The sequence below is a fragment of the Camelus dromedarius genome, chromosome 11, assembly GCF_036321535.1.
Source record: "Camelus dromedarius isolate mCamDro1 chromosome 11, mCamDro1.pat, whole genome shotgun sequence".
NCBI classification, from domain to species: domain Eukaryota; kingdom Metazoa; phylum Chordata; class Mammalia; order Artiodactyla; family Camelidae; genus Camelus; species Camelus dromedarius.
This window is the reverse complement of record NC_087446.1, coordinates 42,498,945-43,530,789: the sequence shown is the minus strand read 5'-3', so window position 1 is coordinate 43,530,789 and position 1,031,845 is coordinate 42,498,945. Positions and strand designations below refer to the sequence as shown.

General features: G+C 39.7%; 5 protein-coding genes, 1 long non-coding RNA gene, 5 other non-coding genes and 2 pseudogenes across 28 annotated transcripts; 6 read left to right on the top strand and 7 right to left on the bottom strand.

Annotated features, from left to right (window-relative positions):
• Positions 1-14,256: 14,256 nt before the first annotated feature.
• LOC105101115 (large ribosomal subunit protein uL30-like) lies at positions 14,257-15,069 on the top strand (annotated as a pseudogene).
• Positions 15,070-27,708: 12,639 nt separating this feature from the next.
• Positions 27,709-27,814, top strand: LOC116156626 (U6 spliceosomal RNA). The gene has a single exon (XR_004140471.1). It is a non-coding gene; the product is annotated as a U6 spliceosomal RNA (small nuclear RNA).
• Positions 27,815-120,262: 92,448 nt separating this feature from the next.
• On the bottom strand, positions 120,263-124,749 carry LLPH (LLP homolog, long-term synaptic facilitation factor). Its single transcript, XM_010994207.3, has 3 exons — positions 124,626-124,749; positions 122,583-122,794; positions 120,263-120,630 (listed from the first exon to the last, which is right to left on the bottom strand). Exons 2-3 carry the CDS (start codon positions 122,785-122,787, stop codon positions 120,452-120,454), a joined length of 384 nt encoding a protein of 127 aa, XP_010992509.1. The 5' UTR covers positions 122,788-122,794; positions 124,626-124,749; the 3' UTR covers positions 120,263-120,451.
• A 4,539-nt stretch (positions 124,750-129,288) lies between these two features.
• TMBIM4 (transmembrane BAX inhibitor motif containing 4) lies at positions 129,289-149,235 on the bottom strand. Its single transcript, XM_031462793.2, has 7 exons — positions 149,047-149,235; positions 140,164-140,272; positions 138,985-139,090; positions 137,865-137,898; positions 135,914-136,031; positions 130,083-130,128; positions 129,289-129,548 (listed from the first exon to the last, which is right to left on the bottom strand). The coding sequence occupies exons 1-7, from the start codon at positions 149,141-149,143 to the stop codon at positions 129,342-129,344; spliced, it is 717 nt and encodes a 238-aa protein (XP_031318653.1). The 5' UTR covers positions 149,144-149,235; the 3' UTR covers positions 129,289-129,341.
• A 9,429-nt stretch (positions 149,236-158,664) lies between these two features.
• IRAK3 (interleukin 1 receptor associated kinase 3) lies at positions 158,665-206,090 on the top strand. 4 transcript variants are annotated; one of them, XR_010383206.1, is made up of 13 exons: positions 158,665-159,104; positions 171,426-171,608; positions 175,980-176,044; positions 176,670-176,724; positions 178,136-178,287; positions 181,921-181,985; positions 185,331-185,445; positions 186,280-186,398; positions 198,504-198,702; positions 199,024-199,086; positions 199,181-199,345; positions 200,081-200,909; positions 205,765-206,090. XR_010383206.1 is itself a non-coding variant. In XM_064491730.1 (12 exons), exons 1-12 carry the CDS (start codon positions 158,960-158,962, stop codon positions 200,594-200,596), a joined length of 1,842 nt encoding a protein of 613 aa, XP_064347800.1. In that variant the 5' UTR covers positions 158,665-158,959; the 3' UTR covers positions 200,597-206,090. The 4 variants fall into 4 exon arrangements, 2 of the variants coding, with proteins under 2 accessions (XP_064347800.1, XP_064347801.1); XR_010383205.1 differs by having other exon boundaries at positions 200,081-200,937; XM_064491730.1 differs by having other exon boundaries at positions 200,081-206,090.
• A 4,969-nt stretch (positions 206,091-211,059) lies between these two features.
• HELB (DNA helicase B) lies at positions 211,060-290,929 on the top strand. 7 transcript variants are annotated; one of them, XM_064491726.1, is made up of 18 exons: positions 211,060-215,696; positions 240,724-241,044; positions 242,478-242,888; positions 243,780-243,949; positions 245,908-246,786; positions 249,528-249,702; positions 250,851-250,992; positions 253,482-253,636; positions 256,895-256,976; positions 257,345-257,404; positions 258,578-258,806; positions 259,606-259,749; positions 264,737-265,231; positions 270,247-278,526; positions 281,103-281,243; positions 283,571-283,631; positions 285,062-285,140; positions 285,725-290,929. In XM_064491726.1, exons 2-14 carry the CDS (start codon positions 240,858-240,860, stop codon positions 270,349-270,351), a joined length of 3,234 nt encoding a protein of 1,077 aa, XP_064347796.1. In that variant the 5' UTR covers positions 211,060-215,696; positions 240,724-240,857; the 3' UTR covers positions 270,352-278,526; positions 281,103-281,243; positions 283,571-283,631; positions 285,062-285,140; positions 285,725-290,929. The 7 variants fall into 7 exon arrangements, with proteins under 7 accessions (XP_064347796.1, XP_064347798.1, XP_064347797.1 ...); XM_064491728.1 differs by lacking the exon at positions 211,060-215,696 and having other exon boundaries at positions 240,536-241,044; positions 270,247-276,518; positions 278,387-278,526; XM_064491727.1 differs by lacking the exon at positions 211,060-215,696 and having other exon boundaries at positions 240,536-241,044; positions 285,725-285,835; positions 289,879-290,929.
• On the bottom strand, positions 278,292-891,054 carry GRIP1 (glutamate receptor interacting protein 1). Of its 8 annotated transcripts, none has more exons than XM_031462799.2 (25): positions 890,827-891,054; positions 459,076-459,156; positions 430,404-430,539; positions 428,174-428,319; positions 421,611-421,694; positions 416,231-416,306; positions 413,895-414,040; positions 386,133-386,280; positions 384,294-384,463; positions 378,379-378,534; positions 377,543-377,698; positions 367,901-368,087; positions 367,074-367,219; positions 355,356-355,436; positions 347,563-347,632; positions 345,626-345,771; positions 336,259-336,403; positions 334,020-334,159; positions 333,653-333,847; positions 323,080-323,236; positions 322,008-322,119; positions 321,832-321,876; positions 317,088-317,321; positions 291,315-291,461; positions 278,292-278,519 (listed from the first exon to the last, which is right to left on the bottom strand). In XM_031462799.2, the coding sequence occupies exons 1-25, from the start codon at positions 890,882-890,884 to the stop codon at positions 278,292-278,294; spliced, it is 3,390 nt and encodes a 1,129-aa protein (XP_031318659.1). In that variant the 5' UTR covers positions 890,885-891,054. The 8 variants fall into 8 exon arrangements, with proteins under 8 accessions (XP_031318659.1, XP_064347787.1, XP_064347791.1 ...); XM_064491717.1 differs by lacking the exon at positions 890,827-891,054 and adding an exon at positions 654,120-654,646; XM_064491721.1 differs by lacking the exon at positions 459,076-459,156.
• Positions 385,145-385,218, bottom strand: TRNAA-GGC (transfer RNA alanine (anticodon GGC)). The gene has a single exon. It is a non-coding gene; the product is annotated as a tRNA-Ala (tRNA).
• On the bottom strand, positions 481,736-481,893 carry LOC116156600 (U1 spliceosomal RNA). Its single transcript, XR_004140449.1, has one exon. It is a non-coding gene; the product is annotated as a U1 spliceosomal RNA (small nuclear RNA).
• Positions 664,497-664,603, bottom strand: LOC116156606 (U6 spliceosomal RNA). The gene has a single exon (XR_004140452.1). It is a non-coding gene; the product is annotated as a U6 spliceosomal RNA (small nuclear RNA).
• TRNAA-UGC (transfer RNA alanine (anticodon UGC)) lies at positions 775,836-775,908 on the top strand. The gene has a single exon. It is a non-coding gene; the product is annotated as a tRNA-Ala (tRNA).
• Positions 891,055-937,439: 46,385 nt separating the features above from the next.
• On the top strand, positions 937,440-938,412 carry LOC105101112 (DNA repair nuclease/redox regulator APEX1-like; annotated as a pseudogene).
• A 53,338-nt stretch (positions 938,413-991,750) lies between these two features.
• Positions 991,751-1,029,021, bottom strand: LOC116156286 (uncharacterized). 2 transcript variants are annotated; one of them, XR_010383052.1, is made up of 4 exons: positions 1,028,906-1,029,021; positions 1,000,103-1,000,192; positions 999,041-999,139; positions 991,751-991,883 (listed from the first exon to the last, which is right to left on the bottom strand). It is a non-coding gene; the product is annotated as an uncharacterized LOC116156286 (long non-coding RNA). The 2 variants fall into 2 exon arrangements; XR_004140034.2 differs by lacking the exon at positions 1,028,906-1,029,021 and having other exon boundaries at positions 1,000,103-1,000,283.
• Between the last annotated feature and the right edge of the window lie 2,824 nt (positions 1,029,022-1,031,845).

Genomic DNA, 1,031,845 nt, shown 5'->3' with positions numbered 1-1,031,845 from the left:
AGATTCAGCATACGTTCCTGGAAACCCGCAGTAACAACATTTGGGGTAGGGAGATAAATTGGGAGTTCAGAATTTGCAGATACTAACTACTATGTATAAAATAAACAACAAGGTCCTACTGTAGAGCACAGAGAACTATATTCAATACCTTGTAATAGCCAATAATGAAAAAGAATATGAAAAGGAATACATATATGTATAACCGAATCACTATGCTGTACACCAGAAATTAACAGAACATTGTAAACCAACTATTCTTCAACAAAAAAAGAGAAAATGCTTCAGTACCAGAACCTAGATGGGGTGGGGCGGGTACCTACCCAGGAAGAAACTTGCTACTGGAGGAAAATGGTAGATGCCCTTCTGGCCCTAATGGTCTGCTTCCTCTGAGAACCCAGAGAGGTGGGAGGAAAGAGGGGTCCCGTAACAGACGGCCACAACTTCTCCCTGAACACTCAAGATCCCAGAAGCTCCAGTGTCCTCGCAAGCCATGTCACTGATCATTGTCTGCTGTTCTTCTGGCCATGTCAGCCAAGTCATAGAGGAACCTAAGGAAGAGAGTTGTCATTTAAGCAGCATCACCGCAGGGAGGTAGCTCAACCTCCCTTCAAAGGCAATGATGACTAGGGACACAGGACAAGATATTCCATTGCCCTCATATGATGCAAAAGGTGTAGACTCTGTAACTAGCCTGCCTGGGTTTGAATCCCTGCTCTGTCACCTACTGGCAAGTCACATAACCGTTCTGGGATTTTTTTTTTTTCATTTCTAAATAGAAATAACAGCATTTACCTTAAAGGTTGTTGTGAGGATTAAATAAGCCAATATATGTGAAATGCTGAAAAGCACTTGGCATATAGAAGGTGCTGTACAGGGTTAGCTGTTACTTCTGTTACCTGGTCTCCAGCTGCTGAGTGGGAGAAAAGCTACCACAGTTTCCTTTAGTTTCTACCATTATTTGATCTTTGCATGGAGGGGTATCCACAGATCATGGTCAGAAAGCTATCAAGGTTTTCAAACACCATTTTGGTTGTACATTCCATGCGTGGGAATCATTCACATGTGTACAGACTCCTTTTTCCCCTTGTGGTTTGCATTCTGTTTGATCTCAACGGATTTGTTTACTAAAAGGAATCACTCCTGAAAAATCGGAAAAATGCAGATTGCCTCGATTACAGTGATGGTCTTAGGGGTCCCCGATGCCCTGCAGCTTCATTCGCTTGTGGGGACGCTCAGTGGCTGCCCCTCAGTCCAGCCCTCAGCCCTGGCTGCTCCAGGCTCCTGACTTTGTTCTTGGTTGGAAGTATCACCGCGTTGGAGTAGCGTGCTTCTTGGTGGTCTTCCTCCCCCTGGACCACAGCACCCGACCCTGGTTCTTCCTCCAGATTCCAGCCTCCAGCCGTAATGAAGCTAAACTAAATGCACTCCCGCAGCCAGTCTTTGTCCCCTTCCTTCTCAGTAGCACACTTCAGGCTGCCTAATTGTGCCCTCCGGCCCAGTCCTCTTCCACTGAACTCTGTATCCCCTTAGATGTCCCTTTGGTCACCTAAAGACACCAGTCTCCTTGGACCAGTCAGGAATAACTGACTACTTAGTGGAATTCTAGAAGAGAAAAAGAGTAAACAAGGAGACTGTTTGCGATTTTCCCTGCTGACTGAGCTGGTGATGTGGAGAAGAGCCAGTCCTGTGGGAAACATGAAATGGGTGTTGGCCCAAGGAAAAATCCTCATGCACTTCTGGAAGGGAAATCGGACGCAGGAGGGGGGAGAGGCAGCAGCCGCCTGTTACCGTGGCACAGCCAGCAGCGCTCACTGAACAACCGGAAAGCGAAAGGGGGGCAATGTGAGCAGGGATCCGTCAAGTCGCACACTTCATCATCAGCATGAATCCAAGAGCAATACGCTAAGAGTTGCCCATCAGGCAGTAGGCTTCGCCAGAAGGGGCAAGAAAGAGACCTTGTTTCAAGGCACTGAATTGTTGCTATTTGTCACCACGGCACAATTCAGCCTCTCTTGACTGAAGCAACTAATGACAATTCTTTTAGCATCCTCATTTTTCACTTACAAAGCTCTTTCACAGATTTCATTTTTTTTCGTCTTCAGCATCCTGCTGGGCGATGAAACAGGTATTATTATTATTATTATTATTATTATTATTATTATTATTATTATTATTATTATTATTATTATTATTATTATTATTATTATATTTACTTTACAAATGGGTTAACTGAGGCTCCGAGGGCATAAGTGACTGGCTTGGGAGACAGAGGTAATAAATGGCAGCACCATAAGCCCCCGACTCGAGTTCCACGCTCCCTTCTCTAGACTCTCCTACATCCTTAGGCCATCCTATCAATCGATGCTCAGTATAAACCTTCTGTTGGATGCACATCCCTGACATATTTAATTCCAGCTTCCCAGGCTCAAATTCAATTTTGCAAGGCTGGTTCTCCAGGAGACCACCTTCATTACAACACACTCGGTCCAGAGTCTTCGCCCCCACATCAGTTGGAATTCTTCCGCTGCATTGCAGAGCGTCTAAACCTGGCTATTCATCCCATTCATCAATCCAAGAATGTAGTTCCGGAGTCCACTTGTATAAACTCTAACAGATTTAAGGGATTATCTAAATTGTAGCGAGCAAGCCGGCTGGGGGACCCAGAACATTCTGAAGGGCCACTAGAGTTTAAAGTCCCATTCCTTTATCTTTAGTTTAGTCACCAAATCTGTAGGCTCAAAAAAGTTCCCTGTGGCCTTCCGCTCTTAAATCAGGCACTTGGCAGACTGATACGTGGTCATTATTTATTACAATGGGATACATGTAGCCATAAAACAATTATATTCAGCCTAATCCCCAGCCAATTTAATACTGTCATGGAAAACCTACAATTCAACCAGCTAATGAAAATGTGAAACTCTCACAAATCCACAGGTGTACTGTACTGCCCGTCCAACTATTGACAAAGTCATCTTTCCAAACCTAAGAAGTTCATATTCCTCTTGAACGTGGCTGCTTTCTCTCCATCTCTGTTGCTACTTCTACAGTCCAGGCCATGGTTACCTCTCTACACTCTGGCTGTGTAGTCTCACCCCACCTCAATTCCTTCCATACCCACAGGAAGTGAGATCTTTCTAAAAACACAAATCACATCACAAATCTAACGCTCTCTGATGAAATTCAGCATCTCTCCAATGGCCTGAATCGTGTGGCCTGGCCCGGCCCCAGCCTCGTCCTCCAGCCTAAGCTCTCACCAGCCTTCCCCACATGCTGCCCCCCGCCCCCACCTCACTGGCCTTCCTGGGAAGGCTTGGAATGCACCGTTCTCTTTTCTATAACTTTGAGCACCTTCTCCCAGACTCTAGTACCCTCTGCCTGGGGTTCTTTCTTTTCTCCTGGCTCCTCTTCCATCCTAGCAAATCTCCTCCTCGCATTGCAAGTCTCAGTTTAAATGTCACTCTAGGCACCTTCTCTGCCTTTCTCGTGGCCCACATCCTCCACACAGTCAGGTCCTCTGCGGACACTCTGCACTGCTCCCTGGGAGCAATTCCTGCAGCTGTCACTCACCTTTGTGTCACGAGCCTGCAGTGGATGATAAGGGCAGATCTGTCTTAACACCTCTGCATCCCTAGCACTGGGCACAGCAGCTGGCCACAGCAGCCCCTCCCAAAAATGTGTGAATGAATGAGCCAACCATGCCGGGTCTCCACCAGGCTGAGCAGCTAGCCCAGTGGAGACCGGCAGCTTCTCTTATGGACTTTGCCTAGATCTCTCCCCCACTGAAACTTTGTTCAGGCCTCATTTTCCTCCCCTGCACAGGGTTCTGCCCCCTAAACCTCTCCCTGTTGCCTTCCATCACTCCCTCAACACATCCGATATAATCTCTCCTTGACCCATTTCTGTCAGTTCAACTTTTGGCCAACATGTTTGTTTTGAAAAAAAAACAACTGGTAAGCCAATGAATTAACAATAGATGCTACCCAGGCAAACATCTAGCACGGTGTCTCAGACATAGTACGCACCTGAAGCAGACAGTGTGGCTTAAAACGACTCGGTATCTGTCTTACCTTCCTTGGGCAACAGTGCTTGTTCTTTTTTTTTTTTTTTTTTTTTAATTTAATTTTTTTGGGGGGAAGGTAATTCGGTTTATTTATTATTCATTTTAATGGAGGTACTGGGGATTGAACCCAGGACCTCGGGCATGCTAAGCACCCACTCTGCCACTGAGCTAGAATCTCCCCCTATTTTTCAATTTTTTTTTTTTTTTTTTTTTTTTTTGAGTGAATTCCTCTCCCTCACTCTCAGCCTACGGGATTCAGCAGGGGCAGCAGACATCCACTCCAGGGGCAGGGGAGAGCACACGACTTAGGGGAGGCCCTGTATTTTGACCCTCTGATTGGGGTTCAGGCCCAGGCACTTGACCCAAGGCAAACCCATGAGGCTTAAAGCCAGCAGTTTTCTGGGACTAACTAGGAAAGCGCACTTTTCTCACGCTGGTGAAATTAAAGCTAGTAGGATGCATGCCTGTAAGTTCTGAGGGAAGGATGGTGACGAGGAAGGCATGTGGCCACAGCACTGGACGAGCCCACCCGAGAAGGAAGCCAGCACAGAGGACACCAAGACAAGATGTGGAGACAGTGCAAGAGTGGAAGACATTATTTGAGCTCCTGGATCCTCCTGTGCCCAAAAGCGAATAAAATTTCTTCTTTTCTCGAAATATGTCAGAATTGGGCTTTTCTCACTCTCACCCAGAAGAATCCCAACTATGCCATAAAAAGTGAATAAATGAACGAACGCAGTGAGAGTCAGAAGTGACCTTCAGAAGGTCTAGATTCCCCGGGTCTACAAATCTCAGAGTGTGAACCCTTGAACAGCGTCTGAGTTCCAGTTTCCTTATCTGTAGACGGAGTATGGTGGTTGGGACAGATCTTTACTATTCCTAGGTTTAAAATGCTAGGATTCTGTGATCCTAAGATGTCCACAAGCCTAAACACAAAGGAATTCATTCCAACCATGGAGAATTTAGAATAAGAGCCTGTGAAGGAAGTCGTGCTGGATGAGGGGAAACGTCCCCGCTCTCCCAGATCTCACGTGTGCACCATCACATATTTCCAGGTCAGAGAGACAAGGAAGTTCCTGGACTGATAACAGAACCTACTGGAGTTTGAAACCAACAGGTAGTAAAATAGCAACCTCATAGTCAAAAATAATTGTGCTAAGCCAAGACACGGAAGCAACCTAAATGTCCACTGCCAGATGACTGGATAAAGAAGTTGTAGTAAATATCTGTACAATGGAATACTACACAGTCACTGCAGATGTATGTGTGTGTATATATATAATCATATACGCATGTATATATGTATAACATGTATATGTGTAACTTTCAGTTAAACATGTCCTTCCTTAAATTTAGAGACAGTCATTCATAATTAAGTGTAAATAATAATAACAACAACATGCAATTCCAACTAGGGTCTAGTAAACAAAGTAGAGCTAGTGAAGACAGCAAATGAATATATCACATATTATCACACACGGATAAATGAAAGATAATGTGGCTGCTACTCTGGTAATAGATTTGTGACCAACACTGCTTCACCTGGTAACTAAATATGTCTAGGGAACACCACTCAAGTCAAAGATACATTCTGCTTAACAGAAGTACTTATTTTTTACAAAAGAAACAACTGCCATGTGAAAACAGACATTGAGCCAGAGCCCAATCTTGTATAAATCAATGAAAATTCTCCCACAATTATTATCAATAGCATCCTGATTTATCCATTTTCCCTCAGACTAACATAAACTGAAAATCTAGCATCACACATAAAACACAGAAGCCATCAAAGTAGAGTAATTTTTTCTCTTTTCTCTTTGATTTGCTGTTCTTTTGCCTGAGGTAAAACATGTCATCTTGCCCAATTTCCCAATAATCACAGAACGGCCTTAAACAATCATCTTTCAACTAGCCTTAGATTAAAATTTTAAAACCACATTTAAAGTTGTCTTTCAGCTTTTTCATACCATTTTTGAGGGCATTCTGTGCATATTAGCTCAGGTCCAACGAAGAGCAGTAGAAAAAGCATGAAATAATAACTAGGATTCTTCCTGAGCATCTCATGCCCCAGCTGAGGAGGGGAGGGAGGAGGGGGCGGTATTGAAAACATTTTTGCCTCACATAATTCAGAACCCGATCTCATGAGTGATAAGGTAAGTTAAATTTTCAATGTGGTCTTTGTTAACTGTTATTCAAAGGCTCTGAAGAAATAGGAAGACATAAGAACGTTCCCTCACCTATTTGTCAAGCCATAAATAAGAGGCTGGCTTATAGCATGTGGCACAAACCATTTTGAAAGCATTTTACTTTCTTCTTTCATGAGGCTATAAAATTATATGGTGCATTCTCAATTTCGGAAATTGCTGGAGGAAGAGAGCTTGGGAGAGATTCATTTCCTACAGAGCACAGGAAATATGCACAGCCCTCTCCCTATCTCTAGTTCCCTTCACTTCTGGATGGAGGCCAACAGTATTTAACTCCTTAGCCTTTGATTCAGTGATTGTTAAGCACAGCTGTGCAGTTGTTTTGGTCGTTATTTTTCACACATACTCAGTAGGTACAAACTAATGGAACTGTATACAGTGACGGTGGCTTTCATTCATTCATTCATTCATTCATCCACCAAATGGTTATTGAGTGCCTACTGTGTACCAGGACATGATGCTATGTGCTGGAGCTAGCAAGACAAACGGTTCAGTCCCTGTGCCACTGGAGCATAAGGTCCAGCACAGGAGACCAGAAATAAATGGCAGCAACAACGCAGTCTATGGAGTACGTGTCAGAGGGACCCTCTGGGAGCAGCAGGAGGGGTGGGATCCCCATTCAAGGGGTGTCACTGTGAAGAAAGGCTTCTCCAGGGAACAGCTAAACTGAAGAGCAGAGAGATAGAAAGGAGTTTAGCCAAGCTAAAAGGAAAAGGGAAGGAGGCGTTGCTCCCATCAGATCCAGAGCACAGTCTAAACACAAGGAGCATCCAAACAAAAAAAAACTGTGCTAAGCCAAGACACGGAAACAACCTAAATGTCCACTGACAGATGACTGGATAAAGAAGTTGTAGTAAATATCTGTACAATAGAATACTACTCAGTCATAAAAAAAAAATAATGTCATTTGCAGCAACATGGATGGACCTAGAGATCGTCATTCTAAGTGAAGTAAGCCAGAAAGAGAAAGAAAAATACCATGTGATATCACTCATATGTGGAATCTAAAAAAATGACATGAATGAACTTATTTACAAAACAGAAACAGACTCACTGACATAAAAAACAAACTTATGGTTACCAGGAGGGAAAGGGGGAGGAGTGCAGGGATAAATTGGGAGTTCGGGATTTGCAGATACTAACTACTGTATATAAAATAGATAAGCAACAAGGTTGTACTGTACAGCACAGAGAACTATACTGAACATCCTGTAATAAACCATAATGGAAAAGAATCTGAAAAGGAATACAGACATACGTACAACTGCATCACTATGTTGTACACAGAAACTAAGACAACATTGTAAACTGACTATACATCAATAAAAAAAATTGTGCTAAAAGGATTTTTTTTTAACAACTATCAATGTTTCGATTTCACCTCTGCAATTATGGAAGAATGATTTGCAGTGGCAATGGCTCCGTGTGTTCCTGAACAAGTGATGGATGACGTCCCAACAGAATATCTGGGCACAGACAGGAGGAAGCAGATCAGAGCTGAGGGCCAAAAATGACTCTGTCAGAGGCCACTTCATGTTGTGAAAATCCCATAAATTTCCTGAAACAAAGAGCACTTACGCTTCAGATGAACAGACTGAAAGAGAAATATGGAATGGAAGAAGGGTGGCGGGAGAGCCAGCAGATGACACTGACAGATGTTTCCAAAAGAACTTGTGCACATTTTCCCTTCACTTTCTACAGTTCCTGTTGACAAGCACTTCTGCAGTTCCACGAGGATTTCCTAATAAATAAAAACTTTAAACAATTATTGCATGATGCTTTTCTTCTTGCATTTTAAGGACATGAGGAGGCATATCACATTCATGTCTTTGTTACGAGCATTGAGAAGCAGAATGTATTCAGTTGAGCTTGCGTGACTAAATATACCTAGGGATCGAGGGGTTTTTTTTCTCTTTTTAGGTTAAATCCAGATGTTTTCAATCCATATAAAAAGATAACAGATATGTAATACTTTGTTCAATAATCAATATAAAGCTTAGCACAATGCCTAGCATGTAATAAGTGCTCAATAAATGTTAGCTATTATTATTGTTGATATGATATATTTACAGTAAATACAAAATGTTTTCTAAGACATATACACTCTTTAAAAAATAAATAAATAGTGCAGGCGCATATGAAAAAAGCAGAGTCTGCAAAAACTTATAATGAAAGTCAACAGGGACTTGCCTCTTCCCTCCCCTGCTCTCCCATCTGATTTCTCAGATGAAATTAAGTGCCTGTAACTTGTAGCCGCTGCTTCAGGTGACTGACTTACATTTCCAAATTATAGGCTTATATATCATTTTTTTGAGAATCCAGTTGGAGGCATTATCAACTGACTTCTTTCCACAGCAGATGAGGATTTAGAACTCTAGAATCATTTACTTCTTCATTCACTCAACAAATAATTATTGAACACTGATGGTGCCAAGCAGTGAGCAGGCGATGAGGATGCCACATCAGGTGACACAACAGACAACATTCCTTGCCGGCAGGGAGCTTACATTCCAACCGGAAGAGAGACATTAAACAAACAAGCAAAATACATTGGATGTGGTTGTAGTTCAATGGAGAACTGTTAAGGAAGGAGGGGCTGGGTGGAGGGGCTCCAGTTCACATGGGTTGGTCCGGGAATATTTCACTGAGAAGTTGATTATTTGACTGTCATCTTGGGAAATTTTCTTATATTGTTTCTTTGATAATTTCTTCACCTTTGGTTTCTCTAGTCTATCTTTTTGGACACCCTATTGATCAGATGTTGATTCTGCTGGTTTAATCTTCTACACTGCCTGGATATTTTAAATATGTTTTTTAAATTCATCTTTTTGTTTTGTTCTCTGGGAGACTTTCTTGGTTTTACTGTTATAACTCCTCATACACAGGTATGTGGAGCTCCTTTTTTTCTGAGTCTTTAGGTCTCCTGGGACGTCACCTCTGACTTCTAGGCTCGGAATAGAAACCCAAAGGCTAATAACATTTTATACCCTAGGAAATGAATGGCAGACCCATTTAGTCACCCTGTTTTCAGCCCTAAACCTACATACCACCCACTACTCTATTTGGCATCCCCGAATCCTAAGCCTTTCTGGGATTCCTCTGGGCAAATCTGATTTGTCTCTATCTCCCTGTGTGTGCAGTAGAAGAGGCAGCTTCTGCTCTGCTAAATTTGTTAAATCTGTATCCCAGAAATATGTGGAAATCTCTTATTTTCTATTGACTCCAGTCACATCATTTTTTCCCTTGTGGACCTATAGCTTTTACATGCCTTTACTATGATTCTGATGGGATCTAGGGAAGAAGAGGAAATCAATGCATTGGCTAATCTGCTGTCTATGGTTGGATATCCATGTACAATTTTTTAAAGCATATATTGTTGTAATTTCCACCATATGTATGTATACATTTCTGTACAGTTCCCATACATTTTTCTCCAGTATATTTATCTGTGTGTGTGTACCCACAAACATACGTATGTATGTGTGGGTGCGGGTGCGTATCTATATGTATTTGCGTTTGCATGGGTATACTCTTTTTCCCATCATTCCACTCTTTTGGAATTAAGAAACGTAAACTCAAGAACTATCATCAATCTCAAAGATGTAAAGTCCTATACATTAGGTGTCAAGGTGAAAAGAGCACGGCATGTTTAAGGCTTGCAAGAATGGCTGGAGTGTGGGTTTGTTTTGGGAAGAGGGCAATGGTCACAGAAGGCACTGGAGGAATATTTTTTAAAACAGCGCCAGATCCTGAAGGGCCCCGTAAGCAAAGTTAAGAAGTTTGAAGTTTACCCTATGATCTATAAAGAACCACTGAATACGTTGAGCAGAGGATGATGTAATCAGATTGATATTTTAGAAAAACCACTGACTACAGCAGAAAGAATTGAGTAGGGGGCAAAACGGAGATAAGGATCAGCCCTCTGGTGGTTGCAATGATGTAAGCGAGAGATAAAGGTGGCCTGAACAGAGGCAGCGGCAGCAGAGAGGGAGAGAACTGGAGCCATCTGAGAACTATTTAGGAAGTAGAGTTGATGACTCTTGGTGTTTGTAGACTTGAACAGACGTAAAAGTATTACATATAAGAACGTATGGGGTATAGCTAAAGTGGGTCTTAAATATAAATTTATAGCCTCAAATATTTCTTTAAAAGAGAATTGAAGTGAATAAGCATTTACTTCAAGAAAGTGCATTAAGTCACTCAAAAAAAGACACCAAAGTAAGATCTCATCTTTTTTTTTTTATACAAAACATTATTGGGTGTATTTTACCATAATAAAAAATGGGGGGAAGAAGAACATTATTGGTTATATAAACAAACACCCATTTGCCCAAGTAAAATTTCTATCAGCCAAGTAGTAAAAATGCTGATTTCATTCAGTCTGCCCTCTTTGCTTTTTTATATCTGTATTGATCAAAAACTTCAATGGGTTAGTAGAAATTCGGCTTTCTCGTGGATATTATGTATATAAACATCTATATGTATATGCAATATGATTCTCTGTATGTATATATCATAGTCCAAAGTGGACATTTTGCCTCTAAATAGAAAACAGCTCTGAGAGAAGCAATATATCAGGAATAAATAAGGTCATGCGCCCGGGGTCAGACAGCCCTCAATTCGTCTCCACTTTTCCTCGGATTACCTGGGTGACTTTGGCACATCTACATCACCTCTGAAGACTTCAGTCTCCTTCTCTGCAGATGACAGTTGTGGTGACATTGATGCCAGCCACTGATGACTGTGGTGAAGATTACCAGTTCCTGTGTCCTCAGTGCTGACCCTGCTGCCCAGCAAAGCCAGCGACCCTTAAACAGGAAGCCACCGGAATTATAAAAGGGACAACCATACTTTAATGATGGAGGGGAACTTTCCATTTTGACGAGCACTGCAATGTACACTTTTCGTTGGGCTTTTGATGTTTGTAATACTCCATGAGATAGGTCTGTTCAGGCCTTATTCCCATTTTATAGACAGAGCAGCTAAGCCCTAAAAAGCTGAAGTGTTTTGTCTAAAGCTGCAGAACTATTTAGTATCAGAACCCTGATTTCATGACTCCCCAGTTCCCTGATCTTCCTATGATTTATCACAACAGGGAAGCTACTTAGACAGCTCCTGTGGGAAAAAAACGAACAAAAAAAAACCCTTTATTTTATTAGTTTAAGTGGGACACGGGTTCTCTTAAGACAGTAGGATTAATACTCTATAAAAATATAGACCTAGGATGGGACCTTTGGAACAAAAAGACCTGTAGAATCTGTGCACATTCTTTTTTTAAATTAATATATGATCTACATAGAGTAAAAATTTACCCTTTCCAGCTCAGCTTCGTGGGTTTTGACAAACACCTGCAGCTGTGTAACCATCACTGCAATCAAGATACAGAACAGTTCCAAGAGCCCCAAAATGCCCCGTGTCACTATGTAGTCAACTCATTCCCCCATCCCCGGTCCTTGGCAACCACAGATCTGCTTTCTCTCCCCATAATTTTGTCTTGTTCAGAATGTCACAAAATGAATACAGTCTGAAGCCTTTTGAGTTTGGCTTCCTTCTCTTAGCATAGTGCATTAGAAACTCATCCATATTGGTACTTATAGCGGTCCATTCCTTTTTTGTTCCATTTTGTGAGTGTCCCAGTTGAGGAATATTTGGGTGGTTTGCAGTCTTGGTGATTACAAACAAAGCCGCCATAACCATTCACGTACAGGTTTTCATGAGAACATCAGTTTTCCTTTCTCTTGGGTAAATACCTGGAGGCAGGATTGCTCTACGTTAACCTTCCGAGGACCGTCAGCCTGTTTTGCAGAGTGGCTGCACCATTTGCATTCTGACCAGCAATGCGTGAGAATTCCAGTTGCTCTAATTCTTACAAGCACTTGGTATTATGGGGGGTGGGGAGGAAGGAGAGGAAGGGTTGTGTTTTCTTGTTTGTTTGGTTTTTTTTAACCATTCTAATAGGTGTTAAGTGACATTATGTTATACTAAGAGACGGCTACAAACTGAAGCTTTGTGTCCTCCAAAATTCATATGTTGAAAATACTAGCCCACAGCATGATGATATTTAGAGTTGGGGCCCTTGGGGGTGACTAGGTCACAAAGGTGTAGCCCTCATGAATGGATCAGTGCCTTTGTAAACAGACCTCAGAGAGATCCGTCGGCCCTTCCTCCACTGTGAGTTCATAGTGAGAAGATGAACGTCTCTGAACCAGGAAGCGAATTCTCTCTCATCAGATACTGAGAATCTGCCAGCACCTTAATCCTGGATTTCCCAACCTCCATAATTGTGAGAAACAAAGTTCTGTTGTTTATAGGCTACCCAGTTGATGGCATCATGGTATACAGCCCGAACGGACCAAGACAGAGACAGTAGTAATGACAACAACCCAAGGATCCCTGTTCAAACAAATAGCTCTTCTAGCTGACGAGACCCTAGGCAATAACCTCGCTAGTTGTTTTTCCTTCTTATCCAACTAGGTGTATCGCTTAAGCGTACATGTGGGCGCACAAACATACACAGACACGTGAGCAAGTCTCACCGCTTTTGTCAAGTGCACCCTTTTGGACTATCACAGGAGATTTTCTTCTAGTGCCTGAAGAACAGTGTGTACCCTTCTACACTTTTCCAAAGAGGAATAAGCAAGACTTGTAAGGTTTGGTGGGCAGAAATATGACTCCCAAAGATGCCCACGTCCTAATCTACTGAACCTGCGAGTGTGTTACAATATGTTACGTTTCGTGGCAAGGGGGACTTAACGTTGCAGATGGAATTACGGTTGCCGATCTGCAGGTCTTGAAATGAGGACAATTTCCTCAGTCATCCAAGTGAGCCCAATGTAATCACAAGGGATCTGTAGAAGTTAAAGCAGGAGAGAGGAGACTCCATGTCAGAGTGACACAGCCTGAGAAGAACTCAACTTGTCATTTGCTGGTTTTGAAGATGGAGGAAGGTCACACACAAAGAAATGTGGGCAGCCTTTAAAAGCCAGAAAAATGCAAGGAAATAGATTCTCCCCTAAGCCTTCAGAAGGCTTACCAATGCCTTAATTTTAACCTAATGAGACCAATTTTGGATTTCTGACCTCCAGAAACTCAAAAGAATAAATTTGTGTTGTTTCAGGCCCCTGAGTTCGTGCTAACGTGTTACAGTGGTAGGAGGAAACTAATACATAAGAGTCTTTTCCATGAAGAAAGACTGGGTGCCACGAACTGGATACATTTCTGAAAGGACTTTCTTCCCATTACTCCACAAAATCCTGACTATTAAATGTTTGTGATCCTTGCCTTTGTTACAGTTTCTCAGGATTCGGTCCGGCACATCTTCTCGCCCCTCTGTGTCCTCCCTGTCTCTCTAACTTCATCCACACTCATGGAATCAGATACTGTTTTTATATGGGGCTGAGTCACAGGTTTGTGTCTCTCACTTATCCCTCCTTTCAGAGCTCCATTCCAGAATATCCCCCCTTGAGTATCTCACAAGGATCTCAAACTTAATGGGTCCAACACGGAACTCTTCATTTTCTGCCCCCCCACTCCCCATCCTCACATCCCCAGCCTGCCTTTCCCTAGACTCCCCCAATTGCTCATGATAGAAACTAGTCAAAAAACATTTTGCACCTTTTCTCAACCTTTGATTACCAAGTTTTGTCAAGTCTGTCCTTAAATCTGCCTCTGATTTATCCAATTTTCTCTACCTTTTGTCACCACCCGAGACCAAACTATCATCATCTCTTCCCTGATGCACTGTAACAGCCTCCTAATGCCACTGCTTCCCCCAGCGCCCCTCTGGTTCAGTCTCCACACTGTAGTCAGAGCGATCTTTTCAAATATGAATAAGTGAGGAGGGTACAGCTCAGTGGTAGAGTGAGTGCTTAGTATGCACAGGGTCCTGGGTTCAATCCCCAGTACCTCTATTAAAATAAATAAATAAATAAACCAAATTACCGCCCCCTCAACCAAAAAAAACATTTAAAAAAAAAAAATGAATGAGATGATCCATGCTTCTGCTTAAGAGCCTTTAACGGCTTCCTGTTGCTTGTACAAGGATTCCACATCCGCTCTTCTCGGCTGGAGTCATGGAGGGTGCAGAAGAGAGGAAAACGGAGGTTCCTGCTGTACCAGAAACCCTTAAGAAAAAGAGAAGGAATTTTGCAGACTGAAGATCAAGCACCTGAGAAAGAAGTTTGCCCAAAAGATGGTTTGAAAGGCAAAGAGGAAGCTTATCAATGAAAGACCTAAGCACCATTACAAGGAGTACAGGCAGACGTACAGACGTGAGATTTGAATGGCTAGGAGGGCAAGAAAAACCGGCAACTTCTGTGTGCCTGTAACCCAAATTGGCATTTGCCATCAGGACCAAAGGTATCAATGGTGTAAGCCCAAAGGTCCAAGAGGTGTTGCAGCTTCTTTGCCTCCTCCAGGTCTTCAGTGGCACCGTTATGAAGCTCAACAAGGCTTCAGTTGACATGCTGACAACTGTGGAACCATGTATTGCATGGGGTACCCAAACCTAAAGTCAGTAAATGAACTGATCTCCAAGCGTGGTTATGGCAAAATCAACAAGAAGTGAATTGCACTGACAGATAACACATGGATTGCCCCATCTCTTGGTCATTATGGTACCATCTGCACAGAAGGTCTGATTCATGACATCTATTCTGTTGGAAAACATTTCAGAGAAGCAAACAAATTCCCGTGGCACTTTGAATTGTCTTCTCAACAAGATGGAATGAAGAAAAAGACCACCCATTTTGTAGAAGGTGAAGATGCTGGCACCAGATCAACAGGCTTATTAGAAGGAGGAACTAAGAAGGTATCTACTGTGATTATTTTTGTAACCTGGTCAGTTAATGAACAGTGACTGCTTTCAAATTGGAAAAAAGAAAAGAAGAAGAAAAGCAAAATCCAAATCCTTGAGCATGGCTTAAAAGGCCTGCCTGATCCTCTCCTATCTCTCTAAATCTATCTCACGCCACTACCCCTGTGCAGCCACACTGACCTTCTTTGAATTCCTTGAACATTCCAACCTCCTTCCAATGTCAGGGATTTCATACAAACTGTTCCTTCTGCCTGGCACACCTTTCTCCCAACTTCCCACACGACTCTTCATTCTCCAGATTTCATCTTATCAGAGAGATCGCCCCCGATTTAAAGTAGTTCTCATAACAACCTGCTGCAGTCTTGCATAGTTCTTATCAAAATCTTTAATTATATGCGCACTTGTCATTGAATTCCTGTAACCCTTACTAGTCTGCACGTTCCCTAGACCACATCTATTGTGTCCATCTCTGCATTGCTCATTCCAGGCGCAGCGTCTGACACATAGTACATTCTCAGTGATGTTTGATAAAGGAATAAATTAATAAATGAATTATGATTTGGGGGCAAACAGTTTTAAAAACTTCCCATCCTTTCACCTTCTAGAAATTATTTCTCCCTCTGTTCTCCCACCAAACTATCTTTGCCACTTCCTCCTCCCTTCCCTAGCCAGTGCCATATACTAGAAAACCTTTCTGCAATATCAAAATACATCTATCCTGTCACATTCCCACAGGGATTCTGCCCTCTTCTGGCCAATATGGGAACCAATTCCATTTTAACGGAGCTTGAGGACTATTTTTTTTCTTCTCAGATATTATTTTATCAGCAACTTCTGGAAAACTGAAAGCTTGCCCCCAGATAAAGACACCAAATCCATTCCTGTTTAGTAAAGTAGATAAATTAAGTCCATTACTAAACTCATGAGCAATGAATCCTAAATATAACCCTGGCAGATATCTTTTGTTAATTCAACACCTATTAACTATCTACTCTGGCTGTGAAGCTTGGGACTTTTTTCAAGGAGCTCCAGAACTAGTGGGAAGAAATGATATTATAAAAAAGATATTACTAAAGGAATGAAGCTGTCCCCGGTGTAGACAATGTCCATCTCACCTCTCCCAGACCAAGACACCAGGGAGGCGGATGATCCCTCGCTAAAAATGTAATCAGCTCCTATACATTATGCAGGTATAAGACCTTCTCATATTTCCATCATACTTGAGAGAATGTCATTTCTAACAAAGGGTAGAGGTAGGATCAAGGAAAAGAGCTAATATACTCTGCAAGACTCCAGGGGGATGCTTGGAAAATCATTTCTTTCTTACAGGCCTAGACGACATTGTCTCCAGAACTGTTAGTACTTATATGTGTGTAATCCAACAGTTCATTGTGGGACAAGAGGAAACGCTTGCTGGACAGGGTGTCTGCCACTCACCCCAGCAGGGTGATCTGAAAAGTGGTCTGGACTTGAAATACCCACATCTACCTCGGGCTGCTCTGAGGCGCTCGGAACATCAGCGGCCACCTCGGACTGCCCTGCTGGTGCCACCCCTTCTCACCCCTCACTCCACCCCAACCCCTGAGTAACTCATACTTGGGGAAATGCAATGCTAGGGAAGTGGACCCAGGAATAAAACCAAATCCTGTGTGTAAGGGTAGGATTTCCCCAAAGGTGGATAGAGTTTCTCCCATAGGAGTTTAGAAAAAAGAGGCATATTTTTTAAGAGAGGCACAGAGGCATAAGGTTGGATGTGGAACATCAATGAGGAGCACCCTGTGAATTGCTCAACTTCTTGGACTGTTTTCTCTTAGACTGTGGGAAATGTATTTAGTGTACAGTTTTAGAGTATTTACTATTAAATTATTATTATATTATATAATTGTCATGTTACATTAGCATAAGAATACTAAAGGGGTCAGGGTATAGCTCGGTGGTAGAGTGTGTGCTTAGCATGCACAGGGTCCTGAGTTCAATCCCCAGTACTGTAATTAATAATAATAAAGTAAAATAAATTTTAAAAAATAATATTAATACATGATATCAGATTATTACCATTACCCTCCATGTGGCAATTCTTTTTAGATATACCAAATCTTCAGTAGAAGTTGATTGACTCGTAAATCTTTGTATGAGAATGTTGGGTAAATATAGATGGTAATGCAGAATAATTCTGTTCATAAGAATCTTTTGATGGCTACAAATCAAATTGGCTTTACGGGAAAAGTGAATTCATTTGCTCGTTGGACTGAAAATCCAGGTGCTCAAATAAAATATTCAAGAATCTCTCTTTCCTTCTCTTAAGTGCAGTTTCCTCTGTGTTGTCTTTATTTCAAGCAGTTTCTCCTACAAACGGGTGGAATGGCTACTGATAGCTCCAGTTTAGCAACTCCAACAAAATCAGAGCTTCTATCTCCAAAATGACTCTGAAATGGCACTAGGTAGATATTTGTTCGCTCCACTTGTCTAATCTCAAACCACGCACTGTGGACAGCACCCATCAAACCTGGGTAAGATGTCCATCTCCAGAAACAGGGGGTTAAGTCTGACTTAGGCCCCTGAACTACATAGACCAAATCTAAAAAAACAGCTCTGGATGACAGGCACAAAGCATTAAAAGATAGATTTGTTAGATCAGGATTGCCAAGTCTTCTAAATTAAAAAAAAAATACTGTCTACAGCCATACCATCCTGAACACATCCAATCTCATCTAAATTTTTTTAAAAATTACTTATTTTCTAAATAAAAATATAACGAAGTAAAGGAATAGAGGAGGACAAAGTTTTCTTTTTAGAAAAGGTCAGTAGAGAATGAGGTTGGGACTAGTGGTCAACTCTCTGACACAGAATGTTCCAGGTTGGAAGAAGGAGAAGGGCAAATGCTCTGAGGGCAGCTGGAACACAGCAAGCAAGGAGTAAATGGCAGATGAAGGAAGAGAGGCAGAGAGGAGGCAAGTGAGGGACAGACTTCGAGACCATGGCAAAGACCGTAGAATTTATTCTCAATGTAACAGGAAGGCATTGAAGTAAGTTGAGCATAGGAGTGACATACAGTTACTTGTATTTTAAGAGGATGGCTGCCTACTGTTATAGACTTTAGGAGGCATCAGGGAGGGGAGAGAGGAAGCAGATGAGCGAGGAGGCTCAGAGCACCAACAAAAGATGAAAGGTAACAGTGGCTTGCGTTACAAAGGTGGTGTAGGCGCTGGATGCACAGTCAGATTCAAGAATTATCTTTGAAGTTAATGCCAATAGGATTACGGGATGGACTTGACATAGGATGTGAGAGAAAGAAAGGAGTCCAGAATGATTTCAAGGTTGCATGCCCAGGGAAGCGAGGGTTCTATGGCGGTAACAATACGTAAGGAACACTGGCAGCATCTCACAACACCACACACACACGTTTGCTTGAAGAGCTCATGAACTCTGTTACCTACGATCTGATCCTTGATGCCTGCATGTGCCTGGCAATCCTAAACACTGCTCTCGAGACTGTCATCCTTCAGGCCCACAGGGAAACACCTCTTCGTATCTCTTGCCTCATATCCTTGAGCCATAAGCATATGACTGTCCTGAAGATGTCTAGGTTGTGCTCTTGCCAGTGCCGGAGATGAAACACTGCTTTGAGTGAGAAGAGGATTTGAGCAGTGGAAGTTCTCAGGTAAGAGAGAAGGACAAATGACCTTGTCAAACCTCCCCTCTTATGTAGAAATAGCATCATTTCCCAGCAGTACTGAGCATCACTTTTCCTGCTTCTCTTGATGTTCCAATTTGTGGCCTGGGAAATACCCACCAATTATCTCGTTATTCAAAACTTTTGCATATGGTTTCTGAAAAAAACAATTTGCAACATTTAAAAAATTGACATTACTTTTAAATTTATTTATGTAGACTGAGAGCTAACTAACGCATGAACTATAATACTGATTTACATTGGTAATTCAATTGAACATTGAACACTAGATTTGCAAGTCGTTTTACTTTTATAAAAATATCTAATAAGCTTTCATTAACTTTTCCAAAAAAATTAAATTTAAATATATGCAAACTAGGCACAGAGCCCTGCAGAGGTAAGCTTTGAACTTTAGTTCTGTACAGTGATCAGCTGCATTTCTTTATCCATGCTCAATCCGATAAGGGCACCCCAGCACCAGTCCACTGGGTATGAACATTTTTTAGAGATGGACCTGTTTTCGTTTAATAATTTTGATTTTAAATGTTGATATGCATTAATACCATATATATTTTTCCCTTTTGATTTTATAGACAATTTTAACTATTTAGAAGAAATAACTTTTTTAAAAATACAAAAATAACTTTAATTTTTAAATTTACACTAATTTTAATATGCACTCATGAGATATATCTAATTTTGTACCCATTGAATACAGCCATATTTTATTGTTTAATCCTTTAGAGTCTAACTGCCAATATAACACAAATGAAATGAAACTCTTTATTACAGCATGATAAATGATTTTGCTAAGCCAAGAAAACTCTATTTTATGGAATAACTGTGTAAAAATGTACACAATAATATGTAATAACGGGTGAATTACGTACATCTTTTTTACTACTCATCTAAATATTTCCAGCCTTTACATTAAATGGTGTTAGTAATGACAAATTGAATTCAGGCATCTTCAATGTTTTGCCAAATTTCAGTCTTACAAAAGTAATGTTTTATTCTGTTATTACTATAGAACATTTGACAAGGAAAGAAGATAGAACATATTTTATTCAACCAGATTGGTTCAATTTATAACTTAAGCATTTGGACATTTGGACATGTGGTATGTGGGTGTCCATCTGGGCTCTTGCCTGGGTCCTGTAAATGATAGGGCAGCTTTGTTTAAAACACCAGGAGAGCACCAAGAAGAGTGTGATTAACTCTGGAAGGTCAAGAAAGGTTCCACTGAGGAACTGGCACTTGACTGGACCATCAAGGATGGTTAGGAGCTCATTAGGCAAAGGAGGAAGGAAAGGCATTCAGACAGTAGGACCCACACATGCAAAGCTGAGTGATCCTGTGCTGTGACATGCAGTAAGCTTGACAGGTTTGGGCACAGTTTCATGGAGATAAGGGAATGGTTAGGCATGGAGCTAGGTCTAAGACTTGGAGAAGGACTTCTAGAACTGATATCTTTTGTTGGCACTCATCATCCACTGCTTTTATTCATTCAGAAATATGTGTCAGGCACTAGGCTGGATGCTGGAGGTACAACTACAAAACAGGCACCAATTTTGCTCTCCAGGAGTTCATGGAGAGAGTCTAGTGGAGGAAGATGTTCTGTAACAGTCACTACGCATGTCTTAGGGAGCACCTTAAGTAACGGATCCTGGTACAAATATCTTTGCAATTCTACCCAGCCCAGGATCTTGTATCAAGTACTCTACAAATAATTGCTGAATTGAAGTGAAAAGATTACTGCTGGCATATTTGAATTTATTCTTAAGGCTACATTGGAGGAAGCACACTTGTGAACTAGTCTCAAAGGTCTCAAGTCTGAGTGATGCAGGGACTCCACAGCTCACTATTAGAAATGCTTTGAGGGAGTTGAAGTCTTGCAAACAATAAAATATTAATACAATTTAAAATAATAACAAATCATGATTACCAATCAATAGTTGCCATTCATCAGTCATTTAGTATGTGCTGATCACTATTTTAAGTGCTCTGCCTGAATGAGCTCTACCATCTCTTGATGCTCACACCAACCCTATGACATAGATGGAGACACTGAAGGGCAACAGAATGAATTAACCTGCCCTGATACAGCTAATAAGCAACAGATCAGAAGTTCAAATCCAGGTCTGCCTGGATCTAGAGAGACCTGGAAGGTGTCCTTTACACACACACACACACACACACACACACACACACACACACACACATACACAGAACAGATAGAGCTTTTAAAATAGTCCAAAGAACTGTGATCACCCTCAAAATGCACCGCCTTGTGGTTTTTTTCTCTCCTGGCAATTTTACAAGATTTGGACAATGGCCACATCTATATAATAAACAGATGGAACCTGGACCTTTTCCATCTGGCCCATCTCTAAAACATGCTCATCTCAGTGGATTGGTGCTGGGGTTTCTGTGGTGGGTTAAGGGACCCTCCAGCCAATAAGGAAACACAGTTACTCAACTGACAGAGCTAAGTGATAAGGGTTTCCTTCTGCAGAGTTCTTAAGTCCTGTTAGTGTGAGTCTACTTGTCCTACCAAGAAATAGTTGAGAGACACATTTTTCCCCCAAATTGGAAGCATTTGCTTCTGCTAGAAATGTTTAGAAGAATGTAAATATTCAGAGAAGGGAAAGAACTACTTCTCAGGATCCAAAAGCTTAATGAAGAAATTTCCCTACAGATGAATCTTAATCACTAAGAGCCAGAAGATGACGGGAGAGTTTGCTGAAGGAAGTAAAGCTGAGGGAGCTAGGCTGCCATGTACGGCTGTGCAGGTTGTTCACAGGTTCTTATAATAAGCTTTAATGGAAAAGAATCTGAAAATATATGTATATATGTATGTATATGTATAACTGAATCACTTTGCTGTACACCACCTGAAACTAACATTATAAATTAACTATACTTCAATAAAAAATAAAATTAAAAAAACCAAAAACAGCACCAAAAAAAGGTGTAGTATATATATATACACAATGGAATACTATTCAGCCATTACAAAAAATGAAATAATGCCATTTGCAGCAACATGGATAGACCCAGAGATTATCATATTAAGTGAAGTAAGTCAGAGAAAACAAATATCATATGATATCACTTATATGTGGAATCTAAAAAAAGATACAAATTTTATTTACAAACCAGAAATAGACTCATGGACGTAGAAAGCAAACCTGTGGTTACCAAAGGGGGCGGGGTGGGAAAGAGGATGGAGAGAAATAAATTGAAAGTTCAGGATTAGCAGATACAAACTATAAAATAGATAAACAAAAGGTCCTACTTGATAACACAGAGAACTATATTCAATATCCTGGAATAGCCTATAATGAAAAAGAATGTGAAAAGGAATATTTATATATATATAAAACAAATCACTATGCTGTACACCAGAATCTAGCACAAAATTGTGGATTGTCTACACTTCAATTAAAAAAAAAGAGGGAGAGAGAAATCTAGACTCAGTTGACCACCCTAATCCATGCGAGTTCTGGAATTACCTAACACAGAGCCTAGCACACCGTACTTGGTCAAAAGGCTTCTTCCTTGTTCCTCTTTCTCTCTCTCCCTTCATCACCCCAATCTGTTTCCAGGATTCTTCTGGCTAAAAAATATTTTATTTTCGTGTTCTGATAAAACAGGGAGGCATGGTCTTAAGCCATAGGTTGTTCTTCCCTGAGAAAAAGTTTAATGAATGTTTAATAAGTCCAGGACATTGTCCAGAAATCAAAGGAGATACAAAGACAGATGAGCCTTGAGTGTGCCTTCGACGAGTTTCAGTCTAGAGGAAGACCTCAGACGGGTGTTCAATCATTGAACAAGTATTTATTAAATGCCTACTATATTCTAAACATCGGGGAAGCCACAGGGAACAAAGTAAAGACATTGCTATCATGCTCAAATTCTGGAGAAGGGAGATTGACAAGAAAGAAATAATTATTTAATGTGTCTGCTATCATAGTGCCAACGTAGTGCTGTTCCCCAAATAGCGCTGGTTGTCTGCCTGCTGTGCACATGGTGACAGCACTCTTCCCTTCCCCTTCTGGATTTAGATGTGGTCATGTGACCTGGTAGTGCCAAAAACACAGGAGCAGAAATTACTTGTGTCACTTGCCAACAGAAGCTTTAGGAGTCTGGACACAGACTACCACATTCCCTTACCACTGCTACCGTAATTGTGGAAGCAACATGTTAAACGAAGCCTCATCACCCTGAGACCCTGAGTGCCTGCCACAAGTGGAGCCCCCTGCTGGTCTGCAGTGACACGCTGCATGAGTAAGACACATTTTTGCTATGTTTAGCCACTAAACGTTTGGGGATTATCATTACCACAGAATAATCAGAACTTTTCTGAAAAGAGGGAATGGCTCAGTATTCTGCAGAAAAATCAAGCAGAATTAAGGGTATTTTTAAAATGAGACAAGAAGAAGCGGTTTTTATTTCAGATAGAGTAGTTATAGGAGTCCCCTCTGATAAATTGATTTTTGGTCAGAAACACTGAAAGAAATCAGAGTGTCAGCCATGAGGATATCTGGGTGGAGAGCATTACAGGCAGATGGAACAGGTAAGTGCAAAGGGCCTGAGACAGGAGCGTGCTTGGCGTGTCTGATGTGATCAGTATGGCCAAAGCACGAGGAGCAAGGGGAGAGTGGTAGGACATGAATTTGGAAAGGTTGGTTGGTTGGGGGGGGGGTGCAGACAAGGAGGGCTTTGTGGTCCACATGGATTATATGTAGGGGTCAGGGGCAATGGAAAGTTAGAGACGTGAGAGACGATAGCAGGTGGATGAATGGTACTTGAGCTGGTCATCTTTGACTCTTACCTCTACCTCACCTCTCATATCTAACTCATGATCAAGTCTTAATTATATCTTGGATCTCTTCATGCCCTGCCCCAACCCCAATGCCACTACTTTGGTTCCAGCCTTCTTAGCCTTGACGTGAACCACCACCGCAGTAATTTTCTAACTGGCCAAGTCCTTTCATTCTCATAGTCAAAATGAATAGTCTATGTTACAGACACTCCCTCCAGGAACTTAGCCTTCAAAAACTCCAACATGATGAAGTCACACAGCTTGGTTATAACACATCAGTGGGAGCTCCTTAGCATGAAATCTGAGGCCCTCCAACATACGTCAGCCCATAGGTCCTCCTTTCCGTTCCTGACTCTCACCTTCGCCCTCTCCACCTCTCTTCCAGAATGACCTCACTCCTTATGGCTCCCTAAGCGCCATGTTGTTTCACATCTCCGTGTCTTCGCACGGCCATTCTCTTGCCTTTCCCACATCCTTATCTGCCAGCATCACTCTAAACCCTGCTTAATCATGACTTCCTCTTCAAAACTTTTCACGACACTGCCCCCACAGTGGGTGCAATGAGGTGAGGTTCCTCTCTCTTCTACCTTAGCATTTTGGAGATTACATCCACAACTGTAGCTAAGATGTAGTATATATTTATCTCTTTATGTGACTGTCTTTTCTTCTGGTGTAGTTCATTCTTTGAGGATGAAACCTTGTGATTCACCTCTCTGATCAGGGCTGGGCCATGTACAGCTCTCCCCGCATCGCAGGGTCATTGCGAGATCTCCTTCAAAGGCATTCTCTGAAGGCTTTTGCCAGGACTCGCCTCCTAAACCTGTTCTGGGCCCAGTTGCTCACTCTTCTTCCAACTCTTAGTTTTAGTCTTCGTTATCTGCTTTGGGCTTCATAGTTTATTGCTGTCCATGTTTCCAGCCCCAGACTTTGCTTTGAACACAAAAAACTTACCGTCTTATGCCTGCTTGGATCAATCCTGGTAAATGGACAGCCACCAAAGCCAGGGTCCTGTCCCCTAATTCAGCCAGTAGGTGGGCACTGCTCACCTCTGTACACAACAGCTGTTCCATGCAGGGTGGCAGCGTGAGCTGACCTCCCCCTGCAGAAGGGGCTACACCTTCCTTTTTCTTTGCTGTGTACCCCTCACCCCTGCCAAACTCTACCTCAATAGGAGCAAAGTTTCAAAAGGTTTGTAAGGCACGAGGCGGCAGCTGCCCTCAGGAGCTTGGGTGGCCTCTCTGGAGCCCACCAGGCTTATCTAACCCCCTCCCCACTACCTCCCCATCTCTTTTCTCCCTCAAGTAGCTGGAAATGCCTCTGGAGCCATCACTTAGCAATAGAATTAGTAGAATTTGTCCAAGCCTGCCTGAAATAGGGGTACAAAAACCACAAGAATGAAGTTGTGTGCTTTTTTTATTTAATACTTGGCAATTCTTCTCAAACAGGCATCCTGATATGGGTGAGGGGTCGGAATGAGCTGTACTCCTTGTCAGACTTTGTTATGTTAGCACGAATCTCCTCCTGGGGCCATTTTGCCTCAAAGAGTGTGTTTTGAATCTTCTCTGTCTTAGAAAAACCCACAGGAGCTGTGAGTAAGGATGGTGGCATGCAGGGCCTGGGTGTGGGCTGGGATGGCTTTTGCCTGCCAGCTCCAGAGTTTCTGGGAAAGCATAATTGTGGTAGGAAGAATTTCTAGGCAATACTGATTTCAGAGAATAAAGGTAGAACTGAAGAGAGAATAAAGCTCAGAAATGAAAATTACAAAAAAAAAAAAAGGAAGAAGAAAGAAAAGAAAAGAAGTGAAAATGAAGGATCAAGGGACCCATCCTCTTCAATGGCCTGTTAAGGTCATTACTTCCTGTTTGATGCAAAGAGGATCCAGTGTAGGGGTTTTGAGCTTGTGCTGTCCATGGTGGCTTCATATCTAGACGGTAAAAAAAAAAGTTGTCAGGTCCCCAGTTGGAAGAAAGGGCACTTAAGCCGATCAGGGATCTCACAGTTAGATCCAGATCTCACAGAAGGAAGAGAAGGCCTGGCCGTGTCCACGCAGGCCTCTTCTATTAATAGCCTTACCATGGCCTAAAAACATATACGAGGAGACTTCAAATGGCAGATGACCGGGCACTTGACATCTTCTCTGCTGTCTTATCCTGGCATGGATTAAGGGCTCGTGATACTATTTGACAGTGCTTTATTAAAACCAGAACTAACTTCCCTTGAGTTCTGGCTATGGGTGAGGTTTGTTCAGGGACCACTGAGAATGGGAAGATTCAATTGGAAAGGTGTACAAGCTTGTTTTCACACAGGGCCTCGTGCTCTCAATATTTGAAATAAGGTCCTAACCCCAGAGTAAAGTGATTTCCAGGTCACCCCAGGGAGCACGGGAGAGACAGGAGAAGCTAAGGAGAGAGCTCCTCTGAGACTCGGTCAGGAGGCTGGGCCTGTGTTTCATAACACATTGAGATCACTTGGAAGTGTTTAAGTTCCCAGAGAAGAAAGATCAGCTCAAGAGGTTCCTAAATGGAAAACTGGAGCAATTACTAGGGTAGCTGCGATACAGCTGCTGCCTCAACTGGAAGGTGAAAGGGAGATATGCAATATCAAAATTTTAATTTATATTCACTTAATATAAGAAATACAGTAAATTAATAATTTATATATTAATATATCATTAATATTGATTTAATTCTACAAAATCACATTTTTATATTAATATAGCATATTAATATTAATTATATTAATTTAATATTTAACATCGACTTTATTAGATATATGTTTAATCTAGTGTGTGTATGCGTGTGTCTGTGTGTGTGTATATATATGTGTGTGTGTGTGTGTGTGTATATATATATATATATATATATATATAGTACTGGATCAGATGTCACCAAACCTTCAAAGACCATATAACACCAGTTCTGAAGACTAAAAATAAGGAGAAGCTCCCCAATTCCTTTTATGAAACTAAAAATGCTGATATTAAAACTCCACATGGGCAGTATATCATGAGAGGCATTATATGCTAAGCATAGCTATGAACATAATCGCACAAACTTCTGGTAAAATGTAACATTTATTCATTAATTTTTTACAAAAGAAAGTAGAGAAGAGAAAGAGGGAAGGAAGAGAGAAAAGGGAGGAGGAGAACAAAAAGGAAGAAAGAAAAAAAAAACTGTAAATGCAGAATAAAATGTTCTTAATCTGATATAGGTACCCGCCAACAATCTAAAACAAACATCATACTAAACGTGAAACATTAGAAGCATGCCCTTTTTTTAATTGAGATGTAATTGACGTATAACATTATATTAGTTTCAGGTGTACAACATCACAGGCTCATTACCTCTAAAGTCAGGGACAGAGGAAGGATGCTCACTATTACCACTTCTATTCAGGACAGAAATCCAGAACAGGGAGAGAGAGAGAGAAGACTGGAAAAGTCAATATTGGCCAATGATATGGTTCTCTACAGAGAAAGCTGAAGATAATTCATAATTGGTTTAATAAAATTAACGACAGCTCATCAAAGTTGCTGGATATAGAAGTAATATTTTAAAATAGTAGCTTCATTATACCTAATAAACAGCCATTTAGAAAATGTAACCAAAGGTAAGACCCCATTCACAGTGGCAGCAAAAAGATATAAGGCAGATAATAAGCTTAACCAAAGACGTAAAATATCTTAAGGAAAATATAAAAATGTGTTCAAGGACATAAAACCAATCAATGGGGACGTATAAAACGTTAATAAATGGAAAGAATATTGTAAGAATATTAATTTTTCCTAAATTAATCTATAAATTTATTGTCATTCCCTATTTTAACAGGTTTTTGACTAAATTTGACAAGCTAATCCTAAAATTCATATGGAAGGATAAAGGACCAAGAGCAATCAAGACAATTTTGAAAAATAAAAATACAGAGGGGGACATCTTGTCCTCCCAAATATCAAGATGTATTATGAAGCTTTGGTCCTAAAACAGAGTGATATTAGCTGGAGGACAAATAGATGGACTAGCGGAACAGGATAGAAAACCCCAAAATAGACATTCACATACTGGGTACTCAGTATATGTACTTCTGGTGCCAAGGGGCCCATGAAAGTAACATAGTAAACAGTGGGGGAAAGTATTCGCTGCTGCAGCACATATACTAAGATTGGAACAATACAGAGCAGATAGCATGGCCCCTGCACAACAACGACATGCAAATTTATGAAGCACTCCATATTAACAAAAAAATTGTGGGGAAAGAATGGGCTGTCTAATGACGCAAGAAAACTGATTACCTTTATTTTTAAAAATGAATTCCACATATAAAAATGAACTCCAGGTTAATAAAAAGCCTAACTATGAAATGCAAAAGTTTAAAATTATGAGAAGACAATGTGGAGAGTATCAAGAAATATAAGAATGTCTTTATGACCCTGTAGTAAAAGAATTTCTTAAATAAAACACAAAATTTAACTCATGAAAGCAATTGAATTCTTCTATATGACAAAGATCAGCTAAATAAAATGCAAAGACACACTACTGGAAGATGTTGATGACATAGTTAAGAAAACATTAGTACAAAGAATGCACATTTTAAAAATCTATAAATTAATAAGAAAAAGACCATAAAATAGAAAGATGGGCAAACAATCTGAACAAGCCATTCACAAAGAAAGGAAACCAAATGGCAAGTAACCACATAGACTGTTCCACTTCCCTGGTAATTAGGATTAAACAAAAGTGAGATAGCATTTTATGCTAAGTAATTTGGCAAAGATTAAGAAATCTGACAACACAGGTGTTATATAAGCCCCAATCAGGCATGAGTTACAGTGCCGTTGCTGTGAGTTCAATGTTAGTGAATCAACAACATACATTAAATAAGATGTCTTTAAACAGAAACACATAAGACAGGTGATGCACTGATTGGCTGATAAAAATGTAACCAGAGGATCACAGGAACGTTACCCTATATTTCACCTAAGAGCAATGGTTTGATACTCATTAACTTAGTGTTTCCAGGAACATTATAGAGCATAACTACTGTGGACAATGAGAACTAACTGTTTATTTTAAATCTAAGGAATGGGTATGTGAACATATTTTTAAATTTTATGTGTGTAAAAAGCATAAGACTTTTTTGTGTATAAGAAATATTTCATAATTGTAAAACACACAAAAAATAATAAATAAAAGACCAGTGGGGCCAAAGCTAGTGAATGAGGAGACTGAGGAAGCAGGAAGGGGCATGGTCATGAAGGAGCAGCAGGCAAAAATATTAAGTCTGAATTTTATTGAGAACTAGAATAAGTAACTAATACTAGCAAAAGATTGTGCAAGATAATTTGTTCTTTTCTTCTCTAGTCTCTCTTCCTCTCTCTTCCTACAACTTTCCCACCCAGCTCTCAAGAGGTCCAAATAGCTGGAAAATCATCTTCAGTGTGACTTCCCAAGGATATACTACTTTAATAAGGATTCTGACTTTGTTTTTTGGCCAGCCTGCTGACAGCTTGTAAGCCTCGCCTCTCTCTCTTTCCCTTTGCCCCACGTCTGGGCAAGCTGATAAGAAAGCCTGGGTGTCCTCTCCTTTGGCACTGGTGGGAGTACAAACTACACAAGTCCCCACTCAGGCACAGAAACCCTGGACCTGCCCCTAAACACCCAACCCAGTCTTCTTTCTTTGCTCTCTCGAGACATTTTCAGACCTGCTTGGTGTCTCTACCCTGCTCTCCCCAGAAAAGCCTCTGTTGGGTAAATAATAAACCTTTTCATATCCTCTTGGTGTTCCTCTATATTGGAACCAAATTATGGGAGGGGGTCATTCTTCTTTTTACAAATGGCTAAACACTTTTAATTCAGAAAAATTATTCCAGGATTAAGAAGGAATTAATATGCTTGAGGGCCTTGGGGAAATAAATATGTCGAGAGACTAATAAGACTAAGCACAAATTTTAGAATAACCAAAGCAAAACAACTTCTTTGGTGAGTGATGTATAAATAAATAAATAAATAAATAAATAAATAAATAAATAAATAACAGACATTTGTTATTTGGTCTTATTTTAAACGCATTGCATTTTAACCTGGATAGCATCTTATTCTTGTGTTACAGTTAAAGATAAATAGGAGTTTAAACTATTTATTACTTGTCTGGTGTTATTATTTTTCTTACTCATTATAGAGTCCCGTATCTGTGGACAGAAAGACAAACACCATTAAGCACAGGCGTAAAAGGAAGACTTAAAGCTGAGAATGAAATAGACATTGAGAAAAACATTCCGGCAAACCGCTCCCCATCCTAAACACAAGGTAATGCTACCAGCTGACGCTCGTGGTACAATGAGGGCAACCATAGCAAGAAGATAACCCAAATCCAGCCCTACTGTCTAGGTTGACAATCTCACACTGGCAAAAATAGGAGGCATGCCTATTACAAGGCACACTGTTTACTTCAGTCTACATTCCTCTACATAAAATATCCAACTTTCAACCAAAAACTGCAAGACACACAGAGCAGCAAATAAAACCTGTACACTATTAAGAGACAAAACAATCAAGAGAATCACATTCAAATAATAAAGAGATGTTAGAACTATCAGACAGCGACTTTAAGCTCCCTTAAGAAGCTCCCTCAGGAAGAAATAGGTAACTAGTCCTGTATCGTTTAAAGAAATTGAATTTCTAATTAAAAGCCTTCCAAAAAGGAAAATTCCAGGCCCAGATGACTTCATGGCAAGTTTTATCAAATGTTTAAGAAAGAAATAATAACAGCTTTGTACAAACTCTTCCAGAATATAGAAGGGATGGGAAAAATTTCCAACTCATTTAATGAAGCAGGCATTTTTTTCTATACCAAAACCAGATGAAGATGTTGTAAGAAAAGTACAGACCAATATTTCTCTTGAACAAAGATGAAAAAGATCCTCAACAAAAACTGAGAAAACTAGGAATAACAGGCAACATCTATAACCTAACACAGGGCATCTACCAAAAACTTATAGCTTATATCACAATTAATGGTAAGAAATTGGATGTTTTCCTCCTAAGACTGGAAACAAGGCAAGGATGTCCCCTTCTATCACTCCTATTTAACATCATATTAGACATCCTAGCCAATGCAATAAGGCAAAAAAATAAAAGAAAAAGAAATAAAATGCATATGGATGGGAAAGGAAGAAATAAACTGGTCAAGAGCCATAAAAAGGGTCTGAAATTTGACCCTACTTGCAAATTAACAAGTTAGCCTGCTCCAGTTTATGGATACTGGCAGAGGGGACAAGATTCCTGGGTCAGAGAAAAGAACTTTATTACTTACAGCAATATGAGCATTTTCTTGTGCTAGTAATTCTAATCCCACAGGGCAGCCTGAAGAGGGCCAGATGATATCTGCAAATGGTTAGGGAGCCCAGATATTTTATACTGGTTGTCACTGATTTCCAGAAACTGAGGTTGAAGGGAGAATTTGACCACAAAGAGGCACATAAAAATTTTCTGGTGTGATGGAACTGTTCTATATTTTTAATATGCTGGAGTTACATGACTGTATTCACTTGACACAACTCATACAACTTCACACTAAAAATGGTAAATTTTGCTGTACCTAAACTACACTATTTTTAAAGAAAAAAATTATGGAGGGGGATACAGATAAAAGTGTTATCTAAAATAATACGGACCCCCATTCCAGAAGTTGTTTAATTATTTCACATTAATGGTCATCATTTTCTATACTTGCTTCAGTTTTGACTCTTTGTTCTGGGTTTCATAACTATTTGATTTTTGTATGTGAAGGCTGGATTTTTTGTGTGATATACCTAAGTAATTATTTTTAGATATAACTTAACAAAAATTTAGTAAAAATTATTTTTGTTGTACTAACTTGACTTCATGAGCATTTTTCTAACGACTTTACAAGCACCATTACGGCTGTCCCCACAACTCCATGAAGAAGGGAGGAAAATGCAACCTGAGACACAAAAGTTAAATAATTTTCCCAGCCTCATGCTAAGTTGACCAGTTCAAATCAGTTCAACTGTAAGTCGAGGGTCTTGAGTCTCATGTGCTGTACTCTTATGGTTGGATTAACAGGATCCAGCTACTATTCAAGGTCAAAAATACACAACTCCAAACTGCCAGGCCAGGAGAGAAAGTCGGAGTTGGAGTATGATTACCAGGCCAGTGCTAGACAAAGATGAAAATCTGAGATAAGGCAGACACAGCCAACGGGAAGCGAGGAAGGCCAAAAGCTTTGGGAATTTAACCAGGCCTTCGAGCCATGGTGGGACAAGCCAGTGGTCAAAGGGGACACTTGGAGAAAATGCAACCCTTTAGACTTTCTAGCTGAAAAAGGACAGGGTCAGGGAGTCCAACTGCCAGGTGAGAGGAGAGAGCCTGAGGCTGAAAACCCACTTCAGCTTGGGGTATCTTATGCCCTTTCCAGTCCAGGTTCACAGATTAACTCTTGCATGCTCGCTTCACCCACCTTGTCCCGCTGCAAGATCCAGAATTTATCAGTCAACTCAGCCAGCTGATTTTCCAGAGTGAAAAAGCCAAACCAGTTGATTGAATTGATAATGCCAGCAATTTATCAGGTGTTCTGGTGCCTTTGGGGCAAGGCTATACACCAGTAACATTGTTGATATTTCAGAGTAATCTTACGCTACAGGAGTCACAGACCCAAAGGCCAACGGAGGTCCATGAGTAAATGAGACAAGTAGCCCAGTGTCATGGTTAAAGAGTGGGGAAAATTATCAAAATTTAAACTGTCTCTATAAAATGTGCAACCACCACCATTTCCAGCTGATGTTGCTGGAGGACGTGTCAATGTGAACAGATCTGATTTTTCAAGAGAAGCTGAAATCTGAATTTTGACATGAAATCAAGTGATTTTCCAGATAAAATGATGCCAATTCTGCCTAGGAAACTTCATTGTGCATGTCCTGGAGGGTTTTAGAAGATTCCATTTTTAAAAAACAGTAGCAGAAACAACCCTTAATCCTTTTTCACTTTCTAACTTGAAGATATTTTAAGAATTGCAAAATGCCAAATGGCAAAGATTTCTAACTTTTTTTTTTTGTAACTACAATTGTTATCCCACATCAAAGAATTTAGAGCTCAGCTGGTAGATCCTGTAATTTGTGGAGAAGCTACAATACGGCTGGAGTAAGGATGGCTTAGAGGGAATCGGGTGCACTCACCCTTACGGCTTCCAGCCTATCTCACCAAAGCACTGCCACAGTTTGCTGGGGCAGATTTTGCATTCTCTCTTGACGCAGCTGAATGAGACAGCACATCTGTGAAGTGTTTGCCAGCATGTCCAGAGTAACAGGACTCCTGAAGCCATTTCAAACGTCATGCCAATCCTTGTGCATAACATCTTTGAAAAGATTGTTGCTCAAGAGATCTTAATATTTAAAAAAAAAATGAAATGCAATACTTTCAGCCACTTAAATGTGGAGTTATTTTTCATGAAGCCAAGTTGAACTTTTCAAACTTCTTTTTACCAAATAAGCTTTATTTTTATTTTATTTTATTTTTTTGCTAGGGAGCAAATACGTTAGCATGAGGGTTCTAAGTGCTCTTAAAATCATTTTGCTATAGATCTGTGCACTGTTTATAATTCTTGAATAAAGCTAAAAGTAAAGAAAGCCTTTCTCTGAAGGTTTATGAGCATTTTTCCATGAAGCAGAAGTCAAACAGATCAAAGAGACCTAACAAAATGTTTTAAACTTGGGATAGGGTGGGCTGAAGGCCCATGAATAGAAACCAACCTCTCCAGATAGCTGGGGAGATATCTCCTGTTATTTCAAAATAAAAACAAAACTAAAACATGATAGTCTGAATGTATCGAACTGACGTTTCTGAACAATGTTGTTTAAAGCATCAGTCTTTGATATTTTACCTACAGCATCAAAGACATTTTAAAAGAGGCTAGACAAATGTTTTACCAAGTGGCAAATATGAATAAAATCAAGTAAATTCCTGATCCTCTGCTCCTAATAGCCATTCTTTCTGGGCTTCTCTGAGTCTTTCTGCAAAAAGGTAGACATTACCTGGTTCACAAAGAATTCATGTACAGTCTTGAATTGTCTCAAGCAGTAAAATGTATTCTATATATTTTGAATACTTATTAATTGAGGCTTTAGCTTTTGATCTACTACCAATTTAAATGCCTACTAACCATTTACTTTAAAATAGAAAAATAAACAAAAAAAAAATAAAATGAATATATTTGCTGGAAAGGCATGAATCTGTCCAGCCATAATTAAACCCTCAATAAATCTGCTTCTAATCATCCATTGGTATTTAAATACAGAGTAACTACTCTATGAAATTTAATTATCTCTATTTAATGACAGTTATTCTAAATTTAATGACAGTTATTTGAAATATATACCCACAGATTATTAACAACATTTTAACAAGATTTTTAAACCAAGGAACGCAAGTATGAATCCATCAAATGTCAATAAATCAATTATTACTTAATGTAGACTGTCTGAATTGTTAAATCGAAGCATACCCAAGTGAGAATGCTTTGAAAATATTTCAATGAAAAATAATTTGCCAGGGGGGGAGAAAATCCATCTGTGAACTCCTAGGACTATTTCAGCATAAAATTAAGGATATATAACTTTAAAACATATTTATTTTGTATGAAAATATGCATTTGGTGAGGTGCATTAAATTTTCTTGATTAGGAGTTGATTTTAACCAGAGTACCATTTTAACAATATAAGTCAAGTGGTTTTAATTTTTCTGTTGCCAATTAAATATGTGCTAAAAATATTACATACTATTTTATTCCGGGGATTCACAACCAGGTTTTTACAAAACATTCCTTTATATTGAATGTAAGAAAAACCTTTCTCAAGTAATGGTGCCCACCAAGTCACCATCCCTCAAACAAAACATGGTTCTTAATCCAAATAATTCTGTTTCTGCCTGTTGGCTGGGTGTGCTTCCCGTCAGAAGGACCGGCTACCATACATTTCTGGTGAGTATGAACGGCCCAGGCCATTCTTGCATGGCCTTGCCCTTCCAGTCATCCTCTTCCACATCACTGGGGCATTTATTGGGATCAGAAACACAGACTGGCAAGTTTGTGTGACGTAAGAATCCCAACCTATAAAGCACATCAGTAGACACTTTGTAGCATGTGCCGTTTATTAGGGTTTCCATTAAAAGTATTACGTTTCCATACTTTACAACCATAAAAGAGTAAATAATTTCAAAGGATTGCTTGATAGGAGACTTCTGTTTTAAATGGAACTTGGAAATATCTGGGAAATCACTGGAATAAATGTACTTAATAGATCCAATGCTGTGAAGTTCTTTTTAACTGTTTTCTTAAGCACATAAAAAGATACACCATTTCCTCCAACATTTTTTGAAATAGGTTTTGGTTTGGGGTTTTTCTCTGTAACATCTGACTTATAAATATTTCTTACAATGCTTCCATTGTTCTATTTCTTGCTTTCTTTTTCTTCTAGTGCTGACGCTGACTTCTTAACACCAACAGATTCTGCCTCCCTCCACTACTCTAACCTGTAGGATAAGTTAGAACTTAAAACCAGAAAACCTGCCACACCACTTGATAAGTTGGAAAATGTATAACAAATGCCCCTATTGAGATATTTCCCTTTTTAGAGGAAACAAATTCCATCCATGGGACAAAGCAAATATTTCATCAATCTGGGCTGTGTGAGAAGTCAATACACCATTCACTGTGTGGAAAGATTAGATCAGGTCAGTTTCAGACTAAGATCATTTTTTAAAAATATTGCTATTATCAAACATTTTAAGAAAAGTTCAGTTGTCTATAAAATATTAACATGTTATAATCCAATTAAAATCGTCCAGCTTGGCTGTCTCTACAATCTTATTCCCCAGGACACTACATGAACTTCTCTTGATTTTGTCTATGTAGATATGGCATTAGATAGAACACTGTGTTTTTTCAGGATTGTTGTTTAAAGGATGAAGTGAAACATTTCTGAGCACTAACAACACCACCCATCAGAGGTGAGCTGATGAGCAGATAATGTTGAAGGTAAAATCATTTGATTATCTAACTGTACAAATGAGAGGTCTCAAAAAGGTGGAGATCAACTTTTTTAAGCCCAAAAATGTAAGCCTCCAGTAACAACCCTGGGAACTGTGAGTGAGCACAGTATTCTCAGGTAGGTTCCCTAGACTTGGTGAAGAGGACACCAGCCCTTGAGAATAGTGACTCCCAGAATCACATGCCGGGCTCTATACTGAATTCTTGGCCCACCTCATATCACTTAATTCTTACCACCCCTCCTCATCTTCATTTGACAGAAGAGAAAACTGAGGCTCAGAGAGGTTAAGTCACTTGCCCAAGCTCACAGAGTTGGGTAGCACGGTTGGGAATGTTAACCCAAGTCTGGATGAGTCCAAAGTATATGCCCTTTACTGTAATGCCCAATATTTATCCTGCTTGTGAGTTAGACAGGGCCAGGGGACAGAAGGCAGAGCCATATGTAGAGAGAAGCTTGATTCTTAGGAGGTGATAATGCCCTGAAGTCAAGAAGGAGGTCACTCATTGGCTGTTCACAGAACCAAAGCCTCCTACTGCAGAGCAGGTCTGGCTGGCAGGAAAGAATAAATGGATGATGGATGCATGGACAGCCTCTTGCATCTGGGCTCAAGACTTTAATTTCTAAATATATGCAAATGATGCAACTGACAAGGGCTTAATTTCCAGAATATGCAAAACAGCTCATACAACTCAAAAACAAAGAAAAAAAAAAACCACCCAATCCCAAAACGGGCAGAAGACTGAAACAAACATTTCCCCAATGAAAACATACGAATGGCCAATAGGCATATGAAAAAATGCTCAGTATCACTATCATTTTCTTTCTCAGAGAAATGCAAATCAGAACTACAACGAGGTATCACCTCACACCAGTCAGAATGGCCATCATTCAAAAGTCCACAAACGACTTTTCTCCATGTGGAGAAAAGGGAACCCTCCTATACTGTTGGTGGGAGTGTAATTTGGTGCAGCCATTATGGAAAAGAGTATGGAGTTCCCTTAAAAAACTGAAAATAGACTTACTCTATGATCCAGCAATCCCACTCCTGAGCATACACCTAGAGGGAACTCTAATTTGAAAAGATACATGCACCCCAATGTTCATAGCAGCACTATTTACAACAGCCAAGATAATGGAAGGAATCTAAATGTCCATCAACAGATAAAGAAGCTGTGGTGTATATATATACACACAATGAAATACTACCCAGCCACAAAAAAAAGAGTAAAATAATGCCATTTGCAGCAACATGGATGGATCTAGAGATTGCCATACTAAGTGAAGAAAGCCAGAAAGGGAAAGAAAAATACCATATGATATCACTTATATGTGGAATCTAAAAAAATGACAGAATGAACCTATTTACAAAACAGAAACAGACTCACATAGAAAGCAAACCTGTGGCTTCCAAGGGGAAAGGGGAGAGTGGAGGGATAAATTGGGAGTTTGGGACTTGCAGATACTAACTACTATATATAAAATAGATAAACAGCAAAGTTCTACTGTATAGCACAGGGAACTATATTCTATGCCTTGTCGTAGCCTATAATGAAAAAGAATATGAAAAGGAATATGTATAACTGAATCACTATGCTGCACACTAGAAATTAACACAACATTGTAAACCGACTAAACTTCAATTTAAAAAAAAAGACTTAATTTCTGTACTCAATTACATGGGAGATGAGTCAAAGTTACCAGCCTCCCTATGGTACTGAGCTTGGGTGGTGGAGAGCTGGTGGATCTATCCAGCCGAGGGAGGCAAATAAAGAGGAATAAAGTCTGGAAATGACAACCCATGGCACATCTTAAGGTGACCTGGTCCTTGCCCTTCCCATCCAAGTCATGCAGCCTCACTAAATGAGGACACTATTTGGAAGAGGCTGGGAAAGGGAGCCGAAGAGGAATCCAGGGCAATTAATCACCTTGCCTGCCGAGGAGGTGGAACTGAGAAGCAAAGGGGAAAACAGGGCTTGCTTCCACAAAGCACTTCAACCTCCTGAAAGAGCATAAATAGAGTCATGTTTGCCAATGAAGGTTTCTAAATGTTTAAACTAGCCAGTAACGCCGCACAGATGGAGAAACTAACGCTTGCGGAAGTTCATGATTTGTACCGAAGTCACTCAGCGAGTTGGAGATAGAGCAGATGTGAACCCCCAATCTCTTGACTCCCAGATCTGCACATAAACCATCAAAAATACAAACCTTCTAGCCCTGAAATCTGCCCAGCCCTTTGTCTACTGTGTGGTCCCCTGTCAGCCTTCAACACTGCACTACACAGAAGGGATTTCTTTCCCCGTACACAGTCTGTAAGTCTTAGTGAGCTACATAACTGTGTCTTCATGTTTTTCTTTTATCCTTTCATTCATTTAACAAATATTTATTGAGTGCTTACTACGCGTCAGGCAGTGTTCTAGATGCGGGGATACAGTGATGGATAAGACAAAGACTTTGTTTCCTGGAGTGCAGCTCTTAGGAGGGGCAGGCAGACTGTGAAGAACTAACAAACAAGAAAATATCAGAGCATGCCATGCAGAAAATAAAGCAGCAGGACGGGATGGAAAGTGACAGCAGGAAATACCTTAGACTCAGTACACTGGGAAGGCCTCTCAGAGGAGAAGAATCTTGAGCTGAGACCTTAATGATAAAAAAAAAAAAAAAAAAAGGCAGCCATGTGAAAACCAGAGGAAAGCAGATTTTTCAGCCAAAACACACTCTTATAGGCTTCCCCCAGTTACGCTATTTTTTTAAACCTGTTTGTTCCTTCTACCCAACATAACTTATTAGATCGCAAATAGGTGAAAGTGTCATCCTACTAAGAATAAAGCAAAATGTTTTATTCTGAATTTTAAAGTTTCATTAGTTAGCTTTGATACTCTGACTAATGTTAATATTTATTTTGATTAATATGAAATTCCCGAAATGCTTCACAACAGATTAAGACACAGCGGTGTCCTGTATCAGAGACGCTGATGTACAAAGGAATCCAGAGGTACATGGAAGAGCTCAACGGAATGACAAAGGCCACATCCAGAGTATTCTCAAATTCACCTGCACAGTAGTTCACCACCATCACCATCTCTCCCCATTTTATGTGGCAGCCTTCTAACTGGGTTCCCAGCTTCTCAGCAACCAAAGTGATCCTTTCGAAAAGAAAGTCTGATCACATCTCTCCACTGCCCACCTCACTCTGACAAATACCCGAGATTGTGGATTGTCATGGGTAGAACTGTGTCCCACCGAAATGTATATATTGACGCCCAGACTCCCAATGTAAATTTATTTGGAGATAGGTCCTTTAAGGAGGTAATTAAGGCTACAAGACGTTAGTAGGGTGAGCCCTAATCTGATAGACTGGTGTCCTCATAAGCAGAGGAAGAGACACCAGAGATCTCTCTCACCCCAGGGCGCACAGAGGAAAGGCTATGAGGAGTCACAGCAAGAAGGTCGTCACCGGCAAACCAGGAAGAGAGGTCTCACCAGAAATCACCCCAGGCAGCACCGTGATTGTGGACTTCCAGCCTCCAGAACTGGGAGGAAGTCAGTTTCTGTTGCTTAAGGCTCCCAGCCGCTGGCACTGTGTCACGGCGCCCAGGCGGACAGGTCCACGGATGCTCCCCGGCGGCCCACCTCACTTTCCCCTCTGACTCAGCCCCTGCTGGGCTCCCTCTCCCACTTTGGACAGCCACCCAGCTGTCCCCCTTGGTCCTCGTGCTCCAGACGCTCCTCCGCAGGGATCCGCATGCCTCTCTCCCTTCCTCCTTCAGGGCTTTGCTCAAACGTCCCTTCCCAGTGAGACCCTTTCTGACCACCTCTATTTAAAATCATAAAACGCCCTCTCCCCCGTGGCTCATTGCATTTCCTTGCTTTATTTTCCCTCATAGCACTTACCACCCGCCAACGTAATAGTTAACTGACAGGCTCGTTTTGGTGTGTTATCTGTCTCTCCCCACTATTATGCAAACTCTGAGAAGGCAGGGATGGTTCACTGTTTTATACTCTGCCAGATGGGGACAGGATGGGGAGTGTGGAGTGTGCGGGTGTGTAAGTGTGAAAAAGTGTTGGGGCAGAGAGAGAGAGAAGAGCATCAGTCTGATCTTGCGCCCACTAGGGGAGTTCTGTTGTGTTCTTTGACCAAGTTCCCTAGACTTTGAGTTGTAAATGCTAACAAAATTAAATAATAAAAATAGTGTCAAGAGTTAAAAATGCCGTGCAGAGGTACTACTCACTGCGTAGCACCCGGCAGAGGGCCTCTTGCAAACAGATATTCAGTAATTATTTTTTGAACCGAATAGTCACTGTTACTATGACCATTACCTCCACAATCTAGTAACCCTCCCAACTACTGTCTTCTGATTATGGAAAACATTTTTTTTTAATCATCTGAAAATGTATGTGCTGACAGTGCCTAGAACAATGTCTGACTTGTAGTGGGTGCTCAGTAAATATTTGGAATTAATTGAATGAATTCTAAAATGATAGAAAAATCTAAAACTCCTTTTAGAAATGAGCTTTCTTCATTCTGCTTGGCTCCAAGCATAATGTTTAAATCAATCTATGTACAAAAAGACACTAGACTTTGACCTTTAGAACTAAGAAAACGCAGTTTCTTATGTAATGGGATAGGAAAAATGTCACCACAAAACGTAGGAATAGCAGTTCACAAGTTGCAGAAGACACACGAAGTACATCTACCAAAACTCTGTTCTAAAATTTAACTTTTTAAGTGAAATTTTTTTGAGATTTTAATCTGTTTTATTTTTTGCTTTTTTTTTCTCCAGTTTTATTGAGTGAACTACTTTTTAATGCAATAGAAAAGATTATTGACTTAAACAGCAACAACAAAGAAAAAAAGATTAAGAAGGAACTTGGGTAAAACAAAAACTATCTGCAAATAACCATCCTTTAATTAGTCCTCAGGACTGAGGAAGATTTCGTTTGTTTGTTGATTTATTTTGTTGCTGTTTTTGTTTTATGTTAAGTGATTTTTAAATTGTGATATACATACAGCATTATATAAGTTTTAGGTGTATAACATAATGATTTGACATACATATAAACTGCAAAATGATCACCACAGTAAGTTTAAAGGCTATACCGTACAGTTATAAATTTGTGTGTGTGTGTGAAATGAGAACTTCTAAGATCTACTTTCTTAGTGACTTTCAAATATAAAATACAGTATTGCTACCTGAAACTAACAAAACATTATAAATCAACTATATTTCAATTTAAAATAAAACTACCATAAGCATAAAGAAGAAAATTAAAAATCAGCATAGTGTAAAAAATAACAATAATAAAAATAAAATATAGTATTGTTAACTAGAGTCGTCAAGCTGTATATCATACTTATAACTGGAAGTTTGTACCTTTTGACAACCTTCATTCACTTTGCCCACCCCTCCCTGATCCTCTGCCTCTGACAATCACCAAACTGTTCTCTGTTATCTATGAGTCAGTTTGGTTCTTTTTAGATTCCACATATAATTTTTCTTAGATTCCACACAGTATTTGTCTTTTTCTGTCTGTTTGACTTATTTCACTAAGCATACTGCCCTCAAGGTCCATCCATGTTGTCATAAATGTCAGGATGTCTTTCTTTTTTATGGCTGAGTAATATTCCACTGTATATATATGTGTGTGTGTGTGTGTGTATCACATTTTCTTTATCCGTTCATCCAGTGACAGATAGTTAGGTTGTTTCTGTGTCTTGGTTTTTGTAAATAATGCTACAATGAATACAGGAGTGTAGATAGCTTTTTTCCTAATAAGAATTTAAATTGTTTTCTTTAAAAATCTTCAAGATATACAATATAGTATTTATTTTCTTCTTAAATGTCATTTTTAACCTTTAGCTATTCTTAAAATTTTATTTCAGTATATTGTTGTTTCTAATCATATCTCCAATCTACAATTATTAAAATTCAAATTAAAAAATACTAGGAAAATGTTTCTCTGGATTCCAGTGGAGTTTTCTAAAGTTCACCACTAGCAACAATATGCTGAATATTATTTCAGAGTTTTCCCCTGCATATTTTAAATTTATCTTTTTTGAAAAAGTTTTATGTAATACAAATCTTTAAGCAGTCTTACAGAGAATACAAATTTGTGGGTCCCAGAGGGGAGTGGGGTGGGAAGGGACAGACTGGGAGTCTGAAATTTGTAGATACTGACAGGTATATATAGAAGAGATAAACAAGTTTATACTTGCTATACAAGTATAGCACAGGGAAATATACACAAGACCTTGCAGTAGCTCACGGTGAGAAAGAATGTGACGATGAATATATGTATGTTCACGTATGACTGAAAAATTGTGCTCTATGCTGGAAATTGACACAACATTGTAAACTGACTATAACTCAATAAATTAAAAAAATTTTTTTAAGTCTTATAGAAGGAATAAAATTTTAAAAAAAAGTGACTCTTTCATTACCTCATTTCTTCATTTGTGTGTCCTTCTAGACATTATCTTGTATTATTCAGGGACGTGTGTGTATGTATGCTCTGTGTCTTTATTTTCTGCAAGAATGGTATCAAACTGTTTGGAGGACTCACAAAGGGACATATCTTGGGTGGCTATTCAGGTCTTCTGTAATTAAAAACAAGTTTGCAGAGAAATATGTATTATACTTCCACACATGTGTAAGTTAATTTGTAGAGTAAATTCCAAGAAATTGCTGGATCAACAGGTAAACATTTTAAATGTGGGGAATCACTGCCAGTTAACAAAACACAAAAACATGGACATGTTTCCTCAACCCTTGTATACACCATGTGGTTCTGGGACTTTTTTTTTTCCTGCCAATTTGTTAAACACACATCTGCTTTTAGGGTTAGTAATTTCTTTTTCTTCACATAAATACCCAGGAGTGGAGTTGCTGGATCATATTGTAGTTCTATTTTGAATTTTTTGAGGAACATCCACACTGGTCTCCATAGTGGCTGCTCCAATTTACATTCCCCTCAACAGTGTACAAGATTTTTCTCTTCTCCACATCCTTACCTACACTTGTCTCTCGTCTCTTTGATAATAGCCATTCTAATAGGTATGCAATGATCTCTCAAGCGATTTCTCTTAGATAAGTTTAACATTGGAATCAGCTTCATTGCCTACATCACGGTCAATTATCAGATAATTGCCTGCCTGTTAGATTAGGGGCTTTTATTCTCTCCACACCTCTCTGCAAACCCCACCCACTGCCAGTGCCTGAATATGTTCCTGAGCATCTCCACCAGAGAGCAATGCAACCAGTGAACACAAATCCAAGGGAGTGAAAAGCATAGGGGTCAGCAGTCAAAAACTGCTGACCAGAAATGAAATGCTCTGATATTTCTCTGTGGATTCCCATGAACCTGGGGATCTAACCCATTGAGCAGGAAAACTGAGTTATACTGGTATACACATCTTTGCAGAGGGTAGAGTGGTTTCTCAGTAAATCTAGTAGAATTATATTACTAAATCTGCAACATGATAAATATAACAATTTTATATTTTCTACTTTGAGAGACTGCAGGTTTAGATATTAATGTGTTTCCTGTTTTGTGTGTTGTTTAAGCAAAATCAATAAACTGATTTTATTGACATAGTATTTGTTGGAATTTTATCTGTCTTGGGAACATTTATCCAGTGGTGTTAGTATTAAAACACCAGAAAAAGCAAAATAAAAATATATAAACACTCATCCTTGAGACATTGGTTTTAAGTAACAGAAAAAGCCAACTTCTGCACCTAAAAGCAGAGAAATGAAGAAAAGAAGTAACAGAAAAGTGAGTGTGGGCTGAGACCACTTGCGGGCACATACACATTTTAGCTGGGGAAGTGGCGTAGGTAAAAAGTTGGCCTGTCTTTGAAGACCAGAAAACCACATGAATCGAGGAGGCACCTTTCACACCTGTCAGAGTTTATTTTGGAATTTTTTTCACATCCTTCTGATAACAGTTTAGAAAGAGATCAAAGTTGAAACTATTAGGTAAATAATCAAAATAAGTCAGGAAGTTATTAAATATCACATCCAAGTTATTAAAAATTGAAACACCACGTGAAAAAAAGAAAGGAAACGCAATACACAATGGGATTATATGAATCTCCAGACTCCCATGTTTGCAAATAGCTCTCCACATATTCTTAAATCTAAGTAACCTCCTAGCAAGACATCTCCCAAACAAAGTGAGACCGAAAACAGAAAGCTGAAATACATAAAAAAAAAAAAAAAAAAAAAAAAGGCTTTGGGTATTTGCTTTGTCTGGAATTTATTAAGAAGCAGAAATGCCACCAAAATGGAAACTGCACACGGAAAAAAAAAATCCCACCATCCTTTTATCCAGATAGGTTGGAAGTGATGTAATAAAGGCACCATAATTTATGTACATAAATGTGTGGGTAACTCATTCAGGGAGTGACAAATGCAGAATTCTAGTGGAAAAAAAGCAATGGACATCAAAGAAATTTGACCAGCTGCCAACAACCATGAATCTCTTCATGACCCTTTTAATATAGAGATGCCAAATAGAGCTTGTCATTTTATTCCAACCTCAAAGCAATACATTCTTATTACGAAGTTCTGAGAGTATAACATTATATTTCATTTGATACATCCAGAAAGTGTACGACAACCTTGAGAAGATTTCATTCTTAAAAATGAAGACATTGATAAATCAACAGCCATACACCTCAGCGATAATGGTTTAAGTCTGACTATAGTCCCCGACTTAATGTGACTGTGATCTTCATTCATCTTGCCGTGATCAGCAAACCACATCACAGAAGCCACTGTATGTGATACGTCACCAAGAGCCAGCTCGCTAAGCAGGAGAGACTTCAAATAAAGATAGCATTGAATTGTTTCAGATGCGGAGGCATGAGAAAAATCTTCAGAATTATGACAGAGTATATTAAATACCACACTAAAAGAAAACATTTGTGTAGTTGTATAGAAAACCTAGGAGTTGTTGGCTGTAGTTACCACAGAATTATAGCATTCCACGTGCTAACACTTTTAAGTGATAAACCTTTCCAGTGATGTGGCTTCACCAGAAGCCGCTAAGCACTCTTCTTATTCACAGCTTGATAGGTTTCCATGGAGAGCTTCCCTTCAAGACATTTCCTTCTCTGGACTTCTACAATTCTATATCTTACACACCTCAGCAATAAAACACAATGTGTTACTTAATACTTCTTCTGAAATGAGTAACCAATATTTTCCACCTTGAAATGCTACTTCAACAAAGTCTAGGTCAAATTATTTCTGCTTCTTTGGACATGAATGGAAGAGGCCTCACAAATAATAGTTCAAAATTCACTCAAATCATGGTCTAGCTGTGTTATTGTCCCTCCCACTGCAACCTCAATAAATATTTAGAAGGAGAAGTGTGTGTGGGTAGGTGGGTGTGAGAGAGAAAACAGAAAGAGACAGACAGAGACCGTAAATCATGAGATCAAGATTTTGCCCACTGGAGGAAATTCTATTGAGTTCTTTGATCAAGTTCCCTAGACACCAACTTATAAATCCTAATAAAATAAAATAACAAAAACTACTTTAAAGGTTTCACAATGCAATGAAAATATACTACTCCTCAGTACCTGGCAGAAAGCCTTTCACAAAGTGGAGTTTCAATAAAAATTTTATGAACCAATCAGTCATTGTTAGCATAACCATCTTCCTAATCTAGTAACCCATCTCCCCTCAACCGCTATCCTCTGATCATGGAAAAGTTTTTCATCATCTGGAAACTTCACTGGCCGAGCAGAGCAGGGTCTGATGTGTTAACATTGGCCTGCTCTTAGTAACCAGCCTTGCTGGCCTTGAAAAAATGAATTTCCCTGTCTTCTTCAAAATGATCCCAAAATGATATCACTTAAAACCTTGTAAGAAAGTTAGGAACATAAACAATGAGCCATATTCTCCCCTTGTTTCCATTAGGAGAACAGAGCAGAGTCAGAGAATAGAATCTGATTCCAAGCCTCCTAAAACACTCTAATCTTGGATCTGCAGAGAGCAGACAAGGTGACGAAACTTGCTGTCACCCTTCCAGGTTCGACTCTGCTGGAGCATCAACCAATTCTCAGTGGTCACCCTGTAGAGCTGTATCTTCCAGGAGGCAAGAGGAAAAATGAGGCCAACAAAACCAGTATCACCTACCAGTTCCTCAGAACTAGTCCCTGCTCTCTTTCTCTTCGTTAGTGACTATTTCTGACAGTTCCTAAAACCAACACAGCCGATGTCATCACTGTGGAAATCTGGCACTCAAAAAGCATCCAGCTGGGGGCTATATATTAGCAAGCACCAGGGACAGAAGACAGAGACCCAGAATGGGCCAAAGATGGCAAATCATGCCCTGGAGTCAAAAATGGATCTAACAAGGGACTGAGAGAATGATGGCCTTCTCCTGGGAGCATCCTCTCTCAGAACACAGGGCCCCTCAGATTTATGCATCTGTTTTGACAAAACTGGTTGGTTCCTGCCATCCAGGGCACTGAAAGGGTCCCCCATGGGAGGCAAACAATTTAGATAGGGCAAATTTTAAGAGGTTTCAGCAGCCTGAGATGTTCAAAGTGCAGAGTCAACAGTCATACCTCAAGCCCTAGTGCACCTGGACCCACAAAGACTCCCATCCAAGCTCTGACACTCTGCCATGGCCTCTAATTCAGCGTTAGGAGAGTCAGCTCCTCTACTGGCCACAACAAAGCCAGTTGGTGTCAATTTGCTGCTGCTCACTGGATTTTAATTCTGTTTTTAAATTATACATTTATGTGAACTCTTTTCATGCTCACAGCCCAAAATTTACTTACTCAGTAATTTCTTAATATCCCAGACTTAGAGAGCAGTGAATTCACATGGTTCAATTACCGAGTAATTCTTAAAATCTCATTACTAGAGTGCGACATTTATCTAAACTTAAATCTACAAAGAAAAAAAAAAAGATGTGATGGTAATAAACTACTACTGAAACAGAATCGTAAAGTCGAACGTCAAACAATAGGGTATTGTAAATGATACCCTCCCAAAAAGGTTCTCTCTGATATCCACAGCTAAGGAAAACATATGATAACAATAAATACGATTTCCACAACGCCACAGTCCTTTCACCACTTGGTCCGTGTGGGGATGATATGCGATAGTTCTGCTCTGCATTTTTGGTTAAAAAAGAAATTCTTTCTTGCAAATAATAAATTTATAGCAAGAGAATGTCTTTGTGACTCAGGCTTCTATTTCCTTAACTCACTGGTTTTATGGACATAAATTCTATTAGCCTACGTGTGGAAAGTTCGTTAGGGCAACTTGGGATCTTTGGGAATTGGTAAATGTCTTATTGTTTAAGAGAAAAACATACCATTCACTTCAGAATCTTTTCAGCTCTCCACAATATTCCTGGCTATTTCAACCTAATATGTGTATTAAGACTACTTCAGTCCACTCTGGATTAGGCAATAGTCCACATGAATTCATGATATTTGGGTAAAGAAAGAGCAGTTAAAAAAAAAAAACACAGCATACATGAATGTGTGCATCATATCAGTTGCATATGGATTTCAGAATCCCATGCCTTTATTTAGATTTTAGAAACTGTTTCATTCTCAAAATGATTTCAGTGCAAAACAGATTCATTCTTCCAGGGTCTGAGTACAAACAGGACCCATATGATACCAGAGATACTCCATGTCTACAGTTTATTTTACTTAAGCAAACACTTCAGTGATTTTTGTAAATCAGCAGTACACAGCCAATTAAATATATTCTTTCAAAAGAAAAGAACACATTAATTATACAATGAGACCAAATTATTTAAAAAATACCAGAATTGATCTCCCTGTCTGTATTTCAAGAGTACATTAATGGCTCTGAATGTAAACAACTGAAACTATTTTCCTTTTCCTTTTGTTCCTCAGCACACAGACCATCTAAACTGGTGCTGCCTGATGGACAGTGCTGGTCCCTGAGCTGCCTGTCACCACACTACAATGAGTTAAGCACAGAAACCGACAGCAAGCACTCAGATACTTTTAGAGCAGTTCGATGGGTCATTTTTTGCATATTAAATCTAATATTAAATATTAGAGGCTTGCATTTTGCATGATTCGGGGTGTTTTTTAATTCAATTTTTCTTGTAATTCATTTTTGTTATATTTCACAAAAACATCAGTCATGACTGGTTGGAAATTTTCAAACTGGTCCTTTGCCACAGGTGGTTTGAGAAGCATTGTTTTAAACTACAAAATGATCTGGATAGTCAGGTAACTGCCTTGTGAATTAAATGTACAACTTTCATGCATATATATATTTAAATTATATATATACACACATATATATATACATATATACACACACACACACACACACACACACACAGGCCTTATCTATACGACAGAACAATCAATTCAGCAAAAACAAAGCTCAGAGCTCTGTGAACTCATTTCCTCAGTCTTTCCAGATGTGCCACAGCTGAGGAGATTGTTCAGAAAGAGAATGATTTGATTAGATGATTGAAACAACTGAATTTGTTATCCCTTAATTCTTTTTCTCCCTTCCTTCCTTCCTTCCTTCCTTCCTTCCTTCCTTCCTTCCTTCCTCCCTTTCTCCCTCCCTCCCCTTTCTTTTTTATATAGAGACAATGTCATCTTCTTCTCTCTCTTTAGAGAGTAAAACCAAGAGCCTGTGTTCACACACATCAATAAAATACATCAATAAAACTCACTGAGGTGGAAGAAGGAGAAAAAGCCCGCAGGGACACATGGAGAAGCAAAACCAAGGATGGGAAGCTCAGGTATGTCAGGATCTAGAGAAAAGCGTCCACAACAAACAAAAGGAGCATTCCTCCATGAATCCCAAGACATTTTTTTCTGAATTAAGTCACCTTTTACTAATATGTTTTAATTGTCTAAAAAAGGGATTTTCGATCTGAATTTTTGAAGAACTCTTCATTGTTCACCCGTGAAAATCCAAAGAAATTTCTTCTGAGTCATTAATAGACATTCCTTTAGACTCTTTTGGAAAGAGAACTGGTGAAGCCATTCCCCCTGCGGCTCCCCCCTCACCCCAGCTGAACTGCTGCAGACCACAGAACTTTCATTGGACCAAAGTCATTTCTCCTAGTCTCTGAAATATTGATGGTTAAAAACAGGACGCCAAAACAACCGTATTTCCTTCCACCATGCTGCCCTTTTATGTACTCAAGACAATGCAGATTTGTTCTGCCTCACCTGTGTCTAATGTTAGACACTTGCCCAAGAATCTCTGACAACTTCTGCGTTTCATTTCACAATCAAGGAAATGTACTGCCCAGGCTCACGAGAAAACACAGAGAAATGAATGTAGATCCCTTAAGCTTTGCAATTCATTTTTCTTCTTTGTCTGTTCTGAAAACTGAATTCCCTGGGTCAGAGTTTTATACTACAATTTTGTCTTCTGCCCTTTTCTCTACTCCCCCTTCCCCCCATGGGGTCTTTGGCTCCAAATCAAAACAGCTTTCAAGTGGCCAGGACAAAGTTCCAAAGCTACTACGTTTCCTAGAGATTTTCCTTCTTTCCCAGATTTTCCTAAGCCCCAATCTTTGTAGGAGGGCATAACTCCAGGTAGGGCTCTGACTGTAAGTATTGTGCCTGGGCCCCCATCCTGCCTGCAGAAGTTTATTTGAAGTATGTTACTCTTTGCCTGCTTCTTAACTTGAGGCCCGATAGTCTTACAATGTCATTTTTTCCCCCATACTGTAATTCAAGAGACAGCTGTCTTTGGAATAAATTCCAAATAGTTGGTCTGGAAATGAACTTCGCAGTGGGTCCCTCCTCCATTCTGGCTGACATTCCCCCATTAATTTCTTTTTCTCTTTCATCCATTCATTGGCTGATGAGTCTATAAATACACCTCATCTGCTTTTACTTTGCTTTTTAAGAATAAACTGATACCAAACACACTGTCTTAATTACATCCACAGGCAAAAGCATAACAAGTTTAAATGTTGTCACAATATAGTTTAAAAACTTGACATTGTTAATTATGCCAGTGGTGATTAAGCTGGCAAATGAAAATCCTAATTTGAATGTGTAAATGAGTAATTCATCTGAAAAGGCCTTTTTAACATTAATAAACGAAAATACCCAGAAATCTACTAAGCAAAAGGAGAGAGCTGGGCAGGAAACTGCTAAGTGGATTGGTAAGGAAGCAGGAAGACATGGCCCCCATGTCCCTGGGTCACCACACTTCTGAAATTAAGCCAATCAGTCCTCCCAAATTCAAATCAGACCAGGGGAAACATGGTCCCTGTTCCCCTGAGTGTCCACATTATGAGATGGCTCCTCATTCGCGAGGGTCTGAATCCTAGGGGTACAACAGGAAGGAAGGCCTGGGACAGATTCTGATTCACTCTCAGAAGATAGTAAGTTTTGAGATGCAGACAAAATTGAAGAAAAGCATTAGGTGAAAATTTTGACAAGGTATTCCCAGAGAATCTGCCCTATACGCAAGCCAGTGTCCCAAGCCACCTTCTTTCTGTGGTTGTATTTCTTTTCTATCCTTTTTTGTTTGTTCAAGTGCCGTCTATAAATTTATCCACAAAAATCATTATCTCTTCCTTTTCCTCTTCCACTGGATGCAGAAAGGGGAGATCTCACTACCAGTCTAGAAGAAATGCTTTTAATCTTCAATCAGGTTAAATAATTATGATTTATTGTATGTCCTATTTTTCATTCAAGTTAAAAACCTTTCAAGTTATTGACCTCAATAGTATTTATTTCTTTTTCTGATACAAGAGAAATGCAAATCAAAATTATAATGAGATATCACTTGACACTGGTCAGAATGGCCATCATTAAAAAGTCTACAAACAAATGCTGGAGAGGATGAGGAGAAAAGGGAACCCTCCGACACTGTTACTGGGAATGTAGTTTGGTGCAACCACTATGGGAAACAGTATGGAGGTTCCTTAAAAAACTAAAAATAGTTACTATATAATGCAGCAATCCCATGCCTGGGCATATATCCGGAGAAAACTCTAATTTGAAAAGAGACACACACCCCCAATGTTCACAGCAGCACTATTTACAGTAGCCAAGACACAGAAGCAACTTAAATGTCCATCAACAGATGATTGGCCAAAGAAGCTATGATATATATCACACAATGGACTACTACTCAGCAATAAAAAAGAATGAAATAATGCCATTTGCAGCAACATGGATGGACCTAGAGATTATCATACTAAGTGAAATAAGTCAGACAGAGAAAGACAAATATCATATGTTATCACTTACATGTGGAATCTTAAAAAAATGAGACAAATGAACTCATTTACAAAACAGAAAGAGACTCACAGACATAGAAAACAAACCATGGTTACCAAAGGGGAAAGGGTGAGAGGGATAAATTAGGAGTTTGGGATTAGCAGATACAAACTACTATTTTTTAAATAGGTAAACAACAAGGTCTTACTGTGTAGCACAAGGAACTACATTCAATATCTTGTAATAACCTAGAATGGAAAAGAATATACATATGTATGTATAATTGAATCATGATGTTGTACACCAGAAACTAACACAACATTGTAGATCAACTATACTTCAATTAAAAAATTAATAGATAAAATGTTCTAATATAAATAATGATCATAAAAGCAAGTATCACTCATACGTTCTTGATAGAAAATATTGGTTATGATGGTATAGCTGATAATTTTCAGATAACAGTTGGCCATTGTGATAAATTAATATTCTGAATGTTGTAAACAAATCTTTGTTTTCCTGACATATTATCACATAATACACATTCTTATTTGAGAGAGAGTACTTTGAAGAAATGAACATCCATTTTTGAATGGGAAATAAAAGTCAATGGAAGCTTTCTCAAGAACGAGATTATTATAATGCTCAATTTTCACACACAAAAATCCACAAGAAAATAGCAGTTAATACACTTAGAGTCATATGTGAAAACCGCTACACATACCATAAAAGTTTTAAGTGAGCTTAAAGAAGAAAAGACTTACAGATGGTCAAATGGTCTTGACATTGATGGAGAAGTATAGGAAGAGAGACAATCAGATGTTTCACTCTCTCTACAAGGAAAATTCAAAATGAGTATGATGAAACTGTAAAAAAATCAAATCTGGCAACCTATAGGAAATTTCAGAGTAGCTGAAACCCATTCATCACTAGAAAAGTTTACTAAAGGAGACTGTGAAAGAATCTTTTTCTTTGAAAAGAATATTGCTTTTCTCGAGAAAAAAGAAAAGAAAAGAAAACCAGTGTCTGTGCTGCCAGTTCTCAAACTTCATTGCATCAGAATCACCTGGAAGGATTTGTTAAAACACAAATTGCTGGCCCCATCCCCAGAGTTTCTGATTCAGTAGGTCTGGGGTGAAACCCAATCATTTATCTCTGCCAAGTTCCAAGATGATGCCAACGACGCTGGTCTGGTTGTTGCACTGTGTGAACCACCAGACAGTGAAAACTCAGTTCTAGGCATTGTAACTTAACTTTTCCCTGGCTCTTTGCAACAACTCAGGCGTAGATGTAACTTTGAGAGATGGATATACAGATAGTTCACAGTTTTCATTCAGCTCTCATATATCATGCGTGGATGGCAATAAACTGCTTACTATACACCCAAACCACCCTTTCGTACATCAGTTGACGAACAAACTTTTTGAGAGACCCCCTGGTGGCTACCTACTGGCTACAATTCAGTTTGGTCAGCAATGCTGTCAGGCAGGGACAATGTGATGGGTTCACCAAACCATTCTGTTTCTCTCCTGGACAGAAAGGAAAATGATATCTCTTATTCTTCTCACATCTAGATGAGATCTTGTGACAATTTATGGACAATGGAATATGAGCAGATGTGATGTACAGACTTACAAGCCTGGCCCTGAAAAGGCCCAGGAGATTCTCCTCATTCTTTGTCTTTGTGGATCAGCTAGCTAAATAGGAACAGATCCAGCAGAGGACCCCCAAGGGGGCCCAAATGGGTGACAGAGCCACCCAGGGAAGATGCCAGGACCCCCGAGTCCCATCTCGGAGAAGAACTGCTCAAGCATTGGACTCTAGGTGAGCAAAACAATAAACCAAGCCACTGAGGTTGGGGGCTTCTGTGTAGCAACGGCTAACAGTAACTAACTACCCCAATAAGTAACTTCTGTGGATAGAGCAATCCAAACAAAGTTCAGTATTTGTGCAGTTATTTATAAATTTGAATATTTTATTGCTATATATCATTATTTTCTTTTAAGTGGTGAAAAATAGAAAAAGTATAAATACCAGTAAGTAATAGGAGTATCACAAACTTAATATGACCCAGAAAAGGATGAAAAATTGCTCAGCCTGTTGAAAATGATACATCTCTAACCTCAACCAGATTCTCACTTGAACAGGCTACTTGTTCAGTTGCAAAGAAAAACAAAATTAAAGAACACAGGCGAGAGGCTAGAATTTAAATCATTAAATATTGTGTCTAAAAAGCAAAACTTACATGGAAACAGGATCCCTCACCTGTTAAATCCATTGTTTCACTATCATACAATCGACTTACGGCTATGTTTTAAGGATCAAAAGTGCAAAAGCACCTATTTCCTCATTTTTGAATATGAGAAAATTAGGAATCAGGGAGCTTGAACAAGTCTCTCCAAGTCATGTTAATAAATAATAGAACCAAAACTCATTCCAAGATTTGCGTCGGCCTACAATACAGCCTTGCTTTTCTTCATTGTATCTCACTGCCTCTCAGCTCTGTAAAAATTTGGATGTCTGCCTATCTTTGAAGAAGAAAAGACATAAAATGATCTTAAAGTGCCCCCTTTGAGCACTTTGATTCTAAAGATATTCCCATAACTTCCTAATCCTGTGAACGCAGGAACCCTGTGAAAAATGTCCCTTTGCTACCCAGGTGGATAAGGCCCAGAGATAAGGCCCTGGTTGGCTATGCCATGCTGTCTCTTCAAAAAAACATTTCTAGAAAGTGTTTCTGTTCATTTCACATGGAAAACAAAGTTACAACAACGTCGACGAGCACCCTACGGTCTCATACTCTGACAGTGTGAAACTCGGCCTCTGTTCCTGCATTCTGCCTCAAACACATCTCAGGAGGAAGGAATTCTTCCCATCACTCCACAGCAGCCCCTTCTGCTTAACTCAGACTCCTACAGATGGCTGATGAGGAGGACAAAAGGCTTCCAAAGACAGAACTGGCAAACAAAAAGCCTGGAGACACCCCAGCTCCTGAGGAGAAGAAAATTAATTATTTATTTATTAACATAATAATGATGCTTAGAAGAAGGTCATAGAAAGCATCCGTTGTCACCAGTGCCATATCAAAGCAAATGTGTATGCGATACCGTAATTGGAAAAAACACTTTTCATTGACCATCCAACAACTTTGACGTCATACAGTATTTTGAGAGCCCACTTTTACAGTAAATCAGTGCCATAGTCTTTTGGACCCAATAAAATGCATATGCAGTGTAGTGGTTAGACTTCTGCTTGTGAGTGGTACTGATGTAAAAATAAGCTTTAATAAAGTTACTAACATCCATGTACCTCTGCACCCACAACATGGAAACAGGATCTTCCATGCCTCCAGTCCTGCCAAGATTCTTGCTTCAGGAGGGTTTCCTGTGAAGGTTCCCCTGTCCTCCCACCCATGACACTTGCCTATGACCTGCACAGGAAGAGAAGCAGCCACTAGGAGAAATTATTAGTCAAGTGGCCCTCCAGAGTCAATCAGAAGTTGGAGCTTAGGGGAAAAAAAAGTTATGGGTGGGAATATGAAAAAGAATATATACATGTAAAACGAAATCACTATGCTGTACACCAGAAACTAATCAACATTGGAAATCAACTATTCTTCAATTAAAAAAAAAAGAAGTCGGGGCTTTTGTTTATGGTATCAGTGCCATGCGAAAGCCCAGTGGCCCATCCACTTCTCCGCAAACCAGCTGGCCCTCCTTGCTCACGTCTTTGAGCTGGGTCCAAAATGGGAAAATGAAACATGATGATGGATGGGAGGAAAGGAGAGTTCTTGGGGTGAATATTCATATCAACACAATGGAATTCTACAAGTGAAAATCTTGCTGCTTAAATCACTCCTGAAGAGAAAGTTGGGCACACCAGGAAGTGTGTTAGAGATCATGGACACTAGCAGGAAGTGTGTACCCAACAGGAAGTGGTGTCATGTAAACCAGTGTTTCCCAAACTTTAATGTGCATGAGTCACCTGGGATCATACTAAAATGCAGGTGCTGACTCAGTAGGTTTGGAGTGAGATCTAAGATGCCACCTTTCTAACAGACATGAAGGTGATGGATGATGCTTTGAAGAGCAAGGGTATAGTAGGTAAGACCACAAAGTCCGATTTCAGAACATATGAGCCATGAGACCTTAGGCTTCAGTCTTCTTCTCTGTGAAATGGAGATTATTATGAGCACTGAATGGGATGATAGCATCTACCTGGCACATTAACAAGGACTCAACGCATTGACTACCATCAATATTTTATTTTTACGGCTCTGAGCATTAGGGCAGCTTGCAAAAAAAAAAAATGATGCCCATTGTCAACTTGGTTTTTTAATGGTGAGACCAAGGTGTGCAGGGTGAGGTGAAATGTTTCTGAGTAAGGATGTGGTGTGGGTGGGTGGAGAAGGTGGGCTAAACAGAAAACCCAGGGAGGAATAAAATGAGGGTCCCCACCCATACCTCCATTCATGCTTAGATAGAAACTAGCCCAGTAACAAAAGCATCTTCGTGAAATTACACTAGGATAGTTATTTCCTGGAGAAGGTGAAGGACAAGCTTTGGGTTTTTTAATTCCAAAACCAAAGACACTGAAGTAAGACTGCAGCTACCAAAACGCCACATGGCTTTAATCCTTTTACTTGTGATTCTCACAGGACATTTCCACCAAAGGGAGAGCCTAGACTTATCAACTGAATAAAAGAAAGTTAACCAAATTATACTAATGCCTGCCCAGAGTACACCACCAAAATTTTAGTCAGGTGCTTAATGCTTAAACCTTTCCTCAGTTCTCAGAGAGGCAGAGAGTAGGAGCTCATTTGTGAAAATAAGGCATCAAAACGAGCTCCAATTTAATAAGCATTTGTGAAGTGCTTCCTATGTCAGGCTATGTACTAATCACTCAGATATAAGACATGGTTCTTTCCCATGAACAGTTTTAATCTAGTTGGGAAGACATATATACCAACAAAAAATCATAATACATTTTAGTAAGTGTAACAAAGATACCCACTGAGTATTATGAGAGCACAAATGAAGAATACCTAAAATACTATTTGTATCCTGGTGGCCCAAAGGCCATGGGTATAATACACACAGGACTTTTTGGTTCAGTTTGATGAGTCGATTACATCAAAATAAAGGAAGAGTTGTGCTCAATTTCCTCCCCCTAAAAAAATCAGCCAAAGCTGAGTGATGGATGTTCCTTTTAAATGAGACATACATTCTTGAGTTTATCACTGTCCCCACTATTTCTCATAATCATACACAGGCTTCACTCACTTACCTAATCAATCTGGCTCATAGAGGGTGTTGAGTTTGACCTAAGGAGACCTGGTAAAGAAGTACAGAGTTTCTTCTTAGAAGGATGGATAGGTGTGAAAGAGATGAAAAATGAGAAGAAAAAAAAATGTCTTTTTATATTTACCCACATATTTATCATCTGGATTGCTCTTTACTTCCTTCTGTAGATCTAAATTCCCATCTGGTATCATTTTCCTTCTGCTGAAAGAGCTTATTTTAACAGTTCTTACAGTGAAAGGCTCTTACCTTTTACTGACCTGAAAAGGTTTTCATTTTACCTTCATTTTTGAAAAATACCTTCACTGGGTATAGAATTCAAAGTTGGCAGTTTCTTCTTTCAGCACTTAATGATACCATTGTACTGCTTTTAGGCACGTATGGTTTATGACAGAAGTCAATTATGATTATTATCTTTGTTCCTCTTTGTTCCTACTTGTACATAATATATCTTTTTTTTCCTGCTAGTTGCTATTTAGATTTTCTCTTGGGCATTGGTTTCAGAAATTTAATTATGATGTACCTTGAGGTGGCTTTCTTTATGTTCCTTCCGTATGGAGTTTGTTGAGGGTCTTGGATCTATGGGTTTATATTTTTCATGAAATTTGGATAATTTTCAGCCTTTACTCCTTCAAAGACTGTTTCCATTTCTCCAACACCACATTTCTAGGACTCCAGTCACACATACACAGCATAGCTTAATACGGTCCCAGAGCTCACTGAAGCTCTGTTTCTGTGTATGCTTGTTTTCAGTTTTGTTTTTAGTCTTTTTTTACGGGTGCTTCATTTTGGGTGTTTTCTGTTACTATGTCTTCAGGTTGGGTGATCTTCTCTTGTGCATCGTATAATATGCTGCTAATCCTAGCCAGTGTTTAAAAATTTCATATATTTTCATCTCTATAGATTACATTTGGGCCTTCTTTATATCTTTTAGCCTCTTTTTATCATGTTTATGTTTTCTTTTACATCCTTAAGCATAAGAATAACCTTTGTAACAGTACTGTGAAAGTCCTTATCCACTAATTCCATGATCGCTGCCTTTCTCAGCCTGTTTCTATTGACTAATTTTTCTTGTTATAAATACTATTTTCACACTTCTTGGCATGTCTAGTAATTCCTTTCTGAATTTACATATTATGAATTTTATTTTGTTGAATGCTGGATTTTACTCTTTTCCTTTAAAAAATGTTGGATTCTATAGCAGATTAGAGATGTTGGCTTTCAAGATTTTTATGGTGGGTCGGCAGCAGCTTTTCTTCAAGGACTAATACAGCCCGCCTACTAAGGCTTGCCCCTTCTGAGGATTCCACCCAATGCCCTATGGATTTTGAAGTTTCTTCACACAGGCTGGTGGAAACAGAAATTCTTCCCAATTCTCTGTGAGCTCCAGGGATTGTTCAGCTCAGTGCACTCTTTCCCCCATGTTGGTGGTTTCTTCACATGCACGTGCAGATGATATTCAGCCAAACACTTCGGGTAAACTCTGCAGATCTCCAGAGTCCCCTTTCCATTTAGCTCCCTCCTTTCTGGAAGTGTGCCTTGCAAATACTGGCTCCTTGGTCTTCCCAGACTTTGATCTCTGCCTGCTCAACTCAATGAGACCACTGGGCTCTGTTTTGGTTCCCCCACCCTGGGGAAGTGGCTTGGAAGCTGCCTCCAAGCAGTAAGCTCTGGCAGTAACAGGGCTCACCTTATTTGCTTCCTTATTCATGGGGATAAAATCTTGTTGTCCAATAGCTGACATTGTGTCTGATTCCTAAATGTTTACAGTGGGATGGCAATTGCTAGTAGCTAATCTGTAGCAGAAGCAGGAGTTAGCGTAGTTGCAGAAAGCATGTCAGGCAGGAATGGTCACAGAAGCCAAGGAAAACAGGTGAGAAACAACAATCATGAGTTCGGGGGAGTAACAATTTGGTGTTGCTGTACCATAAACTAAATGCAGGAAGGGACAAGGCTGATGCTGGGATCCAGGGCCTGAATCTGGGGCCTCAGAGGTCTTGTTACTGAGAAGTGTGGGACAGGAAGGAAAACCATGGACAAAGAGTTAGGAGACCTGGGTTCGAGTGCTAGCCTATTATTAGCTGTGTAACCTGATGCAATTTTTGGGGGTTTTAGTTTTCTCATTCATAAAATAAGAGGCCTTCACCAATTCTTATCCATTTTCAAGGCTGAAAATAATTGAGCTTAGTGGAGGTCAAGGACACTTCAGGCTGAGATCTTTAGAGAAAATAGGTTATTGATAAATAGTATTCTTGATCACCCACCACATGCCAAGATTTATGCTTAGAGTTTTAAATACAGTGTCTTTAATCCTGACAACAACCCCATCTCACAGATGAGAAAAGAAAGAGGTTAACAGCTTGTCAAATGGTATATATCTAAAAATGGTGCAGACGAGTCTGGATGACTACATTTTGCTGGGCCCAATGTCTTTAAAGCCTTGTCTTTAAAGTTCTTCTGGGTGATTCTAGTGTGCATCTACGGTCACGAGACACCTATTACAAAGGTTAAAAGTAGGTTTGAGATATCCACCTTAATAACAAGTAACGCCTTCCACAGTGTTTCCCCTCTCCTGTTACACCAGTCTAGACACACTGTAATCAGACCTATACTACATCTCAACCCTCTAAGGAGCTGGGAGGTGGGTGGATGAATAAAGCTTTAATTTTCTGGAAGAGGATGCATTCAAGAGGTGATCTCTTCTTGGACCTTCTGGTCAGTTTTACCATCTAGTCTTCTAGTGCTCTTTGCAACAGCACAGATTGACTGAAAATATATTATTTATTAACATTGGAGTAAACTGACCCCATATTTTATGCAATTTAATTTTTGCAGCATATTGATGGCATTAAGGCGAGATTGTACTGTACTCAGAGCAAACAAATGAAATTTTCCTAGGGTCTACGTACCAGGTTGAGCACTCTATGTGTGTTATCTTGGTTAATTCTCACAACAATCTCATGAGGTCCGTACAGTGACTATTCCTGTTTTACAGGAAACTAAGGCCCAAAGTTAAACAGCGGATCATCCAGAAATGAGGCCAAGCAGTCTGGCTCCAGAGCCACAGGTCTCAGCCCTGCATCGTGTTACTCCTCTCCTCGCAATGGTTCCTGTTGGGAGCGAGATGTTCTTTATTTCTTTTTCAGTTGTAAATAATGAAACTAGGACAGTCAAAAGGCTTAAAAAACGTTGTTGTATTGTCCTTTTAAAAAGTAGACTAGAACGGAAAAGGAAACTTTTGATACCCTGAGCCCAGACTCTTACATTCTTCTGGTCTATCATAGGTGAAACCTCATTTTTGGCACACGGGTCATTGCTCAAAAGCAATGTGTGCCTTTATCTTTTTGATCTGTGTGTGGTCTCAGTCATGTACACGTGTTATGGGCCGTGCCACAAACCTGGCTCTCCCTCCGCTGGCAAGGATTTTACTATGCAGACCACGTTAAAGTAGGAAACCTGGAACAAAGAGGAACTTTGACTAGCAGCACTGTGTTCACGGCTAAATGGGCAACGTGATGTATCATCCATTGATAAGAAAAACAATTTTAAAACGTTTTCTTTCAGGATGGGAATCACCAACATCTACTCAGAGTTGAGTGCTTAAAAGATCTGAGGAGGTGGGAAGCCGGTGAGCACGAGTGTGTGGCCATGTGTAGCTCTTTAATATAAAGCAAAATGTTCTCTAGAAAGCAAGTCTACCTGAGATAAGTCTAGACTATCCGCCAGAGAACAGGCTTCTGCAAACTTCAGGGGACAAGTAGGCATTTTTCCACCAGCATGTGAAGTGACTTTTCATACTCCTAAAAGAAAGAGATTGGGAAAGAAGCTGCTTTCTGAGGACCCACCAATCATAGATTTTTACCCCTCAGTAAGATTGGCAGTGAAAACAGCATGTATAAGAAAAATGCATAAATGACACTATTGTTTAATTTAGGTATTAGTCTCAACTTCCCTCAGACAAACAAAACTCTTTGAACAAGCTTATAACAAAATATGAAAATTAACATATCATTCCACACATACCCCAGCTCTAAGCTGGAAGAGCTAACAAAACCAACAGAAACAGAAGCCAGATCCAGCATAATATCAGATAAGATAACGGCCCAGAATAATAGCTGGTCAACCTTACATTTCTATCATTTTCTGTTTAAGAAGCCTTTGATCCAGTGTACAGATTATTTATTCTATCAAACCCTGAAAGCCGTGCCTGCTCTGTCCCAGGGCATACTCAGTGTCAGGATTGTAGAAGGAATTTCCCCATCGGGCAGGAGTTTGGACTAAATGATTCTGGGTTTTGGATTTCACATGCTGACTTTGCTGATGAACAGATCCATCCAGGGGCAGAGGAAAGCCTGCACCTGAGCAAGAGCTGTTGAAATACTTCTGATACAGTTTCCCTGCAGCCACTGGAGAGAAGCTAGTTCCTTCTGAAGTGAAAACAGGCATCTCAACAAAATATTAGCAAACCAAATCCAACAACACATAAAAACGATCATACACCACGATCAAGCTGGATTCATCCCAAGGACACAACAACGGTTCCACAAACGCAAATCCATCAGCGTGATACACCACATGGACAAAAGAAAGGACAGAAAATCACACGACCATCTCAATAGATGCAGAAAGGAGCATCTGATAAAATTCAACATCCATTCATGATAAAAACTCTTACCAAAGTGGGGATAGAGGGAATATATCTCAACATAATAAAAGCAACTTACGAGAAACCCACAGCCAACAGTGAAAAGTTGAAAGCTTTCCTGCTAAAATCTGGAACAAGACAAGGATGTTCACTCTCATGACTTCTATTCAACATAGTACTGGAAGTCCTAGCCATAGCAATCAGAGAATAAAAATAAATAAAAGGGATCCAAATTGGAAGAGCAGAGATAAAACTGTCACTATAGGCAGATGACATGATGCTATGTATAGAAAACCCTAAGGACCCCACATAAAAACTACTAGAGCTGATAAACAAACTCAGCAAGGCAGCAGGACACAAGGTTAATGTACAAAAATCTGCTGCATTTCTTTATACAAATAATGAAATATCAGAAAAGGAAAGAGAAAAATAATCCCTTTTAAAATCACATCCAAAACAAAAAAACAGGAAACAAACAGGAATAAAGCTGACCGAGGAGGTGAAAATCACCATGCACCCCCTGAGTGTGTCCCAGTGAACACCGGGGACACGGGGGGTCATGGGGCGTAAACAGCCCCAGAGACCGTGCTGAGGCTTATTCTGCTGCTCTCTGTGGTCTGCTGGCAAAGGCCAAGGTCCTGGGCTGCACTGAGGCAATAGCCCCTTCAGTAACTCAAACCCTCATATCCTCGTTTCCTATCCAACAAGTGGGAGGTCTTTTCTGGGTCTCTAATCTATGGAATCTGAAGCAAAGCAATGTCCACCTCCAGCAGAACACTGTGATGCTGTAGGCTGCAGAGAAGATGTCCCCAGGCCCTACCTGTCTGCGTAGTTTTAACAGCTGGGATTCCTATGGTGCTGTTTCCCACTTCCCATTGGAGATCAGAGAAGCCTGCCAGCAGGACCAAATCAGTTCAGATTTCCCAGATTAAAACCTGAAAACCCTCTGAATACAGTCCTGTGAATATTTTCTTTTGGTCTTAAGTTTTAAAACATTTTAAATCATTATTAAACTTAAAAAAAAACCTAATAATGGCTTTATTCATCTAAACTGGTAGCTTGAGTTTTACAATTCCCTCTGTTACAGATGCAGGAGCTCCAAATCCTACTTGAAATCTAACTACGACCTGCAGAGAGCCCAGGACTTTGCTGCCATCGGAGGCCGGCTGGCAGCTGCACACATCAGAGGACACACTTCTCCTCCTTTCCCTGTGCAGACAGCGTGCAGGGCTGCGAGGGAAGCAGTATGTGTCCAAGCCGATGATGAGAGCTTTCCTGTGCGTTTCATCAAAACTGAAGCCAAGTCCAAAGGGTCATGTCAAGGAAATCACATTAGACAGTGCCCTTTCAACATCTAAACGCCTGCGCCTTTAAAACACTGAATAGAATTGATGATCCCCCCCCCCCCCGAAGCTATTTGTTCTAAGTTCACAAGGAACGCAAGAAAAACCATCTCTTTTCTCTTGTTTGCAAGCAGCACTGGATGCAAAAGAAAGGCAAGAATCAGTAGGGGGTGCTCTGCTAGCAGACAACACTGAGACAGCACAAAAGGAAATATGTTGTGCTATTCTTATTTCCGGCTGTCAGTGGTAGCAATTGGAAATAATAAAAGTAAAATAAATGCAGTTGGTGGTGGTGAGAGTGAATGGGGGCCCAGTGTGGAAGGAATTCTCTTTCTGATGCTTTGCTATTGCTAAACAGCTAGAAACTGCTCCAGAACATTGCTTCTGCCTTTCCTGGCCACACCCTCTCTCCTTTTATAGGCAGCAGAGTGAGATGGTTAATGGAAAAGTCACTTCAGGCTTCAGAGAGACCTAAGTTCTAGGCTCAGCTCTGCCACCACACTGTTTATACTTGTGCTTATGACCTTGGGCAGTAATAAAAATAAGTAACATTTACAGAGTACCTACTAGGTGCTGCGGACTCTTCCCATGGCTTTGTGTCTATTAATTTAATCATCTCAATGGCAGTAAGTATTATTTTCACACCATTTTATAGATGAGACAGCAATTAAGTCATTTACCCAATGTCAGGCAGCTCAGAAGTGGGGGATCACAAGCTCTTAACATTGACACTATCTCATCTATCTAAGCCCCTGTGTTCTCATCCATAAAAATGTAGACCATGAACCTCAGAGATGTATTGTATTAGTTAAATGAGATGCTGTATGCATTCATAGCAGATACCCCCGGGGCGGGCTATAAGCAACAAAAATTGCCAGCTGTTATTTTTTTGCTTATCTTTCCTTCTCCTTTCAGCCCAGAACCAAAGAGGTGGGACCAGCAGGGAAGACTTGAAGAAACCATGCCTGTTTCTAGAAAAGAAACTCCCTGTCCAGAGAGTCCTGCGTCCATATCCTATCGCGCTATACTCCTAATACTCACAGGAATGATAATGAGGTCACCGGGGGCCACGAACATGCTAGGCATTCTGCAAAACCTGTCACTCTACAGGACCTGTTTGCTTTCCAAGCCTGCCCAGTCTCTGCTGAGCGGGTTTAAGATTACTAGCAATATATCCATTGCAAACCCTTTTAGTCAAGAGGGTCTGCTGCTTTGTCTTTAAGGCTTTGTCTCTGCAAGAATACAAGACTCTTTTATTTCAGCTGCAAGGGTGTTTGGGTAGCAGCCAGAGTCTGTAACATTTGGGGTCCTTAAGCCTTTATGCATCTGTTGTTTGGCCATCACAACTGACTGTATTGACTTGGTTGGAATTACAACTCAATTTACACCCTATAATTTCCCTTTACTCATTCTGCATCATACAGGTCTTGAGATTTAACAGCATTTCTTTGACTTTCTGGCCTCCTCTCAAGACTTTATTTGATTTCTACAAGCCATATAACAGTGTTCTCCACAGCCAATAATAAGTCTTCAATTGGACATTCTAGCCAGGCTCTTTCCCTTGGCAAGAAGCTCTAGCAGCCTCCTCTTCTGTCCCGCAGGCAAAGACAGACAATTCCATTTTTAGAGCGAGGCAAAAGCTAGCTCAACAGGTGAAAGAAAGCTGACTTTCATCAAAGAGGGAAGGGCGGTTCCTCTGAGAGAAAACCCTACCCCTGTAGGTACTTGATTCCTTAGGAAGTGATAAGGCCAAATAACTGGGTGTAACCCAGGCATCGAGTGTAGTTCCTGCTGCTCACTGTCACGTGACTTGAGGCAAACCTGTTTGCTTCTCTAGGACTCAGTTTTCACATCTGTAGAATAACATTCTCTGGCATCCTTACCACAGAGCTTAAAGCATTTCGCCATATGTTACCCCTTTACTTCTCACAGTTCCGTAGTCAGGCACAGATTACTCTGCTTTAGGAAACAGAGGACAAAGAAATGCGTGGACTTGCCTACAGTTGCAATACAGCTGGGATAGGAATTCACACTGCTTGTCTTAGTGCTAAGAGCTGTCGTTCCTAGAAATGTCTTTGCCACAAAATGGAATTCTTGACATAGAAATAAATCACCTTGCTGGCAAGTCACTTGAATTGGGTATTTAAATAAACTTTGGGGATTTGAAAACTCAACCTAACAGAAAACATTATGCTTAACTGGGGGAAAAAAATAGGTCCAACAGAGTTTCACATTATAGAAATATTTTAATACTCGGGGTCTACCACCTTGAAACACTGACTACTTAATCCGCACAGTTACCTTGTGAAATACATTATTAGTCATTATTAGTTCCATTTTACAGCTGGAGGAACTAAGGAAGAGTGTTCAAATGGCTTCTCTGGGGCCTCAGAGGAAGTCAGTCCTGCACGGGAGAAATTCTTGGAGTTGCTCTCTCTCTCTTCCTCACGCAAATAGAGAAAACAGGTTGTCTGGAGAAATTCTCACAGCTGAAATCATTCCTGCAACTAGAGGCACACACACATCACGCCAGCTTTGGGGTACAGTAGCAGCTATAGGGTTTCTAAAATACACAATGAAAACAAATGTAAGTTCCATATTGGGAAAACACCCTTGAGGCTGTGTTTCTTTAATGGGAGTCACTGGGCTGCCAGGAATTCGGGAGGACCCTCAAGCATTCACAGACTCTGACATATGTTCTCTTATTCATGAATTAACAATATATTTGTTAATTCAATTAAAAGATGATGTCTTCTTATGCATATCTTAATCAAAAATAGTGCCAGACTTCCCACTGCTTTTCAAGATTTGGGGTATTTGTGTGTGGTGGTGAAGACAGTGTGTGTGTGTATATAATGTCAAAAATTAGGCATTTACTGAGCATTAACTACCTATCAAGCACAGAGCCTACCTGTTGGGAAACAGAAATAAAAGTATTCTCTCTCCCTAAGGAACTTGAAATTTAGGTAAGGAAACAAAACACAATAAACTAGGCTCTGATAAAACCTGGAGTTTAAATATATGTTATTTTTAATTTTGCTGAACTCCATATTTCTTTAACTTTTTGAATCCCGAAAAAGTTTTTTTTTCCAAAAAGCACCTAATAATGCCACTCTAATTCATTCCTTTACATTTGAAAATTATTTTTTTAATCTCCTAATCAATGTTCAAAGTTCAGGTTTAGAACTTCCTAAAAGGTAATTTATTGTACTTGAGCTCTCTTATAAAGCCATTACATCAAAAAATGCAAAAAAAAACCTGCTTGATTTACATTTATAGTCCATTATTTTAGATTAAATGGGGGCCTCCTATCCGCAAGGCACTATGCTAAACCCCTGATCGCAGCACAGTGAGGTGGACGCTGGATGACAATATACAATATATGACCAGCGCCTGGAGATCAGCCACACTACCACGTGGGGTGCATGGGGTTGGACGGAGGGAAGGGAGGCTTTATGGAGGAAGTGATGTTTGAGCGGTTCTGAAAGAACAGAAGGTCCCCAAGAGGAGGATGAGGACTTTTCCAGGCAAAAGGAGAAGCATGTGCAAAGGCAAAATGGCATGATTTGGGAGTCTCCCGGGGGTCTACCAATCAAGAGAAAACCTCCTGAGAAGGTTGGGAAGTAGGGCAGTGTCTGTAGGGGGCTTTGCACGGCGAGCTGAGTCAGACACCAGACCGCTTCAGCTAATGAAATCTGCGGCCAGCATCTTCTCCCCTACCCTCGCCCACAGTCTCCGGGACACCCCTAACCGCTCTTCTGTCTCTCCTTCTTTTTCTTGCAAATAATGGTAGTGTCTGCTTCTAAATTCTCCAGCATGTGATAAAAGACCTGAGCAGCACCAGTGGGAAGACCAGATAAACAGCAATAAGTCATAGGTGCTGGTGTCTTTATTAGCCTCACGAAAGAGCTTCGTCAATCATTTATAGTCCAAATTCCAGAGCCTGGTTCCTTAATGTGTGTATCAGCCAAGTTTTCAATATTTCTTCCTTATGCTATTTACCATTTGTCTATTTTCACTGTCTCTTGACATTTATGACCACAATTGGTCGTGGGATGCCACTCTGTCAGCTAATGGTACTTCTCAGGGTGATAGCAGTTAAAATGGAAGTGTGCAGTAAAATCTGAGAATAATCTGTGGACTTTCTGTTTTCAGTTTATTTCACAGGAAATCAAGATACTTGTTTTATTTTATGAAAAATTAATGTTACTGTCAAAATGTTCTTTTACAGTGTTTTTTGGTGGAAAATATTTTTAGCTGGTCTCCAGAGTTGTTGGATGGCTATAATTCTGGCAAAGACAAAAATCATAATATTATATCACTATGTATTGAGCAATTACTAAGTGCCAGGCACTATACTAAGTGTTCAACGTAAATATTATTTCATTTAATCCTCTTGGTAACCCCTTAGGGTAAGTTTATCATCCCCCTTTTTTATAGGAGAGAGTCAGAGAGATAAAGAAAATTTGTCAGAGTTTATTAGAACTAACAATACATGGAGCCAAGTTTTGAACTCAGGAATGTCTAATTCCAAAGACTTGTCTCTTAGGTAATAAACACACTAATAGAAGAGCCACTTATAGCAGATACTCAGCCCTGGTTGATAATATGGTAACACATCATCTTACAGTTTACAAAATGTTTTTATATATATTAGAACTTGTAATCTCTGACAACAACCCTTAAGGTAGGTCCTATTAATTCTTTTTTAGAGCTAAGTACACTGAGGCTCAAAGAAATTAAGGCAATTACCTAAAGTTATCCAACCAGTATGAAGCAGAATGAAGGCTGGAAGTCAGGTCTTTCTTCGGGTTTTAAATTCTCTACTATTATGGCAAAGCCACTCTTACTCCAAACAGGTAGAAAGAGAAGTGATGGAAAGTTTACTCTACACAACATATATGCACATACACTCAACAAATGAGGTATGTGTCTTTGTGCTGCTAAAATGATCATTTGAATTAAAACACGTCAATTTTTTTTTTTTAACAAAAATTTTGTCACAATTGAAAAGTTAAGCCTAACAACGAAGGCCAAAAGGATCAAATATTGATCAATTCTCATCAAATGTTAAGACTTTACTAATTGTAAGATATATTTTTCTTAGTTTGTCTACCTAATCAATTTTCAAAGACTGGAGACTTCTTTAAATTATAGAAAAGGACTTTAAATCATTTTCATTGTAGGTGAAAACCAAAACAAACCCCCTAAAAAGGAGTAATTCATTATCTACCTGTTCTAATCTGAAAAAGGGGAAATTTTTCTAAAATGAACTGTTAATGAAAAGTCCGAAAAGATAATGAACCAGCAGACCTTTGGATCTTGTCAGTTCTTGAAGTTGAAATTTTTACATTTAAAATGGAGAGGAAAGAGTAAAAATGTAGCCCTCTGAAGGATGCTTAGAGGATAATATCATTCAAAAAGTCAGTGCCAACAACAATTTATACACAGCATGAAGAGCAACAAATTCCGCTTCTGTGGTTTGTATCTGGAGAGGAAAACAAGTCAAAAGGAAAAATTCCAATTTATTCTCCAACCTCAGAGTCTAGTTCAGGTTTGCCTGTGTGGTTTTATTGCTTAGTTCACACACACAAATTAGCACTGCAGAGCCTTAAAGCCAGCTTAAAAAAAAAAAAAGAAAGAAAGAAAGAAAGAAAATCTTTTGCTCCTGGTGTTGATGAAAGAAAACACTCTTTCTCAAAAATGTGATTATTTGGTTCCTCACAAATTCAAGATGTGTGAAAAGAGAGAGGGGCGTTTCTTTAAAAAGAACTTCCTTCTACCACGTTTTAAAATGTTGCTCTTTGCCAATGATGGGCAATCAGGGGCTTCTAAAAGCAAAGAAACATAATGGTATCTTTCAAAATAGTCAACAGGGAACCTGGTGTCAAATTATGGATAGAACCAGAATACCTCGGAGTTGCTTTCCGTAGTTACTCCTTTAGAGGGGAAAAAAATACAATAATTTACATTTTTTTCGTTGGAATTTAACAGTGACTTTTACTACAGTAAAATCCCATTGAAAAAAAGATCGTGCTACAACATTCCCTCAAGAATAACTTTTTATAGTTACAGCCAGATAAAATATGATTTGCCTGTAAGATGAAAGCTACTACTATGCCCTAACATCTGCATTATATATTACTATGAGCTTATACTGAAGTTATATTGAAATAAGTATTAGAATAAGACCAATTGTCTAACCAAAGAAAACATTCACAAATCTAACAGTTTAAAAAAGGATATGAGAAATGTAAGTTACAAAATGTGTATTTTGCTTAAGTCATATAACACACTGATCAGGGAGAAGTGTGCAAATTGCCTAAAAGTCCAGGAGTTTAATTTCCCATGTTAAGCTCCAGGATGGGTAGAGTCAGTCTCTCTGTCCTAGTAGAAGCGTGTGAGTTACTTGTGTACACACCATGTGCATTAGTGCTTGAACTTTATCTAATACCTTTCAACACTTCAGAGGCCACTGCCAATCAAACTAGTTTTTAAAAGTACCTATTGACTCTTTTTTTCTTGATCAACTTAGTAAAGTATTTTTGTTTTTGTTTCTGGTAATTTTGCACATGGTGACATTCACAGTGTTGCATGGGTTTGAGATAAGGAAAAATCTTAGAACTCATTTGTTTCCTCCTTAAAAGAGTTGTTCATTTCCTCTGATTTTATCTTAGACCTTTTTCACATTTTGTAGCTGAAAATTCTCTTCGTGATTTAACATTGTCAAAAGATAGAACTTCTGTTATATACGAGGATTTTGAAGCTGCCCTCTAAATTAAAAAGTATGATTTACATTCCCAAGAATGTTCTAAATGTTTTTTAAAAATTAAAAAGTTAAAAAAATTCCAAGATGTACCAATATGCCCACTTTAAAGTATTTTAAATAAATCTAAGTTTTAAATGATTAAAATACCTAACCAAGTCCCTTTGGCTGAACCTCATGTGACCACCTACTCTGGGTAGATGTAATGAAGTTGAGGTATTGGGGTACGACATCTGGCAAGGACTTGCGAATTACAATTTTCTTTTACAACTGAAAACCATATCCTGGTCAGGTCTCAGTGGGGTTTAATGCTGTCAGAGCACACAAGGTTTGTTTTGATCTGTTATGGAGTAACACACATAGCTTTCAGTTCACACTAATAACATCCCTGTGTCTGGTATACACCAATCCAGAGGCTACTAATTAAAGGTTGGAATTAACCAAACACAGTTTCACTACAAAACATGTGAAACTTATTAAAACTTAAAAGTAACTGCTGATTCTCAATACAGGCAGAACTAAAGAATGTGGGAGTCTTGTGAGGTTACTTAAGCAAAAATTTTAAAGCACATTCAAGATGCTTTGGGTCTGCCTATTCAGTACACAATGTGTTAACATAAGAGAAAAATGTGCTAAACTTTTGAGATTACTGAAAACTAGACATGAAAAGGATTCAACAAGGAAACAGACCATCTCCCTCACCAGGGTTAAATCCTACTGTATCCTTGGTCTAACAAATAATTCTATATGCAGTTGTTGGAATAATTACCTTACCATTTCCTCACCAGAAAACTGTTTGTTGATTTGGAAATGAAAGGGGGCGCAGGGACCAGAGGAAGATGGCAGAGAGGAGGTAAGTTTCAGCAGCTAAGTTATGTAATTCAATATAAGACTACAGCTTTTTTTTTTTTAACTATGTGTAACATACATACAGAAAAATTTCAGGAGTATACAGTTTGCTGAATTTTCACAAACTGGATTTATCCACATAGCAAGTACCCAGATCAAGAAACAGAATATTCTCAACACTCTTACAGACTTCTTTAAACTTAGCAATGTGTCTTCATCCACAGCAGACATTTAGATCTTTCTCTATATTGTGATTTGAAAGAATAGCGAATCCCTGAAGCTGGAAAGCAATTGCTGGAAACTGACAATAGCCAGCACTGAGTTCCTTCTGCTTGTGGTTTTGACAAGGCTTCTGGGTCCCACCATGGGATGTGTGGCACCAACTGCTCAAGCTGGAGCCAAGCAAGGCACGGAAGACAGGAAAAACACTTCAATTAAGGCTCTTTTCCTCAAAACTGAGGTTTATAAAAGTTGTAAAAGCACTGTGGTTTGGGGACTAAGATCCCAGATTCTGAAATCAGAGACACCATCTCAACACACTAGAAGGAAGACCTAGTCCAAGTTATTTTATCTCTCTGAGCCTCAGGGGCTCCATCAATAAAATAAAGGTGAGCCCATCTCACTGAGTTATTGAGAGGATCAAATGAGATCTCCTACAGCTGCATGTGGCAAGTGCTGAACACAAAGAAGTAATCACAAGATGGCATTTATCATTATTATTGTTATTACAATGCCCCAAAAATTGATTCATCCATTGGGGAAGAGACCTCCTGATTTTCTCCTCTGTTGAATATCAGTTTACCCTTGGCATGTGGATTTTGTTTTCTCTTAGCCTGTTAGAACCAAATTTAAGACTAAAGAGTGAGCGACCCCTATTGGTGAAAGAACCAGTGTATTCCATTCTATCCCTTCATGTCTGGACTTGTCTAAATTTTTAAACAAATACCTCCAAATAATATTTACTGTACACAAGGTTTTCGAACTCTGGTATGCTTAAACGTCACCTGGATTTAGGGGGGCCCATACCTAAATATTCTCTTTCAGTAGATCTGGGGTTGGGCCCAGGAATCTGCATGTTAATCAGTGCCTACATAATTCTTACATAGGTGGTCTCTGGACCACCCTTTCAGAAACACAGAACCTCTGAGTCTCAGGACCTCAGAGATTATAAAGAGCATCTGTTGAAGCAGAGGAACACTCACTGATTCTATTTTCCATGCTGAGTAGACAGTATCCACAGTTGACACTTCCAAACATTAAAGGAATTTTCCAAGGGAAAAAAAAAAATCTCCAAATATGTGGGTTTCTGGCCTTCACTTCAGATAGATGATTTGCATATCATTAAAAGTTCTAAGAAGAAATAGGATGTTAATGAAATTTGTTGAGTCAAATCAATGCAACATTAAAATTCATGGAAGCAAAAATAAGATTCATGCTAATGTATAAATGTAACATTTTTCTCATTATGGTTTTTTATTTCTTGAGCATATTTCTTGGCATCTGACATTCCCTATTTTTTGGCATTTTCAGTTCCTCCTATTTTTTTCTAAAAATAAGTCCATCAGCCCAAGACATTTTTGTGAAAAATTTCATTTGCACATAGACACTCAAAGACATGTATTTATATGTAGACTAATATATATATTCATTGAGATAAGCATAATGCTTTGTTAAATGAATAATTCTTCCTGGTCTTCACATTTTGCTACTTTCGTGTTGTCATCATCATCACTATCTCCTCATCCAGTACATATTAAATCATGTCCACATTCACTTAAAAAATATACCCCTTAACTAAATTCAATTATAATTCTTCCAGGATAACCATTTGATATTCTTAAATGAGATTTCAGTCCAGATTATAAATTTGGTTTTCTTTAGTTGCACTCAATAAGCATTTATATAGGACCTACCATGTGCCCAATTCTATTAGGCGAGGTTGGTTATTTTCACAAGTTGATAGGGGAATGGAAACCACATTGTGGTGGAACACAAGTTGGAATAAAGACAAGGTACCACTTCTCTCCACCAAAGAAGCCCTGGAGCAAATCTGAGCTACAGATAGATAGATCATTTGGCCCCTGATATATCTGAATTTGCTTTTATGGAACAGATCATTTTCATTTCCCTTCTGAGACAACCCCGCCCACAAATTCCTGCCCAGAGAGCAGAGTTGTTGGAAATTCTTCCCTTATACAGTTCTAGTCTACTCAACCCTGTCAAATGCGCTTGCCTTTCTAAGAGGACGTGAGCCAACCCATTTCTAAGAAAGCACCTGCTGATGTGAGAAAGGAAAGATTTGGGGCCAGATGAAAATACCAGCAACAGTGCTTGTCTTCAGAGGCAGGGGTCATTAAGAGTGATTTTTTTTCATGTTCTCAAAATTTTCCATTATTGAGGTGTTACTTTCATAACTGGATAAAGTAACTTAGAAAAAGAATAAGGAAAGGGTCTCTTAAACTGGGCTGCCCTACCATTACAAAACAAAGCCATTGTTACTGGTGCTATTATCAGATATTCTCATTTATATTTTAAATTCAAGTGCAGATTCAGTTCAAAAATGTAGTCGCTTTGAAAAAGGACCCTCAACAGAATACACAATTGCTTTTTTCTCGGATGTCAAGATGTCAGGCATGAATAAGACTGAAGATGGTTTTGCTTTCTTTTTTTCCCTTCAAGTTTTCTAAAATAAGCACAAATAATGTTTATAATTAGAAACATACCAATAAATGTTATTATTTGAAAAGAAGATTTTAGACTTGAAGTCCACAGATATTCAGGCTTTGCCCAAATTTATTTCTACCCTACAGGAATCCACTTAACTGCTTCCAGTGTGGTGGACAATTTCTTAGAATAACATTCAATAAATTCATTTGCTTTAATGATTTTATAATTAGATATCTTGCAAATATTCTTAATTTTTCAGTTTGTCTGGTGTGGTTATGAACTGAATCCAGGAAATGGTACAATCAACAAAATTCAATCTCCTTTCGATAGGGTCTTTTAAATAAACAAGCATCAGATTTATAATGTGGGACTTGTGAAAATGTCTCATTACCTGGGATTATCATAATCCTGGAAATTACAAATTTTTAAATTTGTAGATTCATTTTAAGACCACAGAGAAGGCTGAAAGAAGGAGCCTATATTTATTGTGACCAGGTGTTCCTGGCCCACTATCTTTAATAGCCGAGACCACATTGCTCTATCCCCAGAGCTCTGTTCAGGAAGGCATAAAAGATATGAACGTTTAAGAGGGCCTGGTAAACTCTTCACCCTAACTGCTCAAAGTGTACCTCATTCTTGGGGTAGAATTTAGAGGCTTCCAACTAAAGGTGAGAAGTGCTAAGATTTCTAAAAACAGATGTTACAGTCAGTAAACTCAGTCTATGTCCAACACACCATCTCCCCAGACCAAACAGGAGTATAAGAAATTGAATTCACTCAAACAAACAAACATGAGAAGGCAAACAGACATGAAAAGACAAATAACAGAACTGGCTAATTCTAGCCTCAGCCTGGGTAGATTCATCATAGAAATCATTTTTATTCTTATGTTTCCTCTTAGAGGCCCATATTTAATATTGAAAATAAATTTAAGACATCTCATACTTTAAAATAATACCAATCAGAAAAAGGAGGAAGAGGCATACATCTGTCTGGATTCATTTACAGGGTCCATATTTGAAAGCTGAAAAAGAGATTATGGGTTTTAAATACAACTAAAAATGGTTTTCTTCAATGGAACCATCACTGAAAAGAAAGCTTTCTTATTGTTTTATCCTGGAAACAACTTTTTTCCCCATCAAGATTGAATGGAGCTCTGAAGGTTATTACTTTAAGCAGCAAAGCGTCTAGTGAAGGGCACATGGGCAGACTGTTCTCTAACACTGAGATCCAGAGGCCACCACCGGCTGCCTTGCAAGGTTCTCCAATAATGTGCACATTCCTTGGCTTTGAGCTGTACAGGTCCTCTCTGTAGTTCACTCTGCACAGACTAGGGCTTGATGCGCAGTGGAGCATAGCAGTCAAGGGCTAGCACTACTTGGGGGCCAGAATGCTGGGGTTCAAATCCCAGCTCCCTTGTTTACCTGCTTGTGCCCTTAGATGATTTATTTTAGTTCCTTCTGCCTGTTTCCTTTAACGATGATACTACTACTCTATCATAAGGTTATTGTAAGGTGTCAATAAACTCAACCCATGTAAAGTTCTTAGAGCAACGCAAGGAACATAGTAAATTGTAAGTATTAACTGTATTCATAAATCCAGTCAGCATGAAGATGGAAGTAAGAGAAAATTCAAGAAGGAAGAAAGAACAATTACCAAATGCTATTGTGAACATTGTTTTTGAAAAATTAGAAATTATGTGCAAAGCTTTCATCGTTCTGTGTTACAGTTTTGGAGTTTAGTTTTTTCTTATACCTGGATGATAGTCTCTTGGAAGTGTGAGGGGAAACTTCTATATTATCATCCAAACTTTGCCATAAGCAAAAATCAATCTCCCCCAAGGTTGAGATTGTGTTTTTAAAGAAAGAGCAGTCACTTGTGAAACATTTTCACCTATAAAAGTAACGGCCAAAACTTGTTCTCAATTTTACTTAGAACCCATTGTGTTAAGAAGTGAATCTCTTGGGGAGCAAACATCAATTGCCTGCCTGTGGAAAAAGTGTTTTTTAATCGCAGGTGGCCAGTGGAAAATGGTAGAGAAGAACGAGGAGGTTATCTAATGAATGGGAAGCACAATGATGAGTCCAATTCAACAGATTTCTCAAAAGGTCTTTCCAACAGCTAGTACAGCAGCCAAATGAAGGGGGAGGTAACAGTGGATTATTACCTTTCACTCAACACTTCTCCCGCTGCCAAGAATTTTTTTAAATGTCACAGGAATATAATTCACATGCTTCACAGGTTGTGAACAATTTTCTCTAAATCTTCCACCAGGTATGCATTGGCAGCACCTAAGCTCCACATCATTTGAGCACAACAGCAAATGGCCAACACACCATCTGCTCCACCACTCCAGCGCCCCCCGGGGTATGGAGGAGAGGACACCGGGCGGCTTTTGCTTGCAGGGGAGGAAAAACCAGTGCTGCTGGGGAGGAGGCACGGTGAACAAACGGCAACTCTGCCAAAACACTGGAAAAGCTGGGAGCCATCACACAGCGTGAGCGCAACGAGAAACTCCCGCTGACGGGCATTTTATCAACTTGGTGGGCTGCAGGAGGGGTGAGGTACTCTGGCGCATTGCAGTGCCCATCATTCACAAGCCACGGACTCGCCAGAGTGAGCACCACCTCTTTTTCATCTTTGGATGGCCAGAGTTTGACACGGTTCCTGACACGTCAAAATAAAGATAATCACTAACATGGCTGAAGGCTTACCGTATGCCAGGCACTGTGCCAAAAGCTTTACTCCAAGTATTACCTCATTTAATCCTTAGAACCCTATTTTACATTTATGGAAAGTGAGGCACATGGAGGTTAAGTGTTTTATCCAGTGTCATCCAAGGGCAATTGTGTCTTACATAATCAATACTCAACATGTATTTAAATGAATAAGTCAACTGAATGCATTTCAAGGTAGGAGTCTAGCTTCCTAACACACAAATTCAGTAGGTATGCACATGTTACTCGAACTGAAGGAAAGGACACCAAAAAAAAGGGGGGGGGGGGTGGGATGAGGAATCTTTGAAAATTACTAGGATTGCTTAACATAATCAGGAAGAAGCATTATTGCATCCTGCAGAGAAATACAGTTATCATCACACACTTTTCCTAGTTATCTTTTTTTTTTTAAATGTCCCATGAATGTGCTTAAGGTGGCTTTTAACTGTTCTGAATAACCATGATCATTACTGCTGTTTTGTTGGAGCTAACAGTTTACTGGTCTCCAATACAAGGTAGCAACCCCCGCCCTCCTCTAGCAGTACCCATCTAGTGGTCATCCAAGCACTCATTTGTTCATTCATTCATTCTGCAAATATTCATGGAGCATCTATAGTGTGTCAGGCTCTGGGGATACGGTGGTGAATGAGACACAGTCCTGCTCTAAGGATCTTGCAGTCCAGTAAGGAAAGCCTAATGGTAAATGAGGAATTGCCCAAACAGTGCAAATTATAATCAGGATGCATGCTCTCAAGGAGAGATACATCATACATGAGAACCTTTGCGGTGGTACTTGCCCAGCCTGGAGGAATCAAGGAAGACTTCACTGACAGGATGTTTATGCTGAGACCTGAATAGAAAATATGAAAAATGTATGGAAGTTTGCCCTGGGAAGGGGGCTGGGAAGATAACAGGTAAAAAATTTTCCAAGTGGGGCAAACAGTATGTGACAGCACGCATAAAGGCCCTGAGGAGGGAAAGAGCTAGAAGAAGTATGGGTATTTGTTTTAACTATTAAATAATTAACACTTCATGAGTTGGTAATAGAGGAGTACCTTCTAGAAACTGCGACATAAGCTGAGCACTAGAAAGTAGGATACTACAAGGCAGACCAAGAAAAGTATTCAAACCCTCAACAATCACACCATTGGCCATTCTTTGGAAACTATTTGGAACTAGGAAATTCTTTGGAACTATATGGTCCAGGAGCAACCTCTGCAGTGTTCATGAGTCTACCCTAGAGATCCTATTGTGTCTCTCAGGCCCTGCCTGCCCCATCTCCCACCATACAGAATGAGAGAGAGAGAGTCCTACAGAAGAGCCTCTTCCAAAACCTTCATCTGATGCCTATTCAGATCTCCCAGCAAAGCAAAACAGGGTGGCAGCCGGCCCCACCGCATTTCCATTTTCTTTCCCCACACACTTCCTTCCCTGAATGCCTCCACCCACCTTTCACTTAGACTTATGCATCTGCCAAAGCAAACAGAGATGCCTTAGAAAGAGGGAAAAAAGAAAAAGAAGTAGAAGAGGGAAAAAAGGAGGAGGAAAATAAATCCCTTCAGGACTTTCTGCACTTTGGGATTCACACAGCAAAACTATCTGAATGCCACCCTGATTCCCATAGCTTTTCAAAGCACACAACAACCCGGTCACCCAGCTTAAGTGGCATAAAAAGCAGACCCACCAACTGATTGCATTCACAGTGTGTGGTCCAGAAAATCAATCTGTTTGGAGGACAAAGCCCACACCTCTACTTTGCAAGTTCATTTGGTTTCCTCACTTATTGTTTTCTCCAGGTAATGCCTGCAACCTAAGTAGGATCAGTAAAGTAAGTAGCCCTGATAAAGTACAGGAAACACGGGTGGGAGGGAAAGGGTGGAGGGGAGTACAGAGGGGGAGCAGGAGAGCCTCCATTATCCTGGGACCCAAGGGAAAGTCTGAACAGAGCCTTCAGGTGCCTGAGTGTCCTCTCAAGGTATGGGTAGCGTAGCACAGAGCTAAAAGTTACTCCATCTTTACTTATAAATTAATATAAAGCTCAATCACAGATTACTCGGCATTCTCCTAATTTTGAATCCATAGAGACCTCTCTGGCTAAAACACTCCCTCTCTGGTGTGGAAATGGGGTAAGTGCCTCCCAGAACACGTGGGCTTTGTGACAATCTCAAGCCTTTTCAAGAGGCTGAGCAGGGATTTCATTTTGCCCATCTCTCTACACAGAACCAATCACCGTTTATGATTGGTTTTTAAAGGGGAATTCTGAACAAACTGCACACTGTTTAAGCTTATCCTTAGTTCTATTTTGAGTTTTCGAGCATCTCACTGTTTTAACGAAACAAAAAAGTTTTGATTTGAGCAAAATAACTAAGTGCCACTTGAAAAATAGATGTAAGCTGTAGATCGGATTTGCTCTTCTTCAGATTTCCTCTCTGTCCATAGCTCCTAAAGCAGGAAAAGGCAGAGCCTGCTGGGTAATAGTCTCATTTGCATTTTGCCCTCCCCTCAGTCTCCGCAGGCGATAGAGCCAAGCTGCTAGGTGGCACCGACTTTTTGGAAACCATAGTGTGGACGGTGCAAGGTAGAAGAACTGTCCCAAAGGTCTACCAAGGTAAGGGGCTGCAGAACATTCAAGAACATTAGCCTGATGTGCATCCACTTCTGCGTTTACCCAGTGCATCTTCTAACCACTCTCCAAAATGATTCTTTGGTCACAAACGTCCCATGGTGGGAGGGGAAGCAGGGCCAAGCGAGAAACGAGTTTATTAGAAACACACATTCAGCTATCCTGCTGAGCCACCATGGCCTTGAAGAAGCCTAAAAGCCACTCCTCCTTTGCATCTTCTTAAAATGAAGTACTTCTCACTGAGTGCCATTTCAGCCACCCTCCTTGTGAGCATCACGCAAAGATTCACAGGACTCTCCGTTAGTCTTAAACAGTTGAGACCTTGGGTTTCTTGCATCTCTTAGTTTCTTATTTCCCCTAAGCTTTTGCTGTTCAGAGAGGGACACCTCTTGGGCAGCAGCACAACTTCTACTGATAAAGTTAAATTGACCCTAGTGATACAGGGCAATCTGAACTTAACAAAGAACTCAAACTAAGCAGGATAAGGTAAGGTGCTTGGAAGCTTAATGGCTTGGCTTTTGAACGCTCAGTTCCCAGGCTGTACTCCCGGGAGTATCAGACTTCCAGGACACTTAATATGCTAGCAAAGGTCCACTGCGTCAGCAATGGGCTGTTTACTATACAGGGAACCAGAGAAAAACAACTTTCCCCGGAAGTGTGGGGGAATGCAAAGATACATTTAATAATAATATTCAATGGGGGTGGAGAAAGAGCCTTTTTTTTTTTTTTCTAGGAGAACTTTCCTCGGCACCAGAAAATTAAAGGATTTTCTAACCCTGTCTTCTTTTCGTCTTTCCCAGAGGAGGAAATTGTAAAGGCCGACCCTTGAAAAATAATATAGTAAAATCTAACTTTATTCCCCTAATCTCTTAATAATGCTGCAGCTGGCCATGATCTATTTAGCATAACACAAAAATAATGTATTTGTACCAAGCAGATTTGAAATGCTTTCAAATAGTGAAAGCTATTTACTTGATTGATTAAGTTAAAGTGTTTACATAAAAGTGTCGTATTTTGACATCAGTCATACAACACCACATCTGGTACTTCTAATTAAATTGTGTGAAAAAGACGACATTTTTTTATTCAGTCACAACAATATGGCTAACGGAAAGTACAACCGTATTCGTCATGCCCAGAGCCTGGGATCCGCAGTATGGCATGTGGCTGCGAAAATCCCCAGATTTGGATTTTGCAAAGCTTTCATAGCCTCCAACACATGTTTTGCCTGAACAAAGACTAAGAAACTGGGCCCCACCTCTGTGAGTCAACGGTTATTATTTTTCCTATTTTGATTTAAACCTCTCCAAGCGCCATCAGTGAACTAAAATGTAATGAGAATTAGAATAAAGTTATCTTAAGGAATTGGTGCTCCGAGCCCAGGTAAGGCGCTTTGTTTTGTTAAGCTTTATTCCTGCAGACTAGGAAATAAACTCGAGAAACTTTAATGGGGGACCAGGGGAGCACAGCCCTATTATTCATTCAGAGCAGAAGCTCATTTGTATCTTCGCTGAAGTGTGGAACTCAGACCTACCTTAGAAATGGCCTGCTCCTGACTGAAAGCACTTGATTTAAACCACTGATCTTTTTTTTCCTTCCAAAATTAAGATGAAATATTTTTAAATATAACAAATAAAGGACAAAATGGCTTGGCTTGTTAAAGCATGCTTACTTCACTTTTAATATACAAATAATACTTCAAAATCCTCATTTTATTTTTTTAAGTTAAATTATGTCCACCCCATGTGCAGATTCAATTTACTGACTAAGTACACAACCAAATCTAGCCTCCCTGGGAACCATCCATTTGCTTAAGAAGGTGGAGGAGACACTGCTGTATTTTCTTAAAGAGATTCCTGGCATTTTTTTCCTTCTTCGTTTCGCCTTAAAGACTACCTTGAGAAATGTTGCCCAGCAGTAAAAGGAAAATGAGTTCAAGCTTCAAAATCAGGAAATTTGGGTAGTAAAAATGTAAGTTACAAAGTCAATGTTGATCGGAAAATAAATCGAGCTCTTTTAAATGGGTTAAGTGTCAGCCCTGAGAAGTAAAGGCCATCCGACCTCCTATAGAATTATTCATCCTTCCTCAGGCGAACGCCGCCTCCAAAAGGCTCTTAAGCTGCAAAAGGAAACGTTAGACCAAGATGGTAAAGTATTTGAACACGCATATGGGGTATGCCACTTATTTACCATGTACTATGTTCAATTTAAAGAAAATAAACGTGAAGGCAGGAACCATGAACAAATCGAAGGCCCGGTTTCCTATAATTGCAAGGAGGCTTAGGTAATGCTTTATGCGGTGTTTGATTTAAAATGTTAAAATATTAACAGAAGTTTTCTATAGCAGAGTGTTCCTATCACAGTGAAATGACTCATAAGAATGCTAAATTCAAACCAGATGGGCACAAACATTAACTTAAAAAAAAATCAGATTTTTATTTTAAGGGTCAGCGTGGGTCTTCATAAAAATGAAGACCTTGTCTGAGTTAGTGAAAAATGAACTTTCAGTGATAAAAAAGAAAACAAGAGAAAATATTAGTGACTTTATTTTAATTATGCAAGCCACTGTCAATTAGATGAACTAACATTTACAAAACTTTACATTGCCATTTTAATTTGAAAAAGATGACTATGGTAATCTTGAGACTTAGGATAAACAGGGACTTTTGTGTCTCCTGTACAGCCCTAGTCAGGGACACATGAGTTCAGCTGTGTGCCACACTAATATTCTGCAAGGATCTCCTTGCTTCCACCAAGAAGTAACCCTCACTGAAGATTTGTGTGGTATAGAAACCTCCAACCTTCGGCCCACGGCATGCTGCCAGCCTCTGTTCTTCTTTCAACAGACCACAGAGGAAAATTCTCATTGCCGGGTCAGACACCCCACCAAACCTCTGCTCTCTTGTTAAAAAATACGTTCCCTTGCATTTCTTCCTTTTTGTTTCTTTCCTCCAGAGCTCTTTACCATTTGCAGATTGTCTGCAACATGTGCTGTGTTTAAATGTGTACATACCCTACAAGAAGAAAAATATGTGGGCTCAGAATTAATATTGTTTTTGACTTATAGGGAAATTCCAGTTGTGTTTAACTTGGACTGTGGGATCCAGGAACTTTACTGAGAGGAGAAACGAATGTGTTTTGAGCAAAAAAATGTGTATGGGGAGTTCCCTACTGTTTTGTTGCTGGAATCTTGGACAACACAGGGAAAAATGACAAGCACATAATTTAGTCTGGCAGCCACACCACTTGGTGCTGTGAGCCTGTCAGTTCTGACTAGCTAAGTAAGGACTGGCCTGCTTTGGTGCAAGGCTGAGAGACCTCCCAGGAACAAGTAGGTACTTCAGGAAGTGGTGTTTCTCATTCAGTAGGTGGCCTCTCCTCTCCGGGTCTGTGTGAATCGATGCCCCGCGTGGTGTTGGGGCACTGTGCTACACTGAGATGTTTACCTTCTGGATGAAACCTAAAACCACAGACCTAACCATTTGTGGTCACCAGAGATCCGATGGCAGACTTTCTAAGAGCAGTTGTGTTAACTCCGGAATCCTGGCCCCGGTCCAACTAAAGTAATTACATTCTGCCTCCCGAAAATTCCCCCTGCAGTTTCAATTGAACATGATAGTCTCAACCCTCCACCTCGCAGCGTTGCTGGGCACGGGGGTTAGCATTCCACGCAGGCGCGGCCTGGAACTCCGCGCCGGAAGATGTGATCCCCGGTCCCCACCAAGGTGCGGTGACGCTTAATTAATTAGAGTTCATAAAAGCAAGTGGAGAACCTCAGTTTAAAAGTGCTCCTGGTATGCAAAGGGACAGGAATGTTCATTTGTCCTTTTGTCCATTATAGCCAGCGGTCAATATGCTATCAGACTGTTTTAATGGAAGTACAAACTCAGGACAGAAGAAGTAGAGTTAGGGTCCCACTGCCCTCCGACCTGGTAATATCACACCTGGGGTACCGTATTTCAATTCTGGAGACGCATAGAAGACGGACACCTTATCCAAGTGCAGCATGTCTTCAGAGGCCACCAGAATGATGAAGGGTCTAGAAATGACGCTGTGACATGCCTAAAGGAATAGGGGATGTTTAACCAAAAGAGAGGAAGGGAGGGAGGGAGAGAGGGAGAGAGAAATGAAGGAGGGAAGGAAGGAAGGACTGACGTTTGAAGAGCAAACATATTTTGCAGCCCCACAGAACAGAACCAGGACCAGTGAATGGAAGTCACAAAGAGGCAGAGAAAAGCCTTTCCTCCCAGCCTGAGCCTAGAATATGTTTTCCTACTACCTCTGGGCATCACTTCAACTCCTACCCATTCACCAAGACTAAGTTCAAGCCTATCACCAGATGAAATTCATGCCACCAAAAACTTATCTAATACCAAACTCACTCAGTACTTACTGTCTGTAGCACTAATTTGGCCCTTGTCACAGGCTTTCAGTGGTTATCTCATTAATTCTAAATCTCTTTTCTTATCAATATATCTGTAAGATTTATCAGAGCAAGAACCACACATTATATCTCTCCACATCTGCAATAGTGGTAAGCAAAGTACATTCAGCCTAGTTCTTCACAACAGCTATTCATTAAGAGACTATGATGTGTAGTGGTGTACAAAGATGAATAAGACAAACCTACCATCGGTGGTGAACTCCCACTGTATGACATAAACTATTTTTTAAATAAAGGAAGAAAAAAAACCCCATTAAAATGGAAGGTTCAGGAAAGATATTCAGGTAGAGGTGGTCTTTGAGGTGGCTCTTGACAAAAGAATGTCTTTTTCATAGACCACAGTGTTATGGGAAGACATTTTACAGGGAAGGAATGTTAAAAGCAAAGGCTTGGAAATGAGGAAATGTCTTGGAACTAAAGATGTTTCTTTAAATGAGATATAAATTAGGGGGAAAGCAGGAAACAAAAGGAATGGCTAGTTGGAAATACATTTTGGAAGACCCTATGAAATTAATCAATTTGTAAATAACAGCAGGCTACTGAAGATTTTACCTTCATTTTCAATGGGAGAAATATTAAAATGAGACTTATGCTTTAAAATGTTGATAGCATAAGGCTGTGTTAGGTGAATTCCAGGGCTGAAGGCTGGAGTCTAGGTCAAGATAATTACAAATCTAACCAGGGAATGGGCTATGGTGCTAAAGATCACAGAACTTTAACAAGTTTGCCATGGGGATATGAAAGGAGATCTCTAGGTTAGAAACTAGATTAAAAAAAAAAAAAAACAGAAATAAAGTAATCAGGAGAGGGACCTGGTTTCCGTGGGGGGATGATTAATTTATTTTTTCACATATTAAGTTCAAGGACTTGTGCTAAATCCAGGTAGAGATTCCTAGCAGGTAGTTAGCAATGCAACACTGATCCCACGGAAAAAGGACAGAGTGAGATATGGATGTATATAAATACAGACTCTGTCCACGAGGGGGAGGTGCAAGGTACAGAGCCTATAGGAAAGAGGAATCCTCAAAAAGCAGAGGCAGTCAGCAACGCCATCTGGTGCATGGAGGTCAGACATGAAAACACAGCATATGACTTGATGATGAGAAAGTCACTGGTGACCTTCAAGAGTAGATTTCAGTAGACAATTGAAGGTGCAACATCTCAGGAGAAAGTAAAATGGGAATTCATATAAATATCAGGTTCTAGGAGATTTAGAAAAGCTGCCATAAAGCATATGATCAAAATAGAATCAACAAGAGATGGATTTTGAAATGCTAAGCAATAGTGAGTGACATTTGGAAGTTATCCTAAAGATACTGTACACACCAAAAACAAAACAAAAATGTAAAACGCTGGCTAATGGTTTCTGACATAAATCTCAGCAATGTTCTCCGAGGGCAGTCTACCCAGGCAGTAGAAATAAGAGCAAAAATAAACAAATGAGACCTAATTAAACTTATAAGCTTTTGCACAGCAAAGGAAGCCATAAACAAAACAAAACAACAACTTCGGAACAGGAGAAAATATTTGCAAATGATGAGACTGACAAGGGCTTAATTTCCAGAATATAAAAACAGCTCATACAACTTAATAACAAAAAGCCAAGCAACCCAATCCAAAAATGAGCAGAAGACCTAAACAAGCAATTCTCCAATGAAGACATATAAATCGCCAATAGGCACATGAAAAAATGCTCAATATCACTAATTAACAGGGAAATGCAAATCAATACTACAATGAGGTATCACCTCACACCAGTCAGAACAGCCATCATGCAAAAGTCAACAAACGATAAATGCTGGAGAGAGTGTGGAGAAAAGGGAATCCTCCTACACTGCTGGTGGGAATGTAGTTTGGTGCAGCCATTATATATATGGAATATTTCTCAGCCATAAAAAATAAAATAATGCCATTTGCAGGAACATGGATGGACCTGGAGATCATCATTCTAAGTGAAGTAAGTCAAAAAGAGAAAGAAAAATACCATATGATGTATCTCATATGTGGAATCTAAAAAAAAAAGACACAAACTTATTTATAGAAACAGACTCACAGACATAGAAAACAAACTCATGGTTACCAGGGGAGGTGGGAAGGGATAATTTGGGAGTTCAAGATTTGCAGATACTACTATATATAAAATAGATAAACAATAAGTTTAGACTGATAGTACTGTATATTCAATATCTTGCAGTAACCTATAATGAAAAAGAATATGAAAAGGCATATATATATGTATACATACGACTGAAACATTATGCTGTACACCAGAAATTGATACATTATACACTGACTATACTTCAATTTAAAAAAAGCTCTCTGCCTTCTAGGTTAGAAACTAGATTGAAAAAATTTGAAAATAATAAAAAAAAATGCTGAGTAATAGTGATTGATGTTTAGAAGTTATCCTAAAGATACTGTACACACCAATAACAAAACACAAATGTAAAACACTGGCTAATGGTTTTTCTTAGCAGTGCACTGCATCCTGTTAGTTCACTGAGAAGACAGTAAGTAAGGGTTGAGCTGGGTGCAACTTGGTTATTAGGGAACCAGGAAGTATGAGTTACTAGCAGGTGCAACATGAAATTGACTCTCTAGGATGGACTCTTACTCTGGTGGTAAGCCTGGCCACATAATCAGGTTAAGTAGAAATAAGAAGGAGGGAGTGGCAGATGCATTTGCAGAACCTATCCAGCACCCTGGGAAGTGCCAGGGGTATAGAGATGGAGATCCACGTTCAAGGAGGGAATGTTCAAAGTGGAAGAGCAGGAAACACTGGCACTGATGATGATGTACAGGAATGATGATCAAACCCAGACCGCCACTTACCAGCTATGTCACCCTAAGCAAGTAACTTAACCTCTAAGCCTCAGTTTCCTAGTCTGTAAAATGAGGGTGGCAACCTACCTCACAGGGTTGTTACAAAAATTAAATAAAATAATCCACATGCTTGGCTCAAAGTAAGCACCAAATGAATGAATTTCACCAAGTTGCCATGTTCTCTTTCACCTGCTCCAATCTTCAGCATCCTTCACCCTCTCCCCTCGTCGTAGGTGATTCCATGCTGGGTCACCAGCCTCACCCTCTGTGAAACCCACTCCCATCCCAGACAGGCTAACTGTATGGTACACCCAGGCTTATAAGCCTCAGCCCTACCGAATCTTGGTGAATTTTCCAGCCTTTTATCTCTGTCCCTCCAACCAGAAGCAGATGAATAGCTGAGGGACTGTACCTAAGTTGGGATGGGGGAAGTGGATTCTCTCTTTAGTTGCTGGGCTTGGCTCCAAGATTTCTCTTACCTCAGTGGGACACCTTAGCTATGAGTCATTGCTCAGGACCATTTCCTTAGGGAATCTGGAGAGGAAAGAACATGAGAAGAAAGCCCCTTAGAGATGGCTGTAGCCAAAGAATAGAGGAGGAGGAAGAAATCCACACATGGTGGGGGATCCCAGTCCCTCCACTTACTGCTTCTCTTGGGTCTGGAGGCTTTTCCTTCACAAACAGTGCCATCTATACATCAGGAGGGTAGGAATCTAGCTCTTCACTGCACTTTGAAGAGACCATGGTGTATTTTGCCTTAAAAAGAAGTCCCCAAATTTTACCAATCTCACAATCTTTCTATTCCACTTTCAAATGAAAATGAAAAAAAAAATGTTTTTAATTGAATGAAATCAACAAATGTTCCTACTTTTTTGGCATAAATTGAGACTTGTCCCAGTGATTTGGCAAATTACTATCTCTAAATTCTAGGAAGCTGTTTTTACAGCTCCCCTGTTTTTTTCTGGAGATTATAAATAGCCCAAAGATACAAACTGACTAAATGTCTTATCAAGAGAAGAGACAGAATAAGGGCCCTTCAAAAAGGGTTCAAGACCAGAAGGAAAAATAACCCAAAGTTGTATTCTGCCTTATACCAGCACTCAAACTTGACCAGCTGTAAGCTTCCTTTTGAAGAGCCACTGGCAGGCTGGAAGATCCCCTTATGCCAACACCTTCACTTTACAGGTGAGGAACATAAAAGTGAAAGAAATTTTCTTAAGCTTCATTATAAAAACTAGATTTGTAGGGAGGGATTAGGCACAATACGACTTGTATAGTCCTAAGGGTTAGTTCATTGAACCTATGTTTTGTTGGCCTAGTAACTATAAACACAAATGCAAGACAGCCAGTACACACTAGATCCTTGAACATGCAAAAGTATTTAATGATAATGAAAGGAGAAGAGGTCAAGATTTATCCATTACAAACTGTTAGCATTATCTCATTTTAGTCTCTTAGTATCCTTCTGAGAATGGCATGATCGCCATGTTATAAAGATGGGAAAACCTATTTGCCTAAAGTCACACAACTCATAAAACATGAAATGAAATATATCTGGCTTCCAAGCCGAGTTTTTGTTTGTTTACTCGTTTGTTTGTTTGTTTGTGTTACAACACATTTTTTTCCATGTTGATTTCCCATCAATCCTGGGTCTACATGTCAAAATTCCATTTTAGGAACAGTTCACATCTTGAACTGTGTGTGTATGGCCTTTGCAACATGGATGCTTCTGCCTCGCTTTTGATGAGGTTGAACTCAAATGGGCTCCAGTTCTTGAACTGTCTGCACAAGGCTTATTAAGCTATAGGATTTTTATAAGGATGACCTTGAATGCATTATATTACTTGATTAACCATTTGATTCAAATATAGGGCATGTTCAAAGAGAATCAAAACTATTAGCAACCTGGTAAACTTTGGTCTTAAGAGGGCTCCAAGAGAGTTCCAAGAGAGCTCTCTCAGGTTAACAGCTAGGCTAAGAATAGCTCCAGCTCACTGGTTTCCTGGAGGGTTAGTTTACAACAGACCTGACTGAAAGGCTAAGCCTTAGAAACATAGCTTTGGCCCCTTGATGCTAGATACCCTAGCCACAGCATGACCTTCAGAGCACTCTAGAATCTGACCCAACATACCTTTCCAACCTTGTGATTACATCCTAACCTCAAACTTCTGCTCCACTTTTCCTCACCTTGCACTGGCTCCTGTGCTTCCTTTTTCCCTTAAAGGAAATGTGATGAATAACAGTTCTAAATCTCTTTGGTTCAAAAGACAGAAACTGACTCAAATTAGCCTAAGAAAAAGAAAAGACATTTGATTGGCTTATAGAAGTGAAGTGTAGTCTATTATCAGGCACAGCTGAGTCCACAAACTCTGATAATAACATTAGAACTGATTCTTGCTTTTAACTCTATTTTATGTATCTATATAACTCAGTGTTATATCTCCATTCTCACAAACTCTGCCCTCATGACAACAAGACAGTTACCAGTATTCCAGGAGTACAGTCCATCTTCTCTACCACCTCAGTGGAAAGGGAGATTTCCTCTTAATGCTTTGGTAAAAGTTCTGAAATTGAGGTTTATAGATCTGATTCGGTTGTGTGTCCCCCACCAACAGCATTCACTAAGACCGAAGCAATGCAATGTTCCGACTGGTAAGTCCTGAACCACTTGCCCACCCTGGAAGCCAGGGATTGCCCATCCCACAATCCACCTGGGATAAGAAGGGAGGTAGGAAATTAGGGCACTGTAATCAGGAAAAAGGAGCCTGGATGCTGAGAGGGTGAAACAAAAACTGATGTCCACTACGAAGATAGGATATACATACAAATAGATAATGACCAATCTTGGAAGTCCTACGGTTCTTAATATTTCTCAAAAGGTACATCTGTGCAATAATTATTACCAAGAATTTATTTTATTTCACTGCTATGTTATGAATTGCTGCTATTTGAGGCAGAAAAACAAAAACTGGTTTCTTGGTGTCCAATTCAATAATAAAAAATTGTTTTAATTTGAGGGAAAAAATACACATAATTCCAACCCTGAAAACTATTTTCTTTTTTTGTAATTTTAGGTCCTTGTTTTTATGGATAAATATATTTTATAGTTGAAATCTTGGTGATAAAACATTTTGTAGTCAATCTTGTAAAAGTTATATAATTATAAGCATCATTCTGTGTTTTTACAAAAACAACTTAATGATCTGGTTCAGTGATTGCATAGTGTTCCACTGAGTAAATCTCTGATGGTTCCCTTAACCATTCTCCTATTGTAAGAAATACATAGTTTGGTTTCCAAATATTTACTATTATACATTCCATTGCAATAAACTTCTGTGTATATGTAGCTTTTTTCTAAAGAATTGCTTCCTTAGGTTACATTTCCTAAAGTAGGATTACTTGGACAAAAAGTTAAAGTATACAAAGAAGGTTAAAAACATGGTATTTGGAGTCAGATATCCTTGAGTTCAAATCCCAACTCTGTCACCTGTACGTGACCTGAGACATATCACCTAGCCTTTCTGAATTTCTGTTTCCCATATAATAGGGATGAAGATATCTATTGTCTCAGGGTTGTTTGATCATATAAAATAATTCATATAAAGTATTTAGTCTGACACACAAAAAACACCTCCCGAATTGCAGCTGATGTTGGGACTGTTGTCATATATTCTTGATAATATATTGCTACTGATGGAGAGGATGATGATGTGGTACAGTGAGAGATGAAAAGCTCATTAATACTTGGTCACAGAATAATTGATTTCTCCATCTCTTCCCTGATCCAGTGATAGAAATGAACTACAAGCACACAAGGCCATGGATGGCGCCAAACTCAAAGGGCCTCTTTTCACATAGAGTCAGTGATTAGGCCCAGGTGAAAACAAAGGAGAGGGTTCAGTAAATTAAAAGCCCAGTGGAATGAGCAAGAAGTAGGAGAAGAGCAGCTCATGGGAGGAGGGAGGCAAAGGGCTTCCAAGCAGAGTAAAACAGTGTGAATCACTGAGGGAAAAAAAATAGGTAATGTTAGTGCCTTTTTGTCCATTGCCATCCCAGAAAGAGAAATCTATATTGAGTTTCTAAGTTAATCAACTAGCCTTATAACACTGACTCCCCAACACTAATACCACCAGCCTTCATTCAGGATGGGGAATAAGCAGTTAATTTCTGTAGATTATACACAATGAAGATTAAACTGGGTAGCCCCTGAGGTGAAAGCGGAGTTGAGATCTTAGGGGACTTTGAGCTTCTCTGAGACTGGGGAATAAATGAGGGACAAAGTGGTAGGGGTAGCACTGCTCTACATAGAGGGATGGCTAATTGAGATGCTGAGTCTGTGGTCAGGGGAGGATTACTGGGAGAAGCATCTTTAAACCTGGCCAGAGCATCATGGCTGAAGAGACAGAAGGCAGAGCCTAGTCTTCTGACAATTGCATGTTACTCCTCATTTATATTTAGTTTTTGGTTTACAGATAACATTTTCTGAATTGAGCACATATCTATACCCATTTTCAGAATCAAATTTATTATAAACTAGAGCATTAGGAGACCTCCAAAGATGAGAAAACTAAGTCATTAGATCAATCTTCCCACTGAAGAAAAACTAAAAGAGCAGAAGTATCTTCTTGAAAGCATCAGAGAGCTAACAAAATAAGGGAGAATCACTGGACCAAAATCCAGGTGAAGACAAGAAGACCCCAGAGAGGTGAGCCCAGCACACAAAGCTGCTTTGCCCTGAGGACATTTGTTGATAAATAAGAAACAGTTTTGAAACTAAGCTGTGCTTTGAGTGGGCTTCAAGGATGGAGAGGATAAAAATAAAAGCCTGGGGTATGACTGAAACATTATGCTTACACCAGAAATTGACACAACATTATAAACTGACTATACTTCAATTTTAAAAAAAGAGTGCAAACAAACAAACAAACAAAGCAAAAGCCTCAGACCTCCCAAAGGCAAAGACTCTGATCAACTCTCTCTTACTTTAAGGTCAGCATAAAAATGAGCTGGAAGTAGCCCAGCCTTCACATGGATTTACAGCCAGCATCATGTGGGTTGTTTAGGAAACTTTAAGTGTTGAAAGTAGATTTTGATGTCCCCCGATGTGTAATGCCCCCAGGCTCCTGGCTGAAGCAAAATAATATGCCTCTAGAGGAAGAGAGATTTTTAGCCCTCAAAAGAGTCCTAAATGTGGTGCCTAGCACACAGACAAAAATAATCAGGCACCCGAGAAAACAAGACACTTCAAATGAAGGCTGGAAGAAATAACAGATAACAGATGCATAAACATTTGAGATATTGAAATTATCAGATGACAACTACCAAACAATTATGCTTATGTTGTACAAAGAAATAAAAGCTTAGTCTGAACATTTTATCAGGGAGCTGGAAACTATAAGAAGTGATAGAGAAGATCTGAAAAGGAACCGAGTCGATATTTTACAAATTAAGAATATACTACTAAAAACAGACTAAATCAAGGCATTAGACAAACATAAGGAACTATCTGTATCAGATGCAGGAAAGACTATGGTACTGCCCTTCCTCCAGATTAACAAATTTCTGCAGCAATAATTCTTGCAGCCAAAAGAATTCAATTAATTCTTCCAGCTATTACTGATAGTTGGTACACAGCCAAAGGCCAGCGTGAAAAAATACTGCCTATGTGCAACAGGGAATGTACTCTGTTGAACAGCAGAACTTTACCTTACTTTTGTTTGAATTCCTCTCTTTCTCTCTCTCTCTCTCTCTCTCTTTTTCCCTCAAATAATAAATTATTTCTGTTAACTAGAGTAGAAAGCCAAGTCCACACCATTGAGCTGTCCTCTGACCAGAGGCAGTGGCTGGCAAATGTAGAACCCCTAAATACACAGTCATTTTAAGGAGCAGTTCCATCATAGGATGTTGGGCCAAAGTCCCTGCTAATGACTTGTTTCTATAAGGCATTTTATTTTAGAAGGGTCCAGAAGAAATATAGAAAGAATAACAATGAAAATACACAAAAGAAATCCAACAGTATATCTCTTCCCTTCTTTCTCTTTAAGATAATAAGGATGATCTTTCACCATGTTTTTGCTGAGGGAAGAATAAGCTCTGTGTTCAGCGGACCTTGCAGATTATCTCTTGCACATTGCCTTCCTCAGTCTCTGAGGAAAACAGCTTCTCCCCCATGACACAAAGTCCTGAACCAGCACCTAGGGCATAAATAACTATGGAAAAAATTGATAAGCCATGCATAGAATATAGCAGGCTTTCAATAAATATTTTTCAGTACAAATGATAGTATTTCTACATTCATTGCTAACATACTTTCATTTGATCTTTGCAGGAGATATGATTGTCCAACAAAGGCTCAGCGAAGTTAAACAACTTGTTGACAATCACACAGTATTTTTTGGAGCATCAGCTCAAAGCCAGACCTGATACCACTAGCTAGAACTACACAAAGACACTTCTTTGTTGAATGAACTGAATAAACTCCCAGACTTCCCAACATCTCTAGCTCCCCTGTGAAGTGGAAAGAATCAGACTTAGCTTGTTTTAGCCATTTAGAAGCAATTAGGTATGTTTTCGCTCTGTGCTTTCTCCCCTTAAAAATCTTAAACATTCCTGTGGACACTAAAGCAATATTGCTCTCATGATTAACTGTTTGTTGGAACAATAGCCTGGTCCCTTTTTGTGTGTTTCAGGCAATTCCTCAACAGTCTTCATATTACTTTTTATGGTTTGCCATTTGAAATATCTTGGAAGACTGAAAATAAAACTGCTTCTCCCACAGACAAGTTTCTGTTTCCATTTGGTAAACTCTAATATTTCTTTCTCCTCATATTTTGAATTCAGCTAAAGTTAACATGGCTTCGCTCTTGGTCTCTATTTTCATCCTCGTGCGCCAAGATCAGTGAGCTCATGAAAATGTGCCTGCCTCAGGGAAGGGTGACATAAAGACCCCTAAAGCCAACTACATTTGGCTTCCAAATGCCACATGCAAAAGTGCTTCCCCCAATAGATCAGCCAGTAGGTCCTGGCAACACTCGAAACCTCTATCACTGCTAACATTAGGCCTTGGGCATGATGCCTTGGACTCGGATTTCTCTCCTTCTACAGGTCCAACCTGTCCTTCTCTTCCACTCAACTTCCTGAAGGCTTTCCCCAAACCAACCTGCAACCCAAATGACTGAAATTCCCCTAGGAACCCAACACTAGCTCACCCTCTCTGGACATCCAGGATTCCTCCTCCCCCTCTATCCAAAGTTACCTCAAAGAATAACTATTTTATTTTCTGCAAGATATAACTATGTCAAAGCTGGAAATTAAGTAGGTTCTGAAGTCAATTTTTGTGATTAAGAAGAAATCAATGTCTGTCAGACACATGTAAAAAAAAAAAGAGTCCATTTAAAAAGGGCAAAGAGGCATCCTTGAAGGCAGATCTTACATCTTCATTTACTTATTTATTTTTGGAGGTTTTCCGTTAGCGGGGAGAGGTAATTATGTTTATTTATTTATTTATTTTTAATGGCGGTACTGGGGATTGAACCCAGGACCTCGTGCATGACAAGCACATGCTCTACCCCTGACTATACCCTCCCCCTCAGATCTTGTATCTTCAAATGGAACATAACAACAGTGTTCATCCCAGAAGCTAACCTTGTACCCCTGCTCACAAATTCTAGCTGCCATGTGTGTGCACCTTTCATCTTGAGTCTTGAATGTTCCCAGTTTCTCCTTTTACATGTGCCTTTGGAACTCTGCTCTCTCATTAATACCCTTCTGATAATTGACCCCAAATTTGCTGCTGTTCCAAATACAGTTTTGGCATTTGACTTCAGTCTTAGACCCCTTAATCTGCCCTGTGGTTTTTCGCCTGTCTCTATCACATTTTGTTGGACTGTTTATCCAGCACGGAGAATATCCACGAAGAGACAGTTGAAAGTTTTGTTTAGACTTCCGTCCAAAGCAATGGCTTGTTTAGTTAAGGGATAACCACTCTTCCGAATGCTATACCTACAACTGAATTCTAAGAGTCATTTCCTACTCGGAAACCTTCAGGTTTGGGGGTGGAGCAGAGTCTGAAACGGGGGTGACATTCCTATTCTAAACCATATCCATCTATTTCTTAATCTTGATCAAGAGCTATATGTGTTTGTGTGCATATCTTTGTGTGCATTACAGATGCATTCGTTGAAATAAAAACATTTATTTATGTTGTTCTTTTAAAAAGTACACAATGTGTTACACTGCATTTCTATGAATGAGTTTCTTTCACAGGGGTATTGGATCGTGAAAAATATTCTCCTGAGTTTTACTGAGCAATGGTATGACAAATAACCACTAAACCTCACATTAAGAAAAAGTTAGCTTAAATAAGAAATAGAAAAATCTGCCTGCAAATAATACTGTAAAAGTTTACAGTCCATCCTAACCATCAAGGATACTTTCCGTAACTTTAGGGTTTGATAGTAAAATATATACACACACATATGTATGTTTCTAATAACAAAGCACTAAAGTAAAATAAACCTGCTTGTCCAAATACGGCTGCGTTTCAGTCAAAGTTTTGCTTAATATTTTGAGAAGAGCTTTGAGAAGATAAATATTCTCAGCCTTGGATCTGATATCAGATGCTCATGGTGCCATCTACCGGCCATTAGACTGAGAAACCTGGCTTTGGAAAGTTGTGTTTTCAGGATAAAGCAAACTTCATGTTGCCATATATCCACAGCTCTAATGGTGGCCCAATTTTATGACAAAATGCCCAGCTGGGTTGACTTCCTCTTTCACAAAGAGACATCCAAATTGTTGAGTGTCAGCAGAATTCTTGGGCATCTCATTTTTGCACAGCAATATTTCTAATAATACAAAGTTTAAGCTACATTCTGCACCAGAACTATAGATGGCCATCTATCTGTGGCAAAATGCTTTGCTGTGTCTAAGCTTCAGGGTGAGGGAGGGGAGCTGTCCTGGCCAAATGCGTCTTCATGGAAACAGCACAGAATGTTCCCAGCAGAGTGAAGCTGATGAGACGAGAGGGGAGGTGCTGGGTGTATGTGCTAAATGATCATCTCTCTGTAAGGAGGGAGGAGCTGACAGATGTTGTTCCTCCCTTCAGAAGTCACAAGGTTCCTGCGGGTCACAAGACGTGGCTCACCTCTACCAGTGACTTTCTGAGCAAGTTCTCTTGGGGCCCGTTCCTGGAGAGCAGGTCCAATGTCTTCTTCCTTCATCATCTCCCCACTGAGTGTGTGTTCTTTTCATGACATCTTTCCACTTCTCAGCAGCTAAGCTTGTTCTCCTCTCTAATGTTTTCTGTGTCTCAAGAGCAAAAGGCCTTTGTGGCTAATCCACACATCACTAATGAGCCCATTTATCATTCTGCCCGGCCTCTAGTGGAGCTATTCTGAGTTTGGAGCTCCCAGGGGCCTGGATGATTTCAAATGTAAGCCCACATCAGCCACAGCAGGCGGGCTTCAGAGCCACCTCTGCTGTTGTTTAAGGCCGGGACTGAGCAGCCATGATTCTTTTACACAAATCATGAAGTGTCCCATAGGTTTCTGCTTGGAGACCACATGATCAGACTTCTGAAATCTCTTTTTTATTAAAAAAAAAAAAATCTATGAAAAAAGTATTTTCCAAGAATTAAGTTAAATTCCTAACCTGATGTATATTTTGAGGCTAGAATCCAAGATTCTGGGAGGAGGGTAGGGTCCCTCTTGAACTAAATATCAACCTGGCCCCTTTCAAATGCTATGGTTATCTGAGATCTCTAAAAAAGATGGTGTGGAAAATTCGGTAGACATTAGGAATCAAAGACAATTCTTTACCCCTTCACATCAAACACAAGTCTAGCTGTATGTCCTCAAATATACTGGTATGAGTTAATGCAACAATACTGGAAGTATATTGATGATTTTAGCAATCAGCCTCTCCTGAGAATCAAAAATGGAAAACTGAAAGACTCTAAGTGTTTACAAGAGCACACAGCACTAAGTCCCAGACCACGACAAGAGTTTAAAACAACAGGTTCTACAAGCATGAGTGATTTTTAAAATAAAGGTTGTACCCAAACATTGTTTTATTTTCAAAGGCCAGTCTCACTTCAGTTGGTATAGAAAAGGTCCTAGGGGAAAAAAAATGGTTGTTTCTGAAAGAAAATCTAAAGACATTCTGCTAAAATCCAACTGATACCTGTGTACCAGTAGATAAATGGAAGATTCATTACCCAAAACACAAGTCATTTTTCTACCTGAGATATCCAGATTGTACATACAGGAAGCCTTTTTTAGGAAAGGATAAGTCCTCAATAATATAACTAAAATGAGAGGATAGAATATAGATTTGTGACACACAGAGAAAGAATACAAGATAAAATAGTGGCATCATTGACAGTGTCTGTTCAGGGCCCAAATCCAGCCGACGAAATTTGTGAATTTTCTATTTGATATACTCACAGAGGTATAAGGTTTGGTCTTGGTTTTTTGAGGATCAACTGTCTTGTTTCAAACCAATTTGTAAGTGCTATTTTTATTATAGGAAGGAACCTAGATGATTCTAGAAGGGCACCCAAAACACGGCACACCCAAGAAACACAGCATCTATTGAATCAGAGCCTCAGTCAGATCTGCACCGATAGAGATGAGATTATCTTGCATCTCAAAGAAACTGAGATAATTTAATTTCAGTGCCAAACTCCTAACTATCCCAAATGTTCGTGCCTCTTCTTTAAAAGACATATACCACTCCATTCCGAATTTCCTCTGATCAATCCTGTTATTTTTCAAGGATCTACTTGTATTCAAACAGTGCAGCACAGGGAAAATAAGAGGTGATGAGTTCAACGAAACAAAGAAAAAGGAAAGGGTGAGGGAAAGAGGGAGAGGAGAGAACATTCAGAGAAAAGATACGGAAAGCGAGAAGTGGCAGAGAAGAAAGAGTGTGACCAGAAGGGGTGGGGGTGGGGTAACAAGAGATCGAACGGACAGAGACAGGAAATGGAAGGATGGAGGAAGGGAAGTAAGGGGTGGAGGAGGCAGGAGGGACTAGAGCACAAGAAAGGTGAGAAAGGAAAAAGAAAAAGAGCAAGAGAGAAAGGCTAGAAAAAGAGAAAAGGGGATACAAAATTACAAAGGGGGAATTAAAGAGTCATAGAAGGGAGGTGGGGGACAGATTCCAGGAGAGGTCGAGGAACAAAGATAATAACCTGTCACCCAGCCACTGAGAAACTCAGCAGGTCTGAGCTGGAAGGAATATTCGAGAACAACCCGAATACAGAGTCAGAAATGGAGGGCCGGGGAGGAAGTCACACAGTAAGATATCTCTGTCGAAAAAAGTTACAGACACAAAATAAATAGTCACTTAACCGCAGCTTTTCAGTAATGAAATAAATGTTTGAGCAGCCTCTCCGCGCTGCAGGCAGAGGTTGGGCCAGTCCGAGAAACGGGACAGAGCATCCGGCAGCAGGAGGCGGTCCGCGTGCGGGGAGGATGCAGAAGCAACTGTGATCCAGCATCCTCTGAGGTCATTACTCGGCTGGAAGTGAACTCCCAGTGCAACCGGCAGCTCCACAATCAAACAGAAGTATCAAAAACATAAGAGCAGTAGTAACAAAACTCTAATCCCTCTGGTACTTAGAGGAGGATACGAGCTTGAACTCCAGGGTCAGGCTGCCTCCGTGTGAATCCTTGCTGAGCCGCTGTCCAGTGACCTTAGCAAAGTATTTTCCTTACCTCAGTTTCCTAGTCCATAAATTGAGATAATAATAGTATTTGCCACCCAATATTGCTGTAAGGATTAATTAAAACAATCCGTTTAGTGTGTTGATGACAGTACCCTACACACCAAACACAAGTCCTTTGGGATTTCTCGTTGGACTATTTCAGCTTCAACGCCACCCAGCTGTGTCTAAAGCAAGGCACTGACTATATTTCATGTTTGTAAAATACTTGATTATGAAATACCTTTGGCATTTCTTTTGAATGAAGGAGGAGGGACAGCACTAGGCTGGCATCAAGCTGCTTAAACCTCTCTCCGAGAGGACCACTTGATGAGGTCTGCCCAGCACTAGTTACCTATTTTTTAAGACTCCAATGTCCAGTGTCTTCAGTCTTAGTTATGAAGGATAAACCTAATTTGGCATTTGACTTGATTGGCTGGAGACCTGCTGAATGCTGTTTGTTTTGAAATGAAAACGCTAAACTTAAACAAAGGCGGGGCTTATTAACTTACAAACATTAATGCTGATCTGTTGCTTTCGCTATTAAAATAGCCTCAGATCGATTTCAGCAGAGGTGCTGATCCCTGTGTGACCACCCCCACAACTTTAATGTCACTTCTGAGTGCTCTTTTATTACAGGAAGTGAAGTAAATCAGTGGGGAGGCTGACTAGAATCCCTGTTAGAGGCAAGTGGATAAAAATGAGATTACAGAATGTGAATGCATCCCTCAATCACTGCACTTGACCAAACCAATTACATTTAAATATGCCTTCTCCTTCATTCCAAAGGAGTAAGCAGTGAGTGACTCAGGAAAAAAAGAGACTCAAACTCTGAGAGGTAAGCTGTAATCACTGGCTTCACACACACACACCACACAACACATACACACACACACACACACACAGAGTATGCATGATTTTCCTCACGTGAAATAGTATTTTCCCTCTGTAAAACTTCTCCAGATGTTCCTAGATCTGCTTTCCAATAACAATACTTCCTATTTATGGTGCACATTCCTGGGCACTGGGCTGGCAGTTTTACATATGTAATTTCATTTAATCTTCACAATAACTCTGTGACATGGATAGTGTTGCCCCATTAGAGATGAGGAAATGGAAGCTCAGAGAATAATAATATTAATAATAATAGTTACTTTTAAAAATATTTACACATGCTAGAGGTTTTACACATACTGCTTCATCTAATCTTTAATGATTCTATGAGAAAGATTTTTGTCCCCATTTTAAAGGTGAGGAGATTGTGGCTCATAATTATTCATAATACCTATCATTTATTACATACTAATTGTGCACCAGGCACTGAGTCACATCTCTTAAATACAGCACATTATCTTTTTAATTCTTACAACCTCGTAACATAAATCTTATCATCTCCACTTTACAAATGAGTAAATGAGGGCATGGCAAGGCAGACAACTTGCCCAAGATCATTCAACTAAGAGAGGATAAAGCCAGGAACTTAATCAAGATCTAGGTAATTTCAAAGCCTGAATACTTACCTTGCGCCATGCACTATCCCTACTAAGTTGATTTTCGAATTTTGCATTTATTTTTTCCTTATCTCTATTTAACATAATGTAAGTGGTGTAATGAAAGAAACTTCAGATCCAGAAGACATGGATTCAAAACCAACTTGAAGGGGCTCCTACTGTCCAAATCTGGGATAATCTGAGCATCAGAATAAATTATGACAGTAAAGGGTTATAATCCATTTGGCAAGTAGGAATTCGTGAATCCACATTGATATGAATGAATAAATGAAGAGAAGAGAACGCTTTTCCCTAAAGTCAAAAGCCAGCCAATAAATACAGATAGAATGATGGGGTTAGAAAACTGCCGTAGTGGCAGTCACCGCGTAAGTGGAATGAGAAACACAGTACATACAGTCTCAAAGTATCTCCCCACAAAATATTCATTAATACAAGGGGGAAAATAATTTTACAATAGAGAGACGGACACCACAATCTTAATCAACAGGTCAAAGTTAACACCACCAGTCACAGGACAGACAGACACCACATGCCTCTCAATAAGATACTATGAAAAGCACACAGCACCCATGATATCTTAGCCAAAAATGCATACTGGGGTCTTGTCATGAGAAAATGTCAGGAAAAAAAACAGAGGGCCAGTCTACAAAATGGCAGGTATATAATCTTCAAAAATGTCACGGTCACGAAAGGACTGAGGACGTGTTCCAGAGTAATGAGACTGGAAACAACTGAGTGCAACAAATGTTCTTGGATTCAATTCTTTACTGGGAAAACAGGCAACATTTACACAGGGTCTCTGGGTGAAGAATATAGATCTCTTTGTACCACTCTTGCAACTTTTCTTTAAGTTTGAAATCTGTCAAATAAAAAATATTTTTTTAAGAAACTCAACCGCTTTCTATATGACCTTGGGCAAGTCAATGAACTTTCCTGACTTTGTTTTTTGTTCTGTAAAAGTGGGGAAATAATTCATTAGTTTCATCAGGACCATGAATAAGATGGTGCATGCAAAACACTCAGCATTTATCAGGGGATCTATAAATACTTGTTTCCTTTTTCTTTTCAACCTGGTTATCTAATACGTTGAACTTGATCTGTTGGGGGTGGGGCTGGAAGGAAGAGCTTATGCTTTATGCTTTGTTTTACAAGGTGAACTAGTAACAGTGTTAGAAACATCACAGACGCTTCAAGCTCAGTGCTTTACTTTGAGTGACCTTATGAACTGCTTGGGAATTATCATTCCCAAATTGGAGTCCAGGGATGTCTTCTGGGAAGTCCAGAGAGTTTTCTGGAGCAATTTTTGTGTGTTTTAATTTAAATTAAAATTAAAAAATAAGTTAATCTTATCAGCATGATCATTTTTAACTGAGTGACTTCAGTGTCCATGTTTGCGACTGTTTTTGAAATTTCAAAGCCCACATTTACAATAGTGTTTACAGTTGCTTAGAAAACAAACAGTCCTGCTTTTATTACCATGGGCTAATGAGAAAAAGAAGAGGATTCTATAAGTAGTTTATGAATTTGCACCAAATGAAGGCTACTGCTAGCAAATACAGAGCCCTTGTGTGAAAACAAAAAAGATGTCTCTTCCCTAAGACATCTTATCTCCATCTGCCCAACAAGTTTTCCTACTGTAAACAGTAAGCATTATAAACTAGCAAATGATATACTGTTAGACGGTGACAAGTGCTGTGGAAAAAGAAAAAGTAGAGCAAGTTAAGGGGAATCAGGAGGACTGGATCAGGACTGGGAGAGGTTATCAGGATCAGTATTAAATACACTGGCCAGAGTTGGTCCACTGGGAAGGTGGCATTTGAACCAAGACTGGATAGAGGTGAGGGAGATTCCTGGGGCAGGTGTCTGAGAGGAGCAGGTATCTGGAGGAGGAGTTGAGAAGAGAAAGCCAAGTCACCAAGACAAGAGCACGCCTCATGAGTTCAAGGAACAGGGAGGCCAGAAGGGGGAGAGGAAAGTGAGAAAGAATGGCAGGAGACGACTGTCAGAGAAGGGCGGAGGGCAGATGATGTACAGTGTTGTAGGTCACTGCAAGGATTTGGGCTTTCAGTTTGGGTGAAATGGAGTTTTGAGCACAAGAGTAACTTGTGGTGAGTTACATTTCGAAAGAATTACTCTGAACAGACTGTAGGTGGCAAAAGCAGAAGCAGAGAGACCTGTTAGGAAGCTGGCTATCTTAGTGGTCCAGGAGAGAGATGACCATGGCTCAGAGATCCAGGGTAGTCTGTGACAGTGGTCAGAAGTGGCAAGATTCTGGGTCTCTTCTGAAGGTAGAACCAACTGTATTTGCTTAGAGACTGGATGAGGATGTGAGAGAAAGACAAGACTCAGTGATGACTCAGAGGTTAGCAAACGGAAAGACTGGAAGGTGGATTTTCCAATCACTGAAAGAGAGAAGGCTGTACGTAGAGCAGTGTTACAGAGGACATACTGAGTTTGAGATGTCTGCTAGGCATCTGGAGCTCAGAACCGGTTGGAGATGAAAGTGTGGGTGTCCTCGGTAGTGACAGCCCTGAGTCTGCAACATGGTGAAAAGGGAATACAAGCAAACAGAGGAAAACGCAAAGGAATGAGCGCTGGGAATCTCTGACACTCTATGCTTGGGGAGAGAAGGAGCCACCAAAGAAACTTAGAAGGAATATCTAGTGAGGCAAGCAGAAAATCATGAGTAAGATGGCTTGGAAGCAGGATGAAGATAGAGATTATTGGTCCAATTTTCACTCACCTGTAATAGGACCGTAAGTCCATACCACTTGCCATGTAACCCTGTAGTGCCCTCCCACTGTGGGCGGGGGTATTTCCCCACCTCCACTGGGCTTGGGCACATGACTTAAATTCGGTGGGTGTGACTGAAGCAGAGGCTTGAGGTGGACTTGCATGGTTTGTTCTATCCCTTGCATTCCTGGCATTTTCCATGAGAAAAACATGTTCTGCATGGCTGCTGGTTGAAGGAAAATGAAAGACTCATGGAGCACACCTGAACCCAACCTACAGCCCAAGCGGATCTACCCCAGCTAGCTTGCAGACCTGTGAGCACAGGAAATAAACTTACTATTACAAGTCACCAAGCTGGTGACACAGCATCACTGCAGCAAAGGCTGACCATCACAACCACACACAAGTCCCCAGGAACACGTATGCAACTCAAAGGGAAGGGAGTCCCCTGACCTTGGGCAGAACTTTCATGTGATTTAGATAAATGATGTGACATTTCTTGCACCTGCATGATGTGGTGTAAATTCATCCCTGCTTGTGTGCGTGTGTGTGCACGGGTGTGTATTTTAATATTTCTCAGTCAGTGTTCACGGCCCAGCTCAGGAACCTCTAGACTAAATGACCTCTAAGGTTTCTTCTGAATCTCAAACTTCATGATGCTAAACAATCCAGCTGGTGCCATTTGTTCACTGTGTCACATGTAGCCCCTCCATTCTGGCAGCTTCTGCTTTGAGTCAAGCAGAGATCACTGGGTGCGCCTATGTTTAATGTCATTACTTCTAAGGTCCTTTGCAACCAGCAAATACAAGAGGCCTCCAACTTTCCAGAGGCTTATGGCACAGCCTTTAGAGGAGGGGGAAGGAGGTGAGTACAGAGAGGGAACGGGATGAGGTGTGAGTTACTGTGCAGCCTCGGAGGAGCAGTGAAGACAGTGAGTGCTGCAGGATCCCTGGGCTCTAGATCAGTGGGCTGTTTGCAGTAGATTGGGAGGTGGGTCTGGAAACAGGGCAAAATTTGGTTAATAGCACAAATGTGGAACTGAAAGTACCATACTGGACACATTGGAGAGATATTAACACTTAACAGATACTTGGTCAATTTGTCATTTAAATAGAAAAACCTAAGATAAAGGAAAAATGAAACTATGTGGAATATTTGAAAGCCTCATCATCACAGATATTCCACTGATGTACTAGAAATTCCTAGACAGGGCCTGACCTTAAATGTGGGTGAACAGTGGGGGGAAAAAACGGCTACATTCTCTCCCTCTTTGTCTTCCTGAAACTTCTGGGGAGCGTACAAAGTTAACAGGAGGTAAATTCCATCATTTGGGGAACTCTCAAGCACTTTTAAAGTTGTAATTCATCTTAATAAGGTGTCAACATAGAAAGCAGACCAGTAATCACATCAGCCCTGAAAGAACTCTTCCTATTCAAAGAAACTGAGGTTTACTGGATTAGAAAGGAATTTCCCTCTTTATCTTTAGAGATTTTAGAATTTCTTCTTTTATTATTATTTCCTTCTCTCTCCTGGGTGGCTACTCTGTTCCTACTTTTTTCTTACTGACCCACCCATTTCATCCTACTCCAAATAAAGAGAGTTGAGGTTTAGACAGACCACAGACTACATTTCATGGCTCAACTACTGTAAAAGAAGCAAAAAGACCCTGTAAGCATTGCTAACTTTTCTTAAACATCTTTAGTAACTTTCCTAGGTAACTTTTAATTCTAGTTCAAGTGGGATGTGTGTGTGCAGGCACATGTGAGAAGTGGTAATATACTTTCAAAACAAAACAACTTTCTTCAAAAATGTACCTACTGTGATGTGACTCTGGGAGGCCACACATTTATTCCCGGTTTGAGGCATCTGTTCATCTAAAGACTGGCCATGTTGATGGGAATATAGTCATTTGACAATGTTATCTCTGTTGGATTCATCAATCTCAGTTAAATAAATACATCAGTTAAATAAATCAATTTCAGCTAAACAAAATTATGGTGCAAAACATACAATGGAAAGTATTCCCAACTCAGTAGCTGTTAAAAAGAATTATTTAGCTCACTTCCAAAATACATTATTAAGTGAAAAAAGACAGACGTAACTGTGTGTAGTGTGTTACCATTTATATAAGGGGAAAAAAGATGTATACGTTTATAAAAGCACAGAATATACATCACATCAACAAGAGAAAGGACAAAAACCACATGATCGTCTCAATAGAGGCAGAAAAAGCATTTGATAAAATTCAACACCCATTTATGATAAAAACTCTCACCAAAGTGGTTATAGAGGGAACATATCTCAACAGAATAAAAGCTATACATGACAAACCTACAGCCAGCATAGTACTCAACGGTGAAAAACTCAAAAGCTTCCCACTAAAATCTGGGACAAGACAAGGCTGCCCACTATCACCACTCCTATTCAACATAGACTTGGAAGTCCTAGCCACAGCAATCAGGCAAGAGAGAGAAATAAAAGGGATCCAAATTGGAAAAGAAGAGGTAAAAGTGTCACTATATGCCAACGCATGTTACTATATATAGAAAACCCTAAAAGGTCCCCACAAAAACTACTAGAGCTGATCAAAGAATTCAGCAAGGTAGCAGGTTACAAGATTAATGTTCGAAAATCAGTTGCATTTCTTTACACTAACGATGAATTAACAAAAAAAGAAAGTAAAGAAACAATCCCCTTTAAAACAGCACCCAAAGTAATAAAATATCTGGGAATAAATCTAACCAAGGAGGTGAAAGAATTATACACAGAAAACTATAAACCATTGATGAAGGAAATTAAAGAAGACTTTAAAAAATGGAAAGATATCCCATGCTCCTGGATTGGAAGAATCGATATTGTTTAAATGGTCACACTGCCCAAGGCAATCTACAGATTTCATGCAATCCCTATCAAATTACCCAGGACATATTTCACAGAACTAGATAGAACAAATCATAATAAAATTTATATGGAACCATCAAAGACCTAAGATTGCCAAAGCATTACTGAAGAGAAAGAAAGAGGCTGGAGGAATAACTCTCTCAGACTTCAGACAATACTACAGAGCTACAGTCATTAAGACAGCATGGTATTGGTACAAAAACAGACATAAAGACCAATGGAACAGAATACAGAGCCCAGAAATGAACCCACAACTTTTGGCCAACTAATCTTTGACAAAGTAGGCAAGAATATACAATGGAATAAAGACAGTCTCTTCAGCAAACGGTGTTGGGAAAACTGGACAGCAGCATGTAAAGCAATGAAGCTAGAACACTCCCTTACACCATACACAAAAATAAACTCAAAATGGATCAAAGACTTAAACATAAGACAAGATACAATAAACCTCCCGGAGGAAAATATAGGCAAAACATTATCTGACATACATCTCAAAAATGTTCTCCTAGGGCAGTCTACTCAAGCAATAGAAATAAAAGCAAGAATAAACAAATGGGACCTAATGAAACTTACAAGCTTCTGCACAGCAAAGGAAACCATAAGTAAAACAAAATGACAACCTACGGAATGGGAGAAAATTTTTGCAAATGAAACTGGCAAAGGCTTGATCTCCAGAATATATAAGCAGCTCATACAACTTAATAAGAAACAACCAAACAACCCAATCCAAAAATGGGCAAAAGACCTAAACAAGCAATTCTCCAAGGAAGACATACAAATGATCAATAAGCACATGAAAAAAATGCTCAGTATCACTAATTATCAGAGAAATGCAAATCAAAACTACAATGAGGTATCACCTCACACCAGTCAGAATGGCCATCATTCAAAAATCCACAAATGACAAATGCTGGAGAGGCTGTGGAGAAAGGGGAACCCTCCTACACTGCTGCTGGGAATGCAGTTTTGTGCAGCCACTGTGGAAAACAGTATGGAGATTCCTCAAAAGACTAGGAATAGACTTACCGTATGACCCAGGAATCCTGCTCCTGGTCATAAATCCAGAAGGAACCCTACTTCAGGATGACACCTGCATCCCAGTGTTCATAGCAGCACTATTTACAATAGCCAAGACATGGAAACAGCCTAAATGTCCATCAACAGATGACTGGATAAAGAAGAGGTGGTATATTTATACAATGGAATACTACTCAGCCATAAAAACCGACAACATAATGCCATTTGCAGCAACATGGATGCTCCTGGAGAATGTCATTCTAAGTGAAGTAAGCCAGAAAGAGAAAGAAAAATACCATATGAGATCGCTCATATGTGGAATCTAAAAAAAAAAACAAAACAAAAACCACACAAACAAAAAAATACAAAACAGAAACAGACTCATAGACATAGGATACAAACTTGTGGTTGCCAAGGGGGCAGAAGGTGGGAAGGGATGGACTGGGATTTCAAAATTGTAGAATAGGTAACAAGATTATACTGTATAGCACAGGGAAATATATACAAGATCTTATGGTAGCCTACAGAGAAAAAAATGTGACAATGAATATATACATGTTTATGTATAACTGAAAAATTGTGCTCTACACTAAAATTTGATACATTGTAAAATGATTATAAATCAATAAAAAAGTCATAAAAAAACCCACAATATTTCTGAAAGAAAACACAGGAAACTTTGTGGTGGGGAATGGGAGTGTGGCCGGCGGAGGAGACAGACAGAAGCCTATTTGTGACTCTTTCTTTGAATTTATCATGCATGTGTTTCACCCATTAACAACAAGGCAAAATGATAAGAAGGAAGTCTCCCTCGGTCTCCTTTCTAGTAGTCATTCGGTAGAGGGTTCTACTGACACAAGGTTGAGTTTTGGGGTCAGCCAGGTTAAGACTTGAATCCACATGCTCACTGAGAGACTTCCTGTGGGTCCTTTAACTTCCCTGAAGTTCTCTTCTCTGTGAAATGGGGGAAATAACAACTTTAAGGGTTGCCTTGGGATTAAAGAAAACATGGAATTACAAAGCACAGTAGGCCCTCAGAAGACCTAGCCCCGATATGCTCCCTGCCTGTAGGACAGGACCTGCTTTGGTTATCAAATGCTCGTAATCATTGTTAAGGAGCTGACTGCAGCCTGTTCTTGTCCATCTCTGCCACACCCACAGCTGTAACCAAACCTTTATGAGGAACGGCTCACTATGCCACAGGGAGCAGACCTCAGCGCCTCAAAATCAAGATCCTGACTGAGGCATTTCCGTGAGGGGATGGTGGGTTTGAAAAAAAAAAGAGGGGAAGGAATAGGTGCGGGGTACAGCTCAGTGATAGAGTGCATGCTTAGCACGCATGAGGTCCTGGGTTCGGCCCCCAGTACCTCCATTAACAAAAAAGAGAGAGAGAGAGAAAGGAGCTTTTATTACTCGTCTTGGTACATGAAATTACACCATTAAGTTTCTCTTTTATATCCCAGTGGCTAGTAAATCCCTAGCAGCCTTGGTGTAGATGATATTTAAGCCTCACCTGCTAGCATTTTGCAGGGAATTTGTTTAAGTAATTAAAATCTTTCCCTTCCCCAAACAACACCAACCCATAAAAGAGGGCCGGTAAAAGGCGAGGCCAAGCAGCCTCTAGTCCAGTCCAAACTGCAAGCGAATGCGACTTAAGAAGTAACTCTCTCTTCAAGACCCTTTACTGCCACCTGTTGGATGGCAGGTATCAACTGTCCAGGTTGTCCATGACTACGAAACAGCACCCCCTGGAACCGTAAGACACAAAGCCAGCACAACTGTGAGCAACACCCCCAAGCAGGCTTCACAGTTTTGCCAAGGCACTACTCCTGCAGCACAGGCACCACTGACAAGTGGCTAGCACCCTCAGGTGCGTGTCCCGCGTGAATTCTTCCCTGCAAGGACTCTTCTGGCCCACCCGTGGTACTGGACTGAATGTTGCTCCCTTTTCCCAGAACCTCTGGACTGGGAATATCTGCAGGGCCCCTTCAGATCATTCTAAAGACCCCTTCAGGGGTCCATGACCTCCACAGGTGAAAAAGTTTTTAAGGAGTGTGAATTCATCCTTCTATCATTGCTTGAGGCAGCACCATAAATTGTGACCATCAAGCAAGGTCCAATGGAGTGCAGCATTGCATGCAAGCTCTGTGAATGGGAAACAGATCTGACTAGGTGCCATCAAAACCAGGAACTGGCCATTAGTAACTCTGCTGAGGTCTCGGGTGCTGGGGAGCAGGGAGAGGAGAGAAGGGGAAAGAAGTCCTGTGGGGCTCACACAGCCGGCCAGCTCCTCATCTCAAAGACAGAAATGAGGTTTGGCTTCATTTCAGCCCACTGATTGCTTTATTTCAAATTACCCTAACTACTTAGCATGGTAAATTAAGTTGAAACCCCCAAAACTTTGCAGAGGATGTCATCTAATCTGATTAAAAGGAATATTCCCGTCACAAGCGAGGGAGGAAATGGAAATTACTCTGAGTGCACTGCTATTAAATAATTTGCATAGACTTGCATATGCTATACATAAGAAAAGCATATGCTGTTTAGATTTAATGAAATAATTTTCCCTCTCTAAAGACTGTTATAGTCTCTGTCCTTCCCTTTTTTTCTCTTCTCATCGGTCTCTTTTTGAATGTTAAAATTATTTCATGGGAAGTCATGGGAAGAGTACATGGCTATGCACAAATTACATGAAATATGCTAATAATCTTCCTGCTGGCAGGGCTGGGAGGTCCTGAAACTGCACTGCCAAACTTCCCACGTGCCCTCCCTCTCATTCCCCTCATACAATTAAAGGCTCCCTTTACAGCTCTTAAAAGGTTCAACTTGATTCATCTGGGGTTTCCACTGATGGGGGGAAAAAGGTTCAACTTGATTCATTTGGGGCTTCCACTGATGGGGGAAGGTGGTTTAAAACCAATCCTTTGGCTCTACTTTCCAAGTGATGTCTTCCTAACCCTAAGGAATAGTATCTAAATCAAAATGAAAACGAAAGGAAAAATCTCCAACCAGCTCGTATCATCCCTGTCTGTTGAGTCTATGATGCTGCCATTGTGGTTGCACGTGTACAATAATCATCCTTGAAAGATTTTTGTGCTTGCTGTGCTTCTCAAGGTCCAAAACCCTTGACGAATGTTGGCTGCTGTTAAAGCATCACCCCCGTTTTTATCAATGGAGACAAGGAAGCCCAGTTGGATGAACATGATGCCTTAGTGGCAGGGGGGTGGGAAGCGGGATGAAATCTATCTATTTTTGTAGTCTCTATGGATATTCACTAGTTTGGGGTAATATTTTAGCAGATCTCATGTTCGGTTGTAATGTAGCCAACAGTGGAATTCTAGTGAATTCCCCAACAAAATTACATTAGGATCAAATGTGATCGTTATAAACACTATCCAGATGTTGGGGATGGACTGGATATAACTCTTTAAGCCCCAAATTACAGTATAATAAATGCAAGCATGGGGATCTGCCAATACATCTGAACTTCGTGTCGGAAACCAGGTCTGACCTTAATTTAACTCTATAAGGAACTAAGAGTTTCCCCACTTGCATAGTTAGGATGCATCCAAATATCTCCAAGTGCTATATTATCACGAATTTTATCACTTACTTGAAGAATGACCATATCAGATTCTGGAGACAAGCCAATCTTAATGCAAGCATTTTATTAACACATTTAGAAAGGAAACAGAATTGCAAATAGATATTACTATCGAGGTTATGAAACAAACCTGTGAAATGAAATACAATATAATATTAAGGTCACATTTGTCCTTGGTAAATCTCAGGGAGTTAAGATGCTATAATAAGCACTCAAACATTTTACAACATAAACCAGGGATGCAAACTAGCACAGCTCACAGAGAAAGAAAATTTAGCAAGGAAAAACTTCATCCTCTGCCCCCGAAATTTTTTTTCTATCTGCAGAGCTGATATAAATGGATAACTCTGTATTATAGCTCAACATCAGTACTGAATGTATCCTAATTAAAATGTCAGTGGTTATAAGGGAAGATGGATATTTCAAACATTTTAGTGTCAATTTTTTTTCAAAAGCAGGCACTTTGGAAAGATGGAATCCATAGACTAACCAACTTGTTAAACAGTTAACTATAGCATGCCTACTAGCTGCATGATATTGTGATGGATGTTGCTGGAAGAAACAGAAAGTAAAAGGAAATGACTTAAGGAGTGCCAAGTATGCATCAAATTCTTTAAGAAATGTATGGTCTTTATCTGGATCTACAAAACCACAAAAATGGACTCCTCTCTGGAGAAACTTAAAATAGAGTGCCAAAGACATGAGATATGCAACCCCCAAATTCAGAAGTTAGATCACCAAACAAAATAACAGATGTCACAAGTCAGCCTAAGTACAACACTGAGGGGCTCTGTGTATCTCCTACCATGAAATTCCCAAACAAACAAAAAAAAGCTATATGCAGCAGCCAAAAAGTATTCAAAAACACATGAAATCAGCTACCAAAGAAAAAAGTGAAGCCTACAGCATTATTATAACTGTCAATTAAGAATATTTTTAAAAATCATACATGTGTTTGCAAAAAAGAAATAAAGATCAGGAAAAAAAAGTAGAGAAAAAATGAATTGTAGATTTATCACTATCACATTTATACGGTCTGTGAGCTCTCCCTCTGCTCCTTCCCCACCTCCTTCCCCAAGATTTTCATCACTCAGTATATGACTTTGAGGAAGACAAAGGATATAGGCAAAGGAGTTTCAAGAGGGAAGGTTGTCTGAGAATGGAGAACTTAGTTGCACAGGCACCATGGGCCTCAAGATATTCTCAGCAAAACAACCTAAATGTCCATCAATGGATGAATGAATAAACAATATGTGGTACATCCATACAACAGAATATTATTCAGCCATTAAAATGAATGATATCCTGACACATGCCACAACCTTGAAAACATCATGCTAAGTGAAAGAAGCCAGACACAGAAGGACAAATGCTGTATAACTCCACTTGTATGAGGTATACTTAGAATAGGTAAATTCAGAGAGACAGAAAGTCAAACAATGGTTACTGGAAGCTGAGGGGAGGGTGGAGTGGGGAGTTTATTGTTTAACAGGGACAGAGTTTGTTTAAGACAGTGAAAATTTTCTGGAAATGGACAGTGGTGATGGTTGCACGACACTGACTGTACTTAATGCCACTGAACTGTACACTTAAAAATGATTTAAATGGCAAATTGTATGTATTTTTTACCATAAAAAAAGATATTCCCAGGGGGCAAGCCAGTGGAAGCCAAGAAGCCTGGCGGTGATAGGCCCGGAGCACACCAGGCAAAGATGACTGAGTGTGGGTAGACCAGGTTTGCAGGAAGCAGTCAGGAAACTGTGGAAAACGATGGGTTGTAGGGATGACTGTGAGAACTCAGAAGTGCCTGACCCACCTAAAAGCAATATTCAGTTAAAAACCAAAGCAAAGTATCTGCAGAGTGAGGGTACCAATTTTTCACTCCTCATATCAAACATCGAGGTGATGTTAAACCTACAACAAATACCTATTATGAGGCTTCTACTTCTAGGCTTATCTTACCTGAAACTGGAGGTAGAACTTGGGGAGTGAAGGAGAGAGAAAAGATGTGTGTAACAACCAAAGCACCACTACCATTTAGAGCAAGCTTCCTGTGTCCCAGGTAGGCACTAGAAGTGTTCTTACATATATTTTTATTTAATCCCCACCACCACCTATGAGGTAGGAACTACAATTATCCCCGTGTTACAGATGCAAAACAGGCATAGAGAGGTTAGGTCTCTTGCAGGCTGACAAGCGGAGGAGCCAGTTGGCCGCCTGGTTCCAGTTCAGGGTCCCTGCCTTTGAGGCATAAAAAAATGGGTAACCAGTAATCCTCAAACTGGAAACCATTTTCAAACACACAGGGTTAAAAGAGACATAATATTTAAAGCTGTGAGAGAAAGCAAAGTTGGCAAAGGTAAGCAAGTAACAAAGGAGAAAATGAGGTCAGAAGCTCATTTTATATGCATACTGAGTGGAAAATGAAGAAAGAGAATGCAGTGGAGACTGAGGATTTTTAGAGATAGAGGAAAATACCAAGAGTGTGAATGGCAGCAAGTCAAAGGAAAAGAGGGTTTCAAGAATTTTAATAACATCAAAGGCTACAGAGAAAGACAGACCGAGGCTGGGCTCGTGCCACTAGGTGAGAGAGCAGTAACAAACCACCCCGCACCTTGGGCATTAGAAAAGCGAAGTCTAACTCTTGTTCACGATACACACCCATCACGGGGTGACTGGGGATTCCTCTCCACATTTTCTTTCTCTAGGACCCAGGCTCGTGGTACAACCATCCGTAGCTTTGCCCTTTGAACCTGAGAGAGAACAGGACAGTGGCTGACCAAGGCCTACCTCTTAAAGAGATTTTGCAAGTAAATGCACGGCTCTTCCACTCATAGCTCATTGGTGGAAGTCAGTCACGTGACCACATTCAAAGGCAGAGGGTGAGGAAGTGAAATTCTACCATGAGCCTAAAAGGAATCAGCACTATTTGGTGAGCAGCACTAATAACTACCACACTGCTCCAACAGGAGCCTCAATGACAGTACACTTCCTAACGTTTACCCAGTGTTCCACAGATTAAAAGCACTTCTTACCTATGTTATCTCACGAGAGCCCCACAAATCAAGGTCTGCTTTATTATTTCCATTTTAAAGCTGAGGCAACAGGCTTAAAGAAATTAAGTTACTTGCCCAAGGTCACATACTATTAAGTGGCAGGGCTGGGATTTGAACGCTAGTTTCCTGACACTTAGTCCAGTCTAGGACTGTTTCCTTGATGCCTCCAGGCAGACAGACAGTGGCAGATGCCAAATTGCAGTAGTTGAGAGATCAATTGGAAGTGAAAAAATGGAGCGTCCACATTAAGAAGCTTAGATCTGATCTTGCAGCCATGGGAAGTTTCCTAGCTGGAGAGTGACATATAGAAAGGAATGTTTTAAAAGCTTAATTTACAGCCCTTACAGTGTGCCCCAGACAGGCAGTCACATGCTCCTGGAAGGATTTTTAATTGTTTCAGCCTTTCAGTAAAGTGGGTTGGCAATATGGATCAGGAGTATTTTTAAGAAGAGTTCATTCTCTTCTAGAACTCTTCTATAAGAATATAGCGAATAAGGGGTAGTAAGGCCATTAGTATTACAGGAAAGTACTTTAATCACACACACAATAATAGCTTGGAAAAAACTTGTGAGTCCAAAGATGGCAAACAAGAAAATGCAGTTTACCCACAAGACAGAATACGAGGGAACTTTTTCAAACACTTTCAAAGATTCTTCAGTGGCTTGGATAGGGAAGAGCCTCACCATGTAAAGTTAAGAAAGCAGAATATAAAACGATACAATGTTGAGACAATTATGAAAATATAGACACATATACATATTCTCTGGGTAGTTGGATTATGAATGATTATATTTCATTTACTTTGCTGGGTTTTCTAATTTTCTACAACATACATGTGTTACTTTTATGAGAAAAAAATGACGAAATGTAAAAAGAAATTGATAACCACACAGGATGAATTAGAAGAGAGTAGAAGCAAACAAAATCCATCCTTTTATGAGGGCACAGGGCAAAATAAGTTTGTTATTGGGTTGTTTTAACTAAAAGATGTTACACTACCTGTGAGGTAAGGAGGCCGTCACCAGTGGGGAAAGCATGGCTATTAGCCACAGCAGAAACAGAGCTGCAAAAAAAGATGACTCATCACACCATCACCTTGTTAAGCAGCCACTCTTTTTATAGGAAGAATAGAATTACTCCTGACAGTCAGAATGTTACATTTGTGTGGCTGGTTGTCATCGCTTTATGATTTAGAAAACAATTGGTCTGAGAGTAAAGAGATCTGCACTCTGGATGGTGTCATGAACTCCTAATACCTTGGGAAAGCTGGGACCTCAACAGTTTCCTCATCTGTTAAAAAGCACAGGGTTAAAATAGGTGAACTCTAAAACATTTTTCAGCCTTAACTCTTCTGACTATTTTAGCCCATATTAATTTCATGCTAATGAAACCAACCTGTCAGAGTGTTTGTGTAAAATATTTTCAGCTAGGCCACCCACCAAATAAAAATAAGTTAGAATGCTTTTTCTATGTACCAGGATTCGAGGTGCCATATTAAATTAAGAGTCCTTTCTGCAAGATCTAACATTTCCAAAAATGGTTTGTAGACTTAAAGGAAAAGTTAGCTATGAGATTTTTGAAAAGTCTTATAATGAATTGTCTTTTTTTCCCCCCCAAAACTAAAGAGTCCAGTAGGAGGTAGAAGGTGGGGAACACATCTAACACACAGACATTCACACCACATACAACAACCTTTTGGTGTTTCCTACTTTGCTTTGATAGTCAGGAGGGTAAGCTTAATTGTCTTTTTTCTTTTGGATAACACTGCCTTTTAAGTAAGAAATTTGGGAGAAATTTGCAAATATAAAATGCAACTTAATTTCATTAAGTAGGGAAACAACAGATCAAACTCACCTGAATTTCCAGATAAAGAACAAAAGCCTTTGTTTAAAAAATACAGAAGATATTTTAAAGCAGGATTTAGCAAACTTTTTTCTTAAAGGCCAGATGGTAAATGTTTTGAGCTTTTCACGCCAGAGAAAGGTCTCCTTCATAAGTATGCAACTCTGCCTTTGTAGCACAAAAGCAGAGAAAATACACTAGTAAGTGGGTGTGGCTACATTCCAATAAAGCTTTATTTACAAAAACAGATGTCCAACCAATCGGCTTGCCCCTGTTGTAAAGCATATTTTCTCTTTATGCACTCAGTTAAGGTTAGAAGATGAGGGTGGAAAGGCAGAGGAAGAAAAACAGTAAGTGGAAAGACTGAGATGAACGGGGAAGAGCCAAGTGAGGAGGTAAGAGACAAAATGCAAGAAGGGCAGTGATTTAAACTAAGGAGAAAATTGAATATCCCCAGAAGCCAGTGTGGAAACTAAAAACAAAAAAACAGGAAGAGAGAAAGACAGGGATGAAGAGAAGCAGGAAATCTATTTCTAGCATTGTCACTAGACCACAAACAAAAATGCCAGGGGTCAATTATAAACAAAAGACCTTACAACTGAACTTGGTGGGATTTCTGTTCCCTAAGAAGTAAATAATGTTTGACTCAGAGCTCTATGTTTTTATTTAAAAAAATTTTTTTTACATTATATATGCAAGAAAAACAGACTGAAGGAATTCAGAGAAAAGGGAGGTGTAAAAGAGTACCAAATGGGGACAGGACAGGGTGGTGACAGCCAGGAAAAAGAAGGAAAGGGTAAACTTTCCCCGTCCTCTCAGTCTCTGCTCTCTGGAATTTAAAGAGCCAAGCCTGATCTGCAACCCTCTGGTCTTGCTGGAGATTTCCTGGAAAAAATATTTAGCTGGCACATGCCCAGCAGTGACATAGTGGCCATACCCTTCCCCCACCTCTTGAACCCATCCCAAGTGGTCTCAGCCTACCAACCACTTGCCTTTCCAGAAACTGCTCAATGTCAAATTCCTCCCTGGCACTATGAGCTCAATGTGCACACTGGGCTTTAATACCGGGTGGAAAATCAACCCTGGGTCAATTTCCTCATCCACTGGTCACACCTCAGCATTTCCTTTCAATTAAGAATTACACCAAAAGGATCTCCAGACCTAGGGGTCCTCTGGAAATTTAGTTCTCATGACTAAAGTACACTCACCAGGGCTGACCTTTTAAACCTCAAAACCTGAGACGTGAGAAAAGAGAATAAAGAGTTCATATCTGTTGGGCAGAATTACATTTAAACTACCTCAACTAAGTGGGGATCTCCCACTCTCCGCCCTCTTCCATTCCTCTCTAGCACTCTCTCTCCTCCAGAGAGACAGTTCAACAGCATCTTCTCAATCCTTATCTGGCTTTAAATAACTCACATTCAGGAAGTTCTTCTTTACATTTAACCCAAATCCCTTCTGCTACAGTTAAAACCCATTTCGTCAATGGAGATTTGGAACAGCTGGTTCCCATTCTCTTTATGGCAACTCCTCTTAAAGATTCATAGGCTTATAAAGGACGTCCATACCAACTTCACCCAAGGCATACAGCTTCCTTTGCTTAAGTGTTTTCCAAAAATATTTTACTATACAGTTATCAATAACCAACTGCCTAGTTTGTGGAGGGCTTACCCACTGAGCAAATTCTTACCGCTGAAGAAAGACAATAGCCCCTATCCAATTACTCAAGGGATTGCCTGCATTAATAAATACCTATGCTTTTGTGAAGACAGTATTAGTTTGAAGTTTGGGACAGAACAAAGACTAAACCTAGAGCAGAATGTTTATGTCTGAGTAGGGAAGCATGTAGGAATGACCAATCTTTGGCCAAATGCCTACAGCTCTGCTCAAAAATATCACCTCTTTGTGTGAGCAAGATGAGGCATTTTAGAACTTTGACAAATAGCACCCAATGTTGGTCTCCCACTGAAATTTGTAATTCTATCTTCCCCCATTACATATCTCAAACTGTTTCTTCTCTAAAGCATTAAAAGGGGGAAAAAAAAACCTGGAGCAATACAAAAGATCTTCAGCTGACTTTAGGAGCAAACAACATATGTTCCTGAACATCTGTGCTTTTCCCAAGCTATTTTTTTCCACTATTGTCAAGAGAAAAGAAGTTTAGTGGAATGTTTCTCCACAGAGGCACAAGTCTACAATACTCCTTGTTGATTACATATAAAAGACACAAAATATTAGTTTATTAAAAGCAGCTTCAACAATTGCTGTACAAAGCAGTTCTCTGATGGAACAGATTTATGAAGTAACAGCTGAAAGGTATGCAGATCACAAGATACATGACAAATGTACTTTATTACACGGATCAGAAATACCATATGTACTAGCAGTTACTGTACAGTGATCCACAACACCCAACCAAGACTATTTAAAAGGTTTTGCTGATATTGAAAACTATAAAGACACTATGCGAGAGAAAGTGTTTCATAAGATAGCATAATGCCAAGGCAAGTCATCGCTTTAGGAAATTAAATACACTCTGCATATTATAAACTTAATGTGTTATAAAACTATGCCATTCTTTAAATTAAAATGCGAAGGACTTTACCCATTCATTGTTTAAAGCAGATGTTTATAACATTTTTCCATACTTCCAAGTGGAACTTCACAGAATGAATGCCAGACTTAACAATATTAACAAATATAAGATTTCAGATCTTGTTATTTCCACCAGAAAGATACTTAAGTCTGCAATCACGGGGTGCCAAAAGACTATAAGGGCAAAATAAGCACAATACGTTTCAACATGCCAACTTCCTGCAAGGCACTTCTTAGCTGGAAAGGATTTCTGCCTGAAATTCCAAGTGTTACGTTCCAACCAAGTGGCCATCTAGCCTTAGCTTGAGAGGACAGTCCTCCCAAGGCTGTTTGTTTCATCTCCCAGCTTCTTGGTTAAAAGGGTCTTCCTTAGACTGAATCAATAGTACCTGTGTCTGAAGCTTCCCATCAGAGGCAATCATCCTACACTACACTAGTGGCCTCGCTCACTACTTAATACTTGCATAGCTTTGTGCGAGTTTACTTACCTCTTCAAAGCTGTTGCCTCCCCTGAAAATAGAGATAAGAGTATTGATCCCACAGTATTGTTTTAAGGATTAAATGAAATAATACAGGAAAAGCATTTAACTCAGTAAGCATTCTCTAAATGTTGGCTGTTATTTCTACTATTTTTAGGAAATGAGTCTTGACATCACATCCTTTTTTTCTCCTGCTCTAAAATAGGTGGAGATTCTTGGCATTCAACTATGTAAAATTAGGGGTTTTCGTCAGCAGGACAAACTTGGTCCAGGCCCACCTGGGACAGGGCCCTAGGAACAGGAGAGTGGCCTTTAACCTGGCATGAGTATTAACAGTTTCCTACTCCCCCTCAACACTTCCTTGTTAAAGTGGTATGTGTCTGCTGCAGTGGCTGGCAAATACAGGGAAAAAGCATTATATTTTGTGCCTAGCATGAATCTTAATCACTCTGCCACGTGGCATCAGAAGTTAGTCATTTAGCTAGTAAGCTTAGTCAACAACCCACCATCTGCATCTCAATTATAGTATTCATAAATTTGGAAATTTAAATCGAGTCATCTATAGCAAAATTAGCAAACTCCTAAAAATCATATCCCAGATACACTAGTCCAAATTTTGAAAATATTCGTATTTCCTCATAAGCAAATGTATTCTGCTGCATATTTATTCTAGGCAGCATGTCAACCAGTCGGGGGAGAAAATGTATCTACAATGTGACATTAGAAAAAAAAAGATGTGGTCAAAACTACTTGATTCTACCTTTAGAGCTTCAACTGCAGTTCACACTTCTTCTCCAATTAGTAGCTTGGGCACTGCTGACTGTGGGCTGAAGCTTTAGGATGGATGGGGTCAGCCCATTCGAAGGGGTGCTACCTAAGGAATTCCAGTCTGGTTTGGGCCCAGAGATTTGAGAAGGGGCCTATAAACTGAAACCTACTCTTTATCTGATCCTGAGTCCACAAAATGGACTGAACCAAAAATAGGTATTTACCCTAAAACTACCATTTTCTCTTAGCAAGAGTTTGCAGATCCTTGAGAGGCAGAGTGGCATTACAAGGGTATAGGCTCTGAAGCTTGACTGTATGAATTTGAATCCCACTTCTCCTGGTTTTAGTTATACGGCCCATGTGCCTCAGTTTCCCCTTGTGTAAACAAAGATATTAGTACCAAACTCAGGATTGCTGGGAGGATTAAATGAGTTAACACTTCAATTAAAGAGTTTAGGATTAAATAATTTAGACCAAGGCCTGATATGCAAAGCAACCGATAAATGAAAGCATTTTGATTATCCTTAGATATTTTAATTTTAAATTTAATTTCTTAAAAACAAAAATGTCATATTCAGTTCCCGATATGCCCATTCCATCTAATTCTAAAAAATAATTTGGTGTTTAGCTTGAGCTCCATCTGGTGGCTTTACAGAATTCTCGGGAAAACATCCCTCAGATAAAAAGATGACAAATTTTACACAGGCAAGCTAATCATTTAAGAGATTAAAGGGCTATGCTACACTTCCTAATTTACAATCTTTAGGAAAAAAAGCAACAAAGTGATCATATGCTGCACTCATTTTGGAACGCTAGTCTAAATTTCCCACCAAAATTTTGAGCAAAATTTGGAGATGGGAAGAATCCTGCTGGCCATGCAGGTCAGGAATTCAGTGACCTTAGAGACCTCAATCACAATCTATCCATGACAGTTTCTCTTTAATAGCCACCCTGCCAGAGGCCATAGGACACTTGAGAACATGTCTCTCAAATACATTTTTGACAGTGGTATTTTGATTTTTGACCCTGTTAACTTTTAAGTTAAATCCTGACTGTATAAACTTCATGACTAGACAAAACGTAAGTGAACTTCCTAACACTACCGACAAGCCTTGGATGGAAGCTCAAAGCTACTACCGTTGGAGTCAAATCAGAGGTTATCAGCCTCAGAAAACATATCCCTGGCATTGACCTCTGACCTCAACTTAAAGAAAATCCAGCAAAGACATACCTGACAACGCTGCCAAATTTTAAATAAGCACCAAGTGTATAAAATCACTGAGGTAGATAATTCCTATGATGGAAAAAAAAAAGTAAATAATTTAGCTGTTATGTTTAGCCTAATATTGTCATGGCTTACTTGGATAATGTTGGCAACTTTTTATTTCATTAATAAACATTTACGTTTTTGCCTTTTCCTCACAAATTCTATTTGTTGTTCAGAACTATACCAAAGGGCAAAAAAAGGCCATGAACTCTTCTGAACTTTTCAACTCACACCTTGTTAGCTTCCTTAAGTATTTAAAAATAACCCACTTTTTGGTGAACTAACCGAGCAAACTGAGAAAAGTCTATTATATAAAATGATTCTAAGATTTTACTGGCATTAAAATTCAGATTCAAATCTCCTAAAAGATTTGAGCCGTGTCCTACTTATCTCTATATTGTGTCCTGGTCTAGCAATGTGCCCAATACAAAATTTGTGTCCTGATGACTAAGTGATCTTATTCTAACAAGTCTCACTTTTAACTTGGTTTTCCTCTGAAGCTAACAGCCTCTTCTGGGTAGATACTCATGAGAGGGCAGACACTTCATCTTATTCCCTGGGTCCCTAGCACCTGGAAAAGTCCCCAGCACACAACAGGCACTCAATAAATACCTGTTGTTCTAGTGAACACATAATGATGCTTAATATGATTACAGTGAAATTTTAGAAAGAATGCTAAGTTTAAATTGCTTACCTAAAAGTAAACTTAAATAAGCATGAAATTAGTAAACTGTAGCAAGACAGATTTAACAAAAATCATTTCATTATACTAGCATTTCCAACAGTATATCCTACTCTTCAGAATACTAATTTCAAGGGGTCAAGGTTAAAAAGGTCTCTTTATTGCTAGATCTCAGTAAAACTATATACATATACCTGGTTTTATTACATTTTGCACATACTTTTTTTTTTTAATAAACTGAAGGTCTGTGGCAACCCTGTGTCAGTCTATCAGCACCATTTTTCTAACAGCATTATTTTTTAAGGTATGTATATTGTTGTTTTACATATAATGCCATTGCACACTTAATAGACTGCAGTATAATATGAACATAATTTTTATATCCACTGGGAAACCAAAAAACTCATGCGACCCGTTTTACTGCAGTGGTCTGGAACCAAACCTGCACTATCTCTGATGTATGCCTGTACTAATACTAAGCTGGTATTTTTTTTGAATCTTCAACTATGTAGCATTTCACAAATTGATGGGGCCATGGATTTCTTCACCATGCATCCAGAAAAGCTAATTCTGAGAACCATACTCTGAGAAGTGTTGCATTATTTTAGGCTGCAAATATAAAAACTGAAGAACATAAAACTAGTTTGCAGGATGTTCTATACTCCTAAAAAGATGGAGCATACTAATTTGTACATGTTAACATTTTACCTAAAAACTTTGAATCTTCCAAAAATTAACTGAAGAATCTGGTCTTCTCTAATACTAGGAAACCTTAAGGATATATGAAAGAAGAGATCTTCAGGATTTAGACAGACTCTCTTTTACTCTGAATTATATAAAATCAAAACTCCAAACAAGTACTGCTTACATATCATTTGAAAATATGTCAGTGGATCATGTAACAGTTTATTTTAAATCTGAGTTAGCTCAAATTTGTCAGTATATCATGTTTTATCTTTACTAAGACCGAACAATTACAACCACACTAATACCTGAGAGAATTCTGATGTCTGACGATCCCTGAATATTGGACGGCATTCAATTAAACTATCAGTATAGCTCTCATTCATCAAAAAAAAAAATTTTATTCAGGTTACTGAAACAAATTTTGAGGAGTTGCATTGAGTTTGAATTGAAGAAAAAGACCAAGCTAAAAAAATGGAAACCAAGTTTTCATTTGGTGGAAGCTGAAATCAAGGTATACATCCAAATTAAAGATCAGCCCCATGTGGGGTTTTCCAAGTTTTGCAGAGTCTACCAGGCCAAACCCTTCGCTGCCTTCATGGCTTTTGCTTTGCTCTTCCCCTTCTTTTTCTCTCGAGTTGCTTTCAGCCTTTTTCTTTGCCTCTGGTTCATCCATATAGGGTACTGTCCATGCTGGTCTAGAAGAGTCTTTTTGTTTCTCTTAATATCAGTCTCCATTTTCATGTCATCTAAATAAAAAAGGGAAAAACTATTGCTACTCACAAATGAAGAAACAACCCCATGAAAAAGCGTATTAATGCAACAGGACATCAGATTTAAAAGTGGCATGAAATTGCAAATGCAAAAAAAAAATCTATTTGTGTAATGTTGTTTGACTAACATTCGAAAAACTCCTTACAGCACATTCAGTGCAATCACATACATGCTGCCATGTGTTCCTACAACATGAAAGACCTAAAAAGTATCTATGAGGAACTAGAGACATCATCTATTTAGTCACTAAGAAACTTTCTAAAGAATGTTGTTATGATTGATTGTCCTCTGGAAGAGTCGAAGTTAAACTGGAAACATTTAGGAGACATGGGTTTGAATTACCACATTAGGGATAACTGTGTGGACCTGAACACATGAGAGTTAATAAAGCACTTCTCAGGTTAGGTGCTTTTTTGGGCTAAATGAAACAGCTGTGCCAATGAGAAGCACACCCGCACTTCTAATAGACAGGCCTTAGACTTAAACTATTAGGATAATGACTGGCCACTTTCAATGAAGTATACTTGGAAGAGCCACAGTAGTAAGCAACAAGCTTCTGATGACAGAGAAGACCTAGATATATCCTGGCGCCGATACACTTTTTTTATCCAGGTAACACCCAGAGATCCAGCCCTACTAACAGAAGACTCAGCAGGAAGCTCAGAGCGGTCATGCTGCGGTCCATTATCGTGGACATGTCCAGAACACCCCTCTCTGGGAACTTACCAGCGTATACAGGTCTCCCATGATCTCTGCTGCCTGACATTATATTAATTCATTTACCTGGTTTTCTTTCTGTCTCTTTCAATATGATGTAAATCCCACGAGGATGGAGGCCATTTCTGTTACTCATCACTGTTGCCTCAATACCTAGACTAGTCCCTGGTATACATTAGCCATTCAATAACTGGTCTTGAATGATTATTTTAGGTGCTGTTCTAGGTTCTGGGGATACAGTTGCCCAAATAAACTGCTTGCTCTCATGGAGTTCTCAATGTTCTCTTGAGCAGAGAATAACAAAGCAAACTTCAGCCTGTGGTCAGAGGCTTTTTAAAGAAAAGTATCAAAACCAGACTAAGTAGGACTAGGAACGCTGTGATAAGCAATGTGTTGGTTTAAGCAGAGGAATGACATCACTGATGTGTTGATTTAAGCATGGGAATGACACAACTGATTTATATTCTGAAAAGATTATACTGGGTGATATGTCAAAAATAAATCAGAAATGAGCAAGAGCTGAAGAGAGAAGTAAAATGACTACTACTGTGGCTCAGGCAAGAGTTAATGGTCACCAAAGTGAAAGCACGAAAGCAGGAGAAAAATGGGTAGATTCCTGATGTATTTTTGGAGATACTCAAGAAGACATGCTAGCGGTTTACAGGCAGGGGGATAAAGGAATGAGGAATCAAGGATAATGACTATTACACACATTACACAGCCTTCAACTTTACACTATGATTAAAACAGAGGTACCTAGAATCTGTCAAAATCAAATACAAGGAAACTGATCTTATCAGGACAATATAAGGGCAAAGGACTCTCAAAATAAAATCTGGATCTTACAAAGGGTAAAATAAAGAAAGATCTCCTTCTATCCTGCCTAGTTCCTGACTGCAGTGTAGCCTTCCAATGAGACAGTGTCTAGGTTTGCCTCCTCCTGCAGTACTATTTTCTGAGACACTTAGGCTACTGTATAAGCACCAAAGGCTCACTCTTGATAATCCAAAACATGCCTATTCACATGAACAGGCTTTGAAACGGCATAGGCACAGAATCTCTAGTAGCATCTCCAAAGAATTATGCGGGTATGACAGGAGGTTTGTAGAGAAGCATGTGTAAGAGAGAATGGAAGGCAGTCAAAAAGGAGGAAAGAGTCAAAAAGGAAGTTGACATACATATATTTTTTAAATGAAACACATGAACTCACCTGTTTCTTCTTTCACCAAACACTGCGTTTTCTCTTGACAATGTTTAGGTTCCACCACAGTTACTATCTCTTGAACGTCTTTCATTAAAACATCACTATCTACTTTAAGAATACTTTTAAGTCTGCTGAGCTCCTTTGGGGCATTCTTTTTTCTCTTTTCAGCACGCATCTTTCTTTTCCACTTACTCCGTAAACTTTTAGCCATATTTTACCTAGAAAGTTAACAAAAATACACATTCAAAAGCAACTTTATTATCCAAAAAAAAAAAAAAAAGGTGGGGGGGGAGAATCCTTGGAAAACCACATCAAGAGGTTTCTCTACAGAACATGAACAAATGAAGTAAACTCTTCACTCTGTTCATGATTTATGACGGCATAATGTGCTAATTATGTGAGGATCAACATGGCATACACAACCACTCAGTAACAATTAAGAACACCAAACCAAACTCCCTGTGGCCACTGACACACTGTAAGTCAAGCCAATTCTGAAAGCTCCTATAGTTTCCATACAAGATGAAGAAATTTAATTTCCTCCCAAATGCAAAGAGCACCATAACCTTACACTGATGCAACAACTTAAAATTACAATGTTTTATAAATCTTTTAACTGAACCTTGATTTCCCCTAAGCCTACAGGAGACCCCACCCACCTCAATCTTCTTCATTATCCACCCCCTCAAGTCAATCTAGCTATTTTAAACTTGTCTATTCCCACCCTTGCTTTCTCTCTCCCCTTTAGTCCCAGCCCTAAGTCCTCCACAAGGTGGTCAGTGTGAGCTTTTAAAAACGTAACTGGGTGGGGGGGGGGGGGCGGTTAAGACTATAGTTCAGTGGTAGAGTGCCTGCTTAGCAGGCATGAGGCCCTGGGTTCAATGCCCAGTACTTCCATTAAAAATAAACAAATAAACCTAATTACCTCCCCTCAAAAAATAATTTAAAAAAAAAAACACCTTAAAGAGCATATCACTGTCTTTCTTGGAATTAATGACTTTCCACCTCATATATTCAGACTCTACAAGGTTATTTGTGACCTGGCCCCTGCCTCCTTAAACTCTTGTCTTAGCTCCATTCCATCTGAAAAACGTCCAATCAATGACAACCTAGCGACAGTGTGAGGATGTGATGAGTGGTGGGAAGGAATTATAGGGATTATAAAGAGTTTAGAGGGAAACTTTTGGGAGTGATTTATAACATCTTGACTGTGCTGATGGATTTACGTCTGTGTGATACACACACATACATAATCTCAAAACATTTTACACGCGGTTTATTGTGTTAAATATACATCAATAAAGCAGTTAAACAAACCATTATTTAGGGGGAAATTATTTAGGACATTATTTTAGGGGGAAAACAAAGAAAAACAAAAACGTCCAAACAACGTCCCCTTCAGTACTTTTATATTCGCTGTTTCTATGTCTGGGAACTGCTCCTTCCCTTCATTACGTCAGAAAGGGCTTCTCTGACCCCTGTAAACTCCCCTCCTTTTACTCTCTGCCATATCACCTTTTTCTCCCCTTTTTAATACGTGTTACAATCTGAAATTATTTAGTTTATTTTCTGTCATCCCCCGGGGACTGTGCGCGCCAAAAAGGCAGGGGCTAAATAGGTCTTATTCACCACTGGTTTCCCCCAATGAGTAGCGCTTTGCACATCGTAAAGTTTAAACAAACACTTGCTCAACGAGAGACATTTTTTGGACGCCAGCAACCGCAAACTAACTCTGTTCCCCTGGGCACAACAACCTAAGCCCTACGAGGGTAAGCGAGAAAAAGGCCGCGGTACCCAACCTTGAGGGCCGAAGTCACCTGAGCGAGGCTGACCGACCAAGGACTCCACTTCCCATACAGCACGGGGAAGCCCGAAGGCCGCCACCAAGACCACGGGATACCCTGGCCCTTGAGGAGGCCTGCGTCTCTGCGCCGGGCTCAAGCTCCCCCAGAGAGGAACGAGGCTGAAGACGAGACTACCCTAGGGCGGCAAAATAGAGTCCCGTGTCCCAAGCCACACCCGACTTGAGCCAGGAGGTACAGAACTCACCAGACAGCGGGTTCGGGAACTCAGACGCCGCAAGCCACTCACGCCGCGAGCAACCTCCTCACTTCCGCCTTCCTGAAGCGACAGGCTCCACTGCCCCCGCCCCCTGGGCAGCGCGCTGCACGCCGGGAGCCAAAATGCCCGGATCTCCTCGAGAGGCGGGGTCATCTGAAGCCCTGCGCTGACGCACTTCCTGCCTTCGGTGAGAGGGCGGACCTAGAAGCTTGGCCCCTCCCACATAGGTTCGGAAGTCGGACTTGCAGAATGCGGAAGAGAACCTGGGTGGAGCGTCCGCTAGGCCTACTTCCCGATTGTGGGCGGGGTAGTCCCCCGACCGACCCGAGGAGTGGTCATGGCCGGGCGACCCTGTCTGGCCGGTAGGGAGCTCAGAGCCGACCTTTACATTTCAAGTAAAGTCCGGCCTTACAGTTCCTACGATATTCGTCACCCGACGTGTTCTCCTAGAAGCTGAATTAAGATTATTTACAACCATGATATTTTCCCATACTGGGTGATGGTCTCACGGTTGTATACATATGTCAAAACTTGTCAAACTGTATCTAAATATGTGCAATTCGTTTTATGTCAGTTATACCTCAAAGCTGTTAACCAAAAACAAAAAACCCCGTCCCAAAGACAGGTTCGTACTAATGTAGTTCAACCAGTGTTTACCTGGCTAATCATTTAATATACACCAGACACAATGCTAAGCCTAGGACTCTTAGATGACCGTCAGATTGATCACAAATAACACCAGTTCTTTTGATAATTATTTTACATGTGCTCCTAACAGCACGGGGTTTGGAAGCAGACAAGTCTGTGGTATTTATGATTCGAATACTTCTTGTGAGTGATATAATCTAATACTAGGTAGGGGATATAAGAGCTTAAGGAATGGTTGCTCTTATCATTTTTACATAATAATTTCAAACATGCATAGGACTATCTGTAAGCACTATTTTCTAGAAATACGTAACATATACCAAAAAACAGGAAATAAATTGTCTTTAATCATGGTCAAGAAAACTCATCTTATTACTAGTAAGAGAAGTTCTTCCAGAGACAATTTGTGGGTATCTTTTTTCTTCACATTTGTGTCCTTGAAGAAATCGTGCATCATATGGAAATTACTAAACTCAGAATACAGCAAGTTTTTTTTTTAAAGAGGCTGAAAAAAAGCTCATAACGTGGTATATTTTTTAAAAAGCATGCATGAAAAACCTGCTTTCTTTAAATTGGAGATTAAGTTCCTATAGAGCAAACGAATTTCTATTTTACACATTAACCATATATTAGATTTTAGCTAACCTCTCCCAAAAATCATGTTCACATTACATTTTAAATTAAAGAAAGCTCACTTTCAGATAGTCCAAACTGACTGCATCTTACTTAAAACACTAGGCCAAAACTTTTGAGTAGACACCTGGCACAAGAAAAGAGAAAAAAATTTATTATGAAAATGTCATAGAGTTAAATATATGCCATAATTCTGCATTACTAAGGCTTTAAAAGGCTGAATCCTAGATTGCACAGAGAAAAAACCTTTCTAACTTACATTGCTCACCAGTTTGTATAAAAGCAGTTCTAACAGAATAGTTAAATGACCTTGGTATATTTAAAAATCCTTAATTCATTCCTTCATTCATACATTTGAGTATGTATTCTGTGAGAGGTACTATGCTAGGTATACAAAAATGTTGGGAACTAACCTACTGTCTTCAAGAAACTTTAACCCTTCAAACCAAGGACAAAGCTTAAGCATCAAACTGGACATTGCTTCAGCTCCATCACAGAGCTAGAAGCCTATAGGACTGGAGGCACAGTGGGTAGCACTGAATACCTGACAGGAAGCAGAATGGTTCCCCATCACAAAACTATGCACCAGCTACCAGCGTCAGCTAATGGGGCCTCTGCAGCCAGGCCTCACCTAGGGAACTCCCTATCTGAATAATCACTTTGTAACCTGCAGGAAGACACCTGAGATTCAAATGGTGACTCCATGTTGCCCAGACACTAGGTGATGGGGACTTAAAAACAAAGATTTACAAAGATGAATAAGCAAAAAGAACCTAACTTCCCAGCTATTCCAAAAATGCCTGCAGTTGGCTGATAATACCACTAATCCCCAGAAGTGGAACAAGTGGATAAAAGCCAGGTGTGAGGTCTGCAGAAAAGAATTGAAGGCAGGTAGTCACTTCTTTCCCCAAATTACATCCAATAAAAACAGTTCTCAGATACTGCTCTTTCCATTTTCCTCCTCCCTCCCTGGCTATACTGTGTACGTTGCACATGGAATTGCCTGTTACTCTACCTAGTCTTGCTAATTCCACTTTTTAAAATATTTGTGGACTCCACATATTTTCACATTTACCTGATGCAAAAAAATTGAGGTTGCTCGGGCCCTTTTACCCAGCAATCCTGCTTCCAGGTATATTCCCTACGCAGGCAAATTCTCATATCTGTGCACCCTGGGACACACACAAGGACGTACGTGGCAGTACTGATTGTGATAGTAAAAAAGGAGCGACCATATAAAATTCATTGTAAGAAGAATGTATGAATAACTATGGTTGATTTACAAAATATAATACTCTGTACCAGTAGTTTTCAAATATCTTGGTCTTGTGATCTCTTTACACTCTTACAGTATTTGTCATATCAGAAGTAAGTTTTTAAAGTTTGCCTGTCATTTAAAAAAGATTAATTACATGTCATATATGATTTTTATTAAAGAAACTGTATTTCCCAAACCAAACAAAATTTTGCTGGAAAAAGAAATGGCACTGCTTTACATTTTTTAAATGTCAAATCTGCATTTGCTTATTTAATATCTTTAGTCACAATTTGGACTGACAACAGTAACATTAATTAATAACAACATCTGACATTAACAAAGCACTTATTTTATATGATGTATCCATCTCATTTAATCCTTGTATCAGCCCAATAAAGTAGGTGTCTTTATTCCCATTATAAAGATAAGGTAAAAGATCTAAGGATACGTAACTTGCCAAAGATCTCATAATCAGTTGGTTGCATAGTAAGGATTCCATTTATATGCTCTTACCTGTGATGCTATGTTAAACTTGAGTACATCATCATGCATTTGGTATTCAATAATCAACTGATAGTGATGGAATCAAATTTACATCTAAAACTCACCAAAGGCTAAATCTATATACCACTAATTTATTTCTAAAGTTTAATAGTTGGGAAATGATGCTTAGTGAATGTTATGGGCTGAGTTGTATCCCCTAAAAATTCATATGATAAAGTCTGTCTTAGTCTATTCAGGCAGCCATAGCAAAACACTAGAGATTGGGTTGTTTATAAACAATAGAAATACATTTCTCACAGTTCTAGAGGCTAGTAAGTCCAAGATCAAAGTGCAGGCATATTCTGTATCTAGTTAAAGGTCCTCTTTCTGATTCACAGATGGTGTCTTTTGGCTGTCACCACAAGTAGCAGAAAGAGTGAGAGATCTCTATGGAGTCTCTTTTATGAGAGCACTAATCTCATTTGTGAGAACTCTATCCTTATGATCTAAGTACATCCCAAAAGCCCTACCTCCTCACACCATCACAGTGGGCATTAGGTTTCAACAAATTGTTCTGGGGGACACAAACATTCAGACCACTGCAAAGTCCTAACCCCCAGGACCTGAGGATGTGACTGTATTTGGAAATGGTCTTTAAAGAGGTAATTAAAGTAAAATGAGGTCATTAGGGTGGGCCCTAATCCAACAGGACTGGTGTCCTTATAAGAAGAGGAAATTTGGACACAGACAGGTGCAGAGAGAAGTCCGTGTGAAGATACAGGGAGATGACCATCTACCAGCCAAAGAGAGACCTCAGATCCAACCCAGCTGACACCTTTGACCTCACACTTCTAGCCTCCAGAGCTGTAAGAAAATTAATTTCTGTTCAAGCCACACAGTCCGTGATACTTTGTTATGGCACCTTAGCAATCTAATGCAGTCAGGAATTGGCCAAAGTTTCCCTGGCCACCAGTATACTGCTATAATTTTTATATGAAACCTGTACTTAAAAAAAAAACTAATAATGTTAAATTAAATTTTATGTCAAAATATGACTGTCAAGCAGACTTCATTTTATAATGAAATGTCATTAACATTTTAATATAATTTTATTGTAATACTGAATAATTCTCTGTGGAATTTCTTTTATATTTTTTCCTTTCCAAGTAAGATCAAAATCTCCCAGTAAAAGGAGACTTACACTTTATAATGGTAAGGACACAAGTACTTTAAAATCAAAATCAAGTCTAATATTACTTAATTAAGGGAAAATTTAGATAAAATCACTAGACAAAGAAATTGACAGTCTTAATTTTATCTACTCATAACATTATTTTTGAATTGCAAATGAAAATCTATATATGGCAAGTTTAGGATTGAAAAAAATTGAAAAACAGAATTTTGGTATCTCTTCAGATTCTAAATGAAGGATTTAAAACTAAGATACCATAAAAAACAGTAAGATTTATATTACTGTCATATAATCTAGTTATTATATATTTAATATAATATATATTATAGGTAATTATAACTAGTATTATATAATACTAATACATGTATTAGTATGATATTGTAGTAATAGCTCAGAAGTACAAAGCATACAAATAAAATCATAAAAGTATTCGATGGTTAATTATATCTCAAACTTTATTAGTGAATCCATTTCTACATACTGCTTTCAATCACTTTTTATTAACTGCTTCCAAAATCCGCAACAGATGCAGGAACAGATTGATGATATCCAAGTAGAGGCTGATGGCAGCTAATACGTACTCTTCGGGTGACAGCCTGTGCATCAGTGAGTGGGTGTCATAGATGATGAATCCGCAGAAAAGAAGGGCTCCTACACCAGCCAAGAGCAACTCCACCGTCTCACTGTAAAAAAATAACTACAGGCAACAGATTAATAATTTTATATTTAAGAACAGCATTATGGATACTTAAGTTACTTGCTCTTAAGTTACATGTGCTACATATATATTTAACAATGCTGAACAATTTTTAATACAAATGTTAAAAGCCAAAAAAATAAGGCAGCTCCACCCTCACTTCTGTTGGATAAGAGAGTAAATGGGGGAATCAGTGGATATCTTCCTTTTCTATTAAATTACCCACCTGACTTTAAACAGTAGCATTCCAATCATAAATTTTTTAAAAATATATTTCTTTTCCAGAATTACATGTGCCACTTGAAGGTTAGCAATTACAAGTGAGGGCCTCTTTCTATGTAATTTAACTCATTGGTTCATTTATCTTTATTTCAATCAAAAATAGTGATTAAAATAAGACCTTGATTTTTAAAACATAGCATTTTAAATCATTCTATATACAATGTTCCTTAAGTGTCCTATCCTAAGAAGCTTCTTACAGCTTTTTGAGATTATTTATATTATATTTCAAGTTACCATTCCAAAAGAACTTACCCTCAAGATTCCTGATAAGCACAAAATCCACAAAACAGCAAATAGTCTGTAAAACAAAATATTAACAATTTAGAATATTGTTCCTAACCAAAAAACTTAGTAAGCCCATTCAACGTTTTCTAAAGAAATAAACCTATCTTGATATTTGCCAAAGAATAACTGAATAGTAAGAATTCTTAAATATACAATGAATACTGTAGAATATCCAGAAATTGAGAGAACAGCTATCTACTCAACACCTGCTTTTATGGTATACAAAACTAGTTAAGAGTATCATTTTAAAGCTTTCACAACTGGAACACAAAGAAAATACTGATGTAAGCTAAATATCATTAGAAGTATTTTAATTCAGAGCTATAAAACTCCTAGAAAATAGGTAAATGAACAAATGAAACATAATTGCATTTCTACTCCAAATAACAATAACAAATTACTCTGTGAACATGCATATTCATTATAGTTCCCAATATACTCTCTATTTTATTCTGCTATATTAAAAAACTTATTTTATGTACATAAATTTGCCACTACTATAATTTTATAAATTACCATTCATATTTATATATATATAAAGTATAATTATAAATTATTTATAAAATTTAATTATATGACAAAGTCATATAGAAGTCAATCTTTTGTTATCTGAGACTTGGGAACCTGAATATACATCTGCTGCCTCAGGCCAAAGGAAGTACATGGACAAAATTTACCCTCCCTTCTTGAATAAAAACCAGGCAAAATACATGAAACAACATTTTCCAGACAATGGACAGCAAGCAGCACAGGACAGCGACTCCTGAGAAAAAGGAAACACAGGAGGTGAGCTCTACAAGTAACCCAGCTAGAGAGTTTCCAGGCCGCAATGTAGGGACAGGAATCCATATGGAGCCTTGTGGTTTCCTTGAGTTGAAGAAACAAGAATTTAGAGATCAGAGAAGCCAAAGTGGCTAGAATTTGCAGGACAAAGATCCAGAGAGGAGAGAGCTACACTGAGAGCTAGCAAGCTCTGGTGGTATGCAGAGGGTTCCCCTCGAGACTTTTTTTTTCCTTTTTAAAAAATTTTTTTCATTTTTCAGTTTTATTAGGTAGAATTGTTTCAATTAGACTGCACGTATACAATGTATTGCATGTAAATACATATACACAACACACTGCACGTATTTTTAAAATTTACATAAATGTACTGTTCATTGTTTCTAAGAACATTTAGAGCTTTACCTTTTTAAACTTACATAGTTACCAAAGGGATAATGCAAACCACAAAATAAGAATTAATTCAAAAAGATATATACACCCCACTATTAACAGCAACATTATTTATAATTACCAAGATATAGAAGTATCATAAGTGCACATCAATAGATGAATGGATAAAGAAGATGCAGCATACATATGTCATGGAATACAACTCACCCATAAGAAAGAAGGATATTTTGCCATTTGCAGCCCTTCATTCACTTTTTTTTCCACTTCAAAAGCCAGAATTTTACAACTGGCATAAATATTTCCATTGCATCGAAAAGAACAAAATACCTAGAAATAAACTTAACCAAGGAGGTTACCTATACTCTGAAAACTGTAAAACACTGAAGAAGGAAATTGAAGATGATAAAAAGAAATGGAAAGATATCGTATGCTCTTGGATTGGAAGAATCAGTACTATCAAGATGGCCACACTACCCAAAGCAATGTACAGATCCAACACAATCCCTGTCAAAATACTCAGGACGTTCTCCACAGAACTACAACAAACCCAAATTTTACATGGAACCATAAAAGACCCTGAACTGCCAAAGTAATGTTTTGTATGTCTTTTTTTTTTTTTTTTCCTCTTTCTTCTTTTTGTTCTCTTTTCTTATGGTTTGAAGATTAGAGAAGGTCCTTTAACATTTGTTGTAAAACTGGTTTGGTGGTGCTGAATTCTTTTAGCTTTTGTTTACCTGTGAAGCTTTTGATTTCTCCATCAAGTCTGACCGAGAGCCTTGCTGGATAGAGTATTCTTGGCTGTAAGTTTCCCCCTTTCATCACTTTAAATATAGTGTGCCACTCCCTTCTGGCCTGAAGAGTTTCTACTGAAAAATCAGCTGATAACCTTATGGGAGTTCCCTTGTATGTTATTTGTTGCTTTTCTCTTGCTAATTTTAATATTTTCTCCTTATCCTTAATTGTTGTCAATTTGATGGCTGTGTGCCTTGGTGTGTTTCTCTTTGGGTTGATTCTGTGTGGCACTTTCTGTGCTTCCTGGACTTGGGTGACTATTTCCTTTCCCCAACTGGGGAAGTTTTCAGTTATTATCTCTTCAAAAATTTTCTCAGGTTCTTTCTCTCTCTTCTCTTTCTGGGACCCCTATGATGCAAATATTTATGTTCTTCATGTTGTCCCAGAGTTCTCTTAAACTATCCTCATTTCTTTTCATTCTTTTTTCTGTTCTGCATTAGTGATTTCCACTAATCTGTCTTCTAGCTCATTGATCTGTTCTTCTGCCTCATTTAGTCTATTCTTGGTTCCTTCTAGTGTGTTATTCATTTCAGTGATTTTATTCTTCAACTCTGTTTCAGTATTCTTTATATTTTCCAGTTCTTTGTTAAAAACTTCACTCTCTGCACCTATACTCATCTTGTGTTCTCTGAACATCTTCGCCATCATTACTTTAAACTCTTTCTCAGATAAATTGCCTATGTCCTCATCACTTATTTCTTCTGGGATTTCATCTTGTGCCTTGGCCTGGGAGATATTAGTCGGCTGCCTCATATTGTTTATCTTTCTATTTGTATTTTTAGGTAGGTAAGTTATGTTTCTCAACCTTGGGGAGGTGGTCCTCTGTAGGAGATGTTCTATGTGTCCCAGCAGTACACTCCTCTCTTGTCACCCAAGGGCGAGGGGCCAGCCAGTCCTAGTGTAGAGTCTGGCCTGTATATGTGGATTCCTTCCACAGGCTTTGGGATTACTGTTTTCTTATTTCTGGTATCTGCCCCTGGTGCATGAGGCTGGACTAGAGGCTTGTGCAGGTTTCCTGGCAGGAGGAGCCAGTGCCTGCCCATTGCTGGGTGAAGCTTGGTCCTTAACCTCTGGTGTCTAGAGGCGTTTGTGGCGTAGGAAGTCTGCTGATGGGTGGGCTGTGTTCCCACCCAGTATATTTTGCCTGAGGCTTCCCAGCCCTTAAGCCTACAGGCTGTTGGGTGGGGCTAGGTCTTGGAGCTATTGATCCAATCAAGATGTCAGCCTCCAGGAAAGCTCATGTAGATGAACACTCCCAGAATGTCCGCCACCAGCTTTTTTATGTCCCCTGGGTGAGCCACAGCCGTCCCCTACGTCTCCAGGAGACCCTCCAAAACCAGCAGGCAGGCCTGGCCCAGGTTCCTATGAAATCACTGCCTGGGCCCATGGACCTGGCACATGTGAGAGTCTGTGTACACTTCCCAAGAAAGTAAAGTCTCCATTTCCCCCAGTCCCGTGGGGCTCCCAGAGCCAAGACCCCCTGGCCTTCAAAACCAGATGTCCGGGGGTCTCCTCCTCCTCCCGATGCCGGGACCCCAGGCTGTGCGTGACGTGGGGCTTAGAGCGCTCACTCCTGTGGGAGGGCCTCTGCGACTTAATTACTCTTCAGCTTGTGGGTCGCCCACCCGCAGGATATGGGGCCCAGTGATACCACAAGCACGCCCCTCCTACCATCCTGTTGTGGTTCCCTCTTCATGTTTCTAGTTGAAGATGATCTTCTTTGCTAGGTTCCAGTCTTTTTTCGATGGTTGTCTAACAGTCAGTTGTGGTTTCGTTGTAGTTGCAAGGAGAGGCTTCCCTCAAGACTTTAGCTGAGTACTTAATGCATACGTGTGAGGAAGTGATAATGGCGGGAGGAAGAAGTACCATGGAGAAGTAGGCAGAACAATCCTCAGAGCTCACACAGGGCCAGGAATAGTCTGCATTCACACCAGCCAGAGTGGAAAAACCTAAGACATAGAACTCTGAGTAATCCTCAGAAGGCTACTGTCTCAACAGTGGGGCCAAATTAGCCCTAAACTAAAAGCTGTTCTGGACCCAGTTAACAGAACTTAAAAGCAAACCTCAAAAGGTTCAGAGAGTTTCCAAAGAACTTAACTGCTTCCTAGAAGAACATAGCCAAACATATTTAATATAACACTCCGATCAACAATGTAAAATTTACAATGACCAGCATCCAATCAGAAATTATAAAGGCATGCAAAAAAAAATCAAGGAAATATGACCAAGGAGAAAAATCAATCAATAGAAACAAATTCAAAAATGATACAATGATAGAATTAGTAAACAATGTCATTAAAAAATATATTTCTTAAGTTCAAGGAGGTAGAGGAATAGTAGCTGGGTGTCAAGGGAGTAAAGAAAGATAGAGAGATAGAAGGACAGGAGGTTGAAGAAAGAGAATGAGACACTGACATCTGAGATTTCAGCAACGGAACAATCCCTAGTGATGACAAGGGTCCACAGTGTGGCCATGGCAGGGAGATGAAAGTTGCTGGAGTAGAAGGGGTCCAGAGATATTGAGAAGCTAAGGTGATGGATGGGACTAACGTGGTTTGATGCTCAAATCTTTATAAAGCATGAGGAAGTTTGACCAAAAACAGAATGAGTGACATTACTGAGAAAGAGCAGGAAGTACACAGCCAGACAGCATAAACCTTAAAGCAATGAATGTTCAACATGTTGAAGGAATAATGAAAGAAGCACAAGGGACTGAAGCAGTTTTCAACACTAAGTCCCACACAAACAACACAGGGTGTGGGAGAACGAGCAGCTAGAGAACAGCATTCTCAGCAAGGAATCGAGTTTCAGCTGAGATAAGGAAGAAGAAAATCTATTCTGAAGAGGCTGAAATATAGGAGAGATTGTTTACTTGAACAGTAGTTCTAGGGACTATAGCAGAGTGGATGGGGGAAGGAATACAGCTGAAGAAGCAGCAGAGAGCAAATCCTTCATTATACATACCATACAAATATGTACAAAACATCCCTCCCCCACACATACACATACAAAACAGGAAACAAACAAATAAAAAGTTGCCTCTCCCTAAATCAAATTCCATTCTAATCCAACTATGTAAGCATCTTGCACAATTGTCAGTATTGGGTGACCAACTATATTTTATCCCAGTAGTGACTTCTGGTAATCTAGATTACCAGGGGGAAAAAAGGGGGAGGAAAGAAACTTGTGCAAGAGTAGACCATTTGTAAATTTTTAGTGTTGTAACAGCAAAAAGAACAGAAAATGTTTGGGTGATTATGTGCCAACAGGAAGCCACTGTGAGCTTATTAGGAAAGTCTATTCATTGTTTCCAAGGTGAAGACAATACAGTACCATTACTCAAACAGAAAAAGGATCGTTCCCTATGTTTATTAGTTTGAAGAAGGATACAGGTTAATTTGGATGGATCAAGAAGATTTTAAAGTTCACACAGACATCGCCAGCACCTTGGTCAATTATCGTGCTTTTGCACAAAGATGTGGATGTAACATTTGGTAACATTTACATCAAGACAAAGACCTTAATAATTTAGGTAAACTTCATACCATCTGTAAAGCACGCAAGCCTCGCTTCCCTAAAAAGCTTCCCTAAAAAGCTGATTTTTTTGGCATTCACTTCTTTTTTAAATACACAGGGGAAGCAAATGACTCAAAGCCACTTTTCATCTCCTAGTATGCTCCGGGAGAGTAGGGCCTGGCCCTAGTACTCAGAGAGATGACCTCTCATTATCCTCCAGTTTAAAAGTATCCAAAGCTAACAGTATAGCACTTCTCTCAAAACTAAGTAGTATTAAGATACCTACCTATCATAGCCATGACATATATATAACTTACCCTCCTCCAAACTTGCTGAAGTCTCTCTTAGATTGTAGAGTATATACAGTCAAACCAAGAAATACTGCAGTTGTCAGTATAAAAGCTTGCAGAACAATATTCACATCATAGAAAGTAACTGTAAAATTATAAAACACTGATTAAAGATATATATAAACATACTCAATATAAAAGTTTGTTTCTGTCATTTCATAGAAGTGCTCTATTTTTTGTCATATACTACTTGCCAATAAAAACAATTATGAAAAGATTCCTTATTTAGCCTTGAATATTGATACAGTAAAACCACACTCATAACACAATAAACAGGCTCCAAAGTATATGACATAAGGGGGTCACATTATTATGAAGTTAAAGGAATGACTGGAGCGGTATTACACAGCTAGCTGGTTAGGGGTTTGGGGGATCTGGTGAAATGATTCTCATCCTTCCCTGTCCCAGCTGCAGTTTATCATCAACTGTGGCTTAAATATCAATAGGGGTGATTCTGGGTCCTGTGGCTGGCTGGGAATTCCTGGGCCAGAAAAACACTGGGGCTGTCTGGGGTTGTCTGCCATTCACCAACCCCAAAGGGAACAGAGAGAGAGAGAGAGAGAGAGAGAGAGAGAGAGCGCGCACACGCAACCACTGATTGCTTCATACCCAAATCTGCATTTATCGTGGAGTACCTTATTGGGGGTTTACTGAATATATACCAAATTCCCTTCTGTAATTTTAGAATAATCATCTGGATTGACTATGGCTGTTGTAATACAACTGCTTAATATTTTAACAAGAATGTTAAATTATAACCTCTTAAAGGAAGTTAAGTGCTTTGAACCCAAAACCATTAAGTAATTTTTAATTTGGGGGGAATTATTATCCAAGTTTTTTCTATCCCTAAATGCTAAACAGTTGGAATTTCTCTATGCATTACAGGATTAGGAAGGTGAACACAGAAAAGATAAAACATGAAATCATTTTTGCTTCTTGTCAGAAATTTGAGTGTAAGATTAGGTGGATTCCAATTACCCTGAAATAAATCTCTCTCGTACATCCCTTACAAATGGTGAGAGCCAGGGAGGACAGAGATGGACCAGATAATAACATTAATAGTAAGTAACATTAATAGAGAATAACACTAATAATAAGTAAATATTAATAATACCTCTTCTCTGTGCTAAGAAATTTCAATGCTATTTATTTTAGTGGTTATTATTATTTATTCATATTCTTATTCTTTTGTAAAAGGAAGAGACAGACTACCAAACAACATAGATTCTATGTAACTGGCATAAAAAAGTTAAAACCAGTAATGACAAAACAGGAAGAGACAAATATATTAACCATAAGGATTAACAATTTACTGTTATTGAGAGTCATAGTTAATTCCTCTCTTTTTGGTACCCCATATTAATCATTTTGAGACAATTAGAATTTTTACTGTTAATGAATCACAAAATTTTTTATGTGAGTCATTACATAGGTACACCAAGTGATTATAACAGACATTTCCTTTCAAATACATACGTAATACAAAATACAAACCAGAAATTGCCACTGTTTCTTGTAGTGCCATGTGACAAAATATGAGGATATAATAATAAAGCAGAGTTCAATGCAGGCAATTAGAGATGCTGAGCTCATGTGATAAGTACATGGCTCAAAACATGTTATCAGTTCTTCTAAGATCCCTTTAAATTAGGGAAAAGATTAGCTACTGTTGTCTTATTTTTACAAATGGATAAACAAAATGGATACTGTTCTCCATTTCTACTGTTTTCCCAATTCTTCTCTACTTCCTCTGAACTCAGCTGAATTACATAAACATTTAATTTGTGCTTATATTTCAGGAATTCCTCATTCTATGCCACATTTTTGAATATGGCATTCCGTGATATTAAGCTTTAGCCCCAACACCTTTTTACCCAAACAATTTATCCACATTAAAAAAAGCACAATTATAGCTTACCAACAAAGGCCACAGTCAGAGCTTCCAACAGTGTCTAAGAAAAAGAAACTGAAATTACATAAATGCAAGTAAAGTTTACACTATGTCATGTACATGTTCTAATATCCAGGCGTTGAAGGTGATTCTATATGCATGATCTCATTTTAGCTTCAGGGGCAGCCTTGGGAAGTATATGACCCACCATAATGAAACGGAAACTTCAGTGTATTGAGTAAGAATATTTAGATTGAAATTGTGATCCCATCACTCCTTAAACTCAACTAGATTTTTCATATCTGTAACAGGAAGATTCTAGAAATAATATAGAAAATTCTATTTTTCTCACTCTAATAAATAAAAATGAAATTGCAAATCACATGCACATTAATAAAAACATCACTATCTCACACAAACAAATACAGGAGGAATAAAATATCTAGGTAGTATTTTGTGTGGCAGTCTTGAAACTGTCTTCCAGTATTTATCCTCTCTTTCTTCCCTAGTAACAGAATTTTTACCTGAACACATAGCTGTTCAGATTAAACAATACATTTTCCAGCCTCCCTTGCAGCTAGATCTGGTCACAAGACTGCATTCTAGTCAATAGAGTAGCAAGGCAGGTACACAATCTCAAAAAGCAAAGAAGCCTACTCTCCTCTTTCTCTTTTTGTTTTTTAAAATAAATGGATAGAATGTGGATATGGCAGTGAGCTCTCTTGTACTATGCAAACACTTAAGAAATGTCTTAACTATAGTAGATGTCTGGGTCCCTGACACTTCATTAAACCTTCAAATTTTTACCTGAAAGAGAAGTTAACCCATCCTGTTTAGGCCATTGTTATCTTGTCATTGTTTAAGCCATGTCATAAGTAACTGAACTCATATGCTAAATAAAACATTTAGGGATATCAAGCTTCATCCTCTAGGTTCTCTTTTCCTTAATTACATATCTTTGTTTTATGTGCTTACTCTAGTTAGATTTTATCCACCAACTGATAGGCCATTATAAACGTAAAGCCTTGAATTTTAAAAAAAACTCATTAATTTTGTTCTGTTACATATGTATATGCATTCAACTAAATAAAAAAGTTTAACACTCAGGAACAAATGTTAAAGGAACAGATATTGTCAAAGTACTCACAAATCCAAAAAGCAGGTACAGGTTAAGGGGATGCTTATGTCTGTTTAAAGTCAGGGCGAAAATCAAACCCAAAGATCCAAGGGCAAACACCAAAATTAAGGCAGGACTGAAAGACAAAACATTAAAACCATTCCCAAGTTTAAAAATACCATAAATAGTATTATCCAATTTAATAAAATTTATCTGTGTATTTATGAAAGTATAGGGGGAAAAAATCTGGAAGGCTCTACACCAAACTATCAAAAGAAATTATTTTTCAAAAAAAAAATTATTTTTCCTTGTAGAAAACTTGAGGAGTGTGAGATGAGGAGGAGCAGGACAAAGAATCTTCCCCACAATGAATGGGGAAGACTTGGCCTTTTTACTTCATGAACTTCTATCATATTTGAATAATGTTTGCAATTACTGCTTTTTTTAAACTAAAATACAATAAAGAATAAGTATTCAAATAATAGTTATTATTAAAGAAATAAAGAAAAACCAATAAATTAACAAATTTGATACATATTTTTTAGAGTATTTACTATCCAGCTGTGATTTAAGTTGAAGAACTTTACTTCAAGTAGCAAACAAATAGTTCATGACTTCCCTTTTGTAAAGAGACGTAGGACAGAAAGTATCTACTGCTAAGAAAATGTTCATTCTTTATTTTTCCTTTCTTTGAATACAAAAAAACCCTATATTACTTTTAGCCATGGAAATAATTATTTTGGAGGTCAGATCTTAAACAAATTAGGGATGAATCATACGGAATTCCTCTGAAAACTTTTCAGTGAAATTTTCCTCGTTTGAGTCAACCGTAAGATAAATTAAATCTTTTTTTTTTTTTTAACTATCTTTACTTTTCAAGTACTGTCTTAGGCTTTGGAGACAGGGCATAAGTCTAATATATGCAAAAAAATGAAGACTTAAAAAACTGCATGCACTGAAAATTCTTAATACTACTCCATGAGATGAGAGTTGAACCCTATGAAACTGTAAGCTAAAATGTTCAGAGGTAAATACCATGTTGTAGAACATTTTCCTTATCAAAACTTATTTAGAAGAGTTAGTAATGAACATTTTTTACATTCTAACTGCAAAGGTTAATAGAAAAAAAAAACCTAACTTTGCTCATATTATGCCCTTTCAGTCATATGCAGTGGCTGAAAATGATTCAGAATCACATCATTACCTTACCTTTCATGTACAAATGTCCGTATGGAATCAAAGTATAAAAAAAATGCAGATGTCACCGTAGTTAAGAGAACTTGCAGAGAAAGGATGCTGTAGACTTTTCTTAGAAAGGCTGAAAGAGAAAAAAATTACACATGACGATTTTCTTAAGCATTTACCAGAGAACAGCAAGATCAAATTTCTTCTTAGAAACATTAAACTGTTGTATGTGTTCCTTCTTAAATCTCAATCCCAATAATGTAGTCTGCAACTAAAACTGAAAAAACGAAACGCCTCCAAAGAAATCCAAAATTGTAAGTGGTAACTATCCTCCTCCAGGAAGCATGAGCTTAAAAAACATTAAGAGGCCAGAATATAAATGTTTTCATCAAAATAAAAAGACAGTGTTGAATGCATATTTGTACAACATAAAATAAAGCAAAAGATTAAAAACAGAACACTTTAAAGAACAAATCTATCTTGAAACTGCAAAGCTGGAATAGGAAGCATATGGTCAGATATAAATTTTTAAAAGAAATCTTCATTTCCAAGCAGTACAAATGTCTCCCCAAAATGAAGTTTATCCTTTCAAGGCAAACAATATATAAACTTACTTTCACTCACCTACTTTTATTTCTCACTTCTACAACCTCTGCTTCTAGTTTCTATGTGAGAAATGCTTACCAACATCCATAAATCAACTCCAAGGCCTAATGATTAAAAAATACTTATTACGGTCTTCTGATATGCAGATGATAAAAATAATACAGCAAACACCCAACTCACCACCAGCTTCAGAAATAAAATATTGACAACAGTTCCCACCTCCTCCATGTACACAGACTGATAATACCCTCCCCTCACCCCCTTAACAAACTGCTCATCATCTTTCAAGACTTTGCCTTTCTCAGTTCCTCAGTCTGAACTAGATGGTCCTCCTTATGTTCCCAAGGGACCCTAACATGCTTCTAATCACTTTATTTCCTAAGTGAGAAGTCTACTTGCCCTTCACTCCTATTAGACTATACAGACTAAAAAGGCTCCTAATAATAGGGAGCATGACTTATTCATTCTCAGGCTCCTAGCACCCAGCCAAGAGGATGGCACAGAATACTCATTAAATTTTATTTGCTTTTAAAAAAATTTATATTGAATTAATGAAAGGTGAATTTTGCCAGTCAGGGAAGAGAAAGAGCGTTATTCTGAAACAATAATGGAGCCACATAACTCACATGGAGTACTGTGCTTAGGTAGGCAAGAAAACTACTGCTGAATGACTTTTACCCAACAAAAGGTATGATATTGTCTCTTGCTCCTCATGACAATGTGCATATAAAAAAGGTTCTCTTTGAAAAAAATTCCTACTGAAGACCTAAATTCTCAAGAAAGGATGAAGTACATTGATAGCACGTCTGCCAAATTAATAAATATTTTATAAGAATAAGAGAATTTTCATAAATACTGAAGATTTACTCCTTAAAAGGCCCCCAATTTAAATCTTAATCAATGTTTCCTTCTGGCACCCTTTCCATAACATCCAGGGAGTTGTTCCTAATGTCCTAAACAGCTTTTACTGAACATGTAAACCAATGACTCAGTCACAGGATCAGTTCTGTTTTGGCCTAGGCAGAGGTATTTATCTTGAACCAAAAGCAGACAGTGTTCATCTCCACAGCACATCTACAACGTACTTTCTTAAAAACACCCTGATATCTGCAAGCTTTCGGAGGTCATTTCCACCTTTTTCACAAAAGTAGAAAAAAAAATATATTACTGCCATGAACAACATTTTTTGGGCTACCTTTCTGCAACTTTAATTACTAAACCAGAGGTCAAACCATTATTCCTCCAAGGGATATTTCTGGAGTTAAAAAAAAAAAATCACGTATTTTAATTTGATACCCTACTCTACACCTTATGTAACTCAAACCCATTCCACATAATATATATTCTCAATTAAGCAGTGGAAGTCAGTGTTAATACTTACCATTTTATGTTTATTCATACTTGTGTGTGTGTACAAGCGCATATGTGATAAAAGACTGAAAGAATACACACAAAGGTGTTAATAATGGTTTTTTCTGAGCAATATGACTGAGGATGATTTCCATGTTCAATTCTTTGCTAATCTGTGTTTTTTTAATATAACACCAATAAATACTTATTACTTTTGTAATAGAAAAATACTTTAAAGAAACCTACGCTAAGCCAATAAATTCATCATAAAAATAATCCTTATGCAGATACTCTAGATCACAACTTTTAAAAATAGGGACTTAAATCCCATGAAAAAACATTTGATACCCACTTTGAATAACTTATATAACAGGTGGCATAAGATATACATATGCAGCTCACAGGGAAAAATAAAAGATGGGACATGAGACGAATACAAGCCAAACAGCAATCTTTCTATTTTCTTCTCGAGCCCTTATTTCTGCCCTTCTACTTCCCCCTTTCTACTGCTATTTCTCCCCTATCTACTCAGACTTAGGCTAAAACAGGAGCTCTTCATTTCTACCTAAATGTGTCACCAGCACCAACATCCCCCAAGCCCAAAACGTAAGGAGTCATCTCCGCTTCCGCTTCCCCTCCCTTCTCCCAATCCATCAGCAACTACTGTAGCTTCCACCTTCAGAGCCCAGCATGCCCACTCTTGGGTCTCCTCTGCTACCTCCGCAGTCAGTCTGTGTGACCTCCCACCTGGCCTATGAAAGCAGACTTCTAATTGGTCGCCATGCTTTCACTGGTCCCACCTATTGTCTCAATTCACTCTCCACACAGCTGTCAGAGATCTTTCTCTAAAGTAATCCATATTGTCTGACTCCCTGCTTAAATACTTTTATTTCCCTTACACTTAGAATAAAATTTTCAAGGTTTTATGGGCCCCACAAGATACAGAGCCTTTCTAACCTCATCTCACACCACTCTTCCCTTTCCTCACTGTGTTTTACCCACACTAGCTACCCCTCGTTCCCCAAACATGCCAAATCCTTCTTTTGCCCTTGCTGTTTCCTCTGCCTGGAGTGCCCTTATCGTTCTTTACATGAACTGATGGTTTAAAATAACTCCATAACTTTTGACACTCCCTTCAAGTGACTCACCTCTAACAAAAAGAGTAACGCAGAAGTGACAGTGTGTGTTATTTCTAAGACTGTCATAAAAGGCAGTACCTGTCAATTATAGCTCAATTTAAAAAAAACTTTTAAGGCACTGTGACTACCTACTTGCTCTTTCTTAGATCACTTGCTCTAAAGCAGTATTTCTCAACCTTTTTTTCATCACTGCCCATCTAAGAAGCCTTCTGGATATTGTTTTCCTAATAGCTCTCCAATAAAATTTTAATGCCACTCATACAGTGTACATCTGTTTATGTCCCACAGACCTCTGAAAGGCTGAAACCATTGAAATATCAGATTTCTGCCCTCCACCTCAAGAACTAATTTTCACCCTCTTGGAGGCCATACTGTCCCCACTGAGAATAAATGCTCTAGGAGATGCCATGTAGTGAGAAATCTCAAGTATTCCTAAGGAAAGGTCCATGAGGTGGGAGAGTGAGGTCTTCGGCCAAGAGCCAGGGAGACTGAAGCCTTCTGCGAACAATGATGAGTGAATATCCCTCAGCACCAGGCAGGCCTTCAAATGACTGCAGGCCCAGCCAACATCTTGACCACAACCTACGACAAACCCTGAGCTAGAATCACTCAGATACCTGGCTCTTAGAAACTGATAATGAACATTTATTCAAGCCACTAAGCTTTGTGGTAAATTGTTACACAGCAATGGAAACTAACACGGATTTTGGTGCCTGGAAGTGGGGTGCTGCTGTACCAAAAACCTAAAATGTGGAAGAGGCTTTGGAATCAACGAGTGGGCAGAAGCTGGCAGGTCTTTGAGGCAGAAGTTTAAAGAGCCTTAAAGAAACTGGAGAAGGATGATGCCTTTGAGGAGGCTGCAGGTAAGGACTTAGAGTGAGGAAAATCTTACAGAAACTGGAAGAAAAAGAATTCTCATTAAGTACTGGCAAAAAATTTAGAAACACTGTCACCTGTGGGAATACATGAAGTAAAAAATGTGCCTAATCAAACGGGTGATGAAACTAAGGAGATTTCCAGACACAGCATGCACTTGTTGGCTTCTCACTGTTCATACTAAAATGCAAAAGGAGACAGAGGACGTGATTATAAAATCCTTTGTTAAAACCCCACAAATATTCAACATTGCCCCTCAGAAAAATCATCCAAACAACAGGGCTTCTGAGAGGCTTGAGGAAAGTCACCCATCAGTCTTGGCCAAAGCTCACTCTAAGACATGTGGGTGTGGCTTTTACCTATTAGAGTGAACCTCAGTAAGAATCGTAGGATACTCAACACAGTTTTCTGAATGATTTTACTGGAAAAAAACACCACCAAATTACATCCATCCTACCACTGGATGTCGTGTGTGTGGACACAGGTAATTAAAAAATTCTTTAGTTTCACAGTCTGTGAGAGAAAATGTACTCAGAGGAGCTACACTTAAGGAATCACACCCAAGGAGCCTCACCCATCCCTGAATTTGATTTAGATCACAAGATTCTGAACTTTGAGCTGATTTAAGGGAGATGTGATGATGTGTGTGATTACCATGAATAGGTCATAAAAGACACTACACTGTGGCTTCCTCGTTAGTCTCTCATGGATCACCTGCTCTTGGGGAAGCCAGCCACCATGCCATGAGAACACTCATACAGCCTATGGAGAGGGTCATGTGGCAAGGAACTAAGGCCTTCTGCCAACATCCACATGAATGAGGTTTCCAGGAAGCAGATCCTCCAGTCCAGTCAAGCCTTCAGCTGACTGCAGTCCCAGCCCACCCACATCTTGAGTGGACACTCAGGAGACAGAGTCAGAACCAGCTAGCTAAGCCTCTCCCAGATTCCTGACTCTCATTAACTATGTGAGATAAGAACTATTTCTTGTTTTAAGCTAATAAATTTGAGAGTAATTTTTAATAAAGCAGTAAGTAACTAATACACCTGGCTAGCTCCTCCTCCGACAACATAACTGACAGCTCCTTTAAGAGTTCTTTCCCTGCCTACTCCTTAACTAAAATAGCTGCTATTCTAAACCCTAGTCTTTATTCCATCACTGATTCTTTTCTTCAGAGAACGTATCACAGCTAGCAGTCTACTTATTTGCTTACTACTTTAGGGTCTGTTACCCCCCACTGCCCCACCCAAATAGCAACTCTTGAGGACTGAAATATTATCTGGTTATTGCTATATCCTTAATATCAGTAGGGAACCCAACAAAGTTTTGTTAAAAAAAAAAAAAGTTAACCATCACACACCTAGCTAAAGGAATGCAGATTAAAACAAGATAACATTTTTTTACCTACCACAAGAGTCAGCAAACTATGGCCAAGAGCCAAATCCAGCACGTTACCTGATTTTGTAAGCAAAAGTTTTACTGGGCATGGTCGCATTCTCTCCTTTATGTGTCCTCTACTGCTTTTGCACTATAATGGCAAAGGTGAGTAACTGGCATAGAGACCTTACAGCCCCACAAAGCTGAAAATATTTACTATTTGGCCCTCTGCAGAAAATGTTTGCCAACCTCTGATCTACCAGATTGCCAAATATTAAAAAGTTTGATGATCTCAGTGTTGGTGAGGGTGCAAAAAACGGTGCCCTCATATACTGTTTGCTGGAGAGTCAACAGGTGCAATCTCTTTGGAAGATAGTTGATGACATCAAATTTTAAATGCACATACTCTTTGGACCCTATAATTTCACTTCTAAAAATTTATCCTAGAGCAATACTTGGGGAAATTCACAGAAATATGTAAGAATGTTCCCTAAAGCACTATTTGAAGGAATAAAAAGAAACAAAAGTACTAATCTAAATATCCGTCAGATGATTAAACAGATTATGGTACATACGTACTATGGAAGATCACTGTAGTTTAAAATAATATGATAAAACTGTATATACTGCTGTTTTTTAAATGCAAGATATATTAAGTGAAAATACATGGTTGCAGAAAAGTATGTATAAAATAATCCCACAGATCATAATGCTGTGCTTCTGAGTCTACAAAACAGTATGTCTCAGTGTTTCAAAAAAATAAATTAGCATATTGCTAAAACAGACTAGTTTAATAGACTATTATACATTATATATACAACAATTATATATACTAGCTTAATTGGCACCATAAAAATGTTCAAGGTAGAGGCTGTACTCAGATTCCATTCTCACATAATTTTTCTGTAGCTTCATGATTTGTTGTTTTCTACCAATGAGCCCTGACATTTTAAATGTATAATATTTCAAAAGTATTTTCCAGAAAATGTACATTTTCAAAGCAACCCCTTTTTACTACATGTAAAGGCAACGAGAAAGCGGAAGTCATAACTGCTCTCCTTAAGGCATTAGGTTAGCCAGCACAATTGGCTTACAAAACGGGGGGTTGGGGGGGGCATTATTGTTTTATCTTTTAATTAGCAAAAAAAAAAAAAACAGAGACAGATGAGACATTACTTTCCTTATTTATCTATTTTATTTATTTTTTTTTACTGGAGGTACTGGGGATTGAACCCCGGATCTCATGCATGCTAAGCATGTGCTCTTACCACTGAGCCATCCCCTCCCCTAGACATTACTTTCTAATACAGGTTGGGCTTAGTTACCAGCCCAATTTTCCTGACACAGGGTTCCTGAAACCCTTGTAACTTCCTGGGTGATAGAAGTGTCTTTTGTTCTAATGAGGTAACTCTGGATGGACTCCAGGAGAGCTGCCTTTGGAAAGAAGGAGCCATGATTAGAAGCTTGGAAGTTTCAGCCCTGCACCCTACTCTCTTGAGATGGGAGAAGGGTTGAAGATGGAGTTAACGATCGATCATGCCTATGTGAAGAAGTCTCCATAAAACCCCAATAATATGGGACATGGAGAGGGTGATGCACCCCAACACCATGAGGACAGAAGCTCCTGTGCTTGGGACCCTCCCAGACCTCACCCTCTATCTCTTCATCTGGCTGTTGATCTGTATCCTTTAATAAAATGGTAAACCTAAGTGTTTCCCTGAATTATGTGAGCCACACTCAAAAGGAATCAAACCCAAGGAAGGGTCATGGGAAACTCCCATTTATAGCCAACTCTGACAGACGCTGTGAGTAACCTAGGGACCTACTACTTGCAATAGGCATGTGAAATAGCATGGGCACAGTCTTGTGGGACAGACCTTGACCCACGGGGATTTGACACTATCTCCTAGTGCTCCATAGTGTCAGAGTTGAGTTAAATTGTAGGACACCCAGCTGGTGCCCTGGAGAATTGCTTCAAGTGGGGAAAAGTCCCCACACTTTTGTTGACCAGAAGTGCCAGAAGTGGAGTACCCTGTGTGAGTAGTAAAGGAGAAATACAGGAGGGAAAAACTCAGGTTTTTCACTAAAACATACATGATCCAGCAATTCCACTTTGGGGCATATTATCAAAAAGGACAGTAGGGTCACAAAGGGATATTTGTACACCCACGTTTATGGCAACATTATTCAGAGTCAAGTGGAAGCAACCCAAGTGTCCACCAACAAATGAATGAATAAACGAAATGTGGTTTATACATACAAGGGAAATTATTCAGCCTTAAAAAGGAAAGACATTCTGACAAATGCTACAAAATGAATGCACCCTGAAAACATGCTAATTGAAATATGCCAGTCACAAAATGACAAGTACAGTATGACTCCACTTATGTGAAGTATCCCGAGTGGCCAAATTCATAAAAAAGAAAAGCATAATAGAGACTGCCTGGGGCTTAGGGGAGAGGAAAGCAGGAAGTTGATGGTACAGTTTCAGTCTTGCAAGATGAAAAAGTTCTGGCGATTAGTCGCAGAACAATGCAAATATACTTAACACTGCACACTGAACTGTACACTTAAAAATGGTTAAGAAGGTAAAATTTTAATGTTATGTGTATTTTACCAGAATTAAAATCTCTAATTAAAAAAACTAAGCTCACTTGCCAAAATAATTCCAAAATTCAATTCCAGAAATATAGATGCTGGGGGATCAAGATTCTTAGTGCATAAGTGCTATATAACTCCTCTTCCCAACAAGTTCCAGCTGTCGGATACAATGAAAATCCGGGGCAGCTTTTGCGATCAATTGGCTAAACTAGAGCGGACAATGAATTCCACTTACATGAAGCTGAGCATTTTAAATTCAAAATAATTTCTGCCCACTGCATACTGCATAACTTACAGCTAACATGGCATGTTGATTGACTTGGGAAACTTCCATTCCCAACAACCGCCTCAGTAACCCACCTACGTTGAGTCCTGCAGTGAGAAAAGAACTATGAGATAGATAATGGTCCCTGCCCTCACTGAAGTTACAATCCAGGGAAGGAAACCGACAAGGACACAGAAACTTGAAACGCGTCCACATCCCCCTAAACCGAAAACATTCAAGCAGTTAACTCCATTCAGATGTACGTCACAATGATCGTATATTAAACTGATTTTCACCGAAAAATAACCCGTGCTTTTTTTTTTCTTTTTAATTGAAAGATGCCAAATTCAGGCTGCTGAGGTTTTCAGCCGTCCCCTTCTACCCCGAAGAAGACACGGTTCGAGCAGGATGGGCTCCAGGTTAGGTTTCTGAGCGCACAGCTGGGGTACCGTTCCGCCTGTCCCTCTGAGCTCCTGCCTGGGGACGACGCCCTTCCTCCGAGCCGGAGGGCCAGCAGGAGTCGGGAAGGCTGCCCTCTGAGCCCCAGGAGACCTGCGCTCTCCCACGATCCCCGCTGGGGAGAGAGAGGTCGGCTCGGCTCGGCTCGGAAGCCGGACACCCGCCCCCAGGGGCCAGCGGCGCGGCGGGACCGACCAGCGGCGGCCGGGAGGGGCCGGACAAGGGGTGTCGTACCCATTCGGATGTGCACGCTGGCGGAGGCCACGCAGCTGCCATAGTTGAAGTCGTCCTCGATCGAGGAGCAGGGGTAGCGGGGGTCCTGGTCAGCCATGTTGGCACAGACCCCCACAAAGCCGCCCCGCGGAGCTAGGGACACGACGCCGGCACAACGGCCTCCGAGCCACTTCCGCAGGAAGCAGCCCAGCCCCGACCAGCCGAGCGGCCGCCGCCAGGAAGCCGCGGCTAATCGATGGCCCCGCCTCACAGCTTCAGTGAGGCTGCGAGGAAGGCGATCGCTTTAGGTGAGGTGGGAGAGACAACAGGAAGGTGAGGTGTAGATATACGCAAACAGCCCAGGGCCCCTTGGAATTTTTTTGACGAGTTTACTTTGATCTACCCACAATTGCCATCCCCACTTTAACCATAACATTCAAAAGACTTAAAAAGTGTAACTCAGAATAGCTGTGGAACTGCCTATTGTGAAACTAAGTCCTTAAACTTGATGTTATTGGAAGCTTTTGTCAAGAGAACTAACCTAACTTCCATAAAGACAAGCAAAAAACTTACCTTTTATGATTTTACACACATTTCAAAAACACGTGACTAATTTTAACATAAAGCCACAATAGGATTTATTATACAGAACAAACTGGAGTTGGACTGGGAACCCATCATTTTACTGACTGAAAACAGCATTAGCAAAGTTTGATCCCCTACCAATTATAAAATATGTAAACTTCAGATGGATTGTGGATCTAAACGTGAAAGATAAAACAATAAAACTCTGAGATGATGATATAGGAGAATATCTTTATGATTTGGAGGAAAGCAGCTTCTGAAAACAGACATAAACTAGCAGCTAACCCTAAAGGAAAAGACTGACAAAGTAAACTATTTTAACATTAGGAACTTCTGGTAATCAAAATATACTATAAAAGCATAAAAAGCAAGTCATTGAATGGAGGAAGTTATCTGCTACATGTTTCCAGAAGAATATAAGAACAACTGTTACAAATCAAGAAAAAGAGAAGAGAGACAGACAGGCAGCCAAGAGAAAAACAGACAAACAGGAATATCACACACATACACATACACACACCCCAGATGACTAATAAACATAAAAAGATGCTTATCCTCATTAATATTCAGAGAAATGAAAATAAATACCACAATGAAATATCACTACTTACTCACCAAATGGCTAAAATCAAGAGGTTGACAATACCAAGAGTTAAAAAGCTTGTGGATTAACTGGAACTCTTAAACCAGAACTGGCTTCATACTGTAACCTGTGCAATTGCACAAGGCCCTGCTTTCAGAAGGACATTGCACTTGATTAAATGCTCAGTTGTCACTATTTTGAAATTCTTAATAATTTTGCCTTTGAAATTGTGTTTTATAGGTGAAAGCACAGCGAAGCATAAGCAGAAGAGGTACACACAATATATGAGTGTGCACACCCTTCCTTGCCAACCATTTGCATTTAGCATTCAGGATGCCCCAGAAACACAGAATTCTATTGGACCTGCAATGCATGGAAGTTAGCTAGATTCAAAACCAGTACAAGATAAATGTGTTACATCTACAACTTAGTAAAGGGAAGGAGGAGAAAGGGTGCAGACAGCCTCAAGAGGCCAAGCTTTCCTTACTAATCAGAACACTTTGAATGCAGAAAGAAGACAATGCTGTTCTAAGAAACATGAATAACGAGAGAATCCCATCATAACTTCTTATATTTTGTGTTACTTCCCAGCATTAGCCAACCACTTACACAAAAAATGAAGGTTATAGAAGGAAAGGGAGAGCTAACACAACCATAGTTTCTTTTTTTTTCAGTCCATCCTTATCAGAAAGCTCAAGGTAGAGAGTGTCGGTAGATTGTGCACATACCAGGAAATGAAATAAAAATATCTGAGTTAGTTTCCTGTAACTTTTCCACAGTTGTAGTAAGAATAAAATACATATGTATGTATGAGTTATGGAATACAAATTGTGTAATTTTGGTGATTTCACACATGAGATTGCCTTTAGCTTTTTTTTTCTTTTGTTAATGGAGGTACTGGGGATTGAACCCAGAACCTTGTGCATGCTAAATATGAACTCGACCACTGAGCTATACCCCTCACCTGAGCTTGCACATAAACTGTCATTGCACAATGGAAAGATCAATGGTGAAATGTGTGCTAACACCTTTAAATAGTATATGTATTTTTTTTACTTAAAATTATATTAAATAGCAAGTTAAAAAATCACAGCAAGCCAACATACTGCAAAAGAAATGAAAAAGCTTTATGTTTTAGTACTTGTAGTATTTAGACTTTTCCCTGCTTTTTAAATGAGACCCCACATTTTTATTTTGCACTGGGCCCCACAAATTATGTAGCCAGCTCTGCTAGTGGGAATGTAAATGGAGTAACCCCTTTGGAAAATTGTTTGCCAGTATCTACCAAAGCGGAACATACACAACAAGGTCTACAACTCAGTCATTCCACTCCTACATAGGGTATACACCCAACAGAAATTCTTGCATATGTTTATAAAAGATACACACATAGCAGCAGTATTCATAATAGCCAAAAAAATAGAAACAACTCAACTGTCCACTATTGGCAAAATAGATAAGTACACTGTGGTATATTCATATAACTGCTTGCTTCCTACAATGAAAATGAACAAATTACCACAACACACGACTTGGATGAACCTCACAAACTTAATGCTAAGCAAAAGAAATCCAGACACAAAGAACATATACTATAAGATTCCATGTAAAGTTGAAAAGCAAGCAAAATAAATCTATGGTCTTAGATACCAGGAAATTATCTTTGGAGGGAAGAAGGGATAATAATTGGGAGGAGGCACCTAGAAGGACTTCTGGGATTCTGATAATGTTTTAGTTCCTGGCTGATTACATATGTTTATTTGTGATAATGTAGCAAGCTGTTTGTGCTGAGGGTTTGTGTACTGTTCTGTCTATTGTACAAAAATTTTAAATTGTGTTTTAAAAAGTGAAAAAAAAGTTATTTTTTGTTTCCTTTCAGTTTAGATAAGAAAGTTATGACAATAAAGCATTTACTTACACATATGGAATCCAGTAACTCAGTATCCTCTATTTATTTAAAGTTGCAGTTTCAAGGACATTGTTTTGTAAATAAACTCATTAATCTGAAGAAATTTTAGTGGTTTTAAAGACCTGTCTGCATCTTTCCTCTTCCTGCTTCTTTCCTCTTCCTTCTCACTGTCTCTTCATCATTCTCCCTCCTTTTCATCTAAAACATTTGTTCTACCCAGACTCATAGACATAGAATACAAAATTGTGGTTGCCAAGGGAGATGGGGGTGGGAAGGGACAGACTGGGATTTCAAAATGTAGAATAGATAAACAAGATTATACTGTATAGCACAGGGAAATATATACAAGATCTTGTGGTAGCCCACAGTGAAAAAAAAATGTGACAATGAATATATGTATGTTCATGTATAACTGAAAAATTGTGCTCTACACTGGAATTTGACACAACATTGTAAAATGACTATAACTCAATAAAAAATGTTTTAAAAATAAAAATAAAATGCTTTGGAAAAGAAAAATAAATAAACAAACAAATAAATAAATAAAACAATAAAACATTTGTTCTACCAACTCCAGACCAAAATCTCCCCTAGACTATTCTCAGACTATAATAATTCTATCCTTATTCCTGGATTAACTAGAAAAACTTTTTTTTTGCTTGTAGATAATCATCTGCATTCAATGTTGAAGGAAATGGAGACTTACGCTACTACTATCTTTAATCTATTTTTCATCTATAGAGCTTTATCTACAACTTATCTTTAGGTACCAGAACAGTAGTGGTTTACAAATCTCATGGATTACTTAAAAAGAGCATGTGCTTTTTAGAGCTAAATAAATGAGTCTGAATTCTAGTTCACTCATTCACTAATTTTCTTTTTTTTTTAATTCTCATTTTTTATTGAAGTGTAGTTGATTTACAATGTTAGTTTCAGGTGTACAGCAAAGTGATTCAGTTATATATATACATACATATATATTTTCTTTCAGATTCTTTTCCATTACAGCTCATTACAAGGAATTGAATATAGTTCCCTGTGCTATACAGTGGGTCCTTGTTTATCTATTTTATATATAGTAATGTGTATCTATTAATCCCAAACTCCTAATCTATCCCTTCCCCTCCCTTTCCCCCAGTAACCACAGTTTGTTTTCTATGTCCAACTTGCTAACTTTTAAGCACCCAAATTTGTACCTCCAGGCCTAGGTTTTTTTCTACTATAAACTAAGAATAAGAATACCTAAACAGTGGGGTTGTTGGAGTATGAACATACGCAAAGTTGGAGGCAACATCTGGAAAGCACTTAGATCTGTGATAGCAGGTGCTCTACTATCTCTCCCTTTAGTAAACATGCAAGGATAGGTGGGATTTGACAGCTATTGAGGAACTGGGAAAATACTAGAAGGAGGAAGGAAAAGTAGGCGACAAGAATGGCCAGAGGTAGGAATGAATGCAACCACCATGGAATGCACTTTAGAGAACCCTGAAGAGCAGAATTTTATTATGTGATAGACAGCAATAAAGATTTTGTTTGTGGATAAAGTAATGCGATGAAAACTCTATTTAATGTAGATTAATTTGGAAATAAAATGGACTGGGAGAAGGTTGGGCTAGAGAGGCAGCATAGTTCTGAGCGTAAGCCTCGGTTTCCTTATCTGTAAAATGCAGATGACACTGATACCTACTTCAAAGAGTCCTCATATGATAAAATGTGTGGTATAATACAAAATGTTGTGTCTTTGTGCCCAGTTCCAGGCACAGAGTTTCAAAAACTCTGGTAATTCCTGGAGAGATCAAAGCGTCTTTTATTATTCACAATGAGCCCCTTTCCTCTTTATTTCAATTTATTTTAATTCATGAGGTAACTTAAGGTGAGCTTTGAGATTGTTATAAGGAAGGGGCTGGCCTGCCAGAAAGACCAAGCATGTGATTGAAGGGTTGGAACTTTTCAGCCACACCCTCCTAGTGACTGAGTTCAATCAAGTGGTCAATGATTTACTCAATTATGCTTATGTAACAAAGCCCTAGATAAAAAGTCCGAAACAGTGAGGCTCTGGGAGCTTCCTGGTTGATGAAAGAATCAACTAGCTGGGAGGATGGCACCCCTGGAGGGACTAGGGAAGGTAGTCATAAGTAAAGAGCTTTCCTGAGTTCTGTAAGTCATTCGAGGGAATCATTGAATATGGGAGACCAGATCGTGGGAAGCCCTAAAGGTGTAGTCCGACAAGCATAAGTACAGGTAGCCTGGGGATACCTGAGACTTGCAGCTGTCATCTGAAGTGGGGACAGTCGTGAGGGACTGAGTCCTTACTTTAGAGGATCTGTATTAATTCTAGGTAGTTAGTGTCAGAAATGAAAGCCTTTGACCTTATTTGGCAGTGTCTATGCTAACTCCAGTAGTGAGTGTTAGAATCAGACTGAATTATAGGTCACCCAGTTGGTGTTGGCAAATTATAGTTGAAACATAGTACGTACAGTGCCCAGTACAGAGTAAGTCCTCAATAAATGGCAGCCGTAATTATTATTGGCTAGAGGCAAAGTCACTACTTTTTTTATTCACTAGACATTTGTAGAGTACTTACCTGTGCCAAGCAGTATGCTAAGTACTCAGAAATGGCTAGGACTCCCCCACACTTCAACCGTCAACACGCCTGTGGGGAACTAACAACAAGAAGATATGACAGAAATAAGTACTGAGTGCTATGGAACCAAGAAAGAATGGGTAACTTTGGGGAGATTTTAAATGGCTTCACGGCGTGTTTTAGCTTCCTAGAGCTTCTGTAACAAATTACCACACACTGGGTGGCTTAAAACAAAAGAAATTTCTTCTCTCACAGTGCTGGAGGCCACAAATCTGAAATCAAGTTGTCAGCTGGGTTGGTTCCTTCTCGAGGTTCTAAGAGAGCATCTGTTTTTTGCCTCTCTGGTGCCTTCTGGTGTCTACCAGCATCCTTGGATTTCCTTGGCCGTGGCTGCATCACTTCAGTCTCTGCCTTCATTGTTGCTAGGCCTTCTACCCTCTGTGTCTCTATGTCCAAACCTCCTTTTTCTTATAAGGACACCAGTCATTGGATAAAAAGGCCCACCCTCATACAACATGACCTCACCTTTCAAAAGTTCAGAACAATGAAAGGATAAGTCTGGCTGCAGTGTTGAGGGAAACCTGTAGGAAGCGACAGTGGAAGCCACTTTCAGTTAGGAGACAACTAGAATGACCCCGACGAGACGGGGTGATGGCTCAAACCAGGGTGACAGCAGCGGAGGTGGAGAAAAGTGTCAGATTCTAAATACGTCTGAAATAGAGTTAGCAGGATTTGCTGGTGTGTTGAGCATGGGCTGTGAAGAAACAGAAGAGCCAAGGATGACCCTCTAGTTTTTGGTTCAAGCAACTGGAAGGACGGTGTAAACTAGATGAGGAAGAATGCCAAAGAGCAAGTTCAATGGGGGCGGGTATGGTTCAGTGGCAGAGCACATGCTTAGCATGCACAAGGTCCTGAGTTCAATCCCCAGCACCTCCATTAAAATAAATAAATAAACCTAATTACCTCCCCTGCCAAAAATAATCATGATAAAAATTAAAAAAAAAAACAAACCAGAGCAGGTTCAGGAAGCACAATTAAGGGTTTGATTCTGGACATGAGTCTGAAGTTTAAGAGAGAGGTCTGGGCTAAATGTGTATATTTGGCAGTTCTGGGTAGATAGTTGGTCTTTAAAGCCTTGAGACTAGCTGAGATCACGAAGGGAGTAGGTGTGGATCGAGAGAACTGTGGACTGAGCCCCAGGGCACTCCAATAGTAAGAGATGAGAGATAAGTAGAAGGACAGCAAGGGAAGCCGAGGAGTGACCAAAGAAGCAGGTGAAAATGTAAGAGAAAGTGGGAGACAATTGAAGAAAGTATCCAAGAAGGAGGGGGTGATCAGCTGTGTCAAAAATTCATAGGCCAAGTAAGACGGGGACTGAAATTTAACTATTGTATTTGGCAATAACGTGGACATAGGTGACCCTGAAGAGAGCAGTTTCCATGGAGTAAAGTGGGACAGATGGCTCCAGTTACAGTCACTTTGAGAAAATAAAAGGAGAAAAAATAGTCAACTCTTTACTACAAAAAAAAGCAAAGAAATGGGATGACTGTGGCATAAAAGGGGAAAACGTCATCAAACAAGTTTTTGGGTTTGTTTTAGGATGGAATAAATAACAGCGTATTTGTATGCTAATAGAATTGATTCAGTGAACAGTGAGAAACTGATGATGTAACAGACCATGAGAAGAGCTACCCTTAAGGTCTCTGAGTAGGGGACAGGAAATGGGGTCTAGCGCCCAAGTGAAGGGATTAGATATAGGTGCCTAGACAACTGAGCCCTGGAAAAGTCGGGGGTTGGGCGGGGTGTGAGTGTTGGTACAGATGCTAGTAGGTAGGCTGATGTGGTAATGAGACTCTGTGGAAGATTTTCCCTGGTGCATCAGTATTCTTAAGATCATCAACTGAGCATGAAGATGGAGGGGAGAAGGTGAAGGGATTCAGGAGAAAAGAAAAGGCATAAAACGGTTGTCAAGGAGATCAGAAGAGTAAATGGACTAAAGGTCCATGGCGTGACTGCCGGCAGTGTAAAGAATCCACTTGAGAGCCAGGGCTTTGATTTTAAGTTGAGTCCAATTAACAGGGTTTTTTCCCCCACCCTGTCCAGCTACACACAGGTGCGTGGGTACAGAGTCAAAAATCGGAAAATTAGATTTCATCAAGATGATAGATTTGCTAAGAGAGTTCAACAAAGTGAGAGGGGAGCAGGGAATGGAGAGCATATGCAAGGGAGGGACTACAATAACTGAGCGTGGACTTTATGGAGAAGGAGAAAAGTGAGAATGTCAAGAGGGTGGGGCCAGAGAGTAGGTGGCAAGATTCTGGATTTGGTATCCCGGTGGGGGGTAGGGCTTGTTGGGGTCAGAGTACTAGAAGGAATGCACTAGAAGGGTATGAGATGAGGTCAGAGAGCAGATTCATGAAACAGAAATTACAGATGGGGTGCAGTTATCGATAATGACAAGTTCTACCGGACGAGTGAGCGTCTGAAATAGAGTGGGGCATAAACTCACTGGAGGGGAAGACAAGTCAAGGAACTGAGGGTCTAGGGAATTAGAAAGATCATCATCTATTCTACGTATATTTCCAATCACCAAGGATTAAGACAGAATTAGCATTGGAGAGAATTACAGTCAGCAGGAGCTATAGAATCTAAAAATGAGGAAGAGGAATTGAGGTGGGGGAGACCAGTGGATGATGATGGCAACAGTAAGGAGCAGTGACTGATACAACCTGATGACGTAAAAGTCAAAAGTCAAAGGCAGTTTAGGCAACAGGGAGGAAGCATGGTCTGACACAAGAAATTTCACATGATCTACATAGATTTCACATAATCTGGCTTTCACATAAAATTCTTGCTTCTCTGTAAATCAGAAGATCTGGCAAAGCAGGCCTTGCTGACTGCTTCACTCAGCCAACGATTTCCTGGCTCCTTTGCGTATATGAGTTTGGCTTCCCTGTTCCAGCAATTCAAGAGCTACCAAATAATTAGATTTTTGCCTCTATGCTAGGCTTATTCAGGTAGTCCCTTTGAGAAGTACAGAGCTTCTTAAACTTGTACAGATTGACAATAAAATTTAGCCATTTGAACAATATGAACACTGGAAAAATGGAACACAGAAACTCTGCCCAAATTATAACGGGCTTTATCAATTTTCAAATATATCCTGTGGACTACCTTAGTTGAAAAGGGCTTGGCAATTCAGGTAGGTACGAAACGACTGTGCATCATCACTGTTGATCCCCAGGGGGCGCCATTCCCAAAGAGTACAAATCTGAATGGTTTCAAGTAGGTGCTGATATTTTTCAGTTGATAGCCATTGGCCACTCTTCAGTCCTTAAGGTTGGGATTTGTCTCACCCCTTTCGAAGCATCTCCTCTTTTTTGTCAGTGTCATTTGTGTCATGCCTGCGGTGGGATATTACAGCATAAACAGTAGAAGATTTCAAAACAATAGTGCATTCTACTTAAACCTCTCCCGTTGACAGCAAGAGGAAGAGTCTGGAAGCACTCTGAGGAAGGAAAAAGTGGTCGAAGGATGTTTCGTCAGGGAAGCCCAGGGAGAAAAGAAGGCAGTAAAACCAAACAGCAGTATGGAGAAGGGACGGTCTCGTGAAGAAAACGACCAGTTTTATTCCACTTCATTCCTTCTTCTGTTTTTGGTATCTACGTTCGTCTTTTCGAATTATTTCAGACATGCACGTTTAACTTCAGTAAAAGTTGGGAGGAAAATGTGCCCAACGTTTAGAGCGGTTGTCCTCAGCTGAGTAGGGGCCATGAGTGATTCTTTTCTCCTTTCACCTTTTCTGGGTTTTCCAAGTGTTCCTCAAGGAACAGAATAAAATGGGGAAAAAATGTTTTTAAAGAAGTCGTAACGGAGCATCTCATATTCATCCAGGCAAGGCCGAGGGGGTGGTGGACTCTGCATCAGTTCTGCGCTTCTGGTCTTTCTCCAGCTCTCACTCTATGCTTTGCCTCTTCAGTCACGTCCCCAGACACAAAGGACTGTTGAATACTGAAAGCCAACGAGAAGGCAGAAGCCGCGGCCGGCGAGCCCGCGGCCAGGCCGGCGTCCGCGGGGCCATCTCCGGCGAGCGGCGCTGTGCGTCACGGGGGGGCCCGCCCCCTGCACGGCCCGGGCTCGGCGTGTGCGGCCGTCCTGGCCGCCGTCGTGGAAGCAGGATTTCCGCGGTTGTGTAACGGCACCGCGCGGGGGTGGAGAGGCCTGGGCGCCGCGTCCCTCCCCGGCCCGGCCCCCGGTCTCCGGCAGCCCGGCCATGGCCTGGACGGCGGCGGGGAGCGCCGAGGCCCGCGGCGCGCTCTCAGCGCACACGCTCCTGTTCGACCTGCCGCCCGTGCTGCTGGGCGAGTTCTGCGCGGTCCTGGACAGCTGCGACGGCGCGCTCGGCTGGCGCGGCCTCGGTGAGTGCGGCCCGGGCGCGGGGCGCGGGGCGCGGGGCGGCGGGCGGCGGGGCGGCGCGCACGCTCCGTCCGACGTCCTCCCCGCGCGGCCAGCGGGCTGGGCGCGGTCCAGGACGGCGCGGCCTCCGGGCTTCCGACCGCCAACCTGCCCTTTTCTCGCTCGCCCTGGGAAGGGGCGCGGATACTCCCCGAGACCCACCCGAGAGCTCCCCCTCTTTTGTCAAGGAAACTTAAGGAGTTGCTACAAGATTAAGTGAGCGGAGCCTTGGGAAAAACCAGCTACCGGCGTGAAACCGTCTAATGTTTCTCCACGATTCCTGTCTTGCTTGGTTCGAAATAATTTGAGTAAGAACGCCCATGGTGTCTTCTGGTCGTTGTAAAATGACCCCTTGAATATAAGTTTCATATGAAGACATTTTTATACCTTTAAAATGCTTATCCCGTAGTGTTTTCAATGCACTCACCTTAACTTCAGGTGAAATGCCCAAGTGCCCACATTAACTACATTTCATGTGAAATGCTAAAATAAAATATCATTTGTAGTTAACGTGGCTCCCAGTTTTCTTAGTGAAATATATCTTGATTATTTACCCAATCTAGTGGAATGAAGGTTTAGGCTAGAGTGGCTTTTTGATTTAATCTAGAAAGTTGGCTACAAAACTCCATTTTATGGAGACTTTGGAAAATTAAGCAGCTGCCTTTTGGAAGCTTTGAGTTTGATAATCAGAAATAATTCGGACAAAGTAGATAAACAACAGGGTCCTACAGTATAGCACAGGGAACTACATTGAATATCTTGTAATGGCCTATAATGAAAAAGAATATTAAAAAGAATATATATGTACAACTGAATCACTATGCTGTATACCAGAAAATTAACACATTGTAAACCGACTATATTTCAGAAGAAAAGAACTCAGACAAAAATCAATCTTAACTACACAGGTTTATGGTTAGATTTGATACTCCATGATGTCTGCTTAGTTGAAAATAAATACAAACATGTCCAAACAACTTTGCTTTAGTTCTCTGAAATAGCTATTATTCTTACCAAGAATAGCAGAAGATCAAGGAGGAAAAAAGTTTTGTTGCTGGTGAAGAATATGGCCACACTTTCTGGAATGTGGCATTGGGTTTCTAGTTACATAAAAATGGTTTATGTATTATAAGCTCTGTAATTTTAAATTATAGCCTTTAAGTAAAAATCAGAAAACTCTGATTTCTGGAAAGCATGGAGATTTCCAGTATGCATTTGACAGATAAGATCCCTCCCACACCATATCTGTTTGAAATAGATGATACATGGCAGTTTTTGCATCCATTGATTTCCTGGAATTTGTAACTCTTTCTCTCTCTCCCCTCTCTTTCCCTCCCTCCCTTCCCCACCCCTCTTACTTAGCACTGAAAATTGGATATTCGTGCTTTACATGGGTTGTCTTACAAACCTTTCCAACCCCCCTGTCAGGCAGGTGCTATTACCAGCATCAGTGTTTGGACAGGTGAAACTGTGCTGCAAGTTGGTTAGGTAAGGGGCCCAAGCTGACAAACGTGCATTGCATAGCGGTCTGGATCCAGGGCCTGTGCCCTTACCCACAGCCACTCTTCACTTCCCCCCGTGACTTCCTCAGGGTCACAAATACTATTGTGTCCTTTCAGCTACATCTCACAGCCTCCCTGAAGTACAGCCAGTTCTACCATGAAAGAACCATTCAGTGAGCCATTTCAAACATGCAGCCCTATTTTCCTAGTAGTGGAAATAAATGAGGGTCACCCAGATGAGAACAAGCAAAGGCTACTTATTCAAAGCAAGAGAGTGAGCCCCCATCACTTGCATTTGACAGAGATGCAAAGGCAAGCAGAGGATTGGAAAAGCTGTATAAAAGAAAAAGAGAAGGCTTGAAGGGGAATGCCCTGCTTGGAGGCTGTTGGCTTAGGGAAGCTGTACGCAGGCCAACTAGAAACGGGGTATTCTGTGTGATTGCTTAGGGTACATGTTTGGCTTTCTCTACTTGGCTCTAAGTTGGAATCAGGGGCAAAAATTAGGGAATCTGTTAGTTATTAATGAAGCCCTGGCCATTTTGGGTCTCAATTGCTGTAAGGGTTATTGTTTGGCTTCCTGGACTAGTTCCTACAGAGAGTAATTTGACTTTCTGGACTGGTTACTCCGCATAGTACATTGGCTTCCTGGGCTGGCTGATGCACATTGTGGGTCAGAGTTCTATTTTTATATGTAGTTTGGTCATTGTTCCTTTGTATATTTCTTCTCTCATAGGGGAGGAATCTAAACTGTTTACTCCTTCATACTCCACCTGTAATTCACCGTGCAGGGGGTTGTGTCTGCCCCTGACTCTGGACCACAGCTTTGAAAGGAGACCTGAAACGGACCAGCTGCTTCATGAATTGCTGGCCCAGCAGGAAGGAAAGGCTGGCTAGCTTCTGGGTGGCTGAGGGTGACTGCGTGTGCTACATAGGCCGAGTTCCCCTATTGGCACAGTGAAAGGAAAAAGGAGGGAAAGAGCTGCAGGGAGAGAAAACTTGACCTTAGGGGAGAGAGTGTGGAGGACTGAATCAAGGAGACAGTTTCTTTTATGCTCAGGACAGCCAAAAGCCTGAAAATACAGAGGGTATCAGAAGATATAGAAAGCAACTGTGATAGTAATAGGCAAGAGAAGAGAAAAGCAGTAGGAAAGATTAACCAAACTCAGCGTTGGTTCTCACTTGAGCTGATCATGATTCTTGATGGTGGTGAATATCAAGCTATGTTTGCAAAGGCAGCTCCGACAAAGGCATATCATATGGCAGCGAGTATGATATGATCAGTGTATACAGGATAAGGTAGACTGGTCATTAACAAATGGGAATCACCTGTGCAATCTTTTAAAGCTACAGATGCCCAGGCCCCACCCCTGGAGCTGTTGAATCAAGGGTCCAGCAGCTTTTGGTTTTTTCCCAAGCCCCGGGGGTGAATCGGATGCGCAGTCTGGTTTGGGAGCCATTTGTTTAGACCAAATTCTCTTCTTTAATAGCATGTTAATATAACAGTTACTTTAGTTTTTCACTACTCCATTTAATTCTTTTTATCTTTAAACACATTTTACATCTTTCTTTAAATCACTTTTATTGTTATTAAAAATAGAGTAATTACAAGATAATATATTCTCTGGTTGATATTGATAATTTTATGCCTTTAAAATGAAAGTTGGAACCCAAATTGGAGAATACTAATTATCTTATACTACTTTACAGACAAAATAACATATACACAAAGCCTCTGGTGACAATTCATTATGTTACCGTGAGCTAGTATTTAAATTGTTTGGAGCAGCTCGCCCTGCAAAACTTTTCAACACTTATAATGCAATGAGCAAGAAACCCTTCTGACAGATACTATGTGATAGATTGTATTCAGTTTTTTTCTCTCAAAAGAGGGAAAATTATCATAGAAATTATTATTAATCACTTTAAGACAAATTAAATGTAAAATCACATTAAATGTGTATTTGAGTATTTAATCAAGATTTAAAATAATAGTAATACTACTACTAATAATTGCCACGTCTGTTGAGTGCTGACTGTTTGCCAGAGACTCTGTGCTAAGTACTTTTCATGAATTATCTCATTATTTATCACAAAAATTCTGTAAGATAGGCACTCTTCTTATTTCCATTTTATAGATAGGAAAACTGATTCTCAGAGAATTTAAGTAACTTACTTTAAATCATAGTCTAGTAAGTCACAGACTAGGATTCTAACCAGATGATCAGACTTCAAAGTATATGTTGTTTTTTTTAAATTTTAAATAGACTTTATTGTTTAGAACAGTTTTAAATTTATAGAAAAATTTAGAAGATAGTGCAGAGAGTCCTCATATACGCTATCCTTCTTGTATACTCTGCACCCAGGTTCCCCTACTATTAACATCTTACGTTAGTGTGGTTCATTTGTTACAGTGTTGATATATTATTATTAAATACCATCATATGGTATTCAGAGGTCCTTCATTTTTACCCAATGTCCCTTCTGTTCTTCCAGGATCCCGTCCAGGGTATCACATTACATTTGGTCATCATGTAACCGTTGGCTCCTCTTGGCTATGATGGTTTCTCAGACTTTTCTAGTTTTTGATGACCTTGACAGTTTTGAGGAGTACTGGTTAGTACTGGCCTGCTGTTTTATAGAATGCCCCTCAACAGAGATCTGTCTGATGTTTTTCTCATGACTAGACTGAGAGTGTGGATTTTGGGGAATTAGCCCACAAGAAGTAGAGTACCATTTTCATTACATCATATCAGTGGTACACATTATTTACATGATTGGCACTGTTGAGGTTAGCCCTGGCTGGAGTAGTCCCTGTCAGGTTTCTACAGTTTTTTACCCCCTCTTTCCATATTGTGCTCTTTGGAAGGGAGTTGCTATGTATGGCCCATACTTAAAGAAGAGCTCCCCCTCCCTGAAGGTGGAGTAGAGCCCATGTTCCTTTGACCACCATGTTATTTCTCCCATCTTACAATGTTTTGTCTAGATCAAACTTTCACACTTAAGTTTACCACCCCTTTCTCTGTTCTACTTTTTGGTACAATTCCTCAAAAGGTCTGTTTATACTCCAGTTTCTCCATTCTCCCTTGAACCTACGCCAGACGGGCTTTCATTCTGGCTGCTCCTTTGAAATTCTTCTTGACCAAGGTCACCGTTAGCTGAATTCAGTGGTCAGTTCTCAGTCTTCATCTTATTTAACACAATTGATCACTCCTTTCTCCTGAAAGCTTTACTTCTAGAACAGTACACTCTATTTTTTGCTCTTCTTACGGGTTCCTCTTTCTCTGTTTGATCTCTTAGAGTGCCCCTCGGATTGGTCCATGAATGTCTCCTCTTCTGTTGATCTACTGTACCCACTCTCTTGTCATTCCATCTATATGCTCATAAAGCCCAGATTTCTCACCTGGGTCTCTCTCCTGAACATTAGCACCATCCACCTATTTGCCTAGTTGATAGACATATCCAATTTAACAGTCCAGAAGTGCTCTCCTCCCCTAAAGTTCTTCCCCAGCTCAGTTAATGGGAGCTCCATCCTTCATTTGTTCAGGCCAAAACTATTCGTTTTCTGTGACTTCTTGTTTTCTCTCACAAACCACATCCTGTCTCTCAGTAAATTCTGTTGACTCTGCCTTCTGGATCTATCTAGTAATCTGACCACTTCTTACCACTGCCACCACAGCCATCCTGATCCAAACCACCATCAGATCCAACCTGGATAATTTCAGCAGTCTCCTAACTGGGCTCCCTGCCCCTGCCCCTGCCCTGGTTGAGTTCTTTTTCAACACAGCAGCCAGTGAGCCTGTTAAACATGTGAACATATTTACCATTATTCAATTCAGAGCCCTCCAGCAGCTTCCCGTCTCACCAGTCCTATAGTGCTTTTCTCATTTCCTTCTACTTTGCTCAACTCTAGCTAAACTGGCCTCCTTGGACATGCAAGGAACCTTTTCCCTTCAGGTGATGTGGAGGCTTAGTTCTTCACCTCCTTCATATTTTTGATTAACTATTACCCACCCCAACTACACTTTTAAAATTGATACCCCTTTATGCTCCTTTACTGCTTCATTTTTCTCTGTATCACTTATCCCTCATATACTTACATACATATATACACTTTGTTTATTTGTTTATTGTCTATCTAGAAATAAGCTTCATGAGGGTGAGGATTTTTACTTGCCTTGTTTCTTGCTTACTCCTCTAACATCTAAACTTCAACCTGGTACAGAGAAGTTATTCAGTAAATATCTGTTGATTGGATAAATTAATGAATGAACAGATGTCTGTTAAACATCCAGAAACTTGTTGGGCAGAATCATAGGCAAAACATTGTGCTAGATACAACATCATGGTCCCTGCTTGTAAGGATTTTCCAGTGTAATGCAGGCAACAGACCGATTCAGATGCTATAAAGTTGAACAAGGGAAGGAAGTATGTGGAAATAGTTCTGAATTACCAGAGTATGGAATTATACAGCTTCTGAGTTCCAGACTGAAATGTTGGTGTTGTGAGTGAACTGTTCTTAAATTATCTCCCAGAGGTAGTTAATGTTAGGTCCTTTCCTGGGTCTCGGGTTGTGAGAGCAGGACAGATGGAAGGATCCCTGAAAAATCAAGAATAGGCCTTCCCAGTTCTGGAATATGAATCCTACTTAGGTATGGGGTAAAAACATGTAAACTCAAATATGAATGAATATTATTTCTTATAAACTGTGTTAGCTAGTGGGTGTAAATGCTATCGTCTTTTAAGAGGAGTTGAGCTAACTTAAAATTTTGAGTTTTGTTTTACTTCTTTTGGAATTAAAAATATCTTTTCAGTTGTAAAGTTTTTTTTTTTTTTTTTGATTGCCTAATTTGTTTGTGTGCTTTGTGGGAAAAAAAGAAGAAAGGCGTCTTCTCCTTTTCCCATTTTGTTATCTCAAAACAAACTTTGCAAGAACACAGAATTTCCTAGGGGTTTTGGCATGTGGTCATATGCAAATATTAAGATTCCAAATAAGGTATATTGCGTTATTCTGAAAAACCCCTTCAGAGACATATTTGCATATAGAGAGTGATTTCTGCACCTGAATTCCCCAGTGGTTAGCACTACCTAGATAGTCCTGCCTTCTGAAAACAAAGCCTCCAAGGACCTTTGAGCACTGAATAATTATTAATCTATCAATATCTCCAGATTGATTTATTTCTGAACCTCTCAGTGGACTTTTTTTGGCTTATATTATGCTGAGATGGCTTTCAAACAAAAAAACTGCGTTCCAAAAAAATGGCTTTAAACAGTGTTTAACTGTAGCATTTTTTTCCTTATTTATCTTTTCATTTAGAATGCGCTTAACTTTAGCAACACAGCAGTCACTGAGAAGTTCATTCTTTGTTTAGTACTGTTACACAAAGTTCTGTGTTCTGCAAGGAAGCAAGGAAGGATTAGAGAAAACTTTGTTGCATAATATAACAGGAATCAAGAGTTTGCTTTCCTGTCACATCAAATTGAAGCTATCCTACATGATTTGATCTAAATGAATTATACGTTTTATGGATGCTAATAATATTTGTTACTGGTGTTTCTATTCAGAATGCATCATCCTTGGAGAAAAACTATTAAGGTTGTACTGTGAATCACCAGTTAGAGAAAGAGAAAACATTTCATTTCCAGTCCTGGAAGCAACCCATGCTTTCAGGATCCATTTAAACAGAGCTGGATCAGTTTCAACACCGTCACCTATTTACTGTTCAAGAAATGCCTTTGTCTAATCTAGCTTTCCTTAGACTTGGTGCAAACACAGAAACCTTTGCCCCTGCAGACAGTGTCAGGGAACTATAAAAAGCCCAGCTGATTTGGCATTCGTTCATTCAGCCTCCAGCTAAATCTCAGAAATGTGCTCAAGAGAGAGCATCTTCTGTTAGCAGTTTCTCAGCCAAGTCACAGGATGGGAGAGCACAGAATCATGGCCTGTTACATTTTTAAAAAGGAAATTCAGGAGTTAAAAAAAAAAAAAAGAAAGAAAGAAACGGGGACTAGAATTAGGTGGGAAATCTGACATCCCCTGGAACTTGGAACATTAACTCCAGATAGCCTTAATAGTTATAAGGGTTTCTTTCCTGCTGTGAGAATTGTGAGCTATAAAATGTTTATACCTTTTCATGTGCAAATACTGTACAAGGGACTCCTGCTACTGTTACCGCCAGATTGATCTTCTAAAAACAAAAGCATCCACCTTTGCATCACCTTCTTAGAAATCTTAGATTGGTCCCTTTTACTTTGATGATAAAGTTCTAAATTCCTATGCTAAGACTCGGGGCCTGTCTGTCATTCAGGAAATACGTATTGAACATCTGCTGTGTGCTCAGCACATTCCTATGAAGGTAACATGGAAACTTCACAGAGCTCGTTCAGCTTTTCTCTAACTTAAACGCTCTGCCCTGGGCATACCGGTCTCCTCTTTGCCCCCTCATGCCCTTTTCTTCATTTCTGAAACAATTCCCCATCTGACAGGCTCTTCCCTCATCCGATTTAAATCTCACTCCAAAATCCATCCCTGTTGCAAACTTAGCTGATGTCCCACCACCCCATGCTTCTCCCTGGCTGTGGTAGCCCATGTGGCATCTTCTTTCTTCACCCCTGGTAAGTTACGTGTGTGTCTTACCCCAGAGATTCAAAGCAGAAGGGGAACTGTTTTGAAGGAAAAAAAAAAAAGAAGAAGCCTGTTGTATGTTATATAAATATTAATTGTTAATTTATATGAATGCCTAGTACTCTCTAAATGTTAGCCAGTTGATTTACTAATGGATGAAGTAGAAATCTAAACTTGGTCTTTGCTGAAATTTGATATTTAGCATTTCCTTATTAGAATGCTGCTTTGGAGACCGGGAAGTATTTCAAAGACTGGAGATGTCTTAGGCTCAGTGCTTATCTAATTAGCAGGCCAGGGAGGGGCAACCAGATTTCATGTCTGTTTTGGGAAGGACTGTTGGTCAAAGGACATTCACTTGGAAGAGAAGTCTGAAATTGCTTAGTGAGGCTGTGACTTGTCTGGAGTTGTACCAGAGGTTGGCGACAGAGCCACCACTAAACCCACATGTTCCAACACGAACCCAGGGAGGGGAGAGGCCACGATGCTCTGTCTGGACTGGTGACTTTTCTTCTTAGAAGAGAGTCTACGGGGCTCAGAGTTCATTCTTTTGTCTTGTTTTCAAACCAGAAGTTTAGTGGTTTTTTTCTCCCCAGGACGGTGTACCCTATACGGTTATTCCTTAAGAACTGTCCTCTCTTGAGAAATACTCATAGTTTTAAACTTGGCTCAGTCTCCAGAAACCACTCCTCTAGGAAGCCTTCTATGATGGCCCCGTCTTTAGTTAGGGACCCTTCTTCATGCTCTACTTATACTTTCTGTGTGCAGTTACAGTACTTCTGGCACACAGTAGATGCTGAACAAGTGTTTGAACTACACTGATCTACAGAATTTTTTTCCAGGAGCTTTTAGAAATAAAATGTTTATTAAAAAAATGTGCCTCAACCAGATAGGTAGATTACATCATCAAAAAAAAGTACATTAAAATAGAGTTACCATGTCTGGATAAACATTTTTGCTTTGAAGTTCCCCTTCAATTTTTTTTTTTAGTGATACTCTATCTAAATATATTTTGGCATCTGGATAGACCTTGCCCCTTCATAAGACATCATCTCTTCAAAGAGATGTAAAATGGAGATATTCTTGCCAAAACTTAAAATATGGAGGAAGGGTAAAGACATTCCAACTCAATGAATGTGTCGATATTTTGTAGCAACTGTTTTTCCCCCATAGCCTTAGCATGGATTCAAATTGAAGGTTTCAACTTTATTATCCCTTGTTTGATATGTGCTCACCAGAGCTGCCACTTTCCTTTCACTCTTTTTAGATACAGGATGTGACTGAAATAAGAGAAATTCAAGATAAAAAAAAACTTTGTGTGTATTGGTTAGGTTAGACTAAGATGTACTGCAAAATCTCAGTGGTTAACATAGCAGAAGCTTACTTTTTCCTTGTAGGAAAATCCCTGAGAGTCCAGGACAGCTGATCTCCATGTGGTGGTCCAGCATTCCAGGCAGCTTCCATCTTGGGGCACTCCCTCCATCTCAACATGTGCTTCTACCATTACTGTGGCAGAGATGGGAACCTGGTGAATTACACCCTGGCTGTTCTGTATTTCTGGCTGGAAGAGACACAAGGGCATAACCAACCTAAAGCAGGAAAATCTAATCCTCTCTGATGGGGTAGAGGACTGGAAATATTGGTGGGCACTAGCAATGTCTACCAAGTCATTTTTTACTCAGAAAGAGGGGCAGTCATCATATCATAATGTGATCTCTTTCAGCTTTCAGGATTTACTTATAGGCTCAGCAGGAACATAAAGTAGAAGGAAATTGAATAGTCCAGCAAACCTTTGTAGGACTGAAAATGTGGGGGGATAGGATAACATATTAAACAGAAGACATTGCCTTTCTGATGTCTTGATTCATATACTATAACTGGTGTAGTAGTTCATTAAGAAAATTTTAAAAACCAAGTATTCTGAAACAGACTGAACAAGAGATAATTCCCTAGGGCTTTTTGCTTTTCTCAGACCTGAGTGCCTGTTCACCTTTTAAAAGGACATCAACCTTTGGTGAACATCATTGGTGAATAAGTGAGTCTTTCAATGAGGTTACCTTAGTTACTACTGGAAAGCAGCTTCCAAATTTATATGTGTGAAAGAGGGAGAGGGGGATGACGCCCATAACCAGATATGGTGATGTGTTGGGGGAGTCCCCATGACCACTCTCAGGTGACAGCTGGATTTTAATCTATAGACCTGTATCTGTCTTCCCAAATTTTTTAGACTTTCTGGAGGATAAACGTATGAAGGGTGCTGCTGTCACCATCAGTGGCCCCCAAACACATTGCTAATTTCAGTGCTCAAGATGACTGGGCTAATCCAGGGACAAGAAAGCTATGCTTTTGATTTGTCATTTGCTTTCTTTCTCCCTCCTTTGCCTTAAGATACACTTCAAAATTTGGAAGTTATGTGGAAAGACCATAATTTTTTACCTGAGGAATCCTCTTATCTCAGAGTGAGATTAAAGGGTCATATACTTTCAGCACAGCTTTAAGATAGTTATACCAGACCCTAAATAAGTCATATACACTGTTTTTGAGTAATTAAAATCCTATCAGCCCAGTAGAACATTTTCCTGACCCCACCCAGATATCAACTTTTAATTGCTCAAAAATGTTCAGCAGCAAGACAGACTAGAAAACATTTAAAACAGTATTCCGTAAAAACTTGAGCAAATGAACCTGCACGCATTATCAGTGAGTAACCACACTGAAGAGAATGAAGAAGAAAAGAACGAACCTACATAACTTTGGAAAACAGGCTCTTGCCAGAATACCTAGGCTGAGGACAGAAAAAGTTGTCCCTAAGTGCTTTAATTTGGTTAGTTAATGTGTTTCTCACAGGGGTATGGGTTAGTCATTCTGAAAGGACCTTATGTAGAACTGAACAAACAAGTAAATATGTCATAGATAATGAGAGCAAAGTTTCTCACTGTCAGAGAATGAAGTTGTAAGTGAAGAAGGGCTAACCTGTGCCGTATGGTATTGACCTGGATTAGAGGTTTCAGTAGAAAGCCATGGCATTTAATACGTGTACAGACAGAAATACAGACGCATAGGTGAGAGCACATACTTATATTTCTAGCTCTGTCTGCCTGGAGGACCTAGAAACAATGGAATCCTGGCAGCAGTGAGCACATCTAGTATCTAGATCTTGTTTTCTAAACACCATTATCCAAAAAAAGGAACCAGGACTCCCTGGAAAGGTGATTAAATCAAGGGCTAGGGCAGGGGAAATACAAAATGAGTGTGGAGCATCTTGTATGGCCAGAAATAAGGAAGTGTTATCAAAAATGAAAGGGCTTGTCAAAACAATGTAGAAGCCAGCCCGAATGGACAAAGTTGGGGCAATTTTAGCAACAAAATAAGTACAGTATTGGGTTTTAACCTATAGAATAAAATAAATATCCATGAGTCCACACTGATATAGACAAATTAGTTACCTAAATAAATGAGAAAGAAGAGATGGCACTTTTTTTACAGAAGAATTATAGTTAAAGAACACAGAAGGAAAAAGGGCAAACAGAAAGACACCATTAAACAAACCCCACAGTAATAAGTATGATAAACGAGAACCATTGATAGATGCAAATATCTGTAGGCAAAATCTGAGGGGCAGGATATTTCCATAGTCTCAAAGTACCTCCCCCAACATAGTTATTAATTTGAAATAATAATAATTTTATAGTGACAAAGCCTGCAGACACCAAGTTAACCAACGGATTAAGATTAACATCACCCGTGGTAAGACATGTTGTGAACCTCTTCATATTATGCGCTGAGAAGGGCACAGTAGCATTTCACTGCCCTGAAAGATAAGGAAAGACTGAGGAACATCAGACTAGTGCAGACTGAGGAGAAGTTATAACTAATTGTAACGTGGGAAACTGGATAGGATCTTAGAAAAAAAAGACACCACTAGAAAAACTGGTGAAATTAGAATAAGTTCTGAAGTTGAGTAATCACTGGGTCTGATCATTGTATTGTGGTTATATAAGATGTTAACAGTAGGGGAAGTTGGGTGAGGCGTACATGCTAAATTAGTTCAAAATAAAACATTTTAAAATGTTTAAAATGAAATAAAACATAGAAGGTACACAAAAACAAGGATCCAATAAACGTTAACTACTTTTTGGTTCTCCCTATTTTAATTTCCACAGCAGAGCGACTTTCAAGCAGCTGGCTGGATGTTCGTCACATTGAAAAATATGTAGACCAAGGTAAAAGTGGAACAAGAGAATTACTTTGGTCCTGGGCACAGAAAAACAAGACCATCGGTGACCTTTTACAGATTCTCCAGGAGATGGGCCATCACCGGGCTATCCACTTAATTGCAAATTACGGTAAACATTGATTCTTGTGATGTGGCTCTCAGTTCATTTTATAGGATTGTAATTTGTAAATGTAAAGATTGTATTTTATTCAGGACATTAGCTGGTACTGCTATATATCAGTGATTCCTTACCTGTGGCTTTTATCTGAAGGGGGTTTAGCAGCTTCACATTTTTGTGTGTGACACTTAATTTTCTTAATGCCTAACTTATACAATACCTTCCTTTCCACTGCTTTATGGTTGGGTTTTAAAAAAATATTTATTTACAGACTACACTTTTTAAAATGTTCATTCCTAGCTAAGAGAATTAGCTCTTTGTCCAAAACTCTGAAACTCAGAATCATAAACATAATCCGAACCACAATATGAGTAAAATATAAATAATGCTATAATTTGTTTTGCCATATGATTAGAAGTTAAAAATAAATTGGATTTCCCTGTGTTTTAGTGCAAATGATACCTCCACAATAACCCTGGGATTTCTGTTATCGTCACTGCTGTTTTTAATGCCATGGTCTCTAACTCTGTCTGCCTTGTTTACTGTCCGTTTCGCAGTGGCCTGACTCTTCTCTCTGTCATGTCTCTTTCTGATGCTGTGTCATGCTTTACACTTAGAGTATCCTCATAAGTAAAGCTCATGAAGTTTTTTCCATTCATTCTTTGGCAATCCCCTAGTGTCACCCATTCTGTTTATTCCACTTTATTCACTTCAACAAGGATGATCTTGAGTGATCTTGGGTCTTATGTCATAGATGCAGGTCTTCTGATTGGAAACTTTTAAATCAGCATCTTTATTCTTTGGCTTTTTCATCCAGACATATTTGTAGTTCTGTATATTTGCACATATGCTCTTCACTCAAGCCTCTGCCTCATCACCCAGAGAAGCTTTGCTCACACAGAGAAGAAATCCTGTGAGATTTGTACCAGAAGATTAGCTTCAGATTGACTTTTAAAGATTTTCCATGTTAATGAGATATTAGACAGTTGCCAATAGGTTTCTACCATGATATTATCTGTATAACTTGGCTAATCCCTTTCATCTGTTGAACACAATTTCTTCACTTAGTTTCATACAGCAGAATGCTTCTCTAGGAAGCTGACAGATTGAGTAAAATGCGGTGAGTCTCTGGGAACTGTAAATGTGGTGCCTTTTTATTATCTGAGCCTTTTCCAGCCACTGAAAACACCCACATGACTTGTTCACAATATAAACTCACACCAATTTGATGGGACACAGGCGTATATTTAATACTTCAGTGTTCTGAAGGCTGATTTCAGGGCATTTTTTCACACCCTAAGTTGTTTATTTATGCAGCAGGGAATTACGTGGACAAAAATTCCACATTCTTGATTGACTCCTAGTCTGCTGCATATGCAAATTCACTTCCTTTTTTTTTTTAAATGAGAGATTTGTTGATTGGTTGAAAGACAGTTATTTACTGCCCTAATGCCAGGAGATAGATAAATCTGAGACAGGAGGATAGTTCCTTGTTCTGAATCCTTTGCTAAGGAAAATAGCATTATTTAATTGCAGTTTTTTGAGTTAATGCTTTGAATTATAACCTAAAAAAAACTAATCATACAGCTTATTAAAAGCAGCCACAGTGGTGGTTCATCAGAAACATTTAAGTGTAACCCGCTGCACAGGTGTCTCCTGTGATAGCTACTCCCTGAATTAGGAGTTGGAGCTCCTGATTGAAAGTGCATACAGATTTTGTCTTTCTTGTTGCTGCTGTGAATAGAGTTGTCACTTAACCAAATTATCTGTTTTTGCCTACCTTTCCTTAAAATTGTTCAGTTTGGTGGGATGTTTTTCATTTTAGAGGATATTTGCCTTTCATATTGCAGCAACCAAAGATCACTTTATAAATGTGGGTTTTCTTATGAGTGCTACTAAGAAAGACCTTGTATTTCCTCCCAGAACTATTCCTGCAATTCAGGTGGCTGCCACTAGGTTATTTCTTCACATCCATAAAACATTCCCTCAAATCTTGGGACATAACTAAGTTGTTCAAGAAACTAGAATCTTTACTTGCTGTCATTATATTTCTGGTATGCATGTCCTTACATACCACATTTTGCATATGTATCTCAGTGATTAGCAATTGGTTTCTGATTTTGACATGAAATCCACAGCATTCTGCTGGCTTCTCAGGAGAGCCATTTTGAATCTTACATTTTATACAACAATGAAGTATTGTCTCTCTTTTTATGAACAACAAAAGGACAATAACTTTCAATGCCCTTACAGTCCCCAGACTTCAAATTTTGTTCTACACAACAATACCTTATTCAGGATGTTTGTTACTTCTTTTTCTTGCCTAACTGCCCTGGCTGGAACCTCTAGAATAATGTTGAGTAAAAGTGGCAAGGCCAGACATCCTTTTCTTGTTCCTGATCTAAAGGGGAAACATTGTCTTTTACCATTATGGATGATGTTAACTATAAGTTTTTCACAGGTGCCCTTTATCAAATTGAGGAAAATTTCTTCTAGCCTGAGGGGTTTTATCATGATTGATTATTGGATTTTATGGATTTTGTTTATTTTATTAATGTGGTATATTACATTATTTTTCAGCTATTAAGCCAACCTTGGATTCCTAGGATGAATCCCACTTGATCATGATATCTAATCTTTCTTATATGTTTCTGGATTTGGTTTGCTAATATTTTGGTGAAGATTTTTGCATCTGTATTCATACAGGATATTGGTCTGTAGTTTTTTTGTGATGCTTTGTCTGGCTTTGATATTAGGCTAATATTGGCCTCAAAGAATGATTTGGAATTTGTTCCCTCCTCTTCTATTTTGGAAGAATTTGTGAAGAACTGGTGTTAAATCTTTAAATGTTTGGTAGAATTCACCTGTGAAGCCATTTGGGCCTGGGCTTTTCTTTACAGGAAGTCTTAAAATATTAATTAAATCTCTTGTTACAGATCCATTCAGATTGTTTATTTCTTCTTCAACTAGTTTTGGTAGTTCATGTCTTCCTAAGAGTCTGTCTATATCACTTAGGTTATCTAGTTTTTTGATGTATAGTTGTTGACAGTATTGCCTTATAATTCCTTTTATTTCTGTGGGGTTGGTACGTCTTCTCTTTTGTCTTAATTTTAGTAATTTGAGTCTCCGCTTTCTTTCTTGGTCAGTCTAACTAAAGGATTATCAGTTTTGTTCATATTTTCAAAGAACTAACTTCTGTTTCATTGATTTTCTCTTCTATTTTTCTTTTCTCTATTCATTCATTTCTACTCCAGTCTTAATTCTTCCTTTCTTCTGCTTCCTTTGGTTTAGTTTTCTCTTCTTTTTTAGTTCCTTAGGGCAAAGGTTTAGTTTTTTTATTTGATATCTTTCTTCTTCTTAAAGATAGACACTTATAGCAATAAATTTCCCTTTGAGCACTGCTTTTGCTGCATGCCATAAGTTTTGATATGTTGTGTGTTTTTCATTGTATAGTATTTTCTCATTTTCCTTGTGATTTCTTCTTTGACTCCTGATTACTTATGCATTTGTTGTTTAATTTCCCTGTATTTGTCAGTTTCCCTAATTTCCTTTTGTTACTGATCTACTTTAATTCCATGTAGACAAAGAATATGCTTTATATGATTCAATCCTTCCAAATTTATTGAGGCTCATTTTATTGCCTAACATATGATCTATTCTGGAGAATATTCAGTGTATACTTGTGAAGTATGTGTGTCTTTGGATAGAATGTTCTATAGATGTCTATTAAGTCTAATTGGTTTATAATGTTCAAAGAGATTTGTTATTATATTTTGTTGCTAGTCTTCTAAACAAAATAATTAAAGAACATTAGAATATAATCTAAGGAAAAATACAATTTTTCTGAAGTCTGAATCAAAATTTTGCAGAGTTTTAATTTTTTTGTAGGAAGCTGCATACTCTTGCTTAGTTCAGCCAAAACTGTAACAGACAGAAGTAATAGTCTTCAATTGGGGAGGAGTGGTGGGCATTTGTGGTTAACACACACACACACCTCTAATACCTTATGACACAAGATGGAATAAAAAATAACCCAGAGAAATCTAACCCCATAATTATAACAATTTAAAATACATGTGAAAAAACTTGACAACAGTGTTACTTTTTTCCTGTTAGTCTTCTCCTTCATACTTTAATATTTTTAGTGAAATCTAATAATAAGTGTTCATGTTTTAAGTGAACAAAAGTATGTTTGTATAATATTTGATCATTAGAAAACTATTTCACTTATGGAAGTGTATAACCATTCAATGGGAATGAAACTGAGCTTTAAAAATGAACCTTACTAGCGAGGTATTTATTGTCACAGTCTAAGGGAGAAAAAAAAAAGTTTATTAGAGACATAACATTTTTTGTATCTAGCTCCCCTTATTTCTCTTTCAGGAGCAGTCTTGAAGCCTTCAGAGCAGAGTCATCAGAGAGAAGCATTTCCAAACGTGTTATCCAAGGTAGAGTGTGTATGCACAGATGATGACCCTTGAACTCTGCTGCATATGTAATTGAGCATAAGGGATGAAGTTATCAGGCAGAAGGATGCCGTATTTGTGGTACTTTTGTAAAGCCAGGAAAGCTTTAGCTCTCATTATGCTTCCTTTATTTGGGGATTCTAGAAATTGGAGATTCGTTAATGTTTGAAGAGTCAAAAGCTTTCTCCTCTTAGTGGTCTGTCAGAGGTGAGACTTTGAACTATTAAGAGTGCTGTGGATTACACATTTATCTTAACTCAGCTTTTAATTTTCCTGTTTTAGTTGGTGTTTTGCATGTTAATGTTAGTTTTAGTTAAAGCAATTAGTGGTGATCATTTTTACAGCAATAGAATCATTTAAAATTGACCGTGAGTGATTATGACATTGATACTTGAGTTTTACTGTTAGTATGGAAGCCTTAAATATATATGACAGTGAATACTGTTGAATAAAATAAAGTAACTTTGCCTTCTACTAGCTCTCTTCTAAATTAGATTCCACCCTATTGTACTCTATAGTCCCAGGGGAGCTTCAGATTTCTGTTGAGGTTCTGTTTTTTTCTAGACTTATGAAATCGAATTACTTTAACATGTATTTCTTCTCTTAGGAAACAGCCAGTGTCACAGTGGATAATGTTCATATTCCTGAACGTAAAGAAAAAGGTAAAAAAAAAAAAGCCCAACTTTTCTTTAAATCATACTTTCCTTTAAGTGAATTTAAAGGGAGAAATAGCCAATAAAAATATTAACTATTTATTAATATGCAGATTCAGGATAAATTCATAGCTGTCAAAATATTCTCAGTTTTGACTGACACGTAGTTCTGATGGATAATACATTATTGTCATATTAAAAATTCATTGGCCAATAAAGAGCATAATTGTAGTCTCTTCATTTTGGAGTATTTCTCATTTTTCTGTCAGTCACATTTGCTATTTTTATGTGTTATACGAAGACATTTAAAAATTATGTTGGGTTTAATATAGTGTTAAAAATTTTCATAGAACTTGCAGAGAAATCTTTAGAGATGATTGTAGAGTAATGCTGAAGGTCACTATGAAAATCAGTTACTTTCCATACCAGCTTTCCTGCTCTATCAGCAGGGGGAATAATTTAGTTCTACCTGGGAATCATTCTGATCAACTTTAATGGCTATTTAAGGCTGCTTTGCCTAATCTTTGCCACTAGATCTGCTGCTTCTTTGATTCAAAAGAGAATTAGAAAAGTTAGCTAAGGTTATGGTCCTTTAAGATTTAGCAAGAAGGTCTAAATCAAACACTAAATGTGGAAATGTAGCCAACATTGGTCTCTGAAGGATCCAGCCAGGCTTTTCCCTTTGAATTTGTACTTGATTACCTTTGAAGTCTTTCCTCCCGATCTCTTCTTCAGGTGGCTTTTTTTTTTTTTTTTTAAAGCTGAAGCATCTTCTTAATTTACTCTGAGAAAGTAAGGTAGGAATTTAGAGGCTTTGGCTCATGAAAAACATTTCTACCAGTCATGCTTTGAGAATATTATTTAGTCACGTCGAGATTTCCACTTCTATAATTTCTTTCACTGGTTTTAGGCTCATAGTGGGTCAACAGCAATCCATTGATCTAATGACAAGGAAACGGAATCTTGGAAAAGTTTCCCCAACTAAGTTCTCTGGCTGATCTCTTTAGAAACTTGATAGAATCACAGTGCTGTTCTTTGAATATCTAAAAAGCCGCTCTGTGGGATGGTGGGAGCCAGGCCCAAGTAAATGCACAGGGAGCACATGATGGGCTTGGTTCCTGGGCCTTTCTTGACTGACTTTCCACTGGGCTCTGGTGTGTTTCTCTTTTGTTTGTTTGTTTAATCTTTTTTTGTTTGGTTTTGGGCGGGAAGGTAATCAGGTTTATATTTATTTATTATTTTTAATTAATGGATTGAACCCAGGACCTCGTGGGTGCTAAGCATGTGCTCTGCCACTGAGCTATACCCTGCCCCTCTGATGTGTTTTGAATGTGGAAGTCTTGTCTTAGTTCTTTATCATGGTGGTTGATTCTTAAAAAGACCAAACGTAATTTGTCTTCTCTCTACTTTCCTTCCTAAGGAGTATTGCCTAAATCCTCCATCAGCCTTCAAAACATCATAGAAGGAACCAAAAATTTCCACAAAGACTTTTTAATTGGAGAAGGGGAGATTTTTGAGGTATACAGAGTGGAAATCCAAAACCAAACATATGCCATTAAATTATTTAAACAGGTATGGAAAGAATTACTATCACAGGATATCGATTCCATTTAGTTCCTCATATTTCATATTAAAATGTGTCATTTTTCATCAGCATTGAAAGGAGGTGTACTTGAAAGTAAAATTTCATAAATGGAAATAAGATATATGACCTCAGGTGACTGGAAGAATGACTGAGAAGTGAAACCTGTCTTGCAGGCATGTGGAAGTTGAAGCCTTCCGATCCCCAGATGTATGGCCTGAGAAAGGCTTTTTCTGAAAAGCCTCACAGGACCATTGGAACTTTGCTTACGACGGTCAGATTGTGCTGGTCGGCTCTAGTGTTCCTGGCTTTTTAGGATGGGCAGTGCCCTCTCCAGGCAGCTTCACAGGCTAAGCCACAGACTGATATTCAGTGCTACTTTATGTATTGCCTTCAGTCACTGTCCAGAGTGGGAAAAACGAGGCTTCCAGTAGGAGCGGCAAGGCAACAATCAGAGTAGGGGGTTAGAATACAGCTGAGTGGCTGCAGCCAGGAAAGCAGTATTCACGTTCTTCATTGGTGGTCAACGGCCAGCAAACATTTACTGAACTCCTTCTCTGGGCTGGGCACAGGGCAGAGATGGACAAAGCGTAGTTGCATCCTCCAGGAACTCACAGTCTTGTGGGGAAAACAGGTAGAGAGAAGGTTAAACTGCAGCATGATAAATACTGTAGCAGAGATTTGCCCAAAAGGTCGTGGGAGCACATAAAAGATAGCCAGAGTGGGGCTGGTACCTCCAGCACCCAGAAGAGTGCCTGGCACAGAGTAACCACTCAGTAAACATTTATGCAGTAAACAAATGGAAAAGTGGATGAACAGAATTGTCCTCTCAGCTGAATTTTGAAGGATAAGTAGAACTTCGGCAGGCAGCAAGGGAAGTATTTTTTGGATAGAGGGGATAGCAGGTACCAAGGCCTAGAGGCGCATGCATGAAAGCACACATCTTACTCATGAATAACAGGTAGTTTGATGGAGGAAGGTTTAGTGTGGGAGGGTGGGTATGTAGTGGCAGAAGATGATACTGGCAAGATAGGTGAAGTCCATGGATGGTTTATTAATAGAATAATGAAAGACTAATGTTTTGAAATGTAACTCTGAATACAGGTTAGATGATGCGCTGGAAATTGGCAGGGGCATTGAAGGGAAGATGGCAAGGACTAGACTGGAGGTAGAAAGACCTGGTAGAGGGATATTTCAGATGTGTAAACTAAGAAATGAGTAGGGCTGGCACCAGTGTTCTCCACTCTAACATTAGAATCACCCAGGAAGTTTTTTTAAAAATGAGCCCCATAGCATCTGGCTAGGTCAGAGGAGCAGTGGTGGTGACGGGCATCGCCAGGTGGTTCAGAAGCATGGCCAGTGTTGATAACCACCGTAAGCCAGGGCAGAGGCGGTAGGGATGGCAGGGAGAAAGTACTGTGTCTAAGAGGTGAGGTGAAGTGGAGCAAATCCAGTGATCTGGTAGACGGGTCTAGGGAAATAGGGGAGAAGGAGGGATCTCAGTTGGTTCTGATTTTGCAGCTTAGATTACAGGGCCTTTTAAAATTATCATTTCCCCACGTTGCATTTACCCCACTGATTCTATGCAGACGTCTCAAGATTCCTGAGAAGATGAATGATAAGAAAACGAAACAACCTACGGGTACAGCCATTCAGCACAAAGAACGTGTTGACTCTAGAGGTGGCCTGACTGAAGCCTGCTGCTCGGGGCCAGCGTGTCCCTGGCGCCATTTGGGTGTTCTCTTATGGTCGAGCCCCAGGGCCACCACCTCAAAGACTCCATCTGTCTACTTTTCTTTCTGCAGCTGCCACCAACTCACACTCCCTCTTGGGAGTTGTCCTTCTAGGAGTCTGGCTTCAGAATGAGATGTCTTTTCCTCTATTTCTCGTTCCCTTCTTTTCCCAAAGACAGTGATCATTTCCTCAGTTGCTTCCGACCCCTCCAGGATGGTTTTGGTGGCCCTCCTCTGTGCAGCCACAGCAAAACAGCACCATCTCATAGTATTGATTTCTTCATCTACCTCTCCCTGTGGACTGGATGGTTTTCTTTAAAGAGCTCTTATTTATCTTTGTATCCCAATGCCTTATTACAGAGCCTGGCCCAGAGAAGTTGCTCAGTAAATGTTTGTTGGGTGAATTGAATGAAGTACACATGCTCTTTTCATGAATTTAGTTGCTATTTACTATTAGTAAAAAGACAGGAAGTAGCAAAGTTACCTAAGACTTAGAGATTATACAAAGTCCTACACACACACACACACACACACACACACACACACCAGGAAAAATGAGATGATTTAATGAATCCTTAGCCACAGAGCATTTTTTACAAGAAATGTGGTTCTGTAACATTGGGACCCTCATAGAGGGACTGAGGCTGGGAAATGCACTAGAGGTGTTACATTAGCATAGCCAGACCACCTGGACGCCTTCCAGCGCAGGTTCTGATTCAGCACATTTGGTTTGGGACCTGAGATTCAGCCTTTCCCACCCGCTCCCCAAGAAAGCTGAGGTTCCTTGTGCACACAACACACTTTTGAGCAGCAGGAGCGCTAGGAGAGCATGAACACAAAAACTAACCCCTTCACTTTTTCAGATTAAGAAAACTGCCACCCCAGGGAGGGTGAGTAAGAAAAAGCCACAAATAGTGAGTGTTAGAGGTGGGCCTGAGACCCAATCTACTTGGCTCCCAGGACACTTTTTTAAAATATAAACTCTCATAGTATGGTCCTTGAAAAAGATTTGTTAGCCTAGTTCATTGTTTCTGACATCTTGAGTTAACTTGGAAAATGGCTCCCAGAATTCCTGTTGGATTTTTCTCCCTATATTCCTGAGGACAGAGGGCTCTAAAAACTCTGCCCTGTCTAACAATTTGCAAATGACAGAACCTTCTAACCAGTGGGACCTAAGAGCACTCTTAATTTAACCCTTTCGTGGTAGAAGTTAGAAATTTGAGATTCAGAGATGTGCAGCGACGTAAGGTGTGTGAAGCCATCGAGAACAGTGTCTGATACAGTGGAGGTGCTCAGAACAATATCATTGAATTCACTTAATTTATTCATACGTCAGGCATTGGGCTAGCTTCTGAAGCTGCCTTGAAGTAAGGAGTTATATTTTTCACTTTCTTAGTGAGCCCATCTTTTCACAATTAATACAAAGGTAAACTTGAGCCGACATCTAAATAACCCAGGTCATAAATGCGAAATTATTGAAATCACTTCTAATCAGAATACAACCATCCCAACCTTTGAGATGGTTCTTTGAGATCAAGTGAGGAATTTCTAACTGTCATGGGATTTTCTCTGGATACATAAAACATCGTTGAATTCATGTAAATGTGTACAAAATATGGTGAGAGGGTTTGAATATAAAATATGGCAACATGATACATTTCATGAAAAACTTCTAATTCAAGAGCAGTGGTTCCAAGTCTGCTTTGCGGTTAGTGGATTTTTGAAAGTCTGATGCAAGCTAAGGGTCCTCCCCCCAGAAAAATGTTCATATGCATTTATACCAAAAAGTCTATGTAATTTCAGGGAGACTAGAAACCCTAGGTTAAGAATCTCAGAAGTAGAGAGATCCTTTCTTTACTTTTTTTTCTTGTTTTTCTCTATGATATTTAGGAGAAAAAAATGCAATGTAAGAAACAATGGAAGAGGTTTTTGTCTGAGCTTGAAGTTTTACTTCTGTGAGTATTTTGCCTTGGATTTCTCCCCTTGGCTTGCTTTTCATCTGCTCATCTTTGACTCTACAGCACAGAGCTTGGCGTAGTTGGCATTTAATGAATGTGGGTTTGGATGTTAGAACATGGGTAAATTTTTGACATCTGCTTTAGTATATTCCTTAGAGTACATTTTAAAATAGACCATTTACATAATTCACTTGAATGTATTTTAAGAAGAAACCGTCACAAAGAAGTGGGTTAAATCATGTGTGACTAACATGACTGAATGTAAAATAATTCTTAGAACATTAGACTTGTGTATGTTTCACCGTTTCCCCCCCTTTCTTAGAGACATTCCAGTCAAGAAACCATTTCATCAGTATAACCCTCTTCTGGACAAGAGTTTTAGACAAAGAAATCGGGTGCTTTTGATGTGCATGTTATTTTCTGGAAATCCATTCATGAGCCTGAAAGTCCTTGGAGACAAACTAAAATGCCTCCTTTTTCATATATATTCATATCTGCAGCTGTGCACAGCGAAGCCTGCCCTGTAGAGTTCAGTCATCACCCTTTACAAATAGAAAATGTTCTTTTCAGATGTTTTCTAAACCAATATGTGAGTTGAGGGGAGGGAGGTATTATACTAAATCCTTCTCCTTTTATACCCAGGACCAGAAATCAAAATGTTAGAGGCTAAGTATAAAAACAATTTATCATTTAGTCAACAAGAAACTAAAACCAACATTGTAATAAGAAGGTTGTTATATTCAAGCTTTATTTCTTTGCTTATGCATAAGGATTAAGTTCAAACGCTTCAAAATTCCAAAAGTGCAAAAGGGTAAACCAAGAAAAGATTTCCTTCCATTGTTCTCATCCAGCCATGCAGCTGATTTTCCCAAAGGCAGCAGAGTTTTCAGTTTCTTGTGTATCTTTTCAGAGATATTTTCTGTGTAGCCATCTATGTATTTTGTTTTCTTACTTTCCTCTTCTCGCGCAAGAGGTAGCATAAATACATTGTTCACTTTGCCTATGTTAGTATTGCGTTGTGTGCCATGCTGTAATTTAATCAACCATTTTCCTATTGATGCATTTTTAGATTTTTTCCTAACCTTTTATTTTTAAAAAATAATGCTACAACAAGAAAACCTTGTAGATATGTTATTTCATACCTATTGGAGTATATCTAATAAAACTTCATTTTTATTTTATAAATAAAACTGTGGAGTCAAATGGTTACATAATGGTATGTTATATATTACCAAATTGTCCTCCAGTAGAAGTTATACCAATTTATGCTTACACTAGTCGTATATTAGAGTGCCTTATTCCCCGTATTCCTGCCAACATAGCATTTATTCTTTTAATTTTTTCTGATCTGCTAAGTGGAAATGGTTTAAATTTCTTTTTCTATGGTGAATGAATCTTCTCATATTAAGAGATGTATTTCCTTTTCTATGAAATATCTTAATATTTCTTTGTCCAGTTTTTAAATTATGTTGTTGGATTTTTTTCTTAGTGGTTAGTAAGAGCATTTTATATATTAGAGAAAATTAGCCCTAATTTTTGTTATGAGATCAAATCGATAATTTTTTTTTTAACCAGATTTTTGTTTGCCTTTGCTTATTTTAGTTTTTGCCACGTGGAAATGGTTTTCATATAGTTGGATTTAATCTATGTTTTCTTTTATGAGTTCTAGGTTTTATATTATGGTTTAAGAGGCCTCCACCACTGAGAAATTATAATTCTGCCCTTTTTTTCAAGTACTTTCATGGTTTAACTTTTACATTTGTATATCTGATCCATTTGGACTTACTCTGCTGAGGCATTTGTGTGTTGCTTTGGAGAGAATGAACAACTCTGTGACGTTGAATGTTTCTGGTGTGCCATCATTATCATTTATGTTGCTAATATTTCTTTAGTCTTTTAGTTTTACTACAGAATTGACTTATATTAATTCTTTATTCCTTACAACAATCTTTTGAGATGAGTCCTGCTATTATCCCCATTTTGCAGATGAGGAAACTGAGACAGAGCCTGCTGTTTTTTCATAAGATCCAACTTTTTTCCTAAATCATCCTCAGCCTCTCTCTTCTCAGACATTTGCTAGTAAATAGGTCAGAGACAGCCTTCTCGTCTTAGAATGTAGTTTACAGTAGGGTTAGGAGAGAAGTACACAGCAAACAGGCAATTGCAGTAAGTTAAATAATAAGACAGAAGTACAGAGTGCTGAGGGAGGAGGAAATGGTAATTGGAGGGGGGTGGGTGGCAGAGTAGGCGTCTTGGAAAAAGTAACATCTAAGCTGAGACCTGAGTATGAGTTTTTTTTGGTTTAATATTAAGGAAACAACTTAAGGGATCGTGTAGTGTTTATGTACACACACACACACACACACACACACACACACACACACACACACACACATGCATTCTCTTTCTTGATGAAGGAGGAACAGAGGTAAGTTTTGCGACTGAAGAAATGAATAATAGGACTTTCTATTTAGCACCCTTTTTTGAAAAATATATTTATTTCAATATCCTCAAGCATGCTTAAGACATAGGAGGTGTTCAATAAATGATTGTTGAATTGAACTGAGTTCACAGTATGTGAATTTCATGTGCTTTATATTTCCTAGTTGTTACCTGGGTTCTGTTGGTTTTCACAGTAAGGACACATGCATCTAAGAAATAAGAGGTTTTCTTTAAAAAGGAGCCTGAAAAATGTATATGATACTGACATAATTCTGTGATTAAAAAATCAGTGATATGTTTTTCAGCATCAAACTTTACTAGTCACTTGGAGTTTGGGTAACAATACAAGGTTTGTGAAGACATTGAATGTCTCTTAGCTGTGTGGCTGGGGCCTACTACAGTACCTGATATAGTAACAGTCAGTAAAATGGATGAATGAAAACAGTCTTCTGTTCTCTTCTATTTTGGTGACTTTAGTTACACATGTATAGCTAAAGCAATGAAATAGATAATTTTAGTTGCATTATCGTTATTTATTTAATAAATAAGTCATACTGGGTTTCATGTTGATAAAAATAAGTTAATATCAAATATTGTTTTCTATTTATTATAAAGTTCCCAATACACCAAATCTTAAGAACTGTTTACTTTCTTAAATTTTCTGTCTTATATGTGGATATTGGCCAACATTTGTTAGAACACTTTAGACCAATGTAGAAGGCAAATCTGTGTCATGTGTCCAGTGAAAGTCCTTCTCCCTTGGCCACATTTCTATTCTGTTTTAAACCCATTCCCCAGCCCACCTTCCCACCCACAAAACAGAGTGTTTTTCGTTTCCCATTGGAAATGAAATTCATTGGAATAAACAATTTGATGGATTTAAAAATCTTTTGTTTTAAGGTTTCATCATCCAAACATACTGGAGTTGATGGCATATTTTACAGAGGGTGAGAAGTTTTGCCTGGTTTATCCGTATATGAGAAATGGATCACTCTTTGACAGATTGCAGTGTGTAGTAAGTCATATCCGTTACTCTGCCTGATACTCTGACCCTCTAAAGCCCTGGGGAGGTGGTGCTGCCGAAACCTTCCAAGAGAACCAAGAGGCCAACATGTGTTCACATGAAGGGACAGCCAAGAGTGGGTTCACAAGGAAATAGAGGACTTCTCCATGAATTAATTTCTTGCTTTTAGAAGGCTGCATAAGTACTAAGCTATTGTGTGTTGTGCAACATGGTGGCCACAAGAGTGGCTGGGTCCTCACTCCTCGCTGATAACATGTCTCATGTGAGTTCACATCAGCTACCCTTATTTCTCAGATAATTGTTACTTGCATAACCTTACACAAAGTAACCATTCAATACAAAGGATAGACGTAAAAGTGATACAGACTCTCTAAAGAGAAGGAGGGTGAATAAGTGCCCTGGTTTCTTTTGTGATTTTTTTTTTGAAAGAAAAGTTTAAAAATTGATTCCTCATTGGTTAAATTTCAGTTAAGATGAGAAAAAAACAGATTATTCTCAATCCCCTACACTGTTGTGCCACAAATAATTTAAAAATCTTATTTAGTGAACTCTGAAACATAGTTATCTTATTGGCCATATTTCAATTAAGCTAACGTTAAAAATGCTTAGATATTTTCATTGCCTCTAAAGGGACATAGAACCAGCATCGGCAGCACAGGAAAACCTGTCTGGAATTAAAAATAGATTATGGTCAACTCAAATGTTGATTCACCCACCTCTCCCCACCTCATGAGAGTTTATTCTGACAACATCTACGTGATGAATACAAACATGGATTGTTTTTCTCAGAAAATACAACCAAACCAACTACTCTTGTCTTTTTAGGGTAACACAGCCCCACTCTCTTGGCACGTTCGAATCAGTGTATTAATTGGAACATCCAGAGCCGTGCAGTACTTGCACAGCGCCGAGCCGTGCTCCGTCATCTGTGGCAGTATATCGAGGTAAATCATCCCAGGGCTTTAGGTTACACCTGGAAGCCCCTTTTGTCATCACAGGAGGGTCGGACCTCACCCCATTTTCTGTCTAGTTCCCCTGGCATGTTTCTGCGTTTGTTAAGAACTCTCATCAAAGTACTTAAAATCTTAACCTTTTTATTAATGAAAACATGTCTACCAAATTTTTAAAGCTACATTTATGTTGCCAATGGGAGAGTTTATGTTATCTTTGGGGATTATTAATGAACAATGTAGGATAGACAGTTTTGTATGTTTTATTAATTTTATCTCATAGCACACTGCGAAATGAACCTGTATTCATCTCATGTTTTAAAAAAAAAGAAAGCTGAGGTCTAAGGAAGGGCTGAGTGGCTTATACGGGGATTCCTCACAAGAGGACAGTAGTAATGGGCGATTTAAATCCTTTGTCCTTGAGTCTCCGGTGCCTTTCGAGTCCAGCGAGCCGGCTGCCTCGTAGCTTTATGTGTTCACCTGTGACAGGCCGGGCAGCAATTACTGTGCATGTTTGAGATGTGAGAAAATGAGAAGCAACGTCTTCCATCTCTCTTCTTCTTTAGCAGACATAAAGAATCCCCCAGGCGGAGAGTAGGTACCCTGTAGCAAAACCCCCCTGTGAATATTTCCCGTGTGCCCTGCGTCATGAACCTGTCCAAAAGTGCGTAAATACACCTTTGCTGAACAGCAGGGAAGACTGCATTTAAAAGGCTCTCCCTCTTCTGAACCATCACCCAGTATTTTGAAAAAAGCTTTTAGTGTGCTTTCAAGTTGAGCAGGAGAGGGACTGATTGCTTTATTTTTCTGGTGAAATGAACTCCATGTAAAAAGACTTCTAGGTTTTACTTTTTCCTGGGGGGATGGGGGTGCAGGTGCGGGGGGAGGTGGAGAGGGGAACCACCCGTGCATATCTGCTCCTGTTGCAGTGTGGTTAATTCATCAACTGCTAGTGGCCTTATAGAATCAGCATAAAATTGGTGTACCCTCATAGGACCTGGGACAAGATGGACAGTCAGAGCCTCAGGGAGCAGTGGAATCACCCATTGGGGTTGCTTCCAAAGGGCTGAGGTGCCACCATCAACCTAGAACAACCCCCCTTCCTCCTAGCTCGCAGCCAGCTCAGCACAGCGAGGTAGTGCCAAATGTGCGTTCTAACTGAGTAAATAAATCAGTAAGTATCTGGAGTTTGCTGTGCCTGTTCTTCCTTTGATTTAAACTTAAAGTGAGCATGAACTTATTTTTAATCCCAAGAAGTAATCCATTAGTCTTTAAAAATTTCCTTTTGTGTGACTGATTTATCAAGTCCTTTCCTGAAAGCAGAGCTCCAGGCAGAGGTTTGCCTGCAGGGGATTTTTCTGAGAGTGCTCTCAGGAATAACAGTAGGGAGGGAGGGTGGAGGAAGGCAGAACTGGGCAGTTGGGGAAGCTGAGCTGGGCTGTTGCAGTGGAGGCCTTGGCAGACGCCACGAGGACTGCTGCAGCTGGGGTGGCCCGTCAAAGCTGGTCCCTCGGGAGGCAGGGCGCTTGGGGTTTTGCTCCCCTGTATCCAACCAGCCCTGAGTGGGGCTGTAACGGGTGAGGCAGCTCCCTTCTGCCATGGGCAGTTCCCAGGCTGGGGCTTAGCTGTGAGCCATCAGCTGCCACCCCTCCCCAGCTGGAGGATGAATGAGTGCCCCCCTGGATCCTGAAGGGGCCACAGCACTGCCCCACCACCGCCACGAAGATTAGGAGGATGGCTCTCTGCAAAATGTGACCACATGATTTTTCTGTTTCATATACTTCCCTCCCCGCCCTCTTGCTGTCCTTTCCTTTTAGTTCAGTGTCCACAGTTGTTTAAATCAGAGAGATCAGGTTTAAGAAGCGAACTTTCCACTTAAAGTGTGATCCTGAGCAAATTGCTTAACCTCTTTAAGCCTTAGTTTTTTCCTTCTGCAAAATGCTAATAAAAGAATAGTAGCTTCTGTCTCTTGGGGTTAAATGACAGATCGTATATGGTGCTTGGCAGAGAGTGTTCACTTGTTCGATGGCCAGTCCTATTCTAATGGTCAAGAAGTGGTAGGAAGCAGAGGCAGAGGCTAAGAGAGGTGATGGCCAACCAGCCTTTTTACTTAGCCATTTGGGCTGCTGTAGCAGAAATAATTTGAGTAGCTTACAAACTACACACATTTATTTCTCACATTTCTGAAGTCTGGGAATTCTAAGATCGTGGCAGTAGCCAATTCTGTGTCCGGTGAGAGTCACTGTCTGGTTCATAGATGGTCGTCTTTTCTCTGTGTCCTCCCTTGGTGGAAGGGATGAGGGATCTCTCTGCGGTCTTTTTTATAAGGCGCTACTCTCATTCATCACAGGGAGCTCTTATGGCCTAATCACCTCCCAGGGGACCTACTTCCCAATACCATCACTTTGGGGGTTAAGATTTCAACATACAGGTTTTGGGAGAACACAAATATTCAGTCCATAGTACTTATCTCTGTCTTCAATTCATTATGTTTGAAAAGTGGACCCACAAGCTAAGCTCTATTTTAATAAAAATCGCTTCTATGTTAACATGTTTACAGAACATTCTGAAAACCACATTCATCTTAGTTCACAAATATTTATGGAACGTCTGTTGTGTGCAGAGCGTTGTCTTAGACCACAGTTGGGGGAAGACACTGACGATCATAGCCTTGACCTTGAAGCTTCAAGCTGGTGATTAGACAGATAAGGAAAGCATGGAAAATACATAGTGCAGCTCTGAATACACACAGTGTGTGAGTGGTCTGAGAAACCTACTTCTAATTAGATAGTCCTAGCCGAGTCTTGCAGGAGATGGGTCACAGCCATAGATTGGTTCAAAGAAGGGAAGAGAATATTCCTGGTGGAGGCTGTATGTTTAAAGGGGCCGAGGAAAGAATTGCCAGGTGTATAATGAAAGCAGGACAAGTTGGTTGGTTGGAGAGGAAAGGATGAGGTTGGAGAATAAGGAACAATAAGACTGGAGAAAGTAAGGAAAATGGTGGGGAGGGAGTTGGATGGAGCCCTGATTGCTTACTAGGCTGAGGACCTGAGTTTGAGAAGCTAGGCTCTTGCAAGGAACTCCGAGGCTTCTCTCTGGGTACAGAGAGAGCAGGAAGGTTCTGGAGTCTCCTAGGTGGTCTCACAGTTTAAAAGGAGGCCATTTCTTCCAGGCCATTATCCCAGGTACTTGTCTGGATGTGCAGATTGATCAAATCATTTAAATAACACTGCTAGACAGAATGGCCAAGAGGTAATATCAATACAGAGTCCCAAGAGAGAGCGGATCAGAGGAAGGGAGAATTTCATGGAAGAGGCAGGGTTGGAGCTGGAAATCCAGCCAGCAGTGTATTTTTTTTAGTGGGTGAAAAGGCTGCTGCTGATTGTTGCCTTTCTGGGTTTTCCAGAGGGTTCGAAGACTCAAACAGAACCATCCACAGATGACACCCACCCAGGCCTGTATCAGGGCGTGGAGTTCTAGGACTATGGACAATGATTCGAGAACTGTGGTTTCAGAAGTGTTCATCCGTGTTTCCCTGTCTGTTCCAAAGCAAATCAGCCCCCTCTGCAGCCACTGAATTCTTGGCCTTTCTGCTGGGCCTGCCAGGAAAAGATGTTAATTAGTGCCAACTATAGCAGTAGACTTCCCCCTATGCTTTGCATACCTGCTCTCCAGAAACTGGAATGAGACCAACTCATTTCACTCAGGGCACTGAACATCTGTCAGATATTTATGACGCTCAGTCCCCAGCAGTCTTGGCCAAACGTGAATTGGCTGACCTAGATTACCCTCCTGCATCTCCTTTAAATGAATCCTTTACTTTGCTCTAAACTTGGGCCTCCCTGATTCTTGGTCCCTTTGTGTGCAGCCTAGTGCTTTCAGGAAGGTCGGAAATCCCTACTCTTCTGCCTTTGTCATATTAATTTTATCATTCTTTGCAAGGAAAGGAAACTTGTAGGAGAGAGGTTATTTTATCATGCAGCCCTGATAATTGGCTGAAAAAAAGGATCTCAAACTGTGTTAAATGGTGACCTTTTCTATGGCTAGGTCAGGGCTCTGTTTTTGTTGAAGTGAGAAGTGGAAAATAGTATTACCTTTATTTTCATTTCTGCATTTGGGCCTCAGACTGATGACTTACAGAAGGGTTTATCATGCGTCATTTGACATTTTTAAACGTTTTTTTAATTGTATGAAGCAACATGGAACAATGTACATCAAGTGATAGTAAATGAAAAAAGCCAAACTGTAAGCACACAACAATAATTTTGTAGACCTACAAATTCCTGAATTAAAAAAAAGAGATTAAAAGTGAAATATGCCAAAATATAAATAAGGCTTTAATTAGGTGGAGAGACTGGATTTTCACATAATAGCTTTTTTTTTTTTTTACTTTATGTTTTTAAAATTCTTGCTTAAGGATTATGTCTACTCTTACAATAAAAATAAAATTTATTAGAAGAAAATAACTTGGCATCAGACCTTTCTACCTCAAACCAGGGAATCAGAAGTTCCAAGAAGGAGTCTCTGGTTACTGAATGGTATCCCAAAGTTTCATTTCAGTCATCCTCTGTAATTAATTCTGTCTACAGAGAAGCTTGATAATCTTACACCTCTGTGGTTTTTGGAATAATTTGTGAAGATTGTACAGTTATTCTTCAGCAGGCTGGTGCCCAAAGTATGAGCAGCACCTTTTGTCTCAGTGACAGGCAGTGCTGTTACTGGGGGTGACATGCAGAGAGCACAGGAAGTCTGGGGTCCAGCCCAGGTCCTGCCTCACGCTCTCAGGCCAAGTTTCTCACTTGTACATTCAGAGCCAACTAGGGTGACCTCAGGCTGGACCTCTTCTTGCTTTCAAATGCTTTGCCATTACAACTGCCTATTTTTGTACTGTGCTCTATACTTGCCGACCTGGGAGTTGTGCAGGGGAATGACGTGGCCCCACATTTTCTTAAACCTTGGCCACGCTTTACCCTGATTAGCTTTGGGGTGAGGATGAGCCCAGATATGTTTCGGGAGGCACCTCCAGACACCTGCTCACCCTTGAGCAGGTTAGCAAAGTCCTAACAGGCCTGTTTTCCAGAAACATCCCTCCCCAGTCTCTTCCCTGTCCTTCCCCTTTTCCAGCAAGCACCCCGTGATCTCATTGCTGCCCCCACCCCGCCCCCGTCTCTTGTCACTGGTTAAGGGTGTGGCCTTTGGGGTCTCTCAGATCTCAATACAAGTCCCCGCTTTACCACCTTCCAGCAGTGTGAGCTTGGGTAAATTACTTAAACCCCCTGAGGCTGAGTTTCCTTGTCTGGAACTGAAACCACTGCACTTCTTCCCAGGGTCGTGAGGGTGAAATGAGATCATCTCCGTAAAGCACAGCCCAGGGTCTGGCAATGAGTGTGGTTCCTCCCGCCTCATGGAGACTCAAGTATCTCATCCAGCCTGTGCGTGGACCCTTGCACAGCACGTATTAGAGCTCTACTTGGGTGCCCCCCGCCCCGTGTTAAGCTAAAATGCATCTTCGGGTGACTCACCCATTAGCCACCACTTTGCCACCAGAATGATCTATGTACAGCTAAAGAGAAGAAGGGAGAAAACTCATTTCATTTCTGCTTTGTAATTGGCAGTTTCTTAATCTTTTATGAGTAGCTGAATAAAAAGATGTTTCTTTCAGTTACCTGTAGTAAATTGAAAGAGCACTGAACAGGGAAATAGGAGGGCTAGGCTTTAGCACGAGCTGTTTTGCATAGAACAAGTCGCTTCAACCAGCTGGGGCTCATTTACCTCATCTGAAAAAAAGCGATTCTACTCTAGCAGCGATGACAAATCACTTTCGTCTCACATTCCATCTTTGATTGTTTGGTAACGGCTTTCCATGTGCTGTGTGGAAAGGGAATCTGGGGAGGGTATGTTCTAAGCTCAATTAGTGATGTCTGTCAAGAATGGGAGGGTGTGTTGGCAACATTTGGGCCACATATTTGCCATATGTTGGGTGCTCTAAGGCTGCCTACAGGCTTCAAATCCTCTGAATTTACCAACTGATTATATCATCAGATGTTTACTTAGTATCTTCTGTAGATTCAGCATTATGCTTGTGTAAACAGTGTAAGCTGGTCTTTGAGGAAGTGCCAAATGGTACAGTGCAGGGCGTACAGTAGGCACTTGGAAAGGAGTTCAGCGCAGTGGACTGAAAGCTTCGTGGAGGAAGTGAATCAAGCTGCATAGAGGAGTTGGGTAAAAATAAGTGGGAGGAGAGTGTTCTGCAGGTAAGGGAACAACATAAAGAAAGCCCCCAGACAGCAATAAGCAGTCTGGTAAATGTTAATACAGTCAAGGTTGCTGATAGGCTGCAGACGTATTGGGGAGCTTAGTGAAAGCCAGGGGATGTCAGGCTTGACATGACAACCCACTGAATAACTTACCAATTTCTCCCAACAACCCTGAGTTTATGCATCATTGGTCTTATTGTCGTTGTGACAGAGGGGAAAGCTGAGACTTACAGAGGTTAGCTACCTGCCTCAGTCACAGGTCTGCAGGTGGAGGAGAGCAGGTGGGGTCCATGCTCTTGTGGGTCCAACAGACATGCTCTTATTAGGAAATTAAGCGTTCCTGACCAGGACTCCTACGAGCATGTTGCCTTCATCAGCAGAGACAGGGAAATGGGGCAGGAGAGGAGGACATAATTAGTATGTGCAAATTTGGAAACACTGACATCGGACTCCTAGTGAAATGGCAGCAGGTGCCCGACTTTGAGGGGGAGGTTAGGCCTGAGGGTCTGCCTTCAGAAGCCTCACCTTGTTCAAGCAGAGAGAGCAAAAAGTCTTCTAAGGAAGACACTGTCAAGGATGCAGCTGCAGAACACCCAGGGAGGGAGCCGAGCCCACAGTTCAAAGGTATTGTTGAGAAGTCTGCTGGTTTAGTTAGGCCAAAAATGTCTTAGTAATCTGAACTCTTCAAAGAGAATATCATAAAAACAAAATTCATTTCCAGATGGTGGAATTTGAGGAGGAAAAGAATTTAAGGGAAAGACTCTTGAAGAGTTGAAGTCTCTGTTCTTGGCAAAGGACCCTTACATTTTTATTGGGGAAACGAGGATGTTTTTGAATTACAGGATCACATAAAAGCATCTGAAAGCAGTAATTTGTTATTTGCATCGTATCCCTTAGAGAGCTTAATTGTTTTCACATTTATGAATAATTTTAAGTTGAAATGCATTTTTATCCTCGACATTTTTCATCCCAGACATTCTTGTTCTTGTTAATATTGCCAAAGCGAGGAGATAATCTTGGTGAACACTTCTAACGTTTCCTATAAGATCGTGTCCTCTCATCAGTACGGCCGTCTCCTGCCAAATGAAACAGTCTTTCGTACACGGGAGGTGGTCTAAGAAAGAAAGGAAGGAAGAAGCCATTTGCTTAAAAATGAATTTTTTAAGAGTGGAAATTGATCAGAGATGTGTGGTCATAGTAAGGCAATGGAGAATTTCCTTTGTGGGGAAGAGTGGGAGAGCCACAGATTGGCTCCTTCCCATGACCCTGTCACCCTTGCGCCCGGCCCCAGGCTCCTCCTGTCTTTGCCCCCAGACCTGATGTGTGTGGCGAGGCCACCGGGCTCCAGCTCAGCGTTTAGCTGGGACGAACAGCCTGCAAGGAATGCAGATGTTTGTCTGACTGATGGTTTGATTAACCGGTCTCCTCCCTCTCCTTCTCCACCCACAAATACTACTTTTGTCTTTCAGAAACATTTTAGATATAAGCAATTCTTTTTCCTCAGATTTTCCTATTTTCCCATCAGTGCCTGCTTTCTTCTAAAATATCCAGATATGTTCATTTTTCCCCTAAGGGATACCAAAACAAATAGTACATAAATTAAAATTTCCCCTATCAATTTTACTTACCACTGCTGTCTCTAAACCCCAATATTCATTTATTTATATACACGGATAAATGCATATATGCCAAACAATATGTATTTTTTTTCTCCATGTCTTAAAACATCTGGGAATATTAGTTCGGTCAGGTTCTTCCAGAACTTCTCTGGAACTATTTTGAAACTCAATTGATGCCTTGAACCCAAGAGTCCTCAGATTTCCAGGGTTATCCTGCAACCCCCTGTACCTTTGTTACATCCAATTGGGTGTTCTTGGACTTCTTGAGACACCCAACAAAGTCCTGTGGGACTTAAAGTTGCGGTGGTGGGTGTAGGATGGATGATGGCCAGCTGCATCCTTCAGAGCACATTTCCAGGCCCTCTCTGTGCATCAGGCACTCTGATTATGTTTTCTCATTAACCCTTATAACAACCCTGTGAGGTAAGAGTCATCAAATGTTTTTATCTACAAGGAAACTGGGGCTTAGGGAAGCTGTGCTTGTTTGGTTAGCGATAAAATTTCACAATTATTGGAGAAACACTCCTTATTGACTGGGACTTCACGCAGCCTAGGACTCATAAGGCATCAGTAAAGCCAAAAACATGCTATAATACTATCTCTGAGTGCTGCGTGGGTCCAGTGGGAAAGAGAGAGAGAGCTGCGCGATCCAAGGGGGAATAAAGGGTTTCAGCATTACTGCATGCTGAAGTGGGGAGGATGTGTATGCCTTTCTCCAGCAATCTGCAGGTTCCTGGAGAAATCACGTCTTGCCTCATCTGGTGAGGGGTTAGTATTGCGACAGCATTAACACAGACAGCAAGCTGTCCTGTTGCTTCAGGCTGTCATGGAGAGCACAGTGGGTGCTCTTTATCTCTGGGGCCAATTGAGTGAAGTCTGGACTTTTCCTAAGAGTTGCCAGGCATTCGGGGGCTAGGCTACTGAGTACCAATAACTCTCCCTAAAATTAAAAAAAAAAAGTATATATATGTATATACGTATGTGTGTATGTGTGTGTATATCTTTAAAAACCAATCATGCTCTTACATGTCAAACATGATATTTGCACTTAAAGTCAGATCCTGCATTATAGTCTGGGTGTATCATCTTGCTTTAAATCCAAGGCCCTTAGGCTTCAACTGTAATGAAATTAAGAGACAAACGTGAACAAAGAAACCAATTCTCATATCCTTTGGGGGGTGTTTAGGTTCCCAAAAAGAATTGTCCTAGAGACCCCTAGCAATAGAGAGATGAAGTAACACCCCCATAATCAGAGTATAGAGTCACCACTTTGTGTAGGATTTTCCCCATTACCTTAGTGTACCACTGCTAGTCCTTCTGCTGGAAGAGTTATCTAGAGAGGTGATGGTCTCTGCTGCAGTAAGCAGCCTTGTGGGAAAGAAGAAAAGACACTGACTGGTTGTAGAAACACTAAACTGAAGGTGTAGGCCATTGGATGTTTCTCTTCTGTCTCTTTGGCTGCTGCCCTCTTGTTGCATTATATTGTTACATGATGTTAGTTATTTGATGCTGCCTTAATTTTGTTAGTCTGTTTTTATGCTCCCCCTCCAGAATAAATATATTCAGTTGACCTGCATGGTAGCTGAAGGCACTCTGTGTTTGAACATTGTATTTAAAGTTGAGGCAGAGGCAAGAATTCGGGTAGAATTCATTGTTGAAGGGCCTTTTGCAATCCCCACTTTCCTAAAACAGAACATCCTTCTTCCTCAGCTACCATTAACCTTTATTTAGGACAGAGTAAATCTCTGGTCTCAAAATTTATGTTACACACTAAAGCTTGCTAGTAAACAACTTGTCTTTTCACCAAGTATCATTAGTCAAAGTGTAAATCAGTGCCCCGGAACAATTTCGCATTCTTATTGATGGCCTCTCACTGACCCGAAGTCGTCTGTGGGTTTTATTGTGTAACGTGCTGTGGTTACTCAGCTCCCCTCTGCCCAGCTCTTACAGAAACATGAGTCACCAGTGGCTGAAAACTTCACACCAGTTGTAATCAAGGTCAGATACATGGATTACATTATGAGTGTTGCTGTTTTTTTCTGTACTCAGAAAAGACCCATTCTTCAGGGGTTCTATGTATTTCAAAAATTCAGCTTTTTTGCATTCTCAAATTTTAAGTTGTGGCTTTATGCCCTTTTTAAAGCTGGGATTGAGGAAGAAGAGGACGGGATGTTTGACATTGAAAATCTGACATTAAGATGTTTGCTATCCTCCTCTTATGCCAAAATAAAGTGGCAGAGGGCAGTGGGGTGGAAGAGAGCCAGGCTCTCAGGGTGGCAGAAGCTGGAGGGGCAGAAGCTTGGGTCCTGGTAACAAGAGTTAATGAACTTCTCTGCCCACCTCCTTTTCTGGCACACCTGGCAAAGTCCTGCATTAAATACCGCAGGACTCTGAGATGGTCAGGGCATCTCCAGAAGCCCCAGCCTTGACGTGAACAAGTGAGGTGTACACCTGTGGAAGAAGTCACCGTGAACTAAATGTCTGTTCTTATCTAGAGCTGCAGCGAAGGTAGATCTGGCTCTGGCGTGTTCCTCACCTTCAGAGGTTCAGGATAGCCAGTACTGTTCTCCAAGCGAGAACACAACAGAACGGGCAAGGAGTAACATAGACGGCTCCCTGTGAGACCCCAGCTGGCCTTAGAAGCTGCTAGGTTTAAAGTATCCGGGGAGGAAAATGAGGACTGTGCTTAGTGATACAAGCCTCAAGGGCCAGGCCCTCTCTGACTTTCTCTTCCTAAATGCAAGTGTTGCACAACAGGTAAGGGCCCTCGGGCTTAGGCACGTGGTAGGCTCTTTGGATTTTGCAATTCTCCTGCCTCTTGTAGAGCAGGGAGAATGAAATCAAGTTTAGAGCACATCTTTCTCTATCCTTAAGGGCCCTGGAGCGTCCTGTCATTTTTGTCTGTTATCAACTCAGTCTTGGACAAAGTCTGGACTAGAATTCTCAAGGCCTTAGTGTCAGGTCCTCTAAATAGAAGTAGGACTCAGAATAGTCTGAATCATAATAACACCTGTAGTTCAGACCTTAGAACTAGGATCTGCTGTGGGCCTACTAGTGTGGGGACAGCAGGAACTTCTGGGACTTCCATGAAATCGAGTACTTGTTCCAGATTAAGAATATCTTGTTCTTATCCTGCAGCTATTACCACGTTTAATAACAATGTGTGGTGCTGCAAATATCCCACGTGGCATTTTGGATGGGTAGACCTACTGTTAGAAGCTTCAGTTTCAGGGGAAAAAAAGCAAGCTCAGAACAGCCCTAAGTGGAAAAGTTGGTGACTTTCTCACGGGTCCACCCACTTCTTTTATCAGTATCCATCTGCCCTCTTACGACAAGCTGCTGGTCTTCATCTCAGCTACCAGTACTGAGCACTCCCGTGTGCCAGGCTGTCTACATGCCCCCGTATCAGTTCTGTGAGTTCTGTTGTTTTCTTCATGTCCCGGGTGAGGAAAGACGACATTGAGGTTTGCAGGATGAAGCAACTGATGGGCCAGGAAAAGGCAGAGCTGGGACTCACCCCAGGTATGCGCCCTGTGAAAAGCTTATCCCTTCCTGTCCCTGCTGAGACCACCCTTCGAAGATTAAAGGAGCCGCTGCTTACTCTCAGCAAAGATGTCAAGTGATTATGGCGGCTTCTGTGTGCCAAGGAGCAAAAACCGGACTTCGAGCACTTTGCCTTTGCCTCTGCGGGTTATTTGTATTTTAAAAAAGACTCAAAGATAAAACAGCTGTAGGGCTGGAACAATGGAATAGGGTCATCAGGAAGGCAGAGGCTACCAAAAATTCCTCAGATAATTGCAGGTTAGCGGCTCTAAGCAGAGCATTCCACAACACAGCCCTGTGCACATAACAGACAATTGTTAGCTGATTAAAACTCAGTTAATGTCCTCATTACAAGTAAGAAGAATGCAAGGAAAGCGGCGTGCGTTAACTTTCATTTCTCCTGTTGACAAAGCATCAGCTTTATCCATCACCTCCTTACACGTGCCTGTAAATTGGAAATGCCTGCTGTTCCTAGGTCAGGTTTTTGTTATAGGTTGCATACAATACTTGGATTTATATTTTAAGAAATGTGAGGAAATGTCCTGAAAAAAGTTCATGGAAAATTTAGGTAATGGCTTTGTTTGGAACTGATCAGGTATGAAAGTGAGCTTGTCCTGTTGCTTTTCACAGAGGTGCCTCTATGATGTTTGTGTCTTGTTTGTCCTTGATCACAATTTCAGTGCAAACATACTTCTGGATGATCAGTTTCAACCCAAACTAACTGATTTTGCCATGGCACACTTCCGACCCCACCTGGAACATCAGAGCTCTACCATAAGCATGACCAGCAGTAGCAGTAAACATCTGTGGTACATGCCAGAAGAGTACATCAGGCAGGGCAAACTTTCCATTAAAACCGACGTCTACAGCTTTGGAATTGTGAGTACCAACTACCAGTTAACAAAGGAGGGGGGCTGATTGCCAGGAAAGCTCTAAATTCTAAGAATGATTTTAAAGGCTTTAACTTTTAGACCTATTAATTTCTGGTTGCTCATTGTCTTACACGTTAATTTTGTGTAATCAGTCAAGTAATAAAATATAACATCATTAATTAGAGTGAACTAAATTCATTATTGAAGTTAATAGTCATAACTAATTATGTGTATGTATTTAAGATTTTAGTAATATTTGTAATAATGTAATCATTTTGTGTGTATAATATTAATGGCATTGGGCTGACTTTCTCTATGTCCTTTGTAGGTAATAATGGAAGTTCTGACGGGTTGTAAAGTGGTGTTAGATGACCCAAAGCACGTCCAGCTGGTAAGAACTGTCTCCATTTCTGCCCCTGTCTCTTAGTCACTTATCTGTTAGATTCTGAGTTCTAAATAATGAGGTGGTTTTCCTCTCTTCCTAGAGGGATCTCCTTATAGAATTGATGGAGAAGAGAGGCCTCGATTCCTGTATCTCATTTCTGGATAAGAGAGTGCATCCCTGTCCTCAGAATTTTTCCACCAAGCTGTTCTCCTTGGCAGGCCAGTGTGCTGCGACACGGGCAAAGCTAAGACCGTCGATGGATGAAGTGCGTATACAAGTGGCTTTATTAAAAACTGACTCCATGGAACCATGGAAAATCTAAATTGGATAAATTACGTATCTAAATGAAATCTTTGCCAGTGAGACAAGTCTAGCCCCTAACGGAGAATTCTCAAATAACAGCTTTTCCAGGTCAAAAAGCCACATCGTTTGGTACTCTGGTAGAGGGAATTATTGGGTGGAACCAGGGCAGCCACAGAAAATTTAATGAAAAGATGTGAGTAACTTGGAGAGAGTATTTTATTCAACATTCATTATGAGATCTGGCACGTTAAAAATGCAGCATGTATTTCCCTTATTGATTTTTTTAAAATTTTACTCATTTGTCCATCAGTTTAATTATCTATTCATTTATTTGCTTATCATAAACAAATATTTATTAGTGTACCTCCAGTCCTCCACATAATAAGGTTGAAGTAAAAAATGGTAAGAGATTCATCCAAGGTCACAAAGTAGTTGGTGGCAAATCTAGGCCTAAAGTCAGGTCTCCTGATAGTTAATTCAGTGCGGTTTCTTTTCTACTTTGCTTCAAGTCACTGAATTTGCTTATTAACATAAAGAAGTTTAGCTAATCCTTAATTCCTTCTCATTCTGAATTCTATGGTTAAATTTATTTCATGAGAATAAGAGAATATTCCTTAATGGTAGACAGGAAAAAAAAAGGTAAAAGGAAAGATGATTCAAGCTTCACTCCATGTTTATTTGCTTCTTGGTTAATTAGGTCCTAACTATTCTTGAAAGTACTCAAGCCAGCTTGTATTTTGCGGAAGATCCTCCCACGTCCCTGAAGTCCTTCAGGAGCCCTTCTCCTCTGTTCTTTGACAATGTACCGAGTATTCCAGTGGAAGATGATGAAAGCCAGAATAATCAACTGCTGCCTCATGGTAAAGATTCAAGGGAAGATGAAGAGACTCAGAAAACTCCCTTTGAATGCAGCCAGTCTGAGGTTACATTTCTGGGCTTTGACAGGAAGACAGGGAGTAGGAGAAATGAGGACGTTTGCCACATGCCCAGTTCTCCTTGTGCAGAAAGCTGGTCTCCAAAGCATGCAGCTCCAGGCCAGGACTCGGGGGCTCCTGGGGTGATTCTGGACCCTTCTGCAGAAGCTCCAGGCCAGCCCCACCAGAGCAGGCCAGTGGAGACAAGCTGTTCTTGCAGACTTTCCTGGAATGAGTGTGAACAGTACAAAAAAGAATCAGTTTCACCAAGAGATAAAGAAGAAAGCGAGGATCGCTGAGGCGCCTAAGTACAGGTCTCATCTTGGGAAGACGCTGTCTTCATAAGTCATGCCAAGAGGGTGACTGATGGTGAGTTTGGGTAATGCAGATTAACAGTCTCAACAATTCCATTCCATCCCTTCCTTTCCAACTCACAGAAAAGAGTGGCTTAAAACTTTGTTTTAGCGGGATCACTGCCTCACGATCACACGTGGGGTAAATTAGAACCATCCAAAATTACATAAGATCATGGACGCTGACTTCAGACAATCAACACAATGAAAATCTACCAGAAAGGAACTGTTTTCCAACATCTTCTCCATCAACATCCATGTAAGTCCTGGAGCCTCCAGTCTGCTAAGTACGTTCAGTTCCGTTGGGTTCCATTGCTTTGGTTTAGCTTGCTTGCAGAGGTTGTGGGAAATGTCTTATCTGTAAATGTTAATAGATGCCTTTTTAAAGAGTTGCCATTTTGCTTATTTCGATTGACTTTGAGGATATTTCTGTTCATGCCTATTAAGTCAGCCTGCCTGAACATGAGCTGGGGTCACCCTTGGCCAAGACATGCCCAAGATCTGTATTTTTGTATTTAAACTCTTAGGATAGTTTATCTCATATAATGTAGTTGTTGACTATTATTACAATTTTTTTTACATACTTAGATGCTATTATATCCTGAGTAGAATGTATGAAATACATTGGTTTTAAAACCAAGTAATTTTTGTTCCTAATGGCTGGTCATAAAGGCCTAGGTCAGCTTTTTGTTTAATTCTGTACCGTCTAATTTTGTGCCTTTATTCCTGCTGTGTACTAGATCTCCCCCTTTTGCACCCGTACTAAATCTTGCGGGGCCCACCACAACTACCATCCTCCAGGAAGCTCTCCTAATCTCTCCAGCCAACATTACTCACTTTAATCAGCATTTCCATAGCAATTTCTTTGTCTTTCTGTTTTATACTTGTCACTTTCTGAATTATATCAAAGTTGCCTATGTTATCTGTCTTACTAGATTGTCAGCTCCCTGTATTAGTTTCCTATTGTTGCTGTAACAAATTAGCACACATTTAGTGAGTTAAAACAATAAATTAACTCATGTTACCGTCCTGGAGGTCAGAAGTCCTCGGCATTCCTTCTGGAGGCTCTAGGGGAGAATTTGTTCCCTTGCCTTTTCTAGTTTCTAGAGGCTGTCTGCATTCTTTGGTTCATGGCTTCTTCCTTTACCCTTAAAGCCAACAACATAACATCTTTAAATCTAGATCTCTCTCTTTCTCTCTCTCTGAACTCTTCTTCATCACTTCTTTCTCTTCCTTTGGCTTCCAAAGAATCGTTGTAATTGCTTTGGTCCCACTCAGATAATCCAGGAAAATCTCTGCATCTTAAGATCCTTAATTTAATCACATCTGCAGTATCCCTTTTCTCCTATAAAGTCATATATTCACTAGTTTCTGGGATCAGGACATGGACATCTATGGGGAGCCATTACTCTGTCTCATTCTTTGAGTGTGTAGGGTCCATCTCTTCAGGGCCTAGCATGTTATCATATATAGAGCAGGTGTTTCCTTATAAGTTAAATTGAGTTACATTATCTCTATGAACCCACATAATCAAAAATTCAGCTATAGTAAACATTCCTGAGTAAATTAACAAAGTAGGGACAATGACTGTCTTTATGTTGATGGACAGAAGTACTCCACAAAAACCATTCCCAGAGGATTTACAGTGTCTCCCTCTCCAGGGTGTTTATAATAAAAGGGCAGACCTCTAGTTTTCTGTGCATCAAAGGAATAGGCCTATACCTTTTTTTTTTTTTTTTTCTGGTGAGTCAGTATGGTTGGGTTAATCACAATCAGATTGGGGTCCAGATTCAAAAACAATTAATCTAAGAAGGAAGTCATCAGAAATCCGGGTCAGGTTACAGACCAAAGTCAGAAACATGGAGCTACGATTCTGGGAAAAAGGATCTTATGGCAGGAAGTAAGGTTCAAAACACAATAAATAATCTGATTGACAGGCCAAATAAAAACTCCAGGCAAGCAGTTGGGAGAGGCCCAGCCTGAGGGCTGGTCTGGGGGGGGCCTGGCTGCCCATTGCTGTCTTTCCCATCTGATCATGAAGTGTGTGTTCACAATGTTCCAAAACTACTGATGTGCGAAGACTATCGGGAGAAAGGGTTGCACTGAACTTCAAGTGATTTTACTCCTTGTGACCTGTCCTAGTTTGGCAACTCTTGATTATGCATGTTAATCAAAGGAAGCAGTAAAAGTCTTCAACATTTGGCTTTATATATCGCCAACCATTCTGAGACCGATTTAGCTTATGGAATCTGAAAGTATTTCATCTGAATGGGGCAAATTAGCCTGAAATCGTGTGAAGTTCCACTAATATTGCAAACGAGGAAATCAAGGTAATCAAGAATTGACTCTGTTCAACTGTTCTTCACTTTGAATCTGGGTCGCCCAGTACCTCCAATGCAAGATCATTAAGACAGCTTTGATTGACGCCAGGCCCACACCATTATTCAGCACACGTGTAATCTGTTGGTATGATGTTGATTTGAACTTGCGTAGTTGACTTAAAGCAGTGTTTCTCAAACTCAACGTGCATCAAAATGATGTAGAAGGCTTGTTAAAAACACAGATCGCTAGCCCCCACCCTATTACTTAGGATTTTGCTTAGCATTGAGTAGAAGCCCTAGAAATATTATTCAGTGGTCTTTTTGACTAGATCACCTTGGTAGGGTGTGACTCTTCTGGACATCTTTAAGACGGAAGTCAGATTAGCTGGCAATAACCTGGTTAATGAGGTGGTAAGCAGATACCACTGTGGCTGGAAATTACCAGAATTTTCTATTGAGTGATCCAGTCCTCCTGACTACATCTAACTTCCAGTGCATTCATTACTAAATGTCATTTCAGAAGAGTTAAATCTTGTATACTGTCATGGGCAATAAGAGGATACCTCTGTGGCTTCAAGGTGTGAAGACAAAGGCACATGAAGAGACCAAGAATGAGCCCCCAGGTCCTTCCTCAGATTAGCAAACATGGATCAGTCAGCAACTTCACACATCTTCACCCTTATAACAGCGCGCCATGGGCATTCCCCCAGGCAGACCTTATTTACTTGACAGGTTTTTTTCCCCATTTTACAGTTCCCCAAAACATGGAGAAGGCGTTTTGTTGACTTGCAAATTAGGTATGGAATCAAGGAGAATGAGGGTTGGAGAAGTCGACTCTTATCCTGAGTCACACTGCTGATGCAGCAGGGCTCCTCACTGAAAACTCTTTACTTAAGCCCAGGAAATGTCTGTTCTGAAAAGGAGTAACTTAAAAAATTAAAAGTATCCCCTAGTTGAAAATGAAAACAGCTAATAAATACATGTGTGTGTTTATTATTTTTAAAATATTATTAACTTTGGCCTCCCAGATGGGCAAAGATTAAAGCCATTGGCAGGAATATAAGCAAATGGGCATTCTTATTTACTGCTGCAAATTCTTATGTACTGTTGGAGGAGTGGAAATTGGTACAGCCTTTCTAGAAGGCGATATATACCAAAACTTTAAATGGTGATACACTTTTACCCAGCAATTTGTTTAGGAATTTATCCTAATGAATAAAAATTTCACAAGTGTGTAAACATGAGGGCCAAGATGTACTTTTTAATGTTTATGATATTAAAATATTAGAAACAGCTTAAATATCCTCCAAAGAGGATGGGTTAAATAAATTATAGCCCAAATATACAATTGAGTCGTATGCAACTGTCTAATTAAAAATTGTTTAGATCTGTGTTTATTGCTATAGAAAATTTGTCCCTGGAATATTATTGAATGAAAAAGCAGACTACAGAATAGCATGTTTAATATGGGCCCATTCGTAAGATTAGGTATTTTTAAATAATATGTGTTTCATAGAGAGATCTTTGCTAAAAAGTTAATGATGGTTTCTGGGCTGTGATGTTTGCGTGATCGTTACTTTTTTTAGACTTTTATGTATTTGAAAATTTTATAATGAGCATGTATCACTGTTATTATCAAAAAACAAAGCTATTTTTATTTTGGAAAAAAAAATTCTCTACATTTCTACATTTGCCCAGCTCTTTGCTCAGCTGTGCCCATGGTAACAACTGGCAGCTGGTAATAATGCTTTTATTCCAATGCCCTTTATTATTTCTATCTCTAAGCTTAGTGACTGACGCCTTCACATAGATCTGTCTGCTGTATCCCCTGAGTAACGTATTTTGAGAGGGCTTATGAAAAAGCAGTCCAAGAGGCAAAAACCAGACAAGCTGAAATGCAAGAATGGAGATGAGATCACAGTACACAACTGAGAATATTTGTAATTAAGTATTAGTTGATTTTGGTAAAATCCTTAAAAGTTACCCTTAAGATCTGTACTTACAAACCAGTACTTCAAGAAGGAACTTATACTTAAAGATCTTTGGGGAGATGAATTTTTCACCCTAAAGTATCCATACCCCAGACTTGTCCCCCACTATCCCTTTTTAGCCTACATAAAATTTTTTAACTTGCTGAATTTAGTAGACTCCGGTTACAGTTATCAATTGAAAGTAAAACTTGCAACAGTGCAAAGAAAGTGTGACTGAATACAGGGCTTTTCTCTAACAGGTAGAGATGGAGGCTATGTAACAATGCTACTGGGATCCACAAGAATGCATTAATTATAAAGGGAAAAAGCAAAGTATACTCAGGGTAAAATTCTAATTCTAATGAGTTCTATTCGGAAGGACTGTTGCAGACATAACTAAGTTACAGAGTTTGTAAATACAAAAACACTAGGCAGATCCAGCTAAAAGATAAATGAGTGCTGGCTTCTTAAAAGCATAACACAGCCACAAAGTTGGTTCTTTTGATGCCAAATTAATGTGTTGGTGCAAACATTTTTATGTTTCCTAGAAGATAAATGCCAGGTAATACCAAAGTTACCATCATTGCAAAGATTTCAGCAAAACAGAAAGAAGGAATCCAGTCTATAAATACAGTGTAAAATGGAATCGTTCTGAACAGCATGTTGGAGTGAGGTATAAATGACTTCTGGTAGTCTTCTTAATCCTATTATTCACTAAATGATAATTTCATGTCATTTGAAAGTGTCCAGGTGAAGTATACTATACTTGTGGGACCGTGAAACACTGGATTTGTGATTTTTTTCTTTTATGTTTGTAACACAGGATTTTAAAAAAGAGCTGCAATGACTTCAGCCAAGGGCAAATATTCATCAATGACCTTTTATTGTTTTTATTTTATAAACCTGGAGGAAAATGTGTGCTTACCTTCCAGTCTGCTTACAAAGCCAAACATGCGTGTTTATATTAACTCACTGCCGGCAGCTCTAAGGCTAATGCTTGTGACAGGAGGCAGAGCAATCTCTGACATTTTCATTATGCATTTGTCTAGCAGTTTGAAGAGGGAGAAATAATTCATGTGATTACTAGTACTCTGTCTTGGGCATTCAAATGTATTTCCCTAATAAAAAAATTATCACCATATTTTAGAAGATGTAGTCTGACATGTCTTCATCTTTTCCCCCACCTCATATCCTGGCATCGTCGCCCCTGATTTCTGTAGTCATGTGAGTGAACCAAGTTGCATCACTGCATCACAGTTAAAAGATCTCATCAATTATAGTGAAACTATCCACCACTTCCCTTCACCCACTGTCCCCAAGGCCACACAAGTCTGACCCTGTCACACCTGAAACTGCTACACATCAGAAATCATAGGATGCTGTCCCTGACTTCATAAAAAATCCCATTATCTGATCTCTCCATTTCATCCTAGCCTACCTATGACCATCCTCTTCCTCTCCCATCTACTCCATTTGCTTTTTCTTTGCACACCCTGGACCATGGGTTTGCCAGTATCAGTGATTGTCCTTATGGAGAAATAGAACCCCTACTACGAGCTTTGAACAGATAGAATTTAATATGGGAACTGTCTATCAAAGGGTTGGAAAGCCTAGAACAAAAAGAGGAAAATGTGAAGTTATCCTGAGATGAATAACTCCAGGAAGCCATTCTCACTCTTATGGATGAAGGAAAACAAAGGGAACACTTGCAGTAAGTGTCCATGACCACTGTCTGCCGAGGCTGCTGAGAACTCACTGCTGATGCTTCTGGAGCAGTGTTGCCAAGGAGAAAAGCAGGAACGTGGACTGGACCGGCACCTGTGCTGCTGCCGCTGTCACTGCCAGGGGCCCAAAAAGAAGCAGAGAAAGAAAACGCTCCGTTTCTTCCACATTCCATAATGAGAAGTTAGCTGCCGAGGGCAGCTGGGAAATACAGTTTTGTCTGAACTAGAGAGGAAAGCACAGAGGGGTGAGAATGGGGCTAAGAGCCAATAGACAAATCCTATTTCTTGGCTCCCCAGCATTTATTCTCACCCTTCTGCCCTATATTTAAACTTCCAGTAACAATAACAGTATCATACAAATATCTCTAAAATAATTCAAGATGCTGTCGCTCTCCCTAAAGAGGAGACACAAGATCTCATCAGTCATCGTTTCCATCTCTAGGTGGTCGTAATTTTTCTTCCACCTGGATTTTCTAAGAATAAAGGTAATCGTCACCAACATTTTTTCTATAACAATAGGAGAAAAGAGAGGGGAAAATAAATAATTGGTTAATTAACACAAATAAATACAAGAGAAATATACGTGGTTGCTACGGTCTTTGTTTCCGTAACTTGTCACAAGGCTGCAATTTGTATTCATAATGTGCTTTTTTAAAGTCTCCTTCCGTGTTCCCTTGGCTCTCAGCCAGCGCCCTGGTTGTCTGTGTTTTCTTCCCTGATGGTGTGCACCAAACCTTCATTCCTGCAGGGCTGAGTCCTCAGTGGCCTTGCCTTTATTGGCATGTGATGACTACACATTAACTCTCACCACTGTGGAACTCTTAGCACACAGAATTCTCTGGATTCCAAATATAAACCTTCCTGCCCTCCTTATGCTCGCCAATCTGATTTCCCCTTGATGACTGTAATCAGTACCTAGAGCCAGTATAACAACCCACTTCTTTCTTCCCTGGTTCAGTGGCATGAAGCCCCCAAAATGCAGCCCCTCTGCTTCCAGTTCAGTGAAACCCTGGTTGTGTCCATATGGGATCAGTTCTCACTTGAGACCTAGGATCTTTCAATTGGCAGAGCTCAGAGTTAAAGTTTGGAAGCCAAAAACATATGTGAGTGGGTATTTTTATTTTTCACAGCATCCTGGTCATTGAAAAATAGGGGAGAATTTAAATCACCAATAACCCTCTCAAAGTGTATCATACTTTGTGTATATTTAATACTTTAAGTGTGGTAGATAAAAAAGAATGTTAGTTTTTTTCTGGCATTTAATTTGGGTATGTTACTGTTAATTTAGTCTAAGTTTGTGCCAAGAGCAGGTACATGCATGCCCATATGTGTATGTATGTGTGTGTGTATGCATCTGTGTCTGGAATTCATTTTAAAGTAGCTCTTCTTGAGCTTGTGGGTCTACCAACACCTTGAGTTTTTTGGGTTGTTTTTTTTTTTTTTTTTTCACATAAACGACTGATCGCACACCTCTCTTTCATCCTTTCTTTGTGTAATTGGTTTTTATGAAATAAAACCAGAGCGTATTACATCTGTATTGTTATAACACTATCCAGCCACTTTTAAATGACTTTGTATGCATCATGGTTCAATACCAATTTGTTTGTTTTGATTTATCAATCCCACCTTTTGGGGTAGCCTCTGGCCAACTCTCCATTTCTCTCCACCCTTGGTTCTTATCCCTCTCAACAGTCAGCCCCAGCCTTGGTAGCCTTCTTGCATGCCCAGCTCCTTCCCATCCAGGGCTTTCTTATTTGCTGTTCCCCTGCCTACAACTCTCTTCCCCCAGAACTTCTCCCTGGGCTGTTACTCTCTATCACCTTTTGCACTGCATCTGTTTCCTTCAATTCATTTGTCAGTGCGTGACATTACATCATGTATTTACTTGTTTATCATCAATCTTCTCTAGAATATAAAATCCTCAAGGCCAAGAATGTTCCCTTGTTCACTGCTGGATCCCCACTGCACTTAGAAAATTTCCTGAAACAAAACAGATGCTCTCATAAATGTTTTTAAATATATGAATCAGCTAGTGTTTAACATTTTAATTTAATCATCTGATATTTTACTTCTGTATCATTGGCCAATTTGATGAGGTTGCTTTCTCCATTCACTAAACTGTTGGTAAGAAGTGCGCTACAGAGTAAGGCCAGTTTCAGAACTATGTGACACTCCACCAAGTACTTTCTTTAAGGTTAATGTCTTTCCAATAATTTTTAGAAATTTAGGAATATATTCAACCAACTGATTTCATCTTAATTTCCAACATATATTTTTCTATCTTGAATGCAAGATAATGATCGCTCTAAAGTTATTTATTTATTTATTTATTATGTATTTATTTTTTGGTTTATTGGGGAGGTTAGGTTTATTTATTTATTTACTTATTTTTAATGGAGGTGCTGGGAATTGAACCCAGTACTATGCATGCTAGGCACACACTCTATCACTGAGCTATACCCTCCCCCCTCTAAAGTTCTTTAAATTAGTGCAAGAGGCCTTTGCAAACTGGTCCCAAATTATTTTCCCGTCATTTGTATAAACCATCATTTACCCGCTTCCTGCCTCCTTTCCACAGACTTTGTACTCTTTGTTCTAGTTCCATGAAATTTGTTATGGTTCCTGAAGCATGCCATGTCCCTTCTCATGTCCATGCCTTAGCGCGTGCCGTTCCAGCTATCTGGAATGCCCTCCTCTCCCCATGCCCACCTTCAGGTAGGCACATCCTTATACACCATCCATGACCTAGCATCAGTATCCCTCTCTCCATGAATCCTTCCCAAACTTCCCTGAGTGATTACTCACCCCTCCCCTGTTCTCCCTCAGTAATTTAGATGTCTGTCTGCTTTTGCATTTTGCCTATTGTTTGTAATCATTACTGTATTATTTATAAGTCTCTTTTCAGTGTTAAGATAGTGACTTCTTCCAGGTATGAAGTTACTCACTGATATCTACTGAATAAATGAAAAACATAATGAAATATTTAGTTCATTGCTTGTTGCAGTTCAAAGAAAGCAGGTCATGCCCAAGAGAACTGGCTTCCATCAAGGTGGCACTCACCTTGGTGAGTTTTGGGGATCCATCTTAGACTTGCCATTGGACAGACCTCAATTCCTTAGTCCCTTTGGAATGGACTTACTCTCAGTGGCAGAACTGCATTGACCAAGTTCATGGAAGTTTATAAAAATCAGCATGCTAGTTTTCTACTTTCTAATGAAAAATATACTGTCCAGAGAACTGAAATTTTCAAGTCAACCTATGAGTGCATTGTCTCCCTGGAGGCAAGTTCTACATGAAACAATATGATATGGCCTGGGGGAATTCATTGATCTTAAGTGTTTCTCAAAGGAGGAAGCTTGAGACTGTCTCATGCCCTAGATTCTCTCCAGGGGACCTTGCCTCTTAACCAAGACTCCCATCCCCTGGGCAGGGCCAGAGGAATCACTTTCAACTTGTCTGCTAACTCTCCATTTCCTTTGCAGCTGTGGTCAACCAACATCTCTTGGTCAGGACAGGGCTTAAAGAAATTTCACTAAATGTCTGGTGACCAAGTTATGTTTGTATCTGAGTTCCCATTCTTCTCATTTATATAATAATCATGGACACTCTCCTGGTTTGTTCCTGTTCATATTTATTGTGTGTACATTTAACTAATTTAACTCCAAGGACAATTGTATTTCCGCCTTATTGCCAACCCCGTTTAATGACAAGACCTCATAGGGTTGAGCGACTAATGAAGGTCTTATAACTTGCCAGTGAAAGAGGCAGAAGTTTAACCCTGGTCTTGTTGCTCTAATCTGGCATGCTTTCTCTTATTCTTCTCATGTGGAAGTCCCTAATAATCATTCAAGCAGGACTAGTTCTTAGCTTTTTCCACCTGATTAAAAATATTTTTTTCAAAAAGCTTGAAAACTTTGACACATTATTGACAATTTATGAATCTATCCTATGAAAATCATATCCTATGGAGGTACAAAAAATTATAGCTAGAAGGATATTCATTGCTACATGGTTTATAATAGTAAACAGCTGAAAAGTACCTAGATGTTCAACAACAGGAAATTTGTGAAATAAATTATACCTAAATATAGTCATTAACATAATGTTATAAAGAGTGTTCATCCTACTTTGTTAAGTGAGAAATGGCAGATGGCTAAATATTGTGTAAAATAGGATCCTACTTTTTGCAAAAAGAAAATGTATGGCTACATAACTAGAAAAAGGACTAGAAGAAAATAAACAAAAATACTAAAAGAAAGCAAGTAGGATTATATTGATGCCCCCCTCACCCCTGGAGGTTTTCTATTTTTTCTAAATTTTCTACAATGAAAATGTATTACTTAAATTTTTTTAAATGATTCCCATTATTAGAATAGTTAAAAATTAGTTTTTGTAACCTTATTTGATGGGGTTTGAATAGAAAATAAAAACCATATGCAACAATATATCAGCATTTTCATTATGTAGCTTTCTATGCAAGAAAGCTGCTTTTTTCTTTCTACTTCACATGTTATTAATTTCCTGTAGTGATATTCCACTACAGGAGCTCTTTAAACTTATTAATTGCCTGTATTTCTCTCTGTATAAATGCAGACAAGTCTTTTTCGTTGTTGTTTGTCTGTGGGAGAGAATATTAAAAGATAGTGAGGATAATGACCCCAAGCAAATATTCAAGGGACTGGGCTGAATTTGTTGCACTACTACTGTGATGTGATAACAATTATGATTTTGTTTCCAGTGTGGGAGGGTGGGCTGTATATGAAAGCTGCAGAATGCACCTCTTCCTAGTCCGTCCCCCACAAATCTTGTGTCGAGTGGAATGGAGACCACAGGAGAACATGCAGACCAGCATGAAATAGCCTCCCACTGGTCAACCAGTCATACCATGTTTGTAGGTGAAGTGCAGTAGCAGTTGCATCAAGGAATGTTAATATTTCATTGTAAGTCAATTAAAATTTAATTTAATTTCTAAGTTCAGAGGATTTAAAACCAGCATAATGAACTGGAATAAAATGTAAAGTCCTCTAGTATCTATTCTCTCTCATCTTCTCGTCCTCACACACCTGCCTTCCCTCCAGGGTTTGCTTACTCACTGCCGACCTCTCTCCCAGACAGCTCTGCTCTGTCCAGAGGAATGTTGATTTGCTTGCAAGGAAACGTCTCTTCATTCTCAGCCTGCCCTTTATCTTATGGAAACCTGGCTCTCATCTAGAACACTGCTTTGCTTCCTTTACAGTTCTGCCCAGAGCAGAGTGCTCATTCTTCCATGAACCTTCCACGAGCTCCTCTAGAGATGGGAGGAGGAGGGCTGACCTTCTTAAGCTGCATGTCGCGGCTCCTACACCAGTCACCTCCCAGCCCAGGCTGGCTTCGTGGGCATCTGTCCAGTGCAGTCACACGGGGCCCCGTGCTGCACAGAAGTGTCCCGTGCTTGGGGGTTTATGCTCTGCAGTGGTCATCTTGAAACTCTTGATTATTATGAGCTGAATTGTTATGTCCCCCCCAAAATTCATATTTTGAAGTCCTAACCCTCAATAACTCAGAATGTGACTATATTTGAAAATAGGATCCTTTAAAGACCTTTTACTTAATAAGATTAAATGACATTATTGGGGTGGGCCCTAGTCCAATAGGATTGGTAAGAAAAGGTGCCTAATCTTATAAGATTCATGATAAGAAGAGGAGATAAGAACACAGACACAGAGGAAAGTGTATGTCAAGACAAAGGGAGAAAACGGTCCCCTTTAAGCCAAGGAGAGAGGCCTCAGGAGAAACTAAACCTGCCAATATCTTGATCTCAAGCTTCTGGCTTCCAGAAATATGATGATATAAATGTCTGTTGTTCAAACCGTTCAGTCGGTAGCTCTTTGTTACAGCAGGCCTAGCAGACTAACGTAACAGTTTTACCTTTTAATTCGTATTTTCTAAGTGAGGTCCTATGGAACAGTGGCACCTGCAGCAGGGGCTTGGAGCTCGGGCTCACAGTGGGTTCCACCTCCCACCGCCTCCCACCGCCTCCCATGCTCCCCTTCCCCAACTCCCAGCACCCTGGGGCCCACCCAGCCTTCCCCTTTCTGTCCCCTTCTTGGGACAGTGATTGGGTCATGTCAGCGGAGTAAGCCTATGTGTGTCCCGCTGCTGCCCTCTGCCCCTGGCGAGGGACTGGATGCAGGCACAGGCAGGGTCAAAGTCAGGGGAACACCACCCTGTGCCGTCTTCAGGGAGGGCATGGAAGCACCATCTCCTCTCCAGGCTGGCAGTGCCACTCTGTGTGTTTGAGTCTCCTGCCCACCCTAATCCAGGCACCAAGTATGGGGGTGTTCCTTCACGGCTGCCCTTCTGCTCTGGCTTGGGGTGGTGGGCTGATTTCTTTGCCTTCGGCTGGGGTGCAGCATCTCAGGGAAGGTTGGAAGCTGGTGGGCCATGCCCTGAGTCATTGGACAGAGCCCCCCAGGTGTCTGTAAGGGTCTGCACTCTGCAGGATTTCCCTGTGTCCAAGGAATCAAGACATGAAATAGTAATAAAAACACCATGACAGGTCAAGAGAGAGCAACTGCAGGAAAAAGAGAATTTTTTTTTTTTTATATTTCAGTACCATTAACAGCACTATATTTGAACAAAGGCCTTCACATTTTCATTTTGTACAGGGCCCCACAAATTGTATAGCTAGCTCTGCCCAGCCCCCCACACAAAAAGTCAGAACTTTTAGGGCTCATACAGTCTGGCTATTTCACCCTCTCCTCAATTCTCTTGCTTCTGTATATAAAATTTACTTCCTTGGTGTATGCTCAGGCCACCCAAGATGGCTGTCCACTTGCTCTCTGTACCTCCCCTGCTCGACCAGCTCCTGCTTCACCTGCACCTACTCACAGGACTGACCTTCCTACTTACTTGCCCCAGGCCACAGCTAGTGGTTGTTCTAACCTTTCAATCAGAACATCTCCACCATGGTAGCTTATCAAAGGGGCAGTGAGGGGCAAGCCCGGCTGCTAGTTTCCCTGGTAACCAGACAACCTGAAGTCAATTCTCTCTGTAACTGGTAACCCCCACCTCCCAAACCCCTCGCCCCCAGTGAAGATTGCCACCATGTCCTGCCTGCCACCTGCTGCACATGGTGCTGTGTCGCTGCAGGATTTTGCTTCAGATGTGTAAGATCCCCACCTCCGAAGGCCACTAAACCATTGATGCCTCTGTCTTGAAGCTCGGCAAGTACAGGCCTTGCAGGCCTGCGGGGCACAGCCCAACACTCGGCTAGTATCTTTATTCCTGCTTCTAGCTATCATGGTGTGGTAATCCACTGCTAACGTGTGGCACCCATCTACACCTAGCTCTCTATTTCACTGATCTTCACATTCGGTCTAGGGGAAGGAATTCGCCCACCCTGTGCTTTGCATCACCCAGCTGCTCCACCTCTCAACATCAGCGTCATGATTTGATCCCTAAACTTCGGGGCAAATCAACTAGCTGGGTGATAACTGCTGTATCTGAGCCTCAGCTGCTTCACCTGCAAAATGAAGTAATGTTAACTTACTAGGGTTGCTATACGGTTAAGTAAAATATCCAGGATGTGCTTTGCATGGTGCCTGGAGCACAGGTGTTCTCACTAAATGGCTAGCGTTTCCCCCTCGGATCACACATGCCTATCTTGCCGGCTCTCACTGGCTTACTCCGGTCAAACTGCCTGCAACACCGAGATCTCCAGACTCTCAGTTTCTCCCTTTTCTGTCAGTTTATCATGACCACTCCTCATCCCCAGGCTTCCCTTCCCTTGAAAAAAAATATCGTGTCGGCATTCTCGTCCTTTTCTGCTATATCTAATCTGTGAAAAAAGGTCTGGCTCCTCCCCGGTGCCCCGTGATCTGCTTTCTCTGCGCCTGCAGCCAGGTGAGCCCGGTCAAGGGCCCCGCGCCACCGCGCAGACGCGGGCCTGCGCACCAGCGGTCTCCGCTTCGGCCCGCCCCTCGTGCCGCGCGCCATCTTCAGTGGGCTCGGGTCGTCCGTCCGTCACCTCCAGGCCCAGCAGCGCTTGTTGGAAGGCTTTTCTCCAAGCCACCTTTCCTGGCTTCTGATTCTAAGCCACTGTCTTTGCTTCCTGCTTGCGAGGGAAGAAACAGGCAGCGAGCTTGCCTCCGCGCTCCTGACGGGCAGCCCGGCGTATCCTGCGCTCCCCCCCCCTTCCTCCTCCTCCATCTGTCTTCTTGGCCTGTTCCTTCTATGCTCTGGACCCCCTTTCTCCCCTTTACTCGGTCAGTTATACTTTGTACTTCACCTTCAGCCTCTTGCTGTGTCGGCTTCTCTTCAGCATAGAAACTTGTTCATACATTTTCCCCCCAGTGTTTAGGGGGGAAACCCCTTAGACCATGTCTTCTCTAACTTCCTGTTCTTCTCGGCCAGGCTCTTTGATAAATCAGATTGCACTGGCTCGCTCCCTTCCTTTATTTCCTGTTTGTTCCTCAGTTCCTTGAAGAGAGGGTTTGCCCTCCTTTCCACGAAAAATTCTCTCGGACAATCAGTGGCCTTCTAACCGCCAATTCTGGTAATCAACGTTGACTTCACACACTTGATTCCTCTGTGGCGTCCGACATTGGAATTCTGCTTCCTTCTGGAAAGGTCCTCTCCCTCCCCCTCTCTCCCTCCCCCTCTCTCCCTCCTCTCCCCCTCTGTCTCCCCCCTCCCCGTCTCTCTGCCCCCTCTTCCAAGGTATGCATCTCTCCGTTATATTTCTACCATTTTATCCTCTCCCTCTCTGCTTTCCCCTTCTCCTCTCCCTTCTCCTCCCCCACCTCCCTGCTATTCCCTCAGGTGTTGCCATTCTGGGCTTCCACCTCTGCCCCTCTCACCACCTCTGCCCCTCTCACAGCCTCCCTTGATGAATTCACTTGCTCTCTTGGCTTTAACCACCCTCGATTTTCTGATGAGCCCACAGTGCTGGGCTCCAGGCCCACTGGACCAGAGTAGCATGGTGGATTCCACATTGATCAGTGACACCGCGTACCAGCTGAATGGACTGGGAGCCAACTGGTTAACCCAGGTAAGTCTCAGCTTCCTCATTTGTACCATGAGATGAACGATATATATCTTAAGGGCTTATTGTGAGGATTCAGATAACCCAGTAACAGCACAGTTCCTGGCACGAGTAAATGGCAGCGGTCCTGCTGCTGCTAACGGTGATGCTGTTTAAGGGTAACAGCTGCTCAAACCCTGCTGGCTGTCTGTAAGACTCACCCATACATGCTTCCTCCTATCAGTTCAGAGCATTAAGTGTGGACACTTTCGTAGCACACTGGCTCCTCTTCCTCTCCTTGATCACAGCTTCTGAAACTGCTCTGCGCTTTCCACTTCCTCTCATGTCTTCCCTGTCTTTACTTCCTGGCTTGAATAATCTGTCTGGCTCAGTCTTTCTAAGATCTGCAAACTAGAAGAAGCCCATTTTTTTCCCTAGTCTTTTTTGGGGGGTGGGTAGGTAATTAGGTCTATTTATTTAATTATTTAATGGCGGTATTGGGAATTGAACCCAGGACCTCATGCATGCTGAGCATGCGCTGTACCACTTGAGAGATGTCCTCCCCGACCAAAGAAGCCTTTTTTTAAACAGCTTCCGATACTGTGTAAGGCCTAGTGAATACTGACATTCTCTGCATGTTTCTGTGCAGTATTTGTTACAACTCTGTTTATCTCCGCCAGTGTGGGGGACACTATCCAACAGGATAAAGGCGGGTCCTTGCCTACTTCTTTTACCCACCTTAGCCACTGTCCTGTAAGAGCTTATGCCTCACCAAATGAAACCACTGACAATTTCCAGAAAGTAGGAGGCTGCTCCAGCTTCTCCATCTGAATAGCCCATCTCCACCTGTACCCTCCTCTGTGCAGCTGCCCCTGTCTCTCCCCAGCCAGCCCCTTGCCAAATTAGGCATTTCCACTTTGCCTGTCCCACAGCTCTGATCGATCTTTTCTATAAGTGTTTGCCTCTCAGCATTTTTCAGTCGTGTTTTTGTCCCTAGAGCCTAGCACAATGCCTGGCACACAGGTGATCTTCAGCATCTAGTCAGGGATAGAGATGAAAAAAGTTGGAGAACTGCTTCATCAAAATTCCACTAGAGGTCACTTTCTCTACATTTTAGGAAGAAACACTGTAGGCACTTAGTAAATCAATTCTTCATGAAAAATTCAGCTATGTGTTTAAATTTTTAAAGTCATTTGTTGTTTATTTAATGGAAACTGAAATTCTGCCGTGTTGTACAAGCCTTGAAGCACTGTGTGGTCGCCAGCTCTTTCTGATCCTACGGATAATGTCAATATTCATGTTTGTGTAAAAAACAAAATTGCACATGGCATTTAATTTTACACATTAAGAATTCAGATCACTGAATAAATTATGAAAGTTGATTCCATATTTTTTGGTTAATATCCTTGGATAAGGTTAACATTTATTTAGTTCATTTCAAATATGTTTTTTAAAGATTATCCCAAAGGCTTCTTCTTCTAAACCTTTATTTCTTTACCACACTTATTCTCATTCAACCTCAGTTGCAAGACTAATGATATATTCCTACTGATTATCTTGATCTACCTCATACCACAGAGATCTTAAGAAGGGAAGCTAAAGGAGGAGAAACGGATTTTACTGGCAATTAATAGCCACTTAAATACAGTGCAGATACACCTAGCATAGATATAATGCTTTAATATTTTAGTTACTCTTTCAAACATAGTATGTTTGACTGCCCTCCAAAGCAGCCATGGCTTCAAGATTCTATTCTTAAGGGAAAATACTGTTCTTAGCAACACTGAAAGCATAGAAGCACAGCTGGTGGTCAGACATTGAGTTTGTACTGGCTGTCAGCCTTCTCGGACACAGAAGCATCAACAGATAATTGAATACCAAGAGATAAGTACATGGACAGTACCTGCAGCAAGCGCATGGGAGCGCAGGGGAGGAGTTAGCTGAAGGACACGTTCTTGATCGAAAGGGTTGTGAGGAGTCTTTCCGGTCTGCTTGGGGAAAGTTTATGAAAAGTCTCCATCCCATAGCAGAAGTTTCCCTCTCTGTGACTGCATAGAGGTGTGGGCCTTTTCTCCATAGTATGTCAGGGAAACTTGACGTAAACTGAGCATGTGTGAAAGCATATTTCATAGGGTTTTGGTATCGGGAATGGTCACACCACTTTGGAAAACCCTCAGCATTCAGTGAGCTGGAGGAAGGCCTTGCTTCTTCCACGTGCCTCTTTGCTGGTCCCTGAGCTGATTCTGGAAAGAATTCCTGGACTACCCTGGCCTACGTGAGCACCTCTTACCAGCTCTACTCTGAATCATGAAAGCATGTATTTTCTTTTTCTTTTTTTAATTGAAGTGTGGTTAGTTACAATGTGTCAATTTCTGGTGTACAGCACAATGTCCCAGTCATGCATATACATACATATATTCCATATATTCATCTTCATTAAAGATTATTACAAGTTACCAGAGTTCTCAGTGCTATACAGAAGAAATTTTTTAAAAGTTATAGTGGCTAACATTTGCAAATCTCAAACTCCCAAATTGATCCATTCCCACCCCCTTTCTCTCAGTAACCATAGATTGTTTACTATGTATGCTAGTCTGTTTCTGTTTTGTAGGTGAGTTCATAGTGTCCTTTTGTTCCTTTTTTTTTTTTTTTAGATTCCACATATGAGTGATAGCATATGGTATTTTTCTTTCTCTTTCAGGCTTCACTTAGAATGATGATCTCCAGGTCTATCCATGTTGCTGCAAATGGCATTATTTTATTCCTTTTTATGGCTGAGTAGTATTCCATTGTATAAATATACCACAACTCTGGTCTTGAAGAGATTTTTTTTTAAAAGATGATGTGTTCCTGTGTAGAATGTGCACCCCTGATAATTTTGTTGTGAGGTCTGTTTTTAGTATGGATGGTTTCCACATCTTTCATGTGTGTTGGCTGTTAAACCTTTGATTGGGGGTGTTGTGACCAGAGCCTTGCCCTGGTTGTTGAGTGGGACCTTCTTTATGTTCGGTTGTCACAGCCCTGACTGGGACCAGGTCTGTTCCTCTTTTGTTGGAATGGAGGCTTCCAGACCTGTTTCTGATCTGTGGTGCATAGTACACGGTGTTGGAGTGCTTTAAATACTCTGTTTACTTTGCCCTTGTCCCTGGTTTAGCCGTGGGAATGTCAGTGCACTGCTCTGGTGTCCCCTAGGTTCTCTGCCCTCAGACCTACCAGTGCAGTTCCGCCAACTTCTGGGTCACACACCTGGATCATGGCACACCATTGGGTCAGCGCCGTCCTCAGCACCAAATGCTGCCCAGAGCATGTATTTTCTCACATGATGGGAAGCCATTTCTGTGTCCTCTGCCTGGAACGTTTTACCTGCCCACAACGGAGTGAACTCTTCTTCTTCTGGACATAAACTGAAGAGTGACTGAGATTTTGTTTCAGTCTTTTCTTCAGAGAAAACCTTGCCTGACCTCTCAGATTAGGTCCAACTTCTGTTTTTAGTCCTCTTTTAGCTCTAAATACTACTCTTTTGCAGCCCTTATCACTATTGCAATTTTGCATTGCTTTTCTGGTGTTCAAGGATGAATTGAGGCATATTAAAAATTGTAAGAGTTTATTCAAGCAAAAGTAGATGAGAAACAGGCAGCCACAAACCCTAAGTGGTTAGGAGAGCTCCACCTACAGGAGGTAGAGAAGACATTTTTACAGAAAAGGTGGAAGCAAATGAGGAAATTGATTGGTTATGGCTTAAAGCTATAAAGTTGGCTGTTTGTGATTGGTTGTCCTTATGTTTCAATTTTATAACCTTGAGGCATTTATAGGTTGGAATTTTATTGACGTATAGTTGATTTACAGTGTTTCAGATGTACAGCAAAGTGATTCAGTTATACATATATATGTAAATCTACTTTGGATTCTTTTTCCTTATAGGTTATTACAAGATATTGAATATAACTTCCCTGTACTCTACAATAGGCTCTTGTTGGTTATGTATTTTATATCTGTTAATCCAAACTCCTAATTTATGCCTCCCTTTAGACTTTGGTTTACTTATGCAGGCCACTCGACATTAGAACCCCCTCAGTCTAATGGCCTCTTGGTTTAGTTAATTTAACAGTAATTATTTGGTTAGTCACTGACTCTCAGACTCAGCTCCAGGAGAGCTCCACTACCCAGCAGTGTCTGGTGTGAAATAAGCGTTCAATAAATATTTGTTGAGTAAATAAATGCACTTCATTTTAATTTGGCTACACAGTCCCAGACTTTTATTTCTAAGACACTGTAAGCCTACACTGTTACCTGTAACTTCCTTTATTAAAGGCTGGAAGGAAATAGAGCAGAATTACTAAACAGAATAGGAAATTTAGACTCAGATATCAGATGTTCCCTTCCTCCCACTGGTCTGACTGGCCAGCCTCCTTGGCCTGGCCAACTGGTAGATATGTTCTCATGTACAGTACATCTTACCTTGCTCCTCTCGCCATGCGTTAAGACCCCAACCCTCTGTCCCCAGCCCCTTCCTCAAACCACTTATCCAGAAAAGTCCCCCAAGGACCCTGCCCTTTTCCACTTGACCTACAACAGTCTTATGTCCTTATGTTTAATATTTCTCATTCTTGCTAGTCTCTGCATTTTGTCTTTGCATAGCCAAGAATTTCCCCAAAGCTGTTCTGTCTCCCAGATGAACTCTGTTGCACTTTTCGAACAGTAATTTTTTTCCTTCCTCCTATTCATACTCTTTTTGATGAGAAAACAGAAGCCCTCCTATCCTAAGTGTTTTCAAAGTTGCATAGCCTTTCACTGATAGATTTCAGATCAGAATTTTTTTTTTCTGAGACTTACTTGAATTCAGTATACTTTTGGTATAAATCTGTCTCATCTTCTAGCCTGGGAGTTCCTTAAGGGTGTGGAATTGTTAGCTGGCTCGGCACAGTGCCTGGAACATAGTAAGATTATGTGCCATGACTGTTGAGTGAACAAGCTTTACCACAATCCCTCAACATTTTTTTTAGACTCAAGCTATCTGGCCTTTCCCTCTGGCGCCAGTGACCAACTGCGACCATTAGAGGGTAGCAGACGTGCAAAAAGCATCCTGGAGGGGGTGGTTGACATGTTGCAACCAAGTCAGTCAGAAACATCAGAAACAGAAATGTTATGGAGTGCAGGGTTGTCAGATTTAGCAAATAAGAGTACAGGACGCTTTGTGAATATTCATGTTAAACAGTATTCTTAGTTCGTGTGAAATGTGAATTATGGTGTGTCCTGTATTTCACTTGGCAACTCTAACAAGTGCCATTGCACATGAACCTGATGCTCAAGACGTGGCCTTGGTCCTTATTCGGAACCTGTTGGAAGGAACTTGATGGGGAAGGTGTTGGTGAGTTTCAGAAATTAAATGCAAGTGCTCATCATACAGGGAACTGGCTAATTCAGGGTCAGCCAATACTAAAGTTTGCCCTGGAGAAGACTCTGGAATGGAACCTGGAGTGATCAGGGTGACAGGCCCTTCCTCTGTCCCTTCTTGCCTATGATGGCAACAGATGGTGACAGTTAAAAGAGGATGTGCAACATCTCAATTTGTGGGCATAGATTGGGTAACAGTTGTTCGGCCCCACACAGTGACGGTTGTAACTTGTATCGCCCTCCCTCCTTGATTTTGTGGTCTGTCAACTTGCATCACAATCCAATTCTCTTATTCCAGAATCTGCCATTTTTCACGTATTTTTTCCTATAACATTTCTTCTCCTCTAAGGCTCATTTTCTTTTTAGAGATCTCCTGAAATTTCACTTAAGTGTACCTTTCTCTAATTAAATGGAGACATCCATTCTTTTTTATTTATTTAAGTACAGTTGGTTACAGTATGTCAACTTCTGATGTACAGCACAATGTCCCAGTCATGCATATATGTATATGTATTCATTTTCATATTCTTTTTCTTTAAAGGTTATTACAAGGTATTGAACATACTTTCCTGTGCTGTACAGAAGAAGCTTTTTAAAAAATCTATTTTTATATATAATGGCTAACATTTGTAATTCTCAAATTCCCAAATCTATCCCTTCCCACCCCCTTTCTCCTAGTAAACATAAGATTTACTATGTCTAAGAGTCTGCTTCTGTTTTGTAGGTGAGTTCATTAGTGTTCTCTTCTTTCTTTCTTCTTTTTTTTCAGATTCCACATATGAGTGATATCATATGGTATTGTTCTTTCTCTTTCTGGCTTACTTCACTTAGAATGATGATCTCCAGGTCCATCCATGTTGCTTCTAATGGCATTATTTTATTCTTTTTTTACGGCTGATTAGTATCCCATTGTATAAATATACCACAACTACTTTATCCAGTCATTTGTTAATATACATATAGGTTGCTTCCATGTCTTGGCTATTGTATATAGTGCTGCTGTGAACATTGGGGTGCATGTATCTTTTCAAATTAGCATTCCCTCTGGATATATGCCCTGAAGTGGTTTTGTTGGATCATATGGTAAGTCCATTTTTAGTTTTTTGAGGAATCTCCATACTGTTTTTCTTAATGGCTTCACCAAACTACATTTCCACCAACAGTGTAGGAGGGTTCCCCTTTCTCCACACCCTCTCCAGCATTTATCATTTGTGGACTTTTGAATGATGGCCATTCTGACTGGTGTGAGGTGATACCTCATTGTAGTTTTAATTTGCATTTCTCTGATAATTAGTGATATTGAGCATTTTTTCATGTACCTATTGGCCATTTGTATGTCTTCATTGGAGAATTGCTTGTTTAGGTCTTCTGCCCATTTTTGGATTTGTTTTTTGTTGTTATTAAGTTGTATGAGCTGTTTATATATTCTGGAAATTAAGCCTTTGTCAGTAGCATCATTTGCAAGTATTTTCTCCCATTCTGTAGGTTTATCATTTTGTTTTGCTTATGATTTCCTTCGCTGTGCAAAAGCTTATAAGTTTGATTAGGACCCATTTGTTTATTTTTGCTCTTATTTCTATTGTCTGGGTATACTGCCTTAGGAGACCATTGCTAAGATTTAGAGACATCCATTCTTAATTCAATTGATAAACATGAACATTGAATAATTTGAAACACACATTCATTTCAGTACACATTTATTGAGGGCCTACTACGTAGGAGAACAGCTTCAGCCCTAAAAATCTCATAATATAAAGGAATAAAACATTAGAAACCAGAGGGGAGAGCCTTCCTCTGAGAAGGGATTGAGCCAGGTTGCCAGAGAACAGCAACCCTTTGTAAATCACTTTTCTCATATTCCTATGAATTTACTTTTGGAAGTAACCTAAGAATAATAGAATTCATGAGTATGTTACAGTTGATCTATGAAATTGGGTAAGTTAACAGTAGGGTCTTCTTTTAAGTTCCTTTCTCAGAGAGCAGTTGTTTGCTTCTTTTGATGTAGGATGAAGTGATAAAATCTCAGTTATTCTGTATGTAGAAGTGATTGAAATACACCCCCCTCTCAGCGCACGCACACGCGCCCACACACACACCCACCCACCCCCGCTGCATGGCTTCAGGAAGAACAGGTAGTAGTGCTGACCGGCTGGAGGAGGAGGCTTTTAAGAATCCTAGGATGTTAGTACTTCAAAGCCCTTAGGGATCATTCACTTGGTCCAACCTTCTTACTTACAGATGTGGTACCTGAGGCCCAGAATTTAAAGACTTGTACAGGATCACACACTAAGGTTGTACAAGGGCTGGGATGTGAGCCCAAGATTCCTATGTATGTCTAAGATTAGGTTCAACGGACTAAATACGGTTCTCTGTGATGTTTGGCTAGTAACCATTTTTTGCCTTGGCTTCTTGGTCTTCTAGGTCCTTGGCTTCTGTGACCATTTTCCCTCTGGGCTGTCTCCTCCCTCTCTTGATGCTCCTCCTCAGCCTCCTTTGCTGGTGACTTCCTCTGCTGTAGTCTAAAAAGACATGTTTCTTAGAGTTCACTCTCACCCTCCCTCCCTGCACTGTCGCACCAACTGTCAGTGTTTTGGTTACATTAAAAATTACCACTTTGATTCACAAGTCTTTGTCTTTAGTTCTGTATCTGTATTTACAACTGTCACCTGGAAATCTTTTACCCTGGTGTTTGATAGACACCGCCAACAGTCCCAGACTGAAACCTTATCTTTTCCATCATTTCTCCACAAACTGGGTTCCATGTCTTAGATAGTGACGTCATCATCCATCCCAGCCTCCTTGTCCCTGTCCCCCCTCACTAATTGGTCACGAAGCCCTCTCAGGTCTGCCCCCTTCACACCTCTGTGAGGTCATCACGTTTTCTGCATCTGCACAACCCCAGCCTTAGTTTAGACCAGGAGTTACGGGGTCACATGCCTACAGGACATAAACAAGTGAGATAGTGCACAGGCCAGTAGTGGGGCAATGAGGGCTGTGACCAGCTGGAGACAACAGGCCTCGTTTATAGGGGACACAACATACTTAGTTTAAGTAGATTCTACCCATGAGGGAAGGCAGGTCCCATATTTACAGGGATTCTCAACTTAAAAGGGGTCCTGCATTTTTTTTTAATGTGAGATATTCTGATTTTTAATTGGAACAAGTAATTTAATTTAAAAAACCCCCAAATATTGGCAGGAAAATAAGATCACTGTTGCCCCCCCTCCCCACACCGTCCCCACCCTGTGCTTTATCCTTCCTCTAGCTCAGGGGATCAGGCAAATACTTGAGTGAAAATGGACAAGGAAATCATACTACACAATCTATTACTGAGTTGTTTGCAGGGTAAATTAAAAAAAAATTGTAATCACTGAATTGTTAGGTTTGCATTTTAGGAAACAAAACGATGGGAACATAATTCAAGAGAAGGTGAGTTCTCCTGCCATTATCCCATAGCTTTAGATAACTGATGTTCACAGCTTCGTTTGTATCCAGCTCCACTGTTCCCATGATCTTCAAGTGGTTATATGGAGTTTTGCTTCTGTTTTTCAAAAAGGTAACAATACACATTACTCGGCAGTGTGCCGCCTTGGCTTAATTATGCAACGTTGCCATCTCTCAGCTTAGTGACTGTATCTAACTTCATTCTTTTGAATAGCTGCACCAGGTTCTTTAATATGATTTACCATAATTAATTCAACCATTTTTCTGTTGATGAGCAGTCAGATTGTTTCCAGCTGCTTTTTAGCCTATGAAAAATGGTGCAATAAGCACCCTTATAAATGGATACGTACACAGTGCTGCTTCTATGCTTTCTATTTCTGTGGGAGCAATTCCCCCCACAACGGAATGGCCATATTAAAGGATGTGGCTATATATTTTAATAGGCACTATGCCATTATTTTCAAAAGGTTCCAGGAATTCATATTCCCACTAAAGGTCTTTGGCAGAGTGGACAGGGAAAGTCCCATTGAGAGGATGATATATGAACAAAGTCTCAAAAGATGGTAGAGGAGTTAGCCACACAGACCCCTGGGCAAGACGATTCCAGACAGAGGGAACAGACAGTGCAAGGTCCCTAAGGCAGAAGCATGCCTGACGTATTCAAGGCGAGATCAAGTGCATCAAGAAAGAGGCCAGTGTGGCTGAAGCAGTATTGCAGAATGTCTGTGAGATTGATGGGCAGAGCCTGGAGGAACTTACAGGCTTTTGGTTTCATCATGATGGTGATGTGGAGAAACTGTGGGGTTTTAAGCTGAGGCGTAACACAAAAAAACCCCCTGATTTTAAGAGATCACTATGGCTACTGTGTTGGTGAAAAGGCTACAGGGAGCAAGATTGGAAGCAGACCAGTTAGGAGGCATTTGCAGTTAGCATGCCCAGAAACGAGGGCAGAGATGAGAGTAGGATGAAAGCACTGGAGGTGGTGGGAAGTGCCAAGTTCTCTGTATATGTTAAAAGTAGTGTCAATGCAATTTGCTGGGGAAACGAGATATTGGAGACAGAGAGGAGTCAGGGATAAATCCGAAGAGTTTGGCTGAAGCAGCCAAAGGATGAAGTTGCCATCAGCTGAGATGGGGAAGATGGAAGTTGGAACAGATCTGAGGTTGGGAAAAAGATCAAAATTCATATTTGACCATGTTATGTTTTATTTATTTTTTATTGAAGTAGAGTCAGTCACAGTGTGTCAGTTTCTGGTGTACTAGCACAATGTCCCAGTCATGCATATACATACATATATTCATTTTCATATTCTTTTTCATTAAAGGTTATTACAAGATACTGAATATAGTTCTCTGTGCTATACAGAAGAAACTTGTTTTCTTAATCTTTTTTTTAACTTTTTTATTGATTTATAATCATTTTAAAATGTTGTGTCAAATTCCAGTGTTCACAATTTTTCAGTCATTCATGTTTTTAATCTATTTTTATATATAACAGCTAACATTTGCAAATCTCATACTCCTAAATCTATCCCTTCCCACCCCCTTTCCCCGGTAACCATAAAATTGTTTACCATGTCTGCAAATCTGTTTCTGTTTTGTAAATGGGTTCATTAGTGTCCTTTTTTCCTTTTTTTTTTTTCCAGATTCCACTTATGAGTGATACCATACAGCATTTCCCTTTCTCTTTCTGGCTTACTTCACTTAGAATGATGATCTCCAGGTCCATCCATGTTGCTGCAAATGGCATTGTTTTATTCTTTTTTATGGCTGAGTAGTATTCCACTATATAAACATATCACAGCTTCTTTATCCAGTCACATGTTGATGGACATTTAGGTTTCCAAGTGTTGGCTGTTGTAAATAGTGCTGCTATGAACATTGGGATGCATGTATCTTTTCACACTAGGGTTCCCTCTGCATATATGCCCAGAAGTGGTTTTGCTGGATCATATGGTAAGTCTATTTTTAGTTTTTTGAGGAATCTCCATACTGTTTTCCATAATGGCTGCACCAAACTACATTCCCACCAACAGTGTAGGGGGGTTCCCTTTTCTCCATAGCCTCTCCAGCATTTATCATTTGTGGACTTTTGAATGATGGCCATTCTGATTGGTGTGAGGTGATACCTCATTGTAGTTTTAATTTGCATTTCTCTGATAATTAGTGATACTGAGCATTTTTTCATGTACCTATTGGCCATTTGTATGTCTTCATTGGAGAATTGCTTGTTTAGATCTTCTGCCCATTTTTGGATTGGGTTGTTGGTTTTTTTGTTATTAAATTGTATGTGCTGTTTATATATTCTGGAGGTTAAACCTCTGTCAGTAGCATCATTTGCAAATATATTCTCCCACTCTGTGGGTTGTCATTTTGTTTTGCTTATGGGTTACTTCGTTGTGCAAAAGCTTGTAAGTTTAATTAGATCCCATTTGTTGTTTTTGCTCTTATTTCTATTGCCTGGGTAGACTGCCCTAGGAGGACATTGCTAAGATTTATGTCAGAGAATGTTTTCCCTGTTTTCTTCTAGGAGGTTTATCATGTCTTGTCTTATATTTAAATTTTTAAGCCAATTTTGAGTTTATTTTTGTGTATGGAGTGAGGGAGTGTTCTAACTCCATTGATTTACATGCTGCTATCCATTTTTCCCAGCGCCACTTGCTGAAGAGACTGTCTTTTCTCCATTGTATGTTCTTGCCTCCTCTGTTGAGGATTGACAATAGGTCTGTGGATTTATTTCTGGGCTCTGTTCTGTTCCATTGATCTATACGTCTGTTTTTATGCCAATACCGTGCTTTTTTGATGACTGTAGCTCTGCCTAGTATTGTCTGAAGTCTGGGAGGGTTATTCCTTCAGCTTTGTTCTTTTTCTTCAAAATTGTTTTGGCAATTCTTGGTCTTTTGTGATTCCGTAAAAATTTTAGGATTGTTTGTTCTAGTTCTATGAAAAGTGTCCTGGGTAATTTGATAGGGATTGCATTAAATCCATAGATTGCCTTGGGCAGTATTGCCACTTTAACAGTATTGATTTTTCCAATCCAAGAGCATAAGATGTATTTCCACTTCTTTAAGTCATCTTTAATTTCCTTAATCAATGTTTTATAGTTCTCCATGTGTAAGTCTTTCAACTCCTTGTGACCATGTTAAGTTTTAAATATCTATTGGAAACATAAATGGAGGTGCTGTGATTTAAGAATCATAGCACATAGATGACAGTGAGAGACACAGGAGTGAATGAAGGGAGTCTGGACAGAGGAGAGAAGACCAAAGACTGAGTGGTCAGGGAGAACAGGGGAGACCAGCAAGGGTGCTACTCAGAAGCAGCAGCCACAAGAGGGGGTGACCCCCAAAAGGTTGCAGTGTCCTAGAAACCGAAGGATGGAAGTTTATCAAGGCAGAAGGAGAGATCAAGTGCATCAAATAGTGCTGATAAGTCAAGTAAGAAGAGAACGTGGTAGACTGAGTAATGGCACCCCCCCCCGCCCAAAGATGTTTGTATCCTAATCCCAGAACCTTGACTGTGTTCCCTCACATGGCAAAAAAAGACTTTGTGGTTGTAATTTTAAGGATCTTGAAATGGGAAGATTATTCTGGGTTGTCCAGGTGGGCTCAGTGTAATCACAGTTGTCTTTATAAGAGGAGGTAAGAGGGACAGAGGTTGGAGTGATATGACAAGGAAGGAACTGTCCCCTCGAGTCTCCCAAAGGAAATCCATCCTGATGACTCATTTTGAACTTAAGACCTCCAGAACTGTGTGAAAAGAAATTCTTAAGCCACTCGGTTTGCAGTGATCTGTTACAGCAGCATAGGAAATGAATACGCCAACCTTTGGATTTAGCTACATGAAGGTCATTGGTGACTTTGTGTTTTGGGGTTTTTTTCCTTGAAGTATGGTCAGTTTATAATGTTGTATCAATTTCTGATGGACAGCATAATAGTTGTCATATGTATACATACATATATTCATTTTCATATTCTTTTTTTTAATAAAAAATAGCCTCTTTAATGTTAAGTGAGGAAATTGCTTTTTAGGCCAATAAATAATTGAACCCAGAGAGAAACAGAAAGAAATACAGGAAAAATAAAATAGAAACCAAACAAATCAAAACAATACTTCAGTGCTACTACTGTCACCGTTAATAGCAACAGAAAATAGATGCAAATAGCTTCACTGTATATATCTTTACATTCTCCAGTTAAAGCACAATGGCCAGTATATTTGCTTGCCAATTTTACTCTTTAATTTTTCTGAAATTTGAAAATTAAAGAATAGTTAATAGCTTTTTTTCATAGCATACAATTGTGATGAGTAATGTATAAAAGTCACCTAGAGTATATACTAAATTGATTTTTTTTTAAAGTCAATCTGCAAAGTATCCATTTTTAAGAAGTTATTTTAAAAGTTTACTGTTACTATGAATTACTTTTATCATTTGGACATTTATCTGCTAACTAGGTTTATGTCTATTATTTACCATGTTTTTTAAAGAGAAATTAGAATGGGTTTTATTAGCTTTATAATAAAATTTTAGTCTTTTTATTTTATTTTTTATATATATTTTTATTGAAGTAGTCAGTTTACAATGTTGTGTCAATTTCTGATGTACAGCACAATGCTCCAGTCATATAGGAACACACATATATTCGTTTTCATGTTCTTTTTCATTATAGGTTACTAAAAGGTATTGAATATAGTTCCTGTGCTATACAGTAGAAAATTGTTGTTTATTTATTTTATATATATAGTAGTTAGTATCTGTAAATCTTGAACTGCAAATTTATCCCTTCCCACCCCATTTCTCCCGTGGTATCCATAAGTTTGTTTTCTATGTCTGTGAGTCTGTTCCTGTTTTATAAATAAGTTCATTTTGCTTTTTTTTAGATTCCACATATGAGTGATATGATATTCTTCTTTCTCTTTCTGGCTTCACTTAGAATGACAATCTCCAGATCCATCCATGTTGCAGCAAATGGCATTATTTTATTCTTTTTTATGGCTGAGTAGTATTCCATTGTATATATGTACCACAACTTTTTTATATAGTCATCTGTCAATGGACATTTAGGTTTTTTTTCTTTAATAGACTTTATTCTTTTAGAGCAGTTTCAGGTTCACAACAGAATTGAGCAGAAAATGCAGAGTTTGCACATAGCCCTCCCACCCACACAGATATAGTCCCCTACCCTCAACACCCCTCATCAGTGCGGCATATTTGGTACAATTGATGAACCAACATGGGCACATTATTATCAACCAAAATCCATAGTTTACATTAGGGTTCACTCTTGATGTTGTACACTCTATGGGTTTTGACAAATGCATAATGACATGTAGCCACCACTATAGTATCATACAGAATAATTTCATTGCCTTAAAAATCCCTTGTGGTCCATCTATTCATTCCTCCCTCCTTCCCTCTCCCCCAAACCCTGTGCCTTTTCTGGAATGTCATTTGGTTGGAATTGTACAGTTTGTAGCCTTTTCAGTCTGGCTTCTTTCATTTAGTAATATGTCTTTTAATTAAGTTTCTTCTATATCTTTCATGGCTTGATCTTTTTTTTTTTTTACTGCATATATATTTTATAATTTACATATATGTACTGTTCATTGTTTCTGAGAACGTTTAGAGCTTTAGCTTTCTAAACTTACATAATTATCAAAGGAATAAAGCCAACCACAAAATAAGAATTAACTCAAAAAGATACATACACCCTGCTATTAACAGCAACATTATTTATCATTGCCAAGATATGGAAGCATCCTGAATGCACATCAGTAGTTGAATAGATAATGGAGATGCAATGCATGTATCTATCTATCTATCTATCTATCTATCTAGATAGGTGGATAGATAGATAGACAAACAGATAATGGAATGCAACTCACCCATAAAAAAGAAGGCTATTTTGCCATTTGTGGCCCTTCATTCATTTTTTTTGTTTCACTTCAAAAATCAGAACTTTATAACCAACAGAGACATTTCCATTACACCAAAAACAGCAAAATACCTAGAAATAAACTTAACCAAGGAGGTTACCTATACTCTGAAAACTGAAATGACTTAAAGAAATGGATTTCTTCTGCTCTTGGATTGGAAGAATCAACACTATCAAAATGGCTACACCACCCAAAGCAATCCACAGATCCAACACAACCCCTATCAAAATACTCATGACATTGCTCACAGAACTAGAAGAAACAATTCCAAAATTTATAAGGAACCACAAAAAGACCCCAAGTAGCCAAAACAATCTTTTGTGGGTCTCTTCTTCTTCTTCTTTTTCTTTTTTCTCTTTCCTCTTTTTGTCTTTTCTTACGGTTTGATGACTAGAGAAGGGCCTTTAACATTTGCTGTAAAGCTGGTTTGGTGGTGCTGAAATCTTTTAGCTTTTGTTTATCTGTGAAGCTTTTGATTTCTCCATTAAGTCTGAACGAGAGCCTTGCTGGATAGAGTATTCTTGGTTGTAAGTTTCCCCCTTGCATCACTTTAAATATATTGTGCCACTCCCTTCTGGCCTGTAGAGTTTCTACTAAAAAATCAGCTGATAACCTTGTGGGAGTTCCCTTGTATGTTATTCATTGCTTTTCTCTTGGTAGTTTTAATGTTTTCTCCTTATCCTTAATTGTTGTCAGTTTGATGACTGTGTGCCTTGGTGTGTTCCTCTTTGGACTGATTTTGTGTGGTACTTTCTGATCTTCCAGGACCTGGGTGACTGTTTCCTTTCCCAAGTTGGGTAAGTTTTCGGTTATTATCTCTCTAAAAGTTTTCTCAGGTCCTTTCTCTGTCTCTTCTCTTCCTGGGACCCCTATAATGCGAATATTAGAGCGCTTCATGTTGTCCCAGAGTTCTCTTAAACTATCCTCATTTCTTTTTATTCTTTTTTCTGTTCTGAAGTAGTGATTTCCACTAATCTGTCTTCTAGCTCACTGATCCATTCCTCTGCATTTAGTCTGTTCTTGGTTCCTTCTAGTGTGTTATTCATTTCAGTGATTTTATTCTTCAACTCTGGGATTTTATTCTTCAACTCTGTTTGGGTATTTTCCAACTCTTTGCTAAAAACTTCACTCTGTGCATCTGTACTCCTCTTGAGTTCTCTGAACATCTTGGCCATCATTACTTTAAACTCTTTCTCAGATAAATTACCTATCTTCTCACTTATTTCTTCTGGGATTTTATCTTGTACCCTGGGAGATACTCCTTTGCTGCCTCATATCGTCTATCTTTCTGTGTGTTTGTGGATTCCTTCCACAGGCTTTGGGATTGTTGTTTTCTTTTTTCTAGTATCTGCCCCGGTGGATGAGGCTGTACTAGAGGCTTATGCAGGCTTCCTGGCAGGAGAAGCTTTCCCACCCTGTACGTTGTTTGGCCTGAGGCTTCCCTATAGGCTGTTGGGTGGGGCTGGGTCTTGGTGCTAATGATCCAATCAAGATGTCAGCCTCCAGGAAAGCTCATGTAGATTAACACTCCCGGAATGTCCACCACCAGCTTTTATGTCCCCTGAGTGAGCTGCTGCCGTCCCCCACATCCCCAGGAGACCCTCCAAATCTAGCAGGCAGATCTGGCTGAGGTTCCTATGAAATCACTGCCTCTGCCCTTGGACCTGGTGCACGTGAGTTTCCGTGTATGCTTCTCAAGTGAATGGAGTCTCCATTTCCCCCAGTACCGGGAGGCTCCCAGAGCCAAGCGCCCCTGGCCTTCAAAACCAGTTGTCCTGGGGTCTCCTCCCAATGCCAGGACCCGAGCTGCAGAGCCTGACGTGGGGCTTAGAGCTCTCACTCCTGTGGGAGGGCCTCTGTGACTTAACAAATCTTTAGCTTGTGGGTTGCCTCCCCAGGGGTATGGGGCCCAGTGATACCACAAGCACGCCCCTCCTACCATCCTGCTGTGGTTCCCTCTTGATGTTTCCAGTTGCAGAAGATCTTTTTTGCTAGGTTCCAGTCTTTTTTCAATGGTTGTTTAGCATTCAGTTGTGGTTTTGTTGTAGTCGTGAGGAGGGGCGATCTCGTGGTCCTACCACTCTGCCATCTTGACCGGAACTCCACCCATTTAGGTTGTTTCCATGTCTTGGCTTTTGTATATAGTGCTGCTGTGAACATTGGGGTGCATGTATCTTTTTGAATTAAAGTTCCCTTTGGATATATGCCAGGAGTGGGATTGCTGGATCATATTGTAAGTCTGTTTTTAGTTTTTTGAGGAATCTCTATACTGTTTTCCATAATGGCTTCATCATTGGTGACTTTGGACCAGAGGAATTTCAGGGGAAATGATGAGGGTAGAAGGCTGATTGAAGTGCGTTAACAAAGGCCAGGAGAATAGGGATATCATTAGGGTACACAGGACCTTTGTGCAAATCAGGAAAAGAAGCCTTCCTCAAGCTGGTCAGTTGGAAATGATGGTGCCTCTGGGTTGATCAGTGTTCCTTCCTCAAGGATGACGAAATCTTGTGCCAAGCTTCCCACTTGGCAGGCAAAGAAGGGACTAGATTTCAGCCTTTACCCAAGCCTCCTCTACCAAATGCCTTTGTGTAGAGCACAGCGTGAATTAAAGGCCAGATCAGTCCTGGAAGAGAGGAACAGGGGATAAATAAATATAGACAAGCTTCAGGAGAGCAGAGAAATGGCATGGTTGCTTGACTGGGGACAAGTGAGAACAAAGAAAGGATTTTTAAAGATGGCACATTTGTACACTGATGGGCATAATTCAATAGAGAGAGAGAGAGAGTGAGAAATGAATGATATAGGAGGGAGGTAATGTTCCTGAGTAGATGAGGTGTGATAGGATCTAAATCTACAATGGAGAAATTCATATTTGATAACATCAATAAGAAAGAACAGGGTGCAAAGTAAGACAGTAAAATATTGATAATATTAATAGTATGTTTGTACATATGAAGACAATGGACACAAAAGGAGAGGAAGTGGAGGTTGGAGGCTAACCATAAGGAAGCTGTGATGCATTAGGTGAAAAGGTGAAATATGGTGTTGGTATGACTCAGACTTGGTCAAGCAGGGCTCCTAACAAGGGCTCCAGGCATCAAGGAGGTCTCATTCTTTGAATTGACTTCCTCAGTTCTTTTTAGACCCTCTCTGGTACTTACCTACCAGGAGTCTGGATTCCTGGTTAGAGAATTTTGGAACTAGATGTCAGCTGTTTGTGCGTACGTCTTTTGGCTTCTTTAAATCCATGTTGGTACTGCACAATGCTATCATGGTGTTGGAGCTTTCAGAGCTCCTCTGAATCAGGCCCAGAGTGCAGTTTTCCAGTCCTGTATCCTCCAAATCTACATACCTTTATGAAATTATTGAAACTTTTGGCAAGGGCCATTACTGTTTCCATAGATCTCTCACTGTAGTCACCAAACGCAGCCATCCTGTGATCGAGATTGTGTTAGGAAGGGTAGGGTAGGTTCTGATGACTTAACTCCACCCTCTTAGCCGGTTAACACAACAAAATATTCTCATTTATTCAAATAAATAAAGTGACATGTTGCTATCATTTTGTTGGCCCAAGCAAGACAGATGGCCATGACTAAATTCAAATAGGTGGAGAAGTACAGCTCTACTGTGTGCCTAGAGAGAGATGGATGCACAGTCATTCTGCCTGCCTCACACATACATATCCGTTGACTGAATGAAATTGAACACATTTTTTTAATTATAATTTCTGCTATGTGTGTAATCTTCGACCTCTTTGGTAAGCCTCCTATTTTATTCATTTCTTGTCTTAATTCTCCTGTTCCCCTTTCAATCCCAGTTTAACAAACAAAACAAAGTAGTTATTTAAACATTCACCAGGATAAATTAATTCTAAATGTTTTCCCATAACTGCTAAACCATCATTATCATGGCTACATCTTAATTGCATGCTTTACCTTATCACATTAATTAAGCGGGTCACTAAACCTTATTCCCTCCCCACTCTCCCAGTAAAATGCATAGGTTTTACTAATAACTTCACAGGGTGTTAGCTGCCTCGATACCATCTAGGCACACCAAAACGAATGTATTTCCAGTAGAACCAGAAAACACATTCTATGTAACTTTGGGGGAAAAACTTCTACATGAGGAGCAATAGGAATGAGATACTGAAATTCTTTGGTTTGTGCTTCAAGTTAATTGATTTATTTAACCAGCACTGCCTAGATTTCAAGAAGACATAGGAATGAGAGCTTGGTTTATGTGAGAGGAAGAGCCATGTTTTCAAAAGAAAACAGTTGAGCTTCTATTGACAACCTTTACTGGCTTCTCACTGGGGCTCCCAACCCACCTCTCTCTAGAATCAACTCTTTATTTTTTTTTTTTTTTAATTTTTTTTGGGGTAGGGAGGGGGAGGTAATTAGGTTTATTTATTTATTTTAATAGAGGTACTGGGGATTGAACCCAGGACCTCATGCATGCTAAGCATGTGCTCTACCACTGAGCTATACCCTCCTCTCTCTTCCTACCTTTGACTTCAGCTATTGGCCTCTGTCAATTCTGAAATCCCTCTTCTTTCCTGCCTTTTTGCCTGTGACATTGACTTTTTGGAAGATCCAGGTCAGTTGTCTTGCAAAATGTCTCATATGCCAGATCAAGTGTGTGCATATTATGGCCTGTTGCTGTACTTGGGGGAGAAGGAGCAGGAGAAGGGGGAGAGGAATTATGTGGCTTGAAAAGCCTGAAGTGTTTATTATCTGGCCCTTCACAGAAAGAGTTTTCTAACCTTTGTTCTAAATCTTTTTGTTTCCACATAGTAGTATTCAGTTTGTATCTCAGTTCCTTGGATTTTGGGAGAACTGTGCTGTCCAATATGATAGTCACCAGTCACAAGTGCCTGTTTAGCACTTGAAGTATGGCTGGTTCAGACTGAGGTGTGCTAAGGATAAAGTATGCGTCAGATTTCAAAGATTTAGGGTTAAAAAGGAGTGTAAAATATTTCATTAATAATTTTTATATTGATTACCATGTTGAAATAGTAATATTTTGGATATATTAGATTAGATACAATGCATCATTAAACTTAATGTCACCCTTTTTTTTTTTATGTGGATACTAGAAACTTAGGTGCTTCACAGTGTATTTCTATTGGTCTAGACCCTTGATTAAAATCAGATTAAATATTTTTGGCAAGAAGACTTCATAGCTGATCTTATGTACATAATATGTATCACAGCATGAAACACACATCAGTTTGTCTGATTATGAATAACACTAATTTTGATGCATTAATTAGGGGGTGACTGACAAGCATCTCCACTGTAAAGGTACATTTTCCCCTTCACAATTTGTAGTTTCTTCCAAGATCAGACAAGATCGGGCGAGTTCAGGGTAATGTGGCCGTAGACAAAATTTGTAATTTCTTGCAGCCACAGGACTATTGGTTTCCCAATGACTTTTCACATAATAGTTTTAGTATCTTTTGGTGATACTTCCTTGAATTAGTTACTAAGTTGGAGATTGCAAAATGGTGTCTTATATTTTTAGAATTTCTTCTTAAATTTCTTTTATTTTTTATTTTTTTACCAAAACAACTTTTTTATTGAAGTATAGTGATTTACTGTGTTGTGTTAGTTTCAGGTGTACAACAAAGTGATTCATTTATATATATATATATATTCTTTTTCAGTCTTTTCCACGATAGGTTATTACAAGATATTGAATATAGTTCTCTGTGCCATATAGTAGTTCCTTGCTTATGTATTTTATATATAGTAGTATGTATCTGTTAATCCCAAACTCCTACTTTATCCTTCCTCACTTTCCCTTTTGATAACTGTAAGATTGTTTTCTACGTCTGTGAGTATTTCTGGTTTGTAAACAGTTCATTTGTATCACTTTTTTTAGATTTCACATATAAGTGATATCATATGACATTTGTCTTTCTCTGACTTACTTCACCTAGTATTATAATGTCTAGGCCCATCTTTGTTGCTGCAAATGGCATTATTTCATTCTTTTTTTAATGGCTGAGTAAAATTCCATTGTGTGTGTGTGTGTGTATGTGTATACACCACATCTTCTTTATCAGTTCACCTGTGATGGGCATTCCATGTCTTGGCCATTGTAAATAGTGCTGCTGTGAACACTGGGTTGCGTGTATGTTTTCCAATTAGAGTTTTAATCTTTTTCGGTATATGCCCAAAAGTGGGATTGCTGGATCATATGGTAACTATTTTTAGTTTTTTTAAGGAACCTCATACTGCTCTCCGTACCATTTTCTTATTTACTGTCAGTTAAATTTCTCAACTGATATTTTCTTAACTACATTTTTTTCTTCCTTTTCTTAAAAAATTTTTTTTAGTGATGGACACATCAATTTTCATTTACTCAGTGTGTTACAATCAAGTGCAGTCATTATTCTTTTTGATACTCAAATCTCTCTAAATTTGTTTAGTGGGAAGGCCTTCCAGCTGGCTCCTGAACCCTTTTATCATAACCTCGTTAGTTTTTGAGTGCTTCCTTGCCTTCTGATACAGGAAGTCCCAGGTCCAGTGTACTTCCTGTCCCAGAGGTGGAATCCGCCATTTCTTAAGACTCCTCCATTTCTTATAATAAGAAATGGTATCCCTAAACCAAGATCAGGGTGGTAGATGTGATCAGAGTTACTGGGTGACATTGCTTTCAGGCTCTTTCAGTAGACAGAGCTAGAAAATACATTTTAAGAAATTATAAGCTGATATTGATATCTCTAATTCAAATTTAATATTGTTGGAGATTTTCTTCCTTTATTTTATGTTTGAATTTCTTTTCATGTACATTAAAAACCTCCACTTGATAAAACACAAAGACATCTACTTATGTTTTATCCTACAATACATATTGTTTCCAAGTTACAGTATTACAACTAACATTAACTGAGTTGTGCCATAAAGTTTATTACTTTGTATACCGTCTGTCCTCAGAAGGGTATATAGTCAGAGTAACTTAGAATATTTATTCAGAGTATTCCAAAGTAACTTGAAGTAAGTATGTTCCCTGAGAGGTTGTGTTAAACATTTGATAGACAGGTTCATTTGTTCCTGTTTGTGTTCAGTTTTAGGTTTTGCTTTTTGTTTCTTTATCTATTTTTGAATATATGGAACATTCACCTGGTTCAGAAGTCAAAACCGTTATAAAGAATTACTCACAGATCTTGTTTCCATCCCATCTTTTATCCTGCTTCCACTCTGTGTATAGGTAACTATTTTCATTAATTTCTGGTTTATGTGTCCTGTGTTTTTGTTTTTGTAAAACAAAGCACATACACACACATGAATAAAACTATTTGCATTGTTTTATGTCTTGCTTTTTTCTTATTTAACATTATATCCTGGAAAGTCTCCCTATCAGTTCATAAAGGTATTCCTCATTCTTTCTTTTTTTAAATTGCTGGAGAATTCTCCATTGTGTGGATGTACCATAGTTTATTCAGTAAGTCTGTAACTGATGCACATTTCTGCTGTTTCCCATCCTTTGCTACTACAAAAGTTAACACAGTGAATGACCTTATGCCTAAGTTGTCTTGTGTTTGTGGAAATGTAGCTTCAGGGTAGATCCAGGAATCTTATTTTTAGAAACATCCCAGGTGATTCTGATGCACAGCCAGGTTTGAGTATTGTTGCTTACTGTGTATGGTAAAAATGGTATCCAGGAACCTGGAATTGTTAACGTTTAAAAAATGAGGAATCAACAAATACAGAAGCAAAATTCTCACCATCCTGAATCCTTCCCTACACTGCCTAGAATACAATTGAGTTATATGAACAGACACTTAATATCTGGAGTCTTAATGCCCAAATCATCCTGTTGGTAAAAAAGTTATCTTATGTTAGACACATAAGTGGCCCACATTTGGGCAACAGATAGCTTTCAGTTTGAATTCGCTGAGTCAGAAGTAGCCAAGGGGCACCTAGTCCTGGCATCTTATAGGCAGTGTTTTGCACAGGTTTGGAGATAAGATTAGGAGTCATTAGCATATGGCAATGTGATAGGCAAAAGGTGATTTGGAGCAGGATTACAGAGTGAGAAGCTGCTTGGGGTGGGACCCTAGGGAATGCCAGTCCTTAAGAGGCCTGTAGAGGAGCTTAAAGAAACTATAAACAGCTAGAGAGAAAGGAGAAAAACCTGGGAAGACAAGTCATAAAAGCCAGAAAGCAGAGTGTTACAGGAAGAAAATAGTTATCACTGTCAAATACTGTTGAGAAGTGAGGCAAGATAAAGGCAAAAAGGTTATCTACTGGATTTAACTAAGAGACCAGTGGTGAGACATTTGTCAGAGCAGATTCCATATTGTGGTGGAAACAGAAGCCACTTAGAGTGTTAAGGAAGGCACTCAACCTCATATAGATGATCCTTGGAAACAGCAGTGCAACAGAGTATTTCTTTTTCTTTTTTTTAAACATTTTTTATTGCTTTGTAATCATTTTACAATGTGTCAAATTCCAGTGTAGAGCACAATTTTTCAGTTATACATGAACATATATATATTCATTGTCACATTTTTTTCTCTGTGAGCTACCATGAGATCTTGTGTATATTTCTGTGCTTTACAGTATAATCTTGTTTATCTATTCTACAATTTTGAAATCCCTTGTCTATCCCTTCCCACCCTCTGCCCCCTTGGCAACTACAAGTTTGTATTCTATGTCTATGAGTCTATTTCTGTTTTGTATTTATGCTTTGTTTTTGTGTTTTAGATTCCACATATGAGCAATCTCATGTGGTATTTTTCTTTCTCTTTCTGGCTTACTTCACTTAGAATGACATTCTCCAGGGACATCCCTGTTGCTGCAAATGGCATTATGTTGTCAGTTTTTATGGCTGAATAGTATTCCATTGTATAAATATACTACAGCTTCTTTATCCAGTCATCTGTTGATGGACATTTAGGCTGTTTCCATGTCTCGGCTATTGTAAATAGTGCTGCTATGAACATTGGGGTGCAGGTGTCACCCTGAAGTAGGGTTCCTTCTGGATATAAGCCCAGGAGTGGGATTCCTGGGTCATATGGTAAGTCTATTCCTAGTCTTTTGAGGAATCTCCCAGAGTATTTCTAAAAGCAATGAAAGTCAACATTTATTCCTAAAGGAAAAAATTAATTTTAGTATTTTCTCCTATAAGTTAAAAAAAAAAACTTTGGTGGTGGCTGTTATTTCTATGTTAGACTCTAGAATAAGATGCTTTTGGATTTAGCAAACAGCCTATGCTTAGTTATTTTAGGTTTAGTATTGAGTAATTTCATAATAAATAGTGTGAAAGTAGTAATGTAGTAATATATTTTATGGTGTTCTTCAAAAAGTACCATGACTTTCAAACAGTTTCCCCATTCAAATATGAGAACCATGGTCCAGAATAACTTTGTAAACCACTGTCCTCTCTCCTACTGGCCTTCCCCCATTCGCGTCTATACCCTGGGCTGTAAGTAGACGTGCTTTTTTGCCCTGCTTGTGAGCAGGCAGCAGCCCGGCTTAAAGAAGTTTGTGAGTACACAGAACAAATGATGAAGAGGGCTTTGAATGTCATCTAATCCAGCGCTTTCCAAGCCTGGCTGCGCATCAAAATGGACAACTTGGGACATGCGTCAGAAAGAATCCTGGGTCCCTGCCCTAGATCCCCCTACAGTGGGTATGGAATGGGGCCTAGAGAGCTGTACTTGGGATAAAGTGCCTTTGATCATATAAATTGAACTCCTGAAGAACAGAGAGGCCCAAAGCAGTCACGACTAGGTGGGTGTCCGGATTGGAGATTCGCGATTCTGTGCTTTGGGTGGTAGCCAAAGGGCATTTGGGTTGTCGTTTTGGAGGTGCCGGGGAGGGCTTGCTTTTCCCGGCACATTGGATGGGCCTTCCCCCGCGTTTCTTTCTACGCAGGAGACGCCTTGTGTTGGCGATTCTGCAGGTGCCACTTCTGCTGCCCAGTTACCTAGTTTACTCCAGGCACCTGGCGAAGCTTGGAGTAGGGCTGCGGGGCGGAGGCGGGAGGCAGTGTCCTTCTATGGCCCGCCCATTGTCCTCATCCTATCCCCGTCCTGGAGGCTTGGGGCGGGGCTTCGCCGCCGCCCCTCCTTTCCGTGCACGCTGGTTGCGGGGAGGGGAGGCGTTCCGGGAGGCATTCGGGAAGGCTGACGGTCTTTTTTTATTTAAAAACAAAACAAAACAAAACAAAAAAACGTTTTAAGTGCACAGCATTCTAGTTCAGCATCTGTGTACACAAGAGCGTGCTCACCACCACAAGTCTAGTTCCCATCCATTCCCCTACAGTTAACCCTCTTCACCGATTTCGCCCACCCTTCTGGAAGCTGAAGGTCTTAGAGTCTCGGAGCTGATTGGCTGATCCTGACCGTCTACGCCTCCCGGGTTTTCCGGAATTCGGGTTGAACTCAGGAGACTTGAGTATGGCCTCTCTTAGTCAGCCCTTGCGCGAGCTACTGGGACCTCTGCTCCCACCCAAGGACGTGGTGGAGGCGGAAGATGATTATCTGCCGGAGGATGTGGAGGAGGATGAAGACGTTGTGTTTGTGGACGCCGAGGAGCTCTGCAGTGGGGTCATAAAGGCTGGCAGCCTCCCCGGGCGGCTCCGCGGTGAGGAAGCACCCCCGCCCCGGGGTGGGGGGTGGGGTTGGAAATGTGTGGTTTCCTTTAAAGACCTCGTCCTAAGCAAGGCAGGCGCCTCGTCGCTGCAAACAGAGTTCCTCTGGGATGACCCAGAGGTTTGTTCCTGTTTAGAATAAAATAGTAACAACAATAGCAGTAATAGCAGCGACTTGAGCAGATACTGTATGTTAAACTTGTGCTCCACGTGTATCTCATTTAAAGTTCATAGCTTTTTGAGATAGTTTTATAGTCGAGGAAACAATCGATGTCCAACCAGTATTCACACCCAGAATCAGGGCTTTTAACTATTTTCTTGTCTTTCCCGGAGTCGAATATGTGATTATTTTTTGGTTACTTACACATTCACGCATGAGAAATACTTCAAGGCACTGTTGATTCATAAACTTTGTGATCCCTGTTTACCTTTTAAAGTTTCCTGTGCTATGAATTATACCTATTATGTGTACCTTGTGCCTGATATTTAAGAATGTTTGATTGTTCAAACCAGTGCTGTCCAGTAGAATTTTCTGTGACGGCCTTGTTCTGTATTTGCACTGCCCGCTACAATAGCTGCTAGCCATGTGCGGCTTTTGAAGACTGGAAATGTGGCTGGTGCATCTGAGGAGCCAAATTAAAAATTTTAATTTTAATTAATTTAAATTTAAATAGTCACATGTGAATAGCCAGCACAATTTTAAACAGAAAATTTTCAGGTGTTCGTGGAGGGTTTCATTATTTACCCTAAAAGTGTTAGTGACTGGTTACCATGTTCCAAGCAAGGTATGTGTTGCTGGGATACCCTGCAGAGATTAGATGCTGAAGTTGCTGTCTTAATGGAGCTTACGCTCTATGAATTAAACAGACATTCTGTAAGTAATTATACAAGTAACTATAATATTACTTAGTGCTGGAAGGAATAGTAAGTTGTGCTAAGAGAGGATATATTCATGAGATTCAGGGAAAGCTTTCCTGAGGAAGTGACAATTAAGCTGAGGTCTGTAGTAAATGGGGTAAACAGTAAGGAAAATATATTTAAGGCAGGCAGAACAGCTTACGCAAAGGCCCTGTGATCAGAGGGACCGTGGCACTTTTTGGAAACCCCATAAAGGTTCCCAGGTGGTTTCTATTGGCTGAGATCAGAGTAGCAGAGAGAGGGCTGCTTTCAGAAGAGGAACAGTAGACCCTAGGCATATACCATGCTCACCTCCTGGAATACAAAGACAAATGAAACACTGTCTTATTTGAGAGCGCTTACAGTGTAGTAGGAGACGACAGATCAACAGACAAGTGGAATATAGGCATCCTAATAAACATCTGTACGGGGTGCTGTCTGGGGATTTGAGAATGGTGGATTTGATAAAGCATTGGGAAAGAGGCTTTAAATTATCCTATATTAAACTTTTCTTTTTTTTTTTTTTAAGTTTCAATTTTTGATGAAAACACTAAAGAGCCATGTAAAGTATTTGGACGTTTTCCGCTAACGGGTGCTTGGTGGCGAGTGAAGGTTCAGGTGACGCCTGTAGGATCAAGGAGCTATCAGGTTCAAGGATTTCCGTCTTACTTTTTACAGTCTGACATGTCACCGCCAAATCAAATACAGATCTGTTCCCTCTTTCTTAAAGACTGTAATGTACCCGCTGATAACAGAATTAAATTTTTAGCATGGGTAAATGATGGATCAAGCCATAAAGACCTCAAGTTTGAAAATCTTAGGGAAATATTAAGAACTTTCCAGAAGGAAATTGGAATGAACGGTCAAAAACAACCTACACAGAAAACACAGGAAGTGTCACCACCAGGTTACGCGATGCCCTTTCCTCTGGAAAACACACGTAAGTGATTTTTATCATCGAATTTTGGTGTGATTGAGATACTTAATGACTAGTGTGTTTAAGATATTACTACTGTAGTACCTTGTCCTCATTTTCCATTTTTAAATCAGTTTGATAAAATGTGTTGATACTGCCTTTGGAGGATGTCATTGACATCGCAGGTTCCTCACCTGTAACTTGAAGAGGTTGGGTGAGATGATCTGTGAACACCTTTCCATTCCTTTCCAGCTCTAAAAGTGTGATTCTAGCTCACTCTCTAACTTCTGCATCCATTGGATTACCTCAAGTCACTAAGAAAAAATTCAATTGCGGGTTATTCTGTTTGAGAAGGCAAGGAAGAAAGGCGTGAATACGAGTGATTCGTTTTGGAAAGATTTCAGTTCAGAATAGTTTAAAATAACTTTTAATTATGATTTGTTATCTGGATGCTCACGTTCACATAAGTGGGATATTTCAATTTCTTAATTCTGTCAAATGAATTTGACAGTACTTCATTGACTTCAGTGACGAAAGAATCATGATTACAGTAAGAAAAGTGATAATACAGATTAATATGTAAATGACTTTTAATGTCTAGCTTTAAATTCTATCATTGAGTCAAATTTTATTCTGATTGTATTTCAAGCAAAAGAAAACAAAAGACTAAGAATTAGTTACCTAAGCATTTGAAGAACATAAATTTTTGGTGTTAAACATGATGAAAACCATCTTGGTACAAAAGCAGCTGTTATAATATGATCAATTTTCTTGTTGGTTAAAGTAAATTTATTACTTTCTATTACCCTCTTTGATTTGGATTACTTAAACTGTACTAAATGAGAAAGTCCATCAAATACTTATTCTATGAGTTCATTTTTATGTCTTGATTTGTTCTTTTCTGATATCCTGTAGTGCCATTTATAACTGTAATGAGAGCTTTGCGGTTTCCAAAAATTGTGGAATTCCTTCCAGTTCTTCTGCCTCGACACTTTAAACGACTCATAAGCTCAGATTCTGAAGAGGTGTTGGAGAAGATAGAAGAGATTTTAGGTACACAGCCATGGAAACTTGGATTTCGTAAAGTAAGACATTTGCTTAGCATTTAATAATCTTGTATAAGGCAGGAATTCTCAGTCGTGACAAATTTTTTGCATCTCTTTCCAAGGAAAAAAATTTGCATGGATTTCAATATTGATTAATTTATTTTCAGTGTTACAACTAAATATAAACTTCTTAGACCTATATGTCTTAGGAAATAAAGTTATAGAGGAAAACAGAATAACAAAATAAATGACATTCAAAAGATCAATAATTTAGTTATGTAATTTAGTTTAACATAACATTTTTTTTGTAACTAAATTGACATTTGCAACTTGAATGTAAATCCCATTGATGGCACAAGTTCTTGGTAGTTCGGCAAGTCCATTCTTCTCTGCAGCGAAATTCCTCACTTTCCTGTTTGAACTTTGGAAAACTTTCATTAGTCATGTGGTACATCATGATATCATTTACAGTTTCTTTGGCACTTCTGTGCTTATTATTAGAGACCAGGTGTAGTGAAGTGGCACTGAGAGGCTCCAGAGGTGTTGAAAACCAAATGTAGCACTTAAATCTTGGCAGTACCGGGTTGTAGGTGGTTTTCTAAATGAAAATACAATTTAAAAAATTCTGAGATAATTCCTGGATCACCAAGAATATGTATAGGTCCCACCCACCCCTGCCCCTGTTTAAGGAATACTGGAGTAATGAATTTGTTCCCTACATGAAAAGACTATGATTTCAGTGTGCTTAGAAAAAGAAGATACTGTTCAGTAGGAAAGAGAAGCAGAGCAGTGAGCATTCTGGGACTCAAGTGAGAAAAGGAGGCTTGAAGCCCCTGTTCAGCATGTGGGTCACCACCCAGAATAGACTTCTTTGCTTGTTTGCTAGGGCTGCTGTCACAAATCGCATCAACTGGGTGACTTAAACAACAGAAATTTATTTTCCCACACTTCTGGAGGCTCTAAATCCAAAGTCAGGTTGTTAACAGGGTTGATTTCTTCTCAGGCCTGGCTCCTTAGCTGGTAGATGGCTGATCTTCTTCCCATGTCTTTGCATGGCCTTCCCTTTGTGCTTGTCTGGGTCCTGATCTCTTCTAATAAGGACACTTGTCACATTGGATTAGGACCCACCCCAGCGACCTCATCTTAACTTAATGACCTCCTTAAAGACCCTGTGGTCTTTGAGGGTATGGTCACATTCTGGGGTACTGGAGGGGAGGTTAGGATTCCAACGTATGAATTTTCTGGTGACACATTTTAGCCCATAAAATATATGGAGGGATCCAGGGGTGATGTCTCTGTGGGAGAAGCAAAGAAAAAATGGAGCCAGTAGATGACCTGAGTGGATTATGGTGAAGGAAGTTCCATACCTTTACAGTAGAGTGTGGGCAGTCATTAACTTAACAACACACACGGGAGTTCAACACAAAGTTAATGTAATCACAGTATATCGTGTCACTCAGCTGTGAATCCTGTTAACACTGATTTAACCAAAATCAATTTTCAAAATGCACTGTAACTTTTTTCAAAGATGGGAGGAGGAAAACCGTGTGGGGAGGTGGTGGTATAAAAGGGCAAGAGCTTCCATGAAGAAAGACTTGCCCTAGTAAGGAGTTAATACTAAATATCTTAAAAAAAAATCAAGGAATAGTTAAAATAGTTCTTAGAAATATGGAGATAAATTCTCAAGAAGCATGCAAATGATAAGTTAGAGGATTCCTGTTTTTTTTGTGATAAGCCACATAGTGTTACTAGACTTTTAAAACTGTATATGTATTGCTTTGAGAAAATGTAATTTTAATTAGAAATTATATAGATCTCAAATCACAGTGCAGTTGATTAAAAAAATTAGTGATGTATTAGGTACCTAGTTTTATCTCCAAATTTAGTTGAAACAGATGTCATCTGGGACTTAAAAAATTATTAACAAACACTGCAGTTCTAATTATAGTCAATGTGTATAATTTTTATAAAGCAACTTGAACTTTCTTTTCTTAAAGATAACCTACAGTGAACTGAAGATTTTGCGATGTGAGGCAAGTTGGACATCATTTTGTCAGTGCAAATCTCTTCTTCAGTTGATGACTGATTTGGAGAAGAATGCTTTAGTAATATATTCTCAGCTGAAGCAGTTCTGCAGAGAACATGGGCACACGTGTGTTGAGGAAGCTGACCTAACTTTACAGTTGTCAGACTGGATGTCTTTTCATGATGCTTGGCAGTCTCTGAAGTTCTTGAAGGATATTGGGGTGGTGACGTACGAGAAGGGCTGTGTCTTTCTCTATGACCTTTACTGGGCCGAAAGAGGCATTGCGTCTTCCATATGTGACCTGATGACAAGGCCACCGTGGCATTTAAATGTCGACGTCAAGAAGGTGCTTACATCTATTCACACCACAAGATCCGAGAATTCAGGAAGTGATGATACACTGAATGAGGGTAAATCTGATGAAACAGGATTAGAAGATTTGGTGGACATTCTGGACACTCAGGACATTGGTGACCTTATTTGGGATAATGGTGAAAAGGAAGTTGGTGCAGAAATAAGTGAAGGTCAACTGGATCTGGGTCAAGTGGCTGCTCTGGAGATGATTTGCACCAATGCTGTGACAGTCATAAGTGGGAAAGGTGGTTGTGGGAAGACCACAATTGTTAGCCAGCTTTTTAAGCATATAGAGCTGTTGGAAGAAACAGAAGTGAAAAAAGCTTGTGAAGATTTTGAACAAGACCAGGATGCACCAGAAGAATGGACTACCTTCATTGAGCAAAGTCCGCCTAAGGCGGACAAGGCTATAGAAGTTTTACTTACGGCACCTACAGGGAAAGCAGCTGGCTTACTGAGACAGAAGACTGGTTTTAACGCTTATACACTATGTCAGGTAAAACTTTTTACATTTCTTCTTTAGATAAAGCATTTGCCTTAAACACAAACTTTGAGTTTGTTTTTCATTTCTCCCTGATGACAGTCAGTAGGTATTGACTGAAGGTCTTCTAGATCCTTACTTTATGTAGCTAATCATTTAGTAGATCACTGCCACTTAAAACAGCAAGTCTATAAACTGTTACTGGTTTGCAGTGAGATAGAAGCTGGTGCCAGAAAGTAAATCAGTGCATTGCTTCCTTCATTGAGAAAATCTGATTACGAAAAATAAAATTGTCAGCTAAACTAAAGTGTATGTTTAATGTTATAGTTAGTTTCCATTTTGGCATGTGCTCTGTTTCTCATTGGGACTGGTTACAAACATGTCAGAGTCCACAGACCATATTTTGAGAAGCATTGTAGTTGGAAGAAAAAGGTTGTATCTTGTGGAATGAAAGCTCCATGAAAGTGAGAACTTGGATCATCTGGTTTAGCTCCTTATCTCTTTTGCCCACAATAGCACCTGGCAAATAGTAGTTGCATAGTGAAAATTTCAAGTGAATTAAGATGCTGGAAGAAAATAGTTTCAGCTACAGTTAAGAGTCATGAAGTTTTAAACTTGTAAGGAGTTGGAGAGTTTCCTCTAGTCCTGACCTGCCCTGTTACAGATCAAGGAACTTGGTCATTAGAAGATTTCTGAAGGAAAGGATAATTGAATTGGACTCCGATGGACAAGGAAGCTCAGATGAGAAGGACATTTTATTTAAGGGAAAGGCCTTTCCAAAGGCGTTAAGGAGAATGATGAAGAGTGTGTAGAGGGTTTCGAGGTGACTGCACTGATTGGAAGGAAGTCTGTGTGTTGTAAAATAATGGAAATTACACTTGGTTTAGACCGGGGGTTTGAGCTTTAAAGTTTGAAGTATTTTGCCATTTCATTAAATCTTTGACAAACCAGTGACGTGGGTAAGTGATATTATCTGCATTTGACAGAAGAGCCAGTTGAAACCTGGGGATATTGAACAGTTGGCCCCAAACCTTAACCAGACACAGCCCCAGCACTTGGATTCGCGTCTCTGACCTCCCAGCTTGCTGCTCTTTCCCTGGTGCAGTCTTTTCCTCATTTATTACAGATCTTGCATACCTGATCCTGAAACTTGGACTTGATTACTGGGAGCCATTTAGGTTCCCAGGCAAGAAAGTGAAACGAGAAAAGCAGTTCTAAAGAAGGTTACCTAGAATCATAGAGCCACAGCCACCTCAGGAATTACTTTTGCACTACTTGTATTTGTCACACGAGTGAACAGAGACGCAGGGAAGTTTAGCGTAGCTCGGGAGTGGAAGAGTCTTCTGATCAGTTTGTGATTTTTTCCATTATACTTTCATGTCTGATTGATTAGCCTGAACTCAAATAGGAGAGGCCCCAGAAGGATCATCACTGGATTTCATCTTATGTTCCAACTCGGATCAACGAGTAGTGTCTCAATATCTGGTTGGGATGCCAGGAGAGCATTTCTGAAGCCCCGTTCGGGCTCAGAGGTGTAAGGGCTCAGGAAGAGCACTGAGGTGGCACTCATGCCACCTACCATCCTTGGCCTTGGGATACCAGGTTTACCAGATAAAAATACAAATTTTTAGTGTAAATGTACACCGAATATTGCACTGAACATACTTACACTGAAAAGACCTTGATTCGATTATCTGCAGTTCCAGTTTAGCTGGGTGTCCTGTATGTCATCTGACAACCCCATCTTGTGTTTGTATGTGGGGAACTGGCTGTAAATCTTTTGGAGCAATCTAGGTGCTCAAACATAGAGCCTGTGTAGAGTTGATGGCATTAGAAATCCAGGGGGAAAAGTGTCAGTCAGGCATTTCTAAGATAACTAATTGAATGTATAAAATAAGGAAGAATAATTAGTGATAATTAGACAAGGCCACTGAGAGAGAATGGTGGGTGCGGCGGAGGATTTGTTGAAGAGAGTTCTGAGCATTTGGTTGAGAAATATGAAGGCTTTTACTGAACAGACATGTTGGATCTAATTTTAGTAGAAAAAATAAGTAAAGATATGATACCATTAAAATCTGTATACGTATATGCTTGCTTACAGCATGGAAATATTTCTGGAATGATAAATACCCAAGATGTTTAACACTGATTATAATTTTACACATTTTTTTCTCTCATCCATATTTTTTAAATGGTAAATATTATTACCTCTGTAATAAATTGTTTTTTAGTTGTTCTGTTGGTGGTGGTGGTTGGGGAAATAACAGAGTTTAGAGTACTAGACGAAAAAGTAGTATTTTCTTAGTTAGTTTGGGAAGGCGGCCCTTTATTTCCAGAATGGAGGATTGTAGTTGGGAGGAGAGTGGGGCTTAAGTGATTGGGTGACCTCAGAAGGCTAAGAGAAGGTTTACTTGAGAATGGAAAAGAATAGTGGGCTCTCTCTGGTCAAAAGTGATAACAGTTGAGCTTTTTGCAGTTGGAATAGTGCTGTGTGCGAAGCTTGTTAAATGAAACACAGTACTCGTTAGGAAACTTTTTTTTTTTTTAATCTTTTTTTGTTTTTCGATTTACTTGCTCTGTCTTTTCTATATATTCATCCTATAACTTGGGTTCTGTTTCCCCTGTTACTGCAGCTGCATCATTCCGCACCCACTTCCTATTTAATTGTATTGTTCTAAAAGAACATGTTGTTTAAAAAAATTCCGGGCCAGTACATTTTATAACCTGAACTAAGAAATGCCCTGCTTTGCTCATAGGTCAATTATAGCTTCTATTTATGGAAGAAAAATACGACCAAGGATAAGCCATGGAAATTTTCTTTGGTTAGAGTTCTGGTTGTGGATGAAGGAAGTTTGGTGTCTGTAGGAATCTTCAAGTCGGTTTTAAATTTATTGTGTGAGCACTCCAAGCTTTCAAAGCTTATCATCCTCGGTAAGTTAAAATACTGTTGGTATCCTGATTGTTTGGTTTAAATAATTGTTGAGAGTGGGTTGTTTATATCATTTCGCTGTTTTAATATTCACATCCTGCAGGTGGGAAGCCATTTCTCAGAAGCCACACTGGGTTCAGTCTGACCACTTGCTTTATCAGCTTGGGTTCTATGTGTTGACCAGGATTATTAGCAAGCTAGGATGTGAATAAAATAGTTTGCTGTGTGGGGTTACTGCAGCCACCTAGATGATGACTGTTACAAAGTAAAAACATCACAGGCTCAGAGTAACAGGATGCAGATCATTTGGAAATAATATAAAGTCTCAACTATAGACCACTTTAGTCATTTTATGATGCTAAGCTAATAAAGCAGGTTAGACCTCACTGGCCTCTTAAGTCCTTCCAATTCTGGTGAGATTCAGTTAGATTCTGTTGGGTAGTACTGATATGTCGACTATATGAGACACTAATGGAGAAAAAATAGAATTGCTATGAGAGGCTCAAAATGTATCTGAAAAACTGTTCTGAGGGTATTTTATAAGTAGTTGATTCTGTTAATAGCTTAAGCATTCTTCTCGTTTCTACCCAGAAAATAGTTTGTCTCTAGAGTTTGCTTGTTTGTTTAAAGTAAAAAGATTTTTAATAAAGCAAAACATTATCATTACTTTACTGGAATATGTCTATTATCAAATGCACTGGGATTATTTATTTTTCATTTTATATGTTTATTTTATTTATTCAAGGCCATAGATTCCTTCATATTTGGTAAGATATTGAACAAGGTTGAATAAATGACTAAATTCTAGATATCTAAACCTGTTTTTTCTTTACATTGTTAAAAATTTTTGCCCCTACACAGTTTGCCTGTGTTTAAAGGTATGAAAAAATTCAATTCATATTTTACCTGATTGTGTTATCACTTTTTTTAATGTTGTATTGTTTAACTGGAATGGTTTTTTTGCTGTTGATTATTTTTAAAGACTTAATGTTCTTAATTAATTTTAAACAAAGACTTTTAGGGGATTTTTTCCCCCCTCAAAATAAGTCTTTATAATTATAGCATATATCAGTAGGGAGAAATAAAAATAATTTCTAAAGTTCAAGATCCCAGTTACCTAAAACTATATCTTTTTTCTCCCCCCTTTTAGGTGATATTAGACAGTTACCCAGCATTGAACCTGGTAACTTGCTGAAAGATCTTTTTGAGACACTTAAGTCAAGGAATTGTGCTATTGAACTAAAGACCAACCATAGAGCAGAATCTGAACTAATTGTGGACAATGCTACAAGGTAAAATATAACTAAAGGTTTGCATTTTCCCTCTGTTGTATTAGCAATAAAAGATTAAAAAAAAATACTAGCTTTTGAATTAGGGTGATTCAGTGCAGTGTGTTTACTACGCCCTTTTCGGAAACCTATTCTTTCCTTCATATATATCTGTATAAAGATACATACCTTTGCTTTACAGTTAAAAGAGCAAAGTTAATACCTTTCATTATTGATCCAACATAAATTATTTTTTAAAATATATTTTTATTGAAGTATAGTCATTTTACAATGTTGTGTCAGTTTCTGGTGCATAGCACAATACCTCAGTCAGATAGGAACATACATACGTTCGTTTTCATATTCTTTTTAACCATAAGTTACTACAAGATATTGAATATAGTTCCCTGTGCTATACAGTATAACCTTGTTTATCTATTTTATATATATTAGTATCTGCAAATCTCGAACTCCCCATTTATCCCATTTATCCCCCCCCCCCCCCCCCCCGGTAACCATACGTTTGTTTTCTAAGTCTGTGAGTCTATTGTTGAAATTTAAGAAAGAATGTGTTTTCCTGATTGGAAAAGTATGTATGTGAAATCAAGTTGCATCAAGCTTAAGGAGCACAATAAGCCCAAGGGGAATGGAGACTTGGAAATGAGTTCATTAAAGTTCGAGGGTGAATTGGGAAAGAAATTTCCCTTAATTTTTTTTCCCCTCAGTTTTTATAAGGGGAGCCAAAAGGGGGGGAAATACCCATCAACAGCAGTGTTTTACTCCTTAGTGAATCCTGGTGGCCCCTGTATTACTCTCCTTAAAGTAGGAAAGAATCCTCCTTTCTCCTTAATCTTTGCATAAGCCTTTAGAGTCATCCTCTGTGATGGGTATGATGGAACCACAGAATATTAAGAGACTATTTCATTCATTGGGCCAAAATTTATCTTTTTTCTTTTTTTAGTTTTTAAAAATTTTTGTGGGGGCAGAGGGGTGATTAGATTTATTTACTGTTTTTTTAAATGGAGGTACCAGTGATTGAACCCAGGACCTCATGCATGCTAAGCACACACTCTACCACTGAGCTATACCCTACCCCCTCATCTTTGTTTTTGACTCTCTTTTAAAAGATGCTGTTTTTATTGCTTAAAACATGTTCTTAGTTGGATATCAGCAGAAACTAGAATATTCAAAACCTACAATCTCTCATGCCCTGCTACCTTGGCTGGGATAGTGGGAGTAGAGTAAGAGCGGACAGGAGAAGCGTGGATGATGTAGGTCAGAACTGAGATGCTAAGAAAAATTATGCAGCTGGATGTGTAATACTCTTTACGTAACTCTTCTGCTCCTACCTAAAGGCCACCTCAGTTTTGGATGTTGGTAGGCGATTGCTCATTTTAAAGTCTGGAAAGAATCTAAAGCACATTAGATTTCTTAGAACTCAATTTTATCTGAAACTTAGGAATTCCTTTTAGTAACTCTTTCGATGTCATTTGGGCTGAGCTGTGCTGCTTTCATCATTTCTTCTTGGTCATCATCACCATATGGTGAATGACAGATGGATCCCGGTGATACCATGGAAAAGCTCCTAGAGGTAGAAATATGTTACATGATCTTGGGTCTGAAGCAAAGCAGAAAATCCATGGTGATTCTCAGTACCCCCCAAATTAAATCTGGGATATTTCCAGTAGGGGCAGCCGCCTTTCCTCTCTCGTCTCCTCTCTTTCAGCCCTGCTGGGAAGGGTTGAAGATGACACAGTAGGGTACCTTATCTGTGACAGCCAGGCTGCTGGTAGGTCTTTCTAGGGAGTCAGGTTTCTTCCGGATAACAAAGGAGGGAGTCTGTTATGACAAAGCACCTGGCCCTTACTGTGTTTGCTGATATGGTTTGCAATCTTGGAAAATACAAGAACAAAAGAAGGATGAGGAGGGAATAGAAGCAAAGAGAAGATGTGAATTCTCGGTACAGTTGGGAAGATGAGACCATGTATATGATATATACAGAAGAAGGGAGAAAAGGAAGAGTATGATGTAAATGTATGGAAAAGGCCCCAAAGAGTCTAAGTTAATTTAAATAGAAAAGAATACAGAGCCAAATGGGCCCAGATTTCCCTCCTACCTCGCCTGGTTTCTACCTCTGTGAGCTTGGAAAACCCCTCATAGTTGACTAACCCTTGTGTTGCTCACCTGTGAAGTGAGGATAATACCTGCCTTGTATGGTTCTTTTGGGGTCTGAAGAAAAGTAGGTCAAGTTCTCAGAATGGTGCTTAGTAAATTCCCTGGCAAGTTTTTCTAGTGCTTTCAGTGTGCTAGGGGTAGGGGACTGATTGATGAATGTAACATTATGGCCTTGCTAAGTCTATTTTAAAACTCATTCACTATAATGTGTATATGAGTAGCCTTTTCACCCTACTTGTGACCTATTCACAGATTTTAATTATTGTAATGACATTATCTCTGATTATATATGAAGACAGATTTTGGAATACTAATTGGTGTATTATTTTATCTTTAAGAATCTCAAGACGCCAGTTTCCAACATTTGATGCAGAGCTGAATATCTCTGATGATGCAACGTTCCCTGCCTCAATACAAGATAAATCATTTGTTTTTGTCAGACTCCCAGAAGAAGATTCCAGTTCTCAGTTCTCAAAAAGTGATCATCAATCTTGTAAGGATAAATGTTTATGTTATATAGGGTTAAGTATTTCAGTTTTGTAATATAGTTTCAAATGACTGGTAAAGATAAATATTGCTAGGAAAACATTAGGCACTGGAAATAGACTATTAATCATCAAAGCAGATTACTTTAGAATTTTGTAAAGAAGTAAGCTCTTGACATGTGCACACTAAGGGCTCGGTAAATATTGAGTGAATAAGTGGACGTAGATGATTAGTTTAAAATAAAGCAAAGCCCAAGGAATCCAAGTTCATTCAGGAGAAAACATGTCTTCATGGATGAAGCTCTTCTTTGGCAGCAGTTGGAACCGTAAATACCACATTCTTTGTTTTGCGTACATTTCTTTCTTTTTTTTTTTTTTCAATTGAATTATAGTCAGTTTACAGTATTTGTCAGTTTCTGGTATACAGCACAGTTTTTCAGTCATACATGAGTATACATATATTCGTTTTCATATTCTTTTTCACTGTGAGCTGCTATAAGATCTTGAATGTATTTCCCTGTGCTGTACAGTATAAGCTGGTTTATCTATACTGTATTTATCTGTCAGTATCTAGAAATCTGTTTTGAGTACATTTCTGACACAGAAGTAATGGCTGTCAAGCTCTTGCCAGGCTGAGTTCCTAATATCTCTGTTTCTTATAACATGGACAGACAGTGCTTCTCGTTGTGGGGGTTAGCGTGACAACAGGATGGGGCTGAGAAAGTGCACGGGATAAGGAATCTCCCTTAGGTGTATGATCCGTGTTACGTCACCCTCCCATTTGTAACAGGGGGGTCACGGTGGCAGTGCCTGTGAGGCAGCTGTGAGGGTTGAGGGCATTCCTCAGTTTTGAGGAACTATTATAAATGTTAGTTTTTTGTGAGTAATAGATAGCAGATTATCTACTGCAAATGATCTTATTTCAATAGATTATACCTTTTGATCTTTATATTATAAGCTTACTTAGCAAACTTTTTTTTTAATAGTGTAATGATTTACCCAAAATTGAATGAAGATTTAAATGATTATTACTGAGGATTTACTGTTGTTACCACAGTTCTTAAAGATACATCCTTCCTTCCCAGCAGCTGTCACTCTTCATGTGAAATTAACTGACAGCCAGCTTTACCTGTAAGCCTCTCCTCCTCTGTGTGTTCCCACCTCAGTTCCCTTGGGTTAGTGTTCATTCCTGTGATGGTATTCTTTTTTCTTTTTAAATGAGATCGTATAATAATAGAATTCTATAAGTGCCTTTTTGGTTTTTCTGATTATAGAAGTAATTTATATTCCTTAAAAAAAAAAAGTCAAATGGTACAGAAGTACTTGAAGTAAAAATGAATATTTCCTTTAATCATCCTTTCTTCTTCCCCCAAGGCAATCCCATAAGGTCACATCCATAGGAGGAGCTTGGTGTTTCTCTTTTTAAACCTTATTGTATCCACACACAAACATGTATTTATTTATTTTAGTTTTACATACATTGGGTTATAAGCTACATATTGTTTTGTGATTTGTTTTTTATTACACATTATGAATAATGTGCAGATAAGGATTCTTCTCACCCCAGCTTAGTTCAGAGTAGGTACCAGCGCAGGTGAAGAAGGTGAGACTGAGATGGTTAAGAAACTTGCTTTCTTCACCACTCCATTTAGATCTTCCTAAAATATGGTTAGTTTTATTTCTGACATACATTCTTTACATTAATGTACTTAAAAAAAAACAAAACAGTGGCTTCAGAATGGAGCAGAGCTAAGCCGATGCTGTTTGCTATCTTAATTACAAACTTCAGCTGGAAAATGAGTCTCCTTTAAGAGAATTGAATAAATACTCCTTGGAGAGGCATATAGTACTTTTTCATTAATAATTAAGTAGTATTGTTTAATGCTTAAGTAATAAATATTACTTAATAAATTACTCAATTATTCCCATTATCACAAGATACAAAGACCTAAGACAGGCTTCAGAGCTGCTCTAGAATTGCAGAGATGGTAAAAATGTGAATCTTAGAATCAGTGAAATACAGTGTACGTCTTGATCTACGAGATGCAGAACCAGACAAAGCAAGGAGCAGGCAGCACGACCTCGTGCGTGTGAGAGAAAATAATGTTCTGTGAGACCTTTGGCAAGCACGGTGCGGTGGGGGTGAGCTGAGCATTGGCTATTTTTTAGTGATAATCCTCCCTTCCTCTGAAAAATGAAGGGCTCACCAAGCAAGCAACTAATTTAGTCTTCTTAGAGCAGGGATCACAGGCCTGGGTTTTTTCATTCCCGGTGATTTATCTGCTAACAGGGGGGTGGCCCAGAAGCCTGGAATGTTCTTACCTAAATTGTTACATCTTCTCTCTTTCATGAGAAACGGTCCTTTATGTCTAACATTGCTAAGAAAGATTAGAGGAAGCCTGCTTCTCAGTTCCCAGCGCTGAGGAAGGACAGGTTATAAGTGGATTCACTGTTGGCAATGATCTGAGCTCTAAAAGAGGGAGGCTGGCCACCCTACCCCACTGAAAAATTTCGTTTACTTCCAGGAACCTGAGTTTCTCATTGGTAACTAGGATGGAATTTGTGGTGATGGTTCAGTTGTTTAATAGCTGGTAGGATCTGGTCAGTCTTAGAATGGATGCCTTTCTGGGTGTCAGGGTTAACCTTTTCTTTGCTGAGTCATGGGGTGATCTGGGAGTTCTGGGGGAAGGAAAGTCATAGTTGGGGTGGGAGGTAGGGCATAGTGGTATTAGGGGAGTGGCTATTTTCTGGTCACTAAAGAAGTACCTCCATATTTTATACTGGCAGTGTATCAGCTAAATGTCAGCCCTGGATATAATAATGTGTGCATCATACATGTCTTGTGAAGATTAAATGAAATAACATATGCAAAGCATACAGATTTTCATATTATAACTCATTACCACTAGTACCACCAGAACTTAAAAATAGCAAAGGTTCACGTTAGTTATCCTGTTACATATTTTGTCCTCTTGTTCATGTTTTAGATTCAGCATTCACAAATCGTGAGTAAATATGCAGTGATTATATTGCAGATTAGAAGCTGCCCTGGCTAGTGGCTGACCTCCCTGTTGAGGATGGGGGGTCTGGGACTCTTGCCTCTGTTCTCTTTTCTCTTGCTCTGGCTGATGCTCCCCTGGTGAATTTGAATCCCGTTTGGTGAGATGTTTTCCTGGGCCTCTTAGCAGGAATTCTGAATTCTCCGTTGAAACAGTGTTGTAATATAGTGCTGTTCCGTGCTTAACTTTTTTCTCTTGAATTATTAGGTTTATATTCTGTGGTTAAAACTTTACTCAAAGAAGAGGACCTACAAGATGCAAAAACATCACAATTTATTGCTTTTAGAAGGTAAAGCATTTACTACAGTATAATGTTTTTAATGCTGCTTGTAAAACTCATAATTTATTAATCTGTATACTGCTGGAATGGGAGACTCTTGCAGTTCATTACTGAATTCTCTTACTCTGAGGCGTTTCTTTGGTGGATGCAGAAGGCAGTTTCTAAACAGGGCTCTTTTTACCAAATATTATATTTGGCAACTCATAGGAAATCTGAATGGAACAGAGGTTTATGTTCAGATCAAACTTACAGAATCTCTTTTCCTGGCGAGCGTCCTGGAAGCTTTGTATAGAATCCAGTATCTCATTATTGTTGGTGACAGAGGTAAGCACAAAATAGACTCCATCCGGTGACTCTTGATTTCTCATGTGTTCCAGGCAGGACTGTAACGTGATCAACGCCTGCTGTTGCGAGCACTACACCGACCATCTAATCAAGTGAGCACAGAGAACCGGAACCTTGAGGAGGGCCTTCCTGGATCCGCTGTGGTTTTGTTTGATTTGACATTTAATCCCTGCAGCCGCATATTTAAAGATGATTTTTTTTCCTCCTTGGTGAAGTCAGATGATCTCTTGAATGAAATACAACGTAGATCCTTAGGAATTGACTTTTTGGTAATCAGTGTAATAAGAAAAAGAATAAAATTGTCTTTAGGGTTTCCAGGTTGGCAGCCTCTAGCTTCTCCAAGATGAGCGTGGGGAATTCAGGAGAATGTTTCAAAGTAGAGCATGTGTGGAGTGTGTCCAGGAACCTTAGCATCAGGATGCCTGCAGAGAGCACCTTAGGTGAACATCTTTCAGGGAAACAGGAGTAGAGAAGGGAAAAGCCACTCTGTTTACACACAGGACAGATGAACTCACTTCTCTTGCATCTATCAACACCTACTATTTGTTAAGCACAGAGAACCCAGAGATGTGTTAAGTTACAGGAGGAGTTCCCTGTCTATTGAGGGAAGACCCAAAAAAACATGACAGATAACAGGACAAAGGGTTAAAAAGCATGAGACTGGGGCTGTCCAGCCTGGGTCCAAGCAACAGATCTTGGGCAGGTCATTTTACCTCTCCATGTTTGTAAAAGAGGATACTTGGCCAGATTTTCCCTCATAAAGTTGTAGCAAAAATGAAATAACATTCCTAAAGCACTTATCACGGTAACTAGTCTATCACCAGCATTTATTCAGTTTGCTATTATTCTGATATGATGTCGTAATTATTATAATAGAAATATGTCCAAGTGCTAGAACACTTGAAATAGGGCCGCGATGAGGGAGATTGGAGAGGATGGATTTGAAAGGTAGAATCAATAAGATTTTGGGTAACTCTTAGGATGTAGAGGGAAAGCAAGACCATTAGCCTTTATGCCAAGATTTCTAACTTGAAACGATTCGGCTGGGAAATGTCATTGAGTTTGAGGTGCTGCAGAGCATGTCGGTAACCAGACCACAACTGTGGGAACCTGATTTCTCGTTGAACTTTGGCGAACAAAAGCAATGTGGAGAGTGTGGGAGTTACTTTGAGACCTGCCTCCGATCTGAGTGGGAGTTGCTGCTTCAAGAAAGTGAAATTGAGGTTTTCCAAACTCTGATGCTGTGCTTTCATTTTCTAACCCAGAGACCATCAGAACAGAGTTGAATTTGGAGTTGGGGATAAAATTTGTTGCACCAGGAATGCGTACCTCTCAGAGTTACTCCCTGACAGTACCTCCAACAGCCAGCAAGAGAGTGAACTAAAGGCCAGTGGCAAGGACTTTAATGGTGCTCTTTGTGGTTTTGCTAAAAATAAGCATGACTTTGAAAGTGGACTTCGGCTCTGCAATGGAGAAATATTTTTCATAACAGGGGTAAGTGGTAACAGAAAAATAGCTTTTTACCTTCCAAGGATGGATTTGGTTTTCTCTTTGTGGCCCTAGGATTGATTCAGAATCTAGTATCAGAGCTGATCTTCTTCTGTAATTTTTGGTTAAGGATTTTTGCATCCGTGTCCGTGAGGGATCTTGGCTTGTCGTTTTCTAGGGAATGTCTTATCTGGTTTTGGTGTCCAGCTAATACTGGCCTCGTAAAATGAGTTGGGAAGTGTTCTTTTCTCTTATATTTTCTGGAAGATTTTGTGGAGAAACATATTTTTAGTAAGTTTGAAGTGCTTGAGTAACAAAAAAAAACAAGGGACAAGTGACACATTATTGTATTTTACAGAGTATCATGTCCTTGGTTGCTGATTAAATAAACTATACTAGTGGTCACCTTGAATTTGTCTTCATTGTATAACCACCCTTAAATTTACAGGCTTATTCTTTAAAAGCTGTGAGGAAAAGTGAACTCTTTGCAAAAAACATGTGCAGACTTAACATAGTGCAAGAAATGAAATGTCGAGTCTTTTAAAATAATACAACACAGACTGTTCTCCAAAGAGTCAAATTAAGGTTAATTTTCAAGGATCAAAAACTTGCATTTGTGTTTATTAAAATATTTGGCTTGTATATATTCTCAAGCATAGATTTTTAAGCCTTTTGAAGTTCTTCACAGTTATACTTACAATTTTATTTACAAGGTACTTGGATTTTATATTTAACCCCCAAATAGAATATCTTTACAATGTACATAGTTGAAAACATACAAAACAGTTACTTGTTTTGGTGACAGGATAAAATTGATGTAACCTTTGGAAAGAAAAGATTTTTGACCATTAATAATATGGCTGGCTTGGAAGTAACGGTGGATTTTGGGAAACTAATGCAATATTGTCACATAAAACATGCATGGGCAAGAACTATTCACACTTTTCAGGTAAGAATGGACTTATATAAGGCCATTTAAATACCTTGCTTGCTAAGATAGAGTACTTTGCATTATTTTCTTCCTCATTTTTATTGCTTTTATTTTTTATTGATTAGACAAAATGTACAAAAATACAGAAACTAGTGTACAGACAGTAATGCTTTGCTCTTTTTGCTTCAGAGTTCTCTTTATTTTCAGGAGCTACGACGGTATAGTTAAAGCCTCATCCTGCAGGCCTTCTCCTCCCCCCAGGGAGAGGGGTCAGGGTCAGGACGACTGAATTTCCTTCTTGCTTCTGTCTCCAGTGTCACTTGGTGTGGCACTCTTACAGGTCTTTTTTTTTTCTTTAATTTTGATATTTTGTTCATCGTGGAACTTTTTTGCTCTAAATTTTTATTGTTTTGAATTTACTTAAGTTGATTGCTTTGTTTCTTGGCATCCTCTTAAATTTTGGGCCCAAAGTAAGTGCCTCACTTGCCCGCCCCTGGTCCCAGGCCTTCCCACCCTCTTCAGCGGTGATTTCTGACCTGAATGTGTCCATTCAGACAGAAACAGGATAGTCAGGTTTTACATAAATGGTATGGTAGTGATTGTATATTTTTTGCAACTTGCCTTTTGTTTATTTAACCAACTTTGTTGGAGTATGATTTACATACACATTTTAATTACAAAGCAGGATGAGTTTTGATGAATGTATCCCCTTCTTCACCCTTGTGAAGTAACTACTTTTTATTTAGGAATAATTTTATATTTACGGAAGAGTTGGGAAGTTAGTACTGAGAGTTCCCATATACGCTTCACCCTGCTTCCCCTAATCTTAGCATCTTATATAACCATGGTGTATTTGTCAAAACTAAGAAATTACTATTGGTACAATACTGTTAAGTAAGTAACACATTTTATTTGGACTTCACCAGCTTTGCCACGAATGTCCTTTTTCTATTCCAGAAGCTCATTCTGGACACCACACTGCATTTGGTGCAACTTTTTTTTTTAATTGAAATATAATCAGTTTACAGTGTATCAGTTTCTGGTGTACAGCATAATGTTTCAGCTATGCATGATCACACATATACTCGTTTTCATATTCTTTTTCATTATAAGTTACTATAAGATATTGAATATAGTTCCCTGTGCTATACAGAAGAAATTTTTAAATCTTTTTTATATGTAGTAGTTAGTATTTGCAAGTCTCGAACTCCCAGTTTATCCCTTCCCTGGTGCAGCTTGCTTTTAAACCTTAATATTCTTGAATTCTCGTAAGTTATTTGTGGCTCCGTTATTTATATTGGTGTTCTGAGCCCCTCTCTCTGATGTTATGTTGTTCTAATGACAAAGCTGCATCGACCCTCATTTTTATGACAACATGTTATGTAGCGTAGCCTGTATCGTCTAGTAGAAGATAAACATTAATTAGCAGAGGTGGGTTTTTTTTTTAAGTGAATGTGTTTTGTTTATTACCTCATCTTGGTTCCAAAAAGAATTTGAAATGGCTTACAAAAAATGCCCACTATTCAGCATGATTTTTTAAAAGATAAAGAAATGATGTCAAGTGGAAAATAAAGGTAAAGACAGTAGAAGGATTCCGGCCGGGAGTGGGTTGGAATGCCGGTGTGCACACTGTCCTGTGTGCTTGCTAATGTGGACTGCAGATTTGGCTTTTAAGTTCCCTTAAGGCCAAAGTTCCCAAAGCAAAGAGAGAAACGGTCAATTGACTGTGTCTACTGAATTCAAACAAACAGTTGTTAAGAAGTGCAGATATTCCCATCTGTGAGATCCTGGAGAAATTTCTCCCCTTTACGATGGGGACTTTGGAATCCTGGAAACTCATAGCCTTCAATTTGGAGACGTTTTCTTAAATAATTTCATTATCTCATCTTCAGCTTGCTGTTTTTTTCTTTCTAGAATTTCTGTTATATGGCTATAGGACCTCCAGAACTGGTCACTTGAATTTCTTACCAGTCTCTCCTATTTTCCATCTCATTAGCATTTTGGCCTATTTTCTGGGAGATTTCCTCATATTTATAATCCAGTCTGTCTTTGCATTTCTGATGAATAAGTAGTGAAGAGGTCTTTTATTATTACCGTATGGAGGTTGGAGTAGGTACCTTGGAATGTTATTTTCAATGCCTCTGGCTCTTATTTCGTTGAAATAGTATCACTTACCTCGGAGAACATTTGTGACTGTTCTATCAGCATGGTTTGCTCTTCCGAGTTCAGTTCAACAGATACATATTGTCAGACTCTCTTCTCTGTCTGTGAAATAGTCAGATACTTGCCAATGTGAGGCTTCCATTTGGTGAGAAAGAGGGTAGTGACAGACGCAATCTAAAAAAATAAGTAAACTGTGTATCATGTTGGAAGGTGGAAGATGCTATGGAAGAGGGGTGGGGGTGAGTTGTAATTTTAAATAGGTGGTCAGTGTAGGCCCCACTGAGAAGGTGGTATCTGAGCAGAGACTGGAAGGAGGTAGTGAAGTTAAACCATATAAATATCTGGGAGAAGAGCGTAGTAGGTAGAGAGGATAGCCAGGGCCAGAGTTCTAAGGTGGGAGGCCATCTGGCAGGTTTGAGAAGCAGGAACAGCTAGGAGGCCAGGGTGGGAGAATGACAGGAAAGGAGGTCAGAGAAGTCATATGGGCCAGGCCGCCTCCTAGGGCCTTCTAGGACCGTGTTATCCAATATGGAAGCCAAATCTGGCCCTCCACCTGTTTTGGTAAAAAAAAAAAAATTTTATTGCACCACAGTCACTCATTCATTTACAGATTGGTTAAGGCTGTGCCTGCGCTAAAAGGGCGGGTTGAGTGGTTGCCATGGAGACCATCTGGCCTGCAAAGCTGGAAGTACTGATTCTAGGTCCCTAAAATCCCGGACGGTATTAATGGTGTGTGTCTATTCATACAAGTTGTTGAATTTCAGAGCAAATTTAGGGAAGTAAATAAAACTTGCCTCCTTTAAGACGTTTGACAGTTCTTAATGATTTGAGGAAGATTTAAAGACATGAACAGATGATTTATAGCAGGTTGTTGAGGTAAAAGTAGGTGCCCGGGTCCCGCTTTCTGAGCACACCTTTGGCCGACAATTTAATTTTTAGCCTCCTTCATTCAGTGAGACACCTGATAAAGGACAGTGAGCAAGACAGTCCTGCCTTCACAGAGCTTCTAGTCCAGTCAGTGCAGCTAAGGAGGCAGATGGTGACATTCCAGTTGGCACAAATTCTGTGACACAGGAAGTACGTGGGGGGAGGGTATAGCTCAAGTGGTAGAGCGCATGCTTAGCATGCGTGAGGTCCTGGGTTCAATCCCCATTGCCTCCTCTAAGAATAAATAAATACTAAATAAACCTAATTATCTCCCCTCACCAAAAAATAAATAAATAAACTTAAAAAAATATGTGAATGTGTAGCTAATCCGGAAGTGGGTCAGATGGAGGCCACGTACTGGGGGGCACAGGCAGGACCATGAGGAAGTTCCTTGTGCTGGTGGAGCCTGGCCGTGGGAAGGGAGGCAGAAGGAGGGAGGGGAACAGGACCAAGGCTGACTCTTGAAGGACTGTGTAAGAGTTGTACTAAGGAATTAGATGGGTTTTTGTTTTGTTTTGTTTTTTGAGAGCCTGGGAGCCATTAATGGGTTATAAGCAGAGTCTCATGTGACTGGATATGCGTTTTACAAATACCCCTGTGGCTGCTGTGAGGACAGCGTCTTGCAGTAAGTGTGGGTTCAGGGAGACCAGTGGTGCGGCTGTTACATTTTTCTCAGTGGTACGTAATTGATGATTAAGAACTCAGTTATCTAAGTTTAGGTAGACACTTCCGTGTTTAGGAAAACAATATAAAGTCCAGGGTGAGGGGAAGTGGTGCTGTGTCTCTGGCAAATGTATTTAGCACTTCTATAATTATTATTTAAGTTCATTTCCAAAATTCAGGAGCTTTGGAAGGAAGTATTTATCCAGCTCTCATCGCCTGAACAGTTGGTTCAAACCCTCTGTGTCCAGGAAGGTGGACATACATGGTGTGTACAAGTTGATTATTTTCCTCGTGTGGATTTGTATTTTCTGCATGCCTCATCTTGTCATTTGTGTCCCCACAATTCTTCCTTCAGCAGGGGGACTGTAGGAGCATTGGGAGAGAGAATGATTCAAACCCCTTCTTAGTTTATATTGGCACTAAAAATATGGGGACTGAGAATAGCCCCAATTTGTTACTGTTTTCTCACAGTTACTTGGTGACACTGGGCATTTTTCTTGCCCATACAGCTCTTGGTTTGCTAAGCCCAAAAGACAAAGTTTCGTCATTCTTTTTTGTTTATCTTGATAAAGTAATAAATGGTTCAACATTGGGAAAAGATGGAACGTAGAAAAAAAAAATGATCCATAGGCTCTCCATTTGGCAACAGGCTGGTAAAGTTTTTGGTAGAATTTTCTTCTTGCTTCATGATTTGTTTTTGTGACACGTTTATGTTCATTTTGTATTTTTTGGATCAGAGTCATTTTATTTTGTGTTCCATGGTTGTGATCATTCTTTTATATATATGTATCAAGTTTTAAAAATGTTGTCATAATATTTTAAAAGCATCTTTGATGTTTGCAACACATAGAGATACTTGAGAAAGAGAAATATCTGTTTATTATTGGATATTTCATGTGTCCGTTTTTTGTTACATAGGTAACAGTGGGATAACACATTTACATGAAGCCTGCACATCCATTTCAAATTCTCTTATTAGGGAAGATTTAGCGTGCAGTCTAAAGTGTATTGCTGGGTTTGTACAAGCCAGTTGTGGATATGTGACACCACACTTAGCAGCATGATGAGACAACAGGAGTTCTGGGATAATGAATGAAACGGAACCTGTAAGATGGGTTCATACGGACACTCCGGCCAGGTAGAAGGCACTTGAGAGCCCTTGGGGGACTTGTCCTTCCTCCTTGTGTAAGCTGTCCGAAGACATGAACCCACTGTGCAATGTTAATCTCCCTCGTGCATTGTTCCCTCTCAGGGGTCCGAGGAGAAGACGGTGGTGTATGTGGTTGGGAAGGCGGGCCGCCAGCACTGGCAGCACGTGTACACGGCAGTGACCAGGGGCCGCTGCCGAGTGTACGTCATTGCAGAAGAGTCTCAGCTTCGGAGCGCAATTATGAGACACAGTGTTCCCAGAAAAACTCGTTTAAAGCATTTTTTGCAAAACGAGCTTTCCATGAGTGGTGCGTCTCCAGCAGATTTTGTATCCCCGCCAGAGAGCACTGGAGACAGCAGGAGACCCAGCACACAGCCGCCAGCACCCCCACTCCCTCCCAGCACGACTGCCGTGGTGACCAGTGACGTCCCCAGAAGCGGGGCCTCTGCGGCTGACGACAGGGTGTTGACCCCCACGGAAGGATGGAAATGCTCTTCACCCGATGAAGTGGATACAAAGGAGGATCCATCAAAACCGAGAGGGTCCAAAAGATCATGTTGCACGCATGACGCTGAGAGTCCAAACAAAATGCTTATGGTAGGACTGATGTGGGGGGTTACCGCAACGCTGCTGGCCTCAGTGTGCTTGTAAATGACTGTGTACTTTTGTTAATGACGCTCCGCAATGCTGTAGGACTTACAGTCAGATTTCCCCTCTCCTGTGCCCGGTTGATCTTATCTTGATCTTGGTTGATGCTCCTCATGCTGCTTGAGGCTGGCACCCTGGACCACCTGAGTGGGACCATTGAGGGTGGGGGGCGGTGTGCAGGAGAGACTTCTGAGTCCTTCTGCACCTTCTCTCCTCATCTTCCTCATCAGTCCCCTCTCTTTCCTAGGCCGTAGTCACGCTTTGTCCCCCCTGCTCCCCTGAAGCGGCTGGTCCCAGTCGTCATCTTGTCAACTTCAGAGGCCTTTTCTTAGGTCCTATTCTGGACTATTCCCCCTGACAGTTCATATTTTTGACTGCAGTTGTTTCACTGTTTCCTTCCCTCGGTTTCAGTGTTACCTTGCCTACCACCTCCCCTGCCTCTCTGTCTCCTGGGCGCCGGGCACTCAAAGCGAAGTGACAGTTCCCACTCTTGCACGGGTGGCCCACGAGACAGCCAGGCTCTGTAGGTAACTTGGTCTTTGACTGAATGCTCTTAACGCCGAACAGGAGGTAATGAACCACCCCCGACACCACCCCCATCTATGTATTTGTTCCTTAAAGTTGCCTTTCTGGAAACTTTCTGGAACCGCAGCCCAACATCTTACTCACTTTTTTGATTTCTCCGTTTCAAACTTCAGTCTCCCACTTAACACAGGTTTAAAATCTCGGAGTCACTTTAGATCACCTTGTTTTCACTCTTTATCTCTGGTTAGTTGCTGGGTTTATTGCAAAATGTCTCTCAGGGATTTCTTCCATCATGTTTAGTCTGTGCTGTTTTAGATACTTATCTTCTTGGATCATTGCTGACCTGGCTGCCTTCCCCTCCCTTGTTCCCATTCTGCTAATGCCCACTACACACTTATCAAATTCCCCCCCTCCCAATTGCCCAGCTCATTCCTTTGTTCAAAAGCCTTCAGTGGCTCCCTAGTGCCTACAACATAAATTCCAGACGATCCAGCTTGGCATTTGAAACCTTTCTCCATTTAATTCCGTCTTTCCCAGCATCATTTTATTTTCTACTATTCTTTTTTTGCTTTGCTCAGCCTATTCTGTTAATTCACTAAATTGAACCAAACTTATTCTCATCTCTTCCTTTTGATTTAAAGTTGCAACTTGACTAAGATGCCTTCTCTCTGCCTCCCCTCTTTCAGGATGCGAAAAGAAAATTTAGGTCCTTTGCTAGTCACTGATCTAAATATTAGAGGGAGAAAAACAGACGGGTCCTTGGCTTCATGGACATTACATTGTCCCAGTGGGTCATAGGCAGTAAATACCGGAGAAAATAGTTTGCAGATCAAGAAAAAGTGCAAAGAAAGTAAAGGTAATGAGGTAGGGATGGTGAGGAGGGGCAGGAGGTGCTGCTTGGCCACGGTGGTCAGGTCAGGCCTCAAGTGAGGAGGTGATATGTGAGCTGAGCACTAAATGCTGCAAAGCAGCCACCAGGTGAGGCCCCGAGGAAGAGCACCCCTGCAGAGGGTGTGGGAGATGAAAGCCCGCAAAGGGCGTGACCTTGGTGGCTGAGGAAGGGGGACCAGTGTGCCTAATAAACGAGGAAGAGAGTACAGCTGATGATTTTAGAGGGCTAGGTAAAGCCACAGGGGCAGCTGGGATTTTATTCTACTTGCATCAGGAATCCATTTTGGGGGCTTTAAGCCAAGGTGTGTTATCATCTAATGTATGCTTAAAAACCAGCCCTCTGACTGGTGTGGAGAGTGGCCTGTGGGAAGGGAGCTGAGAGCAGGAATCAGGGGATTGTCCCAGGGAGAGCAGTGAAAGAGCCTGGAGGGGGATGAGAGGTGGCTGGATGCTTGACATGGTTGGAGAGGGAGCCTCTACGACTTGCCGATTGGGCGTAGGGGGTAAAACAGTGTAATCCAGGGCGATTCCCGGCTTTCTGGCTGAAGCAAGTCGGTGAACTGCAGTGCCATTTCTTGAGATGGGAAAGATGTGAGGGTTTGGGGAAGCAGAGGGTTCTCTTCTGGCATGTTATGTTTACCAGTTATGTTACAAGTCAGTGGCTGGTAGAGGTGTTTAGGGTCTCAGCGTAGGTTAGGATGGGAAGTGTCCAATTAGGAGTCAGTAGCTTATGGTGGTAATTAAAGGACTAGCTGGGTTAATTTCCAGAGACACCACAGATAGAGGAAGGGGCCTTAAGACAGTTCTGGGGGTACTCCCAACTTTTAGCGGTCTGGCAGAGGAGGAGGAACTGGCAAAGGAGACTGAAAAGAAGTATGAGTGAAAGAGGAGGGAGACTGAGGTGGTGGGGAGGGGACAAAAGCCAGCTTAGAGTGGACTGGTCAGAGAATCAGAGGTGAGAGTGGAGGAAGCAGTAGAGGCAGAATTCTTGAAGAAGGTTGCTGTGAAAAAGAAGCAGAGAGAGGGGGTTGTATCAGGTTGGCGCACTTGGGGTCAAGGAAGGAATTTTCAATCGATTGATTTTGGATGGGTACATTAAAGCATCCTGGGGTATTGCTCCAATGGAGAATGATCCAATGGAAAACAAGAAATTCATGATTCAGAGAGGGGATGATTGCAGGAATGGAGTCCTGAAGTGGGTGAGTTGGAGAAAATCAAGGGCATAGGTAGAGGTTTCCCTTAGGTAGGATTGGGGACAGGGGACCCATCTTCCACTATAACCAGAAGGAAAGGGGTGCGGTATGTTGGGTTTAATGGCAGGAAGATGAAATAGTTCTCAGCTGATTGCCTCCTCCCATCCTGTGTGGGGAAGGTGATAAAAGTGGACCTAGCAGAAAACAGTTTTTCCTTTTTTTCTTTTTCAAAGTAGGAGGATCACTGCTGATGCTAAGTCTCATTCTGTGCTCCAGATCAACTCTTTGATATGGACTTCCCATCTCAGCAAAACATCTTTTTTGGAAATTAATTACGTTACCTCTTGCAAAGATCCTGGGATAGACAAGGCTTTTGACCTGGAGCAGAAAAGATAGGCGATTCCAAGGAGAGTTTTTCTAAAAGTTTCTTGCTCTCTATTTCTTAGCACCAACATGGGATGGGGGAAGGATGGTTTATATGATGGTACAAAGACAAAGTGGCAGCGCTGTTCACCTTCAGTTTTGAGCTGGCCATAGCTTTGAAGCTCTGGTGGAGACCAGCGACACAGACGGTCTGTGAACACAGAGAGATGATGGGGCTGCGCGCGCTCGCCGATACCGCTGCATAATGGCAGCGGCACAAGCAAAGTCCTCTAACTGAAGGGGATGGTTTGCCAAAAGCATGTGGCATTTACAAGAATCCCTAGAAATGAGGAAACTAGAATTCAGAGCTTTGGGACTGATAAGTTAAGAATTTCTGGGTTTCTGTAATTCTGCACATTCAGGTGCACTGAGATACGTCATTTGTAAGAGACCACAGCCAGTGGCAGGGGCTGCCCATGTGCCTGTCCTCCACATTCACATTGCTGCCCGAGAGCAAATCTGCATTTAAAGTCTACAGGCACCAGCAACCGAAATGACGGAGCGCCTCCCTTCTAGATGAGAGCTTTTGCCTTTCTATCAGTTAATAGCTTTGGGTTTTGAGAAAAAGTCCTAAAAGAAAATGCTGACCTGATTTTTTTTTTTTTCCCCTAGCCTCCCAGCACCAAGAAAAGGGGGAGGGGCGAGGGAGGGAGAATAAAAATGACCTTTAAATAAAAACGTGTGTAAAGTATTGCTAAAATTGATCATATATAAAGCAGTGATTTCCAAAAGTTTTGTAAGAAACTGACATTTTCACTTGAAAAACAAAAAAACTAGAAAGGACATAATCACATGGTCCCTGAATAAAGAGAGTCCTTATTATTACTCAGGGTTCCCTAGAGAAACAGAACCAGTAGGATGTGCCTTTGTCTATATGTCTGTCTGTCTATTTATCTATCTAGTCTGTTTAATCTATCTGATCTACCAATCTGGATTTTATTTTAACGAGTTGGTTCATGCCTTCTGAGGGCTGGTGATAGTGGAGTCCAGAGTCTGCACACAGGCTGGCAGATAGGAGACCCAGAGAAGAGTTGATGTTGCATTTCAAGTCTGGAAGGTGGTGCTGGCAGAATTCCTTCTTTCTAGGGGGGAGGCCAAACTTTTTTCTGTTAAAGCTTTCAGTTGATTGGATGAAGCCCATCTGTGTTATGGAGGGTAATCCACTCTACTCATAGTCTGATTTAAATGTTAAAATCTCATCTAAAAAATACCTTCACAGAAACATCTGGACAGTATTTGATCAAATATCGGGGTACTGTGGCTTAGCCAAGTTGACACATAAAATTAACCATCCCAGTCCTCTGTAAATGGAACAGATTTAGCATGGAGAAGGACTAATTGAATTGTGCTTATTTTTCTCTTTACCTGTGGTGGTTAATCTTCCTCGTGACTGTACTGGTCCACTGGCTTGTACTTGGCAATCACTAATGGTACCAGGAGTACATTTGTGGACTTGCGGTGTTTTGTCTTAACCACACCCGTAGTTGATGTTGTGGACATGCAGTCCAGGCAGTCGGTTATATACGGCTTTATGCTTAGAAGGAATCTACGCTTGTTTTAATGTTCTGTGGTTGCCATCTTGAAACTCAGTTTTTGAACAAGGGGCCCACATTTTAATTTTGCAGTGGGCTGCCAGATTATGTAGTGGACCCTGACCATGCCCTTAGAAATGAGCTGTATGTACTCATTCAGCAAGTAGTCACTTCTACATGCCAGTCGCAGAGCTAGGTACTGGGGTTACTACAGTGAACAAAAGCAGACATGATTCTGCAAGGATGACATATGATTGCTCTGGTCTGCTCAAGACTTCCAAGGGGTGGAGAAAATGTATGATGTCTTCTGAGAAGCAGTCAGAGGGAATAGGAGAACATGGGGTAGAATGACTACATTTTAAAAAAAAAATTAACTTTATTTTTATTGTTATTCCAACAGGTGGAAGAATCATCTCCACAAGTGTCTTCTAAATTTCAGAATTTGAGACTAAATAATTTAACCCCCAGGCAACTTTTCAAACCTACAAATAATCAAGAAAGTTAATTTTATTTCAGACTGCTCAAAATAATTGTTTTTTTCCATTCAACACAAAATGAACATCATGGCTTCAAAGGATCAAGAGAAAAGAGGATGTCTTTTAACTGGAGTTTTAAGGCATTTGTGTTAGCAGGTGTTTTCAATTAATTTCATCAAAACCGTAATTTCAGCATCTGTCATCATGAGAACTGGTAACACTGGTCATATGTATGAGGGAAAAATGTTATATATTTTTAAAACTCTGTACTTTATAAAGTGTTTTATTTTTAAAATAATGCCTTATTAACTTCCATCATTGTCGGTGATCTTTGCTAATGCGTTGAAGCAATGGTAAAGATAAAATCTAATTGTTTCTCAAATTGACACACATTCTAGGACATTGTGTCTTCTGCAAAGCGGCGTCTCACAAGGCTGCCACTTGCTCTGTCACTGCTGCCTGAGCCCACTGCACCTGGTACGTTTTCTTGGAAATTCCTTCTGAGCTGGAAGCACACTGTGTTTTGTTTTTGTTTTGTTTTCTTAATTTGAGATATTCCTGGCATTACTGTTGTGTAAGTGTACGATGTGCATCCTGTTGATGCAGTACTGCTGTACTGCAATGTAATTACCACGGTGGCCTTAGCTGGTGTCTGTCAGGTCACGTAATCATCATTTCTTCTGAGAGTGCCTTGTTTTGAAGATATTCCACTTTGGGATTTTTTTTTTTCTCTCACAGTGATTTGATTTTTGTTTTTTGAGTTTTATTTATTATTAAATGGTAAAAAGAAAACAATTAGGAAAAATTTACCTGTTATCCCAATGTTTTAAAAATAGCCTTAGCGAGATATGATTCACATACAACTCACCCACTTACACAACTGCGTGCCTTTTAGTAAGTTCAGAGTTGTGCAGCCAACACAATTGATTTTAGGACATTTTTATCATCCCCCAAAGAAATCCTTTACCTCCTCACTCTAATCCCGTTATCCCCTCCAGCCCAGAACTGCTGACCTGCTTTGTCTCTGTTGATTTGCCTCTTCCAGACATTTCATGTAAGTGGGTTCATACAATATATGATCCCTTGTTACTGACTGCTTTGACGTCACATGTTTTCAGACTTCATGCTGAAACTTACATAAAGCAGTGTTGCATGTTAACAGTGCTTCATCTTTTTTTTTCTAAGATTAAAAAAATATATATGTACAAAGAGCTAGCACTATTTCTTTTACTGGGTAGATGTCTTGGATAATCCAGTCAAGGAGGATCGCTCCGTCCAACTTGATGAAGCCATATACCTCATGTACTGATGGAAAACTGGCGGCATATGTTGAGGTTGTTTTTCCAAATCAGGCCATGATGGTTTGGGCTGATGCGATGAGATCAGGAGCCTTGGCTGAATTTTTGCAGGTGGCTCCAGTGTTGCTGCTGGTGGTCCATGTTACTTTCAGTAGCACAGTGAGGCGGAAGGCCTCCGTCTCCTTTTATTACCAGATATTCCATTGTATGGATATACTGCATTGAATTCATCCATTCATCAGTTGATGGACATTTGGGTGGTTTCCACTTTTTGGCTATCACAACTAATGCTTCTGTGAACGTGTGTGTGCAAGCTTTTGTGTGGGTGTATATTTTCACTTCTTTCAGGTATGTACCTGGGAGTGGAATTGCTGGGTCATATGGTAACTATATTTAATATTTTGAGGAACTGCCAAACTGTTTTCCAAAGCAGCTGTACCATTTTACATTTACACCTGCAAGGTGTGAGGGTTCTAGTTTCTCCTTTCTCTCCAGCATTTGTTATTGTCTGACTTTAATTGGAGCCATGCTAGTGGGTATGCAGTGACATATCGTTACGGTTTTGATTTGCATTTTCTCTCTTGGCTGATGATGTTGATCATCTTTTCATGTGTTTATTAGCCATTTGTATGTCTTCTTCAGAGAAATGTTTATTCAGATGATTTGTCCACTTAAAAATTGGACATGATATTTTTTTATTGTGGAGCATGTGTTCTTATATATTCTACAGACACACAAATCTCTTATTAGAAACATTATTTGCAAAATTTTTCCCATTTTGTAGATTTTATTTTCACTTTCTTTGTGGTGTCTTTTGAAGCACAAGTTTTTAATTGTGATAATGCCCAAAGTATGTATTTTTGTAGTTAAGGTTGCTTCTATTTTTGGTGCTGTATCTTGGAAACCATTGCTTATCCAAAGTCATGAAGACTTACTCCTATTTTTTCTTCTGAGAGTTTGATAGTTCTAGGTCTTACATTTAGCTCTTTGATTCGTTTATTTTTATTTTTTTTATTTTTTATTTATTTATTTTTTTAGAGGTGGTACTGGGGATTGAACCCAGGACCTCGTGCTAAGCACATGCTGTACCACTTGAGTTATACTCTCCCCACTCTTTGATTCATTTTGAGTTAATTTTTTTATGTGGTGAGGTAGTCGCCCAGCTCTGTTCTTTTGCATGTGGATATCCAGTTGTTCCAGTTCCATTTCTTGAAGAGACTATTCTTTCCCCCATTGAATTGTCTTAGCATCCTTTTCAAAAAATCAGTTATAAATGTGAGGGTTTATTTCTGGATTCTCCCATCTGTTCCATTGGTCCATACATCTATCCTTATGCCAGTGCCATGGGTCTTCATGAGCTTTGCAGGTTTAAAATCAAGAAATGTGAGTCCTTCAATTTATTTTTCTCTTTCAGGATTTCTTGGCTCTTCTGGGTCCCTTGCATTTCCATATAAATTTTAGGATCAGCTTGTCAATTTTGACAGGAGCCAGCTGGAATTTTGATGATGTTTGTGTTGAATCTGCGTATCTGGGGAGAGCAATATTAACTTCCATAAACATGGATGTCTTTCTGTTTATGTCTTCTCTTATTTCTTTCAACAGTGCTTTGTAGCTTCAGAATATAAGTTTCATACTTTTTAAAAGTTGTAGTACAGTTGATTTACCAATACTGTGTTAGTTTCAGGTGTACCGCAAAGTGATTCAGTTGTATGTATGTATATATGTGTGTGTATATATATTCTTTTTCAGGTTCTTTTCCATTATAAGTTATTACAAGATACTGAATATAATTCCTTGTGCTATTACAGTAGGTCCTCGTTGTTTGTCTATTTTATATATAGTCGTATGTATATGTTAATCCCCAAATCCTAATTTATTCCTCCCCCTTTCCCCTTTGGTAACCATAACTTTGTTTTCTATATCTGAGTCTTTCTGGTTTGTAAGTTCATTTGTACCATTTTTTAAGATTCCACTTATAAGTGATATATTTTTACTTCACTTAATAATCTCTAGGTCCATCCATATTGATGCAGATGGCATTATTTCATTCTTTTTTTATGGCTGAGTAATATTCTTGTGTGTGTGTGTGTGTGTGTGTGTGTGTGTGTAAATGTGTGTAAGTAAACTGCATTTTCTTTATCCAGTAATCTGATGATGGACATTTAGATTATTTCCATGTCTTGGTTATTGTAAATAGTGCTGCTATGAACATTGAGGTGCATTTTATCTTTTTGAATTAGAGTTCCCTCTGGATATGTGCCCAAGAGTGGGATTGCTGGATCATATAGTAAGTCTATTTTTCATTTTTTAAGGAACCTCCATACTGTTCTGCATAGTGACTGTACCAGTTTACATTCCCACCAACAGTATAGGAGGGTTCCCTTTTCTCCACACCCTCTCCAGCGTTTATTGTTATTTGTAGACTTTTTGATGATGGCCATTTTGACTGGTGTGAGGTGATACCTCATTGTAGTTTTGATTTGCATTTCTCTAACAATTAGCGATGTTGAGCATCTTTTCACGTGCCAATTCGTCCTCTGTAAGTCTTTGGAGAAATGTCTGTTTAGGTCTTCTGCCCATTTTTTGACTGTGTCATCTGTTTTGTTTGTTTGTTATTGAGTTGTAAGGGCTCTTTATGTATTCTAGAAATGAATCCCTTGTTGGTTGTATGGTTTACAAATATTTTCTCCCAGATTGTCTTTTTGTTTTGTTTATGGTTTCCTTTGCTTTGCAAAAGCTTTTAAATTTAATTAGGTCCCATTTGTTTTTGCTTTTGTTTCCATTACTCTAGGAGATGGATCCAAAAAAGTATTTCTGCGATTTATGTCAAAGAATGTTCTGCCTGTTTTCCTCTAGGCGTTCTATAGTACTTGGTTTTACATTTAGGTCTTTAATCCATTTTGAGTTTACTTTTGTATATGGTGTTAGAGAATGTTCTAATTTATTTCTTTTACATGCAGCTCTCATTTTCCCAGCACCACTCATTGAAGAGACTGTCTTTTCTCCACTGTATATTCTTGCCTCCGTTGTTGTAGATTAACTGACCGTAAGTGCGTGGGTTTATTTCTGGGCTCTCTATCCTGTTCCATTAATCTGTGTGTCTGTTTTTGTGCCAGTCCTGTACTGTTTTGGAAACTGTAGCTTTGTAGCATGGTTTGAAATCAGGAGGCATGATACCTCCAGCTCCATTCTTCTTTCTCAAGGTTGTTTTGGCTGTTCAGGGTCTTTTGTGTTTCCATACAAAAATCTCAAATTTTTGTTGTAGTTCTGTGAAAAATGCCATTGGTAATTTGATATGGATTGCGTTCAATCTGTAGGTTGCCTTGGGTAGTATGGTCATTTTAACAGTGTTGATTCTTTCAGTCCCAAGAACACAGTGTGTTTTTCCATAAGTTTGTGTCATCTTCAGTTTCTTTATCAGCATCTTACAGTTTTTGGTGTACGGGTCTTTTACCCCCTTAGGTAAGTTTATTTCTAGGTATTTTATTGTTTTTGATGTGATGGTAAATGGGATTGTTTCCTTAATTTCTCTGATAGTTCATTGTTAGTGTACAGAAATATAATGGATTTCTGTATATTAATTTTGTATCCTGCAACTTTAGTAAATTCAGGAGCCTACAGGTTGTTGGGTGGGGCCAGGTCTTGGCACTAATGATGCAGTATGTCAGCTGTGAGGAGTGTTCATGCAATTAAATATTCCCCCATATGTCTGCCACCAGTGCCTGTGTCCCCATTTAAGCCACAGCTACCCCCACCCGCCACCCCTCCCAGAGAGTCTCCAAGACCAGCAGGTAGGTCTGGCCCACGCTCCTATTAAATTACTGCTTTTTCTTCGGGTCCTGATGCGCATGAGTTTTTGTGTGTGCCCCTGAAGAGTGAAGTCTGTTTCCTCCAGTCCTGTGGGACTTCTGCAATAAAGCCTCACTGGCCTTCAAAGCCAGTACCTGGGGGCTCGTCTTCCTGGTTCTGGGTCCCAAGGCTGAGGGACCTGGCGTGGGGCTCAGAACTCTCACTGCTGTGGAAGAGCCTCTGCACTATAATTATTCTCCAGTTTGTGGGTTGCCCACCCGGGTGTATGGGATTTGATTATATCGTGAGTCTGCCCCTCCTACAGGTCTTGTGATTCCTTCTTTATGTCTTTAGTTGTAGAAAATCTTTTCTCATAGGTTCCAGTCTTGTTCATTGATGGCTGTGCAGATAGTTATGATTTCGGTGTGCTTATGAGAGGAGGTTAGCTCAGGGTCTTTCTACTCCACCACCTTCCAAACCTACTCGGTACTTTTATTAAATTTATTCCTAAAGATTTTATTTTTGATCCTATGAGAATATAGTTATTTTTGGTTCATTGATATAGAATAGAAATACAGTTGGTTTTGGTATATTAATCTTGTATCTTACGACCTTGCTAAACTCATTTACTAGTTTCAATAGGTTTTTTAGTGGATTCCTTAAGATTGTATGTATACAAGATTATGTCATCTGCAAATAGTTTACTTCTGCCTCTCCAGTCTAGATGCCTTTTGTTTCATTCTCTTGTCACACTGCCCTGGCTAGACCCTCTAGTACACTGTTAAACAGAAGTGGCAAGAACGGACATCCTGTCTTGTTCCTGTGAATTTGCAAGGCCATTTTAAAAATAAAAATGTTGGGACCATAGGTGTAGTTTTACAGATAGCATGATTAAAATTTCTACATGTTAACAGTTTATGATGTTACAGAGTACATATAATGTTCTGAAGGCAGATGTGATCCTTGCATTCAAATCAAGCTTTGTCACCTGAAGTAAATGTACATTAGTCTTGGAGGTGTTCCGTTTGCAGGCTGTTCTGGCACTTTGCATGTGTCACACCTGGCCTCGTGACAGTCGTGGAGTGTAGATACGACCTTCAGTACTTCAGGTGAGGAAACTGACTCACAGTAAGTACATTTCATACTGCCAGTGTGAGTACCAGCGCTGGAATTCAAATCCAGATCCAATTTCAAAACCGGTGTTCTTCCTACTTTCATGTTGCTTTTCAAGTTTATAGAGAAACTTTCAGCCTTTGAAAAATTATGTAACCATAAGTATTGTGTACGGCTCAGTCCAGAACACACACACAAAACCTGTCTTTGTCTTTTTTTTTTTTGGCTTTTTATAATCACTGTTTATTCCATTTGGTAGAGGGTTTTTTTTTCCATACAAATATTTGCAACAATTTTGAATTCCCCAAAACCATACATAGACGATAAATACCATGCTATTAAAGTATTAAATTTGTACAAAAATACTTTACAGTTTAATACTTGTTTGTTACAAATAAAAATACATATTTAAGTGACTCATGACCTTTTTTATCTTAACATGATTCTGCTTTATACTTTCTTGCCCTGGCGGTTCTGAGATATGATTGAAATAATATATTCCTTTGCACAAAAAAGAAAGGTGAACTTTTTCCTTAAACAAAGGACACAGTGTTCAAATGCTTTTACCTAAGCGGTTGTTTGAATTATTAACCAAAATAAATGTTTGGAAAATAATTGTTTCAATATGGAGATTCTACAGTCAATATACAGATCTATTTTTTATATTCACCAAATAACAGTTATTAGTGTAACTATTCAAAATATCTGAACAAATGAAAACAGTTGCTGACAAACAGTAAAAGCAACTGTCACAATTTATTGCTTTGAGGGATGGTAATAATTGGCAATGCATTTTGTGAAAAATGTATTTACAATTTCAGTAAGTGGCATGGCTCAGAACAAAAGATAGTCCAGTGTCATTACTTTTAAGTACATGTGCTGTACACCCGTCAGTGTAACCAGTTTTCCAAACATGTCAAGCAGTATGAGTTTGATTTGCCTCCCATTAAGAGAAACCTTATGTTTATAGACTCTTCATTCTCTGTCAGATTCTTAGTTTTCAATTTTAAAAATAAGATAATATAACTAATTCTGTGTTACTAAACACCCTAATTCATTATCAGATTTTTTTTTTAGCTATGAAAAGTGTGTCCTTAAAAAAGAAAAACAGGTCACAAGACATATCCTGTTTGATAATTTGTTGCATAGGGAAGTAGCATACATCTTAGTTAAAATCATTCCTATACTTGGGCAAACATTTACCACCACCTATTATGGTCTCCTACGTGCATCGTTGCTGAAACATGGTAAGATAACTCAGTGTTATGCCTGTTCCCCTCCCATAGCAGCAGCCTCAGCAGTTCACCAGCCTAGATCCCCTGGTAGAGCCAGCTTCATGAACAGCCTTGTTGGTTAAGTTCTTACATTGACTTCATAGTAAGAAACTGATTTCAAAGTGATTTAAGGAAATTACCATAGAGAATACTTTCAAAGAGACACTTCTCTTTTTAAAAAGGAACAGGAAGATGAACTTGTAAAAAAAAAAATTTCCTCCAATGTTGTGGAGAGGGGTGACCTGCCTGTTTTTCTTGTTCTCTACCCCTTGGGCTTGGCAGGGAATGGCCTGTCATAGACCATAGTGATCACCAACAGAGAAACCGCTTCAACTTGAAAAGGGACGTGAACATGAGCCATGAGAGATTTAAAAGACCCCTGTGCTTGCAGTTAATGCTGTGTGATTATCTGTGCTTCAAACGTCACAGAAATCTTAAAGGGATTTTTTTTTAGCACCATGTAGATAGTCTTGTCCCGCTTTATAAAAAGCGTTGCTATAATGTATTAGTGGGCTCTCGTATCTCCAAATTACCACCATGACTAGGCTGTTGGAAGAAAGCACTGTTCTGTTCCCCCCATTCTCCTCCAGGCAGAGTCTGCTCTATGGACTTCTGTGGAGCCAGTGGGTTCCTGCTGATTACCAGGTCCAGCTTGTTACCGGATTCTGCTATGAGCGGCACAACGAGGCAGCAGTCGAAGTCTCTCGTTCGGACATGATTCACCTTAAAGGTAAAGAAGCGCCGTTTTGAATGATTGTTACAGACATAAGGTAATTCCCCAAACCCAGAGTAACATCTCAGACATGACGGGTTGCTTAGAGTCTTGAAAGTATGTAAACGAGCAGCCTGTAAAGAGAGGCCTGTCCTTGCCGTGGCCACATTAGAACGTGGGTGTCAGCTGGCTGACTCTGCTACTAAACCGTGAGGCCCTTGAAAGCAGGGAACAGGGACACATCCCAACATCCCCACGCCGAGCAGACCGCCTCGCTCGCGGCAGGTGCTCCAAGTGCCGAGCAGTCCCTCCAGCTTACAGATGAGGAAAGGGAGGCACAGAGGCTCGCCTTGGATCAGCTGCAGGAAAGCGGGCCAGCCAGGATGTGACCTCAGGCGGTCTGGCTGACCCCACAGCCCGTGCTCTTGACCACGATCCTCAACTGCTGCTCACTCGTCGGCCCACCCCCTCCTTCAGCTTGCACCTGCGCCCTTCTTTTACTTCTCCTTATTCTTCACCAACAAGTTTTTAAAAACCATCTACATGCTGCTTCCAGTCCTTGACTTTCTGCTGTCTCCTGCATCTTCTCATGTCTGGGACCTGACCCTTAGGCTATGCAAATGGCCCCAAGTGTCCAAGACAGGAAGGGTGTCTCAAGTTCTCTCCCCTTTGGCCTTCGGCCACTCTTGACGCCTCCTCACCCTTAAACCTTCCTTGGCTCTTATGACGCCACTTTGTTTGACCCTCTGACCATTTTAGCTGCTCGCTTTCAGTCCTTTCCCGCCTTGACCTCTTCGTATCCTTTCAATTTTGTTTATCTTAGAATTCTATTTTTACTTCTCTTCTTTTTATATTTTTAAACTATAAATCCACCATAGGCAACTTTATCCAAACCCATGCCTGCAGGATCCCAAGTCTTTAGCTCTGGCTCTAACCTCTCTCCTGAGCGACAGATGCAAACTGCCTCGCAGACTGCTCCAGCAGGATGCGCCGAAGGCATTAAAGACTCTGCTCTGGTGCAGGTGTCTTACCTTCCCTCTCTGTTCTCCTTCCTGTGAGCTTCCCCTTCTTCACCCTTCCCTAGTCACCTATGAGATTATTGTATTACCATTCTGCATTACAAAGTGTGTCATCCTGCTTAAGAAATTAATATACCTCCAGAAAAAAGGTCGAAGAGCTTTATCTTTGCCCTCAAGACCCTTCACAATCTAGGTCCAGTCTACTTTTTTAAGCCTCATCTTCCAGGAAAGTAGGTATAGCTCCAATTTATAGAAAAAGAGGACACTTAGGTCAACTTTTGCATAGTTACTTATTAAGCAAAAATTAGAGTATCTCTGGAAAATAAAAGTGTCCCATACTCTTAGGACAAGATTAACTGTTCAACTGCCATGATAAAAAGGATCGCCAGAATTGGTTTTAAAACTAACGGATCAATGACAGCTTGCTTTGGTGAACACATGTCTAAAAGCCAACCAATCAGTGTGGCCTCCTGCTTTGAAAGTTAGTTGTTTGGGGACAGAGTCATTCTGGTTGAACACACTTTTCCAGACTTGATGTCAACCCTCTTCTCTTCCTGCTAAATGCTCCTAAAACTGCACAGGAGAGAGGAATTTGCTTTGCCCAATGAAACTATACCTGACCACAATGGGACTCCATGAAGTAAACAAGGGTCAGCTTTTGGGTTTTAGATACAGTGTGAGATACTGAGATATAAAACCCTGTGTAATGGGAAATGGGGGAATTAAGTGCTAGCCCTGTTCTCGAGCAGTTTATAACTTGCTGGAGGATATATACAGGGAAACAGGAAGTTTCAGTAACTGGTGAATTCTACCAAAGGTGGGCCTCTAATCTAGTCTTGAGGCAAAGGAGGCTGGGTGGGCACTGTTGGGCCCACTGACAGCCTTCAAGTCCCATTCCTGGGCTCTCAGATGTCTGCCTGCTTTCCCTCAACAGAAAGTACATTCTTTACTGGATATGTTCCCCTAACAAATTAATAGCCCTAGGTAATGCCTCATCTCACAATAGCTCTGGCAGGCTTGTTTCAGTCCACCTCATCAGTCATGAACCCCACCGCCCTTCGCGGACCCTAAACCTCTTATCTCGCCTGCAACCAGAGACTTGTGAATGAAAAATACTGCAAACCCTATCAGTAAACAAAGAATACTGAAACCATCAAGTCGTCAGTGGCTGCCACCCCCCCCCCCCCCCCCCAGTGAAGACGAGTCTGCAGCCCAGCCTCTACAGCCACTCACAGTGGTGCCCTCTGAGGGGACTCAGAATAAGAAAGGACAGGATGCGGCCCTAGATAGCGAGGTGCTTGTCAAAGGAATGAATTCAATGAGCCCAAATGTTTGCTTCCTCCCAGACATAGAAGAGTGCTAAAGTCTTTAACTTGAGATGCCTGGTTTAATTTCCACTGACCTGGTCTTTGTTGTAAAGCTCCTGTATATCCTGGCTCCTCCCCTACCTCTTCGCAGCAGTCCCTCAGAGTGATCTGGGAGGCTGTCATCCCAGGCTCAAAGCGGTTCCAGTCTTCAGAAATGTCCACTGAATAAAACGTAACTCTCAACTTATAGGCCGTGCATTTATGTCAGTTGACAGTTTTGGCGACCACTATGAAGGGACCCAGAGCAGACTTCTCTCCTTCACCTGAATTCGACAAGGATCCGGAGCCTCGGTACCAGCAGAGGCCTCTTGGGCCCACCTGACACCTCGGAGAGTCCAGAGGAATTTGGGTGAGTCTCTCCTGGTTCTAGGACCTGTTACTGGTTGGTGATCCTGAGTTTCATTCTGTGGTGTTACACTCCTCTCTGGGGGAGTACGTTATCCTTGAAACTTTCAGTTTCAAGAAGAGGTACCTGGGTTACCCTCAGCGAAAGCCACTGGGAAGAGTTTTGCTCAGTTTAGACACAGGGCGGGTTATCCTCAGTAAAAGCTACTGGGAAGATTTCACTCAGTTGAGACACTGGTTTTATCCTCAGTTGAAAGACTGGGAAGACTGTTCAGTTAAGAGAACACTGAGTAGGCTTGGACTGGGTAATTAGGGGGAGAACTGATCTGTCATTTTTCCTTGAGTTGGCTACCTTAATAGAGTTTGTCAGAATAAACTGAAATCTCACGAGAGCCATTCGGCTCCCTCCTCCTGGCCAGCACCGGCTTTCTCGGGTGACTGAGAAACACGGAGGCAGAGATCTCATGCCGTGCAGCGTCCCTGTAGGGAAAGCCACTAGCAATTTTATTCTGACAAACTGACCTTAAATGGGGACTAGATCTTTCAAAACAAGACAAGGGAACGACAGACTGCCAGCCTCCAACTAACACCCCGGCCAGGTTTATGTACGTACAAAACTTTAATTGAGAATTAAAGAAAATCCCACCCTGAAAATAACTGAGCCAGGGCTGCTTTATTGCTTAGGGAACTTGGATTTCTCCTCCTGTGTTCTTGAAACATAAATGTTGTATCTTTCTTGGGCACTTTATGTGTTTGTGTTTATGCAGGTGTTTAAAAACCTTGGTCTTTGCCATCCAAAAGGTAGAAGTAACTAACGCGCACGCACACAATTTTTTTTTAATAAGAAAAAATAATAAGGGACTTATCCCAAATGGGTTAAGTATTTTTCAGATGGTTATTTAAAATGGGATAAATGAAATGGACATTTACGGATTAAACAAGTCAGCTCTATTTACCTAAGTTTAAAATATATATATTTATAGGGCTGGAAAAAAACCCCAGATACTTGATCAACTATTAGGGAAATAAGTAGACCAATTAATCAAATTTAAAGACTGACAAGGGCCTAAGTCCTTTGGCGCAAACTCATCTGGGGATCCCAGAGAATTTTTATATAAAATTAGATAAAATGGACAAGAGATAAAAAAGGCTTCTAGGACTCCTAAAAACAAGACTTACTGATTAAGCCTAATGAAAATATTAAAGGTATGCATTGATAATATTGAGATAAAAGTTTTTAAAAATTGGTATATTTAAGTGGACTTTATATAAGCCTCTTTTGCTTAATTATGTTGTGGGATAGACATGGTTCAGTGGGGACTGCTTCCCCTGCTTGGTATTGTAAGACTGGGTACATAAATCTGCCCCTCAGGAAACATGAATTAAACGTACTAGAGGAAACCAGTAGTTACCTGAGCCAGACAATATAAAGTAAAACTAAAAACTAATGTCCAGGGGCTAATAAAAATAGTAATAGAGATTTACCCTGGGTTTAACTTGGAACTGAAGGAAGAGAGACCTTATTAAATGCCTTATTAAGCAAGCCTTTGAAGACATGATAAAGTAAACCTTGAAGTTTTAAAACATGGAACTCTTTGTTTGGAGGTCTTCTCACTGACACTGGGAAACTAATTTAGGAGGGGAAATTGCCCCTGGACCTGGGTGACAGACCAGTTCTTGGGGGAACTGGAAGCAACTGTCTTTGTCTTGCAGATCAGATCTGTAAATACGACAAACAGTGACCTGAGAGGAGCCTAATTAGCTCAATGAGGTAAAGCTTAAGGCCAGGGACATTTTTGGCACTTTAGAGCTCAGGACTCTAACAGGTCCTTCAGACTTTGTCAAGGATAAATACAAACCTTGAAAGTCTTTTCTGTAAGTAGTAAGCCTTAGTGATTTGAACAAGCAAATTCCAACTGTTATTTATAAGCAGTAGGTATTGTTTATATTGTAATACCTAACTCAAAACTAAGTTTTAAAGTGAAGCTATGAGATCTCTAGTTTTGTCTGTTTATAAGTCTGTGTACACATTATCGATGTGAGACGTCTCTACTGCTAAAAAAAAAAATACCAAAAATTAAGTTTATAAAAGAGCTTTGACTGACTTAAGTAAATGCTTACAAATTAACTATTTCTGAAATAAAAACTGGCCAACTTGATTTTCAGGTTCACGTGGACTGGGAGATATTCAGTATTAAGTTAATACCTGGTATTAAGTTTACGTTTGTTCTAATTAATATTGATGTCTTCAGTCATCAGTATTGAGTATAATATCTTTACTGTACCTAGGTTTAATGAAAGTCAAATAAGATCTTGTTTGATCTGTTGCAGATTTATCAAAAGAATAATAGTAATTTGATGTGATAAAATTCTTAAACGAAACACAAATGAGGTAAGAGCTTTTGGGTAAATAGTTTAAAAATAAGTATATTTTAGAAATGTATGCTTAAAATAATCTCTACAAGTATTTGGCATCTTAAAATTCTAATGTGCTAAATTAAGTGATGGGAGTTTATAAAATCGCTATGCCATTTTCAGATAAAATAAGATTGAAAAATGACTTGCTGAACATTGACTTCCTCTTACAGAGAAACTAAAGGTGTTTAGAAATATTAATAAATGTTTGGTGCCACCCTGAAATATTCTCTACTATTAAGGGAAACATCTCAGTATGCTAGGAAAGATGAGTGTGTAAAAGAAGGTATGAGGAATAGAATTATATTTTGTTAATGGAAAAAGAGTGACTGTCCTGAAGCTGGTTACTTCTGAATGGAAGAGAAAATAAGGGACAAAATAATATGAGTATAGAAAGTTGTGAAGGCTTGGGGAAGACAGAGCCTGATAAAAAGAGTTTTGTACATGGTCGGGATTGGCTAAGTTCAGAATAAATTTAGTCAAAGTAAATGAATCTTAGAAGTAAGCTGGTACAAGACTAGATCTGGTTGTCTCTGTTAAGAGGACAAAGTTTTCTTAAAATGTTAATCCAGCCTTTAGTAACAGATTGTAAAGTTTCTTTTACCCCTGAAGTGATCTGTTCTGCATTTACCTTTGAAATATCTTCTTATTAACGAGTAAGTACTGTTTCACAGTGACCTGTGCTTTTATCTGACCAAGTATTTTAAAACTTTTTAACAAGCTTCCCAAATATCAAATTTTAATCAGAATTCTTTTGACCTCCACCTAAATCTGGAATGCCTCAGAGGGCCCCTGAAACATCCCAGAGAGAGGTTTTTAAACTAGTAAGTTTCATTTGGAATGTTAAGTTACATGGGAAGTATTGTCAAATAAATAAATCTTCTTAGGTTATATGGTATGAGAAAATGTTATTAATAAAGATATTATAGAAATCATGTAAAATCCCTAAAAATCTGATAATGTCTGAAATGTTACCAGTCATAATTCTGGTTATTGTGACCAGGTTTCTTTATCGATTACGGTGTAACTAGGTGTTTAACCAGGCTTTAAACCTTTTGTCACTTATGGACATTTTATTCTGATGCCTTTGGAAAATGCTTTCTCAAGGAGATTTGCTGTTTTCTGGTAAGTTTCAGATTATAGCACTGAACTGGGTGAGAATTTTAAGTCTGATGGAGACTCTTATTTCATAAAACTTAACAGCAAAAAAAGGATTAGTTACATTAAACTGATTAAACTGATAAATATGGTTATAATTTATTTTGTCTGAAATATTACTGGCTTTTAATCTGTTTCCCAGATAAAAAGAAACCCTTTTCCTTAAGCTAATTATGACTCAGCAATTTGATAAATTATACCTATGTAAGCAGACTTGGAACAGTTATCTTTTCTCTCTGATCCCTCCAGAGACTGGAAGCTCTTAGGTCCCCAGTGGCTCTATCAGATAATAGGAAGATCATCTCCTAACAGATACAGGAATCTCAAGGTATTTTATGGAACTTGAAAAGAAAAGAATTCACCTAAATCTAAATCTGTACGGCAAAATCTGTGACAAGCCCATAACGTGGTTTTCCTGGCCTTAGAAGACCTTATTAAAATTTCAGCTTGAGACTCCTTATAAAAAGTTCCAGCACAGCCAATTTAAAAGAGCCTATATGATCAAATAATCAGACTTAACTTGCAGACAAGTTAATCTTGATTTGGCTATATTTGATAAAATGAGGGTAACCTTAGAAAAAGATATTTCAGTGGATATTAAATTCTAGTTTTGTTAATTGAGGTCTGTATTTACTACGACTGACCAGATCATTCCTTGCTGTTATGTTACATTGCTGCAAAGTTTAATTAAATTATTAAAGGGACACTAGGTTTGTTTCTGAAGCTCAGTAATCCATCCTTGGATGAAGATCAGATGCCCCATGATCTACAACCAGGGGATTATACATACGGGAACAGACATGACTTAAAGAACTATCTCTAACCTGGATGGAAGGGCCCTTTATCAGGTACTCTTAACTAGACCATGCACAGCAAAAGCTAAAGAAAATTGACTTTTGGATTAATTTCCAGTTAGAAAGAGCCCCTTCACTGGACTGGCCTATAGAGGACTGCTCACCTTGAAACAATGCTCAAATGGAGAAGAAGCTACCAGACCAGGATTAGAAGAAGACGACATATGAGGTAGACAGCTGACCCAAGACACCGGACCAGGCCTGTGTACCAATTACTTTGATAATTGCTCATACCTTTGCTTATGAACTAATCCAATTGTTAGGTTTATGGTCAGTTACCTATATCTAGCACTTCTGTGTTACCTTGGTGGGTTTCCCTACTCCAAGGCTCTAACTAGATAGCCCTCAGGAAATTAATTCTGGAAAAAAAAATTATAGTTCTATTTAGGCCGCTGTTGACATTACAAGGTGAGAGCCCTCACCTGGCCAATTACTAATACCTGCTCTGAGGCTGGCCATAAATACAAACTTTCTTATAAGGTCACTCAAGCTCAATCAAGCCAACAGCAGAGTTTCAGCCAAAGAATATAACCTCCCTCAATTACGGAAACGACTTACATGGTTAACACCAGGTTATGGACGTTTAAGTTTAAAGGCTCTCTTACGTTGGAAAAAAATTAAACTATACTGAAGATAACCAGCCTAATAACACTAGGAAATTTGGCTGGGAGTCTCATGAATAATGCCGGTATAACGTCTTCCTTGAAGATAAGGATTGGTACAGAACAGACCTGGGGGTCAGATGACCTGGGAATACACTGAGCTGCACCTAATGGAAGTTTTCAGCTTAAATTACTTATGACCTTACTAATACTGCTAACTATATTTGAATTTTGCCGGTTTTACAAAATCGTTGCTTCTTGCATTATCAACAGTGTGACTGAGCCTCTGATAAAATAATGACTAGGGAACTTGAAACAGTAGACCAGCTACATACTTCTGTATGAGACCAGTGATTGTAATGGTGCAACTCTAGATATGGGAAGAAGCAACAAGAGGGAATATTTTCCTGGATCAGGATACATTAGTGATGAGTAATCAACAGGGCCTGATCCCTGTTGCCACTCATAATTGTTACGTCAACAGAATCTTTCTCCTGATCTAGGAATGAGTTTTCCTAGCACCATAGGACAAAACTGGTCATGAAATGTCTCCCAAAATTACTGGTCGAATTTAGGACGAAGGGGGAGCACTGTAAACCAAAAATACTGCAAACTCTTAGCAGTAAACAAAGAATACTGAAACCATCAAGCCATCAGCGGCTGCCGCCACCCCCCAGTGAAGACAATCCTGCAGCCCAGCCTCTGCAGCCACTCACAATGGTGCCCTCTGAGGGGACTCAGAATAAGAAAGGACAGGATACAGGCCCTAGATAGATAGCTGCTTGTCAAAGGAATGAGTTCAGTGAACCCAAATGTTTGCTTCCTCCCATACACAGAGAAAGAGCTAAATTCTTTAAATTGAGATGCCTGGTTTTCTTTAGTTAACAACTAATCTTTTAATGTTCCACCTACCTGGTCTTTGTAGTAAAGCTCCTGTATATCCTGGCTCCTCCCCTGCCTCTTTGGAGCAGCCCCTCAGAGCGATCTGGGAGGCTGTCATCCCGGGCTCAAAGGGGTTCAAGTCCTCAGAAATGTCCGCCGAATAAAACATAACTCTCAGCCTCCAGGTTGTGCATTTATTTCAGTCAACAGCTTAGTCAGGTGGACCTTATATAGACCTCTTTTGCTTAATTATGTTGTGGGCTAGATACATTTCAGTGGGGACTGCTTCCCCTGCTTGGTATTATAGGACTGGGCACATAAATCTGCCCCTCAAGAAATATGAATTAAACGTACTAAAGAAAACTAATAGGGTTACCTGAGCAGTACAATATAAAGTACAACTAAAAGCTAATATTCAGGGGCTAATAAAAATAATGGAGATTTACTCTAGGTTTAACTTGTAACCCAAGAAAGAGAGCCCTTGTTAAATGCCTTATGCAAGCCTTTGAAGACATGATAAAGTAAACACTAATGTTTTAAAACCTGGAACTCTTTGTTTGGAAGTCTCACTGATACAAAAAAGCAAATTAAGGGGATACAGTTGGACTTAGGTGACAGACCAGTTCTTTGGTGAACTAAATGCAACTGTCTTTGTCTTACAAATCAGAAATGTAAATACGACATTGACCTGAGACTGAACCTAATTAGATCAACAGAGTAAAACTTAAGGCCAAGGAAATTTTTGGCATTTGGAGCTCAGAACTCTGAGGGTTCCTTCAGACTTTCTCAAGGACAAATACAAACCTTCAAAGTCTTTTCCATAAATAGTAAGCCTTAGTGATTTGAACAAGCAAATTCAACTTATTCCAACTATTATTTATAAGCAATAAATTTATATTGTAATACCTAACTCATAACTAAGTTTTAAAGTGAAGCTATGAGGTCTCTAGTTTTGTCTGTTTATAAGTCTGTGTACACATTATAGGTATAAGATGTCTCTACTGCTAAAAAAAAATCAATTAAATTTATAAGAGAGTTCTATTTAATTGACTTAAAAGTAAGAGCTTACAAATTAAATATTTCTAAAATAAAAACTGGCCAAATTGACTTTTAGGTTCACGTGAACTGGGAAATATTCAATATTAAGTTTAATACCTGGTATTAAGTTTAGATTAAGTTTCTTGATCTAATTAGAGTCATCAATATTAAGTATAATACCTTTACTGTACCTAGGTTTAATGAAAGTCAAATCTGCAGCAGATATAATAACAGTAATTTGGTATGATACAATTCTTATAAGTACATTAAATACAAATGAGATAAGAGCTTTTGGGCAAATGCTTTAATTATATTTTAGGAAGGTATGCTTAAAATAATCTCTGCAAATATTTGGTATCATAAAATTCTAGAGTTGTGCTAAATTAAATGATGGGAGTTTATTAAATAACTAGGTCATTCCCAAATAAAGTAAGATATTAAAACATTACTTACTAAACATCGGCTTGCCTTTACAAAGAAGCTAAAGGTATTTGGTCCTATTGATAAATATGTTTGGTGCCACCCTAAGAGATTTTCTGTAAGGAAGCACATGATTTTATAAATTATTTATTGGCTACAGAACGCTAAGAAAGAAGACAATTCGTAATTGCTTATATCCTCGTTTTCACAGGAAATCAAGGATTTTAAGAGTTAAATGTTCTAATTTAGATATGTAAAGCTACTATAAAAAATTAAATATTTTGGCATACAGTAGAAAACCTGTTTTCAACAAAAGAAGGTATAAAAGATAAGACTGCATTTTGCTACTTAGAGTTGGTAGTTTCTAGATGGGAGAATTAAGCGATAAAATAATATGGATACAGAAAGTGATAGAGTTGAGAAGGAATCCTAAAAGAGTTTTTTGTTAAAAACTGGTACGAGACTGGGTTTTAATTCTATATGTTACGAACAGTTTCTTAGAGTGCTACTTTTGGTACCAGATTGTGTGAGTGTGCTGCAAGTTATTTCTGTCTCTAGAACCATTGTCACTTCCGTAGAGTAGGCACTGTTTCACAGTGACCTATGGTTTTCTCTGACCACGTGTTTTCAAGCTTTAACAAGCTTTCCCAAATACCAAATTCTAAGGTTCTTTTGGCCTCCAGCTAACTTTGGGGTGCTTCAGAGGGCCCCTGAAACATCCCACAGAGATCTTAAACTAGCTAGACATATTTGGTATGTTAAGTTACTTAAAAAAATTGTCAAGTAACTGGAGATAAAACTTAGTCACTAAGTTAAAACCTTTTAGCTCCACAATATAACCTAATACAGTTATTTTAAAATTTGTATAAAATTCCTAGGAATCTAATAATCAGTATCAGTCATAATGCTAATTATTATCTTAAAATGTTGTATGTCAAAAATATCCAAGTTGCTTGTTAACTGCAGTATAATCAAATCTTTAACCTTGACATTTTAAGTCATTATATAAACATTTATATAAACAGTCATTGTTTTACTCTGATGCTTTTATAAAATGAAGATCCTCAGGAAGATTCATAAACAAGGGACTTTTAAAAAAGTTCCTGATAACTTTTAGATCATACCAGTGAGCTGGTAAATTATAAAACTCTAATGGAAACCTGATGACTTTATCCAGATAAACAAATTAATTACATGGAACTAAGTGAACTGATAAATATGATTGATAAGCTTATGATTTTTGAGAAACATACTGGCCTTTATTCTCCAGGAAAACCTTTACTCTTACTCAGTGACCTACAACAAGTTGGTGAAATATGCCTTTGTAAACAAGGATGAAGCATTCGTCTTTTTCTCTCCAATCTCCAGCTGGCTCCCCTGTGGATTTGAGGGTTACTGCAACCAGATTACAACTAGTTATACTGATCATTGTTGTAATTTGTTCTTTGTTTCTGAATTGTTATGCTCTGTATGAATTTATTAATACTCCTAACTGTATTACTTACTCTATTTTATAAGATTGTCGTCTCTCACATTTCCCAATGTATAACTAGGCCTCAGACAAGATGGCCAAACATCTTGGAAAAACAGATCACAGTATAACCCTGTATAAAATAATTGTAATTAGTGTGATTCTAGGTATGGGATTGAGCAACAAGGGGAAACATTTCCTGGATCATAACAGACTGGTGAGACAGGCGATCCAGACAATTTTTGAGTGTCAACAGGGCCTGGCCCAACAACTAGCACTTTGAGTGGCATGTCACCACAGTCTCTGCCTGACCTAGGAATGAACCTTCCTAGCGCCCAGGGGCAAAATTGGTCACGAAATGTCTCCCAAAATATTGGTCGAATTTAGGGCCAAGGGGGAGCAACCCTATCAGTAAACAAAGAATGCTGAAACCATCAAGTCCTCAGCGGCTGCCGCCACCCCCCAGGAAGACAAGCCTGCAGCCCGGCCTCTGCAGCCGCTCACAGTGGTGCCCTCTGAGGGGACTCAGAATAAGAAAGGACAGAATACTGGACCTGGATAGCGAGGTGCTTGTCAAAGGAATAAATTCAATGAACCCAAATGTTTGCTTCCTCCCAGACATGGAAAAGTGCTAAATCTTTTAACTTGAGATGCCTGGTTTTCTTTAGTTAACAAGTAATCTTTTAACCTCCACTGACCTGGTCTTTGTTGTAAAGCTCCTGTATATCCTGGCTCCTCCCCTGCCTCTTCGCAGCAGTCCCTCAGAGCGATCTGAGAGGCTGTCATCCCGGGCTCGAAGCGGTTCCAGTCCTCAGAAATGTTCACCGAATAAAATAACTCTCAACTTTTAGGTTGTGCATTTATTTCAGTCGACAGACTTGTGCCCAAGCCGATCAGGCACCTTGGGGCTTGACCTTATAAATAAAACACCCTAACACCTGGCCCTCGGTGCTCACACAGCTACCCCTGGCCTGTGTGGCCCACTGCTGTCTGTGGCAGCGTAACTGTTAACCTTTCCCCTCGTCCCTTGCCCTGGCACTCACACAGCCATCTCCCATCGGTGTGGCCTGCTACTGTCTATGGCAGCATACCCTAATAAACCCTTCTATTCTTACACTTAGTCTCTGGTAAATTCTTTGTCAGACCCACATCTGTGGGTGGCCCCGCTGTGTCCCACAACAGGCACTGGTTGAATAAGACTGAAGAGTTAATTAAAATTCCACCTGAGGTCTTACCTGTAAGAGCCTGTCATAGGGCTTTAAGCCACCAAGATCTCCTGGCCCAGCTGGGCGAATGTTTTTGACGTAGACTCCTTTCTCCAGCAGGCCGTCTGCTACACTGAACCCGAAGTCCTCCATGTCAGAGCCCTTGTACAAGGTCACCTGGAAAGTGAAAAAAGTGGGAAAGGGACATTTAAGTACTTTGAGGACTTTTGCTTGTGGAGCTTTTCAAACTGATTTCAGTAACAATGGATTTGCAATGTATTAGGCAGCTCCTCCCATCCCTGAAGCTTTTTCCATTCTCTAAACATCCTTGGAATTTATAAAATCCAACCCAGAACTGGAAAAGGAGAAGAAGAAATGCTGGGGAGTTCTGGTCTTTTTAATATTTTTTAAATTGCAGTCATCAGGTATATATAGGTGAGAATTTCCCCAGGGCATGCTGACTTCTCCTGAAGCAACCCAAAGGTTTTGGGAGGAGACCGGGTTGGCCCTTTGCAGCTGCCAGATGTCAGGACTCAGCCAAAGGCCTTTCCTTCCTGCCACTGTGCCCGGTGCTGTGCTGGGAACAGCGCTCAGTAGATCTTCTGCCTCTGAGCAAGTGGCAGGAAGTCCCCAGTGCTTCAGTACTGTGGACAAGATGGGACTTAAGAGTTCTGAAAGCGTTCCTGTAAGGAACACCCAGCTCTGGGGCCTGGCTTGAGTGTCTCTCTCAGTCCTTGTCCTGGGTTTGGTTTAGCAACTCAAGGCATTCACCCTTCTCACCTATGAGCCTGGGGTGGCCCTCTGTGCGAGGCCAGTACTGCCAGCTAAAGCTTCTCCCAACCGCCGTTCCTCCACCTGACCACCTGCAAGTGTTAGTCTGAGGTGTATACATTTATCAAATCATTCATATGTTCGTCAAATGTGTACTGCGTCCCTCCATGTTCTAAGCATAGTTCCAGGTGCTGGGAAACAGCAGTGAATGAGAGAAGACCCTGCCTTCCAGCGGCAAACGCATTTAATACGTAATGTTCACTGCGACCCATGGCGCTGGATGCCAGGCAACGTACTCAGTGCATCACACTCACTTAACACTTTAAAGTGACTGCTGTTTTTAGGAAAAGAAAGTAAAGAAATAATCCCTTTAAAAATTGCATCCAAAAGAATAAAATACTTAGGGATAAATCTGACCAAGGAGTTGAAAGACATGGAGAACTACAAAACATTGATTAAGGAAATTAAAGAGGACTTAAAGAAATGGAAAGATATCCCATGCTCACAATAGCCAAGACATGGAAACAGCCTATATGTCCATCGACAGAGGACTGGATAAAGATGTGGTATATTTATACAATGGAATACTATTCAGCCATAAAAACTGACAATATAATGCCATTTGCAGCAACATGGATGTTCCTGGAGAATGTCATTCTAAGTGAAATAAACCAGAAAGAAAGAAGAATACCGTATGAGGTCGCTCATATGCAGAATCTTTAAAACAAACAAAAAACCAACAGAAACAGACTCATAGACATAGAATACAAACTTGTGGTTGCCAGGTGGACGTGGGGTGGGAAGGGACAGACTGGGATTTCAAAATGTAGAATAGATATAAACAAGATTGTACTGTGTAGCACAGGGAAATATATACAGGATCTTGTGGTAGTTCACAGCGAAAGAGAATGTGACAATGAATGTATGTATGTTCGTGTATAACTGAAAAATTGTGCTCTACACTGGAATTTGACACAACATTGTGAAATGACTATAACTCAGTAAAAAAATGTTAAACTTAAAAAAAAAGATATCCCATGCTCTTGGATTGGAAGAATCAATATAGTTAAAATGGCCATACTGCTGAAGGCAATCTACAGATTTAATGCGATCCCTATCAAATTACTCAGGACATTTTTCACAGAACTAGAACAAACCTAAAATTTATATGGAATCACAAAAGACTGAGAATTGCCAAAGCAATATTGAAGAAAAAGAGGAGGAATAATCCTCCCAGACTTAATATAATACCACAGAACTACAGTCATCAAAACAGAATGGTACTGGCATAAAAACAGACATATGGATCAATGGAACAGAATAGAGAGCCCAGAAATAAGTCCACAGACCTCTGGTCAATCTTCAACAAAGGAGGCAAGAATGGAGAAAAGACAAGTCTCTTCAGCAAGTGGTGTTGGAAAAATGGGACAGCAGCATGTAAATCAATGAATTTAGAACACTCCCTCACTCCATACACAAAAATAGACTCAAAATGGCTTAAAGACTTAACTATAAGATAAGACACGATAAATCTAGAAGAAAACATAGGGGAAACATTCTCTGACATAAATCTTAGAAATGTCCTTCTAGGGCAGTCCACCCAGGCAATAGAAATAAGAGCAAAAATAAACAGATGGGACCTAACTAAACAAGCTTTTGCACAGCAAAGGAAACCATAGCAAAACAAAACAACATACAGAATGGGAGAAAATATTTGCAAATGATGCAAACAACCCAATCCAAAAATGGGCAGAGGACCTAAACAAGCAGTTCTCCAATGAAGATATACAAATGGCCAATAGGCACATGAAAAATGCTCAATATCACTAATTATCAGAGAAATGCAAATCAAAACTTCAGTGAGGTATCACCTCCCACCAGTCAGAATGGCCATCATTCAAAAGTCTACAAACAATAAATGCTGGAGAGAGTGTGGAGAAAAGGGAACCCTCCTACACTGCTGGTGGGAGTGTAGTTTGGTGCAGCCATTAAGGAAAACAGCATGGAGATTCCTCAAAAAACTAAAAATAGATTAACCATATGATACAGCAATCCCACTTCTGGGTATATATCCAGAAGGAACTCTTAGTCGAAAAGATACATGCACCCCAATGTTCATAGCAGCACTATATACAATAGTCAAGACATGGAAGCAACCTAAATGCCCATTGACAGATGACTGGATAAAGTAGTTGTGGTATATTTATACAAGGGAATACTACTCAGCCATAAAAAAGAATAAAAGAATACCATTAGCAGCAATATGGATGGACCTGGAGATCATCATTCTAAGTGAAGTAAGCCAGAAAAAGAAAAATACCATATGCTATCACCTATATGTGGAATTTAGCAACAACAACAAAAAAGGACACTATGAACTCATCTACAAAGCAGAAACAGACTTACAGAGACAGTAAACAATCTAATGGTCACCAGGGACAGTGGGTGGGGAGGAATCAATTTGGGAGTTTCAGATTTACAAATGTTAGCCACTATATATAAAACTCGATTTTAAAAAAAGTTTCTTCAGTATAGCACAGGGAACTATGTTTGATACCTTGTAATAACCTTTAATGAAAAAGAATATGAAAACAAATATATGTATGTACATGCATGACTGGGACATTGTGCTGTACACCAGAAGCTGACACATTGTAATTGACTGTACTTCAGTTAAAAAAATAAAGGCTCAGATTTTAGCCCCCCATCCCCTAGGGAAAAAAAAAAAAAAGTGACTGCTATTTTTACTAAGGTTTACCAGATGCCCTCCGCAGAAACTGTTGCACACATCAAGCAATGATTTGGGTTTGCTTTTTAACTAATTGTTTTAAAATGTATATTAAAAATTTTTTAAATAAAATTTTTTATATATTTCATTTTTTTATCACAAACAATATATGAATACATTCTCATAAAAGAGTCGAAGAATTCAGAGCTATACAGGGCAAAATGTGAAGATTAAAACCTTCTAACAGGTTTATTTTTTTATACCTAATTGTTTTACTTCAGAGAAGTATGGAATATTGAAGGAAATACAAAAGTGGTCATTTGTGGATTTTTATTTCACTGGACCGAGAACTAAAATACCAAGCTGGCTGGGTCAGTCCTAATCACCGGGCAGCCCTAGTGGTTACTGCCATATTATAGGTGAGGAAATTCAGTTTTATAAAGGTGAAGTAACTCGGCCAAGGTCTCAAAGGTAGTGAATGGTAGGGCTATGTCTGTCCGACTCCAGGCACTTAACCATCATACTCTTCTGCCACTCAAAATGCCTTATTTCATAGCCTAAGATGTACTTTTTTTCATACTTTAAATTCTCTGAAATCAGACTTTTATAGTCAATTGCATCTTCAATCCTATGAAAGAGGGTGCATCAACATTCTCACCCCTACCTGTCTCTTTCCCACAGTACACTTTAGAAGGGACAGAATTTTGTTACATATTTGCTTTGAGAAAAAACAAAATGTGTCTTGCCAATTAAAGAGTGATCCTGACCAGAAGCATCGACACCTCTGAGGAGCGTCTGAAGATACGAATCTCAGACCCTGCTCCCAGTTGGCACCTGCCCGTTTCTCTGCACACTTAAGTTTGCCCTACATGGTACTTCACTCACCAGAGGGGCTAGTGCGTGTTCTGGAGAAGGAGGTGAGGGAACTCCAGCTTAGTGAGATGATGCTTTTTGCAAGCCCACTCTATTATCAGAGTGTGTCTGCGAATGCACGTGCGTGCGTGTTTGGACACGTGCGCAGTGGACCCTATGGTGTGCCACAGGCACTGTCTGAAGGACTGAGGGTATATAGCAAGTGAAAAAAACAAGACACAGCAATAAACAACACAGCTGTCACGCGTTCACAGTCCGGTGAAGATACCTGACTTAATCATCATCATCACCCTGCCAGATGGGCCAGAATCACAATTTTAAGTGAGGTAGTGTATATAAAGTTTTAAAATCTGAAATGACCTGGTATCTGTAGAGGTGAGACCGGAAGGAAAGGGGCAGAGCGTGAACGCAGGTAAATGAAGGGGGCACAGCTGCTGGGATGACAGAGACCAGCTGAAACCAAGGCGGCCTTGAGAACAGTCCAGCCATTGACCTTCAGCTCATTCCACCTTCACTGTAATACTAAAAACCCCTCCCCCCTACACCACGACTGTTCCCAGATGGACCATGAAAGGCCATAGCTTGATGGGCAGATGGAGATTATGCCTTTGAGGTCCCTCACAGAAGGGATGAAAAGGTATGTTAAGCCCGTTAATGATGACAAAGTCTGAGAAGGAAGATGAAAAGGATGAGGATCCAGCGCTCTTCCAGGGCCTCCTGGCGGAAGCCTTTAGTGTACTAGTACCGATCTCAACACCCGCAAAGGGCGAGTACCAGTAAGCACCAATCTTACCGCTCAGTCTGCACCAGACATTGGGGGAAAGTTACCAAAAGCAGCTGTGGGGCCCCAAGCCCTCACGGATCAGCTCATATACTTGGCCACTGGAGAATTTAACAACCGAGATAGGGTTGAGAAGGCAGAAAGGATTCAGGGACAACACCCAAAGGTACAGATACTGGCGGCAGCCCTACCCCCTGCACCACCTCAGGGTTACGCCCCCTTGTGAAATCCCATGGTGAGGGCAGCTTCTAGAAAATCTGGATCAGAGCCACTGCCCCACTGAGAAGGGACCCATTTTAAATGCAGCCAGGAGGGCCACTGGAAGGATGAATAGCCCCTGTATGGGAAAAGTCCACCAGGACCTGCCCCGTATGCAAAGGGCCACTGGAAGTGGGATGGTCCCCAGTCCTGAAGGGGACTTGGGGCTCCCAAACCAATGACAGCTCAGAGGACCAAAGACTGACAGTCCAGGGAGCCTCCCTGGCTCCCAGAAGACACCTGGTGCTTTTCTTGAAGGAACCTCAGGTAACCCTTGATGTGGCAGGTTGGGAAGTTATTTATTTTTTTTATTAGATACTGGGGCCACCTACTCTGTGCTGATTTCCCTGGACCCTTGTCCTCCCAACCCTGTATAATAACGGGGATCAATGGACAGTCCAAAACCACGCAGTTCACTGCCTATCTCAGCTGCTTCTAGGAAGTTTCACCTTTACACACCAATGCCTGCCCATGAATGAATGCCTTGTCCCCTTGTTGGGAAGGGGTTTGCTCACTGAATTCCAGACAGTAGTTCAATTTGGAGACGCCCTCGGAGAAGCCATGCATTAGGAGAAACAATTGCTCTTGGCCTTGGGAGCCTGCCTCAACCTCAAGTAAGAGGGGTGTCTCCATCCCACTCCATATTGTTTCTCACGTAAACCTCTCTGTCTGGGACACTGAGGTTCTGGGTGGAGCTGCTAATGTGCCCTCAGCTCAGATTTCATTGAAACCCAATGCTGATTACCTATAGAAAAGACAGTATTCCTGGAGGCCCAAGGCCAAATGAGGCATCCAAACTTTAATAGCTACGTTCTTAAAATACGGGCTGTTACAACCCTGCCAATCTCCATTTAATACCCCCATTCTGCCCATAAAAAAGCAAAGTGGAGAATACAGGTTTGTTCAGGATCTGAGGGTAGTTAATGAGGCAGTGGCTCCAGTTCACACGATAGTCCTTAATCCATAACCATACCGACCCAGTACATGCAAATGCATTCCAGAAAATGCATGCTGTTTTACAGTGCTGAGCCTAAAGGACGCCTTCTGTTGCATTCTCCTGCACCCAGACTCTGAATATCTGCCTCGGAGTGGACAGATCCAGACACTCGTAACAGTTCCCAGCTAACCTGGACAGTGTTGTTCCAAGGCCCGCACCTGTTTGGGAACGCATTAGCAAAGGAATGAAGAGAAGCGCAGTTGTGGGTGGGACCCTCCTACACTACATGCACGATCTCCTCATTTCCAGTCCCACTAGGGAGGACCCAGATAAAAATACCATTCAGGTCCTCAGCTTCCTAGGGGACTGAGTGTACCGAGTCTCTCTACACAAGGCCCAGATTTCTACCCAACAGGTAAAGGACCTGGGATATGTGCTCATCTCTGAGACAAGGACTGTAGTCCAGGACCAAAGAGAAGCAATCAGAACCCTTCAACAACCTCCTCCCCCAGTTTCCAGGCTGAGCAGCAACCGAGGGCCTTTCTGGGGATGGCAGGATTTTGCAGGATCTGGATACCTGGATTTGGGCTCATAGCAAATCCTTTCTATGAGGACCTAAAAGGAGGTGACCATGAACCCCTCAACGGGGATGGAAACTGCCAACAGGACTTCCTAGCTCTAAAACAAAAATTAGGGACTGCCCTGCATTGGGTCTCCTGAACTTAGATAAGCCTTTACCCTCTATATAGCCAAGAGACAAGGGGTAGCCCTGGGGGTTTTCATCTGAAAACCCAGGGACCTCTGTAGACCAATAGCTCGTTTCTCAAAACAGGTTGCTCAGGTGGCCACTGGATGGCCAGGCTGTCTTAGGGCAGTGGCCACCACTGCTCTACTAGAAGAGGCCCATAAGTTCACCCTGGGACAGTCACTGGAAGTCCTAACTCCTCCCCAGGTACAAGGAGTCCTAGAAGCAAAAGGACACCGATGGCTGACAGGTGGACAACTGGCTAAACACCAAGCCCTCCTGCTAGGCACCCCAGGCGTAACTCTCCAGGTCTGTCAGTCCTGAACCCAGCTCCTCTAACGCCGCACCGCCATCCCACGGGTCCCTTGCTCACTCCCGTGTGGAGACAACTGACAAGTTTACCCCTAGGCCTGACCTCAAGGATGACCCCTGACCAATCCCGAAGCAGAACGGTTTACTGATGGAAGCAGATTCATACCCAAAGGGGTGAGAAAGAAAGGCCGGCTACACCACAGTCAGCCGCAGACAGTCGAGTCTGGAGCTCTGCCCTCTCACACTCCCGCCGAGTGGATTGCCTTGCCCAGAGCACAGCAGCTGAGAAAGGGATGCGAATATGAATATATATATATATACCGATTCCAAGTGTGGCTTCCCGGTGCTCCGTGCCCATACTGTCTATGGACAAAAAGGGGACTACTAACAGCCAAAGGGCCCCCTATAAAACATCAAGCAGAAATTCTAGGCCTCCTAGCAGCGGGCTAGCCTTCAAAGCAGGCTGCAGTCATTCACCACAGAGGCCACCCAAAGGGCAGCACCTCCCTTATATGGGGACACGCCCTGGCCGACAAGGCGGCTGAGACTGCAGCCAAAGCACAGCCGGTCTTACCAGCTGCAGCTCCCACGCCCACGGTCCCCCCCCCCCCCCCCGCCACCAGCGGTGCATCTTATTCACCTGAAGACCTCAGGTGGGCTACACATACGGGGCTGGAACGAGACCTCTCAGGGTGGCTGGCAAAAGATAACAAGCTTCTCGTTCCTGGGGCCACGCAATGAAAAACAAGCACTTCCACGAAACCTCCCACTTAGGATGAGACTCTGTATGCAAACTGGTTACTCAGGTGTGCCTGGGTGAGGGCCTGCCCCAAACTGTTAAAACTGTCACCAGAGCTTGCGAACTTTGTGCCTGCAGTGACCCAGGAAGCCACCCCATACCTCAGCCCATACAACATCGGGGGACGAGGGTCCGACGGACTTGACCCAGATGCCCCACGCAGGGGATGGACATACCTACTGGTATGCACAGACACCTTTACAGTTGGATAGACCCTTCCCCTAGCACTGAAAAGACCACAGAAGTATCCAAATTCCTGCTTAAAGAGAGAACTCCAAGATTCGAGTTACCAAGAAGACTGCAGAGTGGTGGTGGACCTTCCTTCACTACCAAGGTGACCCGACAGGTTTCCTGAGCTCTGGGTATTAACCACTACCCCTATTTTCCTGGAGGCCCCAATCCTCAGGCAAAGGAAGAAAAAGCAAATGATGATGTAAAAAGAATGCTTGCTAAGCTGTGCCGAGAGAAAACCTGGGTCTCCCGCCTCCCTTGTGGCCCTTCTACGGACCAGCATGGCCCCAAAGGGAATTTTAAAAGGTAGCTCATTGGAAATGACCTACAGGAGGCCCTTTTTTGACTTCAGATCTCTCGTTTGACGAGGAAACCCACAGGCTGGTCTCTCACATTGTTAGCTTGAGCTGAGTTCAAAGGGCCCTCCAAGAATATGGAAACAAAGGGCTGCCCACCCCCACAAAAGAAAAGGCTGAGGTCCTCATCTGGTCAGGGGACTCTGTCCTACTAAAAACTTGGCAAGAAGGGTCTCCTGAGGCCCAGCCACAGCCAAAATGGAAGGGACCACACAGCAAGTGTTACTGAGTACCCCACCTGCAGTCACGCTATGGAGGGTTTCTAGTGGGCACCTCTGTCTAGAATAAAGCCCATATAAGTCCCAACAGGAACCAGAAGAAGCCTCCCGTGAGCCAGTGGAAGACCTCAGATAACTGTTCAAGAGAACAGATACGTGACTTCATGTGGCCGTGGTGATCTTTTTGTTTCTGATTGTCATGCTCTTATTCTGCTGCTTTTCAGAACCCTCTCTTCCTGGTAAACATCTGCTTTGGCCCTGCTGGGTCTGAAAAAAAAAATCTAGTAATATGATGTCGAAAGCCATGATACTCCAAGTAGGGCAGCGGACGACAGTTGTGGCTCGGGGGGAGGGGAAAGTAATGCTTTAGTACACATATCTGAAATAGTCAGCTGGGGAGAAAAACTAGCTCATTGTTGATTCTGCCACAATAACTCTGGCTTACAGCAATCATTACAGGTGCAAACAGGTACGTCCAACAGGAGCTCTGCCAAGTCAAACACATGGAAACCTCCTCCCCCACCTACAGGACTGCAGTGGGCAGTACTTTGCCCAATACTTTGCCTATGTTTAACTCTCTTTAAAAAGTGACATAACCTTCCTGTTAATCACGGCTACTTTTGTTATCTAGAGAACGAGTCATACTTCCAACGCCACGGCACTTAGCGGTCCTCTAGGCTGTGGTGGCCCCTCTGAACAGTCCCCGGCCACCAGGTAGTAACAGCACCATCCAGTGAGTGTGTTTTAGGACCTGGACCCAAACCACATTCCCACAAATGCCTCCACTCCGTGTGCTTATAATGAAGCCCGGGTCCGCAGTGCCTACGGGACAGGGATGGAATGGCCTCAAGGTTAGGCTAGAAATTGTTGGGCTCTGTGGAAGCAGTGGGTCAAACCCTCTTACTGCACCACCTCATTCAAGTCCAGGGCATGGAATACTCCCACACGGAACTATTCTGAATGTACGAAGGGGCCCTTGTCCCCACATTGCGTTCATAACCCGTCCTTCCACGGACCCGGACGGCTGCTTCCTTGTCAAGCTCTTCTATTCCCAGATCGCTTACTGCACCTTCAGGCTACGTGGCGCTCCCCAGAATGAGGGCCCAAAGACAAAGACAATCTGGCCCCAACGTAAATGCTTATTTCCCCTCATATCGATAAAGAATGGCACGAGGGAGCCTACACATTAGGACATTTGGTCCCACTCACAGGCACAATATACAATAATACTCAATACAGTCCCAGGGGCCGTCAGATTAATACCGGCAGGAAGAGGACTTGCGCGGGGATGGCAGCTTTGCCTACCATGAAGTAACCCTAGAAATCTAACCAGCACTTTAAAGACACTAGCCCTGACCACTGGAAATGCCCTAAACAGACTTTCAACTTCTTGATTATTCTTTTCCATTTTTAGGGGGGGAGGTAATTAGGTTTACTTATTTATTTATTTTTAGAGGAGTACTGGGGATTGAATCCAGGACCTTCTGTGTGCTAAGCATGTGCTCTACCACTTAAACTATATCCTCCCCGTGAACTTCTTTAAATTCACTGGCCGATGTGGTTATGGACAGCAGATTGGCCTTGGACTACTTGCTGGCCAAGCAGGGTGGTGTTTGGTGGTCATAAACAAAACCTGCTGTACCTACGTCAATAACTTGGGCCAGACATAGATGGACGTCGGAAAGACTTATGAACAGGCACCACGGTTACACCAGGGTCAGACTCTAAGGTCGCCCTGTGCCCTGTTAAGAGCGCCCTGCCTAGCCTTGCCTGGGTCCTGCCCCTCCTGGGCCCACTGCCTCTTTAACCACTTGGTAAAGTCCACGTCTTTCAGATCACAGCGGTTCCATGTCAAAATGATGGCTATGCAAGAATTCCAGCCCATAAGCCCTCGGACTTAAAAGAGAAGCGGTCTTGCCTTTGGGACCCCCAGACCAGGCATCCAGAGATCTTTATCCCCTGACAGGCAGGGTTGATACCCAGCCTTGAGGCAGCTACAGAAGAAGGACCACCCCGCTTTGTTTCCCATAAACACGAGACTAACATCTCTGAGTAGGGGAATGACTCAGGAGGGAAAGGGGCAGGACACAAACGCCAGATCAATGAAGAAGGGGGCACAGCTCTTGGGGTGGAATAAAGACTGGCTGGAACCAAGGTGGCTTTGCGAATAGTCCAGTCATTGACAGTTAGCTCGTTACACCTTCACTGTAATGCTAAAAAATCACTCCCCTTACTCCGTGACAGTGCTGAGATGGCCCATGAAAGGCCAAAAAGTGGGCAGTGGCCTTTGTAAATAATATAATTTATTATTTTAATATTATATATTATAATATTTATATTATATAATACACAATATTTTATACTATATATTTACATTGTTATATACATTATAATTACATATTTATTTATAATAAATTATTTTTAATAAATTATATTTAGGGAAGGGCCCCCTAAAGAGCAGGAATATTATTCCCATGTATGAAATTACTTCGCCCATAAAACCCTACGACACCCTCCACCACCCATGCCCCTTGGCCTCTCTCACTTTGAGACAGCCTGCATTCTGCCAAGGAGTAAGTATCCCCCTAAATAAACTTGCTTTTGTTTTTCTTTGACTTACTCTTGAATTCTTCCCTCCTAAAAGCCAAGCACCCTCGCTTGGCAGTCTATCTTGAGGACTCCTGCGGGTCCCTAGACGTGACATTTCCCTCTTCTGCAGCAAAAGGATGACTTTTGTGGCTCTCAGTTATACAAGCAGAGAGTAGAAAGTCCTACCTCACTATAGAAGTGTGTGTGTGTGTGTGTGTGTGTGTGTGTGTGCGCGCGCATGTGCAGCTTAGTAAAATCTAGCCCCCACACCACATATGATGGGCACGGGGAGAAGTAAGTTAAATGGCATGAATGAGAGAGTATCCCCTCCCCTCAAAGCAAAACTCATCAGGAAGGGAAGAGACATCTCTGTTGCTGACCAGGGCTCAGGCAAAGGCCTGAGGGGAGTATGAGGGAGATAACCCAAGCATGCTCCTTGAAGGGGGGCAAGGATCTTTGTTTCGTTCACTGATGTATCCCAAACCCCTACGATGGTGCCTGCTACAAAGCAGGGTATTTTGTAGAATAAATGAAATGACTGGTTCTGACATGCCATGTGGTTGAGTTTGGAAGCTAGTCAGAACTGGCCATGATGTGCTGTGTGAGTGTGAACCGAGAGGGATTTAATTCTGAGGTTCAAACCATGCCCCACCTCCCCAGCCCCAGGGTCTTGCTGGAAATTAGCAAGGCCTGAAGCTCCTGGGTGGCTGAGGCCTGGCAGGACAAAGCTCCATGGTGACACCATGTGGCCATGAGAGGTGAGAGCACTTCTGACCTTGGAGCCAGACCTGCCCTACCCTGGAGCTAAGGAAGCCCCATTCTTGGAAGAGGAAGGGGGTGGGATCTCCAGCCTCCAGCTGGAGATGCTGAACTTCTTAATAAGGCTTGTGGGACTTGAGAGAGGGGATTAAAAGTTTGTGCAGCAGATCATACAGACATGCAAATAGCTCAGAGAGGGTTAGAAACTTGCCAAAATAAACCATAAGCAACAGAGAAGTGGTTCTCTCTCACCACTTCTATTCAACATAGCATTGGAGTCCTAGCCACAGCAATGAGAACACAGGCAACACCTTCTCTGACATAAACCGTAGCAATGTTTTCTCCCAAGACTGACCTAAGGCGATAGAAATAAAAGCGAAAATAAACAAAGTTTTACCAAATCAAACTTACAAGCTTTTGCACAGCAAAGGAAACCATAAACAAAAAGACAACCTACAGAATGGGAGAAAATATTTGCAAATGATGTGACCCAAAAGTGCTTAATTTCCAAAATATACAAACAGCTCTTATAAGTCAATAACCAAACACCAAACAACCCAGTCGAAAAATAGGCAGAAGACCTAAACAAACAATTCTCCAAGAAGACACACAAATGGCCAATAGGCACATGGCAAGATGCTCAACATCGTTAATTATCAGAGAAATGCAAATCAAAACTTCAATGAGGTATCACCTCACACCGGTCAGAATGGCCATCATTCAAGTCTACAAACAATAAATGCTGGAGAGGGTGTGGAGAAAAGGTAATCCTCCCCCACTGTTGGTGGGAATGTAAACTGATACAGTCACTATGGAGAACAGTATGGAGGTTCCTTAAAAGACTAAAAATAGGCTTATTATATGATCCAGCAATCCCACTCCTGGGCATATAACCAGAGAAAAAAATATAATTTGAAAAGATAACATGCACCCCGATGTTCAAAGCAGCACTAGTTACAGTAGCCAAGACATGGCAGCAACCTAAATGTCTACTGATAAACAAATGGATAAAGATGTGGTATATACAGATATAGATATATACATACAGACATACGCAGACACAATGGAATATTACCCAGCCATTAAAAAGAAATAATGCCATTTGCAGCAACATGGATGGACCTAGAGATTATACTAAGTGAAGTGAGACAGAGGAAGACAAATATCATATGATATCACTTATCTGTGGAATCTAAAAGAAATGATACAAATAAACTTATTTACAAAACATTCACAGCCAGAGGAAACAAATTTATGGTACCAAAGGGGAAAGGGGGAGGGGAGAGTCATAAATGAAAAGTCTGGGATTCACAGATACAAGCTACTATATATAAAATAGATAAACACCAAGGACCTACTGTATAGCACAGGGAACCTTATTCAATACCTTATAATACCCTATAATAGAAAAGAATCTGAAAAAGAATATATACACATACACAACTGAATCACTTTGCTGTACTCAGAAACACATTTTAAATAAACTATAAACAAGGGGTTTTGACCGCAGAGCTTGCATCTTTGCACAGCATCTTACCTCTTTACCTAGCACGTGCTTGCTTAATAAATACTCATTGCAGAGCAGAATTTTAAGCTCTTCTATAATTATAACTTAGCCTTAGGCCATAGGACAGGAACGTTCTCCTGTGACGTAGGGAGGGTGGTTATTGGAGAAAGCTATTTTCGAAAAATTAAAAGAAAATTTCCCAGTGTCACTGAGATAGAATTGACATACAGCTCTATAGAAGTTTAAGGTGTATCACATAATGACTTGACATACATATATTGTGTAATGATTATCCCAATAAGCCTGGTTAGGAGCAAGCTATTTTTTTTTTAAATGAAAAATTTCAAACATATTCAAAAACAGAGAGGCCAGAACAATGAACCCTCATGTACTCGTCACTCAGACCCAACAAGCATCAGCAGCTGGCCACACTTACTTCATCCCCCTCAACTTTTTTCCTCTTTGGGGGAGAACTTTAAGACAAATGCCAGTCCTCATGCCACTTCACCCTTACAGACATTGGTATGAATCTCTAAAAAACATGACAACTTTTTACACAACCTGTGCCAGGAATTCATTCACAACATTAATTCTTATTCCCTAGGATACTCGAATACCTAGCCTATAGTGAAATTTCCCTGATTATCTCAAAAGTGGTTTTTAGAGTTGGTTTGTTCAGACCAGGGTGCCAGCCAGGTGCACATTTGTGTTAGGTCCCTTAAACGTCCTCGTATCTAGAGTCTGCCCCCACCCTTTCCCCTCTGCTACTGACTTACTGTGGAAACTGTGTCATCTGCCCTGCAGCGTGCTCTTCCAGCCCCCCACTTCCCTTTAAACAGAAATTAACTCTGGATGCTTGATTTGAGTCAGGACCAGCTTTGGGGGGAAGGGCATGAATGGATCACAGGTGGGACCACGTGCTTCCTATGACTTCACATCACTCAGTGTCTAGTTGTCCTACTCGGGCGGGTTCCGGGGGTGACTGCTTAATTCTTTCATTGTAAGCTTCCCCATTCACCTTTAATCTAACTGTTTCACCCACTGATGACCACTGTCTGAATCAATTTTATTAGGCGTTGCAAAATGATAACCCTTATCACCTTTTAACATCTTCTGTATTTATTAGCTGGAATTCCTTTGTGAAGAATTCTTTCTTCAATTTAGTGCTGTTTAGTTACTCTGAGGTACCATTTGTGAAAGTAAGGCAATATGAATGCTAATTCTTTCATTTTTAGAATAGGGAAGCAGTGCACTAGTATTTCCAGTGGGGTCCCCATGAGGTTTTGTGAGGCGGGGGGAAGGGAATGACCTTTTTAAGGTAACGTATCAATATGAACCTGTGGGTTTATATACATATGATGTGTCACAATTAATTGCATCATTTTTCTTTTGGGCGCTCAAATTTCCTCATCTTTGGGCAAGGGGAGTCCTTCATGTTGACTCCTATGTCCTTTTGATATGATCCATTTGCTCTGATAACTTCTTTGCTTTCTGGCACAAGATAGCATAGACTCACCATGCATATTTCCTGCTTTGATTGGGGGAAACACTCTGGTTTAAATTCTAGTCCCTTTCTTCCCCACCTCGTGCTCTTTTCTCAAAGGGAGGAAGGAGAGGAACAGAGGGAGATGGGTACGGGGGCGGGGGGTGGTGGCGGCTGCAAATAGCTAAGATGATTGGTGATAGTGCTATTCCGGGACTCGTTTATTAGATGAAATTGCTCAGGGTCCCTGCGTATGTGCCCCTCTTTGGCTTCGTCTGTGCCTTGTCCGTGGGGTCTCTTGTCCTTATGTCCCTCTTCCATCTTTGCTCCTGGTCACGTTCTCCCCACAGAACAAGCAGCACACCTAGGGCAGAGGGGGGCGCATCCTAGTTATCTCTGTTCCACTAGGTGTAAGGCTGGAGAACAGTCCCGCCCACCCTCTGCATGTGGCTGGTCGGGTAGGTGGGTTGGCACCTACTCTGTAAGTCTAGCCACTCGTGAGGTGTATCTGAATGTGAGGGTCTCAAAGCCTGTGCTTGTAATGGACACTAGGAAGCCCACTTCCGCCTTAGCTCTGAGATGTTTCTCAACACAGCGAACTGGACTCCTTGCATTTGGGGTACATTTGACGTGGGCCTGAAATAATAAAGCTCTTCATCGCTCAGCTGACCTGTGATTCTTGGGTGTTTGCTCCACAGGACAGAACCCAGAAGGGGCAGAAGGATGAGTGGCACCAAATACTGCCAACACCAGACAGTGGTGATACATTAACCGCAACTTTAGAGATGGATGTCCACCAGAGCGGGTTAGCAGATTGGCTCATTAACTGTGAAGTCACGGTTGCCGGCCAAGAGGCTTTGCTTCGCCAGCCTTAGACTTGATGTATCCATGGCAAACTCTCAGGATGAGAGGCTAATAAATGTTAAGTTTGAAGTAATCTGTTTCTCTAGAAAGATTTCCTAAGGTTAGAGGAGACTGAATTTTAATAGCCAGCTCTATGATTCTCCTGGAAATAGCAAATAACAAAATGAGACTATTTTAAAATGATCAAATGTAAGATTCTAGGAATCAATTCACCAAAATGGGGCACACAGTTGGCTGCTCTCAAAAGCAGCAACAACAAATTGTGCCATGTAGCTGCTGCCCTCCTGTTTAGCTGGAGATTGGTAGTGGTTACTTCTGATTTATTTCCTGTCCAGAAATAATTCTAAGGATTCTAAGGTTTAAGTCACAATCTCTCCCACTCAGTGCATCCCTTATTCAGGCATTTCCTACACGATTGCTTTTGATGTCCCGACAACTCTGTGCAGCAGAATTATTCCCTTCCTAGTAATGACGACACTGGCTCAAACTTGATAAATGGGCTTGTCCAGTTAGAATATATGAACTCTAGGATTTCAGTACTAGAATATCTGGCCTCATTTACTGTGTTCCTTCCACCAAATCATGATTTTTTTTTCTGGATGTATAATCTCCTAGCTGGCCAGGCAACTTTTATCCATTTCCAACTGTCCAACCCACTCAAGATCAATAAGTTATCACACCCGCTGTATTTCTTCTCATCAGAGCCCTTTTTTGGCTTTCCACGAGCTTCTGCATGAACTGCTCCCAGCTGCGAGAGCTCTCCGCGTCCCACCCTCATCCAAGTCAATCAAGACTTTTCTTATAAGATCTCTGTTCTGTGCTGACCAGGGGATGCCTCTGGGGAAATCTGGACTATGAACACAATGCTCAAGATGGAGGGCCAATAAGCTTCTTGGAAGATAACACTCTGGGCAAGGATACAGTTCTACAAAGCTCAGCTCAATTGTAACTGTGCATCCGCACGTGCTGTGATTGCTTCTAACCCTCCCGAGAACAGAAGCTTGAACAGGAGGCGGAGGAGTTCACCAGGATTCAAGTGCAGCCTGGCTTTGTATCCCTAAGCAAGTCTATTCATACGTCTGAACAATGTCCTCGAGGCAAAAATCAGAAACCCAACGCTTGTGTTTTCAGTTTCAACACCTGTGAAAAGCCTCAGCCATAGCGCAGACTCTCCCCAGTGAGATTTTTAAGGGCAGCTGTGTCTACTGCCTTGAGCGTGTCATGGCAGGTGACAGTTCTGAAGCCCTGGCAGCCTCCCTCTGGCTCAGCCCCTTGCCTGATGGCCTTAAGGACCAAACCAACACCTAAGTCTCAGAGATGGCTCTAGTTTTCCCAACAAATCACCAGGCACTTGGGTTTATTCTTGCAGACACCACCGGGGTAGCCCTGCTCCTTTAAGCCTGAGGATTTTGAGGCTGATCCTATACTACCCGTGGGGCTGGAAGGGAAAAATGAAGTATAACTTTGCCACCAGCCCGAGAGAGAGCCATCTCAGTTCCTGGCACTCAAACACGTGGGTTTTCAGATGAATAGGGTCAGGAAAAATGGCTGCTGCCCTCCAGTCAGGGGAGTCCCCTGGGCAGAGGAGCGAGCAGGAGGGTCAGCTGTGTCAAACGCTGGCCCCTGCAGCCCCCTGGCCGGCATGTGTGGCACCCGAGGCTTGACAAATGGAGGCTCCACAATGGGAGAGGCAGAGCTTGGATGGTGGCTGTACATCTGAGCACGTCAGGGGCTGATTTGGCCCTTGGAAAACTAAGTCCTAACCAAGGAAGCGGCACAGTTTTTTAAGATCTGTGGCAGATTAAGGGCTGTTTTCCCATTTCATCTCAGAGCAAGCACCTTTGCAGCTTTCATTTCCCATCATACCAGAGAGGAAAGAGCCAGATCATTCTCCAATTCTCCAGATCAAACCAAGCCACGGGCAGCTGACAGACACCTAGTTACTGTCAGCTCTGCCCTTGGCCCCTTCCACTTGCCCAGCCACCATCAAGTCAGCCGGTTGTGGCCGGAACTATTCCAGCATCTCAGCTCAGGTCTGCCTGCTGGTTACTCTCAGTGCCTGTCCCTCTCCACAACTTCCTCTGCTCTCTGGCTCCCAGGTCTGCTCTGGCCTGGCTCCCTTCCAGCTCTGGACCCTTCCCGATTCCCTCTGCAACTTACCGACCTCCAACCTCCTGACCCTGAGGCCTCTGTGGGTAAAACGCCCTCATCACAGTTCCACCATGTATATGTTGGGGGTAGGCGGGTCCCTCACATGACCAAGCAATCCTGCCACACCAGCTGCTGTCCTACAGTTCAACTCAATTCTGACACTACCTTCCTGGAGACAGCGTCAAACCACACAGGTTAAGGGTTCAGTCTTACAATAGTACCCCACCCCCCGCTTCAGACAATGGTCTTCAGACACAGACCGACTGGCTATGGATCAGAGATTCCAGTAGCCCTTTCTTTGGGTTTGACTAGTTTGCTAGAGTGGCTCACAGAACTTACCAGCTCACTGGTTTGGTATGAAAGGAACAGCCAGAGGGAAGAGCTGCCTTAGGGCAAGGTACTCGGGAAGGGCACGGAGCTTCCATGCTCTCTGAGCACAACTCTCTCCCCAGTCTTCCTGTGCTCACTAACCCGGAAGTTCTCAGAGACACAACCTGTTGGGCTTTTGCAGAGGCTTCATTACACAGGCACGATGGATTAAGTCATTTGCCATTGGTGATTGATTTCACCTCCAAATCCTCTCCCCTCCCTGGAGGTTGGGGGTGGGACTGAAAGCTCCAATCCCCTAATTACAAGATTGGCTCCACCGGTAACCAATCCACCCTTAAGTGTATCCAAAAATCACCTCATTAAGATAAGAAAAGACACCTGTATTGCTCCCAACATTTAAATTCCAAAGTTTGAGGCGCTCTGTGCCAGCAACTGGGACCAAGACCAAGTATATATTTCTTATTTAAATTATAATATCACAATGGGCCTCCTTGTGCCAGGGGCCACCTGTAACTCTGGGTGGGAGGCATGCCCTTCACCCACCCCCTGGGCCCATCGGAATTTGGGGCCAGGCTCATTGTCATTCAAGAAGGATAACAAAAAATACCATATGGTATCACTTATATGTGGAATCTCAAAAAAAGACAAACTTATTTACAAAACAGAAACATTCACAGACATAGAAAACAAACTATGGTTACCAGGGCAGGAAGCGGGTGGGAAGGGATAAACTGGGAGTTCGAGATTTGCAGATACTATTATATATGAAACAGATAAACAAGTTCATACCGTATAGCACAGGGAACTATATTCATTATCTTGTACTTACGGTGAAAAAGAATATGAAAATGAATACATGTATGTTCCTTATGACTGAAGTATTGTGCTGTACAACAGAAACTGACATACTGTAAACTGACTATACATCAATAAAAAAAAAATATATATATATATATATAAGGATGACAAGTTATAACCAACCGAAGTCTCCCGGCACTGAGTGCTAACAATGTTGATTTTATTTCCTCATTCCAGGGAACATGGTGGTTTGACACTACAAAGATCCTCCAGCAAGAAAGCTCTGTGCTCCATCAAAGGGGAAGAAAGAGACCAGCCCTGGGCTAGACCGTTACCCATGGGATCCTCACCACAGCCCTGCACTAGAGCAGAAAGATGGTGAGGGAAGAGGCCCAGCAGGCTACTCTCCGAGGACTTGGACTTTAGGGAAATGGAGTAACCCTCAGGGAGCTACCTCATTTGTAAGTGAACATGCCATAGACAACAGAGTGTTTTACAACCTACAAATAAACACATCTGATCACAAGAGACAAGCAAAGACGGCAGAAAAAGATGAATGATCCCCGGGCCAGGGCTAGACTTCAGGGAAGCTATTAACATTTCTGGTGCATCCTTGAAGGAACTGAGGGATCAAACCCTGAGAAATCAGGCACACTGGAGTACCGCCCAGCAAGCCTGCCCGAGGGTCAGCTGAGGCTCGCCCGCAGCTGGGTCGGATTTACCATTTCTGTTGCTCAGAGCTCAGACTCTGTAAAGGTGGATGGCCACTTGTAGAGAAGTGATAGGATGCAAACTGAGTTCTGACCCTTAGGGAAGATAAGCTCAAAGGTTTTGCTTTTATTTCCCTATAAGTCATGGGATAGCTTTCATTTTAACTTGGAAATCTTATTCCGGCATACTCCTCCACCCACCAACCCCATGGACTGAGATATAGTTTCTTTATCTCCCTCTCTGAACAAGCTTTGTCATCTGGCTCTTTCCTTCTTAATGACATAAATAAACATTTTTTCACATGAGCCAATCATCTGTATAAGAATGACACTTTTTACATTTTGAAAAGTATGTTTCAACACAATCAAAGACAAAGGAAACTGATGGGAATAATACATTTTGAGGATTGTCAGGGCTGGATTCATCACAGATAAAAAGTACAACCTAAACGCCAAGCCTTGTTCTGTAATTCCATGTTCGCCTAACAACATTCTGGTTGTTAGCTGCCCCTGGTTTTACAGGGAGAGAATATGATGTAGTGACTAGTAGCAGCCACACGCCCATCTCTCTTTGTAAACAGATGCTCTTTCTGGTTTATATTTCCATCTCTGGAGGCTCTAAGGTTGGCTGCTTGAATTTTTTTAAGGCTGAGATCCTGAGATCTCATTTTCTGGGTTTCTGACACCATACAGCTGAGGCAAGACTCCAAATGATGGTGACTACACCAGGGAAATGCTATCTGTGAAGTTTTCTCTCGGGATAACAAGCGATCCTGCCCCTTCTCTGCTAAGTGAGCCAACTGAGGTTCAGAGAAGTCAGGTGGCTTATAACAGTCAGACTGTGATCAAACCTCCATCTGCCTGACAACTCATCTGATCTTAAGGAGTACCACCTGCAAATACCTGGTGACGGACGATGCATGTGCTGGATTAAGATATGTATTTCCATTTTATATTTCCTTCTAGGGCCGAGCCTATTCCTGACTTGGGGAGAATATTGCAAAAGATGTGGGCTTTAAGTGCTGAAAGTGACACTCCTTCCAAGAAGGAAAACAACTTTATCATATCAGGAAGAACAAAGGTCCACTCTCAAAACACTGAAATATATTGAAATAGCAAAGTGAACTCAGCTGGGAGAAAAGCTGATGGTAGCCAACGCAGCTACAAGAAATAAAGTGGCTCCTTGGGAGTGACTCAAATGTTCAAGGGTCGTGCGCATTAGGAGCCATAAATAAAAGATACTGGAAAATGATTAAAAAAAACCAAAACCAAAAAACATTTCTGTAAAACAAAACAAAACAAAACAAAAAAACAGCTGCATGCAATTAAGGAATACAATTTTACTGAAAAACACAAATGACGGCAAAAAAAAATCCAAATGCTCTGAATGTGGAGAATAGGTATTTTCCTCTCTACTGAAAAAATTTTTTTGACTTAAAGTATGCAAAGAGAAGTGAAGCTAGAATTCATCTCAGAAATAGATTAAGCAGACACCAAAGAGTATTTAAGCTTCAGAAGGAAAAGAGGGGTTATCAGTGAATTGATAGCTAAGATCATAGGCTCCTTCTCTGCAAAGAGAAAAAAATCTGTGATAAGCTTTGTACAAACCAGAATTCATTTCAAAGATAAAATTCAGAAGCTCCAGGGCCAAAGATGCAACCTCATTTTCTCTCTACTCTGCCACAAAGCTGTTGACTCTGATTTCATTGACACAAAATAATCACCTCCCGTTACCAAAACTTAAGGGAGTGATTCTCAGTCTTTAAGGTGCAAAAGTATCCATTAAGAAGTTGCTAAAATGCAGATTCTTGGCCCCCACTCCCAGAAAATGCTGACCTGGCAAGTCTGGGTTGGGTTTAGGAACCTGCATTTTGACACGCATACCATGCAATGATGGTAAAAGTCATCAGAGGTTCTCATGCCAAACTCTTCTCTAAGGCTTCAGTCCCCATACTTTGGGTTGAGACCCATTAGTCTTGAAATCAACTTACTGGGACAGCACGTGAAAAGAAACAAAACAGAAAATGCTAGTGTATACCGTGCAGTAAACTTTTGAATACATTCTTACACGTGAGTGTGGGTGTATGTGTGTACTGAACTGTGAGGTTAAATGTATTCTGGACTGTGTCTCAACCAAGAAAGTTTGAGAGGCAGTGGCCTCTGGAGTATCACTTCCCTGTGACCCTGTCACTGTCCTCTCCCCAACCCTCAGCTAAGTACCAAATCATCACTCCGGCTCCAACTTCCTCCTTCTGCCACACGGCCAAAAATGGGAAGTGAGACTGTGTTTCTATGTTTGTTCTCAAGTGTCAGGAAGGACACTAGCCTTTTGGGTTCAGGGATGAATGCGGACAATTTGATGGAAGATCTTCTGGGATGTGGCAGAGCCTCCAACACAGCAGATGACGTGAAATGAACAAAAGCCATGTAGACTCTCACCTACCATTTTCTGAAGTTCTGAAGGAAGGAAAGGGCTTGGCGAGGAGGACTGGATGGAAAGTGAGGGGCAAACAACGGACAGTAAGCTGAAACTCAAGAAACTGGAAGATGAGCCCACACTTTATTCTTTCCGTATGAAGATGATGTTAGTAATCCATCACCAGGAGATGGCGATGTTTTTGCCTTTTGTTTGTTCTCCCCAGGAATGGGGATGGATACCAGCCCATTCATTTCTATCCTCCTGATACAGCTTCTAGTGATAGTAAAGAGTTTGTAGGAACTGGCTTGGACATGGACAGATCCACAACTTGTTTTCATGGAAATAGCTTTCACCAAGTGGCACACAGCCACGAAAAAGAGGGCAACTGGAAGATAACACCAAGCGTGTTCAGAATGGTATGCTATTGACCCTGCCCAGCCTCTCCACTCATGTCTTTGCAGCCCCTTGGGAATTCCTCCACTAGGTCTATTTAGTAAAGTCCACCCACGGGGCTCAGGGAACTGAAAACCAGCCTTCAGTCCACTTGCCAAGCTGTGCAGTCTGGGTTGGGATTATTTGCAATCTGAGGAAGGGATGTTTTTCTATTTTCCTGGCCCCCAAACCATGCCACCACTCAAAAGAGTACCTTTGTCGTAACTCGTGTGAAGGTTTAATACAGGCTCGTCGCACCCCAATGGGAAGATAATTCTATCCACAAGGCAATGTGCTTTTTCCACGGTGTCAGGGAGTCATCCAGTGTTCTAAGAACACCCACAAGCAAGACACAAGCACAATTACCAGTCTCTGAGTAAAGTGACTCTTCTAATTACCATTTCTCCTCTCAAAAACTTCAAAACTGGAGCATGTATTTAACAACAAACATGTGGACGAACTATCAGGGTAATTGCATTCACTTAAAAAAGAAAAGGTACCTGAGATGTGAGCATAAGTCACTCCCAGAACCCATGCTGTGAGCCAGCAAGCTCCTCTGCTACATTTTCACTTAACAAGACCATTTCAGGTGCCTTATAAAGGTCAGGACACCATGTACTTCCGAGCATCTTATTTTGTTTGGTACCAATTCAGAAGAAAAGTAAAGCCATGCGGGAAACACACTTCCTGCCACCACTGAGGGGAAATGACTGATGTGAAGGAAGAAAGCTAAAAACCTCAGCTATAACAACTTGCACATCTAATTCACCATCACCATCTTTGCTAAATGCTTTCGGGGTGGGAGGGTTGGGGAGACAGGTCTTTTGCATTGCTGGGCTATCGATAATCTTCCTTTGTTGAGACCGCTTCACTCCAGAAGGAAAAAGGGCTCTATTTTATACCTGCTATTTCCCTATCCTGTCGATGGGGATAAGACATGTCTGCTAAGAAAGGCAACTGCAGTGGCTAAAAGTAGCAAGTAGGCACTCGTGGAGGTCCTTTCCCTTTGGTCCTGAAGGACAGTGGGTTATCAAGCGTGCTCCTCTCTGCCTGGGCAGGAGACCCAGAGAAGAGGGAAGGCAGTGTTCCCAAACACTGGAGGGAATCGGGAGGGGCCCGCCCGCCTCTCCCTATGGCAGAATTAGCAGTGACTATGCAGCTCCTGCAATTTAATCACCAAGGGAGTCCTCACAGCCTCCTAATGGCGTTTGTCAATTAGCATATTAGAATATGTGACAGGTGGTGAAGGCTGGTGTTTACCAAACAGACACATCAGTCTAGGGTAACTGGATAAATCAGCTAACTTGTGGCAGGGGGCCAACCCTGCACCCCCACCCTAAAATGTCAGAAGCTTCTGAGCTTTTCTGAAAAGTCTGTAATGCCTCTTAGCGCACACGGCTCTCTGGTCATGTTAAGATAGCTGCACTCCTTCAGTGCACCACAGCCTCTGACAGCCCTTTGCACAAGTTTGCTTTCAAATGCCTTCCCATCCTCCACTTTCCTGCAGAGTCAACACTGACTTCTAGGAAGCCTTTCTCATTCCTCTGTGGCGGGTTAAGTTCCCTCCCCCGCCCCCCCATCCCCCAGCGCAGCCTAGTTTTGCATCTGTCATTGTCCTTATCCCACGATCTGCCCACTGTTTTCCAGTCTCCCCATTAGACTATGCGCTCCCTGGGGATTCATAACACATCCTTACAGTGAATGAATGCACAGTCTATGTATTGAATGAATGAATGAGTGAGTGAGTGATGAACTAATGAATACATGCTTCAGAACTCAACTTCCCATACAATCCTTTCTTTCACCATATCCTATGTCAGCTGCAAAATCAGTATCTCCTTTTAATAAGTGGTTAGGGAGACTGACGTCTTTAGAGTTTGAAAAAGGGGGTAGTTGGCCTGTTACCTTCTCTCAGTCTGATATTTATTTGCTCTTCTGGGTAAGACAAGTAACTCATCTCCAGTTAAGAGAGTATTAACTACAGAGAGGGTTTTGGCTCTCAGAATAGTGGAGTGAGATTATTACCATCTAGACATCTTTATGTATTAAAGACAACAACAAAAAGCATTAGAGTTCTTCCACAGAAAACCAGAGAAACCTCCCTCCACTGCGTTCCTTGGCCCAGGCCTCTGCAGACACTGTCACTGACATATGCCTTGTTTAAACTCTGCCAGCAACTCAAATTCAGCTCTGTTTGTGATCCTAGGTTTTCTTCCATGAAGTGAGGCAACTATCACGGCAGAGATGGAACATAACCAGGGCTTACCCTGTCCTGACCCAAGACATCTAAATTATGTCTCGAAGAGAACTGCACGCCCCCTGAATAATACAACCATCTATTGAGAGGCTGGTAATTGACAATTAAGCCGCCACATCACCCCCGAAGCCCCCTTTTCGGTGAAGCTGGGAGTATACGAAATCCTTTCCCTTTTAACGAAGTTGGAATAACAGACCAACTCATTACAGCACCACGTGACACTGGAACCTCAAGCTTCTGCAAGATTTTGGCCATAAATGCATTTTTGATCAATTCATTTGCTTGAAAGCCAGCTTTCCCTGTTTTATGAGATACCCCCTCAACGATCACGTTTTCCAGAACAATCAGTCTCTGATGATCTGCCTTTAAGCTCTGATTTCTCTCCTTGGCTGAGCCCACAGAGGAATGCCATTGTGACCCCTGCATCAGGGCGCCTGCGCGGTGCAGCATGGCTACGAAATGTGACCCTAAGGGAAGAGAAGAGAGCGTTCTGACCTTGTGCAGCTCCACAGGAGTCGGGGACATGATCTCCTTTATTTCCTGCTTCATTTTTCTCAAGGTGACAGACTTCCTGCCCACGTCCGAGGGCAGAGTGTTGCTCCGAGTGGTTTGGCTATAGTGTGGCCGCGAGCTGCTCCGTTCCTGGAAGCTGGCCTGTCGCCCCAGCTGATTGCGAGGTGTAGGGGCCTCGTGATTCAAACTCATCGTGCTCCCCGACATAATTGTTGCCTGTGGCATTGACAATTTTCAAAAACAATTAAGCCATGGACTAACAAAAGGGTTTGGTTGCTCAACATTAAGCACATTTCCCTTCTGCCCACTCAAAATACAGTCTCTTCAGGGCATAACCAAAGGCTGGAGAATGGACGTACTAATTGCACTATGGAAGTCTTGGAAAAGTGCTTTGCAAGTGACATTTATAATGCACATCTCAAATCCAATTTAAGTACTTAAGCCATTGGATTTATTTAATCAAATACCACCCCTGGCAGTTTCGAGGCAAACTGAAACGCTCTAACATCTGTTTACTGCAAACGACATTTTAAGCATTAACTTTCCACTGAGTGGGCTCTAAAGATGGGATTCATGAGGCAACCTTCAAAATATCTTACAGAAATGAACTGAGAACTTCTCAGTGGGGCCCAGGCTGCCTCTATTTGCAATGCCGCCTCCAGCACCACCTGGAAGTAAAAATGGGCTGAAATGAGGCCGCTGATACAAAGGCAAGGGCTTCGACCCAGTGCTGCCTCCCTGGCACTGGCCTGTTGTCTTTCCTTTGGCCAGGTGGCCTGCCCCAGGAGCTTGGAGGTCAGCTAGGTCTCCACATCATTTGGCGTAGATCAAGTTTCTTAGAAATGCCTTTGTGTGAGATCCTCAGAGAGGTTATCATGTATTAGGTGACTGGACTCAACCCTTTGCTCAAAAGCTGTGAGACTTGGATCGGATTTTACCAGTGAATTGAGAAGTTTGTTCAATTTCAAATATGTTCCCCGCATAATACACAAGGAATGGCAAGATCAGATCCCCAGAAGACTGAATCTCAGAAATGGAACAACAACAAAAAATGCATTCAAAACCAGTATCGTGTTGGGAAGTTCCATTTCTCATGGTTAGAGGATGCTAAAATTGTGAAAATATGCCTGTAGCCAGTTCTGTATTTCTCGCGATGATGGTTAACTCGTGGTACACCAGCATCAGCGAATCTGCCTGAAATCATGGGAAGAGAAGACAACCTCCATATGCCATGTGACTGGCTACAACAGAATCTAGTGGTTTATATTAATATCAATGCTAAAAGTAACAGAGGTCTAATTTGTTGAGTCTTTTGAACGTATTTACCCATTCAAGCCTCACGACAACTTTATGTGGTAGGTACTGTTATTCTTCCTGATTTACAGGTGAGAAAACTGAGGCACAAAGAAGCTGACTTACCCAGGGTCACACAGGCAGTAAAGGAGCCAAGGGCACTATGTAAAATCATTGATCAGGAAGGAACACTGAAAAGTGAGTAGAGTTTTCATTTGTTATCTAAGCTGTTATAATTCCAAGCTTCACCTGGTGTTCAGCTATACACATGCCACTAACAAGATCTTTGAATGACAGCCAAGTTGTGGCAGCCATGTAGGTATGGCTACAACTCTGTTCAAAAAGAAACAAAACAAGTGAACTTATCAATGTCCTGACTAGATCAGTTATCTTACTGATAACTTTGAAAAGAAAAATAGTAAAAAAAACCAAGAAACAAAACAAAAAAACCCTTCCTGGTCATTGAGCATTATAACAAACTGAGTACCATATATACGTGTGTATGCAGAATACCATTAAATACTTGCACTATCTCTGGACGGTAGGTATTATAATTACTGTACCTCCTCATTTCAGTTAAGGAAAGGAATGCTTGGGTAAGTGAAGCAAGTTGCCCAAGAGTCTGGGATTGCAACCTTAGCAACTGACTCCACAACACTTATTCTTGACCACCAGGTTGTATTGCTTCTCGGTCAAGCATAAGGTTGAAACATATAAAACTGACTTTTTTAGTAAACAGGAAAAAAAACACTTAATATTTATCCACTGTGGATTATCCATACTATGGTATATTTCAGATAAATCCTCTTTAAATTGAAACCTTTCTATTACTAGCTTTGTGGGTGACATGGGACATCCTTTTATTTTATGCCATTTTACTCACATATATCATTTCCTTGTTTAATCTACTGTAACTGACAGTATCTGATGATTGTTTTCTTGCTGTGGTGACCATCCAGCTATTGTTTTTACCTACACAGACTAGCTATTTGCTTTGTTAACGTTTAATTTTTGTTCTCAGTTTTCATCTGACCAGCAGGAAGCACGCTGGAAGTAAAATAATCACTACAGCTGGGAGACAACAGTCTGCTGTTGATAAGCCTGAGCCACGACAGAAGTCACAGTCTGATCTAGAAAGGGTTCTGATGGAAGCAATGACATACCATCAATAGGTCTTCAGATCAAATTTTTAAAAGGTGGGTTGATTGCTTTGCTTAATGCAAATGTCAACTGAATTAGTGACATCTCTGAAGGAATATTAAAATTAAGGCACAAATACAAAAACTAAAATAAAAGGTTAAAAAATACTTATTTAGAGTTTTCTAGGATTTGTTTTTGCTTCAGGAGTATTTCATTTTGCATAATTCATAATTTATAATTATACTTTTTCAAAATTATCAGTGAGATAACTGGTATACATACAACCTAGCAGGAGTATGTTTAAGAGTTCTCTGACAACTAGTTAAAACTTCTTCCTATGTTATAGTGAGGAAAAAATAGTTAAGGCAGTATTCATTACTCAAAAAAGTGGCAAAAATAATTTCTACTGAACATTTATTAAAGTGCTATGTTCTGTGTTAAGCACCATATCAGCATTAGTCATTATAATCCACATATTTAAAGAAGAAATCTCTGATAAGAGAGAGTAACTTGTCCAAAGTCTTAGTATGAACTTTTCTCCTCTATTAAAACTATGCATTTCTCAGTGCTTAAGCTGAACCTAAATTACTGCTAGCAATGGGGAAAATGACAAGTATAATTTTCACTTTCATGTCAGTTGTAATCATTTTTCTTCTTAGCTAAACATCTACATTTATTACAGTACTAGTATGCTTTAACTTTTAATACTGGATATAAACTTCATATGCAGGAACCTAGAGCTCCAAAGATATTTTTTGCAGAGTAGCATTTGCAATCAAGGGATCAGAGTTCATCCAAACTAATACATGAATAGTCTTTGTGATAAAACTGTCACTAAGACTCTAATTCATGCATTTGTCACCCTCCCTCGTTGAAAATTTTAATTTCTCTTTGGCATATAAATTCCTCTCCTTTTTTCCTCCTGGATTTATAATCTCAAGGGGTACACCTGCCCTAAGTGACATCAGAGAAAATCTACAGGTTGTTACAACATACCTTCTATGCTGATGGAGGTTGCTTTCGTTAGATAACTCAATTTCTGGGCGAAAACAGAACCTCTTTGTATTACTTTTTACATCATCTTTGTTTAAGCTAATGCAGAAGAAGCTATTAGAATAGCTCCTTCTTGAAAAGAGTGAAGTATTTCAAAATGCAAAATGAAAAAGGCATATGAGCCAAAACATGCTTTTTAAAAGCAGGAATATGTTAAAAAATTGTGAACTGAGCTCTTTTTTCAGTTTGGTCCCCTTTTGCTGATCATTCTCCATACAGGAAGTGGTAAAAGTTTAAATAAGCCAGCTGATACTTAAGCATTCTGCTTTTTTGGAAAGTTGCATTAAAAAAAAGAATTAATTGCTAACATCTTAATATATTTAAGCTTTACAGGATTATCCATCTCCAGGTCCTTTAACTGTGCTCTGAAGCTGAAATTCATGCCAGGAAATACCATGATGTTTACAAATTCAAACTAATATTTTTCTTTGTAATTCTCTTTGCAGATACACAAACATTAGAATCACATAAAATATCCACACATGCAATCGAGAAGCAAAATAATATAAAGATGAGTCGTCATTTTAGAATTGCAAGAGTTCCACCCAGTTAGGCCATTCACATTCCTTATGGTGACTTGGGGACCTCATATGACATCAAAATAAAAAAATGAGACTTTGCCACTTTATTTTTTACAGCTCAGAAAATTTAAAAGAACATAAAAGGAAACAGTCCAGGACTTCCCAGACCAAAGTGTGAATACTGTCAGCAAATTTATGGCTTTCATGAAAGAATTCACCAGGAGTTCTGCTATTACACTCCATCTCTCCACAGCGCCTCGAATTCACACGAAGTTACCACAGAATCAGGATTTGCAGTTAACAGCACGTACTATGTAACTGTTTGTCGAACAGACTGGCCTTTTTCACCAGCTGCAGTGTCATGAACTTTAAAGGCAAAACAAAATGATATTTCCTCTTATGTTCCTCTGCACAATCAAATTAATGTCTCTACCAGGTACAAATGAAAACATGCCAAAGAAACCCTTCTAAAGCAAATAAGAGAAGGAAAGGCGCCACTGCTGGGAGGCGCAGCTCCCCCTAGCGACCCAGTGGCAAACACGGACAGTCCGGGTTAGCAGGGAGCAATGGCAGAAGCCACAGGTCAGTAAGCTCGGGTGGGGGTGGGAATGGGGAAAGAAACACTTCCAACTGCATTGGATAAAATCAAACTGTCCGGAAGGCAAGGGGGCAGGGAAGGCAGCTTCACAAGCAAAAATATAAACATAAAGGGTAGCTACCAAGAGAGTCATGTTTCTCAAAGACACACGCCTGTCAGCTTTCTCCTGTGGAAAGGGGTTAAAGCTTTTAAATGAACTGGTGTGATCAATGCAAACTTAAAAGGACCAAAAAACAAAAACAAAAACAAAAAAATGAATGTAGAAATAATAAAAGAAAATAGCAGGACAGAGGCTACCTCGAGCTCTCTCAGAATTCCTGACTGTCCACAGGTTTCCAAATCCTCCAGCGCTTGGGACCAGAAGTTCTCTTCTTGCTCGGCCTCCGTACTGTCAGGAGCCCCTGTAAAACTGTTGCCAAGAAGCACAGTCTGGGTTAGGAACTTGCCAGACATTTTTTTCTCTTTTTTGGTATCCAGAATCTCTCTCTTCTTTATTTCATACACAGAATAGCGATTCATTTTCTTAATTCTTTTTTTTCCCTTTACAGGGGGAGGTAATTAGGTTTATTTATTTATTCATTTATTTTTTTAGAGGAGGTACTGGGAATTGAACCCAGCACCTTGTTCATGCTAAGTATGTGCTCTACATTTGAGCTACACCCTCCCCCTAAAGATTCATTTTGGATCTGGCTTTCTTGCAACTGTGGCCTCCAAGTCAGGCCAGCTCCAATGGAAGGATGCTTTAGGAAACCCAAAGTGTCTCAAACACCGGAAGGAGGGACCATGGTCTCACTGACTGAATGTCCGAGTAGTCACAGCTACTGCGGAATGAGCTGCAACCACATGGCACCCGTGGGGATATCTTTCAGCTGCTCTGTCTCCAGGGAAAGAGAAATTGAACTTTTCTCTGAGAGAGGAAAACATATTTTCTCCAGTCATTATACACATCAGTATAGATCAGTTAAGTGCTATCACTTTTTATGAATTTCCTTAAAATAAAATTTTGGTAAGGAACAAACTGCTAAAACAGACCTGTCAGTTAAAAACAGGGAACCCTAATGTACCTTTTTTTTTAATGTAAGTTAATGTGAAACTACTTTCTAAATGAAAGGAGAGGGAACTAGTCAGTGTGAGGACATGGTTTATGGAAGTAGGTTTTCCCCACGTGCTACTGTTGTTTTCCTCGGGGGAAACTGAGCTCTTGCCCTGTTGTGTGGGTGTCCAGGCTCCCGCTGGGCAGGACAAGTCTTAGGGTCCCACTGTGGGGCTGGCATGACGGTCACCGCCGCTTCGTGTGAAGCTTCCATCACATCTGGCCCAAGTGACCTGGAGGCAGCTGGGACAGGGCAGCAGTCGGTGAGAACCTTACCCGCTGACTGTGGACCGCTCCCAGTCTTCGTTACTCAGCCCCACATCTGGGTAAGTCTGGCTTCGCGGCTTAGTGACTGGGGACAAACTGCCTCTCTGTTTGGGACTCCTCCAGTCATAGGTGTTGAAGTTGTAACCTGAGGCCTGAAGGCCAGTGCCTGAAACAAAAACAAGGCGTTATATTCTGTTTCTAGAATACCTCAAGAGAGGGCAGTTTGGTAACTTGTCTTTTCCTGTGGTTTCTGTGAGTTTGTTCAAAGGGGCCTGACTTAGAGCTGAATTTGGGATCACAAAAGCCGTTAAGACAATACTCAGGTCTTACATCAAAGACACATTCACACCTATGACCCCAACTGATTCTAACAACCTGGAGGAAAGAGGACCCTCAGACCCCAGCGGCGGGGCCACAGCGCTGCGCCCGTGGTTTCCAGGGCTCGGGCCCAGCGCCGGGCAAGAGATCTGCTAGCCCGAGGGGTACGCCCAGACCTGTATCCAACCCTTTCTAGAGCATGCCCCATAAAGTCGGAACCCTGACTTGGCTGCCCAGACACCCTGTGTCCACCTCCAGGATGGAGGAGGGCTTCTTGCCCAAGTCAGTCCTTCTGAGAGTGGAATTTGCCACCACATACGGGTTCCAGGCCCAAGGAGTGGCGAAGGGGCACTGGCTGCAGGGGTGTGAACCGGCCAAGACTCTGCTGGCTGGGCCCACAGATATCAGGGATGGGCCTGAGGATAACTTGATCCCATGGGAAGTGACACTGTGAGCGAGCAGAGGGTCGAATGACAACAGTAACAATAACAAACACAGGGTGGGCCTTCACTATGCACCTAGAACTTCACTACGTGCTCCATTTGTGCCTCCTCATTTATTCCTCATAGTTGCCTTTGAAGGTAGGTGCCGTTATTATCTGCACTCAAGTACTAGGGGTGTTCGCAGACTTTCTGGGGGATTCCAGTCCTAATTTTAGGAGAATCAGCTTTCAGATCCTCAAGTTCCACAGGCACGACTTCCTAAAACCAACCTCGCTGAGAAAGCTCCGGGGGTCTGAGATCTGTCAACGCTCCCTTCTCACTTCCCTGTTCACAACTGATTTTGTGACCCTTTACAAATGAAAGACATATTTCTCATCCATCTCAAACCTTTGAAGGAGCTTGGCCCTGGGATATAAAAACTCCCAGGCGCCAAATCAAGGGATAATTAGGGAAAGCCCCGTCCCTGAGGGAACAGACCCAGCACAAGGCTCTTACCCTCTCTCATCATCTCTCTCTGCATCTCAGGATCAGAATTCAGAAGGACGGTTGTCAGGTTTAGGAGGTGGGCACATTATGATATTTATTTGAATTCCAAAACAAAGACTGACTTCCTTTCTGACAAGGAGTTATGTCTAATTAGCTTGATGGGTGACAGTGAGGAATGGCTTTGACAATTAGGTTATATAATGGACATTTTCCACAGATCTGGGCTTAATCTGTGGCTCCATATTTTGACAAAAAGATATTTCAAGCATCTTTGCCACACACTGAAAATGACAGTTTTTCCAAATATTACAATTTGGGGAGAAAAATATTAGGATGACAACTTTAAGTGTGTGGTGGGGTCAGCAGTTTTTCAAAATTCTTCTGGATTGGGGGTTGTTCAGATGGGAGAGCAGGGGCTGTTGGTAGGTCTGAGTCCATGGTTCGTGCTGTCACCACCATCCATGGCTTCATCTACCACTTCAGGCTGTGACCCATTGTGTGTGTGTGTGTGCACTGACATGTGTGTACTGGGTTGCAATATAGTATGTATTTCTTACTATGTTTAAAAACACATAATATGGCAAACAGGCCAAGGGCCCCATTTTCACATACAATTAAATGACCCAACCACGTAAGATGACTATCTTCACGTCATCCCTTGTCTTGTCCTTCCCATTCACTTTCCCTCCACTTGTTCCGTCCTGTAATGCCATCCTCACTATCAGTTAGAGCCCAGAGAGAGCAGGGTGTCCAAGGAGAATGCTCTCTGATCAAAGAGATCTGATCTCCAGAACGCAAGGGAAAGCCCACAGCCGCAGGATGGAGAAACTCTACGGAAACTTCTGTTTCAGGAAACCAAGGAATAGAAGTCCGTATAGAATAGAAATATTTACAGTTCAATATCTCGTTTTCTTCCCTGGGTAACTGCAGAGTGTGGCTGGGTACCTGGGAAGAAATCCTGTGTGAGGAATGTGCAGCTTTCTGTCTAAAGAGCTGAACTACAAGAACACACGAGCCTCTTCTTGAAGGGGAGCAACCGAGCAGCAGCTGCATTTCTCCCGGCTCTGTCTGACAGGCTGCCCATTTTCCCCTTTGGAACCTAATAAACTAACCCCCAAATACGTGAAGTCTCAGTTCTGGTGATGCAGAAAGAGTTGGGGAAGCCCACACCTCACTGCCCTTCACTGGCTTTAAACTTGCTGAGAGACAAATGCAAAATGGTGGTGTGCTGGGAGAGGGGGGCGGCGGCGGTAGCAGTATCCTTTTCTGAGACGCATTAACCCACCTGACCATTCAGTTCCCAGGGGAAATTCCAACATGTTTTAAACCGGGCAGATTAACTTTCTGATCTGCCTTCCAACTGTCGTAAGTAGTTCTTGATGACTCGGTCAAGAGTCTATCTTTTTGGCTCCCTCTGGCCCCATTCTCCCCCACTGCCGCTGCACTGTGTGTCAGCAAACTGGGTCCCACTCCTGGGATGCACTGAGCTCTAAGGGGGCAGGAGGCCAAAACTGCACAGTTAGCTGACTGTAGCAGACCACTAATTGCCTATCAAAACATCCATTCTTCTCTTCATCCTTTTACCAGAAACCCAGTTTTTAGGGTGGGCATATTACTGCTCAGGATAAGGCCATATTTCTTAGCCTTCCTTGAAGCTAATTGTTAATTTCACTACGCAAAAAGTTCTGGCCTATGGTATGTAAATGAAACTTCTGGAAAGGTTCCTCACAACCCTCTTTCCTGATGCCTGGAATGCAGATGAAATGGCTGGAGCCCCAGTAACTATCTTGGACCAGGTGGCAAACCCAAGGTCAGAAGCCAAGTGCTAAGCATAATAGAGAAGAAATATTTAAGAGCATGAGTCCTTGATGGCACTGTGGAGTTACATACTAGCTCTGAAATGCCTACTTCTTGATGATTTAAGTCACTGTAATATTAGGGGTTTTAGTTCTGTTCAGCTAAGTCAAATCCAACTGATTTGCTGGGGTTACAGTTTGCTTTGTAGATCTGACTTCCTCCTCATTTAAGTCCCAGCATCAGACTTGGGTTGGAGTAGAGAAATGACAATCCTGATTCTGGCTGTGAATTTAATCCAGCTTTTCTAACAACCCTCACTGGTCTGCCAAAAAACATACAAAACGTTGATATTTTAATTTATTGCTGACCCCAATTTCGATTTCTCAACTGATTTAGAATTGATAAAGGAAGGGACTTATTATCATCAAAAGACCTAGCGCTATTGGTACCAAAGACGAAAGCTTGCTTAGAGAAGAGTGAGACGTTCAGGGTGTGGAGTAAAAGGTACTGCAAAGAAGTGTCAGGACATGAGATCAATAAAGTAGCTGGTGACTAGATTACAAAGAACTCTGTGTTTTAAACTGAGGCCCTTTGACTTTATCCTACAGCAACAGAGAACCATCAAAAGTTTTTTTTGTTGTTGTTGTTAGTGGCATTGCTTTAGTTTTTCTAAAGCTCACTGACAGTAACGTGGAATGGTAAGACAAAGTAAGATAAGCGAGGAACTAAATACCTCAGGCCTGAGAAGGATTTCTAAAAAAGGCAATGGCAGTGAATGGAGAGACGTAAGATGTTGGGCTGGTAGAAAGCAGGAAGATGCCAGGGTCCTGGTAACACTGTGCGGCCACCTGCCTCCTCCAGCCCTTTCCTACAGTGGGAGCAAAATACCTTCCATCTTGTTTAAACACCATCTTTTGTATTTTCTTTTATCTGTAGGTGAATTTAGCCCCTAACTAACGTAGGTGGATGATGATGGCATAATTTTAAGTAGGGAATATCTGAGGGAAACGAGGTTTGGGTAAAGGCAAGCTGGTTGACATAGCTGAGATGCTAACAGGCCCTGAGGAATACCCCTTCATACCAGGAATCAAACTTAAAAGCCATGGAAAGAATAAAGTATATGAGGCAGCCCAGGTGTCAGAAAAATCAACTGCCAGAAGGTTGATTCTGAAAGTACTTCTGAAAGTTGATGGAATCTTGGCATAGTAATTTTTATTTTTGGGTAACTACACCTCAGATATTTGTAACATTCTGATACTCCAGTATTTTCGTATTTTGTTTTTAGTACCACAATATTGTGCAGATAAGTATCTTCCATTTGAGCTCTTAATTCACATTCACTTTTAATTTACAAAAGTGAACTAAGCAATGCTGGTTCATATTCATAAAGTTTAAAGTCAGAGAATGGTTTTGAAATTCAACCTTCAACTCTAAAATTGTGGGATTGTAGCTCCTGCCATTACTTAGTTTCATTTTTGGAAGCCAATTTTAGCATAGGAGAGTGAGCCAGATAATTTCCTGCCAAGTTTATTTCTTAAGGACCCAGTTTTGTTAAGAATAAGAAAATCAAATCATACATTTATGTAACTATTTGTAATTGGTCTTGCCAAGAAACATTCGATGTGTTTAGATGAGACTGTGGTTTTAAAATGGCCAAGCAAAGAGAGTTCTATCTTCTCTTAGAAATCACCCCGAAACAAAAAGGGATGACAAGTAACAGAATGTAAATTCCGTCTTCGGCAAAACTCGAATCTGGAACCATAGTATGTGGGGGACGTTACCAAATTCTGCGAAAAGTCAAACGGGGTGTGGGGGCTGGTAGTAAGAAGCCAAGAGGAGACACCTATAGGCAGAGATTTGGGAGAGCGCCCGGTCCTCCATCCAAAGCAGGGGTCATGGCACAAGGCAGGACACTCATGCTTTGCTTGAAACACTAGATGGACTGTATTGATTGGCGGCAGGAAGTGCCCTAGACGCAATTTGGCGCCAGGGAAAAGCCAGGGAGGTGGGCTTAAAGACACCTCCAGAGGTGCCACAGACTGCTCGATGCCATCTATCCGCGGACAGGCTGGCAGAGCTGAATTCAGCACTGTTAGCAGCCGACCTCTGCTGACCTCTGCTGGCTGCAGAAGAATGCACTCATCACGAGTACTGTGAACGGGGTGGGGGTGGGGGGTAAATGTTGCACACTTCCAATTCAGGAAGAAGTCATCTCACTTAAAGAGAAATTTAACTTAATTTCAAAGGGACTGGCATAAGATATATACCAAGTTAGTAAAAAAAAAAAAAGGAGGGAAGGAACAGAAAAACAAAGCAATAGCAGATGAAGGTCACTCTTGAGAAAAAGACTGCCATGGAGCAAAGGATAAATCTGACCAAGTATATCATCACAGGATTAAAGAGTACACATTGAAACCACCATCTCTATAAAACAAGAGATCAAACAGAGATATAAGCGCTCAAGGAAAGTTGGGCAAGGCAAGATCATAGAAGGAGATGAAACACAAGCCTGCAGAGATCAGCAAAGAAATGAAAGAGAAGCTCCCGCCCCCCCGTACCCCCACGGGAGAGAGTACAGCTGAGTCTCCTGCTCTGGGACGCACTGTGTTGTTCTCTCTAACGACATTAAAGGAAAGTTAGACTCTCTGACTGTACATACTGGTGTCTTTTTGATCAATCACCCCATCTTTTATGAAAACTACAAGGAAACATGGAAATAAATTATACATTCAATTAAATTATGCATTCAATTAAAGTCATAAACAGAACAAAACCTAAGAAAAACAGAATAAAGTTAATCAAGCTAAAAACAAAAATTTATTTTCAAAAATCAGAGTGGAACGAATAACTAAATCCAAGTCAGTTCTTTGGAAAAAAAAATGTAAAAATAAACCACTACCAATGTAATCATGGGAAAAAAGAATTAAAGGATAAATACACCAAATACTAAACAGTATTGGGGATGTAATTACGGAAACCAAGAACATTAAAGGAATCAAACAGAAGATTATGTAATTGTACACAAATACATTTGAAAATCTGGATGAAATGGAGGGTTTTTCTTTTTCCTGAGAGAATACAGATGATCAAAAGACCTCAAAAAGGACCCAGCAATCCCACTTCCAGGTATATATCAGAAGGAAGTAAAATCTGTATCTCAAAGAGAAGGCTTAACTCCTATGTCGTTGCATCATTATTCACAATAGCCAAGATATGGAAACAACCTAAGTGTCTGCCAATGGATAAACAGATAAAGAAGTGTGGGGTAGACACACGCGCGCACACACACACACAAGGGAGACTCTTCAGCCATAAAAAAGAAGGAAATCCTGCCATTTGCAACAACATGAATGAACCTGGAGGAAATTATGCTAAATGAAATAAGCCAGAGAGAAAAAGACAGATACTGTATGAGCTCACTTACCTGTGGAACCTAAAAATAAAGTCAAACTCATAGAAACAGAGTAGAATGTGGTTGCCAGGGGCTGGGAAGTGGGAGAAATGGAGAGATGTGGGTCTAAAGGTACAAACTTTCATTTATAAGATAAAAAAGTTCTGGAGGTCTAATGTACATCCTGGCAACTACAGTTACTAGTACTGTACTGGCTATGTGATGCTAAGAAAGCAGCCCTCAAGCCTTCTCGCCACAGGCACACACAAATGGTAACTATGTGAGGGGATGGATGTGGTGATCAACTTGGTGGTAATCATTTCACACTGTATGTATGTAGCAAATCATCACATTGTACACTCCAAATACATACAATTTTATCTGTCAATTATTACTCAATAAAGCTAGAAAATGAATTGAAAAGAAAGAAATATCTAAAGATGACATATGATGGCATAAGACTACGTCACTTGAGTCAGAAATTGCAGACATCACAAGAGCCTCCCCGTCCATGAGTACGACAGAGTCCAGGTAGCACCAACGTGTCAGTCTCCCCTTGTATTGACTGATCTTTGCAAACGCGAAGGAAGGTAATTACAGGGTTTTCTCAGAGTTTGAAGGAGTGAATAAATAAGACAAGGGGGCCAAAAGCACAAGATCTTGATAAGGCAGAAGGGCATGGATGTAAGGCTCAAGAAAAAGGGGAGAAACAGGGAAATATACACAAGATCTTGTGGTGGCTCACAGAAAAAAAATGTGACAATGAATATATGTATGTTCATGTATAACTGAAAAATTGTGCTCTACACTGGAATTTGACACAACATTGTAAAATGACTATAACTCTATAAAAAACGTTAAAGAAAAAGAAAGAAAAGAAAAAGGGAAGTAGAAGAAACTAACCTAGAGGCAGACTAGACAAAGTTTGCAACCTCGCGCTGCACAAGAGAGCAGAGAGTCATCCCACTGTGAGACTTCTTTAAATAGCGTCCTTTCTCTGCCAGCTTTGACGACTCCAACCCTTTTCCCTTTCCATTAACTAAGTAACACTTCACACTGTTGGTACTTGGTAATTGTCTGGCCCTTCAGCTGGGTAACCTCCACCACAAGAAAAAGGACCATGTCTCTTTTGTCCAACATTGTATACCCACCATACACTGGCCCTAGAGTGTGCCAGGCAGGCAATGCCTATTTGCTGAATGAATGAATGGGCCAAGCCTGACATTCTGAACTATAGAAGCAGCGAGCAATAAGGAATGTGGCTGCAGAGACATTAATTCCTGGCCCAAGGAAGAAGATGTGCACGATGGAGGTACAACATCCTACTGGCAAGGGGGCAACTATTCTAGACTTAAAGGTAAAAGTCTCCCTGAGATATGGTAGACAGTCTGCTGAGAGGCTGCGGGGACGAGATGGAGAGGCAATCTACATCTCACAACACGATACATAATAGAAAAAAAAAGTATGGTTCTATGTTTTGCTTTTCAAAAGTCAACTTCACAAGCACTACCTGGAGAGATCTGGTTTAACCCAATACCACAAGTAAAGGGGGGATACACAGACCGAGGTCTTGGAGAATAATAAGCTCAAGATGAGCGACAGATAGGCTGTGACCACCGAAGTGCTCACGTCAAGCTGGGCTGCACTGATGGGTTCTTTCGTCTTCAGTGGTGCAGGTGACAGGCCTGAGGTGCTCTGGGCTGCCAGACTGTGGTATGGCTTTCCTTTCTGACTGCTACAATTTCCTAAGGAGAGAGTTAAACTTGAACATATGCAGAAGAGAGGCTCCCAGGATGGAAAGCTACTCAAAAGTAAGTTACGTGAGGAACAGTGAAAGGAACTCAGGCTATTTTGCTTTGAGAAGGAGAGACCCAAAGGAGGCATGAGAGCTGTCTTTGAGTATCTGAAGGGCTGTCAAGTGGAGGAGGCTTTAGTCTAGTTCTGAATGACCTTGAGGGTAGAATTAGGAATAAAAGGCAGAAGCTACAGGCTGACAGATTTCCGTTCAGTACAAGTCAGAACTCCGAGCCGTCAGAGCTCTGCACGGGGAGACGGGAGCCTTGGCAGCTGGGAGGAGCTGGTCGCTGCGGGCGCTCCAGCCCGTGCAGTGTGACGGCTGGACAGACTGCCAGACATCAGACTAGCTGACTTCAAATTCTCTTCCAACACCAAAATCCTGTGATTTTGACTTCTGTGTTCCTTACGAGAATCACTTGAGATTACTTATGTGAAAGTGCTTTGTAAACGCTGAAGTGTTTTGCAAACACGAGGTACTATTACTAATTTCTCACCACCTTGGAGGATGTCAACTCCATCCATCCCAGTGGCCATTTTCTCTATTTATTTCTTCTCTCTTTTCAAACTCGTACCGATTTTTAATTTATAAATGCCAAATTTATTACTATTATGACTATTATGTCCTGTCTAGGATTTCAAATTTTTCAAAATCCTTCATGAATAACAAATGGTCCTTCATCTTTTACTAATGAGAGAAAGGCCTGATATTCAGTACGCTAATCAGGGGCCTGATCTTACTGAGGAAAGGGACAGAACAGCCAAGTCTGCACCCGTCACCAGAGGGGCAGAACTCGTTATAACCAACAGCGAGCTCACAAAAATCTGTGTCACCAAAGAGTCTCCACATTAACAGAAACACCACAAACACACACACACATGAGTAAATAAACCTCGGCATTTACTCTGATAGAACCTGACTTGTGCCCTTTGTCCACAGTGTCCTCTTGGGGGGGCGCACCAACTCTCTGGGGATAATCATATCTGTTATTTGGTGGCATAACTAACTTGTTACAAGCTATCACGGTTTGGAAGTTTTACTTGCCAGATAAATGAAAGTCCCAATTCTGTTTCGGCTGTTGAAAATATTTTCTCCACTTAACTCCAATATCATCTCTAACAAGTAATGACTTGATAACTTTGAAATAACATTTCTTTTCATTTTTCTCTGCCCTTTGTGGGATTTAACAGAAAGTGATGGAGGCAGGGGCCGACAGAAGAAAACTAGGAGAAGCAGGGAGACAGCAAACTGGATACAGACCCTCCTCAAAAGTGGTTAAGTGACAAAGCAACCCTCACACCCAAACACGTGTTCTCCAAACTGTCTATTTTATTCTCTGACTTAAACTGGCAGCAGAAAAGGGATTCGGAGGCTGCAATGTATACAAAGCATCAGAGAGACAGTAAGGCTCAGATAAGGAGAAATACAGAGACATTCTGACACACTTGTCTTTTGATGCTATGTATCACTGGGAAGGAAACAGATGTTTAAAAGAAGCATTTCGTTTATACTCTGTCATCAGTCTAGTACTTTTTGTGTGTTTATATTCTGTTAGTGAGATTTAACTCTTTTTTTTTTTTTTTTTTGAGAATTATGTCTTATTTGGCGGACTTTCTGAGGACTTTAAGCCCAGGAGATAGCCTCTCAGAGAATTCCAAGGGACTGCTCCAAAGAGGTAAGGGAGGAGCCAGGATATGTGGGCATTTTTGCAACAAAGACTAGGTAGCCAGAACATCAAAAGATTACTGTGAAATCAAATCGAGGTTTAACTTTTAATATAGGTTATACTTCATCACATGAAGATGATGTCTGTGAAGAAAAATCTACCATATACTTTTAATACTTTTTAATATCTTCTTATATATATTGTGATTACAACTCTCTAACGATGGGTATTGGGGGAATGCCCTCCAAGTTTCAGTTACCAGTTAGCAAGAGGCAGGAATAAATGGGGTCACAAGTCATTGCTAATTTCTCTATACACTTCCAGCACTCCTCAGTCCAACTTTGCAGAAAGCTTGCTAAAAATGTAAGACCATGGTGCTGGTCTTCAGCGAACCACTTTATTAAACGGTTTGCCTCATATTCATCTATGTTTAAAAGATAAGATCTGGCTTGAACACGTGGACAGCACTGGGTCTAATGGGGCCTGCTAGTGTCTGATGAACATTCACGACCTATCAGCATTAAGCAGGAGAGAGTGCAAAGCCACCACATTCCATGTGCTCCATAGGGTCGTACTGACGCAGACACAAGTGAAATAAAGATATTCTCAGGGAGGAGAAGGTGGATCTTTGAGAAACGTGAGCTTTACCAATGACAAATTTCATCTTCCTCAAGGCTAGGACATACCTTGACTCCCATAGCTGGCCTCGATTCCAGAGCCATCCCACGAGTCCACCGCACTGTCCACACTGGGCACAGTGGAGGGGTAGGTGTCGGTGAGTTTCCCTGGCTTCTGGGCGGGAGAGGAGTCCTCCTCCACATCTCCCAGGTCACTCACGTGGCTGGGAACGGGGAATTTCTTGGGACTCGATGCTGGCTGGGCTTTAAAGACAGGAAAGGAGCTTAAGTGTCAGAGTAAGTTGAAAGAGAAAGATACTCCAACCCTCCCTGGCTGGAGAGTCATTTTCCTAGAAATACACACGTAGACAGTTGCTCATTTTTTAGGGCAAGAAATGCACTGGAAATCCTTAATTGTGGCTCTCGCCCCACTCACCATCTGTCTGCTTCTTAATTTTCAAGGTGACAGTCTCTCCTGCCATCTGTAACAAATGGATGGCTTCACTCAGAGGCTTCCCTTTTAAGCTGCTGCTGTTGATGGCTAAGATTCGGTCTCCTATGTGGATCGCGCCAGTTCTGAAACACCAAACAATAACAAGAAAGGTAGACAGAATCCCTGAACGCTACTGAATATAAGTTCTCTGACATATACTGTATGTTCATAATAATAAAGATCTGGCAAGGGTCTCTAGAAGCCACACCTTGCTTTCTCCTGGGCAATGTTATAAGATAACTGTATCTGTTGTGAATTACTTTTTAGTTTCCAATAAAATCAGAAAAATTGTTTTAATTAGTATTTAAAATGGACTTGTTTGCTTTTTAAATTCCAAGAAAGCTGAGTCATTTGATATCCCTCTTAAAAATCCTAAGGGAATGAACAATGTTGGACAATAAACGTAGTGATGTTTACTGTGGAGCAGTGCTTCTTCCTACAGATTTAAGACACTGAACACAATTGGCATCCCAGTTTATCAGAAGTGAGGCTCAGACCCAGGACACTGTGTGGCAGGGCTCCCCCTGGTGGCGATTCCAAGGATTGAACTCAGGAATCTGAGTCCAGCTCTGCCACCCATCAGGGCTGTGACCTGGGCAGCTTCTTTTCACCTCTCTAGGAGTCAGTTTCCTCAGCACTACAGTGGGGATAGTTATTTCACGGGAAGCTCTGAAGACCAAACAGGAAAACACTTCTAAAGGGCCTAATACACTGCTTGAAACACGGAAAAGGAAAATTATTAATCAATACACTAATAAGCCTTTGATCTTCTCCTTTCTCTTCCCATCCTCTCTTAATTCTGAACCAGCAGGTTGGGATTTATAATTCCGATGTTAACCATCTTTGTTTGGAAGCACTGGGTAGGGGAAGGGATACATTCACAGCAGTCAAACTCAGGAACGGTTTAAAAACTCAGATCTCTCCACCCGGGGTTGAGGGACAGAGTGTGGGAATCCCACGTGCTGGCCTCCGTTGTCCTGGCTCTTTTTAGACACCCGGAGTGAAGGAAGCCCACCTCACAGGCTCTTGTGACTGGGTGGCGGGACCACAGCTTGCTTGCTCCTGGGCAGCAGCCACCAGGGCAACAGAGGTGACACCGGGTCACACAGATTATGAGGGGCTGGCCTAACAGGTCGACCAACGCACCTACTCTCAAGGGATTTTTTTTCCCCCTAAAAGAAAGAGATTGATTCATTCTTTCATAAAGAGACTCTGGTTTATCAAAAGTCCATGTTGTGAGCTCTAGAACCACTGGCCTGCTGAGTCAGCTCAATATTCATCTCTCCCTCGCTGTCTCTCTGACAGAGCTGCCTAGAGCTGTCTCTCTGACAGAGAAACCTGGGGCAGGAGGACCCCCCGAGGAATACCATATCACAGGTGTCTCTGCTAATATCAGAATCTGCTATTCCAGTAGGGCAGCCCTTTTGGAGCTACCTCAGAGCCCTCATCTGACAGATGAAGATGCCGGATCTGCTGATTTCTAAGGTACTTTGCAGCTCCAAAATTCTGCGATGCTGCGTCTCTACTTCATAAGCCGCTGTCTTCAAGTGTCAGCATGAACACGGAGAGTGCACGCCTGAGCTAGGTTACTGGCAGACAGATCTGGTCATGGGGTTTGGAATATGTCCTACCACGTGTCTTGGAAAGAAATACAGAGTAATGGGGTGGGGGAGTGGCAGTGGGGGGTGCATGCAAATGGAAACAAACTGCCAAAGGGACACATGGGCCTTTCAAATTACAGGATATGATTAAGTCACTACACTGTTTCCTGACATCTCTGGGGACGAAGCTTCTGTCACCCTCTCCCGAAAACGTGGCAGCTAGGCCCAGTCCCTGTCAGTTAACAGGCTCAGCAAATGCTGGCTGAATTGAATTGGACAAGCCTTTTAACCTCCCTGAACTTTAGTCTCCTCCTCTCAAAATGGACACAGTATCAATCTGCCTCTAGTTGACTGCGGTCGGTTTATACCTTTCTGGAGACTGATATCCACGCTAAGCCTATGAAGATTTCTGCTTCCTGTAAGATGCCCTTCAAAATCAAGTCGGAACTCTGCCCGAGAGTTCTCAAGCTCTAAAATCAATCCTTTGTGCACACAGAAGAGGGGAGCATGTTTGTATGTGGCTGTGAGGACGGAAACCCATCTCAGACACAGGTAACTGCAGCAGTTCCTTCGAATGTTACCTTTCAGCTAATCCCCCTTTAGTGAGGCTTGAAATGATTATCGGATCAAACGGCTCTTCAGTTCCTGAAATCGTGATGCCAAGGGGCCCCCCATAGCGCTTAAGCTCCACGGTGTAAATAATTGCTCCGGAACTTTCTTGCTCATCTGCAATAGATGCCAACGAGTCATAATCGGTTTCTTCGGAAGATGCAGAGTAATAAGACACGCATATTCATACATAAAATAAGAAATTCAGAATATCGTCAAAGCATTATGTCTCAGAAAAGAACTATTTGGGGAAGCAGCACTTCCTTCGTAGGATACGACAGTCTGATGTAGGGAGGTAGCTGTCACCAGTGTCAGGGAAGGGCGTCTCTGCCTGATGACTTAAAGCTGTGAGTGGGCCACTCAGCCGGCACTGCAGGCCCTTTAAGACGATGTCCCTGCCCAACAGGGCTTGCCTAGCATTTGTGGGTGTGCCACAAATATCTGGGGACTGAACACATGGCGGAGAAGGCAATACTGGTGGAGAGAGTCAGATCGGGCCACACAACTCCTATTTGCAGGCTTTACAAGCAAGCTCACTTCCAGTGTAGAAGAGTTGACTTTACTCATGGTTGGAGTGAACTTTAATATATCCATGGTTAAGTGGGGCTTAGAGAGGTTGGCTCGGAAATCTAGAACCCCTTACCTATCACTCCACCGATTGTGTCTCACCAAGTGAATCTGATTCACAAACACATGGATGTTAAAATAGAGCGCTGAAGGATTGCCTCCCCTCTGTTCTTGAGATGAGGAGCCGTGTAAATCATGTTTTACTAGCACAGATCAGGCTGTCGCACTGTCATGAACTAATTTTCACTATTTAATGTAAGAATGAAGGAAAACACCTCTAAGTGTAGTCTGCCTAAAGCAGTGACTGGAAAGATGTCATGGGACACCTTCAACATGGTTGGGTGTTTTGACTGTGTCAAGGTTGCAAATAGGAAGTCTCAGAATTCCAAGGATTTTGTTTGCTTATGACATACTTAGAGTTCTTGAGCATTTCTTGTTTTATTCCTCAGGTCTGGGAGCTGTGAATGGCTAAGGAGCTGTTTCATTTATTGTTCCTAAAGATACAATGAAATGGTTCGGTAGATACTTAAAACAAAATAGTCAGTTTTTATAGTTAGGCAGTATCCTAGTGAAGCATTAACACAGTCCCATTTCTGCCATGAGCAGCTGTTCATTTATGATATAAGACCCTAAAATAAGGAGGAATGGAAAAGCTTGAATTAACAATTCAATTATCTTTGGGTGTGCAGTGAAGAATTATAACGAATATAAAATGAAAGGTCTACGGAGGAATGTGGGAAGCGGTGCGTACCCTCCTGCCAGCACTTACTTCCCTTCTGGCAGTGGATTGGGAGCTCTGGAATGTACCCATTGCCTCCACTTCCTCAAGGCTCTAGCTACTCTTAAGAAGCTCCATACATACATTTTTCACAGAACCAGAACAAATAATCCTAAAATTTAAATGGAATCACAAAAGACCCAGAATTGCCAAGGCATTACTGAAGAAAGAGAATGAAGCTGGAGGAATAAACCTCCCAGACTTCAGACAATACTACAGAGCCACAGTGATCAAAACAACCTGGTACTGGTACAAAAACAGACATATGGACCAATGGAACAGAACAGAGAGCCCAGAAATAAACCCACAGACTTTTGGTCAATTAAGCTTTGACTAAGGAAGTAAGAATACACAATGGAGAAAAGACAGTCTCTTTGACAAGTGGTGCTGGGAAAGCTGGACGGCGGCATGTACATCAGTGAAGTTAGAACACTCCCTCACTCCATACACAAAAATAAATTGTGATGATATTTAGTTATGCATTTTAGAAGTCTTTTATAAGAGTATTATTTAGAATATGTTAGTAGTATTTGCAAGATGGAATGATGTGATATTTGGAATTTCTTCAAAATAAGTCAGTGTGTAGGTGAGGGAGTGGAGCTGAAGCAAGACTGATGCTAGGTGATGTATGATGATTCACTATACCTTCTCCCTCTATTTTAAAATATATTTTCACAGTAATTCTTTAAAAAAATATATTAATTCCCTTAGATACCCCATACAGATGTCTTGAGTAAACAGATATTTAAGTAGTCCGGCTTCTTCACTCTCACAGATGATGGTGGTGGTGGCTGGCCGTCCACTGTCTCACCCAGACCCTCTGACCCATCTGCCCACGGGCAAGTTCCCAGAGCATCCCACTGCCGCTGCTCCTGAGGAGGCCCCAACTCCGCTCTGCCTGGTTTTTCACAGCAACGGTTTCTTCCTAAATTGTTTTCCTACGGGGCACCCAGCCTTTGTCCCTCTCCCCCAGTCCTGTCAACACTTAACACTTTCTCTTTTCTTCCCAGAATATTTTTAAAGCATACATCTGAACGTGTTACTTTCTTACTTGAGGCTTTTCATCACTTCCCCAATTCCTGAAGGATAAAATGCAACCCCTTGGCAGGAACTAGGCTGGAGCCTCTACGTCCCCAGAGGCTCCACCATCCTTTCCCATCCCAATCCAATCTCCCAATCTCTCTCCCCACTGAACCACCCATGGTTCCTTCAAAAGCACTTCTCTAACATCTTTAACCTTCTGCATCTTACTCCCTGGGCACAAACACCTTTCTTCCCCTGGGGAATTTCTATTCTCACTTTAAAACTTGGCTCAGATGTCTTATCTTTCAGGAAGCCTTCCTGGCTCCTCAGATGTGACTAGAGACCTTTCCTATGAGATCCTGCAGTTCCTGTGTATCTTCAAGTGTTTCTCAACTTCTTTTTTTAAAATTGTTGCCTCCTGTCTTCCCGCCGAGGAGAAAAATTAAGTTAAATTTAAATTCTCCCTAACAAGACAAATTAAAAATGAAGGATTTGGTCAGGGAGAGCTGAGCTTTGGAGGGTCACAAACCATAATAACATAATATTTAAGATTCTTTGCTTCCTGAGAACCAGTTTTTGCCCCTGTCAGGAATGCATGTCCTAGTATATATTTTTCACTCCATGTTTTGATGATCTTTCTGTGTCTCCTTCATTAGAATAGGATTGCCTTGGAAACAGATTTTTTATCTTCACATCCCCAGAGTCTAAAACTATGCCTGACGCCAAGGAGACTCCAGGAAATGCCCAAATGAGCAAAAGGACAAACGACTGTTAGCACTGCAGTCAGTGGTTCCCCGCTTTGTGGGTCACCCTCCTCCCAGCTACTCCAAGGTCTAGTTTCCTTCTCCAAGGTGGACGCAAACCCAATCAAGATCATTTAAAGAGCAAGATTAAAGCCTGGGCTGTCACAGTGGCGACCACGAATCTAGCACATGCTCCCTCCATCGCCCCAGGAGGGTCTGAGCCAGCTTCAGGCTGCACTTCCAAATCCATCTGCCTTCTCAGGCGTCGGCCCAGCTGGCAGCTGTAAGGCCCTGAAGCTTAGGAGGAAAGTGCTAACTGCCATTTATGCTCAGACCATTTTGGAGGTGGAAGCACTCCAAGATGCTCTCTCCTTGAGGCTGCTCCAGCTCAGAAAGGAGCAACTGGAGTGTCGAATCAGCACGGAAACTTTCTGAGAAGGAAAAATGCAGGATCACCAGTAAGTTTCAAAGTGAGCCTCAACAGATGTTAATGATATTATGAACAGCTTGTATATTACAACAGAAGGTTTACCACTATTAGTGGAAGACAGGAAAGGGGGCCAGCCGACTTGTTTGTTCTGCTCAGCTCTAGTTAAGAAAATTAATGGGACCACGGAACAGATGCAAAATTGCAGCATCACTTATCTGCAACGCTATTTTCAGGCTCCTTGAGTGCCGCCTGTTTAACAAAATGGATGCTATCTGGCTTGAATCCGCAACGGCAGCTGCTTCTGTGGCCAAATCGGAGGCTTGGATTTGGGAGAGAGCCTTTGGCATGCATAAATGTACAGGTCAAGCAAAGTTCACTTCAACTAAAAGTGATGGAACTCATTTCGCAGAGGATGGCACCAATTCTTGGAGGTGGACAGACCTGAGAAGATAAACTGTTTAGAACGACACCCTCTACAGCTTCCTCACTGTTGTGAGGTCATTCTACCTGGCCATCTCAAGATAATGTTCCAAGGCGTTGCTGAGAATGTAAGAGTAGAATTTGCATTTCCTTAGGTAAGTGATCATTTATACATCTCCAAGTCAGGCTGCCTCATGACAGTGCTTTCCCAAAGGTAGTCTTAGGACCAGCAATTTCAGCCTTATCTGAGAACTTGTTGGAAAGACTAGTCCTCCGCTCCATCCCAGACCTGTAGGAATCTGAAACTTGGGGGGGGGGGGGAGTCCAGTCACCTGGGTTTTAACTGGCTCTCTGGGTGACTGTGAGGCTGACTTGAATTTAAAAGTCATTACCACTTTAGAAGGGAAGAGTACTTTTTTGGAAAAAATTTCATATCATAGGTTCTTGCAGCCATGCTCTTGCCAAAACAACCCGTCACCACTCCCAGCACAGCCAGGATGGCTCTTGGTTGCTTGTGATGAGGCATTGCTGCCACTTCAATCTAGATTTGAGGGGGAAAAAAAGCAGCTGCAAATTAGCTGGCTTAACACTGATGAACTGAAAGAAAATATGAAAGCCCAAATCTTTGGAGGGCAGATTTAACTGGTACTAAGGCTAAAACTCTGTTTGGAAATGTGAAAAGGTAATTTGCTTTGGATGGGACAAGCTGCAGCCTAGAAATGTTTCTCTATGCAGATTAGAGCCCATGAAGGGAAAATACTGAATTTATAGTCTCTGCAGACATGCTATGTATTAGAAGTGAGGGGCTCTGAAGCAAGAGAGAAATCATTAGCAGCTGTGTAGTTGACTGGCACAAAGGCAGTGATACAAAGCAGGCCCTTAGGAATTATCTGGGACAGACTTGGAAGCCTCCATCTCTTTTCTCCCCACAATTCTCCCAAATTCTCTACTGTTTTGCTTCAAGGCTCCTTCTCAGATCTCCAAACTCCCCCCTCTTCATCTGCATTGGATCTAGATGCAGTCAAGGCAAAACTATAGATCTTATTTCAAAGGGGTTATTTGCATCTTTGGGGACCTGGGGATTAGCGAGCAGCAACTGTTCTGGAGGCTTGGACCCAGACAAGCACCATTTGGCGCTACTTGGTTTATGTTCCTGTGGGAACATGAATTTGAATTTGGGGTGGGGGGCAGATCCCTACAATCCCAAGTGCTCCAAAAGATTTGGCCATTGTGAAAAATAAAGCTAAAATTAATTTTAAAGGCTTCCTAATAATGGTTGTTGATAGCATTCATTGCGCCTTACTTGGTGCTGTACATAATTGCTGAATGCTTAAATATATTGCCTCCTTTGACACTTAAAACAGCCATGTGAAGGAGGCATTAAGTGGACATGACGGATGAGGACACCGATGGTCACTGACCAAACACTGTGGCCTCACCCCCCTGCTTGAAGTCTTTTAATGGCTCTCCATTGGCTTCTAGGGTAAAGTTTAAATTTCTTAACATGGTTTAGAAGGACCATAATGATCTGGCTTCAGTACATCCATCTACTCACCCACTACCAAGTCCTTATACATACTTTTCGCTTCAGCTGTGTTGCTACCAGGACGTGCCACACTCTCTGACTTCCCTTTGGCTCACACTCTTCCTGTGGTTAATTCTAACAACACTTCCCAAGTACGTTGAAGACCAAGGTCGTTAGAAGCATTTCCTTGAGCTCCCAGGCTCCAGTGGATACCCTTACATTCTTAACATTTTGTGTATAACCTAGAACATGCATCATATTGTTAATCAGTGATTTTCTTCTGTTTCTCCTACGAGGTGGTAACTCCTATAAGGGCAGAGATTGTGTCCCTTTTTGTCTAAGAACTCGCAGTCCCGAGCACCTTCCAGACACTAAATAAACGCTGACGGCATGACTGCATGGAAAACAAAGACTTTAACAGCGTTTGAGAATGGTTCTGCCGTCTCCTTGCGTAAAGTACAGGCAGAGCAATGAAATGAGCGCAGCTGGACGATGTGCTTACAGTTTGAAGCAACATCTGTTAAACTCAATTGCAGTATTAACCGTCTTAGGAAACCAAGTTGTGTCAAATACGGTTATAAACTTTCTGTAACTGATGAGTGAACCGAGGATGGAGAGGAGCAGACGCTTAAGGAAAGAACTGGAAGACTCCTGGAGTAGGGAAAAGTCCAACACTAGCATGAGCAATGTTTTAGGGAGTGGGGAGTATGTACTGAATACTACCATCCTAAAGTACTGAGACAAAGGATGGCAGCAATTCAAGCCACCAGCTTAATTTCAGATTCAGCACAGTATCAAACTCCCACAATCAGTGACTGCCGTACGATTAATGCTTATTTCCCACTCACTGATATCTCGACCAAGGACCAGAACTAACCTGGGGAAAGGCACTTCAGGATGCAATAATAATAAAAACAGTTCCCCGTTACTGAATACTGACTGTGCCAGTAAATCTCTCTCTCAATAAGCCCCAACAGCTCCCTGAGGTGGGTATTACTATGTGCATGTTACTGAAAATGGAACTGAATCTCAGGCAGGTTAAGTAATTTGCCCAAACTCGTGCAGCTCGGATGTGTTAAGAGCTGGACTTTAAACGCAGGCCTGATTTTAAAGTGTGTGTTCTTTATGACTACTTAGTCTGCCTTGAACTAATCTGTACCCAGGTTTTACATTTTGAGTAACTTCCCCTCTTTGCTTTGCTCAATAGAAAAGCATTCGGTTACTCAAATTATACTTACCTTCTCAAGGGGGAAGAGGATATAGAAACACTCAGATTCTTCCAAATCAATGATCAGATTATAATTTTCAAACCTGCTATGAAAACATGCCTGAATGAATATATATTTTAGTATGCCAACTTGAGAAAATCTGGTTTGGGTAAATGTGTCTCTTGCACTCATATTTACAGTCTTTTAAAAAAATTATTTATTATTTTTTAGTGGGGAGGAGGTAATTAGGTTTTTATTTATTTATAATGGAGGTACTGGGGATTGAACCCAGGACTTTGTGCCTACTAGGCACACACTCTACCATCCTATTTATAGTCTTATTTTGGGTAGGTGCCTGGTTTTCAATGGAAGGATTTAGGATTTTTAAAACTGGACCTCTTAAAAATCAAAAAAAAAAAAAAAATCTAACAAGTGTGATCATTACCATAATATTAGGCATAGGGACTATCGGGGGGAAGATCCAAAGGGGAAAAAAATGAGCCAAAGGAACAAAGCAACTGAAAGTAAGAGCTGGCTCTCCAAGTGCTCAGTTCTTGTTTCTGAAACCTCTCCTAGTGTCTGCACAGCCTGGCTTTGGACCTGGGAACGTCGCCAACCACGAGCACCATGCATATTCATCTCTGGCTTGACTTTTTCACTCTGCAAGGAAGGTAGCTGAGATCTGCTTAGCTTGGCAAATCATGCAAAAGGGATTTCTCTGCAGGGCTTTGCCTCTTCACTAGGACAGAACCCAGCCTGATGCTGGAGGCTTTATCCTTCTTTTTAAATACATCCCCCAAAGAAAGTGCCATTGAAACATGCTTGTAAGGAGAGAAATGCAAATGTTGGCGCAGGGCAGTAACTAGTGGAAATCTAAGCATATTTTAAAACAGTCATTATAAACCAGCTGTACTGATGGGTCTAACTACCAAGTTGTTTTGACTTTGAATAGGGCTCATGAATGCCTGGCCTGACACAACCAGGAACTCTGGATCTAGAGGATTAGATTCCACGAGATTCCAGGATATTGACGATAGCCCATTATTGGTGGGGATGACATGATATCCAGTAGAAGCACTCTTAACCAATCTCCCTTTAACCAATCTACTGGATTACTTGTGACTCTCCATCCTCTTTGTAAAATATACTGACCAATGCCTTTGAATGCTCCAGAGTAACAGGTTTCCCTCTCTAGGACCCCTGTGCACCTCTGTTCCTGCTACCAATTGAGACATAAGCTTAAAAATTTAGAGTCAATTATGTTTATTCCCAAGCCTGTTTATGCCAGTTTTACTTGTTATTGTAACTATGTAATTTAATGAATCTTACAAAACCTATAAAAGTATGAGTATAATGCATCTATGAAAACAAAATCAAGTGCTTTGGAAAGATCTGATAAGGGGGATTATTAGGCAAAAATCAACTGTTAATTACCTAGAGGAAAAACTGGAAAACACTGGGGAAATGAAAATCTAACTGGAGTAAGCATTCAGATTGCTTTAAATTCTTTAAATTCACTGCATTAAAACAACTCACAAGTCAATCCTGGAAATCACAAGCTGTGTATTATGGGTACAGCTTAGGCAAACAAGTAAAAAGACTTGTAACTACGATCAGCAGAAAGTGTTGGCTTTACCCATAAGATTGGCAAACTTTGAAATGAAATGCTTATGTTTTGATATATGGCACTTCCTGTAAATCCCCACATTAGTTGACTCTTTCAATTCATGGATTTTTTTTCAGTTAGCTTGGGTTCTTACCACAATCAGATAAAAGGGCTCCTGCAGGGGGGCTACTTAGGTTGTTGGGCCTTGGCCCCTGGCAGGGTCACAATTAAATTTGCTAGAAACAAGAATCTCAGGCCCACCTGGGGGTAGTGCTCAGGAAGGGTGTTTTAACAAACTCTTCAGGTAATTCGGAGGCCTTCTACACTTTGACAAGCACTGCTCTCCTGCATATATTCACACATTACTGGGAGCACTGAAAATGGATACAGCCCTTTTAGAAGGCAACGTGGTACAAGACTCATCAGGAACCACAAAAATTTCCTTTTTATTTTGACTCAGCCATTCTACTTCTAAGAATATTTCCTAAGGAAATATATTCAAAAGAAGAAAAGTTGGATGAAGATATCCACGCATAAAAATACCCACAGTTGTGTCACGTGCAGTAATGAAACGACTGGAAGTGATCTCAGTAAGAATGAAAGAATGGTAAGTAAGTTACGGTCAGTAAATGAACATCATAGATATTAAGGGCTTGTACAATGATAACATGCTTCTTGAGCTAAGTAAACAACGTTAATGCACTGTAGTCATAATTAAGTAACATAAATGTCTACCAGAAAACGACCAGTTCCATTGTATTAGGGTGGTATCAGGTGATGATTTAGTTTCACCTTTAAAAAATTATTTCAATACAGTTGTAATAATGTTTCTATAATGAAAAGCTCTATCATTTAAAAGCACCATTATTTAAAATTCATACTACACTCTCGATGCGCAGTTTTAAAGCCCCTCTTAACTACGTAAAACACTGCAGCGATGTCGCCAGCCAGCTGCTGCGTGTGAAACACCGAGATCTCACGTCTCCCGTGACAGATGGGTGGTTAGAGGAATCAGTCTTAACTAGGGAGGCCACCATACCTGAGTTGTCCTCATCCTTGCGGATTTTGAGCTTCACCAGGTCTTCACACTGCTGGAGGATCTGAACGGCGTCTTCCATGGAACAGTTGTCCAGTCGGATGTTGTCTATGGCAAGTAGTTTATCCCCAAGTTCCAGGGTCCCAGTTCTGTTAGTAAACGCAGAGCGATGCACGCTTAATGATGAGCACGTCACGAGAACATTTAAGAGGCACTTAGCATAAAGTGGCATTACGGCAGTCTTTAGAGGAAATAAGGGTCTTCAAATTTTTAAACTGTATTTTAGTGACAAATCCCTTTTTTCCAGTCTGATTTTGGATGGCTGCCGTGACATTAAAGTGCAGAGTATTAAGAAAATTTTTCTTATGCTTTTTTTTCAATTAGACCAGGACAACTATATAAGCTTCGCTCAGGAATTCTAAGGTTCCTAGGAGGGCGGGTAAAGGGCCTGGGTTTACAGAGACCAGGTGTCCTTATGCTTCTCCACGTTGTTGCACCTCCTTTGATCCCTGGCGGCCCAGATAGTAGGAGAGGGTTGAGGGAGTGAGGGGAGTCAAGGTGGGATGGGCTAGGATGGCAGGGGAGTCTCTGAGTCTTGGTGTGTCTGTCATTTCCACCTGCACTGGGAAACTCACTGTGGGGAGAAAAGGTGACTTTATAAACATGACTATAACAAAAGACAATATGAATAGGAATACATGTATGTATACGTATGACTGAAACATTATGCTGTACACCAGAAACTGAGACAACATTGTAAACTGACTGTACTTCAATAAAAAAAAGCAAAGCAAAACAAAACACCATGTTATCAGTGGCCATTGAGAGTCTAATACTGGCTGTGGACTGCTTCAGGTCTACTGACAGTTTTTAAGGTTCATCATGAAATGAGAAAAACAGTAAGAATGTACATGTGCTTATATGTGCTTCTTATGCATATGCACACATATTTGTAAGGAAGGTTAAGTTTTGGGTAAGAACCATCCTTTATGCTTTATGTCTGTGATAGAGATTGCTAATTGCTTCCCAGCCTCCACTCTCCCCGTCCTTCTTCTAGGTCACCCCCTAAAGATGCACACCCCTGATTCTCTCGGCACCACCCCTAACTCCCTTCTGATGGCTAGAAAATCACAGCGACTGGAGAGAGCCGGTGGGGACGGCAGAGCTGCCTCTCCAGCTCTGCATAGCCCGCCCACCTCCCATTTGCTGTACGAAAGACAAACTTCTGTCTTGTTGGATCCACTCTATGAGTCTCCTTGTCACAGTATCTGAGCCAATACCTCTGTATCTAAACTCATACAACGTCCTTCCTTCTTTTTGAGTATTAAAGTATTTATTTAATGAAAAGACTGTGATAATAGGTGGGATTTTTTAAAAGTCCTTAATTCAAAATTTTAAAAAGTTAACAGTATCATCAATATTCCCAATCGCTTAAAAATAGTTTTGGTCTGTGAAATTGAAAGTCTGAGACTCCCTGATTTTGGTGGTCTATGGACCACATAGGAGACATAAACACTGTTCAAGGCTCAAGGACCCGGCTTGACTAGGGAGGACATTCTGACATCTAGCAAAGCTCTCCCACAAACCAGTATCTCCTTGTGGGGCGACTCTCATAATTGGGACCACTTCTAGTTTTTCACCTGGAAAGTGAAGGATGGAAGATGATCAGTGAAGGAGAGGCTATGCTGGACTCGAAAGACTCTAAAAGTTTTTCGAATGATTGTTGTCTGCACTGGGTGCAGAAATAATTTGACATGGGGGGAGAGCTCTACATGGCCACTGATGTTAGGAATGTCAAATATGATCGATTAATAGTGGCTGCCTGGAAAATATTGAGAACACCATGATCCACTAGCAAGGTCGTCTTAGGTGTGGAAGGGGTCATTTCTGCTGTAATTAAGACATGCCCTGGGATGAACCAGAAAATCCATCATTCTCACCTGTGCGCCACACTGCCTTTCTTGATATCTGATATGACAAGGGGGTCTCCTGGTTTCCTACTGGATGGTGCTGTAATAATGAAGATAGAATAGTCACAACTTCATATCTGTGATTCACCCACTACTGTACAGGTCCCGTTCTATAGCAACTGTTAAGGCAAGTACAGTTTATATGCACGGCAAAGATGATCAGCAAATGAATTAAAAAATGTGCACACTACCCTTTCTTGATATAAAGATATGTTTGTGTTAAGGTGCTTGTAAACTTGAAAGCTAAAGCAAAGTTATTTTAAATTTACAACTGGAGAATGCAACTGGAAAGCTGTCCAGCAGGTTTAAATCTGTTTCAATCTGTGACTCTCAAGAGAGGGAGGTGAAGGTGAATAGCCCAATAGGAGAGCATTAAAAGCTACGAGGGGGCTCCCCTTAGTGGAGCCTGCATGTGACCCCTTCTCCCATCCCTTCTGTCACTCCTTACCAGGGAGGAGACACCACTCTTCATTGGACCCTGCCAAATTACTCAAGTGTACTGGGTGGGAAAGTGGATGAGAATCACTGATGTAAAATTGTTCTTTATTTTCCATTAGGAAATCTTCTGCTAGACAGACTGTAAATCTTAAGATTTTACTCACAAATTCATACTTAGAATGCTCTGAAATGTTCAGGAATGTGACTGATGCTGTTTACTTATATTTTTATGTATATTCACATTCCATACACGTACATGTAACTTATATTGCATTTATAGATATCCTGCACAGTGGTTAGTTCGGGGCTTTATAACTTTTCTTAGGAATATTTCCATTTGGCAATAAGGACATAATAATAATGAAAAGCAATTAGTAATGAGTCTACTTGGAATTAATCCTGAAAATGAACTATAGTCCATATAAGTACAAAAATATCATCTTGACTGAGAAAGTTTACATTTAATTTAGAAGTTCAATAATTAAAATGAATTACCAGCATCTGTAAACAACAGTTTGCTTCCAAGAGATGTTTTACCAACCTGAAGCCTGGACTGATTTTCTTCTAAGGATCATTAAAAGGCCCCTAAAGTAAGATTTTATTATAAACTGTTTAATAAAACCCCATAATAATAATAGAACCATATCATATCCTATAATCCCATCTGAATTTCAGGGAAATGTTTATGCACAAGAACAGATGGTTTAATATCTCAACACATCATTGAAAGAAAAAGCAAACACATATACCAATATCTTACCCACTGTCTGAGTCAGTCCACAGTAAATGTTAACGGGACTTCAGTCAATCATTACTCTTAGCTTCTAGCAAATAATGCCAAACATTCTGCTCACTACAATTAATTCATAATTTAAACCTCCACTCAATGATCTGATATAATTCCACGAGAGAAATACAAACATCTAGCATTTTTTACTCATGTTACATTTCAGAACAGCAAATTGTTCTGGGCATAGGGCACAAAAATAAAAAACTTTGTTATGACCGGCAAATACAACTTTTCTAGCATCTGCCAATGAACTTACACGATATTTTCCCGAGCTTTAGTAATCATCACAGAGCAGTCAATGTTTCCCTTAGTTTAAAAAAAAAATCATGTTCCACTGAAATGGTCTGAAACAAAAGAATAGTAGAGGCAACAAACTATGTCAAATCTATCTCTTTCTTGTAACAGAGGAAAACAACATTGTGACCTCTTGGATAAACCTGCATAGCTTTGCAGAGAGGTTTGAAACTTAAGTTCTACAGACATGTCAGGTGGCCATTTCACGTTACCACGTTCTTGTTTTTCTCCTTTAACCAAAGTCCATGCTTGAGGCTTGAAAGATTCATCAAGAGCTCTCTGTTCCCCTCCAGACGCTACTGTGTAAGTGTTCAGTGCCATCTCTGAACCCCACCCTCCAGGGATACAAATGATGTTAATGATCTTTTTTTTTTTTTTTTTAAAGTTTTCTTCTTCCTGCATGTGCTGTTTCTCTGCTTTTCTTCTTTGTTTTTGGTAATAGTCTCACACATTAGATTCTTTCTTCCAAGTGCCTGTTTTTTCTGTAGCTGTCTGTTCACATTAAAGATGGCCCTACAAAGATGTTTGAAACCTTGGTGCACCTGAGTGGGGCTTGTGGAGTATGATCATCCTGCATAATTCAGGCCAGGCTGTTTCTTTGGGTCAGATGACCTGGATTCTTCCTCCTACTCAGAGAGGATTAAGCCTGGCAACCTGGCATCTTTGAGCTTCTGGGAGAAGACCAGCAGTCTCCACATTCAGTGTTTCACTGAATCTCTGCTTTCGGAGCAGGACTGGTACACTCAGCCATGCCCTCTCAGTCTAGAGACTCTCCCTTTCACACTTCCCAGAGGATAAAACCAGGCTTTTGCCAGGGAGGGGAGGGGTGCTTGGTGGTTCTGAGTTGGGGAAGGCATCTAAGGGACTAATTCATTCCTAACAGACTTTCAACTGATCCTCCTGCCTTCTTAGCGCTACCATCCCTCTCACCTCCAGAAGTTCCCAGTTCCAGGACCGATCCCACCATTTCTCTTTTTTGGGAGTTTAGGATGCAAATCAGGCTCGTTGTCAGCTTTCCCTTCTGCTTCTTCAGTCTTTCTCCATCTTCTTTGCCACTTGCACATTTGGTTGCTGTTATCTATTTCCCTTTTCCTCTTCTCCTTATGAGTTTCTGCCTTTTGAAAAATCTTATACTGTCATTTAAAAATAGAGCATGGGGTGGGAGCAGAGCTAAATGCCTGTGTTCAAGCTATCATCTTTTAACTCCTGAAGTTTCAAAATCACTGGTCATCCTTTGCTATCAGAAACTTGTTCTCAGCAGGGAATGGCTCAGGGGTAGCATGAGGTCCTGGGTTCAATCCCCAGTACCTCCATTAAAATAAATAAATAAACAAACAAACCTAATTAACCACCCCCCCAAAATTTAAAAACAAACTTGCTCTCATAGTGAACATGGGATTCTTTTCCTCTCAGTTGTTGGAAGAGGTAGAAAATGACAGTCCCCAACCTTTGTTCAAAGCACTTTTTCTGTATCTGAAAACAGGTGAAATCTTCTGAATGTTGAAGCTGAGTAAATGTGAATCATTCCAAGAACATTCTATAATGTCTACCAATCATGGAACTAGCACTGCCAGTCAAGGTACTTTGCTCAAAGGGCCTGAGAAACTGTCCAAACTGCACTGGAAAAGCACACACACCCTATCCCCACCCCCACACTCACAATCATTCAGTTCTACTTTAATTGTAACCGTATGTATATATATACATACACACACACACACACACACACATACACATATATGTGTGTGTGTGTATGTATATATATACACACACACACATACACCACCTGGCAAGTAAGACTAATTATTTGATTTGAAATGGAGCAGCGAGTAGAGTTCTTATTGCAAAGTTGGCAAAAAACCAGAAAACAACAACAACAACAAAACAACCAGGAGCCATTCTCTTCTAAATATGTTTAAGACTTAGGGTGAAAATGTCAAATTTGTTGTGCTTGTTATAAAGGCTGCTTCATGATTTTGTATATATATAAAAAGCAAACCTTTTGTTCCTGCAAACAATTCAGTCACAACTGAAAAGGAAAGCTAACAAATGAACTGCACCCAGAAAATGCTGTCTTTTGCTTTTCTCACACAGGATTTGGGAAGATTCATCAATCAGACGGCGTCAGAGATGGGTGGTGGTGTGACAGCACAGCCAATGCTAAGTCAGACAGAACACGGTTGAATCCCTGCTTAGCCTTGTATTAGCTCTGGGTCTTTGGGCAGGTTATCCAGTGAAGCCTTACTTTCCTCGCTGTGAAATGGGCACAGAGGTTATAGGGCCACTTTGAGAATTAAATGGGAAAAAACATATAAACTGCTTAGTGCCATGCGTGGTACAAAGTGACAAAACTCCCTGTAGTAAAACCTCAAAAGAAAACATCGATACCAAAAGTCGGCTTTCCTGCCAACTACACACAGCACAGACAGCCAGGGTTCTCTGACCTGAAAGGCAGGCGGGCTGTGTTGGAGGGTAGGGGCTCTGGGTTCTGGCTGGCTGAGGGGTCCGAGCTTCTGGGTGCTGCTTCTTGTCCCCAGCTGCATCTTTCTGCTCGGCAGTTCCACTTTATTTGCTATAATAAATTACTCCATATTGTAGCAGTAACATCAATAAAAGGAATGCCTGATGCTAATGTGCTATGAAGGTCTCATCAGGAACTTCAAAAGATTAGTCTAAAACTGTTCGCCACATCCAAAATCAAAGGGACTCATTTCTCACTCAGTTAGGTATGAAGAGGGAGCCTTATTAAGCCAAGTGTGAAGGCTCTGACGGAGGCCCTTTTCTCCCTCCTCAGGGTCTTCACAAGATGAAGGTACACAAAGTGGACTTTGTATAGCGTGAGACACACCCATAAACCCCTGTGCTGCCTCAGTTTCCCTAACAGTACGGGTGTGTGTATGTGTGTGACGAGGGTCCTTTCATGTTCTACTTAGGTGGTATAATTACGGTTGGCACTAAAAGTTGTGGAGTAGAGCTTTGCTTATAATATTTCATGAAACTCTATGTGGAGAATAAATAATGACTGTTATAATAATGAACACTTCTTGGGGTTCACAATGTGTTCTGGGCCCCTCACATATGCGAACTCATTTGATCTTCTTGACAATGCTACACAGAAGGTAATGAGGACGCCGTTTTACAGGCAAGGAAACAGCACAGAGAAATCAAGAGAGTCGGGACGTGGGGCGGTCTGGGCGCTGGGGCCTTGCTCTTCATCATTTTCCACGTTCATGCCTCTTCAGTTCACACAAGTTTTTGCACGAACATCCATACACATCAACCCCCTCAGAGCTCATTTCCTGGAGCGCACACTGGTTAGAACACTGTTTCCAGATAGACTCCTTATTCATTCACTCAACAAAGGCAGAGATTAAACCAGCACCTTGCATGTGCCAGGAACACACCCAGGAACTGACCATTTCATGACAGTAAAAATAACTCAAAGCCCATTGTGATTATTAATTGAAATTTGCCTTTAAGCAAAATGTTATTTGTGAATATAAGTTTTGTGTTCAGAGAATGTACGTGTTTCTATCTTCCAGTGTGGGAGGAGGTAAATTCTTTGCATCATTAGTGAATTTACTGGATATGTAATCCTTTGCAAAATATAACTATAGGTATTAAAAAAATTTACAGAGCAGTAAGATTCTTCAAGTTTTAATGGGTTTCTCTAAGAGGCAGAGGGTTTACATTTACTACTAGGTATTCACCACGCTTACTGGCGTAAGTCCATCAGTTACACGAAGTAAAGGTCAAGAGAAAGCTTTCTTCGTGTGCCTTAGCTGAGTAATCTGAGGGATGTGCAGTCCATCCTTTAGTGAGATGTGCCATCAAATTCAATCCCACATCTTCTCTGTGCTGAAGCAAAGCACTGGTGCAGATATTCCAAAGGAGATGCTGATTCCACTCCCAACATTCTGGTTTTCTTTCTCTTTAGCAAATTCTGCATTCTCAGCTGGCAAAATATGAGTATGCATTTTCCACGAGGACGCGCAAACTCAGGATGGTGAAGATGAGTTGTGTAAATGGTGCTGTAGCTCTAGAAGGGCTGACGGGCACGTCTGACAAGCTTATGCATCTTTTCTCCACCCAGGAAGAGCACAAACCTTTAGCTTACAGCTGGCTAAAATTCAGGCCATTCTTGTGGGGCTTTGGGGCTCATTTCCATGACTGGTATTAAAATTAGTGTTGGGGGGAGGATATCGCTCAGTGCTAGAGCATATGCTTAGCATGCATGAGGTCCTGGGTTCACTCCTCAGTACCTCCACTAAAAAAAAATAAAACTAGTTTTAGAAGTAGTATTTCGTACATATGTAACACCATCGTAAAGCATAATTTTAAATGATTCTTTACGTGAATAAAATATTTTGTAGCTGTGGGTACATGGCTACACCTAAAACAAACTGAACATACAAATATAGACTATGAAAAAGGACTCTATCGCAGGATTAGTTTTTGAAGGGATACTCTATAGTTAAATTGTACTTTTATGCATATTAATTTTTAAGAATAAATCTATTGCATTAAAAAAGATCATTTTCTTAAGTAAAATTTGAGAGTGAAATAACTGTGGGAAAACGTGTGGTAACAGAAGCTTCTGAGGAGTAACCGCCTTCAGCACACGCACCAGCAACAGCATTTCCAAGGACTCAAAACTTAGCGCCAAGCGCAGGGCGCAGGCGCGGTGAGCACTCCATGCATCTACTGAGTGAAGGCGGGAGGAGGAAAGGATGGAGTGGAAGCAGGGCCTCTGCGTGCAGCCAGCAGGGTTACACACTGCACAAGTCCAAGAGGTGCCGCTTTCCCAGCGAATTCTGATGGAGTCAATGAATGGAATGGAAGACACAGAATAAACGAGAGCAGGGTTAGAGTTACTGGGGGTTGCAGAAGCCACCAGGAGCCCCAGATATTTCTAGAACAGTGAGTTCTGACGCGTGCTCTTAGGAAGCACAGCTGTTGGCAGAATAATGGCACTCCGCCTCTGCTTCACAATGTGCAAACCCAGAGGGCAAGCGACCAAGTCAAGGCAGACACGACTTCAGCAGCACCTAGAATAGGCCCGGAGTCTCCAAGATCCTTTTCACCTTTCTCCTTACTACGCAGAGGCCCATCAGATGCACCAGTCCCACTGTTCTCCCCGTGTTGGGGACTGGGCGGGGATGCAGGCTCTCATACAAATGGCTTCTTGTTGTGAACACTTATTCCATATTGTAATATTTTGGCGTTGCATGATATGCATGACTTATTGGTTATAAATAAAACTTCATTTTCGGTGTTAAATGTGTGTCGTTGAAGTTGAATTGGCCAGCCCCTAGTTCATACTGCTCCAGTGAGAACTCCTTTTTTCGCCTTGGCCCCTGACATAACTGCTATGCGACAGAGTGCAGTGAGGCACCTTTCTGTGGCCTCATCCCTCTGTCTGGACGGGACCACCCCGCGGTCACAGATGTTGCTTCTTGGTCTCCTTTGGTCTTCGTGCATTAACTATTTGCTTCATTTTCTTGGGGCACTGATGGCTGAACTCAGTTTATGGGTATTAGACGTGCAGACACCTCAATTTCCATTCTATAAAACTCCATTGGGGTTGAGCACTTCAAAGCTGTTTCACCAAAGCAGTTATAAATCTAGAGCCTGAGGAAAGGCGGGAACTGAACACATTTATATGTTCTGCTTTTCCTTTTGGCTTGGTTACCCAGGCACCTTGTACCATGGAGGAATTCAGTAAGTTACTAGAGTAAGAGACATTATTTTATTCTTGCAAAACGGATTATAGAGGCATAGTGGTCAGATGGGAAGATGGTCTTAACAGATTACAGTGAAAACTTAATCTACAAGATACTAAAATGTAGAGAACCTGTATGCATTCATACGCTCATCTAATTATTCCTGTTGGGGGTATATGAGACATATTTTTTGAGTACTGATTATTTTCCAGGGACTATACTAGGTATATAAATACTTCATTTAACACTTTGAATAACCTACAAAGTGAGGATTTTTGCGGATATCCTTAATTCCATTTTACAGGTGAAGAAACGTAAGATTGAAGAGGGTTCCGTAACTTGCCTCCCTGACACAGCTACTGAGTGCGGGAGGGTGACTGGCTCCACAGTTTTGTATCATTACACAGAAGCCTGGCAACGACACCTAAAACACCTGCTCCACCTGGCACCACTCGACAATATAATTTTCTAATGTCGTCTTAAAATCCTACATCTTAAAAGAAATCACTTCTACTTACAACTTATGGTTATTCCGAGTTCCACACTGTGCTTCTTAGGGAGCTTCACATGAAATGTTCCACTGCTTGGGATGACAGACTCTGTAATTTCAAAACAAACCAGAGTGTGTTTATAGAAGACCAGGAAGAATGGAGCACCAATCAGTGAAAATGCATCAGCAATACTTGTATTAAAGCCTTAGGAACTGAAGTAAAATCCTGATAAACTGAGCTTCTGGTGAAGAACAGACGTCCTGCCCACAGGCCGCGGTGCGTAATTTACAACAGAACAGTTCGGTATTTTTTAAGTGTGATTCAGACGTGTTTCCATCAAATTTACCTGGGATGCAAGTTAAAAACATAGATTCCTGAATTATCCCTGATTTATGGAATCAGACTCTCTGATGATGAAGACTAGAAATCAGCATTTTAAACATACTCTCCAGGTCATTGTTAGGTATGCTAAAGTTTTAGAACCAAAAGTAGTTACTTTTCCCCCAACCATATTTTTTCAGAGTTTATTATTCAGCAGTTTTTTGTGTCCCCACCCCCCCCCACCCCTCATTCATTGTTTGAAAGTAGCTGGGGGAAATAGACTTCAGGAAAGATTTCAGTTAGCTATGACGGTTGTTGATCTGGAGGGGGAGTGAGGTGCCCTAATTTGTAAAGTAAATGGGGAGAAGTACCCTTAAAGACGTAGAAGCAGGAGTGATATTCAGAATATCTCACAACCAGAATGGTCCTGAGCACCACCGACCAGAATGGACGCTGAGCACAGAGCTGGAACAGGGGCCCCAGGAGGTCCCAGCTGCACCTGCTGGGGGCGAACAGGTTCTTGCCTCGCGCAGGAAAGAATTCAAGAGCAACGCACAGTAAAGTGAACGCAAGTTTATTTAGAGAGACACACACTCCATGGACAGAGTGTGGTCTGTCTCACTCAGAAGGGAAAACAGCTCAGGAGATACACACACTCCACAGGCAGAATGTGGGCCATCTCAGAAAGGTGAGAGGGAGAGAGGGGTGTGGGGGTGTTTAGTTTAAAGTAAAAGTAGATACACATTCCATAGACAGGGTGCGGGCCGTCTCAGAAGGTGAGAGAGAGAGAGCGACCGTGAGGTGCGGAGTTGCTAGGTTTTATGGGCTCAGTAATTTCATATGCTAATGGGTAGGAGGATTATTCCAAATACTGTGGGGAAGGGGCAAGGATTTCCAGGAAACGCTCCCCCACCACCTACTTTTTCACCTTTTATAGTCAGCCTAGGAACGCTTATGGCACCTGTGGCTGTGCCATGAGGCTCAAGGTCTATTGGACGTCGAATCTTCTGCCATCTTGGTTCTAACCAGCTGGTCCTGTCCTCAGTGGCTGTGTCATTCCCTCAGTGGTTGTGCCCTGCCCTCTTTCCACCCACTTCACACCAAGGACTGAAACAGAACAGGACCTTATGGGGACTTCCCAGGACAGAACCCACCCTCTCTCCCACCCATGTCCTCCACCTGCCTCTTGTCTGTAGAAAAGCTTTAAAGAATAAGTTTAATCAGAGAAATAAGAAAATACAGAAACAAAGGGAAATAGTTAAGCAAAACAAAATAATAAAAATTTAGTCATCAAGCAAAGTCAAGGACCTTTAGTTCCTCAAGGCCTACAGATAATATTCTGAGCTAGATCCTTTGACTGGTCTTGTAGAGACCGAAACCCCCACCAGGCGGAAGCAGTTAGTGACATGCCGACCAGACTGTAGGCATGACATAAGCTGCCACAACGCCAAGAACTGGCCTTGAAGACACGGGAACAAACCCACCCTGGAACTGAAGATTAACTGTACCTAAAACAATCGGCCAGGTGACTAACTGCAAGATGACTGTCAGAGCTGACTGTGCTGTTTTGCATGTACCCCCTCCCTCTGTCTACACACCCCTGAAACTCCCCTTTAAAAGCTCTTGCCCACTGATTGGTGGGGGGGGCAGGGAGGGAATGGCCTCTAGACAGGAGTTCCCCCACCTCTGCCGGTTGCCAGCCTGCAAAATAAAACAGACTTTCCTTTGCACCAACACTTGCCTGTATTGGCTTTTGAGTGGTGAACAGCCGGACCCCGTGAGAAGGATGTATGTACTGGCTGACTCTCAACTTTGGATAGAGTTATGGTGATTTTACCAGGGCTTGACTAGTATTTGAGAAAGGAAGGAATTGGTACCTATCCTTAAATATATCTTCTTAAAATTCCTTTAGCAGTCTGGGAGACCTTCAATTAGATATAAGGTTAAAATGGAAATATTCTCTGAAGAGATAATATCTACTCACACTAAATTGCTAATGACTATCATCCTTTCTTGAAGGGTTTAGAAAGGGGTGGGAAGGGGCAGCAGGAAGGAAAGGAAACATTAGCATAAGGCTTCTGGGCCGGCTGAGTGAAACCACTTTTTCTGCTTGATTTTGCACACAGATAGTTCCCCTGACCTGCATACAAAGAATTAACTGCAGCTACCGTGATGCGGGTGGAACGCTCAGGCCCTCAGGGCCCTAGTCTGATTTGTTAATTACATGTTTAACACATTTTGAGTTCCCCGCAAAGCAGAGGTGGAAGCTGGGATGGCCTCATGGAAACAGAGTACTTTATTGTTCTGCCTCTGGACTTATCTAGTTTCCCATGAAGACTTTAGGCAGCAAACCTTTTACAAGACCAGAACCTTGTAACCCAGCAGGACTCTGCAGGGCCTTCCCGGGACAGATCGCTCCCCCATAACCTCGGCTTTAGCTCCTCTCTGAAAATGGTATCTCATGCATATTTCCTGAGTTTTTCAGATGCTAAAAAACCACCACCAAAGGTAAGAAATGAACTACTTGATGATCCGAGAGAGCACGTAGCCCCCAGACCTTCTGGCGCCTGGGGGTTGATAGTGCTGACCGCCCTGTTCGCTCAACATCAACCAATCAGAGAACTGCACGAGCTGATCCCGTACCTGCGACCCTCCTTCCTTATCTGGCCTTTAAATATGCTTTGCTGAAACCTTTGGTGAGTTCGGGGTTTTCGTGGGCATGAGCCACCCCTCCCTGCTTGCTCAGGCCTGCAATAAACCTTTCTCTGCTCCAAACTCTGATGTTTCATCTTGGCCCTCATGGTGCGTCAGGCGCATGAACCTGCCTTCGGTAACAACCTGATCTTCCAACTCAGAATATTTGCCACAGACAGTTAAGCTGGAGAACACACTGAAATTTTGATGTTCCTGGGCCCTCCAGGCTTCTAGAAAGTCATCTATGAAAAAGACTTCCCAAGCTGCCCTGTCAGCTCCGGCTGGGGCTGCAGGGAGCGAGCAAGTCTTCCCTGTCTGGCCTCCTCCCTCCTCCCAGTTCTTTCCTCACTTCCCTGGGGACTGAGGGAATCTGTTGCCTTCTCCCACTTCCTCCCTCTCTTCTTAATTCTCCTGTCCAGTCAGGTGTGGCCCGGTGAGCGTCACAGACCAGTGAGCTCGTATCTTTGGCTCTGCTGTTGTCCTCACCAAAGACTCAACTAAGATGTGCCAGGAAAGAACAACATATATGCATTTGTTTATTTATTGATTAAGAATTTGTTTCCTCCTCATTTCCCAATAAACAAGACAAACTTGTTTATTCCCCCAGTAGATTTCATAAAGACTGGATAATTTTAATAAATTGGGGCAGAAAAAGAGAAATGAGGTTAGTAAAAACCACCTCAGTGTGCTTTACTTCCTTGCTTCAGGTGCTGCAAGTATTACAAACATTTACTTCCAAAAGGTTTCTCAAATCTGCACCTTTCTTTCGTCTTCTGAGTCTTTGCCATTCCCCGTTCCAACAATGGAAGGCTAATTGCCACCTTCTTCCTACCCACAAAGAGAAAGCTTAAGAATTTGGAATTAGCAGGCAGACTGAGGGCAGAGAGGGCGTTTGGTGAAGAGATGATATATATTTTTTTTAAGCGGAGGTATTGAGGGTTGAACCCAGGATCTCATACATGCTAAGCATGGCTCTATCACTGAGCTACAACCCCCCCACCCCCCGCCCCACAGGTAAGGCATTTGGAGTGGCTAATTTGGCCCATATGCACCAACAGCCAAGCTTCACAGAGAGTGTGAGGTCTTGGAGATAGCCAGTGGTTGGCCATGGTAGCCCCTGGTTCTAGCCCTTCTCAGGGCTGCCAATGCTCCCTGTCCTCAAGGGCTGTGAAACTCCTGTGTGCTTCCGGTAACTGCCTCTTTTCTGTCTAAAGTAGCTTGAGTGCATCAGTTCTCTGTTGCTTGCAACTGAAACATCTCTGATGAACACAGTGATCCAGCAGAGGAAATGGGATGGGAGCCAAACAGGAAGCCCCACACAAGTGTTCATGGGTGTAGCAGGAATCAATTATTTGATTACTTGGATAAAGTGCGCCAAGTGGTCCATAAGTAAATGTATCAGAAGCTTTAGAGGAACAAACAGTTTCTCTGTTTTGTGGAACTCCTTTCGTGTATGTTTTAGTGTTCTCTGTTTTACAATCCGTTCTCCGTGAAAGGGGAGAGAAGCCTATTTGTATTGTATTGTATGCTCGCATGCATGTATATGTGGATCCTTGTATCTATATGACATCTTGCCCAGGATGCTGTACAAGTGAGATTCTCAAGGGCCTGGAAAATACTGACCTAGAATAGTTAGGATAGCACCTTTTGCTTTAATTTTTAATGCAGGGAACCTTAACTAAGATTAACATTGTTAATGGCACTGGAGGAGATGTTATCACTTCCTGGAAAACAGCAATGGATCACTTTTGACTACATGAGATTTGAAATATTCATAATGATGAACAAGTATCAGCAAATGAATCTCTTTGATCAAGCTGTGGCCTCATTTTAATCTTTAAATGTCAACATTATTTATTTTATATTTGGTAATTTCTCCCCCCTATGCAATTATTTGGTTGTTAAAGCAAAGGCACGTTTAATTTGGGGTTTTGTAAGGAATTACTAGCAAAGAGGAAAAAGATTCAATATTTGGAGAAACATAGGTTTATAGTCAGTAAATAGAATGTTTATTTTCTTAAGACTCCCATGTGATTATTTTGGGTTTCCCTGGTTTTGCTTTATCTTTGTTAATACTACAATTAAAAACACATTTGGATAAGCAAAGGCTTCCTTCTTTCCAGCTGGTCTGCTACTTCTGCCCGAAGCATTCATGGTTGGCACAGTACGATTACCACCACAACATAATTCATCAACCTGGACAACCTTGAGAGATTTGAAAAACGTAAAGGATTCTAAGGGGTAAATATAAACGTTTAACTCCCACTCACTCACAGAAAAACACAGGGGGCTCCTGTAATGATGGCAAACACCATTTGACAGGATTTTTACTGAGATATCTTCCCAGAACAAAGCTGTATTTTTTTTCCCAACAAAATAACTTCAGAGTTAAAGTAGAAACTTCAGGTATTCATAATATTGTAGGTTGGTATTTACAAGACAGTATTGAAAAAGGCAAAATGTAAATTGTGCATGTGTTATGATTATAGCTTTATAAAATTATATGTATGGTAAAGGACTTTGGTAAAGAAATACAAAAAGATCTTTAAAAATAATAGAGTGATGGGGTTATAAGTAATGTCAGCTTTAAAAAAACTTTTCATGTTACTACAATTTGGACAGTGGTACCTATTTAAAGGGACAGATTTAGGCAAAAGTGTATTCACAGTCAAAGGTTTTAACCACTCTACATGTCACTCAGAATGTTTATAAAATGGAGAAAGCTTATCCCCAAGATCCAATAGTGTGGTAATTAGTGTAGGTATAATATATTTCTGAGGAGGAAGTGGAAATGGGTGGTGGTTCATATCCAGACAGTTGGGAGTGAATCCAGAAGGGCAGGGCAGCCTTGAAATTACTTCATGTCCAGAGATTTCCTACCAATGTTTCAAGTTCTCAACTAGCTAAAAGAGGTTGTTTCTGATTCCAGCAGTTTTCAATAGATTCCAGGAGATTAGTAACGACTTGCTGGAGTGTTTTATTGAGGGCTCTGATGCTGTGTCTAGGTTCAACAGGGGGATACTGAAGTCAACTAGTGATGTCTGCCATGAGCAAGGGAGCAGGGAATGACAGGATGGGAGCTTATTTTTCCTGGCCCTATTTTACATCACATCTGTCCATTTGAAATGGTTGATTTCCGGAACAACTGAGGGCAGAGGGAGATGATTGTAGGTCCCTTTTTCCTGTCCCTTATTCAAGCAAGCTTGGTGCTGAGAAAGTGGGTTTAATAGATATAGTTTCTATTTTTTAGGAGCTTAAACCTAAGCTCTAAAGTATTTAATCAACATATAAAATATATATATGGTATAGGTTAGACAAATAATGAACAAATAGTAAGATACCCACAAAATAAAAATGCATTTACACTATAAGTAAATACTTAGATATTGCTATGAAGAAGGTCACATTGTGCTGGCCATTCCACCACTAGCATGGAGTGAGTAGATTCTGCTCAACCTTGTACAGTGCACAGGAGAGCGACCTCCCCTCCACAAACCACATCAGTCAGACAGAGACTCAGAAATCCTGCTGTTTCATGCTGGGAAGTATAATATGACATGGAGGAGATACATGTAAGGCAAGAGACCCACGCACGTTGCTGTGGGGCCTTGAGTCTCCTGGTCTGAACCTCAGTTCCCTGTTTATTAATAAATGAAGGTATTGGATTATAACACTTTTTCCACTGTGAATGTTATGATTATAGTAAGTACATCCTGGGGCCACTGGACAGCCTTCTTTGAAAGCCATACCCTCAGGGCCATCTGATCCTTACAAGGTCTTATTACTAGATTCTGCTTGGCCACAGCTGAAGGGGAAGATGCCACTCCTAAGCTGGGCCAATTAGATGCTTTCTTTCGGGAATTGGAAATTGGAACTGGCTGGTCCTGGCTGGGCACATAAGCAAGGATGGGGCAATTATTTACAATCAGAAGTTAGAGAAAACACGTACAGAGACAAATGGAGCAGATGTGTGGAAACAAGCAGCCCCGAGAGACCAGGAACCTCAGAGAAACAGTGCGTGTGAAATCAAGTCTTCATGCAAACTTTAGTCCTGATCCTAGTCCCTCAGGGGAGCCAACTGTACTTCATTCATTCATTCACCAAGTACTGGCTGACAGCTTCCTATATTCCAAGTACTATTTTGAGTGCTGGGGTGCATGAGTGAACAAAAGGCACAAAGTCCCTAACATCATAGATTCTTCTACAGGGGAAGACAAGACAATAAACAAACAGATATACTACAAAGCATGAGGGCATAAGAAGGGCTATTAAGAACCATAAATCTGGGCAAGAGGTCAAAGTGATGGATGGTCATGGAAGGCTTCTTTGAGTAATTAACAGTTGAGAAAAGATCTGGGTAATGTGAGCAAACCATCCAAAACATACTGGGGAAGAGCTGCCCAGGCAGAGGGAACAGCTCCCTGCAGTGATCCTTTGACGGGATTGTGCTTGGCGGTTCAAGAGCAGCTAGTTCATACTCCTCCTCGTTCCAAGTCTCGCCCTGCCTCTGAGAGATTTCACTGTGTGGGCACTCCGCCCATCATCCTGCATTCCCAAGTCCCAGACCTCCACTGGTTGAATATTTGCCTCCACTCCTAAACTCCAACATGCCACTTTGACCTCAGGCTCCAAGCTGTTAGCCCTCTCATGACCTTTCTCCCATGACACCCATTTTCCTTCCTGAAGACTCTGAGTTCCTGAAGCCCTCCCTTTCCTTCTGGCCTCTCATCTTGATATTTCACTGATTTCCATCTTTCTCTCACCTAGATTCTTTCAAGCACATGCAGTATGTGTAGTGTTTAAAGTGTGGCCTTTGGAGCCACACTGCCTGTGTTAAAAGCCCAGCCCTACCATTAACATGATCCTCACTTTTCCGGGGGGCATAATAATAGTAAACTTCTCCATTGCTGTATTAAGGATTAAATGAGCTAATGCACACACAGTGCTTAAGGAAAGTAACATGCCACAGAGTAAGCATTTGAGAAATATGATAATTTTGATAGTATTATTTGTTGCTCTTCCTGCAACAATTTGAACTTCTGTGACTTAAGTTCTCCCTCTTTGAATCTTCTCTGCAAATCTCCGTCTCTGGCTCAATCTAATCATCTACTGTCTCTGCTTTTATTCTTTGGCAGCTGAGGTCTCCTGACAAAAAAACTACCTGACCATGCACGCTGATGCTGCTATAAACTTAGAGCTTCCAGACTCTGCTTGGGCCACCACCCAGCTTTACATGGGTCTTTACACGGGTCTGGTTGGTTTTCTCACTCATTCCCCCATTAGCTATTCTAAACCTTTGTCCTTCTTTTCTGTTCCCCAAGATGCTGACCCTTTCACCCTTGCTTGACAGTTCCAACGTGATCTTCCTAAACACAGCTAAAAAGGTAATTATTTTCTCACATCCTTCTCTTCAAACCCCAAGGAAGAGCTCCTCTACTTCCTGTCTCAGACTAGTTATCTACCTATGTCCTAGATAACTTCCCTTCTCATCCCTTTGGAAACCCATATCTACCAACGATCTGTTTTTTCTCTCATTTATTTCAGGCCCCAAACATGCTCAACTCTCTCCAAACAAACAGCAAAGCACGGTTAACACCCCTGTGAACTCCGACCCTCTCTATCTGTTGTCCCACCACCTTTCATCTACAGCTAAATTTCGTTGGCCTTGACAAATGTCCCCTGCGGCAAAACTGATCTTGGCTGAGAACCACTGATGAGAAGATAAGATGATATAAATTAGAGTGCCGAGTGTGTAACTAGAGTAACTCAATGCTGCAAAAGTTCTAAGAAGGGAAGCCTCCAGTGGCCTCCAGTCCCTTTCACCTGTTTACTGCATTTTTCTTGCCAAACCAACACCCAAAACCCACTTCCTTGGCAGACAACAAGCATAGCTTGTCTGTACTTCTCCACCCTTCCTTCTGTCACCCCTCAGCTCCCTGCAATCTGACTTTGTCCTCCAATTTCTTGAAACTTCTCTGCAATGTCTTTCTTCCTAATTGCCAAATCCAGTGGACATTTCCTTTCCTGCCTTGATTGCTTGAATTCTCCCCAGCACTTTTATGCTATTGACCATGACTTTTGCCTTGAAACTCTTGCTTTGGCTTCCAAAATGCCACTTTTTGGTTCTCCTCCCACTTTTCATGTAGTGTCTTCATTACCTCGGTTGCTAGCATCCTTTCCCTTTAAATCTCAGTATTCCTCAGGCAGAATCCCCTTCTTACTGCCACTCTTTCCCTGGTGTCCTCTATTCTGATGACTTTAGCAGGCACCCCCACGTTGGTCACTCCTCAGTCTACTCTGTAGTGCAGACCTGTCCTGGGCTCCAGGAGGCACTGCCTGCAGTGTCCTGGGCCTTTCCTACTGCATTCCAGTGCAACACACAATCAGCAAGTCTATTCTTTTTCGTTTTTGTTTGTTTGTTTTTTGTTTTTTATAATCATTAAAAATAAGCAAACATATATTGTAACATGTATTCCATTATGTATAACACATGTATATTCCATATTTTGTTTACCCATGCATCCACTGATGGGCACTTGGGCTGTTTCTACCTTTTGGCTATTTCGAACAAGAGTCCAAGTTTTGTTTTAACACCTTTTTTTCCTAATCTTTTGGGCAAATACCTAGGAATAGAATTACTGGGTCACATGGTAATTCTATGTTTACCCTGTTAAGGGAACATCAAACTGTTCTCCACAGCAGCTGCGCATTAAGCAAGGCTATTCTTATCTTTCAGCAGTTCTTTCTTGTGTCTCATTGGCTACCAGGTTCTTGAAGATATTGATCCTTTCCATTTTTCCTTTCAATGATCTGAACATAGCACAGTGCCTAGCACCTGGTAACTGGTGTCTGGTAACAGTCTTTTTTTTTTTTTTTTTTTAAGCATAATGGATTTTATTTGTATTTAGCAGACAATTTTCCCCCATTATTATTATTTTTTAATTGAAGTATAGTTGATTTACAATGTTGTCGTAGTTTCTGGTGTACAGCATGGTAACTGTCTTTTGAGCAAGGAATGAACGTGCTTGTCCTTTTTCCCTAGTATTGGCAGTGGATTTGCCTACTCACGTCTAAAATAGAACTCTTTTTGTTATCCCCAAATTTCTACTCTTGAAGTCTTCTTCTCAGTGAAAAGTAACATTATCTGCTCAACTGCTCGCTGTCATAATCAGAGTCATTATGATCTTCCCTTTCTCTCATCTTCCATACCTAATCGATGAGCAAGTTACGTTAGCTTTGCTTCAAGCCAGGTCCTGAATTTCACTGTCTGTCACCACCTCTAGAACTACCACCTTGTCTAAGAAACCATCATCCCTTACCTGTCCAACTGCTACAAACTTCTGTTTTTTCTGCTTTTGCTACTGTCCCCCTACATTTCATAAGATCTCTCCAAAACGTTCATTAGGTTATCTCATTCCCCTCTGTAAAATGCTCCATGACTTCACTACACTTGGATACAGTCTAAAATCTTCCAAGGTACAGCATCACTTGGCCCCTTCCAACTTCTCCGACCCCACCTCCAAATCCAAATCTGATCCCCATCCTCAACTCCCTTATATGCTCTAGCAAGAGTTATTTCTGCTGTTTCTCAAACCACCTAGCTTATTATTCAGGCTCACACCTTACACACTGGCTGTTCCCTCTGCCTGGAATGTTCTCACCCCAAATTCTGACACGGCTAGCTCCTTCTCAACCTTCAAATCTCTGCTCAATGTCTCTTCATTAGAGAGTCATTCTATGAAAATGCCCCCTCCAGCCTTTCTCTAACCCCCAGTCTGTTTTACTTTCCTCAAAGCACTGTCTAAATTTGTATTAATTACTTTACAAATTAATTTGCTTTACTACTATAATATAAGCTTCATGAAGACAGGGATGTTTTCCCCTTCCCTGGCTGCTGTTGCATCTCCACTGTATAGAATATGAACAGACCCACAGTAAACACTCAGCAAATATTTGCTGGGATAATTTGATCCCAATGTCCAAAGGGATATCTTTAGTCATTGATAAAGGTAAAGGTTATCGGGTCTATGAGATAGAATTTCACTAAGAGAAGACAATTTTCTTAGATGGGAACCGGCACCAACCTCTACAACCTGTACTCCTGTTAGCTACTGACAAGGACTCTCTCCATGACCAAACTGAAGTCATATAAATGCCCCTGCTGGTTTTGATGTGAAGTTCAGTCTCTCTCCTATTGCAAGTCTTGATCGCTACTGATATAGTCTTGAATAAAATCTTCTTTGTCATCTGTAACAAGTGTCCAGTACAATTTCTCTTTAACACGAGAAACCAAGTATTTACCTACTGGGCTGGCATAATTCCATCTAATGAATTTTCATTGTTCCCCACAGAACTTTTTTTTTTTTTTTTTTTTTTTTTTGCAGTGGGAAGAGTCAAAGAGAGGCATTTCTTGTCCCCATGACTGAAGAATATGGTTTCTCTAGAATATAGGGGAAAAGTCAAGAAGAATAAAGGCTACCTGATTTTTTTAAATCACCTTTATAGTGGCTATTACTTATTCATTTTGTCACATTTATTTTCAATTGTTCTTGTGGTGACACTTTAATGAATGCAATGCTCAATTCAAAATGACACTCCGAACTTCCTAAACAAAAACATGTTCAGTATATAAAGAACTGTCGTTCCTCTCCCATCCCCTGCCACATAATCGACACCATTCACATGCTTCCACTTCTGCCTTTGCGCTGACTTGAGATTATATGATCGTACCTGCAACATCAAACTCAATTTCCAGTGTGACCTTGCTTGTGATTGAAGAGTCACGGAGGAGCTGATTGGCTTCCTCGAAGGTGCTGTCTTCAGTTGGAATTCCATTAATGGCCATCACTCTGTCTCCAATCTGCAGCACCCCACATCTAAATTTAGAACCACATCTTAGAAGTTGTAGACAGAGTAAATAATTATCAAGTTGACGTCGCCAAGATTCTTGCAAAATAGCATTTGGTCTTGTGTGTTCAACACTGTGGGCATCCTATTAGGTCAACTGCAATGCCCTACATTCTTTTTTTTTATTGCAGTAGAGTTGATTTACAATATTGTGTTAGTTTCAGGTGTGCAGCGAAGTGATTCACTTACACACAATGTACAACATTCTTGTGTTTCATGGCTACACATGTGAGCCAGGGAATCCTGAAGTATCCCAGAGAAGTAATTAATAATTCAGCACCATACTGTTATAATCTGATCTGAACCAATATACAGTAATGATCCAATATACAGTAATGATGAATGTGCATTCCCCCTTGGCAGGGCAATTACTATGAAGTCTGGACTTCAGAGATTTTTTTTTCATGGATGTTTTTCCTTTTTAATTAATTTGCCTCTAGTCCCTGACAGACAAAAATCTGCTAAAGGCACCCATGCTTGCAATCCTTCTCAAACCTGATTAAGAACATAAAATGTTATTGTCAGAACAGAATGTTCACCACGTCTCGCGTTTCCTGCATTGAGCTCTGTTCCATAATTTATTAGCTGTTCAAAGACAGCCAGCAAGAAATGCAGAGCAGAAAACGATGCTGTGAAAGAAAGTGGCTCACCTCTCTGCCGGGCTGTCAGCTTCAATATAGGAAATCAGAGGTGGAGAGGAGAGTGTCTCTGTGGCAAACACACTGCCCTGCAGTTGAATCCCAAATCCTGTGACAGGATCTGCCGTCAGCACAACCTCGGTGGTTTCTGTGTGAACAACCTGCCCAGCCAAGCCCACTGTGCTAGAGGCTAAAGACACTAGAGGAACAAACACAAAAAAGAATGACTTTAGATTAGAGCAAGCACCAGGAAGGCCAGCACGTCTGAAATAGATCGTGTTTCTGAAAACAAAAGACAAAAAAACAAAACAAAACCAAACCCCACAACTCACTGGCAATAATGGGACGTGAGATTTTGCTCTTTAAGCAAAAAGTTTAGCCAGAGCTGAGCAGGATAAACGAATCTCCCAATATGCGTCACATTTAAGTCACAGCACCAGTGTCGCCCCCTCCTCACACCTACCCCTCTATCAGGGACAGTTCTGGGAGCTACCGGAACAGAACGGTCTTGGGGTCAGGTACCCGGGGTCCAGTCCTGGCTCGACCATCAAGCAACCACCTGGGTGACCTTGGGGTAAGTCATTAACCTCCTTCTTATCGAGGAGAAAGGGGATTGGGCTAACTGGTCTAATCCTCCTCCTCCACTTTAGCCATTTGTACCTAAGTTTCAAGCTTTTTACAAACAACCTGCCCTTCAGCTTTGAAGAAGCAGTTCACCTAAGTGTGTGCGGCTCCTGGGTGGTGAGGACGTGCTGGTCGTCAGCCTTACCCTAGTGCTGGGCTTGTGCGACGGAGGCGTTTAAACTCTACAGGCCTCCTACCCCCAAATCTGGTCTCCTCAGTCCTTGTTCTTTCCCACTGGGTCTCCAGCCTATGTTGTCATCTCTTATTTCATTCATTCCTCTGATATTCATCCCAGCCCCCAGGCACACAGCTCTGTCTTGATCCCATTCCCAACCTGGGTCCTGAAAAGGCATCCTCCTGGCCTCTCAGTGCTGCCCACTGGGTCCTGTGCTTCCTCTGCTCTCTGTGAGCAGCTCTCTGCCTGTGGGGTCCTGTGCTAGACTGCTGTTTCCTCCAAAAAAGGTCTTCTGGCCTCCTTACTTAAACTGAAACCTGATGACACCATACCCCTCAGGACCCTCTCCAACCAGACGCTCTTTTTCCTCACTCCCCCTGTGCCGGGCAAGGAGAGATGGGTTTATAATGCTCTTCGCTCCCCATACGCAGTGCTGTTTACTTCAAACCACTCCTACCAGAAGTTCCACATTCTGTACTTATTTCTGCTTTGTCTCATCTGCAAACCCATAGTTTTCTACTCTTAGAAAATCCTCGCTCTTTTCTCACTGACTTAAGGACTTGGCTCCTCACTTACTTCCTCTAACCTGCAGCCCTTCCTTGTCCTCAGCACCTCTGACATCACGGCCACGATCTCCTAACACGCTGGCGAGATGGTTCTTCAGCTCCCTCCATGCCAGTCACTAGCCATCCCATCCTCCACCTCCCTGAGAGCAGAGCCCTATGCTGGACCCCATCTTCCTTCACAATGGTGAGAGCCTCCAGATCTCAGTATCCAAATCCCCCTTACTGATCGCGTATCCTTATCAGCCATCTTCCCCAGTCCCCGCGATCTAACTTTCTCCTCTTTATGACTCCCAGTCCCATTTTCTCTCACTTGTCTCCTAGTCTAACAGCTTTCAAACAATATTTTTAGCAACAGATCCCTCCCCACCACCACACACCCTTCATATGAAGGCATGTAAAGGAGGCCCTTATGTTCCAGATAAAAACAGCTACTGCAGATACTGAGGTAGAAATAGGGAACCCCAGACGCCTCTGCCCCCGTCACGTGAGAATCTAGTGAACCCCGTTTGCAAGCCGTCTTCACTCATTGCTTGTCTAGCATCATTTCCCTCTACCTCCACCTGGAAACTCTGGTGACCGTTTCAGTGATGCATCTGTTAGTATTCTTAAACCTCACGTGACTTCCTATTCTCCAATACACTGTACTCTTTTCGTAATGGCTAGTTCATTCCGCTGCTGCTCCTGAGTTGCTGAAGGGTGCTACGGAAAGTCATGACAAATTCACATGATTCTCTAGGGGGCCCTGGAATCTTTTGTGGTGTAATATTTTGGCATCTTATTTGATTCCTCATAGGATTTCTCAAAAACAGTTCTATCCTTTTAAGGGTCAAACTTTACTCTTACTTAATTTCCTACAAGACTGAAAAGATCCAGCCACTTGACAAGAGTTCCTTAAACAACATTCTTCCTCTCAACCTCAGTTTCTCTGTATCTTCATCTGCTCTCCTTTTCCCCTCTCCTGTTTTAGGAGGATGTATCCTTTTCATCTCAAGGCTAACTCTTCCTTTCTGTATTTTTGGTACTATCTCTTTCCACTCCCTCTGTGATTTTGTGCCATAAAACATCTCTCTCGATATTTTGTCCAACTTTCCTACTCACTCCACTAGCTGTCTGACCTTTCTCTATAGATTTGTATGGATTCCCAAACTACCTAAAATTTGGCTTCTCCCTTCACCCTTTACTGTAACCATTCTCATGGGTGACTTCCTGATTGCCAAAATCAATGGCTTCATTCGCTCTAAACAGTCTGCGGCAACTGGCTTTGGGAACCACCGCTTTCTAGTTTCTCTCTCGGTTTTGATGAAGCTTTGTTCTTAGTTTACATTTTCAGCTGCTACCAGCTCCTTTGTCTTGGTCTACACTCCAAACATAGAGCTGACCGTGGCTGTGTCCTAAGCCTTTTCTACTCTCATTCTTCCCCCGTTCACTTCCAACGCCACCTATCATATGACCTCTTGTGTACCTTCTCACGTCTACCTCTCTGGTTTCTCACAGGAGACAGTGATGAATTTTCTTGATGTCCCACCCACAAAGATATCTCAGTGACTCGTCACACTCAGCATCTTCAAACTGAGCTAACCATCTTCTCTTTCTCATTGCCACCCCTATTCCTATGAATGGGATCATTGTGTTTATGATCCTCTAGGCTTGACATCTCAAAGTAGCCTTTGATTCACAACTCCTCACAGCCGCAAATTCAATCAATTGCTAAGTTCTTTCAGGATGATCACTAAAATATATCTTGTATAACCCTCTTCCCCCTTCTTATTGCCAATGCCTTAATTCAGCCTTTCATTACTTTCATTACATTCAATTTATTATTCCAATTATGCTAATACATATGTTTCTGGGCCCTTTCATGTCCAGTGCTTTTTACGTATTATTGCCAGATTCACTTTCTCGTTATGATGAGGCCCCAACCTATCTGCTCCCCTAGAGTGGAACCTCATCTTTGCTAGGAGATATTATTATCCAGGCTTCCAACCAGCGTCCTCACCTCTTGTCTTACACTAACAGCCTCCAAATTGCTACCAGAGTGGCTTTTCTAATATGCAAAGGTCACCTCCCCATTTAGAACTTTTTTAATGGCTCCCTCTTTCCTACTGAACAAACTCCAATCTAGCAGAGTATGCAGGATCCTTCTGAAGTTCACTTTCTCCTGCCTGTCCAGTCTCATGTGCCTCTGTGCTCGGTTCCTGAGCTGTGTTCTCCAGGTCCGCTATTGTACCTCTGTGCCTTCATACCTGCGGTGCCCTCTGCCTCGTTAGCCCTTCCCCAGGGTTTTCAATGTCCCTTTCCCCACCTTATCGAGATGGAATTAGTTACTTACTTTTCTGTATTTCCACATTTCTAATACATGGTCCTGTTTCAGCATTTATCAGGTTTGTGTTTGCCTGCCTGTCTCTCCACTTAACCCTGAGTTCTTTAAAACTGGGACCAGATCTTTTCCTCTCTGAAATCCCAGCACCTGGAATATTCAATGGATGCTAAATACATGAGCAATGAATACATTCTCGTTTTTGGAACTAACACTTGATATAGATTCTGAAATTAGATGTTGTTAAGGAACTAGACGTTGTTCTTCAGGCCCCCAGGTTTTCTATCACATAGATCATTCTAGCGTTGAAGCTGACATGGCAGAGGATGGTGAAGTGGATCACTTGTCCAGGGGGAGTAAGGAAAATCTACTTCTGAAGAAGCACCGCCACTGTGCTTTCCCAGAAGGATTAAGGTCACTGAGGTTAAAGCAGCCTGCATGAGGGGGTGAAGGTAGCCTCCTGTCCTAAGCTTTTTACAGATGGTGGCCTCCAGTTCCAAGACCTGACACATGAACTATCACATACTAACTCAGATCGTGTTTTCTATTGTGACTTTACTGATACCAACTGTACTTTGATTGCTCTCTAGGTCATACACTTTGTTGTTGCTGGTACAAAACCAGTAGAAAATACCATTTCCTGTCAGTAAGGATCTGGAGAGTTGTAATTCCTTCCAGTTAGTACACATAGGAGGCAGGAATATAATATTGGAACATCACCTGTTTGACAGATGACTGCCACTCTTCTTCACAGTGAAACTTTTTGAACTTCAACAGGAATAATTTACTTTCTATGAATCTTTCTACAGATTCACATTAATATTCTTTTCCATTGGTGATTCCAATTTGATATAGATTTTTGGACTACTTAATTGGAGTTAAGAATTATTTTTGAATATTAAGTAGGCTGATTACCCTCTCCACTAAGAAAGAATCAAGAAGGAATAAACCAACTTACTAGTACCAGGAGGGAATAGTTTAGATACAGTGAGAAGACCCTCTCAAAGAAGAAGCTTGCTCCATTTTTCTGGAACAGTTAAAGAAGATAGGTGAGAAATTTCATTCTCTAGAAGGTTTTAAAAGTAGGAATAAAGTATTAATTCACTATTGGTATTACTAGTCTATAAATTCTATCTGGAGGCAAGTTGAGGTGAGAGAAATTATTAACACATTTAACTTAGAATTAAAAATGTATTAAATATTGCTTTTATAATTTTATGACGAATATAAGATTATATTTAAAAAGTCTAGGATTTTACCACGAACTCTGAAAGTCTTCTGACATACTAGAATCTGTTCTTAGAAACAGTAAAATTTCATTTGAAATTGCAAATACTGAATACTCACACACGTTAAAATCTTGAAAATTACCACCAGATATGAAAAAGATAAACCGCAGATTTAAAGATGATGGGCCAGAAGGAAAAACCACCAGTATTACTTGGAGGAGAACACGATGAGCTTGATTATCCTGCCTCATTCATGTGTGTGGTAGACCAGCAGAAGGAAATAAAAGTGATCTATGAAATATAACCTTGTAGTTTAAAAGTCTGTATGATGAATCCCCTCAGGAGCAGATACTTCTGCAAGGTCCTGGCTCTGGCCTGAGGAGTGCCCCGTTCTGCTCACAGGCGAGGATGGAAAGACTAACTGCTGACATGCTGTGTCTGAGTACTGCTAACTGGCGTGCGCCCAGGCTGTGCTCAGGATTCACATCTGCTCTGTCCTGTTTCCACTCCCATTTGGAGGCATCTGCAGAAAAATGGCCCTATGTTTTTGTCAATTCTTGTTTTTTCCTACTGTAAGGAAGGGAGAGGAACCAACGACAACTTGTTAGCTCCTAAAGTTTAAAAATCTGCCAAATGTTTCCTTAATTTAGACAGCTGTGAGGTTTACTGTCAGATATGAAAAGCATTTAAAAAGTATAGAGAGAAATGGACCTCAAAGACTTATTAATATGCTGTGTTTGCCATGATTTGATCCTTTCATCTAAGACCTGTCTCTCATTAAAGTGTTCCACATTAGAGTCTACCTGCTGTGGCCCCAACACACTGTGCATTACATGTTTCGGTTCAGGAGACAGTGGGAGCGGCCAGCAGCTCCCTTCTCCAAATTGCGGGATCCAAATGGCGTGAGGGGGCAGCCCTTGAGCTGTCCCCTGCCAGGGCTCCATGCATGGTCATTTATAAAAAGCTTACCGTGGTGGGGAGAGTATAGCTCAGTGGTAGAATATGTGCTTAGCATGCAAGGGGTCCTGGGTTCAATCCCCAGTACCTCCACTGAAAAAAAAAAAAAAAGCTTACCACGGGCTGCCTTTGTCTTCCATTCTTTTTTCAGGGGTCGGTGGAAGGGACAAAAATTGTTAGGTTTTTTCATTCTCTTCCTTTCAGCTCTTTTCAGTGTTGCCCTCGCTAGCTGTACATGAGGACCACAGAAGAGGCAAAGCTCATTCTGGGAATGTGTTCTAACTTCTACCCGTGGCTGCAATCCAGACAGACTGGGAACAGGCAAGAGTCTGCCCTGGCTCTGTGCACAGGAGCAGGAAGCAGGGGGGACCAGCCAGATCCGCTGCTCAGTCATGCAGTCATGCCCCGCCACCATAGGGGATGAGGGGGTTCCAGAAGGGGCCCTGGTCTCCATGGCAGAAAAAGGGGCAGATCAGGCTGCGGGGGAAAGGTCAGTGAGATTCTGGAAGAGGTGACAAGAGGGTTCCCTCTGTGACACGGCTCTGCTACCCTCCCAGGGCTTTGTGACACTCCTGAAAACCCAGTGCTGGGGTATGTACCATGCTCCCTGTGACACAAACATGGCACCTCCCTCATCTAATCCTTGTGACATGTTGTTACAGACTTCCTATATCTCCAGCCTTGGTCAATGACACAGAATGTCTTAAAATTTATGTGAGACGATTTCATTCTTTCCCATGTCCTTCCTTTGCACTAGAAACATATGCAAGAATTTTTTCTGTTTTGTAGGCTCTGGCCTCAACTCATCACCAATACAGCAAAGAGATTTTTTTATATTTGTTGTGACTTTGCTGTGATTCACCACCCATACAAATGGCCTGGTTGCTATAGAAACATAAGTACTAGAAAGAGGGCAGCAAATGGTGGCACAGAATAAAGAAATGAAGTGGTGGAAATAAACCACGGCAGAGAGAGTGGCAATAAAGGTTTTATTACCAGTTATTTGGGAAACCTTTATGTCTAATGTGACCATACCAGGCTTAAGCAAGCAAACAAACAAACAAACAATTCAAAACCTCCAAAAGCTAAACCCTCAGTTTTTTCCTGACTTTGGAGAACTATTTTTTAGGTCTTTCTGAAGTGAGCAAAAATGTGTATAGGTTTTTGGACCTCACTGTTCAATTAAAATATAAATTGATCTTCTGAGTCACGTTTACAAATTCTGGTAGGTATATGGTCAGTGGAACCCTAGTGGCTAATGTCCACAGCAAACACAAGTAGCAAGAATTTTCTAGAACCAAGTTTCTCTTATATTTCTACTATGTGGGAGAGTAACGTGCTGATTTAAGAGAGAATTTATGAGTTGGTTACGGGTATCGGTGACAGCGCGGCCTCAGCTTTGTTTCCTACTACAAAATTCAGGACGCATAAACATCAACCTGAGACAGCCAAACGGATCATCACTTGTAGTTGCTCATGTCCCCGACCAGCACGGCAGCCTTACCTAACACAAACAAACGGTTCGCCATCCAAGCAGGAGTACAAACGTGAATGCATTTGTTTTAATTGCTCTTCCCTGCTGAGGGCTGCTAGCCTGTCCCCTCTCAGGAGGCAGTGCTGCACGTGATTTTGCATAACAGATTTCATATACAAATGTTCAGCACGAATCCCGAGGCCTTAGATGCAAGACTCAACCTACGTATTCTGCCGAAGTGTAACCACTGTGGAAAACGCCTGAGTTCGAGCCCAGTGTTAACAGATGACACGTGACAACTCAGAGTCAGGCATGATAATAGCAAACACTTGTACTATTCAAAACAGCTAACAATTAAACAGTGCTTACTGTTTACTTAATGCTATCAAGTACTGGTCTAGCATGTATATGCTATATGTAGTATATATATAATTACAGTACTTATTTCCATTGGGTAATTGTGAAGATTATATGAGACTACATCATTATTCACATATATATATGAATATGTAGTCTAGAGTGTGTTTCTTCTCCTGTTTGTCCCTTTTGGTGGTAAGAATATACATACATTTTCATATAATCTTCACAATTCACCAATGAGGTAAACTATAATTACCCCCACTTTGTAGCTAAGAAAGCCAAGGTATAGAATCCTTAAGAAACTTGCTCAAGGTCCCATAGCTAGAAAGTGATGACACTGGGGTGAGAGCCCACACAGGCTGGTTCCAGAGTCTGTGCTCATAACCAGTTCACTATGCTGCCTTCAATCAATTTCTCCCAAGAGTAAATAATTTACTCTCTAGTGTCAGCTAAGAAATACATGACACTCTAGAAGGTCCTTGTTCTTTTGACTACTCAAGCTTCCTTCCATTTACATGGACTGAAGATGACAAATCTCCTTATATCTGAAGGGATATGCATGTCAAAATCCTGAATACACCATAATGGTGGTATGCGATGGTTTTCTTTGTAAGGAAACCTTCAGGTTCCTGTAACATGAAGGGACCCTTTCCCAGTGTGGGTGATGGCTGGTCTCCCACACTAATGGTGGCACTGGTGGAACTGGCGACAGATCCACCTGTGAAGATGAATCTCTGGCGAACAAGCTGCAGAGCCAACAGGTCCAACCACCCCTTCTCACAAGAACATTTTCTCCTTAATACCAGCCTCGGAGTACCTGGGTTTTGTTCTGTTCATGTAACTTAAGAGTGTTCCTTACTGTATCCCCACGGTAAGCACAGGAGAGACCCCATCTTCTTTTAGCTTCTTTCCGGGAAACGGCTTCTTCCCAAAACAAGAAATACACCGCTCTACACTATGATTAGGTCTGGTTGGAAAGATAGGTGTTCTCTTTCTTCAAAACTTATGTGATTATGATGAGAGATTATGATTTGCTCTCCCACCCCCACAAAAGAAAAATCTAGCAGTGATGTGTGCTTCTTCCCCTTTTCCCTAAGGCATCCAACCACCCTTTTCTTTAGATGTACAACCAGCTATCCAGAAGCAAGTAGCCAACCACATCTTCCTAGTATTGCCTAGTCTGTAATGCACTTGGCTGCCCCAGAAGATTGTATTTCTAAGAATCATGGTCGAAATTCCTAGATTCTAGGATGCTTGTTGTAAAGATGAGCAATCTTCCTGAGGCTGGAGTGGGCCACAGAAACACATGTTAGACTAGTGATTTTCAGTAGGGTAGGTTTCAGGGGAAAGCATTAGAATCTTGGGGAATGAGATATAGTCTGAAAAGACCCATTTTCAAGGGGAATGAGATACAGTTTGAGGAGACACGTTCAAACTTACCATTGCCTTTTTTGCAGGGGGAGGTTCATGAAATATAATTTAATATTAAATTTATAATAATATTAAACAAATGCATGGGATTCTTATACTTATCAAAAGCAGTACCTAGTTTTCAAAAAAAAAAAAATTGCTTTAGAGTGAATAAGAAACTAAGAACAAAGGTTTCATGTCCAAATGTACCCAAAATATAAGGAAGGAGTCTTAGAGAAAAAAAATCACATCTTTGGTTATTTTATCAGATCAAAAGAGCAGGAAAAAAATCTCAATGAAAAAGTTGCAGGTAAAGGTAGTATGAACAAACCAATTCAATCTAAAATTGTATTTGGTGCAAGCATTATCACGCAGATAATGGATATCACTTCAATGGTCTTCAGCACATGGCAGCGGCTGTGAGCTACTTAGCGTCTACCTGATCATTTGGGCCCCCTAAAACATTCTTCCCATTTGATTCATTATATCAAAGACTCCAACACACCCACCTGCCAAATGACATTGGCTAACATTTCACTTACATGAGCTTTTGAAGTCCTTCTTTTTCAGTCTCCTCCTCATCATGGTTCCACGCGGGCTAGTGGAGTAGAGGCTTCGAGGTAAAGTCCCCATGTTCAGGGAACTCAGGCTGTATGCACTCATGGAGGTAGGAGAGAAGGATGAAGACACCAGAGCTGCTGTAAGAGAGCGAAGACTTGGCATAGAGCATTCGCAGGTGGGGTGTGAGCCTGCCACACCTGCCAGCCAGTAACAATCCAGAAAGACAGACAGGATGAACAGCCATGGCTAGTAAGTACCCCAACCAGTCAGAGGCCAGGTGTCAGCAGCCATGGAGACCACGCTTTAGAATCTGAGTTAAAAGTGCCCAGAAATGCTTGAGAAGCAGCATGATCCTTATAAATACCAAGGAACAGAGAGGCTCTAGGAATTTTGCTTTAGACAAAAAAAGTAAACATTAGGTTTCTCCACAGGCAACTTGATGCATCAGATACGTAATCTCATTTTCACAGATATTTTCTGACATGAATTTCACAAGTGGTTCCACATACACAAAGAAGATCTGATAACACTGTACTCCCTATAATATTCTGCAGTGTTATTTCAAGACCCCACATAAAGCATTCTGAACATTTACATCCCTTCCTAACAACAAATGCTTTTGGATGGAAAAGAAAAACTTACTAGACATCAGAAATGTTAAGTTGCTAGTACAAAAAAAAAAAAAAAAAAAGAAAAGAAAAAGAAAAAGAAAGCACACAACGCCCCATGAAGCCAAATACGGTATGAATCAAATAAAGAAGGAGTGAGAAGAATATAATTAAACAAAAGAGCAGGAGGAGAAAGCCTGGAACATTACGAGGGCTGTTTGGAGGAGGCGCTTTCGGGAAAGTCAGGGCGGGCGCTCTGCAATGGTCAGGGTGGTACGTGTTATAGTGATGGTAGGTGTGAAGGCTGTAGTGGCCGCTGGCCCAGGAATCCCAGGTAAGTTGCCTGTCGCTCCTCTGAATTTTCACTGCCCATATGATGTGATGATGAGAAATCAGAAAACAAACAAACAAACAAAGAACCAAAAAAAGGAAAAAGTAACTGAATTGCACAAATAAAAAGCATAACAACAACAAAAAATAAAAGCTGCTTGCAAAAAAAAAAAAAAAAAATACTGGCTTTGCCCTTCTCTCAGAGGTCAGCAAAACCAATGATTAACATCAGGGATGGAAACTTTTCATCTTCCCAAGAAGAACGCATATTTCTCCCCAGCCCATTTGGTCTCCTTTTAAGATGACGATTGAATCAGTCCCTAATCTCCCCCTGTGTTTCACAGCAGAGATTAAAAAAAATTTTTTTTTAACTTAAAAGTCACCCCCACAAAGATCTATGGCACAAGATTAGTAATTAAAGATTTGCAAATCTTGGTCAGTTAGTATCACTTGTTTTGAGAAAAAGAAAAGATCAGTAAATCACACTGGCTCCTGATTCAAGTCCCACGTCACGATTTACTGCTCTGACGTTTTAATTACACTATTATTCATCATTGGAACTTGATTTTTCTCAACAATAAACCACTCTAATCATCTATCAATATCAGGATCTTATCTATACCCTAATAAGAAAATAAAAGTCTCAATGATTTTGAGGGTATTTTTTAAAAATGTATTTACATTTGAGAGGTATTTCATTATTAAAATATTTCAAATGTTTTTATATTTCCTTAAGATACCATAACATTTTAGTAAAGTTAACTTCAAAATTTTGATGTCCCTTTTATTTTTAAAAAATGTACATCATGTTTCCATTCTAATTTCAATATCGTTTAGGTTTGATTTTCTACCTGGTGTTCTGAAATATGAGCACTTGTATGTTTGTTACTAGGTCTGATATGAAAGTTTTCATTGACCTACATTAAAGAATGAAAAACAAAATACAAACTTATATCTCCTTCTACTGACATGATTCTAATGTTAGATGCCTTGCGTGAGAATTATTTTGCAGTATTTATTCAGGTAGTGAGTGCAAATACTCTCCAAGTAGTTAAAGGAGGTTTATTTAGACGAGTTTAAACTATACCATCCATGGTATCAGCCTCATCAACCACTTCAGAGCCTTTCTGGGATGAGACAGAATAAGAACAAGAATGCTAGCACAGACAGACCCCTGTGGGCTGAGGCAACCTGGCTTCTGTTCCAGCTCCAGCCCGTCTTCTCTATATGACCCTGGCCAGTTACTCAAGCTCTCTAAGCTTCCATTTTGTTCTGTGTCAAATGGGGATCATGAAAGCATCTATCCCACTGCTCACCTGTGCGAATTACGCACCTAAGGTGCTTAGCATGATGCTAGTACACAGAATAAAAACCAATGCTGTTATTAATAGCATCGATTCTGCCTCCTTTCTATCTACTTGCCAATGAATAACCTTTTAAAGGAAACAGAGGTATCTCTCATGCTACAAATTTCACTCACTGGACGCTTAAGTTTAGAGAACATTTCAGAAATCTGCAGCACACTTGTATGGCCACCATAATGTTGTAGCTCTAAGCCGTCTGGCCCTTTCCATCTACCCAGTGCTGTTTCTAGTTTTGAGTTCATCTCCTACATACCCACCTTCCAGCATCCAGAACACAGAGTGATCTTTCAAATACATAAGTTAGGTTATGTGACTCCCATCTACCATTACAAAGAGAATCAAATGTGAGCCCTACTATCTCTCCAGCTTCATCACCTAACACTCCTCTCATCATTGCCTGCTTTAGTCATGTTGGTCTTCTGTCCTGTCTTAGAACCAGCCAGGCTGCTTTCTGCCTCAGGGCATTTGCACTTCCTAGTCTTCCTATCTCTAATATTCTTCTTCCATTTGTATGCACGGCTGGCTTCTTCCCATCATTCAGGTCTCTGCCCAGGGGCCACCTCCTCAGAGAAGTCGTTCTGACCTCCCCAGATGAAGTAGCTGCCCTCTCCCATGCTATCCTATTGCTGTTTTATATTCTTCATAGCACTTACTGCTGTCTGAAATGGCTTTATTTATTTAATATACTTTCAAAAATAATTTTTAAATTTTTTTATTGAAGTGATTTATATTTATTTTATATACTTATAATGTTTATCTCTCTATACTGGACTGTAAATTCCATGAGAACAGGAATCTACTTTGTTTGTCCTGCTCACTAGGTAAATCGTAGCAACTAGAACAGTGCCTGGTATACAATGTAATGACTGATGAACAAATGAATGAATGCATGCATGAATGAATAGGAATATCGGCCTGCAAGTCCATGTCTACATTGCAGCAGCATTTTCCTTTTGAGAAAGAGCACTGCAGGGGAGGTCCCTGGTGGATTCTCTTTCACCATCCCCATTCCACTCTGGGGTGTACAAGAAGACTTGGAGCAAGATACCAGCATTGCTGGGTCTGGCTAATCTGCACCCACAGCCACAGCCACTCCATCGTACTCTTTATAAAGTACCATCTGGGTTTCAAATGAGGTCTAGTGAGTGCACTTCAGAATCCTACACTCACTTTTTGGCCCAGCACTTTACGGAGTGCTTTGAAAATTACTGTGCATTTCTGAGCACTGTCAAGCCCAATTAATAGCATAATAAGAAAGGTGTTATTGACCACTGACTGTGTACCCAGCACTGCCCCATTTCTGGCAGGCAGGCAGGTCATGACACTTACTTTGACTTTGAACTACTACTGGGGTCTAAATCGTCATATGTACGAAATAATTAAGAGACAAAATTTATATAAGATAATGCACAAAACCGTATGCCATGGATAACGAGTACAAAGGCGTTCAGCAAATTATGTTGGTCAGAGAAGACAGCTACTGCCTGTATTGAATGTGCACCTTAAATCTATTGTTTTATCGTGGTGTACTCGATACTCATATATTAGGCAAGTATTTCAGTTTAAAAATGTTACATTTTTGGCATGCCCTTTCATTTTGCAAAAAACATTCATTTGCATTCCCCCATTTAATGGTCCTGATAATAACAGTCATTATTCACTGAGTACTCACTATAAACCAGGCATTGTGCTAAGTGCTTTTACATTAATTATCTCAGAAAATACTTGTAATATACCTGTGGGGTAGGTATTATTATAACGCCCATCTGCAGACGAAGAAACTGAGGCATAGAAAAGTTGGGTAACTTGCTGAGTTCCCAAGTGGTGGAGCCAGAATGAAAGTTCTGAGAGTCTGACTGTGAGTCCCTGCCCTCAGCCAGCACACTACACTGTGTCTTCCCAAGTCCTTTGTCACAGATAAATGAACAGCAGGTGAAAATAAAATGTCTTCCCTCTCAGTCCATGGTGATATCATGGCTGAAACTGTAAGAGGTATGGAAGGTACTTCTGTTTGTTCTCCCCTCTAACTGCACCCTCTTGTCCTGTCCGGGAGGTGAAGGGTGTAGGCAACAGCTACTCTGATGGTTCCTCCCAGAGCTCAGGAATGGAAGTCCTCCTCGTTGTGAATGTATCCTACCTCATGACTCTGCTCACATTTTCTTTTCCAAAGTCTCAGTTTCCTTCAGTCATGACTATGTCTCCCAAAGACCCTTCATGGGAACAATTTCTGACTTCTTTAAAAACTCACTCTTGCTGGTTTTTCACATGCTGCTACTCACCAGCAACTGGCACAGTTAATCTATTCCTGATTGATGTGCCCATTTCTATATTTCCCTGAAAATACTTTGTGAATGCTTTGTTGCTAAGCAAAATCTGGGAAATGTTATATCTCCATCCACTCATAGGATGAGAGATGTGCTGTTTAGCCATCAGAGGTCTTGAAAAAATAACCAGCACTTTCTTGTGGAAAAAGGGTAGAACTATGTAAACCAATTCTACTACATACCAAAACAGAAGTTTGAGAATTATAAACATCCTAACATTTTGGGGGTATTTTTTTCTCCTTCTTAACTGGGATTTAATTATGTTTAAGAACCAATATTTACTCCCTCTTGGAAATACAAATCTGATTTTAACATGAAATGTGGGGAGATGCCTGTATGTTAGATAAGGAAGATGGTGAACAACTTTCAACAAAAGTGGATGATAGGGTCAGAAGTGGAAGCTAGAATCACTTAAACTACCAGCTCTTCACCCCTTTGAAAAATAAAAAATGACATGAGGTTTTCCACAGTGAAGAAAAAAAAAAATTAGTTCTTGGTCTCCATCCATTTTAGTATATAAATTCATCTTCTCAAACTGTCTTGGCAGGTAAAGATAGTTAATATTTCATGAGTGGAAACTATCTGAACTATTTATGATTTGTATGCAAGGCAAATAAAAGGTGGGGGAAATGAGGTTGCTAAAGACAATGACAGCTTTATAGGGTCTATTCACATTTCTGATTCGCTGATACCAGAATTTACCAAACAAAATCTCATGCTGAAAAAGCACTGTGCCGTGTGCACCATGACACCTGCTGTGCTCCAAGTCCAGTCATGACTTCAGATTAATTGAGAAGGAATTTAACAGTTTTAGAAATCTCTCTCCTCAGCCAGTGAGTGGGAAAGGCTCCCACAGCCCCCTGACAGGAACTGAACATCTCCACGAATCACACGCCTTATCATTTCCACTCAAATGAGGCTGAATTTCTGTCTATAACCTGCCCAGGCTGCCTCATTTCTTTACTCCAAAGTGCAAAATTAAAATCTGATAAAGGGAATGCTGTACTAGAGATTTTCATTAGCTCCAGGGCTGTCTAAGCTCCATTTAATTAAAAAAGGTTGCATCCAGCTGACTCATTCAGTATGAAAATTATTTGGTCCCTCTTTCTTTTTCAAACTGTGGAAAAGTGCGCTGTGTTTTAGTCGGTGGGAGACGTAGGATACAAGTGACCTCCTCGTCAGCAAAATTTAAGTTCCAGAGAAAATTCTTCTCTCCAGCTAAACATACAGAAATGTGTGTGTGTTTGCCTCTAGAATGCCCTGGTAGTACTAGTGAGGTTTCAAGGATTTGGTCTCAAGGAATAAAAAAGGACGGTGCTCAGTTTAAGGAAAAGGAGGGAGGAGGGGCTGGAACAAAGACTCTGCTGGAGAGTCTTTCTTTATTTGACTTTGGGCTCAAAGTCCTCTCTCTTGCACCAGGCTTTATTTAAAGATGCCCAGGTGGGATGCTATACAAATACTCAACGAGCATATCTGTGAGCTTCAAGACAGTGAAAATGCAGATTCCCTTGGGTGACACTTGTTATCGCATGCGTGTAGTCAAATATTCTGATACTCCCAGGAAAAATACTTGGCCAGAAAGGTTGTTCTTCCTTCCTATGGTAAAAACTACTCTGGCAAGCAGCGAAAATGTAGAGACAGTCATCCCTCATGCAACTGTGTTTTTGCTCCAGATATTTGAAGGGTCTGCCATTAATACTCACTTTATAGCTATTTTTAGAAAGGGAGAGTTTTACTATTTGCCTTTATTCTCCTCTAAGCAGAGTGGAAATGTCATAGAAATAACAGGAAGTCAAATGATTTCCCTTCTCTCCACACTCAATTTGCACCAAAGGCTTGAAAAAAAAAAAATCAAATAGTACAAGCCTGAAAATTCTATTTCAAACAATGCTTCTTTCCTCAATTTGGGGGTTTAAAGTAAATTACCTGCGGCTTGGGAAAAGGGATTTGGAAGATGAAGACGAGTTAACAAAGATCACCTGTTGTTTTAAAAAGAAATGACAAAAGCAGAATTAAACTCAGTGTCTCGCTGCCTTCTAACTCTGCTGCAGAAGCAATCATTGCAAGGGGAAGATAAAAGAGATTTATCCAGATGGATCCTCTCACCATGATCAGGTCCCTTCAGGGCCAGGCGGGTCTGGTGATGGGGCAGAATCTCAAGCTTGACCTGGTCGGTGGTGTTTGCCAGGAACTGGGTGGCTTCTGCGAGCGTACAGTACTCCATGCTGGTTCCGTCGATGGACAGGATGTGATCGCCCACATGCAGAGCACCACATCTACGGGAAGGGTAAAGTGTCAGTACGATGAAATGCCTTCCTCTTCAGATCACGACTTTCATGCCCTTCATAGTGAAAACTTCACACAGTTTTCATTTTACTTAAGAAAAAAGGGAAGGGTTTGCATATTATAGGAAACTCCACCTGTCAGATGTTTAAGCACCTTGGGTATGAACAGGAATGTAAAGCCTTCTAGAAAATACAGAAAAAAATAAAGGAAATGTTTTTCTCTTCTCCTTCATAAAGATATATTATTTGGAGGAGGGTAGTGTCAAAAGTTGAGGGGAAGTGAGCAGAGCAGAGGGAAGAACAGGAAAAGGTCTCCCCTTGACTATTCTCTGTGATTTTTCCTCCTAGGTTTTTATATCAATAGATAGGAGTTGATAAATAGCATCCTGACGTACTAGCCGAGTGGACAGCTACTTAAACTGCTTACCTCTCTGAAGAAGGGAAAAGAAGTGGAGGGAGATGATTAAAGCATCCTGCACCATTGAACTGGAGAGCACGCCTGGGCAGGGGACATCACTGTTCAAGGGCTGAACGCAGTTAAGACCACAGTGGAGCTGTAGACTGACCACTTCAGGGGATGTCACAGGTGATTGCACTGGAGTTGTGTTTGGTTTTTTCTTGGGGGGGGGAAGGTCTTAAGGTTTTTAATTAATTTATTTATTATCTTTTTAATGGAGGTACTGGGGATTGAACCCAGGACCTTGTGCATGCCAAGCACACACTCTACCCCTGAGCTACACCCTTCCCCTTCCATCGGAGTTGGAGGTTCACCAGGCAGAGCCAAGGCACATGGAGAAGAGGACTGGAAACAGGCAGGGGGTTTGGGCGTTCAATAGTCCACAGTGACAATAGTCTATTTCTCAAGACAAAAAAAGGCATTTCAAGCCATCCCTTCCATCTAAAAATAAGATTCCATGTGGATGCACTTGGAGTGTTTCAGCCATGGGAGGTGGGGATTTTCTCACCAGAAGCTGTAAAATAATCTATTAGGTGGTATGGTAGTCTTCCCCTCCCCCCTTCTTGTAAGTCTAAACGATTAATTAGGAAAAAGAACTCAGCGTAAAGAACGTGCATTTTTATCATGTCGTGGGAATGAATGATGTTTTCAGGGACTCTTGAAGAGTGTGAAACCCTAAGATGAACATACAATGCAGTGGAGGGCTTTTCTTTAAAGATCACATTATTTTAAAAACAGGTTTATTTATTTAAGAAAAAAGGAATATGATTTTATGATGGCAGGATTGAACTGTTCACAATTCAAGAAAACCCATGACTTCTCGGCATGGAACACAATAAAGATCTGCTTAGCTACCCTAAACCAAAAACAGGCTACCGCCCTAGGACACAGCAGGAAAATGTGCTCAGCCGCTTGACTTTGTCCCCCCTCCCCCCATTTTTAAAGGCCACAGCAAATATCTGGGTGAGGCAACATTACAGCATAGCGTGGCTGATGAGATAGGTGTATTTTTAAGCTCTAGAACAGTAACTTGCTTTGTGCATGAAACTTATATAAACTAGCAGAGGAGCCGTATTTTGTGTGTGTATGTGTGTGTATGCACATGTAGGAGTTACGTATTGTGTATATACATATATAACTGTATCTCTGTACATTTTAACACACAGGCAATTTTGAAAAGCAGGCACTTTCTATGACACTCACCTGTCTGCAATACTTGCAGATTTGATTTTATCTATGACAATGACCTGTTTGTTACAGCACATCGAGGTAGTTAGGGCCACCCCAAGGCTGGCTCCAGGAGTTTTGGCAACTTCAACTAGTAGTGGTCCGGATGCTGTTGCCACAGAATCTGTGGAAGGACAAATTTCAGAAAACAAAACAGAATGAAGCAAATAAGCAAACAGACACACAAAAAAGGTGGAGAATGTTCAAGTCTGGTGTTGTTCTGTTAGATTTCCCTCCATATAACATCCCCACGTCCAGTGAGTGGTAACTTCTTAGGGCATCTTTTAGGACCCTGGCTCTATCCAGCTTGGATTACAGTAATATGTACATGGATTTGTCTCTTCAATTAAAACATAAACTTCACATCAGTTAGGATAATGTCTTGTGCATCTTTATGCTCTCTAAAGTGCCTGGCACATAGTGGGTCTCTCAAGAAAAGTTTTTAAAGTGAATTAATTAATTCAATAAACATCTTAGCACTTACTATGGATGGATGGATACATGGATGGATGGATGGGTGGATGGGAGGGAGGGAGGTAGGGAAGGAAGGATGAACAGATGATTTCTCTAAGTAGCCCAGCAAGAGGAAGGCTTTACACTAAGTTCACTTCGTAAATCCTTTGGGTTTTCCCTACTTTGGACCTGATCTAGGGCACCTCTCCCTCAGAAGCATCTTCACCCATGCTTTATTTTCAGCTTAGACCTAACTCTCTTCATTCCTTCAACTTGTACTCACCCTTGGGCACCCCGTGTGAACATCAGTTCCCCTGGGAAGCCTCTCCTGACCATGTTTTGGTGAGATCCTTCTCTCATGTGCTCCCACAGCCTGCTACACGCCTGCTGTTGTAGCACACACCTCAATGTCTCTCAATTTAAGTGTAGATCAAACACCTGTGTCCTTTGCCAGACTGCAAGCTTGCTGTGACGGATGTAGATCAAATGCCTGTGTCCTTCGCCAGACAGCAAGCTTGCTGTGACAGCAGAGACTGTGCCTTGTCCCTCACAGCATCCTCAGTGTCTGGCATAATGACTGGCACAGAGGAGTTGTGCAAGAAGTGGTCGTTCAATGAATGCATGAAACAGTGAGACTCATGACATCGTTCAAAGCTCAGAAAAGGCAGAGGTCATACAGGAAAGAGCCCTGGACATGGATTTTTAACCCCTGTGTTTAATTCTTCTTTTGGACATATTTTGATCATGGTATCCTAGACAAGTTACTAATACTTTCTAAGGCTGCTTGCTTACCTAGAAAATGGTACCTTTTCCTCAGCGTTTATTACAGTGGAAATCAATGTATAGTTAAAGCATTTTGTAATTAATAAAGTGCTATACACTGAGAATATTATTATAATTATTGATATATTATGACCTCAAGACTTTGAGTCATCTCATTTTTCAAGACTGCATATTGTCTGTAGTACTTTTATGACTTTCTACTGCTTTGGTGTTTGAGACTTCATTAATACAACTCTGTCTTTCTGCAAACTACATCTTTAACACCAAGCCACCACCCAGATAGGGTGAACTAGGAAATCTGCATTCCTATTGCTAAAGTGCAGGCAGTATTCACTGAGTCATAAAGTTAAAAGTTCCATGGGAGAGAACCATCTTCAGTTCAGATGAAGCAAGATATTTCTTAAATAAGGTAAAGATGAGAACAGTAATGCCAACAACATTCATATTCCAGGTATGCACTATGCACTTGTATGCACTATGTTTCTTAAATGATTGGATCTTATTTACAAAACTGAAACAGACTCACAGACATAGAAAACAAACTTATGGTTACCGAGGGGAAAGGGTGTGGGAAGGAATAAATTGGGAGTTTGGTATTTGCAGATACACACTACTATATATAAAATAGATAAACAACAAGGTCATACTATACAGCACAGGGAACTATATTCAATACCTTGTAATAGTCTATAATAAAAAAAGAACATGAAAAGGAATACACACACACACACACACAACTGACTCACTATGCTGGACACCAGATATTGACACAACACTATAAATCAACATTTTATATGTCAATTAAAAAACAAGTATATGACATTCTGAAAAAGGCAAAACTATGGTGATAGTAAAAAGATCATTAGTTTCCAGGGGAAGGGGAGGGATGAATAGGCAGAGCACAGGGGATTTTAGAGCAGTGAAATTACTCAATCTATTAATTACTTGTATCTATAATGGTGCATACATATCATTAAACATCTGTCCAAATCCACAGAAGGTACACCGCCAAGAGTGAACCCTAATGTAAACTATAGATGCGGGTTGATTATGATGTGTCAGTGTGGGTTCATCAGTTGTGACAAATGCACAGCTCCGGTGGGGATGCAGATAAGGGGGATGTTGATAAGGGGGAGGCTGTGCCTGTGCGGGTACAGGTAGTGTGTGGGACAGCTCAATTTTTTTGTGAACCTAAAACTGCTCTAAGAAACAAAGTCTATTTAAAAAAAAAAAGATTGGTGATAGTTCTAAAAAAGGTTAAGAGACCCTCAGGGCCTGCATCTCTTCTTATCAATTTCAGGGCAGAATTTCATTAAAAATAGCTGGAAGAAGCCAAAGGTCTTAGTCCACTAAGAGGACTTTGTGGTTCTGGGGTGTTAACGGCTATAATTTTCCCCATGAACCTAACTTTGTGGTCCTGCTCAACTTGCTGTGTTAACATCTTGATCTTCGGCCACTGACAACATCTGGCTTCTCTTCCTTCTCCCTCATTTCCTGCTTTGTTTCTCTCCAGTGCCTGGCTTGGTCACGGTGCTGTCCAGGGTCCTGCCGCACTCTCACTACGGAGTTTACAGTGAGTGGCCCCTGTGTCTATTTGCAACGGTGGTTATCACCTCATCTGCCTCAACTGAGACCTCCTACTAAAGCATTCTGCTTGGCCCTCGAAGATTTTTTAGTTGTCCCTCCATCACTAGGGTAGTTGATTCTTCCCACCTCTCAACTCTAATAGCCCAAGTTCTGCTGCTAAGCCAAGTGCACATAGCCTGATGCCTGTGGCTCCACCCCCAGAAGTCTGCTGTCCTCTTCTTCCTGGAGTTTGCTCCCCAGAAATGCCTTTTTCTGCTCAGGTTGAACCTCATGTGACCTCTGGCCTAGTGCTGCCTTTTCTCACATTGTCTTCACAGAATTTTAGAAGGGCTCATTTCAGAAGGACTGATTTCCCAAATCACTTCACACAGACTTGCTAGATTTTAATAGAAAGGTTTGTGAGGTGACAATCACATATTTTCTTCCACATGATTTTCTCAGGTCTAGAGATAAATTTATTGGGCTTAACAGATGAAAGTAATAAAGTTTCTCTGTTAGCTCTAACTTAACCTCTTACAAATGACAGAAACTGACAGTTGTTCCTTGGTGTCTCATCTTCCTTTCTTTCTTAGTAATAAGCTTTCTATGTTTCAGCTGAGCAAACGGCTGCCCAGCTAAGGACAATGCTTCCCAGTCTCCTCTGCAGTGAGGTGCAACTATGGGACCAAGTTCCAGCCAACAGGAAGTGAGTAGAAGTGAGATGCGATGCAGTCTTAAAAGAATGGCTGTGCCCTCCTCTACCTCACTTCCCCCTTCATGCTGATGCACTGTGGCCCAGAACGGGTGTGGCATCTTCCACCATGCAGACAAGGGCAGGGACCACACGATAGAGGACACGTAGATTCCTGAAACTGTATCCTCAGAGGTTGCTTAGTCTCCCAAGAAATAAACTCCTATCACATTCAAGCTAGTAGTGTAACTTTTGAGTTTTTGTTACCTGCTGAATCTATATCCTGACAGGCCTTTCCGCATGAGTCTATTCCTCCAACATTCCTTTCTTTCTTGAATTTTTATTCTAAGAAGCAGTTATTTATAGTTATTTGCAGATGTGAATTTTATAAAACCACAACCAACCATTACCCAGGATGCACATTAGGTTTTCATTTTTCTTAAAAGCATTACATCATGAATAAAGATCCGAGTTTTATTTTTATTTTTATTTTTTTAAGATCCAAGTTTTAAAAGAGGCTATTAGCATGCACAAAAGTTCTTTAAATATAAACACTTATATTACTATTTTTTTGGTGGCCTCTATATTTGGTAAGGTATTAGAAATTATATCCTTGTATGGTTCTACTATTTCAGTTAGAGTGAAGAATAAATGCCAATTTATTAATTTTTTTTTTATTTGTAGAAAGAAATGACAGCACAGGGAAAGGGTACCACATCTTCTGCCAGCATTAGTTTAGAGGGAGAGAGAGAGCACTCGCAGCTGCCCTGGCACATGTCTCTGAATGGAAACTAGGAAACAGTCTCTCTGTAAGCAGGACTTTCCCATTAAGGCTTTAAAGGAACAGCAAGTGCAATATTTCTATCTGGGGGAGCCTAATGGGCAGTGAATGAGTTTCTTTTAAAATTTAAAGTAGAACGCTTCAGGACCCTGAAAAGAGAACTGTAGACTCATGGTTAAGGGAAGAAGCAGCGTGATTCTGAGCTGGGCTCAGGTCTGGAGGCCTGGAGGGGGTCCTCGCCATGCCACCTCCCATGTGGCCCAAGGCACCACCCCCTTCAGACCTCATTTTCTTCACCTGTAAACTCAGGGGACCTCAACGACAGTTCACACAACTGCTTAGGTAGGTGTGTCCCAGCCTCCTCCCCTCTCCTCTCCCACTCTCAGGGCTATTTGAAAGGGTGCTTCTGGATTTTTTACAGCAAGGGAGGAAGAGGATGAGGCTGACGTAGCCTCAAGGAGACTGAACTCAATGATTAACCTTTTTAATTTTGTTATTTTATTTTATTTTTTGAGGTCTAATTTCTAATGTGAACTTGACTCTCCACTTTACTACCTTTTAGAAGTTAGGATGTCTGAACCACTGGGCCAACTAGAGATCACAGAGGCACTCAGGGAAATAATAATACTTAAACAATAATTGATAATTTCCCTCCTGTTAAAACTTTCCTTTTGCCAAATAACGTATGGTGTTAAAAATCAGGATAGAGGTTACCCCTGGGGAAGGGAGAGGCTGCATGGAACAGGACCTGGCCCATAGGGAACAATGTTAACTATTACTGTTATTACTACCATTATTATTAGTACTGTCAGACTGTTTTGAAATAAAAGGAAAAAGTATCAAAAAAATAGAAAATTTCAATAAAAGTTCTCTAACCCTCATAACCTATGACTGTTCAGAAAAGTAGCAATGTCAGGCAAGTAAGAGCCTAGTGGGAACTGGAAAATTAGAGGTTAATAAGCTTCATAAAAATACACAATAGCTGAATTTAAATCCCAGTTTCCTACCAATGAGTAGAAGAGGTGAACTGCTACATATAAAAGTAATTCTAGACAATTAATGTTTGTCAAGATGGGATGCAAAAACTTGCATCCAAAAGACTGCGTTTGAGGAATGGTCCCCCACCTTCGTACCCTCGTCACATAATATGACACTTTCCCATTAAAGAGTTTCCAGGGCACAACTTTAACTTTTTAACAAGACTGTGTTGCAAGGAGGTCCTAACTTAGGCAGAAAAAAAAAATGATGAGGAAAAGAAGGCACTTATTTCATGTAAAGATGATCAGGGATTGCTGACAAGAGCTTACTGAACATGAGCTAGCAACAGATGATTCCCTCAAATCAGGATAATCTGATGAGATTTTTAATAAAGGAAGTATTAAGAAATGTGTGGGCAGGTTATAAGGAAACCACAAGGGATGCCATACTCTGGGTTAGAAGGAACAGGGCATCTTACTTCACGAGGCCTGAAGGACGGTATGGAGAGGGCTACCTGACAGGAGCTGGGACCTTCAGTCAAAGGATGCAGTCATCCTCAGGGAATCCACAGGGTGAAGCCAGGCAATGACACTGGACATCACTGTCCTCCCTCCCTCTGATCTCTGCCATGATTCCCTCTTAGCTAAACCCAACTAGAGCCAGAGGGCATGGGAGCCCATAATGCAGGTCACAGCACAGAGTAGCAGGGAGGAGGGCGGTGAGTGGTTCTGGAGGTAAAAAGAAGGACACCCTTATTTGTATATATCTCCGATCAATTTCTTTCCACAAAAGTCTGGACGGTGTTTGCTTTAAAAAAAAAATGTAATATAAAGAAGCAATCAGGAAGAAGAAAAAGAGCTTACAAATGCCTTGCCCACAAGGGTTAACAGAGATGCCTTGACTGAATTGCAAAAATGACTTTAAATTATAGGTAAATTCACAGAGACAGACAGTAGATTAGTAGTTGCCAGGGGTTGGGGGCAGAGGGGGCTACAGGGTGACTGCTTAAGTTCTGGAACTAGGCAGAGCTGATGGTTGCACAACATTGTGAATATACTAAGTGCCACTGAATTTTATACTTTAAAGTGGTTAATTATACATTATGTGAATTTTGATTCAGTTAAAAAAATGTGACTGAACTTCTCAGAAACCAGGACAATATCGGAAACATGGTCAACGATGCAGTTCTCACTGTTGGAAAGGAGGACGTCTTCTAGTCCCCATAGTGGAAATAAGGATTCTTGCAGCAGGGCTCTCTAAAAGGTGGACAAGTGTATAAAACATATATGATGAGTTAAATACAGAGAAGACACAGAAGATGCTGATTCTAGCACATGATCAGAAAAAGTAACTATGCTAAAAAATGAAACTGCCTCAAATGCCAAGGCAAAAATTGCATCTTTGTAGCTAACCATTTTGGTAAATAAGGCAAATAAATTACACTTAAAATTTTTCTACAATATAAAAAACATCCCTCCCATGGAGTTCTGTATAGAGATGCTACTAACTGATATAAGGGTAATGTCCTCAATGCATTTTTATAATAGGACACAGGGGTGGTTTTCAATGGCTGTTCCTTGATCAAAGTTGAGGCATAAGATTAAAAAGCAAATCAAGGATGGTGTTTCTATAATGGGACAAGCTAACGTGGTGGTCAACTTGATCTACAGACAGATCCTAGGGTGTACAGACTGGATGTGTCCATGGGGATCTTTCCTAGATATCAGCCTTTCCCCTTACTTAGGTTTCTAGCAGAAGCTGGGCATTAGACAATTCAGGAAGGTCCTCTGGGAGGGGACCTGGTGTGCTGGCATTTTATGTACATGCCTGAGACCAGATCCAAATGCTTTTGACATCAGGTGAATCAGTGGCAGGATTAACATACTCTCAGGAGGCTGGAAAAACCTAACTAGATTCTTGTCAGGGTAGAAGATCACCCACCTCACATTCCCACAGAACTGGGCTCTCTAGGTCTGCAGGCTAAGTCATCATTCCTGCGGCAGCATGAATTTAAAAATACATTTACTGAGTGCTAACTGTATTCCAGGAACGTCAGAAGGTATCAGAGACTCCAAGATGAAAATGTATTATCCCTTCCTTCTCATAAGCCCGTGGGATCCCTTGCCAAGAAGGCAGGGGGAGTGCGATAGAACCCAGGATTCCACTATGGAAACTTACTCTGTTGAACCACATGAAGTCTCTAGTTAGTTTTCTTTATAACAGCGGGACACATAATGTTTGCAATCTGCATCCCACCTAATGAAATAATGAAATCTTTAATATAGTAGGGTCAAAGTGCTTATAAAAACATTGGGATTATCTTTCCAGATTTCTAGGAAGATTACCCAAGTATGTCAAAAAGTATGTCAAGTATGTCACGATCCACAGAAGGAGACTGAATCTCCCTGTCCATAGGACTGTCTGCAGGAAGGTAACTATCGTTACCAAGTCTCTATGGTACATGTCAAGGGAGTGATGTGAGACCTACGGGGACCAGAGGAGGTTGAGCAAGGTGAGCTGGGATGGCTGGGATGAGCTTATTCGGTGAGACAGAATTTGAACTGAATGTTTCTCAGCTGCTTTTATTTCAATGGGCTCCAGGAAAAGAACACTATTTTAGCAAGCACTGCTTTCCAGCATTACCCATGTGGCAGTTATCTCCACATCACAGAAGGGGATCTACAAATGCTAACGCTTAATTGATCATTAGCCTTCTCTGGCAATTGTTTTCCATAATAAATGTTTCCGCACTACAACATCAGGAAGTGCACACTGCCTTGTGGTGTTAAGCCTATGTCCCCAGCTGCCACCCCGTTCTATCCACAGAGAGCCTTCTGAAAAGCCCGAGTCCAAAAGCCCTGGCCCGATTCCAAGATATCTCATAAGATATATAGGAAAAATAAAAGCAAGCAGACAGGGCAGATGAATGGGGCACCCTTATTTACGAAAGTGTAAGAGAGAAAAATGGACTGTGTCAAAATAAGAAAAATAAACAGAAGAAAAATCAGAAAGAAATAATCAAGAGCCCATCCCCTGACAGAAGATTAGTTTATTCCACTGAAGTGAAGCAGGGTTGAGAAAAATGGATCATGCAGATATAAATTATTCATGGTTAAAGACATCTTAGTCATTAAGATATTTACACCCTCACAGAAGCCCTTGCACACTGTGTTGATTTATGGGCTATGTAATTACATAAGATACACTGATGACTGTTTGCATGGGAAACATTTTGGGTTTTTTATTTTGTTAATCAGTTTTCCCACTTTGAGCCTGCATTTCAATCAGAGCACCAGGCTTAATTAGAACCTCCGGGGTGGGGGGTGGGGGTAGCAGAAAGACTAGGCTTGGTAATAGCTTTGCCTGCCTTACATTCCTTCAGATAAAAAGTACCTTTGGGAGACTTTTCAACTTACCCACTAGTTAAAAGTATTTTTATTAGTGATAGCCTATTCAAATAATGGTATTAATAATTTCAGCCCTTGTCAGAGGAGCTAAACTCCAATAAATATTTTTTTAACTCTAAACAAATGCTGGTTTATTTTTGTCTATTGAAATACACTATTCGGAACATATTCCCATAAAACAAAAAAAATGTACCTTCCATATTTAAATAAGCCTATTTGAAATCCTAAGTTTTTCCTGGGCAGCTAAAGGGGGAACTTGAACAGCTACTGTATTGGAAGAAGGGTCCAAACAGTGCAACTGAAATTCAGTAATACGTCCCATGTTAACTTGAGTTTCACTAAAGTATGATTTGTGATTGACTTTCATTCTCTGCAGCAGCCTCACTCTAGTAATTTTATTAACTTTGGAATATCTTGACACCCTCCCTCCTCTTCCATTTTACAGGACTGATTTTTCTTTTGTACCCTGATAATAAGGTTTCAGTGTTTTAAAATTTTTCATTTAAGCATAACAAATATATGGAGAAATGCATAAATTGTAAGTTTAAAGCTTGATAGCTTTTCATAAACTAAACAGATCTAACCTAGAAATAGAACAATACCAGCATCAAAGAATCCCCACACATGTTCCTTTAAATCACTCCCCTGACTCACAGGTAACCACTGTCTTGACATCTAGCAGCATAGTTTAATATTACTTACTTCCTAAAAAGACTCTGTACTCTTCTGTATCTGGCTTCTTTTGCCTAATACTATGTTTGTAAGACTCATGTATATGGTTAGGGGTAGTTTTAGATCATCCATTCTCATTGCTATATAATATTCCACTGGATGAACCAGCCATAATTTATTCATTTTACTACTTAGGTATTTTCTGTTTTCTGGCTAATACAAATATCGATGCTATGAACACTCCAGTATGTCTTTTGGTGAACACAGGCATGCATTTCTATGGAAGTCATAACTAGGAGTGGAACTGTTGGGCTGCAGGGTGTGAATATGTTCGGCTTAGGTAAATACTATCAAAGAGCTTTCCAAGCATTGTATAAATTCATCCTCTCATTAATAGGGAATGAGAGTTCCAGTTGCTCCATATGTTTGTCAGCTCTTGCTGTGGTCAGTCTTCTCCATCATAGGCATGGAGTGGCATCACTTTGTGGTTTCAATTTGCATTTCCCTGATGACTAAAGTGTCGAGCAATCTTCCATGGCTTACTGGCCATCTGGATACCTTCTTTTTACAAAGTGTCTGTTCAAACTTCCCCACCCCAACTTTCTGTTAGGTTGTCTGGTTTACTGATTTGTGGGAATTCACAAAAACTTATTCTGATATCAGTGCTTTATTGAGTATATGTTTTGCAAATTAATTCCCCCCCTCGATGGCTTACCATTTCAGAATCTTAATGGTGTCTTTTGATGAAGATAAGTTCTTAGTTATTCTTTTTTAAATTTTATGGTTAGTATTCTTTGATATGTTTAAGAAATCTTTGCTTCCTGTACAGTCATGATGATGTTCTCCTATGCTTCTGCTACAGGATTTATTATTTAATTTGCACATGTAGATCAGAAGTCCATCTAGAATTGATTTCTGTATATGATGTCACTATATATTTTCTTCACATGGATATAGCTGACCCATCACCAATTTTTTTTGAAAAGACCATTTTTCCTCACTGTATTACAATGCCACTCATGTCATAAATTGGATGACTACATATGTACAGTTCTGTTTCTGGACACTGTTTTGTTCTACTGGTCAATTTGTCAGTCTTTCTTATGCCAGCAGGACACTGTCTTAATTACTTTAGCTTGTTAATAGCTTGGGACAGCTGGTAGCATAAATTCTCTGGCTTTGTTGTTATTCTTCAAGACTGCCTTGGCTTTTCTTGGCCCTTTGTAGACTGATGTTTTTATTGTATATGTAGCTCAGGGGAAGCTAGAACCCATTAGCTAAATAAGTGAGGGAGCTTAGGCTCCTGGCTAAGGAATGACAACGTATGAAATAATCATGTTAGGATTTACATGGTGGGTTTCATTATTAAATTTGGTAGACTGCCATAGTTTTCACAGACATTTAAAAATGTTTTTTAGAATACTAATAGAAGTCTTCCCACTTAAATTTCTAGGGCTCTGATCTTGTCCCATGGAGATACATGATAAAGAGATTTTAAACTTTTAAAAGAGGGGGTGAGAAAAGTAAGGTCACAGAATTCCTTAAGGAAGTTTCTGAGCACAGGCACAGCGACCTGGGGCACATTTTGTAGACAAGGCTGTGTTCCTTACTGCAAAACCTCTGGAAGCTTTCATTTCCATTGTCAGTACCAAGGTGAGGACTTAAAAAAAAAAAAAAAAAAAAAAGAGGGGGCATGATTCTGTCTACCAGGAGCAAGCTTTCAGGAAACTCACAAAGTTTATGTCCTACTTGCTGTAAAAAGTGTAAAAGCCAAATGAATCTGGCATTTAAGTGACTGATACGAATGGGAAGGTAGAAATATCGGCCACAAAGTGAAAAATCCTTTGGCCTGACGGTTAAAAAGATTTGGCATATACACATGATTCCTGCACAATCATCATTTTCCATATCATCATTTTCCAGAAAGCCTGACTCCCCCTCAGTCTAAAAATAGTCAGTGTCAGGTTTTTCTGAGTTGGATAAGTGATCCACACAGAAAATGGAATGAATCTCCATCAGGTTCTGCTGAGGTAGAGAAACTACTTAAGTAGGAGTAAGTGCCTGCCAGCCTGAAAAAGAATTCTTACTACTCAGGGTTCTTAACCTCCCAAGACTGGGAGGGAACGAACGCTCTGTCAGGAAGAGTTAATGGCTTAATGGCAACATGCAGACTCTCTCTGGCATCCTGGGCTAGGTTTAGCTTTATGGTTACAGTAAAAAAAAAAAAAAAAAAAGGATATCCTAGTCCTCTAGGAATAGATCTGCAATAAGATAAATGAATACCAACCATGCAGAGATCCTAAAAGCCAATTTATTTGTAAGTTGCCAAAAATATACTTAGAAATACTTAAAGCACCTATATTTCTGACTGACCTTGTGGTTTTACAGGACATAAACACAATATTTAAAACAAAACAAAAAACAAAACCAACACTGGGCCAAGTACAGGTCCAAAGACATGGCTGGATTAAAAAAGGAAAACAATTTGACCACTATGCATTCAAACCACTGATGCCTCGTCAATGAAGATGCAAAGGAGCAGGGCATCAACAGAGCAAGGGCACGAAGACGGCCCCCAGCGTGGGCCAACGTGACTGCTGGATAGGAAGACTAGGCACATTGTCCAGTGTCTTGAACCCTGTGGGTCCTCAATAACACTCATTTATTAATCACAAAGTAAATGAAATTTTAAACAGAAAAGTTTGACCTATTGCTGGAAGGGACAGAAAATAAGCTGGACATCAGAATCAGGACCTAGAGGGGAGGGTATATAGTTCAGTGGTGGAGTGCATGCCTTGCATGCACAAGGTCCTGGGTTCAATTCCCAGTACCTCTGTTTAAAAAAATAAACAAATAAATAAACCTAAAAAAATTACCTCCCCCTGTAAGATTAAATAAAAAAAAAAGAATCAGGACCTAAAAAAGTTTAGACAGGTTGGAATGATGTGCGAATATTTAGAAGTTATTTTTAACAGGATGAAAGAGGATGTGCCTTACGTTTTTACTGTAAGTTTACAAAGTGCTTTGTCTATCATCTTGTTTCTTTGTCGCAACCACCCTGTGGGATGAGCCCGGGCATTTTAAACACTCTCCAGGTGACTCCATTGTTCAGTGAGGGTGCAGAGCTCTTGCTTTATGCGGCAAGCGTGGTTGGCAGGAAGCTGTTTGTTACTAGAGATGTTCAAATAGAGTTTGGTAAGGGAAGTCCTGAAGAAATTCCTGCATTAGATTGTGGTCCAAGCAAATGATGCTGAAATTCAATTACTGCGGTGTTATCAACTTCAGAGAACACTGTCCCCCAGGGGGACTTACATGCCTTCAGAAGCATGTTTTGATCATCTTGCCACCTATTGGGTTAGATGGGTCTTCTGCAGGCATCTGTTTCTTGACAAGGGAGGGCATTTGAAAGTGATAAATAGCACTTTATACTTCCATGAACAGAAATGGAAACAACTCCTGAAATACTTCAAAATACAGAAAACTTCCCTAAACCAGTACAAACAGCAGAAAGTTGAGCCCACTCTTTTGGTGGAAACTTGAGAATCTGTGGAGACCAAGGACATTCTGGACAAATCTGTAGAATGAAGGAAGGCGAGACTCTCTGCCAGAGGGCAAGAGATGGTTCCACTTTGAACCCTTCATCATGGAACCCCGACTTTGATGATGGTGCTGTAATATCACTCAGGGTGTCTTTATTACCTTAAGAAGTGCATATAGACCCTTACTTTGGGAGTACACCTGTGGCCTTTTTCCTTGACTATCTTTTTCTCTCCTCACTTAGGAGACAACCTAGATCCTCATACTTCTGATTCCCTATGGAAATCTGGGCTGCAGATACAGTGCCCAGGAGTCTGTGAGAATGTCTGAGAATACTTGAGATGTTAAGAGAGGGAAGGAAAAAGAGGTCAGAGGATTCCTGGAAAATTATGTCTCACTCCTTTAGTCTGAGTAATTTTACCATAACCTGAATCAATAAAAATGTCTGAATGATTAAACACCAGTAATTAACTCAGTGTCTCACTTTCTTCCCTCATACTCAGAATTCTCTTGGGTGCTTAATATTAAATATTTGATGTTCTGGGATTTTTTTTTTTTTTTGGTTCAATAATGCCCTTAGGCCTAACACAATTTTATTTTAAATGACAAGATTTCACTTTCATTTTTAAATATTCTCTGTAAAACTTTTTACTTTTGAAGGGATATTAACTGAGTCTTGCATTTCATTTTCAGAATCTTAAGTTTAGAGCAAAAGACATTGCCCGTCACTTTTTCTGCTGCTTTCAAAACTTTCATCCATACTTAAAACATTCATTGTTTCATAGATTAACTACAATTATTCTCAGTCTTCTGTTCGGTATCATATTAGATTTGTGAGGTTGATTCTAGGTTTAACATGATATTATCTGTGTGATCGTGGGCAATTACTATGACCTCTTTGAGATATTACTTTGTGAAAAACAAGGATAAGGATGTATATGTCACAGGGTGGCTATGACAATTAAATTCTTATTAATAATAAAATGTATAAAGTACCTTGCACAGAGCTTGGCAGACACTAACCACACAAATTGTTAGTTCTCTCCTTCTCCACTGTTTCTTTAGTTAAACCCAGGACATGCTGATGTCATCTGCGCTGCTTAATTTCTTAGTTGGTAAATAAATTACTTTCTTTACTTGACCAGAAAAAGCTAGAGAAAAGTCTCTCAGGTCAAAAAATTAAATTATTATTTATATGCCCCCAGAAGTTTAAGTTAGTGTTTGCACCTATGTAAGAAGTAATGATGTTGTGGTCAGGAGAAAGTTCTAACGGAAAGAGAAAGGATGGTGGGATGAAGGAGCCAGACAGCTTTGTGGTGTATCACTAGTTCGATTTTCATGCATTGTTCCACTTACTTAGCTTTAAGTATTGTAAATGATTTCAATATTACTCTCTCTGCAATTTCAGATTATCTACACTGCTATGGATTGAGTTTTATAATCTATAACTAATGAATCCATATCTTGGACAAGGTACTAAAAAAACACCTACACATGGAGCCTCTGAACTACACAAATTATGAAAATTAAATTAATTTTCTTTTTTTTCCACAGGTGGGATATTTAATATTCCTGCCAGATGATAACTTCAGCTTGACTGACCACACTAAAACATCTTAGGTCCTGCATATGCCCTCCCAAATGTGGGAGTTCTGCTGGAAAGGCTGCCAAGCTTTTACTATAAGTCTGATTGGATACTAAAGCTTAAGTGAAGCAAATTGCACAGGTGAAGGTACCACTCAGCACAAAACTGTCCTTTAAGGAACTCAACAGATGTGTTCAAGTTACGGAAATCACTTCCGAGAAGTAGGAGGTAGCAGTCACCCAAAGCAGGTCTCCTCGGTGTGAGCCATCTAGACAATCTTGTCTGTACCAAAACTTCAAAGGGTCCTAAGAAGCAGGCAACCTACAGTGACGAACCCAAGTGCATATGGCAAAAAGGCTGGTGGGATTTTACATGAGTGCTGCTGAAATATTACTTGATTACTTGACCCATTTCTTGTGAATTAATAATTACCATTCCTTACTACCCTCTGAGACAGTGTGTGAGGCTTAATTTTTTTCACCTCTTGAGAGGTACAAACTTAAACCAGTGAGCTGAAAGTGTCAGGTCTCAATACTCTGATGGTTCAAATAAATGTGCTGGTTCAAATATCTGATGCTTATCTGAAACAACACCTAGGAGAGTCTAAGAGAATCTTCCTTGTACCAGTGCCTACAAAGCTGAGGCCCCTCTGGACGGTCTGGAACATGACGGGGGATGGACAATGAGTATGGATGATACAATTGATTTACACCCCCAATTAGCAGCAACAGCTGTAACTATAAAGAAGTCCGGGGTCCTCAAATGACCTACAGAACACCATGCTTTCAACCAGCCATGACACCACAGCAGGGCACAACTTTCAAAAGCCATATAATTAGGGGCTTCTTTCGTAAAGACTCATATTTGCTCTTTGGTTAAAACAAGGGTCTTGTAAAATAAGAGGGCTGGTCTTTAGCAAGTGGTGTTGGGAAAGCTGGACAACTACATGTAAATCAATGAAGTTAGAACACTCCCTCACACCACACACAATAAACTCAAAATGGCTTGAAGACTTAAACATAAGACACTGTAAACCTAGAAGAAAACATAGGCAAAACATTTTCTGACATAAATCTCAGCAATGTTCTCCTAGGGCAGTCTACTCAGGCAATAGAAATAAAAGCAAAAATAAACAAATGGGACCTAATTAAACTTATAAGCTTTTGCACAGCAAAGGAAACTATAACCTAAACAAAAAGACAAACTAAGGGATGGGAGAAAATATTTGCAAGTGATATGACTGACAAGGGCTTAATTTTCAGAATATATAAACAGTTCATACAGCTGAATAACAACAACAAAAAACCCAATCCAAAAATGGGCAGAAGACCTAAACAAGCAATTCTCCAATGAAGACATACAAATGGTCACTAGACACATGAGAAAATGTTCAATATCACTAATTATCAGAGAAATGCAAATCAAAACTACAATGAGGTATCACCTCACACCAGTCAGAAAGGCCATCATTCAAAAGTCCACAAAAGATAAATGCAAGAGAGGCTATGGAGAAAAGGGAACCCTCCTACACTGTTGGTGGGAATGTGGTTTGGTGTAGCCATTATGGAGAACAGTTTGGAGATTCCTCAAAAAACTAAAAACAGACCTGCCTTATGATCCAGCAATCCCTCTCCTGGGCATATATCTGAAGGGAACTCTAATTTGAAAAGATACATGTACCCCAATGTTCATAGCAGCATTATTTACAATAGCCAAGACATGGAAATAACCTAAATGTCCATTGACAGATGACTGGATAAAGAAATTGTGGTATATTTATACAATGAGATACTACTTAGCCATAAAAAAGAATAAAATAATGCCACTTGCAGCAATATGGATGGATCTGGATATTGTCACACTAAGAGAAATAAGCCAGAAAGAGAAAGAAAAATACCATATCACTTATATGTGGAATCTAAAAAAAAAAAAAAAAAAAAAAGACACAAATGAACTTATTTATAAAACAGAGATAGTCACAGACCTAGAAAACAAACTCATGGTTACCAGAAAGAAGAAGGAGTGGGGAGGGATAAATTGGGATTTTGGGATTAGCAGATACCAACTACTATATATAAAACAGATAAACAACAGGCCCTACTGCATAGCACAGGGAATTATATTCAATATCTTGTAGTAGCCTATAACGAAAAAGAATATGAAAAGGAATATGTATGTGTGTGTGTGTGTGTGTGTATAACTGAACTACTATGGTGTACACTAGAAACTAACACAACATTGTAAACCAACTATACTTTAATTTAAAAAAAATAATAGGAGGGCTGGACACAAGGTGAGACAGTCCACTTTGTACTCTGATTCCAGTACTTCCCAATCTTCAAAGAACCAGACAGAAATAATTTGTTGCTTGAATACCACTGCCCCTTCTTTGTTATTTCACTTTATTTTTTAACATATTTTTCCACTTGTGGGCAGTTTATTATGCAGGATTCTTCTCAAGTAGCACTTATCCGGGATGTTTATGTTTGTGTTTAGTATTACTATTATTTTTTAATTGAAGTATAGTCAGTTCACAATGTTGTGTGAATTTCTGGGGTACAGCATAAAATTCAGTCATACACACACATATATTTGTTTTCCTAAAAGGTTACTCTAAGGTATTGAATACAGTTCCCTGCCAGTGCATCTTCTTTGGGGGAGTCTGGGAGACTCCCTGCAAGTCTGGATTTCCAGTCTAATGTTTACTGTTAGACTCTGGAGCTATGGTGCTCCAGAATCACTGCAAATAGCTAATGAAAAGTTAGGCAAAAAATCAACTGTGGGGATCGGCCAATGAGTGACAGAAAGCCCTTCCATATAGCCCTGTGGGATTCAGGCACTCTGATGCTTTCATCTATAACCTGGAGGAAATGCTTCTTCAAGGGAAGAGAAAGGAAGGGAAGGGGGTGTCGAGGAAAGGGGAGAGGAGGAGGAGGAAGGGAGAGAAAAGAGAAGGGGAGGAAAGAAAGAATGAATAAGATTATCAAGATAGGAATACAAATTGGTTACTTAAGGCTTTACTGCATCTTTTACTACTACTTCTGGAGTTCTTCAGAGAAGAGTAAATATTTACTCTCAATTTAGTGAAATAAGCTGACATGCTGTTTTTGAGCTGTTTGCATTTCGTTCATTCAACAAATATTTAATGTGCACCTTTTCTGTGCCTCAGACATACACTGTGCATACAGTGCTATATATATATATATATGTATAATATCCCTGTCTCTGCCCTTATGGTGCTTACAGTTTAGTGAAGGAGACAGCAGGTTAGCTCACCAGCAAATCAGCATTTTAACGGTGATAATTACTGGTAGGAAAAATAAGAGTTCCTTCGGTAAGTAAAACAGGGAGACCCAGTTTAGATAGGGTGTCACGGAAGTTTTCTCTGAGGGAGTGACATTAAGGATATGCACAAAATACTGGGTAAAGAATGTGTGTTTGCTCATGTGCGGGGGTTGGAGAATTACTTCTGAGGCAGAGGGAACAGAACTTGCAAAGTCCCTGAGGATAGGAGCCTGGTATGTGGGAAGAGCTTAAAAAAGAGCCTTGGGAGTCAGAGAAAAGAGTTTCTAGAAAACCGTGGAGAGCTGAGATTGGGGAGGCAGCTCTGGAAACAGCATGCAGGGATTCCCAGGCACTGAACAGAGCTTAATTTTATCTGGAATTTAGTGCATGACACTGAATGAGAGTGACATGATTCCATGTCTGCTCTGTAAAGGTCTCTGGGGCTTATGTGTGAGCATGGATTTGGATGAAGTGGGAATGAAGAGTGGGGACAGGCCCGGGCTGGGAGGTGACTGGGAGCAAGAGGGTGGCATCTGGGAGTAAGAGGCAAGTGACTCAGGAAGGAAGCGGGCAGGGCACAGCCATTCCAGGAAAGACACAGCAATTCACACCAAGACGGTAAAAGGTTCAACTCCCATTAGGCCTTGAGGCCCAAGATAGTGGGAGATTTGACTTCCAGTAGACCTTGAGCTTCATTACACACTCACTGTAATATATTAGCATGGTGAGGTGCACGCCCACAGGTGCCATGACAGTTTCAAGGCTGGCCATAAGAGGTCAAAAAGTGAGCAGCGGCCCAATTCCTGGAAATCTCAGCTCCTTCTCAAAAGTAGTTGGAATAATCTTCCCACTTGTTAGCATGTGAAATTATCGAGCCCATAAAAACTAACAACCGGCACGTCTCGTGGCCGCTCTCCCTTCTGAGTGAGATGGCCCGCACTGTCTAGGGAGTGTGTGTCTATTGAGGACCCAACCCCCACACCTCATGGTCTTTCTCTTGCCTTCTGAAACAGCCTGGACTCTGTATATGGAGTATGTATCTCTCTGAATAAATCTACCTTTACTCAACTGTGGCTCCCTCTTGAATTCCTTACTGCGCAAAGCCAAGGACATGCACTTGGCAGGATGCATTCCAGGGACTTAACCGAGACCTGGGACACGTCCATCCCCTCATGCCACATTCTTTTTCCTGTATCACAAAGACAACTGTAGGGAAAGTGAGAATGGAGATGAGCAGGGTGACTGGCAGAGGAGAGATGGACCCTCTGGCAGAGCGACGTGTGAGTCAGGGAGGGAAGGAGGACCCAGGGTTCTGATCTGAGAACTGCTCAGACAGAGGCACTAAAGCCTGAGATGGGGAAGATGGGAGGGGAACAGGCTAAGGGGAGAATTCAAGTTCAGTTCTAAACATTTAGCTTTAAGAATTGTCATGTAAATGTTGCAATAGACTGTGCTAATGGTTAAATTGCTTTAAGCAAAGGTTCTGGAATCAGACTAACAGGCTGAATTCTGGCTCTGTTCTTTTCTACCAGGGTAAGTTCTTCTTTTTTCTAATTCCTGAAATGGGGATACCTATGCCTCTCTTTTATGGTAAAAATACAATGAGATAATGTTTATAAAATGCCTTGCACATAATAGGCACTTAGTAAATGGTAGTTACTATTACTGTAATTTGCTAATAGCAGCATATTATGTTAGAGAAAAGACTGAATTTTGACCTTTATAAACTGTGTCATCCAAGCATATAAGGAATCTTAGATTTCTATTTTTTAAAACAGCCTAAAACCCTCCTTTCCGACCTCATGATGTATATAAAAACAATAATTATTACTCCAACGTCTTTGACTTAGTCTTGAACCCACAGGTCCCACTGATAGGTGATGAGAAGCCCTGGAATGAAAGATTCCTTTTTGTACCACAAGGAGGAGAAGATCAGACATGTTCACAGTCTGTGACCACAGGAGCTCTGTAAAAAAACAGCACTGGGAAGAGAATAGTGAGTTAGGGGAAAGGCTTTTTTAAGGCCAGTCTCATGTACATTCACTGAGAAGGAACAAAAAGTTCCCTAAGAAGTTCAAATGTTAACTATGAAGGTCTTACCTAATATTCCAGAACTGCAACCTTCAACGTTCAACATTAAATGTGTGATGACCATGAAGCCTGGAAACCCTCTGTGTTTTCTAAGAATGTATTTCGGTTTGTTCAATGAAATTGTAAATGAATTCACTAGCCTCGTGTGAACTGACCTATCATGGAAATTGTGTGGATTCTTATATTAAAATCAGTAAGTGTCTGACTCCCACGGTCCACATAATCCTTTCCAGCTTTCTCAAAAAACAAGAGGAAACTTGGTTTCCTTAACAGGTAATAGAAGGAGAAACTAAGATGTTGTGAAGTACACTAAAAACAAAAAACACTCTAAAAACAGGAGACATTATTTTGAACATTATTAAGTTTAGGGGAAAGATAGGTGCAACATCAAAGACTCCTCATTTACTTGTTCATTCATTTACTCAGTCAACTGAGAAATAAACCGCATCTTCCACTTATAGGGCACTGCAGAGGATACAGTGTGGGCAGGAAATAGCCCCTGTCCTCGAGGAGATTATAACTCATCAGGGAGCGATAGTGATATATACAAATAACTAGACTACCACACTGATGGGGTAAAGACTAGTTTTTACAAAAGAGACGTTGTGGGAGTTAAGATGATACAGGGATTGATGCCAGCTGGTTTTGCCAGTCTAGCTTCAAGAAGTAGGAATACATTTGAAAGACTGACATAGGAGAGTGAGAAAGCTCACATAAAAACAATAATAACAACAACAATGAAGCCATATTTTAAAATTTCTATGTGTTCCAGGAATGCACCAAGTACTTTAAATGTATTAGTAACTTCAAACATCACAGTTACCATAGGAAGAAGCTACTATGACCAGTTCCCATTTTACAGATGGGGAAACTGAGACTTAGAAAGGTCATCCACCTAGTAAGTTGAGAGCCAGGAACCAAGCTTGGGTCCTTTACATCACCACACTACAACGTCTCTAGGTAGGATGAAAGTCATGAGGAAACACAGTAAATGTGGTAAATACAGAAAACATGGTAAAACACTGGTCACAAATTATTAAATGTCCAGTGTGGCTGAAGCACACGGTTTTCTAGGAATACAACAAAAAACAAACCTCGAAAGGTAGGTCTGGAAAAGCTTGGGTAAGATCTTAGTGTCAGACTAAAGACTTGGGACTTTATTTTATAGCTAACCAGTGGGGAGATGCCCCAAAATTGTAGGAATAGGTGATAACATTGGGAGAGAGTATTTTCAAAGAAAGAAAAGTAAATCAGTTGAGAGAAAAATTTTGGAATGGTTCTCTGCATTTTACTTGTTCTAAAATAAAACAATTCTTCAAGACGTGTGGTCCGCTGAGTAGTTAATTATTGGATGTTTCTTGCGAATTAGTCTATTAGATGTTATAGTATTTCAAGTGGGATTAATGCTGGGTTGTGGTGCCCCCACAGAGAGCAGGTGAAAACCTACTGGCTTTTCCCTTTCTTATTTTACTGCTACGGACACAACATCTTCAGGTGCTGAGAGCTATATGTTACAGAAGGAGGATGTTGGGTACTGGTGTGTTCTCAAGGCAATTTATATTCAAAGTTTGACCTCAATCTGCTTCAGAGAATTCACAGTAGAGAAATTCTTCATTCATCTTAAATTAAACCAGAGGGTCCTTATCAAAATGCCCTGACCTCCTGACTTCATGAAGACAGATTCAGGGCAGTTTCTACCATTACCCTGTGGTTATGAAGCCTGTGTCATAAATACAATCCAGGAGGCAGGGGCGCTTAACAGTGAGTGTTATCATGTGAGCAACTGCACCCTAGCCATCTTCAGTGACAAGCAGTGATATAGTTTACTCCCTTGCTTTAATGACTGTTGGAGTTAATCTGATACCCTAACACACTACTTTACCAAAAATGATCCTAAAAATAATAATTTAAATAATACTTTTACTATAGAGCAGGCACTGAAGTGGATGCTGTTGAACAAAGATAACTAAAATCTGGAGAAAAGAGTTCGTAGAAGAGTTTCATGCCTAACGGGGAACCTAAGGCCTTCTGTTTCTTTAAGGTTATATCCTATAGTTGTGCTATAATGATTAATGGAAGATCTAAAGAAGGGTAATTTTTCCCCAGTGAAATATTGTTTGAAGCTCATTTTACAACGAGGAATATACAATTAGTATCCAACCACAGAGGAAAGCAATCTTGATTAGTACTTTGGTAGTACTCTAAAAGGATGGCCTAGAATTGACCTCATAATCACTTGAAGTGCTTGTCTGCAACTCCTCTCAAAAGGAAAAGCAACTCTAGTCTACCTAACACATGTACCCGACCTCAAAGAAACATATCGTGTGAAGAGAGATTTCCCCTGATAGGGTTCAGTCAGTTTTTCATCTTTCTAAAATACACTAGATTAAAGGGCTAATTTCCTCCTCAAGGGACATGTTTAATTTTAGAAGCATAATATACAATCTGAAAACGAGGGAATGTTAACCAACTTCCCATTAATTTATTAAATGTCTCAGAATGCTGAGACCAAGATTCTTAGACAGTGATCTCACAGTGGTATGTTGGCCTTATGCCTACTCTGGGAACGCTGGAAAACCATCTCAGGAAAATTTGTAACTGTCAACGGGACTGCCGGGGTTGACGTGATTAACAAAGGAAACAATCAACTTTCCTTTTTTAAATAGAAGGAAGGTCCCCGACTAGGAGTTCCTGTTCCGAGTAGTCAACATTCTTCTCTATTTACCTTCACATTTTCCGAAACAACAACATGAGGGCCTCTGGAAGGAGTGTGAAGACTTCTGGCAGAGTATCAGAGGTGAGAGCTGAGATTCTCCCCATAACCCATTTGCACAGCCCACTCACTCGGTCCCTGTCTTCTGAGCCATGGCGGCCCCACACTCTGTTCCCTGCTTGCTCATGCTTGTTACACCCTGATTGTTTCTTGGGGCTAGAGGGGCAGGCAGGTACCTTGAAGGCTCATCCCTAATAAGTTAGTTTTTAGTTTCTGGATCCCTGAAATAATTTGGATAGTCTGACTCTAGTGGAAGAGGTACTCATGGACATTTTTAAGTACCTGAGTAACACTCATGTAAGAATACAGAATTCTATAGGATGTCATTCAGGCACTCCTTCTAGAAGTTTAATATTATTTTTGGTGCAAAGAGGATGAGTAGTGGTGTTGGAATTGGGGTAACATGGACTAGTAATTTAACATCTTCCTTTTCCCTAAGGTCCCATTTGACTATATTTTAGGTGATATTTATTGTGATAGAATCTAAAGGGTCTTTTCAATCTACAAGTGAGAACCACTGTTTCTCTCTTGTAACATGAGGGGACTAGACTTAAACAGTGGTTTAAGCTGTAATCATTTTAATTCAGTATGAACAACAGTTAAATGTTATTTGAAACTATTTTTATTTTTAATTTTTTGCTTTGGAGTTACAGTTACATCAATTTTTAAAAAACGGAAACTTCTGAAATCTTTTAAGAGAAGTTACTAAATTCACAGAGTCATTGGATATTAGAGCTGGAAGGACCTTTGAAAAATGAAATGCAAAGCATAGCCAAGAGCCAGTTATGATAACACCAATAAACCTGCATACTTTTTGGTTGCAATGAAATTAATCATCTCTTCTGATGACTCATCACATTCAAATTCATCCCTGATAAAAACAATTGCTTGAAAATGACTATTTTGTGTGTGCTTAGGATTGAATGTAAGTAAGGCCTATCCATACAGCTGGGCAAAGATGTAATCCATTTGGGCATTTCTAAGAAAAGGGTAATATTTTTCTCAGTATCCTTGGTTTTGCTTGCTGGCTTAGTCCAGGAAAATTGAAAGAAATAGAAGGAAAGGTTTGAAGCCAAACAAAGAAATAGTCAGAGAGAATCACAGACTTACAGGAATTCATAAAAATACCACAGGTAGATTAAGAGGTTTTGTGACTCAAAGATGCATAAGGTCATTCTGCAGTGTAAGATGATGTTATGAAATCACTTCATTCTAAACCTACAGCATAAACCCTGGTGTTCTGCTATACTGTATGCATACCCACTTAATGACGATTAGTTGTAAGAACAGCTAATCTATGGGTGAACGCACTGCTCAGTCCACCGTTATCATTAAGAGCCGCCTATGTATATCTGAAGCCTCCATGTGAGGGGCAATAGAAATCAGCCAGGAAAAAAAAAAAGACGTTTACGAACGTCGCCACTGAATTTATGGAACCCAGCCGCACAAGAGAAAAATTCATCAATAACTAAGACAATGTAAATACCCTCAAGAGTTGCCAAGAAAGTGAAATAGGAGTTCAAAAGGGAGAGAAAAATGAGAGACTGAGGACACCAAATAGCAGCAGGGTGAGGAAGGGAGGTGGATGGACTTGAAGAGATATATACGTATGTACAGTGTATTTCTGAAAGGTTTATGCATGCGAACAGTAAATATTGGGAACAACAGTGGGGGAAATTCGTGACATTTGGGAGAAGTATTTCAAATGTTATCTTTCCATCTTTATTATCAACCACAATAGTTTGTAGGTTACATTTGACCTCTACTAAAATGACCTAGATTTCTGTCTCTTAGTAAGAAAGCTTGATAAATTACACTACAGTTAGCCTTGTTTAATATGGCCAACAAGAAATCCATAGGAATTGCAGGACCAGCAACCCCCCTCCCAGCTCTTCCCATGGAAGAAAGAGGAAAGTTATAAAATAAAAAATTGATGGAGAATCTTGTAATTGTTAAAAATCCTGAGTTAAGGTATAAGCCAGCACAGATCTGGTATGATCTGCCCCTCCTGACTCCGTAACACTGGCCTAAGGATTGATGTTTCGAACGATGGCCCTGAGAACTGTGTGCTCCTCTGCCCAAGTATCTTTAATTTAATATATATTCTTAAAAACATATTTTAGAAATATTTTCAGCAAAGGTTTAAACAAAATAAGTTTTCTGAGGAATTCTAGAAAATAAAGTCATCCAGACACATCATTTATCAAACATTCTTTCTAAAAAGGACATCAGATTTCTCCTGCCTCTCCCCAAATGTCTGCATTTCTCACTTCTCCCACTGAAGGATAAGAAACCCTACAACTGAACTGAAAGGCTTGAAGTCAGCCTCAAATCACTAAATCCAATTTTCAGTGCCAGTTGTTTATAATCCTTCTTTCTCATCACATTTTGCTCCCCTTCTGCCCAAAATTTAAACTAACTGAAGGATAAACCTGAGAGTAAGGGCTGTTTCCTTTACTTTTTTGATATCCCCTAAAGTGCTCAACATGAGGCTGGGCACATAGCTCAATCTTTCGTCAGTCTTTCTTTAGTTAGGTTCTGTTGAGCTTTATTGTCTGGGGCTCTTTGCTTTATAGGTTGTTTTATCTGGAAAATGCATCACTGTAGCTTGTGGAGAGGAGGGAGTGTGGAGGAGACGCTTAAACTAGGAGTAACTTCTTTTGTAATTCAAAGTCTTTCCCAGTCTCTCCAGGAAAGACTACAGCATCAAAATAACCTCATTATCCTTTCTCTCTTGCATCTGTGGGACAACCCTCTCAGGCTTGTCCAAGTTATTGAAATGAAAATTGCAGGAGAGCTCCTGGAGGAAAGTGGTCATTTCATATTTATTCTTGTACTTCCAGCATCTCCATCAACTTAAATCACAGATCACAAACATTTACTAAATGAACAATTTGTTTTTTGAAGGAGAGACCCAATAGGCACCTGAAGATGTCTGTTGAGGAAATTCCCTCTGTGCCAAAGAAGAAATAATCCTCAAGAACTGGCAGCCAAGAACATCCAGAAAGATCTCAGACCCAAAGTCTGCTACTGTCTCCAAGTCAAGTGCCTGCAAACATGTTGGTCTTTGCCAATGCTGCCTCCAAGCTCTAGCAATCCTGTCAAACCTACTTAATTCTACCTTTCAGCACTTTTCCTCACCTTTTTGCCCAACTCATTGCCTCTAGCACAAAACCTAAAGCAAGTTTAAGGAATATGCTTCTAAGCAACACTCAGATACTCCACAAAGTAGACAAGCTAGAAACAGAAATTGGCAAGAAATATGCTAGAAGCCTTGTCTTTTTCTTCTTAGCCCTTTCTTGGGAAGGCAGATGTAGGCAGGGCCAAGTCCTCACCATGCCTCTTGGTGATCCTTACCCCTGGCTACCACTGGGGGCTCTGCTGGTCTCAAGGCCTTAAAACACACTGGGCCTCTTCAAAATGCCAATGGTGGTGTGGGAAAACAGGAAACACTTTCGTATCACCCCCCCAGCATCAAACCAGCATCAACCCAGCAGCCACCCAGTGGTCAGAGAGGAAGGGAACGGAAGGCTGCACGGGACTCTCCCTGAGGTGGTTGCCCAAGTGCAGAGGAAGAGGTGGTGGGCGAGTGGGTGAGTTCTTCCCTGCGAGGCTGGCTCATCTGCAGGGGCTCTGCCTTAACCACGCTTCCGCCTCGCTGAAGCCCAGACTGAGGGAGTTGGAGTGGGCAGCATCATGGCCCTTCCAGGGCTACCTTCCCCGACTCTGTGGGTTCCACAGTCCTGCTTTTGGTGGACCCCCAGTGCTGACCCCACCACTGCCTCCAGGCCGACCCCTCTCCCCGCGGCCTGGCCTGAGGATGCTGTCAGTGCGACCACCAAGGCCCCAGGAGGGGAGGGCGCTTGGTGAGGAGGGAGCATGCCTGAATCGGCACTCTCGGGTCTGGGTGGTTGGTGGCACTGATAACTGCCTTGTAATAGGCACTGCTAGTCTCCATTTGACAGATGACGTAACAAAGGCACAGGGAAATCAGTAACATGGTCCAAAGTCATAGCTAGAAATCAGTAGAGCTGAAAACAGAACCCAAATCATCTAACTCAAAAACCATATAAAAAAAAGTAAAAAGAGAAAGAAAAGAAGGAGAAAGAGAAGACATGAGAAAGGAAGAATGGAGGGAAGAAAGTTCACTTGATTCCTGACCTTTCCATGTCAAGGGCATATCATACCACTTAGTGTGCTAAGGACTCCTTAACTCTCACACTTTAAGGTTTGCAGGAAACCTCACACCTCTCTAAGACATTTCAGGCCAGCAGACAGATTGGGAATACCTTCAAGCAACGTTGTTCTGCATGAATCATACAGAGTGGGAAATAAAGCGGTTTCCAGTTACAGAGTAAGTGTCTTTTTCTCGGCTACATTTCACCAGCATAAAACCTGCTGGTAAAGTCAGGTCACACAATCAAGTCTGATCATTGTAACAAGTACTTACAACGTGATTTAAGGTTCAATTTCAGGTCCCAGTTCATTCTCTCATAATTTCTCTGCCTTAGTCAACACTACACAAAACTTTGGCTCTCCCTGCACACTGACAGGCCACATGAGAGAATCTTTCCAGTGTGATGGTAGAAATAGAATTACTTTCTATTGGAATCATTATTTAAAGAAAGAATACTGCACTCAACTTCTTGTCTGAATCAATGTACTCCCTTTGCTTTCTTTGCCCCAAAGTCTCAGGATAAAATGGTAATTTCCCTTGATTTTGATTACTGGCTTCATATTGTAAAGTTATAAGAAGGAAAGGAATCCCCTACTGTTTCCAGTTTCCATGTAGTAAAGGAAAAAGCACCAACCCCTAAGTTAATAACACCATTTTTGTGATTTGGAGGGGAAAATACTTTCCGGCCAAAGGGTAACCCACACAGAAGAGCTGATTACTAGGTGAAACACGCTGACAGAATGAGATGTTATTATAGAATCTATTGACACAAGAACTCTAAATCGCTGAGTATACTTCGCCTCTTCCTGAACTCAAACAGAGTAATAAGATAGTATTGATGAAATTCTGTCTGCTACAGGAGGACGTAACAGTTCATTCTTAACCCAAAGGGGTTTATCGGGGATGGACAGTGACGTGATGGAGAGCTTAGAGATCCCACCCTCAGGGCTCTCACATACCCATGACTGAGACGTCGTATTCTATCAGCAACGTCGCTTCTTGTCCACACTGCTTAAGAATACTCATGGCTTCAGCATGCGTGCTTCCAAGAAGCCGAATTCCATCCACACTGAGCAACCTATCGCCAGGTTTGATTGTGCCCTCTCTGAAGGGAGAATAAAGAAACGGTCTTATTAACTTAGCCTCATGGGGCTTCTCATTGATAGTCACTTAGCCAGAGTGGTTCTTTCACACACATTCTACCAACCATTTCATTTGCATTTCCTCTGAAGCACCAAGTGTGACGTTAAGAAAGTAAAGAGGTAACCCTGAACAGAAAATTGCTGCCATAGGAAAATCAGTAACAAGAAAATAACTATACATCAGCAAATAACTAAGTTACCCATAATTAAGTCTTGGGGTGCAAAAGTAACAAAGGCACATTTTTCCTTTTCTAGATTTTTGCCAAAATGTCTAAAATTTGATTTATTGGAGCCCAGGAAATAGCATTAATCTGTTTCTCCAAAGCCAGGTGAGCAGAAAAGCCTGCTGATTCCAATCAATTTATTACCAGTGAACTCAAGCAGGAGAGGGAACGCTGGTGAACAATTTCCCTAGTCTGTAAATTTTTCTACTGATTTATATGGCCATTTGGTGATCATTAAATTGATTCAGTCTCATGTTCACTAGAAAAGCCAGGCAGATACTACTCTCTTTTCTGTGACCGAAGACACTCAAGGCACTGGGAGAAGATGCCCCAGGACAGCAATGACACCACTGAAGTCTAGCCAGGAAGGCTTCCAGGTTATAACCCTCCTGCCTCATGCAGGGTCACAAAGATGAGATAATCAGATGTAGGGATTACAAGTCTAGGACTTGAAAAGAATAAAAATGATGTTTTAACTATCTTTCACCTAGATAACCCTCTAGGTATTTTGATTCTAAATCTTTATCTTAAATTCTTAGATTTCCTTTAGTCCTACATTAATTTGGTACTACATCACTCACAAACTAAAGCCTGCTTCTGAAATTTCTGTCAATTCCAGATCTAAATGTTAATAAGAAACAGAAATACCCTCATTTGCTTCAGGAAAAACAATTTACAAGAAAAGCAAGGGAAGGAAAAAAATGGCAAAATTTCCCTGGAAATTTTGACTTTGTATTATCCTCTGCAAAGGCAAATACACTTTAGCAGAGGGGAGAAACCAGTGTCTTCATATCTTCTTATTTTACATTAAACATCAACATTTTCAAAAAGTGAGCCAACAGTATGAGCTTTGAAGGAAAATAAATCTGAATTCCTCTCTTACTTCATTCATGTACTAGCTGGCGAGTTATTGAAACAGAATGGGTTTCGGTTTTGTCCCCTGTAATGTGTATAAAAACACCTCATCTAGTGGGTGGTTGTGAGGATACAATAAGACAATGTCTGCCAAGCACTTATCACAGCTCCTGGCACATAGTGGATGCTCCATAAGCAGTATTTATTATTAGGACTATTTCTCCTGCTTATGAAAAGGTTTCAAACATTCATCCTAGTCTGAAACACAGTGCAGAGTCAGGGGTAACCAGCGCATTTCCTCCTCCCCTTCAACAATACAGAAAGGCGGGAGTTGTGTTCTCCCATCACGATGGAGTGGACTTCTGCTGTGGGAAATGAACACAAAGATAAGCATCTCCTGGGAAATCTAAATTGTGAGTCTACTGGAGACCCCACAATGTTTATGGTGGGACAGCTGAAGGGGCTTCCTTCAGATATTCAAACTAGCAAGGAAGAGAAAGCTCTAGACACTAACACCAACAATACGCCTTCACTTTCACTAAAAGTCACTTCCATTCGGACATCCATGGTCACCATCAAAGGGCAGTCATAAGGATAAGGATGTTGGCAACAGTAAGAGTCAGAACACCACGACCTCTCTTTCCAGGTTAGGAGATGAGCAGTTGGAGAGGATGTGTGTCAAGGGCCTTCCTTAAAAGAGCTGGCTGCCTTTTATCAACTGCCTCTCAGGTATGACAGGCCCTCTGCAAGGCACCATAAATCTCCAGGCTTTGATAAAATGAAAAAATGCCTACCTTGAAAGGTAGGCACCATTATCTACATTTTACACTGGAGGGAACTGAGCTTAGAGCTGTTAAGTCACTTGCCCAAAACATAAGGTAGTAAGAACTTGAAGCTGGAGTTAAATTTTCTTTCCTCTGATTCCACAGCCTGAACTCTTTCTGTTTTCACATTCCAACATATTTATTTAATATCTATCTGTTGCTGTGAAATTTCTAATTCATCCACTTGTATGCCAAAGTCCCCAGCTTTATTTAATCTGTTTGGATGGGGACACAGAAAGATGAAGCTTACCTGTCGGCAGGCCCTCCAGGACGAACACAGGTTATTACCACAGGACGAGATTTATTCCTATCGTCATGTGCTCCCCCTAGCAAGGAGAAGGAATGCGGCTTACAAAATGCTCTCATTGCTGCCATTAAAAAAATTCAGTTACAAAATATCAGCTGAGAAAGTGAGGTTCATTTTATTGTTGTACATGTGAAGTTTTCCTTCTGGCATGCAACAGCCTTAAACATCTTACTCATTTTATACAGACTGTATGTTTGAAGTCAACATTTCTCCACCTCTCAATAAATATATGACTGTAATCTGGGGTGATACATACATAAACTGTTTAATAGCTAGTGTGATAAAAGCATCAAGTAATTACAAGTTCTAGTCCAATTAGAACAGCTGCTGGCTGTAAACAAAGTGTAGGCAGGTACCCCTGGTGTTAATCAACCTGGACTATAACATAGGTGAGTCTACAATCTGACATAAAGGAAGCAACAAGTAAAAGGAAAAAAATCCAAGTATTAAAAAAAAGAAAAAAGTTCGAATGGCTGAAATGATGGAAATGTCAGCTACCTTGATGGTGGTAGTGGTTTCGCTGGTGTACACATCTATCAAAATTCATCAAACTTCCATGTGAAGTATGTGTAGTTTATTGTACAGGAATCATACCACAATAAAGGTGTTAAAAAATTTTTTTAAATGAGGGTGTTAAAAATATTAGTGCATTTTAAAATCACGACATTTTTAGTACCCCCACCATGTTTTGTTTCTGATGTTCATTTTGTATCTTTTTGTGTATCCCTCAACTAGTTACTGTAGTTATAGCTAATTTTACTAGTTCTGTCTTTTAACTTCACACTAACTTTGTAAGTGGTTGATCCACTACCTTTACCATATATTTGCTTTTACCAGTGAGACTTTTTCTTTCATATGTTTTCTTAATTATGTTTAGGGCCTTTTCTTCACAGCTTAAAGATGTCCCTTTAACATTTCTTGTAAGGCCAGTTTAGTGGTAATGAACTACTTTTGCTATTGCTTGTCTGGAAAATTCTTTATCTCTCATTCAATTCTGAATCTTAATCTTGCTAGGTAGAGTATTCTTGGTTGGAAGTTTTTTCCTCTAGCACTTTGAATATATCAAGTCACTCCCTTCTGGTCTGCAAATTTTCTGCTGAAAAAAAATCAGCTGACAGTCTTATGGGGGTTCCCCCCTTTTTTTTTCTCTTACTGTTTTCAAAATTTTCTTTAACTTTTGATATTTTAGTTATAACGTGTCTTAGTGTGGATCTCTTTGGGTTTATATTGTTTGGGTTTCTCTGCGCTTCCTGGATCTGGATGTCTGTGTCCTTCTCTAGATTAGAAAAGTTTACAGCCATTATTTCTTCAAATAAGTTTTCTGCTCTTTTCTCTCTCTCTCTCCTCTTTCTGGGACTCCTAAAATGTGAATGCTAGTATTCTTTATGTTGTCCCACAAGTTCCTTAAGTTATCCTCTTTTTTTAAAAATTCTTTTTTCTTTTGGCTACTCTGTTTGAGTGATTTCTACCACCTTGTCTTCCAGGTAACTGGTCTGTTCTTCTGATCCATCGATCTGCTACTGAGCCCTCTAGAATGCTTTTCAGTTCAGTTATTATATTCTTCTGTTTGGTCCTTTCTCATGTGTTCTTCCTCTTTGTTGAAGTTCTCACTGTGTTCATGCATTCTTTTCCTGAATTTGGTGAGCATCTTTAATGACCATTACTTTGAACTCTTTATCAGGTAAATTACTTATCTCCATTTCATTAGGGTTCCCCTCACCGTTGAAGTTTTATCTTGTTCCTTCGTTTGGAACGTTTTCCTCTGTTTCCTCATTTTGCTTGACTCTGTGTTTGTTTCTATGCATTATTTAAAACAGCTCTCTCCCAGTCTTGAAGGATTATTCCTGTCTTGATGTGGCCTTTTTATCCTTTGTTAGGGAGCCGGAATTCAGCATTTTCTTAGGTTCTTTTTAGAGGAAATTTTTTTATGTATAGCTGTATATTTGTTGCATCTGTGGAAGGAAGTGAGTTCAGGATCCTCCTATACCACCATCTTGAACCATCCTCCATCCACTTCCAGTTTCCTAATTATTGTTTGTATGACCTGATTTCCTCATATATCACTATCGTGGCTGCCCATCTGGATGGTCTCTGGTTTGCCAGTGTGTAGTAAGTATAAATGTTGCCATCAAGTATTTTTCCTTTAACATTTATGTTTGTCTGGGAGGACAGACTGACATTTCCCAAATCTGGCAGAGGTAGAGAGATCAACTTAAAGAACCTAGCCTAAGAGAAAAATTAAGACATTCACTGTTCCTGATGAAAGCACATGCTTCCTTTATGCTCATTTCTTTACAAGTGATTTATTCAGTCTGGCTGATTGGTAAAAGCTCCATTTCAGTATTTAATTTCTTTCATTCAGTTTGATGGCTTCTTTTAAAATTCTCTCTTACTTAAAATAGGAAATTTGTAACGTTCAGAAAAAAAATTTTAATGGAAATTGACAATAAGTTATAGCACATGATTGACTATATTTATGTAAATACCATTATGTAACTTCTCTTTTGAAAGGTGATCCTAAAGAGAGAGGTTTGGCTTTCCCCTGAGGGTTATTGATTTAGAAAAGGATAGGGGCTGAAGACAGTAAGAAACCTTTCCATTATTTTGATCTGGAAATATAAATATGCAACAGTGAGTGTACGTTAAAGTGTGAGAATTTCTTGATTTGTGATGTTTTACCATTATTGGAAATAATGAACCAAGTGTACTTTGTGATTCACACTTAGGTTCTGGATGTTTGGAGCTGTAAAGTAAAAGACGACTTAGAGCCCACTGATATTTTCAACCCTGGTTGCTTATTAATATCAGCCACCTGGCATGCTTTTTAAAAAATATCAATGCCAGGGACCCAGCGCAGACTGAATCTGAATATTGGGCTCCATGTGTTAAATCTGTACACATACCTACAATTTTACAGTTGAGAATGACTAGAGAAACTTCCTCAGCTAAAATAAAAAGCAACTTAGTGGCAGAGTGATTTTCCTGTTAGCCCAAACCATCTTCCTTGGTTTGGTGGCAAAGGAATTAACAGAAACTTAACTCTTCATTATTTAGGCCAGAGCATCATTTTTCATTTTATTGATGGAAGGTTCTATTGTTTGGGCAGTCAAGATTTTTTAATGTTACACATAGCATTAGAAATGTTAATTCCATACATCAGCTAAAAGCCTGGCTTACTGTTCAAAGACCTGTCCTAATTGGGTAAGAAGAAATTCTCTAGCACTAAATGAACATGCTTCATCTGCAGTATCTACCCCTCCCTCCTTCCTGAATGTCCTGATATTCTCCATTGATCTAAATTAAGCTCAAATCCCATTTATGCCATAATGTCTTATCTGCCATGATAACATTTATCCACAGTGCTTTCTCATTCTGCAGCTCTTTTTGTGATGACCCAATGGTTCTTAGAGGATAGGTGGTGGCCACTTGAGCAAGGAAGATCCTCCAGATGGGCTTCAAACTGATTTGAACATGTAAGTTCTTTATTGAGTCCCATTAAAAAAGTATGCAAAATTAGACAAATTTTTATGTTCAACCAATGTACGAAGGGAGTTACTAAAGCCTACAAAAATGTGGTACTCATAAACTGGAATTGGCTCATTATTACTAAGGTTTTAAAATCAGTGTAATACTAAGAAATCTGATGTCTACACAAATCTAGGCATCATTCATTCATTCATCCATTTATTAACGGCCTATGATGTACCAGGTAGGAGTCGAGGCTCATATTAAAAAACTCTTACTACACATGCACACGTGGATATTTGAAATTCCCGCAAATTGTGGGAAGGACATTTTGTTAACATCATATCAGCAGTTGCCTCGAGGTGGTTGTGGATTTCAACTGCTTCTATTCTTTTTAGTTCTTAATGATAAATTACTGTTGGTTTAGCTCTTTCATTAGCAATTGGATTTGCTATTGATTAACCGTACAGTAGCTAGTGATGAATATCTGCACCAGCAGTATTTTTTACTGCAGCATTTTAGTAATTAGGCTTGTAGGCATGCAATTCAAGCACACTACTCTTTCATATCTATACTGCAAAAACAGTAAATACTACCCTCTGAGGTAAAATCACTTGTACACTGACTTTTCATTACATTCATCTAGCTTTTTATATAGAAACTTGGCAATGGTTAAGGTAAGTGATCTTGGGATCTGTCATTCCACCTAAAAATAGGACTTGGTCAGAAAATAATTACTGGTGTAAACTACTCAGTGAGTTTCTAGTTGCCCATTTTCTCTCATACTCATTCGGGCATTTTATCAACTTATGTCTTAAATTCACTGGACTGTAATTCCCTGTAGACAGGGGTCTTGTCTCCTGATTCCATAGTACTCTGCCTTATGCTGATATGTTGATGTGTCCTTAATGAGTATTTGATTGATTAATTCGCTAAATGATTGACATAGAATTAAACCTAATGCCTAAAGCTTAGTGATTTAAGGCAAGTCTGTGTAAGTGAACATATCTCTTTTATCCCTTGATGCATGCATATTTATTAAGATGCTTAGTTAATTTTAATTAATATTTTAATAACTTTGACAGAATTTGGACTCTAGTTAAATACAAAGTGTAACAGGTAAAAACAAAAAAAAAAAAGTCAAGAAATGTTAAAAATTCCTGAAGCTTCCCTACTATCCTATTGAACCTAAGTGTCATTCTAGGAATTACGAGTTGTTAATGCATGTGTAGTCTTTAAGGGGTGAAATTGTTAATAAGAAAACTAAAATATTAAAAGCCAAAACTGCAGCTCAGAATGAATGGTTTTGTAGACAAGCTGGAGTCACTTGAAATTTTTATTATTAATATCATTTGAAAATGAGATGAATTGAGCTGATGTATACAGGTGCCCAAGGGACTAGATTGGCTGGAATCCATTCTTAGGACAATACAATAATAAAATGTATTTTAAGATAAAACAAGATAAAGTTGCTTAATCCTAGTCTTTTAAATCAAATCAAGATGAATTCATCAACATTTTTGACTCAATGACACAGAAAGTATGAGCGGGAAGGCAAAAGATATGTTGAAAAGTGGCAAATCAGTAGGATGACTATGAATTGACAAGCTTTACAAACAATGGCTTCTTTGCTCAGTATTAACAAACTGAAATAAATTAGCTAGATCATTTGGATTCCATTTTGATTCCCAATTATTGCTTTGTTTCTTTAAAGAAAAATGGGTACAAATGTTATAAGGTGACTTTAGGCACTGAAAACATCAGTTTTTTGATGATGACTTTCTAGTTCCCTCCAAATATTTCACTGACAAAATTCCCCAAGAATATCTGTTGGTTCTATTTTCTAACCATCACCTACCTCGTATTACAAAACCAAAGGTATTGCCTTCTTTGTGTAACGTGACCTCCACAGTTCGGAAAATAACATTCGATCCTTGGACAGCTGGATGCAGGGAAGAGAGAGGGAAATATAAGTCTTATGTCATAATAACATTTTTAAATTTTTTGATAGACATAAAATACTACAGTATTTGCAAATAATTCTTGTTGAGTAAAAAAACAGCAAAAATTTCTTCTAAAAAATGTTAGAAAAAATAATTGGAATGACATACAAATATCATAAAATAGTTATCTTTGTGAGTGACTTATATGGTTCCAGGTAGAATCAAAACCATAGGTACTTTCTTTTCTCCTGTGTAGCCAGTTTTTAGACAGAGCATAATATTCACATTGCTAAAACTCTGTATTACAATACAAGAAAGATAATCTTCATAGGATAAATAAAATTGTTCTCCTTTTGTAAAATGCAAAAATAATATGATTTTTGTAAAATTTATGAGATAATTAATGTCTTTATTTTTGCAGATAGCGCAAGAAGAAAAAGCATTACTCTCAGATGGCCATTAATAGTTTAATCTGATGCAAATTGATTTTCTGACATGATGCATAGCAATTAAACAAAGATATCAGCGGCCCAAATGAAACTTGGAAGGCAAAATAAATTCTAACTACATTCAAAATATTACTACTGACTAATAAAATGAAGATCTACTTAATTTTACTTGATACCATCATGCTTGGTATATGTTTGCCTAGTTATTGCTCTCATTTCACAAAATGAAATTGCATTACCAAGCTGCAGTTTCTAATTATATTACACACAGTCTGAGGGTATGAATTGTATGAAGGAATAGTCATAAACTATTCCTTAAGACTTTTTTTTTTTTTTTAAAGAAACTGGTGAGTAATTCTGGTTATACAGTACACTATTGCTAGATTAAAAAAACCCCCCAAATTTCCCCAAATTAATATTTTATCATTATGGATACAAGGATATTTTTATTCATGGAGACAGAAGAGTTTGCCATCTACAGAACTGATGGTCTTTGCTCCATGTCTTGAATTTGTACAACAATATCTAATTATCTAATGCTGTCTTCATGATCAATGACCCAGTTTTCACATCGTTACTAGATCCTGAAGGGTTTATTATATCAAGCTATCAATAAGAAATACACACAGAATTTAAAGACATCTTTGAAAAGAATGTTTCCTGCCATTTACAGGAATAGAAAGTAATTTTAATTAAGCATTAATTACAATTGTTTTTTAATTATTAGAAATCCTGAATCCTCAAAGGAATAGACATGATTATGAAAAGTACACAGTTAAATTCACAAAACTGCACATACCCTGGGACATAAACTACAGTAAGAACTTGGGTCTGCTGAAAAACAATATAAACCTACAGCTGAACAAAATGTTTTGGTACACTGCTGATTTAATTAAATGTCATATTCTGGCCATCAGGGGACTTACAGTTTATTCTAATCATCTAGGAACAGTACATGCAAATAGATGAAAGTGTTGAGGTACTGTTTTAATTAAATTTTAAAAATTGAGTTCAAACCAAAAGGTTTCTTATTTCTATGACCCAGAAAGCCACTTAATGAAATTGGTTAAGAACATGACCTTTCTGTTATATGGGTAAGGGAGGGGAGGAAAAGATATGGGGAGAAATAATTAATGAGTAGCGTGTGCCAGGAACTCTGCAAAGTGGTTTACAAATATTATTTCATTTAATCATTAAATCAACTTTCAATTACAGACAACCAAATTCCAATTCTGGGCCACCTGTCCTTGTTGGCTGAGTGGCTGTCCTGGGGATGCAAAGCCCTGTAATTTTAATTTTGCTTGAACTAAATCTTACTGACCGCAAAATCTTACAGTCAAATCTAAAGTCAACATAAAGAACTTGGGGACTGTCTGCAGCTTTAGATTATCCACACTATTGGTCTTCATCATTGACAAAGATAAATGGGAATTCTGACTACATTTTAATACACTTAGTGAAACAGCTTTGGTCTTTATAATTTTTATTTGCATGACGGGCTCTCAGTGACTGGGTTTTCACATGAGTTTTGCCACACGAATTTTACTCATTCCTTTAGGGGTGTGTATGTGGACACAGAGATCCAATTAAAGGGCTTACCCAAAGAATCAAACAGGGTACACAGAAGGGCTAGGTAAAAGCCACTTTTACAACGCAAAAAGACTCCTGCTTAGTATTCTGGCTGTACTGTTGTCCCTTATTTCCGTATGTGAATATGCGTGTACTTCTATACCATGAAGTGACAGTCTATATTTTACTACGGTAGAGCTGGTTTTTCTAAATTATATACTATTTCCTGGCCTCCCCAACCCAAATATCTATAGGAGAACAGGAGTTGTGCACTTTCCCACCTCATTACATTGGTTCTGCACATCTGAGTTGCTTTGGTCAATGGGATGTTAAGAGATGTGAGTAGAGCCTGGAAATGTGCTCCTGTGGTTGGGCTTGTCCTGGTTTCCCCCTGCCACTGCCACAGGGAAAGCTTTCCCTGGGTAGCTGCTGCTCCTTCAGACTAAATCTCAGAATGCAGCACGTGGAAGAGACCCAGGACGCCCACCATCTCTCCCCTGTCATCATCATCATTATCCCCACCATCATCTCTGTCTCTCTCTCTTAGAATTAGAAACGAAAAGTAATAAGGCTGACATAGGGACATGCTTTAACACATTTATCTGAATTAAGGAAAGACTCCTTTAAAAAATATTTTTTGAGGGGGAGGTAATTGGGTTTGTTTATTTATTTTTGGAGGAGGTTCTGGGGGTTTAACCCAGGACCTTGTGCATGCTGTACCACTTGAGCTACACCCTCCCCCAGGGAAGGACCCCTTCTGATAGAAAGCTAGTCGGATCGCTGATGGTTTAATGGTGAGCACTGCCTTTGACAATAAGATTCTGTGGCAGATATTTTCCATTAAATAAATGAGGTAAATTTGTAACTCCAAGGTTTGACTGGAAATGGTATTTAAAGACATATAAAATAGCATCATACCAAAAGTTATATCCTTTCCATCTAAGCTTATCATAAAGGTTTTTTTAAAACTTTTTTTATTGCGTTATAGTCATTTTACAATGTTGTGCCAAATTACAGTGTAGAGCACATTTTCTCAGTTATACATGAACATACATATATATTCATTGTCACATTTTTTTCACTGTGAGCTACCACAAGATCTTGTATATATTTCCCTGTGCTATACAGTATAATCCTGTTTATCTATTCTACATATTATTAATTAATTAATTAAATTTTTAGAGGATGTACTAGGGGTTGAACCCAGGACCTTGGCATGCTAAGCATGCAGCTCTACCACTTGAGCTATACCCTCCCCGCTAAGCTTATCATAAAGGATTTTAGGTGTTAACTAAAAATTGGATGGTGATGTAATATCTCAAAATTCTTTAGGGGTTATGTGACCAAAACATTTGAAGGCAGTCCTCTAAACCAACTTTTGATATACAAATACCCAAGACACAGTCTGGTAATATTCTAAATACAGTCTCAAAACACCACATAATTTTAAAATCAAAAAGAAATTTAGAGCTCTTGTAGATGGACTATTTCATTTTCACAAAGAAACTGAATCTCAGAAATGGTAAGTGACTTGCTCAAGGTCAAAATTTCATTTTCCTTCTATCAGATCTCTGTCTCTGTCTCTGTCTTTGTATCCTACCCCCCTAAACGCCTCGCCATCACACATACACATACCCTTCCTCCAGTTCCTTCCAGACTCTGGGGTTGGCTGAGCCTCATATTGCTGTCATTCCTGAGAGAGCTACAGTCTGGGTCTGGGGTGGCCTGTCTTTCAGCAGACAGCTCTGTTCCCGGGGCCTCGCTGCTGGAGGCTTGCTTCTGCTCTAGCTGTCTGGGCTCAGTGAAAGGGAGGCTTATTAATCCCTTCAACCTCTCTGAACTCAAAAATCTTATTAATTTACCTAAATGTAATAGAAAGAGACAGAGATAATCCCTGGAGAACAGACCTCTTCTATCTGATTTCTACCAAAAAATTCACACTTTTGCCTTTAAAAATATTTTCCTTTTTCCCATCAGCTTCATTGCGTGAAGGAGGAACGGCTGGTATAACCACCCAGTCATGACAGGTTTTAACCTCTGAATATTTCTGATACCCACCCTCTCCTCTGTAACCCTACTGATGCTATATTTATTCAGGACACTACCTCTCTTTTGGAAAATTGTAACAGCCTTGGGGCTTCTAGCCTCTGATCTCTTCTCCATTTGACTTGTTAAAATAAATCTAAAAACTCTGATCTGATGCTGCTACTCCTCAGCCTTAAAAGCCTTTAAAGGCTCCTTACTGCCCACGTGACACCATCCGCATGCCACCCATATGGCTCATAAGGCCCCCTTCACTTGGTGCCTGTTTACCTGAGTGGGTTCATCCCTCTCCAGGCCCTGTCTTTCCCTTTCTGCTCCAGCAGTTCCAAACCATTTGCAGTTCAACCTGTGCTCTGGGCTATCGTCTTACCTCCTTGCTGTACCCTGTGTCTGGAATGTTCATCTTCCTACTGGGCCTGCATAACCTCCTTCAAACCCACCCCAAAACTTCCAGCTCTGGGTCATCCATAATACTTGGCAAATCTCCACCAGTGGCCTCACCCTGAGTTCCTCTTAGAAAGAGATTGTGTTTTGTTGATATTCATGTCCCCGGTAGAATAAAAATGCTTAATCGAAGAGCATTAATTAGCTCGAGATATTTGACTCCTTTTAACTCCTTGGCAATGGTTTGAGATAGTGAGTTCAAGAAAACACAGTATTTTCAGTGTAATAATAATAATAATAATAAGGCTTTTTGAGTATGTGATTATGACCTAAATGCTTCACATGGTTATAGTCTTGAATTCTTACAAAAATTCTACATCCACTATAGCCATTTTACAGATGACAAACCTACGGCTCAGAGCTTAACTGGCATGCCCTAAGTCACAAAGCTAGAAAGGGGCAAAATTGACATTTAACTAATGACACAATTCAAGCTCCCAATACCATAATTTACTGCTCCCTTTTATGAAAATGAAAAATGTAGCAAGGTTTCGGGAACACAGACTCCAGCTGATTTGGTTATAAAATCACCAGTAGATTTTCAGTGTTAGATTTTCTGTTCATAAGAACAAGTAGGTACACTCACTCTCTGAGTGCTGTCATCTGGTCCCAAAGCACCATCTATATCCCCATTGCTCTTAAATTTACACTTCTAGTCCAGATCTTTCTCCCAAACTCCAAACCAGATATCCAACTCTTTTCTTGACATTTTCTCTTGGCAGGTCAAATAGGCACCTCAACTGTAGGAACAAACTTCTGATCTTCCCCTCACAGATCAGTTCTGCCCAGTCTTAACCACCCCCTTTAACGGCAGCTCCATTCTTTCAGTTGCTCAGGCTCAAAGCCTCTGGGGGTCTTTGACTCCTCTTTCTGCACAACCCATATTAAATCCATCAGGAAATCCTGTTGGCTCTGTCTTCAAAATAGATGGGGAATGTGAGAGCTTTTCACCATCCTCGCCATTGTCTTCCACCTGGGTGACTGCAATAATCCCCCAACTGGTCTCCAAAGCTTCTACCCTTGCCCCTGCTGTTCTCGCCACAGCAGCCAGAGGAGCCTTTGAAAACATAAATCAGATAATGTCACTCCTCTGCCTCAAACCATACCATGCCTCCCTGCTTCATCCACCATGTTAAGGCCCCTCCAGTAGCCTTCGAAGTTGCCTCTGTCCTTTATACTGCTGACCGCCTCCCCTACTTCTCCTCATGCTTCCTCTGCTCCAGCCACAGTGCCCTTCTCAGTGTTTGTAGAACAACACCAGATACAGTCCTGCCTTTTGACCTTAGCATTGGCTTTTCCTTCTCTCTGGAATTCTCTTCCCCCTGAAATCCATACAGCTAACGAGCTAACTTCCTGACCTCCTTCAAGTCACTGATTAATGTCACTTTCTCAATGAAGCTGTTCCTGGTCACTTCATTTAAAACTGCAGTCCCGCCCTCAGCCCAACAGTCCCATCCCTCACCTTGCTTTACTCTCTTTCTCTCACAGCCTCACGACCCAAAGCATTTACACTACATACAGCTGACCCTTGAAGAACAGAGTTTTGAACTGCGTGAATCCATGTCTATGTGGATTTTTGCAATAGTAAATACTGCAGTTCCACACAATACCCCCTTGTCGAATCTGCAGATATGGAGGAAACTCAGTTACGGAGGAACCGTGCATACGAAGAGCCGACTATAAGTTATACGTGGATTTCAACTGTGCAGACAGTTGGCGGCCCTAACCCCCAGATGGCCTTAAGGAAACATGAGTCCTAGATAATTTTTACCATTATCTATTCTCTTTCAAATTCTTCCTGAATAGGCTATAAGTATATCAGTTCAAATAATTTTTACATGTCAAAAAAAAAAAAAAAAGTGTTCTGCCATTCCTGTAGTAAGACAACGATGGTGAAAAAGAAAAAACAAAACCTGATTGTCTCAGGCAACAACATGGTGTGGCGGCTCTGCCTCAGGACTGTGATGACTTACAGACTGGCGGCAGCTCATACTCGACTTCGAGGACCACTCTTTCCCCGACGTTCTTCAGCAAACTGATGATCTCGTCGTGGCGGAATTTGGCCAGGTTGATGCCATTCACTGCTTTGATATAGTCACCTACATCCAGCTGATCACTTCTGCAAAACAGGGAACATCGCTTCAGTGGACCCCTCCTCATCCCAGGCTGGTCTGACCATATTTTGCACTTTCCCATCATGGGTAAGCATGCAAGTTCAGAAGCCGGACACAGCAGGAGCCCTCGCCTCCCAGGATACGGCTGGTTCCTGGGAGGAGGAGTGCAGCCAAGGTGGATGAGGCACTCAGCGGATCCCTTTCACTCATGCTGTCTGGACACTTCAGAAGTGGGTGGGCTCCTGCTGTCTCTGACTTCTTCCTAACCCTTTACCTCTTTTATTTTTAAAGAGCACCATACAACAAAATAAAGAAAAAATTATTTTTAGCTGCCTTGCCCATAAAGAGATGATTCTCTGAGAGCAGATTATCTAGATCCTGGACACACTTGAGCTTCTCCTTTCTTCTCATTCCTTCTCATTTTTCGCTGCCTGCTTTTTTGGACATTTCACCATTTTGGACATTATGCTTTGGATATCTTCGCTGGGAGTTTGCCCAGAGCCAGTAAGAGGGTCAGTTTATTTTGCCAGTCACTGCTTACAGCAGGGCTGATAAAAGAGTACTGGTAAAGAAGAAATTACAAGAAAGTACTGGGTTTCAGGAACATTCTTCTCTCTCTTCACCAACATACCAGAACCTTGCCTACTTTGGGGCTTTTGGTCAAACTGTACTTCTAAAACAAGGGCAGGGAAGCAAGACCAATGATAGGACTTAAAATTCATATCACTGATGAGGATCTTCAACAGTATTTTATCCCCAAATGAAAATACGGAATTCATTCATTTCACGTAAGCCCAGCTCCAATCTCTCCGCCTCTGGAGCCTCGCTAGTCTGCTCCAGCCTGCAGTACGTGCCGTCACGATCACCTCAGATCTACTGACTCACATTCACATGGCAACTTAATTGCCTGGTGCTCTGTGACAACGCCTAGGTTACTGCTTTTTACTAAAACGCAATGTGATTACTGCTCCCAAGTTTTTCGTGTTTTTTATACCTTATTTCCTCTAATAGATTATAAGCCCCCAGGGGGCAGGGATCTTATCCTTAATTATTCTGGCTTACGACCTGTGAAACGGTAGTGGAGTAAACAATGAATATTTGGTGATTGGTGACACTCAATATAACTGGCACAGCATCCACACATCTGAATACGGCACTGCCCTCCCTCTCAGCTCCAATCACATGCTTTAGGGGCTACACGTGAGAAAGCCCTGGAGACACAGGAAGTCCTAGCATCACAGATCAGCCATGACTGCCAAAATATAAAGGAGCCTATGGTGTGGAAGGAAGTATCTTAAAAAACCTGAAGAAAGAAGATTAGGGTGCTTGAGTTGACATCAGTGTGTTTTCCAAACAATATCTCAGATCATGGAGCAACCCACTGGATTGAGGTTATAATTTGTACAAACAGGTTGATTATCAAAAGCCATCAGTATTTCAGGTGACACTTTATAAGACAAGAACTCTAAAACTTAATTTGGGATGATGTGGACAGGACTGCTGGTGTCCAGGACTTAAGGAACATTAACCTTACTTTGAATGAAAACTGAACATTCCACCCCCTCTGTCTGAGGTAGATTTAGAATTTGTCCACACAGCCAGCCCACCCCTGCCTAGCACCCAGGACATTCCATCTTCACCGACAACCAGTGCAGCCTGCAGTTCATTCGTAGGAAAACTGAGAATATGCGAACAAGTAAAATTATTATTTAGATACATGGAGCTGGGCCTCCCACACTTCCTAGGCCTGTCTTGTCCTTCTAGGGGACATGGGTCATCTGTTCCCCTGAGATGATCGGAGCACCTCACCCCCACTGCAGACCGTCTGCGGTCGGCGGCACACACAGGTGTCTTACAGTGAAAATTACATGAGGACGTGGGTGTCCCTGAGATGACATGAGAGCTCCCTGGTGACTGTGACACAGGCCAGAACAGCCACGCTTCTGGAACGTGCCCCTCACCCCACGCTGCTGCCCAGCAGATGGCAGCTGTCGCTTATTTAGTAGTGACCTTTTCCTGATGAAGTTTTAATTTTTCCATTAATGACACCCTGTGCTCCTTTTTCTCCATCTACCCAAGAGGCAGGTACCTGGCAGCAATTCCTCCTTGCCGCAGGTTGGATACCCTCGGCTTCCCATCCTTGTCAATTCCGCCCGATACCGTCAGCCCGAGGGTGGTGCCTTCCTTCTTCATCAGCTCAACCACGGTGGAGCCCTTGAACTCCTCTGTTAAAAGAAAAACATTTGCTTTAGTAAATGAGAGTAGAAGCACAAGGGGTTGTTTTCGTGGGTGGTGAAGTGACTCCTCCCGGTAAACCGTTTGTACTTCTTCTTTCATGGGAGAAGATCTGTGGCCTCTTTTCCATTGCAATTTGCAGAGTATCTCATAAAGATGAGCATGTGGATACAGGGAGGTGGCTATCCCAGTGTAGTTTATGAAAATGGGTACCAGTGGGGTAGTTTGCACTAGGTTCAAAATAAATAGTCTGACATGACTTATGTACAAGGATAATATTCGCCCTTTGTTTTCTGCCATTCTGAAGTGGCTTTCTCTGGTTTTTCTCCTTGCAACTCCAAATGGAGCAATTGGGAGTTGTAACATAAGGGGCAAGAACAGAATTTTAAATAATACAAAAGCATATGGTGCAGCAGCAAATTCCACGTTCCTGGCACATTTTCGCTGACAAGCCAACCAACACAAGAGAAGAGTGATTTCCACAGGTTTAGGAAAAATATTATTATTTTTTTTAATTAAAATTTTTTTTAATTTTGGGGGGAGGTAATTAGGTTTATTTATTTATTTATTTTAATGGAGGTCCTGGGGATTGAACCTAGGACCTCATGCATGCTAAGCATGCACTCTACCACTGAGCTATACCCTTCCCCAAGAAAAATATTATTGACTCTCTAATGTGGTTTTTTTTTTGGTCTTTCAGAAAACAAAGTACAATAATAGCATCATGTTACAACTTATATCATTTCTTACAAAATGCATCACAATGTTAAGGCAGGGTTGGTCTTCAGAATTCCCAGGGAGTGGCTATTAATCTCTCCTTCTCTACTTTCAGAATTTAAAAATCTCACCAATCTTGTGGGGATAATGTCTGTGCACCAAGAAAGAATGCAAATCTTTTGATTTTAGGCACAACAGAAAGAAAACTTTAAGAATATCCTTCCTTTCCCAAATGAAAATGCATGAACATTTACCTACCCAGAGGCTAACTATGACAAACACTTTCCAAATTCTCTGATATGCTATTTTCCCTCCTCTGCATACACTTTCTGGGGTGGGGAAATTGGACAGTTTTCCAACTCCTGAATCAGGTTACGAATTTCAGGGATTATGACCTTCTAGGACATCAGAGATGCTCACATTAAAATGCAAGAACACACTTTCTTTTTTCAAAGTCAAAAAAACCAAAATCACTATTTGCACACCTCTGCCCTTTCCTTGATTACATGTGACAGAGTTAATTATCATTTCAAAAATTTTATGAATGCTTATCATAAAGGTTTTTAAATGGTTGCTGCTGGTCTATTATTCCAACAGCCAATAAAAAAAATCAAATCATGTTAGGGAAGGAAATAGTCTTTCATCTGATCTAGTGAGGAGAACAGAGCACTTGAGGAAAGAAGGCAAGGGGGACAGGCCACTGATCTCCTTAGCGATGTATTAATGTGAGTCTAGGCAGGTCTTTCGAGATTGCCAGGTCCTGTGACCTTAGCAGCACAGCATATACTTTCTTTTTCCTGACAGTTTCATGACACAGCATCTGTGAGTTGTTACTGCTCTTTAAAGTAGAAGCCGAGGAAGAGTCTATGAGTGTGAATGATGTCAGCTTCATTTACTACATTTTGTATGAGAGACCAAACATGACTGAAATTCAAGAAGCAAAATTCTTGTCAAGGGCACAAAAGTGTGGGCTTTTTTTTTTTTTTACATCATTTACCAGAAGCATTTGTAACAACAGTCCATCACTGTGTGCATTTCACCCATGCCCCCACAACACAGAACAGAACAACCCCCTATAGCTCCCATAAAGACACACACAGGCCCAACCAATAGTTGAAGAGGTCAACTTAACAAACAACCCCTATCAGTCCTCCGTGGCAGAAGGCTAGTTATAATTATTTCAAAAATAAGGTTAATAACTAAAGTAATGAAAATGACATAATAATGACTATTCATATTATAGAGACATAATGTGCTCAACAATTTTGCCCAACAAAAGAACTGTTTGCATTTTCTTCAAATACGTAGATTGATCCTGTATATCTAAGCACTTAATATAGAGCTTTACTTGAAGAGTTGGGAGCATAACTTTTTAAGTGTTTGTCTTAAAGGTCAATCAGAAATGCACAAAGAAGAAACTATGAAATAGTAATAACAGGCAACTGAGAAATAAGTTTCAATTAATAAGAACTTCATTCCTATGTTGGTTTCAAGAGCATGCTTCCTGAGCAAAATGGGATCCCAGGACATAGGTGCAGCTTTATGGGATGGGAACAATGCAGTTTTTCCAGAAGGACCCCAGGTCTTTCCCAGGCTTCTGGCTGAATCCTGAAAATCTAGAAAAGCTAAATTTGATTAGTTTAATTTGATCTCTGTTAAAACATAAATCCACCTGGGATACTTTTTTAAAAATTTTTTTATTGATTTATAATCATTTTACAACGTTGTGTCAAATTCCAGTGTAGAGCACAATTTTTCAGTTATACATGAACATGTGTATATTCATTGTCACATTTTTTTCTCTGTGAGCTACCGTAAGATCTTGTATATATTTCCCTGTGCTATACAGTATAATCTTGTTTATCTATTCTACAATTTTGAAATCCCAGTCTATCTCTTGCCAACCCCTGCCCCCTTGGCAACCACAAGTTTATATTCTATGTCTGTGAGTCTATTTCTGTTTTGTATTTATGCTTTTTTTTTTTTTTTTTTTTTTTTTTAGATTCCACATATGAGCGATCTCATATGGTATTTTTCTTTCTCTTTCTGGCTTACTTCACTTAGAATGACATTCTCCAGGAGCATCCATGTTGCTGCAAATGGAGTTATGTTGTCGGTTTTTATGGCTGAGTAGTATTCCATTGTATAAATATACCACCTCTTCTTTATCCAGTCATCTGTTGATGGACATTTAGGCTGTTTCCATGTCTTGGCTATTGTATATAGTGCTGCTATGAACACTGAGGTGCAGAGGTATCATCCTGAAGTAGGGTTCCTTCTGGATATATGCTATCCAGGACACTTTTTAAACTGGTAATAGTCAATTACCCTGTTTAAAAAATGTTTCAAATTTTCCCCCAAGAGCTAGTTTTAATAGTACAAAAGAAAGGAAATATTCACATACAAGTTGACTGAGTAATTTGTGCATTCATTGAGTCAAGCATTTATTGAGTGCCTACTATGAGCCAGACAATGAAACCCAAAGATGAAAAAAGTCAGAGATGTTTATAGCCTAGTCACAGAGGCAAATGAGTCACAGACCATGATGCCACAGTGTGGGTTGTGGGGAAGGTGGCCACAGAGGAGACGGTCCTGGCAACAATGTAAAATGAAGATTTGCTGTTTCAAATGCAACATTTATCTCACAATTTTGTCTTCTGTCTAATCTGTCTGTATATATCGATCAGGATTAGTGGAGCAGAATAGACCAAAGGAGGAATCTAAATTAGGCAAAACTCAGGAGTAAGGATAGAATATTGTTGCAAGAAAATGTGCTGAATCACAAGAATGTTAACTGCCAATAAGCATCTCTAGTCCCTAAAGGACTGACTAAATCATTTATGGGTGTTTCCAAAGGGAGGAGGAGAAAAGAAGCAATTTGGAGAGGGTAGAACATGCTTCTGGAATTTGCTTCCTGCTAACCTGCACTATCCACTAGACTAATCAATCATTTTATGTCTTTTTTGGTGTTTAATGTTTGCATAATGATCTAATGGCAAGGAGAAATGAAGACAGATGCATTCATTTGCATTAGTTCACTTGTATACCAAGGCTTACTGAACAGAGCTCGCAGTCAAACAGTGGAACTTGGGCAAGTCAATATATACTGACAATTTCTTTGTGATTTAAATTGCAAATATCCTTCCCCAAATTAAGAGAACCTTGTAGTAAAGATTGCAGTCTCTCTGAATTAGCAAGCAGCACAGGGAACAGGTGATGCCCAACCGGCAAGAAATGAGATGGTTCTGGATGTGACGTTTTCCTTAATCACCATATTTAATTATCGTAGAAAGGAAATTACAGGTTTACATCTGTACCAGTACTCTCTCAACATAACCAACACAAATCTCACTGATAGAATGGGATTTAGTTGTTTGCTGTTTTCCTTTGGCTTTGTAATTCAATCCTCTTAATTACTGAACTCCAGAATTTTAAGGAAAGCAACAAGGATGCCTGGCAAAAACAAGAGATGTATGAAACATTCTTGCAAACAAGTAAGAAAATTCAATAACACAGATGATTAAAACATTATTGTGCAGAAAACCGTAGCCTTTTATAAACAAACAACAACCAGTTAGAAGTTATCATAGAAGAAAAAAACCACATTTATAATAGGCAAAAACTAAAATCTCTAAGAAAAAAATTATTGAAAAATATATGAGATCTATAGGAAGAAAACTTTAAAACACTTTTGAGAGTTTAAGATCAGAACCAATAAAAAGGCATCCCATCATTCATTGAATAAAAACTGAGCATTTACTATGTGCCAGACACCATCCTAGGCTTTGGAGATACAGAACTAAACAAAAAAGAGAAAATCCTTGACACCTAGGAACTGATATTCTAGTAGACAGCATAACCCAATGTAAAAAATGTGACAATTCTCCCTAAATTAATCTATGAAGTTCACAATATTCATACAAATGTCAATAGCATTTGGGTGTCACAAGATACATTTTTTTTACAATTGTAAAAATGGAACATGCATCCTTGGAAAGATTCTGTGAAAAACTGTATTCCTAAAGCCTGTCAGCTGACTGTTTAATGTTGCTGTGAAAGAATAGAAAGAGCCTACCCAGGAAGCCCACCTGAATGAGGTGATGGAGTTATGACTGGATGTCACACCACCAACTGTATCTCCTCTGAGAGAGACTACAAAAACAACCAGACACCCTGGAAGTAGGGACCTATAGTGGGAAGGCTGGCAAAGTCTCTGTGTTTACACCCCCAAACATTGCTCAGAGTCTGGATCTGTCTGGATGCATGAAAAAAAAAAAAAAAAAAAAAAAAAAAAGAAAAGAAAAAAGAGAGAGAGAGAGAGAGAGAAGAACGGAAAGAAAAGAAGAATCATAGGCATGGGGCATTCAGAACCCATAAGAACATCTTAGTGCTCTGTAATACTCAGATTGTAATGTTTTATATAGAATAAAGGTACAGCATGATAATCTTACTTTGCTCTGAGAAACTTCTTGTGTCTGGAAATTCTGGCCTCATTGCTTATTTTAAAAGCCTAGCTAGGCTTAGACCAGATAAAGGGAGTTACTTGGAACTTCTGGGAGGTCCCTGAAATGAACAGCGGATTACAAAGCAAACAATTGTAGCAGCAGTTACTGAAAGCAGGGAGACAGACAAAAAATGATGATCACAACAGTGATAAGAGATCCGACGAGAGGAAATAAAGGCCCATCGTGGTGCAACCTGGGAGGGTACTTCATCAGACTGGGCAAGTCGTGCTCACTCTGGATAGTTCCTCGGAGGGGTCATTCCTGAGCTAAGTCTTGAAGACAGTCTTGGCTCAGCAAGTGGAGGGAGAGGAGGTGTTATAGGCAGAGGAACAAGAAATGGCAGGTGATTACGTGGGTTCTGGGGAGTGCAAGTCTATCAGTTCAGTTTGCACTTTCCCAGTCTGGCTGCATGTCAGATTCACCCGGGGACTTAAAATATCAACGTCTGGGTCCACCCGAGATCAAACCAGAATATCCCTGATGAGATTTTTTTTAATCAAACTTTTAGTTGTGAGATAACTTAACTAAATCTTTTTTTTTGTTTTGTTTTGTTTTGTTGGGAGGTCGTTAGGTTTATTTATTTATTTAATTATTTTGATGGAGGTGCTGGGGATTGAGCCCAGAGCCTCGTGCATGTTAAGCATGTACTCTCACCACTGAGCTATACCCTCCCCACCAACTTAATTAAATCTTAATTGTGAAATTCCATGCAGTTGTAAGAAATAGTAGAGAGATCCCTGGTAACTTCTGCCTTGTTCTTCCCCAACGGTAACACCTTGCAGAATGATAATACAATAGTACAAGTAGGATATTGACATTGATGCAGTCAAGATACAGAACATCTCCATCACCACAAGGATCCCTCATATTGTCCTCTACAGACCACCCACTACCCTCCTACTCAACCCCTTCTTTAACCCCTGGCAACCTCTACCCTATTACCTATGTTTATAACTTTGTTATTTTTAAGAAAGTTAAATAAATGCAATCACACAGTGTAAAACCATTGTGGTTGGTTGATTTTTTACACTCAGGATAACTTTCCAGTGATTTATCCAAGTTGTTGTGTGTAGCAATAATTTGTTCCTTTTTATTGCTGAGTAATACTCCATGGTATAGATATACCACAATTTGTGTCATCATTTACCAGTTGAAGGACATTTTGTTTGTTTTCAGTTAGGGGCTATTATGAATTCAGCTGTTATAAACATGCATGTGCAGGTTTTTGTGTGAACAGAAGCATTCATTTATCAGGGATAAATGCCCAGGAGTACAAGTGCTAGGTCATACAGAAGTTGCATAGTTTTCTAATAAACTGTGAAACTGTTTTCCAAGATAGCCGTAGTTTTCAGTGAACAAGTCCTATACATGTTTTATTAGTTTTACACTTAAGTATTTCATTTTGGGAGAACAACTGCAAATAGTACTGTGTCATTAATTTTGATGTACAAGTGTTCATTGTTAGTATATAGATATACAATTGATTCTTGTATATTTATCTCATGCCTTGTTGAAGTCACTTAATAGTTCTAGGAAGTTTTTTTTTTTTGGTAGATTCCTTAGGGTTTTCCATATAGACAATCATGTCATCTGCAAGAAAGGACAGTTTTTGTTTCTTTGTTTCCTATCTGTATATCTTATTTCCCTTTCTTGCCTAAAGCACAGGCTAGAACTTTCAGCATTACATTGAATAAGAGTGGTGAGAATGGATATCCTTGCCTTGGTCCCTATCTTAGAGGAAAAGCACTTAATGTGTCATCAAGTATTATGTTACACGTAGGTTTTTAGTGGATATTTTTTATTATGTTTTGGAAGTTTCCCTCTATTCCTATTTTTCAGAGAGTTTTTATCATGAGTTTGAATTTTATCACTTTTTTTTTGCACTGATTGAAATGATGATGTGATTTTTTTTCTTCTTTAGTCTGATAATGTAGAGGATTACATTGATTGATTTTCTAATATTGAACCAATCTTGCATCCCTGAAATAAACTCTACTTGCTTGTGGTATATAATTATTTTTAAATATTGCTGATATTTTGTTAAGGGTTTTTTGCATCTATATTCATCATGGATATCATCTGTAGTTTTCTTTTTGTACTTTCCTTGGTTTGTGTATCAGAGTAATAATATCAGCTTCATAAAATAAATTGGGAAATGCATTCTTCCCTCTTTTGTTTTCTGGAAGAGATTGTGTAGAATTGCTGTTTATTCTTTTTAAACATTTGGTGTAATTTTTCAATGAAACCAGCTGGGTCTCGGCATTTCTTTTTTTGGAGTTTTAAAATTCACTTCTCTTAATAGTTACAGGACTATTGAAATGATCTATTTCAGATTCAGTGAGTTGTGGTAGTTTGTGCTCTTCAAGGAATTGGTCCATTTCAATTAGATGAAAATCCTTGCAGGTGGGCAACTGGATTTTTTTTTTTTTTTTTAAGCTTCCCAGGTGATTCTAACATGCAGACAAGATTGAGGGACACTGACTTAGAGTCTAGTGCATGAGGAAAGATTGGTGAAAACTAGACTGGGAAGCAAACAAAGGAAGTGCTCAAATTTGAGTTTTAGAAAAGGTTTAGCCTGTTGTTAGTGTAAAGCAGTAGATTTGGTAATGATGACATGAACTGTCAGGGAGAAAGGTATTAGGTTTGAGTCAAGGAGACCATTAGAAGGTCACTGCAGTAATATAACGTATTAAGCTAGGCTAGGTTGAGTCAACAAATCCAAAAATCCTCAGCCACAACAGGAGCTTATTCTGCTCATATCCAAGTCTAAGGTGGGTGTTCCTGATCAGAAGCCAGCTCCTCTTCACGTAGACATTCAGGGATCTATGCTCTTTTCCATTTTGTGGCTCTGTCGTCCTCTGGGGCTCTGGTTCCCAAACTGTGCACAATGTGCCTCAGGGTTCTATAGTGAACTCACAAGACCACCATGGACTATCCGAACATTCTGAGGGATTTACAGCCATACTTGGTATCTGTTGGATACACCACCATCTACGAGCTAGATGCAGCTTTGTTGCACATCAGATCACATTACACTGCCTTTGTTGATAGGCTGTCTTTCCAAAGCTGGGGTTTTCTGGTGATTGCTGTGATGAGAAGGAAGTTCCATGTGAAAATCAATGTGGAATAGAAAATGAAGTTGTTAATGTTTAATTTGATTTGAAGGTTTGAGAAGTTGTGCAGTGCCCCCAAAGCACACACATACCATTACTAAATACTGTGGTTCTTTAAATTTATATGAATGATATTTTTTCAAACGGCTACAAAATGGTTAGGAGATAACATATATTAGGTTGTTAGGAACCTGACTACTTAATAAGTGGAACGACTGATATTCCATTCAACCTGGAGGTGATGTGAAAAAAGTACTGAAACATTAAGGGCTCTGAGAACCGAGAAAATTTGGAAACTTCTGCCCTCAAATTTTATCTTGTCTGCATTCACCTAGTGGAAGGGGAAAAAGAACTCTCTTAAAAGCCACCACTGGCCTGATTCTGTTCCAAGAACTTGCTCCAAGTCCATATCTAACTGCAAAGGAGGCTGAGACCCTCCCCTAGGGGCCCCTGAAGGTCTGTAAGACTCTCACCTGGAGCTGAATCACAAAAAGAGAAAATGCATTTTAAAATTCAGCAATATACGTACTGCAGAGGCTCTTTACTTACTGAAGTTCCATTTACTATGTACATTTTTTAAAATGTCATAAACAGTAACACAGAAATACTATTGATGAAAACTTTATACAAGTCACCAATTTTCCGATGCTAATGATAGGGTGTTTTGTTCCCGTCTGCCTCTCCAGTGCCTAGAATGGCACCTGGTGCTTCCTGGTAGCTGCTGACAAAGGGGCACATCAGTCCCAACACAGGGAGTTAGGACCCGGAGGTGAGCATCGGCTTGGGGCAACAGAACTACTGCTGGATGGTGCCGAAGCAAAATGATATAGCAGCAGAATTTGAACAGCAGCAGACGGAGTTATTTCCCTAAGCTTCTCTGGTTGATTATTTTTACCATTGCCTTCGTAAGGGGGATTGAGGCTCATACCAGCACACTATAGCTATTTCTGTGTATTACCTTTGGAGAGAAGATTATTGCTCACACTACAGTTTTATCTGTGTATTACTTTAAGTGATGCCACTAGGAAGTTTATCCCCCTCAGGAAATAAACAAATGCTTTTTCCAATACTCATTTCAAGTTCCTCCTCGCATCTCCTGGTTCAGCAAAGCCGCTGTGATCAAAGCTGGGTTTCTGTGATGAACAGCTGCATTTTCAGTTTCGGTTCTTGTCACCCAGACTAGCAGGGAAAGGTCTTTTGCTTTCCACCTCTGTGTAGTGACATGAGGGATGTACCAGAATTTTTCTTATCCCCTGGGAATCTGAACATAAGTTAGCTTTGTGGCAGGGATGTACAGCACATAAATATTACCTCCCACAAATATTCATGTGAAAGAAAATTATGATCGGTATTTATCTCACACAGTGACGGGAAGGGTTGGATTCATATCTGTACATTTCTTAGATCACCTCAAGAGAAAGAGGATACACATATATCCAGTACCAACCACAAAAATCTGAGCCCCCTGAAAGTATGTGATATACAGTTCAGTATTAAAAAAAAAATAGATAAAGCAGAGATGTGGACTCTTGGTGTAACTGACTCAGATATATTATGTCTTGTATTGTATATTTAGAAAGACTGTCACTGCTTTTAAATTATGGCAATACTAGGATTCTTTCGGTTTTCCACTTCTTCAAAATCAGTGATTTAGCTGTCAAAATTTGCCAGTAAACTTCCCAGGGTTGCAACTGATTCATAAGTTATTTAATATCTGGGGGTCTTAGTTTCTTTATCTGAAACAAGGATAATAAAAGTAACTGCTCTTTGGGTTTTGGAAAGATGAAGTGGTAAAATTCTTATAAGGAACCTATTCTAGTACCTGCCGCATGGTAAGTATTCACTATATATGTTAGTCATGGTATTACTCGTCTCCTCATTATTATTATTTGGATATAGGAAAATTTCCAGGTATGCAGGTTGCCCATCTTCTACTGCATTTTGATTGTTATGAATAGAAGACAAAACAATTCGCAGTGGTACTTAACCATTTGTTGAGTCATAGATTCCTTTGCCAATGAAAGCCATGGGCCCTTCTCCCCAGAAAAATTCTCTATATAGTTTCAAGGGAATTCACAGATACCCTAACCCTAAATTCCATCCATGTTTCTACTTAAGAAATCCTGAAGATCTTACATCAGATTTGAGCAAGGTGAACATCAAAGAACATCCCCTGCTAGGCTGACATTTTATAATCTGTGTGCATGTCAGGTAGGGGTCATGAAACAGAATCAGGAAGCAATTCACCTCGGTGAAACTTTCCCTATTCTGAGCAGGATGGCCTGCGTGGTAGACATTTACATCTTGAGAATCCATAAGGACCAGCAAAAGGCACTGGACAGGTGATCCAGTAATTGCACCTGTCTCAGGGGCCCCAGGCAATTTTCCTTTGGGGGAAACTCTCCATCTGCCACTTTTTACTTGCAGATGGTTGTAATCACATTTTCAGTGCTGTTGGCAGGACTGAAACCTGGATTCCATAAGTAAAACTTAAGCAACTGGCATGGCTAACTTTGAAATTATTCTGATCTTTAATGTTCTCCTGGAGAAGCTAACGGCATTCTTACTGCTACTTGTGCCATTCTGGTCCAAAAATATTTTTTTAGCATCTGCTATTGTCAGACTCTGTGCTAGGGGCAAGCATTTCCAAGATCCATAATCACAGCCTCAACCTTTCTGCAGCTCACATTTCAAATGTCTAAGAGACAAACATCTACATTAATAATCTCAAAAGTGTGGTTGGTGTAGTGTGGCCTGGGAGCCTGAAGAATAACAAACGTTTCAACTTGTAGTCCTGGGAGAGCCCCCTGTAGGCTATGAATGTGTATTTGGATGTTTAAATTCTTTCTTTAGGTGAAAGTAGGAAATTTACTGGCAGTATTACTATCATTTCTGTCTAATAGCTGAAGAAACAGAGGTATTGACATTTGCTTAAGCAAATCAATGAGATATTGTTGGAGAGAATCTTTTATTTTTGCAAGTCTTTTAGGATATCCTTTTGGCCAGTATCTTATGTGGAATAACTACTTAGACATGAAAAACTAGAGCTACCGTGCTAGGATCAGAATGATCAGGCGGTCTGGTCTGGGAGTCTAGCTGGACAACAAGGGGTGAGAAATATGTCTTGTCTAGCTGGGTGGGTGAGAAGAAAGGCACACGCTGGAAGTGAAGGAAAACACCAAGACAGACAGATACCAGGCAAGGCTGCATGAGCATCTAGTGAGAGCTAGTCACCAGGGAGTCAGGAGCTGAGCTGGTACCCGAGACTGGGAGCTAAACACTGCTTAGGGGCTGTTGCTTCTTCAAAGATACGGAAAGAACAATGCTTGGGGGCCCATGTTGCCTGAAAAGGAAATGAAGGGAGGTCACACGTCAACAAGAAATCAGACTTCTTAATCAGGACAAAATGGGACCTGGGTACACCTGCTTAGCTTCCTCCTTCCATAGAGACCTGAGTCTACCATGACTGAGACAACTGAATTGAAGAGCAAAATCAAAATGAAGAAGTCCCTGACCCCATTTTAGATTATCCATCCTTTTCAAGCAGTTAATAATTTTCAAAATGGTTCACATCCATTATCTAATTTAACCTTCAGGACAACCCTGTGATGAGGATAACAGTCCCATTTTATAAAGACTTGAAAACTGGCTCCTTAAGCAGAAGTCTGTATCTGTTTTAGGTGCAGGAGACTGCCTCCTCACATAACTGAATGCAATGAATGTTCGGACTCATCATAAAGTGATTGCTCAACAATGGACACAAGAAAGTGTAGATGAAATACTATTGAGAAAAGAGCTGAAAAATAAGGCCAGCCTCAGGCAGACTCCAAGCCACCAGGGCCACAGTAAATCAGTAAGTCTGTCCCTCTCATTTTGTTATAGACGTCAGGGGCACTTATTTGACTTTCTCTTTGTTTTATGAGACTTGATCCATTTCAAATAAAGTAACAGATGGAAAACTAATAGTGCAGTCATGGACTCTCCACGGAGAAGCCAGGCAGCCTACTGCAGTGAGCCTCAGTTTTATTAGAGCCCTACTGAGACCCCACTGGAATTCAGAACTGGAGGAGGCTGTGCCGCTCACGTCAAGGACAGCTCCCACATCCACATCCACATCCTCCCTTTCAGCTTCCTCCATCCTAACAAGGAGGTTAGCCTTGTCTGCTGGCCTTTTTCCTGATCCAGCTCTTCTTTTTTCCTGCTCCATTTGGGAAAGAACCATATTGTTGTCCCAAGGGAAAGGCTCCCCATTAGCGTGAGCAGCAAGGGAATGAGCAGACAAACCTAGCAAGGCGTTCACATGATTTTGTAAAATTTTAAAAGGTATTTTTGTATTCTTTTTCTTCAAGAGCTGCCTCCCCTCCAATTGCATAAGCTCCAGGCACCACAAAACCTAGATTTTCCTTTGATAATACCATTTGACATTTGTCTACCACTTGAAGAGTTTCCTAACAGAGTCACATATTTTCTCATTCGATTCTCACAGAAACCTAGGATCTTAAAGATGAAAACACTGAAGCTTTTCAAGGTGAGAGGATTTGCCTAAGGACACCGTATCAGGCAAATCATTTTGCTAGAACTTAAAACGAGGTGCTCTGACTCTGAATTCAGTCTTCTTTTCACTACATCAGCTGGATAACACGGGTTGGCTTGGCTTGGCAAGTTGCCAATGTGGTTCTCACCAAAAACAATTTCCAAATTCTAGTAAAAAACTCTAAGACGGTTTTTCTTTTCCTTCTTCAATGTAAGCATGAAACATTAAAACAACTCGTGGTTCAAGGGCATTGTGAAAGCCACTTTCACACAACAGGTAAAAGAATATTTACTGATTTGTACTGAGGTAGCAACCTGCCAGACCTTCATTTGGAAGGCCACACCAGTCCCAGAAAATAACAACTTTGTGTTGAAATTCATGAGAAATATGCCCTGCTGAATGTCAAAAGAAAAACTTACTCTTTTTTTGTTGTTTTGTTTAATCTTTGTTTCACTCAGTGATATACACACACAGGAGCATATTTTTCTCATATCTGAAATCTGGATACATATTTCCTGAAAAAATATTACTACTGTCTTTTTTTTCCATTGCATATTTCTCCTTAACAGATTCATCATGTGGTCTGAATGCAATATCCACCCATGTTATCAAGTATGAACAAAGTAGAGGACAGTTTCTTTTTAAAAGCACGATGCCCTACCAATGCCTTTAAAATCTATTAAAGAATATCTCACCAAGCCCAGGAGAGCATTACAATAATTGCTTCTCTCTTACCCAGGTGAAAAAGAACGTATCTGTCAACTACAAAAGTGCAGAAGCAATTAACACCTCAACACTCTACTGGGAAATTGCTTAAGTGAAAGAAACAACAGGGGTGCATCATGGTTATTGTATTTCTAATATTTAGTTACTAGCGTGGCTGTAGAGTGCCGCAGTCCCTCCCACCCAGCCTCCCCCGCACAGTAGGGCCAGGGGCTAGTGTGCGCACAACTCAGGGTGTACTTGGGGGTTCGCACGGGTGGCCCACGTGGTTCTTCAATCACATTTTTCAGAGGCTGAATGCAGAAACAGGCGTATGCACTAGTGAGGTCCACGTGCAAGGCTATGTATGTCTGAAATTAGTAACTTCTCAGGCATAAAACACACCTTTCTGGATTCAGTAACACCACAATGGAACTGCCTTATTCGTCCTCTTCCAAGACTGGGCTACTAAATAGAAAGTTTCTATTTACCAACCCTTCGATGCAAACAGTAGAGGCACATGCCTAAGCTGGGGAGGTGGGGAGGAATTGAACAGGTAAAAACACTCTTTTGTCTGCAGCAAGATCTAGAGAGAGCCTAGACGTCCAATCCATCAGTTCTCTCCTCCCAGCAATGTTATACGGCCTTGACTGAGTGCAGTCTAGGCACACAAACCTGATTAGGGTCTGAGAGACACAGAAGTTGAAAATAGGGCCTAGACTTCCGCAAAGCTTAGTAAAGGTAAAATGTACTGCTTTCCTTCCTCCTCACCCCACCCCTAAAGCTTGGCTGCTGTAAGAGGGACCAAAGTCACTCTCAGAATTCTCAGAGAAAATCATACAGGATGCTCCAGTTACTGCTTCACACAGATGAAGGCAGGTAAGAGTGAAAAAGGTGGCATATGCAGAACAGCAACCAACCCAGAAAGATGCTGGAGGAGACTCGGAAGGAGGCGGGCAGTGTGTTCACTTTGCCTGGTGGCTGAATTAAACCACAGATGATCTTAAAGGTCACCCGGTTCGAGACTGACCTCCGTTTGATTGTCTTTACTGTGTGCCTACACTCACCACCCAGTACCTGTCTGAATACCCCCGTGTGAGAAACTACCCTTCTCAGAGAGCTACTGATGTCTTCTTCCGACAGTCTGGATGGATAATGACTACGTATATTAAGCCCCTCCTAGGTACTGGGCCTGACTCAGTGTGCTGTGCCGGACAGACTCTAAGGTGGTCATTCATGATGCCTAACTTCTGACCGTGAGCCCTGTATTACCCCCTTTTTTGAGTGTGGGTATGACCTGTGACTTGGACCTAACCAGGAGAATATGGCAAAGGTGCCAGGAGGTATGTGATTACACGCACATGATTATGCCCAGGAGACTGTAGGCCCATTTTGCTGGAGACTTTCCTGCCCTTGTGGGTTCTGAAAAAGCAGGCAACTATGTTAGAGCTGAAGGCCTCTGGCTGACAGCCAGCAAGAAACTGAAGACCTGAATTGAATTCTGCCAACACCCTGAGTGAGCTTGGAAGCAGACCCTTCCCAGTCAAGTCTTAGATGAGGCTGCAGTCCTGGATGACACCCTGACTGCAGCTTTGTGAGACCCGAGACAGAGGGCCAGAGAAGCTGTGCCTAGATTAATGACCCACAGAGACTGTGAGATAATAAATGTGTTGTTTTTAAGCTGTGGAATTTGCAGTAGTATTGTTACACAGCAATACATGACTAATATAGATGCTTTATAGGCATTAACTCATTTAGTCCTCCTTACTGTCCCATTTCACACAATGGGAAAACTGATAGATGAAGCATGAAACTTAAGCAAATAGCCAAAGTTCACATAGCAGTAGGTGGCAAGGCCATAATTCAAACAAGGCAGGTGAACTCCAGAGCCTGTGTTCTCAGCCAGGAAGCCTGCCTGTGCTTTTTGAAAGTTTTCCCTCAAGTTGCTTCCGAATCTGATTTCCTTTGACTCGCCCTTATAGCACAGGTGAAAAATCCAAATGCAGGTATGAATCAGATACACTAAATGAATGAAGCAGGCTGTGTGTAACCTGACCAGTAGGGTGTGGACATGAAATAGAGTGAAGACCAACAGGTGCTGCCTTATGGTACTCGCGGGCCAAACACATCTGTTGGCTGCCCTTAGCCAGCGGGATCCTGTTGGCTGGTGATCTGACATGTGAGGTCTAGTTATGCTTCTGAGATCATAAAGGACACACTGACCCCTCTTCCATATGATTGAAAATATTTCAAGGCAGTGATCACTTTTGTTTCCAATCTTCCATTTGCTCTTACTTACATAAATGGTGAGACTCTGACATTTTTGTTGTTCTCTCTTGCAGATGGTCTTCCTGACACATGTATACAAATATATTTCAGTGTAAGACTCAAATGACACAGAGGCATACGGAACAAAGCCTGAAAGGACCCTGCACATTCTCCCTCTCCTTCTCCTCTCATCTCAGAGGAAACCACTGTCAAAGTTTGTGCCCAAACTTCCATTCTCTTTTCAGATACTAATATTTAACCAAAATTGGGTTAAACTATGCAATGACAACTTGCTGTTTTCAACACAGCAATAGGTCTTTGAGACCTTTTCATGACATTTTCTATCAGTTTGCGATCCCTCCTAGAGTGGCTGCACCCTCATCTGTTTGACCATTCCTCAGCTAATAGATATGCCAGGTTGTTTCCAACATCTCACTAACAAGCAATGAGTACCTCTGCATATACTGATTTGCTGGCACACTTCATTCCCAGTCCTGCCCATTTTCAGGGCACAACAATACTGAAATTAGGCCAATTAATAACTACAATGTCCTCTAAGTGTTCAAGCGAAAGGAATCACATGTTTCTCACTTTAAATCAAAAGCTAGAAATGAATGCACTTAATGAGGAAAGCATGTCAAAAGCTGAGACAGACCAAAAGCTAGGCCTCTTGTGCCAAACAGTTAGCCAAGCAGTGAAAGCAAAGAGAAAGTTCTTGAAGGAAATTATAGGTGCTACTCCAGTGAACACACGAATGTTAAGAAAGTGAAACAGCCTCATTGCTGATGTGGAAAACGTTATAGTGGTCTGAATAGCAGATCAAACCAGCCACAACATTCCCTTAAGCCAAAGCCTAATCCAGAGCAACTCTAAACTCCTTTCAATTCGATGAGGCTGAGAGAGGTGAGGAAGCTGCAGAAGAAAAGTTTGAAGCCAGCAAGGCTGGTTTGCGAGGGCTCCTTAATATCCAAGTGCAGGGTGAAGCAGCAAGTGCTGATGCAGGAGCTGCAGCAAGTTCTCCAGAAGATCTAGCTCGGGTAATTCATGAAGGTGGCTACACCAAACAACAGATTTTCAAAGTAGAGTCCACAGCCTTCTATTGGAAGATGCCACCTACGACTTTCATAGCTAAAGAGGAGAAGTCAAGGTCTGGCTTCAGAGCTTCAAAGGACAGGCTGACTCTCTTGTCAGTTAGGGGCTAATGCAGCTGGTGACTTGAAGCTGAAACCAATGCTCATTTCCCATTCTGAGAATCCTGGGGCCTTTCAGAATTACGCTAAGTCTACTCGGCCTGCATTCTGTATTTGGAACAACAAAGCCTGAACGACAGCACACCTGTTTACAACATGGTTTACTGAATATTTTAAGCCCACTATTGAGATCTACTGCTCAGGAGAAAAAAAAAAAAAGATTTCTTTCAAAATAGTACTGCTCATTGACAATGCACCTGGTCACCCAAGAGCTCTGATGGAAACATACAATGAGATTAATGTTGTCTTCATGCCTGCTAACACAACATCCCTTCTGCAGCCCAAGGATCAAAGAATCATTTTTACTTTTAAGGCTTATCACTCAAGAAATACATTTTGTAGGGCTATAGTTGCCACTGACAGAGATTCCTCTGGTGGGTCTGGGCAAAGTAACTTGAAAACCTTCTGGAAAGGATTCACTATTCCAGATGCCATGAAGAACATTTATGATTCATGGGAAGAGGTCAAAATATAACCATTAACAGGAGTTTGGAAGAAGTTGATTTTAACCTTCATGGATGACTTTGAGGGGTGCAAGACTTCTGTGGCAGAACTGATTATAGACATGATGGGAATAGTGAGAGACATATAATTAGGAGTGAAGCCTGAAGATGTGACTGAATTGCTGCAAACTCATGATAAAACTTGGGTGGATGAGGAGATACTTCTTATGGATGAGCAAAGAAAGTGGTTTCTTGAGATGCAATCTACTGGTGAAGATGCTGGGAAGACTGTTGAAATGACAACAAAGGATTTAGAATATTACATAAACTTAGTTAATAACGTAGTGGCAGGGTTTGAGAAGATGGACTCCAATTTTGAAAGAAGTTCTACTGTGGGTAAAATGCTGTCAAACAGCTTTGCACGCTGCGGAGAAATCATTCATGAAAAACAGTCAATCAGTGTGGCAAATTTCATTGTCTTATTTTTAAAAATTGCCACAGCTACCCTACCCTTCAGCAACCACCACCCTGATCAGTCAGCGGCCGTCAATACCAAGGCAAGACCCTCCACCAGCAAAAGAGTATGACTTGCTGAAGGCTCAGATGATGGTAAGCATTTTTAGCAATAAAGTATTTTAAAATTAAGGTATGTACGTTGTTCTTTTTAGACATGATACTATGGTGCACTTACTACACTACAGTACAGTGTAAACATTAACTTTTACATGCACCGGGAAGTCCAAAAATTCATGGCACTCGCTTTATTGTGAGAGTCCCTTTATGGGGTGATCTGAAACCAAACCTGCAGCATCTCCGGGGGATGCCTGCATGTAAAGACAATATAATGTATATACATATTTGAGTTCTTCAGGGGGCTTTGAGAAAGATCTCTCATGATAACTTGTGAACAGAACAGAGTACCCTGAACTTGAAGTTTGTGGCTTTGAAGCTCACAGAGGGTGATACTCAAAGCCCATAAATCAGTGTTGATGGCGGAGTATCAAGGTTTATGGTGGGGGCTGGGTGCTGCAGAGCTCTGTCCTTGGTACTGCTATGCTCAAAATTCTTAACACTGTTAAGAATTCTAAACATTGATCTAACACTGTTAGATATTTAACCCTGTTAGTTCAAATTTGTGGCTAATTCACGGCTAAGAAGAGTGATGAATATACGTGATAAGCAGGAATAGAGACTATTTCCATTACGTTGGAAAGATGAGCTGAATCATTTGAGAGCTGGGTAAACAGCTGAAAAATGAAGGGCTTTGGGTTAAAATAATGCTAACCTCAAATATCAGCTTTGTTGTTGGAATAACTTGGGCAAGTTACTTGAGCCTTAATTTCTTCCTCCACAAAATTGGGATAATTAAATATCTCTTTTAAATAAGTAAGGCTGGCACATAATAGGTGCTGAGCAATTATTAGTACCCTCTACCCCCCATCCTCAAATCTTACTGACTGAAAATAATAGAAATAAATGTGTGGAACAGTGTTGCCCACCGTTATACAGAGTACTGCTGCTCAAGGGAGGGATTTCTCTTGAGAGAAATTCATGAGAACAAGGCCTACTGACTGAAAGTTCAATGTAAACAAACATCAGTATTTCATTTAAAAATAAAACCTTTCTTTAAAAATTGAAGTACAGTTGACTCACAATGCTGTGTTAGTTTCAGATGTACAGTAAAGTGATTCAGTTACATATATATTTTATATATATATTCTTTTTCAGATTCTTTTTCCATTACAGGTGATTGCCAGATATTGAATACAGTTCCCTGTGCTATACTGTAGGTCCTCATTATTTATCTATTTTATATATAGTAATGTGTATTTGCTAATCCCAAACTCCTAAATTATCCCTCCCCTACCTTTCCTCTGGTAACAATAAGTGTGTTTTCTATGTCTGTGAGTCTATTTCTGTTTCGTAGATAAGTTCATTTGTATCATTTTCAAAGATTCCACATATAAGTGTTGTCACATGATATTTGTCTTTCTCTGTCTGACTTACTTTACTTAATATGATAATCTCTAGGTCCATCCATATTGCTGCGAATGGCATTATTTCATTCTTTTTTATGGATGAGTAATATTCTATTATATATAATATATCTATATATCTATATCTATATCACATCTTCTTTATCTATTCATTTGTTGATGGACCTTTAGGTTGCTTCCATGCCTTGGCTATTGTAAACAGTGCTGCTGTGAACATTGGGGTGCATGTGTCTCTTTCAATTAGAGTAAAAGTACTATCTTAATCTGGATTAATTGAGTAGAACATCCAGATCAGGGAAGGTAATGGTTTCCTTGTACTCTGTTCTCTTTAGCTGGAGGAAGGATTCAGTTTTGGCTGCTACATACTAAAGAGCATTGACAAACTGGAGAAAGGCCATCAGGATGTGAAAAGCATGTCACAGAAGGCGAGGCTCAAGGAAGGAACATGCTTTACCTGGTTAAACAGCAGCGATGACTCAGGGACGAGATGACAGGTGCATTAAAGCACCTGAAAGACGTTGGGGAAGTTCACAAGAATCAGAAGAGCCAATGGGTAGAGACAGAAGGTGGGAAACTTCAGCCCACTTCAGGCATAAAGAATAAGAGATTTTAAAAAGCTGGGACTACCTTATAAGATGGTAAGTTTCCTGTCTCAAAAAATACTGAAGCAGAAGAAGTTAGATGTGAAGTTTCCTATGTAGAAAGAGGAAAACAGAAGGAAAGATATATGTGTGTGTGTGTGTGTGCAAGTGAGTGTGCTAGCTTTCGGTGTTTATTAGAGAAAGAACAGTAGGAGTACAATGAGTTATGTCTCATCATTCCACCTCGGTATTTTCTAAGTTTTGATGTGTAATAGTGATCAGATCCTAAAGTAGGTGATGAAAAGAGTCTTTGATACAACAACCATGGACTGCATCCAGTTACCAGCCCTGCTGGGCAAAGCTTGGTAGGAGAATTTTTAATAAAGAAACATTTTCTTTAATCCAAGAAACTGTAACCTTAAATTAGAGGTAAATGCAGAATCCAGGAAAATAACCGCAGAGCAACTTGAAACAGGATGAGCTACACTGCCAAAAGATTTCATAAAAACACATAACATTCTGGCTTTTCTAAGAAGAAATGATCACGGGAGGAAGAAGTTGTAGGAGCGCTCCCAGGGTAGATGGAATGTGATATATGGGGATGACATGGGGCAGCAGCATCAGATGCGTAAGTTCACTTGATCCCTTTATGATCTGAAGAAGTAGGGTTTGCAAGGGAGATGAGGACTCTATTAAATTAAGGACCTAGGGGGCTGCAGGGTAATCCTTGGACACTGCCCAAGGCAGTCCACTCTCCCAGCCCTTGAAATGACACCTGCTCCTCACTCTACAAAGCCTATATCAGTCTCTTCCCTTCCTTCTCTGTGATGACCTCACCTATTATTTCAAGAAGAAAACAAGAGCAATCAGAAGAGGACTCACGTATCTTCTTAGCAGGAAATCTACCATCATCCTCCTGCCTTTGTGCCCTTGGACTCCACCTTCCCTCCTACTGACACCTGCACTGCACGCTGGATGGCCCCCTCCAGCCTCTTCCAAGGCCTTGCTTTTGCTTTCATCCCTTCTCCCTCCTGCGTCAAATTCTCCCGCTCCACTAGATCAACCACATCAGCACACAAACACACTGTATCCTCTTCCGTATTTGAAGAGTCTCCCCTGGACCGCATGTCCCCTCTGGCTACTGTCCTATTTTTCTGCTCCTCCTGATAGATTTCTTTTTTTTTGAAATTTTGAAAGAGTCACCCACATTCTCTGATTCTGTTTACTTAGGTCCTAGTTTCACCTCAACCCACTCCAATCAGGCTTTTGCTTCCACCCTTTTACTGAAACTTCTCTAGTTAGAGTGACTAAACTCTCTTTTACAGAATCCTGTGGTCAATTCTCACTCCTCATCATATTTACTTTTTTAATCAATATTGGTTCTTTCTCTCGCCTTAATCACATGTGGTTCTTAACTTGGATTCCAGGGCACCACATTCTCCTGGTTCTCCTCTTACTAACTCTGTTTCTTCATGTCTTCTGCTGGAACTCCCTTCACTGCTGACCTCTGAAGACTGGTATGCCCCCAGCTCAGACCTTGGACCCCATCTCAATCTACCTAGATAATATCACTCATCCCCAAGGATGAATACTTACTGATAAATACCAACTGATAGCTCCAACATTTATATCTCCACCGACCTCTCTTCTGAGTTCCCTCCTCCCTTCTTACACTGATTCACTTCTTCCTCAGGGGGTCTCTGTCTCAGTAAATGTATACATATACATATATATACAGCAAAAGCCCCAAATGCCTTCCATGCCCGTTGAAATGCCCCATTACTGCGCTGTAAATCAACAACTATTTATCAATATACTGACCAAGAACAGAGCACTGGGGTTCTCAAAATCATTTTTTGGAGAAGAATCTCATTCCAAGCCAGTGTTTCCCACAGTACTCTGTATATAAACGCTGATGGAAGGATTTGAGGGAACACATAAACCTTTTTAAAAAAAATTTCAGAGTTAAAAATTCTTTAAATTTATATTAGGAAAATATAATTAGCATATCAAATTCAAGGTAGTGAAGCATAGAATAAAGCTAAGTAAAAAAAGTGAAGCAATTTCAATTTACTTAAAGTCATATTAATTATAGTCGAGGTGGAACACAAATATGTAACCAGCACTATGAAGATGACATGGGAGTGACTGAAACTGGGAAGCTGTTCTAAGTCACATAAGCCTGATGGATAAGAAAGGGGTACTGATGGGCCAACTGCTCTATTCTACAGTAAACCGTAAGAGGGTTTTCTTCCCTTTCCCTAGTGCCAATCAATCAGTACAGCTTTCATCCAGCCTAATTCCCTAAAGTTACTTAATTAAAAAAATCTAGGCTGAAGGTCTCCCTAACCTGGGGAGTGAAAGAGTGAATTTTTCGGCAGTGCCAAAGTAGCAGACAGAAAAGACTTCCCCCTGGTAGCTCTTGTGCACGCATCCTTGGGCCTCCTTGTAAACTGTTCTTCAGAGACTGGGAGGCTGCGGTGGCCGTCTTCAGAGTCACTCTGATGACTCTGTGTACCTGGAATGTGACATCGACATTGACCGAATACCACCACTCCTATAACATGGGGGGAAACACGCAGGCACCGGACTGATTCTCTACAAATAATTTCCCCTAAATGGAAGGCTGGAAGAATTACTGTTTAAAAATCATTTGCTGCCTCTGAACCACTTCATGATATTTTACCTGTGTTTACTAAGGCGAGAGGGCAGTTCAGACACAGTGGCCTGTCATTTCTCTGAATCTCTAATGAAAGCAGCAGCGCCAAACACAAATCAGGCTGCATGTTCTGCCCAGTGCTGTCGGAGGAGAACGCCATACCACCAGCCACCTAGCAAAGGGGATCAGTGCTCTGGGGGAAGTCCTTCCTGTGCACCTGCCGTAAAAAGGGATAAGTTCTGCTTTGCATCACTCTATTTATAGACTCCAGCTATTTTCGCACATTTTTTTAGCCCTGTCTTCTATAGCAGAACACAGTCTCGAATGACTCATTCCCATCCTGTCAATTTCACTGTTACATCGCGCCCCAACCTTCTCTGTAGGTGTGCCAGAACTGCACAGACATTTTCTGTTCAAATGGAAACAAACGAGGCTGGGGCTGCGAGACCTCTGGCCTTTAAAATTCTCTAGCTTCTAGCTGACCTATATTTCATTCATTAGTCTTGGGCAGCAGATGATTTCCGTAGAAATGCCAGATTCGGTGCAGCCTCAAGGCCCCCATGAACAGCTGCTGCACGGCATATGATGAGTCAGAAAATGTATGGTGAACAGACACTGTGATGCAATTTTTTTTGGTAGCAAAGGATACTAGTCATAAGGTAACAGACTTTGTAGAGAGAGAAACTTCCTGATCTTTGCCTGCTCATTCATTTCACAAATATTGATTGAATCCTTACTATTTGCTACGCAGTGTTCTATGGACTGGAGACAACAGTAGTGAACAGGACATATAGAGTACCTGCCCTAGGGTATCTTATATTTCAGTGAGGGAACGAGAAAGAAAAAAAGTAATAAATTTATCAGTTTCTGTTAGTGATAAGTACTGTGGAAAAACAACTGAACTGGGGTGTGGGCAGAATCTCAGACATATTTGCCGTGGGTCTCAAATTTATGACCTTAGAAACTTATCTCTAAAAAAGTGATATCGTTTTGCTAATTTCTTAAACATTCAGTAATCAAGACATTTGTAAACACTATGGTTTTGAGTTCTTAATGCTGACTGCAGGGGGGGCTCTGGTAGGACAGATCCTGGACTGTGGTCCCCACTGTCCTCGCCTTGGCCCACTGGGATGCCTTCGAGGATGCAGGGCTGCCTGACTGAGTGGCAGAGAAGCTCGCCCCTTGCTGTTTCCCCGGTGGGTGATCCCCTCACTAATTGCAGAGCTTGACTCAGCGTCTTTGGGCAGGATCTGTAGCACCCTAGCACCATTCTTTTTTCAAACTTTTAATTTTTGAAATAACTTGAAAATTGTATGAGAGTTGCAGGAACACCAAAAAGCTCCTTCCTATCCTTCAACTGCACACACACACACAGACACCTCTTTTTTTTTTTTTATCCTGAGTCATTTGAGAGAACATTGCAAGTATAATGGCCCTTTACCTCTCCTTGCCCCTCCCAGTGCAGTTGGCAAAATTGTAAGATATTTAAAGTGTACAATGTGATGATCTGACACACACATACATTGTGCACCATGCTTTTGCATGACATGACGTGGACTTGCTTGAGTCAACTGACTTTGGTTTCTCATCCAGGAGACTCGCCCATTTCCTAGAGCAGCTCACTGGTGGAACTAAACAGAGGAAGAAGAACTAGGCCCCCAAATCAGACTAAATGCCCTTCTTCCACCTGCACAGTGCTGGAGCTATAAAATCCTAGTGTAAATGTCACACTATATACATGCTGTAATAATGAAAATTTAGACCAATGAAGCATCAAATTATGTGCTAACAAAGAGGAAAATGCTGAACAGAGAGGGCAGAACCTTCAAAATTCCTGCCCTTCCCCCTTAATTCAAGGTTGCCAGCTTCTCTGTGATGCCAAGGGCACTGTATCGTTCTCCATACTTTGATTCCTCAGTAGGTGTCGACGCTTCCTGGAGGTATTCTAAACAGCACGAGTGTATACATCTTGGGCTAATGACATTTCAGACTCTCAGCTCCATACTGCACACCCTCTGCAAACACCCAAATGTGAGAAGCAAGACAGACATGTCATCTTCATGTCATTATGATCAGATTGATAAACGTCTTTTCTCATATTCTAGGAGGAAAAAAAATTTCCATGCAAACTTCATGATCTCTTTCTGGCTACAGACTTAAGATAATTTTCCTGGAGCACCAAAGTTTGGAAATGCAATAGATGAGAATGCTTGACATCTTCCTGCTTTTGTGAATTATTGTAAACTCTGTCAAACCAAGAATCCTGCAATAATTTGGACAAAACCTTCAGGTGGTCAAACTTGGATTTGCAAGTAATTTGTAAAATAAAGGAAAATCAGATCAACAGATTCTTTTTAATAAACACAGACGTGTAGTAGAATCTGTTCAAAATAACTTTGTACTTGGAATTCATCTTCCTTTTGGAAAAAAAATGAGCAGAAGTGAGATTGAAAATATGTCTCCTTAATATTTTTTAAGAGAATGTTAAGTCTTTAATCTACATTTAAACTTCAGTGTCATGGGGACACTCATCATTTTTTTTTTATTGTCATCACTACTAAAATTTTTACAAAATCTTATAAAAGACTAAGCAGGGTTTTTTTTTTTTTTTACACATTATGCCATAGAAGACATGATTAAAACGACAAGTTTCCAAATAACATGAAAAATGCATTTCCCCTTTATCCAAAGCAAATGCATTTTGCTCCTAAGAGATGTTTAATCCATTCCCTTTTTTTGTGAAGAGACAGGAGGGGAATGAAAGGATTTATAGTTAGAGTTGTCATTTAATGAAAGACACATATTTGACTTGTGATTATAACATAATTGCTGTAGCAATTTTGAGTTTAGACAGCAGTAGTGGATTTTGACATGAATGAAAAGCAAACTGTATTTCTGTTAACATTCAAGGTTACCTTTCTGGGTCAGAATTATTAAAAGTTACTCTTTATTATGCCAAGGAAATAGTGGAGCCCACGTTAAGAACTCTTATCTATGTATATGTGTACAAATATTTATTCCAGGAAGCATCAGGTCTATATTTACAGAGTCAGTTTCAAAGAACAGCTTAAGCTTTCACAAAATTCGTATAGAGAGGTTTAAAATGCTTTCCACTACCTTATACTCTTCCTCCACTACATCCCCACCCCTTCCATCAGAGAAAGTGCTCATAGCAATGGTCAAATACAACCACCATCACTGGATCAGTGGGGAGAGATGCGAGGAAAAGCCACAGCTTTTAAAATGTCATCTTCTGGGTGTCTGCTTACTCCTCAGTAATTGTGGCACCAAAACGGCCCCCGGGCTGCATCTGCCCTGAGAAGCGCCTCTGCACTGAGAAGATCCAGGGGCCAGTAGATGAGCCAAGCTCTCCTTTAGGCCTCTTTTAGCTCCTTGGTGAATTTTTCTCTAGACACATCCTTCCTTGCTACCAGGGTGGTAATGATACTTTTGAGGGAAGTAAGGTTGGGAGCTGAGCATAGGAGGAAAGAATAAAGGCTATAAACTTGCATTTTGCTTTTTTAGTTCCACGTGGTCCACCTCAACTCATCAGGAAGACAGTTTGGGATTTTTCAGCCGAAACTTCAGCAAATAATAGACCGTGCATTTTCCCAGCCCCGCCATCTCACTCACTTTCTCTCTCTCTCATGGACTTAATAAGGATAAAGGTGAACGGAGTAGCTTAACACAACTGGTTAAGATTTTTGGATGCTGGGTTAGATCTCTCTTTGACTTAAGTGACTTCTTGGCTAAAGATCAGGGGAGAGTTCCTTCTTTTTGCCAGAACAAGAAATAATGGGTACTTTTAAGTAAGACGGCAAAGGTTCAGAACTCCAAGTGTCAGAACCCTCAGTCAAAAAGCAGTTTCCAAGAAGTTCCCTAATTTCCTCCTTAAGGTAATAGTAAGTCATAATCAGCTATTAGCCATTTTGGTTTCTTAGCCTTCAGGCTAGTGCATTTTTTTTTTCTTGAACTGTTCTAAATAAGAGGATTCTGAAGACCTGCAACCCCTCTGGCTGCTACCTTGTAAGAGATAAACAAAAAGGTGTTTGTTCATGTTCAAACTGCAGGAAAATAACCCCTGAAGCCTACAAAAAAAGGGTTCCTGATTCCAGTGACTTTAAAACTGACATAAGGAGGAATAAAAGGAAAATTTCTGTTATGAAGAATCACTGTGTGTCAGAACTAAGGATAAGAATGAACAACTTCTGTGTTCCTAACATGTAACTTTAAAAGCTACTTATTGACTTTAAGGAAAAGCCTGGCCCATAAACATGTGTTATAATTTAGTATGTAACACTAGAAAACTCATGAAAGGAAAACATGGTACTAGTCAGTGCATTTGTTTAGTCCCACACAAAGTGGTTAGGATAGTGGGAAGTCTCCTCATTGTTCCCAGTAAAGGAGTACTGAGCACCAGCTAATCAGAGAAGCCAAGAAGGAATTGATGGATAACTGGCATTCTTGAACTTCAGAATTTGGGTACTTCCTTACTGCTGACATGGAGAAAGCTGAGAACACAGCCCATAGCTGACTGCAGTAATTTTTCTAGACATGACCCACACTAAGCATGACGTTTTACAGGATGAAATAGAAGAAATGTCAGCAGAGGCGATGCCCTCTAATCCCAGAATTCAAATTACTTTAGAATCCTCAAAGCACACAAACAAGGATGTATAACATATTCACAATGTGCCCCTTTATAAGCCATGTACTTGCACAATGAATCTAAGCCTTCAGAATAAGAACAAAAATAACCACACGTAGTTCTTACAAAAATAAATAATAATCATGAACAGGAGTTGCTCAGAAACTGGACTCATCTTGCTCCTTATTCAAATGGAAAATCCCCCTTTTCACAGATGGATTTGCCAAACCATCCAATTTAATGTCAGAAACATTGCTCTGTTTCTCCTGAACTGTTAAACTACTGTGTTCTAAACTCCTGTCACCAAGGTTTACCTGTACTCCATTTACTTGTATAAAATATATAAAGACATTATTTTTGATAAATGTCTAAATGTATTAATGCTTTTAACCCTTTTCTTAAGTACCATTGCCACCATAAGAGGTTTTCCATGAATTATCTAGTTTAGATAAAGTTTGGATAATATTCTGAATTTCTTTCCTCCTTTAATTTTAGAATGTTTTTGTCATTCTCAAATTCAAAGCTTCAAAATATTGAAGTTTTGGGATAAAGACATTTTAAGATATTTCTCCAAAATGTTTTGTTGATGAAACAGGTATCATTTACTGATTTATAAGAGTCCTGATCACAACTTCCTAAGGAAACAAAGTCCCAGAATTTTACAAGAGTTGTTGAATGGAAGTAAATCCAAGTTCAAAGAGACAAGAAGAAAGGAGTAATTTGTTATTCAGCATATACATATGATCTGCCACAGCAATTCTAAACCACTTTGTTCCGCCGGGTTTGTCTCAGTAAAGGGATAGATGCTGCTGTGAGAATCATCCTCTGAAAACAGAGGTGAAAGTAAGTCAACGAGTGAGAGCTGATACAAATTCAAGTCATTTTACAAAGGCTTTGCACACAAGACGAATTCTCACAAGTTGGCAAGCTTTTTCAGAGTCTAGCTTTCATGACTATTGTTTGAACAAGTTGTGTAGAATGCAGTCCACACTCTATGAGATAGCATTATTATTATCATTTTTTTTTTTACCAAGTTGGAACTATTTAGGATCACCAAGTAACAGGGTTCAAAAGTAAAACAGCTGAAAAATCCAACAGTCTGGTCTAACCTGGGATGCTCTGTCTCCTCACAGCCAACGCTCCATCAGGCGGCTTTGTCTGGCTGGCGGATTTAGTGTAGGGACTCTCATCTGCAAAGGTACAATGAAGGGTTTGGTTAATTTCCATCCAGTTTCTAATGTAGTGAAGATTCTTCAGTGGATTGCAATCCTTCTGCCAGAGAGAGGTGATATGATATTGTATAGTAGAAAGAGTTGGTAGACCTAGGTCCTGACCTTGACTTAGCTGTGGGACAAGGTCAAGTCTTTAAAAAGCTCTGAACATCAGTTTCCTCTCCTATGAAAGAGGGATCGACATTCTCATCCACCTCTTAGGATTGCCAGGATCAAGCTACAATGCACATGAAGGCAGAGAATGGTGAGAAGAATGAAAATATAGGACACAGGTTATTTGTCGGTCATCTATATTCATTGATAAATAAATATCAGTGAATATCAGTAACAGAAAGACAAAGAAGGGATAAAATAGCTCAATGGGCACTAAGAATAAACAGGTAGAAGAACAAAGGAAATGAAAAGAAACGTGATCGTTCAGATAAGGGGATGACAGAGTATTAGTACTGCAGGGGAATCAGGACACGCAGAGTAAGTGGGTTCCTCTTGGAAGTGTGAAGTGGTATTAGGTGCAAAATAAGGGACAGGGACAGAGTAAGACCAGAGAAGTTAAGTCAAGAACAGGGAAGGAAGGATGGTTTGGGGAAAGAAGACATATATTGCAATGAGCTAATTTGCCCTCTTTTAGTAAAAGATGGAAATAACTTGCAGAACCATAAAAAGAGCAACTGAAGAGACAGAAGGACTAAAGCCCAGTGTATCTGTGACAGTCAGGCAAGAAGCTGAATGAGCAAAACACTGGGTGACAAAATCATACAACTGACAGAGCCACATCAAGTTCTAAGTAAAGTGATTTTTAAAAAAAAAATCTAGGAAAGGATTTACTCTGGCTTGGAATACGGGAGTAATGACGTAGGATGGCAAATATTAGGGTTAAAAGAGTAAGGAAGCATTCTCTCTAGTTTTCCTGGGACATCTGTACAAAGTAAAAGAGGTGTCTGAGTGACAAGCTTAAACATTTTCAAGAATAGGAGGTATGAGCTTGAGTAGACTTAACGTAAAATAACTCAGCGAATCTGCTCAAGCCAGATGACCCCGAAGGTTACTCTGGCCACACTATCAGGTTGGTTTGTTGTCGCTGGTGTTGTAACAGGAAATCAGTAAAAGCATTAAAAAGCATATTATGCATAGCAAACCATGAAATACAGCAAAGATTGAATTCCGCAACAAAACTTCGTCATCCGAAAACATTAATTCTCCCAACTAAATGGTTTGTGTTGCAAAATTGAGGAACTCAATTCCTCTTTAGATGTACTTCTGGCTGAAATGATTCATGATGTCTTCATAAAACTAACAAGGGTTTTATAAGCAATGACAAAAAGGAAAGAGTAACACTGCTGTAAGCTGCAGTTAACTTAAAAAATGGAAGTCATGCTGTTTCATGTTTATATTCCTTTTGTCACACAATTCTTTATATTCTTCCAACCATAAAGTTAAACTACTGACTTTCAGATACCAATATAATCAACACCATCACTTCTGCTTAGGAAGCAGTATCCCAGGTCTTGGATTCTTCTCTCTGCAAATGCAATTTTGAGGATAATCACAAGCCACAAAACAAAATGCAAGCATTAGGCTATAAAAGTCTCATTTTGCCATGCCATTCCCACCTGAATATTTGAGCACTTTTCTCCCAGTGTTGATTTAATAACCAGGCAATATGCTTTATACAGCACCTACTAAAACAAACTCGCTCTAGGTTAAAATATGGATTCTTTACAAAACCAATTAAAAAATGTATTTCCTTTTAATATCTAAAACTTTGAAACTGTATTCACAGTACAGAGCACCGAGTCAGGAGATATAGCTCGTAACAACCAGTTTCAGGGACAACATATTGGATGCCTCAAGGCTTTTCTCAGTTTTCAATTTGTCTAGAGTCCAGCCAATTAAAGCCTTGGGTTGAATCCAGTGTTGGATTTTCTTAAAGGGCAATGAGAGATTTGACCAGGAGATGCTGGGGTGTTTTGCACTTAATGCTCTATTTTAAGGAGCCATTTCTTTAGAAATTTACCCAGTTTGCATTACAGAAAGAGTCAACCCTGGTAAAACTGTTTTCTCATTTATATTTGAAGACAATTTCCTTGACTTAGAGCTGAGAGAGTCTAGTTATGCACATCCTTAAAAGGTTGAAACTGAATTATAGATGGCCACCTGGCCAGCCTCTGCATATCCACTCCCCAGCCCCCAATGTCACTCCCAGGATTGAATGTCCTTACTGAGCATAGGCGAGAGTAAACAATTATCTAGAAGCCAAAATTTGTATTGGTCAAAGGAGCAGATTGAAATAAGTTCGATATTATCTAAGAATAGCTTGCCGAGGTCAATCAGGGTGAAAGAGGTAATTCCTACTGGAAGGGAGGCAGAATCTTGGCAACCTCCATCATGTTGGAGAGTGTGGCAACAGAGCAGCATGGCACCTTTTAACATTTGTTTTTAAAGAAACGTTTCCTAAGACTGTCTCTTTCATTTAAACCCCCAGGAAGCATCCTGGGACTTTTATAAACACCTCCCTATCAGAGAATGGACATTGACTCTCTTGATGTGATTTACTTAAGGTCAATTTTTTTGGTGTGTATATATATACACACACACACACACACATACATATACATATATATATTTTATTGAAGTATAGTCAGTTTACAATGTTGCACAAAGTCAACTCTTGATTCAAACTTTGAAAACACAAATGGAGGGAAGACACTGAATGACTCAGTGGCTGACGGCTCCATAGTGGGATATTAAAGGACAAGACTGTCTGGGGTACATTTTTAATCCAGGTGCAGAAAGCCATGGAGAACTATGGAATCTCTGTGGTGTTTTCTCACGTGTCCATTAATGGACATTTGTAGATATATCACAAGAATGTCATGATTATAAAGGATGATCTAAACACCTCTTTCATTTTAGAGTCAAGACTTGAGCCCAGAGAGATAAATTTACAGAAGAATATGCATCTAGAGTGAGTCTAGATTGAATCTCTTTTATTCCTGTGCTCTTTTCTCCTTATGTTATTTCCTCTTGGACAACCAGGTTTGCTATCAGCTGCACATTTCGGTATCACACAGGCAAGTGACCGGGCACACCACTCCAGTAAACACCTGGCATCATGTAAGTCAATTACTTTGGAGAAGCTTATGAAAATGAGCAATACTAGTCAATTCTTTCTGGGTGACTATAAATCTCACCTCCCTGTCCTACACACAGGTATTTGCCTAAAATAAGGAAATTTAAATTGTACTATAGAACCAATTTATACTTTTAAGTTCACTTTTTTGAAGACAAAAATTCAAAATAAATGCCAATACGCTTTACCATTCTTCAGTAAAGGCCTCAAAAGTTTCAGTGAATTATAAGATCTATGTTAATGCTTCTCCTTTGTTTTATCAGGGAGACATTAACCAGACTGTCAAGTTCCATCTAATTACAGAAGTGAATTAAAAAATGTCAAATTACAAAGAAAGGAATCAACCCGTAGATAATATCTCTAGAACAGTGCCCGACATTCATGAAATACTTGCTGATAGATGAATGAGCTGTGTTCAACCTTTCAAACTGGAGCATTTATTGTAAATAAGCCACCAAAAGAAAGTCAAACATTTGTTAGGAGTTATCCTCCCTCCTCTCGCTGATTTTCTTTTTCTACGTTTACAGCCTATTCTTTTCAAAGCCACATCACCACCCAACAGCTATTAAGAACTGACTTACTATATGTTAAAAATCTGACTCTTTATAAAAATATTAAAATATATTTCCCTTAATTTGTATTCAGATGACAGACAGAAAGGTTTATTGAACAACCTTTAAAATAATGTCTTTAAACAAAAGAATTCTGAACTTCATACCAGATTCCCAGCCTTGACTTTGATGGTGGGTCATATTAACCAGGGATCCTTACCGAAAGTCACTACAGGGGCAAAGGAGGCATTTAGCTAGTAAGCCGCTGCCCACTGAAGTGAATGCTGCAAGTAATCATTAAGGGCATCTCAGGGTATCAGAGATGTCAGCCTTTTAAAATGACATCTTAGCAACCAGATAATCACTGTCACACTTGATGGCTGCCCACTGCCACAGAGCCTGCACAGTGGTCATAACAAAAAAGAGTATGGGTCCCCTTTATGGTGACACGCCACGAGGCTAGGGGAAATGCCCTCCTTGAATGGAGAATCCACACTGACAGGCACAGAAAGGGCTTAGTCAAGCATATACTTGAAACAGAAGTGGAACAATGGGGGGGCCATCTGTCCCTCTCATTCCCCATAATTTGGCCAGTCTCCTTATGTGCCAAACACAGGAGGGGCCAACACAGATCATTTGTTTTGATTACATATTCCAAGTAAAGCTGGTGTTTACAAACTTGGAAAGCAAACAGCAGGCACCTAACAGGCAAAGCTTCATTCTGCATCACAACCCAAGCCCATGAAGGAGCTGGGAGACTCCTATTCTGAGGAACGGACTCACGTCCACTCACGTTCTTGTAACCTTGAATGAGTGCCTGGTATCAAATAGCATCCCTGTGTAATCAGGCTGATCCTTGTCTCTCCACCTCTGCTTCTCCCATTCCCAGGATCTGGGCTTCCCAGAGGAACCAGATATGACTATGGTTTCAAGAATCTCTAGCTGTGTTCAGGGCTTTGTTGGAAAAAAAATTTAATTTCCTTTGGCTGAGACTAATCAGCCTATGCTAAACAATTCCGAGCAACTAATTATGCACAATTGAGGCACCTGCTAAGCCAGCAGATCCCTCAACTTCTTGATTAGGGAAAAAAAGGCATTTTGTGCAATTAAACATTACAATCATTTCCTAGCAGCAGGAGACAGCCAGTTCATGCCACAACGTTCATGCACATCATTACAAAAGCGTAAAAAAAAAATCTATTTTTCACGAGTGAACAAAATGAAACCCATTGTAAAAGAAATAATCTGTCCCTTGAATTCAATTACATTCTACAAATTTTAGTGCCTACTACGCACAAACTAAGACTCAAAGTGGATACAAGATAGGGAGACTTTAAGTGGAATGGTGACTGAGGAATCCTTATTACTTCCTAGTTTAAGACTGGAGCATGTGCTTCATTAGCTGAGGGGGAAAATGAGCATGGGCTGGAGATCCTGCTGGAGGTGGGGCCCGGGAGGAGAAAGCGAGCTCCACTGCAATGAATTTATGCAGAATTCTGCAAGCAGAAAAGTCAAGAAATAGGTGATTTAAATTTTCAGCTAACCTGGAAGTTTGTGTGGTGTGGGAACATAATCTCTCTAGGTGCTGTGAACATTTTATCCCAGCCCAGCAAGAATGTATTGCAGGTTGGCTGTTTCCCTCTGACATTAGACTTCCAGTTCAGCTGGCTGCCTTGGTGGTTTGAAGGCACACTCTAAAATTTAAGCAAGATTTCCTGAAGGATAGCTGTCAAAGGGTTTTGACGATAGAACTTCCTTATGTTTTTCTCTACTTATTAAAACAATGTATAACTACCAGCACAGGGCCCTGCAGTTGTAATTTAAAGAAATGCGAACTCCGTGATACGGCCAAATATTCCTCTGCAATCCAAAAGCGTTCTTAATTCCTGATTAAAGTAACCCTGTTTTTCTAGGGCCAAACGAGAAGTCCACCCTTAGTCTTTGCTAGAGTCCAAGGCTTCTGGGTCCTACATAGGTTTCAGCTCTAATGCTTTGGCATGTTGAGGCAATGACCTGGAGAACTGCTTACAACTGATCATTAAGAATGAATTAATTTCAACTCCTTTCCTAACGGGATACAGTGGTCCACACTGCTAGGTTTAAACCAGAAGGGAGCCTCCTGACAGCAGCGTGCTGCCCCATTACAGTCTCTTTCCTTTTAAGAGATGATTTTCCCCTCTTCACCCTTCTCCATTCCCCCCTCTCTTTTGCTATTTGTTTTGTATCTGCACAGCATCTTTGTCTATCCTTGACTCTGCAGGTTGCCTTACAGTTTTCTAATGCAGACGTCAGTGCACTTTATATTCTTTAAGGGGACCAGGTCTTCTGCTTTGGAACATTAAAAAAAAAAATCACCCAAAAGGAGCACAACCTCACTTTAAAAACAAATGTACGGTGGTTTCTTCACAATGACATGACAGAATGTCCTCTAAACTTCTATTACTCACAATCACATCACCATGCCAGGGATTAAATATTACAGCTACGAAGAATGCCAAGCACACAGTCCATATTGCTGTAAGGCTGTCTCATAAGACCATCTTTCTCCCTCCCTGTTGGATTATCTAAAGCCTTGCTGCTCAAAATGAGGCCCACAGACGAGCAGCATGGACATTATCGGGGAGATTGTCAGAAATGGAGACCCTCAGGCCCCACTCCAGACCTGTGCAATCAGAGTCTACATTTAACAAAATCTCCAGGCGATCTGTATGCACATCAAAGCTTGGAAAAGACCTGCTCGAATGAATTTGACCAACAGCAACAGCACAGGTAGTGAGCACTCATCTGTCCTGACTGTCATCTGATTGTGTCGGTGGCAGCCCACAAAGGAGCTGTCTACAATACTATCCCTGGACCTCAAACACTAATAATTATCAAATTGCTTATGGAATGAATTCCTCAAATGGAAATAAAACTGTTGCAATGTTATGATTTTGAAGTGAATTCCATCTTCTCTGGATCCTTTAAACCCTTTAACCATCCTAAAGTGGCTGATTTATGGGCAGGTAACTGGATCCATTTAAGTTCAGATTACCTGGAGAAGCTGCCTGATTGTAATAATAATCTGTTAGTCAACTTACACTTTAAATATGGAAACGAATATATGTATGTATATGCATGACTGCGACATTGTGCTGTACACCAGAAATACTGTAACTGACTGTACCGCAACCCCCCCCAAAACCCCAACCCCCACCCTCACAAATTTACACTTTAAAATGGAGAGAGAAAATAGCATTGAGTTACTACCCTCTAGGTACTAAAGAACAACTGAAGATGAAAACTTATGTCCTGACTCACAGTAGGGACACGGGGGAAGAATCTTCCATCGTTCTATATCCCCTTGCACTTGTTGCAGACACAAAGTCACTTCCTTGCTCCTGCAAAGTTCTCTGGGAACCAGGAAAGCTCTTCAGCACAGAATCTGATTTGTGATCTTCACTTGTGGATGAATCAGATTGCCCTGGCCCCCAAGCATCTGCTCAACCTTGTGGAAGTGGTCTGTGGTAACTGTGCTGGAGCAGGATGCCTGCAGGCCCTTCAGAAGAGTAATATCTTGAGCCAGGTTAATTTGTAAATCCTCTCTGAAATTAATGAGCATGAAATTACACATTCTTTGCCTCTGGCATTCCTACGGCTCATGTGTCTGGATCACAAATGATAACTCCCAGGTTTTTTCCTAGGATCGTTTCCGGCAAGGACAGACAAGCAAGAGTCACAGCAGTCACAGACCAGCCTCTTCGCCAAAGAATCAAAATTTCTACAGGGCGGACTCTATGCCATAAAACTCACTTTCATTATCATATCAGACCTCAGTTTAAAACTTTAAAATCTTAAATCCAGGAGAGCATCTACATTTTCCATTTGTAGGGAGGCCTATCTGCCTTAAATCTTTGGTTTGACCATCAGATTATGCCAGCTGACATTACATTCTCCATACCTGAACACTATGAAACAGGCAGGATGCGTTCAATAATAATGCCAGGATAATTATCTGGTAAAAAATATGAACTACTTCAGGGTAGTGAGTATTGGCTATTTAAAACTACAGTTAATTCTTATTTTTGAAGTGCGCTATGTGCATTCATGTGGGTATAAACAGACCAAACTGTATCTGAGTATTCTTGGTGCATCTTAAGAATCAATTATTTTATGTAATAGCAACTACACCTGGATGGTAGGATCAATAGACATAAATAAGATATTTGAAAAAATTCAGGTTCCCCCAGTTTTTTGACCAATGAATAATAGAAAATTAAGAAGTTACTTTGATACATATTGATCACAACTTTGACAAAGTAAACTTCGTCAAAAAAAATTTAACACAGTACATAGATTTTCTTGAGATAAGTCACGAAAAAAATGTTAAAAATGTCTTCATTGAAAAGATTGAGACCTTTTTTTTTTTAAAAAAAAACATTCCAGTAACAATGGTCACAGCTTCAAAGCTGGATCATTTAAATAAGTATATCTCTTGATTACTTGAATCACTTCTTTTTTTGTCCCCTGTCTGGGACCTTTTTTACATTTCTAATGTAAACAGAGAAAAAGATAGAGCTTTTTGTAAAATCAAGGTGCTCCAGGAAACCTTCTTTTACATGATACTGCAAATGTACTTTCCACATTTAGAAAATTTCAGTATGGTAGTTTCTAGAATGGGGTCAAGATTGATGGAAAAATAAGAGGAAGCGAAACGCAATCAGGATGACTTTATTCTAAGAGGTCTAAATCTTGTGCCAGTGTGTGAATGAATGCTGGGTGTCATTACAAAAAAAGCATGATTCATATGGATATCTGTGGAGTGGAGCATTCCTGTCTAGGTTTGACAATCACGAAAATAGCCTTTAAAGCTCTCACCTGCTGCTTTGACAATCAGTGACGTGATGAAATTTTGCAACTAAGGCTACTTTCCAACCTGGTTCAGTGGCTCAGTATTTCTCCTTCTTTTCTTTCCTTTTTTTCCCCTGTTAACCAAGTGTAGTATAAACTGAAACAAATGTCAACTGCTGGCAAATTAGTAAATAAATAAATGATCAGACAGTCGCTACTGCTGACAAATTTCTAATGAAACTGGAAAAAAATATTACCACCTCTGTCCAGACTCAGTTTCCAATAGATAAGCTAGAAATCTGTCTCTGTTCCTAGCACCCTGGAGTAATAGAAAAGGCAAAATGAACAGTACACATTTACAACCTTGAGTAATATTCTGGAGGTGGGAGCACAGACTATTCTCCCCAGGGTCATCGATCTGACTGCAAAACAAGGACCATACCTGTGTCCAGACCCACTGGGTGACTGCCAACTCCCTCCTTCACGGCTGAAGTGTGCAGTGGCCTTAGAGACAATACTCCAAAGAATGTTTCCAATACGCTGAGCGAAAGCAACGCTTTTTCTGGAAGTCTACGTTTCATAATCAAAACACTGAAACAAGAGGTGAGACTTTGTAGTAATGGAGAAAACGGATTAAGCCAGAAGTTATCAGAGCACAAAGTAGATTGAAGGAAAAGAAGACTCAGGTTGAAGCCCTAGGTTGTAAGTAAGAGATACAAGTTACAGGAAGGAAAAAAAGCACACGAAAGTCAACTAGAAGACTTTTTTATGTTAATAACATTATACAGAATGATAGCTAATACCTATTGAGCACTGCGTAACAGCATGTGTCTCAGTCCTTTATAGTGTGAACGAAAATACTCCAATGTGAGTGAAAATACTGCAAACATATCAGTAAACAAAGAATGCTGAAACCAAGTCCTCAGCGGCTGCCACCACCCCGCAGTGGGGACAGGCCTGCAGCCCAGCCTCTGCAGCCACTCACAGTGGTGCACCCTGAGCGGACTCAGAATAAGAAAGGACAGGATACTGGCCCTAGATAGCAAGGTGCTTGTCAAAGGAATGAATTCAATAAGCCCAAATATTTGCTTCCTCCCATACACACAAAAGCACTAAATTCTTTAACTTGAGATGCCTGATTCTCTTTAGATAACAAGTAATCTTTTATTGTTCCAACTACCTGGTCTTTGTTGTAAAGCTCCTATATATCCTGGCTCCTCCCCTACTTCTTTGGAGCAGTCCCTCAGAGCCATCCGAGAGGCTGTCATCCCGGCTCGAGTCCTCCCGCCAAATAAAACATAACTCTTAACTTTTAGGCTGCGCGTTTATTTCAGTCGACAATAGGTATAAAATCTTTTTTTCTTCTCAACAACTCAAATATTTAAAATTGCAAAAAAAAAAAAAAAAAACCCATGAATTCATTTTACAAAAGGAGTCCTGGGTTTAAGGAAGAATTGGCCATTGTTGATGCTAAATAGTAGATTCCATGGCGAATTTTAAATCTCACTACTATTACACCGAAGCTGAGAGCAGTGTGTGTGTACCACGTGCCTAGCACTGTGCTCAGTACTTCATATACACTATCAATACTCACAACGATGTAATTGTACAGGTACAATTACACTTCTTAAAATATAAGGATACAGAGGCTTACAGAGATGAAACAATGTGCCTAAATGTTCCCAGGAAGCAAAGTGCGGATATAAAGCTTTAAGTTACATGCTCTTTGCACTGTGATATAGTACTAACCCAAATTTGATTCACATACTTTTGTATAACTGTGTGTGTGAGCGTGTGTGTGTGTATAAAGAGAGATACATCTTCATATAGCAGTCACTACTGGATGTGTTCCGGGTGACTATGTATCACTGATACAGGCTAAGGACTTGGGGCTGCATGTGAATATTTCCTAAAATTTCAGTTAAGAAAATATCATCTCTCCAAGTTTTCAGATCTTACTTCCTCGTCATGAATTCGTGGTTTAATTTATGATATAGGATTCAAGTTTTTTCCCTGGCATGTAAACACATCACTGGAAACAATGCCTTTTAGCCAAGCAGCTCCAAGCACTTTAGGAGATGAAATCTGGCTGAATTTATCTAACTCCTCCTCTATGCCCACTGTTCTCACTGAGAAAGCATTTATGAACTGGTTCCTACAAATGGTTTATCATCTTAAAATGAATAAATAACGGGACCCTCTCTTTTCTCCTTTAGTATTCAAGATAACATGTTCAGAGCCTACTGCTTACAGTATTTCAAATCTTTCATTAGTGTTCATGCAGCTACAGTAAGGTAAATCTTGCACCAGGTGACAGGGAGCAATGCAGTGAAGAAATGGTCATATAGCTCGGGTGACTGGCAAAGGAGATGACTGAATCTGTCTTTCCTCTCCCCTGGCTCTCCCAGCCCACCTCCACAGCCAGGCTCCAGAGCAGACAGATGCAGACTCTTTGCTAGACTTAAGAATTTCACAGAGAGCTTTTGGAAACCAAGTGATTAACACCCATTAGCCATCTCTTTCGGCCCTGGCTCATTTCAGGACTTATCTCTGAGCTCCCTTTTTGATAGTTTTTAGTTTTGAAAATTCCCAGATTTAAGCCCAATTTCTAAGTATGAGCCAGTGTTGTTACATACCATTTTACAATCAACACCTTTTGGCGCCCAGGGTAGGGGTGAGAATCACATTTGGACACCTTGGGAATAACGTATTTCATACGTATGCCTTGAGTTGTCACATATTTTGCTTTATTAATTCATTGCTAGGTCAAGCAATAGCAGATGACTGTTTATCAAACAGATGACACATTTTTAATGCATGATTAAAGCAGGATTTATTGTGGCTATCAGAAGCCAGGGAATCTGTGATTTTCCTTATTAAAGCTGCACTTTGGATACTCTCTGGTTTTACAGTGAGAGATGGTGATTATACACACAAAACCTTACCAGGGTGTTAGACCAGAAATAATTTTTGTATGGAAAACACAAAGCCCATTTTTAAGACCCTAGGATTTTACTATAATGCAGCTTTCATAGTTTATACTGCACTGACACTTCCTAGCTGTGTGACCTTGTCAAGTCACTTTTCCCTGAGCTTCAGTTTTCTCACCTATAAAATGGAAATGGTACCTTCTTGATAGAATTGCTGTGAGGATTGAATAAAATAGTGTAAAGAAAGCACCGGGACTGGATGAGTTCAAGAGGAAGTGGTTGCATCCCTTTATCTGGTGAGTCGGGGAGCTCAGTGAGAGACCAGACTTAACAGGGATCCCACGGCAATAAATATATGCTCGCACGACAGCACTCACCACCCTACCTTGTCAACATCAGCCTGCTCATCTCTACAGTGTGAACTCCTTTGAGCGGGAATTTACTTCTGTAGTCACAGATATTATAACCCCCATTTTTACAGATGAGAAAACGGAATCTAAGGGAAGTTAAAAATCTGTCTAAGGGTAAACAGCTAATAAGTGGCAGAGATATGATTCAAACCCAGGTCTACCTGACAGCAAAGACCATTCTTTCCCCAATATTGCACACTATCTCAATAAAGAGACCGCATGACATACAGTTCTTAGCGGAGAGGAAAGTCTGTTGTCTGACCACTGCAACCCAATCTGAGAGCTGCCCAAACCTATCCTTCCACTTTCTATCAAAGTAAAGACACAGACACTCAACACATGTCTCTTTCAATGCTATGGGCTACCATTTGCTGAGTTTTCAGTTGGAGAAATTCATTGATATTAAATGGTCTATTATGACTCAATTTATCAGTGGCAAAATAAAAATTAAAACCCAGGCACCTAGATTTCATAGTCCGAAGATTATCAAATTATCTTCATTGGCTTCTGAGACAAATTATTCAGACACACAATTTCCTAATGAATTACTTGCTTGTCTAACTCTCCTTAGGTTATGTCTACTTCATCAACTTCACTACTTTTCCCCATAAATCTTGCCTGCACAAAGATTCAGCTTTTATAGTTAATTAGGACAAACAAGGAAAATGCAATTCAACTCCACAAAATGTGAATGTTTAATTCTGAACTGATTTTGTAGCATTATACTCAGTAGGACTCTTCCAATTTTCCAATTAACGAGTTACTGACATTTACAAACATCTAGAATAAAAGAAACCTTTCCTTCCATCGCTGTTTGTCAGTTTCATTACTGAATTTTGGGTCTGCTTTGGGATACTTCAATCATGAAAGTAATCATATAAAGCTGTGTTGGATTCTATTAGCAATAATACCTTAGAGGAGGTTCGTTTATGATAAGTGAAACTTTCTCTGACTCACTTTCATTTGCCATGCAATTTGCCTCAAGGTATTTTAAAATCACATTGTCAAAGCTTTAGCAGGGTGATCCTAAGCATTTAATTCTGAGCTATAGTATATAGTATATTTTGAAACAGAGATTTTTTTATGAAGTCCAATATTGACATGCAAATCACTCAGCATTTTTCAGTGTCAGCACTGTTTAAATTTTCTAGATCAGGGTACATCAGTGCTGTATGAGAAAGACACAAACGTATACACATATGCATATACATACATACATACATACATATATACATGTATTTCATAGATGTAGTCATCCATACATACGTATCTATTTACGATCACCACTAGGAATAAGTACACACATGAACAGGAGATCTAAAAGGACCCCTCAACCCCAAGACATCCGCCCTTTCCTTTTCTGCAGGGCTAACTACAATGGGAGAAAGTTGGAGACCACCATCTTTATCCCAGTGACTTCTTATTTAGCCTGGCAATAGAATGATAAGGAGCTTAGAACTAAGGGCAGGACCCAAGATGAAAAAGCTTTTATAATATTCCAAAAGCTTCAACTTGTAGAAAAGATATGCAAAAGTGTGCTTTAATGTATATAATTCATAGACTTTGGAATTCTACATTTAGGATGGCCGCGTGATATCAAAGATGCTTTCGGAGAAACTGTAATTTCACTTGGAGACAGCCTACAAATCTGTAATGAAGGTACATAGCTTGTAGAAGAACAGAAGAGCTACAAGAGAAATTAGAGTATCTCAGAGGTCCACAGTGAGTAATTCAAGCACTGCATGGCAGACATTATAGAAGTGGGCATGGCTACCACCTGACATGTACTATCCACACCTCCACTTAAAGAAGTAGCTTAGAAAGGTTATGCATGTGTGTGCAGATCTATCGAACAATTTGGTACTGATTTCAAGTGTAGTCTGCCTTCACGTTTCTCCACCGAACAACTGTAGCCTTTCCTGGCTTCCGTTTGCCTCAAGACAAGCTTAATAAAACATCTGATACTTACTGTGATAGGAAGAGCAAACAACACATAATGGCTATTCCGGGTACCATAAAGCTCAGATATTTGCTTCTTTGACAATTAGGGATGTATTGCAAGCGTTTGTGCATTATCTGAAAAATGTCACATTTATGTAAACAGACATAATAAAACTGAAATATGTAGGCACTGCTGGTGCTACTCCTTGTCGGCATCTTCCCCCTAGGAAACAATGTCAAGGAATACTTTTTAAATTCCAATTATTTGAGATTTTAGCTAAAAATCTATTAGGTCAAAAAATTCTTTGTTAAACCAAGTAGAAAACTTTGCCCCCTTTGTTAAATATCTACAAACATAATTGAAAAAAAAAAAAGATGTAAAACTAGTTGGAGAAATACCAGAAAGCCTCAGGCAACCTGCATAATTAAACCATCTTCTTTCCCATTTCCTTTATCTTGTCTTCTTTTGACCCCAGAATTTCCTTCTTGCTTTGCATATTTCTGTGTAATTGAGATGAAGTATAAAGCAAAGGCTGAACTGTCATCCTACGAGCCCTCAGAATCATCTCAGCTGTTCTGTGAGTAACATCTACCAAACTTAAGGGCTGGATGCACATTCACTAAATGACCCCTTCTCATCTAGACTGTGAATCACACGGGCCTTTTACAAATTTTATAAATATAAAGGAGGCATACATTTACCACGTTTGTTTTTTTTCTGTCATCAGCAAAGATAAGTCAATTGGAAACAGGTGAGACAGGCAATTCTCTACTTTTCCTCTAAAGCTTTTCTTTTTAAATTTTATGGCAACAGGGTGTATGTGTGTACTGTTTTATATTGCACGCATGGAATGTCTAATGTTTCTTGGCTAATACGATGGCAAATAACTCGAACTGGAGAATGGGGGTTCTTTTTTGAGAGTGAACATGGTAATGTGGAAAGCACACAGCCTTTATGCTCCTAAAACACATAACTTGGATTCTCCATTTACTTTGGGCAAGTTACATAAATTTCCCATCTCTTAAATGTGGATAACAATATCTGTTTTTCAAACTTAGGAGAATTAACTGGGAGAGTACATGTGAAGACCTTGGTTTATAAGTAATACCAGCTTCTCACGCCACTTTGGCTTGGTGTGATTTCACGGACCTCTTGGGCATTTGATATCTGTTAACTGATCATATTTGGTAGAAATAAAAATTGTACAAATGGAGATTTTTGAAAGCCTAGAATTTTTTTCAGGTATTTTTATTTTTTTTTATGAGGGAAAAATAGAACCCAACAACAGAAAACAAAATCACTGCTGTTCACACATAACTGAATTAATTAGAGATGAGTTCTGAGAGAGATAAAAATGGCTCCTTAAAAGCTTAAAAAATCTGAAAAATACACACAAAACATATTAAGTATAAAACATATCGTTAAAACATTATATGGTAAATCCTCCAAGAGGCATAACTTAGTCCCCTAAACCAGACACATCAGGTAGGCAAATGCCAATTCTTTCATGGTACTAGGATGTCATCTATTAAATTACCACTTCTGTAGTGCTCTGATGGTCTCAGAACTAATGCTCCTTGTAAAGGTTTAAGTTAGAATGAAGGAGATGATTTGCTCATCTCATCCTTCATGCATAATTATCAGTAACTGCACAAATCTGGTTTGTATTTGTTCCATTAAGTACCTACAATGACATTGTTTTGTATACAGCCTAACCGTAAGATGCACCCTCTGTCTACACATAGGAAGTTTCCTACGTGTTACAATTTAGGTTCAGAATTTTAATAAAATGAGAAACAATCCAAAAACAAGGCATCCCCAGCTTTTAAATAATGACCACGCACTAGACTCCTTACTTTACATGATACGTGATGACAAAGGACAAGCTGAAATCCTCATCCAGTTTGGCAACGACTATGAAAAAAAGAACTTTTAAATTTCTTCCTATAAAATTTTATTTTAAAAAGTGAAACATGGCAAAAAGCGAGTATTCTTGGGTATTAGAAATCATCTATCTCCCAGCCAGGAAAAGAGGTCTGCTGGAAGGCTGCCCAGGGCACACTGATTTGTTCTTTTTCCTGAATCACTATTAAGGGGCAATTACTTTTCATTGGAATTAGGTTTATTCTGTGCAAGTATTAAAAAAAAAAAAAAAGGCTTCTATACACCAGAAACTAAGACAGCACTGTACATCAATTATACTTCAATAATAATAATAATAAAACCCCCCAAGGCTTCTGCATCTTGGAGTTTAAAAGCATAGAAATAGCATACACTCAAAATGCAGGATGGGTGGCACCCAATTCTAGTCAGAAGGTTCTCTAGAAATCATGTCTTAAGACATCTTATTACCACGAATATTATTTTAAAAATATTCCCTGATCTCTTGATTCTTGACATTTTGGCAGCATTACTGGTGTCCATGTCTCTGTCCTGTTGGCTTTGCTGATACCAGATAGTCCTGGCTTCCCCTGCACCTCACTGACCGCACCTTCTCAGCCTCTGTTGGCGCTTCCCTCTCTTCCTCCTTTCCCTCTTTCAGATCTGTAAATATGAATCTCCTTTCCTTATCTACACCCCTCTCTTCTTGTCTCATCCATTTCTGGAATGTTAATGACTCCCATGCTTATATCTGCAGCCATGACCTCCCCCTGGGCTCCAGACTCAGAATATATAACTGTCTACCTGGCATCTGTGCTTGAATATCAAAAAGGCATTTTAATCTTAACATGTCCAAAAGAGTACGATTGCTCTCCTCCCAACCGAACCCCATGGCATCCCCATTCAACCAGTTACTCAGGCCAAAAACCTCTGAGTCATCTTGGATTCTCTCTTGCCATTACATTCTACCTTGAATCCCTAAGCAAATTCTGCTGGCTCTCCATTAGACTATTTCCTCAATGCATTTCCTTCTCGCTACCTCCACTGCCGCCACTCTGGTGGTGGTTGAAGCCACCATCACTTCTCTGCATTATTAAAACAGATCCTGAAACTTGTCCACCTACTGCCCACATAAGTGCCAGAATTATCTTTTAACACCCACCACCCCAATCACATTATTCTTTGGCTTAAAGTTATCCAGAGGCTTCCCATTAAGAGAACTATCCAGACACCTGACCATGGTATCAGGTGTAATCTACCCTCTACCCATCCTTCCCACCTCGCCTATCTTGTATATTTTTCCTCTCCATTCACTACACTTCAACCACATGGGCATTCCCTTCCTCCTGCTCCTCGACCATGTAAAGGTCATTCTCACCTTAGAGCTTTTACTTTTGCTATTCCTTCTACCTGGGACATTATTCTTCCAGGCCTTTGCACAACCAGCCTCTTCTTACTAACCTGATCTTGCTAAAATGCCATCTCTTTCTCCCTGAGCATCCTTTTCCAAGTCTTCTCTTTCCATCAACTTATTTTTATTTTCTTACCAACAACACTTACAACTGTCTGAAATGTCTATTTATTTGCATCTCTAGTGTCTGTCTCCCCTACTGGAATACGAACTCCACGAAAGCAAGGATCTTGCAAATACTGTCTATGTGTCTTGGCACATAGTGGTTATTCAATAAGTATTTGCTGAATGAACATTTTTGATGCTTTCCTGACCATCATATATATGTAATGTAGTATAGCTACACCATATACTAGAGTCAAACATAACAACTGAAATCCTTTATAATAATTTGAAATAATGAAGTCATGCTCCTGGTCATAGAGTTCAAGGACTGGGAAGGGTCTTAGAAATTATAACAGGTCCTCTTATTTTACAACATTGGGAGGCTCAGAGAAGGGCAGCAAGCCACAGACTGTTCACAAAGTGAAAGAGAGGTAGTCAGGCCTGGCCAGGTCCCCACAGCAAATACAAATTCTTCTACAGTACACATGGGGGATGGTACATACCTCACTGACTACACAAAGAAACCCAAATCCAGCACCAAAGTGCATGTTCACTATGCACAGCAAGTAAAAACACTATTTTGACTCCATAAATTTGATTTATCTTAAGTGAATAGGCTTCATAAAAAATGGCAAGCTTTTAATTAATAGTACGCTTGCATTAGAATTTAGAAGCAAGTTCAGGGACAACTGAATGACACACGTCTCTTAAAAATACAGTCAGGAAAGTTTTAACTGATGTTTATAGTTTCTCTACAAAAATTTCCATAAATATCACTTCAGAAAATTTGCATAGCTATCTCATTATCTGGGCGACTTTTATTAAGAGACATAATGATGTACGTAATACAGCCCTCTTGAGTGCTCAGGGATCTCCTGGAATTTGGGAGGGGCCTGGGCCACTTTAATATTTGAGACAATTTTTTTTCAATAAAGAAATATTTAGATGAAGTTACCAAAATTATGGATATTTTAAATATTTACATTATACGTATTAACACATTAACCAACCCCTCAACGAATGTCTTATTATTCACCAGGATTTTTTTAAAATTTTTATTCTTCATGCACTAACAGCTGTATGATCTACTGCAGGGACATACATTCTAAAATTTTAACAGGAACACCCACTCCTTGCAATGCTGTCCATGAATCTCTAGGACACATACATGCAAATCATGGTAAAAACCCAAGATTGAGGTTCTTTAAGAAGACCTGGGCCAAGTGAGCCTGCCAGCATCCAGGACAGACGATGCTGTATCTGATTTTCTTTGCTTTTTACCTTCACGCCAACTGCAAGCAAGTGGTGTGGGGAGAGGATGGCTGGGGTGGGGGAAACCTTAGCCACCAAAAGGCAGTTGAAATTAAGTGTGCAAAAAGTGAAGGGGGACACAATCTTTCTGGTCTCAGAAGTTGAAAATCAACCAACCAATCAAGGAAAAATAACTGACATGCCCATCTTCACCTCTCTGAATCCGCTGCTTCTCCGACTCTCGGGGGGGGGGGCATGGGGGGGGGTCGGCGGGAGGCGGGGTGTGTGTTGGGGGGAAGGAGTAGCTGCTGGGATTAATAGTTACTGCAGCCTAATCCTGAATGAGGACAATCTGCTCTGGTCGTGGTCAAATTCTGATTTGCACGTTCCAGGCATAAACTGAAACTAAAGCAAAATACCTGTTTACTAGAATGAATCCCCAAAAGCTTTACTGGAGTTGCAGAAGTTTGTTCTGAAAGGTTTGTTGGGTCCCGAGACGCAAGTTATAAGAGAAAGGAAACCAAGCTCATTTCCTTAGGGGTCAGGAAGCAATTTGACAAGCAAGAGGTAGAAGTGCATGTGTGTGTCTGTGTGTCCCCATCTGTCTGTCTGGGGAAGGTGGGGAGAGGTACAGCCTGAGGTCACTTTCTACTCCAGAAAATCAGCTGTACTGTGGGGCTGGGGGATAACGCAGCTCTAATTATCCAAAGGGACCCCATCTCAGGTCTGGTTCTTTCCTCCGCATAGCCAAAGGTGGGGAAAAAAGAGACGCTTGTAAATGACTGTGTTGGTGGTCCTATTCATCTTTTTTTAGTGACATTAACATCTAACAAGCTTTAGTTCTTAATTGTTTTTACAAGACTGATGTTTAATCGAAGCTAATGATATCAAGGTACTTGAATCATCACATGAATTAATTTAGCAATATGAATGCTTCATCACATCCTCTCTTTATTTCTCTCAGTATTAATTATAATCTTTTCCCAAAGAAAGTGAAAATCCCAGAGATGACCTAGATATTCCACTTTTCTACCCACAGTGGGCAGATTCCAAGAATCCGACAGACCACAGAAAGACTGGTTTGGGTTAGAGAACAGTTTCTAAGATTTGCCCAAATATGGGATACTTACACATACTGCACTGAAACACACCATAACCAAAACCCAGTAGAAATATGGGCCTGTGATATTAACAGAAATCCACAGAAAAGGAAATACAAATGGCTCTTAAAAGTAAGAAAATATGTTCAGTCTTACTCATAAGAAATGCAAATTAGAGCCGCACAAAATACCATCCTTTTCACTTCTAAGATTAGCAAAATTCTACAAGTTGGATTAAGTACATATTGGTCAGGTGAGGCTGTGGATAAACATGCAGTGCCATACATTGTCGGTGGGAAAATATGAACTAGTATAACCTTTAAAGAGGGCAATTTGGTGATATTTATCAATGATATAAATGCAATAATCTTTGACCCAAATTTCCATTACTGTGATTTATCTTACAAATATGCTTGTACATGTATAAAATAATACATGTAAAAGGATATTCATTACAACAATTTAATAATAGCAAAATATTGGAAACAACTCAACTGTTCATCAATAAAGACAGAAAACAATTCATGTGTTCACAAATGAAGGACTGGTTAAATAAATTAAGATGTACTCATACAATAGAACATCATGAAGCTAAAACAAAGATTGATGAGCCACTTTTTGTGCCATTATGGAAATATCCTCAAGACTCCTTTTTCAGTGGAAAAAGCAACATACAGAAGAGTGTGCATAGAATGCTATGTTTCGTTTTAAAAAGGAAAGTTATGAATATGAGTTTATATTTGCTTATATTTGCATAAAGAACATCTGGAGGAATTCTAAGAAATGAATACTGTGATTTTCATTGTGTGTGCACAGTGGTGGGAACTGGCTGGTGGGGTTATGGAAGACAGTGAATCTTTTCACTATGTACTCTTTTATATGTTTTGTGTTTTGAACCATCTGGTTGTACCAGAATCTATCTTGTGTGAAGCTACCTGCTCCAAAAAATAAAAGTAATGCATTATTGATTCGGATATCACAATTTCTGGATTTTCCAAAAACATCCTGCATATATATTACTTAAAATTCTTTTCTGGCAGATTTTTTTTTTTTATTTGCCAAGGAAGTCTAATAAATTTCAAAAGATAAACATTGAAAGACATCACATGAATGCATGGGCATAATGAAATGCTTACAGAGATCTACTAATGCTGGCAGCAAATTAAGTTTCTAGAGAATTAGCATTGATTAAGTGTCATACTTGTAAAACAATTAGGAACTAAAGCTTATTAGATGGAGAATGCTGAAAAAAGACAGGCACCACCATCACCTAGAGGAAAAGCTAAAAATGAAATATTCAGTAGCTATCGCTATCACATGTCATCTCAGTAAGACAAAGGATCTGCTTATTTTTCTTTTACAGGTTTCTAATATTGGGAAGTTAAAATACCTATTACTCTTTTTTTAATTGAAGTATAGTCAGTTATAATGTGTCAATTTCTGATATATGAAAATGAATACTCTTTTACTCTTAAAAAGTATATTCAAGCAGTATCTATGAATCAAGGGTATTTAAAATACTGAGCTAAAAGCATTAAGGGCATTTCCTCCAAGTTTGTTGTTGCTGAAGTTATTTGAGGTCTGGCCTGGATAATTAAAGATAAAATAAGAACCCAAGGTATCAGTATCGAGACATGAGACAAGATAAACTAAAATGTACACGTTAAATTCAAAAGAAACACTGTAATTAGAGAAACAGCTCGGGAGCCACAGGCCAAGCAATATTAAGAGTTGTATTTCTCTTTCAAAAGGCAGCCAAAAACTCACATAGAGTATTTTCAGATGGGCACATAATGTTCAAAATTCACAATTTTAAAGTGACACATTGAGAACGAGGTACCAGATCATGAGGCCGATGGGCCAGTGGACAGTAGGAAAAAGTGGTCGTCAGTAGAGACAGCCATTAGGGTGTGGTGGTTCTCCTTGGTCTCCCTCAATCAACAGCACACATTAGAGGATTTTTGCTCTCTTCCTGGTGGCATCTTTGACAAAAACAGCAGCTCACAGGATTTGTACTCAAGGCTGACTTCGAAAAGAACAGAGCAGTAAGTTTCTAGCATCTGCCAGGTTTTGGGGAAAATTAAGGAGAACAATAAATAAACACTGAGGGCGAAATCAACAAAGATGATAAAAGGGCCAAAACATTACACTTTGCATTTTCATCTGCCTTGTACAAGAAAACCTAAAGGGGAAAGAAAGAATGATTTGAGGGTAATTAGGTTGAAACAACCTTCTCAAAATGGTGACAGAAAGCAGATGACTAATTTTATTATGCCCAGTGAGAGAGCAAACATTCAAAGAGAATTCTATGTGTACAGAGGATTGAAAAAGAATGAGATTTTTTTTTTTTTGAAAAAGAATGAGACTTAAAAAATACTGGTTAACTATTATGTGGTTTTGATTGTTGAAGAAGAGTAAAAGTAATTCATTGGGGTTGAAATTACGGCCTCTTACAAACCTCTAATAGAAACAATTCTCATTTAGAAAGCACTTTACAATTTCAGTACAATTGTACATCCATTTTTTCATTTGCTGAACTGATATTATCATCCCTGTGATACAGATACTATATATAGAGACCAAAGCTCAGCGGCATTAAGCTACCTGATCAAGGTAGTACAGGTAGAAGGTAGTGCAGCAGAGATTCAAACCTGGTTCATGAGTCCACAAATTCTGGGCTCCACAGAGCCTCAAGAGTATGTGCAAATAATTAAAAAAAAAAAAAGACATTCAGTTCCTCTCTGTAGCATAACCAGCCAGGGACTAAAGATATTTTGACAGTCTGCACCATGGTGTGCTAAGAGAGTTCTCAAAAATAGGTTCAGTGATAGTTACAGAGATACACAGATGCATTGTCACCATTCGGGACCCTCAATTCCCTGCACCCAAAAGGCCAATATAATTTTGAGTCATCAGTTGAGCAAGGAATTGATTTTCCTTTGATTCAAATATTTCTTCTCTCTCTCTCTCTCTTTTTCTTTTTTTTTTTTTTTTTTTTTAGCACAAATGCAGTCCCCTAGTACCACAAATTACACAGTGGAGTTTCCCGCCTATGGGGAAATTGCAAGGGTCAGTACACTGGAATGCAATGGATAAGCCTCGCCCTAGAAAAAGCACCTTTGTGATTATGGTATCTCCCCTGTCAGGGAAGTATGAATATTTCACTGAAAGCATTTACCATATTTTGTTTATCCATTCGTCTGTTGATGGACATTTGGATTGTGTCCACCTTTTGGGTATTGTGAATAATGCTGCTATAAACATCGGTATACATGTTTTTGTTTGAGTCCTTGCTTTCAGTTTTTTGGGGTATATGCCTGGGAATGGAACTGCTGGATTATATGGTAACTCTATGTTTAACTTTATGAGGAACCCTCAAACTATTTTCCACAGTGATTACATCATTTTATATTCCTGCTAGTAGTGCATAGAAGTTCCAGTTTCTCTACATCCTTGCCAATATTTAATACTTGTTATTTTTCTATTGTTTTGTTTTTGAATAACAGTGGGTATGAAGCAGTATCTCATTATAATTTAATTTCATTTCCTTAATGACTAGTGATGTTGAGTATCTTTTATCTTTTGTTGTATTTATCAATCATTTGTATATCTTCTTTGGAGAAATATCTATTTAAGCCCTTTGCACATTTTTGAATTCGGTTGTTTTTGTTGTTGTTGAGTTGTAGGAGCCCTTTGTATATCTTGGAATATATATAAATATATATTTATTTTTTATTTCTATAAATCCCTTATCAGATATATGAATTACAAATATTTTCTTCCATTCTGTGTGTTGCCTTATCACTCTGTTAACAGTGTCCTACAAATTTTTTAATTTTAATGAAGTCCAATCTATCTATTTTTTCACTTTTGATGTCAGATCCAAGAAATCATGAAAGTGATTCCATTTGACTAAGCTCTGATACCATCTTGAGGTAGCATTCTTGGGTCACTCTACAAGTCACCTACAACAAATTGCTTTGTTCCAGATAAATTCCAAATACATTGCGATAGGCTAAAAAGCAAAAGATGCATGGGTGACTTCATATTGGTTTCCCGTTGTCCTTAAGGTTCAAACTCTATGGAATGAGTTTTACTTTATAACTTGATCCCTGACTACTTCTTTAGCCTCATCTCACCTTCATTTTCTAATTGCAATAATCTGGAATTTCCTGTGCTCTGGAATATTGTACATATGCCCTCTTACCTGCCTTACTTATACTCATCCTTCAACTCTTAAACCAGTCAGCCCTTCTTCCAGGAGCTTTCCCATGATCTCCCTCATGTCCACCCAGCATCCATTTGGCCAGAAGGTTAATGTACAACACCCCACATGGTGTCTATCACAGGTTTTGCTTATGAAATTATTATTTATTTAGCTGTCTTCACTCTAGATGATAAATTCCATGAGAACAGTGACCCTACCTATAATTTATTTTTATCACCATTTCCTCAGTGTCTAGAATAATTCCTGGCATACTTACAGATGCTCAGTAAGTATCTGATGAATGAATGAATAAGCCAGACTAATGGCTTTTCCCACCCAGTGTTCTATGCCTATCAGTAGTTAGAGAAATGTTTGCATGAGAAGGCATAAAATTTAGAGATATGTCCTAAGTTTCCTTGCTTTTCTCAATAATTTCTCTTTAGTGAAGTTTACTTAGCAGACCTTTAATTACAGTATTATTCTAGGCACTTGATAAATTTTTAATTCATTTAATATTCACAATAGACTGATGAGGTGGGCCCCATTATCATCTGTAATTTTCAGGGAATGAAACAAGAACACAGAGATGTTAAGTAACTTGTCCATGGTCACACAGCTACTGACTGGGCTTGAGCCCATTTAGAGTTGGCCAGCCTGTACCATATCTTGGCTGTGATGAGTTCCACCTACATGTGAAACAGTATATACTTGAACATTTCAGGCTTACAAGGATGGTCAAGTTCATAACATTTATGGTGTTCTAAACTTGGCTCACATTCTCCTCAGATTTAGGGTCTGATTTACCTCCTGGGAGTCCCAAGTTTCCTAACTGATGCTCACACACACTTCATCCCTTAACTCTTTCAACTTCCTCTCTCAGAACCTGAGCTCACTTCCTCATTCCTTCTGGAGGCTCAGCTGATGGAAACACAGTATTTCAAGTACAGATGGGCCATATTCATTGTCAGGATTAAAAACAAAACTAAATTTTATCAGTGTATTTAAATAACTATCTAAAATAATCCTCAGGCTCTTTTCTCAAACTTGGCTGGCAGTATCACCCTAAGGGATGTTTGAACTATTTTCTTTAAAATTTATTATTTTTCTGTTGCCTTCAAATAAAACTAATCTTCAGCCACATTACTGTTATTCTGTTTAAAGAGATACAGAAAGGTACCTCTTTAAAAACAGTTACTTTCTTCATCCCTCTCAACCTTCTTTCCTTCCTTCCATCCTTCCTCATTCATTCATTCTTTCATTTATTTGAATATTTATTCCACATTTTCACGGTGCCAGGCACCAGGCTAGATGATGATGATGGAAATTCAACTTTTACCCTCAAGGAGTCAGTATCTTTCCCATTTAAAAAGGTTTGCCCAATATCATGGAAATTAAACCATGCTATTATCTGGAATACTAAAAAAAAAAAAAAAAAAAAAATTGTAAGACAATAAATGATTTCAACTGGTTCCTCTTTTTCCATCTTCATATTCGCCCTCTCAAAAGGTTAGAAGAATACAGTTGCATGGAATTCAGTACCATTATTTTGGTTTGAATAATTAAACAGAACATCTCATTTCAGAAAGTACAAAAGCATGTAACAAAAGGATTTACAACTTTAAGTCAAAGTATATAATAGGCTGCTACAGTTGTGAGTTAATCCCCTTAAAGAGAGAAAAAAAAATGTAGAAGCAAAGTAACATTTTAAGGCAAGATGGATGTATTAGAAATTTACCATTGGATGGATTGCAAAATGTCTCTTACACCTGAATAATAAATATAATTTATTGATTCTCTCTGAATGTACTAGAGAAATAAAGCATGTAAAATAATCATTTATGCTAAGGACACACAGTAAAGAATCAAAATTATTCTCTGCAGCAAGCACTAGGCTGATAGTTACTAGCACATACGTTCATTTTCATACCTCTTGCCCTTTTAAATATATCTCTGAGGAAAGACAGTGGTTATTGTTTGGTTTTCCCCATGTAAAATTTCTCATGCAGTAAATCTTTAAAAGTTATATGAAAAGTACATTTTTCTTTCATGGATTCTCATTCATAGTTAAGAATGCTTGTGGGTGTATTTCATTTAGCATGGACAACATTTCCAATTTAACATGTCCCAGAAAATGTAACATTTGCAGCTAATTTCCAACATAACATTTAGAAATAGCTCAAAGTGAAAACTCATTATTGGTTTTTGCCATGTTTAAAAGCCAAATGCAAATGAAAACCAAGGCAAGATTATATTTTACTTTTAGATCATGTATTTTGGTTCTCTTTTCAGAAAACAAGTTTGGTGTAGGTGGTAAGCTTGTAATGTTATTCTTTGTTTAAAACACATGGCAGAAAGGTCTCAGGAAGGAGAGGACAGATGTTCACACCTGTCATGACCCGAGAATTATAAATCTGCCTTTGGAAGACAGGCCTTCAAATGGCCAGTTGGGCGGTCATGTTCTCAAAGTCACATATATTATAATAGCTTCATTTTTTTGTTAATTAATACAGCTCAAATGTTGTCTTTTATATTTCCACAAACTTTTCATCATCGAGGGCTCACATTATGTTTTGCCCAAACTGAACTGACTCCCTGATTTTGCTCATGCATCAGACTTGCAAATGAACAGATGTTTACATATGTACTTTCCCATGTGAACTGGTGGCCAGCAGGTCTTATCCTCTTTTGAGTATTTATAATATTATAAACTACGACACTAACTTTCAATGGGACTCAATAAAGTAATGAAATATTTATAAATTTAGATTGAAAAATGGTCATTTGTACTATTACTTAAGGAAAACCATAGTTGGTCTTAGTGATTTTTTTATATGATTACTCTCTGACAATATGCATAAAATGAAGAAATTCAAAATGACGGAATTCACCTTAAAGTTTGAGCCCATGCAAGTAGTTTTTTAAAGTATTAGAGCTGAACGGAAAATGTGACTGAGGTGGAAAATTTTTGCAAACATAAATTTTAAATGGAGCTTCCAGAAAGGAATAATTTTATGATAACCTATCAAATTTGAGGGGTTGTTTAGATAAGAATTTAGGGATTATTGAGATAAGAATTTTGCCAAAAACATAAATAGCATAAAGAGTATACAGAGGCATTTGCAAGCGGCTTCCACACAGGATTTAACAAATATCTTTCATGCCTACTAAGAATTCCAGATACCGAGAGTTCCTGAATGGGAGGGAGGAGGCACCTTCAAGTAGGAAATGCCTCTCTGTGGAAGTGACAGGGGCTGAGACCCAAATAAAGACAGGGAGCAGCCCCATCTCTGGAGAGGGTGGTTCCAGGCAGCGCCCAAAGGAAGCACATCAGTCTCAAATGCACTTTGAAAGTATATTTATTTTTAAATCAAATGCTAAAAGAGTCAAATAAAAATTAAATTACAAATTAATGTATCTATAAGTAAGGTGCATATATATTGTGTTCTGACAACATACATGTATATATATGTATACATATGTGTATATATACATACTGATAACTGAATAGATCCATGTAGATAAATAGTATCTCTACAGAGAAAATGATACATTTCTTAAATGTTTTGAACCATAAGCCAGCTCAAGCTAGGAGTAGCTGGATAGCCCATACCTTGACAACATCGACTCACGGTTTGTCCTAATACTTTGCCTTGTCTTTAAGTTCTCTTGGCCTCTCTGTCAGTGACTCATATTCTGTCCTCCTCTCCTGTGAGCTGGGGTAGGTGAGAAGGGCTGACTGTCTCAATGAAAAACAGGTATAGTCAGCAGTACAACTCCATGTCCCACCTTTCTGAACTGAGCACAGAAGCCTGATGAGAGAGAGACCTGCTACCTTCTGCAGAGGTGACTCTGCAGGTGACAGGAAGACAATGAGCGGGGACACCCAGGGACTTGGCATGGATGCTACTTTGCCAGGATTCATACTCTTCTGCTCTCTGACCCTCTCTGCCTGGTGTGAGTAATTCATTTGCATGGACGTTAAGTGCCAAATGTCATTGCACACTATGCCTTCCCAGGTTCTGACCACAGATCAGGCTCTTGCCCAATCTGTCACTGGCCGTTGAGCTATTATCTGTCCCACAGAGCATGAGGACGGCCGTACTCTTTCCTCTGATAAAGAGTACTCAGGTGATCTTCCTCATCTCTCAAGACAGCTCAATGCTCGCCTTAGGAAGACAGTACTACTACTGGCTTTTTGTCAGACGGTTTCTTCGTGGCAAGATGAGTGTCTAACCTTAGGATGGTATGTTCCGTGCTAGGAACAAGATCGCAACCCTGAAACTCAACACAATGACCAAGTCACCAAACCTCTATCTTGGATTACCAGGCTCCTAACTGGTCTTCCTGACTTTTCTTCAATCATCAGAGCTCTCTGTGTAACACAAAATGAAAGTATCAGTCCACTTGCGTATTCACTCATTAATTCAACAAAAATTCACAATTTATTTATTGAAGAGCTACCAGGTGTCAAGCACGTGTGTTACAAGTGTCAGTGTGATGGTGGCAGGGCTCAGAGTGCAGTCACAGCATACTGCTTGTGCTCAGCACTGCATCTGTTAGACTGAATACACAGTATGCCTTCAACGAAGATTCCCTGAGTGCCTCTACATGCCAAGCCCTACACTGAAGGCAGGGGGCTCAAACCAGAGAGAAATGCTGGCACTGCCCTTGAGGAACTTGCCAGGATCACCATCATGCTCAGAGAACTGGCCTCCAGAAAGGAACCTAAAATAACTTGTTCTTTTTCTCCTTTTCCTCCCTCCTCCTGCCCGTGTCCTTTTCCTCCTCTCCTAGCATTTTAGTCTTGTTAACCCCCTTATCAGAGCTTAACACAAATGTTCCCCTGTCACTTAACAGAAAGCCTTGCCAAACCACCCCCCCCCAACCCCCAAAGAAAGAAAGCCTTGCCAATATAGGACCAGTTTCCCTGTTACGTGTTCTCAAAACACCTTGTCTTTCTCCTTTATATCAATCAGTGCTTCTCAAGCAGGGATGATTTTGCTCCCCTTCCCAAGGCCATCTGACAACATGTGGATACATTTTTAATTGTTACCACTGGGAGAGAGGTGGTTGCTGGCACACAGTGGATAAAGGACAGGGATGCTATTAAACATCCTACAAGGCACAGGACATCTCCCCGCAACAGAGAATTATCTGGCCTGAATGTCAATAGTGCTGAGACCGAGAAACTCTTTTATAAATTGTCACAGTTTAGAATAACTGATCTATTTTTTGTCATTACTCGATTAATGTACTTTTTGCCACCAAACCGTAAGTTCCAAAAAAGCAGGGACTAAGTCTGTTTTGCACCATTATATTCCCAAAGACTCACAAGGAGAGGGTCAACAATCATTTACTGAAAGTTGTCTTTAAAGCAACGTTAAATCTATTCTCTGAAACAGATTACAACATTCAAGTGATTTCTTTTTACTGCAGATATGTGCATGAGCAAGACAAATTTAATTCTCTGTACTCAGTGATCATTTTCTAGAAAATGTTGGTTGTGTGCTTTGTGTTGTAGCTTTAACTGAGGAGGCACCATTCCAAAATGAAAGTATTCCAGATGAAAATATTGGTTTTAACATATTAGGAAATTCTTGGGCAGTGGACAAGACCTATATAGCACGTATGGCTCCGGCTGCAGTCATCCCTCATACTGTGCGGTATGTGGAACTGACAAGTCTTCATGACACAAACAGCAGGAAACCTAACGTGTGCGAGGACCGGCAGGTCACAGAGTTAGCACAGTGACACCATCAAGACATCTCTGAAGAAATGTTAACACAGCCTCCTCTCCTTCATGTCTGCTACCTAAGAACAGTGAGCTTGGCTTCTACTGAGCCAAGTCTTCAGTGGCTGCTAGATCTAAAGCCTCTAATTATCATCTTGAGTCATAATATTTGCTTTGAACTTTAATTCAAGTGAACATTCAAACGTGATTTTCATAGAGAAGTCAATTTCTGGAAGTGCTGCAACGTAAAAACACTGGGGAAAGGACTCAGTTAATTATTAAAGTGGATCTAAAACAACGCACTAAAACACACTACTTTATAAAAATAAAAAAGTCACTAGTTTACAGACCTAGACGGTCTTAAAAACATGCTACAAATGCACATGGGGCCTGTTTTCATCCAGAGATGTTCCCCTTCTTCATGAGGCAGTGAATTTTTTAAGTACACACAGAGCCTGCATTTGAAAACATGCAATTTATCTGTTATATTTCCCTGTTGAAATTTTGTATTAAAAAGGATTCTAGTTTTAAAGGATACGAGCTTAATATTGACTTTAGAAAGGTGTTTCTCCCCCACCGAAAATCTTTGAGTTTCTGGTTCCCACTCCATCAAATATATTTGGGGGGACTTAAGCCCCTTTACTTTGGGTTTTTTTTGTATTTGGAAACTCCAATATACAAGGCCCTTTTGACTAGATACTGAAGAAATATAAACATTTCAGCATTCTTGTCCTCAAATCCCAACTTAGAGCCTCTTTGGATTTTTTTTTCCTTCTGCTATCTGCCCTCAATGAGCTTATACTCTTGTGGGACAGGAAAAAACAGACTTCTGAGCTCAATTTGTATAAAGACATTTTTTGAGTGAAAGAACAGATCTCCTTTGACCAGTAAGAAAAGTAAGGCTTAGAGAAGTTAGTTTAAAAAGCATCTTAAAATAGAGGATTCCTTCCTGGGTCTTTTAAGGGCACACATTGAAAACTTACTTGTTCTATCATTATGAGACGCATGGTCCAAACAGGTGGGGAGCAGAGACTCTTAGAACAGTTTAGTTACAATCTTACGAATCACAGAGCAGTATCTGCTTCTGCATCTCATTTTAGATACAGTAAAAGATGTTCTTCAACAGATGAAAGTCACTATTGGAGGAGAAATGTCCACTCCTAGCATTTTATTTGGACTGCCCTATAGAGAAGAAAAAGCCAAGAAACATTCCTGCAAAACCGTATTTCCACATATGCTGTCTGCCTTTATTGGGATAACTTTGAAAGTAGTGGATGAGGAGAGTAAAACTTCCTATTACTGTAATGATGGCAAGATAACTGGGAAAGCTAGTATATCCTTGGGCATGGACTTGACTGGAAAGTCACTGGATCTGGGACTAATTTTTTATTCATTTTTGTTCCCCACGTAATATCTCGTACACTTTAGGTGCTTAATAAGCATCTGTTCATTGACTTTGCTTACTGCTCAGATAAGGTGGTATTCAAATAGAACCCGAAAACTTATGAATAAGAAAAAGAAACACTACCCATACCAACCTTTTTATGACGACAACAGCAGTACTAAAGACACACAAAGTACAGTGCCGTTTTTGTTGTCGTCTTCCTTCATTTAGTAAGTATTAGAGAGTGGAAGTTTTTTCTCTTCTAATATAATGCCATCCACTGGGGCCACCTACTTTCTAGGTTAACACAAGAAAAAGGACAAATGACACTATCCTGTCATTATTCTGGGAGACTGGTGACAAACTGTAGCATGGTGGTCCCACCATATGAACCAGTTAAATCAGAAATTTCTATCTAAGCAGAGGATTGTCACAGGTGAGTGTTTTATAGTGACAGAACTAGAGGAAAAATGGAACAAATGTGGATTAACATGAAACACTTGTCAAGGGCTGGTTAGTATTTTACATGTATTGTTATTATTATTACTATTTTTAGTTCTTGTATAACCTTACGAGGTAGGTATTGGTTCCTGGAGAAGTTCAGCACGGGAAATGACATATGAAGTGCTGCACAGGGGCAGTAAGGAGACCGGGATCTCAGCTTCCTGTCTCCTGTGAAGCCCTCCAAGGTGGCATGCAACTCCTTGGCGATTTCACCACGGTTCTCCTTCAGACTCTCTACCTCGCAGGTCTGAACACTCGCTTTATTAGCTCACCCAGTGTGGCCCCATTTCTCAGAGGTGAGAATGTGTTACCAAACTGGAGAGACTTATGCGTATTGAGATAGATGTATAATAAGAAAGTTGTCATGTGCACAAGAAGCCTGGGCTTCTCTAGTTTAAAGCCCTCTAGAGCCTGGGCCTTAAACACAATGCAACACTGCTGCTCTCTTGGTATGCCGCTGGAATCCAGGTCTCATGTTCCTACTTCTACTTTCTGCGGATGGGGACCGCCTTCAGCACCCTGGACTGTTACTCCTTCTACACACAAACACTGGTCATAAGATTAAAAAACTCAAAGCTGGCTGTTTACGGTCTCAACCCACACTCAGCATTTCCCAGGCTTGCTTTCTCCTGCTCCTTGCTGCTACTTATGAGCAAAACTACGTGGGAGACAAAACATAATCAGAAGGTTGTTGGGTGAATAGAAAATGAGAACAAAAAGGAACTCTATCTAAAGGATGGCAACGCTGTTGAAGTAGGAACCCTGGGCAACAAGAACAACTTGACAACACCCCTCTCTGCATGTTAAGGATGATCCAGGTATTGGTCTTGAATCACTTGAGAGCATTAGTTAAGATTTCCTCTCCACCCTGGACGGTACCAATATTTACTTCTGTGATCCTCCTTTCTACTCTGCTTCCAGTGAGGACCAAATCCACTTCTGATGAACCTATTCCTTATAGATATATATTAACACATTTGTTAGGTTACAGTAAAGTCTTGCTTTTTAAGTAGTTATTTGGTCTCACATTGAGGAAGTGGTTTTTAACCTTTTTTGAGTCATCAGCTCCTTTAAGAATGCTTTGAAAGATAAGGACTATCTCTCCAGAAAAAGCCATGTACACAAATACAAATATATATTATTTCCAGAATTCTAGAAATTCATAGTTGAATCCAAGGTTTAAAATCAGATAAATGCTTACGATAAATGTGCATATTCTTGCTCTGATCCATTATGTATTGATACAGCGTTACACTCAGAGTCCATGGGACCTATGATCCTTATGAACCGGTATCAATTCCACTTCATAAATAAGAAAACTGAAGCTCAGGGAGGTTCAGTGACTTCCTCCAGGGCCAGTAAAGGGCAGAATAAGGAATTTATCTATGTCTACAGCAGGTATAAGACTATCTTTAATTTTTAAGATTACTTTTTATAGATGAAAATGTCATCTTAAACTCAAAAATATCAAAAAAGAGGGAGTGGAGAAAGAGGGACATGGGTAGTGTTATAACTTTGGAGTATCTAAAGGTACTGGCCACAACTTTTTTTTTTAATTAGTGAAGACATGGATTTTCTCTCTCCCCATTTTGTTGAAGGGTAGAAATTACATGAGGTTAAATAACTTCTCAGGTCTTCTTCGTGCTGAGTAGACAGAACTGGAATTTGAACAAGGAGGCTGTGTCCTAGAGGCTGAGCTGTTAACTACTCTAGGAGACGTCTGGCCACAGCCTAAGCAACCACTGGCTCCATCCATCTCTGCTGGCAATGTCTCAGAGTGACGTTGCCAATGGCAGTCAAATAACATACTTTAAGCACACTTGAGGATTATTAACCTGAAAGAACTCTGAACCTTCAAGTTCAAGAGGGCCAGAGTCCAGGGCAACCCTCAGATTACGGCAAGCATGAGATGCATATGCTTTCATTCAGTATTTGAAAAAGATGTGAAGTGGTTTATGTTTTACTTCAAAAATGGTCCCTTTCTGCATTTTCCTTTTGCGTTGTGTTATATTTTATTAGGCAACAAAGGCTTCTTTTCTTCCTCTCCTGGTAATAAGTAGTGATTAATCACAATCACCTGTCACACTTAATTTAGCATTCATTCCATGAAAAGATTTTCCATGCGCTCCAAGGTGAAATTTACATTTTAATGTCCATAGATAAAGAAGTATAGCAGTATGTATTACATTTTTTCCCCACTATGAAAACCATTTTTGGGAATTTAGACTGTTAAATAATCATTCCTTTTATGAGGCTAGCTCTAAAGATACATATAAATTTTGAAATCTATAGTATTACTTAGCAATTTTAGTGCTTTACTTTTTGCAGCCGATCATGGAAGACTTGCTTTTATAGCTTTCTCTGCAGAGTCATCTCAATTATGGGGAAATCCCTTTATAAATGGCTCTCCATTTACAATGTTTCAGTTGGAATCTAACATTGGTTTTACTGGAAATGATGAAAAATTACTCTTCCTGGAACATAGAGTTACAAATTAGTATTGAAAATGAGCTGTGTTCGTTTAGCTTTGGGAAAATTTAAACTTATTCTGTTATTTCCTTCTAAACAATTTATCATGAGGAGGTTTAGTAAAGCAAAAACCTTTAGGAGTCTAGAAAATTTTTCAAGGGGAAAGGAGTCATACCAGTTATGTGATTCATTCATTCACACATTTATCTAATAAATGAGTTTCACCCAACTTGCAGAAATAGTGACCAAGCCAGGATTAGAAGCCCTGTCTATGCACTGCCATTGTACCCTTTCAACCTCACTCTGCTTTGAATGTTACACCCTTCTTCTTTTGTTTTGCAAACAGCTCACATGTCTGGGAGTGTTCTCTGGCCCCAACGACAGGAGTTTCTTTGTGTCTTCCCTCATAGCATTCATGACAACCTGGCACCATGTTATATACTCATGTGGCTATTGTCTTTCTCCTCAAAAGAAAGTAAAGTCCATGAGGGCAAAGAATCTGTGGCCTCTAATAGTGTCTAGCACTTAGTAGGACTCAATAAACAACTTGGCCGTAAACATTATTCCATAGTTCATATCTTATTCCCTAAAATATCCATGTTTGCTTTAACTAGAATTTTAGAAAATTACATATCTTAATGTCCTCAAGTTACAAGACTTCTTAAATAAGAAAAGAGGTCCTAGAAGAAAACAGGTTCAATGCTGCTACACTGAAATTGAGGGCTTCTGCTCAACAAAAAGCCACCACGAAGAGATCATAAATACAAGTCTACAAATAAGGAGAAGAAAACTGCCACACATATAAGCCACAAATAATTAGTACCCAGGATAGATCAATAAATTCTAAAATTCAATAAGGAAGATAAATACAAGTTACCCATTAGATAAACAGAATGGTGAAAGATATGAACATACATTTTAAAGAGGAGTAAATATACGTGGCTAATAATGGTCAATAATGACCAATAAAAATAAGATCAATATTCAACCTCTTTAGTAATCTGGGAAATGAAAACTAAAAATCACAATGACATATACTCAAAAAAAAAAAAAAGCACAGACTCAAACTTATTTTTTATATACTTATTTTTATACACTTATTTGCACACCCGTGTCCATAATAGCATTACTCACAATAGCCAAAAAGTGGCAGCAATCTGTGTCCATGGACAGATGAGCAGATAAACAAATTGTGTTTTAATGACACATGGAAAACTTACAATAGAATATTATTCAGCCTTTAAAAAGAGGGACATTTTGATACATGCTACAACAATGATGAACCTCGAAGATATTATGCTAAGTGGCAACAGGCCGAGCACAAAAGGACAAGTGTTGGATGATATCACTAAATGAGGTACACAGTCAAATCCATAAAGCCAGGAAGTAAAATGATGATTGCCAAGGGCTGATGGAAGTGGGGGATAAGAAATTATTGTTTAGTGGGTATGGGGTTTCAGTTTGAGCAGATGAAAAAAGTTCTGGAAAAGGACTTTCTGGAAAAGGACTGCAGTAGTGGTTGAACAACAATATGAATGCACTTAATGCCACTGAACTGTACACTTAAAAATGGTTCAAGTGGTAAATTTTGTTATATATGTTTTATCACAATAAAGAGAAATCACAATAAGATATTAATTTATATTCACTAGACTAACAAAAAACCAAAAGCCCCAAATTTCTGACAGTAGCAAGTATTTATAATTGCTATGAACTAAACTGTATCCCCTAAATTCATATATTGAAGCCCTGATTCCCCGTTTGACCGTATTGGAGACAAGGCCTGGAAGGAGGTGATTAAAGTTAAAGGAGGTCATGAGGGTAGAGGTCTGATCTACCAGTATCATCATAAAAGAAGAGGAGACACCAGAAAGCTTGCTTTCTCCTTCCACCAGTGAGGATACAGTAGAAGGCTGCCGTCTGCAAGCCAAAAAGAGAGGCCTTGCTAGAATCTGAATCCTGCTGGAACCTGGATCTTGGACTTTCCAGTCTCCAGAACAGTGAGAAAATAAATCTCTGTTGTTTCAGCCAGCCAGCCTATGGTATTTTGCTAGGCATCCCAAGCAGACTAAAACAACAACAGTGGAGCAACACGAGCTCATATGTTGGCTGCTAAGAGTGGACATGGGGACAGTTGGCATGGTCCAGCCAATCCAAAGAGTTGCACACTCACAACTTGGCAACTCCACTGCCTGGTGTGCACTGGAGAGAAATTCCAGCATGTGTGCAACACAAGATAAGACCATGGACATGCCTGGTCCAGCTTTTGTATTCACAAAATCTGGAAACAACCAAAATGCACACTGAGAGGAGAACAGAAACAATAAATTAAAATAGGTGAATAATGAATTGAAAAACACAGGATGACATTACATCTGGAAAGATAAAGAACATAATATCTTTGAGGGGAGTATAGGGTCATGGTCACCAATATTCTGTACTTTAAGCTGGGTAGCGGGGCACGTGGAGGTCTTATTATTGTTTTTTAAAACATACATAACCACTCTGCATACTCTTATTTTACATATTTAGAATACTTATTAAAAATGAAATAAATGAAATTAATGCCAAAATGCAATATCCAAAGCATATAGCTCAACTACATTTCATTCATTTTGCTCCAATTTTTTTTGTAAATAATTTTAGGTCTCTCCTCTTGCTATGTTCTTATGCTTTTTATTTAACTTCCTCCCCCTTCTCCAAATAATAAAGAGTTTAAAAAAGTAATTGTTCTCAATTTAAAGATTTTTAACTTTTTATTTTGTCCATGAAAAAACTGAGCCCCCTGGGAGCCAATTTTCCATGCAGACCATGGAATCTGATCTCACAGCCTTCCCGGTCTTGCTCAGACCCATCGTACAATTTCCCAGCATAAGTGTCTCTCATATGATAATGCAGGAGAGAGAGAGAAATGGAAGATCATAAATAAATAGAGTATAAAACTTCAAGTTTCAGGGCATAACTGGAACAGATAACTAAGCAAGCACAATTCAGATACAATAAATTATTCGAACTGCCTAAAGGAGTTGGCTACATAAATCACAATTTTACCAGAAATGCTGCAAAAATCTATGCCAACTACCAACTGCACTGTGAACAGTAAAAAAAATCTTCAGTGTGCTCTAACCAGGACTCCACATCAGATGTAAATTCCAAGGGCCATTTAGATACACACCACAGGCGTACATACAAGAGCATCAAGAACAAATTTTTCCCCTCAGGGTGAGAAGGTAGCTGTCCATATGAAAACATAGAGCTATTTTTGTTATGGCCGGGAGGTGGGAGTGATGGTAAGAGGTCAAGAAATAGTGAGAGCCAAGAGTTAAAAAAAACAGCATCAAAACCACGAAGACATACCATATTTTACATTTTCCTCCACCAGGGTAAACAAATTATTCTGGGGACACTGACGATGTGACACATAACTATTTAGGGACATTCACATATATCATTTTATTTAATCCTCGATATATCATCCTTGATAGGTACTGCTTTTCCTATTTTATATACGAAGAGAACGAGAGAAAGATTAGATAACAGTGCAGGTAAGCAGGAGTGCTGGAATTCAAATCTAGTTTGTCTCACTCTAGGTTGGTACTTTGGCCATCCTACTGGTTCTTTATGACTGCCTTAAAATAGATTTTTTAATGACAACAAACTAATTATCAAGTCATAGTGGTATCTCCTACCGTTAGTATACTGTAATAGTAGTATACTGCTAATAAAGGTTAGGTGTTACTATCACTAATATACTAATGATATGTATAACTAATTACATTATGATATAATGTATTATATATGTAATATATATATTACATAGTGATAGTGATAGTAACACCTAACCTTTATTAGCAGTATACTACTATTACAGTATACTAACGGTAGGAGATACCACTATTCATGTACTCAGATGCCATGTGGGTGCAGGGGGGCAGGTAGGAGCATGGAGGTTAGTCATCTGGGAAGAAAAGGATGAGGAAGACCCTCTGGAAGAGGCCGGGCTTGAGCTGGGTGTCTAAGGGAGGGCAGGGGTTAGATATGTGAAGGAGGAGTGTGTGTTGGGAGAGAGGGCACTTCAGGCACGACAGAACGGCATCAGTGAAATCACACTGCATGAAACAGCACAATGTAGAGGGTAGACGGGTGGGGCAGGACATCAGCGTCATGGCACCAACTATAGAGCAGCAATCAAACTGGGGATCAAATTGAGCTGAGCCGACAGGGACTGGGTAGCAAGTAGGAAATGACTCAAGTAGGCAGGCTGTGAAGAGATTAAGTACCTGTTCTAGGAGTTAGAAGGAACCACAGAAAAGACTGCTGAATAATCCAGCGTGAAATGTCTACTTGAACTGTGATCAAATCCTTATTTAACTTTTCCATTTTTGTACTTTCTGGTTATAAAAGTCTAACATTTCAAAGATAAAAGTGGTAGAAGGCATCTGCATCCAGTATCCCCGTGGTCATTTTTCCATAAAAAATCGCCAGACTTGAGAACGAACAAGATCTATTTCTTCATGACACATATGAGGCACTGGATGAATTCTGTACAAGCACAGTTATATCAGTAGAATTAAAACTGAGGTTGAGACAAACTCTAAGAAAACAAAATTAAATAACATCAGTCTTCTTCCTAGCAGTCCTGAACTGCCGGTAACCTTTGAATGCATGGCGTGCACTCACACATATCCATGGGTGTCTCTCTCTAGAATGTTTTCCCTCGTCTCTTTTTGGCCTGATATCATCTACTTGGCCTTTAAAATTGAGTTGAAGGGTCATTTTTTTTTTTTTTCTGGGAGTCTTTAATCTTCCAGCCTGCTCTTGTTGCATGTTCTCTTGGTCCCAGACCTCATGCATACTTCCATCTTAGCACTTAGCACGCCGAAGCGTAACTGCAGGTGTTATACTGACTTGAACCACCAATAAACTCTAAGGTTCTTGAAGATGGGCATCATGGTTATTCAGAACAGAGACCATGCTTAACTCTATACCCCTTATTCCAAACACATTACTTAGCACATATCTGGCACTAAACAAAGGCCTACAGTTTGTCGGTTCAACATCAGACAAGTACAGGTTGAAAACTAAATGTATCATTCGTAGAATAACAAGATGACTTGAGAACAGATTCTTTATTTTTCCACCTCAAAACTACAAACAGATTATGTGGCGAAATGCCCCGAGATACACAAGGTGGGACAGAAGTCGTAGACAACATCTCTCTCAGAGTTGCTTTGGGGAGTAGCAACAAGAATTTGCTTTCTTATATCCACTGAAACTCCTGATCAGCCCACCTTCAAATCAATAGTTAGGATTTTTCATTATTGTGAAAGAAGAACAACTCTCTCACCCACAAAACAGACTGTTACAGCATTGCTGGATCATTTTCTCCATATATGAGCACAAAAACTAAAACAGGAGCATTCAAGGGATTAATGTTTCAAGTAAAAGAAGCTATAGAGGGCTCTGCCATAATCTTTCAAGAGAATCTTTTCTCTGGTTCTCACAAAGTACATTTTCCACACCAAGGGAAATTTGTTATTTGACTTTCAAGGCAAAAAAGACAAAATATTGCCTGGCAATAGTTTTAAGCCCCATTGTGGGCAGAAAGTTCCTTATTCAACAAGAAAAGAACATTACAGTGAACTAGACATAGAAAAAAATCCAATGCAAAGAGTGTCAATAACTTTTTTAGAGGAGCAACCAAGTTTCTGTGCGATGCCTAAGATACGCTCTAGTGGGCTGAGTGCAAGAACATCCAGTAGAGAGTTATACTTTTTCCTCCTTTTAGACAGATACAGCTTTATCTGAAACATACGGTAGTAATCCTTAGGGTTACTTTTCAGTTTGGTTCAGTTCACTTAACTCTGCCAGACTCTGTGGAAACAGACATAACTGAGACAGTGCTGATGCTTCACAGAACTAACTCACAGAAACAGACGCATGCAGTCGAACATTTGTGGTGAGCAAAGATCTGCACGGTGCTACTGCCACTCGGGGCAACAGCGGGTGGGGGCTCTGAGAAAACTGCGGAGCATCTGAGGTGAGTCTTCCAAGTGTGGCACCTCAGGTGAGTCTCACATGTTAAAAACCTGAGATGAGTCTTACAGGCCGAGTCTAAATGAGCCCCATCGATTGAAGAAGTGTCGGGCATGGGTCTCAGGGAGGCTGACCAAAGAATCATCAGCTGAGAATTTTGTAAAGACCCGAGGGGATTCCCAAAGGTGTTAATGTCACGGGCCATATCTCTCCCTCACTTTGGACCTATCTTAGGAGGTTCTCAGTGGTATTGACCCCTGGCCCTGTGCAGATTATGCTCAGGGCGATCTGATGATGGGGGAATAAATAGTACTGATCTTTATTCTGAGTAAGGAAATCATACATTAGAGTAACAACAACAACAACAAAAATGCAGGCGAGGGTGACAGTGTAATGGCCATATTCTCAACAGAATGAGTACAGCCCAGAATGAAAAAGACAACGATCCTGTAGTCATGGGTGATACACGACATGACCACAGCAGCGACGCTTCATTCACTTCTTCGTTCTTCAATCAGACTTGACTGGGAACCCTCAGTGCCAGGTTTCTGGGGGTTACAGTGGTAGACAAGACAGTTTAGAGGGCCTTCCATCTAGTGGGGGGACAAGCCAGAGAACAGGTTCTTACAGAACAGTGTTAAATGCCACCCTTGGGGACGCTACAGGGAAGACACAATAGGAGCACCTACGCTGGACTTTATGGAAAGGAAGAAAAGTGATGTCTAAATTGAGGCCAGAAAGAAGAGCTGACCAGAAGAATGGGGTGGTGAGGAGGAGGGAAGTCCAGTTAGAGGAAACAGCAGGTGAAAAGGTACAGAAGCAAAATGTGTGCTCCGCAGGTGGGGGCAGCTCTGGACAACAGGGCCAGGAGCGCAGGGGGAGGGCAAGGAAGTGTGCGAGTATGTGTGTGTGGTGTGTGTATATGATGTATGGTGTGTGTTTGGGGGGTATGTGTGTGTGTGGTGTGTGTGTGTGGACATTGTGTGGGGTATGTGTGTGAGTGTGTGTGGTGTATGTATAGGGTATGTGGTGTGTGAGTGTGTATGGGGGCTATGTGTATGAGATGTGTGGTGTGTGTATATGACGTGTGGTGTGTGTGTGTGTGATATGTATATGGTGTGTGTATATGGTGTGGTGTGGTGTGGTGTGTGGTGTGTGTGTGAGGGTGTAGTGTGATGGCAACAGAGATGAGAAACGGAAGCTAGATTGTTAAGTAGGAGCCAGATCACCAATTGCCTTGAGCCCGCATTAGGGAGTTGAGCCGTATTTCCGGGCCACTGGGAGCCATTACAGCACCTGCGGCACACAGTGACAGCAGCAGATCTGTGCTTCAGGAAGCCCCTCGTGCCGCAGGGTGGGGAACAGGCTGGATGGGACCAGGCAAAGCCCAGGGGGGCGGTTAAGAATCTAACCTGCACAATCCCAAACCCAGCATCTGGAAGTTGTGAAGAATGATTTCAAAGTCCGTTTGGAAGAATGAATGAGAACAGGCACGGCTCCTTCCAAGCCTCCACCCTCCATCCTCACCCGGATGCTAAATTCATTTTAAAGTCACTGTAATTTAAATAGAGTGATAATAATGTAGAAATGGTGCGCACAGATGAGCAGCACAAAAAGTCAAGAAATAAGCCTAAGCATACATGGGAATTTAGGTTACGATAAATGTGGCAAGTGGAATTGTTTTCAAAAATAATTAGGCTTTCATCATACCTAACAACAAAATAGGTTCCAGGTGATGTAAGAATTTAAGTGTACACAATGAAAACAGGTAAAAACCATTACTAAGCAATTCACAAAAGAAGAAAAACAAATGCTAAATAAACATTCCAATTTTTACCCAGCATATTGGCAATGATTAGAAAAATCCATAATAATACCTGAATCACTATGCTGTGCACCAGAAACTAACACAACGTGGTAAATCAACTATACTTCAATAACAAAATAAATCAAATTGTAATATTTGAATAGTAAAGATACTGACAACTAAAATGTCGCGACAGAGACAATCAAGTATTGTAGAGCCATTTAATGTAAAGACGTAGAGCTATTCGAATGACACAAAAAGATATTCATGATATATTGGCAAGAGAATAAACAAGGCTATGGAAGAGTGTGGATATTACAACTCTGTTACATATTTGCATGTAAAGAAGGGGCAATAGATTTGGAACTATTAACAGTCATTTTCTCTGGTGTTGGGATTACGGTTGGTTTCTGTTTTCTTCTTAGGTGGTTTGTGAAATTTTCTTGCCATGAGTATATATTACTTTTTTAATCATACGAAAGTACAAACTCTACTCCCCTTTACGGAGAAGTGTCAAGAATAGTACTGATAGTGGAGTTAGTGAGTCAAGAGGAAAGAGCAAGTGCCTGTATCATTCTGAGTCATTGACAAATGTCAGTCAGACAGTCTCTTCTCTGTGGATTCAAGGAGAAAAACCAACACAGAAAAACTCTACTACTGAACCTCAAAAGAAGAAGGAAAATCCTTGTCACGAAAACCAGCAGAATTACTGAATAAGTTACAATATATTTTGCACTTCAATTGCATAGATAATGTAGACACTCAAACCTCACTTTCAGACTCAATCCCCGTATCACGGCTGCCTATTCATCAAACCGTGTCAAATGCCATAACCAGTACAACTTAGCTGGGAGACCATGCCTCTCTCTTGCGTGGGACTATGTCACATTTGTCCGAATCCTCATGTCACTCTCTGTTTCCTCACTTATGAGACAAGGAGAAGCTGTTTTGTGTACTCTAACTTTGCATATCAAATATAGCATGCAATAATACGGTAAATTTCATTTTCATCATAATCTAATATAAAAAACACTAAATACCACCTTACTTTTGTAATGCGGTTTTCCAATATTCTTCTGTGCATACTAACCTATAGTCTCAAAAAAGACCATGTTTCGTGGAGGAGCAGGCATTTAAAAATATTATTAAATTATAGCTTGAAATAATATAATATTTAATAATTTTAATAAAATTTTATTACTATATCAATACTTTTTATATTTAATTTAATATGGGAATGCTATTAAATATTTCATTTAATTATTTATTAAAATTATTATTCTCATTATCCCTACTTTTAGGGAAAAAGGAAGTAACTATCAGAGTTTATTTTCCCAAGGGTTTTACAGGCAGTCACAAATTCAGATTGACACCCAGTATTGCCTGCGTGGCGGTATTTTTTTTCAGCTTCTTATACGAATGATGCTTTTTCAACGAGAACAGGAGTTGACTGATTTGATTTTTTCCACCATCTATATAATACAGAATTTAATAATTATGGAGATGGAGAGTTCTCTCTCCTCATCATACTGACAGAGAAACTAAAGCCCAGGGAGAGTAACTCTTCTATCTCAGCTGTCATTGGCCGAACGGGAGCCGGACCTCAAGTCCCTACCTATGTGGCTGTGCTCACGGTGCTACAGAGAGATCCAGAGCCCCTGACAGCCACAGCCATTTACCGAGTGTGTTCACATACCCCGAGTTCCCACTGTAACCTCGTGAGGTATGATACTGCTGCTGAATACTATCCTTATTTTATAAAGGGGTAAGTGAATGCCACTTGGAGAATTTAAGTGACTTTAAAACACTTTCAGTCACAATGCCAAAGGCTTTATACCAAGGCCAGAACTTCTTTGCTCCAAAATCAAGACGGGGTTGTGTTTTCTCCAATTAATCCTCAATTTGAAGGAATCCATTGCTGAAAAAGTTTTGGAAACTTAAAATTATATAGCAATCTGATAAAAAGTTCATGAATTGGAAGACAATTATTTCCCAAGGGGGAAGAAGTCTTTTAGATCATATATCTTCTCAAAGCACCAGCTGTCTGCAGATAATTAAAAATTGAACTCAGAATAATGAAAGCTTACCAGTGTTTAGTTTAGCAAGAAACTCAAGAGGGCTCAGGTCCAGGTTCACCTTTGTGTCATGAATACCAGGAAGCTCACAGCTTAAATGAAAATCATCAATGTAAGCTTCCAGGGCTTCGGAGGCAGAGGAATATGGCTTCTCTTTGTACTGGATGGAACCATCAACATTAAAGGAGATGCTGTTGAGGATTAAAGACGCTGGAACAGAAGGTTCAGAAGCGCTAAAGTGATGTTTCTTAACTGACTTTTCCATGGCTTTCTCAAAATGGGCTGCAATGTCCATTCATTTTCCAAAAACTCTGAACACAAAAAAGGTACACATGGTTTCAGTTGATAGGAATGGATGATAATACTCAGAATCCTTGCTAATCTTCATATCCCACGTATTTCCTTTTTACAAATGAAATTACCTTGTATCCCCCTTTATGTGCTTTGGATATTGAGCGCTCCAGCAATGTTTATTGATTGACAGTCTCACTGACATGGCCACAAGTGTAAAAACATACTGGGGAATAGCTCAGTGGTAGAGTGCATGTTTGGCATGCACGAGGTCCTGGGTTCAATCCTCAGTACCTCCATTAAAAATAAATAAATAAAAGAGCAAATTCTAACCTAAGCGAAAAAAAAAAAAAAAAAAAAAAGAAAATATATTAGGGAGCTAAGAGTAGCAGCCTTGCCAGGTAAAGCATAAAATAGAGGGGTTGCTTTTCTTTGTTTTAGTTTTGCTCAATGAAATAAGTAGTTCTGTCATCCTGAGATCTTCTTATTTGCTACATTAAGGCAGGGCAAGCCTTCCGAATCATGTCATAGTTTGCACTTCCTATACCTGTTCCCACCTCACTGATGGGACAGGGAAAGCCACATGTGAAGACAAGAAGACAGCAACAGGGGATCCTGGCACAAAAGTGATGGCAAACAGGGACAAGGGAGTGAGATGGAGTGAGTGCTGAAAGGAGTAGAATTTAGTGGGGACATTGGGTCCTCCGATCTTCTGCCACTCTGGCCTCAGTGCAAGAGTTCATTGGCTGTGGACCTCTTTGGTATCACCTTGCATCAATCACTGACTCTCCATGATAACTATTAAAAATAGGCATGACAAGTACCCTCAGTTTCAAAATGAGAATATGGCGGCACGTGGAGATGAAGTAACTTGTCCAAAGCTATAGAGCAGGGGAGCAGCCAAGGCTGAACCCCAGCAGTCGGATTCCAAGCTTGAACTTAACCACTGCCCTGGACCCACCAGACTACCACTTCACAGGGTGCTGGAACTGCCCGTGTAACCTTTGATTTCTAAATGTCAGCCACATCTAATGTGCCAGCAACGTCCACCAAGGTTGGGTGCCTAAATTCTATGGTCTCTTATTTCTCTAAAACGCCTGGAGTACGCGGGGGCATGTGCAAGGGGAAATCATCATATATAAGTGCCAAAGAGAGAGTACTCACTTTTCTGGTCTTTGAAATTCAAGTGGATATGCTGCATTTTCAGAATGTTAACATTATGTGACATCATAATCCCTACAATTTTCATCTGTGGAATGTTTTTTAAGTTTCCTCTCATGTAATGGAGTTATACAGAAGCCTTTGACAACCAGAAGAAAACTACAAATTTTCCTACAAAAATGTACGTTAGTTGACACAAATGCAATGGGTTCTAGGATGCTTGAAGCTCATTCATGCCCCCCCCCAATCTAAATTTAAAACTTTCATCTAAAGAAAGTGACAGATGATGGAAGAAAGGAAGGGAAAGAAGGAGAACTAGGAAAAGCACCTTAAGAAGATCCTTACGAGGGATGGAACTAAATAAACTGAAGTCACACATTCTTGGAGATATGATAATAAAATGTCTTTTGACTTTAAAGGTCCAGCTAAAAGGCACTTTCTTTGTAAACCATGATCGTGATCCTCTTCCTCCTTGTCCTCCTCCTCTGGATTTGTCAGTATGAATTAGTTACCGTTACAGACAATGGGCTTTAGCATGCGGGAGATGTGGGTTAATCTCAGGTCTATCTTTTACCAGCTGCATGCCTCAGTCTCCTCCCTAACATGCGATTTCTTCATTTTAAATTCTGCTTGCTTAGCTCATAGGATGGCTGTGTTTGATCTTCTGCTGCTTTGCACCAGGATGGCCATATCAGTGGTAACACATTGACATACTTTCAAAATAGCTGGAAAAAGCATCCAACCCCCCAACCCCCCAACCCCCAACATATACCCCAGTGCCTTCTTGCCACTCCAGCCCTAGCCCACTTCACCTGAAGCCCTCAGACCTTTCCGTGATCCAGAAACTTAAGGGATACCGTCTGGCTCTGCAGGACTCTGCTCCAGCCTACGACTGATGTCCATTCTATCTGGTTAGTGTCTGGCCATACAGATTGTTAAATGTTTTGAATATGGTCCCTGAGAGGCTGTGGCTGCAGTACAGGTGAATGTTCTTCCTTTTGGCATCCTTGGTGCTTCACCCCTCCCGTCTCATATTTATCATGGCTTGACCTATATGATAGCTGGGGATGTCTCTTCTTCCCTCTTCTCTTTCCATCATGTCCCAGCATCCCCTCTCTGTCTGTCTTTCCCCCAAAACAGCTGAGTGACACAAGCCCCTCCTTCCCTGCACCCCACAGTGGTGAGCTCAACATCCAAGTGAGAGTACCCCATCCCACTTGTGCAGCAACCGGAAACCTGTACCCCCACTTAAGTCATTAACAGACTAATGCTTTTACATGTTGGCTTGAGTCATCTGGCCAATGGGATACCTCACTGGCCAAGGTCCATCTACAGCAGACGTACCTCAAGATGCAACAGGATAGAAATATGCCTTAATCTGTGGGCTTTGTCCAAGAAACTTAGTAAGCAAATAAAGCATATCTCACTAGAGAGATATTATCTTACTGGCTGCCAGTCTGACTCTTGAGGAAATTTTGAGCCTTTAAAGATCAAGCTATGAACATGCTATGTTTTGGGATCTGAATTTTTGTAAAAGACAGAGAGATGCAACTGAAGTTTTCTCAGTAGACAGTACCTAACGGAAATACTTCAAATGTTATCTTAATTGCAGACACTGTTCAAGTAACATCGTCTTTGAAGAATAGTTTACATATCCTGGTCATTAATATTTACTATTTGGAGTTTAGATCACAGGCTAATCTTAGTTATTGAAAAAGAATTCAAGAAGAAACAAATGTCTGAAACACATAGCACATTATGGATCAAAAAGATTCTCTTTGAGATTTGTCTGCTAGTGATTGGGTACATGGTACGTAATGAGCACCACCATGTACTGGTGTGCCCCGTGTGTCTTGTGTTTGGGGTATGTAATACTGCAGAGTAACAGACTGCAGTGTTGTGTAACATGCTTCTACAAACCCAACTGGCAACCCCTATACACTTGAGGATGAAATGCTTTCCTCCAAGTCTTCCTTCTCATTTATTCAACAAGTATTTACTGTAAATGTAGTAGTAAGGTGATATAGAGCAGAGGTTACGAGTCAGGCTCTCGTACCATGCTGATCAGTTCCAAATCGAGCTGCATAACTTTGGTCAAAATACTTAACCTCTCTGTCCCTAAACTTCCTCATCTCTAAAATAATCATGACAATAATATCAAACTCACAGGACTGCTATGGGGATTAAAGGAGATAATATGGGTAATGCTTAAACAATGTCTACTAACATGGAAAGTGCTCAGTAAACACAGTAGTAATTATTATTATTATTGCCTAGTATGTGATAATATACTACATATGTTGGGTCCTCCCAATACTGCTAGAACATTCATTTCCTAACAGGATGCACATACTCTGTGGTTTTATTGGATTCCACCGTGCCCAGACAGCCAGTGGCATAGCAACTCTGGAATATTAAACACCAAAACAAGAAACCTAGAATTCCACTCAATGTGTCCATTAATCTCCTTAAATTCACAGTCTATAGATGAAAGGATTATCCTAAAGCAGGATCGATACTTAACTCATTTCACATCCTAGAATTTTCTGTAGAGCCCAGGAAAGTTGGAGCCTAGAGGAGAGGCATCAGCAAAATTTAAATTATTTCCTAAATCTTAAGCTTTAAGAGCTACTGTGTTCTGCTCTAGGGACTGCTTTTCTCCCTATGTCATTTAGCTTTTTCCTCCTAACATTTTCAATTTCTCTTTATTTCCAAATTGCAATACTCACAATTATTGTTCTTTTTTTAAAAGCGTGGATATGAGCACTTCAACAAAAATAGCTGCCAAAAGACTTTAAAAGATTTTATTCACTTCAATACAGCATGACTAATTGGGGAAAACAGCAAACAAGCATACTAGGATTTTATCTGTAGGCCTGTAACCATTCACCGGCACACTGGCAACATGTTAAGCAGAATTTTACAATATTGGGTAATGAGCAAAAAAAAATTCCTTTGCTTGGTAGAAATCTCTATGGACATAATTTTAAGGAGGAGGGAGGGGAGCTTTTACTCATTCTTTCTAAACTGAATAATATGATCCATCACTTCTGAATACATTGTTTTTATTAAGAAAAAGGTATTAGAATAAGGATAGAAGCTCATGGGGCTGCCGAGATGCATTTCCCACTAAAATGCACATGCATTTTCCACTAAAACCTCAGCAGAGGTTGTGGCATCTGGAAATATTGTGAGAAAGATTAAAATACTGGGAAGCAAAAGGGGTTCTGGGTAGTATGTTCAAATCTAATGGAAGAGAAGTATTCCACTTTTTGGGAAAGGTGAAAAATTTTCTTAATGAAGAGTCCAGTGATGTGAAAAATATTTTTGTTTCATTACTTCTATATACAGGTCCTATAGTGGGAGTTATGGAGGAAAACAAGGAAATGGAGGAGATAGTTCTTTGCCTTCTAAAATAGCAGGAGAGAGAAAATACGAGTTTGAAAGTTAATTGGCCTTGGGCAGTTAGTGTTGGGTTGTCAACGAGTAGCGTCAACAACAGGGGGAGCCCTTGTGCAGCGGTGCTGGGGAAAGCATCTCACCGGGGAGCTGGTGTGCCGCACCCACCTGCTCTCCACGTGCTTTTCCCACTCTGTGGCCAAAGCTGACTTGACTTCTTAGAATGTGATGAAAGATTTCCACTCTAGAGACTCTTATTTGGGACTTTCTTTGGGTCCTGTGTATACTTTGCAAATGGCGGGAAGGTGCACACAAGGACTATGAAACAGGCTACAGTTTTCATCCCTAGTTTGTTTGATCTATAAAATAGGACCATCAGTTGCTTTACTTGAAAGATTCCGGAGGTAAATAAGACCATCTTGAATAGTCCAACACTACAGTATTCTAATTTGGTTGTTCTGGGATAAATTCTATTGTGCTTACAATTCTATTGGGCCAGAAAAGTTGTGGCTGGTGAGAGTTCTACGATCAGAGCTGAATCCTTGGATTCCTTGACATTGGTTCCTAGATCTCAGGCCCTCAGTTTCCACACATAATTTGCACAGTTTCTAAATTTAAAATGGCATAATAATTAAAAAAATCTCTTTTCCACAAGTATGAATATGTAATCGATCTAATTACTACCCTGTTATTATAACTTTGCAGGCATCTGTTTGCCAAACACCAAGTAGCTAAAACCAGTCACTTTATAAATGTTCGGTACCCCTGTAAGCTGAACAGCTCACACTGTCACAGGGTATTTAGCCATTTTATACTAGCCCACCTATTTCCTGAAAGCATCATCTAGTATGAGTACTAATACTAATTTGAGAAATAGAATCATGAGCAACCTAACATCTCTGGATGAGCAATTCCTCCACTTAGTAATCTGATGTAGTACAACGGGGGCTTCATCTCAGTATTACCTTTCTTCATTTTCTTTTACACCTTAATTGAGCCTGTCAGCATTTATGTCACTGAGAGGATAGGAACCCAAGAAATTGTTGATCCATGCTAGAGCAAAAGGAAGAAACGATTTGCTATAAGAATGTGGCAGATCTACTGGAAACCCCACCCCAAGAGAATCATTCCTCTGGCTCATACCAAACACACAGCAATGAAAATTTAAAACAAAATTAGGAGGGGTATTGCCACACTTCAAAACAAGCTAAGTTTCTCTGTGGACTGAACTTTGAACTGAAATAGACACCACTGGGTAGAGACTGGAGTGGCCTACTGGCCTCAGGACTAGACACAGACGGTAGTGATCAGATGTACACAGGCTTAGAGAGAGCAGGGACTAAAAGCCCTTCACATGCAGAAGTCAATAGATGTAGGATCACCACATGAAATAGTGAGCTGGAGTGGCCATCCCCGCCAATGAGCAGAGGCTAAAAATTCTGTGACTGGCACCCAGGACTGTCATCACTGCCTGATTCGGGTAGAGGGAAAAAGCAGAGCTATGAGGCACCCAATCTAGTTCCAGATTTAAACTCTCAGACGTAGGAAGGGAACCCCTAGCAATCACAAGAAGACCTACCTCTCAGTGGTTGACCCCAGGAGGACACAAGGGGACAACTACAAAAATTTTAGGCAAGGAGAGGTGATCTTAAGGAAATGAAAAGAGAAATCAACATAACAAAACCCAACAAAAACAACCAAACCCAAACTTCTGCCTAAGATAAACTTGCAAAGAAAAGGCCTAATAAAGTACCAAAGTGAATGCAATCAGTGCCCCAAATATAACAACAACAAATATAGGTCAGTTCTTACAGAAAAGGTGGAATTTGAACCAGACTTGTAGGTGTAAGTTTTGGAACAGTAGAAGAGGTAGGGGCGTTTTGAGAAAGAGAAATGTCATATGCAAAATCATGGAGGTTGAACAAGGAATAATGCTTGGTTTCTGGGACACACTGGAGGGTTGACAAGAAAAGAGTTAGAGATTACGGGGGAGGAAGACGTGCTTTATAAACTGAGACCGGGCCAAACCACAGTGATGCCTAAGTGCCAGGAACAGAGGCTGAATTTGCTTTGTGAACAACGGGAGTAGGATAAGGATGTAATGAACAAAAAGTAACAGCATTACACAGGATGGAGAAGACGGGGAATGTGGAGGTCGTCAGACATCTGGGGAGGTGATGAGAGTGTTAAATGATGATGTCAGTGCTGTAAGGATACAATAAAAATGGAGACAGACGTTTTGAAGGTAGATTTCGTAAGTAACAGACAGGGTTAGCCCCCGGGGATAAACAAGAGGGAAAATTTAAATATTTCAAGTCTGGGAGGCTAGTGCCACGAAAGCAATGGTGAAAATGAGAAAAGGCATTCTCTTAGGAATAAAGAAAAAAATCTAGTTTAGTCATGCTGTGTTTTACATTTTTATTTTATTTTTATTATCTATTTAAAATATTGTAAGCAGGACGATGGAGAAAACATGAGATGCCTAAGTACCCATCATCAAGATTTAACAAATGTTTCTATTTTGTCAAACTTGCATCTGATATTTTTAAAGAAATAGTGTTGCAGATACAACTACAGACCAACATCTCTATCTCATTTCCCTCCCTCTTCCCCCAAAGGCAACCACTGTCCTCAAGTGGGTGTTGTTACATTTCCCCTGTGGGTTTTTTTTTTTTTTATACTTTTCCTACAGTTGGATGTTCCTATAAAACAGAGTATCACTCTGTGTACCTTAAAAGAATCGCATCAAATCATTCTGCATATTTCCTTGCCACTTAAAAAACTCTGTCTTACTATTATGCTTTGAACATGTATTCATGTGGATGATACAAGCAGTCTTGGTTTATTGAAATGTTATAGTCGAAGGGAAATAGCTAAACTGTAGGTCAGGTGAGAGACCAGAAGTGGTAAGTGTTGATCCGAAGTCGATAAACACAAAGGGAATAACTGAACGAGGAGTACGGATTTGTTTTCCAGACTAGGAGGAGGCATCAACAAGACTCAGTCCTTTCCGCATAAAGACCTGTATTTTACTTACCTTCGGAAGCCCCAAAGCGCTAATCATGATGCGATACTCAACGTTTGTTGAAATGAATAAATGAATGAATGGATGAATAAATACCCTTTTCGTTGTTGTTTTGTTGTAGAATACGCAATGCACAGCTTGGAAACTGACGACCACATGCAAAATCTGAACTTATAGAGAATTTTGTTTGCCAACACAGTATTTTTTAAAAAGAATCAGCATTTTAAAATCGGGACATTTCCTATTTTAAAAAGCCGGATTCCTGGCCTTTATCACAAAATCTAAAAATCTGGCAATACCAGGCTTGTGCATCTGGCTGGCAACAATCAAGGTGAGTAGCTGCAGCCACCTTTAAGCAGACCATATGTTTACAGGTTGACACCACCATTTCCTCCCCATCGCCATTCTGACACCAAGGCCAACTGTCAGTTACCACGGACCGTTGTTTTCCTTATGGTAGGAGATATTTCATTGTATTCTAGCCTCCAAGAAAAAAGAAAAAAATACAGATGGACTGAGAGGGCGCAGTGTCTCATGCAAAATTAGAGAGAACATATTTCTTTGCAAAAGTGAAGACTGTCCTTAGGTATTTAACATGCAAACAGTGTGTCCAGGTCAGAGAGTCTAGGTCATGGGGAATAGCACTTATTTATTTATTAAATAAACATGAAATTCCTAGCTCCTGTACAGCATTTCAGTTTGCAACCCAGTCTTCTCTTCTCAGATTCTTTTAGGGACGCAGTATTTACGAAAGGCACCTCCTCTTTGGCTTTTTAGTATTTAGTCTCACGTGGCTTTCATTCCAGTAGAAAATGCTAATAACCTGGAAACCTTCCTAATCTCTCTACCATCTCTACCACAATGACCCAATAGGACCAGCCATGATTCTGGCAGAACTTATCAGCACATATAATATTCCTAAAAATTGAAATTGTAGTTTGGTTTTGATTTAAATAAGAAAATATGGGAGTGGTTCATTTTAACTCTAGTCTAGTACTGCCAGCTGGAGGGAAGTAATCAAAAGGTCAGATCTGCCTCGAGTTGTCATCTTTACATGATGTGAGACAACTCTCTAGTGACATTTTCTCCATCACAGATGCATCCCCCACAAGGGTCCTGAAAGGAGGAAGATGATGAGCTGACAGCATGTGGTGTGATCCCCTGGAGAAGGCCCTTTCAGACTTCAAGAGGATCCCCACGCAAAGCAGAATATTTCTTTCTTTGAAAGTCACTTTGGTGCTTAATCCTCATAGCTGTACAGAATACAGCATCAGAAAAGGTCGGTGGGGACAGTAGTGTCCTTAAGTGGGGTGTCCTTGTGGCAGAAAATTCAAGTTCTACTCCAATCTTCCGCTCATGTGAAATAAGTCCTTTCAGGTCCTTTACATCGATAGAAGGTCATTTTTATTGAGATAATGGTCTTTTGATTAGAAGGTAATTTTTTCCAGTCTTCTAAGTAGAGAACATCTGACTCTGGTTGGAGAAGCAGACTCTCTGAAAGCAGCTCTAGCCCATACCCTCTGTTTAGATGGGCTTTAGCTGGTTTATTTTCAGCTACAACAGGTTTCCTTTTCACTGCATTTTAAAGATCCCCTCCACCTCAACCTGTGCCAAACTGCCATCGTCATAAGATTTTTCTTGTGTGGATAAGAGAAAGACAATACACAAGCATGCTAGCCGTCATGTCTTCCAGACAACAGGAGGGAAATTTACGTGATTTTAAAGTTTACTCAAATATTTGAAAAAGTTATTTGGGAGATTTAACTTTCATAAGTGAATAGTCTTCTCTCACCCTTAGAAGATAATTCCTTCCTGATAAACCCCTGGGAAGGCAAATTCTCAAGTTTAAAATGTACTTGTTAGTGAAATTAATGGTACACAATGATTTCAATAGTTAACAAACAACATACATAATGAAGAATGATTATTCAATTGACATGTTAATGCAAAAAAAAAACAAAAACCCAGAGAGGTAGAGACAAAAGAAATCAATAAAAACAATGGAAACAATACACAAGATCATTGCTACTATTAATTGGCAAATTACTCTGAGAACTTAATGTAGTCTATGCTGACTGTGGATCTGGAGGAGGGCTCTCTTTGCAGCTAGAGTCGATCCTTATAAACGTGACAAAATGCCTAGTAAGTAAAGTATGGTACTAAATAAACTTGTCTTTATTCTTGTAATCTATACCTTTATACAGCATCTCAGGGGGTGTGACTGCATATGTATATGGTAAGCAATCAAATTAAAATCCCTCATTTAAATCAATATCATTAAAATGGACATACTGAGCAAGACAATCTACAGATTTAATACAATCTCTATCAAATTACCCAGGACACTTTTCACAGAGCTAGAACAAACAATCCTAAAATTTATAGGGAAACACAAAAGACCCAGAATTGCCAAAGCAATATTGAAGAAAAAGAATGAAGCTGGAGGAATAACCCTCCCAGACTTCATTCAATACTAAAGAGCTACAGTAATCAAAACAGCATAGTATTGGCATAAAAACAGACATATGGATCAATGGAACAGAATAGAGAGCCCAGAAGTAAACCCACAGACCTATGGTCAGTCAATCTTTGACAAAAGAGGCAAGAATATACAACGGAGAAAAGACAATCTCTTCAGCAAGTGGTGTTGGGAAAACTGGACAGCAGCATGTAAGTCAATGAAATCAGAACACTCCCTCACTCCATACATAAAAATAAACTCAAATTGGCTTAAAGACTTAAATATAAGACAAGACATGATAAATCTCCTAGAAGAAAACATAGGCAAAACATTCTCTGACATAAATCTAGCAATGTTCTCCTAGGGCAGTCTACCCAGGCTATAGAAATAAGAGCAAAAATAAGTAAGTGGGACCTAATTAAACTTCTAAGCTTTTGCAAAGCAAAGGAAACCATAAGCAAAACAAAACGACAACCTATGGAGTAGGAGAAAAAATTTGCAAATGATGTGACTGACAAAGGCTTAATTTCCAGAATATATAAACAGCTCATACAACTTAGTAACAAACAAACAACCCAATCCAAAAATGGGCAGAAGATCTAAACAAGCAATTCTCCAATGAAGACATACAAATGGCCAATAGGCACATGAAAAAATGCTCAATATCACTAATTATCAGAGAAATGTAAATCAAAACTATAATGAGGTATCACCTCACATCAGTCAGAATGGCCATCATTCAAAAGTTCACAAATGATAAATGCTGGAGAGGCTGTGGAGAAAAGGGAACCCTCCTATACTGCTGATGGGAATGTAGTTTGGTGCAGCCATTATTGAAAACAGGATGGAGATGCCCCCAAAAACTAAAAATAGACTTACCATATGATCCAGCAATCCCATTTCTGGATATATTATCTAGAGGGAACTCTAATTTGAAAAGATACATCTACCCCAATGTTCATAGCAGCACTATATACAATAGCCAAGACATGGAAGCAACCTAAATGTCCATTGACAGATGACTGGATAAAGAAGCTGTGATATATTTATACAATGGAATACTACTCAGCCATAAAAAGGATAAAATAATGCCACTTGCAGCAACATGGCTGGACCTGGAGATCATCATTCTAAGTGAAGTAAGCCAGAAAGAGAAAGAAAAATACCATACGATATCACTTATATGTGGAATCTTAAAAAAAAAAAAAAGGGGGGGGGCACTATGAACTCATCTACAAAACAGAAACAGACTTGCAGATGTAGTAAACAATCTTACAGTTACCAGGGAAACAGGGTGGGAAGGGATCAATTTGGGAGTCTGAGATTGACAAATGTTAGTCACTATGTATAAGAACAGATTTAAAAGCACAGGGAACTATGTTCAATATCTCATAATAACCTTTAATAAAGAATATGAAAACGAATATATGTATGTATATGCATGACTGGGACATTGTGCTGTACACCAGAAATGGATACATTGTAACTGACTGTACTTCAATTTTAAAAAACCCTCATTTAAAAAGCAACCCCTCAACGCTTTGCTTTGCTGACTCTGTTCTAATAATATTGCCCCTCAACGAGTCATATATGCCAAGCTCATTCCTACCTCAGGGCCTTTGTACTTACTGTACCCTTCATGTAGAAACAACACTCTTCCCCCAGATAGTCACATGACTTTCAGATCTTGGCCCAGATGTCATCTCATCTCATCAGAGGCTATCCCTGACTACTCCACCTCAAATAGTGCCTTCTCCCTCACTTTCTAACTCTATATTCTCCTTTAACTTCTGCATAACACGGAGAGTGTGCACTTATTTATATATTTGTTTACTGTCTGACTGTATCATTAAAAGTTAAGTTCCATGGTTTAAGAGCAATACTTGTTTTGCTCACTAATGTGTAAACCGCCACCACCCAGAGCTTTATCTGACATTTGGGTGCTTAATAAGTATTTGTGAAGTAATGAATGAAGCTGTCATTGTACCCTTGTTTCCTTCAAAACAAAACATTTAAAAGCTACACTTCCACATGCATGTAATACAGTGTCCCACAGTCTCTGAGGCTGTGGATATTAATGTACTATTTTCATATTATAGGCTACTGAAAAAGAACATATGGCTCTGTACAGATTCTAATTTAATATAAACTATATATACATACACTGAACTCAATCTATGAGAACAATTCTTTTTCCTTTCAAATGGTTGCTCATTCTGACATCTAGTATGTCCTCTAAACATGGACATTGAAAAGATGTATTTCTGGAAGGACCCAGTTTTGCACCACATAGTCACTAGAGGCTCAATATCTATTAACTCCTCGTGAATTGCTGCCATGTAATTCTCCTGTAAACTCTCTCTAGTGGAAAAGAAAAAGAAGTTCTACCTGGATTTCAGACCAGAAAAATGGCCTTTTATAGTGCAAATTCCCCCAATATATCTCAAGTTAACACACAGGTTCTAGACACAAAATAAACAAAGGATTGTTTTTCTATTAAAATGATTCTGTTTGCTGTATAAAGATAGCCATCAAAATAAATCAATGTTCATGCTTCTCAAGAGAGAAAAACTAAACTATCTATTGCTTCCATGATTTTCCTGTTAGTGCCTACACCGCATACGATTCAACAGCTTCAGCCCAACTCTTCTCCGGTGAACTGCTCACCATCACTGAAGCTAAGGAATCAATACTGCGTCCTCATTAGAATTTTCGTCATATATCTTCAGATCTTAGTTCTGCTGTTAAAACAACCTCCAGCACTCAGAGCCTAAAATAACAGCTAAATATTAAACATTGAAACCCATATCATTACATATCACCCGTTATAATGATGTGTCTACATATTCAGATGAATGACAGCATCCTAGTATCAGAATAGTTATCAAATTGTTCCTATGTCACAGCTAACATTTGGTGCTGTTTGAGGCAAGGAAGAAAAACGATCAAATCCATGAATTATCCTCTTATTGATATTTTAAGTCAAGCACCTATTCCTCAGCTAATGATCTTCTCTCAAAGATTAATTTAGGGCCTATTACTATAATCTAGACGATTATTAATTTGGGGCTTATTACTAAAACTATATGTGTATTGTACAACTATAACAGTTTGAATGCTCATATTTCATGGGACCATAGCACTGCACAATATTTATATAAAATTTTACAAAGACTTTCACATACATTTTGTCATAAGTCCTTTTAAGCCCACTATTTCATACGGTGACACATACTAACACATTTCTGATTTGGGACGAGATGTGTGAACAGAGAATAAGTTACTAATTTAATATCAATCTCATTTCATTTGTTTATGTATTTATTTTTATTGTTTGCCTGCTGTATTCCAGGCATTTTTCTAGGTACTGGGGATACCAAGAGGGTAAGACATGAGCCGTGCCCATTATAGTAGTGGCTGTTTAAGTATGGGAAAAAAATGTATTTTTACACAGCATCAAATAAATTTGTGTGCATGTTTGTATGTGTATATATGTGTATTCATGTATATATTCTATATGTAAAATTTATACATATATTACATATATGCAAATATATTACAGATTACACATACATATATCTTCTGATCTATGTAAGTCACTGGTTGTACTCTGAACACACATAATTATTGAAGTTGGAATGGACGCTATAATTTTTAGGAAAATGAAGGTTTAATATGCAGATAATGGTAGCTTTCCTGGAAACACAGAAATATGCTCAAGTTTCCAGCTGTGATGAAAGAAACTGAGTAATATTTGGGGAAAAAATGGCTTCTATAGAGTCATCTGAAAGCAGAATTATCTTTAAGAGTAGGGAGCAATTTACACAGCTGATTTGAACTTCCTGGGCTAAATATCAGCTAGCCAGACAGTTCAAAGTGCTTCCTCTGGAGATCTGAGTCTTGGAGAGTTTGCTCGTCTGGAATTCCCAATGAAAAAGGTCAAGTGCCAGAGTGATGAAACTACCGAAGTCCCTAGGAGTTAATTTCTCAAAGCAAAGACCACTTCTCTCCAAAACAAACAAACAAAAAACATTAGCTCTGAAAGCAGGGTCCTGTGAAAATGAAACCCTGCTTAGATTCTGGAATAACAGGGGAGGTGGGAAAAAAAAAAAACAACAACCCAAAACAAAGCATACCTACTACTATTTTCAATTTGGTTTGGAGACAACCCCGTCTAGAAAATTCATCATAATCTTCATTAAAATCTCAGATGGACTTCATTTGAATATCAGACATTTAGTATTGTCTAAAATTTCACTGCAGTGATAGAAAAGATATTCGAAACATTTTCTTTTCCCCAAGCTAATATTGTTCAGAGTCCTCATTTAGTTTTACTTTAAACATGACTAAAAAGCACCATTTCAAGCCTTTACAATGGCCAGTGTCCTATTTATATAATTACCAACCTATTTTTTTCCATCTCTACCCTTAAGATATTTTAAATAAATCATTAATTCATCCTCAAATTAATCTTTAGCATTAAATCTGGCTATTCTAAGATTTTACCATAAGTATCAGTTGAACAGTGAAATGTGGGGCATGTAAGGTTTAGATAAAGCAAAACCTTTTCTTTCCCATCAGTAACACTGCAGCCTTTCCCACTCTGGGTTCAGTGAGAGAATTTAAGCCCTGATATTCTAAGGTATCCATACTCCTGTGCATGTCGAATGACACTAATTGTGTATCATCCTTGTAAGAATTAAGAGAACAACCACTCAAAAAATTTTCGTTTCTGTGTTTCAAACAGGGAACCAGGTTGAGAAAGATCCAGTGTTACTCCATCCAAAATGTCCTTCTGGAGAGGCTGTCTTTGTAATCACGGCTGACTAATACCTACCCATCTCAATGGCCCTTTGTTGTTCCTCAGTTCACTGTCCTCTGTAGTCAGGAATCCTGCTTCCTCGCTCTCCCTCTTCCTTACCAGGATCTCTGCCCATTTCCCCACTCTACCCTCCCACCAAAAGTCTGTACAGGTTACATACAGTCTGGAGGAAATCATGCACAGATTGTCTAACTTCAAAATCTTTTCATAGTGACACATTCCTTTAGGGGCGGGGGAAAGATGCTAGTAAGTTTGTGTGAACGATTTTGGCTGACAAGAGCTGACGTTCTTGTGCATGGTTATCTGAGTCACAACGGCCCCAGGAGGAGGAGGAGGAGAAGCACACGTTCCTTTAGACGGTTGGGTGAGTTATTTCGTGATGCTTTTCCCACGGCATGTAATTTACAGACCTGTTTCTTCCAAGGCTTTGGTTAAAACTAAACAAAAAGTAAACAAACCAAAACCTCTTTTGTTTGTTTATAAGTTAATTTCTTTTTCATTGAGATAACACTGATTTGTAACACTATATAGTTTTCGTGTGTATAACATTGTATTTCGACTTCTGTACACACTGCAGTGTGCTCACTACCAAAAGTTACTTCCCATCCATCAACATACATATTGATCCCTTTTACCCACTTCTCCCTCCCTTGCTTCCCCTCTGGTTCCCACTACTCTGTTCTCTGTATCCACATGTTTGTTTTTGTTTGGTTTGGTTTGTTCACCTGTTTTTATTGTTGTTGTTTTATCTTCCATGTAAGAGTGAAATAATACAGTATTTGTCTTTCTCCATCTGACTCACTTCACTTAGCATAATACCCTAAGGTCCACTTGTGCTGTCACAAATGGGAAGATTTTATCTTTTTAGAACTGAGTAATATTCCACGGTGTGTGTGTGTGTGTGTGTGTATGTATGTATATACATCTTCTTTCTCCATTCATCAACTGATGGCCACTTAGGTTGCTACCATATTTTGGCTGTTATAAATAATGCTGTGATGAACAAAGGGTGCATATATCTTTTCAAGTTACTGTTTTCATATTTTTTAGATAAATACACAAAAGAGGGATACCTGGATCATACAGTAGTTCTATTCTTAATTTTTGAGAAAACTCCATACTGTTTTCCATAATGGCTGCACCAATTTACATTCCCACCAACCACAGTGTAAGAAGGTTCCCCTTATCTCCACATCCTTGCCAATACCTGTTATTTCTGGTCTCAAAAACCTCTTTAAATATTTCTATCACTTACCTAAATGTTCAAAAAGGTCTCAGGAAAATACCTTTTCCTCCAAGAATTATTATAATTCTGTCCCACGTGCCTGGGCCTTTTCTATCAGGCCACTTACGGTAATGACTTTCTTTGGCATCTAATTTCTTCATGATGGGCTCTCCTTTCAAAGCAGGAAACCGTCTTATATTTCATTCAAAGTGCAAAACTATGACTCGTTTTCTTCATAAGAACAAAGAAAAATGGTAAGTCTGGGCCCCTCAATCTACTATCTTGTATTACGGAGCCAGTTTTCCATTGCTGATTACTGCTCTCGCCTGGTTTTATCATACTGAGAAGAGGGAGGACTTTTTGTTGTGTTCATTGATCTTTTTTATCTTTGATTCCATAAACAGGAACTATCTCTGAGTCGAGCTGTACACTCCAGGATTAAAGCCCAAGCTACTAACACTTTTTCAAAGGGTATACCATAATACCACTGTCAGAACCAGGGCGGATAAGAATGCTTGCCTGACAGATCAAATTCTAATTCTAAATGGTAGCGCATCCCCTTTCCTGTTAACCTTTATCAAGATCACTTGATAATGTTTTCAGCTCAATTAGAATTATGCCCACGGGTTCTGCCAAACTAAAAGTTGACCGTATACCATTGTTTTATTATCAGGATATATTGATTAATTCTTGCTATAAAGAAGGTAGCATAAGATATACTTACAATAAAATGTTTATATTTGGCAGACATTCTCTTATATATATATATATATAAATGAAAAACTGTACGTCCACCCCAAAGTTTACTCATTCAGCTACCAGGGGTGAGGGCATACTTTGCAGAGAACTCAATTTGCCAGGCTCCCCAGGAAGCAGTTGCAGCCTAAACTGAACAGTGTCTGAGGGTCATTTCATTCTTTCATTGTCTGGGTGGCCAGTTTGTAACAGCTGCCTTTTAAATGCTATGGATCAAATCATCTCTTTTGTGCTTCAATGGCACAGATTCTAGAGGTTTTGTAGAACAGACCTGAAATAATTTGAAAGATCCAAAATGCAGAAAGTCCTGCGTTTTGAAGAAGTGGGGGTAGGGGAGGGGGTCTCACCTAGCTGCAGACATCCCTGCAGTTTATTTTCGTGTGGAAGTGGGAGGTGTATGTCTGGGAAAGAATTCGTCAGATTCTTCAAGTTTTTGTAACAGGACACAAACTTCGTTTTCTACACTTCCAAACTCTGTTTCACATGGGTGCAATTTTATGAATGACATCAGAGACTAGCGGCACTTGAAGCAATTCTCAGAAAATTCATCTTTCAGTGCTTGCCAGAAGTGGGCCTTGAAACAACTACTTTTGAAGGCTACTGTCTAAGGATTTACTAATGACTGGTGTCATTTCTGTGTTTGCTATGTTCCAACCAGTATCTAGTAAACTAATGTTTCCCAAACTCTGGTATCTGCAGTGTTAGTGTTAACTTGAAGAAAGGTTCCATCGTCAAATAAATTGGGGAAATACTGGGTTAAACAAAATTAATTAGCTTTATTTCCTATTGGACTTCTACGGTTCCTGAATATGCTAGTATAGTGTTGAGTCTACAAAAGGGAGATTGCAGTCTGTTGCATTTTCCAAGGTAATTTAATGTGAACCCACTTTTGATGAAGTAACTATTAACATCCAGCATAATTAGTTTTCTGAAGAACAAAGGTTGAGAAATGCTCCAGAAATCAATATGTCCCAACTTTACTACCTGCATTTCCTGAAGAAATTACTTCCCTGCATTATGATATAATGTGATGCCCCTGGCTTTTTATAGCGAGTCAGTAAGAAGAAGTGTTTTTAAAATAACTTTTCTATCGTTTTTCATAACATAATTTAGCATCTATCTATACACTTTAGACAAACATTCATAGTGTACATTCCTTCCAGAATTTGTCACCAGGTATTGATTATCTCTCTAGGTTTTTTAATGGGCAATGAGACTTACAAACACAGTAAGAGCTTTTCTTTTTTCCCTCCTCTTGACTATGAGGGAGCTCAAACTCAAATGTATGTACTTTAATATTATAACAAACATATTCTGGGTTGCTGAGAGTTTTTCTTTATAAACAATGTTTTATGTCTTTTGTATGATAATAGGTATCTTGATGTTTAGCTTATATTGTTATAACTGAGTTAATAAATTCCACCCTAATAAATGTAGTGAAGAGTGTCAAGTGTGAAGGTGTAATTGAGATAAATTACACAGAATACCTAGTTCAGTATCTCAATAATGGTCACCATGAAATAAATGGCAGCTGTGGTTACTACTAATGTTAATATTACTTTTAATTGTTTTGTCTTTCTCTTTTTCATGTTACTGGTCCAGAAGAATAAAAGATAAAAAGTAAAAGTTTCTTTCCTCAGTTCTCATCCTCACTCCCATTCCTCAATAAGAAACATTTTTTTTTACTGTTTCACTTTACAAACTTCTGAAACTACCAAAATACATGTTGCATTTCTTCATTTATTATTTTTAAAGTGTTTGTCAAAGTCATCTGTGAAAGAGGGAAATCTGTTTCACTCCCTGTCCGCTCTTTCCTCATTTCATAATGGTAGTTCTTCTATTAGTTATATTTATGAAGTATAAATAGTGTATGTCAAACTTTGCTTTTTTAAAATACACTTTTTGGAATATAGCATATACACAAGAAGTGCATGAAGTAAAAGTGAACAGCTAGATGAGTTTTCACCCAGTAAACACATCCATGTAACCACAGCTCTGATTAGGATACAGATTTGTACCAACATCCTGTAAGTTGCCTCCTGTCTCCAAATTATCTTGATTTCTATCCTTATAGTTTGACTGTTTCTAAACTTTTTAATAAATGGATCATATAATTTTTTTGTGTTTAGCTTCTTTCACTCAACATAATTCTTGTGAGAGTCATCCATTTTACTGAATGGAGCAGCAGCTCTTTCTTTTTAATTACATACAATGTGCCATTAAACACCACAATATATTTATCCATTCTACTGTTAAAGAACTTCCGCGTTGTTTCCAACCTTATGCTAGAGTAAATACTGCTGCAATAACCATTCTTGTGCAACTCCTTTGCATTATATACATGTTATGCATTTTTGTTGGGTATAAAACCAGGAGTGGTACTGCTGGGTTATATGATAAGTTATGTTACAGTTCAGTAGGATATTACCAAACAGTTTTCCAAAATGGTAATACCAAATTATACGTCCATGAGAAGTGCATGAAAGTTTCAGTTGCCTCATATCCAGGCCAACATTTGATAGTGCCAGTCTTTTTAATTGTGGTCTCTTTTTCTTTAATATGTCAACTTCACATAGTACCTTAAGATATATTCCACATAAACTGAGGAAATTAGCAGCCCATACTTCCCTCCATTTGACTTCCCTCCATAAACCTCCAAGCTTATCAGGTATATAATTATCTTTATATGATAAAAGTTTACAACATTTACATTTTCTTTCCTAATTATAACTTAGTTTTGTGCTTTCTCTGTATAGCTTGACTATAAATTAAAAAATCCAATAAATGACAATTATAAAACTATGCTTATATAAATATTATTTATTGCAAAATAAAATGATGTGATGGAACTTACAAAGCAGGGCATGCAATTCTGTTACTAAATCTGTGATACTCAGTGGAGAATCTTCCAAGTATAAAGGTCAAGTTCATTCTCCAACAATTGTTTAAAAACATGACATACTGTACACTGCTTCATATTTGGATTTTTACTTTTTTGTCTAGCTTTTGTGCTCTTTAGGGTTTCTAATTGCCTTTCTTTTTTCTTGCTGACAGCAGAACACTTACATCACCACTTCATCATTAATTTTATTTAATTTAGTCATTAATAATTGTAAGAAATCCATGTTCTTTGGAAGATATTATTTTTCAGGCCCTCTGACTCTGGCGCTGTGTTCTAATATAGACTGAAGGCTCACTACTACGTAACTGCCATTCTGGGGTATCATTCTATCGCACTCTTCAGTCAGATGCACGGCTTCTCCACTTTTACACTTTCCTCTCTCCTAGGTGCGTTCATTCTCTCTCTCTACATATATATATATTTATACACACACACACACATATAAACACACACATATATATACATATGTGTATATGTATATAGTTCCTTTTTTTTCTCTGCTTAAGTGTATTCTTACCAAGTTTTTTCTAAAAGGCTCAGTGTTGTTTTTTTTTTCCTCCTAAAAGTGCATGCTGGATATAAATCATCTGAATCACTGCATGCCTAAATATGTCTATTTTATGCTCACCCTGGATTGACAGTTCTAGGATTAAAAGCATACCTTCTCAAAAGTTTGAAAGCATTGAAAAAATGTTTCTAGGATCTAGTGTTGATAAAAAGACTGATACCAAGTTGATTCTCATTTCTTTATAGGAAATCTGTTTCTGTTTCTCTTGAAAAGCTCTTAGGATCTTCTTTTTTCATAATGTCCTAGAATTTCAGGAGAATCTGTCTAGCTCCTTCTTCAGTCACCTTGCTTAGGGCTCAATGAGCCCTTTCAATCTGAAAACATTGTTTAGTTTCAGGAATTTACATCAGTCGTATCCATTCTAGTTTCCTTCCCCCTCTGCTCCCTCAATGTCTTTTTAGGTTGTTGCAGTGTCTTTCCAACTGATCCTCTTATGTACTTACTTTCTCCAAGTATCTGCCTTTACTTTATCAGCTTTTTCTTTTAGTCAATATTTACTTAGCAGTCACATTTTTATATTCTAAAAATTCCATATACTTTTCACTATAGCTGGTCTTGTTTTATGTATGTAATACCTTCTTGAACGTTTCTGAGGTTAATACTTAGAATGTTTAAGAATGTATCTTCTGTCCTCAAATAAACTCTTCTTTCTACAAGTTAAGTTGTTAGTCCTCGAGTGTCAGTGGTGATCACTTTACATTTATTAATAGAGAACTAGGTTGCTAATGCAAGTAGCTAGCACGAGGTATATAGATACATGTCTTTCCTCAGAATGACAGGACATGGTAACTGGCAGGCTTTACCTGAAGGCCTAGGGCTGGGAACAGACAGTAAGGTAAGCAGCATGTTACACCTGCCTGTTCCTCACTAACTTCACGCCAAAATGGGGTGGGTTTTACTCTGGGGGTCATCATCACTACAGATCCACGAATATCTTAAAAGACTGGTTTTCCAGTTTTCGATTGGGGAACAATACTACAATGAAGGGTGATTAGAGGAAAGTAGGGTTGAGTTTCCCAAGTGCTTCATCCTTCAGAAAAATCACATTATTTTCTACCCTCTTCTTCTTCCTGATCTCCCAAATCAGCACAAAATTGGAGCCTATCTGTGGCCCCACTGCCAGGAAGCATGACTCATCCTTCTATTTTTCTTGTATTTGTCCTGAACTGTAACATCTGCTCTGGTTTATCTACTTTCCATCTTTTGGAAATTTCTGAAAATCTCTGGTCTCTTGATATCCATTTTAAGAACTACCCTTTTTATTTTCATGTTGACATTCGGGAGGCAGCTGAGGGAGTTTTTGGTCAGTGGGCCTCGGGCCCATAATCCTTATACAGATTTTTAACATTCGGTAGGCATACACCTAAGACAAATAAATAAATATCGACATAAAAATATCATTAGAAATTAATACTCCTGGAAACTGCCTTGAGTCTGAGATTTTATCACTGAATCTTCACAGTTTGTGAACCAAATTTACCAACAAAGCATTTAGACAACAAAGGCAATAAATGCAGTTCATTTTTGATCTGTCTGAGGTCACCCAGCTTTACAGAATGGGAGAGACTCAATTCAATCAGAAACTCTGTGGGGTCCTAGATATTCTGCAGATTGAATTCGACTGGGAATTTTGTCATGCAGAATTTAACAAGAGTTTTGTCCTTCAGCCTCCAGCTCCCAGGTGCTGTCCCTGGCCTCCTGCCAGAATCTTCCTCCAGACAGCCCCCGAGCGAGCGGGCTTCCGGGGGAGGAGGGGAAGGAGGAGGGCACGGAACACCCCCCGTATTAGGAGGGAAACTGGGAAATCAGCAGGTGTTAGAGGGTGCTGAAGCTCCTTGGAATAGTCCTAGGGCTTACTTCCTCATGTGATATGAAAACCGGAAAGAATAATTTCAAAACTCCAGCACTCTGGAGAAAGGGAAGGAGTTACTTGAAATATTCCAAGTCCAAAATGAACATGTGAGATTGGTAAATCCTGGAGAGCTTGCAGTTAACACAATCCCTTCATCAAGGCATTTTCTTCACACCAAATACTATGTATTTGTTGGGGATATAATGATAAGTAAAGTATGTATCCTAATTTTAAGGGATTCATAGTCTGATGGTTGTACACAGATAAAGAGATAATCACAATCCCATTTAGCAAGCATAAGGAAAGACATCTACACAGGTTTTATGAACATACAGAGCAGACGTATCTATTCAGTGGTGTGTTGGTTAATGTTTAACAACTGGCTTCCTGGGGTTTATGGGGAAGCCCTGATTTATTGCATTTGCCAATGTCCCTGGTGTAAGTACACCATAGCCAATTTCAAGCGAATAATGTGATGTCACTGTGGAACTGGGGAGAGACCTGAAGTAGCACACCACTATATAGTATTTCCGCCATATCGATACACCAGACCCTGAGTATAGATAATAAAATGTTGTAAAATAATAATTAGGTAATGATTAGGAAGTGATGAATTTTGAGTCTTTTTTACCTTTTTTTAGTATCATTTATTTAACTATAAGTTTATATAAAATAATGTTTAATAATAGATGTGTTTAACAACTGGCTCACAAAACTCTTGAAAATTTATTCATTGGCTCTTTTAAGCCAGTACAAGCTGGCTTCAGTATGCAGCTATCTCTGTCTGAGGGCTGGGGTGTCAGACTTCCTGCAGGATGTAAATGAGGGTGGAATCCTCTACCATAAGTAGGCCTGGATCTGAATTGGAAGGAGAAAGGTAACAGAAGGGAAGAGGAGGTAATGGGATGATGCCCACAGAAACAGTCCGTTTCGTATAGTAAAAGCAGCATTACTTTAAAACGCTGCTTTTAAACTATGCTCTCATTAAACAATCATTTTACTTCGTGGGGAAGGGAAGGGAGGAATTCGCTCCTGGAAAAGTAAAGAGAAAAACCACATGGAAATGAAACATTCCTTTCCATCCCTATCCAGGCACTCTTTGTGGTTTAGGCTGATGTAGACCACCAAGGTGGGGAGGGGGTGCACTTAATCAATGATCTGCTAAACAAAATGATCCAATGCTCATAACTCAAAGCAGAGGCAAGGGACCAAGACTGGCTGAGGCTGTGCTGGTGTTTTGTGGAATGTGAGTGATTCACAAGTCTGCAAGTGGTTGGGTCAATTGCCATTTTAAAACTGTATCTTAAAAACTTTTATCAAAATGTGTACACTCAAATGTGTTATCACCCAGATCAGGCTTCTTTTGATTGCAACTGACTGAAAACCTGGCTGTAATGAGCTTTGGTGTTGGGGGAAATTACTGGCTGATATACCTGAAGAAGTCTAGGGATGAGTCTAGGGGAGTCTCTCAGAGCTCACTTAAGGTAGGTCTTGACCAGAGGCTCAGGTGATGACACTGGGACCTGGTGTCTCTTTCTTTTGACTCTATTTCCATTTTCAGATGGGCTCTGCCTTCAAACTCCCAGGAAGCCACATCTGCTCAATTTCTCACTCCCAGCAGTTGAATAAAATTTCAGGCATGTTTCTGGCTGAACATGTCTGATTCCCAAGGACCAGTGTGGTGTCCCTATAGAGCTGCCTAAATGGTCCCAAAAGCATCTGCACAGTAGAATCACCTGGGAAATTTTTTAAAATTCCAAAGCACAGACCACATCCCCAGTCAATTAAATCACAAGCTCTGGGATTGACACAGGTATCATTATTTTTTAAGCTCCCAAGTGATTCCATTGCAGAGACAAATTTAGAAATCCCTGGATTAGGAGCTCATAAGACTATGAGTTTGTAGAATTTTCTAATTTATTAAGAAAGTCAAGTTAGGTTAATTTTCCTTAGTGTCAACCTCAAAAGTTTTCTTCCCATGTTGTCCCATCTCCGTGACAGAGGCATGCCTCTCACTGGAGCAGGATGGCGTCCATATGCGCCCTCCATCCGCATTTGGTTCTCACTCTCTCTCACCTTGCCTTGCCTTGCTCTGGAATCATCTCTCCTCTGATCTGCACCTTGGAGTTTCACCTCCCTGCTGACTCTGTCCTCTAGACCTAAAAAATGCTCACATCTCTCCTATCTCATAATACTCTTCCCTTTTCCCTATGGCCCCACCCTCCACCCTCAGAGGCTCCACCCCCCAGCCCCTAACCCCACAGGGCTGCAGCCTCGCCTTCACTGTCCACCTCCAAAGAGTGGCGTGTACTCACAGCCTCTAGGTATGTCTGGAAACCCTTATAATCTGGTTGTGGCCATCACTACTCTGCTGAAACTGTTCTCTCAAAGGTCAGCGATGACCAACTTAAAAAACTGAATGGCTGTTTCTTTCTCACTGAAGGCAGCTCTCTCTCTACCATTTGGAATATCTTTGCTTTGCTTTTTGGATATTAAGGCATCCAAATTCTGCTTCCTTCACTGTTTTTCTTTCTGCCTTGAGAACATATGCCAGGTATGTATCCCAAACACAGTTCTCAGGAAATATGAATGGGGAGACTTTAAAGTGAACATATACTAAGGCAACAATTTAGAACATGGAAGAATTATTTAAGGATACTCAATACTATCATTTATTAGAGTGAAAGTTTGGAAACAAAGTTTGAAAACAAACTAAGGAGATACATTAAGCATGGTAATCCACATCACAGATACTATAGATGCAGTAACATTTTCTTATGACTGCAGTGTCTTAATATACACAAGTAGAATTTTAAGAAAAAAATGTGTGGCAAAATGTGTATACACATATAGTATAACTTCCACTTATTAAAAACCACAAAGAATAGAATAAATTGTAAATCAACTCATCCCCTCAACCAGGTTTCCATTATAACATTGGCAAAATATTTTTAGTGACATTAGATTTTACCTTTTCTCCTAAATCATCTTTGTTTTGAAAACTGGGTAGTAAATTTCCTTAGTACAAATTTTAGTTATTGTGCTTTTCTTCATATGATCAGCTATTTAATAATCTAGTTTGAATTATTAATAAGAATTAAAAATAGTAATTATTCTCATTATAATAATAACAAATTAATAATGTTTCCCATTTTCTAATAGCCTGAGAAGCTTTGTCTGAATTTAGGTGGTCACCGCTGACTTGAGAAATATGAGATCACTTTGTTTCTACTGCTTTTGTAAGGGCAAGGTCAAGGCTTCTCTTTGTATTTGAAAGGAGTAGTTACATCCTTCAAGAAGCTAAATGTGCATGACTTTTCTTTCAGATATATATGGTATTGAAGCTTTAATAAAGTAACTACCAAAGAAATTTTGCAAAAATATATTTTCTTCTGTAGATTTAATAAGGCATAGGTGATTAATTTTTAGGTTAACATATAATTTTCATGTATTTGGGCAGAATAATGCCAAGAGACTGAAAAAGAGAGAGAAAAATAAGGAGAATCTAAACATTGACTGCTCCTATAAATATTAATTGACTGAATATCCTTATAAATTTTCAGAATACGGTATTTTGCCTTCTCTCAAATAGTGGGAAATTACCAAAAATATGTTTTCTGGCAGAATAAGGTGAATTTACCAGGATAAAAATTCAAATAAATTGCAGTAGAAGATTAAAATTAAACAATTTTTTTTCTAACTTATGAACATAAAACCAAGTTGGTTGATTTCTCTTTAATATTCTAGGTGGACAGGTATATGGTTCCCATCCCCTTCTCCTCTTCTAGAAAAAGTGGGGCAAAAATGAAACATTGCTTCTCATTTTCCCAAAGTGTACAAGTGAATACACTAGAATAGTATCCTCAATTGACCTTTCTTTTACTAGTAACAAACCAGCTTTTCCTCCCTGAACATTCACAATCATATCAGAAGGGCCTGGACTCCTTGTTCATAGCAGGTTACGTGAGAGATAGCCAGAAGGATGCATGGCTTCTAAGAGGAGGCAAAGCATTTCTAGTATGCAGTTCCCATCCAGAAGATGCAGGAGAAATGAGCCTGCAACTATGACAAGTCTAGCCAGTTTTACAAAAGAAAAGCTTCAGACTGCTAGGAGTAATGTGGTCCACGCCATTGTTTATTATCAGATCCCTCAGAGCACTGGACAAGGAGCACAGCAAGAAATCTATCCTCATCACCACCATCACCACCATCAGCAGCATCTGTGGGAGAGCAGCAGGACCCGCCTGAGGTCTGGTTGCAGAACTCTCCTATGCAATAGGGGGTCTCTCTATTTGTGAGAGAAATCTGCCCCATGTCCTAGCAACAGATGAAACTCCAACACAACAGACAATCATATTTTGTGCAACGGCTTTTAAGTGCTTGGTACTTTTAAAAGTTTATGGGCTGGAATGATAAATAAGTAAACTAGCTTTGATGGGATAAAATTAAGAGGTAGAGGCAAAAGAGAAAGGAGATGTTTTCAGGTGAGACTTGAAAAGGGAAGGAAAGTTAATGAGGTAGAGAGACACAATCAAGCGGTTCCAGATGGCAGGATCTGACAGAGGAGGCCAGCATAGGTTAGCAGCAGAGATGAGGATGGGGAGATGGGAGGAATGAGGTCCAGCAGAGAGCACATTCTTAACCCAGATGATAATAAATTCTGAATCATATCATGGAGTGGACGAGGAACCATTAGAGGAGACTGCTGGAGGAGCTGTGAGACCAGACACAGACAGATGGCAAAGTGCACAGGGACCTGAGCAGGAAATTTCAGGCTCTCAGAAGAGGAGCATCATGTTCAGAACAATGACACTGAACTCCATGGCTGCCACAGACTTCTCGGATTAAAAGAATGTTGCAGGAGGGAAGAGATAGGAAATATTTTTCCTCTCCATTAAGACACACAGAAAATTAAACATATTGCTGAATTTGTTGGAGGCTATATAGAGAAAATGAATTTCTGAATAGAAAAAATGTTAAACATTGGATGAGTGTCAGAGCACTTAAAGGGACTCAGAGGTCACTTAAATAGTCCTTTGAAAGACGATCAGACACATTGTGAGACTGGTCTTGTTGGAGAGAATTAAGATAAGACTGCTGGCTGTCTAAGACGGTTGAGTTTCAGTTCCCTCAGGAGGCAAGTCCTAGATTAATGTCTGACCTTCCCTTTCAAGCAATGAGTCCACGATTTAGGGAAGTCTAAGGAGCAAAGACTGAGAGGGAGAGAATGTGGGTGTGATCAGAGCAAAGTCTTTTAATCCTGCTCAGTGCAGGTGGATAGAATAGGGCTCATGAATGCCCAGGCAGCAGGAGAGAAGGGGTATCGAGGTTGGGAGGTGAAATCAGGAAGGAGAAAGAATGCAGAGCAGGGGGCAGTGGGATGCCGGCCACACACTCAGATACCTCCTGGGGCTCAGGTCAACAGGGCTGCCTGGAGTAAGCCCATGGGAAAGGGCAGGGGTCTTCATTCTATTCTAGGCCTTCTGTGTGTCTGGGAAGAGAAAGGAAGAAAAGGGAAGTAGAAAATAAAATAATGAATGATTTTGAAGTCTCTACTCAAGTGAAGGCAGAGATTTTTGGACATGAGTTCTGAGCCAGTAGACAGAAGATGGGGAGATAAAGTGAAGGGAGACAAAAACCAAAAGGTGACCAGAGCCACGCTCCCTGGGGAGTGGCAGGAACTATTTACTGGCTGATGTTGACTTGGGTAGTCAGAGGAAAGCCTGTGAAAGAAAAACTTCATTGGCAGTAGAGCCTGAAATTCAGATCTCCGAACTAAAAGCAGTGGCACCTGAGAAAGAAGTGGGTTCATACTAGTTGTCACTACAGAAAACGATTCTTTGCATATGAGGCCAACCAATTTCAAGGAAAGAGAAACGACACCGTTCTGATAAGAGAGAAAGAACAAAGGCTGTAGAAGCTGTGAACATAGATTCCCTTCTCCAAGAACACATTTGCTTCTCTGAAGGTACCGCAGCCCCTGGCAAAGAAAGCAGGACTTGGGAGGGGAGTGGTTGTGAAGGTAGGTGTCAAGGAGCCTCGCTTTACTTGCTCAAGAAAATTCCTTTGTCAGATGTGGCCGGAAAGCTGAGAAAATGCTATTTTGGGATTTGGCTCCAAGGCTAGGAAATCAGTAGACAGTCTCATTCTGGAGGAAGGGAGGAGGAACAGAGGCAGGAGACAGTATCTCTTCTCTCAATTTCAATATTCGATGTAAAAGAACACTTTTGACACTTTTGGTCTCTTAATGGCCCAAAGTTCCTATCTTAACAGTAGGGGCAGGCCTTTTGAGTAAAGGTAATTTTCTTGCTCTTGTTCTTCCGTGGTAGAAGGCCCATAAGGCAAGCAAATGGAAAAGTTGCTTGAGGCCTTAATAAGAAAACAGACTCAATTCCCAAGTCTGAGAATTGCTAAGTTCACCTAAAATATGTTCTGCCATAATACCACGGCTCATGCTTCTATGAAGAGGGAGCAAAGGATTTGTGTGTAAAAGTGTATTTCATACATCTTTAAAAATTATGTCACAAATAAAGAAAAATTTACTTATTGTTAAAAATATTTTAATTTAAAAATGCTTGATTCCCTTATAAAGTGGCCCAGCCCAGGATGTTAGTGCAAAAACAGCAGTGCCTGGAACACATAGTAGGTACTCAACAGGTATTTGTTAAATGGACAACAGATGGATGAAAGAAGAAACCTAAAACACAAGTAAAATACTAGGAATGTGTGTGTGTAGAAATAGTTTACCTTTAATTGCGTCCTTTTCTCTTCAAGAAAATTTAAAAAGATATTGTAAGTGCCATATTGTTTTTTTCCTGTGGTTGGGTGACATCAACCGCAAATAGCAAGGTGGTTTCAGAAACACAAGGCAAATCACCCCTGCCCCTCCTAAGAGCTGGATAGGGCTCTACTACCAGGCGGCCAAGACAGAACTTGAAGCATTCATGAAGAACTCACAGAAAATTCAAAAGTCCTGCCTCTTTCAATGAGGCAAATCCGATTCTTTTTAACAAAAACTTACTGAGCACCTACTAGGTGCAGGGCACTGGGGTAACTATCTGGAAGAAGTATATTAGATGCAGCCCTTAATGGGTATAAAGAAACATGTGTGTTTGGGGGCTGAGGGGAAGGGTGTGGGAGCTGTGTGGGTGGGGAGGATGAGGTAGGAAAGAAACTTCAGCCAAGTGCATATCCCCCCAAAAAAAAACCAACCAAAGAAGGGTCATTTTAAGATTGTAATTACATAAAGTTCTTACAGCGTAAGACAAACAGCACAACAGGTAGGGGTGGGTGTTGGAACTAACGAGTACAGTTTGCAACAACAGCTAGCACTGGTGGGACGTGAACTCTGCCAGGACTGTAAGGAGATGATATGGTGGTGGTGCACGACTCAGACACATTCCTGACCAACATCTGAACTTCCAGTCAAACGCACAGAGGAGCCAAATGATAGCACATTGATTCCACACAGAGTTTATTTCAATCATCAATTGGCAGTCTTTAGCCAAATACCGAATAGGAAAGAGCAGATACAAAGATTTTTGGGGAAAAAAAGTAAAATAGCAACCATAAAGAAGGTATCAAAACTTTCCTCATTTATCTAGATTTTTAGTAACTACTTTAATAAACATTTAAACCTCCTTTTGCTGCAGGAGATCAATGTTTCCATAAGCCACAGAAAACTGGAAAAAGTTTAAAAATATTTGTAAGAACTAAAAATTGCTTAGGTTCACTCTCATCCTAGTATAGTGAGATTTATAAAAGAATTTCTGACACACCCGAATAGAAAATATTGACTGTTTCATGATTATAATGTAAGAGGAGCATCCATTTCTCAACATCAAGATGAGTAAATGCTAAAAATCAGCTAAGAAAAGAACTTGTGGGAGTAAGAGACCTTCTATGTCTTAGCCAAAGCCATCACGTAAAAGAGAGTCTTTTAATAGTGATTCATAAACAGAAATTGTACATTTATACCAACTGCAGAGGATAAAGTCAAAACAGAATTTACTACCCCATGTTAACAGCTTATTTTAAAATGGATAGTCTTTCCTATATTTTCCCCAAAGTACCTTTTAAAGGACTTGCTCTGCTATCCAAACGACTTGCAAATGCATTTGGTAAGTTGGGCTATAGTATTTATTCTTTTTCCTGTTATTGACTCAAGATCTATTTCTCACTATGTGCTTTGTGCTCATTCTTCTGCCAAATAAAATATTAATTGCATTTTTAGCTGCACTGCTGGTGATCAAAGAACTCTGATATGTCAAGTTAAACTGATAGAAATAGCACCCATTAACATATTTATAGGTTCAGAGCTTCTAGAGGATAATTATATCCATTAATTACTTGACAGTACTCTTATGTTACAGGCTGAAAAAGAAAGACATTTGCAGTTACACACTTTTACTCAGAGTGAAGTTTTTTTTTTTAAATAGCACATTCTCTCTAAAGAAGACTGTTATCTAAAGGAAATAAGGCAAGAGAGCTCAAATATCTAACCGAAGGCAGGATTTTTTTAAAGCAACATTCACTAACTTTGCAAAAGAACGCATGCAAAGTGAATGAGATGGCATAGATAAAGTAGTTTCAAAGAACAGCATACTTAAAATGTTAGAGAGATTTAATTAATATTTTAGAGTTTGAAGTGAGAAAATCTCAAGCCAGGAATTCTTGATGAAAAGATACAGAGCAATGATTTTTTTTTTTTTTTTTTACTTTCAAATAAAGTTCAAATAGCACATAGGACCAAAGCATTTCAAATTACCTACATTTCTGAACATGCAATTCTAACATGAAGAAAATTTTAAAAAAGCTGTTCTGGGAAAAGGCTCCTGAGATGTTGGAAATTAACAGAATAAACAATGATTCTGTGGATTCACCAGCTGTGCGGGTCCTGATGCTGCCAGCTGCATTTAGCACATGTATCATGGAAAGGACAGTAACACGCACTTGACTTCTCCTGCCCAGTTCATCAGCATGCACAATGACGGTTTCCCATAATAACTTCAGCACTGGACGCAAATGCATTTTCTTTTCAGCAATAAATGAAGTCATTAAGGAAACACACACACACATACACACACAATACACACAAGCCAGGTTCATGATTTCAGCATGAACACAACCGGGATGTAAGGACAGAAAGCAATGCCAAGTCTACCTGTCCATATATATCTCTCTCTACATATCTCCCTGAGTTCTTTGTTGCCTGACAATAAATTGGAAAGGCAGTCATATTTGAAAGTAAAAACCATTAAACTGTGTTTATAGGCTGCTGCAACAGACTCGCGGAGTGAATAACAAGGAAATCACGGTACCTTTAGTGAGTCGCCTTAGAATTTGACAACGGCATTTAAAAGAGACGGCTATCATTCTTGCTCACTGCTTTCTGTGGCAAAGTGTACTCAGGGCTCTGCTCTGGTGGCTGCAGCAGCAGCGTCTGAATTCCTTGCGCACATACCAGGAGAAAGGTAGTCCCAGCGGGGAGTGACAAAGCTTAATTCCTCCTGGCTGATGCAGAGGTCCGCTACATGTCATCTGGCAAAGCTGTGTCATTCACAACTACTAGCACCCCTGCCCGCCACAGCCTCCTCCCCCTGCCACAGTCACAACGGCTTAGAAAGTAAGGATGTCTCGATAGCAACAAAGCACCAAATCGTAAAAAGCAGGGACAAGGCTGGGAGAGGAGCCATTCCGTAAATCTGATACTAAACACTGAGCAATGCCTTCAGTTTTAGGCAAAGGGCTATGTTTTCCAACCAGTTAAGCCCCCCGCCCCCACTTCCCTTTCCGTCTGAGCATCAAGTCAGCGTGCTTTAGGGGTCTCATTTAACTGGAAATGCAAGTGAAAGGCTTGCACTCTTACTTTAGGGGGAAACGTAGGTATCATACACTACGTTCTTTGAAGAACAATAAAGAAAGGCAAAGGAGGGAGGCAGTCTATCTTTGGGATGCAGTAGAAAATAGTTACTTTTGTATGCAGAAGAGAAGCAGCTCTCTGACGGAGTCAGACAGACAGAACTATGTGGCACTTTACAAATCTATGAGAGTCAAGCCAGTCTAGGTGGAGAGAGGGAACACAAGAAGGGCTAAGGGAAAGGGTGCAGGCAAGGCGGATCATCAGGCAGATGGAGTCCCAGCCCCTTTAATCACCCTTTCCAAAAAAGGACTTGGCTGGAAAGCGACACAGTCAAGACAGTTTCTAAAGATACCAGGAATAAAAGCAAACAAGGCCAAGTATTTCTGTTTTGAAACTCTCTTATTACCCTATTTCCCAAACAACCCTCCCCCAAACCATTCTTTGCATTATGCCAATAAAACAGTCTTGCAACCTAGCAGATATTTGGAGGTATCCACTCCAGTGGAGTGAAGAGCAAATTAACAAACCCTTCACAATCCATTCAGAAAATGACAAGAAGGCGGAGCACAGCTCTCCATCTGCCAGCACCAGCCTACTCACAAGACAGTCAATACACACTAACATTTGGTATGGAATTTTAATCCAAGAACCTCGGCAAACACTCAGAAAACCAAAAAAATAGAAGAAAAAAAAATCACAGTTAGCCAGGAACTCAAGTCAATTAGTCAAAATGAAAAGATGTATCACTCTCCAAACTATTTGATGAATATGTCTAGGGCTATATAAATTATTCATACAGTCTTATTATCTACTCTAAGGCTATATATAAAAAAAAAAACTCTTTCAAGTTGGTTTTTAAAATAACTCCCAATACTCCAAATTTAATGATAGAGCCTTTTTCCTTTCCATTCATAAATTCCACATAAAGTCACAAAATTTCAACCCACTGACATTGAAATGCATATGCTTTCTACTAGGGAATCCAACAGAAAAAGAATTTCTGTTGGAAAAACAGCTTAATATCCTAAGTATCTACTTTAAAGGTCTTTGGAAAGAACGGAATTCCCTTACCAAGGATGGGCTAGCTAAAGCAGTCAGTCAGCACTAATCAATAGGAAATTATATTAAATGGATTGTATTGCAGAATCAAATTTTTATAACTCTTCCAATTAGTATAAATCTATTTTTGAATTTTGACCCACCTCATTTTCATCTCTATTAGGTCATCCCCTAGTAATATTTTAGCCTCCTTGATTCTTTTTTTTTTTTTTTTTTTTGCTTTAAATAGAGATGTACCTTTGTGGCAGAGAATTGGGTTATTAGCTAAAATGAGATAAATATTTATAGTTAGCTCTTTAAAAGTGCCTTCCTCAAATTTAACATCTTTCTTTAAATCCAGGCACTCAGAATATGCAGCTGTCAAATAGCATTAGTAAAATCTTGCCAGTGGAACATCACCACACCAGCCCATTTTATTAATGTCTATTCAAATAAAACTCAAAATCATACCGAAATCTCTTGCCCCCTGCTATTATGCCTACTCAGATCTAATTTGCTTCTTCTTTAAGGCTAAAGTAATCAAATATTTCCTCTTTTACTAGAATGCTCTTTTTTTTTTTTTTAAGGCTCTGTTCTGGTCCTAGAAAGATTTTCACTGCTGAAAGGTCCTGTTTTTCTGGCAGGAGAAATAACCCATACTAGAGCCCCTTTTAAAGGTTCCCGAGGGCTCAAATGAGGGGATTTTTTTTCCCCCTTTGCATATTGTGTTTGCTAGTCCAGCTGAGCTCATGCTCAAAGCTCCAGGAATCTTATAGAAATAGAGCCATCCTGGAGTAAGTAACCCTTTCCCAGGAAATGAAGCAATCTGCCATGTGTTCCCACCTTCTTCCATTTTTGGCTTCTCTAATCCTTGGAGATTTCCCTGGGAGCCATTTCCAGCTCAGCCTTCTTGCCCTAAGCCCCTCCTCCTCCCGTTACCTAATTTGAGCCCAGCTTCAGATCCTGGACTCTGATGCTGGCAAAGTGCCTTCCAGCAACGCAAATCTTTTTTTTTTAATCTCAAAATTTACTGACAAAGGTCTCAAGTGGCTAAAGGCAACTGGTGGAACTGGACCACAGTCTCCTAGCATAGGCCACCACTGGGGCACAGGAACCTACATTTCTCAGCCACCAGACTAATACAAGCATGTGTCTTTGAAGCCCTGTAATCAACCGTGTGAGTTATGGTGGCTCAGCTGTTTAGGTAACTCAAACTTAACAACGTGCTCTTTGACGGTCACCAAGTAAGGTCTATGGAGATACAAAGCAGGCAGAATTCTACAAAAACATATATCTGATTAAATTCCAAGGTGATCTAGAGAAGAGTTGGTTCATGAAGTTTACTCCTTTTTTTAAAACTCAATATATGAAAATATGGGCTTGCTGGATTCAGGGCTGATTATTCCCTTAAAATAATTCTTATTTCAGAATTAAAAAAAGTTAGTTTTCCTAAGGTATAATACAAAGATACTCTGTGTGTATGTACGTGTGTGTGTATTTTTTAAAACAGATTACAAAGCACATCTACACACAGTGTATCACTGGAGTGACTCCATTATGAGCTTTTGTTCCAGATAAGGAACTTGGTTCTCAGAGCATTTTTCATCACAGTCACTCAGCTAGTAAGTGGTAAAGAACAGGAAAGAACCCAAGGCTTCTCACCCTGGCTGAATATTCTTTCTACTCTTTGCTTTTTCACTGTGTCCCTTTTCTACTGATAGAAAAGGTGATTCCCTATTACAGGGGGAAAAATCCAATTAACAAAGAATCTTTAAGTGCAGCTACGTTTTATGACAGAAAGCAAATCTAAAGTGAATCACTTCAACTCCCCTTCCCCCCACCTGTGCCCATTCTTCCCTGGAGCAGAGGTAATGTGTCCAAAACCACAGTGACCAGAAGGAACCAGAAACCGGAGGCAGTTAAGACAGGAACCTCCAGGTTCCAGACCCTTACATACCATGTGTTTATCGGCGGAGACCATTCTGACTGGACAGCTTGTACCTTCTGACTGGTTGGTGTCTTTGTCATGCTTGTTTTAAAATATTTAGAATATCACTCACTGCCAATGACAGTATGGTACTAATTTTGTCATAGGATGGGGGTGAGAAGTGAGCACAAAAAAAAAAAAAACCAAAAACCTTCAGACTGGCTCAAAGATTCCAATATATTCTCAAAACCAGTCCACAGCACCAGCAGTAGGTGTGACCAACCCCCCTCAACCCTGCCACCACACACATGATCTTATTCTGCTATTTTCTACTCATCTCTTTGATTCTTCTCCATTGCATTCATCCTTTTATATAACTTCCCCACCCCCCAAATAAACACTGCTGCCTGCACAGCCTCCTGCTTTTCGACAAGAATCATCATAAACTACAAACTTCCTGCCATATACCTACACCTGGGGAATGCATTTCAAAAATAAAAACCGGAACAATGGACTTAACTCCAGACATCTCACTATTTCGTATCATTAGAACCAATTTGATAAACTTACTAAAATAATTTGTACCTTCTTCCTTGTTTCAACTGATTGTATAACTCTGTTACAAAATACACTTGAGAGAGTTCATTTGATTGTTGATTTAAATATCACCTCTCTTTTCCTTTGAATGCAGTTGATTCAAAGATGCTGAACATGTTTAGGTCATTATTTAAACAGCACAGGACATCCTGAATTGGCTGGTATTCAATATCCTGACTTTTTCCCCTTCATGGTTAGTAACTATTAGGCATTTTCCGAGACTTCAGGGTATTTTAGAAGCGTGTTTATGGAGATTCTAAAATGTGACCGGTATCCCTTTTAGTTTCTTATGGACAGTCTCACTGACTCATCAGTAGTTCTTATAATCTGCTGCTTTTCATTTTCTTTTTAAAGATGTTAAAAGCAACAATGAGCCTGAAACATGTTATAATTTTTGTGACCAGTGTCTGCCTAATTCATGGAGTGTGTCAAAGTGAGACCAAATATTAGGATCAGGCTCCAAAGAGAACTTGCCTCTGCCCAGCTAAGGCTGAGGGCGACTGTGAGAAGCAGGAAGAGCAAGACCTCATTTGCTGACTGTGGTGTCAAGGGTGTGGCGATTTGGTGTAATTGCCCAAAGCAGGATTTATTAGGCGCTTCTTTTTTTTTTAACAAATATTTTATGAGAAAACATTTTTGTAGAAGTAATGATGTCCTTTAGGAAGTGTCATTAGGACAGACTTGCAAATCTGGGGTGATTAAAAAGCACTTAGTGGCTCTGAGCCTCTGGTGTGTTGTGATGTAAAAGGGAGGGTATAATGCACACTCCGTGCTTATGTCGTCCAGGCTCTAATGCCCTTCACAGCGCCAGGGGAAGAAGGCTGCTTCCACTTAACAGGAGGAGGCCAGGAAAACTCCCACGAAGGTAAAGACCTTAGACATTTGTTAGCTAAAAGCATCTGGTGGAAAATGTTAAAGCATGGAATATGTAGACAATGAGAAATGCGGTGCAAGAGGAAACCCGCCAGGAAGCATTCTCCTACAAGCCCAGGTTAAATCCAACTATTTACTGGGGCGTTATGTAGAGAGAAGATGGTGTAGTGGCCAAAAGCCCAGGCTTTAGAGTCAAACTGCCTGGCTCTGAATCCTGCTTTTACCACTAAACGGCTGTGTGACCTTGAGCAAGTTTCTTACCCTTTCTGCCCTTCATTTGTAAAATGATGCAACTCACTTCCAGGGTTGTTTTAATGATTAAACTGTGTTATTTGTGTAAAGTGATTTGAATACAGGATGGTAAAATCTTTATGAGTCACTAGGTATTTGGCAGAGAATACAATCATACAATCTGGCATTTGGTTACAGAGCCTAGATTCTTGAGATGGGGGCTGGGATTAACAACGAAAATGATCCCTTTCCCATGAAGTCTTCCATGATTACAAAGGCACAAAGTGATCTCTTTCTCTCAACTCCCACAGCTTTTTGCTGCTCTCATACCTCTTCTTTCTCCTGCTCTGAAATGATGGAATCCCCCCACATTGGGTCGCAGCATCTTGGCCTCTTTACTCGGCATTTTATCTACTCCCAGGGCTCTAGCAGTCACCTCAGTACTTTTAACCCCAAACGTCCATCGTCAGCCCCATGTTGCTCTCCTCCCATTCCAAAGCCACCTTCCTCTCTATCCTTGACTCCCAGATCTGTGGGTGCCCTTCAGCACCATCTCAAACCAGACTTGAACTTGATCTAGCTCCTAATTTTAACCCCAACAGGATGCCTGCTCTTCCTCCATCAACTCACTGGCATCACCGCCCTCTTCCTCAGCAGTCCATTCCTTTCAAGGCCACCTTTAAAACCCCTCCTAACATATTCCCCTTCTGATCAGCTGGTATCCAAGTCCAAACCTGGACGGTGTTGTACGCAGGAGCTGTCTCTTAAAACATTTATTGATAGTTTTTTTCTGGGCACTGGAGCCCTGGGCCCCATATGGGAATACTTCCCAACTCATCCCACAATCAGTGGCCAACACCTCTTTTTATTTTTATTAATAACTACATAGTTCTTTGAGGACACCATTTCTCTTCAAATTTTGTAGTGTTCGTCAAAATTTGTTCTTTTTAGGACTAGAGTAAAGGGTAGTTTCATCTAAATAATCTCATGCATCTGGACAACATACAGCCCAATTTGTATCAAATGCCAGTGACCAACAATTTGCAGATCATCTGGGAGATAAGGATGTTATCTGAAGAATAAAAAAAAAAGTGTGAAATCCAATAGGAAGAAGTTCTATGATTATCAAAGTTTAAAAAAAAAAAAGGCTAATTGTAGGGGAACAGACTAAAGCTGACTTGGAGGAATGGTTATATTCTACAGTTCCAAGATGCGTCTATAGCTTTACATGCTACTGACAAGGCAAAACCACCATCAATCCAAAAGCCCACCCAGAAGGAGTGGTGGTATGTGCACAGAAGCAAGTTTAAAATAAGGCAAGAAATGAGATTTCCGAAAGAGGGCAGGTTGGATGAAGTGGTTCTTCTCAGTACTCCCTCGACATCCAACCTATTGTTTATTTTTCCCCAGATCTAAGTACCATCTAACACACTACTTTAATTATTTATTACTTGCCTTCCCTTACCTAGAGATACTTCTTTCTTTTTTTTTCCTTAATGAGGACAGGAGTTTTTGTCCATTTTTTCCCCATTACTTAGAACTGTACCTAGCATATGGCCAATGTTAAATAAATTTTGTGTTGAATGACTAAATTCAGGGGACTTTCTCCTCTAGTGGACTTCTTTTTTTTAAAAGCAATACTGTTTCTAAAGCTCTCCTACAAAAGATGAAGTTAACAAGTTACTTAAAAATGAAAAGCTCTGCTACCTTAAGTGTATATTCTTCCAAATAACAACATTTCTTGAAGACTGCCTGTTGCGGAGGGAAGAAAAAGAGAGGCACCATGTGCCCTTCTTTTCAGAGCACACCTCAGATTTATTCCTGGTGCTTCTGACAAGATGATTCATAAGAACCCTGTCCTTTTCCAAATATGAAGAAACACACAGTCCAGCTAGTCTGTCACTGAAGTCAGAGGCAGCAAGAGCAACAAAGAAAAAGGCAAAGTAGAAGATGCTAAAATTAAAAAGAATTCTCTCTTTGGCTTGGCTCTGTGAATAAAGAAAGTAGCAAATACACACTCCTGATAGTAGATTGTGGTGTAACAAGAATAATTATCTCCTGTCAGGGATGTAATGTGTATCTAAAGTAATGGGATGTGTCTGTTTTAAAAGTTTCTATATCCAGTGACACTTGGTTAAAAAAACTTTGTAATTCCATCTTTAGCAGGACTCTGTACTATAACAATTAACCTCCAAACTGACCTTGTTGCTATTTTAGCTGCTATTTTAACTTCTTTTTTAATTGAAGTATAGTTGACTTACAATATTTTGTTAGTTTCAGGTGTAAAACAAAATGATTCAGTTATATATATATATTTCAGATTATTTTCTATTATAGGTTTTTACAAGATACTGAATATCTCTGTTAAACAGTTAATATTTGTTGCTTATTTATTTTATGTACAGTAGTGGATATGTTAATAGCAGCACTATTTACAATAGCCAAGACATGAAAACAACCCAAGTGCCCATCAACAGGCGATTGGTTTCTTTTAAGAATATATGGTATGTGTATGTCTATATGTGTGTATGTATGTGTGTGTGTATGTATATATACATATATATATAATGGAATACTACTCAGCCATAAGAAACAATGAAATATTGCCATTTGTAGCAACATGGATGGACGTAGAGAATATCATGTAAGTGAAGTAACTCAGACAGAGAAAGGCAAATATTATATGGTATGATATCATTAACATGTGAAATATAAGAAATTATACAAATGAATCTATATACAAAACAGAAACAGACTCACAGACATAGAAAACAAACTTACGGTTACCAAAGGAGGAAGGTGGTGGGGAGAATAAGTTAAGAGTATGGGATTAGCTACTATTTTGACAGCTGTCATTTTGCGGATATAGTAGGTAAACTGTCCATAGTGGGAATGCATGCTCTGAAAACAAGCTACAACAAAAGCCCCCTCAGTTCTAAGACAGTTGACTTATTCAAATAAAACTGAACTGACAGTATCTTAAGGCATCATATAGATACATAAAAATCTAAAGAATTTTAATAAAGTGAGGGAAAGGTAAGTCTGGATATAATTATATATTTGATACAATGAAGTGGACAAATGTTTTACTTCTTCAAGCAATGTGTATTGTGGGTCATTAAAACACATGCAATCGGGTGACAAACACCACCAACCACTAGAATATTTTAAGCAAATAACATGGAAATGATGGTGAAAAGTATGGACAAAAATTAAACAAAGGAAATCGGATGGCAGGACAGAAAGACATCCTAAGGGGTCAGAAGTCTCAGGTTAGAGTTCTGACACAGTTAGTTGACACTGGCCATTTGATCTTAGGTAAAAATTCCTGGTTCCTGCTTTACGCCAGCCACCGCCATGGGCCCTGTGAGTACAAAGGTGAAACAGATACAACCTATTTGCTGGAGAAGTCCATTAGTCAGGGTAAATTCCAACTCAGAACATTATATGCATAGTCCAGAATTTCAACCAGCAAGTTACAAAACCACTTTACAGAAAATGCCATATAGCCTTATAAATTGCTCATGTCTAAGCAGCATCAAAGCCTTCCTTCCTTTTAAAGAAGACTAACACCTTCATTTTCTTTTGAGGACCCCCTCTCAGTCCATGCAGTGTGAGTGTGGCACCCCTTCCACCTGTCCCTCTAGGGTTGGGCATCAAGTCTGACCAAGTACACCATCCCCTTAGCCACACAGATTGGTCCAGAAATAGGCAGTCATACAAGCCAAGCTGATGCAATCCCAGGATTTTTCCTACAACTACAAAAAAGAAGATACTCTCATTCCACCAAGAATGGCAGGTTATATGTCTATTGCTACTGTTTCATCACCACTTTGGGAGAAGCTGTCTTTGAACCACGTCAAGACAGAGGGCAGCAGAGTCAACGGGATGATTCCTGGAGATGTTGCTGGAACATCTGGATCCATCCACTCCTGAAGCTATACAATCCTGGACTTCTTGGTTACATGTGTCAATAGTGTCCCCCTTCTGCTAATCCAGTTTACTTGAGTTACTGTCACTTTGGATCAAAGATGTCTTGAGTAACTAAATGTCTTTCTGAGCTTCTGATTCTTGATCTGTAAAATAAGGAGTCTATGTCTCTAAAATCTCTTACCGTTCTGCCATTCTATTACAATACTGAACTCACCTATCTTACAGGAATGCCATGATCAAATGAGATAGTGAATAGGAAAGTATTTTGTCAGTTGAAAGTGCTCTATAAAGAGTATGAGGGTTTATGAAAATAATAATATTCAAATGTGTGTGTGTGTGTTGAAAAAAATGTTAGGAGGCTCTGGAATCTACCCATCAGCAACACAGTTATATAAGGAGAATAGATTCAGAAAACAAGGGGGAGAAAGATCTTCTCTCATAGGAAATCCACATTTTATCAAATTCAAAGGTTTCCACTAACCATACCCTGTCTTCCTAAGCTCATTACCACATCTCTCTCCCTTAAAAAAATAATGTCCATTACTTTTCACCTTTTTTCCCCATAAAAATAACATTAAAGGGCTCCTTGGGGATGCTTTGCAAACACTTTCAATCACTGACCACTGACTGTGAGGAAAAAAAAAAGTCAAGGTGTTTCTTTAGGAGGAAACAGCCCTCTCGTAATTCCTAAAGCGGAAAGAAGGGCTTCATAAAGATGGAAGGAATACAGAAACGAGGAAAAAGAGAAAAGTCTGTGTAGAGGGTCATTCTAAATTGGGTCTTTTTCTCTCATTATCATCCTAAGATCCAGTTATGACACAAATATGAGAAGAATTAACATACAATTAAAAAAATTATAAAGACCCAGTTCTGTGAGGGCCTTGTGGTCCAGCAAGAGCAGGGTGGGCTCTGCGTGCTGGTGACTCACTGGGGCGAGGGGCTACAGAGGGCGGCACAGAAATGGGGGTGCAAGGCTCAGGCAGGCAGGCTGGAACTGACCAGGTGACCAAACTGAGGCCAGTGGCCTAGAGCAGACCTTGGCCCAGCTCCTCATCGTAAGACAGGGAGAATTACCTTGCAGGAGCCCCTCAAAGTTCTTCTATAGCTCATAACAAAGCCTTTGTCGATGTAATGGGAAGACTTACCTGAGCACCCAGTAACAGAAGCACAAGTAGAAAGTCACCAAGAAACCAGGGGTGGGGGACGTCATGGGGGAGCCAAAGTCAAGGGAAGGTGGGAAGGAGATTAGGGAGCCTGGCTTCTGGCTTAGAATTCAGGGAACCCATTAGGTCAACTGGTCATGATGGCTGCCGCCATCTTTCCACCAGCACCGTCATTACCAACAGCAGTAGAGGCGGTGGCATGGCCAGCACTTACGTGCAGTTCCCTGTGTGCTGGGCACGGCCCAAGCCTAGACCTAGATGTCCCCATTGAATCCTCACAAGAAGCCAGTGCAGGGGGAACTATGATTACCCCAGCTGGCAGATGAGGGAGTTCTTTATCTGCTCACTGTACTTTGGAGCAATGATGGTGAATTGGGTCAACTGAAAGCTTCTAGAGGTCAGAGGCAGTCTTTCCATTTTGAGGATTTTAGGGTCAAGGACTTGAAGAACAGTAGGTTCTTAATTTTTTTTTTTTTCCTGAATGAAAGAATGAATACATGAAGCGGAGCAGAAGAAGCCTAGTAGAGCAAGACTGTCCTACTGTGAAGTGTAGTCAGTACATGCTGGGATGTAAGAAGTCAAGGACTAATCACAAGAGCTGCAGCTCTTAGACCTGTGCCCAGATAGCAGCCCAAACAGAGGCACCTCAAGCCCAGCAATGGGGTCTTGGCAGGAAAATTCACTTTCCTCACTACCTCCAGACCTTCTCTTTCTTAGGCCTTTTCCTATACTAGAGAAGCTGAAAAAACAAATGTTTCAGGGTGCATCACCTGAACCAAGAGCTGGGCCTTCAGGTGTCAGGTCATCTGAAGGCTCAGGATGCTTCCGGAACATCTAGGGGACCTTGGCTAAGGAAGCAGGCTCCAGTCTAGGGCCTCTCTCCCCATTTCTCAGTCCTTTCGTGCTCCCAAATGCTTCCTGTGCCTTTTGCCTCTCCTCCAAGCTTACTTCTTGGACGTATGATACCCAGTCTCTTGGGAGCTTTAGAAAGTTTTAGAAGCACACCCTGGCTTCAGAATATGCAGAAGTACTTCAAGGGCCAGCAGATTCCAAATATACCCAGTTCACTCTGGCCACAGAGAGCTCCTGAAATGATCCTGAGGGACAACGGGAAATCAGCTTCATGTATGAGGTATATCTGGGAGGGGTTCTAAGGTGCTGCTCCCAAATTCCTGCTGCTTTAAGTCTTTGAAACATCTATTGTCTACTGATTTTTAAGGCAGTTCTATTCAATATAAATGTAATGAAAGCTACAACTGCAGGACCATATATAACTTATTTCTTTCAGTAGCCACATTAAGGAAGTAAAAAAGAAATAGATAAAATAAATTAATAAAATATTAATTAATAATATATTTTATTGAACCTACTATATTCAAAACATTATCATTTATCATGTAATCAATAGAAAAATAAGCCATGGGACTTTTTACATTTTTCCCTCTTAGTTCTTGAAATCTGATGTGCGTTTTACACGTACTACACATCTCACTTCAGGAAAGCTCTCTTTCAAGTGCTCACTAGCCGCATGTGGCTACCATATTGAATAGCACAAGCCTAATGCACTCTGCATTAAAACAGTTATGAAAAGAACTTCCATGAGGATGCAACATTTTGTTGTGGGCCCAATTCTGCTTCTGTCCTCCCTTGCGTTTCTTGTCCTGGTAAATGACACATTATCCTTCTAGTTCCCCCAGTCTAGACAACCGGGTGCCATCCTGGTCTCCTTCAGTCCCCATATCCAACTGCCCACCAACTCCTCCAAGTGCCAATGGCCACTGCCTCCCTTTGCAACACATCATGTCTTGCCCTAACTTTTGCATTAGTCTTAGTGTTAACTTTGCTTTGTCTTCTGTATTCTCATCTCATACTCCTTTGATCCATCTTTCTGACTTTTGCTTGAAAAAAAAAAGGTTGATGATTCTTATCTTAATTCTTCTCAATCTCTGTAGCACTGCTATCAAGGATTTTCATGACGTGATCTGCAGCTTGCTTCTCCAGCCCTGTCTCACCACTCCTGTTCACAGAGCTCCAGCTGAACAGAATGACAAGGAGCAGAACACCCAGTCTACTCCAAAATCCATGCCTTTGCTCCCTCTACCACTCCTGCCTGGGATGCTGTGGACTGTTCTCATCAGTTTACCAGTTAAACTCTCCTACTGGACTGGGAACTCCTTAAGGAAGAGATGGGTCTTGTTTGTCTCTGAATCTGCATCACTGAACATGTAGCTGGAACACTGAAGGCACTTAATGAATGAATGAATGGATGAACAAATAGTAAAATTTAAGAAACTTTCATTTGAGATATGACTTCATCATTTTCCAGCTGCATAACCTCAGAGAAGTCACTTAACCTCTCCAAACCTCTGATTCCTTGCCCATAAAATCCGAATTATAATACTTGCCCCACCAATTGCACAGGCTTATAAAATCATTATATAAATTATTATATGTAAGCCTGTATAAAATTTGTAAAAATATTTATAATATATAATTTATATATACTTATATATAAAATATGTGTATATATATTATATATATATATAAAATATCCAGATGAATCTTTCAAGCCTTTCAACCCTTTCTCCTTCCTGTTCCAAAAAAATGCTGAGATTTTTGTCAAAAAAGTTAATCAACACCAGTTATAAGATGCATTAGCCATCTGGAACACTTATCTGTTACAGACAACTTTTCTTCAGGTCAAGAGATTTCCCAATATAATTCTCAGCTATAAACTGTGAATTAGAAGTCAATAAGAAGTTTTCAGACACAGAATATAGTCTACGTGAAAAATACTAATTGAAGCAGGAGCTGGTGGGGGGTAGCTGAAGTTTAGTATTAAGTCTTTGTAAAATTGCTAGTTCAGTGACATACATTGTCTTGTGATAAGCATGTTCTGGATACCGTTCAAGATGAAAATGAGAAGGAAGATAGGGGTATCTGCCTTGAGGAGCTTAAGTCATGATCCAAATAAATAAATCATGAAATAGTTCTCAGCAGTATATGTGCTGTACTTATTCATAGTGAAGAAAGTATGAGTGAGGTTTCAGGTCTTTTAGTCAGGCTTCATGGAAGAAGCAAGCTTTGGAAGATAGCACAGTTTGGATTTGTTGTAAGAAAAAATAAATCACTATGTGCTGTGTCAAAAATGCAATATACAGAATAATGAACTTGAAATGGATTAAAGACTTGAATGTAAGACCTGAAACCATAAAATTCCTAGAAGAAAACAGGCAATAACCTCACTCACATCAGTTTTAGTGATGTTCTATGGATCTGAATCCAAGGCAAGGGAAACAAAAGCAAAATAAATAATATGACCACATCAAATTAAAAAGCTTCTGGACAGCAAAGAAATCGTTTTTCAAAATGAAAGGCCAATCTCCTGAATGGGAGAAGATATTTGCAAATGATATATCACAAAAGGCATTAATATTCAAAATATATGAAGAACTCATAAAGACAGTCTCTTCAGCAAAGGGTGTTGGGAAAATTGGACAGCTGCATGTAAATCAATGAAGTTAGAACACTCCCTCACACCATACACAAAAATAAACTCAAAATGGCTTAAAAACTTAAAACATAAGACATGACACTATAAACCTATAAGAAGAAAACATAGGCAAAACATTCTGACATAAATCTCAGCAATGTTCTCCTTGGGCAGTTGACCCAAGCAATAGAAATTAAAGCAAAAATAAACAAATGGGACCTAATTAAGTTTATAAGTTTTTGCACAGCAAAGGAAACCATAAGCAAAACAAAAGGACAACCTACAGAATGGGAGAAATGTTTGCAAAAGATGTGAATGACAAGGGCTTAATTTCCAGAATATATAAACAGCTCATACAACTTAATAAGAAAAAAACAAATGACTCAATCCAAAAATGGGCAGAAGACCTAAACAAGCAATTCTCCAATGAAGACGTAGAAATGGCCTATAGGCACATGAAAAGATGCTCAATAGTGCTAATTATCAGAGAAATACAAACCAAAACTACCATGAAGTATCACCTCACACCAGTCAGAATGGCCATCATTCAAAAGTCCATGAATGATAAATGCTGGAGATGGTGTGGACAAAAGGGAACCCTTGTGCACTACTGGTAGGAATGTAAATTGGTGCAGCCACTATGGAAAATAGTATGGGGATTCCTCAAAAAATTAAGAATAGAACTGCAATATGGCCCAACTATTCCACTTCTGGGTATTTATCCAAAGAACGTGAAAACATTAATTTGAAAAGACATATACACCTCTCTGCTCAATGCAGCATTATTTACAACAGACAAGATATGAAAACACTCTAGTGTCCACTGATGGATGACTGGATAAAGAAGATGTAGTATATATACAAAATGGAATACTACTCAGCCATAAAAAAGAACAAAACCCTGCCATTTGCTACATGGATGGACCTAGAAGTCACTCAGATGAAGAAGGAGGAGAAATGCTGTATGATTTCACTCACATATAGAATCTAAAAAAAGGAAAACAAAACAAATGAACAAACAAAACAAAAGAAACCAACCCATTGCTACAGAGATCAGACTAGTGGCTACTAGAGAGAAAGGGGGTTGGGGGTGGGGTGGGCAAAATGGATGAAGGGAGTCAACTGTATGGTGAGGAATGGTAATTAGACCTGTGGTGGTGATCACTTTGGAGTGCATACAGATTTCAAATTGTAATTCTGTACTCTAGAAACTTATATAATTTAAGAAAAATGCAATACAGTGGAGTCAATTTATTGAAATTTAACTTACATGATTTCAGCAACTCTGGATTTTGTCTCTCTCTCTTTTATTCTACAAGAGTTGTTGCTTAATTCTTACCAGGTGAGCATTTGGCCAGACTGAATATGATTCTGTATCTGAATACAACCCAGCCCCTATATTTTGGCTGGTTATTCTATCTGCATAACCTAAGAAATACAAGGACTGTCAGGGTGTACTGTTGACTTTATGAGATTTCTGCCTCAGCTTCTAACTTTAGAACTAATCTCCACATGCTCAACTCAAGGGCAACTGCAACTAAAGTTACCCTTTCTAAACCAAGTCTGATAATGTCATTTCTCACAGGAAGGACTTTCTTTTAAGATATATACCTTCAGCTGTTTATACCTGTGGTCCTAGCTGAGGACAAGGGCACAAACTACTAGAAACATAAGGTTTGTGCAAATCTTGTGATTTCTGTTTAGGTCCGATAAAAGAAAGTATCAAATGGACACATCAGATTTTCTTTCATAAAACAACAACAGAAAAAGTCCAGATATTTAATTAAAAATAAAATAGGGGAAAATTTACTTTCAAGTTTTTATAGGATATTAAAAGAATACATGCACTTTTCAAAAGGTAGTTAGATCCATCAATTTATGCCTTTCCCAACGTATAGACCTCTGAATGGTTTTTAATGGTTGGCTGTGTTATCAAGCCTATAATCCTACCATGCTCCCAGAATGCCCTTGCTCACTCATTCTTCTATACTTTTGGTTGTGAGCCTGGTGGTCAATGAAATAGTTGTCTTTACTGGCATTTTCTTCATTCCAAAGCTACCTTCCTTTTGGCTTCATATCTGACATTTTATTTCAGAACTGATGTTAAAACTAGTCCCAGTAAGAAAGGTCTTCTGCAGATCCACTCTCTGCACTTGTTTGGGAGGGAATTACAGGAGCTAAATTGATCAAAAGGGAGTCACAGGAGGAGGAAATGTTTTGCAGAAGCATAAGCTAATGGAAGTGCACCAGCCGCTAAGACCCACTGCTTACAGGAAGCAGCATAGACTGAGCTGATGGAAATGCCAAGCTGTAAAGTAACAGCCAAATCTGCCCACCCACCCCCCATTATTTTCAATAAGGGGCATCTTCTAAGCAGGAAATTAGAGACCCATTGATATAATTGATGGTACATGATATCACTGGAAAAAATCCACACCCTGTCCTTTCCTTCTCCCAGATTCCCCCCTCTGTTTTCCATTATCAGTCTCTCAGCAGGGTTTGGATTTCAGCGCTGGCACCAACACACAGAACTGGAAACAATTGCGTGTGGCAAATCAACGCGTGCTCCCTTAATCGTAATCCCAGCCTCGTTCATCAGACACAGATTCCGTGTTGCTGCTGCACTTGAAGTCAATTCTGTCGTCACAACTGTAATTTCTCACCCATTTCAGGAGTTAGTTTACTTTGTGCGAACCTTTAGAAAGCCTCACTCATTCAAGGAAGTTCAGAGGAAACGGGAATTTGGGCAGAGAACTAAGTGGTCGCCCTCTTTTCCGGCGCTGCAGTCTCACTCTGATCCCACCCCTTCCAACTGCTGCGATGATGTCAGTTGGGGCTAAACTTGTTGAGAGACAAAAGACAAGGCCATCTATCACTGTTACTTGGAAATCTCATCTGCAAAGGATTTATGATCTGCTCATTTCAGAGGAGATTAAAAAAAACTCCAGAGATTGAATAAAGCATGTCTGGTGATGCATGAAAATGAGGTGGGTTTCACAGAAGACCCAGGGCTGACGACATTCATTCAGAAATGCCACATCGCTACGCCAATGTGGAGAGGGTTTGTCTGGGACCAGCCCATTAGGAATGTGAAGAGTAGCCAGTACCCAGAGCACCGCAAAGGCAGTCAGAACAGCACAGTGGTTAAGAGTTGTATGTTCTGGAACGAGACTGCCTGGGTTTGAATCCAGGGCATGGGGTAGGGCAAGTTATAAACAGCCCCGTGCCTCAGTTTCCCTAGCTATTCATAGGACTGTTATAAGGATTAAACGAGTTAAGGCTTGAACCAAGAAGTCCCAATAGCTGACATACAGTAAATGCTATATAAGTGTCTGCAAAACCAGCAGTAACCCAGCTCACAGGGTTGTAGAGATGGTAAAAGGAGTTACTGTGAATGACGTCTTCAGGATGGTGCATGGTACACAGCAGGTGTTGGAGTGTTAGCCGTTGCTATTAGGAATACAGTTACTAGAACAATACAGTAACTAGTGGTAGTACTAGAATTCCCTAACATGATGTGTTTCCCCATCTAAGAGAGTCAGATTTTTCAGCTTCTCAGCTGCAGGCTGATGTCTTAACTCAGTTTGTCAGACTGGCAACTCAAGAGTCACACGTGAACCGTAGGCACATTCGTTTGGCCTGAATTATGTCTACAGATGTTCCAAATGAGCTCAGAAATTTCTGCAGTTCAGTTAAAATATTGGATTTGTGGCTTCTCTTAGAAAATCCAAAGGTCATCCCACACTGGGTCTACACTCCTGGTGACTGTCAGCTGGGGCTGGGTAAGGGCGGCCTCTTTTGAGATTCAGGGGTTCATTAGGCAGCTCACCCCAGTCCCCACCAGGTTTACTTCATTTATTGTGTGACCTGGCTGGCCCTTGCCCACACCTGTGTTTGCTGGCCCTGCCACCTCCTGAATCTGTACTAGGTCTCCTTGGGTGCTATGCCCACAGAAAAAATGTAGTTCTTATCTGAGAATCTAATGAAAGTTAGGGAAACTCTCCCCAGTAAAATACACACAGATTCATATGCTCACAGCACATGATCATTCCAAGGGGATCACGGATGCCCTAAAACCAACTCATGGGAAAACTCCCAGCTTTAAGGGTTTACTCACAGACAGGAAAATCCCCTTAATCCTCACTCTTCCTTAGATTACTATTGTGTGTTACCAGGGGGAGAACATGATTCAAATAAGGTAAGTTATACAGATGGGTAAACAGAAGGACTACGCTTAGGAAGATTCAGTGCTTTGAATGGATGATCAAATTAGTGGTTGATTTGGTTTCAGTCAAATTTGGCATCTTTAAAATGAAATTATTCTATGAGTTTGCTATCTCATTTCACCTCCTAAACACTTTTCAATTCTGTCACCTTTTCACGTTTCCTCATTGCCAGGGTCACTGCCAGCCCAAAGGGTACCACTGCAAGCATTAGAAAAAGGCATTCCTTCTTCAAGACCATCTACTGCCATCTGCTGGGGGAAAGTGCCACATAAACTATGTACATACATTAACCACGTCTAAGACGAGAATGCACTCCTTAGACATTGGGTCCTCGAGCTCTGTACAGCTGCACAAGACTTTCCAGCAGGACCTGAGTGGTGAGCCTCCCTAACTTGGACTGACCATCACTACAGAAAGCTGTTTGTTACCCAGGTGAGGCAGCAGAGAGCCGTGCTGATGAACTGTGTTGAGTTTTAAAAAAAAACCTTTATTTTGAACTACTTTTGGATTTCATGAAAAGGTGCAAAAATAGAAAAGAATTTCCATGAATCCCTTACCCAGACTCCCCTCAAGAGTTCTAGCCATACAAACCAGGGTGCTAATCACGATTCTGACAAGATTTGGCAGATGGACATCATGCCAGTACACAGTAAATGCCCAATACGTATTCTGTATTATATGCCGTTATTATCATCTGCTAGCATTGGTTTCCTTGACCATAAATAAAGATAACAAAAATACCTAGATTAGGATTATATTAAATTATATGGAGAGTGTTTAGCACAGTGCCTGACACCCAGAAATGTGAATTGTTGATATAGGTGGTGATGTTGACTGTTGTTGTTATTTCTGTGGCCTAATGTTCCCCCTAACCCACAGTTATCTGGTGTACTGTCATTACAATTTTCTAGGTATGAAATCATAAGTCACTACTAATGAGAGGCTTCCATATCCCAGGAGGTAGATGATGGTGACCAATTCTTGCATACTAGGCAACTAAATGACCGGGAAATGCCCAGAGCTAAGGGCAGAAGCAGCTCCAGGCTGAGGATATGACTAATAAGGACCTTCTACTTTTAATTTTTTTAATTAATTAATTAATTTAAATGGAGGTACTGGGGATTGAACCCAGGATCTTGTGCATGCTAAGCACGTGCTCTACCACTGAGCTATACACATTCCCGGATCCTTTTCTTTTATATCTTAGCTGAGAGTTGACACCTCTCTGGAGCACTGAAGTCTTACCGGTTGTTGTTATTTCAATTTCATCAAAGAAAGGGAACTTTTTTTTTTTTTAAATAAAAGGAAAAGGCTTTTTATTCCCACTTCCAAGTCATCTGTCCCTATGCAAATCGTAAGGACCATCAGGCTCCCAGTGCAGTGAGGGGTGCTAGGTTTTCAACAGGAGGAATAGGCAACATAAAAGAACCTGATTCCTGGCAGAGACTCGGACTCCTGGGGGATGGAGGAGGCGGGCAGGGCACGTGTGAAAAGGAGTCTGGCTCTTAGAAGGGAAGGCATTGGTAAACTGCTGACACAGCATGCCATCTAAGCTTCTTTACAGCATCTGTTTACACAAATTCTGACCAGGTGGCAAACTCTTCCCCTCTGCTCTCAGTAACAGTATGCAGGACAGAGAACACCTGTTCTAGAAGTGGACTGATTAGCCCGAGGTTGGCATACCCAGCACGGGCTCGGGCCACACGTGGCGAGGAGATCCTGTTGCCTTGTCAGCGTTTGGCTCTACTCCTTCTCTTGGCTCTAGTCCACGTCTACCACTGATGGGACTGATCCATGGGCATCAATCTGAAAGACCTTGCTAGGCATGTAAGAGGTTATTCTACCCCAAACTATTACTATGTGCTGTTACTGGCCTAAAAACAAATGTTTTAAGCGCTGGGTAGTGTACTGGAGGGACAAAATGAGCAGGCTGATCCTTGTCTTTAACGAGTTTCTTAGGAGTTGCTGAAAATTATAGAATGGAATGGACCATTTAATGAAAACCTTTTCTGCAATGTAATTTACAGTTGCAGGATCACTTTAAACAAGTAATGGTAATTCAATCGGATACATGTTATATAGGTACTATCAACAGAAGGTTGTAGAAGCAAAAAGGAAGGAACAAATTAGTGAGGTGAATGGATAAGTGAAGAAAACCACGGGAAAGTTTCCCAGAGGAGGTGGAACTGGAGCTGGATCTTGAAGGATAAGCAGGAGTTTGTTCACAGAAGAGAGGAAAATATTTTAGGTAGAAGGAATAGCAGTCAACCTGGAGCAGATGGGGAACTAAGCTTGAAAGAAACCAAAAGAACTAAGTGAAGAAGTAAAGAGAAAACCAAATTGCAGTTTAGCTAATACATTTGGGGGAAGCTAATGATAAGCAAAATTACTGTTATCTGAAAACTCCATTTTATTAAGAGGCCCACACACACAATACAACTCCCATATAAGAGGCTCTTTACAAATTCAGGTTACTTTTATGTCTCAGGAATGGTCCCATGATCCAGTAAACGTACAGAAATACAAGGCAGCCCATTCAGCTGTCTAAATCTATGGAAAACTCTAACTTTGCATACTCCTGGCCATTTAAAAAATTTGTTTTCTGAGTAGGATGCTAGCCTAAGGTTGAATACTAATCTAAACATTATTATGGATGGAGTAACAAAAAAGAAATTCCACAAGTTCTTTATTCCCAATAGTCATAAAGAGCAGATGCCAAAATGATCATAAGTTAGAAAAAAGTAAGAGATACGTAACATGAAAAAGAAATTAAGAAAAATAGCTATACAGTTACAGAAATTTAGATCTAGGAGGGATGTTAGGCAGCCTACCCTAAGAGAATATGGTAGATGCTAAAAAAAAAAAAAAAAAAAACTGGTTGACAGAATGATTAAATGATGATTCTACTTCAGTGGTTTACAGACTGTGCCTTTTGGGAGTGGCTTGGGTTCTGTAAACTTCAAAGTTATTTCTGTACAATAATGAAGGTTTAAACTGCTATGTAGATATGTTTGACCTGGTGTCTGATGTACAACAGGTGCTTCCTAAATATTTGGCAATGAATAAGGAAAAGAGTAATGAACAGAAGGATGGCATTCTTTGAATGTTATCAGTCATGAAATAAGGGTGCAAAATTTAAAGGGAAGAACATAAAGACTGAATTTCATTCTCTACTGACCTACCCCAAACTTCCCCTCTGCCATCCCTTACTCTCCTTGGATCAAGAGAAGCACAAAAATGACCTTTTTCACACATCAGAGGGATGTGGGAAGAGTAAATACGTTAATATGTGCAAAGCGCCTGGAGTTGGTTGAAGATGGCCACAAAGGGACTTATTTCATCGTTAGAAGCTTCCTAGGAAAACACAGCTGTCCCACCTTTAAACGCATCATTTCTGATGACTAGACATCAAATATCTTCAACTAGAACGGGGAATGGGTTATGTGGCCATAGGGCAAACTGCCAACAAAACACACCCACCTGGTCTGCCCTTGGACTCACTCAGGGCTCACTTGTGGGGGAATCACAGATTGAAGGAAGATCTCACTTCGGGTTGTATGAGGAAGTGCTTGGAAGTGCGCTATCAGCCTGCACTGAACTAAGCGCGCGGGGAGGAGGGAATGAATGCGCCTTTCTCTGTCCATTAAAAGCCTTCCTTTTTTTAAAAAAACTGAAATATAGTCAGGTTTACAATGTTGTGTCAATTTCTGGTGTACAACATAATAGTTCAGTCATACATGTACATACATATATTCGTATTCATATTCTTTTTCATTATAGGTTATTATAAGATATTGAATATAGTTTCCTGTGCTACACAGTAGAAACTTTTTGTTTATCTGTTTTATATATAGTAGCTAGTATCTGCAAATCTTGAACTCCCAATTTATCCCTTCCCACACCCTTCCCCCATCAGTAACTATGTTTGTTTTTTATGTCTGTGAGTCTGTTTCTGTTTAGTAAATAAATTCATTTGTCTTTTTTCTTTTTTAAAAAGATTCCACATGTAAGTGATATCATATGGTATTTTTCTTTCTCTTTCTGGAAAGCCTTGATTTTGAACTAAATTCCAGGAGAGACAGTGTAAGGAGGATGAAAAGCAACGGGTCTGAAGGTATTTTAAGTGGGTTATTCTCTCTGTAGGAAGCACTGACCCCATTCAAACTATATTTCTCATGTCAACATTGCAGATAAATTGCTCCAATCAGCAAATGCAAATCAAGACCCCTTTCAGTAAAGGGAAGTGTAATAAGAATAAAAGCTTATCGATCTTCTAATTGATCTGCACCAAACATCTAGATGCATCTGGATCTTATAACTAGAAAAAGATCTTCAATGTACAGAATTAAATAGAGAAAATATCACAAGCAATGGTTTCCACAATATTTAAAATAACCAGACATCAGGAGCTTGAAAAGGAATGAAACACATGGATAAACGGGACTTGTGCATCAGGTATGCAGGCTGTGCCCCACCTGTGTCAAAATTTTTCCATTAATCACCCTGGTATCAATATGCACCTGACTTGAATATGCCCTGGAAGGAATCTATGCATCAAAATTATAAACAGGAGTGAGCAAAGGTAACTAAGATCGCAGGTAATTGCAAATGATTTAGAAAGAAAATTTTACTTGTCTACAACATCATCTTCTTTATATATAAGGATGTCTGATGCTTTTAAAACATGAATCTCTGTTAAATAGCAAAGGTGGTACCTGTTGCTGTGCCGCATTCTTAGGTGCATGCAGGACATCGACCCTCCACAACTCCACTATCATCTCAAACTCCGTGTATGCAAAGCAGAGCTCCCCAAATCCTCCCCAAGATAGTTCCCTCTCAACTATCTCCTGTGTCAGTCCCACCACCGACCATCTAGTCTCCTAGGCCAGAAATCAGGCCCACTTCACTTACTCAGTAAGCCAGCACTCATTGACCAAGCCCCATCTTGGACCAGGAGAGTTCTGGATGCTGGGTACACAAAGATAAGGAACGGTCATTAGTCTTAAGGAGATAAGTGTCCAAGACACACACAAATGATTTAAACGCAAAAAGTGTGGTCAGTTAGTACTGGTGGGCCTTGAGCGGTTCAGTAACTCGAATTTCGTTTTCTCCATCTGAGGTCAGAAACAAGAGAGATGTGCAATAGAGTCAGGCAGACGGAACAAAGCATCTCCTCTGTAACCAAGACAGCTGGTACTGGAGACGTGGCTCAGCATGAGAATCCACGGGGCTGGCTGGCGCGTCCGGCGTCAGACAGACTTACATGTCAATGTCACTAGCAGTGCTGAAGAACCACAGGCCCCTGCAGGAGGCCTGTGTCTGCAGGATGGAAGGCGTGGATGAGTCAGGAGCACCGGCTCCCAGAGGGAAGAGGGTAAGGAGCTGAGGAGCACATGCTCAATTTCTTTCCCAAGTTAATCAGATCCACCAGTCCACCTCCAGAGAAAGCGTAAGTCAGGGGAGAGTCATGGAGCCGGGGCAGAAGCTCCCCTCCTCCTGCCCAAGGAATGTTAGAGACGTGCACAGAGCACTGCTGCGGCAACAGAAGAGAGGACGTGCTGTGGTGGGGATTAGGGGAAACCAGAGGAAGACTCTGGGAGGTGTTTCAAAGGTTAAGCCAGAGTTAGGAGAAGGAGGGGAGAGGGAAGGAAGGGATGTCCTAGGAAGAGGTAAGAGCGTCAGCGAAAGTTCGGATCTCAGGAACAGCATGGCACATGCCAGGGCGACAAGCTGGCTGGTGATGCTGAACTTGTAAGTTCTGTGTGGGGTGGGAAACCACGAGGCAGGGGAGGGAGGTGGGAAAAGGCTGGGCTGCGGAGAGCCTAAGGGGAGGAGACTTCATCACAGGTGATGGGAGCCACTGAAAGCTTTCCATCACGGCATGACTAGATTTGTGGTTCACACAGACTGCTCTGGGGGTTGCTGAGGATGACCAGGGAAATGGGGATGTCAGGTCAGCTAGGGGGATGTTCGAGTACTTCCAGGAGTCTGAACTAAGGTAACAATGCCAGAGACCAAGAGGAAAGGATGGATTTAGGAAATATTCTGGAGGTATGATACAGAATGTAGGAAATACTGTTGTCTGAGTCTTTCTGCCTCCAAGCTGTCCCTTTCCCAACCCATCTGAACCCTCCACAGGCTGCCTGAGGTCCTGCCATGTGCCGGGGTCCATGCTGTGGCCTGACCGTCATGTTCATCTTCAGATCGATCCCCATGAGGTGGGTATTAATAATTCCTGTTTGGTAGAAGAGGAGACTGAAGTTCAGTGAAGTTAAGTCTAAAAAAACCAGTGAAGTAGATGATGGAGTTGAAATTCACACCTAGGCAGTCTGACTCCAAAACCTGTGCAACTAACCAAAATGGTCTGTCTACCCTTCCACCCACGTTCACAGGGTCCCAGGCCTCTACTGTTATTGCCCAGTGTCACCCAGGCACCAAAGTGGTCTCCCTGGCCTCCTCTGCCTCACCCCACCCGCTTCCTCCTTTTTCCTGGCTGCCTCTTGGCCAGTGCTTCCTCTGATGCTTTTCCATTGAGTAGCTCCTTGAGCTACAGATTTTAATTATACAACAGCACACGTTTTACTTTGTGAATAGGAAATATACCCACAAGGTAAGAAATCCCAACCATCTAGTTGAGAATACAGTAAAAAGTAAGTCCTTCCCCAGATCCTTTCTCCAGAAGCAACTACTGTTATCAGTTTACGGACTTCTGGAAAGACATACAGGACGTATATAAACAAAACTAGGTACATGTGCTTTAGGCTGCCCAAAGTAAAGTTTCTCCAACTCCTGCTTCCTTCCTCCTCCAGGTTCCTCCTGTCTTCATCAAGCAGTGCCGCCCAGAGTTCAGCACACCATTAACCTCAAGTTGTTTCATAAATATTAGCCTTGTCTCCTCGAGGGCGAGGGCTATCACTTACACATCAGAGAGTGAGACACACAGTAGGTGTTTAATAAACACCTGCTGATTAATGAAACCTCCTTGAGTTAACTTCACGCTAGCTTAAATGGTGTGTTTCCTGTCTTCCTTTAACAGAACCCATTCACGTAGCTTTTACGGGGTTGCTTTTGCAATAGCTGTCTACCTAATTGGTCATCAATCTCTTCTTAGAACTCCACTTGTACATGCAGTTGAAAAAATTATTACCGTGGATGCTGACATTATAGTGAAGGCAGTCATTCAAAAATCTAAATCTTAGGATATTGAAGGCATCACAGGGCTGGTCATGCAACACAAATTCCAACTCCAATTTGAGGAGTCTGGGTCGTAAATGATGGGGAGAGGGGAGTATAGATTTCTCCAGCAGTACCCCAACAAGGTATTATTTCTGCCATGTCTGGCTATTTACACGAGGCTACATACTCCGTCAGGCTAAATTTTAAATGTTGGCTCTATTATAATCATGATATTCCATTAAAAAAAAGACCACCAGGCTCATTTAACTTACTCTGCAAGGGAATGCATCTCAGATACCCTGTCAGGGAGAGACTGAATGTTTCTTTTCACTGTGATTCAATATTTTCATTTAATAATGCTCAAGAATCATGTTCCCCCCCTATTTTGGGATCTCTTATGCTAAATTCACTTTTTTTGTTTTCTCAACAGTTTCCAATCACAGTTTAAATACCTAGAGATCGGCTTTCCAGGTAGTAATTTTTGATCCTATTTTTAATGACAGCGGAAGTTCTATGAAGGGGTTTATGTGCATGGCTTGCTCGGTGCAGTTTACAAGCGCAAAGAAAATTACATTTCAGAGAAGGTACATATCCAATTACTCGGAAATGAGTTACAACAAAGTGGCCATAAGAGGCAGCGTAATAAAGACAGCCTCAATTAAAAGTCACCATAACAAAGCAAAAAAAGAGACACAATACAATGAACGTTAATAGCTTATTCAGAAGCTAAACACAGAGTGGGTGGTAGAAAAAGGAAGTTTCCTTCACACACAAGTTAATGAATCATTCTTCTTAACACAGGTGGACTAGGAAACGGTAGGGGTCTCTTCTGTGACCAATAGGAAGTGAGAGACTTCAAGGAAGAAAACAACTCCCAGAAACGTGAAAATTATTTCAGACAATTCATGTTAACTTCAATCTGTTTTAAAGAAACACGATGAGATGAGGGATGTGGAAGTGAGCAGGGACAAACACACACACCCTCACTCTGCTTCTGTGAACACTGCCTGTGTCCTGAACGGTGCTGATGGGAGAGGGAGGGCCCATCTGGAGCCCCTGGGGAGCAGACACTTAATTGCCTAGCAGTGTGGTGGCGTGGCCAACTGGCCGGGGAGAGGAGGCAGCAGAGCTTGAAGCTCAGCAGGAGACCCAGGAGCCCGGAGGCAGTGGTGTGGATGGGGAGGGGAGGAAGGAGGGAGAAGCAGAGGAGCTGGCGAGGTTTCTGGACTTGAGGGAAGATATGGAATCTTGACAGAGGTTTTGGCCTTCCTGGAGTGTGAATGCAACTGAGCAAGGCTTAAGCTTGCTGGCTGTGTTGTGTGTGTGTGTGTGTGTGTGTGTGTGCACAGCACGCACGTGCATGTGTGTGTGTAGGGGAGAGTGGAGTTGAGGTGAAGGAGAGGTAATGGATTTCTAAGTTCTTGCCAAAGAAGCTGAACTTGATCTGAAGTCATGAACTTCCCGAAGACTTTAAGATCGTATTTGCACGAAGCAGGCCATGGGGTGGCCCCAGTGAGGGGGGTGGATGGGAGAAGGCACAGAAGAGGCAGAAGACCTCCTAGGAGGACGAGCTGTAATCCCTGCAGTGGGTGACAAGGACCTGAACAGCAGCACCCGTGTGGGGTAGAAACAAAGTGGAGACTCGACGAATACTTATAACAGACGCTCAAAAGGACGCTGATGGATGTGAGGGGAGAGGAAGAAAGAAGAACCTAGGATGACACCCAAATTTCTTGCCTGAGTGACTGTGAGAGGGTGGAGCCACTCACGGGACAGGAGGTAAGGCAGAAGAAGCATCCTGAACAACACTACACATAAGTGAGTTTAAGAGGACCAGCTTTAAAGAAAAGCCACGGGCTGGGTGATATTCTGCCTATCAGACATTGAACTATATTACAAGTCTATGACAAAACCATGCTGGGGGAGACAGGAATGAGGAGTTATTGCTTAAAAAGTACAGAGATAATGCGTGCAATGATGAAAAAAGTTCTGCAAATGGACACTAGTGATGGTTGCACAATAATGTGAATGTACTTCATGCCACTGATGTGCACTTAACGCTTGTTAAAATGGTTTAATAAAAATGTGACAAGGTGTGAGAAGTACACATATGTCAATGAGAGAGGAACGGGATCTAAAGCAGATCCCAGTATATAGAACGCAGTAGGTGACAAATGGTAACACCAATATCGAAGAAATAGAGGGTGAAATTGGCTAACTCCTCCCAAAAGTCCACTTAGATACACTGCACAAACATCAAAATAAATTCCAGTTTGATAGGTGTAATATGTAAATAAAGAACACAAACTACCTAGGAAAACATTTAGGTGAATATTTGATCTGTGGGTAGGGAAGAATTTTTAAAGCATAACAGCAATGGAAGAAATTATAAATAAAAAAATGAACAAATTTTCACATTTAAAAATACTACTGTTAAAAGAAATAAAAGGTCAATCAGATTGGTAAAGAATTTGACACAAATATGAAAAAGGTGACTATTATTCCATGAAGAATACACAAGGATCACTAAGATCCAAATAGAAAAATGAACAAGAGACGTAAAGAAACAGCACATTAAAGAACAAATACAAATATCCAGGAAATTTATGAAAAACTCTTCAGCATCACAAATAATCACAGAACGGCAAAACAGAAAAATGTTTTTCACCTATGAAATTAAGGGTTCTCCAATGCTCACAAGCACTCTGCAGAATACGTAAGCCTATGTACCACGTCGGAGGTCAACTGGGTACCACTTTTCCAGAGAGCTCCCTGATGACTTGTATCAAGGGCTGAAAAATATTCCCGTCTCCTGACCAAGTAATCGCATTTTCAGGACCCATCCTAATGAAATATTCAGAAACACAGCCAAGATTTTTGCCTAATATCACAGTCTCCTTTTTCCTACTTAAAAATAAAGGAGTTGTTGATTCTTTTGCCTGTAACATTGTCTCCCATTATTTCTCTAAATAATTTCTTCTTGTCCTTCAGGTCTCAGCCAGCCTCTGAACCCTGACCACAGTGCTATCCCTGCTGTACATTGTGATAGCATCCTGTAGTCCCCCCAGCACGGCTCATCACACTGATATTAGTTGTCTTCCTCTGCCTAGAAAACAGTAAGCTCCAGGAAGGTCTTCTTTGTTATACATCCATCACCTAATAAAGCCCTTTATACAAAGTGCTTGTTGAATGAATGCATGAATAAATGAAAAAATGATTGCTGAGAAATAATCATTTCTACTTTTCAATCATTTTTACTTTTCTTTTTTCCCTAAAGTTCCAGGTTGATCTTCCGTGGCTTTTCTATTCAGAATAACTACAATGAAAGCTTTTTTAAAAAAACAGCGTGCTTTCATACAGTTCACCAACTGCACTAAAAGTTAATACTCTATGAATAAACTGTAAAATACTACATAGGATTTAAAACTAGCGAAAACATTTAGTTTCAGGTTTGTTTTTAAGTTTTCAGTCAGAGAAAAAGGAAAACAAAGTGAACCACCTTTCAGCTTGCAAGCTGGTTCCCGTGCCTGAAGCTGTTCATGCTACATCTACTCTGGAACCTTCACTCTGTCCCCAGAGTCCACACGTTCTTGAAGATGTCCAATGTTACAGTTTTTGTGCTACAGTTTCTAGGCAGCAGCTGCTGCTCTGAAAGCTTCCTGGATTTGCCTATCTCAGGAATTATTTATTACTTCTGCAAGTTTACACACTTATTTTGACAAGTTAAAACATACCATGTAAATAAGCAATGTGGATAGAACTGACCCACATGCAATCTCTAAAGTCTGATTGAAAAGAGTAAACACAATCTTTCTTCTCTGAGAAGCAATCTGTTATTTTACTACCTAAGGCAATCAGTGATTTAAAAAAATATGGAAACGTGTGCTGTCCTATTTAGACGCATTGATAATGTCTTTAATGATCCTCTTGAGCACTTTAAGTAATACTTCTTTTAAAAAGTGGTAGTTTTTGTGTATGTGTGTGTGAAACTCCTTGTTTATTTCTCCTTTACAAAATTGGAAACTGGTAAATGTCCTCATCATTCAACCACTCCTAAAATGCCTTTCAGTACCCTGTAATGAGTGCTATGTATTGAAAACCCATGCATTTTTGCTAAAACATCCTTCCACCAGTTTTAACATATTCCACACATCAAAGTTGTACTGTAGTGTGTGCCTTTCTGTGTCTGGTTTATTTCACCTTGCATAATGCCCTCCATGTTTATCCATGTTGTCACAAATGACAGGATTTCTTTCTTCCTCATGGCTGAATAATATTCTATTGTATGTGTATATACATACATACATATAGGTATATATGTGTGTATATATTATATCTTCTTTTTTCATTCATGCATTGATGGACATTTAGGTTGTTTCCATCCCTTGGCTCTTGTGAGTAATGCTGCAATGAACATAGGAGTACAGGTATCTCTTCAAGATAATGTTTTTGTTTCCTAGGGATATATGCCCAGAAGTGGGATTGCTTGACTCCATGGTAGTTTTATTTTTAATTTCTTGAGGAACCTTCATACTGTTTTCCATGGTGGCTGTACCAGTTTACAGTCCCACCAACAGTGTCCCACACTGCATGATGTCACTTATATGTGGAGTCTTAAAAAAAAAATCAAACTAATAGAAACAGAGAGTAGAAAAGTGATTACTAGGGACTGGGGTGGAAATAGGGCAAGGTTGGTAAAAGGGTGCAAACTTTCAGTTTTAAGATGAATAAGGTCTGAGGATCTAAGGTTTAATACGATGACTATAGTTGATATCACTGTATTGTATTTGTTGAGAGAGTAGAATTTAAATGTTCTCCCCCCTCCAAAAGGGGAGGGGTAAATATTTGAGGTGACAGACTTGTTAACCAACTTGATGGAGAGATCCCTTCACAATATACATGGATATCAAATTATCGTGTTGTACAATTTAAATATCTTACAATTTTATTTGTCAATTATACCTCAATAAAGCGCAAATAAAGAAGAAACAGAGAGAAGCAACGGCTCTTTGTGTAACAGTCTCTGTTCTAACAAAGCTGCTAACAGTCTAAAAGGGCATGTTTTCAGGATTCCCCCATTACTGACTTTTGAATATTTAAAGTGAACTATACTTCAAAAAAAAAAAAAAAAAAGCGAACAGGTTCATAGAATCTTCAAAGCCCCCAGCAGCACTGGGGTGTATCTCGGGACAAACAGCACACACAGCACAGAAAGAATGTAACGATGGCGTTCAGAATGCTCTTTTACATGAATATTTGATAAACAGAATTAAACATAGCTCCCCACAGACTTGAATGCAGCAAATTAAAGGTAATTTAAAAAAAAAAAAAACAAGAAAGGAAGAATCTGTCTAAAAAAATCTGTAATGAAAAGAGTGTCTTTGAAGACTATTAATTCAACATGATGCTAAAGGTTTAGGCACCGGTTATGTTTTGTTGGTTTACTCTTAAATTCCATCAGGAAGTTTTAACTTGGGCTGCTTATTTTCTTAGTTCAGGCTTAGGTAGATGTTAAACCAGTGCTTCTAAGAAATGACAAAATAATTTTCAGGATAGAATAAAAAATAAAACCAATCCCTCACTGATTCTCTCATTGAGTAAACTTTTCAGTCATCTTTTTCTTCTCAAAACTAAACAGACAACAGAAACCTAAGGGGAAACAGTCTGTCAGGTGGAACAGCAGTCTCTGGTGGGTTGGGCTCAACCACGCTGAAGGATTAAGAGATGGAGGCAGTGGGTGCTGGAAGACATATTTAATTGTGTTCCCTTAGTGCAAGCCTCTGGAGTGGAAAGATTTTTGATGTGGAATCAGGGATGGGTCCCTATACCTTCCTGATCACTAGATTTGCTGGAGAAATTGCTGCATATACCTCCCCATCAATATGGCAAAGTAAAACGAATTAACCTTGAGGAGGGCTATGATGTAATAAGGGACAGGTACCGAGGAGAGAAGCAGTGGGACAGGGAGAAGATGCCACAGAACGTCTTTTCTCACTAAAACGTCTTTTCTCAGCGATGCTAAGCGGGCAGGTGCTTCCTGGTGCAGCCTCCGGTTACTATGCATGTCTGTGTAGGACGCGTGATCAGTTTCTAAGGAAGACTGAGGATACTATTCTTTTTTTACCTAAAGCTCTTGTAACAGTTTTAAAAGTTCCTTTGATAATGATAAACCATGGGCTCAAAAATACAATTTGATACATTATACTTTAGGCTATAACATTTTTAATTCTTTGAATATTAGGAGAAACTAGTTTTTACGCAGCTCTCAAATATTAACACATTTTATAGGTTCATTTAATGTTCATATCCTTTTTATACTTTGTATTAAGAGAAAATTAAAACAGAATGTCAGTCAGAAGACCCGAAGATCCAAAGAATATAGATAACTATGTTTATGGAAATAAAAAGCCAAATAGTAGTCTGTCCACAATGAAAATACATGAATTTAGGTTATATTTATGTTTAGATTATGTGTATATGCTTTAAAATTGTATGATTATACATTTTAAAATCTAGAATTTAGGGTCTATACTCTTGTTCTTTGAATGTTATAAACTACATTTAGTTGTAGTTGACGCCCTCTACTGGCTGAAAATGATATTTTTTTTGGTGAAAAGACATTTTGTCAAGATTTTGACACATGAAATAAATACAATTTGTAAAATCTGACAAATTAATAACATTAACGTGCAAGATGATTTTTATAACCAGAGGGAAATTAATATAAAAGATAATATACCATCATGAATTAGAACAGGAAGAAAAATAAGAAAAAAGCTCTTAGGAGCATTAACTATACAGTAAAAAGGAAATACTCAAAACAAAGCATTTTAAAACAAATTTTAGAATCTGTCCAAGTACTTGGTAATCACATTCAAGGGCAAATAACTTTTTTAAATGAATGAAAAACAAAACATCTCAGGATCTGGTCAGATCTATAAGAAGAAAAAAGCTTATGCTCACTTTGTTTTTTATCAGTCACGAACATTTAAAAAATTTTTTTATTTGGGGGAGAGGTAATTAAGTTTATTTATTCATTTATTTTAATGGAGGTACTGGGGATTGAACCCAGGACCTCATGTATGCTAAGTATGTCCTCTACCACTGAGCTATACCCTCCCCCCTCAGTTTTAAGTATATTTATAAAATTGCTCATAACTCAGAAGAAAGGGGGAACACTCATGTCCTGTTGGTGAATAGACTCAGAACTCAAAGTGAACTTCAAGGGTAACACCACGGATTGACTACAGTTAATCTCTTATCTACAGTCCCCAAACCAAAAGCACCCAAAACTGAGAGTTGTTTTAATTCTTTTGGTGGCAAAATCTGACCTGAGCTAACAAGAGGCTATCTAAGTCTTTATTAGTCCCACTAAGTGTGAATATCCATACTTTTCATTGCAGAAGGATTAACAGACTTGACTACAGGCAGTTATTGCAGGATAATCCGGCAGGGGCCATATTTGGTAACATACAGATAATACTGGGGCCGCTGCGTTACCTTCTGAAGGCTGACAGCTCGAAACACACCTGCCTTATGGGTTTCTGATGAGGGATTGTGAACATATAACAAAACTAACCTAAAACAGGTAAATGTCAGTACGTACAAAGGACCAAAAGTTCAAAGGTGCAAATGCGTAAGTCAGACTTATCAAAATAATGAGCATAATACAGCATAATAATAATTTCCTTAATAAAACATCAGCCAGTTTATAGTGAGTTGCTATTTTTTTTTTTAACACCTACTATTTGCCCAACCCTTTGCTGGTCTTTTTATATAAATTATCTCTTATCTTACAATAATTGTGCAAAGTAAAAGTATTACTCCTATTTTACAGATAAGAAAACCAAGGCTCAGTATGTTCAAATGATGCAGGCAAAGATCACATTATTATGTGGCAGAACCAGGATCTGACCCCAGTTCTCCCTGACTTTTCAGATTGCACCTTCCAACTACACTGCCATCCAAAAAAAACGGAGGAGGAGGAAGAGGAGGAGGAAGGGAAGGGGGAGGAGGGGGAGGAGGAGGAGGAGGAGGAGAAGAAGAAAAAGAGGGACTTGAATCTAGATCATGTTGAGAATATTGGAAGGAATTGGGAAAGTGTTATCAGGAAACAGTATTTGCTGGGGTTGGGGTTGGGGGTGGGATTTAGAGGCACAACAACTATCTTGAAGTATGAGACTCTTATGTGGAAAAAAATAACTTTTTTTTTCTAATGGGAGCTACAGGAATTCACATTTCAGCTCAAGATGAGGTATTTTGTAATTTTCAAAGACTGTTAAGTTCAAGAGTGCAGGGGTATTGGTCTGTGATGTTCACTGATGAACTGACAACTAGAACACAGTCTGTTAAATAGTAGTTATTCAATAAACATTTGTGGGATGAGTGAATCAACTGACAAGAACTGAGAAGTAGTAAGTGTGCTGTCAGTGGTGGCTCCTGCAAGAGCGGCATAGCTCCTCATAGTTTCCTGGACTCTTACAACCAGCCTTGTATAACTGTTGACTTTGTCCCCCACCACTAGGGTGAGCTCTTTAAACAGGGGATCCTTTTATCATTTTATCCTCAGCATCTAGGCCAATGCTAGCACAGAACAGATATTCAGTAATACTAGTAGAGTTAAGGACTATGTAAATGAATAGTGGATAATGGTTACCCAGGTTTGCTGTATAACATATTGTGTTTGAGTAAAAAAAAAATTGTGCCTTAAAATGTGCACATAACCCAATTTCTTTATGTACAATAGAAGGGCTAATACCTGAGACCACGCTAGAAGTAGAGATGAACCCTAAGGTTTTACCTCTTGGTCTAGAATTATAAATTTGGATAATCCTGGGCTCAGAAATGACAACATCACCATCCCAAGATGATGCTGGTCATAATATACAGAATACTAATTCTGAGCAGCTAGAACTAGACATGGCTCCCTAAAAATGAGAGAAAAATCCAATAAACCCTATATAAATATGATTCCTCTGGGCACATAGTGGTTATAGTACAGCTAATTCGATACAACTTTCTAGGATTTTTTTTTTTTGGTGTAAAATTTTAATTTTAGAATAGTTTCAGATTTATAAAAAAAAATGAAGATTGTCAGAGAGTTTCAATATACTCCACACTCACTTCCCCCTTTTAACAACATCTTACATTAGTATGGTATATTTGTTAAAATTAATGAACAAAAACTGACACATTATTACTAACTGAAGTCTGTATTTTATTCAGATTTCCTTAGTTTTTACCTAGGGTCCTTCTGTTCCAGGATCTCATCCAGGATAACACATAGCATCTAGTTGTCTTATCTCCTTGGCTATAACATTTTCTCTGACTTTCCTTGGTTTTGATGAACTTGACAGTTTTAAGGAGTATTGGTCAGGTATTTTGTAGACTGTCCCTTAATTGGAACTTGTCTGATGTTCTTCTCATGATTATGAGACAGTTGGAACTTGTCTGACGTTCTTCTCATGATCATGAGACAGGCAGGGAGGGGGCAGGGCACAGCCATTCCAGGAATGACACAGCAATTAACACCAAGGTGGCGGAAGATTCAACTCCCAGTAGACCTTGAGCTTTATTACATGTTCCTTGTAACATATCAGCATGGTAAATAACATGCCCACTGGAGCATGACAGTTCTGAGGCTGGCCATAAGAGGTCAAACAGTGGGCAGTGGCCCAATTCCTGGGAATCCCAGCCCCTTTCCCAAAGTAGTTGAAATAATCCTCCCACTTGTTAGCATAAGAAGTTATCCAGCCCATAAAAACTAACAACCCACACACCTTGTGGCCTTTCTCTTCCCTTCTGAAACAGCCTGCACTCTGTCTATGGAGTGTGTACCTCTCTGAATAAATCTACCTTTATTCAACTGTGGCTCACTCTTGAATTCCTTTCCTGCATGAAGCCAAGGACCTACACTTGGTGGGGAGCATCCCAGGGACTCAACTGAGACCTGGGACGCAGCCCTCCTCTCACCCCACGTTTTTTTCCTGTGTCAATTAGACTGGGGTTATATATTATTGGAAGGAAGGCCAAAGAGGTAAAGTGCCCTTCTCAGCCCATCACATGAAGGCTGCATACCAGCAACATGACTTGCCACTCCTGATCACCTCCTGGCTGAGGTAATGTTAACCATATTTCTCTGCTGTTAAGTTACTTTTTTTCCCCTTTCTATATTGTGCTCTTTGGAAGGAAGTCACCATCTGTGGATCACATTTAAGGATGGGGAGATTATGTTTCACCTCTGTAGAGTGTTTTTAAAAGTAGAGGAGGGTACAATTATGTCTTAAGTGAGAAGAGAAATAGTTCAATAAAATTAAAAAAACACGCTCTGCTCTTTGGGAGATTATAAATTAGCCCTGGGAACTAGTAGAATAATAATCAGTCTCTTTTAAGCAGTAAGTAGAGCGTCACTGTCTAAGACAGTTCCAGCTGAGAGGTGCTCTATGGTTTTCCTTTTCATTGGAAACAAGCGGGTCAGCCATGATGCTTTTTCCATTGTTGGCAAATGTGTCTTATTCTTGCAGGAAGTTAATATCTGTTAAAACATATACATGTGGTACATGGGTATTTCTAGAGACAATCAATTTGGTTCCAAACATTTATATGAACTTTCGCACATCTATAAACAAAATGCCAAGAAACAAATGCACTTACCTTGAGAATTCACTGTTGCTATAACCCTTGAGTTAATGATCCCCAAATACAAAGAAGCAATTCAACCCACTCCCCTTGTCACTACTTTGCAAGTCCTTATGATTAAAGAGAATCTTAACATAAATAATGCATGATCAATAACATAGTACACCAAATTGCATTTAAAATATTCATGCAATTCTTTTAAAAAATAAAACCACAAATTGCAATTCATACTGAGGCTTCGGAAGGGGAATGGATACAATATGTGACTGAGTCTGAATAGCTCTGAAATGAATTTATAGAAGAATCTTCTGTAGGTTTCTGCCTTTCTGGACCACTTCAGCATAGTTTATGACAGTAGTACAAAGCACAAGTTTCTGAAAAGCCTCGATAATACGGTGTGTTTGGCTCAGATACGGTAGATTTGTCTTCAAGCAATCTGCTGTGACTTTATAGAGGATATCTTTTCCTTCATTCTTCAAACATAGTGATATAATTTACTAGACCAGGAGAGAAATAGCTTTGGGTATTGATTTAGAGCTGAGTTAGACAACCTGCTTTTGGAGCTTATTTGGTCTGATTCCCACTTTAAGAACAAGTATTTTCAAAATGTTTGGTTAAAAATGTATTCAGCAGGAAAATAAAAACATGGGATTTCAATAAAAGGTATTGAAAGCTTCCATTTAAAAATGAAAAGCAAACTCCCTAAAAATGGATTCAAAATTGATGCATCTCAGATATCATTAGTAAATGCATGTCCATGAGAAATGGAATTTTGGAAATGTTTATACAAAGAAAATCGAGAGATTTCTAAGAATTTATGAACGTAATTAAATCATCAAGGAAGTGTTCTGAACATGGGAAATTTTATCTCACCATAGATCAAGAAAAGGTTTTGACATCAAGAAAATTAAACTTTGCTTAAGCCTTGACATATATCAATAAAACAATATTCACTGTGCTTTTAGACATTAAAAAGCCTAAAATATGATAGGTAAAACACATCTTTATATTCAGCATTGGGATTTTTCTTTGTACAATAATTGAGTTTGCAGTGCTCCAAACCTTGGTGAATTTATATGTCTTATAAACTGAATGACTGTAAATCCAAGGGCATTACACAAGTAATGAATAAAATAAAAACCCACCTACCAAAAATGTTCTTTTGGAGCTCAGAATTGACCTATTTGGGTCTGCCACAATGGGTTATACATGAGAAAGCTCGATTAATAACATTACTAGTTTACAGACTGAATTTGAGAATACACAAACAGTTATTTGCCAACCTACACAGAGCACAGATTCTAAATGGGTAAATCAGAGCTAGACCATTAGTTGGTAAGCACAGAAAGAATCCCAAGTGGTTTAGCACTAGTATCAATTAAAAAAATTAATATTCATGTAAAACTATCACATCAGTAAAAAAATCAACTGAATTCAGTTATCCAAGAACTGTAGTTTATTTTTATTAGTGCCAAGTTTTTAAAAAAGTAATGTCTTTTTTTTAAAAAAAAGAGTGCTTTCAAACCATGAAATTTAATACAATTCTATACATCTTTTACTTAACATGCAAGGAGATGTCCAAACAGTCTGATTTCTGAGCACAATTTATGCTTTCATATTTTAAGTTAACCTTGGTAACTTATTGGAAGAATATTTTATATTAATAAAATTGTCATGCAGAAAATGGTATTTTGGCCAAAGGAAATGGACATAATTTATGGCTAAAACCTACTAATATTACTAAGATTGCATAAGGGTTGGGGACACAGCAAAAACCTTAATTTTCAGCATGAAACAAGTTAGGACACTGAGTATAGGGACTTTGAATGAACGACTAAGGTCAGACAGCACGTTGAGCACACTGGGATGACACAGAGATTCTGTTTCTTCTGGGATATCTTTCAGTTTTGAACTTGACTTTTCAGGGTACTTAAGATGTTAATGCATTTTATACAGCACCCTTTTATGTCCTGATTATTTGCACATAAACAAATACAGCCAAACATTAGCAAAAGGAGAGTATAGTGAGTAATAGGGACACGTTCTTACAGATGTTGAGTTCAAATTGCAGTTTTACCCCTTGCTATTATGTGAGGGGGGGTGAATCACTTAACCCCAAGACACAGTTTCATCATCTGAAAAAAGTATTTGTCTTCCAAGGTTCTTAGATTAAATGAGATGATTAACATATGGAAAGTTCTTGACCCAGTACTCTGGCACCCACTCTGCAGTCTGAGCACAAGTCACCCTGTGGAGTAGCTGAGTTTTGCTTTGTTTGCCTTCGCCTCTAGGCTGAGTGCTCACCAAGGGTAGTCTTTTTCCTCCCTATATTCCTAGTCCAAAAAATGGTGGCTAATGCAGGCTGAGTGAACACCGCCTACTCAGAAAGTTGAAAGCACTTTCACAAGCCACTTCTCTATCTTTATTTTAAGCTTTTGAGGCAGAAAAAGACAGAAAATAAGCCAGCAGCCTATTTTTTCTCCCACTACGATACCCTGATATCCTTCCATCAAAAATTTCCTAATTTTTGCCTTTATGACAGTCAACCCTCTTACTTTCTCCAAGTGGAATGGGGCAGAAATCAACACATCTGCTCACAGCCAGAGCAGAAAGTAGCTAAGAAATTGGGTAGGAATTATTTCTCATGATTCAAATGTTCAGCAAATGGTTGCGTTTCTCAAAATACATTTGCTGATCACCTACCATGGGCCAGACAGGGTGCCAGCTACTGTGGATCCAGTGATGAGTAAAACAATCTCCACTCAAGGAATTTAAAATTTAAGAATGCACTAAGGTAGACTGTAGTCTGCTCAAGAGTCATCTGGGGCACTTGTCAAAAATGTAGATTCTTGGGTTCCCTCTCAGAGCACTGCAACCAGAAGTCAGCAAGCTTGTGTCTGGAACCTCCACCCTCAGTGCCGTTGCCCTTACTGCAAGGCTGGTCTGAAATATCTTCCTCTCCTGTCACCCGCCCCACTGGAGTAGGGCAGTGCTGCCTCCTCTAAGGAGCTTTTCCCCAAAGAATTAGTTACAAAGTTAATTTCTTCTTTCTCTCTCTCTTTGCTTACCTTGGAGCCATTTCTATCAATGACAAACCTGCCATGCTGTTGTGTAGTTTACTGCTTTACTCATCTGCTTCCCTTACTGGTCTAGGGACTCTGTCAACAAAAACTAGGCTGGTTCATCTCTGCTTCCTGGCACCTAGCATGGAGCCTGTGTGCAGTGGATGGTCAGGAAACATTTATTGAATTATAAATGGAAAAAAATCTTAAAGCTCCCTGATAAAGCTGGGAATATCCTTAGTCAGAGATTAGTATAGGTGAAAAAACTTAATTTAAACTTAATTCACTTAAATTCATCCTGTTGCCAGCTCAATGACCCGACATAGTCAAATTCCCCAACAGCAGGAATATTTTGACAAGACATAGAATTTTATTATTACTTCAAAGTTTCCTACAAAGTGTCTTTAGTTGGCATACTAAGTTCAGGACTTAGTATTGTAAACCAATGTGAAAATATATCTTTGTTTCACTCTCTAAATCTACCCAACAGATCAGCCTGATCTGATTTAAATCTAACAAAGACTTCTTTTAGAAAAGACAACTAGAATCCAACTCATAACTTAAGGATTTTGTGCCCTCAGGATGTGAAATATTTGAAGTGAACATTTTCTATTCACACTATATTTCATTGAACATAAAAATTTAGTCCTTTGAAATAGTATGAGCCCAGGAGACTATAAGAATTAAGGGAAATACACACACAGAGAAGTAAAGAAAATGAACTGGCTTAAGTCAATCTGACTGCCAAATGTGTCCTCTAAATCTTTTATTTTCTATCTGCTACTATAAAAGTTTTTGTCAGATTCTATCTAAATAAATATATCGCATAATCTTAATTTGTCCATAATTGTAGTAAATAATCTCTAAAGGAGAGCAGCATAAAATGCTTACCCCTTTTACAGTTATGGCCATTATTAAATAATCACTGCATTTTCATGCATGGTTTACAATGAACATTACCTTATTCAGCATACTATGAGAAAATTGCATGTCATTAAGTTTTATTTGATGAGTGTTTATATGACTTCTTCAAAAGTGTTACTTCTTCTGTATTCACTTGGTGAATGGTGTTCCCAACCTTCTAGGTGACCAAGCCAGAAAACGGGGAATGAGCCTAGATTATTCCCTCACCATTCATCCAATTCATTCATTCACATAACCAACCATCCACCCATCCATCTACCCATTCATCCATCCATCCATCTATCCACCTATCCATCCACCAATCCACCCATCAGTCAAATCAAGGCCCCAGAGATTGCACTCCATCAATATCTCATATAATGCCTGTCTCTTTCCTATGCCACTTCTACTGCTTTAGTGCAGGCCTTCTTGTCAGCATGTTCTCCTCCCTCCTCAGCTGTGGCCAGTAATTCTTCTAATTTCCTACCTAAAAAGCCTTCAATTATCTTTAGTCGGGAAGGGCACAAAAATCTGAATTCTTCAGCAAGGCACACCAGGTCTTTAATGCATCTGCTTCCTGGGCCAAAGGTACACTTGGCCCTAACCCCTTAGACAATACTCGCTATACTTCTTATACTGTCTGGAACCTGTCACATGGTCTCACTCCTCCTTAGACAGTGTTCATAATCCCTGTCCCTAGAACCTTCTTACTTATTAGACCAACCAACTCCTATTTTATCCATAATGCACAGCAACCTTCTAATTGTGGTTTGATTTTTGTTCATTTGTTTCTGTCTGTCTCCCCTCTAGATTAAACATCTTAAGGGCATGAGTCCTTTTTTTCACCTTTGTTGTCTTCATGTCAAGAGGCATGCCTGGGATAAGGAAGACAGCCAGCAAATATGAGTTGAACAAATGAACAGTCGTCTACTTCACCTATGCCTAAGACTGGTCCTGCTCAGAGCTGTGCCAGAAACTATGAAAACATCAAAACATGTAATAAGTGGGAACGCAGGCAGAGCTATAAAGGGCTTAATTCACATGCATGAATTGCTGCTGCCTCCACCACCCCACCTCTTGTCATCTCTCCCCTCTCCTGTCCTCACTGATTCTGCATGGGAGCTTTGATGAAGACACTTTAGATCTAGAAGTTTCAGAAGGGAAGAAACTACAACAATTTGGAATGACTTAAGAGGGTTTTCCCACAGAGGAACACTCAATCAGGCCCAGTCAGTCTCTGGGGACCCCTTTGACAAAAGATGCGTCGCTCAGCTGGCATGCAGATTTTATCACCATCTATAATTCCTCTCACTGATGATGCTTTTGAGATTGATTTATACTCACTTTGTACTAAGGAGGCTTTGCCACAGCTGATCTATAAGGTGAATTTCCTTATCTAAAAATAGATAATAACCTCCCTTTTTTCTCCATTATAAAGTTCAAATGTGATGAAATGAAACTACTTGGAGAAGCCTTAATCAAATCACTTGATTTATTATTTTTACTCCCAAGCTTATGTGAATCCATTTAATTTATATTTTTCCCTTGGCCGAGTTTAAGCGATTTGAGGAGACAAGATTTTTGATTAGGAGGGAAGGGATTCAAATGTTTTGCTTATTGATTCCCTGACCCGGCTGTTCATTACAGGCTCCTGGGGACATCGAGATGCCCAGGCCCACCTCTGATCTGGGAAGTCACGGGCTCCAAAGGAAGAATCCAGGGGCTGCAGGTTAAGAAAAGCTCCCTGGGGAACTCCAGTAACTGACTAGGTTGAAACATTCTGTTTCAGGCTTACAACCTTTAAGAGGCGCTCCTCAAAGTGGAAGCATGTATTAAGAACACAGACATTTGGAACCAAGACTGACAAGTAAGATCTGAATGCTAAATATGCCTCCCCCACTCTTCATGACTTTGCAATCATGGGCATTTGCCTAAGAGCAATGCCACATGGGAGGGGCACGTGGGCGGGGAAGAAAAGTGACAGCCTGGTAGACTCCATAGTCCCAGCTCTCAGGACAGGAAACTTGGGCTTGTCTTAAGTATTCTAATTCAGCTGTTTCAACAGTTTCCCCACCTGACCCTTCCCACTTCCAAACACACAGCCCAGGCAACTGCTGAGAGCCCGTTTACTATTTATATAACTCTGTTTTTAAGACAGAATATGCTTCAGGTTCCAAAAACCTTAGTTAGTCACAGTGATCTTTATAGAAGCACCACTTATTCTTAGATCGGAAACAGTCTCTGTTACCCCGCAGAGAAAAATCCAGCAAGTTACAGAACACACATGCTTCTAACAGCCTGTTCTTACTACATAACTTACAGCAGAGATGTACTTTTCCTGAATTTTGTAGACAGAGGGCAGCATGCACAAGCCAACTGCACAAGCAAAATCCTGTGTGTCAGTTTTACAGAAAACGCTCTAAGACATCTTTGTGTAATGGTCCTTTTAAACCTCAGAATATTGTTTAGTTAGTTAGAGTGGGCTGGCACTTTTTTTTGCTCACCGTTTAGAAAAATCGCTCCATGACCCAGGGAAGTGCTCATTCCTTCAGTTCAATAAATGTATGCATGTGATGTGCGTATCACCATGGCCTTGGAAAGGGAATGCACACAGATGTGATGACAAGCATCATGCCAGAAAACCCAGTAGTTAAAAATGATAACTCATCTTGTCATGCTCTGTCATTATGCAAATCCAAGAAACGTATTGCCAAAGTGATTTATGTCAGTGCAGCTGAAAGACAATTAAAAATGTAATCTTCAGCAGATCATTTTAAAATTGACTCTTTATGGCTGCCTAGGCCTTACAATGGTGATGCAGATTGAACAGTAATTGTGTTGGTCTTTTCCTTAATTATAAATAATACTGCACTTACATCCAATACACCCAATTGACAAACAAAATTAAATTAGCGGACTTCAAAAGGTATTGATTTTAAAACCAAGTAAGGTGTCCTAGAGGAAGTCTCTTTCCCATTTTTGTTTTGGTTAACACAGCTGTTCTTGGACTAGACAGTAATAAAGCTGTGGTTCTCGTGTGTAGGAGAGGACTGGTAGATGGTACCCTGTGTCCTGGGAGGATGTGTTCCTGGAGATGGAAGCACCAACTACATCAGTGCTAACGAGGTCATCACAACACAGTTTCCATGGAGATCTGTCTCTGGCACCACACTTGGGCAACTGATCTTCAATTTTCTTCAAATCCCCCGACTAGTTTCCAGCTACCATTCACACGAAGGCTGGTCAGTCCTCCCAGGTTGCAATGATGCCTTTCAGTAATGCCACAGGATTCCCACCACCCCTTATGTCCTGATTCTGAGTTGCCATGAGTCACCAACACTGGAGAAATAAGATGAGGGAGGTTCTCCTAAGATGGTTGCCAAGGTTTTTTCCAAACTGTTGAGCTTCAGAGCCCACTCTAATTCCCTCACTTTACAGACAGGAAACAAAAGGCTAGTGTGGTTACCATTCAGAGGAAAAGAAGAAATCTGACTAACAGTTTCGGGAAAAAAACCTTAAAATGATGGGAACTAAAATCAAAATTAAAAAAAAAAAATTCACCCAAGCTATTTTCCTAAGAGACAGAATTCCAAGCTGTCTTTTTGGAACAATAGGTATTTCTATGATTTTAAAAGTTTGAAAAACAAAAAGTAAAGCAGATCTCCTTTCTGCAGAAATTGTCACTAATATTCGTTGTGAATCTATAGGAAAGATAACGATACATACAAATGTTTCCTAAATATGACTTCCTCGTTGCTCATAGAGCACTCTTGAGATCCAGAGATCTGCAGAATGAATTTGGTAGACACTGTAATAGAGCAACGGAGTGACTACATAATTTATAGCCCTATTCGGAAAATTTTGAAAGTGAAAGGAAATGCCATTAATGTTTACGCTGAGAAAAGAGGCATAAAGTGGGACTGTCCTGAAATGGGATGTATGATTATGGAGGCATAAAACAAAACAAAACATTTTGAGGCTAAAGATAACAGAAAGGCAGTCATAATACTGATCCCCAACCTGAAGGTTATAATATATAAAAAAGGTAAGTATTATTCTGTTTTGCTCTTGAAGGTAATAATGATAACAATAGTAATAATAATAGTAATAACAGGATATTATTATGTGAATTAGACGGAGAAAGATTTTTACACAATGTAAAAAGGAACTTTCTAGAAATCAGAACCATCCAAAAAGGGAAAGAATTGTTTTGAGAAGATGTACCTCCTCCCTCTCTCCCAAGAGGTATTCAACAGAAGCTAGATGTTAATGAGTGATGGATACTATTTGAGGACGGAGCCTATGCCGTCTAGGCACCAACTGATATTTTTATGACTCTATGATCCCACGAATTTTCACTAATAGGATCTTACGGCAAAGTCCTGAGATATCACAATTCAATCCAAGTAAACACGTTTCTTTCAAGGGAGAACTCAAAAAGTCTTAACAGTCTAACTTTTTCCACTTAACCATTTGCCCAAAGGCATATGAAGAATAAGGTACTGAACAAAAGGAACATCATCCAACTTAAGTAACTGAGTTTTACACAAGTTAAACCACAACTGAACACATTGTCCTAAGGCATTGGTCTTGAAGAAGCCATTGCATTTATGTCCAAATGAAGGCTCTGAAAATTCCCAGGGGCAGTGATGTTAGAATGAAAGAACTGAGAGGTTCAGACTGAGGTACAATTTATAGGTGAACAAGACGTAGAGTGGAGGGAAGACTGCAGGTCATCCTAGCTCAGTTTGTTCACTTCCTCATAAGGACACATGCTTGGGGACATACAAAGTGCCTTGCCCAATATCACACAGTGAATTAGGAGCATAACTGAAATCCTCATCTGGATAGGGATCTGAGCGGGATATGCACAGAGGGTTAAGATTATTTTACCTATTCTCACATAAGAAAATAGTGGATATTAACAAATCAAGGTGAATTTTTCACGCACTGGAAGGCACTGAATTCTTTCATTCATATCTATCTATCGAGACTGCAATAAATCTTTAATACATCTAGTTCCTAAAAATGGAAATTCAAAATAAAGATGATACATATGTAATTAGTCATTTTAGCTTTAATATTCTTTACTAATGGTATGTAGTAATTGTTAGATCAAAATCTCCTATTTTACAGGTGAGCAGGTAAATGATATGACCAAGATCAAATAGCTAAAATGGGAAGAACCAGAATTCTAACCCCAGTCACATCACTTGAAGACAAATGCAGTAGTATTTCCACTATGTCTGCCTGTCCCCGTAATAATTTTTGTTTTTGCGAAAGCTATCTTTGATACTTCACTGTACCAGAGCACTTTCATCAGATCTGTAAAGAAAAACAAAGTAGAAAATCATACATTTAAAAAATCCATTTGTCCCTAGGCCTTCACTGACCCTAAATCAAGTCACAGGAGCCACAGGTCTTTGGGCAGCATATCTTTTGGAAAACAGATGAACAAATGAAAGAACATAATTAGCTGAATTTCTATATGTGGGACTCCTCCATCCAACTAGAGCTTCTCATTTGCTTTTTGGCTTGAGAACACAAACAAGAATTCTGCACACACACACACATCACCATGGAGTTTTCTGAGGCGCTAGAAAGTCACATGATAGCAAGGAGTCTATGAACAAAACAACTGGAGATGCTCCATACTGAGAAAAAGGAGGAGAAAAAGAGAATTAGCAGTTTTCTGGGATAGCTTCAGCACAAAGAATTAAGCACAGCTACTCCTTTTGGGAGTCAATCTGCAAACAAACATTTGATAAATAAAACACAGTTGGTCAGTGACAAGAGCATTTCTTTTATTAGGTCAATGGGTTACAGATTAAGCCGTGACATGGCAGGGGTAAAATGGGTTAGGAAACAGACACACATAAAACAGGGAAATGGTGCTCTGTAGAAATGCCAGGGTAGGAGAGCATCAAGCCCACACATCGTAACACCCTGACGTTCCTCCAGTCCCAAATCAGAGTCTGGGAGTTAAACTAGTGCACGGTTACTTTTAGGAAAATCTGTAATTCACACGAACAGTGAGAGAAGATGGCTGTATGGAGCTCTGCTAAGTTGGAAATAACTTTTTTAGTTTTTTGGTTTTGTTTCTTTGGTGGTTGTTGTTGTTTTTGTTTGTTTTTTATGGAGGTACTGGGGACCTGGGACCTCATGCATGCTAAGCAGGCACTCTAACACTGAGCCATACCCACCCAGACATAGCTTTTTGGAGATCTTGCTCTGGTTCTCCCACAGTGAGAAATTTCTAGCACATCTGAACAGTGTCAGGAAAGAGGAGCAGATGGGGTGTCACTGATACCGAGAGGAACAGACCAGGAGTGTGACCTTTTCTCAGTCAGAGCCTGGGCAGAAGGCTCACAGGTGCTGAGCTGCACTGAGCATAGTTATGCTGTGTATTTCAGGCAACTGAGGCACAGAGGAAACGGCAGCATCCCAGCTCCTGATTTTTCCTTGTCCAACATCACACTGGTCATTTAAGCATAGAACATTTCAGTGAAAAGCTTGCCAGCCTTCAACTGTTTCCCTTAAACACCGATCTCTTGATCACTTAGGGGGCTCTGGTCGGCTGATGTCCAAAAAGGACTCCAGGGGCAGCACTAACACCAGGGAGCCCGACTGTCTTAGGCTGGTGACCATCCTGTGCTCTGTACCCTAGAACTTTTCCTTTAGACGTTATTTCCTTTTTCAATGCCCATCTGTTAGGACAGATAAATAAGGCTACCGGCAGCTGGGTTTCTCACATCATCATTTCCTGGTGTAGGGAAAAACTGGGGGAGTTCAGAGAACCTTTGCCTGCAGAAGTGGACAGGACCTCGTCAAGGCTGAGTCCCCCTGAGGGCTGACCCTGTGTTAGACACACTGGGAGGGCAGCAGGCGTGTCCGGCCCCCGACTGCAACACTCTTCCCAGACTGCCCACCCATTTCTCTCTACTTGGTCGCCCAAATGGAAGCTCACTTCCTGGGGATTCCTTGTAGAACAAAAGAATCTTTTAAAAGTATATTCAAAAAAGTAGACGTAATACATTGAGTATTATATAATGTAAAGGCCAAGAAACTAACAACAATTTTTAAAACATCCAGAGCTAATCTTGATACTAACTTTATGTTCTCTTCTATTATACATATACATATTTTTTACTATGCGCACACACACATGCACACACACAATATATATGTACTGCTCTTATGAAATAAGATTTTTTTCACTTAGTATATTACAAATATCTTTTACAATCACTAAATTGTGTGTGTGTCTGTATATGTGTGTGTGAGAATTCACAGAATCAAGGAATACTAGAGCTGGAAAAAATGTAAGAGATCATCTATTCAGACTGTGACTACAAGATACTAAAAAACACATTTTAAATAGAGACTTAGTACACACATTCATATTTGTTATACACACACACCAGAAACAAAATTCCATGTACTAACACTCACTCTTACCAAGCACTCTAATAATTTCTATTTTACTTTTACAATAATAAAAAAGTGCCACTGACAACACCAAATGCTGGTGAGGATATGGAGCAACAGGAACTCTCATTCATTGATGGTGGGAGTGCAAAGTAGTACAGCTACTTTGGAGTCAGTGTGATGGTTTCTTATAAAACTAAACTCTGCCCATATGCACACACTCCAATAATCTAGCTGGATTCAGCAATCCTTCGTATATACCCAAAGCAGTTGAAAATTTATGTCCACATAAAAATCTGTACTCAGATATTATAGCAGCTTTATTCATAACTGAAAAAAGTTGGAAGCAGCTGAGATGTTCTTCAGTTGGTAAATGGATAAACTGTGGGCCATTCAGACAGTGGAACGTTAATCATACTAAAAAGAAATGAGCTATCAAGCCATGAAAAAACATGGAGGCACATTACTAAGTACAAGAAGTCAGTCTGAAAAGGTTACATACTATATGATCCTAACCATGGCATTCTGGAAAAGGGAAAACTATGGAGATAGTTTAAGGACAGTAAAAAGTTGTTAGGGGTTGTAGGGGCAGGAGGGTGAAAAGGCAGAGCGCAGAGGACTTTTAGGGCAGTGTAAGCACTCTGTAGGATATCATAACGATGGATACACGACATCATACATTTGTGCAAACCCGTAAGACATGCACAACCAAGAGTGAACCCTAATGTGAACTACGGACTTCAGACAATTATGATGTGTCAATGTGGGTTCATTATTTGTAACAAATGTACCACTCTAGTGGGGGATGCTGGTAATGGGGGAGATTATGTGTGTTTGGGGGGAAGGGAGTATATGAAAAATCTCTGTAATTTTGCTGTGAACCTAAAACTGCTTTAAAAAATAAAATCTTTCAAAAAAATGCTTATAGCGATCTTCAGTAGATTTATAACTTACCGCTTGGTTAGGACTCACAGTTTGAAAAACAAAACAAAACTGTCATCTAATTAAACTCCTTCTTTTAAGAAGAAAACTGAGGCTCAGAAATGAAGTGATTTCCTAAGATCACACAGTGAATGAACGGCATTGTCAGGATCAGACCTCCCTGTTCCTATCCCATACTATCTCTGTTTCTCCTGGACTGTAAGTCATTAACCATTGGTAGATAGAGTGTGTGTGTGTGTGTGTGTGTGTGTGTGTGTGTGTGTGTGTGTGTGTGTGTGTGTGTGTTAGAAGTGATGAGGGAGCACAAATGTATGTAGAAAATGACAAACATTTTCCACGAGTAAAACAAAATTACTGTAACAGCTAACATGATTTATGAGTAAGTTATCCATGAGTAAAACAAAATTATTATAATAGCTAACTCATGATGTACGAGTAAATTTTCTCACACAGTTTTATAATCTTCTAAGGCATCAGGTCCAGCAAACGTCTAAAACTGAATAAAGATCAAGCTGTTATAGACACAAGTCAGTAGTCAGGATAACTGTAAGCTACCATGCTGTAGAAAATGTCAGATTATTACTCTATGGGTTGGCAAAATATCTTGACTTGATGAACTTCAGTCACTTTCTTTATCTGTAAAATGGAAATAAATGACTGCCCTACACACCTGAAAGAATACGGCCATAACTCAAAAACACTTAGTTTCTTGTTTGCCAATTCTAGTGCAGGCTGAGTTAGCATCCAAGGTGACTGTACTCCAGGTGCTAACCCCATGACCCAGGCTGCTTCAAGCTTGCGTATCACCATTTCCGCCTGTGGCTTCCAGGTCAATCCGGGAGGAGAAAAAGACAGCTAGAGGGTGGCATGCTGGCTTTTAAATACACCGGCCCAGCAGATCACAGTAATACCCATTCACAGATCACTGTCTAGATCCAGTAACTGGTCCTACCAAAGGGCAAGGGAGCCAGAAAATGGGGGGAGCCCAAGGATACGCCAAGAGCAATAAAGGTCTCTCCTTTACCAGGGAATGATGCCAAAATTGTTAGAAACCAACTAATCACCTGTATTTGTGCACACTTCTCCGCTTCACCGCTATAAAACTGTGGAACCCGACAAATCATCATGATTAGTGTTTCTGTTTCTCAAATTGTGATCCGGGGGGGGGCATGAACAATACATTTTTAAAAGCTTAAAGCACCTAGTTATAATTGGCTTGACTTGTAACAACCAATGCAGCAGCCTGTCACGGAGCTATAATATTTTATGTCCACAGAGGCCTCAAAGTATATTGCAATCCTACATAGAAACTACACTCTATTGAGCAGGGTATTTTTAGCCCAGTTCTCAAAGCATCACTGAGCTGGAAGAATTTGGCACGGTAAAGTTAGCCACTATCTTCATTTTGTCCATTAAGTAAAATCAGCTGGATCCTAAAATGAAGTGACACCAGTTATCAGAGGCAAAAGCAAATTTCCTCAAGAGACCCAACGTGCCCTTCAAGATACGGGCCGACAGCCTTGGCCTTTAGAACTAGTCAAACACATACTGCATGTAGTTTGGTTAACTGACCAACCCATTTATATTTTAATACTGTAAAATGTAAAATCTCTCTCTCTAACGACTATAAAAAGAAAGAATTCTCTAACTACAGCTCAAACTTCCCAATGTACATACATTCCTTTTGGAACTTTTCTCCATCTAGATCTTAAAGTCAGAATTAGATGAGTCTGTGCTTGTGTGTGTGTGTGTGTGTGGGTAATGCTGGGTATTAAAGAAAAGCGTGCATTCACTCACAATGGTATGGCAAAATGAAGTACTGCCTCAAAGTTTCAGTTTCCTATAACACGATTATAGATCTGCACCCTTCACCACGTAGCTACAATGCATCTCGGTGGAGCAGGCGGGACGGACATCTCTGCCTCACTGGCTTTGGCCAATGGAATCTGGCAGAAGTGACAGAAGGCCTGTTCACAGGTAAGGCCCACCATCCCACAGACCCAGAACAGAGACAAGTAAACAGAGGTTGTTATAAGCACTGAAATGTTGGGGTTGTCTATTATGCTATGTTAATGGAGAAAAATCTGAATGGTACAAATGAGGAAAATACAGAACCAGAATCTTTTTTAAAAATTTATTTCCAAAACTACCAAATTCTCCATACTTTAAACATACAGCCTCTTAAAGGAAGGTGAAAAAGGACAGAAATGCCGTAGGAATTAAGGATGGTTGTCTTGTGAGGATCTGTAAGATAGATAAAATGGGTATAGAAATGTGCACATAAATTCTGAGGAGCTGCTGATATGCTCAGAGAAACTTGGGGAAGTTCTATATAAAGAGAAACACAAGAAAAATTTTAATTTTTTTTCACAGTGCTGTTTTTGATGATGCTAAATCTTGACCAAAGTTAAGCCCACAAATTCAAAAAGGTTAACGAATACTTACAGGTGTTAGGACGTTGTAGAAGAGACTAGGCACTTGAAAGATGAAAACACCAAAACAGACACACTGCCAGGACAAAAGATCCACCCTGAAGGCTGACTTATCAAAGTGAAGTGTTCGAAGAGAATTCAGATTTTAATGTGGTTCATATTCTGCAATCTATAAAAAGTCCTTATTTACTTAAATTTTTTTATTTTCTGGGGGGAGGTAATTAAGTTTATTTATTTATTTAATTATTATTTTTTTAAAAATTTTTAACAGAGGTACTGGGAATTGAATTCAGGACCTCATGCATGCTAGGCATGCACTCTACCACTGTGCTATATCCTCTCTGCTTATTTTTAGCCTTTAGGATTATGTTGGTTATGAGTGACAGATAATTTAAATTAATACTAGGCTTTCTTCTATATTGTAAAAACAAAAAAAGGTCAGAGGCAGTAAGCGCAGGGCTGGAATGGCTCATCACAATGCCCCAGGCCCAGGGTCTTTCTGCTCTGTTGCTCCAGAATTCTCAGCATGTAGGTCCCCCTTTAAGCTCTAAGATGGCATCCTCATCTCCAGCCATCACATCCATATTCAGGAAGCAGAACAGAGGAAGACATAAAGAAGACAATACTCTTTCTCTGCAGGGCACTTCCTAGAAGTGCCATGTTACATTTTAACTTATGTCATATTAACCAGAGCCTAGATTCACAGGTAGCTTTAAAGGAGTGCACCCAGGTTAAAACCAACCAACCAAACAAACAACAACTGGGAGTTCTGCTATTAAAAAAGAACGGAAGAATGGATTTAGGGGATGGGTAGCCTCTGCTTCAATTTTGTTGTGTCAAGAGTACAGCATACAGGCAAGAAGCATGCAGTCCTTCAACACTCTGCCCCAAATCACTATGGCAAGCCAAGACAAGAAATTTACAGAAATAAAACAACAGCATTTCATTTTGAGACCTAAACAAAACACTAGCAACATCAACGCACAGAATCCCAGCACACATAAAACTCAGGTGACACCTACAAACTTTCCTCCCTCCCTCCTTCTGATCCTTCCTTCCTTCCTTCATGCTGATTAAAATCCAAAATCCAGTAATCTTTAACATCATCCAAAACATCTTATCAAAAAAGGTTGGTGAATTAACTGTATTAAGAGAAAGCCTTCTTCATGAGGAGCAAATATAAAACATGGTGACTGTAGTTGATAACACTGGATTACATAATTGCAATTTGCTAGAGAGTAGAACTTAAACATTTTCACCAAAAAAAAAAAAAAAAAAAAAGATAAATACAGGAGATGATGAACTTGTTAATTAACTGGTCAGGAAGACTCCTTCCACAATGTACACATACTGCAAACTTCCTTGATGGACACTTTAAATATCTCACCATTTCACATGTCAATTATACCTCAATTAAGGTGAAAAAAGAAGAGAAAGCTTTCTTCAGACAAAACATGTTCATTTTGATCGCTAGCATTAATGGCTTATATTTGATGAAAAAGAGGTACATATTACCTTTTGCCTTCTGATATTTGAGTTTATGGGGAAAGTTTGTGGTTAACATTAAGATAAACCGTTGACACTAATCTTTTTATGTATATAGAATATTTCTTTTGAATGTGTGTAATTATTTGCATATATTATATGCAGCTTTTCCCAATTAATAGTATATGGCTTATCTGTAATGACCATATACGGGTCAACAATGAGCACGGAGGGAATACTTGTTACGTGCCAGGTACTGTGCTCTGCACCTGCCATTACTTGACTTCATTTCATTCCTTTCTCAAAAATAAACCTAGGAGGGACTACTGTTATCTTCCAAATTACAGAACAGGAACTCTAAATGCGTAACTAGTTTACAGTCACACATTACTCAGTGACGAAGGTGAAACCAGGATATGAGTTTGTCTCTCTGATTATAAGACTCAAGTTTAACCACTGTTTTATTGCAGCACATACCTTAAGGAAAACCGTACGCATTTTAGAGATAACTAGATAATTACAAATTTGCCTTTACTTTTATAGTTCCTCTTTGTCTTACCATCTTCTAGTTAAATGGATATTCAGAAAATTCTGTCTCTAATTCATCACAAAGTCAGCATCCAGGAGAGTAACTTATAAATAACAGCCACAGGATGGTTGTGGAATGACTGAATGAAATGTGAAATTATTACACTTCATAGTAGTTCTGTTTTTCATCCACTTTCCAATACATATATACCATACTAATGCTTTCTGTTTTATAATAACACTTAAAAGTCACAAACATTTCCCAACATCATATCCAATTTTACCACTGTGAATTCCTACTATAAAATATCATCTATCACTAATGGCTAGTAGGGGTTTTAGAATACTGCAAATAATTTCATAAGCAGTTATAATTGCAAACATCTTAATATTTGAACTATGTGTATAGAGTTTGCTGAAATATTTTAGGAGAAGAATGATTGGCAAATGCATTATTTATTGCTGATGATTATATTTACAATTCCTGTGATTAACTTAAAAATCAACAGCAATCTCCTGATTTTACAACATTTACAACTATCTGCCCTAAAAAAGCTTATTACTTTCAAAAATATACGTAAACTACACATCCTTTTCCTAAAAGTAGGTTATCCAAAGAAGACACAAATTGTTCAAATATGTTTGTCCCTAGCAAGGCCTAACTGGATGCTATCCCAAGAATAAGGTGCCCAGAGGGTCATCAACAAAGACAAGCCTTATACAGCGTATTTCCCCTGCCCGGAGCACAGCCCCGAGCTGACATGCAGAGAAAGCAGCTTCTTATTTCAAATTTGCAAAAAAAAAAAAAACCCCCAAAACTTGTGTATAACTTCTATTTCTCTTTGTGCCTTGGACTGCCCTACCTATCACTGAAAATTTATGTCAAAATACAATATTCTGTACTCTTGGGAAGAAAAGGCACTAAGTAAGTGTGGAAACATGATTCTTAATGTTACAATTAAAGTCATTTTTCTCATTGTTTAAACAACAAAGGGAGTTGGTAAGCCCACCCTTCTAGCTCTGGGGTCTTTTTATATAAAGAATCCATGAGGTCTTCTACAAACACACGTTTTTCTTAGGGAGATCTCATTAGATACTTTCTCTGCTAGTGGACTTCATTATTTTAAGGAGAACCATTGGATTGCCACAGAAGAAAAGAATATATTCTATAGATTAAAGGAAGACAGAATAAAACAGAAAAGAGTCCTTTCCTATTTAAAAAAATTTTTTTTTAATTAAAAATGAGAAACATTTTTGGACTATCATTAAGTTAGTATTGTAATGCAGTGGACTCAGAAGAGACTTTAAACTATCCTTGTCATAAAGATGATTTTAGCCGTTTGGAGTTTTACATGCCTTCAGTTTAGTTTTAGGGATCATGAAATGAAGGCTCTGTAACTGCATAAATCTTGTGCATTGATTTGGATAAAAAATTCACTGTTAAGAAGTACTCTGTCCATGTAGACCTGTTTATGGTCATTTACAAAATACCTGCCTTATTTAATCACTGGAATTCCAAGTAAACATGCTGGGAACAAGTTATCTAAAAACTCAACTGCATGAACAAATGTCGATAGAGCATTATTTTGCGGCGGATACTATGGTAGACAAGAAAATAATCGGGTCACGATAAAGAAATAGAAACACAATTGAACTACTGTGCGCTGATAATAGAGACAGAACTTATTTGTATTAGTGCATGAAATGTGTTGAGGAACTGACTTTTAACTTTTTAAACATTTAGGTACTGGATTTCAGTTTTATAAGAAACTTGCTTTAATTCAAAGGATTGAGAACTGTAATGTGGATGAGAAGGAAACATTCTTTTTAGCTGGTACTCAAAGTGCTGTATGCAAATGGCCCACTATCAAATAACTAAAAACACTAAATAACATGAAACTTATACTTTAAAATATTTGATGATTCAAAAAAAACCATTAAGGATTGTGCTGGGGCTAAATTTTATTATGATGCAGAGTAATTTTTTCTATCGAAAGAAAAAAATCGCAGCTTTCTGATTATTTATATGCCAAATAAATAAGAATGTGCTGTGGAAAAACAGCACAACATGAAGAAAGAGGAATCTGTTGTTTATTTTTGTTTTCATACATTGCCAGTTGTGGCAGACAGCTAACTGTCAAAGCAATATCCCTTCTCTCCTCCCTCCTTAATACAGAACACTGATTTTTTTTTTTTTGAGAGATGGTAATATATTCTGCTGATAAGCTATGTATTTTCCATGTGACTAAGTTCTGGCTAATAAGACATGAGTGAAAGTTTTTGAATGAGACTTCTGGTGAAAATCTTTAAAAAGAAGGCTGAGTTAGCTGGGATGTGATCCTTTCTCTTACCCTTCTTCCTGCCGGGGACTTGGATGAGATGGATGAACTCTGGCAGCTGTTTTGAGGCCCCAGGCAACAACCATATGATGAAGATGTCCAAGCAGAAAAAATGGAAGTTGCCTGGATCCCACCGGATGTTGTGGAATCTTCATATTTGAATTGTCACCTCTAAAAAATTGTCGTCATGGGAGAAAAAGAACCAACTGATTTTTTAAATGTCACTCTCTTTGGGTCTGTATAAGTAGCAGCTGTATACAATTTCTAATTAATCTGTCAGGTAAAATAGGAATGAAATGGATAAGACATCCCACAGAAAGAAGAGAGCCCTCTTCAAATTGTAACCAAAACATCCCATAGGCTTTTAACCTCACGGAACAATAAGTAAACATTGAATTCTAGGAGAATTCAAAGAAGAAAGAGTAACTGCTTTCGTGACATTTCAGAGTTTAGTGCTGAAAGCCATGGCACCATCACCGCTGAGCATCATTCTGAACATAGATGCTTATCTGCTGTTTGCCAGGAGAAGAGAGAAGTGGTTTTCTGTACAAGCTACAACTCGGAGAGGCACAAAGGAAACCCACGTAGCAAAAACAGCAGGAATCAAAGTTGCCTGCTCTGTAAATCCTGAGATATGAATGGTATGTATGTGACGCTCTCAGAGATCTATGATAATAAAATTCCTGTTTTAATTATAGCAGCATACTCAAAGTGCTGTCATTAGGGTTGTGTCAGCAATTACTCTGTTACAACCTTATTTTCCAGAGAATAATAAAAATGTGTTTGGGACTGGTACCTGGGCCTGAAAGGTAGCATTCAACTTTCCATCTCCAATGCCTTTTCTTGCTTCTGACAAATTGGAAAAGAGCCTGAGCTGTGAAACTGTGAGAGAGAGCATTCTAAATGAACAGACCTCCTAATCACTTTGCCTTTGATGGTCTGAAATTCAGATCTGTGAACTGTCAGGGGTGGTCACTACTGTCATGTTTCAGGATGACAACTGTGGTTTCTACAGTAACAAAGACGCAAAATGATTAGTGCTTGGAAATTAAAATCACCTCTCTGAACTGTACTTGAAAGAGGGAAACCAGAGTCATGATAGAGGGGTGTTAATTTTCTTGGTGCACAGACCTATGAAAGAATGACTTGTGAGGAACAAAGTCAGCAAGAGTTTAAAGAAGGGATTAACTCAGACCAATGTGAGGAGAAAAATCACTTTAGAAATGGAACTCTCCCTAGATGGGTGGGAATAAACACCTAACTTTTGTGAATAGTGGGGAAAGGAGTTATAAAAACACAGCAAAAAGGCAGTATTAGGAGGTTCTTTAGAGAGAAGTATCACTAGATGAACTGAGGTATAAAGAAGAGTGAAATCTCTTTATAAGACTGGTAGTATGTCAAAGGCTTATATTTGTCAAGCCTCAATACTAATAATAGTAAGTGTAATTAATACAACAACTAAAAGTTTTGAGCATTAACCGTGGACAAGTTTTTGCTAGCATTTTACATGCATGACCTCCTTTAACACTAATGACAATCTTATGAGGTAGGTACTTTTATTATTCCCATTTCACAGATGTGGAAACTGGAGTGAAGAAATATTCAAATACTTGTCTTGGGAGCAGGTCTGGGCTGTAAGAGGTGGAGCCGCCTGTGTTCTTCCCTGATCCTATTTCAGAGAGCATGATTTCCCTGGATTGTGCACAGATCTATTGGACAGTGAGCTTTATTAGAACAGGCCTCCATGGTTTTATGAAAGAAGGATAAGCAGGTTTTAAGATACTCATACAGATCTCAAAAGCCATAAGTTCATAATGTTGACATGACAGTAAGAATTTTCTGAGGCACAGCCAAGGGACTGGGAAGGAGGAAGAATTCTGGAGGAAAGATACATTATAGCCACTGAAACAAAGTCACTGAAAGGGACTGCGGAGTCAATAACAAAAACCCAGTGGCAGTGGTGATGGGGGATTCTGGCAGGATAACAAGCCCAGAGTCCGGGTATAAATTTCTGATTTGCTCTGTACTGCCTGGAGTTATTCTAAGACTCCTTTATGACAAAGGGGAAAATCTGATCAAATTTGGTAGGAAGATAAAAAGTTTAAATGGCAGCAGGAGGGGAAAAAAAGGAATAGAGGTAACAAGAGAGGCAAAAAGCTGAGAACAAAGGTGGCAGGAAGGGGAAAGGAAAGTGTCAGGGGAAAGAAACCATCAAGAAGGTATCTGACAAAACAGGCCACCTACGGAAGGCTCCAGGAAGACAGAGGCAATCGATCACAAGTGGCAGGACTTCCAGATACAAAAGCTGCCATTAGTAAGACAAATCGTTTCATAATCCCATTCCTTATCAATTTCAGCATGAATCCATCCCCCAGGGAACATGCTTCAGCATGAAGCAGAACCTACAGGCTCTCTCCTCCTCTCCCCTCTTGCCAGTAAGCAAAGATGGCCCTTAGGATATGACACAGTTAAATAAGAAGAGGCATCTTAAGACAGACATGCAATTTGGCACCCAGGAAAAGGACACAGAAGGTGAACTGTATTCTAAGTATCTGAGTGGATACTTATCTGCCGCTAAAAATCTCTGAAAAGGAAAGTTATATGAAAATTTTAAGGAGCTACTGGGAAAGGGGTTTGCTTGGCAGATGGATTGGTGTCGTAAAGATGCATCAGAATTGGATGAGGTCCATTACGGCATTTTCTGGGAAGGAAGTCATCAAATTGAATATATATCAGTGCTTATTTGCTTTGGGCTTTCCATTGCTTTGCAAGTCTTTTTGATGTTGTTGTTGAAACACTAATATCCTAACATCCACAGAGCTTTGCAGACTGACTATTCATCAGGAATGTTCAGGTCCAGCGGCAAAGCAGCAAGGAAGACTAATGTTTAAAGAGTTGGCCATAATCATGTGTGCATCTTGGTGGATTAAATAAAGCTCAGGGCTAAACAAGGGTCAGTGTCCTTCCCTTTGGTACCAGAAGGTTACTAAGTCATTATCTAAGCTGCACAAGATGCTTGACTGCTTAGGCTGCAGTCCACTGTGACTGACTGCCTTTTTCCTTTAGAGGTTCTGCAAATCATCCTCTATTTCACCTCTAGTGATTCCCAGGATACTCTCTGTCTCTTTTACACACTCTCACCTCATAAAATCACCTCATTACTCCTTGTCTGTCTGGTCTTTCCAGCATAACTTCTTCCTCTGTCTTCTTCTCTCTTCAACCTAGTAGCCCTTTGAGATGATCTTTAAAAGTGAACAATATTGCCACATCTCTGCTCTGACTAGGACCCATTTCTTTACTCTTGTGTCCATCTTTTAACAAATATTTCATCACTAACCATCATGTACCAGGTGCCAAATTAGGCACAAGGAACAAGGCAGATGGATTTTATGTCCTTATGATGTCTAAATTCTAATTGAGAAGGCAGACACCAAACAAGTGATTATTTAATAAAATTGGGATGACGTACTGCAGAGGAGAAGGGCTGGGTGCAAAGACAGCCTTTAACAACCAGCTCATAGGAAATCAAGGAAAGTTTCGCTTGGATAGAAGCACAAGAGAAGGGAAAGGATGGGTGAGGGGAATCCATTTCTGGTACCCAGGACCCCTTTGCTGGAAGGTCTAAAGGCAGTGGGAAACACAGATGTTTGAGGACTGGAGAGAGATGCAGAGATAGATGGACTGACGGGAGAGTGAGCAGAGCAGAAGAGCTGGTGAGGCAGGCAGGGGCCAGAACATGAAACCCTTGTAAGTTAAAGATCTGACTTTTTTATTCCAAAAGCAATGTGGAGCCATTGGCTCTTCTAACAGACACCCCTGATGAGAATGAAACACTGCTAGTGTCAAGAAGCCCGGTAAAGGGGTGTGGCCTGGTGGTTGGATGTCCCTGTTATAATGCTGTGCATGTGGGACCTCGGATGATGAATCTAAGTCTACCTGTTGCCACAGCCTCTGATTTGGGCCTGGCTGCCCTTCCTATCCCCACCTCCACCCTATAATGGGAAAGGTCTACTCCCGGGTCGTGTTGCTCTAGGTTTGCTCTAGCCATCTAAGTTTAACTGGGTCATCCCCAGCCCTGTCAGTGCCTAGGAGGCATGAGTGATACAAATACAGTGTCAGCATCGATGCAAGGTTCCTGACTTCAACACAGGGGTGTTAGGACTCCCAGAATCTGAACCATGGCTGGCAGTACCCTCTGGCTGCTGGCCTGAGGCATAGAAGGGTTGAGACTTGAGTTCTAACGCCAACAGTGCTTTTAACTCATTAAAGTTGTTGGAAAAAATCACTTAGCCTTCTGTTGATTCATCCCATTAGAAGAATACAGGGCCAAAACACAGAGAGGGAAATGAAGACGATGCTTTCGCAAATTTAAATTTATAAGACCAGTTAATATTTATTGAGCACTAACGTGCCAGCCACTGGGCTAAATGCTTTGAATAATTACCTCATTTAATTCTCACAACAAGCCAATGAATAGTTATTATAATTATCTTGCTGTCACATTTGAGAAAAATTAGGCTTGGAGAGCGAAAGTAACTTGTGGAAGATCACAGATCTAGGACACAAGTTAGGAACCAACAAAGTCCTCATGCTCTTCAGCTCTAGATGGGAGGATTCATATTATCTCTCAGCATAGCCACATGTACCAAAGACATAGATATGGATACATATATTTTAAGTGTATGCAAATTTAGAGGGGGAGGTATAGCTCAAGTGGTAGAGTACATGTTTAGCATGCATGAGGTCTTGGGTTCAATCCCCAATACCTCCTCTAAAAATAAATGAATAAATAAACCTAATTACCTCCTCCCACAAAAAAAAAAAGTATGCAAATTAAAACTTTAAAGCTAGAAATGTAATTAAAGAAAACAAAAAACATCTAATTTGTCCAAGCCATTTTGAATCTATGAGAAAGGGGCTTAGTGGTGAAGAGTAATGGTCAGAAAACCAGCTCCCCACTCTTCGACAAATCGTTCACAGTTCCCTTTTTCAAGAAAGATGCAACATCTACTCTTACTAGGAGGAATAAAAGAGAGTTATTCTAAATCAATTTATTCTCTTAGGTGCTTTTGTGTGGTGTATCTAACAATCGTGAGATCTGACAGGATTTTTTACTTAAGACGTGCTTAAAAATCCTTTATTTCAGAGGATTGTCTCCAGGGCCTGTCCATAAAAATAATTCTCCAACTACGCTGTTCATTCTCTTTCCTCATATCTACCTCCTATTTGAAAAATAAGATTTCCAGTTTTATTGGAAAAATAAAGTTTATCCAACAGATAAAACAACTACTTAAAAAAAATGAACACATTCCCAGGGAAAATGTGAGGAGAAAGCAAAATTCATCACACAAGGAAGTCAGCTGTGGTTAAAATGCCAGAGATACAAGATAATCATACTAATATGGTATAGTCCAATAGAAATACCATGTGAGCTGCATATGTATATATTCTATAGTTGCATTTTTAAAATAATAAAAGCTAGTAAAGTTAATTTTAATAACATTTTGTTTAACCCAAATGTATCGAAAGTTATCATTTAAACATGTACTTGATCGAAAGAAGAGAGCTCACATCTTATTAAAGATTATTTTAAAATATACATATGTATATGATGCTAAGATGGAATCTGGTATGTATTTTCTGCTTATAACACATCTCAGTTTGGACTAACCACATTTCAAGTACTCTAGCCACAAGCAACTAGTAGCTGTGGTATTGAACAGCACAGAGCTCAGCTGTGACAAATCTGAATATTCTAAGTTTCAGAGCATCATGGTGGCCCACCTTAAGACACTAGCTAGTTTCCTCCTCACCCTTTTCTTTCCTAGCACTTTTCCCTTTCATTGTTTCCATCATCTCTACCAATTCTTTCTTCAACTCATCTTAGAGAAAACAATTTTCCATCAACAGATCACAATACAGATGTGCAAAATTATACACCACTGTACCTTTTCTTCCCTCTGTTTTGTACAGTATCGAGGTTATTTCCCTACTTTTGGATTAATTTCCTTTCACATATCCTGTCTTTGATTTATGAGGGCTGCCAGTTTTTCAGAGGTTTATTGCTAAAAACTCCACGAAGAGTTTCTTCTCTGAGAGGTCTGATCTTTCTTTGTGACGGTAACTGTCCTGTTCCATCTGCATTTTTACTGGAAGCCTCAACTCATCTGTTCTTTCAAAAACATTGGGATATATGTTACAAGTGAAATATTAATAAAACAGTTTCCTGAGGAAAATCTGAGAAGGGGAGAACAGAGAGAGAACAGAATCCAAGTGAAAAACAGACATCAGATAGAAATGTTGGCTTGAAATCATCACAGAACTGGTATGACATTGCCTAAAGCAGATACTCTGCCCAGAAGGGTGTCCTGACAAAACCACCAAACCCTTCAGAAGTAGAATACATTCTTACAGGAAGATAATTAGAAAGTCAAGAGAAAACAACCATAGCATTTCCAAGAGCATCCAGACGAATGGTGAACTGGAAATGAGGTGAGAAACAGATTAACACTATTTAGATAAGAGGGATCTGTGGTCATGTCTGGTGAATTGAACTATACACTTTTTACCCAGAAAAAGTATGAAAACATTGCATTGTAAAGTTGCTTCAAGTGAGAGATGGAACAGGAAAGAGGACGAATAAACATTTGAGGAAATGGCTGCTACTCCCCCAGATGATAATAGGAGACTGCAAGCTGAAGGAAGAAAAAGGCTAATGAAACATGATGAGGCAATAAAAAAATTAAGAGAGAATTGCCAGTCCGGTCTAGTACCTATATTTTGACAATTAAAAATAATAGTTAATTCACGGCAGTTAATGACTAGCAAAATTAGGAGGCAAAATAATCAAGAATTAAATTCATTTTGAAAAAAAGAGTGGTATCCACCTCTCTGTGAACAGAACAGTTAACGTCTAGCTGATGAACTTTTCAACACAGCACAGTGCCAGCAGTCTTTCCCCATAGGGCTGAGCAGATACACAGGCCAGTAAGAGAGGTCTACCTCTCAAGGCAAACAGAGAGCCCCTGAAAATCCACTGACAGAAGACACGGAAAAGCAAACGGGTCTGGAGCAAGAATGCAGAGACTGCATTTTACTCACCGAATAATTCACCCCAGGGGTTAGAGTAATGCCTGGTACACAGCAGGCACTCATCAAATATTTGCTGAAAATATTTCAGGGCCATGGTTATAGCTGCAGGTTACTAGCAGGTGTATTTATATCCCCAAATATGTAGGGCTAGAAAAAATGTTGAGAACTGTTGGGTTGGTGATAACCTCTCCAAAGCGGAAGGGTTAAGACTGAGTGGCAACAGGGGTCCTGCTATTATCTGAGCTAGTGGGGAGATCAAAAGGATCTTTATTATGAATCCCAATCAGAGTAGGGGTCATGAGGAAGGACTGATTTAATTAGACCCCACAAATCAGGAGTCAGCTGGTAGAGAACAGTGGCCACGCTCTCCACGGGACAAGCAGAGTAACTGATATCCATAATGACTGCAGGCTTTTTTGTAACCAGGCACTTGACCTTCACCAGGACATAGAAGGAGCCTGCCCGGGAGTGTCTAGGATGTTGTAGAAGCCCCCCAAAGGACGAGGTAACAAGGAGATGAAGGAAAGTTAACGTTCTGTGAAACCAGACAGGCTTAATGCTGTAAGATTAGTGTGCCAACAAATTAATCTACCTTCTATTCAAAATCATCAGTTCCCCATGGGTTACCACAAGGGCCACAGATACAGCAAGACTGAAATCTTTGGAGGACCTTTTCTCCATTTGCATGTTTAAGGGGAAGTTGGCAAGTTCTCATTACCAATAGCCTCTTTATCTTCCAGTCAAGATACAGACCCTAGAGCTTTGCAGACTTCCTTGCCTTTATCTATGATAATAGTTATTTCTTTCTCAGATGGTGCCTTCAGTGTTTTTCCATTGCTTCCTATGTCATAATTAATATAATACCTTCATTCCATGAGCATGTTCCCTAGAGAGCCACCTAGTTTTTATTCTTCCAGGGTGGCAGTGGAAAGTTACCGAAGTAAGCAACGTAGTTAATTAATACACAAACAAATACATAAAAACATTAAAAATATTGATAGAGATCAAACATTGCTTAACTCTAATCTTTCTTTATGTCCCTCTTTCCCCTCTATTCCTCACCAATGCATTTATCAAGATGGTCCTCTATTCCTAAAAAAAAAATGGTCCATTCCTATAAGAACAGCCTTTCCCTTTACTCCTCCTCCAATCACTCAATTCTTTGGGGACTGGTGCCTGGGAGGTCAGAAAAGCACGGTGCCTCATTGCTCCTGTACAGATTTTTTTTGATGGGTTTCTGGTTCCTCTTGCCCCTTGACTGCTCAGAAGGATCCCTGCTGCCTTGTGTGCCTTCCTTCCTGGGTTTGGGTCGTACTGTGCACTGTGATAGCCAAGATGTCAGAACAAAAGTCCCTGATTGTGAAGCAGCCTGCTCTGGACTGTTAAACTCATGGCCAGACCTCGATGCCACCCCTGTGTGCCCAGACCTCCTAAGCCTGGCTCACCACCCTATATATCTCCTGTCTGCACTGCAGCCCAGCCACCTGTGTCTCAGTCCCTGCGCCGCATTCCGCACAGACCACCCAGCGCCATCCAGGCTCTGATACGATCTAAAGGTGATTTTCTCTCACCCTTTGCGAAACTCATCATCATAACTTAGTTCCATACACAGAAATCCTAGCCAGTTATGTTACAAACAGCTCTATTAGCACTGCTGACAATGACTAAATTCATAGTATCGCATGGTTATGTTATATATCACCAGCAGGAGATTAATGAATTGGGCTCCCCATTCTAACAAAGTCACTTGGGTCCTATAAAGGGCAAAAGTAGGAAGCGCTGCATCGCAGGGGCCACCTGCACGTCAGGGACAAAGCAGTTCATGCATCACCTGACAACCATAACTGAAAGCATGGCCCCATCACGTGAGGTCCATGGATGGTGAGTAACATCCAAAGCTTCTATTGCTCCCAGGTGGCAAACCTGCCAAATTAGCTCTACAGGAAGTCTGACTACAAGGCATATAAACAGTCAGTAAAAAGGACTGCCATTTTACAGAATCAGCATTCAGGAATAGTCTGTAAAACCCAGCAGAAAATAAACAAATGACTTACGGATAATTTATGTAAAGAGCAGAAAGATCTGTTGATTTGGCCAAGACTGTTGATAAATCAAAGCCGAGGAAAGGCAAATTATGCAGGGTAAATGATAAATGAGGAATCACAGAGTAAATGATAAGAAAAAACAGACTGATCAATAAATGTATTCATCCATTCAACATTCATTCTGTGCCCAAAGGTCCTAGGTATTGCCCTAGGAGTTACAGAAATAAAAATGAATAAGATAATGTTTTTGTTCTTGAGAACCTCACATTCCAGTGCTAAGACAAACACATAAATAAAACATTGTAATAGCTGGTGAGTGCTATAGTAGAATTACGCAAATCCCTTTACAGAGCAGAAGGAAGTGATTAACTGCATGGAGCAAGCAGGAGTAACCTTTGAATTGTATCTTAAAAAGGAGTCAGACGTGACATGTAGAGAGAGGTGCAGAGACACAGCAAAGAGAAAGAAAAGGTTGGAAACACGCAAGGAAGGAGGTTAAGATAATAAAGTGCATGAACAGGACCGTTTAGAAACAGGATACAAAGGCTTTCCAGAAGCCAGGAGAGGACAGATGTTCTGCGATCAGTGTGGGCAGCAGGGCCAGAGGTGGCAGAGCTGGGGTCCAGCACTCAACCACGTGGACCCAATCAGACACGTGGCACTTTGGCTGCTACAGAGTATATGGAAAGCTTACAACTTAAGAAGAGTAAAGATATTTTTTTAATTTTTTTTCAACTTTAAATAACCTGAGAAGATTTTCCTTTTTTTAATTTTGTTTTTATTGAAGTGTAGTTGATTTACAATGTTAGTTTCAGGTATACAGCAAAGCGATTCAGTTATACATATACATATACATATACATATTTTTCAGATTCTTTTCCATTATATGTTATTGTAAGAAATAGAATATAGTTCCCTGTGCTATATAGTAGGTCCTTGTTGTTTATCTATTTTACATATAGTAATGTGTGTCTGTTAATCCCAAACTTCTAATTTATCCCTCCCCAGCTCTTTCCCCTTTGGTAACTATAGTTTGTTTTCTATGACCATGAGTCTATTTTTGGTTTGTACATAAGACTTGTACCATTTTTTTTTTAGATTCCACATATAAGTGATATCAGATGATATTTGTCTTTCCCTGTCTGACTTAATTTTACTTAATACAACAATCTTTAGGCTCATCCATTGTTGCTGTAAATGATATTATTTCATTCTTGTTTGTGGTAAAGTTATATTCCATTGTGTGTGTATGCGTGTGTGTGTGTGTATGTGTGTATGTATGTGTGTGTATACACACATAAGAAGGGTAAATTTATTCACTTGAAGTTAGTTCTCAAACATACATTCTTAGAATATTTTACAAAATAAACATCAATATGAAGGGCAAGTCCAGGCGTAAGAAAAGATAAATTCTGTACTGGCAGAATTTGCTGGCTGTCACAGTGATTGAATTTTTTAAAAGGGAGAAAAGGGAAGGAAACACCAGAAATCTTGTTGCTTTAAAAATAAAAGAATGCTGCTGAGACCTCAGACGAGAAATGAATCTCTGTAAGAGGAGCAAAAAAGAACTTAGAAAATGAAAGACATCCAAAAAGTCACTTAAAAGGTTTCCAAACTTTTCATGGACACATTTTTCAGCCTGGTGATTCAAAATGTGATACTCACTCCAGCAGCAGCAGCAGCATCTCCTGGAAGCTTGTGAGAAATGCAGAATCTTGGGCTGCACCCCAGATCCACTGAATCAGAATCTGCAGTATATTAAGATCCCTATATGAAGCCCATGCACACTGACATTTGAGAAGCACTGCTTTATAGAACTGAAGAAACTGTCCATGCTACAGAGGGCATGGAAGGTACTAATAAGGCACTAAACAGGGACACGCCCTTCTCCATCTCTGCTCCTCAGCGCCCCCTTGTTGATGTCTCAATTGAAATCCTGCAGGTCTACAGAAGTTTCCCTGGAAAGCCTCAAATACCTACATCACCTATATGTCTCTTCATTGTGACTGAGCTCAATTAGGTACTAAGAGAAAAAGAACATGATTATCTCAAAGTAAAATCTCATGCACTAATGTGTGAAAGGCTGGATGAGCATTCTCAGCAAGCACTGACATTTTAAGGGTATGGGTTAATCCAAATGGATTTCTAATTGGTAGTCTAAGGGGAAGAGTTTTTGTGCTTGGAAGGCTTCAAGTAGGTATTGTCTCTGTCTACCACAGACCACTGCTAGCAGAACAATACATTATTAGAACCCACTTATGAGCCAAATGGTGCTATAGTAAATTAAATCATATTCTTCCAAGTTATGGAAATAATGGTGATGACAGCTAAACAGACTAGCTAAGATTAGATTATATATTATCATAAACAAGAGATCATGGATAGACAGATGAGTAAACTGGGTTTAGGATTAGAAAAACTGCAAGAATATATTTAGGTAGGTGCTGAAAAGAAGTGAACTGAGAAGGAAATTAACATATTACACAATCTATACTAAAAAATAAACTTTAAGATAATCTCTAGAAAAAAATATAAGGGATAAAAAAAAGCTGAGTAAATAAGTTATGTCCAGATTACTTGGCTGTCTAAATTATTTAAAAATTGAAACTAGAGAAAAAGGGGGAGATATCAAATGAAGGCATTTTTAACTTGAATAATAACCACAGCATTACTGCCTACAAGATCCAAGAAGCAATTGTGCACATGAAAAGAATGTATTTCAGTAGATGTTTCTAAAATCAGGCAAGTTACATGTTCTTGACAGGGGTCCAAAATTTAAATTATCTATGATAAATGTGAAGCAAAAAGAAGCATTTCTTCCTGTGCTTTCACACTGGGTGACTAAACAAGGAGATTAGGCTCAAGGGAAAAATAAACTCATTTCAAAAGGAATTTTATTTTTGGACAACAGAGAACAGAATAGTATATGGGATAGCAAACAAAGTAAGAAAAGCTACACAGGTAAAATTCTGTCTAGATTTGAGCAAAAGCTTATACACAGCAAGAGCCAAGTTACTTAACCTTTCTGATACTTGATCTCTTAATCTGAAAAACGAGTTTAATTAATACCTACTTTTGTTTTTTAGGGCTGTCACCAGGACTTGGTGAAAAGCATATATTGTCTCGCTCAGAAACATTGAATAAGTGTCTGATCTTTTGCTGAATTCCACAGAGAATGAAATCTGGGTTACAATAATATTTTGAATATAACAAGCTATCATTCACATTCAATAAAAGTCCAAAAATTATAAAGAAGAGAGGAAGGGAAATTCATACATACTTATATTATATTTAAGTATGTATATGTATATACTTGTTTCTTGGCTATATATATATATTTTTTTCCTTGTGATACTCTACAACTTCTCCATTATGCTAAGCCATCATTATAAAATACCTGTTCCAGGACTACAAGCAATGAGCCAAACTGCCTGGGTGCAACCCTAGCATCACCATTTTATTTTTAACGGAGGTACTGGGGATTGAACCCGGGACCTTGCGCATGCTAGGCATACACTCTACCACTGAGCTATATATCTCTCCCCCTAGCATCACCATTTTAAAATGTAGGATCTTGGAAGGATTTAACTCTCTGTGCTCACTTTCCTCATCTGTAGAATGAAGGTAACAGTAATCCCTACATCTTACATGTTTCTTAACGGTATCTGTTCTTGCTTGGTCACCTTTTAACTCTCCCTACTCAAGTGGCAGTAGGACATTCCTTTGCCTCTCAGTTGTTGATGGCATGCACCCCAAAGTTCCATCAGCAACTAAATATGTTGAGAACATTGCCTAGCAGCCTTAGGATCCAGAGAGACTTAAGGTCCAGTTCCATCTTTGCTGTGCAGAAAATTTTAATTTCTTTGTTTCACAATTTCCTGAGACCCCAAATGGTCTGCTGCTTCTTGGCTGTGTGGACTTTCCATGAGGTTTTTCTTATCCAAATGTTCCTGGGTCTTTTGATATTGTACGTTCCAATCTGTTTGCTACTATCATTTTCAAGTAATTTTTAAAATGACATGGATAAAACATGCATTCTATAAAATATTTATACCATATAGAAGTGTATCCATCCCCAGAGGTGATCACTCGTGTAGACTTAGTATGTGTATAAACCCTAGACTTTTCACTGTGCATATATTAGAAAGAGAGAGAGAGGGGGTCACTAACCCTAACACCTAGAGCAGGGCTAACATCTAGTAGACAATTACTGAACATCTACTGGATAAATTAATTACTATACCAACTGTATCTGAGACGGCAAGTTGCTCACTACTATCTTTCCTTTCCACTCTCCCCTTCTTTTACAGAATCCCTGATTTTGTCTGGGTATATCCATTATAATATTTTAATCACATGCTTGCCTCTCTCATTAGAATATGAGCTACTCAAGAACAAAAAGCTATCTCTCCTTCAATCTCACTGTCGTAATTCCTAACACAATATCCGGCACCTACTAGGCACGGAGCAAATGCTGAATGAATGAAACCATTTTTGGTCCACCTGTTTTTCCATACTGTTCAGTAGCCGACTTTCTGAAAGAAACAACTCAATTTTCAATGGTCCTCACTTTGTCATTTATCCCAGATGACTTGCCTTTTCCCAGCCATATATTAGGCAATGGCTTATCTATGAGAAAACTGATGGGGCTATTTCTGTTCCCTGATGGAATTTTCCAGAAGCAATTAGCTTATTTTCTGCTGTGTTCTATGGACCCTTCCTAGATGACAATTTTGTAAAACTTTAATCTTTTTCACCAAATAGTACAATCAGGCTCCCCATGGAGGTAAATTTGGTGGTGGGGTGGGGATGACTTCGCTTCGCAGCCTCCCCTGCAGCACCTAGATGTGGGCAGAAGCCTTGTGCGCATCCTCTAAACGCCTCTCCCCAGCTCTTTCACCCTCCCGTTGGCTGAAATGCAGGTATAGCGGTGGTGAGATGTCTTGGATAAAGGCAATGCCCTGGGGATGAGAGGGCAGCAGGGAAGAAGGATCGGGTCCCTGCTGCCACAGACTGCTTCCTCCCAGATGGGCACATGAGAGAGAAATAAATTTCTATACGATTTAATGTCTTAACTAATATAAACGCAGATGACCTCATTGGATTCCCCTCTCATATTCCTCACATTTCTCAGGCAGACAACCAAGTACCGACAGAGGTATCCTTTATGGACTCCACCACAGCCACAAAGTCAGCCCAAGCAAACCAGGGACAATGCGTGGCAATTTCTATGTCTGTACCACAGAGAATGTCCATGGCTTTTTCTTCTCTCCTAATGGGCAGAGATTGTATCAGCTTACTTTTTTTTGCCCAGTACTGTCATACAAGGTGAATCCCATCCGTCAAGCCCTAGGATTTGAGGAGAATTATACACCACCACATGGCATGGGTTAAAGAATAGGCTTTATTAAGAAAATTTATATAAGCCAAGGGTCCCCTGATGCTCCCATCCTCCCACAGAGAAAGAAGCATGCTGGGCAAGGTGCTGCTGTTGCCACAGTTTGAACCTGAGTTCCAGCAGAGGAATCCCGCTCCCCTGCAAACCTCCATTTTATAGGGCAAGCATGGAAGCAGCCTCATGAATGCTCAGGGCTCACTGTCAGGCAGCTGCAATGCAGGACGCCAGTTGTCTAGGGGAACGGTCAGAGAAAGACAAGCATCTGGATGCTACAGCTGACTTGTCTAGGGGAGGAAGCCACAGGTCCTGTAGGAAGCTGAGCTTGAGCTTGGTATATAACCTCACCCACTGGGAAAAGGAGGCATACTTCTTCCTCCCCCAGTCCCAGCTGGCTTATTGTCCAGAGGACCCAGAGTCAACAGGGTCAAGCCAGGGCTGACTCTCCCTGCATACCTGTAAGGACATAGTTGCTTTTGGATAGCAACTCTGAATAAATCTGTTAAATCAGAACTGAGGGCCAAAACACCTACAGGTAGTAAAGGGAACATAATTTTAAAATCAATCTCAAAGACACATGCTAACAGCAGTAGAGTTTCGTAGAATTCGCCAAAGACTTATGAAATAGGGGTTAAGTCACCAAACTACAGACATCAGAAAAATTAAAATGAATTCTTCACATGTGATCATTAAAACAGCATAGGCAATGAACAGTAATGCATCTCCAAAAGTCATGGGAAGATTGATTTAAACTAATAAGGACTAAAATATTCTAAGGTTGCTATAACTTCATTTACTTTCATCTTCAGATATTTATTACAGCCGCCTGCTTTTGGGAGAACAGCACTGATTTTCAAGAAAGGTTTTAAATTTAAAAATATACTTTTTTTTTTAACAAGGACCTACTGTTAACACAGAGAACTATATTCAGTTTCTTGTAGTGAGCTGTAATGGAAAAGAATCTGAAAAAAATATATACATATGCATGTATATGTAGAAAATATATATACCATTTAAGTGAGAAATTGAGAAAGAATTTCACGTGCAGCTTGTGGAACCCTCCAGAGTTCTTACTCTTAGACTTCAAGGTAGGGACACTGGAGTTGTTGCCCTCAACAATTATTCCATTACGGAACAACTTTACCTCCATCACTTCTGGCCATAATGGAGAAGAAAAGAACTGAAAAAATAAAAAAGATTAAGGAAACCAAAGCACATAGAGGAGGCAGGTAAGCAGGGAAACGAGGAGAGATGAGACTGTTGATGGATTCACAAAAGTATGGACAGAAAAGAAGTAATCAGTGGAACTGGGAAACTATTCTCTCTTCCCACATTCTGCACTCTGTTCCTACCTGAAACCCCGACCTAGTCCACACACTTCGGAAATTTAAGGTAAAGAAATATTCAGGGCTGCTTCTTCCATAAGGGCCGGGTGGAGCCCATGGAAGAACTACTGATTGCTTGGTCTGCTGTACTTCAGTTCTGACCTGGCTCAAAAGTCACCTCCTCCCCGAAGCCCTCCCCACCGGGTGAGCACCTCAAGGGCAGCAGTTAGAGGACTTCTTGCCACTCATGGCTGGTTCTCAGGCAGATGCTCCGTGGAGGAGGACTGCATTCAATAAGAAGATCAATTCTGAGTGGTGCTTTCATTAACCCCAATGAGAAACAATTCACAGTTTGTTTAGTTAAAATGAATAGATTTAGATTCTGTACCAAATTTGCCTCACTCATCAACCTGGCAAATTTGCTTGTACGTTTCACATGTAATCTGAAAGTACTGACAACACATGTCACCAGCTTAAAGTTTCCATTAGGATCCAATGGTGGGAAGTGAAATCTAAAGCGGCTTAAATCACCCTGCTGCAATTTCAAATAAAAGCAAAGCACAGAGCCATCACGAGGAACCGCCAATAAGGCAAGCAAGCGATGTCACAAATCCAAGAGACCGAGGCAGCAAGCACAGAGGGGAGCACACCGGGTTATCACTGTCACATCAGACCCTCAACTTCTCAACAAGTCACTAATGAAAATGCTTCTTGTATACAGGAAATATTTACCCATATTACAAAACCATAACAAAGCATACTTAACAATTTATTGTGGATAGAAGCTTCTATTTAAGAGACAACTGAGACTGTGCATGTAAGAGCCCTGGCATGGAAACGAACAAAGTCAACTGGTTGGAATATCAGGTATTTTTATAAACACCTGCATTATCCTCCATCTGAGACCCCAGTAATCTACCATTTTCAGAGACACTAAATTCATATATCTGTGTTATATATTTTCTAATTTGAAACAAAATATTTAGTTTTACAGTAAATTAAACTAGTGTTCTGGCAGAGGACTAAATGTTCTCAAACATGTCACAAAGATTTTCCAAGGACAATATACATTTTTTAAATTACAAAATATTATTTATTTATTTTTTGTTTGTTTCTTTATTCATTTATTTATTGGCCGAGGGGAGGGTAATTAAGTTTCCTCATTTATTTTTAGAGGAGGTGCCAGGAATTGAATCCAGAACCTGGTGCATGCTAAGCATGCACTCTACCGCTTGAGCTATACCCTCCCCCTCTAAATTTCGAAATTTTAAATACTCAGAGAACAAGAAATTGTTCTCACTATTCTGTCCCAACTCAAAGCCTTGGACAGATGGGCAAGTAACATGTTCGGTCTCATGATTCAATACAGATGCTGCTTTGTTGCTAGTCTGTGTGAACTCCTGAATTACTTAGAAAGAGTACGTGGTCTACTGACGCTGCTTTCTTATACTTACTTAAATACAAGCCACTTCTGTGAAGCTGTTATTGAACTATCAGATTAAACGCTGCCTGAGTACTTTTCAACCTCAGTGGTCTAGGGAAACGATAGGGAAATATATGAAGTGTAAAAGTGGTCCTTACTGTCCAGACTATAATCTTACTGAAAAAACAAAGCTTAAACTTAAAAAAAAAACTGCATTCTCAAAATGTAATGCCTCCAACCTGAAGTAACAAATATGAAGTCTACTGCAAAACAATTTTCAACTCAGCAAATCAGTCAATTAATACTTACTTATAATGTTAAAACAATGAAGAGCGGTAATTATAAGGCAAGAGGGAACTTCTCAGTAAAGTATTTATGAACTTTTATAATCTAGCCCTGAACCACCTTCCTCGTGTCATTTCTCATCGACCCTGACCTGCCAACTAGGCTGTGCATGGAGTCAAACTAGAACGCTCCTCCTTCCGAAACTTCTTCCCGCTCATGCTCTTCTCTTCTGTTTATATTGCTATCCAACCTCACTTTTAATCTCAGAAATCTCACTGGAGGAAGATGACTAGCATTTACTCATCCCTATGCTTTCCTCTTCTATTTGGACATATGGCTAAAATACATTTTCCATCTCCCTTGCACTCTGATGTGACCATGTCTGAGTCCTAGAAAACAGAATGTGAGTGGAAGGGATAGGGACCCTTTCTTGGGCTGGCCCATAAAAACTTCCATCTGTAGAAGTCTTATTCTAAAGGCCTGGGAGAAAGTAAAGCAACAAGTGGAAAGGAGCCGGGCTCCCCAGATCACTCTGTGAAGCAGAAACACCCTCCATCACTGCGTTGGGTCGCTGGCCTGTGACGTGAGTGAGAAACTGTTGTGTTAAGCCGCTGAGATGTGGGAGTTCAGCAGCTAGTGTTATTTACCTTAACAAATACACCTACTTATCTTTGAGTCATAGATGAAAGAGTCTTCCTCTGCAAAGTCTTTTCCGCCCCCCCACAGGCGGAATTAATCACCCTCTTTCTTGTGTTCCCAGAGCATATATTATGTATATTTATTATTTATTGCTGTCCAGTTCATCAGCTAGCTTATGAGCATCCTGAGGGTAGATCCTGTTTTATTTGTCTGGTAATCCTTAACACCTAGGTCATAGTAAGTACCCAACCAACGTTTACTGAAAATTCTTAAACAGTTGATGGTGTCTGACAGTGTTGTGTTAATTTACTAGAATGTTTACACATGAGTTTGACTTAGAACACAAAAGAAAACACTTTTCTTTTATAATTGGTGATAAAACACTCCTGTTGGATCCAGCAATGTATTCAACTTATGCTTGAATGCCACGCTTGAACAGTAACATTGCTTTGGATAAATCTGGTTCATTCATCCTTTTCCTTTATGATGCTAAGCAGTGCCAATCATCAAGTACAACTATCACAAACGCGTTTCCTCTTCCTCTGACTCTTAATAGCCCCTCAGGGTTTAAGTGACAACCTGCTGGTAAACAACAATGATCTGTTGCAGTTTTAAGAAAAGGTTTACTTTTCTTTTTGACAAAAGAAAACAGATCGTTGGAAGGATACCTCTGGTACTCATTCAAGAATAATCTAGCTAGAAATAATTTTAAAAAGCCTGAAAAACAAAAGTTAATGGAAAACCGAAAATATGCAAAGGTTCAACTTATAGTCTAGAAAACCAAAAGTTAAAACAAAACCCATACATCTTTTAGTTCTTAAATATTATGTGCCCGCTTCTCTCCCCAAGCTGCATTACCACCCTGCAGGATTTCTTGGAGATATAAATGGGATGGAGAACACACATGCAACACTCACTCATCTGCACAGACACAATATGATTGGATTCAATCTCTGGTTTAATTAATGAAAGAGATAAACTATTATATCTCCATGCAGATACTGATGGTCCTCAGGAATCTTAGCAAGGGCAGAGAGCCCACTCAGGGTAGGGTCGCACAGGATCCGAGAGCAGAATTCTTCCTAAACCACTGCCTTTTGAAACTCTGGCTTATGTCACCATTCCAGAAAAAGCAAGCCTAACATGGAGGTTCTCTTGAGTCTCGAATCAGTATCAGCTTGAGGGCGGCCCCATCTGAGGGTGGAAGTGGAAGTCAGAAAGTAATGGAAGGAGGAAAGCCCAGATGCCCCTAAAAAGAACTTGACATTCCAGAATTTTTGGAAAGCCCATCTCCCAGGGTCTGCCTGCCTCATTCGAATATCCCTCTACCTGGTCGGTTGTCATATGAACCTGCTCTGAGGGTAACGCTCAAAACTCCATTTCCCTACACACAAAACTACGCCACTATTTATCAAGAGGTAAATAAGCATGATTTTCACATTTTCTACATGTGAAATTTTTTAAACTGTGAAATATTTCCACATTTTCTAAAATGCCACTACATTTAACTTTTTTTCTGAGGAAATACTGACTGACCTGACTTCATAGTGGTTTTTCTAGTAAAGCAGAAGAAAGTTGGGCCAAAAGAAAACACGAGGGAACCTGTGATATTTATCAGGAAATTTTCCTATGAGAAAAAGCCCAGTGCAGGAATTGAGAATACAGTTTCTACATGATGCTTGCTAATACTGAGAACGTTGAAAAGGCTCTGGAAAATCAGGACTTAAGTATTTTTTAGAAATAGGAAATATCCTGAAACTGTCATTGCACTCTGTGATAAATAGGACTTCCTTTATTTCTAAAGGCAAAGAAGGCAGAGAATGTGGGGAATGATCTTAAAATCATTCTCTGCATCCAGCCAAGTAATAATGATATATTGGCTTCTAACATGAGGCATATTGACTAACAGCAATGCTTTTACGTTATTAAAAAAGAAAAAAAAAAAAGAAAGGTAGAATGCAGTAACAATTACTTCATTAACACAAAAAGGGATATCATTGCCATCTTCAGATTCCCTTGGCCATGCCTCCTCCCACGTGGGTAGCTCAGTTTACACCACCAGCATCTCTTGTCCTGGTGAATGTTCCCTTATGGCTGCTACTGGGCACCTGAGCCCATCAGTCACCCACTTGGAGCCTCTGGCTTCTCCTGCCACTTACAGATGTGGGGGCTGGCATCCCACACAGCAGCTGGAGAGGTCTAGTGAAATCGAGAAATGTGAGGAGGTCAACTCCCCTACAATTGAGCTGCCAGAGATGGGAGGGAGCTTGGCAGGTAACTGTCCAACCCCTTTCCTTTTTTAAAATGGTGGTTAAAAAAAAACACACAACATAAAATTTATCATCTGAACCATATTTACACATACAGTTCAGTGGTGTTAAGGATATTCACACTGTCATGCAACAGATCTCTAGAACTTTTCCCTCTTGCAAAACTGAAACTCTGTATCCACTGAACAACTCCCCCTCCCCTCTCCCCTTGGCCTCTGGCAACCGCCGTTCTACCTTCTGTTTCTATGAGCTGTCTGCTCTTGGTACCTCACTTGTCTCTTTTGTGACTCCCTTCCCTGCTTCTTCACTTCACTGACCTGGATTTGTGTACCCCAGATCAAGTATTAGTACTTCAATCTCTGCCTCAGGAGAGTCTCTAGAAAATTCTAGCTAGAACACAGCGTTCTACAAAACTGAGAGTTAACTCACTGGAGCAAGTTAACTCTTGAAGTCAGGTCCTTGACTTGGACATCGGAACTAGTATAGAAAGTTGTATCACATAATAACGTTTCATTTCCTAAGTACCCTTTTTTGGCTAGTACCTGGTTTTCATCTTAACTTTTTATATAGATATTAAACCAGCCACAGAAATCTAATAAAGGTGGTGGTAGGGTGTTGATGATGGTGGAGGTGGTAGCAGAGAATAGTTAACCATTCCTGAGTTTCTTGGGCCAGGCATTTTTAAAATCCTGTCTGCAGTGAAGTCAGTCATATCATCACCACATGACAGACAAAGAACTGAGGACATCAGGGTGAGCTGAGAATTTGTCTTGGGCCACAGAGCCTGGAAGTGGCAGAATCTGGATTTGAATACAGCCTTTGTGCCCTCAGAGCCTGGTTCTTAACCATGTGTGTGACAGAGCCCGCCTCCCTTCCAAACAGTTAAGTCGATCTGAGTCCTCCTATATACCAGGAACTTTGCCAATGCTTTACATGCATCTTCTCATTGTGTAAAATCCCCAAAACGATTCTGTGAAATGAAAAAGCCTCATAGATGCATAAAATCCTCTCTCTCATTTTCCCCCAAACAAATCTAGAAAGAAAATAAAACTTTCTTGTATACTTTATTATAGGAATAAAACAGAAAACTTATGGAATCTGTGAAAAATAATACATTCTTACAAAATGCAGTTTGTTTAGGAAAATAAAACATAAAAAATATTTCTGGAAACGGGAGTACTGTGAAATTAAATGGGGAAAAAGATGCACACACAACGAAGATGACGTACTGTTGATATTTTGTACATCCTTAATTTGATCTGCAACTTGTGTCAACATTAGTGCCTCACCCTGTTAGTGAGTATCCTTTATTGCTCCCTCCAAACAGTCTGGGGGTACCTTTGACTGTTGCTATGATTCTGGTCAGGATGTCAGGTAGGTAGCATAATTCAATGAAAGCTCTGAGCTCTACAGAATCCCCCAAATTACCACCCTACCCAATTGAAAGCTTCTGGATGACAGGCATGTCATCTTTATTTTGGCTTTTCCTTTGGAGCCTAGCACAAACCAAAGCTCATTAAATATGTTTTTAATGAAAGAGGAGCTTTAAGACATCAATCTCAATCTTGGTGTTTATAGGCTGAGTTTTAAAGGAATCCTAGAGCTAGAAGATTCCAACCTCAGCAGCCTCAAGTCTTTGTGTTTCATTAAACATCTGAACAAAAGACAGGCAACCAAGTGAAGCAGAAAAGGGCACAGATTCTGCAGCTACACTGCCTCGGGTTGAGTTTCGACTCTGCCACCCACAAGCCATGATGTGACCTTGAGCAGGTTTTATTTTATTATTATTATTCTTTTTTTAATGGAGGTACTGGAGGTTGAACCCAGAACCAGAACCCAGGTTGAACATGCTAAGTATGTGCTCTACCACTGAGCTATAACCTCCCAAGGTTTTATTTCTTTATTTTTTATTTTGCACCGCCCCAGTTTCCTCACCTGTAAAATAAGGATAATTACATTGCCTATCCTAGAAGGCTATGAGGAAAAACAAATGAATTAATATTTGGATAGGACTGAGCTCTGTGCCTACACATAAGAAGTTAAAATACTATTAAAACTGGCTCTCCATGCTTTTGCTTTTTCTGTGCTAGTCACCTTCCATTTTGAGAGCATGGTTTTGTGAACTTGGAGAAATTTTCTGGCCATTTATATTGACTTAGTATGGGGTTTACGTAACATTAAATGTCAAGGTGTAATTGTCAACAAGGAAATTCTAGACTGCAGGAAATTCACCTGGCCTGGGGGAAGAAGCTTCCTGCTACACAACTTTGTCAACAGCTGCATTTCCCGGGGTCAGTGCAGGCAGTAAGGGCAACCCCCAACCGCCTTCAGAGTTGCTGACAGTGAAGGAAAAGGGGCTGGGGGCGGGAAGCACGTCTACTATCTTCCAGTTTCATTGTCCTATTATCCATTGTTAATATCCTTCCCAGGTTCCCCTTATTTTTACTTTACGGTGTGCACTGTAAAACTTAAAATCTGTAGCTAAATATCTGCTTAAATTTTTCAGCAAACAGATACAACGTTTGGTTTGATATTTGGTTCAATTCAATTCCCCAAACACCACCGGCGCTTTTCTGTGCTGGGCACTACACTGTGGAATCAGAGAGGAATGAGGCAAAATTCTGAAGGAGACAGACAGGAGAACACAACAGTCAGGTAATGCGTTAAGCACCTAAACACGAGATCAGATGATAGAAGTTACACAGCTTGATTCTGCCCCAGGAATCGGCTTTATTAAAACACCTAACAAATTAATAAACAATACTGGTCAATGTCGTTTCATCATTACTTATGTTTCCTGTGTTTTGTATATGAGGTGGTTACCAGGGACTATTGAGTTGAAGTACAGAGAACACTCACTGGTCATCACACTCTTAAATATTCTGTTGACAGAAGCCATGCTGACATAGTTTATTCTGTTACTGCAGAATGTAAATAAAAGTCATACAAGATACTTTTTTAAAAATTGGAGCTTTAAAATTTTATCATTAGGTCTCCACTGCTAAACTCATCCTTGCTGTCCTCAAAACAGGCCCTGGTGCATTTGTTTCCCTCTGGGCTCCCATCACCAGATTTAGAAGTTGACCCCTGAACTACAAAGACCACTGCAACTTGGTGGTGTCTCCAAATCAGTCCCCCTGGCGATCCACTCTTTCGTTCCAAGATTCCCACACATCAACTGGTCATTTGCAGGCTTAGGTTGATGTTCCATCTAGCCTACCCCTGGGCAAGCGATCTAGTCTTTAGGAGCAAGTTCCATCTCAAAAATGTGTCCTGCCATAAAATTACAAACGACTATCGGTCTGACCACAGTCAATGTTAATTCCCCTGGACTCAGCCTGACAAGGAAAAAGAATGAAGTGGAGGAAAACTAGATGCTTGCCAGCGTGACTGTTAAATGTCAGCTATTTTGGAGTTTATCCCCACATGAGATATTTCTTTTGTGCTGGGAGGACGATCACTGAGAAAACATGACAACATAATAAAGCCACAGAAGACAACCCCATCATTACTGCCGCAGGAAGTAAAACACAGACTAATGTCACCAAAGCACACGTCAGGAGGGATAATGATGATGTATACAAATGAGTCTTCGCATCCTGGACAAAGGGCTTAAGTACCACCTAAAACTGAGTAATAATTATACACAGATCAGCCATGACAATGCTATCTGCTAAGCCTGTATTATAGTCTCACATTTTCAAAGAGTTTGTTTTTGTATTTTTCTCTGAAAAATTCTCTAAGTCTTCCCACTTGTATTCAAGTGACAGAAATTACAAAGTGGTGCAGCAAAGCACTTACACTGCCTAACAAGGCAGATGCAGCCTGGCGTGGACAGCTCTGGGCCACCACGCTTCCTCATCCTAGTCCATGTGCCAAGAGGACCGCACAGCTGTGGATAAGGAAGGCAAGAGGGATGTGGACCATGCAGAGAGTCATTTGGCCGTCCAAAGGAAAACCGGATATAAACAATCATTGGGAAAATAGGTTCCATTTGTGCTTCTGGCCACAGAAAAACTGGGCGGAGAGTGAAAAATAAACGGGAAAGAATCAGAGGACAACAGCTCATCAATATAAGGAATATAAGATCTAGTGCGAATATTAAAGATGAAAGGAACTAGAATTCCTCTATCTTGGCTCTAGGCTACAGCCATTCACCATTAGTAGTCTCAACATGGCTTGGCTAAGAGCACCTTCATACGCAAATCAGCCTACTGCAACCTCAAGGTATGCCTTAGGAAAACATAATAAATGACAAAACAACTGTGCTCATGGTTATTACTTAATTTATTCTGAGATCTTTGACCAAAATTTAATTTAAGCTGAACTCTTCAGGGATGTGCTTGATTTTATAACAAGAAGTTCACCCACGGCTCCCAGCAAATGGAATGGGTCATAATTACCGAAATCCCATCTAGTCATAGATAGATTTTAGAAGGCTGATACGCTTATCAAAGCCTATTATTCACAGTTATTTGAAAGAATGAGGGGTGGGAAAAGAGACTGTGTTGTCTTTCTCCTTTCTTTATATTCTTCCTTGTTGGGATCAAGTGTAATCTAACACAAAGACAGTCACTTGAACTTGAGCAAAGCCCTCCATCTCTTGCCTGGTCTACAGAGTCACTGCTACGTTCCCCTACCCAAGAGAATGAGGGCAGCTAACGTAGATTGCAAAATACAGCAATACAACAAGAAGACAAATAATGGCTACTACTTATTTAATGCTTCCCTTGTTCCAGACATTGTTCTACAGCGTTTTACGTGAATTAACTCATGCAATCCTTACATCACTTTCAGAAGTAGGCTGTATTAAAATCCTTATTTGATAGAGAGTATGCATCGATATTTTATTCTCATAAAGAAAGTTACTTCCTTGAAACTTCGAAAGGGCACACGACTAGAAAGGAGACGGAATTCCTTATCTCACTGAATATACTCATCACTGAAAGCACGTCTGGTCTTAGTTGCTTATGGGACAGGTGCTGGCTCAGAGTGTGTTCATCTCATCTGGTGATGATACTTCAGACTCAGACACTCTTAACATTGAAAAAGATGTTGGAGTCACTTAGGCCAATGTTCAACCTACTGCCAGAACCATCGATTTTGTGTGGATTTGCAGCTATCATCTGAGCACCTCCAGCCTATCTTGTGCACAGAGAGCTCTGTCAAAGCTCTACCGTGGATTCACACTCCTGACAATCTTTGAGATGGCTTTTCTTTAGACTTTTCCTTTGCAGTGTGACTCTATGCAAGTGAAATAGTCAGGAGCCACGTCATAATTTAAAAAAAAAAAAAGACCTTAGCTAAAATTGGGAGTGTGATATTACAGAATTCCATATAACAAAATGAAGGAGGCTGGTCGCCATCGGTGTGTGGGAGATCTGACCCTCATTCCTGATGGTCACACTCTCCTCGCTTTCTCTTGCTTCTCCACTGCTGAATGTGCCAAGATGCCTTCATGAAAACACACTAAGATTTATGTTGAGGAGGAAGCACTTTGTAAGTGAAGTTGAAGCAGTTTTTTTTTTTCCATTTATAAATGGTGTGAAAACTCACTACTCCACTCTATTTGAATGAAATAATTATACGCTGGGTTTGAGGGGAGAGGCAGGAGGAGGTGGCAGGAGAGGAGGATGAGCAGGAGGAGGAGACGACTGCAGAGACAGGACCTCCTAAGGGAAGGAGTGGATAGATGTACTTATCCTCAGAACTTCCAGACCACCCAAGTCTAGTCTTCCAGAGCTGCCATCCAGCTTTCTGAGCCTCTTTATCCATCCTTCTCCAGCACTCACACTACTTACTGCATCTCTAGTTTTTTCTCCTTACACTGCGAAAATATCCTCAGAAAAAAATACCTGAAGCTCATCCAAGCTAAGATGTAAATGACTGATGACAACTTGAAATATTAGCACCATCAAAAGAATATTTTTAACAGGAATGAAAATCTCTATATATTAGAGAGTGGAAGGGCCAGGTCTTGAATTAAGCGTATCAATCAGCAAGTGGCAGAGATATTCTGGAGGTCAGCAGTCCTTTCCAGGACTAGCCTAAATTCCTTGACTCCCCTTGGACTCTCTATAAAAGCTCATCCAGGTGTCTCAGATCTCTGTACATGGCATCTCTTCTCAGAAGGTGACTGGCATTCTAGGCAGAGTTGTCACTTGTTTCTTTGAGCTTTTACTAGCACACAGCACACACACCTCCATTAAAGCATCCACCCTGTTATACTTTGAGTTCACATGTCTCTCTCCCCTCACCAGACTGTGAGCCCCCTGAGGGCAGAGACTGTATATTGGTCAACTTTATATTCTCAGCACTTTGTGTCAGGCCTGCCCATCCCTCCCACATGGCAGCCCTGCAAGAAATCAAACACATAGGAACAGTTGCGCAAGGGCCACCTTTCATTCAGGGAGATGCAGTAACAGTACAGGCAGCTCTCCAGGTATGGACAAGACCTTGACTTAAAGATCAACCATTAGGGCCAAGACTGGCTCATCTTTTCATTAAAGTATAAACTTGCTAATGGCATTCCTGTGATGGGTTTTTTGTTTTTCGGTTTTTGTTTTTTATTTTTTCCCTGTGATGTTTAATGGAATTCCTACTTGCTCTTTCTAATTCAGTGTTCATGACAAGCCTCTTCCCAGTGACTGAAGTTTTGAGTAATATCTACTGAAGAATCCATCCACTGTTAAGTAAGCACCGACTATGAATAAGAGAACGAACATGTGGATGAGGGAATCACTCTGGTTTCCCTTTTCCACTGGAATTTGTTACCCATGAAAAACAGGCTGGGTTTGATCACCTTTAAGTTACAAGACACTCAAAATTCTATAGTTCAAGGGTTTAGTTTAAGTCATTTAAACAAAAACTGAAATGACTTCAAAGTGAACAAGATACCATTAACTAAAGGGAGATAAGCCTGATGAATGAGCAGTAGATCATGTGACCTAAGTGCTTTGAGAATTATCAAAAAAAAAAAAAAAAGACTAGCAGCTCAAATACTGAAGACTGAAAGTAATTTAGCATGCCTATGCTTACTTAGGTAACAACTGATGGTGGAAAGTAACGTCATTTTTAATACTAGCCCCCAATTTGACATGAATCAAATCAGTTATTTTTAAATGAAAATCATGCTTGGAATCCATGTTTATCTAATACCAAGAACCCCCAAAAGATTTTAGAATTAATCAGAGGCACAATACATTAATTGCAGCCAGCACACTTCCTGTATCAACAGGAATGCTGATTTTTAATTGAATTTTATTATGAAAAGTGAATGTATAAAAGCAAAGCTAACAAGTGAGCCTTAAAACTCTTACATTCCTCAAAGAGTTAAAAAAAAACCCCAAATAAAACCACAACCTAGAAATCACAGACTCAAAGGCAGGTCATAACACACCTTTGCCTCAGTTTCTTAGTCCGTGAAACAGGAGACACTCTGACAAAATTTGAGGTATGCAGAATTTAGCAAGCAATGGCCCGAGGTGTGCATGCATCACAGACTATTCACTGAGCCTTTCTTTGGTGCATTTTCAAGTAATATGCATTAAACAAAGCAGAGGTTTAAAGAATGGCCCATGGTTTTCTGGATTTATTTCTTTCATCCTGCTACCAATCTAATCATCTTCAAATCTCAGAAAGCCACCGTACAGCTTTTGAATACAAATGCTCTAATTTGATTTGCTTTAACAATTCAGTTTAAAATACTCTTATTGTTACAAAGAGGCACCTTTGAATTCCAGATTGTGCTGACATTAAAAGTACTTCATATTAACAAGGTACCTCCAGACACACTCCCAATCAGAAGAAGCCAGTCACTCTGGGGGACGAGGAGTGAGAAGGAGGGGAAGATGGAAGGAGGGAAGGAATTCTCAGAAGATGCATCTTAAGATAAGGAACTTAGGAAAACACACAGAAACAAAATGACTTTCATGATTTATATCCTCTGCACTTAGATGTTTAAAGAGTTATTTCAACTGAAGGTCTGGGATAGGATTAGAGGCACTAGAGTTTTCTGATACATCTAATTAAGCAGTAGAAGCTGAAGAAGAATGGTGCACATTATCACTTTTGCCTTCCCAGCAAGTGGCTGTCTCTATGTTAAAAAAACACTTTCATCGGAATAACTGACTTTTGACGGGCTTCATAGGCTACCAGGCAGGAGTTCTCACAGTAGGCTGAAAAACTGCAACCCACAGGAGAGAAAATTACATAATCACTGAAGCAGAAGACAAGCAAATAATTTATACATGAGTCAATTGAGACAGAGCAGCTCTGCCAGGATGTCGGTCTGCCTCAGCTTCATCCACCAGGGACGTCACATGTGCACATGTTTTGGTGCCATATGAGGTAATGTCTTATTATAACAACGCTGAGGTCCAGTGACTCATTTGTGATGGGCCTTGTTAAAACAACCACAGACCTCACAACAGGAAGAGAGCGTTAAGAATCAACACGATTCCTGTCAAACGTTTGTATCCTGCAGGCTTTATAAAAGGTAGAATCAATTCATTCGGCGATGAGTAATAACTTCTATGCCCTTGAAGAAGCACTTTGAGAAATGCTAGAGTTACAGAACTATACATCCAGTGACACTGATTAAATGCCCTATTTGCTATATATTTTATTGACGGTGGAGGTGGGGCAGCACATTAATATTGCTTGCCCGGGCTCAGAGGAGAAAACTAGGTGAGGGTGTGTTCCACCAGGGAGGGCCATTTGCAAATTGCTGGCACTTTCTGATGAACTTCACTGAAATTCATATTTGATATAAGCACAGTTTAGAAGGCCTCCACTTCCTCAAATTACATTTTTTACTGTTGCAGTCACTGAAGTGTCTGTCTACAAACGCACATTCACATACAGCCACATGCAGCTGGGGATGCTACAGATTTTGTTGGTTCGGACTTGCAACCTTGCTAACTGCTTCCATGGTAACAAAAATGAGATTCTGCCAGCACTTCCGAGGGAACTGAAGAAGTCAGTAATGTGAGAGTTTATGTGGACTGGCCAGCGGGCTGAGAGCATGCAGGCAGGAACACTGTGTGTTTACTTCACCCTCGGCTCTGATTCCCCAATGGCTTGGAGGAAGTTACGTACCTTTTTCATGCTTAGGTTATAGTGTAAGAGTTATATTACTGAAACAAGTCAGCGAGACACTGCTTATATGTAATCACGTTTATCCATTTCTTGATCAGTGGCATTTCATCACTGGTGACTGGGGACAAAGGCAATGCTTGTATTAAAGAGCTTTCACATTACACAACAAGAAAAACAACTCAGGTAACCAGAGCTATAGGACAGTGGTTCTCAAACTTTGCTGTCCATTACAGTAGCCTGGGGAACTTGGGAAAACTCCTGGTACACAGCCTACATTCCAGACCATCTCAATCAGAATCTCTGAGAATGTGACCCAGTTTCTAAACCTCCCCAGGTGATTCCAATGTGCAGCTGCGTCTGAGAACCAATGGTATAGGATTTTACCGCAGTGCTCTGCTTCCCTTCACCCAGCAGCTCTTGCTCAGAATCCCCTGGAGCCATTGTTAAAACACAGATTGCTGGGCACCACCCCCAGACTTTCTGGCTTAGGAGGTCTGAGTTGGCATTCCCAGCAAGTTCCCAGGTGATGCTGATGCTGTCCAGGGACCACACTTTGAGGATCACTGTCTCAATTAAATGTATTCAGTTGCATAAGTGATTCTCTGGCTACAAATGTTCTTTGACATTAGCCTTTCTGTCAGTGTGGCCCTCAGACCACTGCCATCAAATGCCGCCGTGTGCCTATTGAAAATGCAGATTCTCAGTCCCCATCCCGGATGTACTAGATCAGAATCACTCTGGATGAGGCCCTGAAACTTCATTTTACTACCCCTCCCTTGTGATTATGCTCAACGAAGTCTGAGAGCCACTTCTCTACTTCTTCTTCCTGTATGCATATGAAACAGTTCTCCCCTAAGTAAGCAAAATGACTCGGGCATGGAAAGGCCACCATGTCCCAGCCTAGAAGTGGGAAAGAGTGAATCCCTTGAAATGTGGTTTTTTTCATTTCATTATTCATAGGTGCCATTTTCAGAACACAGTGTCACAGAAATGCTCTGTCATAGAGAGAAGTCTCCAGTGTTCTGAGCACTTCATTATCTTTCTTATTGCTGCAAACCCTCTGAATGTAGGAGGGAAAAAACCATCTTTCCAGAAAGTTCACCATAACAACCAATGTGGGGCTTTTCTGCAATATCTTTTTATATCTTCCTGGCCGCACGAACCCCTATCTCTGCATCCACTCCTGAGCTCACAAAAAACAACAGTATTAGGAAAGGAAATGTTTCCTTCCCCAGCCCACCTAGCTGACATTCTCAGGTTTAATTAATAAGGACAAGAGAACTGGATCATAGAACAGTTTAATTGTTTCTAATTTAAAACTACTCTGGTAACTTGGTTAAAGGATGGATGATGGAGCCATTCAAATATGAGACTCACCCCATTGAGAAATAAATGGATAAACAACATGTCACAAACACACACACACACACACACACACACACACACAGAGCGAAATATTACACAGCCATAAAAAGAATGAAATGATGCCATTTGCAGCATCATTTCATGGATGGACCTAGAGATGATTATATTAAGTGAAGTAAGTCAAACAGAGAAAGACAAATATCATATATCACTTATATATGGAATCTTAAAAAAAGTGATACAAATGAACTTATTTACAAAACAGAAACAGACTCACAGACATAGAAAACAAACTAATGGTCACCAAAGGGAAAGAGGGGGTGATAAATTAGGAGTTTGGTAGTAAAAGAGATCCACACCACTATATATAAAATAGATAAACAACAAAGACCTACTGTATAGCACAGAGAACTATATATCTTATAATAACCTATAATGGAAAATAATCTGAAAAAGAATATATACATGTGTATGTATATATAACTTAATCACTATGCTGTACACCTGAAACTAACACAACATTGTAAATCAACTATACTTCAATAAAAAAACATAGGACTCACTAGCTGGTCACCTTGGGGGGAAATTAACCCCCATGCCTCCATTCCTCACCTGTAAAATGGAGGTAATAATAATGCCTAATTCATGGGAACCACTGAAATGAACTAAAGCATATAACGCACTTATAAGCACAAGTGCTGAGCACACAGTAAGCGTTCTATAAATGTGAGCTTTTGTTTTTATTATGACACAGTGGACACTCAGCAAATGCTGAACAAGAAAGATGGAATAAATGAATAAACACATGACTCACCAAATACACAACAAGAAAGGCAGTCCTTTAGGTCGGTCAAACTTCAAATTCAGACTAAGTTATTGCTTGGGACATCTACAATTTCAGAGTGCATGGATGGAGAATTTGATTCAGTATGAAGTTCATTAACAGAAGTGCTTTGAAATTTCTTTTTTATAGCTGGGTCAGGCCCAGGTTTATTCTGCAAAAGTAGCTTTTGCCAAGAAAAAATAGAAGAAGAGGGACTCAGGCCTTGTATTTGACAGGGCAGAGAGTTAACCCGAACAAAATGGCAAACAGCAGGGCTGGAGGTGATGTCCCGAGGCTGACTCACTGGTTCTGCCCTGGGGGAAGCTTTTCAGGGCAATGGAAGAGAGCCATCAGGTGGCCAGAGAGAACAGGGGACCGAGGTGTAAACACATGCACAAGGAAGCTGGACAAGACGAGCTGGATGGATCAGAGTCTGCTTTAACGTTACTGTGTATTATGGATCTTCTCCCCTTTATGTTAATAAATATAACAAGTTCTGCTCTGTATCTCATGGTCCCAGCAGCCCCAATTTAAGTTATTAGTCAATCCCACAATACGAAACTCAGCAGTTGGCCTATGTGTTGTGGATTATTATTCAGAGACCTGCCAAAGCCTCAACACCACAGACCATTTCATCTTTTAGAGTCCCAATATGCCACTTAAAATCAGAAAATGCTTATTTAAAGAAAATTCATTTTTAATGATGATACTTTTATTCTCATTATTATATTTTTCCAACCTGATACTCAAATCTAAATAGAGTAACACAATGCACCATTAAGTTTCAACTATATTTAAATGTATATATTGGGCCACGGGCATACAAGATCTTGCACTCACACGCATGCAACACACACAGACGCAGCCACTCCTATCGAAGCAAAGAACCAAACCACAGAGTACATCATAGGATAAGATCCACTTATTATCTGTTGCTACATATCTGTGGAGGGGATATTTAGGCTGAATTAAATTGGAGGTTCATTTTGGTCTAAAGGGCTTTGGCTACAATCTGCTCTCGGCTAGTTCCAGACCAGAGTTGCCCTCAAAGAACAGATGAATTCTAAGACTCACTCAAACTGGCTTAGAAGGTTACACAATCTGGCTTTTGGAGGGGCTACTGGGAACAAAGACCATCTCAAGGCCAGAGAGTCTCCTTCTGATTAGTTTTGAGAGAGAAAAAAAAGAAGGAATTCCTTTAAACCTGAAGTAAACAAGAAAAGTTATCTCGCTAGCTCAGGAAAGAGCCTAAGTCCTTAGAATGTGGGTCACACACAGCCAAGCCGAGGGTCGACTATGGAGGGGAAGTGCCTGGAGATGCATTGCATGCACCACAACTGACAGAAGAGTCCTCAGCTTATTCAAACAGGACCTACACATATAAGTGACACACAAAAATGACTGAATGGCAAAGGGAAAAATCATAATGAAAATGATAATAATAGTGGTGATAACCAAACCCAAGACTCACTGAGAGCTTAACAAAGTCTCGATGTCATGCAGCTATTTTAGAGTGTTATCTCCCTTGGTAACAGCCCCATGAGATAGGTACTAGATCATCATCCCCACCTTATAGTTTGGGGAGCTGTGGCTTAGTGACACTGAGTCAGTTGCCCGAAGCCACGTGTAGAGCCAGAATGTAACTTGGGCCTTGGGTGTCCTGAGCTCGAGCCCTCAGCCCCACCCTAGTTCACCTCAGCAGAGAGCGATTACACAGGGAACTCCTCAGTGGTTTTAGATCTTAAATGAGAAATGATACAACATGGGGGAATGGGCACATAATCAAGAAAGAATACGAAAGGGTGATCCCAAAGCACAGTGTGGGGAACTGAAACCCTAAATAAGCCAGATCCTTTGGAATATTACTAGAAATGACTCAAAGGAGATTTTATTGATGGAGTTCAAGATGGAGAGCATAAATCCTGTGAGCGCCAAGCTTCAGCCACAGCTGAGCAGTCTGCAGGGCTAACGGGGTATGTCTTTAACAGAGGAGTGAGAAACCACCAAGGGAATAATATATCCTAAGAGAGAGGCTTGCTGCCGCACAAAGGCTTGGTCTAAAAGGATGATGGCGTCAGGTCGAGGGATGCTTGATTCTGAGTCATTAGCTTGTATCACCCCCACCCCCTAGGCTAGTGCCAGAGCTCTGGGGACTGGCCATAGAAAACCACTGCTTCTTTAAAGCCCCTTAGGCCTTGAGGAGCACAGAGCAGCCCGCTCTAAGGTCTCTGTAGCAAAGTACAGCATAAGTGGGAGGGAAAGCACTTTTCCCATTTGGGCTGACTCATGAAGGCCACTGGAGGCTCGAATGGGGGCTGAACACAGGCTGAGAGCTGTGCCTCGGAGCATTAGGAGTGGCAGGAGACCCATAAAGCCACAAGAGAGGAGACCCTCCCCAACACATGGCAGCTGGGAAAATAACTGCTTAGACCAAGGGGACAAAACAATTGCAAAACGAATTAGAAAGGTGGTATGCAGAGGAAATTTAAGAGGAGAAGGAACTCCTGCAATTCTGTTAGGTTTGGTGAACACACAATGGAATCAGGACTGGAGGCCGAGCCTCGAAATAACGTTTTAATAGTTACCGAGGCCCCGTTTAACTCAGGTCTGGGGACCTTCAGAAGCTGATGGTGGTTATATCAGATCAGGTCTTGGAAAGAACAAAGAATGGGACCAACTCATTGTTGGTCATGTTTTTGCTTTTGTTGCGGAGGGGGTGTTTGTTGCTATAATGTTAAGAAAATATCAAAATCAAAAATAAGTGCTGAGTTCCTTTTCTTGCATTCATATTACATTCAAGTTTAGCATGATTAACAACAGAAGTTCTTGAATCCAAGAACTACTCAGTCAGTGATCCAAGAACTACTGTGGTTAGTCTCTGCAGTCATGGTAAACTTAAATGGTACCGGAAGATGGGAGTAAATATATATATAATAAAATATAGAAAATATAAAGTAAATATATATAAAAATACAAAATAAAATATAAAAAACATATATACATAAAAGTTCAAAAAATAGAGAAGTGTGTATTAGAATAGTCAGTGAGGTACTGTCATGTAGTAGAAAGAGGGTAAAACTAAATGCTTAGAGAATGGTTTAGAGTCACCATTTATTCATAAACTCGTTACCTCTATTTTGCCATGTGTAGAAATGAAGACCATTAAGATTAGCTCCATATCCCCCACAGTTTGAGGGATGTTCAACTGAGCTACGTTTTCTTGTGAAAATGCTCTGAAAACTGAAGCTCTTAAAGCTGCCACGCCCGATTTCTTTCCAGTTTGTATAAACGCACAGAAATAAAACTAACCCAATATGAAAGTGACACGACTGAGTTAAAGCTAACATGTTGAACAATGATTAAATGAAAATTAATAAAGCACTCCATTTGCATGAAAAATGAGACAAAACCAAATGAGGTGGAATGTAACAAAGATACAGTGTTCATTCATATGAAATATGTTAGCTGCACAGAAAAGTGGGGGCAGAGGTGCAGCCCTAACCTTGGAGCACTTGATGTAGGAAAAACCTTGGAGGTTTCATCTTACCAGGAGCTGAATATGAGTCACCAATAAGATCTGGATGCAAAAGGGAAATGCAGTCATAAGCTGCACTAATGGAACTACCGCTCCAGTAGAAGAGCAGGACTGTTACTTCTCTTCACCAACGCAGCCACCATGAATTAAGTGTTTGTAACATGATTTAGATACACTAGGGGTTAATGGGTTTTTAAGGGCTGGTCTGGAATCGTAAAAACCATGAACAACATTTTTCGGTAGGAGGGAAAAAAAGTGTTCCAAGTCACAAACAGTCTATTTACAAATATACTCATCCACAAAGCAGGGTGGGGAGTGAGACTACAAGTACTGGGGCCGTGTCTCAGGCACAGAGCCACTCCTCCCCAGAGGGGGCCTCTCATTTCACAGGAGGTGCTTGCTCTCTCTCAAAGATGATTTGAAAAGATGGAGGTAAATTAACATATTGATTTCCCAGCACTCTGAAGGCCAGAAGCAGCACACACTCGGTCATGTTTCAAATGATGGAATGTGAAATTAAATTAAAGGCTGCATCTGTGCTCAGCCCCTAATTGCCAGTCTAGTGGATGTTTTTAAGGAGCACAGAAAGGGAACAGAGAGAAATGAGAAGAGAAGGAAGAAGCAAGTTGAGTGCATCAGAGAGCCTGGAAAACACGAGCTGTAACAAAAGGAGGAGAGAGCCACTTAAGAATTTTTATGCACAGATTAAAGTTCTCAGTGCCTTTTAAATAAGTCTCCATAATTTAAGATACAAGCAAGACCAGTCATCAGTTGGCACCTTGGATAATACAGAGAGAAGTTTTAGAACCATTTCTCTGACAACATTTCAGGTATCTGAAGATGTCTTATAATTAGGAGAAATTATATTTGGTTTACTTTTTAGAATCATCACTTTCGTCATATACCCATTTTCAGGCTTATACCTGTTCCAAAACTCTCAGGTTAACTTTAATGTTCCTAATCAGTCCTAGGATGTAGTCTGTTAAATAAACAGATTACTAAATTAAAATGTTCAATTCAACTGTAGCCTATTTCCGTGGTCAGTGGCTACAAACCAGCCCCTACCAGGTAGCAATTCTTCATTTGACAAACACATGCTAGGAACTGAAAATAGATACACTTAGTGATAAATATTTATAAATTTACAGTTATCTCTATTGGTACAACATAAAAAACAGGGAAAAAAGATTTCTCTTGTTTTCCTCCAACTCTCTTCTGTGGAAAACTGGTATTCTGTGATATATTGATAGGCATTACTAGGGGGAAAAACAGTTTTCTGTGGTCAAATCAATTTGAGAAACACTAGGATAAAGAGTTCTCAGAACCCTTCATATGCGTATGTGCATGAAGGAGAGCGAGTCAGGATAACATTCCCAAAACGGAACGTTTGTTATTCTCTCCAGGGACCCAAGTGTACAGGGAAGCCCAGCCAGGGAGACACAGCTGATCTCCCTGAGCCCACACACACTCCTACGCCCAAATCCACTTTTAAATTGCATTTTCGAGATTCTCAAAAGTAAGTGACGGTATAGCCATCGGCCTCGTGACCTCAGCAGACAGATGCCCAAGGCTGGCTACAAACCAGAAATTGCTGCTCAGTTTCAAGATGACAAACCAGAGAGAAGCAGACAAAGCTACCGAAATCTGATTGAACTGTATAGACTGTCACCTGCACAGGTATCCAATTTGGTCCTACTTAGGTTTTGGTATATTTAAAGAAATGCTTACTTTGGGGATTAGAAATAAGACAACACATTGACCATTTCCATCCTGACTACTACAGATGGAATACATAACTGTCTCCACTAGCAGGCAGAAACATGCAACCCAATAAATTAAAGTGTTTCAGTGATAACTATTGTTGTCACTTTAATGATCAAATGCATGACACAAGTATAAGATTACATAGCGTAATTCAAACAGAATTAAGCCATTCACTCATCAGTCAATAAAGATATAATAACTGCTTATTGTACATCAAGAAAAGTTCGAGGCACGGGGGAGGGAATGAAAAATAAGAGAGTAGGGTATAGCTCAGCGGTAGAGCACATGCTTAGTATGCATAAGGTCCTGGGTTCAAGCCCCAGTACTTCCATGAAAGAAAATAATAATAAATAAATGAATAAATAAACCTAGTTTATTTTTTAATAAACTTTTTTATAATAAAATTTAATTTTTTATTTAATAAACTTTTTATTTAGTAAAAAATTTCTTTAAAATAAAGAGTAAGCCAGGCTCTTGAGAAGCTTATAATAAAGAAACGAAACCCAAAACAGAAACAATGAATATACAAAGCAGTAAATGCTATAATACACGTAAAGTGTTGGGAGCCCTGAGAAACAGAAGCGGAATGGGATAGAGTCCACATCGTTCTGTGATTCAGCGTACAGGAGGATCACCCCAAAATCATGCCAGTGAGTGAGCACTTCCACTTACAGAACTGGCAAAAATAAAAACTGTCGATTAACTGCTACAGTGATAACAGGAAAAGAAGCACTCTCCTACACTGTGGATGGGAGCATAAATTTGTACAACCTCTTTAGAGGGCGATTTGGCAATATCTAGGAAAATTAAAAATAAGCATCTTCTCGATGAGTTATTCCATTACTAGGAATTTATTCTACATGAAAGGAAACACATGGAGATTAAAGGAGAGATATATATTTAGAGAGAGAGTCATTGTTTAGACTATCACACAGGTCAGAAATGACCTAAGTGTCCCTCTCAACGGGAGACGGTATGTGGTACCTGCAAACATCGGAATGTTTTGTGGCTGCTGCTGAGAACCTGGCAGACCTCCTTACTCTCAGAGCAAGAGTTTGGGGAGCCTCCCAAGCAGACAGGACCCATTGCCCTCTCCAATCACCTCACCCGACTCCACTGGCCTTCTCACTGCTCCTCAGACATGCCAGCAACCCTCCCACTTTGGGCCTCTGCACTGCCCTCCTCCTGCTTGGAACACACTCCCCCTAGAGTCACCACGGAAAACCCCTCACCTCCTTCAAGACATTGAGCAGACCTCACATGCTTAATGCAGTCTCTCTCCCCAGAGCACCCCATCTGAAATGGAAATTCTCGCCCCCTCCCACAACTTTTCTTTTTTTTTTCATATTACTTATTACCTTCTAACATACTGTATAGTTTACTCACGTAGGTGTTTATTGTCTATCTCTCTCTTTTAAAATGTAACATCCACAGGCAGGGGTGTTTCTCAATTTTGTTCACTCATGGAACCGAAGTGCCTAGCAAAGCATGTGGCACATAATAGGCTGTCAATAAATATGTGTTGAGTTTAACTGAATACACACAGAGATACACACATGCATACCTTCACACACACACAAACACACACACACACACGTATACTACTAAAGAATAACTTCCAAGTTACGGTGCTAAGTGAAAAAAAGAAGCACTACCTGATGTATACATAGAATAACTCTGAAAAGCACATAAGAAATTATTTGCCTTTGAGGAGAAAGATGGAGGAACTGAGGATTAGAGGGTAGGGAGTCTTATTTTGCACATTTTATTCATTGTTACAACCTTTAATCTGTTATTACTTCTCCTTCTCTTTCTCTCTGTACAATACAATGCTGCAGCCACTGGCCACTTACAGCTAATGAGCATGGACATGTGGTTAGTCCATGCTGAAACATACTGCAAGCATAAAATAAGTACCAAAGTTTGATGAATCGTACAAAAAATAGACTGTAACATAGCTCATTAATAATTTTTATATTGATTGCATGCTGAAATGATAGTAATTTGGATTTATTGGTTTAATAAAATATATCATTAAAGTTAATTTCACCTGTTTCTTCTGACTTTTAAAAATATGGCTACAATAAAATATAAAATCATGTATGTGACTTGCGTTTGTGACTGATTTCTAATGGACTGTGCTGTGGTCTCTCCAAAAACAAATAATATAGAAGAACAGATACCCACAGACACACACACATACACACAATCCAACATGCATGGGCACACATGACACAAAGACACACACTAACAAGGATGGTAAAGAAACTTTGAGTTAGTCAGACCTGTAACTTGGCTTTTACTTAACTTCCCTGAGTCTTAGTTTCCTTTGCCAGTAAAAAGGGGATACTATCACTTACCCTGCAGGGTTATGGTGGAAATTAAATGAGATAAATGTATATAAAGTACTTGACACACAAAGGTGAACCATAAAATGGAACTGGGTACAGCGCTGGAACTTTTTTCTCCAGAGGAAGCAGTTTATAAGGCTAGGATGAAACCATGAGCTCTACCATTAAGAAGTGGGGTGATATCACTTCTCTGCATTGTTGTGCAGACTGTATTACCTATGGGAAGGTAAAGACACCCAATAAAGATTTGCATTTTATGCAGAAAAACATAAGCAAGAGATAAATGAAGGAAGGAAGGAAAAGCTGAACCATCAGTGCAGGGTTAGTGTCATATTTCTACGTGCAAATAGTTTCAGAGTATTCAGGAGGCGCCAAATCCCTCAGCAGGGAAAACTGTAGCAGGGCCAGGAAAGGAAAATGAGATCAGTGGACAGCCAGGAGCGTGTCCTAACACCGGCCCAGACACGAGGGCGGGGTCTGAACTGGCCCCACCCCCAGCGAGAGCCCGTTTGGGAAGGAGAGGTAGAGCTCCGTGCAATGTAAGGTTCAGCTGACCACATCACTTCAGAAGCCTGTCTCCCAAAACAAAGGAGCTCCTAGCGGAAGAGAGGGAAAAACCAGAACACCTGTTCAGGAAGGATGCAGTGCTATACTCGAAGAACATGCCTTGGTTAACAAATCGTTTCAAAGAGAAAAAGTAGTATCAGATTTCAGGAGCCCAAGGACAGTTTGTCCTTCCTATTCCAGGTCAGTGGGGCAGGTTTTCAAATTAAGCTGGACTTCACTATCTGCCAAAGCACAGGGCATCCGGGAGAATAATAAGCTCTTGAAAATAAAAAGCTTGCATAATGTAGTGTAGCATTTATGTTAGTGGCTGGGCTTATTTAAAGGCTTTAGAAATGATTTTAGTTCTATGTTCAAAGAAACATTAAGGGGGGTCACTTAATTTTTTCGGCTATACTTTACTGCATTTTATGGAAGAAATTTTCGGTTATAATATTTGTGGATTTGTGGAAATAAGAAAGGCCCCTTGGGCACCCTCCCCATGAATGTCACAGGTTGACTGGATCAGACTATTAGAGATGGGAGGGCTCATCAGTAAACTGAGGTCCACAAGACACAGCAGGCTGGAGATCATATTGGGGTCTATCACAGAATCAGGGAACCTGGATGAGCCATTCATTAGTGTGGGCTGAGCACAGGCAATGGAGGAGGAATGAAATCCTGATATGCTGATTGCCCATGGTAAGATGTCTGCATTGTATTCTGGATGCAGTGGGATGTTACAGAAGGTTTTATAGCACTGGAATGATCTGATTCACATTTTCCAAAGATTATTCGGGGTGAATTCTGGTCAAATGATGGTAGCAGTGGCAGCACAGTTTTGGATCTTCCCAGATCCCCACCTGAAAACAGAGAGTAACTAGGCAGCCAAGTCAAAACCTGAGGGACAACATTTATACCAAACTAGGGGATGATGTAGTTCACAGACTCAAATTCCAAGCTGGGAGGACAAACTAGAAAGAGGCACAGTACCTGCATCTGTGCAGGAGAAAAGAGAGAAGCAAAGAGGTCTCTGATGGACCTGAGAACAGGAGCACCCCCAAATAGCCAACAGGTATTCACTGGAGAGTGTTGCACACCAGTTCAATCATAGTGGCTGAAACTGCCCAATCCAAAAGCCAGTGAGGGCCCAAGGCATGGTCCGGAGCAGGCTGGCCCTGGAGAACTTTTGAATCTGACTCAGCTAGGAATCCCTTCCAGGACAGGACCCCACACTGAGAAGAAACTACTGGTGGTAGGATCAAAATCGAGCGGCGAAGGAAAGAGAAGATCCAGAGAAGTGGGAAGCATCTTTTCCAAAGCTGCACCCCACAAATAGCACTCATTCGACACGTTCTTATTTCACTGTGACCTTGACACCCTTCCCATCAAATGATTAGGTCTATGTCCCTTCCCCTTGAATCTGGGCAGAATTCTGCAACAAACTTAACCAACAGAGTGTAGCAAAAGTGACTGTGGGTGACTTTCAAGACCAGATCAGAACAATGCCATGCACTTCTACCTTGCCCTGTGGGGATGCTTGGAACCCAGCTGCCACATCGTGAGGAAGCCACGACTAGGCCACAGGTAGGTATTCGAGTTGACAGCTGAGCTGAGGTCCCAGCCAACAACAAGTTGAGGTGTCAGAAATTGTGGAGTAGACAAGCCACCTCTGCTGTGCTCTCTCTGAATTCCTGACCCAGAGAATCCAAAAACATGGTGAAATGGTTTTTTTTAACACTGAGTTCTAGGGTGGTAAGTTACCCAACAATCGTAACAGAGATAGCATAATTTGAATTAAAAGTTTTGACCTCAGGGCCAAACTTCTATGGCATATTTATTTTAAAGTCTTTATTTTCGGTAAATTGTAAAATAACCTCAATGCCAGTGGAAAGGTTCCCCTTTCAAAAGAGTAGCTTAATGGATTGGTGCAGCAAAATCAATTTTCCTTTGCTCTGGATGGTATCTCTTGTTAGCAAATGCTTCGAAAACCATGGGAGGTTTGTTTTTTACCCCTAAAGAAGCAGCCAGGCATATTAAGTTTCTTTTCTTTTTTTTCTTTCTCTCTCTTTTTAAAACTTATTTGCAAATGGTAGAAACGGGGTCAAGCAGGATGACCACATAATTTATCATCCAAACCAGGACAATTTTTCAAAGCAGCTTTATTGAGATATATTTCACACATCATAAAATTGCCCATCTAAAATACATTTCAGTGTTCGGTTTTTTTTTTAAATTATAGTCACAGGGTTCTGCAACCATTACTAAAATTTAACTTAGAACATTTTCATTCCCACCTGTCCCAACCTAAGACAATCTGAAAGTGAGGGAGCACTAATAAACATTATGCAAGGACTACACATATAAACTTGGGAGGGTCTGTCCAGGGCAAACCAGAGTGTGTCCTCATCTGAAGTAGAGGTGTTAGGAAGAGATCTGTATAACCTAATTCAAAACAGTAGCTTGCTTTAAAAAAAACATGGTTTGAAAATAGACAGATAATCAGAAATGGAATTCTCATTCCCTTTTAGGGTGGGGAGGTGTATAAATTGGCAGAAGCGTTTTCAAAAACTGTTTGGCAGCATCTATGAAAGCTGCACACATGCACACACTATGACCCAGCTATTCAACCCCAAGGTATGTACTCGATAGAAATGACTACTTGCTGTATGACTTCATTGACATAAACTTCCAAAACACGGAGAAGTAATATACAGTACAGGTCAGGACAGTGGTTACCCTTGGATGGGAGTTAGTGACTGGAAGAGGCATGAGGGAGACTTTGAGGTGCTGATAATGTTCTGTTTCTTGATTTGGGTGCTAATTACACGAGTATGTTCACTTCGCCAAGATTCCACAAGTTGTTTATAATTTGCGCACTTTTCTATATGAATGTTAGACTTCAATAATAAGCTTATTTAGAATTGGATAGAATTATGTTTGACAAAGGAATATAAAGAACCTGTACTGAAATAGGATTTCCATTAACAGAGAGCCATTTTAAAGAGAGCAATTAAGACCACAGTTAGTGTTCACACAGTAACAATAAGGTGTTAATTTCCCCCTTAACACCTTTCTCTTGAACTTAAACTCCTCAGGAAACAGAGGTGAGGAAAAGCAAGAGGTCTTCCCCTCACATAAAGGAATGTTTAAGTAAAGACTGAAACAATGAACTACCGCTTAGGAATAAAGGAGGCTTTTTTGTTTTAGAGTTTTTAAATGGTTCTGCTAACAAGGGTAGTATGTTAGAGTTGGAAGCAATATTCAAGATCATTCAGTCAATGTCTTTCACTTTACAGTGAAAGGAATTAAGGTCCAGAGAACTGATAGGATTTGCCCCAAGTTACACAGCGAGTTAGTGTTAAAGCTGGGTCCATAATGCTGGGCTCTTGACCTATAAACTGTTTTTCCTACTAGTAATGATAGTTACTCTCTGGCTTACCAAGCTGCAAACTCTGTGATAAGACATTCCTTTTGATCTAATTTTATCTCCACAAGAGACAAGTGTAATGGTTATCCCCATTTTACAGAGGGGAAAACTGGAGATGCTTAGAAAAGTGCATACAGTTTGACAAGGTTAAAAATCAATAAAGTAGAGGCACCAGGATTCCAATTCATTCTCACTGTAGCGTCTGAGATATAACCAAGGGGTAATAGTGCTGCTTTGAATTAATAGTACATCACCATGTTTCTAAGCTGAAGGGTAAATGAGTAAACAGATGTATTGTTCCTTGATCATTACATGATGGAAAAAAAAAGAGTACATAATATTTCTATGTTAAAATCCAGTTGTTTTCACTCATTCATTCCTGAGAAAAGTACATTCATTGGATTAAGGCTGTCTTCACTCACATTTTCCTCTTGGCAGCCTTCTCTAAGTGAAGTGACCATCCATAGCATTCTAGGAGTTATTTAACACCCAGAGGGATGATCTTGCAACATCACCCTTTTAATGACACATCTTTATGTCCTTAGCAACATCCTTGACAACATACAATAGGCAGGGTTAAAGGTTCATGGCCAACACATCAATTTTACAGTTTTCTTCTAAACTATCCATGAATATTTAAGACAAAGTCTTCCAAGTAGAGTCTAAGTAACTATTCATACCCTAATGTGTGGAAAATACACTATTTTGAGTTCAGTACAAATATAAGAAAAGTATAGTCAGATAAGACATATTTGATCTGTCAAAGAGAGCTTGTTTTCAGATTTGATTTCCCTCACATTCTCTCTAAATAGCTAATCTATAGTAGGACTAAGACATTTAAGCAGCACAGGCTCATTCATTATGCTTTGTAAAGTGTATTTCTTCCAATTCATTCATGTGGCAAAACTAGCAATGTTATAGAACAGTAGAACAAAAACTGTATTTCCCTCCCATGTAACTGTCATAATTTTAAAGTGATGAAATACAAGTAGAGATGGAGGGAAGGAAAGGAAATATGCCTGGGAGAAGGTCCCTCTTTTAAGCCAATGCTCCCTCCAATTTATTTTATAAGATGTAAGTAGATAACTATGTAACATAAAAAATAAAATATGACTAAGTATACATGGTCGTTTCACTCTAACTACATTCCAAAGATGATAAATATACGGCGTACTTGCTTTCACTCCCCTGGCAGACATCACTGATCAGGGCTTGCTTTCCCACCAATCTCCTTATCTTTCTTTATCTAACATCATCTTTTTCAATATTAACGTGCAACACTTCTCACGTGTAAGACGCTGTACTAACTGCTTTACACACATCATCTTCTTTTATAGCCTCACTAGTGAGAAAGTAACACTATTATTCCCCTTTTAGAGATGTGGACACTGACAATCTGATGTTAAGTGACACAGGTGGAAGGGGCTGAACTGGCATTCAAAGCCAAGTTCATTGTCCTCCTATGTCCATGGCCAAACGGATTCTACTCTTACAGCCAGCTTCCACCAACTGAGTGAAGTCAGCACCTAATATACAAGCTCTGTGGCATCCTGGTTCTCCATGCATACCTTCCTTCATAGCACTGCCAAGAGTGGTCACAGAAAAGATGTGGTTTTGTTTTCTAAAAAAGAATCTTTCCTCAAATAAAAAATATGAAAGTGAATATATGTAGATATATGACTGGGCCATTGTGCTGTACACCAGAGGTTGACACATTATAATTGACTGTACTTCAATACTAAAAAAATAAAATTAAATACATAAATAAAATTAAGAAGCAGCTTCAAAAAGTAAAAAAAAAAAAAAAAAAATCTTTCCTCAAAGCTACACATTGGTTTTAGCCGTGTTTCTAAAGGCCACACAAGACGAATTCTGGGGTTGCACATGTTAGCACTGCTGTACCTCCACCTTCCTCTGCTATTTCTCTGCAAAGTCTCCTCCTGACTAAGGTAAACACCTTCTGTTCCCAACCCGCCCGTATGTGCCCTGCATGTGTCTAGTCACTCTTCTCGGGCCCTGCTCCAGTTTGCCCGCACCTCCCGGAAGCAAACACAATGCCTCCGGTGAGGCGTGGCCAGCGCCGGTACAGCGAGGCCGTCCCTCCCTTCCCGGCTCTGGCTCTCTGCCCTATCACACCCGAGGACTGACTTTTAAACCAACCTCACAGCTCTGTGGCTGATACTATTTAATATTCTACTAAGTCAGCATGAGGCCTCAAACTCCAAAGAAGAAGCTGGATACGAGAAAAGGAAAGTTACGGGCTGGCGGAAGGAAGGAGGTTGTGGAGACGGAAACGTTTCTGACAGGAGGGGCGGCGGATTCCTCATATCAAGGTGTCCTTCATATCTAAACAGAACACGCTCAGAAGCAAGATTCAGTGAAAGCAATCCAGTCCAAATGCTCTCTCCTACTCTACCGAAAGTACCACCATTTAAAGATTTATTGGGGTTAATAAGCAAAAACAAACATAGAACTCATCTACAATAATCGAGTCACCAATCCCGCACCTTGAGTGTCTCAAAAAGAAAGTAACAAGGTTTAGCAAGGGACAATAGGTTTTGGTGTTAAGATGATAACTTTTTGACTGGGATAAGTGTTAGGGAGAAGGTAAAGAAGACTTGGAATTTGGGGATGGTTGGTGGGGGGGAAGGGGAGAACACCAAAATCACTCTGGAGGATGGATACCATGATACTGTTTCACAAAATAAAAATCAGTACTCATGGATGAACAGAGGACAGAGGTTGTGAACTGGTCCAGTTGCCAAAAGCCTGAGACACAGGGAGGCTGTTAAGTACTTTGTCTGGTGGGTGGGCGTGGCAGGAACATCACCATGTGTGCCTTGCAGCCACCAGTGGGCAGCAGAAGGGCTGTGGATGGTGCTTTCGGGGGCAAGTTCACCTTCATGGCCATTCAACCCAGGACCAGTTAAGCAGCCGCTTTCTTCTGTCCTGAACCCAAGCACAGATGGGATTTATTTCTTACCACACATGAACATGGACCGTGTCTTGTTTTTCTCAGCATCCCCAGTTTCACCCAATGTGTAGTAGTAAGCACTCAGGAATGAAAATTGGGAAACAGTCTCCCCACTAAATGTCCAGCCCATAAGGTGCTGCCACTGGAAGGAGAGTAGTGGGAGCCTCAGTTGGCTGGCTCTCCAGGTCGCACTGACTCCGGGGTCTTCACGGGACTAGGAAGAGGAGGAACCCACAGCCATGCTTATGCCGAGCAGGGTCCCACTTAAATGTATCCACAGGGTTCCAAGGTCTGACAAATGAGCTCTGGTTTTGCTATCAACCTCATACAGTTTAACTGACTCACAATGGCACTCTACTAATTCCACTTTCTTTCTGAAAAAGAGCCATGGCCGACCCTCAGGTGTATTCTTTTAGATACCGGAAAGTAGGAAGGGGGAAAAAAACCAAAACAAAACAACAAGCTGCTATAAACCCATGACTACAGCTTATTAGGTTTAATTTTACACACCAGTGACCCCAGATACCTAGTAGTCGACCCCTCAATGGCCCCAGCTGAGCCCAATTAATATCCGGGCACACACACCTGTGTTTTCTGTGAGCCAACACATTAATAAGGCTTTGCATTCATGCTAAAGTCCAGATGGATGAACTGGACTTAGCCCTAGGGCTGTGCTCTATTAATGATGAAAGGTTACCCAAAAAGGTTTAGGAAACATTTTACTTCCGTAGGACACACACTGCAAAACTATGGATTACTTTTTGTTGTTAGTTTGAAACAATTACTGAGCATGAACTCTTTTGTTCAGGAGGTTAGTTCTCATTCCTGCCACCAAAGGAAGATAGGAAGATATACCATCTTGTACATGTTTAGGTCCTCATCAAATATAGTAAACTGCATAAATGAGAACACGCAGGAGCATAACGGAGACAGACAAGTGCAGTGGGCAACAGTGATCTGCTTGCCCATCAGCCAAAACCCTTACCGTGGGAAGAGCACCTCAATCTTGCTTTCCCCTAATCTCAGTTCATATGATTTAGATTTCTGCTCCCGTCACTTCCCCCCCAGGTTCCAGGGGTGGTGGATAACCCAGGACTGGTCATTTGGGGAGCTCCATTCCCAGTGGCCATAGGGATGGTCACGAAGCACAAGACAGGTCAATAGAATCTGCTCAAACCATTTAAGGGAGCAGAGTTGGGTGTTGGGAGAAGAGAACAGAATCCTGCTGAAGTTAAAGTCAGGACAACCTTGTGACTATTTTGCTAAATAAACAAATTGATTTTGAGGGTGCAGGGTGGTTCTAATGGTAGTTTAGGTTGGGTTTCTTTAACTTTTTCCTTGAAAAGTCTGAACAAGGTGAAAGTCAGTCTACCGGAATTTTCTATCTTCTGATTTAGTCTATTTGAACAACGGCATTTAATATGAACGGGCTCCACAGCCTTAAGACAGCGGCAATGATTCTGGCCCCCGAGTATTCACAGTCTGGTGTAATCTCATCCTCCTCAGTGTGGGCTGACCCAGTGACTTGCTTCTAATGAACAGAAGGCAAGAGTGATGGGTTGTCAGTTCTAAGATTAAGTTACAGAGACTAGCTTTTGTCTGGCATGCCCTTTCACACTCTCTTGGCTCACTTGCTCTCAGGGAAACCAGCTGCCATTTTGAGCTACCTAATAGATGGCCCACTTGGGAAAACAATGATGTGTCCAACCAAGAGCCAGCAGGGACCTGAGACCACAGCCACATGAACAATCTTGAAGGGCATCCCCATCCAGTCCAGCCTGTGCCTTGACTGCAGCTTTATGAGACACAGGGAGCCCGAGGACGCAGCTAAGCTGCACAGGATTTCCAACCCACCAGAACTATGGTATAATAAATTGTTTGTTGTTTTAAGCTGCTATATTTTGGGATAATTTGTCAGGCAGCAATAGATAACTAATAGAATGGAATTAACCCCAAATAGATTAATGATAAAATACTTATCCTTTGCCTCTTTGTTATGCTTCCCATGACAACTCTCAATTTATAAAAAAGCACTTCATTTAGAGGACTTTAAAAATGCAGTTTCAGGGTTTTCAAGTGCACAGCAGAATTCTATTAGGTTGATAAAATATCGTATTTGAGCAGTAAGATTCTTTAAGAGACTGACAGTTGAAATTCCATTCTAGCGTAGACTAATCTATTCAGCGAATACACTTTGTGCATCTGCTGTGTTCCTGGCAAAGGAGGATAAATAGGACAGGGCAGTCTGTTTCAAAAGAGATCAGAGTCCATTCAGGAAAGGAGAAAAGCCCAGAAGAATCAAGGGGAGTGCCACTACTCACTAACTGTGTGACCCTGGACAGCCATTTAATTTTTCAGTGTTTTATTTTCCCTTATCTATAAAGTGGGGAATAACATAACAATGGTTAATTATCAACTCATAAGATTGCTAGAAGGACCCCAAAGTAAAATATGTATCAAGGTATTGTAAAATTCTAAAATAAAGTAAGGGTATCGTTGTTGAAAACTTATTATCAAAACCATAATATCTGGGCTCTACTATAGAAATAGACAAGAATGATTCATAATTAACTTGTTGCTGACTAGCCTGTGAAAATTCTTTTCTATTAACTATTTAAACATATCTTAAATTTAAAATTTGCACTCTAAAGTTTGCTTGGTCTTGATCGTTCTTTGCAAAACCATGCAGTATGAATTACTTCTCCCCTGAATTTAAATTTCTCACACTTTCACTTAAATGTATTCCCTGTGAGAAAATAGTTATTATAATTATTTTAAATAACAGAGTGAAAATTACAAAGATATGAAAATGCTAATCAGTTCGGTCAATTACTGATTTTTGTAAGCAAAAACGTTTCTGTTCTATAAAAACAAAACAAAAATTTTTTGACGTTAAATTTAAACAATGTTTAGAGCTACCATTTAAAAACCAATTAAGTGTTCTTATTACTTCTATTGCCTTCTTCACTAAACTTCTTCTGTTATACTCTGTGATTTATTAGATCAACATTTTGAGAGCTCTGAAAAACACTTTATTTTTCGTATTTTCAATATGCCCCTGCACTTCAATTCATTACTCTAGTCCAAATAGCCAGTCCATTAATAAAAATGCATTGGCAAGAATAATTGATTCCATTTTAGGGGAAAGAGATCAACAATAAACTGCTCTGGACTGAGGCAATCAATGGTTATTGAATTCTAGACTCCAAGCTAATATTTCCAGCTACACAGGTCCTTGAGACTCAAGCTGCCCACTTTGCTTTTAATGAACAAGGTTGAAATCATGAACTGAAATACTATGACACTAATAGAACATGTTACCTCAGAAAAATTTTAGCCTCGAGGCATCATAAACTGCCAACTATCTTTCCAGTGGGCCTAAATATTCATATATACATCAAAGCTGAAGATAGATAAGTCCCTTGGAATCCACTATTCTAGTTGTCTACATTTTGGTGTGAAATAAAATAAAATTAAACATTTATTAAGCTCTAACCATGGGCTAGCCTAGGTGCAGAGGGAATACACAGATGAAGTATAAAGTTGATGAAGTAGATAAAATACAATTGAAAAACGTCAAGAAGGCAGGGTGAGGAATGATTCTGAGCTTCCTATTTGGGACAGATTGTTAGAGGACTCTGCCTTCAAAGGAGAGAAGGAAGGTGATGTGAATGTGTTGGGTGGGAGATAAGGTACTGCGTTTAGGAAATGTTGAAATCTGAGGTGATGGAGTAGCCAGATGACTGCTGGCAGTATGGATCTCAGTCGGGACATCTAAACTACAGAGAAGAGGGAGGCAGAGATTGCCTGGGAAGAGCTGACAAGAGCAGGGAAAGCAAAAGAGCCAGGAAGAGAGGTAGAAGAAATGGGTGATCAGAAAAGAGGAGAAAGAACCAGGGAAAAAGATGAACCATAGAAGCCAAGAGAGAAGAGAATCAAAAACCAAAATGATGACCAACTATCAAAGATCAACAATGTCAAGAAAGTTTTAAAGGCTACTAAGTATACACTCAGGAGGCCACTAGTGATCTTTGCTGGATCCTTTCACAGAAGGGGCAGGAGAAATTCAAAGGACCCTGAGACACTGTCCTTCAGTCTAACATTCACTGAGCACCTTCTTTGTGCTTTGGGGATGACAAAGTCCAAGCTGTATATAAGGAATTCCTTTTGTAAAAGATATCTGGGAGGTAGAGGAAGGCAGGGAAGCAGAGACAAGAGAGCTGAGAAGTAGTCTATGTCTTTGGTTGCAAGTGGGTTCAGGGAGGGGAAGAGTAGGCTGGGACTTAAGAAGAGTGGTCCAATTGGGGAATAACTGCTTGGGGAAGGGGTAAGAGAGTGACTAGAGATAAAGACAAAGACTGATGACTGGTGTTGAAAGCCAGCTGTGGCTGGAACTCATCAATGCGCGAGGCAGCCAACTTCCGGGGTTGTACAGCTTTTCCTTCCAATAATGATCAGTAACCTGAGAGCAGGCGTAAAGACCACAGATGGTTTGGTGGCACTAAGGCCAAGCACTGGCAGGCACGCGAGGCTGCAGTCCAGGGGAGGCAGATACTCAAGGGACCTGTGATTACACAGGGAACTGGATGCCTAATGAAAGAGTAAGTCATTGACATTCTGACAGGTGGAGGGGACAGGTAGGGACTGAAGGGCCTGCTGACATTCAGGTGTGATGGTGACAGAGGGGTTGAAAGGGAGATTTAATGAGATTTCTGAAAAGAAAAAGGATATAAAAATATATAGAGAAAACCTGATAACATTAAGTTACCCAATGTCTTAACAATTCTAAATAATTGATTCATCATCTTAAGATATGACAACTTCACTATTTCTTTTTTCTATAGAACTTAAAATTTATACTTTGCTTTTGACATTACATAATGCCAAGTAACATCAGGTGATTTCTGAGGCTTGCTGTTATATTTCAAACTAAGAGATCCCTGTCAAGTTAATAGTATTGTAATTTTTGAGTATTTGGGAAACTTGCAACTTTAAGAAAAAAATCTTAAGTAAAAAACAGAAACCTTCCAAATGAAAAAAAAAAAAAAGAATAAACAGCAAATTGTTTGAGACATTTACAAAACCCCAAGGAAGACACTTGATAGAGTCAAACTCCAACTGGATAGTATAAATGACACAACCTGATACTAAGAGTTCCTTGATCACTGCTGTCAAGTATCACAATACTATTCACTCTCAAAATTTGTACCTTATAGTAAATAATTTCACTCTACTTGATGAATACTTCCCATCAGCAAATTTTTGACATGTGAGTATTTTATTTGAGTGGCATATGATTCATGTCTGACTGAGTAATAGAAAAAATAAATAAAGCAAACTAGTTCCTATACCATTTGTTAATTCTCATAAAGTCTAGGATTTGTTTGGAACCCCTACGAGAACTCGTTTTTGTGACAGATTTATACCAATATTCACATTTTCTTCATATGGATGCCTCAGTGTGGATGTGGACAGTTTAACTTTCTATAACTTGCATTTAAGGTAGCACAGACACAACACACATTCTTGTTCAGATGGCCAGAGGTGTCACTGCCCTCCTGCTCCTGCATCTGTGTTGCTGCGGGATTACGAACAATGAAGGCTTGGTCAAGGTCCCCTCCCTAAATTGGACTTGTTTGCTCACTTTGGTGATCATAAGTTTTCTTCTAGTCCAAATATGCTGTGAATTATATACATCACTTCCTAATTCTAGATTCAGTGGGGAAGAATACACACATACACACCCCACAAAGTTACACCAGAATGTAAGGTAGCAAACTGTCCTGTTCAAAGCACAACTGGTTTCAAAATAATTGAATGAACAGGATTGAGAAGAAAATTTATATCGTTACAAAAATGTTTAGACATAACAGCAGTTGGTTTTGCTGCCTTTTTGCCTTTGGAGACTTAGAATTATGTCCAAAATGACTCAGGAGTCCATCAACCTGTCGAGAGGGTAGAGGTTCCTATCGTGATAGCATCGGAGAACACCACCCTGGGGGAGGAAGACACCCAGCACAGTAGCTGGGAGATGTGATGCACTTGGGACCGCTCTCAGCACACAGTAAGTGCTTAATGAATATTCGCCAATAAGATCTAACAGCTCAGATAATTAAGCTCATTTGGCCCTAGTTTTATGGAAAATAAGGATGATAATATCTGTCTCACAGAGTTGTGAGAGTGAAATAAGATAACTCACGTAAAGTGCTTAGCACAGGATCCACGAAGCACTAATCTCAGAGGATCAAGCATCCAGAAGCGTATAACAAACTACTATGTACAGAATAGACAAATAACAAGGTCCTACTCTCTATATAGCACAGGGAACTATATCCAATGGCTTGTTGAAACCTGTAATGAAGAAGAATATGAAAAAGAATATGTACAGATACATATAACAGAATCACTGTTGAACACCAGAAATGAATACAACAATGTTTTTTAAAAAAAATGTGCAACAAGAGAAGGTAGGTCTATAAAATATTATAAAATACAAACATTTCCTTTCTCCTTCTATTTTCTTTGCATTTAGATTCTCTTAAAAATCTGCTATAAGGTCTGTGTTGTCTTATGCTATATGGAGTAACAGGAGGAGAGGGGTAGTGTCAGAACTAGGTACAGGGCAAATGCAAATTCTTCCCACCAAAGAGTATTATTTTCTAAACTTCCTAATCATTTCAGATATGTGAATAAGTGACTATAAAGTAATGAGATGGGTTTCTGTGGGTGGCTCATGGAAATCAATCTCCAGAGATTTTTTCAAGCAAGAAACATCTATTGATGGCCCAGAATGTGCCAGGCAGCCAGGCACTGTCCTAGGTGCTGGAATATAAAGAGGACAGAGTGGTGCTCACAGGACAGACTGACATCCAGGTAATTACAAAACAACAGAGTAAGTGAAGCATCATTCATGTGCAGAGGTGCCCCAGATCTAACCCTTGGAGGTGGGGTGCGGTGGAGAAGACTGTCACATGAAGACTGTCTTTGAAGCAATTGGGAAGGTTTGGAGGAAGATAAGATTAAAATTACAGCAAGTTCAGAGATTCAAATGCTTTATTCTTAGCTGACTGTGATGCTGAGTTAGATATTTTCTCTCTTTAAGCCTTAAAAAACAACTACTGAGCAAATTACTATACTGTTAAGGACAGTCATCATATGTAACATTGGAGGGCTGGACTGGAAGATCCCAATAGTTTTTCTTAGCTCTAAGGTCCTTTTTATGCCTGATCATCTTCCAGATGGTACTAAATACACCATTACACAAAAGCTTTGAGATTTTTAAGAATGAAAGAGGTGCTTGTCCCTGTAAATCATGAAGACTTGGTATTGGGAGATAAAACCAGCCATAAACAACAGTTCTTAGGTGCTAGGAATTCCCCAACTCTATTCCAAGACTGAAAGGCCACTGTAAATCCACAAAGCTGGAAATTTATAACCAACAGCTGAGCACCTGTATTTCTCACCCGAAATTTTGACAGCTGCTGCCTTAAAAGTGATCATGATTCCAGGCAGGGTGTCATGCACTGAGCACCGGAAGCTCATATTCATGTTTTCAAAATACCTGCAGAAATTAATTTCTTCCACACACGTTCATTTCTTTTGCCAATCACAGTTTACAAAAACAAGCGTTAACCATCACTGTGACCCCTTGCAAAACTCTCCACTGTGGCTATTTGTTAACCTACATCCACCTTTTAGAATCAGCAAGTCACTGCTGGCTTCACATTCTATACTGGTTACATTTGACATGTAACTGGTACATATGAAATGTGCCTAGTTTTATCTGGAAAAATGGGGCTTCACAAATCAAATATTGTCTTCTACACCTGCAAATTCATGAATCACACACTACCACCAGCAGAAGAGAGGCGTGAAAATATAAGACCAGCTCAGCAGTAATCAGAAGCACCTGTTTTCACAAAACGCTCACCACAGTACGGAAATCAGGCATAATTTGTCTGTTGGCTAGACACAGCTCCAGAAAAGCAATTCAGATGATCATCAGAAAACAGAAATTTAAAAAAAAATCTTATACTGGATTTATTTCTAAATATAAAAGATTAAGTAAGCCTTTAAATTAAACAGTAACGATCTGGAAAATAATATTCCAACAAGCCATATACAATCCCCTGGTTATCTACTACTAGTAAAATAATCAACAACAGAAATGTAAAGGTCCAATTCTCCATAAAACACAGAGACTGGCAATGCTGTGGGCTGTAACCCAAAAGACCGTGGACAACTCTGCTCACTCTCCAGAAAACATTTCTTTGACGTATAATCTCTCCTATAAAATGCAGAAGCCATTAAGAGTCTCTGTACCGTGGTGATTTTCAAAGACCAGGGAGAAGTCGGATATAGTTTTATCTTACAGAAAAAAATAAGAAACTATAAAAAAAGCATATGTTTCAGTATCCTCTGACTACACGGCAGGTGCACTTTTAGCTTAAGAAATGGGCTAAAAGTATGTTTCAGAATCAAGTGACACTAATCTAAAGGTAAAGGAAACCATTTTCTCATTCCTCCAAAACACCACTGCCCCTGCAGGCACCCCCCAATCTGGCAGACATCTTCCAACAGAAGACAACATATGAATAGCAACTGCAGCTGTACTTTTTTTTTAAGCAAAATAAAGGTTTTCCCCAATAACTATGCCTCCTTTGGCCACAGTCATATTTTAACTGTTAGTGAAATATTGCAAAAGCTTCTATGGTCAGGCTTAGCTTGAAATCTAAGGAAAAATGCATTCGGAATTCTGAACAACTGAAGGTTAAGGAAACAGCCCACTCAGAGGCTGTCAATGGGAGTGCTATATTAAAATGAATAAATACATTTCTAACTCTGGTTATCACACAGTGGCTCTGTCTCTCCAATCAGAGTCAGCCCAAATACCTAGTTCCCGAAGGAAGATCACCTTAGCTAAAACACTCACCACCTTTCACCACCTCTGACACTCTATCCCATAAAACCCTAACTTTCTCCATTGCATTCACCACTGCCAGTATTCTTTATTTCCTGTTTCCCTGTTAGATTGCTGGTTCCAGTAGGGCAAGGACCTTCTCTGTCTTCTGTACCACTCAATCTCTAGCACCTAGAATGAGGCCTGACATGTGAGGCGTATCATCAAGTCTTTGCTGAATGAATAAAAATCGTGGGATGCTTCCCATACATTGAATCTTCCTATTCTAGACAGGGTAGGGAAGTAAAGAAGAACTCTCAAGCATTACACTGTATCTTATCTCTTACTTAATTTAAATAAATTTAAAATTATTTAACTATGAATAATTTATTTAGACAGAATCTCATAATATTTTGGAGTCAGTTCAAGCAGTTTCTAGAACTGAGATCTTCAAAGATATGTTAGTATGTTATCTAATACATTTCAAAGGTATATTAGTATGTTAACTGAAATTTGACTCAATTTCTACATAACTATAGATCTAATTGCTGATATTAAGTTCAAATCCACTGAGCCAAAGAACTCAGTTCTGTGGTTCAATGTTTTCAGAAAAGCTTCTTGGCTCTAAGCTTATGTAATAGTTAATGAGATATCGGAGTGGAATTCTAACACTTCAAATAAAAAAGGCATATAATCAATTCTATTATATATTCTAAAATATTACAGGGAGTGGTTCCCTCTGGCATCATGGTAAATCATTCTGTATTCCATATTTTATTTGACTTTTGCTTTTCTGAGTTGGTACTTAATTAACTCTTCTTGACTGAGCTAAATGCCTAGGACATTCTATAGAGGAGAAAAAAACTCTGACTTGTGAGCTGCTAAAACAAAAACAAAAACCTGACACATATCCATTTGACCACCTATCCCTTTATCTTTTTAAAAAAAAAAACACCTTAATGATTCTTGAGTAAGTTTACAGAAATTGTGCAACCATCATCACAGCCTAATTTTTGAAACATTTCTGTCATCCCATAAAGAAACCTTGCACCCACCTGCATCAGTACAGTCTTTTGAACCTGTTTTTTTTTTTCATTTAGCATACTTACCAGGGCCTTCCATGTGGCAGAATGTACTAGTCCCCTCTTTCTAAACTCATATAGAAGTAGATTCATCTCTAGGACACCGTAAATAACTGAAGGGACAACACTAGTAAAAGTCCTAACACCTATTTTGAGTTGCCTTTCCTTTTGCCTAATGAGCTTGCATTTAATCTTTTATATCATCATTACAATAAATTAATCAAATGGGCAATCCATTCAGTCCTCATTTCAAACTCCCTTGTTAACCGTATCCAGGACTGATTCCACTATCTATTGAAATTCTCTCTTGCATCGTGTGAATCGTACGCTTAATCAGTTTTCCTGGTTTGGCCCCAAGAACAGTCAGCATGAGACAGAGTCAAAAAACCTCTCTTTCTTACCAAGCTCATCTAGTCCCATGATTCATCTGTCAAATCTATATACACATCTTCCAAATCTCCTGAATCCTACCCTCTTTCCACAACTCCAGCTTCCACATTTCAAGCTGCCTCCTTTACAGTTCTTGGCAATTCAAACTCAAGTGTGTCAAATCTATTTTTTTCTGTTCACACCTATGGCAGTTTCCCGCAACTGCCATATCTGCCCTTTTATTTATGTCTCTACCTCTAATCCCTTTTATACACTAACACCACACTAATCTTCCAAAATACAGCTTTTTGCTGGCTATACCTCTACTTACAAGCCTACAATAGTGCCCCAGTGCCTGCACAATGGACTTAAAGCTCCTTAGCCTGCCAGGCATAACTACCCAACGTGCTTTACTTAATACTTTATGAGTAAGGCTTTCTTCTATTAACATTTACTAAGTGCTCACTACGTGTCAGGCACTTAGTGCTGTATTATGTCATTTAATTCACAATAACCCAAAGAGGTAGGTAGTTATTGACCCATCTCAATTTCAGAGATGAGGAAACTGAGGCACAGGCATTTCCTTGCCAAGTTCACTTATCTATTAAAAGAGAATTCCTTTGACACAACACTGTAAAATGACTATAACTCAATAAAAAAATGTTTAAAAAAAGAGAGAGAATTCCAACTTAGGTAGTCTCATCCTGTCATATCCTTAAACTAGCAGGGCACGAGCTGCCTAGAGAAACAGATACCATTTTAAGGAAAGGGTATTGTTTTTGATCTCACAAGTATCTATATAAGTCCCGTGTGTGTCTGTGTCTCTGTGTGTGGGTGTACACACACCCACACACACATGCATGTTCTTTTGGGGGTTTCATTGTCCTGCCCTTGATCTTGTAAAGCACCTAGTTTTGGGGCACATCCTGATGAGAAAGAATTGCCTGGTGTGTATCCAAATACTCTTTTATATAGCTGTAGATACTGGTGGCAGAACTCTGGGGAGATGTGGATGGGGAAGTTGTGTGGCCCTCTCTCAAATAAGATTTAGAGAGTGAGGGCAGAAAATGTTAAATGCACAACAGTTATGCTGCTAAGAAAAGCCATGTCTTCTGCTCAAATCTGTCCGCTGGCTTTCTCCCTCCTCCAGCTGCTTTGGCTGTGACGCCCTAAGAGACACAGCTCTAGCTACTGCATCTAGACCTGTCAATGGTTCCTCTCTGGGATGTAGTGCCCTCATTTTACAAATAAGATCCTGAAGAAGCACAGAGAACCAAGTGATTTCTCTAAGTCACAGAGTTCCTTAGTTCCATTAAGAGAATTACATTTGGGGGGAGGAGGCTTTAATTGAGAGAATCTATCTTCTACTTCTGGCATTTATTTCTATCAAATGAAAACACCCAATAATAATATTTTCCAAATTTTAAAAAATTACCCACATTACCACACTAGAAATGAGCTGACCTGAGTTCCAAGTTTGGTTCTGGTCCTTTCTAGCTATGTGAACTTCAATCTGGGCAGCCCAAGAGACCCCAAGGTCTGGACCAGTAACTATAAAACTGTGAGAGGTCCCTTGATCTTTTATCCCCATCTCTTTTACATGTTGATTTGATTCTCTCCTATTCCAGACTGTTTTTTCCAATGTGGTAGAGGGCATTGAGTTGAATTTTGAAACTGGTTTATGGGTCCACTGCCAGATCAATCACCATAGCCAAGGAAATGGTATAATAGAATCATGTCTGTTTTGATGAAACAATAATGACAAAACTGGAGGGGAAACAGGGATATTTTAAATATGAGAACTGTTCTTCCCAGGGGGAAGAAAAGAGTTTCAGGGCAGACAAGTAGAAGTCCCCTACATTGTGCAAACACAAAGCATTAGAATATGATTCTCATTAAATAAGTGGGGGGTTTGGTGACCTTTTAGAAATTAAAAAAGAAAAGAAGGAAAAAAGAAAAATTACCAAATGGATGTGGACCCAATACAGAGCTCTTCTGGGTTTGTATAGTTAAAATAAAAATAGCACTGAAGGAATTACTCACCTCCACATACCATATGTTACATCGGCAAAAGAGTGATATGAATAGAGAGGAGGCCTGAAATCTTACTGCGCATTAAATCTAATGGAGTCTGCATTTATCTGGGTCAAGATAAAAATCTGAGCATATATTGTATTTGTTGGAACGCGTAAACAACTTGACATAAAACTTAGAGCTTGTTTAAAAGAGACATAGGCTTATTCAATGACTTGCCTTGTCTGGAAGTGAATGTGTTCATACGGGAATAATTTAAATAAAAGCTGGATATCCATATAGCAGGGATGCTGAGAAAGGACTTCCTATATCGAAGAGGAGGCCTCCCTAATTGAAATCCAAGGGTCCTCCTAATTCTAATATTCCTGATAGACTAATGCCATTTTAAGTCTCCTGAAAGGATATTCATTGGCAGAAGGAACTGTATTTACAAACCACAGAGCAAATGGGAGGTGATATAAAAAATATCATTGGTTGTTTTCTTTTTTTGAGTTAATGACAATCACTGTTATTAGCATCATCTATAAATAAGACACTATGTTAATTTGACTCATAGTATTATATTGAGTTAGTTTTTGTTCAAGAGTTTAGTTTAAGATAAGATGACCTACTGTCAAAAGAATAAAGTCACCTACAAGGGAAATTAAAATTCTAATTCATTTGTAGGTGGATCTGAGCCCTTAAATATCAGGAGAAGAGTCATCAGAGAACTAAAAGATGAGTGTGGAATAAAGGAGGAAGAACAGACTCTCTCTATCAGGTCTGCCTTCCGCAGGATGGGTGGGGGCTTGCATAAGTCACTTACCTCGTTTGCATCCTAGTTTATTCATCTAAAGAAAGACTCAGGTTGGACGAACAGATTCTAAGGTTCCTTTCAACTTTAAGATTCCTATTCCATGTGGGAAAAAAATAGTTTGAGATAATAAAATTGATGATACAAAATGCCCCAGATAAATGGACCATGGCAGCCAAGCAATTTTCAACCAAACAACCACACTAGAGATGGAAAACAATTCTTAGGAAAGGAAAATAAGCAGTGCAGTCATACAACAAGCAAGCTTGCCTTGTTTCTACATAATCGATGTTTCTCATTTAGGATTTTATGAATCAAACTAAATACAGCTAAGGTTTGAATCATCTAGTACTTCACATCCAGGACCTTCTAAGTTAGATGATCATTGTCTTTAACAGAGAAAGAAATGGCTGTGATGTTTGTAAACCTTGGAGAGGTAAGAATGACTATGAAATGCCCCCTCTTCTCCCTTTTCTTCCTTCTTCCCCCCTGCCCCTGTGATTGTGTGTTCAGCTTTTGCACACTGAGGAATAGGGACCAGTCATCTTTCCAAAGAATATGTAGAAGTTCTCATTCTATCCCATGGCACACTGATCAAGAGAGAGAATCTGATTCAATGTCACTTCCAGGAAGCAGAGAGGATGCGGTGACATGAATTTAGAAACAGACAAACTTGTAAAAGAAACTAGTGAGAAGAGATTACTTGAACTAATTACACCAATTCCTAAAAATGATCACACTACAAACACCCACTACCAAAATGGTTTTTTCTCCAAGAACAAACACAGGACATCTTTTGGGGAAATAAAAGAAAGTGAGCAGCCTTCCTAAAATGCAGTTTGAACATCTCAGGCAATTTAAAACCTGGACTGGCTAACTAGAGACTTTAAATGCATACACTGTCTAATAAAGTAACTTAGCTAACAGTGATCTTATATACACACAAGTGTTGCTCAGTGTCTATCAGAATAGGCAAACAATCACAACAACAAAAGAACAAAAAATTATCTGTAAATATAGGTGACACTTTTTTCAAAAGTTCTAAACATATTCACATTCCTGCTTTCTCTGGTTTTCCTGAAAGGACCTCAGTGGGAATGGTGAATGGGTCGCTAAGAACTGCCTTGAGCAGCTTTCCCACACATCTTTCTCCTGGCCAGGTGAGGCAGGATGAAAACCGAGAAGAGTGGTTACCCTGGAGAAACTCCATGCCTAATTCAAACCCATCACACATGTGCAAAAAGGTGCCAGGGCCATAAGTGAAAGTCGCTCACATAACTTTCATATTTGTAAGAGATAAATCTCTCCTTTTCAAGTAGTTCAATAACCTTGTCCTGCATGGACAACAGCAGGTCAGGGTTTCTATCATGGATATGAACAGTGCTAAGAGAATTCTTATAAAATGCAGTTTATCTGTCCTAGAACTTGAATATTATCCAGTGTTAAAATATACATTAAATAGGGTCAGAAGGTTTATTTTCTGTATGACAGACTGATCAAAATATGACCTGCTGGAGTCTTTGAAACGGCATTGCTATAACTCAGTATTTAGGGAAAAACAAATAAAAGCATTGAACATTATGAAATTGAATTTCAGGATCCTTTTTCAGCTTTTTGTTACTTTAAGGTTTATTAAATCAGTTTTGTAATCAGTGCCAGGTTTTCTTAAGTAGAAATACCAAATGAATCATCCATGTGAGAACTTCAGAGTAAATGGTGGTTTTTGGCAGATAATCTTACATAAAAGATGAGGTCTAGAACTTACCAACATGTTCAGAATTTCATAGGTTTATAAACATTTTCCAAAATTCCTTAATATAGATTATTATCTTAAAGAAACAAGAATCTCCTTACTGATGATTCCTGCCAGAAAAACAATTCCCTCAGACACAGGTAAGTGTTTTAGTTTAAATCCTTGTTCAAATTCTTCAGCCGATACCTTTACTTGAATTGTTTCAGAAAATAAAACAAAGTTCAGAATTATAAAGTTATAGAACTTGAAAAATCTTAAGAAATAAATCCACCTCATGTCACATTTTAGGAAACAAAAACCCAGAAAGGTGTAGCGATTTGCCCAAAGCATTTGTTTAGTTTATTTGAACTCTAACTCTAGACTTATGAAAGGATAGATGAATGGGGAAAGCAGATTAAAAAAACTAAAGATAGTCATCTGATGCATAATGACATTCATCAAGTCAACATAAAATCAAGGAAGATTTAAAATCAGTCTATCATCATCATTGCTAAATTCAGTTATGATAGAGTTACAGAAAAATCATCCATTTTTAGAATAACTTTTCTTTCATAGCATCACACCGACTGACATTTTAATTCAAGTTTTGGCATTTCGTGAGATTATAAGCTGTGTTGTACTTAAGACGAAATAGAAGATGGTAAAATTCAAAACCAGAACCCTACAATAGAAGAGACATTATCTAGAATAAAGTTAAATGCCAGTAAGCACTTCAGAATGTACTAAAGAAAGAACAGATTTATTAGGGAATTTTCTGGGAAGGTCTTTCTAGCTCAATTTTTCATTATTATATGTATAAAGTCCTTGTGATAATCTGAACCACGGGTAAATTAACAAAACAGACATGTAAGTTTCTTTCAAGAAAGAAACAATAGGGATAAAAATAATAATGACACTTCTGGTTTATACCATTAACTCTATTTACTGAATGTCATCAGTAAATTTCACCAAGTTTTAAGTCTCAGTGCTAACAGTTTTTCTAAGCATCTAGGGAAACACTGGGCATAAAACTTTCAAATTATGCCAAAGACTAATTAAAATAGATATGTTGTAAATGAAATTAAGTTCAACCATATTACCCATCTGAGGACTGATTTTAAGGTTGTCCCACTCTTAATATTTTTCTATAGCTGTAAAATATAAGGGGATGTCTCTCCTACACAATTCAGACAGGACTCTGAAACTGAAGCCAAAGGTGCACTGAGAGGTCATTATGTTATATGACATGGCTTCTTTAAAAGTCCTGGCTATCTGACATTTGATGAAAGGGCCTGAGCCCTTTGTGACGTGTCTAGATGATTATGTAGCAGTCTGAAGTTGCGGATTTGATATACATCTAACTCCACAAAGTTATATATTACATAACATATATTACATTCTGATAAATCACTGGGGAAAACATGTCAGTTTTGCTTCTAAAGCAAATGACTTTTGATGTTTAGCATCTTATTCTTAGCATGACCTTGACAAATCTGATAAGACACGATTCTCTTTAAGTTACTGCACTTAATGTATGAAGACTACTGCTTTTGCTTTATCATTCTCCTAACTCTAGTTTGGGGATATTTCTTAGATACCTCCATACATATTTCTCCTTGTAGGCACATTTTATAAACTTACAAAGTATCTGCGTTGTTTTTAAATTTTTACCCAAACTAGTAGGATGTAGGTACTTGAGACTGTTTGATTCTATCTGTACAAACACATCACGATGTAAACTCAAGGAGGTGTGAAATTTGACTCAATATATATTGGTTGTAAGAAATGTGTACAATGTACAAACACCAAGATAATTCAAAGTTCCTAAGCTTCTGGTTTTTTCCAGTCTCCAAGTTTTCAGAATTATGCATGCAAACTGACAGTATTTTTTGGTGTGACATAAATCTTAGTTAAATTCAACTGAAACTAAGTTTAGGAAACATAGACTGTCCCTGCAATAGAACAGATTATTCATGTAGAAGCATTATAAAAGAGAAACATGTCTAAAACTCAGGAATTACTCTGTAAAAGCAACACAGCCACATTATGCAATCAAATAGCAAAGAATTATCATTTTGCATTGTTGTGTTATTGCCACCACATGCATTTTCAGCCCTCAACTTCCATCAATCACAACAAAATTTCTGGCATTTAGAACTACTTCTCTTGGATTTCAATACCACAGAAATGGAATCGAAATTACTTGTCAGTCAACACTCAGAGGTTGTAAATGGTCTATATTCACGGTTAGATGTCAAAAGGCCAGGAAGAATTAGAATTGAAGTACAGTTTATAAAGATCCTTATTCAAGACGATAATAAATAATTTTTAATTTTGTAAATGCAGAGCATGCATAACTGCCATGCCCCCCATTTAGGATAACCTCCTAAACCTCAGGGACTTCAGCATGTAGCTGCTTTCTCTCTGCGCCCTTAGGCATTTCTGGACATTTTAAATCTATTGGGACAAGTCTAAACCTTACCAGGAACTTAAAGCAATGATCAGTACAAGAAAAATTCTAATTCTCTGCTGTTTAGAGGCTCATTTGCAAATCTCTTCATATAGCTATATCATTTTATTCTACAGGTATCACTGTTTCCAGTTGACAGCAAATAAGACTTCCTTAAATTTAATAGTAAAATTATGAACATGCATCAGAAAAAAAGCATTTGAACTTCCTTCTACAAACAACACCGGGGACTAATCAGAGATAACTATCTAGAAGTCCGCATCAGGAACATTAATCTCAGCACCAACTTGAACATGAACAATTATTTCTTCCAAATGAACTGGCCTCTCCTAATCAGAAAGAAAACACAATTATCTAAACACAACCATTACAACAGAACATATTCTACCCACAGACCGCACTGGCTTGCAAGACACTTTTTTGACTGGCTTGTTAAAATGCTAACATAATCAATTAATTGCACCTAAAATATTAACCATGTGTCTAGATCTGGGCAGGTTATACCATCTTGATGCTATCTGATAGCTATTCTTGCAACAAATCAAGCAAAATGTAGCACTTCAGTACTTACAGACAGCTCACAGAGAACACCGTCTGGAAAACCTTTTGCAATTAAGAGTAAAGCTCCACACAGGGTTTATTGTTAGCCCCAGCATGGGAAAAGGAACAGGAGGGTGGAGGGGAGCGCTTACTTCGAAAATGCTCTGAAGCGTAATAATAGACATCCTCATAGCCCTCGTGGTAATCCTCTTCTGGTCGGTACTTTTTCCCCTTTCTTCTCCTAGATCTTCTTATCTGCTTGACAAAACCCAGGAAGCGGTCCATCTCTCACTCACCGCACAGCCTGGCTCAGCCGGCACCAGAGCGGAGCCACAGCCCAGCTGCTTGGAGAGCTGGTGGAGCATGAATGCTCAACACCAAACCTGGGGCTGGGGACGCTACCCTTCCATCTGCCTCTGTGCTACCACCAATGCAGAGATTTTAGCCAGCGGAGAGGAAAAAATAACAGCGATGTGGGTTTACCTTGACAAGATTTCTTATCCTGCTCGATAAACTGTCAAGTGTGCAATTTAGAAAGAATTTTTTAAAAAGAAGGAAAAGAGGGAGAAAGTGAAATGATAATAAAAGACTAAGAGAAAAAATAAACAGCAAAGCTTTGGACTTCAAACAGCTTCTAAACAAAACCAAAAAAGTTCAACAAGAGATTCAGCTGAGACGCGAGGAGTCCCAGCACTAGAATTTCACTATCCAATGTCTCCATCATCACGGGCGGGGGTGTAGGAGAAGAGAGGGGCGGGGAAACTTGTTAGTCAATGGACTAAACCAAAGCTAGAGACTCAACCGACTCTTACACACCTGCTAATCTCACCCAGGAGAGCCTAGCTCCCTTTCTGGCAAAGCACGCGCTAGGGAAACGTCTGGGAAAGCTATTGTTTTGCGACGGGCAGACTGATTAACCCTTTGTGCTCTCCTGCATATCATATTAATGAGCTGCAAAGTGGTTTCATCCATATGCACTGCCTCTTGCTGACAAAAGTGTGCGGTATGTGTTAATTGGAGCAGCAGGGAGAAGGCTCAGCAGCTGCGTTCAAATGGCACACTTACCCACTGGGCATTAATGTATTCCAATCGCTGTTTGATCTAAATATTAAAATGCACTTCACAGAGAGTTTTCTCATAGGCTTAGTAACAGCATACCATAATCAGCAAATAAAGGAAACTGCATGGTTCTGGAGAAAGAAATATAAAAAATCCAACTCTGCTTACACTGAACTCAAATATAAATCTAGCTGAGTTGTTACACTTAAAAAAAAGGTATGAAAACAAATGGGCTAAACAGAAAATAAAATTTAGTTCTTCTTGGAGAAGATGGAAGGAGGGAGAGAAGTTTTGAAAAATGCTCCCACCCTTTCCTTCTTTGTCTCTATAATCACAACCCACCCCCCCTTTTTTTAAGTAGGACAATCAGAAACACTTCAGACTAGACGGAAGAGGTACTCTAAAGTCTAGACAGGTCAATGTTATTCAAGACTAATCTTTTCCTCTCTGGTTTCTTTTGCAGGTCTTTAAATGAATATGAATTTTTAACACCAGGAAAAATTCAACTTGTTTACAATATAATTAATCAAACATGTCAGCATATTACCGACTAAACTAATAATATTCTGCAGCTGCATAGTCCCAGGAATGTAATTTTTAAAAAAGCTTCTTCCTCTATGAAGTTCGTTCAATATCTGTGTGATCTCAAGTTTGTAGGAACATCCCAGAGGGAAGTGATTGCACTCTGCATTATCTGTTCCTAGATTTGCAGGCAATCTGTCTCTCTTCTAGCTTTCCAGTTCTCTATTTTCAGATATTAATTGCTAAAAATGGAGTAGGGAGACATTAACTCAAAGAGGTAAAAATTCATCAAACAAGAATATTTCAGCTCTGAAATGTGTAAAGTTAGACTCAATGATTACATGAATTTCTTCTATTCCTAGATATCTCCTTTTTAAAAAATGCCTTATGAATGAGCCTGAGAAGAGAAACAGAAACTTAATGATGCTGACAAAAAGATACTATAAAATGTTTTACGAACATCTTTAAACAAAAAAATCACTTGTCTGTAGGTTTCAGATCATTTATTATTCTGACTCCCTCAACCAAAATAAACTGGAAGAGTTTAAAAACAGTGAACTAAAAATATAAAGATCTGGAGTTTAGATCTTGTATTGGTCTCTTAAAAAAAGGATAATAGAAATACATAGCTGTTCCTTTCACTTAATCCTAACAATCTTTATAATGAGGTGATACCTCTATGGATGAGGAAACAAGGTTCAAAGGTGTTTTATTGGTTTATCCAAGATCATGAAGGTAACACAGCCAAGTATTCCCTAGTACCAGGTAATTTTTTCATACAAATTCAGAGATTATCTTGTCTATCTAAGAACTATTTGCATTGAGTGATTCACTGTTTCATATGTATGTCTGCAATTGAAATGGAGTTTGAAAATAGTTGTTGACTTTCATTTTTAACTGGGACTTATTTTTTAATATATCCTGATTTATGTAATTGATTTGTCCAATACACTTGTCCTCCAGAAATTATGCAGGCAAAAAATTTTACCCAACTACACCAGAATTATAAGAACTCCTAAATTAGTGAAGTCCACATTATTTAAGATTTATATTATGAGCTCCCAGTTCAACCTGAAATGGCTGACATTACAGAATAGACGATGCTTTAATACATTTTTGCATAAACCAATCTTAAAACATTCCACTATAGTTTACTGATTTTTACTTTTAGTATTTGAAGAGACTGAGAGTTTCCCAAGCAGGGTAAGCAACCACTTCTCAGGAACCAAAGCAAAGTAAAGTTACCTACGTACCAAACTGTTTTCAGAAATACACAAAAATTATGCTTAAGCACCTTTCTATTATTTTCCTAGTTTTGAGGGATTTTATTTGAGAAGTTAACACTTTGGTATGTGGTTATAATGACAACAATATTACGCAAGATGAGATTTGGTGGTGCTGAGGTAGAGTGTAGAGTTCAGCAGTATACTTGGAGGGGCACGGTGACGTGGAGGAGGTAACAGCCCATTGAAACAATCCCAGATGTGTGGGCAGCAGGAACAGGGAACCTGCTATTTAGAGGAGGTCTACTTGGGACTCAAAAAATGAAGCAATGTGGCCATGTGTGATGTGAGGGAACGGGAGCACTGTGTATGTGTCACAGCCTGAAAGACAGAAGGCAAGACACCTGCTGTCCTGCCCAAGGGGTGGGCGCGAGGACAGGATCCTTTCCTCAGTCTTCCTAGGCCCAAACCTCTGAATTTTTCCCAAATTCTATCCTACATCCTCCATGTTTAGCAACCTAAAATCTTAAGGACTGATGCCATGCAACAATTAGCTAATTCCCCACGACAATGGGCAAATTAGTGGAGTCGAGTTCAAGTCCATTCGGTCCACTACTGTCTCTGTAGAGAATCACTCTTTCACCTCATAACACAAACACTGGGAAGCGGTGCTATTCCCCAGTCACTGCACTCTACAGTCGAAGCAGATGGGACAGTTTAGAGGTTGCAAATGGCACTTCATGGAACGAGTAACCCCACAAATGTGTTTTGTTCGGTGCATACTGGTGTTTTCTTTTTTTAACTGGGCCAACATCTAAGAGTCAGGAATTTCACAAATAAATGAGACATTTGACTTTTTTTCTTGAAAAGTCAAAAGATCTGGCAACTCTGGGCCCGGTTCCAACATGGCAACTATTGATTAGAGCGGAGTGGTGACTTCCATCCGTAAATAAACATGTGCTTTCCACTTAGCCACAGTCCCCTCCCCTGGGCCCAATTCTCTCACTCACTTACCACCTGGCCCCTGTAGGCATTTATTCTTGTGAACCTTGGTTGAGGTATTATCCTGCCACTTCGCAAACACCAATTTCTTTAAGATAAATTTTAGCTCTCTTGTATTTTCATGTAAAGAAAGCAGATTATTATGACAAATTGGTTTTAGTTAAGCTTAATGTTCACTAAACTATAAAATTAAATGTCTCAGAAAAAAACTTGTTCACATGGGAAAATGGGAAAATAAAACAGATTGAATTATTCAACAAAATGTGCTTCAACCAAGAACAGCAAATATATATGTTAGCAAATACTTTTAAAATAGCTAATTCTTTTCTTCCTGGGAAGTAGGCAATTGCCTGAATAGCATTTACATGGTTTCCATGCCCTTCTGAAGTAGATTCTCCATCCCCCGCTAGGAAAAAAGGAAGAGACCAACTATTGAGATTAAATCTTCGATTTACAGTCTTCGCTAGATCACTGGGGCCCTTCCTTACATGTTTAGATTGAGTAATGGTTATAGTATTTTCTGAGTAGTAGTATGGGACAGCCAGTCTATCAGAGAAGTCTTTGAGACATTAAATCAGTCCGGCCCTTTTAGATGCCTTGGTGTTTGCAAGGGATGCCAAAAACTGAGGCAGACTCCATGTGACCATAGGGAAGACGCTCAGACATACTGAAGGTAGCAGAGAGGGAAAACACCCTGGTCTCTGGAGGTAAGCCTGTCAGACCCAACGCCACTTCACTGTAGCAAATGATTTGTAATACGCCCTTTTAGTAGTCTAAATGAAATTTATAGATCATGTGGCCCATGCATACATAATTTCAACATAAAATGTCTTAATATGTGTAGATACATATTTAACAATAGGTATTTTGTCAATCTGAGGACACTGAGCAGAAGATAGATCCTTGCACCTACTTCTAATGAACAATTTCAAATTTAAGAGATGATCAGAAGACATTCCATACAACGTACAAAGAAAAAGGGTAGAGTCACCAATAGACACCACAGTAAAAATGAGTATGTTCACTGTATATTAAAACTGTGAAAAATACCTTATGTCAAGAGCATGAAAAGACAAGTTACAGACTGGGAGAAAATATCTGCAAGTGACATATCTCATAAGTGACTGTTATCCAGAAAACACAAAGAGCTCTTAAAATGCAACAATAAGCAAACAAACTACCCAATTAAAAAGTGGGGCTAAGACTTTAACAGACACCTCACCAAAGAAGATAAACAGATGACAAATAAGCATGTGAAAAGATACCCACACCATATGGCATCAAGGAAATGCAAATTAAAGTAATAATGAGACAACCATTATTCACCTATTAGAATGACTCAAACCGAAAACACTGACAAAATCAAATGCTGGCGAGGATGTGGAGCAACAGGAACTCTCATTCACTGCTGGTGGGGATGCAAAATGGTACAGCCGCTTTGGATGACAGTTTGGTAGTTTCTTACAAAACTAAATATACTATTACCATACAATTTACCAGTTGTGCTCCCTGGTATTTACACAAAGGAGCTGAAAACATACGTCCACACAAAAATCTGCAGTTGGGTTTCTACGGCACCTTTATTCACAATTGCCAAAACTTGGAAACAACCCAGGTGTCCCTTAGCAGATAAGTGAATAAATAAGCTATGATACATCAGATAATGGAATATTGCTCAGCACTAGTGAGAAATGAGCTATCAAGCCAGGAAGAGACATGGGGGAAACTTAAATACATATTGCTAAGTGAAAGAAGCAAATGTGAAAAGGCTATATACTGTATGATTCCAACTGTATGACTTTCTGGAAAAAGCAAAACTCTGGAGACAGTAAAAAGATCAGTGGTTGCCAAAAGTTAAGGGGGAGCAAAGGATGTATAAGCAGAGCACACAGGGTTTTGAGAGCAGTGAAACTATTCTGTGTGGTACTATAATAGTAGGTACATGTTATTATACATTTGTCCAAACTCATAGAAAGTACAACAACAAGAATGAACATGGATGTAAGCTATAGACTCTGGGTGATAATGATGAGACAATGTAGGTTCATGGCTTGGGGCAAATGTTCCACTCAGGGCAGGGGATATGCTGATAGCAGGGAATTCTATGCATGTGTGAGGGTAGCAGGTATATGGGAAATCCCTGCACCTTCTGCTCAATTCTGCTGTGAAACCAAAACTGCTCTAAAAAATAAAATCTATTAAAAATAGATTTATGCCTCTTTATATACAGTATATGTCCCTCTGCATAACAGTATTAGCTTTAGGCTCAAATAATTTAAATAAATTTTCACTTGCAGTAATATTTATTCATATAGATATATGAACGTTGTACAGGTGCAGGACACTTTGTGAGAGTTTCTTCCTCATTTCAGTACTTCTAGCACTGCAGGCCTCCATCTACAAAATGCTGGTAGCCCCCTCTTTCCCTCCAACCTTGCCCAGCATTGGGATAATCCAGAATGTCCCTGGGATGGGGGTATAGCTCAGTGGTAGAATGCATGCTTAGCTGGGTTCAATCCCCAGCACCTCCTTTAAAAGAAAAATGTCCCTATAAATTTCCAGTAGGGACATTTTAGGTTGGTTCTTCTGACAACCGCAGAGCTAAATGGTAAATGAACCAAGCAAATGCTGCCCTACCCTTGGAATTTTTCCTGTGTCTTGTAAGACCCCCACCCCCACTTTGCTCTCCATGTTTCAGACACTTTGAACTGTGAAGACTAATTTATCACTCAGGTGTTTCAGCGGTTGATATTCAAAGACAGGTAATACCCTAAGAAATATGAATGGTATAATATCAATTCTTCCAATCTTCTTGCTCTTCATGAATTTGTACAAAATTTGAGAGAAACTAAGTTTCAAAATGAATGCTTTAAATTAAAAATAAGTTCTTCACACCGAGTCCTAGGCATTTAAGTCATTATTCTGCCAGTAACTACGCTTAGATTTACTAGAAGGAGAACACTGTCTGTTGGTGTACCAGAATTAAGTCATTGTAGATAAAGTCACCACAGCCCTGCAATCAACCAGTGCTCCAGTTCTCACATTTATCTAAGTAACGAAAACACTTGTTTTCACTGTTAAAAAAATAAATAAATAGCAAACAATAGCTCATGGTCCAAACAGGGCATATTAGAACCTGAAGTAAAATGCTTTCAGTGTACTAGTAAATGTATTCCCAAGCCTCTTCAGGCATAGATATCTGCGTGTAAGGAGACAGCCTCACAGAGAGACATTCGTTGTTCCTGCCAGATAAGAATGCTCAATAAATCTCTTTTGTTGCATTCCTGTGATAGCAATGCCCAGATAGCTTAGTTAACAAAACATACATAATCTACCAACATAAATTTTTTAAGAATTTAGATTCACAAGATTTCCGTGTTAGAAAACATTTCAGAGATCATTCCCAGACCCTCTAAACCCTCTCCCCTACCAACATTCAAACCTGAAGTTCCCACCAGATTCCAGAAATCCCACAAGACTCAGCCTTAGAGCTATCTACTCTGGAGCAGAGTAAAGGCTTCTTCTTCTGCACCTGGATGGTACTTTTGCTTCTGCCTCTTTTAAAGTAACTCCTCCCTTCACAATGTCCCTGGACTCAAAAATCTACTTAGTTAATGCACGGTAGCCATTATTGCTAATTTGAGATATGTAAAATGGTATGCATATTTTTTTATTATCTGTTCTGCTGTCTTTGTTTTATTTCAGGGAAAATTATAAATATATGTTTCATTTACTTATGACTTTTAATTTCCTTTGCTCTTGTTTCCTACAAGGTTCTTTTCAGCCAATTAATTAATAATAGTAGTAGTAGTAGTAGTAGTAGTAGTAGTAGTAGTAGTAGTAGTAGTAGTAGTAGTAGTAATAACAACAAATTTAAGCATCTCTTGCTATGAGCCAGTCTCCAAGAGCTTCATGGACTCATTTAATCCTTCTGACAATTCTGTGAAGTTGGTAATGTCATTTGATCCCTTCTCATGGATGAAGAAAGGAGATACAGAATAATTAAGTAACTTGCTCTCACAGCTGAAGGTGGCATATTTACTAGTCTGAAATGAAATGCATAGATGATACAACTGTTACATAGATAATTGAAAATACATATAAGCTCCTAATAATAAACCAGGCGGTTTAGAGTTTATGCTCTTAACTATCATGCTCTGCTGCCCCTCACGAGTTATTCTGCTTTAACAGTATTTTTGAAATGATGATGGTAACAAATTGCTATAGAATTTTAATGTCACTGCATACATGCAAATGAATGATCTTACAGATTTAAAGTTTATAATGTGCTAGAAATGATCTATTTTATAAATATAAAAATGATGAAAATTATGATGAAATGCTTTAGATGTGAAGTTAAAAGTCTGTGAGGGAAATACATTTGATTTTCAAATTCCCTTAGTGCAAAAAAGTTTGAGACCACTGCCTAAACGCAGTAGTGATTCTTTTCACTTTTGTATCCTTAGCTTGGAGAACGTGTTATTTGTCTGATGAATGGATGAAAGATGGGACAAAGTATGAATAAATGGATGAATGAATAACTGATGGAATGATGGCCAAAGAGACAAGATTCGCCTAACCTTGCTCACCGAGAGTGGGAGAGCTGTTATATAGTGGAAATAGATCTGTGTCCAGTCCCACTGGGCTAACAGGTCGTGGAGAAGACAGGGATGTGAGTGGAGGCATGAGAAACATGAATTTGGGCTTGCTGTCATGACTTCCCAATGACGCTCCAAGAGAACATGCCCAGGAAGCCACTGCCTCTTTACAGGGAGACAGACCTGAAAGGAAGACGTGCAGTGGACCTAAGGCCACTGCTGCAGCCAAGCCCACATGTCTTGCAGCCTGAAGCAGAGCTGCCAGGTTGGACTCAGCCTTGGTTAACCCAAGTGCAAACTCCTTGCAGAACAGTGATCAAGAGAATAAAAATGATTGCTGCTGTAAACCACTGGATTTGGGAGGGACTCGTAATGCAGCTGTATTAGTGTATGCTGACTAGGGTACAACTGCCGATTCACCTAGTACAGTTCATGTTACATTAAAAGGATTCTTTTTTAAAATCTGTCTTTCTATCTAGAGTGGGAGGTACATAAAACAAGAGCCATATCTTATTGACAATTAGATCTTTGGTCTCTGGCACAGTACTGGACACAGAATAGATGTTCAATACATGTTTAAAGATAGAATGAATGTATATCCAGAGAAAACTCTAATTCAAAAAGATACATGCACCTTAATGCTCATAGCAGCACAATTTACAATAGCCAAGACATGGAAGCAACCTAACTGTCCATCGACAGATGACTGGGTAAAGAAGTTACGGAATGTATATGCAATAGAATACTATTCAGCCATAAAAAAGAATAAAATAATGCCATTTGCAGTAACATGAATAGATCTAGAGATTATCATACTAAGTGAAGTAAGCCAGACAGAGAAAGACAAATATCACATGATACCAATTATATGTGGAATCTAAAATATGACACAAATGAACTTATTTACAAAACAGAAACAGACTCACAGACAGAAAACAAACTTATGGTTACCAGCGGGGCAGGGGGTAGGAGAGGGATAAATTAGGAGTTTGGGATTAGCAGATACAAACTACTATATGTAAAATAGATAAGCAATAAGGTCCTACTGTATAGTTCAGGGAACTATATTCAAAAGCTTATAATAACCTATAATGAAAAAGAATATATACACATACACATATATATATTGTTTTTTCAAGAATGACAAGAAGTGTAGAGTTTGTTGCTAAGTCTTTGAAAATAACCAAATAAGTTTTGTAAGTGTTCATAATATCCAGCAGGTGCTTAAATTAATTTTTTCTGCACCAATGTTACTACGTGGGTACACAGTATACTGAACAATTATGTAGTTCATATGCCTTTTAAGTATCTCAGCGTTGGAGGATGCTGCAAGTAAGGCTAAATAAACACAGAAAAGTATCTTAGTGAAATTTATAATTGTGTTAATTTACTATGGCATGAAATAAAAGGAGAATGCTATTCTGTTTATAGTTGCACCCATATACTACGACCCTACTAAGCTCCTGATTCACTTAACTACATTCAGCTTCCTACCACGAGGCATAATAGGCATCTCCAAGATAACAAGGTCAGAAACTCTAGACACAGCCCTCAAACCTGTACCTCTCATCATAGTTCCCATCTTAGTCAACAGTATCATCCTTCTGTTTGTTCAAACCAAAAGCTAGAGTCACCCTTGATTCCTCTCCATTAGACCACCCACATCCAATTTATCAGCTATGCCTTCAAAATGTATACCAAACCGACCCACCTTCCTATACTCCATTGCCGCCCCAAAGCCAGCCAGCATCCTTTCTAACTAGGCACCCTACTTCACTCTTGCTCTATTTTCCATACAATACCCAGAATGATCGCCCTAAACATATATCAAACCCTGTCACTTCCCTTCTTAAAACTCTGCAATGAGTTCTATGTGCTCCTAATGCACATACAACAAAACTCCACAACCCTTACCAGGGCTTTTGAAACCCAAGCTGAGCTGGTTCCTGATACCTCATTTTTTTTTTTTACATTTTTTTATTGAGTTATAGTCATTTTACAATGTGTCAAATTCCAGTGTAGAGCACAATTTTTCAGTTATACATGAAGATACATATATTCATTGTCACATTTTTTTTTCCCGCTGTGAGCCAGCACAAGATCTTGTATACATTTCCCTGTGCTAAAAAATATGGAACGCTTCATGAATTTGCGTGTCACCCTTGCACAGGGGCCATGCTAATCTTCTCTGTATCATTTCAATTTTAGTACATGTGCTGCTGAAGCGAGCACCCCTGCTACATTTTTAGCTTCTGCTCTTATTACTCTCCACAGGGACCTTTGCCTGTCTCTGGGAAAATGCCAAGCCCAGGGCCTCTCTCTTCCCGTTCACTCTGCACCAGAGGTAGTGCCCCGAGATGTCTGCACGGACGGGTCTTTTTGTATTGCTGAGGCCTCAGCTCAACTTCTGTCTCTTCCTGGTGAGGCCACCCCAGATCCTTCCGTTGTGATACAGCCCCCCAGTCACTTTCCCTCACATCCCCTGTCACTTCTCCCTGTGGGAAATTGCTTTGTTTCGTGCTGTGCTTACATGTATGTTATGTTTTTTCTCTTCTAGGAGAGGATCTCTGCGAGAGGAGGGTCTTTACCCTCACAGACACTGCTCTGTCTCACGGGTGTGAACAGTGTCTGGCAATACAGACAAACGTTAAGCATTTATCGAAGGAATGAATCAGATTTAGTGTGAGATGAGCACATACTGTCCAAGGTTCATGGAAACATCCTAGTTAAATTATATAAAGGCCTTTAAAATATCCTTCCTAAAAGTGTATTAAACACCAAGATCAGCCAGCAGGAATATAAAATAGGGCCAGTTCTAATGACTGGTCGGCACAGGCATGGATTACGTAGTTTGCATGTCACCGGTGCTAAATACACTCTGCAGAGTGAATAAATGAAACTTTAAAGCTATAGACATTCCAAAAGCCCTTTTAAGCTAATGGTTTCAAACTTTTCACTTACAACTAAAGCTAACTGCAAGCAGAAAGATGGCTTTGAATTTCCCCTCTCCTGTGGCACACCCACTGCTTAGTAAGTACTGAGTGTGTAACACGTAAGAAGGGAATAATTGAGCGAATAAATGCACAAATAAGTGAATGAACCAGCCAAAGGTTCAATTACGAAAGTGGAGAGGCAAGAACGTAGGTTAATCCAAGTTGCATAAACAACTCTTAAAAAGTCAACAACTCATACGAACTTTGATAGCAAACCAGACTAGCGTGCCTGTAAGTGACAGCTAGAATTGGGGTTCTAAGGAACCGCTGTAAGAGGAAAAGGTCAAGAAGCTAAGGTGAATGATATGGCAAAGCACGTACAGGAAAGAAGCGGAATTTTTATTAGTCATCACCACTCGAAAAAGAAGTGAGACTATATAGGACATTGTTTTAAATACCAAGAAAATGTTCCCGTAGCCAAATGAATCGGTTTAAAAAATAAAACAACAACAAAAACCCTTAAGCTTTCTGACATGCAATGCTCTGGTAAAATGAATCAACCAACCAAGAAACATAAATAAACAAACAATGTATGCCATTTAAAAATAGACTTTTCCTGCTCTCTCATAGCCTGGAAGGATAAAACGGAGGGAGGGAGAGAGAGGAGGAGGAAAGGGAAGGGGAGGGGGAGTACTTTGGGGGGAAAGGAGGAGGGCAGAGGGGGGATTGGGAGGAAGGGAGTATGGGAGAGAGGGAGGGCAGAAGGAAGTATGAATGAATTCCCAGGCAATAGAAGCCACTCGGTCATACATTGTTCAGAACCATCAATATGGTGCTTAAATAGATCCTAAGAATTCCCACAATTACCTGTAAGGACTTCATAATCCACACTATTTTTCCTTCATCACTTGAAAGCATCTGGCTGTATAAAAATAATAACATCTTGCAGCTAGAAGAGACTTTCCAGTCTAAATCTTTCTATCTACATTACATCTTCAGGGAAAATACTAATTCTGATCCTTGGCAAATTTTTGAAACACCTATAATATTCAGATCGCACATTTAGGATTGCAAATTTGTAAATTATTTTTAAGTTTTACTTTTTAAACTCTCATATACTTCTTCCACACATAGCTATTGATTGAATATAGTAATTAATTTTACAAGGTGGAAAAAAATAGGAAAAGTCTTTAGATACTGAAAAGAAGAATCTCAGATATCCAAATACTTTAAAGCCCAATATATTTGGAACCTCAGAATGACTGCCTGACATTTCATTTTGCTAGAAGTCTAAACAACCACAATAAATTTACAAATGCAGACATGCCACAGTTAAATTTCATTTCACGCTCAGTAAGCAAACATTATCAAACTGAAAGCACAGTCCTCCACTGTCTTTTTAACTCAAAATCTTGTAGCCAATGGATGGTCGACCTTGAAGTATTTCACAGATGGATGAATTGGCTTAGTTTATTCACCAATTTGCAGACTAGCAAACCTAGGCTGTATGTATTACTGTTTAGGCAGGTGGCTCTATGTTTTATTTAATAAACAACACAAATAATTAGTGATTAGACAGAATCAAATTAGAGACCCAATTAAGAATTATTCAAGGGAGAAGCCTTCTAAAAATAATGAGTATATTTTCCTGCATTCAAATTTCTTTAGAAGCTTGATTCCGCTTTCATTTGTTAATGGCAAATTTCTTTTCTGCATCAGTTTCAATGCATCAGTTTCAATGAAAGCAAGAAAATATCTTCATTGAAGAAATCATCAGATTATACAAGGGTTTGGAAATTAAATGAGGATTGAGTGCTATAGCGTGCTGGGTAACCACTGTATTTATCAGTATTTATCTTCATTTTTAGATTATACATAAAGAGAAAGCTTTCTTTATTTAAACATACTTGGCTTTATAATACTGCTCCTTCATTTGTCATCTGCATTTATCACTCAGTAAATGCAATAAAGATACAACATTAAAACACATAGGAAAAAACCCTACTTGTAACGTACTTTATAATTTTGATGCCAAATTCCCACTTAGTATGTGAGAACCTTCTGTTGCATTTTTATTTATTAAGTTTTAAAACTGTCACATAATAACTTCCAATTACAAATTATTGAAAAGGCAAATTATTGATGCAGATTTTACATCAGGGATAAAATTTCTTTGACTAATTAAACATTAAAACTGACAGATGTGAACTAAAGAAATTTTCTTTAAAGTTGCAATACACTCTACTCCCCAGGACAGAAGCTTTATCCTGTAAAACCCAAGATGTTAGTTTTATCATGATTTGCATCTAATCCTAGTGGGTACTGCAAGTCAGTTATCCATATCCATATTGACTTTTCTTTCATATCTCTGGTGCACCACTGAGTAAACTTCTTTCCATAAGCAGTAGGTTATTCAAACTCTCAAGAAGTGATGTAGCTATTTTAGTGACACAGTTAAAATTGAACTGTTCAAAGCCCACCTGTGGACAAGGATATCTAAGTATGCACTCTTCTGTAATGCATTATTAAAGAAATAAAATTCAATTATTTTTGTGTAGTAATGACTGTCAAAGTTTAACTGGCAGAAAATATTCATTAACGCTATCACAGCTGCTCTTTGCACAAACTTGTAATCATCAGCTTACTTAACTGTAAGTTCAAGGGCAAACCTGTCCTTTTCACTGCTGTGGACTGAATGTCTAAGCATATATTACTCCCTTTATTCATTGGTTCTTTCAACAAAGAATTCATTGAATGCTTACTATGTGACTAGTGGCACTGAGTACTACTGATACCTTAAAATCACTGGAGTGCTTGTAACTTTTTGAATTAAGGTTCCCTCTGGATATATGCCCAGGAGTGGGATTGCTGGATCATAGGGTAAGTCTATTTTTAGTCTTTTGAGGAATCTCCATACTGTTTTCCATAATGGCTGCACCAAACTACATTCCCACTAACAGTGTAGAAGGGTTCCCTTTTCTCCACAGCCTCTCCAGCATTTATTGTTTGTGGACTTTTGAATGATGGCCATTCTGACTGGTGTGAGGTTATACCTCATTGTAGTTTTGATTTAAAAAATAATAAAATAGTGCCATTTGAAGCAACATGGATGGGCCTGGAGATCATTATTCTAAGTGAAATATGCCAGAAAGAAAAAGAAAAATATCATATAATATCACTTATATGTGGAATCTAAAAAAAAGAACACAAAGGAACTTACTTATAAAACAGAAAGAGACTCACAGATATAGAAAACAAACTTATGGTTACCAGTGGGGAGGGGGTAGGAAGGGGTAAATTGGGAGTTCGAGATTTGTGGATACTAACTAGTATATATAAAATAGATAAACAACAAGTTTATACTTTATAGCACAGGGAACTATATTCAATATCTTGTAGTAACTTATGATGAAAAAGAATATGAAAATGAATATATATATGTTCATGTATGACTGAAGCACTGTGCTGTACACCAGAAATTGACACATTGTAAACTGACTATACTTCAATAAAAATAATGTTAACAAAATTAAAAATAAAGGCAGATTATCAGAGTAGATTTAAAAAAAATTAAAAATTAAATAAAAAACAGACAACGACCACATCTTAATGAAGCTTAAATAGGGGGAAGGGGTGACAAGTTTGCAGAAAAAGTAAATAAAGAAAAGTGGTAAAAAGGATCTACAGATCAATATTTATATCCTCTATTTATATATATAGATATATATAGTAAGTGCTCCAAACACATTTGTTTTAAGAATGAAGCAATTAGGGGAGGATATAGCTCAGTGGTAGAGTGTGCGCTTAGCATGTACCAAGTCCTGACTTCAATCCCCAGTACCTCCATAAATAAATAAAAACCTAATTACCTCTCCCCAAAAATTTTTTTAAAAAGAATGAAGCAATTACTATTTAATTCAATGAAAAGTCTAATCTTATTATAAGGCATCACGTCAGTGATTCTCAGGGGAAGGGATTCATAAGTGGGAGAGAGTCAGAATCATCTGGGGGGTAGTTTTTTCTGATTCACAATGACCCTTCAAAACCCAGGTCAAGGAGTCCTTCCTCCAGGAAGGCTTATCTTTTTTGTGTGATTTTGTTTGTTTGTTTGTTTTTAATTGAGGGGGAGGGAATTAGGTTTATTTATTTATTTATTTAAACTGGGGATTGAACCCAAGACCTCATGCATGCTAAGCATGTGCTCTACCACTGAGCTGTACCCTCCCCAGCTCAGGAAGGTTTATCTTATGTGCACCCTCCCCCCATCTCTTCCAAGGGGTCCTGTGCTTACCTACTAGTTAGGACACTGGTTCAGGTGCTTTAGCAAATCAGTAAGAGTGCTTAAACACGATGAGGGGTTTCTTTCTTTATCATATTAGGATCTGAGCTGGCAGATGGTGGGCTGGGGTTGGGAGAGAGTAGGTGGGGCTGCTATAGGAAGTCATCCAGGGATCTGGGTTCCTTCTATCTGAAATGTTAGAGCTTGACGCGCTATCCTTACAGCTGTGAGTGTGACCCGTCACCACCATGGCCAAGTTCCAGCCCAAAGAAGCAGAAAAGTGGTCAAGTTCCCTTTTGAGAACAAAACCAGTAATTGCACATACTACTTCTGCTCGATGTCATTATTAATGTGGCCACACCTTACTGCAATGGAGCAAGCGAAATGCAGTTTCTCCAGCTGAGTGGTCATGTGCATAGCTGAAACATGGGAGTTTCTATTACCAAAGAATGGGTGAATGAGTACTGGAAGATACCCAGTTTGTCTCCCCTCACTTACTTTATTATAGCATTATTATTCTCTGTTGTACTTTAGACCTTATTTGGTCTTCCCTGAGCTGCTCTCAAAGTCCATTCAGCAAAGACCAGTATCCTGTTCCTCTCCATTACCCTGGTACCTAGCATGGAGCCTGGCCTCTAACGAGCACTCACTCCTGTGTACTGACTCTACTACAGGCTCTCTCAAAATTTCATTTTCTTTTTCAACAACCTAGTCAGCTAGGTAAAGTAAGCCCACTTTATAGGTGCTGATCTTTATAAACATTTCCGTTTAAAGGCTCAATAAATTATGGCTTCAGTGTTTGAAATCAAACTTGTATGACTCTTCAAATCCTTTCTGTTACAACAAACCATGCTGGTAGATTTTAAGTAAACACCAAAACTTGAGGCTATTATTTTAAAATCTGACCTCAAAAACCTTTCATTAGAGATGTCTTAAAATCTTCAGGTGCTTATTGTAATATTAACAGCCTTAGTTTTAATCCTATACCAATGCAAATTTTCTGAATGACAAGAAACAAGAATTCTGATGGTTAAAGACTATGAAGTTCTTATAGAATTTGGAATAAAGAAACTAGATCCTCAGCCACTTGTGCTCATTAAATATCACTATATCATTTGTCTCATGATTAAGCTGGTTACTCTTTATATGCTGTACTAGAGAACTGTGGGGTTTATACTAAATTAAAAACACAACATGTAATCTATCCTGTTAACAGATTTTTATTTAGTTAGTTAGTTGAAACATAGTCAGTTACAATGTATAATTTCTGGTGTATGGCCTAATATCCTAGCCATGTGTGTATACATACATACATATACTCATTTTCATATTCTTTTTCAGTAAAGATTTTAAAATATACAATACAGCATTATTAACTATAGACACAATGATATACAGCAACCTCTATAACTTATTCACCTTACACAACCAAAACCTGTTGGTGGGAACGCCAATAGTGCTGCTGCTATGAAAAACAATATGAAAGATCTTCAAAAGATTCAAAATAAAGCAACCATATGATCCAGCAATCCAACTTCTGGATCTTTATCCAAAAGAATTGAAATCAGAATTTCAAAGAGATATCTGCACTCCCATGTTCATTGCAACATTATTCACAATAGTCAAGATGTGGAAACAACCTAAATGCCCGTGGACGGGTGAATGGAAAAAGAAAATATAGTATATACCTACAATGGAATATTATTCAGCCTGAAAAAGGAATTATATTCTGCAATATCATCACATCTTAACCGATTCAAGGCACTAGATCTTTGAAGCAAGATGTAAATGAAGCAACATTTGCAAAATATTGTTCCTCACAAACACTTCTTCCTCAGAAAACAAATAGGATTTTATTCAAGAGTTTGAGAATCACCAAGTAAAACAAAATGAAGCATGTTTTTCAACTGAAGGACTTCTTAGGGCTTCTAAGTCACTGTGCATCATGACTCTCTGATAGGGAGTAAACTTATTCACCACAGTATATGTTTTTTCCCCATGGAACCTCATCTTAAGTGGGTTCTCAAACTATCTGGTCTCAAGAACCCTTTACCTTCTTAAATATTATTGAGAACGTCAAAGGGCTTGTGTTTACATGAATTACATCTATTGATATTTACCATAAGTAAAATTGAGAATTTGAAAGTATAGTTATTACTAATTTATTTTAAAATAACATGTTAACATAACTAACATATTTTATGAAAAATAACTACATTTCTCAAAACAAAAAAATTTAGTGAGAAGATTGGTACTGTTTTATATTTTACAAATCAAATGCATAGCCGAATGAGAAAGGCTGCATTTTCATGTTGATGCTGCATGTAATCTGTTGTAATATGTTGTCTGATCAAAGCATACAAACAAAATCCAATTCACACGGACATGGAGTTGGAAAAGGAAGGAGAATTTTAATAGCTTTTTCAGATAATTGTGAATATTCTTTGATACTACACCAGAAATCAGCAAGAGGTAGTTTCTTAAAGATTAGTTGCTATGTGGAGCCTGAAATTTTGTCAATGAACTTTCTGTGTTCTCTTACATTAAAATCCATTGGTCTTATCCTTTGAGTGAATCTTTACATATGATTTTTTTAAACTTTTTTTTTTATTGAGTTAGAGTCATTTTAGAATGTTGTGTCAAATTCCAGTGTAGAGCACAATTTTTCAGTTATACATGAACATACATATATTCATTGTCACATTTTTTTTCGCTGTACATAAGATTTTATAGCACCAGCCATTAGTCACTTGGAAAATATTGCTTCAGTGAGTACTGTAGGTCTTCCAAATGTAGATATGTTTCATTATACTATATCAAAACATCACATTAATTATCACCACTCATCTCAGAAAAGGCATTAAGTATTACTGGGAAACTGTCAAGCTCATGATGGTGGAGGTGGATACAAGTGTCCCAAACTTCCAATTTTCACTTGAAAGCCTGAATTTTATCCTTGGCAACAAATGTTATCTGTCGTAAGCCTTGAAGTGACAGGTTCATTTTGTTCATTTTCAAGATACTACGTGCCGAATACACAAGTCTGAATAACCATAGTTTGCCTGTCACTTCTTTCAGTAGAATGTTATTCCATGGGAAAGTGGCTAGTTCAGTTCACAGTTCAAACAATTTGGCAAATGCTTTTCCTCGAGACAGCCATCATACCTTGGTACGCAACAGAAGTGCTTTAAGAGTACTTCCCATTTTGTAGCACAGACTATTAAAACATGTTTATTATTTCATCAAAGACATTCTAAAGTGAAAGCTGCTTTTTATTTTCAATTGCAAGTGTGTAGTGGTGACTAATAAATGACGACTAGTGCACACTGATGCCACTGCCTTGGAGCAAAAGCCCCAAAGGTGTCATCCACCATCGGGTAACAGCAAATAATACGGACTGCGGGGTCCGTGGACTGCATTTTAAGAACCTGCTACACAGAATCACTAAGTGAAACTGATAACAGCCTTGGTTTTCTGTTATTTGCTCCAAGTTCTGACACAGGATTTCCCCAAAATTTTAGTGCAACTTAAAGCTTTAATAATTCCAGAAGTATAAATGCCAACAACTTAGTTGAATGTCTCCTACACATATTGAGTTTAGTACATTTGAAAGAATAAATTTTTATTTTAAAATTTTGTCTGCAACTGTTTCCACATGGATTGGTGGAGGAGGCCCTTTGCTCAGCCACCTCAGTTACTAGATCTGCCTCCATTTGATGGTTTATTTGTTTATTTTTTGGTAGGTAATATCCAAACTGTTGTGTCTGTATCAAAACCTTGTTCTCTGGGTGACTTTTAAGGCTAGGATTATAAATGCAATCCTTTCCATCAGTGAGCTCAGCTGGTGAAAACTTTTTTCAAGGTTTAATTATCAGCTAGAGCAATGCATAGCATAAAGTGGTAGTTATGTTGAGTTGTAATAGAAACATCAATATTTTAAGATGTTAAGTAATCAACCTTTCAAATGTTGTCTTCTGTAAATAATTGCACTATACTATTCTTAGGTTACTGGCCTCACAGAGCAGTTACGGTAAAAATGTATGAATTAAACCATTCACTCAACAGTTAATAAATATTTATTGAATAACTATTACGTACCAGAAATTGAGCTAATAAATATTTACTGAATAACTATTACATACCAGGAATTGAGCTGGACACTACAAAATATTTAATAAAGACATTTTAAAATAACACACATTGCTATATTGAAACTATTCTTTATAATACCAGTATCAGTCATTTCTGAGATTTACATGCTCAAAATGTCAAACTAAACTGACAGCTTTTAATATTCACCATTAAAATTCAACCTAAACCTATTCTAGCATTTATAATAAAATTATGAACTTGGCAGAGAAGCATTAAAATTCAGTAATAACTCTTACTTGACATTGTTTTTAAAATTTATCATCAGATAATGAGTACTGTAGAAATGGTGCTAAGATTTTGCATTTCAGCCAAAATACAGAGTTACAGGTGAATAAAGGTCACTGATGACTGTTTTTTTCTTTATAGATGCCATGAGCACTCAACTCAGAAGCACCACAGCATAAATAATTGTGGTTCTCTCCTGACTTCTTGCTTACTGACATAGGAAATATAAGATATTCTGTAGATTTTGTTTGCAATTTTTAACTTGAGTTCAGAAAAGTTTAAACAAATGTCAGCCTACAGAAATAAAAACACTATCTTTGTCAACACAATTTAGCCAAAGTTTTTTTTAATTTTTGGTGATACTAAGAGAGAAACTGAACCAGTAATTAAAAATCTCTCTAATACACACTCACTCTTCCAGGTTTTAGAAACAAACCACTGAGATTATCAGCAACTGCCCTCTTCTGAAGGAGTCTCGTGAAAGAAGGTAGTCTCTGATAGAAAAGAGGGGGACTGAATATGGGATCTGGACCCCCCATTAGAATGAGGGGGACCTCTGCGCACATTTCATCGAGTAAGAAAAAGAGGAGGTTCTGCCCCAATCAGTTCATGATCTAAGAGGGGCTGTGAGCCTCACATCCTTGTACAACCACATTCATCCCAGGACAAACACCCGGATGATGGGATGACAAGCATTTCTCACCTTGGACCAGCAGAATGGGAGCTAAGTGATGGTGCCATGTCTACCCTGTGTGTGTATGTGCACAGCATCCAAATAAATATGCCTTCTTTTCTTTTCAAATTCTTGTTATTCAGAAAGCATCATGCAGTTGAAACATGTAGCTGGACTAGGAAGAAATGAATTAGACTGACTGTAAGTGCCTTAACAAAAGCCTGGAAGCCACACTGCAACATACAGAGAAGCAGAATTCATGGTAGAGGGTGGATTCATCATTCTGTTTTCTTATTTTCACCTGTGATGCTTTATGGCTAACAAAACCTTACACTTTCTCAGCACACCTATGAAAGTTTCTAAAGGTCACTATGCCATTCCATTTACGAAGCCAAAGCTAGTGATGCAGAATTAGGTCTCTTTACCAAAAAAAAAAAAAAAAAAAAAAAAAACCTGGTTACTAGTCCTAGCAGAGCCTGCTAACTAACAGCATGACCTTGAGTAAATGACTTAACCTCGCTAGACTTGTTTTCTCATCGGTGAAATGAGGGGACTGAACAATATGATGGTTTATTTGTTTGGCAGCTCTAAATCTGATTATATATCCTCAGACATGTAAACATCTAGAATATTAAAATTTCCTAGGAAATTAAGAGAGTGTTGCAAAGAATATTTTTCTTTTTTCTTTTTTTTTTTACAATTATGTGTTATTTGGTACATGTTGGTTATGGCTGGTCCTCAAGCTGCTAGCTTTACATTTGTTGCAGGAGATTAAACTTCCTTGAGGACGGTGATCTCTAGATTTCTCTGTGGTTAATTACCCAATAATGTCTAATAAAGTGCTTTGCACATTAACATTTTCATGATAAAAATGATCAATGATCATTTAAAGCTTCTCTTGCTAAAGTATTGGGTTATGAGAAAATTATACCTTCATTAAGATTCATCTTTATCCTTCATCAGCGTTTAGTACATACTCTGGCATCTAACAACCACACGTATCAATGTGTCAATCTCTCCAGCAGACAAATTAACATTTTGTGCTTTGACCAAAAACATTAGCGACAGTTAATGGAGGCAACACTGGAAATCAAGTATTTACTCAGTAAACACCACCTGCGATACTTGGGAATTATTTCTGTACACAATGCTTTCTAAACCTGAGACTCCTGGCACTCGCTTAGAGTAACCATGGCATGTCAGACTCATGGGAACAGTCTGAAAGAATTTCAGGGAGACAGCACAAGACTCCCTCCCTTCCAAGCCCCAAACACCAACACACGTCCAGGCACTTTTATTGCCACTCATGGACTAAATTCCTTATCCACTGGACCATAAGTAGAAATGAAAATGCAACACCATCCCCAACTCTAAGACAGCCTAATAATTTCCAAGTGTACCCAGATCTAATTATGCTCACAGCTCTGTCCCTTCCAGGAGAGTACATAGAAACGGGCTCCAGCTGTTCCAAGGACCTAACGTTTCATTCTTTGTACAAGCCTGACAAGTTTTCAAATGTTAATAGCCTTAGCAATGATTTCCATAATGTAACCATGGCAGAGGTGCCTGGAGTCTGCCAGGATTTTAAAAAGGTGGGTGGGGGGACATTCCTAAACACTAAGAGGTTCAAGGATAAGGCATTTTAATTGTCATCAGAAAATCAGACACATGCGTGCGCGTTTGCGCACACACACACACACACACACACACACACAGACAGGTAAGAAGCAAAGAAGCAAGAGTTACTGGTTGAAATGTGCTCTCAGAGAGATTGTTTTGGAGTTCCTTTTTGCCCGACAGAGAAGAAAGATGAATAAACACACAGCACGTGCTGCTGAAGCCCCAGGCCCAGTTGAGGCCTCTCTACCAGGGCTCCCTGGGAGGATGAGGATCAGCCACTCCTTGAAAGGCAGCAGTTACAGCTCACCAAAGGCTTTGATCGGGTCTTTCTGATTTGCCGTAACTCAGCGGGTTTCACAGGGCTTTGGCGTTGCAAGCGGTGAGCCTTGAAGGTCACAAAGTCCAACACCACCTTCTCCGCATCAACTCTGATGCCCTCCGTATCATGGGGACAAGTGGTTGCCCAGTGTCTCTCCTGGTCTGTCCAATGATGAGAAGCTCATCTGAGTCCAATAGCCGTGCTTTGTCTATAGGAAGCATGGGGGGCTCATTGTTCAAGGATAGCTGGTCCCAAGAAAAACCCACTCAAAGTGAATCCACTTAAAACAGAAGTTAAATTTCATAGTATAGAGCAGAAACAAGAAGGCTGGAAAACTGAACTTCCCCACCCCCAAATGAATCCATTATTGGCTTTCATCGTTTTCAAAGGGGTCATTATTTTAAAAATTTTACTGGAAATGCATATGATAGCACAAAATTATATGACAGCAAAATTTAACACCCTTTATATTCCATCCTTTCATATTGGACTTTCACAGCCCAGTCTACAAAAGGTCATTTCTGTAAGTTTTCAAGGGCTTTATTAATTTTCCCAAAGGGCTCACTTGATCTTTTGATACACCCTCTTTTGGAAGTGCCTACATTACCACTATTCTTGTCTATTTTCACCTTCAATTTTTTTAGACCAGTTCTATCTTTAGGTTTGAGCAGCTTGTCCACATCTCTTTTCCCAACTCATGAAACTCTGAAACTTTGGTGAGGTTTTCAATTCATACTGTTCTTCATTGTCAAAAAGAGTAATCAGTAACAGCATATACTTATGGTTCTCTTAAAAAGGAAGAGAGAATGACTGAAAAAATCAGCAAGGCAAAGGTAGATAGTAAACACACGAGAAAGGTTTTCATAAGGACAAATTTTAAAGTAGTCAGTTCCTAAGTGAATTTTTTCATGTCATGACAATTTTTGCTTTGTGATTCATCTAACAGGGGGTTTAAAATAGCGTTATTATTACTATTACCTTCCCAGTATAGCTCTACACACAAGGCATGAGACGTTAACTAGAGAGTCTGCTTATATTAGGGATGAGTCTATATTATTTAGTATAAATGGCATTAGCTGCCTTTTCTCCTGGGAAGGCTTGTTTGATACAGAAATGCCTCCATCCTTATTTTCAGGGATTAGTAAGTAGTGAGAGCTTAGCTTTTGGAGTCAGCTTGGTTGCCATCTTACTCTGCCAATTACTACATTTGAGACTTTAGGTAAGGCACTTACCCTCTTTATCCCACAGTTTCCCCATCTGTAAAATGGGCATAATGGCAGCACCTACTTCACCATCTGCATGTGAGGATTATTGCAAGTAATCAGTACCCACAAAGGTCAGCTGTTACTCTGCTGTTAATGCTAATGTATTAAAGTAAGGGGATCCCTTTGGATGATTAATAGCAGACTTCTTTTTCCTTTTTTAAGGAACAAAACTATATTTTAAAATGTAAAAAAAGAAATCCTGTCTCTGGAATAAAAATTTTGATTAAGAATTAAGGAACAAAACTTTCGACTAATATTCAGAGTCCCTATGATTCCAAAGTACGTATAAAGAATTAGGCAAATTGAAACAAAAAGTTAGCAAAACGTTGTTTTATGTCATTGAATCTAAGTCCTCAGTTCCAGCCCTCCTCAGATGCTACTGGAGTTAGAGATTTAAAGTGTCATCTAGAGAAATCCCTGTACTACACATATTAGATGAAAATAAAGCCACTAAAAAGAAAAAAACAATATTGTATTACATTCTATTATGAAAAAAATAACTTAAAAGTGAGGAAGAAATGATTTTCCTCCAACGCTCAAAATTTGAAATGTCACTGAACTAAATAAAAATTAGGGTGAAGGTGGGAATAATTCTCATGTTCTGAATATATCATCATCTCAATTCCTCTTTTCAAAATATTCACCTGGAATAGTCTGTGTTTGTTGTTCGAAAATGCATAAGAGAGAGTGTGCGTAGAGGGAAATCAGTAAATAAACAACATACATCTTAAATGTATCGAAAAATTTCCAAAACGATTAGCATCTTGTTTACTACCTATGGCCTGCATTTCTCTATCTCTTCTCCTTGAGATAAGCTTTTGAATATAGACAGAAAAATCCAAATTCATTTTATTAACATCTCTTGTTACATGGCAAAACGATGTCACCCAAACAGTGGCTTAGAAAAACACACACTTATTATCTCACAGTTCCTGTGGGTCTGAGTTGAGCAAGGCTTAGCTGGGTCCTCCGCTCACAGTCTCACAGGCTGCAATCAACATGCCAACCTGGCTGAGTTCTCATCTGAAACTCAACTAGGGAAGGGTCTGCTTCCAAGCTTGCTCAGGTTATTGGCAGGATTAAGTTCCTTGCAGTTGTAAGACTGAGAGCATCATTGTCTTGCTGGCAGTCAGCTGGTGGCTAATCTCCATTTGTAGAGGTCACGAATAGTTCCTTGCTACATGGGGTTCCTCTATGCGCCTGCTTGCCTCCTCAAAACCAGCAAAGGAGGGAGTAAGAGAGAGAGGGAGACCCCAGCATGATAGATGCTACAATCTTACATAACATAATCACATAATCACACACACCTAAACACATAAATGCTGTCATTTCTGTTCCGTACTATTGATTGGAAGCAAGTCACCATTCACAGTCAAGGGGAGGGATCACACAAGGGCGTGAGTGCCGGCAGGCAGGGGTGTGGAGGCCACATTCAGAGTCTGTCTGCTACACTCATATATTTTAATATTACTAGCAGATTCACTTTTAGTGGAAGAGAAGGATGGCAATACTGATTTTAAAAGCCTAAAAACATCTACATTCCACATTTTCCCTTTTGTCCCCTCAATAATTGAGTTCTGGCTCTTTTGATGTATTATTTTGAAATGATTGAGAAAACTAGCTATACATTTGCCTATGATTCAAATTTTAAAACAGATTCCTTTTCATAAAAACATATCTCATTTGGCCAAGTACAGAGTAAGTGTGCCAGGTTCTAGTTTTCTCGGTGGTTAGAGTTCTGGTTTTCTCAGCACTTGGTCAGCGGCTGGAGGCTACAAGAAGAATTCAAGTATGACACAGGCCTTTCATGTCTCTTGCACTGGGATACCCTTCGGCCTGTTCCAGGAAGCAGACATCACTGTCAAACACTGTGCCTGTCCTGCATCTGGCACTCCTATGCCTCAGGATCTAAGATGGACCAAATATTTATCCCAAGATGACACAACTGACCAGCATCATGATGAGACAGTGATTTCATCTTAGTTCAACATTCATGCAATAACACGCTTTCTAGGGGCTGAAATACAATCAAGACAGTCCTGTGGAATTGTAGATGTTGTGATCACAATTATAGACGATACTGTATGTGATTGTATAAGGTTAAAGAGGCTGCCAAAGGCTCTGCTAAAAAGAACTCTTGACGTTGTGTTCACCCTTCAAAATGTAAGGCCATACCGTCCATTTTCTAACCTACTGATGTGCAGTACTTATGCAATATGATGTGGAGATGACCGGCATTATTAATAATCAACACCTCATATCCCCAAAGCTTTTACATTTTCAAAACACATTCATAACTATTACCTCACTTTAGATAAGTAAAAATGGAAGCAAGGATGATATACTCCTACCACTTTTCAGTCCGACTTTTATTCTATGTAGTGAGTTTTATCTCTCTTTTGCAGTGGAAATTATATTACCATCTTTTCTTTAAATCAGCTCCAACTATTCCTCGGGTGAGGAAGCTTCCCAGAGAGCCTTCTGCCCTCTGCTAGGGCATCCTTCTGCCTCTGCTCCTCTGCATGGAAGAGCTGTGTTTTGCTCAGTCTCTCACTCTAAACTTTCAGCTGTTTTCCAGTGTGTTTTATATTTCATTTGCTGGATGGGAACGTCATCAAGAGAAGGGATTTCACTTGATTTTAGTTTTGGTTGGGGTTGAGGTTGCCCCATAATTCCTCATGGTAGTACTGTTGCTTACAGAAGTATTTTAAAAAGGTACCAATGATCTCACACTTAGCTGATGACTGAAGGACCTTCATTTCAGAAAGTGATTCTCCTACTTTTTTCCCTCTGCCCCTGTGATAGGTTAAAAAAAAAATGACCACCTTTTTCCACCACTGGTTACTAGTACTCATTTTACAAAACGATTTGAAGTACTTTATTCATAGGGTAAAGCAATACAGCTCAGCATATGTTCTGAAAGGTGACTGTCAAAAAAATTTTTTTAAACAGCGTAATTGTTTTTTCAAAATCTTACATGGAATTTTCTATATTTAAAAGAGATCAATATATAAAAGAGATCTTCTCAATATATAAAAGAGGTCACCTCTGATGGAAGGTGATGGGGAGTGAGGGGTGGGAGTAGGTCTAGCCTGCCTTCCCACCTGCCCGCCACATGCCCACCCCAGGACCCCCTAAGACAGAAACTCTGGCTCCAAGGCAGTAACGTCGGACTCACTCCCACCAACTACTTGGGAGTAGGCCACGTGGCCAGGTTCAGATGTCCACAGCAAACTGCTGTTTAACCTGTACAAGGTGACACTTGGCTCTGTTTTTCCAGGAATGCTGATTAGTTCATGTTGATGTCTTCCCATTAGCATTATGTTAATGTTATTGATATTTTCAAGGACTCTGGGATACCTTACATTAGCAATTTCTCTCAAGAATGACAAGAGAAACAATGAGATGGCTCGGTCACCCCAAGTTTAAAGGTAGAACTAATCAAGGTCCTTTCAAAATGTCCTATGCTGACCCAACCAACTGCCCTGGACATATTTCAAAAATTATAATAGCTAAGAGTTTATGGGTACTTCAAAGCAAGTATTTCATCCTCCATTTAGTTTTCCAAACTGAGACTCAGAGACGTTCAATAACTTTGCTGAGGTCACACAGCTGGAAATTGGCAGTGCTGGAGGCTGAACCCAGGCCAGTCTATCTCCAAGTCTAGATTTCACACCAATGAAAGGATGTGTTGCCCTTTTGGAGGAACATGTTATAAAACCCAGATTTCTCTTAATTACCAAGTTACTTAACCTCTGGAAGCCTCAGTTTCCTCACCTATAAAACCAGGACAACAATAAAACCTATCATATAGGCCACAGCTTAAATTAAATGAGTTAACACATGTATAGTGCTTGGAAAAGTCCCTGGGATAATGTTAGGTGTGCAGTACATATTTTTAACCATGATTATTATTTATTAATAAATCCGAGTTATAAGTCAGGCTTTCCCCAGGAGTTCTGCGCTACTCTTCATTTTACCCAGAGTCATATGTGGAGAAACCTCAGCTACAGCAAAAGATCAGGACAAGCTGTGAACTGAGATAAGTCACCTCTGAGACTCGCTTTGTTACACTTAAGATCTGTACATGCCTACTGAATTAGTTTCATGCTTAGAAAATACCAAGAGGTCACTTAGCTCCTCTGCAAGCTGTGGCCTGGTCCTTTCTGAAATTATCTACCTCAGTTGGAAATACCTCCAGAGAAAGAGGTTTTATTGCTTCCTGTGGTAACTGATTCAAATGTCACATGTGGACAGACCCAGCACCATGAGCACCATGCCTCGTGCTTCACTTGGGGCACGGGGTTGGGAACATCCAAAATCTTCCTATACAGACCCTGGCCATGTTACAAACGGCTTTTTGAACTTTAGCTGGTATCCTTCCTCCTAAATCAATGCTTAGTCCATTCTTCCTTCCATCTGTCCCTGGAGTTAATGAATATCTCAGTTTAAAACCTCGATCATCTGTTTATGGAAAAGTTATTTTCCTTTTAGAACTGCAGAACTTGGTAAGGAAGTGATTTTTTTGTAAAGTGGGCTCCATTAATGGAGCGGACTTGGAGGGGAGAGGGTGAGTACTCAACTGGTTATAGTGAGGTGTTAAGAAAATCTCTAGACTGGAAGTAAGGAGAAACAGATTCTACATCAGGCTTCTTCGTTTACTGTATATCTGGCCTTAGGCAGACCCATAAAAAGGGTATGATAGTAATTATCCTGTTTATTTTACAGGCATGTGTGACAATCACATGAGATTATGTTATGCAAAGTACACCAGTAAAATACTGTGTAACTGGTAGTTCCTTGGGGAAAGGGCTTTGACATCGCCAGTCTCTGACCTGCAATCCTAACAGCATGACCACAGGCACCCTGACTTTCTGATTCTTTCCACCTTTGCTTTGAGATACGTTCCTCCTGGTGGCTCTTTCATAAGTCAGTCTAGGGTTGGACAAGGCTGTATATTTTATAGGGGCCCCTGGCCAGAACTCCAAAGCAGAGCATGCACTCCTGGCAGTTTTTCTGGAATACTCAACACCTACCACCCTCTTTATTCTGGCACGAGAGCAAGGCCGCTTTGCCTTCTCTTTAGAAGCATCACCATATAGTCAACCCCTCTCTCTGGGCCCCAAGGGAGACACATAAAACCCCCATCTTCCTCCCCCGAGGGATCCAGGGTGTCCTCATATCACTCGGGGACTCTCTACCTAGTGGTCCTCTTTCTCCCAGCGGAAACGGGACCCAAGCTCCTCCCATTTCCTCTCCCCTTCTCCTCCCCGCCCATGTCCTCCCCTAGTTCACCCATAACCTACAGACCTGCACCCCTCACCCCCTCCACGGGACCCTTACCATCAGCTTTAAACTTATGATTCCTCATTATTACTGTCATTTAAAAATCGTCCTGAAGTTGGACACTGTGTGTGGCTAAGTAAAACAAACCACAACGCTATTTTCCCATCTCCTACATTTAAAAAAAAAGGAAGCTCAAGAAGTGGGAGTGGAGAAAAAAGCCTTAACAGATAAGAATAGACAAAATGTATCAAAGGCTTACTAAGTGCCCAGCATCAAATAACAGTTTAAGAGGATTATATCATTTAATCCTCCATACGGACCAACAAGTTAGGTTATTTCCCTCACTGGCTCCATTTAACAAATGATTACACTGAGGCTTTGGGGATTTTCTATCACTCTAAATTACACACTTAGTAAGGGGCAGAAGCGGGATTTAAACCTTATATTGCATTGCCTCTGTGAAATAATTAAGCAATGGCCTTCTACTCCTCACAGACAGCTTAGTTTATGCGCGAGGAAACAGTGACTCTGAATTAATACAGATGCAAGATAAAGCAAGATAAGGGCTTATCATCCTACAGGGAAGGTGAAATTAAAGATCTTCCTTAGGATCCGGGAGAAACTAAGGTTTTGTTCAATAGCAATAAATAATAGTCAAATTAGCAGCCCAAATGTTAGCATTTCTCTATATCTTGTTCTCCATTGTATTTACCTCAAATAGGCTTTAAAGTATTGGGGGGGTCTGTTGATGACATATCATTTTAGTAGAAACATGCAACTGGCTGGCGTGTATATATAGGTAAAAAGAGTTCTTTTATAGAAGCCTGCCGCTGCTGTTGGTAAGGAGTTAAGGCTCTCAGGAAATAACAAATACGACATGATGGTTTTGCCATCCTGATGTGTCTAAGACTCTGCACTGATCTAAGACACAATGAGTAAGTATTCTAAATGCTTGGAAGAGCCCAGCTCTGGGAGCCCCACGACTTCACCTCCTCCATGAGGTGCCTCCAACCCACCCCCTGCCACCCGCCAGTGTCTTCGCTGGCTTCGGGACTTCCTGGAACTTTATCCACAGCCCTTCTATAGAAGCCTGCTCCTAGTTAAGGGAGCTTTCAGGCAGCGACATAACAGCGATTACATTAGCATGCTCTTTCAATACATCTTTTAAAATAGGCTATAGCTCTTGGAGTAGAAATGCCTTCAGAAGGATCTCCCACAACCACCCTCCCTGAAATTGATTTCACTAAATTTGGAGAGAAAAATATAGCAAGTATAAGATTTTTTAACCTCTACTTTTAAACACACATACCTTTTAACCGTAAACAATGAAACCACAAGAACCCCTTCATTAGAAAGAGGAGAGACTGGCATTGATAAAAATGCCTCCATTAATATCACGGGCTAATGGCCCGCAGGAGCCCTTGGGGTCCTCCTTCCCTGTGTTCACACTCACAGACTTGAAATGAGTAGCATCACTAATAGGCCTCATTCGCAGGCTGGTAGCCGACTGCCCACCAAAAGGATGAGTGATGATTAGTTTACTTGAGGAGGAGGATGTTTATGGCTCACAGTTGGGAAGCTGGACCATCAAAGCAGCCCACTGCTCTTTCAAAGAAAGCAAGAGTCCATTCATGTTGTTCTTCTCTTCAAAGCCCATCCTTCAAATGAGGGTTACAGAGGAGGAAATGCATGCTTTTATCCAAATGATAATTGCTGTCAAACAGCCTAGTAGGAAATCAGTCCCATTGTGCACTGAATCGTCAGACTCTGTCACTTTCCTTATTTCTCTAGACTCACTATCTGTGCTTTTCTTTTTCCAAGAAAAAGACAGTAATGCCTTTATTCTCTCATTCACATTAACTTAACACATATTTACTGAGTGCTTTACTATGCGCCATATCGGGCCAGCAGGATGCAAAGGTAAGTAAGACATTGTTCCAATCTTGCAAATCTCACACTAGGGCTAAGAGAGTTAGAGAAGAGTTGCATTAACAAAGGTAGTTAAAACATACAGAGAAGCACAAAGAAGCAAGTGACTGGCCCTACCTGGGAGGGTCAAGGAAGGCTTCAGAGCAGGGGTGTCTGAGCCAATCGCTGATGTGCCCTTTGTACACTTTCAGAAAAGAAGAGCATTCCTGCAGCAGTGGCAACAGGCAGCAATGCCCAGAGACCTACTGTACTTATTGTAGCGCGGTATGCGTGCAGGAAAAGTAAAAAGAGGATGGAGAAGCTGGCAAGGCAAAGTCATGCAAGGGCACATTAAGGAGTTAAGATTTGATCTTGCAAGCAAAGAACAGCCACAGACCGATTTGGGCTTTAGAAAAATCACCGATGAGCAGTATGCAGAGTGGCCTGAAGCAGGGTGGTAGAGAGACAGTTCGAAACCTACTGCAACTGTCCAGGTGGAGGGGGCTGAGGGTGGGAACTAGGGCCGGAGTGGAGGGGTAAAGAAGAAATGTCTAAGACTTAGAGGCAGAATAAAGGGGAAAGCTTCAGGGATGAGGAACCAGTTTTAAGGGCGGGTTCTTTGAGAACGAGGATAAAGAATCCAGCAGGAGAGCAGTTCTGGGAGAAAGGCAGTGTTCATCCTTCCAGAACAGCAATAGTCGAGGTAGAAGAAATACTGTTCATTCATTAATCTTTCTGCTTCTATGTTTTTTAAAGCACTAAATTTAAAACCTTATAAAATGCTAAAATACTTCAAGTGTTTCAAAGTGAGGAAGCTTAGTGGGTAATCGGTAAAATCGTTAGCAGATCGAGAGATGGGGTTGGAACATCATGATTAAATTAACAAGACAGGGCTCTGCTCGCCCAGAGCAAACGCAGGAGATGCAGGCTCTTATCAGACAAGAATCCTCCCAGGAGCAGAGGTGTGACATGCTCACTCATGCATGGGGACACATCAACTTAGACATAATAAAGCCAAAGGATTTGATTAGGAAAGGTTGGGATCAGTGACCGGGTTAAAATAACAGGAAAGGGAGGCACAAGGACAGAACAGCACCTGACGAGGGGGCCGGGTGTACCTTGGTTTGGATTGATAAAAATAGGGGAGAGTCAGGTGGTTCTTTCTGGTTTGGTAATAGCAGTGATTGGGCAAGGGAGAAAATAGAAAAGGTTAAACAAAGAGAAGCCCAGTGAATAAGAAAGGATGACCAAAGAGGCACCAGGATAACGGAATTGTCAGAGTGAAATATTGGGGTCGCCGATAAGGGCAGCCTCCCATGGATAAAGGCCAGCTTTAAACTTAGCAGTGAATAAGACATTCTAAAGGGCAAGTAGAGGGGAGGCAGAAACGAGGAGCTGCCTGGGTCACAAATACAACAGGTACTCCGGCACAGACCTGGATGTTTTCTAGCGCAGCAGTGAAATCAAGACACTAAGTGGTGGTCACTGCAGTAATAAGCATCACTGTCAGATGACTACTGCTACAAAAGAACATTAGACTAACTTGGGATTTAATTCCCAACAGGCTCATATTCGAGGAAACAGAAAAAAATGGAAAGAGTTGCATTTACTGAGCAGAAAGAACCCTCCCCTTCACTACTGGTAAACAATGGGCAGGTGGAATAACTCAGCAGGCAAAACTGCCCCATCAGGTGATTCCAGAATCTCTGATGTACTTATTACAGAGACCACTGTGGGCGGTTAATTCACGTATAGGCCCAGATGTCCCCTATGTCACCTGCTTATGAGGTCAAACTGTAACAGACACAATTCTATGGGATGAGACTCTTCAACAGGATTTAACCCTGTGAGCTAATGCATGAAATAGTCATCTGTGAGTTTATTTTAAATATGTATTTGCATACACACGTTAATGCCTCAGTCCATGCATGTATGCATCAGACTATATGAAGACTCACAGTCTCATTAGAAACATCTGAAAAATTCAACTCAGTCTCAATTCAGTTTCAGCAGCTGCACAGCGTGAGAAACAATGAAGAGGTATATCCCCAAAGGGACAAGCTTGGGCTTCACATGCCAAAAAAGAAAACAGGAATTCACGGCACAGTGGATTCCTGATACAGCATAGATGGTAGTCAGCTAAGTGACAGCTTACTTAGGAGAATGGGTACCCTAACCGGTCAGATGGGGAGGAAGGCACAGAGTTCACCTCAACAAGTGTTAATTTCACATCTGCTCTGTGCAAGTTTCTCTGCCAAGTGCTTTAGGTCCCACAGAGGGTCCCATGAATTCCCACTCATTTGCACCCTGTACCAATCTCATCTCTTACCAGCATATTATTACCACTTACAGTTGATTGTGTGTTTAAAAGATATCCTAGTAGTAAATATGATCCCTAAGGTTGCAGATTCAATAGAACTTAACCCATGAACAAAATGGAAATTAGTTTAATTTAGATATTGGTATTTCCAGGCTTTGGTCCTGCATTGCTGTTTCGTAGTTGAGACATACAAATCCTCTCCCATTCTAGCCCATAAATGCCTCAAGCTACAGCCACCCCAAGCACCGGGGTAAAACAGCTCTTTGGTGTGTAATTATAGGAAAATCTCTACTACTTGGGGATTTAAAATAATAATCATAGTAATAACAAAAACAGGTTCCTGGTATTGATAGTCAACTAAAGCAAACTTGAGGTGCTTTTAACCTCCAGGGTTATATATAAAGCGATGGAAGTTATTCTTACCAAGGAACAACAATGAGCCACAAGTTTGGGGTGGTGGCTCTTAATCGCTAACGAAATTGTGAAAACTCCACACCTTCCTAATGTTAATCTACTAGGGAAATGACTAGAAAACAATGTAAGAGGCAGCTTGAAAGGGAGGAAATTTGTATTAGACAAGGGCAGGAGAGGAACAGGATCATCAGACAGTAACAGTACGGGCCGCACTATTAATGAGGCAGATGGAAAAGTTTCCTGAGCTGACTGGCCAGCGTTTCTTCTTGCCAGTGATGTTATCATTTGCCTTGTAAACCAAAGTCATTTCACAACATCAGGGTGTGGTATCAACTCTGAAAGACCTTAAGGTTTTTCATACCACTGAGAAATCTACTGTTTATACTGAAACCTACTGAACTCCTACTATGTGTCAGACATGACAGAGCAAGAGACACCAAGCCCTCTAACTGGTCATCTTGGCTGCCAGGGGAGGCATGCAAGGGTAGGAGTCATGTCAGTCTCTGGTCTTCCAGCGCCTGACTGACGACACTACTGGTAAACATGCACAGACAAGCCCAGTGAATATTTTTTAGTTTAACCAGCTGGTCATTCATCATCCACTTTTTTCTAACTATCTAAAATATTTTAAAAATCCTTTTAAAAGAGTTGCCAGGTAAAACACAGGGGACTCATTTAAATTTGAATTTCAGAGAGCAATGAATAATTTTTTAATATAAATATATTCTAAAGCACTGCATGGGATACACTTCCATTAAAAAAAAGAACAGTATTTGCTGCTCTTCTGAAATTCAAGTTTAACTGAACATCCTGTGTGTTATTTGCAAAATCTGGCACAGCTGAGCTCTCAAGGATACGAGAGAAATCCTCAGAGTGGGAGTGGGAGGCAAAAAGGAACCAAAGCTGAAGATCTATCTGAGTGACTGGCATATAGTAGATATGCCCTATGTGCTTATTCCTTCTTCCTTCCTCTTTCCCTTCGTTCCCTGCTAGGCCTTAAAGAAATACCAAGAAGCTTATGTCCCTGTCCTCAGTGAGTATACCACTAATACAACAAATAGTCGTATAATGAAAGATGACATGTGCTAGGGCCAAAGAGGAGGCTAGGAGCCACCTCCTATGGAAAGAGAGAGAGATCAAGTCCAGTTAAACATGCATCCTGATTTAATAAGCAAGCATCCCTTAAAATACTTCTAACATACAAAGACATGACATGACATAGGGCATTTCATGGGGCACTTCCACATCTGTCACATTCCTCAATATACCTTTTCAGGCTTACCCTTTATTCCCTAAATTATTTTCTGCAGGTACTAGCTCAGTCTCACACCTGGGGCTCATTTAAGTTAGGCTCAACTCTCAGCCCTCAACTGGAATTTCATGAAGTACGTCCATAAAGGTGGCCATAGTCAACTGACACACAAAGCACCCAGACCAGAGAAACTGAGGAACCATTCTAGCAGCCAGATGACGCCTTCATTACTTTTGTAGAACTTCTTGGTTTGCTAAACATCCTCCTTTCACAAATGCCACGTACCAGGTTCTTATACTTCCTAATTCTGCAAATCACATTTACAAAGGCAAGAAGGTAAAATCATTAAACACACACATGTTCAAAATACAGATTTTATCTTTTAAATATTTACAAAACCAAAGTTTTCAATAATCTTCATAGGCCTGGTTATTTTTGCCAAAATTAGATCACTGTTGATTTCTCTACTCTCGCTCACCTGTATGCCCCTCTGAACATAGAGAATAATTTCAAGTGCTTTATTATTAGTCCTCTCATTGAGAATAGCCATATTTAAAAACGTTTTTCTAAAAATAAAAATACATGCCCACTATAGAAAACATTTTTAAATGAATAAATGAATTACCCAGAAAAAACCAAACATCGAGAGTATTTGCTGATAACTCCTCCATATTTCTTATTAGTTTTTAATATACATAACTTATGCAACTGAGATCTTATTGTACTTATAATTTATCCTGTATAAATATTTGAACATGCACTATTGAATGTATGTTACACATATGATTTTTATATTGAAAGATACTTACTCCATGATTCATCACTTGTCTATATTTTAGTAAGTGTTTCTGATCAAGACCTGCCTGGGTTGGATCCCAGCACCTCCAGCTACTCTTGTGTGGCCATTAGCACTCCTGCCTGGGTTTCCTCTGGTTGTATATAAGTATAATTATATAAGTAAGTATAGCACTTATATACTACCTGACACATTATGAGGGCTAAATTATCGTTAGCTACTAGTATTTTCGTAATGATGACAAAATTATTTTGCCTATCTTTTGAAGGTGAGAAGCTAAAATCATCATAACAAAAGAATGTAGATAAAACAAAAAATTCCAGTAGGACTGAGAGGAATGTCTCTGATAGTATTAGAAATGATATCTTGTATAGATTTCTAATGTTTGGCACGTAATGATACCCAATTGATGCTGCTGAGTGAACTGATCAATGGCTTTTGGCTTAGAGGCACTGGTTACATTGTCATTTGCTTCCATGTATGTGTCTCTGGAAACTAAAAAAATAAAATATAGAAAGTCATCAACTCTTCATGACCTTGAGATCAAAGAAAAGATTTAGTCTGTAGAACCATTTGATATAATAGAATGAAGGTTGTTAAAGCTGTTGAAATATTACATAAATGTGTATTTGGGAAGATATTTAGCCATATGGTTGAAAAAAAATTTAAACTAAAATTGTCAAAAAAAAAATCCTTAGAAAACTCTAACAGAATACTAAGTAATAGTGAAGAGAAAACAACAGCAAAATGGACTGGTTTGGGGGGCAAAAGCTCCTAAACCAATCCTTGAAATATGAGCTACTATTTCTGAATTAATAACAAAATGTTTAAGAATTAAAAAAAAAGATTCAATTTACAATAGCATCAAAAAGAATAAACTACTTAGGAACAAACCTAATCAGGGAGGCAAAAGACTTAACACACTAACAACAGAAAAACATTGCTGAAAGAAATTAAAGACACAAATAAGTAGAAACATATCCCATTTCATGCATTAGAAGACTTAATATTGTTAAGATGTCAATACCACCTGAAGTGATCTTTAGATCTGATGCAATCTCTATCAAAATTCCAACGGTGTTTTTTGCAGAAATAGAAAAATCCATCCAGAAGTTCAAATGGAATTTCCAGGGACCTCAAATAGCCAGAACAATCTTGAAAAAGAGGAATACAATTGTTGGTCTCATATTTTCTAATTTCAAAATGTATTACAAAACTCTAGTAACCAAAACAGTGTAGCACTGACATAATGACAGACATGGTAACTAAAGGAATAGAATAGAGAGCCTAGAAAAAAACTCTTGCATCTATTATCATATGATTTTCAACAAAGGTGACAAGTCCATTCACTGGGGAAAGGACAGTCTTTTCCACAATTGGTATTGGAAAAGTTCAATATCCACCTGCAAAAGAATGAAGTTGAACCCTTACCTTACAAAAATTAACTCAAAATGGATCAAAGACCTAAATATAAGAGCTAAAACTACAAAACACTTAGAAGAAAACATAGAGGAAAATCCTCATGATATTGGATTTGGAAATGGTTTCTTGGATATGCCACCAAGAGCACAGGTAACAAAAGTAAAAATAAATAAATTGGATTAGTTCAAAATTTAAAACTTCTCTGCAGAAAGGATACAATCAACACAGTGTAAGGATACAATCAACAGAATCAAAAGAGGAGAAAATATTTGCAAAGCATACATCGGCTAAGGGGCTTGTATCCAGGGTATATAAAGAACTCCTACAACTCAACAAGAGCAATAAAATAACCTATTTTTAAAATGGGAAGAACCTGAACAGACATTTCTACAAAGAAGATATACAAATGGCCGACGAGCACATGAAAAGATAGTCGATGTCACTAATCTTTAGGGAAGTACAAACCAAAACCACAAGGAAATACCACCTCATATACATTTGGATGGTTGCTATAAAAAAACAAAACAAAACCCAAACAGCAAGTGTTAAGGACATAGAGAAACTGGAACCCTTATGTGCTGCTGGAAATATAAAATGGTTCAGCCTCTATGGAAAAACAGTATGGTGGTACCTCAAAAACTTAAAAATAGGTTTATCACATGATCCAGCAATTCCACTCTGGGTATTTGTCCAAAAGAATTGAAAGTTAGATATTTAAGAGATGTCTGTACACTCATGCTCACAGCAGCTCTATTTATAGTAGTCAAAAGATGGAAGAGGAATGGATAAACAAAATGTGGCATACACGTACAATGGAATATTATTGAGTCTTAAAAAAAAAAGAAGGAAATTCTGACAAAAACTACAACATGGATGAATCTTGAGGATATTTTGCTAAGTGAAATAAGCCAGCAAAAAGACAAATATGGTATGATTTCACTTATGTGAAGCACCTAGAGTAGTCAAATTCAGAGACAGAAAACAGAATGGTGGTTGCCAGGCGCTGGAAAGGGGGAAGGGAATGGGAGTTATTGCTTAACGTAAATTATTTCAATTTTGCAAGATGAAAAGAGTTCTGGAGATTGGTTGCAAAACAGTGTGAATGTACTTAACACTATTGAACTGTACACTTAAAAAAGGCTCAGATGGCAAATTTATGTTACATTGTGGTTTATTTTACCATAATTAAAAAGAAATTACACAATAAAAATGTTTAAAGATAAATACAGAACTATTTCAGGAGATATTCTTTCTGGCTTTAAATTTTAGTTCCACTTCTCTCTTTTTAAATCATTATGTAAGTTTAAGTTCTGTCTTCCCAACAAAACTGTAATTTTCATGGGATCATGAGCTAGGCTCCCTGATTTGGGCACACAGTAGACTTGTAATAAATCTTTGATCGTTGGCTCTAATAAAATTAACATAATAATGTTTGGTTAATCTTCTTTTGAGCCTCAGACATTAATACCTTCTACACTAGCTGAGCGTAATCAGCAGGCAAAGGAGACTCTCCATCCTGCAGGAACATCTATTCTAAAAGACAGAAAAGCCTGAACAAGAGGAACTCTATTTAATTCTCCTAATGAAGTGCCAGGAGACTGCTGGCACTTAATAAACTACCTACCTTCCGGGCCTTCAAGGGTGGAATGATTTGGTATCAAGGTACTTTACTCCTCCACCATACAAACTGTCCACTTTCATAAGCTGGACTATATTCATTGTTGTCCAAATTTGCAACACACATTTTGCTTCTGAATCTTTGTTTACACTGTTTATTTCTCCTGCTTAGTCTCCTCTTGCCTCCACCAACCAACACTCACGTCTCAGTCCTTGCAGGAAGTATTCCCCGTGATAAGTAGCTTGAAGTATGTTACCTTTGGTAACTGCTACCACCGATAATTCTTACTTGCTAGGATTTTTTAAAGTCTATTATTTATACACCTTTTTTTTTTTTTGTCCATGAGATCAAGTCACCAGTTCTGAACTGTCTACCTCCTTGATATTTCCACTTGAATATCTCAAAGTTACTCCAATATCAACATACCCCAAATTGAACTCAAGACTATCCCACAACCAGGGCCTCTTCTAGTTTTCCTGGGCTTGATGAATGGCTTCTGTTCCACGAGCCAGAAGTCTACAAGTCATCTTCGTCACCTACTTTTCTCTCATCCTCAGTATCAATCTATCTTGGAATAACATTGTTATCTCCTATATATCTCTGCATTTACAAACTTCTTGCTGTCTCCACCCGCAACTTAGTCCAGCTTTGTTTTCATAGGTTTTATTACTATTTAAGTATGGAAAAGCCAACAGATCAGATGACTGCTATTGTTTACTCTACTCACAGCTCCCAAGAGAGGGAGTACATGGCACACCTTGGGGAAGCCACACAGGGAATCACTGGGAGTCTGTCCTGAGACAGAAAAAGAGGAAGGAACTGTGGGCAAGAGCCTTTACTGTAGTTTCCATGGGGAGGAATGGGTGAGGCCAGGTAAGCCAGTGTAGGATTGGCTCGTCTGAATAACATCAGCAGCTCCTGGGGCACTGGGGCTGTGCCTGGTAGTCTGGTATCCGGCCCTGGGGTGATGAGGGCAGGTGAATAGTGGCCCAGAATGTGAGAGCCTAAGACAGGAGGTGGTTGGTGCTGTGGCTCTAATCAGCTGCTCCATAAGGGGACCTGACCAGCCTCTAGCCAAAGCCTCCAAACAGGGTCTAGACAGCATTTAAACAACTATGTTATAACCTTCCATCAACAGATGACTGGATAAAGAAGATCTGGGGTGTGTGTGTGTGTGTGTGTGTGTGTGTGTGTGTGTGTGTGTGTGTGTGTGTGTGTGTATGTACACATATAAATAGATAAATCATGTGTGTGTGATGGAATATTACTCAGCCATAAAAAAGAATGAAACACTACCATTTGCAGCAACATGGATGGACCTAGAGATTATCATATTGAGTAAAGTCAGTCAGACAGAGAAATACAAATATCATATAATATCACTTATCTGTGGTCTAAAAAAAATGATACAAATTCTCTTTACAAACCAAAAACAAGTTCAGGGACACAGAAAACAAACTATGGTTACTGAAAGGGAAAGAGTGGGGAGGGATAAATTAGGGGTTGGGGATTAACAGATACACATTACTATATAAAACAGACAACAAGGACCTACTGTATAGCACACGGACTATATTGAATTCCTTGTAATAACATATAATGGAAAAGAATCTGAAAAGAAAAAATACATGTATATGTACCACTTTGCTGTACACCTGAAACTAACATTGTAAATCAATTATACTTCAATAAAATTTTTTAAAACAAACAAACAAAAATACATAAGCAACTATATTACCAGCATAGCACCCTAAACTGTTACAGCAATAGTCCCCTGAAGTCTCGCGTCTGCCACTCTCTTCCATCTCTAACTCCTCTAGCCTCCCCTAAAACCCTTCAGAGGTTTCCTATTTCCTCAGAATTAAAACAGAATTCTCTGTTACGGTTTATGAACCCCTGAATACTCTGGTGTTCTCACTTCCCCGGCACATGTTCACCTTGCTTCCTATAACTATATATTTAGTTCTTATCCACCTGTATACATAACTGTATTTGTTCCACAAGAAAAGGTACTTTCCTGCTGAGAAGGCATCAGTTGCAAGAACTTTAAGGAACACCTTAAGTCAATTCCACTTACATGATTTTTTTTACTTGGCAAATTAAATAACGCTGTTTAACATTATTTAATCAGATGTTGCTGTCCATTATACATACTTCTCTGCATCATTAATATGGACACTGGAGGTAAAGTGGTTGGATTTTTCCCATATAAAGAATAGGTTTCAGGTAAACATTTTAAATTTGATGACTGAATCTTGCAATGAAAATATTCCATTCGGAAAATCCTTGTTTTTAAGAACTTTACAAGATAATACAGGCACAAGCTTTACTTGAGGATGTGTCTGGCAATTCCATCAGACTCATAAACATCTTCGGGATCCAATGGTAGCACGTTAAAGACTCATTTCAAGATGAATTTTTTGATACAGCATTTAAATTATGGAAATAGGACATGAGAATGTGTTTTAATTTCTTCCTTATTAATGTATTATCATCATTTAAAATACAATATTTAAGAGGTAGCAAGAAAGTTTATCTGATCCCTGGGTTTGTCGTAATTTCCCTCACTAACTTGAAAATTTTGATTCATTTTACTGAAGACAGAACCATTCACAGGTGCTGTAATTTGCTTCATATGTGACTTCCAAAGACCACAATGCCAACAACATATTAAATCAGTGTTAATGGGCTTTGTGGAAAGACACATAAAGCCTAGCTGAAAACAAAGTTCTTTTGCATAACCCTAAATTAGGTTTTTTTTTTTTCAAATCTCTGAATTTTTGTTTCTCCTGTTCCTTCCTTCCTTTCTCTCAATCTCTCTCTCTCTCTCTCTCTCTCTCTCTCTCTCTCTCTCTCTCCCTCTCTCTCCCTCTCTCTCTCTCTCTCTCTCTCTCTCTCTCTCTCTGTTTCTCTCTCCCCCCTCTTGTCTCTCCTATTCTTTGAACTGGTCTATCACCAGTTATTCAACAACAAGCATTTTCTCTACGATGGACACCACACCAGGTTGTAGGGATAAAACAGTGAACAAGACAGAAAACAGTCCTGTAGTTGGGAAGTTCACAGTCCAAAGGAGCGACCAACTATGAGACAACTCCAACCTAGGCTGGGGGATGCTATGGCAGGGAAAGTGCAGGGGGCTGTGAAAGCACACAAGAAGGAAAACAACCTGAAGCCAGGGGTCCCAGGAGGTTTTCTGAAAGAATGGCATCTAAACTATGGTATAAGAGAATCAGACAGATGGACATTCCAACTAAATTTCAATTTATGTAGAAAGAACACTGATTAAGAGTCTAATTATAACCCAGTTCCTTCACTAACCTCTGTGCCAGACTGAGGAAGTCACCTCAGTTTCCTAGGACTTGCCCCAAATCTATAAATGAGGGTTGTCAATGAACGAACTCCTTTCCAGGACAAGATTCTCATTCTAAATCTGGGAATCTTACTAGTCAAAGTCTTCATTATCTCTTGCCTTGTGCCCACCTAGCTTCTCCCAGCTCCCACCCAACCTGCACAGTGCTGCCAGATTCATCTTCCTCGGGCATGCCTCGTGTCACATGTCTGCCTGCAGGATACTCAGTGGTCCTCGGGATGGCATCTCCTCTCGCCCCGTGTTGCCAGGCCCACCTCATCTCACCAGGGTTAAGCCGTCCACCTTCAATAGGCTCCTGATACCTGCTCCTTCCTGCTAAGGAGCCCTGGGCCCCTTCTTCTATCTGGTCACTTCTTATCTGTACTAGAAAGCTCATCTCACACCCTAACCTTCCCTGTGAAGCCTTTGCGGGTCACTCCAGCCTGGGTTGATTCCTCTTTCTCTAAACCCCTATTGGGCCACTTATTTTGAAACCTCCTTATTTGTACCCAACACTACAATTTGTGTAGTTTCCATTTCCCTAATGATGTTAAAAATTCTTTCAGATCTTAAAAATCCTTTTATTTACCTCTTCTCCTTGTCACCCTGTCTGTAGTACTGTTAGACCCATCCTACCTCCTGAATTGCATGAAAATGAAGACATACATTTTTACCTACTTCCTAAAAGGCACGTGGGCTTGCCCTACAAAAACAGACCTACAAGAAACAGAATATCCCTCCAATCTATGTCTCTTCTTTATTTTCAAGGATCAAGTAAGTACTTTCTGGCTAATAGATGTAGTCTAGTGGGGAAAGGCCTTGATTAGACATCCAGCATTCCAAGTTCAGTTTCTGGCTCTGCCAGTCTCCAGCTGAATAACTCTGACCTAGTTTCCCAATCTCTCTGTGCCACAATTTTCTCATCTACAAAATGAAGGCGATTGGTCCAGATAATATTTGAAGTACCTTTTTAGGCTCCGCTCTGTCCTTTGAACATATTATCTCTCTAGGAAGTTAGCTTACAACTCTGGTCAATCATCAAGCAGTTTAAACTACAGTTCTATCGTTCAGCCCTTCTTGTGAATACAGATCTGGGTTCTTGAGGTAACTGTACAATTTTCAAGATCTTGGAACAGTTGTGGATTTACTATCAGGACAGCCCTCTGCTGAATGATGAAACTGTATTGTAAGACTCTGTAAAATATCACCTGATTGGATTTGCAGGTTGCAAGGTTTTTGTGTTAGTTTTTGTGTGTATGTGTGTTGTTTGTTTGTTTTCTTTTTTACTGAGGTATAATGGACATAAAATATTATAGTCATTTCAGGTGTACAACATAATGGTTCAATATTTGTTTTGAATTTGTTGTGAAATGATCACCACAATAAATCAAGTTAACATCCATCACCCAACATGTTGTCTTTGCTTTAACACCTCGTAAGAATGGATTTCAACTTTGTATCATGAAATCATAGATCATGATGCAATACTAGCCAGAGAAGGAAAAGTGATACAACAGAAATAAAACATTTTCATGAAACCAAAGGGTATTCTCAGGGACACTGAGAGGTGCCCCTTGGATGCCTAGGACATGAGGAACATTCCCGCAAGAGTTACTGAACATAGTTAGCAAAGAAAGTTAGAGCATATTGTCTTAAAAGCACATCTTTCTTATATAAAAATATATGTAAGTATATTTATTTAGTATTTTCAGATAGGAGCAGCCAGCATATAATCACCTTCCTCCCTCCCTCCCTAACTTTCTCCCTCTCTTACTCCTCTTTTTAATTAATGAGAAAAGGAAAATGTACCCTCTCTCCTTTTGGGTTTGTTGTCTTTTTAATTCCTCCCCCTGACTTCTTGAACATCTCTGGGCCTTGATTTATTCAGCAATTAATAACGGGGGTACGGTATCAAGCATGATATCTGGGAATTTTTATTGATTTATTTATTCATCCTGACCTCATGCCAAAAGCGATTTAAGGCAATACTTGGCAAACAGTAAGTGCTGAATAGATGTCAAGTCTTCTTCCTTTCTTTCCTCTACTTAAATTACTCCTAATTTTCTTGAGAGGGAAGGATTAACTGAAAAGCAAGAGGAATTTGGGAATAAAGGGTAAAATACTAATCAGTGATATCTCTGTTCCTTTTAAAAAGTTTCCCCATCTGTAAGAATGATATCCTTTCACAAGACACAGGACATCTGGAAGTGGAAACAGGAGGCTGCACACGCCAAGTCGAACACTGACTAGTGTCTCCGTCTCCGATAAAAGAGGAAGCTATCGGCAGGAGGATGTCTTCACCACCAGAGCAGCTGTCCATCCACGAGCTCAGCTGCTCAAAGCCAAAATAGAGAGTTTTTAATTACTACATTTGAAATTTATATAGCCTTTTTATACTGCGAACAGCTAACCAAATCTTCATCGTGCAGGGCCACACAGCCATCCTGTCAATTTGACCAGCTGGCCATTCTAGAAGTGACTATGACGCAATGGAAATCAGAAGCTGAGGCTACAGTGTGCTTGGGCACGCCAACTTCACCTCTCCGGACTCAGTTTCTCTACATGTAACACGGGCTAATTTCAGTTCCCTTTCAGCTCTAAAATCCCTGCCATGGAAACTGGATAACATCACCAAGGACTCACTAGTACCTGGTTAAGCAGGATCCTGGATCCTCTTTCTTTATGCTCTGAATTTCAGTCTCTTTATACAATTTTTCTCCTTCATATGAAGCAAGCAAACTGTTCAAAGACTGAGCATTCTTCCGTTAATCATGTGCAATTTTTAGGTTGATTCTGTCTTTACAGAATCATAATCGTAAGACTTGATCAAAAACCAACCTGTCACAACAGGTCACAGCACCTACAATTCAGACTTCCTCATGACAAGCATCTCTCTCCTCATCTTATCATCACCATGCATTAGAGTCATAATCTATAAATAGAGGAGATACAATTTCAAATTAGAAATTCAATTGCAATGCTGGGATATTTAAAGTCTTCCATAAATAGAGCCAGTAACTTTGGTCGAGAAGGACCAGGTCACAACTCTGAAAAGGGCTGTCTGTGAAAACACAAGTTCATCCTTCCTTTTCTGGACACTTTTTGGTACCTACTTTACTCATGAAAATAAGATCTCATATGAGCTGCGCCAAGGGTTTTTTTTCCCCCCCAAAGTAAATTTGATGCCTTTCCAAAATTGCATATGATTAGCTTTAAATTGGGAAAGATGCCAAGATTTACTTACTGTGTTAAGAAAGCAGCCCTCTAAAGAAGTTAAATTTGAGGTCAAAGAAAAAGAAATCCCATTTAGAATGAGACCACAGTAGAAAACAACCTCTTCATATCTCCTGAGTTTAAGTATAATTTTTAATCACCCCATAAAATAAGCAAATAAAAACTGCTTAAACACAAAGAAACATAATGTAGTATGTGTGGAATATTATATATATTAAAATAAATTTGAATATTTCTTCAAATCTGTAAATTTATATAAATTTTATAAAGGTATAGTTTGATAAATAAAACATATTTTTCCAAATACTAATTAAATAGAGGTATCAACTCTGATGATTTTGAAATATTTACTTGATACATTATTAATGGGAAATCTGGGCCAGTTCCCATGTATTTCAAGTAATGACAAAAGATATAAAATGATCCCATTTATAATTCAAAGCTTGGAGTCACTGCAAGTAAAACAGTTTTACTGTTAAATATTGAAAATCATTAGTGCTATCAGCATATATGTCTTTGGAGAATAGACTCACATCCTAACACAAACCAACCTCCCATTTATTGCAAGCATAAGAGCACGTAAAACATGCCTCGCTGGCAGAATGCATCTTCACCCTCCCAGGCAACAGCTCTCCTTGTTAAAGTACCCCTTGATAAACATGAAAAGGAACAGATGACTAAGATGCTAAATAGATTTTTTTTTTAAAAGTTTCTTCTGTATAGCACAGAGAACTACATTCAATATCTCATAGTAACCTATAATGAAAAAGAATAAAAATGAATATATGTATATATGTATGATAAACACTATGCTGTACACCAGAAATTGACACTGTAACTGACTATACTTCAATAAAAAATAATAATAATAATTGCGATTTTTAAGACTCCATAGTATTTTATTGCGAACAATGATTAAAAATGAAAAACAAAATTAAAAAAGAGAGATGCTATTAGCTCAGAGTTCATATCTCATGTGTCAAATGTGGGGTCTTTTTCTTCTGATGGGGAGTGCTCTCCAGTAACCATGAGAGAACTCACAGGAAAAAGAGATTTTAAGTCTCCTTTCAATTGTCGTGGAGCTCATGTCCTTTGAAGATGCTCCAATACTTCTGTAAATATCCCCAAATCTTTCTGATGTGAGGCAAGTGGTTTTTTTCCTTAAGACTTTATCATTACTTGTCAAGCAGCCAGTGACACATTTGATATCTGGCTTCTTTCCTAGACCAAATGTAAACGTCGTCCCCACAATGAATTATTGAGTAACTGGCTGTGCAAACTGTGTGACTGAACTTCATTTCTGAAATTTATCTTTTTTTTCTCCTTACATAATCAAAAGCCTCAAGTATCTGAGGGAGCCATTCTAACAACTCTGCTCTTAAGTAATAATTAGAGCCGCTGCTACACAGGAGTTTTATGTCTTTATAAATGTCAGCTCAGTTCCAACGAGTCTGAGCTTCTTGGCGGCTCTACACCACATCCATGAATATATCAAATTTTGAAATGTCTTTTTGCCATTTATACACTTTTAAATCATGAGCCAAAGTGAAAACCCCAATCAAGTGTCATTAATTCTTGAGCCAACAATTACTGGCATGCCTTCTAGTAACAACTCTTCCCCGGTTACTGACAGTAAACATGATGCATGAGGCTAGAGAAAGATTTAAATACCTGAAGTTCAATTACACTTAATTCTATACAAATATAATTTGAGAATTCATAACTATGATTGGTTCCTGCCGCTGGAGTTTTTTACTTTAAACTACATACAAATCTTTTTTTTTTTCTAAATAGATACTAAAAACAACAGGTTATTTTTCAGATTCACAAAATTACTGAACTATGCCTGAATGAATCTTTTCACACTCTTTAGGTTGACAGGGATCAGAAAAACAAAGTGAGAGAGGAGCCATAAAGCAGAAATTTATTGAGCACTTGCTGTATGCCAGATATTGTACACTGGGAATATAAATACAAACAAGGTACGTGGACCCTTGATGTGCAATCTTGTGAGAATAGACAGACAAACAAGCTGTATTAAAATGAAGACGTGCAACAAGATAGAAAGCACGGATTTATATTCCATGTTGGTTACACCAGGCGTGGTCTGAAGGAGGGCTTTGTGGGAACTAGCATTTAGCAAGTGGCGATTAGACACCAGGTTCTCTATTTACATTATCTCATGGAATCCTCACAACAATCCTAGATAACACTGACTCCATTTGATGGCTAAGGAAAGGAGCCTAAGAAAATTAAATGGTTGGGCAAGCTCACTTCGCTGGTGAGTGGTCACACTGGAATTTAAATGCTGCCTTGGTACGTAATCTCCAGTTTTTTCCAGTCTCATCGATGTGTTGCACAAAATGCAAAATGAAACATGAACAGACTCTGGGCAACTTAAGCTTCATGGCCAATTCATGGATGTTGCTATAAATTAAAATAAAAGTTATAGTGCTGATGCAAAAGAGGGATCTGTGAAATGGGACCAAGACAGGAACCCCTCCATGCTACCTAGTCAACATGGAGAAACCCCAACATGTTTTCCTACAGAGTTCCTATCCAGGGGCACTTTGTTGAAAGAAATTACTTATTCTTAAATTACAGTGTCCATCTTTGCCAACAGTATCATTGATGAAGTGATGTTTTCAGGCTATTTGTCCTTCTCCATCTGCTTTTGGTTGGGCGGGGTGTGAAGGCAGGAGGAGGGAACAAAGTTAGGATCTGGGGAGAAATGACATTGGTTATCAAGTGTCTCAAACTATGTTACTAAGTCATTAAGACTGAGTTGGAAATATGAGGCTTTACCAGCTGCTATTGTACACAAGTCACGTTATATACCTGGTCAGGTGCTGTTAGTCATTTGCAAGGACATCCCTGTCTTCTGGAAATGAAACTACTCTCTAAGCAAATTAGTTTAGAAAAGCATTAAGGGTGTTACATGTGGAATCAAAATGGAGAGCAAAAATACACCTTTGCATTGTTTGTTTGTTCTGAGCCTGTATTCTCAAGTCAGGGATTCAATAACCCCACTTTATGGGTGAGAAAACTAAGGGTGTGAAGAGAAATGACAAGTATGCTTTATCACAGAGTTTGGGAAGGTCAGACTTGGTTCTTGAATCCAAGCCTGTTGATACAAATCACTTAACGCTTTGTCTTCGTGCTTCAGAAAGTTTTTTTTTAAAAACTAATCGTATATTTTTAGAAGCCAAAGCATTTATAAAACAACAAGAAATTAGGGGAAGGCATCGTTTTGACACAGTTCTATGAGAATTACAGCATTCTAAGATAGCAAAAAGAAAAGCCTGGGGCACTCATTATCCTCAGTACTAGTTACTTAATATAAGTACAGAAAAACGCAGTGCGCGGATGACATGAACAGAACTATCTCGAATCTGCTGCAGCAGTGTTCCCCAAAGTGGGTTCTGAGGAACACTAGTTCCATAAAACACTCCCTCATTGTTCCAATAAGTTTCTGAAACACTAAATATTTTATTCTCTTTATGCAGATTCCTAATGCTCTCTGGCCTATAAAGGATTTGACAAGTCTTACCAAGCAAAGAACCTGCTCAACATTATTTAACTCAGAGTATTTTAAAATAATGAAAGTAAAACAAAAAGAGTGGTTAGATCTCAGTGACTGAGATCCTGGCAAGTTTCATAACATTTCTAGATTAAACTCCAATGGAATAGTTAAATCAAATGCCAAATAAAACATGGATTTTATATGATTTCCATTTCATACCATTTTTCACGTACAAATCATGCCTGCCTGCTATGAAGCAGGTGCTCTCCTAGGCCAGTGGTAGCAAGGAAGTTGATACCAGCATGTCAACCACGATGAGTCTGTAGTAAGTGGCTGACTGAAGCGTGGTGCTCAGAAACACTATAGGGCTGTGCCTAGTTCCCGAAGAGAAAAGGCGCCATGATTGACCGGTTTGCATCTGCCACAGATGCAGAACTGAAGAGTGGAGGCGTGTGTGCCATATATTTTCCACCTATGAACTAGGCAGTGAGGACATATAAATGGATGAAATGTGGTTCCCGACTTCAAGGAGCTCCTCCGGGGTGGGGGGAGGCGAGGCACGGCATCATATAACTCCAACGCAGTGAGACAAGAACAAGCACAGGAGGCTGCAGTAGAAAGAAGACAAGAGGAGTGGCCAGCTAGCTTCAAAGATCAGGGGAGACCTGGTCTGAGTCTTGAAGGGTGAGTGCAACTCCATCAAGTGTGCAGAGTGTCACAGCTTCCACTGCAGGTGGAGGCAGCATTAAGGCAGAGTGCGGAAGTGTGAGATCCCCTAGACGCTCGCGGGGCTCCCGGGAACGCAGGTGGGCTGGAGCACAAGGGTGCCAGAGGGCACGCTTTGTAACTTTCCTTTCATCGGATTCTCCAGGGCAACCCACGCCAATAGTCTTTATCGTGTGTTGTTTGTTTATTTGGGGGCTTTTTAAATGTGTTTTTTCACTGAGAAGTTATTTAGCACGGTAAAGGAACAGATAGTCTGTTTAATGAAACAATATGGTTAGGAGAGGATTACTATATATACGAGAGGTAATTTTTATTCTAATTTTCAAAACAGTCTGTATGCTCTTAACTAAAGCAAAGCTTTACATATTTTAAAACACATGTGGCACTCCTGTTCCTCCCTTGTGATCATTTATTCTCACCACCATGGAAAGTTCTGACTCTTGAGCTTTATATGTTTACGAAATCAAGATGAATGTGAATCTACTTTATATTATGTCCCAGAAACAGTCTTAAGCATAAATCACTCAAATTGACTTTTTTTCTTGGCAGTTTTATCTCTGTTACAGACTGTACTACCCTGGTCTTCCCATGGATGGAACACCAGGTAACAGGGTCTACTGTTTTCCTCGGAAACAGTTCACTCTCTTACAGAGAAAGGTGAGGGTGAAATGAAATGGTCAAGTGCCTACTCTGGAAAGTGTCTTGAGACAATCACCAGCCATGATTCCTACAGTCATCTCACGTCTACCTTCTTCCCATTTAAAATGAAATCCTCAACTCTGAGGACACTTGGAGTTGAAGCAAAATTAAAAATGAAAAATGCACTAGTGGCCTTTACAGGACATGATGGGAAGCACAAACTGAAATGGAGACAAAGCTCCTCCCTAGGAAAAAAAAAATCCAGTACTTAAGCATTAATTCAGTGTCTTTTGTTGGTGGTGGTTATGGAAAAAATTGGTGTGTCAGAGCCATTCTTTTAAAGAATAAGATAACTCCGCGCACTGACAAGGTGTCACTATACCCATCGTGACTGACTGACCACTGTCTTATTTTCCCATCTCTGACCCCGTGAATCTGTGCAGATACAGATTTTCCCCTAACAAATTCTGCTACACCCTCCAGCACTTCGTATATACGGGGGTATGAGCCATATTCAGAATGCCTTCACCACTGATACCAGACAAATAAGCCAGAAGCAAAACCAATTTGGCTCAAGATAAAATGCAACAAATTGCCTAGAAATAACAAAATGAGGCTTAAAAGACTAGGATAACTGCATTTTCTGAAAAATACCGACACTAGCCATCACAGACAGCTGCAGGCTGGGTAGTTCCTTTAGTACTGTTGAGTGATGCAGAGTTTCCTCACAATAAGCAAGTTTTATTTTGCCAACTACGGATGATTCTGCTTCTAAACCATTATTCAAATTTAATATTCATCTCTGCTTACAGATATGTTCAATAGGTGAAGTAATAAAAGATAATACAGAAAGAAAAAAGGCTCCCAGTGAAAGAGTCTTCTCAGACTGAGCAACAATCCTCCTACACACAGTAACGAAAAAATAGACGCAACTTCCTTATCTGACTGCGATCTCTAATTCTGTTCTCTGTGGGAAACTCATCAATGCACTCAGCTTAAACAACCAGGATCATTGTGAGTGTAGGTAGTTACAACTGTATTAACCCCTGAAAATGGTTCTGAAGAGATGAGCGCCAATCTGGGCAATTCCTAAAAATAGTGCTCTGTGTGCGGCGCAGGGCTCCGGGTTACTCACTGTCCTCAAAAATGTTGATCTGCAAGTGGCACCTGGTTGGATTTGAGAGAGAATACTTGGATTCTTAGTTCTCCTAAGCTCAGCATCAATGTATCCCCACTCTATTACAAATTCTCCATGTAAAGGTCCCCTATCGCCACCCACCCACCGCAGTCAGTCCCTACCTCCCCAGGATGGCAAGGCTCCATTGGATCCCAGTGTCCTGATGGAGGAATTAAGATGACCCTCCTACGAGGTGTGAGTGATCACCGCCCTCGCCTGGGAAGTCACTCTTCAAGGCTAAACTTACAAACTTTCCAAAACTGATATTCTAATATAAAGTCCGCAGATCCTTGGTCTGGAAATCAACATTTTCCTTTGTTATCTATCACAGAAGTTACAAGGATAGATAACTAATTGAAATTCTAGGATGCAGTTTATTCAAAAACCTTGGCTTTGCAGCCTGACAGAGCTGGGTTTATGCTTCAGATCCTCACTGACTGGCTGCGTGAGTGACTGCCTAGTTTTCTTCTGGAACAGTTTATTTCTCTCACTCAGAGCTGTTACAAAGATTAAATGTGAATCTCAGCCCAATGCCTACCAAATGCATGCTTGCACTTAGTATATACCTCTCTGAGTACCTACACTGTTGTTTTATTTTACTTTTTTTTAACATGCTATCCATCCACAGACTGTAAGGTCCCTGTTGGCTGGTATCTGACTTGGCCACCTCTGCCCACAAGCCCAGGGTACACTGCCAGACAGAGAGTAGCTCTCAAAATCTGCTTTGCATTAAAGGAAGAGGAGACACCTAATAGTCAGTGCTTCTCCAAGTTTAATATGCACATGAATTACCTGGGAATCTCGTTAAAAAGCATGTTCTGATGCACTACATCTGAGGTGGGTCCCAAGACACTGCTTTTCTGACAAGCACCCAGGAAGACCCATGCTGCCAAGACCCCTTTGAGTAACTATGCACTACTTTCCTTTCTTTCCTTCCTTTTCAGCCATCACAATATTCCATGAAGTGGTAACTGCAAGCTGTTTGTGAGTAGCAATTTGAGGGTCGACCACGTTCTCTCCTCTACGCAAACACAGAGGGCAGGGGCACTCATAATCGTATTCTATGGAGATTATTTGCTGATATATCTCTATCCTATTAGGACAAGCTATTAAGTAAATTCCAATGTTAATCGTCAGAAAATAAAAAGCTCCTTGAGGAACAATGAACTGTTCCACTGTACTTCTAGAGGGCAACACTACAAAATAACGTGCTGGTATACAATACCAATTTACAAATCTCTGACATTTAATACCTTGCATTTCAAAGAAGTGTCATGCGCTCCCCTGTAATGTTAACAGAATGAGTATTTATAAATACACATACCAGAAATGCACACAGCCACATTTGCAAAACGGAAGCTGTCATCTGGTTACCACACAGTGCCATCTGCTGGACAGCTGCTGACATGCAACAGAAAAAATGCAAGATATCCACTGGGAGTAATATAAAATCTCTGCCGCTTTTCAATGAGATTTATGCAAACCAAAAGCAACCTCCTCCCGTTCTGCAGTGGTTTATTTGGAGATAATGCTGTACAGCATCGATGCCCTTTTGCTGAGAAAAACAGAACATTTTTATAGAGATAGGTATATTAATGCAGGACTAAGGGCTGAATTCAGAAATCCCATATGGCCATGGAGAAGAAAGAACTGCTTGTTTCTCCCAAAGAAAACCTGGTTTTCTGGGCGCCACTGGAGTTTACATGACTCTTAGTCAGTCAAATATTAATGCTCGCTATTTTGCAGCATCCGTCTCAAGCCAGAAATAGACATAACTTAAGTAGAAAATATAAATCCTTAATCGAGTTCACTTCTGGACACAGGCTGCTCTTGAGCCCGAAAATTGGTCAAATTCTTTAGCACAAATGGCAAGAAAGGAAGAAGTGGGAAGGACGGGAGGCTTATGTAAGTCCTGCTTACTGACATATTTCAAGGAAAATGCAACTTGCTCTAGCAGAGTGGTGATACAATTTTTAAATGATTTAATAATTTCCCACCTGATGTGCAGCAGGTCTAATTGCAAGAGCTGACCTTGTAGGTCTCAGGTAGGCTTTGATTTTAAAGAATTAACCAGATGGGTTTAACTGGACATATTAAAGAATAATGATAAGTGCTGTGAAATATCTACTTTGGGATGTTAGAAAAAATATATATACATAACCAGGCTCTTTTAAGCAAATTTCTATAAAGGATCTCAAAGAGCATTACTGGCTTTCACTCAATGACCCTCAGAATCACTCTACTGAGGTTTTCCTAAGATACGGAAGTGGAAACGATGAATAAAATATGGATCAATAAAGTATCTTATAGGTACTTGAGAGGAACATTAAGTGAATTGTCCCCAAAATCCTAAGTGAGGGGAGAAAAAAAAAGAAACTGGGACTCAGATTCTAACTTAAAACACGTAAAGCACTTCCCCTCATGGAATACTTCTTGGGGGACAATCCCATAATTAATTTAAACATCTTTCTGGGGCACATTAATTATGTATGCTATCTGCACACCAGGCCACTCCAAAGGAGAAAATGGCTTCCTTGCTACCCATTAATGGGACTGCTTTCCCCTTACTGAGACCAAGATGCTCCGAAAGGCACCTGGAAGGAAAAAGCAGCAATGCGAAGAGGACTGGGAGCTCAGGCGGGGTGCAGGTTTTTCAGCCAGCTGTCTCATCTCATCTTGTAGGATCTCCTCAATAGGAGGAAAAACTGACCTTTCTTTCCAACCGTCAAGGCTCACCCCACCCCCACTCCCACCCCAGGCCTTCATCACCCACAGCGGGAGGACTTCCAATGGTAAATGCTCATGAACTAAGCATCGCTGGAGGGCCAGCCTTACAGGGAGGGAGGCTGCACCCTGCATTTCATCTCTACCAATGGTTAAGGAAGCATTTCTCCTCTTCCTGCATCCCTACGAATTTCTAATATGTGGCAGTTTCAGTTGAACCAGAATTTTGTGAGCAAACTCTCACATGCAAAGGTGATGAAAATTAAGATGCAGAATGCTAAAACTGAAATACCGAGACAAAACAAGCACATCCAACTTGGTCAGGAAAAGGATCCTTGTTGGTAATATGGCATCCAGTAAGGCTCAGAAAAAGAGAATGTTCTCTTATTTTAAGTGCTGAAGTCCAGAACAGCTGTTCCAGGTGGTAAGAGAACAGCACTGTACAAGATAAACCATTCCCTGGACTGGTGGAGCTGACTTCTAGAAGGGTGAGACAGACACTAAACAGTAAACCCATAAATATATTAACTAATAATGGACGGGAAGAAAGATAAAGCAAGGTAAGGAGGCAGAGTGAGGAGGCAGGTGTGTCAGGCAGGTCATCAGGGAAAGCATTTCTGATAAGGTGACAATGAACAGAGGTCTGGAGGAGGTGAGGGAGAGAAAGGTGTCATTATATGGAGGAAGTGTAGGCAGAGGGAAAAGCAAAAGTGCGACGTGTTGGCCTGGCACGTTCAAGAAAGAGCTAGGAGGCAGACTGGTGCCCCGTGGGAAGACAGAAGAGACAGGGAATAAAGGGGAAAAACAGAAGATGATGCGGGAAGACCCTGGAGGCAGGGGTCCTCCAAAGCTCTGCGGCAAAGAACCACTGGTGTGTTTTCCACAATCCATTGCAGGTTGGTCATTTTATAAAATACGATTCAATGTCAGGGCACTAGCTACTGCTATAAAAGCATCTGAATTTGTCTCCTCACAGACCCATAGCTGCTCTCAGAGCAGCAGGGATAGGTGGGGTGGGGGTGGGGGTGGGGGCCACAGTGCATAGCCCTGAGGTGGGTCGGGACGCCAGGGTCAGTGCTTTGAATGTCTTCTGAGGGAGCTGCACCACCACTACAAGGTGTTGATCAAAGACCTCTGTTCCTTCCCGCACCACCACGTGGCAAGAGCTCACTCAACCACAGGAACTATGTCCACCATTTACAGAGAATACCTTCCACCAGGAGCCCTCCAGGCACTTGCTGTTCATGAACTGACCTGATCTCATGGCTCCTCCTTCACCCCCACCAAAAGTAATCAGTTTCAATGAAAATTCTTCTCATTCTTTCTTTTTTGGGGGGTGGAGGGATGTCTTCGCCTCATGGCATTCATCAACACTGTATTATGATTTTTTTTGTACAGGCCACATCTCTCCAAACAGTCTGTAAACTCTTAAATATCAAGACTGTTTCATAAACCTTATATTTACTATGTTAACCTGACACAATACATGCTCTAGAATTGAGCTCTAAACTAGATCCGTAAAGATCAGCCATCAATAATATACGACTATATGAAACAATCTTTTAAAGACCTGTTTACAGCATTTTGAAAAGTGCTGACATTTTTCAAGCTCCCTGTAACTCTACAGATCAAATCCAGAAAATCATTATTGGTTTGAAACTTTTGTAGTTCAAATCTCTTGTCTATGGCATATTTCTTGAAGTATTTGGCCCATTGGCTGGAACTTGTACCATTTTAGTGCTATGTAGGTCTCTTCTCTAATGAAATGTGTTGTAATGCAGTTTGACCTGCAGGGCTGAAGAATTTAAATGCCTCCTTAAAAGTCAGTGACCAAGAAAGAGCATTGTATATATATGTCCCAGACCTATAGTTAATTTTCAAATTAGAAGTAATGGTCTGCCATGTTAAATGAGTAAGGGGATAATCAGACATCTGGATTAGGGAACTAGAAGATAAAGACCTAGCAGCAAGTTGAAAATTTAGCCTTTCAATATTTTAGCTCAAAGAAGCATGGCAAAAAGCTGATGGCTCTAAAATCCAAAATGAAAAAGTTCATGGTCATTTTAACTTTACTAAGTGGAAACAGAGTCATCTATACATTCTTGAGTGTTGGCATCTTTGGACCGAACCACAATTTGTGATTAAATTTCTGATTAAAAATGAAAACACCATTTCTAATCACAGAATGTTATTATTTTTCTCAAAATTATGGCTTTCTCCCTTATAAAAGAGGAAAATGTCTTAGGAGTAGGAGGGTAGTAAAAAGGCCGACGTAAACAGAGCAGATCTTTGCTGTAGAATTTTTCACATGGACAGAAATATCTTCATTTCTAGCTCAAAGGGATCTTCTTAATTTGGTACGTAAAGTTTTAAAAGGTCTTAGTCCTTCTGGACAGCTACAGCAAAATAATCATATCTTATAAACAATATAAACTTATTTCTCACTGTTTTGGAGGCTGGAAAGTGCAAGATCAAGGTACAGGCAGATTTGGCATCTTGTGAGCCTACTTCCTGGTTTACAGATGGCATCTTTTTTCTGTGTCCCCACAAGGCAGAAGGGATGAAGGATCTATCTGGGGCTTAATTTATAAGAGCACTAATCCCATGCATGAGCGTTCCACTCTCATGATTTAACAACCTCCCAAAGGCCCCATCTCTCAATACCACCATCTTGGGGGTTAAGGATTTCAACAGATTTTGGGAAGACACAAACATTCAATCTACAGCAGTCAGCAACAGTCTATTCTATTCTCTACTTTATCTGTCCATCCACCCATCCACTCACCCATTTGCCCACCCATTCATCCATCTGCCCATCCATCCACTCACCCACATTTCTCTCTATCAGTTTTTCACTTGATCTATCTCTCCTTCCTTTTTGTAGCCTTCAGAGTGAAACAAATAATATCTTCTTCCCCAAGATCCCAAGATTTAAAACAAAGCACTAGGCATATCTTTATGTTTATCTTTCTGTATTCCTGGATGATCATCTGTCTTCAGCAATTTTCCTATTTCTGCCTTTTGCCCAATCCACTTTTCTCCTTTACCTAAATTAACCTTTTTCTTTTGTGTGTAAGTCTCCATTTCTTTCTGTCAACCCACAGAAGAAAATTTAAATGCACATCATAGCTTTGGCTCAGGGGTGTTTGTAAAGCAAGAAAAGAATAAGGAACTGAGGTTTTCCTTTGCTGGGTCTTCTCTCGGGACCCCCTCCCCTCATGGGGTTGTGACTTTACTTGCTGCCCCTCACAGACTTCTCACTTGCTGGCTTTTGTGTCAGCAACTCACCCAGAAAAAACATAGAAAATAACCTATAATAATTAAAAAAAAAAAAACCTATAAGAAACAAAAGAAAGATCTGCTCCTAAATGACTTTAAAAAGAAAAGGCAATTACTTCATATTGTTCATTAAAAATCCATGACCAAAATTTGACATTCTGAGACTGACACTGGTGCCCCTTAACTGAAATGACTCAAGACACATAAAAGCTTGAAACACTGAGTGAGCACCATTGTTTTCATTATCAGTTTAAAAAATATAAAGTTTAAGCGTTTAGAGGTTATCTTTGGGCAGGGCTGAGTAGGCAAATGGCACACAGGAGCTTTTAAACATGATTGCTATGTTTGTTTCTTAAACTAGTTGGTGGGTATGCAATGTTATTTTTTAATTTTTATACATTATACATACATATAGTTATCTTGTATGTGTTCAATATATAATAAAAACAAAATTATTAAAAGCCCATCCTTTGAAAAGAACTAATTCATAATGTTATCTCTTTAGAAGAATGGCAGAAAGACACCTATTTTCTGTAGACACCTTTAAATAAAAATAAATCCACCAGAACACCACATGCGGTGCTAGAGAACTTTTTTCATGATAGGAGTACTTCACAATCTTTTGCAGAATTGTGAGATAATAAATTTAAGGCACTCAGCACATTTCTTAGTATATGACAGGTACTCAGTGAACCACCTTGAAATCAAATACAGATTGCAAAACAGAAAACAAAAATCTTCTGTAGGAGAACATGCAGAAAAGTTTGACTTAAACGACACTGAATTTTCAATTCCATGTGAAAATAAAAATATGCTTCTTTATTTTAATACAAATGCAGGAACGGGACGTAGTGACTGGTAAAAGATGAGATAAGGAGTATCGCATAATTAATCTCGACATGTGGGCTACAGCCAGACACGGCTTAAAAAATCCAACAGTGGTTCACTTAACACTATGGTTGTCTTGGTCTGTTCTGCCACTGTAACAAAATACCACAGACTGGGTAGCTTATAAATAACAGAAGTTTATTTCTCACAGTTCTGGACACCAGAAGCCCAAGATCAGGGGGCCAGCATGGTCAAGGTCTGGCGAAGGCTCCCTTCCAGGTTGCAGATTTCAGACTTCTCACCGTGTCCTCACACAGTGAAAGGGACAAGGGAGCTCTCTAGGGCTACTTCTGTAAGGGCACTAATCTCATTCAGGGAAGTTCCACCCTTCATGACTTAAGCACCTCCTAAAGCCCCCACCCACTAATACCACCACCTCCAGGGGTTAGGATTTCAACATGGGAATTGCAGAGGGGAGGGCACAAACATTCAGATGGTAGCAATGGTAAAGTATGGAATTAGTGAAAATGTTACATTAAGCATACATTATCAGAAGACAGAGGGGAAATATATGCTGTTGATCAGAATGACCAGGAAGGGGTTGGGGGGGCTGGAATCTGTGCTGGTAAACAGTGAAGGAACAGAAGCCACTGCTGAGAAAAAGGAGATAGAGTTCCTCTAGAAATATTATCTAAGTGAGTTAGATGAACAGGTTGGGGAGAGGATTTGCTGAAAAAATATTTTGGCAATCATTTTAGGTCATCTCAATGAATCTTCTCAAAACTCTGAAAAGTAGATGTTATTATCCTGCCTGTACAATGAGGAAATCGTAGCTCTGTGACGTTAAAAAGTCATCCATAAAGACACAAAGTTACAGCAGAGATTTAAATCCAGATATATTTGACTGCAAAGCTTATAATTTTATACCAAGCCACCTCACAATAGAAAAGTCTACAGAATATAGCTGGGGTGGAGGGAAGAGAGGGCAGTCACCTACGCCCCAAATGGTGAAACTAAAGAATACAGAAATCAAGCAAAAATAATATTTGAGTCCTTTCTTCAGCAGTTATTACGGAGATCTGAAAGCTAAAACCACCTTTTGAAGCACAGCAGTCATCTTAATGTTAAGAATAGGTGATGTTCTGAGTCTAAATGACACAACGGACATAAATAAATCACCAGGAGTGGTTGTAATACACGTCAGAGGCCTCAAGGAACTTGAGGATGGAACAGTGAAACACGGGGCCAAAATGTACAACTTGTCATTTACAAAATTATCCTCATATGAGGTGTCTGGAAGACTGCCAGCATGCTTTTAACACAGAACATGGGTTCTGGAGGTCTAGATCAGTAACCTGAACTTTCACACGTGACTGGCAAGCAGGCTGTACAAGTACGATGCTTCAGACACCTGGAGACTGGATCTCTTGTACACATACATCTCTTTCTATAGTATGTTACTGTTATTTATGTACATATCTTACCACCCCTAACTAGGTTTTAAGCTGTTCAGCAAAGACTATTTCTTATGCATTTTGTATGCCCTCACAGCCTGGCATATAGACCTATACGGAATAGATACTCAGTATTTAATTGAATCAACCCCTCTCCACATCAGAACACACAACCACTGAGTGGAAAGGCAACTGTGGTTTCTGTTAGGGGAAATGCTACTCTGCTGATCTAGAATTCTTTAAGAGATTGACGTCAGTTTGTGGCCAAGGAGAACTCGTGGGCATGCTTTTCCAACTGAATTGTGTGGTAACTGGGAAAATGTTTTGTGTTAAGGGAAGAATGGTTCAAAACTACAAGCAAGAAGGAAGGATAGATGTATAATTTCTCTAAGTGAAAAGGAGTTAACAACAAAGAGTCTGTTGTAGCTGATCTTAATCAACCTTTTTAAAAATATAAATCATCTGGCTGGTGAAGCCGTAAAGTGTTCCAGATTGCAGATGAGAAGTCAAGCTGATGAGCATTAATGGCAAAGAGTTGAGCGGAATGAGAAGTGACAGACGTGCTTCATTGAAGACGAGCACACACTAAGGATTAAAATACAAAGGAATCATATGGGATGATGGATTCAGAGCTACTGGTAACAACTTTGGAAAGCAATGAAGGCCATAAGCTCAGCATTTTCTAAACATACAGACCAAAAACTTCCAAGTATTATCAAGCAGGTTTAGAAAGACAAAGGGCATTATTTTCCCTTTGCATTAAATCTAGATTCTGTAACTATGTCTGAAGAGGGACAGACACACATTGTAAAAGGATCCAGAGAGAGACATCTGAAGCAGGACACTCAACCTCCATCTACATTGTTGACATTGTAGGTGGATAATTTAATTCTCTGTTGTTGAAGTTAGGGGGTTCTGTCCAGGGTACTGCAGAATGTTTAGCAATATCCCTGACCTTTACCCATTAGGTGGCAACCAAAAATATCTCCAGGCATTGCCAAATGTTCCCTGGGGGGCAAAATTATCTGATTTAAGAACCACTGCTCTAAAGTGTCTGAGGAGAGTCCCCAGCTGGAGATAAAATCTGATACGTGTATGACAGAAAGAAACATTCCATGAGAGAGTTGGTGCAAATATGCCTGTTTGCCAAATTCCAGGACTACAGGTATAGCTGAAGGGAGGCACTTTTAAGTGCCTTTTAAATCATAAAAGCATTGTTGAATAGGATGCAGACTTGTGAATTCTCACCCCAGGAAGTGGACCAGGGTTGAAAGTAACAGGTTGGAGAAATTTTGACAAAGTCACATCCGGACAAATCCCAAAGCTTTTTTCACCTTAATCTCTTAAAGGGCAATGCTATTCCTCCACAAGATATTTCCTGGTATAAGGAAAAACAACATCAGTGCAGTCTAATGTAAAAGTTGATAAATGTTAGGCTGAAATTAGCTGTATTCTGCAGTTCTGATTTTGAAGTGTTGTGGTACTTTGAGGCTTGATACTATCACAATACTCTGTATCTGGTTTAGGTTCCAAGCAGATAAGCTGACTTTCTCAATTTTGCCTTCTATTTTTCATCCATCAGTACACAATTTGAATGTGGAATATACATCTAGAAGAAATCTGGTGACTACTTACATTCTGAACACTAGAAACTCCCAAATTAATACAGAGTCTGTGTTTTCTTCCAGCTTATCATAATTCCCTGGTGCTACAATTCCTATGCAGAATAGTTAAGATCTCTTGAAAAATCTTGTGGTTGCTTTCAGAGCAATGTCATGAATATAAAGTCCTTTTGATGGTAAAAGGATTTTTATGATGCTCATGTATTTCCTCTAGTTTTATAGATGGAAGATGGTGTTGATAATGGCATGATAATTTATATCACACTCACTGAGCAGATCACTGCAACTGAGTTTTCCACTGAAAAATTCAATTACATCTCTCTACATTCTAACACCACTGCCAAAAGATGCACTGAAATCTTTCCTGACTCTCTTTTAGGCAAAAACATGTTCTGCTAGGAAAAGTCGCTTTAGATCCTTGAAGGCCACTTCTCATCAGTATGTGATCTGGGGGAGAGCTATGCTGTTTCAAGATATATGCTCATCAATTCTTCTCTCCTGGCGTGTTTAAAAGTTTTGACTGTCTGATTGCAAAGGTAAATCTGAAAGCCATTACTCTTAAGAGACCAAACCTTTCCAGAGGACAATATACCCAGCATCTTTTTTAATGGAATGTGTGTTTGTTCCTCAAGGCCAGGGCTTGGGTCTTATTCACAGATACCCAGTCCATTTACACAGTGATTCTTCAACAAAAGTTTGTTGACAAGAATCAAGATTATATATAGCTTCCATGACTGTATGGTTCATGTACCACAATGCTGGCTCTTTTATATTTGGCTGGGAATTTAAATTTTTAAATTTCTGCTGGCTGACCTTCCATAAGATAGTCATTATATTTACATTCTAAGACATATTACACTTCCTGTGTACCTACCTTGTTGTATGCAACAAAATCAAGTCATCAGAACTGATAATCAGATGTACAAGGATAAGAACAATGTCTACCTTACATAGTTCCTGCACCTAGCACAGTGCCTCATTCAGAGCAGGTGTTCAATAAACATTCATAAAATGATACAATGATTAAGTAAATGAAAGAATAAGATATGCTTGGGCCTTAGGTCAACTTGTCTTGTTTATTCATTATCTCCTGAATCCATCTCATTCTCAAAATAAAGTTGGTAATATCTGCATTGTTGCAAAATGGGACCTTGGCTTCTTAAGAAAGCAACTGGCTCACATCCTGAACTGTCATCACCAGAAAGGATTTAATTTCCATGAGCAAACTATGTAAATTGAGTGAGATTTCCAGGAAGGATTCTGGATTGGACTGAACAATTGGAAATCTTGCATTTATGTGCTCCTGTTTGTTAAACAGGAAGTGAGTAGGATGGAGTTAGCTAGCTGCAAAATTCCACTTTCATTAAGCTTCTCTGTAGCGCTAGGGCTCACCCATTCCACACGCTGCTTTACAGACATTACACATCCACCATAAAACTAAAACCCTGGCATCGTTTTACAGTAATTACATTCCATGCACATCCAGAATTTTGCTAGTATGTACATTTTAATAATGAGGTTGTCTTAAAGGCTGTTGAAAGGTAGTGGAAGTCTTCATTGCTTAACCAAAGTCTGCCAATTATCCCTTAACTTTGCAGTTTTACTAGGATCAACCATCCATCATATTGTGGTGTTTCAACTGGTTACAAATTAAACAGGAAAAGTAATAAGAAAAGAAAACTAATTTTCCTAGATTACCCTAATCTTGCCAAACATAAAAATGCACTTAACAGAAAACTGCTGAGAGATTAATATAGAATTTGTGTGTTACTAAAGAAATCATCACAGTGCTAAGTTCTGGGAATACAGCTTCTGCAAAAGTGAAGGAAAATACCTTTTTCAAAAACAGCGAGTGATAAAGTTTAGGTATCTGTTCTCTACCAGTGTAAAAAGGATTTTATTACTATAACTTCATTTAAAGTCAGGTAAGCAAATCTCCAGTGTGTCAGTGAAAAAACAGATTTCAAGTATGAGGTGATTTAAATGACAGTATTAGCTAAAAGGAAAAGGATGAGCATTTAACTTAAAGAAATCTGCAAGAGTGATAAGAAGGATCAAAATAATATAAAAATCAGACTAGGTGATCCAGCTGCTTAAAAAAAAATTCTAGTTAAGTTAGAAAGAAAATTAAGGATAAGGAACCTTTTTATCTCAAGTATAATTATTTTTCATTGTCACTGTCCTTGTCATCATCATTATAATCATCGTCATCATCACAGCTATAAACATTTACTCTATAGCAAGTACTTTATACACACTTCCTATTAATCCTCAAAATAACTCTATGATTTAGGTTCTATTATCACCTGTGGTTTACACCACTGAAGAAACTGGGGCTAAAACAGGTTAACTAACACAAGTTATTTGCCCAGACCTTTTAAGTGGTAGGTTAAAATTCTAGGCAGTCTGATTTTACATTTTCTCATAATTCATCAGTCTAGATATTTCTGACAGTAGATCTGGGCGACACTGTAGCTACAGACAGCACAAAGCTGTCAGCAGCTCATAGGCTTCATGAAGCTTAACTAGTTACATGACTAGTCTCAAGTAACTGAAACTCTCTGGTTCTCAAATTCTTCAAGAAGGTGGTAGGACTAGATGAGAGATTTGCAATGGGGTGGCACCAGCTGCTAGGGAGCAATCTGGACATTTATAGGGAGGTGGGGTCACAATGACTTTGGACCACTCCTATGGGCATTTAGGGGTCAAGGGTCAGTCACAGAAGCTATAAAGGGTAGAACAATTCCATCAAGGGAAAAACTGTCCTATGTCCTATGTGATTTTCCAAATGTTCCACCACACATTCAGATATTAGATAAACCCTTCTAATAACTATCTGAGCCTACACAGTAATTCTTTTTTCACATGCAAACATAAAGTATTTTTTTGTTTCATGCTATTTCAATACACATGGATGTTTCCAGGAAAGCAGCTAAAATCTATGCATATGTGTGGGTGACTGAGTATGGATGAGTGAAATTGCTTCACTTTGAACAGTTTTTAAATTATAGTTCACTATCTGGGAAAATCATACCATTGACATAAGGCGTGTGGTGTTTGAGTTGACAATACCACATACCTGTATCCAAAGGCATTTGTGGCTGTAGCCTTCATGATAATTCTATGCACAGGTGTAAGCATCTGACTACTTCGTATGTTTCCATGGAGTCATGCTCAAGTGTTTATATACTGATACTGATGCATGGATATGTGCATATATAATTTTATATAAACATACTTCTATATGTAAATTATATGTAATGTTATATTATGTATACACATAACATTTATGTACATATATTTAATTTTATTATATATTATTTTCTTTGTATTTTTCCTTTATATTTCAGTCAGAGTGTTACATTGGTTTTTTTAAATATATTTGTTATTTATATTATTGGTGAAATTTATTTTACGCCAGTAGGGCACTATTACTGAATATTTGTCAAAAAAAGAGTGCATGAGTTCTGACAGGATAAAGAAATTCTGGACTAGGAGTATCTAAGGTCTCATCCAGCTTTAAGATTCTCCTCCTCCCTATTAAAGCCATAATCAGTGATTTTCTCTACAAAAATGGCTAGAGCCAAAATCAAAAGGAAATTACATACTCCCTCTTAGCATTACTGCTCACAGAACACACACATATATTTTTGGAAATCCCCTAATTTGCACATTTTTTATGATGGGAAGTGTCTTTCTAAGTCCATGAAGCAGAAAATGACATTCCACACACACCCCCACATATTCATTCTTTCCTTTTACCCACACATTAAACATACCTGGCAAAAAATCAGCTGGATTAGAAACTGAAATGAGACTCTGCTTACAAATTAATTTTAAATGAAAAAAATATTTAAAAATTAAGTGAAAGCAGTAACAGCAGGAACAATGGATGGCACATGAGAGAAAAAAGTGGCATGAAAGTAATTTGATTACCCTGCGCTGTGGGCCAACATTATGGAATTATTCAGAGAATTGCAATGAAGGACTATAATTTTAACTAAAGAAGAGCTTAATGTTTCCTCAGTGCTTTGCCGTCTAGACAGGCCACTTCGTCAAGCAATCACTAAACAAGAGTTCTGAATTCTTTTCTGAGGGATGTGATGGCCTTCCTGAAGTCCATCCTCACACTCAGGTTCAGTTGACTAGACAAGAGGTCCTGAGCCCCCACCAAGCAGACGGGCAGAGCACTGTGCTGGTGCTTTGAAGTGTGATGGAAACGAAGGGATTCCGACACTCCGCAGTCCTGTAGGACACACACACATAAATAAATCGGAAACCAAGCAGCCACGACACAAGATCTAAGAGAGGAACAGAGTGCTAAAGTAGCCTGCAAAAGGGAGAGGTTCATTTCAACTGGGGGGATCTGAGAAGGCTTCCTGGAGGAGGAAGGATTCGAAGTGAGCTTGAAGGAGGAGAAAAGCTTTGATGCACATAAAAGAATAGAGAGGGGGGATAATTCTAGAAATGATATGGATTACTGATTTGCAGGGTGCATTGTGGCCAGGTAACTAGAGGAGGAAAGAAGGAGGAAAAGGTGATACAGGAAAGGGTCCTAAGGTAGCTTTTACTGTCTTTTGTTGATTTCTTTCTTAAACTGGTGGTAGGCACATGGGTATTTGCAATATTAATCTCTATCTTCTATTTGCATGTCTGAAATAGTTCACAAAAATAGAAAATAAAATTATAAAAGTAGCAGCTAGGAAATTAAAATAGTCCATATGTCATTATCATTTACTGTGTACCAGGCACTGAGGGCTACACAGGAACTACCTCAGTTAATCCATAAAACAACTCTATGCAAGGGATGTGATTACTGCCTTTCATTTATAGGTAACAAGGCGTAAATGAGGCACAGCGACGAGGTAATCTGGAAAAGGTCACACAGCTGGGAAACCAAGCCAGACAGGCTTAAAACCAAGGAAACAAGGCTCCAAAGATAATACTTGAAACCACTGAACCAAACTGCCTCCCCCAAAATAAATAAAATCTTGAGCTGGAGAAAATTGAACAGTAAAGGAGGGCTGACAAAATACCAATGGACTTAAGAGGCATTGTCAAGGCAGAATGGATTGAATGGCATCAAGTTTATAAGATTCATTCTTTTTTTTCATTGTTCAATGCATTTTTTTAAAAAAGTTTTAATTGAAGGTAGTGTATTTATAATGTTAGTTTCAGGTGTACAGCAAAGTGATTCAGTTATACATAAACATACATATATATACATACATTTTCAGATTCTTTTCCATTACAAGAAATTGAACATAGTTCCCTGTGGTATACAGTAGATCCTTGTTGTTTGAAACTTACGTACCAAGCACTACTCTGGAATACAAGACTAGATAAGACAGTTTACAGGCAATTGGAATATGATGTGATTAGTGCTATGATAAAGATATACACAGACGGCATGGGAGCCTGTGGGTGGCATATCTAAAATCCAGACTTGAGAGCCAAGTTCACATGAGGAAGAGTGAAACCAATTCAGCAGAGGTGGAAGTGTCTGTTCACAGTAGACAGAGGTGTTTACAGCAAGGCTTACCTGAAGAAAATGCAAGAGGTTAATATAGTGGGGGAGTCAAACCAGAGTGTGAGTATTTGCAAAAGATAAAGCTGGGGCAGGAAGCAGAGGCTAGCTCCAGAAGAGCAGAGACAGAATGCTCAGCCCTGCAAAGGTAGGAAGGAGCAAAGGATGGATGTAATTAAGAGCAAACTGAGGGGCCAACGGAGAGAGCAGTTGAAGCCTGAGAACCTCACATTTTCTAGAGTTGTGAGTGGTCAGACCATCTGCTAAGACAAAGGGAGGTGGGAGGCGGGTGAAAGCTTTGGCATAGAGAAGATCAGAGATAGCCGTGTTAATTAAACTGATAGGAAATTAAAAGGGGATCCGAAATAAACACATCAGGACAAAACTGAGACGCAGTGAAGGTAATGTGCCTTGGCATTGTGTTCATGGGTCTGCACGCACATGAATCAACACCACTGCTGGGAGATCTCGATCCATTCTCAACCACGTGGGAATGGGACTGGAAACCAGAGAGATCGCAGCAATGACCAGGGAATGAAGACCACCAGGGTGGACAATGATGGATTCTTAGACTAATTTTTAAATTATTTATAAGGATTCAATGGCCAGTAGCCATCAGGAGCAAAGACTATCTTGCTTCCAACTCCAAGAGTTTATAAATGTAATTAGAACAAAGCAAAAGCAGCAGGAAGAAATCGGCAACCATCTAATTTATAGTAGACAAAGATTAGCCAAATGATTCCCAAAAGAATGTTGCCCCACACCATTCAGTAGGAAAACTCTTACAAATTAAGTGGACTTCTGTTAACGTTTCTCAAGGTTCATTTAATATGCGTTCCCTACGGACACCATTTCCAAACAAGAGGTGAGGCGAACAAGGAAATCTCTGGCTCCTATCTGGGGCCCAACACCAGAAGTCAGGTTTTCAAGCAGAATTTCTGCTACTCTTCTGTTCTTTTCCTTTCCTGAAATTAACAGGTTTCTCAACTGAGTGAGAAAAGGAGGACTACAGGGAGTTTCCACTTCTTCTCCCTTCATATTAATTCCTGCAGAGAGTGCTGCAAATGGGCTATTTGATGAGTAGTAAATAGAGTTAAAGAAAAAGGCCCCAATGGATAGAAAAAGAGAGAAGAAGCTTCTGTGCATGGTAGTGAAGGCAGGGGGCAGCAGTGCAGAACTTCCTTTTTTCCAGACACTAATATCAAAGGTCAGTTTGAAGCCTTAGTCTGTGAAGATGTGATCTGGGGTTCACAAGGGAAGTAAAGGGTAAAAGACTTACAGCTCTGCAGGAAAAGCTGAAGCTGCTAATTGACTCTAACGATCTGAATGCAAATTAATAAATCTCTGTGCTAAAAATTACACGCATCTATAATTGTGACTTTTATAACTTAAGAGCTCTATTTAACCCATTACTCTCACTCTCTCCTTTGCAGGACCTGGCAGGGATGGAGAACTTTCTTTTTACTACCTTTCCCGCATCGTCCATCACATGCACCATTGAGCTTTACGGCTTTGGAAGGCCTTGTTAAAAGGATCTAAGGATCTAAGGCATGAAACTCGCAGACATTTTTACGAAGGAGGGGGAGAGGGTCAAGCACAAAGCCATGGAAGGCCGAGCAGCTGGAAAATTCTCAGCCGAGTTGTCTGCTCAAGAACCCTTGGACCCAGCCAGTAGAAAAACCTGACACCGCAGCAGGTGGCTGCAGGCTGTCAGAAATAAAAGGTGTGTAAGAACACAGCCGTAACAAAAATGATCAGACTGCACTTTCTTCAGCAAAGAGTGGAGTTGTCGCCAGGATTAACTGAGATAATTGGTGGGGAAAAGCCTCAGCATGCCTGGTACTTAGCAGGCACTTAAAATTTTGTCTTTCATTCATTCATCCACTCAATCAGTCAGAGAAGCACATCTAATTCTTATTTCTAGTCCTTATTTCATGTTTTCCTTGTCCTCCTCTCTGTGGTTTTCTCCTTCCTGTGCACTTGTTCCTTTCCTTCCCTGCCCTTGTCCCTCCCTCCATCACAGGCAGAGGCACCATTTCGTTCCTCTGGGGCCACATGGTACAAACAGGTATTGAATTTCATTGTGAAACACTCACCAGAGACCTAAAGCTTGGGCCCTGCACCCCCAGTGTAAACATAGCCCCGCCATCACTTAGGGGACCACACTTTCGTCAACGTAGATGTTAGAGCACTTGAGTCAACACAGGGCTAATATTAAGAGAGAACAAGAACTACGCCTGGAAAGCTGGCAGCGAGGGCAGTGCACACAAATCTCCAAGATCACCAGAGAAGACGTTGGTGCAACTAATGGCTAGATTGTACTTGGATTCTGACAACAATGGTACAGGAGGAAAATGAAGAAAGAGGGGCCAGTAGACCAGAACCAAACCCATTTTAGGTCCCTAAATAGCTGTGACCTTGAATCACTGTCTTAACTTCTCTGTGCCTCAGTTTCCTTCTCTCTAAAATGAGGTTATTAAGGGGAAGAGTATAGGTCAGTGGTAGAGCGCATGCATAGCATACATGAGGTCCTGGATTCAATCCCCAGTACCTCCATCAAAATAAATAAATAAACCAAATTACCTCCCCCTTATAAAAAAAAAAGAATAAAATGAGGCTACTGTGAGAAGGAAATTGGTCAATACATCTTAAGCCTCGAGAAGAGTGTCAGGAATGTATTAAGTGCCAAACAAGGTATTAATTGCTGTGACCACCACCATCCTCATTTTATTTCAGAGTAAGTCCAGGATGAATATGATAATCATTAATATTCATTGTAATAACAGGATACTGTTTATTTTTTACTTTGTTTTTTAGTTTCAAAAGCACCTTCTTTTGTTCCCATTTTAGCTCCCCAGCAGTCCTGTGGACTAGGGGTTACCACTGCTACTTCACAGACAAGGAATCTGAGCTGTTTTAAATACTTGCTCTACCCTGCCATTCTCTGCTAAATTCATGACTAAAGAACTCCTGGATTCTGGCTCCAGAAAAGGGGGAGACAAACACACAAGCAAGGTAAGAAACCAAACCTGGGAGGAAGGGTCCTTCCCTCTCACCCCTCATGTCCCATTCATCCCCAAGCTATGTGTGTTCTGCCCGCTCTGTTTCCTTCATTTCTGTTCTCTGCATTGCAGCCTCACTGCCCCAGCCTCTCTCACCTCTCCCTGGGATAACTCAAACTACCACCTGATGTTCATCCTGGCTCTCCAGTCCCTGCTCCTCCTAGCCATTCCCCACAGACGGACCCATCACTCTCTTTCAAGTGCTTCTCTCATCTGCCTGACAGACTCCTCCAGTCCTGGTCCCACTGCATCTCTGCATCCCATCCCCCTCTTCATCGCTCTGTTCATCCAACTCTGTTTAATTGTTAGCTTTTGTCTCCACACTTGATTCTAAATTCCTTGAGGGCATGGACCATATCTTTTCATCTTCATTCTCCCACTACCCATCAAAATACCCAACCCATGGCTAATGCTTAACAAATATATGTTGAACAAACAAACTGAAACTCTGTAAATACAGAGATGGACTGGGATACAGCCCTGACCATGTTTACACAGCATAGCATCAGTGGACACATTCAAGGGAAATTGCCTCATTTGAGTAAGAATCTGATTAGAAGCTAGGGACTTTCCAACCTTGGGGAGAGGAACCTGGAAAGGACCCGAGAGTCTTCCTTTACTGTCTCAATGATTGAAAGCTCCCCACTGAGAGGGCTGATAGTCAGGGTAAACATAGGTCCTAGTCTGCACAGAAAAACTCCGATTTATAACTGTCATCCCAGTGAAAGTAGCAGTAGTGTCTCATTTCACTCTCAAAGATGTCCCAGTTCAGACACTGTATTAGTGTGGGGAAAAGGACAGACCTGGTTTAGGCTCTGTCACCTTCCTGATGTGTGGCTTTGGTCAATTGCTCTAAATTTCTGTCTTTCCATATGCAAAATGGGTATCTATAGCAAAGGACTGTGAAGATTAAAATGAGATGATGTGTTTAAGTGGTTTGCATAATGCCTGGCACATTGTTCAAAGATGTTAGCTACTATTATTATCACTCAGTTGGAGAAGCTGATCACTCCAGTGTACCTGCATGCGTGAATGAAAAAACTGCAATTGTGAGCGCTCCACCACATTCCAACAAATTGAGTCAGGTTCTTACGTCAAACTATGTGTGAGTGCCTTTTGTGCAACATTACAGTCATGCTTTTAAGAGCAGAGAAAAGCGGAAAAGCAGGGCAAAAGGCTGCATGCTTGACCTGTGTATTTTGTTAATAATTTAAGTGAGACCACTTAGCGCTTTTGCTTACTACAAAGAGCAGAGAGATCTGCACCTCCCACCACTGTATCCGAACTCTTGTCAGCCACAAGGGAATAGAGAACTGTCTGAGAAACTGCCTCTCTCCAACCTCTAATAATTATATAAAGCACATCACTGAGGATCTATAATTGGTAGAGAAGGCTAAGACTAGAAAATGAGACTATTACCCTCTGGAATCATCTTATGATAAGTGATACGTTTATTTTAGAGGACTAAGAATCAAAACACACAGAAATAAGAAGGAAAGTTAATGTAGCTTAAAATATTACTATTCAGCAGCGTTAACCTGAATTGGAAATGGATAGTCATGAAAGGTAGAAGTTATAAGAAACAAAAGCTTTAAGAGACAAAAATTGTAAATGGATTATAAAAAGAGAAATTGCAAATTTCATGTAGATAGAGCTTAGTCTTGAAAACAAGAACTGCACAATGAATATCTGACTTACAATTTCTCAGACCAAAAGGCAAAAAGAGAAACTGAAGGCAAAACAGAAAAGAAAAGAATAAAAATACTACTTCTGCAGGTAACAGAATATTTTGAAATATCATCCTAAATATGCATCATCCCTGGCAATTATTATTTCAAAGTCCTCTGTTCTTTAAAGCTGAGGCTTCCATTGCTTAAAAGAGAGGTTAGGGCTGGGCAATAAAAAGAAGCCACTGCCCATCTTGGATTTTAAAGCTACCTTGTTTTAAAACAGGTCATGAATTCACAGCAGCACAATTTACAATAGCCAAGACAAGGAAACAACCTAAATGTCCACTGACAGATGAATGGATAAAGAAGATGTGGTGTATATATGCAATGGTATATTACTCAGCCATAAAAAATTGAAGTAATGCCATTTGCAGCAACGTGGATGGACCTAGAGATTATCATATTAAGTGAAGTAAGTCAGACAGAGAAAGACAAATACCATATGATGTTGCTTTTTGTGGAATCTAAAAAAAAAAAAATACAAATTGTACAAACCAGAAATGGACTCACAGACATAGAAAACAAACTGTGGTTACCAGGGGGCAAAGGGAGATGGAGGGATAGATTAGGAGTTTGGGATTAACAGATACATATGACTGTATATAAAACAAGGACCTACTATATAGCACAGGGAACTATATTCAATTACTTGCAATAAGCTGTGATAGAGAAGGATCTTAAAATATACATATGTATGAATTTGTAAAACTGAATCACTTTGCTGTACACCTGAAACTAACACTGTAAATCAACTACACTTCAATAAAAAAAACAAAAATAAAAAAAAAAACACTAAAGGGAAAAAAAAAAACCAGGTCACAAAAATTCTGATTTTCCCTTGTAAGAGCTGGGTACTTAAAAGGGGTTTTTCCATGGACTCCAAAGATGTGCTTTAAGTATGAAAACTAGCTTGAAGAACTGGGAATAAAATTCTACAATGAGTCTGGTGGACTTTGCCCACTGTGATCAAAACCCCAGGAGGGTATACAAGAACTCTTCAGAGAGACTTAGCATTCAAAAGCAGAGGACACTCATGGACTCCGTTCAACTGACACTGTCAGTGGTGCCAACACCCAGTCAAGAAGGCTGCATCAGAGTAGGATTTAGAAAGAGCAAACTAGCCACTCCCACTTCCCTCCATAGCAGTTCCCACTGGCACCAGCAGGGCATGGAGGAGGGCTGGAGAATTCCCATGGCCCTGAGAGGGTCACAGAGGGCGGCTGTGAGCTGCGGGCCAATGTGCTAGCCTATCCACATAGGGTGTCTGGAGACAAAGAGAATCTGGAGCAAAGACTGTGGGTAGACCACAGCCAGGATTTCACCTGGGTGTAGCTGAATCTCAAAAAAGCAAACAGCATCAGGAAAAAGCCAAAGTGATGGCAAAGTCAGCAGAGAAAGAGCTCCAGGTACCGACTGTGCCAAGGGCAGATCAGGGACACTTCCATAGCAGATGCAGCGAGGGCAGGGGCTACAGCCCAAAGACGATGGAGGATGAGCATCTCAGAGAAGGCAGGGAGAAACAGAGGACAGCGGCTGCCTCTCCTCCAAGGTCTTGAGATGCATAAACCACACCCAACTCTGCTATCTGAAAGACTGTAAGACTTTACACGAAAGAAGAATAAGTTAACCTAGAACTGATCATGTTATCTTGAATGGGGAAAATTATGAGGAAATGGGGAAATGGAGACTTAAAGTGCTAGTTAGAGAAAAATAAAGTTATGGTATGTGACTCCCAATTTAAATTCCTCCAATAAATTCTATGCCTAATTTATGGAAAATTAAACTGATAGCATCTTTGAGTTCAAAGTTAACACTAGAAAGAGCCAACATAGAGCAAAAGTTAGTTCCGCCTGTCCCCCTAAAAAAAAATTCTCCATTTTAAAGAAATAAATTATGGGGAAAATTGTAGAAAAAGCACTGTGGTGTGGGGAGTGGGGGGCAGTGTAGTTAAAATGTACTGAAGACCTCTACAACCCTGGTATGTAATACACACTTAACTCAATCCTCCCAACAATCTCACAACATGACATGGGCATCAGTGTCCCCATTTTGTGAAGGAGGCTAAGGTTCACGGAAGTGAATGAACTTGTACAAGGTCACACAGCTGGTAAGTGGCAAAACTGGGATTCAAACCCAGTTGTTCCTAACTCCCCAAAGACCAGACTCTGTTTTTGCTGAAAGCAGAATCAAACTTAATGATGTCAGCACCTGAAAACTAGAGGGAAAAGGCTGAGGAATAGAAATCCAGGGTGTGATTTGCAATATATACTATGAACATGCTTACCACAAATTTAGATCTCATAATACCTAAAAATTGAACTTTCCAAATCATAATGAAGCTTATATTGGAAATCAGATTATATCTCTTTGCAAAGATTAGAGTTTGTTGGCTACCTTCTCAAATCAAATAGCGAGCTTGTGTGAGTGCACCACAATGTATTGGTAATATTTGAGCGTGGATTCTTTCCAACTCAAGTGAAGATACTCACTAAATAAAATAGTAAATAAATAAATAAGCTGAGAGTTAAGTTCATACCTGGATATAAGCCTTAATATGGAATAATTTTTTAAAGAAAAGATTATCCTTAAATCATATATTACAGAAGCTTTCATGCTAAAAATGCTCATAACAAATAGAATAAAACAAGCAGTGCATTTGGATAGATAAATTAACAATGATCTGTATCTTGAGTGCCTTCTACTTTTCAATTTCTGTTTATATCCTCAAGCCCGTTTATGACCTCTCTCATCTTCTCCCTTATTCTCTTTTCTGAAAACAAATCTAAGAGATTTCCCTATTAAAATTACTCTCAAGTTCCCAAGCTGAAAATCTCCTGATGATCTTACAAAGGTGGACTCCTGAGATTAGCTCCTGTCTCCAGCACTCATTCATCCTACCCTACATCTACTCTGGAAAGATGGGACCCCTTTTGGTTGATGGTAAACATGAGCAAAAATAAGATAATAATAGTCACAATGATGAGAAGGTAACAGTAACAAGAAAACCTAGTATCTATAGATCATCATATTGCCAAATGCACTCTCCAAAAATATCTCATTTGATCACGACAACTGTACAGTGAAAAGGCTGCGGCAAATGCTGCTGTTGTTAATTACTGCTCTTACCACCACGGTTCCCTCTATTTACTAGCAGGACATGAAGTTTCAACAGGTCCAAGGAGTTTTGCAAGATCACCCGACTCAGTGAGAGCTGGACCAGGAAGTCCCAGTCTCCCTGTGTTCTTTCTCCCAGTGCTCACTATCTCCAAGCATCACTCCTCAGATAATAAACGAATTTCACATCTTGAAAGCTGGGAATTGAGAAAGCAAAGCAATTAAAATTATGGTGTATGAACCACTTGATCTTCCCTTTTGTTTTTCTGGCTTTGTTAACTGTGCCAACCAAGGAGATTCAACTGCTTTGAAGACTTTGCCTTCTGGCTTTGCCTTAAGGGCAAAACATACTCTAATAAAGGCTGGTATTTCAAATACCAGCAGTACTTAGAAATCATAAGGACTACTAGGGCACAGAAGTTTTTGAGAAAGAGGGGTTAGAATTCAAATTGTAATTACTAATAACAATATGTACATAATATTTATAAATGTCAAATTGCTCACTGAACCTCAGTGTTCTCACAGGTAAAATGGGGTGATACAATATGTGCCTTGTGGATTGTTGCGAGGATTGAATGAAATCCTGACCTAAGGTGCTTAGAATACTGTCTGGCACACCTGGAGGACATAATGTTAGCTTGTAGCATTACCATTTCTAATAATAGAACAATAAACTATACTAACACAACATTGTAAATCAACTATATTTCAATTTAAAAAAACCTATAGATATCTTTAGCCATGTCTTTTGTTTTTCCAGAGGTCAAGGATTTTTACCTTGCTATTCAGTTGCCTTTTAAATAATTTGAAAATTATATATATGTTGCTATAGACCAAACGTCTGTATTCCCCCAGAATTCACTCCAAAGGTGAAGGTATTAGAAAATGGAGCTTTTGGGGGTGATTAGGTCATGAGGGTGGGACCCTCGTAAATGGTATGAGTGCTCTTATAAAAGAGATCCCAGAGGGCCCCTTCTGACCACATAAGGAGACAGTGAGAAGAGAGCCATCCATAAAAAATGGGCCCTCCCAGCCCCCAAATCTGCTGGCACCTTGATCTTGGACTGCCCAGCCTACAGAACTGTGAGATAAATTTCTGTTATTTATAAGCCACTCAGACTGTGTTACTTCTGTTACAGCAACCCAAACAGACTAAGACCTATGTTTTGACACTGCCTTTGGATGATCACATTTTACATATTGCTATTTTAAGATAAAATCTCTTAAGGAACTGACCAGTAAGTTATGATTAAGATGATTTTAAAAGTTTCTTTATAAATTTTAAAGTTCATTTTACTAAAAGAAACAGAGAGGCGACTCCCATGTTGAAGTACTTCTCCTTAACCAAAGAAGATATCAACAGTAAGTGTATGTGGAGACACTTAAACATAACACAAGTTACCATACACCTCCTAGAAAAGAACATGGGCAAAACATTCTCTGACATAAGTCATAGCAATGTTCTCCTAGGGCAGTCTACCCAGGCAATAGAAATAAAAGCAGAAATAAACAAATGGGACCTAATTAAACTTACAAGTTTTTGCACAACAAAGGAAACCATAAACAAAATGGAAAGAACCTACAGAATGGAAGAAAACAAGGGGTTAATTTCCAGAATATACAAATTGCTCATACAACTCAATAACAAACAATCCAATCCAAAAATGGGCAGAAGACCTGAAAAGACATCTCTCCAATGAAGGCATACAAATGGCCAATAGGCATATGAAAAATATTCAATATCGCCAATTATATAAAATTGAATCACTATGCTGTACATCAGAAACTAATACATTATAAATCGACCATACTTCAATTAAAAAGAGTATGTGACAATATTTATTCCCAGATGGCCCCCACCAGAAGAAAAAAATCCTACTTTAATTAAAAGGAAATTTAATTTAGATAAGGATAAGCCAACTCTGTCCTCTGTGTGCACTGGAATCATCTAGATTCTGCAGAGTTTTTAACAAAGTCTCACCCCTGGAGATTCTGACCTCACTGGTCAGGGGTGGGGCCCAAGAATAGAAATCTTTTAAAGCCTATTAGGTTATAAGAATGTACAGCCAGGGCTGAGAACCATGAACCCAAAATCAATTTCCAAGTTCCTATTTTGCTAGTAGGAGCAAAAATTTGGGGAGGCTATGATGTTTTACAACTACAGAGCTATTATCATCAGACTTCAAAAAATTTAAATAATAGAAGCCACATTTTGACCTGAAGAATATAGTGTCCTACAAAGTTTGAAGACATTTGAAAAAAACAATCTGGTTCTCAATAACCACAATGGGATGTTAACGAAGTAATGCTAAAAAACACAGTTGATCTAGAGAAAAGTGAAGCTCTAAGAAAGTACATGATTTGTCCAAGGGAACAAAGCTAGCAGCAGACACTGATATCAAACCTTTCTTCCTACTCCGACACACTTCCTCTATTGTGAGTCTAATTATTTGTCTGTGTGCACACATGTTTTATTTTTACTTACAGCTCCACAGATTTTGAAGTACTGTGATCCAATACTGAACATTATCTATTACATATATGGAATACTTAAAAGTACGTTTATAAACAGTGCCAAATGGTCAGTGACATAAGCTACAATATATCCTTGGCTTCTGATCAGAATAAATATATTTACTTGGATTCCAAATTTTAAGAAAAATTAGATAATGCTAATTTTCTTAAGCTTAATTTTATACTTTTTGTATAATATTTAACACATAAATATGTGACACCTGGGCTGGGTTCCTGAATGGAGAATGATGGCAAGTACCATCATGTGTCCTAATGTGCTAACTTGTTATATTTTATACCGCTGACTTTGGGACTGCATTTGTAACAATATTATTATAACAATATTACTTTTATAACAATATTATTATAGCATAATAATCATTGCTACTTATTTAGTGCCCATTACATGCCATGCATTGTGCTAAGTATTTTACATATACAGTCTTTATTATATAAATTTCATAGATGGATAAACCAAGGTATAGAAAATTTAAAGTGCTCACAAGTATAACCATTTGGTGGCAAAGTAAGGATTCCAATCCAGATGAGTTTTGGTTCAAAGCTAATAGTTTTTCCATAAGTTTAGATGGCTGTAAAAATTGATCTGAGAATATTCAAGGTTTAATTTTGTTGACTATAAAATTGGACTTAAAATGTTAGATAAAATCAAATTTAAATATAATTTAGGTGGAGCAAACCCCAACTGTCTGAGAAAACACTGATGATGAGGATGAAGATTAACACTGATAAAACTTGAATGTAAGACTGCTGAAGAGCTAGTCCGAATGACAGAAAAACAACACAGGGTTCTAAGTGATACACCTGTAACAAAATACCATTCTCAACTCTGTACCCGAGAGTGAGCACCAGGGAATATAAAATTAGAAAAACAGGCATAGAGAAAAAATTTTAAAATGCAAATAATTCAGATGATTGTAACTGGAATACAAATGAGTTTATTATACATGTTAATGGGTCAACCATCTTTAGATCTGAAAAACAAATTATCTGACTAAAGATAAATCTTAGCAGGAGAGCGGGGAAGGTAACAGGGTAACAGATGTGCTATGTCTAGAAAGAACTGCATCAATGCAGGAACTGGAACTAAGGCTTTGGATCTTTCCTCTTACAGGATTACCAGTGGTGGTTCAATGACTTTACTATCATGTGTTTCTCAGAGACTTAAATAACATCTCGGAAAACATGGATTTTAGGAGGAAATGGGTAAACAAGTAAGTGTTGCTATATTTTAATGTTGATCTAAAACTTAGATAGTTGGTTTCTTGCAGCAATTTTATTATTGTTATAAGGTGCCTAGAAGTCATGTATGCTTTGATTTAAAAAACTGTTCTAATGCAATAAAAGTGGAAAGATCTCAAAGCAAGCTAAAGCTTTTATATTTCTCCATAAAGGTTGAGTCTATATTTGGAAGCAACTGGCAAAAGTTCCAACCCTTTTTTTTTAGATAATGTCAATGGTGATTCAAAATTCATACAAGGATTCTCATAACCTTACTAAGAAATATGTTGCAGTTATGACTCAGTGGTCCAGAACTGCTCGAGGATTTCATGTAAATGTTGTGTATCAAGAACCTGGCAGGGCTATCAGCCCTGGAAGAGTGTTCATATCTGAGCGGTCACAAAGCTGTCAGCATATGCTTCTAGGAGAATGGAATGGTGGGGCAACCGGCTGTGGCCAGGAATCTGTACGGAGGTATTTCTCTCTCGCCCACCAGAAGGATGTACTGGAAGGGTGTGGGCCAGTGTGCTGATATTAGAATGATGTCTGAATGGCTGGTTGCCAAAAACAGAAGTGGGGCAGCTTCATCCTCCACATCACAGCGGGAGGAAATTGGGATGACTGCAACCTTGTTTGGTAGTAGGATATTATCAAGCAAGAAAAATTGACATTGGTACAATATCATTAACTCCACTACACACCTTATCAGGATTCCACCACTTTTTTTCATGCACTTGTTTTTTTTAACTATATGGTTCTGTGAAAGAGAATCACACATGCAGATCTGTGTAACCACAACACGATCAGGATGCACAACTCTTCCATCACAGCCAAGAAACACTTGTGTTACTCCCTTACAGTCACTGCCTCCCCAACCCTCACCCCTCACAACCACTGACCTGTTCTCTATCACTGTAATTTTGCCATTTTGAACATATTATATGAACGGAATCATAGACTAAAACACCTTTTGAGATTAGCTTTTTCTCAGTCAGCAGAATGTCCTTAAACTACATCCAAGTTATGTGTATTTAATAGAGCGTTCTTTTTATTCTTGAGTAGTATTTCACTGACTGGATGTACCAAAGTTTGTTTTCCCATTCACCCATTGAGCACTGAGGGGTTTTACCAATAAAGCTGCTATGAACTTTACTGCTATGAAATTTTAGCTGCCATGAAACTGTACGGGATTTTGTACCAACTTAAATTCCTATTTCTCTGGGATAAATATCCAGAAGCGTAATTGCAGTGTTACACAGTAAATGTATGTTGAACTTTATTGGGGATTGCCAAACTATTTTCAGGATCATTTAAAATCAAAAGTCATGTTATATCACTTTTTTGCTCAAAATTCTCCAGTGGCTTCTCCAATTAGAAGCCAAAGTCCGCTCAGTCATCTAAAAAACCTTACACAGTCTGGCCCCCATTACCTCTAGAGCGTCATTTCTTGTGACTCTCCTCTTTGCTCACTCTGTTCTGACCACCCTAGCTTCCTTTCTACTCCTCTCACCAACCAAGCTGCTCCCAACTGCAGCCTTTATACCTGCTGCTCCCTCGGCCCAGACCGCTCATCCCTCAGAGTCTATGCACCTTGCTTCTCCATTCTCAATGTCCAGGCTTTAGAATTACAGCACTTCCCTTTCCTGCTTTAGTTTATCCTGAGAGGACAGTCTCCCCCTGCCCCCTTTTTAAATTGAAGTACAGTTGATTTACAATGTTGTGTTAATTTCAGGTGTACAGCAATGTGATTCAGTTATATATATATATATATATATATATATATATATATATATATATATATATATATATATATTCTTATTCATTATAGGGTATTACAAGTTATTGAATATAGTTCCCTGTGCTATACAGAAGAAACTTGTTGTTTGGGTATGGAGTAACATCAAGTCCAGGTGAAGGGAAGGAAGACATGAAGGGGTTAAAAGGCTGCCACAAAGAATTGCTCTGGCAGACTGGAGAATAAGCCAAGAAACTGTAGAATCAAGAGAGTTCCAAGTTAACCAGCCATAATAAATTCTGTATTCTAAGTTAAGCATCATGAAACAAGGATTAGGAAGATAGCTTGGCAGTTTTCTGGTTCCAGAATTTCAAAACCATTTCCACGATAAGGTAACAAATAATTAGAATGTGTCAAGGCATTTTCCAGACCCAAAACTCCTGCTTCAACAGCACTAGGAAGCTGCTCAAACTGAGAGGCAGTGTGCGGTGGTGGCTAGTGTGCACTCTGTTGCTGGCTTGCTAGAATCCAAATATTGGCTCAGTCATTTGCCAGCTTTGAGATCTGCAACGTGCTGCTCACAGTCTCTGTCTCCATTTGCTTCTCTGTAAAATGTGAACAATGATAAATAGTACCAAGTCCATGGTGCTGCCGGGAGGATGACATGAATTAATACATGTAAAGCATTTAGATTGGCACCAGGTGCCCAGAAGGCACTCACTGTGTGTTTGCTCTCTTTATTATATGAAGGAAACTGCTCACTGAAAGCACTCGAAAGCCCTGCCCTGAGAGCCAGGAACCACGTTCCCCCACTTAGTGAGAAAAGCTGGGGTCACAGCCTCAGACTCTTGGAGCCTTTGATGAAAGTGAAGGTCAAAGCAGAACAACGTCCAGAGTTTCTGCATCTTCTTGATTAGCCTCTGGCAATACAGAAAACAGATCTAGTTTCACACCTGCACGTGCATAAATATCATTTAGGTAAGAAAAATACATTCTGTTCCATTTGATGAAGACCCTGAGGTTATAGCCAATGCAGGCAAGCAGCAGCTTCCGAACACCTGCCTCAAAGATCAACACACACACACAAATCGGGGGAAGCCAATGATGGCGGCATCCGATCAAACAGGACAGTGTTCCCTCTATATGGAAATTTTCACAAAGAGTTGACGAAGTGGCAATAAACCCAGTAATGTGAACAGATCCAGTTAGAGCAAAACGGGAAATTAATACTGTGCCTCAGGCATAGAGTTAGACTGGTGATTTCTTTTTGTGACTTATAATACCTGATTTTTCTTGCTTTTGATCTTGAAATACCTTTCTTACATTGTTTTGCTCATGGTGTCGGTATAAATGCAAACACACACACACACACACACACACACACACACGTGTTAGAGCTTTGTAAACCCCAGTAATAATAATCACCTGCCACAAAACACCAGGATCCATTTTTCTACAAAAGCCAAATCCTTTGCAAAACAAAGGAAGACAATACCAACAAGAATATACCGCTGACCCTTATGCTGTAAAACCTCAAACAAATAATAGTTTGGAAATTAAGGGGGGAAAGTTATGTTTATTTATCGCCTTTATCACCCAAATGCTTGTCCAAATACTGTGTTCCATAATCCCTAAAAACCCTACAGAGTGGAGGAACTTTAAAGATCGTCTTCTTCATATTAACTAAGGCAAGAACTAAGTTTCAAAACCAGTTCTCAGTTCAGAGCCTGTGCTACGCCCACCACACTAATATCTTGAGACAAAGCTTCCCCAGCCTTCCTCAATAAATGATTACAGTTTGTGACATTCTTTTCTTTAATGATGCTCACTTTCAAGACATGCTTCCCAATATTTAATCTAAATCCCTCTCTTCTCCTTGAGTTTCAACAATTCCTTTGATTTATGTCTTCTAGGGGGAAAGAGAACATTGGCCAATGTCTTCCTTAATAACAGCTCTTTAATAATTACTACATTGCCTCTACTCCAGACTAAATTCACCCAACTCCTTTAACCTTTTGTTAAAGGCTGATTTCCCAACCTATGGACAATTGCATTTACTCTTTTCTGGAACCCTTCCAAGCTCTTGATGTTGCCCTAAAATGCATATACATTAAATATATATGTAAATGTGTGTGTGTGTGTGTGTGTATTCATTTCTCCTAAAATGAAGAATCTATGCCAAGTAAAATGGAAATAATCCCCTCCCAGTTTTTTTAATATAAGACAGAGAAAGAGAGAATGAGATTGACTCATAATTTTAATAAAAGCTTTATCTTGTTAGCATATTCATTATCAACTTACAAACCATTATCATCACAGATTTCTTTTTATGACACTCTTTCCTAGTCCAGCTTGTACCCAATGTAGTGTGTTTATTATCAACAATTATACCTTGAAATTACTCTCTGCAAGAACGCCAAGCACTTTGGTGCCTAGAGAGGGGACAGACTGGGCTGGTAGGGATTGGGCTGCTGAGCAGGAAAGATTATGTGAGGTCTCAACACCAAGCATTCTGACAGTGGCTGAGGGTGACAGCGATATGACATAGCACGCATGTGACAGCATCATCCCTTCCGGCGGGGCACGTGGCGTAGAAAGGGATCAGGTTGTCTTGTTTCTCTGTGTTGCATTTCTGCACCTCTCTTGGGTTTATGCCCGAGTAACTTACTCCACCTTCCCCATACATGTTCATAATGTTCCTTCAAGGTTTTATTTCCTTTTCACTGGATCACTCCTTTAATTATCCTTGGCTGAATGTGACCTCCATCGTCTTTGACATTAGCAAACCTACAGAAAGTTGCAGGAAGGCAGGTAAGAGGCCCCTGCCTCTTAGTAAAGGCTTCAAGGGAGCTCTCGTCTTCCTAGTCCATGAAACACTTACCCAGGGAGGTGCTGCTGGTGAGAAGACTCTCCTCCCTGAAGACACCACAGCAAAGAAAATACATCCCTGCCCCACGTGAGACTCTAACGCTGTCCAGCTCATCTGGGGCTGCAGGCTACATTGTAGACTTCAGTGGTCCATGCATGCAAAACAACTGCCCTGTCCTGAAAGCCCCACCCCACAACTACTGTGGAGAGTGCTGCTGCGAAAAGCCCCTGTGCCTCTGAAAACTCTGTGTCCAAAGGAGAACAATGGAAGAAACAGCAGAAATCGCCGTGAACACCTTCTCAGGCCAGACCAGTCTGCATATGTGATTTTCAGATAGGATGTCCTTTTAAATGCCAGTGATAAGTAGAAAAGGAGGGAGTTAGAGTTGGGAGAGAAGAGACCAGTGAAGTAGGAGTAGATGTTTCTGCATTACAGTCATGGGAAAGTTGAAGAAAACCTATCAGGTATGATTAGGTTTGTCTGCATGTAACAGGAACCTCAAATGTGTGGCTCAAACCAGTCGGAAATTTACTTCCAATTCAGATAAAGGAAGTACGTCAGCCCTTCGTATGTGCGGGTTCTGCATCTCGGATTCAACCAACTGAGGATCAGTTCTGATCAATAGCCCTGCCTGCCCTCCAGACCTGCACATGCGGAACCCCACGGATACAGAGGGCAGTCAGCACTGTGCCATTTTATATCCAGGGCTTGAGCATCCACAGATTTTGTTATTCATGAGGTCCTGGAACCAGTACCCCACAGATACTGAGGGACGACCATATAGACGTAGGTGGTATACGCTGCCACATCAGCTCCAAAATCATCAAGGAAACTAGAATCTTCTCTTTCTATGTGGCTTTCAACCTGGAGGCCCACAGAGGCTGTGAGGCTCCAGACACTGGACTTCAAGCAGAAAGAGGAGGAAGAAGGAAAGGGCCAAAAGGGCGTGTCTCTCAGCCGAGTCAGTCTGCCTGACGCAGCCTTCCTGAAAGCCCACCGATCCCCTCAGCTGCATCTCACTGACCACCTGAGGGACTCTGGGAAACAACGGTGTTTGTCTAGGCACACTGCCAGCTGGGGAAGAAAGCTAGGTTTCTTGTGAGCTAAGGGAGAACATATATTGGGTAGACAACTAGCAGTTTCTACGTTACAAGCTGAGACAAAATACTTTTGGTCTTGACTTTTAAACTCCGCATGTTATTTCGAAGCAGAGAAGGCACACACCACCATTTCCCAGAACTCCACATTTCTCCCAGACCCGGGCATGAAAACAGACCAGGACATTTAAATCAGCTGCATGGAAATTTCTCATTCACATCTCTTAGAGTATTTTTAACTTGAAAAATGAAAGGAAATCTTGATTATACAAGCAAAATAACAGAACTTTACCATGTCAGAGGGAGCTATTCAAACTGGAACGGAGAGCTTTGTTTTGAAAACAAAAAACATCCATTAGAGGGGGAGTTAATTCAACAAAATGAAACCAGTAAGCATCTGCTATTTCACGCGATGAAGGAAAAGACTACAAAGCGCAGTTATTTTAAGCAACAGACAAGACAGTGAAAACTGAATGGAGCCTACAACAACATTTCCTTCTTGCTCACACAAGGGATGGCTTCCCTCCACCACGTGGGTGTCACATCTGGTGGAGAGGGAGGTCCTAAATATTGCACCAGATAGTCCTTATGCTTCCCGATACCCTGTGGCTATAATAAACATAATCTCTGAATGGAAACCAGGCTATATGGTTTGACAGGCGACCTTTTTATTTTCTGCCAACGTACAGAATAGTCTCACACATAGTAAGATGGTATGCATTTAAGAGATTGCTTTTACGGCAAAGAATAGGAGCACTTCAACTCGGGGCTATCTAAAGAAAGTTGAGGTGTACGCTGGATGTAAAACCTGGACTGACCTTCACAATCAGCGACTGAGACTTCTTACCTGGAATAATGATTGCCCTGAGTAACACCCACCACAGATCCCAGTTTAAGTGCTGGCCCGAGGGAAAATGAGTATCAGACAAGAGACGGGAAGCAACAGGAGAGCAAAGACCCACTCTTCTCATTTCCTTGTTCCCATCACTGCAGTAACAAACCAAAGGTCCCTGCAGTGTTCTACAGCTGTATCGTACTGTCTGAGGAGTAATGTGGTACACAAAGCCTCCTCAAAGCTGCCATGGTGCTTTCAACAACAACAAAATATTTCTTCCTGAGAAAATCCTCTTGAGTATGTGTATATGTTGGGGGGAAATGAGCTTTGGAGCCAAAAACACCTGGCTGGCAATCCAAGATCTAGGACTCACAGGACAAGGGTAACCCTGGAAAAGCAGTTAACATTTTTCACATGCAAAACTGAGAAACTCTGGGTAGGGGTGTGGAGGGATAAACTGGGAGTTCAGGATTTGCAGATACTAACTACTATATATAAAATAAACAATAAGATATTCAGTATCTTGTAATAGCCTATAATGAAAAAGAACATGAAAAGAAATATATACATATGTATAACTGAATCACCATGCTGTACACTAGAAATTAACACAACGTTGGAAATCGACTGTACTTCAATTAAAATTTTTTCTAAACTGAGAAACCAGTTCCTTGCTTCCTTACAGTGGTGTGACAATGATTCGATAACACACATCAAACACCTGACACTTAGGAAGTATACTGCAAATGTTAGACTCTCTCCTTCTCTCCTACCTCCCTACTCCATCTCCTTTCCTACTCTCAAGGATTCCTTGTTTTGGATTTAGGGTCACATGTTTAGCACAATTTGATTATTTTAATACACTGTGAGGTTAAGTGGGATTGCCAATAATAGCAGAGCCATGGCTCCTTAGGTGACGTTAGGTGCCCACCTCAAAGAAACAGCTGTCCTGAGGGATGCTTTTGGCAAGAGTTCTAGGAAGGTACGGGGATACGGGAAGAGCATCAGCTTCAAAGCTTGGGTCACCTGAGCAGGTTCCCAATAGTCACTCTGCGGCCTTCATCCTATGCCAGGTCCTTTGCTCCAGGACTGGGCGACAACTTGTGAAAACGCCTAGTTCTGTTCATCAGCTCATGGTTGAAGTCCCCAGGTAAGGGCATTTTGGAACATTGCAAAAGAGATGCAGGGAGACAGTGAGGGTGAACTGTTTTGGGCACCAATGACCTAATGTAGAAAATAGTGACAGTTTTTTGGGAAAAGTCATTTAGAAATCACTTAATATATTTGGATATAGACACAGAAATATTGTTGTTGCTGTTGTAAGAGCCTATACATCAAAATGAAGTATAAAGATCCTAAGTGTATATTGTTTTTACTGCTTCTGAATTATTTAATAGAAAAGACACATGTTGTCTGACTTGCTCATTTCTTCAATGCTCAGAATCAAGCACAAGGGAAAGATCCACATCTATGTGAAAAATTAACTGCTGCACTTTATTTTTCCAACCATGAAGTTCTGATCAGTGTACCTTCAAACACTTATTATATATACAAATAACTAAGTTACTTTTTAGAGCAAACGCAAGAGAAAACTATAGAATTAAATAACTAGCTAAAATCTGAAATCAGATCAAAATACTCATTAAAATCCTTCCTGTTAATTCACATTTAATGACTGGGAAATCCTTTGCTTCTTACTATGCTATGCAAATCAACAAGCAAAAAAAAAAAAAAAGCATGAAAAAAATTAAGAGCACCGTACCACAATCCATAGTTACCATTTGTTTTAACAATTCTAGTTCTATTTTAATTATTCATTATAGTACTTTATGGCAGAGTATAAATGTGCAGCAGTATATTTTCTGAGTTAAAAAGTCTATGTACTGCAAACCTCAGGAGTACTTTTTCCCATTAAATGTTTTCTATATTCAGGAAAGAGACTTCTTTTTTAGCAAACTTCCAAGGTTATTTAGTGACAAAGAATAAATTATGTTCTACTATTTATCTGCTTCTACAATTTGGAGATTTTCAAGATAATAATCCTTTTTATTCTCTAAAGAAAATATATATTGTGGACCTCACTTAATGGAATTCTTGGGGTTAAAGTTTCAGTCTTTCAGGGTTTCCCCTTGAAGAGGAGGTGGAGGGAAAAAAACCACAGATAACAGTAATCAAAAAAAGCTTCTAGGAAATACTAAATTTGCTCTTTAAAGTCTGTTTATTGAACTTAAACCAACATAGACAGGAAGGCTTAAATCTATGGATTGTTTTTCTTTCCCAAAATGATACGAAGGGAGAGAATGTGGGTAACAGACAATAATGCGTTCAGGATCAATGATAATTAAATAACACCAAGGACGCCTGCCTTTGCCACGTTCAAGGATAGTTTATGGATTGCTGCTCTTCAAGGGGGGAAAGCAGGAGAGGTGGGAAGCAGAGCGCTGCTCTGTGTTAACTCAATCAGGCAAAGGACTCCAAAGGTAGAGTCTTGAGACACAGGGGTGCTGTTTCTGCACCTGTTAACACCTTAGGATACTGGCTATTTCTTCCGCAAGGAGGCACTGGCTCTTCAAGAAAGTGACTTGATGATGTCTGCTAAAAGAAAAAGCATTGTAGGGAGTATTCAGCAGAAGGTTAGTGCCTTGTATATAACAAATATATTTAGCCTGCCCATAGCTAAAAGGCTGTTGTGAGATAACGTACCTCCAGAAATGAACAGCAGCAGGGAGGGGAAAATTTTTTCTTCCTGCTACATAGGCTAGAGGGCACTGTGGTATAATCTTTGTAGATATGTCTTCAGCCTTTCTATAATCCAGACTTCTGAACATCAGTTATTGAACAAATACTGCAAACCACTGCATGGTGGTCCTGCCTGGGGGCCAACACTACAGTTTGAACAGTGAGGCCATCTTGAAGTGAGCAGCACTGTCTATTTGAGTATTTCAGTATATTTTCTTATTTTGTTGGCATGGAAAAAAATGGAATTCTTGAAAGTATTAGTCCTAATCCTAAGAAGCAAGGATCTCAACTGGAAAACCAGTTGATGTGAGAACTGGTTGATGTTACAAATTAAACAGTAAAAGTAAGGAACCTGTATGAAATATTGGAAGTTTATATTCTACAATTGTGCCTAAAAGGATACCTAATTAGGGCTATCATCATATATTTGCTTCTTTGTGTATGGAAGTTCCACACCCTTAAGTAGAGAAAGCTTATTAACAGGTAAGGTTGGTATTTGTTCATCTTTTTAATGGAAAAACACAAGAGAGTTTAGAAGAGAGGCCACTTCTGCAGTGTACCCAAGAAATGCGATTCCCCACTTACGGTCCTGAGATTTGGCACATGTTGCTGAGTCTCTACACATGCTGACTGTGCAGAAGCATTTGTGACATCTCACCAAGTGGGGAGCATTCGGGTATTCAGTAAATGTTTTCAAAATGGTCATATGTGAAAACTGAGGTCTTTCTTTTTTCTCTTTTCTTTTGAATTCTAGTTGAAACGGCTTCGTTCAGTTACCCGTATTTTCTGCTAAAGGAACAAACGTGTGGCAAGCTGCCTTGCTGAATTGTCAAAATGTTCTCTGCAGGAAGCCTCTGCACGCTTTCCATCTGTGGATGTTTGTGTTTGTGAGGTGTGAATGCCTAGATACAGAGATGATAGATGCCACAGAAATACACAGGTAAGCTAGCTGTGCAGAGCAGAAAGCCCTAAGGGAGGATGCCGAGAAACAGGCAAGAGGGACTTTCCTTTGCTAAGACAACCTTAACTCTGTTGCTAGTAGCACACGGTTTGAGAGCAAATGATGGTTAAGTTATGGCTGAAATGTGTTTTCCATAGGATATAATTGCAAGTCAAAGGTTTTATGAGCAAGAGGAAAATAACCATCTACTGACCCTAAATTTCTATAAATGATTCAACCTTTAGAAAGCTTTTTTCTTAAATATCCAGTTGATTAGAAGGTCTTATTATAGCTCATATTAATTACATGTGCTATTATATAGTCATCCTAAGGTGATGGACTAAGTTTAGAACGCTCTTGGAAATACTCACGGATGTTTTTACAAGGATTCCTGAGGTTTTAAACTTATTTTTTCAACCTTTACAAGTTATCTTAAAAGCCACTGTGTTTTGGATTTCTATCACAATATGTTAGGATAAAGACTTTTTTTATATATGTTTAAGACATTTTAGACAAACATTTTCTACACAAAAATTGAGCTGAAATTTTGAGCTACTAGTAAGAAGTCAGTCCTCAACACGTAAAATAGGGATGTACTGAATCATCCAAAAAAAAAAAAAAAAAAAGATGCTCAACTGGGAATCTGGCTGGAATACCTTGGCATTCAAAGATAAACAAAAAATTGAAATTAAAAGGTAAAATATATACAACTTAAAACCAAGGTAGAAGAAGACCAGATTCCCCATTTTTATTTTGTTTTTCTCTAGTATGACTCTTCTTTATTACCTTCAGTCCTGATGAAGGCAAATTACCAATATACAGGGTGTATGTAGCACAGTATCATTGCCACCAAAAGGCAGGATGCTGGCCTCTCAAGCACACGCACTCTGGGACCCAGTCCTCCCTAAGGGCGCCAAGCTGTTGCTAGGTAAGGCAGGAAGGGCAAGGAGAAAACAGAGACTGCAAATAACCAAAGTGGGAACAAGTGAGGGTAAATTAATTCAGTTTTATTGAGCATGTACTAGGCTGGGCACTGCTAGGGTCTAAGAATCTAAATACTAAGGCATACTTTCAGTCTACGGAAAGCTCCTAGTTGACTTTTAACTTTTTATTTGGAAATACTTTTAGACTTTGGGAAAAGTCTTTAAAAAATTGTACAGAAGTTTCCCATATACCTTTCACGCAGACTGCCCTAATGTTAACATAGCGTGCAGTCTTCATACCAATTAGCAAAACTAAGACACTGACCGTGGTATAGTACTACTAATTAACCTACACACTTCATTTGTACTTCACCAGCATTTCCACTGATGCCCTCTTTCTGTTCCAGGATCCATGGCAGGATCCCGTGTTACATTTACTCATCAACATGTCCCTTCAGTCCCCTCCATTCCGTGACAGTCCCTCAGTCTTCCCTTGTCTTCCATGACCTTGACAGTCTTGCCAGTTGACTTCTGAACAACCACAATGGATTGTGTAAATTCTACGAGGGATCTATGTTTTTGTCTGGGGTGGGGAGGCTTCATAGAAAGGTGACATTTGAACTGGGTCTGGAAAAATAAAGTGGGACTTTGTCAACTTATTACCTGTATCTCATCTGTTCAATTCAACCTATATTTATAGCCATGAGAAGACGGTTAGGTGTGGTGAACACAGCCTTGAACAAGACAGAAATGGTCTCTGCTCTCATGTATTTTATGAGGTATTAAACAAATCATGACAAGTGCACTGAGAATTACAAAGAGGAGGGGAGGAGGATGGGTAACATTCAGCAAGTGGATTTCACCTCCTCTTGGGGTGAGCAGAGATTCCCTGGAGGAAAGGGCAGTAAGCTAGATCCATCCAGGGGTTAGTCAGCTGACAGAAGGACAAGAGTATTCAGAAAGGGGGACCAGCATCAGCAAATGCCTGGAGTAGGGAGCACCTGTTCTATTCCAGTGACTTCAAAGGCTGCATCACTGACACACATGATAGAAGGCAGCAGTGTGAAGAGGGGCTCAATGAGACTGGAAAGAGTAACTGCAAGCTACATCTAAGATGAGAAGCTTCAAACAAGAACAAAGAAATAAGAGAAAACATGGAAAGAAAAGTAAAACAAAAAGAGATTCCTACATCAGATGCCTAACAAGTTCCATTCATTTTCTGCGTTGTTTGGGACAAGGGTGGCTGGGGCAAAGAGAAGGGAGAAAGGTCATGCCAATGTAAGAACAGCATATACAAAGGGTCAAGAACAATGTTGGACTGTCCTCCAGGATGACAAAGATTAGGGCAGCAGCAAAATTGGAATACCAAAAGTTAAAAAAATTTTTTTGGAAAATAAAGAGATTTATTATTTTCCCCAAAAGGCATCAACATCATGGAAACCGTAAGAATTTTGTTAAACTCCTTCAACTTATTTTGATGGCTCAGTAGTGGTTTTGTTTTGAATTACATCACATAGGAAATATAATTTCAGGGTTTATGGCTTCTAAATGATCTTGGCTGAAAATACAGGATTCTGATGACACTCAGTATCAAAACCCACAAGAACAGGAGATGGATGAAAGAGTGCAGAACACGACTTGGCAGGAGGGTAGTCAGAGACTGATCTGCAGGACTTGAGTGGCAGACAAGAAGCCAGTGAAGATGAGAAGCGGGTCCAATCCGAGGAGAATGAAAGGTCCATGAACAACTCAGCCACTGAAATCAGGGAAGGTGAGGACCTCGAGGAGGCATGCTTTCCCACAGAGGTGGGAAGCAGGAGGAGCACTGAATGATTGAGGTAATCTCGCCCTTAGCAGGTGAGCAGTCACAGGAGACCTTTGTTAGAACGGTTTCTGAACAGTCTTAGCATAGACACTGCATCAGAACAAGGTGAGGAGTAAATGTGATCTGAAGAAGCTGTACTATGCCTCGAAAACTCTCTTCCAGGCAGTTTGTCTATGAGGCAAAGGCTTGAGATAAGAGTGCACTGAATGTGAGGTGGGGGAGGTATTTTTATGGAGGATGTTGTGTTCTAAGACCAAATGGAAGGAGTCAGCTGGAGGGGGTCTTGCTGAAAGAGGTCCACACACCAGCAGGGCTCGTCTGGTGAAGACAACAGCAGTAATTTCCAGCCATGAAGCTGTATTTCTTTCAGGTCTAAAAGAAGTAGATCCATCAGGTCTGCCTGGACACTGACCACCTCCAACAAATCCCAGATTTAAGAGGATCCAAGGGAAGCCTGCAGCACCCACAAGACTGCCTCAGACACGGTATCTCAGCCCCTCAGTGGAGTTGCTAACTTTAAACTCCATACCTCATAGGTGCGAGCTTAGAGCCCAGCACTTTCTAAATACCCTTCTTCCCTTTAGCACATCCCTTGATCTTTCTGCTATTTTCCTTTATTTATTTATTTATTTATTTTTGCTAGTACTCTCCACTGACTTCTTTAAAAATTTTTTCTTGCTAACTCAGTGTTTTTAATCTTCTTTTCCTCAGTCCTTCTCTCTGTCCGCGATGTCATTCCTTTCTCTGTCAGTACATCATGATGCATTAACTTCTGGTACTTCCCTCATCTCCACCTCAAAGGGCCCCTCTACACCATACACCGTGCCTTCCAGAGTTCGTGACGTCTGAGAGAAGGTCATCTGCTGGGGGACAGCAGACCACATGAGCGCATGATCCGCGGTGCATGCTAAATCCATAATGGCTCAAATAAATAGGTTATTCACCTGTTTGGTACCGATAAGCATTTTGAAAACTGTTCCATATGCAAAACTAGTTTCAACCTAAAACCTGTTTACAGAATGTTTCAACGGGGAAGTTTCATCGTCAGCTCACATGGTCAATTTAAGGATCCTTATCATTTCCAACCTCGTTGCCAACCTCTTCACACGCTACTCTTTTACTCCTACCTACTTAAACCCAATTAGGATTTAGTGAGTGCCTACTGAATGCATTCTTCTGGTCATGCAAGTAGTTATACGTTAGAGCTGCTCTAATGGAGGTGTCTATACGGTATATGGGAACAAGGTTTACAATGTTCTTCCAAACATCTTTTAGCTCCGTTTGTTTGTTTCTCTTTATCCCCTCCCCTAACTTCTCCTTCTCTTTACTCTAGACTAGTTCCATTCTAATATATTTAAAATACCACCTCTAGTTAGCAGACCAAACACAATAAAATGGCTCCAAGTTATTTCCATAAAAATGTCAAATCTCTTGAAAATAGGGTCAAAGACTTTCCATCAACTGATAATAACATCCAAAATATCTCATCCTCACCACTTCAATTTCTCACCTCATCTAAGCAAATCATTATCCCTGGTCAGTGCATTTAATCAAAGTCTTCTTTTAATGGACTCTCGAGGTTTAAAAGTACTATTAGGGGGATGAGTGGTACAGGAAGCACATGGAATTCCAGACACAGACGCACCTGAATTATGAACATCCCTTGCTTGGAAGCAATATGCAGGTCAGGGACCCATCTCTCCCCTCTCTCCTTGCCATTCATTATTCTCCTTTCCCCTGCCTTCTCGGCCAGCTTGCTGACAGAGTCATCCCTAGCATTAATCCCCACTTCTCTCATCTCTCTACCTAAGGGCAAAAGGGGAAGGAGGGCTGAGGGCCAGACACCGATTTCCATCGTCAGGGTTGGGCGTCCCCTTTCCTCTCTTCTCCTGGCTTCTATCAAAGGTAATTTCACGTTTGGGTAAGGATCACGGGCTTCCACGCCAACCTTCCACTTCAACCGCAGTCAGAGACAGGACAGAACACGGAGGACCCCGGATATGTTGAAACCAAAAGCTCACAGAAGAAGTGTTTTAGCAGGAATCTGAGGGATGGGTCTTACAGCCTTTCCAGCCGGAGAACCTATGAAGTTAGGTCTGCGGGTGAATACAAGCCCAGGCCTCTCCTACTTAGCATCTGTCACTTAACCTCCAGAAACATTTTGAGGACAAGAAAAAGTCTGAACATGAAACAGAGAAAACGTGAAGTGAAGAGATTAAGAATCAAAGGCCTAGAGATCAAAAAGGAAACCAAAGAAGTCTTCTAAGTTCAACTTTGAAGATCAGTGATTCTTAAACGCTGTCCTTCAGAAGTGCTTCAAGGACTAAGTGGGTAGGTCTCCAGGCCCTAGAACTCCACTTAACCAGAGCAGCTCCATTTTTATCTCTTTTACATACCAGATCTCCGTGTCAGGCTTCAACTTGAAGGACAGGTTCTGCAGCTTGAAAAAAACAAGTTTAAATAATCTTATCTGGAACTGCATCCATTCATGCATTCATCCATTCAACAAATATCTATTGAGCATCTATGTGACAAGCATTGTGCTAAGGGATGGAGGTACAGAAATAAGTAACACCCAGATGCTGTCCTCAAGGGGTTCTTCCTGGAGATGAGGAGATTGATAAATGGTGCAAAACTAGGAGCACAGTGTGATTGGGTGCCACAATGAGGAAGAACAAGATTCCATAAAACAGATGCTTCAACATCTGGAAATGGGTTTTGAAACTCTGCTTAAACATATCCAATGGTGGGTGATTCTACAAGGTAGCCAATTCTTTTTTTTACGCTTGTAATCTTTAGAAATTTTTCTTCTCCAGGCTAAAATCTGTGTTCTTGTGGCTTCAGTCTGTTGGCTCTAGTTCTGTCTCTAAGTCTAAACACACCAGGTCCATTCACTTTTTCCACGAGATTGCCTTTGAAGATTTGAGTTCAGTCATCATTCCCCTCCCTGGACTTTCTACACTCTAGGCATAGAGCCTTTTTTTAATACCAATTATATCGTGGTTTCATGGAACCAAGACAAAAAGGGAGACAATTTGGGGAGAATAGAGACTTGAAGAAATGGTTCTTTCTATGTGACAATTTTGTTTTACTTGACATGATTGTAAGAGTGGTCCTGGTGCTATCACTGAATCAAAAAAAATGTAAATGAAATTAGACATAATAAAATGTGACTACAGATCTTTAAAGCTCATTTTTCTTCATTATTAACATTCAAAACTAATGGAGTTCTAGAGCATGACGAAAACATGTAAGAATATACGTAAAAATGGTTTACTGAAGTTATGTTACAATACATGATACCCATTCAATGTGCTGTCCCTCATTAAAGTGCATAATTCAACATACTGTTTAAAGCTGGAATGAACGTGGTGCACTGACGGTTTCCATCAATGCATGCACAGCCATCTGAGATGTGTTGCCTAAGATAACTACGTCTCTGATTTTCACTGAATAAACCTGCACCAAGAAGTAATCAAGGAAGATCAATCTATAAAAAACAATAAAGTAATATTATCTACATTTGTAGATTTCATGGCCAGCATCTATTTTTCATTAAAATTTTAATGTTTCATTTCAAAATTACTTTTTAATTACTGAAATCTTTAGGAAATTACCATGCTTAAGAAAAATTCCAGACTATTCTATGTATGTAATTTTATAAAGCACTTCAATATTTCTTTTCTTTTTTTTTTTGTTAACCACATTTCTATGCATAGTAACTTCACCATCTAATCAATTAAGAAGGTTTGAAGGCCAGTGTGAAATCTGACACACATATAACTTTATTTCTATTAAAAAAATTTATCAGTTAAAATGGTTTGAAGATAAATTTTCTGAACACAGGCTTTGCATAAGAAGTATCTTTCCCAATTAACATAAAATTTAAGTACCACCTGCTTCTAAGGGAACTGAAGTAGTATATAAGCCTGTTTATATTTTAAAAAGCACATGTAGATATTACTATGACGTGTATTAAATTTGACTTTGATCTTTCTGGCATCCTAGGCAAAAAGGGTAACATGAAAGAACACTTAATTATACCTTATGCATCTGATAAGATAAAACATTTTTCTGAAGGAAAAAACAAACATTTTTATTACTGAATTCCAAACAGAGCTTATCAAGAAGTAATAATTAAGGGAATTTAAACAAGGAACATTCAGCAATACTCTCTTCAATAAAAATACGCAATAAAAGGCTGGAAAACAATCCTAATAATGCTACATACTGCATAGATTGCCTGTAAAATTTGAGGGCACAGCATTAATGTCATTTAGTGAGGGTGTTTTTATGGAGAATTATCCTGAAAAGTCAAGAAATGCAGCTCCCACTCCTGGGCATATATCCAGAGGGAGCCTTAATTCAAAAAGATTCATACACCTCAATGTTCACAGCAGCACTACTTACAATAGCCAAGACATGGAAACAACCTAAATGTCCATCAACAGGTGACTGGATAAACAAGTTGTGACATATATATATATACAATGGAAATTCTACTTAGCTATAAAAAATAATAAAATAATGCCATTTGCAGCAACATGGATGGATCTGCAAATTGTCATTCTAAGTGAAGCAAGCCAGAAAGATTAAAAAAAAAAATACCACTTCCATGTGAAATCTAAAAAAAAGACAAATGAACTTATTTGCAAAACAGAAACAGACTCACAAACATAGAAAACAAACTTATGGTTACCAGGAGGGGAAGGGGAAGGGAGGAGGGGTAAAATGGGAGATCAGGATTTGCAGATACTAACTAATATATATAAAATAGATAAACAAGTTCATACTGTATAGCACAGGGAACTATATTCAGTATCTTGTGATGACTTACGGTGAAAAAGAATACAGAAATGAATATATATATATATTCATGTATGACTGAAGCATTATGCTGTACACCAGAAATTGACACAACATTGTAAACTGACTATACTTCAATAAAAATATGTATATACCAAAAAAAAAGAAATGCAGCTATTTCACAAACTATGATCATCAATTCATAAGCAGAAAAAGATGACTATTGTTTTCTTTATTTCTCTTCCTCCACTGCAACAGGATACAGATGGAAGTTACCTTAAGTTTAAACTCCAAGGAAAAAGCCTGTAGTGCAGGTAACTGGTGTTCATGTCCAAAGGAAGAACTCAGGGTACCAAACATGAGAGTGCAAAGTTAACATTACAGAAGCTGAAAGCCTGTTTATAATCCCTGCCTGGGTAAAGGGTCACCTCATCTCCACACAAGTCTTCGAGCAGCACTGAGGACCAAAACCAGCCCCAAGATGCAGCTTTGGATCTGCTCAAGTTCCTGAAAAAGGTGCTTATTTGAAACTCCAAACTATCGCACCAAAGAATATTGTTTCTCCCAGTACTTTCTTACTCCATGACTTCTCAGAGCTGTAATTAGCTAACATGCATCATGGACCTTCCAAAATGGACACAGAATGGGCAGTAAACTTATCTGACCTCAATGCTCTCATTTCTTGGAGCATCTTGCAAGACTAATGTCTTATGGAACACAGTTTGGAAAATACCAAGAGAGAGGCCATAAGCCTGAATATTTTAGGAACAGGACAGATATCACCACCTCAAACCCAAAAAAGAATAAAAAGAAAAAAATTCCTCAGTGCTAGTCTGAGTTTGGCCTTCAGTAGCACTGACTTTGCAAAGATCTTCCATGAGAAATTAATCTTAAAATATACCCTCAGGTCCCAGGAAGGCACTGCCCATCATTGTTGGAGAACTATTAACAAAATAACAGTAACTTTGGCATAGTTTATATAAAGTGACTCCTTAGGACAATAATGACAAGAGCAACTGCTTTCTGGAGCTGGAGATGGAAATTCAATGTCTTCAGTCTGAAGAGGAATATTTTCCTATTCAATTATGTCAGGAGGTCATTCAAGTGATAAATGTGAAAGCTGTAATAGTAAGATAAATTAAACTGAAAGTACATTTAAATATTAGACTGTTTATATCATTGATATTGATACCTAGTCTACTAGTAGATAATTCCTTTTCATTCTTGTCATCAAAAAAAGCATTTAAATCCTGGTTTTGAAGAATCATCACCGGCCTGAGCTGGGTAATGATAATAGCCAATACTTACTGTGCTGTATGTCATGCTATACTCGTGTTAAGTCATTAAATTCTCATAACATTCCTAAGAGATTGGTATTATTATTGCCATCCTTGTTTAACCAATGAGGAATGGTCTATGGACTACAGAAGGATTCTATTAGAAATAAGGAGGTCTTTTCTCTCTGAATTTTAACCACTTTTCTCACTGTGCAAATAGCAAATTCTGGGATTGTAGCTGCTTTTAATTTGATCTGTGGTATCTATCTCAAAGGCTGTGGGAGGCAAATAATCAACGGTGTTGGCTCCAGTAATGATAAGAGAAATCCTTCCAGGTTTGCTACCTAATTCTTTTGGGGTTGGCTGGTTTGTTGGTTTATTTTTAACAATATTGGTAAAGGTTATAAACACTCCTATACAGGTGTTTTCCCCTTCATTCATTCAGCTTATTATCCCTAGAAGTGTAGTTTTTGACCCTTATTTTCTTCACAGTAGACAGATGAGGTTCACATATGACACAGTCCCAAGACCCAACCTATTTTTGACAAGACCAAATTTGATCAAATAAACTGAGAGTAGGATAGAATTTTTGCTATGGTATTCAGAAAATTATTTAATAGGCATATGGGTCAAGAAACTACAATCCTCAAAACTTTGCTATGTTATGTGGGAAAAAAGTGAATAAATGTAGTTACTATTATTTCAAATAATTTTTTTAAAATGCGAGTCTCTTTTCCCAAAGCTATTCCACAGGTAAAGTTAATTAAGCAAAAGATATGCATTATTGAAGAACAAGTATAAGAATATATCATTTTATTGTTTCAAATCATAGTACACGGAATTTATAGATTTTTTTATCGTAATGAATGTGAATCATGTTACTGCAAATTCTACTTGCATCATCACCTTTTCTGCTGTTTTACTAATGACTGTGATGCAGGCATTAATATAATTGGCAATTATCAAAACTTCTACTGGCACATCAGCAATAACCACAGCAGACTGGCCACCCATGGTGTGCTGGCTACAATTCTAACCCCTTCTCTTCCACCTGAGAAAGAATATCATAAAGCAATTAGCAGTATCATAGGGATAAATGAGAATCTACTTTAGACTAAATAAAAAAGGAAAACGTTAGAAAACCTTGGGGTGTGTTAGTGCGTCCAGTATACTACAGAATTGATCAAATGGTATACCATGTCCCAATGTGTTAAGAAACGCCTATATTAAACAGCCCTTGGGAGAGGGCTTTCCAGCCCAACTATTTCTTGACGAGAAGGTAGGTGGGTCACAGAGTTTATAAAGATCATGACTCCGAGACCTAGAAACCAAAGAAGATGCATGCACCTTGGCTGGAGAAAAACAAGTATGAAGACATTGCAGGTGGGTCTAATCAGAAAGCTGAATTAAAATCAGACTAAAGCTGAGAAAAGAAAAACAAGCTTTCCTATTTTGTGAGACATAAATCATGCCTCTGGATGGCCCAGTTTGTATCTCCCAATTTACCTGATCTTGAGGGAATTCATTTCCTAAAATCCAGGCCCCCTACAGGCAAATGACAAAAAGTCCTAAGGGAACCTTCGCAGACTGGAACCTTGCTTTTGAGATGCCCACTCTGACATGTTCCAAGTAAAGGATCTTAACCACTGAAGGAATAAACATGCCAAAGAAATTCACTAAGTGAGAAAAAATACTGTCATTTTCTTTTTTGGCAAAGCCTTACTATTTGGCAAATGCTTACTAACTGGAGTAACACCACAAGCGTTAGACTAGCTTAATTGCCAGTGCATTCTGGGAAGGAGTTCTGGATAGTGAGATGGTGAATGGGTTTCCCAGACGAAGCCATCTGGAGATGCAAAAGGGGGCTGTCTAGACAAGGAGACAACCAGTTTTAGAAAAGGTAAAGAGTATATTGTGACAAAAGAGAGCGAGACAGAAAGAGGGTGAGAATCACACAGGGCCTGTGTTCTCAGCAGGCACTGGATGCGGGTGGGCATCGAACAGTATATGGCAGCCTGAGTACCACTCTCATTTTCCATCACTGCCAGCATCGACCAGGCAGGTTCCGGAGATGGCACAGATCTCCCAACTGTGAAGCTTCTCCATGTGAGGTTTGCAGTTAATGAGGAAGATATTAAATGGGGTGAATTAGAGTGAAGCCGAGGTCTAGCACGGTGAGTCATGAGTGTGCCAGGCTCCAATAGCCTGCTGTTTTCTCAGGATCGGTTCCTGCTGCTCAATAAACAAAACTAATGTGTGGCTCGGAGTGTGGGCCAGACACTGGGCTGAGCACTGGGGATGAGATGAAGAACACAGCACAGTCTGCCTTCCAGTGGCTCTGCACCTCTGAACGCTCAGTCAAAACTGGAGGCAGGTGAGAAGAAGGTTCGGCGCGCTCTTCCCACAGCAGCCCTTCGTGAGAAACTGATCGTGCCAGGAGGTACCCGGCAAGTCTTACGGGGGCAAGAGTCTTATGGGTGGTTAGGGACCTACTGAGCTTTGGCTGAACACCATACATGCACGCCTGTGTGAGCACGGGCCGACAGTGCCTGGCGTGGCCCCTCTGAGCCCTAAGAATGCCTGGCTCTGCCCTACCTAACAGACGACTTTATAAGTGAGCCTAGTACAAAGGAAAATGGTAAGTGAAATGATTCTTTAAACTTACAATTAAAAGACAAAGTGTCCTACATGATAGTGTAGGTTGGACCCCCACAAGTGACAAGCGTATATCTGTACATCTGCCCTCTCAGGCTGCAGTCCACAGCCGGGGGCTCTACAGGGCGAAGATGTTTCTATCTGAGGACCCTGAGAGAGCACACCCTTGTGTTCATGCTTGCCTCCACCCACCCACAGCCTAGATCTAATCAGGCTGAGGCATGTAGAGCTCTCCCCTCTGGGAGGTCCTGATTTTGTTCAGAGAACAGCCTCAGCACATTGTCCTCCAGCAACCACCCTTCGGAAGCTGCCCGTGTAAAGTGCCTTTCATGCTGAAGAAGAAAAAAAATCCCACCTTCAAATAACACATATTAGAAACATTATGTTTTTTAAAATGCAAAATGCACATACTTCAAAATCTCACATTCCAACAAGTTTTCTTAGATGATAAAAAAAAAAGAATATTTAAATTTTTTTCTTTTTGCAAAAATGTTAAGGGAGCCACCATCAGGAAAAAAAGTTAAGAAAACCTAGGAACTAAAGATTTTGGTAAAGAAAAAAAATCTTAACATAAAATAATTACAGTTTCTTCTACTATGCCCTTTGGCCTAGGGTCAAAAGGCATTTACCTTACCTAGAGGCCTGATATTCTAAAGAGATCGTTTTTTTTTTCCCTTGCTGTGTTAAAATTAACTATGTTCAGCACAAGATAGATATCACATAGCACTAGGAATATATCTTTAGAAAATACATCCAAATGGATTTTTGTTTGTTTATTAAAACTAGAAAGCATTTTTCTCCTTACAAATATCCCAAGTTTCAAGATCTATTTTTGAGAAATCTGTAACACATTTAGACGACTGACAAAATTTAATGTTGGAGAGGGTTTTCTCAGAATCTTCCACAATCGTCAAATTGTATTCCATATATTTAAAGAATACTTTCAAGTTCTTCACCTCATGTTTTATCTATGCTTATTTTGGACCTTTCTAAACCTTTATCAGCACTGCCCTAATTTAGGACACAGTCACATGCTGTCACTCTAATCAATAACAAAAAAACAACAGAACTCAGTAATCTCTACACTTGCCTAAGATGTGATTTCAAATACATTCCATCCCACGAAGCAAAGCATTTCCCAATATTGTGAAGGCACTTTCCTTAATACAGGAATGGACTGGTGAGTAACAGGAGAATTAGAAGAAAAAAAATCTTGTCAAAGAGGATCTATTCTTAATTGTTTATGGTAAAACTATGCCATGATGCTTATCAAGCATAAATTAAGGCTTATAACTGTATATGTTCATGATAATATAATTAAAGAATGACATTAATTGATAAATGGAAGGTAAAAACATGATTTCCTTTTATCACAAGCCAAGTGTACTGCTTCATTTTAATCATTATTTATCCAACACCTAAAATACACCAGAGGGGAAATTTGCTGCATTAATTTCAATCACTAGACATTTTAAAGAATGTTCTGAACCAAATTTAATACATTATTTCAATTTCCCCTGTTTTCTCAGAATCATTCTTTTTAAATCAGATATTCTAGGAAACACTAAACTGGACAAATTAAGTCATTTTATATAATGTTCCCTCTGGTGTTTGTAATTTTCAAAATTATTACTCATCTCTCTCTTTATATCTCTGAATCAAAACTACTTAGTTCGACTGTATTAGTCAGGTCCTCCAGAGAAACAAAACCAATAGGATGTGAATAGACAGTCAAAAAGGTAGAGAGACAGACAGACAGACAGCTATATAAAGAGACAAAGATATATTATAAGGAATTGGCTAACACAGGATGACGAATCCTGAGATCTGCAGGGTGAGTCATCACACTGCAGACCTAGCAGAGCTGTGGTGTGGTTCCAGTCTCAGTCTGAAGGCCTGAGAACCAGGACAACCAAGGGTATAGCTCCAGCCCAGAGGCCAGTAGGCTCAAGATGCAGGAAGAGCCAAAGTTCCTGCCTTTAGTTTCACTCTGAGTCTGAAGCCAAGGAATAAAACCTATTTTCCACTTCAAAGACAGTCAAACAGGAGCAATTCTCTCTTACTCATACTCAGGGGAGGGTCAGCCTCTTTGTTCTATTTGATGGGGCCCACCCACATTGGGGAGGGCAACCTGCTTTACTCTGTCCACTGATTTAAATGTTACTCTCAGTCAAAACCCCTTCACAGAACCATCCAGACTAATGCTTGACCAGATATCTGGGCACCCTGGTGGCTCAGTCAAACTGACACATGAAATTAATCATCAAACCAACCAATGATGCCCCTGTTATTCTGTACTTTCCCCTAATTTCCCCAAATTTCAGAGTTTTAGAGAATTAAAATGTTTCCAAACAACAGTTATTCTAAACTACTCAGAAAAAGTTTTTCAGAAGCAGTAAGTTTTCTTCTCAAGCCGAAAAAAATGATCCTTTCTTTTTCATATTTATGAGTTCCATATTATTTATGTTAGCTCTCACAATAAAGTAGTGATATCCTCAAGATAAACTGAACGAAAATGTTAAGCCTAAATTTAAATACCAATCTCCATTTGGAAACTTGTCCCAAAACTCCCAGAATATCATTAATGTTACAAGGTAAAGACATTTTATAAAAATGTAAAATGAAGAGTACAAATACATGAATAAATTAATACAAATGTCACAGAATCTGATCATTTACATTTTCTTTAAAGCATTGTAATAATCTTAAAATGTATATGGAAAAATAATCCACAAATATTGGCCATCCATCACGAACAATTCATAAATGGGTAAGGCCAGACGGCCATCTGAGCTTCAGGTTCACAAGGGGCTGTACATTTGTCATCACCGTGATTTAGGGTCTGACTTTTCAGAGTTTCAGAAAATCAGTCTCGTCCCCAAAACTTGAGACACATCCATATGGACCAGCTCATTCCTGGGGGTTGAAGGAAGGGGAAAGTGTTCACTTGGAAGCAAAGTTAGCAAATGGCAGCTGGACTGGTGAGAACAGAAGAGAGCAAAGATTATCATGCTCCTTAGGGAAGATGAACCAGTGTAGCCTGATGAACTCTCTTCTTTACTTTGTGGATATTTTTGTGTAAAAAGCAGGATGACTCATTAATAATCAGAAGACCTGCCCTCTGGGCAGTGCTGGAGAAAAACTGCAAATTCTTTCTCTGCCTCTCCCTTTCTTTTCTAGACTACACAGGAACTTGTCTGCACTTATCATTACATCATTCTCCTTTATTCTAGCTTACGTAATAGACTGCTGTCTGTCTCCTAATAATATAAAGGGAGGTACCTCAGTGACACCAGTGAAATGAAGCAAGAATATGTTTTGGGGCTTGATTTTGTCCCCAGAGAATTATTTCAATTATCCATTTCAATGAGAAGGATATGAAAGGGAAGTAAGCCAGAAAAATGTGTCACCATGTATAATGTTGATGCACCTTTCTACCAAAGTAGGCTAGAGTAGACAGCAGACATCTGAATAAAGAAAAGGACCATAGCTGTGTTAAGGAAAATATTAACAGATTTTTTTTTAAAGTCTTACCTACAAAAACACCTTAAGTAAATTTTCACCTTGGTAATAAAGCTAAAGTATTTCTGGGTGGGATTATTTACTTATACAATGGTGATATTAAACAAATTTATTTAAGTAATGCAAATTAACTAGAAATATTAGAAAAGCAAACAATCATCAATAATATAAATCCAATGGAGATGATACTTTATAGGTATGTGAAGAAGATTTATATAAATAGGTTGTTTGCTGATGCGTTTAATTTTGGCCATTATAAATCAATGTGAATCATAAAGCCTAGAAGGATTATCAATAATTAGGATGAAGCAAGAAAAAATTAAACTACCCCCTAAAAATGCCAGATTTTGATCAACCTGTATTAAATATGAAAATTTGAGTCGTCCCGCACTGTCAAGCAATGTTCTCCCCCATTAACGCAGGATGTCCGTGATTTCCCCTTCCCCTCACGTCTTCACTCTCCTGCTTACCCAGGTTCAAGGCTCCCGGCGCACTACTGTAATCACTCCTTTGCATTCACCCCTGGCCCTTCTCCCTCAACAGCATGATCATCTGGTTTATACCCAAACCTCTGCTTTCTTTCCACCTCCCCCAAGCAGCTGAATTAGCTAGAGAAAAACCCAAACACAATGACAAGGCATGGGTTATGTTCCTGTCCCAAAAGAGCACTCAGCACCAACCAGTGACTCTCAGAGTTACCGAGGAAAGCTGTCCAGGGTGAAAGCCCCATCAGGGAAATGATGGGAGAAACCCGACTACAAACGAGACCCGTTGGTGTCTGATTCAGAACTGTCTCCCTTTCACCGATCACTCCTAGTCAATATTATCCTGGTTCCAGAGGGGAAAAACCTCATGTCATTTGTACATATTTTAGTTACTGGGAAACATGAACAACCTTAATGTCTCCCAGTAACTAAAATATGGGGCCCAGATCCCAAAAGGCTTTCCTTAAAATGTCATAACCTTGGGGGGATCTCCACTCCTCACTCCTCATCTTCTCTCTACTTGAGCATCACACCAGCTGGGCATTCTGATCGTACCAATTGCTTATTAGTGTCCATGAGGACTGTATCTGCTGTCCTGCTGAGACTTTGGTGTAACAGTCTCCACCTCCCCAACGCCCCTACCCTGCCACCAAATAATGGGACTGCAACAGTGGATCCATTCATTCGGAACAAGGCATAAAAGGACTCTTCTAAATACTTTGTGGCAAACTGTAACTTGAGGCGAGGACGCTTCCTGTCACTCCCTTTCACTTGACATGGCACCATTCAGCCTCTGAACACTGGCATCCAGATGACAAGAAATTAAGATCACACTAGGAGGATATGAGATGCCCTGATGTTACCATTAAAGACAAGTGATACATGAGCCTTTGTTACCAATCATGAGACATCACTTCCCACCCTGAGGGAAATAATAGATGAGTTCAGAAGCCTTTCAGCTCAGAGAACTGTTTATAATAGCAAAGAAAATGCTACAATAGCTTCTGACCTGATATATCATCCTGAAAGACAGACAAAATATCCAAGAGAACTGTTTTTCATAAATCCAAGATGTGTCAGCTGCCTAAAGGCCCATGCGATTCCACACACAGCACCAAGGAAGAGGACTGCTCCCAGCTCCTGACCTCTGAGTATCGACATATGGATACATAAGAACAAAACATCCATGTAGATCATCTGAAGGACTCTGGGCTGCCTCCAGCCTGGCTCCTAAGCAATTCCTTCCCCTGTTCTTTATTTCTAACTCCCACCTGCATCCACCTTCCCGCCCCCAGCCCCGTGCACTGATGCCTCCCAGTCCTGCAAACTCCTGCCACTGAGCCCACACACTGCAGAGCTCACGGGTGCCTTGCACCACCGACCACATCCAGTCACTCATTTGCACCCTGGCAGGACATGCCCAGGACTGAAAATGCAAATCATTCATCTGAATCTGCTTACAACCAGACTGGAAGCTCGATCTGGAGGTATTTAAATACTTGAAGAAATAGGTCTCTAGATCTAAAGGTATTATTTTTCCCTCAGCTCTGAATTTCCTCTTTTACTGGTCCTTATGATTTCAGTCCATCTTTAATTTCTTCCCTTTATCAACTATAAAGTAGCTACAGAAGCTCCTGCTAATTTTCCCACTTGCCTGCCATCGGAAAGAAAAGAGAATTAGAAAAAAAGGACCACTGTTTCCAAGAGCAGAAGTACAGAAAATTACTAAAATGAAATAAACTGCATTCATTTAAAACGTGTTTATTTTACCCTATCTTTTTTAGAACGGATGTAGCTGGTTTACATTTCATTTAGAAACCAACTGTTTATAAGAAGAGCCAAGAACTGTGAAATTCTCTTTGGGAAAGAATGAAGAAAACCAATTAATAAATACATAGAATAATCAGCAGTAAATACTTTTTTAATATACCCTGCTTCCCTGCCTCTAGAACACATTGGTAGCCCCAGAACAATTTACATGGTGCAAGGCTTGTCCTGGGGGAGACAAAAAAGAGGAGGCATCATTTTTTTCCTTGCCCTTCATTCCCCTCTAGAAATCATGACTCCATGCTCTCAAGACATCTTTACAATAGCAGCTATTTACATTAAACTTGTGAGAGAATTTCACATGGACCTAGCCAATGTCTAATTTTCATCTGAGGCTTCCAAATGTTGGGCGTACCACAGGAAATTCAGGGACAGAAAGGTGTAGCGAAGACTACAGTTGTTTTCAACATTCACTTTTCTTCCTTTCTTTTTTTTTTTTTTTTGAAGTAAGTCCCTATATCGTTGTAGGTGACAATGTTCCTGGATCAAGAGAATAAAACCCTATAATTCCCAAACTCCCTTGTATTAAAGACTATCACAGATTTGAGCAAAAGTCATTGATTGGCTTCTGAAAAATGTTACAAAGGGAGCTGACTCAGTTGACAGCCTTTGCCTTTCTTCCTTTCTCCCTTCTGCTATTTGGAATGTGGGCATGATGGCCAGAAAGAACTCTAGCAGCTACCTTGTGAACAGAGGTGACCTTGAAGATGGAAAGCCCAAGAAGAATGGAGCAAAAAGATAGAAATGGCCAAGCCACTGACAGCAGTGTACACTTCTTTTGCCTAAGAGAAAAATCCACCTCTATCTTAAGTTCCTAGTATCTCAGGTGTCTACTACCAGCAGCTAAAACTAACTCAATTGATACAGTTATTAGAGACTATTTGATTTCCTTTCAAAGAAATTTGTCTTGCACCACTGTATATTATTTGGCCAATTGATACCACCACTAGTTGATGGTCCACAGCATTAACTGACTTCTCAGGAATGCCTGGCACTCTTTTCAGTCTCCACCATCATCTCACCCTCCTCCTTCCCAAGAGTTCTCCCAAATCTCTTCAATTTTCCACCAACCTCTACCCTCTTTTTAATTCCACTCAACTCTCAATGGACGATCTCATCTTTCACTTCAGAAAAAAACGTAGGAACCATCAGAGAAGAGCCAATACAGCTCCCCCGACCAAATCCACAAACAGGCTTGCGCTTATGAGTCACTATGGGTCAAGAGCCCAGTCTCTAGATTCAGAAAGACCAGGTTGGAACCCCATCCACTTGCTGAGAAATCTTGGGAAGACCCCTTACCCTGTCTAAATTTCACCTCCTCATCTACAAATGGAAATAATTGCATCTGCACTTTGCAAGCTTTTGAAAGGATGAAGCCAGATGAATTTTTAGCACACCATGCAGGGAACACAGGAAGCATTGAAACAAGGTTAGTTCATATTGTAATTAAGTCACAGTTGCCACAGTGCAAAGAGCCTCACACACAGGAGGCACATAATAAATATTTGCTGAATGAACTGTACCTTAAACAGATTCCATTCAAAATCCAGGGAAAGTCTCTAGAAAATAAAGTCCCATATTGCAGGTAGAGTGAAATAGATGTGTTCGTGTAACTTTTCCAGAGTTGCACCACCAGCCGACAGAGACCATCACATTCTCTGACTTCCTTTCATCTTCTCTAGGCAAAAAGCTTGGTATGGAAATGTGTTTGTCTGATTCTAACAGTGCTCTTATACTGGACTAGTTGAGAGGATGTTGAGAGGAATCACAAAGCAAAAGATGCCTAGCTCAGAAGAGAAGCTGGATAAAAGCTAGTAGAGCAAGACAAGGAGTTCTTCCTTCAAAATATGGATAAATTATGAGTGACGTTGTTTTAAAAGAAATGGTGAGACTCACTTTCTGACAGATTTGGGGCACTTGGGAAGATAAGTAAATAAATCCACAGGGCTCTCTGAGTTCAAGAAACCATGCCAAAAGAATTTTTAAATTGCCATCCCGTCAGTTTTTTTTTTTTTAATAGCTAAGTTAAAGATCTATACATACACACTGATGCCAGTGAGTGACACCGAACGTGAGAGTACCAATGAGATGGACTTAGGGCAGGTCTCTGAGCTGCACGTAAAGGACCCAAGGTTGCCATGGGTTTGGTCAGGAATGACACTCTTGGAAATAATTATTTTGAAAAAGAAAGTAGAAGTACCTTCTCAAGTATGTGTGGTCTATGGGGAGTAGAATGCAATATCCCTCTTCTACCATGCAGAAGAGTGGATGAAGATGCATCACGTCTTCATTTGTCTGGGTCAGCTGGGGAGATGAAGAATGACAGGGAACCCTGGAGGATGTCCTCAAACCGTAGTGACTGTAGTCAAACCTGCTTGAGAAAATTTCTGAACAATAAGGAGACATAGCATGAAAGGAGGAGTTATAAATGAATAAATTGACTAAATGTATTAGACATTTTAATACAGGTGTAACGATAACAGAGATTCTAAGAGGTGAGCTGATAGACTCTCAACTAAAGTAGCAGTCCCAAAGGAACGCTTCCTCCTCAGTGTTAGCAAAGTCATCACCCTCCCCATGCACTTCAGAAGGAGTCACTGGGGAGTTTTCGTTTGAATTCTCAGTGTTATACAGTCAATGTTACCAGTTCCTCTGACAATGACTTCAGTCTTTTACATGTAATAATGTTCTCCACCACCTAAGGAGATTGTTACTTTAATTTTTTCCCCGTATTCCAAATGGCCCATTAGTGAAACAAAGGTCTATTCAAGACTTGCAAGCCCCCCACAGCTCGAAGCTAAGCTATTGCCTAAAATCAAACCTTGAAAAGAAGCCTGCTGCTCTCAATTCTCCTTCATTCCTCACATGGTTGAAGGACTGCAGTTTCGTGGAAAGCCAGAGTCCCAGTTCTGCCTCCCCACTCCCCAGCACTGAACAGCAGGCCATGACCCTGCTTGTCTGTGCTCAGGTTTTCCACCTATAGGATGGAAGAGTCTGATTTAATGGTCTTTCCAGTCCTTCCCAAATACACTGTCAAACTCTTCGATCTGATTTTAGACATCAATTTGCATAGTTGGTTTGCAGACCTTGAGGTTACATTAAGAAGGCAATATGTTTGGGTGCAAAGTCTATGCCTATGTGCTCCAAATAATCAGACTTGGTTGACATGGAATACTGAGTCAAAGCACATTTCACTAGGTTACATTTTTCCATTAGAAATATCACTCACCATCAAAATCAGAAAACACTAACATCACAAATCACACCAATAAAAGCAGAAAAAAAACGCAGGAAGGCACAGTTGAATATTAACTATCTAACGATAATATTCTTGTCAATCTGTTTAGAAAGCTCACCATTCATTCACTCATTCATTCTTTCATTTTTTTTACTTGGTGTATACTATGTGTCAAGTGCTGTGCTAAATATTCCACATGCAATGGTTCTTTTTAAAAGCATTCTCCGGTATAGATATTACCAAACATTATGTCAAAGTCTCAGCGCCTCCCTGACATCAGAACTCCTCTTTACATGCTAACACCCTCCGAGTGAGAAGGAATTAGTTCACCTCCTCAGACTTCTCACCTTACAGCACCTGAGCTTCTGTTGTACACACCTCTGTTATTCCACTACCCTTTCCAAAATCATTAATGATTCGGGCTCTCATAAACATTATTCCAATAAAAATGTGTGGCGTGCTCAGCATGTGTCAGGCAGTGTGTTCGGTGTTAGACATACGCAGTGGACGAAGCAGCGGAGAAGCCCCTGCTCCCACAGAGCTGGTTAAAGGTCAGTAAGATCAATAAGATGTGTCCTACACTCTTGGTCAGTCCCACAGCTATTATTTGTTTATGTGACTACCCAGTGGGTTTCAGTTCTTAAAACATGGTAGGAACTGGGTAAACATTTTCTAAATGAACGATTTCAGTCCTTCTCTGTCTCTGTTCACCAGAAGGACACTGCTGCTCCACCGAACTTGGCTACCACCAGTAAAAAACAAATCAGAACTCATTATTAAAACATCTTTAGTCATTTCTATACACTCCCACCTTACAGGAGTGGTTGCCATCTAGTGCCCACCCTCCCTTCCTCTTTCCTAATGGAGCCATGATTTAGTTCAGGTTTCCCCCTCTCAGTGCAGCCCACAGTTCTCAGGGGAAGAAGATCCCATCCCCGGATCCGAGGCTGAGTCTACACAGCCTGTTCTTCCCATGATCACCTCATTTGCCTTAGTGTTGACAGTTCAGAAGTATGCACATAACCCAAGTCAACCAATCAGACCAGAGGGAAGGATTTTTAGTCTTTGGCTGGAGAAGAAGCCCTTTCTTCCACTATAATCAGGGACAAGTGCTGGTAGTGGTGACAATGATCTTGTGACCGTGGTGAAAACCAGCTTGAGAAAAAGGTGACACAGAGAAGAGGGTAGAGCTTAGATGCTAGAAAAGTGGGGTCGGACTGCCCAACTCCTAGCTTCCAATTATGTGTGATAATATACCTGTTTATTGTTTATGCCAGTTTAAGTGGGGAGTTCTGTTACTTGTAGTTACTTACAGTATCTTGATGTAATCTTTTGGAAGCTATCGGCTGAAATCTTGATTAGGAGAGAAAAACTATGCTTTTAGAATACATGGATGTGTTCAAATGTAAACTCAGACCAGATGGGCGGTTATCTCCTTGAAGACCCAGCTGGAATGTAAGGCATCCCTGATTATTGCTGTAAAGTCAAAACAACATTTACCACAAATACTTTATAAGGGTCTTTTCTCTCTCTCTCAATTCGATGTTTAATACCCTTGATGTTTGATTTTAGAGTTCTTTTGTAAATTGAGAAGGTGTTCCCTTAAGTTAAAAGCGACATAAAACAATATACATGGGATCATCCATTCACTCATTCATTCATTCATTCATTCATAGAGAGGAAAAAGTTAACAAAGGATGGATCTTCAAAGATGAAGAACTTTTAAAAGAATCATGGTCATAGAATTGCAGCTGGAAAAAAAACCTTAGAGAGTGTTTAGATTAATGCTTTCTAAACTTTTCCAATGAAATCCATGAGTGAAGTGTTTTTATGTGTATGGAAATCATGTCTACAGTGGCCTGTCAAAAGCATGAAATATCTTTGACATTTGACTTTTTAATCTTAGAAATGCAAAGGAATTTTATGTTCCTGTGCAGAATATTATTCACATATAATTTTTCCCACACCCTTAGTGAAATTAATAGCCTAGGGAGAACAGTGTCTATACTCTATCTGTGGGTAGACCTCACTGACACACCACTGTATATCCTCAGGGGCAGATGGTATGTTTAACCAACCATGACCCTCATGTCACAGATCAGACGACTGAGGCCAAGAGAGGTTAGATAACTTGACCAAAGTTCTTAAGATCTTATGGGCAGAGCTGAGAACAGAATCAAGCTCACTCTACCTTCCAAGACCAGTACTCTCTCCAAATGCTTCTTTGGATCTTGGTATGAAAATAAGAACAACCCAAAGTAGAAGTTCAGCTACAGCTCTAACCAATTTCCTGAGGCTATGGGTCCTATCCTGAACATGCCCGGCCTCAGTGCCTTTGCACTCACTATGACTTTCTCTGGAAGGCTCTTAAGACTCCCTTCATTGCTGGCTTCATCCCAGCATTCCTGTCTCAGCTTAAATGTCACCACTTTACAAAAGAAGCCTTGTCTGACCACCTTATCTAAAGTGGTCCTCCCACCCTCAGTTATGCACTACCATATTGATCTGATGTGGTTCCGTCATAGGATATATCACAATATGAAATTATCTTGTTTATGTATTTGTTCCCTTTCTGGTTCCCTCCCTCTTGAACATAAGGAACAGACCTCTTCTGTCTTGTGCATTGCTCACACCCAAACTGGGGGTTTGCACACAGAAGATACTTGAAAAGTATCTTTTAATCATAAATGAGTACTCTATGCTGTCCCACCTCTCTCTTTTTCCGAGCTGCCACTCTCCTGCAATGCCTTTCCTCCTTCACCTTTGCCTGCACAAGTATTATCCATTCTAAGGACAATTCAACTCTTACTTCTTTTAGGAAGTCTCCTCTAAATCTATTTACCCGACTAGCTAGTGAGGACATTGAAAACAGGAAGCCTGCCTTAATCACGTTTATATTCTCAATCCTAACGTGGGGTGGGGGGAGACTTTGATCCCAGCCCTTCCCTCCTGCCACCTGCTCATTTGCTTTTCTCATCCCAGTGCACTTCTCCTCTGTGTTCTGGAAGATCATTTTAAGGTTATCCTATGCATGATTGATTACATTTTCCATTATGTCAATTCTGTTCTCTAAGTACTCCATTGCAAATTTTAATTCTATCATTTCATTTGTTTATTTTTCCCCCTTGCCTTCTTTTCCTCATGCCATCCAGGTTCTCTCTTTTCACCTCGAAGCATTCTTTCCTTGGACATTAGGCACTTTCAGTGAGCTTCTGTTTCTCTGTAGTCAACGTAGGATGCCTGTGTTATTTACAACAGCATTTTACACTATTTCTTGTAATAAGTTATTTTCAGAAGAACTCTCTTCTTCTGATTCTTCAACTTGGTGCTTCTTCCCCTTAACTGCATTATTACTTTATGGGCCCCAAACATAAGGGTTCCTCTGTTTGCATCCCTAGAAGGAGGGGAGTTCTATCCAGACCCATATACTGATCAAACAAGTGATTCAGAGAGCTCTTACCCCTCCTCACTGTCTGCCAGGGAGCAGGTCTAATCCTGGATGTAAAGCAAAGGAAAGACTGGTGTGCCAGATCTCTCCTAGCTCCAAGAATCTAGTCTAATTTAGAGCATCTCTTAGGGACCTAGGTAGGATCTTCTCCCACATCTATCAAATGATGGAGTTCAGAAGTACAGGAAAAACTGCAACCACCAGCGTGCATGGGGTGAAATATTTTCTAAGATGCACTGCATTCTTCCCCCAGCCCCCTCTACACTGTGTTCCACCCTATTGTCTTCTGAATGTATTGCCTTCAAATGGATACAGAAAGTTGGGGGAACAGAATTTCAGCCTCTTCACAGGAAATAGAGTAAAAGAAAAAAGCAGGGGGCCAAGAATTGAACCTTACAATTTGCTAAATTTAAGGACTGGAAGAAGAGAGAGAGAAGCAGCAGTCCAAGAGCTAGACAACAGCCATGCCACGTCATGGAGACGACCGGAGGCAGACGGAAGGAAGGCTGAAATACTGCAAAGAGGTGACCATCGGCGCCAGTGATTTCATCAAGGAAAGAGAATGAATACTGCATGATTAGGAGGTCCCTGACATCCTTGGACTTTTCAGAAGAATAACAAAGAAGATCACTCTGGCAGGTGATGAAGCAATGAATAGAATGATAAAGAAAGGAAAACCAGGATATGCTGGTTGAGAAAGACTGACAGTGAAATACAGGGGAGAAATAGGTAGTTGCTGTCTACTTCAATATTGTAGCAGAGATGTTAAAATCTGCAAGCACCGTTTAAACCTCTAAGTAAAAATAATTGGCCTAATTGCCTTTTTTTGCTTTGGGGAAGACTATCTCATGTTTATGAAATAGTGACAGTAACCATACATACATCCTTTTTTAAATAAAGGGGCACAGGTGGGATGAGGGGAGAGAATTCAACCCCAGAAATTATAAATCTGAGAACAATAGATAAAATACTGGTAAGGAAAGGCTCCACAATTTTTCTAACACTGTATCTAATACCTTCTTCCTTAACTCTACTACATACCATGGAATTTTTGGACCCCCCATTTTGGTATTTTATAAATCGTTGTAAGGCCCCAATATTGACTACAGGTTATACGCCAAGTTCTGAAGGCTTCTTACAACTAAATAAAACAGTGAACCTGTATGATTTGATGGCTAGACATTATCACACTCATTGAATACAAAGATTATAACAGAAGAAAAGTGAAATTCTCTTGAATGGTGTTTAAAATAAATGTATTTTTATAGGTAAGAAAAAAGTCATTAAACGTTACCTTTCATAGCTTGCATGCTGAGAGCGTCAAAGATCTATTCTTTTCAAACACAACCCAGCAAGACTAAGTGATATCTTACAGGCTCCTGGTCTCAAGCAAATTTGGTAAAGGCAGTGGAACCCAGGAACCAGGAGTACTGTCTCAGCTCTGATTTCAACCCCAAAGAGCACCTCAGGAAGATTCCATCCATCCATGAGCAACCAAGCACAAGCTAGCAGACATCCACCCCATTCATCTAACCAGCGATTAGCGCTTAATTGCTTTTACTTCATTAGTCATTTGAGAAACCTGACAAATCGGAAACTCTACCACCCTAAGAACTAATCCCTGCCCTGGAAAGGAATTCTCAGAATCACCTGCCAGCTGCTTAAATATTTTAATTTTTAAAAAGGGATTCCCTCAAGCAAGCATCCTTTGAGGACTCCTATGTGCCAGCTCTAAAACGGAAGCAAACGGGTCACTTATCTGGACACCAACACTGAACTGAGTCTCTCCGTCATGTGAGCAGAAGTGTAAAGATTATATATACTAAGAAACAATATCCAAGGGGCTCAAGGGGCTAAAATCAGATGGAGAAAAAAGACTCACAGATTACCAATGTGGTTTCATGACAGTAAACCAACCAAGGGATGATATTATTCTTCTAGGTGGCAACTTCCATTTTTATTAAACATCTTTTCTGTGTGCGACATCTTTTGGCCTTTGGTCTAAGTTTTCTTCTGGATACTGGGCTTGCTGACTGAGCATAAGTTTCCAAAGCAAACTACCTTTTGATGATCCTTTCTAACCATTTTCTTAAGTACAGTCGACAGAAATGGAGGCTAGCACCACTTTTCCAAGTCTTATGCCAATACAAAGGCGTGACTAAGACTGTCCCTCTTCCCTGAGGAGCTGCACAGGAGTTCGAGATCATCAACATGTTAATTATCCAGAGAAATCTATAACATAAGATGAGATCACTTGTGTGTAATTAAACTAAAAATAAATTCTGTCTTATATTGTATGGAAATGGCTGCCTGCACTTTCCCCACACATAACTCTAGTCTGAGGATAAAATCAGCTTTAGCATTTTGAGTTTGAAATCCACTGATCCTACAAAAACGCGTATCTATTACTTAACTTCTTCCTCTACACAGTTTAACCAGGATATACATCTTAATTTCTGCATATTCAGTTCTTTCAACAAAAATTAATTGAAAAATTAATTGGCCTATGAGCCGGCTGCTATTATAGGCTCTGAGGACATTATGGAAGGAGATGTCATGAAGAAAATGACATCTCTACCTTCATGGAAATTACACGGCGCTTACATTTCAGGGGATGGATATATAAATGTACCACCTACATACACAGTACGGCAACGTTTCCATCAAAGTGAAATATGCTTTCCTTCTGAAATCAGGGAACATTTGAATAGTGTCAAGTATCTGAACAAGTCACTAAGTAACTTTTATTCTGCCCAGTATTAAACCATAGTTCAGACCTAAATTTTAGTGTATTTGCATGACATTCCATGGGCTTTTTTTTTTGTTCTCCCTTGCATAAGTTACCTTTAATAGAGGAATTCTTTTTCAGCTTTAACCCCACCAACCTCCCCCAGCAGCATTACTCATGCTCCCAAAGTGTACTAAAAATGTTCTCTTGCAGCTTGCATTCTGATGAGGGCACCTTGTTTTCAATGGTACTTTCTCGTCCTTGATCTCATCTTTGAAAAGATCTCCGAAGTCTCCTTAATCCGGCACACAGTCTGACCACTTCTTTCCTCTTCAGCTCACTTCTGACAACTCACTTTATAGTCCACAGAATGGCTTTTGCTTCTCAAACAGGGTGCACTCCATCGCACCTCTAGGCCTTTCCTCCTGCTTTGCACGCTGCCTGCAATAGGCTTTGGGCCACACTCTTTCACAGGCAAAAGGCTTACTCATCCTTGAATACTTAGTTCAGACACTACCTCCTCCAAGGAACTTTCTCTGACCCTTGCATCTCTACTCCCTGGGGGTTCTTTAAATTCTACTCCTCTCTGCTTACACAATACATATGAAAGAACCACAGTAACTGAACTGCTCCCGCTGGATTATAATCATCCAGAAGCCTACCAAAAAGAGGAGATGAAGTTTTGGTCATGTTTGTGGACCAGTGTCTTAAACAGTGCCCTCCTTATGCCAGACACTAAAAAACATGTTTTCCAAATAAACACTTCTTAATTTTAAAAACATGCTTCAATACATTTTTAACAGTAAAAACAGCAAGTGACAAAAACTTGTGAAATTACCAAGTCCCTGAAACCAAAGAATATTTCTTAACTTGGTCCAATGTTTTTCTCCTTTTTCAACACAAGCTGTCTATTTATTTAGCTTTTTGTTTTAACTGGATAGTAAACCCAAGGAAATGCTTGTTTAAACTTGAAAAATCCTATAGGGATGGTGGAAGTTCATGGAGGAAACACAGTAAGCAACTGAACAAATATCTGTTGTGAGATTTACCCTCTGCCCAGGAGACACCAGAAAGAACTTCATTAGCAAAGATCTTCCATCACCTATGAGGTAATGAAAGGGGAATTGCCAAAGCCCTCAAGTCAAAGAGTGGGTGACATCAACTTTATCCTGAGTAATTTATAGCCATCTGCAATGCCATGTCCTCCAGAAGGGGCCCAGACGAAAATCAGGAGTTAACCATGCTTCCTTTAGGGTTCTTTTCTACCCTTAACAGCTGCCCCTCCAACAAAAAGATGAACTTGAGCTTTGGCTGTTGAGGTTCCCTTCACTGTGAGGATTTTTTTTTTTTTTTTTTTTGGCCCCATTAGTTGCTACTTTCTTATTTCTGAGCCAGCTATCTTTGTAGTAAAATTCTTAAGTCAAGTAGGTTTTGAATTTCTGTCTGTGGTATAAAAGAGAATGTAGAATAAAGAATGTTTTTATCCTGGGTTCCTGGGAGGGAGCTTCCAAACTTGGAACTGCCCAAGTGACAGGAGTGTCTTTGTTATTCATGGTAGGTCCTAAGACCACACCTGAATTTATGGTAATGAAGCAACTCAAGGTGGGCTCCTAGAGAGGTTCCGGATGGGGGCCCCCCCGCAGTGCTAGAGAGAACAATTCTGTGACTGGAAGTGTGGACTTTGAGCCCCATCAAACAGCCCGATCTCTGGGAGGGAAGAGGGGCTAAGGATTAAGTTCAAGCATATGGCCAATGATTCGATCAATCACACCTATGCAATGAAGCCCCAGTAAAAACTCTGGACACCAAGGCTTTGGGGAGCTTCCTGGTAGGTAAACAAATTGATGAGTCTGGAGGGCAACGTGTCCTGATCTAAGGAGGGAACACTTGAAAGCTCTGTGTTCAAGACCCTTCCAGGTCTTACCCTACATGTCTCTTCAGGTGGCTGGTTCTGATAAGCAGCCTTTATAATAAAACTAAACATGTAAGCTTAGTGCTTTCCTTCGTCCTGTAGGTCATTCAAGTGAATTATCAACCCAAGGGGGTTGTAGGAACTTCTGAATTTGTAGGCAGTTGGTCAGCACTGCAAGTGGCATCAAGACCCCCGCCCCTCAAACTTGCAGCTGCCCTCTGCAGGAGGCAGTTGCAGTATTACACTGTTTCAGCATGGTAACTACACAATTACCATATTTATTCAGCATTAAAAAATGTCAGGCCTGGAGTCAGAGGTCCTGGGTCCAGGATCTAACCTGCCCTTTAACAAGCTGGTGATCCTGGACAAGCCACGTAACTGTTCTGAGTGTCAGTTTTCTCCTTAGTAAGTGAAGGAGTTGGAGTCAGTAGTGGCTTCTGCTATTTCCGTCCATACTGTTCTCATTAGACCTCCTTTTGGAGAAGCCAGTGATTGCTTTTCCCTCTGGGTGATTGTCCTCTACAGGCTCCTCTTATTAGCAACAGCTCGCAGACAGGTTTGAGGCCTCTGTATTTGCTATTCCCTCTTCCTGGAACACTCCTCCCCCAGATAGCCGCGTGACTTACTGCCTAAATTTCTCCAAAGCTTTTCTGCACATGTCATTTCTCTGTTGATCCCTAGTGGCCATGTCATCTACAGTTTCAACCCCCACTCCCAACACTTGGCCACCCCCTTCTCTGCTTTATTTTACTCCATGGCATTTATCATTAAGGAACATACTATATACGACAATGGCTTCTCGTCTATTTTCTCAGTAGAACGTAAGCTTGATAAAGGCAAGGATCTCTGCTGTGTGTCTATTGCTTTATCTTCAGCATCTAGTACAGTGAACGACAAATACACAGTATGTGCTTAATAAATATTTCAGATGGGCCAATGATTAGCTTTTCTGAGATCTGGTAGCCACGGCAGCTTAGTTAGGTAATCCACAGGCTCATACCTGAAATAACTGTAAAAATGATTCCCCCACAATTCAACAAGACTAGGAGGGAAAGCGTGATGATAGGCAACAACAAAATGCTAGGAAGTGCAGTCAGAGAAAGGAACTGCGAAGGTTAAGAGATTTGGGGATGATAATAAGGATCAAGGAACAGAGATGATGGTGATGAGTGGAGATAGGACATTGGGAGATGGTGAGACCACAGAATCTTCAAAGGTGGTGACAGGGAAAGGAATGGGGGAAACTGTACAGTAGCTGATGCTACTCTAATTCCAAAAAGTGCTTATGGTCACAGCGCAGATTATGAAAAACAGGTGGTATAAGAGAAGGGCTCTGAAATACTGAGAAACTGCAGGGGAACAATAGTTTAAACCAGATGTCCAGTACAGTGGCTGCTGGACACAAGAGGCTATTAAGCACTTGGAATGCTGCTACTCTGAATTGAAATGTGTTTAGGAAAGTGTGAAATGAACGCCAGATTTCAAAGCTTTAGTACAAATAAAATGATGTAACATATATCATTTAAAATTTTTACATTAGTTACATGTTTAAATGATAATTTTTGGATATATTAGATGAAATAAAATTAATTTCATCTATTTTTTGCCTTTTTAATATGGCTAAAGGAACATTTAAGACACGAGGATCCAGAGGAAGCTCTAGTTTGAAAAGATACATGCACCCCAACATTCACAGCAGCACTATTTACAACAGCCAAGACATGGAAGCAACCTAAATGTCCCTCAACAGATGACTGGATAAAAAGTTATGAGATTATATATATATAATGAAATATTACTCAGCCATAAAAAGGAATAAAATAATGTCATTTACAGCAATGTGGATGGACCTGCAGATCATCAATCTAAGTGAAGTAAGCCAGAAAGAGAAAGAAAAATACCATATCACTTATATGTGGAATCTTAAAAAATGACACAGATGAATTTATTTACAAAAGAGAAACACACTCACAGACATAGAAAACAAACTTATGGCTACCAAAGTGGGAAAAGGGGTGGGAAGGGTTAAATTGGGAGTTTGAGATTTACAGATACTGACTACTACACATAAAATAGATAAATAATAAGTTTCTTCTGTATAGCACAGGGAACTCTATCCAACAGCTTGTAGTAACCTATAATGAAAAAGAATATAAAAAGGAATATATGTATATATATGTATGACTGAAACAGTATGCTGTACACCAGAAATTGATGCAACACAGTAAACTTACTATACTTCAATTTAAAAGTAAAATAATGACATATGAGGGTGAGTAGTATATTTCTATTGGGAGCATTTGTCAACTGTCCAAGGGGTATATGAAAAACTTTGCAGGTCTGTTATCAGCCCCTAAGAATCTGGAAAAATGAGACAAAATGTGGCCTCCATTAGAGAAGTTTGCTAAAGAAGCAGTGTCATCAAGGGAAAGCAGACTTCCAACAGCAGGGAGGAAAGTAAAAATGGTTATTTGATAGAGGTGTTAGCTGATGCCACTGTGGTAATCATATTGCAATATCCAAGTGTATCAAATCAATATTCTATACACCTTATACTTACACAGTGTTGTATGTCAATGATATCCCAACTGAAAAAAATAAAAAAGTAAAATAAGCATAGCCCATGTGTCACAGGCAGGTTAGCAGATTAAATCACAGGAGAGGTAGGGACTTTGAAATTCACCTAATCCATGCTAGTTTCAAAGCTGACAGCATTTTCTTTAATCAAGACCAACTTCTTTTAGAGGTATGAGGTGGATGAATAATCATCCTATTAAAATATGGTCAATCAGCAAATATTCATTAAGGATTTAATATATCATAGGCTCTAGGGATCTAAAAATAAATAAATTCCTGGCCACAAAGTGTTCTCAGACTAGTAGGAGGGACAGGTATATAAAAATAGATAAATTCCAATAAATATCCTGGCAAACACAGTAACTGAGTGTAAACTAGGCCCTGAGGTCAGAGCCGAGAGCAAGATGTACACAGTTTAAGTCCCTTGTGCTGTTTCAACTGGGGCATGAGCTGTAGAAATAGCCCATTCAGCACAATTCTAATTCTAGCTACAAAAGGGTTATGCCTTCTTTTATTTAAAAACTTCAAAACTTTCGATTAGGGAAAAAATGTATTTTCCATAAGACTTTTACAGATAAAAAGGAAAATAACTGATAGTTTATAAATGTACTCCACTGTCTCTCATTTAAACTATAATTATACTCCATTCAAAAACTTTAAAAATGCCAACTTACATTCTGCAATATTATTTTCAGAAGTCTTTATATAAAACAAAATATGCACCTAACTGCTACCTGTTTTCCCGATCTTAAGATGCCAGATAATTACAAAAGAGAGTCTTTCTTTCATTTGTCCTGATTTCTTTCAAAACACAAACTACAGTTTTTTTGGTATAATTAGTTCCTAAAAGGTATAATATGAAAGGAAAAATCTCCTTAGTAGAAACAAACCAGCCTGTCAGACCCTTTTGGTTCTTCTTGTCATCCTTCAAAGGCACCACATCAAGGTGAAGATGACTTCTAATAACAACTGGTGTGCACATCTGTGCCTGTGTGTTTGGGGGCGTTGGGGTGTATGCATGTGTATTTGGGCAAGAACTGACCATCTCTGAACATGCCCATGACAGAAAGAGAGGCAATGGACAGTAGAATCAGAAAAATCTGGATCCAACTCTCACCTCTACAGCTTATTAAGTTAAGAATCTTGAAAATGTTAACCACTTCTCAGACCTTCAATTTCATCACCAAGATCATGGAGCTAATCTACTATATGCCCCCAGTGTTGTGAAAATTAAATGAACAATTTGGCAAACAGGAGGTCCTCAGTACGTGTTCATTCTCTAATCCTTTTCCTTCCCTACAAACCCCAGTGCCCCTTCCAACCTGGCTGTGGCCACCTACCCCAAAAAGAATGACAAAACTATATCTATCAGCATAGTAGGTATCCCTCTCCTAAAGGTATGGATTCATCAGTGACAGCAGTCAACCACACCCTGTGTATTAAAGTGAAAGAACATGGTTCCAGAATAAAAACGTCATTAATTTCTATAAAAATTAACTGCTTGAAGACTTCCTAGTAAAATTAACCCAAGCTAATTGAATAGTCCTTAAAGAGCAGGAAAACCATTAGGACCAACCCAGACTATTGATTCATTTTCTACAAAGTTCAAAAGCAAATTATAGAAAGTCGTGATGAGAATCTCCTTATCAGCATGAATAAAGGCTCATAAGCTTCACGCACTAAAGTCTAACAATCTCAAATTCAGTAGAAGAACAATGTCTTAAAATAACCCTAAGAGGGTGTGTTTTTATCAGAAAAATTACCTACTTTAAATCCTCTGTAAAAAGAAAGAAGACATGGGTGGGAGAGTATAGTTCAGTGGTAGAGTGCATGCTTTGCATGCATGAGGTCCTGGGTTTGATCCCCAGTACCTCCATTAAATAAAAATAAAAATAAAATAATAATGATAAATAAACCAAAGTATTTCTCCCCCCCCAAAAAGCAAAAGTTAAAAAAAGAAATAAGATGTAAATTTATTTTTTATTTAGTAAAGCTTTCCATTTTTTTGATAGTAAATTCCCCCCCCCCCTTTTTTTTGAGTAAGTACAGTTTCCACAAAAATTTCCTAGGAAAAATAAAAATGCATTTGATTAAAAGAAATCACAATGCTGAGTACAGTCTTCAGTAAATAGAACCCCTAACAAATGTGCAGGAAATGACAGACAAGCAGAAAAGTACGCCATAACATATTACAACATGACTATATATCAAATCATGTAATTTTTTAAAATTTCATTTAGGATAGATAGATATTTTTAAACCAATTATGTGGGTGAGGAGGACCAGAGAGGGTGAGTGACTTGCCCAAGGTCACACTTCCTAAATGGACCAGAACCCAAATCAACTGATTCCTTTGTCCACCTTTAAAAATCTTAGTGTTAGAACAGCCCCATGGAGGTTAATCAGTTTCAGTCTCCCAGGGCACACAGGAATCCTACCAATAACATTCTTGACATGTGGTTATTTGGTCTCTATTTAAAAGTTCAAATGGCTCATTCCTTTTATAAGGTCACTGTTGCCATTTCTGAAATGTCTTCTTTACAATGAATCTAAATCTTCTCCCCAGTTATTTTTATCCTTTGGTCCTGAGCTACACTGCATAAATCTAACCACTTCCCTTCCCGAAAAGAGCTGGTCCTCTAAAGCTTTCTGTATTTCAAAGCCAAACATCCCTTCCACTCACATGGTTTTACTGTTAGGTGCTGCACTGGGCATCACCAAGGTACCACGTCTAAAAGTCCTTGCTCATTTCTACCTTCCCATTTCCTCCTGCTTTTTGATTTTCATTTCGTAACATCCCTGAGATGTTTAAAACAGAATGATAAATGGACTGTTAAATAAAACAACGTACAATTAAAAGTCAACCAGGAACATCACCGTGATCTTCCTGAGTTATTGATCTTCCTGAAATATCTGGCACTCTTCAGTGAAGGATTATTTATAATCTCTATCTGTGAGGCTCAACAGAGTTATCGAATCTCTTCACCTTTCACAGTCAAAGACAGAAATCATCCCATCACCTACACAAGAAGCACTTACTGAACAGTGACTACAAGCCACGTCCATGCTAGCTCTGCGGCAAGCACTACCCATCGAAGAATTGAAAAGACAGAGTTCCTAACCTCAAAAGGGCTAATCATACTACTATTATTATCAAGTAACTTTCATTGAGCATTTACTGAATGTTGAACATAATTCTAAGTGATTTGTGAGCATTAATCCACTTAATCCTCACAATGGCCAGACATAGATGCTCTGCGATCATTATTTTCTAACGAGGAAACTGAGCCCAGAAGAGGCAGAGGTGTACCCAAGGTCTCCAAGCCAGTAATGGCTGCCAACAGGGCCTCAGAATACCAAAGCAAGCAATTTCTTTCTTTTCCCAGCCTTCTTCTTCTTCTCTTTCAGTTTTCCTGTTATTTCCTGGATGCCCACTGTCTTTGCTAGTGCTGAATAATGTGAAGTTTTCTTCATTCACAAATTTACGTTAGTATATATAGGTAACCACCAGGCACAGCTCGACCACCTTTCTTTTCCTAATTCCTCCCCCTGCCTCCTCTCCCACGCACACAAAGGACCCCAACTTTGACTGGACAGCTGAACTGAACAATGAAGCATATTTTAAGTAGCGGGGGTGGGATGTAATATTTCAAAGTATCTGTTACTAATCGTGCCTGACATCCTTCACTTCACGCAAATACCTGGAGTCAGCAAGGAGAGCAGTCAGACTCAGCAGTGTGTGCTGGGACACGGAAGACTTCATTTTTGGTGGTGCCTTATAAGCATGTGGATTGGAAATGTGTAAATCTGAAGATTCTTTTGTTGACAATTTTCTCTTCTAATCTTATATGGAATCTTTCCACTGTCCTTGCTGGCACATCTAAAATGAACTAATCTGGGATTTCTCTGGGTGCTGTCTCATCTGAAGGTCAAATACGGGTTATACTAGAGACGGAACAGGACAGAGAACAGGTAATCAGGGCTTCACAGAAGGGGCCCAGCATGTGCAAAGGCCTCAAGGTTGGGGGGGGGGGGACTGTGGGATTCTAAGAACATGTATCAGGTTGTGGGGAGGGGGTGAGAGAGGGACACTGTCAAGAAAGAACTTTCTGATGAGAAGATCTTCGAGTGACATAAAGAACCACAATATATTTAACATAACCGATATTCATAAATTGATTTCCTCTATTTAAGTATTATAAACATTAAAGATATCTTTATTAAAAAGATAACATTACAAGCGTTTAGACTTTTAAAAATTATTTATTTATTTTGGTGGGGGGGGGGTCGGTAATTAGGTTTATTTATTTATTTTTAGAAGAGGTACTGGGGACTGAACCCAGGACCTCATGCATGCTAAGCACAAACTCTACCACTGAGCTATATCCTCCCCATACAAATATTTAGACTTTGATGTTATCTAGAGTCCTCTTTTCTGTGAAATTGCTTCAGTTCATAATAAATGCAGTAGGAAAGAAAGGAATTAATCATGTCCCTAAGTAAATTTTTAAAAGGGAAGCAGCATTACAGTAAATGCATTTACAGATTATTCCACTTGTGAAGTTTCATTTGATAGATATCACAATCATCTTAATCTTCTTAATCTCTGGAACACAGAACACTTAGAAGGCTTTTTCGTTTGGGTGTTTTGTTTTTTGAATTAAAAAGGCTCTTCAGTGGTCCCTAAAAAGGCAATGTAACTAAAAATCTACTTAATCAATAGGAGCATTTAGTTCAACATATGTGTATTCTTAGTCTTTAAGTTCCATTTGTATCAGTTTGAAGCAGACAGTGGAGTTCTAGGTAATATCCTCACTGGCTAAGTATTTTTAAAAGATAATCTGAAAGAAAAAAAAAAAAGCTGATATGGTTAAAATCTACCATCTCCAATATTTCCCTGATACCGTGAGCTGATCAATCATTCCAATTTATAGGCTTGGCAGGGTGACTGTTACGTTACTGTAGTCTTCCAAGTAGAGAGCTGGTGGCGGGGCCATTTGATGCCTTTCTCTACGTTGCAGACAGAAAGGACCTTGAGAGGCTATTTGCTGTGAAAGGGCACTCACTCTTCAGTGAGGCAGCTCACTTACCCATGATCTGTTAGATAAAGAGGTTAGCCTCTCTGACCTCGAAGGTCCTCCCTGCTCTCATGTGCTGTGACTGTGTGAACTGTGGACGACTTGGTTTCCTCCTTTACACACTTGGAGCACAATGGATAGCTTGACCCCAGGGCTACTTTAAAAAGTCTGTCTTTTCCATGTAATAGGCTATGTCCTTTTAAGTAAATGTGACATTCAGGCTGGAAATTCAAATTGATCAAGTGGCGTACTGATTCATTTTAGCCACAACACTTAACATTTTTGACGGGCCACTTGGCTGAACAGAGATCAGTCTGTCTATCGGAAGCAATGAAGAAAAAGGAAGGGTACAACTCTAAGAGCCAGGGTGCAGCGAGAGAACTCTGACATGGATGAGAAAGTCCCACGTGTGGCCAGAGGAGCTGATGGGGGAGGGGGCCAAATGACAGGAGGGTAGCACATGGAGTCAGAAAGGGAAAGGCCACCTGCTTTCTCCCGCACGGCAGGGCCCAGGATGTCGCTCAGAAACCCACCAGTGAGGCATTTTGTACTCTCTCCTCTTAACAGTTTAAAAGTCAAAATATGAAAGAGGTTTTGAATATGGAATTGCTGTTCTCTTTCACAGGACAACAAGATTCACTACAAAAACATTCCTCCAGCTATTACAATGAAACTAGAGCCCAAGTGTCCTCTTTGGCCACCACACCATTTGAAATCCAAAAACGTGTGGCTCACACACCCACCCAACTAATCCATCAGATGAATGGATGAATTAATTCACCAACAATCCTTCAGATTATTTCTGACTATTCTATGAAATAATCCAATATACTCCATATTTCAGCAAGCTTTGCAGGCTGCTGTGCTCTGGCTCTGAGTTCTGCTTCTGCAGAATTCTCATTCATTGCTTGCTACCCTGCAGCTATTCTTTTCCTCAACCTTAGCACAGACCTAAACGTGAGACTCCCCGAGACCCTACCCTTCTCCCTGCAGTGCAATGATTCTCAGCCCTTGCACTGAGAAGAACCTTTAGAGGAAGTTGGTGGGTCATGGGAGGGGTGACAGCCCAGCACTGCCCAGTCAACAATCGAACCGTCCCCTAAAAGACATTTCTACTGCCTTCCCTCCGAGAAGTCTCATGGGGCCATCCTACCTAGATCCCACACTATCTGCCTGCTCCTCTCCTCCTGTCTACTTCCCACCATGTCCAAGAAAATTCTACATAATCTTCCTTTATTATCGAGAGCATTAGACCAGTTCTGAGTAATGAAAGCCCAGTAGAGAGCCTGACATTACCACCTTTCCTTAAAAATAATCGACAATTCTTAGGACATGTTGTGTTTTAAATAATGACATTTTCCCATTACAAATATCTTCGAATATATGCCCTAAAGGATGGACATCAATTCTAAACAAGAGTTTGCATAAATGCATTACCATGACTTATAAAAGTGACATGAAGAGTGTATTATTCATTACACACTTTAATACAGTTATTCTCAAACTTGAGCACGTATCAGAATCAACTGGAGGGCTTGGCAAAACCCATGTTGCTGGGTCTCATCTCCAGAGTTTTGGTTTCAGGTGGTTTGGAAATTTGCATTTCAAACAAGTTTGGGGTGTTGCTAATACTGTCCCTGTAAAAATCCCTGCTTTCACAGAAGTTCCCACCCCCTCCACCGGAGAAGGGCAGGAAGTACATCAGAGTGCCTTCATGAACATAATGACTGGAGCTTTCTGCTGAAGGTGTAGAGATCAAATACTTTCACCTGTCCCCTTTCTGCCCACGTTCAGTGATGAATCATGCTATTCCCAGAGTCTCTTCTATTTCCTGTAAGATCTACTGAGCGAGGGCTGCTTTGGTCTGCATATTAATCATCCCTCCCAGACCCCTGTCATCACAGTAGCCATGAGGATGTGCTGAAGCCTTACATTATACATGTGAGACTGTTTAGAAGATGATGCTCGTTTTCCATCCCCGTAGCTTCCCCTTAATCACCGTGATTGTTGCTGATTACTCCTGAATCGTGGCGGGGGGAGAATGTGTGAAGAAAGAACTTTGAAGGAGATGAAAATAGTTGATACGGTATACGATGCTCCATGTGTTTAGCTTTTCGATGTGACAATAATTTTTGTGCTCTTCTAAGCAGGTGACAGATGGGTGACTTCTGGCATAGAAAGGATTGATGCTCTGATTTGATGGCTGCTCCCACGACATCACTGACAAGGCATTGTGAACAAGAATCGTACCCCAAATTTTAAGCCACTGTTCAGCATCAACTATTCAGCATCTTTTACCAGTGAGATTTCTCCTGAAACAGGCTATTTCTGCAGGATTCCTTAAATTTACCAACCTAATCAATAACCAAGACAAAACCACACAACACAGTGACAGGCTCTGCCAGCAACATTCGTGGCTGAAATTAAAGAACCACCTTCACGGTTTGGTGTAGAAAGGGGAGCTGCTCCTACACTCTCTCTTTCCTGCCTCCTCTGTCGCACAGGACCTCACTGTTTACATAAGAATGGCCAGTAAAACCCCTGTATACAGTTGGTTCACCATCGAGTGTCGGATTACATCAAGAATACAAGCCCCTCCTGCTGTAGCAAAAAAAAAAAAAAAAAAAAAAAAGGCTTAAAAGGAAAAATCAGATGATGTGCTTATTTCCAAAGGCCAGGGTTTAAAGGTTTACATTAAATGTGTTTTTGGGGATGGAGAAGGCCCCCTTTTTTATTCTTACCAATCTGTTCTTAGAGATGCTGGAAATTTAACTGGCATGAGAACTAAATAGATCAGTTTATTTTTTACTTATTTAGTTTTTAAATAACAGATATGTTTTTCAGTCATAGTTAAATTTTGCATGGGTTACACCTTGAAATCTCTAATACGTTAATGGGGGAAGGAGGAGGAGGGGGGCAAAACTAGCACCACAAGGTGGTTGCTCATGAAGATGGAAAACCTATGTGGAACAGCTGATGAACATGCAGTGTGGATTCGTGATGGTTACCTGGCATACATTAAAAGACTGGTTTATAAAATTGATGTTTCTTGTATATTAGAAATATTCTGACACTTGAAATTGCCATTATATAGCGTTCTTGGGGAGGGCAGACTTTTAGATCTGTCCTTAAGTAGTATGTAGTCCTTTTCTCTGACACTGGGTGTATTAGACACCTGTTTGCTCTTTCTTCTCTTCATTATTTTCTACTTCGTTTAGCCAAATGATTGAGGGCATGAGTAGGCTATAGAACTCCTGATGTGGAAATTTATTATTCAATCATCAAATTTCATTGGACAGAGACTGTTTAAAGGGCAGTGTCATACAAAAGGGTACCCAAGATGAATAAGTGATGGTACCTGTCCTAGAGAAGCTCATTGTCCAGGGGAAGAGAGAGAAATGCAGCTAGATTAGATACTGTAAACCAGTGCATAATGAATAATACTGTATATGGGAACCTAGGTAAGGAGAGAGCCACTTCCTAGGGATATAAAGGCGGCTTCAAATGGAGGCTCTGTCTGAGCTGGGTTTCCAAGGATGTCAATGGAAGAAGTCAATGGAAGAAGAGGAAAGGAGAGAAAGGAAAGATACTTAGGTTCTATCTTTCCTTCAATTTGCATCAAGGACAAAGCCCTAACTTCCTACCACAGAAAGTCAGAACTGCAGGATTTCACTTTACATCTACTTTCACTTCCATTTTTCAGCCAGTGTGAGGGAATCTCGCTTATAAATTACTAAAGATGTGTTGCAGCTAAAAGCATAAACTAGATGCACATAGCTAAAAAGAAGGGGAGAGAAAACTAAGAAGAGCAAAACAATCCAGCATTATTCCCTCCAATTCAGCATTATTTCCCTTTTTTAAAAAACCAAATTAATCTGATTAAACTAGCTTAAACTAATCAAAAAGCAGTTGCTTAAATTTTGTTAAAAATGTTTTTCATGGGGGCTTTGGCTCTTTAGGAACATGACTAGAAGACATAATTACAAGCACCCTATACCATAATTTCAAATTACTGATTATAAAAAAGCTGTAAGAAAAAAGTATGCATATTAACCTAGTTGCACCAGTTCCTAGAGAAAAATTCTTAAGCCTTTTCTATAAAGAAAAAAACCCAAAAAAAACAAAAAACAAAAAAATGAACAGAGACATCCTTCTGATTGGGGGAAAGAATCATGAAGCCATTTTCCTCCAGTTTTACTCTGAGCAACTAGATTGAAAAGTCAAATGAGAGGTCTATGTACAATCAACTCAGAAATAGCCTACGTGATGTGAACGCAAATCTATGGCTAAGAGGGGACTTAGTCAACCCAACAGCAAATGGTCACAGTAAACAGATTAAGGATAAATTAAAGATGAATGCAAAATGTATCTTCCTCTTTCTTTTAAAGCCTTTTCTAAAGGATGTTTGTTTTATTAAAGTTAAGCTGTCCTAATGACAAACTGTACATCTTATTCTAAAAAGAAGACATGAAAGTGCATTAACGCTGACCATCCTTACTTGTCTGGTTGGCCATGGCAGACCACCAACTTGGCGTTTTAAGCACTCCTCAAAAATTGGCTCTACAAATCTAAGGTCATCAACTAAATGGATGTAAGTGTTTCTGTTCCCTTTAAATTTTCTTTCTCTCATGTTTGTCTTTCTCCACCTAAAACTTCACCAAAAAACTATCAAAATCTTTCTGATCCTTGCTTTATGGACTCAAAACCAAATTTAATGTCCATATTACAACATATAGTTTTAAGATGCAAAAAAAGGAATTTCAAAACAGCCAATGTTCTCAAAACTAATATTTTAAAGTGCTAGCTGGAAAACAATTTTGATGTATGGACTCTCTTATACTTTAAATGAGATTGCCTAGACCCTCAAAAACATTTTCTTGTCTTTAATCATACTTTTCTTGAGTTAGAAATAAAATGTATATATAATATTAATCAATTTATTACTTGTTTTTAATATTTATATCTATTAAAAGCCACAGCTTTAAAAATACTCTCTAAAAAAAAAAACTTTTTCTAACTGTGAAATCAATTAAGTTAGTTCTAACCCATATTAACCAATAAATAAGACTCAACAGCATAATATAGAAAAGACCAGACAAGAACAGAATAGAAATTAATAGAATATACGGCATGTAGCAATGGAGAATATTGGTTTCTGAAGTTCTATTTCACTTGTGTGTGTTACATGTGTCTCTATATAAATCATGAGGTAAACTGAGTCATGGCCCAAAATATTAAAAAAATAATGTTCTAAAACATGGTGCTATTTAATTGTATTACATTTATTAAGAAAAAGCATTGAATACTGATGAATATATGGTCATTTATTGTATATTTAGAGACAGTGAGCAGTGTATAGGTTGGCACTGGGCTCATCCCACAAGATGAGATAAGTTGCTTCTAAAGAAATTGTTAATTATATGTTGAAACTATAGACTCACCAGCTCAACATCTGGCATCCGGAAGAATAATTTGCAAATATTTAAGCATCTCTGGCCTTCATTCAACCAAGTGACCTGGATTTCTGAAGATTAAGTATACAGGCCCCATAAGAGGCACAGGTAGAAAAATGATGAACAAAAAAGTCATGATCCCTGCTCTCATGGAGCTTATAGTCTCAGCAAATATGAATCAAATAAATACACAAAATAAGGTATAAGTGTAGATGTTAAATGCTCTGAAGTATGATAAAAAAAAAGATGAGGAAACTTTACCTGGTTAAAGAAATACCAATTATAACTATCAAGATATGAATAACAATATAATGTCTCATAATAACACAATAATGTATTACTGATAGTAACCACAATTACATCGTATTAACTTCCTTGAGGAAATGATATTTAAACTGAGATCTTGAGGATGAGAAGTAGTTAACTATGTGCAGTGGTGTGCAGTGAGGGCTGGGGGGAAAGAGACGAATACTTCAGGCAGCGGAAATCGCAGGTGCAATGGTCCTGTGGCAGGAGGCAACAGGGCACATTTTGAGGAACTGAAAGAGTAACAATGTGGCTTTGGCAGAGACCACAGAGGGAGGCATCCTGTGACATGAGGTTGTAGGGGTCAGAGGGAGCCAGACCACACAGGAAGTTGTGGCCTTGTTAAAGATTTTCATCTTAACAAGGGGAGGCATCAAATTTCTGTTCTGAAAGGATGACTCTTGCTATGATGTAGATGGTGGTCAAGTGAGGAACAAGAACGAATGTGAGAAAACCAGCCTGGAGATTAGACTAGTCTATAACAGCAATCCCTAGTGTAGTCCATGTGAACAATTCCACTGCCTTAGCCCAGAGCGTCTGTCCAGGTGCACTCGTAATGAAGAGAAGCTGTTAGGGGGTGAAATAAATAGGTGACTAAGCAGACTTGAAAGAGGAAGTAAGAGAAGCGCTGTCAGGATATTGCCTCAGTTTCTCGTTTATAGACCTGGAGGGACAGTGGTGATGTGGAAGAGGGTTTTTTTTTATTGAGCAATGGACATGCCCTAGAGGCAAAGAGGAGATGTTCGGAGAGTCAGGTCTGGTGTTTACAAGAAAGGCACAGGCTGAAGATTTTGATTTTGGAATCAACAGCACAGTGCAGGTAATTGATGACAGAGAGGGTCATAGATGAGATTATCCAGGGAAAAAAATGTCTAAAGTGAGAAGAGATAGAGTGAAAGGGAGGGCAGGGAGGGAAAGAGAGGAAGGAAGAAGCACTGGGGCTGACTGGGCCTTGAGGAACTAGAGGATGAGGGGCTGGGCAGAGCAGACAGAGAAGGAGCACACAAGAAGTGTGAATGAAAACTGAGTGCCAGAGTCAAAGAAAGAGACAGTTCAAGGAGGGAGTGGCCACCGGGTGGAAGGCTGTTGAAAGATTAAACCAGATGAAGACTGAAACAGTCCTTCAGATCTTGGACAGTGAGGGCATCAGAAATTCCAGTGATCGAGAAACAGATTATATTATTAAAGCACTGACTTTCTCCTGTATAAATGTCGAGAGTTTCAAAGATCATGATTATGAACGAAAATCACTTACAGTATTATTTATCAATGGCTTATTAAGGAGACCTAATAACAGGGTAAACAACAATCTCCTTCTGTAACAAAAGTATAAACAACAACACCAGAGTTCATTCATTTCTTCCCATGATTGATCACACCCTCTTGCCCTGAGCTATGGTAAAACAGGACTTAAAAGCAGGCAGATAAACATTCACTTTTTCATTTTAATACAAAGCATAATGTTTCATCTCAATAGAGTTCAAATTTCTCTGACTCATTATAGTCAACATCTTTCACGACCACAATTCAATCTGATTTGACATCTCATTAAAGACATTTTCTATTTGCTGCCGGATGAATGACTTCATAAATTGCATACATGATCCAGGCCCCGGCAGGCTGAAAGGGACATGATTCTGATGAGTAAACATGTGCCATTTTTAGTTAGTTTTTATTGTGCATCCTTGCAGAGTGATTCAAGTTTGTGATTAGAGTTACATGAGGACTTTTATAAATATTCTGCATAGCTCTACTCTGCCACGCATGGAAATATAAATTCCAAAGTTGGTTGAGCATAGCTGCAATCCAAATCAGAAGAGGAAGTGTTATACTGGGGTGCATTTGCAGAGCATAGAAAGTGCACCACATCTCCAAAGAAATCTTTCGTCAGCAACAAATGGAAAATGACATTGTTTTGAGAATGCCTTTTAATCTAAAGAAAAAAAAACCAAAATAATTATGTATTCATTGATTCATTTTGTCAATACTTATCAAGTGTCCACCATTTTTGAACACTAAAGCACAGTGTGAACAAACAGATACACTCCTGTGTGAGCCCAGGCTCGAGGGAAAGGACTAGAAGGTAGACAGAGTTATCTGACGAGGTCTCGGCGGCTGGAGGATGGTGATGGTGACACTAACAGTCATCATTCACTCGACACCTACTACTGCGCCAGACCCTGAGGAAATACCACAAAGATGATCTCATTCGAACCTCAAAGCAACTCTATGAATTGGGTAGTGATGTCTTTATTTCCATTTTAAGACAAGAAAACGAACGCTTAGAGAGGTATTTTGGGTTTGTTTGTTTTTAGCATCAATCCTAATGCTCATAATGGTTAGCCTGAGACATCAAGAAAACTTGAATTCTGCTCAGTAAAATAACAGAGGAAACAGGCTTTTAGAAGCGGTGTCCCTAAAGCACAGTAGTGGTTTTGTTACCGCGTTGGTGCTCACAGGTATCAGTAGTTTCTTAGGAAGACTCCCCTTTCTCCCCAAGGATGACAGATTAAAGAGGCAGTACTATAAAAGATTAGGAAAAAAGTAAAACAGAAATAGAGAGGAAAGAATAAGAGTAAAGAAAACCAAGTAACACTGGGTAATCCTGTACCAACTACCATATGACAGACCAAAGGAGTGAATGCGACACGTACACATACCTCCCACATACACGAACACACACACACACACACACACACACACACATAAACATGAACATACACACACATACACATGTACACACACAAACATACACACACACACCTGCACACCTAACCTTAGCACCTAGGTAATGAGGATCCTATAATAAACCTTCTCACTTCAAAATCTTGGTCTCTTGCTCAGTAGATTCTTCCCACCCCCAAATCTGTTAAAAAATAACATTGTCAAAACCTAGCCCGTCTGCAGCCGTCACAACACTGGTGTCTCAGAGTCCTCTGTGGATTCCCCGCACAGACTTCACATTTCTCTTTCTGGGTTTCCAGGCCCTCTCCTCAAGTGGGCTTTGCCTGTGTCACCTCTCCTAATTTCCTGACCACGACCTGCGCTTCCCCCTAGTCCACCTAAATCCCCTCAGGCTCATCTCTTCCGTCTCCTAATTCTTTCCTCATGACATCTCTACCCAGTTCCTTCCGCCAGGAACAAGCCATAGCTCTTAACTGCCACCCTCACCAGTGACAAACGGCTGCAGAGTGCAGCAGTATTTGGGAAAACAACTCATTCTAACCTAACGGTATAGAGAAGTGAGTTTCAAACCCTTTCAGCGACATAGACCTTTGGCCAGTGAAATTACCCCCAGAATGCAGCCACTTGGGACTAGAGCCGTAAGGGAAGAGTGGGTGTCTGGGGCAGCCAAGTGGACTGGGACAATATCAACAACAGACAATAATATCAACCACTCATTGTGGAAACAAATATGAAAGTGCCTCCCATGTGCCAGGCACTGATTGTGGCACTTGTGCTCCATCAGTGAAAACAAAGATTCCCCGCCCTTGAGAAGTTACAAGCAAGCAGGGGGATACAAACTTTTAGGGATGCACACAATGAAAGTATAGATTATATAACTTATTAGAAGGTGGTAATAATATAGGGGTTGGGGGACCCACAAGGGAGAAAAGGAGGTTGGGAGTCCCAGACAGTGGGGCAAGGGGGAGAGGCATGTTGCAATTATAAAGAGGGCAGTCAAAGAAGGACTCCCTGATGAAGTGCCATTCAAGTAAAGCCCCGAAGGAGGTAGAGGAGTTAGCTGTAAAGATATCTGAGGGAAGGGGTTGCAACATCTGGCCTTTATTGTGCCTTTTACTGAACCACTTACAATATGCCAGGCAATTGCTACGTCGGTATGCATTGCACACTTGCATTTTACATAAAACCGTCAGAGGCTAGTAGTATTATTGTTTGCATTTTACAGATAAGGATACTATGATTTAGAGCAGTAGAATCATCTGGAGGACTTGCTAAAACACAGACCGCTGAGCCTGAACACCAAAGTTTCCACTTTAATAAAACCAGGATTCAGCCTGAGAATTTGCTCTCATTAATGCTGCTGCTTCCTGGCGCACATTACCAGAACCACTGATTTAAAGGAAAGAGATAATCTCTGCAAGACATGCCTCTAAATCCCTATATTCTGGTCTAAATTATGTTCTTCCTTTTTCAGACTACAGCACCTTCATCCAAATGTTTCCATTTATCATCGAATTAAACCTCAAAAGCAAAATGCACATTACAGTATATATTACATATTTACAAATACAGTTTTTTTTTAAAAAAGGGACTAATTGGTTAAAAAAAAAAAGAAAGAAAGAAAGCTCTACAAGGGCAAGAATAGGACCTGTTTTATTCACTGCAGAATTCTTAGCACATAGAAGAATACCTGGCACATATTATGTACTTAATAAATAGCTTTTGAGTCAATCACTGCTATTATGTATACTACATTTTTAACCTCTTTTTAACTCTTTATTTTATAATAATTTTAGGTCTATAGTGGAGTTGTGAATATAGTATAAAGAATTTCCATGTACCCTTCAAGCAGCTTTCCCTAATGATAACATCTTAAATAACATTTATCAAAACTAAGAAATTAACTTTGTTTTTTTGTTTTTGTTTTTGTTTTGTTTGTTTACAATACTATTAGCTAACTGTTAGACATTATTTGAATTTCACCAGTTTTTCCACTAATGTTCTTTTCCAGTCCAGGATAACATGCCACATTCAGACATCATGTTTCATCTCCTCTGGTCTGTGGCAGTTTCTCAGTCTTTCCTTGTTTTCATGACCTTGACACTTTTGAAGCAAACCGGTCCAATGCTTTGTAGAATATCCCTCAAGTTTTTTCTTTCTTCTTTTTCATGAATACACGGGGGCTATGGATTCAAGGAGAAAATGGGACAGAGGTGAAGTGCTGTTCCCATTTCATCCGACCAGTGGTACATGACATTAGAAGGACTTGCCACTGGTGATGCTGAACTTGACCACTTGGTTAAGGTGGTGTCTGCCAGATTTCTCTACTGAGAAGTTCTTATTTTTCTCTTTCTATAACTTTAGAAGTCGGGTCATTAAGTCCATACTTAAGGGAAAGAGAATTGAGCTCCACTTCTTGAAGGGAGGCATATAAAAGTGTTTGTGGACATACATAAAAACCACACTGGTAATTATTAAATATTTGGGATTGGGGAGACAGTTTGAGGTTATGTACATACCCTTTTTCTTCTTTAATTTCCTCCCAGAGTAATCTTACATTTTTCTTGTCCCAGTCCTAGAATCAGCCATTTCTCCTCTGCTTAGAGAATGGTGTTTAGAAACTATCTGGGCAGTAGGTATGCTTGTTGAAGGAATGTCACTGCTTCTAGGACCTCTCAGCAGATGAGCTGTGCAATATTTGCATATACACTAACCATGTGTACACAAAGAACTATATTTATTTCTGCATCTATATGCATATATGTTAAAGTAAACACGAGTCCCCACTAATATTTCCAGCCCTCATCTATCACCACAGAGTTGTTCTAGCCTTCTTATCTGTAACTTCTTTCTCTGACAGTGAGAAACCTGGTGTCATGAACTGAATTGTGTCCCTCCCCTCAAATTCGTATGTTGAAGTCCTAACCCCCAGTATCTCAGACTGGAGATAGGGTCTTTAGAGGTAACTAAACTAAAATGAGGCCATTAGGGTGGGCCCTAATCCAATATGACTGGTGTCCTTATAAGAAGAAATTTTGACACAGAGACACACAGAAGGAAGACAATATGAAGACACAGAGAGAAGACATCATCTAGAAGCCAGTGAGCAAGGCCCGGAACAGATCCTTCCCCGTGACCCCTGGAAGGAACCAACTCTGCCAACACCTTGATCTCAGCCTTCCAGTAATTACAATTAAATAATCAATATTGATGTGTTATTAAGTAAAGTCCATACTTTATTAAGATTTACTTAGTTTTAACCTAATGTCCTTTTTCTGTTCCCAAATTCTATTCACTCTGACACATTGCACTGAGTCATCATTTCTCCACGGGTCAACCTTGGCTGTGACAGTTTCTTAGATGTCCTTTGTTTTTGATGACCTTGACAGTTTTGAGGATTTCTGGTCAGATATGTTGTAGAATTTCCTGAAATTGAGATTTGTCTGGTGTTTTTCTCATGATTAGACTGGGGACTGAGGTTTGGATGAGGAAGCTCACAGAGGTAAAATGCCATTTCCATCACATTATGTCACAGGTGCACACAACCAATGTAACATAACACCATTGATATTTACTTTGGTCACATGGCTGAGGCAATGTTCCCATATTTCTCCACTGTAAAGCTATTCCTTTGCCTGCCCCCATGCCCCTTCCACAATGTGTTCTTTGGAAGGAAGTCCCTTTGTGAGGGCCACACTTCACAAGTGGGGAGCTATACTCCACTTGCTAGACGGTGGAGTATCTATGCAAATTATTCGGGATTCCTCTGCACGGAAGATTTGTCTCTTGCTCTCCATGTATTTATTCAAGCATTTATTCATATTAGTGTATGAATAAATACTCATGAATATTTCATACTCTGGATTAGCCAACACTTTATTTTGTTGCTCAAACTGTCCCAGCTTTGGCCACTGGGAGGTCTTTCAGTTGGTTCCTGTGCCCCTCTGAAACACTCCATCACTGTTTATTTGTTTGTTTGAACACCTCCTTACTTTTCTGGCACTATAAGATGCTCTAGGCTCATTTTGTATATTTCCTGAAACCATCCTAGATTCCAGCTATTTCTCCAAGGGTTCCTGATTTATTTTACTGGAGAATAGTATTAGGAACCAAGATCTGGGTGCTAGGTGTATCCTATATTTTTGACATAATAATTCATCGTAAGTATTTTTTCAATGTAAAGACGCACTTTAACTTATCATTTTTTTGAAAAGCTTAATATTCCACTTTACAGATAAATCATAATATCTAATGATGGATACTGTTTCTAGATGTTCTGATATTACAAACAATGTTGGGATAAACTTTCTGGCATCAAAATCATCATACTCATGACTAGTTATTTCCTTAGGATACATTCCTAGAATTCGAAATTGTGAGTTTAGGGCTTCTGAGGCATATTATGAAAGAATCCTCCAGAGTCCCATCTGCAGAGAATGACTGGCCATTTACTCTCATCAGGTATCTATCATTATTTTTTATTATCATTTCCTATACAATGGATAGAACTTGCTTTATAGTTATAAATGAGTCCTACCTAAGATGAACAGTGTTTTAAATATTTGCCACTTGAATTCTTTTTTAAACTTTTTTCTGTTCAAGTACTTTGCCCACTTTTTGATTGGTATACTTTTTTAAAATTGATATGTAACAGTGCTCTTTGCCTGTTTTATATATATATATATATATAAATATATATATATATATATTTTTTTTTTTTTTACCATCTTTCACCAGTTTGTCATTTGTCCTCTGATGTGGTTCATGGCCTATTACTTTTTAAACAATAACTTTCCATATTCTGTATTCTACAATTTAAGCTAATTTATAGATTTTTTTTTTTTTTGCCTAATCCACATTTACATTTTACAGTTTTGCTCATGGACTAAATGTGTTTGCTTTCACATCTTTGCATTATGTGAGTCAATCTAAAAAAGAGCTGATGATGTATTATTGATTCTGACAGTCATGAAAGCAAAGATTATGCTTCTATTAAAACTTATATTTTATGACAGGTTTGTCAGGTTTAATTTATGACTCATACACATTTCTGGCTCAGTAGCCACAAATTATCTCCTGTGAATCTTTATGATATACTACATTTTCTTGCCAGAGCATTTTTTTCAAATATCTTAATACATTCTAACAACAACAACAACAACAATCAGAAAACAAGCACCAAAAATTCATAAGTAGGAAATAAAGTTTTTAAAGAGAATTTCAAATATACATATGTATCTAATTCCATCTCCTCTTCATTTCTCAGGCGAGTTTCATATTTTTATAAATATATTTTTCTCATTTTAAAAAAATGATGTAACAGATATTCATGTTATTATGTGTCTCTAATTTTCTGAATATAGGAAACATGCACATACACACAACATGGAACTGACGAACCATCTTCTTTATAGTAGCATGAGTGAAATTTCAAATGAGGAGAGAAAGAAACATATATACATATATACCCCTGATACTAGGAATTAGCTAGGGCGGTGGGGCTGAGGAGGAGCTGGCTGAGAACATTCTAATCATGAGCAAAGACGTGACGGTGGGAAGATATATGGCAAGTTCAGAAAATGAAGGGAAGGTAGGCAGGGCCAGATCACACAGGCCATCTGGTCTTCTTAAGGCTTTGGGTCCTTAATCGAAAAGTAGATGGAAGCACGTGTTAAGTGACTCGTTCAAATTTATTGTTTTGCAAGATCCTCTGAGTGATATACAGAATGGATTGAAGGGATTCCTGAAATCCAGGGTTGAGGTTTATCGGTGGTCCAAGCAATAGATGATGGTGGTCTGAAGGGAGCCTGCAGTGGCGGAGGGGGGTGGGGGAGGATATATATGAAAAGAAGGGTTTGGATCTGGGACAGAGGTGGAATATGCACTTAGTGACTGACTAGAAACAGGCAGTGAGAGAGGTGGGTGGATGGCAGAGCCTTACCACCAGACAGGAAACACCAAGAAAGCATGTATGGTATGGAGATAAGCATTTTGACTTTTAGATTTGCCATCTCTTTGAAATATCCATGAAGATATATTACCACAGAAACAAGGTCTGAATGGAGATTATATAATGAGCACAAGTAACATACAGACCACAGCTGAATCCAAGAATGTGGACAGAGTTGCTTAGGAAAAGAGTACAAAGCAGTGGTTCCCAACCAGGGGTAGGGAATTATTTTGACCCTCAGAGGCTATTTGAAAATGTCTGAAGACATTTTTGGTTGTCACTAATGGGGGCATTGAGTGAACAAAGGCCAGGGATGCTGCTGAACATCCTGCGATGCACGAGGCAGACCCTCACATCAAACACTACCCAGATCAAAGTATCGATGGTCCTGAGGCTGACAGACCCTGACATCAAGCGTGATGAAGTGAGGGCTTTAGGAACTCCACCTGAAGACCATGATGCGTCAGGCACAGGGACTGTGGAGGAGCAATCACAGAACCGGAAGGAACACCCAGAGTATCTGGTGCCACGAACACCAAGGGAAGACACGGGGAATAAACAGAGCTAAATGCTGCTACTGCAGAACAAACTACTGTATACACGAGTTCAGTGTCTTATTCAAACAGAGAATATTTTTTATAACCTCTGCTAAAATGTTTTGAAACTCATGTTATATTTCAACAGGCCACAACACAGGCATACACTTACAGAAAGAGAGATGGGCTTTTGCGTCACTTCTCATTAACCCCCGAACCATGGCCACCTTCCTAAATTTCTCTGCTTCTCAGATGCTGACCACACAAGGGAGGAAGCCAACTACTGTTTCATAAGGAGTAGGAATAGGAAAGGGAGGACGAGGCAGCAGGGAATTTGGGTAGAAGAAAGATGAATAACGTTTCATGGGAAAAAAAGCAAGCCTCACTTACAAATATGAAGCATTCTAAGTGATCATGAGAGTCTGTCATTTGGAGTCAGTATGTGTCTTCCCACGATGTTCTGAGTAGTTAAGTTTAAGGAAAAACCACAAAAGCCTGTTGTCCTTGTAGTATCTTTTGATAATGATGATACCCCCAAGGGGTAGAAAAAAAACATGAGTTCAGGAGGAGTTTGAAAAACTCAGCCCTCTTCCCCTTTCTTGGGATCACCTTCAATCCCAATATTTTTAAGCTCATTTGTTCCTCAAAGATTTACTGAACACTTACCTAGTATTTGTTTAGTGTCTGTGTCTCCCACTAAATGATAGCCCCCATGAGAGTAAACATCACATCTATTCTCCTCACTGCCAAATGCTCACAAACTAGTGTTACTGCCTGGCAACCTGAAAACAATTATGGATTAGTGAGTGAGTGATGGCCAAATGAATGAATTTATTTCTATTCTTTAAAATGACGTTTACCCTAATCTATTTCAAAGGGGCGAATTTTTCTGCAGAATTACCACACAAACTTTTTAGAAAATAGCCTGACAGCATGAAGAATGATTGAGACAGAAAGATCACCCATAAATAGGCCAGTCCTGCCTGAGAGCCTACACTCAGGGTCAGCCTCATCCAAATGGTATACATATTTATAGTCCTATTTCTCTCACTCCCTCTTGGATATTAAACATACATTTTTGCCATGGTTGTGGTAACAGTGATGCAAGTGTAGCCCAAGCTAACAGTTTTAACATTTAGGGAGAAAACAGTCCATTTTTAGTAATAAAAGGAAATCTACAGGAGAGGTGACTTTCTGAAATGTATGGAAACCTACTAACGGGATTGCCGTATTATGGTAAACAACTTTATGCAAAGAAACTTCCACACTGGACTTCAAAGGGGAATGGAATTAAGACAGGAAAAGTGGGTCAGGCAGGAAGGACTTTTCTGATGAGGAAAAGATAGTCCTGGGGGAGCTTTCTGCGGTGAACTCAAGCATGAGGCTTCTGAAACGTGCTTTTCTTATAGCTAAACAGTGCCATTTAGACCAATGCATGATATTAAAGAATGAAAGCAGCCTCTCCACAGAAAACAGGCAGGAGGCAATAAGAAATAGGCACCCCGGAGGAAGCCTTGCCATCAAGATGTCAGTTAAAGAAGACAACAGATAGAAAGCCACAAATACATGATTTAATGAGCCACTAAATGTTCAGGGGTCTGGGACTTTTAGATAGTTATGGTCCTAATATAAAGGTCCATCTGAAAACAAAAAGGAGAAGACAGTAAGACCCTGATTAAATAAAAATGAATAAGGTTTAGTCAACAGCACACCTAATTTATTCTGGAGTTTGTATTTTTTTACATATTGCTTTAAATTTGATATCATTTAGTTTACAATTTGTAATTAGTAATTGGCAAGTATACTGTGTATTTTAATAACTGGTCACATCCACACACATTCACAAACACAACATAAAGGAGTGCTCCCTCCCACTCAACAATCCACACCAAGAGAAATCTTCTGTGGTGGATCTCAGATGCCGTAAGCACTAATGTTCCAAACTCGAAATTGATAATTAAATGATAATGATATGATAATTGAATGATAATTAAAAATGATAATGATAAGGGCTAACAAGTATTGGGTGCACATTATGTGCTGAAAGGTTTACATATTTCTCCTCACAACAAACCTATGATAGAGGTAGGTATTGTATTTGGGCCCATTTTACAGATGAAGAAGAGTAAGGTGTGAAAAGGTTAAGTAACTTACCAATATTATAGCTTCAGAGCTACAATCAGAAGTACACATTCTTCTTAGAGTTCTATAAAGTAATGACAAACACAGCAATTGGAATTCACAGAAATTTGGGGAAGGGCACTAACCTTCTCCCTGCTTGTTTTGATTCTCTGTTTCCATTTCACTCTCAGTGCTCCCTGTTCTTATCTTCTGTGTCTACATACTTTCCTGGAATAACTGCATCACTGCCCTGGCTTTCGTTTTACCTTGAAGTTGAAGGTTCCTAACTCTACATCCAGCCCAGATAAGTCCCCTTCTACAGTCACAGTCAAGTAGACATATTGATGTGGACATTATTCTGCTCCCCAAAGCCAAACATGACAAAAACTGAACTCAGTACCTCCAACCCACCCTCAAATCTACTGTACTTCATATGTTTCTTGCCTCAGGAAACGACCCTATCTTCCTTTCAGTGCTTAAGCCAGGAACTTGGGAGTGATCCCAAACTCCCTTCCTGTCCCTCACACCCTGTGTACAGTCAAATTACAAGTCCTCTGGATTCTGCTTCCTGACTAACTCTCCCATCAGCCCAGTCTTTCCACCCACACCTGCCCCATCAACTTTAGCAAGAGTAGTACAACAGCCTCCTGACTTATCACTGCTTGGGGCCGCATTCCAAACATTTTCCACAGTGCTTGTTTAAGAAGAACAAATCATGATTTCTATTTATTTGCTAATTTAGCAATTTTTTAGTCGAACACCTTCTATGCACCAAGCGCCATTCTAGCTAATGAAAATACAACAGTGAACAAAAGACCAAAAGGCATAGCAGAGGTTTCACTCTGGAGGGGAGAGGCCAACTGAGACTAAACAAAATGAGTGTGTGTGTGGGTGTGAGTGAGAGACAGACAGACAGACAGACAGACACAGAGAAAGGATGATAAAGCTTGCTACACTTGTGCCAGATCTTATTCCTTCGTTCACACATACCCTAGACCTCATCCCTACCGAGCTACTTTTAATTTCCCAAATATGCCAGGCTCCCATATCCCGGCCTCTGCACATGCTGTTTCTTCTACTCAAAGTTCTCTTCCCCTGCCCTTTGAACCAGGCTAATTTCTACCTACTTTCAGCAAGTCTTCCCTGAATCCCCCAGTTCTGATTTTGTTATCCATCCTCAGGCTCCCAAAGGAACTTGATCTGCCCCTTTCACACTCACCATACTATACTGTTATTGCATAACTACTCATCTGTATTCCCTCCTAATCTGCAAGTGCCCAGAGAGCAGAAAACATGGGCTCTGATGATGTGATAGGTACCTGTATCAGTCTGGTGGGCTGCCATAACAAAACACTTAACTGTTGGTGACAAACAACAGAAATTTATTGTGTCACAGTTCTGGAAGCTAGAAATTCAACATCAAGGTGTCGGCTGAGCTGGTTTCTTCTGAGGCTCTTTCTCTGGCTTGTCACTGGTGCATTCTCCCTAAATCCTCACATGGTCTTTCCTTCTTGTGTGTGGTCCCCTGATGTCTCTTTGTGCCCAAATTACCTCTTCTTATAAGAACACCATTCAAATTGGATTAGGACCCACCATTAGGGCCTCATTTTAACCTCATCATTCCTTCAAAGGCCCCATCTCTAAATACAGTGATAGTGTGAGGTTCTAGGGGTCCTATCTGCAAACACAATGATATTGTGAGGCAAGGGGTTAGGGCTGCAACATATGAATTTCAAAGGGGACACAACTCAACCCATAACAATATTCTATAAACAACTCATGACCAATCTAGTTTTGTCTACAGCCCTAACCACTTCCCCCCTCCCCATGTTACTTTGAAGCAGATGCAAGATATCATATTCTTTAATCAGTAAATACTCTTTCAAGGTCTTTGGATAAAGACAACATATTTTTCTCTCTGGGACAAAAGAGAAAAATCCTACTTTGCTATCTGATTATTCTCTAACCTCTTTTCAGATTTTGAGGATCAATGATCTTTTAACAAGAGATTTTCTCTTTTTGGAAAAGTTTTCTCTTTATAATAAACATCTACAAAATAATTTTTTTTTAATCTTCAGTATGGTAGCTCTTCAGTCTACATTCTAAAGATGAAAGAGGAGGGCTCTCTGGGTGGTTTTAGTTGAAGTTTAATTTTTCTGCTTGCTGCTCAGGCTACTGAAAAATGAACTGTATGTGTATGTATATGCGTGTGTCTGTAAAGTATGATGCCTCAAATGAAGCTAACAGATTTTCAAGGTGCATTTTGAGAATCCATGCATGCTATTCCATGCATCATCAGTGAGATCCAAGAAGCTAGGCTATTTTCTTTTTCCATTATGGATGCTCTTTACAGCATCTCCACTCTCCTAACAGCTGTCATGGCAACACTCTTCTCTGTCAGGATGAGGAAGCGGAAAGACTCATCCTCTTAATGCATGAATGAACTGGAGAGACTTCTGAGTAACAGAACTCCCCAGAGTTTGGATGACACCATTGCAAAAATGCAGTTCCTGCCAGGCAGTCTGCTTTCAAAGTGACACCTTCTCCATACTGGCACTTTAACGTGATGATAAAATAAGGAGTAGATGAAAGAGATGGGCTTTATTTTTCATTTGTGACTCGACATATTTTGTCCTTAAATAGCAAGTTGTAAAATGACGACAAGTAACACGAGCACTGGAAAATATACGGAAGACACAGGATTTTAACAACTAAAAGACAACTTTGTCCTTGCAGGTGTTTGTAGTGGAAAATAAAAGAAGTGCTGTATTCCAGAAATAAACTGCATATCATAAATACCAAAAGTTCTATTCAGCAGAAATTCTTGAAACTGGAACAAATGGTCTTGGGTAAGAATTCTACAAATGAAACATGTGTAGGGATACTTACATTGATTTTTTTAAAAAACAAAAAGTAGTTTTATAATGGTTTTAGATTTACAGAAAATTTGTGAAGGTAGTTGAGTGAGTTCCTACACCCCCAGAGTTTCCCATATTATTAATATCCTACATGGGCACTTGCTACAATTAATGAACTGATACTGATACATTATTATTAACTAACATCCCTACTTTATTCAGATTTTCTTTGTTTTTCACTAATATCCTTTTCTGTTCCAGGATTCCATGCAAGATAACACATTTCATTCAGTTGTCATGTTTCCTCGGGCTCCCCTTGGCTCTAACAATTTCTTAGACTTCCCTTGTTTTGAAGAGTACTCATTTTTGTTGAATGCCCCTCAACTGAGGTTTGCCTGATGATGAGACTGGGGTTTGGGGATGAAGACCACAGAGGTAAAATGCCACTTTCACCACATCTGATAAAGAGTATGTAACATCAACACCACTTATCACTGCTGCTGTCAGTCTTGATCACCTGGCTGAGGTATGTTTGAAACTAACATAACCACTGTAAAGTTACCTTTTCCTCCTTTCCATACTGTACTTTTTAGAACAAAGTCACTACGCATAGCTCACATTTAAGGAGTGGAGAGTTATGCTGCACCTTCTTGAGGGTCAAGTATCAACATAAATATTTGGAATTCTGCAGATGAGATTGCCTCTTCTCCCTCATTTACTTATTTTTTTTGCATGACTGTGCCAGTTTGTTTATCCATCTGCCTATTGAAAGACATCTTTGTTGCTTTGCTGGTTCTTCTTTTCTAATACAGGCATTTAATGCTTTGAATTTTTCTTTAAATGGTGCTTTTGCTGCATGCTACAATTTTTGATAAGTTGTATTTTCAATTACATTTTGTTGAAAATATTTTGTAAATTTATGTTGTGACTTCTTCAATCCATGTGTTATTTCCGAGTCTTGTTTAATCTCTAACTACAGTGGGATTTTCCTAATATCTTTCTGTTACTGATTCCTAGTTTAACTCTTATTACATCTTCGTATGTTTTTTAAATTGGTTAAGATGTGTTTAATGGCCCAGAATGTGATCTCTCTTGGTGAATGTTCCATGCAAGTTTGAGAAGAATGTGAATTCTGCTGTCATTGAATGGAGTATCCCATAAATGACAGTTAGATTAAGTTTACTGACAGTACTATTCAAGTCAACTATATCCTTGCTGATTTTTGCCTCCTTGATCTATCAATTACTAAGAGAGGGATGTTGAAGTTTGCAGCCACAATGGTGGACTATCTGTTTCTTTTTGCAGTCCCGTCAGTTTTGTCTCATGTACTTGATGCTATTATTAGGCACATACATGGTTAGGATTATTATGTCTTCTTGGAGAGTTAACCCCTTTATCATTCTTGAATGTCTTTTTCTACCCCATATAATTCTCCTTGTGCTGAAGTCTTCTTTGTCTGAAATTAAGGTAGTGACAATTGGTATTAACATGGTTTATGTTTCTCCATCCTTTTACTTCAATTTGAGGCTTTATATTTAAAGTGGGTTTCTTATAGACAACAGTGTCTACTTTTTCATCTACTCTGATAATCTCCTTTAATTGGTTACTTGATATATTTAGACTATTCACATTTAATTTTTATATAGTTGAATATGTACTATGTAACTGTTCTCTATTTGTTTTCCTCTGTTACTTCTTTCACAGTTTTTCTGCCTTCTATTATTTTAATTGAGCATTTTACATGATGATATTTTATCTCCTTGCTGAACATGTTTCTTAAAAGAATTTATATTTTAAAAAAATTTTAGTGGTTCCCTAGAATTGGCAATATGCATTTTACACTAATCCAAGTCCACCTTCGAGTAACACTATGCCATTTCATGTATAGTGCCTGTATCTTAGTACAGTCATCCTTCAGTGTCCGTGGGAGATCAGTTCCAGGATCCATGGATGATCAAGTCCCTTCTACAAAATGGCCAAGTGCAGCTGGTCCTCCATATCTCTAGGTTCTGCATCCCCAGATACAGAGGGCCAGCCATATTGTCATTTTCTCCCTCCCATCTCTTATGACACTGTTGTCACTCATTTCACTTATCAACTTGCTGTAGCCATCAAATACATCATTACAAATACATCAAACAAATATTTTTCTTTTAGATCAATTTTTTAAAAAGATTATTTCACCTTCATTTATTTCTTCTCTGACACACTTTCTTTAAGTAGATCCAAGTTTCTGAACTTTATTCTCTTTTCCTCTGAAGAGCTTCTTTTAATATTTCATGAAGAGGAGGTCTACTGACAATGAGTTCTCTCAGTTTTGCTTTTAAGATAGTCTTTATTTCTCCTTTACTACCGAAGGACAATTTCTCTGGATATAGAATTTAAAGCTGGTGGGGTTTTTCCTTTCCATACTTTAAATATTTCATTCTACTTACATAGTTTCTGATGAGAAGTCTTCTGCAGTTCTTAGTCCTCTGTAGGAAAGGTTCCCCCCAACTTCACCCAACCCTATGGGGTTTCTTTTAAGATTTTCTCTTTGGTTTTCTGGATTTTGAATATCATATATCTAGGGAGGTATTTATATACTGCTTGGCGACTGCTGAGCTTCCTCTATCCAAGGCTAGTGGCTTGTCCTTAATTTTAAAAAGTCATCAGTCATTATTACTTCAAATATTGCTTTTGTTCCATTCTCTTTTTCATTCTGAAATTCCAATTACATAAATGTTTCACACTTTGGAAGTTGTGCCACAGTTGCTGAACGCTCTGTTTTCTTCATTATGTTTTCCCTTTGTGTTTCACTTTGGGACGTTTCTCCTGTCTTATCTCCAAGTTCACAGAGACTTGCCTCAGCCACGTCTAGTCCACCCATGAGCCTCTGGGAGGTATTCTCCATTTCTGTTACTGTGTTTCTGATTTCTAGCATTTCCTCTTGATCATTTCTTACATTTTCCATTTGTTAGCAAACACCACCTATTTGTTCCTGTGTGCTGTCTACTTTTTCTATTAAGAGTCCTCAATTTATGAATCATAGTTACTTCAAATTCCCTGTCTCACCATTCCAAACTCTCTGTCATTCCTGAGTCTGGTTTGGACCCTTGCTTTGTCTCTTCAGGTTGTGTTTTTCCTTGCCCCTTAGCATGTCTTGTAATTTTTTTCTTGAAAGCCCAGGCATCATATACGGGATAGTAGGAACTGAGAGAACAGGACTTCAGTGTGAGGTTTTACATTAAGCTGGCTAGGAGTTGGGCTGTTTAATGCTTGCTGTAGACACAGGTGCCAGAAGCTTTAAATTGCTCTCATGCCCTTGTTTTGTCCCCCTCTGTTATCTCTGGGCTTTCCTCAGAGCCCCTCCTCGGACAGAGCCTGCAATCCGCTGCTCTTTCAGCTGTAATCTGCTGTGATTTAGGGGAGCCCTGTTGGCGGTGGTGGTCAGGAATGGGGAAGGGGAAGCATTCTAGAATCTTATGATTAAGTCTCAGTCTTCTGGTGGGCTTGGGTTGCTGTGCTGTGACCTTTACCAGTGTTTCTTAGCTTTGTTCCTCCCACCTTAGGTGATACAGGAAAGCTAGGGAGGGCTTGAGTCAAATGTCCCTCCCCCAGATGGTATAAGATTCGGCTAAAGTCGTTTCCCCTGGAGAGCAGACCTTTATTTCAGAGAATGCTCTGGGAGTATTTCACAGTGGTGACTTTTCTCCTCTCCTTGCCTGAGTCAGGAAAGGATCTTTCTCGACTCTTCCCTGTGAGACCCAGATGCTGTTCTAGAGGCAATAGCCACAGAAGTGTGAGACCCCCCCTCTAAAGCTGTTGTGCTCAAGGGTTTCTCAGTCTCAAGATGAACTTCACTTAGCCTCCTGTGAGTCAGCAAAAACACTATTTATGTCGTTCCTCCAATTTATGGCTCCCCTGCAGGAAAGCACATCTTGGCTGTGACTGTCTAGATTTACCTGCTCCTCCCGATTTCTGCTTGGTATTTGCCCCACAACCACTGATGGGTCTAAGTCACCGATTTTCAGTTTGTTCAGCTTTTTCTTCTTGTAAGGATAGAAGTGACGACTTCCAAGCTCCTTGTGTGGTCTTTTCATGCTCATATTTTTAATATTTATTTTTACGGAGAACAAAAAGTATTTACCGAGAACTCACGACAAGCTTAGCACAGTACTAGGTACTTAGAAAGTTAGAAATTCATTCACTCAACATATATTTACTAAGCACCTATTATGATGCCAAGCCATGTGCTGCACAGTAAGGATGCAGTCTTGAAGATAACAGCTCAGTCCCTGTTTTCACAGAACTTATATTCTAGTGAGAAAAACAGAACCAGGATGTACACCCCAAAACAGTAACCTCAGCCTTTAAGAAGCTGATTGGACTGACAAAACAAAATGTAGCAGTCATAGAAAGTGTGTATGTTTGAGGGCACTGTAATAAGGTGGTTCAGCAAAGAAAAGGAACTGTGTGAATTGAAGTTTCTGGAGCCCAAGTTAAAAAATAAGGAGAATTAAGGTTTTAAAGAAATGCCACTTTGATAGAGGGCACAGCAATGGGGAAGACTTGGAGCAGTAATGAGAATAACATGTTCCAATGCAGCCAATACAATGTAACACAATAATGTGTTCCGATACAGCGTGGCTGCAGAGCAGGATGAAAGAACAGCAGAAAAGGTGGCTGACACCAGAATCAGAAATGTGTTGCTCAACAAGAACCATGAGAACCTTGCTATTATAACATCAGACAGTTAGCGGAATGGAAAAAGCACTGTCTACGATCCATAAGGACACCCAGCCTCTGCCATTACCCAGTCATGGGTCCTTGGGCAAAAATCACTTGGCTCTGGATCTGTCTTACTTGGGGGAAAAAAAAAAAAAGGTTAAATCACTGAGTCCTCTTGCCATTTAAATACCCTAAGGTTCCATGTGGGAATCTCTTCTACATCAATGCAAATAGGTAGGAATCCAGTCTCTGGACGAGCCCATCAATGGCAGGAGGCTCATTACTCCTTGTGGCAGCCAGTTCAACAGAACAGGCATTGGACAGTTAAATCAGTAGGATGCTTCTGTTCAAAATAAGCTGAAATCTGCCTTTCCATAATCCACTCTATTTAAAGTTTAAACCTCTAGAGCAACTCTGTCCAGCAGATCTTTCTGCAATGATAAAATATTCTGTATCTGCACTGCTCAATTCAGTGGCCACAGAGCAATCAAAATGTGGCTGCTATCACTGGAGAATTGAATTTATTTTGTTTTATTTTACTTCATTATAAATAGCCAGGTGTAGCCAGTGGCTACAGTACTGGATCATCTAGCTCTAATGCAATCCAGAATAAACATTCCTTCCTCTTGACAGCTCCTCATAGATGTGTGATACTTCGTTACCAGCCTGTCTCCAGGGCTTTTCTTTTTCCAGCTAATCACACTGAGGTGCTCTAACCACTGTTTACATGGCATATTTTGTAGCCCCCATGTTGTTACTGACACATTCTAATTCACTCACAGTCAATTAAGGTCTACAGATGGTTTCCAGAAACCACGAAACACCCTGAATTTACATGTAAATCTGTTTTGTATATATGTGCATTTTTGATGAGAGAGTTTCCATGCTGCCTTCAGATTCTTAAAGGAATCCCTGACCCCCACATGGGGGCTGGGGTAAGAGAGGAAGATAAAAGAAAATGGGACACAATGGCACTATCAAAGTTAGATCTGAAACATCACGAAACTATTAAAAGACTGAGATGAAAGCAGACCTTAGGACCCCCCAGCGCCTAGTCCTATTTCTATTTCAATACCACCTAGATATTTTCACACAAAAGTTGCTTCAACTTCTTTCTAAAACACAACTCATCATTCTTCTTCTATAAACTTGGTAACATGTAATTTTTATAAATCTAAGTGTCCTGTAAAACTATATTATTTTCAGGAGAACTATGGTTTAAAGTATTTAAAAAAAAAAAAAAAGCAATTCTTTAACACCAAAAAAAAAAAAAAAAAAATACACCATCTAGCTTATTCTGAGTCTTGGAATACCTATTTTAATTTTCTTTGACAGGCACGACAACTTTTTAAAAAAGGAAAATGCACTTCAAAAACCTTCTTACAGTCTGTTAAAAACACCTATAATTCCCCTGGTTCAGACCCGGCCGCCTCCATACAGAAGGGTGTATTTTGAAAAGACTTCTGAATTCTGAATGAATTCACCTTACTAAATCAAAGGACCTGTGGTCTGTCAAAATAATCTGACCTCTATTGGCCTAAATCAAAATATCACAGTTACGCCACTGCTTAACCCATTTTTAAAGAACTCCAGGAAGGATATTCTATTACCTTAAGTAGCAATTCCATTCCAATGCCATTCAATAGAAGATGCAGTGTCATATAACACTAAAATAATTTTGTAGGTAGCTGTTGCTTTTTACCAAAGCTATATGTCAAGTAAAAGTACATCATCTACTTGAACAGTTGTGGCTTCTCTTTATAATCATTCTAATTTAATTCAGGCATTAAAATTATATAAGCGGACCCTTCAGCATATTAAATATTTAAGTCTACAGTTTTCCTATATGTCATCAGGGTTTGAGGGCATTCTTTATTTTCCCTTTCACTTCATTTCTTTTTCTCTCTTTATCAAACAAGAAATAGCAGTGGCTACAATATAAAAATGCTAAACAAACAAACAAACAAAATCCCATCCTGACATTATCTGTAAGGTTATGTTTTAATAATAATTGACTAGAAGACAGAGCATGAAAGATTTGAATCTATCTCCAATTGCAATTAGGTCTTTCTGCACAAACTCTAAAACATTTATTTTTATCTTTCTAATTTCTCCAGTTCCAGAAATCAACATGAGACATGAACAAAAGTCCCTCTAAATCATCTTGAGTGGCCGACCCTGGAGTCAGTCTGACCACTGGAGTCTGGTGTTGGCCCTGAAGTGTTCTACTGCGACTGTCTTACAAGGCCGCACTCAGATACCTATTTGACTATTAAAGGCCAAACACAGAATCTGGCCCCTTCTCACCACCTACAACACTGTCTCCCTGGACCACAGCCCCATGACTCCTCAGTCAGGTCACTAGAATTCCTGCTAACCCATCCCTCTATATCCCACCCTTGACTTCTCTTGCTCTCAACCCAGCAGCCAGAGAGATACTTTTAAAACATAAGTCAGATCACGTTACTCTTCAACATGTCCCAGATGCTTTGCAGAGCACTCAAAAAAAGCTAAAATCCTTACTACACTCCACAAAGTTGCCTAATTCTTTCACTTCTCCATGAAATCTCAACCCCTACTGCCAACACACATGCATTTCTACCTCCTCGCCTGCTCTATTATTTTTCCGTAACACTTACAACTATCTAATGTATCTTGGACTTCACTTACTCATCTTATTTATTGATTTATTTATCTTGTATCCTCCCTATATAAAACATAAGCTTCACAAAGGCAGGGATTTGAACATCTACACTGTCTAGCATTCAATAAGTAGTCAGGGCATCAATTTAATGAAAAAGTTCATACACAGGAGGAAGTGAAAAGATTAAGTGAAAGTGACCGTAATTTCAACACTGTCTAAATCCAAACCTTTATTTAAATCGGTATTATTCTCTGGAATTTTTTAAAAATAGAAATACAGTTTTTGTTACAAAGTAATCAAAATGTTCATTATGAAAAAAATCAAAATCAAGTCCTAGCAGAGTGTCTGGCCCATGGTAAGCACTCAATAAATGTTTGCTACTACTGATTTTTATTACACACTTTCCTTAGGATAAATTCTTGGAAGTACGATTGCTGGGCATAGAGAGCGGCATATATATTAAGTACCCAATAAAGCTTAATCATCAGGGCCCTTTATTTGCTAGAGCCTCTTCCAAGACATAAGAAGGTCCTCAAAATATGTTCACATGGCCATATGTTTTGCAAAATTTATAAGAATTAGAGAGTTTAACTGCATCCATTATAACTGCTGTTGCCTTCCACGCCAGCTTCCCTTTCACCGAGCTGCCCCTGATACTGAGGGGCTATCTAATTGCCATGGGCATTTGGGGAATTCAGTAACGGTAAACTGAGATTAGAATTATAGTTTAGGTTAGTGGCCTTTACATATGGACTTGGAGGTCAATTCCAAAGATAGTTAGTGATAGCTACTCCAAACTAGAAATGGCCATTCCTACTGCCCATCATTCCAACTCACCCTCCAAGGCCAAAGGTCACACATCACAATGAGGATGTCTCTTGCCAAGCCTGAAACCAGAAGTATGTGGGTAAGAGAGGAGAAACAAGATTCGAAATGTCTAGAGCCAGGTGCTAGTCTGTAGAAAATTCTTCCAATCATCAGGAGTCTAAAATTGTAAGCAAAGGATTTGACTCCATTTTCAGTGCCTAGACTGAATGGAAGTTATCCTTCTATCAAGAATATACTCAGTAATGGAGTATATTCCATTATAAATACAACACACCTATAGGAGTACCACAAATAGCAAATATGTATGCATGTGAACTCTCACATTTTATGCATCCTAACTATTAATAAAAAGAAATTTCCATCTACCATGCCAGAGGACTTAATTATCTTTCCTGTGCCTCTGTAGAAAATACAAAACCATTCTCATATAAAAAGACAATCAAAGGGTAACCAAAATAACACAAGAAATAAATTATTATAGAGGAATGTCAGAAAGCTCGTTACTAAAAATGTTAATAAACGTAACATGTAAATTCCATTCAAGGATGAAACATAGGGACCAGTTAAGAAGCTACTGCAATGGTCCAGAAGAGACAAGTCGGAGGTTTAGACCAAGGCACCAGCAGTACAAGTGGTGAGAAGCTGCAAATATCTTCTGGTCTTCAGTCATCAACAGCCATATATGGTGACGAATTCTGAGGCAGTCCACAGCAAAGCTGTCATGAGTCAGGCCCTGGAGTAGACTGACTCAGGTCTACCACTTAGAGATGAATTGGGGATGTTTGTGATATTTACCAAGTTTACAAAACTGTGTTATGATTTTTTCTTCTCAAAACTAAATATTTACTTTCATACACAATTCTGTATTCATAACTTTAGAATCTTTTTTTTAAAGAGCCCCCCTTCCTCTACCTCTCCACTCCCACAGTGTATAAAGCCTCAGGCTCCATAAACCCTCTGCCTACCTCTAGTCACAGAGTCTGTACATTTTAAATTTTGACACAGGCTTAACATTCCACTGGAAAGATTATACCAATGGACACTCCTGGTCTCCTTAAAATTTAATTAATATTAGCTGTTATCATTTTTTTCTCAATTTGGCCAAAATCTGATAGATAAAATTTTAAGATCGTATGATTACAAGGGATGCTGAACATATTTCTATATACACACTGATCATTTTGAAATCCTTCCTTATGGGTTACCTGGTCTAGTCCTTTGCTATTTTTCTATTAGAAAATTGGTCTTTGTCACTTGACTGGTACACAAATGAACACTCAGTAAGTGTCAAAGATTGTTACTGTATGTGTATATCATTTATTTTGCACACAGACATCATTTAAACATTTTAGTTCTAAATGCCTTGTTTCTCCAACTAGAGAATAAGTTCTTAATAGGCAGGAGAAGTTCTTAATGGGCAGACTTACATTCTACTATATCATAGGTTTTATTTTCCATTTGATACCCCTTACCTAGCACAAAGTATTTTAAATAAGCAATATTTAAAACAAAATCTAAATTCCTTCAATCACCACCACCACCCTTTCTTCTACAACTTGAAGTGCTAAGCCCATTCAAAATCAATAGGAGTTAAATACAAATGCCTCACTGGATGTGTCAGTCTTATGTCTGGTCAAAAAATTTTTATTTTCTCACTTTTAAATGAACATCTGAAGACTCGTGTCTTCATTATTTCCACGTACCCTTCCTCTTCTTTAAGTCTTCTAAATCTCCATATTCTTAACTTTTCCCTTTTGTCCAATCCTTAGATTTTTAAACCCACATACACTTACACACACACACACACACACACACACACACACACACACACACACACATTTGAGTTTATAAACTTTGGAGCTAATGAGGAACTTGAGAAACAAATTTTATCTTCTGAACTGAATATGAATTGTAGCTAATTCTGAGCCCCCACTCAAAATAAACTGTAGCTAATTTTAAACATGCCTACATGATTAAAAATACACTTTCAGAAACAGAAACAGGTTGCTAATTACAAGGAAAATCAATGGACAGCAACCAGAGAAAGATTCCTCAATTTTGGTGCAATTATGAAAAAACATTAGCATTCCCAAATCTGCCATGTTCAAGATTGGGTCAAATTTTCATCAAGAGATATCAGCAAGCCTACAAAATATAATTTTGGGGGGGGGATAAAATTATCTTAAGAAAAGTTCTGAATGTCCATTAAGTTCTCTAACATATCTTTCTAACTTTTTAAAATGCAAAATAAATGTAGCAGGAAAGAACACAAATGATTAAGTGTATAGCTTGACGAATTTTTCACAAAACAAATCCTCTCAAGCCATCAGCCCCCAGATCATGACACACAGCACTACTAGAAGCTAAGCCCCCACCCTCTCACCCATCTCCTCAAAATACACCTCTGTCCTGCTTTTAATACCATCGATTGGTTTTGCCTATGTTTGAACATAGTGAGAATCATCCAACACACACTTTTTTGCATCTGGCTTCTTCTCATAATTACATTGTTGCATGTAACAATAATAGCCCCAATACTCAAGTTTAGTAACATCACTAAAGAATGCCTTCTTCAGCCATTATAGTTAGTTCCAGAGTTGAGGCTCTTCTTTTAATGAAGTTCTACAGTTTAGACTTTAAATCCAAATCCAGAAACTATCTCAACAGGAGTTAATGAACACATTCGACCCAAGGGATGGGAGGGTTGGGATGATTTTTTGATCAGATAAAGTACATATACACACATATAAAAAAGGAACCACCTTTCATTACACTGAAAAAGGTAATAATAAAGTACTATCCTCTAAAAATTGTGGAAGTTTGATTTAAAAGCACTTCTACAGAAATAAACCATATTTTGATTGTGGATCAAATCAATGCATGTATATCAAAATCATGGAATTCTGATTTACCTGTTTTTGACGGCGTAATTTGAAATTGACCACTCTCTCCTCCACCCTCTCTTAAGCCTCTGTCTTTGGGTAATTATGTCAACAGCTCCAAACTGGTCATATTTTTTCCAAGGAGGCAACCCTACCGTATGAGTGACAGCACCTCAGGGCACCACACTTCAGCACTTCTCCCTTTCATCTGTCTCAGACCAGCTGTTTTCTACTTTTCCCCAAACATTAAATGCTACTTGATTAAGGCCAAAATTTATCTGCCTCAAAAGCTAAGATAAAAAGTAAACAAAAACAACTGAAGGAAAAACAAAAATGCTTTTAAAAATACAGCATTTCCACCAGATTGTTCATTTTTCTCTTGTGCAATGACATTTTCATGTTCTCTTCCTTGATCTGACTTCTAACCAAGTTCACTCTTAAATTATAGGCAGCTAAGCCTTTGAAAATTTTATCTGCAGCTTTCAGGATCCACGGGGACAAATGGCAAAGTAGTAGACCGTGACACGGCCACAGCCCGGGTGCGTGGAAGCTGGCCAAGCGTGCTGCCTTCGGCAGTACACCCCAACCCCTGTGCTAGGTCAGGAGCTTTACGCCACCTGCGTCGCTGCTCCAGGGTGTATGATTTACTCAACCCGCTGTGATCCCAGGTGTGACCCTTCCCAAGGAATTAAAGAGAAATTACACTGGTCTCCCTAAACAGCAACAAGTCGTCAACACTTTGATCCCCATGACCCCACCTAAGGATTCCTACAACATCGCCAAAGCCACAAAGCCTCGCTTCTATTAAAAAGAAAAACAAAACAACAATCTGTCATCTTGCAGGTACCATCACCACTAGATAATTCTGGAATTACTTTTGCTCTTCTATGAATTCACACATTTGGGGAAGATGAAGAGAAACTCAATGAATGGATTCAGGAGTGACAGTGACTTGCTAATAAGCTAGTTTACGTACCAGCCAGCACTAAAAAGTTAGTCGGAGTTCTACGGCTCCTGCCTATCTTCAGGAACTCATCAAAACATCTCTCAATGCCTCCTAAGGTGCCAGATCTCAACTTTGAGAGACACTGTATTATAGGCTGAATTGTACCTCCCCCAAAGATAATGTTCCTGTACCAATGGATGTGAATACGACCTTGTGTAAAACGGAACCTTATTTGGAAACAGAGTCTTTGCAGATGTAATCAAATTAAGGTGAAGTCATTAGGGTAAGCCCTAACCCAATACAATAGGTGTCCTCACTAGAAAAGGCCATGTGAAAACGGAGGCACACAGGAGAGACTGCCCTGTGATAGCGGAGGCGGAGACCAGAGTGCAGCAGTCGTAAGGAGTCCTAAGCAGTCCAAGGAGCCCCGGGGATCGAAGGTCAACATCGGTAGCTAGGAGGAGGCAAGAAAGGATTCTACCCAGAGTCTCAGACAGAGGACGGCCCTGCAGTTGCCCGGATTTTGGACTTCTAGACCTCCCCACCCAGGATTCTGAGAGAATAAATGTTGTTTTAAGCCACCCAGTTTACAGCACATCGTTGCGGCGGCCCAAAGAAACTAACCAGGCTGTGATGAGTGTCTGAAGGAGAGCACCAGGGGGCTTCTCCAGGGCCCCTGCCAACTGCCAAGTCACAGCCATCACCATGTGTCCCTCCCTAGATGCGCTCAATTCTCAGCCATCTACAATGAGATGAAATGCCAAAAACAGTTAATCCACTGGCTTTGGTTAAATTATTTTGTACTTTCATTTGAATGTGAAGGAGGGGCACTCTAGAAATTCACCACACTTCAAGCAACATGTAACAGCTAACACACTGCGAGCCTACTGCGGGCCAGGCCTTCTTCCAAGAACCCAGATGTGTTACCTCCTTCAACTAGTACAACCACCCTATGAAATATAGTATTATTATCCTTCTTAGATAAATGAGAGAACTAAGACTAGAAGGAATCCACTTGCCCCAGGTCACGTAATTAGAAACCAGCAGAGCCACAGTCTGACACCCCAGGCAGTCCGACCAGCATGCAACAGTCTCTCTGTCACTGGCTGAGGTTCTGGCCAGTCAGCTTACCCAGGCTACTGCTTCCACCTCCATCTTCCTCTGTTCTTCCTGCCAGGCTTTCCCTCGCCTGGTTTGAGGCAAGGGCCAAATCCCCATGAGGCGATATAAAGGACTCACACATAGCAGAGCTGAGTCCTTCCTCAAATGTGCTGTTTCCTACTCTTTCTAGGGCAGAGAGGGTGAGTATTTTGATTTAAAAGGTCTTCTATGCCAATTGAATTACAGTCAACAAAGCTCCCATTTATGTCAACCAAGCACTTAAGCAGAGACGGTGACAATGTCAGCAAGTCTTCCTTTCACACGCTTAATGTGCGTAATCTCTAATCAGGAGCTGGCCATTACTAGCGTGGATTTCCCAATGATCCACCAGCTGGAAGTGGTCCCTTCCTCTCTCTAAATCCCCTTCACATTTAGCACTTCTTATGATGTTTATCAGAGACCACCCTCCAGGCATTATGCTAAGTGAAATAAGTCAGAGAAAGACAAATACTGCATGATATCACTTATCTGTGGAATTTAAAATATACCACAAACTAGTGAATATAACAAAGAAAAAGCAGACTCACAGATACAGAGAACAAACTAGTAGTTGCCAGAGGGGAGAGGAGAGGAGGCAATGTAAGAGTCGGGAATTAAGAAGTACGTACCATTAGATATAAAATAAGCTACAAGGATATATTGTGCAATGCAGGGAATACAGTCAATATTTTATAATAACCATAAATGGAGTATAACGTTTAAAAATTGTGGATCACTATATTGTACACCTGTACCTCATATAATATTGTACAGCAACTAGACTTCAATTAAATAAAAGAAACCACTCTCTATTATAATCATTGTGTTCATATGCTACTTTGCTTTTTTGCACTATAAATTTCTTGACATCAAAACTACATTTTATGTCTGTCTTCCCCACAGCAACTTCCTTGGTGCTTTGCACAAAGCAGGTCTTCAAAATACATTTGTTGAATGAATAACTGGATAAATATATAATGACCATCGCTGTAAGCTAGTGATTCAACTGTAATCATATGCTGAATTCTAGACACAGATTGATTATTCAACCCACTGAAAGTGACGTAAAGGAATTTCACCTCAAGCATCAGTTCCTATCTATTCCAAAACCTGTAACTTAGATTTAAGGTTGAAAACTAGAGAAGAGAAAACTGTAGTTTTACAGCAAGGTCCTAAGATAAACTGTCTTTGGCTAGATAAAGGTAAAAGATAAAGACTCCATTTAAAAGGATAAACAAAAAACTATAATTTTCCAAAGACACAGGAAGCAAAGCGTGGATTGGTGCAGGTATTCTAACGGAACGTTTGCAGAAAGGACTCAGCTCTGCCACACACAGGTCCCTCACGCTGGCCTAGATGGGGAGATGGTGTACTCAGAAAGATGGTAATTTCTAAATATGGAAGGAAAGTGCCCAGATTTCAGGCTTCCTAACTCTCAATCTTAGAATTCGAATGTCTGGGTTGCACTGTGTTATAGTGGGGGAAGTCGCTCCTTTTACCTTTGGGAAAACTAGATTCTAGTTCTGGTTCCACTACATGTAATAAAAGAGCTACCACTCACTGAGAGTTTACAAAGCACACTTCTATGCTGTATTATCTTATTTATTTTGGACAATAACCCTGTGACATTTTTGAGGAAATAGGTCAGAGATATTATTTTATAGGTGGTGCAGATTCATTTAATAGGTGGTAGTTCCAGGACTCACGTCCAGTTCTTTCTATCCCTAAACTCTGTACTCCTTCTCTCCCTCTCTGTGGTAGTGACAGCTAACTGCCTACCTAACATCTCTTTTCTACTTCTTCCTGATCTTGTGTGTGACGGTAACATCCCAACTGAAAATATTCAGCCTCTAAGACGGCGCCCAATAATTCCCACCTGGTAGTGCTCGTCTGCTCCCCTCCTGTTGAGTGTGGGTTGGACCTAGTGACACTTCTAATGAGTAGAATAGGGCAAAAGTGATGTGATGTCATTTCCATTTAAAAAAGACTGGGGCTTCCATTTTGGGCTGCCCTCTCTTCTCCTTTGTTCTCGCTGAGGGAAGCTAACCGCCATGTTGTGACCTGATCTGTGGAGAGGACCTCACGGCAAGAAACGGAGCAACTCTGATCAACAGCCAGTGAGGAACTGAGGCTATCAGTCCAACAACTCATTAGGGACTGAATCCTGCCAACAATCACGTGAGTGGGCTTAGGGTAGATTCTCTCCCAGCCAAGTCTTCATATGAAACCACAGCCTCAGATGATGTCTTACGAGAGGCAGAGACAGAGGCACCCAGCTAAGCCTCTGTCCTAACCTACAGCAACTATGAGATAATAAATGTTTGTGGTTTCAATTTCTAAGGTAGGATAATTTGTTATCCAATGAAAGATAACTAACACTATTCCTTTGATGCTGGTAGGGGCTACCTGATTTATGAGATTTAAGTAGAAGCCCAATAAATGGGACTACTGGAAAAGCTACTGTTTTCTTGATAAAAAGGGATAAACTCAGCTGTGGAGCTGTTGGCACTTGACCCTCCCCCTTCTTTCTTCCTGGAATATAGATATGATGCCTAAAGTTGGAGCCAGCGTCTTGTAACCACAAGCACAAAACCCACATACTAAGAAAGGTAGAGAAGAAGGGGAAAAAACACATCATGTAACTGTCATCCCAACACTGGAATGCCTTCCTCTTGACATTTTGTTGCAAAAAAACAAGTGACCTTCTTTGAGTTTTGTTATTTAGAGTCAAATGCAATTCTAGCTAATTTAATCATTTTTCACCTTTGGCTGAATGTTCAATTTTCTCTATAAAATCAGAAGTTAATAACATCCTCCCTTTCTGTCCTGACAGGTGTGTTGAAGTGCTTTGTTCTCATAAAATGCAAAATAAAAACAAAACATTATTTTTTTTTATTTTAAAAACCTAAAATATTATTAACATTTAATGTCAAGACCAGGTATAGTGTTACTGACAATGAATAGATATGTTTAAATAATTTTAACTCTTAGCAATATTTTTAGTTTACTAATAAATTTTTGAAAACTAAAATAAAGGTATATGTAATCATTTTAATAATCACATCATTTAATGTAACTCAACAATAAAACCAATATAAAGTATTAAACCTCTCCCCTATGGATTTGATGAAGTTGTTTATGTATTTCCAAAATAATCCACAAAAAAAATCAGAAGTATAAGCCCAATAAGTAGCAAATTAAATTCGATGCCTATATGTCATCAGTCAGTATCACCAATGGAACTGACAGCACATTGTGCCTGGAGTGATTAAACAGTGTTACCGTGAGCTGCTACTACCCAAGGTGTACTTAATGGTGTTACCCAGGAAGTATACTGTTGTCTTTGTTTTTGTACAATGGGGTATCTATTTTCAAATCAGACTCCAAGCAAGAAGCACCTCTTCCCACCAAGGGAAATTTAAAACCCACCTCCTATCTTTGCAGCACACAAACGACATCGATTACAACAAAGAAAACAGATGGGGATGTTCAGGCTAGAGATACAGCATTACATGACCCCAGCCAGCAATCTGCAGAACAAACTCACCAGAAGCAAAGCCACACACAGAAATCCAAGATAAATCAAGACTATACTTAAAGACTATTTCAAGAGCATAAGCAAAGAGGAAGAACACATAGTTATAATGAGCCTACAGCCAAAGCAGACATCTTAGCAGATGCAAATGCACAGGGAAGATCTAGTCTGGACCCAAGTCATTCCCGTGTCCCCACTCATTAAAGACCCTCACCAGGGCTCCTTGCTGAGAAGAAACCTGGGACTAATATCAAAAGCTATTACATGGCATAGACAACTTATCATATGTCAGAACATATAGAAAGCTACAAAATCGTCATAAAAAGTTGTGGTTCAACTGCTCTCAACAAATCCTTGAACTGTCTTCATAAAGTAATAGAATTAAAATGATGCTAACAGTACCCAACATTTATTGAGTGCTCACTATGTGCCAAGTGTTGTTCTGAGTGCTTTACATGTACTAACTCATTTACTTACAACATCTCTATGAGTTAAGTGCTTTAGTATCATCCCCAATTCATAGATGAAGAAACTAAGTAACCCATAAACTAGGGGGTGATGGAGCTGTGTAGACAATCTCACTCAACCACTACACTAAAAATACACCTAGATGTTGACTAGATCACACGGACTCTATCTGGCTATTGGAGTCATGATACTATTCTCTAGTGAGGGCAAACTAAGTAAGCAACCCCTTTTATAGAAATTTGATTAAGACTTATGAAAGTCTGGGTATGCTAGCCAGGCATTCTGATTATCTACTTCTGGGAAATAAAATCTCTCCAACTATCCCAAAATTAGTGGCTTAAAACTATAAGAATCATTTTTCTTTTGCTCATGAATCCACAATCTGGGCAGGATGTTCCACAGAATATCAACCAGGGTGGCTGAAAGGCTGTTGGGGCAGAGGGTGACTCTATGCCTACAGGCTGGAATCACCTGAAAACCTACTCACTCATTTAATAGATTGTTAGGACAGATCAGAGAAGATTCAGCTTGGGCAGTCAGCCAATATACCTACACATTTCCTTACAGCAGGGTGGCTGAATTCCAAAAGGAAGATTCCCAAAAGAGTAAGATGGAAGTCCATGGCATTTCTACACGACTTCACTTCAGTCACATGGCATCACTTCCAACTACTGGTCAAGGCAATCTTAAATCAGCTCAGGTTCAAGGAGAGGAGACATAGACCCTACCACTCGTTGGAAAGGGTGCCAATGTCATACTGTAAGAATAGCTTGCTGTAGGGGATGGTGGCAGTCATTTTGGAAAATAAATCTGTCGCAACAGGGCAATTGAAGCTTTTTGAAAGCTAAATTTAATGAACCTATACAATAAATAAATGAATTAGATAACTGATGTCAACAACATCCTAATTAAATACCTCGAGCTATTTTTAACATAAAATTTTCACTGTTTAAATTTCCTTCTGTTATAAAGCTCTAGGACATTTCAATTTATAACTTTATGTGATCCAATGTCAACTTCCTGGGGACCAAATTTTAGGTTAAATCACCTTCTAATGGGAAGGGTTAGGGAAACAGGACTGATACCATGAAAGATTAGAATTTTTCTATCATGTTAAGCTGGAAAAATGAACACTGCCACTCAGGCTTCAAAGATAAAATGTCATTTTCAGTAACACCTACTACCTCTGAAACATTTCATCCTGCCTGCCCTAAAGAACACTGTAAATCAAAATTTCAGTTCACTTTACCCAAATGGTATGTCATCTGTAGATCCTTCACCGAGGACACGAGGAAACAACGGCAGCTCTGTAATTCATGTGCCTCTGGTCAATGGTCAGCAGCAGTTATTGATTTCATTCTGATTACAAGGGCTCAGTAATTTCTGTGTCTAAAATTCAGGGTCATCTTTTTAAATGTGCTGCTTACTTTTCCTCCTCATCATCACTTTCACCTCTGAGATATACTGTTCTCCAGCCTGCGATGCCCTTCCCCCACCTGACCTAAATCTTATACATTACTTAACTCAGTCGCCAGTCTTGATTTCTGTACTCCCTCGGAATCCCCATCCACAATCCAGGCAGGAGATACACTTGTGTTAACAAATTTCTGATCTGAAAATGATATGGAGACATATGGAAATTCTACGAAGCTCAGAGACACTGTGCAAATGCACAGAGACACTATACAAGAGCTTTCCCTGCTTAGGGTCTGCTAGGCAAATAAAGGGTTCAGCAAGAGTATTTGAGCCTTCTGGCTTAACAGGATAAAGCTTACCAGGGGTCAGAAGAAGGTGAAATAAACTGGAATAGAGCTGAACTCCTGGCTGTTTCTAGGAAAGAGTGAGGAATAAGAACCTGGGAGGCAGGCTATCGAGGTGAGCAGGTGGGAGAAGGGAGAATTAGGATTTACTGTCTCCACTACCAGAATCGAAGTCCTGCGGACAGCAGATACTCAACCAGTATTTGCTGACTGAATGAATGTACGATATTGACAGTTTAGGTAGTAGTCCTGAAGATGCACTGCAATGAGAGATGGGAATTCAGGCTTGTACTCTTTTGATAGCAGACCCTGCCCTTTAGACCTCTGCCTGCGTATCAACCTGCTCATTCTCTCTTCCTCCTCACAAGTCTCAGCCAGAACAGGATGCTAACCTTGTTCCCTGTCTGAAGAGCTAGAGTGCAGAGCGATGTCTTCCCATTACCAATGTAAAGGAGTATCTGTCGAAAGAGAAAATCTACCCACATGAACTCAGTAGGTCATCTTTACAGTCCAACTGCAAGTACCTCCACCTTCTGGAAGCGAGCATTAAGGAGCATGTTAAGCTGACCTTCCAGTTACAGGGTTGAAAGGCCACAGAGTAGTCACCAAAGTGTGATAATCACACATTTCTACTCTTGCTGAGCACATTGAAAATTAGCAATAGAAAGGGTTTTCCTTCATTTAAAGTCTTCTTTCTAGAAAACTTCCTTTCAGCTCCTCTTTTCTCTGCCAGTCTTGATAACCACCGTTGGTTTCCAGAATGCCAGTCAATAAATAGCACTACAGGTGCACAAGGCCCTGAGATAGGCTTTTTCTCTTCTTTTATGCCCTCAGTAAATCTACCCTGATTCCCAAGCCTGCTCAGCCACTAAGTAGCTACCTATGGCCAAGCCATTTAACCCCCAGGGCCTCTGTCTCTTCATTTATAAAACCAGAGATCAAGAAAAGATAAACTTAGCAGCGTCCTCTGGTCACAAATTCTTCAAATCAATAAGTAATTAAGAAAGGACTCCAAACAATAATCTTTCTGGTGCTGTAAAATAATGGTGCTAATTAAGTCTTTCTTGTAATATAATGATGCCACTTATTTCTTTGACCCATAAAGAACTAAATGTTTACTAGGCAGTCACTGTATGCAAAGCATCGTGCTACTTCTCTGATGTTCCAAAACCTGTATTTATGAACGATATCTACTTGAGTTTTGATCAATGCTTTGGGAAATTTTTAGGTTCCTGTCCCCAGTTCTGATAAATTGTATGGCTTGTTCATTCTTCTAGTTATTCAAGAGACAGCTAAGAAGCTAAGTGCTTATTGATTAACTCTCAATAAAGGATTGATTTGGCTGCTTTGCAAGGGAAGATGTTTAGTTTTTGAGATTTGATTAACTTATGAACTAGAATAATGGATGAGCAAACTAACTGGTGATCAGAACCTTCGTTTATAAATATTCCCAGAAACTAAATGTCATCATAACTACCACTGGCTGAGCATGCCCTACGAACCTGTGCTTTATACCCCGTCTTCAAAATAGTCCTCTAAAGAAACTATTGAGTCCCACAGAACAGACTGTAAAGGAGACAAGAGGTTGTAGACAAGAAGACTGTTCTGTGAATCACAAGTTCCTGACTCTAAAGCCGTCATTCCCAAGGGTCATAGGCAATTTCTAACCAATGGTCTAACATTTCTAAATGTCTGTTTGAACATGAACTTGCTGCAGCTTCACAATTAAAATGCAAATGATTCACTGGAAAGTCTCTTCTTTGTTAACTCGGAGTAACTAATTGCAACCCAGTATGGAAAGTTGGTGCAGAATGAACGCTACTGAGGTCTTTTTGCCTTGTTGAATAGTATCAGATTTGAGATATTTTTACTGTCACAGTGAAGATCAGTGTGTTCTTGAGAAGGAGCCGTGGCCACAGGAATCTTCTTCCCCAGGCTATTAAAGGGTGTCTTATCTGCTCGCCTTCAGGGTTCAGAGTAAGACCCATCTGTTTGTACCTGAATACAAATGGCCTGATGGCAAAATTATCCTCAGGTCCTCAGGTGAATACATCTAAATAGGTTATTAATCATCATTAAACAGAAAACCTTTATCTCAAGCTTAGAGACTTTTTTATTTTTTAAGTTGAATGTGGTCAGGCTGAAATGCAACGTTTCAAAAGTTAAGCTATAAATTGGCTTTGGAACAATAAACACTGTCACTACACAAGGAAGAAAAATAATGGGAGATACTAGTTTGTCAGTGGGAAATGGAATCTCTGGCTCCAGCATGATCTGGCTGGCAGCACCAAAACCTTTAATGGAATTTTAGTTACATCTGGAGAAATAAATACGATCAGCTTTAGTGATTGTGGCAATGGAGGAGGCAGTGGAAAAAAGTGTAAATGATTTTAAAGGAATTGCAAATTCCAAGAGTAAATGATAAAACCTGAAAATACACACTTGTTGTTTGGTAAGATTTCATAGAAAATAAAGTGTTACTGCTCGTTCTAAGATCATTATATTATGCCTATTCCTGACTAGCAATATATTAATATATTTCATTACAAGGCATGGTCCAGAGCAAAGATGTAGGAAATATTTCCTCAAATTCTGAAAAGTTAGAAATCTAGGAAGATGGGACTTGTCCTTGAAATTCTAGGGAAAGGTGGTTAAAGTTGTAAAAATATTGTATTTGACACTTAGTAGGTTCCAGCTCTGGGCCAACTTTGACAAATACAGAGTGAAGTAATGTGAACTTATCAGCATTAAGGAAGTCATCCACACTGGAGAGACAGGAGGGAAAAGGAAGCTAATGATAGTTGATGACTATACCAAGCACTGTACTAGGTGCTGGGCAGCCAAGGGCCCATTTAACCCTCACAACAACCTGAACAATTATTCCCGTGACACGGTATTTTCCCAGCGGCATTCCCATTTTACACTGGGCTCACCGAAGCTCAGAAATTTGGGGTATCTTTCCCAGGATCACATAGTAATGTGGTTAAGCCGGAATTTGAAACTCTTATACCTGCTCTTTCTACTACACACACAAATACTTCCAAATACAACATAGAACAGGCCTGGGGGCAAGGGTTGCTGAAAAGATAGACTATGCTCATGAATAATCAGCTCTGTATTTACACGAACTCTACAAAAAAATGTGCAACAGAAAATACGATTAGTCATGATTAGAGACGTGGCTTCATTTCCAAATTAGAGAGAATAAGGCATTGTCGTAGCAGGCAAGGGAGGGAAAAATATTTCTTCCATATGGCCAAGTGAGGGAGGGGAAAGCAAGAAATTGTATATAATATCATCAAGGGTCAAAGTTAAAAACAGGATTATTAGTCAAAATACTTTGTTTCTACAAATTATTATTTCTGAGTGAAAGAACTGTAGAAAAAATGAAGTCAGCTTGGGTACAAGCAACTTTTTCAGTAAGCGGTAACACAGTCACAAATTCATACCGTGAGAGCCAAATGATTTATCAATAGTAATGCTGAAATAGAGCCAGTTTGATATTTAATGGTGATACAAAACCTATGCAAAAACAATTTACTCCATCTAAAATGATACTTAATGATAATAAGTATATTTTAATCAATATTAACTACATCAATGAAAACACTGGAATTTGTCAAACTGAACAACTTTTGTTTTAACTCTCTAGGGTGTATTCGGCTAGAGCCCATCTCAATTTGGATTCCAGATTAACAGCACTAAATGGGAGCTCTTGGCCTCAATTTCAGCAGTTTCGTGAAAGAGAAAAGGCTTTCTCTTTCAAGAACAGGACACATTCAAACACCACTCAAAATATGCCTTAAATAGACAGAAATTTCATGGCAGCACTGAGATGCTTTTAGCCATGTTCAAATTCCCAGGAATACTTTAGGTATGTTTTCTTAATAGCGTTGACTGCACTCCATTGAACTTGAATCCCACCCACACTAAGGGCTGTAGTCTGCTAACAGAGATAACCAGCGTCAAATGCAGAAATGTAAGGCATGATTTGTGTACATCAAAACCTGTGAATCTCTTCTAAAACTGAGTTTTTGGTCAGTGTGCTGCATAATTCTTAGAGAAGCAATAGTCCTACTGATTTTAAGACAATTCAGTAACAGAATATGAAGAAGAAAGCTGCTTTTGGAAACTGCATCCCTCACTGAAAGCCTATTATCTGCATCCCAAATAATAATTTTAAGGGTTTTTTTTTTTAATCTTTGTTTCTGTTTTGCTATGTAATATGATTTCGATTTCAGTGTGTTTGGATATACGTCAATTCAAAGAGAAAGTGTAACCAAACAGGCAGCTGGCTCTTTCAGAGACATTTACATACCAGCAAGTCCCAATTAAACAGTCTGGTAAGTCGATTCAATGAGGGTTTACGATAAAATGTGCTGTAAACTAACTAGGCCTAACACACACCTAGAGGACACTCCACATAACAGGAGAACGCATATTTCTCTCAAGGGTGCTTGGCATATTCTCCAGGATGGACCATATCGCAGGCCATAAAACAAGCCTACAAATAGTTAAAAGGACTGACACTATACAGAGGATGTTTTCTGGCCACAGTAGCACGAAATTAAAAAATCAATAACAAATTTGGAAAATTCATAAATACATGAAAATTTAAAAACACTTCCAAATAACCAATGGATCAAAAAAGAAATCACAAGGGAAAATAGAAAATACTTTGAAGTAAATGAAATTTAAAATGCAGTGTAACAAACCTTATGGGATGCAGCAAAAGCAGTGCTTAGAGGGGCATTTATAGAGATATTAAGTGACACAGCAATTTAACTCCTAGGCATATGCCCAAAAGAAATGAAAACATTTGTGTACAAGTTCTTGTGTGGACATCTGTCCATTCCAGCATTATTCATAATATCAAAAAAAATAAAACAAACCAAACAAACATCAACTGATGAATGGATAAACAAAATGTGGTATTATCCATACATTGGTAATAAAAATTATTTCATATTCATTCATTTTTTTGAATTTCAGCATTTTTCATTTTCAATTTTTTCAATATTTCATTCATTTTTATTGCCAAATAAAATATTCCATTGCATGATATACACATTTTATTTATCCGTTCATCAGTTGATGTTCATTTGACTTGTTCCTACTTTTTGGCTATTATGAATCATGCTGGTATTAATATATGTATACAAGTTTTTGTGTGGACATATGTTTTAATTCACTTTAAGTATATGTCTAGGAGAAAATTTACTGTATCATATAATACCTGAAATATTGATACACACTACAACATGGATAAACCCTGAAAATATTATTCTAAGTAAAAAGAAGTCAGTCACAAAAGATTACATATCGTATGATTCCATATATATAAAATGTTCAGAACAGGCCCATCTATAGAGACAGAAAGTCGATTAGTGGTTGCCTAAGGCAGGGGACTTGGGTGTGGGGGCAGGAGAATGAGGGATGGAGGGTGACCTCTTAATGAGTATACAGTTTTCTTTTTGAGCAATGAAAATGTTCTAAAATTGATTGTGATGATGATGGCACAACTCTGAATATACTAAAAGCCACTGAATTGTACACTTTAAATGGGTGAACTATATATGTGAATTAGACCTCAACAAAGCTGTTAAAAATGTGAATGATCTAAAACTAATAATTTTTCAAAAGTGAGACATTGGACTGCATACAGAGGTTCTAGAAGCCAGCCACCACCTCAATCAAAGCAGTGGGACTGAGACACTCTGACCGCCTCTAGGTTACCTAACAGTCTTGGAGTCTCAGGTGCGAGCCTACTGTACCACCCCTTCTACACCACCATCACCTCCACCCCAGCAAGAACTCACTTGGTACTTGGATGAATAGAAGAGCCCAGACCAAACTCATTGATTCCCATGCTCCTGACCACAGCTGGGGGCTGGGGGTGGGGGGAGATGGCATGAAGCAGAGGAACCTGTTGCTGGTGGCTAGGGACTGGTCCATCCCGGAAGACACAGCAGAGAAGGATTAGGTCGTTTTCTTCTGAGTATTTTGGAGTTGTGTAGATTTCTCTCATCTTCCCACTCCTTTGAGTGAAACTCCACATACTGAAAAAGGTTCTTTCACCTCATTTACCTCCCACACCTCATTCCAAATCTGAGAAAAAGCTTCACTTCCATAAAGTTCTGCTAGAAGCTGCTCACTTAGAAGGAAGAAGGAAGAAACAACATGGTCAGCATGTCCCAGGAATTGTGGCAACAGTTCACCACACAGCTGCTAACTGATGCCCTTGGCAGTCTCTAGACAGAGAGACTGACAGAGAAATAAGCGTACTCCTTAAATCTTGGCCGTTCTCTAATACTGGAGTTCTGCCTTGAAGATTCTTTTAAATGAAACCTTTGAAAAAAATCTACAGCACATGAGTGACATTTCCCTATGATTTTAATGCAAAATGCTCCTCTTGAGTATTTTTACAAGGCATGTAATACATAGAGCGTAAGTGTTTGGGGCTCACACTAAGGTTGAAGAAGCTATTGTCTCTATTAAATAAGAACAGGCAGAACAAGAAAAGTGGGTAGGAAAATAAAAAGCACAGCAGAAGAGATTGAACTCACACCGGAAGCAAAACAAGACAGACTTTACATGACAGAAAGTGGAAGAAGGATGGAGAACAAACTTGAGGAAGCACCCAAAAGAAGAAATAAAGAACTGAAAAGGTTGAATCTGCAGGGAACCATTCTGAAGGCACCATTCTGATCAGACTTCCTGACTGTGAATAAGAGGTATTCTTAAAGTAGAAACCAAGGCAAATGAATTGAGCAGAGCAGGAAAAAGGAATGAACCCTGTATTTTGATTCGATCTTTCTCCTGGAGGAAAATAACTGGGAAAGCTGAAGGTATTTTCCAAAGACCACACAACTTGTAATTTGTGGAGCTGGGATACAAACCCAGGTCCATATGGTTTCTAAAGGTATGTTTTCATCAGTCACAGTTTCCAAAAGATATGCTAAAAGAAAACTTTCAAAATCCGGGAAAGGACCACAAGGGCCCTGTGCTCATCAAGTTACATTTTTAAAATCGAGACACCATATTCAACATTCATAAAATTTCAATTTTTCTAAAAGTAAGACAGACAGAGTTTGTATTCTCCTCTGCAATAATAAATGCCAGAAGGCAGTGGGAGTAATATCTACAACTGTGCTGTCCAGAATGGTCATTTAAATTAAGGGAAAGCAAAAAATAAACATAAAAATTTTAGTTTTTCAGTGGCACTAGCCACATTTGAAGTGTTCAATAGTCACATATGACTACTGGCCACTATATTGGATGGCACAGGTACAGACCATTTCTGTCCCTGCAGAAAGTTCTATTGGACAGGCTGGACCATAGAGTTTTGAATTAAAGCTCTTGACCAAATAACTGCATAGGAAGTTGGAATTTCTGTCTGAAGGTTAGAGAAGCTATTTTTAGTTCTGTATAAATCTCAGAAAATATACTATCCCTGTACCTCTCGGAGAAAAATGCTTGTTTATGCATGCAACCCTGCTGACTAGTCTCATTTTAAATTCATGACCACAAATCCCAAATGGGCACCAAGAACAGCCTAGATTTCCACAGCACGTCCCTGATACCTGCATTTCACACATTCTTCTTTCAAACGTGGTTTCTCCATCATCTTCCTTGTCCATCTCTCCCCTTCCAATCCCCACAGGTCCCTCTCAACTCAAGACCTTACCTCATTCGTCAAAAGGAAAATAAAGCGGCTGAACAGAAACCCACCTGTACCAAGTTCACGTGCATTTGTAAATGAAGAAGAGCCCCAGCTCCTAACAAAGACCTGCCCTGCAGCCGTACCTGGGTCTTCTGTCTGTTTCAGAGACTGCACTTCTGCTGTTACTCCTCCCCACCCCACTGCCTCCAGCAGTACTGAGTCTCCCTCTCTAGTGGGCCATGCCCACCAGCATGAAAACATGCTCCAAAGCGTTTATTTAAGGGTCTTTGGACCCTAAGAGTCTCCAGCTATAACCCCATTTTTTTTCTGCTTCCCTCATTCCAAGCTCAGCTCAAATGGCATCTTCTCAAGGTGTCTTTTGCTGAACACCCTCTCTCTCTGAAGCTGCCCACGCCTCACACCCACAGTTCCTATCACTTTAGGCTGTTTTCTCCATAACACTTACATCGGTAGGAAAAACAGTTCCAAGACTGCAGATCTTGTCTGCCTTGTTCCTACTCCACACCTTCAACTGGAGCAAAAATAAAATATCAGTAGTTAGGATGCCATGGTCTGAGCATGAGTTATTTCATTCAATTTTCACAGCTTTGAGGAACATCCTATTAATATTTTATTTTGCAGCCCAGAAAACTAAGGCCCAGGAAGGTTATGCAAGTTGCCCAAGGCCACATAGCTAGTAAGTGGTAAAGTCAGGGCTGAAACCCAAGCAGGCTGTCCCTACAGCCCATGCTCTCAACCATTGTATTTCACTGACTCTCTGTACAACAGGTCCTCCAAATACACTTGTTTGTTCACTGAATGAATATTTTAGCAAAGTCATCAAGAAACAAAGCAAAACCATCATTCAAGAATGAGAAGTTTAAGGTAGTGAACACTGAAACCAACTAAAGGTCATAGAGATAATGAGAAATGGCATCAACCACCAGTAAGGAAACGGACAACACAGAACTAACTATATAATCAATGCGCATACGGGAGCAAAAAGAGAAGGCCAAAAGGAAGAAAAGAGGATTCATAGTGAAAACAGCAAAAATAAAAAGAAGAGAACTGAGATATAATTAAACATGGTGGCTCTACGCACACATGTGTTCATTTTGGGCTGCAATGTGAGATGAGCTGTTCTGATAATGACAGGTGGTCACACGTGCCACACTGGACACTCATGTCTCTGAATGTTGGTCCAGTGCTTTCCTGCCCCCGTAACTTTTCTCATGCCATTTTTATTTCAAAGCCCCAACTTTCCTTCCTCCCTGCCATTAAGTTGTTCCAGCTTGAAGAGCCCAAAGATTTCTCTCCTTCTTGGTTTCAAAATCTTTGCTACAACACACAGAGTATCAGGCTCCACGACAGCACGCATTTATACAATGTATTACTCTATCTTTTCCCAAGTTCACTGTCCCCTCAACTAAACTAGGACCTTTGGGGAAAGGCAGTTCTGTATTGTACACCTCTTTTTCTCTCCAGGGCCTATCACAGTATTTTATTAATAAATTAGGTAAATACAAGAAGGCAAGAAGAATACTACATATATTCAATTATCTAATACTTAGCACAGTTTCATCTAAGAATAAAAGAATACCATGTTTCTATGGGACATTTAACAATGTGTAGGAATTAGCAATATTTCCCTCAAGTCTTCATTTCTTTTCTAGCCAAATAATAGGGATTAGATATTAGCCATTACTAATATCTCATCACTTTCCATGACTGTGTACCTGCTAATATGTCTAACCAGTCATTTCTATTGACCTTCAAAGCATCCTTAAAATTGTCATCTCTTTGGAGAGCCTTCAGTCAATGTATGGATAAACATCTGAACTGGATTCTCCTATAAATGTCCATGATCGTTCTGTACACACACAGATCCATCTGCCTCCTCACCTGCAGCAATGCTAGTAAAGGTTATTATAAAATTCAGCAAGTTCATAAGGACAATTCAGCATCAGACAATCAACCCAAACACTACTGAAAGAATTTCTTACAATTTCTCACTATATTCTGGCTTGTAAATTTGGGGTAGTCTGGCCTAGACTCTGAATTTGGCCCAGGCTTGTGATACAGGGTTGCCAGATTTTGCAAACACAAACAACACGAAAACAAGATGTCAAATTCGATATGAATTTTATATAAAGAACAAATAATGTTTTAATACAATTATGCCCCTTGCAATATTTGGGGCATACTTATAATTTTTAAAATATTGCAAAGGACATATTTAAACCTAAACATTATTTGTTGTTTACCTGAAATTCAAATTTAACTGTATGCTATCTGGCAGCTCTATCCTAGAGGACAGAAATAGGACTTCTCTTATTTCTGGAACCATCTTCTCTTAGCAGTGATGTCACATTGCCTGAACCGGCATCTCTGTAAAAGTGCTTCCTGGCTAATCCAATCTCTCTTCCTCTACTTGCTTATCCTAGCTCTGTTCCTACTGGAGATTTCTGAAATGAGTTCTGATTATCTCTTTAGATTTTGCTCTAACTCAGCTTTCTGCTTTAAAAGAGCCAAGTCTCCACCAGTATTTCCCAACATAAATTACACTGAGGGCTTGTGAGAGATCTAAATTCTCTTCCACGGGCTCCAGGAGTGAAAGAGAGAAGAAGAAAATAGTCACGACACATCTGCAGTCACGGAGGAGCGGGAGGCAGCAGATGCGAGGCAGTAAATATTTTCTGCAAGCCCCTGGGGCTGGAGAACTCTGATCAGTGTTGACCAGAGGTCACATGCTCACAGCACCAGTTATGTTTTATTTGGCCCATACAGTATAACCCTTGGTTTTGGGGGGTTTTGGGGTTTTTTGAACTTTCTTTAATTACTCAAACTTAATAATCAGGATTTACCTAAAAAATGCCTTTGTGGTTTCTCTTGAAAAAGAAGACCTCGCAACTCTGGGCTTGCATTCCTAAATGATAACCAGACACTGGAGCCAAAGGCCCCCCAAGAATCCCTGAAGACCTCATTCACTATTATCTCACTTGCATCCCACTTTACAGACAAGCTGCCTTGGAGTCTGTGACCCTCTCAGACAAACCCTTCCGTTTTCACAAGTCTACACAATCAACCATCCTAGCTCCTACTTCCCAACCACAGAGCTAGTCAGTCATGTCACACATAGCGCGTCCACTGTCCCTACTAGCCATCTGTACAATATTCTACCCAGATTGGAGAGTATGTTTGCCCAGATATAAAATAAAGCTGAATTCAAGCCAGGATGGAGAGTTTTGCACATGAGATAAGGGAAAAATACCCTGAGGAAAATATGTAACAAGTTTAAATCAAGAGACAAGTGTGAGATTTAGACTCATCTGAGTTACTGCATGTTAAGTGAGCAGTACTGGATTCAAACTCAATTGGAGCAAATGTAGTACTTCCACTATTATTAGAGCAATGATACAAGCAGCCAGCGCTCCTTATTCAAAACAACTGTAGCACAACTATTTTTTTCCCACTCAAGACAGGGTTTGTAAATTGTACAATCTGTCAAAAATTGCAGACCACATGAAGGAAAGTGTTCATATCAGCAAATCTTCATGTTGAAATTCACTGACCTAAATATTAACCAAGAATCTAAAGGAGACACTGCCACAGATTATACCAATAGAATAATTGGTAAATGCTGCACACCAGTAACAGAACAGTCTGGAACAGAGAAGCCTGATGTAATACCTTATCTCACATTTATTTGGCAAACTTCCTAAACTTGCAACCTCACAAAGGTTCTGTCATCCAGGGTGCTAAATAGGAGATGATATTGGTCTTTTTCACAAGTCAATTCTTAACAACAAAGTAAATCAAATTCTCTAATCAGTTTAAAGAAACAATCATTTATTTTCTTTTGTTATAATAACCATTTATGATTAACTGGGTTCAGGATTCAGGACATAGTATGTGTACCTCTTTTCTTTTCTCATTTTTAGATAGCCATGCAAACATTTTAAAAAGAACTCAGACAGAGCCTGTTCCTGTGGAACTATAACTATACCAGAATCATGGTTTTCTACTTTCTTTTTTTTATGAGTTTCTTTTGCCTTTCCTTTCCCTTTGCCTTTGCATTTCCCTTAACATGTAACTCCAGAGATGTCTCTAAAGCAAAAGGTCCTTTGACCCTATCAGGGTTAAATCAGAGTTACAGTTTGCTTTTTGCCGTCAAGGAAGGAAGTTTGGGGAATAAAGAGTCAGTCCTCACTCACACCTCCATTCTGCCCATCAGCACCTTGGTTTCTCCTTACTGTTTGCTTTCTACTCTCCCTGGCTGAGAACTGGCAGGAGCCAGGTCCCTCTGCGTACTATGTCCTAGGAGGACATGGTAGCCATGGTCTGGAAAGGCAGCCCCTGCTTTCCTTCTCCCTTGAGGAAATGTGCTACAATCCTTAACACGCAAGTAAAATGTAAGCAGAAACACTACCTTTCAGTAATTTAGGTATCATCTCACCCTCTTTTCCTCCTCTTTCCCTTCTTTCTGCTCCAATCCAGACACTACCAGGGAGGTGGAACAGTTTCACATTCGAAGTGGCAACCTATTACTAAAGAAAGAAACACGCTGTACTCAGATTATCACATGTTACGTATGGCAGTACGAGTCCAATTAACTTCCTGAAGATGTGGTTCTGTACTACTAATTCTGAAATAAAGATTGACATCTCACAAAAATGATCGTGCCTATCATTTTCCCCCCCTCTTCCTCATCTATTCTGGAATGAAAATACCGAGAGAATAGAAGAGCATTAGATTCCTGAAGCCTCTATAACAAATGACTTGGCATCTTAAATCAACAGAAATGTATCCTCTCACACTTCTGGGGGCCAGAGGCCGAAAGCCAGCAGGGCCACACTCCCTCCAGGGGCTCGAGAGGAGAATTTTTTCTTGCCTCTTCCGGCTCCTCGTGGCCCCCCTGGCAACCTGGGCTGCAGGCTGCTTCATTCTAACTCTTGCCTCCACCTTCACATGGCCTCCTCTCTGTGACTGCCCCCTGTGCGCTCTCACAAGGACACTTGTGATGGCAAACAGGACTCACCTGGATAATCCAGGGCACTCTGCCCGTTTCCAGAGCCTCAACTTAATTACATCTACAGACCCTTTATCTAAAGAGAGTAACATTTACAAGTTACAGACACTAGGACTTGGTATCTGTGGGTGGCCATTATTTAACCCACTAAAAGATGAGTTCAGCGTTCCATGTAAAGTGTCTTAATTGGCTGAGAAGCGCTAACCAGCTACATGCTGTCTTTCCATTACACAGTGTATTGTGGATGCGACACTCTTACTGAACGAGCACCAGTTGTAACTGTCACCCTTAGCACTTAGCAGCTGAAAAATTCAAGATTCTTAATCTGGAAAATTCACCCGATGGCAAAGTGAGTTGGACTAAATTAAGAAATTATTTCAGTGAACTATACTGCTCAGAAATGATGAGGGCCCAGCTTAGAAGGCACTCCATGAACAAAACAAAGATCTACTGTTACAAAACCAAAGAGCCTGGCTATGAAGAGAATATAATGTGTTGAAATGTGATCCACCCATGACACTCTGGTTGGATGAAAATGAAAGGAAAACAAAGGCAACAAAATATCCTTTTGGGGACACCACATGAAAACCCATGAGCTAAATACATGACAGCAAAACCTACCACAAATAATTTTTAAGTTTAAAGGGAAGGAATAAAAGTATTACAGAGTTGGGAATGAAATTCAGTTTTAAGCAAATTGAATGAATATAGAGTATATGACTAATTTGGCCAAGCTTTATCTAAGATAGGACACAGTCATAGACAAACATTTGAAATGTGTGCATACTGGAAAGAGAGATGAATTTAATATATTATCAAAGGATTGAAAGCAATGGGGAAAAGCTGTCTTCAAGTGAAGCCATGGGAGCATTTTTCAAAGGTCATAAGCTAGCCTTATTGCATTAACTTCAAAAGAAGACAAATAAAATACCAATTTATTTTCATCACTGTGGGCAGGAAATATGAAAGTAAGTATTTTTTTATTTTCTTATGAACATCTGACCACAGCAGTCTTTTCAGAAGCAGGAGGTGGGGAAATATTCTTCATCCTACCTGGAATGTTTACAAAGCATCTTGCTGTTCTCTGCCCTTCATAACAGTCCAGGAGTACCTCAGAAAACAAATTCAGGTATCTCAGAAACCAAGTTCCCACCCCTTCTACCTCTAATCTGACTGTGCAGGGTAGAGAGAAAGCAGTGTGGTGAGAACACCTTCAGCCATCATAAACATAGTGTTGACGATGCAGATGCTATGAGCTGAAAGTCCTGAAATATAAAGACAGTCAGAGGATTGTCAGATTATTCACTACAATGATAACTTTACTTGCCTTCGAGTGCTTACTATCGGCCAGGCACTGTGCTATAAGCACTTAACTTGGATGATTTAAGTCCTCATAAAAATCTGATGAGGGAAGTACCATGTGTCTGGAAATTTTGCAACAAAGGAATATAAAGTCATGATCCTAAGACTAAAAACAGCTGAGCCAAGATTCAAGCCCAGAGTCAAACTCCAGAGGGGAACTCCATCTCTTGCTGTTGCCGTGCAACAGCACCAGTCGCTTCTGGAACGCTCACGGCATACCAGGCACTGCGCGAGGCAACTACACAGGTGAAGATACTCCTCCCAATCTCCCTGGGAAGTGGGTACTATTATTAAACCCAGCTAAAGAAACGGCCACCCAAAAAGATTATGCAACTTGCTGATGGTCACACAGCAAACAGTAGATCAACATTCAAACACAGCAAGGAACATTTTAAAGGCAGCATCCTTGACAAGTGAACCAACAATAAAGACCAGTGATTTATGTCACATTTAATAAGACTTTCTCAGCCCAAGTACAGAAAGGGAACCCAGGAATCTAATTCACCTGTTGACGGATGACGACCTTAAACCTCCACCTCCCCTGACTTCTAAGCATCACATCCACTTGCCAGTTCCTCAGCTTTCCAAAGGTGAGGATTAGGTGGCATCACCTCTTTTAATACATTTTGATGGGGGAAATGGTGCCAGGTTTTCTAATGACTCGATACTCTAAGGATAAGTATATACGAAAAAGGAGTGGAAAGAAGAATCCATAAACAAGTCAGAAAAAAATACAAGCACCAAAAAGCAAGTCAAAAATCACTTTCCCACTACTGCTTGTGTCCAGCCGTGTAGGCACCGACATTGAAAAATAAAAGCCACACTGCCAGCCTGCATTGGAGGAGACTTTTGGGAGCATCTAAGAGGGAGCAACCTCCAAAGAGAGGAAGAGAGGAAACAATTTGGTCCAAAGCAGAGATAAACAGCAAATAAACCAAAAAGGGCTTTTTGTTTGTGCATGTGTCGTTTTCCCATTTACCGTGAGAAACTTCATCAAGACAATCCGTGGCCTCGGTTTGTAAAGCCAAGCACGTGCACAGGTGACGTCTCCTCTTGTTCCTGAATCCAGAGCTAGGGTCCAGCTGGGCCACTGGTGCTCACCTTTTCAGTTTCCTTTTAATGTCCACAATGGGAAAGAAAGCCCTAGTAGGGAGAGCATGGTTGTGACAGGCGGGGGGGAATTACTAATTAGGTAATTATTATGTTCTTCCTGTTGTCACATCCACACACACATGAAATACAAAAGGACACTCTGTACCAATGTTCAACACAACTACAGGCATACCTTGTTTTACTGCACCTCACTTTACTGCATTTTTCTTATAAATCAAAGGTCTGTGGCAACTCCGCGTCGAGCAAGTCTACCAGCACCATTTGTTCAACAGAATTTGCTCACTTTATGTCTCTCTGTCATATTTTGGTAATTCTCCCACTATTTCAAACTTTTCATTATTATGATATTTGTTATGGTGATCTGTGGTCAGTGATCTTTGCTGTTACCATTGTCATTATTTGGAGGCACCATGAACCACATCACATAAGACAGTGAACTCAATGGATAATGCTGTGTGTGTTCTGACTGCTCCACTGCTGACCATTCCGCCATCTCCCTCTCCCTCTTCTCAGGCCTCCCTGTTCCCTGAGACACAATAATGTTAAAATTAGGCCAATTAATAACTACAATGTTCTCTAAGTGTTCAAGTGAAAGGAAGAGCACATGTCTCTCACTTTAAATCAAAAGCTAGAAATAATTAAGCTTAGTAAGGAAGGCATGATGAAAGCTGAGACGGCTGAAAGCTAGGCCTCTAGTGCCAAACAGTCAGCCAACTTGTGAATACAAAGAACAAGTTCTTGAAGGAAATTAAAGGTGTTACTCCAGCGAATACACGAATGATAAGAAAGCAAAACAATCTCATTGCTGATAGGGAAAAAGTTGTAGTGGTCTGGATAGAAGGTCAAACCAGCCACAACATTCCCTTAAGCTAAAGCCTAATCCAGAGCAAAGGTCCCAACCCTCCAATTCTAAGGAGCTGAGAGAGGTGAGGAAGTTGCGGAAGAGAAGTTTGAAATTAGCAGAGGTTGGTTCCTAAGATTTAAGGAGAGAAGTCGTCTCCATAACATCAAAGTGTAGGGTGAAGCAGCAAGTGCTGATGTAGAAGCAGCAGGAAATTCTCCAGAAGATCTAGCTCGGGTAATTCATGAAGGTGGCTACACCAAACAACAGATTTTCAATGCAGATAAAACAGCCTTCTACTGGAAGACGATGATAGCTAGGACTTTCATAGCTAGAAAGAAGTCAATGCCTGGCTTCAGAGCTTCAAAGGACAGGCTGACTCTCTTGTTAGGAGCTAATGCAGCTGGTGACTTTGACTTGGAACTAATGCTCACTTACCTACCATTGAGAAAATCCTAGGGTCCTTAAGACTTTTGCTAAATCTACTCAGGCTGTGCTCTGTAAATGGAACGACAAAGCCTGGGTGACAGCACATCTGTTTACAACAATGGTTTACTGAATATTTTAAGCCCACTGTTGAAACCTACTACTGAGAAAAAAAAGATTTCTCTTAAAATGTTATTGCTCACTGACAAAGCACCTGGTCCACTCAAGAGCTGGTGGGAATGTACAATTAAATTCATGATGTTTTCATGGCTGCAAATGTAGCATCCATTCTGCAGCCCCATCTCCCACGTGTCAAGGAGAAATTTCAATTTTCAAGTCGTATTATTTAAGCAATGGATTTTATAAAGCGATAGCTGACATAGATAGTGATTCCTCTGACGGATCTGAGCAAAGTCAACTGAAAATCTTCTGGAAAGGATTCACCTTTCTAGGTGCCACTAAGAACAGCTGTGATTCATGGGAAGAGGTCAAAGTATCAACATTTACATGAGTGTGGAATAAGCTGGATCCATCCTCCTGGATGACTTTCAGGCGTTCAAGACCTCAGTGGAGGAAGTAACTGCAGATGTAGTGTTAACAGCAAGAGACCTAGAATTAGAAGTGGAGCCCAACAATGTGACTGAATTACTGCAATCTCATGATAAAACTTGAACAGATGAGGAGTTGCTTCTTATGAATGAGCAAAAATAGTAGCTTCTGGAGATGGAATCTACTGCTGCTGAAGACGCTGTGAAGACTGTTAAAAGGATGACAAAAGATTAAGAATATTACACAAACTTAGTTGGTAAAGCAGCGGCAGGGTTTGAAAGGATTTACTCCCAACTGTGCAAGTTCTACTGTAGGTAAAACACTATCAAAGAACATTGCATGCTACAGAGAAATCATCTGTGAAAGGATGAATCAATCAATGCAGTAAATGTCAGTGTTGTCTTATTTTAAGAAACTGCCACAGCCACCCCAACCTCCAGCAACCACCACCCTGATCAGGCAGCAGCCATTAACATGGAGGCAAAACCCTCCGCTGACATAAAGACTATGACTCACCAAAGGCTCGGATGATGATTAGCATTTTTTAGCAATACAGTATTTTTAAATTAAAGTATATACATTTCTTAGACATAATGCTATTGCACACTTAACAGACACCAGTATAGTATAACTTTTTATACGCATTGGGGAACCAAAAGATTCATGTGATTCACTTTATTGCAACATTCATTTTATTGCAGTGGTCTGGAATTTAACACACAACATTACCAAGGGATCCTGTATCTTCCAAAATTCAGGGCAACAAGACTCCTGTGAGTGAGGAAAAGAAATCTATTCAGCATTTATTCAGAAAAGTAATACCTAAAATACGTGTGACCTATCTTAGATAGATACAACACATCTTCCACTTTCATAATTTTTAATAATCCATTGCATTTGTTGTATGAGCAAAAAGCAATGCAAAGAGGTACGCCCCCCTTCAAAAAAAGAAGAATGAGGCAAATGAAAGAAGAGCAACCAGCAAAGATGATACCAGTGTCCAGACCTAGGACAATGTACAATGATTAAAAGTTTATTAGACAGTTGCATTCATTTCCCATCCCTTGCCCCTCTGTTACTATTACTAGTCTCATCTTTTATTTGTGACGCCTTCCCCAATAACATCCCTGCCACCACAGGAAAATTAAGGTCATGGTATAACAGCAGTTTTGCCACATAAATCAAAGATAGAATTTTCTTGCACAATCCATGCCTTTGAAATCTATACTTTAAACTCATGGGGATTTAACTGCAGTCAACAATCATTAAGTTTTACAAACAGCTGGGTTCTAGCCCTACAATGTGCATTAACATTTCAGAAATAACATTGCCTATATAAGGATAAGCTTAACAAAAAACCAAATCATGGCATATTCAGCCAGGGGAAATGAAATAGGAACCCACAGTTTTTGCAGAAATAACAATTCATGAATAAAACATCTGCATAGTATATAGCTTCGGAAGGAATCAATCATATTAAAGGCTTCCATGACGTAGGATAATAGGCACGTATTTAAACTTTTCTTTCTGACAAATGACAGAATATTAACAAATCCTTCCACAGTCACTGAAAAGATATTGCCAGTCTAAATACTGACAACATCCACTGTCTCTTCGTATGTATGGTAGAGAAAGGGGGACGAGGGGTACTGCTTCATTAATGCTCAGAGTACAGCTTTCCACACGTACAAAATGAAAGTTTTTAAAAGTAAAAGAAAATCTGCAGAAATAGCCAAATCTGGAGGGGGGTGGGATGTGGAGTTTAGATAAGGAAGTCTCAAGTTTATTCACCATATTGCATATAAAGATTTATATTAAAGACTTACAAAAATAAGGCTAGGAATTCATTTTAACAGAAGGCCACTCAATACATTAGTATTTACATTCTGCTTACTTTCAAAAGGGAATTCGATTTAATGTTCAATAAAAGACACATCAAATCAGAGCTGATAACATAGCAGTCTGGCACAGTGCTTACAAGCCCAGATTCTGGAGGCAGAGAGGAAGGGGTCTAAACTCCAGCACTGCAATTTATTGGCTGTGCGATCTTGAACCGTTTACTTTACATACCTAATCCTCAGTTTTCTTGCCTGTAGAACGGAAACAATACCAACCTCTTACGGGGCTGTGCAAAATAACACGTATAACACACATCAAGTGCTAGCACCAAGGAAGTACAGATGCTGTTAATTTTGTAATAGTAGTAAAAGATCCTAGAAGAAGACTCTCCAAACTGCCAGGCTGTCTTTATTAACCATTTAAAAAAGAAGAATCTACATGGTTTCACTAACGAATATTTGCATGCCATTAAAGTTATAAAAATTAAGGAAACTGACCCCTTCCTGTCTCCAAGGAAAAAGTCATTTCACCTTGACACAAAGGTGGCCTAGGAGAAAACCTGCAAACACGAGAGGAAAATGTGGTTCAAGAATCAATTCTGCATTTATTTCAAGGGCCTAAGCAATTGAGTCACTAGAGGGTCATATCATAAAACAGACAGCAATAACTTGGTCCGAAATATTTTAAGAGCCAGAACTACCAGTTGGCTACTTTAATCATGAGTTCCATTTTTAAAAAACTGCATCCTCTTGTGTCCCTAGACTGAATCAGCTACAAATTGTTCCTCTTGAGAATCAAGCAAAAAAAAAAAAAGTTATTTAATATTGTACATCTAATTGATGAAGATTTTGACAAAGGGAATTATTTAGCTTTCTTTTTTTAGAGTAAAGACTCCCTGGATTCACCTGCCTTGCTAACAATATGGTGGAAGATGCTTATCTTTCAATTAACTTTGACAGGAGGGCATGCACACAGCTCATCTAAAAACTATGTGGACGTATTTGGTGCTGTTAAAAGTCAAGAGAGCCAGAAGACAGTACTTTGGCTTTATGTTATTGAGGATTGGAACATAACTTTCAAAGAGCGTATTCTTACCCACCATCATCCTCAGAATGGCTTTATATGACACAGACTCTTTAGAAGTATCAATGGTTTGTGATTCATGCTGTTGGCCTCAAAATGGTTCCGCCTGTGGATTAAAGACTGATCACAGATTGATCAATGGTATGAAAGTCCCTCATGGCTCCTGAACATCTGACTGAAACAGACTACAGCCTATTGATCCTCAGCCAAGACAGATTACAGGACTCAGTGAAGGCTCCTGTACCTCTTGAATGTGCACCCAGCAAGAAGACAGATCTGTACTGGGGAAAACTAAATGCTACTCTTTTTTAAAAAAAAATACTGTATGATCCAGCAATCTCACTCTTGGGCATATATCTGGAAAGAACTCTAATTTGAAAAGACATATGCACCCCAATGTTCATAGCAGCACTATATACAATAGCCAAGACATGGAAGCAACCTAAATGTCCATTGACAGATGATTGGATAAAGAAGTTTTGGTATATTTACACAATGGAATACTACTTAGCCATAAAAAGAATGAAATAATGTCATTTGCAGCAACATGGATGGACCTTGAGATTATCATATTAAGTGCAGTAAGTCAGACAAAGAAATATCATATGCTATCACTTATATGTGGAATCTAAAAAAAAGATACAGATTCTATTTACAAATGAAAAATGGACTCACGGACATAGAAAACAAATTGTGGTTACTGAAGGATAAAGGACGGGGAGGGATAAATTAGGCGTTTGGGATTAGCAGGTCCACATTACTATATATAAAATAGGTAAACAAGGACATACTGTATAGCACAAGGAACTACATTCAATTTCTTATAATAACATGTAGTGGAAAAGAATCTGAAAAGAAAAAAAATATATGTATGTATATGTATAACTGAATCACTTTGCTGTACACCTGAAATTAACATTGTAAATCAACTACACTTCAATAAAAAATAAAATTAAAAAAAAAATCATTCAGTCTAAACTTTGAGTCCATACTAAAGAGATTTTAGTTGAGGAAAAAATATTAGGATCCATCATTTGGAAAAGAATTTCAACAGTTCTCAGGATGTCCTCAGAGAGTAGTTACTTCTTTTTTGACCTTCAAAAAACCTCCACATTGAGCTTTTGCTAAAGGGAGAGGTGTAATGAATGCAAGTAGGCATGCTGAACCAATGCCTCAAAAGTTTTCAATTGTTTAGTGACAACCTAGACAAAGTTTCCATGGGTATACTACAGCACTGTCTCCAAACATCCCTTTTCCAGGTTTTCATCAGTGATTCAGATGAAGATAAATGAATGTGTGTATATATATATATAATTGATGATTGGAAACAGTATATATACACTTAAGTATACACACACACACACACACACACACACATATATACTTAAACTTGTGGATAATGCAAAGCTAAGAGAACAGGTAATATTAAAAAAAAAAAAAAAGGATTCAAAATGATGACCATAGATTCAATGAATAAGCCAAAACACAGCAAATTAAATTTAATCCTTCATTCCAAGGTTCAAAACATTGACTGCACAGGTATAGGATTTGATCTAATAGCCATTGTGTTACGGAAAAGAAAAAGAAAAAAAGACGATACAGGTATTTTAGTAGTCTTCAAGCTAAACATGAGTCAACAGTGTTACAGCTTTCCCCAAAGCTAAAGCAATCTGAAATTACATTAAAAAAAAAAAAAAAAGGGCCTAAAGCAAGAAAATGCAACAGTCCTCCAACCACACCAGGAACTGATGACTTCAGCTATGGGTCCTATATTTAAGAAAGCCATTGACAAGCTGGAATATATCTGGAGAAGATGATAAGAATGTTATGGAGTTTCATAACCACATAACAAAAAGGACTGAAGGAAATTAAGATATTAGCCAGAAAAAATTATTCGGTAGAATAGGCCAGAGGTGGTGTGTTCACCTCTTCATCGTAGCTAACCTGTCAACAAGAGCTGAGAGCAGACTCAGGAAATGTATGCTCCACACCACTATTTCGGGAGCCTGTGGTCCAGGCCACAGCTGGTTACGTCCTAGGGACCCCCACATCAAGGATCGACCAGGACGCCTTACATTCTCTGCTCTCCTTGGTTACCTCCTCATGCAGGCCTCTGTACTCAAACAGCACTTCAGTCATGTGCTGCTAACAAACCACTCCAAAACTTAGGGGCTAAAATAATCTTTTTTTCTCATTATTGTGCAATATGGGCTAAGCGTAGCTGGACAGTTCTTCTGTTGACCTTGCTAAGTGGTCACTGGTTGGCTGCAGTCAGCTGGCAGACTGGCTGAGGGCTGGGCTTGGCTAAGATGATCTGGGCTTCTCTCTCCCCATGTAACACTGAGGCTTCTCCCTCTCCACATAGCCTTTCCATGGGGTGTCTCCATGCAGTCTCTCCAGGGCAGCCAGACTTCTTTAATGGCATCTAAGGGCTTTCCTGAGAGTAAAAGCTTAGTCCTAGAACTCGCATTGCCTCACTAATGCCATCTCACCCTTCTGCCTACTCTACCCTTGTGCTTCTCAGTCTATGAATTCAAGCATCTGAGCTCACCCGCAGGACAATCACAAAACTAGAGATGAGGTGACAATAAAGTTATTGTCGTCAACCTCAACTGACTAGCAATCCTGCTGGCTTTCTCTGGTGGACATGCTCTCCTCTCAGCAACAACCATGTGCCATGTGTTCTTCGTGTTCTTGTTATTTCCTTCCTGAAGTCTGTCCTCTCTCATTTTTAGAAGGCAACCTTGTTTCACATTTTGGAGAAGACAGAAGCCACCCATGGACACCTCCACAATCTCCTGCCAGCATATGAGCAAACCTCTCTGCACCTGCATACATCTTGTCCATCCTCCTTCCTGTTACAATGGAGTGTCCACCCCTCTGTGGAAAGCCAGTCCTTCCATGTAGGTTCAAGGTTCTCTCCCCTTTTGGAATATCAGAGGCTTCCTCTATCACCCTTTCCTCCACTGTCCCTGCCCTCCTCCCACCTTACTCTTTCTTTCCCATGGAGGCTCAACATCTTAAAAACAAACACAACTTCTTCTCTCCATCTTCCCTCCCCATCTAGCAGCTGCCTTCCCTCTCCTATCCTTCACAGCTGAACAACTTGAAAAAATGTCTCTTCATCCTCACTTCCTACTCATGTACCTCTCCACCTGTCCTCATCTGGCTCCTGCCTTCACCACACAGCTGAGTCCACCCTTACTAGGGTTACCAGTGCCCTTCATGTTTACAATCTACAGCACCGTCAGTCTCCACCTGACAGCAGCAGCACAGGGCAGAGACCAGCCCTCCCTCTTGAAACACTCTCTGCACTTAGCATGAGGATGCCAGTTCTACTTCCTGCTCCCCTGGCCGCTCCTCCTCAGTCTCCTTTGGAGGCTCCCTCTCCTCTCCGATGTCGGAGTCCCTGGGACTTAAGCCTAGCATTCTGCTCCCGTATTCAACTCCCCAGGCAATCTCACACACCAAATCAGCTTCTAAGAACCACAAATGCTGATGACTCCCAAGTTATCATGACCCCCCATATCTTTCCTCTAAGCTCCACACTGGCTCATCCAACTGTCTTCTTGATATTTCTACTGAGATAACTCAAAGGCATCTCAAACTAAATTGCTCCAAAACTCGAATCATCATCATCATCTCCCACCAAACCTGCCTCTCCTCCAGGAGTCCCCATCTCATAAAGGGCAACTTCAATTCACCCAGTTGCTTAATTCAGATGACTGAGAATCATTTCAGATTCCTCACCCCGACCCTTTACTTACACAGCAAAGCAACCGCCCAGCAAAGAGCCAATCCAACCACTTCTCCCCATTTCATTGTAATTGCTTTCAAATGCAAATCTATTTAAAACCTTTCTGGAATGTCCCATGTCCTTAGGAAGAGAACAGTATTTTCAGAAGGCACTGCCAGATCTGGCCCCTGCCTACCTCTCTAGCTGAACCTGAAACCAAAGATCTTTCCTCACTTGGCTCCAGCCACACTGGCCTTATTTCGCTCTTTCAATTTGCCCAAGCCATCTTCCCTCTGCAGGACTTCATACAAGTTGTCCCTCTGCCCATGTGCTCCTCACACCCTCACAATCTTCTAGCTCTTTTTTTATCCTTTAGGGCTTAAGTGTCCCTTTCTCAGGGAGGCCTTACTTACTGCCCAACCTAAATGAGATTCTCCCCATTCTCCCTTCCCTAGCACCTGCACTACAGAAACGTGCAATGACATATTCAGTGATGCATTCAAGAATTTGAGATTTGCAGATACTAACTACTATATATGAAATAGTTAAACAACAAGTTTCTACTGTATAGCACAGGGAACTCTATTCAGTATCTTGTAGTAACCTATAATGAAAAAGAATATGAAAACAAATACATATATGTTTATGTATGACTGAACTATTATGCTGTACACCAGAAATTGACATACTGTTGTAAACTGACCATATGTTAATTGAAAAAAAAAAGAATTTAATATCTACCTTACCCAGCATGCCAGGGGGCAGCAGATCTTTTCTGTACAGGGACAGAAAGTAAAGAGTTCAGACTATATAGACCACAGGGTCTCTACTGCAACTACTCAGCTCTGCTGTTGTAACACAAAAGCGGGCACAAACTACATGTAAAACAATGGATGGAGTTGGGTGTCAATAAAACTTTATTAACAAAACAGGCAATGGGCTGGATTTGAACTAAAGGCCATAGCTGGAGGCCCCTGCACTAGACTGTAGCTTCCACAGAGGCAGGGGCAGGAGTGTTTTGCTCACACAGCTATATCTCTATTGCCTAGATAAGGCCAGCTGCACAATAAACAGCAGTTGAATGGGTCCAATCTGAAAGACGGTCACCACAAAGCTCTACAAATCAGTAAGCACAAGTTAAAGGAAAGCAGGTTTGGGTTCAATGTAAGGAAACACTTCCTAAAAGCTCCTACCAACTTTACAGATTCTGCCATACAGATCAGCTGAAATAACGGATGTGAAAACGTTCTGTAAACTACAAACAAAATGTGCTGTTGTCATTAAGAATTCGAACTGACCAAAAGCATGTGTAGGCTGCCTTCTGAAGCAGTGGGGTCCCGGCGTTATTTAACAAGAGCCTGAAGACCCATCAATCAGGAGTGCTCCAGGACAGATTTCTGCCTTGGGAGGAGGCTGGACCAAAAGATCACCAAAATGCCTTCCAACCTGAAATTTCTAAAACCTTCATCACTTGGGACCTGCCCATTAAGAGCAATAACATAAGTACTAAGTCCCTACCTTGGGACAAGAGCTTTATGCCATGATTTGTCTAATTCCTGAAACAGCCCTTTAAGTGTCAATGGCATTATCCTCATTGCACAGAGAGGAAGCTGAGACTCAGAGACGCTAAGGTGAAGGGGCAGAAGCAGGACCGGGAGCCAGAAGGGACTGTGATGGTACTCTTGTCACATACGCACCACCTCACCCAGCCAGGCTGGTCCCTTCTCAATCCTAGACCCCCATATTCACAGACATGCAATTCCTAGCCTGTCCCAATATATTTAGGACTGAAAGATAAGCCACTCAAAAAGAAATTTGCATCAAGCTCATTATCGGGCTCTGACGGAATGATGAAGAAATGTGTGTCTCGAAACAGTCATTTTTGAAAGCGATTTTCCTTTGAGATATGATGAATAAACATAACAGCTTTGTAAACAGAAAATAATTTATGTCTAAGAGAAACATTTTCACCTTTGTGAGAAAACCTATTATTTTTCAATCTACATTTCATAGGAGGGAAAGCAGGTAGCTAAAGCACTAGTCAGGTGGCATTATAAATTACTACATCATATAATGCGGGTAACATTTGTTGGGGAAAGGAAATATCAGATGCAGCACAGAATAAATATTGCTTTTTCTAATTTTCGAAGACAGAGCAGACTTTTCAATTCCTTACACAAATGCTCATATAAAAACAGGCATTTTTATTTCAGAAGGAGGTCAAAAGTTATTCTTGTTTTTAAATCAGAGCAAAGAGATTACAAATGCTTTTGATTATCTTCAAATTGCTTACCCATCTTTTCTAACTTTTTAATGATAAAGATATATTACATGTGTAATAAAACGGTCAAAAACAATCTGATTAGGGGATATATCCTTAGTATTTTCTCAGTAATTTATTGACAATCCTTCTTCATTACTCCATCTATCCACTGCTCTGTTATTTGGCCTCAACTACCTAGAAAACAACTGAGAACTAGGAAGAAAGTGCAAAAGCCTCTGAAAAGCCCAACTTCGTGTGACAATCCCAGCATTCATGCACATTCACTACAGGAGGCCCTTCTGAGCCCATCTTACTATTTTATAGAAAATTCTAATAAACTTAGATATCTGATAACCCTCTCTCTTACGGAATGGGGGGAGACAAATAAGGAGTGATGTATAGTAGACAACATGTCTCTCCAGCATCCATTCCATCCGGCCTCCAGTGTGTACTGGCCATTCTATCTGGGTGGGCTTGAGTCCCACCTCCAGGGATATTCTCTGATCATCATGGTAATCTCAGAATTTCCCATCTCCCTTCCACACTAATTGCTGCATCATATCTAAACCAGTAAGTACTCAGAATTCCTTGGGGGTTGGTTCAGGAGTTTGTCCAATCTGCACAAAGCCCAGGATTTCTACTAATAATTCTGGGCAAAGATGCTCTTCTTTTCTGACAGCCAACTATGAGGCATGGGTGACCAGACAGAAAACCTGAAAACACTGCAGTTAGTGTTCACTATGATGCAGACCAGCACAAGGATAAACCGTACACTTGGAACCAGGAAAAAGAAGCCAGATCTCTGATCAAGCCACACCAGCACCAACTTACCCTCTGAGATTTTTCAGTTACATGAGCCAATAAAACCCCTCTATTGTTTAACTAAGTTAGTTTGTTCTGATTTTGTGTTAGTCATAACAATTTTGGTTTGCCCTGGAGAGTCAGAGTCTACTGCACAGAGACCCAGTATAACTATAAACAGAGTTTCCCTTCACTTGCAAAAGTATTCTGGTTTGAATAACCATTTATATGAGAACCCAAATCATAACTGATGTGGGGTGAGGGGAGGGTATCAGACATTTAGGAGAGGCCAAAACACTCACAGTGACAACTGAAAACAGTAACAACCAAGAATGCACAGAAAATGTATTTTAAAAAGAGACACAAATATTCAGCAGCAGTTTGAGTCATTCAATATAGAGGCAAATAATCCCATATATATGATAGCCCTAGAGGCCTTTCACATTAAAGCAGCATTTTCCCCAATATTTTTAAAGATTTTCTTCAGGAACTATAACACTCTTAACACAAAGAGGATTCTCCGGTCCATTACACTTGAGAAAAGCTTCATTCTCTAACTCTCCTTGGAGACTTAGAATACACATGAATATGGTAAAAGCTTTGGGTATTCCTGAAAAAAAAATTACTTAATTTTGTTTACCCAGTATTTACCCCATTTATTTGATCACAGAGCATTGTTTTTCTAAGACATGTATTAATATGCAGTAGATAACTATTCTGCTGACAGCAATCTGAAAAGCTGCTGTGTCAGTAATTAATGACTTTGAATAATCAAAAAAAAGTCACCAAATTACACTGAGTGTTCTTGGTCTAAAAAGTTGAAAAGTATTTAATATATTCTAGGAAGATTTCCTTACAAAATGGTTAAAATTTATATGGGTGAAAATAATTAAATAAACGAAAAAAATAAAAACTCACCTCTTCTAGTGATTAAGCGTGGGGAATCACAGAATCTCTACTATGTAACTAAAACAGCATCTTCTAAGGTGCTGTGAGTTTTTAAAGGGTACACATCCTATTACCCAGAAGAGAAAAAAGCTACAAAAAACTGCACTCATACACATCAGTAATTATGTCTAAGCAGAGTTCCACCCAAAAAAATGTGTACACTGATATACTTCGGTACTTTAAGATGTGTATTATCCCAGGGGTCAAATCAACCATAATGACTTTACAAGGGACTTGAGAAATTGCAACCTTCGCTAGATAAATTCTTAGCACGCTTAGGGGGCTCTTTCATGCTGAAATATAAACATGTGCTCAGGAGAAATGTGCCAGGGCGTATTTCACTGTCCTCAAGAGAGGTTCTCCTGACTCTGAGTAGAGTAAAACAAAAAGCTTCAGAGATGCCCTACAATCCATCCTGCTTACAGCAGACAGACTGGCATCTTCCCTACCAGACCGGCGTGGGTCTGGTGAACTCTTAAAATTCAGGGAGTCCTCGGAGCTTTGGAGAACCACTCTGAAAAGACTTCTGACAGGAATTCCACGTTGGGAGGCTGAAATTGAGAGACTGAGGAGGGAGGGAGAACGTATAGCTTGACAAGAACATCAAACACCCAAAGCCTTGCAAAGAAGGCAACAAATGACCCTCAGTGGATGCCAAGTGTAAACAATCTGGCTTCAGGGCCGCAACCACGTTGTGATGGTGAGAGAGCAATTTCCCTTCAGTTCCTACAGGAGGAGGGACACACGATACATGGTTCAGGAGGAGTCTCAGCAGCTGACAACAGAACAGTTGGCACAAAATCAGAAAATGCTGCTGGGCTTCAGAAACAACACCCCTACACAAGACACCAGAACAAAGTGGCATTAGCATAGAGCAAGAAGTAGAAATGACCCTGAGGGTTAATTACAGTGAGTTCTGGTTACCAAGACGCCCAGCTGTGTTGGCCCCACCACTGGCACCATCATTATCTGCTTCTGTGGACCTCTGAGGAGGCTGGAGTAAGGATCTAAGGGAACAATAACATCTTACTTAAATCCAGAACCACGGTAACTATGGGTTACTGGGAGGTCGGAGGTCCTTCATGCCATCTGTGCCACAGTGGTTTTAATTGTCTATATATTGGTTTAAGATGCGCATGATACCCTCCCTTGAAAGAGAAGAGGAAACATTACTTTGCTTCATAGTTTGCGTTTGTGTAAATGTAAGAAATTAGCTTAAAATGGTTAGTTTCTCTAAAGATGACAGAAGAAATTCTGAACACCTGAGAAACACTTGAAAAGCACTGAGACACTAAAAAATTCCAAATGTCTAATAATTTCAAATTCACACATACAGACACAAAGATAAACACACAGAAAGAATGATTAAAAAAAAAGAATAATTGATAGACAAATAGATAAATAAAATGACAGATACATAGATGCATGGACAGGTAGATAGAAAGAATGGTTGATAGGTAGATAAAATGATAGATATAGATAGATAATCAAACAGAAAAACAGAAGGCAAGAAGTCTTAGAACAAAGGAGTATGCTGAAATAATCACTAATAGCATGACCCTTTATACTTACTTCAAAAGGATTTTCACATGCACTTGATTTGAGCCTCACACTATCCTCATGGACAGAACATGTATTGTTTCATTGTGAAGATACGGAAGCAGACTCAGAGAAGCTAATTGACTGGCTCACATGCTCAGCAGTAGGTGGAAATGTCTGGACTGAGACTGGTTACTCCCGACCTGCTGTTCCCTTCACCTTATTTTAACCAGAGTGAGGAATTTGGAAAAAAGGAATTAATGTCTGAACTTCTACTGGACAGAACAACTTAACAACTGATGAAGAGGTTATCTGGGCCACTCAGCTGGAAACAAATAAGCAAACTGAAATAATAATACTGCCTTGTATCTATAGAGGCACTTCCACATGTAATATTTCAAAATGCTTTTGTATACATCATGTCCTTTGCCTTTACAATGTCCTTATAAAATATGTAGCACAGGCATAATTTCCCCCATTTTTGAGATGAGGAAACCTTGGTGCTCGGATATTAAATCACTTTCCCAGGGTCATATGAAAGGTTAGGAAAGGATGTAGAATGATTAGGACTTAGAGCAGATGATGGCTATTCAATTCTGCAAGACGTTTTTAAGGACCTAAGAACATCCGAGTTGCTCTTTTTCTGTTTTCCACTCTCTTCTTCAGTTCACAGCAGAGTACTTACTATATGCACAGCTCTGGGCTAAATGCTCTAAGAAAGGCAAATAACACAGTGAATCTGTCTTCCAGGAATTTACAATTTAAGAGAGCGTTGACAGTTATTTGCACCCAAAATACCAGGAAGAATAAAATGTGTCCCATCAGAGATATGAACAAATTCAGCAGAAGGGAATTATTCACAAACAGAAAAACCAGGGAGAGGCTCGTGAATAGCTATTATATGCCCCAGTTTGCCAGGAAAAATCCCAGTTTATACTTGTCCTTTAAGCTGCCTCTTCCACTTTCAAAGCATCCCAATTTGTATGACAAATTCTAAGAATCAGCCTTTTCATGAAGGTGGTGGCATTTAGGTTGGGCCTTGAAGGGTGGGTTATATTTTAATGAATGCAGATTTGGGGAGAGGACAGTATTAAAGGAAGAGAACAAGAAAGTCAAAGACAGAGGCAGGAAATGAAACATGGCATATTTAGTATACGGAGGTAATCTACAAAGCAGACCACCATTGATTCTCTTCCTCCCTATATAGGCACAGCGCTCCACCCATCAAGAGGTGGACTCTCTTTCCCTTGAATCTGGCCCCCTAACTTGCCTTTACCATAATGCACTGAAAATAACATGGTACCAGCTCCAGGTCTAGCCTTTAAGAGGCCAAACAGCTACTGCCTCTGCTCCCTGAGAAGACCAGCCAAGAAAGCCAAAGGCAGCCAAGAATGCCCAAACCAGCCTGCAGCAGTCCCAGCCAACCCTACCCAGGGGCCACCCTATGATTGGAGAAGCCTTTACAGCCATCTCCACACCAGCAGACACCAAGTGGAGCAGAACTGCTCAGATTACCCAGATTGCAGAATCCTGAGGAATAACAAACCGCTTATGTGTTAGGCCACTAAATTCCAAGGTGGCTGGTTACACCATGACAGACACCGGCACAGTAAGGCAGTAGAACGTGGGCTTTCAGCGTGGCTAAGGTGTGTTTGGCGGGGTGGGTATCCTGTGTTGTCCAGACCAGCCTCCATCATAGGAGAGCTCTGTGTCCCTGTGTCTGAGAGGTGGGCTTTCTCAGTGAGGACTCTGTCCCTCCTGCAGTGGTAGAAGACCATCGTCGGTCTGGGCCCAAGCCTGTTTCCTCTCCTCCTGCGGGCCTACATCACTGAGAGAGACTTTCTCGGGTCTCCTTCCCTGGTCTCAGTCTTTCTCACAAGCCCCCAGTGAAGCCTGTGGAGGAGAGTCTTCAAGCGGCTACACAATCCTGGGGGTCCTACATTCTCACACTGTCCCACCATCGGCCTTTAGCAATTAATGAACAACTGTAGCTGAATTCAGTTTACCTGTTCTACAGCAGACCTGCCTTCCTCCCTCATTAGTTCTGCAACAGATGGGCCAAGGCCCACATGCAAGCTCTCCTTTGAGGTGCCTGTCTTTCCTTGGATTTTAGGCTAGTTGTTGCCCCTCAATCTCAGCTCTCTGATGGGTTCAAGAAAAGCGTGATTTTCGATATGACTTCTTGGGTCAGGTTTCTCCAAACCAGGGGAGGCAGAAGCACATAGCTGCTTTTTAAACTGGGGCCCAGCAAACTCTAGGAAGTCCCCAGAGGGGCCTCAGTGAACCCCAGGAAAAGGGGAGGCTGAGCAAATGGGCCTCTGGACCCTCCTCTCCTGTCTCAGCCAGTCATCTCCACTTTCTAAAACCAACTTCATATGCTGAGCTTCCACAGGAAGAGATATGGGGCTAAGCACAGGTGGAAAACCCCTGGCCCACAGCACAATTTCAGCTGCACCAATCAAGCTGTCCCTTCCCCGAACCGCCTCCTCTCTCCCTGTTTCCCAAAGCCTGAAATCCTTCTAAGGACAGAAAAATTTGCACATCACACTCAGAAATAAAAGTTTAAAATGCAAATACATTAAGGGAAAGTTGACTTAGACTCATATTAAATGGAGCTCTTAAGAGTGTTGGTTTGTTTTTTTTCCTAAGGGCAGGTTTTAGTAAGAACAGAGCCAAAAAGTGTGTACCTGAAGAGGGGCAGAAAGCGGTCCTGGTTGCGGAGGAGGGTGTAGCTCAGTGGTAGAGTGTGTGCTTAGCATGCATGAGGTCCTGCATTTGATCCCCAGTACTCCCGTTAAAAGTTACAATAATAAAATAAAAATTAGTTTTTTTTAAAAAGGGGGTCCTTGTTGGGGACAGGGAAATGATTTCAAAAATGAGGGTTCAGGCACAACAGGCCAACTGCCTACTTCGCAAGTGTGCCCATCACTGGTACACACACAGCCGTGCACACAATCTACAGGAGAAGCAGGCAGTCCAAGAACCCGCTTAGCGGCTGCACAATGCAAGCGGCCATACTTAGCACCCAGGGGCCCTGCGTGATGACAAGACGTAATACAGACTCTTCCTTCTCAACCAGTTGGCCTGGGAGCCCGCGACAGGCACCCGGCAGCCCCTCTGGCGCCGATCACACAGAGCTGTAATCCTCAAGCATGAAATACGGAGGAAGGAAGGGAAATATGTTAACGACGGACGACACCATGAAAAATGGTCATGGTAAAGCCACTCAAAATAAGAGCTGTAGGAAAAGTAAGTGCTTCTGCAGGAAGAACCTTCAGTTCCCAAGTGTCGCATGAATCATCGAAGGAAAATCTTCACAGCTGGAGAGGTAGCGTCTAGAAAAAATGCTAATAGTACTGATGTTGCCGCTGTCATTTCGAGTGAGGGTGGTGAGGCCAGCAACAGCGTCGGGGATTTATCCAATCAGGTCTTGGGCAAATATGTTTAAAGGAGAATAAATTTTCCTATAATCCTTAGATGTAATTACTAAAATAAAGACAGGCAGTTTCTGGTAAAATGTGTGCCCATGAAAGATTAATGTAAAGACCTGAAACATGAGAAAATGTCATTATTTCCTGCAGAAATTTAGAGCTCTCAGTCAATACCTGAAAGGGTAAGTATTACAGGAAACAAGTGTCAACCACTGCACTCCCGATCTCAATGAATAGCTAGCCTGCTTTAATTGTTACCTACTTAAGTACATAAATCTCACCTTCACAACTAAAATAAGAAACCTGCTGTAGGTCAGTTCTTTTTTTGTGACTTCTTTTTTTTGCACTCTATGTATTAAGTAATAAGCAAAAGGCACTTAATACAGAAATACTTGAGGAACGAATGTATAAATGGAGAAGACAGAGTTTTCAACCCTAGTACAAGGCTGACATTATACTGCACTTTCTACAATGACATGTGGAAAAAGTTTTGATTTAATAATTAATCTTGCTTTGTTTCACGGTATTTCTCAGACTTGCTTTATTTCACAGTATTTCTCAGAAAATTTCGGCTCCAATGTTGGTGTCATTTTAAGCCTGTGCATAACATTTAATGTCTAAATGTTTAAATATCACAAATGCTAAAGGAATCATCCACTTAAACTGTCAGTAAGTGTTAACCTAAGAGCAGACACTTTTAAAAAGCACATTTAAACCAGTAAGAGTAAATCCAGACTACTGGGTCAAATGTAATTCCGGTTTTTTCCTTTTCTTTTCTTTTATCAACTTTATTAAAGTATAACTGACATACAATAAACTGCATACATTTCAAATACACAAGTCGATAAATTTTCACTTCTGCATACACCCAAGGAACTATCCCCACCGTCGTAAATAATAAATATGTCACCCCCAAAAGTTTCCTCATAACTTTTTTGCTAATCCCCTCCACCCACTGCACCCTGTCATCCTGTCTCTGGGCAAACAACCATCTGCCCGCCTGTTTTCCACATTTTATACAAACGAGACCACACAGCACACACTCTTTTTTGAGGAGCGGGGGTAGTTATTTTCAGGTTCGTCCATGTTGTAGCAAGTACTAGTAGTTCATTCCTTTTTATTGCTGAGTAGGGTTTGTCGGAGGGGTACAGTTTGTTTATCCATTTACCGTTGATAGACCTTTGGGCTGTTTGCCTTTTTGACCGTTACAAATAAAGCTGATACGAATATTCATGTATTTGTGTATCTGAATATACACATGCTTTTATTTCTCTTGCACAAACACCTTGGAGTGAAATGGCTTGATGATTTGGTAGGTAATATTTTAACTTTTTAAGAAATTGCCAAACTATTTTTCACAGTGGTTGTACCATTTTGCATTCCCATCAGCAGTGTAGTAAAGTTCTGGTCCCTCCACTTCCTTGCCAACACATGGTATGGTCCGTCTTTCTCATTTTACACCTATTAGACAGGTGTGCGTGGGTCTCTCACTGTGGGTTTAATTTGCATTTCTCTAATGACTAATTTTGCTGAGCATCTTTTCACGTGCTTAACTGCCATCCAAACCTCTTTTTTGCCTAAGTGTCTGTTCAAATCTTTTGCCCATTTGAAAAAATTGGGTTATTTGTTTACTTATAATTGATTTTTAAAAGTTCTTTATATTCTGGATACAAAATCAGATATACACCTTAGAAATACTTTCTCCCAGTCTGTCGCTTGTCTTTTCATTTACTAATAATGTCTTCTGAAGAGCAGAATTTTTTTTCTTTCTGAAGAAATTCAATTTATCAATTGGTTTGCTTTTAGATTGTGCTTTTGGTGATGTATATAAGAAATGTTTACCTGACCCAAGTCACAAGGGATTTCTCCTATGTTTTCTTACTTAAGTTATATTTAGGCCTATGATACACTTTGTGTCAATTTTTTATGATATAAGATGTAGACTGAAGCACATATTTCTACATATGGATACCTAATTTTTTCAGCATCATTTGTTGAAGACTATCCTTTCTCCATGGAAGGGCCTTTACATCTTCATCAAAAAGAAGCTGTCCATGTATGTGTGGATCTACTTCTGGATTCTCCATTCTGTTCCACGGATTTATTCACCTATCTTGATACCAATACCACACTACCTTGATTACTATAGCTTTTTAGTAAATGCTGAAATCAGTTATCTAGTCATGTAACTTTGCTCTTTTTTATTTTTCTAGTTGTTTTCAGCAAAGGCCTTTGCATATCCATAGGAATTCTGAAATCAGTTTTTCAATTTCCACAAAAAATGTCTGCTGGAATTTTGACTGAGATTGCATTGACTCTATAGATCAGTCTGGGGAGAAGTTACCTAGGGCAGTGGAATCTGGACCTTCTAGTCCTATGCTGCCCTCTCTCCTCCTCGTCAGCCTCACACCAGTAGTGCACTAGGGGCCAGAAGGTGAGAGCCTGAGATCAAACCAGAGGGTAAGGTGTCTCTGCCCAGCATGAACCCACAGGGGACCCAAGGCTACCTCCCTCTTTCACTTTGTCTCTGCTTTCTTTTCATTTTCCTTCCTTTATTTTTCCTCTTTTCTCCTTCCTTCTTTCCTTTCATAAGGATACTACAGATTAGCCCCTCACCACACTGCCTTTTCCACTGTTAACCCCAGAACCTTCCAGCCAGGGCTGGAAATCAAAGTTTCCCAGCTCTCAGGCCCCTGAAACAAGCAAAAAGCCCTCTGAAAATGTCCAGATTTGGGGATCTCAGGGTCCTTTCTGAACAAGTGGTTATAAGTCATCAAAAACAATGCTTTCCTCCCATCACACATTTCAGAGAAAGATGAAATACAGACAAAGGATTATAACCACGATGGCCCCAAGGACTGAAGATTCATGTGAACATCCTTCCTGAGGAGGAAACTGTCTCAAAAGAGTTCTGGCTGGGGACGAGCATGGGGAAGAGGAGGAGGAGGAAGGGCAGACCTGCAGCCACAGAAGCTGGGGAAGCAAGACAAAGCTCCGGGGAAGCAAGGGGAGTGCGGTTACACCAGGGCCACGAGAGGGACGGGAAGGAGGGAGGAGACACAGCCCTGGCAGAGGCAGCACCTCCAAAACAAAACCGACGTGGTCACTGTTCCCACAGACCTTTGGCCAGTCACAGACCTATTTGTAAGTCTCCGTTCTCCAGAGTCTCAGTGAAAATTCATTTCCTTTTTATACATCTTCCTGACAAATATACACACAGTGGCCCTGACAAGAAAAATAACTGTCTCATGAGCTCCCATCTCTCAATACCATCCCCACGAATGTTAATGCCATATTTATTACGGCTTAACTAGCACTGTTAAGTGCACATGTGACTTAGAATGATGGAGCGTGTCAACACAAAGAACAGGACCTTGGCCACTGAGTAGAGACCCCCCCACCCCGTGCAAAAGGACAAGAAGGTGCATCATTAGCTAAAGACCCAAGCTAGCAAGTATCACCAGCAGGAAAGAAAAATATATGTATCTGTAAGAAAAGAGCATTTAAAAAAATCTTACCATCATTTAATTTGTATCCTAAGTACAAAGTCTACATCATAAATTGTACAGAGGAAAAGTATTAGGACCCTGATCACCTCACATATGGAATCTTTCAGATCTCTATTATCACCTAGAAACTTTACAAAAGATCAGAAATACAAATGGCTACTCTTCCATATTTAATTTTGCTTAATTCCTCATATAAAGAAAGAAAATGATCCACACACGTGTATTTTAATCAAAAGATCATTACAATAATATGTCTTTCATAATTATTCCTAGTCAGTGGTTCTCCCACCAATAGTATTCAAAAACGTATTTCAATTTAAAGAAACTATAACGTTTTTCTCATTGCCATTTTTTTCTTTAATTTAGTCTAGGGGATGCTGCCAAAAGATGTGGTTGAGAACCTGTGCTCATCTCTACTTGTCTATGAGAAAGCATAAAATCTCCTCTGTAAGAATAAGCAAAGGTTGGGTAGTATAGCTTAGCGGTAGAGCATGTGCTTGGCGTGCAAAAGGTCCTGGGTTCAATTCCCAGTGCCTCCGTTAAGGGAAAAATAAACAAATAAATAAGCAAAGAGAACAATCACACAGCCTGTGAAAAAAAATTCTGCAATTCAAAAAACAGAAGACTACTATTAGAAACTAAGAAAATAAGAGATTTCAAATTCCATATCCATTTAATTTACAATTATATTTTTCTTCTAGGCAAGCTTACACTTTAGCCTCCTATTTCCATAGAAATATGAGCTAGAAGAAATAAATGTGCATTACAAAGATAGTCCTAGCACTTTTAAATGTTCATTACTTTTAGTATTACCTCATGGACTTGAATTTCTAAGGCGGGACTAACTCATGTTTATTTCTCCCCAGGGTTTTAACTTGCAATTTCTACACCTGCCACCAGGTGGTATCTTGGGTCATGATGGCACGGGTCAGTCAGCTAGGTTTTTTACACCCCAGGTGTGGATAAATGAAAGAACCCGTAATCCAGGCAATTATGCACATTGTATTAAAATAAATAAATAGATTACAGACATACATTATTAACTAGTTTCTCATTATTGTGTACAGCAGTGCTTTCTCAGCAGTCTAATCTGAATTCTCAAAATATTCTTAACTAGCCAGCGCTGTTCTTTTCCTTTTTTTTTTCTTTTTTAGTTGAAAGAGTGTAAGTGCATAGTCACCATCCTTCAGCAACATGCGTCTCTCTGGTCTTTTTTTCTTTTTACCAATGAGGAAGTTTACTTCCTAGCTGGCTGCTTCACTCTTGCCTGACTCCCTAAACACTATTTCTAGTGCAATTTCATTTTCACTGAATTACTTAGGCTTATTTAATGAAAACCTTAGATGCTTTCTGCCAACTACGCTGTTTGTTCAAAGAACAGGGTCTTTTAAGAAGTTCCTGCTAAAAATACTGAAAAGTATAAAGACGTTTATACTAAAAAACCATCCCTAATCTCACCATCCAAGTATCCCACCACTAAAAGCTACTATGCCCCCCGCCCCAGTTCTCCTGTTCCACATTTTCATCCCTTTTTCCTTTATGTTTGAAGTTCCCTTCCTCAAGTTTGTTTTCTACTTCACTTTCTTGTGATTATTTCTCAGTGTCCGATTGTCTATTGACCCCGTAACATAGGTTTTCTAAATGGAGTTAATAATTGTATATCCTGGCTCAGTGCATGCTTAGCTCCTGAGTTAGGTCCTGAGTTCAATTCCCAGTTCCTCCATTAAAAAAAATAAATTATAAATAAACCTAATTACCCTCCCCTCCAAAAAACTGTATCTCCCTCACAAAGTTGTTGTGAAGATTAAGTGAGTTAAAACACACAGGCCCTTAGGGAAATGCCCAGCCTCTGGGAAGTGCTCCATAAACTTTAGCTCTTACCACCATTTCTGAGGCTGGCTCTCACGTCTTTCAGCCCTGTGTAATCCCTCCTTCTTCTTTCTCTACCTCATGGCCTGCTTAGCCTGCTTCATACCTGCAACATCCCCTCAAGTGTTACTGAAAGCAGAAAAACATATTTTCTAAGATTGTCTCATATCTCATGGTCAATCTATTACAGAGGAAACAATTCCTCTGAAGCCTTAGGAAAATGGTGATCCTTTTCTTTTGAATAACAGAATCACTTAATAGCATCCCTGAGGGAGCCTTATTTTTCTGATAAAATAATCTCCTAATAGGAGTTGAGTTTTTTTCTGGCAGAATTTGTTGTGGATTCCCATCCACATTTTTCTTCAAGATACATCCTTATACAGATTGAAGAGAAAATGGTCCAGAGCAGAAGAGGAAGAGGAAGGAGACTGCTTTATCAGTTAAGGACATCCAGCAGCCCACGGGGACAGTAAAGGAACCAGAATGAACATCTCTGGGTCTCCAGAGTGGATCCTATTCTTTGGAAAATGCTCTGTTTTCCAAAACCTCTGCCTGATGTGGCAGTCACACCAAGAGCTTCTCTGTCACCATGCCTGGTCCTTTGTTTGTGGCAGTTGTCTGTGTAGCTGCTGAAATCCAAATGCGGCCATCCATCCATCCATCCATCCACCCATCCAACCATTCCATACATATTTACTGACTCTCTAACACGTGCCAGGAATGCTAGGGCTACAATGGTGCACAAAGCCAGGTGGAGCTCACAGTCTAACAGGGGAGACAAACACTAAGTAAAGAATCATGAAAACAACTGTACAGTTAGAATTGCTGGCTGCCACGAGAGCACAGATCTCTGATGATTCCTAAGGAAGCAACGAAGAGCCAAGGTCTGAAGGATGATTAGGCATTAATGAGTAATGAGGGGCAAGAAGGAGGTCCAGGTGGTAGCAGCAGTTCAGAGCCCGTGCAAAACCCCAGGGCCAGTGGTGCCCACAAGATCAGTGTGGCTGCAGTGTGGAAGGCAGGGTTGACACCACCTGGAAGGCAAGAGAGGTCCATGTTCTGGATGTCTGCCTTGACCCTAAAAACTGTCGAAACTTGTGGTGGCACTGAAGCAAAGGGATCACATGACAGATCTACCTCTCAAAAGGATCAGAGAGTCTAGTGAGGAGAAGGAATTGGAAGAGGGCAAGATGGATTTGGGGAGACACGCAGAGGCAACTTCAGTCTCAAGACGCTCTCACACGCTAATCAGCCGCCCCTCCACCTGCCCTCGCCTCCAAACGCGGCGTCACTCAGCCATCTGCCTATTCTCTGGACCCAGCGACAGGGAATGCCTTTGGGACTCTGGTTCCTCAGATCCACTGAGGAACCACTAACAAAACTTCCCCTCACTTTCTGCCACAAGGGCTGTATCCTTCCTTATTTCTGGTTTCTCTTGCTAATCAGATTCCCTTTCCCCTTTCAGCCATTCCACGAGGACTTTGGGGAGAACTGGGGTCTATGCTCATACCCACCACCAAACCCAGATGTTTCAAATACTGCCTTCTGAAAACTGAACATTCCAATTAAAGAACGGTATTTGAACAGAAGTGCTTTTAAATAGATGGTATTTTTAGTAGTCTCTTCACGAGCATATTTTGGATCAAACGGATACTTGTAATTATGTCAGCAATTTTCAGTATTCATATAAGGAGAAACTGTTGTGAAAAGACTTCTGGAAAAGGAAACATCACCCACACCCCTATTATCTACTATAATGCAGAACACAGCGTACTGGATAGGCATTTATGCATAATTTTTAAGAACTCACTTTATTCAATAGTTTCCATTTCTTTAATATCTTTGACTAATAAGATTAAATACTGTGACTGCCTCTCCCTTTTTCTCCATACCATGTTTTTAATGTCAATAATTTAAGAAGTAATATTTCCCAAAAGCAGAGACCAAGGAGTACTATGAGTAATCTACGTGGTAGCTGTTTACTGCACTCCTAGTAACATGTACTTTTCACATTTTACATTGCTAATATTTTACAAGTCAACTTTTAAAGTAGTTAGTCCATCCCATTTGTGGAGGACACTGGCTACAGAATTTCTCAAGTTAAAAAAAAAAAAAGAATTTCTCAAGTTTTTGTAATTGTTATTTATCGTAGCACTTAAGACAGCACTGCAGACCTAATCACTGGGAAGCTGATAATGAGATTCATTGGTATTCTCATTTTATAAACATGAAATCTTGGGCTTAAATATTAAATAGGTTTACATAAAACTTAATCAAGGTCAAATAATGAACCTTCGGCAAATTCGGAAGTAAAGCTGATATATTTTGATTATCACACCAAAATTCTGGCAACCGCAGAACACTGCTTTGACTTCTCCATCTATTTTTAACAGAGAAGTTCCACAAAAGCAGTAATTGGCATCTGCCAGTCATGCTGACTGAGACCTTGACTATTTATACTGCAGGCAATTTCTAGCAACCATGTTTCTATTTTTGCATTTTTCTGTATTTTTGTCTTTTAAAACATTTAAGTTCTTCAAATGAGAACTGCTTACATGTTTTTATTTACTTATTTCCAATAACAATGATATAGGAAAAGATCGAAATCTTATCCAATCTTACTATAAACTTTCCTTATGACATCAAAAGATTATCACTGCCAAAAGATTATCACAGGGATGTAAACCTTAAGATGAAATATAAATACACCCCCTACCCAGTGTGGACTGAGAAACACCCACCTCTTGGGGTTACCGTAACTCTAGCAATGAGGTACATGTAGAAAAGACCAAGAATAACCCTTTAACACTTTTTTTTAATATTCAAATGGCAAAAATTTTCCAATTTGTAACTGTATTTTAGAAGTATTACTTTCTCTCTTTAATTCATAAAAATCTGTTCAGCTATTTCTCATATCCCCCTCAGTAATAAATATTATGAATCAGTGAGGCCTCCAGTTTCATCAAACCTTCTGGAAACAGCAGATAAAATTAAAAATTAAAATTACTTCTAACTATGAAAAGGTGATTGGTGCTAAGATGAGGGTTTTTTTAAATATATTTTAACATTCCGCCCCCCATCATTTCCATTTTATTTGTTTTACCAGAAACATTCTTCCCTTAGCCCAAAAGCATAAGAGCATCTAGAATCAGACACAATCCCTTACTTAGGATGTCAACTCTCAAGACTATCAGAGCTTTGGTAGAAAACAGCGATGAAGTTCTAGGATTGAGGGTTCTGATGACTATGAATTCCCTTCTGCCATTTTTTTTTCAAGCAATGGGCTTCTTAGCTCTGTTTTCTTGAGCCCAGAGGTGGACGTGGCAGTAGAGATTACATCTTAGCTGTCTTTGTACACACCTAATTACTCACCCAGTGGTAGATAAAACAAAGAGATACATGCTCAATGAATATCTGTTGAAGGAAAGAATGACCGAAGAGAAAGAAGGTCACAAAATTAGCACGTGTGTGTTCTCACACCAGAGCCCCTGGGACAGGGGACATTCTAGGCCCCCAGAGGTAGTCTGCCCATTTCGTCGTTCCTCGCCATCAGCTTTCCACGCCTTACGAGAGGGCTACCAACTCCTCTGATGGTGAAACCCAACTCCCAGAACTGGTTCCAGCCTCAGCCTCCACATTCTTGTTGGTACTGCTGAACACTGTGCAACACTCCCCATGGAAAGTCCTCTTAACTCCTATGATGCTCAATGACACAAAATACTCTTTCCGTGTCTCTTCCTCATCCTTATTTCCTTCACTGACTTCTCCTCATCTCATCACCTAAAGACAGTCACTCTAAAGGTGTGTCCTGGCCTTCCCACTGGATGGCACCTTCCTCAAGTAACCTTACCCATCCTCAAAACCTCAGTGATCAGTGTACTTGAGATGACCCCCCAAATCCATATTTCTAGTCATTATTACTCTTGGCCTCAGATCTGATTCTCAGGGGCCTCCTCGACCTCTTTTCCATTCAGATACTCACTATTATCTCAAGCTCAACAAGGCAATCCTGAACTACTCATCTTTCCATTCTTGCCAAACAAACCCATCCTCCTGGCCTCTATCCCTACTAATGTCCCCAGAAGCATCTCTGATTCCTTCCTCTCCTTTATCTACCTACCTCCAGTCAACTGCCTCATTCCAGACACTTTCTCTCTAGGTGTCTCTCCCCTCTCTCCTTTTCTTCACCTTACCAATCTGTTATAAAAGACTTCAGTCTTGCTTGTGCTTATTTCTTTTGTTTGGAGTATTCATTTTTCAGTCTCATTTCCAACTGCTTCCCACTGGGATTCTAAGTCAACTTGATTAGTGAATATTCCTGGGACACTCCCCCTGTCTCCCCTGCCCTCTGCATTGGGCCATGCTGTTCCCTCGTGTGTGTGTGCCTTTCCGTCATTTCCACGCGTTGTTATCCTGCCCACCAGGGGTACATATCAAACAGGACAGTCTCATGAAGCCTTTATCTGACTCCCCCAACCAAAACTGGCATATTTTCCTTTGAAATCCATAGTTCCTGTGGTGATTGTTCTTCCCACATCTCTCACCATGTGTTTCCTTACAAGAAAGACCGTGTACCTCTCATGCCATCCCCTCTCAGCCTGCAGGCTTTTCGAAGGCAGGAATCAAATGCTGTTTATTTCTATTTTCCCTGCAGAAGCTTTGCATACAATCAGATTTCAGTATTTGTACCTGTTTATAAATATATGTGTTTATTCTTCTCTCGTCTTGTTCCAAAAAGGGTTTGTAGTCACTCAATAATATCTGTTGGGATAACTAACAAAACCTATAGCTTTTATGCTTTCACCCCAACCATCTCCAATTCCTTACTCTTCCCTACAATAAGTCATTATTTAATGCTGCTCAATATTTACTCAGTCTAATATTTCAAATCAAATTAACCTATCAGCAGTTTTAGCTCCCAATCTTTTTTCCCTCCTTCCCCTTTCTGAACCATCTATACAAGGAGTTCTCAAACTCAGCACTCCTGACAAGGTGGACCAGACAATAGTTTGTTGTGGGGAGGGAGTAGCTGTCCTACACACACACTGTAGGATGTTCAGCAGCATCTCCAGCCACAACCCACTAGACCCAGGAGCATGCCCAGTGTGATAACCAAAAATGTCTCTAGACATTGCTAAATACACCTTGGAGGGTGTGAGGGGTGGTGAGAATGAGGGATTGCTTGTGGCTGAGAATAATCTCTACTAGCACTGTGATAGAGAAATAAAATGAAAGTTACAAATGCAAGCCACACTTACAATTTTAAATATTCCAAAAGCTACATTAAAAAATAAATAGAAACAGAGTTGTTTTGGTATTATATTGTATTTAACCTGACATATCCAAAATATTATCATTACAACATATAACCAATATTTTCAAAAGTATTAATGAAGTATATTGCTGTTCTTTTTTCTTACTGGCCTTTGACCAGCACATATTAGTTAAGGCAGTCACATTCCAATTACTTAATAGCCATTTGCAGCCAGTGGCTGCTGTGCTGGACAGCTCAGGTTTAGACAGTTTTCCCTAGGCTGAGAACTCATTTTTCAAGAAGAATAAAGAAATCTTCTCTTTTCTCGCCTCCTAATTATTCACAGCTAAAATCAAATATAGCAAGGTTCAGGATCAGACATAAAGTTAGAACATATTAAAGGAGATGGATGATAGCACATCTCAGATAGGAAAGTAGATGTGGACAAAGAAAAGGAAAATCAAAAATGTCTGTAAGAAAATGCTGCTCCTCCGCTAGCTCAGTGTATTGATCAGTAGATTGCAAAGAGATGACAGTTTTTATCTGTATTCCACACCCCAAATCCCCAGCCCAGGAATAATATCTCTATTACTATCTAACAATGTCTCTGTACTCTACAGAATGTGCTCTCACAGTGTTCATGAAAACTTGTTCCCTAAGTACTGACCCCTATCAAGTTCCCCCTGGGTCATATGTTACAGAGGTGGAAGAGAAACTTACTCCAAATCTTCTCATTCCAACACCTTTCCTCTACAAATGGAGAAACTAGAGTCTAGACAGGACCTGGAATTGGCCCGAGATCTCAGAGCTCATTAATGGCACTCTAAGCCAGTATCCAAGTCCAGAGTCCTAGTTCCAAGCCCCTCTCCACACTGCTTCTTAGCTGTGCAATTTTCAATGAGTAACTTCACTCCCCTAACTGGACCCTGGGTTTCTTCATATCAACAACAGACGCAATGATATGTCCTTTGTTTTTGTGAGAATTACCTCAAAAATACATATATTTGAAAGTATCAGGCTCAGGGTTCCTGTGTGCTTGTTGAATCTGAAAGGGTAGCACGAAATAGAATCAGAAGGTAAGAAGCACCTGGAGATTTATTTTAATCCATTCTTACCCCTCAGGAGTATTATACCTAATCTAACAAGGCTGATGAAAATATAAATGGTTATGTAGAAGTTTTAAAGAAAAGATTGTAAGACCTCTCTCAACAGTATATTCCAATAAGGAACAACTCTTATAACCCAAACGTTTTCCCAAAGGTTTAAATTTTTCGGTTGATGTTCCAAGAACCAAAAAAAAAATGAGCTTAATTATTAGCGTCAATCCACCTGGGCAGACGGAACCTGCCAGAGGTCGCAGGTCAATCCTGATGGAAGAATCCCCTACTCCCTCATGGGGTTAGGGTCACAGCCTGCCTCCTGCACTGAAACTTACCGTGGAAGGAGGATTCACTACTATTTCCTAAATACTCCACTTTCCTGGTTTGGATAATAGGCAGACTTACTGTGCCAGGAAGATAAAACCAATTTTTACCATTTATTTCCTCTCTCAATAGAAGAGCATAAACTCAGTCACTCATGGAAAATAGAGCCTGCCGTTTCCATGAGATAACAGCACGACTGCTTCAAATATCTAAAAAGCATGACTCAGTTATCCCTAGCCTTCTGTCCACAGAAATGTTAAATACTAACTCTCTGGGTTCTACAGAAAAGTAGGACACATTATTAAAGCCTTGTCCCAATATTCTGTTGTATTTTGGTCCAGAACGTAGTCGCAGTCTCCTTTGGGTAAAATGAAAGAAAACTACTTTTTGCCTCCATGCAGTTCCATGAAGCTCCAGTCAGGCAGGCTCTTTTATCTGCAGACATCTCTTTGGATGAGATGCTTCCGGGTGCCGCCTCCCCTGGGCAGGGTGTTTCATGGTGTGGTTTGGAATTCAAGTCCTCGAGTTAGGGAACAAAGTCTGAATCTGCCTGTCCTTCAGGACACAATGGAACAGACAGCTGTTTGCTTAGACATTTGTCTGAGTGGTATTTTATCAGGCTATTAATAGTTTTAATGTTGTAATTAGATGTGCAAATGTACCCTGAGGTAAGTTTGGATGGGAACATCATACAAATCAGAATTGACAATGATGAACACAGCTGCAATGCTGCCAGTGATTAGGCATTTAAATAAGTGCTCATGGTGTATTTGCTGGAAAATGTGATCCTGGGGAGTGGAGACGTTAACAAGGACATAAGGCTGCCAAGGGGACATCAAAAATATCATGCAAACAAGAGAGGGGATAAACTGGATTCCCCTTGGAAACTAGAAGCTATCTTCCCTGATCACCCTACCTTCTCACTTCTCCCTGACATGTTATATACGCAAACAGATTTTTTAACTTGTGTGCATTGTGCTTCCTTTCCCAACAGAACAAAAGTTCCAAGAGAGCCAGGATGATGCTACGTCCTCACCACTAGGACACTGCCCAGTTTCTCCACATACTGTTAGGTTTTCCAAAACTATTTCCTAAAGAAGTAAATGGATAAAAATAAATGAATTATAATACACATTGAGAGTGGGTATAAACAAGACTTCTCTTCATCTAAAATTTTCATAAAAATCATTTAACATTTATTTACAGCTGGATGACATCAAGTTCAACCCCCTCTTTCCACCAATGGACTTGAAAGTTTGTGTTGGTTAAGTGACCTGTCCAAAGGCTTATAATTAATTAGCCTGGACACAGACAAAACACTTAGAAGCCGACTTTACACTTCAGTGCACTTTCATGCTTCTACCAGAGTAACCATCACACGAATAGATTCGTGTTCTATTTACCTTATGTTCTACTCAGTGAGACTAGTCGTAATAACAGAGAATGAAGACATCAGCGCTTGGTACCTTCACAGCGCTCTCAGCTGTGGCATCATAATCACATCTCTTTCATAAACAGCTGGCCGCTAAAATTTTCCCTTCGTCTTGAAGCTCCAAATTACTATGCCTTCCAACTCAAAGCTTCCGACCCTTTCTACTTACCACTTCAAGTCCCAAAGCCTCGACTTCTCTTGGCAAAGCTTCCAAGTTGTCTCCGGACCCTCTCTTGCCCCTTTCTCCTTCCAGATTTCACAAAAATGTGAATCCAAAGACATAAATACACTAAATAAATATCACCTCTATTTCTGGAGACAAGAAAATCCCACAGTATTTAACAAGTGTGTAACCCAGGATTGTTTGGGGGATATCAGCACATAGTTAAATACTGTACCAATGTTCTATGAATAAGAATAAAATATTCTAATGCTGATGTTCTACCAACATAATGTAATTGAAATTCAGAAGCCAATTCTTGCAGTGCCTGGAGGGCATTATTTTGAACATCAATTCTCCTATACATTGCTGCAGAAAGAAAGTATGATTATTTAAGCTCTTGGATTCTGAATAAATGGAACTTTATAGCATTGTGACAAAGAGGAATTACAATGTTCTTCCCACGAAGCAAAAGCAGACATAAAGAAAATGAGCTATACTTCAAGAAAAAACAGTTAAATTAGATATTTATCATTTCCTAACATGTAAGAGACTAAATCTAGGTCCTAAACCATTGAAGTATAATTGCATTTAGCATGGGTTATGACCAAAAAAGTTGACTCAACCTTTTGCTCTCAAGCAAATGTTAAGGTTATGAATTTCATTTTGTTTTATGTTTCAGTCTATCAGTGGGACATTAACCTGGACTTCAGCAAGTTTGATCTGATTGCTAAATATTAAGTTATCTACAAATTTATGCAAGTTTTTCTTTAAATAACTTTTCAACAGTGGGGGGCTTGGTATGACTAAAGCTACTTTAAGTGATATACTATCCTAAATATACTGAAATTGACAAAAGTTATTTACCAACTTTAAAAATTCAAGTTGATGACAAACATCAACTCTTCAGTACAATTCACATTGGCCATCTTACATCTGCAGCTATTGTCTGACCACCCAGTACTAACCCAGATAACGAAGGACTAACCAATAACTTTTTAAGAGCTTTCTATATTGTTAATAAAAGAAGAAGGACCACCAAGGAAAGTCACTACAGAAGGCTAACAAAGGAGAAAGGGAAGAAATTGAGCAGAAGCACTGAGAGAAACAGAAATAAGTGACATAAGGAGAGGATCCTGAAGGTCTTCCAGCCCATTCTGGTGACCCGGGCTCCATCCCCACCATCATATTTCATAAGACATCTCTGAATACTTACAATAAATTCTTTCTCTCTTTTAAATTGGATTCCAATAGGTGTCTCTGGCTTGGCATAAACATCTTTAACTACTGAAAGCGTATACTCCATCCTTAAGAGTTTCACAAGGTGAATTAATATAAAAGCAACAGAGAACTCTCACAGTAATTTAGAAACTAAGTGCCCCAGCAGAACTTTTTTTGTTTTCATAATATCTACTAATAGACTTTGAGCTCCTGCACCACAGAGCTTATCCTGAAAAACAATGATGTATACAGTAGTATAAACTGATACAATATGTTTTCTCAACCAAGGCATTTCATATTTAACTTCAAAACACTGGTAGTAAAAGGGAAAGCTGGAGGAGGAAATCTCAGAAATATTACACAGGCATCTGCCTATTCCTTCTTCGCAAAGGCAGATTCTATACAATCAAAAGGGCATTTTCCCCCGCTCAGAATTAGTTCAACTGCCACAGATGCACGTTTTCCCTTAGATGATCCACCGCTGACTAAGAATATGCTTGGTCAATACTCTAATGTAGCATAATGATGCACTCACTACAAATCCATCCCACACACATAGCCTGAAGTCCTAGGCAGGGCCTTAACAGGCACCACGGCCACGTGACCAAACTCATCCCCAAATCTCTATAAACCCGTAACCAGAAAAAGCCACCAACCACTGACACATACGTCCACTCTTAATGCTTATTCCCAAAACAATCCTAAAATGAAAAATAGAAGTCCTGACAACTTAATGTTACAAGCAACTTCACTGAAAATCAGAAGTTAGACAAGATTTATATTTGGGTCAGGTGGGATGTTTCATTTTTAACTGTTTGGGAATTCCCCAAAGCGCGACCGGTAAACACACCATTTGAATTCAATTACTGCTTAAACATCAGGCTTACTCTCAGATGTTCGAGAAACACGTTTAGATGAAAGGAAATGGGCCCTGGGTCTTTTTTACATGCCACATTCTACCAGACATGGGCACCAAAAAATAAATTCTCAACGGTGGATCTTCCAATTTGAGTATATAAAATGAAAATAAGTTTGTTTCAGACAGCATAAAAGGCAGTCAGGCTAGCTGCACAGTCAGTAGGAATTTGGGCACTAACACTGGAAATGAATTCCGCACAGCTGGGCTCTCTAACTCTATTTAAACTACAGCCAACATGGGTGCTAGTCAAAAGTCAATTAAGGCTGACAGCTCCATTTCCAAAACAGCACTGCAACACTGGTTCTGCACCAACAGGAGGAATTCAAAAGAGTCTCATAGTAATGATGATTGTTTCATAAAGAACCCTAGGAGTGCAAAACATAAAGAAATTTCTTTTTAGATAAATGAAGGCTAAGCACTAAAAGATCTTACCGATTTTGCAAGGGATCCTTCTCGAATGTAATGCACACTTCTAGGCCTCCTTAACTGGAGTACTCAAAACCGGATTTGAATTCCTGGCGACTCATTATGAATGACAATTACTATATTGTGTCAAATGGTCTTTGGTGTGAAAGGATGTTTCAATGTACACATAGTCCCTGGTTGTGGTATATTTTAGGTTTAGGTTTGCTTTTATTAAGTGTTTCTCTGCCATCCAGTTTAGTCAGCCAGCTGTATAATTTCCTACTACTCTCAAGCTGTCTGCCCATTGCAAAGTTCCTCCCCCTCCATCCTTTCTAACTGACAGCATCTCACCCTGCTCTAAACTTAAAAACCAGTGCTTCCAGTAAGAGCAAACAGACTGACTTGAGGCCTGGGTTACAAGGCATGATTTTTATGGCATCCTATGGCGCTTTTTCACATACTTGCTAGTTATTAGCCAGATAAATGCAGGGTAGTTAATTACAGCCCATGTAGATCCTACCCCACACACTGTCCTTTTCCAGCAAGGTGAGGTCCTGTGGCATGTAGCCAGCCCCCACACCAGCAAGGTGAAAGTCTTTGATTCCATGTAACTAGAGAAAGTCTCTGCCTCAACCTCAGACACAAATACACCATTTTTAAACTACACTCCTTTGTCTGGGATCTTTCTCAGCATTGCCCTAGGATCCTTCCCACAAAGACATAAATCCCTATTTTGATCACTATGGTGGAAATGAGTCAGTCTCAGTGAATAAAACAATTTGCTCTCACTGAGAGTTCTCTGGAACTCAACTTAGATGTCCCTTCACAGGACCCCACAGGTCTCAGCCATCTGTCATTTTTGCTTAAAGAGCGAGACAAGAAACATGAATTCCAGTTAACCACTGAGTACCTGTGTGCCCTGGAGCAGAGGACAGTATCCACTCCATCCCTAACATACCCTCAGCTGTCGAGTGGAGCTGTCCGACTGATGGGGTTAACTGAGACTTGAATGAGATAATGTTTGGAAAGAACTGGCACTAAAAACATGTTCAGTGAAGGTTGGTTGCTGTGATGGTTAATTTTATGTGTCAACTTGGCTTGGCCACATTGCCCAGATATTCGGTCAAACACTATGCTGGATGTTTCTATGATCGTGGTTTTTGGCTGAGAAAACATTTAAATTGGTAGACTTTGAGTAAAGCAGCTTCCTCTCCATAATGTGTGTGGGCCTCAGACAACCAGCTGAAGGCCTTAATGAAACAGACCCCTCTGCAGCTCCTCCCTGAGTCTCTAGCCTGTGGGCCTACACCATCAGATTCTGTACCTGCCAAGTCTCCAAAATCATATGACCCAAGTCCTTAAAAATATCAATATCCCATTCTTTATCAGTTTCCCCCCATTCAGTGCCCCCCACCACCTTCATACATATATGGAGAACCCTGACTAACACAGTTACTATCATAATTATTTATAATCATCATCATTATTACACTATTAAAGCAGATACACTGGTTATCCTCTAATTTCAGCTACAAAGCAGATAGGAAGGAAGAAAAGCTTAATTACCTCAAACTTCTTCAAATCAAACAAGGACTGGATAATCCTCAGCAAAACCAGATACCCAAGTAAATGTCCCAGAGTAGTTCACTTAGCATCCAAGAATGACTTGATATCAAAATATCAGTTTGGATCCATCCTTAGGAATTGCAAATAAATTGAACGACTTTAATCCTTCTCTTTTTTGTAAGAATTTTTAAGGAAGAAAAGCCACAGAAAAAGACCTACAATTAGTAAATTAACTGTTTTATATGTTTTTATGTGTCTTACTGCTGAATTTATGTTACATCATAAGCTCTTTAAGAGTGTATACAATGCCTGCATCTTTCTAGTAAAACCATCGTAATGTTAACAACATGATTATTCACTATTGCCTACTGATTTTGTAGGCATACGCTTCTATGATCTGGGCTTTGCTCATAAAACTATCATGAAGTGAAATCCCCTTTTCTATGAAAGGTAATAAAATAAATCAGCCTCATGTCTTTGAAGTATGGAATTTTTCACAATCTCTTTGCCTACTTTTCTTTAGCAGAGGGTCAAAGGATATCTCAAAACCCTGTAATTTCATTCTATTTCAGTTCACAGAACATAAATTTCTTTATTTCTGTGCCAGGCATTTTACTTCTTTCCTTGTTCATGCCTCATGGCTTGTGTGTCCTAAATTTCCAGTCTTCTACCTGGTATTTGGCTTTAAATGTCTTTACTTCTTTAATTATCAGAAACCCTACAAGTCTGTGAGAGGGCTAGGTTGCAAGTGGTCGGGAGGCCAGGAGTGAGGACAATTCAGTGCTGAGGACAATTAGGGTGAAACCAGGTTCAAAGACTGACGTTTTGATGGCCAGGGGGATGTATCACGACTGTGAGTCGTGAGAGTCTGGGTGAAGTCAGAGCAACAGAGCTGGGATGGGGCAAAGCACAAAGGGTTAGACTCTTAAGCATGAGTGAGAGGACAAGGGTCAGGGTCCAGAGGAACGATCTGGACAGGATAGAGCACATCCTTCAGGCAAGCTGCAAGGAAGCAAGCAGAGAAGAGCTTCGCATGGGGTAAATGGACTTGTCCACATGACAGCACAATTTGGAATGACAAAGGATCCCAGGGCAGGGCCATCTGCCTGCTATCTTGGCTTTAAATGGCCTCACTAGTGTGGGGCGATAAAGGCTGGCAGGCGTGTGCTGTTCGCGGACAGACGCCAAGGCTGGTTCTGCAGGTGCCAGAGACTGTAGCTGAGAGGAAGGTCCTCCAGGAGCCCCTGCAGGTCTACTGTCACCACTGAAATGCACACAGCATAGACTCTTCCTCTGGTGTTCATTCTCTTAAAAGCCACGGATGAAGTATTCATTTTTATTACATAGAAGTATCTCTTTGGAGCCTGCTGATGGGAGGAATGGCTAAACATTGAGAAAAGTCCTGAAGTCTGCTAGGAGAACATGGAAAGAGCTGAAAACCTTCCCACTTTCACTAAAACTATAATTGTCCACTCCCCAAATATCTTCTTTCTTCTCAGAGGACAAGAGTGATGCTAAGCTCTTAATCAAATCGAAACACATCAGCCCCTCTTAGAAGAGATACAATGAAAACTATTGAGGCATAAAGTTAGAGGGGGTTTTTTGCCTGCTTACTCAAAAATCAAAAAAAAAGGTCTATCTCAGAACAAAAGAAAGAAGCAGGTAACATTTGGCTTCCAGCCCCCCTCTTATCTTTTATGCACCACCCGCAACACAGCTGGGGAATCCCCTTCCTCTCCCTCCCCTTCTCCGCACAACCAAGAATCAAGGTGCATCCTCCCTACTCATCATTATTTAAGGCCAAACAAAAACCCCATAATCCAGAAAAGAGTTTATAAAGTCACTAACACATTACTGGAAGGCTGAACATGTTATTATTTAGTCACGCCTGCGATATTTGCATTTGCAGGAGATACAAAACCTAAGGTTTGAAAAAAAAAAAAGGAGAATCTAATGTGGAATTTCCAGCAGTGAACAGATAAAGAAGCTATTTGGAAGGAATTCAAAGGCATTTCTCAGCTGCTGAATTGAAACAATTTATTTAGGACCCACTCCACCCACGGGTTAAGACTGACCCTGAGAGAACCTTTCATAATAGAGTGATGAGTTTTAATCTTAAGAGATTTGCCTATTAATTCTGAATATTCAACTCTAAAAGAACTAGAAAAACACACTAATGCTTAGAGAAAAGCTTTATGATGCTTCCCATTTCCCCCCAGAACTATTTCCATCAGTTTGTTCTGGGGAAGTGCGAGGGGGATGTGGTGGGTAATAGGAGCATCTCTTTGACCAGTTACACACCTTTGTGGAAGGAAATCATGTTACAGTCTCCTAAGGGATTTAGTCCCAAGAACTTTTCTCCTAAATTTCACATGCAAATTGCTCCCATCTTGAGATAACTAGGATTTGTAGATACTAAAGAAGTAAATCAGAAATTAAGCCGCTTGGATTCAGCACTTATTGATCTGCTATTATTAAACCTCTCAACCATTTTCTTGCTCACATTCACCTTTAGCAAATTCAAGTGATTAAAATTTTTTCATACAGATTTTTCTAAGTGTACATTTCCCTTGAAAAATCTTAGAAATTAAAAGCGCCTGTGAAAACCAAGTACAACTGTTGTCATAATCATAATTCCTGTAAAATTCACAATGACTCCCAGGATGTGCTATGTATCACAATTGCTCTTTATCTCACTCTGCTGTGTTCAAGCTGACACCAGCTACTTCTAATTCTCCTCTGGTGACTGTCATAATGTTTCTGTTTTAGAATTTAAACAGATTCTAATCCAGAGTCATGTAATATACTATTCTACACCATTAAAAAAAAAAAAAAACAAAACAAAACTCAAAGAATTCTACAGCAAAATCAGTGCCCTGAAGACATTGTTTTTAAATGCTCTTTGCATGTACTAATCCAGAAGGAGGGTCTGAGTTGGCCAACACCGTGATTTCTACTATGTCCTTCTTGTGCACTGAGATTTTTATGTACGTTAGTTCATCTAATTTTTACAATAACCAGACAAGGGAGGTATCATAATTATCCCCATTTTAACCACTGGCAAACTGAGGCACAGAGCCATTAAAAGCTAATCAATGGCAGAGCCAGAATTTGAATGGAAGTAGGCCACTTCTAGGGTCTGTGCTCTCAACCTTACTTTAGTTCTGCCCGTGGAGGAAAATCAAACACCACAGAGGATACGGGATTTCAAATAACATTGTTTAGGGAATATAGTTTGGTGCAGCCATTATGGAAAACAGTTCGGCGATTCCTGAAAAAACTAAAACTAAACTTAGCATATGATCCAGCAGCCCTACTCTTGGGCATATACCTGGAGGGAACCCTAATTCAAAAAGATACCTGCACCCCAGTGTTCACAGCAGCACTATTTACAGTAGTCAAAGCATAGAAACAACCTAAATGTTCATCAACAGATGACTGGATAAAGAAGCTGTGGTATATTTATATAGTAGAATACTACTCAGCCATAAAAAATAAATGGCATTTGTGGTAACATGAATGGACCTGGAGATATCATTCTAAGTGAAGTAAGCCAGAAAGAGAAAGAAAAATGCCATATGATATCACTCATATGTAGAATCTAAAAAAAAAAAAAAAAAAGACACAAATAAAATAGCATTGTTTAGGAAAAAAATCAAGATGTGTCTACACTAGGAAGAATGGGCTATTTCATTCTCAGATTTTTTTTCCTTTAAATTAATTAGCAAGTAAAATACTGTTGTCAAGGGAGAGAGAAGGGGACAGGGAAAGGGATGGGGAAGAGAAAGAGAACAACAGAGGAAGAAAGAAATCCTACATCAACTTTCGCTGAGTTTTGAGGAAGCAGGAAAATCCAGATCACACTACTCTTAAGAGTCCAAGTAAGGTAACAGGAAATGCTGTATTACTTGAGAAAATTTTCTTTCTGTTGTGTGACTCTTCCAACCCCACAGCATGTCTGTTACAGGATACAGCTTTCTTGTAAGGGCCATTATGAAGGGTGGTGTCCTTCTGTCTGAGTTCCCTGGGGGGATGGAAGCCACCTGCCCACGGTCTGGGTCTCGGGAGGACAAATTCTACACTGGGAATAGACGGCTGAGTAAACCCGTGTGAGAGCTAATGAAATTCCCAGCACACTAAGGAACTGGTCTCACGTTTCATTTCACAGTTGTGACTCTATGAAGAAAAAGACTGAGAGGAAGATGCTCGTTGGGGCAGCGGGGCAGTCCAGACGGCCCGTTTGGAGGCTAGACTGGCACATGTGACACATCACTCTGGCTGAGAGCTTTGTCCACGAACACCAACATTGGTCAGATGCCAGCGACAGTGCCAGGGCTGCCAGCACAGCCAGGACAGCTGTGAGACCTACATCAAGTAGAGGGATGGCTGGACTCACAGGGGCCAAGCTGAACGAGTGGATTCCCTAGAAGGGGAACATTACGCTGAAACACATATAACTAACCTCTCCAATTCGGGGACACACATTTTGATGTCTGAAGCACAGCCCAGTAGTGAAGCTGTCTGGACTCAGCTCTTTGGAGAGAAGAGATGGAGGCAGAGGGGCAGCAGCCATTTTATTACGTGATGAAACTGGAAAGAACGCAACCTGAGTTCTCTCCATTGACTTCTGCTTCCCAGCTGAGTGCAGAGCCCAAGTCAAATCAAGCAAGCCTTCACCTCCTGCCCCGCCGAAGGGGCAGGAACGTGCGCAGCATGGTGCTGAGAGCAGGGGCTGTGGAGACAGAGCATCTCCACCCTCAGCTCTCCCCTCCATGATGGAATCTCATGCGGAAAAGCAAGGATCCAACCCACAGGTCTTCTGGTCTACCCAAGACTCTCAACACAGCTTCAGTTCTCCAGTCAGGCTTTTTGCGCTAAGGCTAACTAACATGACTAAATTTCAGGTTAATTTTAACAGTTTTGAGCCCAGAGTTTTAAATCTTTTGTGGTGCATTTACATAGGACATAATAAATGCTGATACAACAAAAATACTGAATTTTCTGACCTTTGCTCAACATTTTAAGCCATGATTGAACTCTCATAATTTAAAGTAAAATTTAAAATATCTTTATTTTTCATTCAAATCAATTTTCAAACACAAAGTATAAAAACAATTCCTAAACTTAAGGGACTCTATCTAAAACATTTCAAAACACAAATCAATTACACAAAATAAATTTACGAATAAGCATGGAACATAATTAAAGTTTACTTAGAATCACAGTAGTGGAATCTTTCACTACAGGAAACAATCCTTGAATGGAAATTTAAATTCCCTCATCTCATTTTAAAAGAGGAAAAGGAAAAAACACACCATTATCCTAAATAGCCATTTTCAGAATTTTAATTATATTATTTTACTCTTTATGGCATGCAAAATAAGAAGACTGAAGAATTACTAGGCTGTTAAATTTGCATTTACCTAATCAAATTGACATTGTGTTAGACTTTTTGATCTGTTGAATGTAAGTTTTTATCTATTCAATACACAATTAACATTTACTACAGAAGCATTTTAATGAAAGTAGCATCTTAAAGGCTTTTAAACATGTCAGTAAAACCAAAGATGTTTTAGGGGCTCAATAAAATCACAAATTCTAGTAGTTTTAATTAGATCTATTAAATTCCCATCATAGCTTGGATATAAGTTCCTATTTTCCTATTTAAAGAAAGTATTGCAAACATATAATAAATAATGGCAATTAAGTTTTATGTTTATTTTTCTAACTTAAGAAGCAATATATTTTTATTGTAGAAAATTTGAGACAGTGAAAAAATATAAAGAAAAAATCATTCACAATCCAATTGCAAGATAGCTGTTAATATTTTCACACACTTCCTTTTAATCTTTTTTCTGCCTATTTTTTACATGGTTGAGGGCAATATATTTACCATTTAATATCTCACTTTTTATACCTAACATTCAAAAAGACAGCATTTTCCATGTTATAGAAATCCTCTTTTTAAAAATCACTTGGGGAGAAAGGTTTTGTTTACTACTGTGTCCTCAGCACTGAAGCAGTGGCTGGCACAGAATAGGTAACCAATGGATATTTGTCAAATAAATTAATCAATGAATGATTTATCCTATTATTTATCACCCCATGACCGAAGCTCTGCACTTTTAGGTTGTTCTCAATTTTTCACTATTATGGGTAATGCCATGTATCTTTGTGCCTAAAGGTTTTTCAGGATTTAAGATTATTTACTTGGTATCAAGTTCCAGAAATTGAATTCCTGGATCAAGGCTTGTACAAACAATTGTAAGACTTCTGATACTCATCATCAAATTGCTTTCTCTATTTCAGCACTCTCCTTGAAAAAGCTTTCCTGCTCTCATAGGTTAAAAACAGTTACCTCCCACTAGTTTTACTTGCAGGTCTTTAACTACCTATATTGACTATTTCTCCAAATACGTATTAGACACGTGTGTTTCCTGTTCTCTGAGTTGCCCCGCCACACCATTTACCCATTTACTCAGTTACTCTGTAGTCCCTGCACTGGCAGCCATACTCTTCTATTCCTGTTTCCTCTTTCATCTTCTTTTGGGGAAAAAGTTGGTTCTGCTAACCTTTTATATAAACTTCAAAACATTCTGTCATGTTCACACACAGACACACACTCACAAATTTGATAAAACTTTAAAAATATTGTTGCTTACAACACAACATATATATACACTGTAGAAAAGTTAAAAAATAAAAGGAAAATACAAGTCGCAGATAAGCACTGTTCACATTTTAGTATGTATCTTTTCAAATTTTGCTCTACACTATATCACTTTTAAAATCATTTAAGATTTTTCAAATGTGGGATCATACATGCATACTGTTTTGTGATTATTTTTTTATTTAACTCAACTTCATGAACAACTTGCCATTTCATCAAATGCCCTTCATGGTATTTCTAATGCTAACAGGACACTATGGTAGGTAAGAGCATGGACTTTAGAGGTGTACAGGTGTGAGTTCAAGTCTTGCCTGCAGACTCCTAACTATAAGACTTAGTTTCCTCAAGCTCTTTACTCATTGGTAAAATAAGGAGAACAATACCATATCAGATGAATTGCTATTTAGATTAAATGAAATAATAAAATTTATAAAGCACTTTAACAGCACGGTGATAACAGGTGCTTAATAATCATTTATCAAATTAATGAAGTATTGATTAAAAAGTTATTTTCTTTTCATTTGCATTTCTTTGCTTTTTTATTTATTTGGATTTGTACTTATGTATGTCTGTGTGTGCGTGAGAGAGATTTGTGCTATGCCAACTCTGTGCATCTTTTTTCCTAGTTCTACTGGGGTGCTTTTTTTCCTTATTGTTTTGAATGCATTTACTCATTTATTCGCCAACTCATTCATCCAACAATCACTTACTAAAAGCTACTATGTGCTTTACTATATTAAGGATAGTAAACTTTTGCCTTTTATGTTGCAAATGTTCTTCCTAGTTTACAGTTTACCTTTTAATTTTGTTTATGGTAGGTTTTGATGTAGGAAAATATAAAATTTTCATGCACTTCTTCAATTTCTTATTTTTTGTAACAAACTCAGAAATTCCTCTTCTCTACCCTAAGGGGATCCTTTATTATTCGGAGTGAAAAGAGAATAAAGCCCTGTTTTAAAAAAAAAAGTCTGAAGCCCGAAATGAAGGAAAACAAAATAATTGGTTTGATGTAGAACCACCTATATAAAATGTTCATTGTACACTAAAATTTGCTTCTCAAGAGCAGGTCTAGCTTATTTATATTTGTGTTTCCGGCAACTAGAACAGCACGCGACACGTAGTAGTTTCTTCACAAATGCTGAATTTGCTCAGAGAGAACAGAGCAATCAAGCAGGGCAAACTCAGTCACGAAACATCAGAACTGAGAGGAAATGTTATAATTAGAGTGACACTACAGTACTACAGAGAAAACATCAAGAAAGTCCAAAATCAAACATTTACAACACTGATGTTCCTGTTGTTGAGGGGATAACACCTGCTCTTAAATTTTTTTAAGCCCCAAATATCACTACTACTCTATGTGGCCGCATTTCTCTGTGTGCCCTGAATACCACCCTCCAAGATGCTCCAACAGCACAAGTCTGACAAGCAAATAAATTTGGCAACTACTTCACACTGCTTTACCCTTTTCCTCAGCTCACCCACATACCAGAGACACAATGAACTTTTTGCATAAATAAATCTCTGAGAAATTCTAATCTTCAAAGGAGACAGAGAGGAAGGTGAGTTGAGAGTTAGTCTAGGGTAACCAGACCGAAAAGAGGAACCAGGGAAGTGATGGGTCCCAGTAAAAAACTGAAGTCAGTATCTGGGACCCAAGAAGATCCTGGACAAACCACAGACCTGGAACATAGAAAAATATCAATGACCAGAGGAGACACAGACCCAGCAGGAGGCATTCAAGGGTGCTGGCAGGATGCAGGCTATGTGGAAGAGAGGGTGCCAAGTCAACATCAGCACCATGGAAAATCACGAAGCAGGGACCCAGGCAGAGCCTGGAGACAGAACAGAGGGATTTGTCAGTCACGTCAATCCCAACCAAGAGCTGGGCTGGGCTACAGCGTGCAGGGGATCCCTATGGATGCCAATCATTTGCTGCCCAGAAAAGCTAATTATTCCACACTCATTTACTAGGGGCCGGGCAATGCACTCTACAGAGATTTTTTTTAATTTTCCACTTGATGACCTGTCCACTATGGTAGAGGACTTGTGTGTGTGAAGGTTTGGATTATAACCAGCTCCCTACCGTTAGGGGCAGAGGGGAGGGGCTTCTCTCTACAATGAGTGTTTTTTTCTTTTTTTTAAGAAAAATAATAAACTTAGTTTCTGTATGAGCAAAAACAAAAAAACTGATAGATTTCAGTGATGTGCAGCATCCATTTAGACTGGTACCCTGACAGCAGATTCCTTAAACCTACTGTCATGGGACAGGGTACCAAGCGGAAGGGGCCATCAGTGCTGACTTCAACAACAGATGGAGTTCTCCCAGGCAGGGTTCCCCTGGGAGCCTCAGAACCGGCTAGACTATGAACCGAGTGGGTCAAAGAGGTACATCTAGTTGCCAGTGGAATGGGAAGCCAGGCCGCTCGCAGGGGCTATTAACAATGCAAGGTTCCAGTGGCAGAAGGGGTCTGGGCGAGCAAAAGAATCCCCTCAGATCCCAGGTGAGTTTTGCCACAACCTTGTCACAGAGCAGCTCTTGCTGGTTTTACTTTGTTCTGCTTTGTGTTTATCTGTAAGCCTTTAACTGCAGTGTCGAAACAAAATCTAAATCATCACATCTTTGTAGTTTCTCTCCACTGAAGGATAATAGTTTACTTGGTGTGTTTAGTTTATTGTCTTGGTCTAACGTATCTTGAAAGCCTTGCATTGAACAAAGCTATTCTTCAAATGAAGTCACTGACAGGAAGAGAGCTGGAAAATCTGTGATTCAAGAGATTGATGTCAGGCTGAGCCAACAAAATAAACAGAGGCATGTGGTTTTAAAATCAGTCCTTCTATCCAGATATGTATAATTCTATAACGAGTTTCAGGCCCTTAGATCTGACAAGAATTAGCCTAGATTAGTTTTTAGGTAATATTCATAATCACTTTTTCAAATATTTTTAACCAATTGTTACTGTTAGCAAATATTTAATTTCAGCATGAGAAGTCTGTGAACGACCCCCTAACTCCACTTGAGATACAGGGTCCAAACATCGTGTACCCCACCTTAAAAAACAATCGTCAGGTAACTGCATCACCCACAATAACAAGAAAACCTGGACTTGTCTTGTATATGATCTTGTAATTAGTACTCTCCTCCAGATTTTACTGACAGGTACTTTTACAGCTACTCTTAAAGTCTACTACAACCCTGCAGAGTAGGTGTTGTTATGGTCCTTTCACAAAGGAAGAAATTGAGCAGTCAAATAATTTGTCTACGCCATAGAGTCAGTTAGTGTAGGAGTGAGTATTCAAATTCAATTCTGACTCTAAAAGCCCAGATCTCTAATTATCCTGCAGTATAATCAAGTTTCCTAAATTGTTTTCCCATAATAGGAAGTAAAATTTTGATCACCGAATATTTTTTTCCTCATCCATTGCATACATCCCAAATCCAACTGACATGATGAGGAAACCCTGAGGGGCCTCTGATTCACTGAGGAGTCTCCCTTAGGTTTAACAGTGCAGGAGGAGTACGGCTTTAGATCAATCAATCAACAAGTGATTACGGAATGCCTGAGACTCTTTTGTACCAGGCATTACAAAAAAAAAAAAAAAAAATAGGGAAGTATTAGAATTGATCGTTAGTCTGATACTGTAATGTTGGGGAATGAGGAGGGAAACCAAGCAAACACCTTGGGAATTTAGAAAGAGAGTAGGGATCTGAATCACTGATACACAAGCAAATGACAGTTTACATGTAACAGGAGCCTGGGAAAATTAGTTGTTAAAGGGGTGCTTTGCAGGGGGGAAACTTTTGCATTACACCCATTGCCTTAATTTAAGTATGATTCATGGTTATGTTGAAATTTGAGACTATCCACCATGCAATCAACCATATCTAAAGAAAAAATTATGTACTAGTTAAGAGTGCATGTACATATGAAACACATCCTTAGAACAAAGAATGATGCCATATAATAACATTATAAATGTTTTCCTAAAAAATATATAAACATTCCCTAATAGGTCTGTCATATAACTATGCAGCCCTTTGGTTTCAGTAATAAGCAAGGAAATTGATTTAGTACTACTTCCTGTGTTTCATATTAAGAAAAAAACAAATGACATAATAAATTATTCAATTAAAGACTTTTTTTATTCCACTCCATTAGAGTACAATGAATTGGCTTAGAAAAATTAAGGCAAAATATACTAATCTTCATTTTACTGGCATGTTATTATACACTTAGTAAAACCAATTGGACTTATCTAGGGCCAGAGGAGGCTGCTAGACAGGCACTGCCTTCAGTTCTTTTCTAAGGATCAAGAATGAAAAAAAAAGTACAGATAAGGAAATATGTAAACTATTCAGATTTGTTTTTTAAAAACACCTTGTCTTTGGCCTAACTTCTTCAAATGCCATGCGTAACAAAACTTATTTTTTCACTGGAAGCAACTGCATGATATAATGCAATGAGACGTTCTGGGTCTCACTTTGAGAACTGCAGGCCTAGGATGTGGCCATGTGGCAGATGAAACAATTGAAGGAGAGGTGGATACAGGAATGAGAAACGAAGAAACGAGAGAGACACTTTATGTGAATATTGAAATCCCCAGGATCATGTCACAAGCAGGGCTGGAACAAATAACAGTGAGCCAGGAGTTCAAAAGGCCAAAGGCTGCAGGAAGTGACTGCAACAAGGAGGAACAGGGGTCTGTGCCGTCTGATGGCATGAGATTCAAAAAACAGGATTTTCAGAAAGAAAGGAAGAACAGTCTGCAAGTAGCATCGAAGAACAGAGAGGACCTTACTCCTCCTCCAGGGGTCTGTGAGAGAAAACTGCCACCACCGAGAGGGCACAGAGGAGGCAAGGAGTATATCCTCTTCTGTTCAAAAGGAGCAGTTTCCAAACACTGAAAGATGAAATGTATAGGAACATGATACAAACCATTGATTAATCTTCTGTTCCCGCCTCTTACGCCCCCCTGCTCCGCCCAATTCATATGTTAAAGTCCTTACCCTCAGTGTGACTGTATTTGGAGATGGGACTCCCCTCCAAGGAAGTTATTAAGGTTAAATGAGGTCATTAATGGTGGGGCCCAATGCCACAGGATTAGCATCCTTAATAGAAGAAACAGTAGAGAGTTCTCTCCCTGCTCCCAACCTCAAGCATGCTCCAAGGGAAGGCCATGTGAGCACACACAGTGAGAAAGCAGCCACTGGCAACCCAAGAAGAAAGCTCTTACCAGAAACTGACCATGCTGACACCTTGATCAATGACTCTGAGCCTCCAGAACTGTTAAGAAAATACAATTCTGTCGTCTCAGCCTCCCAGTTTGTGGTATTTTGTTATGGAAGCCCAAATAGACTGATACACTGCCTTCCCTCCTTTTCAAGTATGCACAGTAGAGGCTGAAAGGGTTGTGTTTTTAGTAAATGCAGTCACTGAATGCAGAACCCAGATCACACTTGATAATTTTATATGATTGTTGGTGATAAAACTAGAACTGCTCTTTGATGGTAGGATGGGGATTACCTGTATCTACCAACATTCAAGTTCACTAGAAAACCAGATGAGGTGACTTCTTAGTAGATGCAGCACTGCAGGTGTCTGATTCTAGCCTGGCAAATTTTCATTCTCCTAACTAAAATTATAGGAGGTGGGAATGAAATAGTAACAAAGAAATTTAAATTTATATTCCCTTGTTCCAGGTTTTCACTTAATGAAAATGTGCTCTGCATATACTAGAAAATGATATATTTAAAAAGAAACACTTTAATTCATCTGAAAAACCTACTTTTAAATGTCACTGTCTTGTAATCAACAGTCCTGACACTTCAGAGGGCAAGGCAGAAATCCTTATGACAATCTAAGTCGAGGATATTCATGCATTCGTCCCAACTCTTTCAATGGAACTTATGATTATTGGTAACAGGAGAAATACTTGACATCAGAAGGTACCAAGGAGGAAAACCATTCACAGATTATATATCAGAATACACGAACAAATAAATACCTACCATATTATCATCTGAATGTCTGTCTATGTTATTTTCCGCTGTTTTGTCGTTATTTTTTAATGTGCTAACAGGTGAAAGCTACATTCATTAACTTTTTCTCAAATGGTGAACTATACCTAAAAAGATACAAATTCTAGTAATTTATGCTGTCAAACTCTAAAAAATTTTCATACTGCCTGCTATACTCAACAACTGTGATGGCAAAATAAATGAACAATTTACCAGTAAAAAATATATTTATTAATTCTAACATCAATTCATACAAGAAGTCTTGAGTATACCTAGTGATCTCTTCTCAACATCTTTATTCAAAATCAAAGTAAACCTTTAAAATATATCAATATCTAATAGAAAATGCACACTGCAATTAGACGACCAACCATGAGATGAAATATGTCAGTTCTCATATTCACACATTTGCTAATGACATACAAAGGGCAGATTTCTAATAAATCTGTTAAGTGAGAAAGGTCTGTGTACAAGGTAGACTGGGAGAAGGTATTGGTCAAAAATCACTCGCCAGCCTCAAGCTATATTACCTCTGGGCTGTTTGACAGTTCTTCTCTATTACTTTCTCCCTTGATGTTCAGATCTTAGGGACAGGTGTCCACCTAATGATGACTAGGACTCTTCCCCCTTATCATTTATTCTCACTTCTGACACAAGAAAAAGGAGAGAAAAACTAGCCCCTGTGCAGTTTTGAGGGCATCAGTAAACACTATGACCAATGACCCTCATCCAGGGCGTGAAGGTCCCTCACTGGGCATGGGCAGAATTTAAGGAGGCACTGGAACTATGCAGTGGCGCCATATGCAGAAAGCGCCATTAACTGGGTAGAGATGATGGCACCTCCCTAGATCCCACAAACTCCATAAGCTGTTGCACCCTCTGGCTCCCAGGGGAAAGAACAACCCTTCACCATGAGTACCACGTAGATCAGCATGCTGCCTAGTACTGCCACCCATCGCACTGCCAATACTGGGGTTGGTATCTAGGATCATAATGGTGCAAAGCAGACCAATGGGAATAGAGGGCTTCACAAGCAAATGATGTGTTCACGCCCAGGAAAGACCAGACGACAACAGACTGTTAAGACCAACGTTCCATGGGCGTTCAACTAGAAATGGTGACGAGACTGGAACCTACAAAAGGCCTGGATTTTGACAAAAAGGTCACAGGCTGTAGGGAATCTCACAATCAGACTCAATGGCAAGGTCCAAGAAGCCCAGATCAGCTGCCAGGATGACAAAGACCAAAAGAGAACAGTCTCATTTCAGTGGATACCAGGCCACAACGTCCAGTCACCAAGTGCGCCAAGTCCAGAGCAATGGACGCAGTGAGGGTCACATGTGGAATAAAACACCCTCCGCCCAGGGCCAGAAGGACACTAAGCCTTCCTGTTCACCCGGCTGCCATCCTGGGAATGAGGGAAGGGAAAACCCTTGAGAAATGAGAGAAATTACCAGAGTTTCTAAACTGGGGACTAATATGCTCTTAACAGACAAGATCAGATGTTTTCTATCTTCAGTGGGGATGGGAACTTGAAGGCAAGATGAAAGCAGCTCTAGAGAATAAGTTATGTTTTATTTGTATATCTTAAAAGTAATGTGTCCATTTTTGCACACACACACACCCATTCCTCTGAACTCTTTTTCCCAACTCTAACTATATAAACATATTCTAAGCCAGTAATATTCAAAGTGTGGTCTGTAGATGGTGCCAATCCGGAACCTGTTTTACTACCTGTCCAGGGTTTGGTGAATACTGAAAATAAGGGGAGGTGTTTAGAAATTGCTATAGCAGTTTGGCATTGCCCAGCATCTAAGTCTGTGAGAATGGGCTCATCCCATTGAACAGGAGGTAGACACGTGCAGGTGTGGTCAGAGTTAGGCGAGGAGTTTCACACGGTGTATTCACTACAGGGCCACATATAAGACTGGGGGGGGAAACAGCCCTTCACCACGAGTAGTCCAAGAACTATAATGCAGATCGGCATGCTGCCTAGTACAACCACCAACTGCCTTGCCAACACTGGGGCTGGTATTTAGGATCAAAACAGCGTAAAGCAGACTGATGAGAATAGAGGACTTCACAAGCAAATGATGCATTCATGCCCAGGAAAGACCAGACGACAACAGACTGCTAAGACCAACGTTCCACAGGAGTTCAACTAGAGAAAAAGTGAGGACACTACTTTCCACAGCAGCAAGTACCGTATTCAAAATGCGAGAGGCAATTCTGTTTCTGGCAAACAATATCAAGTCTCATGAAATAAATGTTAACTTGAAAGGTATTGATCTTTTGGTGCTTTTGTTTCCATTTCATTTGTAAAATCTGTTTTGGCTTTGTGGTTGCAAGGGAGCTATAAGCATCAGGTGTTTACACCAAGTTTTATGTTAGTACATATTTACGTAGCATAATAGAAATAAATGAAGTCAGCAGTGGACATCTGCAAGAATTTTTTCTCGCATTAAAAAGGTTCCATTTCAATTTGAGAAGTCATGGTATCTTGGACATCGCATTGAGGTCAGAAGCCTGGACTGGAGAGAAGCAGAAAGTGAAGAGGGAGCAGTGGCAAGGTGCACTCAGCATCTTGAGCTAGACTTCCAAGTGCAGCAGGGAGGCTGTACTGAAGAACGGTGCAGCCTGTATGTGACTGTAATTTAGTTACATCTTTTGAGTTATTTTGCTATAAGTAAGAGCCTAAAGGGAAGGCCTCATAACATATCTGAACTTCATTTTGGAAGATTAAGAATTAGGATTTTTTTTAATGAAAGTTCCCAATTTATGAAACAGAAATTATGCAAATAATGCCTCCATCCAGAAATGGCCAGCTAAAAGACAATGTACTTGAAGAATCTCAGTCCTTCAACATCTTCTTCCCTTTGTAATGTAACCATGTAGCAATAATAGCTTCTGCCCCACAGCAACGTCAGGAGGTCAGTATGCCAGTATGCCACCAACCATCATTGCTTTCAGATGAGAGTATGGAGGTTCAGAGGGGCAGGCTGTGCCCAAACCAGATAATCAAGAACATGGCCAAGAGAGGACTTTAACCCCACTCTTCTCGTTTTGAATCCAGTATAAAAAGTATTTTAAAACTTTATTCACAGAGCATTTAGTTGTTTTCAGAAAATAATAACTTTTTAAAACCCCACCCAATTCGGTTACTAGGAAGACATTTCTATAAAATAATAACTACCACTTTTCTCCTTTCCAGTTTTAAAAAAATCACTTTAAATTCCAGATTAGTATTAGAAGATCAGTGCACAGGATAATGATTATTCTTCCTTTAGGATTAGATAGTATACAAATTTTGTATAATTAAAAGGAAAAAACTAGTGCCCATTAAGCTATCATCATGACCCAGCCTGGTACCCAATCACTTTGGTGGTCATCTGTTTTTACATTATTCTACCAGATCATGTTTATATTCCCCACACACACATAAATTTGGGGAGGGAGTTAAAAAAGGCAACATGTGGTGGAAAGAATACCAGGCCTTGTATCAAGGCCCTGGGTCTCAAGATACAACTCTGAATCTAATCACTGCCTACACCAGAGAGCCTCCGTGTTTCCTGCGTTCACCTGTCACCAAGTCCTCCTCCTGAGTATCTCTGCATGGCCTGCGACAGGGCAGCAGCCTCTTACCTGATTCCCACCTCTCCAGTCCCTCCTTTTTCTAATTGGTCCTTCTTGTTCCCCTGCTGACCTTTCTAAGATGCAAATCTGATCCTGTCACTTCTCTGTTGGAAGTCCTTCAATTAACTTCTCGTCACCTGCTGGGTACACTCTGAACTCTGTCACCTGACATACAAAGTCCTTCCAAATCTGGCCCTGTCTAGTCTCATCTTCTCCCACCCAGTTTCCCCACCTTGTGGGAAAACACATATTCCTATTCTACAGTCCAAATGCACGTTCACATTCTATACTTCAGCCCCTCAAGAAATCAGCAGTTGTTCTTGGAATATTTTATTCCATAATGCCTTGGAACACACCATGCCCCTTGCCTGAAATATCCATCCTCACAGCCCCTCCCAACCTTCTGAACTCCTCTCATTCCTTCAAATCTTTCCCACTCCCCTTGGGCTACCTCCTTTGAGATTGTCCTTAGAAGCTTCCTTCTTCCCACCTGCCCCAGGCACAGCCAACCCCTCCTCTCAGCCCCCTCAGCACTAATCTGTGCAGGAGGAGAGAGGCTGTTACACCTACAACTCCACAATACATAGCAATCTCCTTGAAAACGGGAACACCTGGGCAACAAGAAGGAACAATTAGAAACCTCTTCCTCATGCCCAATGCCCATCATGTCAGTTAGCTGTCAATATACGTTTACTAAATGTATGAAATGTGGCCTTAGGCACACTTCCCTCTACACTGGAGTTTCTTCTTCTTCCTGAGAGAGTCAGACTAGAATATATCAAAGACCTTGGCCTCATAAAGCTCTGTGTTTAACTATAGCTTTTCATGAAACACTAGACTTTTTTTTTTACTGCTCTATGAAGTTTTTAAAGGATAAAACCTTATCATTTCATCATCAGGACACCTGGAGGTGTCAAGTTTACAGATCTGTATCAAGATACCACAAAAATCAGACGAGTTGTCCTTACTGAGGTCCCAACTATGTGTAAGGTACTGACAGAAATTCCCCCACATTTGTTAACTGCATTTACTCCTCCCAGAAGGTAGACGTTACTTGTCCACACTTTAAAGAAGAGAACACAATGACTCTGAGAAGCTAAAAGATCACAGAGCTAGGAAGGGCTGAAGTGGATTTTTAAACCCACCTCTGTTTGACTCCAAATATCTCGTCCTCCACCACTCTGTGGGGTGGGTCTATGGAATCTATCTGGGATACTAGCCATGTCTTCACATTCTATTCAACACCTGTTTGGTGCTTAAAGTTTAATCACTGTTGAAATGAAAGAAATTCAATCAGGTGCATTTTAATCAGCAGATGTACTTAAAGAACGTTAACTTTCCCATAAAACTGACAGCACCCTTTGGCCACTGACATGTCTAAACAAGTAGGTTTCTTGAATAAGGAGGTTTGTGTGGATAGGTTTTTATATTTATATTTAGAGTATCTTTGAATTTAAGAAAAAATAAACTTTCATAAAAGATAAAACAAGAAATTCAAACCCAGCTTTTGCTTTTGTGTTTGAATAGCATTCTGTTAGACATGTTACTCTGAATTACTATTACTTATGTATTTTGTATTACTAAACTACTATTTCAATTTAACTGAAAATAAACTGATCAAATCCCAAATGCCTTAAACCATCAGCCATCACACAGCATTTAATATAACCATTTTAAAACTCATGATTTTCAATTCTCAGTATCTTTTACCAGTTTAAGTTGGTATTTCTTTCTCTTCATGAAAAACCAATCAGGCTGTGGCAGAAGAAAGTGTATCTGAAGTCCCTTTGGCCACTGGGCCTTCTGACAGATAACCAGGCTGAGAGTTCAGATGGATGGCTTTAATTAAGTAAAATGTTGGCAAAAAAGCAAATGCACAATGGCTATTAACAACATAGTGGTTTCTGACTTCACTACAGTGAGGGAAAATGCCTAATTCTCGTTAATCCTTGCCTTCATGGCAAATATTCTGAAAAGAAGGAAAACTATGTAATAGGTCAAGTCCTTGGTGACAAAGCCGTTCACTTACATGAGATTCTTTAAGTTTAGTCAAATAATTCCACTTAAAAATATGTTGGCATGCCAATCCTTATAGAGTTATTAATAAACCTGTCTAACAAAGTCAGTTTGTCAAAAGCCCAAAATATACTTTGGAAGCTGTTCCCTAGTACATATAACTAAAAAACTCTACTGATGAATTCTGATGAAATATTTGGTGGCGGCTTATTAAAATTCTGTCCATAAATACCGTAAGACATTATAACGTTAATATAATGCTCAAAACGTCATCTTAGGAATGGAACAACTTCTTTTTTGAATTATCTCTTTATAAACAGGTGCTCTAAGTCTTGGCTTTGTAACTTAAAGAAAATGTTTTCATTCTCTGAGCATCAGTTTCCTCATCTGTCAGGGGAAACAACAGTACCTACCTTACTGGCATGAGGTCAGGAAACAACGCACATGAAACATGGACACAGTGTCTGACGCACAGGAAGCTGTCTGTGCATTTTGATTACTTCTCTCTTCCTCACAGCACTCCCCAGTCAAAACTCAAATTGCAAACTGGACTTTTTATTAAGAAGCTTATGTGGGGTAGGGTCACCAGATCTCCTTGTGATGTGGAAAATGAAACAAACCAAAAATGTAATAAAGGCACACCACTTAAACCCCCCTGTGCTTTATCATAGATATTTTATAGAAGCTAATTCTTTATATCTAAAAAGATCCAAATACTCCCATTTGAAAAAACAGAAGCCAAACCTCAGACAAAATAATTCTTACAGGAGTCCAAAGGGAAGTTCTCAACTTCACTTGTAGACCTCCAAAACTTGAGAACAGAAAGGCAAGGGGGAGGGGAGCTATACAAAATGCATACATTTTCCCTTGGTAAATATGTACACACACACACACACACACACACACACATTTACTAACCAAATCCACACAAATCAGAATGGAAGCTACACGACAAAAGAAAGGCATCATTAATTACTGAGGCATCTGTCCCTTTATACTGAGATCTTTCTGAACAACTATATTCCTCTAACACACAATCAGCTAATAAGCAGATTAAAACAACCAATAAATTACTAAATTTAATTTGATTGGAAGGGATATGAAATAGAACTGTTTTCAGAATCATTTCTCTTCTCCTAAAACATTTACCCAAAAGTGTATTAGGTGGTTTCTAAATGCATTGGGTTTATCAGCTCAGGCAGAAAATTGGGGGGAGGACAGAGAAACGTGCCCTGAATTTTAATAGTATGTCACCGTACATGGGTGAATCTTAACATGTCATTTTGGAAGTGACTGCATTTACTGCAACAACCCATATGTTACAGTTTCTTTGCTCAGCATTGCATGCAGTGGCAATAGTTCACTCAATATCATCTTGACAGAGGCCTTCAAGATGAACCCTAGTTATGAGTGGTTTTAGGTATGGCATGAAATTATACAGACTGGCCAAACATCTCCTTGTATGTGACAATACCAAGAAGACAGTTTCCCTAAATCTTTGAGTTGAGATTAGCATTTTTTTTAAGAATAATGCTAAGAAATACTTGTTCAAATATGTGGTCCTTAAAGAAGCTAGCAGCCTGTATTAATTTGCATTATGTTTCAGAAAGAGATTTCGCTAAATAAAATCTACATGAAAAATACTATGCTAGAGTAGTCTCCATAATGAGTTTTAGAATGTTTAAATGTAAACTGGAGTTGGGCGAATGTGGAAAGAACAATGGTTCTCTGAGCACAAGCAATCTTAGAATTTAATGGTAAGATATTAGAAATTGACTTTTTGCTCAATGGTATCCTCAGACAACATTTAAAAAGTATTTGTTCCCTCTATGTTCACTATTTTCCTGACCAACCTGATAGGTCAATATGTCTGTTTATATTTGACAAGAACCTAATTCAACACTATTTGAATCATTTAAAAGGAAGAAAGCTAAATACAATCTGATTTCAAATGCAAACAGAAAATTGCTTATTACAATAAAATTCTCCCAAAAGGATAAGACAATCTCAAGTAGTGTCCTCTGACATAGGCACTATAAACCATGCAGGCAGCTCAGTTCATTCAAATATACATATATATATGTATATATGTACACACACACAATTGAAACACAAACACCAGGTAGGAGATTTTGAAAGAAACAAAACACACGTTTGTGCATTCCCAATGAAGCAGGACCTCAAAAAGAAATGCCACAACCAAACAAAAGCTATACTAATTAGAAAAGCATCACATAATATAAGCAAGAAGTAAGAAACCTTTAAAGTGAAAAAATACACAAAGCAACATTCTTCTATTGGAGAAGATAAGGCAGAACACCCAACTTCTGACTCAGATTTTTATGTTCTGGAGAAAATTCAGTCTTATCTCCACCAAGCAGATTAGGCGATCATCTTTCAAAGTTACCATATATTTCTAAAAGACATACAAGTACATTTTGTCACAATCCAAAAATCTACCCATTTCAGCATTCTGATAAAACTTGTTGGCAACACTCAATGTTCTTTTTAGCAAACGGATACATTTAATACGAAGTGCACTGTGACATTTAGTTGATAGGACAGACACTCCACGCTTGACAGAATGCTTTCATTTAGTGCTTTTACCTGGTTATAAATTATTGGTGCTATTTGCACCTTTTAAGATATGATTTACTAAAGAGAAAAGCATAAGCATTTCTAAAGCAGGAATGCCTTTTTAGTGGGTAAATGTAAGTTCCGTCACCAGAATGTGTGCTGGAAAATGAACGCACATCTCTAATAAGGAAGTGGTTAAGAAGGGATGAATTCCCTGAGTCATTAAACAGGATATAAACCGGACAGGTTGTGCCACCTAGAGAAAAACTGGAAATCGTACATTGGTTCTTCAGTAGTAGGCATTATTTTAAAAGCCTGAAACTTTTGGCATGCCCAGTCACCAAGCCACCTTCCATACCAACTCATGACTCTACTGGATTCAGTAACCCTGACAACTCTTCTCCACTCACCAGATTGGCCTCCTCCTGCTCTCCTCACCCACCCACTCACGCAGCACAGTTTAACCTCGGCCCTGACGGTTGCCACAGCCCATGCGGACCCAGCATCCTGAAATCCTTCCAATTCTAAAGCCTTTTCCTCGAAGCCAGGGCAGGCCGGGGTGGGAGGAGCAGAGGAATAAACCCTGGTGGACCTTGCCAGCCAGGGTCCCACTGAATGCTAGAAGAGCCACGGCGCACACCCCTCTAGCCCCGCGGGGCCCTGTATAGGAAATTTTGGTGCATCAGTACATCACATCCAGGTTACGGAGCTGAACTCCCGGGCCAATCTCTGCACAATCCAAACACCATGAAATAACCTCAACAGAACCGAGCCTTCAAGGTGCAAAAGGCCTTCAACTTTGCTCTCCGCAAGTCACTTAAAAGCAACGTGCCCTGTACACTCGTCACGCTGAAGCACAAAAGGTCTACAAGCCACCTGGCACAGAGAGCCGCCTTTTACAAAGAAAACAGACAGCGATTATGAAAAGCCCGCAGTCCTGCGGTATTAACTTGACAGCGGGGACTGCGCTGGGGCATAACTCATCTCCGAGGCATCACTTCCAGCCCCAGACCCTAAGCCTAGGGACAGCCTTCCCCCTCCTCCCCTTCCCCTACAGAGACCTGCGGCAGCGCCCACTTTCCGCCCCCACGTTCTTCCTCCTCCTCCTCCTCCTCCTCCTTGCTGATTCTCCAGCAACTTTGGGCTTGGCAGCACCATCAAAGCCCAGCCAGAGGCGCGGACACCGTGAAGGCGGCCGCGGGAGGAGGAGGAAAGTTTGAAAAGTCACTTAAAGCACTGCAGGAACCCCCCGGTCACCCCTAGCACCCACCTTGCAGACGGCCGCCCGGGGCTCCACGTGCGAGCCGGCCCTGGAGAAGCTAGAGTTCTCCCAACGTCCTCTCCAGAAAAATCGTGGCCCAACCGAAAAGTTCCCTGCTGCAGCACCCTCCTTCTTTCCCCTTCCCCCACCCCCAAAAAAGAGAGAAACCGAGAGTTCGCACGCCGCCGCCCGGACTCGCCCGCGGCCCCCGAGGGCGAGGCGCCCCTCCCCCATCAGCCGCGGACCCGTCGGGAGGGAGCCCGGGGAGAGGGAGGCATCGGGGCGGCCCCCGGCCCGACCCCCTCCCCGGCCCTCCCCGCCCCGCGCCCCGCTCACCTCGCTCCTGCTCTTCCGCCTGCAAGCAGATGGGGATATTCTTCTTCCAGCCCGGCATGGTGTCTGCTCCTGCGCTCGCTCTCCGGCTCGCTCCTCCTCGCCCGCTGGCTCCTCGTCTCCGGGGCTGGCCGCGCCTCACCGCTCGCCCTCACGGGCCGGCCGCGGCGCGCTCGGGGCTGTTCAGCGGAGCTGAGGCGCCGAGGCGGCTCCTGGGCACATCGAGGCGGCGCCGCGTGCCCCGCGCTCGCCTCAAACTCGCCGGCGGCTCCGGGTGGTGGCCGGGTGGGCCGGGCCGGGCAGAAGGGGCTGCCGCCGGGGGTGGCCGCGGTGTGGCAGGGAGGCCGGGCCGGGCCGGGCCGGGCGCGGGGCGGGGGGCGCGTGCAGGCCGAGAGCTGGGACTGCGGAGCCCCTGTGAGGTGGGCGCGGGGGGCGGGAGTGGGCTCGCGCCGCCGCCTCTGTCCCCTCCTCCTCCTTCTTCCCCTTCCTTGTCTCTCCGCCGCCAGCAGGTGGGACTCGGAGCCGCCGCCGCCGCCGCCGCCGCCGCCGCCGCCGCCGCCGCCGCTGCCTCACAAAGCTCCGCCAGTGGCAGGACTGAGGCTGCCGGCTCCCCGGGCGCCTAGTGGCGGAGCCTCCCCCGAGACGCGCGCGAGGCTGAGCGGGCACGGGGGGGGGCGCGCTCACACCCTCCGCGCCCCGGGCGGCCGGCCTGCCAGGTACCGAGCCTGGCGCCCAGCCCACGCCGCTCCTGCGCGGCCGCCGCTCCTCCCTCCCAAAACCCAAACTGGCGGCTCCACAGGCTCGGGCGACGACCTCGTTGAAATAGGGGGCAGTGTCCTTCCCTCAAGTCCCTCCTCCTCGCCGCTCTCCCTCCGCCCCGGCCGCCGCCCCCTCCCCCAAGACGAGACTTTGCAGCTACGGATTCCCTAACTTCTCCCTCAACTGAGAGAAATCCCAACTTTCGGATGGTCAGCGCCGGGGCCAGAAATACATTTTCTGGTCGGGTGAAAAGGGCGTGAGGAGAGAACCTCTTTTGTTTTCAGTGAAGCCGGGAGACCTTGGCTGTGTGAATGTTTAATCGCTGTCTTCAAGTATAGGAAGGGTTTTATGATCAGGTTTTACGATTAGTTTCTTCCCCTTGTCATAGGCTTATAGAATATCGGTGGAGGAATGAATTAGGGGGGAGAAGGGCAGCTTTACCGCAGAGCCTGGAAGATTCTGCCCAGACTTGGGGGTGCTTGCTAGTGATTTCAAAAGAATCATGCTAGGAGGGGCTCCTGACAGTTTTCCTGATGACACTTGGCAACTGTCTGTCCTGCGGGGTTATGACATCCACCTGCCTTGAGGCTGGGGGCCCGGCTAGATAACACCTGTGTCTTCACCTCCTGAGTGTCTGATGCGGACTGAAGAATTTGGGGCCCCTAAGGCTATAACCACTGGTTTGTAGTTGTCAGAAACCAATCACTGCGCTGTTATGACTCCCTCTGTCCTGCGGTTTATTTTGGCTTCTGAAGGAACGAACTGCAGTTTGCTCTCCCCAACCGAGGACATTGGCTCTGGCCAGCATTCTCTCTCTTCTCTTGGAAACATAATAATACAGCTAGAGGAATGTAATAGCTACAAAAACAGAAAGATAGAATCTTTTTTTCTCTGCCACTGCATAAGCAGTCTTATCAGGCTGGGCTGTTTGCTCCTGCTGCTGCCCCTTGGCCGGGTGGCTGGCTGTCATTACAGAACTTCCCAGCTGCCAAAGACAAGTGGCTGTCTCTCCTAAACAAAGGAGAGGCCCAGGCTCAGAACCTTCAAGGAGTAAAGGAATGAAGGGCAGAGTCTAACCATCCCAGGGGGTTATCAGTAAAAATCCTGTCTGAGCTGCTCAAATCTTCTTTCCAGACTCTTTAAGAAGTAAAATCCAGAAAATCAATCTGAATGTCGCTCCTGTCACCCTTAAATGGCCTACCCTCCATCCTGAAATTAACAAGACTCCTTGGGTACTTTCCTCTCAACCTGCTCTTGTTTCAAGATCTAGTCCAACCTATCTTAAGTGGAGAACAGCATTTGTCATCAGTTCTTCCAAAGGGACAGTGCAAACCCAGCCATAACCAGGATGGCTGGTGTCTGTACAAAGGCTAAAACTTAGGTTTTGACAACATAGAAATGACTGTAGCATCAGCGAGCTTGCTTTTTGTTTTAATAGCATCTTACATAGCATTTTATAGGTATGGGGTTGTTTTGACAAGCATAATTCTAGAAGACCTCCACACTAAGGTAGGGACTAAACCATAATCTTAGAGTTACATTGCAATCGGTGGTACAATTGTCCTGCCAAGATGAGTGACAGGTTACAATTGCTAAGGAGTTTCAGTTCATAACTGTTAAAAGAATAGTATTTTAATTGGGTAGTTAAAATTCCTACTGTGTGTTAGACCCTGGGCTGAAAGCTAGAGATAAAAGAAGAATATCAAAGTTTAGTCGTGGATGATCAAATTAATACATTCTCCTGTGTCAGGGTGAGATATTACTTCATAGATTATGCATCTGAGACTGGTAAAGAACGGATTCACATCTTTCCCAACCTGAAAGTACTTATTGTCTAAACAATTGTTCAACAATATCCAATGCCTCGTATCATCTTTGTATGCACATCTAAGTCATAGGTTAGGCTCTAAGCTGTGTCAGGGGGAAATAGGGCTTATCTCTTTGTATCTCCAGAGCCAGGAACAATAAGCTCTCAGTCAGTGTTTGGTTGATGAGAATGGTATTTAATCTTACCTGGGGTACCTCTAGCATATTATCCAAGGGAAATAGGCCCTAAATGAATTCTTTTCATGACACTATGAAATCACTTGATAATATCAAACCAAACCAAAAGAAAACAAAGAAAAAAAGAACAAAATCATTTAATATTCTGTCTGATATATTTGGTTCCATTGTCCAAAGTCATATCATATTCAAAGCATTCTATAAAAATCTGTTCCAAGGAAGTTGTAGTGCTACAGGGACCTAATGGGGAAGCTATCTACTAATCAGTAGGATATAAGATATATTCTTTTCTCCTTTACTAAATTTGAAAATCAATGTTCTTTAAGGACTACAACTGTACTACTCTCTCAATGCCTGTTTCTAGACATTGGCTCACTTAGATGAAGAATTTGTGCTCCTTTTCCGAACACAAATTCTTCCAAGTTATGCGTGCAGTTTGAATGGCTTAACTGGGTTTACAGAATGCAAAGTTTAATTTAAATTAATTGCTTTACCTTGACTGGTACACAGTTGACTGCACAGGCCATAGGACACAATCCTAAACGTGGCTTCGCTTGATCTACTTTTCTATTTACAATTTTCAAAATAAAGTGGGGAAGAGACATCTTATACTACTAGTGCCTCCCTCATCTGGTAGAAAAGGAAAAAACCTGTAAACTAAAAGCTTTAATTTTCCGTTTGATCCCCTTTTCCAGCTTACGTGAATGCACTCAGTTCGTTACAGAATTAAAAACGTGTATGAAGGAGACAATGCAGAGCTGCCCTTCCATTTCCTTTGTACTCTGACAACTGAGCCTCCAGTCTCTGGCTCACAGGGCCTTTCACTCTAACAGAGTGTTCAGACTTCTTGGGACTGAATTTCATGAGTTTGAGGGGTCCCCCAGGAGATGTAAAATCCCAGCTGTTATTGTGGATTTGCTCCAGGGCCTCAAAACATCCACAATATATTTTTTTAAATCGTGCATTGACTTTTACCAACACACACACTGCATACTAAACAGCCACCTGAAAGTTTCAGTTCTGCTACCAAGACCCAGCACTTCTTTATTGCATGCAGTGAATTTGAACACTTTTTTAACACCTGATATGCACTCCTAGTGGGTAGCCATGGGTTCTTTTAGACATTGTTAACTCACTTTTAGCTGCAAAATCTCTGAACATTTAAAATGAAAGTAGAAGCTTCCTTGGATAGTTTATCTTCTTAGGGAAAAAAAATAAAGAGGACAGAAAGCAAACAGAATGAATCCAAGTGGTTTTCCCTTTAAAATCTTCAGTTAGGAGAACGTAAGTGGGGAAAGGGGAAACATGGGAGAAGCAGCAGCTCTAACATTAATAATTTAAGTAAGGCATGTGTGGAAGATCATCTAAGAAAAATATCAGAGTGTATTTTTAAATGATGGTACCAGGCACAGTGGTTGGAACTACTGGTGATTGATCTTATGTGTCACCTTGACTAGGCTATGGGGTGCCCAGATATTTGATCAAATGATATTCTGGGTGTGTCTGTGAGGCTGGTTTGGATGAAATTAACATTTAAATCCTTAGACTAAGCAAAGCAGATTGCCGTCCCTCATGTAGGTGGCCATCTAAACAGATGAAGGCTTGAACAGGACACAAAGACTGACCCTCCCCAGAGGAAGTGAGAATTCCTCCTGCCTGACACTCTTTGAAGAAGGACATCAGATTTTTCCTGCCTTTGGACTCCAACTGAAACATCACCTACTCCTGGGTCTCAAGCCTCCCAGCCTTTGGACGGGAACTACACCATCAGTTTTGGTTCTCAGTACTTCAGACTCGGACTGAAACTACAGCATCAGTTCTCCTGGGGCACCGCCTTGCTGACTGCACATCTTGAGACTTGTCAGCCTCCATAATTACATAAGCCACTTCCTTAGAATAAATATCTTTACACAGACACAGACACAGACACACACACACACACACACACACACACACACACACACACACGTCCTACTGCTTCTGCTTCTCCAGAGAAACCTGACTAATACAGAGATCTAGATTCAAATCCTGCCTCTACCACATATGAACTTTGTAACACTGGACAATTGACTTAACCTGCCTAACTATGTGTTGCCCCATGTTTGAAATGTAATACCTACATGGCAAAGTGATGGTAAGGATTAAATGAGCTGACAGAGGTAAGTCACTTAACATAGTACCTAAATTGCAGTCAATTATAGTTGGAAAAAATATCAATGCATTGGTTAAAAAAGAAGTCATGCAGAACAGACTCTTGAGACTTATGGGCTGGGCTTCTAACAGTACAAGACCTCCCTAAAATTGTATGCAAATTTTTGTATGTTTATGATTCCATCCCCCACTACCCCTCAACACACACACACATACACACTTGAGAATACAAGAAAGTCTATAGTTTTCATTAAGTTCTGACCAGAATGCCTGATCCAAAAAGACAATAAAGGTCCCTGATAAGAATGAGAAGACTCCATGATATATAATGAACTTTTGGTCTTGTTAAAGAAAAGAGTTAATCCAAAAGAGATTTATCTTCCTAAATTAGCTTCAGGATTACTGACACACTCTACACTCTCTCTTCCCCTTTGCCTTCAAACTTTTCACAAAGTCATCCATACTGCTGACATCCAAGTTTTCAGTTCTGATTCACTCCTGAACTAACTGCAATTTCTCTCTGCAAAAGGCATGATCATCATTTCAGGCCCCTGGGGCGAACACCAGAGGAACATTTTGACTTAGTCCCAAATCCCCGACTGGTTACCATGTTCTTTCAAATCTACGTTTGGAATTATTCTGGAATGTCTCTCCTTCCTTTCCACAAACGTTGCCCTGATTCCCGCCTTTATTATCTTTCACCTGGACAATCCCAATAGCCTCCTATGAGTTCACTTCTTCAGCCTCTCCTGACTCTGAACCACACTGCCACCAACCTTGTTGTTTCCCTTTGAGTAAAATGACTAACCCTCTTTCTGCTGTCTCAAGTCTTCCAGCAATTCCTCATACCTGTTTTATTTTGTCTTCGGCTACAACTGTTCCTTACATATGCCTGCCCTTCCTTCCTTCTTCCCCTTTCCCTCCCTTCCCTCCCTCCCTTTATTTCTTCCTTCCTTCCTTCTTTCCTTGAACTACCCCCAATATCCCCTTAAACCCCCTCTACCTTGCATCACTTCCATTCCCTAAACGTATCATCCACTTCCAAACTTTTATATCTTTTCTCATTAGAACTAACATAGGTCAAGCTCCCCAGGCCAAGAGAAGTTGTCCTACAACTAGTATACCCTGGGGTCACAATGCAAACCCAGGGTATTATCTTTTCACCCCATGTGGAACCCTTCACTTTCATTTTTACTCAGAATAATATTGCTTATGTCTTTCAAGTCTCATTCATATTCTACCTCATCTTGGGATCTCGGTTTCTCTAATTTCCCAACCCCCTGTACTACTGTATTTTCTTGGTTGAAGTATTTTATTGCAAGTTATGTTGTGTAAGTCTGAGATCTATCTTACTGTACTCTTAAGTTTTTATAGGGAAGTATATGTTAGGCAAGTTGACTCTGGAGTAAGATAGACTCTGGAGTTAAATAGTCTAGGTTCAGATCCATCTGTGTGGTCCTGGGTAATCACTTGCTTGTCCCTGTTTCTGTTTCCTTATCTATAAAATAGAGATAATAATAAAACAAATCTCATATCGTTGTTGGGTGAATTAAATGAATTAGTGCATGCCAAGCATTTAGACTTGTGCCTAGCGTAATTATTATATTATTATTATTATTATTATTATTATTATTATTATTATTATTATTATTATTATTATTATTATTATTATTATTATTTTATCATTATCATTATCATTATCATCATCATCATCTTAGGGCCAGGAATGTGCCTTTTGCTTCTTGGCATTGCCTCTGGTGTAAGTATTGCACCTTATAATGTGTGCCCTATGGATGCTTGCTGAAAAGAAGAATGTTAAAAATAGTTTTCATTTCCTAAATAAATCTCCAATGATCATGAAGACTTGGCCCATAAATGTGCTAGTAATGGAAATTTCACTTATTTCAACAAGACTTGACAATATTTCTGGAAGAAACCTTTAAGGTCAGAATGGAGAGCAATGAACATTATTATTATTATTATTATTTTTTTTTTTTATTATTATTGTGATGATGATGATGATAATGAAAAGAGCAAAAATGTCTAATTGAATGAAGGACTAGACATAAATAAGCATTTCATCAGGAAAATTAAATAGATGGTTCTTATCTTCATGACAGAAAGCTTCTAATAATAAATTCAGGTTTAGCCCCTTGAGTATCTAAAAAAATTAGAGCAGTGAGGTGATTAAGGAAACTGACTTCAGAGGGAAAATTAAGGTAGCTAGCTACATCTAGTATAACTTGGCTAAGCAATGACTGAGAGAGCTTTCTTGGTTGAAATTCATGGGCTCAGTAAAGGAGTAAATACCAAAAAGGGAAAGGAATTATTTATCATGTTGGTAGATGATAAATAAAAATAAAGGAAGAAATGAAAGAAAAGGGTAAATTGGTCAAGAGGCTAGATTTAACTTGTACATCCTGTTGGTGGATAGTGAAAAGCACGAATCAGAAAACACTGTGCCAACATTTTCTACTGGTTAGCAAGCAAGCAGATAAGAGATGTTCATTTTGGAAACCAATGTGGCAGTGTATGGAAGTGCAAACTGCATATCATTTTACCTGTTAGGCTATTTTTGGAACTCTCTCTTAAGGAAATTATCAAAGATCTGGACACAAGTTTATGCTCAGAGGCGTTTTTCACATTTTTATTTATGATGGCAAAAATTGGAACAGTCCTAAATGCGCAGTGATAGGGAATTGTTTACATAAATTATATTGACTGTTGTACAGCCCTTAAATATTCATTTAAAAGACAGCGGTAGGGGAGGAGCCAAGATGGCGGAGTAGAGAGACTCACAGCTCGCCCGCTCCCACAAATACACCAAGAATTACACCTACAAACCCACTGAATCACACAGAACACCTACTGAACTCTGACAGAGTGTCTCTTGCTTTGAGATACAGGAAGATTCTCACAAAATCCAGTAAGAGAGAAAAAGAAAAAAGAAAGAAAAAATTGGTGTGGAACCGGTCCTGTGGGGAGGGAGAGGCAAAGGAAGAAAGGCAGCCTCACGCTGGGACGCCCCCTCTCCAGCTGGGAGGTCAGCGGGGACAGAAGAGGAGCTTCTAAGCCTTAGAGGAGAAAGTAGCAGCTGCTTGACAGACAGAACTGGCACAGAGGGTCCCTGTGAGCCCCATCCCTGGATGAGAGCCGGCAGGGACAAGCTGGAGCTGCTGGATACAGGTAAGGAGCCGGGGCCGAGGGCTGGGGTCCACTACAAAGAGGCAGCCTCAGGGGACTGGAGGGCAATGTGAGCTCTGGCTGGGGGTGTGTGTGGAACAGACTAGCCTGGGACCCCCATAAAAAACCGCTACAGCTGGTGTGCGTGGGGGGAGGGGCGCAATGTAGCCCCGCCAAAGCCGCTTTGTTCCCTTGTCTCCATTGTTGGCGTGTTCTCGCGAGAAGAGAGGTGAGGCTCAGTCATAGCCATCCCTGCTGCGCAGAGGCAGGGCTGAAGGCTGAATCCATACCCTGCAGCACTGCAACTTCACAGGTGGGACTGAGGTTTGTTTATAGCCCCAGGCAGAGAGAGCAGAGTTGCTCTCTCTGGACCCTTTGTAGAACCCTCACCTCTAGGAACAGGCAGTGAGCGGAGTTCTGGTGCATATTGGGGGCAAGTACAGGTATTTAAAACAGGCTGGCATACGGTGCACGGAGGCAGGGCTGGGGTCTGTGCTGAGTCTGTGGTGCACCACGGATTCAGGTGTGTGCATGCTCGCTACAGTGGGTCCTAATGCCTGACGTTGGTGGATCTGCACTGGTGGTCCTGGGGTCCAGAATCTGGGTTACGCCAGAGTGGGTGGCTGACATTCTTGCAGCTAAGGCAGGGACAAAGGCATTGTCAACAAAGAGTTTTTTGTAAGCAAACCCACATAAAGTGACAGACAACACCACAGAGGGCACCTCCCAATGAGACATCTCCTGCGGAGGTACTCAGTGACTCTTCTTTCCAGCTGAAGCACTCTAACCCTGCCTACCACACACCACAGTGCAGATATAGGTCTAGAAGCCTCTATTCCAACAACAGAGGAGCAGACTCGGCCCCTGTCAAGGCTGTGATAACCACAGAACTAAAAAGGAGGTCCAGCTCAACAACAACAACCAGGGCAGGCTCTGACCACACCACCAACCACACCCCCAATCAAAGGGATAACAGCCAACACTCACAGAAGAAAGAGGTGGCAACCATCCATAGTAAGAACAGCCTTTGCAACAAAAGTATTAGATGCACATAGTCTACACAGGAATGCTCCCACTTAAAATAAAAATAAACAAACAAAAACCAGCCCTCCAAGACCACGGCAGATAACTGATACTCCTAAATCCATAGAGCCAGAGAAATATAAGTAAAAAGAAGAAGCAGAGGGACCACTCCCAATTAAAAGAACAAGAGAAGTCCCCTGAAAGAATGAACAATGAGATAGATCTCGACAGTCTACTGGATCATGACTTCAAAAAGGGAGCGATAAAAGCACTGAAGGAAATAAGAGAGACTATGAATAGAAACAGAGAATACTATGAAAAGGAAATAGAAACTATAAAGAAGAGCCAATTAAAAACTCAATGGCTGAGATAAGAGCCAAGCTAAAGGCAGTCAAAAGCAGACTAGATAATGCAGAGGCATGAATACATGCTTTAGAAGACAGGGTAATCAGAAAGGCATACAGAAAAGCAAGTAAAAACCAATGAAAGCAATGTAAGGAACCTATGGGGTAATATAAAGCATGATAACTTATGCATAAGTGTCCCAGAAGGAGAAGAAAGAGCAAAGAGGATTGAAAAGGCATTTGAAGAAATCATGACTGAAAACTTTCCAAACCTAAAGAAGGAAACAGATATCCAAGTACAGGAAGCACAGAGGGTCCCAAACAAGAAGAATCCAAGCAGACCTACACCAAAACATATTATAATTAAGATGGTCAAAGTTAAAGATAAAGACATGATTCTAAAAAAAAAAAAAAAAAAAAAAAGATTCTAAAGGCAGCAAGGGAAAAACAAAGAGTCAGTTACAAGGGAACCCCCATAAGGCTTTCAGCTGATTTCTCTACACAAACACTGTTAGCCAGAAGGGAGTGGCATGATATATTCAAAGTCCTGAATGAGAAAAATCTGCAGCCTAGGATACACTATCTGGCAACACTATCCTTTAGAGTAGAAGGAGAGAGAAAGAATTTCACAGACAATCTAAATCTAAAAGAATTTAGCAATACTAAACCTATGCTAAAAGAAATATTAAAAGGTCTACTTTAAATAGGAAAGAAGGAAGCTATAGAAACGAGAAAAACCATCAGTGGAAACGTGGTAACTACAATGAGTTGCAATAATGCAGAATAAACATGAAGATAAAAAAAAAGGACATCAAAATAATAAAAGGTGGGAGGTGGGAGCAAGAAAATATAGATTTTTTTTTGTCTCTTCTTTTTTTCTTCTTTCTTTTTTTCTTCATTCTTTTTAGGATATGTTTGAGCCTACATGACTACCAGTCTAAAGCAAACAGATATAGTAAGGGGTTAGCATACTTGAAAAACAGGATAACCACAAGTTAAAAGCATGCAATAGAGTCACAAAAAGCAAAAAGAAAGCAAGCTAATACAAAAGAAAATGATCAAACCAGAAAAATACCATATGATATCACTTGTATGTGGAATCTAAAAAAAAAAAAAGAAGACAAACGAACTTATTTACAAAACAGAAACAGACTCACAGACATAGAAAACAAACATGGTTACGGGGTGTGGGGGGAAATGGGTGGGAAGGGATAAATTGGGAGTTTGAGATTTGCAGATACTAACTAATATATATAAAATAGATAACAAGTTTCTACTGTATAGCACAGGGAACTATATTTAATATCTTGTAGTAATTTATGGTAAAAAATATGAAAATGAATATGTGTTCAAGTATGACTGAAACATTATGCTGTACATCAGAAATTGACACAACATAATAAACTGACTATATGTCAATAAAAATATATATTAAGAAAAAAAGGCAGCGGTAAATTCTCATGATATAAAGTTCAGCAGAAAAGAAGGTTGCATATCCTATATTTCATAAATTTGAAGGTGCATAGTTTTTCATATTTTTACATGTCTAGAATCATCATGTTTCTTATAGTTTTATTGCCTGTGCACGTATATTAAGACTTGCAGATAGGGGACAGCAGCGTAAAGACAAGTTCTGAAGACAGCAGCAGAACCTTTGAAAAATGCTGCATCACCAACACCCTAGCAGGGACAGAAGACAACTGAGTAGAAAAACACAAACATTAAAAAGTCTGAATCAGAGTGAGTCATACATAGGAGCTGAAGTTTGAATACAAAAAAAATTTTAGGAATATCTACCCAATTAATTTCACTTATTTTCTATTTATGTAAGCTCAAGATATTTGATAAAACCCAAGTCTAGTGGATTTCTTTCAACAAGTATAAAATAATCATTCTGAGTGGCTAAGTATTGTTTCATATTACCAGCAAAATTTTCTTGTTTCTTAATAATACATAAAATAATGATAGGTGCTTATATAATACTATGATTTTAATATAATAGATGATCTGCTAAATTAATGAAAAGTAATATGTATATATATATATAGTATAAATTTAACTTTTTTAAGAGGGAAAGAGATATATCAAATATGTTCTCTCTGAGTATTAGCATTATCTTTGAGTTTTATTCTCTTCTTTTTATACCTTTTTATTTTTCGGTTTTTCTAAAGAGCAGTACTACATTTTTAATAGGAATATATTAATAAATGTTGTTTTTAAAAAGAGTAGTGAAAGCAAATGGTTGCAGATTAGATTCTTTTCCCAGTTACTCTGGAATTGGAATACGTATCAGCAATTCTGCAGTAAATAGGCTAAGAAATTGAATTCAAGAAGTTTGAGTTTCATTCTTGCTTCCACCAGCCTAGCCACTTACAAAAGGTTTGAGTTTTCTAGAATTTTCCTATTCCCATGTGCAAGAAATACACAGTAATACTCGCTCGCCTACTTCAAAGTAGCAGTGAGTGAACATCTGGAATGAAACAAATAAATTATATCATAATTGCAGGGAGTCCCAGCAAAGAACATGAACAAAGCATTTTGTGAAGACAAATCTATCTCCCCTTTAACTTATCCCTAAGCAGCATTCATTTCTACACTAGCTGTGGGGTCCAGACCAGCCAATCTATTGAAATCCCAAGGAACACCAGCCTCAGATCAGTTTCTGTCTGATGTACCAAAAGATTTTTTTTTTTTAAGATGCCCCTTAGGGATCTGTAGGCTTATTTATTTTTACAACCTGAAAATTTCAGTCTCAGCATTGAATGCAAAGTGCCTGACACATATGTATTATGCCTGTATGAGCATTTGTTTATATTCTCTTTGACTTTCAAAAATCTGTTCAATGAGCCTTTTTATTCCATACTTATTATATACAATGTTTCATTAAGATCCATGGATAGAGTTGCTCTTAGTTTATATTTACATTATTTAAGCTCTGCAAGTGATATTTGCTACCAGTTATGTAAATAAAAGATAACTAAGGAGATTTATGACCTGATTTCCCTTCTTGTGCTTGGTGACTGGGTTACCTCCTGATTTTTATTTATGTCCTGAATGATAATCAGCCCCTTCCTTTTTTGCCCACCCACATAGCAGCCTAAGCTTTAAGAAACTGTGACTGAAAATGAAGACTGGGGAAGACATGGCTGCACTTAGTTCAGAATGACAACAGCTAGCTCCTCCTAGAAACCGTGAGGCAGCTCAGCTTCCAAGAAGAAATACCAATCTGCTTTCTGGAAGTGGGGAAGCAGGAAGTCCCAGAGCTTGACTGAGAAGCTCCCCAGCCCTGCACTTTGCAGTCAACCCCAGGGGACATCAGAAAAACCTACTCTGGAAATTCCGATAGATGATTAAAGGGTAAGCAAAGGAATTCTTTCAGAATGCGAAGAAGCAATAGACTAGTTGAGCACCAAGAAATGGGACTGTCTACAGCCACCCTGAAATCTAACAGGAAACAGCAAATTGCAGTTTAGTCTGTTGAATGGTTGTGAGTGAGGGAAAGTGTCTCCTCCTTGTGAAGGAACTATAACAGATCCAATCTTGTGAAAAGAGACTCAAATAAACACGATCAAGACGCTTCAAAACAACTCCTCTCAGATTCACTGTTATCGAATGAGTTTTACATGCTAACCCAAGTGAAGAAAGAAATAAAGCCAAAAAGCCAAACAAAAACAGAACAAAAACTGGAAACAGCCCCCAAATGGAACGCCATGATGGCATTCTCTCTGGGTCACAGCAGATTTTCTCATGACCAAAACAAAGTGAATTTTACCAAGCCAGTCACATCACTGAACTTGTACTTAGCAAAGTACAGTGCATATGCTACTAGTGTAACTAGTGTAAGGATGAGGGTATCCTTTTCTCTGTGAATTCCATTCTATTTTTAACTCATTTCACAATTCCAATGACTGTTCTAGTGTTTTATTCCACCTAGTCATATTCAGAGCAGCCTGAAAGAAATTTTACTTTGGGTTGCCCCTAGCTTTTTCAAATTCTGACCCTTCTCAGCATTCTCTTTTCCCTCACTGCTGTTTGTTCTCTTTCTCTCTGGAGTCTTTCATGTCACGTCAAAATACAGACCTCGTCTCCTCTCCACCCTCAAACTGCACCTGTCCCAACTGTGATCGCTGCTTTCTAGGTGGCGATTGACTACCCTGATGAACTAATCCATGCTAATGTACTGTTATTCACTGTTGTGCAACAGAAAACATGTTGGTTTCCTATTCTCTTTTCTCTTCCAGGAATTTTTACTGCAGCCCTCTAAAGAATGCCTTATTACAGCAACATGGATGGACCTAGAGATCATCATACTAAGTGAAGTAAGTCAGACGGAGAAAGACAAATATTACGTGATATCGCTTATCTAAAAAAGTAGTATCTAAAAATAGTGCAAATGAACTAATTTACAAAAAAAAAAAAACAACAACAGACTCACAGACAACAGAAAACAAACTTATGGGGAAGGGGGTATAAACTAGGAGTATGGGATTAACAGATATACAATACCATATATAAAAGACATAAACAACAAGGAGGTACTGTACAGCCCAGGGAACTATATTCAATATCTTGTAATTAACTATGATGGAAAAGAATTGAAAAAAAGAACACAGATATATACGTATACGTATGCGTAACTAAATTACTTTGCTGTACACCTAAAACTAACACAATATTGTAAACCAATTGTACTTCAGTTTAAAAAAAGAATGCCTTATTGCAAAGAAGTAATATTAGCAGTGTGAATTTTAGGTAAGATGTGAGACCTGTGAGGGAAACTAGGACAGCCCTTTTTGTTTGTGAGTCTTTAAATCACAACACAGAGGAATGGTGTCACATGGGTCGTAGCTGAGGCATTTGACTATTATATTATGGATGATTCTGCAACAGTTCTGTTCAGAGCTGCTGTGGATTCAGCATTAGGTTAAACTCTAGAAAAATGCTATGTAAAGCGACTTGCATTTTCATTTCCATGACAAAGGTTAAGACATTTGAACTCTCTATTTAATTGGTATATATTTAAATTTTTCTTGCAATAGTGAAAAAAAGGCTTTTTGGCATTAAACTGCTGTGGGGTAGATCCTAAATGCCTGAAAAATTCATTAAAATAGCACTTTAATTTGGACAGAGTTGAACTACTGGGAAAATTAATTGATTGTTTCTCACTTGAGCTTTGGAGAAGTCATTAAGGTTTTTATGGTTTATGGAAAATTGAGAATTGAAGTACACTGAAATCAATATGTTATCTGATGTACAGAGAAAATGGCACTTTAGATGAAAGAAAGCATAAACAACTCCTTGGAGCTTTTCTTTCTTTCTCCTGATTCGGCAAGCATATTTACATAGAGCTTTTATATTTACTTGAATTCAAAGTCCTTAGTCAGTCATTTCATTGTGATGCACATTGTGAGGACAGAATAATGAGGTCTGAGAGATGAATCACTACATTTTAGGATCTGTTCTTTCCTGGTTATTTAAAAATATATATATTAAGGACATAATACAAAATGCTAGAAATATTCATATAGGTCTGTGCATTTTGCAATAAACTTTAACAAGAAATTTATAATTGGACTTCCATGGTAGGGGCAATGGAAAATACTTTAAGTGTTCTATATTGTGTTTACATGCATTTTGGCAAAAATCATCATGCTTTGTGGAAATAATGGGCAATGAAGTGGGTATTGGCTGCTGCCACCAGCAAGATTTAAGAGTTTATCCTGTGAGATTAACCTAGATAAAAAGCAAAAAAAAAAGGAAGAATGGGTAAGAGAAAAGATCATCATGTAACTTGTCTTTAGTTTATTTCGTCTTCAAAACATGTTATTTCAGATATACACACCAATAATTCCGGAGCAGAGTGGGAAGAGTTGGCCTATTCAGCTTTTGTAAACACCAAATGGATTGGGGGTTTTAAGAATAGCCATTTCTGCATTTAATCACTTCCACCACCTCTATTCCAGAAAGAAAATGATACTTTCCTTTTTGAATATTCATTGCTGCTTCCAAACTCCTCCAGCCTAAGACTGACCCTTTCCCTCCTTGGGTAGATAAAATCAATTCAATTCACCATCCTTCCACACAGTCATATCCACACTAGACCATAGTGGCATGTGATGTGGTGGAAAACCCGTAAGAGTGCATTAGTGATAAAATATTTGCTTAAGTCAGCCTTATCTCTGAAGCACTAAGCAAATAAAGTAGCCCTATATGTAGCAGATTGTTTTTATTGGTTATCATGGGATGCTTGAAAACCAGGATGGTTGTCTAGTGAGAATTTACCCTAGACCAGGTATTTTGAGGTAATCAAGAAGTTGCATGCCAAGTGTGTGCTCATTAAGTTAGGATTTGATACTTGGCATGTTCAGTGTTCACTTGTTTATGGTTTCAGACTTTGTCCAGCTGGGTTAACCATTGTTTTCACTATTGGGAATCAGTAATCCCTAAGGAATATTCCAGGTATAGAAACACTTTTTAAATATCTTTTTATAAATTATATTCTAAACTTCTTTCTTTTGCATTTTTTATTAATGAAGTCTGTGGAACACTCATAATTTATTAAGAAATAGGCGCCTACCCAAACCAAACTGGGTGCTGGTTCATCTCGCGGTTGTCAGCCTGGTGGACAGCCCTTTACCTGGTCTTTATGCTGCCAACTTGTGAGTGACTAATCCCTGCCTTCCTCTACCACAGTCAATTTAGTTTCTTATATGTTCCCATGATAGGCATCTCCGAACGTGTTTGTACAACTTGCTCAGAGGAAGCCTTTCAGTTGGACTAGAATGCCACCAATTTTTACCACTTCAATGGTTGCTCATAAGATTATAATTTGTTAAATTCTATCTACTAAGCCAAGAATAAGAATTTCTTATTCATGATTATACTATAGCTATAGATTTATTAAGGCACCAAAAAGAAAGACATCTTCTCAAAAGATTCACTATAGCATGTATCCCTTAAAGGAGGAAAACTGTTAACCAAAGTATAGATTGGGATCAGGAGATTTAACTGTTGTTAATGTTTTTCCAACTGATCTGTTCAGTGATCCCAATCATCTGTTGTAAGCACCAACCAGTGCTCTTTTCTGAGCAATAATTCTTTTTTCTGCCTCTTAGTTTAATCCAACAGACTCTGACACCACTGTGGTGTTATTGTTCTACATCCATTCATGATAAAAACTCTCACCAAAGTGGGTATAGAGGGAACATGTCTCAACATAATAAGGGCTATTTATGGCAAACTCACAGCCGACATAATACTCAACGGTGAAAAGCTGAAAGCCTTCCCATTAAAATCTGAAACAAGACCAGGATGCCCACTCTCACCACTTCTATTCAACATGGTATTGGAAGGCCTAGCCATAGCAATCAGATGAGAAAAAGAAATAAAAAGTATCCAAATTGGAAGATAAGAGATAAAATTGTCATTGTATGCACGTTACATGATACTGTATGTAGAAAAACCATAAAGACTCCACATAAAAACTACTAGAATTGGTCAATAAATCCAGCAAGGTATCAAGATACAAGATTAACATACAGCTATCGCTTGCATTTCTTTACACTAATCATGAAATATCAGAAAGGGAAAGTGAAAAAAAAATCCCTTTTAAAATTGCATCCAAAAAAATAAAATACTTTGAAATAAACCTGACCAAGGAGGTGAAAGACTTACATGCTGAGAGCTATAAAACATTAATAAAGGAATTGGAAGATGATTCAAAGAAATGGAAAGACACCCTGTGCTCCTGGATTGAAAGAATTAATACGGTTAAAATGGCCATACTACCCAAAGTAATCTTCAGATTTAATGTGATCCCTATCAAATTACCCAGGACATTTTTCACAGACCTAGGACAAGTAATCCTAAAATTGATATGGAACCATAAAAGAACCAGGATTGCTAAAGCAATCCTGAGGAAAAAGAAAAAAGCTGGAGGAATAACCCTCCCAGACTTCAGACAATACTACAGAGCTACAGTAATCAAAATACCATGGTATCGGCACAAAAACAGACATATGGATCAATGGAACAGAATAGCGAGGCCAGAAGTAAATGCACATACCTACAGTCAATTAATCTTTGACAAAGGAGGGAGCATACACAATGGAGAAAAGACAGTCTCTTTGGCAAGTGGCGTTGGGAAAGCTGGACAGCTGCACGTAAATCAATGAAGTTAGAACACTCCCTCACACCATACACAGAAATAAACTCAAAATGGGTTAAAGACTTAAACATAAGACAGGACACCATAGAATTCCTAGAAGAGAACATAGGCAAAACATTCTGTGACATAAATTGTACCAATGTTTTCTTAAGTGAGTCTCCCAATGCAATAGACATAAAAGTAAAAATGAACAAATTGGGCCTAATCAAACTCGTAAGCTTTTGCACAGCAAAGGAAACCATAACCAAAACAGAAAGATAACCTACAGAATGGGAGAAAATATTTGCAAATGATACAACCAACGACGGCGTAATTTCCAATATATACAAACAGCTCATACAACTCAATAACAAAAAACAAACAACCCAATCAAAAAATGGGCAAAAGACCTAAATAGACATTTCTCCAAAGAAGACATACAGATGGCCAATATACACATGACAAATGCTCAACATCACTAATTATCAGAGAAATGCAAATCAAAACTGCAATGAGGTATCACCTCACACCAGTCAGAATGGCCATCATTAAAAAGGCTACAAATATCAAATGCTAAAGAGGGTGTGGAGAAAAGGGGACCCTCCTACACTGTTGGTAGGAATGTAAATTGGTGCAACTACTGTGAAAATAGTTACAGAGGCTCCTTAAAAAACTGAAAATAAACTTACCATATGATCCAGCAATCCCACTTCTGGGCTTTGGAGAAAAGTCCAATTTGAAAAAAAAATGCATGCACCCCAATGTTCATAGCAGCACTATTTATAGTAGCCAAGGCATGAAAGCAACCTAAATGTCCATCAACAGATGATTGGGTAAAGAAGATATGGTATATATACACTGTGGAATACTACTCAGCCATAAAAAGAATGAAATAATGCCATTTGCTGGTACATAGATGGACCTAGAGATTTTCATAGTAAGTGAAGTAAATCAGAAAGACAATGACAAATACCATATGATATCACTTATGCGTGGAATCTAAAATATGACACAAATGAATTTATGAAAAGGAAACAGACTCACAGATATTGAAAACAAATTTATGGTTACCAAAAAGGGAAGAGGGTCAGGGAGGGATAAATTAGGAGTCTGAGATTAGCAGGTACAAACTACTATATATAAAATAAATAAACAGCAAGGTCTGACTGTATAGCACAGGGAACTATATTCAGTATCCTGTAATAAACCATAATGGAAAAGAATCTGAAAAAGAACATGTATGTGTATGTATGTATATGTGTGTGTGTGTATATACATATATATATATACACACACACACATATAAACCTGAATCACTTTGCTGTACACCAGAAACTAACACAACATTGTAAGTCAACCATACTTCAATAAAAAGTAAATAAACAAAATAAAATAAAATATGGCTGGAGTGTATAAAACATTAGCTTATGAGTATTAGTCGTAACATAATCAGAGATGGATTTATTGCATTTTAACCAACTAGCTAGCAGCTCAGCAGGTTAAAAAAAAATTGCTAGGAGATTAGGGAGACAGAAGAAACCTGACATGGAGTTGGTTGTTTTCTGGAAGACAGACTATAATGAGGAGATGGGAAAGGTCTCTGCACAGGCAGCAAGAAAACACTGCCCAACAGGGAATGGGGAATCAGCTAAAACTGAAGAGGCTCTTCAGAAACTAACCCCATCCCTCACAATTCTTCTGAGACTACTGTTTCCAAGCAGTTCTTTAAATAAAATATCTAATCTGCACCAAAAAGGACAAAATATTAACAGCTACAACATTATAACTTTTCTGAGGATTGTTTTGGGGTTTTTTGTTTGTTTTTTCAGCTCTATTTGTAGCTTTGGGGTTGAGTTTGATTCTGATAGTAGCATCAGTAGACTATCTGATTTCTAATCTGATAAAAATCATTGGTGTTTGCTCGGACCCAGGTCAAGCTGAAAATTAGCAACCTGCTCTTCCTTGGTTCCCTCTGAAGGCACTGATGAGTAGCCGTTATATTCTCAGGCTCCTTCGAGACGCAGACAGTAACAAAGATGAAAAACACGTCAACCCACGTGGGTGGGCATATAAATTTAAGGGATCAAGGACAACTGAGCCACCGCCTGCTTTCCCCATTTAAAATCTTTTCCCATAACAGCTCATCCTTTTTTTTAATTGGAAAAACTTAAAGTTGAAAAATAGACATTTAAGTACAGAAGGCTCACATTAAATATGTAAATGTGGGAAAAGGAGTAATTTAGTGTTTAACAGCATAGAATCCAACGATACTGCATTAGAATCCCATCACTTACTATCTATGTAAACTTGAGCAATCTTGTTGAATCTCTGTTTTTCTGTCTGCAAAATGGGCATAATAATAGCCCTTATACTTTGTGGAATGTAAGTACCCCATAAGTTAGCTGTTACTAATTTTTTTTAATTAAATGTTGTTCTACTAGAATTTACTTCTGTAATTTAAAGGTATTAAACGTAATTGTAGAAACAGCTAACATGGAATATTTTAAACAAATACATTATAATTGAGGGACCATATATCTACAGGGTATTCAGTGCTGGAAAAGGTACTTTATGAATACAAAGGAAATATAATCCCTAGGTTTTTTTTTTTCCTTAAGTAATATACCTCATAGTTAGGGAAACAAGACTAACTTGTGAATTTTTGCAGTATTTATTTAAAAGCTCAGTTTTGGTATGATTATTATGAAATCACATGTAAAACAATCATGCAACATTGCCCTTAGTCTTCCAAAGCCTCAAAACAAGTATATATAGTGATCAAATAGAGTAACCAATGAAATAGTCAGGAGTTGCAGTGAAATAGTAGCCTATTCAATTTTACATTTCCTAATTTTACTTTCCTCATTGCATGAGTGGATAAAGCATCATTTTAACTTTTGCCATGGGTCCTAGCAGATCTGTCCCACTGGTGCTGTGAATCCAGAGTGAAAGGGATGGACTCATTTCCATGTTTTGTGTATCAGCTAAATCCTCACTGCTGGACAGAGACCCAGTAAGCATAAGTAGGTTGGGAAAAGGTGATTCTGCTAGCCAATCAGGATTCAAATGTGCAACTGGACCAAACCTCAGGCTCCACCCCCATCAAGTAGACAGCAGGAATGTATTTCCTCTGCAGCCGTACCTTTCACATCCGTCAAACTAAGCATTGCTACATGATGATACACAGTATCTAGAAATGATAATGACTACATTAAAACAACAACAAACATTGGGAAGGGGGTCTTTCAGGCTTTACCTTGGACATCACACTGCTTCTAAGATGAAGAGGAAGAGGAAGAGGAGGTTATAGAACTGAGATGCTAACATAGGCTTGCTTCTATGGGAACATTTTCTTTTTTCCAAAATGAAGGCTAGAATTGCCTGACTCTAGGAGGTACCGCCTGGGAGTTATTTGTTTCATGGTTCAAAAGTTTGTTTACTGAGCTTTTGTTCTGATAATGATCTGAAAGTCAGTTTTACTTTGGAATGAATGGCAAGTCTAACTTGTATTTTTTATTATTTGAGTTGTGCTGCAAGAGGTCAAAAATGACCATATCACTGATCCATGGAGAAACACAGAGCTATTTTCTGTAAAATAGCTAAACTTATCTCCAGTTTAAAGTAACCTTTCTGGAATACAACATCACACACACACACAAACATACACAAACAAACACACACACACACACACACACACACCCTTACTCTATCTTTGTTTACAAATCTTGCTTCACTCTGCAGAAGTAAAGAGGGGTGGGCAGTTTGAAAGAATCAATAATTCTTATCTAAAGCAGGTCAGTTTTTCCACACCAGTTTTACTTTGACAAATAATGTAACAATTATTCCCAGAGTGAACAACTTCTAAGGTTGCTACCTCCTTTGGTTAGGACAGTGCTGGGAGATGGGTAGTGGTTACAGAGTAACTCCGGTCTTAAGAAGTGAGTACAATAATAAGATGTGTTTTCAAGCCTGGCTGATGGAATTCATGCAACTATTTTGTTGTCCTTTCTCCTGTAGATATCTCATATCTGATTTAAGAACTTTCATATCTAAATAAACCATATCTCATTTAGATAGGAAAAATACCTCAAAATTATTGGCTCTTGAGGTTTTAATATCCCCATGAAAAAAAGTATATTGTGATTTCTGTTAAAATAAGAACAACGAGGCATTCAGAATTTGTCTTTTTACTGCCTGAATAGAACATTCAATTTATGGCTTAGTTTTCTGACACATGATACAAGGACAGCATTTGGTTCATCTAAGCTCACAAGTGTCTGCACAGCACAATTAATATTGTATTTTAAACTATTGTAAGGGAGAAGAAGGTGACTCCAATTTTTGCAGAGACTGGTTATGGAATTCTTCATTTATATTCTCAAAATAATACTTCATGACATTTAATGGTTATACTGGTATCATCTGGGGACACACACACACACACAATTTAAAGAAAAAATAGTGCCCTAGGAGATATCTATTAAAATAGTTTTCCAAAGACATTCTTTTGAATAATGTGTGTTATGTTTAAACACTTATTTTCAGATTTATGTGTGCATTTGTTGATGTTCATCTAGCTTTTCCTTAAAGAACAATAGATTGAATGTTTTGGGAGGAATGTAGTGAAGAGGGAGCTCCAACTTCATATGTGAACTTGTCCTAAAATACGCGATAGTAATAATGAGGATTTACCTTGTTAAGAAAGTGAAAATAGTTTCAAAAGTCAGGTTATGCTTTCAACCATTAAATATGATTTTTAGAGGCAATTTTAGAAAGGGTGCTTCCTTTAGCGGCAAAAAAAAAAAAAGGGAAAAAAAGGAAAAACATGCTAAAGATAAGGCTATGATCATTCTGTCGTAAGACATGTTACAAATGGTCATAACAATTTAAGTGAAACTGTACTATGTTTGATAAACTTTCTGTTTTTCAGAGGTCTTAATAGTGTATTTCAAATAAAAGGAAGGATAAAAGAAGGCCCCCCAAATAAGCATCTTTTAAAAACATAAAATTTCTTTCTTCTACTTAAGGGTAGGTTACTGAAACTACATTCAATAAAAAGAAAATTATCAAGGAAATATAATCTTCCTGAAATCCATGTTTGATTTTGTATTTCAGTTCAAAATACTTCCATATTTATTCTAAAACCTGGTCTCAATGTTAATCTTTTGCAGATTAGCTTGAAACTACTAATTCTAAAAGGGAAATCGAATAGGTAATTTACAATTTCATAAAGTATGAGAATACTTCCTTTAAGAAAAATTTACAATGCTTGTGAGTAACATTTGTTTTGCTTGTTACTTTTTATTATCAAAACTCTTTCATAAAACTGTTATTTCCTCCATGCCCGACAGGCAAGAGCTTGGCCCTCTGTTGAATTAGTTCATCTAAATGTCACCTTTTTTTTTTTTTAATGGAATGAGACTTTTGTCTTTTTCTCATTTAGGAGTACAACTATACGACCTTTAAGATCCTTTCCTACACTGTGATCTCAGAAGATTTTTATTAGACCTTTCTTTAAAATTAATGGTTAAAAAATCTTTATCACAATTGTTAAGTGACATTCATTATTATATTAGCTTAAGGCAAAATAAGAAAATATTTACGTCAGCCATGGCTTTCTGTTGGAATAACACAGATCCTAGGCAATCTCCAAAGAATTTTCCTGGTGTCTTTGGGTTGTTGCATGAGAAAAGGGGGCATTGAAAGATATCTGTTCCAAAGATTATATTCTTGAATCCTAGTCTTTCCCCTTCCTTCCTCCTGTTATCACCTCTGAGGTGTAATACATGCCCAGCAGGACTGCACAGCAATAGAAGTGAGCACATCTTAGCACATCTTAGCTCATATGCGGTTCGTCAACCTACAGATGCACAGTTGCTTTTGCTTAAATTAGGTTGTTGTAGTTGAACTCCAAAAGCTATCTCTCAAGGTTCCCTGCTGGGTTTGCTGGTTCACATTCCTCCCTTTCATCCCAGGTTTACTCAAGCCTTTCCTCACTGGCTCCCAGCTCCACCTCTTTGGTTCCAGATTCAAAGTAGGACTCTGACTGCGCAGCTGCCCCAGAGCTGACTCCGTGGCTCTGCCCTCTCCTTAGGCTGCCTATCACTGCTCAGACTTCCGCTGCCCCGGCTCTCCTGCCTTGCTGGGCTTACTGCCTTGGACAGCTCTACACAGTCCTTTCTGTTCTGCTTCAATTCTTTTAGGATTTTTTGTTGTCAGTCACTTTTCATAACTTGATCAAATTTCTGCCAACTATCCTTTATATACTTCCCAAATTTCCTGATTTAGATTAGCATATAGCCCTTGCCTTTTCATTGTCTATAATTCTATAATTGCACATCCATGCCTACAGTCCAAAGAATGTTATTTGTGTAGAAATATTAACATTCAATGTGATGAAATGTATCCAGCATGTTAAAAATACACAAGTTTATAGTGATACTTAAAAATACTCATTAGTCATCTTTGGAAACTGGTGACCAAAAGAAGAGGAGAGACAGAATCAAGCACTTATCATGCTTTTACCATAAGAACCATATCTCAGAGTAACCAAAGAGTTGATGAAGACAAGTTTGTTTTGATGAATTTCAGTTAATACATGCAGAAGGGATGCTAGAATTTAAATATCACCATTTTGTGATCCCTAATGAAATAAAGAACCTGGGCAGTGACTTATCAACAGGTTCTAAACCATTAGGTAAAAAAACTAATGGAAAACTTTATAAAAAATGGATCAAGCTGACAATATCAGAACCCACTGATCAAGTTTAACAATACAAAGGGAATCAGTCATGCACTTTGTGCCTCCTCATATGATGCAAAAGAAAATATACAACAGTAACTGTAAAATACTCATAAAAAATGGAATGAGAGTCTTATCAAGGCTTCTAGAGCTGTCACTTTTATAGGAAATACAGGAGATAGAGGATATCACAGGAAAGCAATAAGCAAAATCCAGACTGTGGGAAATTCTAAAGGACAAAATATCTTTCTTCAATAAACTGCAGGAAAAACAAAAAAGGAAAAGATACATACATATTCCAAAGAATTTTAGAGATGCATTAATGTGCAGTATATGCTCCTGTATACATTAATAATATCTGTAATTTTGGCTCCTGATTTGAGCAAAGCGATTGTAAACAAGTGATCTCTTAGGTCCAATGATCAGAGAAATCTGAAGACTGGGTATTTGATAATATTTTGGAATTATTATTAACTTTTAGGTGTAATAAAGGCATTATAATTATTTTTTAGAAAGAATCCCTATCTTTAAAAGATACACTATAAAATATTCATGGATAAAGTGATATAAATTCTTAGATTTGTATGAAAATAATCCTAGAGATGGAAGATGTGGAATGGGATATAAATGTAGGAAGATTGGCCATGAATTGACAATTATTGAAGCTGATGATGGCTACATGGTGGTTCATTATACTATTCCATACACTTTTGAATATATTTAAACTTTATCATAAGACAAAGTAATGAAAGATTCAATACCTAATACATTTCTCTGCAGATGCAGTAAGAGCTCTAATGTCAAGAGAGAAGCTTATTCTAGAAATTACACCTTGTCAAACGGAATCAATTCTGTAGGAGTGTAGCAATACTCTCAACCCACTTTCTTCTCTCCTTTCCTCTAAAGAGCTTCAGAAAATATGGTGCTGTCTGTTCAAATGTAGACATGAAATGATGGGAGGGTGGGAAGAAGGTGTTCACCAGGAAAGTGGCAGGTTTAGCTTCTGGTTTTGGAGAATCTCTGCTTTGTCCTCCCCATTCCAGAGAGGGATGTGGAGATCCTGGCTGGAGGTGATTTGCACAAATCCCAGGCGAGCACAAGTCCCCTTAAACACCCAGGGCAGCCCAGCAAGTGTTCCCGGGCTACCTCTGAGGTGATCCAGGGGCCGCAGCCATGCAGCATGTTGGTGGTTCCCTGCTGGGACTGGGAGGAGGGAGCAAGGTGCTGCTAAAGCAGTGGGGTTAGAGGAAACAGAACAAAGGGGCCAGGAGGTTCCCAGGGAGGAATATATTATCCATTAGGGGGTTCAAACCATAACAAGTTCAATTCTAAACCTGATTAAAAATTAGAGAATGAAAACTAGGTAGCTTGGGGATAAGATACCACCACAAAAACTTCTCAGGCCTGGCAGGATGAGGAAAGAGGGGTCAGAACCCACTGGTAAACATTTTAATGTGCAGGAAGGAATCAGGAGTCAGGAACATGCCCTTTGGAGGGAGAGGGAGAGGGAGATGCAGTGGATTTAGCAGAGAGGTTGCAAAGCACTGATTATGTGTCTCCTTGGAATCTAGTGTCATATGTAGTCACACTAATTCCAGGCGGTAGACACCATTTATTAATGGTGGAGATGGAATTTGAACCCTGGTCTGAGTTCAAGATCTACTGTTTTTCTGTCAAGCTCTCTGCCTCCCATCTCTTTGAACTGACCCAGCATAAAGGAGGGTCTTCTAACAAGCAGCTCTGTCTCATCCGCTTGGTGGCGTTGGTGTCTTGGCATCCCTTCCAAGCCCTTGTTAAATGTCAGTCCCTCACTTAGGCACTGAGGTAGGAGAAAGCCAGTCTGGCACGGAAAGAAGAAATGGACGAGTCAGTGGGAAAGCTTGGGGCTCTTGAGGCAGACTCACCTGGGTTGAATCCTGCTTTATTTCTTGCCAGCACACTGCTTCTGGCAAGGTTCCTGTCCTTTTGAATGTTTCATCATCTGTAAAATGAGCAGAGTATTACCTATCTTGAAGGATTGTTGTAAAGCTGAAGTAAAAAATGGACCAGGAAATACACTGTTAAAATAAGCAGGAACACCACTCCCCCTTTTAAAACAACCTTTGGCTACTTGGAGTCCTGGGATAAAAGGAAACAAGACACATAGAGAAGTAGCAGAATCTTGGGAGGTTTTATTAGCATGTGACATCCCCACACCAAGAAAGGCAGGTACTCAATCTGTCCAAACTTGTTTGGGAAAGAGTTGTTTTTGTGAACATTTTATGAGTCAAAATATTACAATACCTTGCCCAGTCTCTCCCCAGTCGTTGCCCATCCTACCATTACAGAAGTAAGGGAGCTGGAAGGGAGTTTCCCACTGATGCCATCTTGTCAAATGACTTTTTATTTTTCCTAGTCCATGATTCTCAGCATTACCAGTGGATTGGGCATCAGACTTCCAAGAAGCAAGTAGCCTAAGTGAAACATATCAGAAAGGTTGATTCCTTTGGGCTGGGACAAGGATGTCATTCTAAAATGGCTAGCAGGAGCATTGTGTCAAGTAAATCTAAGATGCTTTTTCAAAATCGTGGAGGATTGGAGAAGAAGGTAATGATGAAGAGTTTATTTCCCTCACACATTGTAATCCTTAAGTGAGCAATCCAGGTTGAGGGGTGGCTTTCCTCGGCATGGGCTATAGTAGCAGATAATGGGGGAAGATAATAGACTGTAAAAATATTTTGCTTATCTACTGTAAAGTTCTTCATGCTTTTAAATATTATTCCTCAATATATAGCCATGGATCACTAAATGTTAGATCCTTTTTTCTTTCCATAGCATCTCTACCAAGTATTTTGGAGATGGCCAACTCCTTTGCTGGTACATTTACAAAATATTTTTAAAAATTTGCAAATACTGTTTAACTTTGCCACTCTTCAAAAATTGCCTTGCTTTTCACTAAAACAATTTATAGAATTGTTACTGACTTTGAGCCATGGGTTTTTATGTTTATTTTTTAAAAGGATCACTTGACTAATGTTTAATAGAAGAGAACTTTGTTATTGAATTTAATTTTAAATGTCTTGCTAGGTTAGCTGTTGACAACTCGACGTTTTGGCTAATTAAAAAAAAAAAATCACCAATAGTGAAAATGCAGAATTTAAGGAACAGGGGAAATAAATGTTCCACCAAGTAGCCCCTTTATCACTTTTTCAAGACCACCTTTAATCAGTAGCCGTCCTATCAAGAACGAGTCCTGAGGAGAATGCTGTAATTTTGTTCATTTCAAGTTAAGTCGCTGAAGATGTTTCTACTGTATTTGTTGTCTCCACTTTATGAATACTTTTGGGTTACCAGAAGATCATTTGTAGAACCTTCCCAAACATTCATCTTTTAAAGCCATTCTCTGGCACAAATAATTAGAACTTTTCTTTTTTCCAAGACTCATTGAACTTATTTTAGATCCACTGAACAGCTTTTATTATGCCTAAATTGTGTAGGTTTATGCTACTGTTCTTTCATTGGTGATAAATTTTTATGAATCATATTTTTCCCCTGTTTGCATGATTCCGAAATATCCAGATGAATACAGAAACTCATCAATTATCTGCACCTTTTGTTTTCCCAGCACAAAGCACCAGGTGAAGATGACCACCTAGAGCACGGATTTTTTCCCACCTCTTAAAACCTAGTAGTTTGTGCCTGTAGAGAGAGCTTTCGACAACAGATGAAACAAAGCCAGACTGAAAGGGTCATCTAGTTTTCTTGAATTCTGGGCAATGTCCCAAGATTGAAATGAATTGTTCTCCAAGCTGTGGGGAGTAGATATCTGAAATCACTCTTTTACAAGCTGCAGGAGGCTTGGGACTATAAAACAGTGAAATGTCAACTTGAAGGAAATTAAAGATTTCAAATCCTGAGCTTGACCTGAAAGAAAAAGTTGATTCCTGAGTAACCACAGTGGAGGAAACCATTGCTGCAGGGGATCTAGGCGGGAAGATTATCTAGAGCACAAAACGTCAGGGGTCCTCAAACCAGATGCTGAAATAAGAAAGAAGCAGGACAAATTGGTCTTAGTTTCAGTGCTACTGGTTACTGGTCACCTAGGTTCTGTAAAGGCCATCGAGCCAGTGTAGTGAGTTAGCACCTGTGCCTTGGAGCCAGACTGTCCAGGTTCTCAGTGCTGATTCTGCCACATCACTGTGTGAACTTGGGAGTGTCGACCTCTCTAAGCCTCATCTGTAAATTGGGACTAAAAAGAGAACCTAACTCTTAGGATTGTGTGAAGAGTCGGTGAGTGAGTCCATGTAAACTTGGCACACAGCAATTACCCAGTTGGAGAGCTTCCATTATTGTTACTTCCAGGAACATCTCAGATAAAAGATGTGAAGTGTTGTGAAAAGTGGCCAAGCAAATTCAAGACAATGTTAATTTGTTTAATGCTCAATTAGACCTACCTCAGGAGCTCATCAGAGGTCTGAATAAAGTCTCAAACCATATTGCAAATGATCACCCCTTCTATATCCTGATAGTTACACTTAGCTTGTGTTTTCAGAAGTTTAGAGGAGAAAGATATTTCTTCTTTGTACATATGCACCTGATCATGGATGCTACTGGCAGCCATGCTCCTCACCCGAATGATTGTCTATTATTTTAATAAAGCACAGGTCCATCCCTTGCCCTTGGAATTGAGAAATGTTGGAAAAGAAACAGGAGTAAGAGTCAGACTCCTTACTTCTTCCTTATCCTGCCTTAGAGTTAGTTCATCCTTCTTTGGTTGTCCTGTCAGTAGATTAAACATACTTTGAGCCATTCCATAAGGTCATGACCTCCCTTCTCACGTAAGACTGCCCTAGTCAGGAATTACAAAGACCAGCTTTCTGCCCTTGCAGAGATTGAATTTAGTGCATGGAGCATTGAACCATTAATAGGGATAGGTTAACTGGAAGTGAAATGGATTCTGCTACTTAAGAAATAGTCTCAGGAGGAAAAAAAAAAACCCTAAATATTGCTAATAACTAAGTGTCCTGTTTGCTGTGGGAGTGTATCACAGAATAAGAGAAGGGGCTAATAATTCAGGCAGATACTTTGAGTTCCTTTATAAAAGATGTTATCAGAATCTAAGACCATTTGCTACTTGATAGCAATTCTATCAGAAGACCTATTTTTTTTTTCCTCCAGGCCTGGTGGTATCATCAACTTCAGCCCAGAGAAAAGAGATTAGAAACAAGTCTTGTGGATGAAATAACACGTGGAGTTATATACAGCTAGCAAAATACATGATATTTTGAAAAATATCCTTGAAGCCGAGCTCTACCCTTAGAGGAAAGGAAATAAATGATAAGATTCTGTGACAGGAATTCTGAAAATTTGTGAACAATGTTCCCTTTTCCCTTAAAATGGAGGACTTTGCATGTATATACTCTGACATCATTAACATTTATTGAGTGACTCTTCTGTTAACAATAAGATTTACTCTCCCTGTATCTCTGTAAAACACCCGTCCGCCTGCAGTCTCTGGGGGAGTGTCAGCACAGGGACGTTTTGATCAGCCTAATCCTCTAAGAAAATCTGAAACTGCCCTCCTTGCTTTTCTTGCCAAAAGTACAATGCTGTCCAGCAGTGCACAATGCTCTTAGCCTGTTGGCAAATAATGGGGAAATGTCCTGTGTCCTGTATCCTGTATACTATCTCTTCCTAGAATCTTCCAAAGGGGGACAAGATGAGGGATAGAGAAATGCTCGGCTGTGTGTGGGGAGGGCTCTGCCTTCTGCTTTTTTATTGTTCCCCTCCCCTGCCACCCCAGCACTGGGTCACAGGTGAGGATGGTTAGGTGGATAAAACTCATTGACCAGAACAGATTTGTATCTGTTTGCAAAGCACTAAGAAGAGCACACTCGATTATGAATGGCAGTAATTAGCAGTGAGCAGTCCGGTCGTTGTTAACGTAACAGCTAACCCAGGCAGAGGTCCATATTGCCTCATGAATGAGTGAGTCAGCCTTACAGAACTGTGAGGCACCTCCGCTGCGGTCTAATGTGTCCCCCTCTGAAGTCATCAAAACAAAAGAGCTCAGCAGGAAAGCAAGGCTGGAGAGTAATTTGGTGATCTAACACAGCAATTATTATTTTATAATATTTGTGGTGGAGGCTCCTCCTTGTTAACCAAAATCCATTCTCCCCTCCTAGGCATATGCTTAGTGCACCCCAAGAGTGCATGTCCTTCTCTTCTTTGAGATGCAGCCGTAGGACTAAATTCTCAAAAATGGAATGGGAGTGCAAGTGATGAGTATGACTCCTGCATCATTTGCTGAAGGTGAAGTGGCTGCTCTGGATCTGGTCTCTCTCACTCTTCCCAGTATGCCCAGCACCTGGCTTTGACCATGAAGGTGAGGACAGGGCTCTTTTGGGGTGGTGGGTGCCAGAGTAACAGATGGGAGAAATATGAGCACCTGAGTGCCTGTGTAGATGAAAGCCAGCCTGGACCTGCACTGCCCACTTCAAGTGTGTGAGGGAAATAAACGCCTGGATTCTCTAGTCCATTGTATTTTGAGATCTCTCTGGGAAAGCATCTTATAATTTCCCTTGTTGCAATATATTACGCAATAGATCCTCCCACAAAATATTGTATGTGTACATATATATAATTATATTCATTTTCTGTAGCTGCATAACAAATGGCCATAAACTTAGGGCCATGAAACCAGAGAAATTAATGAACTCACAGGTGTGTAGGTCATGCTTAGGTGAGTTCTCTGCTCAGGGTCTCTCCAGGCTGAAATCAAGGTGTTGGCTGGGGCTCCCATCGCATCTAAGGCTCAGGGTCCCCTCTTCTAAGCTCATGTGTTGCTGACCGAATGCATTTCCTTGCTGCTGTAGACTGAGGTTCCTATTTTCTTGTTGGCTGTAGGTTCAGGCCCTCTCCTGATTCCTGGAGGCTGTCTGCAGTTCCTTGCTATGTGGCCACTCCTACCCCCCATAGGTAGTTCACAGCATAGTTTTTACTTCTTCTTTCAGTCAGGAGCATATCTCTCTGACTTCCTTCTCAGATGCTTACAATCCGGAGGGAACTCTGCTTTTAAAGAGCTTGCCTGATTAGGGCAGGCCCACCTCGATGACCCCCCTTTTGCCATATTAGGTAATATAATCACAGGAGTGATGTATCATCAAATTCAAGTTCTTCTTTTATATTTTACATATCAGTATACACAATATATATATCTCTAGGAAACTTACTGACTCACAACATAAAAGAAGTGTTATACTATTTAATTAGCTCATTATTTACACATATTGATAAAATGAACTTTATCTGAAGTGAAAAGAACTTAATTTCATTAGCATATTTAACTGAACAGCATGATAGCAAAAAGAGCATAAGCTTCAAGCTGCAAGAGAGACTGGGAGAGTGAGATTTTGCACAGTCTAAATAGGGGGAGAAAGTTGTAGTGGATATCTGGTAAATGAAAAACACTTTCTGCCCTAAGCAGAGGATTGTTTCTGTATTATTCATCATTTTATCTCCTGCACCCAGTTCAATGATTTGCCCATAGTAGGTTCTTAATCAGTAGGCTCTTAAACATTGTTGAATGAATGTTTGCTGCACAATGCATGCAAAATGCTTGGTCTCTGGGCTTGGCATACGCCAGGTAGTTGATAAACTTTGACTACTAGTAACTACGTTGTTTAGAGACTCCAAATTTGTGTATGTGTGGTCGGTGGATGCCTTCTAACACTGGACTGGTGGATTCATGATAAGCACTGACAGCTAAAAGCTCTCCTGGGTGCATTAACCACAGGTGGGCTGGAGGGGGTCTGCTCTGGGGTGAGGAAGTGGGAAGTCATGAATCTCATTCTAGCCCGGTGATACTTTGTGGGCTAAGGTGGCTGAAAGGGGATGGCCCTGTAGCAACTGCTCAAGCTGCTGCCGCTGAAACTCATTTTATGCAGCTAGTGGAAGGGTAAATGCTTAAAGCTTTCTTTGTTTTAGCAAAAAGGAAACAATCCCCGCCCTAATGGTGGCAAAACTTCGCCTGAAGCTGAGATGGGGAAAGAACGTTAAGATCTCTGAATCAGCACCGTCTTTTTGGCAACATTTCAGCCAGCTTGCTTGTCTTCTGCTTACTTGTCTCCCTTTCTGGCCCATGGCCAGGCAGCCACGTATGCTTAGGTTGCACGGTGAAATATACACTCCAGACTCTGCTCACCTTCTCAGAACTAGAAGCTGAGCACACTGATGTAGCAACAAAATTGGGAGTTGCAAATATGCTGCCTCTCTCTTCCCTGGACAGCCACCGAGTGACTTGGGTGGATATATGACTTTGCTAGGGTTGCCATAACAAAGTACCACAAGCTGGTGGCTTCAACAGCAGAAACTTAGTGTCTCACGGTTCTGGAGGCCAGACGCCCAAGAAAGGTATCAGTGACTTGGTTCCGTTCAAGTGCCATGAAGAAGGGGTCTGTTCCAGGCATCTCCCCTAGCTTCTGGAATTTTGCTGGCAATGTTAGGTGTTCCTTGTTTTGTCTTCCTTCGTTCGTAGAAGCATCACCCCAGTCTCCGCCTTTATCTTCATGGGGTGTTCTCCCTGTGTGCTTCTGTCTCTGTGTTCAAATTTCCCCTTTTTATAAGGACACAGTCATACTGAATTAGGCCTAATCTAATGACCTCATCTTAACTTGATCATCTGCAAAGTCTCTATTTCCAAATAAAATCACATGCACAAGCACTTGGGGTTAGGATTTGACAGCTTTTGGGGGGACACAATTCAACCCAAATAATGAGAAATTGGTACGTGTATATGTCCCTTTGCTAAAACAAAAACCAGTAGTGGTCTACTGGCCTCCTGAAATGTTAAGATTACTTCCAGGATCTTGGGCAAGAATCAGGATCTGCAAAGACAGTGATTCTATGACCTGGATTTTTTAGGATAACCCTAACTCCATGTAATGTTTTTTGATAAAAGGAATTGATTGAACACAATTAAAAGAGAATTACACATGTGCCTTTGTGAGATTTCCAAGATAAACGAATGATCAAGTCAGAAAAATCAGTGGTTATGATTATAGTTACGATTTATGGCAGATAACCTCTGGCAGACACTGTATGGAGAGTTTAAGCACAGTGACATTGCAGAGTGAGTGAGTGTTAATCGGCTCGCTATACGGATGAAGAAACTGAGTCTCAGGATGGTTAAAGAACACGCCTAAGGTCTGGCTCAGCCTGGGAGGGGTGCCTGCAAAATACTAACCAACGTGCGTTTGATCTTCACAACTGTTTAGCACACTGCCTGTTTTGATTTCAGAAAATAGGGTCTCTATACATTTGAGGCTCAAGCCAGCTGTACAATTTATGACTGAATGTGAAAAAATGAGACTCGGGACAAACTAGACTTTTAATAAAAAGGGAGAAATGTGACTCACAGTGCTGAAATGGCGCTTCATTGGTTTGCTAATACCAGTTTCATCAGCTCCAACATGGTTAGACCTGAAGTGAGCAGGCAGTGTTATACTTCTCTTGTTATTAAGAAAAATGTGGATTGGTGTTTTAAATAATTCTTCACATTTAAAAAAATATTATTTTTACCTTCTGAGGTCACTTGCATGTGAAAATTAAAGAGACAAAAATTCAAATCTTGTGTACATCACTACTAAAAGCACTTCAGAAAGACAGGAATTATTTAGAGTTTGATAATGCAGAGTTTAGGAAAGTGTCATTTGTTTTAAATTACTCTTGTGGTCTAGAAAATGTAGACTCCTCATCAAACTATTTAATTGAAGTCTTCTTAATACGCAGGTTAAGTTACATTAAAGAGAAGATGAAGAACCTCTTTAAGTCACTTTGCTGTAATAGGATTTTGTGGTTAAGAACCTAATTTAAAATAAATGGGCTATTGGCTAGACTCAGACATTTCTGTCATACAAATTTCTGCTCCAAATCTATTTGCAGTAATGGATTTTTATCTTTTGTAAAAATGGCCAATCACTTTGGACCTTGTACGTTCATGTGCATGTAGTAATCGATGAGCAACTTTTGAAAAATTTTGCTAATTACCAATAGTCTGCTTTTATGATGATAAAGTGAAAGAATTTTTTTGTTTGTTTTCATATTCTTTTTCATCTTAAGTTACTACAAGATATTGAATATAGTTCCCTGTGCTATATAGTATAAACTTGTTGTTTATCTATGTTATATAAAAATCTGCAAATCTTGAACTCCCAATTTATCCCTTCCCACCTCTTTCTCCCCCTGATAACCATGTTTGTTTTCTATGTTTGTGAATCTGTTTTTGTTTTGTAAATTAGTTCATTTGTCTTTTTTTTCTTAATATTCCACATGTAAGTGATACCATATGGTATTTTTCTTTCTTTTTCTGACTTATTTCACTTAGAATGACAATCTCTAGGTCCATCCATGTTGCCGTAAATGATGTTATTTTATTATTTTTTATGGCTGAGTAGATTCCATTGTATAAATATACCACAGCTTCTTTACCTAGTCATCTGTTGATGGACATTTAGGTTGTTTCCATGTCTTGGCTATTGTAAATAGTGCTACTGTGAACATTGGGGTGCATGTATCTTTTTGAATTAAGGTTCCTTCCAGATAAATGCCCAGGAGTGGGATTGCTGGATCATTTGTAAATCTACTTGTAGTCTTTTGAGGAGTCTCCATACTGTTTTCTATAATGGCTGCACCAAACTACATTCCCACCAATAACGTAGGAGGGTTCCCTTTTCTCCACACCCTCTCTAGCATTTATCATTTGTGGACTTTCTGGACATTCTGACTAGTATGAGGTGATATCTCATTGTGGTTTTGATTTGCATTTCTCTGACAAGTAGTGATATTGAACATTTTTTCATGTACCCATTGGCCATTTGTATGTCTTCATTGGAGAATTACTTGTTTAGGTCTTCTGCCCATTTTTGGATTGGGTTTTTTTTTTTCTTATTAAGTTGTATGAGCTGTTTATATATTCTGGAAATTAAGCCCTTGTAAGTATCATTTTTCTGCAAATATTTTCTCCCATTCCGTAGGTTGTATTTTTGTTTTGCTTATAGTTTCCTTTGCTGTGCAAAAGCTTATAAGTTTAATTAGGTACCATTTGTTTATTTTTGCTTTTATTTCTAGTGCCTGGGTAGACTGCCCTAGTAGAACACTGCTGAGCTTTATGTCAAATAATATTTTGCCTATGTTTTCTTCTAAGAAGTTTATAGTGTCTTGTCTTATGTTTAAGTCTTTAAGCCATTTTGAGTTTATTTTTGTGTATGGCGTGAGGGAGTGTTCTAGCTTCATTGATTTACATGCAGCTGTCCAGTTCTCCCAACACCAGTTGCTGAAGAGATTGTCTTTACACCATTGTATGTTCTTGCCTCCTTTGTCAAAGATTAATTGACCAAAGATTTGTGGGTTTAATTCTGGGCTCTCTATTCTGTTCCATTGATCTATATGTCTGTTTTTGTATCAATACTGTACTATTTTGATTACTGTAGCTCTGTAGCATTGTCTGGGAGGGTTATTCCTTCAGCTTCATTCTTTTTCCTCCGTAATGCTTTGGCAATCCTGGGTCTTTTGTGATTCCATATAAATTTTAGGATTATTTGTCCTAGGTCTGTGAAAAATGCCCTGAGTAATTTGTTAGGGATGGCATTAAATCTGTAGATTGCTTTGGGTAGTATGGCCATTTTAACAATATTAATTCTTCCAATCCAAGAACATGGGATATCTCTCCATTTCTTCAAGTCATCTTTAATTTCCTTAGTCAATGTTTAGTAGTTCTCTGCGTCTAAGTCTTTCAGATAAAGTGAGTGAATTTAGCACAGATATAAGATCTCCTTTAAGCCAGTGAGTACCCTTTAAACTTTTTCTGCCCCAGAAATCCAGGCACAGAAGCCTCACATACTTATTAAACATGTATTGTGGATGAGGCACAGTTCTAGGTGATTGAGATGCATCAGGAGACAGGCTGATACAGATCCCTGAGTTGTGGAGTTTTTGTCTAGTGTGGGATTGGAGAGGGGGAAAGGCAACAAGCAATAAGATAATAAGAAAGAAGTGTCAGAATAAAAATCAGAATAAAATAGTTAAAGTGAAAGAGATGGTGATAATGCCATGAGAAAAAGAAAAAAGGATACCAAGGCAAGAAGCATTGGGGATGTTGAGAAGTGATGTCACAGTTTTAAATGGCTTGATCGGGGCAGGCCTCACTGTGAAGATGACACTAGAATCTCAGACTGGAGAAGTTGGAATCAGTGTTTCCCCTAGATGAAGCTCAGCTGAAATTGATGAAGAATACAGCTTATGTATATTGAAATCACAGGTTTTCCCTAAGAGGTGATGGGAACAGGGATGGAAGTAAATGGTAGTGAGATGGTTGTACATTGGTGTAGCAAGTTACTCAGAGGTGGCATTCTTAAATCAGCTCAAGACAAGATGGGGATGTTGAAAATTACCTTGAAACTTCCTGGGGAAAGTGTCCGTTGGCGATCAGACCATCTCTTATGAACTTAGCACTGCCAGGTTTTCTTTTGGCTTTGGAGTAGATGCTGTTTCTTTGGTTGAGTAGCAGATAACATCAATGATTTGCATGGAAGGACCACACTGAATACTTAAATATAGTAAAAGGGTCACAAGGGAGCTGAGACTCAGGTCACAGCAGATTCTTCTCTCTTGTCTCGCTCACTCTGGGGAGGCTGATCATTGAGGGGGGTGGCGGGCAACTGCTATTTTAACACCTCTTTCTTTCTCTCCCAGGCAAGCATAGTTGAATTTGCATAAATTATTTAAAGTAATTATTTAACGTGGTAACACTTTCTACCTACCAACCTCAGCTCTTGTGTTATCAGCTGCTATCTGTGCCTCCGTCTCTCTCTGCCTTTCGGACACTGACCTTCACTGACCAGTTTTCTACTGCTTTACAAAGCCACTGAAGTTTAGGGTCATGTGGCATTTGCCCTTTGTATATTGTTCAATTGGGCTATCTCTACTAAGCTATTCAAACATATATATCACCTATATATTTTTCTTTTGGTCTGTTCCATTTAGTTCAATAAAAATGAGTCAAATGAGTTAAAGAAAAAACTTAGGCAACATAATCACAATTCATTTCTATACACTTAACTTCATATAGACAAGATCCAAATTAACTGCTGGAGACAGTGAAAGAATTTAGGACAAGTTCACAATATCATGAAGCTGAAAGACCCTTAGCTTAATTATTAGTCAGGATTATTCTGATTACATATACGTAAACTCCTTGGGAATACGAAATAAGAAGATTAATTTGTCTTTTTCTAAGCAACATATTACAAGCTTAACCAAGATTAACCACATTATAACAACTAAGATAATACATTCAAGATTCCACTTACTTAATTTTAAAGATTGAAGCTAATTCTTCAAAATGCCCAAACTGAAAAAAAAAGTTTTTTTGTGTTTGTGATTGTTTCACATGTTGTATTGTGTTTAATCAATTAAACACAATTCTAAATAAGTTTCTCTCTCTCTTTCTCTTTTTTTTTTGGTAGCAAAGATGTTAAAATTATAGGAGAAGCAACTAAAATTTACCTTTTCTCTCAGTAGAGTTCCTAAAGTGGAGACTTTTTCAAAATTACCAAAAGATAATTACACTCCCCAAATTTTCATCTTGTCCTCAATGGGAAATATCATTAACCCTCCTTCAGTATACTTTTGAAAAATATGCAGAGTTTAGAGGTGGGTAGCATGGACTTTATTCCAAAAGAATGAAAAAGTAAAAGGCTTAAAATGTGCTGCTCCATTCTGGCTGACTGTCAAGTTTCCAATTTTCCACAGTTTTTCAGTGAATAGGATAACCCTTACTAATAGCTAATTTCACATGTATTTAGGATAAAGTAGTTAAGCCACTCCAATGGATTTGACATCAAGGATTAGTTGCTAAATAATTTATGGACTCATTTTTTAAATAAAGATTTAGGAAGGAAATAGCTTTATAAACAGGAGTCTGAGGATGTAACCTGAAAAAATTCCAAACCCAGTTGTAGCTGTGATGCGGGTAAAGGGGGTGAATGGGGAGTGATCTTCCAGAGAGCAGTGCTGGTGGCACAAAAGAAATTCCTTAGAATCCACTGTTCAAAGTCACCAAAGCAAACCAACGTGTAGTAAAGTTCTGGAGGGAGACCTAGGGTCTGGGAAACCACTGCAAATGCTGAAACTGCACAAACACGTCTAGAAGATCTGTCAGGCAGTCCTGCCTGCCTGGGAGTTATTTGCGAGAGGAAATGTGGAAACTTGTGGGAAGGAATTCACTCAAAAAAGGTTGAGGTGTGCAAGTCTGGTCCAAGGACAGTGGGTCATTGTCAGAAGAGAGGGGCAGCCTGAGGTTAACGAGGTTTATGGTGCTCAGATTTCCCTCTGGTCCTCGCTGTATCCACAGACCAGTGCCCAAGTCCAGGGGGGAAGAGTGTCGGATAAGAAGCTAATCACCAGTATCTTGTGAAATACAGGTTGTGCAGCGTGGCTCCGTGGCCTGTAACAGAATACAACCCAAGTGGGGGTGGGGTAAGCTCCTCAGTTCAGCCTGAAGGCGGCTGGCACAGGCGCAGTGGTTACACACGGGAAATGCCGTTCAGGTCTGCCACCTGGGATCCCCTGGGCCATGTTACCTGAGTAAAGAACAACCTGGCTGCAACCTGACACCCGAGCAAGTACTACAGGGGAAGAGGAGGGCAAAGGCTCCCGTGTGGCAGCCAGGAGGATCCAATCCGGGAGCCCATGTGGTGACACACCCTCTGAGGATTTCCTTAGCTACCCCAGGAAGCCTGGGAGGGGGCTGGAGCTTCCTGTGATTCACCCGGAGGGATCAGACCAGACAGACACTCTTGTTAAAAATCCCTTGATTTTTTTGAAACAATCTCCGAAAGGCTGGTGTGGCTGGTGAAATACAGATTACATGTGCAAGTGCTTTTACTCAAAAAGCCCAGCTCTACTCACCGCATTTTCTTCTCCATCCCCCGCTGCCACCCCCAGCACAGTCACACTGCTTTACAAGTGAAAATACTGCATGAGCACCTACATGATTCAGCCTGATATCGACACAATGGGGGAGAAAAAAAAGTTTTCACATTAAGGCTGTTTCATCTGGTTTGGGAGTCATCATATGTTGAAAAAAATGAAGCAGAACGAAACTTCTTGTATAAACTAAGACAAAGCATCCTATATAGCTACTGTGTTAGAATGAACAACTTGGTAGATTCATTCAGGACCGGTTTGTTGGAAGAAGTGAGGTGATATAAATATTGGAGAGGAGTATCGCTCTGTTTTTACTGGTGCCTGGGAAGCCACATTCCCCTCTGTGCACATGTGCGCGCGCCACACACACACACACACACACACACACACACACAGGGAGTTATCTGAAGTGGAGCAAGGTCATTGAGTAGTACTTCCAACAGTCCCCCAGAGCACAATCCAGAGTTCCATTGCCCTCCTCAGGAGATGCCCAAGTAAGTAATAGCCATGAAGACTGTAAGTGCCCATATTTGAATCTCTTGGGCACTGGGAAGAGGGAAGCAGGCCCACGATTCATGCAAAATTCAAGCTATAAAAGCCGAGCACCTACACAGTGTGAGCTGGATACAGCCTGTCTATGAGTCAGTCACCCAGGATGAGATCAAGTGCTCCCCTGTGTAATCATGGAAAAGGTACTTCTCGTCCTCACCTGTCAAATGGGAATAGCACTCACCTTAAAGAGTTATGAAAGTGGGATATATACATGAAGCCCAGTAAGGGGTCTGGCGTATGGAAAGAACTCAATTCTGGACAGGTAGCAGGTGTCTCCCAACCACAAAAACTGGAGAAAGACCGTGCAGTGTGGCTACAGGAAATATAAGAATTCAATGAAACCAACAGTTAGTGACTGTCCCCTAGAAGAATCATTCTGGACTCAACATACCCTCCTATGTCCCAGCCCTGGACCCTTTTGTTTCCTTCTGCATCAAGGGATAAGTTATCCACTCTTCTTGCAGCAGCCAGGAGCTGCTGTCAAGGTCTTGTTCACTGCACTGAGTGCCTGGAAGTTGGGAATCCGAGGAATGCAGCCCTATCTTTGGAATCTTCGCTTCTTGGGTGCTGTCAGCCCTGCTGCTGCTCTGGGGCTGGGGGCAGCTGTCATGGCTTTTTCCTCTTCAGTCCTTCTTTCAGTCAGTGTCACTATCAAGTGCTTGCCACTACTGCTGCCATCTCTGGGCCTGGCACCTGGGAAGACTTTGGAAGGAATAAAGGAGTGTCTCCCTCCCACTTGTGTTGGGCTGGCCTCTCCTGGTTCTGGGCTGGGGTCTGGCACTGAGACCACTTCCTTGGTCTTTGATGCTGCTTGGTAGCCCCAGCCCTTTCATTTCCAGGGGAAAAGGTGGGTTTATAATTAAAATAGAGAGAACTTTGGACTTTTGCAGACCCCAACTCTCCCCTCCCTAATCTACCATTTAATGATGCTTTGAAAAGTATATCATGTAATCCAAACAACAACACTGGAACGTGGATATAATTTCCCCCATTTTACGTATGACAAAACTGACCTGACAGGTAGTTGAAGGTGAAGCCAGGACACAAACTCAAATATTCTGGCTCCGAAGCTTATCTGTTTTCCTTCTATCATTACACACAAAACTCTTGGTGGGCAAAGACCCAGCCCTAAGAATTATACCCTCAATGTCTTAATAGTTCCTAATCCATGTGAAGTACTCAATTATGATTTGTTGCATGAATGAATCTTGAGTACAAGCACAAGGTAATCATCAAACAACTCAGTGATAACAGGGCTGCTCTCATTTCTCTAAACACTGTTCAGGTATATAACTTGGGGAACATGTTGGGTGTTAATGATGGAGGTTCCTGCGAATTTTGCAATGCACAGTAGAAGTCTGGTCACGTGTTGTGGATGGGGGCACATCTAGCACACAATATACATGAAAGATTTGAGTGAAAACAGGCATGGCTTCATGCAGATCGGCTTGGACTTAAACCAATAATGAGAACAAACAGGAGTAATAGTAGCAGGCCAGCCCAACAAGTGACTTCCGCAGTTAAGCACATTGATATTCAGCAGTGCAGGAGAGCTGACATAGAGAAAGAGCCAGTGCGCTAAATTTTAGGGAAGAAATGAAATATACCGTGGAGGGAGAGGGGGAGAAACAGAAAAAAGCTCACTGTGTGTGAGGTGGAAAAAGTTAATAGATTGCTGTATGGCTGAGGAAATGAAAAGACATTGTTTCAAGAGGCTTCTGTTCCTCTGTCTCCACTACAAAGAAATGACAAATTCCCTCTGAACATTGCGGACCCAGCTTTCTCTTTCTCTTCTTTTTTTTCCTCCTCCCTAATTAATTACTTGTTTGTAAAAGATACCTTAACAATGACTAGAAATTAAAAAGTGTTTCTCTACCAACAGAAGACCTGCCTTATGAGTTGGATTACAGGGACAAAAGAGCTCAGGAAAAAACCCATAAATCTAAGTAACAAGATAAAAAAGAAAGCATCATACTAACTCTGGTTATTGGCAACTGTATGTCTTAATATTTCACCCTATTGTGTGACTTGCAATTCATTCATAAACTCATCAGTCACCCAGGATTTTTCTAAATCTTACTGAGTAGCAGGTACAAGACTGGGGACAATGTGGCACTGTCCTGTCTTCAAAGAGCCTATGCCCATTAGGGAGTATAATTATGTATCTTATTACAAATAAGTAATTTGTAATATTATTTGTAATAGGATATATACACAATTCTCTGAAAGCATTCTACCTGAGGGATGGGTGGGGGCTGTAAGATTTCCCCTTACAGATCAAAGAGGCTACCTGTGAGTTACATCTTGACTAATGAGTAACAAAAAGGGTGTGTGGCAGGTCCAGGCCCAGGGAAAAACATCTGCGAAGGCTTGGAAGTCTTCTTGAATAGAATAAATATATAAGGGTAGATTCCGAATAGGTGGGACCTGGAGATTGTATACTTGGGGGATCTTTAATAAAAATAGTTAATCTTTATAATATGAAATTAAAGTGAAGATTTATTTAGAATGGGAAGGTGGATGACAACTTTTGAATGTAAAAGCTCACAAATATCACAAAGCTCACAATATCCAGAAAGATAAAACTTAATATTGAATGAACTAGCTGCCTAACATACTCTATGATACTTTTCCTTAGAATTTTGGTGGTGGCCAGAGGGACTCATACTCTTTGATAGCCTCTCCATATGGCAACAATTTTGCAATATAGTATAAATTGGAAAAAGAAAGAGAATTCATTCATTTTTCTGGGATGGTTGATAAAATTTGATTTTTATTATTACCAGGTTAGAAAAAGTTTGTTTCAATTTCACAACCCTTTGTTTTTAATGCCATGTTAAATTTTTCAGAATGTTTTCAAATTTGGGGAACTAGTATCAAGGTTCTTTTATGCATAAGCTGTAAGATTCCAGGGTGTTTGAATTTATTTTTGGTGGTGACTCATCTTCATTTCTCTTTGAATTAATCACATTATCATCCTGTTGTTATTAATGTTTTCATTATAGTGACACATCACATGTGTTTTTTATCTTCCTTGATGTTAGTTATTTTGTGTCAAATCTAAAGAAATTGAATATTTTTTGCACTGTGTTCACATGCTTCACTCCACTTCAACTAATTGCATTATCAAACAATATCTATGAGCCTTTTTATTACGTTTATTCAAAATTTACCTCTTCCTATGAGTGAGTTTTCAGCATCAGGATAATGTCTATAGATTTTATCACTCATCTTTACCGTGTTTGATATTTCATTAATTTTATCTGAATATTTTACATTTTTAATACATAAATTTAAGTATAGTAAAAGGAGGTCCTCTTCAACTACATCTGAATCAGGAATCTGTAATTTCTCACTAGTTCTATCAAAATGACTGCCAAATTACAGTCAAATTGTAGTTTTGAGTTTTTATTAACTTTTAAGTAACCTTTTTGCATCTCACTCTTGTCCATGTTGCAAATCTTGAACAGATTTATAATGGGTATATCAAACAGTTACATCCAGACAGGAAAACAAAACAAAACAAAACAAAACAAAACAAAACAAAACAAAAGTCATCAACAACCTCAGGAACTGCGGGTCCAGTTCTTTTCCGGCAGGATTAAGGAATGAGCTGCACATAGTATTTATTCTATAAATTTACTAATGATCAGTGCTAAGACCGTCTCACCTTCTGTAACAGCTGCATTGTCACAATGTTTAATTGTAAATGTAGCTTAGTGGCAGATTACAACTGAACAGATTTATTCCACTTTGTTAAATAAAATCACACATAAAGGCTTTTCTGGTGGCAAAATAAAGTTAAATATTTATTTCTTCCACATAAATATATTCCACTATATCCAAACTAAATATAACTCTAGTCAGCTTCTCCTTAACTGGATCTGCAAAATGCTGATGGCCACTCCAGTGCCACTCAGCACAAGGGATTGTCACCAGAAATAATCAATAAATCCATTATAAGAATAAAGGAGTTTTATCTGAGCCAAACTCTGTTTTATACTATAGCCTAAGAGACACAGATTCAAGAAGCACTTGAATTGTGTTCCACTAGACTACAAAATGAGGGGAGGGGACTTATAAAGGCAAGAACCACAAAACTATGCAAGTTGTTTGTCAAGAATTAAAATTGGAGCTGGCAAGAAGGGCACTTGTTAAGTAAGGATTGGTTGGGATCCGTAATGGTTGCATAGTTACAGGGAAAGAACTTGAGCCCAGAAGGTTGCAGCTGGCCGCTGCTGGCAGGTATTGTTTTGAGAACAGCTGGTGGTGTCCTTGGGTTTGATGCAGTTCAGAAAATTCGAGTTCTCAGTGGTTCAGGATCATGTCTGAAACCACATCTACAATGGCCAACTGGCTCCGTTTTTGATGCCTGAACCCTAGTTATTCCATTTTGATTTTCAAATGTGTTCTTTTCTTTAATGGTGGAAGCAGGCATACAGTGCATGTTTGACAGGTTGTAAGACAGGCTGTCCTAGCTAGCATCGGGTTTAAGTTACATCATGTATAAGCCTGAATGACTTGTCCATACCTTAATATGTGAAAGTGTCTTTCATTGGGATCATGTGACTGAGGGGAGGCTGCAGTGGGAAGAGACAGTGTTCTTAACTGAGTGTGGTTAAAAATATCTTATTTCAGGGGGTAGGGTACAGCTCAGTGATAGAGTACATGCCTAGCATGCACAAAATCCTGGGTTTAATCCCCAGTACCACCATTAAAAAATAATGACAAAAAATACAAATATTTATTTTTTAAAAATTAAAATAAATAATTGAATATTTCATGCAAGAATAAAGCCTAGTTTATAATAGTTTAAATAAATAAGTAAATTACCCTGATTACTCCCCTACCAAAAAAAAATACTTTGAAAAAAATCTTATTTCTCCAAATGTATGAAAGCATAAATATCCTAATTTTATAAAAACATAAAAATCCTTCCTGCCTCCCTTATTTTCTGAATAATTTTGTCCATAAAGCATTCATTGGGACCAAGCAAGGTTGGTGTCAGGAGTGGCAGTGGCAGTGGTGGCAGCATGAAGTATCAGAGCCCAAACAGGGTGAAGATAAGGGACACCTGGGTGAGGAGGAAGAGGACATGGATAAAGGTGGGCTATCAGAGCCCAAGAAGAATGAGGAGGGTGTCCATGAGGCCCAATGCAGGACACTGAAGTCCAGCAGTGGTAAAGAGGGAATCTGAGCCACAGTAGGGTAGGAATGAGTGGGGAGGGGTGGTGGCAGTGGCAGCTCAGAGCAGGGTGTCAGGACCTGAATTGGAGGAGATGAAAGCTAATGAATGCATGATCAGGTGGTCTCTGGCACCAGGTGAGGGGAGCGTCTAAGTGGCAAGGGTAGGTGAGAAGACTGATTTCATAAAGGAGGAACTGACCCAAAAGGTAAATAAATTGAGGTTTAGGAGCCAGGTTTTTCACTGTCAAAGAACAGAGTTCTAAATATGCTAAGGAAGCACCTAGAAGGAACCTTGTGATGTTGGATTGCAATAGGTGGTATAGGTTGAACTCATATATGGAAAGATAAAAAAGTAAATACAGATGTAAATGTGTGGATATCAGTATGTTTCTTAGCTTCTCCAACAAGAAGGCTTGGGAATAGCAACACCCCCAAAGGAATGAGCACCCCTAGTGTCCCCATTTTGGTTTGTTAATGCCATGGGAGCTTTGGGTCAGGGGAATTACAAGATAAGCTTGAAGATATTGTTATTCTAGGAATCAAAGATGCTGGGGACATATCAAGATTCACAGAAGCCAGCTTGAAGGGGTGCCCACTGGCCAAATCTGGGATAACTTGAGGTCAAAATAAAGTATGATAATAACAGATTATTGCTCATTGAATGAAATAACAGTCATGAATTCATACCGATGTGAATTAATTAATGAATGATAAGTGGGGAGAAGAGAAAGCTGTTAATTGTAGTAGAATACCAACTAATACATGTGGAAGGAATGAGGAAATTAGAAAATCATCTTTGGGCAACCGTTATAGTAATAATTCAAGTCATTAGTGAATGCTAAAACCAGTGGGTGAAAGAATAGGAAATTCTCATGGTCTCAAAACACTTCCTCACAATACATTAATTGAAAAGGGAAAAAGAGTAACTTCAGACTAGGGAAACCCAGTAAACACCACCTCAGTCATGATCAAAGTTAACATCAGCATGAGTAGGACAAATGGAAACCATGTACTCCCTGAGGAGATTCAGTGAGAACATGGCATTACTTCTGAGATGTTCTTGCTAAAAAGGCAGAAGCTGACTCCAGTCATGAGATATCAGATGAACCTGAACGAGGGTTATGTTACACAATAACTGGCCTGTAATTTTCAAAAACATCAAGATCATGAAAGTCAAGGAAAGAGTAAGAAACAGTTCCACACCAAAGGAGTCTAAAGAGACTTAAAAGTAAATGCAATACCACCATGCAACTAACAAGGAATTAATTTCCAAAGTATACAAACAGCTCATACAGCTTAATATTAAAAAAAAAACAACCCAAATAACCCAATCAAAGAATGGATGGAAGACCTAAATAGACATTTCTCCAAAGGAGAAATACAGATGGCCAGCAGGCACATGAAAATATATACTCAACATTGCTAATTACCAGAGACATGCAAATCAAAACCACAAACCGGGCGTGCTTGGATAAGGAGGACCCAGGCTGTGACCCGAGCAGGCAATGCGGTAAAAATACTGCTTTGGTGGGACTGGTGCAGAAAGGCGTTCCTTACAGTGATGTTGAAGCGTGGGGAAAAGGGAGCGGTGGCAGAAGACGGGGAAGAGCCCAAGGCTGAGCCAGAGGCCAAGAAGAGTAAGATGGGAGCCAAAAAAAAAAAAAAAAAAAAAAAAAAAAACCGAAAAAGAGGCAGCAGGAGAGGGAGCAGCCCTGTATGAGGACCTCCCAGATCAGAAAACCTCACCCAGTGGCAAATCAGCCACCCTCAAGATATGTTCCTGGAATGTAGATGGGCTTCAAGCCTAGATTAAGAAGAAAGGTTTAGATTGAGTAAAGGAGAAAGCCCCAGATATCCTGTGCCTCCAAGAGACCAAATGTTCAGAGAACAAACTGCCACCTGAACTTCAAGAGCTGCCTGGACTACCCCATCAGTACTGGTCAGCTCCTTCAGACAAGAAAGGGAACAGTGGTGTGGGCCTACTCTCCCGCCAGTGCCCAAAGTCTCCTGTGGCATAGGTGAGGAGGAACATGATCAAGAAGGCCGAATGACTGGCTGAAACTGATGCATTTGTGCTGGTAACAGCCTATGTACCTAATGCAGGCCAAGGTCTGGTACGCCTGGAGTACCGGCATCGCTGGGATGAAGCGTTTCACAAATTCCTGAAGGGTCTGGCTTCCCGCAAGCCCCTTGTGCTATGTGTGGACCTCAGTGTGGCTCATGAAAAAATTGACCTTTGAAATCCAAAGGGGAACAAAAAGAATGCTGGCTTCACTCCCCAAGAGTGTCAAGGCTTTGGGGAATTGCTGCAGGCTGTGCCACTGGCTGACAGTTTCCAGCACCTCTACCCTAATACGGCCTATGCCTACACCTTTTGGACCTACATGACGAATGCGCGATCCAAAAACGTCGGTTGGCACCTTGATTATTTTTTGTTGTCTCACTCTCTGGTGCCTGTGTTGTGTGACAGCAACATCCGGTCCAAGGCTCTGGGCAGTAACCACTGTCCCATCATCCTCTACCTGGTACTATGACACCTCCCCTAAATTGCTTCAAGCCTGGGAAATAAGCCCACCAAACTAGCTTTACATTTCTTAACCCCCAAACATCTTTGAAACTGCTCTCTAGAGAAATCTGCTCTGTATTTCCCTTCTAAAACTACAAATCTTTTAACTAGGCTTCTAGTAACAGACTTAGGTTTCCTTCAGGCCCAAGGATTTTGTGTATGTGTGTGTGTGTAGGTTTCCTTTTTTCTCTTTTTACATTAAACAAAAACTACTGATGACTTCCTTTGAGCTGTCCATGTGAAAATAAAGAGCCATAGTTTAAAAAAAAAAAACCCACAAAGAGGGGTCACCTCACACCAATCAGAATGGCCATCATCAAAAATTCTACAAATAATAAATGCTGGGGAGGGTGTGGAGAAAAGGGAACCTTTCCACACTGTTGGTGGGAATGTAAATTGATGCAACCACTATGGAAAACACTATTGAGATTCCTTGAAAAATGAAAAATAATTACCACATGATCGAGCATTCCCACTCCTGAGCATATATCCGGAAGAGACGAAAACTCTAGTTCAAAAAGACATATGCTCCCCAGTGTTCATAGCAGCACTTAGCCAAAGCATGGAAGCAACATGTATGGATAAAGAAGATGTGATATCTATACTTTTTATATATAATATTTACACATATATAAAATGGAATATTACTTAGCCATAAAAAGAAATGAAATAATGCCATTTGCAGCAATATGGATGGACCTAGAGATGATGATACTAAGTGAAGTCAGACAGAGAAAGACAAATATCATATGATATCACTTATATGTGGAATCTTTAAAAAATGACACAAATGAATGTATCTACAAAACAGAAAGAGACAGACATAGAGAATGCACTTATGGTTATCAAATGGGAAAGAGATGGGAGGAAGGGTAAATTGACAGTTTGGGATTAACAGACACATACTACTGTATATAAACTAGATAAACAACAGGGACCTACTATGTAGCACTAGGAACTATATTTAATATCTTATAATAACCTATAATGGCAAAGACTCTGAAAAGGTATATATGTAAACTATATAAAACTGAATCACTTTGCTATACACCTGAAACTAACACAACATTGTAAATCAACTATACTTCAATTAAAAGAAATAGAGATGCAAAAAAAAAAAGTACATGCAGTACGTAATCCTAAATTTGCTATAAAGCACATAATTGGTACAATAGGCAATAGTCAATTGTATCCTTGCAATTTTGCTGTCACTTTTCAATTATTAAAAAATAAACAGCCACATGAATATAGAGCTTTGGCCCTACCATGAACTCAGAAAAGGCCTGTACAGGTGGGGTCTTGATGCTTAAGCTTAATTAGCTTCATGATAAATCAGTTTCTGCCTGTAAGTACTCAAAGATGGGGTGCATTCCTAGAAATAAAGCACTGACTAAATCAATAAATGTGGGTTATTATTACTACAAATTTGGGGAAATATTTTCCCAGTATCATCCCCTGTCTGTTTCTCTTTATTTATCTTCAAATCCCTGGAGTCTTGATGTGTCTCCAACCTAAGCATCTTCCAACTTAAATAATACATGGTTAATCCCTCCCGGTCTGCAGTAGCATTTACAGTGCTTCTCAAATGTCAGCGGACTTTCACCAATCTCTTATTATCTGATGATTGCTACTCTTTTTTTCCCCCTCTTATCTCCTTGAGGATATCTTGAGCCTCCTGAGAACCTGTATTTTATACTATATAATCTCACTTATATGTGGAATCCAAAAAAACCGTACTCAGAAGCAGGATAGATTGGTGATTGCCAAGGGCTGGGGACATGAGATGTTGGTCAAAGGATACAGACTTCCAATTACCAGAGGAATAAGTTCTGGGAGTCTAATTACAGCATGGTGACTATTGTTAACAATACTATATTGTATACTTGCAAGTTGCTAAGAGAATAGATCTTAAATGCTCTCTCCATAATGACAACAACAACAACAAAATGGTAATTATGTGAGGTGAAGGGTGTGTGAACTAACCTTACTGCAGTAGTCATTTCACAATATATATGAGTCTCAAATCATCACATTGTACACCTTAAAAAATACTGTATCCTTGAAATTGGCTAAGAGAATTGATCTTAACTGTTCTCCCACACATGGAAAATCGTAACTATGTCAAATGATGGATATGTTAATTAGCTTGTTTGTAGTAATCATTTTACAATGTATACATATATCAAAACATGATGTATACCTTAAATGTATGCAATTTTTGTCATGTATACCTCAGTATAAATATAAAAAGCTGGAAAAAACTAAGCAAACAAAAACCCTTCCTTTTAAGTCGAGGTAGTTATTTTCCCTTTGCTCCTTTTCTGATCAGCTCAGGAACACGATGTGCACACCTTTAGTTAGCCATCATGGGTCCAAACTGTTTGCCAAATCTTGAACATAAATGACATAGAGGCCAGACATATTGCAGTACATCCATAACTTAGGAAAGCACATTGAGATCTCATTGGCTGAAAGCATTTGGCAACCTTTGGAGCAAGAAGAAAATATAAATTAATAGCATATTGTAATATATTATCAAAAATGACTAAATGAATCAGTGCTACTTGAATGGCTCTAAAAGGATGTGGTCTGATGTGACTAAAGTGCAGGGAGTAGGGGGAGGTTGGTGGGGGTCACAGTGTTGAAAGTTTTGATGGGCACACTGGGTGATTTAATTTTATTCTGTAAGCAGTAGAGCGCTGTTGTCATTCTTTTAATAAATCAGAGGCATATTTAAGAAAGAACCTGAAGGTAGTGTGGGGAAGAGACTGCTATAAGAAGTCTGGATACAAGGGGGATTGGAAGCTATTACAAGGGTCCAGATATCATGAAGATATGATCTAAGGCAGTGGGAGTTGAGATAAGAAAAAATTTGCTCAAACCATTGCAGACAAAATAATTGGGGCTCAGTGTCCTATTGAATATGTCAAATGATAGGAAACAAAGAAGATACTTGGTTTCTAGCTTGGATGGCTTGGGGGAATGGATGGTGAGTGTGGCAGACACGATTGACTGCCTGTATGACAATTCACCCCAGAGCAGATTTGCTGGTTGCCTCCCAGTAGAACTTGTTCCTTGGTAACAAAACCCTGGACAACGTATAAAGCTGCAAACGACATTTACCAGCCTTCTTTGCAACGAGGGGAGAAATCTTACCTGGGACCTCTGGATAGTCTCTTTAAAGGAGAGAGATTGGGTTCTTCTCCTTCATTTCTGAGACCCTATCACCTAGAGCGAAGATGCTAGCTGGACCAAGGCATGAAAGCCTTATACAGAAGAGCAGAGTTTAGAGGAAGACTGGACCCCTCATCTCTTCATGGAGCTAATACAACTGTCCTGGATTGTCTGCCTCTGGATTTCTTCATATATTTAAACTGCTGTTGTATTGGGTTAAACCTAATCGTAACTGATTCAACGACATGCTTTCTTGCCTAACAGAACCGTGACTTTATTCAGACACCCACTATCCTCAAGGAAACCATATGGTACAAGAGAAGGAAGCCTACTACAGTGGTCCCTCTCTTTCCATTTTACAGTAGATGATTCGGCAAGTGCTCGTGACACAATTCTGGCCGATGGGAGGACAAGTCTTGTCGTGGGCTCCTAGGGAAGATTTGTTTGTTTGTTTTTCTGATATAAAGACAAACAGGAAAAGAAGTAGCCCCCATCTTCTTCTAGTGGACACTGCCCTGTCTTGGTATGATGCCTGGAACAGCAGCAGTGATCTCATGGGAAGCTAGCCTGAGGATAAGCTGATGGACTGAAGATGGCAGGAAGTAAAAATAAAAGCAGTTGGGTCTTGCTTGATGTCATTTAGCCTCTGAGTTAACCGATCAAGGGACTGACCTATCTCCAGAGTTCTCATTATATGGAATTGTACATTTTCCTTGTTGTTCAAACCAGTTGGGTCTGGGTTTTCTGATACTTAAGTTAAAAGCAGCTTCACTGATATCTTATTAACTCAAAAATGGAGAAAGAGGTTGGAGGAGGGGGAGGAGGGGGTCTGGAGAGGATTCTGTTTTTTAAATGTTGACTTTGGTAATTTGCTAGGAAGCTTGAGCTGGAGGTGGAGCAAACCGTGGGTCTTGGGGATCCAATCCTAGAGCTGTAGATGAGAATTGGAGCCATGGTTTAGAAGAACTCCTCAGGGAGCACACAGAGTTTGAGAAAAGGATCATGGATGAATGTCCACGAAGTAGTTTCATTTAAAGCATGAGCAAATGAAGAGTCAGAGAAAAGGACAGAGAAAGGGGAATCAAACACCAAAGAGTGGTGACTTCAGGAAATGAGGGGATAGAACTTGAAGAAGGGTTAGTTGCTGCAGGGATGAGACTGTGGGGTTTGTCAGTGTGGAGCTCATGACGCCCTTCGAGGGCACTGCTCTAGTGGAGAGGTTGGGTGGAGGCTTGCTACAGTGGGTTGAGGATACCAGGAGTATTGGTTACTTCAGCAGTTCTCAGATCTTAGTGCTGCTTCATTTTAAAAGAAAAAAGTGATAGACTATCACAGCTTTTGTTAGTTCTGAAGTTGGGCCCAGGAGACTACTTTTTAAACAAGGACTTGGGTGACTCTGTTGTGAGTTGTTCATGAGCCACAACTTAAGGAGCATTGGGTGACTCTTGCCATGAATTACTTATGAAACGAAGAAGAAATGTGGCACTTGAGGCCGAGCAGGGTTGACGGAAGGCATTTATGTTGGGGAAGACTCAAGCATTATTGGAAGGATACCGGAGAGACAGAGATACAGAAGATAACAAAGGTGGTAGCTGGCAGCATAAGGTCCTAGAGGAGAATGTGGTTGGTAAAGGAAGAAGAATTTTCTAAGACATAAAAGAAACAGATAAGGATGGGTAAAACTGTCTACCCCAAACTGCTTGCAGCTGGATTTTCTGTGCTTTTTCATCAACTGTCTTTCTGCTTTTTCTGCCCAGCTGGAGATGTGGACATCCTCTCTTCTTCTGGAAACCCTTAGAGTTACCCTTAAAGATTCTACCCAACTGTCTCCTCCTCAATAAAAAAAGTGAATAAAATGCCTTACATAGAAACTAAAGAAGGATTTTGATTCAATGAAAAAAATATTCTTTTAATCAATCTGATAATTTTTTTTAAACATTTACAATAAATGGGCTACCTCCAGATGTAGTGAATGTCTCATTTTAAGAGATTTCAAGCAGAGGCTGGAACATACTCTGAGGAGCAGTGCGGGCACAACTGATGCACTGGCTAGAGGTTTGAACCAGACAAGACTGTGTCCTTCTCCAACTCTGAGATTCTAGGATTTTGGTAATACTGGACTAGAAAAACCTGCATGGGGGAATAGAAATGAACAAGCAGGGAATAGAGCCAGGAAGAAACTGGAAACTGGAAGAAATTGTCCATTGGAACTGTGAACAGCATGAGAATACTGGGATAGAATAAAAATAGAAGGGAGGAGGATGGCATTCAAAGTAGATTTTACCTTTTATATGGTTTTTGCCTTCAGTTAGCTCAATATTTCCCTAACCTCCAGCTAAGTGATGGTGCCAACGTTTGATGTAAATTCCAAGTTGAAACTTGAAACTGCCTCAGGCTGTGTCTGTACCTCAGTCTTGTAGTGAAGAGAATTTTCAGTCCATCATTAAAGCCAATCCTAATGTTTTCAAGGTGAATATATTGTTGCATAAGGCATGAAAAAGGTGACCAGATGCTGTTGGCTTTCAGGCTCTCAGCTTTTCTTGGGTAGAAATGGCAGGAACAATTATTAACAGCCATGGTATTAAATCTTGGCGGAGAGTAGACATTTTTTGGGAGAGTGAATATTTTTTTTCCTCAAAAACAAAGCAGTTTATTTTATGACTCATGATGATTAATGTGTTGTGTTTTTTTCCATGAGTAAAGTATGTATGATTACTGCTAAGTAAAAGGCTAAATGCAAATAAGAAAAAAACAAGAATAGAGACAAAAGAGGTGCTGTGCTCATTGTGAAAGACAAAGTTGTGCACTACTAATTACATTAATTAGTTGACATGAATAATATATCAAGAAAAAAGGCTGATTAATATCAGTAGTGATGAACTTAAATTATATGGCAGTCTCTTCAAAGCATTCCACGAATTTCGCAGACACTCCTATAGGCACATACCTCCCAGAGCCATCAATTTCTAGTTCCTGGTGAAAAAAACAGGTGTGAGTGGGCTGGTGTCTTGTAGCAAGCATGCCACAAATGACTGGCAGAATCCAAGCTCAGAACCAAGTTTAACCACTGTCTTGTCTAATCTTTCAAATGTCAATTGGTATCTTAAATCCTTTTCAGAACAGACTGTACTATTGGAAGAATAGCAAACATTTGGCTGATATGGGAGTGATGGCAATACTTGAAATGACTTCACAGTGCCTGATTGACTGAAGGAAATGATTTCCTGGTAGAATGGCTCATTGAGGTAGTGCTGAAAACGCCTGGTTTGGTTTCTCGCTCATCATTAATGATGTGAAGCACAAGTACATAACGGGCACAGTGGGACTCAATCTATTTTATGCACCCATGCCTGACTTTACAACGAGGGACCCAGATGCTATTTTAGAATATGTTTCAAAGTCTCCAGCACACTTCTCCATCTCAATGGATTTCAAGCATCCCCAGCGTCCTTAAGGGAGCCATTGATGAACTTCCTTGAAGCAAATGATTGTACCTTAGAACAACAAGTCCAATAAGTTACTTTGTGGATTACAGACTATACTGTGCGGTCGGTCGTGGCTGAACAGCAGAGTCTGAAATAAGTTTAAAGGAGACAAACCAGTTATAAAATCAGCCCAGAAAAACACGGCTCCAAAACTTTGTGGCTAGGCTAGAATGAACATCTCCCCAGCATGAAGACAGTGGTCTTAGAACAGTGTAGAGAGCATTCAGCACAGAATACACTCTTCATTTGGTTGGAGAGTAGGGTATGCAAGGGGGAGTAGCAAACATACATTAAAAAAAAATGTAGGTGAGATTAGAAGATGGAGAGTTTGGAAGAAAAGGAGTTTGGACTTTTCTTCCTTTGGTAATTTTCCTCTGATCTCCCCATATGAGATTAAATGGTCCAATTAAGTGCCTGCATGATATCTTCTACCAAATACATATCCCAATTCATTGCTACTTCTTAATGTATGTGATTTCCCCATTAGACACCAAAGCTCTGAGGACAGCTTCCTCTCCCTAAGCAGCCAGAAAAGACTTTGGCACACGTAAGGGCTCAATACATGTTTGTTAAATTAATGAATGAGTGGGCAATAAGAAGCCATTGACAGTCTCTGAGTTAGGGAGGCATGTGATTTAGAACAGTTACGGGGCAGTGAGGTTGGAGGATACCTGGGTGCCAAGATTGGGACATCTCCTACCCCTTCTTCAACTACTGCGCTAGGGGTATATCTCGCCTGGATTTAAGCCACCGATAATTGTGTTGTCGCTTTGGAGAGTGTGGGATCTGAAGGAGAAGCAGGTTACTTCCATCCCTTCCACCACTGGGGAACCTTATTGTGCTCCTACCACAACTTGGTCTTAAAAAAATCACAGAGGAGGAAACTGAGTCTCAAAGGAGCTTGTGGTTTTTGTGAGGTCACACAGTGTGAAGCAGTGAAGCTGAGACTGGATCCCAAGTTCCCACATTCCTATCCACAAGCTCTTTCCGCAGCTCTCTAGGAAGATCTATCTTATAAGATTATTTAGGATGAATTTAAGGAGGAGCTATTGCAATTAAGGAGATTATCTCTGGATATGATACGTTGAGGGTCCATGTAAAGGTAATTATAATGTGAGTGAAAAGACAGTAACGGCTCTGAGAGATTTTACTATGGAAGAGCCTATTGTTTTAACATTAGGTTAAGTCTAGAAAAGAGATTTAGGGAGTAAAATGAGTGAAACTAGTAACTACTGAGCATCCTGATAAGTGTGAGTGAAGAAGGTGATGTTTTGCCCCCAAACAATAATAACAAATTGTGACAATATTTATATAACAATAATACATGTGGAGTTTTCTGTTGAACAAAGGGTTTAGAATGAAGACTCTTGTAGAAGAAGGGAAAGGATGGGAAAAGAAGGGGAGGTTGTGGGGTGAAGGGAAAACTGTCAGTGTGGGTGGAAGAGAACTCTAATTATTGCCAAATAGTGGCAAAACCCCTTCTTTTTTAGCATCAGAATTCTGAGTTTTAGCTGAGTTTATTCCTATACAACCAAAAGCTACATTTCCTAGACTCCCTTATAATATCTGTGGCCATGCTTTGGGTAGTGAAGTTTCGTGGTAGGCAGCTTCTAAAATGGTCCCCATTGGTCATGCCTCTGTGAAATCTCCTCCCCCTGAGTATGAGCTGGATCTAGTGACTCACTGCTAATGATGGAATATGACCAAAGTGAGGGGATGTCACATCGAAGGTTAGGTTGCAAAGGGATGGTGGCTTCCATCTTGGGGTGTCCTCTGTCATTCTTTTGCTCTGAGGGAAGCCAGTTGCCATGTTGTGATCCAGACTACATGTTTATGGAGAGACTCGTATGGCGAGAAATTACTGATGTCTCCAGCCAAGAGTCGGAAAGAACCTGAAGCCAACCAACAGCTTCATGAGTGATCTCAGATCTCAGTGATCTCTGACCCACTGAACCTCCAGATAACTTAGACCCAGCCAACACTTTGATTGCAGCCTGTGAGAGATCTGAGCCAGAAGCACCCAGCTCAGTTGCACAAGGATTCTTGACCCACAAAAACTGTGAGATGATACATGTTTTTTTTTGTTTGTTTTAAGCTGCTAAGTTTTGGCATAATTTATTACATAGCAGTAGATAACTAACACAGATATTAAGGAAGTGCCATGAGGCACATCCAGAAAGTCTCCTAAAAGGAATACAGCACAGCCATCATGCGCCATGCTGCCTGGAACATGGCTGTGCTGGTTGGAGCTCCATCAGCCATCTTGGCTCATGGAGTCAAGGACGCTCAAGGACACCCTCCAGGCATGTCAGAATGATGGGTTGGAAGAAACTTGTGGAAGTTTCTGAAGACCTTATGGAACTCCCTTACTGGCCATGGACTGCCTACCTCTGGACTCCTTAACTTAAACTTCTCTAAAATAGCCAGTAGTATTTTGTGTTGTGTTTTCTGTTGTATTGAACCAAACCTAATGTTAACTGATATAGGTGGATAGAAATAAGAACAGTGATAAGCAATATGAATCGGACTCTAAGAGAATGAACAGTGAGGACAGGGGCTTTTGCAGGATGGGCAGCAAGTGCAGGGGTATTTATTACAAAAGGGAGAAAAAATTGTCACTAATTGCTGTTGTCAAGGATGCCCTGAGTAACACACCCTGGTGACAAAGTCAAATATGAGTCCCCAAGTTACATGTGACCTGGGTCCACAAAGCTAAATATGGGCCCCCTGGGCAAAACTTCATAGACGTCATCTGTCCACAAGTAGTGAAATACTCATCTCTGAAATTTATGAACAATTTAATAAGCTCCATATGAATGTTGTGTACACAGTGCCTAATACCAATTTCAGTTCTATTTTATTAAATAGATATTTATTGATCATATATTATGTGCCTGACAATGAAAATATTATCATTTTATCATCATCATTATTATTATTAACATTATTTTATATTTATTGTATAGGCAACTTAGAATAATTAACACAAAAAAGTGCAAATAGATGCTGTGTTGGCTTTATTTTTCACAAAGGAAAAAAATTTCTTCTGAATATTGGCAAATCAACAATGGGCCATTTTGTCTGTCACCTTCATCACATCAGGGTCCAAAGGGAAAAAATTAGCCACCACTTTCAATGTGCCACTGGCATTAAATCAGCTATAACCAGGAAAATACATTCTTGACGTGCCTTCCTGATAATTCTATCTGCCAAAAGGCAAGGAAAGCAGTGAAGGGGGAAAAAAATTCTACTTTGGATCTAATCATAGCCCACACGAAAGAATTTGTTGATCAAGTTCTAGAACCCTGGAAAAATAAAATAATGTGGCATAATATTTTGTGACAGTCAAGGAGAGGAAAGCTGCATATGTTCAGTTGGACATATATCATATTACATTTCTATTGATGCTAATCATTATTTTTTATTACAAAATAAGTGTTCATTGCAGAGGAATGCAAAAAATGTAAAAACTGCAAAGGGAAAAATAGTGTAGTAATCTAGAGAAAAAGCTGTTAACATTGTGATGTACATTCCTGGCTTTTTAATACCTGCATTATGTTTCTCTTGTTATACAATTTGTATCATACTTTACATAAAATTTTACATCCTGCTTTCTTCCATTAACAATACATCATAAACATTTTCCCATTTTATTGCATTGTCTACTGAGACATTATTTTAATGTCTCCATGATACTTTGTTAAAAGAAAATACTGAGTTAATTTTCATCAACACTGTGTTCTAGACACTATGTAATGAGTACATTATTGGATTATCTCAGTTAATGCTCATGTCAATCATCATGTTAAGCACTTTTAGGATTCCCGTTTATACTGAGATTTAGGGTAAATAAATAACTTGCCCAAGGCTCTGAAGGTAAGAATTGTAAGATTCAGATTTGAGTCCAGCTAACTTAAAACTAGATTCTGTGCTTTCAGCTATTATCTTATAATGTATCTCTTATTGTAGGAATTTATCAATTTGATTTAACCCAATCCCCTATTGTTGAACTTCTAAAGTCTTTCCATTTTTAGACAGTTACAAATAATGCTGCCATTAACAACTTTAGCCATACATTTTTGTGAATATCCATTGTAATTGCCTTAAGATAAAGTTATAGAAATAAACTTGTTGAGTAAGAGAATATGAACAAATCAAAGATGTTTGAAATAGTTAAAAATATATTTGCCATTTGACAGAAAAATATATTTTTCTTTAAATTTATGTTTCTTAGATTACTAAGGAGGTAAGATGTTATTGGCTTTAAATTACTTTTAAAATACCTGATAATATTTTTAGCATAATTTCTACTGACTTTTATATTTTCATTATTGATTTATAAGTACTCTTTACATTTTAATAATAGTCAACATTTTTCATAACTTCTTCAAGTTTTTCTTCTAAAAATTGGCCTTAAGATTGTATTTTTGGTGACTTTTCCTGTTTGAGATTTAAAATTTGGGGTAATATATCAATATTTCCATAATTATTTTTTCATTTGCTGTCGTGTTCAGAAAGACTTTGTGCTCTCTGAATTTGGACAAACATTTAACCCTATTTTGAGAAAATTTAAAAGGCTTTCTTTTAAAAATTAAATCCAGTCTTTAGCTATGTAAATCTTACATATTTTTAAGTATATGACCTGCAAGTCAAATCATACACAGCAGTCTAGGCTATAAGAGAATTGGTTTATATGTTATGATCTCATGGTACCTTTGACTTTTTTTAGTGGCTGGTGAAACATAATTAGGGTTATGTTGTTATTTGGAGATCGTTCATTTTCGCATCTTTTGTTTGTCTCTGAGAAACGATACGTTATATCCCTGGCAGGATTGCCTGTAATGCACTCTAACTGTGTGCAGTGCAGAGTGGGTGTCTCGGTGGGTGACAGACCATTCTCTTTAGTGAAATCTCTTTCTTCATCTATTGGGACTGCCTTAAAAGGAAGTAAATAATTCCTGTTCCTCAGAAGCATTATGGTATTTCTATTGGCATAATCTTTTCATTCTTTCAGCTGCCATTCTACAGTTTCATATATGATATATTTAGCATTGTTATAAATGACAAGGTACCCATTTCTCTGTGGTGGTATGCAAATATTATAGCTCAGTATGGCTGATATCCCACTGAATCCTCAATTTGTACCTTTGTTTTTTTCCCATCAACCTGGATGTGTCTTGTTGAAACCCTTCCAATAGATCTCTTGATTTGCAGATTAAGCTCCTTTAAGTAAATTGAAAGAGGACTGTTTTCTCTATCAGAGTCCTACTTGTTGTCATGGATGCCAGCATGTAGGGTGGTGTTGGAAGCTGGTGGGACCAGGATGAATTGGTGCAATAATAATTAAAGGGTCAAGCTTTCTGAAATTTAATTTTTTAAGACATCTGTGGTTTGTTTTGGTGTATGGTGTGACATGGAAACCTAATCTTATGCTAGTTTTCTTAACAAGTAATGATGTATTTTTCTCAATGATTTGAAATGCCACCTTTTTCATATATTAAATTTATACATTTATGTATACACATTTATGTACATATATTTATACACACGTATCTACTTCTGGGCTTTTTATTTCCTTATTCTTTTCCATTAGTCACATTCTTAAGTCTTGTCTCATATTGTTTTCATCATTATAATTTTAAAGCATATTTTAATATCAGATAGTAGTAATCCAAATCACCTCCTGCCAGAAATCAATTCATTGCCTCTCAGCTCCAAATTTACCCTTCATTGAGTGCTCTGGGAAAATGGAGCTGGGTCTTTTAAATATTTTCCCTTGCCCGCTGGCATGATATCACTCTTTGCCAGCAGAGAGCGCTAAAGAGACATTGTAAGAGAAAGATGCCTTCCTTCTCAGTCCTGGAGTCTTCTCCCTGGGCAGTCCGCAGTAGGCATGGTTTCTCTAGTGCCTCGCTCTTGCAGTGCACAGTAGTCAGACATAACCAGCAGTTAACAGACTCCCCCAGCACTCCTTTTGGGCATTTTTGTGGGAAGATGCTGTTAGTGAGATATCATTCAAAGAATAGCTTTCCCCAGCACCTAGAAGGCAGATTTCAAGCAAGTGCCTTTGGTGCAGTACCACAGTGACTTCTTTGCCATTCTGTGACCCATGGGTGTGCCGTGAACAAGATGTAGATCTCAGCCCCGGGAGAGCTTCACCCTTCTAGAAGCCCTAGAATGTATGGCTGCTTAGTTTATATGCTATTTTAAAATTCTTTAGCTCTCTCTACTTCTTACTGATGAATCCTTCATTACTCGAATCCCCCTTTACAGTTAATAATTATTACTATTAAATTTCCCTGATTGAATTATTGTTTCTTTTCTGTTTCCTGGTTGGACCCTAAATGATACTATTCTTTTCCCAAAATTTCATAAATCCTCTTTTTATTTTTAGATGAATTTTAGAATATATAAAATTAAAGAAAAGTCCTTTTAGACTTTCCATAATAATTACATTAGTCCTATACATTAATTTGTGATAATTAGCATGCTTTTAATATTGAATGTTTTCTTATAGCTAAACCAGTCCTCCTCTGTGTTCTTCATGGGAAAAAAGTCATTTTCTATATTTAGGTCCTAAACATTTCTTATTAATTTCCAGATATTTTGTTGGCTGTTATTATAAATGTGATCTTTTACTGTTATGTTTTCTGTTTGACTCAGAGGTAGTGGTTAACTTGATTGATCCCTGGAAATTTGGCTTTCAGGGGATTAGCCTTCTTCAGAACTTTATGGAACTTGGATAAATCCAAGCATTAAAACAATCAATTTTGGTGTAATATTGAGGTGGTGGATCTGGCCACTGGTCACATAAGGTCTAAACATAAGACTTAAATTCTTATCACTGTTCTAGTTGCTGTGGTTGCATAACAAATTACCCCAGTGTTTAGTGGCATAAAGCAACCATTTGTTCCACTTAGAGATCAAGAATTTGGGTAGGACACAGTGTGTACAGTTCTCTCTTCCCTTAATGTCTGGGGCTCAGCTGTAAGACTTGAGGTTGGATACGCAAATCATCCGAAGGCTTGTTAACTCACTTGGCCCCTAGTTGACATCTGTTATTGGTTGGGGGAGCCTCAGTGCTTCTCCACATTGCCCTCTGCCTGTGGTCTCCCCATGTAGGCTGGTTTGGGCTTCCTCACATCACAGTGGCTGATTTCCCCTATGCAAGCTTCCCAAAAAGAAAGCACCAATTATAGCTCGTCCTATGGTTGCACTGGCCTTGAAAATCACATAATATGACTTCCTTTGTATTTTATTGGTCAGAGAAGTCACACACACACACTCTGGTTCCAAGAGAGGCTAGATAGACCCTACTCTCGATGGAGAGTGTCAAGGTTCTAGAAGAGCATGTGGGATCAGAAATATTGCTGTGGCCATTTGGGTTAATAGAATCTGCCAAGTCCCCAAATAATATCAAAGGAAGGGCTGGTGCTTCCCAAAAGGAATGCTGAGGTGGCAGTGCAGTGATGAAGGTAAGTTCTGTCATAATCTTGATCATGCTTGGTGAGGGACCAGTGTTTCTCTAATTAAACAGTTTATAAGTCCTGTATCCCTATGGCCAGGATCCCTCTCTGGACATCAGATTGCTGGCTCTACTAGATTTCCAGGTGCTTTTTCAGAATGTGAAGGGCAATACTAAACTCACAGACCATGCTACTGCCTCAGTCTCTGTAAGTTTCCTTAATAAATGTTGTTGTAGAGGCTGTTAGTGTACAATTTGCCTTCATTTGCCCAAAGTTGGATTTTGCTAGCATATAAAAAATCTAACTTTTATTTATTTATAGTTGCATTGCTCATCTTTTTTATTGCTTCTAAAATCTTTTCAGCTGATGCTCTTGAGTTTTCTAGGTAACAGATTCTCCAAATAATGGCATTGATACTTTCTTTTTCCTTTTTTTTTTTTTTTTTACTGTCTTATATTGGCCAAAATTTGCAGAAAAATGGTAAATAAGAGTGCTGATTGAGGAAATCTTTGTCTTTTTATTACTTCTAAATAAGGAATCTTGATGTCATCATTAAGCAAGATATTGATAGTTGGTTTGCGATAGATTTTTCATTATAATTTTAAAGAACCACCTTCCTAGTCCTCATTTGCTAAGAGTTTTTTTTTTTTTTATTAAACTGAAAGATTTCTGTGCAGCATCTTTGGAGATTATTTTTCTTCTTTAAGCTTTTGGTGAGAATGCTTAGTAGATTAGTAGATTTCCTAACATTAAATCATTCTTGGTAAAAGCTTATTTGTTCACATGCATTTTCTAGTATTAAGTTCAGTCGGCTATTTATAATTATGTGCAGAGAGGTTTTGCAGTATCCATATATTTTTATGAAATGTCCTCCTTGTCATTATTTCTTAAATAGTTTTAATAACATTTTTCTTTGCTTCAAAATTATTTTGAAGAGGTATTTAAAAAATTATTATTATTATTTCCAAGATGTTGACTTTTGTTTGCAATTCTGTTACTACAACTTAGATGGTAAGAAAATATATTTGTCTGTAAAAAATATGTATATTATCGTAGAATGTGTTAGTCAGATTAGGCCATGTTTACTGCATTAACAAGTTAACTCCCAGATCTCAGTGGTTTCACACAACAAATGTTTATTCTGGTCACACTCCATGTTGAATGGCAGGTTGCTAAGGAGCCAACCCAGACTGATGGAATGTCCACCATCTCTCGGTCCTGCTGTCTCAACATGGGATTTCAGCCTTCCCTGTACCAGTGAAGAGAGTGAATGGGGAACTCACTCTTACTTTTAAAAGCTTTGACCTAAAACAGTACGTGTCACTTCCACTCATAGCCCATTCATTAGAACTAGTCTCATGGCTCTGCCTAACTACAAGGCTATGTGGCTAAGCAAATGGAAATTCAGAGGACAGTAAATGTCTACCAACATGTCCATGAATCTAAATGGAAGACAAGTCTCAGATATTAAACTGAGATTATAATGAAGTTAGATTAAATGTTATAATGAATATTTGCATTTACTATAAATGAGGAAGACAAGTGGGAGGCATCTAGAAAGACCAGTGTAACTACAGAGAAGTTTCTTTGATGAGTTTTCAGAGAATATTTTAAAAATATGAAAAAAAAGGATGGAGTAAAAAAGACTGAAATTATTCTCTCACCTGAAACAGTCAAACAAATGGACAAAATATATGAAAATATTGTTTTCAAGGATTTGAACATCAGAAGATGAGGAGAGTGATTCCTAAGAGACGGATAAAATATGAGCAGAGCCCTACCATTGCCCCAGATTGCTGTCTTGAGAGCATTTCCAGGTTGTAGTTCAGGAAAGGGGAACCCAGGTCAAGTCTGAATGGAGGAGACAGAAGTGAGAATTTGGGAGACTTCCAGTGGCTAGAATTCACATGACAGAGTAACAGAAGGGAGAAATGTGCATAGAGATTGAACTCTGCAGGTCTTCAGAGAGTTCCCCTTTAGTATGCAGCAGAGGAACTGATCAGCACACACATGTGAGGAAACTACATGAGACTGAGGAAAGAACCACTCAAAAGGATTAGAGGTAATGATGCCCAGTACTAACACAGGACTGGGAATAGTGCCTGTTTCCATCAGCCAGACTGGAAAGCCTCATCATTCATAGGCATTGGTAGAGTACTCAGAAGAGTTTGCTTCCATAGTGGGGAATAATTAGCTCTAGTCTAAATGCTGTTCTGGTACTGCCTAACAAATCTTAAAAATAAGATCCAAAGAATCAAACTCTTTCCAAATAACTTAACTGCATCCTAAACAAGGCTTAAGAATTTCTATAGGGATACAAAAATATCCGGCACCCACAAGATAAAAATTACAAGGTCTGGCATCCAATAAATAATTACCAGGCATGTAAAAGCAAGAATATATAGACCATGTTGAGGAGAAAAAAATTAATAAATTGAAACTGACCAATACAGATGTAGATGCTAGAATTACCATAGAGGACCTAAAAAGTTATTACAACTGTATTCTATGAGTTCAGAGAGTTAAGTAGAGACAGGGAAGGTATAAACAAAAGACCCAAATAAAATTTCTAGAGAAGAAAATACAATGTCTGAGATGACATATACACTGGGTGGGATTAAGGGTAGATCAGACACTGGAGAAGAAAAGTTCAGTGACTTTTAAAACATAAAGCAATAGAAACTATCCAAAATGAAATACAGAGGGTCAAAAATTCTTTAAATGAACATAGTATCATACATTGTGAGATAGCTTCAAGCAGCCTAATGTACACGTCAATGGTGTCTCCACGGGAGAGGAGAGAGATGGAGGAACAGAAAACATTTTGAAAAAATAACAGTCAAAAGTTCTCCAAGTTGATGAAAGCTATAAGCCCATAAATCCAAGAAGCTAAATGAACCCCAACACAAGAAACATGAAGATAACCACACCCTGACACATCATAATTAACCTGCTCCAAACCAGTGACGAAGAAAATCTTAAAAGCAACCTGAGGAAAAAGACACACGATGTAAGAGACACAAGGATAAGGATGGCAGCAGATTTCTTGTTAATAGATGCGAGAAAACGTTGAAGAAAAATCTTTAAAGCAGACTGAAAACTTTCAACCTAGAATTCTATACCCAGCAAAGTACGTTTCAATGATGAAGATGAGATAAAGACTTTGCAAACATGGAAAAGCTGAAAGGTTTTATCTCCAGTAGACCCACACTACAAGAAATGTTCAAGAAAGTACTTCAGGCAGAAAATACAACATACAGAAACATAAATTTAAAAGGAATGAAGAGTGCTGGAATTTGTTAATTATTCTCAGGGACACAAATGTCTGGAACAGTTCCTTGCATCATATTCAGAAAAGATAAAATCCAGCCAAAGTAAATGACCTTTACTTTTTAAAAAAATCTTTTCCAAAGTGATTCTTTAAAAGTAAGAATCCTTTCCCAGGAGCAACCCCCGTACATACACACCCACAGACTTTTCCTTAAGTCACACTGGCCGCAACTGTAAGATGAGAACCACCATGATTGGCTTAAATTTAAGATTTACTCCAGAGTCAGGTTGGAGAGGAGTGGATGAAAGGCTAGCTGAACGAAATTAGGAGTCTGCCATAATAAAAAGAGGAAAGTGGTTGTTAGATAGGCAAACATTGTCTGCTATTGAACATTTATGGAGAAACATAATTAAATGTTTTTCTACAACAACATTTTAATAGATTTATAGAATTGTATAGAAAAGATGTACTCACTTAACCTAATGCATAACCCCTGTTGTTAGACATTTATATTGCTTTGAATTACTAACAGTCTTATGGTAAATATCCTTCTAGACATAACTTTAGGCACAGAACTGACTATTTCCTTAAGAAAAATTATTTGAAAGGGAAGAGCCAGATCCAAGGTGCCCATCAAATGGGGCCAGTGGCAAGGTTATACAAGTTTATTTTCCAGCCATCAGCATAGGATAGGGGATACCCCACCCTTACCTCTACTAGCTATTAAACTTCTCCAATTTGATACACAAATGTGTCTTCATTGCTTTAATTTGTCCTACTTTGATTACTAGTGAGGTAAGCCATGTAGTCTCATGTTTTGTCCACATTTCTATTTCTCCTTTCATAAACTGCCTATTCAATATCCTTTGCCTCATAAATAAAATGGCATTTTGGCATCTTAATGCAAACGAACGAATAAAAATGAAAAGAAGAATATGTCATTTATGACACATTAAAGAAAGGCATGGACCAAACTATGATATTATCAGAAAGATAAATGGCCATAAAGAATTAAAACTTATAAAAAATAATAAAGGCCATTCTTATTGAATCCAGCCTGAAGAGAAGAATAAGAATATATCGATTTTACTTTATATTCTCTGTGATGGAGATTGATGGCCAGACCAGAAATGGAGATCAGACATTGGTAGGAAAAAATTGAAATCCTACCTGGATTAAGAGTTATCAGAGAGAGTTTACTTTCAAATGAGTTTAACCTTCTGGGAGGTTAAATGAATTGAATTAAATGTCAAAGTACTAGTACTATGAATTAGTTTGCTAATCTTTAAAGAATCATGTAGAATAGGAGAGTTCTTGGATATTTGAAAACTGGTAAATGTTGCCTTTGTTTTAAAAAAGGGAAAAAGAATTTGTATGATAGACTAATGATGAAGGAGGTATGTAGATTCTCACTTGATTAAATGAGTGATACCAAGTTTTCATGACACAATAGGAATATAAAAGATATGCAGATTCCCATCTGATTAAATAAGCAACCCCAGTATTGGTCTCTGGTGGAGTCCTCAGGACTCAGTCTTCAATTTATCCTTTTCAAAATATGGATGACAAGCTAACATGATGAAATTTAATGAGAACATATGTGCTAATGGAAACAAATCATCTGATTAATATAAAATACTTATGTACAGGATTGGGGATAGAATGTAAACTACAATTAGAAAATTTATGTTTCCTATTCAATTTTGTTTTAGTCTTATATGGTAGAGATTGTTTGAATAGCAAGAAAATCTTTAAAAAAGATTTTAGAGCTACAAATAAGCAGCTCCACTACAGGATGGGAAAGAGACTTCAAGATTATCTTGTCTAAGCCTTCATCTGATAGTTGTCAAAACAGACATCAAGAGAGAGAAAGTGCCTTTCCCAGCCTCCCCAAAAGTTAGCTGCGTGATTTAATTCTGCATCATCTGTCACTGGTGTCTCTCTCTTTCTCAATTACTGTCTCTCACGATCCACTTTTCAGAGAAAGGCTGAAGTTTCCTCTGCTGAACATAGGGGTCTTTACAGAGGACAAATATTGTAAATATCTTAGACTGAAACACAGATTTCCAGCTTCTGATTTCCAATTGGATTTAGGATTTCTATGAAAGAAACCTAAATCAATGATTTTCCCAGTTGGCATGACAGTTGATGTCACTTGACCCCACACCTGTGACACACTTGGCTCTTCCCAAGGAGAAAGAGCCCTGCCCCGGAAGCATCTTCCCTGCCTCATGCAGAAAAGGTGTTCTTCTGTCCAGATGGACTCGTTGTCTGGCCAGCTCACCTCTCTGACCTCAGGTCCGAGAGCTCCACCAGAATTCAGTCCTCTGTGGTGGTTTTCATTCTCTTCCTCCAACACACAAAGCCGTCTAGGAAAACCTTTCTTTGTACATGCTGCCCCCAGTTGCTTAAAAGTTCTGCAACTAATACAATAGCCAAGTCATGGGAACAACTTAATGTCCAACAAAAGGTGACTGGATAAAGAAGCTGTGGTATATTTATACAATGGAATACTACTCAGCAATAAAAAAGAATAAAATAATGCCATTTGCAACAACATGGATGGACCTGGAGATTGTCATTCAAAATGAAGTAAGCCAGAAAGAGAAAGAAAAATACCACATGATATCACTTATATGTGGAATTCAAAAGAAAGAAAGAAAGAGAAAGAAAGAAGGAAAGAAAGAGGACACAAATGAGCTCATCTACAAAAGAAACAACTCGTAGACATAGTAAACAGTCTCATGGTTACCGGGGAAGAGGGGTGGGTTGTGATAGATTTAGGAGTTTGAGATTTGCAAGTGTTAACCACTATATATAAAAATAGATAGAGGACAGATTTCTTCTGTATAGCACAGAGAACCATATTCAATATCTTATAATAACCTTTAATGAAAAGAATATGAAAACAAATATATGTACGTACATGCATGACTGGGACGTTGTGCTGTACATCAGAAGCTGACACATTGTAACTGACTATACTTCAATTAAAAGGAAAAGAACCTGAGACTATATCTTTATGTGACTGGCCAGAGGGCTCAGTTTAGCTGTGACCTCCCCAGAGAAGCCTTCCTTGATGCTTCATTCTCAACTCCCTGCTCACCTTCCTGGCTCCTTTTCATTCCATGTTTCTGTTTTATTTTTTTTTCATAGTATTTGTCACTATTTGAAATTGTGTTTTTAAAAAATATCTTTATGTCTTTATTGTTTGTCTTGCCACCCATTCCAACGTGGAAACCCCCAGAACAGAGTCCTTGAGCGGTCTTGTTCACTGCTGGGTCTGCAATGTCTAGAACAGTAGCTGGCTCATGGAAAGACCTCAGTAAATACTTGATGTCTGAATGAATGAAGTTCCTGCTTCAACTCTCTGTCCTGCTTCCTCAGTGAGAATCATCAGACTCAGTTTCCTCTGGGCTCCCTATTTATGTGCTTACAGGTACAAAACAGAATCAAGCCGAATGGAGGGATTCCTCTTGTTAAACTAGTTACCATCAAACTAGCATATCCATTTGTACTTAAAATAGAAGCCAGGGTTTCAGAGCATGAAGAACTTGAAGGAGGAGGATGATGGTGGTGGTGGTAGAGAACTGAAATCAAGAGAAGTAAAGTGAGCTATATTCAATATCTTGTAATAACCTAAAGTGAAAAGAATATGAAAAAGAATATACATCTATATAGCTGAATCACTATGCTGTACACCAGAAATTAACAAGACGGAAAATCAACTAACTTCAATTTAAAAAAAAAGTAAATTGACCAGCTCAAAGTGACACAGATCTTTCTGGGTAAAGTTGAGACATGATCCAGGCTTCTGACTCCCCAAACCATGCTTTTCCTATTGAACTGTGCTCCCTCTATAAGCTACGAGAGAGAATAAATATGACTGAACCATGGAGGAGAGAAGGTGTCTAGAAAGGATGATGAATGGTCGGACAAAATCAGAAGAAACAATTGACTAACGGTGTCTCCCGCCGAATCAGGAAGTGGTGATATACACGACCCATAGTCTAAATGGGAGGCAGAAGTGCCAACAGCCCTTAATATCATCAAACAGGAAGCCCTAACAGAGCTCAACTATTTCAGCTACAAAGGGTCTGAGGTATTTTTCCCCCTCAGAGGAGAGCATTAAGTCTCTGATAAGCAAAGCTACTCTGTATAAGAAGCTCTGAGGGGTTTTGTGGTTGTCTCATTATTTAGGTAAATCAAATCAATTTTCTATGCTCACAGAAGATCTCCTCTTAGGAGAAATGTAATGCAAATATAAGAAGTCATGATCTTTCACAACTGTCACATAGAATTCTCTCTTTTGTGTATGCGTCAGAATTATAAAGCTGGTGATAAACGTGGATAGAGGACTGAGTTCATTCAACATGACTTGTGTAGAGAGAATAACATTAGATAAGATAGATTCGTGTTCTCTATAGTAACACTGTGCTCTAAAATTATCATTTCCAAATATCCAGGACTCTTCTCAGAAAATAACATTCTCATAACTTGCATTTTTTGGCAGAAGTTCCTTAAGTTTGTAAATGATTAAACATGGAATCTTTCTGATAAGATTTTGTGAGGAGGCAGACTGCATTTCCATTTTTGCCATATTTTGATTAGCTGTAGAGTGCTTTGACTGTCTTCAAAATGATGCATCTCATTGTTGCTTGCTTACCACTTTATTTTGGACAGAAACTAAGGAGGAGAAATTGTGTTGCTCAACGTATGCTCAGAAATAAAACAGCTCAGTTCTCTCACCCATCACCTGCAGAGGTGTGGGTTAAGCTGGGCATTGAGTGGTCACGTAGATGGGAAGAGAACTCCTGATTTCCCTCTCTTACCTGTACTGAGAAAAGTGTCCAGTCATGTCTGAGGACCAATGAGCTTTCCCTTGTGGAAGGTGAGTTATAATGTAAATGGCAACAGACTTGGGATTTTAGCAGAGAGGGTATAGCTCAGTGGTAAAGCACCTTCCTTTCATGCACAAGGTCCTAGGTTCAATCCCCAGAAGCTCCGTTACAAAATAAATCTACCTCCCTCCTTCCACCAAAACAATGACAACAAGACTTGGGGTTTTAGGCCCTTATTAGCAATGTGACTCTGAACATGTCACTTAACTTTTAAGAGTTTTAATTTTATCATCTAGAAATCAATGAGAATGATATTTCCCTGGCTCTGTCAGAGAGCTGTTACGAGGATCAAAGGAGATACTGTCCACCAAAGTGCCTCATAAACTGCAAAGTACTATATAATTGCATTTATGTAAGTGGGAGGACTGGGCTGGGAGATACTAGGGCCAGGTTAAGAATTCAGAAGTAAAGCGGCATTAGAATTGACAGGAAGCCCTGCTTGTTGAATGTTGTTTGTTGCAGGACCCAGCGGTAAGGCAAGGTAAGAATCTGGGGACTAGAGATGTCGTACAATATCCTACCAAGTGCAGCCAACATTCAGTTCACCAACCACTCACTGTATTGCACACAATCAGCACATAACACATGTTAGTCAAAGTAGAGAAAAGAGGGTCACGAACCACTCCAAGGAGAAGGCTGGGAAGGAGGTATCCTAGCAGGAGCTGCAGACTCTGGTCCTGCGATGGGCCTCAAGACAACTCATCACAGGACCAGAGCAGGAAGTCCCCTTTGCTCCGACAGGGCCTCCAGCAACATCCTCCAGAACAGCTCTCATCAGCATGGAGTCGGGCCCTCCGGCCAAGAGCCTCCATTCAAGTCGTTGAGCTCAGTGGTCTCATTTTAAAGGAGTCTGTCAGTAGAGTGTAACAGTTCTGCCCAGAGGCTCTTGTCTTTATCGGTTGCCACTTCTGTTCCAGTGACATATGTTGTCAAAGAAATTTCTTATCTAAAGTCACTCTCAGTTTATCCGTCTAAGACACTCACAATCCTACAGCAGACACTTCAGAACAACTAATATGGAAGTTCACATTGGCCACCGTGACTCCATTTTGAACTACTTAACAGAGCTTAGATCCTATATGTTTCATACAGGATAAATAGGAATGATAATACAAAAGAAATCACATCATAATTATTATGCTCACTCCCCTAGAGATGTCTGTGGGACAGCTATGTATCTATATAGCTTCATCACTGTCCCTCAAGAGGGCTAGATAGAAGTAAGTCACCCAGTAACAGTGACCACACCTGGGACCTAGATTTTGGTATTTAATATCATTTTCCACTGAAAGCAAACAGAGTACTTGGAGAAAGCCTGACTTCAGAGCTAGGGCAGGGAAGATAAATGTGAGCCTACTACCTCATGAGAGAAGATGAAAGTGCTCAAGAATTATGGATCATGGCAGAAGGACACAAAGACAGTTTGAGAGGGACCTACATTGGCCAAATCTGGAGAAACTGAGCATCAAAATAATTAAGAATAACAGTGAATTATATTAAGCATTGAAAATCCATGAGTTCATACTGATAATAGATACATGGAGCAGAAGGGAAAAAAATGTTAGAAAGCTTATTACTGAGAAAAGTGATAAAATTAGAATATGGACTGTGACTAAATAAAATCATTGCATTCATGTTGAATTTCCAGAAGTTGATAACTATACTGTGGTTTATATAAGAATATATTTTCTTAGAAAAAAACACACTGGAGTATGGAAGGAGACAAAGCCATGCTGTACACAGCCTACATCCTGTTCATTCAGAACTGTATGCCTAAAAGAGCCTGAAGTCTCTTATTAGACAAACGTGGGACATGGGTTTGCTTCCTGGTTTTACCACTTATTACTATTTTAATTTTTTCCTCTATCTCTTTCTTCTTTTGCACCCAAAGGACAAAGGGACAGGTGAATTGGAGGCATAAAAGGTTTAGAGAGGCTGAATAGAGAAAATGTTATCGTTAGGTCAAACTTTTAGTTAAAAAGTATAGTATTCTTGCAGAGAAGTACACACATAGTAAGTGTGTAACTCAACGAATTATCACAAAGTGAAAACACCCGTGTCTCAGCATCCACATCAACAAATAGAACATTACCAGCCCCCAGAAGCCCCCTCACCATCCCACCAGATAATCACCATACTGACTTCCAATAGTACAGTTTAGTGCTGCCTGTTTCTTGAGCTTAATATAAACTACCAGCTCTTTCTCACATTATGTTTGTAAAATTGTGTGTTGTATGCATTTGCAGTTCATTTATTTTCATTGCTGTATATCATTCTATTTGTGAATAAATCACAATTTATTCTTTCATTTCCTGATGATGGGTATTTGGGTTGTTTCCATTTTGGGACTATTATAAGTAGTGTGACTAAGGACATTATTGGATATGTCCTTTTTGGTACTCATGTTTGCATTTATTTCAGTCGTGTATCTAGGAGTGAAATTGCTGAATCATAGAATGCAAATACATTCAGCTTTAGGAGATGCCTGCGAACAGTTTTCTGAAGTAGCTGAACTAATTTACACTCTCTCCAGTAGTGTATGAGAATTTCAGTTGTTCCACATCTTTACCCACACTTGGTATTCTCTGTGTTACTTTTGTTTTTTCTCCGTTTTGGTGGGTATATTAGTTTTCTGTGGCTGCACAACAAATTATCACAGTAGCTTAAAACAATACAGATTTATTATATCACAGTTTCTGTACATTAGGAGTACAATTAAACTGAGTCCTCTGCTCAGAGTCTCACCAAGTTGCAATCAAGATGTTAGCCGGGTTGCATTCTCACCTGTAGGCTTGACTGGGCCAGAATCTGCTTCCAAGCTGCTGCAGGTTGTTGGCAGAATCTGTTTTCTTTCCTTTATATGACTGACAGCCCTGTTTTGTTTTTTTTTTTTTTAATTGAAGTATAGTCAGTTACAGTGTGTCGATTTCTGGTGTACAGCATAACATCCCGGTCATGCATGTACATGTACATATATTCATTTTCATATTCTTTTTCATTAAAGGTTATTATAAGATACTGAATATAGTTCCCTGTGCTATACAGGAGAAATTTGTTTTTTATCTATTTTTACATATAGTGATTAACATTTGCAAATCTCAAATTCCCAAATCTATCCCTTCCCACCCCCTTTCCCCCAATAACTGTAAGATTGTTTACTATGTCTGAGATTCTGTTTCCGTTTTGTAGATGAGTTCCTTAGTGTCCTCTTTTTTCTTTTTTCTTTTTCTTTTTTAGATTCCACATATGAGTGATATCATATGGCATTGTTCTTTCTCTTTCTGGCTTACTTCACTTAGAATGATGATCTTCAGGTCCATCCATGTTGCTGCAAATGGCATTGTTTTATTCTTTTCTCATGGCTGAGTAGTATCCTATTGTATAAATACTCCATAACTTCTTTATCCAGGCGTCTGTTGATGGACATTTAGGTTGTTTCCATGTCTTGGCTATTGTATATAGTGCTGCTGTGCACATTGGGGTGCATGCATTTTTTCGAATTATAGTTGCCTCTGGATATATGCCCAGGAGTGGGATTGCTGGATCATAAGGTAAGTCTATTTTTAGTTTTTTGAGGAATCTCCATACTGTTTTCCACAGTGGCTGCACCAAACTACATTCCCACCAACAGTGGGGGAGGGTTCCCTTTTCTCCACAACCTCTCCAGCATTTATCATTTGTGGAATTTTTAATGATGGCCATTCTGACTGGTGTGAGGTGATACCTCATTGTAGTTTTGATTTACATTTCTCTGATAATTAGTGATATTGAGCATTTTTTCATGTGTCCATTGGTCATTGGTATGACAGAACTAGATTTTTGCTGGCTGTTGGCTGGAAGTTCTCTCAAGTCCTAGAAGTTGTCCACAGTTCCTAGATGCCACCTTCAGTTCCTTGCTACATAGGTTCTCTACTTAATGCCCCACACTCACAACATTATCTCCAGCATGTTAATACTGAGTCTCATATAACATGATGTAATAATAGGAGTGACACCCCACCATCCTTGCCCTATTTTATCAGTTAGAAGCAAAACACATGTTCTACCTGCAGTCAAAGGGAGGGGTTACACAAAGAGGTAAACATCGGGAGGTGGGGATCCTCAGGGGCCATTTAGAGTCTGACCACCACAGTGAATATATGGTGGTTTTACACTGTAATTTCAGTTTACACTGGAAGACTATTTTCTCTTTATCAGTTAGAAACACAACACATGTTCTACCTGCAGTCAAGGGGAGGGGTTACACAAAGAGGTAAACATCAGGAGGTGGGGATCCTCAGGGGTCATTTAGAGTCTGACCACTACAGTGAATACATGGTGGTTTTACACTGTAATTTCAGTTTACATTGGAAGACTATTTTCTTTCAGAAATAACAGAATAAGAAAATACTATTTACTTGGAAAATTTGTCCTGAAATATCTAAATTATTTTTTCCTCTCCATCTTGTGGATTGAATTCTCCATCCTGCCCTGCCAGTCTGAATATGGGCTCAAAGTACAGACTTCAGCTTTCATGTCCTAGATAAAGCCTAGCTTATATATAGGTTTGACATTCTGCCAGCTCAAGTATCCAAGCCGTTTCAGTTGGAAACAGAGGACAGAGACCTAAGTTATAGCCCATGGTACTCCAGAGATTTTTTGGATACGTTGCTAAAACATAAGGAATTCCTACTGCCTGGAAATGTGACTTGGCCTCTTCTTTCCTGTTTACTTCCTCTGAAGAGCATGAAACATCACTCTGCACTATTAAGCAGTGGCAATTTCACCCTAGGGGAGATAGCATTTCTGGAGTTAATGCTGTGATCTCTGAGATTTGTTTATCACTTCTCTTCACTCTATAGAGTGGCTGGAAACTTCCCTAGGAGGAAAATACGGAGTAACTCTCAAACATCATTATGGTTAATATGTTTGCTGTGTCACATATTATAATGAAATTGTTGACCTTGACCACAAAGAAAAAAAGTAATCATTATTCTTTCAAAATTAAGAATTTATAAAATCACCCAGCTAGATAAGAACTGAATTTTCACATGTTTTATTCACTGTAGAGAACACTGTCACAGATTAAATAATACAACCTACTACAATAATACACAACAGAGTGAGAGTTTTTAAACCAAATTATACCAAGGAAATTTGAGAAAATACTTGCTGGGTAAGCTTAAGGACTCAATACTTTCCTAAATCCAGAAAGCATGAAAACTCTTTTAATGTAGAGATTTTTTTTTACCCCTAATGATCTTTAAATCTTTAGGAACCTTATTAACAGCAATGTATAGAATGAAATTGACATTGCTGGAAATAAATTTTTCCAATATAGCAATATATTCATAAGGGAGTGATTGCATTTAACACAGAAAACATTACAGGGATAATTCCACCTGAGGCTGCCTTTGAGTCATCTTTATAATAAGGCTAAAGAAAAATGCATTCAGATTTGAATTCCCTTGCAAGGAAGTAGAAAATGTATGACAAAATATTCAGAGCTCTGAAAGAAACACCTGGAAATGATTTATAATGAATAAAGTTCAACTATGATGAGCAGTGAATTTGAATTTATGCTGAATAGAGAAATTTTTATTTCTTAAGTTTAATTTTATAAGTAAAAGGCACAGGTAACTGTTTATCCATGCAACAGATTGGAGGGGTGGCATGAGTGATGGCCGAGTTCTAACATATTTATTTTAAAATGCATGTAGCCAATCCATTCTAGATTACATCTTTTAAACATTTTACTTTCTTTTTTGCTTTTTTGCAAAAAGTTCCTTGGAAATAATTTTTCAAAATCTATTTATTCTATTCTGTTGGATATGCCAAAAGCTAAAATTTTCCTTTGAAATAACACTCTTAAGCAAGACTATAGTTGTAGAGCAAACAATTTTGAATTAACTGGAAAAAAGTCATATCTCTGGGGAATAAGATGAATATCAAATAATCAAATAGAAATGTCTCTTTTAAAATAAAGGCAATTTTTTTAATCAGAGAAATGCAAATCAAAACTACAATGAGGTATCACCTCACACCAGTCAGAATGACCATCATTAAAAAGTCCACAAATGATAAATGCTAGAAAGGGTGTGGAGAAAAGGGAACCCTCCTACACTGCTGGTGGGAATGCAGTTTGGTGTTACGGAAAACATTTTGGAGATTCCTCAAAAAACTAAAAGTAGACTTACCATATGATCCAGCAATCCTACTCCTGGGCATATATCCAGAGGGGACTCTAATTTGAAAAGATACATGCACCCCAATGTTCATAGCAGCAGTATTTACAATAGCTGAGGCATGGAAACAACCTAAATGTCCATTGACAAATGACTTGATAAAGAAGTTGTGGTATATATACACAATAGAACACTATTTAGCCATAAAAAAGCATGAAATAATGCCATTTGCAGCAACATGGATGGACCTGGAGATCATCATTCTAAGTGAAGTAAGAAAGAGAAAGAAAAGTACCATATGATATCACTTATATGTGAAATCTAAAAAAAAGAGGCACAAATGAACTTATTTACAAAACAGAAACCGACTCACAGACATAGAAAACAAACTGATGGTTATGAGTAGGGTTGGGGGAGAGAGCGGGGAGAGATAAATTGGGAGTTTGAGATTTGCAGATACTAATTACTATATATAAAATAGAGAGACAACAAGTTTATACTGTACAGCACAGGGAACTATATTCAGTATCTTGTAGTAACCTATAATGAAAAAGAAGATGAAAACAAATATATGTATGTATACGTATGACTGAAACATTATGCTATACAACAGAAATTGATACAACATTGTAAACTGAGTATACTTCAATAAATTTTTTTAAAAAATTAAAAAATAAAATAAAGGCAATTTTTATTAACCCTGGCATAGTGTACTGAGGGTTCAGCCACCATGATATGGGGCCTAGGAATTTAAACCCTCTCATTTTCTAGTTGAAGGTAAACTAATATTTTTGATAATCCAATACACCAGGATTATATATATATTCTCATTTATTTTATACATTTGTGTTTATATTCTCATGTAATATTCTCAAGGATTTTTCCAAGATAAATGTTATCTCCATTTGCTACGTGAAGAAATCAAAGCTTGCAAAACCCCAGATTCACATGACCAGTCAGTGCTAGAGTGAGAATTCAAACCTCGCTGTTTGTGGTCCTAAGGCATTTTGCATTCCTCTGCTCAGGAAGCTCTTTATCATTGGTGTATATCAGATGAGGTCCCTGTGCAGGTAATTCTTCCCACTCCTAACCCTGTGGTCCATCATCTTATTCCTAGAAGCCCTTGTGATTGGTTTAAATCAATGAGTGTAAATTCCGACATTGTTACCAAAATGCACTCGCGGCAAGCTTCTGTTCACCAGATCCTTAAGGCTGGACTTGCCAAAAGACATGCCAACCTGGCTTTGAGAATACTCTTCCATACTGCTCCAATTTCTGTTACCCCTATTTAAATGTAGTGGACACCAGGTGTGAGATAACAGAATATAGGTGCATTGGTCTCTGCCTCTGCTTCCTGGCACAGAACTCCTGAAACCTTGTAATTCTCTAAGTGGTAAGAGCACTAGGAGCATCTTTTGTTCTAGTGTTTGGCCTTTGAGCCCAGTTTCTGACACAGTGCTCCTGAAACCTTTGTAATTTCTTGGGGGATAGGAGTGTCATTTTTTATTTTTTATGAGATGACTCTAGACGGGCTCTTGGATGGCTCTTGGATAAGAACTGGTCAGTGGAAAGACCAAGCCATGATTAGAAGCTTGGATTTTCAGCCTTGCCCTCTCCTGCCCATTGTCTTAAGAAGGGAGAAGGGCTGAAAATGGAGTTAATGATTGATCTTGCCCATATGAGGAAGACTCCATAAAACCCCAAAAGTACAGAGTTTGGAGAGCTTCCAAGTGGGTGAACACATACATACTGAGATAGTGATGCACCCCAATTCCCTAGGGATGGAAGGAGGCTTCCGCACTCAAGAACCTCTTATTCCTCATCCTATGTATCTCTTTATCTTGCTGTTCATTTGTTTCCTTGATCATACCCTTTAATAAACTGGCAAAGTTGTTTCCCTGAGTTCTTTGAGCCACTCTAGCAAATTAGTTGAACTGAGGAGGAGGTCATTAGAATTTCTGATCTAGAACCAGTCAGTTAGAAGCACAGGTGATAACGTAAGTTTTCAACTGGCATCTGAAATGGAGGTTGGGGGTCGGAGGTCGGTGGGACTGAGCCCTCACTGGTGGGGACTGATGGTATCTCCGGGGGACAGTGTCGGAGTGGAGTTAAATTGTAGGACACCCAGCTAGTGTCAGAGACTTTCTTGTTGTTGTGGGGGAAACCTTCACACTTTCGGCTACCAGAAGTGAAGTGTTCTGTGTGAGCAGTAAAGGAGACACACAGGATAAAGAGACTGTAGGAGGAACTGTGGTTTTTTCCTACAGAGGAGGTGGAAAACTGGAGGTTTCTCCTTTACACCAGGTCTGTCGCCAGTTGTGAGAAGGTCATCACTTGGTCCAGCCTCTCCCAACACTTCCTCTTCTCCCATCCATTCCTTCTAAAACCAATGTGCAAAATCCAGGTAAGAGAGATTCCAGTGTTTTTTAGTATTTTTAAAAATCTTTGTCTTTTATCAATTTGCTTATGATATGCCAAGATGTAGTTTTCTTTATTATTTATATTGCTTTGGATTCACTGAGATTCTTGAGTCTGCAGGTCAATTTTTTTTTTAACCAGTTTCAGAAATTGCACAATTATTTCTTCACATATTGCTACTGCTAAATTCTCTTTTCTCCTTGTAGAACTCCAATCACATATATGTTAGATCTTCTGGCCTAATTTCACGTATCTCTTATAGCCTCTTATCCTTTTAAAAAATATTCTTTGTGCTTCATTTTGGATATGTTCTATTGACCCCCACATTTTTTTTGCATTCACTAATTTTGGCTTTTGCTGAAAACAATACGCTTTACAAAAACCAAACAGCTTTATTGAGATATAATTTACATGTGGTAAAATTGGCCTGTTTAAAGTGAGATTAGCTAGGGAGAGAATATAGCTTGGACCAAGCCATGTTCGTAGGCAGAGCTGGAAAGCCTGGATCCGCCAGTGAGTCATGCCCAGTGACCCATCCCTGCTCCCATGTTCAGAGTCCACATATTTCTTGCACCTTTTCTAGTTTCTTCACCTTTCTGATCCACCAAAACTTCTCCTTTCCAGATCCCTCTCTGCCAAGTCTTAAATGACTAGCTAAACTGATAATTGAGTCCCATTAATGTATAATGTGTTCCCCTGATCCGAGTTGTTTAGAACTCAACAGGAGATTCCTAGAGATGAAATAACATAACCTGCATTTTCTCAGAGACTCATGGACCATCTATGATAGGAGTGCATGTGAAAACGCAGATGTGTGGCTGTCATTCTGGACCTATTAAACCAGAACCTTTACAAAAGTTCTCCAGCTGTTTCTAATGGACCCTAGAGCTTGAAAACAAATGCCTTAACCTGTTGGTATAAAGCTCAAACGTCTGTTGGTAGGCCTTCAAGCCCAGGGCCGACTGGCACACTGTAACTGTGGCGGTCATGGCTGTGTCCTTCCCATCACACCGTGGTGCTCCCACTGACTTCAACTCCAAGCAAAACTAACCTAGGTTTAAGTAAACAAGTATTTATATTTTACGTGCACAAAATTCCACTTCATGTGGACCCCGGGGTGAGAGATGTGGCAGCAGATGAAGACAGGCGTTTTTATTTGAGTGGCAGAAAGAGTCTGCGACACCAGGCTTCTATTCAGGGCCAAACCTGATATGGAAGAAGTTTGGAAATGATTAATTTAAAACGACACAATCCATTGCAAGCCTCTGCCGAGAGCACTGATGCAGTGGCAGGAGGACGCTGTGCTGACCAGGAGCAGGGCTAGAGCAAAGCTGCTGGCAGCTTTAAGCTCCCAGAGCTTTTCCTCTGCTGCTCCTTCCTCCTGTCCTTAACCCTTTCACCCTAGAATACCCTTAGGGGAAATTAAAACTCATTTTAGATAAATTAGGAGATTGGGATTAGCAGATACACACTACTATACACAAAGCAGATAACAAAGACCTAATAGGTAGCACAGGGAACTACATTCAATACCTTGTAATAAACCATAATGGAAAAGAATCTGAAAAAGAAAATACATCTGTGTGTGTATGACTGAATCACTATGCTGTACACCAGAAACTAACATAACATTGTGAATCAACTATACTTCAATTAAAAAAACTCACCTTAGTCTGACAAAAGCACTGTTTCCTGAATTGCTGACCTCTGGTTAGTCAGCTAGACAGATCTAAAATATGTGTGAGGCAGGGGAGGGTATAGCTCAAAATGTTAGAGCACATGCTTAGCATGCACAAAGTCCTGGGTTCAATCCCCAGTACCTCCTCTAAAAAATAAATAAATAAACCTAATTATCTCCCTTCACCACCAAAAAATAATAACAAAAAAAATACGTGTGAGGTGTGTTTGCATGTGATTGGAAGGGCTTTAGAGGCAAGATAGTGTATGGCTGCCTTAGTAAGGCCCTAAAAAATGAGACTCTCGTCAGCTTACATTATCAGTCTTTCCTCAGAGTCGACCTCTTTGCTTCCTGCGTCTTAGTAAAGTGGCTCTGCAATTTCTGAACAGACAATCCTTCTTCCTGCTGCACTCGCTGCTAAGCTCACAGCTGAAAAGTAATGGAAAGTTACTATCGCTATAAACTTTTTCATAATTTATTTTTAAAAATAATGGTCCAAATAGTATAAACACTGAAATGTTAAAAAGAAAAAAAAAAGAATGCTTTCAACCTCTTAGGAGAAAAAAATAGGATAATATATTTATGACCTCAGGATAGGAAAGAATTTCAATGAGGCACAAGAAGCCTAACTGATAAAAGAAAAGCATAATAAATTGGATCACATCAAACTTTAAAACTTCAGCATGATAAAAGACACTATAAACAAACATAAAGGCAAGGGACAGACTGGGAGAAGATATTTGCAGCTCATAAAGCAAAGGTTTAGTATCCAGAATATATAAAGACAGCCTACAACTCAATAAGAAAAAGAAAAATAACCCAGTAGAAAATCCACAAAGGCTACTAACAAGCGATTCTCAGAAAATGAAATTCAAATGACCAATAAATGTGAAAAAAATGCCTAGACTCACTAGCACTGAGGAAAATGTAATAGAATTCACAAGATACGATTTCTCATCCATCAAATTAGAAAAAAATAAAAACATCTGAATAGATCAGACATGGTTCTGTAGTGCAAACTGCAGAAACCAACTCCAGTTAGTTTAAGCAGGAAAAGGAATGTATTAAATCATAGCAGCTAACATTTGCCCATTGCTCACTGTGTGCAGGTACAGTTCTAAATTAAATGGTTTACATGTATTTTCTCATTTAATCCTCACAATAACCTTATAACATAGGGTCACTTAGTTCTCACATGCCGTAGAAGAGGAAGTGGAGACTGGTTAATTTGCCCAAGGTTACACAGCTAGTCTGTCAAGAAACAATGGCTTAAACATAGCAACCTGTTTCCAGGGTCCATCCTCTTTAGAGGTACGTTCAATTTTCTATTAGAAAACTCATGGAGTCCATGGAATGACCTGGAGCCACGCCCCAAATCACACTACTCCAGGCCACTGAAACTCCACAATCATCCAGAAATCCCAAATACCGACCACTGTTTGTGTCTCCAATACCATCAAAGAACGTGGCTTCTGGAACCCCTGAAAAATGAATGTACCTGCCTTCAACAAGAGTAGAGCCCAAGGAGCATCTGTTTCCTGTTAAGTCACTGGTTTTCCATTCATGATTTGGTGTCAGTGAGTCTCACTGGCAGTCTAGAGAGAGTGGGAAAAAGAGTGTTGATGTCTATAGTGGGAGGTGGAGATTCATATTACAGGTTCTCCAAATATTGGAGGATGTTCAGGGTACTAGGTAGTCAAAAAGAATGACAAATGTTCACTACACTGACAATACCGTGTCCTGGAGAGGATGCAGAGGAACAAGAACCCTCGGGTGGAGCTTTAATTGGTACAACTGATGTGCAGAATGTTTTGGTAATTGCACCCACCCAGCAGTATATATTTCTGGAGAAACTCCAGCACATGTGCACAAGAAGGCATGTCAAAGATGTCAACTGCAGCATGTTTAAAATAGCAAACTATTAGAAATGACCAAACTTTCCATTAGTGAAAAAGTAAATTGTGTTGTGATATGAAAAATATAAGGGAATTAAAGTGAATGACCTAAATCTATACTAATCAACATGGATAGTTCTGAATAACAGGATGGTTTTAAAAAAGTTTCAGCAATGATAGACACTATGTGAATGCATTTACGTAAATTAAGAACAAATAAAAGAGCACATAAATATTGTGGATGAAGACTGTTGCCTGCCATATTGGTAAACAAAGGGTGATGTGGTCATCAAGCCATCAGCCGCTGAAGCTGCCCCTGACTGTGCACCGTGAGGGGATTCAGGATGGAGCAAAAACAAACACAAAAACAAAACATGGATACTGGCCCTAGACAGTTAATGTGCATATCAAAGGAATGATTTCAATGAGCCCAGACTCTTGCATCTTCCCATACACAGAAAAGTGTTAAATTCATTAACTTGAGATGTCTTGTTTTTCTTTAATTAACAGTAATCTTTTGATGTTCAGACTACCTGGTTGCAAAAGCTTCTTTATATCCTGGCTTCTCCCTTACTTCTTCTGAACAGTCCCTCAGAACTCTCTGAGAGGCTGTCTCCCGGGCTTGGGTCCTCAGTATGTCTGCCAAATAAAACGTAATTCTCAACTTTTAGGTAGTTTTTTTTTTTTTCAGTCGACAGTATAAAAACATGAACTAAAGGATACACATCACATTCGTAATCAGTGAAGTAGAAATTTCCTCTGAGAAGGAGGAGATTGGAACTGGGATATGGATGTGGAGGGGGAGACAAAGGGAATTTTAACTATATTTGAAATATTTTATTTCCTTTATTAAATTTTAAAAACTGAAGCAAAAATGTAAAGCTGTTAACAGCATTTGTTAATTTTTGGTGATGAATAATACATAGGAGTTGGTTAATTATTTTCTGTATTTTGATAATTTTAAAAAAAGGGGAAAATCATGGATATTCAACTATATTATTTGCATTTTGTGGGCTTGCTCATTTAATCCATTTTTTTTGTTTATTGTTTAATATGCTTCTCTTTTGGACGAATAAAGAGCACAACTTTGTTACTAATACTGAAGCTATATAATTCATTTGATTAGCATTCCACTCTGATGACTACAGAGATTTGTACATTTTCCCAGTTATTTAACATTAAAGGTTCAGATATAATCTTTCTCAAGGGTATAAGCTATAATTAAGTTTAATCTTTGTATAATCTGCCAGAAGTGATTTGTCTGTTGCATTCTGGCCAATGAAGATAGAATCCATTTGGTAACAGAGACTGAAACCACTTTTCTTTAATATGGGGGAAAAAAAACTTTCAAAATTAGTTTTATTTCAGTTGCAACAGCATCTAAATCAGACATCAAGGGAGGAGGGTATAGCTCAGACGTAGAATGTGTGCTTAGCATGCAGGAGATCCTGGGTTCAGTCCCCAGCACCTCCATTTAAAAAATAAATAAATAAACCTAATTACCTCTCCCTTGCCCCCCCCAATCAATCAAACATCATTTCATTGAAGAGTCTGTTTAAAACAGCAGGAAATTGGAAACATTTCCTTTTAAAATATATATTCATAATATTCTTGAAGCTATAGTGTTAAAAACAGATCTTGATCTGCCTATCACCTCCCTCGGTATTTACTGATCAAGTCCTTCGAATAATTTGAGATTTCAGTGGAATCAACAGTCCCTAAGCATGGTAAAATTTAGTCAATTCCTACTAGCTTTGGAACAGACAATATGTTATATGTGAAATCACTTAAGGCTCTTCGGGAAAGCTCACATAGATATCTGCTAGATCCAGCTTGAAGATTAACCTATTAATAGACTTCCAGGACCAGAGATATGGGGGAAAATTTAATCTTCCCAAGAGAGGCTCAGACTCCAAACTAATATCACCTCTGATAATGGGAATAGATTACAGTTTTTAAGGCTCAAACTTCCTGAAAGGAAAACACAAAGTAGTCTTATTTAGTATCTACCTAGATTGGTGAAGAGATATTTGCATAGAAAATATAAAGCATGTCTTCAAATTATATGAAGGGATTACATCAGAAGATGTCTTCACTGTTGTCAATTCTAGATTTAATTGTCTTAATAATAGTAAGAATTTAAGTTAAGCATTTAAAAAAGGCACTGGGATGAATGATAATGAAAAGCTGGACATAAAGATTGAGAGCTATTACTTATACTTTTTTTTCTTCTCTTGTGGTTTGATTGATGACTATCTTTAGTGATATGTTTAAATTCCTCTTTTTTGTGTGTGTATATCTGTTGCAGACTTTTGGTTTGAGGTTACCATAAGGTTTTGGTACAGCAGTCTATATATAGAGCTGATTGTTGTAAGTTGCTGATCTCTTAATTTTAAATGCATTTTAAGTACTCTGCATTTTTACTCTCCTCCCCTCACGATTATTGGTTTTGATATCATATTTTAAACATCTAATTGTTTTGTGAACTAATTACACTTTCTTCTGGAAAGTTTATGAAAACAAGATTGATAGTTATCAGCTTGAGATGGCATGGACAGTGTATAGGATAACTTCAAATGGTCTTTGGTGGTGTACAAAATACATTGTAATGGTAAAGAATGATTACCAATTTGTTTATGCTATGATACCCTCCAGTGATTACCTCTGGGTGATAAGAAGAGGAGGCTGAAGGGGAGGTTGTATAGGAAGCGTCATCTATTTGGTAATATTCTGTTTAAACTAGGTGATAGGTACATAGGTGTTATTTATAATATTCTTATGTACTTTGTCTGGAACATTTCATAATGATAATTAATTAATTGATTAAATGATAATTTAAAAGAAAGATGTGTCTTAAAGTCCTAGAAGATCATGTGCTATTCTGGTTGCTATACTTAGGAGAGAGTTAGGCTAATGAGAAGTATTTAGAAGGTGACTCTGATATAAGGCTCAAAGTTGAATGGGCAGAGGAGGTTTAACCGGATGGAGAAGACTTGGAGGTGGGAGGTAGTGACTTGGCACAAGGAACATGATAGGTGATAGAAATAGTTGACTAACAGTGTTATGCAAAAAGGAATAGATTTGTTCCATATGACCACAAACAGTTAAGAAACAAAACAACATAGGACAGATTTAGTAGAATCAGTATAATTAAGAGTTATCCAGAGATGGAATGGCCCACATTTCCACACTGATTGTGTAAACGCTTGTCTTGGAGGACTTCTTAATATGATTGTGAGCATGTTAAATTCAAACAAAGTTGAACTACTATAGAGTTTTCCAGAACAATTAAAAGTGTTTTTTAAATTTTAATAATTTTTAAAATTATATAATTTCTTAATCTGATCATTGCTTTTCCTGATGGGGAGGCTGATCAAAGAGTTGGCCAGACTACTCAATCCTACTGTACTTAGGCTCTGGAAATGTGACTTAGTCACTGGCAAGGTGCTAAGTGCCTAAGGACAAATGCCAAGATCTGAGGTAAAATGCTAGTCTAGCCAAATTCTATTATTTAAAAGGGTTTTCAGATGATACGAAATGAAACAAAAGCTGGAGAAAAAAATTAGTTGAGTTGTTGATCCAAATAGATAATGTTAAGACTAAGTCTAAATAGTTCCACCCCTATAAGCCAGTGAGGTTGTCTTCTTCATCTAATGCTTAGTTATACCATGACCTTGAACTCATTTAAAGGGCCCATGATAGGATGGAGTCACCATTCTGAGAGAAAGGCTGAACAAATTCCCATCACTAAGAAGTGGAATGGCTTGTAAGAGTAGCCAACACAGTGCTTTATGACATTCATGAGCCTTGACCTCCAAAGTCTTTCCATTACCAGCTATGTGACGTTGGGAAAATTACTTATCTGGGCCTTAAGTGCCTTCTCTGTAAAATAAAAATATTAATTTTACATGCCTCATAGTTAAATGAGAAAATGTACGTGTAGTTGACCCTTGAACAATGCAGGGGTTAGGGACATCTACCCTGTGCACACTCAAAAATCCACATATAACTTATAGTTGGCTTTCTGTATCCTCAGTTTCTCCTATTCATTGTTTGGAATCTGCAAATTCAACCAACTATGGATTATGGAGTACTGTAGAATTTACTACTGAAAAAAATTCTCATATAAGTGGACCAGTGCAATCAAACCTGTATTGTTCAAAGGTCAACTGTACATGTATATAAATCCATCACCCTAGTGCCTGGTACTTAATAAGTGCTCAATAAGGGCTCAAAGCTAGGGTGGGGCAAGAAGAAGACATAATTATTTTTATTTATTGCTATATTTTCAGTGCTGGGTGTATAGTAGGTGTTCAACAAATATTTGTAAATTATCACTGAGAAGATAAACAAAAGACTACGAGTAAGACCCAGATAACTGAGCACCAAGAGTTAGAAAATGAACAAAATAGCAATAGTTAGTGTTGTGCAGGGCCAGGAGTATTGGGTGGGGGAGGTATGCAGAAAAGGAAATGTGTCATTTTCACAGAGAATGTGCCCGTCTTTAGGATGGAGTTGTAGCTAGGGAAAAGAAAAAAAGAAAAAAAGAAAACTGAGGTTAGAAATGAAGGTGATGATATTGCAGTGACATTTGAGTTTGTGAGCAAGTCCAGTGGTCCCTTGACTCATGACAGATAAGGCAGGGAGGGATGTGCTAGAGGATTTCAAATCAATTTAGAGACCACCAAAAATCCTGATGGGGGGGTGGAGGGTAGGAAGGGATAGACTGGGATTTCAAAATTGTAGAATAGATAAACAAGATTACACTATATAGCACAGGGAAATATACACAAAATGTTATGATAACTCACAGAGAAAAAAATGTGACAATGAGTGTGTATATGTCCATGAATGACTGAAAAATTGTGCTGAACACTGGAATTTGACATAACATTGTAAAATGATTATAAATCAATAAAAAATGTTAAAAAAAATCCTGATGGGTTGCATTATGAATTTTAAACGAGTTTTATGCACTAGACATATTTGGTCTGCATGTAGAGGTTCACCAGTACTCCATGACTAAGGGCCATCGGAGAGTAGACTGGATTATCTTCACTAATTACCTTCACTAGTTACCCTGGTGTCAGTGGATTTCCTTGGGTTGTATCTTTCTTCTGTCTCCTGATACTCTGGCTTTCATAGAAAAGTTAGGCCAATCTGTTTGCTTAGCCTGTAATGCAGATATCAGCATGATTGGGTCCATTTCAATTAGCATGAACTGAGTTTACATGTTTGCCTCAGTTATTCATGATCATCTAGGAGGGTCCCTTAGGAAAATGCCCACATATTACCTAATACCACTTGTCCCCACACAGAGTAATCGGCCTAGGCTGAGATCAACTTCTAGGAGAATCATAGCTTGGAGGCCACCAGAGCTTAGCTCTGCTTCTGAAAGAATATGCTTTCCTTCACAGATGTTTGATGTATCATCAAGGCTAATGAAGAACCAGAGTAGGTAAGGTTTAGAGCTGAAAGGAATGTGATTTTTCAGTGACTGTGAAGTGACAGTCACGTCTAGGTACCAAGAAAAACCCTCTTCCTTATGTAAAGAATTCCAAAGTATAGTCAGGTTAGTGGTTCTCAAACCTAAGCAGGCATCAGAATTATCTGGAGGGCTTGTTAAACACAGATTGCTGGCCCTGCCCACCAGACTTTCAGATTAAGTAGGCCTGAGATGAGGCCTGAGGTTGTGGGTTTTCTAACAGTTTCCAAAATGATGATGCTAGTGTGGGAAATACACTTGGAGAACCATTGGATTAGAGAAATAAAAGATAAATCATGAGAAAACCCTAGAAATCTCTTGAAGCCACAAAAACTTAGAATAACCTGGCATTCTTCTTTTTTATAAACATTTTTTATTGAGTTATAGTCATTTTACAATGTTGTGTCAAATTCCAGTGTAGAGCACAATTTTTCAGTTATATACGAACATACATATATTCATTGTCACATTTTTTTCGCTGTGAGCTACCACAAGATCTTGTATATCTTTCCCTGTGCTATACAGTATAATCTTGTTTATCTATTCTCCATATGCCTCAGTATCTACAGATTTTGAAATCCCAGTCTGTCCCTTCCCACCCCCTGCCCCCCTGGCAACCACAAGTTTATATTCTATGTCTATGAGTCTGTTTCTGTTTTGTATTTATGTTCTTTTTTTTTTTTAAGATTCCACAACCTGGCATTCTCGATTCTGTAGAATGCCCCCACATTAAAGTAGCAGTCACTTTTTCTGATATCATTGGATCATCTATTTTAGACAGACTATGAACCAACTATAACACTGAACAAAAATTCATTAAAAGTCATGTGCATTTAAAAAAAAAGTCATATGTACAAGGAAACTTTCCCTTCCAGAAAGTCATGGAGTATCCCTTTTATGACTCATTGGAAAGCAGGGATGTTGGATCAGCTGAACAGTGTCACCAAATATGTTAATTGGTTGAGATGTTTCTGCAAAGCTGTGGTCACTTTTACTCTGTCTGGTTTGCCCAAAGCTATAAATTCCATGAAAGTCTTACTTTGTCAAGCCCAAGGTTTCATAGAGCTAGTTTATAATAGGGACTAGCAAGAGTAATTGTTTCAAATGGTATTGTTAGCACTAGTAATCCTAACAGGACCCCAACGTGCTTGGGGGAGTTGGCCCGAGGGACCATCACCACAGTTAGTGTCTTTGAGCTTGCAGAAAGCCTTGGTGTCAATCAATGAGAGTAAACATGTCTGTTTTGCTGGAACCAGGTATCAGATCTAATGCTTAGTTGCACATTCTAACTAACTAGGCAAAGGTTAAGTCTCCTAGTTTGTTGCCAACTTAGACAACTTTTAGTGAATGGGGAGGAAGTGAAGTAGAGGCTTAATGAAGGTGTAAGTAGTGCTGGTGACAGGATTTCAAGGTGAAGAAAAGGATATGGGGTGCAAGGGTCAGTAGTCACTTATTTAACAAATGTTTATGTGCTGATCTTTTTTCTGGGACAGAGAATACATGAGCGAACAAGCCAAAGTCCCTGCCCCGGAGTGGGTAACATCTACAAGCAGGAGAGGGTGGAGATAAAGGGGAATTTTGATAGTGGATAAAGGACTGCATTTATTTTTTGATATCTTGATAGGCTTTCAACCTATAGCTCATGAAGGGGGTGGGGTGAGAGTTATCTATTTACATAGGAAAGGCATTTACTCAAGTGTGCCTCTTAGTTTCCCGGATATGGGCACAATCCATGAAGCTACACAAGGTCCTTGAATCTGTTGAACCTCTGACATCAACTAAATGTAGGAGGGAGCTGCTTTTAAATCCATAGGTCACAAACATCCTTTTTTCTAGCAGGGTTCAATATGGATATGAGAAGTGGGGCTGGGTGGGGGGATGGACAGGGCCCAGAACTGGAGGTGCGTGGTGCAGTAGGGCAAACATCATCCCTGTGTTCAGCAGGTATAAGTGCATATTTAGTATGAAAGATGAGAATTTGAAGTAAAAATCAAGGGTGGGGCAGTAGAGTGCCCAGTGGGGGTTGTTAGTGAGAGAGGATAATGACAGAGTTTAATGCACAGGAGTGACTATACTAGGATATGTTCTGGATGAATTCCAGAGACCAGAGCTAATATCCGAGGCTAGCTTTAATTAGCTTTTAGTGCATTTTTACTTGGGCAAGGAAGATCCTTTTAAGGAGGCAAGATGGAGCAAATATTCTCTGCCGCATAAACTAGGAGAAAAGCAAGCAGAAGTGCAGTAGCAGAAAAGAAAATAGGATTTCACTGTTGCACTGAGAGATAGAATAAAAGCATATTTATTGAACAATTAATATATGTGTATTACTTGGGGTTCTCCAGAGAAAAAGAACCAACAGGACGTATGTGTAGAGAAAGAGATTTAATACAAGAAATTGGCTCATATGATTATGGAGACTGGGAAGTTCCAAGATCTGCAGTCAGCAAGCTGGGCATCCAGGAGAGCCAATGGCACAGTTCCAGTTTGAGCCTGAGGGCCTGAGACCAGGCAGAGCCAAAGATATAAATTCCTGTCTGAAAGCTGGCAGGACTGAGATCCAAGAAGAGCTAATATTTAAGTCCAAAGGCAGGAAAAGACCAGTGTTCCAACTTATGCAGTAAGGTAGGGGGAGTTCCCTCTTACTGCTGGAAGGGTGGGCCTTTTTCTTCTACTCAGGCCTCCCAGTTACGGAGGGCCACCTGCTTTACTCAGTTTACTGATTCAAATGCTAATTTCATCCAAAAACACCCTCACAGACATACCCAGAATAACATTTGACCAAACATATAGGAACCCTGTGGGCCAGCCAAATTAACATGTAAAATCAGTCATCACAATATTCCAGGACTGTAATAAATGCTTTACCTCATTTAATCCTTCCAATAATAAAGAATCTAAGAGTTATTATAATCTCTGTATTAGTTGGAGGAACACCAGGTACCATAAGAAACAGACTTAGAGATTAAAAATGGTTTAAATACCATAGGAGTTAATTTCTCACTCATGTATCCATACAAGGCAGGATTCCTGATCAGCAGGCAGCTCTTCTATCTTACGGTTTCATCGTCCTCTAAATCCTTGTTGTTATTATCTGCCTCCAGCCAACAGAGGGGGAAAGAAAGGGAACAGAAGGCATGTCTATATCTTATAAGTCCTGGCCCAGAAATAACACCTATCATTTTCACAAACGTTCCTTTGGTGAGAAGTAGCCACCTACCCACACAATGATATAAGAGCAGCATCCTAGGGACCACTCCATGCTCTGAAAGGGAGACTCAAACATGTGTTCATCTCTGCACAGTCTGCCCCTCCAGCACTAGATATCTGTGCTCACCCATCCATCTTTGAGCCCACAGGACATGCTTATTTCTCCCCCAAGGAAATTAAGCCTCAATACCATCTTTCTGCAACCGACTCAAACTCCATGATCTCTTGTTGATATATATTCCTCTTCACCAGGGAAAATAGTCTTCTTTTGGCCTGGCAACCCATAAACTGAAAAAGAAAATATGTAGTGGTAGGAATACATGCAACTGAAGCCCTCATTTGAATAAAGAAAGAATGGGAAATACACAGTAGTCAGAGGCTCATAACAGTGATGGAACCCTACTGGGAAGGCATTGTGAAGAACCCCTGTCTTGGGAGGAAGTTCCTTAATTGAACCTTGTATATGCCTTCCAGGAGGAACTCTCTTGTTCACATTTGGCTCTCCTAGGGGTTCTTCCCTCCACGACCACATCTGAAATAAATGATGGAGAGTATGCCATCCTGATAGTTGTCCAATTTCATAGCTCTCCTCCTGTCCATGCAATTTTGGGACCTGACATTCTTTTAAATTTTTTTTATTTGAAGTATAGTTGATTTACAGTGTTGAGTTAGTTTCTGGTGTACAGCAGAGTAATTCAATTACACATAAACATGTATTTCTTTTTCATGTTCTTTTTCATTATGGTTTATTTCAGGATATTGAATATAATTACCTGTACTATACAGTAGGACCTTGTTGTTTATCTATTTTACATATAGTAGTTTGTATCTGCTAATCCCAAACTCCTAATTTATCCCTCCCCCACCCCTTTCCCCTTTGGTAACGATAAGTTTATTTGTCTGTTTTGTAAATAAATTCATTTGTGCCATATTTTAGATTTCATATGTAAGTGACATCAAATGGCATTTGTCTTTCTCTTTCTGACTTATTTCACTTAGTATGATCATCTCTAGGTCCATCCATGTCTCTGCAAATGGCATTATTTCATTCTTTTTTTTAATGGCTGAGTAGTATTCCATTGTATACATATATACCACATCTTCTCTATCCATTCATCTGTCGGTGGACATTTAGGTTGCTTCCACTAACATTCTTTTTTAAGCTCAAATGATCACAGATTTTGGGCCAGGGTTACCGGTTTTTTTACATAACAGTCATCTATTGCTGAGTTTTGTTTTGGTAATAACACTCAGTAGCTTACAACAATAAAGATTTATTTTTTGCTCACATCAAGTGTCACCTGTAGTTTGGCAGAACTTTGTTCTATGTAATATTTAGGATCCAGGTGGAAGTATCAGGTTCTATCTGGAATTAGCAAAGCAATGTAATGACTCCTAAGGCATATGATAGGACATGACGGCTTTCCTTATTTTTCCAATTCCAGTGGCTAAAGTCTGATATCCATAGGGTAGGGAAGTATATTCCTTAAGGCAGTGGGCAGAGCTGTATAACATTTTTAAAAAGAGGGGGCAATAGTACAATCTCTCAGTTCCCTCAGAAACTTAGTAGGGTTCAATCTATTTCCTCCCAGTCAGTTCCATTTGTAGCCCCCCACGTTTTTTCCTTATATTGCTCTTAACTCTGCTTTGTTTCTTTGTTCCCTTTCCCATAGTCCTTTCTCTCTCAATTTAATGAGAATTGTCCTGGGGTCTCTGAAGTCTTAGGCTTAAATGAGGGGCAACACCCCCAGTGGTATCTCTGCTGTGATTCTGAGTCACTTTATTTGTCTTAGGAGTCTTATTGGACTCTTTTGTCATTCAAGACCTGTTTCACAAAAGTAAAAATAAACAAATGGGACTACATCAAACTAAAAAGCTTCTGTACAGCAGAGGAAACCATTATCAAAACGAAAAGACAACCTACTAAAAAAGGGATAATATTTGCAAATTATATATCTGATAAAGGGTTAATATCCAAAATATACGAAGAACTCATATAACTCAACAACAAAAACAAGCAACCTGATTAGAAAATACACAGAGAATCTGAATAGACATTTTTCCAAAGAAGACATATAGCTGGCCAAAAGACAGGTGAAAAGATGTTCAACATCACTAATCATCAGGGAGATACAAATCAAAACCACAATGAGATATCACCCTACACCTATTAGAATGGCTATTACCAAAAAGACAAGGAATAACAAATGTTGGGAGGACGTGGAAAGACGGGAGCTTTTGTATGCTGTTGGTGGGACTGTAAATTTGTGCAGCCACTGTGGAAAACAAGAGATTCTTCAAAAACTTAAGAATAGAACTACCATATGACCCAGCTGTGTATTTATCCAAAGAATATAAAAACACAAATTCTAAAAGATATATGGACCCCATGTTCATTGCAGTGTTATTTACAATAGCCAAGATACGTAAATAACCTCAATGTCCATTGATGGATAAATGGATAAAGAAGATATGGATTTATACACACACACACACACACACACACACACACACACACACAAAAGAATACTACTCAGCCTTAAAAAATGAAACCCTGCCAGTTGTGATGGATGTTGAGGGTATTAATTACACTAAGTGAAATAAGTCAGATGGAGAAAGACAAATTCTGAATGATTTCACTCATGTGTGGAATTTAAAAGAAAAACCAAAGAACAAGCAAAATAAAATGAAAGCAAACTCGTAAGTACAGAGAAAACTTCACTACTTTCCAACAACTCTATGCTCTGCAGAGAAGAGGAAGAATGTTGGTGAACAGCAGGCAACTCCACCATAATGCCCAGCCTGTGGCTTTTTTTAAAAATAGGCTTTTAAAAGTTGGTAACTTGAGTTAAACCTGTTTGGAGTCACCAGATCAAAATCGTTAACAATTCAGTCTCTAGTATCAGAGAGACTTGGGTTTGAAGAGCAAATGCTCAATAAATATTATCAATATATTCTTGCCTCCATGATACTAGAAACTCTTGCTAGACGTAATCTGTGGCTTGAAAATTGTGAAACATTGGTCTGAGGATCTTTAAGTTCCCTTCCAATGCAGAAATCCTTTCATTTCGTATATTTCACTCTAGCTCTACTGTGTACCTGAGACTGTGTGAGTAGTGCAGGGACAGCTCTTGAGAAATGTACAGTCTAAAGAGGAAAGCTGGCATGGTATCAGTGCCTATTCTTAATACCTGGAGGTGGAAACTCTGAACTAGAAATTCCCCAGTGAGCTGAGAGCCACGGTGATTCCTCCCAGTCTGACAGCATTCACGCTGTACTCCTAAGCACCTAGACCCTGCTTGGCTTACCTGTCAAATTCCCCCATCGGTTGGGTCCTTTCTTTGGAATACATTCTTGGTCTTTAGCTTTTGACTTTCTCTTTGTTTATAGTCTTTGCCCTAGGAACCTGTCTTTCCCTCTATATTTATTTTCTATGGTTATATCACCCCAACTTTGTTTTTCTGCTTTTAAATTTTAAAGTGATTGACAATTGATGCTTTATTCTAGAAAGTCTGTAAATGTCCCCAATCCTTTTATTTCATTGGGCTTCTTCCCTTCTCTATGCCCTGAACCAGAATTTTCAAAACTAGTCTTTGGAACCTGGAGCAGGTTACAGATTTGTTCTGTGGAATCCCAATTTTGGCCAAAGCTGTTTAACTTTGTTATTTCACTGACAAACTTAAAAATTAACATAAGCATATTCTGGCTTATCAAAAAGATGACATTCTAACTGACTAATGCCTTGTAATCCAAATGTGTGAGTTTGTGTTTGCATTTATGATTGTGTTTGTGTCAAATGGCATCATGGAATGCTGCCTGGCTGAAGGCTTCAAAGTCATAAGAATAGAGTAAAATGTTGGGAGAACTGGGTGATCATATGGAACATGAGATTGCAGCCATAGAGAATTTTAAGAAAAAGAAAACAACCTGTACTGTTTATTTTACAAGTTCAGATCCTAACTAGGAAAAATCCATCAACAATAAATATGCTATGAAATATTTATTATTTTAATAATTGGATTAAATACCCATACAGAGATCCATTTTTAATGCCACAATGTTAAAATTATCTTAAACGTCTTTAGAGCTGACACTCCATGAAAATTATTCTAGGACTATTATTCACTGGAATAGCTTTGATTCTACAGGAAGATTCTTTATCCTGAATTAGGACATAAAATCATACTTAGGAGAAAACATATTTTTTTTCTTGTATTAGTATGGTTAAAGTCAAAATATAAAAATTGATTATGTATAGAACTTGACCTGAAGCTGCATTTTTATATGTTAAAGCCTACATCAGCAATGCAGTTCCAGTAAAACAATACTATGTTTTGTATTAAATTAGTGCTATCAATTTGAATTTTAGTTAGTATTAAATTTGTAAACTTGCTTTTGTTTTTAGTTGGATAGAAGCTGTGAGCACACATTTCTTTTACATTCACATAAAATATGTGCATATTTATTTTACATTATAATAAAATAATGTAAGGCAACCTGGGGAGGGCAGTGTCTGTGGACATGCCTTTCCATTTAAAATGAGAATACACATTATTCAAGTTTAGAAACACTGCATTAAATAGTCAACACTCTTAGGAGCTCAAAAATTCCAGTCTTTGAATTAGCACAGATTGTGAATGAAGGTTTGATGTAGTTGAGGCAAAATGTGCAAAATAAGGACAATATAGTAAGTTCTGAAGCATACTAAATAATATTACATTTAAAGAAGTGTCTGTAAAGGGAACTCTGCTACACTGTTGGTGGGAATGTAGTTTGGTGCAGCTATAATGGAAAGCAGTATGGAAATTCCTTAAAAAACTAAAAATGGACTCCTTGGCATGTATCCAGAGGAAACTCTAATTTGAAAAGATACATGCACCCCAACGTTCATAGCAGCACTATTTACAATAGCCAAGACATGGGAGCAACCTAAATGTCCATCAACAGATAATTGGATAAAGAAGATGTGATATATATCTATATACACATACATACATACATATGGCATATACATTGTATATCACATGTATGATATGTGATATTGTATATATATATGTCATATATATGATATGTGATACACACACACACGATGGAATACTACTCAGCCTCTGAAAAGAAAAAAATAATGCCATTTGCGGCAACATGGAAGGACCTAGAGATTGTCATACTAAATGAAGTAAGCCAGAAAGAGAAAGAAAAATGCCATATGGTATCAATTATATGTGGAATCTTAAAAAAAGACACGAATGAATTTATTTACAAAACAGAAACTGACTCACAGACATAGAAAACAAACTTATGGTTACCAGGAGAAAAAAAGGAGGGGGAAAAATAAACTGGGAGTTCAGGATTTGCAGATACTAACTACTGTATATAAAACAGATAACAGATTCCTTATTTTTAAGTGGGACTAAAAACAAAATAGATTAAAACAGGGATACTTAAAGTATGATACACACAAACTATAATTATTTTTTCTCACTTAATACAAATGAATGTATGTTAATTCACCAATATTTTGATGTTGAGTCCCTAAAATATGGGCCCATCAGTTGGTATATAAATTACATCAAATTTCAAATTCTTTAAAGTGGAGAAAGAATTCATTTTTTCCCCATAGAAATGACTCTTTTGTGTCTATCTTTTATTAGCATGTACAATTTTTAAAATATAATATTGTGATAACAAGTACAGTTGAATTTGTTAACATAAAACAATGAACAGCCAGGGGCTGTTATAAACAGAAAGTCCATTGGAGGAAACTGTGAGTTTGAAGTGTAGTGGCTTTTCATTGGCTGAGTTGTGACAGTGTCTCATTGGCTGAACTGTTCCCAGGCAAGGAGAAATTTTTTTCTTCCTCCAGTATGTTTCTTCTTGTTGGGATCTGGTATTGACCTTGAGTGGTACCCGTGTGAGAACTCCCTCTTCGTTTTAATGAGGTTTCCCTTTATTAACTTTCACAGATTAAAGGGCTTTGGGAACCAGCCTGACTCTTGATAAGCAAACAGCTCAACTGATGTGAGTAGTATGGAGGCAAATTGAAAAGTAGAATCTTTAAGAATAAAGTGTCATGAGCATTAAGTAGTCAGCATGTTTTACAGACTGAGTGAATGGAGAGCATGATCTACTTCAGGAAACTGGTTAAATGGAAGTCAGTTTAAAAATCAAAAACGAACTTCTATTGCACAATATAATTGGTGTGAAAAAAGATTTAAGTACAAGATGCTAGGAAGGACCTCAGGAGGGAGCAATTAACTACCTGTGATTCCAGATCTTTTTCAACTCTTTATTAAACAATGGCAGAAATCAAAAATAACTTTTAAAATTTTTATTTTGGTATCTTCACTAATTCAAATACTAGTGAGTTATTTGAACATAAAAGTTTAATCAGGCTTTATATTTTCTTAAATTCGGGGGACAATACGTACTATATTGTTTTGAATGATCAGTAACTAATATGTCAATTACTGTTTTAAATTATCTGATGTCCTGTGTTGTGAGGAGTTAGAATTCCCAGCAAAGGTTTTTCATCCTGGTAGAAAGGGCAGATTCTGCGCTGTAACCACACGGGTCTCATTGTGAATGGTTTCTTCTGCTGAAGTATCCAGCTACCTCTCCTCTTCTTACCCATCTCTGACACAGACCAAGGCTTTTCACATTATTCTCTCCTCCTGGCTCCAGTTCTTACTGGTCTCTCCCTTAGAACTCCTAGGGCCCTGTACCATTTCATGATAACCTGTCTTGGACCATTCAATGCCCATTCCATGTGTCTGTGCGCAAGTCTCTTGGCAGAGGACTGAATCTCCCATGTCTTTTTTCTGTTCACAGCATCTTTACGTCACAGGTACAAATAATTGCTTTTTAAGTTGAATTAAAACAACTAGTAGGCTGCCAAAAGAAGAGTGCAGGTATATTTAATAAAGTGACTAGACTTTTCTGAGCAATTATAAGTATTTATTCTGTAGCAAATGATACATAACAGGTCAGAAGCACAGGTAACAACTGGCATCTGATGTGGGGGTGGGAGGCAGTCTCATAGGATTAAACCCTTAACCCATGAAATCTGATGTTTTCTCCAAGTAGACAGTGTCAGAATTGAGATGAATTCTCAGACACCCTGCTGGTATCTGAGAATTGCTTCGTGTTGTGTGGGAACCCCCCACCACCACTTTCACCCCAGAAACCTTGGAATTGGTACCAGAACTTATTTAATTTCTCTTTTCCATCTGGCCATCTAGTTTTTTTTTTTTAATTAAAGTATAGTCATTTTACAATGTTGTGTTAGTTTCTGGTGTACAGCATAGTGATTCAGATATATATATATATTCCCTTTCATATTCTTTTTCATTATAGGCTATTACAAGGTATTGAATACAGTTCCCTGTCCTATACAGTAGGACCTTGCTGTTTATCTATTTTATTATATAGTAGTTAGTATCTGCAAATCCCAACTCCCAATTTATCCCTCCACCCCTCTTTCCCCTGGGTAACCACAGTTTTGCTTTGTGTGTCCATGAGTCTGTTTCTGTTTTGTCAATAAGTTCATTTGTGTCATTTTTTTTAGATTCCACATTTGAGTGATACACCATACGGTACTTTTCTTTCTCTTTTTGGCTTTCTTCACTTAGAGTGACAATCACCAGGGCTGTCCATCTTGCTGCAAATGGCATTATTTTATTCATTTTTATGGCTGAGAAGTATTCCATGTATATATATATCTACTTATATATATATATATAAAATAACTTCTTTATTCAGTCATCTGTTGATGGACATTTAGGTTGCTTCCATATCTTGGCTATTGTAAATAGTGCTGCTATGAACATTGGGGTGCATGTATCTTTACAAATTACAGTTTCCTTCAGATATATGCCCAGGAGTGGGATTGCTGGAACACAGGGTGGCCATCTAGTTTTGAATCTTTGTAATTCCACCTCCTCTAAGGTTTTCTAAGACCATCATCCCTCCCCACCCCCAACACCCACAAAGGCACACCATGGTTTCCTCTCTTTCTCTGCCCAGGAAACTCTCATTGGAGGTTTTCAGAGACAATATCATCCACCTCTCACTCCTCTCTGTTTTCTTTCTGTTTTCTTATTGCTGCAGGCTGGGTACTGAAACTGAGACAGTGTGCAGAATGTTTATTAGGTGTGTCCTTTTGGGATCCATGCTTGTGGCGAGGAGGTGGGATTTGCCTAGAAAGTGAAGTTGAGCCACGATGCAGCCTTGATTCATGCCCCGGGGGAAGCTCTGGATCGGAAATGGCTGGTCTAGGGGTCCTGCGTTGGGACAAAAGGGCCAGGCCTTATCAGCCATTGGATGTGGATTGTCTCCCAAAGGTCGTGAGGTGAGGCAGCTCTCTGCAGCTGGACAGTCCCTGAAGGAGCTGACAGCTGAAGGCTCTCTGCCCACAGCACTCCCAGCTGCAGGGGCAACAAGTCCCTCCATGGAGAGGGGATCTAGGGCACATCCCAGGTCCACCATGATGGTTATCATTTAAATATTATGACCTATTCTCCTTAGGAACTTCTCTTTTCATTCTCAAAGTTCTTTTTTTTTTTTTAAGTTAAAAAAGAAAAACTAAACATTTATAATTCCTTCCTGTTTATATCCATGCCATAGCAACAATTTTGTCAAGGCAGTATGAACACCTCTTAATGACCAGAAGAAATATCTATATAAGGATGCACTCAAAACAGCAAAAATTTACCAGAGATCAGTATTTCAAGATATAGTATAGAGAAACAGTCTCTTTTATAGTCAAAACAATTTGGTTTAATTTGAGTCCCAGTTTCTTTTATATTATTTACTTGCCGGTTTGCTATTCCCAAGGCCCTGATATGCCTTAATTTTCATTCTAAACTATGAAAGAATTGAGGGTTTTATGAATTTGCCTAGAATCTATGACAGAGCTGAGAGTCATGTTAAAATGATCTCCATCCTAGATAAAAATCTAATCTCCACAAATAAGAACTTCAAATCTTCCATTTAGCAGAGTCACCTAACCCCAATGCCATATCTGACCTGATTCGTGAGCAGACTCAATTTAGGTTTCAATTCCAGATGTCCTGCTCAGTAGCAAAAAGAAGATATCAGCCAGTTAAATTACATTTTAATATTTTCTATTCATACTGAATACTTCAGGTCTAATAGCAGAGCATAAAAGCCCAACTCAGCTGAAATATGAACTACTATTTGTTATTATCAATGCTGTGTGTCATCATTACCAGCCTCATATTTCAAGAGGACAGCTGGTACTTGCAAGGTCAATGACAGTTTTATATAAAAAACCTCAAATGAAAGGACTACAGAGATCAAAGATTTGGGACAGTCATATAGAGGAAAATTGCCATATGCTAACTCATCCATTCCAAAAATTGGGTTTTTATTTTTGGTATGTATGATGGAGATACAGGAAGGGATTGAAAAGGAGGATTTAGTAAAAGCTATCAATACAAGACTATAGCCTCCAATGTCCTAAGTCAAACATTCCATAAGAGAAGTTGCTAGGGAGAAATATACCCAGATAATTGTTACTGCTGAATGTCCACTCCCTGTTGGTAAATGCATTTTGAGAAAGCTTGATGCTAATACAGAATGATTCAATTATACAGCAGGATAGTAATGACCTCACAGACTGATGAAAACAAATCAAAATTAGCTCAGTGGTCCCAAGGAATAGATGTGGACATGCTGTGGCAGGCTTTCAGTGACCTTGGTGTATTTACATTAATGGAAAAGGGATACCAAATTTTCAAAGCTTTTTGACTATCAGAACTAAACAGCAATCAGAATTATAATAGTTGTGCCTGATACATTTCACTTTTTCTTGCTTCATGGGAATAATGGAGTTATGATGAGAAATTATCCAAACCCAGGATATTCCACCCAGATGATGCCAGCATATATTTCAAAGATCTTGCTCTTTTCCCATGAATAAAGTCAAATGATGCAGGCATTTGGAAGCAGTGGGAGGAGATACAGGATGTTCCCAATCAAGGCTTTCCATGCTGCTCACTCCACACAGTTACCTCTATTTTGAAGTCATGAGTTGAAGCTGTTTGGAGAACATTGTGGAAGGAAAAGAGTCACTAAGCTAGAAAAATGGAGAACATTGTCAGGAATTAAAAAAAAAATGTAGTAAGTAAAGGTTTACTTCAAGCCTCCAGATTTTCTCTACTGGTCATTTTCTTGTCTTGATAATGTCTGGTCCCTCCTTTCAGGCTTCATGAATATTTGTGCACATTCTTTGGACCTCTGCTCCATTTTCTTGTCAAACTGTATGTTCTGGTTAGCTGGGAAATTGGAGGGACACACATAACACAAATCTACTTTACTGATGAAAGCAATATTTTATTCAAAGCATTGAATAAATGGGTTGAAAACTGAGATATTCTCAGCTCATGCCAAGGATTCAGCAGTCCCAAACCCAGCTAAGCCTGCTCTGGATTATGGCTACTTTATTACTGAGATTATGATGACCTTGGCCCCATATCATTACACCTGGGATATGGGAGCTCACGGTGGAAGGCGGTCAGGAGTTCTCCCAGTTAGGCAGTAATGGGCAAGATGCCTCAGTTACTGCAGATAACTCCTCCCACCCTGAAATTTCTTCCCCACAGCTCCTTTTTCTACCCTCCTGTCAAATTATCCTAGAGTAAACCGGGATGCCCTGTTTCAGTTTCCACCTCAGTCCCAGCCCCATCATGTATACCATACACCATTCAGCAAAGGGACAGACACTTACCTGCTGAGGATCCAGGAACTGTAAAAGGCATATGCAATGTTTTCTGTAGCCCCTCTATTCATCACCCTGCACTGCTGATTGCAACGCCAGAAATCAGTTCTTACTTGTCTCTTTCCATATATTCCCAGGGAAAATAGTCTAAGATGGATAATTTGGAAATGTAAATTCAATACAGTGTTAACCTCTCTAAGATGTCTTTGCATTTTTAAAGTAAAAGCTTTGTTTCTTTTTAAGGAGTTGGATATAACTACAAGCAGAAGAGTGAAATATGTGTGTGTGCACAGGGGAGTGTGTGGAGGGGGAGAAGGAATGCAAATGGACTATTTCCCCAAGCCTACGTAGATCTTAGGGATGGCCAACTTATCCCAGACTCAGAACACTCAAATATGAATGAGTGACAATGTATGTGTATATTTATTGACAACAAATTTGGCGCCCCTTTGCTGTTTTTCTCCTTGGCGTTAATCATTGTTTAACATGTTACATATGCCTTCTCTATTTATCTACTTTATTGTCTCTGTCCCTGCTAGGATATACTACCATTGCCTAGACCAGTGTCTAATGCATAGTCTATTTAAACTTTTGAATAAATTATTTCTATGAATACTACAATTTTCCATATGCTTTCCATATGCTTTTATCAAATCTATGTGTTGTAATTATATTTCCCTACTATGTGCTCATCTTTTCATTATTTCTATGGTGTTTTTGGTAAATAGAAGTTCTTAATTTTAATATACAGTTGGCCCTTTTTTTGAAGTATGGTTGATTTACAATGTTGTGTTACTTTCTATTGTATAACATGGTGATTCAGTTATACATTTATGTATATATCATTTTTCATATTTTTTCATTATTGGTTATTACAAGATATTGAATATAGTTCCCTGTGCTATACAGTAAATCCTTGTTGTTTATCTTAATACAAACACTTGTTATCTCTAGTCTTTTTGATAATAGCCTTTCCAACAGGTATGAGGTGATGTCTCATTGTGGTTTTGATTTGCATTTCCCTGATGATTTGTGATGTTGAGCACTTTTCCACGTACCTGTTGGCTATTTGTATGTTTTATTCAGAAAAATACCTATTCAGGTTCTCTGCCCATTTTTAAATCAGATTATTTGTTTTCTTCCTGTTGAGTTGTATGGGTTTCATATATATTTTGAATACTAACCCCTTATCAGATACATGATTTGCAAATACATCCTCCCATTTGGTAGGTTGCCTTTTCATTTTGCTGATGGTTCCTTTGCTGTGCAGAAACTTTTTGGTTTGATGTAGTCCCACCTGTTCATTTTTGCTTGTGTTGCTCTTGCTTTGGGTGTCGCATCAAAAAAATCATTGCCAAGACCAATGTCAAGGAGACTTTTCCCTGTTTTCTTCCAGGAGTTGTATGGCTTCAGGTCTGGGTTAAATCTTTAATGCATTATGAGTTCATTCATTTTTGTGAGTGGTGTAAGATAGGAGTCCAATTTCATTTATTTTTTGCATGTGAATATACAGTTTTCTTAATACCACTTATTGAAGAGATTATCTTTTCCCCATTGAGTAGTCTTGGATCCGTTATGAAATGTTGGTTGACCAAACATGTGTGGGTTATTTCTGAGCTCACAATTCTGTCCCATTGGTCTATGTGTCTGTTTTTATGCCAGTACCATACTCTTTTTATTAATATACCTTGTAATATAGTTTGAAATCAGAAAGTGTGATTTTTCTTTCTTTCTCAGGATTGCTTTGGCTATTCAGGGTCTTTTGGGGTTCCATGTGAATTTTAGGATTTTTTTCTATTTCTGTGAAAAATGCCATTGTAATTTTGATAGAGATAGCATTGAATCTATACATAACTTTGGGTTGTTTGGACATTTTAACAATATTAATTCTTCCGTTCCATTAACCCAAGGTATCTTTCCATTTATTTGTGTTTTCTCCAATTTCTTTTAGCAGTGTCATAATTTTCAGTGTGCAGATCTTTCACTTCTTTTGTTAAATTTATTCCTAAGTATTTCATTGTTTTGATGCTATTGTAAATAAGATTTTCTTTATGTCTTTTCCAGATAGTTCATTTGTTTTTGTTTTGTTTTTTTATATATACAATATATTTAATGAAGAAAATACACATTATTAGAATGCTGTGCACAGTGTGATCCCACTTATTAAAAACAGTGATGTGTCTTTGGGGATAAATAAATTTCTAGCAGTGATTATCTCTAGATAGTTCATTGTTAAGGTAGAATTGCAACTGATTATTGGTGTCTTCTTAAATGACTTCTGTGATATCTATGTCTTCTTGAATCTCTTTTGATAAGATCTGCTTTTATCTGGTATTTATCAATCTTGTTATAAAGTTATTTATTAAATGATATTTATTATCTTTTAAATGTCTGAAGCATCTGTAGTGATCGTCACCTTTTTAGTCCTGATATTTGTTAATAGCACCTTCTCTCTTAATTTCTGAATCATTTTCACCACAGTTTGTAATTTAATAGTTTTTTTTTTTTTTCTGAGAAAATTGATTTTGGCTTTTTTGGATTCTTTCTCTTGTATGTTTATTTTCAATATCATAAATTTCTGCTCTTCATTCTACTCTGGCTTTCTTCTTTCTTTGGGTTTATTTTGATCTTTTAAAAACTTCTTCAGATGTATGCTTAGCTCATTATCAGCCTGTTTTTTTTTCTAATACTTGAATACAAGAGAACAAATTTCCCTCTTGTGTTGCTTTGGCTATCCCACAATTTTTATTATATAGTATTTTTTATTATCATTTAGTTCAAAGTATTTTCTCATTTCCACTATGATTTCCTTTAAAATAATATTTAGAAACATATTTTTTAAATTTCCGAACATCTGGGGATTTTCTAGTTCTCTTCATTTTCATTTCTGGCTGAGTTGCAGTGTGGTCAGAGAATATACATTGTAGGATTTCAATCCTTTAAAATTTGAGGGATCAGCCATCAACCCACACACTTCCCTGTGCCCTTAGAAATGAATGCGTATCAGCAGAGATTGATGCTGTTTTCTACATGCCCAGCAGGCCAAGTGTGTTAGTCATATGTTCCTTTTCATATCAAATGTTCTTTTTCTTTACTAAACTCTTGTCTCTTTGTTAAACAGGTAACTAAAAGCAGCGTACCTAAATGCTCCTAATATAATCATAATTTTATTAATTTTTATAGGTATATCAATTTTTGTTTCATGAATTTTGGCATGATATTATCCACTTCATATAAATTTGAAAAAGCAATATTTCTGGTATATTCTGATCTCATGCTCTGGTAATGCTTGTTTGTTTTGAAACCCAGTCTTTGTAATATTAATTTCTTACACAAAGCTTTTTTGTGGGGAGGAAGAGTTAAAGTTTTTAGATGGTATATATTTTTTAATCCTTTTACTCTTAACCGTTCTGTGACCTTGTATTTCAGACATATTTCTATATATAGGAACAGCATCTAATTAGAATTTTTTCAGGCCATCCTTTATTTAGATCCTTTTTTAATTTGTCCTTTATTTAGAGCATTTACTAATAAATTTAATTTTTTTATCTATTATTTAAAATTTTTTTGTTCTGCCTATTTTATTTTTCTCTCTGTATTGCCTTAATTGGACTTGCTTTTTTCCCCCATAAGATGTAATGTTGTTTATATCTATTCATTTAGTTGTTACTCTAGACTTGCAATATGCATACTTTAACTTATTAATACATAAAGTAAATAAATACCTTTACTTTTGTCATGACTTAAATACTTTAACTCCATTTAACCCCATATGATTTTATTTTGTTTTTTAAAAATGTATTTTAATGCCATCATTAAGCATGTTATAACCGTTGTTTGTGACATTTAATGGACATTTAGTTTTACCTCCTATTTAACACTTTCTTTGCTCTTCATTTCTCTTTGTATCTCAGAACTTTGCCCTGGGGTTATTTCCTTTCTGCTGGGAGTATTTCCTGAGAATTTTCTCTTGAGAGGGTCTAATGGTCATATACTCTTTTAGTTTTTGTTGAACTAAAAATGTCTTTATTTTTCTTCATTCTTGAGAGATCATTTTGCTGTGTGTAGAATCTGTTGACAGTTATTTTTTCCCCTGCACATTCAATAAATCATTCTCCTGTCTTCCGGGGTCTAGTATTACTCTTGAGAAGTCTGTCAGTATAACTGATGCTGTTATGAAGGTAATTTCTCTTAAAAATTTTCTGTCTATTTTAAAATTTATTTTGCTTGGTTTTCTGCAGTTTTACTCTGGTGTATTTAGATGTGAATTTCTGTTTATTTATCCCACTCAGGAATCACTGGACTTCTAGAATAGGCTGATTGATGATTTCCATCTCTAGAACAACCTCTGCCATAATTTACCCAAATATGCCTCTGTCTCATTCTCTGTCCTTCAGAACTCCAATTAAATATATATTCAACCTTCTCAGTTTATTTTTCATGACTCTTAAACGCTGTTCCATATTTTCCATTGTTTGCTCTCTCTGCTCTGCATTTTGGATAACTCCTTCTGACCTGTCTTCCTGTTCACTAATTCTCTCCTCTCTGTCTGTATCTGCTCTACTGTTAAACATACCCACGTTTTTAAAAAAAGTCTTTTAGATCACTTTTTATAATTATCTGTTTCTTGCAGATATTTTGAAGTTTATTTTCCACTTCTTTAAATATGGTAGACACAGTTGTTTGATAACTTCTTAAGATTTATCTCTGCATTGAGGGTGTAGTAGTTTGGGATCCACGTTTCATAAGCTATGGATAGGTTCTGGGCACTCACCTGCTCCCCTGTGTCATCCAGGCCGTGAAAGTACATCTTTTTTCTGCTGAAGCAAATGCCCTCAAAACAAAAGAGGACTTTGTCCTTGGCTTACCATTCTCAATTGCTTCTTGCACTTAAATTTTAATCTGATAATTACTTCTATCTTTTCCATGCTCTTGAGGTTTATTTTTAAAAAGCATTTTAAAAACATATCCATCATTTTTAGTTGTTTTCAATGGGAGAGTTGGTATGAATAACTTAGTCCTATCTATTACCAGAATGATACACACACAAACACACACACACATACACACACCAGGCTTATTGAGAATTTGCAACTCATTAGGGCATAAATGTGTGTGTAGTTGCTCCTTCAGTGACATCTCAGCTAGATTTCATGACTTTTCAATCACTTTCAGTTTCTAGAAGAATCTTATTTTTGTGTTTAAGAAGTAATCCTTAAGTCTTGATTCAAATCTCGGCCTCTCCCCTTCCCCTGCTTGCTTAGAGCAGGGAGTGAAGAGATGGTAGTATGGTTAGCTTCTAAGATGTCTCCTTCCCTTTCCTCTCCCAGGCACTAGTTCCTCTAGTGTTGATGATACAGAGGAAAGAGTGGGCAGGGACCTCCTCACGTAACTGTCAACTAGAACCTGTCTTTGCTCTGGCCAATATGGTTTGATTGGATACTGGGGACCTCAGCTGATGTGAAGAGGTTCTCACAGGCTGTGAGTGTGATTGTTTTTGTGGGGATGGTGACTGGTTTCACCTAGACACTTTCCGCTGCTCAGGAGCCTCCTCCAGAGAGCAGGAGTGTCTCCTCTTGGCCCACCTGCTATGTGTACTCCCATTGCCCTCTCAAAGTTGAATACCTCATTACTTGACCTTCAAAATACACATCTGAGCAGCCTCAAGCTTCCTGTCTTCGGATACCCATGCTCCTTTTTATGGAGCCCGAAAAATGACCAGGGTCTCTGTGCCCTACAAGACACCTAGAAAATAGGAATGGGATAGGAGTTGGACCACTCCTCTTTCTGAGTACTTTACACTCAAGCACCCCTGATACAGCCTTCCAAAGAAGGTCTCCTATTTTCAGAGCTCTCCAAACCAAGTGCATCTCCAAACCTCAAGGGACATATGGCAAGCAAACCCTCTTTCCTCATAGATGGAAAGAATTGCTAAAATCACACTACCATACTCCTAGGTTCTGAGCCCAAAATACCTTCCCAAGAACTCCCTCGCCATCTTCTGTTCCTGTATATGATGCACGTGCAAGAGTCTGTCCTGAGGCAGCATCCAGCTAGAGAACACAGTGCTGGTACCCCACTTTAAAGCTCCTCTAATATTTAGGGGTGATTCTTTTAGAGTTCCCCTCACTGGGCTTCAGGGGGAGAGAAAACAATCTCTCTTCTCCAGGTGGGAGAAGAAGAAGGATTCTTGTGACTTTCTTCTTCATCTTATATAAACTGTGCATGGGGAGAGAGTGACATTGGTGCTGGGTGCTGTTCTGGTACTTCCTAGCAAGGCTGCAGGAGGGAGGCTGGCCCCAGAGGCTGGAGGTCAGAGTGTAAACTAATGATTGGTCTTCATCCTCAACTGACTTTATTCTCAAGTGTGGGAAAACAGAAAGGATCTAACTATCACCTGGTTAACAATATACACATTCTTAATGGGTAGACCCCCAGGTGTCAACAATTGTTCTCTTCTATGGGGGAAGGCTCTTGGATGATTTAAAAATATTTCTTCTCTTTTTTTTTTCGCTTTTTCTTCATCTACCTTTTCTAATTTTCCCCTAAAGATGATACGTTCATTGCATGACAAAAATAAATTTCTCTGCAGGTTTCCCTTTATTAACAGACAATTGCTAGACTCCCTTAAAAATATTCATCAATTTTTACTAGTCAAGTTTTAGTTTACAGGCAACTTGCTTTAATTTCCAGATGTGGAAATGAAGTCCTTACCTTTTGACTCTTTTTATACTCTTGAATTTCAGACTCTGCCACCACATTTTGTTTTGACTTTCAGTTCAGACTTTAATAAAGGTAATTTCTGTTTCAAAGCTGTAAAGGAAATAGAAAACTGAAAATTAAATTAAATGTTCCACTTAATCTCTGACTTAGCATGAAATACTTCCTCCAAACAAGAGATAGGTGGAAATGATCATTGTTCTGCACATATTCGAAGAGAAAAATTAAAATATGTATGTGTAGATTTCCTTGAAGTTGGCAAGCTCAGACTTTGCCTCCTGTAGGTAGAAAGGAACTCACTGGCATTCAGTTGAAGTACTTTTTTCATTGGACTGAATGAATTCTTTGGTCAGTGAAGGAAACAGAGAACCTGGAAAAAGGTTCTTGACCAGCCTGGTATTTTTCCATTCTGTCTCTGGCTAGCTATGTATTCTTTTCAATTGTACTTGTTTGCCTCAGTGCATCAGGTTCATTGGGCAGGCACTTTGAATTTTAAGATGAAAATTCTTTTTCTGTGTGAGTCATAAGGAATGTTTATTGTTGCTTTAAGCTTATACCAAGGTTACACGTGATCTGTTATGCAGCAATGAAGAACTAATATATGGCCTGTGAAATAAAGGTGGGCTGTTAATGCCCAAACCATTTTCACAGGTATATGGAACAATGCAGTTGTGCTTATGTTAGTAATACACAACACATAAATACAGTTGGAACATGAAATGTCATGCAAGGGAAGTTTGTTGTATTTGCAGGAGGAGAAGAAGGCTTCACAGTAGGTACGGTTGATGGAGAGGGATGCAACAAAGCTGTTCTTTGGAATGACTTTGAAATGTAAATTCTTCCTTTTATATAATTTTCTTCACCAAAATTTCAATTTTGGGGGAGAATGCACTCAAACTGAACTGAAATAAAGTTACAAGACAGGAACGCTAAACAAGAGAACACTTTAACACAGACAGAGGTGGCCCTGTGGACAATAGACCAGAGGATTGTAGAAGATGCCCCTTCCTTCTCACCGCCTGGTGTTTGTACTCAGAGCGCACCACGTGGACTCACCCAGCTGAGATGTGCGGTTCAGATTTGTGCCATTGGATGAAAATTCTTGATTGGCTATCATCTGAATGTTTTTCATTCTGGCATCATGACCTAAACATAGCAAAGAGTTCTCAATTTCATGCAGCATGTCTTTATTCAGCATCTTCTCTGTGCCAAGTTCTGTGCTAGACATTAATAGAGATTGGGGGATGGGAGGAGCAACCCGAGTTGTGCGGAGTCTAAAGCAACAAAAATGTTACCCTTGTGTGTCTCACGTGTGTTGTTCTCACTTGGACATCCCTTAAACAATGTGACCTGTTCCCTCAAGGGAGTAACATTTTACTGCAGAAGGTAAGAATTCCATGTCAAAAACAATGAAAAGGCAAGATTAGAAGGAAGTTCTGCAGTCTTGAAAAGTTTAGAGTAGTTCACTGATAGGGGAGTTCAGGTATAGAAGAATCTGTGAGCAGCGTTGTTGGAGAATGGTTACTGTACACTAGAAATCAGATGAGCTTGAAGAGGAACGAATGGGCTTTGAGTAGCCAATGCTGAGCTGAAGCTTCACACTAGTCAGAAGATTCCCTACTTTCCCCCTGATGATTTTATACCTTCTTACTTCTTCAAAATCTCTAGTCCATGGGTAGTTATTAATTTAATTTGCCTTACTATTTTGGAAGAGACTACTAGATGCTCCCTAGTATCCATCATTTTCTTTCTCTCTCGCTCCCTCTTTTTTTTTTTTTTTTTTTTTTTTTTGAGAAATAGAACTTCATGAATTTCAGATGAGCTAATGGCCTGTATTAGCAAAGGACTGTATTCCCAACTTCCCTTGCAGCAGGTATGGTTATGTGACTATGTTTGGGCCATTGGGAAATGGGCAGCAATGTTGACTGCAACTTCCAGATCACATTTTTATTAGGAATTCCCACTCCTCTCTTTTCTACTCCTACATCCTTAAATGCAGATATGGTGCTGGTGCAATAGCTTTGTTCATACAGACGAAAATAGTGGAACAATCAAACCAAAGGAGCCTGGCCCTTGAACGCCCTCCTGGATCATAAACATCTACATGCCTTGGATGGCTTCTCTTCTGTTGTATGAGAGAGAAATAAGTTTCTACCTCATCCGAGTCACTATTTTGGGTTTCTTTGTTATAGCAACTGAGTTTATGCCCTATTATTGCAATTGTTTTATTTTTTCTAAAATACTTCTTTTTAAATATTCTCTTTTTAATTGAAGTGTAGTTGACTTACAATATTATGTTTCAGAAGTACAACATAGTGATTTGATATTTTTATAGATTACACTCCAGACAAAATTATTATAAAATATTGACTAATTCCCTGTACTATACATTATATCCTTGTAACTTACATTATTGTTTGAACATTTACTCTGTACAGGTCACCGTGCCAGGTACTAGTGGGTTTATTGTGAAACATAAGGTGCAATTGGGCTTGACTGCAGGGAGTAAACCATCTGGTTGGGGACATGAAATGCTTATACATTAAATGACAGCTAGTAGTGCCAGGCAGTGTGTAAGTGCAGGTCAAATGAGAGATAGCAGATGAATGCTTTAAGTGCTGAGAGAAAAGAAAATTCTCTTTAGGCTAAGGAGATCAGGGAAAGCTTCATAAGACAAGAGGAAATGGATTTGATCCCTGTGGAAATTAGGACAGTCGAAAAGAGACGAGAGGTTTCTTTAGGTGGAAAGATCAAAGTCACAGCAATGGGAGACTACTGGACGAATTCAAGAGATGGTAGTGGATGTCTAGCTAAGATAACTGGTTAGTAAGGAAAAGGAGGGAGGAGTGAGGCTAGAGAACTAGTTTGGGGTCAGATAATGGAGCATCTTAAATGCCAGCGAAGGAATGTGGACTAGAGATACCTTTCGATTTTGTCTAAATTGCCCATAGGATTTAGAGCAGCACTTAATGAAAGTCCTGATTTAAAAGGAGTAACTCATCTTGTAGTAACCTACAATGAAAAAGAATATGAAAAGGAATATATGTATGCATATGTAGGACTGAAACATTATGCTGTACACCAGAAATTGACACAACATTGTTAACTGACTGGGCTTAATTGCCATTTATAGCTTTGTCTCTTTGGTTTATGGGCCACATAGTGGTTTTCCTTTCCTATTCTTCATTCCTGAGTGTTGTACCCAAATCCGTTTGGACTGAATTATCCAGATTAATTTTTCCTTTGTTCAAATCATGTGGCAGGGAGACAAACTGTCACTCATGTTTGTGTTCTATACGTACAGGGTCTAGCTTGTACCATCTTTCCTTGTTCTTTACAGTCAATTGATAAAATGGTTTCTACGAATAGTTTCACTCAAAGCCCCCAGCCCATCTTTTTATGACACAAGAATGTATACAGCAGGTAAATTGGTGTGAGATTTTTGGGGACATAGATTTGCTTAGAACAGTAACCATGGCTTACTCTACTAAGAAGGGAAGTGTGATAGAATTCAGACGTAAGTTTAAATTGGCACAATATCAAACGAAGTCAAGTTTTATTGATTTCCAGGACAAGTTTCTGTGTGTTCTGTGCATCGTATTTCAAGGCATAATTTTGAAAAGCAGGGTATTCCTTAAAAGATAGGGCATTCACAAAAAGGCATTGTATTTCTTTCCTCTAGTTCTCAAAATTTCACCGCTATAGATTTGAGATCAAAATAGGTGGTATCTTTACGGATCTTGTTATTTAAAATTCACAGCTCTTCATATTATTCTTCTGTTCATCATTTTCCCTGTTCCCTTTCAGAATGTCTATAAAATGACGGGTTATTATTTCCGCTGCTTCAGTTAGTGTTTATGCCAGCAGGGGAAACATTATTTTATTATTTTTAGAGAATAAGAGCTATTTCTTGAACCAGGAAATTGAGCTTGCTATTTTAAAGAAATAAAGCAAAGACATCTTTCTCATCCAATCTCTGGTTGATTTCCTCTCAGGAGCCTCCCTCATTCCCTAAAACTAACCCCTTCATCGGTGAGAAGACTTCCCCATCATATAAAGTATAAATGTATTTATTGACATATTGCATTAAAATCTCTATTTCTATTTCTGTCTTCTCTCTAGACAGGGCACTCCTCAAGGACAGGGACTGTGGTCATTTCCTCGCTTTATGCATGTATCCTAGAGCACTAAATTAAAAGGCATGTTAAATGAAGAAATGTCTAACTTGGAATCACTCTTAGAGCTCTGAGGGTAACTGTGGACTCAGTTTCAGTACCAATGTTTATCCATTGGGTAGTAAGACTCATCACCAAAGTAGATTTTAGTTTCTCAGAGCAGCACCTGCAAAGTGGCATGCACCACTTAGGTAATAATCTGCTAGAGACACTTATAGGCACATATTTACTTAATATTAGGCTGGGCTAGAAAAGAAACCAATTTGAAATTGCTTCCTCAGCTGAAAGCTCTATGCTAACAATAAAGTTTAATTTCAGCAGCTGTAGTTCTCAAATCAATAGACTGCAAAGAGGGTAGCAGAATTTCAGTTTTTGGTTTTGAATACTAAGCAGGTCAGAAGTTGCATTATTTAAGAATAAATTTACTGGATTTTAAATGCAGCTTTTGGAAAATTAGCCATGTGGATTTATATTATTTTCAATAATAATCTAAATTTCCAGAGTAAAAGAATATAGTGTCCAACCATAAGCCATCATAATAATTACACGAATATGAGGAGTCTTAAGCATTTATAGCTTCAAGGGAAAGACTTATAGATAAATCTGTAAATGATAGACATTAAATCACATTAGACAATTGGATATTCTTACCTGAAAAAGAGTTTTCAAGACATTTTCTTAGGTCTCTCCTGTCCTTTCTTTAGACAGAAAATATTATAGTAATACTTCCTGGTAAGTAGACTGTGTTATGCTAATATCTGTTTCTTCCTTCTAGTAGTATTTGTTCTAGTATGGGAACATGTGTGTGATGAATAGTGACCATGGCTATATTGGCCTTTTAATCTTGACCTTGTTTCCATGAGTGTGTTGTCTTACTTTATCTTTTAATAACTAATTATGTGGGCAGCCACTGAGGGACAAGAATATCAAATCATGGATATTTTTATAACCAAGAAATCCAATTTGGGAATACAAATAAAATATAAATAAATTGTCCTTAGGAAAAATGAATGGTCTTAAGTCTCTCCAGGGTCATCAAAGCACGCACTTAATCCAGAGGTTTCCAGGCTCCCTATCCTGGATGTCCATAGGTAGAGGGGAAGAGAAAAACACATCTGTTAAGAGCCTCTGTAGTCAGGTTGTACAGGAAGGTCTTGAAGTGTTCTGGAGTAGCGGGCAAGAGTTGTCAGCATTTCTGAAGGAATGTGTTTAAAAGAGACAGTAAAGGGACAGAGGGCCACAGATGGTGCTAAATGGGGTCAGAACCCTGGACAGCTCTACTAAACTTGATCTACTGCTGGACTTTTCTTGTCAGCTTTTGGAAACATGGAATCATCTCTTTCATAGGCTTTGACTCCCGGCTGTGGAATTTTAATGTCATGGTCTTGATATTTTAGGCTCTTTCCTTACTGAGGGAATAGGAAATAGAAAATGAATTCCATCTACCTTTCATATCCACTGTGGGTTTCCAGCCTGAGACTTTAGCAACATGGAGGCATATTGTGTTAACTGTGGGGTGGAGTGATGATGGGGTGTAGGCTATCCTCATACTCTGTTGTATTTTCCCACCATGCATTTTCTCTCCTCAGAGATACAGACTGATACGAGCAGAGCCCAACACTATAAAAGAAAAGATGTTCCCAATTCAGTTTGTGAAAGAGCCTGAAGGTATCCAGTTAAGCACTTATTTTGCTCTCTCATTGAAAGGAAGAGAAACACAAGTTTCCTCTCTTTAATAATTTTGTGTAATTAAACTTCAGGCTTTTAGATGTGATGCATACTAATAAATTCTCCATGGAATCTTTTAGAAGTAAAGCACAGCTGTTAGATTCATGAATTTATTTTGCAGTGTCTTAATAGAATGTTTTCCTCAAAAAGGATTTTATTCTTTACATGGCTCAAATGACCTTCTGTATTTTATATTCTCTCTTATCTCTTTTAGTTTTGACCTGATTCTTGATTGAAAATACTTGTTAGCCTTAGTATGTCATGCTTCTGTTGTCAACTCAGTTCATATTCCTGTGAGCTGCATGCCCTTGTTAAAGAGTCATCATTTCACTTCACCCTCCTCTACGCCAAGACTGTACCTGCTGCAGGAGCCTTTAAATTCAGTGAGGTTAATTGGGATTTTATTAAAGTATATGATCTCTGACTCCTTTCTTAACTTAGATGTTTTATAGATTAAGTTATAATCTGAATTCGTGAAGTATTCAACAAAATGATTTCTGATTTTAAAATATGGCTAAAAACAGAGAAAGGAAAAAAGACTGGTATTATATTTAATCTGAATCCACAAGGAGAAATTTGCACACCTTCATTCAATATTTTACTAACTTAAACTAGGTCATATTGACAATAAGGTGGCCTTTGAAAAATTGTTAGAGACTCCCTCCTCCTCTCGGAGGTAACAAACAACATTGGATTGAGTTGAAATCCTTGAGGTTTTGAACTTTCTCTCATATCTCACTTACACAGCCTTAAACTGCCCACTCATCTCATTCTCCATCAAGTGTGTCTCCTGGCCACTTTCAATACCAATCTCCCATACCAACCTGAGAGAGGGCATAAGACAGGAAAAATGAGGGGAGTGAAGGGATGATGAGAAACAGAAATGGAAGAGGGAGACTGTCAGTGTGCTTTGAAACAGGCCACTTTGTGGCCTTCATTATATTCTGTGTATTCTGTGTGAAATTCTTTGGCAGTCCTATTTGGGGTCATTACCAAAAAATGTTTTTGGATAAATTTAGAGCATAAAAAATCTCTAACAAGATAACATCTTGCTTTATCAGTCTTTCAAATAACTATCTCCCTTCCTATGGCTGATCAGTTCTGGTAGTTGAGTTCATTTGACCAAGACAAATGAAGATAGCTCCAAAACTTTGTTGGAAACCTAAGAATGTTTTGTCAAGGTGTTTATAGGTTTTAAAGAATATAAAAACACTGTCTGATATGTTCTGATCAAAAATCATTCCTTGCATCATTCAGGTGACTTTCATTCAGGGGCATTTCAAATGAAAATTTCTGAATTAATCACTAGGAAAGGGAATATCCAAGTGATAAATAAAAGTGTTCACCATTCAGAAGGTAATACACAAAAATGTGAATGTCCACTCTTTGTCACATATCCAGAGAAAACTCTAATTCTAAAAGATACATGCACCCCAGTGTTCATAGCAGCACTATTTATAGTAGCCAAGATGTGGAAACAGCCCAAGTGCCTATCAACAGATGATTGATTTGAGATGTGTGTGTGTGTGTGTGTGTGTGTGTGTGTGTGTGTGTGTGTGTGTGTGTATGGAATAGATCCCATATGATGGAATATTACTCAGCCATAAAAAAGAATGAAATAATGCCATTTGCAGCAACATGGATGGACTTAGAGATTATCATACTAAGCGAAGTAAGTCAAAGATAAATATCAAATGATATCACTTAAATGTGGAATCTGAAAAAAATGATACAAATGAATTTATTTTCAAATCAAAAATAGACTCACAGACATAGAAAACAAACTTATGGTTAACAAAGGGGAAAGGGAGGGAATAAATTAGGAGTCTGACATTAACATATACAAACTACTATATATAAACTAGATAAACAACAAGGTCCTGCTGTATAGTACAGGGAATGGTATTCAATGTATTGCAATAACCTATAGTGGAAAATAATCTGAAAAAAAAAATATATATATATATAACTGAATCACTTTGCTGTACATCTGAAACTAACATAACATTGTAAATCAACTATACATCAATTTTAAAAAGTGTAAACATCAAAGATCCAAGAAATTTAAAAATATTTAAATAGACAAAAGTCCATACTTTCCTCAATTCAAGAGATTAAAATTAAAAAAAAATTTTTTATGTTGCCTACTTAGAAGCAATTTGGGTCACAACAGCACTTGTCTCAACCATCTGGGCTCTTCCTTGACCTCTTTACTCTTTTGTTTATCTTTTCCTTTTGTTGGGATGGTGCCCTTTTTTGCAGGAGCCTAAAATGGTAGCATTACATTCCCAAACTTTGCAACATCTATGGGAGGTAATCAAAGAACAAATACTACCAATTTTCACATACCAAACCAAGTGATATTTGCTATTTGTTTAGCAGACACGTACTAAAAGTATTCTGCTCTGGTAAGCAAGGTAGTTAGGTCCTGGCCTCAAGGCATTTATAATTTTTTTTTAATATTCTTTTTTTTTGAGGGGGAGGTAATTAGGTTTATTTATTTCTTTATTATTATGTTTTTAATGGAGGTGCTGGGGATTGAACCCAGGACCTCCTGCATGCTAAGTATGCACTCTACCACTTGAGCTAGACCCTACCCCCAAGGCATTTATAATTTAAAACCATCAATAAGGATAAACATGCTGAAGCACATATCAACAAATAAAGGAATGTATAATAAATCTAGAGGTAGAAGCCAAGCTTCTAAAGAAAGCAATATTTATAGTTTAGAGTTTAAAAGAAATATTTTATAAATTTTTTTTAACAAAATGTGGAGAGAAGGAAGTATAGGCATATTAGCCTTTTAGGGATGCTTTTAAACAAAAACATGACGTTGCTGCTAATTTGGGTCATCTCAGCCTCTCATTTCCCCCTGCCCTGCCCTTGCCCTTTGTGGCATCCTCTAACTTCTGACACTTTGGCCATAGAGTGACTTCTATTCCATACCTATTTTCTACCAATCAGATCTGATTAGAACAATAACATACATCTTGGAGTCCAATCTATTTATCTAGCTTCCCTCTTTCAAACAGTATGTGTCCTTAAGTCTCATCTCTCTTGTGAAATGAAAGGCTTTACTCCCTGTTAATAGAATTTTAAATGTTAAAGTTAATAGAAATTTGAACACCAGCAAATATACCTGTGGGTAGGGGGTAATATTTGAGAAATAAACATGCCTTCTTGGACCGCTGTGATTACGGCACACAAACTATACTTATTCTTCTCATCCTTTTTGATTTTTAAGCCATGTTTAAGGTCTTTTAAAAAATGTTTTATTGGTGTCTGAGTCAACTGCCAGTGCGTCAGTAACAGTGATGATGGTGGAGGTAACAATTATAATTATCTTAATTGCTGAGAGTATCATCAGGTAAAGAACTCTGAAGTTCATTTTCTTTCAGAGCAGTACTTACATGCAAAAATTTTTCATCTAGGCATATAAGACAGTATTTGAATGAAGAAATATTCTCAGGAACCTATTAAGAAAAAAGGATGGTAATCTTCCCAGTATCTTAGTGACAGCTTTTCAAAATCCGAAGCATGACAAAAGGAAGAGGCAGCATAATGACCTCTGTTAGAAAGAATTTGGCTTCATTGTGACCTTAAGCAAATTAGTGAACCCCTCTCAGGCTCAACTTCTTCACCTGTAAAATGGGAACAATAAAGCCTCCCACACTGGGACTTCACCCTCTAGCTCAATAAATCTTATTTCTTCGTCCTCCACTGTGGGAAAAAAAAGCAAAAACTGTAAGCCTAAAAACAATACATGAAATGAAACCAGCAGTGACCAACAGTGGGCAGAAAACCCTTGCATACTGTATGTCAATGAATCCAAGTGTCACAAATATGATATATTACTACTATCAAATAGGCACAGTTTTGAAACTTATCTTAAACACATGAAATATGAGAAGAAAATTCAGAGCAATCCCCCAAAACTTCATAGAAATGGTATTGATTTTTCCATTTCTCCTATGGGAGGGTCTTCTATCAAGCCAAATTTCTCGCTCTTATAAAACTTTATTTAAATTCTATTTTTAAGGGGGGAGGGTATAGCTAGGTGGTAGAGTATGTGCTTAGTATGCATGAGGTTCTGCGTTCAATCCCCAGTACCTCTATTACAATAAATAAATAAATACTCCCTGCATAAAACCCCACAAAACAAACAAAAAAGACAAAAAATTCTATTTTTAAGCATTTCTATAATAATTACATGAAATGTGACTCAGATCATTTAAATTCTCATGTGCATACATGCTTACAGAATTATTTTACATGTTCTTATGCTTCTATTGTGTCTTCCCATGTGTTTGTTATGCCAGTTCCTTACCAATCCCATGTAAATCACAAGAAACTTGAGGACCAAGTCATTGGTGAACTTCCACGGTTGCTAAACACAATGTGCTCCTTTTAGTCCTCTTACTTGACCTCTCAGACGTGTCTATGATTAGTTCCACGTCTTCCTTCTTGAAACGTTGTCCTTGATCTCTGTGATCCAGTACTCAGCTAGTTCTCCTATCTCAAGCTGCACCTTCTCAAATTCCTTCCTGGGTTCCTTTTTCTGACAACCTCTTAGAAGTTGATGTTCCTCAGGGACCAATCCCTTACTTCCTTTTCTCTTCATTCTACAGCTGCTTCCAATATGATTTCAGCTGCTCTGTTGTCTCCAACTAACATTCATATATACTGAGAATTCCCCTATCTGGAGTTCCAGCATATTCTCCCTTCAGACCCTCAGGTACACGTTATCAAGAGTTGCTAGACATCTCCATTTACATGTCCCACGGGCACTTCAAACTCAGCATCTCCAAAGCAAAAGCACAGCATCTTTATCTTTCCCTCCCAGTTGCCCTCCCTTCCTGTATTCTCCTCTCTGTGAAGGCACCTCCACCTACATCACTGCCCAGTGCAGACACCAGAGAGTCATCATCAATCCTGTCTCTCCCCCATCCCCAAATCAAGGTAGACTCCAATTCCTGTGAGTTCTGCCTCCTAGATACTTCCTTGATTCTCTTCACTTCTTTGTGTCATCATGACTACTGACTTGGTCAACATCCACCAAATTTTGGAACAACTTTCTGTTTTCTCTGGGTCTCCTTACAAGATGCTGGCTTATCTGGTACTGCCCCATTCTCCATATTGCAGTGAAAGTGGTCTTTCTAAACTGTAAATCTGATTCAAGACACTCATACCTGCTTTAAAGTACACAAATGGCCTTCATAACCCTCAGGATAAAAATCCATTTTCCCTAGTGAGGCCAACAAGCTCTTCATGGCAACCCCTTTCCTGTCCAGCCTCATCTCTTGCTTTACTTTCTTTCTTTACTCTCTTTACTTTACTTTCTCATCACCGTCATTCTGAATTATTTTAGATTTTCCAAATGTGACATTCGCTCTTGTCTTTTCAGCCCCTGTGACTCCATTTCCTCTGCTTAAACTTCCCTCTCCCCACCTTTAACTAAGTTATATAGAGTAGCATTTAAGAATGATGTAAGGGAAACCCTACCAGAGGGGGTGAGATGGGGTGCTCCCTTGCTGCCTTCAACACGTGACTTGCACCCTCCCCAGAGTCTAGCTACTCAGGTAAGTCCTAAATAGGGATGCTAGGAGGAGTGAATAGGCCTAACCTCAGTCCCCCACTGCAATGGCCTGGAAACTGCTTTCCCGAGGGCTGGAGGGAGCTGAGCCAAGCTGACTCAGGACCTACCCAAGGGTTGGGACCCAGTAAGGACCTGGGTCCCCAGTGTGTGAGAGGCCAGGCACAAAAGTCAGGCATGAATGAGATGTGACTATTCTCCAAGCTACCTAGGTACTGATTATTCCATATAGTCTTATCTTCATAGACTATACATAGATTCCTAGGGAGCAAAGTACGTTTTTGTATGATTTATAACACATATTGGACAGTAGATGCTCAATAAAAATAAAACGTTGTCATCTTCTGAACACAAAAGTATTGATACACATGTGGTAGACATCCCCAGTTTATAACTGTGTAAAATTAAAGTCATGGGAATGAGTCACTTTCTGAGGGTCATAGACAGGATAAGGTCCTAGAGTACAGTCTTCCTTTCTTCTCTTCGTCCCTCCCTTCCTTCTCTGTCCTCAAAAATGGATAATTGAAAAGGAAATTTGTTAATCAGAATACCTACTGTTGTTTTAACTATAATTTAACTGTAATAACCACATTGTTTTATGTGGTAGTAAAATCGACAGCAGAATGTTATTTAAATGACCACAAATCTGAGTATCTGTGAATTGGGTTTTCTCTTTCACGAACTGACAGTGGGAAGTTCTGTTGTATCTGTCAAAAGTAGAGACACATTTTCCCCACGAAAAATTGTTTAAAGGAAAAATAATGTCCACAAGTTAAAATGTAAGTCCCTGAGGTCAGGGTCTTATTTTCTGTTGTTTCCCCAGCACCTGCATCTGGCACATTGGAGCACAGTAAGCCTTTACTGAATGATCTCTTTCTCTTTTGTTAAAAAAAAAAAAAAAAAAGAATGATGTAAGTGATGTAATGTACAAATGATAAATGTAATTGCTGTATGTTATATATCCAAGTTGTTAACAGAATAAATCCAAAAAGTTCTCATCACAAGAAAAAAAGTTTTATTTCTTCAATTTTATAGCTATATGAGATGATAGATGTTCACTAAACTTATCATGATAATCACTTTATGATGTAGGTAAATCAAATCATTATACAGTACACCTTAAACGTGTACAGTGTTGTATGTCAATTACATCTCAATAAAACTAGAAGAGGAAAAAAAAGAACGATGCAGTTTCAAAGCAACTTCTCCCCTTCCAAAGTTGAGCAGTTCACCTTGGAAAAGGTCAGTTCTAAGAGAAGAGGGCTGATAAATTGTTTCCTTGTGATCTCATCACGTTAACTCTGGTAGAAGTTAACTCTGTAGAAGGCTTTTAACTCAGCTTATTTAGGTCACTGGTTCTGGATACAGATACCGTCCATTTATTTCCTTTCTCACTTTAATTGAGGTAATGTGATAATTTGATATATGAATACATTGAGAAAGGACTGCCTGCATCAAGTTAATCATCACATCCTCCACCTCACACATTTACCCACTTACCCCCACCTTTTTTTGATGAGAACATTTAAAGTCTACTCCCTTAGCAAATTTAAATTGTACAATAAAAATGGTATCAACTATAATCACCATATTATACACGAGATCCTCAAGTCTTATTCTTCTTATAACTGAGTTTGTACCTTTTACCAGTCTCTCCCTATTTCCTCCCTCTCCACCCCCCAGCTCCTGGCAACCACTTTTATACTGTTTCTTTAAGTTCAACTTTTCTTTTTAGATTCCATGTGGAAGTGATACCGTGCAGTATTTGTCTTCCTCTGTCTGCTTCATTTTACTTTGCATAATGCCCTCTCGGGTCATGCAAGTGTCCCATGTCTCCAGGGAGGATCCTAGGCAGTCTCTAGATGTATGCTAGAGTTCAAGCTGACCCTCAGGCAGCATCTTTCAAAGCATGCAGATGGAAAGACTGGGCAATGGGTGGTTCTGCCTGCTCCCTTTGTGCTGAGCCCTGAGGTGATAATCATGCATCCATTAACAGCTGCTCCTTTGTTTGCTATAGTCGGTGGGAGTTATATTTTTTTTAATTGAAGTATAGTTGGTTAACAATGTTGTGTTGATTTCTGGTGTACAGCATAGTGATTCAGTCAGATTCTTTTCCATTATGGTTTATTATAGGATATTGAATATAGTTCCCTGTGCTATATAGGATAAACTTGTTTACTATACTATGCATAGATCTACAAATCTTGAACTCCCAATTTATCCCTCCCCACCCCTCCCCCCCGTAACCATAAGTTTCTTTTCTATGTCTCAGTCTGTTTCATAAATAAGTTCATTTATGTCATTTTTTTTTTAGATTCCACATATAAGTGATATCATATAGTGTCTTTCTTTCTCTTTCTGACATACTTCATTTAGTATGATCATCTCTAGGTCCATCCATGTTGCTGCAAATGGCATTATTTCATTCTTTTTTATGAATGAGTAGTATTCCATTGTATAAATATACCACAGCTTCTTTATCCAGTCATCTGTTGATGGACATGTAGGTTGCTTCCATGTCTTGGCTATTGTAAATGGTGCTGCCATGAACATTGGGATGCAGCAGTCTTTTAGAATTAGAGTTTCCTCTGGGTATATGCCTACGAGTGGGATTGCTGGATCATAGGGAAAGTCTATTTTTAGTTTTTTAAGAAGTCTCCATACCGTTTTCCATATTGGCTTCACCAAACTACATTCTCACCAGCAGTGTAAGAGGGTCTGAGGGAGTCACCTTCACTGGTAGTGACCAAGCCTCCGTGTCCTTCCACACCTGCTCAACAGGTGGTAGTATAACCCTGAATTACCTAGCTGATGCTGCTAAGTCACCTTAACTTGTTCTCAGTTCTCTCCTCAGAGGACCTGGATCATACAAAGCAAGCAACAGACACATATGAAGCAAATAACTCTCAACCACTGCCACGGGATATCTTATCCTCTCTCCCCAGCCAAAACATTCAGATCTGGAAATAAGTAATCAAACTCATTACCTTTTAATAGGACAAGTACAGTGGTTTGGATAAACATTTGGACATAACAGTTTATTTGGGACAACACAGACATGGTCAGAATTCCCACACATATGGAGAGAAATCAGTTTTCTAGTCTATAGATTCTACATCTGTGATATATTACTTTGATATTCCCATCTGGTTTCCATCATAATAAGCAAATGAATGTTGCTTATTTTGCATCCATGAGATCTGAAGTCCCAGAACACCAAAAATTAGCTTCACTTCCATCAGAATCTTACTTAATGTTACTTGAAGAAGGCATTTGATTGTGAGGCAATAGTCCATCTGTAGTTTGCAACTGGATGTTCATAAGCCCACTCTCTGTCACTAGATTCTTCTTCGTATGTTATTTGGCGTTTTTCCCTTGAGAACTCCTGGTTCTTGGTAGGTGGGTTCAGGATGCAGGCACACATTATGAAAATTAAATGTGAGATGGAAGTGACCCATAACACCAGCCAGAAACATGAATTACATGGAAATCTGGCTACCAGAACCTTATATGATGATCCAGATATCATACGGTTATTGCAAGGTGGAATTAAATCTTTTCCACACCAGTCTTGAGCACCATGCTTCTCAAAATGCAGCACAAGTTTGCAACACTGCTTCTCTGGCTCCTAGAGAACTTTCAGTCAATAAAATCTCACAGCCTGTCTTCCATGAATGGTTGTTAAATCAGTTCTCCCACATCCTGCACTTTTACCATTGATTTTTTTTAAAAATCTACCCTTTAACTTTATAGTTTTTCCCAAATACATTCTGTCTTACTAGTTTTAAGCACTTTTTCTGGCCCACTTATCTTTGATGACTTCACCAAGAAAAAGAATCACCACTCATTGATTCAGCCCTCCTTCTGAATATTTTACCTCAGGATGTTTACATCAGGCTAAATTGGGACATTCTGAACTGATGTTATACTGAATGCCTTTAACGGCTTTGCAGTCAGTTCCTAGGAATGGAGGGGTCATGGGGGAAAGGCAAGAGACGTAGGGTAAGAGATAAGAATAAAATTTTGGAAGATGAGTGAATTTTTAAAACATTGGAATCAAGAAATTCATTATAAATATGAAACACACAGCTGTAACTGGCATAGGGAGTGATTCAGTCTTCCACCCTGGCAGTCTTTTAACTTTGGCAGTGTGAATTGGACCTGAAAGACTTCGACTGCTTTGGGTTCTGATTTTCATTTAGTCTTACCAGCAAGAAAAATCACCCTGGAGCAAAGAGCATGCTGATTTTGTTAATTCCCCCAAATATGTCCCTTGTTTAAATCACTGCTGATTAAACATTCTTGACATCTTTCCTTTCTCAGTGTGCCATGACTCATCAGGTGATCCCAGTGGAAGGTAAAAGTTAAATCTGTTTCTTGAAAATGTTTACTGAAAGTGAGCAGTGGAAAAAACAATAGGAGATAAGATAGTGAATGCCCCTGGTGGGCTGTGTATCTTTTAACTGTTGATAATTTTCGAAAAAAATGGAATAGTAGCTGTCAGGAAGCATCACCAGGAGCTGAGTCAGACCAAAGATGTGAGCTACTGCAAGCCTGAGCTTCTGCTGCCAAACAAGCATTTCCTCGGGGTTGGGTGGGTGGGGTGTTGATTGTGCTGCTACTATAGAAGGCCACTTAGAGGTCGTAAATTCGGCAGTGATCATGGGTTTTCTCTTTGCCTTACCGGACATGGTGTTCAAATTCACTCCAATATTTGATTCTCTACTTCCATAATAGCTTGAATTTTAAGATAGTAAAGTTACTTGCCATGAAGAAACCAGGCATGTGTAGAATGTGAACTGCAAGTTCATTTATACTGTACTATGCTACTTTTAGCATAAAAAAAGTTAGACTTTCTGTTCCACATGTGACAAGAACAGGAAGAGGATGACTACCACAGCAAATTACTTCCTCCCACCTACCTAATAATCCGTCAGACTCTGTCAGTTGTGTTCAGGGAGGAAGTCATCGTATTCAGTGTAACACAATAGAAAAAGCCCTGCTCTGGAAGTTAAGAAAACAGGTTTTCTATTCTTGACTCTGCCCACAAACTGTGTGACCTTGGATAAGTTGTTTAAATTCTTTGATCTTTTTTTTAATTGAAGTATACTCAGTTTACAATGTTGTGTCAATTTCTGGTGTACAGCATAATGTTTCAGTCATCCATATACCTACATATATTCCTTTTTATATTCTTTTTCTTTATAGGTTACTACACGGTATTGACTATAGTTCCCTGTGCTATACAGTAGAAACTTGTTGTTTGTCCATTTTATATATAGTAGTTAGTATCTGCAAATTCCAAACTCCCAATTTATCCCTCCACTCTCCCTTCCCCTCTCTCTGGTAACCATAAGTTTATTTTCTATGTCTGTGAGTCTGTTTCTGTTTTGTAAATAAGTTCATTTGTGTTATTTTTTAAGATTCTACATATAAGTGATATCATATGGTATTTTTCTTTCTCTTTCTGTCTTCACTCCATATGACGAACTCCAGGTCCATCCATGTTGCTGCAAATGGCATTATTTTATATTTTTTATGGCTGTAAACTCTCTGATCTTTACTTTCTCATCTCTGTAGACACTGGACTAGAATAGGCTCTTGGGTTCAAGTATTCCATGACTTCCCCAACCCTAGCAAGAATATCTTCCTGGAATGTTCCTAGGACTTATATGTGTACGTCACTCAGTATAGTCTGGGACATTAGTTTAATTTAATTATCACTTGGAAAATAATCTGAAGAAAAGATCAGATATCAAATCATATATTTTTCTTCTGCCAAGAAAGATCCTGTTTTAGGGATTTGGCTTTACAGCTTCAGGGATCATTTTTTAAAAATACATTTAGATAGATGATACATTAGTGTAATGTATCAGAACTGCTGTTTTGGGATCTGGGGATGGGGTAGGTTTAAGTGCTATTAGCCATAGACTCAATACATTCATACATATGAGGTCTTGCACTGACTCTTCTCTGGGATTCAGGCCAGTCATCTCCGATCTTTGTATCTGAACGTCTTTGTTTCTATCCGGGAGTTATTCATTTATTTAAGCTTGCTTCAGGAAACTGTGAAGCACAATCATCTGGGAGCACATGCTTATAGGACAATGGCAGAAGAATGTTAAAAATTTAAAAGTAAGTTAAAAAAACCAAGAAGTTGCTTCCTTTAGGCTTCGTTATTGACAATGTAAGTGCCTCGTGATTTGGAGAACTCTAACATCATCTCAAGGTTGTCATGGCAACAGCTACTGCTATTACCAGCCTACCTGGAAGAATCCAAATGTAATAATTGAAAAGTCTTCCTCTTGACTATGACTTATGAAGTGGCAATATTTTCCTCCTCTGGTCTATGTACCTTTCCCATTTCATACTTTCTGCTGCATCAAAGGCCATTTCTTGCTCTGTGTTTCTTTTCTGCAGAGCTACATGGTTCCACTGGCAAATAGTCTGGAATAATACTCTTTTTCTTCCTTGGCAGATCTAGAAGGGATATGAACTGCAGGGGAAATAGGGTTTGAGTCATGACAACTATTTGCTTGTGGAGAATCAGAAGGAAGACGTTGTCTTTTTCTTCAATTAGGAGTAGATAATGGAGGCCTATGGAGTTACTCTCATGTAAGTCAACAGTAACTGTTCGAGTGACTCAGCTAAAATTTGGTCTTCTTATTTCATGGCAGAGAAAGAAATGATGATTGGGGTTAAGTAAGTGGTTACATAAGTTTAGCATACTGTATTTTCATGTATCCATTGTATACTGTTTCTTTTTCTTTTTTCTTTTTAATAAGTTCTGGTGACTTCCAGGTCAGGATGGTGAATGGAACTATTGCTAAACTCCCATCTTCAGCTCCTATGTAAATTCTACACAAAATAGATTTTATACATTGAAAAGCACATGGCCACACTTAAAAATAAGAAGGGGAAATATGTGATCCAGAAACCAACATAGTACCATAAAAATGGCAAAACAAAACAAAATCAAACAGAAACGTAGAGCTGGAGTCAAGGACCTGGCATAATCTAACAGGAATTCCAAAAGGAGGACTAGAGAAGATGGACTCAAAGCAGTGTGACAAGAGAGAATGCCCAGAATTTCTCAGAATGAAAGACAAGGGTCCTCAGGCTAATAAAGTCCTCCAAGTGTCAAATGGGGTAAATAGATCTTTAAAAATTAACATCTAGATCCATTAGAGTAAAACTGCAGGATATTAAGATAAAGAGAAAAATCCTACAAAAGAAAAATAAAAATTAGACTAACTCTAGACTTTTCTCACTCTAGGGAGAAGGAATGCCTAAGGAAATAGATTGCTATCTGTAAGCTTTCTGAAGAAAAAATAACTGTTTTGTAATTTTGCAGCTAGTCAAGCTATATTTTAAAGCATACATACACCTCTAAAACAAAGATTATCATTAGGAGAACTTTGAAGGTCTATTTTTCAACTGACTAGCTAATTAAATTTATGGTGATATGCAAGAATCAAAAGTGGGCAAAGAATCAGGAAACCATAATGGAAAATGCAAATCAATGTTGTCTGTAAATAAAAACAAAATCATATTTTTATTTTTAGTAAAAAGATGTATCTAAAATTTTAGGCAAAAATTGTATAGGAGTTGGGGAAAAGTTTGAAGAAAAATGAAGTGTGCTAAGATTCTTATCTTCTTCAGAAGGAGGAGAGAGATGCTGATTAACTTTGGACTGTAAGAAAGTGTAAATATATATGTGAGTGTTAACATTTTCAAGGGTCAACAGAGGAAGGAAGGAAACTTCATATCCAAGTAAGTAGAGGGGAAAGGAGAAACAAAATCTTAATCAGTTAAAGAGACAAGAAAAGAAAACAAGAAAAAATAAGCAAACAAAAATGATAGATTAAAAACCCCAAATAATATGGCAGACACAAGAACAAATATATCAGTAATCATAGAATGTTTAAGGCATCAAATTTATCTTCTAAAAGATAGAGATTCTCAGAGTTAATACATTCATCTATGTACTCTTCCCAGAATTATCCAAAATAGATAAAATTGATAAAAGTGGATAAGAAAATACATATTTTGATGAATGCCAAAAATCTGATATATCAATACCTAAATCATAGTATAGCTTGGTGAACAACATTGAAAGCGTCAAAGAAAAAATACTTAATACCAGTAAAAAGAAGTAATTCTCCCAAACAACAAAAAATATGTTCTAGAATGTATTCTTCCTATCTACACTGTGATCTCAAACTTAGCTATGTAATTTAATTTGTTAGATATTTTAAAACTTCAATTTAAAAAAGCATTTTAATGCTGGAGAGGCTATGGAGAAAAGGGAACCCTCCTACACTGCTGGTGAGAATGCAGTTTGGTGCAGCCACTGTGGAAAACAGTATGGAGATTCCTCAAAAGACTAGGAATAGACTTACCATATGACCCAGGAATCCTGCTCCTGGGCATATATCCAGAAGGAACCCTACTTTAAAATGACACCTGCACCCTAGTGTTCATAGCAGCACTATTTACAATAGCCAAGACATGGAAACAGCCTAAATGTCCATCAACAGCTGACTGGATAAAGAAGATGGGGTATATTTATACAATGGAATACTATTCAGACATAAAACCCAACAACATAATGCCATTTGCAGCAACATGGATGTCCCTAGAGAATATCATTCTAAGTGAAGTAAGCCAGAAAGAGAAAGAAAAATACCATGTGAGATGGCTCATACGCAGAATCTTAAAAAAAAAACAAAACGTAAATACAAAACAGAAACAGACTCATAGACATAGAATACAAACTTGTGGTTGCCAGGGGGACGGGAGGTGGGAAGCGACAGACTGGCATTTCAAAATGTAGAACAGAAAACAAAATTGTACTGTGTAGCCCAGGGAAATATATACAGGATCTTGTGGTGGCTCACAGAGAGAAAATGTGACAATGAATGTATGTATGTGCATGTATAACTGAAAAATTGTGCTCTATACTGGAATTTGACCCAACATTGTAAAATGACAATAACTCAATAAAAGATGTTTAAAAAATAAATAAAAAAGCATTTTAAGAACAATGACAGTTTTTTACTGATTGTAATTAAAATACACAACTCATTTCTTAACACAATGCCTATACTTTTCAATGAAATCAAATAGAAAAGGTATTACCTGAGAAACCCTTCACACTTTGATCACATTCTCTGTAGAGTTTGCATTCCTGATTCACTATTGGGATCAATGAGTTATGTATGTTATAAATAAAGTTTAGGAATGTTCCTCTTGCCTGCATAGTTCTGAAATAGAAGTATTTAAATAGTAGCTCTGTTTTTATATGTAGGTGTCTCCTGCCCTTTATCCTGTTTGTTTCTTCCTCTCAGTTGAGGACATTAGAGTCACCTTTAATAATGATTTTGTTCAAATATTAAATTTTTTTATTAATGCTTATATGTGATTAACAAATTATTGCTCAATCTCATGTTTAAAAATCTAAATAAAACATTCAAGATTAGGAGTTTGGGATTAACAGATACACATTACTATATATAAAATAGATAAACAACAAGGACCAATGGTATAGCACAGAGAACTGTATTCAATTTCTTTTTAAAAAATATTTATTTATTTATTTATTATTATATTATTTAATTATCTTTTTGGGGGGTGATTAGGTTTATTTATTTTTAGAGGAGGTGCTGGGGACTGAATCAAGGACCTTGTGCTTGCTAAGCATGTGCTCTACCACTTGAGCTATACCCTCCTCCCATATATTCAATTTCTTGTAATGAGCTATAATGGAAAAGAAACTGAAAAAATATGTGTGTATAACTGAATTGCTTTGCTGTACACCTGATACTACATTGTAAATCGACTATACTTCAATAAAAAATAAGAATAAAAAAACTCCCAAAGTTTATCTTTTCCCCTATAATTAAAATACAGAAAAAATCAAAGTGATTGATATATAATTACAAATAGAAGGAAGCCCAAAAGTCAAGACAAATTAAACTGTTTATATCATTTGAATAATTTAAAAAGCACCCCTGATGTAAGCAGAATTATTGACTGAAATGTAAATTAATTTTTGTGTTATTTGTTGCCTCGATTGAGACGAGGATTGGAAAGAAAAAAAAATCCCTTGAGGAACATATCTATGTAAGCAGTTTGTAATTGTTTGGAGTCAGTATATGGTTTTGGATCAAATATTGTTTTACGGCTGTTGTGGTTCTAGTAGGTTGCTGGGCTAGGAGAATGATTTTCTCTTGATATTATGCCCTCCTGTGTTAATCAAGGCATCCTGACTCCTGAGATTAATGCTGTACAGCAAAAAATTTACTCTATAGCTTAATACAAAGCAGGGGAATGCTCATTTATTGTGATGCCCTTAACACACCGTGTAAAGAAAACATGCCTTTTAACGACAAATATCCTTCCCCAGTGCCCATTTCTTGTCAGCAGACACAGTTTAATCTTTGAGAAGCAGATGGACACATCTTTTGGCTGAAAATACAGAGAGCAGTTTTACACCAAACACTTCAAGAGGGAAATTAGGAACCGTTGCAAACACTCTAGCGCTTAGTTTCGGAAACCCTTTTACACTCGGACAAAAACTGGCTTCATGCCGGCTCCCAAATTCCCCCTTTGGAGTGCCATCTCTTGAGAGGGTTTTCATAATTGTCTTTACTGCTTGGATCAACACCAGGCAGATTGAGTGAAAACAGCTCTTCAAATCCATTTTTAATCTTTCAAACAAGCAAATTAGTTGTGAATTATTTATCAAGAACATCCAGGTGGGCGCTAATACAGTTAAATCAGCTTTCTGCATTCCTGTAACCTAGAGTTTTTGAGCCTTGGAAATACTGCTGTCACCACTATTTCTTTTCTTTTACCAATTTTAACTTCTTTTCTAAAAATAGTTTGATACGCCATCAGCGTACTGAAAGATATTTGCTGCTTTGTCCTGAAGTGACATAGTCAAATCACTACAAAAAAATCAAATAGTACCTGGACTAACAAATATTTGGGATTTACAAAGCTATCTAAAGAAGGAATTGGGGCGGGAAAAAAATTGAAGGAAGAACTTTTGAATTGAAGAAGAATTTTTTTTTTAAAGGATAATTACACTTTTTGGACTAAGAAAGACGAATGTGGAGTATTTATTGTACTAATCCTCACACACCTCTCAGTGAACTTGTTTTAAAGAACAAGCCAACAAAAATTCCTTGATTTGCAACTTTATGAAGTCAGCATGTATTCTCTTTCCATCGATCACCTAAATGTTTAGTCAACCCAAATATTGTCATTTTGTTTCATAGTGTGTAGGCTTAGAGATAACATCAAGCCTTGTATTACTCTTACTTCTAATACACAGTCAAATTTCCTGGCTGCTTCACAACCTGAAAGTTATAAAGTCCTGGACAAAAACCGTAGAATTAACTCAAGCAAAACTGAGGCATGCTTGGGGGAAAAAAACAAGCAGCGAATATGCTATTAGCAATGAGAGTAATATTATTTGTGTAGTTAGACAATTACAATGCTGTTAAATCAGATAATTTTTTAAAGATGGTCATAAACTTTAAGTTTTTTAAATGAGTTGCATGAGTTTTAAAGAGTTGCAAAAGCTAACACTTATTGAACACTTATTATATATCCAGTTAATTCTCATAAAAATCCAAAGGGTTAAGAGCTAGTAATATCCCTATTAATTGAGGAGGAAACCAAAATAACAGAGAGACTAAATAGCTTGTTCAAACTTCTGTAGCTGACACGCGGGGCCAGGGAAGGACTTGAACACAGCCCTTCTGCTTTCAGAGCCCTGCATTTTAACTATTTGATATTGGGCCTCTCTTCCATTCACTATGCCTAATATTACTAAAATGATCATTGTAAAGCATTGGGATAACCCTTTACCAAAATAGCAACATGTTTACAGTGTCTTGTACAAAATTTATACAAAACATTTGAACTTTTGCAAGGCTGGTGAACATAGCAAAACTGATGACTATGTCTTCTTATAGTATTCTTTTCTGACATGTGTGCTGTCTGCTCAAGCTGGTGTTAAGTAATATGTGGGAAGGATGCCAAAAAGTAGAAGACAGAGAATAAGTCAAGGATGTGCATCAAAAATATCATGCATTTTGAGTCTGAGAAAAACAACATTAAACTTAAAATACATAAAAGAGTAAAAAAAAAAGTTTAGCATCAATGATGTGCTGCATACTTTCATAATAACTCTATGATATAAGTATTATATCCCTTTTGTAATTCGAGGGACTGGAAGTAAACTAATGTAGAGACAGAATTCAAACCCAAGTCTTCTCTTGCCAAATCCTTTGCTCTGTCTTCTACTGTTCATCTACTCTAGGGCCATGAAATGCAACGGTAAAGACAAGTTCTGGAGTCGGTCCAAATCCTTGATTTCCAAATTATGACACCTCTGCTTATTTGCTGTATAATCTTGAGAAAATGAGTGTTGCTTTCTGCAGCCTAATTTCTTTACTTGTAAAATGGGAATGACCATGACCCATAGGAGTTGTTCCGAGGACTAATGAGCTGACACACACAGAAGTGTAGAGAAGAATGTCTGCTGGGCACATTGTGAAGGTTCAGTAAACTTTTAAAATATAAACATTGTTCTTGTTTTTATTATTTTGAGCTGTTGCAACAGTGGTGCCTTTGGAACAAGGCAAATATATTCACTTTCACACTTCTTTTCAGCATTGCTGAAACACTGGAGGTCTTTGCCAGAGCCATAAAGCAAGAAAAAGGAAAAAAAAATACAAATCTTTCGAATTGGAAAGGAAGAAGTACAATGATCTTTACTGATATGGTAGCAAATGTTGAAAATCCCACAGAATTGATAGAAACAACCAGAGGTGATAAACGAATATTATATAATCATGGATACAAGGTCAAGAAGTAAAAATCCATTGTATTTTTCACACTAGCAACAAAAACTAGGAATAGAAAATATGAGTTATAAGAGCTTCAAAAGACATGAGATATTTGTGAATAAACTGAACAGTATCTGTGAAGACCTTGTACACTGAAAAATACAAAAACTTTGCAAGAAAAAAATTAAACAGAACAAAATAAATGAAGAAATATACTATGTATTTGAATCAGAAGACTCAATATTGTTCAAAAATAAGTTTCCCCCAAGTTGATCAAAGCAATTGCAATTAAAATCCAAGCAGACTTTGACATAGAAGTTGACAAGCTGATGTTAAAATTTATATGGAAATGCAGAGAACCTGGAAGAGTCAAAACAATTTTGAAAAAATAAGAAAGAAAGAATGGCTTAATTACATGATCTCAAGACTTGTAAAGCTATACTAATCAAGACAGTGTGGGAGAGGCATGATCATAGACATATAGATGTACAGAAAAGAATTAAGAATCCTGAAATAGGCTGACACATGTATGTTCAATTGATTTTCAACTACTATGTTAAGATAACTCATTGAGGGAAAGGGTAATTTTTTCCCAAGAAATGCTGTTAGAATAATTAGATATCCTTACTAAAAAAATACACTTTGACCCATACTTCACACCACACTAAAAAGTTAACTTAAAATAAATCATATGAGAAAAATTTTGTGATTTTTGGGCAGAAAAGATTTCTTAGAAGAAGCAATAATCATTTAAAAATTGAGAAACTGGACTTTATAAAAATGTAAAACTTCCAGTGTTCAAAAGACATCTCGAAAAAAATGAAAAAATTACACACTATTATATATAAAACAGATAAACAACAAGGATCTGCTGTATAGTTCAGGGGACTATATTGCATATCTTGTAATAACCTGTAATGGAAAAGAATCTGAAAAAGAATAGAGATATATAACTGAATCACTTTGCTGTTCACCTGCAACATTGTAAATCAACTATACTTCGATAAAAAATAAAAAACAAATAAATGAATAAATAAGGAATCATATCCCCATTCCAAAAAAATGAAGAGAGAAGCTATTTACTGAGAGAAAATATTCACAACCCATATATCTGATAAAAAACTTGTGTATAGAATATATAAAGAACTCTGACACCACAATAATGAGAAGACAAAGAACTTAGTGAAAATAAGGTTTTAAAAAGTTTGAACACTTCATCAAAGGATATATACAAATGGCTAATAAACACATGAAGAGACGTTCAACACAATTAGTCGTGAAAGAACTGAAAATTAAAATGACAATGAGATACTCCTACAAACTTAAAATGACAGTGTGATGACTACAGTTAAAAAGACTGACTACATCAAGTGTTGGCAAGTATGCAGAACATCCAGAACTCTCATATATTCATGGTGGGAATGGAAAATGCTATGACCATTTGGAAAAGCACTTTTCAGTTTCTTACAAAGTTAAACATACCTTTACCACACAACCTAGCAATTCCACTCTTAGATATTTTTCCCAAGATAAATGAACACATATGTTCACAAAAATGTGTTCATGAGTGTTCACAGCAATTATTCATAATAGGCCCATATTGGAAATAGTACAAATGTTCAGTTGATGAATGGATGAACAAGTTCATGTATTATACAATATAGTACTTTTCAACAATTAAACAGAATTAATTACTGATATCTCTATAAGATAGAAGTTTTTAGATGAAGCTAGACACAAAAAGTTCATAGTGTATTATTTCATATTTTCATATTTTATATGAAATCCATACATAGTGGGATGTACACCTGAAACTAACACTGTAAATCAACCATACTTTATTAAAAAATAAAAGTAAAAAAAATCTTGCATGTACCTCTGTAAAATTTATTATATTGTTGATATTTACTATTTATAAGCCTGTTTTACCTGTAAGACTTTGAGTAAATCAAAGGCACTTAACGAGATGAAGCCTGGCACGTAATAGGAGTTCACTCTATGTTTCGCTTATACAACGTAACAAACTACGTTTTACTGAGACTATCCCAGGTACCCGACTCTACGCTAGACTGTAGATTACAGAGATAAACGAGATAAAAAAAAAAATTCCATACCCTCATAAAGCTCAATTTTTGTCAGGAAGACAGACATTAAATAAGTAAAGATGTGAATAAATAAGATCATTACAGCCTGTGATAAGTTTTATGATGGAAATAAAACAGATAAGGGGATAAAGAGTAACAGGGGAGGCAACTTTAGATAGGATGGCAAGGGAAGGTCTTTTTAAGTAGGTGGACTTCAAGCTGTCAATGGAAGGATGAGAATGAATTAGTCATACAAAGAGCATGGAGAAGAGTATCCTGGGCAGAAAGAAAAGTGTGTGCCCTCAACAAATGTATGCTTTATAGATGAATTAATAGTATACATTGGTTAATAATATTTCAATGTACTTTGCAATCTACCTTGCAAGTTTTGGGATATTTCCCTTTCTGATGCTTTTCTCCACTTACCAAGCAAGTGAAAATATAAAATTCAGAGTGCATTTTCCTTCTTTAAGAAACTGTATTATGCATCTGTCATTTATACACATAAATTCATAACCAGGCAAGCAGCCCTTGGCAGCCTTATTAAATTGTATACATGTGAGTTATGAATGAGTTTGTTTACTAGGTCCAAGAATTACACATATCCCCTGGGCTAAGATATTCTCAGGGAGTCTCTGCCAACTCCACAAAATTATAGTCTTATGTGAATCCCACAAGGAGGGGAAAGGGATTATCTTATCATCCCTCTACTTTCCCCCTAGCATAGAGTAAGCAGTTCCTGCTAGAGCAGAGAAGAAAATTGATCAAAATAACACTCATACCTCACAGATTTTTTTTCTCCCTCAGAAGCTCAGAACTATATTCAAAATGGAAGTGTATAGGTCACATTGAGAAGCTGAATAAATAAAAAAGTTGAGGGGCTCGTAATGAGAGATACATTAAGTAATACCTGTCTCTTGATCTCTGCCTATTGTGATTGGTTACATGTAAGTAGTTCGACTGGACATGGATGTCTGGCCAGCTGAGTCTAGAGTCTATCTTCTACAGTGTATCAGCTTCCCAGAGCAGACTAGGGAAAAAGAGCATCTCTATGGTGATGATATAAGCCAAAATTATATAGTACAGTTTCAGAGAAAGGGCTGAAGGAAAATTGCAGGTAATTAATGGGAGCTCCCCCAGACATCACCCTCTGATTCTGAATTCAAGATGGAGGCAGGTTTATGAGCTATGTATTTATCACCTTTCTGAAGCATGTATGAAAAATCTACTCATTAGCTGAATGCATCTTTCCCACTTGAGTGCAAGCTCCTATACAAATAAAATTTCAAGAGAGTCCCCTGCTTCCCTGCAAAAAACCTGGCAGTATCTGATGCAATGGAAATGTTTATGCCAGTTATAAAATTTTGGTTTTTGAAGTGAAAAAAAAAAGTGAATGAAGGGCCACAAATGGCAAAATATCCTTTCTTATGGGTGAGTTGTATTCCAATATGTATGTATGCTGCATCTTCTTTATCCATTCGTCTATTGGTGTGCACTTAGGATGCTTCCATATCTTGGCAATTATCAGTAATGTTGCTGTTAATAGCGGGGTGTATGTATCTTTTTGAATTAATTCTTATTTTGTGGTTGGCTTTATTCCTTTGATAACTATGTAAGTTCAAAAAGCTAAAGCTCCAAACATTCTTAGAAACAATGAACCATACATATACGTACATTTTTTAAAAATATGCAGTGTATTGTGTATATGTATTTACATGCAATGCGTTGTATATGTGTAGTCAAATTGTAACAATTCTACCTAATAAAGTTGAAAATGAAAAAACAAACAGAACCCAGTAATAAAAAATGAACTACTCCTTAATATCTTCAAATGTCTTTGCCACTGTTCATATTTCTGATTTTATTTTACACTGTCTCATTTTTTAAATTGAAGTATAGTTGATTATAGTGTTGTGTTAATTTCAGGTATACAGCAAAGTGGTTCAGTTTATATATATATATTATATATATATATTATATATATATATAATATATATATATTCTTTTTCAGAGTCTTTTCCATTATAGATTATTACAAGATATTGAATGTAGTTCCCTGTGCTCTATGGTAGGTCCTTGAAAAAATCCTGGTAATTTTTTTAAAGTTACCCTACTTCCTGAAAAATCCACTATTAGAACTTAATTTCTTTAGATAAAAGCGCCAATCCTTGTTAACATGAAAATAACCCTAGTAAATGAGTTTTGGATCTTTTCTTGAAAGCAATTTTTCATAACAGGGAGATTGAGAGTGTGAAAGCACTGAGCATTTAAGATGGTCGAAAAATAGATAAAAGACATCAAATGATGAGCTTTAATCACCACAGGTAAATTTCTCCTACCTCAAAATTTTCTTAGTGGTAAGTTTTGTCTCTAGGTGTTGGTTTAGGTTTTGAGCAACTTGGCAAACTCAGTGTATGAGATAGAATGTTTCAGAGCATACACAGAACACCTCCAAGTGATGATGACTTAAAGAAGTTAACTGATGTTTATGCAAAAGGAGTTTCATACTCAAGCTTCTGTGGTGGCTACTCAGAATCATCAAGAACCAGCCATTCATAGTTTTCTGATTAGTTATTAAAGATACACAAATTTCCTTTATGGACCAAGATGGTTACAAGAGCTCCAGTCATTCCATTTGGCTTCTAAGCAGCAGAATGAGGGGAAGGAATAAACTAGGGAGAATCCCAGAAGTCCAACACATTACTGTTTACAACTTTATGAGCAGCACTTGGCCAAATACACACACCTAGAATCAAGGGAGAATGAAAACTGTGTGTCTTAGCGAGGTGCATCTTTAATCAGTGTTCTGTTACTGAGAAGAGAAGGGAATTTGTGTATTGGAGAAGGCAACTAGCAGATGTCACCACTTTTAGAGAATATGAAAATCCTTAAGCTACAAAATACCTGTACATTTCAGATAAAATTTCAGATAAATAATACATTTACTCAAAAGTCACTTCTGAGACTTCTCTTTCCATCCAAGATGGAATAACAGGAACCAGATTTCTCCTCCCACCCAAAACAACCAAAAAATAATACAGACAAAATATATGAACATTGAGGACATTAAGCAATGAAGGACAGCCGTCCCTAAGAGACAGAATAGAAATGAGGTGAGCCCTATAATTGCCCCAAATTATTGCTTTGTGTTTCCAGGTCATAGCACCAGGAGGATAACCCAGACAAACCCTGGTGGACACCCACAGTTGAGGAGGTGAAGCTGAGAGTCTGAGTAGACCTAGATAAGACTGGTGTACTAGAGATGAGAGAGCTTCAGAGGGAGGGAACTCTGAACATCTGCAGAATCCCCCTGAAGCACTCAGGGGAGTACTCATCAGTTCATCAATGTGAAGGCATCATCCAAGGTTAGGATGAAAATCAAATAAAAGCACTAGAGAACAGTGTCTGGTACTCACAAAGTGCTGGCAGTTGTGCCTAGTCCCACCAGACAGAGTGGGAAAAACCATAATCCACAGGGTATGGGTCAACCTCAGGAAGTTGCCTCAGTAGTTGAGAGTAATTCCATTGAGCACTCCTCTGGACCTGAGAAATAAATCATAAAAGGATCAAATTGTTTGTATCTTTGTCTCAAAATTCATTGGCTCCCAGAACAAATCTCAAAAATATTTAATAGAAAATGAAAGCGTGTGCTATACACCAGAAATTGACACAACATTGTAAACTGACTATAACTCAAAAAAATTTTTTAAAAAAGAATATGAAAGCAGATGCCTAATAAGGTAAAGTTTCAATATCTGTCATCTAATCAACTAATGAGTGAGTTTAGCAAGGTTGCACAGGATAATAAATGTGAAAATAAATTGTATTTCTCTATAATTGTACACCATCAGTGTACAACCAGAAGTTGAAATTAAAACACCATTTTGAATAAAGTCAAAATGTGAAATACTTAGGGATAAATCTGTAAAAACATGTGAAAGACCTGTGTGCTGAAAACTGTAAATGAGAGGATCACAAGGCCTGAGTGGCAGAGAAGCTGACATCCTAACCTGGACCTATCTCAGGGCCCTCTCTTGCTCTGTCTCTCAGAAAATAGAGGATTTCCAAGTCATCCAATGAATGTGTCAAAGAGGTATTCTGTATTGCAGTATGCACTTCCTCCGAACTCCAGAGGCCCACAAAGCACAGTGCTCATTTTCTTGTGGCACGAGGTGTGAAGCACAACAGTATATTCATTCATCTTAGAAGGAGGTATCCCAGTAGTGCCCTGTCTGTTGACTCCAGAAAACTCTAAATATGGCAAGCTTCTGAATCTCCATGGGGCTTTCCTTCCACTTTCTAGTGTTGGCTGTCATCCAGGGTACTTGTCACTTCTTGCTCACAAGAGTCAGTTAACATGATGTCATCAATATAGTGGACCAGTGATGTTCCATGAAATAGCAAGATGACTAATGGCAAGCAAACACATTATGACAGAAAGCTAGAAAGTTAACACAGGTCTAGATCAAGACAATAAGTTTGTCTTTGCTCTCTGCAAGCAAACTGCTTTGGATCCTTTCTACTGATTGCGATTGATAAACACATTTATCAAATCAATAGTTGGATGCTGAACCCCAGTGGTGATGTTAATGTTCTCCAACAAAGCTACCATATTTGGCATGGCAGCTGCCGTTGGAGCTACCACCTGTTTATATTTATGATATTCTAATGATATCCCCCATTGTCCATATTTTTTTTACAGGAGCCAGAACTAATCCTTGAGATGAGAGAGAGTACCATTCCTGCATCCTTTCAGTCTTACAGTGGCATTAATCTCTGTAATTCCTCGTGGATGGTATTGCTTCAGACTTACTATCTTTGCCAAAGGTGGGTGACAGTTTCAAGGACTTTCTCTTGGCTCTTTACTAGCATTATGGTACTTACTTTGAAAATCTATGGTCAAAGGTTAGAGTTCTCTTTGTGCCAAGAATCTTTATTTCAATTATACATTCAAGACAAGGAAAATTACCACAAGATGGATCTGTGGACTCACTGAATCAGCTGTAAACTGGATTTGGGCCAGGACTCATCTAGTAACTAGCCTGCAAGTAAGCTATTAGAACCACTTCACGCTAACACACTGCTTCCATAATCTCTGGAAAGGGTACCCCTTTCCATTTATTTGACTCAGTTCAGTTATGTGAGAAACAATGTATCATAAAGAATTGGTTAAATGGATATCAAAAGACTGAAAAAGCAAAAGGAATACATAGAGATTACACAGAAATAATGGCATCGAAAAAAGCCCGCATTCTAGGGGCTGGGGAGCAAAGGAAAGATGATGGATTTATTGAAACCTCGAGGCTTGGAGAGCCTCCACACAGCAGGAACTCAGGTCTCTGAGGAGGGGTGCTGGAAGCGGGTATCTCTGAGGGGGTGACTTTGACAGGTGCAGAACACAAAACGGGAAGGAGCTGGTCATTTCTCCTCCAGGCTTTCAGTCTCCCCCTAGTGTTCCCTTTTGGAAAACCCTAACAGGGAGCCCGCTGCTACAACAGAAACACAGCTCATAGAGCATCAGAAAGCAAAGCATAGAAAAGCAGGACTGGAGCTGAGAAACGATAGCTTAATAGGCAGCCTGTGCCCCTCAGACCATCTGAGTGGCAGCTGGCTCATCGTGGCCTTATCTGGGTTGCCCAGTGCTGTGAACAGGACCCAGTCTCCTCCGTAATCCTCGTGCTTGCCATTGTTCCCATATCCCTGAGACATGAGATGTACTACAGCCGCAGCACATGCCAGAGCCTCAGTTTCTCCTGTACCCCATCCCAGTTCACCCTAGATGAAAGTCTTAGTGATTCTGATCCTACTGCAAGCGGCAGTTATTGCCACCTCCACTTACCGTCAGCAGTAAGGTCCCTATTGGTATCAGACTGGAGAGAACAAACAACTCCAAAATCCTATGCTGAGAAGTTTGCTTTCAAGGGTTAGTCTTGGTTCCAGCAGCCTTAGTCAGAGAGCTCCAGAGCATAGAGCCAGAGGCAAACACTTACATGTTGCTACTTTACCGGAGAGTGGAAGACCAGGAGTGAAGGAAAGGAGGAAAGAGGCAGGGACGGCAGCATAAGGTATATTACTGAGCAGCCTACCACCTGGTTTCAAACAAACTCATTGCTTGATCTTGCAGGATCCTAAGAGCCTATGAACTACTGCATGTCAGGACAGTCTGAGGGATGGAGGGAAGGAGGAAGGGTGGATCACTTTTCTGCTGGCTTCCATCTCCCATTGTTCTAAGATTCACTCTCTGTGATTCTCTTTGAGATCTACTTTCCTGCAATTTTGGTTTGAAGGCATGAGTCCATGCCCTGGGACATCTCATGCCTCAGGAGCAACAGGGGCACCCTAAGTCAGGAGGTGGA

Bases quoted from the DNA above. Each gene is read 5' to 3' on its own strand.
- LLPH (XM_010994207.3), bottom strand. From the start codon at position 122,787: ATGGCTAAAAGTTTACGGAGTAAGTGGAAAAGAAAGATGCGTGCTGAA. The intron at 120,631-122,582 runs GTGAGTTCATGT...TTTTTTATTTAG, and splicing joins TTTGGTGAAAGAAGAAACAG to ATGACATGAAAATGGAGACT.
- TMBIM4 (XM_031462793.2), bottom strand. From the start codon at position 149,143: ATGGCTGACCAGGACCCCCGCTACCCCTGCTCCTCGATCGAGGACGAC. The intron at 136,032-137,864 runs GTAAGCTATAAT...ATAATTTTACAG, and splicing joins TCTGACTGTGGCCTTTGTTG to TTACTTTCTATGATGTGAAT. The intron at 130,129-135,913 runs GTAAGTTATATA...TTTGTTTTACAG, and splicing joins TTCAGCAAGTTTGGAGGAGG to ACTATTTGCTGTTTTGTGGA.
- IRAK3 (XM_064491730.1), top strand. From the start codon at position 158,960: ATGGCCTGGACGGCGGCGGGGAGCGCCGAGGCCCGCGGCGCGCTCTCA. The intron at 171,609-175,979 runs GTAAACATTGAT...TTTCTCTTTCAG, and splicing joins CCACTTAATTGCAAATTACG to GAGCAGTCTTGAAGCCTTCA. The intron at 186,399-198,503 runs GTAAATCATCCC...TCACAATTTCAG, and splicing joins ATCTGTGGCAGTATATCGAG to TGCAAACATACTTCTGGATG.
- HELB (XM_064491726.1), top strand. From the start codon at position 240,858: ATGGCCTCTCTTAGTCAGCCCTTGCGCGAGCTACTGGGACCTCTGCTC. The intron at 249,703-250,850 runs GTAAGTTAAAAT...CCCCCCTTTTAG, and splicing joins TTCAAAGCTTATCATCCTCG to GTGATATTAGACAGTTACCC. The intron at 256,977-257,344 runs GTAAAGCATTTA...CATGTGTTCCAG, and splicing joins CAATTTATTGCTTTTAGAAG to GCAGGACTGTAACGTGATCA.
- GRIP1 (XM_064491717.1), bottom strand. From the start codon at position 654,252: ATGGACCGCTTCCTGGGTTTTGTCAAGCAGATAAGAAGATCTAGGAGA. The intron at 334,160-336,258 runs GTAACATTCGAA...TTGGTGTTTCAG, and splicing joins AAAGGGGGATTAGCTGAAAG to AACTGGCGCGATCCACATAG. The intron at 323,237-333,652 runs GTATGTCCTAGC...TTTTTGTTTCAG, and splicing joins GGCCAGCTATGGGAGTCAAG to GCACTGGCCTTCAGGCCTCA.